Source organism: Schistocerca serialis, chromosome 7 (assembly GCF_023864345.2).
Source record: "Schistocerca serialis cubense isolate TAMUIC-IGC-003099 chromosome 7, iqSchSeri2.2, whole genome shotgun sequence".
In the NCBI taxonomy this organism is placed as follows: Eukaryota; Metazoa; Arthropoda; class Insecta; order Orthoptera; family Acrididae; genus Schistocerca; species Schistocerca serialis.
The window spans coordinates 407,833,717-408,890,008 of NC_064644.1; the positions used below are offsets into that span (position 1 = coordinate 407,833,717).

The 1,056,292-nt window shown below is 42.2% G+C and overlaps 3 protein-coding genes across 8 annotated transcripts; 2 read left to right on the top strand and 1 right to left on the bottom strand.

Moving 5' to 3' along the window:
* Window positions 1–217: 217 nt before the first annotated feature.
* Window positions 218–193,636, top strand: LOC126412184 (ets DNA-binding protein pokkuri). Its single transcript, XM_050081664.1, has 8 exons — window positions 218–642; window positions 180,876–181,053; window positions 181,150–181,199; window positions 184,249–184,356; window positions 184,678–184,968; window positions 185,478–185,813; window positions 188,773–189,022; window positions 191,084–193,636. Exons 2-8 carry the CDS (start codon window positions 180,878–180,880, stop codon window positions 191,364–191,366), a joined length of 1,494 nt encoding a protein of 497 aa, XP_049937621.1. The 5' UTR covers window positions 218–642; window positions 180,876–180,877; the 3' UTR covers window positions 191,367–193,636.
* A 48,939-nt stretch (window positions 193,637–242,575) lies between these two features.
* Window positions 242,576–813,944, bottom strand: LOC126412342 (rho GTPase-activating protein 10). 2 transcript variants are annotated; one of them, XM_050081890.1, is made up of 21 exons: window positions 813,701–813,944; window positions 494,825–494,982; window positions 392,201–392,272; window positions 357,937–358,038; window positions 333,105–333,215; window positions 329,489–329,593; window positions 323,181–323,243; window positions 321,869–321,938; window positions 320,744–320,841; window positions 316,273–316,367; window positions 306,064–306,145; window positions 296,242–296,344; window positions 292,893–293,117; window positions 290,381–290,486; window positions 277,981–278,140; window positions 275,749–275,952; window positions 270,342–270,618; window positions 264,370–264,489; window positions 251,952–252,003; window positions 251,576–251,655; window positions 242,576–245,243 (listed from the first exon to the last, which is right to left on the bottom strand). In XM_050081890.1, the coding sequence occupies exons 1-21, from the start codon at window positions 813,861–813,863 to the stop codon at window positions 245,152–245,154; spliced, it is 2,538 nt and encodes an 845-aa protein (XP_049937847.1). In that variant the 5' UTR covers window positions 813,864–813,944; the 3' UTR covers window positions 242,576–245,151. The 2 variants fall into 2 exon arrangements, with proteins under 2 accessions (XP_049937847.1, XP_049937848.1); XM_050081891.1 differs by lacking the exons at window positions 357,937–358,038; window positions 392,201–392,272; window positions 494,825–494,982; window positions 813,701–813,944 and adding an exon at window positions 334,597–334,635 and having other exon boundaries at window positions 306,040–306,145.
* A 245-nt stretch (window positions 813,945–814,189) lies between these two features.
* LOC126412360 (mediator of RNA polymerase II transcription subunit 25) lies at window positions 814,190–967,115 on the top strand. Of its 5 annotated transcripts, none has more exons than XM_050081919.1 (18): window positions 814,190–814,247; window positions 814,808–814,946; window positions 820,077–820,122; window positions 838,829–838,953; window positions 851,439–851,664; window positions 853,526–853,671; window positions 864,046–864,307; window positions 866,593–867,079; window positions 878,907–879,190; window positions 890,238–890,425; window positions 898,058–898,220; window positions 909,319–909,510; window positions 910,380–910,565; window positions 929,920–930,192; window positions 940,897–940,983; window positions 949,377–949,535; window positions 954,616–954,807; window positions 966,818–967,115. In XM_050081919.1, the coding sequence occupies exons 2-17, from the start codon at window positions 814,822–814,824 to the stop codon at window positions 954,778–954,780; spliced, it is 3,114 nt and encodes a 1,037-aa protein (XP_049937876.1). In that variant the 5' UTR covers window positions 814,190–814,247; window positions 814,808–814,821; the 3' UTR covers window positions 954,781–954,807; window positions 966,818–967,115. The 5 variants fall into 5 exon arrangements, with proteins under 5 accessions (XP_049937876.1, XP_049937877.1, XP_049937878.1 ...); XM_050081920.1 differs by having other exon boundaries at window positions 814,200–814,262; XM_050081921.1 differs by lacking the exon at window positions 814,190–814,247 and adding an exon at window positions 814,296–814,545 and having other exon boundaries at window positions 910,383–910,565.
* Window positions 967,116–1,056,292: the final 89,177 nt, after the last annotated feature.

Consider the following 1,056,292-nt stretch of genomic DNA (forward strand, 5'->3'; position numbering starts at 1 on the left):
GCCGCCGGTAATTGGCTTTCATCAGGCACTGTACACTCGCTATTATCTGCCGCGCTGCCAGCGCCGGACGTGCGCGGCGGCGAGCGCGCGAACCCTCCGCGCCTGTCTTCTCCCCCTCCTCCGCCCGCGCCCCCCCCCACTCTGCCGCTGTCACCCCCTCCACTGCTCCAGCCCAGCTGAGTGCCGGCTCGCGCTCCGCGCGCACTTGGCGAGCCGACTTCGGCGCGAGCGGGTCGAGCGAGAGCGTGTGGTGGTCGGTAAACAGTGGAGCGCAGCAGGCATTTGTCCGTGGCCCGTCAGCGACCGTTCACAGCCGTCGAGTGACAGTCCCACGCCACCTGTTCGCTTCCCGGTGTGCTCGCGCCTCTCATTACGCGAAGTGAGTGCGTGTCCATCCCTCGTAGCAGGAGCGTTGGTCTTAACGCGGAAAAGCTCACAGCCGCGCCGCCACATGGATCGTCCGCCCAGCAGCCGGAGTCAACGCCAAACGCCGCTCGCGGCCGCGTCATTCTAGTTGTGATTTAGTGGTGACTCGCCGTACTCTTCCGGACAGGATTACACGAGCGTCGTCGCTGCTGCCACAGCGCTCTTCTTCAGTTCCTTCACAAGGACACCGGATCTCTTCGCAGCACCCTCCTAAAGGTAAACATTTCATCTGTCACCGGCGCGCAGACTTGTTGCTTTCGCGGTGACGGTGCGTCTCCAGTGCCTGCACTGCACCATTGTGTGCTTCCCTACGAAGCCAGAGAAACATGTACTGGCTGATTACGTTAGCGGATGTTTTTAATTGTACGCCTCTTATTTGTGTCCGTAGTGAAGTAAACATCTTTCTACGATATGCCTTATAGTGACTGTAAGAAAAAAACAGTTGTTGCCAGACCGGAAAGGAAGTGTCAGTGCATAATTTGAAAGTGAAATGTCTTTGTAGACAGCTGTCGCATTTTCTGCTATTGCCATTGCGAGGGCAAAGCGTGCTGGTCTTATTTCGTTTTGTTTATATGCGCAGAATGTTTGTAACATTTTTCCACGCATGACAACTTTGAAACTTCAACGACTCAGACTTTTGAGTTGCGTTCTGCCCAACAATATTTAAAGGAAGAGGCGGACATTTTGCTGGCGGTAGTTAACTTGACTCTTGCTCTCAGTTCAACTGGACAGGCAGAAAATATATCTCGTGTCTGAAAGGCCAATAGAGATAAGCCAACGTGCTCTTGCATACACGGAATTATTTTTTGCGGCATATTCGTTTTAGAGCTTCGAACGCCCTCTTCTTCTTCCAATACAATATATACATTCCAGCCGCTCTTCGTCTTTTGTATTAACGGCACTTCGGCGTCTTTTTCCTGTAATATTACAGTTGTGTTTTTAGTTATAAGTTCGATAGCCACACCGACGAACTTTTGAAGCTTTGGTCAAGGCTCTGTCGTTGGTAGAATTTGCTTAAGCATTAGCTTTTAATACTGCCTAATAAGCTCTCGTACATCCTCCTGATATTATCGCCCGCTGGTAGCCTCGAGGTATGAACGAGCGGAAGCACCCTTGCTGAATGATTGTACTGTTAAGAGTTTTTTTCTTGTTGACTCTTCTGTACGCATGCTCTGAATCGTCAGGGAAGCATCGGGACAAGAGCGCAATTGCGGCATCAGTGGAGTGCCATTTAGAGCGCCCGTGTCTTCTGACGTAAGACATTTCATAGTCAGCCGCTTGCGTAGCAGGAAGAGGTCGACCTCAGCAGCGGAGGCGGCGCTTCCGAACACATGACGAGCGACTGCCCTCGATGGCCGGGGTCCTTTCCCTTCCAGAGCTGGTCACGCTCCCTTGCGGCCTGGAAACGAACCCCGCTAATCTCATCGGGCGTCCGGGCTGGGGCCACCAACAGGTGCAGGCACTGGTGGAGGCGGAGGAGTCACATTCCTGCTCCTGCGGCCTCTTCTCTTCCTTGCAACAAGTAGTCGCGGCGTTGCCACGTCTCCTCTCGCGTCTGCGTCTCGCAGCATCCGCCCGGAAGCCGCCGGCCCCCGCTGCGCCGCCAAGTGCTGCGATTTCGGTTACACCGGCCCTCCGCGCTGTTACACCTGCGCCTCCCTGCCTGCCTAGGCGTAGTGTCGCCTCTCCCAAGTCTGGAAGGAGTTTCCAAACCAACCACGGCCGTTATTATGTAAACTGTGTTTTTATTTTTATCCTGGTCGGATTAGGACATTAGGCCCTCTATCACGTCAAACCAGGAATTCTCCATACTATACATCACATTCAGTACGGGAACTACGTTATCAGTTGTATCCAACGTAAAGCATACTTTTAGAAATTACTATGATGTGAGTAGCGTAGAAAAAAGCAATTTATATTCACTATAGGCGACATGTTCGTCGCGAGAGGACAACATTATTGGCATTTAATTATTTATATTACTTCATGAAAAGTAGAATAATAGAGGCAAACTGAAAGTGGATTTAAACTGTGCGTAGTAAGAGCAGTTGGCATAAGTGAAGGGCTGGAAGAGATAAAGACGAACGTGATGAAACAGAAGTAATGAAAACAGGGGTAAAGAAAGTAATGTGACTGAGAAATGGAAAGAGGGAAAACTGTAGCTGGGAGAAAATCGAAGCATTTACATTGCTGTTTGACAGCGAAAGTTCGCCAGATACGTAGAATTTTTTTTATATTTTTTTAATTTTTTTGAGGGGGAGGGGTGTTCGTGTTGACAGAAGGAAGTTATTTAACTTTTTCGTCAAGTGCAGCAGGGCATTTATTTGTTTGCAGGATATCTTGTACAGCAAGCAGACAGCAACAGAAAGGAGTTTGCAAATGTTTTTGTTTTATGGATGGAGACAGCAGATACACGAGAATTTGTGCAGCGATAGCGTCTGGCTATCATGTGACGCTTTCGCAATAAACATGATATCGGTACTTTTACAGTAATTTATTTGCAGAAGGGTTCGAGGATTTGTCTTCACTCCTAGTCACTATAATCTGCACGAAGATTCTTCCATAGATACGAGAGTAATTCCGAATCCAATCCAAGGAAATGTGATAGAACCATTACCGTCGCATTCTGTGTTATTGGCAGTACCGTTTTTAGTCACACACTTTTTTTAGATTATTCAGTTCTGTATGACGAATTTTTGAACGGTACAGTTGCATTTATACCGGATCAGATCAAAGAAATTGTTATTAGATTTTAAATTTGACAACGTAGAATTGTGCACTTTCGTACGGTAGAAACGAGACAGGTGTCATGTATTACAAATAGTCTGTAATATTACGTCAACACCTGCTGGGAATTATAAGGCGGGAATATGAAGTGGAACTATCGCATACTGTCATCTGTAAATGGAGTGACGAGCATGTTTCCGTTCTGTTCATACGATCCTGGGGAACTGGTTTGTCTAAGAAAGGGACTGATTACAGGTAACTTGTGCAGTTCATGCGATTGGACTCACATGGGAAATCGAGAGTTTATGGACCAGGAAGAACCTACATCGTTCATTTTATTAGGCTCCGAACATTTGTTTATTAATTGATACGTTTTTCCTTAGTCATTTGATATATTCTATATAGAGAAGGAGGCAAACCAACTCAGCCTTCGGTCGAGGCTAAGAATTGCTAATCTACTGTATGCCGTACTTCTTAGCGATGTAACACCTTGCCGACAGATGTCTAATTTTGTTTTCAGGATTGTTTTTCCTGTCGTAAAACCTCATTCAGATGCACTTGTTTGACGTAGGAACTTATTCTTTTGTTGCTGTACATCTGAAGTCTCTTATTCTCGATCCGATTTTAATTACAACGCCAGGATCTGCTATGTTTTATGTACGAGAGAAGCTGTAGTAACCGACGACACTAGTAACGGAGGGCATACAGTTTATTCAACTACTGCTGTAAACTGAAAATAGCGACACTGGCCTCTGGTCTTGTTGTCTGAGCAGGAGATACTCTGGCCAGCTGTGGCTAAAAGGTGTATGTGGAAAATTATCTAGCGGATGGCGTCGACACGAAGAGAGCATTTGGCTACACCGGGTCTGTCTCGTGACAGTACGTTGTTAATAACCACAATCTGCTGTATTTTAACAGCGCACAGTATGAGCTCAACCAGCTTCCTCGTTAGAATCTTCCTTCCTTTTGTCTGTACAAAGCACGAGGAAATAATAGTAATCGTAGGCTGTATCACGGTTGACTCATATACAAGGGAGCTAAAGTCTTCCTTCCTCTCGACTTCGTGCATTACAATTTCACTGCAAGTTCACGCCAGCCGGTACTTCGGCGCAAGAGCACAGTGGATCTCTCGTTTACAACGTATATACTTCGTTGCTAGCTCAGCACAGAACTCACGCCGCATGTACACACATTATTAGCTAGGCCACTATTATGTGATTCACACGGAATCAATTGAAAACGGTGCAGTCATGGACTGTGCGGCTGGTACCGGCGGAGGTTCGAGTCCTCCCTCGGGCATGGGTGTGTGTGTTTGTCCTTAGGATAATTTAGGTTAAGTAGTGTGTCAGCTTAGGGACTGGTGACCTTAGCAGTTAAGTCCCATAAGATTTCACACACATTTGAACATTTTTTTCAATTGGAAAATTTTTTTGGAAACAAAAAGTTGCTTTGTTCTATGTTTAGACGCAGTGCACATCACACGGGGTGTATTTCCCAAGGGCGTGTTAAGTATAGCTTTTCTACAATAATTCGCGGTTCTGGTGAAGCGTTGGTGAATGCACCGGCCTATCACTGCGACGCCGTAAATTAAACAAATAACCCCCCCCCTTCCCCAATTCCCTTTTCTTTCTCTATCTTCGTAATTTATGGATTACTGTTTTCTTCGTTCCCTCAGAACATATTTTATTTGCAAACACTAGACAAATGACATAGAAGAAAAAATGACATACAGATGACTGAACTGCATGATTGTGTACGTGTTGGTGTATATTGGTTCAAATGGCTCTGAACACTATGGGACTTAACTGCTGAGGTCATCAGTCCCCTAGAACTTAGGACCTAAGGACATCACACACATCCATGCCCGAGGCAGGATTCGAACCTGCGACCGTAGCGGTCGTGCGGTTCGAGACTGAAGCGCCTCGAACCGCTCGGCTACTACGGCCGGCAGTTGACTCTGCGTCTGCTTGCCTATTGCTTCTAGTCTCCTGTTATTGACTTGCGCAGATTCACCCGTCTCATCGTCGGCGGTGTAACAAAAAACAGGTAGGGAGGAAGAAAAACGTTCCAGCTTACCCTTCAGCAGTGTGGTGAATTCACGGCAGACCGTACTCTGAATGGCTGCACTGAAATTTGAACCCCGCTCTTCCCGAATACAAGTCCAGTGCCTTAACCACCTGCCGCGGTTTCTTAACGCCAGTTCTTGACAGAATGGCTCTCGGTTTTGTTTCTGTTGGTGGACAATGGCTGTTCTCGGACAGCCGGAAGCTAGCAGCAGCCCGCGGAGCGGTTTTTCTGGCCTCTCGCGCTGCGCAGCGCCCGTCTGGTCACTTGTGGTTTTTTCTTTTCTGGGAGCATCGCGAGTGTTGCCGGTAGCGTGCGCTGGCCGGGTAGGCGCAGCGGGCAGGGGCAGCAGAGCCTCTGCTGCAGTAGCGGATTCCCGGAGTATGGCGCACGACTGTCGTTAATTCCATTTTCAAGTGTCTCAACATAAAGTTCTAGTAACTTTGACCGAAGTGGATTCACGACAAAATCGAAGTGAGAGTATGAGTTAAAAATGGTACCTATATTCAATAACAGCCGTATTTCTGTATAAAAAGAAACGAAGTACCAACTAGGACTGAAACTACAAGAAAATAGCTTAATTATTTTGTATTTATTTTAACATTTCAAACGGACACACACAAATGTTAGAAAATACTTTGGAAAGCTTCAGTTTGATTTATTTTTCGATGTCGAACAAATTGTCAACAGTACTCGTATTGTCCCCACAAATCTTCCTACAATGGAAGCTACTTTCTTAAAAAACATTAAGTGCGTCATTTCCGTCAGCGTGCTTGAACCTCCCCTTGCCCGCTTCCTCCCTCCTTAAGATACGTCTTCAGCAGTTTTATATCTCCGCTTCAGGATTGTCAACAGCGTGAATGGCGGGAGTCCATAATGTTTTTGCTCTACTTTTTTTTCCACGTCCTCAGTTACAAAAAAGGCTCTGAGCACTATGCGACTTAACTTCTGAGGTCATCAGTCCCCTAGAACTTAGAACTAATTAAACCTAACTAACCTAAGGACATCACACACATCCATGCCCGAGGCAGGATTCGAACCTGCGACCGTAGCGGTCACGCGGTTCCAGACTGAAGCGCCTTTAACCGCACGGCCACACCGGCCGGCCCTCAGTTACATGTTTCTTCTCTGAGGAAGGCGAACACCTGTACTTCTTTGAAGTCATTTTGACAACTCAAATGGGTGTGAGCACTATGCGACTTAACTTCTGAGGTCATCAGTCGCCTAGAATTTGGAATTAATTAAACCTAACTAACCTAAGGACAGCACACACATCCATGCCGGAGGCAGGATTCGAACCTGCGACCGTAGCGATCACTCGGTTCCAGACTGTAGCGCCTTGAACCGCACGGCCACTCCAGCCGGCATTTTGACAACTGATTTAAGTAGTGTTGTAAGTTACACATTGTAGGGGAAAACACAGGAGTATCTTGAAGAGTCGAGTGACGAAATAATTATCTGAATAACCGAGGAGAGAATTCGAATTACCGAGTGTTACATAGCCGCTGAGTTAAGTTATTGTGTTTTCGCGAGACGGTCTGACATTCGCTGCGATTTACATATGCTTGAATTACCAACAGTCGACTGTAATTGTAATGAGGTAAGAGAAGCCAGCAGGTTGTGTTTCACTGTGAAAGTAAAATCACGGTAACTCTTTAAATGCTGTCAGGCCTGCAGTCATAGACTGTGCGGCTGGTCCCGGCGGAGGTTCGAGTCCTCCCTCGGGCATGGGTGTGTGTGTTTGTCCTTAGGATAATTTAGGTTAAGTAGTGTGTAAGCTTAGGGACTGATGACCTTAGCAGTCAAGTCCCATAAGATTTCACACACATTTGAACATATTTTATTTTATTTTTATTTTTTTACTGTCAGGTGCGCGTAAGGTTATGCGTAAGAGGCCCGTGAAACTCATCACGATTCCTAAAATTACTTATTTACTGACTCATATTTCTGATTAAATGTAGTCTTCCTTCGATGTGATTGTTGTATAAGTTTGATGTTATTTTATCCCAAGTCTAGATACGTATTTAGTGTGATGTGCGTGCAGTCAATTGGCGTGGATTTCTGTTACGAAAGTGCTGTATGACTTACACTGAAAGACTTTTTCAGTTATGCACGTCAGTTCTGAACCGCGAGTGTTCATCAGAGACGAGCGCACCGTCAGGTGTGCCCCAGGCAACTGTGATATGACCGCTTTTGCCCTCTATATGCGTAAACGATATTTTCGTCGTTGAGTGACTGTAAGAGGACGCAGAAGACTTCCATAAAGTTTCTATCCAGTGTGATGAGTAAGCAGCTTGCTCTAAGTGTGAAAAAGTCGGAGTTCACATAAAAAGGCTAGGGATAGCGTTCTTTGTCATGTTACAATATCAGCGTTATCGGTGTGCTGCGTAATGATACATAGTGACATAAAGTGGAACGAGCACGTTAGGTCGGTTGTAAAATGGTTCAAATGGCTGTGAGCACTATGGGCCTTAACGTCTGAGGTCATCAGTCCCCTAGAACTTAGAGCTACTTAAACCTAACTAACCTAAGGACATCACTCACATCCATGCTCGAGTCAGGATTCGAACCTGCGACCGTAGCGGTCGCGCGGTTCCAGACTGAAGCGCCTAGAACCGCTCGGCCAGGTCGGTTGTAGCCAAGTCGAATGTAGTAATTGTTGGAAAGTGTAGGTCATTCATAAGGAAAGACAGCGAACAGAATTCTTGTGTGTTCCAGTCTTCAGTACGCTCGAGTGTTTGGAACCCACACCAGGTCACATTAAAGGAGGACATCGAAGTAAAGCGGGGGCGTGCTGCTAGCTTTATTAGCTGTAGGTTCAATCAACATGGGAGTGTTAACTGAAACGCTGTATGAACTGAAATGGAGGAAAGAAGATTTATTTTTGCGGAACACCACCGAGAACGTTTGAAGAAGCAGCATTTGCGACAGACTGCGCACAGCCATCGTCGTACAGCTAGTGTAGTGACGGCAAAAACAAGATGTGAGAAGTCGTTTTTCTCTCGCTCCATTAGCAAGCGGAACACGAAAGGGATTGACTAGCAGTGGTACCGCTGACCCTTCGCCTTGCACCGTGTGGTGGCTCGCGGAGTGTGTATGTAGATAGACGCGCAGTCTCTTTGGCATACAGGCTCCGCAATGGGTTTGCGCTTCGCGGCTGCGACGGTCAGTCCGCGAGGACTTCGCGCGGAGAGGAGGAGAGAGAGGGGGAGGGAGGGAGGGGATCCCGGGAAGAGCAAAGTGGTCGCAAATAGCGGTGACGCCAGGGAAGTGGGAGCGGGCGGGGCAGCCGTCTTCCGCCGCGCTGAGCGCCGCCTATTTGGAAACTTGGCGCTGCCGGCCAGGGGCCCGTTAGGCAGGTGCTCCTCCCAGGCAGCAGGAAGAAGCGCTGCCTCTTCGGGATTTAGCTGCCCACTATCGTCCGACATTTTGCTTCTGTCGAGGCTTTATGTGCAGATACACACCCGTGAACTGACTCTGTCGACGCTGGAGAGCTGTAGCGAGTTGCAGGAAGATCTGCAGAAGATCGGCTCTCGGTGCACGGATTGTCTGTGGACCCACGATATAAACAAATGTGGGATACTGCGCGTAAATAGGTAGGAGGAGCCGCTGTTTCATTACACGACTGCGGAACTATCACGTACATTACACGTCTGGATGTATGCGTGCGAAACGACTTAAAGTGAAAGGAACACATGAAACTGTTGGGAGGAACGTCAGCTGCCTGACTGATACTCGTAAAAATGCTGAGGAAAGGTAATACCTACACGAAGGAAATAGCTTACAAAACACTCGTTCGGCTGATACATCACTACTGTTTCTCAGTCTGGTGCCCATACGACGTATTATCGGGTAGCATTGATAGAAGAAATGGAGAAGACCTATATCTACATACATACTCCGTACGGTGCATGACAGAAGATACCTTGTAGCGGGATTAGCCGAGCGGTCTTAGGCGCTGCAGTCATGGACTGTGCGGCTGGTTCCGGCAGAGGTTAGAGTTCTCCCTCGGGCATGGGTGTGTGTGTGTGTGTTTGTCCTTAGGATAATTTAGGTTAAGTATTGTGTAAGCTTAGGGACTGATGACCTTAGCAGTTAAGCCCCATAAGATTTCACACACATTTGAACACATTTTTGATACCTTGTAGCACTACTACCCGTTTCCTTTCCTGTTCTACTTGCAAATGGAGCGAGGGAAAATAACTGTTTATATGCCTCCGTACGTGCCCTGATTTCTCTTAAATCTTCGTGGTCCTTAAGCGAAACGTATGTTGGGGTCAGCAGGATCGCTCTACAATCAGCCTCAAATGCCGGTTCTCTAAATTTTCTCAATAGCGCCACGCGAAAAGAACGTTTTCTTCTCTCCAGGTATTTCAATTTCAGTTCACGAAAAATATCTTCCTAATACTCGCATACTGATCAAACCTATCGGTAACAAATCTAGCAGCAAGTCTTTGAATTGCCTCGATGTCTGGTGCGGATCCCAAATACTCGAACAGTACTCAAAAATGCGTCGCACTAGTCTGCTATATGTGGTTTCCTTTACAGATGAACCACACATTCCTAAAATTCTCCGAATAAAACGAGGTCAACGATTCGCCTTCCTTACAACCATCCTTACGCGCTCGGTCGATTTCACATTTCTCTGCAGCGTTACACCTAGATATTTAATCGACGCGACTGTCTCAAGCAGCACACTACTAATGCCGTGTTGGAACAGGAATTTTGATTAAGTCATCTTATATCGCTCTACAGTCTTTCAACGACGAGACCTCCCCGTACAACAGTAAACAGCCTCAGGTTGTTGCTCACCCCGTTCGTCAGATCATTTACGTATACAGAGAATAAGAGCAGTCCTTCCGTACGTCCATGGCCATTCCAGACGATACTCTTGTCTCTGATGAACACTCGCCGTTGAGGAAAATGTCCCATTAATTAAGAAGTCTTAGAGTCCCTCACGTATCTGAGTGCTTATTCGGTATACTTGTAACTTCGTTAATAGTCTTCAGTGAGGCACCATGTCAAACGCTTTCCGGAAATCTAGGAATATGGAATCTGCCTGTCTGCCCTGCATCCATGGTGCGCAGGATTTCATGCGAGAAGAGAGATCCAGAGAAGAGTAGCGCGTTTCGTCACAGATTCGTTTGCTAGTTTGCTGTTCTAATTACGAGAGCGTACTAACTTATTTCATTGCGTCTTCCACATATATTCCACGAAAAGGCTATGAAGGTAAAGTAAAGATTCTGTCTCTTACGGAGGCTTTTACTCGCGCAACATTCGTCTTTGGACTAGGAAAAAGGGGAAGTGACGGTAATACACTAGATACCCTCTATTACACAGCGGTAACGCAGTTAGCCAGGTTTAGATACCGATTTATGCGCATGGAGCCATGTTTCTGTCATGTCATTTGGAAGGACACGTGGCTCCCAGTTTCTAAGGTCTTTTGAGACCGTATCCGCTAACTCCTTATAATCGCTGCTCAGTTATCATAATGACACTAAGTACACCCCTTTTCCGTCACCTCACGATGCAAATATCCTCGCCAGCAGCAGCAACAGCGGGTGCCTAACCCCTGTCGTCTGTGTGGCAGTAACTGGCCGACCAGTTACAGTGACGGATATTCTGGTCATCGAAAAGACGTTAAAAGCTATCTATCTCAACTACTGCTCTGTGTAGAATAATCTCGCAAAATACAAACTAGTCTACCTTCCCATTTGTAAGCATCTCTGTCAACATAAAATGCAGAATGGATCCAGTGCACAACGTACCTGCGGCCTTGGATGAAAATTGCAGCACGCCCACATCTCGATAAAAAGAAGACATTTATCTTTGTTAGTTATTGCTGTCTCAGGCTAAACTAAATGAACAACTGATCTGTTAGGACTCGGCCTCAGACTGAAAAAAGTGCTTTGAGGTATATTAATGACCACACAAGGGAGAGGGAAGGTTGAGGGGCGCCACACTAAAAACAAACTCGTGTTCAACACGAGGATGTTATTTACTTTACAGCCGGTGGTAAATAAACTGTACCGTCTGTGAGGCGAGAGCTGCTAAGGCTGCTGGCGAAGAGGTCTATCAGCTAAGCAAATGATTTTCTGCTTTCGTTTCCACGTCAACTCAGTTAGCTGGTGTCGCACATTAGCTCATTTCAGAGTGTGACTACTTTTCTTGTAGGAACAAAATGGGATATCCTCATCACTTTAAGTCAGAATCTAACGTTGCCTATGAAAACTCTGGCGTATGACGTGACGTCACAGTAAAGGGACATTTTCCGTGCCAGAAGGGGAACGGACGTCTGCTAATTTCGCTTGACAGTGCAACTAGTGTTTATAGTAGATAAATAAAAGTATTGCCGTCGAAATGCACATAGTAAGGAAAGCAAGTTTCCGTTATAAAATGCACTATATATGCAGGCAAATGGTACAATGTGATTTTAGGTAACTGCCAGCAGGTGTTACGAGGTATGGGGGGCGTGTTGGATTCCAGTCGTTGCGTAAAGGATTGCACAACAGAGAAGCTGCCAGAGGTAACTTTCGTTTTCTGCACGCACTGCCTCCTGGCTGTGTTAGAGAGAGGGGGCATCGGCGTTCCGGCAGCCCAGCAGGCCGTCTTCTTCCCGTATCTCACAAACCAAATACTTATCAAAGGCGATTACGGACTCGCTGTGTGTCACGTTTCAGCCGTGTGAGATTTGGGGGAGGGGGGGGAGGAGGATGTGATTCCAATGTTTCATGTTCCAAACGACCAAACCTCAACATCTAGCTACCGAAGAGTAGTAAACTCTATTTGGCTGCTTTCCTGACCAGCGAAATCGGAAGAAGCTTTTGACGTACGTACCAAGGAAACTTCTAATTTACTGTTTCATGCTATAAACCATACTGTTTTTGTACCAAAGGTCGTAAATGCCAGAAATACCTCAAGGAATGTAAAACTGGATGGTTCTGAAGTTCGTCAAATAGTTCCTTTGTGCTTTATACGCTGGAGTTTTAATATGCATGTTGAAAAAGCAGTTGAGGTATGCATTGATTTAATGTCTCTTCCTTTATTGTGATAATCTTCTTATATCTGTACACCTATTTCCAACGTCCTCTCCGAGGAATTTTGCATACTGCATTCTTGTTTTGTACTCCTTGAAATGACACATTCTGAAGTCTTGGTGCAGTGTCATATGTACCACAAATGTGTCACTTCCTGCTTGTGAGTTCTCATGGATTTCTTTACTTGAGTGTTCATCTAGTTCCTTCTGTTTTTTCCCATCAATTTTTAAGACTTTTCTGTGCAGCCATCTTCGAAATATGTCCGCTTTCATCGACTCCGGTTTTCTCGCCATCCATATTCATTTTCCGAACAAAGCCCTGCTACAACTGAGCAGCTCCGAGATTTGAATCTTCAAGAAAGCTGTTTCGCCAATTAGGTGTTCGAACCGCCGAAAAGCAAGGATTCACATTCGAGTCCGATCCGATGTACAGTTTTAATCGCAATCGAAATTCCAGAACACTGCACACCCCACCGCAGAGTAAAATATTCGTTCTAGTTCAGAGGCTATTTCCTGAATTTTCTTTTGCTGAATGAGTTCCTTATCACACGCACCATTTTCGCCTATCGCCTGCGTTTCAGCAGTGTGGGATAAATTAAACGCCGCAAAATTATTTCCCTGATTGTGCTGCATCTTTCACGGTTTTTTAGTGTTTACTAAGTCCTTTTTCCCTTCCTACTCCTGTTTTGTGTTAATTATTTGTTGTTCCCTCCAATTTTATGTTAAAAATGTTCCTGATTTATATTTAACAGTGCTGGTAATGCCGCATGCTTCGGTGATTGGTTTATTTGGTTCTTTATTTCTCCGGAAAGCGTTTTCATTCTGGAACGGAGTATACGCCAGTTTTAGACCTCAAATGGTTCAAATGCCTCTGAGCACTATGCGACTTAACTTCTGAGGTCATCAGTCGCCTAGAACTTAGAACTAATTAAACCTTACTAACCTGCCATGCCCGAGGCAGGATTTGAACCTGCGATCGTAGCGGTCGCTCGGTTCCAGACTGTAGCGCCTAGAACCGCACGGTCACTCCGGCCGGCTTTTAGACTTCCTAGCAGATTATAACTGTGTGCCAGACTGGTACTCCAACCCCGGTACCTCATACTGTTGCAGGCAAGTGCTCTGATGACCGAATAGCTCATTCGGTAGAGCATTTAGCCTCGGAAGGCAAAGGTTCTGGGTTCAAGCCGCGGTCCACTTCAATTTCTGTTCTAAACTTTCTGTGTCTTCTTTCAAGCTATTAAAAAGCTGTGCTTAGTTGCAGCTGTGGCTTACACGCTTACTGATATGAGCTTGTTTAGATTTTTCAGTTCAGTTACTCTTTCGCGTCGTTTTCTTTCCACTTGTCTAATGGTGGCTTGTAATAGTGTGTGAACTAGAAAAATTGTAGCAACCGCGCTGGTAGCCGTGGTTCGCGCGGCTCCCCTCCCCTCTCCCCCCCTCCCCCTGTCGGAGTTCCGACTCCTCCCTCGGGCATGGGTGTATGTGTTGTCCTTAGCGTAAGTTAGATTAAGTAGTGTGTAAGCCTAGGGACCGATGAGCTCAGCAGTTTGGTCCCATAGGACTTAAAACAGATTTTCAAAAAAACTGTAGTAGGGACAACAGTGTGTTGACCCTGAAGTGACTAAAACTGAGGAGAAGAGTGCGGGAAAAGTAGACCGTTCTATCCGTAAGCTTTTATCTTAATCCTCTTACTATTTGTTCCTACTTTTTAGAATATACCAAATTTTTTTGTTGCACCGTTAGAGCTAATAACCTGACATAATAATATCAGAGTTCGAGTCTCGGTCGGGTACACAGTTTTAATCTTCCAGGAAGTTTCATATCAGCGCACACTCTGCTGCAGAGTGAAAATCTCATTCTGGAAACATCCCCCAGGCTGTGGCTAAGCCATGTCTCCTCAGTATCCTTTCTTTCAGGAGTGCTAGTTCTGCAAGGTTCGCAGGAGAGCTTCTGTAAAGTTTGGAAGGTAGGAGACGAGATGCTGGCAGAAGTAAAGCTGTGGGGACCGGGCGTGAGTCGTGCTTCGGTAGCTCAGATGGTAGAACACTTGCCTGCGAAAGGCAAAGGTCCCGAGTTCGAATCTCGCTCGGGCACACAGTTTTAATCTGCCAGGAAGTTTCATATCAGCGCACACTCCGCTGCAGAGTGAAAATCTCATTCTGGAATATCAGAGTGATCCACGAGAAAATACTTTTCTACGAGCGAACGCAAGTGCGTGACGTTGGCAGGGGCGATGTCAAAACAGGACACTAGTCGTTAGTGAAGTCCGCAGGCAGCATGTTCACGTCACAGTTTAGCCGTCCACGACTGTACAAGTTGGAGGAAGCTTGGACAGTTGCCGACGCGGACACTAATAGCCGTCCTATCCTCCGCCTGGCGTCCACTGCCGCACTTCCTCGTTGGACATCGCTGCATACTTCGGCCTTTCACAACTCTGTACGTCTGTGGCGGAGAATGCATTACGACTTACCTGTACGACCGTGAATATATGCAAAACACGTCGTAAGTCGAAAACAAGGAAGGCGGTATTCGCCCCGTTTCGAAACCCTACAAAGCAGCACGCTCTGGCAGACTTTTTAAAACTTTTCATAAGTTTCGTCTTCTTGTGCACGAAGAAAGTTGGACGAAAATTTCGTTTACAATACCAGTAGCTACAGTAGGATCTGAAATGCGTACTGCTTTTGAAAAGATTGTATTGTATGTTGAAATGTTGCATCTATTTAAATGTTGACACTTTGGCGACTTACCCTGTAACACTACGAGCGAGAGGGAACCTGGAGTTTAAGGTGGGGTCCAAACCTGGTAGCGAATCTTCATAACATCGTAAGGTGAAGGCTATGTTAAAGATAGACTGAAATTTTCCGTGGGCCGATTGAGATTCGATCCCAACTTTCAGTTCTCAGGCACGCGCCTTAACACTGGATCTCCAGGTCCGACATTACCAGGTTGTGTGGCATTAAATACTCGTACGAGTCGATAACGCGCGATAGGTAGATGTGGCGTTAAGATAATCGGGGAAGTCATCAAAAAGTTAGCCCACTGCCAGAGTTGGGAGAGACTGCGAATGGGAGAACTGTATAGTCCTGCAGAAACGAGTTAAGTGGGTGAGCTTACAAACGTCTTGTTGGGATGCAGTCTGGTTGACCTGTGTGATTTCCCGCACTGCAAGTCCCTTCTGTGAACTGTTGTGACGCCGTGGGTAATCGTGAAGTTGGGTTTTTCTCAGAAGGCCCCAAGACGAGAACCAGTTTTCCGATCGTAGGTAGCTGCTTGAAAACCACCGCCGAACCTTCAAAGGGGGATGTGTCTTCGTTGTACAGTCTTTGTCTTATTTTTCAATGGCCCCGTGTTTCTTCGAACCGCTTGCTGTAGTAACTTAGGACTCGTTTTAATGTTCGCTGCAGCATGCTCATCTGCCAAGGTCATGTTTATCTTACTCTGGGATTTTCATTGGAACGAATATGACGCAAGGTACGTAAGAGTCGATACGGATGACTTAAGAAGCGATACAATTATTAAGTCGAACACTTGTCGAGAACGGAATTGGCCGTCGGATTATTTGAGAAACCACTGCAAGGCTCATCTGAAAGTATTTGTGAAACTATAAAAAAAATTCTCTCTCTCTCTCTCTCTCTCTCTCTCTCTCTCTCGCTCGCTCGCTTTCCCTCTCTCGAAAAGGATATGAATCCAGTTTTGAAACGACAGCGGAGGATAACTCAGTTCTTCAGATACCATAAAGGCTGCCTTTTTTCTGTTACAATGGGAATGGGTAGCACACATATGCAGCTAAATACTCCTTGCACAGTGAATGTCATGCTGTCTCGTTTACCATTTTGAAGTACTCGTGGTTTTGCTGATAAATGCTGCTTCAGCAGCGTCGTCAACTTGCGGTGGGTTTACATGCGTCAGTTTTCCACATATGTCTTTCCGTCTGACGTACTGCATAAGGATGTAGGATGTAACTGGTGTTCCGTGTTATCTTCCCCCGTCGTTAGGGCTTTCGTAGTTACAAGTTTTACTTATTTGTTGAATTTTGTTAGTCTTTAAATTGCCATATACGATCGTGTATGTAATGCTTAATGCTACTGAGGTAGAAATTACATTAATTTGGTGTGTTCGGATATTGAGTGGGCATACTTCGTTTTTTCCTAACGAAGTCTGTTTAACAAGTACGTACCAACATCGCGGAAACTTTCAGATAGTCTCAACGAGTTTCTTACAATATGCGACTTGGCAGATTTGTAGTTACCACACTATAGAGGACAGTAGTCTCGTATCACTGCGATATACATTACTTGCGCTGTACTGTGCCGAGTGAAAATGAGATGGATTACTGTGTCGCTTCTTATAAGAACAACGTCTAGAAACAACACATTAATGTAAAGCGTCGAATCAAAATACCTTCAGCCGTCTAAATTTCCAGTTGTTATTTTATTTGAGCAATCAAGTCGGTAAATGATGATCGAAGGGATCGCTCTATTAGGAAGAAATCTACGGACACCAGCCACTAAATGCTGGCCCATGTTTCGTCTGGGCGAGAGGAGGAGGGAGAAGGTACATGTTGCTCGTAGGAAGAGGGAAGGATTAAGTTTGTGAACCTGTACGTACCGTGAGGATGCTTGTTACTTGTTATAGACCTTTTGTTTCACGCATCTGTCCTTCGACTTCTACTGGCGGAACTGTGGCAGCGCGCGCGCGCGCGCGCCCGCCCGTTTGTATGTATGTGTGTGTGTGTGTGTGTGTGTGTGTGTGTGTGTGTGCTTTTTGGGGGTAGGAGTCAGGTGATGAATCGCTAACATTTCGTATGCGTAACCGCCAAGCAAGCAAGGTGACGGGCGTATTTACCCACGTCGGTTAGCATAATTTTCTTTGGTGGACTTAAGAGTGCGTAACCGCGTAAAGGTTAGTATCCACGAAACTGTCAAATGAAACGTACACGGACCTACAAGAGGGGATGGAGTGAATTGGTATTGTAAAATGTTTCTATATCCAGCACGAACCGTTGTAACTATATTGGCACTGAAGACAATATCTAAACCTGCTGAGTTTCGCATTCTGAATTCTTTACCTTTCGCCTCCCTTTTTGTCACCGTATGCCTCATAGTTATTCATGTGGCTGGGCGACTGACTGCAAATCTGTAGTATGAGTGTCAGCTGCCCGATTGGTCCTACTTTCTTTATTTCCGACTCTTAAGATAACTGGCAATGCCTTCTGTTTGTGGCAGGTGCCAAGTTGCATGCTGGTTCAGATTAGACGCTAAAGTAATTTACAGTGCAGAGCATGGGAAAAGTGAGATTGCAAAGGGGGATATGGAGAGGGGGAGGAGTGGCTAAGGTGACTACATGAAACTACAGCAGTCATCAAATCGAAGGTAGAATTGGCACAGTGGTGAAGGCACTAGATTCGACTTCGGTAGGTCGCTTCTTTAAATCCACCGTCAAGTCCACCTTTCCATGGTTTCTTCGAATCACTTCAGCTGAAAATGTGGACGGTTCCTTCAATAAGGATACTGTCGACTTAACTTTCCTTAGCATTGCCCACTTTACCTGTGATCCGTTTCTAGTGATATTGACGCAAATAACACTTTATATTCTAATTTTCCATCCTTTCGGAGGTAACATTGCCATCGAAGAAGCAACATCCAGCTAATTATACAAGGGCTGACTTGCGCTGTCTAGAATTCTGAGGGTATTTATGAGTCATTTGAGATAACATCTTTCATTATTTTGTAATTTTCAATTTAATACCGATTTTCACTTATACTCCGGAGAATATTATTGCATCCATTTGGGTCCTAGTAGTACTCCGCAAGCTGTTCGTACCCCCGAATTAATATCCTAGCTAAGCGCCTTTTCACGCCACACTGATTTATAAGCAGTCTAAGGCGCTGCAGCATGGACTGTGCGGCTGATCCCGGCGGAGGTTCGAGTCCTCCGTCGGGCACGGGTGTGTGTGTGTGTGTGTGTGTGTGTGTGTGTGTGTGTGTGTGTGTGTGTGTGTGTGTGTGTGTGTGTGTCTCCTTAGGATAATTTAGGTCAAGTAGTGTGTAAGCTTAGGGACTGGTGACCTTAGCAGTTAAGTACCATAAGATTTCACATTTGAACTGATTTATAACTGTACACAAAGTTAATTCGTAACAAGCGCGTGAATGCGCGTACACTCATTCTATGTCATCACAGGCAAAATAAATGCTGCGCTACAAACACTCATAGCAACCACTGTTTACGTATTATTAGAGTCGTAGCTACTGGCAATTTGCCGGCCGCTGTGGCCGAGCAGTTCTAGGCGCTTCAGTCCGGAACCGCGCTGCTGCTCCGGTCGCAGGTTCGAATCCTGCCTCGGGCATGGATGTGTGTGATGTCCTTAGGTTAGTTAGGTTTAAGTAGTTCTAAGTCTAGGGGACTGATGATCTCAGATGTTAAGTCCCATTGTGCTTAGTCATTTGAACCATTTTTGAACTGGCGATTCAAATGCGAAGGTATTGTGTCACACTAGAAAGCTGACCGACGAGGCGTACAGAAGCTTTCACGTCAAAATGATTTAACAGGTACCATATCGTCCTCCGTGTTGTATCTAGTTTGCCCACCACTGAAGTGTTTTAATTTTATTCTCTTTCGGGACGTGCCCACACAAGCATCTCAACAGTGGAATGTCATTTATGACGTAAGGACAACATAATAATCCAGTCCCCGAGGGGAGAGAATCTCCCACGCGGCGGGCAATCGAACCCGGGCGCTTTCGATTAGCAATGCGCTGCGCTGACCGCAAAACCACCGAGGCTGACCGCTAGTGAAGTTGGCAGGCCGACCTTCGTGCCCCTGTCGGTGTGTTAGGCAGGACTGCTGAGCCCCAGTAGACTCGCAGGCTGAGCTTTCGCCTGACTGCGCAGCTGGGTGTTTGTTTGCTGCCAAGGTGAGGCGCTGGCTGTGGGCAGCGAGTCCAAACACTACAGCACAGTACACTCTCCGCGTTCGCCTTGTGCGAGTCCCCGCAAGGCCAGCACGAGGAAAGCGACGCTCGCTCGTTCCTTCCTGCTGGCGTTCCGGGAAGCGGCCTGGGTGCGTCCAGCTGACGGCATCCGACGCCGCGACGCCTTTCCTCGCACTAAAAACATTCTCTGCACCGCTCGTAGTCACTAAGATTATTATCCTTCTAGAATATGTGAGAGATGCGAGCAGCTTCTGCGTTACTCATCTGGACCAGTGGTTTCCGACCTGTCTCACAAGGAGACCAATTGACAGTCGGATTTTTGTATTTTTTAAAATGTTTATGGTACGTGAAGTTCAAACCTCAGATATCATTGTACCAAAGTAGTTCGGTGCAGCTGTCAGAAATTCTCGAAGAAAACGACTTCAAAGTTTTCAGACCATCTCCAATATGCCAAAGTAAGACAGAATTTTTGGCAAGGAGCGTGGCTCTGCGGCAGATTGCTTGCCTGCCACGTAGGAATTCCGTGTTCAATTCCTGTCAGATACAACTTTCAGAGAAATGCATGTTCTACAAGCATTTCCATGAAGCGCAAAATACGTAAGTTGGGAAATAATTTCATCGCGCTCGAGAGTAGTAAGCGCTGGATCGCTCGGTTCGAATATCTACGCCATTTAAATTTCAGAAACATCGAATATACGCTAATTAACACGTATCTAATTGCCATTATTATGGAAACTGCGTGTCTTCAAATTTCTAATTACATATCATATAAAACAATCCAGTTTTCACTGCAGGTATGAATTCTTAATTACCAATCTTTTATTTAAAAAAAGTACCTCGTCTTCAGGCCACAAGTGGCCCATCGGGACCATCCGAGTACCGTATCATCCCCAGCTGAGGATGCGGATAGGAGGGCCGTATGGTCAGCACACCGCTCTCCCGGTCGTTATGATGGTTTTCTGTGACCGGAGCCGCTGCTATTCGATCGAGTAGCTCCTGAATTGGCATCACGAGACTGAGTGCACCCCGAAAACTGGCAACAGCGGACGGCGGCCCGAACGGTCACCCATCCCAGTGCCGGCCACGCCCAACAGCACTTAACTTCGGTGATCTGACCGGGAACCGGTTTAACCACAGCGGCAAGGCCGTATCAGTCTTTTATAAAAAAAAATATTGCTACAAACGATTTTTAAATTTAATAAAAAAAAGTACAAACGAAATGGTTCCCATCTTTATGCGCAGGGAGGTTATAATTCAAGTTTCGCCACTTGAGCCACGGTAGACGAAAAACTATTTACTCTATGGGTGGCCAACGTTATAGGAATGCTACTGAGTGTGCGCTGCCGTATTTGCGTTGTTCATAGTGTTAGTGTCACGACTTCCTGGTAGACTGTGGTGCTCAGAGCCATTTGAAGCGTATTTACCAAGTTTCGCTGCCGTACAATGATTCAGCACATACTGGACCTCAGTGAGTAGCTGCACCTTAATTATAACCACCCAGTACATCACCACGGGTAGCATATATTGCAATAACATGCGAAGTACATAATTTCATCAATAAATTTGTATATTATTATGTAATGAAAACCTGCTTTCTTTATGGGACACCGGTTTTTTGTGCACCACATGAAAGATGACAACACATAAAAATATAATTTTTTTGAATGAGCTGGCGCACGCCGGCTGGCCCCTGGAGACGAGCGCCAGCGCCGGGTGAGTTGGGTAACGCCGCGCCGCACCCCCTGAGCCGGCGGCCGTGCTGCTCTTCTTTCCCCCGGCAACAGGTGTGTGGTGTGGGATGCTGGCCGCGTTGCCACGTCTCGGCGCTGCCCTGCTCTTCCCTCTGCTCTCCTCTGCTTGTCCCGCTCGCACCCACGCGCCCACCGCCTTTGTGCCCCGTTCCGGCCCGGCGGACGCCGTACCGGGCCCGCCGCGCCATTACGTCACAGCCACCGCTAGCGGCGTTCATTTACGGCAAGACGCCGCCCTAGTCTGTATCAACGTCCGTGCTCTGCAAAACACTGGGAAGTGCGTGGCAGAGGGTACTTTCCATCGTGCCACTTGGTAGGGCTGCTTCCCGATCCACTCACTTATGGCGTGAGGGAGAATCGTTCCTTAATCGCCTCTGTATACGCTGTCTTTGCGATCCCTGTGGGAGCGATACAAGGAGGTACATGCCTAGATTCCACGGTTAACACCTGTTCTTGAAACCTTGCGAGTAGGCTTTCGTGGGGTAGCTTGCGTTCATCTTCGAGCGTCTCCCAGTTCCAGTTTCTAAGCATCTCCAAGACACTTCCCCGAGGCTCAAACAAACCTGTCATCGTAAGGCAAACACCGACGCCAGCCGCATTAGAGCGGTGGCATAATTCAGTAGCGACAAGTGGAAATTTGTGCCACACCGGGACTCGAACGAACCCTTTCCCGCTTTACGCGAGCTGTCGTCTTAACCGTTCGGCTGTCCGAGCACGCATTCCGTCAGACCCAAACATCCAACTAGTCGCACAGTACTTCCATAGCGCTCCCCGCCACTCCCCTGCCCACCTCCTCTTGTCCATTTTCTTCATTTCTCGCACCGTCTTGCACGATTCCTGCGAGAGGGCCGGCCGAGGTGGCCGAGCGCTTCTATGCGCTACAGTCTGGAACCGCGCGACCGCTACGGTCGCAGGTTCGAATCCTGCCTCGGGCATGGATGTGTGTGATGTCCTTAGGTTAGTTAGGTTTAAGTAGTTCTAAGTTCTAGGTGACTGATGACCTCAGAAGTTAAGTCCCATAGTTCAAAAATCGCTCTGAGCACTATGGGACTTAACATCTGAGGTCATCAGTCCCCTAGACTTAGAACTACTTAAACCTAACTAACCAAAGGATAGCACAGACATCCATGCCCGAAGCAGGGTTCGAACTTGCGACGGACTGAAGCGCCTAGAACCGCTCGGCCACAGTTGCCGGTAACGAGGGATGTGTTGATTGCCAGGGTGGCTATGTAGACATGAAGAATAAAAGAGATGTAGAACGTTAATAACGTTTGTTTTGTGTAAAAAGCCTTGAGTTTCCACATTTAAAAAGATTGGAGACGCTACTTTTCAGCACACTCTCGTATTTCTTGCACGACCCTTTTCGGGCAATAATTCCCGTTCTCAAGTGCGTTATTCATGTATTCCAGCATTTATGTGTGATGTTTTCGAAGTTTGACCTGTTGTATCATTCTGTTGATTGCAGATTTACTGGTATCCCATTACGGAGAATCCGTTACGTATTAAACATCACACTACATGTTGCAAACTGAAGAGTGCGTTTTTATACCTTACTTTTTGCAACGTGTTCTGTGCACTGTAAACTGTATGAGTGATGTGTTGTAACTGTGGGTTTCTGCATAAGGGGACTACAAGAAACCTACAGGCAACAGAATAATACAGCAGCTCAAAATTCCAAAACGTCACGAATAAATGCGATTAGAGTCTTGCTGTCGACGAGGACTGAGGAGCGCAACTCATCGCTTCTACATCTACATGCACACTCCGCAAGCCACCTAACGGTGTGTGGCGGAGGGTACCTTGAGTACCTCTATCGGGTCTCCCTTCTATTCCAGTCTCGTATTGTTCGCGGAAAGGTTGTCGGTATGCCTCTGTGTGGACTCTAAATCTCTCTGATTTTATCCTCATGGTCTGGCTCACTTGGTTCAAATGGCTCTGAGCACTATGGGACTCAACTGCTGTGGTCATCAGTCCCCTAGAACTTAGAACTACTTAAACCTAACTAACATAAGGACATCACACACATCCATGCCCGAGGCAGGATTCGAACCTGCGACCGTAGCAGTCGCACGGTTATCCTCATGGTCTCTTCGCGAGATATACGTAGGAGGGAGCAATATTCTGCTTGACTCCTCGGTGAAGGTATGTTCTCGAAACATCAACAAAAGCCGGTACCGAGCTACTGAGCGTCTCTCCTGCAGAGTCTTCCACTGGAGTTTATCTATCATATCCGTAACGCTTTCGCGATTACTAAATGATCCTGTAACGAAGCGCGCTGCTCTCCGTGGGACCTTCTCTATCTCTTCTATCAACCCTACCTGGTACGGATCCCACACTGCCGAGCAGTATTCAAGCAGTGGGCGAACAAGCGTACTGTAACCTACTTCCTTTGTTTTCGGATTGCATTTCCTCAGGATTCTTCCAATGAATCTCAGTCTGACATCTCCTTTACCGACGATCAACTTTATAAGATCATTCCATTTTAAATCACTCCTAATGCGTACTCCCAGATAATTTATGGAATTAACTGCTTCCAGTAACTGCTGACCTGCTATATTGTAACCAAATGATAAGGGATCTTTCTTTCTATGTATTCGCAGCACATTACACTTGTCTACATTGAGATTCAATTGCCATTCCCTGCACCATGCGTCAATTCGCTGCAGATCCTCCTGCATTTCAGTACAATTTTCCATTTGCGTTGTGTTCTAGAAGCGTGGCGCACTGTTTCTCGTCAACTTTATTTTTATTGGTTGGAAAAACTAAGCATTTACAATCGGCATTCGGTACTCATTCCTGTGCAGCTTAAACAGTTTGGAGCAGAAATTCCAGTTCCTTTTCAAAAAGTAATCGGGTGAAACTTCCACTATCAAATAGAAGAGTGAGGAAGTTTTTGAAATCGCATAAGAACTAGTGCCGCACGCACGGCGCTAGCGGCATTGACTGTCTTTATACGCCGATCGTAAAGAAGGTAAAGGTCAGGCAGCGGCCGTAACGCGTAACATCCGCAGGGACAGCGTAGGTAGCTGGTAGCTGACAGAGATCACTACACTGGCCGTTCAGCTTTCCCTTCGCCTCCAGCCTGCCACGTGCAATCCACCACACGCGCCCCCGCCCGAACACTGGAAGCCGCGTACAAAGGAACGGTTGCTGCGCGGCGCGCATAGACGCAGTGGCGCCTGGTTGTACGTGCGCACAGCACTGTGTGATGGCCGTGTGCTCCTGATGAGCAGAGCTGCCGATCGATAGACCGACGGCTGCCCCATACCGGGGGCCAGCGGTTCGATGCCGCGCGCCCTGCAAATTCGGTTCTGCACCAAAGATAAGGTTACAGTGCTTTGATGTCCGCGAGACCCTCGTCAATAGACAGACTAAATTATCCTCCACTGTGGAGGCCCGCAGCCTCGCGTTCTCAATGGAAATGCTGCAGTGTTAACGTAGTCTACTAGCGGACGCTTTTCGCTTTATGGGAGGAAATGTAGTTGTCGAAGTTGGGTAGATTCTATTAGTATGCAGCTCTCCACTGCAACGACTGATATTCCGTAATCTTCTCTGTGTTCTTGTGTTACGTATTTTTTAAGCAAATCATAGACGTGCTAACTCGAAAAATACAGTGATTTAGTTACTGTACCAATTGAAGATAACTTTGGTCCCTCTATTTTACCCCTGATGCTTTCAGAATTCCATGAGGCTATTCCAGTCAACTTTGTCAAAACCGTTTCTAAATCTAAAACTACCATAAATGAAGGTCTGCCTTTTTTCAGTCTATTTTTTAAGATAAGGTCGGTGCGGAGTATCATGTTCCTCTATTTCTCCGGAACCCAAACTGTTATTTCCCGTGGTCAGCTACTACCAGTTTTTTATAATTCGTGTGAGTATACTGCAACCACGACTTACTTAGCTAATGGTTCTGTGGTATTCACTCATATGAGCACTTCACTTCTCTGAAACTCCAGTTGTTATATTCTTCCTGAAGTCTGAGGGTATTCCACCTGGCTCAAAACGTCAATAATTCTGAGGGATATAACTTATTCCAGGAGCCTTGTTTTTACTGCGATCTTTCAGTGCTCAGTCAAATTCTTGTCTCAGTACCATGTTTGTTATCTCTTCTCATCCACTCTGTCTATAATATTGTCTTCAAGTTTGTTTTCATTATATAGACCTTCTACATAGCCGGCCGCAGTGGCCGAACGGTTCTGTGCGCTTCAGTCTGGAACCGCGCGACCGCTAGTGACACAGGTTCGAATCCTACCTCGGGCGTGGATGTGCGTGATTTCCTTAGGTTAGTTAGGTTTAAGTAGTTCTAAGTTCTAGGGGACTGATGACCTCAGATGTTAAGTCCCAGAGTGCTCAGAGCCATTTAAACCTTCTACATATTCGTTCCAGCTCTAAAAAAAATAAAAAAAAATGGCTCTGACCACTATGGGACTTAACTGCTGTGGTCATCAGTCCCCTAGAACTTAGAACTACTTAAACCTAACTAACCTAAGGACATCACACACATCCATGCCCGAGGCAGGATTTGAACCTGCGACCGTAGCGGTCACGAGGTTCCAGACTGTAGCGCCTAGAACCGCACGGCCACTCCGGCCGGCTCCAGCTCTCAGCTTTCCCTTCTTTGCTTAGCAGTGACCTGCCATCTGAGATCTTGATATTCATACAGCTGATTTTCTTTTCTGCAAAAATCTCTGTAATTTTCCTATTGGTGGCGTGTATCTTCCCCGTAGTTATGCATACTTCTACTCGTATGGCCTTGCATTTATCATCGAGCCATTCATGCGTAGCCATTTTGCACTTTCTGTCAGTAACATTTTTAGATGTCTCTGTTCCTTGCGCCTGTTTTATTTGTCGCATTTTTGTATTTTCTTCTTTCCGCAGTTAAATTCATTTATCAAGGGATTTCTGCTAGGTCTTCCCTTTTTACCTATGTCACCCTCTACTGCTTTCTCTACTTCGTCTTCTATTGTATTTCTTTCCCCAATTTCAATACACCATTTACAAGTGCCACACCGAATTAGAAAGCGCTTTAACCTTTCCGCCGGGATATGGAACTGAAAGCATTCCATTTAGGGGAATCTTGTTGCAACTTATACCTTTCGTCGGGAATTGCTGACCCCCACATGCGGGCAATATGTCTGTTCAAATTTCCACTTGGATGAAATGTCGTCTCATCACTGAATACGAGACGACCCAGAAGATCTTTATCGTAGTATAATTCCGTTCGCAAGGTTGACACGTAAACCGTAGTCTGCAGGCTTTAGAGCTTGTAACAACTGCAAACGGTAAGGATGTAGTTTTAAACATTTCCTTAAACGCCCTCCCCCCCCTCCCCCGACGTCACTGGAATTGCTAATTCACGACTAGCCTTTCGAACTGTATGTGAAAGACTCTCTGTCTTCAACACGTTGGTGAGCCACTCTTGATCGTCTCGTACTCTTCTATTTGCAAAGACAGTTTGCAAACAAAACTGCTATAGTTGCTACTTCAGTTGATTTATTATCTACGATTGTAAGCTGAACTTTTGAGCTAGGGGTAGAGGGTCTCCTCGGACAGGCTATACCACGTTGTTATAAGACATGCTTTATTAATCAGACGCAGGCATGAAAAGCGGCACTTTTATAAACGAAATAAAATTGTAAATCTGGAACACTGAGTGGTGATTTGAGCCCTGCGACTCCCATAGCGGCTAGACCACGGTGCAATCTCGCAGGTCGTCGCGACAGCGGCGTGCGGATAGAAAGAAAGAGCGAAGGTATGGTGGCAAACAGAAGCGGCACAATCGGCCGCCCCCTGGGGACAGAGGTGTATATGTGCTAAGGACGTAGCAGCAGGTAGTAGGGCGCAGGGCGTGCCCCCACCCCCGCCTCACCCCGCCGCCCTCGCTGCCGACCAGAATGCGGGTCGCCGAGGTACGGAAATACAGTCTGTCCCGGCCAGGCGGCGAGCCCCGCGCGGCCGGTGGTAGGGGTGGGGGTAGGCTACAGAAGGGCGGGGGGAGGGGAGGGGGAGGCCAGCCGGCCACAGCCCGGCGCTTCCGCGTTCCCGCCGCGAGCGAGCCTGGGGCTCGCTTCCTGCATTCCCGGCAGCGCCACGGCGCATGTGCCGCCGCCGCCGCTTCTCTTCTGTTTGTGTCTGACCTGCGCACCGCCGCCGGCTTTGGCCCTCTACTTTTCTCCACCGCCCTGGCTCCTTGTGCGCTGAGAAGTCTCGCAATTTGCAAGAGTTACTACAGGTACTTGAATGAGATTATCACTCTGCAGCGGAGTGTGCGCTGATATGAAACTTCCTGGCAGATTAAAACTGTGTGCCGGACCGAGGCTCCAACTCGGGACCTTTGCCTTTAGGGGCCAAGTGCTCTACCATCTGAGCTACCCAAGCGCGACTCACGCCCCGTCCTCACAGCTCCGCTTCTGCCAATACCTCGGCTCCTACCTTCCATACTTAACAGAAGCTCTCTTGGTACTTGCAGAAATCCAGGAACTAGTAGCTTTTATACAGCTTTACTTATGCACCGTTTCTGTCGACAACATTTTGAACATTGCAGCTTACCTGTGTGAAATGACATTTTATTTAGCTTTCATCTTTTGCGAGTTGTACGTTTATTTAAGAGGTTGGAGACCTCCTTTGATTCTTTAACGTACAGCTTCATTTTTTTCGCGTTCATGTCCGTAGCAGATACACACTGTAAGCTTTACTATGCAGAGCACCATTCACCGACTTACGTTTCTCGGTAAGCCTCGGTATTACCTCCAATTTATCGCGCGTTTGGTCCTAAAGCATATTACAGCTAAAGTCAAGCTACAATTTTCGTACGGAGTCCGGTGCTACAAATGAAAGCGTGACCATCGAAAAAAAAGTAATCGAACTGTTTATTATTACAAAAGTAATCGCCATAACTGTTAACACATATATCCCACTGCGAGACAAGCAGTGCCCTCATAGAAAAAATGTTTACGAATGCTTACGGAACCGTGTTTGCACCCAGGCACATACTTCCTCGTCCAAAGCAAATCTACGGCTGTGAGTGTATTCAGAGCTCTAAAAATATGGGAATCGCACAGGGTGAGATCGGGACTGCATGGAGTAAGCTTCTAAAGCTTACTCGAGGCAGCCTTGGCAATGTGCGGGTCCACCCACTTGCTTTGCTGGGAAGCCCTTATACATCCTCCCCATGACATTTCCTTATTTTTGGAGCGCTGGAGAAACACATTTGTGGCAGTCGATTTGCTTTGGTTTTAAACATGCACACTTGGGCACAATCATGGTTCCGTAGATGACAGCAAACATTCTTCTATGAGGGCACTGACCATCTTGTCCCACAGTGGGGTGGGGTAAATGTGTTAACAGTTAAAGCGATTACTTTTGAAATGATGAACAGCTTACTTAGCTTTTCCTATCAGTCTTGTTTTCATTTGACTGCCCTTAAACTTGATGGATTTCGACAGGTTAATCTGTTATCTCCGGAAATCTGCGAAATTTAGAGAAAACGTAAATAATTAGACAATGGGCATATATGCATGTAAAGTACTAGAAGCATATTAAAAGAAGAAGCTTATTCAGCATTGCCCTAACACGGATAAGCAGACGTCGTTAACTTCGACGAGAAAGGCCGTGTAATGATTTATGTTTTCCTAAATTTTGAAGACTTTCGAAGAAGGCTCATTAATCTATCGAAATCAGTTAAGTGCAATAAAATATTTCAGTTGTGCAACTGAGTGAATTTTAATTTGAAAAAAATATATGCCATAGTCGGTGAAAAAATAACAGCTATGAATAAAATCACAAATTACCAGCTGACGTGATTACTTAGTGAAGTAGTCACAGAGAAGCATGTCTCAAGCTGGAATGTCGGTAATACTGTCTTTTTAAACTCAGCGGACATCGCCGGCCGAGTGGTTATAGGCGCTACAGTCTGGAACCGCGCGACCGCTACGGCCGCAGGTTCGAATCCTGCCTCGGGCATGGATGTGTGTGGTGTCCTTAGGTTAGTTAGGTTTAAGTAGTTGTAAGTTCTAGGGGACTGATGACCTCACAAGTTAAGTCCCATAGTGCTCAGAGCCATTTCAGCGGACTTTAGAAGTGGTTTCGAAATATACAAGGAAATTTGTAATTTGGCTTTAAGTGTAATTTCTGATATAAAGAAGCGGATATATCGGCTACATGATGAATTCCGCGCTGGATCAGTGGAGTTAGAAATTTGTGTGCTGAACATGTAAATGTCAACAAATTAGCTGGAAACTTTTTCATCGGTTTTGTGACTGGTATAACGTCCCGCCGACGCTAAAATCGTACTGGGGAAGGCAACAGCCGGCCTACTTTTCAAACGAACAAGCGATTCAGTCAAACCGCGGAGATCCTAATTCGAGATGGCTGGACGGGAATTTGAACCAATGTCCTCCCGAATGTGGGTCCAATAGCTTGCTGCTGAGATACATCCCAGCCACACAGACGGTATCTCGCTGCTTCAGCAAAGAGCGTGTCTAGGAGCGGGAGGTGAAGAAGAGCGTGCGAGGCTCAGCGGCGGTCATCTTGGCGCGGCTGCCGGTGGAAGCCGCACAGAAATAGCGGCTGGCTTGGACACTGGGTGTGCGCCTCCTGCCGGAAGCCAGAAGCAGGTAGGTTCTCCATACAACAGCAGCAGCCCGGTGTCCGACCGGACACAAAGCCTGGAGCGGGAACAGGTAGTAACGGCCTCGGCTCAGACAGGGGCTCATTAGGGAGGATTTGAAACCACTGGGCCACAGGCTTTTCAGTCTCTGTTTACTTGGGCCGTGCCCCGTTATGTGCTTAGTAACGTGGAGTGTGTAGCCTCGTGTTGGTCGATCTACCCTGTCAGAGGGGTCACATTCCATAGCAACTGACGGAAAGTCATCAAGTAAAACAAAAGTGATTTCTGACGCATCCCAAGGTAGAGTTACAGGCCCTCTGCTGTTTCTTATCTATATACACGATTTAGGAGAGAATCCGAGCAACCGTCTTAGGTTCTTTGCAGATGATGCTGTCGTTTATCGTGTAGTTAAGTCCTCACAAGAGCAAAACAAATTGCAAAACTATTTAGAAAAGATGTATGTATGGTGCGAAAATTGGCAATTGATTCTAAATAATGAAAAGTGTGTGGTCATCCACACGAATCAAACTTTGGTTACACGATAAATCAGTCAAATCTAAAGGCCGTAAATTCAACTAAATTCCTGTTGTTGTTGTTGTGGTCTTCAGTCCTGAGACTGGTTTGATGCACCTCTCCATGCTACTCTATCCTGTGCAAGCTTCTACATCTCCCAGTACCTACTGCAGCCTGCATTCTTCTGAATCTGCTTAGTGTATTCATCTCTTGGTCTCCCTCTACGATTTTTACCCTCCATGCTGCCCTCCAATACTAAATTGGTGATCCCTCGATGTCTCAGAACATGTCCTACCAACCGATCCCTTCTTCTCGTCAAGTTGTGCTACAAGCTCCTCTTCTCCCCAATTCTATTCAATACCTCCTCATTAGTTATGTGATCTACCCATCTAATTTTCAGCATTCTTCGTAGCACCACATTTCGAAAGCTTCTCTTCTATTCTTGTCCAAACTATTTATCGTCCATGTTTCACTTCCATACATGGCTACGCTCCGTACAAATGCTTTCAGAAATTTCTATGAATTGCAATTACGAACAACTTAAATTACAGAGAACACACAGAAAATGTTGTGGGGAACGCGAACCAAAGAGTGCGATTTATTGGCAGAACATTTAGAAGATGCAACCGATCTACTGAAGAGACTGCTTGTCCGTCTGTCACTGCTGCGCGGTGTGGGGTCCGTACCAGATAGGATTAGCGGAGTACACCGAGAAAGTTCAAAGAAGAGCAGCACGTTTTGTATTATCGAGAAATAGGGGAGCGAACGTTGCTGACATACAGGAAATGAGGGGTGGGGGGACATCATTAAAACAAAGGCGTTTTTCGTTGCGGTGGAATCTTCTCACGAAATGTCAGTCATCAATGTTCTCTGAACGCGAAAATATTTTGTTGACTCCGACCTGCATGGGGAGAAACGACCATCACAATCAAATAAGGGAAATCAGTGCTCGCATGGAAAGATATAGGTGTTCGTTTCTTCCGCGCGCTATTGGAGATTGTAGTAACAGAGAATTATTGTAAAGGTGGTTCGATGAAACCTTGCCAGACAGTTAAATGTGAGATGCAGAGTATCCTTGTAGCTGTAGACACCTGAGTGCGGGCGCTTCTATCGGCTCGTGTGTTTATCTCTGTGCTTCAAGCCCATCAGAATGTGCTCTCCTGTTTTAACGACCAGAGAACATGCGCGGGAAGTCATTCGGACTTCCGCAGTGTACACGACAATCGAAATAATTGATGTCATTTTTGTTTACCGTAATGTCACCACGTGTTTCCGCAGGAGGCCAAATGCAGTAACATCGTGGTTGGGTAGTACGGAAGTGAAACGTGGACAATAAACAATCCAGGCAAGAATAGAATAGAAGTCTCTGAAATGTGGTGCTGCAGAAGAGCGCTAAAGAATACATTCGTAGATCGAAATTACTAATGAGAAGGTACTGAATGAAATTCCGTAGAAAGGGAATTTATGGTATGAGAAGACTAAGCCTAATTTCAGATGTAACGTGCTGACGCATGCTAATTCGCGATCGAATTTCAGGAGTTCAGCTGACGAGTGGTAGAGGGCGTTACTGAAGACAGTTTCTCGCAGTCCGTTTCGGTTCCAGCTATTTTGCAAGCGCTTCTTCAGTGTCCGAGCTATACTGTTCGTATTGAACCGGGAAATGTGATCGTAGGCGTTGAAGTACTTGATCTGACGCAATATTTACTAAGACTCTACGGCGTAAAGCAGATGACTTATGACCGGACTGTTATTTATCAGCTAACTTTAGCACTTACGAATGTTGACTGTCCATTTGGTATAGCGTGTAATACTACATTGCCCATTAGATATCATTGTGGATTGTGGCGAACACATTGCAAAAGCGATTACAGTACTTCACAACTATGCTGGAATGAGATATGGATTTCAGCACGAAGATATCTTAGTAGGAGATGTCACAAGTATAAATGCTACCCACAGTGGACGACCCCCTTCATTAATGGATAACGTTCAGACTAGATCTACCAACTATTTTGCTAATGAATTTAGTACTCTAACATGCAGACCGTATGATATGAACGAAGGTGTATCTACTAACGATAAGCTTTTTCTTCCCCGTATTTTTTTCTTGAGTAATTTTCCTTCATAGAAGGCCAGTGTCAATTCTTCCCAAGCCTGCCGTCTCAACATTTTATTTTCATACCATTCCGACGCTGTATTCCAAATTGCTGGCCTTTTCCCTATTGAGGTAATAGCCCGATATCATTATTCTTGCCTTCGGTTTCGCTCATTTATCGCTACTTTAAAGAAACAAAAAGTAATGGATACAAACACAAAATACGTCTGGTCACGACGGAAAAGCATGGTCGCTATGTAATTTTCGTACCGCGCGTTACTCTGCGTCTAGAGACGTTTTGCGTAAACGTTGCGTAGACGCAGCGAGCTCGTGTGGTGGGTTGTAAGTTGAGAGTTTTTTAAAATCTCATTTTGTTCGCTTTCGTTCGTTGCATCTGCTCGGGGCGGACGTCGTAATACACCCGTTTAAATCGTTGTTGAACGGTGAACTCAGCTAACCCTCTGACCGAACACGCTGAGCTACCGTGCCGGCACGTTAGATTAACGCGCGTCAGATTTTCTTCGTGTGAACGCTGCTTAAGTGAAAGGATCGGCTGATGGGACACATCCTTGGGGGGTGAAAGGATCGTCAGCTTCCTAATGAAGGAAAGAGGGAAGGGACATTGTAAAGGGAGACAGAGGCGCGGATACAGATGGATTTAGGCCACGGCAGTTTCGTAGAGATGAAGAGGCTTCCGCAGTGTTCACTAGCATCAAACCATTCGTCGGATTGAACATCAGCGTAGCACGCACCGATAAAGTCTTCTCCAATGAAAAAACCGAGAACTTAGTTCTCTGTTTTAGCGTGTTTTCAGTGGTGTCCGAGAACTGGCTTAGAGTTTTCGAATATCACATGTCAGAACAGACACTTCCAATTTCACTTTGCAACTTGCCTCGTATCGGAAGCACTCGAGAGTAGAGCGAAAACATTGGTAAATACGTTTCCGTGTCTTTATAGCTTTCTAATTCTACGGGAGTTTGGGCGACGCCCTTACCCTGTTAAACGAAAAAAGAATGTTGCAGTGATAGATGTACTTAAAAAAAGAATTCGTAAATGGATATATCTGCACTACAACCAAAAGACACGTTCCGAATATCTTGATCAGAACTTTCGGACAATGGCTCAAATGGCTCTGAGCACTATGGGACTTAACATCCGAGGTCATCAGTCCCCTAGAACTAAGAACTACTTAAACCTAACTAACCTAAGGACATCACACACATCCATGCCCGAGGCAGGATTTGAAACTGCGACCGTAGCGGTCGCGCGGTTCCAGACTGAAGCGCCTAGAACCGCTCGGCCACACCAGCCGGCTTCGGAGAATGTTGTTCATTGCGTGAATAAAGGGTTAGAATGGTGCTACAGTAATTGATTTTTTATAATTTCGTAATGTTTATGCGTGCATCTCGTTCGCTGTCATCGTATATTTTACTTCATTATATTATCATCAAATTAACTGAATTGGCGGTAACTACGCGCTACATGCTTTACTGTAGTAGCGATACATTTAAAACGACAAGAATTATGCCGTATTGCTTGACAGGAAATCGCCCATCTTACGACTAGCGTATAAAGGGGTCTTGGATACCATGTGTGTTATTTCCAGTTCAAATCATTGACTCTGCAGCGGATGGTGTGCACTGTAATGAAACTTCCTAGTAGATTCAAGCTTCATTTCGGACGGGAACAAGAACCCCGACTATTGCCTTGTGATTAATGTGCTGACAACTTGGTTGGTAAAACCATTGACTGCGGAAGTCCGATTAGATTCCAGTTCCAGTACACAGCTGTAATGTACCGGAAGTTTCATTACAATTTACACTTCGCATGCGTGGCTTAGAAACAAGACAGAGAATTTCACTTTTCTTAATCGCACCTTCCCGCCGGCCAAGGGGTCAACCGCGTGGAGATGTTGAACACCTGCAGCGTGCGGGAGACCTGTCGGGTCGTGATGTCGAACAAAAGCTGGTAAGGCTTTCGGTCGTTGGGCTGGTTATCGGGTGAGATATCTAGGGATTGACGACTCCGGGAAGCCTTCAGTGACGTCTGGTGTGTGAGAGAGGGAAGCGCCGGAAGCGGGCGTCGCCGCGGCCGGACGCCCCTGGGATGCGCGCCCCCAGCCAGTGATTCACCGCGGGGCGCAGGGGTGCAGCGCGCAGACCACCCCAGCACTGCTGCCCAGCTCTGCGTTCACATGTACTCCACGGCTCCGCAAGTTCTGTTCGTCTGTGTTGTTTACCTTCTGCTCTGCTGCCCTCGTCCTCATCTTGCATGGGAAGCGTCAAGCACCTCGAGTATGACATTGTCGACATGAATGCTAAATGAAACTAAGTAACAGCAACCCGGTATAACATTCAGCAGGCGAGATGGGCTCGCGTAAAACGAAGGGCATCTAGAATGAAATTTTCACTCTACAGCGGAGTGTGCGCTGATATAAAACTTCCTGGCAGATTAAAACTGTGTGCCGGACCGAGACTCGAACTCGGGACCTTTGCCTTTCGCGGGCAAGTGCTCTGCCAACTGAGCTACCCAAGCACATCTCACGCCCCGTCCTCACAGCTTTAATTCCACCAGTACCTCGTCTCTTACGCAGGAGAGCTTCTGTGAAGTTTAATGTTCTAGGCGCGCAGTCCGGAACCGCGCGACTGCTACGGTCGCAGGTTCGAATCCTGCCTCGGGCATGGATGTGTGTGATGTCCTTAAGTTAGTTAGGTTTAAGTAGTTCTAAGTTCTAGGGGACTGATGACCTCACAAGTTAAGTCCCATAGTGCTCAGAGCCATTTGAACCATTTTTTTCTGTGAAGTTTGGAAGGTAGGAAACGAGGTACTGGAGGAATTAAAGCTGTGAGGACGGGGCGTGAGTCGTGATTGGGTAGCTCAGTTGGTAGAGCACTTGCCCGCGAAAGGCGAAGGGCATCTGTCTATTTCATCAGATAGTCTGTAGTCATAAAATTACAACTATCACGCCGAAGAAGTCCCGTTGCGACTATGAAACGTAGTGATAATGCAAGAACGAATCCAGGGGGTGTGGGCACATAACCCCCACCGACGCCCAAAAAGAAATTAAAAGCGGTGTAGAGAAGTCTGCTGACGTCAAACACATTTTAAATGTGAGGAAGAAATTTTTGAGAAGGGAAGTGCGGAGCACTGCATTGTATGGTAGCGATACATGGAACGTGGGAAAACCGGAACAGAAGAGAACTGAAGCACTTGAGATGCAATGGAAGAATAATGAGGTGGACTGATAAGGTAAGGAAAGAGGTGGTCCTCCACAGAATCTGCGATGAAAGGAACATATGGAAAACAGGAAGGGACAGGACGATACGACACCTGTTAAAACTTCAGAAAATAACTTCCATTGTACTAGAGGGGAGCTGTAGAGGAAGGCTGGGTTTGTAACAAATATCCAGCAAATAATTGACGATGTAGGTTGCAAGTGCTACTCTGAGATAAGGATGATACAGGAGACGAAATTGTGGCGGTCTGAATCAAACCAGTCAGAAAACTGATGACTCAAATGGAAAGGTCGCGATGTAAACAAATTATTGTGATTACATTTTACATAGGGAGTTGTTCGTGAAGGGATGTCCATTAATTGCGTGAGCTCAAAGTGGGGAAGGGGGAGTTCAGCAAAATCCAAACAAATCTTATTTAAAGGGAAGGGTCATGGAAGCTTAAGTAGCTTTTTAAGTCAGACAATGTAAGTTATTAAAACGGAAAACATTTTGTTTATAAAATTAATCTGGACAGTATTAAAGTGGCCAGCAATCTTTAAAGCCTCTCTCAAATGAACTGAATGCTATACAGATGCGCATTTCTAGGATTCCCCTATTTGGAACAAGTGCTGCGCAAGTGTTAGACTTCATTCGGCGAGTTCCGTGCCGCACTGGTCGAAATCACATGTCAGTCAGTGAGTCCGTCGTGATGTTCTGCAACGCATATAAAGATGATACTGTGTTCAACTTGAATTTGTCTCAAAACTTTTACAATATTTATGTTAACCACAATGCTGAGAAGTCGAAACAGCCGTGCGGTCAAGAAGTTTCATTTTTGCATATTTTTACCTGACTACGTGGTAAACCTCATGAGAGGGGGAAGGGGGGGGGGGAACCCTTCCATCTCACCAAGGGGGAGGGGTCCAAATTGAAAAAAAAAAACACCCCTCACGTAATTAATGGACGTCCCCTAAGTACCTCTGAGAGGTCGGAAAGTGATTGTGTGAAAACTAAAAGACAAACAGAAAATAAGCACACATCAGTGGAACACTTCTCCTAGTTTTTAACCCACGTGACAAGGATAGGTTGGGTAGGCGCGACAGCATCCTGCTTAGGAAATCTATTGGCTGGGTTACGTGTCTGCAGGCGCACACTAATTCGAAAATACGGAGTCGATGATGTGTGTACATGTTTAGACATGCTTCCCTGTAGTGCAACTACAGCAGGGAGCCCATTACGAATCGAAACTCGAATGTTGTTTATAGCAAATTCTCAATGTGTCGGCCGTCATTCATCAAGAACGCCTGTAGTAGAGGGACAACGTTGTGAACAGCACTCCAACACACATTTGTGAGTATGGTGAGAAATTGCCGTCGGATGTTGTCTTTTTAGCATCCTTAACAAAAAATGGTTCAGATGGCTCTGAGCACTATGGGACTCAACTGCTGAGGTCATTAGACCCCTAGAACTTAGAACTAGTTAAACCTAACTAACCTAAGGACATCACAAACACCCATGCCCGAGGCAGGATTCGAACCTGCGACCGTAGCGGTCTTGCGGTTCCAGACTGCAGCGCCTTTAACCGCACGGCCACTTCGGCCGGCGCATCCTTAACAAGGTCGGACGATCGCGTAGACTTGTTATTTCAGGTAACCCCGCAACCAATAATCACACGGATTGGGGTCTGGGAACCTGGGTGGCCAAGTCATGTCGAATGCCGTCCGATGTGCACGAGAGATCTTTCACACGTGTACCAATAAGGGGTGCATGAACGTCGTACCTTCCAGCAGGTGTTTACCGGACAGGTTAGGAATAACCTGAATCCCTCTCTCACTGCAGCTCATTTTATACACGTCACTGACATATTACTATCCAACGCCATCTGTTGGCAATGTTTTGCACTCGATTTTGGTTTCAGTAGAACTCCACGTCATTTCAGGCACGTGTGCCAATTTTTAGTGCAGTTTCAAATGTTTAGTGCAGTTTCAAATGTTAACGGACTTTTGGATCACCATGCAGCGCCTGTATGCTGCAAATGGAGAATGGTTTTTGTTCCCCCTGTAGCGGTGGCGCAACGATTTCAGTGTGTCGCAGGACTGCAGACACGTATCCTAATATTAAAATTATTATGCGAAGCTGTTAATTACAACTGCTCGTCGGAGAACGGTAATTCTACACGTAAGTGCACGTTAGGCCTGAGCAGATGCGCCCCGCACGCAGTGCTTCACGGAATTGGCACGAAGGCTCGCGTGGGCCCGTGCGTCGGCTGCGGAGCCGTACGGCTTCGGCTTCGGGGCTTAACTGGGAACACGCGTTACGTAAACGCCGTGGCCACGGCGGGCGGAAGACGAATGGGCACGCCGGTTTCACCGGAAGCCTCGCTATCGACCAGCTTTCCGGGTTCCACCGCACTTGCCCAGGCTGAGGATCTCCAATAATGGACATCGCCAAAATAGTCGACACTTTTAAGTAATCTCACAGAACGCGCGACGACTTAATACAGGATTGAAACGACAAAACAAAATTCCTTAATCAAGTTATTAGAGTACGTTACTAAGACGGAAGCTCGTACTTCGCCGATATAGAAAATTGTTCACTGATTTTCATGACATACGTGTTGTCTCACTTGGTATCCGAAATGTAGTATTTCTGAAGCAAATAAAAGTCGTATAAGTAGTAAAGCTCCAATAGCAGCAGACCTGCGTTTGAATGGAGAGTGTTGGGAGCAAGTCACTTCCTGTAAGTACATGGATTGCAGAATCACCGGGGATGGTAGATGATGCCAGGAGATTAAATGCAGAACGGCACAAGTTGAAACAGCATTCGACAACAAGGAAGGTACTAACATCCAAAACATTAGTTTAAACAGCACGAAACGTCGTATAAAAGCTTTTCTTTGGAGCGTTGCCCAATATGGTTTGCGGACGTGCACACTAGTGGAGCCAGAACAGAAGAGGCTACTGGTTTTTAGGCGTAGTGTAGAAGAAGAGTTCTGATGATGATGATGATGATGATGATGATGATGATGATGATGATGATGATGTTTGGTTTGTGGGGCGCTCAACTGCGCTATTATCAGCGCCCGTACAAATTCCCAACCATTCCTCAGTCCAATCTCGTGAGGACAACACACACACCCAGTCATCTCGAGGTAGGTGAAAATCCCTGACCCCGCCGGGAATCGAACGCGGGAACTCGCGCTCAGGAAGCGACAACGCGACCTCGAGACCACAAGCTGCGGACGAGAAGAGTTCTAAAGAATTAATGGGCAGAGAGCACGACAAATGAAGACTTCTTGGATAACACAGGAGAGAAAAGGTCGTTGTGAAGCACTGTCAATGAACGGGAGTTTCAAAAATACTTCTTACGCCAAAACAATTAAGAAAGTTAAATAAACCTGTCCTAAAATCCTTCGTTTTCGAGTTATTATTTGACAGTTTATGTTCTATGGCGTTCCAGGTACAAAGTACTTAGTGCACTTATTCAAAGAAAGCTTACACTCACTGTCTCGGTTATAGGGCTAGTACGTGGGCTGGAATTGTAAGCGGGTATCTGGTAAGTCCATAGGTTCTCCCAGCGCGATTCCGTCTCCAGGCACTTTATCAGGAGAGAAAATGCCTCTCTAAATAAGTTGAAACACGTTATTTATGCTCGATGGGGATCCAGCACATTTTAGTCTCATTTTTCGCGATGCACTGGCTGGTGCATTCCGTGACAGATGGATCGGTAGAGGAGGACCAGTTCCGTGGCCTGCACGTTCTCCCGACCTAAATCCAGTCGATCTTTACCTCTGCGGCCACCTTAAACAATCGGTTTATGCAGCGGACAGCCCGGGTGTAGGAACTATTCATCGAGGTGTCTTGCAAGCCTGTGAATGATTTAAATGATGTACACTGTCGCCTCTGTATAGACTGAGGCACACGCGCCGGCGTGTTTGTGTTTATCACTAAATACGATAACACTATACGCAACAAAGAAATTCGTAACCAAACGCGAGGACTGCACATCAATAGAATCTACGTAAATCACCGCGCTGCTAGATGGGTAACTGATTTAGTGGTCCTGTACCATAGTTCCGGCATTCTTCGGAGAAATTTTACTTCCAGCACCACAAGCCTGGTGTCACTTTATAGTGGTTATTCGCTGCTGTAGACGGCGGCTTGAATAATAATGAATATTAATTTGCAGAGATGTGGCAAAATAATTAGTTGTATAGACGATTTCTCTGTTTCCCTGCAAGCGGTGAGGTTTGTCTGTCACCTAATTGTGGCTGGCACCGAATTAATTCTCTTCTAGCAGAGTTTCAGTTGATGATTGACGTAAAGACAACAGAGGGAAGCTACACACAAGAGAAAATGCGTATCTTCTGGTGACATCAGCTATATTGATCCTCCAATAACACAACATAAATTGGCTACGTAGCCTGATAAGAGTATACCAGTATGATGGTAAATTTATGAACGCCAGTTCCTATTTATTTCTGCTGCAGGACGAAAATATAAAACATTCAGTCGTATAACAGCATTGGATTAAAATTGTCCAGCTGTTGTACTACAAGAGAGTGCGAGGAGAGAAAACATGGAGAACTTTGTTCACTAACATGAAAGATAACTGAAGCCCAGGCAGGGCACTCAAAAACAACCACTCCGATATCATCTTAAATGTCCGCCACCGTAGCTACGTCGACAGCGCACCGGATTGTCATGCTGGGGGGGGGGGGGGGGTTCGCTTCCCGGCTGGGTTGGAGGTTTTCTCCGCTCAGGCGCTGGGTGTTCGTGTCGTCATCATCATCATCATTTCACCCTCATCGACGCGCAAGTGGCGTCACCTGAAAAGACTTGCACCGGGCGATCGGGTCTACCCGCCGGGAGGCCCTCGCCAAACGACATTTCTTTATCATTTTAAATAGCGCTCCGTCTGTAGCTTACTGAATGATAGCTAGGAACACTACTGAATGTGAACTTCGGGATGAATTTAACTGAGCGACCTCGGGAGCGAACGGCCCATCGCGGCAAACTATGCACAAAGCATGGTCACTGACGCTAAGCTGGTGGCTGGTCCCGAACTCAGACCATCGGAACTACACACCTCCGTTCATTTCGAACAGCTTGTCACAACTGGCGCCATCATGGCGTCTTTCGACACTTTATTAACCGAGGAGCGCTCGACACAGTAAGCTTTCGCTGACAAAAAAAAAGGGGCCATATAGCCAGCCTAACCAGCGCTGCGTACCGTTAGCGCCCTGTGCAGCGGCTGGGGGTTCGAAATGTTGAAGAGGCGGCAACTTAAGAGAAAACGGCGGGCACTCTCGTGTCCTTTCGCGGCATGTAGCCGTGGCCAGAAACTAACGGCTGGCTAAGCTCTGCCAGTATTCGCCATCTTGCAATATTCTAGATTTCAATTATGACGCAGAAAATTCGTCCGTCCCCACGAACACATAGTCCGCTGGTTAGGTAAACCGACGGTGATATCAGATCGTCCGAGAAAATTAGTCTGATAGCGAATAGTTGAAGATACACAAGCTGCGACATCGTCGCGAAAAAACACAGTGACCCGTATATGTAATAAGTTTCCTTTAATTTACGTCTATGCTCGCAATCTTTTCTGTTTAACAGATTACCGGTTTCGGTCTTTAATGACCATACTCAGATCTGTTCCATAAAAGAAAGTCCTAGCGTACCGCAGCCATAGTGGCATCATCAAATGTTAAATGCTGAATCAGCACCAGCATTGTCAAATACATATAAATCACATCACATCACATGCAGGAGTCATGTTGTCAGTAAAACTACCGTTAAAAAAATAGTTTTACTGACATGACTCCTGCATGTGTTGTGATTTATATGTATTTGACGATGCCACTATGGCTGCAGTACATTATAACTTTGTTTTTATAAGACAGATCTGATGATGGTCATTAAAGACCGAAACCGATAATCTGTTAAACTGAAAAGATTGTGGCCATAGACGTAAATTAAAGAAAAGTTGAAGATACATTATGACGCCTTTTGAAACAATAATAAACTCGAGATGCATATAACGAAAGGTACTTTTCTGAATTATCTGGATGTGATGTCAAACGTATTGTCACTGAGCTATAGAGAGTGATGGCAGGCTTCGTGGCCATTCGACGAAAAGTCTGCACTCTCAACTTTACATACGGACTGGACTATAAGTTGTGTCGGATTTTTTCGGAGATTCTAACCTGCCACTTCTGTGTCGAATGCTGCCGCAGTTCCTCCATTTGACAAGCACGGCCTCGGAGCAATGTCAAACAACGCAGCTCCACAATACGTGCGAGCACATACAAGAGAAGCTCTCCCCCACCTGATTGGGGGCCTCCTCCGACGTTCGGGTTGAGTTGTCCCGGGGCGTCGAATCCGCGCGCATCGCTCACCTGCTCCGGGGAAACAAGGCGTCCATTGTTGGCGACGACTTGCCCCTGGCGCCCGCGCCGCTGTGCACCCCTGCCTCAGTATTGGGGGAGGGGGGAAGCTGCAACGACGATGCGAGATTCATTACCCGGGGCGCCACCACCGGTTCGCATCTGCCGCACCCCCACCCCTCGCGCCCTACCCTTCCTGCTCGCTCATTTCCGCACCGGATTGCCGACCATCCCCCGCCGACCGTGCAGGCCAGCTTTCTGCCGGACATATTGAGCCGTTTGAACGGCACTTGGCACGCTCCAGCGCCTAAACTCGCTCCTGAGGACCTCAAGTTCGGTGACCACAACAATTGTAATTTGCGGGCTGGTGCCTAAAGGTATGTTTACCTGAGCAGTATTTTACGGCAATATGTGCCCGCAATAGTATTGCCGTCAATATTATTGCAACGCTTGGAAATGACCGGGCAATATTGCCGATATAGCAAGCTGTTTTAAGTAACTGTTGATGTATTGCTAAAGTTTTGCCGGTGTTGTCCACAAAGACTGGAGAATATTTCGTATGGCTGAACCAGTCTCTCCCTGTATTTTTCTGTAAATGCTTCATTCTCGCTGTCACCTTTGTTTCCTACTTTTCTCACCAATAGCGCCATAGTCACGTCTTTTGTTAGGGAACCTGTACAGGTTATCCCAGGAGGAATGGTCAGCACTGAGAGATATCACAGAAACAATAATACGAAGCAAAAAAGTCTAGTAAACATAGGCTCTAGAATATATATTGCATATGTTCGTATATAGTAAAAAATATATAGTCTGTATCCGCCTGAATATTTATTACAGTAACGTGCAAAAATTTTAAGGAAATCGGTCAAGTACTTTTTCAGATTTTTGTAAACAAGGTTAAACAACGACTTATCTTTATATAGTAGTATAGAGTATAGATGTTAAATACCAAATCTGATTGCGGTGCCTTGAGTCGGGCCACGTGTCGATGTGGAAGTTAAACTCGCCGACCACCTATTTGAAATGAACATCTGTGAGTATTACTGGTTTCCATAATCATCTGTAACAATGTACAAGGATTCGTCATAGGTACCTTCGTATTCTGGAGGGATAGGTTTCAAATCGCCAATCTCCGCATGACCAACGTATAGACTTATTTCGGCAGTTTTCTTAAAACGTCCATCAGATATTTGGCTGCAAATACGTTGGCTTCCATTGCCGGTGTCAGCTTCATTAAAATCATTATGGGTGTACTGATGCATCATAGTATAAAATAGTAGAATACTAAAGGAATCGACGTTTTGACCATGTGGAAACGACCTTCCTCGTGCTGTAGATTGTGTCTGCTCCAAGTGGATGCTTAAGTTTCTACGGGCTTCGAAAGACCACATCCACCTGTTATAAAGCAAGGCAGTGGTATCTTACGAGCAATAAAAACTCCGAAGTAACTTTAAGTACCTGCGCCCAACAGGGACATTGTACGTCCAGAAGAAAGCGTCTGCAAAATTGGCGAAACGTCGATAATTCTAGTGTTTAAGTATTGTATGTTATATTTTGATGTAACAGTAGACCCCGAAGGGTTTTAATGAAAATGCTGAGATATTTCTGTAGATAACCACGGAGAAAGTCTTTCTTTTTTTATCATATAACCGACCACTTTCTTTGTCGCCCAGAAATGTTCACACTCTTACCTTAAGGGTTTTTATGTTCAAATGTAGAATGTCGCTATTCATTCGTGCAGTGCCATCACTCCAATTATCTGTCGTCCTCTGCACTCATGGATTGTGCGGCTGGTCCCGGCGGAGGTTCGAGTCCTCCCTCGGGCATGAGTGTGTGTGTTTGTCCTTAGGATAATTTAAGTTAAATAGTGTGTAAGCTTAGGGACTGATGACTTAGAGGTTAAGTCCCATAAAATTTCACACACATTTCAACGTTTTTTTCTGTCGTCCTGAATTCGACTTCGTAAGTTTTAGAAGTTCTGCTAATGTCTATCAGATTTCCTGGGCCTTTCTGTCCTCCCGGTTTATCGTACTGTTACATGGAACTTGTTTTTACCTTCAAACAGAGCCCATTTCATCAGATACAGTTACATCGCGCAATGGTACAAACAAGCTACTGGGCTGACCTCATTACAAAATATAAAATATAGTTGGAAAAAATAACTAGTCAGCATTGTACACTAGTCTGGCACCTGCATTATAATAAAAGCAACGAAATTTTAACATAAAACCCAATCGTATATGTACGTAATGAAGGCTAAGAAAAGTCCCATCGAATTTTAAAGCTTCCGTTTACAAAAGAAACTCACTTATTAAGCTTAAAAGTGGCCGGTCGTCTGTTGTTTCCAATTTAATCTTCTTGTGGATCTTTCCTCTACTCCGTGTCCATTTTCCTTTTTCCCTACCTCCTTTTCTACTTGCTAGCGGTGAAGCTGACTGAACTACTACCCTCCTGCGCCACCCACTTCAGATACTTACCGCGGTGGCTGTTTAACATCTCCTCCTCTCTCGTGTGAACAGCATTCCCGGCGCGCAGAGGTTCTTTCTGGAAGGATGTGTCTCGTGGATAGGCGCGCGTCGAGCCTTTCCTTCCCGCAGCGCCCACACGCTTGCACGTGCTGGCAGCGCAGCAGAGGTCGCGTCGCCATCACGGCAATAAAAATTTACAGGCACTCACACATCACGGGCAAATCTGCTTATCGTGAGCCGGCGCGAGGATAAGGAAGAAAATAATAAAAAGCTGCAGTTTCCGTGGATGGCCGGCCGTTACTCGCCGTGATTTACGGGGCATTGTTCTCCGAACGAGCCATAATCCCGCGAGGCTGCTTATATACGGGAAGCGCACGTGCCTGTTTCCGGTGAGACAGAATGGCGCGATCGTGAACTTGCGCCGCGTTAAGAGCGCGACACGGGACCAGGCAATCGATTCCTCATGTCATTACTTGCTGTTTTGGACGTCAACTCTAAGGTTGGTTTCATGGAGCTCTTGCTTGGCAGCCAACCTCTCCATTCCAACACTGCTGCATCCCACGGAGTTGGAGCACTTGTGGGGAGAGAGATTTCTGAGGAGCCTGCGGCACTTGCTGGGATAAGCGGCTTGTCGCATGCACGCTCAGAATTATTCTTTTTTGAGTGATTTCGTGATGCCTTCAGCTGCCATTCTTTTTATTTCACGTACGATTGTACAATTTCAGCCTTAAGCTATTTTCAAGTATCTAAAACAGACGCATATTCGTTGGATACAGTAGTAACACTCGTGATTTTAACATACGAACAAGTCATACCTGTAGATGCCCTAGGAGCGTTATAACTTACTTCAGGGATGTGTCTTTAGAAGTATACTATGCCATGTACGTCCTTGCTCCTATAACTGCGTGTAATACTCATAAAATAATAAGAAAGTTTTTCCGTAGTTTAAGGAACACATTACTTTAGAGTAGTTGTTGCAAAGCTCTTATACACTGAAGAGCCAAAGAAACTGGTACACCTGCCTAATATCTTGTAGCGCCCCCGCGAACACACAGAAGTGCTACAACACGACGTGGCATGAACGCGACTAATGTCTGAAGTAGTGGTGGAGGGAATTAACGCCATGAATCTTGTAGGGCTGTCGATAAATCCGTAAGAGTACGAGAGGGTGGAGATCTCTTCTGGACAAAAAAATGGTTCAAATGGCTCTGAGCACTGTGGGACTTGACTGCTGAGGTCATCAGTCCCCTAAAACTTAGAACTACTTAAACCTAACTAACCTAAGCACATTACACACATCCATGCCCGAGGCAGGATTCGTACCTGCGACCGTAGCGGTCGCGCGCTTCCAGACTATTGTCTAGAACCGCTCGGCCACTCCGGCCGGCGCTCTCTTTTGAACAGCACGTTGCAAGGCATCCCAGATATGCTCAATAAATGTTCATGTCTGGGGTACCTTGGTGACCAGTGGAAGTGTTCAAGCTCAGAAGTGTGTTCCTGGAACCACTCTAGCAATTCTGTACGTGTGGGGTGTCGCATTGTGCTGCTGCAATTACTCAAGTCCGTCGGAATGCACAATGGACATGATTGGATGCAGGTGATCAGACAGGTTGCTCACCTATGTGTCACCTATCAGAGTCGTATCTAGACGTATCAGGGGTCCCATATCACTCCAACTGCACACTCCTGACACCATTACAGAGCCTCCACCATCTTGATCTACTGACATGCAGGGTTCATGGATTCGTGACGTAGTCTCCATACCCGTACACGTTCATCAGCTCTATGCAGTTTGAAACGAGACTCGTCCAACCAAGCCAAATGTTTCCAGTCATCAACAGTCCAATGTCAGTATTGACGGGCCCAGCCGAGGCGTAAAGCTTTGTGTCTTGCAGTCGTCAAGGGTACAACAGTTTGCCTTCAGCTCCGAAAGCCCATATCGATGATGTTTCGTTGAATGGTTCGCACGTTGACATTCGTTGATTGCACAGCATTGAAATTTGCAACAATTTTCTGCCACGTTAAACGATTCTCTTTAGTCATCGTTGGTCTCGGTCTTGCAGGATCTTTTTCGGCCGCAGCGAAGTCGGAGATTTGATGTTTTACCAGATTCGTGATATTCACGGTACACTCGTGAAATGGTCGTTCGGGAAAATCTCCACTTCATCGCTACCTCGCAGATGCTGTGTCCCGCAGCGACCGATCTAACAACTGTGACAGACACTTGTTGTCTTATATAGGCGTTGCCGACCGTAGCGCCGTATTTGCCTGTTTACGTTTCTGGTTTTGAATACGTATGCCCACACCAGGATCTTTGGTGTTTCAGTGTATATAAGATCGCTGTTGTAACGTACTTAAAAATAGGAAGATTATAATTATTCTACAATTTATTAATTAACAAGGCTGTGTAAAATAATTATTACCTTCCTATTGTTAGGTACGTTTAAACATCTACCTTATATATGAGCTTTGAAACCACTGAACGAAAGTAAAGTGCTCTTTAAGTAGCGAAAAAGCTTTCTAATTATTTTGTGACTGTTACACGCAGTCATAGGAGCAAGGACATACACGATATTAGGAGTTAGGAAGTATCCCACGACTTTTGTCAACGCAGTGTAGTTTATGAAGTTTTATGTACAAAAAGCTATGCGCGATTGTGAACGCAGTTTAGTTATGAGCTATAGGTGCAAGCACGGACATTTTTTAATAATTCTGCATTTCGTAGTATTCAGCGGACGTTAAGTTCACATTTGTTTACTTCCGTCCAGTGGTGAATTTCGTGGTAAGAGCTGCATTTCATAGTAGCCAGCAGAGTTAATGTCACAGGTGTTTACTATTATCTCGTAATGAGAGAGACGCTCACGATATTCCCAGATCCGACGACTACGATTAGGGGGGCAGTGAGATTTTGTTGATGAAATGTGTACGCAGATAGGAGAGTCTTCCTCGCTGGCCGCGCAGGAAGTCTTAAGAGGTCCGGCGGAGCCGGGCGCACTTGCCGGGACAGGAAGTGTCGCAAGCGGCGGAAGTGGCTGCTCTGGCCGCCTCTCACAATAGACAATGGCCGGTGCCCTTGCGTCGCCTTCTGCCTTCTGCCTAGTGTCTGCTGCTCGCTGCGCCCACATCCAGCGCTCTCCCTGCGTTACGTTGACGCTGATAGCCGCCCGAGCTTCTGCCACGCCCTCTATCCGGGCGTGGATGCAAGGGGAGGGTCGCAGGGGTCACGACGCCCTCCAGAAGACATCAAATCCACACATCAGTTTCCACAGAGGTGGCCGATTTATAGAGAGTAAAGTAGCATTAAAACTAAAGTTCTCGAACCTGGAAAGGAGTTCTAGTTTTTCCAAATATTTTCCATCTTCGAAGTTTCTTTTTCGGGGATTGGAGGGAGGGGGAGTGATGCCCACACCCCATCCAGTGTTTTGTTTTCTCTAGGCCGCGGAGTTTTTACTGTATGAATATAAATGATGTAGCCTTTCATTTAGACAATGTCAAACGCTTCCCAGACTTGTTCATATTAGTAATTCCGGAAAAAGTAACAGATGACGTGGACTTTTGGGGCAGATTTAAATATTCTTTTCTCCCACTGCAATGATGCAAGGCTTGATTTATTTATTTTTGTTTTCTGATACGCTTTCCGTAACCAAATCGTAAATCTAGCGTATTATGGCAGGAGACTTGGCTACATCAGTCGCCTGCCAATTTGTCTTGTGTGTTGACACATTTAAATTCAGTGTGTTGGTGCTTCTGAGGCGAACACGATATAACGGGGCGAGCGAAGCACGTAACATTCATGTGGTTGACCGGACTCAGTTGCAACAGTTTCGCTTCTAGTATTGCAGACATTAACCTGAAAAAAAACCTAACTTTATTTTTAAAACCTTACGATTGCCTTCTCGTATTTTATTGATGCCACAACATGAACGCTGGCATAGAACCCCTCGCCCCCGAAGTCCTTCATTACGTTTAAGATATATTCGTCTCTGTCTCCCAGCACAGATTTTGCCCCCTACAGCTTCCTCTAATACCATGGAAGTTATTACTTGATCTCTTAACACATGTCGTACCGGTATTGTCCTGTGCCTTGTTCTTGTCAGTGTTTACCACATGTTCCTCTTCTCGCAGATTCCGCAGAGAACCCTCAGTTCACCTCTCTTTAGTCCATCTGTTTGTGATCTTTCTTCTATAGCACCACATGTCAAAGGCTTCACTTCCGGTCTTTTCCGGTAATTCCACAATCCATGGCTCACTTTCACGCAAATTGCTTTGCTCCAAAGGTATATTCTCAGAAATTTCTTCCTCGAATTAAAGCCGATTTTGAGACTTCTTTTTGTAAGGAATGCCCTCTTAGTCTGTGATAGTCCGCTTCTTATACCGTCCTTGCGTAATTTTGCGTCTAAGTCAGCAAAATTTCTTATTTACTCTACGTCGTTATCACCGATTTTGACGTCAGTGTTATCGCCAATTTCATTTTTGCTCCTCGTCATTACTTCCGTCTATCATCGGTTGAGTCTCAGTGCTTGACCAGTTGAATGAAGCCAGTGGTAGGCCTAAATAAGAAAGTGTTTCATCAGCATCTCTTGGCGGTTTTGAAATATATATATATATATATATATATATATATATATATATATATATATTCAAATACATAGCATCTGTGGGAACCATTGCAGAAAATGTTAAGACATATGTTAATTTTGCGTTTGGAAATAAATGGTTTTCTGAGAATTCCTGGTTGGTTAATGGCACTACATTTGCTTTCTAGAGGAATTGAGAGCTTACAGATTTATTTACAGTGTTCTCGAGTATTATTTTTAGGCACGAAATGGGATGACAGGAGGGGAAGACTTTGGCTATTGAGAAACGCAAGAGTGGTCGTGATTCTGATAGTAGTACAGCAAGGCAGCATAGATCATCTTATTTATTAATCTGCACGGAGAGCAGATTATGAGGATTTCCGGGTTAGAAGAAGAAACTGGAATTAAAATTACAGTAGATATGCAGATGATACAATCCAGGTGACAGAAAGTGAGGAAGAGTTTAAGATCTTTGTACAGAAGGTGAAATAACAAATTAGGAAGGCTGGAATAATGTTCAATGTCAACAAAACGAAAATTACAGAAAGTACATCTGTCATTTCACAGCATGTTCTTGGAGACACAATGGAGCTAGTTTCCATTTTCAGACAAATCCTGCTCCTAGATTTCTGCTGATGGTGATTGCAGCGACGAAATCAAGAGACGCTTGTTACTTGGTATAAAGGCAATTTCCGACCTTGGCAGTGTTTTAGGGAATACAGATATAACTTTTAACAACATAGATCCGTACAGTAAGGTGTATAATCTTTCCAGTTGTGATACACGTATGTTAGACCTGGACGTTAAAAAAGGCTGGCCTTTGTAGAATGGGCTGCTTTGAATTGTGATGCTGGAGGAAACTCGGGAGAGTTCTATGTGCTGCAAAGACAGGGACTATGTTGGTATTATAGCAAATAAAACCAGATTGCTCCTAAGAAGGTCTGGTACTGGAAAAATAAGGTGACCTACTTTGGGAAGACGTGTTTTGCTGGGAAACACCGTAATGATGGGGAAGATCGAAGGCACAGTGAGAAAAGGGCGGCAAAGATGAGGTGGGTCGACAACAACACGAAAGTAATGATGTGGTTCTTCAGTTTCTCCCGGCGTATTTGTTGCTCGAACAGTCCACGGATATACTGCCGGTTCATAGTGTCCAACGGGCACAATATTTCGGCGGTCAGACATGTCGTCATCGTCAGGTGCGCTGACGAACCGCGCTCCTGAGAGCGGGCGGCCGATTTAAATACTCTCCCCCCGCGGGTCGCTCTTATGAGCGTACCAAGATCCTGGCTCAGACCTGTAAATATTGGGACAGCGTTATAAGGGAGGCTGTCGAAATTCGCACCAGGGAAGATATTATCAACCGAGATTGCGGCTACAATCTCAGCAAGGCTTGGGACTCGGCATTGAATGTAATTAAGAAGACTCTCAGCAAGAAGAACGAACTGGCGACCAGGGCGGACGTAGCAAGCACATCGACGCTACGTGAGATTCCGACGCCCACGTCTTCGCGACCGCCGGCGCGCGGGCGCGGACAGCGAAGAGTGTGGCCCACGGGGGGAGGGGATTTAAATCCGCCGCCCGCCCTCAGTAGCCCAGTAGCTCAGTTCGTCAGAGCACCCGACTATGGCGAATGTCTGATCGCCGAAATATTGTGCCCGTTGGACACTATGAACCGGCAGTATACCCGTGGACTGTTCGAGCACGAAAGTAATGGATTCCGACCCGGTAAGTCTTCCGGAGATAGCACAGAACAGAAGAAATTGGCGTGTTTTAATCCATGGAGTTACGCAGACTCAGAACCGACAGGACAGAAGAAATTGGCGTGCTTTAATTCGTGGGGTCGCGGGGAATCGGAATCGATTAAACGACGACGACGAAACACACACACACACACACACACACACACACACACACACACACACACGCGGGGGGGGGGGAGAGAGAGAGGGGGGGGAAGAGGAAGGGAGGGGGGGATAATTGTAGATGGCGCCGCCTCCCGGCACGGACTTTAAAACTAGTGGTTCGCCGGCGCAGCGTGCATCCCACGTGTCCCCACGTGTCCGCGTGTTTGTTTTCGGTGGTGGCAGCGGGACAAAGCCTAGAGGCGGAGCGCCGTCTCGAATAAATCCCGTCGGCGCGCCACGTGTTCCTGCTCGGCACGTCGGCCCCTCCAGTGTTTCTTGCGGTGTGTGTCCCCTGGCGCACGGGGCCATCCTTCAGCCGTGAGCTTTGTTTTTGCCCCGCGGGCGGCCTGTTTGCTTTCGCCCCCCTGGGGCTGCGGCCGTTTCGAAACGACGGGGAAGCGACCGCCTTACTTGCTGTGCACTGCTCCCGTCGTGTCCAGGTCAGCGCTTTCGGCAGTGCTGCGCGCAAAGGCCACGGGCCGGCCGGAAGCGCTGCGGCAAAGGCCAGCGCAGCGCAGTGAAAGCGCCGCCTGGCCTTTCCGGGCCGCCGGGGCGGAAATCGCTCGCCACGAGTCCGCGGCCGGCAAGAGGCGCCTCTGTCCCGCGCCGTTTCACTGTCAGCTGGCGAAACTCGAGGTGCGAATCACAGGCATCCCACATACTGGCCCGTGGAACGAAATTCGAATCGCTAACACCTGTCACCACGCGCGTCGGGGGCTGACACCTCCACCGTGAGATGGATTTACGTCTGTTGATAAGTCAAGAATAAATTCGCCTCTGACTGTAACTAAATGATCTGCATTTTGATGATAACACAAGCCACAGTGCCCAACGTTGTCAGGGATGTTCAGTATCTGCACTGTGCCTTGTTGATACTCGTAACCAATGCGAGCTACAAGGGAAACTCGCATCGCTTCAAATTGAAGTGCATATTTAAAGTATTGAATACGTCTTCACTTGCGGCGTAACCCGTGATGGTAGCCTCTATAGGTTCTCCACGACCAGTCTTGTTCCGTTATCATCTGTTGTTGTTGTTATGTTTTGCGACAAGTACCTTATTGTGTTTCTTGAGAATTCGTCCTCAATTTTTTCACATCAGTTTTCACTGTTTCAAGCAGTGCTTTCTTTGAGTACGACTTCATCTGTTCGAACAATTCACGTCACAGGTCGGGAAATCTCGGGTTTCTGTTTGATCTTTTGATCGGCCCGCGATTTAGTGACGTGTGTTGGTACCATATCCACGACATGCCTTAGCGTTTGTATGGCACCATGGATTTCAGTAATAAAATAACTGTGAAACACGGACTAAAATATCTTCTTGGGTGTATGTAACAACGGCAACTGGTCAATAAATAAGAGTTTGCAATCATGCAAATTCTCGAGCTTACGCTCGTCCCGTGATCCAATGACGTCTAATGGTACTCTCTCCAAGACTGTAATTTATTCTCGTGGTAGGAGTTACATTCAGTTTATCACTATATGCAGTGAAGAGCCAAAGAAACTGCTACACCTGCCTAATATCGTATAGGGTCCCCGTGAGCACGCATAAATACCGCAGCGTGATGTGGCATGGACTCGACTAATGTCTGAACTGGTTCTGGACGGAACTGACACCATGAATCCTGCAGGGCTGTCCACAAATCCGTAAGACTACGAGGGGGTGGAGATCTCTTCTGAACAGCACGTTGCAAGGCATCCCAGAGCTTCTAACAACCCTACCACAACAAAGGTCAAAATTTTAATAATGATTATGGTGTTGCTCACGCTGCTAAATACTGCATTTTCGGCCAACAACAAAGTTATTATATGGCGGGTGTCATTAGAGCACAGTTAATAAAGTCATTCCATGTAATAATGAATAAAGTAGGCACTCATCTTTTCGTGTTTCCCACGCTGGTCTCGCTGTATACTCATGGCTCAATCGTCGAAAATCTAGGTGGTGATGATTCCAAGCTCGGATGCAAAGAGGCCTAGGTTTTATTGTGCGATATTCAAAAGTTTTATAGATGTGTTTCACAAACCATTCTTGAAGATTAAACCTTTGAAAGTTAGCACAATGGTGATGTAAAAAAAATAATCAGCACTCCAAATTTAAGTTACACTTCTTTTTTATTACTTTTGTTGCTGTACCACGTAACTCACAAAACATCACTTCACAATACAAAACATACTTGAAAACATCTTCCTCACTGTTAAAGTTCACATTTTATAAGCTGACTACAATATGCGTCTTTCCAACATGACGTCCAAGACTTGACTTTCTCAAGGTCCGACTCTCTAACTAATAATCGCTTACGCGCCCAAAAATCAGAGTTACAAGTACGTCAAAGATCATAGTGACAAAAGAAAGAATACACATAAGAATAACATCATTGCAGTACAAACATATCGATGTATCAGAGTACCTCTACAGTAATGAAATCAAATCTGAATGTTGTCTCAGGCTGGGTGTTGTGTGCTGTCCTTAGGTTAGTTAGGTTTAAGTAGTTCTAAGTTCTAGGGGACTTATGACCACAGCAGTTGAGTCCCATAGTGCTCAGAGCCATTTGAACCATTTTTTTTTGTTGTCTCAGAAATGTGTTAACTACTTTACGGAAACACAGTAGAATATTGCTGGTATCGAGAGGTTGAGGTGAGCTGCCGTAATGATTACGTAATTCAAGTACCATTACAAGCTGCACAATAACGTTCATGTCTGGGGAGTTTGGTGGCTAGCGGAAGTGTTTAGACTCAGAAGAGTGTTCCTGGAGCCACACTGTAGCAATTCTGGACGTCTGGGGTGCCGCATTGTGCTGCTGTAATTGCCCAAGTCCGTCGGAATGCAAAATGGAGATGAATGGATGCAGATGATCAGATAGGATGTTTACGTACGTGTCACCTGTCAGAGGCGTATCAAGAGTCCCATATCACGCCAACTGCACACGCTCCACACCAGTACAGAGCCTCCACCAGTCCCCTGCTGACTTGGAGGTTCCATGGATTCATGAGGCTGTCTCCATACCCGTACACGTCCATCCGCTCGATACAATTTCAAACGAGACTCGTCTGACCAGGCATCATGTTTCCAGTTATCAACAGTCCATTGTCGCTGTTACGGGCGCAAACGAGGCGTAAAGCTTAGTGTCATCAAGGGTGCACGTGTGGACCTTCGGCTCCGAAAGTTTATATCGATGATGTTTCGTTGAATGGTTCGCACGTTGACACTTACTGATCGCCCAGCATTGAAATCTGCAGCAATTTGCGGAAGGGTTGCACTTCGGTCACGTTGAACGATACTCTTCACTCGTCGCTGGCCCTGTTCTTGCAGAATCTTTTTCCAGCTGCAGCGATGTCGGATGTCATACCGGATTCCTGATATTCACGGTTCAGTTGTGAAATCGTCGTGCGGGAAAATCTCCACATCATCGCTGCGTCGAAGATGCAGTGTCCCGAGACGGCCGTGGAGGCCGAGCGTTTCTAGGCGCTTCAGTCCGGATCCGCGCGACTGCTACGGTCGCAGGTTCGAATCCTGCCTCGGGCATGGATGTGTGTGATGTCCTTAGGTTAGTTAGGTTTAAGTAGTTCTAAGTTCTAGGGGACTGATGACTTCCGATGTTAAGTTTTATAGTGCTCGGAGCCATTTGAACCATTTTGCTGTGACCCATCGCTCGTGCGCCGACTACAACACCACGTTCAAACTCACTTAAATCTTGATAACCCGTCATTGTAGCAGCAGTAGCCGATCTGACAACTGCGCCAGACACTTGTTGTGTTATATAGGCATTGCCGTCCGTAGCGCCCTGTTCTGCGTGTGTACATGTCTTTGTGTTTGAATATACATGATTATACCAGTTTCTTTGGCGTTTCAGTGTATAATGCAGCTTCCAGTATACGTTACGTGGATCATGTAGGGACAATATGTGTAAATGATTTCTTGGCCAAAATAATCCTGCTTCAAAATAGAATTAATATGGACAAAAAATTATTACCCGTTGAAGTAAAGCTCTGTGAATGTCTTATGAACGCCTAATGAAATCTTAATTCAGCGAAATAAGTTTTTTAAAATTATTAGACTAGGGTTTCACTGCAGTATCTACGAGCATATGTGGAACTAGTGTACAAGCAAGAGACGTCAGTATTAAAAAACGTAGAGATAAACAGTTACAAGGTATATGACAAGATTCTGACTTAATTTTAGGCCGACCATTGACATCATTACAGACGTAGGACACGTTTGAACTGCAGTTGGAGGAAGAAAACATAGGCGGTGTCCTTTTTAGAGAAACTATCCGTCATTTTCGTTAAGTGGTTAACGAAAACCACGGATACCCAGTGCTCATATCTCGAGAGGTAACTGGCACTCAGGTAGGGAAAGCAGAAAGAGAAATTCGAATGTGTTCGAATTAGTTGAGCTTGCTTCACCTGCGGAGCGTTTCATTTGGAAACAGACATCCGACGTCGTGTCGTGGCCTTATCTCACGACGAAGTTTGGCGAGAGAGCACGGTGGGTGCAGTGCGCAGCAACAGCAGCAGCAGCAGCCGCCAACGAGCGGACAGGTAAGGTTGTGTAACGCGGCTGTGAGACTTCCGGGAAGTGTTTTGCAAACGCGCCAGAAGGCGACCCGCGTCTGCGAGTGGGAGGCGGCCCGCCGGGTTTCTCAGAAGCGCAGACTCGCCAATACTTAGCGCCCGTCCGGAAATGCCCGGCTCCAGGCTGGCGCGTTAGTCATCCCTTCCCGCAGTGAGACACCCCACGCCGACCGAGGCAGATAAGGAGAGCTGCGGCTCGACTGCGCACTCGGCCGGGAAAGGGCGCGGATGTCCGGCGGCGCGGCTATGGAGGCGACTTTATTGTCTCAGTTGACCACTTGTCGCGTTTCATTCCTGTACTGATCACGGTGCCTTGCGGACTGGATCTCCTACGTTTCTTTCTCAGACGATGTTTGAGGGACAGTGTCCGAACATCTTTACTCTGCTGTCGCAGTGCACTGTCCTAGTTGCATGTTGCCTATCTAATGCCTTCCGGGCAACCAAAATTTTATTTTCAGTACTTCATAGAACTTTGCAGCCATTACCCACACGTAACACTGAAAACACTGCAAAAGTATATCACTGCACACCGAATTTTCAGGAGATACTACTTTGTAAACATGGAGATGCGTGAAAAACGTAGCCGGCCGATGTGGCCGAGCGGTTCTAGGCGCTTCCGACAGGCTGAGAAAACATCTCCAGAAAACATAAGAGAACAGCCACAAGTACAATCTTATCAAGTGAGCTTATGCGAAGTGCTCGCTGGACTGTTTACCGTACGTACCGTGTTTCGCAAATTGATGCAAGAACCTTGGTTGTAGTTGCCGCAATTTCTATCGCTGCGACACTTCGAGTAGAATGAGGGAACTTATTTGAGTACGTAGTAAGCGCGTGTACTCGCCGTCACTTTCTTCAGAATGTTACGTGGTTATTTGGACTGTATCGCTGAGTAGCAGAACAAAAAATGGTAGGGAGGAAAGCAAGAAATGACCCACGATGTTAACATGTAGCGCAGTCAGTTGGCTTAATCTGCTTTCCACTGTCCGAAGGGCGAATGTCTCCTCGTAGCGAGGTATCCAGGAGAGGTTGGCAATCTGATGATGGTGAACTCTGCGCATTCACCCCCTGGTTCCAGTATGACGAGGGAAAAATTTCTAATTGTGATGAATGCCAGCTTGCCCGAAATGTAGAAAAATGTAAGTTAATGCGGCTGAATAGGAAAAAAATCCTGTGACGTTCGAATACAGCATTAGTAGTGTGCTTCTTGACGCAGTCATACCGATTAAATATCAAGGCGTAACGTTGCAAAGCGATACGAGACGGAATGAGCACGTCAGGTTGGTAGCAGGGAAGACAATGCTCGACTTCATTTTATTTGGAGAATTTTGAGAAAATTTAGCTCATCCGTAAAGGAGACGCCGTATAGGACGCATGTGCTACCCTTTCTTGAGTACTGTTCAAGTATTTGGGAACCCCACCGGGTCGGATTGAAGGAAGACATCGAAGTAATTCAGGGGCATGGTGCTAGATTTGCTACCGGTAGCTTCGATCAGCACGCAAGTATTACAGCGGTGCTTCGTGAACTCAAATGGAAATTCTCGAAGGGAAGACGACGCTCTTTTCGCGAGGCACTGTTGCGGACATTTAGAAAACCACTATTTGAGACAGACTGCTGAACGATTCTACTGTCGCCAACGTACATTTCGCGTAAAGACCATGAAGATAAGATGTGAGAAATTGGGCTGTCTTTTTTCCCCTCGCTCTATCTGCGAGTCGAACAAATGGTTCCAATGGCTGTGAGCACTATGGGACTTAACTTCTGAGGTCTTCTAGGGGAAGAACTTAGTACTACTTAAACCCAACTAACCTAAGGACATCACAGACATCCATTCCCGAGGCAGGATTCGAACCTGCGACCGTAGTCGAGTCGAACAGAAAAGAAAATTACTAGTAGTGGTACAAGGCACTCTCCGACATGCACCGAACGGTGGTTTGCGCAATACGTATGTAAATGTAGACGTATAAATAAAACCAAACGACTGTAGGAATTACTGGCCGTGAGAGCCCATCTGTTGTTGTTCGACCGCCTAGAACATGTTTCTCTCTTTGGCACCAGTTCGGCGTCTTGCGCGTCTTTATGTTGAAAATGAGATAAAACGGTTATGGCAACACAATTAACAACTAGTCACCGAGCGAAGAAGATCTTCGAGCCGACTGGGAATCGAACCCGGCACCACACGATCTAGAGACAGCTTCTGGAGCCAGTAGACGAAGACCTGCGGAATTCTCTGAACGTAATAGGGCCGGGGTGGGGGTGAGTAATTAAGGCCATACCGTCAGCGTGAATTAATTATCTCGGCTACGTTGCAAAGCAATTTAGTCAGGTATTTGCCTTCTACTTCGGTGCACATTGCTGTCATGCATATGGCCACAGGCGTGAGCATAGATACGATATCACAACAGGCTACGTACAGCTTACTTGAGCGGTGTCGGACAGGTGTGTAAGGCCGCGCCGGCCCTGGCGCTCGCACACACACACACACACACACACACACACACACACACACACACGTTTCCTGCTGCAGCGCCGCAAGGACCTTCCGGCTACGCGAGGCCACAAGACGGCTCCCGCCTGTCCTCCTCGCACGTTCAACACAACGGCTCCGCCGGCCGAGCCTTGTTCCGTTTGTGACAAAACACGCGCGCACACACACACACACACACACACACACACACACACACACACACACACAGACCTACATAAGAGTACCGCCACGAACATAGTAAACCACACCGAGCCGAGCTACACTCGTCTCCTAAACTAACCTCACAAGAGGAGCTTATGCCCAAAGGGTAAAAGATATCGCTGCTGTTTCGCCCGGCTGTAGTACGTACTCAGATGTAACGAATGGTGCTCTAGTTGGGTGCACTTCTCAAGCGTTTTCGAAAAATTGCTGTCCAAACTTTTACCACCTTATACCAAATGAGAAGTAGTGGAGCAAAGAACTGTCTAGACGATCCAGGAGGGTTTGAAAGAATTCCTAATTTCATTGCAGAGACGAGACGACTGCAGTATTGCTTCCAGATGCTACGATGGCACGTGGAACACCACCTTCTACATGAACCAATGTACAATAAATTGTAACATGTAAAGGCAGAACCGTTGTATTTTTAGTTTATGTGAAGCACTTCGAATACACTTATGTAAAGCACTTCGAATACACTTTAAGACGATACATGTCAAGCGTTTTAAGTGGTATTCATTCACGAAACGCGTTTTCAGTGTTGTTTTCTCGGCACGCTGTCCCACGTCCCTAGACCTATTCGAAGTGCCGAATCGTGGAGAAAACGTGTCAGTTAGTAGTATACGGCACATGGTCTACGTGCAAAGCACTATCTTCGCTATGGAGCATTGGGTTCAAATGGCTCTGAGCACTATGGGACTTAACTTCTGAGGTCATCAGTCCCCTAGAACTTAGAACTACTTAAACCTAACTAAGCTAAGGACATCATACACGTCCATGCCCGAGGCAGGATTCGAACCTGCGACCGTAGCGGCCGCGCGGTTTCAGACTCAAGGGCCTAGAATCGCTCGGTCACTCCGGCTGGCACTGTGGAGCTTTAAGTACCAGGCGTCAACGTCTCCTCCATTTAGCTGATGCACAGTTTGAGTGTAGGCAGCGTGCTTGTGAGCGTCTATTTGTATCAATAAATTATGTTTTTAATGGAAGGATATCATAGGTTTCAAAAAATAATTTTAAAAAGTTATAGATGTGGGTACACAAAATAACGTGTTTGGAAAATGTTATGAAAAGAGAAAGACAAGAGATGTTCTTGATAAACTGCCACCCGAACAACGAGGTTAGTAGGTTTTAGTAGTGATTTAATAACAAAAACTTTCCGCGTTTACTTCACTTCATTGAAACTAGTATTCTGATATTATATTTAATGTTTGAATTTATTTATCGTCATATTTATGTGGAACATTTTCTACAGTATAGTTTTTCTATTGTTTTAGGCTTCAAGCAGGTAGAGTTGTAAATGCAGTGATAGACTATGTCACTGGAAAAGCTAACTTTTCAATGACTGTCACGGAATAAGGAGTCAAAATGAAAAATTTAATCGTATGAGAAATGGGTTTTCTTAATTACAGTTGCACTAGTTAAGAAATTGCCGCCGTACTTCTGTGCTTACACTAACACAAAAAAAAAACGTGGCACTTCAAACAAACTTTCTAAATGTCAGTTACAACTAGTTAGTTCTCCAGTATGGCACCTAGAACGTTCTTAATAAATTATATATTTTCTCGTTTTCAGTGATGTAGTAAGTAGCATGATCCATGGTATCGCAATACCTTATCAGTTTTTTTGTAGGAATAAGTTTTATACAAAAAGAGGTGCGATGTTTTTCCATTGTCCTGACAAATGTGAGAGTTGGAATTTGGACCATTTTAAGGTGCCACTCTTCATTTGTTCTGTCCATGTTTACTGGAGCGTCTTTGCTCCTATTATCTTATATTTTGACCCTTAATCAGTTTAGCTGTTAATTGTGATACTCGGTATGCGGGATCTGCTGTCCAGGGACTAACAGGCTGCACTTTAGTACTTCCTACCTGTGTCTTTCCTTTGTAAACTTGTTGGCAGCTGTTCCAGTAGTTGTGTATCGACTGCTAGGGTTAGACGGGAGTGTAGAAGAAACCAGATCATTGCCCTGTTCAGGCAAGCTCCCAACACGTCACTGGCAGCAACTCAGGGAATCCACAGCTGGCGTAAACAAGATTACTACACCAGAGTTCGACCGAACTCCACTGTCTATCGTTACGTTGCATCGCTGTTGTATCTTCTACGCAAGGTCTCCGTAGAGTTGTAGCACCAAAGTAATAAGGATACTATTATTCCAGGAGTACCGGTTAACAGTATTTACCATTAGCGTGTGATAACGATAATGTGACATCTAATTGACAGTTATGCGGACATGACGTGACCTTGCGGCATTTACAGTCAAAAAGCAGCGTCCTGTGGCAGGTTAGTGTCTGAAGCGGGAGTTTCGCAACAGTTTTCCCGTATCGCTGCCGCGCTAAGCGGTTCCCCAAAGCCGCCATCTCTGTTAAGATAGCGCTGTACTTTGGACTCTCGACTGACAACACCCGGAACTGACTACCTGCGCAAAAGAAAAACTTATATTTCTGAGCTTTCTTAAAGAACACCATTTAAACACGTCGGAACAGTAATATGTTCTACAGAACAAAGAAATGCCATGTCGGCATTCGACAGCATAAAGGAGGTACAGAACCTGTATCCCTATATACAGGGTGACAATTATTGAACTATATGAAAAAAAAACGAAAATTTCTCACAAACTTTGGCGTACACACACTTAATTCAACCTGTGAACGTTACTACAGATAGTATGATTTAGACTATGACATGTTAGATATGTTTGCCATCATTGGCGTTGATGTGGCGCAGACGAATAGTGAAATTCTGCATGACCTGCTCAAGTGTCGGAAGAGCGATGCTGTCGATGGCCTCCTGAATGGCTGCTTTCAGCCCAGCAGTGGTTTTGGGGTTATTGCTGTACACCTTGTCTTTAATACAGCCCCACAAAAAGGAGTCGCGTGTGTTCAGATCCGGAGAATATGGCAGCCAGTCGAGATCCATGCCAGTGGACTCTGGCTACCCCAGAGCTAGAACGCGGTCTCCAAAGTGCTCCTCCAGGACATCAAGCGCTCTCCTGCTACGATGGAGTCGTGCTCCATCTTACATGACTCACGTCTTGTCGAAATCAGGGTCTCTTTGAGTAATGGGGATAAAATCATCCTCCAAAACTTTCACGTACCGTTCGGTAGTCACCGTGCCATCAAGCAATATCGTGACTGGACACTGCACACCACACAATCACCCGTTGAGGGTGAAGAGACTTCTCGATCGCGAAATGCAGATTCTCAGTCCCCCAAATGCGCCAATTTTGTTTATTGACGAGCCACTCCAAACAAAAGTGGGCTTCGTCGCTAAACCAAACCACACAGCGCATACTAATTGCCAACATGCTCCGCCGCCAACCATGAAGTTTGATGAAAGCTCTAACGGAAACTGTTCAGAAGTGATGACGATTTTATTTCATATTGTTCAATAATTGTCAGTCTGTATCTGTTACAATTTTGTTCTCTACGTGTTTCAAGGTATACATTTCCATGTCAGCATATAAATCTTCAAGATTTAGATATTGTCACATCTCATCATTTTGCATAAGGTTGGAAGCAAGTGACTCGAAACTGTTTTCAATTAATAGGCCCAAATATGTCTTTGTTGGTGCAACGGTCTGCGTAGGTATGCATGACAGTATTTAATCGCGAATTACTACATAGCGTTCCTTGCTAATTGTGAGCTCAACATAACGTCTTCGGATTTAGCTTTTGTATGCCGGAAATTTCTTAACGTTTTTGAGGTACTTGCGCTTGGGAAACTTAGTGGCACCGGATCATACGGAAGGCTTGCGAGAAGACGACGCCAGTGATAAGATAAGCGAGTTTCGACTTGTCTCGCAGATCTACACAAGTACTAAGTCCTGTTACCGAAATGTAGGCATATTGTCCAGAGGACAGAGGGAGAAATATAAAATTTATCTTTTTCGAGGCTACTCTCTGTCACTTCAGGCGTTGCTGCGACGGGTCCATTGAAAAAGAAGAAGAAGAAGAAGAAGAAGAAGAAGAAAAGTATTATTGACATCTCTTTTATTAAACGGATAACCCGATCCACAGTCCCAGTTTCAGATTGGCTATCTGACGAAATCTAGGGACTGCAAAAGTTTTATTTTCAATATTTCATATAATTATTGAATGAATTAATTAATTAAAATGTTGTTGTAATCTACTCTTTAAGACGTATAATCTTATGTCAATGAATTAACACATTAAGACAAGTATTACTGTTAAAAATTGTGTGCATGCCTTAATGGAACCTAATTCACGGTACACAAACTACCCTTAATATATTCTTCCAGTATTTGAGAATACTGCCAGCAAACTTCGTACATCGTTCCAAACGTTTTCTAAACTACTTCTAGCTTAACGTCAAATATTTAACACATTATCACCTTCGTAAAGTTATCAGACGTTTGCAACTGTTTTGTAGGTGGGGATTCGATTCTTTAAAGAATCGTTGGTGGAACGTTTAGTGGTTTTGATACTAGCCGAATAACAAAACAGAGCGACTGTAATCGCAATGCGGACGTTGTTATTTACGCCTTCCGGGGCTACTGGAAACCTTCAGCGAGCAATGCTTGCTGCTTAAGACAGCGAATAATAAACGATAAAAACAACTTCAACGTTGAGTGCAAAGTTATCGCTTCTCTGACGCACGGAGTTTCAGCCACAGGCACAACGTTAATACGATAAGGGAGCGGCAGATAAACGCGCTATAATCAATGCTAGCATGTACCATGGCCTCATCTTCGGCGTTTTCTGATTATATAATGCTTGCACACATTTCCTACCTAGTAAATGCAAGGTATTTCTGGGAGACGAAAGTAACGTGCTATTTTCGACCAAGTGAAGCTTAGTTTGACTTGTTCAACGATGATATGCCAAGTAATGTTATGATTGCCAAATACGACTGTGAAGAGCAGATGAATCATAGATCGAGATAACGTATATTTGTTTCACTTTGAAATATGTAATTTTTCTAAGAAACTGGATCAGACACGGTAGTTTCCTTTAAACGCATTGAAACAGTGAATTGCATATGAAGTTCATTCACGGTACTTGTTGAATCGATGGAACGGCAGTAAGAATGTTCTTGGGATCGTCCTTGTTTCTGGGTTCGAAACTAGTTTCCAGTTTCGTACGTACTGTTCTCATTGGACATGAATGGATGCAAAAGGAAATGTAATTCCTGTATGCTGTTGTTTTTCGATTGAAGCTACTGTATTAAGATTTGCAGCTATCATTATGGTACGCAGACTGGCTTGCAACCTTTCTATACGCAGCTAAAATACAGCCACGACAAATACAATCTGAACTCAACTGCTGTTTTGATAAGAGTTGACATCTACGGCAAAAGTTAATGTAGTACAATAAGTCAGTCTGCTATTTAATAGCCGGCCGCGGTGACCAAGCGGTTCTAGGCGCTTCAGTCCGGAACCGCGCGAATGCTACGGTCGCAAGTTTGAATCCTGCCTCGGGCATGGATGTGTGTGATGTCCTTAGGTTAGCTAGGTTTAATTAGTTCTAAGTTCTAGGGGACTGATGACCTCAGATGTTAAGTCCCATAGTGCTCAGAGCCATTTGAACTTTTTTTTTCTATTTAATACAGTGCTATTTCATATATGTCTAGCGTTGAGCAGCGATTTCGCAACCAGTCCTTCACTGAGTTGTCAGCTATTGTAACAGTGACTTAATAGTGACATTTCAGCACGGACGAAACTGTATGATCAAAAAGTATGTTGGAAATAGCAAAGACATGAAATCGTCCTCTAGTTTTCCTATACAAAATGATATATGTGTTTGGAGCGGAAAGGGGGGGGGGGGGAGGCGCATGAAGGAATGTAAAAAACTGGAAGCTTTGGAATATTCATTGTCCGGGGACGCGATTGGTAACAAAGAACTTTGGAGTAAAGAGATCAATGACTGCTAGTAAAAATAGATGTTCTACCACTCTGACAGCGTAAACCACACCCACTGATCTTAAAGCAACGAGTGTGAATTATGTGGAAGCCGAAACAATGTGCGAGAAGTGCCGACGTCTGCTGCTACAGGGCGGCTATTGGACTGTACAGGTGCTTATGGAAATTCGAGAATACAACCTGTAAACGGCATCAGGGAGCCATCACTACAGTTACTTGCGCCACTATTTGCGGCGGCGAAAGCCCGAATGACGACGGTGTGCGAACATTCAACACCGCAAAAAACTTGTTGATGGCAGGAGAGTTTGAACCGACGACCTCGCGTGCAAACCACTCCTCCGCCGGCCTTGCAACAGGTAAATCGATAGCTGAAGGACGAAACCGCGGAGCATTGTGTAACTCTGCGGGGAAGCACAGCATGCAGCCGCCGAGGGAACCCTGCAGTTCAGTGCTCTGGGGCTAAGCCGAGCGGCCCAGCTGCGTATAGGGAGCGTACAGTGGACTACACTAGAGTGCCCAAAATGACGGAAAAGCAATGGAACGCCACTCAGCAGTCGGCTGTCCGAGCCTATGCGGCCGAAGTGTTCCCGTACAGCGCTGGTAGAAATATGTTGCCGATACCCCATATTGAAATTGACGGCTGTCTGGCCGCCTAGGTGACGTGAAATTTGTCCGTCAGGCAATTGGGGTCGTGCTGTGTGACGGTTTACGCATATTGAAACGTAGTTCCTGCGATACTGAGTTCTTATCACAGACGCTGTTGACTTCGGAAGTCCGAATTCTTGTACGATCTCCGATATGATACGTGCGTATTGCATCGATTATCACCCCAACAGTTGATTAACTGGTGACATGCTACAATGTTGACTACGCAACTGACTGCTCAATCTTGTGTCGACACTCGCGTCGTAAGTCACACGCTGCACATCTCCAAATGGGATGAACTTGCCCGTGTTTTCTGGCTAGTCAGCTTACATACGCTATAAGTCACCTTCAGAAATTTCTAATTTACGCAAAGAACAATTTTATTTGCCTGGCATGATTTTTATTTAAATATTTTAAGTCTCTTTGGGTAGTGCGTCATATTTGTATTGTAGTCTGTGTAAAATACTCGTCCAAGACTGGTCTGAACAGCAAATTTCTTCACTAGCGTACCCTGCAGGGAGTGTTCTGTTGGCTCGGCCAGACAAAAGAGGGCTCTAAGCTGTACGTGAAACGGGAGCCATACAGTAACTTCCCATTTTTTGCATAGATACAGCATTGCCAGAGGTCGAACTATGCTGTACGAAAGAGGCTGTGTAAAGCAAAATACTAGACACGTGCGTGTAGAATTTGCTCTGTGAGGGATCCGTAGAAACTTAATTGTGGGTCCAAGGAGTTCTGCCGTTCATGGGATCACAATGACGTCGTGGTCACAGAGGCGTTTGACTAATTCTTCATGTTCAGCCAATTAGTCACGAAATATTTGTAAATTATGTGCCTGAAGTTGCCTCGTAAATCAGTGTACTACTGAGAGAAATCTTATCAAAATATCTACTGTAGTTCCTGAGACTAGCCTAGACATACAGAAAGAAGTGACCAATGGACTCAGTTTATATTGCAAGATGCTAATCCAGGCGGGTGTAAAATGAATGTGGGCAACGGAAAATACTGAACGCGAAAATGAAGATTTGGCCCTGTCTGACTACCCCCTCGAGCGGATCTTACGACCTCTTAATGGTGATATTATCTCCTCCTTCTTGCTCCTTTCACATATAAATTACAACATAAAAATAAATGAATGATTAAGGGAACTAGTAACTACTAAATGTTAAATGTTGTTTCTGCTTATACATTTATCGTAAATTAAAACCCTTTTATATATTACAAATGTTTAGATATCAATGTCCAATAGACATAAAGAGATACAAATGAATTTCCTAACTAATCTTACTGATCAACTGCCCAAATCTGCCCCTTTTTATTGCTGTGCGATCTAATATAAATAACGCGAGATGACTGACATCGCCGGCCGAAGTGGCCGAGCGGTTAAAGGCGCTACAGTCTGGAACCGCACGACCGCAACGGTCGCAGGTTCGAATCCTGCCTTGGGCATGGATGTGTGTGATGTCCTTAGGTTAGTTAGGTTTAAGTAGTTCTAAGTTCTAGGGGACTTATGACCACAGCAGTTGAGTCCCATAGTGCTCAGAGCCATTTGAACCATTTTGACTGACATCATCTTTGTACCAAACACTAGAAGACACTACTTTCAAAGATTACCTACAGTGGTGTGCAAACTCAGTGGAAATAAAACTTACGTGATCACAGCTCTTTAGCTTTGTAGCCCTAATAGGCCGAAGAAATTATCAATAAAGACAGCAAGTCCGATTGTACCAACAAAAGCTGATACTGAGTGACCATCAAACACGAGCAACTCAAAACGGAAGACCTCTCTCTCTTCACCGCTGGCTTCCCAGCAAAGCTCAGCTCCCCTCCCTCGTAACTGCAGAAGGCGAATCATATTCTCGAAACCACGGAATGTTCTCCCTCTCTACAGATTCTTCCGAACGCCGACCAACCATGTTTTAGTCTTTCGTCGTCCAGCGCGGAAAGTTTGCGGGGAAATACCTATCCCCGTTAATTAGGAATTCATACAATGGTTCGCTTCTCAGAGTGGAAATACTCGGAAATAAACCAGCCTGCGTGATTTCTGAGGTAACGCTTGCTTGTTGCTCTCTGCTGCGTCCAAGATTTTCAGAGTTTCCGAAGTATTATCCGGTTACCCTTCCGGCCTCACTATAACACCGGACGGCTACCGCTGTATTGTGCTTCAGCGCTCAAATGCCCCGACTGTCCGTTTTGGGGTACTTCCTTTGTTAAGCAGGACCAGCACGCCTGTGCAGGCTTTCCACCCAGGGCCTGAGTTACGCCTGCCGTTTCATTTCCACTGGCGTTCCAACCTCTGCTAGTAGAGGCAATCATTCATTACGCCGTTTTGATAATAAAGACAGTCCTTCACCTTTCAATAAGCGTTAACAACTATTTACAAGGTGTACGTCACAGTGTTAGTCTTCTTTAAATATTCATATATACGATGTACAACGTATCAAATGATACCTAATTCCGGTTGTAAATCACGGCAAAGTATGTAGATGAGTGCTTGTGAAGTGCGAAATTATAGCCACCTTACAATATATTCAGGGACAGGATACTTAATAAGATGTATTTTACACTCCTGGAAATGGAAAAAAGAACACATTGACACCGGTGTGTCAGACCCACCATACTTGCTCCGGACACTGCGAGAGGGCTGTACAAGCAATGATCACACGCACGGCACAGCGGACACACCAGGAACCGCGGTGTTGGCCGTCGAATGGCGCTAGCTGCGCAGCATTTGTGCACCGCCGCCGTCAGTGTCAGCCAGTTTGCCGTGGCATACGGAGCTCCATCGCAGTCTTTAACACTGGTAGCTTGCCGCGACAGCGTGGACGTGAACCGTATGTGCAGTTGACGGACTTTGAGCGAGGGCGTATAGTGGGCATGCGGGAGGCCGGGTGGACGTACCGCCGAATTGCTCAACACGTGGGGCGTGAGGTCTCCACAGTACATCGATGTTGTCGCCAGTGGTCGGCGGAAGGTGCACGTGTCCGTCGACCTGGGACCGGACCGCAGCGACGCACGGATGCACGCCAAGACCGTAGGATCCTACGCAGTGCCGTAGGGGACTGCACCGCCACTTCCCAGCAAATTAGGGACATTGTTGCTCCTGGGTATCGGCGAGGACCATTCGCAACCGTCTCCATGAAGCTGGGCTACGGTCCCGCACACCGTTAGGCCGTCTTCCGCTCACGCCCCAACATCGTGCAGCCCGCCTCCAGTGGTGTCGCGACAGGCGTGAATGGAGGGACGAATGGAGACGTGTCGTCTTCAGCGATGAGAGTCGCTTCTGCCTTGGTGCCAATGATGGTCGTATGCGTGTTTGGCGCCGTGCAGGTGAGCGCCACAATCAGGACTGCATACGACCGAGGCACACAGGGCCAACACCCGGCATCATGGTGTGGGGAGCGATCTCCTACACTGGCCGTACACCACTGGTGATCGTCGAGGGGACACTGAATAGTGCACGGTACATCCAAACCGTCATCGAACCCATCGTTCTACCATTCCTAGACCGGCAAGGGAACTTGCTGTTCCAACAGGACAATGCACGTCCGCATGTATCCCGTGCCACCCAACGTGCTCTAGAAGGTGTAAGTCAACTACCCTGGCCAGCAAGATCTCCGGATCTGTCCCCCATTGAGCATGTTTGGGACTGGATGAAGCGTCGTCTCACGCGGTCTGCACGTCCAGCACGAACGCTGGTCCAACTGAGGCGCCAGGTGGAAATGGCATGGCAAGCCGTTCCACAGGACTACATCCAGCATCTCTACGATCGTCTCCATGGGAGAATAGCAGCCTGCATTGCTGCGAAAGGTGGATATACACTGTACTAGTGCCGACATTGTGCATGCTCTGTTGCCTGTGTCTATGTGCCTGTGGTTCTGTCAGTGTGATCATGTGATGTATCTGACCCCAGGAATGTGTCAATAAAGTTTCCCCTTCCTGGGACAATGAATTCACGGTGTTCTTATTTCAATTTCCAGGAGTGTAGTTACGTACTAAAACAACGAAAGGTTATCACTATTTATAAGAAAAAATAGCTGATACAGTGTTAGTAACTTAGATGATGATGATGATGATGATGATGATGATGATGATGATGATGATGATGATGATGATGATGATGATGATGATGATGATGATGCATAGTTATAGTGCGAACTCTTAAGATATATAATTTGTTGTTTACAGCCCAAAACTCAGACTAGCCACAATTTGTCTTTCTTTTACTACGAGACAGAAAAATGTTGTATTTTTTGTTCTGAGCAGCAAATAATGCGCACAAAATTACCTTCTGCTTGCTTGATAGACGAAAATATTTTTAAGGAAATAGAAAAAGAGAGAGAGAGAATTTTATCTTGAGTTCGTTGAAAGTACTAGTAGCCGGCCGCTGTGGCAGAGCGGTTCTAGGCCCATGAGTCCGGAACCGCGCTGCTGCTACGGTCGCAGGTTCGTATCCTGCTCGGGCATGGATGTGTGTGCTGTCCTTAGGTTAGTTAGGTTTAAGTAGTTCTAAGTTCTAGGGGAATGATGACCTCAGATCCCATGGTGCTTGGAGCCATTTGAACCAAAGTACTAGTCATTTTATTGCTGCCATCTTGAGTTTATAAATCGATATGTGTTCCAGAAGATCCTAACTAAAGTGTTAAAAAGAAACTAAAGCAAACACTGTCTCATCTATCTGAAAAATCAGATTCCCAGAACAATAATAGGAAGCCTTTGTCAGAAACCCGTCATCCATTTGATTCCGTCGTAAGCTGTTTCCATGGTACCTAGTGCGTTAATTGAATCTTGTCTTGTAAGCGTGACCTCCTGCGAAACTTATCTGAGACAGAGGAGACAACCTGGGAGTCTTTTTTGGGGTAGCTGTGTCACCTGGCGACCTGGAGCCCGAGGCGTTTTTGGACAGAGCGGGACGGCGCGGGACTGGGGAGCGGGGCAGCTGTTTACGCCGAGATAGCCGCTCGCTATCTCGCGCCAGAGCCGGACATCCGGCTGTGAGCAGACGCTCTGAGCCGCACTACGCCACAGCACGTCGCTGGCTGCCAGCTATGCGGGCGCCCACAGCCGATACTGCGTCCACACGGCACGCTTTCAAAAAAACAAAGATCCCAGCTGTGTCTTCTCCTCTATAACCTGCTCACTTCCAAATTTTACTGTTTCACAAGAACTTGCTCACAGGTAAGTTTAAACGCCAGGTGCCGTGCGCATTATCGATTTTCAATGGCTCGTTCACTCGTTAGTTCGTTGTGTTCGTCGAACGAATGAGAAGGCACTGTTTTATCACTTCGGATACGAAGAGGAAACACGCTACATTATAGTTTTACGGACCGTGGTTTTCTACAAGCCTCTCAATCACTTCAGCCAAATTCCGACATACGTGTAAGGGTACAATGAGGCTGTACGATTGCTATTTAAAATGTAAAACTGCTTCGCATTCTGATAGTGGAATGTTACACTTTGAAAATTAAAATACACCTAAGCTTCCCTTCCAATTTGACAGAGATATTCATTTATCTTTAGGATCTAAATGTCCTGCCTAACGATTGAGACTGTGGCATTCTACATCTGGCTCACTTACGTTCTTACTACTTCATTCTTCTTAATGCCTGACTTTGCAAAGCATGTTTGCATGCCATAATTGGAGGTACCTTTCCTGTTTACTTTTCTAATGCATGATCACGTCTCAACCTTTTCCTAAAATCGTGTCTGCTGCATAATGGCTGTGAGCACTATGGGACTTAAGATCTCAGGTCATCAGTCCCCTAGACTTAGAACTACCTAAACCTAACTAACCTAAGGACATCACACACATCCATACCCGAGGCAGGATTCGAACCTGCGACCGTAGCGGCAGCGCGGTTCCGGACTGAAGCGCCTAGAATCGCTCGGTCACAGCGGCCGGCTGCTGTATAATGGAAGGTCTGTCCCTCTCTCTAATTATATTTATATATATATATATATATAATCTTCTTATCAGTACGAAGGATGCTAGCCATTCGTTGGTATACCATTACAAGTGTAATTTTTGCATTTGTAAAGATGTTGCTCATTTGGTGGAGTGATAGACTTTTTCAGAGTATCATTTAGTTTCTTCATTTGTAAATTTTTTCTTGCGAAAGCCGGTATTTCAGCTAGTGTTCTGCTTTAGTCGCTTCGATTTTCAAAGAACGTTAAGCGTTAACAAATAGAGTAAGCGGGCTACTTGCAAAAGTTACTCACTCGTATCTCTCTCTCTCTCTCTCTCTCTCTCTCTCTCTCTCTCTCTCTCTCTCTCTCTCTCTCTGTGACACCCAGTTAAGGTGCATTCAGCCAACCTGTATGCTCAAAGTGTGTGAAACAGATACTTATCAGTAAGGTATTCATGTTTTGTGGACCAGTAATATCTCGAATACATCTACCTACAGCATTACCAGGACTGACGTGGACAACAGCTTAAGCGCAGGCGCGCGCATGCGTGTGCGTGTGTGCGCGCCGACGAGAGTGCGTGGCAATGTTCTCGCATAAGTGTGGAAAGCTGGCCGGTCGCCAGTTCCGGTAAATATGTTTTGCTGCCTCGGTCAGGCAGCTTGCACAATAGCGGAGCAGCTTCACGGGTTGTGTCTCCACAGTCTGCACTGTGAATTTAAATGAAACGAAGTCTGAAATAGACGCATACGGCACAGACGCTAGGCCAACACCGTGCTCGTATCAGCCATTCGAATATTCGCAAATGCAAGCTCCTTGCAGATGAAGAATTTGTCTGTACCATAAACCTCATTATCGGTCTCGGAACGGAGGAGGAAAATAGGCTGGCACAGGTGAACGTGCTGTCTCGCAGGAATATCTCAATCTCCGACGCTTTTGGTTTCTTTTGATCACTTCCGTTACTTGCCGGCAATCATCGTTGCGAAGCTTCTGATAAGGAAACGTGCCTTGAGATTAGATAGGTGGCGAGGGGAAAAAAGAGGCCAGGCAGATAGTTAATGTGTAACACAAAATATTGGCAAAGAGTTTCGCAACCGAGAAATCAGTAGTGTTCGTCCTGGGGTACGACGCGTGCGCCGTCGGGAAGCTGCGAGGCGGAGCTAGCTAGCTTGTTTTGCCCTGGGAAGGCTCGTCGGGATTCGCAGGTGAGTGATTACGTAACGTCATTCAGCTAGTGCTAGGCCTACAGCGAGAGGCATTTGACAAAAGGACGTACACCGAGCACTAAACGCGCTTCTGAAAACGCTGTTGTAAATATTCCGGTTCAAACCGCAAGTAATTAAGCCCCTGTGAATGATTAATTTTGTTGACAATCTATATAAGTAACGATTTGCTTGCTAACCTCTTATCTGTGAGGTAACTGCGTAGAACGACATTCCGCGTGCGCTTACAAACGTAATACATCAGACAATGTGCGAAGCCCTTGAGTGGCTCCTCCTACATTTGTAGCACAATGGCAGTCGCAAGATAATCACAGCCCTGACCATATTTTAAAGTTCTCTCAGTGAAAACATTAGGGCTAGAATTGCGTTCCGATGTAACGTACGACAAATCACAGCGATAGTATTTTGTCCTACTATCGGCAAATTCAAGCAAAGCAGTTTTGAAACCAGCTGGGTGGTTGGAGTGAAGCTAATAACATAGTCTATTGTAGGAGACCAATCATAGTCCGTGAAATATTAACCGTGGAGCGACTTGGCATTTGACACCTATACTAAGCGTTAAGTGCCAGAAATATGTGGATCCGTTGCATGTTGACTGTTCGTCTCGACATACTGAATGATGACTGCAATTATTTCTGCTTTGTGTTGTTCTTACTAATCTCGAAATGTTACCTCAGTGTTGGTGCATCGTCAGCACCAATAACAGGCCGTCAAGTCAAAAAATATTTTGGCGAGCGAAGTAAATGGGTTTACGTTGCTATAAATTGAAAGAGACCTGCGGAAAAAGTAATTATTATTATTATTATTATTATTATTATTTTATCCGAAATGCATACTTCGCAAACAAACTGATGAACAATCCTGAGCTGTTGCTTGGGAAGTGTCCGGTGGTGAAATACGAAAACCAGCTTATCCAAGTCCATTGCCGTCTGTGACAGGATGGAAATGCCTTTGTCAAATCTTAAAATTTGTATTTCCTCTTTCTGTATTTTCATTTCCATGCCAGATTTACCCTTCGCTTCCTTGACTGTCTGCTTATCCTATAGACGGGTGAGGGATTTTCTCCTCCTGGGGACTGGGTGTTCGCGTTGTCCTCATCATCTCATCATCATCATTGGGGAAGTGGCGAGACTGGAACTGGATACAGTGGGAACTTGTACTGGCGCTGATGACCACGATGCTGAGCGCCCCAGAAACCATCATTACCATCATCCTATAGAGTGAATAGCAGGCTACAAAGTTACATCCCTTCTCAATTACGGCCCCTTTTGCGTGTCCGTGGATTTTTAGAACTGCTGTGCGGCCCGTTTACAATTTTTCGATACTCTATCGTTCAGTGTGTTTCACACCTGATAACGTTAGTAAAATCCTAGGACTTGGAAAGAATGTAACTTTTTTGCTGTAGTATCTAGATCGCCACACTTTATAGAAGTCTGCCAGTTTCAGTGCACTTCGCGGTTATCTTCAAGCTATACAACCTTGTGGAAAGGAAAGGAAAGGAACTAATATTGGGAGACCGGGACTCGAACCCAGGACCTCCTGCTTACTAGGCAGTTGCATTAGCCACTGTGCCACCCAGACACAGTGTTTATTGCAAATCCACAGACTATCTCGGCAAGCTCCCCGACCAATTCACACTCCCGCTGCCCCCTAGCGGCACCTGTCTGCTGTCTCCATCCATATCCTCCATGCTTGCTAAGTTTACATTCCCTCTGGAGGTCGAACGTAAATGTGCATCCGCGCTGAAGGTTACGGATTTATTGCCCATCGAGGCAAATCAATTATATGAATGCGTGGTGTCTGTTCTTTCGGACATGTTAGTTCACTATATCATAACATGAAGATGACTGCGACGTGCGGTTGAAAGTGGTAGCGATCTAGACATTATAATGAAACTTGTGATACGTTACTGAGATTACATACACCAAAATTTAACCGTCTTAAGTTATTTGCAATTTGAGAAAGGTATAAGATAAAGGGAACAAACCTACTGCTACATCCAGAGTCCATTATGCATTGACGCACAAAAAAATTGCACCATCGATGTGCTGCAGATCGGTATAGAGAACACTACACTACGACAAGATCAGGCGCCTTATCTTCGTCTGTTACAGCAAACTGGCCGCCTTCTTTTTTGCCGGGGACAAGATTTAGTTTTACTTCTGCCAGCCGATGGTGGAGTCGGCTTGGGCAAAGCCACACGTGGTGGTGCAAAAAGCAGGCACCACCCGCGCGCTGTAGAGATAAGAGTCCGTCCTGGGATGAAGAAGAGAGCGGCGCGCCAGCGATTAGGGATGTCCGCCTGGCGGAGATCATGTTACACCGAGCCTCGTTAGTCGGACAGATAAAGGAGACGCGAAGAGCCGCTGCGTTTTATTGCCGTCTGACGGACAGCTGCTAGGGATGACAAAAACCGACCGGTATTTTTCGGAAAAAAATTGCTTCGTCTCGGTTCTAACGGATGTTTTAATTTCTTAGTAATAACCGAGTAAAAATCCGAAATATCAATTAGTCATAGCAGCAGTGCTGAAATATTTCGTTTTTAAATAAACCATTTGTAAAGAACGAGTAATTTTTATTCGTAAAATTTGTATTGCATTGAAATATTGCCCACGAAATGCAAGGTTCCAAGTTCCGATCTCGGTTCGTAACTATTTTAATTTACCAGTAACTTTGACGTCAAGGTGCTTGCTGTGCTCACAAATAATATCAACATAGACTCCCGCCAGCGAATAAAATTCAGTGATTGTTATGAATACTGTTCACTCGAATCCCCCGCCTTCTCTTGACTTGTTCCACGTGCTTGAAGATTGTTCAATATTTCAACATTATGTTATTTCAGTTATCAATGAAGCGTCTCTGGCTCTGGATTCCAGTGTATAAGATTCCATCAAAATTATTGAAGCAAAATTATTATTAGAAAATAGTAGTTTCTTGATCGTCGCCGCGCGGGATTAGCCGAGCGGTCTTGGGGCGCTGCAGTCACGGACTGTGCGGCTGGTCCCGGCAGAGGTTCGAGTCCTCCCTCGGGCATGGGCGTGTGTGTTTGTCCTTAGGATAATTTAGGTTAAGTAGTGTGTAAGCTTAGGGACTGATGACCGTAGCAGTTAAGTCCCATAAGATTTCACACACATTTGAACATTTCTTGGTCGTCAAATTTGCAGGTGGATTATATGATAATCGGTTCTGATCTGTTGGACTCTCTTCAGATCTGTGGTCACTGTAAAGTGATCGGTTATAGTAAACATTTATTACAACGGAACGTGGTGTGACCAGACGAGACTACAGTCGTCAGGCAACAAGTGTGGGTCCTTTGAGTGTTCTGGGAGATGGTTCATTTTTAACTACAACAGATGAAGTATTAGTTCGACCTACCAGGGTAGCAGAGAGCGCTAACGCGTTGTTTTGTGCCCCGGATCGAATCCGCCCGGCGGATGGAGGACGAAAGCCGGTGTGCCGGCAAGCCTGGATGTGGTTTTTAGGCGGTTTTCCACATCCCACTAGGGTAATACCGGGGTGGTCCCCACGTTCCGCCTCAGTTACACGGCTGGCAGACATCTGAACACATTCACACTATTCCATGAATTCCACTAGACACAGACAGCTGGGGTACACTAATTCCGTCCTGGGGGGGGGGGGGGGGGTACTGGGTGGCGGCAGGAAGGGCATCCGGCCACCCCTTAAAATTAACATGCCAAATCCGATTAATCATGGCCGACCTTGCGTAACCGCGGGACAAGGCGCAAGCGACAGATGAAGTATTAGTTCACTTTATTACAAGAGTGAATGAAAAGGTCTACTCAATTTGAGACTGTTCTGTGCCAGAGGAGGGTGTAGAATATTTACAACTGCCCCTTATTATGAAAGCATCACTTGATGCATCAGTCAGCCGGCTGTTGTGGCCGTGCGGTTCTAGGCGCTTCAGTCTGGAACCGCGTGACCGCTACGGTCGCAGGTTCGAATCCTGCCTCGGGCATGGATGTGTGTGATATCCTTAGGTTAGTTAGGTTTAAGTAGTTCTAAGTGGCTGATGACCACAGGTGTTAAGTCACATACTGCTCAGAGCCATTTGAGCCATGCATCAGTCGCAAACTGTTCTCTTGCAGACACAATGTTCGACGTTCACAACTTCTTCGTAAACTTTAACAACTCGTTGGTCCTATACACTATGATGTTGATTACTGTAGCTTAGGTCTGGAACTGGTCCGAGCTCTTGCGTGCTCGACATTATATTGACCTCAGTGTGAGGGCGCTGCTGTGCTGAGAAGGGAGGTGTGGTCTTCAGGAGCGTCTGTGATTCGTCGTTGCGGTTTGCAGCAGAACCTCGCTAACGTCTGCATTATCGATTCGCACTGCAAACTGTGGAGTGACAGTGCAACCTCTGGACGATACCGCAGAACGATTTACAGGATAGCAAATCAACTGTTACTGGATATCTTTAAACAACACCCAATAATTATTGTCAGTATAATAAGTAACAGTCTTCTGTACAGATAACGTTCATTTTTGCTATGGTCTGTCAAGCAACGCTACCATCATACGACTTAAGGTGCATTGCACCACTCATACCATTTCATATGTGCAACCGCATGAGCCCAGGAGCTTTGAAGGAATGCCGCTGCCTCGGTCGTAAAGAATCGCATAATTATGTAGGGCAGACAGAGCGGCCTGGGAGAGAAACGTGCTTCCTGACTGCCGACCAGGAAGAGGAACGGGAAGTGTAGCGGCAGAGGCAGCGTGGGCCAGGAGCTCCCAATTAGCGGCTAACGGCCACCTCCCCCACCCACCAGGGGGCAGCTTCCCGCCTCCACTGAGTCCGTCGCGGCCTCTGTAGCGCTCGCTTGAATGATGATCAGGGCGTTGTGGACAACGAGATCTCTGCTCATAACGTTCTGATCTCCGAGATAACAAGTCAGAGATTGTCACTCACAGGGAGCAGCTAGGCCTACGTCTGGTCGGGGTGGTTCAGTCGTTAAAAACCGAACTCGTGTTCGAGAGTTGCGGGGTTCAAATCCCCGTTTGGCATTACTCTTAAATCTTCTCAGGCAAGTAATGTGTTTCATTCTTCGACGTCGTAATGACCAAGTTCACCCTCATCCTTATGAGATAGTAATGTGGCTCTAATATTTTTACATCCGTGGAACATTTAACACTAAGCCTTCTTGGCTTTTATTCGAGCGTAATTGTTGGTTAAAATTTATAAACAGATGGTAATTCTTCGTTTCCGTGTTTAAATTATTGTCCAGCGAGGTATGACACCATAAGGCGACAATAGCAATCCAAAAACATTCCATTTAAATCTCATTGCTGTAGTTTTTAGTCACGCAGTGTGGTGTAGACTACCTGAGGAGAAAGGCAATTATTAACACATTTCAGAGAGCATTTACTTAGTTTGCCGGTCTGTTGCTAGTATCAAAATATGATCACTCAGTCTGTTAATCAGAGACAGCTGTTTTCTTTTGGCGAAGAACGTTAGTGATCGAGGAAGGAGTATGTGGTACAAGAAGACAGCTAATTCTGATGTACAGAATGAGCGATTATTTACATTTTCGTGCCAGTAACAGTCCAGCGAACGAAGTAAACGCCCTCTGAAATGTGTAGCAACTGCATTTCTCCTCAGGTAGTCCACCAACACACCTGTAGCGCCACTTTTACATCCTCGAGCCAAACCTCGAAAAATGTCGCAGCAATAAAACAGCACGATAACATCTTCTGCATCATACTCCGCAAGCCACTTAACAGTGTGTTGTGGAGGGTACTTCTGTGACAACTGATTCTTCCCCCCCCCCCCCCCCGCCTTCTTCTTAATGGCGCATGGGAAGAATCATCGTCAGTGATCTTCTCTTTTATCTGTAATTCCTCGAATTTTCTCATCTTGGTGATTTGTCTGTAGGAGTAAATAATAGGTTTTGGCTAGCCCTTCCCAGAAAGCGTCCTCTCAAAATTTCAGTAATAAATTTCTCTGTGAAGCACAACGTCTTTCTTGTAACATATGCCACTGGAGTTTGTTGAGCATCTGTGCAACGCTCTCGTGCCGACTAAACGATCCCGTGACGGAAAGCGCCAGTTTTCGTTGTGATCATCTCTTTTATCAGTCCTACCTGGTAAGGCGCCCAGTCTGGTGAACGGTACTCAAGAATGGGTCGAACAAGCGCCTTGTAAGCTCCTTCTTTCGTGGATGAGTTACGTTTCCTTAAGATTATTTCTACGAATCAGTCTGGCATCTGCTTTTTCATACTGTTTCTTTTATGTGACCATTCCACTTAAGGTCGCTCTGGATACTTATTCCCAGTTACTTTACGGTAGATACTGTTTCCAGCTGTTTGTTACCAATAGTGTAGCTGTACGTTAGTGGCTTTCTTTTCATACGTATGCGCAATGCGTTACATGTATTCACGTTCAAGGCCAACACCCAGTGCCTGCAACATTCAGAATCCCCTGTAGGTCATTCTCCAAATCGACACTGTCTTCTGCCGTTGCTGCTCTATGACAGACAACCGCATCATCTGCTAACAGTATAAAAGAGCTTTTGACGCTTTCCGTTAGATCATTATTTAAACACATTGTAAACAGTAATGGTACTATCACCCTTCTTTGCGGTGCTCCTGAAATTACCTTAACATTTGTCAATTTTGTTCCGTTACGGCGGACGTATTGAGCTCTATCTGCAAGGAAGTCTCGAATCCAGTCGCAAATCTGGTCCGATCTCGATAAGCTCGTATTTTTTTTTAACATTGCGGGACGGTGTCATATCCTTCCTGAAGTCAAGGAACAGGCGTCAACCTGAGCGCCGCTGTCTGCAGCGCTGTGGATTTCATGAAGGAACAGGGCGAGCTGAGTTTCGCAACATCTCTGTCTGCGGAATCCATGTTGATTTTTACAGAGGAGATTTTAAAAGCGTCAAAATTCTTGAACACAAACCGTCGATCACAACTCTACAATAGATTGACGTCGACAGTATAGGCGTATAATTACGTGTGTCTGTTCTACGACCGTTCAAAAAATGGGAATGACTAGCGCTCTTTTCCATTCGCTATGTGCCCTTCTTCGATTCAGCGAAGTATGATAAACTCCTGCTAGAAGGGAAGCAACTTATTTCGCATATTCTTTGTAGAATCTGACAGGTATGTCTCATGTGATCCTGATGCCTTTCCACTAGTAAGCAATTCTAATAGCTTTTTTATTCGGCGATCGGCTATCTCAAAATCTGCCATTTCGACGTTCGTGCGATGTTTAGAAGTAGCGACCGTATTACGATCTTCTGCGGTGAAACAATTTCGGAAGGCCGAATTCAGTATTTCCGCCTGCTGTTTCTATGTGGTTACTTGTAGCACTCTAGAGCTATTTCATAAATTTCGGAAGCATCTGGACCATACAACACGTCAAGAGAATATGAAGAATAGTGACTAGAAAGTACGATGGTCACGCCAAAAGAAATGCACACTATTTTTTTTAAATCCATCTTTTATTCTACTTGTTTGAAAGTTTTACAGTGTGTAGATACATCCTTTAGGAACAATATTTTCATTTCTCCACATAATTTCCATCCCTCTCAACTGCTTTACTCCATCTTGGAACCAGCGTCTGTATACCCGCACGCTAAAATTCTGGACCAACCTGTTGGAGCCACTGTTTGGCAGCGTGCACAAGGGAGTCATCATCTTCAATCCTTGTTCCACGAAGAGTGTCTTTCAGTTTCCCAAAGAGATGATAGTCACATGGAGCCAGGTCAGGAATGTAAGGCGAGTGTTTCAGTGTTGTCCATACGAGTTTTGTGATCGCTTTAACGCCAACACCTTCAGTATTCTGCAAACACTTCCTTCCCCTATCCCAACGTAGCGTGATAATTCGTTCACTGTGAAGCGTCTGTCAGCAGTCACCAATTCGTTAACTCTCTGCACATTGTCTGGATTGTGTGCGATACGAGGCCTGCCGCTGCGAGGACAATCCTCAATATTGCCGTGCCCGCTTTCATCACGTAACCTGCTTGCCCACCGACTAACTGTACTGCGATCGACAGCAGCATCTCCGTACACCTTTTTCAACCTCTTGTGGTTGTTTCCCACTGTCTCGTTTTCACAGCACAGGAATTCTATGACAGCACATTGCTTCTGACGAACGTCAAGTGTAGCAGCCATCTTGAAGACATGCTGTGACGGCGCCACTCACGGGAACAGGTTGAACTAATTTTGAAAACAACAGGGAAGGATGTATCTACACACTGTAAAACTTTCACACATGCAGAATGAAAACTGTATTTTTACAAAAGTAGTGTGCATTTCTTTTGGAGTGACCCACGTAGATAGTGGTGATGCATGTGTACGTTGCTGCCAGAGCAACTTCGGAGGGCGCGTAGATGGAGATCAGGGCGTGAGTTCCGCCGGCCGGCGATCTGGTGCGGTCTGTGCTGAGTTAAGCGCGACCAGGTGCAAGAAGCGAGCCCTTGCAAGAAGCTCTGGCGGCGGCGGCGGCGGTGGTGGTGGTGGTCCGTGGGTGGAGCCGCTTTCTCCGCGCCCGTGTATCCTTCCGCCGGCAGTTGCAAAACCCCAGGCCCGTCGGGAGAAAGGCGGAGGAGCTAACGTAACGTGCGATATGCCCGCCGATCGCTTCCGGGTCCAGCGGCGGCTGGAAAAACTGGACGGCCGGAGCGGGGCAGACAAGAAGCGACGGATTGTGCCTGCAGCCGCAGTGATCCTGTGGTCCGACACGCGCCAGCTATACTGCTGCCGCGCCTCCCACTACTCGTAGAGTACTGCTCACGGCGATTCATCGCAGTTCCTGTGCTCACAGTGTGTTTAATCATTGTAGTCTTCCATCTGGTGTGCAATATGTATGAGACAGACTTCAAGAAGAATATAGTAATTTGCTAAACACGTTCAACAGCCAACATCGCATAAATATTTCTTCATGTAAAAAATCTTGTTTCGACAGACTTTCCTGTCGTCTTCACGCCTTAAAAAAAAAAAAAAAAGTTTGTTATAAAACGTATTCATTTTACGTTCGACCTGTCGACAGGTTGTCACGTGGATAAAAATCAGCACATTATAAAAGGTTTGTCGTCCACATGACAACTTGTGAGGTCCAACGCAAAATGCATTTTATAGTAAAGAGATTTTTTAAGACCTGACGATGGCAGCAAATTCTGTCTAAATCGGTTGTTTTAAATGAAGAAATATTAAATGTTAATGCAATCTTCGCGGTTGAATGTTTTTAACAAGTAAACCAGATCGGTCCTTCGGTCTTCTCAAAATGAGAAAATTCAGTATAATAATTCCAGTTTCAAAGAAAGCAAGTGCTGAGAGGTGTGAATATTACCGAACTTATGAATAGTGGGCTCCATGTGGTTCCCAAGTCGTACAGCCACCGTAAACCATAAAATTACCAAATATGCAGCAACCAGTCGCAAAATCATGTTTCATTTGTTCACTTTTGCAAATCGATTTCAACTGATTAACAGCCATCATCGGTGCTACAAGTAAAAGAATAAAAATAATTAATAACAGTGACCAAATGAATAAATTTACATAAAGCAACGTAAACCATTAAATGTGTATAGACGCATTAAACCATTTAAAATGAACATACAAATTTACGTTTCACCAATATGTGCCCTGGGTAGTAATACTGTCTTAAGCAGAGGTCACACATAAAGTGATACATCGAGAATTGACTAAGACAACGAGAAACCATAAGGGGCGCTGCAAAGCAAACCCGCCCTCTATGCAAAAGATACAGCTAAAATGAAAATGAGTAGAAGAAGAAAGAGGTATGACATACAAAGTGAGGTAAAATATAATGATACAATACTAAAATATTTGCATGAAATGGATATGTTGACAAAGATTTTGTCAACCACATGGTACAGTTATACACGTCAAAAAGCGATTGTACAAATTAGTAAAAAGGAACAAACATAGATGAGAAGCACACCGCCGAAAAAAAATTTTAAAAATTTAATTAAAAAAAAATTGTTTACCATATTTTTATTCAAGAGCAAAAGTTAATCATAATGCCAAAACGTAAAACGGTGTTGGCATCCATCTAGCGTACAGTTAATGACATTCAGGAAGATCGGATTTTTTTCCGGCAGTTGACACCACGTTGGTGAATGCACATGTAATGTAAACTAAGTTGAAATAAGAAAATTACGGACTCGAACGAAACAAACGTATTAAGGAAACAAGGCCAAATGCAAAAATAAAGTGCTAGCACACTTCAAACATGGGAAAATTAACACTGGCTCGATAGGATGAATTGAGAATTCGTAGGGGCTTTTACGGTGTGCCCGTATATCATGCGACGTAAATCTCCACCAAATGACCCCCGTCCCTCTACTCCTCCTCCCATCTCCTCTGCCATTGGCATCTTTGCTCTCCCATCTCTCTCCCCCTCACCCTTCTCCCCATCTTGGCAGGTCCCCGGACTCGCACACGTTACGTGAACATTCGCGCGCCGGAGATCATCGCCATCCGTTTCTCGTGTGTGCCGTCGTGTTGTGTGTTTAGTGTTCACCGTCACACTCCATCGTTCACATGTGCCGTCGACATCATCAGTGTTAGTGCGTCGTGTCAGCAGTTTGTAGTGTGGATTATCGTCGAGTGTGAACGGCTCCGTGGTTTTGTATTTATGTGTCTACTGTTTTATTACCCGCCATTATGTAAATTATGTGTATTCCTTCTGTTTTTTTCTCATTGTCTTTTTCTACGGCTGAAGAGCAGCGTAGATTGCTGCTGCCAGCCTGCCTGTTGTACAGGTTTTAAAATCACAATAAAGGGGAAAAAATCCACCAAATGTCTGTTGGTGCAGCCGACAAGACAGCAAAAGCCCAATTAAAGGGCGTTAACGCAAACTAAGTCACTATAACATCATTCATATCATCAATCTATTTATCTCCCCGGTATTTGCCTGATTTAGGGAAACCACGGAAAACCTAAATCAGGATGGCCGGACGCGTGTTTGAACCGTCGTCCTCCCGAATGCGAGTCCAGTGTGCTAACCACTGCACCACCTCGTTCGGTCCGTGCAGGTTGTAGACACACGGTTGACGACGTATGGAAGTTTGGCTCTGGCCGTGATCGTGCACGGATAGTCTAATGATCACTCGCGGTAAGCGGGGAATCTGGGTTCGAGTCCCGGACCGGCACAAATTTCCCTTCCCATACCATTATCTAGTTTATTGTTGTCGATATTGGCAGCTGCGGGTACATCTCTTGTAGCGACAAATAGTCAACGACGGTTACGTTAAGCGCTTCTCAGCAACACAGTGCGCAGTATAACAGGAAACGTTCCAGTGCGACTTCGCACGGCTGTCAGTTACGGAGAAATGTTAGCCGGTTCGTTAGCATAGCGCAGAAATATGTGTACGGCCGTCCTGTGGCGGGCTTAGCGACAGCTCGAGATGCTGCGGACGCGGTAGGTGTGCGGCAGTGGGCGCTGGCAGCGGAGGATAATTTCGTAACGGCGGCGCGCGACGCGAGGAGCCAGATAGCACCGCGAGCGGCGTTACGTAACGCGCACCCGCTGTGACGCACTTCCGCCTCGGCCGGCGCGGCGCTGCCTCCTTCCGACAAGCAGCTACCAGGCTGCGCACACACTGGAAGCCTGCCCGCGCGCCGACGTGGCGAGGCGCCGGCACGGCTCGGCTCGCCTTACCACACCAGCACCAACTCTCTGCACTGGCTGGTTCTCCACCTCCATCCCACGTTGCTGCGTCTCCGTAATTGAGTTGTCAAGTGGTTTTTCGCGGAGCGCAAATTGCATGTTACGACGTCGTAACCAGTTGGAATTTGTTTTTGGCGATTACCGTTCCGTGTTGTATCTTCAATAACGGCTACGCAGTGACTTGACACCTGAACGAACTATTGTCATTATACAGAAGAAAATGTCACTGAAGACCAAGTTCACTGTACTAAAACGTAACACGTCGCTGATTGTCTTGAAGTTGGGCTCGTTGCTTTCCTGTCAACTGAGAAGAGTATGATTACAGCGAGAGGTCTTGATTATGCAATGTACTGATTCTAGGGTGTGAATCTTCGAATGAATCAATGCCCCGAAACGCAACGAAATCTCAACACTTTTTAACTTTCGTATTTTGGAGTCTCCAAATATCAGATTGATAACATTTATAAAATCCCCCAGGCTGTGGCTAAGCCATGTCTCCGCTATATCATTTCTTTCATGAGTGCTAGTTCTGCTAGGTTCGCAGGAGAGTTTCTGTAAAATTTGGAAGGTAGGAGACGAGGTACTGGCAGCTGTGAGGACGGAGCGTGAGTCGTGCTTGGGTAGCTCAGTTGGTAGAGCACTTACCCGCGAAAGGCAAAGGTCCTGAGTTCGAGTCTCGGCCTGGCACACAGTTTTAATCTGCCAGTAAGTTTCAAGTTTTATAAAATCCGTTCGCTCTCCTGAGCCACCAATTCCAACTAAACATGTCTCCTTTTCATAGCATCACGGAACATGACTATTCCATCAAACAGCCACTTCCCGCCAAACGCGAACGAAGAGGACGACAATATTTCACTTGAGGAAAGGAGATCTGAATGATTTACGTCGCTCTCGAAGTCATTGTTTCGATTAACTGACACATTTAACAAAACTTAGTAAAAATTAAATTTACAGATTTTCATTTTTTGACGCTTCCAAGTTATGAAAATTACTTAAAATGTAAACAGTTATGCATAAAATAATGAATTTTTGTTAAATATTATTTTAAATTAACTTTTCCACTAATAAATGAAATTAGCGATACCATTTGGTATCGAAGCTTTCAGAATGTGAATCAGGTGTGACTATATCTTAGTGTACACCATCACTTCTTTAGTTATTTAATTCGTTCGTAGAATCGATCCCCTTCATTAGGAAAAGGGCGTAAAAATATTAATACTTGTTATAAAGCCGGCCGCAGTGGCCGAGCGGTTCTAGGCGCTTCTGTCTGGAACCGCGCGACTGCTACGGTCGCAGGTTCGAATCCTGCCTCAGGCATGGATATGTGTGGTGTCCTTAGGTTAATTAGGTTTAAGTAGTTCTAAGTCCTAGGGGACTGATGACCTCAGATGTTAAGTCCCATAGTGCTCAGAGCTATTTGAACCATTCGTTATAAAAATTTCTGTGCGAAGTAATCGTAATCTAATTGCTCAGTATCTGCGTTGCTACACAAACGACGAAAATATTGCCCTCTGCTGAATTAATTGAATCTGTGGTTTTTTACTCTAACACTCAGCTACGAAGTTAAATATAATCTTTCTTTAACGTGCTTTTTTGTTGTTTGTCAGAGTAGTGGAATTTCATTCATATTCAGTTTATAGCTCATTCTGTCTTTGAAATATTCGTTATTAGTTTAAAAATATGTCTCAGCGAACTGTTTGAAAACCAGGGCTTCCATTTCTTGCATCTAGTATTGTTCAGCAATTAAATACGTTTTACGATAAATTTTCAGTTGATTAATTTCCTTGAAGACATAAATATAGTAGGTTATCCGTCCCAATTCCGGCCGAAATAATCATCTTATCGCATACGGTATCAGGTTACTCACTTGGGCACCTTGTTGACCTTGGACATCCCCCCCCTCCTCCCCCCACCGCCGGAGAACCACCGGAAATTGAATCAAGGCCATCCAGAGGAAACCCGAACCCTTCCCCTCCCCCCCCCCCCCCCCCGCTCCCCTGTACATTGATTCGTTCCACATCATTTCGATAAAAGAATCGTTCAATCTATCTATGGAAGATATAGCTAACTCTGTATGTCAAGAGCATCGAATGCCATTACTAAAACTCCATCGTTATAGTTTAAAAAAAGGCAATCGGTGCTATATTATCTTATTGATTGCAAAGTCGACAATATTTACCTGTGAGCCTAAATATTCCTTTGCGTACTGTGATACGCTGAAAACCATGTTTCAGTCTCGTAGACCGGTTATGAAATATCAGTCAACTTCTTGTTACACTACACACAACACGCACACTGTTCCCTCCTCTACTACCATACGCAATTTTATTTACATTTATCTCGATTTGTGGTGCCATATTTCCATCTTCAAGCAAAGGTTTTAAAGTAGATGCGGTGAAAGGATTACCATTCCGCAATATGGTTCCTTTCGGGGCTACTGCGTTTTGGTGCAACTGTCTCATTTGCCGTTGTTGTGGCTGCTGTGTGGTATGCGGTCTTGGCTGCGCCGTCTCTTGAAGACCTCCGCCATTTCCCTCTCTGGCCACGCTGGCGCTAGTTTCGTGGCTGCGTGCCAGACCGTTCACGATAGTGAGCGCTCTGATGCGCACATCGCGTCCGGTCTGCGAAGCCAGCGGGATGGCAACCGATTTTTTTTTTTTCACAAATTTGGTGACATAAACTTTATACCTGATGATGTTTTGCGTATTCGAAACACCCGAGAAAACCTGCAGGCTTCGTGACACACCACCGCTGCGGCTGAAGCAGCGCTTGCAATACCACTCAGTGACATGTGCCTGAAAGTTGCGTTGTTCCGAACATATGCACCACAGGGAAAATTGTAATTGAACAGTACATCCGGAGAGAAATAAGTGAAGTTTCCATTATCTGAAGACCACGATATACCTTTCTGTTGCTGAAATTAAACGTATTACTTCTTCCACTACATGATTACACCCTCCTGAACATTTGTCTGCTTGCCATATTTGCACCTAGACCATTGTCAGTTAATGTACGAAACGAAATTGCGCAATATTTAGAAGACTGGTCATATTTCTGCTTATATTTTGATCCAGTAATCTGAGTTAGGTTTCTCGTGATTTATGTTCACCTCAGGTGAATATTGCCTTCCAAATCCTCCTCTTCAATGATCTCAGTATGAGAAAGACTATTGTCTCTAACGTTGCTTCCTTCCTACACTTCCACGGACGTCCACATCTACATATAATGTCAGTAAAGTACGGTATGAACTCTGATTTTTTTCTCAAGATCATTTCGCGAGACATACGTGGCAGGAAGTAATTGATGCCTGACCCCTCCCGGAACCTACTCTCTCGGTATTTCGACAGTAAACATTTCAGCGGTGCACAACGCCTCTCTTGTAGCTTCTGCCACTGTAGTTTGTCGAGTGTCTCTGTACCGCTCTTTCGTCGAGTATGCCGGCCGGTGTGGCCGAGCTGTTCTAGGCGCTTCAGTCTGGAACTGCGCGACCGCTACGGTCGCAGGTTCGAATCCTGCCTCGGGCATGGATGTCTGTGATGTTCTTAGGTTAGTTAGGTTTAAGTAGTTCTAAGTTCTAGGGGACTGATGTCCTCAGCAGTTAAGTCCCATAGTGCTCAGGGCCATTTAAACCATCGCCGAGAAAACGATCCCGTGACGAAACGCTCCGCTTTTCGTTGGATCCTCTCTCTCTCTCTTTTTCTGTTAATCATACTTCGTAAGGGTCTCACGCCATTTCGAAACAAAGCAATACTGAAAAACATAACTTTTATAGCGGGTTGAAATATTTTCTTCAGCTTTCCAACCCACAGATTATTTTGCAGGTCGACTGATCTTTATTTTTTCCCGATTGAAACTGACGAATAACGACAAAGTAGTGTCGAAGTGCTTATTAATCCCTGCTTCATATAATTATAAGGTACAAAACAGCTGTAACGATATTATTTTCCTTCTTAATTATTCTTTGATTTTTAAGAAATTAATAAACTGCACCCACAAAAAATTGTATGTTTTACCAGTAACGTAGTGAAAATACATTCTGCCCACAGGAAATACACAAACTCTTGAAGTGAGCAGCTGAATGTAAAAGGAGTCCAGCGTATCCCCTTCATAAGCAAGTTTGCGAATTGCTTGGGGCTGAGAATTTCTATTTTCCTATTAAATCTGCTACCATATACCAGTTTATCTTTAACCCCCTTTTTGTCCGTCCTTCCTAAGTTCATTTACCTATCGTGGTTTGAGTACGGCAGTGCAGTGTGGCCATCACGTTGTGTATCGTCAGTGGCGTACGTCTTCACTGCTCTACATTTTCATGTCATTACGAAAAACATATATGACACCGCTAGTTGTTACGTCCATAAGAAGATGTCACTGCAGACGCGCTGCGTCGTCTCAAGCCGAGCGGGACTGACATCCCGTGACAAAGTACGTTACGTTACGAGGCACGGTGAAAGTTACGGATGCTGTTGCTGTAACGCCGGGGCGTGGCGGAAGAAGACGTCAGGGAGACAAGCAGAGGTGAAGACTCGCAGCTGCGGAGGCGGCTTACCGAGAACAAAGGCCATTTGCGTGTGACCGCTGCGCCAGGCGTGTTCCGGGGAGCACGGAAGCTTTGTCACACGCGTGTTGACGTCCCGCGACCATGAGACACAGCTATAGGGTTACACTGCTACTTCACTTGCCTCTTCTTTCCGTTGCTGTTGATGAAACAGTTCTGTCTGCTTCAGTGACGAACTCTGTTTCATTTTTATAGACAGTAAGCTTTAACTAGACTCGATACCTCTCTTCACTTTCTGGCAACCACTTCAAGTGATACTCTATACGTTCTCACTGATCCCTGATCAGCTATTTAGTCATAATTTCTCTGGAAATTTTCTCTTCTGTTGCTCTTCATCTCTCCCTCGTGTCGTGCAGCTGGATGCATTGCACTTCCCCCCACTTACAATGCGTTACCCTCGTTCTCACAACTAATGGTTCAAATGGCTCTGAGCCCTATGGGACTTAACATCTAAGGTCATCAGTCCCCTAGAACTTACAACTACTTAAACCTTACTAACCTAAGGACATCACGCACATCCATGCGCGAGGCAGGATACGAACCTGCGACCGTAGCGGTCGTGCGGTTCCAGGCTGAAACGCCTAGAACCGCTCGGCCACTACGGCCGGCGTTCTCATAAGTCGAATGTTCAATTTGATATATTTTAAGTACGTTTCTAAAATTGTCAAGTTGTAAAATACTCGTTTTTGAAGATGGATCGTTTGGGCTTTGTGTTATAGGTTACGTCTGCAGCTGCAGTTGGGCGCCCACCCACGCCTACATTTCATCATGAATAAACGACAGATTTGTTTGTTTTACACTTATTTTGGCTACAGTGTTATGTCATACACATACGGGTCAAATTTCAATTGTCTTCTACGAAACTTCTCGTTCGCGTTAGAGTGGTTTTTACTGCCCAGTTTAGTTTGACACCTAACTAAGAGCGTCACTGTTACAGGACATCGTTAGTTTGTCCAGCTTCGAAGGGGAGTGGGTAAACTAAAGGCTGCTGTTTGTCAGTCAACACCGTTAACACACTAGTTGCAATGACAGCCGTCAGTCTTGAGTTTTGTTGGAAGTGCTTTTCTAATTGCTGGCTCGCGGACCGACTCAAAGCTTTAATCTGCCTGCACTTGCTCGCCGTACCTTAAAAAGTTGTCATCAGAGGGTGAATTAAGATGAAAGATCTTCCGAGGGCTGCGCGCCAGTTTGCATTGGCCGATCTCATTTATTTCCTAACTGGACGTAACTCCCCGCGAATGATGGTAGTATTGAGGTTAGTCTGTATGTATACTGAAGAGTGCTCTTTGTTGGGTTGCAGTAACACACTTCAACTTATACTTCCAGAATATAGCGTTAACGAAGTACGTGACAGAATACTAGGTTGAAAAATGTTACCGTGGTAAGAGTTTGTAGCTTCGCTAGGTTTCGTCCTGTAGAGTTTCGTGCCCTTTCGCCTTAATCGAGAATTTCTTTGCGCAGTAAGATACGGTGCAACCTATGCGGTAACGACGGATCCCGAAAATTAGTATTTTTTTAACGGACATATGCTATTTACAATGGTATGTCTACTTAAATTTCAGACAAACAGAAGACATCTGCAGCTGCCGTACAGCCAAGATAACAGTGTTTCCGTCTCGCAGTGATTTATGTGGCTTCTGTTCGTCTTGCGGTAGTTAAATAAGGCTTATCCGGAAAACTAAATAGCGTTAAGTTATAAAAGTAACGCCAGTACATCAAGAGGTTATATACCATTTGCAACAACTGCTGTCAGCTATTTTTCTACATAATGTCTCCTGTCTTAAGGCACGGGTCGTATCGAGGAACGAAGTTTCCAGTGCTCCCGTTGTAGAATTCTGTCGCTTGTGACGTAACCCATGCTTTAATTCTCCTTCCTAAGACTGCCGTGTCCCTATTCATTTCTTCATGTTTGGAAAGAAGTGACGGATAAGGGCTGTACGGAGTATACTGAAACAATTCCGAATTGAATCTGTCCAGTAACATTTGGGCAGTAAGTGGCGTTCACGAAAGCGATGCCAGAATTCAACATCCCACATCTTTAGTTATGGTTAGTTTTTTCGGTCTTGTTTCGGGTCTCACAGTAAATTTTGGACTTCATGGTATTGACTCTTTCCATTAACCTTTCAACAAGTTCAATTCTCACAACAGATGGTCCGTCGAGCACTTGTTTCTTCGTCATGAACCCACCGGAAACATACGGCGCCAATTTCTTACAGCACTGCCACAGATAATGTTCTCGTCGTGTGCTGCCCAATGTTGACTACTCGTAATATCTACAGCCTTCACGTTACAGCGCTTATTTCACAGGCGGCGGGAAGGGTGGGGTGTCGATGATAGTAGCCATTTTTATCTACAGTTGGAGCGCAAGCAACTGTTCCTTAACCTTTTTGCGGCGCTATCAGACTCGCGTCACGCCGCGCTACTCAGCTATGCTGAAATCATTTCGCTACCCCAACGCTCATCTGCACCAAACAGCATCGGAATTTTCTGAATAGGCCTTGTATTTACTGTTCTAAGCTGTGTTAGTGGGAACAATGCCTCTGTGAAGACGCCATGTTCGACTGTGCTGTAATACTTACATGGTTGCCAGCAACATCACATTGGGACGTTTAAACTGCAAATACCGAATTGTGCTTGAGGGGTAATATTCCCAGTTGTTTGCGGCACATAAGCGCGGACGACCAACTCCTGGAAGCAACCGATTGTGGACGGGACGGAGGTGAGTGACGGCCGTTAGTGCTGCCCCTGGTTCCTTCCCGGAAACCCTTGTTTCCTGTCGACCGCACCGCGCTTCCGTCTCTTGGCCGTCCTTACTGGCCAAGGACCGTTCCCCGCGTTCGTTATTTCGGATCCACCACTCAAGTCTCATCTTGTACAGTCTGTCTTCCTAAACTACTGTGTGCTTCTTGTTCTGCTTACGGTTGGTAGAAGTAGAGGACCTAGACAATGAGCTGGCAAAAATCAAAAACGCCTTCGTGTGCTTAAGAGTGTCGTATCACGTAGGAGCAAAGTTACAGTTGACATAAATACCAAAATGGGCCAAGGGTAAAAAGCAATAGCTAACTGAGCTCTTGCAGCTGAATAAGAGGCAGGCTACTGTAACTAGAAATGGACTTTTGGAGAAGCATTCGCGATTTGTGGATATACCATGTGAAGAATAATGCAAATGGTTTAAATGGCTCTGAGCAATATGGGACCTAACATCTTAGGTCATCGGTCCCATAGAACTACTTAAACCTAACTAACCTCAGGACAGCACACACATCCATGTCCGAGGCGGGATTCGAACCTGCGACCGTAGCGGTCGCGCGGTTCCAGACTGAAGCGCCTTGAACCGCTCGCCCACGAAGACTAATACAAAAATAGTGATTATGGGAGCCAGCAAAAAGGTAATCGATGCGATAGAGACACAATAGCTGTTGTGGCTGGACCATCTAGTAAGGATCGGTGACGACAGGTGGCCAAAAGAAATATGAAACTGATTCGGCAAGGGAGGAGGAAGATAGGACACGTACCAAGAAAAAGGGAGGAAATTGTTCATAAGTCAGTGACGACAAAGAGAAAGCAAATTGACTGAAAAGAAAAATGAAGGTGGATAGCGTGAAGTGGCAAAAGCGTGATATGACGATCCTAAACTTGGTTTGATACAGCTCTCCGTTCCTCACAGTTACCATCTATCAAACGTACCTGTTGCATGCTACATCAGCGATCTGCATTACAAAACTCAAATCTGTGGCTTAGCCCACGTACGAGCATGTTGGATGCATATGTGTTTGATTCTCTACTGTTTTACACTGCAGACTCCAGAGAGGATGTTAAATTTATTTGTTATTTTCAGCCGAGTGGCATTATCCTACGTCCCGTAACAGGGTGGCTAAATTACTGGTTTGCTTCTGTGCCCCTCCGTGTGACGTGGTTGACACACCTAATAGCACTAATAAAAGACAAATTGCATTCTTGTCTGTGTGTGAATTTCTAAGGGTCCAAACTGCTGAGTCCATCGGTCCCTAGACTTACACACTACTTAAACTAACTTATGCTAAGAACAAAACACACACCCATGCCCGAGGGAGGACTCGAACCTCCGGCGGGAGGGGCCGCGCAATCTGTGGCAAGGCGCCTCAAACCGCGCGGCTTTGCGTTTCTTAATTTTAAAGTATTCCCCGCACCCCCTCCTTTCTCATTCCCATCCCTAACCGTAGGGGTAGTAGTGTTATGTTATTCGCATAACAATTTTATACAAAAAAGTCATGTAGGAACCAAATTGGTTTGAAACTGCTGCAGGTGTCCCCGATGTGCGCTTTTATGTCATCACTTCTCACGCCCGCCCGCAGCCGTAGGGGTGCTGCGGGGGAGGGTCTTGCTGTCACAATTTTTTTCCAAGTTTCAAGTGAAACGTAATCCCAGTTTGGTAGAAATTGCTTCAGGCGTTACAGAGATGGGCTAATATATCACTGTCACCAAACCCCCAACCTCTTCCCATACCCACACCATGGAACGAAATGTCATTCTGACCATCACCAAAGAGCTTAGCGGCCCCAAAAGCTGTGGGTCCGACAATAACGTCTGTCGTTATCGAATATTTTTACAGAAATAATGGAAATAATGAGTCATGTATTTACAAAATTTGTATGAAATTGCTCCAAATGCTTCTGAGCTACGTCTTTTCAGCGCCACCCCGTTTCTTTGAGATTTAGATGGTTCTTACCACCACAGTGGCTCTTTCCAGACTGTAAGTGATACGTGTACCAAGTTTGATCGAAATCGATCCCGTGGTTTAGGAAGAGATGTGAGATGTACGTACATCCACGCATACATATTTTCACTTTCATAATAAGCCGGCCCTTGTGGCCGAGCGGTTCTAGGCGCTTCAGTCTGGAACCGCGCGACCGCTACAGTCTCAGGTTGGAATCCTGCCTCGGGCACGGATGTGTGTGATGTTCTTAGGTTAGTTATGTTTAATTGGTTGTAAGTCCCGTAGTGCTCAGAGCCATTTGAACCATTTGTACTTTCATAATATGCGTGGATAGAGAGAGAAGAAAAAGTGGTATACCGTGTAAGCGATAAAGTTAAGTCACCAGCTACTTCTTTAGGTTTACAACCCGACTCTCGAAGGAAAGATTCTTTAGGTGGCGGCTGTACGTCAGCAAATTGTTGGAACAAAAAGAAGCAGTTGTGTGAAGCTGGGTGCTGGCAGGCAGTAGCAGGAGTCCTGCAGACACGCAGAGAGGCAGGCAGGCGGGAGTGTGTCTCCTTGAGCTCGGCGCGGTATGTGCGGAGGAAACGCCTGACTCACAGCGGCCGTGCGTCATCGCGCCGCGCCAGATCCGGGAGCGCTGCGGCCAGCAGCTTCCGCTAGCCAACAGCCGCCGCACGCACTGCACCGGCCCGTCTCGGCCCTGTGTAGCACTGGTCTAAAGCAGACACAGGCCACTGCGTTTCTCTCGGAGTCGGCTCCGTTTATCCCATTCGAGTTGCTATCGGGACAGGTAATTAGGGGGCTACTAAAACACGACCGAACCAGCAGCATGCAATGCTGATAACGACAGATTCCCGAAGCGCACCGAAGGAGCTCATAAAACTCTGATGGAAAACTCTCTCTCTCTCTCTCTCTCTCTCTCTCTCTCTCTCTCTCTCTCTCCAGTCTCATTAATGTGATCACCTGATCACCTGTCGCATGCCTGAATAACCACCTTCTGCCGCGGGAACGGCTGCGACACGTGCAGAAGGAGTGTCTGTGAGGTTCCGGAAGGGGCCGACAGAAATGTGGAACCATGTCGAGACAAGCCGCGCTGTGTTCCTTGGTTGAAGATCCACGGTGCGAACAGCCCGATCGGGTTTAGAACGCAGCATGTCATTCTCAATGGAGAGAAGTCTTCCGAAGTAAGAGTGATTTCAGGTGTGCCGCAGGGGAATGTCGTAGGACCGTTGCTATTCACAATATACATAAATGACCTTGTGGATGACATCGGAAGTTCACTGAGGCCTTTTGTGGATGATGATGTGGTATATCGAGAGGTTGTAACGATGGAAAATTGTACTGAAATGCAGGAGGATCTGCAGCGAATTGATGCATGTTGCAAGAAATGGCAATTGAATCTCAATGTAGACAAGTTTTCAAAAATGGTTCAAATGGCTCTGAGCACTATGCGAGTTAACTTCTGAGGTCATCAGTCGTCTAGAACTAAGAACTAATTAAACCTAACTAACCTAAGGACATCACGCACATCCATGCCCGAGGCAGGATTCGAACCTGCGACCGTATCGGTCTCCCGGCTCCAGACTGTAGCGCCTAGAACCGCACGGCCACTCCGGCCGGCTAGACAAGTGTAATGTGCTGCGAATACACAGAAAGAAAGATCCCTTATCATTTAGCTACAATATAGCAGGTCAGCAACTGGAAGCAGTTAATTCCATAAATTATCTGGGTGTAGGCATTAGGAGTGATTTAAAATGGAATGACCATATAAAATCAATCGTCGGTAAAGTAGATGCCAGTCTGAGATTCATTGGAAGAATCGTAAGGAAATGCAATCCGAAAACAAAGGAAGTAGGTTACAGTACACTTGTTCGCCCACTGCTTGAACACTGCTCACAAGTGTGGGATCCGTACCAGATAGGGTTGGTAGAAGAGATAGAGAAGATCCAACGGAGACTAGCGCGCTTCGTTACATAATCATTTAGTAATCGCGAAAGCGTTACGGAGATGATAGATAAACTCCAGTGGAAGAGTCTGCAGGAGTGACGCTCAGTAGCTCGGTACCGGCTTTTGTTGAAGTTTCCAGAACATACCTTCACCGAGGGGTCAAGCAGTATACTGCTCCCTCCCTCCCTCGCGAAGAGACCATGAGGATAAAATCAAAGAGATTGGAGCCCACACAGAGGCATACCGACAATCTTTCTTTCCACGAACAATACGAGACTGGAATAGAAGGAAGAACCGATAGAGATACTCGAGGTACCCTCCGCCACACACCGTCAGGTGGCTTGCGGAGTATGGCTGTAGATGTAGATATCGTCCCAAAGATTCTGGATTGGGTTTAAATCCGGAGGATTTGGTGGCCGAGGGAGTACGGTAAGTTTCTGCTGGTGTTCTCCGAACCACGCACGTTCACCGCGGGCTGTGTGACACGTTGCATCGTCTTGATGGTAGGTGTCATCGTGCCGAGGAAAAGCAAACTGCATGTAGGGGTGGACACTACTCCCGAGGATAGATGCATGCTTGGCTTGATCCATTGTGCCTTCCAGAATGACGACATCACTCAGGGAATGCGCTGAATGCCCCCAGACCCTAACGCTCCCTCCTCCAGCCTGGACCATTCCGGCGATGTTGCAGTGTGTTTGCTTTTAGACATTTCACGCGTAAAACGTGATTCATGACACCAGTTGCCACTCAGTCGACGTGCAGTTGCGGTTCTGGTGTCAAAATTCCAACCTTCGTCGCCCATGAACAACGGTCAGCATGGCTCCATGAACCAGGCCCCCGTTGCGGAGGCCAAAACGCAGCAATGTTCTCTGAGTGGTCATTGAGGAGGCACTGTTGGTAGCCCCTTGGTTCATCTGGACGGTCAGTTGCTCAACAGTCGGTACCTCTGTTCACCTATACATATCTTCGCAGCTGTCGTTCACCCCCGTCATCTGTAGCCCGTGGTGCACCACAGTTACCTCGGTGCCGGTTTTGGGTATCAGCATTTCTGGAATGCTTACACCCATGGCCCGAAAGCCAATGATTTTGCCCTCTTTGGCGTCACATAAATAGCTACGTTTTCAGATTATGAGGACAACACCGATTTTCGCGACCACTCACACCTCCCTCCCGACACGCGTTATAACCCTCCACTGCTAGTGCTGCCACCTGCTGTCTGTGAGTGGGTATTGCCTGTTGCCGTCGAACAAAGCCGGTGTCACATTAAAGTGAGTGCACCGTGTATATTGCACCAATAATTATAGAAAATATTTATTTATCCTGTGATGAAAACAGACACACAACATTTGTGGAGAAACTTGATCCAATCCATCACTCCATCCGATGTTTAGAAATGTCCGTTTTTGTTCCTTTGTACACTCGAAAAGGACAGTAAGCAACGATATGGTGGATCGACTGTAAGGAGCACCATAGTCGCGATCTGCAGAACTAGCTCATTTCCACTTGTCCAGTTCGAATCCTGCTCGTGATCCTCATTTGACGTCTGGGAAGCTCGAATACTTGTACCCTCATGGAACGGGTCTCAACTAGATGCCTGTTAACTGCAACCACTGGATTTTCCATGAAAGATTGACACTGAAAGAGGAACCAATAAGGTTGTTTGCTGTGCACCACGAAAATTTCCTTAATTTCAAGCGTTCGTGTTCTGCTTCAGGAAAGATTCTGATCTTCTTAGAAGCAAGTGGGATATCGCTGAGAAATGGGATCGATGGGATGTTTGTACTCCAATGCATTCCGTAATTATTATGCTGATGTCCAAACAACGTCTCTCAAATGTATCTGCTAAAGTCAAAACGGGAAGCAGCATTCTTCAAAAACTTGTTAGTATCTTATGAGGAGCTTATGCTTTTGCTCTGTTCCATGCCCTTATCATTTTCACTTACTAAATAGTGCTGTTCGATTTGGGTCAATAGTGCTCACACTAAGAAGAAAGAAATTATTAATGGCGTCTTAGAAGATAACCAAGAAGGGTAGTAACGATGATTTTGTAGTCTGTATCACGTGACACCTGTCATAATAAAGTAGTTGACAGTTCAGCAAAAGGACTAAGAAGCTCACATAATATCTTCCACATTGAGGATTTCACCATGTTAATTAATAGTAAGTGAAAATCGACAAAGTGGCGCTTATTCAGAGGCCATGGTCCACCGTTTACCATGTGTGCGAGAAGCAGGTGATCTGCAATAACCTTAATGCTCCAGTCATTAACTCTAGAACACTAAAGGCGGGGAAATGTTACGTTGTTACTGAACAATCGTTAATTTTACTACTTCCAGAGGAAATTATAATGTATAGTTTATTCACTTGTTAATAGCAATTATAAGGTCTCCAATGATATTCACATACAAATTGACAAAGGTCCTGTTTTTCAACCTATACTGACAATACCAGGTTGGCCGGAACAGGAAATGATACCAGCTGCAATCATAAATTTTCCTAGGGTTTAGTTATCTAGGACAAAGTTATGATAGTATTTCTCACCAGCCTGTTCAAAATAAATATATCTCCAACATGTGCTTTATGCAAATGTGAAGGTAGTTTTGCCACACTTCAACTTAAATCAGTATATTGCGATTAATTTAGTGTATAACACAATATTGAGTGTTCATACGTTACTACGAATATGTAGCCTCACTACGTTTCGTCCTTATGAATTTCGTACCCTTCCGTCTTGCTTCTACTCCGGAATTCCTTTGCGCAGTCAGTTATGGTGCAGCCTGTGCGGTAACGTCAGATTCGGGACATTCCGAATTTTGAACGCTCGCCTTTTCCATAGGCAAGTGGATTTAAATGAACTTGTAGCGGCTGATCATTTATTCTTACATAAAATTTCACTCCGTCACCCATTTCTAGATTAAGATTATGAAAGCCTGTGGCAGTAGATACATAACAACAACAACTATTACTACTACTACCACCACCACCACCACCACCACCACCACCACCACCACCACCACCGTTACACAACAACAACAAACAGGCAACCAGCCGCTTACATATTTCTTTTTTATGCGTTTACTAGACGTGTCTTCAAAATCAGTGGCGACTAAGTTTGTAACATCTATTAAAATACCGTGTTTGTGTGTCCCAATTTTTTTATCTGCAATCTTCCAATCAGTTTCTCAAGGATGTTGTTTCGAAATACAGCATGTCAAACCGACAACAAATTGTTTCCCCCCTCTCTTCCACTTTTTTGTCTCTGAAGCACTGCAAGTTGCATACACAGCACTTCGTACACACTGAAATCATGGAGTGGCGACGGATCCTTCTACTTAAACGAAGTAAATGAGATTCGTAACGTGAAGGAAGGACAGGAGCCTCCTCTTCGAGTGTAAAGTTCGATGCCGACGGCGGTGCGATGAGAGAGAACAAGCAACTTCACTCGCGAGCAAAACATAACATTCTTAGAAGTCGTTAGCGGCTACAAGCAGTTCATATCATCTTCTCGGTGATACGTCGGGGAAAAACAGAGGTTTCTTCCTGGTTCTTTCGAAACTGCGCGTGACATCAGTGGCATTTCATTAGTGGGCTGCCACTGCGTGAATTATTTGCAGTGCACGTGCGGTGCAATGTAAACAAGTCCAGTTCAAAGGGGATGCAGCTCCATAAAGCTCAACGTCGCATTCGCATAAATATTTCAGGTTTTTTTTTTTTTTTTTACTGAAGCAGTAGTCTTCCTTTCTCGTATCTCTGCGCTGATGTTAGTCTAAGCCGAAAAAGGACACGGAATTTCAGAAGTGAAATTTGACAAATAATAGCAAAGGATAATCACAACGGAATTATACGGCTCGCCTCATAAGCGAGTGACTATAAGATCGTAAAAGAGCTAGTGGCTCTGTCGGAGTTAAGTTTCCTCGTGGCAGCGGCTTCACATGAACCGCAGCTGTTTGTTAACGTGATGGGTCATTAATCTTGACACCTCTGAGTAACAGACGTTTGAGTGTATAGTTTTAGATGTTTCCGTCATCGATGAAGCAAACACTGACAATAGCAGACATCATATATTTCGCGAAATTTCCCGATGAAAAACATTATTTAAGAAGCTACCTTACCGAGTATAACGTGAATTTATCCTCTCATTATCCCATGATTTATCCTAGGCATGACTGGAGTAGGGCCAACTCTTTGTATTCGGAGTCGGAGGAAATGCGGATGAGGTACCAGCTCAAGCACACGACGACCTGTGCTTAACATATCAGCGACACTGGATTCTTCTGAAAACGTCATTTATAACGCTTATTTCTTGTATTTCACCAGTGAGTGTTAAAATGTACCAAGAACAGAATAACGCCCGAAGATTGGAACGGTTCGAGCTGAGGAAAAAAAAATTAATGGGAAACCGTTGGGTTTCATCAAGTGATGTCTCTTTTTTTACAGTACAAATGAGCTAAAGAGACGGAGTTGGTAATCCAGCGTGAACATTTTCGGTATTTTCCCGACGAATGGTTCATAATTTTGCGACGTCACGCTGTCAGTGACAAGATGTCATTGTGCGTACACTGTTTTGTATGTGCGCGCGCGCGCTTATGTATGTATGTATGTATGTACGTGTGTGTTTAAGTAATTTTAGAACGTCGTTAGTCGTGAACAACTGTAGGAAGTATTTTCAGCAGAAATATTAGTTAACATAAAAGTACAAGTGTTAATAGAGAGACAAATAACCGCTGTCGTACAGGTACGTCTAGCTGCTCACTCATGAACTGTCAGATTTTTCCATAAATCACGTACGACAATTAAAATAAGACTACAGTCTGATTCCAGGTTCGTCTTTCTCCAACTGAACGAGTTGCTGTTCCGAATCGACGAATAATAAAGTCGGCAAACACCGAGTGACGTCATTAGTTTCCTAGGGCACTCAGGCGTTGCCATACAAACTCGAACAATATAGTATTAGCTGACTGTATGTGGCAGACGTACGAAACAGTCGCGGCATGCGTACTTCATCTGTCACAAATATCAATTGAAATTATGTGGTTCCAGAGACCTTTTTAAGTCCAAACATCTGGGATGTATGTATGTATGTATGCAGATTGAAGAGACGAGTGAAAATCTGTACCAAAGTCGGTATTCGAACCCAGCTCTCCTGCTTACTAGGCAGACGCGTTAACCATTACGCCACCTAGGCAGCCGGACGGAGTGGCCGAGCGGTTCTAGGCGCTACAGTCTATAACCGCGCGTCCGCTACGGTCGCAGGTTCGAATCCTGCCTCGGGCATGGATGTGTGTAATGTCCTTAGGTTAGTTAGTTCTAAGTTCTAGGGGACTGTTGACCTCAGAAGTCCCATAGAGCAACAGAGCCATTTTTGAACAACCTAGGAACATCTGCACGGTCTACCCAGCATGCCTCCCTTCGAAATTCAAATTCTCATTCACAGAGGAGGGAGGCGTGCAGATGTGCAAAGGCGAAGGGATTAACGCATCTGCCTAGCGAGCAGGGCAGCCGGGTTCGAATCCTGACTTTGGTACAAATTTTCATTCGTCGCTTCATTTTGCGTATATAAGTCACAAGCACTTTCTGATCGTTTGGTCAATAGCTGCAAGATCTCTAGTTAGAGTCAAGAGTTTTATGACCTGTCGCCGGATAGCTCCCAGAATTACTGATGCGCCATTTCAAAGGAGTACCGTTAACAGTCTGACCACAGAAGGAAATCCAGACGTGTCGGTATTAGGGCTAGCTGCGGGCTTATCATTAGTCAACATTGACGCCATACTCTCGTAAGTGAGGGGTAAGGGTGTCAGATGCAAACGCTGCAGCCGTCACTGTTAGCTACCGAGCTGTGGCGCCGCCTACACGAGTGGCAGTGCACCGCGACAATTCTCGGTACGGTGCGCTCATAGGGGTCTGACGCGCGGCCCGCTGACGGCATATCCCGGATAGCGGAGGCACTCGACCTCTGCTCCTCGGAGCTCGTCAGCGGCCGTCGTGGTGGCAGATTGCGTTGCTGGGCGTCAGCGCGCGCCGTGCAAAGCCGGCCAGGCGCCCTGATAAACGCCGCCCGTTATCTGCGGCCGCCACTGAGCCCCCTGCTTCCGGCAGCGCTTCATCAAACGCCGACCGTCTGCGCAAATATAAAGACTCGGGGATTACTTTGTCACACAGACACACACACGTGCCGAAAATACGCTGTTTACTTGCAGTTGATGAGCTGTCATTCGTAGGATGTCTTTAACGAACTTCAAAGTACGAAGCGTGTTTTTTAAGTAAGTGCTGTTTTGAAATTTAAAATACGCCGTGCTAAGATATCTCAATAATTTTATTTTTACGTAAAAGCCTGTACCTTAATCTACTTTTCTACGTAATTTCCGTCAATATTGAAGCACTTGTCATAACGTTGTACCAGTTTTTGAATACCCTCCTCATAGACGTCTGCCGCCTGACTTGTTAACTACTGCATCACCACTGTTTTGACTTCATCGTCTCTGAAGACGCTGACCGCCCAGGTGTTTCTTCAAGTACAGGAACAGATGGTAGTTACTGGGCGCAAGATCGGGGTTGTACGGAGGATGATCTAGAGCAGGGCTTCCCAATGTGTGGTCCGCGGACCTCTTAGGGGTCCGCCGGCTCTTTCTAGGGGGTCCGCGGCCACCCTTCACCAAATCGTGTAAAATGAGTAAAATTATTGAATAAAAATGTGAAAATCAAATTCATCACTTTTTTTTTCGTGTGAAAAACATGTGTACTTTTACTTCAGGTCGTATCCCCAAGCAGCCTTTGCGGTTCCTAAGTGAGAGCGTCTACACAGTTTAGTGCCGGAGAATGCGGCTTCTCTGATCGACTGTTTAGCAACAATACGGGGTTGGTTTGTGCCCCGGCTCACGGTGATAGATGCGCTGAAACCTTTTACGCATGCGCGGAACGAGCTTTGTCGACCAATCACAGCGCTCGCTGGCACGTATGCGGCCCCAGGCTTCATTAAATGTTAAACTTGCTTTGTCAGTGCGCTACCTGTTTCATAAGTCGATTTTTGACCAGTTTATTACTTCTAAGATGGATCGGTGGCTGAAGTCAGGATCATTGAAGAAGGCTGCAGTTTCTCTATCGCCTTCACAACAAGGGAAGTTTCCAGTTGAGATGAATGAGGAGGGAGGACGACCAAAGGAAGACTTTACATACATTTGAACATTTTTCTTCGAATTTCACGAAAAACCACACACACACACACACACACACACACACACACACACACACACACACACACACACACGACTGTTACGAAATATGCATGCTCCTTACACAACAGTAGCCAAATAGTGGAAGTGAACAGACCATAAGCGACAGCTTGTCAACAGCAAACAGTTTGGACGTGATGTTGATTGCTCTTGGAGGAAGACAGCTCCATCGTGTCAAATTTCAATTACGAAGTAATTTTAATCAGGCTATAGTGTGCTGAACAAAGGGAGTAAATCCACTAGTAAGTGTCTGGATACAGTGGGAATTGAAATTGGATCATTAATTTCAAGTTTTTTTCATTCATCTCTAAACCAAAGACTGTTGATACTTTGGGGGGGGGGGGGGGGCTCATTGGGAACATGGCACTTGCATTAAGAAGCTTTCAGTTCCCATAGGTTTCGCTCTGAAATTTAAAGTTACTGTGCTCTTGACTGACTAGGGGTCCGCCATGGATTTTCGACTGAAGAAGGGGTCCGCCACCTGAAAAGGTTGGGAAGTCCTGATCTAGAGTTTACCATCGAAAAGATGAGATGAGATCTTTGGTCTAATTCGCCACATGCGGACGCGCATTGTCTTGCCGCAAAACGATGCCCTTACTCAACTTCCATGGACTGTTGCTTTGATTCTGGTGTGACGTAGGCCACCCATGTTTCATCGCCCGTAACAATTTCGTTTAAGAAATCATCACCGTCGTTGTGGTACCACTCAAGGAAAGTCAGTGCACTGTCTAAACGTTTGGTTTTGTGCACATCCGTCTACATTTTCGGTACCCAACGTGCGTACAATTTTCGGTAATTCAAGTGCTCGGTCACAGTGCCATACAAAACACTACGAGAAACATTAGGAAAGTCATCCCGCAAGGAAGAAATCGTAAAGCGTCTGTTTTCTCTCAGCTTATTGTCCACTTCCTGCACCAAACAACTACCTAAGGACGCCCACTCCGTTGTTCATCATGCACATTTGTGAGGCCATCTTTAAATGCTCTCACACACTTTCTTACCATTCCATCACTCATAATGTTTTCTCCGTAAAATGCACACATCTAACGATGAATATCGATCCCTTTTAGGCCTTTAGCACTACGAAATCTTCTAACAGCCCGTATTTCACAGTCGGCGGGACTCACGATTATCGGAGGCATCTTAAACACTCAGTACACAACGTAAATAAGGAAGACTCAGTCTGTAATGGCGTCAGTGCGTAGATTAAGGTACAGGCTTTCATGTAAAAATAAAATTATTGAGATATCTTAGCACGTCTTTAATTTCAAAACGGTACTTAAAAAAAAACACGCCTCGTACAAAACGTTATTAATTACACAACGCGCACCATACTACCTCGTGTAAACCAGCACACTTCGATCGGATTATATGACTGTACAAGACGACCTGAGACAACTAGACACAGCGCTTCGACCAAACAGTTCCTGCACCATGGTACATACTCATTTCTGGTGATCGCCCTTTGTTTCCCCCCTGTACTGTAGCATACCTGAAAGTGGCCCGGCTGTGAGCGTCTGTGATCGTCGTTGTGGTGTGTTGACCTACCATTTTATCTGATCGAATAGACCTACAATACTGGGAAATTGTCGTGGTTCAGTTAGTGCGTCCGTGTCTGTCATCGTTGTATTGTTAGCGATATCTGCAGCTGTATAATTGTCTGATGGCTTAACAGAGTTTTTAATAAAGCTATATCTGGGAAACAAAGCAGTGGGAGAATTACTATACCGACAGAAGCGGGACGGCGTCAAATCAGTACTCGTGCATGTCAATTGGACCGGCTTTTTGATTGTATTAGATGTACTTTCCGTTCCAATAGATCCTCCGGATGTAGGATTGTCAGAAACACAAGAGTACTCAATAAATTTTTACCAAGAAAGACAAATGTGCTCATGTACTTTCCACAAATCCCAATTTGAACATTCCTCAAGGATGCAGAAGTAGTAAAAAAAAATCTGAAGCATATTTTTATTTAAAAGTAATAAATAACTAGACACAAAACGTAAATATCCTATACAGTGCGGTGTGTATGATAATCCTTAGGCTGTCGTCGCCGTGCATCATCAAACGGAAGAATCATTTTACAGAACTTCTTTACAGTGATCGCATTACTGCACTGTAGCCTACTAAAATTTGCATAATTTTGTGTTATTAGGAATATACACGCGTCATTTGGTTCTGCTTAGCAGTTTATCAATGAGTTAGTTGGAATTGGCCACCAATAAATTCTTTAGGCTCCTATTAAACTAATTTTATTGGTAGTCAAACTTTTTACGCCTGCTGGCATGTTATTAAAAAATTGTGTTCTTGAATAATGGACGCCTTTCTATACCGAAGTAAGCGACTTTAAATCTTGGTGAAGATCATTCTTATCTGTAGTGTTGATTCCATGAGTCGGAGGTGACATTGCTTGGCGGAAAACAGAATCACATTATAGTGTCTATATTTATAAAAATTCCTGGTCAGATAGGACCTTCTTAGCCGCGTGGTCTGAAGCGCCTTTCCACGGTTCGCGCGGCTCCCCGTCGGAGCCTCGAGCCCTCCCTCAGGCATGGATGTGTGTGTTGTCTTTAGCGTAAGTTAGTCTAAGTTGGCCTAGGGACCGGTGACCTCAGCAGTTTGCTCCCATAGGAGCTTCTCGACATTACGCGAACTCGCAAGGTATCTTGGAGACACGACAAAAATTGATTTTCACATGTCGATACACGTATAGTCGACATGTTACCTCGCTGTCCTCAGTTACAACGGTATTTTGTACATGGAGAACTCTACGAAGCTTTGGAATAATCAGAACAAGACACACGCTGCAACAAGTCACAATTATAGGAAATGAACGATTTATCTAGTTGCCATCAAATGGCGGCGTACATTTCTAGTTTAGAATACAGATTTCTCTTCAATCAAAGGAAACGCTCTTTCTCAAATGTAATATGGCGTTCAGAACGTACTCTGTACTTGTTTCATAAGGTAGACTTTATATTTATTTCACTTTTTGAAAAGGATGCTTTGCCAGCACGACAAAAATGTCACCTGCAGATCAAACGTGTGTACTAATGCCTGGAACGGCTTAGGGTAGTCCAATTGTTCATTCGATGAAATTGTAGATGGCTTTTGCGTTTACTTCGTCGGTACGAAGATCTTTTATTTCCGTGCTACAATACTTCTTCTGATAGTGTGGTTCTATGTCCATACAATATTACAGGACGAACAGAAGTGTACATAAATACAGACAACTATTGCGGCACTGAATTGAATTAAGGCAGTTCCCAGTATTTTTCCGTGTAGGGAAGGTGCGGAGTCCACTTAGAATGGCAAAATCAAATGGGGAGCTACTTGAAGGACTTTGTTTCTGAAGGTGTCATTAGCGGTCGGATATGGGTATCAAATGATTGCTAGGCAAACGTATAATCATTAATTATTATTGAACAGTACTGCTAGCGCCAGAGGTATAGTGATAATATCCTGACGTTGAGAAAGTTCTGGTATGGCGGCTGCTCATTTCTTTGGAAAACACCAGCCGGACATTCTCGCAACCGGGAGACGATATCGCGGAAAAACTGGGTCGGGCTGTGGAAGCGGTGAAAGCCCCTTTTCACCCCTTCGGCGGCCGCCCGAAAATCCGTTTCCGAGTAAGACCGCTGGTTTCTCCGGCGCGCAACGTCCGGCCGCACTCGTGAGCAGGTTAGGTGGTGTGGAGCTTGGTCTCACACACGATAAGCCGCCGTGAATCACACGCCCTGCACTCTGCTCCGGCGCGCCGGTCTTTCTCCTCTGGGCTGCGCCACTCCGGAAGTCACGACATTCCGTCCGTACAGACGCCTAGGAGCGGTGTCTGCGTGGAGTGCTGGAGGTAAGGGAACGTTTCTTTCCACGTCGGCGTAACACAGCCGGAGTGAGTCACGGCAGAAATCTGATATGTCTGCCGACGGGAAATGACACATCGGATTGGTTCGATACAAAAATGCCCAGCGACAGTGTGCTTCGGCTGCTTTCCCGTTCATCACAGCTACGTATCAGGAGTAAAATTCTCTTGTCTTTCAATCTACAAATCTATCCGTGTTAATGATGGATGAGCTCCGTGGCTGTGTACTGAATTATGTGTTTAACGGCAATGAGGCACTTGTAAAATGTAAATGTCGTGTGACTAGGGCCTCCCATCGGGCAAGCCGTTCGCCTGGTGCAAGTCTTTAGATTTGACGCCACTTCGGCGACTTGCTCGTCGATGAGGATGAAATGATGGTGATTAGGACAACATAACACCCAGTCCCTGAGAAAATCTCCGACCCAGCCGGAAATGGAACCCGGGTCCTTAGGACTGACATTCTGTCGTGCTGACCACTGAACTACCGAGAGCGGACATGAGGCATTTGTATTATACGATATTGCATTGCTTGTGTTGTTCACAAGTAAGATGCAAAGATGCTTCGGACATACATGCATCCGCCGACACCTGGCAAGTCACTTTCAATAAAAATGTCTCCCATGTACTGCAATATACATAATGGACGTGCGAGTACAGGTTGTAGACACATGGCTGACGATGTATGGAAGTTTGGGTCTTGTCGTGAGTTGTGCTGGGATAGACAAAATGTAACCTATATTCGCAAATGCGAATACATTTAATGTACTTCTATTACAGCTTTATATATACACGAGAGGCACTTCAGCTAGTGCAATACGTTTGTCTTGGCCAATATAACGTTTTTATCGACTCCATTGTTATCGCTGCAGCCCACCTTTATATGTTTGGCACAAATACCTGTAGTTCCACTTACGCAGCGCCGTGTGGATGAAAGACCGAAACCCATCCTGAGATAGATAAAGCTATATAAAAATTGTTTGGTTGCTCTATTTCTTCAGTTAATTCTAAGGAATTATTGTTGGATGGGGAGAAATCGAAGAAGCAACACAGTAGGAATTACGCGTTTTGCAATTATCTTCATAAGATTTTGTTTAAGAATCGGAAATAGATAGTTATGATTTGAAATGTTGTAGGATTGTTGGTGGCGTGACATTATCGTGAAGACCGGACCATACTCCCTGTCTGCCTCTTATATTTTTGAAAAACTCTTCATATTTGAATTTATTCATTCTGATGCTAATTAAAATTATTTCTTTGTTACAGGTGAGAACGCCGCTACTTCTGCTGCTGGCCTTGCAGTTTCTAAGTAAGTACTTAAGTAAAATCGTCGCTCTTGCTCCTCGCGAAAGAACGTGCATTTAAGCGAATGTGTGAATCACCAATTTTGGACTGATGAACACTTTGTTGGTTGCTTGCTGGGAGAGGTCATCGGTCCCATCGGATTAGGGAAACACGGGGAAGGAAGTCGGCCGTGCCCTATCAAAGGAACTATCCCGGCATTTGCCTGAAGCGATTTAGGGAAAGCACGTTAAACCTAAATGAGGATGGCCGGACGCCGGTATGAACCGTCGTCCTCCCGAATGAGAAACCAGTGTGCTAACCACTGTGCAACCTCGCTCGGTCAATTTTGCTGTTGTCCTCTTGCCTTTAGATGGATCGAGCTATGCCGTGTTCGACAAGCTACTCATAGTTTTTTACCTTTAAAAAAAGGTGGAAGAAAGCAGGCTTTGTTGTATGTGACGTATGATTCAGGTTTTACGAAACTAATTTCGTGGGGTCGACAAGGAAAAGTGCAGATGTTCTTTATAGCCACAGTTTCGTAAATTTTGCTGTTATCACTAATCGCTGCTGAACTTCCTCGAGGAAACTTGTGCTTGAGTGACATCTCATTTCAGATAAGTTACAGCTCATTTGTTGGAACAAGAGCCACGCAGAGCACTCTTCTACTCTGTTAAGAATTTCAGTGGCAAACTTGTGTGCTACGAGGAAAGTAAGTGGGGTCGTCATTATTGAGCAATGCCAAACTGGGTGTCTGCCCTCCGTGAAAGCAGATAACGCTGCTCTAGCGGAACAGGACTCCCTGCCGTGAAATCGAGCTGTTACGGTTTTTCTTCCTCGTTTCTTCAGTGACAGTGGAGGGAATCCACCGGAGGACTTGTTGGAGACATTTGGATGTCGGCTGAAGACCATTTATTCTCGCTTGCTATAGTGACCGCTTACTGATCAGCGGAGGCGATCGTCGCTGAATCCGTACCCAGAGATTCAACAGCATTAGATTTGAACTTCCCTCCAGTGTCGCAGCTTTTAGTGACGGAACGCTAACGCAGCTGGGCAGCAATTCAAAGCGGAAATCGGCTATGGTCTCGGTGAAGTAGTCATATCAGCATTAAGCTGAAAGTGAAAAAATACAGATAGAAATAATCACATTTGGGTTTGGAACTTGGCGAGGCTATTGGCAGCCATTGTACCATTTTTCTCAGTCGTTCTTGATTTTAATACTCTTTGCAAGATAGTTTCTTTATCTGCCATAATATAAGGGTCACTCAAATGAAAAAGAGACAGATGAAAAAAGAGCGAAAAAACTGTTTAATATTTCAAAAGTTATCACCATAATTCTTAATAAATTTATCCCACAGTGAGACAAGACGGTCAATGCTCTCAAGTAAAAAATGCTAGCGGTTGCAAACAGACCATGATTGTACCCAGGTGCAAAATCCTTTGTCCGAAGCAAATCGACGGCCACTAATGTCTTTCTCCAGGACTCTAAAAATACGGAAATCATATGGGGAGAGATCAGGATTGTATGGAGGATGTGTAAGGGCTTCCCAGTGAAACTTCTACAGCGAATTTTGCAACATGTGGGCGGGCATTACCGTGCAACAGAACGATTCCGTCCGTCAACATTCCTGGGCAATTGTACCTGATGCCGTGCTTCAGTCTTTGCAAAGTGTCCACGTACTGATGCGCGTTGATTGTGGCACCGTGTTTCGGAAAGTCAACGAGCAGCGGCCCCTTGCAGTCAAAGAAAACGGTTATGGCGACTTTCCCAGACTTGGCGTGCCTGTTGTTTCGACAACGCTGCAGACTTTCGCCGAGAAGCCCTTACGCACCCTACATACAGTCCCGCTCTCCCCAATGCATTTACCATATTTTTGGAATACTGAAAAAAGGCATTCTTCGGACGAAGAGGTGCACGCCTGTGTACAATCATGGTTCCATACGCAACCAGAACATTTTTCCATGAAGGCATTGATCATCTTCTCTCACAGTAGGATACATGTATTAACAGTTATGGAGGAAACTTTGGGAATAATAAAAAATTTACACACTTTTTTTTCGTTTGTATCGTTTTCAGTTGACAGACCCTTATAATAATGACGGTGAACATTTCCTGGAGCAAACCTTTCATGCTGCTGTGACCCAGACGAATTGAACGTAAGGTTCGAGCACACCGCGCCATAGTTGGAGCCAATGAACCTAAACGGGTGCTGATTGCAAAGGAAATAGCCAACAGCATGAAGCTGGAGTGTGTTGTGTATGACTCCATACATAACGGTAAGGAGAGGTGGACTATAGAGTGGTACAGCAACTGTCGCCGTAGGAATGCTTGACAGGAGCAGAAGCAAGCTAACACAACAAACAGAACATTTACTTAACTTGTATTTCTCCAGCATTTCTCCAAGTATACGAAGACTCATGTAGGAGAAAACGGAGCTCAGCTATCACGCTGTGAACTGGGATGCGGGTCTTTGTACTAGGCACGAATGAAGGTGTCGTAGCGATGTGGCTGCAAGTGCAAAGAGGGAAGTCTGGCCGCCGCCTGCCGTCCTATATTGAGGTGGGACAGGGCGCGTGTGGTGCAGAGCCGCTAGAGGCGTGGCGCAGCGGGCTCGCACCATTGGGTCCGCCAGATCTTAGACGACCACTGTCGATGTCTAACAGAAACTTGCAATTCCGTCACCAACTCTACAACGCCCGTGGGGTGGTATCGATATGTGATACCAGATTGTTTCTGGCATACAGCGCCCCCGACCTGACCGCGATGAGACGAGTTGACATCTCGTGTCTTGTACATTGTGCGCGCGACTGTCTTACAGATGTAATAGAAAGTCTGAAGGTGTCACAACCACACGCTGCGCCCAACTATTCCATTCGCCGAGGCGACAGAAGCGGTGTGTTTCACCACTGCAGCTGTCAACGATCAGTACTTACGTGTCGGCACGTGTCACTGCATAATACGGAGAACGTAGCAGTGGGTAGCCCTAGAGCGGCTGAGTGCGCGTGCGCCAGAAGCGACCGCGTTTAGCGCTGGCTGGGCTCCCATTGTGGGGGGTGCCCGGCCTGGCACCGGGGGCGGATTCTGCTGGCCACGCGCCGGGCGCGCGGACTCTTCCCTAGGACTGCCCCAAGCCACGTCGCTGCCTGCCACAGTGGACCCGAGCGCTGATGACGTCGTGAAACACACACACATCGGTCTGTGCTGCGCGTTCGACCAGCTCCTATAGCGACATTCCGATATTTAACTGGGTGAGTATCGATAAGCTGTCGATACCAACTATCTGAACTTCTAAACTGCTAACTCGGGACAAGGTGAACAGCCCCAGTTGTAAGTTGCCCATCTAACTGCTTCCAGGGGCAACAAGCACACTGATGGAAGAAAAAGGCAGCACCAAGAAGGGTCTGCGCAACATAAACGTAAGTTGATAGCCGTGTTTTTACAAAAAAAAAAATGGTTCAAATGGCTCTGAGCACTATGGGACTTAACATCTTAGGTCATCAGTCCCCTAGAACTCAGAACTACTTAAACCTAACTAACCTAAGGACATCACACACATCCATGCCCGAGGCAGGATTCGAACCTGCGACCGTAGCAGTCCCGCGGTTCCGGACTGCAGCGCCTAGAACCACGTGTTTGTACATCTGAAAGGTGACGCATAACTAAATTTCGTGGCAATGGCATGAGAGTGGTGCTAGTAGCGCCTCTATTAGGACGAAAATCAAGTTTGATTTAAATGCGCACTGTAACGGTCCTAATAGTTAGTCATCTTTGAGATTGGACGTGGTGAGTTGATGTTAGTGAAGAATGCCTTCCAGGCGACAAAGTCACCATTGTCAATACCTCACTGAGTTTCGACGGCGTCCTATAATAGCGCCATGAGAAGCTGGATGATCCTTTTGCGATATTGCAGGAAGACTTGGCGGGAATGTAACCACTGTACATGACTGCTGGCAGCGGTGGTCACGACAGGTTTCGAGAGGGTGCGTTTTGGATGAGGTATCGAATACATTGCTTCCCCCTACTTATACCTCCCGAGGAGATCACGAATGTAAAATTAGAGAGATTCGAGCGCGCACAGAGGCTTTCCGGCAGTCGTGCTTCCCGCGAACCATACGCGACTGGATCAGGAAAGGGAGGTAATGACAGTGGCACGTAAAGTGCCCTCCGCCACACACCGTTGGGTGACTTGCGGAGTATATATGTAGATGAAGATGTAGACGTAGACAATGTACGGTCGCAAGAAGACCGGGCTCAGACGGCCACGTGGCACTAGACGAGAGGGAAGACTACCGCGTTCGACGTATGGCTCTGGAGCATCGTACTGCATCTGCAGCAACTATATGAGGAGTAGTTGGCATCATAGTGACAACCAACTGTTGCAAATAGGCTTCTTCAAGGACAACTCCCATCCAGACGCTCTTTAGCATGCATTCCACTGACCCCAAATCAACACCACCTGCGACTTCAGTGGTATTAAGCGAGAGCTCATTGGAGGGAAGGGCGGAGGTGTCTGCTGTGTTTCCTGATGAAAGAATCTTACAACTGGAATAACCTGTTGTTGTAGCGTAGTTAAAATGTAGCAGAACGCTGCTGAGACTTATAAACAGAATGGACAGCAGCTCTACTATAGATGTCATTAATAAATTTGATAAACGATGCAACGTTTGTTAACTGGAAAGCTATTAGACAGTATTTGTAGTTAAGTTCCGACAAGGATGGAGAGACGGAATCTGCCCTGTGTCGTGTTGGGATCGAAAACACATTTTCCTTATGCGATTGAGAAGTCTCGGCGGCTCTGCCTTTAAAATCACAAGCGGGGGTCATAGGACAACTGTTGTAGAGGGCTTAAAGGTTCAAATTGTATCTGATGAAGAGAGAGTCTCATGCGCCGAGCTGTGTACGCATTAACAGTATAATGATTAACTTTAGAATGAAACTGCCAGATCATTTCAACTCAGAACGAACACTAGGATTTTTGACGTAATTTTTACTTCTTCGTCACTGTCGACTGATAGTTATTAGCTGGACGGATTTTGGCGCATGCTACTATCATCAGGTCTGACGAAATAAATCTCGGGTGAACAGCCTGGGCCGGCCGGGGTGGCCGAACGGCTCTAGGCGCTGCAGTCTGGAACCGCGCGACCGCTACGGTCGCAGGTTCGAATCCTGCCTCGGGCATGGATGTGTGTGATGTCCTTAGGTTAGTAGTTCTAAGTTCTATGGGACTGATGACCTGAGAAGTTAAGTCCAATAGTGCTCAGAGCCATTTGAACCATTTTTTTTAACAGCCCGGTATGAGTGTGCATAGGGCACAATATTTCGGCAATCGACCACGCTGTTATCATTAGATGCGCTGATGTACTGCTGATGTACTGAGTACATCAGCGCACCTGATGATGGCAACGTGGTCGATTATACTCAGTACATTAGCAGTACATCAGCGCACCTAATGATAGCAGCGTGGTCGATTGCCGAAATATTGTGCCCTATGCACACTCATACCAGCCTGTTCACCCGGGATTTATTTCGTCATAAAATACGCCTGCAGAAATTTGAAGAATTACATCATCAGGTCTGTTACTATTAAATGTACATCAATCTGAAGTGTTATGAGAATTCTTTGCTGGTTGTGTCAGCGAGATAATGTACCTAAATTTAACCATTTTTGCTCTAAATTTCTTTGTTTGGCACAGTGAATTCAGTAGTACAGCCTTCATCATTGCCATTACTTAAACACTTTCACATTAAGATGTTTACCTTACAAAGGCCCTTCACAGCAGTAAATTTAAGCGAGTGAATGTGAGGAAGTGTTAAGTGATGACGTTGTGCTTATTACCGTGTTCAGTGTGACATGATAAATTTCCAACAAAAATGGTTAAATTTCGGCAGATAACCTCACTGGCACAACCAGCAAATAATCCTCACCACTGTTTATATTAATGTACGTGTAACTATAACTATAACGCACCCGATGCTGACGAAACACGTCGTGTTAATAAATATTAGCAAGAAGTGACTGAAGCAGTAAAAATTATTTCATAAATTTACAATGCAGTCGCTGACATAATAGTCTCCATACAATATGGATAAATTTAAGTTAAAAATTGGAGTGCAGTAGCCAGTGTTTGACAGCTTTAGCGTAGGCTATATTTGTCTCAAAGGAATGAGAGAGGGTGGTTTTTAAAGTGGAAAGACGATAAGGCACTGTTCAGACGATTCAGAATATTCATTAGGGTCAAATCGTGCACAGGTAAGAAGTTACATAGACTTGTCATCCGCCGCAATGCAGGTGAGTTTCGTGTCAGTTATAACGATACGACGATACGGGCAACACAACACCCAGCCCCAGTCGACGAAAACCTCCGATCCGGTGGGGAATCGAACCCGGGCCACTTCGGTTAGCAATTTGCCGCGCTGAACCCGCAGCTACCGAGGACAGTTGCTAGTCGCAAGTAGCAGCGTGTGAATCCCGCTGCAGCCGCTGTGAGAAACGGCGTGTTTGCCGGCTCGGCTCCAGTCCAGTTGCGTGCTACAGGCCCCGCTGTGGTCGACATCGTATCTTGCGGTCATCGGAACCCGCTCCGCCATGTAAACGATCCCCGGTGGGCCGGAGCCTTCCGAGGCTGGTGTGTGTGCGCGCGCCAGATTCCTGTATCACAGCCATACCTCACCACAGTGTCAGCTTCCCGCTACAAGCTGCTCCGCGCCGGCCCTAGCTGTGTTCTGTAATTGAGGCGTAAAGGCGGAAGAACTCGGTATTTGCGTAAAAGGGTGGTGGAGTACGTTTGTGAATGTTATACTTGTTTCCTGGTGTGACTTTATCCACATGTGCCCCATCTCTCTTTTCGGAAGCAAGAACCTGTCCGAACACGTCTTATTACCTTCGCAGCTTACCAAACTTTCGTGGAAATCTCCTCTGTTCATGCCGTTCTCAGAGATCTCTCTAAAAGAAAAGCGATGGTTACATCGGGATCCCTGTCCATGGCTTTATAGAACACGTTCTTTTTATTTAATTTCGTTTTCTACATTTTCCTACTGTACTGCACTCATTTCTGAGCTTAATTACTCATTTCCGTTTCTTCTTTTTTTCCCTGAAAGCCATTTCAATATTTCACTTCACTGGTAGAACCACATGGCTATTTATAAGAGGCCATTTCGAAAAGCTATTGGAAAAACTGTACCTAAATACTCCGCAGCTCGTGGTCGTGCGGTAGCGTTCTCACTTCCCGCGCCCGGGTTCCCGGGTTCGATTCCCGGCGGGGTCAGGGATTTTTCTCTGCCTCGTGATGACTGGGTGTTGTGTGACGTCCTTAGGTTAGTTAGGTTTAAGTAGTTCTGAGTTCTAGGGGACTGATGACCATAGATGTTAACTCCCATAGTGCTCGGAGCCATTTCTTGTACCTAAATAAAAATTATGGATAGATATAGATTCCAAGCTCAGCGAAGCATTTCCCCACCGCTCCCACAAAGACACACTTCTAAACGTGTCGTAAACGAAGTGCACTCTGGCTCGTAGAACTGTCATCACTACTGTCAGATGAAACACTGGTTTGTTGTACTACAGGCGAAAAATCCAGTTAATACTCTTCAATTTTAGGAATGGTCCAAAAGTATGGATGAGTGATCCTGACAACGTCCGCTTTTTGTGTTCTGCATTCAAAATGCTTACCCTGCCATTTAAAGCGTCAGCGATCATTTTGTCTCTAACAAAAGTTGTGTCCCAACGTTGAAACTGACATTGCGTGAAAGACGTGATGAGCAGTATCTGTTTGGTCTGACTACAGTTACATATTGCCAAAAATAAATTGCAAATACCTGCCAAAACACCAGAGAAAATTCAGCTGACGACTCTCAGGAAGAGAACGTGTGGGGAAACCATCTCAGCCGCGCGGGATTAGCCGAGCGGTCTTAGGCGCTGCAGTCATGGACTGTGCGGCTGTTCCTGGCAGAGGTTCGAGTCCTCCCTCGGGCATGGGTGTGTGTGTTTGTCCTTAGGATAATTTAGGTTAAGTAGTGTGTAAGCTTAGGGACTGATGACCTTAACAGTCAAGTCCCATAAGATTTCACACACATTTGAACATTTTGAACAAACCATCCCAATATGACACTAAGACATTGGAAGAAAGTCATCGCGAATATCGTAAACATCCAGATTATATAATCCCCTTCTGCTAGGTTGTTTGTCCGTCAGAATTCAGTCTGTCGACAGAAACTCGTAGGCCGATCCTGGAAGAGGTGTACACTGTATGCAAATAACGAAACGGTGAAAGAATAAGTGGGTGAGAGTCCAGAAACGCGTGCGCTGTTACCAAGAGCCAGATTTTATCTTCGTGGGCAAGGTGGTGCGGGAATTAGCAGGCAGCAGGGGGGGGGGGGGGCTTTTCGGCAGTTCAGCACTGCGACTACTGCCTGCCGCCGCGGTGTTTATCAGCTGGCCACAGAGCAGTATGGCCGCCGCACAGCGTCAGCTGACGTCACTGTCTGTCAACACTGCTTCTTCGGCCCCCCCCCCCCGCCGTTCCCCTCTCCCCCCCCCCCCCCCCCCACTACTGTCCGACCCCGCCACGGTCCATCGCCTCAACTCCATACGGCGCCGACATTCTCCCGGCTAAGGGGAAGAGAACGCAAAGGGTTAGTTCGGGCAGCGTCACAGCCCACGTCTGTAACACAGGCAGACTTTCCATCTTTATAATATGCTAGCTGCTGAACGACAGTTACAAATGGCGGAAACACTTCAGCATTTCCAGTTCGTGTAATGGAGTGGCAGCCGTCGTCATAACGCCTATAAAAAGAGTGTGAACTTACATCTGATTGGCGCCTTGCTACGGTTCGCGCGGCTGCCCCTGTTGGAGGTTCGAGTCCTCCGTTAGGCGTGGGTGTGTGTGTTGTCGTTAGCGTGTTAGTTTAAGTAGTGTATAAGCCTAGGGACCGATGACCTCAGCAGTTTGGTCCCATAAAACTTACCACAAATTTCCAAATTTGTATCTGATGATGATGGCGTGTGACGAGAGCCTCCCGTCGGGTAGACCGCTCGCCTGATGCAAGTCTTTCGATTTGACGCCACTTCGGCGACTTGCTCGTCGATGGGGATGAAATGATGATGATTAGGACAACACAACACCAGTCCGTGAGCGGAGAAAATCTCCGACCCAGTCGGGAATCGAACCGGGGCCTTAGGATTGACAGTCCGTCGCGCTGACCACTCAGCTACCGGGGGCGGACTGTATCTGATTACAAGATTAGTGGTGGCCATCTTGAGTAAATCAAATCTTGTAAGTATTTACGGTATAGTACTAGAGGCGATATGAAATAAAACTGTCACGTAAAACGATTATTTGGCAGGGCGAAAACATCCATTTGTTGGAAGGGTTCTAGGAATGTGCGCGTCATATGTAAAGGGAATAGCATACGAGAAGCTGTTACGAGCTATTCTGGAGTATTTTCCAGTGTTTCGAGTTCTGACCAACTGATCATGGCAACAAACATGTCTAATTCTGTGATTAGGATCGGTGTAGTTCATGCAAAGCGTATGTGAAAGGCTCTGACAAACCGTATGTGACAAACCTCGGAAGAATAACTATCTAGCGCTCGCAAAACCTGATTGGTTTAGTCAACCTGTGTTCCAAGACGACTGTGCGACCATTATGCTGTCCGAATATCTCGTGAGGATCATAAGAATAAGATAAATTAGGACAAGACAGACACGCAGTCCTCGATCGACGAAAGTCTCCGACACAGCCGCGAATCGAACTTGGTACCCCGCTAACCACTAGATCACGAGCGTCGGACATCTTGAGAAAGGGAAATGCAGTTATAGTTCTGTCAGGACAGCATAGCTTTGGTTCCGTTACGAAATTACTGTGTGGCAATGGGGCTGAAACTGCGCTCCGTTGGTAGTCCTGGCCCTAGCTTGTAGTATAATGCTCAGCCATTTTTGCGAATGGTTTCATTATCAATTTAACATCACGATAAAAACTAAAAAAAACGTAATTGTCTCAACAGCTTCTCAGATACGTTATCAGTGTCGTCATACTGCGAAATACTACCCCTTGTCTCACTGCAAATATCACGTTTCGGTGTTTGAAATCAGTTACGAAGTATCAGCAACACAGCTCACCCCCGATTCTTTAAGCAATGTAGGTCCCACGTGTGAAACAGTTGCAAACGTCTGATTACAAAAGAGTTACTGTGTTAGGAAGATGACTTTAACCATGTAAAATGTTCATGGTTCTAGACGCAAAACACTAATAATGTAGTTTTTGTTAGTTTCGTGTTTTCTGAATTATTTGTCGTACAATTATATCTTTTGCATCTGCTTTCAGTGTTACGCGTAGATACTGTCTGCAAAATGCGTTCCGAATAAAATTGGTAGTAAAGAAGTAATAAATTAAAACGTCATGTCTTGTGCTGAACTTTCACTGCATGAATAGCTAATATGTAATAAGCAATAAACTATTTCGTTTCATTATTTTTTGTGGAATGACAGCGAGAAAATGTTTGAAATTATGTGCTAAGTTTGATGGAAGTCGCTAAGTGCTGTCAGTCTCAAACACTGGGTGAATACACTCTGGATTACTTGCGCGGCCCGCGTTACACTGCCTCATGACATACATTCCCAGTGATAATACTTGATATGTCCTGTTAAACCTTTAACGTAAGATCATTCTCGCAATGAGTAGCGCATGTCAGCATTTTAAATTTTCAACCTCGGTCAATAATTACATGAAATTCTGAAAATCAAATTTATGTCGCCCCTGGGAGTGTTTAGCTAGGCAACCTGCAATTCAGTCTGATATTTAGTAATCCAACTTCGTTGTCTACGTTAAGTGGGACGCCTGTACTATTTTTTTCTGCTTTCAAGCGTAACTCCGACCCCATTAAAGGACAGCTTGCACGTGCTTGTTCTTATTGTAGAAAATACAAGGACTGTCCGTAACGGAGTGTGTTGTCGACTGTGCTGAGTAATAAACCTGCGGCTTCCTTACCTTTTCGGGTATAGTTTGACAAGCCTTGGCAAGCTTACAGTCATCGCGAACTTTACCGACGGCAGCTGGTCTTGCGACCCGGAAGGCCATGCTGTCCAAGGATTTCGGCCTTCGCTGACGGTCGCCATCCTATCCTTGTCCTCACATTGGTCTTCCGGTGACGTCGGCTGGTCGGCCTTGCCTACCTCCTTTCCCCCTTCCACTACCGTGACCACCAATCGACATCTGTCGTGCGTACCGGTCATTAGCGTCCGTATGTATCTGATAGCCATGTGTGTTTTTTGGGAGGGGGGGGGGGGGTTACAACACCCTTGTAGTATTCGCTGCTGTCAGCTCTGTGTCACGGGCGTCAAATAGGGCAACGCTTTCGCATCTCTTCTAACACTGATTCAGATTCTGAGCTCTCCGAAGCGACTGATTGTTGGCACTGTTCTGCTTAGATGGAATGAGTAATAAATATTCCTTTGGAAAGTTATTCAGTAGTCTCAGATCTGTCATAAGGACAAGAAGTTAACTTCTTGTGAACTGCCGTTCCATAACGACCGTTTGACGTATTTGAACATCATCAGAGAAGATGGAGGTGCATTGCCGTCAACAAGAACTACAGCGCCATCGTAACGGATGAATCTGCAGCAGTACCCTTGCTAAATGCGCTTTTCCTTAGTAACTCATAGTAATATTTAATTCTAAGCGGTTTTCCTGTTGGTTTTTAAGTTTTTGACCTGAGACTGTCCATCACTAAGGCAAAATGTGGACGGGAAGCGACATAAATTGAGTTGAATTACAATCTACTGTTGGTCTCCAGATGGACACCCCTCCCCCCCTCGCTCTGATATGGAAAACAGCCTAAGAGTGACACAGTCACCATATCTGATAGAACAACACCATTCGCAAGCAACAGAAGGGTGCTAACGATCTTCGTTTGTAATTCTATCAGGGTATCAGTACAGATGAACATTTAGGGAACCTTCACTGACCTTGCAGCAACGGGAAATCTCATTACTTTTGGCACATAGGCACAATCAGCTGACGACAGTGGGAAGTGCTGTTACCAACAGTCGCATACCACACACACTAACGTATCAATCCAGAACGGGCGCTCAATTTACTTGACGCACCGAGCACATGCGCATACCTACCGTTCGTTACCACAGTGCTTCGCTGCCGTGGAGGGCGTGTAGAAAATCTCTCCATAGCACAACAATTAGCAGTTGTTGTATTTGGTTTGGACGTAACTCAAGTGAGGGAGATAAAGTTCCTTAAGAAACGATAAACGTCTTTAATGGCAGGTACTTAAATCATACTTAAAACTTAAAGCAAGATTTCGTATTTATTTACTATTTCGAGACTTGCAAATGGGGCGTGTGAAGAGTGTTACTAATGTTAGGTCGTATTCTTATTTATTTGGTGTTGTAAGATAACGTAACAGAGACTAAGAATAAATGATCAGTCAGTTTCTGAACAACTTGGTGTAATGAAATCGAAGTTTTATACGTCTACAAGTAGTGAGTTATACACATGTCCGATTGGATCTGAGTGACTTAATAATTTGGGGAGGGAGACAAAAAGACTGCAAAAGTCAGTAGGATCATACTAACGACCGTTATACATCAATATTTCACAAATGATGTGTTTCAAATCATCTCCCCTCAAAAGACAGAATCGAAAAGCTGATTTTTTTATCACAAGACTAACAGTGGGACGTGAAGCGCTAATTGTAGGCTTGCGTGTTATTGAGTAAAATGCAAGGCGCTAGTTACTCGCGACTGCAAGAAGTTTGTGTGTGTGTGTGTGTGTGTGTGTGTGTGTGTGTGTGTGTGTGTGTGTGTGCGCGCGCGTGCGCAGAGGGCGCCATGGCGCCTCGCTCAGCAGTGACGTCATGAGCGCAACCTCGGACCCGGAAATTCCGCGGCGCTGGAGGGCATATGACTTGAGTAGAGGCTTTGGAGAGCGGGGTTTCGGGGGGGGGGGGGGGGGGGGGCACGAGGAGAGGGGGCGGACAGTGACGTTGCTGGAGCTGGAAACACTGGAGGCGGCGGCTCCGGCCGGGCTGCTGGAAATTCGCCAGTCCGCCGCGCCGGTTGGGCGCTTGCCGCAGCCGGCTACCGATTACTCGTTCTCTCGTCTGGCCACAGCTTCGCCGCACGAGCTCCGTTACAGACTTGGAATCCGTAGGCAGCCGGCACTGTCCCGCCGAGAAGCGGATGCGTTGGTGGACCCCTGCTCTCTGTAGAGCCTTCATTTGTTCGCAGGTGTACTGATGCAGTTCGCTGTATTGTGGTGAACAGAATGCACGCACGAGCAAAAACATACTCAGGACATGAGTTGATGGGGAGGAGAGGGAAGGGGCTCATGTTAATTTCACGGTGAATGATGCAGTAAACGAAAGACTTCACAACAAATGGGTCTGGCACGCTTGCTGCTAGCCGGTACTCATTGCATAATCAATGTCAAACTGAAACAAAATTTTGCGCCTGTATGTTAGACAGACAGAAAGCCAGTTCGGTAGGGGGAGAGAGAGAGAACCCGGTGCTTTTTAGGAGCAACAAAATTTTGAACAATTTTAATAAACATTTTTGGAACAGCTATCAAAAAAAAGAAATTTTTAACAAAATTTTGATTTTCAATATTTCATACAATTATAAACTGAATTTAAAATATTGTCGACAATAACATCAAGATGTTGTGAATTTTCTTACACATGTTTTTCTTAATTATTCGGTGAACCAGCTACGCAATAAGGTGCTCTTTGCATGTTGTGCACAATGGACGTCAGTAATGAAATACGGTATTTGTTGATAAATACCTCTGGGATTTCCAATGAATGCCCAACAAAAAGTATAGGCCCGCACTGATTCGATGCAGTACGGAGCACATGAGTTATCTACGCCATGTTCTGACACGCCTGCCCCGGTGCAACAACGCCACGGCACCTGTTATCAATCGAAACTTGGAGAAATGCTCTGTCCAGTGATATGCGTCATTTGTCTGTGTGTTCTGTAATTTTTGCAAAGTCGTCTTATAACACCCCGGATATGCGAGGGCTATTCGGTTGTTAAGGTCCCATCGGTTGCGAATCGAAACCCGCAGTGAAAATCCGATGAAGCTTTGCAGAGATGTGTTGGGAATTGTCTCTAGCATGCCCGTCGATCGCGCCACGTCGCTCTTTGCAATTCTGAGCGCACAGTGAACACGTGAAGTTGCCTAGGAAATAGCACCTCCCGCTACGTACGAGTGCCTGCTGAGAGATTTCGCCTGATTTCATACAGCCCATGTAACGTAACTGTCATGCATTTCTTTCTTGATGAAAATTCCCCGCCGCATACTGAAGGAGCAATGAAGACGCTCCTGCAGCGTTTTCGGTGGGAATTGTTTGATTATCCACAATAGAGCCTGTAACTGACTCTCCCCGAGTTTCATCTCTGTTGCCGCTGGCTACGAAGACAACTTTTTGGTACAGACAATGTGCTGCAGAGCAGCGTAAAGAATTGGTGGAAAGCACAGGCGGCTGCCTTATATGACGAGGGCACTGGAAAGTTGGTACAACGCGGCGACAGATGTCAAAAGTCGGAGCAGAGACCGTGCAGAGAAATAGCTGGGAAGTGTAGCTAGCTGAAAAAGAATCTGTTTTCGATTTTCACCGTCGTTTCCATTTCGCGACCGGTCGGACCTCAATACACGAATAGCCGTCGTACTTACGACTAATTCTGTATACGAAAGAAGCCTACGTACATGGACTGGCATCAGAGGAAGAAGCGGCAGACAATGGCAAACGCTTCCCCGGGCCGGATGGCGTGTGCTTTCTTCTGCGGGGCGCCGGCAGTTTCGCTGATAGCTAAGAATAGCCGTGCCTCAGCGCTAGCGCAGATAAAGCCCGCTCAGCTGATGCAAGAGCTAGCCCTGACAGGCAGCGCGTGCAGTCCCAGAGTCATCGGGGATGGTTGACCGTCTCTGTCGAGGAAGAAGGGTCGCCCCCATCCTGTCAGACGCACTCTCTGCGCCTCTCTATTCTACACAACTCGCGCTGCACTGGCAACCAGACCTTAGGCTTTTGTAGAAACACAATGGCTCTTTACCTGTTATGTACGGCAATCTGTCAAACGCGACTAGCAAGATAAGCCGGAGAGGTGAACGATCCTCCGTGCCCGCTGTGTCGCGCTATTCCACTACTGCCGTTTGCCTTCAGCGCAGAGAAGCAGGTGCTGTGAGGAGACCGCCAGCGGCATTTGGAAAGCAAACAAACCGACAATTGTTTACGCGAGACGTCACTGCCGGAAAAGTTGCCTCGAAGGAAAGTGGCGATCCAGTTTCAGTCTGCTGTGCTTGGCTCTTTAACCCCCTATGCCTATTTTGTTTGCTTCGTGCAAACACAGGTGGTAGTCAATTATTTATACGAGTTTCCATACGAGCACAGGCTCTTTAGCGACGAGCAGCTAACGACAACCAAATCTGCGATTCTAATTTCACTCGAATCTTGGTCTTAAAAAAGACATTGAGCTTGTATAGGTTCGTTTTATGGCCAGTAATTTTTGAGAGCGTTTCTCATGGAGGAAAACAGCGGCCTTGCCGTAAAACATTAAAAATGGGATAAAAACAGTCTTTAGTGCAGTATAATACTTACTTGCAATGGTCACCGGTTTGGGACAGAATGTGACCATCTCCATACCATTTGTCAATCAGTTGAAGTTCGTGGAGTCACGACACCTGCTCCGTTCACCGCCACCGTCTACCATCAAGGTATAAATGATCTGAAGATGATAACATTCTGACCGAAACCGTAACCATTGTAAATAAGTATTTTATTGAGGTCAGAGCCGTTTTTAATCCATTTAAAATTTTATGGTCAGCGTCATTTTCAGTAAAATAAGTTTGGGTGGCTCCATCACACTAAAGCAGCCAAATTGTTGACGTTTCGACAGAGTTTCTACAGTCCTCTTCAGGGAGACTGACTGATAGCTACTGGGAAATGTCTTCCAGTATATATTGTCTATTTCGGTTATCTGCTGACTACCGGCATCACATATCCGGAATGTCGTTGGACAATTTGAAGAGAGGTTGCTGTGGATGGGGATGGCTGTACGGTAAGCTATTGCCCTGTGCTGCTGTGGTGACTGATTGGAAGGAAACTAGTGACTGGTAGGAAATACTGCACCGGCAGGCTATAGCCTGTGCCACTCTTAATAAGACAGGCTGCTGAAATGATCAAACGCCGTAACGGTATGAACAGGGAGAATGGCTAAAAGTTACCTGCAGCTCAGCTGTCAGCTATTCCAGACCGGCAGGACGACCTGTATTCGCCAGCCAGTAATACCACTTGGCCCTGGTTTAACAGCACAAACAGCGGCCACGAGAGAACTGCCGTGCGGCCTCGACGCTTCGCTGCCTACCCATCACCAACGAGAGTTGCCGACCAGTCACTTACCAGAGTGGCACAGGCAATACCCTGACGATGCGCTACTTCCTACCAATCATCTAGAGTTTTCCTCCAGTTCGCCACCAGAGCAGCACAGGCAGTAGCCTACAGTCAGCCATACTCCTCCATAGTAACCTCTCTGCAAATGGTGCAATGAATTCCCAGTCGATAACCGAAATAGAGAGTGCGTACGGGAAGACGTTCGCTACTATCCAGCAGTAAACAGTCCTGAAGAGAACCGCAACAAGTCGGTCGAAACGTCGGCCGTCTAGTTGCTTCAGTGTTTTACAGTGATGCGGCGCAATATTGAAAATTATGTTACTTAAAATTAAACAATCCTATTGTCCCACAAATTGAATATACTACACTCCTGGAAATGGAAAAAAGAACACATTGACACCGGTGTGTCAGACCCACCATACTTGCTCCGGACACTGCGAGAGGGCTGTACAAGCAATGATCACACGCACGGCACAGCGGACACACCAGGAACCGCGGTGTTGGCCGTCGAATGGCGCTAGCTGCGCAGCATTTGTGCACCGCCGCCGTCAGTGTCAGCCAGTTTGCCGTGGCATACGGAGCTCCATCGCAGTCTTTAACACTGGTAGCATGCCGCGACAGCGTGGACGTGAACCGTATGTGCAGTTGACGGACTTTGAGCGAGGGCGTATAGTGGGCATGCGGGAGGCCGGGTGGACGTACCGCCGAATTGCTCAACACGTGGGGCGTGAGGTCTCCACAGTACATCGATGTTGTCGCCAGTGGTCGGCGGAAGGTGCACGTGCCCGTCGACCTGGGACCGGACCGCAGCGACGCACGGATGCACGCCAAGACCGTAGGATCGTACGCAGTGCCGTAGGGGACCGCACCGCCACTTCCCAGCAAATTAGGGACACTGTTGCTCCTGGGGTATCGGCGAGGACCATTCGCAACCGTCTCCATGAAGCTGGGCTACGGTCCCGCACACCGTTAGGCCGTCTTCCGCTCACGCCGCAACATCGTGCAGCCCGCCTCCAGTGGTGTCGCGACAGGCGTGAATGGAGGGACGAATGGAGACGTGTCGTCTTCAGCGATGAGAGTCGCTTCTGCCTTGGTGCCAATGATGGTCGTATGCGTGTTTGGCGCCGTGCAGGTGAGCGCCACAATCAGGACTGCATACGACCGAGGCACACAGGGTCAACACCCGGCATCATGGTGTGGGGAGCGATCTCCTACACTGGCCGTACACCACTGGTGATCGTCGAGGGACCACTGAATAGTGCACGGTACATCCAAACCGTCATCGAACCCATCGTTCTACCATTCCTAGACCGGCAAGGGAACTTGCTGTTCCAACAGGACAATGCACGTCCGCATGTATCCCGTGCCACCCAACGTGCTCTAGAAGGTGTAAGTCAACTACCCTGGCCAGCAAGATCTCCGGATATGTCCCCCATTGAGCATGTTTGGGGCTGGATGAAGCGTCGTCTCACGCGGTCTGCACGTCCAGCACGAACGCTGGTCCAACTGAGGCGCCAGGTGGAAATGGCATGGCAAGCCGTTCCACAGGACTACATCCAGCATCTCTACGATCGTCTCCATGGGAGAATAGCAGCCTGCATTGCTGCGAAAGGTGGATATACACTGTACTAGTGCCGACATTGTGCATGCTCTGTTGCCTGTGTCTATGTGCCTGTGGTTCTGTCAGTGTGATCATGTGATGTATCTGACCCCAGGAATGTGTCAATAAAGTTTCCCCTTCCTGGGACAATGAATTCACGGTGTTCTTATTTCAATTTCCAGGAGTGTATATCGTGGTAATAATTAATTAAGGCATCTCTAATGCATTGCGTCCTATCCCAATAGCATATTTGGATTAAAACAAATAATGACGTAAGAAGATATAGGCAAGTACGAACGTATTATACTAAAGCTCTATAATATGGCGTACTTCTAATTTTGGATCTCCAGAAAACACAATAAATAGCTGCAAGTAGGAAAAAATTACGTTGAAGGTTTTCAGTACTGACCATTCGCTTGATTGTCACTTCAGCACAACACGGCGACTGCTACGGCTAGGTAACGCGCCATCGTGCAATAGTGTTGTCCCTCATTTCATTTGTTGCTCTCCGTTGGCTGAACCTTGTAGGAACGTCACTGTTTACATTTTAGTTCAAATGTGTGTGAATTGCTAAGGGACGAAACTGCTGAGGTCATCGGTCCCTAGACTTACACACTACTTAAATTAACTTAAAATAACTTACGCTAAGAACAGCACGCACTCCCACTCCCGACAGAGGACTCGAACTTCCGGCGGGAGAGGCCGCATAATCCGTGACTTAGCGCCTCTAACCGCGCGGCTTACGTTTTTGTACATGTTATTTTAATAGATGCTCCTGATTGCTTACTGTTCGTTTTCTGTTGTTTTATAACTCTCAGAATATATCATAATGAAGGAGTCGAATTTGGGCTCTTCCCGTTATCGTCATTGTTGTACTGCCCTACCTGTTCACCTTCGTCTTCATACTACCTTCGGTTAACCTCTGCTCACAGTGACTCGTGCAAGTAGTTAGATGCTTCAAAGGCCGCCCGGTGTGCCATCATTTTCATTGGGTTCCATTTGTTAGCGCAAGTGGTGGGCAAGCGAGGTGTAACACCCAAGATGGACTGAAGATATCCTGCGTTGGATTCCTCGTGATAAAAAAAGGATTTAGGTGAACACCCAGAGCTCAAGATTGTAATATGTGGAGACCTCTAGCGAGGTCGGCCGTCCCTTCCGCGTCACACTACGAACGAGGAAGTGACGCCACACAAACGGGCAACTAAACTCTGTCTGATTTCAACAATAACTGTCCACAGAGAATAGCATCCCTCCTTTTAAGTGGCGAAGTGTTCAGAGATCAGTAAGTTCAGGGAAAGAGACGGAACCAGAAGGAAGCGGGTGTCAGCACTGACGTGCGTCACGCAGTGGCCCCCTGTTCTTCTGCTTCGCCTCCTCCGTCTGCAGTTCGCGGATGGCCGAAGGATATCCGCAGGATGCGGCCAGCCCGGCTAACGCACTGAGCGCACCGACCAGAATAGAACAGCCGCTTCTCGCCACCAGCTTTCTTCAAAACAACACAGTTAGCATCGCCTTATACGGGTTGCAACCACGTAACTGCCAACACCCAAGACGTGGTCACAACATTCCTGGAAGACCCCTTTGCAAATACACTGACCTTATAGAGATTAGCACGACAGTTCGTGCTATTTCTAGCAACGAATTGTTGGACACAAACAGTAATAACTTTATAATTTTAGAACTTGGTTGCTGTAGCTGCTGGTGACGTATCCCTCAACAGCTGACTACATGTTAAGCAGAGGAAATATGACCACGGCGTGTAACCCAGAATCCAGATGCCACCAAGGTAGTTCGTATGGAAGAATGACTACAGAACTTAAGGAATCTAAAATCTTCCATTACCACGAGTTCTACATTTTAAGATGACGAGAACGATAAGAAGTCAACAACAGCCAAAAAATGGCGTCACGTTTTATCGCGAAATTAGACCTGGCTTATCTGCTGGAAAATGTTCGCAATGTGTAGGTAGACAATTTCTGCATTATCTGTTCACGTCGCATTCACTGCGTAAAAACTGTTCTGCGTTCTAAGCCTTGCGTCAGGTCCGCCAGTGTTGTATGTATACTGTAAAACAGAGTACACAATATACCGCAAATTTAATAGCTATATATCATAACTGCAACACGAACAGCCGCGCGGGATTAGCCAAGCGGTCTAGGGCGCTGCAGTCATGGACTGTGCGGCTGGTCCCGGCGGAGGTTCGAGTCATCCCTCGGGCATGGGTGTGTGTGTTTGTCCTTAGGATAATTTAGGTTAAGTAGTGTGTAAGCTTAGGGACTGATGACCTTAGCAGTCAAGTCCCATAAGATTCCACACACATTTGAACATTTTTGCAACACGAACACGACTTAAACCCGAGACATTAAAACTGAAATTACAAATGCGACACCGAGCGAGGTGGCGCAGTGGTTGGCAGCCTGGACTCGCATTCGGGAGCACGACGGTTCAAACCCGCGTCCAGCCATCGTGATTTAGGTTTTCCATAATTTCCCTAAATCGCTTCAGGAAATGCCGGGATGGTTCCTTTGAAAGGGCACGGCTGACTTACTTCCTCATCCTTCCCCAATGACCTCGCTGTTTGGTCCCCTCCCCCAAGTCAACCAACCAACCAACGAATGTGAATAGTATTTCGAAACAACAGTACGGCTCCGATACAATTTATTCGGGTTGTTATGGTCTTGAGTTTGTTGCAGCTGTTTACAGTCTAACCTGGCAACACTCTTAATCCCTACCGAACTTCTGCAGCCTATTCGACGTTATGACATACAAATCATTGAAGTCATTGATTGGCGACTCCGTGGAGTGCTGTGTGCACAACGACCATATATGTTAAATTAAAAGGAAAGTCAGCTTTGGCAGTAATACTGATGGTTTATTGATAGCAAAATCGATTTTCAATCACATAGTGATCATCTTCTCTTCAGTGCTGTGGTGTACAAATGAAACTCACAGGCACTGGTATCAAGTTATTATCAGTAACCAAAACCGAGAAACGATCACGAGTTATTGTTACTGCCAACGCTGACCTTCCTTTTAATTTGATCATTGAGGTCAGTCTGTCAAATTTCTCGCCTTAATAGACTACTTGGTAAGCACGGCTGTCATTGATTAAACTATTTAATAATTATTTCACCGAGGAAGTGTCGAAGTTTTTTAACGTTAACGAGCCGAAAATTCGTATAGCGTAACTACAGAGCTAAATAGAAGCGACAAGCCGAATACGGGAAGAACTGTACCACACAGCGCGGACCAGAATTGCTGCGGTCGGGCTTTCCGTAGCCGCGGTTCCAGGAAAAGAGGAAAATGCCCAGCTGTGTCCTCTGCAAGTCCGGTATCCAATGTCCTGCTCACACGCCTCCCTCCCAACTAACATATCCGTGACGTGACTACCATTCTGATTGGTATTCCCAGATACGCGGCTGCAGAAACCAGAAAGTATCTATTTTTTTATCTTGTGCTGACTAATTAATTGTTCAGGAACTAGAATGAAACATTAACCGCCATGCCAGCACACGTTTTGATCAGGAGCAAGAATGAAACATTGGCCGCCGTGTTAGCACATGCTTGGCTACCAGATATAATCTTCTTTTATCATATCTGTTTTCCCCCTCAGAGCACGTGTCAAGGCAAAAAATTTTATATTCATGTTTCCCGAGGTGTAGGTGTTCCCCCTCCCATCTCTCTCTGAGAGGTTTTCATTAGGAACAATTTCAACTGTAATAGCAACTAAACTAAATAGATTATTGTACAATGTTCCTGAAAATAATTTCTTTCTGCCCCGTGTGTCATCTGGCGAAAAAACAGCTTGTAAATAATAAAGGTCATGTGTATAAGTTTCCTTGCAGAGAGGTACTAAACCTACCTGCTAGTGAAACTGAATTATGACCGAATTTCAGTTTAATGTCGTGTCTTCGAACATATACTGAATGGTGAGACCCCTTTCTTCTATGGCTAAGCGAATATGAAGGTCGGACTGCATTACAGTTCAGAACTCTACACACGCCCATCTTATATTCTTCCAAATATAGATACCACACCGCAGAAAATAGGAATACAATGATTGTATTTGCCGTGTGTTTCGTAAAGCGAACACATTTACTGCAGTAATTTTTGCCATATGTATCTATTTCATTATCACCTACACCTTTTCTCATTCTAAATCCTCTACAGGTAAGCTGGAGACTTTTTTGAATTCTGTTTTTAGTGATGCAGTTCTTTTACGTTTACTTCGTTCTGCTTTAAAATATCTCGCTTTTGTGTACAAACAGGTGCCTGACTCATGGTGTCAGTGTTAAAATGCGTGGTCTAGTAACAAATTAGAAAACTATCAGTAGACCATCTCCCCCTCTCCCTCCCCCCCCCCCCCCCTCGACCCTCGACTCTTTAAAGAACCGAACTCCCTTGTATAAAACGTAATATATTCGAAACTATGTGTTGTACAATGGCCGGCCGTTGTGGCCGAGCGGTTCTAGGCACTTCAGTCCGGAATTGCGCTGCTGCTATGGTCGCAGGTTCGAATCCTGCCTTGGGTATCGACGTGTGTGATGTCCTTAGGTTAGTTAGGTTTAAGTAGTTCTAAGTCTAGAGGACTGATGACCTCAGATGTTAAGTCCCATAGTGCTTAGAGCCATTTTTTGTTCTGCAATGATTTAATTTTGCAGGCACTTTCGGTGGTGTATGTGGAAAGGTCTGAAATTGTGTCTTAAGTTTTGTTGCAAGTCGCCAAGTGCTCTCATTCTCAAATACTGCAATAAAGACTGGATAATTTGTGCGACGTAAGTTGCACTGCCTCAAGATAAAACCGTTTTGAACTGTAATATGGTAAACCTACCTAACTTCCTGATAAGTATTGTACATGAAAAAGCAAAACGAATATTTAATCTAGAAACTTTATATTGTACTGTAAGAGATCAGTACATTGCTCCACTAACCCAGGGTAAAAGAGATTTAAGAAATGAAAAACTGAACAAAGTGGGCATGCTACCTAATTTCATTGTAGCATTACTAATTATGTGACACCATATGCTTGGTGTTCACCAGGTTTGTGTATCGACCATAGAGGTCATCAGTTGAATAGGATTTCTTCTCTTGCTCACATATCCCAATTTTGTCTTCTTCTCCTTCGCACTTAGAGATGGAGCCATTGTTTCTGAAATGGACAGAAACCTGAATAGTTGACGTCTTCCTAAGCGAATGATTCAGTAATAAGGCACTGAAATCCAACTGTGATGGTTAAGGTTGTACGTATGTTCCATTGCTAATACAACAGCACTTACGTGCGTGACTAATTACTGGAGCGATTTACTTTACTGAAACTGTATTACAGGACCAGTGGCCGGCCGGAGTGGCCGAGCGGTTCTAGGCGCTACAGTCTGGAACCGCGCGACCGCTACGGTCGCAGGTTCGAATCCTGCCTCGGGCATGGATGTGTGTGTTGTCCTTAGGTTAGTTAGGTTTAAGTAGTTCTAAGTTCTAGTGGACTGATGACCTCAGCAGTTAAGTCCCATAGTGCTCAGAGCCATTTGAACTATTTGAACAGGACCAGTGCAGCAAACGACGTATTTCCCCTCCACACAACAAACAATAAACTATCTATTACGCGCACAGCCTTCATTCCCGAGCAGAATGTCTTTCTCGTGTGAAGACATTCCTGCCATTTGTTGAAGACCTTTGCAACTGTGTGTATGGGGACTACCTTACTTAACTACAAAGAAAGTGTCTGCCATCACGAAATAAAGTACATCACGGAGTTAGGTAGGTTTACCCTATTTGCCTTGCGGTTCAAATGGCTCTGAACACTATGCGACTTAACATCTGAGGTCATCAGTCCCCTAGATTTAGAACTACGTAAACCTAACTAACCTAAGGACATCACACACATCCATGCCCGAGGCAGGATTCGAACCTGCGACCGTAGCGGTCGCGCGGTTCCAGACTGTAGCGCCTAGAACCGCTCGACCACTCCGGCCGGCTTTTGTCTTGCAGTGTTGAATTTTCAGCTAATCTTTTTCGGACGTTCTACTAGTAATATGGTGGCGATTCCCGCTATCGGAGTGATTACCTAGTTATAGAGGGGCCTGAAGACGGTGTCTTGTAACACCGAAACAATTTCCATATAGATAACACCAGTAAATACATCATCATCATCATCATTTAAGACTGATTATGCCTTTCAGCGTTCAGTCTGGAACATAGCCCCCTTATGAAATTCCTCCATGATCCCGTATTCAGTGCTAACATTGGTGCCTCTTCTGATGTTAAACCTATTACTTCAAAATCATTCTTAACCGAATCCAGGTACCTTCTCCTCGGTCTGCCCCGACTCCTCCTGCCCTCTACTGCTGAACCCATGAGTCTCTTGGGTAACCTTGCTTCTCCCATGCGTGTAACATGACCCCACCATCTAAGCCGTAGATTTCATTCCCAGTTTTTATTTGATTTCCTCGTTGTGGACACCCTCCTGCCATTGTTCCCATCTACTAGTACCTGCAATCATCCTAGCTACTTTCATATCCGTAACCTCAACCTTGTTGATAAGGTAACCTGAATCCACCCAGCTTTCGCTCCCATACAACAAAGTTGGTCGAAAGATTGAACGGTGCACAGATAATTTAGTCTTGGTACTGACTTCCTTCTTGCAGAAGAGAGTAGATCGTAGCTGAGAGCTCAACCAGTAAATACAGCTAATAAAAATTTGCTGAGAAGCTGCGATGTTACCGGTGTTATACTTTGCCGGGACGAAGTATAGGCGCTGCGGCAGTTCAGCGGGGGTGAGGCTGATTTGATTCGAGCCCCGCGCCTCGCCAGGGACTACGGCCCACGGCCGACCCGCGCGACAAAAGAGCCCCCGCCCACAATGGGGGCTACCTGCAGTGTGTGTAGCGGCGGCCGAGCCTCAAAGCCAGAGGGGGCGCCCTCCTAAGTTCGCGTATTGTTGCCTGCGAGGTGTCTTGCTAGCTGCCGAGGGCACGCCGTCTACAACGTTCCAGCCGAGCGACCAATGTGACATTCGGCCGCTCTACATGGTTGGAGATTCAGCCTGTGGAATGTTTGCTCTCGCAGTGGGAACGCCTCAGACACGCCAAACCCATGGGGCTTGTATGTCGCAGACCGCTTCTCAAACAAACATTAGAGCAAATGTTTTGCAGCACCAAGAATATCTAATGAATACAGTCTGGCGCAATTACGTCGTTCCTTTGGAAGATTCACCGGAAAACAGATTTTGTTTACATTTAAAAATATTTCTTTTTCGGGAGTTAATTTTGATGTACACCACGCATACGATAACATTACCTGAAAAATCGAATTATCTGTGTATCGTTACTGCATCCACGCGGTTGTCCAAGTCCCATTGGGTTTCCAAAATCACATTGCATTTTTGAAGCTTCGAAATAAAGGTTTTCGCTTGCCAATAAAACTAAACATCACATTCGTGACACACAGGTGAGCAGTTTGGCGGGAGTACTTCTGCCGTGCAAGCCTGTTCACCCTCGCCATGTGTAAACATGCTGTCTTAGGTGACAGTATCAGTTTGTCCACCCCAATAATACAATATCAGAAAAATCTTGTAATCAGCAACGTATGGTTTTAAAATGTTCCTAAAAATATGTTTTGTAAATGTAATTCATTTACAGGATTTGGATCAAGTGATGCAAACATTTTGTCATTGATTGATCTCTTCGATATCAGTACCGCGAGAACCAAATTTACCATTAGTTCCTTATAAACACATAAAAAACCTTAGGCAACCATTTTTCAGATGCTCTGATGGAATATTGCTCCGTGTACGAATGCTCATTTTATATACAATATTCAACTACGACAAGATCCTTTTTCCTCCGTTATGCGATTTTCATACATCGAGGGTTAAAATTTTAATTCTGTACTAGTCTCAAACGTTCAAGAAATTTATTTGCCTACATTATTATTATTACTACTACTGTTATTATTATTATTATTATTATTACATTTTGATATACGTACCTTATTAAGCCACATATTCCAATTTCGAAACGGAAAAAAATAGAAACACAAAATGGAGCAATCATAAAATTTTTTCCTCGATTTCTATGAAAATATGCGTTTGCAGATTCCGTATATGATGATGAAAAATCCTTAGTTTTCAATAGAATCAACGGAACGTAAGCAAATCGTAGCGCCAGACGAGCAACTGCGTCTCACTCGTAGTGTATGGCAGATGCAGCGGTCTTCCTGGAAATGCCAATCCCACCACAATACTCAAAGGCGAATTTGAGAGGGTCAGACAAGAGAAGTAAGCAGTTGTATGACTGCTAGCGGTCACACACTCGTGCGAACGGTTGTCACGAAACATCTGTTGCTACATCCAAAAAAAGGAAAGTGAATTAATGTCTTATTTTGCAGTCTCGATTGGTCACACACAGGCGAAACATTTCCGCATTACCCCACGATATGCCAGTTTATCCATGGGCTGCACTATTTCTTTCTTGTTTTTTTTTTTAATTTCTTTGGCTTTAGTAGTTTTATGCAAATGAACAAAATTAAGCACGCCGCTTAATTTTTCTTGAGGTAATGATTAATACTTTATCAATAGCCTCGCACATGTAACTATAACTTTGTCGTATACTATCATAGTAAAACCCTGAAAAAGAGTGAGAGATGACTGTTTGAAACAAAACAGTCGGCGCTCGGCGAGCTAGGCCAGTGGCGCGAGGGACGATGTGTCCGCGCACGTTGCACGAACCCGCGACCCCCGTGGCGGGGAGCCAGCGGCGAGTAAACAGGTGCATTGTGGGGAGGGGGGGGGGGAGGTGTCTAGGCTCGCCAGCCACGTCCGGCAGCAGCAGCGGCAGCAAATAGACGCCTCGCCGCACGTGTAGCCAAGGACGCGGCGCGGCAGCCGACGCCAGCTAACTTTCGCCTTGGCACCACCTCTGCCGTCTGTCACTTGCACCGCGTACTTGTGACGTCACAGGGGTTCACTCTTCGCATGGGCCGCAAATGGGTGGAAGGAATAAAGTGTGTGTGTGTGTGGGGGGGGGGGGGGGGGGGGGTGCCGACGGTTCTTCATCGGGTCAGCAACAGACGACTCCGCCTTCTGCTCCGCAACGTCAGAACGCACTTAATACAGATCACGCTGCTGTCATTATGCGTAGTCAAAGACTCGTGCTGTGTGTGCAAAGGTGTGTTCAGGCGCGGATGACTGAGTGCAGAGTTGGCTCCAACACTTTCACAAGCGAAGCAGCTGCGAGCGCTAGGGACGGAGTAGTAAATCGCCCCGTGTGTGGGAAGAGTCAGCGCGTTTGAAGACACGCTGTCAGAAGAAGACTGCCGTTGCATTCCAGTGCACTTCACACAGGCTTCCAGAAAATATAGAACTTAATAAGTTAAAACAAGGCTGTCGTCAACCTGAGATTCGGTTTGGACACAGCAATGCTGTATTAAGAATGGCCCTCTTGCCAATAATATTTCATTACTTTTCGCTGGCTTTTGCAACTGACTTTCCCGGCTACTTATAGCAGCATAGTGTTCTTTGTGTGTTTCATATTACCAAATCATTCCCAGAAGTAAAGGGAGGGATGAATGGTAACATCGACTGGAGATGGGCCTTTGGATTTGTCGGCTGATACCCGCAGACCTACGAAGCCGGTTGACAAGCGACAGAACAAAACCATTGATATTAGATGGAAACTCTTTGACCTCGTTAAAACAACGCAATTTATCGTGTGGTTAAACGTCACTATATTAGTTCTTTGCTACAATGCCTCCTCTGGCTGGCTAATAAGATTCCAAGCTTGCACGGGTCTGCCTCCGAAAAGTCTCGCACCGGCGAAAAGTGTGTGTGAAATTTTATGGGACTTAACGGCTAAGGTAATCAGTCCCTAAGCTTACACACTACTTAACCTAAATTATCCTAAGGACAAACACACACACACACACACACACACACACACACACACACACACACACACACACACACGCCCGAGGGAGGACTCGAACCTCCGCCGGGACCAGCCGCACAGCAAGTGAAAAGCGCCCCAACAGCACACGTGCCAAACACTTAAATAGTACATTCGCCATTCTTTCTGTCGTCAACTGTGACGGCCTTACGCTTATAGTGTACCGATGCTATTCTATGTGGTATCACCCGGCAGGACACGGACTGCTGGTTACTGCATGCAACTCTATTGTAATATATATGTGGAGGGAAAATTCAAGCCAGATTACAGATTTGTACAGATTAAGCTAAGCTGCATTCGTGTCTGTACAGATTTTCGTGTAAAAAAAAAATTAATAAAAACACTCCTTATAGCCCGATATCACAGCTTGATTAAGAAGTCTCTTTCTTTAACTGTTCCCGATAGTTATTGTGACACATTACAACGACATAAAAGAAAGGACATATTCTGAAAACTTTGCAGTAAAAGATGTAGTCGCTGGCCATTTTACGTTTTAGATCATACATTGCCGTGTACAAAGTGTTGCTAACACATGGAAATTATTTTTAACACTGGATGGAGAGCCAATATTTGGAAGTTGTCCGCGACTGGGCTCGCAGCGACGTGCCATACATTGGGACATTTCCGCCTGCCTTGTCTTGCTGCTCGTCGTATGGCTTCTGTAGAAACACGAGTGTCGCACGTGTAACTGTCGCGTCGTGTGACGATTTCGACGTGTCGTATCGCATTTCGTATTGCCTCAGTAGAACCGCACCTAATAGTGTGCAACTGTGGTGGGCAGGACGTGGATAACGCTCCGTGGGTAGCAGAAGCCAGTAACGTAACAAACGGGGAGCAATGGCTGTGGCGGTTCGTGAAAATTTTTATCAAGTGTGCTACAGTGTGGTGGCCCGTATCCTTTTCACATACAAGGGTACTAGTTACAACTTAGTCGAATAGATTAATTTTACTTATATAATTGAAGCACTCAAATATATTTAAATTTTGTATTTAATCGTTTAATAAGGAATAAAATAAATTAAAACGAAAAGAAACGAGATGGTAGGAGTGGGAATCGAGCCCGAGTTGATCAATTACCAGTTAGTGTGCTTGACAAGTGGGCCATGGCACCATTACGCCGACTGTTCTTCAAAATTCCTCATGATTTAGACTACCGTCATGCGTTACAAGGACTTTGAAAGAAAAACGTACCGACCAAGTGCTCTGAGAAACGCAGCGCTCAGTGCCGAAAGAGATGACGTCACATCAGAGCACGCGCAATCGAAAATAGATAGCTGCGCCCTTCTCTGAATTGATCGTAGTACGACTGACCATCATTTCAGCATTGGACACTGGTTTATAGTTATCGCATAGGGAACGCTACAAAACATATTTTCGTCGATGTTATTTGCATGTTGTTGTGGTCTTCAGTCCAGAGACTGGTTTGATGCAGCTCTCCATGTTACTCTATCCTGTGCAAGCTTCTTCATCTCCCAGTACCTACTGCAACCTACATCCTTGTGAATGTGTTTAGTGTATTCACCCCTTCGTCTCCCTCTATGATTTTTACCCTCCACGCTGCCCTCCAATACTAAATTGGTGATCCCTTGATGCCTCAGAATATGTCCTACCAACCGATCCCTTCTTCTAGTCAAGGTGTACCACAAACTACTCTTCTCCCCAATTCTATTCAATACCTCCTCATTAGTTATGTGATCTACCCATCTAATCTTCAGCATTCTTCTGTAGCACCACATTTCGAAAGCTTCTATTATCTTCTTGTCTAAACTATTTATTGTCCACGTTTCACTTCCATACATGGCTACACTCCATACAAATACTTTCAGAAACGACTTCCTGACACTTAAATCTATACTCGGTGTTAACAAATTTCTCTTCTTCAGAAACGCTTTCCTTGCCATTGTCAGTCTACATTTTATATCCTCTCTACTTCGACCATCATCAGCTATTTTGCTCCCCAAATAGCAAAACTCATTTACTACCTTAAGAGTCTCATTTCCTAGTCTAATTACCGCAGCATCCCCCGATTTAATTCGACTACATTCCATTATCCTCGTTTTGCTTTTGTTGATGTTCATCTTATATCCTCCTTTCAAGACACTATCCATTCCGTTCAGCTGCTCTTCCAGGTCCTTTGCTGTCTCTGACAGAATTACAATGTCATCGGCGAACCTCAAAGTTTTTATTTCTTCTCCATGGGTTTTAATACCTACTCCGAATTTTTTACCAGCTCGCATTCGAAGAGAAATGGCGTAATTTTAGTGTGATTTCCAGCCCTCATTCTGACAGAAATGGAATAATTTTAGTGTAATGTGTTTTAGGCCACTGGAACGCGAAGCAGAATGTTAGCATCCATATCAAACTTACAACGAACACAGCATAGACACTAAGGGACATGCCTTCCGGAATGCTCACGACCACCGTTAACCGAAAATTCGACCCCACGCGGCGGTTGTCGCCTGTGTCTCCGGCGTATTCGCTGCCACAAGGCCGGTAAGCGATACGCTTGTTGAGGAGAGGAGTGGAGAGGAGAGGAGAGGAGAGGCGTCGGAGGAGGGCGCCCGTGCGGCAGAGGGCAGGCTCATCCCCACCAGGGCGGCGCCGCGCCGCTTGCGGTTCCTGCGGGCGAACCGGTTTCCCGTGAACAACGGCCGGGCTTCCTGCACACGACGGCCGGCCGGCAAAAAGACGACGGGACGCGACGCCGGCACACGAGGCGCGGCCGGTGCCGTAGCCGCGGGGCGGGCATTTCCTGCTCTCTGCTCCAGGCCGGCAGGTCCCCGCCGCTTGCCCCAATCTCGCCACCGCCTGCACGCACCACTCCCGTCATCCGCGTGCCTGCAGATTCCTCTCCTCTGCGTCGCCCGCTATTTTGCAAGTTTCGATCGGCCTACAAGTCCTCGAGATTAATTACTGGTTTCTAGTATACCAAGTGTTGAAACTCTGCCGTGTTGGAAGTAAAACAGCGCATGGCGGGCGAAGCGGCTTTTATCACTTAACACCCTATACTCTCACTTATTTTTTCGATGTATTCCAATTTCTGTCTCCCGCTCAGTTTTTACCCTCTACAGCTCCCTCTAGTCACTCATGTCTTAACGCTTGCCCTCTCTTCCTCTTCTTACTCTTTTCCGTTCGTTTCTTGCTTTGCTAATTCTGCGGGCCACATCCTCATTCGTCATATCAGTCAACCGACTTTTCAAAATCCTACTGTACCACCACACCTCAAAGATTCTCTTCTTTTCCGATATTGCCACAGTCTGTGATTCAGTACCATACCGTCCGCCCCGATAGCTGAATGGTCAGCGTGACGAACTGCCGTCCTGGGGGGACCCGGGTTCAATTCCCGGTTGTGTCGGGGATTTTCTCCGCTCAGGGACTGGGTGTTGCGTTGCCTTAATCGTCATTTCATCCCCATCTGGCGCGCAGGTCACCCAATGTGGCGTCGAATGTAATAAGACCTGCACTAAGGCGGCCGGACCTGCCCCGTAAGGGGCCTCCGGGCCAATGACGCCAAACGCTAATTTCCATTACCATACTAGGGGTGGGATAGATACTGCCTACAGGAAAATTAAAGAGACCTTTGCAGAAAAGAGAACCACTTGTATGAATATCAAGAGCTCAGATGGAAACCCAGTTCTAAGCAAAGAAGGGCAAGCAGAAAGGTGGAAGGAATATATAGAGGGCCTATACAAGGGCGATGTACTTGAGGACAATATTATGGAAATGGAAGAGGGCGGGCTGGTTATAATGCTGTATGTTTCAGTCGTTTCTGCCGTCGTCCGGTAAAGTCAGTCTTTCTGCTATTTTTTATTGTTAGTGGAGCTTCTTTTATCATTCTCTCTTGCTTTATTCGACTTAACATGCCAAATTTGTTGTTGACAGCGAGTGTGTACGCACGTCTTTTTCTTTCAGGAATTTTTCTCCAGTCAGCCAAGCTGCAAACGAGTCCTCATGGGCTAAGAGTGCCAGGCCACTTTCAATGCACGCTATGATTACATTATTCTCCATTTTTAGTATCACTGTCCTAGATATCTAACTGCACTTTCCAGTAACTTAATTTCTGGAGGAATAGATTCCCCATTATTATGCTCGACTGAGTTTCCAATTACAAGGTACACTCTTTGTAGCTGTAGGGCAAGTAGAGAAGTTCGGGAAGGGTGATTAATGGACTTCTCCGCGTTTTCTGAATAGCGGAAGTCGTACCTACCTGTTGCACTAGATGAACAGCCCAAGTCTCACTTCCATAACTACCAGTGCTGTTTTCGCCAGAAAAGCAACGAGCTCCAAGTGAGCAGTGTTAGTGAGGAAGGCTGCTGGTCATTTAAACATACATTCCAGTGAGTTTCAGTAAGAGGATAACTGGAGAAGCTGGATCAGTCACTCTGCCGTGGAGTAGGAGAGAAATGGACCCAGTAAATGTAGAGGATGAAGCATGCAGTCTATTAACGGTCTTTAAGGAACACGACAATGATATAAGTCCCTGAAGAACTCTTCGGGTGCACTGGAACGTGTCTGGGCAACAGACAAAAAGTAAACACGGTGTTTTGCCGCCGCCGGCCGCCGCAAGGCAAGGCAATCAAAGTGGGAGCGTCTCCCCGGAGGAGCAGGGGAGGGAACCGGAAGTGGGGGCGGGCTTGTCGCGGCCTGCCGCGCGCCTCGCTCGGCTACGTCCGCCGTTTCCGCCCCCGCCGCAGACAGCCGCGAGCGCCGCCCGCGCTCCCATGTAAACAATTCTCGCGGCCCTCTGACGTCACAATGTGCCCCTCCCACCATCCCCTCTGCCCACTCCCCGTTTCCCTACACACCACGGTAACAACTGCAGTCGCCTTCAACACGTGTGTTTCTTTTCCTCTCACAGTCGTAACTTAACGTCAATTGCACTTCACTTGGAGGTAATTTTGCTATCGTGCAGTGCATCAGCAACCATTAGATCCTCCATTACCTCGTGTATGTTCTGTCTCCATCCGTTTATGCATGTTGTAATATTTCCATTTCTTTGTCTCAGGCCGCCGCCCTGTTGTATCGTATAATTCCTGTTTTCAGCCATTTCCAGTCTATTAATACAGCTCCGTTCTTTTTGACGTCGTAAATTTTGTCTGTGTGGAACGTAGATTTACAGAAGTAAACGGAGCTTTGTGGGAGTATTGCTATGACATACGCCAGCTGACTGAGTGCTGCTTTATTTGCCCGAGGCGGTACTGACCGGAGTGGCACGTGATCGGCACATCACTCTTACGGCCGTTAATTGTTGGTTTTCCAAACTGGAGACACTGCTTCAAAAGGTATTTCTCCAGGCTGAGATTCCGTGGAAGAATATTATAACCCTGCCATTAAAAAAGTTGCATACAAAATACTTGTAAGACCGATTCTTGAGTATTTCTCGTCATTCGGAGCCAGCACCAGGTTGGATTAATAGAAGAGGCTCTACGAAGAGCGGCACGTATTTTCATGGGATCGTTTAATAGGGGCGAGACTGTTTCGTAAATGCACGATCAACTCCAGCGGCATCCGATACAAGACAGGCTCACTGTTGACTCCACTTTACGCATAAGGTTACTTGATTCCATTTCAAGACAACGCGTTGCAGATAAATGTGCAGCAGTCAGCGGGAATAGATCCCGGTATGTCAACGGCCCGAAAAATTTTCGTACATCGCTGTGGACACATACAAGCGTAACAGAAGTTGAGCAACAATATAATTGCCGCGCGGGATTAGCCGAGCGGTCAGCCGCGCTGCAGTCATGGACTGTGCGGCTGGTGCCGGCGGAGGTTCGAGTCCTCCCTCGGGCATGGGTGTGTGTGTTTGTCCTGAGGATAATTTAGGTTAAGTAGTGCGTAAGCTTAGGGACTGATGACCATAGCAGTTAAGTCGCATAAGATTTCACACACACACACACACACAATTTCACACACATTTGAACTTTTTTTTTTAACGATCTAATTCTCGGATTGATATGAATTCTGGAAACAATCCTGACTGCGATTGTATTCTACGATCTCTGTTTTTCTTTCTCGTTTTGTTTTCCACTTTCCCATCATTCAGCTAAATAAAATTTTGATACTTCCTAGCAGATTAAAATTGTGTGCCAGACCGGGACTCGAACCTCAAACCTTTGTCCTTAGCAGGCAAGTAACCACTCGACTGAACTATCCAAGCACGAATGACGACCCGCCCTCACAGCTATACCTCCGCCAGCACCTCACCTCTTTGCAAGGCTGATGAGGTACTCGAGGAAGCAGAGTTGTGAGGGCGGATCGTAAGTCGTGCATGCGTAGCTCAGTCACACAGTAGTACATAAACTGATTTTTGTTTTCTGTTGTTGTGATGTGTTTGTGTATTGTTAAATTGGTTAAATAAAATTTAGAAAAAAAGCTCGGTAGAGCACTTGCTCACTAAAGGCAAAGGTTCCAGGTTCGAGTCTCGGTCTGGTAAACTATTTTAATCCGCCAGAAAGGTACAAATCAGCGCACATTGTGCTGCAGACACAAAATTCATTCTGGGAGTAAAATTGTAATTATTCGTCTTTCGTTTTCAGAATTTGTAAATATTGGATAAGTCTGTCATGTTTGTGGGTGTTCCGTCATAGGTTAGAGCAGCTGTGAAGTTTAATATAAATCGGTGCACTGTAATTGAAATTTTCAAGGCTGTAAACGTACTATATTCTGCAGTTAAAGACTCGAACGCTTTCTTATTATGACACAAGTATTTTCGATGGATGGATGAATTTTCTATAACTTACAGAGCTACAACATTACATCAAAATCTCTTCTGTAGCCCATTGAGCTGCGTATTGAATGTAAATCATGTTCGTGCATGTTGTTTTCTGTCTGTAAAAAGGTTTTGGTTAGTAAAAATCGTTGTTTTTTGGGTCACAAGCAGCTCTAAAGTAAGCATATGGCCCCTGGTCATGGAGAGCCAAAAATGACGTGGTGTACAGAAGTGAGACAACAGCAGCCAACAAGCGTCTGCGTGGAACGCTAACCACGCAGCTCTTGCGGTCAGGAAAATCCAAGGGGATGAGAAGCGTGTGCCGGAGACCACGGAACTTCCGCCGGCATTCTGAGTCCGAGAAAGGAATCCTTGTTCGCCCAACAAGTGCCACTCCTTGTTTCCCGCAACACACGCTTCCCAGTATCGATTCCCAGTTACATTATTATTCGTTGCCACGAAGGTGCTCCAGTAAATCTACTCAGCGTGTCTTATAATACTTTCCTCATATTTATGTAGGCCTGTTCAACCAACACGAACTTGATATTCAGTTCATGCGAGGGATAGCAGAATGAAGATAAACTATATCAGTAAATAGTCTTCACGGGTTTGCCGCCGGATCACGTTGTGCAAATTCAACAATATTTCCTCGGAGCAACTGTGAGACATCTTTAGGTGGTTCAACCTTGCTCGTGGCTAGGTACGACTGATGTACCTTGTTATATGTCGCAGGTAACGGAAACAGAGGAAAATGGAATTGCTGACACTGTCTGTAAACTTGTAACAACAATGTAATTACTATTGCAGAAGTTGATACGTCCTTGGCATTAAACCTCATGTTAGTAACTCTGCAGCAGTAACAGTGGTTTTTATGTTTCTGTGCAGGTTTGAAGTGATATGGCGCAAGAAAATTGAGATTTCACAGTGAAAGAGAGTCGTGTGTCATTAAGTACCTTCCTTTAAAATGGAACACGGGCAACAAATTTATGATGATATGTCTAGTACATTGGGCGATAACTGCCCTTCATATTCCACTATTAAGAGTTGTTTCATTCAAAACAGGGCATTTTAGCACCGAAGATTAAGAGCGTCCTGGAAGGCCAAGTCGCAGTTTAGGAAAAGGTGGGTGCTGTTCATTCGATGATCCTGAAAGATCGGAGGATAACTTCTAAAAAGATAGAGACCCTGGACATATCCCGAGAACGTATGGGTCATATTATTCACGAGATGCTGAACACGAGAAAGTTCTCAGCCAAAAGGACTCCCTAATGTCTCAATGCAGACCAAAAGCGTAAACGAGTGGTTGCTTCACAGTCCGTTTTGATCCAATACCGCCGGGCTCCTGTAGTATTTTTGATTTGTATCGTCACCATTTGCGAAACATGGTTGCACACTTAAGATCCAGAGACCAAAGAATGGAGACACAGCGATCCTCCGCGTCCAAAAAAATTCAGAACACAAAGATCATGAGACATGTTGCTCGCGTGGGTGGATGGATGGAATCTTTCTTACTGAATACGTATAACATGGTAAAACCATCACGACAACGTACTATGTCGAACTTCTGGACAAATTGAAGCAACAGATGGTAGAGTGAAACTAAGAAGATGGTTCAAATGGCTCTGAGCACTATGCGACTTAACTTCTGAGGTCATCAGTCGCCTAGAACTTAGAACTAATTAAACCTAACTAACCTAAGGATATCACACACATACATGCCCGAGGAAGGATTCGAACCTACGACCGTAGCGGTCGCTCGGTTCCAGACTGTAGCGCCTAGAACCGCACGGCCACTCCAGCCGGCTGCTAAGAGGAGGAATCTTGTTTCTGGAAGACAGTGCCCATCCTCACAAGGCTGCCAACACAGATAAATTAACAATTCCTCAAACATCCACCTTATTCACCTATTACGTGTTCCAAAACTTCACCGAGCGAGGTGGCGCAGTGGTTAGCACACTGGACTCGCATTCGGGAGGACGACGGTTCAATCCCGTCTCTGGCCATCCTGATTTAGGTTTTCCGTGATTTCCCTAAATCGTTTCAGGCAAATGCCAGGATGGTTCCTTTGAAAGGGCACGGCCGATTTCCTTCCCAATCCTTCCCTAACCCGAGCTTGCACTCCGTCTCTAATGACCTCGTTGTCGAAGGGACGTTAAACACTAACTACCACCACCAAAACTTCACACACGGCTCTGAGCACTATGGGACTTAACATCTGAGGTCATCAGTCCCCTAAAACTTAGAACTAACTAACCTAAGGACATCACACACATCCAAGCCCGAGGCAGGACTCGAACTTGCGACCGTAGCAGCCGCGTGATTCCGGACTGAAGCACCTAGAACCGCCCGACCACAGCGGCTGTCCCAAAACCTCAAGAAACATCTCAAGGGATGAGGATTTCTGAACGCCGAGGAAACCAGAAACGTTGCGATGAACGGTCTGCAGCACGATCGAATTTATTATGATTATTATTTTTAGATGGATTACTAAAGCTCGGGCAAAGGTGCCAAAACGTGTTAAGCTGAATGGGGAACACATTGATATCAAACTCATAAAAGCGTTTTTTCTCTATAAAGCCAAGGACTTATCAGCTCATCCTCGTACTTGGAGATATCCGCATCGACGCAGGCTTTTAGTTCTTACTGCCGACACCTTTGCATTTATCAGCATCCGCAGAGACCCCTAGCCGTAAGCGTGGACGCGAGCACCGAGATGAGGGTCAGCCGGCTGCGCTTGCGCCGCCGGTTACGCAGTAGTTGCGACTTTCTTTCGCGGCGGTGTGCGGCTCGGCGCCTTCCATTCATTTCCTAGTTCCGCCAGAGGCCGGCGCGCCGGGGCGGGAGAAACCAGTTTGCAAATTACGCCCGCAGGCGGGTTGCCCAAGCGCGCTTTGCGTAACTCTGGCTGCCTGGCCTGGCCAACTGCAGAGCCGCTTGTGTGTGTCGCTTCGCCCATTGTGGCTGCGCACCTCTTGTGGTCCACGGGGGCTGCGAGCTGCGGCACGTGCCGTCACTCTGTGACCTCCGCCACGCGGCGGAGAGGCGCTGTATCAGCGTCAACACATGTGGTCGAACTGCCGGCTTCTGCGGAGTATCCTACAGCATGTGTGACCCACATACAGCTGCTGGTTAGCAAGGAAGGAGGGAGACTAGATCCCGTCGATGGCGATGTTCCGTGCCCCTTCAACCATCGACCTCACGAACACGACTGCAGTATCTAATACTGCGCCACGTCGCTCCGAGGACTACAACATACGCTAAAGAGAGAAACAAGGGAATATTATTTCTCCACCTATATTCATACACTGTAAAATACTCTAAAAATCGTGTAATAGTGACTACCTCATATTGCCGGCCGGTGTGGCCGAGCGGTTCTAGGCGCTTCAGACTGGAACCGCGCGACACGGCTACAGCCGCAGGTTCGAATCCTGCCTCGGGCACGGATGTGTGTGATGTCCTTAAGTTAGTTAGGTTTAAGTAGTTCTAGGGGACTGATGACCTCAGATGTTGAGTCCCATAGTGCTCAGAGCCATTTTTTTACCTCTTACTTCTGTTTTAAAGAACATGAGGAGACTGCTAGCCCCAGGGCTCTGTATAGTGCAGGCCTCTGCAGTTTTCGCGAAGTCGCGTGTATTGTTTTCGCTTCACTCTTTGAGGTTCTGCACAGCAAAGCCGATAGCTAGATTAAAATAACTTTGTAGCTGATATTTAAGTGACTTGAGGAACAGAAACCAAATGGTTCAAATGGCTCTGAGCACTGCTGAGGTCATCAGTCCCCTAGAACATAGAACTACTTAAACCTAACTAACCTTACGACATCACACACATCCATGCCCGAGGCAGGATTCGAACCTGCGACCGTAGCGGTCACGCGGTTCCAGACCGTAGCGCCTAGAACCGCACGGCCACCCCGGACGGCAACAGAAACCAGACTACGGCCTACCGTAGCTCGCCGGCTAGCATGTTACGCGCATTGTCTGCCCTGCCTTAGACTTGTCATCCAGCGTTTGGAATCCTTACCAAGTAGGCGTGGGAACAAACATCGAACGAATTCAAAGACGCGCCGCTAATGTCCCAACATATCGGTATAGCCCATTCAGAAGTGGAACGGAAATGCTCTGGGAACTTGAATGGCCATCGCTGGAAGAACGACACCTTAGTTCTCCCTAAATCTTATTGCGTACATTTCCAGAACTGGAGTCATAAAAAGACTGTGCAACTATTCTGCTGTCATCGCTGTGTACAGGGTGTTTCAGACCTTTTGGATGAAATTGAGGTGATAGTGGGTGCACAACCGACTATGTTAAGACAATGAACAAATGGTCAGATGTGCATGTTTATTTTGTTATGGACATACACGGCGTACGCCGCATAACAACGACGTAGCTGACAGTAACCATTTCAAAGCGATGACCGCCAGTCTCAGTGCATGTATTGTCCGTCCCGATAGGTGAGTGGTCAGCGTGACGGATTGCCGTCCTACGGGCCCAGGTTCGATTCCCGGCTGGGTCGGAGATTTTCTCCGTTCAGGGACTGGGTGTTGTGTTGTCTTCGTCATCATTTCATTACCAACCGGCGCGCACGTCGCCCAGCATGGCGTCGGATTTAATAAGACCTGCACCAAGGCGGCCGGACCTGCCCCGCAGGGGGCCTCCCGGCCAATGACGCCAAACGCTCATTTCCATTGCATGTTTTGCAACGGCTTATACAGTTCTCTGCACTCTCGCAAAGATCCCGGGTGTCTGTTGTACACTGGAACGGGCATCGCAGTGCTGCAGTGGCGAACTTCTTACAGTTCGTACTGTTCACGGCTTTCCGCGCCCGGGTTTCCAGGTTCGATTCCCGGCGGGGTCAGGGATTTTCTCTGCCTCGTGATGACTGGTAGTTGTGTGCTGTCCTGAGGTTAGCTAAGTTTAAGTAGTTCTAAGTTCTAGGGGACTGATGACCATAGATGTTAAGTCCCATAGTGCTCAGAGCCATTTGAACCATTTAAACCGTACTGTTCACGGATGATTCCTCGTTCATCCGTGATAGTGTTTTGAACATCCGCAACAGACATTTCTTGAGTGAGGACAGTCCCCACGCCAACGACATCGATGACCATCAACAACGATTCTGTCAACGCACGGGCGGGCTTTGCCCTAAATCACTTAATAGGACCTAATTTGCTGCCTCCCCGTTTGACGGTGCACGTTACCAGATGTTCCTGCGAGATATGCTGCGACAAATGGTTCAAATGGCTCTGAGCACTATGGGACTTAACTTCTGGGGTCATCAGTCACCTAGAACTTAGAACTACTCAAACCTAACTAACCTAAGGACATCACACACATCCATGCCCGAGGCAGAATTCGAACATGCGACCGTAGCGGTCGCGCTGTTCCAGACTGTAGAAGCGCTCGGCCACTCCGGCCGGCACCAGATCTCACACCTCTTGACTTTTTCCTCTGGGGTTACGTCAAGGCTTTGCTGTATGAAACACACTTAGAAAAGGATGACGACCTGCTTGTTAGGGTCCATCTGTCTGTCTGTATAACGAGTTGCAGACCTCAGTACGAGAAGAGAATAAGAAGGAAAGTTTATGGACGCGTATGTAAGAAACCAGAGGGAAGTTGGCATGACGAGGAACTGGAGCAGATTTGACGGGAAGTGCTTCCGAGGAGCGCGGTAGCAGAAGCGGAGTGCCGGACGGCCGTATGCGCGCTGTCGGTCCTAATTTGCAGCGGATGGCGCCGGCGCGCCGTATTAATAGCGCTGAGCGGAGCGGCCGCCTTGCGGGTTTTCGCCGCGGCTTCCGCCGGACTTACGTAAGGCGTTCCCTCCCCGTGGCTGCGGCTCGCTTGTCCCCGCTCCGCCCCGACAAGTATAGCGCGCGCCGGAAGCGCGGCCCGCCTTCGCCGGAGCAGCCGCCGGACAAGTCAGTAGCAGGCAGCGCCCCGCCACGGTGAGTCCGCGACGCGGCTGCCCTTCTCTCCGTCCCTCTGCTCTCTCCTCCTCTTCTCGCCGCTCGCTCCCTCGCAGCGTACTTTTCGCTTCAACTCGTTCATGCCGCCCCTAACAATTTTGCGTCACCGCTCATCCCTTCCTCTTAGAGTGCATTTCCTTTTCAGTACACATTTGTTCTGTATCATCCTATAAGCCTTCATGTGGTTACACAATTTGCTTTTCACCTATACGACTGCACTGTCCTTTTCTTCTTCCACCTTATTTACTTATTTATTTTTATGCACCAGGAGAGATTACCCGCATTTATTCTGAAATATTTTCACGTCTCCGTGTACATTTTCTATTTCTCCGACACATCTTAACTTTCGTCGTCTCTCCTCTTGATCCTCCCTATTTACTACTTTGTTAAGGGACACCATTTTCGCCGTTGACTGTAAAAATCGTTTATTTCACTATTTCAGTTTCAGCCTCTGGGCCATTTTCAAGATGTACTGCAAAATATTTTTCTTCGGCCCATGTCAGACTTTAGAATCTTCCGACTTGCATACATGGCATTGTCAGAAATAAGCCTTTTCCCTGCAGTAACATCAAACGAGTGCGAAGCTCTGTACGTCGTGAAACTATGTAAATTACGCGAACTGTTGCTAATGTTAACACCCTTCACTTAAATCGCATTCGGGAGGACGACGGTTCAATCCCGCGTCCGGCCATCCTGATTTAGGTTTTCCGTGATTTTCCTAAATCGCTCCAGGCAAATGCCGGGATGGTTCCTTTGAAAGGGCACGGCCAACTTCCTTCCCCATCCTTCCCTACACCGATGGGACCGATGACCTCGCTGTTTGGTCTCTTCCCCCAAACAATCCAATCCAACTTAAATCGCTGCAAATCAAGGTTCTGACACACTTTTTACATGTGAACTGCGGCCATTGGCGCGGATATACATTCATGTGCTGAACCAAAATCTTTCGCAGTACTCCTTGAAAATGGCCGAAATTGCAATTCCGAAATAAATAATTTTTACCGTCAACGGCGAATAAGTTGTTTAATAAATTTCACACGACTATGAACCCCGACCATGAGAAGTTAATTATTTACTACTACTTCTTCTTCTTAATTCTTTAACTTTGTTACGTATGTCTTGTTAATCTTGTGTCCCCCTCCTCCTTTACTACATCTTAACCTTCTCCGTTTCTGCTACATCTTCTCCAACTCTTCTCCTTCTTCACATCATCATCATCCCCTTCCTTTTCTTCCTCATCCTCTCCTTCTTTCCCCAATCTCAGTTTTTACTTCCTGCGTCTCGTCCCCTCCCCTCCTCCTCCTCCTCCTTCTTCTCCTCCTCCTTCTCCTCCTCCTCCTTCTCCTCCTCATTCTCCTCCTCCTTCTTCTCCTTCTTCTCCTCCTTCTTCTCCTCCTCCTTCTCCTCTTCTTCTTCTTCTTCTTCTTCTTCTTCTTTTTCCTCCGACATCTCCACCTCTTCTACTTCTACACACCACACGTCACCTCATGGTGTGTGTGGCGAAAGGTATCTGTGCTACCACTATTATTTCCCCCCTCTTGTGTTCCATTCGCAAATTGTGCGTGGGAAGAAAGACCGTCTGTGCAGGGTAATTCAGCTGCCCCAATTCATAACGCCTTCAGTTAACCGCCCACACGATTTTCATATTTTCTCGTTCAATACGCGAAAATTTGTAGTCCTACGGAAATAGGTAGTCCTACGGAAATAGGCAGGGCCAGCTGAATAACCCCGCATATTCCGTATGAGCTACAATAGCTCTGATTTTTGACCGTGTTCATTTCACGAGACATACGTAGGAGGAATTAATGTGGTGCCGTCTCATCTTGGAATGTGTTCTCTCGGAAATTCAACAGCAACCCTCTGCATGATACGTTACAACTTTCTTGCCGCAACTGCCCCTAGAATTTGTTGAATATCTTCGTAATGCTCTCGCACCGACGAAACTATCCCACGACGAAACGTGCTGCTCTTCGTTGCGTCGTCTCTATCTTTTACGTCGTGTCTATCTTGGTAAGCGTCCCACATTGATTAACATACGCTAGAATCAATTGGACAAGTACTTTTTGTTTCTTTTGTGGATGAATTACATTTTCTTACGATTCTTCCAATGAACTTGAACGTCTTCTATTGCTTCTCAATCTCCACAACTTTTTTAAAACTCCTCTTTGATTTCATTTCTTAGACATTCTGCCACTGTCCATCTCCTGACATTCCCCCTCAATTTCACAAGCACAGAAAATTTCTCAAGGCTTGAGAACTGACAACAGTGGTCTGCACCCATTCGTACACTGCCGTACTCTGTCAGTTGTCTGCTGCTCTAAGACGACTCAGTACCAGTGTCCCGTTGCTAAACGTAAATTTCGGTGGTTTTCATGTCTTTTCTTTTTTCATTTCCTTCTCGTACCCTGAAGGAACAGCTTTCATCTCTAAAAAATTGATATTAGCCTGTTACTGCTTGTCGTTGTAATGATAAACTCATACTGGAAGAGACTAAAGTTAAAAAGCAGAAGGTTTCGTTTTGTTCCTAGAATTAACAGAATAGAAAGCAATGTAATCCTGTGTATTTGTGCTCGTTAGGCAGTTGTTCATTTACATTTTGCTTAACACTCCGAAATGTGTGTTGCATGGTGACAAATGGGGTTACAGGTTTAGCTCGTAAATTCTTTAGTATTACGAAAGTTAAGGACCATCGCTTCAGCCCTGATAACACTTGCGTTGAATATGCGACTATACAGCGTGGTCAGGAACAGTCTGAAGAGCTTGTAAAGGTGTTGCAGGGCAGATTGTGCTGAGAAATAATTGTTACGAAAAAAGTTGCTCCCTTTCCGAGTTAAACTAGCTTTGAAGTTAGGGAATCAGTCCATTCCGCGAGCATATTCAAGCAGCTCGTCTGAGACGGTGTAGCCAAACGTTTGCGTCGTTCGGTTTCCTAAAATCGAAGAAGAGAGCGATACAAAAATTGGACATGGAACGATAGTAAGGATCGAACCCGAGGGAAAGCTTGAATTTGCGCGCTGATTGGCTAACTTCAATACTAATTAACTCGGAATCGGCGCAACGTATCGATTTTTTTCTTAACAGTTTTTTCTCAGCACAGCCTATCTTGCAACACACTCACAGGCTTTTCAGACTGTTTCGGACCACTCTGTATACAAGTTCATTGCTGAAAAAATAAAGAGTGGATGACAAGGGTCTGTTACTCGTATAGTGTGCCATTATATTCATCCCCCATCCCCCCTCACGTAGGCGACAAGGAAGCCACTCACGTCCACGCCCAGAATGAAATACAAGTTTATATTAGCTCCAGCAGACGGGCTGCAGACAGAGGCTGCGCAAGAGAGCCGTACGACTGGTTGCCCGCCGTGCAGACGCCTCCTGCGCTGATGTCAGCGGCGGACGTCCGCGGCTTTGCGTCACGCAGGCAGGCCTTCCCGCACGAAGCCTTCCCCGAAAAGCCGACACCGCCAAGCGCGTACTGTTTTGCGCGAGAGTTAAACGTTCCACTGACAGCCGCACACTTCTTATCTTCCTGCTCTGACGTCACGTAAAGAATGAAATCATTTGCCAGCCGATAGCTGCCTCCTCTTCTTCGGCGAGCTAGGGGAACGATAGATCCGACATTGTAGAAGGATCGCATCTCCGTATTCGGTTTGCGTGCTGTAGAGAAACTACAATAAATGAAATTTCCAACGCCTGGGCACTTACCTCGAGACATCTCCCCGAGAATACTTTTAAGAGTTTGTGCATTTCAAGGAATTCTAGGTGGAGCAGTTGTCACAAACAGAGATTTGTCTCGTACCTTTATCTGTCAACACGCACATCGTGATAGCTTTACGGCACTGATAAAAATGATGAGCTGAAGAAATGTCCTGTAAGAAACTAACTGAAGCCTACTACGAAGACATTGTATAGCAGGCGTTTATTCAAAGACTCGTGGGGGTTATGTCACACAAGCCAACAGAATTTTACGGTTTTAGAACAGCTTCGAACCTTGTCCGACCCCAATTTTCATGATTCTCTATCGTCTCATTGATCCTCTCCTACATTTCTTGACATTGTTTTTACAGTTTCCCCTTTCAAAGTTTTCTTGTGCGTTCCACATTTACTGCGGTTCGGTGGTATCCACAGCATAGTCTTCTTAGGTAACCTAGATTCATCCATCCATTGGACATGACCGTATATATTACATGTATCCTTCCGATGTTAGCTGTTACTGACCCTTCAAGCTGTCATAATCGAACCTCTTCGTTATGTATTTTCTCTCTTCTGGATATCCCCAAGAAGTCGTCTGAGCATATCCTTTTCGGCGGTCTCCAACTTCCTCTTATTATTCTCTGTAGCTCTCAGTGGCTCTGACCCTACATATCAATTCCAGTTTTCTCAGCTAATTTTCGGAGAATACTGTAGTCCGAAAACCCAAAAGTATCGAAATGTTTTTGAAATGATTTATGGCATTTCTCCGAATTTTAATATCTGACTTGTTGTTGTTGTTGTTGTTGTTGTTGTGGTCTTCAGTCCTGAGACTGATTTGATGCAGCTCTCCATGCTGACTAGTTAACGCTAAAGCAATACCGAACACTGATATAAACGAATTGTCATTATGACATTTTGTTTATTACTAAAATGCTACACGTTTATAGCACGTTATAACTAACAGTGGGGGAGGGGATGGAAGACAGTAATAAACTCTGACTCCCCACCCTCCCCTACCTAGATCTCAATCCCAGCATACGCGCCTATAGCAACCGCTGGTGGTCTTAGCGAATTCCAAGTTTTCTCTTCCTGCAACACACACCATGTGGGGGGGAGGGGCGTAATTAATTGGTAGCAATCGACTGGTAACAATGAATATGGCCCTCGTATCTCCGTGCTGTTGATGCCAGACTCAGCTTACGCGTCACAGCGAGAAGATTGGATTCTTGGCAGATTGACTTTACGGAAGTTATGTCACAGATTTCACCTTTTTCCAAACTTATTGCATTGTGTCAGTCTTTCCTGTTCCTTTTCAGTTACATCTGCAGAGTCCACCGGCCAGCTTCCATGATGGTGATGTACATCCAGTGGCAGTCGCTTTAAGTGAAAATATTTTGTCGATCATGTTACAATGGACGAATTGTGCTTCGAGTGAAGTTTGATGCTGTGTTTTGAGATTTAGGCTGCTAACCGAACCCGCTTCTGTGCAAAAATTTGCTAAACTCTATGCTACTTTATGGAAGAACGAGCAGAAGGAATTGCCGTAGCCGCAGATGGGTCGTACAATTCATATAAAGCCTTAGACGTGCGTTTATTTTGATCAGTTTACACAACAGATACGCTATCATCTGCGGTCTAATCAGCCGGCAGTTCTTTCGTGGCTCGTGTAATGTAGTATTGTTCGCCAGTATAGTGGTGTTCTATTCGGAGAAAGGTTGTGGTGGAAGAACGGTACCTCTCCATTGTTTTACCAACAAGAAATGTCGATTTTGGTGGCGTACGGTTCCTGATCGTCAGTCGAAGAGTCAGTGTACTGAACAAAATAGCAAATATATCCGCAGTGTCCTCGTGAGTGAGTCCGCATGACACTGTTGGTTCTGATCCACCCATCAGATGAGGACCAAAGTCGTGGGAGGCCCCTTGGTGCTGTTGACGAACTTGACGGCTGGAGGAATCCAATAGCGATGTGCCCCCAGAAGGATCTTGCTAAGAGAAGTGTCTTTAATTCCCCGCGTCGACAAGCCGTTACAGTCAGAATTCCGAATTTCGTATGAGGAGGAATCTGTGGCTTTGAATATCTGTTGCCTGGGACCACCTGCCAGCTGCCGCCGGTGTGCAAGTGATGAGGCGTTCGTGGTCGCTGACTGCTTGCGGCCTTGGCTCACCTTGGCACGCGCCTGCCACGTGCTAATCTCGCCGACGTGACGGTCCGGCAGAGATAAACGGAGGTTCAAGGCGCCAGATACCGCTCCGCGCCCTCTGCTGGGTTGCACAAACCTTCCCGCAGACGCCTGGCTCTAGACAGCATCACCTGATCTCTCTCTCTCTCTCTCTCTCTCTCTCTCTCTCTCTCTCTATCCTGCACGACGCGATACTTCCATAAGCTTCAAGCCATCCTTTATTCTTCCTTCGAGTCCGGCGATATAGTTGCCAGAGGTAGCATCATGAGCAGTCTGCCTTTGCCTCCATCCAGTCGCTATTTCGCGTATGGAAAGTCTTTTTGTGAACACACGGAGCGGTGATAACAAACCGTTCCGTCATTAGATCGTCGTACCTGTGCACCATTCGCATTGTGTATGTAGCGAAGTGGATTCACATTCAGCAGGACGGTTTAAATCTTTTTTTTTTTTTTTCAGCTTCCCCTTAATCGTTTAATGGAAATGATGGCATAGTTCCTTTCAAAAAGACTGCCTATACCCTTTCCCCAACTCGACGATGTGATCCACCTCTAACGACTTCGTCCTCGACGGGACGTTAAACTATAATTTCCCAACCGTTCTTGATCATTGTTGTGGTTACCGGAGTACGACTTGCGCTCATGCTGGTGTCCTAGGTGCAGACACACAAAAACACCACTACTGCCACTCAAGAGCGCCCCCGTAGCGGAATTACACGTTGCTACCTTAGGTACAGGAGGGCTCGGGTTCGACTCCTGGTACAACCTCAGATTTTTTTCCTGACGTAGAGAGATACTGAACGAGATCAGCTCATCGTCGTGGCGTCAAATGAGCAGCTACTTGAATAAAGGAGCAGCGGCAAGGTTCCTCTACAAGCAGTAACGGCAGGAGGGATTGGCGGCGTGCTGGTCACAGTTCCCACGATCATATACAGCTTCTCGTACTGCCTTGTAGACAGCAATCGCCGAGTGGGAACAGGGCCAAGGCGTAATCCACTAATGTTGTTTATGTTTACATTTTTCAGATAAAGTGACATTCATCTGTGTAGATGATGTAGTCAGAGAGTCAGATACAAAATATCTAACTTTCACTTTTGGTCGCTCTTCTGTTTAGTAGTACAGAGTATATGTTGTTCTGTCTTTAACCGTAAACTGGTCTTATATTGCGTTTCTAGTTTGCAATTCTAGGGGTGTAACAATTTGCTAAGGCCTAAAAGATTATTCATAAAGCTTCAGTACTGATTCTTTCCTATGTAAATGTAACTGGTGACACAACTGTATTCGTAAATAGCGGCTGCGAAGACTTAATATTCCCTCTAGAGACTTTTCCCTATGTTAATTAACTATGTCCATCCCTGAAGACACTCTTTCTTCAAGAAACTCTTGTGTTAGAAAAAGCAGCTACTGTATGGCGTAAGATCATATCGAAAAACTGTGATTCTAGAAATCGCCATACCATGCTAACGTTTAAATATGTCTGTCAGTGCTCATCGTTAAATGAACTTGTTACTGGGGGCGCCATTCTGTTGGGACCGTGTTGCTAACGGAAAATACAATGGCTCGGTCACGATTCAGATGGCAGTTGCCCAATGCACTTCATTTGTTGGACGAACCTGGTGTTGATAGTCTCTTTGGGCGACATCCTCAGTAGTCGTGTACGGTTTGTGTAACTGGGCATAACGGTCTGGTTCTGCTGGTGTGCGGTACGGTGTGCTTTTCCTCGCATGACGACTGGTTTATCTGCCGCACTTGTTTATCTCGCAGTTGCAGTGTCACAGAGTCAGCGCTGATTTCCTGGCAAAGAAGCTGGAAGGTCAGCGCCGGACGTCGCTAGCAGATAGAGCGGACGTGTTTTTCCAATAACATCAAGGGTACGCCCCGAACGAGAACGCAAGATTACGCCCTTAAAAACAAAAACACCCTTGTAGTTACAAAAGACAGATGCAATCTTATAAAATAAAACATATATATATATATATATATATATATATATATATATATATATATATATATTTACGAGGGCGCGCTAAACGAATTTTTCATCTGAAAATTCTTCAAGTTTTTCATAGAAAACAAACGTTATTAACATTCTTTATATTTATTCTTCACGACTACATGTTTAGTTGACAACATACTCACCCTGGCGATGAACGCATTTCTCCCAGCGAAAGACCAGTTTGCTGATAGCGTCACTGTAAAATGTTGGACTCTGTCGACCGAGTCGCAGGCTCACCTCTGCTTGCACCTCGAAGGTGTTATTCAGGTTTGGAAAACAGATGAAAATCGCATCGGGCCAAGACGGGATTTTGAGGATTATCGATGCCAGTGTGGCCAAGGCGTCGGATTGTTGAAGACATCGCTGCGCTCTTTTGTGGTCTGGCGTCGTCGTAGCTGAAGGAAAGGGACTTCCATGTGTGGACGAACACGAAAGTCCATTACAGCACACTGTTTCTCACGCACCGACATACCGTAGTTAACGTTACACGCCCCCATGTTACACGCTACAATTCGGATCCCTCTAGCGGCAGAAGGCTGCAAATATGTAAACATGAAGGTAAAGATGTAGAAAGTTAATTGCGTTTGCTTTATTTAAAAAGCACTCAAGAGTTTTCTCACCAAAAAATTCGGAGGCATTACTTTTCAGCACACCCATGTATCTGCCCTTAAAACTAGAGGTTGACTTATCGTTGGAAAAGGAGTTGAATTTGAAGAGGAATGAAGATAATTTGTGTATAAGAAAAACTAGGAGCTGTAAGGTAAGACAAGGCTAATTTTGCAGTCTTTAAGATAGAGAAGCTGTTCACTTTAGTCGTGGGCCTCATCCGGGACTCAAATCCCTGCCTCGACATTCGGATATACTAAATAGTTTAATGTACTTTTAGCGATGATCATTTAGATGGGACACCACCAATTGCTTCCCTGTTCTTGAACTGTTCAACTTCACGCTCTATCTCTAATAGCAGAGTCGTTTCGGGACGTACTTCTTGCCTGCCTGCCTGCCTGCCTTCTTCCAGTTAAGTAACACACGGCTGCCTGATACCCTACACTAGTTCACAGTAGAATACTGAATTCCCGAGATAGTGACGGGTATGATACTCGTCAGCTGCTGCTCATACAACAGTTTCTCGTTCATTACGCTTGCTGCTGCTGCTGCTACTACTACTACTACTACTACTACTACTGATAATAATAATAATAATAATAATAATACGTTACTATTACTACGAGCCACATTGTCAGAGAACGCTGAACTTCAACGCAGTACCCGAAGGTTGTCCGTGCCCTCCATAGCTGTTTCTCAGAGCTCTCTGTGTTACCTGGTGTCCGCCAAGGCCGCTCCTGCCAACAATTAGCGGGAGAATCAGAGTGTGGAAGATGGGAGAATCTGCCGCGCCAGCTGTGTTCTGCTCTCACAATCAACCGCTAGGCTGATTACAGGGCTGTTATTATACTAATACAGTCCGTTCGTAAACTGAAGAGCGAGCAGCGCTTAAGGCAAGGAAAGTGACTTTCCCTAAGCTGCTATAACCTGCCGTATAGGAACGCTGAGGATAAGCAGTACAGTGCGTTTCTTGCGTTAGTTATTTTAGTTACTAATTTCTGTGTTTTTCGTATAGTGTTACTGCCCATGAGCAAAAATTACATTTCTATCTGGAGTGCGTCACCACTGATTTAAAATGCGCGCTGCAAAGGAATCCGTGTAACTATTTGAGACAGTCTGTAGTTGCTCCTTGGCGTAATGGGGGGACACTTCTGCTGGCTCATTAGTTTGCAAACTGGCTATACATTGCGGTTGAACTCTCGATGAGTTGTCTGTCGGGTAACGACGCTACTCTTTCAACAAAGGCCACGTGTACGTGGTGACTTGAGTTTGATTACCTGTCCACTCCTTCAGGTGCGGCTATTGCCTGCACTCTCTTTAATCAGTTTCTAGCGAATTACACCGCGCTTCCTTATCACAGTGCAAAGCGACAGCGCTATCTCCATTTTGCGCATTAGCGTTGGCTTCATCCGCTCTACAAATAGCTCGTGGCGATTATCGCAGCTACTGTGCTCAGTTAATAGTTCTATTGGAGCCAGAGAGAATCTTGTATATCGGCAAAGATTGAATATGAGAATCTACGTAGAAAAATCCGTACATTCAACTCAACTGGTGTGGTAGTTAGGACAAGGGTGGGTTACTGTGATGAGCTACGGTCTCGATCCAGCGAGAGAGGTTATGTGTATTATTACAATACAGGGCCAGAATTGCCCCAGAAACAAATATCAGGACGGCCAGTGTGGCCGAGCGGTTCTAGGCGCTTCAGTCTGGAACCGTGCGACCGGTACGGTCGCAGGTTAGAATCCTGCCTCGGGCATGGATGTGTGTGATGTCCTTAGATTAGTTAGGTTTAAGTAGTTCTTAGTTCTAGGAGCTGATGACCTCAGATGTTAAGTCCCATAGTGCTCAGAGCCATTTGCACAAACATCAGGTTTCTACGATATTTGCACTCATCCCAAAGGAAATGTCATTCGAGAGAAGCTAAGCTGTGATAAAGAGGCTGCTATTGTCTGTGAACTACCACATATTCTGTGGTGTCGAAACATCGTTCGGCTTCGATTAAGACCTAAAAAAGTTAACATAGTGAATCTGGCAACGTTAGTTAATACTGCTAGCAGTCACTTAACATCACTTAACATAGATAATGTGAAGAAAAATTTGACATCATAGCTAACGGAACGTAGTCATGGGTTACTGGAAAGAAATTATCTCGATTGAACTCAGAAATTATTTCTTTATTAACCCATTCACTGCCAACTTCTTTCGGAGTGAAAGATCTTAACGTATGTGTATTTTAATTAATGACGTAGTCAGGAGCAACACTATGAGAAAAAATTTCCTGCTGTTTCATGTTCCAACGTAGGGAAGGTTATGTACCACTCGTATTTTGACGTCAGACCTATGTACTCCAGTGGCAATGAATTGTTTTTTGATTTATGGTAAAGCACTTGTATCATATTTATGATTACAAATATTTGAGAATTTTGTAGATTATTCCAAATGACAAGCTCTTTACCATTACATGTAAATTCCAATTTCTGTGTCACATCACATCTATTCTGCAAACGTTTAGCAGACTTACCTTCCCAGTTGGACATTGATACGTAAGAACAACATGCAGCATATTCCCACTGGTTCTCAGAAAACCTTTCGTGGACGTATACGTCCCAATTGTAGTAAAAGGGTAAAGTTCTTAATGAGATTTTATTGTTTTAAGTTTTAACGAAAGTAGCACAAAGAGGAGGTGGTTGAAATCAGCAAATGTTTCTTATCCACACCCACATTTAGGTACCGCAAGAAGTTCAAGACAATACAGATGGTGTGGGCAACTACCATAGTTTAGTCTCATTCTTCTCAAGCAGGAAACACGTTCCCTTTAAGCCTTGGTTAGTTTTCTTCAGTGACACGCCGCTTTATATCTTTAGTGTTAAACGATGATTTATGTGGCGCGTAGTGTCAGCTCCAGCAGGCTGAATGCGCACGTGCAGGACAATGGAAAATGAAGAGGAAAACACGGTGGACATAAAGAGACAGCAGTGACAAGTGTTTGTCAGTCCCGTATCTGAAACGTGTTCGAAAATAGCCGGCATAGCAGCGTCGCGTTAATTGGGAGAGTTCGACGCTGGCGGCGTAGGATAAGCGAAGATTGTCTGCCCAACGCCCCACACGGCGCTGTGCTGGGAGCTTTGCTTTCTCAGTGGGTGGCGGTGGGGCTGTGCGTCGCCCACGTGTTACTGAAGGGAACAGCGATTCGCGTTTTGTAAATGCGGCGCTCTTAGCCGGAGCGCTGCTGAATTTGGCGCATTGCAAAAGTGAAGACATGCGGTATATACAGTCAAACACTGTCACACTTCCGCAGAATACAGACGGTGACGACTGGACTGCCCTGTCGCTTCACAGATGAGACTGGATCGACGCATATCAGCAGTGCGACGAGGTCATTTTACGCTGTTCTTACTCCTTCTGTTGTCCGATCTTCGCAGCCACAGTTAAGTGTTATATGATCGATAGCTCGATTTCCACATCCTCCTTATAAGGAGGCCGCAGAGATGCCTATCTGTGAACACCGAAACAACGTCCATGACTTGGTCGGCTTCACTGTAAATGCAATGCCGTACATATTTGGTACATCTAAGCGAAGTTCTCACATCTGCTTATAATCGAGCTAATCCCTTCGGAAAAGACAAGAATCGCTTCACAGTTGGGATCGGACGGGGCGGTTCGAGTGCCGATCATCTTCAGAGAAGCCTGACACCTTTGCAGTCGCGAGGACAAAGGCACAAGTTACCGATCCAAGAGAGCAGAATACAGGCTATGGACGAATGGCTGTGGGCGAGAGTAACCCATAGATGACAACAAAATTTAGCTGCGCAGGGCAGATTACGATATCGCGCTGTAATACACATATATGTCGGCAAAATTAGACATCGCTGCCTCATCTTTGTGTATCGTAAAAAAAATGTCGACAGGCGCTAAAGTCGCCAACCTGTCTCGCCCCAGCACCATCGTAACGAAGTTAATTAGCTTATAGTGAACGGAAATTGCGCCATTTCCAGCATAAATCTAGTGATTTAACTCTGCATAACATATAATCCATCATCATCACATCAAAAAAGCACGTGCTCCATCTCCACCAGGCGTACTATTACTTCTCTTCCAAAAATTCATTTATTACTCCTTTTGTTTCCTTTACTACCGTTAACGAATGCTATATCGCCGTTTCTGTAATGCCTGCATTACTTTCAGCTACGTAATTTTTTTTAAATATGCGAATGCAAGCTGAAAAGTAATGCTTTCGATTTTTTTAATGTGAAACTCTTAAAACTTGTTAAATAAAACAAATTTTATTAACTTTCTACATTTTTATTTTTCATGTTAACATATTTATTTCTCAACATAGTCACCTTGGTGACGAACACATTTGTCCCAACGAGAGACCAGTCTGTTCATGCCGTCACTGAAGAACGTTTGACTTTGTTGACGGAGCCACAACTTCACCTCTGCTCGCACCATTTCATCACTATCAAAGTGAAAACCTCAAAGGTTCTTTAAGTTTTGGAAACAGATGAAAATCTGATGGGGCCAAGTCAGGTCTGTAGGGAGAATGATCGATGACAGCTAACCCAAGACGTTCGATTGTTGCAGACTGCTCAAACGCTCGTGTGTGGTCTGACGCTGTCATACTGAAGGAAGAGGGCTGCCACCGGCGTCAGCGAAGTGGGGAAAGTTGACCGAGCAATATGCGTGACATGTAATACCTCAAGCGATATTGAGAACCCAATGAAAAATATTCGGAGGCATTGCTTGTCAGCGTGCTTTCGTATTTTTCCGTTTTTTTCTGATTATAAATCCTCTTCTTTGCCTGAAGGATGTACCACTACCAATGCACCCAGTGGAAATGCACAACTCGGTATTTAAAAAAATTGAAATCTTCTTTTCTTTTCATTTAATGTTCCTTCTTCCCTTCGTTTTCTCTCTATTGCATCCTAGTTTTTTTATTCTATTTTGTTTAACATTTCATATGGTTTGACTTGTAGTCTCTTGATCAGCATAACCGGTGATAGTATACCAGGGATAGACTCTGTCTTGCAGTCTCTTAGGCAGAAAAACCGGTATCGTATATCAGTGATGTACTTCCAGTCATTGGGGTGTAATAGAGGAGTGTTCTGGGTAATTCCAGTGGGAAGATCGGTAGAGTCGCGTCACTTGGTGGGACGAGGAGGAGAAGACAGAAGCACGGAGCGCGGAACTGACTTCAGCGGAAAGCTAAGTACCGGGAACTTCAGGAAACTTACCAAGGGCGGCCGCGGGTCGGCCGGTAGTCCAATCTTCTCTTTGCAAAGACGCTCTTTTCCTGTTGTCTCTCCTCTCATTGCTTCAGCTCCCACGTTTCCTTGTTGATTGTTCCACGAAAGCAGCCATATCCTTTCCGTACAAGGACTGCAGTTAATTTTCCATTACCTCGCCGCTTACGATGAAAGTGTTCTATTTTTCAAACGTCTGGCTGAAGAGAACATTGTTTTATTTTCATTGTTTCCGCAAGAGTGACGTAGAAGATCATATTTGAATATTAACTGCCTTGACAATGTAGAAAATGATAGATTGCTACTTACCGTAAAAGAGACCCGTTAAGTTGCAGACAGGCACAATTAAAAGACGCTTACACAAAGCTTTCGGCCACAGCCTTCATCAGTAAAAGATAAACACCCACCATTCTCTTTTGCTGATGAAGGCTGTGGGCGAAAGCTTTCTGTAAGTGTCTTTTAATTGTGCCTGTCTACAACTTAACGGGTCTGTCTTACTGTAAGCTGCAATCTATCTTTTCGTACATTGTTGAAAATCCTACATGGAGCTTCCGTTGTCAGTTGTCTTTTTCGGACAACGTAACAACTTTTTTGTAAATACGCAAAAGGCGGTAGTTTTTGGAGATGGATGAACTCGTTGACATGCAGACGTCAAACAACTTTCGCTATTTCGTAATCTGGGTTTAACTCAGTGTTTTATTTTGAATGATAGTCGCCTGAAAATGAACGCTAGCATCAAGAGTGTTGCTACTATAACAGCTAAAATACAAGTAATGTCTTATTGTCCGTGGAAAGTGAGTGGTACCAGCGTAGCTAATTGAAAGACTTTACAAGTGCCAATTTGTAGACGTCATATTCAGTCTTGCCTCTACCCTTTAGTACATTTAGTGGGGGTGACTGGGCACTTTGAAGTTGCACTCTTCCATTAACGGAATAAGACAGCATACTTTTAAGTACGTTACATGTCACGTCATCCACTAGTGGAATAAGTACATGGTTGACCATTACGAAAAGGCATTTCATAACGTGTAAGCTCGTTCGTTGTCACTGAATCTGGTATAACAGCGTATAGAAGCTGTCTTCGAAGTGTACCATCGTATTTTGTCCATTATGCAACATTACGGAACTATATCGAGCGCCATCTACACAGCTCTTCATTCCTTTTCTTATCTTCCTTTACGCGAGATGTGCGTTGGTGGCTGTAAGATCGTTCCGCAGTCCGTTACAAATTTCGGTTCTCTAAACTTTCTCAATAGAACTTTGCGATAAGAACGTCTTCTCCCCCCCCCCTTTCCCCAAGGAATTCCCATGTAAGGTCACGAAGCATCTCCGTAATACTAGCATGTTGATCGAATCTACCAGTAACAAATCTAGCAGCACGCCTCTGAACTGCTTCGATGTATTCCTTGAATCCTGTCTGGTGCAAATCACAAACACCTCTGCATATGTACTGCAACGTACATCCGTTTGAACATGCTCACAATATTAAAGCCTTCGCTTCCCTCTACAATCCCTCCCCCTCCTCTCCCACACTTCTTCCAATACCAAATTTTCTTTTTCTTGTTGAGGACGACAGCTGATACTAATGTTGATGATTAATAAAAACGACTTCAACTGCGTTATTGCACATTTATTTTGTTAAGGCCGGTTTAGTTCATTGTACATCTTCAGGTTACCGAGCTGTGCCAAAGTCGTGACATAAATGGTCTGGTTGTCATACGTAATTTAAAGATCAAATCGGAAGGCACTGATCGTAAACATTCCGCCAGGCGTTCGGCAGAATTTTTATGATCGGTGCTTTTGGACACATGGATACCAAATGGTTAGTCTATACTGACAGGCGTAGACCAGTTGGTGGTGCAGTTACGACTGTGCAGAAAACATCGGGTCGTGAAGTTTGTGACATGTTTGTGGGAAGACGGTTTCACACAGCCGGCCGCGGTGGCCGAGCGGTTCTAGGCGCTTCAGTCCGGAACCGCGCGACTGCTACGGTAACAGGTTCCAATCCCTTCTCGGGCATGGATGTGTGTGATGCCCTTAGATTAGTTAGGTTTAAGTAGCCCTAAGTTCTAGGGGACTGATGACCTCAGATGTTAAGTCCCGTAGTGCCCAGAGCCATTTGAACCATTTTGTTTCACACACAAATAAAAACAAGTGACACACTGATACCACACATAAAAATACCTGCACTTATACCCATTCCACTCTGCGTATAAAAGAATTTAATTGAAAAATTTTTCACAAAATTGACCTTTATCATATTAGTAAGTCACGAATACAAGAAGAAATTGGCAAAAAGTAAACAATGAATTGTTTTACACTTGTGGTTTCACTATGGGAGCACTTGAACACACTCATCTTTTCATGTGGTATGTTGAAAGCAGTTTCGCATTTTTACTAGACACAATCTCACTTCTCGAAACTCCCATTAACTCATAATGCCTGAAACAAATAATGTTCCTAAATAACAAGCAATAATAGGCCTAAAACTTGATAAATTTGTAAGAGAAGTACCTACTGCTCCACTGGTTTTATTTCAAAACCAGTCAGAAGAGCAGTAGTACAAACTCAAATTTTCGTTACAATATCTTAACATATATCAAGATAAATAGGAATTAAAGACATCAGTTGCCAGTGAGATTGATTTATATCAATGAGGCAAGTTGAAAATTTGTACCGGACTGGGTACTTACTAGGTAGATGCGTTAAATTACGCCATACGGACATAGTGATCACCAGACTACCCAGCACGTTTCCTGTCCGACCCAAATTCTCTGCGTATACCACACACTACAGTGCCCCTTGCTCATTCCTTTGTGTCTTGATTCATAGTGGCTGCAGGATCAAAATGATGACCGAAAGAATAGACATCGCACATACTAACTTTCACTGCCAGTAACATCCTCGATATGATAATTATATTAAAAAATCCCCAAGTCACAACTCCTGCAATTACGTATCCCAATCTCCGCGCCGGCCGCGGTGGTCTAGCGGTTCTAGGCGCTCAGTCCGGAGCCGCGCGACTGCTACGGTCGCAGGTTCGAATCCTGCCTTGGGCATGGATGTGTGTGATGTCCTTAGGTTAGTTAGGTTTAAGTAGTTCTAAGTTCTAGGGGACTGATGACCACAGATGTTAAGTCCCATAGTGCTCAGAGCCATTTGAACCATTTTGAACTCATCTCCGCGCCGACTGTTGCTTTGAACACTGGTAAGTGGGCGCTCCAATGTACTACATTCGTAGAAGTACCTCATTCTGCCACTAGATGTCTCTGTCTTTTAATAGGATCGGTGGTTTCATGCGGAAGGTACTAGTACTTACGAAAATAGTAATAATAATAATAATAATAATAATAAAGTGGTGGTTTCGGGCGAATACCACTGGTAGTCAAAGGGTTAATGGAGCTGTGTATATCGCAGCGACCGTAGAACTGGCATTAATTGATAAGCCATGGACATGTGGGGAGGTGGTGGACTGGCGCCAGTGAAGATGCAGGCGGGCGCGCGGCGGCCACTTCGCACACTTCCGCGTCGGCCCGTGGCGTCGCGGCGCTGGCGCTGTGCTGGCGCGGCCTTGGCGCGGTGCTTGACCTGCTGACGTCACGCACTTGTCGCTCTCGCCAGATAACCTCGGCCGCGCCCTCCGCAGCTTCCTCAACACTGGCGCGACCGGGAGCTGCCGGCGGCGGCGCTGTGTACGCTGCTCGGCGCAGCGCGCCCTGCCGTCTTGCTTCACCTCTGGCCGCTGGAACCGCACCAAATGTTTTTGTAGTCACAGTGCCGAGAATGTTCGATGTAGCTCCCTGCGCCAGTCCGCGCTGCCTATTTGACTAATACGAGGGGACAGTGAAAACCAAGTGACACATTATTATATCAGGACAAGTAATTTACCACAAAATTAATCTTTATTATGCTCTACGCTTCAAAGTGATACACCGTTTTAGGGGTCTGTACCAAAGTCCGTAAAAACGGGACCGTTAAAGTGTCACTTGGTTGCCTATCTGTCTATCCGACTGTTAAAAACCCCTTTTCTCAGAAACGGGTGGACATACCAAGTTGAAATTTATGTAACACACTAACGCCTACGGTCCATGACGATGTAAAAAATTGAAGGTTCTAAGTCAGTGTAGTCGAAAGAAGCGGCCATTAAAGTCACATATTTTGATACTCGCAAACTCGCCCCTCAAAACCTATAGGGTGCTTACCGCTAACCTAGAATCATGAAGTTTGCCAGTAAGCAAGGCTTCACAGTACAAGTAAAGGAAAAAATCCGAAAATTGTTGATTCGTAATTACATCACACGAAAAAAATTTCTTTCGTCGTTTGTTATCCGACGTCAAACTTGAAATTAAAACAGTAAGTAGATTTGCATTCAAGCTGGCAGGGTCGCAGTGGTAAAAGTCAAAACATCAGGCAAGGAATGACTTTATTGCTCATATGACGCATTTCGCAATGTATCCGCCATCAGATATCCAAGACCGATTATTGCACGTAGACAGACTAGTCGGCGAATGGATATCTGATGATGCATAATTTTCGAAACGCGTCATACGAACAATAAAGTCATTCCTTGTCTGATGTTTGACTTTTACCATTGCGGCCCAGTCAGCCTGAATGGAAAACTACTGATTATTATAATTATGGTCTCTGCCTCTTGCATAACTTTGTCACATTAACATGACTGAAACTGAAACATTCTCGAAAACCTTGGAATCCCTCGGAACGATATCGTGTCAGTATCGTTGATAACAGCCAAAAAGAGATAGTGTCTGGATTCCCGGAATGGATGAACTGTCTATCTACATAATTAAGTTTGTACGGAACCCTCAATGCGCGAGCTCAACTCGAATCTGGCCTTTTTTTTCCCAACATAGTCAACAAGTGTCTGTAGACAACGTTCGTTAACTTTCTGCCAGTTGATCAGTTTCTCGACCATAGAAATCCGCTCCTTGGACGTGAAGCCATTCGAAAACAGCTGTGAGAGTGGATGTCGCCATTGATTGCATATTCACATTCACAACGCGAGTTTAATTCAATGCAAAATGACGAATATCAGTGTAACCGTATAGAAGTTGTGGGTGGGACGCACTAGGGCATGCCTGATCGAGAGGCAGCTAGAGTGCGGGGGAAGTGCAACCTATGTGCTACCTTGAGAATAATAATAATATATTAAGTTGGCCGTAGTTTTAAACGCAAGAGTATATACTTAATGACGCAGGCCCACTCGTGTACCCTTGACGACTGCGGGACACACATCTTTACGCCTCGCCTGGGCCCGTCAACACCGACATTGGACTGTTCGTGACTGGAACCATGTTGCCTGGTCGGACGAGTCTCGTTTAAGCTGTGCGGAGTGGCCGCGCGGTTTGAGGCGCCATATCACGGATTGCGCGGCCCCTCCCGCCGGAGGTTCGAGTCCTCCCTCGGGCATGGGTTCTTAGCATAAGTTAGTTTAAGTAGTGTGTAAGTCTAGGGACCGATGGACTCAGCAGTTTGGTCCGTTAGGAATTCATACACATCTCAACATCATCTCGTTTCAAATTGTATCGAGCGGATGGACGTGTACGGGTGTGGAGACAACCTCATGAATCCATGAATCCTGTATGTCAACAAGGGACTGTGAAGGCTGGTGGAAGCTCTGTAATGGTGCGGGGAGTGTGCAGTTGGAGTGATATGGAACCACTAATACGTCGAGATACGACTCTGATAAGTGACACGTACATAAACGTCCTGTCTGATCACCTGCATCCATTCATGTCCATTGTACATTCCGACAGACTTGGGCAATTCCATCAGAACAATGCGACACCCCACACGTTCAGAATTACTACAGAGTGGCTCGAAGAACACTATTCTGACTTTTAGACACTTCCGCTGGCCACCAAACTCACCAGACATTGAGCGTATCTGGGATGCCTTACAACGTGCTGTTCAGAAGAAATCTCCAACCCCTCGTACTCTTACGGATTTATGGGCAGCCCTACAGGATTCATGGTGTTATTTCCCTCCAGCACTACTCCAGTCATTAGTCGAGTCCATGCCACGTCGTGCTGCGGCACTTCTGCGTGCTCGCGGGGCCCTACACGATATTGGGCAGGTATACCAGTTGTTTTGGCTCTTCAGCGTATATCCTTGTCTAGCTGTGCTATTGCGCCGTCGGCAATGACCTCGATATTTCCTACTCGCTACTCAACTTCAGTACTCATTGAGCCACATGAAACATTTCACAATTCTCCTTCCACAACTGTCAGGACATCAGTAAAATTACGTGGTTCTTAACTCACGATTCAGCACTCGTACGTACGTGAGAAAAGGTACCAGCTGAAACGTTTACCATGATTTCGATCAGTTAGTCTCGAATGGTCAATTAAGGGAAAGAGGTATGGCAAGGAGGGGTGATGTAGGAGCATCCCACCGACGCACAGGTAGTCTGCTGCCTCTGGCACGGCCACTGTATAGCAGGAGTCAGGACGCGCTCCGTGCAAAACAGGAAGCTGTCCGTCAGAGGCGGCTGCGCTGCGTGGGCGTGCAGCGGCCGGTTCCTTTGTTCCGGCGCGGACCGGCGCTACGGGTAAAACAAACGCTCCGAGACGCACCGGACAGGTACGTCGCTAGGTGACTGGCTCTCCGCCCGCTTCCGTTTCAAGCACTTGCGTGCGAGTGTTTTTTTAACATACTGGATCCACAATACCCGAATACCAACACAGTCACCATCGGCGCCGTTCTTCCGAATTCTGACGGTCAATTTCTGTCAAACGGTTAGTGTGGATCAGTGGTTAACACACTGCAGTCGTATTGTGGAGGAGTTGGATTCAGATCTCTAATTCTAGTGACTGTTCAGCAATCGCGAAGTCGCACAATAACGGAGATCTTCGCACATGCATGCACAGTATGTTACTTTTGTACATCCTGTATTTGGGGTAAACTGCCAATCCCTACACCAAGCGACGATCATCTTCATGTCTTCCTAAAATTTTCTACCATTGCGACGTAATTATGAAAAACTAATAATAAGAATAACAAAGTTTATTTGAAGGGATAAAATGTAATTGAGAAGGAGTGTGATGTATCGAAATTTATATTAAATAACCAAGTTATTTGCTAAGTAGCTGGGTTGCTACAAGCCAAATAAATACAATAAAGAAGTCATCATCCGCTGGCACCATAAAGGAGCTTCCTACTATAATAGCGGTCCTATAACACTTTCTTGGAGTTGTTTACTTTTACTTCTGAACGTTGTTCTCTCTTAAAAATGACATAGTGTGTTCTATCTTTGCTAGGCACTCCTCAATCCAATCACAAAGCTGGTCTGATGTTCTATGCGCTTCTATTTTGTCCATTAAGCGACAGGCGTATCCCGAATAACAGTGAGCGTACAACTGTCAATAATTTCGCTCCTGATGATGTCTGACTGGCAATGGAAAGGAAAGCGTTTCTCAAGAAGAGAAATTTGTTAACATCGAGTATAGATTTAAGAGTCAGGAAGTCATTTCTGAAAGTTTTTGTATGGAGTGTAGCCATGTATGGAAGTGATACGTGGACGATAAATAGTTTAGACAAAAAGAGAATAGAAGCTTTCGAAATGTGGTGCTACAGAAGAATGCTGAAGATTAAATGGGTAGATCACATAACTAATGAGGAGGTATTGACTAGAATTGGGGAGAAGAGAAATTTGTGGCACAACTTGACTAGAAGAAAGGATCGGTTGGTCGGGCATATTCTGAGGCATCAAGGGATCACCAATTTAGTATTGGAGGGCAGCGTGGAGGGTAAAAATCGTAGAGAGAGACCAATAGATGAGTACACTAAACAAATTCAGAATGATGTAGGTTGCAGTAGATAGTGGGAGATGAAGAAACTTGCACAGGATAGAGTAGCATGGAGACTCTGGACTGAAGACCAGAACAACAACAACATGTCTGTCGGCTGATTTCTTCTTGGGGAAAAAAAAATCACCGTATGTTTACGCAGCGACAAAATAATCGTGAGAGGGGTTGCAAATGTGCTGGGTTGAAATCTCCGATGTTACTAAGTTTCCACAACTTTTTTGAGCGGATACTGTAGGGAGGGGTTGTTACCCCAATATTGCAGTGGCATATCTTTGTTTCCAATCCCTATACAGCTGACTTCTTATGCTTCGTTGCTAATGACTAAATCTAGAACTTAAAAACTATATTTTTTTGGTATGTCTAGGTGTTCGATTTAAATCTCCATTTGGTCAGCAATACCAAAATGGTGCGGTATTAGAATGTCAGCGCCTCCTGACACCTCCGAACAATAAGTTGTCACTTCGGGAGTCTTTCTAACGATTCCGGAATCACAGCGCACCCGAATGTATTAACTTGTAAGCGTCTTTCAGTGGCTTGAATTGATGACGTAGGTACTCCTACAGGTTTGTAGTTCGCAAAACACTTTGAAAGCATAGCTGTACTATTATATAGGGCGAGCCAGACAGTCCGCCAAAAAAACTTGAGAAGAAGATTGTTTAAATTTTCCAAGAAACTCGTATTTTTTGCCGAATCATTTCATAGTTGGAAATCTATCGCATAACATGGGTGAATGGAGATCGGTACGTGATCTAGTCTTTGTTTTTCTTTATTTATTTTCCCAACCTTACATCATGTATCCCCTTTTATGAGGCAAAGTTAGTTTCCCAGAGTGAAATCAGATGGGTATTCTAGAAGTACCCTCGCTGGCATTTCATAGAATATGTTCAGATTACATTCACTGGAACATCAGAAAGCCAGTCCGAGAGAAAAGTGATTCGAAAGCTGAAAATTGGACTCCTTGATGTAGATCATCGCAGCTTCCCACCATCTACGTAACACTCCACTCGGAGGGGGAAAAAATGACCGCTCGTCAGTTATTTACGCCTGTGGATCTACGTTTAGTTTGGAGAGAGAGAGAGAGAGAGAGAGAGAGAGAGAGAGAGAGAGAGTTCCTTTAAGGGGAATATTTGATCAGCATAGACGAGCTTAATGAGGCACGAATTTTCTTCAAAGCACTTGGTAACGAGTGGACAGTCTTCATTCCAAAGCGGCATCACCTTTAAAGCCTTTCATGCTTACGGAACCTTTTGGCACTGGCCGTAGCCTTCGGCGTAACAGTGCAGAGAGGCGGCCTTTGGTCGCTTCGCCCCCGTGACGCACGGCAGTCTGGTGATGGAAGCCGGAACAGGGCGGTGTGGCCAGCCTGCTCGCGGCAGTTGGCAGCAGTGGCGGGCGTCCTTGGCGGGCTGCGAGCTGCCGCTTCCTGCTACGGGGCGCCTGCGCCACGTCTTCCCTGCCGAAAGACGGCGGGACGCGACTTGTCACCGGCAATGCGCGTCTCCTCTTCTCTGCAACCGATACGTGTTAAGCATGTCTGCAGAATGTTTCCACTGGCGTGGTAAAGGCACAAGCAGGCGTCCCTATGAAATGTTTAGAACCGAAACGCTCATGGTGTCCAATCTGTAGTTACTTTAAAATTGTTAACATCTGGCGTTTAAGGTCCAAAGTCGTCCGCTCTCCGTGGCGACAGAAATATGTCTCTTACTCTCCATCTCCTACACACACACACACACACACACACACACACACACACTAAACAAACCAAACAGAAAATCTGAAATTCACACACAGTATCTACTCGTATATTACTAACCGATTATTCCGGAACCTAGTATTGAGTTGCAGGTTGCATATATAATGGCTTCCAGGGGCAACAGTCAATATTTCGCGTAATTTATTGACAGAATTTAAAAATTTAATTTGCTTTCATCATCTACTCATTAACCCTTAGCTTCCCAGGCCTTTTTTCACAACATACTGTCCCTAGTGCGGTCTGACAGACTACAATGTTTAAATAGTCATAAAAATTGCGTAAAACAATTTCAGTGGAACAATTCAATTTTTATGTAAAAGATTACGTTAACACCACACAAACATATATTCATATTTTCAAATACTTACCGTTCCTCCTGAGACAACTTGTGTTATCCAGTGTTTCTGAGCATGTCAAAAATATGGTCTTGATTTTGAGATGGGCCTGAGTTACGTTTTTTCCCCCTTGAAATAGACGAAATTTTTGCGACCGGACAAGTTTCGTACTTCACAACTCACAAGCTGTCCGCCTGCTTAGTTGTGTGGTAACGTGTTTACCTCACATGAAGAGGACCCGGGTTCGATTCCGGGCAGGGTTGGAGATTTTCTCCGCCCGGGGACTGGGTGCTGTGTTGTCCTCATCATCCATTCATCACCACCGACGCGCAAGTCGCCCAATGTGGCGTCACTTGCAACCCGGCGGTCCAACTTTCCCGGATGGGGCCTCTCGGCTAGCAGTGCCACACAATGATTTTTACTGACGAGCACAGTGCTTTGCATGATGGAAGTGACAACACGGGAGGGTCTGTGTCAGGCTACCATTTGTGTATTCGGCAGCAGGAGCAGTCGAATGCCAAAAACTTTAAATTGGACTATAGTGTTCAAAAATGGCTCTAAGCACTGTGGGACTTAACATCTGAGGTCATCAGTCCCCTAGACTTAGAACTACTTAAACCTGACTAACCTAAGGACATCACACACATCCATGCCCGAGGCAGGATTCGAACCTGCGACCGTAGCAGAAGCGCGGTTCTGGACTGAAGCGCCTAGAATCGCTCGGCCACAATGGCCGGCGGACTAAAGTGTGTTTGTAGACATACAGCTGCTTGATATCGACTCGTACTGTTCCTATCACGCGCTGATGTTATGACCCAAAAAGTGCAGTTTCGGCTGGCTTTACACACCATGAATATCCTGATATGGTACATTCTTCAGGGATTGCTTAATGCAAGTGATCATGCTGCTCATGAGGAATCACATAAACGGTTTCCTATTCGCGGAGTAGCGAAGTCAAGAGTGTCTATGAGAAACGCTGAGCCCGATGCGGTCGACATATGAACGCGCAGTTGAATAGAATCCCGACGAAATGGTCGTCAGTGCTCATCCGCTGAATCGTAGACCTGTTCAACACGTACTCTGCTCAGCGTGCAAAAGTTGATGAACGTTACGCCAACAACGCTTGTTTGTTTTCATCGTTATTGGCTGTCTAACAATACCACCACTTGCAAAGTAGGTTATAAATCAGCTTAATAACGTTGCTCACGCAGCATATGTTCGCTTTATCGGGCAACAACAAAGTTATTGACTGTGGATGCTATCGTCAGAATGGAAATAATGAAGTCACTGTAAAACAGTCATTAATTTTGGCACTTATCTTGAATGGATTCCCACATAGATTTCGTCGAAGTTGTTATGGCTCATCTTGTTGATTCTAGGGTGATTCCACTTTGACTGCTAGAAGGTCCTGATCTGTATTTTAGCAATATTTGAAGACCTAACAAATGCGTTTTTCAGGAAATTCTTAATGATCAAACAATCCCAGATCAGAACAATGGTATGGTAAAATAATTTTTGACTGGGTGTTCACGATCCACATTTTTATTAAACTTCTTGTAAATTCACATATACTTCTTCTTAATTGTCACATCATCAAGAAAACAGTTTTGGATCAATCTTCATACATTCAGTTTCCACTTTAACCAAACACAAGACTTGACTGTTCTTTCACAAAGCGAAATAACAACTTAACTTCTGCAAAGTGAAACAAAGACTGCTCTGTGCGCATTCGCGCCAAAACGGTTACAAGTAAGTCAAAGATTATTACAGTCTCACAGAAATGAATACACACAAGAACCATATCATTGTAGTATATCGATACATCGGAGTACCTATACATTAATAAAATCAAATGTGAATATTGTCACAAAAATACGTCTGTTACTTCGCAGAAAAGTAGTACGATATTACTGGTACCGAGAACTGGGGCTGTAGTGCCGTAATGGACACGTAAATAAAGAACCATTACAGCTGCGAAGTGTTTTCGCAGGCTGCCGAGCTCGGCGGTTCAAATTTTGTCAATGGGCAGTTGTTAGTAACCGATTCCTTTCACGGCAGCTGCTTCCGCTCGTCAAGGCACCGTCAACTTGCGTGCCTCTTGCCTCTCGCTGTATCTTCCGAGCGTGGGCGGACCCTTTATCGCCAGGTACGGCTGAACTGTACCAAGGCCTCGCAGCGGCCGTGGAGAGTGCGATAACTCACGCGAGTTGGCGCAAAACTCTTTGGGCGGGCGGTCGCCTGGAAAGTTCCCCGCCGCCGCTGTTTCCTGTGTGGGGCTCAGGGGAAGGCATTGGCGCCGTCGGGCCGAAGTGAGCGTGTTTCACTTTACGTAAGGACCCCCTTGTTACGAGCTGCAGGGCCGCCGACTACGTGAGCCAAGTTGCGTAACGGTGACTTTTAATGTGCTTTCCGGCATTCTGTCAAGTTGTTGACTGTGGTAAAATATTAAAATTTGGTGCAGTCACATAAAATTCGGGACAAGATCACAAGTTACTGGGCTCGTTTCGAGTCCAGGACCGTTGAAAACGGAAAATGAAGAGTACTGAATGTGAAGTTGGTCGAAGGCAGTAGAAATGCGTCGTGTGACTTACGACCTTACTACGAATTTTATGTGGTTAAGCCGGATTCCAGTGCATTACCAACACGACCTCGCCTCCAGCTAAAACGCGAAATTCTAAGCTTGCCGATTCTTTTTTTCTGACCCCGTGGTCTTCTTCAGGTGCTGCCAGCTGTGGTTACGCGTATTCGCTCCTTAGTTACCGACCGATCGGAATATTGTGCAGAAAAATAGAATTAGCAACTTGGCTGTTAATCAGTCGAGGAGAGAGAACCTGAGAAATAATGACTGGTCAGTTACAGCGATGCCATCTCCCGATGTCGTTAATACATTCGAGGCAGCTGCGTAATGTTATTACGATGAGCTGGCTGGGTGCCCACGAAGCCAGGGAACGCTTTTATTCACAGATATGGGCAGACTGTCATCTGTAGTGACGTGGTAATCTAGCTGGTATGCTAAGATTAAAATAACTTAAATGTTATCTAAACTGCGTGCTCTGTTCCGGAATTTCGGCAATACGCACTAGTCTTGCCCCCGTCCCCATTACCTCCATGTGTACGTGTCTATTACTATATTTACCAGAGAAAAAGTAATAAATGGTTCAAATGGCTCTGACCACTATGGGACTTAACATCTGTGGTCATCAGTCCCCTAGAACTTAGAACTACTTAAACTTAACTAACCCAAGGACTTCACACACACCCATGCCCGAGGCAGGATTCGAACCTGCGACCGTAGCGGTCGCGCGGCTCCAGACTGAAGCGCCTATAACCGCTCGGCCACACCAGCCGGCAAGAAGTAATAAATGAAATGGCAAAATGGCATATTACTTTTTCTACTGTATGAAGTCTAATGAATTCAGTCACACGCGTGGCAAGTATTGAAAACACGACTATTTTTCGTTCACAGTTCATCACATGGTCTGCAATTTTGTTTAAAGCCTTTTTGAGTGTTTACTGCATCCTTTGAAATGATGTGACCATACATCAATAAATATTATAAAAGTAATGTGTATAATGTTCCACATCTCCTTGTAAACCACTGGATCGATACCAACCAAACTTGGTACAAATATCACTTCCTGTCTGGAAAGAATCGCTGTGGCGGTAAGAATCACTTACCTCTCAAGAGGGGGGGGGGGAGGGGGGGGGGAGGAGAGAAGCATTGCTCACGACATGCAAATAGCCAGGCTATATTCATCTAGTATTTGAGGATGGGAGCACTTCGTGACTTGCAGCAAACTTGACGCGTAATTTGAAACCTATACGAGTCTCTTTCTCGCTGACAGCACCCGAAAAATGACGAAAGGAGGAAAGTTTATCGCTTACTACATTTTCGCTGATAACGCAACAAACTGCCGCATCAGGCATGAACTTTTAATTATTACTTCTTTACTACTAATTCTATTTGCAGCATGTGTTGCGGACACTGTGTGTGGGGGGAGGGGGGATGATGTTTTCTTTATTTTATTGAGGAGTTACGTTTGGACTTTGTAATTTAAAATGTCAGAAGTTAAATAAGAGTACCCAGTGGACATAAGAATCGTTAGTTTATTTCGAACTTCTGGCAGCAACGGAAATGCGGCGCTGGACGCTACAGACATGATATAATGTAAAAAAATCTGCTAGGAGGTGCAGAAGCGTCGCGAATAAAAGCAGCGACACATGAATTTGTCTTCATGGGAAACAGCAATTTTTTGTAAATATCTAAGGAGGAAAACAAAACAAAAAAAGCGTTCGTATGTGGTCGGAGCCAAGTTGGCAGTTTGTGCAGTGTGAGTGGCGGCCGGGCGGATCACGGTAGCACTTTAACAGACTTGGGGGCACAAAACTCCATAAGCAACAAGGCGCAGCCCTCGTACTTTGCAGAGAGCTGTACTTCCTGGCGAGATAACAAGGATAAGATAGCGGCGTATCTGTCGGCTACGGTGCCGATTCGCTCGCGGCTTGACTCCACCAGGTGAGGCAGGGCAAGGTGTGCCGAGCTCTTTAACCGGTAGCTCAAGCAGGCGCCCTCATCTACATATTTCAAACTGTTTGCATTTGCCAGTACCGCTAAACTGGTCTTCATCCGCTGATGTTTCCCCATTCATCTTTATTTCACTTCTGTTGTTTGCATAATGGTCTCTCTCTTCTGTTTTTCTTCTCCCAGTCATATATATCGCACACTTTTACTTGGCCCCTGAGCGAAGGATGCAGGGAGCACAAGCTGACGATCGGCTCGTAGAACACTAGTTGCTGAAACAAGAACCACCTTCTTTTCCCAGAGCAGCCAGTTTATAGCGTATAACAGAAGCAAACGTTGGATAATGTTTCGAATAACTGATAAAAAACGTGATGACGTGTCGCTAGAAAGACCAGGCACGGCCTCCTGGCCCTTTTTTTGTAAATATATATAATTGTGAGTCTACATGTATAGACCGGAAACCACTCTGCGGTGTGCGGCGGAGGGTACTGTGTGTACCACTTGAACTCGCTCCCCTTTCTTGTCCCAGTCGCGAATAATTCGCGGGAGAACGATTGTCGTTAAGCCTCAGTACGGGCTCGAATCTGTCCAATTTTGTCTTCATGATCTTTTCGCGAGATACGTTTAAAACCATACCGTGATGCATAATTTCTCTCTTGCAGCGTCTGCCACAAGGAGTTGGTTCATCATCTGTGACGCTTCCGTGCTTGCTAAATGGACCTGTAACGAAACGCGGCGCTCATCTTTGGGTCTTCTGTATTTCCTCTATAAGTCTTATCTGGTACGGATTCTGTGCTAACGAGTATTTCCAGGTGTCGGTCCTGTAGAACGAGTGTTTTGTCAGCTCCTTTGTTGATGGACCACATTTCCTGATAATTCTTCCAATGAAACTGTCAACCGCGTAAATTTCGAGGTGCGAATGTTACTAAGGATTCCAACGAAAATGCTTTCTTACCTGAATTCCAAGAGAGGATAGAGGAATAACAGCAAACTTCTGGTCTTCGGTCACTAAGCACTGTTGCAGTAGCTAGTTTCCCGCCAAATACAACGAACCTTCACAACTTACTCTTCTGTCATCTGTCACCTGTTAACTTTGAAACTTTTTGTCACATTTCACTAGTTTGTCAAATTGTTTGGTAGTGTTCAGCTTTGATGTGTTTGCCAAACGTAGACTGTATTTAACGTGTTTGAAAGAAATTTTGATTGACAGCTGATCTGACAAGCTGTCAGACATTTTTTGGCAGCCATTGTTTAGCGAGAAAGCGTTTCTTCAACAATTCATCTCACTGAGGAAAATCAGTATTTTACGCACAACACACTAGCGGGAGACCAATAATACAAAAAAATCTAAGCTCTCCAGTTTTTCCACGGACAATGTATTGTGGTATTTCTAATCAACTTTTATTAGAGGAACAAGTGGAACAGAGTAGACTGTCGCTTCTTTTTCAATGTGAGTGTGAAGTAGTTCTCTCAGTCTATTAAAAGTTGGACTGTTTATTCGAAGAAATTTTATGTAATGAAGTTCTGACTGTAACATGTCCTGCACCAGCGTCTTGTTTTGTTTTCCTTCTATACACACAGTGCTGAAGTCAGTGCAACAAATGTTTTGCCTGCATTGGTAGACATTCCCACTAATGTTAGAATACTTCGCCACACGAGACGCAAAACCTGACAGCTGCTTCAGAAGTGAGGTTACATTTTGACGGTCTTCGTTGGTACGTTTGCGCGCTTGTTTGACAAACCTGTAGATAGGAAACAGCGAGTTTGACAAACAAGTTTTATCGTCTACAACGGCCTTTAGATGATGAGGTGCCTGTGAAAAATGTCAAGCTGCGCCGTGGTTTGGAGCTAGCGCTGTAGTGTTGATCCATCTGTGATTGGGGAAGTAAGTGAGCTGAAACGCCAGATGAAGTGCAGGTCGTACCTAGTACGAGACGGAGCCTAGCAAAGCGTCAGCCTTGGGATGAAGGGCCGCTCCTCCGGCTGAGCTGGTGTGCCGCGACAGAGCGGCGCAGCTGCCCGCCGGCGCTGTCTGGCAGGATGTGGCCTGTTAACTCGCAGTTGACCTCCGGCGGTCGGCGCGAGACGCTAGGCCGGCGCAGCCAGCTCGCGGAAGTTCTTCCTGCCCACACGGCAGCAGGCGCGGGGGAAAACATGTCCCCCTCTCCCGCACTCGCCCCACCGCGTACAAGAGGAAACTAGACACTAGAACTAAAGCAACGCTGTATTAAGCCTCCCGGGCCTCTGGATACGTCTATGGTTAACTTGCGTTTGCTGGCGCGATTACTGTGCTGGTGACGGTTTCGTGGCGACAAGGTCTTGCTACGGATTGTGATCTGTCCGTAACAAATCACTGAAGCCTCAAATAGTCTCTCCATCAGAATTTGCCAAAACAGATTGCCCAGCTGGCGTCTACAAGAGGAACGAAGTTCATCGCAGAGGTTGTGCCAGTTCGTAAACATAGGCTGAGCTTCAGTCCCTCCAGCCGTTATTGCCAGTAGGTGAATTATCATGCTGCTGCTTCTTCTTTATTCAATCAGCTCCTCGTTTGGCCTCACGAGACTGAGTGGGTCCAGTTTCCGATATCCCTGCCACAGAAATAAATGTGAAGAGATACAGGGAATCGAAACAGGACTCTTCCAACCAAAGCCATGCAGCTATAGAATGGTTTGCTGTCCGTTCATTGCAATCAAAGCGGAGCAACAAACCTCTTCCTGGACCAGTGTTTTTCAGATTAGCCAACATATATCATTGACGTGTCTTGAAAGGAGGATATAAGATGAACATCAATAAAAGCAAAACGAGGATAATGGAATGTAGTCGAATTAAGTCGGGTGATGATGCTGAAGGAATTAGATTAGGAAATGAGACATTTACAGTAGTAAAGGAGTTTTGCTATTTGGGGAGCAAAATAACTGATGATGGTCGAAGTAGAGAGGATATAAAATGTAGGCTGGCAATGGCAAGCAAAGCGTTTCTGAAGAAGAGAAATTTGTTAACATCGAGTATAGATTTAAGAGTCAGGAAGTCGTTTCTGAGAGTATTTGTGTGGAGTGTAGCCATGTATGGAAGTGAAACATGGTCGATAACTAGAGTGGACAAGAAGAAAATAGAAGCTTTCGAAATGTGGTGCTACAGAAGATTGCTGAAGATTAGATGGGTAGATCATATAACTAATGAGGTGTTGAATAGGATTGCGGAGAGGAGAAGTTTGTGGCACAACTTGACTAGAAGAAGGGATCGGTTGGTAGGACGTGTTCTGAGGCATCAGGGGATCACCAATTTGGTATTGGAGGGCAGCGTGGAGGTTAAAAATCGTAGAGGGAGACCAAGAGATGAATACACTAAACAGATTCACAAGGATGTAGGTTGCAGTAGGTACTGGGAGATGAAGAAGCTTGCACAGGATAGAGTAGCATGGAGAGCTGCATCAAACCAGTCTCAGGACTGAAGACAACAACAACATATCATTGACCCGTCCTTGCAAATTTCCATAATGAATCATACTCCTATTTTCCATTGGCGATAGTCACTCATCTCCTACGTTTAAGTCGTCACTCTCCGTCTTGTCCACAATGAGCGTCTACACTTTGATGTCTCTTCTCCATTTCTTCTTCTTCTTCTTCTTCTTCTTCTTCTCCTCCTCCTCCTCCTCCTCCTCCTCCACCTCCTCTCTGTCTCTCTCTCTCTCTCTCTCTCTCTCTCTCTCTCTTTCTCGTGGCTGCAGTTAAGTCGTACAGTTTTTTTAGAGACATCATGGCCACCTTTGACTGTAAAATTATTGATGAAAAAAGGTCAAATTTAGCCTATGAATATGTTCTTGCTAACAACCTGTGTCATTAAAACGGTGAACGTTTGTAGTTGTTTGATGTTAAACAACCTGTGTCATTAAAACGGTGAACGTTTGTAGTTGTTTGATGTTATTTGTGTGCAAGACGGTAGTTATGAATATTATATTATTTGTGATAGTAAAAATTTGTAGATTGCCAAATAACATTCTAAATTTAATAAAAGTTCATCCGATTACACGTATTTTTCGCATTACGTCAATTGTAATATAAATAGTAAAGAAAATGACTGCGTTAGAAATAAAAAAGCTGACGAGCGGGACTCGATCCAGCGACCCAGCGATTACGCGGCTTTAACGCTAACCACATTTACTCATTTTGTTTGATATTGTTCGTTGCGTTTGGTCAGGGCGGACGTCACAAGACATCCGTTCAAGTTGATCGTTGATTCTTTGACTCAGTTTTTTTTTTTTTTTTTAGAGAGTGCACGCAGCCCTCTGACGAACACGCTGAGCTACCGTGCCGGCTAACCACTCGGCTGCCGGTGATTCATGGTCCAAATGGCCACGCACAGGTGTATATATTTGACGATCGAAATTATCTTGCGATTTTCTCAATAACTCTTGAGAAGTACGCGCTACTGCTTACAATTTCGTTGTCCTCGTGGAGTACTAAGAGTGTACGAAGTTTGCAGTAAATAAGCATTCCAAATGTCGTGGCCTCCCCTTGTGAGTCCGACACACGGTTTGAGCTCCCAGGCAGTTTCGTATAGGACCCATATTTCTCGATATCGAGACGACTGTGAGCTGTTTTCAGTACCACTGTTTTGCCCGCCCGGCTTGCCCGAGTGGTATAACGCACTACTTTCCGGGCGGGAAGGAGCACCTGGTCCCCGGCACGAATCCGCCCGGCGGATTTGTGTCGAGGTCCGGTGAACTGACCAGTCTGTGGACGGTTTTCAGGCGGTTTTCCATCTGCCTCGGCGAATGCGGGCCGGTTCCCTTTATTTCGCCTCAGTTACACTATGTCGGCGATTGCTGCGCAAACAAGTTCTTCACGTACGCGTACACCACCTTTACTCTACCACGCAAACATAGGGGTTACACTCGTCTGGCGTGAGACGTTCTCTGGGGGGGTCCACCGGGGGCCGAACCGCACAATAACCCTGGGTTCGGTGTGGGGCGGCAGACGGGTAAAGTGGACTGCGGTAGTCGTCGTGGGGTTGTGGACCACTGCGGCTGCGGCGGGGACGGAGCCTCTCCGTCGTTTCTAGGTACCCGGTTACCATACAATACAATACCATACCACTGTTTTCCTACACCGTATCAAGCACGGCAGTGTGTTTGGTGTTTCCCTATTTTTGCCCATCCGTGTGGTGTATGTCGGCGGTTGTCAGAGAAAAAGCCGAGTCCTTTTCTAGAGCAGCGACATTAAGTCAGGTGTAGTGTTGTGAACAGACGGTGACGTCACGCCCCGCTCCGTGTTGCAGGCATGAAGGTGCTGCCACTGTCGCTGCCGCCGGCCGCGGTGGAGCGCGCGGCGAGCGTGGGCCCCGGCCTGGGGTCCCCGCACGGCGGCGCGCTGCCCCTCTCGCTGCAGCTGAGCGCGGGAGAGCTGCTGTGGCGGTACCCCGGCCTGGGGCTGGCCGCCGCCGCCTCCGCCTCCGCCGGCTCGCCCCAGCACGCCGCCGCCGCGGCCGCCGCCGCCGCCTCCGTGGGCGGCCAGGCCGCCGCCGCCGCTGCCGCCGCCGCCTCCCTGCACTTCCCCTCCTCCAACGTCGTCGACTTCAAGGCGCACCTGCCGCCTTCGCTAGGTGAGTCACCATCACTCTCATTACATTCATCTTCCTGTGTTTACGAATTATCCACACGCCTGTTCGTCTCCTCCTCCTCACTTCAACATTCTTTTCCCCTCATTATCCGTTCCTCATCCGCATCTTTCATTTTCCTCCTCCACTTTCTTTGTCGTCATTCTTCTTCACCTCCTCCTCCTTCCCTTTCTTCTCCTTCTCCTCCTCCTTCTTCTTCATCTTTCTTCTTCTTCTTCTTCATCTCCTCTTTCTTCTTCTTCTTCATCACTTCCTCCTCTTCCTACTGCTCCATCTCCTCCCCCTTACTTCTTTACCATCACCACCTTCTTCTTCCTCCTCCTCCTCCTCCTCCTCCTCCTCCTCCTTCTGTCAGCCTTTTCTTACATCAAGCGGAACCTGCTGCCTTTCCTAGGTGAGTCACCATCCCTCCGATTACATTCATATTCCTGTTTTTACGACTTATCCGCAATCCTGTTCGTCTCCTCCTCCTTCTCCTCCTCCTTACTTCCTCAACATTCTTTTCCTCTCATTATCCCTTCCTCATCCGCATCTTTCATTTTTCTCCTCCACTTTCTTTGTCATCATCCTTCTTCACCTCCTCTTCCTCCTCCTTCTCCACTCCTCCCCCTTTCTTCTTTACCATTTTCTTCTTCTTCTTCTTCTTCTTCTTCTTCTTCTTCCTCCTCCTCCTCCTCCTCCTCCTCCTTCTGTCAGCCTTTTCACAGTCCTTGTCAGTAGTCTCTTAGTAATGAGTAGGACTCTCACCTTTGATTTTTGTCATCTGTTGCACTGTGTTCTACGTAAATTACTAAAAATAATGTGTTATGGCATGTGCCATTGTGTTTTAGTGATGGGTCATTCAAGACTTTGCATCAACAGCAGGAACTGCCTGAGAAACAGTAGCATTACTACACTACTGGAAATTAAAATTGCTACACCAAGAAGAAATGCAGATGGTAAACGGGTCTTCCTCGGACAAATATATTATACTAGAGCTGACTTGTGATTACATTTTCACGCAGTTTGGGTGCGTAGATCCTGAGAAATCAGTACCCAGAACAACCGCCTCTGGTCCTAATAACGGCCTTGATACACATGGGCATTGAGTGGGACAGAGCTTGGATGGTGTGTACAGGTACAGCTGCCCATGCAACTCCAACACGATACCACAGTTCATCAAGAGTAGTGACTGGCGTATTGCGACGAGCCAGTTGCTCGGCCACCATTGACCAGACGTTTTCAATTGGTGGAGATCTGGAGAATGTGCTGACCAGGGCAGCAGTAGAACATATTCTGTATCCAGAAAGGCCCGTACAGGACCTGCAACATGCGGTCGTGCATTATGCTGCTGAAATGTAGGGTTTCACAGGGATCGAATGAAGGGTAGAGCCACGGGTCGTAACACATCTGAAATGTAACCTCTACTGTTCAAAGTGCCGTCAATGCGAACAAGAGGTGACTGAGACGTGTAACCAATGGCACCCCATACCATCACACCGGATGATACGCCAGTATGGCGATTACGAATACCCTCTTCCAATGTGCATTCACCGCGATGTCGCCAAACACGGATGCGACCATCATGATGCTGTAAACAGAACCTGGATTCATCCGAAAAACTGACGTTTTGGCATTCGTCCACCCAGGTTCGTCGTTGAGTACACCATCGCAGGCGCTCCTGTCAGTGATGCAGCATCAAGGTAACCGCAGCCACGGTCTCCGAGCTGATAATCCATGCTGCTGCAAACGTCGTCGAACTGTTCGTGCAGATGGTTGTTGTCTTGCAAACGTCCCCATCTGTTGACTCAGGGATCGAGACGGGGCTGCACGATCCGTTACAGCCATGCGGAGAAGATGCCTGTCATCTCGACTGCTAGTGGTACGAGGCCGTTGGGATCCAGCACGGCGTTCCGTATTACCCTCCTGAACCCACCGATTCCATATTCTGCTAACAGTCATTGGATCTCGACCAATGTGAGCAGCAATGTTGCGATACGATAAACCCCAATCGCGATAGGCTACAATCCGACCTTTATCAAAGTCAGAAACGTGATGGTACGCATTTCTCCTCCTAAACACAAGGCATCACAACAACGTTTCACCAGGCAACGCTGGTCAACTGCTGTTTGTGTATGAGAAATCGGTTGGAAACTTTCCTCATGTCAGCACGTTGTAGGTGTTGCCACCGGCGCCAACCTTGTGTGAATGCTCTGAAAAGCTAATCATTTGCATATCACAACATCTTCTTGCTGTTGGTTAAATTTCGCTTCTGTAGCACGTCATTTTCATGGTGTAGCAATTTTAATAGCCAGTAGTGCAGTAGTTCCAGATTATTTCTGGAAAGATATAATCTGGCAATAGAAAATCAGGATGGAATTATGACAATATTATGAAAAGGATAGATTGCTTCTCACCACATAGCGGAGATGCTGAGTGACAGAGGTCTTCATCAGAATTAGACAACATAAACGTGTATGCAGGCGCGCGCGCGCGCGCACACACACACACACACACACACACACACACACACACACACACACACACACACACACACACACACACACACACACAGTCTCTGGATGCCAATGCTACAAGAGCTAAGATGATGAAAGGAAGAAAGTGTAAGATAAAAAGTAATAAATTTTTCACTCTTAATTGTATGAAAAAGGCCAGTTATATGCGTGCACTAGTGCACCCACACACACATACACAAAACCTGTATTTTTTACTAGTGTTAAGTAAAGTTTCTTTGTCAAAGTAATGTAGAAGCAAGTGGAAAATAAATGAGAAAGAGAAAGCATTGTGATACTTTCTTCATAAACCTAGTGTCATTGAAACCCCTAGTTATGGAAATTCCTCATTTGTAGGAACTAATAATCGTATGTTACAAACTGCCAAACCTAACCATTCAAACAACTGTCACTAACACTAACACTAACATAAAAGAATTTCGTCTAGACCATACATAATTCTTACACTTGCCACTGGTAATCATCTCACACACCTCTCTCCCATGTGGACTTTTCAGCAAGTCCATTTTCCTTTGTTCCAGCCTCAGACCCGAGAATATGGTCACGAGAGGATGTGGCAGCTTTCTTGAAGTGGTGTGAGAGGGAATTCGACTTGCCCGAATTCAACATGGACATGTTCCAGATGAACGGTGAGTAATCAGATAGCAAGTTACATTATGTGCACAGTACAGGAAATAAATTGCCAAACTTCACATTCTTATTCAAGTAAGATTAAAAATGAATTTCTTGTGTTTTTATTGTATGAAATCTTTTTTTCTTTATAGTAGAACCAGAACATGCAAACAAAATATCTTGTCATCCAGCTACTCGTACATTATTTGTTGTGTTGTGGCTGTGTTTCATTCTGTCTGTAGTGTTACCCAGCCACCTGTTCGTAACGAAGTTGTACGTAACTTCTGTTCTATAACTTCCCAGTTGTGCAGTCTTTTGAATTGACCTCTTACCCGTAGGCAAGGCCCTGTGCCTGCTGACGAAGGCAGACCTGGGCGAGCGGTCGTCTGCGGCGGGCGACGTGCTGCACAACGTTCTGCAGCTGCTGGTACGCGACGCGGCGGCACTGGCACGCTGCCTGCCCTCCAGCCCCGTAACGCCCACGTCGCGCTGCTACCCGCCACCCCCGCCGCCGTCACCCGCCGCCTGGGGATTCGTCGATTTTCCACCCCCCTCTGGGTTCGTGCACCTCGTGCAACACGGCAACTCTGTCACACTCAGTCCTGCACCCTCCGTCGATAGCCAGTCGGGTGAGTAAATCCTGATAAATATCACTCTTGTACACCTCTTGGCTGGTACTGAGCTATCATTTTGGAATATTAATGTGGTTGATCTGGTTTATCTTATCTAGGTGACTCGTCCTTTTTGTAGTGCTGGATGCATTCATTTATACTTAGTATTTGAAGCTCTGCCCCATCTCTTTCTCCTCCTGTCTGTCCTTTTGTAACCTTCCATTCCTTTTAAAAATTGCATTTCTGCTGTGTGCGACCCTTTTTCTTAGATCTGTACTTCACTCTTACACAGCAAGGTAATATTGTCCATAGTGTCATAGAAATTTCACCATCATGTAATTTCTCAATTTATTTTTGAAATTTCTGATTAACATGTCTCCCTTTCATCAGGGAGAAAACAAAGCTTCAGTATTTGTTCTATTCAGATAGTCTATTTGTCTCTAATGTGGGCTCAGTTTGTGTTACAATATGGGCTTTTCATGAAGCTGTTCACTAACAAGAATGTGGTGTGTGTTTCTTCCGTACAGGGAGCCCACAGCACGCAGACCACATGGCGGCATCGTCGTACCACAGTGGCAGTGCGGGTAGCAACAGCAACGGTTCCGACTCGGACGATGACAGCTGCCAGGAGGCGGCAGGTCCGGGCCACGCGGGCAGCTCGCCACCCCCTACCGCAACTGCCGCCCCTGCACCGGCGCCTGCGCACCAACAGCTCCAGCACACGCAGCCCCCACCACCGAGCCTGCCACCCCCGTCCCCCACGGCGCGTGAGCCGCCTCCGTCGCCTGCTTCTAACACTGTTTTCAGGAATGCTTTCGCACCCCGCGAATTCTTCCCTTCGGACACCCCGGAGCCTAACACCAGTGAGTGTAATCAGTCTCGTAGAGTGGTCCATACAACTTTGTAGTTGCTATTTCAAATTCCTGGTGATCAAAGAAATTTTTATTGACATAATTCTGCTAGAAATGAGAAGGGAGGCTACAACATACAGCTTATGATCGCCAATGAATTGTTTTACTTAGTGAGGTGAATTTCACGACAGTCCATCCATCCAGACGGGGTGTTAATCTCATTAGTCCTCTTGTCGATATTAGAATCAACTTGCTCCAGTGCCAGGAGTGGTTTTCATCATCTTCTCCACCATTTTCTTACTATCATCAACACACAATCTATCCAGATTCAAATCATGGATATAGTCACCTAACTTGTGTGCACTGAAGAGCTGAACTCAAGATACAGTATCCATGCTTTTTAAAGTCTAGGTAACAATTTGAATAAAGACACCCTTTCAGATTTGATAAATAACCTATTGTACAGGATCTCACAGCCAACAATACCAGTGGACTGCTTTAGACTGGAGGAGACATTTCTAGCTGTTCTGCAACAACGCAGTTCCTGGACACAGTATTCTGATTACTTACTTACAGAAATAGAGTGACAAATTTGATAAAAACATTTATTTGCAAAAATAAAACAATGTTTCAAATTAACCTCAATATACCTCAAAGCTGCCTAGTGTAATGAGTGGCATTTCTATTAAACATGGAGAAAGAACACAATAGTATTGGATTACAAGATTAGTGGTGAACAACTGGAGCACTTCACATTAGTTAAATAATATTTAAGTGTAACACTAAGAGGCATAACAACACAAGCGAACACAGAAAATTGGTTTTAGATAACGCTTCTTACTCACAGTTGTGAATGAAAAATGAATTCTATTTCTCAAAATAGATTTCGTGCTTTAATTTCAGTGTCAAACTTCTTTGATACTTAAATTTGTTGGAATGATTCTGGGATAAGTGCAGTGTACCTTTAAAGGAAATAACATACAAGGTGCTTGTGCAACCAATTCTATAACTATTTGGAATCCTTATCATAAAGGCATGACAGCTGACATCAGACATATTCAGAGATATGTTGTCAAGATTGAAACAAGTTGGTATAGGCTGTAAGAAAGTGAATCGAGGTGGTGCCACAAACCGTATTGTAGCTTGCAGAATACATATGCGTACACAGATGTTCAAGATTGCTTCATACACAATTAAAGTGACAGATCAATGGCAGTCTATTTAATTGATACAACTTTTCAACTATTGTTCATTTAGTATGTTGAAGATAATTGAAATGTAATAACAATATTTGCATCATAAAATTAATAGTTAGTAAAAATTATATATATATTTCTCTTTATTATCTCAATAGCTATGTGTAATTAAGCATGTAAAGAATATATGGAAATATGGTATATCTATTATATTTAAATTTTCTTCGTAGCAGGTATAACAGCAATGAATATATTAAAAGAATTTGGGCATTTTCTGCATTTGCTGTATTAATTTTATTTTTGCACAATTAATTTCAACCTGTGGGCCATTGGCAACTGATTTTGTGGTTCTGCAATAAAAAAATTACATTTTACATATTGAAATGTCATCTGAATTTCAAGATGTAAGGCATAGTTTTTTATTGTAGTTCCACAAAATCACTAGAGAATGGTATAGAAGGCTGAAAGTAATTAGGAAGCAATAAAATTAACACAGCAAAAGTAGAAAATACCACCTTGTTTTATTACACTAACATTGTGATTATGAGGGCAAATCAAATATAAACCATAATTATCATTTTATGCGCTTTTTTGTAAATGGAGAATGGTGCAATCTCTGCTCATGTTTGCTTTCATTTCTGATGTTGTCGTACCTTTTCTTTGGTGAGAATTGCTTCGTCAGAGCAAGAGGTACTATCATCTGCTCTCCAGTGGACTATGTTTCGTACAACAGGGTGCCTAAAATCATCCAAAATTTTGAAGAGTTTTGCACCACAGTTCAGAAACAGCACTCTGAGGAAGACTAAAGTATACGTATGGTGAAAACAGAATTTACGAGGACAGAAACAGTTGAGAAATATCAGCATGACTGAAGAGAATATTCGCATTGTTAACCAGCCTAGTGAAGACGATTGCTGAATAACAGTTGCTGACATTGTTACTAAGATTGACATAAGTATCACTCATATGATACTTGTTGACAACCTCGGATTTCAGAAAGTGTCCACAAGATGGGCGTCTTGTATTCTCACCATGGAGCACAAGTGGAAGCATCTCAAGATGTGCAAGGAGCTGTTGATGTGCTACCAAACTGAAGTGGAACATTTTTTGCTCTGGACTGTGACTTTAGATTAATCACGGGAGCACCATCACACTCGAGAATCGAAAAAGAAAGCTGCATGGACTAAGCAAGAAGGATGAATGTGCACTCATCAAAGCCAAAAAGTCTCTTTGCAAGGAAGGTTGCAACAGTCTTTTTTTATTTTTAAAGGAGTTTTTCTCATCAATTTTCTCCACAAATGTCATACCATGAATACTGCATATTTCTGCCAACATTTGAACCAAACCAAATGCACATATCTTCAGGAATTCGCATGTTTACAATCCAGGATGTGATCCCTCAACAAAAAATTAAGGAGTTGTCCTGGACGCACTAGAACATCAACCCCATAGTTCAGACTTACCGTCCTGTGATTTTCCTTTGTTTGGACCACTAAAGGAAACAGTCGGAGGACACAGATCTGATAAAGATGGTGCTGTGAAGTGTTCGTGCACAACTGGCTGCTCTCATGGACCAATCATTTTATGAGAATAGGGTCAAGAAACTGCTTATCCACTGGGAAAAATGTGTGTCCCATTCAGGAGAATGAATTTTTCTAAAGCTTGAATTAACCTACAAAAAGGAAATATGGTTTATATTTGATCCACCCTTCTGTATTGTCACTATTCTAAAATAATAATAACAACAATAATTAAAAATATGTGCCTCTTTGCAGATGGCCGCCTTTTGTGGGATTTCCTGCAACAGCTGCTGAATGATCCAACACAACGGTACACAAACTACATTGCATGGAAGAACCGGGACACTGGTGTTTTCAAGATTGTTGATCCCGCAGGACTTGCAAAGTTATGGGGGATTCAGAAGAACCATCTTTCAATGAACTATGACAAAATGTCTCGTGCTCTGCGGTATTACTACAGAGTCAATATTCTGAGGAAAGTCCAGGGCGAGAGACATTGCTACCAGTAAGTAAATTCCATTTATATATGGATGTATATTCTTTAATGTTCATTTTTGTCATGTATGTTTAGAATAAATCTTAATCAGAATCAAGCAGTTAATAAAGACACAAAAAGGAAGTGTCTGTGTCTGTGTTAGTATTTCTAACTCAATGTTTCCTCGTATACCAGAAGTACTTGAGAAAGGTACAGGACAAGAGAGATAACAGCAGGTCAGGAGCAGAGGGAGATCAACTGAAGCCCTGTTTTTTAAATCTTTTCACAGAAACACGTCTTTTAATTTGTGGGCCCTTGTAATGCTACTGACTACTGAACTGAAATTCTGTAGCTGTTATTTTATACTGGTGTTGGTAGCAGCTTGTGGTCTTCCTAAACAAATAACAGAATTTCCTATTAGAGTGGCTCATGTTAAAAGCTCCAGATTTTATTTATTTTTTAATTAAACAAAAATGTTCCACAACATCAGGGTTTGTCAGTGTATCTCTGACTGCATTAATTGCCAACTTTTCTCCTTTTCTCAAAGAGTCTGATGACTGATGGAAACTCGGAATGCACTTTCTTGGTGCATACACCAATTGCACTAAAAGATGAGACATTTTCAGGGAGTATTTTATTGGAATTGATAAAGTACACATTGTTTGGATTTAGTTGATCAGTTCAGAAGGTTACTTCAGAAGGCCTGAGCGTAACACATTACTGAAATTAATTACCGTGGCTGTTGCAAAACGCCACCATTATATCTCACAACAAAGTCGCATGGGCTGCCCTACTGTTGTATACATGCAAAATTTCTTCTGATTTAGAGGTGACACAATATACCATTATCTTTTTTGCCTAGAGTATCATTGTTTGTTCAAAATGTACAAAAACTTTATCTGCAACAATCCTTCAAAAATTCTCTCTTCATGCCACCAAGGAGTTTGAGCTTTGTGCTTTTCATTCATTGAATAAAATTTTTAATTTTCTCTTTACATTCACAAATATAGTGAAGGAGACAGAACAGCATCGCTCTGTATTTGACTTACTCAATGAATTTTATCCCATCAAGCATAAAAGTAATTAGAGTGCACTTATATTGTGGTTTTTAAGACAGCTACAGCAGCTATTCAACACTACAAGTATATTGAGGCATGGAGCTCTGTGATCTGTCTATCACTCTTCATACAACTTGTAATTTGCTGTAACAATCTTTCAGGGCCATAGTGATGAGTTGCGACTATGTAAGTCAAATGTTAAACTTTCGGTTTGATTCAGTTTTTCACTAAAGGGTATTAAGTACAGTTGTCTGGACATTTAGCATAGTATACTGAGTTGAAATGACCCGTCGGGTAGACCGGTCACCTGGCACAAGTTTCAAAATATTTATATAGGAGAATAAGACAGTATTTTACTGGCGTCATGCAAAAATTCAGGAATTTTTATAAAATTAAAAAATAAAGTTTTTGTGTAATAATAGTTGTCCTGAAATGATAAAAAAACATGCTGGGCATCATAACACAAAAAGAAAATGATGAGCCAAATTGACAGCCACAAGCAATTATACAAGAAAAAGCAATAGATCAGTGTATACAAGTAGCAGGGAGATATAGCTAGACACGTGAGAAGACAACTCAGTTTTTAATCTTGCATTCTTCTTGCACAAATAACAATCTGGTTGTTAAAAGTTCCTCCATACAGGTCAGGAGTTTGTTCTCACACTGAATCTAATAATTTTAAGTCCTTGGAAGGATTTATGTGCCACAGTCAGTTTATGTACACCAATGTGCTTTTATAACTGTGCCAGAATCATTGTCATCATCATCATCATCATTATTATTGTTGTCATAAATAATGTCATGTTAACCGTGATACCAACATAAGCAATTTATTCAGTCAACTTCTTGTGGAATGCCTACAAGCAGTACCTATTCTACAATAGTAGCTCTTTTTACACATTGTTGAATAATGAATAGAAAGTACTGTGATATTTGACAATAATTATTTGTTGAATAATGAATAGAAAGTACTGTGATATTTGACAATAATTACAAATAATTGTAATGTTATTAAAACACTGTCAATTTTTAGGTTCCTGCGCAACCCGAGTGAGCTGAAGAGCATAAAGAACATGTCACTACTGCGACAGCAGATGAGTCCCCCAAGGGCAACAGGCCCTGCAGCGAGCCACAGTGCCTCGAGTTTGACGATACCCATCAGGGTGAAGTTGGAGCCTAAGAGTGAACCAGATGGTGAAAATAGGAATGACAGTGACACTCCTGATGAGTCTGAGGAGCCTACCGACTTGAGCATGGAGCACCCAACGGACCTTAGCCCCACACGCACACATGCTCATCCTAATGACATTAACTGATGGATATCTGTAGACTGTGGGCAAAAGCATCGGTAATGTCCCAGAGTCATATAAGGTTCTGTGCTAGCTCTGACTATTTTATAATCCACGGTCTCTTCATTTTTTGAGTGGAGGCTAGTGGGTATTACAGTAAGACTCGAGCAGCTGTATGCTGATTATCTTGAGTGAACCGATTGGTTAAAATTGCTCATAACCTCCTATCAGTCTTGTGTAATTATCTGATATGTGATAATTTATTGTCCCTCGTTCTTCAGCAGAGTCAATTTTTATTTTGAAAAGTAGTAATTTTATATGTCATCTTTGCTGTGGCCATTATGGAGATAACAGAAGCAACAATCATGGCAAGCTTTACAAAACAGATGGAAACGCTGTTTTCGCAGGGTATGTTTCATGAATTGTTGGTATGGTTTGGAGCAGGTGAAGAGGAAGTGAAGTGAAGTTCTGACCTGTGTAATTACCTCCATTGGGACAGTGCAGCTGTGTCAAAGAGTGTCAAAGTCCTATCCTGTTATATGGTAATTAGACACATTTGTGAAAACACTGAATCTTTAAAATGTATTCAGGAAAACTACTGAAACAAAGAAAAACAAGTTTGTCATACAGTCCATTCTTTTTGGAAGCAAACAGCTGTGGTAGTCCTTTGCTGTTTAGTCACAAGACAGAAGACTACTGTTGATCATCACAATATTTTGATATTTTGCTGGTGTTGTTATTCATTTTTTTCAAATTTCAGTAATTTAATAACTCATCTAAAAGATTGTAGTGAGAGTGATTTTAAAATGGTGAAAGTCACCACTGGCAATTGAATATTGTGATTCAGTACAAGTAATCAACACAAGTGTTGGTAGCTTATTGAGTGTTTATCTTCTCACATCATGAGAGGTTTTTTCTGTGCCATTTATTTCATGTAACATTTATGAGGTAATAGACCATTTCCCTGTTGGAAATGCTGCAGTTGACATGCAGTAAGTGATAAACGCGTAGAAACTTCTTATTTTTTAAGAAAGTGTAAAAATGCAGCACGCATTGAAAGGTCAATTCATTACTGAAATACAGTGTATAAGTAAGAAATGAGGGACCTTTACATTGTACAGTCTAAATTAGCTGCTCAGTTTTAGAGTTAGCGTATCATTGCAAATGAAGTAATGTGTAACACTAGTAATTATGACTGTGTGATACATTCTGTGGCTCTCATATAAATGCCCAGTTAGCTACTATGCTTTGTAACCTTCTACACGACCACATCTCAGAAAGTGTGACAAATTAAGAGACAGACTGGACACATTTTGTTCTGTGACTACTTATCAAAGTCTTTCACTATTTAATTAGAAGATGTGGTATACTGTGAAACCTCAGAACAAGCTGAGTGGCTGCATTATTTATTACTTACTGAACATTTGCTCTGTGTTTTGGACAGCAGCTCTGAAGCCTTGCAGATTTTCTGTAGGGTAAAGTGTTTTCCACTGTGATCATTATATACATATATATTATATATACAGTGAATATTTTCTTTGTTAATCACTTGTAAATATATAAAAATGTTTTTGAAGGAGTGCTGTTAACAGAATATTTCTGACTTTGTATATTATAAATAATGTTTTAGTTTTTTGGTGATGAAGACCAGAAAAATGTAAATTTTTAATTTCACATTTTAGGACGGGACACAAAATAATTTTATTGTACAGTTTAGATATAGGGGTTAAATGTAATTAGTGGATTTAAACAGCTGGCTGCACCAAGTCTGAACCCACAATGTGATCGCACATGAGGGCATTTGGACAGAGTTGTGGAATCGGGCAGCTTCGGGGTTTACTGATTAAATGGTCATACTCAGAATGTGAAAATCTATACAATGAATTGAAAGATCTCATTATCTGTGAACTTCAAAAGTCTTTTGAAAATTGATGTACAAATGATATTAAAGAGAGAGAGATAACTATTTTTCTGTAAAGGCTGTGTGTAAATACAGCTTTATAAAGTATGAATGAACAAAAAAATGGAAGTATATTTAATCAAAAGAACTAATCTGTTTCACTCTTTTCCTTGCCTCTATCCCATCAGCCATGCACAACATGTACCAAGATTTTTCCAATAAGAGAGTAATTATTAAGCTATGTTGCTCATGGAAGAACCAACACAAGGGTTCTATTTATTTTCATTGTGTCTCAGATGTGAATTGAACACCTTACTTCTGAAGACTTATAAGACTTGTTTCTTAACCAGTTATGTGTTACCTTTAGAAAAGTCAATAAATATCTATACATACCACATAGCTATACTTTATAAGCTATATCATGAGGTTCATCTGGTATGAATATTATGGCAGTCTTTTCTTTTCTAAACTCAAGTAGGAATAAACTCTGCCTGTATATCTTAAGACAGGCTTTAATTTTCCTTGTTGTTTTACATTCTTCATATCATTTATCATCTTCCTTTTGATGAAAAAATCATTAAATCATTAATATGTTTCACATGTATGTACTTAAGAGGGCACCACCACGATGTGTCCTAACAGGAGTTGGGATACATTTGAGGAGCAGTGTCTGGGGTGGACTAAAAAACATTTCACACACACACACACACACACACACACACACACACACACACACACACACACACAAACAAGATTTAATGTATCAAAGGATGCAGAGTATGTTGAGAAAACAAATATTAAGCAAGAGCTTTCATTCAAATCAAATGGAAGTATTAACTGAATCATTGTTTTACAGCATTAGTTGCTACCAGCTAACATACACAATCATCAGGCACCGCTGGCATTGTCTGATATTTGTATGATCCTATTATGGCTCACTGCTGCAGGTTCATCATAAACTAGACCCTAAGTGATTTTATTACAGCAAATTGAGCAAGTATCTCCCTAAACAATTATTGGGAAGAAATCTATTTTACTATTGTGAACTTCTCTTCCTACATTTAATAATGGAAATTGGCCCTTCAAATATATCCTTTATGTAAAGTGAAAATATCGTGATGTTAGGAATTAATATTCTGAGATCCTAAAAACATTTTACTGCTATGAAAAATTATCTCTGGTACTAATATTAAATATTTTTCTTTCTGACTAAAAATAAATTGGAAATTCTTTTAATTCTGAAATATTCATCAGGCTCAAGGCAAAGTTAATGCAAGCTTCTGCTATTGTGGTTTTACGTAAAGATAAATTTTCAACAGTCAAAGATAAGTGTGTTGTGTTAACTGAAAATTGGACTTCATAAATAATTTTAAAATGTGGGTTGTTCAGAATGCCGAGCATGAGAAATGAAACGAAACTAATTTTAGAGTGCTTTTGGGAATTAAAATACCAGACATGCTTCCACCCATACAAAGCACTGGCCACATTTATGTAAACATTAAGGAGGGGAAAAGGTTTCTGTTTCAAAGCAGGAACAAATTTTTAAAATTCAACACACAATTATTATCTGACAGTAATTCAACTCACATGAATTGGCAGCAAGCCTCTATACATCAACAGGGTGTCTACGACCTGGGAAATCCGGGTAAAACCCGGGAATTTTTTCATCCGGGAGAAAACCGGGAAAAACCCGGGAATTTTTTAGAATTCCGGGAATCTGTTATTGTTTTAGTTTTCAGTTAAATTTTTGTGATTTTGACTGGTAAGAATCTACTCCAACAAAGGATATTACTGTATCCTGCTTCTGCAGAATAATACTGCAGCAACAAAACATGAACGAGAGGAAAAATGAACCAAAATAAAACTTAAGTCCCGAAGGAAAGGCGCCATATACAACAGCAAAACATAGTGCTCATAAAAGCGTCTGCCAACAGCAAAGTGTGTCAAATGCTTCAGAAAGACTATGCATTGCTTCCTAACAACAAATTGTCTCCGATGAGCGTGACATCACAGCTGTTTACATTAGATTCATTTGAGCAGTTGGGGGTGGGTTCTTGTGCATGCGCAGTTGAGTCGCGTATGAGTAATACCTTTTCCCGCTTCTGGCTACGGATGTGTGGCTGGGCGCCACTACCTAATATTGCCCCGGTTCGGAAATGTCATAGATCCGGGGCTGGTGCACAGAGCAGTCTGAGCTGTACTGGGGAGGTGGGTAGTCTCCACGTGACCTGTGTTTACGTTTAGTGATGTTGCTGTTTCCTGTTCATTTATTGCTCTCACATTAAATGAAAACGAAACGGATTTCTGTGGCCAGGAGCTATCAAATGAATTAAAATACGTTTGCATGTTTACGGAAGGCTAAAATTTTCTCCACCTTTCTGACAGTCCAGCATTAATCGCCTTGCAGAATAATGAAGTTATTTTTGTCGGTTTGCTAAAGAGATTTGACTTTTAGTAATCTTTAGCGATGAGGCAGTCAATTTATTTGAAACGAAGTGTCTAATTTCACACTGTTGGTTAGTTTCAACTGTTCGCTGCATTTCAAGTGCATTTTTTCCATTTTCTAGCTCGCATGGCATTATGCCATAATAAAGAACCAAACATGAGACAATACAGTAGTGGTAGTCGAGAAAATTTACATCAAGAAAATTTACATCTGAATCTGGACATAAGAATGTGCACTTTAAGCCGAATTATGCATTTTAGTATGGTTCACGAAATTCCGATACTCTTGAAGTATCCTCTGATGTCTTGTTTCTTTTGTGACATAGCGCAAAATCTTTTAATGTTTTACACGTACAAACATACGGGCTTCCTCCGTCATCGTAGCTGCACAAGAGCAGGGGCGCCTGTTATCTGGCGCTCTCTGACAACTGCTGAAACGAATCAGTTTCTAACACGTCACAGGAAAATATTGCAAATGGTGGTTTGAAAAGCGTTACTTTTTGAAAGTAAATTTCCTTTTACACAAGATGAACTATGTGCGAGAATGTACAATGAATTTCTTAAATCACAGAGTGTTTGACTCTCAATTAAAAATCAACTCTTTGAGGATGACCATCTAGAAGAATTTCGAGCCCAGAAGATCAGAAATTTACGTCGTTACTAAAAATTTTACTGGTACATTTCTGTGATACATCTCAAAGTGTAACACGTGCAAAAAAGATCAACATTATATGTGGAAGCTTAGCTTCTCTTGCAGCTTATTAATCTTCGTGACCACGATTATATGTGAAAGCTTTGTTTTTCTTGTAGCAACACTATGTATATTAATTTAAACCATTAACTTTTCCTATTTGTATTTTCGCACTACTTATGAGTGATCTTGCTATTGGCTGACTACATCACGTGTTCTATGCTGTCTTCAGCTGGCGAGATCACGTGACATGAGCTATGACTGGCTTACAAAAGCGCGTCGCAATCTCGATTTCAATGCTTTGGAAAGTAACATGCGGTGTTTGGTGGAATTTGAAGTTATACCTTCATAATACGAAACTATGCAGCGTACATATTGCTGCACATCAAAGAACTTTCCAAAACGTGTTTTTCCCCCCTTAGTTTCGTTTTCTAAAATGCCGGGAAATTCTACGTCGCCATATAAAACCATAAACATTCAAAGTACTGATAAATTTTACAGTGCCAAGGAAAAGTATACTATCACTTAACATGGGAAAAGTGTATTTTCACCCGGGAGAAAGTGTATTTTCAACCGGGAAATCCGGGAATTTTTTTCCCTTGTCCATGTATACACTCTGATCAAAGGAAATACAGAGCTATGAGCACAAGACAAGAGCTAAGCAACAAGATCAAAGAGACAAGCGATAAGAAGAAGATAACATGGCATGGCGTCTTTCCTTTATGTAGTAGTTCATGGAATCTTTATGTGTGACCAAGAAATCTAAAGTTTTAGTATACTATTTGTGTTCAATATTCTGTTTGTGTTCAATATTCTTTGTACAGTGTATATCACTGTAATTACTCTTACTGCTAATTAGAGGTGTTGCAAGCAGTACTAGCAAATCAGTTTGTTTTGCCATCCAGAAAAAAATTTAATTTCACTCAAGAAATTTGTGAAGGTTTCCATATGTCTATCTGGCTAGCAGAAAGACATCTTGTGAAATGCTTTGCAAAACTTGAAGAAAAGAAAAATTCTGTACTAATGCCTGTATATTCCAAGCTTATTTGCATCAAATGAGCAGGATATTAAGACATTCCTTAATTATACAATTCAGTTACCTGGAAATTAAGTTTTGCAAATGAGTTATAATATTTCTCTTTTAAAAGTGAATGCTTTCTACTGACTTGGATGATTTAGGAGTGTTGTATGTGTGAGAGCTCTGTGATAAATAAACCACGAATGAGGTCCAATTTATGAAAAACAGTGTAAATACATTATCACTGGTGCAGTTATGTTTGAAAATGGATGTATATATATATATATAGGCACTTTGCATAATGCAGTTGACAACCTCACTGTGTATTATTTTCAATGATTTTTATCATTCAGAAATTATGTCGAGGCTGTGGGAGAAGAAGTTTACTATCTGATAATTAATCCTTACATTTTTCAAACATCCATCTGCCTTTCTAACAAGTAAATTTTGGATAAAAATAAGGTACACTTCACCTACAGCATAATCTCACTGTTTACAGACTGCATTATCCACAAATTTAATTCAACAGAGGGATATATGGCATTCAAAAATGAGAGCAAATACCTGTTGTGAGCTATGAGAGAGCCAGAATGGAAGTGGAGAGAGACGGACGGGAGGAGGAGCAGAGTGGGGAGGGGGGGGGGGGGAGGGGGCACATGTCAGGTTGCAACATCCAAGTGATGCACTAAGCAGCGGTGCTTTAGACTGTCGTAGGAAAAGAGCAAGCATTGTGTGGGATGCATAGACATGTTTCTTCAGGCAGCTGGCTTCACTGTGTGAGATGGCACGGTAGTAAGTTTGTACTCAATTCAGAGGTGTGGTGCTTCAGATACCCGTCCTCTTTTTTTTTTTTTTTTTTTTTTTTTCTAATTATGGTTTTCCTAAGTTTGTAAGCAAATAGTGGCATGCTTGCTTTGATAAGGACATGGCTGATTTCCTCCCTCGATTTGAACTCATAGTGGACTAAATATTGAACACTAATCATCATTTCTGCATTTGTCAGGTTGCATGGCTCATATATGACACGACACACTTTGTTTGGGAAAGGGATATATTCTTGAAATATTTATGTTTCAGAGCCATTCTACTGACTCTCGACAAGACATATGTTTACTATGTAATGTTATGTATTATAGCATACACAAACAGCATCCATCTAAGAATTCAAAAACAATTGGGAGAGATGTCAAAAGCAATTCTTGATTGAAAGCCCTTGATTTTTGTGTCACTAGGTCATCAGTGTTAGCTAGTTATAAACTACTAAAAAAAGGAAGTTTTGCACCATCTGTGAATGTGTGGGCACTTAGATTCACTTTTGAAGAAACTAATTAACTGTGAAATAAAAACAAAGCAATTGGTAAATTAAAGGGAGTCTCTTCATAGAGGGATATCTGTGGGTTAAAAATCTGCTTTGGGTGATATTCAGTACCACGTTGCTCTACCTATGCATTATAACATGCTTGGATCCTCCTCTGTATCAGTCCACAAGATAGAAGATACATTGCTGTTTCGAGCATGCCTGGCTCTTCAGTGACGGAATTCCTGGGATGATGCACTCGTAAGTCTCTTTTAAACTGTGGCAAAGAGACATAGGTTTTTAATGAAAAATGCATTCAAAAACTGTGGTTTACTCAGAGAAAAATGGAAAGATGCACTTTAGGAGTTATACGAGGTGTGTGAAAGAAATAATGAGTCTGATTTTTTATCTACTGAAGTTTTTATTTTTTTCAAACAACAGTACTGTCCTTTTCAAAGCAGCTGCTTTCAGCAGCTATACACTGGTGGAGTGATTGTCCCTGTCTTAAAAGCAGCACTGAAAGGCTTCAACTGGTAGGGCCTTTTACATGTCAGTCACCTTCTTTTGAATGTTCTCCAGAGTCCCAAAATGACATCGTATTAAGATTTTTTCAATTTCAGCTGCCGTCAAACGAGGGGATTTCGGACACCGGGGTGAATTTGGACAGTATGGCTTATTTGCTCTTTACCACTGCATAGAAACAAAGAGTTACTTATTTTAACGTCCATCCGCCAGTTATTTTAGGTGCAAGAATGCATTTATCGCTTTCCACAACCTTTATTTTGCGTCAATTGTTTCCCTCAGTGTTAAGAATCCATGCATTATCGTAAATTGGAAACTTTCTATTGTTGCGCGGAGTGGGAAGTTGTTGTAACCGTAATTGTTGATGCACTCAGTAGCTAACAGCATTGAGACAATTTCTGTATAAGTTTGTCGAGTTTCTCGTGCAAGGTTATGAAATAATGATGGTTTTTGTAGAACTGTGTACTGTGTGGGGTGATTTTGGACAATGTCAAGAATGTATAAGAGCAGGAGAGGTGCTACAGTACGGTGTAATTATGACCCAGAACTTTTGGATAAGGTGGTTCATGATATTCAGAGTGGTAAATTATTGTACAGAAAAGCATGTGAGTTGTATGGTATACCTCTATCAACCCTACAAAATAAAGTGCAGGAACCACATCCGAAAAAAATGGGTGGACAGCCAGTGCTGAATGAAGAAGAAGAAGAAGAAGAAATGTTTAAGCAAGGTATCTTGAGGGCTGCACATTGGGGATTTCCCTTCACTAAATTGGATATTAGATATTTATTTAAAGGCTACCTCGATAAATCTGGCTGAAAAGAGAAGAAATTCATAATAATCTGCCAGGAGAAGAATGGGTGCATTTATTCTGCATATGACAGTCAGAAGATCTTTCCATTCGCTTAAGCAAAAATATTAAACGAGCTCATGCAGAAGTGAACAAAGAGACTGTTAAGATGTTTTTCTCCAATATCAAGGGAAAGCTGGAAAATCTCCCACCATGTGTAAAATGTCACCAAAATCAAATAAAAAGCATGTAGAATTTTAAAAAAAAGGCAGTAACTGTTAGAATTCTCCCTCTATATGCTATAACTTCGGACAGAGATTTAAAAAACACATGTGTCCGAAATAACCCCAATCCATGGGGTGACTTCGGACAGTTTATTTAACTGCCTCAGATAAATATATCTACACATACACTTTCTGGTTATGGGATATTTTATTCGTTACATGTATACCCTACCACTTCCATAAAAATCAATGTAATCTAACAATATATACGAAAGTTACAATCAAAATAATGACAAAACCATCCGAAATCATCCCGTTTGATGGTACAGAAAAAAGTCACAAGGACTCAGATCAGTTGAATAAAGCAGCTGTGGAACAACAGGAATGCCTTTTGAGGTGAAAAATTCTGTGATGGAAGTGGCCGTGTGAGATGGAGCTTTGTCATGATGCAGCATCCACTGTTTTTGCAGTGTCCAGTCCCACTTGAGTCATCCTTTTCCTGAGCTTTTCAGGAGCATCTTTGTAAAACACTTGATTGGCAGTTTGTCCTGAAGCAACAAATTCGGTCTGATCTCTCGATAGAACACATATGTTCAATGTTTATGTTGGTTTTTTGAAGTTGAAGGTTCCCCTGAGTGAGGGTCATCTTCAGCGTGTTCTCGGCCTTCCAAAAATGATTTGTGCCAGCGTAAAACTTGTGCTATTGATAAGCAATGTTTCTCATAGACTTGTATCAACTTTTCAGAGGTCACATTTGCGAATTCCCCGAGTTTAACTCAAAGCTTGATGGCATAATGTTGCTCTACATTCCGCGGTTCCCTTTTCACAATATACAACAAAAACACAGCTTCACTGATGGTGCTCTCAAAAATCACATGGTGGCTGTATGGAGCTGAAAGTGGAACTGAGTATCAGGCAGGGAAGAACACACTGGTCTACACAAGTAGAACAACACTTCTTTGCCAGATCACTTGCAGTGTTGTCAGTCTCATTATTTTTCTCTCACACCTCGCAGTAAAGCAAATGAATGGATCAGGAAACAGACCATAGTGAAATGGTGGTGTTCTGGACAAATGACTTGGTGAAAGGATAGCAGATCAACCAAGGAAGTTCTTTGTTATAAGAGAAGACCAAAATTACGACTCTGAGATGCACAGGGGTTGGACAAAAATATGGAAACACCAAAAACTCAACACAACGCATCACTGTTCCCAGTGTGGTGTAGGAAACCTGTTGGCATTTAAAATAGCTTCTGGTTTTCTCAGAATAGCTAAATACAGGCCCTGTAAGATTTTTTTAGGGAATCTTATGCTGTTCTTCCTGCAAAATTGTGGCAAGTTTAGGTAACAATGATGGAGGAGGGCAGCGATCATGCACCATTTTCTCCAAAGTATCCCACAAAGGCTCTATAATACAGAGGTGTGCTGAGTATGGTGGCCAAGGGAGAAGTGAAAACTCATCCTCGTGCGCAAAAACAATTCCTGGGTAATGTGAGCTGTGTAAACAGATGACCTGCCATCTTGAAATACAGCATCATCATTGGGAAACAAACACTGGACCGTAGGATAAACCTGAACAGCCAAACTGGTCACACAATTTATGTCAGTAAAGCAATCTTGCAGAGTTACCACAATATGGCTACACAAATCAACACTGAATGCCCTCCATGTTTCATTCTTGGGACCTAAACATGACGAGAAGTTGAAAACAGTGTGAAACAAGATTCTTCTGAACAAACTACTTTCTTCTGAATATTAGCTTACGCTGCAGTTCCCTGCTTGTGGAACTCCCTTCTTGTTGTTTTGGTGCCAATTGTTTGTGAGTGCAACATCCAGTTCTGCAGTGACTTTTGCAGCACTATTCCTCTCATTTTTTGCCACTGACTATCCTTCATGATCACTTAACACACACTTTTGTCCATGTTGTGACTTAGCTGATGATGTTATTTTGCTTCCCTGTATGCAGTATAAATCTTTGATACAGTGCCTCTTCAAACACCAAACCCTTTGGCTCACTTTGTTATGGAAAGAAACAACCCCCTCCCCCAATATGAGTACCAACACTTTTCCCACATTCGAATTCACTTATCTCTGACATAATGCACTCACAACTACATAGAACACTGTTCTAACCACAACTGACACTTGCAAACATTTTGAGTAAATTGCACAGGTACGGTTCATGGCCAAATACAGCAGTGGAATCCGCATTTATGTTCAAGCAAGCATTTCTCATAATGTTTCCATCCCCTGTATTGGAGCAGTATTAATGCCTATAGCTGAAGACTGTAATGTGTGGGAAGGGGTATGGAAGGACTACATACTGATCTGTGAATTACATAGAACCCAACAAATTCTTCAATTTGTAGCTTACAGCCATTATGTTGCTGTCGATTTTTTTTTTTTTTTTTTTTTTTGTGTGTAATTCATACAAACTGAACTCTAAGTAGAGTTAGATATTTGCAGCTTGAGCACTACAGAAATGGCAAAGACTTTGTGTTGTACTATTTTTGGTTACAGTTCTACTTTCCACAATCATGTTTTTTATTAAGCGCTCGACACTGCAATTGATGTGTGAGAGTAAATATGAAGGAGCAACTGACATTAGGAGAGAGATGCTGTATAATTATATATGTCTCATTAGTATTATGCTGCATCGCACATAGATGTGCTTTACATTAGAAGCATGAACTGCACAAAATGAGTGTGCAGCTGAGACTAAGCCAATACGGAATAAAATTTTCGACCATAATTAAACTGGACAACCATAGAATGAAATAAGCCATTGTTCTATTATAGAGATGGTTGAGCTGTTATTTAAATGCAGGTCTAATTAAGTATCGTGCTCTGACTCAGAGGTTTGACTAACAAAAGAAAATAGAAAAGGAAATAATTCCCGGAGTGTACTTAAATAAATAACCAACAAATACTGTCCTCCATTTTATTTATAATTTGATGTAACCATCCACTGGGGGCCTCTTTCATTTAAGTTCAAAATTATAATATTTATTTGTTTCACACACACTGATGATGCTGTTCTTAACACACAGTGTGCGAAAAATGAAACTGTCTTGGAGAATATTTGTACGACTGACGCAGAACTGATGCTCATTAATCAACAGAACTGCCTATCATAAAATTATGGAAACAACAATTTCAGTGCACAGGAACTGTATAGAATAAAAACCATAACTATCCTGAAAGGGTTCAAACAGCAAAAAACACTGTCCGATTGAAGAAAAGCCTGGAACCAAGTCTAAAGACCTCACAACACTGTACTCTGTGTAAATGGGAACTACAAGATCATTATGTTGAAACATTACCAAAAAGGATGTGGATCTGTATCCCTACAAATTTACTTTTGTGTTGATTTAATTCATCAAGGTGAAATTTTTGCATGTTGAGTTCTGCCCGGGTTTTTTGAGTGAAATGGAATCAGTACTTTTGGATCCTCAGTTTTCAGATGAGGTCTGGTTCGGCCCGTCAGGATATGTGAGCTCACAGGTCGTGCACCATTATGCATTAGAAAATCCCATCAGTGCTTTGAAGAGCCACTGCATAAGTTCAAGACTGGTGTTCCATGCACAATGTCTGGTGTCCACATTGTTACATGATTCCTTCACCAAACTGTTAACGCTAACCAGTATACCCAGAAACTGTTTAATCCATTAAGTGGAGAAACTCACAGAAGATGAACAAATGTAAGAATATTTTCAACATAACAGAGCAACAGCACACACTACCTTGATAAACTTGTTACGAGTGCACGAGATGTTTGGTGAGGAGAGGACACTCACCTGAAGCAGTGCAATCTCCTGTCCACCTCGATCATTTAATCTCTCTCCTTGATTTTTACGTATGGGATAAATTGAAGTTTCAGATGTACTTAGATAATACTCCCACACTGGCAATGCTACAGCAGAACAATGAAAACACTATTGCGGCAATCCCCTCGGGCAGAGCTACTGTGCATCTCACAGTTTGGTAAATTGAACACAACACTGCACTGATGTCAATGGTGGCCATTTCCGGAATCTTCTATCATGTTCATCAACAAGGGGTAATTCTGCATCAGTCTTACTGTAAATATTTTTGGGAGAGTTTCATTTTGCCCGCCCCCCTGTTGTGGTATTAAACATTCTCACTGAAAACTCACTGATATTTTCCTTAAGATCTTTTAAGTCTACTATATTTTGGTACTGATCAGGAAACTGTGTCACAACCAGTTCCAAGCTACTACTAGAACAGTGAAGGAGTAATGGTCTGGCAGACATGGACATATTTTACAAATCTTTTTTTCAAACAAATGTTGCCTATTACCTTGAAATGACATGAAATTCATACTCTTCATAACGAGTTCTACTCGCTATGCATTCTGCAAAGAGAGTAAATATTTTTCCAGCTTTGTATAATCAGCAAATTATATCTTCTCACTATGAAATCAGGTAACATTAAGATTAACAGGAGACCTTAATTCAAAACTTCACAAATAAGGGAACTGGTCAACACACCAAGAAAACACATTGTGGATTGAAAAATAGCAGTAAAAAGACTTTGATGTTACAGACACTATTATAAATGCTAGAATATTCTAATGTAAAAAGCTTACAACACACTAATTTGTAATGAATAAACAATTCACAAATCATTCACTTCATTGTTCCAATTCTTTACCATGTGTGAACTGCTAAGCTGCTCCTGAACTTCAGGATTAATTTTCCGCAGTATCTAATCAGAGTTGATACATTAGTTTACCCAACTGTAAATGAAGTATGGCGTCAAACTTGACAGCAGTTTAAATTATACAATCCTTCCATTTCATATTGTTGAAAATAGTGGTGTTTTGGGAAGGTCTGTTGAGTTCAATAATACATGACCACTAAGCCTAATAAATCAAATTTTTGTCTTCTTTTAACTAAGCTAATAATCCCAACAAGTACTGGTAGCAATGAAGGTTTGGTGCTCATTGAGTCATGATAGAAGTGTCTTTCTCTTACTTTCCTAACTTCGCATAAGCTCTCTCTACATCTTTATGGTCTCTCACACTTGGAAGAAAGGATATCATAGGTATTGTAATTGTGTTTGACAAAGCTAATATTGATTGTGGCCACCTTGTCCAGCTATTTATAGCTGGATGTGGATTCCAAACCACAGTACAATGTGGACCTTTTGTTTCTTTTCTCACATTAAAAAATCTTTGCCAGAGATGAAAAAAGTGACAAGTGGCAGAAAACCAACTTAGGAGTGGATGGGGATTGATCCTACTGAACCATTTGTGTCCAAACATGCCTGAGAATGATTCATGCGCACTTAACAGAAAACGGAGAAAGATGAGAGTGAACAATGAAAATATTGCAGTACAGTGTATATCTCAGACACTCTGTTGGCAATCAACTGCTGCATCAGTTAAAAGTAAAATCGCAAATTATGATTATGGTTCCACATCAGCTGTAGAATATTTAAGGACAAATGAAAATTTGTGCCAGAATGGGATTCGAACACAATTTCACGATCGTCACGAGCGGTCAAATTAACCACCTCGGCTATCTGAGCATGCTTCTAGGAGCAGCCCAAATCTCCATTTGTCCTGATGTCTTCATTACAAATATTTAGAACAAATGTGAAAGCAGAGCCGCTACATGCATATGAAACTCATAAGGTTACCTTTGTCATCACCAAGAGCATGCAAGTCTTCCTCAATAGATGGGAAAAATCTTTTTGTCAGATGTCAAATCCAATGAAGATCTTTGGAACTGAATGAGAGCAGAGCCTATTGTGATCAAAATTAAGAGAAGGAAGTGGAGCTGGGTTGGACACAATTTCTGAAAAAGCAAGGATGTTGTAGAGAGACAAGCTGTCTACTGGATTCCATGGAGGAGGACAGTGCAGGAAGAGATGAAGAAGGAAGGAAAAACATTTGCAGTGTTGAAGATTCTCACCCAAAATCAAAAGCACTGGCAGAGCTTCGCTGGAGCCCTATGCTCTGCATAAGAGCAACAGGAGATTAGTCAAGTGAGCCAAAAGTGGCCACACATGTAACTGCATTCTTGGCAAGCGCACTCGCAGAACTGTGCTTGCCCAAGCATATTTGAGCATGTGTAGGATAAATTTGCTTATCCATCAGGACTCTAGAAGCAGCTTGACACTTGACATTTCAATTATGTGTACTGGTGCAAGTATTCAAGTGTGAGTACAGTTGTGTACCAAGAATAGGGAGGCCTGTGCAAGCATTCATCAGTGATTTGATTTGATTTAATTTTTATTTGGTCTTGTTAAATTACATTCTGTACAAATGTTGTACCATAATGTAGACAAGTCAAAGTATACAATGTTACATGGAGAAAAAGAGAAGAAAAGCAGCAGTACTGTGAGACAGGTTCCATATCCTGTCTACTGTGGGTTCCATATTGTGTCTACTGTGAATAGTTCAAATGGGAATGATGTTTTTGTTTCTTTAACCACTCTTTATTACACATATCATGTTTCCTCATCTGATTTTTCATAACACAACCAATATGGCAACCAAAGCCTTCGCATCATTACAGCTCAACATTCTCTGGCACATAAACTAATGCTCATACAAGTACTCTTGAGGTATGTGGAGATGCGAGGAATTTGTGCTTACTTGCACAAACAGGCTTGCACATGTATGCTTATCGAGCACGTAGTTATATGTGTGGCCACCTTAAGTCAATTGGAAGATTGAAGGAAGGTAAGGGCACACCTCCTCCCATATGACAATGCTTACTTTCTCCAACAAAGAAACAGATGCCAAAAAATAAAAGCAATCAACATTCACAATGTTCACAAACTGACTGTTTTAGAAGAAACAGACAATTACTTACAAATTGGGTAATTTAAATTACTGTCCAAGGTCATATATGAATTGTTGTGTGACAGTGACATAACATAACTACAGTAATATAATGCTGACTTTCTTGCATGTGCCACATAGCAGATATCTTACATTATGTACCAAAACAAGACATGACACAAAACCAAATGTTAAAAAGAAATGAAAAAAAGAACAGACCTTCATATACCTTGCTTCCAAAAATTACTTGAATATCTACTAGTAGTTTGAAAACTGAAAAGAAACTGGTTAGCAGCAAGACTAGTAACAGTATTTTTTTTTCTCAGTAGCCCTGTATATATAATTCTTTCAAACCTGTAAATATGTTCACCTCTGACGTACCTCCGGTATGTTTGAAAATGCCAAGCTGCATCATGGGTCAGAGTCCACACTAAACTTTAAGTCTCTTTATAACTGGCTGGGTAAGTCAGTTCAGAGGTTGGAGAAAGGCAAGGGCGATAGAATCTTGAATAGGTCTATGTGCAGTACATCAAATATGCAAAACCAGTTGTATTGCGTGAACAACACCCGTTGCTTAGTGTAATATGAAGCAAACTGGTGGATTTTCTACAAATTTTATCATGTTCACTGTAAAAGTTTATTGATATCGATTGTTAATAGAGCCTACAGTATTATGTCCTGAGGTGCCGACTGCTTTTTTTCTTTGTTCATACATACATTGATTTGCTCCACATCCTTAAAAATTCTCACCATTATGTGATCTATGGAACAAAAACAAATGAATGAAAGCCTTCATACTAAAACTATCTCAGCCAACATACTAACTGCACTGAGATGACAAAAGTCATGGGAAACCTCCTAATATTGTGGCAGACCTCCTTTTGCCCAACATAGTGGGCAGCTACTCAATGTGGCATGGACTCAACAGTCACTTGTAGAAATACTGTGCCATGCTACCTCTACAAAAGCAAAGCACTTCGTCTTCAGGCCACAAGTGGCCCATTGGGACCATCTGACCACCGTGTCATCTTCAGTTGAGGATGCGGATAGGAGGGGGCGTGTAGTCAGCACACCACTCTCCCAGTCGTTATGATGGTTTTCTTTGACTAGAGCCGCCACTATTTGGTCGAGTAGCTCCTCAATTGGCATTGCGAGGCTGAGTGCACCCCGAACAATAGTAACAGTACACGGCGGCCCAGATGGTCACCCATTCAAGTGCCAGCCACACCTGACAGTGCTTAACTTCGGTGATCTCACAGGAACCGGTGTATACAATGCGGCAAGGCCGTTGCCCATGCTGGCTCTACAACAGTTCATAATCATGAAAGTGTTGCCACTGCACAATGTTGTGCACAAACTGACCTCTTGATTATGACACACAAATGTTCGATGGGATTCATGTCGGGCAATTGGGTGGCCTAATCATTTGTCCAGCATGCTCTTCAAACCAATCACAAACAATGGTGGCCTTGTGATGGTTGCACAAGGTCTCCAAGTCGCCAAATATAACCATTTCCAGTTGATGATGGGTTCTGCTGGGCCAGGGGATACAGTCCATTCTGTGTAAACACAGTCCACGCCATTATGCAGCCACCACCAGTTTGCACAGCGCCTTGGCAACTTGGCTCCACGGTTTACGCAGTGTCTGCACCATCAGCTCTTACCTACTGAAATTGGGACTCACCTGAACAGACCATAGTTTTCCAGTCACCTAGGGTCCTACTAATATGGTCGCAAGCCCAGGAGAGGCATTGCAGGTGATGTCATGCTGTTAGCAAAGGTACTTGTGTCGGTCATCTGCTTCTGTGGCCTATTAACGCCATGTTTCACCACACTGTCCTAATGGGTAGAGTTATTTCATGCAGTGTTGCTTGTCTGTTGGTACTGACAACTCTACGCAAACGCCACTTATCTCGATCATTAAGTGTAGGCTGTTGGCCATTGTTTTCCCCATGGTGAAAGGTAATGCCTGAAATTTGGTATTCTCAGCACATTCTTGACACTGTGGATATCAGAATACTGAATTACTTAATGATTCCTGAATGGAATTTCCTATGTATCTAGCTTCTCAACTACCATTCTGCATTCAAAGTCTATTAATTTCCATCGTGAGCTCACAATCACATCAGAAATCTTTTCACATGTATCACTTGAATACAAATGACAGCCCCACCAATGTGCTGCTCTTTTATACCTTGTGTCCGTGATACTACCACTATCTCTGTACGTCTACATTGCTATCCCATGACTTTTGGTACCTCCATGTATTTCTAGTTGTGATGATAAACTGAACAAACAAGTAAGATATTTTCATGCAACTTCTAGGACTTGAAGGAGCATTTTACTAAATCATACACAAGGCCAGTCAGAAAATAATTAATGCTTGATTATACATAAATATTTGTTTACAATATTATGAAAGAAAACAGAATCTGCATAACTTGGGACAAACACTGAGAGCCAAACATCGGTTAAGTTGTTCTGTAGGTTGTAAATATTTGTCTGGGTGGCCTGTAAATAGATTGACACAGATGTTTTCGCCGGCCGGTGTGGCCAAGCGGTCCTAGGTGCTTCAGTCTGGAGCCGCGCGGCCGCTACGGTCGCAGGTTCGAATCCTGCCTTGGGCATGAATGTGTTTGATGTCCTTAGGTTAGTTAGGTTTAAGTAGTTCTAAGTCTAGGGACTGATGACCTCAGATGTTAAGTCCCATAGTGCTTAGAGCCACAGATGTTTTCATTATAATGTTTTTGCAGGTTCACCTCTCTGGAATTCCTGTATTCACTGCCTTTGCTGTTGTCTTTCACTTGTGTAGAGCTCATTTGCCCATTTCTTGTTCCTTCTTTTGTGCATTTATTTCTTCTTCTCTACAATACTGATCACCCAGCATCACAAAATTTGAAGATGCACCACTGAAATGACCAATTACACAAACAGTTGCTGTACTACAATCCCTTCATCCTCAATAACTTACTTTTCTCTGTCAACAAAGCATAATGTAATCATAACTCATGTTGCCAATCCCAGTTGTTCATTCATACAATTTTAATCATTGTCATATACACAATGTCTAGAACATGCATCATTATACTTGAGACCTTGCCCTTATTTAAACATGCCGTCTCTAACTACCTTCACATAATGCAACATTAAACGATACCCTATCTTCTTTGATGGTTCAAACTCACATCTGGTCATCTTCATTTAAGTTTTCCGTGATTTCCCTGACTTGTTGAAGGTATATGCCAGGATGGTTTCTTCAAGAGGGGCACAGCTACTTTCCTTCTCCATCCTTCCCTAATCCCAGCTTGTGCTCCATCTCTAATGATCTCATTGTCAATTGGTCATTGAACACTAACTTCCTCCTTCTGTATATAGTATACTAGTATTCAAATTATATTTACTATTGAGTTTTAATTTTTTATTTTAGAATACCTTATTTTGTCTCTGATCAGTGTCATCATAAATCCTTGTTCAATGTACCTCTATCAGTACAGAAAATTCGCATTTGCCACAGCAAAATTCCACTCCCTCACACTTTCCAGGAATCCTGCCTGGCATTTCATATACTTAGTTCCTCTGGAAACTGTGGTTCTCTGACTAGTAATCAAAATGTCCTAGGTATTGGATTTTATCCCAGTCATTGCCTAAATTTTGAAAGAAAATCATGAGCGCCAGTGTCTGAAGACTTTTGGTATAAGATGTCACCCTTGTTCCGACAATGACCTTCTCAAAGAGGGTAGAGGACAGAAACAGTTTTGGGACAATCTCTTGCCCTTGGGGTGGGAAACTGCCACTAAATAGAAGAAGAATCAGCAATGACCAATGACAGGAGGATGCAGAAGGCAATGGAAATTAAAGGCCCATAAGGGGTATCTACAGAACATGTGGCCTGCAGTTGAAAAATTGTCCTGATGATTTCTCCATTGGCAAAAGATTCTGTGTTAGACCCCATTTGGATATCCAGGAGGGGGCCACAAATAAGAGTGGTGACCATGAGAAGAAGATTGAATAACCAATTAAAGGTAACAATATATAAGTCAGAGAGTGGAATGTCAGAAATAGCAGAACAGCTAGAAAATCTGCACAGAGAAATGCAAAGGCTGAATTCCCTGGGAATGGCTACAAAAAGTGTAACAACAGATGCAGCTGTGCATGTGTCTCCTGGTGTATTGCTGGCAGCTCGGTCGGTGAATGTTATGACACCCAAGAGATCATGTTTTGAAAACTGAGGGGACCATGTTGAGCTCGATGAGCTTTGTGGCTTTGTCAGTAGCTGGCGGCATCTTTGAAGTGCCATGATTGGCAGACCTCAAAGTATGAGAAATCCTGAGTGCAGGTCTGCAACCTGGAGACACAGGTAGCATGGTGGGGAAAACTTGACTGTTTGAATGGACTGGGGTGGGTAGCGGCCATGGCTGAGTTGACTGAGTAAAAGAAATTTTGAAATAAGGGAAATTTAAATAGAAACTAAACCAAATCAGCGACAGAGAGGCCAGTCACATAATTTTAAAGACAAAAATCAGACAAGTGTATGAGTAAAGACGCGCCTTCACTACGAGATTTAGTTTTCAAGCTATTTAATGTTGCATGTTTTGGATATAAAAGATCCTTAACAATTAATAATTCACCTACACCATAAGTGGTCCATACATACATCATGTCAATGAATAGGTCTCAGTGAGTGCTATCAAATTATTATGGTAGATCTTTTTGTGAATATTGCATGTTTTTTATTACACACCAGAATGTTTATTCTGCACATAAAAAAGTGAATTCCCTCAAAAGTAAAATACAAAATAGTGAAATTAGTGGCAACTCTGAAATATTTTTAACTCTGTGGACTGGGCAAACTCTTTGGTTGGGGTTTGTAGTACTTTGAGTGTGAGTGTCACAAAGACTTTTGAAACATTTTCAGTGGGAGAACTCTGAATAATTTTGTGTTAGGCAAATTAAGTGTAAACTGTTCTGGAGTTAGCTTTGAGAGTGATTAACACTTAGAATATCATCAGGAAAGGGTTACAGAACTTCAACTTACAAGTGTGGTGAAGCAATTTTAAATAATTTTTGTGGATTTCCTAAAGGCTGAGTGCATACGTTATGCTGTCAACTTAATTAGGTTCTTGCGTGACAAGTATTATTTTAATAATAAACTATTGTGAAAAGTGTGAAAGGGTATTTTGTTTGTTTTTCAGCAATAAACTCAGTTTCTGAAAACATTAAATTGCTATGGGAAGTGAACATTACTTCACTGCAAATTTCTGATTTCATTGAACTTATGACTGATTTCATATAGGGTTAAAGTGAAGGTTGACCCATGGACAGTGACACAGCGAACAATTTTAAATCCAAGCATGCATTATGGTACCTTAAGAACAGTACTTTCTCTTACTTTTATTCCATTTTTTATTTGTACAAATGCTTGTGGGAGCTCATGAGTCGATCTTTGATGAAAGCAACACCATTACACAATTATTTATCTGGTAGGCATCAATAAGAAGGGCAGTGTGATCATTAATTATCAAAGTACAGTCTATAATTTATTTCATTCTGTCGCAAGCCTCAGCCTAGATACAGTAAGGGTCAATGAAGTGAAACAGAAAGAAGATAAGGATTTCTGGTCAGAAAAATATAGGGTAATATCAGCAACAGCGAAAATTTTATCATGGGAACAGGATCCTTTATCGACAGTAAGATAGGACTGAGAGTAAGTTACTGTGAACAGTTCAATGATATGGTTATTCTCATGAGAATCAATGGCAAACAAACATGAACAACTGCAGGTCTGATATATGTGCCACAGACATCTAGTGTAAGGAGTTGCCTTCATTCTGCCAATGGCCTCGTAAAAGAAGGCAGAGACGTTGAGACGGTTTGGACTCACCCTTGCCATAGGAATGAGAAACCACTGTGTTAAAGATACACGGTGGTGACATTGTTAATATTGTTTGAAAGAGTTTTTTAGTAATGTGGTTCCGTCGATGAAGTACAATCAGGTTCTAACAGACAAATTACAGTCTGCCCGAGCTTGTGCTAACACACACAATATGTATCCAGAGAACATGTGGCCTGTAACACAGGTCAACAGTATAAATACTTTGGAGATAAAAGTAGCTATTTCTTACTAATTTGAGAGCATTGATAATGAACATACATTAGTTTTTGAAAATTGGTTCATGTTTCGAGTGCACAAAATAAGGGTTCATGACAAGACCAATTGTCTGCTTATTTAATTAACATCCATTGTTTGGCAGTCAGCTACATCACTAGTCTTATTGCTAGCACTATAACACTGACTCAGACAAGTCAAGAACCTCATCGGTGTTGCCAATTTAGTGGTTTTGCCACTAAATTTATTGGATTTGGAATGTTTTTAGTGGGAAAAATCTTCCTAATTTTACATTGCTTATGTGGTAGTTTAATGAGTTTCTACACTGCTGATGAAGGGAAAAGTATATTTTTTTACATTGAAAACTTAAAAGTTAGCAGATTTTTTTATTAGTGTTTGATGGTTTTGTTTGAAACTGATTAGGAATACTGAATATCATACTTTGGTTTGTATTGAAACTTTGATGGAGAAAATGTGTTGTGTAGAGTTGCATTCCCAGAGATGGTCACTGTGAGATATTATATTACTGTGTTGTGTTATATCTCTTATCGTTAGCTGAAGTGATTAATTTGACACATGTCAGCTAAATGTGTTAACAATGCACAGAAAGTTGATGTCTGCCATGACGTGACCGTTGACTATCAAAAAAGTAATTTTGTGCTCATCAAAAAGAAGGCCTGACAGAACATGTATGTTTGCAGTGGTTGTAGTTAGAAATTGCACTCTCTAATGTGATTTTGGTGACATAATGTGAGAGTGTGTGGTGTTTTTTTAATTATATACTGACCAGAAACATGTTGCCTAAATACGTAAACAGTGCAGACAACTTTTGTTACTTTTGTGGTGAGCTAATATTTGCCAATCAAAAAATAAATTTCACCCCAGTCACAAAGAAAGACTACTACTTGTATTTTGATTGTAAAGTGGGAGGTATGGACAAGAAGTGGGCACCATACATTTGTTGTCACTCGTGTTTTACAAATATGTGGGCCTCACTACATGGAAGAAGATCAAGCATGCTATTTGCTGTTCCCATGGTATGGAGAGAACTGACCAATTATTCTACAAACTGTTATTTTTGCATGATTCCTTCAATAAGGACGTACCCATATAAATAGTGGACTGTCACTTATCCCAATATCCCTTCAGCTATTCATCCTGTGCCACATTCTGCACTGCTGCCTGTTCCACAACCTCCCACTTCTTACTCCAGCGGTTCATTCGATGAAGAGCAAGAACCGGACAGACTCGATGCAGTGTATTTAATCTGGTGTTCTCCTGGCTGTTTTTTCTTTTCTTATTGATGGTCGTATTAAAAGTTTGATTTGCTCACCTGACTTCTTTCTTGTTAAGTTCTAGCAGTAGATTTTATTGTGAAGCACACATCGATGTATCTCAGAGACTTGGAAGAAGAAAAAACTATCCAGGTTAAATACAGTTTACTTTTATCGTGAACTAAATGTCATTGATTTGCTTCTCTGATAGAAATTAATCACATATAAAATATGTCTTTCATTATCCTGTTTTACGCTCTTGAGCCTAGCAAACTGAAATGTACTTTCGTTATGTTTTAAAACTATTTTTTTTGCAGCAAAAGTGATTTTAGTGCTTTCTTTCTACGGTGGCCAGACATGCTAGGCTGACAGTTAATATTGGCAGATTATTGAACAATGGAATATCACTGTGCTGCACTATGAAGCGATTTAAGTTATCTTTTCTCAATACAGTTTCAAAATGAGTCATTTGAGATTAATTGAATTGATTTTTCACAAAACTAGTCTTGAATTGCACTTTAAATAAAACTGAAACTATTTTTAGTTAACTTTTCCTCTTCATAACATAGGTAGGGTATTTTTCAGAAATTAAAGTTTGTTGATCCTTTTAACCTCATATATTTTCACAACATACCACTCACATGAGCTAACACTGAACCAAAATTAACACTCAATGAGGAAACCAGGTGTCTGAACCAAAATGAGCTAACAGAATGATCTGAATAAAATTGAGAGTGAGACAGTATTGTCTTTATTACTTATAGATTAATGCAAACAAACGATTCTAATCTAGAGTATTCATACTCCTTTACTCTCTTAGGATTATATAGTATTCCTTTTTTTATAACTAATACTTAACTATTTCAATTAAATTAATTGAAGGTTATTTTTATTAAAATTATGGCTTAAGGCCATCAAAGTGTGGCTACAGAAGGTATGCCAAATGCTGTTGTAGATTCGTCATCATCCACTGATCCTGAGTTCAGAGACAACAGCTCATCATCTAATCACCATCTGATTGATCAACATGAATTAAATGGTCTTGTGCAGGACCTGGTGTTGTCAAAAACTAGTGCACTATTGCTGGGATCTAGACTCAAGCAGTGGGAACTCTTGCTGAAGATTTTGAGGAGGGTAGCACAGTGGTTATCACTCTGGACTTGCATTTGGGAGGATGATGGTTCAAACCCATGTTTGGCCACCCAGGTTTAGGTTTTCCATGATTTCCCTAAATCACTGCAGGCAAATGTAGGGATGGTTCCTTTGAAAGGACACGACCAATTTTCTTCCCTGTCCTTGACACAATTCGGTCTTGTGCTCCATCTCTAATGACCTTGATGTCAACAGGACATTAAACCCAATCTTTCTTTCCTTTCTTTTTTTCTTGCTGAAGATGTTAAGGTATCTGTTTTTCAGACTTGTCAAAAGACTCTCGAAGATTATTTTTCAATGGAAAATGATCTACTTTATTTCAAAAATGTAATTGGTCTTGTGAGATGAATAGACTTAACATAGTACATAATCCTGATGACTGGCAACTTAATAGATGCATCAAAACTAGGTCTGCAAGATGTGTCAGTGAACAATGGAAACATGTTTCCATCAATTTCAATTGGTTATGCAGGGCACTGGAAGGAGTCATACGCCAATATGGAAAAGCTGTTGAGAGCTATAAATTATAGTGAATACAGCTGGAATATCTGTGATGACTTCAAAGTTCTAGTCACACTTCTCGGCCTGTAGATCGGCTACACAAAATATTGCTTTTCTCTGTGCAATTGGGATAGCCAGTACAAGGCTTCCTACTATGTTAAAAGAGACTGGCTCCACCATAATCTTTGGTAACAGGAGAAAATAATATTCGACATGTTCCTCTGATAGATTTCAACAGGGCTTTACTTCCTCCTTTACATATTAAACTAGGTTTAATGAAGAACTCTATTAAGAGTATGAACCAGGACAGAGATGCATTCAAATACATTCTGAGATAACACTGACCTATTACAGTCACCTTAAACTCAAACCAGATCAGCATTTTTATTGTCATTTTTATATTCAGAACCCTAAATTTCATAAGAAAATTCACTTCTCATTCTCAAAGCATGAATAAAGTAAAATTTTGCTGTCCAATATAAATGGAAAAGTGTCATAATGATCTCTCCATTGGCAATATATTTGCGATTGGTCTCCAACTCAGATCTCCATTAGAGAAAGGTCATCACAAGAAAAAGATTCAGTACCCAGCAAAAGGATAATATTCTATGAGTCAGAGTGTGGAATGCCAAAAGTCACTATTTAATACAGAAGAAATTTAAAAAGGGAAACGCAAAGGCTCAGTCTAGATATGGTGGGGATAAGTGAAATGAAACGGAAAGAAGATAAGGATGCATGCTCAGATGAATATAGAGTAGTATCAACAGCAGCATGAAATGGTGCAATGGGAATAGGATTCATCACAAACAGAATAGGAGTAGGATTCATCACAAACAGGAAGATAGTGCAGTGAGTGAAAAGCTCCATAATATGGTTATTCTCATCAGAATCAACAGCAAACCAATGCCAACAGTTCAGGTGTATATGGCTACACCACAAGCAGAAGAAGAAGATCATGCACAGAGAAAGTACATGATGACATAATTCCATATATGAAGGGCCACTGACCTCGCCAAGGTGGGGTGGCTTGAATGCCTCAACAGTGTAGGTAGCCGTACTATAGGTGCTGGTATATGCACAGCTGTCGATGTGCAGGTGCCGAGAGGCCAGATAAACATGTGATATCTGATGAAGAGCAGCAGCTTTTTCAGTAGTTGCTAAGGGCTGTGATCTGGATGATCGATTGATCTAGCCTTGTAACATTTATTTATTTATTTACATTTTCTTTGTGTGGAGCCATCGTAATGATGGCTTTTGCAAACGTCAGACTTAATACTATGGTTATATTTACACTTACAAAATACACTATATTCTGTAGCTGTTGATTCTTATGTCTATTTTTTACATTTCTCACATTACAACTGATATGCTAATGCCTCATGTTACAATCACTATCTTAAAATTCGTTGAAAGAAAATAAACATTTTTGTATTAGAAAAGATTTTAATTTTGTTTTAAAAACATTTCCCGTGTACGTTCTTAGAGGGTTTGGTAGCTTGTTATACCAAATCAAACCACTGATATATGGACTTCTATCAGTCATTTTTAACGGTGTTCTGTTACGGAAATAGTTACACTTTTTTCTGGTGTTGTGATCATGTACATCACTGCCCTTGATAGCTTCTGTTGGTTGACTTATAAAAAATACAACTATTTAGAAGATGTACAGAGAATATATTGTCAGATATTTGTGCTGCACAAAAACTTCATGACATGTATCTCTATGTCCCATCCCATGTATATGTTTTATTGCTCTTTTCTGTAGTAGCAGTATTCTTTTTAAATGTACATCAGCTGCACAGCCCCACAGTTCAATTCTGTAATTGAGAAAGGGGTAAAGTGTTCCATAATATACTAATTTCAGTGCTTGGCTAGGAACTATCTTTGCGAGCTGGCTGAGGATATATATGGCATTACTGACTTTTCCACATATGAAATTAATGTGGTATGTCCACCACAAATTTTCATCAACATACACACCCAAAAATTTACAGTTACCATTTTCTGTTGCAGAGATATTACACACACTATTCATATTGTTGTGGTGAGAACTGCCTGTTTAAAATGTCAGTAGTTGAGACTTGGTGACATTCACCTTGAGTCCCTGATCATTGAAGTATTTTGTTACTTCTGTTACACCACTAGTAGCAAGAGATTCTAGCTCATGAGATTCACTCCCATAGAATAAGATTGACGTGTCATCTGCATAGCTTACAATATGGGAGTTACTGGGTTGTGCAATGTCGTTAATATAAATAAGGAAGAGAAAGGGTCCAAGGATTGAGCCCTGTGGTACACCTTGTTCACTGGTGGACTGGGAGTTCATGATTTTATTATCTAGCTTGTATGACAATTTAGTGCTTTGCTTACGATTCAGTAGGTATGTGGTTAGAAGATTCAAGGCTTGATACCCAATACTATAAGATTTTAGCTTTTTAAGAAGTACCCTATGGTTTACCGTACCAAAATAAAACAAGGCACTGTAAACGGCTGAAAACAAGAGGAAACTACAGTCATTATTTTTCCCGAGGGCACACAGCTATCCTGTATTGTTAAAATAGTCTGGATAAAATACTCTGAAAGTAAAACGGTCACCCATTTGGATCTCTGGGTGAATATGCACAAGAGGACATTGTCATCAGTAAAAACAAAACTTGCATTCTACTGGTCAGTGTGTGTAATGTTTAATCTCTTAATCAGGTAGGTAAATTAGAGAAGTAGGTGCATAGGTTGAAGTGGGAAATAGTGGAATTAATGTAGTGTGATGTCATGAAGAACAGGACTTTTGGTCGATTAGAATAGGAATGCATGGAAACTACTACAAACAGTATAGTGAATGCATTATTGTACCAAAGATAGACGTGAAGTGAACATCCACCACATCAGTACAAGTTTATATGCCAATTAGCTCTGCAGATGATGAAGAGAGTGAAAGAATGTGTGACAAGATAAACTAAATAGGTAAGGGAAAGGAAAATTTAATTGTGACGGGGGACTGGGATTAAATAGTAAAGAAAGGAAAAATAGTAGGAGAATATGGACTGGGGAAGGAACGACGAGTAATCCACCTACAGAATTTTGCACAGAGCGTAATTTAATCATTGCTAACACTTGGTTTAAGAATCATGAAGGTGGTATATGTGGAAGAGACCTGGATACATTGAGAGGATCCAAACAGTTTATATGATGGCACAGCAGAGATTTTGGAACCAGATTTTAAACTGTAAGACATTTCCAGGGAGAGATTTAAACTCTGACCATAATTTATTGGTTATGAACTGTATGCTAAAACTTAGGAAGTTGCAAAACAGTAGGAAATTAAGGAGAAGGGATCTTGGGGATCTGGGTAAGTTGAAAGAACCAGAGATTAATAAGACTTTCAGAGGGAGTGTTGGCAAATGTTTGACTCAAACAGGGGAAGTGTATGCAGAAGAAGACAAACTGGTATCTTTGAGAGATGAAATAGTTAAGGCAAAAGATGATCAAACAGGTAAAAAGGCAAGGCCCAGTACAAATCTTTGGATAATGCATAAGATGTTGAATTTAATTTACAAAAGGCAAAAATATAAAAGTGCAGCAAATGAAGCAAACAAAAGGGAATACAGACGTCTAAAAAATGAGACTGGCAGAAAGTGCAAATTCGCTAAGTAGGAATGGCTAGAGGGCAAATGCAAGGCTTCTGAAGCATGTATAACAAACAGAAAGATAGATCCCATGTACTGGAAGATTAAAGAGACCTTCAGAGAAAAGAGTAGCAACTGTATGAATATTAAGACCTCAGATGGCAAGTCAGCACTAAGCAAAAAAGGAAAGCTGGAAGGTGGAAGGAATATGTAGAGAAGTTCTATGGGGGAAGTGAATTTGAAGACAGTATTAAGAAAGGGAAGAGGAAGCAAATGAATTCCCTCAAAACTATTGAGATCTTCGGGACAGACAGCAACAACTAAACTTTCCCAACTGGTGTACAAGATGTTTTAATGGGCAAAATAACCTCTAATAATTCCCATTTCAAAGAAGATAGGTGCTAGCAGATGTGGATATTACCAAACTATCAGTTTAATAACTCAAGGTTGCAAAATACTGACAATATTTATAGAATAATGGAAAAAATGGTAGAAGCCAACTTCAGGGAAGTTAGGTTCTGGAGACATGTGGGAACATGTAAGGTGATACTGACCCTACGAGTTATCTTAGATGAAAGATTAAAGAAAGGCAAACCTACATTTATATCATTTACAGATTTAGGGAAAGCTTTTGACAAAGTTGAGGAATACACACTTCAAAGTTCTGAAGGTAGTAGGGATAAAGTAAAGGGAGCAAAAGGTTACATAAAGAAGTATAGAAAGCAGATTGCAGTTATAAGAGTCAAAGGACATAAAAGAGAAGCCATAGTTGAGGAGGGAGTGTGACAGCTTTGTAGCCATCCCCAATGTTATTCAATCTGTGTACTGAGTAGGCAGTACAGGAAAACAAAAAAATGGAGAAGTAATTAAAATTCAATGAGAAGAAACAAAAACTTTGTGGTTTGCCAGTAACATTACAATTCCATTATAGACAACAAGAAACTGGGAAGAGCAGTTGAATGGAGTGGATAGTGCTTGAAAAGGGATTATAGATGAGCATCAACAAATGTAAAATAAGAGTAATGGAATGCAGTCAAATCAAATCAGATGATGCTGAGGCAATTGGATTAGAAAGTGGGCACTGAAAGTAGTAGATGAGTTTCGCTATTTGGTTTGGAAACTACCTTATGATGTCCAAATTAGAGAAGATATAAAATGCAGAGAGGCTATAGCAAGGAATTTGTTAACAATGAATACAAATTTAAGTGCATCACTGTACACTATCATTCACATGCATTAATGTGAACTCCTGTCAAAACCCCGAATATTCACCATTTTTAGGGCAGACCACTGTGAGATGTGCAGAAGGAATCAATGATGTTCTGGAAGATCCTGACAGGGATGTAGAGCCATGCCGACTCTAATGCCATGGCCAGCTATGCTAGGTTATTAAGTTGAGAATCCATGGTGTGAACAGCCCAGTTGAGATGGTCCCACAGATTCTTGATTGGTTTTAAATCCAGGGAGCTCGGTGGCCAGAGAAGTATGGTAAACTCATCCTTTTGCTATCTGAACCACACACGTACACCATGAGCTTTGTGACATGTTGCACTGTCCTGCTGATAGATGCCATCATGTCGAGGAAAAATAAACTGCAGCTAGATGTGAACAAGGTACCCAAAGATAGATGAAAACTTGCCTTGATCCATTCTGCCTTCCAGAATGAGGAGATTGCCTACAAAAGTTATGAAAACACTCCCTAAATCATAATGCTCTCTCCTCCAGCCTGGATCTTCCTGACAATAGTTGCAGTGTGTTTGCTTTCAGATATTTTACAATGATGGAGCATAAAACATGATTCATATGAAAAGGCCACCTGTCACTCTCAGTGGCAGTACTGGCATGCAATTAACAGCCTATGTTGCCAATGAACAGCAGTCAGCAAGGTGCATGAGGCAGGCACCTGCTGCAGAGGCACATATGCAGTAATGTGCACTGAATGATTGTTAAGGGGACACTTTTGGTGGCCCTTGGTTCATCTGGACACTTAGCTGCTCAACAGTTGCACATCTGTTCACCCATATACATCTGTACAACTGTCGTTCACCCCTCCCATCTATGGTCCTGGCACATCACAGTTGCCTTGGCACAGGTTTTGAATGTGTCATTTTGCCATGCACTGTATACGTTAACATGATAGCACACGAACAGTTAACAAACTTAGCAATTTCAGAACTATTACCACCCTTTAGATGTCCAATGAATCACTTCATTTCCGCATTATGAAAACGACTGCGCTGTTTTCTGTGTACTCTTGTCATTCTTTATACTCTCTCCGCTACCAGTGTCGTCACCTGCTGTCTACGAGTGGTTATTACACATTGACATCGAACGTTAGTGGCTGTCACATTAATGTGACCAGACCGTTTATTAGGCACCCATAATCACATGCAAGTTACACAATGAACAACACGATGATTACATGGGTGATAGAAGAACTTTGCAGATTAGTAGGGCTGCTGAGGCTGATTTTGATATAAATAGAAGAGCCTTACATAAGCAACAGTGTAATGTAAATATTAAGAAATTTTTGATAAGAAATAACTTAAGAAGTAAAGAATAACAAAAGCATTGAAATGTTGACAGGCACACACAAAAGACAAGAAAACTTAGGGGTGGAGAGCTAGCAGCTCAGAGGGAGGCAGAGGTTTACTAGCTAGGAATGCAGAAGGGAGGGGTGGCAGGTGCATGCGCTTGGCATGTGACGGACAGGTATCGGAGCTGGTGACGTGTGGCGCACTATGAAGTTAGTGTAGATTGGGAGGGGATGACAGGACAGAGGAAGAGGAAACCATTGGGTACAGGCTGTGAGGACAGTGGGTTAGTGGCAATTCAGTTCGGGAGGGTTACGGGATAAATGGACATATTCCAAGGATTACTCCTATCTGTGCAGTTCATAAAAGCTGGTAGCAGAGGGAAGGATCCAGATGGCCAAGGTTGTGAAGTAGCAATTGAAATTCTGAATGTTGTCCTTAGCTGCATGTTGCACTGGAGTAACTGAGCCGTATCCTTTACCATAAGAAACCACTTCGTTTACAAGCCACAAGTGGCCTATCAGGACCATCCAACCACCACGTCATCCTCAAGGATGATGCGGATAGGAGGGACATGGGGTCAGCACACCGCTCTCCCGGTCGTAATGATGGTATTCTTGACCAAAGCCGCTACTATTCGGTCGAGTAACTCCTCAATTGGCATCACGAGGCTGAGTGCACCCTGAAAAATGGCAACAGCGCATGGCGGCCAGGATGGTCACCCATCCAAGTGCCGACCACACCCGACAGCGCTTAACTTCGGTGATCTCACGGGAACCGGCGTATCAGTATCCTTTAGCATGGTTTTGATTATCTATTCTGTCTGGAAATGAGGGCCATCCTCCCAGAGATCTTTCCTACATGTCCTAAAGTGGCATTCTGCTGCCCACCCAACCTTGATCTATCCCTACGCTACTCCCCTTTGTAACTTCCTGACAGGTTTCACATCCCTGTGGAAGACTCAGGTGCAAGACCTGTCCAGTCAATTCACCCAGCTTTTCCTACTCCAACCCTGTCACAGGCACATCCTGTCCCATGACAGGCACAGTTACTAACTCTGCTGCAATCACTAGACAATTTCTTACAACAGTATGACAACCAATTAACTGTATACTAGGATGAATGGCCACCATCAGACTGTGGCCGAGAACAAAGTTGACCATCTAGTGGCATAACATGCAGCTGAGCGTAACATGCTTGATTTTAGTGGTTGCTTCACAACCCGGGCCACCTGGATGCTTACCTCTACTACCAGCTTTTCTGAACTAGAGAGATGAGAGTTACCCTTGCAACACATCCTTCACTCCCATTAATCCACCTGGCCTCAGTCTTAATTTGTACACAGTCCCCACACCCTCCACCCAACAGTTTCCCCTTCCTCTGTCCTGTCAGCCCTACCCATTACATGTCACCTTCATCATGCACTATATCCCACCAATTCTGGTACATGCTGATGCCTAGCCTGTGCACCTGCCATTCCTCCCTCCCACATTTCTGGCCACCAAACCAGCTGCCTCCCTCTGAGCTGCTAGCTTCCCACCTCTCTCTCTCTCTCTCTCTCTCTCTCTCTCTCTCTCTCTCTCTCTACCCACCCACCCGACACGACCCCTACGCCACCCTAATCCAACTGCCAAAAATGCAATCTCGGCATTATGTGCCCAGCAGGCATTTATTCGGTAAGTGATCTCCTTCGCTCCCAAATTATTTGAATAGTGTACTGTATTATTCCCAATAACAACTATTATGATGGCTGATGCTATGACAGTGATCAAAGTGCTGACGAATAAATTTGCCACAGAAAGAATCCATGGTTGGAATGTAAGTCAGAGCATCACCATATGTCTACACTGCCATTCCATATGCTGACTGTCCAGTCAGTAACACTTCTATTGCAACTGATTTTGATGTGAGGCATACAGATTGGAGTCTTCTAGCTTGAGTAATAGAGGCATTTATATTGCTAGCTGGAGATGGATTTGGTCTGAATGCTTTTATGGGATACAGAGTCTAAGATTTCCAGGTAGAATTGTCACACAGAACCACACCAACACTATCATTTATCAGTTTGGCTAGCCCATTTTCTTTTCTTTATGTGGTGCTTTCCAAATATGAGGGGGATAAGGTGAGGGTGACAGCAAACACTTCGACTGCTTCGTTTTTGCAGCAAGAGATTTACTTCAATGCCTAAATCGTCTTTCTCTGAACTACTGGGTACTTTTGGCATAGGTAAGTTCTAAGATTTGTTCTTCCATGCAACACTGTGCTGTGTTGGGTTTCCAGTGCCATAGGTAGCTAAGGCATATGCACTGTACAAGTGGTTTTTGGCGCTGGCACTGTAGAGCAGCCACTACTGTCACCGATAGCTGTGGAGCAGATTTTATAGCAGATTCACTCTTATACTGATGCTCTTGCATTGGTAACTGGTCATCCGGATGTATTGGGTAGGTGCATAAGTTTGTAGCGCACTTCCACAAGTTTAATAAATACAAAAGATAGACAAGATAAACACAAAGATAAGAGATAAACACAAAAGATAAATCATCAATTTTCCTTCACTATTTACAACAGTCTGCCACTGCTTGGTTAACTTTTTGATTCTATGGCTGTAGAACTCATGTGGTTTTGAGGCGAATCAGTCATTGAGCCACGTTTGGAGCACGTTTTCATTCGGAAAGGTCCTTGACGGTTGTTCAATAGTGTGTGGAGAAGGTGAAAGTCTGATGGCACAAGATCAGGTGGATGACGTGCATGTGGAATGACTTCCCAACTCAACTCCTGTATAGTGTTTTTTGTCAGTCTAGCAGAATGCGGGCAGGCATTATCGTGGAGTAGCACCACTTCACGTGTTCTTCCTCATTGTTCATCTTAGACTGCCTCTGCAAGATGTCTGAGTTGTTGACAATAAATGTGAGCAATGATGCTTACACCTCAGGAATGCAGTTCATAGTACACCGTATTGTCGCTCTTTCATCATATGCATAACATTATATTTATGGATGTGTGCAAGTCTTTGTATGCAGATTTGCTGTTTTGTTTAGGCTCAACCATTCATTTCTTTTCCTTATGTTAGCATAAAGATACCATTTCTCATCATCAATAACGATACAGGATAGGTATGGTCTGTGTTGTTTACGAGCCAACTGATGATGAGCAAACAGATATGCACATATGGCTACCCACTGATTTTTGTGATTTTTGGCTTTGAGCATAAACCCAATTTTTGAACCTTCCCCATTGCATGCAAATGCCACATGATGATGGAATGATCACAGTTCAGCACATCTGCCATTTCCTGAGTACACTGAAGGGGCAATTGTGGATTAATGTGTTTAAATGATCCTCGTCAAACCACAAACATCTTTCTGAACATGGAAAGCCACTAATGTCAAAATGATCTTTCTTGAAATGAAAAAAATATTTTCTTGTAGTGCTCTGTCTAAGGGTATTATCTCCACACACAGCTCAAATGTCTCTGGCTGCCTCTGCTGCTGTCACCCCTCTACTGAACTCAAACAGAAGAATACGTCTGAAAAGTTCCCATTTGTCCAAGTGGCAATCCACTTTCTAGTGTGCAGAGCTGCACTCATTATCTGACAATATGTAACCTCAAATTGAAACAGTGAACCACAAATAAAAAATGAGAATTGATAAATGAACCCATAGCAACTGGAATACCACCACACAAAACAACAATGCTACGGACTTGTGCACCTACCTCTGACAAGTAAAGTGACAAAATATGAAGATTGTACTGTCTTAGATATATCCTTTATTCTGATTGCTGAGTTGAATTAAGGAAACAATAGGAAAGATGTATCAGGATGGACAGATGTGCATTTCAACCCTGCTTCTTCTAAATATGTGTTCAGTGTTGAAACTACTGTGTCACCTTGACTGGTCCAATGGTATTGACTTGTCCAATACCTTACACATACAATGCTTTTGTAGAAAGGAGGACTAATAAAAACACAATACAATACACTTCATTTGGTGATAGTAATTTCCAAAGAGACAAAGCAGAAAATAGTGTAAGTCTTGGTACACCTTATCTAAAGTAATGAACAGAGTTAGTGATGTCTTTTGAAAACCACTGCTGACAACAAGTCAGAACGGTATCACTTCCTCCAGAAGCAAAATGAGACAGTGCAAAAATGGCCTCACCATTGTTGCAAAAGATCAGATTCACTCTGTCAAGTACCAACGTCCTCCCAGTTATTTCTTTCAGTCAGTAAGATCCTTTATTGCAGTAATTCAATTCACAACAACAAATCATACAGGGCAGCATACTGTAACATACTGTGCTGTTTAACTGCAGCTACAAAATGCAAATATTAAATTTCCAAATTTCCCTTTCTGCCAAGATGACAGACTTGTCCATTTCGCAGCTTGAAGTTGCGTTTAAGACACAATAGTTTTATGTGTGTGCACACACAAGTGTACATGCATACACACACACACACACACACACACACACACACACACACACACACACAAAATAAAAGCATTCTTTCAGCAATTATAAAGAAACAAAATTATTTATTCAGAAAAATTCTCAGATTTCTAGAGGAATTTCAATGTCAAAAGGAAGCGCAAAAGTTTTTCATTAGCATTATACACCAGTAAAGTCTACAATCACATAAACACACCGTGCATTAGGAACAAAAAATGGAAACACGATGAAATAATATGAACGCTTGATGCAATTTTCAATATGACAAACAATTTCTACAAAAGAAATTCACACAAATCGCTCGCCTAATTTCAACTAGTGCAGCACTGTGACATGTGTGGTTAACCAATAAATATGCACTGATTACTTTGTACTCAAAGCCACCATTAAATTAAAACTGCTTTAATTCAGTGAAGACCAGAAGTGTTCCAGTCACCCCAAAAAAGTCACTGGGGTTATAATTTTTTGTTTTTGTTAACTGCCAGTAATGAAGAAGCCAGGCCAAGTAATACTGAAGAGCACATCAGAATATACACTTCAACATACCAAAGAAGAAAGCTGATATGAGCCTGTTCAGTAAGCCACTTGAGATGACAAGGGCAGTGAACTCTTGATCAATATAAACCATTAAGTTATATGACAGAATTGCTTGCCAATTCTTACCTCAAGAAGGTGAAATTTTACCCCTTTTAAAGCAGTTATGGACAAGAAGTACAGCCACATGGAAACTGAAATATTGGGAAACCCAAGTGTTTCATTTGAAGCTAATGAACTATCACATGAAATTTTCAAAATTGTGAAAATTATACAAAATTGCAACAAGTACAGTTAGACCCACTTGTAATGCCGATAAATGCATTGTCATAGGTGATACAAAGTGAAGGTTACTGATTCTTGTTGATGGCTGTGGGTACGATACAGTAAGCCCCCCTCTCACATGAATTTGGTTAAGGCAAGCGCTCAGTTAAAAGAACAAATTTTGGTCCCAACAGTATTATACATTATCTTATAGGAAGTTTTTCTGGTTAACATGAATTTCTGTTATGTCATATTATGAACTTTTTTATAGTCCACTGAGCCATTAGATTTTCTCACTTAATCTGAACCTTCAGTGTTGCTCTCTTTTATCCCTGTTCTTTCAGTGTAATATTGTTCAATTATCGTGACTGACAATGATAGCCCTCGCAATGCCAACAGCATAAACAGTGAGCTCCAATCAACAAATGAAATTCTGTACTTGATATGCTTGTATATTCTTTAGAAATGAGGTAGTCAAGTAATATTTCAATGCCAGAGTAAGGGGGATTCATGGCTAAAAGAAAGCAAGAGCTGCAAATAAAACTACAAGTCCTGGAGAAAGTAGACTTAGGTGTATTGACGAAAAGCACAACTACCAAAAATTATGGACTCGCCAAACTACATTATTTGCAATAATTATTGACCATGAAAAAATTCTTTATGTTGCTGCATTGGGTTCCAGGTAATACTGAAGCAATTTCCCTTTGATAGGTACAAAGATGTTAAAACTTTATTTCTAGAATGTTTCAGCCATGTATGCACTTCTGATGTACCTCTAAGTGGAACTATAAAAGCAAACAAGGCTGCAAAAAATTTGGACATGCATGATTACAGTTGTTCCAAAGGAGACACTCAGTTTCATCATTAGTGATTTGTGGTGAATCAGATGAAGTTGAGGTAAAAGGAGCAAACATCTGACTGAATTAATTTGAGAAAGTGAGAGGAAAGTGTGCCTCATGTGATGTCTGCAATATGACTAAATCTGGACATTTTTACAACCTTTTCCCAACACATACCCTCAAAATAAAAGGTGACTAGTGCCATGGTGGAGCACACAGCAAACAGCACATAACTGTTGTATGCCATTCAGATGGCAGTGATAAACACTGTCCTTGAATGATCGGTAAGTCCAAGAAACAACAAGAACATAAGCAATGATCCTTTATCTTGCTTATATTCTCACCATAAGAAAGCTTGGATAGATGACTCATCATTAAGAAAGTGGCTTCTTTATTTAAACAGTTGAACTTGGACTTGGAATAGACATGTCACTGGACAAGTGTATAGCCCATAACATAAACATCTTACATTAATCAACGTAAAAATTCACTAGCCAGGTGCCCTTCAAGGTCTGATCCAAAAATTCTGGAACATTCGTAATTTTGCACCAATGGTGTGTTGGAGTGAAATGTGGTTGGCATCCTTGCACATGCCTGTGTTTAATGTGTGACTGCCGGATGTTTCATTGTTGTATGCCTGCTAGTTACCATTTAGTTCTGTATTGAGTACAACATTGTGTCGCACAATTTGTAAAGTTCGGGATGGCAGAGTTAGAGGAGCAACACGTCTGCATTAAATTTTGCATGAAACTCAAGAAACCCTTTACAGACACACACCAAATGATGCAGAAAGCCTACAGTGATGAGTGCTTAAGCAGTACCAGGTGGTTCACACCATTTAAAAATGGCCAGACGGAAGTTAAAAGATGATCCTCCTTCAGGATGCCCTTCAGTGTCCACCGACGATGGTCATATCAGGAACATAAACAAAATTGCATGTGTCAATTGAACAGTGACTGTCTGAGAGATTGTAGAAGAATGTAACATTTCAGTTGCATCATGTCACAAAATCCTGACACAGCATCTTGGAATGCATCATGTCACCACCAAGTTTGTCCCACGGCTCATGAGTCAAAACCAGAAAGACCTCTGCCTCGCAATCTGTGAAGAGCTTCTGGATCATGCAAATGAGAACAAGATGTTCCATAAGAAAATCATAATTGGTGATGAAATGTGGATCTATGGTTATGATGCTGAGACTGATGTTTAATCTTCATAATGGATTGGGAAAGGTCCTCCAAGACCAAAAAATGCTCATCAGGTCAGCTCAAAAGCCAAAGCTATGATGATAGTTTTCTTTGACTTTGAAGTATTGGATCATCATGAATTCATGCCACAGGGACAAATTGTTAAATGATGGTACTATCAGGGTGTGTTGCGATGACTGCAAAAAAAAAAAAAAAAAAAAAAGTGAGAAGGAAACAGCCTAAAATGTGGTGAGATAATTCATGGCTCTTGCATGACGATAACGCACCTGCACATTCATCCCTGTTTGTGCATGACTACTGCACAAAAAATGAAATCCCTGTGCTACCTCATCCTCTGTACTCTCCAGATCTAGCCCCTGTCAACTTTTTTAATTTCCAAAGTTGAAAGTCCAATTGAAAGGATGAAGTTTTTCAAGGATAGATGAGGTAATAGAAAATTAACAGGCAGCACTTTGCGCTATCCAGAAGGAGGTGTACCAAAACTGCTTCCAAATGTGAAAAAGGCATTGGGAGTGGTGTATCAATTGTGGAGGAGAGTATTTAGAAGGAGACCATGCACAATAAGTAAAAGGCAGGCAAAGAAAAAGTTTTTAGACAAAGTTCCAGAATTTTTTGAACAGACCTCATATGTATGAGACAATAAAGGACTGCAAGAAACTACCTGAGCCACTAACAGAAAATGAGGATGTTTTTTTGATACAAGGATCTAATGAATATTTTAATAATACTAAACAGGCCGTTAGGGTAACAACAATAGCCCTAAACATTCCAACAAAAGTAAACATCATCCTCTCGAGTGTACACACATTATATGATTTAATTCCTACTTCATCTATTAACAAAGAAATTGTGAGCACTAATAGGAAACTATAGAAAATTCAAACGCGTTTCCAAATACATGGTCCAGCCACATTAATGTGACCACCACCTATGATCAATGCCAACATGCAAAAACCACTCATGCAATGCATGTGGTGGCACTAGCATTGGAGGCTACATAAAGCACATTGGCAGGGGGGGGGGGGGGGGAAGGGGGAGGGGACACGGAAAACAGTGCAGTTGTTGTGGTAATGTGGAAAAGGGGGTAATTTAACTGACATCCAAATGGACGTGATCATTGGCTAAGGTGTTAACCCCAATTGCATACATGATCTCAACAGTGGCCAACATCTATGAATTGGTTTCTGTAGCCTGAAACAACGGTGTTGTGTCTCCAATCATCACCTAGCAACTGACAGGAGAAACTTTTTTTTTGCAGGTGTTCCATTTTATTACATAAGTGAATGGCCAAAGTCCCTCAAACCTTCATGGACATACAAAAGCTTTGAAAACTGTTTGTGTGCCACCATGATTGAAGTGTATCGTGCATGGCAAAATGGCACTGAGGCACCTGTGGTGCACCATAGACAATAGATGACATGAGTGAATGATGGTTGCTGAGATACGTATGAGCAAATAGACATGCAAGTGTTGAACAACTGACTGTCCAGATGGATCAAGGGGCTACCAACAGCGTCTCCTCAACAACCGTTCAGTGAACATTGCTGTGTACGAGGTTCCGCAGCAGGTCCTGATTCGTGCACCCTTGCTGACTGCTGTTCATTGACAACGAAGTCCACAGCTCATGGTCTTGCGGTAGCGTTCTCGCTTCCCGCGCACGGGGTCCCGGGTTCGATTCCCGACGGAGTGAGGGATTTTCTCTGCCTCGAGATGACTGGGTGTTGTGTGTCTTTTGTCATCATTTCATCATCATTGACTCGCAAGTCGCCGAAGTGGCGTCAGCTAAAAAGGACTTGCAATTCCGGCGGCCGAACACCCCGCATCGGGTCTCCCGGCCAACAATGCTGTACGATCATTTCATTTCATTGACAACAAAGCCTGGAAATTGCATGCCAATATTGCATTCAGACATCCACTGAACAGGGACAGATGAGTATGTCTTATACTCCATCGGACAGATGGCCGATGATGTTTACAACCCTGCAACCAATGTCGGAAGGGTCCAGTCCAGAGTGGGTGTTATGGATTGGGGAATGCTCTCGAGGCATTCCCTGCATGATCTCGTCATTCTGGAAGGCACAATGGATCAACAGAAGCATGCATTTATGATTAAGGACCACATCCACCCCTACATGCAGTTTGTTTTTTCTTTGGCGCCATGGAATTTACCAGCAGGACAATGCAACCTATCTCACTGCTTGCAGTGTACTTGCGTGGTTTGAAGAGCACAAGGTTCAGTTTAGCATACTCCCCTGGTCATCAAACTCCCCAGATTTAAACCCAGTCGCAAATCTGCAGGACAACCTCGTCATCGACCCTCAACTGATAAACCTAGCACAGCTGGCCAGGGCTCTGGAGTCAGCATTGCTCCACATCCCTAGTGGCACATTTCAGTACCTTGTTCAGTCTCTTCCTGCAGGTCCACCTTGCAAAAGGTGGTTATTCAGGCTCCTGACAGTTGAATTAATGTGAGTGGACAGTGTACATTGTTTCTTGAGTGTCATGTCCTTGAAAGAGCTCATTACACCAGGCATGACATGCACTTAAACAACACGAGATAGTGATTTACACATCAGCCAAGAACACACCAGTTGTAGAAAACAGTTCACAAATTGCCCTAAAAATTGAAATACAAGGACAGTCAAAAACTCTCATGCTAAGAGAGTGAAGGAGAAAAATGATTCTTCATTTTGCCAACAAGAGGAAACATGTCTGTCCAAAACATTCTTCAATGCTGAAATTGTGATCTCACCATTAATAGTAATAGACATTTAGAAGAAGTGGCATTTACAGCATCAACAGTAATTCCACCAACAATAAATGAACAGCAGACCGTCAAGTGAAAGTGTGTTGAGCAGAAGAAATGCTGGGCTTAAATTATATTTACAGGATAGGAGAAGAAAAAGCCAGCACGATATGTAGTGTTAATTGTCTACTCATTGACACAAATTCCACTGGATTCTCAATCAGATAAGAATGGCATTATTAGAATAAAGAAGCAAGAAAGCATATTTTTCATTGGCATACGAGATTACTCATGCAAAACAGGTCAACTGCTTATTAACATTAACTAAAAGAACTGTATAAATAACGCTCAGATATTGTGCTTTACTGAGCATCATGTTATAGACAGATGTGGCATGCCATCTACCTAATTTTTTATCATCAGTATTCTGACTGGTTTGATGCTGCCGACACTGGTTCCTCCCTGTGCTAACTTTTTTGTCTCAGAGTAGCAATTATTTGTTGTATGTATTCCAGTCTCTGACTTTCTCTGCAGTTTTATCCTTTACAGCTACCTCTAGTACCATGAAAGTTACTCCCTGACTTCTTTTAAAACAATGTCCATTCATCCTGTCCCTTCTTCCTGCCAGTTTCTTCATATGTTGCTTTCTTTGCTGATTTTGTGGAGAACCTCCTCTATCCTTACCTTATTAGTGCACCTAATTCAACAGTCTCCTGTTGCACACATCTCAAATGCTTCAATTCTTTTCTGTTCTGGTTTCTCCCCAATCTATAATTCACCACCATACAATGATGTACTTTGTGTACAGCCTCAGAAATTTCTTCCTCAAATTAAGGCCTACATCTCATACTAGCACACTATTATATGTCAGGAATGCCTTTTTTGCCTCCTCCTGCTTCACCCTTCATGGCCTATTTTGCTTCCAAGGTAGCAGAATTCCTTAATTTCATTACCACCAATTTTGATGTTATGCTTCTAGCTATTCTCATTTCGGCTACTTCTCTTTACTTTCACCTTCCCTCGGTTTACTTTCAATTCGTATTCTGTACTCATTAGATCATCCATTCCATTCAACATATCTTGTAATTCTTCTTCACCTTCACTGAGGACAGCAATGTCATCTGTGAATCTTATCATTGATATCTTTCACCCTGAACTTAATCCCACTCTTGAACCTTTTTTTTTATAACCATCATTGCTTCTTCAATGCACAGACCAAACAGCAAATGTGAATGAATGTATCCCTGTCTTCTACCAGCACCAGTTCTTGGTCTTCCAATCTTGTTGCTCCCTCTCGGTTCTTGTACATATTGTACACTATCTTTCTTTCCCTAAAGCTTACCCCTATTTTTTTTCAGACTTCTGAACATATTGCACCATTTTACATTGACGAACACTTTGCAGGAAAGCAAATCCTGCAATGCCTTGAGTTTTCTTCAGTCTTGCTTCCATTATCAAGCACAATGTAAGGACAGCCACTGTGGCACCTTTACCTTTCCTGAAGCTAAATTGATAGTCATCTAACAGATTCTCAATTTTCTTTTCCATTCTTCTGCATATTAGTTCTGTCAGTAACTTAAATGAATGAGATGTTAAAACTGATTGTGTGATAGTTCTCACATTTATCTGTTCTTGCTGTCTTCTGAATTACAAAAGTTTGATGGTATGACACCAGTCCCTCAGATTCTAAACACGAACTTGAATATTAGTTTGGTTACTACTTCTGCCAGATATTTTCCAAAGGAATGTTATCTATCTCTTATTTGATCTTAAAGTCTTCCAGAGCCCTTTTATATTCCGACTAATAATGGATCCCTTCTCTCTTCCATAACGATTTCAGTTTTTCTTCTAACACTTCATCAGACACGTTATCCCCCCGTAGAGGTCTTAAATTTACTCTTTATACCTATCTTCTCTCCCCTCTGCATTTAACAATGGGATTGCCCATTGTACCCTTAATGTTGCTGCCCTTGCTTTGACTTTCTGTGTGCTGAGTCAGTCCTTTCAATGACCATTTCTTTTTTGTATTTCTTCACATTTTCCTACAGCCATTTCCCCTTGGCTTCTCTGCATTTCCTATTTATTTCATTCTTAAGTGATTTACACTGCTGGATCCTTGCCTTTCCCTGAGCATTTTTGTACTTCCTTCTTTCACTGATCAATGGAAGTAATTCTTGTGTTACCCAAGTTTCCTTCGCAGTTACCTTCCTAATACCTATGTCTGTCTTTTCAACACCTGTGATTGCTGTTTTTAGAGAAGTCCACTGTTCTTCAACTGAATTGTCTACTGTGTTGTTCTATATCACAGTACCCACATTTTTTGCAGACTTCAAAAATGTTTCACCCTTCCTCAGTTCTTCAGTATCCCATTTCCTTCCACATTGTTTCTTCAATTTCGATCTACTCTTCATCATTACTAAATTGCAATCTGTGTCTAAATCTGCTCCTTACAATCCATGATTTTGGAATCTGTGTCTGACCATGATGTAATCCATTTGGAATCTTCCCATCTCTGGGTCTTTACCACATACAGTACGATTCTTGAAGGAGTATACATTATTCCTTTCAGTCCCACAATTATTAACAATCATGAAAAGGATAGATTGCAGTCTGGCTAGAGTGGCCAGAGAAAGTGGTCATTTGTACGTGAGATGTGCCTGTTTGCATAAATGTGCATGTTTTCCTTTCCTTTCTTTTCTGAAGAAGGCTTTGACCGAAAACTCAGTGTGTAACCGTCTTTTCAATTGTCCCTCTCTGAATCCCAACATGTTAGCTTTAGGGTGAGTAGCAATCTATCCTTTTCACAATTGTTGATATTCCAACCTGTACATGTATACATGAACTTATTACTGTTGGCGTTGGTTTGCTGTTGATTCTGATGAAAACAATCCTACCAATAAACTGTTCAGAGTAATCAATCTCATGTATTCCTATTCATAACATATCCTTCACCGACCATACCATTTTCTGTTGCTACTGTCATTAACTTAAATTTAGTGGACCACAAATCCTGACCTCCTTTCCATTTCACTTCATTCAGCTCCAGTATAGCCACAAGGGGCATTCAATAAGTAATGCAACAAATTTTTCCTCTGTGAATTTTGGCAGAAAAATTGTGTAATTTTTTGTCAGATATCATAGAATATTTCCTGTTCAGCCCTTATAGTTTCACAAAGTTCCAATAGGTGGAGACACTACATGTAGCCTTCAAAATGGTGTCTGTAATGGAGGTGTGTTCCAAGAAGAGAGATGTCACTGAGATTCTTTTGGCAGAAAACCCAATCGTCACAGATTTCATATGGGCTTGCAGAATGTCTCCAGAGACCTGGCAGTGAACAAAGGCTCAGTGAGTCATTGGACAAGGCATCTGTCATCACCGCAACAAGGTCAAGCAACCTGTCCATTCTCCTGCATGGCGGTCGACCACACACAGCTGTGACTCCTGCAATGTTGGATTTGAAGAAATGACTTCAGCATCTTTGTTGCCACAAAAATGCAAATGAACTTCTCCTTCTCCATGACAATGCAAGGCCTCACACAAGTCTGTGCACCTGAGAGGAGCTAACAAAACTTCACTGGACTGTTCATCCTCATCCACCCTACAGCCCAGATCTCACACCTTTCAATTTCCATCTGTTAGGCGCAATGGAAGATGTCCTCAACAGGGCAATACAGTGATGATGGGGCAGTTACTAATGCAGCAAAATGTTGGCTCTGATGTCGACCAATAGAGTGGTAGCATGTGGGCATAGAGGCCCTCCCAGTAAGGTGGTGTGAGGCCATTGCACTGAACAGAGACTATGTTCGAAAGTAAGGTTTTGTAGCAAAACAGTGGGGAATAATATAGGTTATTGGAATCCTGAATAAAACCAAGGTATTAAAAAAAAAGGAATTGCATTAATTACTGAAAACCCCTCATACATTGAGCCTCAGCGTTTCCTTTTCAAATTTTCTAGCTTCCCTGCCACATTCAAATTTCTGACGTTCCATGCCCTGACTCATAGAATGTTACCCTTTCGTTCATTACTGAGTCTTTTTCTCATGGTCACCTCTCCCTTGGCAGTCCCTTCCTGGTGATCCTAATGGGGGACTAATCCAGAATTTTTTACCAATGGAGAGATTATGATACTTTATCGGTCACAGGCCACATGTCTTGCGAATAGACTTTATGTATCTTTAATGCAGTGGAAACCACTGTCTTCTGAATCATCATGCTATTGACTACTGTTGATTCTTTTGCCTTTTAAGGGTTGTTTCCACTTCAATGCCAAGAGCGCCCTGAACCCCTGTCTGCTCCACCGCCCTTTTCGACAAGGCCATTGGCATTATTATGCCAGAAGTTTTTGGCAGCCATTGCTGATGCTTTTTATTCAAAATTTATACAGTGGCTAGTTCTAACCCAGGATTAGCCACAGACACTATCCCTAGACCACAGGTCATGACAGCCAGTAAGTCATAACTAAGTAACTCGCTATTGTAGGGAAAATGAAGATAGAGGTAACATAGCAATTTATGTTAAAGGCAATGTAGCATTCAACACTATAGACATTACAAAATATTGTGAGGAGCAACATTTTGAAAAAAGTAAAGCTGAAATAAAAACTTATCTGTACTCAATGATAGTATCGACTGGCACATTTAGGTGACATTAACAATTTTTATTATATCTTGTGGTACTACTGCTGTTAATATTACATTGAAAAGCAAAGGATACTGTAATTTTAAGCAATTTTGATGTACACTTTCTGACAAAGAACAACAATGAAGGTAACCCAAAGTATATGATGACCACATCTAGTCTAGCATCAGCACCCAACATTTGTCCCAAACTACAACAGACATACTCTAACCATTGGTAGATATTATAACTTGTCACACACGCTGTAAACAGGCTTTCAGATCATGATGGACAAATTCTCACACTTTACAATGACAGTTTCTTCAAAAAACGGTCGCCCAGGTGGAAATTCACAAGAGTAATGAAGGAAAGATAAAACAAACTTCCAATTGTAAGTTACAGCAAATTCATTGGTCTTAAATATGTAGTTTTGACGATGTTGCTGCGAAACTTAGCTATCTTATAAATGAATTTTCTGCACTTTTGTAAGATTCCCTTATGACGACGCGGTTCAGAAACAGTGGTTCCATTTCTATAGGCCTTCGATTATAAAAGATATTAAACAGAAACAGGTACAGGATGGGGCAAATAAAAGTAGCCCAGATGAGTGGGTACCACTGGACGTGACTGTATGCATATAACCACGCCCCGTGACGTGCACACTGTATGTATGCCTGCCACGTGCCACTTTGGAGCACATTTACACAATCTTCACACCTGAAAGAGTTGTTAGCAGAGGTCAGTCTGGTTGCAGCCCTAGCTGGCCACCGAGGTCATCTGATCTGTCATAGTGTGACTACTTCAAGTGGGAACCCCTCAAGACTACGGCGTATCGTCAACAACCCTCATAGTCTTCAAGAACTGCTGCTGAACATTTTGGATGAGACTGTAACAATTCCAGCAGTCCAGCTTTGATCTGCCTTAAGTAACTTGCTGACCATGGCCCAAAAGTGCCAAGAGATGAATGGTGGCCACTTTCAATACCTGCTATAGACAGGTTTAGTAGTGTATTTCCTATCCCTTGCTGTGTTTCTTTGTACCCTGCAACTCTTGTTCTCCGGGCCACTTATATTTACCCCACCCTCTACAAACACAATGAACACAACCTCTGTGTGTGTGTGTGTGTGTGTGTGTGTGTGTGTGTGTGTGTGTGTACTCCAACAAAATTCCAGAAATGATATTTAATCCTAATACTGAGAAAGTGGTATATTATGGCTATTTTCATTCACTGGTTGAGTATGGCATAATTTTTTGGAGTAACCGTCCATTAGTGTGTGTGTATATTGAACCCAGGACCTAGAAACGACAGAGTGCACTCACCCCACCACCGCCCCACACCGAACCCAATGTTATTGTGCAGTTCGGCCCCCAGTGGACTCCCAAGGGAACGTCTCTTACCAGACGAGTGTAACGTCAAATGTTTGCGTGGTAGAGCAATTATGGTGTACGCGTACATGGAGACAGCATTTGTGCACCAATCGCAGACATAGTGTAACTGAGGTGGAATAAGGGGAACCAGCCCGCATTTGCCGAGGCAGATGGAAAACCACTTTAAAAACCATCCACAGGCTGGGCGGCACACCAGACCTCAACACTAATCCGCTGGGTGGATTCATGCCGGGGATCGGCATGTCCTCCTGCTCGGGAAGCAGCACATTAGACCGCGCGGATAGCTGTGCGGGCTTCCATTAGTGTAATACTATTCACTGACATTCTCAGTACAAGCAAAAGCTTCTGACAATGTCTAAAAGATCTATTTTTGTTTTTTGGATATTGTAGTAATTTACTTCATTCTGTACATATCTGTATCAATTTGAAAGTAGATATTAAAAGCAGTCAATGTCAGTCATCTGAAGAAAAACCTCTTGTTGTTTTGAGGAAATAAAATTAGCCTGACAAAAGGTCTCTTTTCTAGATCTCACAGCTGTGTAAGCAATGCTTTACAAAATAGTATCTCCTAAATTTTATACGCATTTTACAGAACTCGTAGCAGCTTAGAACAAAAGGACAATTTTTGTGACTACAATAATGCTAAACAAGACAAGTCATCCCCCTTAAAAATGAGTGTCTTAAGTGCCAACAGAGGTTACTAATTTGTAACTGGAAGCCCTAAAATACCATCTGACAGCTGATGTCACTGTAGCAACAAAATCATACACCTGCAACACGTTAACCCTGCTGTTGCTAGAAATGAAAAAGGTGTAACTGCTGTGAATACATATAACAGGCTAAATGTCTCCTAACAAATTACTGTACATAACTAAATATATCCACTTTGAGTTCACCTTAAGCTACCAAGATAATGTACATTACAAAATGGAGAGTGATGGAAATGAATTTTTGGACCACATCTTCCCCAAAGAAAATGTATCCATTGGGTTTTCTGTTGCTGTAATTCCAGCAGGGATGACACAACAACAACAAAATTATCTTTCTAAAAACATCAAAACCTACTGCAAAGAGGAATAGAGAGGGATCTGTGTCCTGAAGTGAAACCAGAACCTGACATCAATGATGACAACTTCCTATGGATGAACCTTACCAATCAGATATTCCAGAACCAAAGAAGAAGAGGTGAAAATTTTATTTATGAATGAGCTTGAACCCCTTCACATACAAGTATTTTAAAGTATAAAATACTATATTTTGGCCACTATAAAATGTGATACCTTAGAACTCAAATTTTGGGGTTTTTGTGAATTCAAAATTTAGGTAGTTTTGGGTCTATTAATGGTTTTAAAATCAAAATTTTGTCTAATAGATGCCATAAACGCACAGTTTGGGGCCAAATTATTTGGTTTTAAATTTTTGCATACTGTAACGTGCTACAGGTCTGAAGGGGTTAACCAATTTCAATGAGTAATGTTAGCTTAAAAAAGCATGTACCATTTGGCAAAGGACATTTTAAGCATAATATATATCCAGAATTTCATTCTAAAATACATCAATTACACAATGGTAATAAACTGAAACTTTAAATCCCAATATCTCAAAACGTCTATTTTCCAACACCAATATTCAACTCAACAATATTCATAACTCACTCTAATTTAGAGGTAGAAATCTAGTTTTTTAAGAAGTTGTCCAAAATTTAATGAAAGTAAAAATTACAATAGCACTAAACCATAATTTTTGATAAGAGGCCCATTTTCACTTTCTGTCTCTCAAATGAAGTTTAAGAACTCTGTAAAAAATTCATGATGCAAAATGTGTTTTATAGTTTGGATGAATTTTCAAATAATTAACTAAACTATATGACTAATATTGTCGGATAATACATTATTTTAAAATTGTTTATGGTAGTTTGGTCCTGCATTTCTTGATCTCTTTTGCTTTGGGGCACACTAAACTGTTTCAAACTGTCGGGACATCTCTACATGTAATTTTTTGTTCCTAAATGCAAAAAATCCAGTGCATAGCCGTGAAGTACATACAACATTTTTTTTTTTTTTTATTATTGTGCATACAATCATGTATAATGATGGGTGATACCTTGCTAATTGGGCTACTCCAAGAAATTATTTGGCAATGAATTTTTTATGTTCTAGATATTTTATCGGCATTTGAAGGCATTAAAAATCTTGCGATACACCTCACATGTGCTCATGATGCAAAAATTTCTTGTGCTGTGGCAGTTGAGAAACACTGGTCTGGTCACCAATAATGATATTTGCTTTCTGCTCCACGTATGTTACTCTGTATAGTTTTACAATATCGATGAAAATATAAATTTAATATAATTGTGAATTAATGAATTCAATTATACCATAAAGGTTATGCGATTGTGAAGCCAGTTGCATTGTAAATATAACAACCAACTCAGTTTACGATCTTGTAAGCCCATTGCAGTAGTGCCTATGGAACATAAAATATAATAAATAAATCAATAACTAAATAAAGGAGAGTGTTTAAATCAGTCTAGTACAATACCCATCTGAGCTTAAGCATGTTAATGATGAAAATGTAATGGGATCTCTAATTTTTAATAAATTATGGATTTTCAAACAAATATTTGTATTTATACACTTGGACAAACACAATATAATATGGTAACAAATCACATTCATTTTTAAATAGCATTCTTTATGTGCAGCACAGTCTTCAATTCAGTTTCAGTGGTTAACTTTCAAATATACTTATTACTTAGCCAAATACGAAAATGCTAAACACATTAGCAAATATTTCTGACAATATACCTATGGTCAACACTGTTTGTCATAATGACAATTACACCATATAACATTATAATGAAAATAATTCTTGAAGATTCTTTGACATGAGAGTAGACACTGTAAAACAAAAAATATTTATTTACTTAACTAACAAATACATCAGGTACACAAAAAATAAGACACCCACATATTTTGCACTGTTTACCACAATTTTTCTTTTATTATAAAAATAAGCACCAATATGTATGTGCTCATCTTTGGCATCTGCCTGAAGAGTGTGCAATGTAAATTATTCTGAGCGTTTGAGCTGTGAAGCTTTACAACAAAACTGAAACAGTTACATCTGGAATGTACAATCATTGTATCAATCTTGATACAGGTTACAGTTTAATAAAATATTTCCAATATATACATTAACAAAATTTGTATGTACACAACAAAATATTATTTACATAAATATATGTAGTGGATAAACTATAACAAGTATATATTTCATACATACATTAAACCTCATTGTTTACAATATATACAAATTAAATGCTACTTATGAATAAAGGCAAAGCAAACAATTCACAGTACAATTTACCACTAATTTATTTTCTACTTTAAGACTTTTGTCTTGCTTGAAAGAAAAGATATGAGTTTACAGACTGGACAGAGTCATGAAGATAAAAGACTCTCCATAAAGATGAAGAAGACTCATTACTATAATGAAGAGGTGTGAGATCACATGTAACTGCTAGAAGTTCAAAAAGTAATAATAGTAATAATAATAATAATAATAATAATAATAATAATAATAATAACTGCCCCCTATGCTACACACACTTCCTTCAAACATTTTGCCAAGAGAAGAAAATCTGGACCTTTCTGCTGTTTATCAGAGATCCAACATCCATAGGTTGTGGAGAGTGTTATTTAGTGTCTGAGTGGAAGACTTGTGTAGTTGTAGTTTATTAGTAAATAACAAAACAAAAGGAGCAATGAAGAGAAACTGAAAAGAGCATGTACTGGAGAGAAGGGGAAAGGGCGGGGCTGGGGGGGGGGGGGGGGGGGCATTACAGTGGAGGCATCCATCTATTTTCAGAATATTACGATAACAGTGTAAACTACCAGTTTTTTTTATGGAACTGGCATCTTACATCATGTTAAACAATCACACTCTGCGCTTGGACAATGCCTATAGTAGTATGTTCAAGACACACTGGAAGAACTATAATTCTTGTGAATATTGAAAAATCCTCCTCATGCCACTGCACCAGAAAACAATGAAAATATTAAGTTCCACGTAATTTATCTTATTTTGTAATTTCCTGAAGCTACAATGCAGCATTGGGGCACAGAAGACGACAATGCTCAAACTGAAATAATAACTTCTACAATCTATGAACAAGCAGTCACAAGTACAAAAATAGCAATGTATAAGCTATTCCCTTCACTATTTATCTTATAAAGAGATATCGAATGTGTGTCTTATACATTCATATATTCAATGCACATGCACCAACACTCAAATCTCTCTCTCTCTCTCTCTCTCTCTCTCTCTCTCTCTCTCTCTCACACACACACACACACACAACCACACACACGCACACATGCACAGAGAAAACAAACTTTAACACTTCCTATAGCTTTCTACAAGTGGTGTTATTCATGTGGTCCCCCTACACCTATCCAACTTATGTCAGTTCTCAATACTACCAATGTGCACCATGCTAAAATGCTTCATTTTAAGTTTGATTTTCCATATCTTTATAAAAATAATTTTCTAAGAAAATAAATGTCAAATTATTTGACAATGGAACGTGTTAAGCTTTGCATATTTTCAGAAGACTACAGAAGGAAAAAATACCACCCAGTAACAAATTGGTATATTTTGCAAAGACGGATGTAGTTCGTGATATGTAAAGAAACCTTGTTCAGTGAATTTTTTCCCTTCCAGTTCTCCAATTGAAAGCCTTAAGTCAGTTTGCCTGTAGAAGCCTAAAATATCACACACTGGCATGACTGCAATAGTTTCAGTATATAACAAAGTAACTATGAGAAGTTAACAACAAATCCAGGAACAGAGAGTAGGGCAAATGGATGAAAAATCTGGTGCTTATTATCTGGAATCAGTTCCCATTAAATTTCACAAAACTTGCATTCAAAGGGAGAGTACATAATGTATAGCCACACTGGCATGATTGATAAAAATTTATAAATGGGCATTACAGAGACTACTACAAGTCACAAATCTCTGTCATCTTGCTTACACTACTTTATTTATGTCATGTTTGCCACACGGCAATAGAAAAAAAACTGACTTAAAAGATACATTGAATTTTTTTTTGTTCAGACAATGAACAACAAAATCCAAAGAGCCACAAAGATGAAAGAAAGGCAGTACATTTGGAGAGCACTACGAATCTGATGAACAGAAAGAGTGGTTACTGAACCTGTTTAAAAGGATTACACAACATTTGCATTTGCTGAAATAAGTATTGTATAATACCACACTGAGCCACACGAAATTATCATAATCATATAACATTAGAATAGTACTGTTGCACACAAAATATAAACATCACTGTTCTAGTGGAATACAAAGTTGCATCATCATCATCATCATCATCATCATCATCATCATCAACATGTTCTCCTTAATTTCAAGTTAAATTCTGTTCCACTCTAGATGACTCGTTAATTGAACATTAAAGCTATAGCCAGAACAAATACTCCTTTAATTTAGCTCAGACACCAACACAACAATGTGACAAGAGTTTTATGCATTATTACTGGCCAATAAACTGTTAAGTTCAAAGAATTCAAGGTTATTATGAAGCTGTTGTATACAAAATATCACTAACAATGGAAAAGTTAACCAATAACAGTATTGCTGAAGCACATAAACAAGGTTGGACTTGTAGTTACACTTGTTCCTTAGCACTAACAGGCTACTCAGCATCTCAGTTACATGACAAATAATCTACAAAGAAAATGAAAAGCTGCACTGAAACAATAATACACACACTGTGACAACAGAAAATCCACTGGAGTATCAAGACTCGCATCTAGAGATTTCAGCTTTGATGAGCTACTCCACAATAAAATTTCACATTTCGTCACCAGGTTTCTCTGGTGAAGTGCCCTAACAGAAAACAACATGTTCTTTTCATATATTGCACTGATATTTTCTGTTGTGAAATCACATTTTCTTCTAATTGGCACAGAATAGATGAATTTGTGACTCTTGCATACATATATGAACATTTTATGACTATGAATTTGCTCTGTGAGGCTATATGAATGGAAGTATATCACAGAAAATTTAGGCTCACATTTAATATAAGTTACACAGTATTATTATACGCAGCACAATATTACAAATCAGTATGTTTAACAACTGCTATTTGGACTCTGAAAAGGATTCTTTTCGTATCTGATTTCCTCAAATGTGGCAACATAAAAGCAACAGATGACAATGGCAATCATAAATAAAATTATTATTAACATAATAAATAATTGTACAACAATATCTATATACAATAAATGAACAGTTGTTCAACGTATGATATTGCCATTGCATTCTCTGCTGGATGACAAAGGGGTGCCCACAAGTCTCTAACTGATCAGCTCATAATTACACTGTTGATTTTTACACTGGACATTAACAGGTTTTCACAAAACATTTGTAGGTTTGCAACAATTCTTAGTCACACAGATGCTGCACAAATCACGTTCTGATACTCAACTACTATACAGTTCACCTGCCAGTCAGTTTAATTATTGAGTTCAAAACACAATGCAGAAGACACATTCTTAAGAGGTGATATGTGAATGGAAGCCAAGTATGGAAAGGCCAAGACCCGCATTTAACACTTGTTTGACGAAGAAGTATCCCGATGATGTACCAAGCGTACATTTGTAAACACAGGTCTGATGATAGACTCATTCATTAATCTGCATTTTAACATCGTTACTACATTGCACATATGCTTCAGAAGAATATCAGCTGCACTTATCATCACTGCGGTGGCTGATGGGGCACCTGCGGCTGAGTCTGAAGGTGGGCTGACCGTCGACTAATTCTTGCCCATAGTTTGAGCCCAGGTCAGGGAAGTTTCTCGACATAATTTTCAGGAATAAGGCCTGTCTTTCCATTAAGTGTTCCCTCAAGCCAACCAGGTTCCTGTGATCCTCTTACTGTGAACAAACACAAAATTGGATTCCTTCTTGAAAATCATACATTAATACAGCAAACACACACCCATGCACGCACGCACGCACGCACGCACGCACGCACACACACACACACACACACACACACACACACACACACACACACACACACACACAAGATACATATGTGTCTTATGATTAAAATTCTACATGTCAAATACTCACCAAATAGAATAGATGTTGAAATGCAAACAGGAACCTATGAAGGATAACAACATTATTTTGCCTTCTTTTAAGTCCTCTTTCAGAGCTAACATACAACTGTGCTCCCATCAAGATTAATGATGATAAAGGTCCAGGAATCAGTAAAGTTTTGCAGCAAAATTGCCACATGACAGTGGGTGAATGTATGGGATACATAAAGTGGTGATCTGTGGAGCAAGGAGTTTCGAGCAGGAGGTTATGGGGGTGGACAAGAGCACTGTGTAGGTCGCATGTGTGACAGAATACCACTTGTCAAGGATATTTGACATTTAGGGGGATGGTGGTTGAAGTACTCCCAAAGAAACAGTTTCAGTTTTTTTCAGTCTCAGTTGATACTGAGCAAGAGAGAGGGAATTCCTTTGTGGCTGATAAGTATGCCACAGGAGCAGAAGTGTATGGGGACAGAAATCTGTTTATGGACAAGGACATAACTGAAACTTCCTGGCAGATTAAAACTGTGTGCCCAACTGAGACTTGAACTCGGGACCAATCCCGGGATTGGAATGACTCCTTACACTCTCCCTTAAAACCCACATCCTTTCGTCTTTCCCTCTCCTTCCCCCTTTCCTGATGAAGCAACTGTTGGTTGCGAAAGCTTGAATTTTGTGTGTATGTTTGTGTATCTATCAACCTGCCAGCACTTTCGTTTGGTAAGTCTATATAAATTAATAGAGGGAAACATTCCACATGGGAAAAAATATCTAAAAACAAAGATGTTGTGACTTACCAAACGAAAGTGCTGGCATGTCAATAGACACACAATCAAACACAAACATACACACAAAATTCACCATTACACCAACAATCTGACAACAGCTTTCGCATCCCGCAACTACCCTTCCGACCTGGTACAAAAGCAAATAACCAGAGCCACTTCCTCATCCCCTCAAACCCAGAATCCCCCACAGAAGAACCACAAAAGTGCCCCACTTGTGACAGGATACTTTCCGGGACTGGACCAGACTCTGAATGTGGCTCTCCAGCAGGGATACGACTTCCTCAAATCCTGCCCCCCTGAAATGAGATCCATCCTTCATGAAATCCTCCCCACTCCACCATGAGTGTCTTTCCGCCATCCACCTAACCTTCGTAACCTGTTAGTTCATCCCTATGAAATCCCCAAACCACCTTCCCTACCCTCTGGCTCCTATCCTTGTAACCGCCCCCAGTGTAAAACCTGTGCACCCTCCCACCAGTGCACCCTCCCACCACCACCTACTCCAGTCCTGTAACCCTGAAGGTGTACACGATCAAAGGCAGAGCCACATGTGAAAGCACCCACGTGATTTACCAACTGACCTGCCTACACTGTGATGCATTCTATGTGGGAATGACCAGCAACAAACTGTCCATTCGCATGAATGGACACAGGCAGACAGTGTTTGTTTGTAATGAGGATCACCCTGTGGCTAAACATGCCTTGGTGCACGGTCAGCACATCTTGGCACAATGTTACACCGTCCGGGTTATCTGGATACTTCCCACCAACACCAACCTATCCGAACTCCGGAGATGGGAACTTGCTCTTCAATATATCCTCTCTTCCCGTTACCCACCAGGCCTCAATCTCCGCTAATTTCAAGTTGCCGCCACTCACACCTCACCTGTCATTCAACATCATCTTTGCCTCTGCACTTCCGCCTCGACTGACATCTCTGCCCAAACTCTTTGTCTTTAAATATGTCTGCTTGTGTCTGTATATGTGTGGATGGATATGTGTGTGTGTGTGTGTGTGTGTGTGTGTGTGTGTGTGTGCGCGCGCGCGAATGTACACCAATCCTTTTTTCCCCCCTAAGGTAAGTCTTTCCGCTCCCGGGATTGGAATGACTCCTTACCCTCTCCCTTAAAACCCACTTCCTTTCATCTTTCCCTCTCCTTCCCTCTTTCCTGATGAGGCAACAGTTTGTTGCGAAAGCTTGAATTTTGTGTGTATGTATGTGTCTGTTTGTGTTTCTATCGACCTGCCAGCACTTTCGTATGGTAAGTCACATCATCTTTGTTTTTAAATATATATATATATTATTACAAGTTTTGCAGCTTGCAAAAAGAGAATGTAATGAGAATCCAACAAGTGTTCTTTATTATGTTTGGCTCAAATCTGTGAGTGCCTGTAATTCACTTATAAATGGTATTATCAATTTGAAAGCACTATCTTTGTAAAGGGAAGAAAATGTGATGTCCAAGAATGTCTGAACCACATATTGAATATATGACAGTGTTGTGCTATGTGGATCACCTTTTCAATTTGTACCACTAGCTTCAATAAAAAGGCATGACATTACTATTATTTGAAATTTTTTCATCTGTTATTGTTAAAACAGTGGCAGCTCGGGTACGACCGATTGTAACTGCAGCAATTTTGTCACAGTTTTTACTTGTGTGTGTGTGTGTGTGTGTGTGTGTGTGTGTGTGTGTGTGTGTGAGACACACACAGTGTGCATCATGATTGTAGAGAAGCTGCATGGCTTGGTACAAAATGAGGCATGTCGAAGACTGAAATAAATTCAGTTTTATATGAACACCTAGCTGTGAAAAAAATCTCTTCCTTATGGGTTCTGCACAATTAGGGAAAATCACAATAAATTTTAAGGAGGAAATGCAAAATACATAAATACAAGGGTGGTGTGAAAGGTTCTTGGAATCACCAAGAGAGGTCAGCACTAGTACAATGAGTTGTTCACGTGATATTCATTGGAATTGCCTGTGTACACAGATGGGATCAAGGCACTGGAACATCATTGGACCAAGTGCATTAATCTACATGAAGACTAATTTGAAAAATAAAAAAGTTTCATTGATGCAAGTACTTTTTTTCTATTCCATTCCGAGAAATTTACAAACCACCCTCGCGATATGGCAACAGGAGACAAAACCAGGGCAGAAATCAACTGTTTGGCTATTCCAAGATGAACCAAAAATAAAAAAAGCAGTGTATTAGTGAAGAACTTCCAAGAAAATCATCACCTGTTTCTTTGGTTTACATGGCTTGTTGCAATCACTACATTCAAGGACTGAACAACTGTTAATGCTAAATGATATACTACAATTTGTTTGGTGCCAGTGAATTCAAGAAAAAAAAAACATAAAATGTTGCATTGTTCCTCATCTTAACAATGCCAGTTGTCACACAGCATGTTGAACAATTGATTATTTGACATTGAAAAAGATTGAATTAATGACACTTTACCCATTATGACCTGATTTATCAGTTAACAGCTTATTATTGTTTCATTGTATCAAACAAAAAGTATGTCTGGACAGTGATTTTAATCACCCCGAGCAGCTATTGAATCTTTCCAAAACCGTGTTTTTGAGGTATGAATAAAAGATGGGAAAACATTTTTCAATGCTGGTTTCAATGTATGCGAAAGTGTATACATTTTAAAATGAATATTTTAAGAAACAATAAAATGATTTAACCACATAAACTTTTACAATGAATTTGTTGTACAAACTGTCCATGAGGCACCTGTTGCATTATTTCTCTATGGAAACCAGATGTTGTCAAAAGTTTGGATTTTCATAGATAATTAATGTCACAAGTGTGCAGAAGTTTATACAACACAATGATTTGTACAATTTTTCTCTTTAATTATTTTTGTAGAAGTTTAAAAGACAGTTCTTACAGTTCAAAGAATGTGTTTTGAAAGCTAGCAGGGAATAAGAATTTCCAATGGCGTCTAGCAAAGGGTTTTAGGGAAACAACTGCAAGTCTTTCGAACTACAAGGGTCATTCACAAAGTAAGTTTCGTTTCCTTTTCTATCCGCGGCAGCACCACTATCACAGTTCTGAGCATGCGAGGCAGTTACTCTGACTCAATGAGAAGACGTACACCATTTTCAGATCGTTGCTGCCGACGTTTGCTTTGTAATGCTTCTTTATAATGTCAGCCCTAATTGAAAAAGCCGCCGTGTGTGAAATCAGATCTGTGATTCGTTTTATAAATGCAAAAAAAGTTAAACCAAAGGAAATTAATTGGCAAATATGCGAGGTTTACGGACAAAATGCTATGAGTGATTCAATGGTTAGAAGATGGAATGTCCCATGTGTCTAGCGCCCATTACCATTCCCCGTTCAATGTCTACTATTTCCCGTTGCGCAGCCATAATCATGACGGAAACCTTTTCACATGCAGCACCTGGATAGAAATGACAGCTGCGCCATTACACTGTCCTTTTATACCTGACATGTGTGATATACGAGGGTCGTCCATGAAATAAGTTCAGTTTCTGTTCAATGAAGGACATGATCAAGTGCATGATGAAGAACAAATTGCACGTCCATCTGTGATTACTGATGAACTGGTTCACACAACTGAAGAGAAAATTTAGCACAACCATAAGTTTACACTTAGTGCCCTTGCTATGGAAGTTCCGCAAACCTCATGATCACTAATTCATGAAATTGTTACTGAGAAACTGAAATTTCGGAAACTTTGCTCATGTTAGGTATCATAAATTCTTACTGAACAACACAAAAAACAACGGATGGGCAATGAACTTCAGTTTTTGACACGCTAACAGGAAGAAGGCGATGGTTTACTTTCTTGGATAGTCACGGGGGATGAAACTTGGGTATCGTACGACACCCCTGAAACAAAACAGCAATCAATGGAATGGAGGCACACTTCATCCCCAACAAAGGTTAAGCCTAAGCAAATGTTAACACCTCGAAAAGTCATGTGCACAATTTTTTGGCACAGAAAAGGTATTTTGCTGATTGACACCAAACAATCAATGCACATGGTTACTGTGAGACCATTAAGAGATTGCGCCGTGCCGCAGCATTTTCAATTATGACTGACATTATAAAGAAGCACAACAAACCACGTCGACAGCAGTGATCTGAAAATGGCGTACATGGCTTCTCCTTGAGTCAGAGTAACTGCCGCGCATGCTCAGAACTGTGATCGTAGTGCTGCCACGGATAGGAATAGAGATGGAACTTACTTTGTGGACGACCTTCATATTTACGGCTACTACCAATTTCTACAGTGCAAGCAAGAGCTGCTTTTGTTTACTGCAGCACCATGGCTAGCATTTCTTATCTTCATTTCCTCAACTGCAAGACAATCTCGAGAACTTCAATAGAAAAATGTACCTCCCCATTGATACAGATGTTTACCGGACTGACCAAATGTTGCAGACTCAACTGCTGGATTAGTCATAGGCAACTAGAAGCAGTTTGTTTGTTCTTGGATCCAGATTCACCCAATCTGGTGTTTTGTAAATTGTACATTGCAGCAGTGCTACTTGTATACTATTGAAATACTACCTGCAAAACAGCTCTTGCAAATATTGCTTGAAGGTAAAATGTTAAAGATTAAAAGTTGCCTAACAACCTGTAGAAAGATAATGGAATGTGCATATGTAGAATTCAGGCATATTGTCTCATCTTTTTATATCCCTTGTGACGACTCACCACCCGTGCTATAAAGTGAGTTGTTATCTTTACTCCTTTTATTACTTGCATTACGCCCGAGACTTTCCCCTATCACACAATAATTGAGCAATTACAACACAATGTTCTTACGCACATTCACAAAGTAAGTTTCGTTTCTTTTTCTATCCGCGGCAGCACCACTATCACAGTTCTGAGAATGCGAGGCAGTTACTCTGACTCAATGAGAAGACGTACACCATTTTCAGATCGTTGCTGCCGACGTTTGCTTTGTAGTGCTTCTTTATAATATCAGCCGTAATTGAAAATGCCGCCGTGTGTGAAATCAGGTCTGTGATTCGTTTTATAAATGCAAAAAAAGTTAAACCAAAGGAAATTAATTGGAAAGAAAATTTCTTCATTCCTCAGTTTCTGGCATCTTCACCAGAATGAATACAATTAAATTTTCTATAATTCAAATTTCACTCCTATATATTTTGAAGCATTAATTGTGGTGCCATATGTTGCTCCTAATCTAAATACCACAGCTATGCTGTTTCCACTATAATTTTTCTAAACTGTCATTCTGTAGACTATGTTCCAAAATGCACAGATGCAAAGCCTTCATGGTTAAAAATTTAAGGTAGCTACTTGATTATCCTCGGCAAATATTTTAACCTAGCTGTTAATAAAGTGCAGACATTGAACTCACCATTAGTGATAATCTGGTTAGGTTCAAATGAAAGTTCTCCATCGTTCTCTCCTTGGCAAGCATACAATGTACGAACTCTCCTGCAAGAAACGACAATATACTCTGAGAAAACATCACTGTATTTTATTATACATTTGTCATCACTCTTTTCATGAACTATTTTACACACACACACACACACACACACACACACACACACGCAGAGAGAGAGAGAGAGAGAGAGAGAGAGAGAGAGAGAGAGAGAGAGAGCTGAATTAAGTCTCATTTCTCAAAACATTCATAATATTTGACTGACTTGGAGAATATGAGAACAATAAAAACATTCCGAGAGCAGTAACATGTTAGAAAGAGACTGAAGCATGAAAACACTACTCACATATCCTGAGGTGGCCGGTAAACTGCTGTGTAATTTCCATGCAGTGTTCCTCCTGAAACAATGATAGTATTGACAAATAATTAACATAACTGCTGAGACTGTAATGTGACAATATGGATGTGTTTTGACTTGTAAAAAAATCATTTCTCTCCCCTATCTTTCAGAAAAAATAAATCTGTATCTTAATTTTGGAACACATCATGTGAATGTACCAGTACACGTCAAAAATTGTACTTACTCTTTCTAAAAGTAACGAGCTATATTAGTTCATGAAATTGGGCAAAAATATGTATAACTCAAGAATATCCACACAACTGGACAGCAGGTGTTGGTGGAATATCTGTGGAAGGATAATCTACAGCTGGAAGTGGAAGAAAGGAATAGTTATTTTTGAGACATTGAAGTAAGCAGGTATATCATGTCACTTGCATAGTTACAGTGTCCTGCAAATATAGTTGCATTTGTATACAAGGAGCCATCTTGTGAAGTAACTAGCTAAGGGACAGTCGAGTGGCAGGTTCCTGAACAAACAATTTGTTCAGAATCAGTCAACATCAATCCAAAGGGTCCTACTCTCACATCAAGAATATGCACCATAGTCACTGTCTTACAATCTTGTCACATATGCTGAATCAAATTTTAGAAATAATGAACTTCGGAGGCATTGAGAATTCGCAAGAATTTTCCATTATTTTTGGAATTATATTTTGAAATAATTACAGTTTTGTTCAAACTTTATACATAATCCTTCATTAATCAACATTTCAAAATTTATTTACTACTATGAACCCAGTTTCGGCTAAAAAGCTGTCCATCTTCAGATCTGAATTTTTACAGAAAATTGCACATGAGGGAGAGTAGGGTGAAACAAACAGTCATTATGACAAACAATATGCAAAGTCAGTACATACCAAATATGACAAACTCTGTCAAGCTGGTAGGATTGATTGATTGACTGAGTGATTCGGGGGAGGGGACCAAACAGCGAGGCCATCGGTCCCACTGGATTAGGGAAGGATGGGTAAAGAAGTCATCTGTGCCCTTTTAAAGGAACCATCCCGGCACTTGCCTGAAGCAATTTTGGGAAATCACGGAAAACCGAGTTCAGGATGGTCATCGAGGGTTTGAACCATCGTCCTCCCAAATGAGAGCCCAGCAAAAGCAAGTAGGAGACACAGTGTCATCAATAAATTACATACTTCTGTTTAACAGCATTCATAACCCATAGCTCAACCTCATTCAACATTTATAGCTAGATGAACATTAATATAAACTTCATGTAAAAATATACAAATCAAATAAGAAATATGACCCATTGTGTCACTATACCATTACATGGATGAAGCCATATGACCCACCCCTGATCTAATCTGCCCAGTGGATTAACAATGACTGTCAGTGTGCCAACCAGCCAGGATGCGTTTTTCAGGCAGTTTCCCACATTGCACTAGGTGAATACTATGCTGATACCTAAATCTTGTCTTAGTTTACACAATCTGCAAACATTTAGAAAACTTTCATGCTCACTTTCACATAAATAACACTACACACGGACAACTGGGGGAGAGGGTGGGAACACTACACACGGACCGAGTTAGAAAACTGCTGCGGAAGCAAAGGGAACTTCACAGCAAATATAAACATAGCCAAAGCCTTACAGAAAAACAAAAATTACGCAAAGCGAAATGTAGTGTGAGGAGGGCTATGCGAGAGGCATCAATGAATTCGAAAGTAAAGTTCTATGTACTGACTGGGAAGAAAATCCTAAGAAATTTTGGTCTTATGTCAAAGCGGTAGGTGGATCAAAACAAAATGTCCAGACACTCTGTGACCAAAATGGTACTGAAACAGAGGATGACAGACTAAAGGCCGAAATACTAAACGTCTTTTTCCAAAGCTGTTTCAGAGAGGAAGACTGCACTGTAGTTCCTTCTCTAGATTGTTGCACAGATGAGAAAATGGTAGATATTGACGACAGAGGGCTAGAGAAACAATTGAAATCTCTCAAAAGAGGAAAGGCCGCTGGACATGATGGGATACCAGTTCGATTTTACACAGAGTATGCAAAGGAACTTGCCCCACTTCTTGCAGCGGTGTACCGTAGGTCTCTAGAAGAGCATAGTGTTCCAAAGGATTGGAAAAGGGCACAGGTCATCCCCGTTTTCAAGAAGGGACGTTGAACAGATGTGCAGAACTATAGACCTATATCTCTAACATCGATCAGTTGTAGAATTTTGGAACACATATTATGTTACAGTATAATGACTTTTCTGGAGACTAGAAATCTACTATGTAGGAAGCAGCATGGGTTTCGAAAAAAAACAGTCGTGTGAAACTCAGCTCGCACTATTCGTCCACGAGACTCAGAGGGCCATAGACACAGGTTCACAGGTAGATAACATGTTTCTTGACTTCTGCAAGGCGTTCGATACAGTTCCCCACAGTCGTTTAATGAACAAAGTAAGAGCATATGGACTATCAGACCAATTGTGTGATTGGATTGAAGAATTCCTAGATAACAGAACGCAGCATGTCATTCTCAATGGAGAGAAGTCTTCCAAAGTAAGAGTGATTTCAGGTGCGCAGCAGGGGAATGTCGTAGGACCGTTGCTATTCACAATATACATAAATGACCTTGTGGATGACATCGGAAGTTCACTGAGGCTTTTTGCGAATGATGCTGTGGTATATCGAGAGGTTGTAACAATGGAAAATTGTACTGAAATGCATGAGGATCTGCAGTGAATTGACGCATGGTGCACGGAATGGCAATTGAATCTCAATGTAGACAAGTGTAATGTGCTGCGAATACATAGAAAGATAGATCCCTTATTATTTAGCTACAAAATAGCAGGTCAGCAACTGGAAGCAGTTAATTCCATAAATTATCTGGGAGTACGCATTACGAGTGATTTAAAATGGAATGATCATATAAAGTTGATCGTTGGTAAAGCAGATGCCAAAATGAGATTCATTGCAAGAATCCTAAGGAAATGCAATCCGAAAACAAAGGAAGTAGGTTCAGTACGCTTGTTCGCCCACTGCTTGAATACTGCTCAGCAGTGTGGGATCCGTACCAGATAGGGTTGACAGAAGAGACAGAGAAGATCCAACGGAGAGCAGCACACCTCATTACAGGATCATTTAGTAATCGCGAAAGTGTTGCGGATATGACAGATAAACTCCAGTGGAAGACCCTGCAGGAGAGATGCTCAGTAGCTCGGTACGGGCTTTTGTTGAAGTTTCGAGAACATACCTCCACCGAAAAGTCAAGCAGTATATTGCTCTCTCCTACGTATATCTCGCGAAGAGACCATGAGGATAAAATCAGAGAGATTAGAGGCCACACAAAAGCATACCAACAATCCTTCTTTCCATGAACAATACGAGACTGGAATAGAAGGGAGAACCGATAGAGGCACTCAAGGTATCCTCCGCCACACACCGTCAGGTGGCTTGCGGAGTATTGATGTAGATGTAGATGTAGACAACTAGGGGAGAGGGCGGGGTACACACATTCTGTCCCGTGGGGAGGGGGATGGGGTTTTACCGGGTGGCAACAGGAAGGGCATCCGTTCACTCCTTAAACGATCCATCCTAAATCCATTCATAAACCTGTCATCCCTGCACCAATGTGGGCTACAGGCATAACGAGAAGAATATGAAGCAGGCTGACACCACGTAATTCTTATCCAAATGTGAGAGATCACCGTACAAATTGTATCAGCTAGTATACACATATTGAGAGTGTATATAAAAAAGTATTTGACAAATTTATCACTGTCACATAGCACCAGTGAGTAACAGAGTACTATGTCCATGTCATAGCAGGCTGAGTAGCAGCACTGACTGATGTTACATGATGGGCTTAGAGAAAAACTCCGTTTAGAATATATTAACTGAAGCAAAATAATTGAAAATTACAATTGTAAAAATCTGTATATGACGAATACAGAATATAACAGTAATAATAATAATAATAATAATAATAATAAAATACGTAGAGAACCCCAGATAACAACATTCAGTACAATGGAAACATACATTCATTTTCCAAAGTGACAAAATGCCACTAGATGGTATATAATTTTTTATACAATGTAATTCAGAACAACAAAATTTGTATTATAAATGACATTAAGCAATTAGGCATAACCAATCTAAAGCATTTAACTATCCAGTATTAAAGGATATAAAACCGTATGTAAGTTAGGCATGAATCTGAGACCCACTTGCTTTATTCTACGAATGTAAGATAATGGCATAGGCAATTTGGGGGCATATGAATGGATGTATGCCAGTATTCATAACAACAATATTCACATAGTGAGTACAATATTCACATAGTGAGTACTACATAGTTCAAAGGCACTTATAAAACTTATGCATAATTTGAAACATAACTCACAATTCATAGCCTAACGAATCACAAGCCTTCACAGCATTAACAGTTGTAAATCAACACAATACAGAAACCAGTAGACACTAGGATGCAAGTATCATATCTACTAGAATATAACTAAAAACAAAGATGATGTAACTTACCAAAAACGAAAGCGTTGGTATGTTGATAGAGCCACTAACAAACACAAACACACACACACAAAATTCAAGCTTTTGCAACCCACGGTTGCTTCATCAGGAAAGATGGAAGGAGAGGGAAAGACGAAAGGATGTGGGTTTTAAGGGAGAGGGTAAGGAGTCATTCCAATGCCGGGAGCGGAAAAACTTACCTTAGGGGGAAAAAGGGACAGGTTTACACTCGCACTCACACGTGCGCGCCCACACACACACACACACACACACACACACACACACACACACACACACACATCCATCCGCACATATACAGACACAAGCAGACATCTTAAAATCCACATCCTTTCGTCTTTCCCTCACCTTCCCTCTTTCCTGATGAAGCAACCGTGGGTTGCGAAAGCTTGAATTTTGTGTGTGTGTTTGTGTTTGTTAGTGTCTCTATCAACATACCAATGCTTTCGTTTCGTAAGTTACATCATCTTTGTTTTTAGATATATTTTTGCCACATGGAATGTTTTCCTCTATTATATTCTACTAGAATATAATATGTACAAAAGCCATAACAAATCAAATTTTCATATGCAGCACACACATGTATGAAGATATCTGGCAGGAACGTGCCCTATCAAAGCAACAAAAAAAATATTAATGTTATACGACAGTGCATGAAACATACAAATTATAACAATGGTTCCATTACAAGGAACAAAACTGGTCAGCAGCTTACGCTCAAATGAAGATAACAATAATATAGTGTAAATTTTTATTCATAAGTAAATGAATGAAGATATACTCAACAAGACCAATAAAAATGCTTAAACTAGGCACAACAAAAAGTCTGTTCTAGATTAAATAATATTTGAAATTTATATATGTAAGAAATAACACCTGATGTATAATGAAAACATAATATTTGTCTTAATACTAATGTGTTAGTGGGTAGTAGCCCGATGTCTACATGAATAGTAGACATACCACAAAGTGGTTGTAATTAAAGTGAAGTTACTCACAGAGGTCCAGTGTGGGCTGTAATTATCACATGGCAGTGAAACTTGGTATATGCAACTGTGTTAATGCAGTACCCATTTATGCTTTGGAGGAGGAGGGGAGGGGGGTGTCACTGGCGCCAGAGCAGTTCCAATTTTGGCTACCAGGTGCAAATTTGTCGCTGTAAAACATCTCATTGACGTCTCACGTGTTCAAATTGAATGAATCGTGTATGAGGCAATCAATAATAAAACCAACATCATGCTTTTCTCACTTGTTTGACCTTTTCTGCCCACTACCATTCCCAATCCATTACATATGGAAACATATCTGTACATCTTCTTTGCATTCACAGCACCAGATTTTCACCTTGTTATCAAAATTGGAAGTGTTTCTTTTGCAGCGTAAATTGGTTCTGCATTAATGCATCAGAATATTACCAGGTTTTGCTGCCATATAGTAATTACAGTCCACACTGGACCTCTGTGGGTAAGTTCACTTTAAGTATAACCACTCAGTAGTAGCAGCTGTACAACAGTGCAAAAAGTCACGGCTATTGAATGTCAAATATGACGCCTTTACTAGAAGATAAATTGTCATCCTGGCTACCTGCCAGAAAACATCACAGGACAATCTCATACAATGAGTGGCTTAATATTCAGGCAATAGTACATTAAAATATACATACATACAGACATGCAATAAAGTAACTGCTGTACAAGGACACTTTAGTATTAAAGAATAGTAACTACTCTCTCTTGGCAGAAATATTTCATAAGTGTGTCCAGAATGAGGAGATCACTCAGGGAATGCCACGAAAACATTCCCCAGACCATAACACTCTCTCCTCCAGCATAGACCCTTCCAACGATTATTGCAGGATGTTTCCTTGCAGTCCTGTGTAGCATAAAATGTGATTCATCTGGAAAGGCCACCTGTTGCCAACCAGTAGACGTACAGCTGTGGTAATGGCCTTTAAGTTTCAGCCTTCATCACCAATGAACCAGGTGCCTGGAGAGGAAGTCCTTAAGCAGCAACATTCGCTGAATGAGGAACCACTGTTGACATGCCCTTGGTTCATCTGAGTGATCAGTTACTCAAAAGTTGAGCATCTATTTGCCCCTACATCTCTCTGCAGCCAGTGTTCACCCCTGTCATCTATGGCTTGTGATACAACTCAGTTGCCTCGGTGCTGGTTTTGGACAGCGCCATTATGCCATGCATGGTACACTTTAACCACAGTGGCACAAGAACAGTTTACACCCTTGGTCCAAAAAACAACAATCATGCCCTTTTGGACATCCGATAAATCGCTCCGTATCTGCAACACGACAACAACGGTGCTATTTTCCACATCCCCCCTGACAAGTTTTACTTACCCTCCACTGCTATTGCTGCTACCTGCCATCTGTGGTTGGTTATTGCACAATGACGTCCAACATAGGTGGTGGTCATATTAATGTAACTGAACAATGTATTTAAAATGATGCCCAAGTTTTACAAGTGCCTCAAATTATATAATATTCACTATGTGAACAATGTTGTTATGAATGCTGTCACACAATCCATTCATACACTTCTCAACTGCCTATGCCATTAACTTACATTCTGACAATGAAGCAAAGTGGGTCTCAGTTCATACCTCACTTACGTATGATTTTATATCCTTTAATATTGGATGCTTCAATGCTTCAGATTAGTTACAAGTAATAGCTTAGTGTTATGATAATATAGGTTTTGTTATTATTATTCTGAATTACATTACATGCCATCTATTGGTATCTTGTCACTTTGAAATACAAGTGTATGTTACACTTATGCTGCCTGTTGTTATTTGGGCTTCTCCACTTCTTTAACTAAAATTATTATTATAACATTCTGTATACATCATTAATTGGTTCATACAACCATTCTTCTGCTTGAATTAATGTACTATAAATGCAGTGACACCTACTGGCAAGTAGTTCTCCTGTAAGCTCTAGCACATAACATCAGTCAGTTTTCTGCCTGCCCTGACACAGGTATATTTTTCAGTTACTTACTGAAGCTAGGTGACAGGGGATATATGTGTCTAATACTTTGTGATATGCACTCTTCATACATGGATACTAGCTGATACAATGTTCTTGTGCAACATGTACAATGATCTCTCACATTCAGGGATGAATTACGTGGTACAGCGACACACTGTACCCTATTTTCTATTTATTTGTATATTTTTAAACAATGTTTATATTAATGTCCACCAAACAATGGAAAATCCAAGATGAAATGTAACAAATTATGAAAAAGAAAGTTGCTACTCACCATTTAGCAGATATGCTGAGTCGCAGATAGAGGGAAAAAAATAGTCACACTCTTTCTGTTGTGCGACTCAGCATCGCTGCTTCATGGTAAGTAGCAACTTTCTTTTTCATAATATTGTTAATGTTCATCAATCTGTACATGTACAATAAGGTTGTGCTATGAATGCTGTTAAGAACAAGCATGTAGTTAACTGATGACAATGTGTCTCTTACCGGCTTGCCAATGCAGCAATCTTTGTCATATTTGGTATGTACTGACTTTGCATAACCTTTGTCATAATGACAGTTTATCACATACTAATCTCCCTCATGTGTAATTGCGTAATTTTCTATAAAGTTTCAGACTTGAAGATGGCTAGGTGTTTTAGCCGAAAAACTATTTAGCGTAATTCAAATAAATTTTGCAGTCTTGGCTAATACAGGATTATTTATGAGAATATGTAATTTTTACATTTATATGTTGGTTATCTCCAACCTGACTATGTCAGAAAACAATAGAAAATATCTCCAATTAAACTGCAATGTAAAGTAATAATGTTGCTCTTAAGTAGAAAGAGTGATCAGAGATTAATTAACAATTCCTTCAATGCATATTACTGACAGTAAAAGTAAACTCAAATTATATAACTCATTTTTTCTAATATTTAAATTTTGGGCTGATTTAATTTTGCGTGAGGGTCTTGCTTGTTTAGTGTGTAATATTGTGGTGTTGAATCACTGTTGTTCTACTAACCATCTGTGCAGATAGCAAGTGATCCGGAACATAATTTTAGTCATCCTGATTAAAAATTGGAAAAAATCCCACAAAAACTTTGATTGTGGAGCAACACACTTCCATAGTCAGCTAGTTCAATCAGATCCTAGAAGTGCAGAACTTTTCACTTAGTAAAAAGATAGATGATAACTCTGAAGCCTGACGCCAATCCGGGGGTGAGGGTCAATGAACTACCTCCTTCTGAGTGTGGCATTACTTGTCATGTAACATTAATTCTTCAACTTTTTTTTTGTTTCTGTTATCTATGTGTCCCCCCCCCCCCCCCCCCCATGAACCATGGACCTTGCCGTTGGTGGGGAGGCTTGCGTGCCTCAGCGATACAGATAGCCGTACCGTAGGTGCAACCACAACGGAGGGGTATCTGTTGAGAGGCCAGACAAACGTGTGGTTCCTGAAGAGGGGCAGCAGCCTTTTCAGTAGTTGCAAGGGCAACAGTCTGGATGATTGACTGATCTGGCCTTGTAACAATAACCAAACCGGCCTTGCTGTGCTGGTACTGCGAACGGCTGAAAGCAAGGGGAAACTACAGCCGTAATTTTTCCCGAGGGCATGCAGCTTTACTGTATGATTACATGATGATGGCGTCCTCTTGGGTAAAATATTCCGGAGGTAAAATAGTCCCCCATTCGGATCTCCGGGCGGGGACTACTCAAGAGGATGTCGTTATCAGGAGAAAGAAAACTGGCGTTCTACGGATCGGAGCGTGGAATGTCAGATCCCTTAATCGGGCAGGTAGGTTAGAAAATTTAAAAAGGGAAATGGATAGGTTGAAGTTAGATATAGTGGGAATTAGTGAAGTTCGGTGGCAGGAGGAACAAGACTTCTGGTCAGGTGAATACAGGGTTATAAACACAAAATCAAATAGGGGTAATGCAGGAGTAGGTTTAATAATGAATAGGAAAATAGGAATGCGGGTAAGCTACTACAAACAGCATAGTGAACGCATTATTGTGGCCAAGATAGATACGAAGCCCACGCCTACTACAGTAGTACAAGTTTATATGCCAACTAGTTCTGCAGATGACGAAGAAATTGAAGAAATGTATGATGAAATAAAAGAAATTATTCAGATTGTGAAGGGAGACGAAAATTTAATAGTCATGGGTGACTGGAATTCGAGTGTAGGAAAAGGGAGAGAAGGAAACATAGTAGGTGAATATGGATTGGGGGACAGAAATGAAAGAGGAAGCCGCCTGGTCGAATTTTGCACAGAGCACAACATAATCATAACTAACACTTGGTTTAAGAATCATGAAAGAAGGTTGTATACATGGAAGAACCCTGGAGATACTAAAAGGTATCAGATAGATTATATAATGGTAAGACAGAGATTTAGGAACCAGGTTTTAAATTGTAAGACATTTCCAGGGGCAGATGTGGACTCTGACCACAATCTATTGGTTATGACCTGTAGATTAAAACTGAAGAAACTGCAAAAAGGTGGGAATTTAAGGAGATGGGACCTGGATAAACTAAAAGAACCAGAGGTTGTACAGAGATTCAGGGAGAGCATAAGGGAGCAATTGACAGGAATGGGGGAAATAAATACAGTAGAAGAAGAATGGGTAGCTTTGAGGGATGAAGTAGTGAAGGCAGCAGAGGATCAAGTAGGTAAAAAGACGAGAGCTAGTAGAAATCCTTGGGTAACAGGAGAAATATTGAATTTAATTGATGAAAGGGGAAAATATAAAAATGCAGTAAGTGAAGCAGGCAAAAAGGAATACAAACGTCTCAAAAATGAGATCGACAGGAAGTGCAAAATGGCTAAGCAGGGATGGCTAGAGGACAAATGTAAGGATGTAGAGGCCTATCTCACTAGGGGTAAGATAGATACCACCTACAGGAAAATTAAAGAGACCTTTGGAGATAAGAGAACGACTTGTATGAATATCAAGAGCTCAGATGGAAACCCAGTTCTAAGCAAAGAAGGGAAAGCAGAAAGGTGGAAGGAGTATATAGAGGGTCTATACAAGGGCGATGTACTTGAGGACAATATTATGGAAATGGAAGAGGATGTAGATGAAGATGAAATGGGAGATATGATACTGTGTGAAGAGTTTGAGAGAGCACTGAAAGACCTGAGGCGAAACAAGGCCCCCGGAGTAGACAATATTCCATTGGAACTACTGACGGCCGTGGGAGAGCCAGTCCTGACAAAACTCTACCATCTGGTGAGCAAGATGTATGAAACAGGCGAAATACCCTCAGACTTCAAGAAGAATATAATAATTCCAATCCCAAAGAAAGCAGGTGTTGACAGATGTGAAAATTACCGAACTATCAGCTTAATAAGTCACAGCTGCAAAATGCTAACACGAATTCTTTACAGACGAATGGAAAAACTAGTAGAAGCCAACCTCGGGGAAGATCAGTTTGGATTCCGTAGAAAAACTGGAACACGTGAGGCAATACTGACCTTACGACTTATCTTAGAAGAAAGATTAAGGAAAGGCAAACCTACGTTTCTAGCATTTGTAGACTTAGAGAAAGTTTTTGACAATGTTGACTGGAATACTCTCTTTAAAATTCTAAAGGTGGCAGGGGTAAAATACAGGGAGCGAAAGGCTATTTACAATTTGTACAGAAACCAGATGGCAGTTATAAGAGTCGAGGGACATGAAAGGGAAGCAGTGGTTGGGAAGGGAGTAAGACAGGGTTGTAGCCTCTCCCCGATGTTGTTCAATCTGTATATTGAGCAAGCAGTAAAGGAAACAAAACAAAAATTCGGAGTAGGTATTAAAATTCATGGAGAAGAAATAAAAACTTTGAGGTTCGCCGATGACATTGTAATTCTGTCAGAGACAGCAAAGGACTTGGAAGAGCAGTTGAATGGAATGGACAGTGTCTTGAAAGGAGGATATAAGATGAACATCAACAAAAGCAAAACAAGGATAATGGAATGTAGTCTAATTAAGTCGGGTGATGCTGAGGGAATTAGATTAGGAAATGAGGCACTTAAAGTAGTAAAGGAGTTTTGCTATTTGGGGAGCAAAATAACTGATGATGGTCGAAGTAGAGAGGATATAAAATGTAGGCTGGCAATGGCAAGGAAAGCGTTTCTGAAGAAGAGAAATTTGTTAACATCCAGTATAGATTTAAGTGTCAGGAAGTCATTTCTGAAAGTATTCGTATGGAGTGTAGCCATGTATGGAAGTGAAACGTGGACGATAAATAGTTTGGACAAGAAGAGAATAGAAGCTTTCGAAATGTGGTGCTACAGAAGAATGCTGAAGATTAGATGGGTAGATCACATAACTAATGAGGAAGTATTGAATAGGATTGGGGAGAAGAGAAGTTTGTGGCACAACTTGACCAGAAGAAGGGATCGGTTGGTAGGACATGTTCTGAGGCATCAAGGGATCACCAATTTAGTATTGGAGGGCAGCGTGGAGGGTAAAAATCGTAGAGGGAGACCAAGAGATGAATACACTAAGCAGATTCAGAAGGATGTAGGTTGCAGTAGGTACTGGGAGATGAAAAAGCTTGCACAGGATAGAGTAGCATGGAGAGCTGCATCAAACCAGTCTCAGGACTGAAGACCACAACAACAACAACAACAACATCTATGTCCCTCATTTTTAACAATCATCATCTTCCTCTGTGCCACCAGTAAGCTGCCGAAACTGAGTCATTGGGCACAACTCCATGTTTGAAGTAGTAAAAACAGAACTCATTATGCTACCTCCTGCAAAGTCCATCCCTAACTTTATAATGCCTGGATACGATGAAGAGTAATATTCTGATTTTAACTGGAACATGAAAATGTGGAATCATTGAAAGCATTTATCTGCACCATTTTAATGTTACATACCTCTCTTATTCTTCTGTGGTGAGTCTTGGACGTGGACCAGGCTACCACTTCCATCCCTCACAGAGACAGGCAAAGTTTCTGTTGAACTGCTCATGCTGACATCCAAGCGTTCAGGACTACCTAATGACAAAATATGAGCACACAATATAAGAAGTTTATTTAGTTAGTTAAAATCAGACTGTTCTATCATTTGGCTTCATTATTTTATACAAATAAAATTGGAATGAAAATGGATGCACACAAATTACACAAATTTTTGCATGGGGAGAATTCAGTGATGTGCAATATAAATTTACATCAACTCTCAACTTGGATAACAATAATCAGCTTGTTACATGAAAAACATATGCTGTAGAAATTCCAATTTGTAGCTCTTTTCTGCCATTTACTGGGCACAGCAAAACAGTAGTTTTATTTTAAACTTTCTAGTCTTTTCTCAATTTTTATCAACTATGACAAGTAGTAGTAGACACACGAGACCCAAGAAAGATACTGTTTCTGCTATATATTAGTGTGGCAGTGGGCACTGCATACTATTCATCACATTACTCATTTTATCACACCTCTATGGTTCTCCTCTCAAAATAAGAAAAAGAATTATATTTAGTCGATGACAGAAAAAACATGTTTCATCAGGGCATTTGCATAAATCACTTAACTGCATGTTGGTCATCCTTAGGCATGCAAAACAATTGTTGTTTGTAATGGCAAGGAACCTGTTGGTCACTCCTATGTGGCCAGAGGTACATAGCATGATACCCAAGGTACAATTCAAACTATTCCGTCAGATTATGGGGAGACAGCATGTGAATTTTGAACAGGTGCTTTGGAACAAACAGAATGTCTTCCCTAGGATTAATATTTGGCAGTTTTGGGAAACAAGAAATCAAATTAAATTAACAATTTTGCTCATGAAACCACAGTGGCATTTTAATTGTATTAACTGTGGGTTCTTCGTGAAACATTGTGATTTAAGCAAACAAACACTGTTTTTGGCCTTGTTTCACTATTATTCATGTTACTGCACAGCCTTGGTTTTGAGTTATAAGCCCATTTTCAAGTACATTATTACTTCCCAAAGATGATAATGCACACATAAACATGGTGACAAGGCAAAGATAATTGTCTCAACTTCTTAAGGTATCGTTCGATAGCTTAATGTAAAATTGTTTAACAATTTACATACGTAATTACATAATTCAGCAATTACCCTGACACGACAGGACTAAAGTTATGCACCAGCCAAGAACTTTTTAACTACGATGGACTGGGGCCTTAAGTTTTCCCTCTATCCTGGGGTTGTGATTTCATCTAAAATAGGTGAATAATTGAATTGGGTTTGCTCATTTTTAATTTCTAAAATTTCTAATTGGTTGAGTTTAGCCCCCTTTTCCTCTGTGTGTAAAACCTGTACATCTATTATGCATTTGTGGTTATTTTTCAGTCAGTGTTCTGCAAAGGCTGAATCAGGCTTCTTCAATCTCCAGCTTAAGCCTGGTGCAGCTTGACCTCCCCATCTGTCCAATGGAGCAAGACCCGACACTCACGCCATGTGATTATATAAACCCCATTTTTTGTTATGGCTTTTGCATTGAACAAGCAACTACCTATTGTCTAAGGGACATAGAAAAACACAAAGAAAGCCTTTGCCTTCAAAATGTTACTTATCCTCTTGGATGTTTTTCCCATAAAAGGTTACCTGCACCATTTCTTTTCCAGTCTGTGTTTTTTTATCGGGGACAGTAGGGACCTGGTTTGCTTCTTTATCTTTTTACCTAAAATTTTATCAATGATGTGGGGTTAAAAATCATTGTTTGTGGCTATTGCTTTTATTGTGTTAAGTTCCTGGTCAAAGTCTTCTTGGCACATAAGGATAGAAATGAGACAATGGATGTTGTGGTGGAATGCTGCATGTTTATAGGTTCTAGGATGTTGGAGGAAGCAGGGATGAATCATCTTTTCAGTAAATTTTATTAAATTTAAGGCTGCTGCCTTTATATTTAAGCTGATTTCCAGGAAATTTATGCTCCCCCCCCCCCCCCCCCCAACTCCATGCTGACCTTTATATCAGTGTGCCACTGGTTCATATCTTACAACCTATAAACATGCAGCATCCCCCCACATGATCCACTGTCTCCTTTCTATCCACATGTCCCAAGAAGATTCTGACCAGGAACTTTAATGACTTTAACCTCAACATGACTGCTAAAATTTTAGGTAAAAAGATGAAGAAGCAAGCCAGATCCATGCTGTCCAAAATGAAAAACACAGACAAACTGGAAAAGAAATGGCGCAGATTACCATCTATAGGGAAAACATCAAATACGATAAATAACATTTTGAAGGCAAAGGGTTTCTTGGTGTTTTTCTATGTCCCTCAGACAATAGGTAGTTGCTTGTTCAATGCAAAAGACAAACAACCAGCCATCACAAAAAGTGGAGTTTATAAAATCATATGCCGCGGGTGTCAGTCTTGCTACATTGGACAGATGGGAAGATCACTCTGCACCAGGCTTAAAGAACATTACAGAAGCTGGATATTGAAGAAGCCTGATTCAGCCTTTGCAGAACATTGACTGCACAATAAGCGCAAATACATAATAGACGTACAAGTCTTAACACACAGAGGAAAAGGGGGCTAAACTCAACCAATTAGAAATTATAGAATTTAAAAGACAGATGTTTATATCCCCACACCTATTATTAAATTGTTGTTGTTGTTGTTGTTGTGGTCTTCAGTCCTGAGGCTGGTTTGATGCAGCTCTCCATGCTACTCTATCCACGCTGCCCTCCAATACTAAATTGGTGATCCCTTGATGCCTCAGAACATGTCATACCAACCGATCCTTTCTTCTAGTTAAGTTGTGCCACAAACTTCTCTTCTCCCCAATCCTATTCAATACCTCCTCATTAGTTATGTGATCTACCCATCTAATCATCAGCATTCTTCTGTAGCACCACATTTCGAAAGCTTCTATTCTCTTCTTGTCCAAACTAGTTATCGACCATGTTTCACTTCCATACATGGCTATGCTCCATACAAATACTTTCAGAAATGACTTCCTGACACTTAAATCAATACTCGATGTTAACAAATTTCTCTTCTTCAGAAACGCTTTCCTTGCCATTGCCAGTCTACATTTGATATCCTCTCTACTTCGACCATCATCAGTTATTTTGCTCCCCAAATAGCAAAACTCCTTTACTACTTTAAGTGTCTCACTTCCTAATCTAGTTCCCTCAGCATCACCCGACTTAATTCGACTACATTCCATTATCCTCGTTTTGCTTTTGTTGATGTTCATCTTATACCCTCCTTTCATGACACTGTCCATTCCGTTCAGCTGCTCTTCCAAGTCCTTTGCTGTCTCTGACAGAATTACAATGTCATCGGCGAACCTCAAAGTTTTTATTTCTTCTCCATGGATTTTAATACCTACTCCGAATTTTTCTTTTGTTTCCTTCACTGCTTGCTCAATATACCCCTCGGCTCTTATACCTGCCATCTGGTTTCTGTACAAATTGTAAATAGCCTTGCGCTCCCTGTATTTTACCCCTGCCACCTTCAGAATTTGAAAGAGAGTATTCCAGTCAACATTGTCAAAAGCTTTCTCTAAGTCTACAAATGCTAGAAACATAGGATTGCCTTTCCTTAATCTATTTTCTAAGATAAGTCGTAGGGTCAGTATCACCTCACGTGTTCCAACATTTCTACGGAATCCAAACTGATCTTCCCCAAGGTCGGCTTCGACCAGTTTTTCCATTCGTCTGTAAAGAATTCGTGTTAAAATTTTGCAGCTGTGACTTATTAAACTGATTGTTCGGTAATTTTCACATCTGTCAGCACCTGCTTTCTTTGGGATCGAAATTATTATATTCTACTTGAAGTCTGAGGGTATTTCACCTGTCTCATACATCTTGCTCACCAGATGGTCGAGTTTTGTCAGGACTCGCCCTCCCAAGGCCGTCAGTAGTTCTAATGGAATGTTGTCTACTCCCGGGGCCTTATTTCGACTCAGGTCTTTCAGTGCTCTGTCAAACTCTTCACGCAGTATCATATCTCCCATTTCATCTTCCTCTACATCCTCTTCCATTTCCATAATATTGTCCTCAAGTACATTGCCCTTGTATAGGCCCTCTATATACTCCCTCCACCTTTCTGATTTCCCTTCTTTGCTTAGAACTGGGTTTCCATCTGAGCTCTTGATATTCATACAAGTGGTTCTCTGTTCTCCAAAGGTCTCTTTAATTTTCCTGTAGGCAGTATCTATCTTATCCCTAGTGAGATAACCCTCTACATCCTTACATTTGTCCTCTAGCCATCATTATTAAATTAGCAAATCCAATTCAATTATTCATCTCTTTTAGATGAGATCACAACCCCAGGATATAAGCAAAACTTTGCGCCCCAGTCCATCATAGTTAAAAAGTTCTTGGTTGGTGAATAACTTTAGTCCTGTCATGTTAGGGTAAGTGCCGAATTGTGTAATTACGTAATTTGTTAAAAAATCGTCACTAACGTAATTTTATATTAAGCTATGGATTGATACCTTAAGAAGTTGAGATGTTTATCTCTGCCTTGTCATCTTTGGGAATCAGTAGTGTACTTGAAAATGGGATTATAACCCAAAACCTAGGTTTTGCAGTAACATTAATAATAAATTGTGAAAGAAGCACAGTAGCATTCTTTTACCCCTAAGACACAGATAATGGTGTCTGTGGAAAATGCCGAATTTGTTGGGAAGAAATCAACTATGGTGGCATGCAAATGGGCGAAACAATAATAAAAATAATAATAATGATGAAGATGATTATTGTTATACATTCCACAGATTACAATTTGGCCCCTGTAACTGTAACAAACACATCCCAAATGTTATCAATACTGCAATCACTGGATGGTGCACACCCCACAGTTCACATGTTGAGTTAGTGTTCTCTTGGTGCAGAGGTATGTGCCTTCCGACATTTAACAGGAAACTGGATCTAGCTGACCAGGTAACTTATTTCTGATTTTCGTAGTCCAATTATAATGTTCTCATGTCCATTAAAATAGTAATTGATAATGTGATCAATTAAAGTGGATTATAAATATGGACTGCCCATTTCATATGACCATTTTCAATTATGTGCAAAGAAATTATACTTTAAAAACTTTTTTCCCCAAGAGTAATATAATCCACAGTCAGCTAGACTTCTGATACCTATGATCTTGGATTAAGCACATTCAAAGCCTTGATATCTATGAGTGATTCCACGGTCATCTAACTGTTTCTGATTGACAGTAATACCATCAACATGTGAAAACCAGGTAAAACTCAACATTTACACGATAATCACTGTAAGCTGCCATGCAATGACAATATAGGATTTCTTATTGGCATCCAAACAAAATGTTTCCCTCTTTCTCCACATGGAAGCCAAATGAATAATTTCTCCATTCCATCACATATGTTATATACCTTTTGCATTATGTCGTGTGTCATGTACATAGCCTAAGCACAAATATTTTCACAGGAGGGGAATGCTTGTAATGTTCTGACTATCAGTGTACATCAGAACAAAAGCTAAAAGAAACTTTATTTGGAAGCATCCCTCAAAGCAGATAGGGTTGAAGCAAGTATAACTATTCAACATCAAAGTCACATCAGAAAAATGACAATTCAAGTCGATAGGATACATTGAATGCAAGTAATTTAAATCCTGGCCTATCTTCTCCTGCTATCTGCCATCATCTGGTCTCAAACTAGTCCTGTTTTACTGGACCCTTTCCTCTCCTCTCATTTGCTTTATGATTGCAGAAGAGAGAGAGAGAGAGAGAGAGAGAGAGAGAGAGAGAGAGAGAGAGAGAGGTGAGGGTGAATTAACATTTTTTAACATGTAATGTAAGCACAAAAAGTAAAATCATATGTGTATCTCTTTTAAGAAAGTTCTCAAAGAGATAACTTTGTGTAATACATTAACATACTCACCCCTTGTGCTGTAAAAATAATGGGGCTTGGAGTGGTAGCTGTGGTAAGACGGATGCCCAAGACTCAGCAGGTTGCTTTCAGAAAAAGCTGAAACACTGGAAGGACTGACTCGACTTGACACAATGGAAGGCTGCAACTTATGATGAGCTGCAGCAGGAAGACCAGTCGTATGTGCACTCGGGGTCGGTGAGATACCATACCCTGGCCCAGTAATTCCTACGTGATTCATTCCTCCTCCCAATGATACAGGCGTTGGAGTGTCATATGTGCGGACAAGCTGTTCCAAGAGAAAATACAGTTTCACTAACACAGTGTCAGCATATTTAAAAGCAGAAATGTTTGTCTAACCTATGAACCTCCATTTAACTTGGTCCTTACATCAGGTAACCTACATCGCCATCTCAGAGTTTTTGATATGTCAATAATCTATTGGTACCCAAAGATCTTGATGTTAAAATATGGTACATTTCACATCAAAATTTAGGTAGCCACCAACGAATTAACTGATCAAGGAGGCATAGTGCTTAATACACTGGACCCACATTCAGTAGAAATAGGCTTTATATTTCCCATGGGCATTCAGATTCATATTTCCCTAAACTGCTTGATGAATACTGCTGAGATTGTTCTCCCAAAAAGATCTAACAAACTCCTACCCTTGTTTTCGAATTCAGGTACACTTTGAAGTAATAGAAGAGGAAGCTGGAATAACAACTAAGAAGGTATCCCATTCCATTTTTTCTAAATGTTTCACCCAATATTATCTTGTTCTAGTCCACAGTCAACAGAAATCAGAAGCCTTTACATAAATAGTATACGTTTCTGTGCCTGCATGCTTATCTATGTGATTCAACAGTACCATAGCGAAGTAGAGGCCTCAGTTTCATTGACGAACATGAATTAACCTTTTTTCCTTTATATAAACCCTGCTCCTTTCAAATATGAGAGCAGTACCTTAAACAGTGCACCATCTGACTTGATGGACAATGCTTGAATCGATCATGTAATTTATGAAGACATTCCTCTGACCGTTTGTATTCAGTTAATAAAAAGAGTGTATCTTTTCTTAATGAACCATTCCAACATTAACCTTAAGCAATTTAAGGAAACAATGGAAAATCCAAATCTGGATGGCTGAGTGGGAAATTGAAGTGCAACCACCCTGGATGCAAGTCCAGTATGCTAACCTCAGCACCACTTCATCTAGTAGTATCAAACAATGGAAAATCAAGGAACAATAACAATATTATGATTAATGATAGACTGCTACTCACCATATAGTGGAGGTGTTGAGTCACAGATAGTTACAACAAAAATATTGTCAAACAAGTAAGATTTCAGCCAAAAAGGACTTCACTGGAATTAAAACACACACACACACACACACACACACACACACACACACAGTGTGGCTTCAGGTGCCAGAGGCTACAGTCGAGAGTGAGTGTGTGTGTGTGTGTGTGTGTGTGTGTGTGTGTGTGTGTGTGTGTTTTCGACAAATGCCTTGTTGGCCAAATGCTTGTATTGTGACAGTCTTTTTGTTGTGCCTATCTGCGACTCACCATCTCCTCTATTTGGTGAGTAGCAGCTTTCCTTTCCACAATACTGTTATATCAGATGGGAGCCATTTAATATTGAATGATGAGATAAGTATAGTTATGGGAGAATGCACATGCTGCAATGTAATTTTATCATTCCAGTGATCCAGGAGACGAAGATTTCATTCTCAATCATTTACTGATACCGTGCTGAGACCAGAATACTTCCAGGTCTTCTAAGCTCATATTCTAAAAGAAGATAGTATCCATACAAGAGCGATGCATATCACTGTTTTCGAGATGTACATGCCACTGGGTGTAAGATAAGGTGATTTGCCCGAGAACTGATCAGGAATTCAGCTCATCCTACACCCCTTGACAGCATGTGCAGTGATTCAGGCAGACTAATGGGAACTTCTGGTATAGAAAATGTAAATCAACCATTTTGTCATTGTCCTGACTTCAGCTGATAATTTGTGTACATTGTGCACAGGGATTAGAGTTGAGAAATAAATGAACAAGAGTAGCACAAGCACTTTATACTGTGAAATAGCTTCTTTTGAAAAATGCATAAACAAAATAATATTGTACACGAGGGATAAACCAGATGAGGCTGCACTGTTGTCAACAGACTGCCCTTGAAGCTGGGCACATGAAAACCCTAACCCCATCTAGTTACCCTCTAAATTACTAAAGGCAAGAGGATGGTTCCCAACGCGACGAGGCCATGGCCAACTAACTGCTCCATCCTTGTCAAACTAGTGCTACGAAGTTCTTAAATGCCTGCACATATGAATTATGTTTTTGTTCTTAAACTGTAATACCAGGATATGACCAATATTTTTGTGAAAGTGATATAGAGGTGAATAAAATTTGATGCTAAAATGTAGACTCAGCTATAAATAATTCAAAAGCGCTAACTATGAATAGATTCAAAATGAATGGAAACCACTACTGCTGCTGTTGCTGCTACTGCACTGCTTTCTTCAACTCAATCTCTTCCAACCTCTTCCCCTTTTCTCCCCACAAAACGTAAGCTGTAATTTTTTAAACTATGAATACTAAGTACACTCATCTTCATGGGCTTGAATAATATACACTGGAGATGTGCTACCTGAAAGTAAGTACTGTCCAGTCCATCTGTCCTTTGTAGAATTTAACAAATTTTTGAATGGAAATTCCCTTTCCCAATAATTTTTCTAAATGGATATTTCTGAAAATGAAACACAGCAGTAGTCCCACAACAATAAATGAAAAATTGTTACACCTTCAAGTTCTTTGAATCAGATATATCTTTTTCTGGAATACTGATAAGGGAAAGTCCCAGGTTTGGGACTGAATTTTGGAAACCATACGATTGTGTATGTTACGATTCAAGGTACCACAAGCTGCAGGCATCCATGCTAGTGGGCCCTCATTTACGAGTCATAGTCAAAAAAATTTCTTGATTGCACTTGCTGCTCTTAAGCTTTAAAAATAGCAGTGATATACAGGCTGGTGGTACAGAGTAATGGTTAATGTTCATTTGCCACCCACAAAAAGTAGTGGGTTCATATGTCATCAAGTGATTTGAAATGTTTTTATTTTTTAATCTTGATCGAAATGATTTCGATCATTATTTGTACTCAATTAATTGGTTTAAGTGCAACATTTTCTTCCTAATCCTTATTCACATAATTTTAATCAACATATTAATTTTCTTATTTGCCCTTATTTTTTCTTCCTTTCATTCTCCTTTCACTTGGAATTTTGTTCATGTGATTTTAATTATTATGTATTCAATTTAATTTCTTCTGTTTCATCATCTTGTATTTTCATTTATGTTATTTGCGTTCATTCTTGAATTCAATTTTATTTACAATCCATTCTTTCATTTACATTTTCATCTTTATTATTTTGTACATAGGGCAACAAGAAATTGTGTTTCAATTGTTTGTGTGACAATCACCATTTAAAAAAAAATGAACATTTTCTAATGAAACACACATTTTTGACACTATTGCACGGTCAATATAGATAGATTATTTTATCTTTTGTTCTTAACAAATAGATCACCCATTTTAAAAGTTTAAATATTAAGAGATACAAATAAAACTAATTAAATTCACATATATAAAAACAAAGATGAGGTGACTTGCCGAACGAAAGCGCTGGCAGGTCGATAGACACACAAACAAACACAAACATACACACAAAATTCTAGCTTTCGCAACCAACGGTTGCCTCATCAGGAAAGAGGGAAGGAGAGGGAAAGACGAAAGCATGTGGGTTTTAAGGGAGAGGGTAAGGAGTCATTCCAATCCCGGGAGTGGAAAGACTTACCTTAGGGGGAAAAAAGGACAGGTATACACTCGCACACACACACATATCCATCCACACATACAGACACAAGCAGACATATTTAAATATTTAAAAAGCTAGAATTTTGTGTGTATGTTTGTGTTTGTTTGTGTGTCTATCGACCTGCCAGCGCTTTCGTTCGGTAAGTCACCTCATCTTTGTTTATATATATATTTTTTCCCACCTGGAATGTTTCCCTCTATTATATTGAAATAATTAAATTCACATGCACACAGATTCCAAATTGAAAAAGCACGAAGAGAAGAAAACATGACAGTAAATTATGAAGTTCAAACAATGACTAAAATAGTGTAACAAAAGAACAGAAATAAAAAAGTACATTTAAACCACTAACTGTACAAAAATAATGATCAAAATCATTTTAAGATTAAAAAGTAAAAAATTTCAAAGCACCTGAGGAGATACAAACCCACAACCTTCTGCATATGAAATGAAGGGATATGTTCACCATTACATTGTACCACTAGTCTGTGCAAAGCTCGCCTTTAAAGCTCTTGAGAAATAAAACCAAATTATGAAATTTTTATGCACTTGTTACTCACAAAGGAAGGCCTATCAGGGTGAAAAGCTGCAGCGTATGACACCTAGTGCCCTGACCTACATCACCATATAGCTGGTTTCAAACATTTGATCCCATGCCTGTGACCTCTCCTTGTGAGAAATGATGGTAGAAAAAACTAGTACCACAAAACATTTTAAAAAGCACATTGTTATATGGGGAAGTCATTTACTATCCTAAGCCTGTAAGTATTTATTTTATGCATCTAAAGAAAAACACTTTACACAGGAACTACATACTTTTGAAAAGCTCAGACAAATAATACTAAAGAAGATTGCACTTGTTGCCAGGTCTTTTCTATACAAAGATTTCAACTTTCTAATGTCCAGTCCTCAATGTTATATCTCGAAAGTTCAAAACGGCAGAAGCACAGTTCCATTTCACTATGTTAAGAGGAAAAACAGAATTTTCTCTTACGCTTAGTAGCTTTGTAATCTACAGACTGAAATGTGCAAGACCACTGTGTTCAAGATTATCTCAAACATTTGTATTTGCCCTTCTTGTCCAAGTGTCCCAAAAGAAGTAACTGAATTGGTCAAGCAAACTGCACCTTATGCAGCTTTTAGAAAGAAAAGAAGAAGAAGAAGAAGAAGAAGAAGAAGAAGAAAAATAACTTCAAGACAGACATATGAGGCCCTCTTAGTTTTTTCACCCTGCAAGACAGCTAGCTGACTTACATAATACTAGAGCATCGAAAGATGAAAACAATTCTAGTTTCAAAAATGAAGTGCTAACTCAAATCAGTATAAATGAGTAAACACCAAGCACTTTACATCAAAATTTATAACGCTTGAATTTATTTTAAAATCTGTCATTAATAGGGTCTCTGTTCACAGCATTTTCATTTCACTCTTGAAGTAAGTATTGGGGAGTTCTATTTATTATAAGAAGAATTATCTCAAAACCCGTTATGTCAAATTTTAAATTTGGAAAATGTAATTATACATACATGTGCAACAGCGTGTGATGACTGCTGATGAGCATACTTTGCTCTAGGTGGAGGTATAACATGGTTGTGGTTATGGTTATGGTGTAGAGGAATGCCTCCATTTGTAGCAGCAGCAATATTAGTGGCCATCCCAAGCTGTGGTTGTATCTGTGTAGCTGCAGGTAGATTTGGTATTTCAGATGGCTCTGGGGATGTCCGGAATATCTGCAAAAAGTTAAACCTTTTATTTCTTCAGGTGGAAATTAATGATATTTTTTCACTAAATAAACTAAATAAAAGCTTGAAAAGATTAATAACAACACTTCTGTCAATAACAATGCTGCAGCCCTTGTTATTGCTGCATTACAGCAATATGAAGCAGACAGGCTCCTACCACATGAATCCAATGAGCTATAGCTACTCCACCTTGTTTGGTGGAAACTTGCAATGACCAATATTTAACACACTTTTAATATAGTTTGTTTCTTTACTTTCAAAGTATAATTTTACATCCTTTATTCTAAAAGTAAGTAAAAAAATTTTTTTTTACTGTTAGCATATTTCTTCATATTAATATCTCATTATGGCCACAGCATTTCAATACAAGATTCACGTGTAAGTAGAATACTTTCTTTAAAATAGCTTTGTGACTGGCATTACAATGAGTAGTGTGATAGGTGTCAGCCACATGTAGTTCTTCTCAAGCATCTGGTGCTCACTATGCTGTGCACTTATAGGTACAATGCACAGCCTCGTCAGGCATGGCTGGTTGTAAGCTATCAATGCTGCACTCCACCACCACAATCTGTCAGTCACAAAGTTATTTTATTTGAGTTATAGATTTCATGCATCATTTCTGACCATCGCACTACCAATTTTAAGAAGCCCACAAAAATATGATGCAACTTGTACATTAGTACCATGATTTTGTTTTCAATTCTAAAGAGTACTTCAGCAGCAGACAATATTACTTTCAGTTTCGTGAGGAATAATGTGTTAACTCTCATATGACAAACACTGATGCAGGTCTCATGCATGGAATTAATCAACATCAACAGTTGTGAATGAGATGATACAATAAGACTAGCCAAATTTGTCCATTACAGATGATAATATATTTCCATACTGAAAGCAAGCATCAGGAAATTAGCACATCTCTCTTAGTTGTAAAACTAACAAACCTTCATGAGCTATTCAGCTGTAGAGAGACATGTTCTTACTGAGAACTCAAGAGAATTACAACTCATAAAACCATTAGGATATGTTTGTACTCCATGCATATGATTTACTTTCGTGATGGAGTCTCAATAGTGTGGTGTATTGTTATTGGGGTAAAACATGGCTAAACTGTGTTAAATCAAATATGAAAAGGCAACACATGCTTCTCCATCATTTTAGAAATTTAAAACAGCAGCCCCCCAGAAAGTCATGATGACAGTCTTCTGGTGCTGCAATATTGGCCAGTAATTTATTATCTCATCAAGGAATCAACAGTGAACACAGCTGGTTATTACGTAACGTTGGGATAATTTTGAAAGGCAAGTCACAGGAAACATGCCACAATAACTCTTGAACAGGTTTCATATCATATTTGGTAACACCTGTGCAAAGTTTGTCAACAGAACATATGAGCTGTTGCAGCACTTAGGGTAGGAGATACTAAAAGTGACTCCCCCCCCCCCCAAGTTCTTTTTGAGTAACCACTTCTTTTAACTATTCCATCCAAGGCAGACTGCATTTTTAGGTGTAAGACTGCTAATATAGGTTAAAACATTATAATTTTTCATCAGCACAAATTTTTATTTATGCATTACTGGTACATGTTTTATGTTCACCACAAACTGGAAAATTAAAAGTCTTGCTACAGATGCGCAAAATCCAATATTTTCATTCACATTACTTCTACTGAGATATCAATATCTTGGTGTATCAAGGAATAAAGCTCTGGTTACCTTACTTTAAAATATTACTCATAAACTGCAATAATTTGATGCTACTAATTCTGAGTACTTCTCCAAACAACAACTTAATTAATACTTGACAGTTTGTGAAAATTCGTATTTTATTCAGATCTTCAAAATATGTACTTCAAGTTCTTGTTAGATTATTAATTTATTACTAGATTCTTTGAATGACTCCTGTTTGAAAGGCTAGGATTTACCAGCAATCATGTATAATAGTTGTGTTACAAGCAGACCATAGGAAGGGGAGAGGAAAAAGGGATATACTATGTCAATATCAAACTTTACACACCTTGTCATAGTTCTCAATCAGTATCTCAATAACGACATTAAAGAACTTTGTCTCCATGATGGCCGCAACAGTTTCCTCTTCAGGACGCAACAGTGTAGGCCCAAAACAGGTGCTCAGATTGCTCACAGTCATCCGATTTTTTTCACTTTTCTCTGCAACCCTGCATAAAGTCCATTAGACATTTAAGTTTTTAATGAGAAATCAATGTAAATTTAAGCAATGGAAATTATTATTATTTATCTTCTGGCATACAGAAGAGTCTTTGAATAACATCAACAAGCCACACAGATCTCAAGTACAATAGAACACAAATGACAATAACTATAGACAAATATCAAAGTCTTTTACACAGTCTATCACACCACTCATCCCTGTGTGGAAATCTTCAGAAGGATCCTTGTATGCACACGCAAGAGATGTTGATACAACGTAACTGCCTGTTGTCCCAGACCACAGTCACAAAATGGTGATGAAAATTTGCCCCCACTTGTGGAGTTTGTCTGCAGATGTTCCACAGCCCATTCGAATGTTGTTCACTGTAATCCAAACTGCCAAGGCTGGTCAAATCCAGGTGTTTCTTTTGGTTAAGGTACTTTGGGGGCAATGTTGTTGCCAATGGCATTTCCATTCACTTTCAGTACAAATCCTGGCTGTGATAAGAGTGGGATATCTTGATCTTAATCTTTTTCGCTTCACAGGGAATGTGTTATATGCTGTCAAATACTGGAAGGTCAGGGTATCAACAATCCGCTGGTATTCACATAGTAGTATGTGATATTAGGAAGTGGAATGTGACTCAAGATAGGTAGCCCTTATATGGAAGTAAAATTGTATTGAGTCACTAGCATGAAATCTTTAAGTTGTACGTCTATCTTTTCCACACACACACACACACACACACACACACACACACACACACAGTACTCGGTTGTTGAATATAAAAGCTCAAGAGTGTACCAGAGTACACAAGTCGAAGAGTGTCTGCGATCCCATGGTGCTCACTATAGGCCATAAGGTGTACCTTTGCCAGACTGTAGAATGTGGTTGGTGCGCGTGCCTGAGGTAGGAGATTTTTGATAACACTCTCTTCCAGTGATGACCCTTTGAGGAGTTCAAAGTCTTTCTCATTATTCCGGATGTTGGGTCCCGTCTCAAATGCCAAAAACCTGCCGAGGGAACTGAGCCATTTAGGTAAAGTTTTCAAGGAAAACGGTTACAACAACAGACAAATTTCACAAGCAGTTTCATGTAAGCCATGAAAGCAGAACACCCCTGAAGATGATATGAAGAAGATTGCATTTTTACTGTTTTGTAGCTCAGTAACAGGGAGATTAATCGGCATCTGAAAGAATATAAAATCGACACAGTCACAGGCCCCCAGCGAAGATCTTGCTACTGATGAAGCCTGAGAAAGACAATGTAGGCTTCGGAACACCGGGAACATACAAAATACTGTATGGGTGTGGGCAGTTTCAAGTCTGTCAGACTATCTGCACTAGTGAACAGCACTGTACAGAACATGAAAGACGTTTCTGCCTTCGTTATCCCGAAAAGTCAGCTGTAACAGAACATGCAATGGAAAACTGATGCCGAATTGCATTTGACGACATTATTAATAAATGGACGAATAGCTTCTGGGATACCAGAATAAATGAAGCAACAGAGATCAAATATCAGACAACACCCTCGACAGAGACAGTGGATCGCAGCTGAGTACAGTCTGGGATCCTGTGATTGGGGAGCTGAAGCAGTCGTGCCACCAAAACATTTCCATATATGGTGTGTGACTGGACACCAGTGATGTCACTGGTGGCACCACAGCTATATAAGCACAGCAGTGGCATTCACACAACAGTCAACCATTTGACAATGGCAGAGGAGATCTCTGCTGAAAGCTCATGCGCAGTTAACCACTTGATGTAGCTTGACACCCAAGAATATTTTATTAACTGACAAAGTTGATGATGAATAAATAAAGGTTCTTCAAGAAAAAACGGAAGTTCCCTTTACTTTTTGATCACACCTCATATGTTCACACACTGCACTGAAGAAAATGTAATTTTCAGCAATTGTCTACTTAGCAACTGTCTACCGAAAAAAGTTTATTTAGTGGCCTGGAAGATTGCTCAAGATGTACCTCTACTTAAATCTAACAAGAATACTAACTAATTTCACTTGTAAGCTGCTTGTGGAAAGTTCAGGAGCATCTCATCTTGACGAAATTCCAAGTTCATCAACACCTCCATTATTCCTGAGCAGGTCGGTTTCTGCCTAGATCACAGCATAGCCAACTGATCTCTACATCTTGTTAAAAGTAGGTCTGTACGGTATTCTGTGATTTGTATTCCATTATACGAATAAAGTGTGTAAGATGGTGCAGGGAAGATTCCCCTTTATGCCAATGACAATACCGATTTTCAATTTTGCTGTCAGTAAGTTCCACAAAGAGTTAATTCCTTTTCTCAACTAATGCAAATTCTGGAAGAAATAAATTAACATTATATGAAGATAGTAACTGTTCTCGAAAGAACAGATACCATTGATGACTGTGCAGCCTCGGTGGCTCAGATGGATATAGCGTCTGCCATGTAAGCAGGAGATCTCGGGTTCGAGTCCTGGTCGGGGCACACATTTTCAGCTGTCCACTTCGAGGTATAGCAACAAAACCTGTCGGCAGCTGAGAGTTTTAGTTAATTATCATTTATTCTAGAGAAGCTGCATGGTCATCAATGGTATCTGTTCTTTCGAGAACAGTTACTATCTTCATATATATAGTTAAAGGCTACCCAGCCACTGAACTTCGTCTGTGCGAATGCACACTGGTTGCTCGAACTCTTACGGGAATTGTCACCTTAGTGTGCGCGAGTAATGAGTGGATGGGCAAATATCTATTAGGTACATTACATATGTAGATTGTGGACAGCTGGGAATGTGGGTCTGATGGGAGGCGTGCAAGGCACAAGTCCCTGCAGTCGTGCTATTCATCTGTGTCCTCAGTGGCTCAGATGGATAGAGCATCTGCCATGTAAGCAGGAGATCCCGGGTTTGAGTACTGGTCGGGGCATACATTTTCAGCTGTCCCCATCGAGGTATGTCAATATCATCTGTCAGCAGCTGAGGGTTTCAATTAATTATCATTTATTAATATTATACTACCACCAGATCATTCATAATGGGTTTGTTTTATGAATGTTCTTGGTGCATTAATTCTCTATGAAAATGTGAACTTTTGGCAACATTCACCATTTTTTTCCATCAACAACCGACTGTCAAAGCAGTAGTACCCAATGTGATACAAGAATACAATGTCCCCCATGAGGTAACAACCCTCACATTGTCTTTGTTTCCGTCACAACATACAGTATGGTACATACTGTTACTGAAACAATTTCAAATAAATTAGTTGGTAAAAAAATTTGATTTTCTCACATCACGTAGCCTCATTCATCAGCTTCATTCATTAACAGTCATAGTTACTGTGATGTTTAACCACTAAGTAAACTATTGTGCATAATTCGAATGGTCTGCATTGACACCTAGAGGGTACTAAGAGTTTGCACTTGGTGCATGTTACGTCAGATATTGCTGTGTACAAAATGTAGCTAACTCAATCATCAATGGGGTTGTGCAAATTAGAATTTGTGTGAACATCTTTAACAATGACATGAGATTCACATTCAACAGTGCGTAGAGGTAGGCAATTTGAACTGAAAGACTGCATAGTAATATGCATGATACCATACACTGTGCAACAACAAAGATGATGCAAGTGATATTTCATTGTTAGTGCCACTTTAATCTCTGGCCACAGTGGGCACTACTATATCAGTTACATCTGTCTGTATAATTCCATTAGTACTTTGACACTTAGTTGCACTCCTGGTGGTGAATTCAACACTTGGGTTTTTCACAGAAAATTAATGCAACAAGTGCATAAGGAACATTCAATAGATATATTGCCTCTGCTAGCTGATGGAAAGTGGAATGCAATGACATTGCTGTTTATTTAGACCTACAGTTACAATAGAAACTTCATTTTTCAAAATATTAACATAGTTTGTAGTTAAGATTGAACTACATTCTTCAAGAACCACTATTTAATGAGACGGGGTTAGCTGTGGTAAATAAGGTGAAATTTCAACAACATAAGGAAAATATAGATTGTTATTTACCATAAGGATGACCCATTCAGTTGCAGGCAGACACAATTAAAAGACACTTACACATCAGCTTTCAGCCACATCTTTCATCAGAAACACACACACACACACACACACACACACACACACACACACACACTCTCTCTCTCTCTCTCTCTCTCTCTGTCTCTCTGTCTCTCTCTCTCTCTCTCTCTCTCTCTCTCTCTCTCTCTCTCTCTCTCTCTCTCTCTCTCTCAACCATCATCTCCAGCAGTTGCTCTGCCCAGAGATGTGCTTGTTTGTGTGAATGAATGTGTGTATGTGTCTCTCTTTCATTTTCTGATGAAGGCTGTGGCTGAAAGATAATGGGTAAGTGCCTCTTAATTGTGCCTGTCTGCAACTTAATGAGTCATCTTTTATTGTAAGCAGCGATCTATCTTTTAATTACATTGTCACTATTTCAACCTACAGTACCCACTGTTCGATTTTAAGGTGGAATGTTATTGATACATATCTGCGCCTAAGGTGGTCTTATTCGACCAGTGCAAAAAGATGACCCCATTGATTAAGTTAAAAAGAACATCCTCCACACTAAACAAAGAATTTAGGGAATAAAGCCTCTGCAAGCAATATTCCAACTGTTATACAATCATTAAAAACATCACAAAACCAGTCACTACTTCATCATTGCACAGTTAAAAGTATGATGGGGAAAGTCTAGTGATGCTTCTGCAAAATAAACAAGATATTTTGAGAATTTGTTTTACTCTGTCTCCAAAGGCAAATGGCCAACAATGGTCTCTTATTTCTTTAATGTTCAAGTTCTAACAATGATGTATAGAATATAACTCAAAACCCTGTAAAAACAAGATAGTTACCACCTCTGTTTGCCCAAATAACCAGATTTCAATATTTTTTCACTCAAGCAACACCATGAGTTCGCCACAGAGAGCGTATGGCCTATCACTACTCTATAAGCTGATGCTTCTTCTTCTTTGTCTTCTAATTTTTGACACTAAAATACTTGTTTATGCAGTATGCTGTAGTAATCTCATTGTATCTTGGATAAACAATATTTGTAATTGCTTAATGACATATGACTAAGTATTGTACTGTTCAATCACAATTAAATCATAACATATGGAAGCAGCAGAAGGTATTTGTCCTAGAAATAGAATTTTTTTAAAAATAACATGGTGTTCTAATCTCAATATTGCTCCAGTTGTATATATAATGGAACCAACAAGTGATCTCTCATTGACATTTCATCTGTGGTACCAAGACAGGAAATTTTCTTTGTATTTCCATTTCCCAAAAATTTGAGAATCTACATGAAGAATACAGCAATATCGTCTTAATCCCAACAAATGATAACATCAATTATGACATGAGTGAAACACAACAGTTTTTCTTCAACTAATACAACAGGCACGTATCACACTTTCCAAGGGTGCTTTAATCTAGCCATTGACACTAAAACACAACACATTAGATTAGATTAGATGTACTTTTTGCTCCAATAGACCAGACCAGAAGAAGGGATCGGTTGGTAGGACATGTTCTGAGGCATCAAGGGATCACCAATTTAGTATTGGAGGGCAGCGTGGAGGGTAAAAATCGTAGAGGGAGACCAAGAGATGAATACACTAAGCAGATTCAGAAGGATGTAGGTTGCAGTAGGTACTGGGAGATGAAAAAGCTTGCACAGGATAGAGTAGCATGGAGAGCTGCATCAAACCAGTCTCAGGACTGAAGACCACAACAACAACAAACAGATCCGTAGTGAGAAGATTCTCCACAATGTAGAACATGTCAGAAACACAAATATATGCAATAAGTATTTATAAGGAAAAACAAATATGCTAATGTATCTTCTACAGGTTCCAATGAAATAGTTCTCATGGATGTGGAATAAACCAAAAAATTTTCCAAGGTAATTAACTTGTCACAAAATGTGTCAATGTTCAATATACTGACAAGAGAATGGTCCAATCCAACATGTCAAAACTTACCCTAAAATTTTTACACAGGAAGAATATGTCATAAATAATTTTTGCAGTCCATATCGAGAGCTAAACTGTTGTGTATATAATTGTCACACAAATGACTTGTAGAGGAAAGACAATCAAGGCAGTGTATGATGTTGCATTACAACTTCCATCAATTGGGACTTTAATTTGTTGACATGAAATATTTTATAACAATCCCTGCAGCACAGTTCTTATGACAATTTTTGAATAATGTATATTTTATTAAGAAAGAAACAGATCCTTGTTTGTTCCATGTAGTCATCACAAAAATGTGCATTGTCTATTGGATGATGGGAATAAATACTGTATTTTCCTCACACCAGGCACAATGATAAAAGAGAAATAAATGGATTCAAGCACTTCATGGTAATTACTAGTCTCATTTAGACAAAATTGGGATGGAGTACGAAATGGTCATGGCCTTTGTTCTGCATACCGTGCAGTGTACCAGGCATACTTTATCAAATTCATAAAATGTTGTGAGGCAAACCAACAATTTAGTAACAACTTAAGTTTAACAATATTGTTTCACTGATAAACCTGAAATGATAAAAAGCTACCAGAAATTATACTGTCTGACAGTTTATCAAAAAATGCTTTACAGAGATAAAAATTTTTTTTATCGAGAGTCTGATTCACGCTATTAGTTCCTGGTGGAATTCAAATTATGTTAACAGTCTTTTTATCATCCTCTTAATGACAGAGGTGTTGTGATGCAAAGACCAAGAGTCCAACAAACACAATGAATTATTTTCTCCCATTTTTACATGTGTTTCTACATTGATTAAAAGAACCATTGTTGTATATATGATATGATGTAGTATTCCCCAACTGCAAAGTGTCCATGCCTTTTATCGCTCGAAATGAAAAAGTGCCATTTGCACACAGTTCTTACTAGAATTCTGACTGATTGGCTTTATACGCAGCTTTTAGGGGATAACAAAAACCTTCATGTTAGCTACAAATTTCTCTACAGTATTACCTATTAATGACATCTCCTCTGCACATTTATTCGAAGTAAACTTCATAATTTTGTATTTTCCTTTTCCATATAATTTCCTAAATCTACTTAAGCAGGTCAAAGAAGCCTGGAAATCAGTAACATTCATCTCACTTGTGATTAAGAGTCTGGATGTGGTGATGCATCCACACTGAAATGAACATTGGCCATTCTCATCTTAATTATATATTTTTATCCTGCAGCCACTATGAATCAAGACCAATGGGAAAACGCCTGCAGGAATTGGCAAAATGCCGCGAGTAATGAGGATAATGGGCAAGGGGCACTACATCAGTAGTGCGTGGCTAAGTTGAGAATTTGGGTCTGTTGGGAGGCATGCTAGGGTAGTCTTTGCAGTTGCAATGACCACTATGTTCAGATGGCACAGTGGTTAACACATCTGATCCATGCAAAAAAAATTCAGGGGAAGTTTTGACATGTTGAACTGGACCATTTCCCTGTGAGGCGTGCTTCTGACAATTCTTAGATTATTGTAGCCGAGTATAATCAAATAGAAAAATTATTTTACAGAACTTATTAACAATGATTGCACTATTGCACTGAATTTGTATGTAAGTCAGTTTGTACTAACATTATTTGGCAATACTCTTAACATATACACATCAAACTTCATTAGGAGTTAAACTTTTTATAGCTGCTCGCAAGTTACTCAAAATGTTTTTCCGTATCAATGGACGCTTTTCTGGACCGAAGTAAGTAAATTTAAATCTTTGTGAAGATAATTCTTATTAGTAATAATGACTCCATGAACTGAACTTTTGGTTTTAAAAGGAGATATATTTTAATGACAAATTTCATTAAGGAATAAATACATTGAGAAACAGTAGTTAATACCCCTAATTCCTTAACGGGCCTCTGAAGGATATTCCTGAGTTCGCACCACACACAATTGTTATTATACAGTTTTGGTCCCATAAAACTTTAGCTTGGATTGATGAGTAATGCCGTATGAAATTATGGAACGAAAGTGTGTGTAGTATTCCAGCATTTTTATTTTTACATCATCCATGTCTGATGACATTCACATTGCAAATAGAGCTTTGCTGAGGCACTTCAACAGCCCAGTAGTATGCTCCTCCTAGTTGAATTTATTATCACACTGCAATCGCAATAATTTAACACATGCAACTTTGTCTATCTGCTTCTCATCATATTTTAGTTCAGGTGTAGCCCTATACAGGGGAAACTCTGTTACAGGTTCTGAACTGCACGCAGTGTGTTTTTTTTTTTTTAAGTTTAGTGACAAACAATTGGCTAGGAACCATTTATTAATGCCCATGAAAATTTCATTAACCAAACTTTCTAAGACAATACTTGTTTGGCTATTTTCTGCTATGTTTGCATCACCTGCAAACAAAATAAACTGGTCATCTGGTAATGTTATAGATGAAAGGTCATTAATACATACAAAAAAAGTAAGGGGCTCCAAGATGCAACCTTGTGAGCCACCACATACAATTAGTTCCCAGTTCTTCTACATAGCTGTTCTTAGTGACATGTATTGACAGTTTCTTGTAGCATCATTTGAGCAGACAGAGGTTTAGTCTGTAGTGGTTGTAATTGGTAGTAGCAGAGAGAAGATAATGGTGCCTGATAGCTTAATACATGTCTTTTTCTTAATGACATCCTTGTTTCCTGTCCTGAGATATAGGATGTGAATCATCTTGCAACATTTCCTGTTACATAATTATTTTATAATTTACTTAAAAGGATATCATGATTTACACAGTCAGGTGCCTTTCACAGATCACAAAATATACCAGCATCCTGTAACTTATTGTCCAATGAATTAAGTACATTCTTGCTATATGTGTAGATAGGCTTCTCAGTATCAGAACCCTTGAGAAATCTGAACTGTGACTCTGACAATATCTTATTTTCTGTCAAATGATTGATAAGCTGATGACCTAATACTTTTATAAAATTTTGAAGAATGCTGGCAAAAGTGAAATTGGATGGAAATTTGGCAGTATTTCTGTATCTCCTTTCTTAAACAATGGTTTAACATCAACATATTTTAACCATTCAGGTAATGTTCCACTGATAAACGACATGTTACACAGGTAAGTTAACATGTTAGTAAACTCCGAAGCATTCTATGGAATTAACTTTGTTTGTATTTTATCATAACCACTATATTCTTTTTTTGATTTTACAGATTCTATGGTGGACATTCCTTCTACTAGTGTAGTGAGGGTCATATTCATACTACTGAAGTTAATCACAAATAATGGTCTGGGGTATTCCGTGGCATCATCTACTGAAGCTGACAACCTCACCTTTTCAGTAATAGTTATGAAATAAATGAAAACATTTTGTAACATAGTCCATATCTGTTACCAACATAATCTTTACTCTTAATGCTATCTGCTCCTCTTCGTGTCTGTTTCTACCAGTCTCATCCTTCACTGTGTTGCTTATTGTTTTTGTTTTGCTATCTGAAGTGATAATCTTTTTCTCGTTATGCATTTGCTTTGATGTCCTTATTACGATGTTTAATATTTTACAGTATGTCTTGCAATGAGCTGTCCCATCAACATCAGAAATGTTTTTGACTGATAAATACAGTTTGCTTTCTGTTTCACAAGATATCTTTATTCCTTTAATAATCCATTGCTTCCTTGCAGACTTTGGTCTAGTCTGGGTTTTTTTTGTGGGAAAACAGTAAACAAATAAGGTACGGACTTTGTTAATAAAAGTTTGTATTTTTTGTCCATACCATGAGCACTGTATACATTACTCCACTTCATGTCTCTGAGGAGTGTCCTCAAATAAATATTTGGGTTACTGAACGAAGCAGGTGAAAGGCAGTTAGTACTCGACCTCTGTGGAAATAATCTGGTTTATAGGAATTGTTAATTACACTGTTCCACCATGTCCCACAGATTTTCTGTTTCGTTCAAGGTAGGTGGCTCCGCAGGCCAGTCAAGCTGTAATAGGGTGGAGGAGTGCTCAGAAAATCAGTCACACATTCTTCTAGCCCAATGAACTCTGCTGCTGTCATCTTTATGTGCCTGTGTGAGAAAAGACCTCTTATGAGGTGACCAACTCCACATGCTCATTGCATGCCGTTCCTGTTACAATGTTCTCTTGCTAACAGGTTGGAATGGATCTTCATTCACTGCCTGCAGCAATTCTTGTCATGTTTGGAAGAGATTTTTAATTCACAAGCTGTGATACGTGTCAGACATTTCACACCATATGGTCACAGGCATGGCGAAACATGATTGCCTCTTCTTGCCTTTGTCATGTCCTTAAATTTGCCCATGTTTATTTACAAAGTCTGCTTGAAACATAAACATCTCATTGATTGTTACTGCACTGTGCTCACATACAGGCAGTCAGGCAGTGTACAAGCAGTCGAGTACATGACTCAATAACTGCGGCATCCATAAAGGCATAATGATTCACGTGTGTGTGTGTGTGTGTGTGTGTGTGTGTGTGTGTGTGTGTGTGAGAGAGAGAGAGAGAGAGAGAGAGAGAGAGAGAGAGAGCGCATGTGAGCTCTGGGGTGACTAATTCTTTTATCCATTGAGCTTTTGCACAAGTCTCGTCTCGTCTCGCTAAAATCAAGGACATCCTATGTCCGGAGATGGGGGAGGCTAAGCAGCAGTGCTGCTATTCCTCCTTTATCAGCTCTGTTGTCATATGTGGCCTCTCGTTGGAATGGGCCTCTGGCTACCCCGCTGTGTTTAAACTAGCGAAGTAGTTGATGGCTGCTAGGTCTTCTGGGGCAGACTGACGCCTGCCGGTGCGCCACTCTTCCTTCATCCACTTCTCTGTGGCCTGGTAGATGTTCTCCCAGTCCGAAGGGGTGAAGATGGGGCGGCTGTTCAGCAATATCAGCTCCTTCCTCGTCACCGCCTCGCGCAACATGCCACGCATGTGGTGAAGGTCACACGGTTCATGAGGGAGTGGTGGTTTCGCATGCGCCGGCGTGAAGGGGTATGGGTTGTCCCCGTGAGGGTATGTCCCGTCCTTCAGCGACGCCACGATCTTCTTCAGGAATGGCTGCACACTCCGCTCGTCTGGGAGCGGGAGGGGCAGCCCTTCGTCGATTTCCGCTTCTTCAGCTTGCGAAGAAGCGGTCGGCATCTCTTCCTTGGTTGATTCTTCTGCGTCTGTCACCAGGGAAGAAGACAGCGCAGGCGTCCCGACGTCGATTTCCATGCGAGACGCCGCTTGCATTACTGCAGGAGGCGAGTCTGTGGACGTCTGGGTGGCGGCGTCTACCCCCACTGGCTGCCTCACAGGGGTGGCAGGAGCAGGGACAGGCGGCGCCTTCTTCAGAAGCCACAGCTCCTCCCGCAGCTGTTGAAGCTGTCGGTGGACAGCCATGAGTTCATACTTCGTTACGGCCCTTTCGGCCGCAATGGCTGCTTGTAAGTCGGCCAGCGCTTGGTCAGTGGCCGCTTCGACGCGGCACGAGGCACGCCCCTCGCCGGAGCGGGGAGGCAGTGCGGCCGACTTGGCGGCAGGCGCCTCAGAACGTGGTGTGGTGTGCTGCCGACGAAATTCCTTGCGGTAGCTGCAGCTACGCGATTTGGTGGCGTGAGGACCACCGAAGTTTGCGCATCTGCTGGCTGCTCCGCGTGGTTTGGGGCAGTTACGGGTGTCGTGTGCCGCCGCGCATTTTAAACACGTGACTGCGTTCCGACAGACACCCGCCACATGCCCCAACTGCTGGCACTTGTAGCACTGGACACGTTCCAGTGACCGCTGCTTGCACTTCGGCTTCTGCTGTCGTCTGCGGCCGCGGGCACTCCCCAAAGCATTGATGAAGAGATCCAGCACGGCTGCCAACTTGTTGCCCTTGCGTCCTGCCATGACTTGTGGTTGGAACAAAGGCGTGCGCGAGCAATGGTAACGATGTGAGCCGTAGCGAGTCGAGCAGCGGAGTACATGCGTGGGTGCATGCGCGTGCGTTTTGCACAAGTAAAAAAAATGTTATTTCCTTTCCCCCCTACTGTGCAATTTTAAAGGGCAGAAGTGCATTAAGTTAAAAAAAAAAAAAACGACTATGAGATACTTTGTAAATGAGCTACACCACCCTAGCATACACAGCTGCATCATGGTTGAATATTCAAGGGAAAAAGCTTATGACCAAGGTAACAGTGTTTTTTCTTTCACAAGCAAAGTTCTGACACTGCATACATCGACATTAGCCATACATTTGTGTTTGAACACAAAATAACATCACAAGCACTTACTTTTTCAGGTGCCTGACAAGCATGTTGAGCATGTCAAAGTTCATTTGTGGTAGTCGATGAACCAGTGTATGTACATCATTCACTCTTTGACTTTTTGTTTCTTGTTCTGAAATACAGGAAAAAATAATTTGTACAAATCAATGAAAAGTGAGATAGAAGAGTGAAGATGAAAGTTTCTTTTGTCTAAGATAGGGAGCAGAAGGTAAAAAAGTTATAGATACCTGAGAAAATGGAAAAAACAGGAAGCAAATACACTATCATTATTTTACATTGAAAGTATCAATTTTGTAATTTTAATGTTAGAATTATTAACTACTAACCATGACTTAAAAATCAAAACAGTTATGCTCAGGAATGTGTAACCATATAGTACTGCTAAAATAGTTTATAAAAGTATAAACATGTATATTCTAGAAGCTATATTTACCAACCAGCAGCAAGAAAACACACATATAAAGGTATATGAGTTTGCAAGCTTTTGGAGCAAGTGGCTCCTCCTGCTGGGAGAAGGGTTGAACAGAAGCAAGAGGGGAAGAAGGAAAAGGACTGGTGAGGTTTAGAGAAAGGGGTAGAGTTCGGAAAAGATGCTCGCAACCTTGGGTCAGGGGAGATTTCCCAGGCGAGATGAGAAGGAAAGACTAATTGTAGGGGACCACACTGGCTTTTTTTTTTTTCCCTTCACCCATCTTCCTTCCCCTTCGACCCTTCTGCCAGAAGGAGGAGCCACTGGCTCTGAGAGCTTGCAAACTTAAAATACCGTTATATGTGTGTTCTCCTTTCACCTCTTGGTGAATAGAATTTTCATCTATACTTTTACATTATATTTTCAAAAATTGATTGCTTTCCTACAAGCTATGTTGTTTGTTTAATGACTGCATCCAAATATATAAACAGTTTTGCATCAGTACAATAATACTAATAAAGAAAAACTTACATCAGCAGACACAAAGCAACACCCTATGAAAAGAGTCCGCAACATGCAGAATTAAAATTTGTCAACTCACTCATCCCAGTACAGTAATGACTCTTCCCACACTTAAGTTAAAGTTTTGACTTATGAAATTTCTTCTAAAAAACCCTTTCTACACATTAAAGGAATGTTGTAGTTAAATACAGAATATGAAATGTTCTGTGGAAGAAAAACACCAAACGCAATAGTAGCAAAGCACTTATGCATAATTTTAAGAGATGTTAATCAATGACTTACTCAGAAGAATGAATAATTTTGTTATGCATCAACTTTTGCCATTTCATGTACACAATGAATCATTCGATGTTGAATGAAATGTTTTTTATTATTATGTGCAAATACAAATATATTTCTAGTTTTTCCCAATAAACTGTACATCAGCAATGAACAGTTTCTATCTCAAAAAATCATGAAAGAACGGTATGAACAACAGTGGTTACATAAGTAAATAATACGAAGTCAATATAGGGTGTACATATATTCTCTATTTCACTTTTTATTAGTTCATAGCGATATTAACACACCCTCTGCAAACACTCATTTATTGTTTTCTCTTACTGTTTTCTGAAAATCTTTCTCTAAAAAATCTGTGGCACGTAACTGGGGGTGCCCAACAAGTTTCGGTTCGATTTACCCACAATAAACAGAAAACAAATCAACAAAAAAGATTCATTTCTCAGTAATGTCAGGAGGATACCTATCCTCTTATTTGAAGAAAGTGATATGAACACCTACTTGTCGCTTTCGTGACACTATACAAACTATATCTCACATCTTGATTTCATTCTGGGGCTACTGTCAAGCACGAGTAGTATGCAGTATGTATGTGTGTGGTTTACATTTATCTAATTTTTGTTGTATATTAAGATTAAAACATAAAAATCCAGTTATGAAAATGGCCAGCATGAGGCCATATTTTCATGAAGAAAATGTCTCTTATTTGTAAATATACTGACGTGTTTGACACTGTGGTGTGTTACAATGAATATGACCCATCTAACATGAAAAAAAATTAAAGACTCTTGACTGCTTTAACAACATTTCTTAATACATTACAGATTTTCTGCAATGAGTTGTACTGCAGACATCTAAGGGGCACATCGTTTGAGACAGAAGCATAGCAGATGGTAATAAGTTGTTTTTTGAAAAAGCTTAATTTCATTTGGCAGTACTAACTTCTCTATCATAATTTAGATCACAAATAACTTATATCTCGCAAAACTTTTTCTCTTATTACCCCCCTTTCTTCTTTGCTAAGAGTTTTACACCTTCATAAACACTCGTGCTTTCTTTTCTTACTCCCAGAGTTTAATTTTTTGGTCTATATGAGCAACCATGATGTGTTAATACATTGTTTATAAAATCAACCCCACAAATTGATTTGCTATTATGTAGAAGTAATTTCTAGCAAACGCGATTCTGATATTTTATTCATACAATGTGATCAGTATTAATCAAATCATAAAATTTAATTCCATTTCTTCTTTCTTTCAGAGCATAATTTCAGTAAAAAAACTGTTAAGATAATTAAGCATCACTTACTCGCAGCAGCAACAAAAGCGTTATGGTGACGGAATGTCATCAATGGTTCTGGTAGGTTGCGAAGATAAGTCTTGAGGGCACTAGTGATAGTTTTACTCTCCCATTCAGATTCATCATCCAGTGCCTGTAGTCTTTCAGGTTTTCTCTTGTCTAAGCACATCTGCAATAACTTCGTTACCTTCGAGTTGAGGCCCACCATACGGTACAGACCTGTTTCCTCCAAACCTAAAAGATATTAAGTAATAAATGCATCAGTTACTCTGTTTTGGTGTTCATCTTTCTCAGCAGCTATTATTATTATTATTATTATTATTATTATTACAAGCCTACTGCAAATAGAAAAAAAATTATTTTGGCAGATAAATTTCACTTCTGTTAATAAAGTAACCTCAATGATCACACTGCTAACATTACCAGCACATAATAGATTCTTTTCTCGTGATAACTATATATTTAAAAACAATATTGCTAATAGATGATGTATTTTAAAAATTTTCTACACTGTTTGGCTTCTTTTTCCATGTTCAGATTACAACTGGTTTCTCCTTTCATTATCAAGATACACTAGACCTGAATTTACTCAGCGTACAGCACAGGTACAATTTCTTCTAGTTTTCTGACGACCACTTTGATGAAACAAAACTCCTGAATGTACACAGGGCAAATTTAACTCTAGCTTGTTGTAAGAAGCTGAAAATTAACTAAAATCCCACAACAACAATTATGTAAAATATGTAATTCACTAGATAAACTATGTCTTCTGTCTATAATAATCTACAGAACAAAATTATTATGTAGTTATTTATAGCACAAACTCTGAGCATACTTTGTTAATCAAAGTGAAACATGTCTGGTTAAACAGGTTGTCAATTTGCAGTATGTTTATGAGAAATAATAATAATAATAATAATAATAATAATAATAATAATAATAATAATGAACATAAGTTATTCTTTTTTAAGCGCACAAAAAGCATAAATATCATTTGAAGATATTCAAAGGGCCATTTAACAACTTTCTAAATAATTTATTAGGCATTAAATGTCACCTGTGCATCGAGAATGAATGCCAAAACTTTCCAAGATGTGGAGCATAATAATATTATATTATTGACCTCAAAAAGTTTTCTTTAAATTTTGTTACTGCTTTCAATATCCAGCACTCATATACATGTGGAGCTGTTCTCTGCTCTTTTTATTAAATATTAGGTCAGCCTATGAAGATTTCATAAAATATTTACATCAACAATTTAAATACCATTTGTACGAGTGTCATCCCTTATCCAGCTGCCCCTATTTTGGCAGCCGCTGGGTAAAAGTCCATCTCACGTCTTAAATATTTTAAATATGAGAATAATTTTTATAGAAACTGAGAAGCTAGATATTAACCCTCTGACTGCTGTGAAGAAGTTAACTTGTCACACTCAATCGCTCCCCAGGTGCTGAGAATGTGTTTAAATGAGGCTCCTGTGTTTTCCTGAAATGCTACCGATGTGTTTAAATGTTCTGTTCTGCTGAACTCTCACTGCTGGGGCCAAGTTACTTCCATATCTCAGAGGATAAAAAAGTTTTGAGTATTTGCCATACAACTTATGTGCCTCTTTGCGTGCTATCATTTGCAAAATATCTTGTTTCTACATCTTAACAGTTTATGAAATATGATGACTGTTATAGCCACATAGTTCCCAATGTACAGAGCCACAAATGGACACATTGCACTTGGCCATCCATCAGATATAAAAAACAATAACTCGAGAATGGGATATTGACAGAAGATTACAGATCATCCAGCTTGGCTTTAGGTAACACCTCCTACTACTGGACAAACTCCTGGATTCCAGCAACTGTTAGTTCTGACAGATTTAGGACAACAGACCTTCATCTTAGAAGTTATATGCACAGCCAAATCTGATTGTAGTCCCAATAAGAAATTTGGTACACCATGGCACCTGACTCTAAATGTTGTAGATACTCACTCACTAATCCAGGCCTGCATGTTCAAACATTATCGTAAATCAGATTGAATCTAGCATCATGAAAAGGATGCACAAAATCATATCTACAGGCTTCAGCCACCACAAACAGAACACTCAGGAATCATATGCAGCAGAATATGTGCTTGCAATATGATGCTAACTCAAAAGAGCATCCCTATGTCACCACATCAGCCCCTTTCCACAATACTAGCAGAATTGTGATGTGTCTAAGGGGAATATGACATGAACAGAGGGCAAGAATCATTCTCCAGACTAAACTGTAACTTATCCACAAACAGCAACTTCATCACAGTCCTGAGCTGTCATATGGGAAAAGACATTTCATTTGCCCAAACTGGGCAGTGCCTCTGTGCAAGAAAAATGAATGTAGTAGGTCTCAAGTGCATAAAGAGTAACCTCTCAAAACTAATGATATACATGCTGATTGAAGATGTAAGACTCAGAGGCTGCTTGGACATTTTCTGGTATAAAAGGTAGGATAACAATGCCTGTGATAGGTTGCCCCACTTGGTAGAACATGTACACATACTACCCCTGAATGTTTATTTTCTCCTGGAACCTTCTCTACAGCTGCAAAATGATCTGCAGGTGACATTCAACTCCCAGACACTTTTTTGCCAGTTTCTTATCTACCAATGATCAGGCCACGTGTAATGAAACCCAAATGTGTTCACTGTGACACATTGCTTCTCTGTGACTTGATTATTGTGTGCTAAATGAACACAACACAGAGTCAGAACCACTACAGAAGCTGCCTGTACAGACACAATGAATGGTCCTGTATGGGAATTTCAATAATGTTACATGTTTCTGTATAATTCTAAAGCAATTTCACTGCTTGGTGTTACCATAATACAGTGTGTTTTCATTGATCTTGAGATCTCTCAACTGAGTGTAAGCAACATACTGACACCTAAAAAGCTGTACCATGCAGTAATATTTTCTGGTATTTAACAAATTTCGACATTTATATGTTAATGGAATGTAGTCTTGTGGTATTCTAAAGTTATATTTCTTCAAAAATGTACTAAATACACAAGAAAATCTCTATTACAAGAATCATATATAATTTTTTTATTATTTTCACAGAGAAATAGGAATTTTATGTTGAAAGTGGTAATGGAAATGCCTGATATAATGTAAATATCTTAGCAACAAAGGTAATAACTAATGAAACAGTTGAGGTGACTCCATGCCTCTACTATTCATTGTTATCTTTGCTCTTAAATTATAATAATGTTCAGGTTCAAATTTATGTGCCTTAATATTTCAACAATGAATAATTTTTTTATGGTCTACAATTGAAATATGGCACAGAAACTTCATAAAAATCATCCACGGTGTCTTACTGACCTCTTTTCTCCAGAACTTCAATACACTTGCTGACAAATCTAAACCCTGTTTCGTCTAGAGATGTTTCTTCAGATTTTGATGATTTACCAGGTACTGAATATGTCTGAAACCCAACAAAAATTTTAATGAGTCAAACTATTCATTTGTATAAGGAGAAACTCTTTGCTACATCATGCAAGCTCAAGCATGCTGCAACTATGAAACACTAACATGGAAAGAGTGAATAGAAAGACACTACAATTTAAACGGTTAGGCAGCCACCACCTAAATAAACACTTGTTACTGTTTGATATGAAAATGTCAAGATACACGGGACAGTCTACACATGCATTGGCATGAAATGTGTTGTAATTGCAATGTGTAAAATTTTGCAAATTCAGATAAGACAAGGTCAATATTCAAAATCTTAAAAGTGTAATAAGATTTTTCAATGTGTTATGCTTCATATTCACAGTGTATTTGCTGAGTTTTAGTAAATTTAATACTTAATTAAGAAATGTAATGTTCAGAGGTAAAGATTTTTTTATCAACCATTCCCAAAACTAACAGGGACAGACTAAGCAATACATGGAGAGAGATAGAGAGAGACAGAGAGAGGAGGGGGGGGGGGGGGGGGGGGGAGGGGCAGGGGGAAATAGATGTCTTCATTATTTCATTGCAGCAAGGATGAAAAGTAAGGAATTTAATGATTAGTATCAATTTTGCTGTAATATATTATGAAATATAAATGTGCTTCAGTGGGAAATTTCTTTGTGTGTCACCTGAAGAGTTTTGAAAATTCTACAGATTTTAGCCTATATTGCTTTCATTATACGCTAAACAACAGAGGAGAAAAAAAGTAAACTGGGCATACTGTGATCAGTTCAGATTTATTGACTACTGTCTAGCAGTTCCAAATTCTACCACAGCAACAACAATGAGAAACCCTTATAAACTGGTTTCATGAATGCATCCTCAGAATAAATTGCATATTACTAAATGTTATCAATGTAGATAGCACAATGATTGAAGAAAATGACTAAAAATACTACTGCAAGTAATGATGATAGCATATGAACAACAGCATGAGAGATAAAATAATGCCCTCCCTCCCCTTCCCAAGGTAAAATGTGATGTTTTTCCAGGAGACACTGGAACAGAGCTTGAAGATTTGCTGGCCAAATCTCAAATCCTTCACCACTAGGGCTCATACCACCAACCTAAAAGTCAGCTTTATTGCATTAAAATCTCTCCTCAGAGGCAAGTACAAAGACTACATTCTAGCTGGTGTTAAGCAGAACGTTGACAGCAGCAGTCGGCTGGGCACTACAGCTTCGTGCACGTACCTCAACCAATAACATAATACTATTTTGTAAACATCTCTACAGCGGGGCTATGCAGATGACTATCATTTTCTCCTGCAGCTGGAAGCTGGCAACAGCTCTGTTAGCTGTCCGCGATCCTCTTATACCGACTCGACTTTTCAGAGACAGTTCTCAAAATGCCTATCACTAGTATGATTCTTCAGTGGCAGACTGCATACAAGTAGATGTAGAGCAGCAATATGCAGGAGCTGTCTGCATCTCAGGTTCTTATATTGATGTATATGAAAATGTTTAGAAATTTGGATGGATTGATTTGGAGTAATTTTTTCAATACACACAATGCCCACGAACCTCATCAAACTGACAATGAACTGATAACCAAAGAATCTGTCACTAATATTCTAATCTCTCAGATTTTCTCATGGCGACAGATTACATGGAAAGGGTGTCCAGAAATTAAATATCGATTTTGTAGCAAACATTGGTGGAGGGGGTAAGGTGTATACACCAGTGCACTGCAGATGTAAAAGTTGCAGTTGTTGCTGAAAACAGTGGGTTGGCTTCATGGCACTCCTAAACTTGTGTTCTGTAGTTACAGATACCAGAACAAATGAGATGCCAACTGTGCAGGAGAGGATAGTCACTGTGACATGGTGGTTGCAGAGGTTACCACATGGTGAAATTTGGATGAGATTTGATCGCCAATTCCATAAACCTGGACAAACTGGTAAGACAATTCAATGATTAGTGAACGAGTTTAGCGCACTAGTACACTTAAGAATGAGCCCAGACAAGGCCACCCACATAACTCTGCTGACCAAGTTGAAAACATTAGAACATGCACTGAATGCATGTCCAAGTTCCACGAAACAATCGTAGGTGGAACTGGACACCCACACTCCATGAGACAAAGTATTAGAACACACACTGAAAAAAACAGTGTTCAATCTGCAGATTCTTCCTCAGTTACACGATGAAAATCTGGGAGAGCACATGGACATGTGCTAGGATTTGTTTGAAACAGATTAAAATTGTAACATCCTCAACCAGATTCTATTCAGTGACAAGGCAACATTTCACACTTGTGGAAGAGTTAACCAACATAACTGCACATGACACACCACCAGTGGAGCACCTGGAATTCCAGACAGATTACACAGAAGTTAATGTGTGGATAGTAGCATCCATTAACAAAAACTATGGCCCATTCTTCTTCACCAAAAATTGTATGAACAGGACAAAGTAGCTTGATATGCTACAAGGTTTCTTTTACCACAGCTTGTGCGGGATGAATGAATGCATATGTTTACTCCCACCTCGACAGGAACCAGGCCAACATGCCATTAATGTGCGAATATCTTTGAATAAAGTGTTTCCTGGAAGATTGACTGGGCACACAGGACTCTTAATCTGATCCCGACCTCACACCCATGGACTTCTTCCTCTGGGGATTTATTAAGGGACACCATACCAACTCACTAGTGGAGCTCCGACACCAAATTAGACAAGCTGCTGCAGCTATAACACCACAAATGTTCCAAAATGTCTTTCATGCCACAGCCACAGCCACCAGATGGGAGCTGTATCAGGATGTGAATGGTGCTATGTTGAATGTAACATGCAATAAACATATTACATTAAAAATAATAATAATAATAATAATAATTATTATTATTATTATTATTATTAATTATTATTATTATTATTACTATTATTATTATTATTTCTTTACTTTCTCAGACGTTAAGTCTGGTTAAAAATGGAAAGTGACACGGACCTTGATCAAGCGTCACTTCCTTTTAACTGTACGGTATATGTTATATTGCATTTAGGAACTTTCGGGTAAATGAACATGTATCAATAATTACAGATTTCTGTAGTTGTATATATAAGTTTGGATGTAGCTGTATTGCATTGATGTACTGGTGGATATTGTGTGGTATGACTCCTGTAGTTGATATTATAATTGGTATAATGTCAACTTTATGCTGATGCCACATGTCCTTGACTTCCTCAGCCAGTTGGATGTATTTTTCAATTTTTTCCCCTGTTTTCTTTTGTATATTTGTTGTATTGAGTATGGATATTTCGATTAGTTGTGTTAATTTCTTCTTTTTATTGGTGAGTATGATGTCAGGTTTGTTATGTGGTGTTGTTTTATCTGTTATAATGGTTCTGTTCCAGTATAATTTGTATTCATCATTCTCCAGTACATTTTGTGGTGCACACTTGTATGTGGAAACGTGTTGTTTTGTTAGTTCATGTTGTATGGCAAGCTGTTGATGTATTATTTTTGCTACATTGTCATGTCTTCTGGGGTATTCTGTATTTGCTAGTATTGTACATCCGCTTGTGATGTGATCTACTGTTTCTATTTGTTGTTTGCAAAGTCTGCATTTATCTGTTGTGGTATTGGGATCCTTAATAATATGCTTGCTGTAATATCTGGTGTTTATTGTTTGATCCTGTATTGCAATCATCAATCCTTCCGTCTCACTGTATATATTGCCTTTTCTTAGCCATGTGTTGGATGTGTCTTGATCGATGTGCGGCTGTGTTAGATGATACGGGTGCTTGCCATGTAGTGCCTTCCCCTTCCAATTTACTTTCCTCGTATCTGTTGATGTTATGTGATCTAAAGGGTTATAGAAGTGGTTATGAAATTGCAGTGGTGTAGCCAATGTATTTATATGAGTGATTGCTTTGTGTATTTTGCTAGTTTCTGCTCGTTCTAGAAAGAATTTTCTTAAATTGTCTACCTGTCCATAATGTAGGTTTTTTATGTCGATGAATCCCCTTCCTCCTTCCTTTCTGCTTAATGTGAATCTTTCTGTTGCTGAATGTATGTGATGTATTCTATATTTGTGGCATTGTGAACGTGTAAGTGTATTTAGTGCTTCTAGGTCTGTGTTACTCCATTTCACTACTCCAAATGAGTAGGTCAATATTGGTATAGCATAAGTATTTATAGCTTTTGTCTTGTTTCTTGCTGTCAATTCTGTTTTCAGTATTTTTGTTAGTCTTTGTCTATATTTTTCTTTTAGTTCTTATTTAATATTTGTATTATCTATTCCTATTTTTTGTCTGTATCCTAGGTATTTATAGGCATCTGTTTTTTCCATCGCTTCTATGGAGTCACTGTGGTTATTCAATATGTAATCTTCTTGTTTAGTGTGTTTTCCCTGACTATGCTATTTTTCTTACATTTGTCTGTTCCAAAAGCCATATTTATATCATTGCTGAATACTTCTGTTATCTTTAGTAATTGGTTGAGTTGTTGATTGGTTGCTGCCAGTAGTTTTAGATCATCCACGTATAGCAAATGTGTGATTTTGTGTGGGTATGTTCCAGTAATATTATATCCATAATTTGTATTATTTAGCATGTTGGATAGTGGGTTCAGAGCAAGACAGAACCAGAAAGGACTTAATGAGTCTCCTTGGTATATTCCACGCTTAATCTGTATTGGCTGTGATGTGATATTATCTAAATTTGTTTGGATATTAAGTGTGGTTTTCCAGTTTTTCATTACTATGTTTAGAAACTGTATCAATTTAGGATCTACTTTGTATATTTCCAATATCTGTAGTAACCATGAGTGGGGTACACTATCAAAAGCTTTTTGGTAATCAATGTATGCGTAGTGTAGCGACCTTTGTTTAGCTTTAGCTTGATATGTCACCTCTGCATCTATTATCAGTTGCTCTTTACATCCTCGTGCTCCTTTGCAGCAGCCTTTTTGTTCTTCATTTATAATTTTGTTCTGTGTTGTATGTGTCATTAATTTCTGTCTAATGACTGAAGTTAATATTTTGTAGATTGTTGGTAGGCATGTTATGGGGCGATATTTAGCTGGGTTTGCTGTGTCTGTTTGATCTTTAGGTTTCAGATAAGTTATTCCATGTGTAAGTGTATTAGGGAATATGTATGGGTCTGCAATGTAACTGTTAAATAATTTAGTTAGATGTGAATGTGTTGAGGTGAACTTCTTTAGCCAGAAATTTGCTATTTTATCATTTCCAGGGGCTTTCCAATTGTGCATAGAATTAATTGCTCGGGTGACTTCATGTTGTAAAATTATCACTTCAGGCATTTGTGGTATCATCTTGTATGAGTCTGTTTCTGCTTGTATCCACCGTGCATGCCTGTTATGTTGTACCGGATTTGACCATACGTTGCTCCAGAAGTGTTCCATGTCTGTTATGTTTGGTGGATTGTCTATTTTTATGTGTGTGTTATCTATTGTTTGGTAAAATTTCTTTTGGTTTGTGTTGAATGTTTGGTTTTGTTTCCTTCTATTTTCACTTTTTTTGTATCTTCTAAGTCGTTTGACCAATGCTTGTAATTTCTGCTTCTTTTCATCTAATTGCTCTATTGCTTCTTGTTGTGAGATTTTACCTAACCTTTTTCGTTTTTTGTCTGATATTTAATTTCTTATAAATTGTGTTAGCTGTCTGATGTCTTTTCTCAGTTTTTCTATTCTGATCTGTAGCCCGTGTTGCCATGCTGGTTTTGTGGGTTTCTTGTGTGTTGGTTGGTTCTGATCTCTGCCTAGTGTGTATATTTAGTGTAGTCAGTGCTCCTACATAAACCAGTAGTTGTAACTCTTCCATAGTTGTGTATTCATTTATTTTGTTGTGTATGATTGTGTTGATAGTTTTTATTGTTGTTTCAACTTGTGGATTATTTGGTGGTCTATGCAAGAATGGTCTAATGTCTGTATTTGTGTCTTTGTATTCTATATATGTCAACTGAAATTTTTCTTCTATGTATAACATGTGTGTCACTTCATGTTCTATTTGTGCTTGTGCTGGTGACTGTCTTACAATTTCGTTTTCCTCTGATTGTTTAATTGATGCGTGTTGTTCTTTGTTTGTTTGCTCTGGGATGTTTGAGTCCATTACTGTATTTTCTTCTTCTTCTAATTGCACATTATTTTGTTCCAGTATTTGTTGTACTTGTTGTTTGATGTTTTCTAATTCTGACTGGGGTATCCTGTTATTTTTTATTATTACACGGATCTGATCAGCTAGTCGTTGTTCTGTTAAAAATTTTAATTCCGGGTATCTGGCAATAAATGTTGTGTATACTTGTGATCTGTACCCAGTTGTGTTGGTTCCTAGGTTTGTTGCTTGGTAATAACAGAACATGAGGTGTCGATTAACTTCATCTGACCATCTCATCCTCTGTCTCTGTTTTCCTTCTACGGTGGTTGCAGGAAGCATATCCTGCAAAACACCTCTATTTGGATTTAAATCATTTTCCAGTTGGCTAGCAGTGTCATTACCATTGTGGGCGGGCATAGGGTTCAAACGTCGTCCCCGACCATGACGGCGCTTGTCCGAGGCTTCTTTAGTTCTGTCCTGAACCAAGTAATCACACTAAAAGGGGGGTTAGCCCTATTAGTGGTTTGTTCTTTTCGTCGCCTTTTACGACTGGCAGAACATACCGGAGGCCTATTCTTTTCCCGGGCCTCCACGGGGATTATTATTATTATTATTATTATTATTATTATTATTATTATTATCATTTGAACAAAATCAATGCTTAATTTCTGGACACTACACATTTTGGAAGGAGAATTCAAATATCTGTTGTCTACTTGGCATTCTACTCTCCCCAGCATAAAATGCAGCTGAAAGGAATGAATGGCATGACCAGAAGGAGAAGAAAGAGGTAAAATAATTCAGAAATAAAAGGTGCTGGAAATATCTTACTATTATAAATGTTTTATTGTTAGCAGAAAGACGTGAAAGGTCATGCCAAGGATGCTACCCTGCAGGACTTACATGTCTTGTTAAATTTAGTATGAGCAACAGACAATGTAAGGCTTATCTGTAGTCTTCGTTTTTGACATTCTTTGCCTCTTTGGCACATTATTAATCATTTTTACTATGTTTGGAGTGAGAGCCAATGCTCAACTGTGATATCTTAACAATGACGAGGAACGAATTCCAGTAGCAAGAGCAGTTTATTTGACAGAAATGGGTTTGACACAGGTTAGGGCTGATGTCAGGTGGTGTTGGCTGAAAGCAAAACAGCTCTGATCATCACAGACTTGATGTCTTCAACTGGTGCCACTGGCTCTGACAAATTTCTAATCTGGTAATTTCTAATTGGGTGCTGTTGCAGCTGGAGTTCTTTTTTGATTATTGTTAATGTTACTGCACTGTAATGTCATCATTATTTAGTGAATAATAAGCTACAAAATTGGCTTTTCTATTTATTGATTGTTAAATCCTGACTTTGAATGTTAAAGAACACAGGACAATCAGACTATAATAGTTTACAAAAAAATTACACACATTCCTGTGTGAGGCCTGTGGTTTTTGACAGGTTGTATCTTGAGAATTCAATGTCTTACTTGGCTCTGGTATCCCAGTAGTACTGTGTCGCACTGGAAGTTGGTTTTAATGTAAAGCCATGTGATGTAACTACAGGTATTTACAACAATGTCTCCTACGTAGTACAGAAGTAATGGCACGTTTTTCTTTCAACTTCTTTTCTTTAAATTAAAAAGTCATCTGCATGACAAGAGTATCCACAATAACATGCAATAAAATGAATAAGACAAGAAGAAGCCATAGTGTGCCATCCTTAGTCGAGAGAGTGTGCAATTGTCAATTCCCACTTTACATATTACACTTATGCTGTTCACAGTAGTTTCATCTGGAAATGGCCAAATAGTCTTGCTGGTTCACTTTCTATGTTTTTAGTTAATTCTGCATTAAGGTTCTGTTTTTGTTCATGATTACTTTAATAAGCTCACATAACACAAAAGACACAACATGCTTACTGTCCAATGTTGTTAATTCTGGAGTATCAATGTCAGGAACAGCAGCAGCATTATTTTTACCTTGTTTGAATTCATACTAACTGAAGATAAGAGTATATTATCTGAAACATTTGATTATTATATTGTACACAAAAGATTTGGATTTACAAAGAAAAGCCGGTTGTTGGTATTGAGGTAAATGCTTTCATTGTCCTTTCGTAAATGACTATTTTTAAATAAATTTGTTGAAAGATTATTTACTGTGTAATACCAAAAGAATTGCTGTATTGCAATTTTTAACAGACATCTGTTCATCTATCAGTCACAAGATGAGCTCTAACAATTCAAAAAATAGTGCTACAAGACGATACGCGCACAAGAAAGATTTGCTTGTAATTGGCTTTAATAGAAGCCATTATGGAGGATGAACTCACTAAATGAGACTAAATTGTTGTTTTTAAGAACCACTATAATGATAAAATTGAAGATTTTTCTTTTGTGAAAGGCATGTATGATAGCATGGAAACATGGAACTCCTTTATGGTAACAATAAAATGATTGTGACAGTCCTCTTAAATGCCTCCTTTTGTGTCTCACAAATACTATTTTGTTCAAAATATTGGAAATGCAGATTTATTTTGATCTGTCAGTAAGCCTTAATGACACACATTAAATTCTGTCAGTCTACAAGCAGAATGACATCTATGGACAGAGCAGAGTCACCTCCATCAGCATATCTTATTGTCACACAAAGAATCCTTGTGGTCAATCCCTGAACTGGCAATCATTTTTCCTTAATGTGAGAACTGGGACATGTTCACCTAATGCGAGGAGACAACTAAGAAGAAGTAGGAGTTTCAAATGAAATGTTGACTTTAACAGCTACAACAGAAGTGTCCAACCTCATGTCCCTCTGTACTGTCATCCAGTGATGTGTGTGTTGTTGAAAATGAAGGATGGAGGCAGGGATGGAGAAAACCACAAAGTAAAACATATAGCATAAACAACATCTTGAAAGCAATGAGGTAACACTACCCAAAAACTATTTATTCCTTTCCCAAAAGAGCCAGTAACTTATCATGACACTGACGTCATATTACAACAGATTCAGAGCCATCTGATCTTAACATCTGATGCGCCTTTAACACAATGAAACAGTATAATTTTATGATGAATTTAAATAAATGACTGTGTACTGCTTCAATGGTTGGCACATATGACCACTTTCTCAGAGATTATATATTGTATTTCAGTAATGAGATTATGGAATGCAAGATGTTAAAGAAGCAAATAAAAGAAAGTTATTTTCACATATGAATCTCTATACAATACTAACAATTTTCTACACATATAACATAGCATGAAGTATCACCCTGAGCCAAACAGCTAACTATAAGAGCTAAGTTATAGAAATATACCAACAGCACCAAGAAAGTTAAAAAGTCAGTTAAATGAACAGCTCTTGTAACTGAAGCAACTGAAATATGTATATCAGTAACTAAATAAAGAAGAATGCTTATAGAGTGAAACTATTAAAAGTAACTGTTACTTTTATGCATTTGTCACTAACACATTTATAAATATGTGAACATGCAGTTATAAAAATACATTCTCATACTGAAACAGCTATCATGCTAAATTCATTATTGAAACAAAACTTACAAGTACTGTAATACAGTTTAGTATTGAAATGAAGTGTTAAAAGATAAGTGCACATACCGGAACAAGTGATTGGGGACTTACGGGTTCCTTGCCATCCATGACATCCATCCACAATCTGCGGTCCTCATCTGATAGTGCCTGCAGTGTGTATACTACACCGGGTCTGAAACAAAGCATGATAAATACCTATTTCACATCTGTACAAAATTACATAAACAACTGAGCTGCAATGATAACATAAATTATTTCAACCATTTCCATGTCTCACCAATTAACAAAAGTAATTGGTTTTGGGATAAATAAAACTTTAAGAGTTTCCTAAACATAAACACTACAGATTGATTCAGTAAATTCTCTATAAGAGGAACTTCTTGTCTGGAATTCACAGATACAAAATTGCTTCCTCTGATACAAACAAAAGTGTTCTATCATTGGGAATGATCAAAAGCACTTAATATAATCACAATAACACCTGTTCAACAGCCTGGTTATTTCATGTGCTTGATAGGCCTCGCTCCAGATTAATTCACTGTTGTAAAAGGCATTACGACTTTCTACATCACAGTAGGTGAATGTTTTGCCCTGTGACGGTGGACATTTTCATGGTTATAAATGAGGACATGATACCTGGCATGTAATCATATTTGCTTTGGTACTAGCTAGCCTAACTTTTCTTTGTTCAAATCATCTATAGTGCAACAACTGACCAACAGACATCAACTGTTCACCACCGGCAATGGAGGGTGAAGCTTTGACAATGCCAGTCACTCATGCTGGCGAAACGTCAGTAAAATCATCAGATGAACATCGGCCAAAGAACCCGAGACAGAAGCCAATAGGCAGTTTGTCAACTAGTGCAATACTATATTACTTAAACGACTATCAAAATGCATGTGAAAGTCACCACTACTGTATGATTCTGGAAGCTGTGTAAGATGAGCACATCCAGTACTTGGATCTACTTACTCCTTGGTAGTTCTGTAGTTAACATTTACTATTGATTTCTTAGCCTCTTTATCTATTAAATCTGTGATGTGCATTGTATACAATAACATTATGGCTGTGTTGTTTTAAGTGACAAATGTAATCCTCCCCACAAATGTTGGCTAGGAACATCAGCTCTCTGATGAAAAGATTATTCAGTATGAAATTAGCTACTGAAGTAATTAGCAATCATAAGTTTTCTTTTAGTTGATTCAGTCCATCCTATCAATCTGTGTATGGTGTCATCAGGCTTATTAGATTTCAGATAGAGCTTGCTCACTGCAACAAATTTGAAGTTGGGACATAAAAAGCTTTAGTGCAGTATGAGGCATAAATCTTAAAAACATTTTTTGCAGACTGATTGATACACACCATCAAACTGGAGCATTCTCTGAAAGAATGCAACATTTTAACAACATTGACAAACTCACTGACATTGTGATGACCAACAGAGTTGTTGATAAAAATTCGTGGAAGTCTTAAATGTGAGATCTGTTTCACACAATAACTCTTTAAAAAATTTACATAACCAAAAATCCAAGTGGCACAATGGTAGCATCAAGTATCTACCACAATCCTCTGAGCTATCACATTGTTGATATTGGTTTTTTTTCCAAGTTATTGTTATTTGAGTGAAGGGTGGTGCAAATTTCATCATGATTTCTAAAATGGCTGACCCAAAGTCCTGAGCAACAACAAAATTGGAATTTTGCACTCACATTGAGAAACCATATATGGAAACATTTGGAATTTGGAAACAAGTTTATGGAGATGATGTTCTAGGTTTAATGCTGCATTACAAATCGTTCTCCAATTTCAAAAGTGGTTGGCAATCAACTGAAGAGACCTTGACTAGGAACACATGTGATTTAAACGGGTTATTCTCATATCCAGAAAATCAAGGGCATGGTGCATGTCAATCACTGTCCGTTACAGAACTTGAACAACTGATTTGTATCATAGGGTTATGAGAACAATAATATGGAAAGAGTAGGAGGAGGAGGATCAAGTTGCAGACAGGTACAATTAAAGGCAATGACAAAAACATTCAGCTTTCAGACAGTCATTTATCAGAAAGACAAAAGACAAACACACACACACACACACACACACACACACACACACACACACACACACACACACACACACACACACACACACACACACAACCACTGTGATCTCCAGGTGCAGGGGAGGGGGAGGGGGACTAAAGAATGTCAAGGTCAGTGTGGTTATGGGAACACAGGACATGTAGCAGGGCGATTTCCCACCTGTACAGTTCAAAAGAGCTGGTGTTGGTAGGAAGAATCCAGATGGCACAGGCTGTGAAGCAGTCATTAAAGTGAAGTTCATAGGTTTGACTTGCATGATCAACATCTGGGTGGGAGTGTGCAGGAAAGTGGATGAGGACAGGATAAAGCTGCTACATGCAGCATTGGGAGGCCATGCTGAGGAGGAGAGAGGGGAGGTACACTGTTTGCCTCTGTACAACACGTCCAGTGGATGCTGCGAGGTCAGATGCCAGATGCTGTGCAATACTAAGGTAGTACCGTCGTCCCCTTACAGCCAAATAATGTTCCTCTCTTTCGGATGTCACACATGATCAGTCCCGCTCTGGTCTTCGGGATACAGTTCTGGTCTCTATGAACTGTCACCACATCCGAAAAACAACTGAACGATTCATGTTAAGCCATCATGCCACATCAGTTTGCTACTGTCCTGCTTCCATTCTTTTTGTGTCCCTCCACTGCAGAGAGTCTGGTAGGCATCTTCACTATGTCATACAGCACCATCTGTGACTGTGTAGACAGCACTTGTGGATTTGGACTCTCTGGCAAACACTACCCCATTTGATGGGTGCCCTGATGTCATGATTGGTATCATTGTTCGTTGACCAGAAAGCTATCTTCCGTGCAGAACACAGTCGTATGGACATCTGTTGACAGTTTATATGAATTAGACACAGGACAGAGAAATAGTGGTTTGTTGCTTTAATTTTGGATACCAGTGTATTAAGACTGATGAACTCAGGCAGAGAGCTGAAGCAGCATGGAGTAGCATTCCCCCTAATCTGTCATTCAAGCTCAGTTTAACTCCATGCTCCAACAGGTTAGACCAATTGTTGCAACAAGAGGTAGCAGTTCTCTACACTAAATTTCACATCCTACATATTTCCAAATCACCTACACATTTAGTCATATATCCTCTATACTACATTGTTTACAATGGGCAGTTCTTTACACACAATTGTTTCTGAGGCAGAGATGTACTGCTTTTGGAGGAATGTCTATGTTAAAATGAGTGTGACCTGAATGATGGTAGTGACAATCATTTTTATGACAGTGATTCATTTGTAAACAACTCAAGTGAGGTAATGATGGTAACAGTCCCCCATGAAGAGTTCAAAGAACTATCACACAGTAAAAAGTTTTGTACTGTAATGCTGATGCACATATAATGGAATGAAGTGCACTTTTTGTGTTAGTGTATACCCTACTTGTTGGCCAGTGGCCATAGTGTTTCCGCAAAGAGACTTGTGCAACTGTGGCAGCAATTTATATACAAGCGCATGGAGGTGACCTGTTTCTGCATTACAGAGTGCAAAAGGTTAATGGGCAGCAGTGTACGTATCAGTCACAAAACTGATATTTTTAACAACACATAAATAAATAAGTGCTGATAAGCAATCTGCCAATGGAGTATAATTACTTTTTAAATGATGTCATCTTCTTTTCAGCTGTTAGAACTTTATTTTATGATTGCAATTTTGGCATTAAGCCCTTTTCAAGCATAAGATTTCCGCCTGCTTAACTGGGCGGTAATGTGCTCGCCTCCCACCCAAGCGGGCCTGGATTCGATTCCTGGCCAGGTTGGAGAATTTCTCCACTCGTGGACTGGTTCTTGTGTTGTACTCATCATCATTTCGTCCCTATCACCGGCACGCAAGTCACCCAATGTGGCGTCAAATGAAATAAAACTTGCACTTGGCAGTCGAACTTCCCCAAATGGGGCCTCCTGGCCAACGATGCCATACGCTCATTTTCATTTGATAATGTAATTACAATGTTAGCTTGCTTAATGTAAAGCTATATGTCAAAATGTTATGCTTGAAAATGGCTTAATGCCAAAATTGCAGTCATGAAATTAAATTCTAACAGCTGAAAGCAAGGTGGCATCATTCAATAAAAGAAATATCACGACCAAGCAGCTGAGACACCAGTACAGGGTAAACCAGACAACCATGTGGAACATTCTCCATGACAATTGTTACTACCCTTGTCACTTACAGCCTGTGCAGGGTGTACTAGCAACATACTTCCCACATCAGGAGTAGTTTTGCCACTGGTTTCTTCATCAGGCAACTACGATTCCAGGATGTGAGTCGACCATCCAATTCACAGGCGAGGTAACCTCTATGTGAAGGGTATCTTCAACTATCGTAACAGTTATCTGTGGGATACCATGCAGAATGCCCATGATATGGTGGCAGCGAATAATCAGCATTGGTGCATACGGAATGTGTGGACCGGGATAATTGGCAACCATATTTTGGGACCAGTCTTCCTTCCACATTGTCTAACAGGCCGGAACTACCAGTGTTTCTCATGGGTGACTTTGCCTCCCCTACTGGAAGAACTGTCACTGATTATTCGAAGGGTTATGTGGCTGCTACATGATGGTGCTCCAGTCCACTTCACCATTCACATCGAGACACATCTCAATAGTGTCCTCCCTCGTCGATGGACCGGTTGAGGGTGTCCAGTTGCATGGGCTGCTTGTTCATCATATCTCAACCCATGCAATTTCTGGTTAAGAGGCCATCTCAAAAGTATCGTATATCATGTATGCAACCTGGCATATGTGAATGTATGAGAGAACATGCTACAGCACATACACACATGCGCTGAGGCACATGGAAACTATTTTCAACACATACTGTAACTGTGGCTACCTGGTACAGCGTGTCTTAGACCGCAGTCTCTGTAACAATGTATGATTGAATAAATGGTCTCTAGCATGAGAACCATACATTTCTGGACATAAGTTCATTAGACGTTTTTTGTTCCGTATCCTCTTACTGATCAGTCCCTAGAATTTGTACACAGTGGAAAAAAAAAAAATCACCCTGAATAGGTTGTTCTGTTACAAGTACTGATTTTGTATACAGGGCATCTAATTAGACACAGAATATATGATTTAAAACAAATTTAATTTAGGAACAAATATACTGACTTGCAGCAGTCAGTATACTGAATTCTCTAAACAGGTTTCTGCAACATGTTGTTGAAGTCACAACACAAACAATTCATAAAAATTGTCCAAAAAATAGCCCCCCACATTAAAAATACCAACCACTTCCTGGACTGGCTCTCCACATCCCCACACCCTTACCTCCTGGGTCCCAACTCCTTATACACCAACACCCCACATGCCCGTGGCCTTCCTGTGATTGAACACTATCTCTCCCAATGCTCTACAGATTTCAAACCCACCACTTCATTCTTCATACATCTAACTAACTACATCCTAACCCATAATTACTTCACCTTTGAAGGGAAGGTATACAAACAAATTCGTGGCACAGCAATGGGCACCCACATGGCACCCTCCTACGCCAACCTATTCATGGGCCACCTACAGGAAACATTCCTAGCCTCCCAAAACCCCAAACCCATGGTCTGGTTCACGTTTACTGATGACATCTTTATAATCTGGACTCAAGGCCAGGACACCTTCCCCTCATTCCTCCACAATCTCATCACCTTCTCTCCCATCCACTTCACCTGGTCCTCCTCCACAAACCAAACCCTAGGTGTCATTCTCCCCCTCTCAGATGACACCATCCACACACATCAGCACATATCAAACCCACCTTCACCAACAGTATCTGCAATTTTGACAGCTGCCATCCCTTCCATACCAAAAACTCCATCCCATACAGCCTGGTCACCCATGGCAGAAGCATCTGCAGTGATGAGAACTCCCTCACCCCGTGCCATATCCCCACACTCACCTGATCCTCACACATCCATCGCAAGAACCAACCACAAAGAAGCACTCCCCTTGTCACCAAATACCACCCGGTACTGTATCAACTGAACCGCGTCCTTCTTCAGGGCTTTGATTATCTATCATCATGCCTCGAAATGAGGGACATACTACCCAAGATACTTCCACCCCTCCCAAAATGGTGTTCTGGAACCCACCAAACCTCCACAATGTCCTAGTCCATTCCTATCCCATTCCCACCAAGCAACAATCACGCTAGTTCATAACTTTCTGAACAGCATGGCGGCGACCTGGTATGACATGGGCATGCAAAAACAGGTGTGTGTGTTTCTGCTTGAGAATAGAATTACATTCCGAAAGCTAGCAAAGCAAAGCTCTGTACCTTTTGTTCGTGTATCTGTCGACGGCGCAATGCTTCTGCCGTTCAGTGAGTCTAATCTCTTTATTCCTAAATAATTCTTCATTACATGCTTCGCTGTCAACATGGTATCCATATGTGCTTATACACTACTGTCATTAAAATTGCTACACCATGAAGATGACGTGCTACAGACGCGAAATTTAACAGACAGGAAGAAGATGCTGTGATATGCAAATTATTAGCTTTTCAGAGCATTCACACAAGGTTGGCACCGGTGGCGACGCCTAAAACATGCTGAAATGAGGAAAGTTTCCAACCGATTTCTCATACACAAACAGCAGGTGACCGGCTTTGATTGGTGTAACGTTGTTGTGATGCCTCATGTAAGGAGGAGAAATGCGTACCATCATATTTCCAACTTTGATAAAGGTTGGATTGTAGCCTACCACAATTGCGGTTTATCGTATTGAGACATTGCTGCTCGCGTTGGTCGAGATCCAATGACTGTTAGCAGAATATGGAATCGTATCACTAGCAGTCGAGATGACAGGCATCTTATCCGCATGGCTGTAACAGATTGTGCAACCATGTCTCAATCCCTGAGTCAACAGATGGGGACATTTGCGCAAGACAACAACCATCTGAACGAACAGTTCGACGACGTTTGCAGCGGCATGGACTATCAGCTCGGAGACCATGGCTGCAGTTACCCTTGACTCAACGATGAACATGGGTGCACGAATGGCTAAACATCATTTTTTCAGATGAAGCCAGGTTCTGGTTACAGCATCATGATGGTCACATCCGTGTTTGGCGACATCGCAGTAGACATACATTGGCAGCGTGTATTCGTCATCGCCATACCGGCGAATAACCCAGTGTGATGGTATGGGGTGCCATTGGTTACACATCGCGGTCACCTCTTGTTTGCATTTACGGCACTTTGATCAGTGGACGTTATATTTCGGATGTGTTACAATCTGTGGCTCTACCCTTCATTCGATCCCTGCGAAACCCTACATTTCAGCAGGATAATGCACGACCGCATGTTGCAGGTCCTGTACGTGCCTTTCTGGATACAGAAAATGTTCGATTGCTGCCCTGGCCAGCACATTCTCCAGATCTCTCACCAACTGAAAACGTCTGGTCAATGGTGGCTGAGCAACTGGCTCGTCACAAGCGCCAGTCACTGCTCTTGATGAACTGTGGTATCATGTAGAAGCTGCATGGGCAGCTGTACCTGTAACATCATCCAAGCTCTGTTTGACTCAATGCCCAGGCGTATCAAGGCCATTATTACGGCCAGAGGTGATTGTTCTGGGTACTGATTTCTCAGTATCTATGCGCCCAAACTGCGTGAAATGTGTAATCACATGTCAGTTCTAGTATAATATATTTGTCCAATGAATACCTGTTTATCATCTGCATTTCTTCTTGGTGCAGCAATTTTAATGGCCAGTAGTGTATTTCATGTGTATGCTGGGAGCAAATCTCTTGCAGTTCCTGAGCCGAATATAGATTTTAGGCGAGTTTTTCCTTTCCAGTTCAGAGCAGGATGAGTTGAATATAGGTCTCACAGTGAGGTGTTCCCTTTCTTGTTCTGTGCAGAACAGTTAAGATGTAACATTATAGTTTGAGACTGATTCAAGAACAGCTTCTTCATCATTAGGATACATATTTCTATCACATACACTTTCTGGTCAAAAGTACCCAGATATGCCTACATAATGAGGAACTGATCACTGCATGACACAAGAGGTGGTCCCACCAGTATGAAAGACAGTGTTGTCAGGAGGGTAGCAGTGACAGCAGAATGGGTTGAACAAGGGAACTTGGCAAAGGATATCACATGAGTAACAAACCCACCAGGGACACTTGTATTCTTCTAATGCCACACAAGTCAAATGTTGTTCATGTGATTATGCAGTGGAAATGTGAAGAAACAACCACAGTTAAAACTGAGATTCGCCAGGACTAATGTATTGACGAACAGGAAATCTAGAGCACTGCACATGAAATCAACAGAAGGAATCACAATCGAATTGTAATTCAATTCAGCAGCACAATCAATGTGCATAGTGAGTTGAAAAGAGTGAGATTCAATGGTCGAGCAGCTCCTTGTTATTCACACATTCCTGTAGCCGTTGCTAAGCAATGCTTGAGGTGATGTAAAGAGCAATGACACTGGACAGTGAACAACTGAAAATGAGTTATTTGGAGTGACGAATCATGCTATGCTCAGTGGCAGTCTGATGATGGGTTTGGGTTTGGTGAATGCCTGGAGAACAATATCTGCCATCACGTGTAGTGTGAACAGTAAAGTACAGAGGAGGTGGTGTTGCACTACAAGGATATTTGTTTTTGTGGCTGGGTGTGGTCCCATTACTGCACTTAATTGAATAATGTGGCAGGATACGAATGCATTTTACAGCTTTGTGTACTGCGCACAGCAGAGGTACAGTTTGGAGATGATGACTGATTGTGTCAGCATGAAAAAGGGCCAGTCATAAAGCAGGATCTGCCATGCAATGATTCGTGGACAGTAACATAGATGAAATGGAATGGTCGGCCCAGAGTCCCAACCAGAACCTGACAGAACAATTTTGGAATAAGTTAGAATGTTGACTTTGTCCCAGATCCCAGCATCCAACATCACTACCTCCTCTGATTTCAGTTTTTGAGGAGTAATGTGCTGTCATTCCTCCACTGTCATCCAAACACCACACTGGAAGTGTCCCCAGCCGAGTCCAAGTTGTCATAAAGTGAAGGATACGCAAACAACCTTGTTGACAAGAAAACATGGTACTTCAATCACAACACCTTATTAATTTTCTTTGCGGTAAAACAAAATAAAGAAAAATTGTCTCTGAAATCCATTTATGAAGACACTTGAGCATATGATACTACACGTAAGTTTATTAATAACTACTATAATTTACTGCAAAAAATACCTCAACTGTGTCATAATAGACAGCAAAAAATTAGAATGGTATGTAACTGACAGGGCAAGGAAGTGTACTCTCACCAGTGCTTTTTAATATAGTCGTAGACAACACCATAAGGAAAATTCGCCAAGGGTCAACGACAGGTGATATGGAAATCTAGCATATGCAGATGACTTGGGAAGAAAATGGGCAGAAACTGAAAGAACAACTAAACATCTCGCAGAGGTTAATTGGTGAAGCAGGCATAGGAAGAAGCTTAGCGATAAGTGAAGTAATGAAAATCAGCAGGTAAAATGAAAAAAATAGGGATGTAACTTGCTGAGGGAAAATTATTAAAGGAGGAGATATTTTCAATCATCCAGAAAGTAAATTACCCAAGAAAGGAAACATCAATGATGAAATTTTGGAGATAATAATAAAGTTTCAAACAATTTTCTGTTATGTATCAAACATAGTTATAAATTGGAAAATACCTGCCCAAGCAATGCCATATTATCTTCAGATTTGTACCTATAGATCAAACTATTGGACTTTGGCAAAGAAATATCCATGCAGAATACAAGCAACAGAGATGCACTTTCTACGAGGGATCATCGGTAAAATACTACGAAACACCGTGCAGATCAAGCACCTAAAAGAAACTATAAAAAGTACTAGGCTTAAACGCTTTGGCCACATGAAAAGAGTGGGACCAAAAAGATTTCCGAGAAGAGCCCTAGAATGGACAGAGTCCAGACAAATACCAAGTGGAAGATAACAAATAAGATGGAGAGACCAGGTGAAGGATGATGTGAACTGAAGAGGACTGCAATAGAGGAGATGCAAAAGGATAGACTGTGGGAGACAGAGAGATGTTTGGAAGAGGCTCTGTAAATAACCTTCATAAGCAGAAACATTCCAGGAGGAGGAGGAAGAAGAGAAAGAGGAAGAAAAGAAGAACTATTTTTAGTGTGGCAGAAACTGACGCATAACAACTTACTGCTACCTTACCTGTCTTCTGGTGTAATGTCAAAACAGAAGCGCTTTTCTATGGATTCAGACATCCTCCTCACACAAGATGCAAGCTTTATAGTTTCTCCTGGGGCCTGTAAAGATACGAGTATTTAAGTTATGGAAATTGACAGCACAAGTTGTGACTGGAAAACAACAGCTGTAAACATACTGTCATTATGAATTTTCTAAAAAAAAGAAAGTGATATTAGCATGCAGTACTTTGCAGGTACAGAAATACTGTATTCTGATGAAATTAAAAACATGTATTACTTGTATGTGTTGCAGTGAAATTAGTTTAAGAAATTAGCAGTTTTAAAAAGGGAAGAAATATTAAGTAGATAGACACAGGCAGCTCTTTGAAAATGCATGCAGTCCTCCAAACGTACCCATCCACGGCATGAAGATATTGTTAAAGTAACCAATTATTCGAGTTTTTCGAGTAGACTGCATGTATGATTAGCTTCAAGACCACAGCCTTGTCACCATTATTTCCTTGGCCAATGTTTCAGCTGTTAACTGTTTAAACGTTTTCAAAGTGAGACAGAAACAGTCATCTGAGTTTAATTTGCTCTGCAGCAGCTATTACAGCTCAATTTTGTCTGTTTTTAGAAAAATGACTTTATCATTGACTCATTCTCATGCTAGCAACAATATGTACAATACCAAAAATTATTTCCTTTACTAAACCATGCTTTCTGGTATTTACTATTTTCATTTAAGAGCATTTCATTCATTATCTTATTCCAGCACTTACTGTGCACTTCACTTCAGTATCCTTTTTCCACCTATCTGAATTCGCTGCACTCTCCCTCTATCCTGACAGCATTACACAGAAAATTCTTGATGGTTCTGGAATATGAATCAACAGAATGTAAAGAGGCATGAGAAAAAACTTAATTAAAATTTGCCTCACACCAACAATGCAAGATAAGTGACTGATGTGCGACAACACGTAAATGTCAATATGGTGCAAAATCCCCTATACAAACTGTCTGCCATCAAGTAGCAGTACAGTATGAGTGCCAACCATGACTTCAGTCCAAATTTTGACATCATATTGATGTTTTAAATTACTACTTTACAATCCAATATTACCTTTCTTTTCACCATGGCTGAACAAATTGAAACACATTGGAATTTTCTGTCAATTATTTGTCAACAATTGACAGCAGTTATGCCTTTTCGTTAGTAGCTTCACTTTTCCAAATGTCTTTCATAGCTACGTGCTTCATTATCGGAGTGACTTTTCTGTTGTTGACATATGAGCCAATTGCTTCATTCAATACACTGCATCTACACAAGTTTTATTTCAATGGTACACCTATACTGTTGTCAACATAGCTTTGTAAGTAGCATAAAGCTACTTTAGAATGTAAAAGGCATTATTTTCTTTTGGAATCTTCAGAGTGTTTATTCTTATCGTCTGAATATAGAATATAAAATTGATACACTGTGGCTGATTCCACTATTTCGCAAGTTTTATTATTTTAGGAGCATATACTTGATTTTTACAATCTATAGTAAGGCGTACAATCTCCTCAACCCAAAACAATTTGAAGTAAAGGAAAAGATATTTGAGGGGCATAATAATGAAGTTGAAGATAATTTTGAAGACAAAGTGTGCACATTTATCATGACGAAGTTGAAGTCCAGTTGTAAGATTTAAAATTACAGGAAGACAACACTGCAGATGGCGAGGAAAATGGCCATTACTATATTGGATGGATCAAGGGACAAAATGGAATAAAGTTATACCATATTATTACTTGAAAGTTACCTGGAGCTACTGATATGGTGGAAGCAGCGAGCAAGTCTTCGGAATGCTGAAATTGCTTAACAGATGGCGACAATTTGTTCATTATAATTCTGCATACAAATTTGTATACCGATGTTCTTAAACTGAAGGCCTTAATAGGTCTCTTCATCTTAGCGGGTGTTAACGAAAGTAACATAGCTTACGGGATCTGTGGGGATCTGATGGCGACGGTATTGAAAAAATTTCTTTCGCTATGAACATGAAAGTTTCAAATTCATCATGTGGTGTCTTAGACACTCAGTGAAAGGATACAACCAGACAATATAACAGCAATTCAGAAAATTTTTCTGTGTTTGTACAGAATTATCTGAAGTCCTATACCCACAAAGAAAGTGTTTTTTAGTGTGTGTGTGTGTGTGGGGGGGGGGGGGGGGGGGAGCATTTGTGTGTTGGCCGCTTATGCAGTGGTTCAGTCCTCGGGTTTAAAAGGGTGGAGCAAATACTGGAGCGTTAGTCACCTCAGCACACTCTGAAGATGGTTGGACAGTATTCAGCAAAAATATTAGAAGAAGCAGCTGAATTTATGCGGCTGCACGCCCATAACTTTATGGAACAAACCTTTTCAATGAGTGTTGGAAGGTGGTGGGGTGGAGAGAGTGTGGGGAAGCATGTCTACTCACTGATTTGATCTAATATGGATTAGACATATATCTTTCAACACAACTGTTATGCTAATACATATATCTACAGTATAGGAAGGTGTAAGGCAGTCAACATTTTCTTGTTGTACAAAGAGAAACAATTTGTAAATATGTCTCCATGCTTTTTGGAAACAATTTTATTCTTTTAATTTTGAAAAAGATATCATGGAGCAGGGAAGACATCAGTTATATTTTTCTCCGAGATTACTTATGATCAGTGGTAAAGATTTAGTGTAAACTGCGATAGCAATCAGCCATTGATAAATCTATCATTGCTATTATATACTGTCTTAGAAACACTGTGCACTGCATCTTAATGGAAAAAGAAAATCACAATTTCTTTCAAAAAGAAGAAGGCATTTATTTGGTTTCTTTTTAGGCTCCAAGGTTTTACATAAAATGCTCAAATGTCTTTCCACAGTCTGTGGAACAATTTCTTTCACTACATCTGTGAAATCAATTTCCCAATCCTGTCTTGATGAACCTGAAAGAGTAGTAAATGAATGGGTCTTTAATATGTCATTTCAAGTCATCACGAAGTGCTGAATGAGCTCTCAAAGGATGCTGATGATATTGGGACTGCCATAATCAAAATGATAAGGCAAATAAATTCCTGAAATAGTTTTTTAACCCTACCACATTCATCAATAAGCTGCCTTCGAATACAGCATAGTTTATACCAGTCTTAACAGTTCACAGCATTTCAAATTGGCATTAAGACTGTCCATGCTCAAGTTCCCAATTTTTATACAGTCCATTGTTTTTTCTTTTTTTGCAGTCCAGTCTAGCCACTGTCCCAAATGATGATGATGATGATGATAACAGTCCCCGAGCACAGAAAATCTCCAACTCAGCCGAGAATCAAACCCAGGATCCCGGGACAGCAATTCTATCATCAAGAATTGACAGGAGGTTTCCAATGACTGTTTCATGAACTCTCAGTGCATTTTCTGTTCTATACGGGAACCAGAACGAACTAAGAATTACTAATAAAATGGTTCTTGCTTTCTCCTGATCAACCAGCATATGTTGCCCAAGTTGGTCATTCAAAGGTATACTATTTTCATGTTGCTAAATAACTGTGACATGCTCTTGATGAAAAAGACTATTCTTCCATATTTATAACTTTTCTGCAGCTTTTTTTCCAGTTTCTTGTTTTAAAAGAGACTTTTCTTTTAGTGGTCTTCTGTTGCTTTCTATATGGACAGACCTAATGCAGTCGTAGCAGAGAACACTTACATCCGTTTCTTTGTAACATAGCCATCTACAAGAGACAAACAATTCCAATTTACAAGGCCTTCATGGAAATGTATGGCAGGACAGGACAAAACGCAGTTGGAGTTGTACAATATTTAACATTGTCTGAGAGATAGTAGCTTCTAGAATGCAACAGTTTGATTCAACTATAACCAAAAATTGTTGTCAAGCATAGTACTAAAAGCATATTTGCGGAGTGGCGGCGGTGGTGGGGTGGAGTGAGGTAGAAACCCATAAGCTCCAGATTTTAAAGAAAGAGGGAAACATAAAAAACTGAACAATTGTTACCCAGTAGTGAACTGAAAGCAAGTGGTATAAAATATAGTGTGTTTTCAAGTATAATTTTATAAACAAGTTACCAATTTTTGGCATGTAATATATAAGTGAAGCACAGGGCTTTCAAGTGGAAGAAGTAGCATGTTTTTTTTACATACAATAATAGTAATTTCTAGTAAAAACATGTGTATTTTGGATTATACTTGTTTTCAGTTATCCATGCAGTGTTGAGCCTGCATGCTGCATGAGGGAAGAAAAGGAGAAGGCACACAAAGTTGGAGCCATAGCTTTTTTTTAAAAAAAAAATTGTGTATGTCAGCTCTTCTCCATTTTATTGTAAATATAGTTATTACACACATGTACATAAAAAAAATAGCAACTTATTAACACTTGGTTAGGGAACTGAATATCCTGTATCATGAACATTTGACAATTCTTATGTGAGAGAAAAAAGAAAGCAAAACACGGGAAATTTTACCTGCTTCCCTGTCAAGTGGTTGTATGGTACCATGGTGAATTCTTTGGTGTCCTTTTGGTAAGTGCAATACTGCTTTGTCCATGTTGTGCCAAAAGCCTCTAACAACAAAAGAACAGCTCAGTAGTCATAAATAGGAAATATTCACTTTTAGTTGATAAACTAAAAAACACCCACACATACTGTAGTTCATAAAAATTACATTCCCTATAAAAGCCAATGTTATCAGCTGGTGCAATCAAAAGCAATTTTCTGAGCCTTCCAGCTTTCCTGGTAAATTCATTTATTTATGGTTCTTGGGTCCACTATTGGACCACTCAGAGTAAATCTCACAATATTTCTTTGAGGTAACTGTTCATCAGATGGTTACTGCTGGCAAATAGCAATTGCCAGTGTTCACATTTTGATGGTCTTTTCATGGAGGCCTCACCTGAAAGACGTGCACACATGACCCAAGTTGTTACCAGATGGACGATGGTAGCATGCCCAAAGGGGATTGAGGATTACAACAGAATACAGCTTGGAACCAAGCACATGCAGAAATTACATAAATAAAGAAAAAAAAAACAAGAATTTTTACTACTTTGCAACAAAGTGGAGGTCCATCTAGCTATCAGTTTTGGTTTGGGTCCTGGTCACAATGACGCCTGATGGCAGTGCTGGTGACCAGCACATGTGCAAATGCCACAGTTCAGTTTGCCATAGAGAACTCTGGACATGCTACTGTCATCTGCTTGAAAACAACTCTGTCGTGCATGTGCAACTTTCTGACAAGGCACCACACACGTTACTTTCAGACAAGCCCTACATAAGAATACTGTTGCCTTGTGGACACCAGTAGTTGCTACTTGTCAGCAGTAGAATTCCCCCCCCCCCCTCCCCCCAATGCAAGTTTATTTTTACTCAGTAACATACAAATCATGATTTAGTAGTGTACAAACAGGATGGATCCACCATTTTTAAATACAAAATGTAATAAACTGAGTCAGTGCAAGAGTAATAAGTGGAGTTTAATATTTTAATGTAGTCCAAATGTAAGCAGTAACAAATTCATGAACATGCTTTGTTTAACGATACAGCCACAAAATCTGAAAGTGCAGATAATAATTATATCTTAGTACTACTTACTCTTTTCCATCAGGTACAAATAACCTTCATGGCGATTTGGCTTAATAGGCGCTCCAGACAAAGCTGTTATCTGCGAGAAAATAATTACAAAGAATTATGATAGCATGTTTTGTGGTTAATGTGAGAAGTGTGTGATATTTAGGCCAATTTGTCTATGTTGCTATTTTAACATAGTGCATATTGTCAGCAAAAATTTCTGCGAGGAACATAAAACACAGAAAAACAACTCCAACAATGGAAAATCTGGGTTCCACAAACAATATGAATTATAAAATCTTGCTACTCACCATCTACAGAAGGTATTGTCTGGTGGACTGTTGGCTCCAACAGGCTACTTACAACTGTGCCTGTCTGCTGGTCAACACTTCCTGTATGGGGTAGGCAGCAAGGTGCCCTAATTCATATTGTTATTTCAGCCTAGATTTTCTATTGCTGGAGTTGTTTTTGCTAATTAATATTGTTAGAAAAACAACTTAATAGTTTAGCTTAAAATTCATGTGTGTGAAGTTCAGTGGATTCTGAAACCAACAAATTATCAACTTAACAACATTTATATTATAAGAAACTGACAAAAATTCAATTCGAGCTGGTCACTTTAATTTTGAGGTGCCTAATCTATATTATTTATTCACGTATGGGCCCAACAGGACCAGGCGAGGTACAATTTGCCTTCCTTTGTGTCCAAATTTGTTTTATCCTTTCAGAATTAAGTATATTTCTTTTATCACGCCACAGTGTTCCAGTCCATTTTCTAATTTCCCTGACAAACTTTCCAAGCAAATATCTTTTCTTGAATGTTTTTCTATCTGTAATATCTGCCTGAGTTACACCAGCTACTTTCTCCAAGATCCTCCTCATTCACAGTGATCCATTAAATTGGCTCAGTTTTGGTCTTACTTCTGTTTTTGTAGAATTCTACTTTTTTGTTTTTGGTCAACCTACTGGGTGCCATTTCTATAACGTGCCAATAAAATTTAAGTCTCTGTTTACTCACGTCACCATGTATGCCTGTGTATTTTTCTATTTCCTTATTATTTCTCAGCCTGTAAGTTTCTCCATCAGTAATTCTGGGGCCTAATATTTACCTAATATATACCATACTACGAAAGGCAATTACTGTACAAAACCATACAGAGTAAATAACAAATGGTGGTGTTACTATTATTACTATTAAAAAACTGCTCAAGAAACTGAAAAAAGCTTTGCAGCATAAACAAAACTGTGACAGGAAGAGAGAGAGAGAGAAAGAGAGAGAGAGAGAGAGAGAGAGAGAGAGAGAGAGAGAGAGAGAGAGAGAGAGAACAATACATACCTCCTGCATTTTCTTTTTGAGCTTCTCTGTATGATCTCGAGTTGCATCGAAGTTATTTCTTGTCTGTAATGCCAGCATGCTTTTGTTTAATATGCAAACAAAACTTCCACACTGGTTACTATTATGATTTTGAAATTGTAAGTAGAAAAAGCAAGCAAATCTCTAACACTAAGCCCATTCCACAAACCTATTAAAATTTTATATTAATTCTATCAGATGTAATTAAAATGTATAAAACACTGCAAACCACTATAACAAGTAATTATTATGGAATAAAAATTCAATACATAATGCTATTAAAGTTTCACACAGTTTAACACTCCACCATCAGTTATAACACTTGGAATGCAAATGGAATAGATATCCAAACACAGTCAATGGCAAAAGAAACCAGTAAAATGGATTGAAAGAAAAGAACAGATCAGAGAGAGACATAAGGTAAGAGGAAGGAATGAGAAGAGGAAATAAGGAAAGATTGCCTTCATGTCCTGCTGCTCCTCTTTCCTTCAGAATGAGAAAGGCAGAGGTATTAATTAGCCTTAACTGACTTCTAACATTAATTAAGGTGCACGCGGCCAAGAGTAGGACATTAAGAAGATACGAAAGTGAACACAAATCTCTACGCAGAAGAACTCTGTGTAGTGTAGACAGGATTTTAAAAGGCTTTCACCTCTGCCTCTTCATAAAAACAATCGTGATTTATGTTCACACTTGCTGTCCATTTCTGAAAGACTTATTCTCAATGAAGACTTTTCTCCAAAAAAGATGATACACACATTTTTACATATTAATTTTCACTTTCATAAAATTATGTTTTGACAATGCCCGAAAACTGCACATATCAAATAAATCACTGATTAGTGTTGGGTGGTTGTAATTAAAGGGCAGCTTCTCATAGCAGTCCGGTGTGGAATGCAATTACTATATGGCAGCAAAACTTGGTAGACTGCTAATGCATTAATGTGGAACCAATTTATACCAGAGAAAAATCAGTTCCAATTTTGGCCACCAAGTGCAAATCCGACACTGCGAATGCAAGAAAGACATATAGAAATGTTTTCATATGTAATGGATTACGAATAGGACCTGGACAGAAAAGGTCAAATAAGTGAGAAAGGTATAATGTTGATACTATTATGAAGACATGTGCAGAAAAATGGGCTAATCCTCAAACGTATGTTGTCATCCGGTGCTTGGTACGGGAACTATCAAAATTTACATTGACCTCACCCCTAAATCATTTAGGGGTGAGACCAATGTCAATTTTGATAGTTCCTGTACACAGCAATAGATGGCAACACTTAGCTGTAAGTTTTTGCATTTGAGGGTTAGCCCATTTTTCCATGCATGTCTTCTTGTTAATCTCCACTTATACAATTTGTTCAGTATGACCACTAGAGACATCAACAAGATGCTGCATCTGTAAAACAACGTAATCAACAGTTTCTCACAGTAGTTCTCGTGGAATCTGAGCAACGTGTTTCTTTACACCGGCCCTCAGATCAGGTAGAGCCTGAACGTGTCCTTTTAGACATTCCCAGGGACAAAAGTTCATGAGTTCATATCAGGTGAACCTGCACGCCATGCATCTGGAAAACCTCTGAAAATAACACATTCGTGGAAAGTTGCATTAAGCAGATCTTTTACTTGGTGAACAACTTGATGCATTGCCCCTTCTTGCATGAAAACAATAGTTTCCACACAATTGTGTTCTTCCAAAGCAGGAATCACATGCTGTACAAGGTGGTCTCGATAACATGCACACGTCATATTACACCTGACAGGCCCTCTGGGTGTATTCTCTTCAAAGAGGAAAGAACTAAGTTAAAAGCTGGTTGTGAATCCACATGACACTGTCACATACAGGGGGTAAAATGGCTCTTCGTGCACAACTCACGGTTTAATTGTGGCTCAAATTAGCCAGTTCTGGGTATTCACTGCACCCTCTAGTATAAAATGTGCCTCATCACTCTATGGAATATTGCCCAGTCACAACATCAATGCCAATTCACGCCAGAAAATGAAGAGCAAATTCAGAACATTGATCAGGTTTCAGCTGCCGTTTCTGGATGTTCTGAGGGTAGCAGTGTAAAATAGACCATAAAACTTTTCCAAACTGTTGAAAATGTGATCTGTAGTTCTTGTGGCACTGCACGAGGATTAACACAACCTGAGGTACATGCTCATCATCAATTACAAACCTGGCCAAAATTTGAACTAATTTTTTCCAGCATAAATCGACGCCACATTAATGCATTAACATACCTACCAAGTTCCACTGCCATACAATAACTATAGCCTGCACTGACCTCTGTGAGTAACTGCACTTTAATTATAACCACTGAGTACCATATTAAACACCACGAAAGTGTTGCGGAATTTCACTACTTGGAGTGAGTCTTATCTGTTTGGGATGAACACAAGTATAAGGTGCACACACACAAAAACAACTTTGCTCTCAGTTTGTGACTAAATTAAGAGCTACAAACTAAATACAAAAATAATTTTTCACAAACAAACTGCTAAACAATATATTTTGCATTTCAGCACTATTAACTGCAAATACATTGATGACAATATACAGGTTAAGCAAATGAGAATTATTTGCATTTCCTGATGTGAAGTATAAACATGTAACTAAAAACTAGACACAGCATAAATAATTCGAACACTCCAGAAGTTTTGTCCCGAGTACAAAGATTTGTTAAGAGAATCACACGTAATGCAGCGAGTGTCCAAATGATATTTCAGTTCCAGACAAACAATAGAGAGTATATTGCCAACTATTGGTCACAAAGCTGTAAGAATGCAGCTTCACAACACCAGTAGATCCTTGAGGGGGGTGGGGGTGGGGGTGGGGAAGGGGCACAAATCATACAGTAATTTAAAATGATCCCACATACTCCAGAATTAACGATATTTGTTTTTAGTGCTTTTGAAACCATGTACAGTTACATGTTCTGCTGTGAACAACAAGAAACCTCATAATCAGTTGGACATATCACTTTTAATATCCAATATACTTACAGAACCACTTCAGTGTTACTAAAACTTCCACAGTATTTAAATTATTAATGCTGTTTCCAATCTCCTACCATAAATATATACATCACATTAACTACTCAAAGTGGTTTCATTATTCTTTTTACTAATCTATTATTTTCATCTGCAGAATGACAAGTATTCTGTTTCTCCATCACTTTCCTCTGTCTGGACTTAACCAGAATGCAATGCCCAGAGTGGAAAGAAGAACAAAAGAACAACTTTGGAGGGGGGGGGGGGGGGGGGGGAGGGAACTCAGGTATATCTTTTCTAAAAGTACGAATATTTTAACAATTTTCAAACACATTCTATATCATAGTTGCTGTGCAAACTGAAATGAGAACAGAGCAGCATGTCACAACTGCAGCACCAAGACAGATGATTTTATAAACCATACCTTGAGACCTCAACTCTGTGCCTCTGGTTTAATATTTTCTTTTCCTAGCCTTTCTTCTAGATTATTTGTGGCATTATTTGTCATAAAGCTAAATAGGGCGACATGCACAATATTTTCAGGTAAAAAAGGATACAAATAACTGCATGCACTGTACACGTTATCCAAAAGACAGCTAAATACATTTATTACAGGTATTGATAAACAAATGATACTCTGCAGCCTTTGTGTATTTGTAACTTGCTAATATGAAAGAGGACAAGAAAAAAAGTCCTTTTACTTGACTGCACAAGCAATTTTAGGGTGAAAATTTAAAAACTTCAGAGCAACAAAGTTAATGAGAACAACACCAATACTTCAGAGAATGTTTTCAAAATAATGGTTTAGCTAGACAATAAAATGGAAAGTGGTAAGTAATGTAGTCTTTCTGTACACTACTTGTAATGTTTTAGAGAAGTGAAGCAACAACATAAATATGATAATGGAAGAGATTATTTTGGAATGCAAACAATGGAATGAGTACAGAAAACCACTGTAAAATGAAGATATTGAATGGTAAATAGGCTCATACAGATGCCACAAATGTGGTAGTCACTGTATCCCAGTTCTACTTTATACACTTATCCTAATGTTCAATATTTCTCCTTTGTGGTGGAGGAAGAAGGTAGGATGATTAAGATTTAATGTCCAATTATTCATGAGGACACTGCAGATGAAGCACAAGCTCTGGTAGGACAAGAGAAGGAAATTGTCCATCATTTTTAGATAAATCATCCTGGCATCATCCTGGCATTCAACTATCAAATTATTGGTGCACAGATTTGCAATTACTGCAAGCCACAAACTCCTTACTGTGACTACGTAAGGGCCATTAGCTCAAAAATATCATACTGTGTGACAAGTTATTATTCCAAACTGTGATTCCCGTGCCCCAATGGGCTCAAAAGAACTGAGTTCTGCAAGGGCCCACACTCTTCATTTCAGGAAGGAGTGTAAGATGGGTAAAAACATGAAAAACTACAAGAACAAACAGTGAGGGGCAGGCCGCCACCAGAACAATGGTTGGCTGCATGCGGTCTGCAGCCTGTGCATCTATTTATGAAAACCATGGAAAACCGAAATCTGGATGGCCATTGGTGCCTAAAGTGACCATGCTTATATTTACTCATCCCATTACCTGAAGCAACAATAGAATCTAAACGACAGTTCGCAAGATATTGCCTGGAAAGATGGAAGTGAAACAACTTAAATCTCAGGAGAAAATGAATGTGTGATACACAATTCTCAGTGTGACCATCACAGGGCATCCGTATTCATGTCCACTGTCTCCAAGAAACGTGAGTAGTCTCTACTCAGATACCTTGGACATGCAGTTTGAGCATCACACCATAATTAAAAACTACAGAATTTATGTATATTCTTGTTTTATTTTCGATTGCCTCATTTTTTCCTTCTTCTATACTGCTTGTAAGTACAAATAATCTCTGAAACAAAACTACCCTACTATTTTGTTACATTACCAATTCATCATTTCATCCTTTATCCATCTCTTCTCATAATGGTGTTTGTGTCACAAAAACGCTACCATTACGTACAGTAATGGCGAATATAATGCTCTTGAGTTTATGAAACTTGTTAGCATGTAAATCCTTAATTATCCTGCAATTACTTTTTGTTTTAACAATCACCAGTGATTATGTAATTCAAAATGGATAAAAAATCAATTTCACACTTATATCTTAATTGACTGAAAGCAGTGCGTTGACCTGTATCATCCTATCGACACTGTTTTCATACAAAATGTACAATGTGGGTCATACGGTATCATAACCAAAATGCTGCTAATTGCAACTGTATAATGGCTAAATGCACAAAGAGAGAATTGACATGTTTCCAAATAAAAGGAACATTACAACAACCTTAATAAAACATGCAGACTGCTTTTACTCCTGAAATCACTTCCTTTCCTGAGACTAATGACACATTTAAGCACTTTGCACTTTCTCTTTTCATATTTGAGAATCTGCATGTGCCTCTCTTCAGGGATACTGAGTTCTTGCTGATCCAGTGGCTATAATGTGAGACATCAAATACACATTATGTAACATGGTATCACACATTTATTCCTTTTCCTGTTCAGCATAGCCTATTGTCTCATGTAAGAGGCGTCTAAAAATTCTTGTTGATATTTTCTGATACAAGTTGCTGGTTGAAACACTACTCAGCTTGCATTTTAATAGGTAGGTGGTCTTTTACATCACTCAGTGTAAACCTAGCAACACAGAGATTTTTATTCCTAAGTAAATTCTACGCCGACTGTAGTGATATGAATTCAGATAAGCTGTTAACTGTGAACAGCAGATAGAAATTTGTTTCCACTTACTCTACGACAGTAGCTGCCATGTTATTGATAAGTTTTATTGCAGTTGTAATAAGCACTGTACTGTTTTATTCTGGTTCTGGGTTTTCTTTTCAATGTTGTTTCAAATGGGAAACAATTTAGATATCCCACACCATTAAAAATATTGATAAAGTTTGTTCACAATACGAAAAAAGTATTCTTCACCCATACCAATTCAATATCATCATTTTTGTGTGTGTGTGTGTGTGTGTGTGTGTGTGTGTGTGTGTGTGTGTGTGTGTGTGTGTGTGTGTGTGTAGCATCAGGTATTGCCACATTAGCTGTGATGCTAGAAAGTTAATTCAGACACATTCACAAAAATTACTGCCAAAACGCCACCAAATGTTGATCACTTCTAGCTATTATTTAAAACATAGTGACACGAATGAAAAACTTTTTCATTTTATGCAAAGCTAGAATAAAATGTAAACACAAAATAGCATCTAAAGTTTGCTTTTCTTGATCATATACCTTCTGTATTTTTAACTGCAGATCATTCATGTATGGTTTGAAATCACTGGCAACTTCATGTCCATGGTGATAGAATGTTAACCAACTGTACATGAAACCGAGCAGCTGAAACATACAAACATTTAACACTTTTTCCCCTATCCAATGAAATTTGCAACTTGTACATATCTGAGTTTTCTTATAGGAGACAATTAATAATTATACGCCGCTCACTGCTGAAGCTGTACAGAAAATAGAATACCAGGATTTCCTTTAGTCCAATGACTATCAGATCTCAATAGAATGAATAGCTTATAAAAATATAATGTTATACATGAATATAATAGAGGGAAACAGTACACGTGGGAAAAATATACCTAAAAACACAGATGATGTGACTTACCGAACGAAAGTGCTGGCAGGTCGATAGACACACAAACACACACAAACATACACATGAAATTCAAGCTTTTGCAACAAACTGATGCCTCATCAGGAAAGAGGGAAGGAGAGGGAAAGACGAAAGGATGTGGGTTTTAAGGGAGAGGGTAAGGAGTCATTCCAATCCCGGGAGCGGAAAGACTTACCTTAGGGGGAAAAAAGGACAGGTATACACTCGCACAGACACAAGCAGACATGCTTGAAAAATGTCTGCTTGTGTCTGTGCGGATGGATATGTGTGTGTGTGCGAGTGTATACCTGTCCTTTTTTCCCCCTAAGGTAAGTCTTTCCGCTCCCGGGATTGGAATGACTCCTTACCCTCTCCCTTAAAACCCACATCCTTTCGTCTTTCCCTCTCCTTCCCTCTTTCCTGATGAGGCAACAGTTTGTTGCGAAAGCTTGAATTTCATGTGTATGTTTGTGTTTGTTTGTGTGTCTATCGACCTGGCAGCACTTTCGTTCGCTAAGTCACATCATCTGTGTTTTTAGATATAATGTTATACATGTGTGGATTACAACAGATCAGCAGAGACCAGATATAGAGGCATAAAAACATCTGATAACAGTTTTTTAAAAGAAGTTTCAATCTGATACATAAATATGGGGACTGTGAATAAAGCTGTGGCAAGACCAATATATAAATATGAGGCCTGTAAATAAAGCAAGGGCAACATGGATGGAAAACAATATTTCGTGAACTAAAAACTACAGCTGCATTACATCCCTTCAGCATAGCCACCTGCAAAGTCTGTCACCTTCTGTCAGATGTCAGGAAACCATTGGGGACCACTTGCAAGGCATTCTCTGTTTATGATGGTGACAGAGTGCCCTACTGCACAGAAAGAGTACAGGTACCACATCATGAAATTTGTGGCTTCAGAGGTGCATTTTCTCCTTCAAGACACTCACAACGTCAATCTGATTTTGAGAAATGGACAGCCGAGCTGTATGGTGGAATTCCACAGTCTCATTCCAACCCACACAAAATGCCTTGGCCCATTATGCAACCATCCTATATGGTAACACATTCTCGCCACAGACTTCGCATAGACTTTCTTCATTACAATCCTTGGTAACATTTGATGCGGGTGACTTCAATTTTAATCCACGAATGTTGATCGCCTATTGAAAATGTACTTTGGAGTGAAGAAATGAACACTGTTCACTTCCAACGCTACACAACAATAATGTTTTGGAGGTTCTCTCTGATAATGAGATAAATGCTTGAATTGCTCTCAAAGTCATTCTCAGGAGACCCAGGATTGGAAGGAAAATAAACTCTCTATTCCAGATCGGAAAATTAAAGAGAGGCAACACAGAAAAACTTTTCTAATATTACTGCCCAATAGAATTTTAAATGTAGAATAAATTTCTGAATTTCTGTCTATGATCAAAAACTTGTTAGGTCCTCAGACTACCAGTTTTGGTCAACAATGACCATCTCGAGATCTGTTTAAAAACATGTCCTAATATCATGCAGTCTTAGTGGCATTGTCAAAAGACAAACACAAAATCAGTTTAGCATCATTGCACATATATAAAATATGTTTATAATAGAGTCATCTTGCTAACAGGACTACTGTTCAAAACAAACTGCTCATTTTTTTATGAACTGTAATGCTGTTAACAAGATGACTCTAGTAGATACCATATTTTATATATTTGCAATGATGCTAAACTTATTTTGCATTTAAAATAGACCTGGAGATGGTCATTGCTGACCGAAACCGGTAGTCTGAGGACCTAACAAGTTTGCAATCACAGACGGCCACAGAGACATTTATTCTACAGTTTCTGGAGCCATGTGGAGCTTCTGAGAGCTTAAAATGTTCCAGCAGGAATCTGAAAGAGAAAAGGAATCTCTACCTAACACTGACTAAATACTGTACGAAATGAAATGAAATGATCGTGTGGCATTGTTGGTTAGGACGCCCCATCGAGGGAAGTTCGGCCTCTGGTTGCAAGTCTTACTTCAGGCGATGCTATAATGGGCAACTTGTATGTCGGTGATGAAGAGGACAGCACAACACCAAGTCCATGAGTGGAGAAAATCTCCAGTCTAGCCAGGAATTGAACCTGCGCCTGCTGCATGATAGGCAAGCACGTAACCACTCAGCTAAACAGGCAGACATATTGTACAAAACATGTTAATGGACACCTCTTCACCACATCTAACCATCACCCATTGCTGAGACTTGTATAAATGGAATGAACAGTTTACTTATATCACTAGCATTTCTGAGGTATGCAACTATCAATGAGAATTAACATACATTCAAAATTTCAACACGATTTTTGATGGTCAGCCAGCTACATTGACATATGCTATATAGATTGTCCATGACACTGCAGACAAAAGACTTTCTTCATTACAATGACAAACAGTTGCAGTACATGACAGACCAATATTACAGACTCAGAAATATACTACGTTCAGAAAGATAAATTTCCTGATTTTATCAATCTTGGTAAAAATTTCATAATGTTTCAAGTACCTTTCATATGAAGATACAGAGGCAAAAACAGTCATCTTATGCTGTGTAAGGAAGGTATGATCCTGGATATTCAGATGTTTACAGTCTGTGAAATACAGCTAAACAGATACATCTTTACAAACATGGTATTCTTTTGTTGGGGGCCAGCAGGAGTGTGATTGAATTTCCAAGAACAGCTGACTGATGGCCACCTAAATAAATATTCCCTTGTGCTTAGGCAAACAACTGTATCACGCAGTATTCACTAAATAAATGATTATAATAAGAACTAAATAGACTGAGTGACCACATAAAACACTTCTCTTTCAAAGACTGAGGAGCGGTTGGCTATCCTGACTCTTTTTATTGTTATGATTCTGGAGTTTTTATTGTTTCCATCCTGGAATTTTTACTACTGTCTTGTACCTAAATTTATTTCTATAAGACACATTAAGTACGTCTACACTGAGTTCAATTGAAACAATTAGGTAACAGCTACTGATATATGGTGACTTAGCATCTCATTCCACATGACAATGGTATGGAGATTGAGAAAGAGGTGATCACACATAAAAGCTTTTAAACTGTGGTGAGAGATTTTAAAAACTGATGATATATAGGAAAAAATGAAACAGAGAATGATAACCATATCAAAAAAACACACACACACTGCATATATTAACATTAATTTTGTGAACAATAGTTGACTGAATTGAACTTACTGTTTCAACAAATTCGAATTTCTTTTTCTCTTGGACTTCCTGTAGGAGAAACACGTACTCCAAACTGGCTTCTGAGAAAGCTCGCTTTTCGAGCATCAGATTCGCATCAGCCTGCAAAATAACAACAAAAGGAATAAAATCATATAAGCATTTCTTCAATGAAATGTATCAAAATGTTTTTAGTTAGAATACACATTTTCAGCCAGTGATGGTAAAGCATATGTTATAGTATTACTAGTTTCTTAGTTAATTGAGTGACAATGGCTGCCAAGTCTTTAGTTCAAACACATTTCCATTATTACTAAGATTGAGCACTTGTGCCCTTCTTTCCTCAGTGTGGCGAGTCATGTGTGTATGTGTGACATGTGGATGACAGGTGAGCATTACAGCAATGTAAGTGTTATTTCTATGTTCTTGTGGATGAATATGGAAATAGTTGGTAAGAAAAGAGCAGAAAGAAAGATATCATCACAGAAGTGTTTCTATGTACAACAGCAACTTTTTTGGTGAACTGATCACGGTTGCTTGATGAGATATTGCAGAAAATCTAATACACTGGCAAAGTTTGGTGATCCGGAACTGTACACCTCAACTTCTCATTCTCTTACAGGCCAAGTACTGAGACTGTGAGGTCTTTCCAAAGATCAAAATACTACCTTCCCATTGATCAAAATCAATTTATTTTGTGTTGGTGACCTCTGCTAGAGAAGTGGGCTACTAAGAAATTGATATCTCACAAACAGGATCCAAAATGCCACATTCTTCAATTTATTTGTATCTCTTAATTAACTCTTCTTTCTGCGAGGTACACACAAATCCGAAATAGTCTTACAATCTGTAGGAGCTGGATGTAAATGGAAGAAGAAAAATATGCAGACTGAATAGAATGATTTTCTCTGACTTTAGAAACATACATATCCATGCTGTGACCTAATGCTTTTGTAAGTAATAGTATATACACAGAAAGAAAGCTGCCCAAATTGTCCATGGTCATGAGTCACATATGGTCAGAAACAGATGAGGCAAAACATAATGCAAAACACAGCTGTTACAATATCACGCAACATACGGTAACTATAACAGTATCTAATATAAAACGGCAACCCTTCAGAAACTTTGTACACACTGCATTATTGGGAATGTTTCCCACAATATGACAATGCTAACTTTTTAAACTAGTTAGCCTGCATCTACACAGTGGTTTTTTCTAAGTTTCAATTATTTCTCATGCAATTTCTGTTATCAATGACTCTTGTTCTGTACAGTTAAGCAAATGCAGCCACACAGTAAAATGGTGTGTTAACAGAATGTGACGAGCTCGATACATAGTGAAACCGTTAAGACTGTTAACGTCGGAGGAAGGTATATGTCTGGAGAAGATGGAGACCATTAACACGGGAAAAATCTGAGCACTGGATCTGTTCCTTTCCGCGAACGTAAGTACAGACGCAAGCATGTGCGACAGCCGGTTCGCGGTGCGTCGCGATCGTACCCTGGCAGGCTGCAGCGACATGCCGTGCCGGGCATGTTGGCGTACCGAGGCGTCGCTTAGCGTCGCGCGGACTGGTCGATAGAAGACGCCGACGCCACGCGCTGGTTGCAAGGCGCTTGCGCAACGCCCACGCGGACGCCACTCTGTCTACGACGGCGCGTCTCTCCGCGGGAATCCAACAGTGACGTCACACCACGGACGGCTGCGCTTAAAACTTCGCGGGAATCCTCAGTGACGTCACAACTCGCTACCCCCGTGACGTAAACCGCACTGCTTCTTCCATTCCCACTATTTTTCGGAATATACAAATTCAATTGAAATCGCTCTGTAAGAGGAAAGGCCACAGCCATTGACGAGACACAAATATGATTTCACGATAATGGATGACAGCCAAAAACAGTTGCAGGATAAAAATTTATTAAAATTCTTGACCAAGGTTTCGGTACATATAAATATACCTCACCACATATAAATATACTCTCTCTCTCTCTCTCTCTCTCTCTCTCTCTCTCTGGTGATCTCTGGGCAATTATCTGTACCGCAACTGCCTATTTGGTATCCTGAAAAACTGAGTCAGCATCCCTCCATAATGAGTGAGATGTTGAATTCAGAAAGAGGAAGAGGTGTTAGTATTGTGCTATACATAGCTTGGGGTAAGTATTTCTAGAAAGGGAGAAAGAAGGAAAGAAACAAAGTGAAGGTGTTTCGTGGAATATTGGATGTTTTATAATAACAATATTATTATTATTATTATTATTATTATTATTATTATTACTATTATTTATATGTACAACATTTTTTTATCAAACCCCTACTCTGTTTTATCTAAGTAATCTATAAATTGTATTGCGTAACAAGTACTTTTAGCTGCCTTTTTAAATATTTGTATTTTTGCAATTTCTTTAATCTCTTTTTGATAATTTATTGCACAGTTTTATTCCTTGGCAGAAAATGTTGGCAATAGCAACACGAATATTGTCCCGTACCTCAGCCAGGGTTTGCGGTCGATTAGTATACACCAAGGATTTGAGTTAGCCCCCTAAGAAAAAGTAGCATGGCGTTAAATCTGGCGAGCGTGCTGGCCACTGGAGATCGTCCCTCAAAGAGATGAGACGATCGGGAAAGTGCTCGCGCAATATGGTCATCGATGTTCGAGCCGCGTGAGCTGTAGCGCCACCTTGTTGGAACCAGACATCACCCGCATCCACTTCTTCAAGTTCTGGAAGAAAAGACTGTTCAATCATCTGAACATAAACCTCAGAAGTGACCGTCATTGCCTTATCGTTCTCTTCGAAAAGCCATGGGCTAATAGTGCCAACTTTAGTTAGTGCACACCAGTCACATGTCCTGTATGCAGGAGCTGCTCATGAAGTTCTCGGGGGTTCGTGCCACTCCAATACCGCATGTTTTGTTTAGTCACGCAGCCAGACAAATGAAAATGTGCCTCGTCGCTGAAGAACACTAGGGCGTCATGAGGCAGCTCATCGATCAAGGCGAACGTCCTGGTTTCTTTTTCTGCACACCTGCAGTATCCATAAAGGTGTCTACCCAAATAACAATTGATTTCCCATCAGGAACACGAGCTGCAGGCGGGATGTTGGACTGATTCCTGAATGCACGCTGAGTTCTGATGACCGAACGTCCATTCGAGATGTAGGCCGCAACGACGAACGCGCGCTCCTCTTGCCCACTGCATGATCGCCACTAAACTAACCCTTAAAAAATGTTAAGTCTCGCACTTTTGAATGCACTGAAACCCACGCAACAATGAGTAACAGCCGCTGTGTCCTGTACGTTTCAAATAAGTAAGTTCCCGCGCCGCACTCGTTATAATCATTAAGAGCAATAAAATTATATTAAGGGTTTAACACAATAAGCTGTTCGTCCACTGGTACAACGTAACTGCAACGTGACGTTTCTTGGCTACATCTGGACGAGAACTGCGTTACATGTTCTTCGTCCACTGATGCAAATGTTTTTGTGACGTGCGACTGACTGGATTGCTGATTTCTGTCAGTTGGCTCTACAACACCAAGTTATGTAGTTCGCAATATTCTTGTAGTGTACTGAAAGGAGAGGAGAGGAGAGGAGAGGAGAGGAGAGGGAGGGAGGGAGGGAGGGAGAGAGAGAGAGAGAGAGAGAGAGAGAGAGAGAGAGAGAGAGAGGAAATTCTGGATTCACCCAGTCATTTGCGATAGTCACACACGTTCAGCTTTATCACTACAAGTCGAAAATGGACGAAGTAAAATTCAAATGAATTTATAGGATGTTGAAGAAACCGTTTGAAGAGCTGGCTGAGATTCATCGCCAACCATTACAACAACAAAAAAAAAAGACAAACTGGGGGAAGTGTGTCCCAGTTGAAGAAAGATTGATTACTTTGAGGTAGGGTCAAGGCCCTCAGAACAGGGAGCGACTCAAAAGCAACTCGTTGCCGACGTGAAAGGGTAATAGGTGAATCACTTCCTGTGTAGTTAAAAGGGGCTCTGCAGACGGCGCGACTGCAGTGTGACTCATCAGTCAATCGCTTGCAACGCATTGCCAACCAGTTGCCAGCAACTCGGCGCCTGCATTGCCCAAGTGATCCTCGAACACGCCTCTGTACTGGTTTAAGCAGAAGATGAACGATCAGTTTGTGAAAATAAGCTTTGTACGGAAAGTCGATAAAAATCCCATTCTATACAACTACAAGCTTCCAGGCTACTGAAGGAGAGGCTTGACAGAGAAAGCCGGGTGCGATGCGGAAAAAAAACTGCGTATGACATGTGTAGTGTGTTGTCCGTCTATTGATTAAAATAAAATTACCGGTACGTCAATGGACGCAAATGTACAAAAAATTGTAAATCATATTGATACCAACAGTGAAAAGCCACAAGTCTCAGATACGTGTAAATACGATGGTTCACACGCAAATGATTAAACAAGCACAAACCTCCATCTCAACATTTCCGTGTATATAAATCTCATGGTATTTTTTTGGGTTTTCAAAATAAAGATCACGATGTGCTATGGCGGAAGAAATTAACTGCACCAAATAACTGTAACAATGTTTAGTCGATACATAAAAAAGTTGTGTGTTTCGGATTTATCTGTTACAGCTCCTTGGCTGCTACATACAAAATACAGTTAATATTTCTTTGGATGTCCGGATGAATCCAGAATTTTCTTTGTTTTTATATAGAGAACCACATCTTCCACTGGGCTTGGTTCTGTGCTTGACATGGCGAGTGTAACCATACGATGATCGGGTGCGACAAACAATACTCCCTCTGTGTGTGTGAACTCCTAAGGGACCAAACTGCTGAGGTCATTGCTCCCTAGACTTACACACTGCTTAAACTAACTTATGCTAAGAACAACACAGTAAGTCGGCAACCAGTTGGTGGGCCCTCATTTGCGATAATTGACGAAAAAAAATTCGAAATTTTGCGTGATGTTCAATAACTTAGTCAAGTTATGTAGTTTGGTTGCGTAGTGTATTGGATAGGATAGGATAGCTTGACGTGCTGGAGGTTGTGGATTAGAATCTCATTGGGTACATTAATTTTTTTATATTCTTTCTTCTTCTTTCGTTTCACCCTCTTCGGGGTACGCTGGATCAATCATTTCTGTGTGCGTTGTTCTTTTCTTAGGGCCCAATATTTCTTCATTCTTTCTGACATTCTTTTTCCTCTCTTCTTCCGAGAGGAAGCGTTTGAACTTTTGTGTAGATTTGTCTTGGAATCTTATGTTTTCCTCTTTAGTAATTAATTTAGCTGTTCGATCGATAAGTGACTTTTCTGAAATCCTTAATTCTACTAGGTCTTTCTCAGTTTCTTTAAACCAGTTGGCTTTCGTTTTGCGGTTACGCAAAAAGTCAAATATTTGTTTCGTTAATCTGTTGGAATTCATTCTGAGAAGAAGACCATAAAAATTTACCCTCATTTTTCGCATAGTATCTGAAAGTTTTGCAATTTTCTTGTAGAGAGTTTCATTTTTGATGTATATAATTTTATTATCTTGAAATTTTGGTTCTATGAGTTTTCTTAAAATTTTTCTTTCCTTTAGCTCAAGTTTCCCCATTTGGCCTTTGAAATTCATGTTAAGTGTTTCTGCTGCATACAATGCTTCTGGCTTAATCACTGTCTTGTAATGTGTAATTTTGGACCCCCATGAAAGGGATTTTTGTTGTATGTATTTTTTGTTAGATGGAAGGCCAATTCAAGTTTACTTTTTCTGGATTCCACTGCTTTGCTTTCCCCAGCATTCCAACTAATCCATTCTCCGAGATATCTGAATTCTTTTACTATTTCCATCTTTTGTTCATGAACTTTGAGGTATTTACATGGGTGCTTGATGTTTGTCAATATCTTAGTTTTTTCAAAGGAGATGTGAAGACCTATTATATTCTTTATCGTAATGATTTTGATAATTTTTATTCAGTTAATTGATTTAAATGTAATTTTTTATTTCCATTCCTTTATTACATCATTTTAATCATAAAATTCAATTTCATTTGCTCTCATTATGCTGTTTCCACCTGAAATCTTTGTTCATGTGTTTTTGGTTAATTTTATGTACTGATTTTGCTTTATTTTATCACCCAGTTTCTTCGTCCACATTACTGCGTTCATTATATCTATTTGACACTTGTTTGAATTTCGTTATACTTAAATGCCACTCTTTCATTTAAATCTTCATCTACGTTATTTTGTCCACAGTGCAATAGGAATTTAGGTTATGTTTTCAATGTATTTATGACGACTACCATGACAAAAAAACCCTGCACATCTGGTAACGAAAAATACATTTTTCACACCACTGCACAGTCAATATAAATAGATTATTTGGTCTTTTGTTTTTCAACAAGAAGATTGGAACTGTCAAATAACTGAGTATTATAATACATAGATATAATTAAGTTCATATTCTCAAAAACTTCCGATTGGAAAAAGAATAATATAAAGGAAAAAATGAAAAAGTTCATATGGTGATTAAAATAATGTGACAAAGGAATAGAAATAAAAAAAGTAACATTTAAACGAATTATGCACGTGAAGCGATTATCCTATCCATTACAGCATGCAACCAAACTACGTAATTTGACTTCTTTAAAGTTATTGAGTATCATGCAAAATGCCGAAATTTTTCGTCAATTATTCGCAAACGAGGGTCCACAAGTGTGAATGGCTGCAGAGTGTGATACCTGGGATCTTAACCTACATCATCGTGCATTTGGTTTCCAAAAGTCGATCACACCACTGGGGACCCCTCCTTGTGAGACAAGTATTGCAACTTGAAACTGTGTGTGAGGCAGCGTAACTCATGGCGCGAAAATTAGCCAGACTATGTCCATCTACTATTTGAGAGTGAGAACACTTACCGACTTCTAACAAATTTTGCAAATGATTTCAAACGTTTACGAAACTCTTCCACACTAACGCCCCCCCCCCCCCCCCCCCGCAAAATAATGAATGGAAAAAAAATTACCGCGTACCAAAATTTCGCTCTTCATGCACTAAAACTGCATGGTCAGGCATGACGTTTTCAAATGTGTGTGATTTCGTAAGGGACCAAACTGCACACTTACACACTACTTAAACTTATGTTAAGAACAAAACACACACTCAAGCCAGAGGGAGGACTCGAGCCTCCGGCGGGACATGACGTTTTAATTTATTGCTTCTTTACTGCAGATTTTATTCGCAACGCAGTTTGCAGACAGTGTCTATGTATACCACTGAATATACCTCGAGAATACATCACCGTTCGACACACAGTTCAGAAGATATGACGTCAAGGACTTTTAGATGCGTAAAAAACTAGCTTCTGCCTAAAACGGCGAGAGGTCAAATTCCAATAACAGGCATAACGTTTTAATTTATTAATTTTTTACTAATAACTCTATTCGCAAAACATTTTGCAGAGAGTATCCACAGGGGGGAACTAAGGTTGCTGAAGGAGGGAAGGCATTCCTGTTTCCAAGGTGGGTCGTCGAACAGACTCCAGACCCAAAAAACTATCTGTCTTCATCTCTTACGTACAAAACTACCGGTCTTCACCTCTAACTAACTTCACCTTACATCGGTCTGTTGTAGAATTTTAAAATGTTTTATGTTCGCATATTGTGTCATTTATGAGGACAGAAAATTTCCGCTGTAGGAAACAACAGAGGTTCCGAAAACAGTGATGGTATCAATCCCAGCTCGCTCTATTCGCCCAGAACACCCAAAAAGCAGCAATGTCGCGTCCAAGTCGATGCAGTTTTCCTCGTCTTCCCGAAGGCGCTCAATACATCTGCAGTGCCACCTAATGATCAGAATACGAGCATACGAAATATACAGCAGCTATGCCACTGAACTGAAGAGTTTCTAGTGAACAGAAAACAAAATGTCAATCTCTACGGAGAATCTTCGTAAAAGCAACTTCAGGCGCACTCCAAAGCAGTACGATTACGCGAAAATATCGGCTTCTAGCGAAATAACACACTGTTTTCCGAAAATCTGTAATTTTGCTGTGTAAAAATTTTATAAACCTGAGGGTGTAAGTTTACTAATATTCGCAAATAATGGTTACTGAATGTTAAAACCTCATTTTGACTTCCCGTCTCCTCAAGGCAGAAGATAGTCTATCATTTTAAAATGACAGTTCAATTACAGCGTAACGAAATTCGATGTGACGACAAAAACAGCATCTAATTTAGTACAAAAAACCGAAACTGGCAGAAACAGCCCCTAATGTGGCAAAAAACACTGGATCAGGCACAACACCGAATTTGGCAAAAATGACGCTGAATTCGGAAAAACAACACGAATTTAACAAAAAAAAAAAAAAACACAAAATCGAAGAGAACACAGAATTTTGTGGAAATTACCGAATTTGGCACAAAAAACAACATTTAACTTGACAAAAACAGCGTCAGACTTGGCAAAAAAACGGCATCGGACTTGGGGGAAAAAACGGCATCGGACTTGGAAAAAAAAAACAGCATCGGACTCGGGGGAAAAAACACCGGCGTCGGACTCGGGCGAAAACACCCGGCGTCGGACTCGGGGGGGGGGGGGGACTTGACAAAAACCCGGCATCGGACTTTACAAAAACCCGGCATTGGACTTGACTAAAAAAACCAGCATCGAACTTGGCAAAAAAAACAGCATCGGACTTGGAGAAAAAAAACCGCATCGAACTTGGCAAAAAAAGGCATCGGACTTGGCAAAAAGACATCGAACTTTGCAAAAACTATTTGGACTATGGCAAAAAATACCTAATTTGTCCGAAACCATCGATTGTGGCTGTAAAATAAAACTATTTTTTTCTGCCTCATGCATAACTTTTTTCGCAGGTGATTCTGTTGTGTGTAGAGAAGTTGCAACGCAAAAAAATCTGCAGCGAAATGCAGGATAATCTGCAGAGGATCGATGCTGGATGCAGCAGTTGGTCCCGATATCAATAGAGGCACAGAGCATGAACAGACAGAAAGAACCATCATTTTATGAACACACAATTGCAGAACAATCACTGGCAGCAACCAAATCCATAACAAATCTAGGAGTACGAAGCTATTTTAACTCGAAAGACCGCAGGTAACGCAGTGCCAGACGCATTCACTAGAAGAATCCTCAGGACGTGTAGTCCACCCATTAACGCAGTCGCCACCGAAACCCTTGTTCTACCAATATTCCAATATTACGTGTCCATCTGGGACCCATGCAGGAAAGAATTGACGGAGTAAGTACAGAAGATCCGAAGCAGAGTAGCGCGTTTCGTCACATGTTCATTTAGTATGTGCAAAAGTATCAACGAAGATGCTACGTCAACTCCAGTGGCAGACACAAAGAGAGAGACGTTTTGTACCACAGCGTCATTCAATGATAAAATTCTTATAGTGTACGTTTCTAGAAACACCAACCAATCTACTGCTTCCTCCTATAGATATATCGTACAAGCCCATGAAGATAAAATTAGATTGGAATTCAACGAAGGCTCACTTCGTTCTTCCGGCGCACCATTCGGGACTGGAACCTAAAGGGGGAAGTGACAGTAACATATTACGTACCCTCCGCCACACATCTTAAGGAGGCTTGTGAAAATACACTGTCTAATCACATTAATGTGACCACCTATCAAATGCATGAATAACTAGATCTTGTAGCGCGGAACGCTGCGATACGTGATGTAAGAGAGTCAAGGAGTTTCTGGAAGGTACCGACAGGAACGTAGAGTTATTCCAATTCCAATAGCGTGGCCAGCTACGCTTGTTTTTCTAGGTTGAGGATCCGTGACTCATATAGCCTGACCGAAGCGGTCTCACTGATTACCGACTGGGTTCAAAATCCCGGGAGTTTGGTGGCCAGAGGAGTGCGATAAATTCATACCGATGCTCTTCGAACCACGCACACGCTACAGGTTGCGTGAAATGTTTTACTGTCCTAACGCTAGATGCCATCGTATGGAGAAAAAACATTAGCCTCCTGGTAGATGCCATGATGTCGAGGGAAAAAAAGATTGTCAAGTTGGTAGATACCATCGTGTCGAGAAAAAATAAACATATAGGGCTGGACATGGTCCCCATGGATAGGAGCATACTTTTGTTCATCCAGTGTGCCTTCCAGAATGAGAAGATGCCACCAAAACATGCACCCCCCCCCCCCCCATTAGGTTCCCTCCTCCGGCCTGGATCCCTCCTACGCTTGTTGCAGAATGTTTGCTTTCAGACGTTTTACGTCGTAAACGCCAACGGCCATCTGTCCGGTGTGAAAAAGCCACTTGCGGCCATTCAATGGACGTCCAGTTGCTGTATTGGCGTGCAAATTCCAGCCTACCATGTGAAAAATTTTGAAGAATTGCTGCTGCAATGTCTCATAGTTGGGTGGAAGTTATTATTCTCTGTGATTTTACCATAAGTACGTCGTTAGTTACATGGCTGGCGTCTCTGGAATAACATCAGTGGGTGTTGGATAGTATTTGCCACGAAATGTAACTAGAAATCGAGGAAAGTGGTACCGTGGGAAGAAGAAAACGAGATTAGGGTTTAACGTCGCGTCGATAACGAGGTTATTGGGGACGGGCACAAGCTCGGAATGCTTTTTAAGGATGGGAAAGGGACTGGGTGTGCACTTTGAAAGGAACCACCCCAGCATTTGCCTGAAGCGATTCAGGGACATTACGGAAAACCTAAATCTAAATGACCGGACGCGGATCTGAACCGTCGTCCTCCCTAACGCGAGTCCAGCGTGCTACCAACTGCGAAACCTCGCTCGGTGTGGTACACGAACGTCTACCTTAGCTGCAAGGGCCATTGTTTTTATACTGACATCCAAGGATAGAAGCCATGCGAAGAAGTGCATAGAACGAAATGAAATGCGGACAAAAATGCTTAACAGCAACACCCTGGAATCTCCATTTGCCACTGTCAGCAGTCAAACCTTCGTACGAGCGACGAGTTCCAAAGCAAATAATTTCCAGAACGAAACGTCCACTCTGCGGCAGATGATGTGCAACACTCAAATTTCCTGGCGGATAAAACTGTGTTACTGGGACTCGATTCCGAACATCCGCCTTCTGCAGGCCGCGATTTCACTAATTGTGGTATCCAATTACTCTTCACGCCCCACTCAAAGCTGCTTGCCTTCGCCCCGCTCTCTTTTTTTTCCCCTTTTTTCGTCGTGGTTTGCGCGCGCGTTAGTTACGTGTTAGTTAGTTGATGTCAGTTAAGGCAGTCTTTAAGAGGATGAAGATACCATTATCAACATCTCACTGAGTTGAATGAGCTCTTGTAATAGGGCTACGAGAAGCTGGGTGTTCCTTCCGCGATACTGGAGAAAGACTTGGCAGGAATGTAGCCACTGTACATGACTGCTAGCAGCAGTGGTCACGTGAAAGTACGGTCACAAGAAGACCGAGCTCTGGATGGCCACGACAACACCCAGAGGGAAGACCATCGCGTTCGGCGGATGGCTCTGGCGCATCACACTGCATCTGTAGCAGCAATTTAAGCAGCAGTTGACACCACAGTCACACAACGAACGTTTACAAATCGGTTACTTCAAGGGCAGCTCCGAACCAGATGCCCTGCAGCGTGCATTCCACTGACCCCAAACCACCACAATTTGCAACTTCTGTGGTGTCAAGCGAGAGCTCACTGCAGAGTGGGGTCGAGGTCTGTTGCGTCCTCTGGTGAAAGCTGGTCCTGCCTCGTTGCCATTGATGTCCGTCTGCTGGTTAGCAGAAGGCCAGGTGAGCGTCTGCAAACAACCTGTCTACGGGCTAGACACAATGGACCTACACCTGGAGTTAAGTTCTGGAGTGCGATTTCGTATGGCAGCAGGAACATTCTCGTGGTTATCTCACGCATCCTGACTGTAAATCTGTACATCAGTCTGGTAATTCGACCTATTCCGTTGCCACTCATGAACAGCATTCCAGGGAGTGTTTTCCAACAGGATAACGCTCACCCACATACCGCTCTTGTAACGACACGCTGCAAGAATGTAGACATGATGCCAACAGCATTAACCGTCCCCATGTAGTGAGCGACCAAGTACAACAGGCATCCTACTCCATCCCACAAGCTGATACCCCACACCTGTACTACACAATGCATGCGCGTTTGTGTGTTGCTTTCAACACTGCACCGTTTAATGATGTACCGGCATTTCACATTTACAATGGCTTTCCTTCGATTACAATAACCTGCGACCTTGCAATGTGACTCATTTATTCAAACAAATGTATTCCCGAAATCACATTACTCTATATCAATTATTTCTTGGTGTTGGGACTTCTTTTCCGTCGGTATATTTCTGCACATTCGCTCGTTGTCGGTATACACATCGCTTTATGTGCATTCCCGTATTTTGAACAGCGTTTCGTTACTTCTTGTTTAAGCGTATAATCAGTGAATTCCTTTTAACATACATCAGCATGAAAAACTAGTTGGAAACACCTTTCCTGTGTAAATATCTACAACTAACTTCACACACACCGCTACATTTACTATATTAATTCAACTGTTTTTTACGGTTTTAGAATAACCACCTAAATTACGATGAAAATTTATAAACCACTGCTACCGATATAGTAACTACCCTTCAACTAAATACCAGCAATAAAGCTGCCAATAAACGGTGGGATAATACCTTTCGAAAAACTACCTGAACTGAGAGCAGTTAACATGAATCCACGAAACGCAGTGGCCTGCTAGTTCCACTTCGCACCGGCAGATGGCAGTCAGCGTCACAGTTAATACGCTGTGTGACAGATGTCTCTGGCGTGCGCGCGTGGCTATTAAAACACGTGCGAGGGGGCGTGGTTACGTCTGTATCGTTCAAGATGTTGTTGTGGTCTTCAGTCCGAAGACTGGTTTGATGCGGTTCTCCACGTTAGTCTTTCCTGTGCAAGTTTCTTCATCTCTGAAAAACAGCTGCAACCTACACCCGTTGAACCTATTTACTGCATTCATGCCTAGCTCTCTCTGCAATATTTATCCCACATATTACCAAACTGATTATTTTCTTTGGTGCCCCAGGAAGTGTCCTATTAATCGAACCCTTCTTATAAGCAAGCTGTGTCATAAACTCCTTTTTATCCTCCAGTTCGCTTTCGTACCTCATCAGTTATCCCATCTATCTACCTGAACTTCTCTGTTCTTCTACAACATCACATTTCAAAAATTTCCATTCTCTTCTTGTCTGAACTCGTCGTTCACATTTCACGTCTGTACAAGGCTACACTCCAGGCAAATACCTTTACTAAAGACATCCTAGCGCTTAATTCATATTAGATGTTGACAGATTTCCGTATGTATGCTTTCCTTTCCATAGCCAGTTTGCGTTTTATATCCCACTTCGGCCATCGCCAGTGTTTCTTCTACCCAAATAGCAAAACTCATCTAATACTTTTAGTGTTCATTCCATAATGTAATTCCCCCCACATCGCCTGATTCAACTCTACTACATTCCATACGCTTGTTTTACTTTTGTTAATACTCATCTTACTGCTTGCTCATGTACAGATTGAGTAACACTGGGGATAGGCCAAAAGCCTCTCAAACTCCCTTCTTTCCATGCTTTTATTCCCTTCGACGCTTATAACTCTACTCTCGTTTCTGTACAGATTCCAAATGGCCTTTCGCTCTTTGGGTTTTACTCTTCTACCTTCAAAATTTCAAACAGCGTAGTACAGCTAACATTGCCAAACGCTTTCTCTAAATCTACATGTGTTATAAATATAATAAGCAGTAGCGAAAGTTCGCAGCGTTTTGCCGTAAGTTTAATAAACACAACAGATAGACGTAACAGAGACTTAAGTCATCAATAATACATTGTCCTTCACTATTTACAAGTCTGACAACACTGGGGTAACTTTTAGGTTCTGTGACTGTAGCAATCACGTGGTTTTGAGGCGAATAACTCGTCGAGCCATGTTCAGAGCTCATTTTCGTCCGGAGAGGAAGTTCCTTGACGGTTGTTCGATAGACAGCGGAACAGTGAAAATCTGAGGACGCAAGATTAGACGAAGAAGGGTGGGAAGTGACTTCCCTCCGTAACTCCTGTATAGTGTTTATTGTCAGACTAGCAGAATGCAGGCAGGCGTTACCATGGAGTAGCGTCACTTCACGCAGTCCTCCTGATCTTTGTTCTTGGATTGGGACTGCAAGACGTCTCAGTTGTTGACAATAAATGTCAGCAGTGACGGTTACACCTCGGGTAAGTAATTCGTACTACGCCACACCGTCGCTCTTCCACCACACGTATAACGTTATCTTTTGTGGATGCGTGCAAATTCTTTGTATGGGGAGTTGCTGCTTTGGTTGGGCTCAATCGTTCCTTTCTTTTCCTTGTGTTAAGGACGCCATTTCTCGTCACCAGTAACGATATAGGATAGGAATTGTTGGTGGTGTGTACGGGCCAATTGATGACAAGCAACCAAAGATACACATATGGCTACCCTCTAATTTTTGTGATTTTAGCGTAGAGCATGCTGTACACATACACACGATTTTTGAACCTTCCCCTTTGATCCAAATGTCGCACGATGGTGGAATTATCAAAGTTCATCACATTTGACAGTTCTCAAGTACACTGACGTGGATCATTGTGGATTAATGCGTCTAGACGATCTTCGTCAAACCCAAAAGGTCTTCCTGAAAGTGTAGGCTCACTAATGTCAAAACGATCCTCCTTAATCATTTTCTTGCCCTTCTCTGTCCAGTGGCATTATCTCCACAAACGACGGCAATATTTCTGGCTGTCTCCGCTACTATCATATCTATACTGAAAAACAGAAGAATATGCCAGAAATTATACATTTCTCCACTTGGCATCAATTTCCTAGCGTCCGCAGCACATCATGTGGAATATTTCTGTCACGGCTGGTTCTCCCACAGACCACAACTGTCCTGTGGAAATAGAGGGGGTGGAGGGGGGAATACGGACTGACTTTGGCACAGTAACACCATGTTAGCTAAGGTTAGATGGCCTGGTCAGGCAATCATAAAGCCTTTTGGCTCTGCAACTACTGAAAAGTCTGGTGCCCCTATTCACGAGTTGGTCTCGCCTCTTCGCAGATAACATTCGACTGTGATTACGCCTACGGTTCGGCTATCCCTATCGTTGAGATAAGAAAGCAGCCTCACATCGGCAAGATCCGTGGTTCATGTAGAGATCGTTCAAGACGGATATCTGTTAATAACCTGGTTGAGAACTATCCACGAATATAGCATTAGCCATGTATATCTTTTGTAATGTATTCATCACGAGCTTGTCCCCACCTTCAAGCCTACGAAAGTAAAACTGACGATAGCTTCACTTTCTTCCAATTTTCTTGTACTATGGGGAAGGACTGTTTAAATGTTCAATGAGTCCTGCTAGTTTCTGTATCAGCGTAGTGCAATTGTGTTGTTCAACGGGAATATTTTTTTTTTTTAAATCATACTAACAACAGGTACAAATAAAAACATTGTCCGCATTTCGTGTTGCCTTTATGAAATACGTTTTCAGGTACAATATAAAAACATTGTCCGCAGTTCTTGTTGCCTTTACGAAAGAAGTTTCCAAGTATCTGGTCACCGGACCCGGTTAATCAGCGAGTAACTTGGATTTCCGGGAGTGCAATCTTCTAGTTATCTCCTATGAGCGATCGGAACCTGACCAAAGCAAATGGAAGGAAGTAGGTGATGAGAAAAGGTCTTTGATTAAAGACATCGGACGGGCGCTGATACTGTGTGTTTTGACATAACGGTACTTTAAGCTTGTATAGATTCACAGATCTACTTGTAACGGCGTTTTATCCGGAACATTACCGCATTTTAATAGACAATTATTATTCTCTCTTCGATTTCGGCCATCTATGGACCAAATGAAGTAACTTCCTCATGATTTTGTCTTCTTTTCCGATTTTCGGTGTTTCCAATATTTCTTCGTTCTTTCAATGTATTCTTTTCTTCTTTCATTTGTTCATAGGGTGATGAGGTTTCTGACCTTTTACTGAAAACCTCTGAACTTCCTAATATTACCGCCCTTCAAGAATTTCTGCTCTCGTAACATTAATTTCTGCTAAGTCCTGTTTCGCTTCCCTGAACCAATTGCTTGGCGTTTTGGGCTTTTTTATCGATACGCTTAACTATTTTCTTTAGTCGGTCTTTCCGGGTTCATCCGAACCAGCTGACCATAAAACGACATTCTTTTCCTGACCCATCAGACAGTTTTTTAGTTTGGGCACACAGTTCTTCGTTACTTCTTTCCACCCACGTACTCCCTAGTTTTTCTGGAAACGAGTATTTTCCTTAGTACCTTCCTTTTCTTTTTCTCTGATTCTTCTATTTCTCCTTCTTTGTTAGGGACTAAACATTCCGTTGCACAAAGGCACTTCGGTTTCACGACAGTGTTTTGTTTTTACTGATTTTTTAAATTGATAATGTACTTCGTGAATTGGTAAGCCACTTCCATTTTCTGGGCTCTACTTTTTTTTTCTCCTTTATCCAGACCGTTTGCCTATATAATTTTCCCTAAGTACTTATTCACTGTGTTGATTCTATTTTATCTTGTGCTTAGGAATTTTGGATCGTTTTAATGTTCTTTACGAATTCTGTCTTCTCGAAAGACATTTGTAATCTAGCCTTTTCCGCCGTCTCTTCCAACATGTTGATTTACTCGGGTGTTGCACCGACGTTTTCGGAAATTACTGCTAAATCATCTACATAGGCTAGAAATTTGAGTTTGACGTTCGAGTTTTTACATCCCAATCTAATTTCTTGACTTCCTTTTTCTTGAAGTCTAAAATTCCATTATCTTGTTACCTTTCTCAAAACGCATTTGAAGAGCACTGGGGAGAGGCCACCACTTTTTCTTAGACCATTTTTTATTTCAAATAGTTTCAAATTTTCTCCATGGATTTTGACTTTGTTTCTGTCAACGTTTCTTTAATTATTGCCAAAGATTTTTGTCTGTGCCGAATTCTTCTAGTGTATGGAACTGTGTTTCTCTGTCTACGGAGCCGAACGTTTTTAGTACAAAGTTTACACAATTTTTGCATGATAGCAGAGCCTTATGATCAGTTTCAAATTCATAATCTGTTCTATGCAGGACCAGCTCTTTCTAAATCCCCCATGGCATTCACCGAATTGGTGGTCTAACTGATCCACCAAACGATTTTGCTGGGCCTTTGCTAGGAATATTTACGTAACAGCCACTATTCCTCTGGGCCTTTGATAGGAATTTTTACGTAACAGCCACTATTCCTCTGTATTTCCTTTATTGTCTAAAGGATGTATACGAGCGCATTTTTATTTTTTTGAAATTTCTCCGTTTACCAAATTTCCTCCGTACGCTTATATAGTTTTTTCCATAATGTCATCTCTGGCATCGGAAGCTATTATTTTATATTTGCCAAAACGGAATTCAGATGTGTGGCAGTTTCATGACAGAACGGAGGACCATAAATAAACAATCGTTGTTCTCGTGTGCGGCCCTATGCCACAGGTAGTGTCTACAAACATTTGAAAGGATGCAAGAAAGATGATTACAATGATAGGGACAGAAATAACGCTGTTTTAAAAAGTACCATAAGAGAACATGTAGATGAAAATTTATCTAGATAATTAGTTCAGCGGTACGACAATGTCGTAGGTCTGCTAAGGAAAAATGTAGTAAAACTGAATTCAAAATTATGTTCGTCTGGTAGTCTTACGGTGAATTTAATACACAACGACAGGACTTTCATGCTTTTCTCAACAAAAAAGTTCTTGACCGAATAGGAGATACTTAATTCACTGCGTATTGCGTTTTTTAGATCTGAATGAATCACTGTCTTACCACAAAGTCTGCTTGGACATAAGCGCATATGCCGAAGTTCGTACTTGTAAAATATTTAGTGCCGTAGTGTTATTAATTTGACAGAATTTTTTTGGTAACGAAGAATTAGCTGAAGATGTTCTAACTTAAGAAAAATGCATAAAGAGAGGCAGAGCTCATCTAGAACTACACGTCGGAACAAATAACCGCGAAATGGAAATGAGCGTTTGGCGTCATTGGCTGGGAGGCCCCTTACGGGGCAGGTCCGGCCGCCTTGGTGCAGGTCTTATTACATTCGACGCCACATTGGGCGACCTGCGCGCCGGATGGGGATGATATGATGACGAAGACAGCAGAACACCCAGTCCCTGAGCGGAGAAAATCTGCGACCCAGCCGGGAATCGAACCCGGACCCGTAGGACGGCAATCCGTCACGCTGACCACTCAGCTATCGGGGCGGACATAACCGCGAAGATACATTAGAGAAGACATCTATGTAGTCAATGATTTTACGATAACACGTTGTCTGCTACGGTTAGGTTAGGTTTTTATGGGGCTGTAGCACTACTCGTCAAAGTGGAAAATAGAGTATCAACATCTTGGCTTGCAAGTACGGCAGAGAATTATGCTGCGGCCCCCGCTCGCCATTTTGTCAGTTATCGCTGTGAAAAAAGTTTGGTGACGTCTGCTTTAGACATTAAGTATTCGCAAGCGGCCGACGTAATATTACGACTTTTGCGGGAAATGGGAATGTGCGGATGACTTAATATTACGTCTTGCCAGTTACGATGATTTTCCGCAGTGTCAAACGTAAATTTACGATTCCCGCAATTGGCTGTCAAGTCTGCAGGCTTCGTAGCTGTTGCTAGTTGGTAGCAGCGGTATCACTGAAACAATTCGTCGTTTTTGAAACCTGTGTTATCGTCTAATGTTTCATAGGTTTTATCTGACGTTGAAGTCCTTTCTGTTTCGTACGTTTTGTGTTGTTTTTTGTGTTTAAATCTGCAGTGAGGAGGAAAAACGTCTGGTGCAAATGATGTACAACGTCCCTGACGAGTCTGAGGATGGTGAATACGAAACACGTTTATCGTATTATTTTCGCAGTGTATGTTGTTGTGAAGGATTTTCCTGCAGGTCAATCAGGAAATCCATCCGAGCATATGATTTCAGTAAGTGTAATGTTCGACTGCGTATCTTCCCAGGTTTCAATTTGGATCACACTGTACTGTACTGCCGGCCGAAGTGGCCGTGCGGTTAAAGGCGCTGCAGTCTGGAACCGCAAGACCGCAACGGTCGCAGGTTCGAATCCTGCCTCGGGCATGGATGTTTGTGTTGTCCTTAGGTTAGTTAGGTTTAACTAGTTCTAAGTTCTAGGGGACTAATGACCTCAGCAGTTGAGTCCCATAGTGCTCAGAGCCATTTGAACCATTTTGTACTGTACTATAAAGCGTAAATTTTGCTTTGTTCTCGTGTTCTTTGTGTCTCTTTAGATTTAAATGGGCTGTAAAAGAAATATAAACAGAATAATCACTGCTTTACTTACCGGCGTATTTATTTGAATAACAGAACTCCTTTTCACTTTTTCTCTATGATAGATACTATTACACTGAAGTTTTACAGTGGGTTCAGATTTAATACTAGCAGTGCCAAAATATGTATATTTAAAGAAGAAAGTCCAATGGACCTACAATTATTTCGGAAGTCCGACTACATATGCTTACACACGCGAAACCAGATATTTTAGACAGTCCACAGGTAATGGAAGGTACGTACAACACCAGCATCGTAAGTGTAGATACGGGGTAATTTGTTTGTATTTGCTTCTTGGGAATGTGTTAGGTAATTTAATCTAAATTTATTTCATAAGATAGGAATGATCTAAAGATAGGCGAGAGAATCGGTTTACATCAATCAAAATGGGGAACTGATTGGCTGCTGTGGTGTTCGGTCTATCAGAGAAGAGATCTTATTCGCGACTGGTACTTGGAGAGGAATTTCGGGCGAAGTTGGAAAAAGTCGGTGGCCAACTCGTGCGACGAGAGGTCATGCAGACCTGAGCTCTATGCAATTTTGTTAAGTCTGAGTAACAGCGAATTTTTGGAGTTTGTGATTTTCAGGAAAGGTTTAAGATCAAACTTAGATGATATTCACGGATATTTTGGACTTTTTCGGCGAAAACTGAAGCCTTTTTCCCGGAGGGAAAAAATTCCACGTGGCATGCTGTGCAATAGTAAGAGTGGACTTTCAAATTTGACACTTTTTTCCGGACGGAAAGAATTCCACGTGGCACGCTGTGCAATAATAACAGTGAACTTCCAAATTTCAAATATGAAGATTCAAATGGTGCAAATGGCTCTAAGCACTATGGGACTTAACAGCTGAGGTCATCAGTCCCCTAGACTTAGAACTACTTAAACCTAACTAACCTAAGGACATTACACACATCCATGCCCGAGGCAGGATTCGAACCTGCGACCGTAGCAGCTGCGTGGTTCCGGACTGAAGCGCCTAGAACCGCTAGGCCACCGCGGCCGCCAAAAGTGAAGATTTGGATAGTATCTGAGTAAAACTGTTACACTCAGAGAGCCTTTACGAACCATTCATTATACGATAAAAAGTACGGGTCTTTCAGAATCAGGTCTGACAGCGAGTGAAATTCTGAACATGGTTGCTAACAGAGCTTGTGCTACAAGTGTGAAAGGACTGGCACAAACAATGTTCATTTTCGTCTTTACAATCCTAGAGCTATATGCTAGGACGAAGTTGGTAGCAAATAACTGTGCGAAAGTACCAATACTGAACAGAATTTTTATGCAAAGACTTTCCTTCACTTGGTAGGTACGGCCATAGTAAATTTAACTCATTATGAACACTGTCGATGCGTATATTGCAGCTAATTTTTTACAGATTTTCTCAACTAAGCTACATTTTGCGTCACTTCAGGTCAAGCCGTGTTATTTGAAGAGTGCACCGAAGGTAAGTGCTTTTCTATGTTAACAGAAATCGCTGTCTCCCCTGGCGACACAACCACCAACCATACAGTTGCGTAAGGCGGGTTGCCGCAACGTACGGCCCATTAACAACAATTCGTCTGGCTCTCCGACGACAAGAAACAGCAACAACACACAAATACGCCGAGTTGTTCACAACCGAACCTCCAGCCGTCGCCACGGTATTGGATGGCGCCAGCCTGCCCCGCCTGACATGCGATCATCGCTGCACAGAAAGCGCTGCTACTGCATCACTACCTCAAATGTGACACTAACGTGCTTCCTTCCGCCGGACGAGTATTTATGTCGCCGCACGATAACAAGTGTAAATAAAGAATCAAATAAAAATGTTAAAACCCTATTGCTATTGGCTACTATGGGCACTTTTAAAGCCTTCGATCACCCCCCCCCCCCCCCCACAAAAAAAGAAACACACAACGCTCTGCAGTCAGTCAGCATTCCAAGCATTATGGAAAAGTTAATGCAAAAATTATTGCCTGGAAACAAAAACTGTGAGTTTCTCTTTCATAAAACTCGGTCGATGATGCCTAAAAAATCCACAAGGTTGCAAAAAAAGTTTTCTAAAATATGTGAAAAACTATGACAGCGACTAATAAATGTCAAATGTGACAGTTGTAGGTGTTAAAAAGATCTATCGACTGGACTATTATACGACTGACTATCGGTTATCTTCTTACGTTTCGGTACAGATCGAAAAAACCGTTAAAATCGGTTCCTCTGTAACTAGCTCTCACGGTAAGTCAAAAGGTACTTGATTGAAAAAAAAATTATTTATGAGATATCGACTTTTTGAAAGAAATTGCTCTCGATAATTGGCTAGATCTTCTCAGCATACGGCCTCACAGTAACAGTTTTAGGCTTGTTTTGTTCACAAAAAGTTGTGCTAGCATGCTGTTCAATGATCTTTACGATTTTATTAACTGCAAGGATCAAAAAATTACTGAAAAACTTGCACTTTAGTTGGGTGTTTTTTTTAAACTGTGTCTCAATTTCTATTTTACGAAAATAACTTTTAAAGCAAGAAACTCCTGACGTTTTTTCACGATTTTTTTAAAAAATCTACGCCCTTCTACAGCACAGACAACTTTTTTAAAAAAAGGAATGGACGCAATTAACATTTTAGACCCTTACGCTTGGTGGAAGTTAATTTAAAAGATAAAAAATGTTGTCTCGGCTCTAGAAGGTCGTAGAAATTTTGTTTTAATTCGTGAAAAATAACAAAAATTTCTTTCTTTAATAGTTAATATAATAAAATGAAAATTGAGATAGTCAAAAAAACACGCCCAAGTAAAGTGAAAGTTCCTCCAAATCATTTTTTGATCCTTACAACTAATAAAATCTTAACAATTATTTAACAGCATGGCAGCACGACTGTTTGCGAAGAAAATAAGCCTAAAAACCGGTACTGTAGGCCTAATTTTTTAATTTGTCAAACAAGTAGTTTCTGACTTACTGCGGGCTATACATACAGTGAAGAGCTAGTAAGGTAATGCGAATTTTAACAAATTACAGAGAACCCGAATGTAGTGGCTTTTTCAAGGCGTCTCAAAACGTACGAAAGCAACCGATAGAACTTTTTAAACATTACGACCTTGTCTTTTAACGTTTTTCGATCGGAGCTATATTTTTTATTTAGTTAAGAAAAACTATTTTTTGCAACTCTGCAGAAATCTTACGCCATTTGTGCCATCCTGGATAGAGTTCGTGAAAATGCAACTATTTAATTTGTAAAATTCCATGTACGCTCATATTCTTTTGTTTTCAAGTAACAATTTTTGCAAATTTAACATTCGGACGTCACAGAATGCTTGGACTATTACGGCGATCGAGTCTAGTGGAATTCTTTCGCCGAGAGCAACCTAAGCTCCGTGCTATACTCCGGCTCGCCTCCCAGAACACTGTCACCAAGGACGTCGTCCACCTACGAATATTCCCGTGTGAAGTCCGAGGTTACCCGCTTGGGCACTCCACGGCGCCGTCAGGACATCCCAGTGCTTCAGTAAGTAAGCGCCAGACTGAACCGAGTGCACATTCATGTTCCAAGAAACTGCTATTGTATTTTATTAGACTTGATAAAATTCCACTGTTATTGGCTAGCTGTGCACACCAGACGTAGTATGTTGTTCCTCTCGGTCACGAATACAATAGGAAAGAAGAACAATAAACTGGGCCGCCAGAAGCCTCTGAGAGGTCTTCTTTCAATACTGTCACGAGTTCATTGGACACAGCCATCTGAACCCCCTCAATAGGGTTAAACCTTGAACCGCTCTGCACCATTTTCTGTTTTACGGACAGGAAGTGACAAACCTCATGAATAAGAATGGATGGTGCAACGGTGAGAATTGCGTTTCAACCAGGATCTGCCGATTTATCGTTGCCTAATGACGCAGGGCTTTGCCGTGCAGCAAGGAAAAGTCAGAATTGATGAAGATGTCTGTGTGCGCATGTCCGACTCAAGTTAATGAGCGTGTTAACACTTCGTGGTAAAATTTCTTTGTTACTGATGAAGGTGTTAGTTTTAGGGCGCTGAATAACATGGTCTCCAGCATCCTTACTGGATAGCGACTTGAATGGCGTCTGTTATCACAAGCGAAATTGCTACGACTATTCCGCAGGAACACACATTAACAGATTTCTTCAGAACGTCTTACTCTGTGGCACAAATATGTAAATATGTGGTTCGTATCCTTGAATGTTGACTAAATGACACGTTGCCTATTGTATGGATGGCCGACTACTCTAACAAAAGAACAGGGGCCGACACCTCATTGAGTCCTCTATTCGGCGCTTCAGATCGGAGGCTTGATACTTCACGAAGTTATAAAATGCGTGTTACACTGTTGCCGTTGTCAGCTAGGATGGCGGTCAAGTCTCTAGCCAAGCAGAGGGTCGCTCTCACGTGGATAATCCTGCCAGAGAAGGAAATTGTGTCAATGGATTACGCCCTCTTCTTAAAAACCCAGTGAGCATCACCTCCTTCCTTAAGTGTGGCTGATATGAGATTCGCCACGCTTGGGTGGCGTGATGAATTCGATTGAGCCTGAGATACGAATTCGTCGTGAACAACCCCGCTACTATCGTCAGCGCGTAGACTTTCCCGGCGTCTTATGGTTGGCAAGGAGGGCTTACATCATCTTGGATGCAGAAAGCTTGACGCAAGTGCTAGAATAACTTAAGCTCTTGTTCAGGCAGAATATATAAAGATAGTAACTCTTGTGAAAGAACAGATACCAATGATGACCATGCAGCTTCTCTAAAAAGAAATGATAATTAATCGAAACCCTCAGCTGCCAACAGGTGTTGTTGCTATACCTCAATGGGGGCAGCTGAAAATGTGTGCCCCGACCAGGACTCGAACCCGGGATCTCCTGCTTACATGGTAGACGCTCTATCCATCTGAGCCACCGAGGGCACAGAGGATAGCGCGGCTGCAGGGACTTATCCCTTGCACGCTTCCCGTGAGACCCACTATTCCAACTGTCCACAACCCACATCCTTTAGGAACAATTACGAAAGTAGGTTGTGGACAGTGGCCGTCGAAAGGATTCATTCCAACTACACTTAAGAGCTAAAGAAATTAGTACACCTGCCTAATATCGTGTAGAACCCCCGCGAGTACACAGAAGTGTCGCAACACGACGTGGCATGGACTCGACTAATCTCTGAAGTAGTGCTGGAGGGAATTGACACCATGAATCCTGCAGGGCCTGCCCAGAAATCCGTGCGACTACGAAGGGGTAAAGATCTCTTCTAAACAGCACGTTGCGAGGCATCCCACATATCATCAGGTTACCTTCCATTCGGAAAGCGGTTGCACTCAGCGACTGTCATATTGACTTGTAAATAATAAATTGCAGCAATCAGTCGTCCTTTAAAATAAATTATTATGCACATCTAGATTTCGGGTAGAAGCTAGCCATTCTCAATGACTATTATTTTCGCTCAATGCGTGTAAGTCCCTGATCGGGCTTCACCTACAGTTCATTGAATTGAGTATTCAAAGACCAGGACCCTACCGGCCTATAAAATACTAAGAGAGTAAGTAATTGGTACATCACCTCTTGCAGGACGTTCTCCTGTTTTCTGGTGGACAGGTTCAGGTACCTCTCTTGGCTAAGATAAAACTTCGCCGTTTCCTTCTCGAACTTCTTCTTGCCATCCTGAAACGTAAACACCCATATAAGTCTGCGTGCAAATTTATGATACGAGGTCAAAAAGAAAAACACGAAAAACTAATTAACTGATCAATTTTAGAAGAGTCAGCTTTAATGAACTAACTCAAGTTAAAAAAAAAAACTTGAACGACTCGGGGTAGGACGTGAACGACTAGAGACAGGAGGTTTACGTTCACAGGGCAAGTACATTAATATGTTCTGCAGAAATGATTAGCAGTTCAGTCACCTCGGATCAGCATGTGCCCTGTTGCTTAGTAGGCAGACACAGAATCCGCCACGGTCCCTGATAAGTTGTTCCATGCGTGATGGCATCGACGCGTATAGGACGCAAATGGCGTCCTGTGGTATAGCCAACCATGCTGCGTTCACCTAGTTCCAAAGTTCATTTGTGGTGGTTGACATTGGGTCACAGCTCCGCACCCGTAGTTTCACCATATCCCACACATTTTCGATTGGCGACAAGACTGGTGATCTGGCGGGCCTGCGCAAAAGGCTGACATCCTGTGAAACCAAGAAGGCACGTGTTTGCGCATCAAAACGTGGTCGTGCATTGTCCTGCTGAAAATTGGCGTCTGGGGTGTTGTGCAGAAAGAGTACGGCTACCGATCGCAGGATGCTACTCACATAGGTCACATTTGTCACAGTGCCCGAGACGCGCGCCAACTGTGATCTGTGGTTGTACGCAACAGCACACCACAACATAACGCCTTGAGCTGGCGCTGTATGTCTTGTGCAAATGCAGTCACTGTGATTCCGCTCTCCCTGTCTGCGGCGAACCCAAATGCGGCCATTATTTTCAAACAAACAGAATCTGGATTCGTCTGAAAATATTATCTGATATCATTCCTGTCCCCAGTGACGTCGTTCCATACACCATTCCCGTGTAGCACGTTTCTGCACGTTCGTCAAAGGTGGCTGCAGATCTGTCCTTCAATCCCATTCGCATACTGTATCTATTTCCTCGGGAGGTGGTCTGGGTGGTGCGACCTGACCCATTTCGTCGTGTACTACGGCGTTCCGTCAACCATTCTGCACACACTCGTTGCACTGCCGAAAAATTTTGTCTCACATGAGCAGCAGTTTCCCGGATGGATACATCATATTCTCTCATGTCAATAATGGATCCTCTTTCAAACTCGCTGATCGGACGGTACGGTTCGCGCATACTCTGCGAGGCATCATGCACGTCTTCTAAAGTCACACCGATCCATTACCTTCGGTTTACAGCGACGATAGCAGCAGGCACGATTTTCCGGTGGGTGGTATTGTGCCACGATATCGATATTGATCCTTGAACCCGCGGGCCGACATAGTTAAAATGCTAATCATTTCTGAAGAACATACTAATGTACACGTCCTGTGGTTATGAACGTCCTATCCAAATAGTTCAAATGGCTCTGAGCACTATGGGACTTAACATCAGAGGTCATCAATCCCCTAGGATTTATAACTACTTAAACCTAACCAACCTCAGGACATCATCACACACACCCATGCCCGAGGCAGGATTCGAATCCGCGACCGTTGCGGTCACGCGGTTCCATACTGAAGCGCCTAGAACCGCTCGGCCACTACGGCCGGCTGAACGTCCTATCCTTAGTCGTTCAAGGTGTTCTGTTTTGCAACAGCAGTACTGGTAGACCGACAAATTTCTGCAGTTTCTTTCACTCGCCTCTGCATATATGCTTCACTAAATTCTGTTAAGAACTATGCAAACCTTAATAATACCTCCCAAATTTGCCAGGGAGCAGTGGGAGATCCATCCTAATACAGAATATCTGGACTGCTTTTCTTTCCTTCCAACACACCTCATGACACAAGCAAGGAGAATCTTCACTTCATTATTTTTGTGCATGTTACAGGAGATGTCATTGTAGCCGCGCGGAGTGGCCGTGCGGTCTAGGGCGACGTGACACGGACTGCGCGCCCCCACCCGCCGCAGGTTTGAGTCCTCCCTCGGGCAAGGGTGTGTCTGTTGTTCTTAGCATAAGTTATTTTAAATTAGTATAAGTAGTGTGTAAGTCTAGGGACCGATGACCTCAGTGGTTTGGTGTCTTAAGAATTCACACACATTTGAACATGTCATTGTACATTCTGTTACTTTACACACTTGACATTCCACTACAATTTTGCTGGATAGACCTCTTCCTTATGTCCTCGCTAAACGTAAGGGATTTTTCACTATTACAGTATTTACATTTAGCAACAGACAAAAGCAATTCTGAAAGCTTGCATTTACTAACCAGAACTAACCGTTATTTTCACTTTTCACAAAACCAACATTTTGTTCATTTTCGGAAAGATGTTTCAAACTGCGTTTTGGAGCACTGCCTAGCGAACGTTTAGGCCTAACCTCACTTCGCTGCGGTGTAACAATGTCTATATTTCTACGATTTTCAATAACACGTTTGTGCTGATTACCGTAAAATTTACGACTGCAACTAAACTTCTTCGTATCTGGCATTTTACGAAGTACAAGGGTTGAGATAGTCACACACAACTAGAAGTTTACAACATGAACGCATCCGATAAACGTAAGTAAACTCACGTAGTCCATTAGTATCGACAGAAAGATCGGTTGCAATAAATTCCCGTTGATAGTGAAGTCAATTGTTCTTCGTGGATGTTACACAAACGAGTTGCTATGGAAACAGCAGCTCCAAAATTAAATAACAAGACATTGTAGGCAAGATTTTGTGTTTGACAGTAGCGTGATAACTAGACATTCACGCGTCGCATCTGCTTTAGAAAGGCATTTAAACATGAAATGACGAGGTACTAAACAAAGTATTAATTTTTAGAATCACGTACAACCACAGAATTATAATGAAAGAAATTTCCAGTTTTGGGCCCTCATGAAGTCCACATTCCCTTAAAGGTTCATGTTCACAGAAATAAGCTACAAATTTGTCTGATCACAGAAGCAGTAGTGACGGTACCGTTTTTACCTGACAAAACAATTCTAATGGCAGCTTCACTGCTTTTAGTTTGTAATGATGAACCATATTGTTCACCTTCTTTATTGAGGATAATATTATCCAACAAGCCCATGTACTTAACGATCGTGTCAGCGAAATTGGGGTTGAGCTCAATACATGTCTGAAGCACTCGCCACTTACTGGTCATGATACCAAAGGTACACTCAACAGCCAGCCGTGCCTTTGGAAGTCGCTTATTAAATATTGATTTTAATGGCCCAAGCTCTAATAAATAAAATTCATGTTTCGTCTCCCAGAAAAACATGTGGTGGCGTTATCATCTCATCCACATTAGTATTTTCGCAATGTTCTTGCTTCTGCTCCGGAGAAAATGTAGTGACACATCTCTGGCCGCCCTAGTACGAATGAAATAACTTCTAGATGATGCAATTCTCCCACGCATTTCATTTTTATTAGTAATAGGTTCACCCTACACTCCTGTTTTCTTTTACCAGTTTTCGTCAGACACCTCGTCTGGTTTGGAGAGTTCAAAAAGTAACGTCCACAACATCCATCGAGCTCGCTCACTGTACTGTTTTAATCACTGCCTACAGACTGGCAGTCGCAACGGTATACCTGAAGTTATAACAAAATAATTAGCGTTTGGTATACTAAGGCGTCTGTTGCGTCCTTATCTCGGAAAAGGCAAAAGAAATGAAATCTACGTTTAACGTTCCGTCAATGCAAAATAGAGACGGAGCAAAATCGCTGATTGAACAAGGACGGGGCAGCAAAAAAAGCTGCAGCATTTTTAAGGGGAGGTACCGGTGAAATTTCAACCTGGTCGTAAAAAGACCGCAGGGAGCTGAAAATTTGTTTCATAACGCATCTTGGCACGCTGAATCCAGCGGGTATATCCAATTTGCTAAACAACAGTTTTTTCATCACTTTCGAATTTTTGAGTTTTGAAAAAAATCATTATTTTTTCAAACCCATAAGTAGAGTTGTTGGTTATCACTGAATGTATTCACAAAAAAGTGAGCCAAAAATGTTTAATACTGACGGAGGAGCAGCATTTTTAATTGTGGTCATTTCAATGTTTACAAAAACTTCGAAGTATAGTTAGTTTTCTGTCATGAGATATACATGTACAGTGCAGAAATTTAATTGAAACATTAATTTTTATGAACATGTTGGTACATGTGCATAAACTGTACATATATCCGTAATAGTGTATGGATATGTGCCTAATCTATATGTACATCCGAAATCAACGTAAATAAGTGCAACTATAATTTACATTTTTTTTTGTAATTTCCAGGCCTGCCGATTTACATTCGCGGTGGACTTAGTTGTGAACCGGAAAGTAAGTATTTACAAAGGTTCCTGGTCCAGAAAACAGGTGGCGGCGGGCTTTGGGGTTCTTAGGGCGAGCAGGTGATCAACATTCGAACACGGTCCAGTTAATCTACACACCACGATACAAACATACACTCTACCAATAACGCCCCTGCAGCCTGGCAACTCTTAATGCGACGCGGAAGCCCAGCACGAGTCCTGGCGGCCCCGAAAGACCTACTTTTATTCCGCATGGCAAGCTAAATCCGAGACTGACCACTCTCCCTTGCGGACGCAGCTGAGACGAGAATGTGTGATGTAATATTAAATTTAACATAAAGAATGCAATTTTCAAACTATCAAGTCATCTTTTATTTATTTTTCTTTCATACTGGGCCACACATTGTGTAATATCGTTGTAATTCTATTTTACGCATAATTTTTGTCGTGTACTATAAACACAGAATTTTTATAATTGATTTACTCTTTTCGTGTGCATATATTAACACTTTGCCGTTCGCGCGTCTCGTACAAATGTATTCGCTTGGTGCCAGCAGCGCTAATTCGGATTACTTGGCTTGTCGCCGGCAGTTCTTGACATTATCGAGAGACTATAAATTGTTACGTTTTACTAATCTCATCGTTAGTTCTCATAAGTTCTCAACCCTGTTGCCCTACTTTCATGAAATTTCGAAGATATACATACGTAAATAAATACCAAATTTGTTACGGCGCCTTTCATGACCACCAGCGGCGTCCGTCTGCCTCACATAATGCCACCCCAAAACAGCAGGGAACCTCCACCTTGCTGCAGTCGCTGGACAAAGTGTCTAAGGCATTCAGCGGGACCACGTTGCCTCCAAACACGTCTCCGACGATTGTCTGGTTGAAGGCGTATGCGGCACTCATCGGTGAAGAGAACGTGATGCCAATCATGAGCGGTCCATTCGGCATGTTGTTGGGCCCATCTGTACCGCGCTGCATGGTGTCGTGGTTGCAAAGGTGAACTTCGCCGTGGACGCCGGGAGTGAATTTTGGCATATTTTTTTTTTTTTTTTTTTTGGTAGGGTTTAAGGGCGCTCAATTGCTGAGGTCATTAGCGCCCAGTCACTGGTGTTAGAGCAAATGGAATCTGCTAAAACTCAAGGGGATGGGGGGACACCAGAAGTACCTGACAAAGATGCAGATAAAATAAGTAAAAAGGTTAAATGTCTTTGGACAAGCCAGTTAAAGTTATAAAACGCAGAATACGAGCAGCTGCTCGAGCGTCATCAGCTAAAACATCCGGTAAAGTAGATGGCAGGGACAGGATAACACGAAATTGACTAAAACGGGGACACGACAATAAAACATGGCGCACTGTTAATGCCTGACCACAAGGGCACTGCGGGGCTGGATCACCGGAGAGCAGGTAGCGGTGGCTAAACCGGCAATGCCCAATCCGCAACCTGGTCAGAAGGACCTCCTCGCGCCGAGATGGTCGGGAGGATGTTGTCCAAGCAGTGGGGAGCGGTTTTAATGCCCGGAGCTTGTTTCCTTGGAGGGATGACCAAGCATCCCACCACAACGACACAAGCCTCTTACATACATCCCCACGAATGTCAGATGACGGGACACAATGGGAGGCTGGCCGAGGCAGGAGGACTGCAGCCTTGGCTGCAGCATCCGCAGCCTCATTTCCAGGCACTCCTACATGTCCGGGAACCCACAGAAAGCTGACAGAACCACCATTATTAGCGAAAGAATGGAGGGACTGCTGTATCCGTTGAATCAAGGGATGGACCGGATAGGGAGCTCCAAGGCTCTGAAGAGCACTGAGTGAGTCAGAGCAGAGTACATACGATGAATGGCGGTGGCGGCGGGCATACTGAACGGCCTGATGGAGAGCAAAAAGCTCGGCCGTAAAGCTGGAACATTGGTCGAGGAGCCGGTATTTAAAGGTGGCGGCCCCGACGACAAAGGCACAGCCGACACCATCGTCAGTTTTGGAGCCATCGGTGTAAATAAAGGTGTGACCGGCAAGTCGAGCACGAAGTTCGACAAACCGTGAGCAATACACTGCAGCCGGAGTACCCTCCTTCGGGAGTGAGCTGAGGTCGAGATAAATAGGAACCGGAGCCTGGAGCCAAGGTGGTGTCGGGCTCTCACCCTCTCTGAAGGTGGTAGGGAGGGCAAAATCCAATTGTCGAAGCAGGCGACGGAAGCGGACTCCGGGGGGGGGCAGCAGGGCAGACACATACAACCCGTACTGACGGTCGAGAGAATCGGCGAAGAAGGACTCGTAAGAGGGGTGGTCGGGCATAGACAACAGCCGGCAGGCATACCGACACAGCAGTACGTCGCGCCGGTAGGTCAATGGTAACTCGGCAGCTTCAGCATAAAGACTCTCCACAGGACTAGTGTAGAAGGCTCCGGTCGCAAGACGTATCCCCCGATGGTGGATGGAGTTGAGCCGGCGTAAGAGGGACGGCCGAGCGGACGAGTAGACGAAGCTCCCATAATCCAGCTTCGATCGGACTATGGACCGATACAAGCGAATCAGGACAGTGCGACCCGCTCCCCAAGATGAACCGCTAAGAACTCTTAGGACATTAAGGGAACGTGTACAACGGGCCGCCAAATAAGAGACATGTGGAGACCAACACAGTTTCCTGTCCAACGTGAGCCCTAGAAACTTAGTTGTGTCCACGAATGGGAGAACAACAGGACCGAGATGTAAGGATGTCGGCAGGAACGCTTTATATCGCCAAAAGTTGATACAAACTGTCTTCTCTTCAGAGAACCGGAAGCCATTTGCCACGCTCCATGAGTAGAGGCTGTCTAGACAACGCTGAAGGCAGCGCTCCAGGAGGCATGTTCTCTGGGCACTGCAGTAGATCGCGAAGTCATCGACAAAGAGAGAGCCTGAGACATTAGGTGGAATGCAATCCATAATTGGATTGATCGCTATGGCAAATAGGGCTACGCTCAAGACGGAGCCCTGAGGCACTCCGTTCTCCTGGAGGAAGACGTCGGACAATACGGAACCCACACGTACCCTAAACTTTCGATCCGTTAAAAAGGAATCAATAAAAAGGGGCAGGCGACCGCGTAGGCCCCACCTGTGCATAGTGCGGAGGATACCTCCTCTCCAACAGGTATCATAAGCCTTCTCCAAGTCGAAGAACACGGCTACCGTTTGGCGCCTTCGCAAAAAGTTGTTCATGATGAATGTCGACAAGGTCACAAGGTGGTCAACAGCGGAGCGGCGGCGACGAAAGCCGCATTGGACATTAGTAAGTAGTCGTCGAGATTCAAGAATCCAGACTAACCGAGCATTAACCATGCGCTCCATCACCTTACAGACACAGCTTGTAAGAGAAATGGGGCGGTAACTAGAAGGAAGGTGTCTATCCTTCCCGGGTTTGGGTATAGGAACAACAACGGCGTCACGCCAACGCATGGGGACTTGACCTTCGGTCCAGACGCGATTGTAGGTACGAAGAAGGAAGCTTTTGCCCGCCGGAGAAAGGTGTGCCAGCATCTGAACGTGAATGGCATCTGGCCCTGGAGCAGAGGACCGGGACAGTGCAAGCGCACGTTCGAGTTCCCGCATAGTAAAGGGGGCATTGTAAGTTTCCAGATTTAGCGAGTGGAAGGAAGGTCGCCGAGCCTCGTCTGCCTCTTTCCTGGGAAGGAAGGCAGGATGGTAATGGGCGGAGCTTGAAACCTCCGCGAAAAAGCGGCCAAAGGCGTTGGAGACAGCCACAGGATCAACAAGGACCTCATTACCTGAGGTCAGGCCAGGTACTGAGGAGTGGGCCTTAATGCCCGACAGCCGGCGCAGGCTACCCCAAACGACGGAAGAGGGAGTAAAACTGGTAAAGGAGCTCGTGAAAGAGGCCCAACAAGCTTTTTTGCTGTCTTTGATGACTCTACGGCATTGCGCTCGGAGTCGTTTGTATTCTATACAATTCGCCAACGTAGGATGGCGGCGAAAGGTGCGTAAAGCACGTCGTCGAGCACGGATAGCGTCCCTACAAGCCTCGTTCCACCAGGGGACGGAAACGCGACGTGAAGAAGAAGTAGTACGAGGAATGGAACGTTGGGCAGCATTGATGATAACAGCCGTGAGGTATTCGACCTGACTGTCACAACTGGGAAAATCGTGGTCCGGAAAGGTCGCCAGGGAGGAGTACAGTCCCCAGTCAGCTTTCGGTATGTTCCAGCTCGAAGGACGTGGGGATGGGGTGTGGTGCAGGAGACGAACGACACAGGGGAAGTGGTCGCTCGAATAGGTGTCAGAAAGGACATACCACTCGAACCGACGGGCAAGAGTGGCAGAACAGATCGAGAGGTCCAAGTGGGAGTAGGTATGAGTAGAGTCCGAAAGGAAAGTCGGGGCGCCGGTATTGAGGCAGACAAGATTGAGATGGTTGAAGACATCCGCCAAGAGTGAGCCTCTTGGACAGGACGCAGGAGAGCCCCAAAGGGGATGATGGGCATTGAAGTCGCCAAACAATAAAAACGGCGGGGGAAGCTGAACGATCAGGTGCATCATGTCAGCCCGACTAACAGCAGATGATGGTGGAGTGTAGATGGTACAAACTGAAAAAGTAAAAGCAGAAAGAGTAATGCGGACAGCTATTGCTTGGAGTGGGGTGGTCAATGGGATGGGATGGTAATAAACATCGTCCCGAACGAGCAACATGACCCCACCATGAGCTGGGATACCGTTCACAGGGGTGAGGTCATACCGCTCCGAGGTATAGTGGGTAAAGGCAATACGGTCAGTTGGGCGCAACTTGGTTTCCTGGAGACCAAGGACGAGCGGACAGTGCAGGCGGAGGAGCAGTTGTAATTCCTCCCGATTAGATCGAATACCTCTTATGTTCCAATGAAACAACGCCATCGCTAGTCAAAAGGTTGGGGGAACGAGACGGGGGAAGAGCTGGTCACCTCGACGGCCGCGGAGGGCCAGGTTGCGAGGGAACTACGCTACAACCGACGGGAGGCGGATTCGGTTCCATCGACTCGTCGCCAGCTGCGGCCGCTTTCCCTGGTTGTGTAGGACGGGCCGCATCATTTGCCGACGAAAGGCCGGCGGAGCGCCTGGCAGCAGAGCGTCCCGGCGAAACTGAGGACGGCCGGGAGCAGCGACTCACGCATGGAGCGTCAGACGAAACGCGCCGGGGTGGAGAGGGGGATAGAGACTTCTTCTTGGAGGCCTTCTTGGAAGGCCGAGGAGGCACAGGGATGGTGGGCTGGACCCGAAGAAGGTCCTCACGCGCGGGGTCCGTTTTGGAACGCCGGACCTCGGAAGCTGGGGTCCGGAACGTTTCCCCGATGGACGCCCTCAGAGGATCGCTTCTCAGGTGGCGTGGGGGGAGGAGGAGGAGGAAGGGTGGCCCCTGGGGCAGAGGGAGTGGGGGCCACGGGGGAGGAGGATTTGGAAGGGAGGGATTTGGGAGGCGGAGGCAGAGCCCCCTGATGGGCGGAGGAGGCGGAGGGGGGACAGGATAGGGGTGAGGATACCGCGGAAGGAGTGGACACAACTGAGGCAAACGAGGTGGTCAATGGCACGGGATGGAGGCGGTCGTACTTCTTCCGGGCCTCAGAATAAGAGAGCCGATCCAAAGTTTTGATTTCTTGTATCTTCTTCTCCTTCTGATATGCGGGGCAGTCTGAGGATCTAGGCGAGTGGACGCCAGGACAATTAACGCACCGAGGTGATGGGGTGCATGTATGTTCCTCACGAAGAGGACGTCCACAATCGCCACAAAGGGGCTCAGCCTCACACCGTGATGACATGTGCCCAAAGCGCAAACACCTAAAACAGCGCACAGGAGGCGGGACGTAAGGTCGCACGTCACAACGGTAGCACATCACCTTTACCTTCTCCGGGAGAACGTCCCCCTCGAAGGCGAGGATAAAGGCCCCGGTGTCGATGCGACGGTCTTTGGGGCCGCGCTGGACTCGCCGGACGAAATGCACGCCTCGGCGCTCCAGGTTGGCCCAGAGCTCCTCATCAGATTGTAGCAGGAGGTCACAATGAAAAATAACCCCCTGCGTCCTATTTAGTGCCAGATGTGGGACAATGGATACTGGGATGTCCCCTAGGCGGTCGCACGCCTGGAGCGCCGCCGACTGTGTGGCGGAGGTGGTCTTGATAAGGACGGACCCTGAACGCATCTTGCTGAGAGCCTCGATTTCCCCGAAGACGTCCTCAATGTGCTGAACAAAGAACATGGGCTTGGAGGTGGCGAACGTCCCCCCATCGGTTCGAGAACAGACCAAATAGCGGGGGAAGTACTTCGCCCCAAGCCAGCGGGCCTGTCCTTCCTCCCATGGAGTGGCCAAGGGGGAAAGGGCAGGAGAACCAGAACTAGAAACGGTACCTTTTCTTTTGAAAGACTCGGCCGCAGAGCGACCTGATACATGTTGACGTTTCATCTGCGAAACGTCCGCCCCGATACCACCCACTCCGACCAGGGGCTCTCCCCACGGGCGCCACCCAGCCGCAGCAAGAGCCACCTGGCAGGATGACCATTGCCGGGAGTCCTGATGCCCCAAGGAGACGGGCATCTACTCCTTGGCCGACGTGGGGAGGGTGCAGCTCAGGTATCGGCAGTACGATCCCTGTGTTGTCAGGGGGCTACAACCTAAAGGGTACATGACGACCCCACCACAACGGGCTGGCTACCGTGCTGGATTTCTGGTGCCATGGAAAGTCCATCATGATCGCTGGTGCAGATGGAGATGCACTATGGGCGTAACTTGGACAACCCATCAGGCGTTTAGGCCCAATTTGAGGAATAGTGGGTATGGTTACAACGCCAGTGCAATGCTGAGTGCCAAGGTCTTAGTGCACTTAGGACCAGTGGTACACCATGTAAGGTGTCCTTCCCCAAAAGGCTCGTACTTCTGTAGAATTTTGAAAAATGGAGGTCAAACCCCAAGGGGGACCATTACATGGAAGGCCGAAACGGTTGAAACTCCTTTTAGTCGCCTCTTACGACAGGCAGGAATACCTCGGGCCTATTGTTACCCCGGACCCGCAGGGGTAAATTTGGGCATCATTCAGCCTATTGCGCACAGTTTGAGTCGTAACACGAAGTCCTGTGGCTGCACGAAAAGCATTACTCAACATGGCGGCGTTGCCGTCAGGGTTCCTCCGAGCCATAATCCATAGGTAGCGGTCATCCACTGCAGTAGTAGCCCTTGGGGGGCCTGAGCGAGGCATGTCATCAACAGTTCATGTGTCTCTGTATCTCCTCCATGTCCGAACAACATCGCTTTGGTTCACTCGGAGACGCCTGGACGCTTCCCTTGTTGAGAGCCCTTCCTGGCACAAAGTAACAATGCGGACGCGACTGAACCGCGGTATTGACTATCTAGTAATGGTTAAACTACAGACAACACGAGCCGTGTACCTCCTTCCTGTTGGAATGACTGGAAATGATCGGCTGTCGGACCCCCTCCGTCTAATAGGTGCTGCTCATGCACGGTTGTTTACATCTTTTGACGGGTTTAGTGACATCTCTGAACAGTCAAAGGGACACTGTCTGTGATATCCACAGTCAACATCTATCTTCAGGACTTCTGGGAAACCGGCGTGATGCAAAACTCTTTTTGATGTGTGTATTTACAGAAAGAAGAATTTAATTCTCAGGCTTCGCAAGTTCTACCTATAGTTCCTCCTCAGAAAATATCTACCGTAATTAGCTTTCGAGACTAACGGTAGATATTTACTACAAAATGTGTTTCCTTTGCGCCACTATTCTCCCTAGTGACATCTGATTCACTCACACCCTGCAACCCCATTTTAAAATCAACTAAGTCAGAAGGTGTACACTATACCCAGTATTTGAATACCACTAGATTCCTGGACACTTTAACCCCGAAATGGTAAAAATTGGAAGACTTTGGGCTGCTAATGCTTTGCGTCTGACCACTGCCGCGCAGCAATGTAGTAGCCACTACATAATTATAGCGGATTTGTGATCTCAGTTAGATCATTTATTGTAGTGAAGTGGATAACGAAGCAGTTTCTTGTCCACTGTGGGAACTGCATACAGCTCGGAGAAGGCATTTTCAAGAGATATTTAACCATATATGCATGAATTTTACTATAATAGATGGATGATACAAAGTATATGTGCAGTTGGTGGACTATGTAAGGAACAAGGAAGTATGTAAGGAACAAAGTAGATGTTCATGCATTCTTTTCATAAGCTGTAACCTCCACCACACTGTTTCACGCGTTAATGCTAATATTTGAAATAAAAAATGTAATAATGATATTTTGAAAGTAATTCAGTTTAGAGATCCAAACACTAATGAACCCTTTCTTTACCCCCCTAGAAAGTTTTATTTTACTCCTCAAGGGGTAATTACCTCTAGGTTGAGAACCACTGACCCAGGGGCAACAAAAATTTGATTTTCACTATTTTACATAATTAATCACCGAATTTAAAAACAGAAATGCTGTCATAATATACTTATTAAGATTTATTAGCCTACGTTAAAGGTTTAAAACAGTAAGTCAAGTTATCGAAGTTAAAAATTGTGTATGTCTCCAGAGGCAGCGTGACTCACAGCAGCGGCAAATTATCCAGACTATACTCACCTTCCATAGCACATTACACATAATTTCAATAATTTTCGGAACTTTTTCGCTGGCACCCCCACAAAATAATGAAAGGAAAAAAAGTTCATCGCTTTCTAGATTTTCGCTGTTCACGTAGCAAAACTTCAGTACCCTACATAAGTTGTATATATTACTTCTTTACAACTAACTCTACATACAGCACATTTTGCAGTGAGTATTCGCATATACCACCGAAGGTGCCTGGCAAAATCTTGTACGACACATACTTCAGGAGATATGATGTTATAACCACTGAGATGCGTGAAAAACTAGCTTTTGCTTAAAACGGAGGGCAGATTATAATCATCCAGCGTGAGACCACTTAGCGACTACCAGCAAACTTCAAACATAATTTGAAACCTTGTTATTTAACACAATAAATCGTCTTCAAAGTACTCAGACCTTTGAAGCTGTTTTATATACAGAAGTTCAGTTCTTTAAAGAATTATTGGTAATTCCTGGTTTCAGTAGACTGCATAACCTACTTCCAAAATTCGATATTTTTTGGGAATACAATGTCCTCTACATGTCAGTTTGCATCTGAAATATAACACGTTGACGTTCTTGGCGTTTTCCTGAAATAGACACATTCCTCGTCAGCATTTTCCCGTCGAGCACCAATCCCATGAACGCCCTCTCACATTTAGTGTTACCCTGTATCATCTACATGAGGTGAACGGTGAGGGGCCGGTGGACATTCACAATATTTCCTACTTATTGCAGTTTGCTTTGCAGATTCACTGCCATCTGCGGAACAAATTACCAAACGCTGTAGTTTGGTGACATTACTTGTATAATAGTTGTAATCCTGACAACGGCATTGACAGTTAAAAATAATTTGAGAATTTTATTCGTTTTTAAGCAGCTTAAATACCGAGAACACTGCTTAGTGTCCAGTCTATTATAGTATTGTAGCAAAATAAGGCAACTGTCACGTGATTAAGGATTACGAAATAGAGTTACTTTTACGGGACTGAAAGGGCAGGGAATGTGGAGAAACGAATTTATCACATTTTACAGAGATTATTTATGTAAAAGAGGAAAACTAGCAACCAAAAACAATCATACAAATGTGGAGTGATAAATTTCATGGTCCGACGGGGATTGACATCTTTAACTGCATTTAAAAAGGTCGACCAAAAGAATTAGACTCGAACGATTCAGATATACGTTACTTCAGACTCCATATGCATAAAATTAGAGTTTCAGAACATTTCTAACTTTGTACCGGGAACTAGACTAGACTCTCCCCCCCCCCCCCCCCCACCGTTCCCACCACGCGGCCCTCACAGCATAAATAAGATACAATTACAAGCGCTAAAGCGAATTACGTAATATCAGTTTTAACACGAACTTTCATCCTTTTACTGTAGTTTAAAAGTTTATTAATTAATAAACTCTTATATCTCTCAGTGGACTCTGATTCACAATATCTTCATTTAAAGTTGAGAAAACTATGACAAAAAAAAAGAAAAAGAGCTTAGCTAGAGCAAGAGCTACATGGTACTGGATGTTTTCAGAGGACCAGAATAAACAATGCGCCGACGAAATCAGTTTTGATTGTGAACAAGCTGTTCCTGAAACAATATTTCACGTATTTGGACAGGGAATTAAAGTTGCCGATGACTAGGACTACGATGAGCTGTGATGGCCAAAAATATGCATAACAACACAAAAATATCCTCTAACAAGATTAAAATCAGTTAAAAAGCGCTGCACTTCTCAGCTGTTTACAACAGACATCATCCTTTGGATCTAAATGTAAACGATTATGAATGAACTTTTAACCCAACAAAATCATTGAAATGGAATACAGTGTATAATAACCTTCGTTCTTTTCTAGTACCGTTTCCATTTTTTTACACTTCTTTTTCAACACTACGCAAAAACGTTCTAATTCATTGTCATTTTTTTACTTGTTTATCTGCTTCACTAGTGACACTTCTGATTGGTTCAAAGCACTTATGGCAGCATGAAGATATCCAAAATTTTATTTTACGTACGAAAGTGTGCCTGGAATTTCAACACTGGATACTGATTCTTGATCTCTATTCCAATTTTCTGCACAAGTTCCGCAACTCTCGGAACCGAGGTAATGCAATTTTTTGATGTGTGTACTTTTACATCTCTCTCTTTCTGGATGAGTTACATTTGCATAGCATTTTTCTAATTAGATGAGAGAGATGCACGTCCAACGGCCGTTCATGATAGCGACGCAAAATACGACTAAATCACGTCCCTTACAAGCCGTTCGGATTGCAATTTTGAGACGTGCATTGATACCTGATTGCCTCCATACTCCTCTATGACGATTATTAGGAGTCAGAGAAATCATGTACCACAAGAAAATTCAAACCGTTGAGCCAGATCCCATTCTAGGAACGTCTTGCCCTCCTCCTCGTGCTCCACTGTCCTGGGAGATCTGTACTGCTGATCGTATCGGACGTCTAGAGACCAAAATGATCGTGTGAAGATGGTGCGTACTGTCTGGGGCGAAAGGGCCCTCCCAGTTGCCTCCATAAGTAGCGCAGTCAATGAACATTAAAAAGAAGGTGGAACTGGGGAAAGCCTCGTGTAGCCCAAAATTTTTGAGCAACATACTGAAAGTCTCCACTGGTGTGGTGTGAACACGGTGGTAAGGAAGGTGGGGGAGAGGAAAAAGTGTTTAAAGGCCACTTTTTATCTTTTTCTTGACTAGCTCGAAAAACACAGCTTCTAAAAAAAATCAGTATAAAATTAAAGTACATTAATTTCCTATAAAAAGGGCCGTAAGCGAAGGTACGAAAATCGTTCAGTAAGTAATGCCCCACATTTTTTTTAGAAAAGCCATTAACATACGTAGACAAACGTCCTTGGTGCTTCACATTTGATGTCTGTTCAGTGCGCCGGTGAAGTTTAGAATCGTTCTGGCAGATGGCAGAGCCCTAGTACAGCGTCAAAATGGCGTCTATATACGACTCGCGTTACAAGCAGCACGCTATTATTGAATTCTTGTGTGCAGAAAAATAAATCGTGGCGAACATCCATAAACGTTTATGTGAAATGTATGGCGATGTTGCAGTTGACAGGAGTACAGTTGGACGATGGGTAAAGAAAGTTACAGCCTCAGGAAATGCAGAAACAGGGCTCCATGATCAGCCACACTCGGGACTTCCTGTCACAGCCACTGCTCCAGACATGCTGAATCGTGCGGATGCCATTATTCGTGCCGACCGGCGCATCACAACTCGACAATTGGTTCTATAGTTGCCTGTCAGCATTGGAAATGCGTCTGCAATGATCGAGACTCATATTCAGAGAGGTGCTCAAGATGGGTTCCACGAATGCTCATAGCGGACCACAAGATTCAAAGAAAGGCCTTTTCATCTGAATTGCTGGAGCGTTTTGAGACCGACGGAGAGGCTTTTCTGTTACGGATCGTTAGGGGGTCGAAAGCTGGGTGCACCATTTTGCGCCGGAAACAAAAAGGCAGTGCATGGGGTGGCATCGTCCACATTCACCACAAAAGATGAGATTCAAAACAAACCCCTCTGCCGGAAAAGTCATGGTGACAGCCTTCTGGGATCTTTGTGGATGTGATGCGAAGAGGGTCAACCATCAATTCAGAGGCATACATGAAGACTCTGAATAAACTCAAGAACCGTTTCCGACGTGTCCGATCGGACAAGATCCAGCAGAAATCTTGCTCTAACACGATAATGCACCCGGGAACACATCGCTCAAATGGGGCCGGACATCACTGCCTCTTCCACCCTATATTCCAGACCTCGCACCCTCGGACTTCCATCCCTTTGGGCCGCTTAGAGATTCTCTATGGGGAACACACTTCGAACATGACGAGAATGTCAGTCATGCAGTGACAACATGACTACACCTACAGGACAAGAGCTTTAACCAGTAGGGAATACATGCTCTTCCACAACGTTGGCATACGGCTGTAGAACGCCATGGAGACTACGTAGAAGAATAGGACATGGACGAGACATGTTGATGTACATTGTCACCAAATTCTGACTCTTTAACAATGCAAATGTTCTGAGAAAAAAATGTGGGGCATTACATATTGAACGACACACACAGGTCGCCGGATTGTGGTGATGCACTTTCTTCCTTTACAGGTCTGCAAACTTAAGTCCGAGTACGTGATTCCCCACTCTGTCTACCCAACTACATCACAACAAGCAATTACTAGAATTTCACACAGTGACATCGACCCTCCACTGCGCTCCTTACGAATCACTGGTGAACAGTTAGTACACATATGAGTTACTAATAATACCGATGAAAGAAACGCGTATGGTCAAAATCTACGTACATCTCCGAACACTGTTCTGTACTGATACAGGGGAAGCTGATTTTTAGTCTTCCTGTATGGCGGCTGCAGCGTTATTCGGGCAACTTCCCACACCACGAATGCTGCTCGCTTTGATTTTGCAGACTGACTATATCTCCCCAACGTTTCCTGTCAAGTTCTGTTATGTGTGTGGACATAACTTCAATGGGCTCGTGTTTATATAGCGGAGTTAATTTCAGTTGCTACAAGAGCTATTACGTAAACAAGTTCAACAGTTGGAGCTGTCAACAACACTGGAGAGGCTGTTCAAATGGCTCTAAGCACTATGGGACTTAACATCTGAGGTCATCAGTCCCCTAGACTTAGAACTACTTAAACCTTACTAACCTAAGGACTTCACTCATTTCCATGCCCGAGGCAGGATATGCGACCATAGCAGCAGCGCGGTTCCGGACTGAAGCGCCTAGAACCGCTCGGCCACACGGGCGGCGAAGAGCCTGTCCCAAGTGTAACATGCTGTCGATATATGTTCAACAATGTCTATTTCACTGTCTCCTCACGCACAAGCTGGAATAGTTTTCGCAGAATGAGGGGTATTCAAATGCGCCACCCCAGCTTCAGCTCTCCCCAAATCTGAATAGGCCCAGAGGCTTATAAATTGTCTCCCTCTGCAACAGAAATTGGTCACCTAGGTGTTAACAGAACTATTTCAACTTTAAGTCAAGAAATGCACTTCAGCAGATCACTTTTCTAGACCTGAACATGATCAGTCCCATTCCATGGTACATAATCAAACCCACCTTAGAAGATGTACTGTGGACGTGTGATAAGTTGCTCCACTCAGCGCGGCCCACTCTACAAGTGTCGCCAGCTAGTGAGAGGAAGAGATTTACGCAGTCTACGAGTGACAATTAATGGTGAGAGACGTGCTAAACTTTCTGTTCATTCATTAATTCAGCACCAAGTTACTACAAAACAATTACAAGGCGTTACAATACGGCATCAACGATAAGAATGTAGCAACGTGCCGCATTTATCAATCCAATCACTTTTCAACCAACACTACAAAGATCACATACAGCACACAACATATTACACACTTCTCAGACGTTTTTTGCACATAATGTGAAGGACAACCAAAAAATTTAAAATCACAGATGGTAAAATGGTCTACATTAAAAGTGAGTGGAACTCCAAATCCGCAATAGCTGTTTATTGTGTTTTCACTGTATGACGACGGTTTCATACCCTGGAGATACAGCTTCAGGTCATATAAAACTAATACTTCATGTGCGACGAATTCCAAGGTACAAGTGCGTGTCACTCCTCGGTAAAACCTTGGATGAAACGGCAGATGGGCCTCCGATCCGAGCGGTGCGTGATCACTAATACATCAAAACACAGTGAAGAGACGAGCTCGGACAGCTCATGACAGTCTACATACGATACGATAAAACCATCATCAAAATCCGCGGGAGAAACGAACACGCACAAACCCTGGGAATCGTCAAAATACTACAATGACTGTGTGGCTAGAGCTGTAACGTGTAGTTCTATTTGACGCATGCCAATACACAAACCGGAAGTGAATCGCAATAAAATCCTAATCTTAAGTTAAAATATCTATTGTAAGGCTAGGTCAGTTGCCAATGGTGGTGGCGTATTTATTGGAGTAAAGAATTCTAGCGTGATTATCACGATTCCGAATGTGAAGATCGGTCAGAAACGATAATCGGATGCTTTTACAGACCACCTGGGTTAGGAGCTGTAGTGTACAGAGCACTTCAAAGAGCACATGCAGAATATCGTTAACAACTTGATCATGCCGTTGTAGTAGGGGCTGACTTCAAATTGCCAAGCACAGATTGGGAGAATCATGCAACCAAAATTGGTGCCAGAGACAGCAATTCGTGTGACATTATCCCGAATGTCTCGTCCGAAAATTACTTCGCGAGAGAAACATCTTAAGACCTCCTAGCTGCAAACAAACCTGATCTTATCGAATCAGTTAAAGTAGAGGAAGGTACTGGCGTTCATAAAGCCGTGATAGCAGCTATTACTACCGATATTAGGAGCAATGTTAAGAAAGGCAGGAAAACATTTTTGCTTAGCAAAAGTGACGGGAAACAAATTGCAGAGTATCTAAGCAGTCAGTGTGTGTTTATGTGAATTTCTAAGGGACCGAACTGCTGAGGTCCTCGGTCCCTAGACTTACATACTAATTAAATTAACTTAATTTATGCTAGGAATAACACACATTTCCATGCCAGAGGGAAGACTCGAACCTCCGGCGGGAGGGACCGCGCACCGTGACATGGTTTCCTGACATAAGAAAAAAATTACTTTTTAACATATTCTTTGCTGAATTTATGCTATTGTGGCCTCAAATGACGGTAGGATTTTTTGTAAAATTTTATTTTATTTTTCACAACTTTTTTCTCTCCTGGTACTCAGAAGTACTGTCAGACTCCATGGACAGAATCACAACATGTGCAGAAAAATGCTCCAATTTTTATAACTTGTACTTAATTCCACATAAATATTAAATACTTTTACATTAGAAAATTAATTAACAGAAATACATTTCTGATTTTTTTCAATTTCGCATAAATTTATTCTAGAGCAACTTCACAATACATAGTAACTTAGCTATACATTTTTGACAGTATATACATATCGCATATTTAGTGATACCTCATGAAATTGTAGGAAACAGTTCTTTATCTCATTGCAGCACAAATACACTTTACATGTACTACATTGTGAATGTGGTATCGACTGAATTTTATTTTTCACACACATTTCGCATCGCCCTCTTTTACAACTGAACACTACAAAATGGTTTCCTCGGTTGCCAAGACGTACATCCTTCGGAACAGAAAAGTTATCCTTCCTTCTCTTTCGGAGAGTTATTTCATCTTTACTAGAGTTTCTCTTTTTGAGATTTGCCACTTGCTGTTCATTCATTAGCCCTAGTGCCACAGCACGCCTGAATTCCAGCAGTGCAGTGCCCCATGTGGATCACTGAAAATGACGTAAGCATTGACAAAAGCAATTTCTATTGCTCCCCAGAAGAGACGGTGCCACCATTTCTTTGATCGCTTGTCAAGACCATAAGTTGAATGTAATCTGTCTGCATGATCCACACTACCCATGTTTTTATTGTAATCACATACAATAACTGGACATGGTATAGTCATACCAGTTCCATCTTCCTGTTTTCTTGTCACTACGCCCTGTTCATTGCCATTGAAGTTTGACGCAAAATACACTACTTTATTTTCCTTCCATTGAAATACTGTTAGGTCTAAAAATGACACTCTGTGATTTGATTTAGACATTTTTCTTTAGGTAAATTCCCTGGCAAACCTTTTCTGTTTGTTCTAATTGTTCCACAGGCAAATGTATTTACGGATTTCTGTGTGAGAAAAAGTGGACAGAACAACTAGTGGGAGGTAACGCATTGTTGCTACAATAAAGTGTTCGCCAACCTGACGGTACTAATAAGTCCGCCTTATATTTTCCACTTTATCTCATTCACTTGTAACGTAATGCTTCAAACTATTATAAAAAAAAACAAAGAAGGTAAGTACGTACAATGGAAAACTCAACGGAAGTTTCAATAAATTGCGCGCAAATACAGGCAACACCATGGAAACAAGCACATACAATCTTCTGTTTTCACAGCAGCGTGTGAAAAACAATTTCAAGCTCTGACCGCCAGAGAGGTCTATGTATTGCACAATAACATCTATGAAACAGTAGAGCAGAGTTACTGTTACGTACCGACAGGCTCTCAGATCACGAAACTGCACCACGACAAAATTATGAGAGTCAAAACTTACTGGTACTTTTAAGTACCGTCATGCAACAAAGGGTTAAACCGCGCGGCAACAACTCGCGGCTATCTGAGTAGTAAACAGTATTTAGTGCTGCGGATGAAGATGTGGAGCACAAACGGAAAAAATTCAAAAGCATCGTTCAATATGCCTTAGACAAGTATGTACAAAGTAAGGTCTTTAAGGGATGGGAACAACCCACTGTGGTTTAATAGCCGTGTTAGGAAGCTGCTTTGTAAAGAACCAGAGGATCATATAATCAAGAAAGTTCAAAACCTGGTAGACAAACGAAAGTTGAACAGAGCGAAACTGTGAGTAGGGAGATCGATGAGACAAACGTTCAGTGATTTTGAAGGTATAATTTTGTCAACCGATCTGTCTAAAAACACTGAGAAGTTCCATATGATCTATTCATTCACTCAGTGATACAGGCAATGAACGGAAAATGACGAAGAGAAGGCCGAAGTCCTGAATGCGGTCTTGCGAACTTGTTTCATCGCGGAAGATAGTAACACGGTATCTCCTTTCCATCACAGTACCAATAGCGAAATGGAAGACATTGAGATAACCGATCGCGGAATATAAAAGCACTACAATCGCTTAGTAGTGGAAAGGCATCAGGATCAGATGAGGTAGTTGTAAGATTCTACAAAAATTACGGGAAAGAACTTGCTCCCCTTCTAGCAGCAGTTTATCGCAGTTCTCTGGAGCAACAAAGGGTAGTTAGCGCCAATCTGTTGTAGAATTATGGAACATTTTCTATGCTCACGAATTATAACGATTTTGAAGAAATTGGTTGGTTGATTCGGGGGAGGGAAGCAAACAGCAAGGTCATCGGTCCTATCGGATTAGGGAAAAATGGGGAAGGAAGTCGGTCGTGCCCTTTCAAAGGAATCATCCCGGCATTTGCCTGAAGCGATTGGGAAATCATGGAAAACGTAAATCAGTACGGTCGGACGCGTGTTTGAATCGTCATCCTCCCGAATGCGAGTCCAGTGTGCTAACCACTACGCCACCTAGCTCGCTGCCTCTTACGTGGAATGACTGCATAAAACAAATAGTAGGAAAATCAATGACAGAATGAGATTCATAGCAAAAATCTGAAGGAAATGTAAGTCATCCATGAAGGAAATGGCTTACAAGGCGCTTGTTCGACCAGTTCTTTAGTACTGTTCATCAATACAGGATCTTTACCAGATAGGGAATACACTAAGCGAATTCAGAAGGATGTAGGTTGCAGTAGGTACTGGGAGATGAAGAAGCTTGCACAGGATAGAGTAGCATGGAGAGCTGCATCAAACCAGCCTCAGGACTGAAGACAACAACAACAACAACCAGATAGGGCTGATAGAAGTGACACAGAAGATCCAACGAAGACCGGCGCGTTTCGCTGCGGGATCGTTTGGTCGGCGAGAGGACGTTCAGAAATGCTCACCACACTCCCGTGGGGGACGCTACACAGAGGTTTACTACTAAAATTTCGAGAGAGCACTTTCCGGGAAGAATCTGACAACATTTAATTATGCCCACCTACATACATCTCGCGAAATGACAACGACGAGATAATTCGAGAAATTAGAGAGACTTACCGACAATCAAAAGCGCCATTCGCGAGAGGAACAGGGGGGGGGGGGGGGGAAATCACTTAGTGGTACGCCACACACCGTCAGGTGGCTTGCGCAGTGTAGATGTAGACCCTATTTTTTCATTTAACAACTGTAAATAAGTAAGGATTTAATAAAATGAAAATAGCTCCATTACATAAAACGAACTGAGAGAAGTTACTCTGTCTACTCACGTAAGAGAACTGGGCAGGCAATGCTGTGGAGATATAGTCTGTCTGCAAAATGAAAAGCGAGCAGCAGTCGTGATGGGTGAAGTTGCCTTTCCCGAAATAATGCTACAGCCGCCTTACAAGATGACTAGAAATCAATTTCCCCTCTAGCAATGTAAATCAGTGTGTGCAGGTTTACCTGGATTCTGACCATATGCGTTTCCTGCTTTAGTACTGTAAGTAACTCTCACGTGCATTCCAGATCGTGGAAAATTAAACACCCTTTCTTCGGGAGATGTCCAGGGATACATCATGTGCGATGCGGGGGAGAGGGTCGTTGTAACATTGTCAAACATCCTTTAGTTGCTTGCTTGCTTGCTTGCTCCGCAGTTTGAAGACCTAGGAACCTAGGATGGAGGGAAATGCATTACCACAAACCAGTTACTACCCTCCCCCCCTCCCCCCGCTCTTTGAGCCCCCACTCCCGCCCCCTCCACTCTGTTACACCCCCAGGACACAATTTATACATTAATACGGCTCTAATTCACTTGGCCGTTGGTACACGCACTTAATATTTGTTCTTAACAATAATTTTTATAATCTGCGATTTTTTCATTCCCCGCAATGTGAAAACTGCAATTTTTCCATCCCATGCAACGCAGAAACTACACTCCTGGAAATGGAAAAAAGAACACATTGACACCGGGGTGTCAGACCCACCATACTTGCTCCGGACACTGCGAGAGGGCTGTACAAGCAATGATCACACGCACGGCACAGCGGACACACCAGGAACCGCGGTGTTGGCCGTCGAATGGCGCTAGCTGCGCAGCATTTGTGCACCGCCGCCGTCAGTGTCAGCCAGTTTGCCGTGGCATACGGAGCTCCATCGCAGTCTTTAACACTGGTAGCATGCCGCGACAGCGTGGACGTGAACCGTATGTGCAGTTGACGGACTTTGAGCGAGGGCGTATAGTGGGCATGCGGGAGGCCGGGTGGACGTACCGCCGAATTGCTCAACACGTGGGGCGTGAGGTCTCCACAGTACATCGATGTTGTCGCCAGTGGTCGGCGGAAGGTGCACGTGCCCGTCGACCTGGGACCGGACCGCAGCGACGCACGGATGCACGCCAAGACCGTAGCATCCTACGCAGTGCCGTAGGGGACCGCACCGCCACTTCCCAGCAAATTAGGGACACTGTTGCTCCTGGGGTATCGGTGAGGACCATTCGCAACCGTCTTCATGAAGCTGGGCTACGGTCCCGCACACCGTTAGGCCGTCTTCCGCTCACGCCCCAACATCGTGCAGCCCGCCTCCAGTGGTGTCGCGACAGGCGTGAATGGAGGGGCGAATGGAGACGTGTCGTCTTCAGCGATGAGAGTCGCTTCTGCCTTGGTGCCAATGATGGTCGTATGCGTGTTTGGCGCCGTGCAGGTGAGCGCCACAATCAGGACTGCATACGACCGAGGCACACAGGGCCAACACCCGGCATCATGGTGTGGGGAGCGATCTCCTACACTGGCCGTACACCACTGGTGATCGTCGAGGGGACACTGAATAGTGCACGGTACATCCAAACCGCCATCGAACCCATCGTTCTACCATTCCTAGACCGGCAAGGGAACTTGCTGTTCCAACAGGACAATGCACGTCCGCATGTATCCCGTGCCACCCAACGTGCTCTAGAAGGTGTAAGTCAACTACCCTGGCCAGCAAGATCTCCGGATCTGTCCCCCATTGAGCATGTTTGGGACTGGATGAAGCGTCGTCTCACGCGGTCTGCACGTCCAGCACGAACGCTGGTCCAACTGAGGCGCCAGGTGGAAATGGCATGGCAAGCCGTTCCACAGGACTACATCCAGCATCTCTACGATCGTCTCCATGGGAGAATAGCAGCCTGCATTGCTGCGAAAGGTGGATATACACTGTACTAGTGCCGACATTGTGCATGCTCTGTTGCCTGTGTCTATGTGCCTGTGGTTCTGTCAGTGTGATCATGTGATGTATCTGACCCCAGGAATGTGTCAATAAAGTTTCCCCTTCCTGGGACAATGAATTCACGGTGTTCTTATTTCAATTTCCAGGAGTGTATTAGCCCTAAAGAGAAAAAAATGAATAGGCCTTTTCTTGTAGGAAATTTAATATAATTTAATTTTGTGCTGAGAAACATTTCGCTGCAAATGGTAGTTTCAGAGTTATTCATGAAAAACATAAAAAGTTACATTTAAAGGCATCCTACCCGTAGGGATTTTTAGTTTAAGGTTCCCTCCAACCACTGTACAAAAATCTGCGACTACATGATTTTTGTACGAGTCATAATTTGTAGCTGTTGATGACCGCGAGCGAATGCTACGAGACACATCTTACGTGTTTTATGTCTCACGACTCTGGGTGAATGTTCGACTGACGTTTTTGTAGTGTACGCCAAAACGACGGCCAACCTCCTGTGTTGTCAAATCCTTTTCCGCCCAACCCTCTATCCACTGTGTGTGTCCTCGCATGCTCCTCTTTTTCTCTCTCTCCTACGTCTTCTCTCACGTCCATTCAGCCAGTGTCCTCAGTTTAAATCTACCTGCCTAGAATTCGTCTTATAAAGTGATATCACCGACCTACCCTTTTTTAGGAGAAAAAGCAGACTTGCAAGACATCAGCCGCAGCAATCGAGCTCGCATGAAAATTTGGGCCATAATTCTGATAATAAGCTGTTAAAAACTAGTTGGGCCATAATGCTGATAATAAGCTGTTAAAAACTAGAAGTAAAGCTTTTAAACTTTGGAACGCGCCGAATATTTCTCAGTCGCTCCGCCCCGCTGCAGCCGCCTAATGACAGGGCGCGAAGTACTGTATAGTGGAGTAAGAGGTTTGTGTATTACTTTTCCTCATGGAGTACATATTTTTGTTCACTGCGGCAAAGTCCAGTTTCTAACCGGTAGCTGGTTGCAGAGATCTCTTTGCTTTGAACATTTTTATGTTGCGATTCACAAACGCAGTGTAAAAGAATGAAACGAATTATTATGTCAATAAAGAAGTAGCTTAGCGGCTATTTCATTATTAACACCGCTGCTGCGTTTTATTTTATTTGAATTTTAGTGCTAGCATTGTTAAAGTTAAGTACATTTGCCGGATATGCGCTATTTTTCAACGAATTAGCTTTATAAAATTGTAAATAGAAAATCATTAACTTCTTCATATAAAAATTCTGTAGGATAGATTTATTCATTTTGATTTTGAGGCGTATATATAGCTGCAGAATATCAATCGAGAGTAATGTTAAAATAATATTGAACACACAGAGGATGTGCGTGAAACTGACATAAGAGAGTACTGCGACAATAAAGTAATGAGACTGATGTGATGAAAAATTTGTTGCTTACCGTTTTAGTCAAGTTTAGTGTTGTCTCCTTCAAAGTAGTTCCCCTCTGATTGCACACACTTTTTCCAGCGCTTCTGCCACTGATGTTAACATTTCTGGAACTCATCTTCTGTAATATTCTCCAAGATCCTCGTCACAGCTTTTTGGACATCTTGTGTTGTTTGAAAACAGTGTCCCTTGACCGCCGTTTTGATCTTGGAAATAGAAAAAAGTCGCACGGAGCGATATCTGGTGAATAAGGTGGCTGTGGTAGTACTGAAATTTGTTTTGAGGTTAAAAATTGCTGTACTGACAGAGCAGTATGCGATGGCGCATTATCGTGATGCAGAATCCAATTATCAGCAACGTTGGCCCGGACAGGAAGAACTCTTTTACGAAGTGTCTCTAAAATTTCTTTGTAGTAATATTGGTTAACTGTTTGTCCAGGAGGCACCCACTCTTTAAGAACAATTCCCCTTGGAATCAAAGAAGCACACAAGCATGCATTTCACCTTTGACTTTAACATGCGAGCTTTTTTTTGGTCAGAGTGATCCCTTTGAGCACCATTGCGGACTTTGGTGTTTTGTCTCTGGTTCGTACTGAAAAAACCAACTTTCACCACCAGTGATAACACGGCTCAACAATTCTGAATTGATTTCCGTTTGCTCTAACAGATCCTGCCACATTTTTCCGTGACGAGAGACACAAACACGTATTAACTTATTACAGCACAACTCACGACTGAGCAGTTGCATCGATGTGCCGCTTGGACTAGAAGCAGCTTATAAATGGCTCAAATGGCTCTGAGCACTATGGGACTGAGGTCGTCAGTCCCCTAGAACTTAGAACTACTTAAACCTAACTAACCTAAGGACATCCATGCCCGAGGCAGGATTCGAACCTGCGACCGTAGTAGTCGCGCGGTTCCAGACTGAAGCACCTAGGACCGCTCGGCCACACTGGCCGGCCAGAAGCAGCTTATAGACCAAGGTCAAAGATATTGTGCCTACACAAGTCTGCAGGGTCGCCACATCTTGCAAAGAAAATCAGTCTCATTACTTTATTGTCGAACCTAGTATTATACACTTATCTTCTTCTTTCTCGCTTCATTTATTAATCATATTGCCTGATACGCTACTCAATCTCTTGTATTGTCTTCCAACATTTCTTCCCGGAGCATCTGTAGCAGAGAGCCTTTACCTGGAGTCTTTCTCCACCGTACGGTCAAAACGTTTCTTCCGTTTTCTCCTATTTTTATTTTTCCCGTTTAGGTAGTACATGCCTAAATATTTCCGTATTACCTCACCTCCTTTACCATCTTCCCTTGCGCATCCTTCCAATCTTCTTCGAAACCACAATTCTTGAGTCTGTATTAGAATTTCTTGCCGTCTAATTGTTGCCCATGTTTTATTTCCATAAATAAAAAATGGCACTGCTTTTTTCGCGTAGAATAACGTGTTCTTGAACAAGATTTCCGAACACCTTGGGTAGACGTGGCTCCCTCCCCGCTCCTCTTTCCCCCTCCCTCGAATAGGAGGGCTCTGGTTGTCATGCCGTCGTACAGTACTACACGCCCGAGCATTAGGCGGCTACAGAGGGCGGAGCGATTGACGAACGATTGGTGCGCGACAAAGTTTAAAAGCTGTCTTTCAGAAACTCATAACTGCCTATTATGAGAATTATGGTCGAAATTTTCGAGCAGGGTCGATTGCTGGGGCTGAGATCGGGCAAGTGTGCCTTTTTTCCTCGTTAAATTGAGGTCACTTTGGTGATGTAATTTTCTTGTAACATTTCTGTTTGGCTATAGCTGCTAGTATTTCCACTGCTAATGCTAGAGTAATTTCTAGTTTTGGATTTCGTGATAAATGTAATACTTCTTACAAACACGTAGCGATGATGATAGTCTAAATTATTGTTGTGACATCAACCTTCACAACCATTCAAGGGCGAGCAGGCGAGTTACCTGCGAAATCCTGCTGCTGGGTGTCAAAACACTGCTAGCGTAGCATTCACCAATACAGCAGTCTTTCGCATCGATAGGCTACGTTTCCAAGTGCCGTGCCACAAAGCTGGCCAGAGCGACTACTAAATGCTCGACGCTCAGCCATTAGCAACACTTGTACTTTGACTGGTTCCTGTAATTCCGACTTCAGCTGACGGTGTAACATTCTCCACACTAGTAGCTTCAACCTTGAGAAGCAGCGTCATCAGCTAGCCGCTGGTCTACGCGTCGTCAGCTAGAGGTGATGGTCCCGGGTCTCGAGCCGATGTCGCCGATTGGGGGTCACCTCCAAAGTGTCTTCATCTGACACTTCGATCGACATCGGCTGACCGCCTGTTGAGAGCCGAAAACAGTCCAGCGCAAACTTGCTGACCGCCGGACTGACGACATCCAGCCGCTGTCTCGAGTACCACACACGTCGCCGGGACAGCGACATCTGCCTCTCGTGCGGAAGTCACGCTAAAGAAAGAATGTTTACACTGAACGAACGCTCCTGAATCCGCGCTCGCCGTCGCACTGGTAAAACACAACCAACAGTTCTCGCATAAGCCATTCTGGGACTGAAGGGACCTTCCTGCCTGGTGTTCGCATTGCAGACATAAATATACAGGGTGGCGCAGATGGATCGGGTGGTTTTGAAGTGGACTGTACGTCTGGAGGGGGGGAGCCAGGTGTTCGGCGACTTCGTCCTGTGGTGAGGGGGGACGGGAAGTTTCAGTTGCAGGCTGGCAGTCAGTCGCGATGGCTACGTGGTCCGTTGAGCATCGTGTTTTCGCAGTGGAAGAGTTCATATGCAATAACGAGTCAATTGTTGCTGTGACGCGTGCCTTTCGCTGGCGTTTCAACATCCCACCTCGCGGTAGTGTTCCTAAGCGAGATACGATATTGAGTTGGGTGCATAATTTCCGCACTACTGGTTCATGTGCTCCAAAATGGACGCCTAGACCGCCAACAATAACAACGCCTGAGAACGTGGAGCGTGTGAGACGCGATGTCACTGCGAGCCCACGTCGATCAACGAGACGTCGTGCTCAAGCTCTTGGAATGTCACGTCGGAGCCTTCAAAGGATTCTTAACGAAGAACTGAAATTCCACCCCTATAAAATCCTGTTGGTACAGAAGATTCTCCCAACAGACCATCTTCAAAGGCTTCAGTTTAGCCAACAGATGTTGGAGTTATTGGAAGATGTAAACCTGATTATCATGATGTCTGACGAGGCTCACTTTCACATTAACGGATACGTAAACAAGCAAAATTGCCGTTACTGGGCGACACTAACCCAAGAGATCTACACCAACGGCCTCTCCATAGTGACAAAGTGACGGTTTGGTGTGGGGTTTCTAAGGTAGGGATAATTGGTCCTTACTTTTTTGAAAATGAAAGGGAGCAGGCGGTTACTGTTAATTCGCAGCGTTATGTGAACATGATTGAAGATTTTCTTCTCCCACAACTTGAAGAGAACAATTACGACATGGGCAATATGTGGTTCCAACAAGACGGGGCAACTGCGCATACCGCTAGGATATCAATGCAAGCTGTACGCGCTCTGTTCCCTGGCCGTTTGATTTCCCGTAATGGAGATGTCCATTGGCCCCCTCGCTCGCCGGACCTCACGGTATGTGACTTTTTCTTATGGGGCTATTTAAAAGCAAGGGTCTACATGAACAAACCCCGGACCATTCAGGAGTTGAAGGCAGCAATTCACACCGAAATCACATCAATTCCTGGTGATGTGCTTGAGCGGGCAATGCGGAACGTTAAGGACCGACTCCAAGAATGCGTCGCTCGAGAAGGAGGGCATTTGATGGATGTAATTTTTAAAAACTAACATTACTTAATAAACTTCCATTGTAACTACACGTTTTGCACTTTATTTCAATCCAATACCTTTACAATTGACAGTTTGACAAGTATTTTAAAACCACCCGATCCATCTGCGCCACCCTGTACAAGGTCTAATGACATTAATGTGACCATAGACTACGCTGGACATCAATGAGCAATAATAACTCACAGACGTCAGATGGGAGCACTAGCAGTGGAGGGTACATAAAGCGTGTCGGGGAGGGGGATGGGCAAACAACGCAGTAGTTGGCGTAACGCGGAAACGGGGCGATCTATCTGACGCCTAAAAGGACATGTCATTTGCTATCGGTCCAAGAGTGGAACCATTTCCGAAACGGATAAATCTGTAAACTGCTGGCGTGCCGCAGTGGTTAAAGTACTGGGTGTTCCAAAAAGAATGACTCGATTTTAAAAGAATTATTTATTAGGAAGAAGGGCTTAACACCAACAAATTGCATACTAAATTACTCAGAAAAGACAGAAGTTTATAAAAATCAATCATAAATGTTCAATATGTCCAGCACTGGCTGCACGGACGATATCTAGCCGATAGTCGAATTCATTCCAAACTGAGCGTAAGGTGTCTTCTGTCACTGAAGCTACAGCAGCTGATATTCTGGTTTTTAGTTCATCAATGTCACGACGTAAGGGAGGAACGTAAACACATTGTTTAACAAATCCCCATAGGAAGAAGTCACATGGTGTTAAGTCAGGGGACCTAGGAGGCCAAGAGTGTAAAGTCTGGTCTCGCGGTTCTGTACGCCCTATCCAACGTTGAGGCACGTTGGCAATGAGGAAACTGCGCACATTGTTGTGCCAGTGCGGTGGCGCTCCATCTTGCTGATAGATGAAATTGTCAAGAGTCAAGTTGTGGGAATAACCAGTTCCGTAGCATTGCAAGATATGATTGTCCTGTTACGGTTTCTTCCTCAAAAAAAGTAGGTCCATAAACCTTGCCTTGCGAAACAGCACAAAAAACATTCACTTTTGGTGAATCACGAGCGTGCTCAATTGTTTCATGAGGGTTTTCGAGCCCCCATAGACGCACATTATGACGTTGAACCTTACCGCTAATATAGACAGTTAACTCATCACTGAATATCAACCGTGACATAAAAGTGTCATCTTCCATGTCCTCTACATAGCATTGCTAAAGTCCACAAGCTTCACTTTGTCAGTATCTCGAAGAGCTTGTACCAGTTGCAATCGGTATGGTTTGAGGGCTAAACGACGCGAACACACGCCACACTGTCATGCGCGGTAACGCAATTTCTCTGCTAGCACGACGCGTAGGCTTGCGGGGGCTCCGCTCAAATGCTCATCGGATTTGTTCCACTGTTTGCTCAAGAACGTGTGGCCGGCCAGGACTTCTGGCTTTTCAGAGGCAGTTTTCTTCAAACTGGTTATACCACCGGCGAATGTTCTTTGGTGATGGTGGTTTAGAACGAAATTGAATATGAAACGCCCGCTGAACAGCGATCACCGATTGAGTACGACTAAATTGAATAACACAATACGCCTTCTATTGCGCGGACGCCATATTGCGCGAGACTGGTTGCACGCTCCAGGTCAGCGCTCGTAGCGACATCTAGCGTATTTTTTCTGAAGCTCTAGACCATGCCGATTACATCTAGCGCTGTTTCAGTTACTTAGTGACATTTGTCTCAATATTATTAAAAGTTAAAATCGGGTCATTCTTTTTGGGACACCCTGTATAGTATGCACGGCAACATGGCGCAATCCAAAACCTCGTCGAGGCAACGGTAGTGCTCCGCGGGCCGTAAACAACAGCGGTGAAGGACCTCTGCGAAGATGTATACGGAATAACAGACCTGCAACTGCTCAGCAATTGTCCGCCTAGATGAAGAAAGTGTCTCCTCAACGACTGTTCATCGAACGTTGCTGCGTATGTGCCTCCGCAGCAAGCCTGGTTTATACACCCATGTTGACTGCTGTTTCTTGCCGAAGATGACTGGTACTTGCATGCCAATACCGGAACTGGACGTCCACAGAATGGCGGCAGGTGGCCTTTTCAGACGAATCACGTTTTATGCTCCACTGGACAGATGGCCGTTGGCATGTACGGAGTGAAACGGCTGAAAGCAAACACCGTGAAACAATCGCAGTAATGGTCCAGGCCGGCAAAAGGGCCGTTATGGTCTCGGGATTGTTGTAGGATTCCTTGGGTGATGTCGTCACTCTGGAAAGCACTATCGATCAACACAAGTATGTACCTATCCTCGGAGGCCATGTCCACCTCCGCATGCAGTTTGTTTTCCTTCAGCACGACATCTACCAGCAGGACAATGCAACAGTTGCACAGCTTGCAGTGTATGCGCATGGTTTGAAGAGCAACAGGATGAGTTTAGCGCAATCCTCTGGTCACCAAACTCCCCGGATTTCAACACAATCGAGAATCTGTAGGGCTACCTCGATCGAGCTATTCGTGCTATGGATCCTCGATCAAGAAACTTTATTACTTAAGTGAATGGGCGAAGTCCCTCAAACCTTCATTCAGAAGGATGGACACGCAAAAACTTTGCTAACTGTTTGTGCGCCACCATGATTAACGTGTATTGTGCATGGCAAAATGGCGCTAAGGCACCTGTGGTGTACCATAGATCACAGATGACATGGGTGAATGATGGCTCAAAGATGTGTATGGGCAAATAGACAAGCAACTGTTGGAACAGCTGACTGTCCAGATGGATCAAGGAGCTACCAACAGCGCCGCCTCAACAGCCGTTCAGTGAACGTTGTTGTGTACGAGGCTCTGCAGCAGGTCCTGGGTCGTGCACCCATGCTAACTGCTGTTCATTTGCAACAAAGCCTTGAACTTGATGGCCAATATCGCATTCAGACGTCCATTGAATGGCGATAGGTGGCCCTTTCAGATGAGTCATGTCATGATCTATCGTGTAGATGGCCGATGATGAGTACTGTCCTGCAACAATCGTCGGAAGGGTCCATTCGGGAGGAGTGGATGTTATGCACTGGGGATTGCTCTCTAAGGCATTCCCTGTATGATCTCATCATTCTGGAAGGCACAATGGATCAACAGTGGGGTTGGGGATTGGGTTGGGTTGTTTGGGGAAGGAGACCAGGCATTGAGGTCATCGGTCTCATCGGATTAGGGAAGGATGGGGAAGGAAGTCGGCCGTGCCCTTTCAAAGGAACCATCCTAGCATTTGCCAGGACAGATTTAGGGAAATCACGGGAAACCTAAATCAGGGTGGCCGGACGCGGGATTGAACCGTCGTCCTCCCGAATGCGAGTCCAGTGTGCTAGCCACTGCGCCACCTCGCTCGGTAATGGATCAACAGAAGCACGCATTTATGACTAGGGACAATGTCGACCCCTGCACGCAGTTTGTTTTTTCCTTGGCACGATGAAATTTACCAGCAGGACATCGCAACATGTCTCACAGCTTGCAGTGTTCGTGCGTGGTTTGAAGAGCACCAGGATCAGTTTACCATACTCCCCTGGCCATCAAACTCCCCAGATTTAAACACAGTCGAGAATCTGCGAGACAACCTCGATCACGCTTCTTGTGTCATCGACCCTCAACTGATAAATCTAGCACAGCTGGTCACGCCACTGAAAGCGGCATGGCTCGATATCCCTGTCGGTACCTTCCGGAACCTCACTGGCACTCTTCCTGCACATCTCGCAGCGGTCCGCGCTGCAGAAGGTGATTGTTCAAGGCTTCTGACAGGTGGTCACATTAACGTGACAGGACAGTGTAGAATGGAGCATGCCTAATTAGGTTTAAGAGGGGTCCTGCTGCTCTAATCTTGCCAGGGTAAATAAATCGATCAATAAATAAAGTGACAATGGACGCGCGATCTAAGCTTGAAACGACCCATCGCGGCTTATCGACAGACTGAACTTGGTACTTACGCGACAGCTTAACTGCACCAAAAAATTCAAGTTTACATTTACGTCCAATACACATGTGACTTTACGTGACTCCCTGTGGTCTAAAGCTTTCTGAGGATTAGGCAAAAAGCACAAAAACTATGCTGGTCAAGTCAAAGAGAAACAAAACGTTGGTCCAAGTGGTATCAAAATGAAGAGCCACAGCACCCTTGACACTATAACGAATATACGAAGCCATTCATTGCAATGTGTTAACTGTGAAGGAGATGCTTACCTTGACGGCTCCTATCTCCTCCTTCCGGAACTTCTCCAGCGGCAGAATTATTTGCTCGTAGGCGCGGTCCAGCTGCAACAATACAACGAATGACGTCAGAAGCGTAAAACCACATATATGTACAGTAGACAAGATACGGGAAAGAAAGCTTTTGCGCCAGACAATTTATGTAGCAACACCTTGTAATTTGACAAACTGCGTATTGGCTTCTGTCTCGGGTTCTTCGGCCGACGTTCATCTCATGATTTTACTGACGTTTCGCCAGCACGAGTGACTGGCATTGTCAAACCTTCACCCTCCATTGCCGGTGGTGAACTGAACTTAAGTTCCAGGATAATGCACGACCGCATGTTGCAGGTCCTGTACGGGCCTTTCTGGATATAGAAAATGTTCGATTGCTGCCCCGGCCAGCACGTTCTCCAGATCTCTCACCAATTGAAAACATCCGGTCAATGGTGGCCGAGCAACTGGCTCGTCACAATACGCCAGTCACTACTCTTGATGAACTGTGGTATCGTGTTGAAGCTGCATGGGCAGCTGTACCTGTACACGCCATCCAAGCTCTGACTCAATGCTCAGGCGTATCAAAAATGTGTATGTGAAATCTTGTGGGACTGCTAAGGTCATCAGACCCTAAGCTTACACACCACTTAACCAAAATTATCCTAAGGACAAACACACACACACCCATGCCCGAGGGAGGATTCGAACCTCCGCCGGGACCAGCCGCACAGTCCATGACTGCAGCGCCCAAGACCGCTCGGCCAATCACGCGCGGCCCAGGCGTATCAAGGTGGTTGCTCTGGGTACTGATTTCTCGGGATCTATGCACCCAAATTGCGTGAAAATGTGATTACATGTCAGTTCTAGTATATTTGTCCACTGAATACCCGTTTATCATCTGCATTTCTTCTTGGTGTAGCAATTTTAATGGCCAGTAGTGTAGTTTGTGAATTTGACATACCATGTGATCTTTCCATTTAAGCTCTGAGGAAGCGCTATTTTCTTTTGTTTGCTGCAGTTCTGAGCTGAAATATAAACTCGAGGAAGAACATTTTTCTTGCGATACTATCCTTTCCCCAGTCCATCCAACTGTACCGTTGAAAACCGTTACTAATTTATTTAAATGAACTTGTTTTAAACCAATCTTACAGAACTGTTTTAAACCACCGGTGCACCTCATGTATTGATAGTCTTACAGTCCAGTCGTCTCGGAATATTGCTGAATGCAGTTAGAAAGCTAATTAATTATTGGTTTCGGAGCAATTTCGCGGGTCAAAGCAATGCTGGCAACCTTATTTACACCAGTTTTAATGGTGTAGCAGCGAAGAGAATTAACCCGGGCGGCAAGCAAACGTTTCCGAGTAAAGCCGCGCAGCAATACGTCGTGTAATTTGGTCTCGCGCGCGCTACACTTCGCTATGTACGAGGACGTGCTGATAAATAATGCCTCCGGAATTTTTTATGCGGAAACACTTATAGCTTTTTAAATGAAGCAAACGTTATTCACATACTAACTGACGTCCAATAAGTAAGGATTAATTAGAATTTTGCGCCATGTTGTCATATGACGGCTGGAAGCCGTGGTTATTTCATCTTTGTTACCTGCGATCCTTCCCATTAGGACCCTGATAACTTCTGAGTGGTGAGCATTATTGTTTGATGTTTAGCTTCGTCATGGAGCAGATGACAACTGAGCAACGTATCCAAGTGATAAAAAGTCATTACAAAAACAGTGAAGGTATTACGGCAACCGTTTGTGAATTTCGTGTGACACTCGGACGCAATACTGCTACGACCGAATCATCAGTTCGGAGGTTGATTAGGAAGTTTGAGACCATGGGTTCTGTTTCAAATGCTAAGAAAACAGGACGACAGCGTTCTGTTATAACACAAGAAAACACTGCTGTCGTGCATGACAATGTGCTCGTATGCCCTAGGAAATCGGTTCGCCGACGAGCTCAACAATTGAATTTATCACCAACTTCACTGTATGAAATGCTTTCAAAAGATCTGAAAATGTATGCGTACAAGATTCAACTAACATATGAGTTGAAGCCTGCAGATCATGGAAAGAGACATCGATTTGCTCAATGGGTCTTGGCTCGACAAGCGGAGAACGAGAACTTCACAAAGAGAATAATTTTCTCAGATGAGGCGCACTTCCACCTCAGTGGGTACGTCGATAGGCAGAACTGCAGAATTTGGAGTAAAGAAAATCCGCTAGTGACTGTGGAAGATGAGATGTATCCACAATGCACCACTGCGTGGTGTGAGTTCTGGACAGGAGGAGTGATCGACCACACTTTTTTGAAAATTACGAGGGAGCTGTCGTCACTTAACGGCGACCGTTACCGAAACACCCTTTCTGATTGGCTTTTTCCTCTTATTAATGAAAACGAAGATTTTTGCTTTCATCAAACTGATGCGACATGTCACACATCCCGTCAAACGACTGCTCTGCTGAATGAGAAGTTTCGTCAAAAAATTCTATCTTTTGGGTGGCAACCTGGAATGGCCTTCCAGATAATGAGATCTTATGCCTTGCGACTTTTTTTGTGGGGATTTGTGAAATCAAAATTGTACGTGAACAAATCACAAACTATACACCAATTGAAGGATGATATTAAAGGTGTTATTAACGGCATCCCACCAGAATTTTGTAAACGCGTCATCGAGAACTTCAATGAACACATTGCTCGTTGCCGCGCTTCCTTGTCTGGTCATGAGGAGGATACAATTTTTCATACACAAATGGAAGAACTTACTTAACGTGTTTGTAAAAAAAAATTACACTTTCAATAATTTTTGTACGCTCTATAGCACTGTAATATTCGTCCTTATTTCCCAGACACGCTCTAAAACTTTACTCTCCGGGTCTACATATTTGCACCCGTCTGCCGCCAGAAGACTCCGAATTGCAGCGTGTAACATGGAGGTGTGTAAAATTAACTGTGTCGGTGCGGGAAAAACAGCATGCTGTAACCGAGTTTCCAGTTCAAAGATTTCGTCCACACATGGGGCACCCTCTTCTTCAGCATGACAATACCAGACCACACACGAGCGCTGCGACAACTGCAACCATCAGACGTCTTTGGTCCACTGCCATCGATCATCCTCCGAAAGTTTCCAAAACTTACAGCACACTTTCGATAAGTTCACATTGATAGTAATAAAGCCGTGTAAGTAGAGGTGAGGTTGTGGCTCCGTCAACAATGTCAAACATTCTACAGTGGCCTATCAATAAACTGACCTCTCGTTGGGGGAAATGCGTTCATTGTTAGGGCGATTATATTGAGAAATAAACATGCAGACATGAAGAATAAAGATGTAGAAGGTTAATAACATATGTTTTATTCAAAACGCTGTAAGAGTTTTCACAAAAAATTCGAAGGCATTACTTTTCAGCATGTCTTTATACATAAACTTCCTAAAAAAATTGGCAGTAAAACGAAATCTGTATCTTATTCGTTATGGTAGCTACTGTAACTTGGTTGCAGCATGACATGCAATAAAGAAAGCTTATTTTTTCTCATTTCAAGTTAGAAAACAGTATATTAATTATAAGTAATGAAAGAGGACTATAATTACGAGTTGAGAAAATATCTCTATCCAGGAATTGTGTTTATATTACGACTAGTGCACCCGGAAATGTTTTGCAATTGCTAAGTATGTATGGGAATCTGATGTACATCCTATTCTCCTCGCCCCCCTCTCTGTCCATTTATTCCTCCCACATCTGCCCATCTCCTCCTACCCCTCCCCCCCCCCCCCATCTCTATGTACGTTTCCTCCCCAACCCTCTCTGACTTTTTGAGCCCTATTTATTGTTATTGCAAAATAAGATTCTGTAATAGTATTCTGATCATAAGCCGATAAGCTATAAATACAACTTTAGTGTGTCTGTGAAAACCGACTGCGAGATGGAAATAAAACAGCACTGTTGTGCACAATTTTTGTTAAAAAAAATGAGAAAGAATATGTGTGGGAGAAACACACGTCTAACGGTTTAAATGTCCTGCTACCGTACTTAAAAATGATTGCGAACAAGAAAAGAAAGCCGACACGTTGTTCGCAGCAAATCACAGCAAAGAATTTTCTTTCTCGCATTCGGTTTAAACACAAAATCTGTACGTTGTTGTTTAAAAGAATGTATAGCCTTTGCCCGTCTAAATGTTTCTAGTGTATCGTGTAAAAATTTGAATGTAAATCGGTTAAGAAGTTTTCAAGATTTTTGCAATACGTAAAAAGATAAGATTTATTAAAATATTTTTATTTACTTTCTAAAACATGGATGTAAATTACATTTTATGTTTTCATGCATTAATGTTCGTCCATTATGTTTTTGATGGATGATGAATGCAATGTGCGTTTTAATGGCAAAGTTATTTTTTATGTGATATAATAATTTAACAATTTTCAGACTTTTTTACTTTACTTGTACTGTGAAATCTTAGTTCTTGGCAAATTTCATGATTTTTAAGGGACCATACAGACCTTAGCACGCGACATAATTTTGAATTTGATACGTCAACTTGTTCACGAGAAAAAGGGGCCTTAACAGGCCAACAAACACAAGCAGAGGGATAAAAAAATTACAAAAAGATATTTTTTCGTGTTATGTAATTGCAAGATAACAATTTTCGGATTTTTTTCCTCTTATGTGTACAATGAAACCTTGTTTCTTGTCAGATTTCATGATTCTGTCAACAGGAAGTACCCTAATAGGTTTTGATGAGTGAGTCTGCGAGCGTCGAAACATGTGACATAAATGGCCTTATCTTGATTGAAGTGACTTACAAGCTTTAAATTATTGCACTGCCAAGGGACCTTAGACCATAACAACTAACAAAAATCTGAACCGGATATGTCTATCCGTTACTGAGAAAACGGGTTCGTAACAGTCGGACAGAGAGAGAAGCGGACAACAATGTGATCCCAGAAGGGTTCCATTTTTCCAGATTGAAGCACGGAGTCCTAAAAATGTATAGTCTATGTCCGTCCGATCGTTTATTAGAGTAACGTGCAAGAGTTTGAAGTAAATCGGCCAAAAAGTTTTCGAGATTTTTGGTAACCACGTTTTCCCTTTACGTATTACATACGGTGTATGCATATTAAAGAAAATGTAATGGCCTATGTCCGCTCGAATGTTCATTAGTGTCTCGTGTAAAAAATTGAAAGAGTATTGGTCAAGAAGTTTTTGAGATTTTCGTTTACGACTTGTCTTTCTATAGTAGTATGGATTTTACATTGCATGGCCTTGCTTTAAGCGAAGCGAATTCATTAATTACAGTACTGCAGTCACATTTAGCAGTTATGTCGTATTCTATCGACAAGTTAACTAAATTTGCGTCTACTTTCGCCCATACTCTACCTTAAACAATTTTTCTCGATCATATTTAATTTCCTAAAATTGCATTCATTCATTTTTGAAATTATGTTTACTGTTTATTGGAAATCGCTAAGTGCTGTCATTATCAAACACTGATTGAGTAGATCTGGGTAATATCAGTTTCGCTTTAAGAAACGCTAGTTAACCATGCAACTTAATGTTTGCGAGTCATGTCTCCTGAGCTATCTGTCGTGCAATGATATAAGTTTGCACGTACGGTCAGTGGTGTAAGTGCACACAGTCTGCAAACTGTGTTGCGCTTACATTTTATAGTAAAAACGTTAACAAATTAAAACATGCCTGCTGATTATTGCATTAACAGTGAAAATGTAGAAAGCGACAAATTTATTTCTTTTTATCATTTTCTCGGCTGTGTCACGAGAAATTGTTTTCTAAAGTTTTGAAATTATGTATAAAGTTTGTTGGAAGTCGCTACGTGCACTCATTCAGAACCACTGGATGAAATTAGTCTGGATAATTTGCGCGCCGTCACTTGCATTGCTCTCAAAACATATATACACACACCAAACACAATATTATACCTCCTAGTGAGTAGGTAATGACCGGATTTTAAATTTTTGAATGTGGTGAATACTTCCACTGAAATATTGAAAATCAAATATAGGTTGCCCCTGGAAGTCGTTATTCCACGTTGATGAAATGACACTCTATTTTGAGACTGTGGCAACGGCGGGCGTTTACAGACGCAGAGCGAGGGAAACGCATCTTCTCGTAGGCAGAAGATACAACACGACAGGGTAAAAGAACTAACGTACTTCTCGACGGTAATTGGGGACGTACGTAAAATTCGTCAAAAATGTTGAAATTATTTCTTGTCTCTAGATAGGTTTATAGCATGTCATAAATATTGTCTGCAATTTTCAGAATTTTATCCATGCTACAAATGGTGTAAAAGCCATCTTGTTTCAATCAATGTACAGTGTCACGGCCACTTTTCTTCACGGCTCTGTCCTTGTGTCCGCCTGCTTAGCTGAATAGGAACGTGTTTGCGTACCATGCAGCGGGCCCCAGTTCGATTCCCGACCGGACTGCAGACTTTCTCCGTTCGCGTACGGGGAATTGTGTAGTCTTCATCACTGACACCCAAGTCGCCCAATGTGGCGTCACCTGAAATAAGACTTGCAACTCGGCGGCCGAACTTTCCCGACCATCAGTGCCACACGATCATATCGTATCTGTCCTTGTTTGTACCATTTTGTTATTTCCTACCATCAGAGACGACATCTGTAGAGTATAGAAGGCTGTGAGCCCATTTAGCGATGCGATTAATTTCGATTTATTAAAGAAAGGCACGCATGTTGGAACACAAAACCTGAACGAAAGTTTTAATAACTTCGTTTTATTCATCCACTACTGTCAAAATTTCATCTTATGATGCTTGTTTGGTATTCATTGATGGTAATATTGGAAGAATCAGGACCCTAATGAGACTAGGGTTTGATGCAGATCGCTTCACTGAAAACCTGCTGAAAGAGAATGATTATGTACATGTAGTTAGTTCTGATGTGTCAGTGAACCATATCCCCAGAAGAGCACGCCAGAAGGATCAGACTAGAAGAAAAGAGCTACATGAAGACCAAAAACATCAAATGTATGGTTATGGCCAACATTAAGGTTCAAAATGGTTCAAATGGCTCTGAGCACTATGGGACTTAACATCTGAGGTCATCAGTCCCCTAGACTTACAACCACTTAAACCTCACTAACCTAAGGACATCACACACATCCATGACCGAGGCAGGATTCGAACCTGCGACCGTAGCGGTCGCGCGGTTCCAGGCTGAAGCGCCTAGAACCGCTCGGCCACACCGGCCGGTTACATTAAGGTACATGTGAATTTTAGAATTTTCCCGGCTAATTGAATGTTCAAATTCCGAACTTGCACACGGTCGCCGTTTAATTCATCCCACGATATTTCGACTGGCTACCCACCAGCCGTATTCAGGTGAGCCATCGCAGACCGACGAAGAATTGCTCCGTTCCGCAAACATTTCGTTTAAAATAGCAAGAATCCTCTGTGACCTTCAGGTGAAAGTGATTTTCCGTCCACCGTTTAAGATTGCAGACATTTTCGGATCAGTGAAAGGCGACTTGCTTTTACGGAAGGCCGGAATTTACGAAATAAGTTGTCAATACGGTACGGTCTACATATGACATACACGCGCTGTGGAAGAATGCTGCACTGGACATCAATATTGCACTCGGGCTTTTCCAACCAAGTTCGCTGTTGCTGAACACCGTGTTTCCACTGGACATTAAATGGAGTATCACAGGCCTATTATTCTGACAACAGCAACATGTTTTTGGAAACACGCCTGGAGGAAAAGCTGATGAACCGTGCTAACGCTACTAGCTGGAAAACGTATGCAACCCCGTTATCTACACGATTTGTTCTAATCGAAGACGACAGAGTGCATCAACAGCCGTGGCGAGCAGTAATGCAGAGAACAGTTGGGTTCCGCGGTCCCACCAGCGTGGACGCTGCCGCTGTGAAGTGTTATCCGTCTATCAACTTGATTTTGACGCATGCGCGGAACACACAGTGCGCTATATACAGGGTGTACATGAAGTCCGAGAACACTTTAGATTATTTATTGCACAAGAACCAAACACTGCACAAATGTCACACATATGTCATTTTGAAGAGAAACCCAGAAAGTCTTTTTTTCCTCCATGTATACCGCCACAGCGTAGTTTGGTAATTTGCCGACAGTCAGCATTAGTTGCAAACAAGACGAGTTCAGGTGCAGAGCGAGCTGTTTCATGAAATGGCTTCCCCGATCACCAGATCTCACTCCGTGTGACTGTTTTCTGTGGAGCATATTAAAGATGTGGTGTATGAACCGCCTGTACCACGTAATGTAGCAGAGCTCCGGGAGAGAATACGGGAAGCGACTGCAACTATCGACGACGCCATGCTGGGACGGGTATGGCAAGAATTCGATTACTGTACTGAGTACTGATGTCTGCCGGATCACTCATGATTCGCATATCGAATGTATATGTATGACATCTGTACAATGTTTAGTTCTTGTGCAATAAATAATTGAAAGTGTTCCCGGACTTTATGCATACCCTGTGTTGCGGAACGGTGGAAGTCTTCACCAGTCTTCGATGGCTCACCTGATGATGGCTGGCAGGTGCCCAGTCCAAAGATAGTAAGATGAATTAACCGCTTCCAAGCCCGATATTTGTTTGAATCTTAAGGTACGAGGGTAATCCCGAAAGTAAGGTCTCCTACTTTTTTATAAGTACATAGACCTGTTCCTTTCTACAATGGTTTACATCAGTTTACAGCTTGAACATTTAGCTATTTTTCGACATAATCACCATTTCTGTCGATGCATTTTTGTAGACGCTGTCGCAGTTCTTGTATGCCCATGCCATACCAGCTCGCCGCCATGCTGTTCAGAAAGTTATGAACCTCTTCTTTCACCTCGTCGTCGGAGCTGAATCGCTTTCCGGCCAAATGTTCTTTTAACCTAGGCAACAGGTGACAGTCACTGGGCGCCAAGTCAGGACTATAGGGTGGGAGGGTGATTATGTTCCACTGAAACTGTTGCAGGAGAGCAACGGTTAGATGCGTGGGCGAGCGTTGTCATGGAGATTGTGTACGCCCTTGCTCAACATTCTTCTTCTCCTGTTCTGAATTCCCCGTTTGAGTTTTTTCAGTCTCACAGTACCTCTCAGCGTCAATTGTGGTCCCAGCGATTCAGCTGCGACGACGAGGTGAAAGAAGAGGTTCATAACTTTCTGAAGAGCATGGCGGCGAGCTGGTATGACATGGACATGCAAAAACTGCCACAGTGTCTACAAAAATGCATTGACAGAAATGGTGATTATGTCGAAAAATAGCTAAATGTTTAAGCTGTAGACTGATGTAAACAATTGTAGAAATAAACAGGTCTATACTTATAAAAAAATAGGAGACCTTACTTTTGGGATTACCCTCGTATATGTTAAACCCCAAAAAATCTTTTGTGTATTTCTCGCAACTTTCGTTTGTCAGTGCATAAGAAACATCTACTAATGAACCACTGAAGATAAAAAGGTGAAATTTGCTACAGACTTTGTTAATGGTATATACTGTGGTACAAAATTTTTCAAAATGCTACCTGCAAATTTATTTGTTTGACAAAAATTGCTATGAGTCCTACGTATAAATTTTAAATAACTGTTGCGAGAGTTCTGACACTGGTCTAAAAAAACTGGCACACAGATTTATCTAATTTTGAAAGTGATAACTGAAGTAAACTTTGAGAAAATGTTCCTTACGTGAAACCGTGTGTTCTAAAAGTATTCTGAAACGCCATGATCATATTATTTGACAAAAAATGGAAAAAATCCAGATTATAGCCAATAATGTAATGACATCTGCAAAATGAGGGGTGTCAAGCAAGGCGATCCCATCTCCCCAAAACTGTTCTCTGCTGTATTGGAAATGGCTATGTCAAAGCTGAGCTGGGGAGGTAAGAGAATTAGAATTAATGGAAGAAGGCTTACCAACTTGAGATTTGCTGCTGATATTGCCTTACTGGCCAAAGACTTTGCAGAGCTCCAAAACTTAGTTACAGACCTTACATCGGAATGTCAGCTGGTTGGCTTGAACCTGAACCTTTCCAAAACAAAAATAATGTCCAACAAATAGGTCCCAGCTGGAGATGTGAAAGTCAAGGACAGTCTATTAGAAGAGGTCAGTGAATATGTATACCTTGGCCAGATTATAAACATGGAGACATAAGGCCAGAAATCTATCGACGCATCAAGCTTGGCTAGCAAGCATTTGGGAAGAAATCAACAGTATTCAGATCAAAAATGCCACTAAATCTGAAGAAAGCAGTATTTGATCAATGCATTCTTCCTGTAATGACATATGGCTGCCAGACATGGACACTGAACTAATTTACAAAAGGGAAACTTAGGAAAGCACAGAGAGCCATGGAGAGATCAATGCTGGGCTATACAAAATGGATAGGAAAATGGCAGATGACATCCGGTCTGTGACGAAGGTGGAGTCCGAGAGAGCACCGGAGGCCTAGAGGAAGACCACCAGACAAATGGGACAAAGACATCAAGAAGATCGCTGGTAACACCTGGCAGAGAACTGCCCAAGACCGTCCCAGTTGGAGAAGCCTGCTGAAAGCCTACCTGAATCCACGACTCGAAGAGGCCACATCATTTAATGATTGAATTGGCTAATGATGATGATGATGATGATGATGATTTGCAAAATTTAGTTCAATTAACTTTCAAACAGCAAATGGTACACTAGTTCATATGTGCCCGCGTATTTTCTCATACGTCCCCGTTAACTCTTGAACCGTCTTCGTTGATTTTTGTCTTCGGTCAATTTTCGCGCCCCCTCTGTGTCTGCGCAGTTGATTTGGGCGTATGAAGTGACCGTTCAGGGCAAGCACTAAAATGTACTTTTTTCTGTTTTCGTCTTCTTGTGCTGAAATAACCCGAGCCTCGAGGAAAGAGCAGCGGCGGCGGAGGCAGCGAGCCCCTTCCTGTTATCCCGGCGGCGGCCGCCGGGAGACAAGCTGAACGTGGCGCAGGCGCCCGGCACGTGCGGCCCACGTGCGGCTCAGCTCGCCCGTCTGCAGCGATCGTTACGAGAGTTCGGCCACGCGCCTTTCCCGGTTCGATACACGTGCGGTCTTTGCTCGCCACGCGTGCCACGGCATCCGTCACCCGCCGGCCGCTCATGCTCTCCGACGAAAGTTTATTTCCGCTGCCTCCGGGACATCCTAAGCCGGGCGATAAAGCGATCATCTCGTGGAGAGGCGATGCGCGGCGAAACTACGATCGCACGCGCTGCTCGCAGCTGGTCGATTCGGGGATGTGTTCTGCAGTGTAATCTAGGCTGTCTCTCATTTTTGAATTAAACCATAAGACTCTTAACAGAGTAGAACATATGCACTACTGGCCATTAAAATTGCAACACCAAGAAGAAATGCAGGTGATAAACGGGTATTCATTGGACAAATATTCTATACTAGAACTGACATGTGATTACATTTTCACGCAATTTGGGTGCACAGATCCTCAGAAATCAGTACCCAGAAAAACCACTTCTGCCCGTAATAACGGCCTTGATACGCCTGGGCAATCAGTCAAACAGAGCATGGATGGCGTGTACAGGTACAACTGCCCATGCAGCTTCAACACGATACCACAGTTCATCAAGAGTAGTGACTGGCGTATTGTGACGAGCCAGTTGCTCGGCCACCATTGACCAGACGTTTTCAATTGGTGAGGGATCTGGAGAATGTGCTCGCCAGGGGAGCAGTCTAACATTTTTTTGTGTCCAGAAAGGCCCGTACAGGACCTGCAACATGCGGTCGTGCATTATCCTGCTGAAATGTAGGGTTTCGCAGGGATCGAATGAAGGGTAGAGCCACGGGTCGTAACACATCTGAAATGTAACGTCCACTGTTCAAAGTGCCGTCAATGCGAACAAGAGGTGACCGAGACGTGTAACCGTCAATGCGAACAAGAGGTGACCGAGACGTGTAACCAATGGCACCCCATAGCATCACGCCGGGTGATACGACAGTATGGCGATTACGAATACACGCTTCCAATTTGCGTTCTCCGCGATGTCGCCAAACACGGATGCGACCATCTTGATGCTGTAAACAGAACCTGGATTCATCCGAAAAAATGACGTTCTGCCATTCGTGCACCCAGGTTCGTCGTTGAGTACTCCATCGCAGGCGCTCCTGTCTGTGATGCAGCGTCAAGGGTAGCCGCAGTCATAGTCTCCGAGCTGATAGTCCATGCTGCTTCAAACGTGGTCGAACTGTTCGTGCAGATGGTTGTTGTCTTGCAAACGTCCCCATCTGTTGACTCAGGAATCGAGACGTGGCTGCACGATCCGTTACAGCAATGCGGATAAGATGCCTGTCATCTCGACTGCTAGTGATACGAGGCCGTTGGGATCCAGCACCGGTTTCATATTCTGCAAACAGTCATTGGATTTCGACCAACGCGAGCAGCAATGTCGCGATACTATAAACCGCAATCGCGATAGGTTACAATCCGACCTTTATCAAAGTCGGAAACGTGATGGTACGCATTTTGCGTCCTTACACGAGCCATCACAACAACGTTTCACCAGGCACCGCCGGTCAACTGCTGCTTGTGTATGAGAAATTGGTTGGTAACTTTCCTCATGTCAGCACGTTACGTTGCAGGTGTCGCCAAACTTGTGTGAATGCTCTGAAAAGCTAATCATTTGCACATCACAGCATCTTCTCCCTGTCGGTTAAATTTCGCGTCTGTAGCACGTCATCTTCGTGGTGCAGCAATTTTAATGGCCAGTAGTGTATGTATAAAACAACATACGTCTGACTAGTTAACAAAGAAGTTTACGGTTTAAGAATTTGACGTTATGCATATACGACAAAAAGTTTAGAAAAGGTTTGAAATTATGTGTTAACCTTGGAAAAATTGGAAATTTGTGGTAATTCCTATGGGACCAAACTGCTGAGGTCATCGGTCCTTAGGCTTACACACTACTTAATCGAACTTAAACTAACTTACGCTATGGACAACACACACACACACACACACACACACACACACACACACACACACACACACACACCCATGCCCGAGGGATGACTCGAAATACCGACGAGGGGAGCCGCGCGAACCGTAGCAAGCCTGTTAAGTTTTCTGGTAATAGCTAAGAAAAAAAAATGGCTCTGAGCACTATGGGACTTAACATCTGAGGTCATCAGTCCCCTAGAACTTAGAACTACTTAAACCTATCTAACCTAAGGGCATCACACACATCCATGCTCGAGGCAGGATTCGAACCTGCGACCGTAGCAGTCACGCAGTTCCGGACTGAAACGCCTAGAACCGCACGGCCACCGCGGTCGGCAATAGCTAAGAGCTCCCTTTCTCAAATAATGGATTAATATAGTTTAGGTAATTTGCGCTGCGTGAGATATGCTCCCTCAAGACATATACAGTCTGTAATTGTAACACTTCTCTTACTGACTTAAACAGTTAACCTAGAATTATAGCCCAGAACGAGTATATTACGACTGCATTTTAAATTTTTGAATTAGTTCGAAAATTACTATGAAATATTGATAATCAAATTTTGTTGCCCCTGGAAGCCGTTAGACAAGCAATCTGCAACTGGGTCCGGCCACCATGAAGCGGGTTAGTCATTTAGTAATATCCGCATATACTACTGAATGTAAGTGCAAAATAATCATTGTCATATTGTCGACAGATCGTTCAAAAAATATACGTCATAAACATCGAGATCTGTGATAAACTTCCTTTTGGTTGAAACTAAACGCTAATTACCCAGGCTACACTCATCCCGTGATGGATAATGGGAGTACTTCGCGACTTCCTACACACTTTAAACAATTTCAAATGCAATTTTGTCAAATAAAGACATGGTTGGAGACCGTGGCTGTTACACGAAATAAATTGTTGATGGTGTCCAGCAACCACCCAAAAATTGGTTTTAGGTTTCTTTATTTAAAAGTACCGTTACCGATTTCGAATTTGTCGCAGTTCATCATCTGACGGTTTCTTCATGCTTTCATCAAAACATACACTACTCCGTCTACAGACCACAAGTGGCCCATCGGCACCATCCGACCGCCGTGTCATCCTCAGTGGAGGATGTTGATAGCTGGGGTGTGGGGTCAGCACACCGCTCTCCCGGTCTTTATGATGGTATTCTTGACCGAAGCCGCTGCTATTTGGTCGAGTAGATCCTCAATTGGCATCACGAGACTGAGTGCACCTCGAAAAGTGGCGACAGCGCATGGCGGTCTGGATGGTCACCCAGTGCCGACAACGCCCGACAGCGCTTAACTTCGGTGATTTCACGGGAACCGGTGAAAACATACACTACTGGCCATTAAAATTGCTACACCACGAAAATGACTTGCTACAGACGCGAAATTTAACCGACAGGAAGAAGATGCTGTGATATGCAAATGATTAGCTTTTCAGAGCAATCGCACATGGTTGGCGCCGGTGGCGACACCTACAACGTGCTGACATGAGGAACGTTTCCAACCGATTTCTCGTACACAAACAGCAGTTGACCGGCGTTGCCTGGTAAGGAGGAGAAATGCGTACCATCACGTTTCCGACTTTGATAAAGGTCGCATTGTAGCTTATCGCAATTGCGGTTTATCGTATCGCGACATTGCTGCCCGCGTTGGTCGAGATCCAATGACTGTTAGCAGAATATGGAATCGGTGGGTGCAGGAGGGTAATACGTAACGCCGCGCAGGATCCCAACGGCCTCGTATCACTACCAGTCGAGATGACAGGCATCTTACCCGCACAGCTGTAACGAATCGTGCAGCCACGTCTCGATCCCTGAGTCAACAGATAGGGACGTTTGCAAGACGACAACCATCTGCACGAACAGTTCGACGACGTTTGCATCAGCATGGACTACCAGCTCGGAAACCGTGGTTGCGGTTACCGTTGACGCTGCATCACAGACAGTAGCACCTGCGATGGTGCACTCAACGACGAACCTGGGTGCACGAATGGCGAAACGTCATTTTTTCGGCTGAATCCACGTTCTGTTTACAGCATCATGATGGTCGCATCCGTGTTTGGTGAGTTCGCGGTGAAAGCACATTGGCAGCGTGTATTCGTCATCGCCATACTGGCGTATCACCCGGCGTGATGGTATGGGGTGCCATTGGCTACACGTCTCGGTCACCTCTTGTTCGCATTGACGGCACTTTGAACAGTGGACGTTACATTTGAACAGTGGACGTTACATTTCAGATGTGTTACGACCCGTGGCTCTACCCTTCATTCGATCCCTGCGAAACCCTACATTTCAGCAGCATAATGCACGACCGCATGTTGCAGGTACTGTACCTTTCTGGATACAGAAAATGTTCGACTGCTGCCCTGGCCAGCACATTCTGCAGATCTCTCACCAATTGAAAACGTCTGGTCACTGATGGCCGAGCAACTGGCTCGTCACAATACGCCAGTCACTACTCTTGATGAACTGTGGTATCGTGTTCAAGCTGCATGGGCAGCTGTACCTGTACACGCCATCCAAGCTCTGTTTGACTCTATGCCCAGGCGTATCAAGGCCGTTATTACGGCCGGAGGTGGTTGTTCTGGGTACTGATTTCTCAGGATCTATGCATCCAAATTGCGTGTGAATGTAATCACATGCCAGTTCTAGTATAATATGTGTGTCCAATGAATACCCGTTTATCATCTGCATTTATTCTTGGTGTAGCAATTTTAATGGTTCAAATGGCTCTGAGCACTATGGGACTTAACATCTATGGTCATCAGTCCCCTAGAACTTAGAAATACCTAAACCTAACTAATCTAAGGACATCACACAACACCCAGTCATCACGAGGCAGAGAAAATCCCTGACCCCGCCGGGAATCGAACCCGGGAACTCGGGTGCTGGAAGCGAGAACGCTACCGCACCACCACGAGCTGCGGACAGCAATTTTAATGGCCAGTAGTGTATTATACATTGGTTTCCTTTGAGTTGCCGTAGGATAAACAATAATTCACAATTATAAATGTGTAACCAAATGGATGCGCTACATACCAACATAAATATGTAGCGCACGCACTTCTTTACACGTTTATAATTGTGAATTATTATTTATCGTACGGGAACTCACAGGAAACCAGCGTATAATTTGTTTTGATGAAAGCATGAAAAATCCGTCTGATGATGAACTGTGAAAATTCGAAACCGGTAACGGTACTTTTTAAATAAAGTAATCTAAAATCAATTTGAGGCTGATTGCTGTATACTATCAACAATAATTTGAAACCTTTTTCTAATTAGTTTTCGTTTACATGCTTAATGTCAAATATTTAACATTTTAACTCATTTGTAACGTAATCACAAGTTTGAAGCACTTTTATACATGGGAGTTCGATCTTTTTAAGAATGGGGAGTTTACTAGTAGATTTTAATTTATTTGAAATATTTTGCATTTTAACGCGATTTTTAATCAAGAACAAAAAACTTATTTTTATTATAAATACGATCAGTTAAGAAGTACTTCAATTTGGTAACAAATACGAAATTCAAGTAAATACAGTATAAAAGAAGGTATCTGGCGATAGATAAACCAATATCCTTGCGACTGCAAGACTAGTACGCTACATTTGGAGCTAAGGGCGGCTCTGTTCAATAGTACGAAAACTTTTTATACTTAAGAGCGTTCAGAAATCTTCAAATGCAGATTTTCGAGCATTTTTGAGATGTGCGTCATATGGCTATAGGGAACATTCAGAGCACTGCCTTTCAGATCCCGTAAATATGAAGAAAATCGAAGCAAGCTAGTCGATAAAGTCTTTTTGTAAATGTAGACGAAATCTGCAAGCCGGTACACAAAGACTGACAGTAGCAACTTCTATTGGAGACTTCAGTATTAACAAGAATATCCACGTATACTACTGAATGTAACTGCAAAATCATCATAGTACTGTCGACACATGGTTCATGAAATACGACGCCATAAGCATCGAGATCTGTAAAAAAGTAGCTTTTGGTCGAGACGAAATGCAAATTACCCATGGTACCAACACAAATACTCCCTCCCCCCTTCTACTCCACACTCTTTTCTGTCCCAACAGACTATCCTACCCTATCGATATTGTGCACGAATCCTATGAAGGTTGTGGCGTCCGCAGGACCAACGTTCCGATAACGCTACGCTCATCAAGCCTGTGACTGGCCTGTAATAGTTAGCGGTATTGAGGGTTGCGGTACCGAGGGTGCCTTCGCCGACCGTACTCGGAGCGTCGTGAGCCGCTCTCATCTCCACAGAAGAAATATAAACCGTCCATCTTGACCCGCTGCCATAAAGGGACGCCACCCGATTGCGCTACACACGCTAACTGAGGACTCCGAACACATACCATCTCACTGCCTGCAATTGTGATTGATCCGCGCGTTTTTTCAGCCACCGCTCTGAGAGCTGCTCCTCTTCCACCTCCCTTCACTCAAACCGAACACCTTCGAACAATACACACCATCCTCAAACTCGACTCCAACAATCCTATAGTTTCCCCTCCCCTTTCCAATCTTCGTATGCTGCTAGCCTTCACCAACACATCCCAGCATCCCAACACCTACACAACCTCCACATACTCTCTCAAAGAAACTTCAACCATTTTCCTTTCCCAGATCATGAACCCCGACATTTACCCATTCTACCAACTGTCCACCCCACCCATTCCACCTCATCGGGGCTATTTCTCCCTCCCCTCCCCGCAGTTCCTTAACCTCTTTTTTCCTCGTCTGTCTTTCCTTCCCCACGCCCCTTACCTTCTCAAGTACTAGCCACGCCAATACCGCCCCTCCCCCTTTCTGTCCCAACAGCTACTCCCATCCCATCGAAATTATGCACCAGTCCTCCATCCTTATACCACTTCATTTCTACCCTTCTCACAGGTAAATCGTTTTCACTATCTGAGGGCAGGTCTTTCCAGTTTTAGTGCCAGGAATGTGCCTCGTTTAAATATCAGTTTTTGGGCATCATGTTTTAAATATTTTAAAATGTGCTCTTACCATGTTTCGTTTTACCTTTTATTAATACTGTTTTAAACTACAAGTATATACAAAAACTTCATTTTATGGATACGTAGGTCTTCTTAAAAACACACACACACACACACACACACACACACACACACACACACACACACACACACCCCTCAGTCTCACCTAGACACCCCACTCCACTCTCATCCTCTACAACTCCGAAGATCCCTAAGTTACCCCTATATCAAGTGAGCATGGCCAAGTGCAGTGCGCAAAAGGAAAAGTTATGTATAGTGAAATCTATAAATGGTAAGTGCCACAACTGGAAACGAGTGCTTTGTTCATTTAGTGCGTTAACAAGACGCAATGAACATATGGAAAGAATAGGAAAGGAAAGTGATGCCAGGAAACACTACAGATCTCGTAACACAATAAGTATAATTAAATAATTTTCTGGATATTATATACCGCTAATGTCTGGTATGACTCGGCGATACATGTTGGGTTAGAAATAGAATAAATATTCAGCTGCAAGAAACGGAATTGCTTTTGTCTGCATCATAAACATAAAATCGAGGTAGCAACTGAGGAAGAATAGATCTAAATTCACTGCCATACAAAAAAAGTGAAGAACGTAGAACACATAGTCGGATTTCAACGCAACTTCGTACACGTACACACCACCGGCGGGTATGGAAATGACTCGGAGTTGCAGAACGGCCGGCAGAGTACACTGGTATTGTTCGTCTTTAGTGTGGTTACCGGTCCTGGGTGGATATATGAGCGGCGTAGACAGCGTTGGATGTTGGTTCAAATGGCTCTGAGCACTATGGGACTTTATATCTGAGGTCATCAGTCCCCTAGAACTTAGAACTACTTAAACCTAACTAACCTAAGGACATCACACACATCCATGCCCGAGGCAGGATTCGAACCTGCGACCGTAGCAGCAGCGCGGTTTCGGACTGAAGCGCCTAGAACCGCTCGGCCATTGCGGCCGGCCCGTTAGATGTTGAGTGAAAAAAAAAATATATATATATATATACTCGGCTGGGATACTTCTAGACCCCACACGAAACTGTATGTTACCAAAAACAGCGCGTGTACTTAAAAGGTTAACTTGTCTCACAGGTTAACCAGCGTTCTCTGTGAGACCTCGCCTTCTATGCTGTTACGTCAGACGCCAACAGGATTCCCCATTGGCCAGTGCGGCTACCATTCAGAGAACCCTACAAGGGACTACGATGGGAAACAAGCGAAGTTAAGCAGGATAGCAGCCGATCACTGTAAATCGCACGGAGATGACACTTACCTCCAGCATCATTGTGGGTCTCGATTCTGACAACTGGACGAATCGTCCAATATCCATATTTTTAGGTCATTCTAATGTGACAGTGACCCGATGTGGGACGGCATAAGAACATGAGAACAGGCGTATTCGACGACAAGGTCCCTGTCGGCTACGTCTGAATACCGGAAGGAAGGATCGCCATATTGTGCACAAAGTGCATCGTAGCCCCTTGACATCTGCGCCTGCCATCCTAAATCAATTAAGGGACTCTCTGCAATATTATGTGTCATCTTGCACCACTAGTCGGAGGCTAGCAGAAGCCGAAATAGGAAATTACCGTCCTATCAGTAGGCTGCCGTTAACACCACTAAAAAACGGCTGCGTTTGGCGTGTTACCGAGGCCGAGGAGCATGGAATGCTGATGAATGGCGTCACATTATGTTCAGCGATGGATCGTGATGCTGTACACCCGGGATGACAATCATCGGCGAGTACTGTGACGATCTGTGGAGAGATTCCGTTCTTCCATTGTTCTGGCATTATTTCAGGTCACCCCTGTTACGGTGAGACCCTCTGACGGCACAGTGGTACGTCAAAGATATCCTGCGTCCTCGTGTGTTGTCTCTAAAGGGTTGATATCGTGGTGCCATCATTCAGTAGGACAATGCTCGTCCACACACGCTATGCGTCACCATAGTTGGTTGATTGATTTGGGGGGGAAGGGGAGCAAACAGCGAGGTCATCAGCCTCATCGTGTTAGGGAAGGACGGGGAAGGAAATAGGCTGTGGCCTTTCAAAAGAGCCATCCCGGCATTTGCCTGAAGCGATTTAGGGAAATCACGGAAAACCATAATCAGAATGGCCGGACGTGGGATTCAACCCACGTCCTCCCGAATGCGCCACCATGAACTGTCTGTGTGATGCTGAGGTACTCCTGTGTCCCCGCTAGAACGTTTGGGACTATCTTGGACGTCGAGTTTTTCCAGTGGCAGTATCCAGGATATTAATGACGAGTTACAACAGTTGTGTGCCGGCTTGCCTCAGGAGAACATACTACAGAATCAGTGGATGTGTCTTTGCCAGAGAGAGTGGAACATCATACCGCTAAGTGGGCTCATACCACCACTTTGTACTTTTCAGTCGTTTCTGTAATCACTGAAGTAATATCACATCCCCTTCTGGATGCTTCACATTTTTTGTCAGGCAGTGTATTAATAATAGTATTTGTAACTGTTTATACAAGCTTTTGTTCTCTGACGTGTCCCGCTTCAGAAAGCGTACTGCGGATATGACGTGTGGCACATGGGCCTGTATAAAGGTGGCAGTAGCGCGCCTGATACAGAGTAGAGTGCTGCAACGCTCTATGTTTGACCGGTCACGGCTCGCCTGTTGACGGCGGGACCGAGCCGCTCGTGTCCGGCCCCATACGACTCGGCTCCGTCACGTACTCGCCCCATGTCTGTTGTCCGGATTCCGGACACGCGGATAACCGAGCATGACCGGTCACCGCTGACGTCTCACCTCACCTCGCCACGGCTCGCTGCACTGTACTGTACTGTACAAATCCAACTTCTCTCTCTCTCTATCTCTCTCTCTCTCTCTCTCTCTCTCTCTTTTAATACAAAAGTAACATTTCCAAGAACGGGTACGTGACACAGCTAAATTCATAAAGCATCTGGAAAGTAAAATGATATTTCAATACAATCGCAGATAGAAGACGAGTCTCATTTCCAAACAAAAGAGATATTTTTCCTTTCATTTATAGGAAACATTAAATAACTGCTTTCCCTGTAATCTAGAAGGCAACCATCTTCATAAAGAAAGCATACAAAGAACATTAAACATTTACAGACGTAACTTGTCATACGTTTCAATTGTTTGCAACATAAACAAAATTATAGTTATTGTTGATCAGCAGGAAATCACTAACGCGTTCCGGATTTAATTGGCTGCGGCAATTTGTTAGTAACATGCCGGCTTTACTAAAACACCTTTCACTAGGTGCGCTTGTTGCTGGGTACATACTGTAAAATACGTCTTGCAACTGCAGCCAAACCTGGCAGATCTGTTTCATGTCTGCTCCACCACTTTAAGATGTCATCATCTCCGGGGTGCATTAAAATGTACAGATCTACTTCATCTGCTGCGGATGATCTGTTGTTCCTCCATTCCTTGAAAGAGCTCTCTTTCTGGGTGGTGATGACACAGTACTTGAAGGATCTATGATAATAAACAAAAGAGACAAGTAATACAGAATTGATATGGAAATCATCGAAACATTCCCGTAAGAGACCGATGACCTCGCTGTTTGGTCTCTCCCCCCAAACAACCCGACCCCCGTTCCCATAAAAACGAGATGTTTTACGTTAATGAAATATTATACGAGTCACAACATTCCCGTTTCTCTATAATACACTTTCCACTAACTATGCAAAACCGATTATGTTAATGATTGAATGTTGTACCTGCGTACGCAGCACACATTTGTCGCACATTGTTAAGAACTTCCTGCTTTTCACTTATTTCAAGCATATTAAGATAACGGAAGGACGGCCAAAGAAACGATCTTTGAGAGGTTTCTTGCAACTGTGTTTCTTTAAATGAGTGGTTCCCGACTGGAAAAACAATAAAGTGGAGCTGTTTATGCACGATACGTACCCAGTAGACGCAATGTTTTCATCTACAACCAACAGAAATGTACTCCATACTTGGCTTTTTAGACCTTCCCGTTTCTTCAATGTGTAAACATTGGTTTCAATCTTACGTCTTACTACACTGGCTTCCTCGCGCTGCATGATTACAGAGAGAGACACACCACAAATAAGAAGCCCGTACTGGCTGCAGTGTCACACGGATAGTAACACGTGTAATGTGTTTGAAGTTATGTGCTACGTATTCGGTCACGGCTTCTATACTCGGTCACTAGAACTAGTGCGGGTAGCCTATCCAGTTAGGGTGTGCTCGCCCCACCTCGTATTTTGTGCTCGCTTACTCGGTCATACAGGACTCTAATACAGAGCACGTTTGGCACACCCGCAGCTGGACGGCAGCCCCGCGCCTCCGAGGCATTCCTGCGCGCGCCACCTGCACTTCCGGCGTGTCCCGGTCAGGCCATCACAAGTGTTGGCACTAGGCGCAGCTGACGCCTGCTAAAGCGCTTACCTACAGCTTCAACAGGCTGTTAGTTTCAGCGACATTCTAGCACAGCAACGCTGCCGGTTTCTCTCAATCAAGTATCAGTAATACGAGGAGCGTTCAGTAAGTTGGTTTTATTCAGGATTCCATCACACCATATTATTCAACACTCTTTTAGCTACAAAAACCTATTTTTCAACGTAATCTCCGTTCAATGCGACGCCACATTGCTGCTACAGCCTGTATGCCCCCATGGTACCACTCTATTGGTCGACGACAAGCCAGTGTCTTGCTGCATCAATACCTCCCCATCATCCACGTACCACTTCCAGCGGAGTGCATCCTTAAGCCGTCGGCACACGGGCCGTGCATCCGCACGTTGAGCGTACCGAGTTTCTGACGTCATAGCGTGGAATATTACGTTCGGGAGTCTTTCCGAACGTACAGAGCAATATCTAGCATCTCAGATATTCTGAGCGTCCGTCTGAGCGTTGACCAATGACATGGCACAACGCCACCTGCGTCACACGCACGCCGCCTCCCTTCAGTACAGAGTTGTGAGGCGCCATATTAGCGTTCATTTCAAGCCTATATGTATATATGCCGTTTCTGAGCACCAGCAAATTGAGAATCACTGGAAAACCCGTTGTTAACTGTGTGATTCGTTCCAATAAAATAATGAGAAACGTCACATACGTGGCAAAAGAATTATTGTAACTTGCGTATTATGAGAGTAGGCTATTTGAAGGCAGCGACACACTTGAACATCCACCCAAAACGCATTGTTCTTGGTACAATTTGTTATAACTAAATTTCAATTAGTAACATAATTATCTACGATTGACATTTTTAGCAGGGGTAACACTACATGATTAAACACAAGGAGCGTGTTGTTGGTTTAACGTAAGCCGGCACGGTAACTCAACGTGTTCGGTCAGGGGCTTAACTGCTCTCTGTAATAAATAAACTGAGTTAATGGATCAACAACGAACTGAAACGGGTGTCTTGCGACGTCCGCCTCGAGCAGATACAACGAACGAAAACGAAAAAAAAAAATGAGATTAAAAAAAGCGTAATAGTAGCGTCTCTATCCAGTGATGAGTTTTTGTTGGGGCGGTGGTTCGCGTCTTTAACACTTCCAATTTTTTTTCCCTAACATTCGCGTTTTTATTAGGTTCTGATACTTTATTATTAGTTTAATATAAGTACATGCATATTTGATGTTATGTAAATATGTTCGATTGGCTTAATCTGCAGGACAGCTTGCGCTACTTGTATAAAGATATTTTGCTCCTTTTTCTTTTACGATTCGTAATTCACATGTTGCAAAGGTTCTGTTACTGGGTAGGAACAGTGAGCAAGTAAGACTGACCTTGGGGTTTTACTAAATTGTGGGAATGATGAAATGCCGGCCGGTGTGGCCGTGCGGTTCTAGGCGCTTCAGTCTTGGACCGCGTGACCGCTACGGTCGCAGGTTCGAATCCTGCCTCGGGCGTGGATGTGTGTGGTGTGCTTAGGTTAGTTAGGTTTAAGTAGTTCTAAGTTCTAGGGGACTGATGACCACAGATGTTAAGTCGCATAGTGCTCAGAGCCATTTGAACCATTTTTTTGAATGATGAAATAATGTTTATCTTATGCGGAGAAGTATTCCAAATTTGTACCGCACTGTTTGTAATGGAACTTTTATAAGCCTGTGTCCTTATTGATTGGACATGGTACTTTCCATTTCGTGAACGATGGAGGAAATGTACATTTTAATAGAGCTAACGTGGGAATTTTACGTGCGCCCGTTGAGTAAACAGTGCGATTTACGAACTAGAAACATCCCTCAACTGCCGCTGGAGTGCGTTGCGATCGCCTATACCACGTTGGGGCCCACGTACCGTGTGCACAAGTCGCATCGATCCTGAGCGTTCAGCAGCACGTTGAACTTGGCACGCTCAACGTTAACGTTCGACAGCACGGTCCGGCTTTAAGCCGTCGGCACACGGACCGTGCATCCGAGCGTTGAGCGTTGAGCGTGCCGAGTTTCTGACGTCATATCGTGGAATAGCACGTTCGGGAGTTTTTCCGAACGTGCAAAGCAATATCTAGCATGTCAGATATTCTGAGTGTGCGTCTGAGCATTGACCAATGAGATGGCACCACGCCGCCTACGTCTCACGCACGCCGTCTACCTTCAGTACAGAGTTGTGAGGCGCCATAATGGCATTCATCTCAAGCTCATATGTATATTTGCCGTTTCTGAGCACCAGAAAATTGAGAACCACTGGAAAGCCCGTTGTTAACTGTGTGATTCGTTCCAATAAAATAATGAGAAATACCATATTCGTAGCAAAAGAATTATTGTAACTTGCGTATTATGAGAGTAGGCTACACACAGAAGATCCACCCAAAACGCATTGTTCTTGGTACAATTTGTTATAATTAAATTTCAATTAGTATAATCTACGATTAATGTTTTCAGCAAGGGGTAACATACTATGATTAGCTACAAGGTCTGTGTTATTGGTTTAACGTAATGATTAGCGTCACTGGCCAGTATTTAGTTGTTTGTTGGGTCGGTGGTTCGTGTCTTGACACTTCCAAATTTTTTCCCTAACATTCGCGGTTTTATTAGGTTCTGATACTTTATTATTAGTTTAATATGAGTATATACTATAATATTTGATGTTATGTAAATATAAGTTCACCATTTTTTTGAGGGTTGACTGCTTGCGTTATTTGTATAAAGATATTTTGCTCCTTTTCCTTTTACGCTTCGTAATTCACATGTTGCAAAGATTCTGCTACTGAGTAGGAACAGTGATCAAGTAAGACTGAGTTTGGGGTCTTATTGAAATGTGGGAATGATGAAATAATGTTTATCTTACGCAGAGAAGTATTCCAAATTTGTACCGCACTGTTTGTAATGGAACTTTTATAAGCCTGGACATGGTACTTCCCTTTTCGTGGACGATGGAGGAAATGTGCGTTTTAATAGAGCTGACGTGGGAATTTTACGCGCGCCCGTTGAGTAAAAAGTGTGATTTACGAACTAGAAACATCCCGCAACTGCCGCTGGAGTGTGTTGTGATCGCGTATACCACGTTTGGGCCCACGTACCGTATGCACAAGTCGCATCGATCCTGAGCGTTCAGCAGCACGTTGAACTTGGCACGCTCAACGTTAACGTTTGACAGCACGGTCCGGGTGCCGACGGCTTTAGTTCGGCCAAACAGATGGAAGTTGGAAGGTGCGAGATCTAGAATTGTGAGGTAGATGAGGAAGCGCAGTCCAATGAAGTTTTGTGGGCTGCTCTTGGGTCCGGAGCCTTGTGTGAGGCCTTGCGTTTTCGTGGAGAAGTTAGTTTGCATGTTTGTGGCGACGAACACGGTGAAGTCGTTTCTTCGTATTCTTGAAGGTAGCACAATACACTTCGGGTTGATCGTTTCACCACGAGGGAGGACCAGAATAGCCGCTTCAGAGTGCCAGAGGACCGTTGCCCATGATTTTACCGGCTAAGGGTGCGGCTTTGAATTTTTTCCTCGCAAAAGAGGTGGTGTGGCGTCCCTTCTTGGACTGAAATTTTGTTTCCAGTTCGAAGTGATGAACATATGTTTCATCGCCTGTGACGATGTTCGACAAGAAATTGTCACGATCAGCCTCATAACGCGCAAGTAATTCCGCACATATAGTCCTTCGCTGCTCTTAATGCTCTTCTGTTAGGTTGCGAGGAATCCAGCGGCCACATACCTTTGAGTACTCCAACTGGTGGATGAGAGTGTAAGCACTAACAATAGAGACGTACAGTCGTGCAGCGAGGTGTTTGAGTGTGATTCGTTAATCACCTAGAATGAGATTGTTCGCACGTTCCAACACTGCAGGAGTCATAGCTGTGTGCGGCCGGCCGGCACGAGGGAGATCGAACACGTTTGCATGACATTGCTGCGATGATGGCAAACGCCTCGCCCAACGACTCTCCGTGCTTTTGTTCACTGCCAGGTCTCCGTAGACACTCTGCACGTGCCTATGAATATCTGCGATGCTCTCGTTTTCCGCCAAAACAAACTCAAAGACAGTTCTTTGCTTTGAACGCATCTTCGTTAACACTTATGGTGCTGGTTCAAAAATGGCTCTGAGCACTATGGGACTTAACATCTGAGGTCATCATTGCCCTAGAACTTAGAACTACTTAAACCTAACTAACCTAACTATGGTGCTGGTCTCGTAGGTAGTTGCCATTACTCTGGACTGGCAAACATATATATATATATATATATATATATATATATATATATATATATATATATATATATATATATATATTACGCTGTAAATCGTGTGTACAAATATGCAGTTGGAATTTCGAGACTTTTTAGATTTATTAGACACTCTATTTTAAACACATATATTTTGGTACTGCTAGTGTTAAATCTTGAATAAGCATATGAAACTTCAATTTAACAGCTATCACAGAAAAAAGTTGGAAAGTAATTCTAGTACTCAAATATGTAAGAAAACACGTGATCCTGTTGTTTATATTTCTTTTACAGCCTATTTATATCCAACTAAACACACAAAACATAAGATCAAAACGAAATTTTGCATTCGTAGTGGAGTAAAGTGTGCTGTAAACTGAAACATGGAGAGATACAGTCCAACATTACATTCACCGGTCTTTTATGCTCATATTCATTTCACGTTGTACCTGAAGTAAAATCCTTCACAACAACCCAATCTGTGAAAACAGTACGCAGCAATTCATCTTCAAGAAAGTACAGAGTTACTAAAATTTCCAGGTGACGTATAATCTGAATTTTCATCAAATATTTCGTTATCATCGTCTGTAGATTAGTCAATGATTTTGTAAATCATTTCCTCCAAACGTTTCTCGTCTTCACTCCACATTTTTAACAGAAAATCAATAAAAAAGTACGTAAAACGCACCAAACAGAGAGCCCTCGAACGTCGCCTAATGCCTACGAACAAAGAAAGAACAACAAACGTTTCAAGTGACACCCCTACCATCACCTACGAAGCATGCAGACCACACAGATGATTCTAGGAAACATAAAAATACGTTCGAAACGGCGGAAAATCAACGTAACTGCTATGACATAATATTTCGTCCGCCGCTCACCCTCATTTCCAGCAAGCTCCGTAATATTATGTCAGTCGCACGTCAAGTTTTAGAGACGCCAATTAGACGGCTACTTATAGCGCCGCCTCCTATCGGAACCCCATGAACTGTAGGGGAACATTCCACGCCGGCCCACAACAAATTCTGCATTTTTACAACCGAAACTGGCCGAGAAAAAAATAGTGTTGTATTAGTTACTGCACGCCCCTCTTAATAAAGGTAGTAAGTCACATTTCGATGTATTTTCGCAGAGAGAGGTGCGATACTGGTTTATACTCTGGGATTGTGTTCGGAAGAGCATTATTCTACATGTACATCCATGCTCAGCAAATTACTCTAAGTGTATGGCAGTGGCTACTACCCACTGTACCAGTTATTACAGCTTCTTCCCGTTCCTCTCGTGTGTAGAGGGAAAGTAGAAGGAATACCTTTGCGCACGCTGTAATTAGTCTAAACACGTCTTTGCAGTCTCTTCGGAAGTACCAAGTGATCAAAAAGTCAGTATAATTATGAAAACTTAATAAACCACGGAATAATGTAGATAGAGAGGTAAAAATTGACACACATGCTTGCAATGACATTGTAGGACCATAAAACAAAGTATTGCTAGACGCGTGAAAGATCTCTTCCGCGCGTCGTATGGTGATGATCGTGCGCTCAGCCGTCACTTTCGTCATGCTTGGCCTCCCAGGTCCCCAGACCTAAGTCCGTGCGATTATTGGCTTTGGGGTTACCTGAAGTCGAAAGTGTATCGTGATCAACCGACATCTCTAGGGATGCTGAAAGACAACATCCGACGCCAATGCCTCACCATAACTCCGGACATGCTTTACAGTGCTGTTCACAACATTATTCCTCGACTACAGCTATTTCCGAGGAATGATGGTGGACATATTGAGCATTTCCTGTAAAGAACATCATCTTTGCTTTGTCTTACTTTGTTATGCTAATTATTGCTATTCTGATCAGATGACGCGCCATCTGTCGGACATTTTCTGAACTTTTGTATTTTTTCTGGTTCTAATAAAACCCCATGTCATTTCAAGCATGTGTGTCAAAGTTTCTTTCTGAGACGTTGTTGCAGCGTATATGCAACGTAGAGCGAATCCGATGGGCCTATATAAGCACCGATATGTAGGCAACGAATTTGTCCGGCTTTCACGTCTGACGTGCTTGTAGTAAATGCGGAAACGTGAACCATGGCGACGTTATTACCAAACGGATCCAAATATTACCCACGTGATTTTATTCTTTTTTGATTGCCGAAGGACATGCACCGGTAGACATCCACAGAAGAATGAAGAATGTCAAGGGGCAACACGCCCATCGAAAACCCCCGACGTGGACGCCAAGTTCCGTGTTCGTCACGATTCGACACGACACGCCTGTCGATCTGGGAAGCCAGTCTCATCCATTACGGACACTCGAGCATCCGCCCTATGGTCCTGATCTCTCCCATGCGATTATCACACCTTCGATCCCTTAAAAACGCTCTTGATGGGTAGACGATTCCTGTCGGACGAGGATATGTAGCAGGCAGGTAAGGGCTTGTTCCACGCAGCAGGATACGGCGTTTTGTCAAAGGGATGTCTACAATCTGTTGCGTCGGTTGGATGACTGCCTCAATGCTCAAGGCGATTTTGACTCGTTGGTATACCGGTTCTGGACTGTTCATCCTACGAGCGGAAACTTATTAATCGCCCCTTATACACACATCAAAAAAGTTTTGCATCAGCCCGGTTCCCAGAACACCAGAAGATAGACGATGACGATGGATATTGTATCACAGACACAGTCCCTTTCACTGTTTAGAGATGTCGCTAAACCCGCCCTAAGATGTAAACAACCATGCATGAGCAGCCAATCAGTTCTAGTCATTCCACCAGGAAGGAGGTACACGGCTCGTGTTGTCTGTAGTTCAACCATGCCTAGACGGTCAATACCGCGGTTCCATCGCGTCCGCATTGTTACTTTGTGCCAGGAAGGGCTCTCAACAAGGGAAGTGTTCAGGCGTCTCTGAGTGAACCAAAGCGATGTAATTCGGACATGGAGGAGATACCGAGAGACAGGAACTGTCGATGACATGCCTCGCTCAGGCCGTCCAAGGGCTACTACTGTAGTGTATGACCGCTACCTACCAATTATGGCTCGGAGGAACCATGACAGCAACGCCACCATGCTGAATAATGCTTTTCGTACAGCCACAGGACATCGTGTTGCGACTCAAACTGTGCGCAGTAGGCTACATGATACGCAGCTTCACTTCGGACGTCCATGGCGAAATTCATCTTTACAACCACGACACCATGCAGCGCGGTACAGATGGGCCCAACAACATGCCGAATGGAACGCTTAGGATTGGCATCACCTCTTCACCGATGAGTGTCGCATACGCCTTCAACCAAACAATCGTCGGAGACGTGTCTGGAGGCAACCCGGTCAGGCTGAACGCCTTAGACACACTGTCCAGCGAATGCAGCAAAGTGGAAGTTCCCTGCTGTTTTGGGGTGGCATTATGTGAGTCCGAGGTACGCCTCAGGTGGTTATGGAAGACGCCGTAACGGTTGTACGATACGTGAATGCCAACCTCCGACGGATAGTGCAACCATATCGACACCATATTGGCGAGGCATTCGTCTTCATGGACGACAATTCGCGTCCCCATCGTGCACATCTTGTGAATGACTTCCTTCAGGATAACGACATCGCTGGGCTAGAGTGGCCAGCATGTTCTCCATACATGAACCCTATCGAACATGCGTGGGATAGACTGGAAAGGGCTGTTTATGGACGACGTGACTCACCAATCACTGTGAGGGATCTACGCCGAATCGCCGTTCAGGAGGGGACAATCTGGACCAACAGTACCTTGATGAACTTGTGGATAGTATGCCACAACGAATACAGGCATGCATCAATGGAACAGGAAGTGCTACTGGGTATTAGAGGTAACGGTGTGTACAGCAATATGGACCACCACCTCTGAAGGTCTCGCTGTATGGTGGTACAACACGCAATGTATGGTTTTCATGAGTAATAAAAAGGGCGGAAATTATGTTTGTGTCGATCTCTTTCCGGCACTCTCGAACTGAGGTGAGGAGAAACCTTTGTTGATGTGTGTAGTATGCAGGGGTTGTAGAATATTCCTTGATTCATCATTTAAAGCTGATTCTTGAAACTTCATAAGCAGGCCTTTCCGGAATAGTTCTCCTCTATATTCGCGCGTTTGCCAGTTCACTTTTTAAGGCACTGCGTGACGCTCCCCCATGAGTCTAACTTCTGACGATTCGTATTGCGCTTCTTTGCATGCATTCAATATCTCCCATAAGTCGTATTTGGTACTGGTCCCACACACTTGAGCAGTTTTCTAGGACGAGTCGCAAGGATGTTTCGTAAGCAACTTCCTTTTCAGACTGGTCGTATTTCCCTAGTATCCTACCAATGAACCAATGTCTGCCAACCAACGCAGACAGCGTATGCCATGTGGTAGAGCTTCCTACTGTAATACATCTACAGCTACATCTATACTCCGATAACCATGGTACGACAACCAATAGCATTTTCCCGTTTCTTATTACAATCGCGGATACTGTACGAGATGAATGTGAGTGTGCCTAAGAACAAAATTTTCTAAATTTCGTCGTTGTGATCATTACGCATAACCGCCAAGTAAAGAAAGAAAAGATGAAACGTGGAAGGGATGTACAGAGGTATCACAGAGGGGAAATGAACTGTAATACAATATTATATAAGAAAAGGAGGAAGAGAGTGATGTAAGATTGGAGATATAATACTGTGACAAGAATTTAGCAGAGCTCCGAAAACATTACGTCGAAACAAGTCCACTAAAGTAAAAAGGATTATTCGCCCAGAACTCTTGAGCATCTTGCGAGAGCCAGTCATAAGGAAACTTTCCACATTGCATGCAAGATAAATTAGAGAGGCGGAATACCTCTCAGTCTTCAAAAAGAATGTAATAATTTCTAAGGCAGATGTAAATAGAACAGTCAGTTTTACAAGTAATTGTTGGAAAACACTACCACGCATTATTCACAGAAGAATGGAAAGACTGGTAGAAATCGATCTCCGGGATTATCAGTTTGGGTTCCAAGAATTATAGGAACACGTGAGGTCATGCTGATCCTGAAAGTTATATTAGTAGATAGAAAGAATGAACAAAACAAACCTACATTTGTAGAGACTTCCTGAAAACCTTTAACGAAGGTGACTTGAAAACACACTCTGAAATTATGAAAGTAGGTAGGAGCGAAAAGTTATCTACAACTTGCACAAAACCTAGTTTGCAGTTGTCACAGTCATTAAAGAGAAGCAGTAGTTGAGAAGGGAGTGAGGCAGGATTGTAGACACGTACCGATGTTATTCAATCTGTACACGAGCAGACACATCCTGTAACCTACCTCGTTTCATATTATTTCGATAAAAGATTTATTCAAATTATCTATGCAACACTTAAGTAATAGAAAAAGAAGCCAACGAGAATTTTCAAAGGGAATGAAAATTCAGGGAAAGAAATAAAAGTTATGTTGTTTATCGATGACATAGTATTTGTCAGAAACGCAGAGGACTTGGAAGAGCAGATAAACGGAACGGGCAGTACCTTGAAAATATGTTATAAATTAGTATAGGAAGGATAATGGAAGGTAGAAGAATTAAATGAGACGATGCTAATAGAATCTGATTAGGAAACAAGACAAATATTACTCGATGAGTTTTATTATCTGGTTAACAAAATAACTGATGTAAAGGTGAGTGTGGCTAAGGTCTCCCGTCGGATAGACCGTTCACCTAGTGCAAGTCTTTTTAGCTGACGGCACTTTGGCTGCTTGCTTGTCGATGAGGATGAAATGATGATGAATACAACACAACACTCAGTGACCGAGAGGAGAAAATTTTAGAACCGGCCGGGAATCGAACCCGGGCCTCTTACATGGCATTCTGCCGCGCTAACCTCTTAGTTATTGAGGCGGACACTAACTGATAATTGGAGAAGTAGAGGGGTATAAAATGTAGACTGACAATGTCAAGAAAAACATTTCTGAGAAAGAGAAATTTGTTAACATCGAATATAAATTTAAATGTTATGAAGTCTTTTCTTAAAGAATCTGTCTGGAATGTAGCCTTGTGTGGAAGTGAAACGTGAACTATAAAAAGTTCAACCACAACGAGGACTGAAGCTTTCGAAATGTCGTACTTTGAAGTACACCGAAAGTTAGATGGGCAGATAGAATAACCAATGAAGAGACACGAATACGGAATTTACGGATCAGTTTGATTAAAGGAAGTTTTAATAAGGCACGTCATGATGAATCAAGGAATCTTCAATTCGCTAATGGAAGAAGATGGGGGGGGGGGGGCGGAGAGGGGGCAAGGAGGAACTGTAGAACTGTGGAATTAGTCAATGACTTGAATACTGTAAGGAAGTTCATATGGATTAAGGTTGGGGTAACTACACAGAGATGAAAAAGCTTTCACAGGATAGACTAGAGTGTGGAACAGCAACACAACAATCATAAGACTGAAAACTGTAATAACAACATCGGAAGGTTCCCTCCTGAAACTCGATATAAGAAAACATCTTGCAATTGGTACTGTATCATTATACGACGATTTCTCACTGACTGAGTCAATCCACGTCGAACCGCAGACTAATTATCAATATCTGGTGCAATGAAACGGCTCTCTGCTAACAGTCATCACCGCAACATTACTATCCTATCATGGTACACACAACGAGTCTTAAGTTCTCAAGCTGTGACTCAGTGAAGTCTGAGCAATAGTTTCCAAGACTATGGAAGCGTGTGAGCCTTTCCTAAAATTATGGAGAGATATAGGGGCTTGCACAGGCCGAAGTAGCATTGAGAGCTGCATCAAACCAGTCTTCCGATCGACGACAACGACGACGCTGAAAATTTGGTTCGTTCCTCTATCCTACTGTAGAACAACTTAGGTGCTGCAGCATGACAACGATTTAAATTGGTAGTGGCTATTGTTCACAGTGTTTTGCGTAACTGGCGGACCTCAAATCCCAAAATTTTAACTGCAAACACGGCCAATACAAGGAGCTGCATATCAAAAGATGGATACTGTTCACTTATTTTATCCGAAAGATGACACATAGTCTGCAGTACAGTACCTGCATTCGCGAATTATTTTGGCGGGCCGCTGTGTGTCTTCAAATTCTAACGGCATGGGTGTTACGTATCAGATATTGGATTGTGGTATCAGCTGGACGTTTTTTTGAACTGGTATAGCAGGCTGGCTCAGTGGCCGAGGTACGGGGCTAACAGCTGTTACCCGGTCTCGTCATTCTGTTCACGTTCGGCCAGACTCCGTGCACTGCAAGCTAACGCGCTACTCGTTGCCCTGCGCCACTGGCTCACCGGTGAAATACTGTCCAGTAGCAGACTTTGTTGTGCAGCCAGTTACACGTGTGGGCATCACCAACTTAAGGAGAGGGAGGAGCGCGACACGTTAACCACCATATAATTTTTTGATAACTGAAGGAAATTTCAAAGGTCAAGGTCGCTAAAAAAGCAAAGGATGACTACTTTCGACAGAGCTATGCTGTCATCGTCGGTTCAAATGGCTCTGAGCACTATGGGACTCAATTTCTGAGGTCATCAGTCCCCTAGAATTTAGAACTACTTAAACCTAACTAACCTAAGGACATCACACAAATCTATGCCCGAGGCAGGATTCGAACCTGCGACCGTAGCGGTCGCGCGGTTCCAGACTGTAGCGCCTAGAACCTCTCGGCCACACAGACCGGCTGTCATCGTCGGATCTGCAAGATAATGAACTGAAGTTGGTAGGAAAATATTTTACAATCGTGATATTACAAATTGATAACGTGTCTTGTTATATAACCTATGGAATTATAACATAACATATACTTCAAAATTTTCGCAACTTATTGTCCATCAGCGTTGCACGTCGCTTCACATTGAATATGCACTTCCGACTACCATGGAGACCACTACACATAAGGATGTCAAATATAAAAGCAGTATGTAAAAACATAAACATAATTTTACTGCGCCGATTACAAGTGTTCATGTTCACCACCAGCTGGCAACTGACAAAGTAGTGGTGAAAACACGACCGCCATGAACGTCCACCAGGCGGTACTGTGCCGATTGAGTGGGTTATCGTTTTGCATATAAAATAAAACACACGTACATAATTCCATATAGTAGGTAACGCATTATTAAGGCCCTCTTTTTGTTTGTTATTATGCAATCCAACTCTGATAAATAAAGAAATATAAGTATCTCAGATAACTTTCTAGGATAAAATATGAATGACAGACGTGCATTCATATCCCAACTGAGTGCCTACACATCGGGCGACACATGCGATGTAGATGTTCTAAATCATACACTGAAGCGCCAAAGAAACTGGTATAGGCATGCGTATTCAAATACAGAGATATGTAAACAGGCAGAATACGGCGCTGCTGTTGGCAACGCCTATATAAGACAACACGTGTGTGGCTCACTTGTTAGATCGGTTACTGCTGCTACAATGGCAGGTTATCAAGATTTAAATGAGTTTGGACGTGGTGCTACAGTCGACGCATGAGCGATGGGACACAGCATCTCCGAGGTACCATGAAGTGGGGATTTTCCCGTACGACCATTTCACGAGTGGACCGTGAATATAAGAAATCCGGTAAAACATCAAATCTCCGACATCGCTGCGGTCGGAAAAAGATCCTGCAAGAACGGGACCAACGACGACTTAAGAGAACCGTTCAGCGTAACAGACGTGCAATCCTTCCGCAAACTGCTCCACATTTCAATGCTGGGCCATCAATAAATGTCAGCGTGCGAACCATTCAACGAAACATCATCGATGGGCTTTCGGAGTCCAAAGTCCACTTGTATAAACTTGCTGACTGCACGACACAAAGCTTTACGCCTCGCCTGAGTCCGTAACACCGACATCGGACTCTTGATGACTAGACCTCTGATGTCGGCTCAAAAATGGCTCAAATGGCTGTGAGGACTATGGGACTTAACTGCTGAAGTCATCAGCCCCTAGAACTTAGAACTACTTAAACCTAACTGACCTAAGGACATCACACACATCCATGCCCGAGGCAGGATTCGAACCTGCGACCGTAGCAGCAGCGCGGTTCCAGACTAAAGCGCCTAGAACCGTGATGTCGGCACCTGATGGTTAAAGTAGTCCACAGCTATAATGATGTTTTGAGCGTACATTACATTCAAATAAATTACGTTGACGCGCGCCTACCAATCTACACTGAGTGCCGAAACATCATAACCACAACCCACCGCGAGACGGAACCGCCTGGCACGGTTGCGACATTGTGACGCTGTAAGGAGCACAGACGAATGGGAAACATTCTAGAGACGGTAAGAGCCGCAAATGGGGTAATCCACCGAGCCGCAATTGGGGTAATCCACCGACATAAGCAACTTTGACAAACGACGTATTATTATGGCCCGACGCCTGGGCACGAACTCCTCTGAAACTAAGAAGCTGGTCGACTGTTGGCTTCCTATTGTCGTGAGCATGAATGGGAACTGGTCGAAGGACGGTGACTCCAGGAGTAGATGACAAAGTGTTGGACGTGTACACGCCTCTTCACACAACACGGTGGTGGTGGGGGGGGGGGGGGGGGGGAGGGGCGCTTGCCCACTATGTAAAGCATCACAGGTGGCGATCTCTGGCCAGTTCTGAAGACAGAATACAATGCCAGTGAAGGTACAAGTTTTTCGGAGAACACCGTTTGGTGCTCGTGGGTGAAGATGGGGCTTAGCAGCAGTGAATCATTGGAAATGTTTCACCTGTTCGGACGAATCACGTTTCTTGTTACACCAGGCCACGCCGAGGGCACAATTGGTGGTGGTAGTATTAGGCTATGGTGGATATTAACCTGGTTCAAATGGCTCTGAGCACTATGGGACTTAACATCGGAGGTCATCAGTCCCCTAGAACTTAGAACTACTTAAACCTAACTAACCTAAGGACATCACACACATCCATGCCCGAGGCAGGATTCGAACCTACGACCGTAGCGGTCGCGCGGTTCCAGACTGAAGCGCCTAGAACCGCTCGGCCACTCCGGCCGGCCATTAACCTGGAATTCCATGGGAACTGTGATAGTACTCGAAGACACCATGACAACTGTGGACCACCTGCGTCTGTTGAATGCTACATGCTCTCCGAGGTGATGGCACCTTCCGGTAGGACAACTGTCCATGTTACAAGACCAGAATCGTGTTACAGTGATTCGAGGAACATGAAAGTGAACTTACATTAATATGTTTGTCATCAAAATCGCCTGATCTGAATCCAATGGAGCATATCTGGAACACTATCGGGCGAGAGCTTTGCACACAAAAACCAGCAGCCCATAACTTACAAGAATTTTGTGAGCTTTACATAAACATGGGATATCACATACCATCGAAAACCCACCAAGGATTTTTTCAATCCACGCTTCAAGGAATCGCTCCTGTATTTGCATTTCAAAGGTGGATGAACACACCATTCAGTTGTGGACGTCATATATTGGCTCATCGGTGAATGCATATTGGAAAATAGTAACCGCATGGTACACAGCCCCGCCAACAGTTATAAAAGAACAGTTTCATTTTTCACTTGTGTTAAATTAGGCTCCACCAGCAACATCATTTACAAGCATTGCATGAGAAAACACGTGATTACAACTGTAGGATCGGCGTGGTTTTTAAAGTGTGTTGATCTCCGTTTAATATCTCCGTACAAGACCGCTCGTTCTGGTTGGGTAAGTCCTACAATCACGGCGAACGGAATAGGTTGCCGTGTCGCGTGACTGGAGAGGCTGTACGATGACGGCGTGAGATCGGACGCACGACAGACTTGACGCACGACATTGACAACAGAGCATTTGATCGCCGTCTGACCGTAGGACATTCATCTCATCTCAGAGGACATGCTGGCAATGAACTTTCCATGTGTCACAAGGTCAACGCTATGCTGTGACTACCTCGATTGGGGACGTAACCGCCGTCGACAGGGTCATACGAGGTGCGTGAGAAAAGTCATGATACTGAATTTTTACTACTAAAGTAAGTTTTTACTATTTTTTTTCAAACAACGATATTGTGTCATGCCAAATAGTTCCCTACGGCAGCTACCGGCGGTGTAGTTGTTCCTAGTCTTGATGGCAATGCTGAAATGCTTCAACTGGTAAGGCCTATTGCATGTCGGTCACATTCTTTTGGATGTTCTCCAGAGGTTTTTTTTAATTTCGGGAAAAGAAGAAAAGTCACATGGATTCCGATACGGTAAATACCGGGGCTGTACAACAACAGGAATGCATTCTGAGGTAAAAAATACCGTGGTGGAAGTGGTCGTGTGACATGGGGTTGATATCATCAGCCGGCCGCCGTGGTCTAGCGGTTCTAGGCGCTCAGTCCGGAACCGCGCGACTGCTACGGTCGCAGGTTCGAATCCTGCCTCGGGCATGGATGTGTGTGATGTCCTTAGGTTAGTTAGGTTTAAGTAGTTCTAAGTTCTAGGGGACTGATGACCTCAGATGTTAAGTCCCATAGTGCTCAGAGCCATTTGAACCATTTTGATATCATCATGCAGCATCCCCATGTCTGCAATGTCCACTCTCACTCGATTCACCATTTTCCTGAGCCTTTCAAGGACATCTTTGTAAAACGTTTCGCTGACATTTTGTCCGTGAGGAACAAATTATGCACCATACCTCTACTGTCAAAAAAGCAAAACAGCACTGTTATCTTTGATTTGCTCATTCGAGCTTTTTTCCGTCCAGGAAATGTCTGTGTGCGATTCCTTGGTTTGCCGCTTTATCTCAGGATCGTACTAAAACCCAGGATTTATCGCCACTGATCACATGAGTGAATCATTTGTGGTCATTGGCAATTCTCTCAAGACGATCAACGCACGTTTCTTCGATTCTACTTCTGCTCAGTCGTCACGTTTTTCGGCACCATTTTGGCACAAACCTTTCGCATGCGCAAAACTTCGGTCAAAATTTGATGTATGGTGGAAGTGTTTCAAGTTAAACAGGTCACCCATAATCATTATTCTTAAAAGTCAATCTGATCTCACAAGAGCACACACACGTTCGGCGTTTTCGTCGGTTTTTGAAGCTGACGGTCTCACAGAGCGAGTTTTCCAAAAATGAGTTGTGCCAGCGAAAAAACTTGTGATCTTGATAAAGAATGTTCCCAATAGGACTGTTTCAACTTTTCAAATATCATACTCATGGAGTGCCCATGTATAAGACAAAACTTGATTGCATAACGTTGCTCCAAATTCTGCTGTATCATTTTTATAACACACAACAAAATCACAACTTTATTGATGGCGCTCTCCAAAATCACGTGATTGGCTGTGCGGCTCTGAAACTCGGATGAGCATCTGGAAGAGCTGAACCCACTGGTCTACACAAGTACAACACAGCGTTGCTAGATCGCTCGCTATGTTGCCAGTCTTACTTTTCTCAAACACCTCGTATTCCTCGGGCAATAACGTTGGTGCACCGCCGTCGACTGCATCAAATTGAAACGACTGACATGGAGGCCAGTGCGTAGCAAATCACTCACAAATTCTGCACTGGATAACAGTAATCTGTGCGTAGCTATGGTATACAGAACCAACGATGGGAAAATAGAAATCAACGGCCCACACGTATACGACTGCTCATTGTACATCAAAGAAAAGTATATTATGGGTGGGACGGTGGCAAGTGAAGCTGTTATCAACCGACGGTTGGTTTGAAGAGATTGCTTTACTAAGCGTCGTGCTATTCGAAGTGGCATGTGACATTTGAACTGACTTACCCAGCCAATTACAAGGCGCCCTACAGTTTTATGTGGATCCGAAACTAGGGTGCGACTCGACGGTTTTACATTACCAAACATTTCAGAGTTGAAAGTAATGAAAAGTGTGAGAGAAAAATCCTGTAACCGAGACGGTGTAAGAAGATCTCTGACAGCTTGCAGCAGTGTTCACAGCTGCCAACTGTGAAGTGCTAGCGGCTGCGGGCGAAAACCATAGCCGTCTTCAGAGTTCTGACAACAATGAGGTATTGCCATAAAGACATTACCAGAATCGCATTACATTACTGGTTGAGGAAGAACCGCGAAGCTGCCGCACCCATCCCACCCCTGTCAGGGCTCAACTTACACAGACTTAATTACAGGATTGAATGGGGATCAAAGTCGAGACCTTTGCATTGCAGTCTTCTTTCTTTATCTTTTCCATCCCCTAAACAATCAGTCTGGACCCGCGTGACCACGACGGTCGCAGGTTCGAATCCTGCCTCGGGCATGGATGTGTGTAATGTCCTTAGGTTAGTTAGGTTTAAGTAGTTCTAAGTTCTAGGCGACTGATGACCTCAGAAGTTAAGTCCCTGGTGCTCAGAGCCATTTGAACCCTAAACAGTAAAATTCGTCCACTTCCCAAAAGCATGATGATCATGTTTACCATGTAGCCCTCCAGCAAGTCACCCTTCTGCGCACTACAAAACCAGAGTTTTCTCTCTGTTCATATACATATTATAGCCAGCAACTAGCACTCGAACTGTATGCGTCGAAGTCAATTATTGTTTATTTTCGGCTATTGCTGTCAAGTTGTCGGCAGGTCGGTTCACGCTAATTTTCTTTGCACGATGAAGCACTCCCATACAGATGCCTCTTCACAACATGGTGAACTCACAAAGCCAGTACGGAAAGGGTGTCATCTCATAAATGTTTGTGCAACACCAATAAGAAATTCAAGCACATAAATCGTACCTCTCATACTGGTCTGAGGTCTAAGGGAACTGTAAACGCCAACCGAAGCACGGAGATACATAAAGAAAACTGGGTTTCCGCAACGACAATGAGAATAAAAACAAAATTGTCAAGAGACACGAAAGTGCAAATATTGTTTGTAGCTCGTCTATCTTTTACTGCAAATGCTTCTACGAAGCGTAAAATAACAACAAACTCAAAGTACAAATTTTTATAATATTCAGTGCGTAACACAGATGCGAACAAGAGACCCATTTCCGATAACTAGGACATGATTAACTAGAACAGAAGCACTGAAACAGCAACATCGTGTGCAGGCGGGCGGCGCGACAAGCCATTGCGATGCTGCCTTTTGCGCTCTCTCAGAAACTGACGTTTAGCGCTACTTGGTTAATTGGAGCTGTCATGCAACACGAGAGACAGCAAGCGGTCGGGCAGGCAGTAGGGGAAACAAATGTCCGGAGCTCGCTTTGAGGACTATCCAGTGTGGAGAGTGCTCGCTGCCGAGAGAGCGCAATAACTGCGATCCCATCTCTGCGACAAACTAACAGGGACGTTGTCTTTCTTCTGGCCGGCGGATGATTTTACAAACGGCCGGCATCCAAGCGCAAATGTCTAACGATTGAAAACAGATGTCCTAGCTAAGGGAGTGCGACTTAAGTAATCGGAAAATTTGTGTCACATTCGTCTCTGTCTATATATTACTTTATCAACCTCCTCCTCCATCATCATTCCCCCCCACAATATATATATATATATATATATATATATATATATATATTGTGTGTGTGTGTGTGTGTGTGTGCGTGTGCCTCTGGACAGATTTCAACCAAACTTTGTACACGTACCCCTTACTGTCAGGCAATAATCGCTGTCGGGGTAAGAACCACCTACCCATCATAGTTAAGGATATATCATATACATAGAGGTGCGTAAAAAACTGCCGCATCATGCAAGGCGTTTAAATTTATTACTTCTGTCCATTTAACTATATTCGCAACGTATTTATCGGAGGATCTACCTATGCCGCAGAAAGTATCTACATAAATACATCTTTGTACGAATCATAGCTCAAAAGATATGACGTCATAGCAACTTAGCTGCATGAAAAAAATGCCGCATCATACACGAAGTTTTAATACATTTATTCTTTACAACTAAGACACTCCCACAGTCGAGTCAACTTAAGGAAATCCCTGACACCTATCATCAGTGCTTTTGACAGCTTTTAACCGTGAAGCGCAAACGGCTGCAGGTGAAAACAGTAACTGCCTATAGAGCTATGAAGAGGAACTGCCATCACTATTTTTGCCAAAGGTTGTCCAGCGCCGGAATATATCTTGAATGAGGAATTGTACCCCGTACTCGAATCACACAGCAACCGAATGAATATGCCATATTTCGTAATTTTCGACGGATTGTAAACTTTCAAATTTAACTGTCCACGCCACGGTATCATTCCTTCATCAATTGAGATGTCTTGACTTAGATTAAATGTTTCTTTAAACTTTTTGGAAAAATAATCAATTACGAATTGCACTTTGAAAAGCCGGCCGACATTATCCGATTTATTGTTGTCGCAAAAATGTAACAATGATAATAATTGCCTGAATCGGTTGCGGGACATCGTTTTGCGAAATATCAGAGTGTCTATCAACGGATTCGTTGACCAGTAATCATCGATCCTTGCTTTTTTTACAATTCCCATAAGGATACCAAGCCCAAACCATTTCCTAAATGGTTCAAATGGCTCTGAGCACTATGGGACCGATCGCATATCGACATGGACGGATGCTGTCATTAAACGAATCGCCAGTGGGAGCTTGGTCGGCTGCACTGCAGCTTGGCAGGAGACGTTAACACCGGCCAGTACCATGTTTTGAATGTGTTTTCGAATCGGCAGCGCCAAGCAACAGGGCATTCAACCGCCGGCCGATTATTGGATTTCGAAATAAAAGGCCCAACAGGAGATAACCTCATAACATAATCAATGCAATTGGCGGTTCACACCTATCGGCACGAACCCCCCAAAAATTTAAAGCGCGCAGGAAATAATCTCATATCATTATCAATACAACTGACGGTCCACGCCTATCGGCACGAACCCTCCAAAAAGATCAAGCGTGCAATTAAATCGGCCAACCAGCATGGCCGCGAGCCCAGGAGAGGCGTGTCGTGATGTTGGCAAAGGCACTCGCGTTTGCTACCCTACTCCATTAACCCCCAATTTCGCCGCAATGCCCTAATGGATGCGTTCGCCGTACATCCCACACACATTTGTGACGTTATTTCACGCAGAGACGGCTGTCGTTTCGCACCAGGAACTTTACGCAGAATGGCCCTGGTCTCGGTCGTTATGTAAAGGCCGTCTGCCACTGCGTTGTCCATTGTGAAGGGTAATGAGCCATAATGACATTGGGCCACGGTATCATTCCTTCATCAATTGAGATGTCTTGACTTAGATTAAATGTTTCTTTAAACTTTTTGGAAAAATAATCAATTACGAATTGCACTTTGAAAAGCCGGCCGACATTATCCGATTTATTGTTGTCGCAAAAATGTAACAATGATAATAATTGCCTGAATCGGTTGCGGGACATCGTTTTGCGAAATATCAGAGTGTCTATCAACGGATTCGTTGACCAGTAATCATCGATCCTTGCTTTTTTTACAATTCCCATAAGGATACCAAGCCCAAACCATTTCCTAAATGGTTCAAATGGCTCTGAGCACTATGGGACTCAACTTCTGAGGTCATCAGTCCCCTAGAACATAGAACTACTTAAACCTAACTAACTTAAGGACATCACACACATCCATGGCCGAGGCAGGATTCGAACCTGCAACCGTAGCGGTCGCGCAGTTCCAGACTGTAGCGCCTAGAATCGCTCGGCCACTCCGGCCGGGCCGGCAACATTCGGGTCCCGTAACGTCGACAAATTTGGAATTTTTTTTATCCAGTTTCCTTCTATTGCGATTTTGACTGTAATACTTGTTGGTTTCGTTGCTAATACGAGTATCTTCAAATAGATCGTTCCCAATATATATTTCTACGATATCCACGACGCTATGTGTATCTTTGGGACATATGCGTGGACCCAGAGATCCTTCAAATTTATTATTGGCGCTAAGTAAATTATAGTCTGTCTTCTTCGTCTGATTCAGCCGAATCAGTTGACAACCGTTGCGTTCGCCGAATTCTTCTTGGACGTATTTCACTATCTTCCGACGATTCTGCCTCACTTTCAGTTTTTTTATATCCAATGTCTTCTTCTCAATCGGCCATGTCGTCCGGGACGTCAGACAAGACGTCCGCGCATTCATCGTAAATAATCGTCTCGTCTCTTTCGTCTGCCATGATGAAAGTGCACAAGTACTTATAAAAATCAAAAACTTGTTGACGTGTGTAACTTATTGTTACCTAACAAAACACCAGCCACTGCGCGATACTATTCCACGACAACACTGTGGTGTCGCCGGCCGTTGACCGCTATTTCGAGCACGACACCACTGTGGTGTCGCCGGACGGCAAAGGAAATTACCGGAGCTTCTGTGGGCCGATCCTGCGAGAGGACTTGACGCCGAATTACTTTTCCCATGACTAATCCGAAATACATTCTCAAATACGCTGGAATGTTTATGCCTATATCTTAACGACAGAAACACGTTAACTTTGAGAAGACGGAGCTGGTGCGTGGTGCGATTTATTCGGACAGCGAGAAGACAGCTACTGACGTGCCAGAGCCACTCAGGGCACCGCAATTCCGCCCATTAGGAGGCGCGCCAGAATTAGAAGCGAGCGCTTCGCACAATGCAAACGGAGATGAGCGGGGAAGGGTCGCGACACAGCATAAGCCACAGCGCTAAGTAGAAGTCTTTTCTACTCTACCTTTGGAGGTTTTCAGTGAATTTAAACGGTACGCAATTATACAAAACTGCTGGATCCACGACTTTTGTTCTATATACACTACTGGCCATTAAAATTGCTACAAGAAGAAATGCAGATGATAAACGGATATTCACAGGACAAATATATTATATTACAACTGACATGTGATAACATTTTCACGCAATTTGCGTGCATAGATCCTGAGAAATGAGTACCCAGAACAACCACCTCTGGCCGTGATAACGGCCTTGATACGCCTGGGCATTGAGTCAAACAGCTTGGATGGCGTGTACAGGTACAGCTGCCCATGCAGCTTCAGCACGATACCACAGTTCATCAAGAGTAGTGGCTGACGTATTGTGGCGAGCCAGTTGCTCGGCCACCATTGACCAGACGTTTTCAATTAGTGAGAGATCTGGAGAATGTGCTGGCCAGGGCAGCAGTCGAACATTTTCTGTATCCAGAAAGGCCCGTACGGGTCCTGCAACATGCGGTCGTGCATTATCTTGTGGAAATTTAGGGTTTCGCAGGGATCGAATGAAGGGTAGAGCCATGGGTCGTAACACATCTGAAATGTAATGTCCACTGTTCGAAGTGCCGTCAATGCGAACAAGAGGTGACCGAGACGTGTAACCAATGGCACCCCATACCATCACGCCGTGTGATACGCCAGCATGGCGATGACGAATACGCGCTTCCAATGTGCGTTCACCGCGATGTCGCCAAACACGGATGCGACCATCATGATGCTGTAGACATAGCCTGGATTCATCCGAAAAAAAATGTAGTTTTGCCATTCGTGCACCCAGGTTCGTCGTTGAGTACACCATCGCAGGCGCTCCTGTCTGTGATGCAGCGTCAAGGGTAACCGGTGTCCGTGCTGATAGTCCATGCTACTGCAAACGTCGTCGGACTGTTCGTGCAGATGGTTGTCGTCTTGCACACGCCCCCATCTGTTGACTCAGGGATCGACACGTGGCTGCACGATCCGTTAGAGAAATGCGGATACGATGCCTGTCATGTCGACTGCTAGTGATACGAATCCGTTGGGATCCAGCACGGCGTTCCGTATTACCCTCCTGCACCCACCGATTCCATATTCTGCTAACAGTCATTGGATCCCGACCAACGCGAGCAGCAATGTCGCGATACGATAAACCGCAATCGCGATAGGCTGCAATCCGACTTTAATCGAAGTCGGAAACGTGATGGTACGCATTTCTCCTCCGTACACGAGGCATCACAACAACGTTTCACCAGGCAACGCCGGTCAACTGCTGTTTGTGTATGGGAAATCGGTTGGAAACTTTTCTCATGTCAGCACGTTGTAGGTGTCGCCACCGGCGCCAACATTGTGTGAATGTTCGGAAAAGCAAATCATTTGCGTATCACAGCACCTTCTTCCTGTCGGTTAAATTTCGCGTCTGTAGCACGTCATCTTTGTGGTGCAGCAATTTTAAAGGGCAGTAGTGTAAATCTATTTACAATATTACTAATAGGTTAGTGATGGCTTGAGATCACCTACAGCTACGTGGGAACAGTATACAACTTAATTAGGTTACAATGAGGCAGAATATTGTTCCAAAGCGATGCAGAATTTGTTTACTGACTAACCTAGTGGTAGTAGTTGTTATGTAAGCTAACAAACATGAACTCACACAGCTAACTCACAATACCGAGATAAAGTCCATCCGCATGGGCTGAACAAATCGAGTTTTCCCGAAAATGGGTGTTCATGTGGATAGAACTAAAATGGATAGCAACACATGTGGACGCTGGACTTCGAAGTTCAACACCAAGCCCCTTTTCCCCAGATGGTGGTGAAGGGATATCTGTATCTACTCTTTCCTGTCTTCCTTTATTTTGTTCTAAATTTATACCGTAAATTTATTATTTCCTATTTCCAAATTTCTGTATTTTTCTTTAAAAAATAAGTGCAACTGCTGTAAGTAAATAAATGATAAAGTGAAGAAAAAAGAATACCACACAGCCCCACTTCCACGTGGTGCTGCAGGGACAGCAGTTCCCGTGGGGTCAACTGCGTAGAACAGTTTTGCTGCCCTATAGTGGCCATGGATAATGGCTAAGAGGTCTGTGTGGAGCACTAGGGTCTGCATAAAGTAATAAGATGGCAGGCTCTAGTAGTTATAATGCAGCTTGAAAAAAACATTAAAATAGAATAAAAATGTAGGTACGCCCCTATGTCTTCTCTGAAAAATTTATCTCAAATTAATGCAGCCGAAAGCCGTGACCAGCACTTTTCACTGTGTAACTAGAGGCTGATATCGAAATAATTGAGAAAAAAAGTTATTTTCTTTGAAACTACTGAGCTAGTTGCATGTTACGTTGATAATTTGCATGACTTTTATCGAATGATATGGAATGTGACCGTTTAAGGCAACACGCCGTATTTTACAGCCTATAAAACGCACTTTTTCTTCGAAAAAATTGCCTCCAAAATTCAGTGTGTCTACAATCTAAATTAATATAAAACGTCTAGTGTTTGATTTAAAATTCCCGTCACTCTTAACAATGTTCATATGTTGCAAATACGCTTCTCGGGTTTGCGGCCGGATCGTATTGTGTAAATCGTACAATATTTCTTCGATGCAACTGCTCGACATCATCAGGTGGTGGTAGCTGTTGCTGTCACTGCTGCAAGGCGCGACTGATGATAATCGCGCGGCGGCGTCGGAATTTATCATCAGTCGCGCCTTGCAGCAGTGACAGCAGCAGCTACCACCACCTGATGATGTCGAGCAGTTGCACGAAGAAATATTGTACGATTTACACAATACGATCGGGCGGCAAACCCGAGTAGCGTGTTTGCAACAGATCCGTCGGGAAAGCATGAAAAGTCACATCTGGTACCTCTACGGGGAGGAGATGGCCAACGACGTACGTGAGTTTGACAAGTTACGTAATAAGAGAGGTAGACTGCTGTGCACTATGGCGTTTTTATTGAGATTCCGTGACAAGCAAACTGTTCCAACGTTTGCTAAATTTAAACATCATATTGACACTGCGGCCGCTGTTAGAATTAAACGACGGGCGAGTGCAGCCCTAGTGAGAGAGAGGGTACGTTATACAAGACGGGAACTGCACATGGTGTCCACAAAATTGCCATCACTGCATCTGAAAATCTCTTCGAAACTTTCAGCGTTATCATGGGATTGGGTAGATAGCGCTACCTAGGCGCTAGCAGACTGGTCAAAACAACAAGCCAAGGCCCGGCAAATGTCCAAGTATTCTAGTCTCGAGGCCCAACAGCAAGAAGGGAATGCACCACGTCGACGCACCGTGTTTAATTTCACGGGTAGAATCCTGGACGACGCAGCTGTTGCAGTGCTCGAGAAAGGTTTGAACTATGCACCAACACCACGGACAGCTCCAATCCGAGATGTCATAGCTGGCATAGAACAGGCAATTTTGAAGCTTCCCAGTGACGTTGCAGAAGAGATCAGGAGGGACACCTGCCGAATTTTAACACGACCCCCACAGAGCAAGTACAACATCAGCTCAGCAGAAAGGAAGGCCCTGCGAGACTTGAGATCAGACAAAGATCTCGTCATTTTACCTGCCGACAAGGGAAACGCCACCGTCCTTCTCTCAAGAGTTGAATACAACAGCAAGATGGAGGCACTGCTCGACGATCCTGCCTATCGCAAGCTAAGAGAGGATCCGACTGGCAAAATACAGAGAAAAACATTAGATCTCCTCAAGAAGAGTTCTATTCCTTCTAAAGTGACCAAAGGCCTACGCCAACAAGCTGCAGTTCCCCCAAGACTGTACGGCCTACCCAAGATCCACAAGGATGGGACACCTCTTCGCCCAATAGTGAGCAACATCGGAGCTCCGACTTATTTTCTGGCCAAATATCTTAGTACACTGTTGGGACCTCTCACAGGCAAGTGTGATCACCATATCCGGAATTCAGGGGACTTCGTAGGACGCCTGAAGACACTTAAGTTACAAGCGTCGGATATTTTAGTTAGTTTTGACGTTATATCTTTGCTTACGAAAGTACCTCTGCAGGACTCGTTAGAGCTTATCAGCAGCCAGTTTGAGAGAGACATTGTGGCATTGTTTAAACATGTGCTTACCTCAACTTATTTCTTATTTAATGACCAGTATTTTGAACAAGTGGACGGTGTCGCCATGGGAAGTCCTCTGTCTCCCATGGTGGCCAACTATTTTATGGAAGACTTTGAGGAAAAAGCACTGCAGTCGGCTAGTCTCAAACCTTCTTATTTTTGGCGGTATGTAGACGATACCTTTGTGGTGTGGCCCCACGGAGTAGAGACATTACCTGTGTTTCTCGGACATCTGAACTCGCTCCATCCCAATATACAGTTCACTATGGAAGTGGAAAAGGATGGCCTCTTACCATTCCTGGACGTCTTAGTCAGAAGAAGAGCTGACGGTACATTGGGACACAGCGTTTATCGTAAACCAACTCATACAGAGCTATATTTGCAGGCCACAAGTTGCCATCATCCTGCTCTTTGGTGCATAGAGCACATGTAGTCTCAGATGCCGACAGCCTACCTGAGAACGATATTCCAACAGAATGGCTATTCCGAAAGGCAGATATGCCATGCATTCCGTTCTCAGCAAACTCGACGCAGGGATGTATATGAAGTTGCGGAGGCACCCACTGCAACAGCGTTCTTGCCCTATTTTGGCGGCATGTCTTCGAGAATAGAAAGAATCCTCAAAAAGCACGACGTCAAGTGTGTTTTTCGGCCACCAGCAAAATTGAGGAATTTATTGTTCTCTGTCAAAGACGACCTTGGCCTCAGAAAACGTGGCGTGTACAAAATCCCATGCCAATGTGGAAAATCTTATATTGGACAGACATGCCGAACCGTGCAAGAACGTTGCGTCGATCATCGTCGTCATACACGCCTGGGGCAACCTGATAAATCAGCGGTAGCGGAACATTGCCTGGACACGGGACATCGTATGCTTTACGAACAGACGGAAATTTTATCCCCAGCGTCATCTTTCTGGGACTGTGTTATTAAAGAGGCGATACATATTCGCCCGGCGTACAATCTTATCAACAGTGATGCAGGTTTTCAACTGAGCGCCGCCTGGGATCCAGCACTGGCTGCCATTAAATCAAAAACTGGGAAAACAAGAACTTCCGTTTCCTCAAGTGACGCAACGCGTAGCTAAGATTTAGTTCAGACTTTATCCGCAGGAGCGTCCGGCAGCACAGTTATTGCCCATAGCGTACGCGCGAATGGCCTTTCTGCAGCTCCCAGTAGGGGGAACCAGGAGCGCCGCTTACTCCAACTATGAGCGTCTTCCCGCGCACGCGTATTGCCTGCTCCCGTCATGATAAATCCCGACGCCGCCGCGCGATTATCATCAGTCGCGCCTTGCAGCAGTGACAGCAGCAGCTACCACCACCTGATGATGTCGAGCAGTTGCATCGAAGAAATATTGTACGATTTACACAATACGATCCGGCGGCAAACCCGAGAAGTGTATTTGCAACAGATCCGTCGGGAAAGCATGAAAAGAATGTTCATATATTCAATGCTGCGGGAAACCTGTCTCTATCTGGCAACATTGGATTCAACTGGCAGCGGCACTGGACCGGCGCAACGAACATGAGTTGCGAGGAATCTAAAACTTGCTAACATTGTCTCCCTACAGGCCCGCCATCACAAACCTAGAACACTGTCCAGCCTGAGATGCGTCACTGCAGTCTGTGGTTCCCCTGAACTAAAATTGAAAGTGATTTGTGTTATCCGTAACCGTACAATATTTTTGTTAGTAGCTAATTTAGTAATGGAAAAAAGTAAAAAGTATTCCTACACATTGAATTCCTAAATATGCAGAACAACTTGGTAACAGAGGAGTTGAGCGGCATTTCGACCCTCTACCAATGGGGAAAAAAAACAAAATATTCGCGACTGGCGGACCAGTAAAGAAGAACTGAAAAAAAAGAGAAGGACTAAATGCGCAAATAGAGGACTGAATGCAAAATGGCCAAAACTAGAAGATGACGATTTTCACGGATTTTAAAGGTCAGTTCGGTTTTATACACAAGAATTGGTTTTGTTCTTTTGGTGTGGTTTTGCAATCCAATAATAAAAATGGTAAAAAATGGCATTTTATAAAAATTGCTTAAAAATTAAGGTGCATCTTATAGTCCATAACTTCTTATAGTCTTAAAATACGGTAAACACAGTCTGATCATAAGTTTCGGGACATCCAAATGTAATGTAACCTGCTCGCTCGATGTCGCGAGATTGGCTGCCACAGGAGTAACAAATTCATAAGGGCATTTCAACCCTTCTACGCTGCCCAAATCGATAGTGATGATGTGACTGTGGAGTGAAAAACTGTTGCGAAGGAACAAACACAGCTAAACCAAGAACAGGCACACCTTATCTACTGACGGACAGACACGTCGATCATGTCAGGTGGTGGTTGCAAAAATCACTCGTGAGTTACGATGTGCCACCGGCAGTCCAGCTAGTATAACGACTGTGAGTAGGGAGTTAAAAAGAATGACGTACAAGGGTCGAGCGGCTCCTCGTAAGTCACATTTTTCTGTTATCATTGCAGAGCGACGCCGAAGCCACTGGACAGGCTGTCCCCACAAGCGGATAAGTTTACAATTCTTCACTCTCCGCCTACCCTCGACCTGCCAGGTTAGCCGAGAGCGCTAATGCGCTGCTTCCTGGACTCAGGTAGGCGCGCCGACCCTGGATCGAATCCGCCCGGCGGATTATCGACGTGACGCCCAGCCTGGAATTGGTTTTTAGGCGGTTTTCCACATCCCCCTAGGTGAATACCGGGCTGGTCCCCGCGTTCCGCCTCAGTTACACGACTTGCAGACATTTGCAACACTTTTACACTCTTTCACGATTTACACTAGACGCAGACAGTTGGGGTACACTGTTTCCGTCCTGGGGGTACAGGGTGGCGACAGGAAGGGCATCCGGCCATCCCTTTACACTAACCATGCCAAATCCGATTGTAACACCGCCGACCCTGCCAACATTGCGGGACAAAGGCGCAAGCAAAAGAAAAAGAAGAACTCTCCACTTACCCTCCCCAGCATTTTAGGGATTAGTCCCAACAATTCATAAAATTTAAGACCCCATATGGATGAATCGTGTGCTATACACAGTCTGGTGAGCAGTACTCCCTTCCATCAATGAGGTTGCAATAAAGTCCGCCAGGCTTGTGTGGTCGATCTGAGCGACCGTAGTTTGTTTTCCGCCGACTCTTAACCATTCACTCTCCCACCGGCGCATGATTCGGCTGACAGTGATATGACGGCGTGCAAGGAGGCAGCATATCGACATACAACACCACCCCGACGTGCTGCTTTGACTGCTTTGTCGGCTATGTCGTTTCCCCGTATCCTGATGTGTCCAGGCGTCCAGTAAAAGATCACCACCTTCCCGCGGTGCTGGAACCGCTGGAAGGCATCATGGTGGACCTTAATCAACTGGTCTATAGGATATATTTGTTGTATCGCTCGTAGCGCACTGAGAATCAGAACAGAAGATAAAACTTGTACTAAGATGCCTGTGAGCTCACTCCAGTGCCATCATATTGCCATATAACTCCGCATCAAAATTTTAAATTGTTCCAGAAGGCACACTCTGAAAATCATGTCAGAAAAAAACTGTTGAACAGCCGAGGGCATTCCCTTTCTGGGATCCATCCCATAAACACCGATAAAACTGTGGTACATACATAAAATTGAAGAAAACAGTGTTGTAAAAGTGCAATCTGGAGTACAAGTTTTCTTCTATTGTGTCAAGCTTAAAATCACATTATGCCTCTGAAGACAACAAGGCGGCAATTTGTTCTATCCCTGGCAGTGTATTCGGTGGTCTAATATAGCCAGATCCTTGGGGCAGTCAGTAGCACGTATCCCAAATGGCTTGGTCGCACGGGCCTGATTCCTGAACAGGCTCTCAGAGTTGGGGAGGACTGCCACAGTAAATGCCAATGCCTGAGGCAACGCTGCGAGTATCAGCGACTGTCGCGACAGAAGTGGTGGTTCACCAGCCTCTGCACATAGACTGAACTGGCTGGTCCGACAGGTTCCACCCTATATCCGAATGCGCTGATGATCGACAGCGTATAACATCTTAAGATAGGAAATATGACATGACCCACTCAGTACGCAGCCGTAATATAACAATAACTTAACAAACGTCCCAAAAAACTGCACTTGATGGCACCTGTCAGTTCCTCACGCGTTTTCGCTGAGACATTTCGAAATATTCAATGTTTGTGGTTGTCATCCTCTTGATTGAGTTTCGAAACTCGACGACACTGCAGAAATACGATTCTACAAAGAGTACGCGAAAGAAGTTGCCACTCTCTTAGCAGCAGTGTATCGTAGTAGCTGGAGGAGTTAAGCATTCCTAATGTTTGGGAAAAAGCGCGGGTCATTCTCTTTTTTTAAGAAGGTTCGTCGAACTATAGGTCACTGACGTCGGTCCGTTGTTGAATTTTAGAGCACGTTTTATTCTCGCGGATAACAACATTTCTCGAGACCGAAAATCGCCTCTGTAGGAGTCAACATGGGTTTTGAAAACAACGATCATGTGAGACCCAGCTCGCGCTGTTCGTCCAAAAGTTCCAGAAAGTATTAGATACCGGCGCCAGGTTGATGCCGTGTTCCTAATCTCGCGGAAGGCGTCGATACAGTCTCGCACTGCCACCTAATGAAACGAAACGAAACACGACCGCACGGAAGATAACATCAGCTGTGACAGGACTGAAGAGTTTCTATCAAACAGAACACAATACGTCACTCTCAACGGACAGAAATCTTCAGACGTAAAAGAACTATGAGCGTACCACAAAGCGTGTTAAGCTGTTGTATACGGAAAAGTCACAACGCTAGAGGATCGACGCTTCGTGCAGGAGCTGGTAACTGAACCTCAACCTAAACAAATGTAACGTATTGCGTACAAAGAACCATGATGGCATTACTACAATACAGCAGAACAGTTAGTAGAAGCAGTCACATGCACAACATATCTAGACGTAGGCCTACGAGGCGATTTGACGTGGAACGACCACATAAAACTAATCGCGGATACGGCAAATGCCAGACTAAGATTCACTGGAAAACCCTTACGAAATGAGGCCCACCCACAATGGAAGTACCTTAAAAAACACTAGTTCGATCAATACTAGAATACTGCTCGTTACTTTGGGATCCGAACCAGATAGACTGGTGGGTAAACTCGAGATCAAAAGAAGAGCAACACGTTTCGTTACAGGTTCATTTAGTTACCGCGAAACCGTCACGGAGTTGCTCAGCCCACTCCAGTGGCTGATTATGCAAGAGAGGCATTCTGGATCACGGTGTGGTTTACTGTAGAAATTCCGAGAGCGTACGTTCTTGTGAAAGTCAAGCAGTATATTAACTCCTCCTACGTACATTTCGCTCAAATTCCACGAAGGTAAAAATCAGAGAGATTCGTGCTCACTTGTTGGGCATGCCAACAATAGTTTTTCCCGCGAACCGTACGCGACAGGTACAGAAAAAAGGTGTGGCATTTATGCCACATCCTTGCCCATGTTCATTACATTTTTGTTGCTACGTTTTAACGCACAGTCCAGGAAGTTTTTGTCACGGGAGGCTAGTAAGTAGGCAGCATCACAAGGCAGACACATCGAACGACGCGTCAAATCGTCACATAGCCCGAGAACGGTCGGGCAAGCAAGAGGCGTCTCGCAAAGGAACAGAGGGGCAATAAGAGTTCACCTACTATGCTTGGCGCCAAAAAGCGAATCTTTTACTAATCAAATTTACTGTTTAAGTAATCTACTCCAACAGTGCTGATGACGTTACTTGCACTGATTATTAGTAAAACACTGAAGAGCCAAAGAAGCTGGTACACCTGGGTAACGTCTTGTAGGGCCCCCCGGGCACGCAGAAGTGGCATGGACTCGACTAATGTCTGAAGCAGTGCTGGAGGGAACTGACATCACGGATCCTACAGGGCTGTCCACAAATTCGTGAGAGTACGAGGGGATGGAGATCCCTTCTGAACAGCACATTGCAAGGCATCCCCGAGATGTTCATATCTGGGGAGTTTGGTGGCCACAGGAAGTGTTTAAACTGAGAAGAGTGTTCCTGGAGCCACTCCGTAGCAATTCTGGGCGTGTGGGGTGTCGTATTGTCCTGTTGCAATTGCCCAAGTCCATCGGAATGCACATTGGACACGAATGAATGCAGGTGATCAGACTGGATGCTTACGTACGTGTCACCTGTCAGAGTCGTACCTAGACATATCAGGGATCCCATATCATTCCACCTGCACACACCATTCACCAGAGCCTCCAACACCTTGAGCAGTGTCTTGCTAACACGCAGGGTCCATGGATTCATGAGGTGGTCTCCATATCCGTACACGTCCATCTGCCCGAAACAATTTGTAACGAGACTCATTCGATCAGACAACATGCTTCCAGTCATCAACAGTCCAATATCGGTCTTGACAGGCCCAGGCGAGGCGTAAAACTTTGTGTCCTGCAGTCATCAAGGGTACATGAGGTGTCTTCGGCTCCGATGGCCCATATCGATAATGTTTCGTTGAGTGGTTCGCACGCTGACACTTGTTGATGGCCGAGCTTTGAAATCTGCAGCAATTTGAGCAACGGTTGCACTTCTGTCAACGTTGAACGATTCTCTTTAGTCGTCGTTGGCCGGTTCTTGTAGGATCTTTTTCCGGCCATAGCGATGTCGGAGATTTGATATTTTACCGAATTCCTGATATTCATGGTGCACTCGCGAAATGGTCGTACGGGAGAATCCTCACTCCATCGCTGTCTCGGAAATGCTGTGTCCCATCGCTCGTGCGCCGACTATAACACCACGTTCAAGCTCACTTAAATCTTGATAACCTGCCACTGTAGCAGCAGTAACCGGTCTAACAACTGCGCCAGCCACTTGTCTTACATAGGTGTTGGCGACCGCAGCGTCGTATTCTGTCTGTTTACATATCTCTGTATTTGAATACGCATGCCTATACCAGTTTCTCTGCGCTTAAGTGTAATTTCAACATCACTCAGTTCATCACAAAATGATAATTACAAATTTTAGTTACTGTCAGTGCTTAGTGATGGAAAGCGTGCCAATCACAAGTGCGCTCTGGGAAGACTGGCGTCAAAGTGGTACAACAGCTCACTACTAGTGTACGAGCGTTTTCGGAGGAGGCAAACGTGTAAAACGTATTCTCGCGTTAAGACGGAATAATTTGTTACAGTTTCCTTTGACGACGTTTCTTGTGCCAGCTTGCGTTAATCTCGTGAGAATTCTAAGATCGAATGGAGATTTTTACTATGTCTTTTGTGATGTCCTAAAAATGATCATCATCCGAAACCTTTGTCATGAATAATGACAGACTCGCTCTCAGAATTTTTTTATTTATTTTTTGCTTCTACGAACAGAAATCAAATCCAGTGGCATCCCAAGACTTTAACAGCACTGAATTATCTCCTATTTGCCACTTCGTTATACATTGTTTAATGCACGCGCCTCGGAGACTCCTATCTGCTAAGAAGAAACCAAGTGGGACGACAGCTACATCTTCTACAAGACGAGAGGCAACAAAGTTGCCTCCAATTATGCTAGGAACAGTGAGCGCGGACATTATTTACTGAAATCCACCGCGTTTGTTAATCCTGGCACATCTTTTCGGGGAAAGCGTAACATACAGGAACCAATTGTGTAGTATTTGATTTGAGGGTATCAATTTGCATTTTTTGGGAATTATAGTTGGTGTACCTCATGAATATTTTACACTTGGCATCCCTTGTGTGGGAAAAAAAAGTTTATAAAAAACGGTTCTAAGCATTATGGGAATTAACATCTGAGGTCATCAGTCCCCTAGACTTACAAGGGAACCTCCCCATCGCAGCCCCCTCAGATTTAGTTATAAGTTGGCACAGTGGATTGGCCTTGAAAAACTGAACACAGATCAATCGAGAAAACAGGAAGAATTTGTGTGAAACTATGAAAAAAATAAGCAATTATATACAAACTGAGTAGTCCATGCCCAAGATAGGCAACATCAAGGAGTGTGAGAGCTTAGGTGCGCCGTGGTCCCGTGGTTACGGTGAAGCACAGGGAAAACTGTGCGACTGTGAAACTGTTGCATTCATTTGTTGAGTTTATGTGACAAACTCTTATGTTTTCATCACTTTTTTGGGAGTGATTATCACATCCACAACAAAACCTAAATCGGGCAAGGTAGAAGAATCTTTTTACCCATTCGCCAAGTGTACAAGTTAGGTGGGTCGACAACATATTCCTGTCATGTGACGCACATGCCGTCACCAGTGTCGTATAGAATACATCAGACGTGTTTTCCTGTGGAGGAATCGGTTGACCTATAACCTTGTGATCAAATGTTTTCGGTTCCCATTGGAGAGGCTCGTCCTTTCGTCTACTAATCGCACGGTTTTGCGGTGCGGTCGCAAAACACAGACACTAAACTTATTACAGTGAACAGAGACGTCAATGACCGAACGGGCAGATCATAACTTTGCGAAAATAAAGAAGGTAAACTTTTCACTCGAGCGGAGACTTGAAACAAGGACCTTTCGTCCCGGAGCATAACCACGGGACCACGGCGTCCTTGAGCTTACACTGTCCTCGATGTTGCCTATCACGCGCATGGACTACTCAGTTTGTATATTTTGCTTATTTTTTTCATAGTTCCACACAACTTCTTCCTGTTTTCTTGATTGATCTGTGTTCAGTTTTTCAAGGCCTATCCACTGTGCCAGCTTATAACTAAATCTGAAAGGGGTGCGATGGGGAGGTTCCCTTGTTAGAACTACTTAAATCTAACCAACCTAAGGACATCACACACATCCATGCCCGAGGCAGGATTCGAACCTGCGACCGTAGCAGGAGCGCGGTTCCGGACTGAAGCGCCTAGAACCGCTAGGGCACAGCGGCCGGCGAAAAATACTTTTTTTAAAAAAATGGCTCTGAGCACCATGGGACTTAACAGCTGAGGTCATCAGTCCCCTAGAACTTATAACTACTTAAACCTAAAACTAACCTAAAGACATCACACACATCCATGCCCAAGGCAGGTTTCGAACCTGCGACCGTAGCAGTCGCGCGGCTCCAGATGAAGCGCCTAAAACCGCTCGGCCACCGCGGCCGGCTACTTTTTAAACAACTTTTAATTCTAATAGGAAGCATGAAACCCTCATGAACACTTCATAAGGTGAAGTGACATTGGTACACAAGGTACTCTCCACCACACACTGTGAGGTGGCGTGCAGAGTATAAATGTAGATGCAACAAAGACGCAGCTTATGCTTTTCGCAACGACTTCTTCAGTTACATAGAACAGAAAAATTTTCTCCCGTAACGGAATTACAACGCTGATGAAACATCATTATGTTGGAAGGGCATGCCCATGCGAACTTGAGCTTTTCGAACTGAAGCGCTTACTACTTTTGGCTTGTCCTTCCTTTTTTTTTTTTTTTTTTTTGTTCAAACACGAGACCGTCATTAATTTGGATTATCGATAACTTGCCGTATTTGATTTAGCGTAGCGCCAACTGACGAAGTTCCCAGTGACACAGTCGTCTCATCAATTTGTACCTCCAGTTATCACGATTTTTAAAAATCCTGTGGAACAAGATTGCAAAATGAAGGAGAGATGAAGTTTTTTTTCCTTCTTCTAGGTCCGTGTAGGCCGCATTGGCGCTGCTCACAGGGGGTAGGCGTCAGCAGTGAAAGTGAAGGCGGCTTCGCTGAGGCCCGATACTCCTCCTCCTCTCGCCTCGTCCGCTGCGTTCCCCTACGCCCCCTTTCCTCCGCCTTCCGGTCTCATTTAGAGGGCGTGACCCGGCCTCTCCCCTACTTTCTCTCTTACGAGAAAGCCGTCACCACTGATCGACGGAGAAGAGATCGATTGCTCCGCCGTCTTCAGCGGGCTCACTTAAACCTCCATCTCTCCTACTTTTAGCGATATCGTTCGTGCGCGCTGCGGTAGGGATGGCGGCTATCGCAGAGACAACCGATTTTCGGTTATACCGGTGTTTTACGTCTTCAGTTTAGCCTGACTGGCAAAACCGCTCAAAATAGTCGGTTTCTGGGATAACCGATTTCCGGTTTTTTCATTGTTTTTATTTCCAGTGGTAAACGGAGACTACGAACAAAAGATGAAAAATTCTAATGAAGATCGAGGAGTAGGAGATCTCGGTCGATTGGGATTAGGACTGTGACAGAAATCGGTGAAAGAGACGGATGTGGCGACTGCGTGAACAAAATTTCACAGGTTTGGGTAGTATTAATTTTTCATCCTCACGCAACCACAACATTAACCCCTTAATCCCGAATGTCGCGAATTTGCATCATACCAATGCTTTGATGATAATTAGATGGTTAACTGTTCTCGAACGCCAGTGTCGGTAGGTCCTGATTCCGCATGAAGCTATCAACGATTCCTACAAGTGCTGCGATCTCCTGCGTGTTTCGGTGACCTCCAAAGCGTCGTGATTTTTTATTTTTATCTTTCATCTACAGTTTGTTCAAGGATTAAGGGGTTAAGGGTTCAGTTATCATCCTAACTTTACAGTACGACGATAACATTATAGGTACAGCAATCGAATTTACCTTCTCTTCCAAGGAACAGTGAGTATGTTTTCTCCTTAAATGGCGTCCCATTTTTAATGTTTTAAAGTAAATGGACCACTGTACTCCACTGCTCCGCACTTCGTAAATTACTTCCACGGACTAAGAATAGTGCCATTCTGCAACACAACCTATGCCCAAGGAAACAACAATAAACTACTGTAGGCCTGTACACCAAGTGGGGGCCGGCCGCGGTGGTCTAGCGGGTTTAGGCGCTCAGTCCGGAGCCGCGCGACTGCTACGTCGCAGGTTCGAATCCTGCCTCGGGCATGGATGTGTGTGATGTCCTTAGGTTAGCTAGGTTTAAGTAGTTCTAAGTTCTAGGGGACTGATGACCATAGATGTTAAGTCCCATAGTGCTCAGAGCCATTTGAAGCATTTTGAACCAAGTGGGGAAAGTCTTGCACACCACAGTTACACGTGTACCATGCAATGGGCCACACCACACGGGTGTTTTAAGGTCTTCTAATTTTTCCGAAGATAAAAATTTAGAACATAAATTTTTTTTCGCAAAATCGTATCTTGAAGTAGCCTAATTTGCAAGAAATAGCCAATCTTTATACGTGATTATGAGCATAATAACATAAAAATGTAGTACGTATATTTGCTTTTTTTGAATCTAGCAAAAAATCACAGCCACGTCGCAAAAGTTTGACATGTATTTTGATGAGCCCCAAAGGAATAAAAAGTTGAGAAACGCGGCGCTATTTACGTTAGTAAGCGTTGGTGTGTTTCCGAGTCAAACGCTTTTCTGAAGTGAAGAAATACTGCGTCTATCTTATTGCCTTGGTCCATGGTTTTCAGGATGTCACATGAGCAAAGCGCGAGTGGACTTTAGCATAACAGGCAGTTTCGGTATCCATGATGGCTGGCGTAGACGAGGTCATTCTGTTCGAGATACCTATGTTTGAGAGAAGAATATTTTCTAGGATTCTACAACAGATGGATGTCAATGAGATAAGATCGTAAAGAGTCGGATTATTTCCGCTATTTTACCTAAAAATGGGCGTGACCTCCACTTTCTTCTAACTAGTGGGAAGAATTTTGTTCGTTCGACAGACCTACAACATATTACGTTTAAATGGTATACAACCCGGCTGCAAATTCTGTATAGAATCTGTCTGGAATTCCATCGTGCTCTGAGGACTCGTTTCATTTTATCAATTCCAGCCGTTTAAATTTCGCCTGAACCATTTTAGAGGCAGCATATGAAAGTCAAATCAGAAAGGCCACGAGGGAATTTCAATCCCTCCCTTTCCAAACATCAAAATTACATTCCGTGGACCATATTCCATAAATCCCGCAGACAAGAGTCTCAGGACAGTGAGAAAATGTCAAATATTATCATCTGAATCAAGAATTAAAGTAGATTGCATCACAACTAAATACTTGAATTTAGGAATACCATTGAAGATACTCTTCAATGGCCCAGTTGGTACCAACTATAGTCATAAAATACCTGTCATACGTCACAATGTTGCCCGTCAGATAATCAATATGCACTAGAGAGTCGACAAATACATTTTTACCCACGAATCTGACACGGTTCTGAATTAACGAAGATGAAATGAATTATGCGGCACTGAATGAACAATTTTACAAAGCCTGACTGACCTAACTGCAAGCAAGCTACCTGTGATACTGCCGGCCGGTGTGGCCGAGCGGTTCTAGGCGCTTCAGTCTGGAACCGCGCGACCGCTACGGTCGCAGGTTCGAATCCTGTCTCGGACGTGGATGTGTGTGATATCCTTAGAATAGTTACGTTTAAGTAGTTCTAAGTTCTAGGGGACTGATGACCTCAGATGTAAAGTCCCATAGTGCTCAGAGCCATTTGAACGTGTGATATACCGTAATGCTCCAGAATTTTTAAGATCCTTGAGGGAACTAGCCGTCATGATACGACAGGCGAAATACCCTCCGAGTCCAAGAAGAATAGAGTAATCCTAGTACTAAAGTAGATAGCTGTTGGCCGGACAACGGCCCTTGACTGTGTTCTATGAAAAACAAAAATACTCGTCTTTGATGAAACTTATGCCAACTGATCCAGCCATGGACGCATGTTGGTTGTCAGTACACGTATGAACACACCTGCAGTATTCCCGGCTTCAGCTAATTCCAATCACCTTCAAAAAGCCGCGCCGTGTAGCCAGCCGTGCGTTCTAGGGCTCCTTGCCACGGTTCGGGCGACGCCCCCCGTCGGAGGTTCAAGTCCTCCCTCGGGCGTGTGTGTGTGTGTGTGTGTGTGTGTGTGTGTGTGTGTGTGTGTGTGTGTGTGTGTGTGTGTGTGTGTGTGTTCTAAGCGTAAGTTAGTTTAAGTACTGTGTAAGCCCAGGGAGCGATGACCTCAGCAGTTTGGTCCCATGGAAACTTACCACAAATGTCCAAAATACCTCCAAAAGGTCCGATTTTGTCCCCAAATTGCGAGCACTGGGCTCATCCGAAGAAGACTAGAACTGTTTAAATTAGTAATGTAATGCGAATTGACCATTAGATGTCACGAGAGACGCACTGGCCAGTGTTGAAGCAAATGAGGTGTATTGTGTTGTCAGCAGAAAAACAGTAACAGCAGAATAGGGCAGTTAGAAGAGCTCAGTGACATCGAACGTGGACTAAACATTGAATGTCACCTGCGTAACAAGTCCATCAGGGATATTTCATCACTTTTAAGGCTGACTCAGTCGATTTAGTGGAAGCGCGAAAGAACAACCACAGATAAACCTCAAATCTCATGCACTGACGAAAAGGAACCGTCGAGCATTTCAGAGAGTTGTTTTAAAAAATCGCGGAAGGAATCACTTGTTAATGCTATCAGCAGTCGAGCTAGGTCAACGACTGTGCGTGGGAGTTGCAAAGAATGGGGCAGAATGCTCGAGCAGCTCCTCATACGTGCGTGAAAAGAAAGGGCCCAGGACAGTGGGTGACTGGAAACGAGTGATTTCGAGTGATGAATCACGCTTTATTCTTTAGCAATCCAAGGAAAGGAATAATTTTTTGTCGAAGGCCTGGAGAACGTTACCTGCCATTACGTGCAATGCCAACAATGAAGTAAAGAGGAAGTGGCTTTACAGTAGAGCGTGTTTTTCGTGGTTAATGTGTGGTCCCCTAATTCTGCTTAAGAAAACGCTATATGCAGAAGGACATGAACGTATTGTGTACTACGTATAGTAAAGGAACAGTTCGGGGACGGTGAATGATAGCATGACCATGCAATTCATCATAAAGCAACATCTGCGACGCAATTGCCAAGAAACACTCCTGAAATCGACTGCCCTGCCGGAGTCCCGCCGTCAACTCAATGGAACACCTTTGGGATGAGTTAGAAGTGCACTTGGCTCCCTACCCTAGAGTCGAACAACCTTCTCTGGTTTCAGTTGTTCTGGAATAATGGGCTGTCATTCCTCCACAGACATTCGGACACCTCATTCAGTAGGCGAAGGGTGGACTCACCCCATTATTAATGTACAAGCGTCCAGATACTTCTGAGCAGACAATGTACGGGGTTTTTCTGAACACTCGTTCTCGGTCGAGTTGGTATGCCAACTGTGGCTTACGTAAATATTCGTCTTCGGCGAAACTGGCGGCGACCGTCCCGGTCCGAGCGGCAGGTGGCGTGCGAGCTGAGCGGGCCCGCGGGACCACGCCCACGGAGTCGGGTTGCAGCGAACCGCGCGGTCTAATTAACGACGCCTAAAGGTCACGCGGTAGCCGACACGCTGCACTGTCCGCATGCCTGCACCGTCGCTTCACCGGATCCTCTACCACAGTGTTCACTAACAAGTCGGCCCAACTAAGGTGCACATTAGTCTGTTCATTTGCATCTCTACTCTGTGGCGGGGCGGGTGGGTTGAGTGAGCACATGTGGTGCGTATTCATAGTGTGCCAACGTGTTTACAAACCCTTTTTCTACTCCATTCACGATTGGTGCGTGGGAAGAACTGAAACGTTCCCGTCTGCATTTTCACGATTTCGCGGCGCTATCACTGATCCATTAAATTTCGGGAGTGCAGCCGCATAAGCTCTATCTTTCCTTCTAATATTTCGACCGTAAACCTTTCGCTCATCTTCAGAGTTAGTCGTCAGACTGAAGCCACAGTACTCAAAAAAATGGCTCTGAGCACTATGGGACTTAACATCTGAGGTCATCAGTCCCCTAGAACTTAGAACTGGTTCAAATGGCTCTGAGCACTATGGGACTCAACTGCTGAGGTCATTAGTCCCCTAGAACTTAGAACTAGTTAAACCTAACTAACCTAAGGACATCACAAACATCCATGCCCGAGGCAGGATTCGAACCTGCGACCGTAGCGGTCTCGCGGTTCCAGACTGCAGCGCCTTTAACCGCACGGCCACTTCGGCCGGCAGAACTTAGAACTACTTAAACCTAACTAACCTAAGGACATCACACAACACCCAGCCATCACGAGGCAGAGAAAATCCCTGACCCCGCCGGGAATCGAACCCGGGAACCCGGGCGTGGGAAGCGAGAATGCTACCGCACGACCACGAGATGCGGGCCCACAGTACTCGTTCCGTCGTTTTTAACCACTGATACACGAGTGCCATAGACGTTGATCACCGGCAAAGAGTATGCATAAATTGAATTTGTGGTTATGCGACTGTTCCATGCTGGGATATCGATGTATTACCATAAACTGTGCAGTCACATTAATGTGAACACCTGTTAAAAGCCCGACGGCAGCAAGATGTGCAGGTAGCGCGTCTATGAGGTTCTGAAAGTTACCGACAAGGGTGTGGAGCCACGCCGACATCAGTGTCCAGCTGCGCTAGGTTTCTCGGCTGAGGATCCGTGCCGTGAACAGCGCTATCGGGGTGGCCCCACACATTCTCGATTGTGTTTAAATCCTGGGAGTCCGATGGCCGAAGCCTTCGGCATCCTGGTGCTTTTCGTAGCACGTGCGTACACTGCGAGCTGTATGAAACGTTGCATTATCCTGCTCGTAGATGCCACCGTCCCGAGGAAAAACTAACGGCATGTAAGGGATGTCATGTTCCCCAGAGGTTGTGCTGATCCACTGTACCTACCACAATAACGAGATCGCCCAGGAAATACCCTCGGGCTTGGACCCTTCCGAAGATTGTTGCAGGGCGTTTGCTTTCGGACGTTTCACGCCGTACACACGGCCATCTGTCCATGGACGTGGACCATAAAACGTGACCTATCTGAAAAGGCCATCTGTTGCTGCTCACTTGTCTCCTGCTGCCGAACTGGAGTGTGAATTCCAGCCTTCGTCGCCGATAAACAGCAGTCAGCGTGGGTGCATGAACCAGGCGCGTGCTGCGGAAGCCCATGCGCAGCAACGTTCGCTGAACGGTCGTTTAGGAGACACTGTTGGCAGCCCTTGGTTCATCCGGACGGTCATTTGCTCAATAGTTGCATATCTACGCGCTCGTACATATCTCCGCAGCTGTCTTTCACCCCCTGTCATTTATGGCCCGTGATGCTTCACAATTGCCTCGTAGCCGGTTTTGGAAAGCGCCATTTCACCATACACGGTGTACTGTAACAAAGTTAACTGTTCCGGAAATACTTCCACCCTCGGCCCGAACTACAATAGTCGTGGCCTTTTGGACGACAAATAAATAGCTCCATTTTCGCGTTCGTAAACAACTGTACTGTTGTCGGCGTCCCACAACGAGCTTCACACACGGCTGTGAATGATTATTAGACGGTAACATCGAACGTAGGCGGTGGTCACATTAATGTTACTGGACCGCGTATTCGCTGCACTGTAGCGACGTGTTTTCTAGTTTATTACACAAAGCGCCGAACTGCATGATTTGTCCAGGATGAAACCGCTATATTTGTTAAAGTCTTCGACAAACTAATTTCACCTCGACATTTTCGAACGGCACGAAGTGACAGGTGTCGTTGCAATGCTCTGTCGCAGCTGATTTACTGTGCTGTAAGAGCCAGTTGTACCGATCGTGTTCCGTGCGTCTTTCGTGGACTGTACAAGTCGTCTGTCCAAAGAACGAAAGGTCACACTAGCAGTGGATCTTGTAAAGCTAAGCCTCGCGGAGCCTCAGGTTAACCTTGATGGATGTAAAGGGCTGCTGTCTTCGGTCGAGGGCGAAAGTCACTTCAACTTCGCGCTTGACCAAGGTGAATCCGATCTATTTTTGACGACGAAGTTCCCGCATATGGCAAGAAAGACACAGATTTAAATCTCTCTCTGTCTTCTTGCTCGTTCCTTATGTCCATCTTAGATTTTATTCGTACCACCCTACGTATCTGTTGTGTAGGCAAACCCAATAGTTTCTTTTCAGTGTACAAGCTCGTCCTGGAGACTGTTCTCGTCAGCAATGCTATTTTCTCTATGAACCGAAAGACATTCACTGTCTGAGAAGGGTTGTGGCAGCTATCTGCATGTAAACATAAGTGCGTACGAGTCGGCTTCCGATAAAGTGCGTGTTCCAAGATGCCATATTCTCTGTGACGAAGTGAAACATCCAAAAATGTAAGTCATCTCTCCTTTTCGATTTCCATCGTAAATTGAATTTAGATTTCAAACAAGCAGATTCCAGTGCCCTTTCCTGTCAGTCCTGCTTAAACAAACCGCCCACCAAGCGCACAAGGGACTACCCAGGGCTAAGCAGTCGCTCTGTTGAAAAAACCCTGGGAAATTCCTGCCTCAGTTGCAAAGATCGTTTGCTAACCTAAATACTGGAAATTTGCGTAGGCCAAATCAAAGCAGAAGAAAAGAAATGCAAGTAATCCGCTTAATTATAGATCATTATCACTTGTATCGATTTGCAGTAGCATTCTGGAACATATACTGTGTTCTAACATTATGAAATACCTCCAATAAGCTATCTATAAAAATAATATTCACGAACTCCGAAAAATATCTTTTTTGTGAAACACACCTTGTTCTTTATTTACTCGAAGTAATGGAAGGAATAATTTAAATTGAAACGATTACATGGGTAATGTTGTGAGGATGGTGAAACAAAGACAACGTTTTATTGGCAGAATACTTGGAAGATGGAACAGATCTAATAGACAGCAACACTATGCTTGTCCGCCCTCTTCTGGAGTATTGCTGCGCGGCGTAGGATATCCATCAGATAAGATTGACGGCAGACGTCGAAAAAGCTCAAAGAAGAGCAGCTCGCTTTGTATTATCGCGAAATGGGATTGAGAGTGCACGGGTATGATACAAGAGCTGAGGTGAAAATCACTGAAACAAAAACTTTTTCGTTGCTATTCACGAAATCTATCTATATCTATTCACGAAATTGCAATCGCCAACTTTCCCCTCCGCTTCTGAAAATATTTGTTTGGTTCGATGTACATGGGTAGAAGATACCAATATAATAAAATGACAGAAATCATAGCTGACAGAAAAACATGTAGGTGTTCATTTTTCCCATGCGCTATTCGAGAGTGCAACGGGCGAGAATGTATCTGAAAGTATTTCTATGAACCCTGTGCCATGCAGTTACGTGTTAACTGCATTGTCGTCATGTATAGGTAGATATGGAACTGACGCCCATTATCCGATTTAAAATGTTGTACAAATTCATTTCTTATTTCTGCAGGCAATCTTGTTTCAGGCAGATATGGGCAATTTAACTGCTCTTATGAAGAAGTCTTGTCTAGTGACATAATATATCCCAGTCCCCCACCCCATTTTCTGGTACTGCATAACCCGACAAACAATGTGGAGCATGACTTTTCTGATTTCATTTTTGCTGTTCTTTTCATTTCCTTTTGATCTGTTTCTAATTTCTATATCAAAAGCGGATGTCGTCAAAATAAACAGATAACTTAGATTAACGCAAAATAAAAATACGAAAGACCTGGTCATTCTCGTGACTTACGTTTTCAAGGTATCGGTGTTAACGCCACATGTTTGCTATTATTTTACGAGAATTAAATACAGACACAGAATAAGTAAAAACTATAAGGCACAAGTAATGGAATTACCTACAAGGCTCGTCTTTCGTATATTTTTACATTACATTACTCACCTTTATTGACAATATGTCCCTCTCATTTATTTTAATAAAACACAAGGGTGTACTGAATATGGCACAACATACTTCAGAAATTATTTTCGAAACAGATGCGGTTGACATACGAATGGCTAGCGTAATCGTAGACTGTTGCTAAGAATCGCAGCGTTAGTGTGAGCCCCTGTTCTGCTGATATGGCTCGTCGATAATGTGTCTTGCTTTGAAGTCTTCGGTTCAAATGCAGGTAGAAGAAGGTGAAAATCGTCTATCGACACGCGGGTGAAATTTTGGAGTAAAGTAGACGATGGCTGCAGTTGTAGATCACTAATCAGAGCCAAACCACCACTTCTTTTAAGCCCTCACATAAATTCGGACACCTACATTTTTCTGTGTCCACGCCATTTTGCAAACAGAGTGCTTCTCATACAAAATAAACCAAGTTGTATGTTTCTGTTCTCTATCACGTTGTACGGAATTTGAGTTAAATAACTTTCGCGCGAAAACGCCAAAAAAAAACGAAACGCATCGTATATCTTCTCTTCCGTTCGTTCTAATGTTTAATGTTTATTGGCAGGTACAAGTCACTGATAGTGCGCACAAGCGAACCTCCATCGCACTGCCTGTGAATGCATGTTCACTTGTGTTCGCTTCAGTGTACCGGGGGCTTAAGTCGAACGCCACATTTCAGCTACTGAAACTGTTTACTAATGGTGGTAGCTGAGATGCGTGTACCGATTAATACCCGTAACAATTAATAATATGGGAGCTGATATTCATTACACTTCTTACGGATCACTTATTTTGCGGACTGTAGATTATGTCACAGAATCCATAGTGCACATCACCTTTTTCACTGCGCCAAGTTTGTATTTCGCACACTCATCTTAATGCTTTCACTGCCAATTTTTTTTAGGAGTGAAAGACATTAATGTACATGATCATTTTAAATGCTGTCGTAGTCAGAATATGAAAACATATTTCCTGTCGCTTCCTTTTTCATCATGGGGAGGAGTGGGACACACAGGGTTATTCGTAAGTACCTACTGCGTTTCAGAAGACGACTACCAGAAACTTCGAAACATGAAGAAAAAACACACATCAGTGGATAGAACATCTTTTAACTCACATTACAGGTGCTTAACATGCGCACAATTTGTGACGCGCTAAATGTCAACACGTGCGTGCAGTTCAGTGACACAAACTGTCCGGGAAGGCGCAACAGTAGCCCGCATTGCAAACCCGCTCATTGAGTTGCATACCTGCAGGCGCGAACTAATTCGATGCTTCATTACGGAGAAGAGCGTTAACAATGAAACTTGAAGACAGCACAGCCTACAGATGCAATCCGTAATTATAAGAATTCTGCAAACCAACAGCAGTCTTCCCTTTACCACTGAAACATTTATATACCGCCATAAATTGCAGGAAGCATACGTCCCAATGGTAGTGACTAGGTGTCAGTCCTCAATACCTCTGTATGAATCTTTTGCTGATTGTGTTCCACCGCTTCGACGAATACCAGAAACATCATGGAACACCGTAAGTTCCTCTTCAATTTATTATTTATTGTGGAAACTATTTCGGTCAAAGATCATTATGCGGCACCTGTGGTTCAAGTGTCAGGAAAATTTCAGGTGAAAAGAATATTTGGAAAATGCAGTAAAAACACAAGCACTACTTACGAGATTTTCGTTTACTGCAGCATTTAGATACAAACAAAAAAAAACGAATTGTCAAAAATACAGTATTTATAAAGGACGATCCAAAAAATTTTCGTTTGAGGGAGTTGCTACAGCGTATATGCAACGTACCACGACTCTGACGCGGGTCTGTAAGCACCGACATGTAGACACGAGATCAATGTGGCGTTCCTGTCTTTTCGACGTGCGTGCGGTAAAGCGGCAACGTGAGCTATGGTGACGTTATAAATGCGTCCAAACAGGACGAACACGCTGTTATTCCTTTCTTGGTTGCTGAAGGGCAAACACGGGCATACAGAATGAGGCATGTATATACGGCAGTATGTCTTGTCGAAAACCACGGTTGTGGAATAGTGCGCCTAGTTCAGTGGTGGTTGCGGTTCGACACAGACTCCAGTGGGTCCGGGAACCCAGCCACATCCATTACCCCCAAGTGGGAGACACTCGAGCACCCGCGCACTGTCCTGATCTCTCCCTATGCGATAATCACGACTTCGATCCCTTAAAACGGGCCTGAAACGTTCGACGATTCCTGTCGGAGGAGGATGTGCAGCAGTCAGTAACGGACTTCCTCACTCAGCAGGACGCAGGTACAGGAACACACACAAGAAAATTGCGAACAACCGTTGGCGTAAGACATCGCTAATCTGTAATTGCCGTAGCTTAGTTCCAAACAAATTTGCAACAAGATATCCCCAAAGTTTTCGAAATATGTTTTGGTTTTCAGTTAGATTTGTCCGTTCAAAATGAAATTCGGTTCTTCAGCATCACGAGAAAAAAAATTTCAAAGGCAAATTAACAGTTCATAATGCTATATTAATTAAAGCTGATGAAGGTAATCCAACTGCAATCATGTAAAATCTTTTCAAGATAATATTACCCGAATAGATAAAGACCCTACATAAAAATTCTCGGATTGCGCGGCTTCTCCCGCCGGAGGTTCGAATCCTCCCTCGAGCAAGGGTATTTGTTGTTCTAACCAAAAGTTAGTTTAAGTGGTGTGTAAGTCTAGGGACCGATGACCTCAGCAGTTTGGTTCCTTAGGAATTCACACACATTTGAACATTTTTTTTAAAAAAATCAGCTTGCTTAAAAATGCACACACTAACTGCCCCTTCCTGCTTATGGATAGTGAAAAAAAATTCATGAATATAAATCTACACGTTCATAAGTTAAGAATTCAACCGAATTGTGAACTATAACGAATAGTAATTAACAACCATTGTGCTATTACTAATCTAAATTTTTTGAGGAACACTACCGAACTGATTAACCAGATTATCAATATTAACATACCACCTGAGTGTGAATTACTCTCATTAGACGAGGTGAACTCATATACGAATGTTCCTGCAGATGAATAATTGTTAAAAAAAATACTAAAATATGGGAAACTTAGGCAGGCAGAAATCGTTGAATTTACTGAACTTTTGAAGCAAACCTTATCGTAAACTACTTCATTTTCAATGGAAAAACCTTCCAGTAAAGTAAAGGCTTAGCTATGGGCTGTTGCCCAGCAAGTACATCAGCTAACATTTTTCTTGATCATATAGAAAATAAGCTGTTTATAGAACAACCAAAGCTAGTTGACAAGATAGTCTATTATACACGCCACGTAGACGACGTGATTATTCTGTTCAGTAGAACAAAACCAAGAGTACGAATTGGTTTTCGGACTGAAAGTACAAATCAATCCAATACAGGGCATTAATCAGAGGCAATACCGAGCCCCTCCCCCAGTTGAGTATAACGAGTAATAAATATTAAGTTGGACCAACTGGTAGAAACATACGCACACAGAACGCTGTAACACCGACAAAATCAATCTGACGACTTACAGTACAGTACTTACAATACGTATTTAAGCTATGAAAAACATGTAGCAGATAACATCGAAAACCATGTTATTATTTTATATCATTCAAATGGCTCTGAGCACTATGGGACTTAACTGCTGAGGTCATCAGTCCCCTAGAACTTAGAACTACTTAGACCTAACTAACCTAAGGACATCACACACATCCATGCCCGAGGTAGGATTCGAACCTGCGACCGTAGCGGTCGCGCTGTTCCAGACTGTAGCGCCTAGAGCCGCTCGGCCACTCCGGCCGGCTTTATATAATTCAGAGAAAATGTCATGGAAGCGCGGGAAATTTTTTTACATTTTGCTAAACAATTAAATTCAGTTCTGAAGGAACAAATCGAACTAAAACCGCGAAACATTACGAAAATTTTCGGAATACTTAATCACAAATACAATAGTAGTCATGAGTTAGAACTCAGTATACAGCCTTGTATAGGTTAGCGAATTGTACGAAAAGACAAAGGACATACTGTACAACAAGTACGCCCTAAACATTTAACATAAAATGTTCACCAATCATTACTTGATTTTGTTTAAGAAATATTTACTTGAATACTGCGTCTAGTTGTTTCATAAGTAACTCAAAATTGCCAGCTGGAGGCCAGTATATTGTGACTATTGTTTGATTTTCCAAGAATTCCTATTTCTACAGCACAAGCTTCAAAATGATGCTCAATGTAAAATCTAACAGCGTCAATGTTTTTATACCTGTATCAATTTTTAATAGAGGTGGTAACTCCGGCTTCAATTTCAGTTTTCGGACTGGTTCGTGCTATACGAATAATCATAAATTTCAACAAAGTTCATACTCCATGGGGGCGTAGCGAAACGAAATAAAATTATACAACCGCGCTTAACTGTTACACGAACCGGGTCGCAGCCTGACTGCCACAATGCTACAAATCGCGTGCAATTCATGACACTGATTGAGAATTGCGAGCGATCAGTGATCGATCGCTGCGACCTAAAGACGGACTGCTGAGATCCATCGCTCGGTTGTGGGGTGCCTTATTATCATAGTGCTTCGCTATAACCCATTTCCCAACGAGGTCACCATCAAATGGTGGAGGGTTCACACTAGACGAACGTCAATACGACATTAATTCGCTCGGCCCAGTACCGAACGGTGAAAAGTGAGGTTATGAGACACCATCCGTGATATAAGAAGTCGGAATATAGTAACTAGCAATGATAAAGTTTATTAATGGTCAAAGCAAACCTCATAACGGATGTTCTTGATCAGTTTTGCATGGTAAATTGCTGAGACGTAAAACAACGTTTCGAAACAACTTTTTATTTGCTATCGAAAATATACGGGATATCCCAGGAGAAATTATCAGTATTCAGGGATATGATAGGATCGGTCATTTGAAGAAAAAACGAAAACTTTACATGGGCGTATGCCCTATTTCGAATGGATTCCGAGATAGAACACATTTAATGTACACTGTCATTTTTTTCTGTGTTATTCAATGCGTTATCAGAATTACACTGTACAATAGTTAGTAAACATTCAATACGCGTTTTACGAAGTGTCAATTGAAAAACATATTCACCTTCAAGCATGCACTCTGAATCTCTCGCACTACTTGCCTTACAACGCAACTCGGACAATCACGCGTTCAACGTCCTAGTTTAATAGCAGAAAGACATCACCAGCGAAGAGGTTGAAAGCAACGAGGTAGATAGGGTTAGAATAAAACTTCCAAGAGGTTGGGCGGTAAGACACATACGTGCGCCTCACTAGCTCAAAAACAAATGTGCATTACATGAAATATATTCGCAGTTGCGAATACGGACAACCATCAGCTCTATAATGGACCGACGACAAAGAAAATCTGTGCCGGACCGGGACTCGAACCCAAATTTCCCGCTTTAATCGAGCAGCCGATTTAACAGTTTTGGCTATCCGTGCAAGATTCATGGCCACATCCATACTTCCATATGTCGTCATTCCTGCGTCAGAACCTGTACTCGTACACACTCCCGTACAGGGGAGGACATTTTTGTTGAAAGACGCTGCCTGTTATCGGCTGATAAGTACGACATGCATGCAAGCATGCCCGAAGGAATATTGCATTGTACTTCTTAACAACGTAGGCACTGCAATATCGTAAATGTACAGAAAATGTGTACTACCTTAGAAACCATTCGAAATAGGGCATATGTCCATTTGAAAGTTTTTGCTTCAAACGGCATTCCTGTCATATCACTGAATTCTGACCACTCCTCCAGGGACACCCAGCGTACATACAAATACAATGAACAAAATTTATATCGGAATACACAGGTCGTTTTACTTTTCTTCCTCCTCCTCTTCTTCTTCTTCTTCTTCTTCTTCTCTCTCTCTCTCTCTCTCTCTCTCTCTCTCTACCCATTTGTTTTTTTTTCTATTTATTTATTTTTTCCAGTGTAAAAAAAATGGTTCAAACGGCTCTGAGCACTATGGGACTTAACATCTGAGGTCATCAGTCCCTTAAACCTAACTAACCTAAGGACATCCACACACACCCATGCCCGAGGCAGGATTCGAACCTGCCACCGTAGCGGTCGCGCGGTTCCAGACTGTAGCGCCTAGAACCGCTCGGCCACCCCGGCCGGCTCCAGTGTAGCAGACAACGTCATTAACAATTATATTTTTGTCCTTCAATATAATTGACTTTTCCACTTAGTAAATGATTATTTAATAAAAACCGCCTTATCAATTAACGTTCTTGTTCGTACAAGGCGTAGGCGTGAGCTCTATACTGTTATCGAAAACCCAAATACTTGTTGCTCGTAATTATCTGGTCTCTCCTACGGAAGAATTCTCAATTGAAAGAGTATGCAAATCGTCCTGGAGCATTTGAAATTTGCCACTAAAGCAAATCAAAATAATAAAATAAAGACTAAGAAATCATAAAGGCACAGAATCTGTAATAATGAGCGAGTGCGGCGAAAATCAGTTAACTTCCGATACTATCAGTCGACGACACCAAAGCCAACGTCAGAACTTCCTGACGAGAAACCTTGACCTTGACGTCCCGGGTCGGTGCGAATGCCGCTATTTGAATTGCAATGTGGCATGTTTTGACGTTCCGTTGCGTCAAGGGCGAATCGATACGACCTCTATGCACGTATTACTCCTATACGGAGACGCGGTAGGTGCGACTGCGACGGGCAGTCGAGGGGGCACGGCAGGCGAATTGTAAAAGGGTGGAGTACAACAGTGGGGAAGGGACAAGCTGTGCAGGTCCGGCCTAATGGAAAGAGTTGCCATAACAACGGCGTTGCCACCGGCCACAGATCGATGCGTATCCACCTCAACTGCAACCACTCCAGTCTGCAGGCTAAGGGCGCAGGCGACAGTCGCGCGCCGCTACAGAACCCTGCGACGTGCCGGACCGTGCAGTGTTCGTGGCCACTCTTGCGCTATTTACACTACGCCATTGGTTCCCAACACCCCGCCCTGAAGGGTAAAATCAAATTTTCTCAAGGGTAAAAACTAAACGGTTCGATTCTGTTTCAGTCACGAAACTATTTTCAAAAGATCAACAATTTTTCTTCTTTAGGGCCAGCAGCGTAATATAAGTCTGATAACGAATTGATTATTACAGTAGATACACCAAATGGCTGCTTGTAATAAGTAATCTTTTTTGCGACAGACTGTTTTGGCTCAATCGCCAATTTCAAGTACTTGCAATTACAATTTTGCTGAGAACAGGTGTGGATGCCAATGTCATTCATATTAACCCTTTCAGACCTGAATTTTTTCTAAAGGAGGAAAATTTTTCTTTATGTGGTAATGCTCTTAGGTAATTTTTTACATGATTTTAGATGCAAGATTTATAAAAAAATATGTACTCGTTCTGAAATCATACTTTGTACCCGTGGCTTCATTTTATGGACTAAAATAACTAATAAATAAATATTAAAATGATTATTCAACAATTGCCATGCAAAATAACAATGACAATTTTCAATTATACAGTGGAATACAGCAAACCAACCACATCCATGTATTCTCGTGGTCACGAGCTGCTGCGCACTGCCACATTGACTCGCTGATGTTTTCATGATGATGCCCAACAGTTGGCAGCACTTGCATGTGATGAAGAGGTTGATCATTCGCAAATGTGTACTTCTGGTTCCCACAGGGAAAAAATACTTCTATTGCAACTAAGACACAGTAAAAGCTAATGTACATAATCGTAGCCAGAGGACCTGAAAGGGTTAAAGTAGCTGTCTTTTACTTACGTCAAGATTGATGTGACGTCCATATTACGTCGTTAGTGGACTGTTTTGTAGCTGTCACTGCTACTAAACTAGCATTTTTCCATTCAATGATTAACAGGTTAAATAACCTCCCATTAGAAAAGCCAGCAATTCAAAATGAACTCAACACACTTCGCTATATAGCCTATACAAATTATTTTGACCCCAACATAATCACAAAATTAAATTACAAATGTAAAACACCCAAGCAGAACACAATACATAGCGAGATATGCTAACTCGAGACACATCACCGACACAGAAAATAAGATACGTACCAGCAGTCTACCTAGGTAGAACCTCTAACAGAATTAATGCATTTTTTAAAGCCACTAATATTCAACTAGCCTTTCGAATCAATTTTATTTGTTGTGTGTTGTCACACACAACAAATACAATTCAGGCTATAACTTCCAACAACTACAGCCTATGAAAGCTACGTCATAAAATAACTTTAAAAGACGTAAGAAAAACGCTTGGGTGACTAACCAGCGATGTTATAGGTAAGTTAAGAATTCCATACATGTATGGTTGTCGATCTCATATACGACAAGTACGCTACCATCTTTCCTAGAAAATAGTATATAATCAAACCATTACTTTCAGATCGCCTGATGATGGTAATAGTGCTGAAACAGGCCTGTCGTGATTAAACATCTAAAAATAGAAGCACCTTTTTGGACTTAATTCATAATGTTTGAAGTGTTGTTTTTGAAAAAAAAAAATTATTTTCCTTTAAAGAGTTCGGCGACTGACTTGTTATAAAGTTGTATTTATTACACACAACTTTATAACTGTTATGGTATTACCGGCCCAACAGGTTAGCCGTGCGGTCTAACGCACGGCTTTCCGGATTGGGAAGGGGCTTCTGGTCCCCGGCACGAATCCGCGCGGCGGACTTGTGTCGAGGTCCGGTGAGCCGACTAGTCTGTGGATGGTTTTTAGGCGGTTTTTCATCTGCCTCGGCGAATGCGGGCTGGTTCCCCTTATTCTGCCTCAGCTACACTATGTCGGTGATTACTGTCTACCACGCAAACATTAGGGTTACACTAGTCTGGTGTGAGACGTTCCCTGGGGGGGGGGGGGGGGGGGGGGGGGCCCTGGGGGGGTGCCCACCGGGGGCCGAACCACACAACGACCCTGAAAGAGTGGTGTGGTGTGGAGCGGCGGAGGCGTGAAGTGGACTGCGGTCGTCGTGGGGTTGTAGACCACTGCAGCTGCGGCGGGGACGGAGCCTCTCCGTCGTTTCTAGGCCCCCGGTTAAAATACAGGGTGATTCAAAAAGAATACCACAACTTTAAAAATGTGTATTTAATGAAAGAAACATAATATAACCTTCTGTTATACATCATTACAAAGAGTATTTAAAAAGGTTTTTTTTCACTCAAAAACAAGTTCAGAGATGTTCAATATGGCCCCCTCCAGACACACGAGCAATATCAACCCGATACTCCAACTCGTTCCACACTCTCTGTAGCATATCAGGCGTAACAGTTTGGATAGATGCTGTTATTTCTCGTTTCAAATCATCAATGGTGGCTGGGAGAGGTGGCCGAAACACCATATCCTTAACATACCCCCATAAGAAAAAATCGCAGGGGGTAAGATCAGGGCTTCTTGGAGGCCAGTGATGACGTGCTCTGTCACGGGCTGCCTGGCGGCCGATCCATCGCCTCGGGTAGTTGACGTTCAGGTAGTTACGGACAGATAAGTGCCAATGTGGTTGCGCTCCATCCTGCTGAAATATGAATTGTTGTGCTTCTTGTTCGAGCTGAGGGAACAGCCAATTCTCTAACATCTCCAGATACTGTAGTCCAGTTACAGTAGCACCTTCGAAGAAAAAGGGACCAAAAACTTTATTGGCTGAAATGGCGAACAAATGTACAACTAAATGAAACTTTATAGCTCCCTTAATTCGCCGACAGATAGTGCTTAGCTCTGCCTTTTGTCGTTGCAGAGTTTTAAATTCCTAAAGTTGTGGTATTCTTTTTTAATCACCCTGTACAATACAATGGTATTACCGATAAATAATTAACGATGTTACTCGTTGCTGTGTCGTCAAACATCGTAATTAACTCAGCTAATTTTAATAGGTCATTAGTTTCTGTAATAAACTACCTAAAAATACGCAACGATAATCACTCTGCCATGGACACCATAAATTTTCAATATCATATTCCGTTCACTCCCAGTAACAACGTACACTCATTTTTATATATATTTTTTGACAAGAAGTTTGCAGACAAGACATCACAAAAGTTAAATAATTTGATTCACGTATGTTGTCCAATTTAATAACTTATTTACTTCAGTAAAGGAAAGTAAATTTACGTCAATAAATTCCTTTACGAGCTAACAGTCGTCTGACCGTTTTGATGCACCAAGTCACGAATTCTGTCAGTTATTTACAACATTATGAAAAAGATAGAGTGCTACACACGATACAGCGAAGATACTGAGTCGCAGAGAAGGGGAGAAAAAAAAAGAAAATGAAAAAAAGAGACTGCTATAAAAGTTAACTTTCGGCCAAAACGCCTTCCTGTAACGTAGAAAACACACACACACATCCACACCTACTCGTGCAAGCATAACTTACACACACACACACACACACACACACACACACACACACACACGACCACCATCTCTGAAGAGCTTGTTATAAAAGAGGAATATCTCTAACAGGATAATTCGAATCAGGTTTTCATGTTTTCGTACTCATAGCCTAACGTTCTGTGTGTGGGAACAACAACGATGTTTCCTTCAAAGCAGTTCCCTTCTGGAGTTACACATTGGCAGAGTCGTCGTTCCCAGGCTTGCTAGAAGCGCTGAAAGAGTTCAACTGATAAGGAATTCAACCTGTCGGTCACATTCTTTTTAATGTTCTCCAGAGTCCAACAATGACGTAATTTTTAAGACATTTTTCCTTTTCTGGAAAATAAAAAGGTCACAAAGACCCGGATCAGGTGAATAGGGGGGCTGTGGAACAACAGAAATGTGTTTTGAGGTCATAGATTCCGTGATGGAAGTGGCCGGTCACAAATCCCGTGATGGAAGTGGTCGTGTGACGTGGGGCGTTGTCATGGTGCAGCATCCACCTGTCTGCGATGTCCGGTCTACCTAGATTCACCCTTTTCCTGATCCACTAGTCTCGTCCTGTTCGCTCTTTTCCAGAGTCTTTCAAGGACTTATTTGTAAAAGATTTCGTTGACAGTTTGTCCTGGAGGAACAAACTCTTTATGCAAGATACATTGTCAAAAAACAAAACAACATTGTTTTGATCTCTGATTTTCTCATTCGGGCTTTTTCAGTCGAGGAAATGTCTCAGTGCGCCATTCCTCACTTTGTTGCTTTTCCCAGGATCGTACTCAAGAATCTAGGATTCATCTCCTGTAATCACACGACTGAACCATTCGTAGTCATTCGCAGTTCTCTAAAGAAGATCAAACACACGATTCTACAATTGTCTTGCTCAGTTGTGAGGTTTATCGGCAGTGTTTTGGGCACAGACATTACACATATGCAAATTTTCGATCAAAATTTGACATACGGGAAAGTGTTTAACAGGTCACCTATTATCCCTATTGCCAAACGTCGGTCTGATCTCACAAGAGTACGCACACGTTCGACGTGTTCGCCGGTTTTTGAAGTTCAATGTTCATCATCAACGCGCTCTTGATAAGGTTGGTTCAAATGGCTCTGAGCACTATGGGACTTGACATCTGAGGTCATCAGTCCCCTAGAAATTAGAACTACTTAAACCTAACTAACCTAAGGACATCACACACATCCATGCCCGAGGCAGGATTCGAACCTGCGACCGTAGCGGTCGCGTGGCTCCAGACTGTAGCGCATAGAACCGCTCAGTCACTTCGGCCGGCTCTTGATAAGGAATGTCCAGTTTGGGCTCTAATTATCGTATGACAGCGAAACTTGGTAGATATGCTAATGCATTAGTGTGGAATCGATTTTAGCTGGAAAAACATTAGTTTCAAATTTGGCTACCTGGTGCAATTCTTACGATGTGAATGAAAGAAGGCTTTCTAGCAATGTTTCCGTGTGTACTGATTACGAATGGGACGTTGGCAGAAACGGTCAAACAAGTGAGAAAGCCGTACTGTATATTTTATTATTAACCGCCACTTACGTTCAATACGAGCACCGGAGATGTCGACGAGATGCTGCATCTGTAAAACGACGTAATCAACAGTTGTTCGCAGAAGCTCCAGTGGAATCTGAGCAACCTGTTCCTCTGTATTCTGGCTTTCTGATCAGGTAGAGACCAAACGCATTCTTTTAGATATTCCCAGAGCCGAAAGCCACATGTACTCAGATAAGGTGATCCTGGAGGCCATGCATCTGGAAAACTTCTGGACATTACACGTTGTTGGAAGGTTGCATTGAGTGGATCTTTCACTGGATAAGCGACATGATATGTTGCCCCATATCGCATGGAAACAGTGGTTTCCGTACAGGTGGTGCGCTCTTCCAAAGTAAGCATCACATGCTATACGAGGTCTCGATAACGCGCAGCCGTCACGGTCACCTACAGATCTCCTGGGTGTATTTTCTCCAAAGAAGAACGGAACGAGCATAAGGGTGCTTGTGAACCCTCATCACACAGTCATATACGGCGAGTACAGTGGTTCCTCGCGCACAACAGGCGATTTAACAGTGCTCCGAGTTGGCCAGTTCTGTATATTCACTGCATCCTGTGCTCTACCTCGGCGCTCCAGATAACACTGCCCAGCCATATGCCATCAACTTGGATCTGTGCCAGTAAATTCAGAACATTGCTGCGGACTATGAGGTTCCAGCTGCTGCAGCGCGTGGAGTTTGTACGGGTACTAATGTAAAATAGACGGCAAGACGTTCCGCACTGTTGACAATGGGACGGACAATTATCGTGACACTGCACGAGGACTAACACTACCCAGAGCATGTGCTGCATGGTCGGTTACAGCAACAGCAACCCCGTCAATAACTTCCACCGGGGTAGGACACTTTCCTCTTCCCGGTGCCACACAAAGCTCACCCGTGTTTTCGAATTTCATTATAATCTTTTTTAAACAATTTAATGCCACTGGGCCTCTCCTCCGACCTTTCACTCGGCGATATTCTTTCAATGCGGAAATGTAATTGTTTCCATTCCCATAAAACTGTTTTAATAACAGCCCGCGATCTTTCTTCCCGACAGCCTCTTTATGGCTTGTCAAATGACAGCGTGGATGGCATACCGTCACACAAACAGTGTAGAGCGCAAGATTTGCACCTGGTAATTAAGATTTCTTTCAGCATAGCTCGGTTCCTCAATAACGCATTAGCGTCACTACCAAGTTTCGCTGCGAAACCACAATTACAGCCCGGTTCATGTCAAAACTAACATACGAATGTACGTTAATTCTGATATTAACTTACTGTATTTACATTATAGCGTTACATCCAGTTCCGTATTACGGATTTTTGATCTTTCAAATTCTATCTTTATTGCTATAATCCGTTCATCGTAAGAATAAACTCATGTCAATAAACACAGACACGATGATTGGTCTGAAGCCTTAGCACACGTACACTGGTGTTGTTACGCTCTCGAAAGTAGGTCCTACGTAAGTATTAGATATATTATTACTAAGTTACGTTAAAAGAAACGTTAAGATATTCAAATGTATTAACAATCACCAACTACACGCTTTAGCTGTGTAGTTTTTATTTAAAAAATCGTGTACAGTCACAGCCTCTGCATCGTTATACTGATTGTCACGCTGTTAATGCGCAGTATGAAAATGGCTGAGGCTGCTTCCTTTTCCGTAGTGAAACACGGTTAAAACCTGCCGAGAAGAAGGTTGTTCCCAATGTTTTCCATAAGTTTACAGAGATAATCGGAAACAAGGGATTGTATTAGATACTGACACACGAATTCACACGGGTCGTGCAGCAGAGTCGGTAGCGTACTTAAGTAATAGCGGTTTATGTCCCGCTGGATCAATTCTCGCATGGATCATCGTTTTATTTTCTCGATCAATTTGAAATACCTACATCTCTTACTTGTAAACTTCATCAATTTTTTATGAATAATGTACGTCTTCTTGTTTCTAATTACATATTGCATGCGAAATTCCTGTTTTCATTTCAAATATAAATTCTTAATTATGGGTATTTTCTGAAAGACTGGTAATACAAGTTGCTTAAATTAAGAACCCACAACGATTTAATTTTTAAGGCAAAAATTAAAAACCAAATCCTATTTATTTGGACTATGTCCATCGTTTTATGCCACATAGGTAGATAAGTATCGTAGAAACATGAAAAACAATCATTTTCACAGCATCGAGCACATCATACAAATACTGCATTTTTACATTTGCCACTGTACCATTACATACGAACCCAACAGAACTGATCTGACGCCAACTTACGAGATTTGGCCCGAGTAGTAAAAAGACTGTTAAGCTGCCGGACGTACTGGAACCAACGCTCGCAGCTTTTTCACATGTCACTGCCGAACGCTGGCGGGACATAGAAGGGCTCGTCATGACAGGAGAAAATGCGGCGCCTGGTTGGCTTCGTGGATTCTGTTATTGATGCGCTCGTTATCAACGTAGCAGATGACACTTCCAGAAGTGAAATGTATTTCTCGGATTCGGGTAAGGACGGAGCTAAGAGATTACCCTACGACTGACTATAATTAGTACCTTCAGTGGCTCCAGTATTCAATAGTACGGTGAATACCAGCAGTATGCTTCTGCATCACACACAGCTCGCTCAGAAAAATTACCCCGTGTTTAAGTTAGAAATTTTCATCACTCTTGTTTGTAATTAGAATACTATGGCAAGTGAGAAAGAGAGCGTTCTTATCCTTTCCGTCTAGTCACCTAAGAAGCGCACGGCAGTGCTGGAGTTTTGCCGAATATTATTTCGTTCTCTTTAAAAATTTAATGACATTCTAAGGTATACTGTTTCTTTGGTCGTTACTTTTTACGTCTGAACTGCAACTGGTCAAATCGTTTTAGGTTAGTTGGACCGCTGGTCGGCCAGTGCTGTCCAACTTCAATGCGTCGTTAAAGCTGTTGTCCCGTATTATCGCTCAGTTTATACGCGTGTAACTCAGCATAAAACGTATCCTTATGATCGTACTTGACTGTAGTGCCTGCAGCTTGGCTTCCGCTCCACGAGAAACGAAGTCCAATGAGATTCAACCAAACAAGGAAGAATGCATGGCATAATGTTTACATCGGGTTTATTCTAATGCTGATGAACAGAGTAAAGGCTACAGGGGCGCCAGCCAAAGACCTAGGGTCGAAAATGGGCAGTAGCGCGGGAAACCATTTCTTCCAAATGAACAGGCCAACCGGAAATGATTTTACTTTTCACTTTCCATTGTAGTGGGCTTGGAAACGCAGAAGTGTGATGATTAGCAACTATAAATAAATTAGTCTGACTGCAGGGATGGTTTTTAGTTTATTTATTGCAGAATCGGTTTCGGGACTATCTGCCCTTCTTCACAGGCAACTGTGAACAGTTTTTTTTTCTTCAGTAAAGAGGTTCTGCATGGAGAGACAATACGATTAGGCTGTCATCATTACAGTCCTTAGAAATTTCGGCATTTTTAAAGAGTAATTTATTCGGCAAAAAATAGCGAGAATATTGATAACGTCTACAATATGTCTTTAGTGTGTAATGGAATCATGTCAAACAATTTGATGGATACAGCGCTTCTGTCGTCACAGAAGCAACCGCATCAGGACTAGTGTGATATAAATACTGTCGTTCCTCGTTGACGTGCTGTACAATGAAACCACTCTCTCCAAGTTTATAAACACACCCTGTTACAGCGACCAGCCCGCAAAGCATTTCTGCTACGAGTTTTGCCGAGGCGCTACCCGTAAGGCGTTATACGTGTCAATGGATTGCCAGTAACACGCCCACCTGCGAACTCCCTTATACTCGCTCTCTCTCTCTCTCTCTCTCTCGTCACTACATATGAGTGTTTAGCTTCAGCGTTAGCATTAACGTTTCGGAAGTAACCAATTTTGCTCCTCCCCTAGTACTACTATAAAAATCCGCAGTATTACTTCGTAGATTTAACTCTCTTTTTTTCTGCTCTTGTTACAGGGAGGTGGGACACTGATTAAAGCGCCGGAGTTTTAATTAATCGTATGGCTAGGGCCTCCCGCTGGGCAAACCGTTCGTCGGGTGCCGGTCTTTCAATCTGACGCCACTTCGGCGACATGCAGTCGATGAGGATGATGATGACAGCACAACACCCAGTCCCTGGGCGAAGAAAATTCCCCGACCCAGCCGGGAATCGATCTCGGGCCCAGAGGACTGACAATCGATCACGGTTACAATTCAGCTACCGGGGGCGGACAAGCGCCGGAGTAATATTCGGGAACAATGGGGATGAAATCGCCGTCCAGCGATCCAGACTGATATTTCCGCCCGTTCCTAGGACACGTTGAAACTGTCGGCAGATCAGTTTCCTCCTGAAACGATAAAGCTGTTTGGACATGTTACGACGACCATCTACTTCTTGTATGCAGGTAAATTTTATGAAATGACGGATGAAATGGCCGTGTGTTCCCCGTTGTCTCGAGCAGTGGCCATCCTTTTCATGGAAAACTTTGGGAAGCGTCATTAAATTTGGTTCCCCTTCGCCCATCTTCATAGTATCACTATTTTGACGACACGCTTATGACCTGGCCGAAATGCGTAGAAATCTTGAGCACTTCCTTGAACGTATGATCAGCATGCACCAAAATATCCAGTTCACTGTCGAGACAGAGAAAGAAGCAAGGCTGCAATTTTTAGATTTTTTGGTACAACGAAAGTCGGAGGGACGTCTCGATCACTCAGTGTATCCCAAGAAATGGCCCAATGATTTATAGCGTAGCGTCTACCATCCAGTCCACAAGAGGCCGCAAATGTTGCAAAATACCCCAAAACTGGATGGCAAACGTTTACAATGTGACGTCACCAGATGATGCGGCTCCCCTCACGTGTAGCTGAGGAACCTATCGGTTAGTCGTACCTCATTCCTCAACCCAAGTCAAGTATTCACGGCCGTGTAGCTCTGTACGAGCGTGATTTCAGCGTGTGGGGATTTGGTTTCGAGGCTTGGCTCTGGCAGGTAGTTTCTTTCGTTTTTTCGTTACGTTATACAGTTGTTAAGATTTATTATTTTATTTACCGTCTCGCGGTCTCCGCTGGTTAATTGCAAAGATCAGTAACACAAAAACCTAACGTACAGCGTCCGACGTATATGAGAATAAGCTTCCGAACTGCATAGCTATCAGTAAAGGACCTACGCGTTCTTTGCTATAGAAAATCTGTAAACAAAAACAGAAGGGACAAAAGGAAAGGCACACAAAATAAAAACGGCTTTTGTTTGGTTACAACGAGGACAGTAATTTTGCAAGTTCTACGTTTACAACAGATCAGGGTTACAGAAAATGTTCGAAAACAATAGCTTAGTGGAGCGATGTGTAGCACTGCCCCTACCAGCGAGGGTGGGATCGACAAGCCTAAGTACGTCATCTGGTGACGTCACATGTTCAATACTGGTCATCCACTTTTGCGGTATTTCCCGACACTTGCGGCCCGATGTATCTTACACTAAATTACTTGTCTCAGCGTCATATACGTCTCATCTAGGTTTTAAACGTTAGTAAAAAGTACCCTGCATACGGCTACCGCAGCAGCAGTTTAGATAGTTACTCCTGACGAAGTTGATGGAGGCGATCGTCGAAAGCTCGAGATTTTCCCCTGAACTGACGTCGCTGAGAATATTTTATAAACCAATGCCGTAGCGTAAACATTATGACGAATATCTCTGCTTCTTCTCAAGTATAAATTAGTTATTTGCTATCCTTACTGGTGTTCAGATTTCAATTACCAGCATTATACAATAGTTTTAGTCAACGTTTGACAGGATTCTCCATGTACGATGTCCAAGCCTTTGTTACAGTGACCTCGATTCACTATATTCCCAGTTGGTATCGACGAGATATTGAAAATTTTCCTCATTCCCAGCACGCGGAATAGGTTCTGAGATATGTGGCCTAGAACACTTTTTATGCAATCCCAGTACTTTCATGGACGGCAAGTATTCATCAGAGACGAGGGAATCTAAGAAGCACCCACGGAAGTATGACAGGACCGCTCTTGACGTCTATATACTTCACCGATCTGACGGATATGAGGGGCAGCAACCTGCGGCTGTATGCTGATGATGCTGTAGCGTACGTGCAAGTGTCGCCTTTGAGGGTCCATACAGGAGCATACGGGACGACTTAGAATTTCTACTTGGCATGATGAGTAGCAGCTTGCTCTAAATGTGGAGAAATGTACGTTAGTGCAGATGGACAGGGAAAACAGTCCTGTAATATTGGAATACAGTATTAGAGGCACGCTGCTTGACTGTCACGTCGACTGAATACCTAGGCGTAACGCTGCCAACCGATGTGAAATGGAACCAGCATGTAAGGTCCGTTATAGGGACGGCGAATGGATGACTTCGGTTTGTTGGGAAGTTTATAAATGTAGCTCGTCTGTAAAGGAGACAGCGTACAAACATTTGTGCGACCTGTTCTTGAGTATTGCTCGAGTGTTTGGGATCCCCAACAGATCTGATTAGAGAAGTCGTCGAAGCAATTCAGAGGTGTGCTGTTAGATTTGTTACAGGAAGATTCAATCAACACTGGACTGTTAATCTCCGGGGGGAAGCACTATCGAAAAAGTTTAGAGAACCGACTGCGACCCAATCCTACTGCCATCAACATAAGCCTGGCGTAAGAACAGAGAAGACAAGACAAGGGAAATCAGAGTTCGCGCGAAGTGTATAGAGAGTTGTTATTTCCTTCGCTCCATTTGCGAGTGGAAAAGGAAAGGAAATGACTAGCAGTGGTTCAAGGTATCCATCGCCATGAACCATATGGTGGCTGTTGGAGTACGAATATAGATGTAGATGACTGGTTTCTAACCTTTTTGAGGCCATAATCGCAGAACGAGATCAGATGTCATCCAACACCCTGAATAAAGTTTGGGACCAACTCAGCATTAACTGTAAAAATTTAACACTCCTATTTTTAGTGACAGTTCATTTATAATACTTAGTTAACGTTAAAACAATTTAACTCACGCGTTTTATATGTTTTTTTTTCACTGGATCACGAAATAATGACACAATGGGGTGTCTAGTTTTGCTTATTTCTAACAACCGTTTTCTTTTTATGTGGTTTCGTGTTCGCCTTTGCACATCTTTAGCCACGTTTGAATTTCATTCAGTTCTTGACTTTTGTTAGCATTGCTACCATAGTCGAAGATCTACACTACTGGCCATTAAAATTGCTACACCAAGAAGAAAACCAGATGATAAAAGGGTATTCCTTGGAAAAATATATTACACTAGAACTGACATGTGATTACATTTTCACACAATTTGGGTGCATAGATCCTGAGAAATCAGTACCCAGAACAACCACCTCTGGCCGTAATAACGGCCTTGATACGCCTGGGCATTGAGTCAAACAGAGCTTGGATGGCGTGTACAGATACAGCTGCCCATGCAGCTTCAACACGATACCACATTTCATCAAGAGTAGTGACTGGCGTATTGTGATGAGCCAGTTGCTCGGCCACCATTGACCAGACGTTTTCAGTGGTGAGAGATCTGGAAAATGTGCTGGCCAGGGAAGATGTCGAACGTTTTATTTATCCAGAAAAGCCCGTACAGGACCTGCAACATGCGGTCGTGCATTATCCTGCTGAACTGTAGGATTTTGCAGAGATCGAATGAAGGGTAGAGCCACGGGACGTAACACATCTGAAATGTAACGTCCACTGTTCAAAGTGAAGTCAGTGCGAACAAGAGGTGACGGAAACGTGTAACGAATGGCACCCCGTACAATCACGCCGGTTCATACGCCAGTATGGCGATGACGAATACACGCTTTCAATGTGAGTTCACCGCGATATCGCCAAACACAGATGCGAGCATCATGATGCTGTAAACAGACCCTGGATTCATCCGAAAAAATGACTTTTGTCATTCGTGCACCCAGGCTCGCCCTTGAGAACACCGTCGCAGGCGCTCCTGTCTGTGATGCAGCGTCAAGGGTAACCGCCGCCATGGTCTCCGAGCTAGTAGTCCATGCTGCTGCAAACGTCGTCGAACTGTTCGTGCGGATGATTGTTGTCTTGCAAACGTCGCCATCTGTTGACTCAGGGATCGAGACGTGGCTGCACGATCCGTTGCAGCCATGCGGATAAGATGCCTGTCATCTCGACTGCTAGTGATACGAGGCCGTTGGGATCCAGCACGGCGTTCCGTATTACCCTCCTGAACCCACGGATACCATATTCTGCTAACAGTCATTGGATCTCGACCAACGCGAGCAGCAATGTCGCGATACGATAAACCTCAATCGCGATAGGCTACAATCCGACCTTTATCAAAGTCGGAAACATGATGGTACGCATTTCTCCTTCTTACACGAGGCATCACAACAACGTTTCACCAGACAAGGCCGGTCAACTGCTGTTTGTGTATGAGAAATCGGTTGGAAACTTTCCCCATGTCTGCACGTTGTAGGTATCGCCACCGGCGCCAGCCTTGTGTGAATGCTCTGAAAAGTTAATCATTTGCATATCACATCATCATCTTCCTGTCGGTTAAATTTCGCGTCTGCAGCACGTCATCTTCGTGGTGTAGCAATTTTAATGGCCAGTAGTGTAGGTTCAACCGGGATTCGTATCTGACGATGGCAATGCATGGAAATATTAGAGGCTTTTATACATCAGTGGATATCAAGTGGCTCATGATAATGACATACAGGCATTCTGCACTAATGTGTTGTCGACTGATGTTAGTGTAATGACCTGCAGCGATCTGCTCGAGAGCGCTGGCTCGCGATCACGCCACTGGAGTAACTGCTGGCTTACGAAGACATATGAAACAGTGGGGGGGGGGGGGGGGGGGGGGAGATAGGGGTTGGAGAGATCGAAGCCACATAGCGTCGTAACTAGTCGTAATTCTACAGCCAGTAATGTCAGGTTATACGGAGATGCAACGCTTTACGAGGTTCATAATACGTTTCGTCGCTTATTTATTTTCTAACACTACTGTATTAATGAGAAATAGCAATAAAACATTTCTTAATATTTTGAAGAAACGGAGAACATGGGGCAGATAGAAACGAAACACGATATTTCTTACGATTGTAGCAACCTTATGATGGATGCCATTTTAGGACGAAATTAAAGTTGACAAATTTATATTCCGTTATCACTTAATTTAAAAGTCAAATATGGAAAGACATGATATCAAGAAATATTACTTATTTTACTTTTCACTAAAACATCAGTTTTTGATACCGGTTTCGCTTCCCCAAATATGTAGACCGAAACATAGATATAATCGTAGCTGTGGACTTGTAATGTAGTGAAAATTTATACTGAGGAAATAAAAGTCTGCGAGACTAATTTTGCTATGGAACTTATCGCACAACTATCACACTGTATGTCTAGAATTGTAGCTCAGTTTCCACATTGTCAACAACATCTGACAGTCAGTAAAACTGCACAACGCTTTGCGGGCTGAAAAGCAGTGTGACAATTTGCTCGAATCGCAAATTCATTTGTTGAGTGTTCCTCCTGAAACAAATTTACACACACACACACACACACACACACACACACACACACAAATAATGCTTTCTTTAATTTTTGCACCCTCTGCTTCTCGCGTTCGCCTTCCAATTGTCAATAATCATTTGCGTGGAAGGCACTGTAATATCGCTGTAAATTGAAATTTTTTCTTAGTGGTCAGAGTTTTGAAGCACACTAAGCATATCAATACAACATCGCATACCATAAACATACAGGCATTCTGCACTAACGTGTTATGAACTGATGCCGATGTGTATGATCATCTTTAAATTGAAGTTCCTAACCTCGGCCATCACGATCAACTAAAAAAAGCTATTCTCCAATTTAAGCATTGCGCATTAAGTAAATATGTACGCATCTAAGGCTACGTCGAACCTATGAACAATCCTCTGAAGGCAGCGCACTGCCTGCACTTCCCCTGCGCTACGTAATGACGTCTGACCGTCACATTGTACCGCGAGCTACACCGAAGAGCCAAAGAAACTGGTACAGCTGCCTAATATCGTGTAGGGCCCCCGCGAGCACGCGTAAGTGCCGCAACACGACGTCGAATGAACTCGACTAATGTCTGAAACAGTGCTGGAGGGAATTCACACCATGAATCCTGCAAGACTGTCTATAAATCTTTAAGACTACGAGTGGGTGGAGATCTCTTCCGAACAGCACGTCAAGGCATCTCAGATATGCTCAATAATGTTCATGTCTGGGGAGTTTGGCGGCCAGCGGAACGTTTAAACTCAGAAGAGTGTTCTTGGAGCCACACTGTAGCAACTCTGGACGTGTGCGCCGTCGCATTGCCCTGCTGTAATTGACCAAGTCCGTCGGAATGCACAATGGGCATGAATGGATGTAGGTGATCACAAAGGATGTTTTCGTATGTGTCACTTGTCAAAGTCGTATCTAGAGGTGTTAGGCGTCCTATATCACTCCAACTGCACACGCCCCACACCATTACAGAGCCTCCACCAGCTTGAAAAGTCTCCTGCTGATATGCAGGGTCCATTGATTCATGAAGTTGTCTCCACAGCCGTACAGTTCCATCCACTCGATACAATTTGAAACGAGACTCGTTCGATCAGGCAACATGTTTACAGTCATCAACAGTTCAACGTCGGTGTTGATGGGCCCAGGTGAAGCGTAAAGCTTTGTGTTGTGGAGTCATCAAGGGCACACGAGTGGGCCTTCGGCTCCGAAAGCCCATATCGATAATGTTTGGTTGAATGGTTCGCACGCTGACACTTGTTGATGGCCCAGCATTGAAATCTGCAGCAATCTGCGGAAGGGTTGGACTTCTACCACGTTGAACTATTCTCTTCTGTCGTCGTTGGTCCCGTTCTTCCAGGTTCTTTCTCCGGCGGCAGCAATGTCGGAGATTTGATGTTTTACAGGATTCCTGGTATTCACGGTCCATTCCTGAAATGGTCGGAAGGGAAAATCCCCAGTTCATCGCTACCTCGGAGATGTTGTGTCTCATCGCTCATGCGCCGACTATAACAACACGTTCAAACTCGCTTAAATCTTGATAACCTGCCAGTGTAGTAGCAGTAACAGCAGCAGTAACAACTGTGCCAGAGTCCGGAACCGCGCTGCTGTTACGGTCGCAGGTTCGAATCCTGCCTCGGGCATGGACGTGTGTGATGTCCTTAGGTTAGTTCGGTTTAAGTAGTTCTAAGTCTAGGAGACTGATGACCTCAGATGTTAAGTCTCACAGTGCTTAGAACCATTTGAACTGCGCCAGACACTTGTTGTATTATTTAGGCGTTGCCGACCGCAGCGCAGTACTCTGCATGTTTACTCTGTATTTGAATACTCATGCCTATACCAGTTCCTTTGGCGCTTCACTGTATCACTACCCAGCCGACGAGCGAGCGGGAGCGCTCTTCCTCGCCTAGTCGTATCCTGAACAGCCCTGTGTTATTATAGTCTACCGTAAAGGTAGTTATTTTAAAAAAAAATATTTAGAGTGGTCATTAAAACTTCATCGAACCTATTTTGTGCTGAACCCTCATAAAGTTTCATTTCACCACTCAGGAGGTAACTAATCCCAATTTGGGAACCACTGATGAACATTAACATCTCCCCACGCACTTTGCTTTCACGTAGCAGGCTTTCACCTGCTAGTAGAGCAACACGCCAGGCGCGTGTCATAGCCGGCGCGGCGACCGTGACGTGCGTTTGTCCCTGGCTCCACAGCCACAACGGCACAGGACGGGTTACGAGAGCTTCCGGCACTGCGCGCTGTCGCAATCGCAATAACCGCCGGCTCGGCCAGCGCTGCTCATCAGCAATGTGGGGATTCTGCCTACCGGCCGGCAGTTCCTGTACCGTGTTGCGAACTAACATGCGATAGCAATAAAGTTGTCATCAGCTACACAATACAACGATGGTTAAGCCAATCATTATACGAAGCGAAACTGACACCTACATTCCTTTTAATGTTTTAGGCGTAAATATCGAGCCTCCACAAAGTAATCACGCAAATACGAACCTCCTGTCGATATAAAACGTGTGATCAAAAATTAACGGGAAGTTTTTTCTTAAAGAATCTTTATTCATCACATCAACTTTTTCTTTTTGGAATTAATTCCCCTCAGATGTTACACATTTGTGCAACGCTTCATCTAAACTTGAAAGCACTTCTGGTATCATTTTTCGTTATGGTGTTCAGCTCCTCCAGCGGTTCTGTGTGTACCTCATCAATGGTGGCAAAATGATGTCCTCTCACGGTCCTCTTCGGCACCGGAACAGAAAGAGGTCGAAGGGAGTCATGCCCGGCGAATACGGCGGCTGAGGAAATAGCGATTTTGTTTTTTGCCAAAAAATCACGAAGAAACATTGAGATGTAAGCGGGAGCATTATGGTGATGCTATTTCCAGGCTGGATTTGCCACAATTCTGGTAAATGTAAATGTCGTGTGACTAGGGCCTCCTGTCGGGTAGACCGTTCTCCGGGTCCAAGCCTTTCGATTTGACTTGTGCGTCGATGGGGATGAAATAATGATGATTAGGACAACACAACACCCAGTCCCTGAGCGGGGAAAATCTCCGACCCAGCCGGGAATCGAACCCGGACCCTTAGGATTGACATTCTGTCGCACTGACCACTCAGCTACCGGGGATGGACACAATTCTGGTAATTTCTTCCAATTGATTCACGTAAACGGCGCGTAACTCTCAGGTAGTATTCCTCATTGACCGTACGAACAGAAGGCACGATGCTCTGTCCTACTGTAATCGAAGAAAACAGTGAGAAGAACCTTCGCATGCGATCGGACTGGTCGAATATTTTTAGGTCTTGGTCCATCAAGCATTTTTCATTCGGACGACTGGGCCTTGGTTTCGACGTCATACGTATATACCTATATTTCGTCACCTGTTGTAACCTCCTTTAGAAGTTCTGGCTCGATTTCATCCAGCAATTCTTTAGTGACGACTGCGCCGAGTCGTTTTTGGTCAAAATTCAACAATTTCAGAACAAAATTTGCTGTTACAACTTCCAAGCCCAAAACATCCGAAAAAATTGCTTTGCATGAGGCAAAGGACATGCCCACATCAGCAGCAACCTCTCTGATGGTCATTCGGGGATTTTCCAGAACCATTTTCTTTATTTCTCCCACATTGTTGTCAGCAACTGATGTGCTAGGGCGTCCAGGGCGGTTGTCGTCTTCAACTTCATCTCGATCCTCTCTGAAACATTTATGTCACTCGTAAACTCTTGTCTTACTCATAGTAGATTCGCCAAAAACTACAGTCAACATTTCCAATGCGATGCTGCACTCTGTTCCATTTTTAAAGCAAAAGTTAATGCAAATTCTTTGGTCCATATATTTCGAAAGTAAAAATTTGCCGAGTACTCGAAAACACTATAATCTTTTTGACTGTCAACAATAAACTAAATATTCAGAGCAGCTGAAAATGCAAACAAACATCAGGAACATGTGTATCAACAAAGCGACCAAAAATGTATACAACTGGATGTATAAAGCCCACAGAATTAAAAAAAACTCCTGTTACGTTTTGATCACACCTCGTACATTATATGGCCGAAAGTGTCCGGACACCCATATATAATAAGGAATAACCCATTGGATGTCACGAGAATCGGACAGTTTATAAGTAGGCGGAGATACTGTGTTATCGGTACAAATGGAGTAACTGCACGTGGATGACACCTGAGTATCATATCCGCCAGGAACCTTTCGACCGTCCTCAAGCTTCCAAAGTCTACTGTTGGGGATGCGATTGTGAAATGGAAACGTGCAGGAACAATTACAGGTAAATTCAAGACCATGCAGTCCACATGTACTGATGGACCGGTACCTCGAGCATTGCGTAAAGTGACTGTCAGAAACCGAATGAAATCAGCGAGAGGAATCATTCGTAACTTCTAAAGTGTTACCAGCAGTCCACCTCGCACACTAGAAAGTTAAAACCAATGGGGTACGAAGGTCGAGCAGCTCCTCACATGTCACACATCTCTGCCATCAATGTTATGTCAACTGGAGTAAAGAGCAACACCAGTTGGCAAAGGATGACTGGAAACGAGTGATTTGGAATGATTAATCGTAGTACACTCTGTGGTAATTGGAAGGGTTCCCTAATTGCGCTTAAGAAAATGCTAAAATTGAAAGGATATGAACACATTTTACAGCACTGTTCACTGTGTATAGTATAGGAAAAGTCAGAAATGATGAGCGCTCGTATCAGCATGCCGATGCACCCCACCATAAAGCTGAAACTGCGAGGACACTAGCGTTACTGAAATGTACTGGCCCGTCCAGAGCCCAGGCCTGAACCCAATGGAACACCTTTGGGGTGAGTTAGAGCATTGACTTCGCTCCAGACTCCAGCGTCCAACTTCACTTCCTTCTCCGCTTTAGGCTCTTGAAGAAGACTGGACTGCCATTCCTGTACAGACAGACCTTCACACACCTCACTGAAAGTGTTGCCAACCAACTTCAAGCCTCATAAACGTGGAGGATTGAAACATCCCATACTGAAGTCCACTCATGGATGTCCGGATACTTTTGATCAGATAGTATACACAACTCCCGCTGATAAACTTTTCTTGCGGTCCTTGTATGTCCAAGGGTGCAGGTTCACAACTTCATTTGACGTTTGAGATGATAATGAAGATTGATACTAAAGACTGAAAACCAATGAAAAACTTTGTGTAATATTTAATATCATTCAGTGCTAAATAGTAATGTATTGCTCCTCTTCAATATGGCAAACGTCAGTGCTGCCACCATACTGCAAGAGTCGGGAACGCCCAGTGTCACCTGAAGTTGTTCATCTCAACCACCGCAACTGGCTAAAAACCCTGCCAGAATCGCCCACTTAAGACAGTATCTTTTATTATGGTGGCTTGTGAGATCATTATTATGGCGCCAATCAAGCTCTGATTCAGAATTGTGACGTGTCTCATCTATGAAATTACTTTTGTATGTTTTTATATGACAGTGATTCCCAATTTTTAGTATGACTCAGTGGATTAAAATATTGTATTTATTATTTGCTCACAGGTCCGGGGTGACATGAGGATGGAAGCGCTAACAATACGTACAAAACGGAAATCACAACAAATGTAGAAAGCAAAATGTGACACGCAAAATATTTCGTGAGTAACTGGTGAATCTGAGTTGATCATTTCGATTAATTTTAATTAAAACTTTTTTTTTGGTCAAACCAATTTACCTGTATGAAGGTACTTCAACGTTGTGGCACCTCAGTTGCTTCAGAATGTGTTTCAAAGAAACTCAAATGGAAAGTTCAGCAGTGCTCATCAGGATATGAGGCATTACGCAGCAGCAGCTATTCTCCACAGAACCTAATATGTTAATGTGAATTAGGGGTGGTTCTGTAGTAATATTAGTAATGTTGGGGATAATTTCCAAAAGGGCAACCAAATGTCAAAAGTAGAACTAAACGAAGGTAGCTGATGAAGTCAATATAAGTATAAAGATAGACATTAAAAATATGAGTAATTACAAATAGTTTTATATTGTAGCTGAGACGTCTCAGAGAAAGATGGCGAAACTGACCAGAACAACAATACAGACGATGACGGCGACAACTTCCTTGACCAAATCACGTAGTACATAAGCATTTACACGTTATTGTACCTAGAGTCACGTGAAATATGTAAGCTGATATAGACACACAGCATAGTAACCAACAGAACCAGCGGCATTGTCTTTCCGAGGTATTTCCCACCCCCGTAGGATTTTTGGTGGCTATAATCTACAACTCATCTCTAATACTTCCTAATTATCGTTAATTAATTTAATTTTTCTTGATAACTCATCGTTATTATTTCGATTTTTCATTGCTGAAAACAACATTTGCTTGGAATAACGAACTAATTATGTTATCGCATGAAAAAATTGTAAACTATACGATCTATTTTTAAAATATTACGCTGCGGGTCTCTGAAAATATAGTAAGCCATAAAATACACAGCATTACCGTGATGTCTCCTGCGGGTGACTAATTTTTGTCTGCTGTGCTTACATCCAACTGTGTCATTGAAAGATGTCTTAAAATTAGCACTACCTGAAGAAAAGTAAAACTAAGAGAATAACTGCAGTGTTAGAGGGCCCCTATGAAGTCCAATAAAAACTCGATTACCCATGCAAACTTCGGTTTGGCGCTAATGAAAACGATTAACTGCTCCATGAGAGCAAACACCACAGGCACCACTTAAGAAACTTGATTAGTTACAATTTTGTTACAAGGAAAAAATTTGACAGAGAGATATTAAAATAGCATATCGAAATTTTATAGTTACTTGGTCATTTTAAAGAAGCTGACGTCACTGTTGCACCAACTGAAACAACAAAATCTCTCTTTCCTCCAGATACGAACTTAGGTTCCTTGATATGTACAAAACTCTAAAACCTATCATCATCACCAAAAATAAGGGAGGTAGATTCCTACGTAAAGTAAGATTTGGCGACAACAGCGCACGTTGATGAGTCTTCCATACACCCCGGGGAGCCCCGCGTGTTAGTACGCCGCTTCTGGGATTCAGTGAGAAGCGCCGCTCGGGATCGAATCCATCCGGAGGATTAACGAAGAGGACTGGTGTGCCGGTCAGCCTGGATGTGGTTTTTTAGGAGGCTTCCCACATTCGAATAGCTAAATACCGGGCTGGTACCTACGATCCGATTCAGTTACACGATTCGCAAATATTTAGAAGACGTTCGCACACTAAACGCTGTCAGTAGGGGAGTACACGAATTCCGTCCGGAGCGGGTCAAGGGGTGTAGGAGTGGGAAAAGGTGGCGACAAGAAGGGCATCCGGCCGCTCTCTACCACTAACATTGCCAAATCCAGACAATCAACACGCCGACCTCGAGACGACACACAGTAATAAAGGCCAGGAGCCAAACCCCATGTTCCGAAAGACACGATATTGTAATTAATTGGGAGAAGATGTTTAATTTCCATTTACAGGACTTCAAAGTCATGTCCAATTAGGTAGAGGGTCTTGGTGACAGCAACCAGGTGTGCCTGATCTCCCGTAGTCTGGTATTTGAGTCATACGTCACCAGCTACCAAAACAGAGTGTTGCTGCACTGAGATGACGGTACGGCACATTACGAGCTAAGCAATATCTTCCTTATGGGCTATAACTTCCAGACAGAGGGAAATGTTACAGTAGTTATGATCCTAGGTCCGCTTTCACGAGCAAGCTTGAAACTCTCGTCCAGGTACTACGACGGAAGTTCTCCGTACTTTCCCTAAGCCAATGCAGGTGAACGCTGAGATGATTTCTTCTAAAATTCAAGGACAATTTTCAACACCATTCCGCCTAGCTGAGTTTGTGCTCTAACGATAACGAAGCACGCAAGCAGGCGCGCGCGCGCGCACACACACACACACACACACACACACACACACACACACACACACACACACAAAAGAACGTTTTATAATTCAGTAATTGCTTTCGAACGGGCAAATAGTCTCTGATATCTTGTTTGGGATTCAAACCGGAAAATTTGGTGGAGACAATCGAGGAGCGACAGTGTGCGTAATTTTTCGTCAAATCAAGAGCGTATGCGTGCAAACTTGTGAACTCGGATGTTGTCATCTTGGAAAACGGTAGTGTTCACAGTATACTCGTCATTCACTCCGACTAAAACAGAGTCGACCTCTATCAACTCTATCCTTTAATACTGTTGACAAGACAAAGGAACTCATATGAACCCTGTGCCTTTAGGTATTTTTTTTATCACTACGTACATTGTTACTCGGCTGATAACATAGATTACACAATAGAACCTTTGTGTCCTCTTTTTATCAATTCATAGTCTGAAGATGAGGACTGGTTGGTCGAAACGGTCACGGCATTGTTAAATCTTCATTCCACTGTCGTATAAAAGAATAAAAACAAAAACAACGTCAAAGTATTAGAGAAAGCAGCATAACTTGGTGTTGTTGAACGAGTAGATGTGAAATAAATACTTTTCTAATAGGTTCTTCCGAGTATTGGTGGAATGCTTGCAGTCTTAGATACGAAATTATAATTTTGTGAAACACAAACACCTGTGCAAACCCGACGCGCCGCGCCGCCAAGCACTGCTCACGAGCGCGCTGCGCAGAATGGAACACAGTGCTCGTAGACGCGCTGTAATGTCTCAGAGCTCGCGCGCGCACGTCAGTAATAATGGAAAACGAGAAAAGCTGTCCAAACAAAGCCGCGCTCGAACGAACCATTTCCTGTGATGCACCGACACTGCGCAAAACATGTTCGTTGTTGCGCAGAGCAGCGCGGTTGACGTCCATACCGGACGCGACGATCCTCTTTTCTTGGTTTTGCGCGGCGCGGCACGGTCGATGTGGACGCGGATTAAGATGAGAACAACTGATTCAATGGAACGACAACAGCAAAGAGAGCAACAATGTAGCAGTAAAATACACTACTGGCCATTAAAATTGCTACACCAAAAAGAAATGCAGATGATAAACGTGTATTCATTGGACAAATATATTATACTAGAACTGACATGTGATTATATTTTCACGCAATTTGGATGCATAGATCCTGAGAAATCAGTACCCAGAACAACCACCTCTGGCCCTAATAACGTCCTTGATACGCCTGGGCATTGAATCAAACAGAGCTTGGATGGCGCGTGCACGTACAGCTGCCCATGTAGCTTCAACACGATACCACAGTTCATCAAGAGTAGTGACTGGCGTATTGTTGACGAGCCAGTTGCTCGGTCACCATTGACCAGACGTTTTCAATTGGTGAGAGATCTGCAGAATGTGCTGTCCAGGGCAGCAGTCGAACATTTTATGCATCCAGGAATGCCCGTACAGGACCTGCAACATGCGGTCGTGCATTATCCTGCTGAAATGTAGGTTTTCGCAAAGATCGAATGAAGGGTAGAGCCACGGGTCGTAACACATCTAAAATGTAACGTCCACTGTTCAAAGTGCCGTCAGTGGGAAGAAGAGGTGACCGAGACGTGTAACCAATGGCACCCCATACCATCACTCCGGGTGATACGCCAGTATGGCGATGAAGAATACACGCTTGCGATGTGCGTTCACCGCGATGTCGCCAAACACGGATGCGACCATCATGATGCTGTAAACAGAACCTGGATTCATCCGAAAAAATGTAGTTTTGCCATTCGTGCACCCAAGTTCGTCGTTGAGTACACCGTCGCAGGCGCTCCTGTTTGTGATGCAGCGTCAAGAGTAACCGCAGCCATGGTCTCCGAGCTGATAGTCCATGCTGATGCAAACGTCGTCCAACTGTTCGTGCAGATGGTTGTTGTCTTGCAAACGTCCCCATCCGTTGACTCAGGGATCGAGACGTGCCGGCACGATCCGTTACAGCCATGCGGATAAGATGCCTGTCATCTCGACTGCTAGTGATACGAAGCCGTTGGGATCGAGCATGGCGTTCCCTATTACCCTCCTGAACTCACCGATTTCGTCCCATTGGATCTCGACCAACGCGAGCATCAATGTCGCGATACGATAAACCGCAATCGCGATAGGCTACAATCCGACCTTTATCAAAGTCAGAAACGTGATGGTACGCATTTCTCCTTCTTACACGAGGCATCACAACAATGTTTTACCAGGTAACGCCGGTCAACTGCTGTTTGTGTATGAGAAATCGGTTGGAAACTCCGCGCGACTGCTACGGTCGCAGGTTCGAATCCTGCCTCGGGCATGGATGTGTGTGATGTCCTTAGGTTAGTTAGGTTTAAGCAGTTCTAAGTTCTAGGGGACTGATGACCAAAGATGTTAAGTCCCATAGTGGTCAGAGCCATTTGGTTGGAAACTTTTCTCATGTCAGTACGTTGTAGGTGTCGCCACCGTCGCCAACCTTGTGTGAATGCTCTGAAAAGCTAATCGTTTGCATATCACAGCGTCTTCTTCCTGTCGGTTAAATTTCGCATCTGTAGCACGTCATCTTCGCGGTGTAGCAATTTTAATGGCCAGTAGTGTACAGTGATGAGCCAAAACTCTGTGATCACTTGCTTAATACCGTGTTGCTCAAACTTTAGAAGGTAATGCACTGCAGCATCACTTCTACGTAACACAAGATTCGACAAGTCCCCGGCAGGTTTCCGTAGGTATGTGGCATCAAATGTCTACACACATGTCGCGTAGTTCCCATACATTAGGAGCCGCTGGGATGCGCGCGCGCAACTGGCGCCCGATAGCTTTCCAGATGTGTTCCATCGGTTTAAACTCAAGCGAATTTATTGGCCAAGACATCAAAGTGAATTCACTATCTGGCCTCCTGACAGAGACAATTGTCCTTTTGGAGGATGCTATCGTCGTCGGGGAAGACATCGAGTATCAAATGAGGCAGGAGGTACGCAATAATTTTCACGTTGTCCATAATTGTCACGCTCACGAGTACGCAGCGCAGAACTACGCAGAATGGAACAGAGTATTCGTAGATGCGCTGTAATGTTTCAGTGTTCGTGCGCGCACGTCAGTAATAATGGAAAGCGAGAAACGCCGCTCTGGTTAATGTCCCTCATAACACAATACTGGCCCCACCGGTCAGAATCTGTGGCACGGTGCAAGTTTCGAGCTGCAGTTCACTTGCATGACTGCGCTTCCACACTTCACCATCGACCTGGTTTAAAAAGGTAGAGTTTGTGATACATCTCGCCACGAGACACGTTTTCATTGTGCCACGGTCCAACCCTGATGATTCCGTGTCCGTGAAACCGTTCTTAGGAATATCGTTGGATCATCAAGGAGGATCCATCACCTGCGTAGCCCATGTTCAATAATGTGCGTTGAACGGTGTGCTTCGAATCACTTGTACCTGCACCAGCATTGTACTCTCGTCATCAGGTCTGCCAGAGACGACTGACCAGCCTCCTTTACATAGGGGGCAAGTTTCCGATCTACATGTTCTGTGACGAGGCATGCACGTCCAACCCATTGTCGACCCATCGTGGTTTCATCGGCGACGGCTTACAGGCTGGCGCACTAAATGTGTTACCAATTATTTCTTTCACAATTTACGACGTACATTAGATATCCCGCTGGGATCTCTACAGCAGTACCAGCAGAGCTTGGAAAAACAAATGAGTTACGAAATGACATGTAATTCACGATACCGCCGCTAGGAGACTAGTAAGCAGCAATGGCTGACAATGGAAGACTGACGACACAGCAACGATCGACAATTGTGTTACTTTTTCATGAAACGAAAAGCCTTGTTGTGACTCAGAGGCGTTTACGACAACAGTTTTAACACACGATGGGTCCCTTGCAAGAAGATCATCCACAGGTTGTAGGATAAATTTGTACAGGAAGGTACAGGATTGGAAGCGAAGCGACCTCGGCCTAAGCCTGTTTGTTCGCCGGAGAATATTGAAGCGGTACGAGTTGCTGTACAGAGAAGTCCCGGGAAATCGTGTAGAAAAGCAGCAGTGCAACTGGGAATATCCAGACGCTTCGTTCAACGCATTCTTAAAAGTGACCTCCGTTTGTACCCATACTAGATGACCTGTTCACAGAAGCTCACTGAAGAACACAAGCAGCAGAGACTACTGTTTGCTCAGTGGGCGGAGGATAGGGAAGAAACACTCAACAACATTTGGTTTTCAGACGAGGCGCATTTTCATTTAGACGGTGTAGTTAACAAACAAAATGTACGCTTTTGGCCCACTGAAAACCCACAAGTGCTTCATGAACGACAACATTATGCTACGGAGGATTACAGCGTGGGCAGCAATTTCCAGTCACGGACTTATTGGACCCTTTTTCTTTGAAGAAACTGTGAACAGCGAGTGTTATTTGAACATGCTTCGCAATAGCTTCATTCCACAGCTTCTTGCTACTGCCTTGCCCTTCAACACGCAGTGGTTCATGCAAGATGGAGCAAGGCCACATACTGCAAACACTGTGTTGGAGTTTTTACCCGAGCATTTCGACATGCGGATCATTTCACTCAAGTTTCCAGTCGCTTCAATGGCGGACAAAATTGGCCCCCCAATAGTCCAGACCTCAATCCATGTGACATTCTTCTTTGGGAGTACCTAAAGGAAAAAGTTTTCCCGAAACGTCTACGTGATTTAATGGATCTCAGAAGACTTATTCTTCAAGCTTGCAGTGAAATTACGGAAGACATGTGCCGTAGGGTAATCACTAACTTCAGTGTTCGTTTGAAAGAAGTTAGGAAACGAAATGGTGGACATATTGAGCATGTGCTGAGTTAGAACAAATCTCCACGGACGGCTCTTCGTTGTAGTATATGTTCCTTTCAGATTGTATTGACAAAGTTTATATTCAAAAACAAAATGGTAACACATTTCGTGCGTCACCCTGTATAACAATCTGCCGTTTGTCAAAGTCACTTATGTCAGTGGATTTCCCCATTTGCGACCGGTTGTAAGCTAGAACTTCATCGGATCTTTTTTCAAGCAATACTCATTCGTAAGCTACGTAGTTTCCGTCACCAATGAAATGTAGTTAATTTCTCACAGTTTCTACCCGGCACACAAATGAAATATAAGTAAAATGTTTTCAAATTAAGAAGTTACAAGAGGAAGCGATAGTTAAAATGGGCTTTGTTCGTTTTTTCATGCCGCTGGCGGTTGTTACTCGTTGGGATTAAGGTGGTCTCGATAAAGAGATCATGCAACGAAATAGCGACACATGTGAGCGGGTATATAAAATAAACTTAGAATTGAACCAGTGTGTTTTTTTCAAATGGGCCGCATAGACGTTAATTATAAGAATAATTTCTTAATTAATCGTAGTTTCTTCCGTTTTCCCGTCGTTCCTTAGTTGCTTCAAATGTCATGGAGGTATGTTCCATCTTTGCAACTAAACGGAAGTTCTTTTATCGTCATAAGCGTATCGCTTTCTTTTATCTATGAAGCGCCTTAAGGGGCCTATAATACGTTTGTTTTTATACATATAATAAATTCATTAAACAGTAATTAAAAGTAAGCAACAAATATGTATTACAGGTCACTGAAGATCTTTCATAAATAAAAACTAAATGCGTATGGACGAAACATACCTCCATAGATCTTGATTAACGTTCTAGGTTTTGCGATTACGAGTTGCTATTGTGGACTTTTCTAAAGTACGGAGAGGTTAGTCTGTCAGCTTATGGACATCAAAAAGGATTTTCTTTTGAAACTAAAGGGAGATATCACTGAAAACTGACGAAAGATTCCAATATATTGTAACCAAGTTGTATTTCAGTCTAAAGGCAATAGGCAATATAGTGTTAGTCATTCGAAATACTTCTGGTCTTTTTCACTTATTCACATTTGATCCTGCCATTTTTCTTTAAAGATTTCGGTTACAGATTTTAGCGAATAATACAAGAGTGTTGCTTTTGTTGTCAGCAATAGCAAATCAAATCACAACAGTTACAATGTAACACACCAATACTGCCACCATGCGAAAGAAAAAGACTGTTTACATAAGAAGAAAACCTTCTCCATAAGCAGTCTTTTGGATCCACCGGCTCATAATGCTGTACGACTTTACCTTCTGCCGTACCAACGCATGCAGTTTCCAAAGTATTATTCTTTAAGTTGGAAATTAATCGTAATCAAACCGCTGTAAGTGAAAAAATAAGGTGGAAAATAATGATAATTTTTGCTACAGGTAACATATTGTATGGGAGCTAGCATGCTGCCTAGTAAATCACCACAGCGTTCACGTCCAGTTCTGTGATGGCGAATGCGTAACGTTCGCGTGACTTTTTGCCAATCCCGGCGAGCAGCTGTAAAAAGCGCGGCCCTGATTTCCCCGGAGGCAAGCTGCACGCGACTACTGACCATCATGTCCCGCTGGTCCTCGATGTTGGAGATGAGCCGACCGAATTCCGACAGCGACTTTGCGATGCTGACCTCGTCGTCCGTCTGCGACGTTCCGATGCACTCGAAGTTGAAGTTGATGAGGCTATACGACAGCGTGCGCTGCGCTTTCGACAGGTCTGCAACAAATAAGTGCATCGGTTAGTTTTAAAGTTCAGGTTAGACAATCTTCACCATTGCCTTCAAATTATTTAGAAATAGTCTCGATCGCAGCCGATGTTAATTACAGGCCATCATCAGAATTTGCACTGTAATAAAAAAGTAAAAGTGCTATATTACACAAAGACGTCAATTACATAAAAATATACTCTATAACGATGCATGATTAGCCATCTGCATGCCGCCGATTGCGTCTAACCCGCTGTCGAGGTCTCAGTCACTATGACTGATGTTGATGGCTGAGCTGCCACGAGTTATATAGGGAAGAGAGAGGGCGCTCCAGAGCCTAAGGCACCACCGTCGGCCAATGGGGAACGACTTACATGTCGTTTTGAGTCTTCATTTTTAAACAGTTATCTTTTAAATTTAATTAATCAAGGGAAATACGGAAGCGTCCGATCTAACCCGTCGGCTTTGACCCATGACGTCACAAATATAGCGGAAACGACAATTCCAATATGGCGGATATAGAAACGTTGCATACGTATCACAAAGACGAAAACACATAGAAAAACAACACACACAAAGGTTTCACAAGAACAATCTGCTAACATTGATAGCAAACAAAGATAATAATAAACAAGTGGTACTCAAGGCCAGGCAGGGGGGGGGGGCTGCGCCCGCCCCCTGACCCCCCCCCCCCCCCCCCGCCAAAAAAAAACTCCCAACGTAACCTCGTAGTCAGGGCTACGCTACAGATCAATGTGTAGGTCAATCAAAAGATAAAAAAAAAACAAATAAAAAAAAAAGAAAAAAACAATATTGATTCATTAGACATAACGAGTAGCGACAAAACATATAGACCATAAAGATTGAACAATCTAATGGCAAACTGATAAAAGCCTCATAGACGACGTTAAAACAAAAAGTACAGTAAAAAGGTAAACTATATATTACAGGCCCTAAAACCCCTACTAAGGTAACGTCAACGAGGCAACATCTACAAACACGCCACACTCACAAACCAAACTCCGTGCCGTAATGACGTCACACACCACAACACCCTTACGTCACGGGTCAAAGCCGACGCGTGAGATCGGATGTTTCTGTTGACCCTAATCAAGAAACAAGTTTATATTCATTTATGGTTAATAATCTATGTTACAGCCATATAAAATGCATTAAAATTAAGAGTAATTCGTTAACTGAGGCCCAGAGCGTCGTCTGGATGAAATAATTAATACAATAAGATCGCTAATTCTATAGCCATTGCTACTTATTCGTAATAAAACCAAATGTATGGCTTATTAATACGATTATTATACATACTGACTTACTTGTATTAGTAGTCTGTTACTTAAAGTCCTAAAAAAAGGCAGAAAAAACTAATGCGTCGTTGTATATGCGCGCCATCACTTGGGGCCAGTACTTACATATTAGGACGCCGTTTCCATGGAGACATCCAGGTTGATATGTCTGTCAGTTGTCAAAGATGTACTTGACGCTTGTGTAACACTGGAGGTCGATATCGCTCACCAAAGATAAAAATGGGGTTGTTCACAGAAGTGGCGCCAGTTTAGCCACATTATCTTATTGTGGATAATTTGCAATACATCACTGTTCACAAGAGGAAACTATTTGTTACAAATAACTTAGAAACAGTTGGAGCTTACAATCAAAATATCTTAAGAAGAGCAGTAAAAATGCAGGACTTATGTTAAAATAGTATACATGTCGATTTTTAAGTCGTTGACGTTACTGGTATTGTAAATGAATATTTCTGCGACCGTTCTATAAATAAAGATTTCTGCCGCTGTTCCACGTTTTAGAGTATACTTTCACATCGTTGCCTTCTCTATGTAATATAGTACTTTTACTTTGTCATTACTGTGCAAACTCTGATAATGGTCCGTAATTAAAAGGCCGAAACCGGTAAGACGTTAACATCGGCTGCGATTGAGAGTGATTTGAAATAATTTTATGACAATAAAGATCGCTTTCTCCAACAATGTTGCATAAAATTATAAATTGTCCAGACTTATTTATCAGCTAACCTGGAAGGCAAAGCAGTGTGGTTACTGAAACTTAAAATCCCTGAGAATTCCAGGTGGTGGTAAGTTCCTATGGGACCAAACTGCTCAGGTCATCGATCCTTAGATTTACACACTACTTAATCTAACTTACGCTAAGGACAACACACCCATGCCCGAGGGAGGATTCGAACCTCCAGGGCGGGGGCGGGGGGGTGAAAGCCCCGCGAACCGTTTCAAGGCGCCATAGACCACGCGGCTACCCTGCGCAGCAGAATTCCAGGTATGGGGGGCAAGATGGCGTCATTCTCCCCTCTCTCCCTCTCAGCTGAGGTAGTTTGTCCAGAGTTTTCAAAAAAATGGCTCTGAGCACTATGGGACTCAACTCCTGAGGTCATTAGTCCCCTAGAACTTAGAACTAGTTAAACCTAACTAACCTAAGACATCACAAACATCCATGCCCGAGGCAGGATTCGAACCTGCGACCGTAGCGGTCTTGCGGTTCCAGACTGCAGCGCCTTTAACCGCACGGCCACTTCGGCCGGCCCAGAGTTTTCAAAAATCGATAATTTATAGAAATAATATTCATAATATTAACATACGTTGAAAAATTAAATATTTTCAAATTCGTGATTTACAAAACTCAATAAAATGAAATTCCAATGATAAGTCAAAAAACACAGAATTCCCTGAGATATTATGAAATTCCTGATATTCCCTTGGATTTCTCTGATTTTTCCAGATGAAATGTAAATCCCTGAGAATTTTAGATTTTCCAGTAGAATAGTCATCTTGAGAAGGTCAGTATACAGGGTGCCCTTTTGATAGAGCGGTCCCAAATTAGTCAGGTGTGTTATTCATTTTAGTGGTATGTATTAACAGAAATATTAAAGCACGAAGAATAACCAGCACTCCAGCAACGACTGAGCAGCACTGCTACATGGCGGTAGCAGTCGGCACGGGCCAGGCCGATGGTCCCGCTGCTAGAGTACTGGTTATTCGCCGTGTTTTAACATTCCTGTTAACACACATCACGAAAACGAATATCACATCTGACTAATTTGGGACCGCTCTGTTGAAAAGGCACGTCAAATTCCGCTTTAAAGATCATTTTGTTTGTAACGAGGAACAAACCGACGCTTACCACGTCGACGCTAGGCGTCACATAAAAGATGCGAGGAGCAATATTAGTTTGTGCTGACAGCAGCTACACAATGCAAAAACAAATTAGCAAATACCTGCCAAAATACAGAGAAAACGCTCCTGACGACTCGTATGAGTGAGCCCATATACAGGGCGTAACCGGTATAAGAGCAGATATTTTTGTATGTCGTACCTTAATACGTATACACATCAGTATTCGGATGTTTTTTCTCTAAGTTGAACAATCTTGCCACAAACACTTCCCAAACTTTATGACGTGATGATTTCAGCACGGTTGTATCTGCACCTCTAAGTGGATTACGCCTGTCAGTGACTCCACTATGCTGTCAGCCACCTGAGCCAACACCGCACTAGGCTTCACAACACTTCCTGCAACTGCTGGCCTACTCCTCTACGATGCGAACTACCTAGCAGCAGAACCTTCTTCATTCAGTTAGACTTTGCAACTGACCTAGGCCTACTAACTGCTGAGGACTGCTGCATGTTCCCTACACCTACAGCTACGAGAGGCTCCTCTCCACTGAACTCTGACAGTTGGTCAAATCTATCGCATATACACAAAGTATAACTGTCTGAATACCACCACCACCACCACCACCACCACCGCCTCCTCCTCCTCCTCCTCCTCCAGCTAACTGCCTTCTTGCCAACTGCCAGTTCCCATTCGCCAGCATCTTTCACCCTCCTCACCCTCCTCAACCTATCTAGTTTCTCCTTTGCATGTTTTAACTGCACCCGAAGGGCACATATATTACCCCTCTGCTCCTCTATCAACTATTTCTACTACATATTCTGCATTCCCAGGAGAGGATCTCGCTAGAATGCCCACTGGCTTCCCCACTGTATTCCCCCCAATGAAAATACTTTGAACAAATCCCATACAGTACCCCACTACTCACAAACCTACGACAGAGCCTATATTTCTCACTCATGGTAAAATTTTACAGCTACTGAAAAAAACTGTACGTCTTCGCTACCTACGTTCAGTTACACCAGAAAAACCATTTATGGAACTAACATTAGCCGTCTCGAAATTCTCTCTCTACTAAGAAAACAACTACTTTTATTAATACTACTAAGCCACAACTAATACCAATACCGACAAAACTTCTCAAAATTATTAGGTAAAACCAAAAATTCAAGAGGCCACTGGAACACTCAATGAAGTTAAAACAGTGAATGAAAATTTTACTGAAATATTTCACTAGAAACTATAAGAACCGTCAGCTGAAAACTAAAGCGCGAAATTTACTAAACGACTTCAAAGCACAGAAAACTCTAAAAAACACAGCGAGTGAACGTTTCCAGAAGTTTATTAAATCGTTATTTCGCCACAAACAGCACTAAACACCGCTGAAAACTATTAAACTTAATAACTGTATAACCGTGCCAAATAACTTTGTCATTACTTATCTTTATAGCCGCTACAGCTGCAATGGCACGCCGCAAAATGTAAACACACTACTCCTCACTTCAATACCTGACATGCCGCCCCGAGTGAAAATGAACATTAAGGCTTGCTTGTGCCACGCGTACGAGGAGGTACTATCCAACCACTGGAAACATACGACCCGTAATAGCTATGATTATCAGTCTGGAAATGACGTAAATGCTGGTGCAACGTTTTTCAGTACACCGTCCTCAGTCACCAACAGAAATACCTGCAGTTATACCCGTTACAGCCTGTGTATGTGTGTGTATCGGTCGTGGTTCGCCAATACCATGGCCTATCACGTTCCCTTTGGATTTTTTGTGTGTGGGCTTTCTAAAATCTTTGCTTTATTCCAGTCCTGTTGACAGTGTCGATCTCCAGGCAGAATACGGGACATCGAAAGAAGCCCAATGTCCGACACGATCAAAGGATGGAAACGCATAGCCAATCAGCGACGAGAGACGGAAATGTCTGTATTTAATCTAATCTGCCTCAGGTGGTACTTGTTACGCTGTAAAGCGCAGTTACTAATTAAATTATCTGAAGTTAATAGTTTCAGTTGAACAAGGATAGGTAAACGTTAAATTCCTTTCCAGGATAAAATTTTCACTCTGCAGAGGAGTGTGCACTGATTTGAAACTTCCTGGAAGATTAAAACTGTGTGCTGAGCCAGGATTCGAACTCGGGAGCTTTGCCTGCGCAGGCAAGTACTCTACCAACTTCTTGAAGTTTGGAAGATAGGAGATGAGGTACTGGAGGAAAGAAAGCAATGAGGAGTAGGAGTGAGTCGTTCATGGGTAGCTCAGTTGGCACAGCACTTGTTGGCTAAAGGTAAAGCTACCGGGTTCGAGTCTCTGTCTGGCAAGCAGTTTTAATCCTTCAGGAAGTGATAATTTCCTATTCATGGTACGTTTAGGCGAGAATTTTCTACGTGTAATGTTATTGAACTCTATAAAAGACTACAGGGTTTAATTTCTGTTTATGCACAGAGTGCATGAGTTCAGTAAATGTGTACAATACCGCACTGCCGGACACATCCAAACACTTTTGCTTACCGACAAACTTTCGAGCGCTGATCACTTGTCAGTTAGGCAATGTACACGAATAGTGTTTGGTGTCATTCATATTAAAGATGTTGACAATAGGCGCGAATGTATACATTTCAAAATATTTTTTGATTTCGACACGTGCTGAGGCACAGTTGTACTATTTGATAATGGTCAGCCGGCCGCTGTGACCGAGTGGTTCTAGGCGCTTCAGTCTGGAACCGCACGACCGGTACGGTCGCAGGTTCGAATCCTGCCTCGAGCATGGGTGTGTGTGACGTCCTTAGGTCAGTTAGATTTAAGCAGTTGAGTCCCATAGTGCTCAGAGCCATTTGAACCATTTTTGGTAATGGTCACACGGCCGAAGCTGTAATGATGCAAATAAATAACTCTTACAGTGAAAGATTTACAAAATTGGGCAACTTCTCTCAATGTGTGGTCATGAGCACGCCCAAACACGATGGTAGCTTTCTGCCATTCTCCCACGTCCATGTCGGCCCATCTTACTGCATAGATTCAGTACCTGGCACTTAGACTTCAACTTCACTACCATGAAGTACGTCAGCATGTAAAGGCCCGAAGTCCGCTTGTTACAAGTTCTGCAGCGCTCAGAAGTGACCAATGTAATATTTTTATGGGGAGGGGATGACTAATATTTTGTACGGTGAGCTCACAATACTTGTTGTTGCATATCCAACAATAATTACATACATAGCAGAAAGAAGAGACACCACGTAATCATATAATTGAGGCGCCTCGATGGGCGATGAATTCACCACCTTCAATGCGAATACACAATCATGTTAGACTACCTGTGGGAATCTCAAAGTAGCAAGCATGGAGGACATGGACGGGGGCTGGGGATAGGTGGCGCTGGGTGGGAATGTGGATGTACCGAGATAGTGAGCGCAATTGCGATAAACACTGCGTCCGGGTGGCGTAGTCGTTAACGCAACTGCATAGTAAACAGGAGATCTCAGGTTCGAATCCCAGTCCGGCACACTTGGCTCCGCTGACTCTGCATTAAGTCCCGATGCAGCTGACATCGTGAGTTCTCTCCCTTTCCTTTCTCCCCTCCACATTCCATTTACATAATAATCACGTAAATTTACGTAGGCTGTGAACGCCTCTTCCTGTTACCCTAAGAGGTCGCTATTGTTATAAATCGGTTTTGGCAATGTTAGTAGCATATCAGAAGAGAAATTTGTTAACATCGAGTATAGATTTAAGTGTCAGGAAATCGTTTCTGAAAGTATTTGTATGGAGTGTAGCCATGTATGGAAGTGAAACATGGACGATAAATAGTTTGGACAAGAAGAGAATAGAAGCTTTTGAAATGTGGTGCTACAGAAGAATGCTGAAGATAAGGTGGGTAGATCACATAACTAATGAGGACGTATTGAACAGAATTGGGGAGAAGAGGAGTCTGTGACACAACTTGGCAAGAAGAAGGGACCGGTTGGTAGGAGATGTTCTGAGGCATCAAGGGACCACAAATTTAGCATTGGAGGGCAGCGTGGAGGGTAAAAATCGTAGAGGGAGACCAAGAGATGAATACACTAAGAAGATTCAGAAGGATATAGGTTGCAGTAAGTACTGGGAGATGAATAAGCTTCCACGGGATAGAGTAGCGTGGAGAGCTGCATCAAAACAGTCTCAGGACTGAAGACGACAACAACAATAACAACAACAACAGTAGCATATCAAAGTCGGACGACCTTTTTGAAGGCGCCAATTTCCCCCCTACCTTCCCCTGTCGCTCCGTGGGGTAGGAATCTGTACCCCATCTGCCTGTGTCTAGTGTAGATTTCGTGTTTGCATAGCGTGTATCTGACGCAGTACGTGGGTGCCAGCTCGCTATTTACCTACTTGGTTGTGGGACGCTGATTAAAAAGGACATCCAATCTGGCCGACTTAGCACGTCTCGTCGTTAATCCTCGAGACGGATTCGATCCCAGTCTGGGCTGCCTCCTCGTGCCCCTGAAACGAGCGCGTTAGCGCTCTTGGCTATCCAAGTTGGTAAACGAACAGCACAAGATTCATATTGCGATATCTAAAACAAGCCTACAAATTTTACGTTTCCCCTCTATCACACGACGTATTTCACAAAATAATGACGCACATCCAGTGATTTCACACAGAACGTATATATTCAAAAAATATTGTTAGATAAAGCGTTAAAAGAAGGGACTCCTAACGTTATAATGAAACATGTTCTTCAAAACTAATACAAAGGCACAGACCTCGACGTCTCTTCCTTTACCCCTAAAACCTCCGTTGCGTCGTCTCTGTGCTCTACCTGAAGACGGTCAGCAATCATTCTGACTTCCTATCGGCTCTCGTAAAACTGTTCCACTTGTTTAATGTCTTGATGGAATCTTTCTCTGCGTTCCTCATCTCAGTACCTGGAGTTTCTAGAAAGTAGCTGACCTATGAGTCCAAAAACTACACCACCAATCTCACTGAAGCATCCAGTTCTTTGAACTTACACAGAATGTCCCTACTATACTCTCGTACTCAAGGTCTTTGAAGTTAACAAGAAACTTGTTGACAACTTGTTTAAAGGATGTCCAAGACGACGTTTAAATTTTATTAATTTGTCTTCAAATGTTTCTTCTTTCATTAGAGTCGATGAAAAGCCCCTCCATTTATCTTAGCTTCTGGTAGCCGCAATAACTTATTTACCACATGCTCGTAAGTGTATTATTATTATTATTATTATTATTATTATTATTACTACTGTTATCAGTCTTTGAATCGAATAGTACGTTCTCCCCTCCTACTTTTGACAGCTCTAACTGGCAATGTTCAAATGGCTCTGAGCACTATGCGACTTAACTTCTGAGGACATCAGTCGCCTAGAACTTAGAACTAATTAAACCTAAGGACATCACACACATCCATGCCCGAGGCAGGATTCGAACCTGCGACCGGAGCGGTCGCTCGGCTCCAGACTGTACCGCCTAGAACCGCACGGCCACTCCGGCCGGCAATTGGCAATGTTTTCTGACACCAGTTCTTGCCTCTTCACGACTGTTTCATCCGCACAGGATGTACGGGGCCTCCTCACAACTTGGACGCCCTGTGTGTGTGAGCCAATGGCCTGTCTGATCCTCAACATTTACGACAAAATACACATCTATGACGAAGTCTATTATTGTCTGCTACTGATTTTTCACTGAAGCCGAAATCTACAAAATGACTAATTTATTTCAATGCGTACCTTCAGTGAGTTCATTTTACTTCATACATTTTGATGAATATATAATACACTACTGGTCAAAAGCACCCGGACGCATAATAGTAGACATTAATAAAGCGTGTGCCCAGTCTTTATGACGTCTTTAACTCTGCTGGCGACACTTTCAATGACGTGTCTGAATATCTATGGAAGAATGGCAGTGCTTCCTCAAGAGCCGACAGATGTGTAGAAGTGGTCAGGAGTATTAATATAAAATCACGAAGCAATGAAATTCGCAAAAGAAGGCACAAATCGATTAGTCATCTATTGCTGAAAAACGATTTGTAAAAGAAACATACAGGCCTCAACATTACAATACCACATAAATATGTATATAGCTGTATTATAGATTATAAAGTAAAGCATCTTTATTCAACATGTTTTAATGCAAACCTTCACAAAACGATACTGGCTTTACTAAAACAATTTAAGAGCTACATTTTGCGTGCTGTAATACTCCTTTCTATACATATATATAAAAGTTTTCCGCATGCGTCTATCAACATGAGTGTCAATGATTTTATATGTAAATGCCTGAGAATAAAAGAAGGCGCAGCCACCTCTCTCTCTCTCTCTCTCTCTCTCTCTCTCTCTCTCTCTCTATATATATATATATATATATATATATATATATATATATATTCTTTTGAGCGCTGGGAGGAGCCTGGCTGTTCGCACTTGTATTTCTGCTTTCAGCAATCAAAATCGTGGCCAATAGCTCTAAATGATTTCACAATACACAAGCTTATTTTGAGATACTTAAGTTTTGCTTTCTTATTAATCCATCAAGTCACATGTTTATTTCATTATTTATTGCGTCACGAGAACTGTTTTTTCGGCATTTCTAGCAGGGAAGACGTAACACTTCGATGTGGCACCGATCCGCAATTGGCGTGATTGCTTTACAAATTTGCAATGTTCATTTATACTCATTATGTGTGTGGAATCTGCAGTCATTCCGAGAAGCAGTTCGAGCTTTTCAAATCAATTATACAACATACAACTATTACCAAATCTCAATAAGCAGTTTACATTTTCTAAAATTCAGTCGGTCCACATCCTCTATTGCGTCAGTCCCAACACACCAATCTAGGAACACTGTCTTCAATCTGGCAGATACATTCTAAAATACTGGAGTCGGCGTAGGTGGAAGCCAATACCTCATAGAAATTCTCAATTTCTGTCAAAACTGCTTGCGAACATTCTAAGTACTTTACCTGAAATCAGCATTCAAAAGTACACCAGAAAAACCCTTTAAATGTAAGACAAAATTTGTCAATCAATGCAATCGTTGCCTCTGTCCTGATACTTTCTTCGTCTACGTAGTACTTAAGAACACACTTTTTCTTATTTTCCCGGGAGTAGAGAGAGAGAGAGAGAGAGAGAGAGAGAGAGAGAGAGAGAGAGACTTGTGCTGACGTATTGTTAAGCTTATTACGTGCTTGGTAACAAAGGACTCGTTTCGACCACGTGTGACAGAGGGGCCACAGTAGTGGGACACAGCAGGTCGTGAGCAGAGGCGATAGCGATCGCGACAGTGCACAAATGTCAGGGGCGGCCGCGGCCGCTGCAACTCGCGACATTTCCGCGCTTCGTAGAAAGTCGCCGTCGCTGTGGTTAGTGGCACCTCACTCCCTAACTACCGAACCTGGTGGTATAGCGCTAACGCGCATGCCTACAAACCCTGATGTCGCGGCATCGAATCCCTATCGGACCACGAAAATGTCCAGTCTCTTTAATCTATAGCCTTCGTTTCTCAACGATGTAAGGAGTCGCCAGAAACTAAAAAAATAAATAAATAAATAAATAAATAAATAAAAAATGGGCCGTTTCTACTGTTCACGGTTCAAACCCGCGTCCGATCATACTGATTTACGTTTTCCGTGACTTCCCTGAATCGCTTCAGGCGGATGCCGGGGTGGTTCCTTTGAGAGGGCACGGCCGACTTCCTTCTCCATCCTTCTCTAGTCCGACGGGACCGACGACCTCAGTGTTTGGTCCCCTTCCCCAAATGAACCAACCAACCAACGGTTCACCTTTATGACGGCTTCTACTCAGCTAAGAACACTTTCAGTGAGATTTCTGAATATCTAAGGAGGAAAGATAGCCCATTCTTCCCCAAGAGCCGAAACCAGAGGAGGTAGTCATGTTGGACGCTGGGGTTTGGAGCGAAATCGGCGTTCTAACTCATCACAAATGTGTTCCACTGTGTTGAGAGGCCAGTCGAATTCAAGAATGTTATTGTCTACCAACCACTGTCTCACTGATGATGCTTTATGAAAGGGTCCACTGTCATGCTGAAAAAACCACAACATCCTGGTCTCTGAACTGTCTCTATACTGTATGCAGCACACAATTCCGTAAAATGTTTTCATATTCGCATTCAGCGTTTTCTTAAGCATAATAAGGGGACCACACCTTAACCACTAAAACCACCACCTCCTCTGCACTTCACTGTCGGCTACACATGATGAACCCTAGGTGAAAGCAAAAGCGGCCAAAGACACTACTAGCTAGGGCATATCCACCTATGGCAAGCTAACATACACCAACAAGCGACAAACGTCGGCAAGCCCCTGCATATCAGCAACACTGACTGGAAATTACCAGCTGCTATTAGAGTCGACCAACAGGTCACAGCAGGGAAACCGACGAGCTCGCCCACTGACGCATAAACAATTCGCCAACATCACCCTACACTGTGCATCCGATATATGACCTATCGGCCACAAAAACGATGATAAACCTAACTGCTGCAGGTTGCTGATTGCTGACGCTAATCGAGAGTTCAACACCGGCACCCAGCGGCAGGCGCCGAGCAACAGCACCGCACAACGTCTAAGGTATAGACATGCATGATACCCACTACTAACAAAGCCTACCCTTGCACGACCTATCGCAGGCAGTAAGACAACCGCTATTGCTCTTACCACCCGACCTAACTATCGCAGAGGTTTTTTCCTCTGCCCTTCAATTTAAGGTTAAATAACATCTACATTCACAGGACTGGCCCAAACTCAGACAAAATTTCAGAGGTTAATCGGCGATATTTTCTTAGTATTCTGATATAAGAGACCCCTTGAAAGATGTCAACGTTGGTACATCCAGGAACATTCTATTACTTTAGCACGAACACTGGTCGCCTCGCAATGGAAACAAAATAAGGGAGATTAAATTCCTCCCCATAGTTTGGGTGAATTCCTCTCGTCCATCTCGTGGCGAAGAGATGCAGGACATTGTCTTTCCAGTCACAGCAGTTAAGCAGCATCTCCGCTTCACTGTGCTCTCAATAAAACGAACCAATGACGGTGCGCCACTTTCTAATTCAGTGTCAGTTTCTTAACCCCTTACGCTTTAAACGTATGTTTGTAATCGGAACAATCAGCGGCCTTATCAGATACAGTATAGGCTGCAGAATACGTCCTACTCTTTCACTCAACATAGCAACATGGCGAAGCAGATTTAACTTTGACTGTGGACACCGGTTGTCCAAGAAAATCTAACCAAAATGACCTCTTAAAAAAGGAGGGTGCTGTAATTAATTTTTTCCTTTCATGTTTGTTGCTTTATAACGTTCCATGCTCATTATCACTAATCCTTACAATTTTGCCCACCTATCAACGTCGTTTACATTACTATCCGCAACATACATCAAGAACCATGGAGTGCGGCCCATTTTAAGTCACGATTTTGGTGCTTAACAGCTCAGCTGCTTGTGCCCTAAGTACTAGTAAACGAACGAACGAACGAAACAACCAACCCACCCACCCACCCACCCGTGGAATCCGGTGCCTCGCCAGTGCGTTTTATTTCGTAACCTCTTTATTTTTGTACCTACATTGCACAGAAAATATCTAAAGTCGAAACTACGCGCTTTGTCTAATTGTGTCCTCGGAGTCTTTCGCGGTGGCATGCTTCAATAAAATCTTCTTGGTTTACGAACCGCGTCATTTGGAATAAAATACTGGAGCTTTCGATAGCTGTATCCGTCATCGTAATCAGGAGTTAAAATCGCCACATAAGCGGTGTTCAACCCAACAGTAAATTTACTGTCGAGTTGGAGAGGGATGTTTCAGTTTAGCGGAAGACAGGAGGAAGGTGGTCATTCAGTATACAGGAAATCTACGCACACTGACCAGTACTTGAACGCCAACAGTTTTCACCACCCTGTACACAAGATAGCGGTCCTGAACACGTACTCCAAGATAAGAGACACGTTGCGTCCCGTTAAAGACAACACAAGTCTTCGAGTTCCTGGCGTATATGATGTCCCCTGTAAATGTGGCAACACTTATATAGGTCAAACTATTCGAACTGCTGCTGCGCATTCTACAGAATATTCACGACATATTTAACAAAGGGAACTTGAGAAGTCGGCCGACGCTGAATATTGCCAAGAAAACGGGCAAAAAATTCAATTTAACATGCCTAAAAAATTTGAAAAGACGAGAGTTTTGGTTCGGACGCCATCATATCGGGATTCCGTTATAACAGAAGCGGCCGAAATTAGGATAAATAACAACGATTTTAATAGAGACGAGGAGTAGACACTTAGTAGGGCAACGGAGCGAGCTTTGGATGATTAGCGGAAGCAAAGACATAGGCCTAAAGCTTGTAGTGAAGCAGCAGCGGTGGCTTCAAAAGTGGCGCCATCCCCGCGCGCCACATCACTCGCTCCCGTGGAGGCAGGAGCTGTTAGGAGCTACCTAACTTGCCTTTTGCGTATGCGTCATTCCGTGAAGTTCCATACGCTGCCGCTGCATCAATAAAAGCAGAACACAGTGCCAACCCAGTCAGACAGTGATTTTAACTCCTGATAACAGTGGTGGAGATAGCGATGGAAAGCTGGATTATTTTATTCGAAGTGACGCGGTTTGTAAAACGAAAAGATGTTATTGCTGAGTGTCCTTGTTTGAAAACGAGCTTTTTCCATTTACTTGCAATACCTGGCTGTTGACCAAAGTATGCACACTTGTTCTTCACCCTCGAGGTTGCATTCTGTACTGATCGCTTCTGTCTCGAGATTTTTTCCGCTTGTGTTTGTGTACGTAAACAGTGATACAGAGCAGAATGGATAGGTTTATTGACGAAGAGTTGGCTGCCATACACGTCGTGTATGGATTCAATGATAGAGAAGCATAATGGCGATATGGTGTGCTGTTCCTACAGCGAAGGCAACCCCATCACAGTACATTAACATATGTATGAGGGTTGCTGCTCCATGTACGTTTTGATGACAGAATACTACAGACATTTTTAGTGTTATGAAGCTATTTTCACATAAATAAACGGCACTGGGGTAAAAACCAAATAAATCTTAATATACCGAGCGAGGTGGCGCAGTGGTTAGCACACTGGACTCGCATTCGGGAGGAGACGGTTCAATCCCGTCTCCGGCCATCCTGATTTACGTTTTCCGTGATTTCCCTAAATCGTTTCAGGCAAATGCCGGGATAGTTCCTTTGAAAGGGCACGGCCGATTTCCTTCCTCATCCTTCCCTTACCCGAGCTTGCGCTCCGTCTCTAATGACCTCGTTGTCGACGGGACGTTAAACACTCATCTCCTCCTCCTCCTCCTCTTAATAACATTATTACTCAGTAATCAATCACCGGAGACCACGGATCCCTTATACCGAAATACACAGAAAATATCCTTTAATAACCTCCGAAATTTTGTCGGTTTATGTTCTATGTGAGGGAAAAGACGATCCAAAATCGATATATTTAGTAATTTAATCACAAAAAGCGATGAACGTGGTTTAAGTTGCTTCTACTGTTTGAAGAAAGGTTGTTTTTATGCATTTTCTTGTTAGAAAACATACAAGCCCGGGTAGTTTTGCTCTGTGTAATCTGGAACGGGAATTGAAGTTCAGAGAGAAGAAATAAGCACACTGAGGTTTGCATATGACAGTGACATCAAAGCAATTGGAGGAGCAGCTGAATAGAAAGGAATAGAAAAAAAACGTTAGAAGATGAATATCAACAAAAGTAAAATAAGGGAAATGGAACGCAGTCCAACTAAATCAGGCTATGCTGAGAGAATTAAGACTACAAAATGGAGACAGTGAAAGCAGTATTTGGGCAGCAAAATAGCTGATGATGGCCGAAGTGCAAAGGGTGTAAAATGCAGATTGGAAATGACAAGAAAAGCATTTCTCGAGGGGAAATAATTGATAACATTGAATATAGATTTACACGTTAGAAAATCCTTTCAGCAGGTATTTGTCTGAGGTGTAACCATGTACGGAAATGAAACGTGGGCTATAACCAGTTCAGACAAGAAGACAACAGAAGTTTTTGAAGTGTTGTGCTACAGGAGATGGCTGAAGATTAGATGGGTAATCAGGTAACGAATAAGGGATGAACTGAGTTGGAGAAAAAAGAAATTTGTGGCATAACTAGCATACATGAAGGGATCGGTTGATAAAACACATTCTGAGGCACCAAAAAATCTTCGTTTTGGTAAGAGGGAAGTGAGGGGGTTAAAAAGTGTTCGAGACAAATTGGTACACCTGCCAAATATCGTGTAGGGCCTCCGCAAGCACGCGGAAGTGCCGCAAGACAATGTGTCATGGACTCGACTAATGTCTGAAGTAATGCTGGAGGGAATTGACACCATGAATCTTGCAGTGCTGTCCGTAAATCCGTAAGAGTACGAGGGGGTGGAGATCTGTTCTGAACTGCACGTTGCAAGGCAACCCAGATATGCTCAATAATGTTTATGTCTGGGGAGTTTGGTGGCCGGCGAAAATGGCTCTGAGCACTATGCGACTTAACTTCTGAGGTCATCAGTCGCCTAGAAGGTAGAACTAATTAAACCCAACTAACCTAAGGACATCACACACATCCATGCCCGAGGCAGGATTCGAACCTGCGACCGTAGCGGTCGCTCAGTTCCAGACTGTAGCGCCTAGAACCGCACGGCCACTCAGAACGGCAGCGAAAATGTTTAAACTCAGAAGAGTGTTCCTGGAGCCACTCTGTAGTAATTCTGGTCATGTGGGGTGTCGCATTGTCCTGCTGGAATTGCCCAAGATCGTCGGAATGCACAAAGGACATGAATGTATGCAAGTGATCAGACAGGATGTTTACGTCAACTGTCACCTATCAGAGTCGTATCTAGACATATCAGGGGTCCCATATCATCACTCCAACTGCACACGCCCGACACCATTTCAGAGCCTTCACCAGCCTGAAAAATTCCCTGCTGACAGTCATCTACAGTCCAGTGTCGGTGTTGACGGGCCCAGGCGAGGCATAAAGGTCGTGCAGTCATCAAGGGTACACAAGTGGGACTTCGGCTCCGAAAGCCCATATCGATGAAATTTCGTTGAATGGTTCGCACGCTGACACTTGTTGATGGCCCAGCAGTGAAATCTGCAGCAATGTGCGGAAGGGTTACATTTCTGTCACGTTGAACGATTCTCTTCAGTTGTAGCCAGACACTTGTTGTCTTATATAGGCGTTGCCGACCGCAGCGTCGTATTCTGACTGTTTACATACACTATGTGATCAAAAGTATCCGCACAACCCCAAAACCATACGTTTTTCATATCAGGTGCATTGCGCTGCCACCTACTACCAGGTACTCCACATCAGCGACCTCAGTAGTCATTCGACATCGTGATAGAGCAGAATGGGGCGCTCCGCTGAACTCACGGACTTCGATCGTTGTCAGGTGAATGGGTGTCACTTGCGTCATACGACTGTACGCTAGATTTCCACACTCCTAAACATCCCTCGGTCCACTGTTTACGGTGTGATAGTGAAGTGGAAACGTGAAGGGACACATACAGCACAAAAGTGTACAGACCGACCTCGTCTGTTGATTGACGGAGACCGCCGACAGTTGAAGAGGGTAGTAGTGTGTAATAAGCAGACATCTGTCCAAACCATCACACGGAAATTCCAAACTGTATCAGGATCCACTGCAAGTAATATGACAATTAGGCTGGAGGTGAGAAAACTTGGATTTCATGGTCGAGCGGCTGCTGATAAGCCACATATCACGCTGATAAATGCCAAACGACGCCTTGCTTGGTATAAGGAGCGTAAACAATGGACGATTGAACAGTGGAAAAACGTTGTGTGGAGTGACGAATCACGGTACACATGTGGCGATCTGATGGCAGCGTGGGGGTGAACGTCATCTGCCACCGTGTGTAGTGCAACAGTAAAATTCGGAGGCGGTGGTGTTATGTGTGGTCGTGTTTTTCATGGAAGGGGCTGCACCCCTTGTTGTTTCGTGTGGCATTATCACAGCTCAAGCCTACATTTAAGTTTCAGGCACCTTCTTACCTCCCACGGTTGAAGAGCTTATTCGGGGATGGCGATTGGATCTTTCAACACGATCGAGATTCTGTTGATAATGCACGGCCTTTGGAGGAGTGTTTACACGCAATAACATCCCTGTAATGGACTGGCCTGCACAGAGTCCTGAACTGAATCCTATAGAACACATTTGGGATGTTCTGGAACGCCGATTTCGTGCCAGGCCTCACCGACCGACATCGATACCCCTCCTCAGTGTAGCACTCCGTGAAGAATGGGCTGCCATTCCCCAAGAAACCTTTCATCACCTGATTGAACGTATGCTTGAGAGAGTGGAATCTGTCATCAAAGCTAAGGGTGGGCCAACCGCATATTTAATTCCAGCATTACCGATGGAGGGCGCTACGAACTTTTAAGTCATTTTCAGGTACCCGGATACTTTTGATCACACACTGTAGATCAGGAGACACGACGTCATAAACACTGAGATGCTTGAAAAAATGCCGCATCGTCCGTGAAGCTTTAATACATTTATTTTTTACTACTACGACACGCCCATCGCCGAGTCAACTTATGGAAAACCTTGACACCTGGCACCGCTTCAGCGCGAACGGCTGCAGGCGAAAAGAATAGCGCTCTAGAGAACTATGAAGCGGCGTTGCAATAGAGATGTTTACAAAGTCGCGTTGTAGACACGCGAAGATGCTGCGCCTTGCGTACAGAACTGTGAATTTCAAAAATGTTTTTATGAATAGACGGAAATGATTTTTTATATATATATATTACATTAAAGACACAGTTCAATTTCTGTTTTCGTTCCTAACAGAAAGTTGGCAAAATGAATACCCGGGCACTGCCAGGTTTGGTAGTCAGTATCATCATAAACGAAAAAAAGTACGGCTCTGCGGGTAGCACGAAATGGTTTCGCGGTCAGCTGGTTAACGATCAGTGGTTTAACGTATGGGCGCACAGTGCTCGTCAGATGGCAGAGAACACGTATGCTGCGGCGAACGGAAGTCGGGAAGAGTGGCGGCTGAGCTGGACACGTCCATTAGGCTAATCAGCGAAGGTGACGCGGCAGTGCGGGAGGTTATCCAGCGCCTGGCCGTCGGAGTGGGCACATGGAGAGCGGAATAGTGCCAGCACTCACGCGCCCGACAAGGCACGTCCTACGTCTTTTGTCCGGGAAACGCGACCGTGGCCTGCTTGCTGCGACACTAGCGCGACATAAAGAGCAAATATCTCTGGCGTAAGGCAGCGTCAGCAGTTCTCACTAATCTCTGGCTGCCCCGTAAGGAAGGCGGAGGGGCACCCTTATCGCGGACGAAACAAACTACAGGAATGTCCCAACTCCAAGCTAGGTACACCACTGCAGTGTGAAAATATCTTCCACACTGCAGTACTTACGGCCTAAGCGATTTCATGTGACAAGACGCAATAGTAATGCGATATAGTGCGTTCAGAAAGTTGCTGAGCACCTGACTACGGTCTACGTAAGCAGATTACGCTGGAAGTTGGCAGAATTGCTCTTTCATAGATCCGCGATTGTTTTTTAATTCGTTCTGCTATTGTAACTGTTTGCTTCAGTTGATAAAAGTGCAGTGAGCAAATGTACAATTTGTTTTTCAGATTAGGGTGCTCTCAACTAACGAACGTATTTTTCTTTTGGAGCTTGAGGTTCGATAATGCGATATATACATAATTTAAATGCACGAGGCATTTGCTGAAAAATTCCCAGTGATGTGGTTCGTCGGCCTTTTGAGAAATTTCGGAAGACAGGCTCACTGTTAAGATACCGAACGAACTGAAAGACCACCTAAAACTGTGATCGACAAACGTTTTTGGGTAACACTCAATATTGACATTGTATGGCGGGCCCTCGAGCCGCGGAAAAACTGGTATTTATTACTAACCTACATAAATTAGTGTGCTAGGAGCCCCCAGCAGACAGGCTATAGTAATGGTCCGGTAAGTTGGCCACCCGACGCGTAAGTATCGATCGTTAAAAGTGGGCACAATTTGGAACAATTAGTGTCCACCGTTCTCTGTTTTTATTTGCTGTCACCCTCAGCGATCCCAAAATTGTGACACTGTAATTGCCTTAGGACGTGTTGTTGTGTATGTGAACAATGATCAATCAATTAATAACAGTAACGGTGCTTATATTGGAACGCATTATGCAATAGGAGACAGGATCTCAAATGTTTACTATACGTCTTGAAGGGCAGTTTTCTTCTATTCCTTGTATTGTATCACAACAGCATTAATTAATTTCATGTCCCTTGGTACAAATACGTTCCTGATTTGAACGAGACCGTCTCTACAATGCGCGTTCACGAATCAATGTTGCTTCCACGCTAAAATTTATACCATAGCAGTTGATCGGTACGAGTCACGCACGCCTATCACTTGTCACAACTGGAAGAGAAAACCGTAAAACATTTCCCCCCTCAAATCCTTTAACTCGGCAATGACGCGCTATTTACCCCTCTGCCCCTGAGGTAAGCGGCCAGCTTTACTTAGCTCTAGCAAGAATTCACAAACGTTAGTTAAAATTAAGCTCATCTTAAAATATTACTCTCTCTATATTTTTGTTTGTTACTCAGGAAGAAAACTACACTCTTAAAGAAATTCTTATTATTAGTCAACATTTCTGGATTCGGCTCTTACTTGCTAGGAGCTTACTGTAGAATACGGCTGAGAACCGCGAGTCGCAAGAATGCTTGATACGAGGGACCGATGAGCTCAGCAGTTTGGTCCCTTAAGAATTCACACACAATACTTGATACAGACCGCAGTTTGACGACGACTATATGCAGCAGAACCCAGCAAAACCATTGCGCAAATTGGCACAAGATATATCGGGCTTCCAACCGCACATAAAGCGGTTAGGCAAAGATTGAAATTGTTCTCGTAAATTGTTTACCTCTTTTAATGAGAGGAATATCACTGATATTCTTGATGTCATCTCCTATACACACGAGACCTGGTTCTACCACTCTCGTCATGTAAACACAAAAAACACGCGATTAGGGTCGACGGAGAATTCTCGTGCTGTGCTTTAAACGCTATTGCATGATCAGAAAATTGGAGTGTGGATAGCGTTATGCAGAAGGACCTTTATTTTTTTAGAAACCGTGAGCAGTGGACGTTACTGCTTAACGATCTGCGAAGTTAGTGGCTGGCTAAAGGAAGACGAAATCAACTACTCATGGTTTCAATGGTTTCAACAACTAACAAAACTATGCGTCTTCTGGAAGAGTTTCTTAGGGTACGTGCTATCTCTCTCTCTCTCTCTCTCTCTCTCTCTCTCTCTCTCTCTCTCTCGGTCTTCAGTCCAGAGACTGGTTTGATGCAGCTCTCCATGCTACCCTATCCTGTGCAAGCTTCTTCATCTCCCAGTATCTACTGCAACCTACATCCTTCTGAATCTGTTTAGTGTATATAATAATAATAATAATAATAATAATAACCCCCGTGGAGGCCCGGGAAAAGAGTAGGCCTCCGGTATGTTCCGCCACTCGTAAAAGGCGACGAAAAGAACAAACCACTAATAGGGCTAACCCCCCTTTTAGTGTGATTAGTTGGTTCAGGACAGAACTAATGAAGCCTCGGACAAGCGCTGTTATGGTCGGGGACGACGCTTGAACCCTATGCCCGTCCACAATGGTAACGACACTGCTAGCCACACGGAAAATGATTTAAATGCAAATACAGGTGTTTTGCAGGATATGCTTCCTGCAACCACTCTAGAAGGAAAACAAAGACAGAGGATGAGATGGTCAGATGAAGTTAACCGACACCTCATGTTCTGTTATTACCAAGCAACAAACTTAGGAACAAACACAACTGGATACAGATCACAAGTATACACAACATTCATTACCAGATACACAGAATTAAAATTTTTAACAGAACAACGACTAGCTGATCAGATCCGTGTAATAATAAAAAATAACAGGCTACCCCAGTCAGAATTAGAAAACATCAAACAACAAGTACAATAAATACTGGAACTAAATAATGTGCAATCAGAAGAAGAAGAAAATACAGTAATGGACTCAAACATCCCAGAGCAAACAAACAAACAACAAAACGCATCAATTAAATAATCAGAGGAAAACGAAATCTTAAGACAGCCACCAGAACAAGCACAAATAGAACACGAAGTGACACACATGTTATATATAGAAGAAAAATTTCAGTTGACATATATAGAATACAAAGACACAAATACAGACATTAGACCATTCTTGCATAGACCACCAAATAACCCACAAGTCGAAACAACAATAACAACTATCAACACAATCATACACAACAAAATAAATGAAAATACAACTATGGAAGAGTTACAACTACTGGTTTATGTAGGAGCACTCACCACACTAAATATACACACTAGGCAGAGATCAGAACCAACCAACACACAGAAGAAACCCACAAAACCAGCATGGCAACACAGGCTACAGATCAGAATAGAAAAACTGAGAAAAGACATCGGGCAGCTAACACAATTTATAAGAAAAGAAATATCAGACAAAAAACTAAAAAGGTTAGGTAAAATCTCACAACAAGAAGCGATAGAGCAATTGGATGAAAAGAAGCAGAAATTACAAGCATTGGCCAAACGACTTAGAAGACACAAAAAAAGTGAAAATAGAAGGAAACAAAACCAAACATTCAACACAAACCAAAAGAAATTTTACCAGACAATAGATAACACACACATAAAAATAGACAATCCACCAAACATAACAGACATGGAACACTTCTGGAGCAACATATGGTCAAACCTGGTACAACATAACAGGCATGCACGGTGGATACAAGCAGAAACAGACTCATACAAGATGATACCACAAATGCCTGAAGTGATAATTTTGCAACATGAAGTCACCCGAGCAATTAATTCTACTCACAATTGGAAAGCCCCTGGAAAAAATAAAATAGCAAATTTCGGGCTACAGAAGTTGACCTCAATACATTCACATCTAACTAAATTATTTAACAGTTACATTGCAGACCCATACACATTCCCTGATACACTTACACATGGAATAACTTATCTGAAACCTAAAGATCAAACAGACACAGCAAACCCAGCTAAATATCGCCCCATAACATGCCTACTAACAATATACAAAATATTAACTTTAGTCATTACACAGAAATTAATGACACATACAACACAGAACAAAATTATAAATGAAGAACAAAAAGGCTGCTGCAAAGGAGCACGAGGATGTAAAGAGCAACTGATAATAGATGCAGAGGTGACATACCAAGCTAAAACTAAACAAAGGTCGCTACAATACGCATACATTGATTACCAAAAAGCTTTTGATAGTGTACCCCACTCATGGTTACTACAAATATTGGAAATATACAAAGTAGATCCTAATTGATACAGTTCCTAAACATAGTAATGAAAAATTGGAAAACCACACTTAATATCCAAGCAAATTCAAATAATATCACATCACAGCCAATACAGATTAAGCGTGGAATATACCAAGGAGACTCATTAAGTCCTTTTTGGTTCTGTCTTGCTCTGAACCCACTATCCAACATGCTAAATAATACAAATTATGGATATAATATTACTGGAACATACCCACACGAAATCACACATTTGCTATACATGGATGATCTAAAACTACCGGCAGCAACAAATCAACCAGTTACTAAAGATAACAGAAGTATTCAGCAATGATATAAGTATGGCTTTTGGAACAGACAAATGTAAGAAAAATAGCATAGTCAAGGGAAAACATACTAAACAAGAAGATTACATATTGGATAACCACAGTGACTGCATAGAAGCGATGGAAAAAACAGATGCCTATAAATACCTAGGATACAGACAAAAAATAGGAATAGATAATACAAATATTAAAGAAGAACTAAAAGAAAAATATAGACAAAGACTAACAAAAGTACTGAAAACAGAATTGACAGCAAGAAACAAGACAAAAGCTATAAACACTTATGCTATACCAATATTGACCTACTCATTTGGAGTAGTGAAATGGAGTAACACAGACCTAGAAGCACTCAATACACTTACACGATCACAATGCCACAAATATAGAATACATAACATACATTCAGCAACTGAAAGATTCACATTAAGCAGAAAGGAAGGAGGAAGGGGATTTATCGACATAAAAAACCTACATTATGGGCAGGTAGACAATTTAAGAAAATTCTTTCTAGAACGAGCAGAAACTAGCAAAATACACAAAGCAATCCCTCATGTAAATACATCGGCTACACCACTGCTATTTCATAACCACTTCTACAACCCTTTAGATCACATAACATCAACAGATACGAAGAAAGTAAATTGGAAGGGGAAGGCACTACATGGCAAGCACCCGTATCATCTAACACAGCCACACATCGATCAAGACGCATCCAACACATGGCTAAGAAAAGGCAATATATACAGTGAGACGGAAGGATTCGTGATTGCAATACAGGATCAAACAATAAACACCAGATATTACAGCAAGCATATTATTAAAGATCCCAATACCACAACAGATAAATGCAGACTTTGCAAACAACAAATAGAAACAGTAGATCACATCACAAGCGGATGTACAATACTAGCAAATACAGAATATCCCAGAAGACATGACAATGTAGCAAAAATAATACATCAACAACTTGTCATACAACATAAACTAATAAAACAACACGTTCCCACATACAAGTATGCACCACAAAATGTACTGGAGAATGATCAATACAAATTATACTGGAACAGAACCATTATAACAGATAAAACACCACCACATAACAAACCTGACATCATACTCACCAACAAAAAGAAGAAATTAACACAACTAATCGAAATATCCATACCCAATACAACAAATATACAGAAGAAAACAGGAGAAAAAATTGAAAAATACATCCAACTGGCTGAGGAAGTCAAGGACATGTGGCATCAGAATAAAGTTGACATTATACCAAGCATAGTATCAACTACAGAGTCATACCACATAATATCCACCAGTACATCAACGCAATACAGCTACATCCAAACTTATATATACAGCTACAGAAATCTGTAATTATTGATACATGTCAATTACCGGAAAGTTCCCAAATGCAATGTAACATATACCGTACAGTTGAAAGGAAGTCACGCTTGATCAAGGTACGCGTCACTTTCCATTTTTAACTAGACCTAAGGTCTGAGAAAGGAAAGAAAAAAAATAATGATAATAATAATAATAATAATAATAATAAAGATACCTCTCTCGCTCGCCAGACTTCAGTCGATCAGACGTTTTGCTTTTGGGAGCACCAAAACCTGTAGTGTACCGCAATCGCCCACTTTCGCTTTGTGACTTAAAGACTCTGTGAGAAGCGTATTTCAATGAGAGTTGTAGAAAATGTCTCCCAATAAAATTAAGCAGGTTCAAACTTGTATAGTCGCCCTTGGACGAAATTTCCTACATATGTGGTAAATGTACAACGTCCCGAACGCCCTGTATAAGGTAAATGATTTTATGCTAATTTAAATTGTTTTATCTATAACGAGTGATTTTTCTACATGAGTAGAAACTGCGATAAAAGATCCCCGAGAAGCTAACGAGCAAAAAAAAGTCGTACGGAGATTTGTCTGGAAACGCATAATGTCTATGTTACAGGGTATTCATTACTTACAATTTACAGTACAATGCAGTGAGGGGCATGCTGTGATGAGGCCAGGTATTCGCAGCGGTTCCCACTGCCCTCTACGCATGCGCTAACATGTTGCAGCGGCGATGCTCGCACACACAACTGTCATTCTGCAACCGAATGGTGTCACAGGTAACATGAATGCGTTGTTCCGCCGTCTGAACGTCCGCGATGGTTTTTACGAGTGCAAGACTTCTTCCAGGTACCTCCACAGGTAGAACTCTACGGCTATAATGCCTCTGAATTTTTGTGTGAAACTTCTTAAAAGCTTTTGAAATAAAACAAACGACATTAACATTCCGCATCTTTATTGTTCATGTCCACATATTTGCAGCCCTCTGCCGCTGGGCTCCGAATTGAACCGTGTTACATGACATCAGCAACAATCCGACGCCTTGGGTTCACTGTCATCGGTTATCTTCCATACAGTCCCGACTTGGCCCCATTCGATTTTCATATGGTTCTAAAGCCTACAGAACATCTTAGAGAACTTCACTTTGATAGTAGCGGTGCACGCAGGGGTGAGGCTGTGGGTGCGTCAAGAACGGCAAACATTCTACAGTGACGGAAAAATGGTTCAAATGGCTCTGAGCACTATGGGACTTAACATCTGAGGTCATCAGTCCCCTAGACTTAGAACTACTTAAACCTAACTAACCTAAGAACATCACACACATCCATGCCCGAGGCAGGATTCGAACCTGCGACCGTAGTGGACGCGCGGTTCCAGACTGAAGCGCCTAGAACCGCTCGGCCACACCGGCCGGCACAGAATCTACAACTGGTCTCTCATTGTGTTCCACCGCCAGGAAGACTATGTCGAGAAATAAATATGCAGACATGAAAAGTAAAGATGTAGAATGTTAGTAACGTTTGCTTTATTTAAAAAGACTGTAAGAGATTTCACAAAAATATTCGGAGGGATTATTTTCAGCATGTCCTCGTAACAAGATGAGGTCTGGCGAACGGGTCGGCCATGCGACAGGGCTACCTCGTACGACCTATCGGTCTGGGCAGATGTTGTCGAGATGCCTCCGTACGAAACTGTGGAAGTGAGCTGGAGCACCGTCATGACGCACCCACATTACCCTTCGTACCGCCAAAGGAACACCTTCCAACAAGGGAGGCAAGGTCACCCGCAGGAAGATATGCCTCGCCTGTGACGTGTTGTGGAAGCGGCGTGGCTGATCCCGCGAGGCGGTCGCCAGTAATCCCTGCCCAGGCACTGAGGTTGAGCCGATGCTGATGGTTTGCTGCCACCTTAGCATGGGGATTCTCCGTAGTCTACACATCGCACGTCCACACCAGAATGAGTCTGCAAAGACGTGAAGCGGATGCCCCGTAGTACCAATGTATGGGCTCGCTGCCGTCATGGACGACATTACTGCCCTCTTGAGCGTGGAGTAAGACACTAGTACAGACAGAACATTCCCACTTGCCTTGTGTGTTTTCATGTGTGCTTTCAATCACTGAAAACCTACACTTTTAAACATCTTTTATCGCCATTTTCAAGTGGCTGTGCTTCCCTTGGAACGCATTCCGGCTATGTGTCCATTTTTGCTCCGTATCCTCTCAAGATTGTCTATGTCTTTTTCTGTTTAATGTCGAAAGTGCAAGCGACGGACCATGCCGACGGCTGATGGCTTGAAAATGCGCTCTGACTAGGAAATAAACAACAGTAATAGGCAATGCAATTGTAAATTAAGGCAGTATTTCAATTCGAGCTTCAGGTAAAATGTCTGAAAATAAAACAGCCTATTGGAAAGTGAAAATGTAATTACGAAGGTGACATGACGAATGATTAAGGTCACTGTTGCTAACGATTATCATAATGCGCACAAGACAAGGCATGACACGATTCGTTTATAAGTGAATATCACCTCTGTGTGCAGGCAAGCTCTCTTTGCTCGGTACATCCTTACACTGTTTCCTCTAACGACTGAAGAAGATTCAGAGAATGAAAGTATTTCGCGAGTCTACAGAAAACTCGATGGTGTCATAATAATATTGAGATGCCGGCTTTGTGGCAGTATGTGAATAACCGGACTATAGCTATAATGATCAATTGCTTCCGAAAGAAAGGTAACATTCCACAACCATACTAAGGAGTGGCATACTTTCAAATTATTACATGAGTCAGAAGTGTCTACCTCGTACAGAATCCCTACTTTCGTTCTTCCACACGAAGATACAGTCTACGTATAGTATTTAGTGTTTATCGATCTTGTTTGTATACGCTAATGTCTGGACTCGGTTCGATTCGAATCTTTTCCTCGAAAAGCCATTTGTTTCGTGGCACTAATTAAAACGCTGCTCTAATGAAGTTACAGCGACAATGATGCTACAGTCGAAGTTGTAAGAAGAACAGCTTCAGGCTGAGCACAATGACACTATCATAATTTATCAAATGGTGCCTTTAATACTTGGAATTGTATCCAACTCTGTGTTTAGAATGAGGGACATAACAGTACGAGTAATCAAAAAAGGCTCACGTACTAATGAATATCATAACATTGTCTTTAAATACGAGTAAGTATTTTCATTATCATGTTGCGACAGCTCCTTCTCATTCAGTAAATTAAAATCAGATCTTGAACAGATCAAAACTTTCGTGGCCAAAGCGCGGGTCAGCAACATTACACTGCTCTCTCTGTCAAAATAAAAATACGGCAGATATATATCGATAAATACCGTGACACTTCTATTTTACAAAATACTGATAAAGATGAAGTTATAAATCTGAAAGGGTTCTATCGATTTAATATATCAGCCATTGTGGAGAAGAGCATTATAATTTTATCTCACTTTGTTCCAAAGCAAAAATCCGTGAAGATGGTTTCCAAAATCCGTTAATAGTGGTTTTCTTATTATAAAGAAATGGAGTTGACAACTTATTCAATTCTGAGTATGTCTCGTGTCTAACGTTCTGCAACCTCAACAAATTATTAAGATTTTTTCAAATAACATTTAAGGTCGGATAAGCTTGAATGTATCTAGATACCGCTTTGCTCGAAACCGGCAGCAATAAATAAAAGATAAATAAGCAGCTCTGGTGGATTAATATTACAATAGTATGCATGTCATAAAACTTATTCAATGTCCATGGAGCAGAAATCAAACGACACAGAATCGTATCAATGCCTGACCTATTACAGCGGCGGTGTCCACTCCAGTGGCGCAGAGGCACAACTGACACTATTCCGTCGGCTCTGTAAGTGGAACGGACGCCTCAGAGTACTGAACTTCATTGTCTGTTGGGTTTTCCATTATTTCCTAAATCCTTTAATCGTCGATATATCACAGAAAGTTCGCGATGTTCTACCATAAATAAGATCCGTCAAAGATGTTTTGGCTCTCTTTCCCGGCATTGCATCGTGTTAACAAACTGGGCAACTATTCGAGGGAAGCGACGTCGATTTCTCTCTCGGCTGCCACGATCTAGAATTTTACGTTGTGTCCCTATATCCTTTCAGACGAAAGTCAGGATGATTGATTAAAGCATTCAACTGCCTATTCCCTCTTCCATTCCCGTTCCACTGAGATAAACGCGTCGACTCTAACGACACCTATGTCGATAAGGCGATAAATAGTAGCACTCTCTTCCTCCTCTCTGTGAGTAAACAAGTAAATTGCGAAATCGTCACACATGAAACGAGCTACGGAGGTACCCTACGGGGGCGTTATAGCTACTGTTCAAGATACGCACTAATGAGCTGGTGACTAACTCCTAAGATCCATCATCAGGCTATTCGCAGGTAGTGCTTGATATAGAGAAGTTTTATGTTTAAACATTGTAGCAAACGTAGGAAGGCATTAATCGGATCACTTTTATGTGCATGGACTGGCATCTGACCCTGAACTTAAATAAATGTAGCATATTGCGCGTAAATGGTGGGAAGATACATTATTGTTTTTTTATTCGATTGGCAATCAATCACTGGAAATATTGATAACGGTAAAATACCCAGGAGTATGCCTCCAGAGCGACCTTACACAGAACAACATGAGGCTCGTTGTCGGAAAAACGTACCACAGTAAGTGAGATACGTACAATCATGGGGATAAGTTAATTCATCGGTGAAATAAGTGACTTATACATTTGTTTACATGGTCACCTTCCGCAGCAGCTATTAAAATCAGGTATATTAGTTTTCCCTCGTGAGATTACTGCAGCTTAATCAAAAAGAGACAAACACCAGACGCGTTTCGGTTTTTTTTTTTTTTTTTTTTTTATACAGCATCTTCTATGGTAGTACTGCAAATTGGATACGTGCAAGTTAGTTACGGTGTTTCTTTACATATTCTCTATCCACTACTTCTTCCGTCCTTCCTTGCAGCGGTTGACGTCGAAAGACTTCGATTCACATATGCACTTGGCAGTTTTTGCCATTCTGCAGTATTTGTTGTTCTGCATAAAAACAGTCTACCGAACCAAATAATCAATTCAGAAATACTTCCCAAAAACAACAGGAAAAACTGATCTAAATCACAAATATACCAACTGAAATGCAATACATGTGATGGAAGATACATACGTCAAACCAGGAAGACATTTGACACCAGATGCAAACAAAGAGCACGGAAATATAGGACAAATCATTCAACTTTTGCAGAACACTTACACCAACACAATATTACCACCTGAGACAAAGACATGGAACTCAAAGGGTAAAAAACAACAAAAAACACCTCACCTTACAAGAAAACTACCATATTCATAAAACCATAACAGAAAAGAAACAACTCATAAATGATCATACGAACTTGGCAAACCTCACACTCTTTACACTGAGTGACCACTTAATATAACATTAAATATACACATATAACCACAGGCTCCATTTACCACTTTCATCTTCTCCCAGATTCTGTCCAGGCCTATGCCGCCTCCCTCCCCCAGTTTCACACGTTTGCAACACTCACAACGTGAACGAAAGCACACGAATACACATAAACACTGTTACTGTGCCGAGTGAGAAACACACATAACTTTAGTTCAATTTACAAAAGTGAAGTGTAAATAATGCTGAGAAACAAATACTGCAGAATGGCAAAAACTTCCACACCAACTTTATAAAGAAAACATTCTTTTAACCTAAAACAACTAAAAATGTATAAACGTATGTATCCAATTTGCAGAATAGCGACGGAAGATGTCTTATAAATAAAAGCGAAACGCGGCTGGTGCAATTCTCTTTAATTAAACTCCAGTAAGCTCAAGATAGAAACCCAATAATAACTGAAAGTGACTTACTGACAGAAAAATCTCGCCCTACGAATTGGTTAGTACCGTTTTTCTATCGGGAATTTTACCAGGTAGGATTTACTGCGGAAGTAAAGAACATATAAAGGAAAGTGTGGCGTTTCGTCACGGATTCATTTTGTAAGAGCCAGAGCATTATGAAAATGCTCAACATACAAGAAAGGTATCGTGCACCACAGATAAATTTGCTATTAGAGTTCTGAGATCGCATATTCAAGAAGAATCAAAAAACATTAACCCCCTCGGATATCTCGTATACTGATCACAACAGGGGAAAAATCTGAAAAGTGGAGCTAATGCAGACGTTTACCGACAGTCGCACCATTTTCAAACGCAAGCAAACGGCAGATATGGTGGTGGTTACCAGAAGTACCCTCCCCCAGTGAGATGATATACCAAGTATGGATGCAGATGCGATCTCCCTTCTAATTTGCCAATCTGGCAGGGTAGGGAGAAACTGCCCCTTACCTTGCGCAAAATTCAATCTCCTGCTGCTTTTAAGAAGAAGTTGAAGCATTTCCTACTATCATCCTCATAAAATTCTCCACAAAATTAAAGTACCAGGCCAATCCTCTCATCTGTCAAATAGCAAAGCTAGCGTCTCCTATCTTGCTCCTGAGATGCCTTCTTCTTCATCTATCTCTATTAGCCACGCAATCTTCTTTTCCTTTATATTTCCTTAATTATGTTTTATCACGTCTCTCTATTCTTTTCCTCCCTTCACCATGAGTCTCCATCATACTCCCTGCTGCCAGCACTCCTATCTAAAATTTGTCTCTTCAATAATGTCTAATTATAACAGTACTTATGATCTACGAATATAAACTCTATATGTATGTATTTCTCCAGGTGTACCTTTCTAATTGTTTATTTCACTTTTTGTACTAGATGTAGTTTAACATGCCTACTAAAACGTATGAACGTAAAATAAGTAGAATGCCTGGTTAGATGTAAGAGAGGGCCTGATGGCCCTAATATTGCCAGCTTAATCATTGTTGGCACCTTACAGAGTTTGAAGGGGGGACCCATTGTGGGTCTCCAAGTGGCCGGCTGTTCGACTCTGCACTGTCCAGATTTGTGGGACATTCAGATGTGACATTAGCCCAATGTTGGACTGCATGTGAATATGAGAGCATGCATACTCGTAGTCAAGGATCGACAAGGGAGGACCACCGTATCGGGCACCAAGCACATCGTAACCCCTTCACATCTGCTTCTGCCACCCGAGAACAAGTAATGGACCCAGCAACATTCTGTGCTATCCTGCACCACTGGACCGTCCACTGTGTAGGCTGCCATTAACACCAAAGCACAAACGGCCGCATCTACAGTAGTGTCGTGGCCGGGAAGCATGCACTACCGATGAATGGCACCGCACTGTTTTCAGCGATGAATAGCGGTTCGCGCTACCCCGGATGACAACTGTCAGCAACCACTGCGGCCACCTGCGGGGAGGTCCCATCCTTGAATTGTTTGGAAGACGTAAAGCGGTGATGCCTGGCATCACGATATGGCGGGGGGGGGGGGGGGGAGGGGGAATCGGGTATGGCATCAGTTCACCGCTGGCAGCCACTGAGGAGGGTGCTCTGACGGCACAATGGTACGTTACGAACGTTTTAGACCCCATGCGCTACCTCTCATGGGACATTATCTGGTGTCGTTTTCAAACAGCAAAATGCTCGTCGTCACATGGGACATGTCTGCAGGAACTGCCTGAGTGATATTCTATGTTTGACTCAGTAGTTTGCCGCGCGGGATTAGCCGAGCGGCCAGAGGTGCTGCAGTCATGGCCTGTGCAGCTGATCCCGGCGGAGGTTCGAGTCCTCCTTCGGGCATGGGTATGTGTTTGTCCTTAGCGTAATTTAGGTTAAGTAGTGTGTAAGCTTAGGGACTGATGACCGTAGCAATTACGTCCCATAAGATTTCACACACATTTGAACATTTTTTTGACTCAGTACTTTAATCACTGAAACATCACCACCTTCAGTCCACAATTTACATTTCGTTTCCCCCTCCCCTTACGAGCGCTTCACTTTTTTTGTCAGGCAGTTAGTAACGATCGACTTCACAGACCGGTGGCAGATAAGAGTATAGCACCTCCAGGACGTCCATGCCTCTTGTGGCATCAACAGAGTTCAAATCAACGATCGAGTTGATTCCAAACAAACAATTCGTAGACAGAATGATAGTTTAAACCAGACTCAGGCGAGAGGAACAGCAGTGTGTGTGTGTGTGTGTGTGTGTGTGTGTGTGTGTAAGGCAGCCACCCAGCAGGCAGAAGGCTACGTGGACCCGAGATGTGACGCTATTTGACCACACGGACCACCCGCGCAGCAGCGCAGCCGCAGCACAGTCCAGGGCGCCGTGGGTTATCTGGCAGCGAGGTTGACGTCACACACAGTGCGACGGTCGGCGCCAGTGACACGCCGCATCGCCAGTCTGCTGAGCTTAGGCAAACACGCGATAAAGCATTCTCTAGGTGTCAGGTTTAATCGCGCTGCAATATGCGAGCTGTCAGCGCTCAGCGCATACCCCTGCTTAAATGGCCAGTCAAATAAACCGGTCGGTAACGGTCGTTTTACCTCACTCTTTTTAAATTATTTGGGACTCGTATGAACCACGTAAATAACTACCGGTACTTCTTATTAAACGTACGGTTTTTCCACTGTTTTTTCACCTGGTTGTAGTGTTGTTGTTCCCAATCTTCTGAGCAGTTTGCTGCTGTTTTCTCCAGAGATGTGAAACCACATGGGACTTCAGAAAGAACGTTACACATGTTATCCCACTGCGTAGCAACAGTGGCGTATTGTTAGACGAGTGTACATGTTCCAGGTTTTCTGCAGACACATTTTTATTACGACAAGGATAAGAAAGACATCACTTGGTGTGACTGAAATGGAGCGGCAATTGGAAACGTACTCCAAAGCTGGAATACACGGATCAGTACGATTCTTGTGGGAAAAACTTCTAAATTGCACACACAGCGTAAAATCCGGCGGCATGTGAATAAAATGCAGAGTCGCGTCCACAAGTAGTGAAATGGAGCCAACAATTTGACCAACGCCGCACAGCCATGGGTGATGGGAAATTACGAAGCATCCACCACAAAGTCTAGATCTTGCAACATGGAATTTCCATCTTTCCGCCAAGCTGAAATCATATCATCCAATTCCTCGACAACAGAAATCCGTTCCTTATCATAGAGTCATTCGAAAACCACCAGGTGAACGCACTCATCGTTGAATCTCTCTTTCCCCATCAGATGTTACGGGTTATAGATCACGGATTTAGACGTTAAACGTACAGCGGTGGGGCAAAAACACGGATGTACCACGAAAAATGCATGGTCGAACACAAACACAGACAGACGCCAGTCAGTCCTTCAGATTGCGCTATTGCATTTGATCACGAACGGCGTCTGGGGAATGTCCTCAAAATGTCAGTCGTGGTCAGAATAGTGTTTTCTGTGTAGTTGTCGATGCATTATGTTGTCGGTAAGTGAATTCGAACATGGTCAAATTGTTCGTGCTCGTCTGCTGGGTGCTTAGGTAACCAAGGGACCCGAAGTGTTTGGTATTTGAAGAGGTAACGTAACGAAGATTTATACTCCATACTGGGAGGTGACATAGCGTAATCCGCTGTGTCACAACACGGGCGAAAGGGTATTTTTATTGATCGCGACGGTCGGTCATTCAACAGGATTGAAGCGAAATATAAGGGAACTCGATAGGCAAGGATATGCATAACGAGCTGGAATTCCAAAAATACTCATCAGTGACGCAAATGCCCGTTAACAGGAAAAGTGGTGACTAAGCCATAAAACCTGGACTATGGAGCAATGGAAGAAAGTCATTTGGTTGGATCAGTCTTTTTGCACACTGCTTTCAACTTCTATCCCAAGAGCGAAACATGGAGGCGGTTCGTTGATGATTTGGGCAGCCATATCGTGGTACTCCATAGGCCCGATGGTGAATCTGTAAGGTCGCATTACTCCTACGGCTTACGTGAGCAATGTGATCGATCAGATCCACCCAATGGTACAAGATTTGTATCCCAATGGTGATGGTGTGTTCCCAGACGATAGGTGCCAGCTTTCACGCTCGCATGGTCAGGACTGGTTTTGAGAGCACAAGGATGATTTCTCGCATCTCCCTTGCTCACCACAGTCACCAGATCTCAAGATTATTGAGACTTCGGGGTTAAGTGTGGAGAGAAGTGTGCGTGATCATTGTCCAACTCCATGATCGTTACCTGATCTTGTCACTATTTTGTAGGAAGATTGGTATAAGATTCCATTTAGCACCATACAAGAGCTGTACTTATACATTCCGAGACGATTGGAAGCTGTTTTGAATGACAACTGTTTCCTACAAAATGTTCAAATGTGTGTGACATCTTATGGGACTTATATGCTAAGGTCATCAGTCCCTAAGCTTACACACTACTTAACCTAAATTATCCTAAGGACAAACACACACACACACACACACACACACACACACACACACACGCCCGAGGGAGGACTCGAACCTCCGCAGGGACTAGCCACACAGTCCATGACTGCAGCGCCTTTGACTGTTCCCTACAGCGTATAAAATTTGTTGAGTTAGTGTGTGTTTCCATGTTTTTGTCCAGCCCCTGTATGTGCACTAAAATGTCTTCGTTTCGCCACTAACAGATTACTCAACTACATATCGGACATAAAAGCCGTGTTACATGCCCGAAAGTTAAGCAGTCTGCATACAATACCTGGCTAGGTTACCGTTAGAGCAGAGCAAGACCAAGATTGGGTTTCGAATCTGCGACCGAGACGGAAACTCGACACTCGCAATATTACACTTTATCTGGAATAGCCGCCAAGGCTGTCAATTGCGTAAGGAGTTGTCCGACCAGTTCTGCCTCTGGCAGTTCTGTAATCTCTTCCTTGACAAGAATCTGTACCTGCTTTCTTCGGACCTTGCGCTGTGACAGAACTACGTATCATACACAGTGTAATGTTCGACACTCTGGCGACTATACACACAGTTGTGAGCTAAAAAAGACAGAGACAGAACAGAGTTATTCACAACAGAAGCTAATTTGACTTAAAGCGCTGTTTTCATTATAATCGTTTCTGGGAACAAATTACGCTAAAAATACTAACGATAAAAAAAGATCGTGAAGCGGTGCTGCATTAGAAGATGATGAAATGGATTCACATATTGTGAATATGTATTTGCTTCAGGTAGTAGTAACAAATGAAAATCTGTACCAGGCTTTGACTCGCACCCGGATTTCCCGCCTCAACCACTTTGACTATCCGAGCACGCCCCCATTGCTGCTCCAAACCACCTTACGTCACGCAGACACAATCCAAATGCTCGCGCAATCGTGACACTAAGCACAGGAAGACAAATGTTATTCTGCATCGTAATCTTAATCCCCTCTCGCGTGATTGTATCATTAATGGAACAGTGTCTATATTTCTTCAGTAACTGCATTTATTACAATACAGTGTCCTTTAGACATCTACACACAGTCATCATTAATGATATAACCAAGCCTGGAGGAACTAAAATGACGATACAAAATAACATTTTTTTCCCTATACTTAGTTCCACCAATGTACGAGAATCTAGACTATGACTGCATGACTTATGGGGGTTTGGACCGGCACTGTTGGAGAGTTCCGATAGCTAAATTAGGCGACTGCTCATAGCAAGCGGGAAATATGGTTTCGAGTCTCGGTCTGGCACAAACTTTAATTTATCGCAAATAGCTGACGCTAACAAATATTCACAATATGTGAATCTGTTTCATGATTTCCACAGTTGTAGATGGTCAAAGACAGTGTCCGTTCCTAAAGGACAGGCATGCATGCCTGAAGGGCACTGCACTTTAGTAAATGCAGTTACTACATAAACACAGACACTACCGCCATTGATGCTATCCTAGTGATGGTTCCATGGAGCTAACAAGACAAAATAGACAATTATTAGCAAAAACTTCATGACCACTTGTTAAATAGTGTATTGCTCTACCTTCTACAGCAACGATTCTACGTGGCATGGATTCGACAAGTCATTGGTAGGTTTCCGGAGCTTTGTGGCACCAGATGTCTACGCACAGATCACGCAATACCCGTAAATTACCGGTCGGTAGTTTTTGGCCGCGGAGATGGTGTCCGATAGCGCCCCTGTTATGTTTCATTGGGTTCTGGTCAGACAAATTTGGCACCCAAGACGTTAACGCGCGCTTACTGTCGTTCTCCTCGAACCACTATTACATGATTCTGGCCTTGTGGCACGGACAGTTATCCTGCTGGCACTTATAATCGCCGTCGGGGAAGACGTCAACTATGTAGAAATGCACGTAGTTCACATTATGGTGCCTCTGATTACTACAAAAGATCCCATGGGAACCTAGGTGGATGTTTCCCATAGCATAATAGTGGCCCCATCGCCCTGCATCACTAGCGTAGTGATTGTTTCGCCTAGAATCTAGGCCCTAGATGATGCGCATCCAGACACGAACATTGACCTAGTGTAAGAAGAAACATAGTCATTCCGCCAGGCAACACGTTTTATCATCCCAGGCTCCAATTCTGATGATCGCGTGCCCACTGCAGTCGTAACTGACAAGGTCGTTGGGTCAACATAAGAACCTGTAAGAGGTCGTCTGCTGCCGAACTCAATGTTCAATTGTGTATAGTGCACGATGTGCTCTGACATACTTGTGCCTGCTGTAGAAATGAACTCAGTCCTCGGACCTGCCCACAGATCGGCTTCTCCACGTTCTCTGATGAGGTGTGGACGTCCCACACCTTGTCTACTTGTGGTTTCACTGTCCTTCAACCACTGTCCATAGATGCTGACAACATTAGCACGCACACGGCAAATCGGATTCGTCGTTAGCGATATGTTCGTCTTGAGAAGCCGGGTCACAAGTAGCTTACGTCAGTCGTTTCCCTTTTTACGATCCGTGTCGTAGCTAGCCTTATTCCCAATTCGCCTCTCCTCCGCTTAGTTTCCTTGCTGCGTCATGTGCCCGCAAAGGCGCCGGGTGACAATAAATCTCGTGATATGCAGAAGCTAGATTAAGAAAAGGCAAACCTACGTTTCTAGCATTTGTAGACTTAGAGAAAGCTTTCGACAATGTTGACTGGAATACTCTCTTTCAAATTCTGAAGGTGGCAGGGGTAAAATACAGGGAGCGAAAGGCTATTTACAATTTGTACAGAAACCAGATGGCAGTTCTAAGAGTCGAGGGACATGAAAGGGAAGCAGTGGTTGGGAAAGGAGTGAGACAGGGTTGTAACCTCTCCCCGATGTTATTCAATCTGTATATTGAGCAAGCAGTAAAGGAAACAAAAGAAAAATTCGGAGTAGGTATTAAAATCCATGGAGAAGAAATAAAAACTTTAAGGTTCGCCGATAACATTGTAATTCTGTCAGAGACAGCAAAGGACTTGGAAGAGCAGCTGAACGGAATGGACAGTGTCTTGAAAGGAGGATATAAGATGAACATCAGCAAAAGTAAATCGAGGATAGTGAAATGTGGTCGAGTTAACTCGGGTGATGCTGAGGGAATTAGATTAGGAAATGAGACCTTAAAGCAGTAAATGAATTTTGCTATTTGGGGAGCAAAATTACTGATGATGATCGAAGTAGATAGAATATAAAATGTAGACTGGCAATGGCAAGGAAAGCTTTCGGAAGAAGAGAAATTTGTTAACATCGAGTATAGATTTAAGTGTCAGGAATTCGTTTCTGAAAGTATTTGTATGGAGTGTAGCCATGTATGGAAGTGAAACAGGGACGATAAATAGTTAGGACAAGAAGAGAATAGAAGCTTTCGAAATGTAGTGCTACAGAAGAATACTGAAGATTAGATGGGTAGATCACGTAACTAATAAGGAGGTATTGAATAGAATTGGAAAGAAGAGAAATTGGTGGCACAACTTGACTAGAAGAAGGGTTCAGTTGGTAGGACATGTTCTGAGGCATCAAGGGATCACCAATTTAGTACTGGAGGGCAGCGTGGAGGGTAAAAATCAGAGAGAGAGACCAAGAGATGAATACACTAAGCAGATTCAGAAGGATGTAGGCTGCAATACGTACTGGGAGATGAAGCAGCTTGCACAGGATAGAGTAGCATGGAGAGCTGCATCAAACCAGTCTCAGGACTGAAGATTACAACAACAACATGCAGAGCGTGTTTTGGGGGTCTTCCATCCATTTCAGAGGATCCAGTCGGTTGTTCCTTCTGCAAGTATATCCCAAGGGAGGGCTGGCGAGCGGCGGCTTCGGTAGAGGCAAACATACGATACTTAAGTTACTGTTTTTTGATAAAGCTCTCTGGAACAGTTGCAGACTAATTTCATTCGAAGGTTTTGACCTGACACCCATGTACAAACACACAACGAACTTCACTTCTGCATCAGTGATCTTACCACGAGTGGCGTTGGAATCCATGAAGTCGGAGGCGATGCACTGGAGCTCACGATCTTCTCGAATGTCTTGAATTTGATTGTGCCCCTGTCGAAAAAATGTAGAAGTGGTGTCACAGTCACTGAAGGCGTGAAGAAATAATACATTTTTTGGCTTCTTTGTAGAGCTTAGAACTGCTGAGTGCAAAAATAGCGGTGTCTTGGTTGCCTCTTCCAGGTGATGACGGTTTTTCCTGCTCGCTACTATCAATTATATGGTCAGTCAACAGGACCACTAAATCAGTACCTTCCCCGACAATGACGACGTTGCCTACGTCTCTCGACTTTTCTATGGCTGTGCCAACAAGCAAGGAGTCGGTATCCTCAACCGTCTCCTTGATCTGATACCCTTCAACACACAATTTTTTCTGTCGAAATTGGGATAATATGTTTCTTATTGCGTTCGCTTGATAAGAAACGCTCTTTTGGCGTAGTTGGTGAAACTGTCTCATCAGAGGAAAGGGAAGGCAATGACATATCTCTGGATCTTTGGGCACGTTCAGCGGATTTCACACTTTCCTCAGCTCCCTCCTCACGGGATCCCACAAACACTATGGTTTGTTTGAACCCAAAGTGTTTTTTCGACTTAATTCATTGACTTTTCAAGGATGGAGGAAAACACTTCATCACTAGTATTCCACACAACACGATGTAAAGGAACTCACTATCGAAGAAGTCTACCTTGCTTGTGATTTTAACAATGGCTGGATTGAACAGTTTAAAGAAGGATGATTTTCTTGTCTCCATCAAAAGGGAAATAGCTGTGGAGTTAACTCAAAGGCGAAATACGATTAGAGCTGTTGTGGTGACTTTTTACAAAAAGGGGTTCGGCGGAAAATTGCATCAGGACTGACAGGGACTGGTTCACCATTCACCTTGGCTGTACACTTCACGGCTCGTAGGGGAACTACTAGGTTCTTCCTCAGTAACTGAGTTTTAAATAAAGACTTAGGAAGAATTTAGTATTTCGAATATTTCTAAGTTTTTATAGGTATCTTTGCACAGAAGCGAGCTAATTTTAAAATTTACGGGCTCTTTTTATGCAGAATTTTATGCTCTATAATTTTCATGCGTGACTTTTGCATTTGGAGTAGCAATTTTTGTTGGAACATGAGCATAACTCACTTTTCCGCAAAGTTGGTAAAACTGCCGTTCATTGAGGATCGACTGTGGCTAAACGTCTCAGCCAACTTTAACTTTTCAGAAAGTCATTCTACGAGAAACTTTATACTCTTTCATTTTGGAAATGTTCGTAGGATGCATCGTTTTCGAGTTATAAGCGGAGAACTGCAGAAAGTCCAAATTTTCGTGGTTTTCCGGACCTCAAAAGTTTAAAGCCTGAAAACGTCGCAAACTCATATGACTTACTAGGAATGCCTAACTTCGATAAAAATTATTTACAGCTTGTACATATTTCCTGGGCTATAGGGTGGCTACTTCACCCATCTTACCCCTACCCTCATTACAGCAACACCAACTACAGCAGATAATTGATTTTAACTCTGCAGCAGAGTTTATGCTGATTTTAAATGTCTTAGTATGCAAGAAAACCTCTTTGAAGTTAGGAAGGTACGAAGAAAGATACTGCCGGAAGAATAGCTGTGAGGGCAGTTTGTGTGTCGTGCCTGGATAACCCAATCGGTAGGCACTAGACTGCTGATGGCAATGGTTCCAGGTTCGTGTCCCGGGCTGGCACGCAGTTCTACACCAAAACTTTGCATTGCTCAAGCGTCGTCAAATACCCATTTCCTTGATAGCTGTGGACAAAGAAATTCTTCAGCACACTTAGTGACTGGAAAAAATCTATGTTTAAGAACGAAACACCGAAGACCTCGATGAAAATGGGTAATAATAAAATGGTAGAGAGGAGACAAGTGAAGCGTACTGCGTACTGAGGTGGATGACGATATGTAAGAAATTCTCCCCCATTCGGACACTTGGTTTAGACATCCTGACTGTGGAAAATCGAGTCGAAATTTGGTTTTCAATCGACGCAGCATGTGAAAAATTGTAGATAATACACTGAAGAGCCAAAGAAACTGGAGCACCTGCCTAATATCGTGTAGGGCCTCCGCGAGCACGCAGAAGTGCTGCAAAACGATGTGGCATGGACTCGACTAATGTCTGAAGTAGTGTGGAGGGAACAAACACCATAAATGCAGCAGGGCTGTTCATAAATCCGTTTGAGTACGAGGGGGTGGAGATATCTTCTGAACAGCGCGTTACAGGGCATCCCAAATATGCTCAATAATGTTCATGTCTGGGGAATTTGGTAGCCAGCGAAAGTGTTTAAACTCAGAAGACTGTTCCTGAAGCTATTATGTAGCAATTCTGGAAGTGTGAAGTGTCGCATTGTCCTGCTGGACTTGCTCAAGTCCATCGGAATGCACAATGGACATGAATGAATGTAGGTGATCAGACAGGATGCTTACGTACATGTCACCTCTATGAGTCGTATCTAGACACATCAGGGGTCCTATATCACTGCAACTGCACACGCCCCACACCATTACAGAGCCTCCAACAGCTTAAACAGTCCCCTGCTGACATGCAGAGTCCACGAATATATGAAGTCGTACACCTACATCTGCTCGATTTAATTTGGAACGATACTCGTCCGACCAGGCAACGTTTCCAGTAATCAACAGTCCAATGCCGCTGCTGACGGGCCCAAGCGAGGCGTAAAGCTTTGTGTCTTGCAGTCACCAAGGGTACACGAGTGGGCCTTCGGCACCGAAAGCCCATATCGATAATGTTTCGTTGAATGGTACACACGCTGACACTTGCTGATGGTACAGCATTTAAATCTGCAATAATCTGCGTAATTTGCGGAAGGGCTGCAGTTCTATCGCGTTGAACGATTCTCTAAAGTCGTCGTTGGTCCCGTTTTTGCGGGATCTTTTTCCGGCAGCAGCTATGTCGGAGATTTGATGTTTTACCGGTTTTCTGATATGCACGGTCCACTCGTGAAATGGTCGTACGGTAAAATCCACACTTCATCGCTGCCTCGGAGATGCTTTGTCCCATCGCTCATGCACCGACTATAACACCACGTCCAAACTCACTTAAATCTTGATAACTTGTCACTGTGGCTGCAGTAACCAATCTAATAACTGAGCCAGACATTTGCTGCCCACCGCAGTGCCGTATTCTGCCTGTTTACATATTTCTGTATTTGAATAGGCCCTACAGTGTATAATTTAGAACAACCGTAGTGGGTACCCAATCATGGCACTTTCAGTTTACCACAAGTTGGTACACAGTTCGCGGAAGATGGGTGAAGTCAACAGGAAGGCGTCGTTAGAGAGGTGGTAAGAAGAGGACAAGCAATGTGATTTGCACGGTCCGCGCTGCAGCCTGAACAAGCAACAGCTGCCAGGGTCTCAGAAGCCTTGCCTGTCCCCCGCACGGCTGATCGCGGCCTTCTCGCTCATTAGACCTGTCTGTGTCACAGATCACAAGCAATTCGCCTCCGCGGCCGGAGCCCCTAATTCGCAGTAGCGCTCGATTTGACGATGGCGGGTTAAATCGTGGTGGGTGGTAAAAATACACAGGGATCCAGAAGAATATGGACAGTGTCTGATAATCAATGTTAATGCAACAAAATGACATACTGTTACAATTCTAGCATGGGGGGAAGGCTATTTTATGTGGGGACGGTCATTTTTTGTGTTCAAAGTGACCCCAGTAACAGCCAAACAACGTCGATGCCGCTGAACTGTTGACTGAACTACGGCTGTCAGCTGTCAGTGTTGCCAGTGTGACAGCCACACAGGATGCCTCGATGTTTCTCATAGCAGTTCAGTTTAGCTGGCTTCTGTTGATGTACTTCATTTTTTGAGGTTGCCCACCGGTAGAAAGCAACAGCTGTGAGGTCTGGAGACCGTGGTGGGTATTCAGCAGCTCCTTTTCGACCTATCTATGGTCCAGGCAGATTTTTATCCAAGTAGGCTCACACATCTCTGTGGTAGTGAGGCGGAGTGCCATCTTGCTGTAGGTAAAATCTTCAGATCACACCACACATTAACCGGTAGATTAACATGTTTGTCCATGTGAACATGGGCCCAGCACATGCAATTGTGTCGGTTTACAGTACCGTTCAATTTGAATTGTGCCTCTTCAGATCAGATAAACATCCTTGCAAACCATTCATCCTCGCGAAGCATACCTAAAATCCACTAGCAAAAGCCGGCCGCTGTGGCAGAGCAGTTCTAGGCGCTTCAGTCTGGAACCGTGCTGCTGCTACGGTCGCAGGTTCGAATTCCGCCTTTTTTTAACTAGCAGCATTCCATCCTTCGATGCGGATCGTCTCCTTTCACAGCGTGCAGCGATCTTTGCGGCCTTCAGAATTCGTTGTACGCTTGATCGGCTTGCACCCTGCTTCACAGATTTTTTAGGTGACCTAGTAAAATGCTGCAACACAGCAGTGCTGGAAGCTGGGCTTGTTGATGTATTTGGTTGGCCAGACTTTTCCTTATGCCCATCCTGAACAGTGTCGATGACTTCAAATTTATTCAGAATGCGATAAATTGTACACGTTGGTCGCTGAGTTCCGTACACATTACGTCATTGCCGCTGCAGCTCCATCGTGTTATCCTACTTGCAGCACCACTTCAATACGGCTTTGCGTTGCTCAAGCAAGTCTTACTTCATTCATTGCTGCACTGGCATCTGCTGGAAAACGCGCACAGAGATCTGCTGAGCAAACAATGGACTACGCTACCGCGCAAAATGTCATTTTGTTCCAAAGTTATTGACTATTGAGTGTTTACATTTCTCTGGACCCCTTTGTATTCGAAGGCAGAATATAGTCAACAAGAGGAGGATACGAACTAGGCGACAGCGCCTGAAGACCGTGCTTCGTGCCAATGTCCAAATCCTTCCGTCGTGACCGCTGCTGTTATTATCATCTCTGCTTTTATTAGCATCTAAAAAGAATTCCGCTGCAAATACAACGAAAGAAGCGATTTATTTTCGCCTAGCTTGTTAACAATTGCGTAAGTTTCAGAAAAGCCACACGAGTGGCGAATTTTGAGTAAAACCTACAATTCTCTTGTTGCCACGTTAAAATTTGTTTCTTTTGCTGAAACAGCAATGTTTACACAGTTGCACCTCACTAACATGTTGTGCAGGGGCAATTGCGAGAGAATTCTGAATCAGTGGTTTACTAAGTTTATTAAGTATGGAACTGAGGAAGATAAAGATCTGTAGCTTATGAAAACGCACATCCTCGGTATAAAAGTAAATATGCAATGTCTTCACTTGCGTAGTTCCAAAAAGCCACAGCACCTACCATTTCGCCGGCCGAAGTGGCCGTGCGGTTAAAGGCGCTGCAGCCTGGAACCGCAAGACCGCTACGGTCGCAGGTTCGAATCCTGCCTCGGGCATGGATGTTTGTGATATCCTTAGGTTAGTTAGGTTTAAGTAGTTCTAAGTTCTAGGGGACTAATGACCTCAGCAGTTGAGTCCCATAGTGCTCAGAGCCATTTGAACCTACCATTTCATCAGCTACCGATGGTCCTTAAAAATTACATTATTTCAAATGTGTGTGAATTCCTAAGGGACCAAACTGCTTAGGCCATCGGTCCTTAGATCTACACACTACTTTAACTAACTTACGCTAATAACAAGACACACCCATGCCCGAGGGAGGACTCGATTCTCCGGGTGGAGGAGCTGCGCAGTCCGTGACATGAGGACTCAAACCGCGTGACCACTCCGCGCGGCCATTACTTCATCGAAAAAGTCTGTAGTTAGTGGAATAACACGGTAGATAATGAAGTTTTGCATAATAACAATTTGGTAAAATACTCTCCTCTTTGCGTGCTATCTTTTAGCAAAATCTCTTTCCAATATCGCAAACAGTTTATGAAATATAAGGAATATTGTGGATACTACATTCTGGCTTTACCTTTGGCGTTCGCGATTGCAAATGAGTGTGCTACATCAGATCATTTTTCCAGAGATTGGTGACAGAGACACCGACCCAAACAAAAAAAAAATTCAATATGTTAGCTACATTTCAGGCACAGTAACATACGGTATTATATAATATGCACCAAACGCAAAATCATAGCGATCCCTATTTCGAATTTCGCTCAGTGTCTTATTTCCATCCAAATACCACAGTAACTATGTCATTAACGAAATGATAGTCACATCATCCTGAAGCTCACATACACTCCTGGAAATGGAAAAAAGAACACATTGACACCGGTGTGTCAGACCCACCATACTTGCTCCGGACACTGCGAGAGGGCTGTACAAGCAATGATCACACGCACGGCACAGCGGACACACCAGGAACCGCGGTGTTGGCCGTCGAATGGCGCTAGCTGCGCAGCATTTGTGCACCGCCGCCGTCTGTGTCAGCCAGTTTGCCGTGGCATACGGAGCTCCATCGCAGTCTTTAACACTGGTAGCATGCCGCGACAGCGTGGACGTGAACCGTATGTGCAGTTGACGGACTTTGAGCGAGGGCGTATAGTGGGCATGCGGGAGGCCGGGTGGACGTACCGCCGAATTGCTCAACACGTGGGGCGTGAGGTCTCCACAGTACATCGATGTTGTCGCCAGTGGTCGGCGGAAGGTGCACGTGCTCGTCGACCAAGGACCGGACCGCAGCGACGCACGGATGCACGCCAAGACCGTAGGATCCTACGCAGTGCCGTAGGGGACCGCACCGCCACTTCCCAGCAAATTAGGGACACTGTTGCTCCTGGGGTATCGGCGAGGACCATTCGCAACCGTCTCCATGAAGCTGGGCTACGGTCCCGCACACCGTTAGGCCGTCTTCCGCTCACGCCCCAACATCGTGCAGCCCGCCTCCAGTGGTGTCGCGACAGGCGTGAATGTAGGGACGAATGGAGACGTGTCGTCTTCAGCGATGAGAGTCGCTTCTGCCTTGGTGCCAATGATGGTCGTATGCGTGTTTGGCGCCGTGCAGGTGAGCGCCACAATCAGGACTGCATACGACCGAGGCACACAGGGCCAACACCCGGCATCATGGTGTGGGGAGCGATCTCCTACAATGGCCGTACACCGCTGGTGATCGTCGAGGGGACACTGAATAGTGCACGGTACATCCAAACCGTCATCGAACCCATCGTTCTACCATTCCTAGACCGGCAAGGGAACTTGCTGTTCCAACAGGACAATGCACGTCCGCATGTATCCCGTGCCACCCAACGTGCTCTAGAAGGTGTAAGTCAACTACCCTGGCCAGCAAGATCTCCGGATCTGTCCCCCATTGAGCATGTTTGGGACTGGATGAAGCGGCGTCTCACGCGGTCTGCACGTCCAGCACGAACGCTGGTCCAACTGAGGCGCCAGATGGAAATGGCATGGCAAGCCGTTCCACAGGACTACATCCAGCATCTCTACGATCGTCTCCATGGGAGAATAGCAGCCTGCATTGCTGCGAAAGGTGGATATACACTGTACTAGTGCCGACATTGTGCATGCTCTGTTGCCTGTATCTATGTGCCTGTGGTTCTGTCAGTGTGATCATGTGATGTATCTGACCCCAGGAATGTGTCAATCAAGTTTCCCCTTCCTGGGACAATGAATTCACGGTGTTCTTATTTCAATTTCCAGGAGTGTATAAAGCAATAAACAACGGAAAAACGAAATTTTTTGCCGAATAGTTTCTATAAAATTGTTTGAGAAGGACTGCAGGGCGTAGGCTTCGGTTCTATAATTGCCGATGGCCGAAAGGTGACGAACACCTGTTGGCCTCCCCTTCCGAACAAATGAACGAAATCGTTCAGAGCTTTGCGCGAAAATTGGTCACTGCGCATCGGCCACCGTATCCTGCACGGACTCTTATCTAGGATGTGATCCACGGCGACCTATTCACTTGCTCCAATGCACCAGTACGTACACTGCATGACAATAAAAGGTGAAACATCCAGAAGGGCAGGAGGAAACGAAATAAAACTACACGGACAGAGATGGTTTGTTATGTTACTTCAGCGATTACAATGGCTAGTCAAATTTACAAGGAACTTGGTAGTATGACAAACTGAGGTAAGCTGGCCCACAACTTTTTTAACTGGTTCTTGATATCCTGAATACTAGCAATGGCAAGGAGTTTACGTTCAAGCTGGTTCCACACATGTCCTATCGGGGACAGGCCTGGGGATGTTGCTGGCCAATGGACTACCTCAACATGAGGCAGGCAGTTCATAGACGGACGTGCCGTATGAGACGACCACTGCCCTGCTGAAAACGACCATCACAACAGTCACAAGAGAGGTAACACATTAAGATGCACGATGTGCGTGACAAACAGTTATGCCGCAGAGTTCATTAAATCACTACTAGTCTTGACCTGAAGGCTATCCGATGGCTCTCGACGCGGTGACACCAGAAGTAAAACTGCTGTAGCTGCAGCTAAACCTTTCGGGACGTAAGGTCGTGGTCCCAGAAACTCTTTTTCTGTTCCCGACGTTTCGTCCAGGACTGCGCTTGATATCCTCAGAGGCGCTCCTCCGCTGAGTCTTGTCGACTGACCGGTCGGACGTCAGACAGCGACATAAATACTGTAGGAAAGGGGGCGTGGTCGAAGTAACACTTGATAAGCAGAGATAATCCTTGTCAGAGATAAAACTTAACTATCGATTGTCGTCTTGTCAGCGCAGCCTTGGACGAAACGTGAGGAACAGATGAGTTTCTTGGACCACGACCTCACATCCGGAAAGGTTTACTAGTAGCTACATCATCCGGTCGTGAAAGCCTTCATTTTATAAAACTGCTGTGCCTCTCTTAATCATAGGAAGAATCGGGCCGGATCTCTCTTACGAGAGCCTGCAGTCGTCTCCGGCGGGAAGCGAGTAACTATTTCAGACGAATTTAATAATTCTTGATTGCGCGTTTAAATGCATGCACGTTCTCGATAGCACGCAATTAAATATGGATATCCAGTGGGCCCTGCACGGAGTCGAGCGTTTCCGAAATGTGGCAGACAAGCCTACTAGCGTGGCGTCCCAAGTTCGTTTCAGGATCCGTAACACTTTTGGTCCCGTCTACATGGACACTGTTCACACCCCCTATATGCCCTACGAGGCCTGATAACATTAAACATGAATAATACTAACACACTCCAGGGGCTATTCTATCCTACACAGAGAATTGCAACTCTATTCAATTACACATCGGAAGCTGAGGTGTTCATGTACGAAGACACATTCACACACGACCACGTCTTCTCGACGCTTCATTTTTTTGTCAGGCAGTAAAAAACGCCATATTAAATAAAATGAGTCACAAAGTCATTTCCTCCAATCATAGGTATGGTTCTGTGTCATTTGCAAACAAATGAGACTCCTTAGGACTGTGAAGGGATGTGCCAGAGTACACAGATTAAGGATCATCATCACGAAGGAAATAAATATACTAAAGAGAAGAAAAAAAAACTGAAGACAAAAGAAGAAAATGGGGCGAACATCTCGACAGAATGAACAAGGCATATCAAAGTGCAAAAGAAGAAGAAGTAATGCATGAAAACGATAACAAAACCTAAGACAGAAGATCTGTATGAGAAATACAAATCACGAGAGAGGGAAATTCCGTAACACGAGTTTCGTAGGTCTGACAAGAAATTACACAGCGAAAATGAAGCTACGATGCTGATTTTATTGTTCTTCTCATAGTAAACTGAATGATGTAGTATCCTGAATGTTATGCCATTGTCAACAGCCATATACACTACATGCAGAGAATATGAATGAAGCATAATAGAAACGAAGTCTATGTAGATCAGCTTTGTTGAGGATTTGTGATAATTCTCCACTGTGCTTTGTGCGTAGAACAATTAACATTACCAGAGTACTTCAAAACAAGCCATATCGCGGAGCAGCTTTAACTTACCAACGAGTGTGTGGCCCTAGTAGCACAGGTTACGAACTGGATAAGAGAAATTAGCAGATCATTGCATGAATGGAGACTAGCTTCACCCAAGTACGAATGGTGGGCGGGGAAACAGGTTATAATCAATAATGGCAGATTTCCTGCAATAGCAAACAGTGACGGTCTAAATTTCCTAATGGAAAATGTCACATTCATGAATTGTTTTTTAATTTAGCTCCAAGAATAAACATGAATCAGTAGTCTGCTCAGGCCCAGTCTTATTTTATATCTCTATTCCCTTAAATCTTAACCTTGTGGGAATCGCCGTACAATTACTAAACAAATACACAGGTATTACTTTGTTAGTTTTAAGGTTATGGCCGCCTGTGTGAAATGAATACGAATACCTTGGTCTCGTTACACTTCACTTAAATTTTTTTAGAGGCAATAACAGCGAAGAATTTCACTGTTAAGAAGAGTAGAAACTTTCGATTGATTTATCTCTAAGTCCGACGTATGAACAGTGAATCACAATTTCAAGTATATTTTTGTTCCTTAACATATAATCAAATCTACGACATAGTTAATAGTGAAATATGTCTCACTATTCCAGAGAGACCTCCACTCACAGGGATAAAAGTTTCTGTATTTTCTCTCTGTCGTCAATTAGATTGTTATGGACACTATTTTACACGCCTTTTGTGATTATTCGCCTTCGTGATAACAGATTCACACCTTTAATGTGGAAAAAGGTAACTGTTTTTCGTAGATGACAGGGGCAAGAAGGTAAATGGAATACACGAATACGTTATTACGCAGAATTCGTCTCATTTGCTTGTATATCTTCAAAGTCAAAGATAATACAATTAGGAAAACATTGGCACTGTCCCCTTGTTTACAACGCTCCGCTGCGACTTGGACACAGAGAATTCTGTATCGAACTGAACGCTTATCTAGAGAAATATGCGGACATGGGCATAGGCAAAGCACAATATTGTCACTCACTTAATACAACTGACGGATACCCAAATTTGAATGATTGCACTGGAATCTGACGTCAGCTACGCTTAATTACAGGCCCAGCATTTCAATACTGCACCATTTAACTTAGCTAAACTGCAATAAAAACAAGTATTTTACGTCACTATGGATCACTGTATTACGGGGCTTTGAAAAATCAAAAATAATTTATACGTACGAACAAACCGTACGCAAGCAACAAGGAAACTCACCCCAATAGGCCAACAGATGCTATGTTACTACTGAAGGATAATTGCCTGCGTTTACACTTACTTCTTCCATTGCGCCACAGCGTCAATGGATCTTGCAGTAATAATTCAGAATTCCGAATCATGCAACATTCATGGAATCGGAATCCAGCGACATTAATGGTGCAATGACACAGCAGTTAAAATGATGCCCCGGTGAAACGAAACTCATGTTGCGGTTAGCGGATTCTAAATTGTCTTACAGCGAGGGGGAAAACCACTTATATCAGCGCAATTCGTTATGTTCTATGAGCAGACATTATCAAACAGGAAAGGTAAGGATCGCAATGTAGACGTTTCAGCACGGAAGATCTCTTTTTGTGACTCTTGCAGTCGATTTTTCGGGCCCTGTGGCAATTGGTTGATTAGAAACGTACTGTATTAATGGAGAGGTAGTTTCGATGATTTCTCCGTATTAAATGTGGTAGTTCAATTTACAAACTACTTAGAAATTACACAGAAAATATGAAAGGCCTTTGCTAACATCCATTCTAAGTGTGTGTACTAGTGAATTCAAACTAAAGAACAGGTTGTTTTTGAACAATCAAATGCAGGACGATAAATAAATGATACACACTGTGCACAAAAAAATCACATAATCTACGTCAATTAAACATCACGTGAAAAGAATTAATGTCTTGCTTTACGTAACTCTGTAATGAAGTAGTATGACCTACAGTTAGCACAGTAGGTAGTCACAGGTCACAGCGTAAATAATATCTTTCCAGGTTCGAAAAGTGTTTCAAGTATTTAAACCAGTAACGAAACTATATACTTATAGCACACGCGAGATTCAAGGCAGACGAGTAAAAAAATAAATGCATGCCCCAGTACAGCGCTAACAACAAAAAAGATGCACATGTAAAAAAGGAAGAGAAACCAATAACTTCACGAAATGCGGCTAGTAATCCTTCACGAAATGCGGCTGGTAATCACAGAGTGGAATTCCCAACACGCACAGCTACCACTAAACGCTCTTGCGTGAGAGTGATCATACTACACTCTCAAAAAACAAGAGCAACAGGCGTAAACAACTTCTGTAACAGCCTATCCACCGAAACTTCTTTAATCTCAGAACGGAGAGTAATAAAAATAAACAAATAAAGAGATCACAGTCATCAGGGCAACTCCTTTCAAAATCTTGCTGGTATATACTCTGTAGTTTCCCACTCGACACACCGGATCTACAATCAGTACTCAGTTATCTATTCAATAACTGCTGAAGACAGAACAGATATGCCGAGACGTAATGCAAAATCTCGTACGGACCAACAAGGCGTGGATAAGATTTATCAGCCTGGTATATACTATATTGATGAGACGAAACATTCCGAACACTGCCCACAGAGCACCGCGAGATTCAATTCCGCCTGAAGGCGATACACTAATAATTTCGTGTGGCTCAATGGCCAGGTACAAGTCCCTCAACTCGACGCCAATTCATCGATTTGTGTGTTCCTAACCTACCTCAGTTACCCAACTGCGGAAAGGAAACTTACAGTTTAACGTGGAATCCGAACCATGCGTCGTTTCTGGCGAATCTCCATATCATATGCCAGGTTAGAAGGCAGACTACAAAATCCGTGGTCCGATTGGTGTTTGATTCCGCTACGTCTTGGTTTCCAGGTACATGTTTCACTGCTCGGCCATCAGGCCCGACGCCTGGTGTGTAGGCCACGTGCCGCGGTAGAGAAAGTATACCGGAGTATAGTCGTCAAGCGCATTTTCTCGGGTGTTTCGGTAGATATTTGAAATTTCGTTTTTGCAGTGTGTAGTTGGAGTCAGCCCGAACGAATCTGCTCGTCATGTACTTCAAGCGACGCCCAGAGTCGGCGGAAAGTTTGTTTCCGGCTGCAAGCAAAATTATTTTTAAAACGGGATTTTACATTTCCATTTTACAGAGCGGTCCCAGATTAGTGTGACATATCTTTTGTCGTTACGTATTAACAACGACAGTAGAACACGAAGCATAACAAGTTCTCTAGCAGCGACTGAAAAGCTGCTGCATGGAGGTGGCTTTCAATGCGGGCCAGGGTGGTGTTAGGTAGCTGCTGGAGTACTTGTCATATTTCGTATCTTACTCTATCTGTTAATACATATCGGCAAAATAAAATTCACACTACGTTGATTTAGGACTGCCCTGTCTAATGAACACGTAAAATTCTGTTTTAAAAATCAGTTTGTTTGTTACGGTGAACTTACTGACGCTTTTCATCGACACTGGACGTCGCACGAAGTACGTGATGAGCAGTATTTCTTTGCGCTGATTCCAACTACTCATTGTAAAAACGTAATTCCAAATATCTGCCGAAACACCAAAGAAAATGGGCCTGGCGCCTCTTAAGAGTAGGGACGAATGTGGACTCATTCTAGTGACGATATGGGCCGCAAATGAGAAACTCTACTGACATAAGGGAATTTGACTAAGGACAATCTGTTAAGCCCCATGACGAGTACCTCAGGGACTGCGAAAATGGTCGGCTGTTCGCGTGCTACTGTCGTGGACATCTATGGAAAATGGCAGTGTGTTGGACGCACACGCCTCATCACATAACGTGGAGATCGGAAGCTCTGGAAAATCTGGTCAGCGAAGATCTGTGGCAGATTTGGCGACAACGCACCGTGCTGGTGCAGGCAGAACAGTTCTGCTGCACACCGTTCAGCGCACATGTTGAACATGGGGCTACGGAGAAAAAGACCTGTATGTGTGCCCATGCTGACCAAACGACATCGTTAATTACGGTTCCAGTGAGCGTGGGATCATCGGGATACGGCGGTGGGTCGATGGAAATGTGTGGACGGATGTATCACGTTTCTTGGTACACCAGGTAGATTGTCCTGCCCTTATGCACCGTCATTACGGTGAAAGATGTACAAAACATGCTCTGCATCACGGACGCACGCCGGTGGGGTGTATTACGCTACAGGGGATATTCACTTTCCATTCTTTGGGACCTGATGTAGTAATCGAAGGCACGCTCCACGACAGCTGTGGACTACAGAACATTATTCCACTTCCTCATGCAACAGTCTTCCCCGACAGCGACGGTATCTTCCAGCAGGATAACTGCCTATGTCACAAAGTCACAATCATGCTACAGGGGTTTGAGAAGAGTCATAGTGAACTCACGGTAGTTCTTGGCACCATATTCGCCTAATTTGAACCCAATGGAACGCACCTGAGACATGCTATCGGGCGACAGCTCTGCGCCCCAAACTGCCGACCCGTAATTCAGGGCAACTGCGGGACCTGTGCATTGACATCTGATGCACATACCTCCGGAAGCCTACGAAATGACTTACCGAATCCGTGCCAAGCAGAATCGCTGCTGTACTGCGTACCAAAGGCGGACCAACACCCTATGAAGCACATGGTCATAATGTTTTAGCTCTTTAGTGCAGATGACTTTAAAACTAAGAAAAAAAATTTCTGTTTCGTTGTTACATGCTGATCAGTGACGTAAGTGAAGTGTCGGAATGGTTGTTTTTTTTAATCCAGCTTTGTAAAGTTGTGATGTGCGCATTCCATTTAAATTGATGTAATCGTTTGATACGAAATTATTTCTTTTGGGGAATTTATCCAAAGGTAAATCTTTCAAGGAGCGGATGGTCTGTAAGGATTCTGCTTCTCTAGTTTCAACAGTTAAGATATGTGCTGCCGAATCCAAATGTGATCTTACTTAGCTTTAAGATGATCCATTCTGAAGGTCTTCCCAAAACTGCAACTACACATGCAAACAGAAAAATGGTAAATCTGGTTTAAAGTGATAAGTAATTAAAAGTGTACGACACAACTGAGGCCATACACATGCAAGAAATAAAAATTGCTGTCAGGCTCAAATCTAGGATTATGGTTCCAGAGAGACGGCTGAGATCACAGCAGTTTGAATCACCACGCCGTCTCCAAATTCTCTAGTGTAATCGAAGGTATTTCCTTAATCTACAGTGATACCAACTACAATGGCGGAAAATTTTCGAGATTTGATGTGTGAAAGCTATGTTGCGAAAAATCTCCCCCCTTCCCCTCCCTCTACTTTTTTATTTATTTAGATCCTCCTCTCTCATCACTTGCGGATTCTCCTCTGGCAACCGTACTTGCAGCATGTTTACTTAAATATGAGATAGTTTTGTGGAATATGTTTGTCGCATTTGCTAACTGACCAAAGGCAAATGTGATAGCAAATTTGTCAGAAAAGTTGTGCCTGTTTTACAAAGAATTCAGTTCACTGGGTGCGCCGATCTGGTACGCTGAGCGAATCGTGGTTTTTACCACTATAGAACAAAAACGAAAAAGCAGTCAAAGCAGTGAATCGAAGTTGGTGGCCCTGCACCAGAAACGTGGAGTCGATTCCATCTTTCTGAAACGTTGTGGTTATTGTTTTCTCCGATCCTGAAGCGATTCTGCTTAGGGTTACTTTTTAAGAACCAAAACGGAAATTGGTGTACTTAAGAAAATCTTCTGAACCTAGTGGCTTTAAAAAAACCGTCGGCGGTTCTAGACGCTTCATTCCGGAACCAGACTGCTGCTACGGTCGCAGGTTCGAATCCTGCCTCGGGCATGGATGTGTGTGATGTCCTTAGGTTGGTTAGGTTTAAGTAGTTCTAAGTCTAGGGGACTGATGACCTCAGATGTTAAGTCCCATAGTGCTCAGAGCCATTTGAACCATTTTTTGAAAAACCGTCGCGATGACGTTTGCACCACATTAAAGTAAGAAAAGCAGTGTGGTTCTTCGGTATCTCCCGGCATAATTCATGACGAAATAGACCCACAGCTCCTAGGCAGTTAGTTTACCAGCACACTTGATGATGGCAACATGGTCGCTTGCCGAAATACTATGGCCGAAATATCGTGCCCGTTCGACATCCAGCCGGTCACGCATGAACCATTTCGTGAAAATATGCTTTCACAATGGGAAAACTGAAATATCTGAAGTGCAAATTATTTTAACAACCACTCAATTCACCAGATTTTGCCTATTTGGCTACCAATTGCAAGAAAATTTGTGTCTGGGAACTGTTTTGCGAATAATAAAAAGGTTGTGGACAGCCGGAGATTGCATTTCTCGAGAATGGCAATCAGGAATGGAGTCTACTCACTGTAAAAACATTGGACAAACTGAGTTGACCACACTGCGAAGCCATTCCTTCAGTAATTGATTCTGGGCTAACGAAAATTACCTCTCACTAGCAGCCGAATACTCTGAAATTATGCTTCTACTTCACTGATCAACCTCCTCCGTTTTTCTCGAAGTGTTTCAGTTCTACGTTCTTGAATGCAGTAGTACGATTACAACAATTACCTTTTTCTCTGACCACAGTGTGTTTGGTAAGGTTATAGCAGATATATTGAACTTCATGCCATATAGAGTAATCTATGCTGAAGGATAAAAAGTTCCAACGAAACTTGTAAAGCAAACGTGGACACTACGAAATAATATGCGAAGCGGGGTTGTAGACGGAAATATGCCCACGAGGCCGTGCGGCAATACCCTGAATCAAATCTCCACCTTGTTTCCTCGCATCTAAGAATGCGACACACCTAAAATTACAGTTCCTTATGATAGGGACAGCCTTCTTGGTGGCAACGGTCTCCTTTTCTGTATGTTGGTGAAAGGATTCCTCTTTTAACTTCTTCCTTCTCAACATGAACACCATCATTTACATTACAGAAAACATACAAGGCGACCTTCACATAGCGAAGAAAAGAAGGAAACACGAACGGAGGTAGAAACCTTTTTCTACTACGTCATACTATTTCGTTCGGCATCAGTTCCCTGGAATCTCATTCCCTCTGGATTATTTAACTCGTTAGCATCTCACCCTTTCCAAGCTTTAAAGCGTTGATGTGACAGTGATCAAAACGCACTTTTGCGCTCTGAAGAGTTTTTTCTGCCGTCTCTCAAGGAATATCATTTGAAGATTATTCTGCGTTTTCGTGTCTCTTTTTGTCAGCAAAACAATAGACACCAGCGAAGAATCGAGCAGTTATACGAATTCATTCCTTCAGAAACAGGACGCAATGTTCTTCGCCTCTTCCTTTCCCGTAAGTATCACTTCTGTTCCATCTGCGGTCTTTCCGATAATCTTTCTGAACTGGAAACTTCACCGAACTATGCTTTGGGAGTTGGGGACGATAGTAGCTCGATGCGAGCAAACTTTCTGCGAGAGCTTGCGGCAGGGGAACGCGAAAGCAGCTTCAGAAGCAATACATCTGAGTGGATTCCTTTCTACAGGCTTCGGCCTCGAGTGAAGTTACGAAACTCGTACGGTAATGTTTCACGATACATTATGGCTGATGACCAGAATGGAGAATCGTGCCATATATCCTTTTATCGATTGGATTAAACCCGTAAAACCCAATTCCCGATTCTTTAAAGAATCGAACTACCATGAATAAAAGGTTAGATCTCCCGAATTGTGTGTTGTACAATGATGCAATGTTGCAATGTTGCAAGTACATTCAGTGGTGTAAGTGGATTCTGGCTCCAAAACATTTCCCAAATAGGTTACTACTAAAGAAGTAATAAGCTAAAAGGGTATTTCTGATGCTGTAGTTTTATTGCATGAACAGCTAAAATGTAGTAGGTGCTAAACTTTTTTTCTGTCATTATTTTGTGGGGTTGTCAGTGAGAAAAAGTATCGTAAAGGCGTGCACTTATGTGTAGTTTGTTGGAAGTCACTCAGTTCTTATATTCTCAAATACTTGATAAATACAGGGTGTCTCAAAAAATATACTAACAGTCTTACTGCTCATAACGTGATGACTCTCTTGTTTTGCAGGTGTAACTAATGCAACAGAATGGCAGGAGAGCAACTTAGCTTTGAAGAGAGAAAGTCTGTCCTTAAATGTCACTGGAAAACAGAAAACGGCACGGGAGTGCACAGGAGGTTCAGAAGAGAGTTCCATAAACCGCCGCCACCGCACCGGACCATTGCTCGCATCAGAGGTAAATTTGAAGCAGATGAAACCATTCGCAATGCCAACAAGAAACGTTCTGGACGACCACGGACATCTACCAGCCCTAGAAAAGAAGAGCAGTTGCGGGAAACCCTCATTCGATTATCACAGAAATCTCGGGAGACACACATCTCAAAAGATAGCGTTCAATTCTGTGAACAGTACTTGGCAAAATGTGCAGAAGATGCAGGATTTCCACACAAAATTGCCCAGAGCGATGAGGCCACCTTTAAATTATGTGGCGCAATTAATCGCCATTATTGTACCTACTGGGGTCCTCTTAATCTCCATGTTACAGTTGAACAACATTTAAACGTACCAGGACTAACAGTGTGGTTGGGCCATCGGCACTGGGCATCATAGGATTAGTTTTTTTTTTTTCCTTCACGGAACTGTCACTTGTGACAGATACCTAACTCTTCTGCAGGAGCCCATCGGTCCAGACATTGAGGAGATGTTTGGCCATGAAGAGATTTACTGTCGGCAAGATGGAGCACCTCCCGACAACAATCGCAGCGTAAGAGCTTCTCTCGATGCAGCTTCTCCGAAGACGGATTGGACGAAGGGGTAGCATTAAATACCCTGCGCATTCCCCAGATCTCACGCCAATGGATTTCTATTAATGGGGATACCTCAAGGACAGAGTTTGTCGCACAAACCCCAAGACAATTGATGCACTGAAATTGGAAATTGAAGGACAATGTCGCAAAATTAAAAAAAAAAAAAAAAATTGGTTCGCGTTATCAGTTTTGTCTGGACAATGACTGTCATCAATTTGAACATTTGCGAACATTATTCTTTAAGTACATTTTTCTTCTGTAAATTAGGCCTTTAAACTTGTCTGTATGTTCATAAGTAAAGTTTTTATCTTTATTCAAAGTGTTAGTACAGTTTTTGAGACACCCTGTAGAGTCTAGGTAATTCACGCGCCTTGAGTCCTGCTGCCTCGAGACACACTTTAACACTCGGCAAAAGCGGTACCGGACAGCTGCTAAATCTCACACAGTATACAGACGATGGGTTCGAAGTTCGTGAGATGACAGGAGTGGTATTTGTCGACTGATCAGCAGCGTATTACACTATCAATCACCGGCTACTACTAGGAAAGGTTTACAACCACACGAAAGATTCTAGCTGAAATAGGATCATCCAGATTTTTGAACTTTTCCCATGGCGTGCAGATATCGGACGATGGTGGAATGATTACAGTTCACCACATTTGCTAGTTCTTGTGTACGGTTACGGGGATCAATGCGAATTAATGCGTTTAAACGATCTTCATGAAATCCTGAAAGTCTTCCTGAACGTGGAAACTCACTAATGTCAAAACGTTCCTCCTTAAAACGGGGAAACCATTTTCCTGCCGTGATCTGTCCAATGCCATTATCCCCGTCACGGCGCAAATGTTTCTGGCTGCCTCCGCTGCTGTCACCCCTCTACTGAACTCAAACAGAAAGGTTCCGATTTCTACACTTGGTATTCCATTTTCTAGCGAACAGAGATCCATTCATTATCTCCAAATGGCAATATGTAAAGTCAAATAGCAACAATGAACTGCAAATAAAAAATTACAATCGATAAATAAACCCATAGCAAACGGGACACCAACATGCAAAACAACGCTACGAACTTATGGACCAACCTAATACCACAACACTTTCAGACGGAGTTATAAAATTCTTTACTGACTAGCACAATTCTAGTGTGTTTACCACAACTGGATCATCATGTTTCCGTACAGATCGGAGTCAATATCAAATATTTGGATTTGTAGCCTGGCAACGAGTGTCGCATAAAAAGGCGGAAAGATCTGACATTATTTGATCGCACTACTATCGAACAGTTACTCGAATCCATTAAATATCTGTGAATATGTATACGGAGACACTAAAAGTGAACGGCTAAATAAAACTTGTAGAAAAGTCAGATCACCTAGTGAGGTCATGGGAAGAATTTTCAGGAATGTATAGACCAACCACCAAGGAGTTAGCTTATAAAACTGCCTCTCGAACTGTACTTTTGTACTGTTCCTCACAAGGGAACCTCCCCATCGCAGCCCCCTCAGATTTAGTTAAAAGTTGGCACAGTGGATAGGCCTTGAAAAACTGAACACAGATCAATCGAGAAAACAGGAAGAAGTTGTGTGCAACTATGAAAAAAATAAGCAAAATATACAAACTGAGTAGTCCATGCGCAAGATAGGCAACATCAAGGACAGTGTGAACTCAGGAGCGCTGTGGTCCCGTGGTTAGCGTGATCAGCCTCAGAATGAGAGGTCCTTGGTTCAAGTCTTCCCTCGAGTGAAAAGTTTAATTTTTTATTTTCAGACAATTATTATCTGTCCGTTCGTTCATTGACGTCTCTGTTCACTGTAATAAGTTTAGTGTCTGTGTTTTGTGACCGCACCGCAAAACCGTGCGATTAGTAGACGAAAGGACGTGCCTCTCCAATGGGAAACGAATACATTTGATCGCAAGGTCATAGATCAACCGATTCCTCCACAGTAAAACACGTCTGATATACTCTACACGACACTGGTGACGGCAAGTGCGTCAGATGACAGGAATATGTTGTCGACCCACCTAACTTGTATACTTGGCGAATGGGTAAAATGACTCTTTTACCTTGCCCGATTTACGTTTTGTTGTGGATGTGATAATCACTCCCAAAAAAGTGATCGCGTCGAGTGGACGGACAGACAGATAATAATTGTCTGAAAATAAAAAAATTAAAATTTTCACTCGAGGGAAGACTTGAACCAAGAACCTCTCATTCTGTAGCTGATCACGCAAACCACGGGACCACAGCGCTCCTGAGCTCCCACTGTCCTTGATGTTGCCTATGCTGCGCATGGACTTCTCAGTTGGTACATTTTGCGTATTTTTTCACAGTTCCATATAACTTCTTCCTGTTTTCTCGACTGACCTGTGTTCAGTTTTTCAAGGTCTATCCACTATGCCAACTTATAACTAAATCTGAGGGGGGTGCGATGGGGAGGTTCCCTTGTCAGTCTGGGACCTTTACACGGTGGCATGGGAAGATATAAGAAGAACAACGGGTTTAGTCTCGGGTTCGTTTAGTTACCGCGAAAGTATCGCAGAGACGCTCATCCAACTCCAGTGGCGGGCGTTACACGAAAGGAGTTGCGTACTCGGTGTGGCTGAGACACTTTCAAAATTTCCAAAGTGTATGTTCGTAGATGGGCCAACCAACATTTTGTTTCCTCGTACAAGCGTCTGGTGGAAGTCCATGAAAGTAAAATAAGACAGTTTAGAGCTACACGGGGGCTTACCAAAAGGAGGGCTGCCAATAAATCATTCGCGGCAGGAACGGGAATGGGGAGACAGTAACATACAAAAAAAAACCTCCGTCGCTCAGTTCGGCAGCTTGCCGAGTATAGATGAAGGTCCGCTGAGCCACCAAACCAAAATACAAAATCAATGATTAAAGAAATACAGTTTTACCTTAATTGTATATTGAGAACCACAGCGACGACGTGCAATGCAGAAAGATGACGTAAAAAACCCTGCGAGAGCTATGCACCAAATGCTTTGCCCCACGTACTTAAACGTGCTGTCGGAACTGTGGCGAATCTAGCACCTGGAAACCACCACCAATGTAGCTTCTCTGCGGTCGACTACTACGTTTCATGATCTGAAATTCAGTGCACCGGATCTTACGTAAAACGTCCTTGAAAGAAGCACGCCATCAACAGCTTCGTGATTCGAATCGATAATCATTGTGATGAAATAAAGCAAGCCTATTTACTGCTTTTCCTCTTCCTCCAGCTATTTTTCGACTGACGTGCAGTCCGTTTTCAACGAACTTCTGCAGCGTAGTCGAAACAACCTTGCCGATATGTGGAAGCCCTGAAGAAAGGCATTTGTGGCCGTCGATCTATCAGTTTTAATGGAAACAGTTCTGAGGGTGGGGATTCGTACAAAAGACAAAATAAACAAGTTAGCTTAAAAATTTAACATTAAAATATTTTAAGAAGTGTCAAGAACTTTATTCATAAATGACTTTTAGCTACACTACATTCTCATCTGAATCCTGTTCGAAGCCTTTCCATATATGACAGTCCGAGGGCAAGATGGTGACAGTAGACAGTGAATGAGTTTTTTTTTCACGAAAGCAGTGCAATTATATTTCAACGTATTTTCCTTTTTTAATCAGTGCCATTCGTCCACAGTTCTTCCAACGAGCTATTCCTTCCCTTCAATTCATTTCCGGAAGCCCTGAAAAAATAATCTGTGGGTCAGATAACTTCTTCATTGCTCTCGAAACCTTGTCAAACTTCTAATTTTTCCCTCTGACAAATCACGTTTGTACTGTCCCGAGTTTTTTTCTCCATTTTGAAATATAATGTATTTCATGTTATTACCATTTCACAAAGGTAGTCCAGAAAATTGGTATGGTTCTCAGCAGCTGCTGTTTTGCGCTATGCAAAATATTCATTAAAAATAAGGATTTTGCATTCCAAAGACCACTGGCATAACCATTCCGCGGATGAATTCCACTTCGCCTTTTTGAGTAAACTGGGGGGACTTGCGTCTCTTCGAGCGGACTACACATTGTTGAGAATTAACTTTCATAGCTATTTTGGTCATCGTTCAAGAAATTTGGTACATTACTAGTAGTACGTTTTTTGTGGTTGATTATTCACACAACATGCACTTTTTTCCTTTTTCTGATACTGTAATGGTGTCGTCTATTTTATAACCTATTATTTACCTATAATATTATATTATCTGAAGCACCCAGAAGCGGATGTGTAAACGAAATAAAACTTTAAGGCTTTAGAGGTTACCCGTTATTATAATAATTGCAACTCAGGAGATATTTCTGGCCAGGAGAGTACCTAAACTACATGCAGACAGTTCCTGAGACACGCCGTATGTGATAGAGAACTGTCCTGTTCTAAAAATTGTACCACGATACTACCGCATAGGAGGTAAGATGAGGATGCAGGATGTCCGTAACTACCGTTATGCCTTCACAGTTTTCCCAATTATTACCAACAGTGTATCTCCCTCGCCATGTCGTCAAGAGTAACACCGCTGGGCCTCTCCAACACAGAGGAAGAATGGGACCTCTCCCAAAGTCACCTCCATGCTCGCCCGCGACTGACATCCGGAGTACTGCAGAACCGCGATTGTTCGCTGAACTTAGTGGCGCTGCCTCTGGATCACGGGGTCCCGTATTCGATTCCTGGTCGGGTCGGCGACCTTCTCCGCACCCAGGATTTGGTGTTTGTGATGTTCTCATCATTTTATCATCTTTCGGGAAAACGGCGAGAGTGGGCTGTGAAAAAAATCAAGACTTTGTACGGGCGCCGATAACCGCGTCGTTGAGCGCCCCGCAAACCAATCGTCGTCGTCCTCTTCGTCGTCATCATCATAATCTGTTCGCTGAACACAATGCAACGCCACTCGTAGGCAGTCTGCGCTTTCTGGCAACGGCACCACTTCAAACGCAGCCGTCTGCGTTGTGATGTTGACGCCAGCGTATGCACGGAGCGGTAATTCCCAGTCCGACTGCTACCAATCTCCGACCACATGCGCGCGATGACAGAATGTTGCAGAGAGTTGTTCTCGGATGGCAGGCGCAGATGTTAAGGATGTACAACACGGCAATCTACCGCCTTAGCCCGCGCTGACTGCTACCACAGTGCAGCGGCGCTGCTCAGTCGCTGCTGGAGTACTCATTATTTTTGTGCCTTTCTGCCCCTGTCAATACATATCGATATAACTAACATCGCACCAGGTTAGTTTTGGACCGATTTATCGAAAGGACACGTAAAATTCCGCCTTAAATATAATTTTGTTTGTAAGGGGGAAAAAACGGACACATCCCCTCGACAATGAACGTCGCACGAAAGACGTGACGAGCAGTATATATTTGGGCTGACACAGCTGCACAATGGAAAAACAAAACTGCAAGTATCTGTCGAAATAGCAGAGAAAATGCGCCTGACGACTGTTAGGAGAGACACCCAGAATACTCGACCAGCAACACTTTGGTGGTCGCTGCAATTGTCACAGTGAATTTACCCGCTGATTGTGTGCGTGAGTATGAAGTTACATTGACATCCGAGTATATTTTTCTGGGTTCTTCACTTTTTGTCGGGCAATGTATAGAGTGCACTGTGTCGATTCCCCTTAATTATCGAGATGGGTTCGGTCAATTTACCAGTATTAGCCGGAGCCACGACCAGTCCTCAGCGTCACTCGGCTCGTGTAGCGTAGCGGCGGGTTGTTTTCATTCTCCCCCGCGAGCTGCATGACGACTGCTAACGGCATTCGGCGGGGGATGTTCCGTGACGTCAGACGTGCCCTGCCGTGACCCGATCGCCCACGCCGCCCCGCCCCGCCACGCGACCTGTGACCCCGTGGCGCGCGTGGCAGCTTCAAACACGCCCCCGCGCTAGGCTGCGCGGGGGTGTTATGCACCGTTTCTGACAACGGCTCTGCGCTGAAAGTTCATCCAACATGGGTAGCAACGTGCGCGGCAAATGAGGATCATATTTGCATTGCTTATTCGCCATTCGGAGACCACTGAAGCTGTAGTATCCTCGAGCGTCATGATGTAAACTGGATGGCCGTTCATTGAGCTCGTTCCAGTTGTGGTTAACACAGCAGACTCGTGTTAGGCAGTAAAGAATGCTTGTTAGGCAGTAAAGAATGCTGTAACTCCGCCCGCCAATGGTAATATATTACGTTGGCGTGTAAGTTAGTAGCGTTTTTGTTTTGCATGTTGGTGTTCCGATTGCTATGTTTTATTTACCAATTGTCATTTCTATTTGTAGTTCACTGCTGCTATTTGAGTTTACATAGTGTCATATTGTCATTTGGAGATAGTGAATGGAGCTATGGGCGCTAGAATATGGAGTACCAAGTGGAGAAATCGATACATTTCCTATATTCCTCTGTTGCAGTTCAGTAAAGGGGTGCCACCAGCGGAGGCAGCCAGAAACCTTTGCGCCGTATATGGGAATAATGCCATTGGACACATCACACTAAGAAAATGGATTTCTCGTTATAAGGAGGACCGTTTTGACACTAGTGACTTTCCACGTTCAGGAAGACCTTCAGGATCTGATGAAGATCCTTTAAATTCTTTAGTTCACAGTGATCCACATCAGTGTACAAAAGAAATGGCAAATGTGATAAACGGTTATCATTCCACTATAGTCCGACGTCTCTGCGCAATGGACAAGGTTAAAAAACCTGGTGTATGGGTACCACAAAATCACAAAAATCAGCAGGTGGCCATATGTGCATCTCTCCTTGCGCGGAATCAGCTGGTTTGTGAACTACACCAACCATTCATATACTGTATCGTTGCTAGTGAAGAGAAATGGTGTCTTTATGTAGACACGGGGATAAGAAAGAAACGGTTGAGCCCAAACAAAGTAGCAAAGACGTGCGCATCCACAAAAGATAACGTTATGCACCTGGTGGAACAGCAACAGTGTTGTGTACTATAAACTGCTTCCCCGAGGTGTAACCATCACTGCTGACATTTACTGTCAACAGCTAAGGCGTCTTGCAATCCCAGAACAACGACCAGGAAGACTGCGTGAAGCGATGCTACCCCAAGATAACGTCCGCCCGCATTCTGCTAGACTGATAAACACTGTACTGCAATTGGGCTGGGATGTCATTCTGCACCCACCTTATTCACCTATCACGCGCCCTCAGATTTTCACCTTTTCCTCACACTATCCTTCAAGGAACAACCTTTCCGGATAAAAAATGCTCTCCGAACATGGCTCGGCGGCTTCTTTGCCTCAAAACCACGTGATTTCTTCAGTCGCGGAATCGAGAAGATACCCCAGCGTTGGCATACTGTTGTGAATAGTGAAGGAGAATATATTATTGTTGACTAAAGTCTCTTGTTATGCGTATCTGTTGTGTTTATTAAACTTATGGAGAAACACTACGAACTTATGCAGTAACTTAACAGATTGGGACTCCCTCTGACCCACTAGAAGCCCGCCTGATACTGAGCTGAGAACACCCTGATTGTACAATGGGTTATCACTAAAACAGTCAATTTTACCTTCAAGAGTAGAGCATGAAAGGTATTTATAACAGCAATAAAAAATCTCTACTGACTGATGCCAGTGTGGTGCTTATAGGAAAAGGTGGCACCCGATTTCTCATGGTTGACGGGAGTAAAACACACTGGAGGCCATGTTTCCGAAGAAGTCTACATCGACATCCATGCTCTGAAAACCCCTGTGATTCGAATGGTCGAGAGTACTTCCCAGTGTACCAGATATTTGGGCTTCTTCCCGTACCATTCTCATGAATGGAGCTCGTAATGTATGATTGGGCGCTGTAAACTACTCTAATCTTGTCTTCCCGATCCCTATGGGCTCGATTCGTAAGAAGTGGTATGTTTCTTAATTCATTACTTTAATTTCGTTCTTAAGCCTTTTGTACGTAGGCTTTCACGGGATATCTTCAGTCTACTTTCAAACGATTTATCGTGTTTTTTTCTCTCTTTTTTCCTTTCTTCCGAAGACTGGGTCAAATAATGTATACAGGGTATAACTAAATTCCACTTATAGACGTTGAGTACTTGTAGTGGGGACCAAGACGCATAAGTTTTTGCATAGGAACTCACGTCCAAAAACGTACCGATTTCCCGATAAACGCAAAATGTCTCAACGCAAGACCAAATTTATCGAATTTTCGAGTCCACTGATAGGGTATAACGTACATCACACTGTTCCATCTCGGGAAAGATCGCTAGACTCCTATGAAAACATGATATCTTACTTGGTTCTGCTCCAAATAAGAATCTGTTATGCATGTAACAATTTCGATGTTGACACATTACACTATAAGCTTCCGTTAACGTTAAGTGCTATAAATACCCAACAGAATAAAAGGCTCATTAGCACCATTTGAGGTACACAAACATTTAGCTCAAAACGTCCAGCTGGTTCGAAATGGTAAGTTACAGCTGAGCACATCCCCATCCTCGAGCTACACACGATCCGATCTACCAGCCACGCCACACGATCCAATATACCAGCCACATACTCCCAGATATCAATAAACATCTTATTCATCTCCACAGACTCGTGCCACAATAAAATTGTCACTCTACCTTACTAATTTTTGTAGTATTATTTTCATGCGTCTTGTATAATTTCTGTCTTTGCGTTGTGTTTGATACTATCTATCTCATAGATTATAATTAAAACTTTCTAGTTTTACTGACCTCTTTATAGTTATCTTGTTAACAGGTATCTTGTTCACTAACAAGTGTGTCCATTTTTCTGAAATAAATAAGGCTGAGTGATTTGAGATTCATCAACTAATGTTTGCTGATTGTATCGGGTAAGTGAAATAGGAAGTTCACATGTTCAGTCTTCGGTCGACGGTTTTCTTTCAGACAGTCGAAATTACTTTCACCCATAGATAAGAGTTAAGTTATGTAAACAAATGCTACACCTACATCGCGATTCAGATCCCCCATTATGTTCTACGTGTCTATACAGCTGCCTCTATGAATCAAGCAGGGTAGACGGTGAGTGCTAAAGCATTCTAGCGTCCAAATCAATCTACACGTTAATGGATTTTCGTCGTAGGTACTTAGTTTTGAATAATAAACGTCAAATAATTTGTATAAATTCTGGACTTGTAACTGTACACAGCTTTTGGTTATGTTATATTTACCGATAACTGTAAATTCTTCTCATGCCATACACGAAGAAACATCAGAGTGACGGTTTCATAGTGTACTATTACTAGCATCACCATCTTAGTGAAAAAGACTTTGTTAAACGTGATGGAACTCTTATAAAAAAAATTACTGAAACTTCTCAAAAGTCATACAACACAGAATAAAATATACTCATGTCGAAAATATCGTTGATGATGGTTAAAAGGTGCAAGGTAGAAGGCGGATGGTTAAAAGTTGTAAGCTAGAACAACTAATCCGATACCTATGCAGAGAATAACTACCATTGCCCATTGTCCTAATTTATGGTTAACAAGGGCAACAACAGACTTAAATTACGTTATGTACGTGTAACACAAGTCTCATAAGACCTTTTCCGTGTGTTGCAACAACAAAGAGCAAAATAACTGAAAATTACAAACAAAATAAGGTACACGATTGTAAATGAGAGCAATTACGTCTCCACGACTCTAGTCCTACAAATTTTTCGGTCACAGACGGATGACAACTGAGAACTATGACAGTTACGTGTGCACGTTAAGTTGTTGGATTGGGTTCAGTCTGTTTATGAAAACGAAAAAGAAATCATCTTATAACATTTCCCTCGCCCAAACATTTTTCAGATTTTTGTACCATAAATTTATTCTTTGAATCCGAAAATATTTTTTACGATGAAATTGCGAATGAAAATTAGGCCTAAAACAACTTTTTTCTACTACGACATTTTACCTTAATTACTAGTCCGTTACGCTTCCTGGGACATTAATTATGTGAGCTGGTCATACATATCATCATCTGATAGGAGACCAAGGTGGAGAGTTAACAAATATATATTTTTTTTCTTTTCAGTGTTGTCTCGTAGTATGAAAATATTTCGGACGATGTTCTATATAATGATGAGGGAAACAAAAACAGTTGTTTTGGAAAAAAAAGAGAAGCATATTTGTGGTCTCAGCTGTACAATACATTGCATATTTATTGTCAAGGGCTTTCAGTTATCCCAACCATCTTCACAACAGAAGAAGAATGTACAACAACAGATCAAAAATACATTTTCGTCAAACATGACCCTACCAAATGTAGAACATACGTAACTGTCATAATAGTCCGTTTGAACACAGTCCACATAAACGTGCTGTACCTTGGCACAGGGTTGCATTCAGACATGCTATTATGACAGTTACGTGTGTTCTACATTTAGTTGCATATCTGATGAAAATTTAATTCTGATCCATTGATGTACAACGTTTCTCCTGTGAAGATGGATGTAAAACTGAATCCGGTAATGAATAAACACACACTTGTACATCCGATGGCACTTTTTCCCAAAATATTTAACAGCCTCTGACAGTTACCAACAGAAACGATTGCATGTACCATTTCTGTCCCGAAGAAATTTTTCGATAGTATTAATCGTTTCAATTATATTCTTCCCTTCACTATTACACCCATTATGCTAACGTCATCATACAACCGAAGGCAAGCGAAGAGTGTCCAAATGGTTCAAATGGCTCTGAGCACTATGGGACTCAACATCTGTGGTCATAAGTTCCCTAGAACTTAGAACTACTTAAACTTAACTAACCTAAGGACATCACACACATCCATGCCCGAGGCAGGATTCGAACCTGCGACCGTAGCAGTCGCGCGGTTCCTGACTGAGCGCCTAGAACCGCTAGACGACCGCGGCCGGCGAAAAGAGTCCCTCATATCCACTGGTGCCAGCAGCTAGATAGAGAACGTCGTTTATAACGAATAGCTTTGATAGGACAAAGGCCGCAAAGATATCTCTGCATCACTGTCTTGTGCAATTAGCTTTTTGGAAGAGGCTAATTATGTTTTAATAGTCTGTGTGGTTTGCAAAGTACCACGCAATTGCATGAAGGACTCATGTTACTTAGTTTACAATTTCGCAGTTTCTTCTATTTATTTCCGTCTATATCACGCAGGTGCTCCTGAATTCAAACAGTAGTCCAATCTTCATCGTATTTGACGCTCCTCCTTCATTCTGTTTACAAAGTCAGTGGTGATTTACATTTACAGTGGTGAAATCGTTATATGATTTCTGCATCCTGCTATTGTTCTTGAAACCATGGTTTCGCTTTCCGTAGTTAGCCACCATCCAGCTGCCGGCCGCCGTGGCCGAGCGGTTCTAAGCGCTTCAGTTTGGAACCGCGCGACCGCTACGGTCGCAGGTTCGAATCCTGCCTCGGGCATGGATGTGTGTGATGTCCTTAGGTTAGTTAGGTTTAAGTAGTTCTAAGTTCTAGGGGACTGATGACCTAAGATGTTAAGTCCCATAGTGCTCAGAGCCATTTGAACCATTTTTTTGAACCACCATCCAGCTGTTTAAGTAACACGAGAAATTGAGTTCAAGCAACACACTAATGGAAAAAAAATCGCCACACCAAGGAGGAGTTGTGCGACATAAACGAAAGTTTGTAAGCGCTGTTTCTACACCTGAAAGATGATGTTCATTCAAATTTCACGTCAGTCGTACAAGAGTGTAACTAGTAGCGCACTATGAGGATGCAAATAAGGTTTGATATAAACACATGCTGTCACGGTCGTAAGCGCTAGTTACCTTTGTGATTGGACGAAGTGAGCTGATGTTAGCCAAGAATGCCTTTAAGGCACAAAGACGCCTTTATTAACACCTCATTGAGTTTGAACGAGGTCGTCTATCTGGGTTACGAGAAGCTGGATGTTCCTTCTGCGATACTGCAGAAAGACTTGACAGCAATTTAGGCACGGCACATGATTGCTGGTAACGGTGGTCACGAGAAGTACGGTCGCAAGGAGACAGGGCTACGGGACGGCCACGTGGAACTACCGCGAGATAAGACCATCGTGTTGGGCGTATTGCATTGATGGTCAGCCCCTAGCCAGACGCCCTGTAGCGTCTATTCAACTGACCCCAAAACACTGCCATTTGCGACTTCAGTGGTGTGCGAGAGCTTATCGGAGGACAAGGTGGAAGCCTGTTGCGTTTTCTGATGAAAGCCGGTTCTGCCTCGATGCCAACGATGGCCGTCTGTTGGTTAGGAGGAGGCCAGCTGATGGCCTGCAACCAACTTGTTTGCATGCTAGACACACTGGCCCTACAGCTGGAGATATGGTCTGGGGAGCGATTTCGTATGTCAGCAGGAGCAGCCTGACAGCAAATTTGTACGTCAGTCTGGTGATTCGACCTGTTGTTTTTCCATCCGTGAACAGCATACAAGGGGCTGTTTTTCAACAGGATAACCATCGGCTACAATTCGCTGCCGTACCTCACAAGCTCTACAGAATGTCGACAGGTTGCCTGGACCTGCTCAATCACCAGATTTGCCTCCAATCGACCACATATGGGACATCATCGGACGACAGCTACAGCGTTATCCACGAACGGCATTAACCGTCCCCGTATTGCCCCACCAAGTGTAGCGGGCACGGAACTCCATCCCACAAACTAACACCCGTCATCTGTACAGCACAAGTATGTTTGCATGCCTACATTCCAATTCTGGCGATTGCATAGATTATCAATGTAAAAGCATTTTAATTTCGCAATGGCTTATCTCGCACTTGCATTAACCTTTGGTCTTGCAATGTTAATCACTTAAATGCGTTACTTAGACAAACGTATTCCCGAAATTTCAGTGCTCTACATTAATTACTTTTTGGTGTTGTGATTTTTTTCCTTCCGTTTATTTAGCTCTGACGTTGGCGTTTTCATGAACTAGAACAATGACTTGAGGAATGTATACTTTTTTGTTCTACTGCTTTCACGTACAACAAAAAAATGGTTCAAATGGCTCTGAGCACTATGGGACTTAACACCTATGGTCATCAGTCCCCTAGAACTTAGAACTACTTAAACCTAACTAACCTAAGGACATCACACAACACCCAGTCATCACGAGGCAGAGAATTCACGTACAACAGTATGATTCATAAATAATTTTTAAATAGTAACGTTTATTAAATCGTCCAAAACCAACATCAAACCATAACGTCTAACTACATGTTCTCTAGAAGGTCCTCTCCGTTGGTGAGTACCTCAAACTTACGAGAGACAGATGTCTTAACGTCCAAACGACCACGATGGTATCGCAACGGAATCGGTTTATATTAGGATAGGACCAGTGGCTGCTGTCGATAGTTATGAAATTTAATGTAATACAGTGTTCCACTAAGAAAGTAATCAAGAGCGATAAATGAGTTTGGACAGTTAAATTGAATTTAATCTTCGGAATTTTAAGCCACTACAGGTAAGGTCTTTTTAATATTGCTGAACAGATATTGTCTAGGAATTTAAAGATTAGATATACAAAATTATTATTCTACCAGTTATGCTGTATGAGCGTGAGACTTGGTCTCTCACTGTGCAAAATGAAAAGCCGTTTCGAGTATTTGAAAATAAAATTTTCAGGAAAATTTTCGGAGCAAAAAGGGATGACATTAGCGGATAGTGGCGAAAACTGCACAACGAAGAACTTCACGAACTCTATTAAAACCCTGACATAATCAGTATTATTAAATCACGTAGGCTGCGATGGGCGAGTCACGTAGCTGGAATGGATGAGGGCAGGGCAGCGCGCAGAGTACTGGTAGGGCACTTAGAGGGAAAACGTCCTGTGGGGAGACCGAGGCGTAGATGGGAGGACAATGTGAAGGCTGATTTGAGGAGAGTAGGCATTGAAAGTGAATGGAAGGAAATAGCCCAAGACAGGGACAGATGGCGAAAATACGTTGTTGCGGTAATGGACTCTCGAGTCCGGTATGGCCAGTGAGCGAGTGTGTGTGTGAGGATACTTATACCCGCTGGGTAACATGAGAGCTTGGCTGGAATGTGGGAAAACCGGAGAGAGCTACCAAAAGACTGTAGCCTTCCGCTTGTCCACCAAATGTGCTCGGACATCCCAGCTGGTAAAACGCTATCCACATAAGACAGCTCAGGTAGCAGGGAGATCTGTCAGGGCCGCATTTCGGCTGAACGTAGTAGCAGGTACGGTAAAGTATTGTTACAATTTTCTATACTATACTGAAAACTAATCTAATTAGGTCCATCTGAGCTAAGACGAGAACAGGCAGTTTCGCAAGAGCAGATGAAACTCTACGACCCTGACCGAACGCAAAACCCTCCTACCCATACTTGCAGAAACTGTCTACACAATGTTTGTTGAAGTCCCAGAAACCAATCTGGTAAATTAATCGCAGAACCAAATTTCGGTATTACTTAAGAATGAAAGACGAAATGGACAAAAAAGAGTTCGTGGGGAAGCAGACAAACCGCGATTCACATGGTGCATCGTGCCCTGCAAGATACTATCAACGACCTACGAGAGTTCTTATCGAAGCGACCGACTTTGCATTTACCTGGTTTAAGATAATAGACTTAGAGATCTAATAAAAAATTAAATACCTTTAAGTAATACACGTTATTTTTTTATGGTTTTGTAGTTGTCTTCAGTCCAAAGACAGGTATGTTGCAACATTCCACGCTAGTCTATCCTGAGCAAATCTCATTATCTCTAAATAACTACTGCACTCTATATCCTTCTGAACCTGCTTACTCTATTCAACCCTTAGTCTTCCTCAATTATTTTTGCCTCCCTCCCCCAAAATCCTTCCATAAAAAACTTGACGATTCCTTCATGCCTCAGAACGTATCATACCAACCGGCTCCTGCTTTTAATAAAGCTGTGACACAAATTTCTTGTCTTCTTAATTCGATTCAACATCTCAATTAGTTATTCGATCTACTCACCTAATCTTCAGCATTCTTCTGCAGCACCGCATTACAAATGTCGCTCAAATGTTTATTGTCCACGTTCCATTTCCGCACTGAGCTACAGAAAAAGGCATTCAGAAATGACATCGTAACACAGATTTATGTTCGATGTTAACAAACCCCGCCTTTCTGAACCTCGTTTCTTGCTAACTGCGTTTTACATCGTCTCTACCACGATTGTCGTCAGTTACTTTGCTACTCAAATAGCAAAAATCACGGGCTACTTGTGATGACACATTTCCTAATCTAATTCTATCAGCATGACCTGATTTAATTCCACTACATTTCATTAAGATTGTTTTACTTTCGTTTCATCTTATAACCTCTTTTCAAGACACTATCGGGTCTGGTAGTCTAGCGGTGCATGGGAACAAAGACGTCGCAGGATCTAATTCCGTCGTACTACGGATTTTTCCGTTAGCGTTCTAATTATCCTTCAGCTCTCACTGATATTACAATGTCATCGAAAACAATCAAAATTTTTCATTTCTTCTCTTCCTTTCTCCAAATTTCTCCTTGGTTTCCTTTACTGCTTTCAACCTGAATTACATTTGCATATTTTCGCATTCTAGCAACTGCTACTGTGTATTGTGTTGTTGTTGTTGTGGTCTTCAGTCCTGAGACTGGTTTGATGCAACTCTCCATGCTACTCTATCCTGTGCAAGCTGCTTCATCTCCCAGTACCTACTGCAACCTACATCCTTCTGAATCTGCTTAGTGTATTCATCTCTTGGTCTCCCTCTACGATTTTTACCCTCCACGCTCCCCTCCAATACTAAATTGGTGATCCCTTGATGCCTCAGAACATGTCCTACCAATCGATCCCTTCTTCCATTCAAGTTGTTCCACAAATTTCTCTTCTTCCCAGTTCTATTGAATACCTCCTCATTATTTATGTGATCTCCCATCTAATCTTCAGCATTCTTCTGTAGCACTACATTTCGAAAGCTTCTATTCTCTTCTTGTCCAAACTATTTATCGTCCACATTTCACTTCCATACATGGCCACACTCCATACAAATACTTTCAGAAACGACTTCCTGACACTTAAACCTATACTCGATGTTAACAAATTTCTCTTCTTCAGAAACGCTTTCCTTGCCATTGCCAATCTACATTTTATATCCTCTCTACTTCGACCATCATTAGTTATTCTGCTCCCCAAATAGTAAAACTCATTTACTACTTTAAGCGTCTCATTTTGTAATCTAACTCCCTCAACATCACCAGATTTAATTCGACTACATTCTATTATCCTCGTTTTGCTTTTATTGATGTTCATCTTATATCCTCCTTTCAAGGCATTGCCCATTCCGTTCGGCTGCTCTTCCAGGTCCTTTGCTGTCTCTGACAGTATTACCATGTCATCGGCGAACCTCAAAGTATTTATTTCTTCTCCATGGATTTTAATTCCTACTCCGAATTTTTCTTTTGTTTACTTTACTGCTTGCTCAATATACAGATTGAATAACATCGGGGAGAGGCTACAACCCTGTCTCACTCCCTTCCCAACCACTGCCTCCCTTTCATGCCCCTCGACTCTTATAACTGCCATCCGGTTTCTGTACAAACTGTAAATAGCCTTTCGCTCCCCGTATTTTCTTTAGTTTCATGAGAGTGGCACAATACACTTCAGAGTTGATTGTTGCACCACGAGGAATGACATAGAATAATCTCATCAGAGGCCAAGAAGATGGTCGCCATGACTTTACCGGATAAGGGTGACGCTTTGAATTTTGTCATCGGAGGAGAGGTGGTGTGGCGTTACTCCATGTATTGCCGTTTGGAATCAAATCCGTTCGACGTGATGAACTCATGTTTCATCAGCTGTGACGATGTTCGACAAAAAAATTGTCTCGATCAGCTCGTAGCGCCCAAGCAATTCCGCGAAGATGATCTTCTTTATGGTCTTTTGTTAGGTGGTGAGGGACCCAACGGGAACACACCTTTGAGTACCCCATCTGGTGGACGAGTGAGTCAGCGCTATCAACCGTCCAGTTCTGCAACGAGTTGTTTTGTTGTGATCCATCGATCACCTCGAATGAGTTTCCGGATGTTCCAACATTGCAGGCGTCATAGCTTATTCGCTGGCCAGCATGCGGAAGATCGGACAGGTCTGCACGACCTTGGAGCGACGATGACAGGAGCCCCGCCCAACGACTTACCGTGCTTTTGTTCACTGCCAGATCTCCGTAGACATTTTACATTCACTGTTACAGAAGCAACGAAAAAAGCATGCCAAATTCAGAACAACGCAAAATCCCCAAGACTGGCTAAGTTTCACGGAAGCTAGAAATTTAGTGCGGACGTCAATCCGAGATGCTTTTAATAGTTTCCACAATGAAACACTGTCACAAAATATGGTAGAAAACCCAAAGAGAATCAGGTCGTATGTTAAGCACACCAGAAGCATAAAACAGTCAATACCACCACTGCGCGATAGCGATTGAAATGTTACCGATGATGGTGCCACTAAAGCGTAGTTACTAAATAGTTTTCCGTAATTCCTTCACGAAAGAAGACGAAGTAAATATTCCAGAATTCGAAACCAGAACAGCTGTTAGTATGAGTGGCATAAAAGTAGATATCTTAGGTGTTGCGAAACAACTCAAATCACTTTAGAAAGGTAAGTCTTCCGGTCCGGATGGTATACCAACCTGGTTCCTTTCAGAGTATGCAGACACAATCGCGCCTTTTTCAGCAATCATAGCAGTCATGGACTGTGCGGCTGATCCCGGCGGAGGTTCGAGTCCTCCCTCGTATGTGTGTGTGTGTCCTTGTGTCCTTAGGATAATTTAGGTTAAGTAGTGTGTAAGCTTACACATTTGAACATTTTTTTTAACGACCACATACAACCGCTCACCTGACGAAAGGTTTGTTCCTAAAGACTGGAAAGTAGCGCAGATCACACCAATATTCAAGAAAGGAAATAGGAGTAACCCATTTAATTACAAACCCATATCACTGGCCTCAATTTGCAGTAGGATTTTGGGCCATATACTGTACTCGTACATTATGAATCACTTTGAAGAAAATGACTAACTGATGCATAACCAACACGGATTCAGAAAATATCGTTCTTGTGCAACACAGCTAGCTCTTTATTCCCATGAAGTAATGAGTGCTGTAGACAAGGGATCTCAGATCGATTCCATAAGGTTTTTGATACCGTTCCTCACAAGCGGCTATTCATCAAATTGCGTGCATATGGAGTATCGTCTCAGTTGTGTGACTGGATTCGTGATTTCCTCTCAGAGAGGTCACAGTTTGTAGTGATGGACGGTAAATAATCGAGCAGAACAGAAGTGATATCTGGCGTTCCGCAAGGTAGTGTCATAGGCCCTCTGCTGTTCCTGGTTTACATAAATGATCTAGGTGATAGTCTGAGCATCCCTCTTAGATTGTTTGCAGATGACGTTGTAATTTACCGTCTAGTAAAATCACCAGACGATCAATTCCAATTACAAAATGAACTAGAGACAATTTCTGTATGGTGCGAAAAGTGGCAACTGGCATTAGACAAAGAAAAGTGCGAGGTCATACACATGGGTACTAAAAAAATTCGATAAATTTTGGGTATAAAATAAATCGCACAAATCTAAGGGCTGTCAATTCGACTAAATACCTAGGAATTACAATTAAGAGCAACTTAAACTGGAAAGACCACATAGACAATACTATGGGGAATGCGAAACAAAGACTGCGCTTTGTTGACAGAACACTTAGAAGATGCGACAAACCGACTAAAGAAACAGCCTACATTACACTTGTCCGTCTTCTGTTGGAATATTGTTGCGCGGTGTGGGATCCTTGTCAGGTAAGACTGACGGAGGACATCGAAAAAGTGCAAAGAAGGGCAGCTCGTTTTGTGTTATCGTGCAATAGGGGTGGGAGTGTGACTGATATGATACGCGAGTTGGGGTGGCAGTCACTGACACAAAGGCGGTTTTCTTTGCGGCGAGATCTGTTTACGAAATTTCAATCACCAACTTTCTCTTCCGTATGCGAAACTATTTTGTTGACACCCAGCTACGTAGGGAGAAATGATGATCATAATAAAATAAGAGAAATCAGAACTCTAACGGAAAGATTTGTGTGTTCCTTTTTCCCATGCGCCATTCGAGTTTGGAATGGTAGAAAAGTAGTATGAAAATGGATCGATGAACCCTCTGCCAGGCACTTAAGTGTGAATTGCAGAGTAACCATGTAGATGTAGAAAACCAGCTATGAATACCTACGATGCTCTGATTTTCCGCCAAAAAAACTCAATGACAACTCTCTGCTTGGAACGCACCTCATTTACAGAGGCAATTTTGAGGGCGCCGCCATCTATCGGAACTTCATGAACTATAGGGGCTGAAGCGAGAATATTTCACGATGTCCCACAACAAATACCGTATTTTCTTTTAACCGAAACTGGCCGAGAAAAAACTGTGTTGCATTACTTATTGAACGGCCCACGTAAAATATGAGTACATACCTTACCGAATCGAAGAAGAAAACGAAGTCCGCAAGTTCAGTGTTTACTGTACCATCGCTGCAGAAGTTCACATTGGATAAATAGAGCGACTGCGGCCTGTGTCGTCGTTGACCTTAGAGGACTTAGGGAATCTGCAGAAAACGTAAATTTGACTATCGGACAGGGTTGAGTCTGTGCGCCACATCGTCCAGTAACTGACGAAATGAAGTTAACAAACAGTGTAGTTGTACCGTTCAGAGACACGAATTTCTGTGGCCACTTTCTGGACTGCGCCGGCCGCTCTCTGGGGACTACGAAACACAGCGGCTCGAATCCTTTTGGAAAGATATCACCGACAGTTAGAAATTGGAACGCAGCTGGCGAGAAACTTAGCGGGGCTCCTGCAACGTGAGGTGGCTGCAGATCTGTTGTTCGTGGAGCGGGGGTTTGCGGAAGACGAGATAGCAAGGGACTCGAGCGGGCGGCCAAGACGAATAGCGGGAACGTTCGTGAAAAACAGACAGAGCAGTGTGCGGCAACAGCAGATCCCTGAGATAGGCTACTCCAGGACGTGCCTGTCCGCAGCTCACTAAAAATGAAGATAAACTTCTCGACAACTACCTGAAAATTATTAGTCAGCACACAAACATAACCTATCGTACAGAGCCCTTCCGAAGACATCCGTTACTGCCGTAATTATGTCGTAAGAGAAAACATATACAGAGACAAAATAAAATGTGCATCTGCCCTAGACGTCAATATAAGTGACGCTTTTGCCTTCTCGAATCTCTTCTATCAGGTATACGTACTACTAAATTAAAGGTCTTCGACGCGTTTTTCTGTCGTTGTGTGAGGCCTAATCCGACGAACCACAGTAAAGATTTTTATACTGTTTTCACTAATAGACAGACCGATTCACGTAGAAGCTCCGCGTATTAATGGCGTAAATCAGGGGTGTCCAACCCGCGGCCCGCTTGTGGCCCAAGAAGTGAGTAGCAATCACAAGATAAAAAAAAGAATAACAATAATATCCGTTATTGTAAAGTCATGATGAATTATTGCAATTTTCAATTTGAAACTCCCGCCACACGATGCTCTGCTCTCTCTCTCTCTCTCTCTCTCTCTCTCTCTCTCTCTCTCTCTCTCTCAGCAGTTATTATGAGTGTAAGGTATATTATCTGCGGCCCAAAAAAATACTCGTTTTCTTATACTGTGGTCCGGGTAAGCTAAAAGGTCGGACACCCATGGTGCAAATGGCAACTGTTTACAGTTTCACCACAGTGGTGTAGGTGAAGTCGAGACGAACAAGCCTGATATAGGGCACTTGTGGTCTATCAAACAAGGAAACAGCCTGAAAATGTCCTACAAAAGTCACCTAAGCTGCAGTGCATGCACGCCGCGCGTGATTTTGGCTAAAATCGTCCATGAACATAAACAATCCTTACAAGTGCGTAGGTTTCAACGGTCGGTTTCATTTTGGATGAAATAATTTGGGGTATTGGGCCGCATCATTGTAACTACTAACTACTGGGCAGCGAACCGCGGCAAGTCGGTCGAAACGTTGGCAATTTAGCTGTTTTAGTAGTTGCAATGACGCGGTCAAACAGTCAAAATTATTTTACTCAAAATAAAAAACGCGTGTCACTGCACTTACAAACAGTAAAATAGACGTGTGTGTAAACTTTACCTCAACATTTTTGTGAATCTTTCAGAATAAAATTAGCAAATAAATGGTTTTGTTTGTCTGGCCTCCTTACAAAGAAATTACTGTGCTTGTAAGGGTTTAGTTTAGATCGATTTGTAACCGTAATTAGTTTCTGCATAACGTTTACAAAAGTCAATTTGTCTTTCATTACCCTCACGGGGAAGTTTTAACTAATAATGCTAACGAAATCGCCAACTAAGCCGGTGCTTGAGAAGAGAGCGAGGGGGAATTGAAAATCTCGCGCAACAGGCATGGGCTGCCGCTTCAGTGGTTTCTGTAGGCCAGTTTGAAATTGTTTCTCGGCTTGATACGCTGTAAGTGTCCCATATCCAATTATCCGTCTCCACTTCTAATATATTACCGCTACTCCAGGCAAGTAGTCTAGCTGTAGATACTAGTGCTATACCATGACGGGTCGCGGGTCTGATTCTACAGTTGGAGCGCTCAGTGTTCATGAAATTTTTCTCATCGCGTTTTAGGAGTGACTTCCGAGTTCGCTTACTTGTTACCTCTTTACGACACACCTCTGCTGTATAGGTCCAGCCCAGCGTGTGTGTGTGTGTGTGTGTGTGTGTGTGTGTGTGTGTGTGTGTGTGTGTGGTGACAACACCCCTTCCCCGTTACACACTGCTAGAAGCTTTTATATTTTTACACATATCAATTTCCAAGTTTCGCAGTTAATATTCGGAAAATAAAGTAGCGCGAGAACAAAGAGTCTCGAAAATGCAAGGAATTCTAGAAACCCGCAAGCTGTGTGTTATCACAGGATAAGTTTCACTTGCTCGTCTGCGGGATAGCCACCATGGATGCGATTGCGACATGACCGGATGCAGAAAAGATCCCAATCAGGTCTTTCAGAAGCTTACCGTACGTGCTGCCAACAACTAATCCGACAAGATCTTGACTCATGAATATACGTGTAGAACCAGTCAACTGCAGGAAGCTGACTAAAGGAAGACAGAGGTAAAGAACCTACCCTACAGAAGAGATTAATAAAAAATTAAAAACTTATAGAAATATTGACTTTCTCGAACAGACGTGAAAACGACTAGCAGAAACACAATTTCCCCCTCCAACTTACACGTTCCCGCTGCCATACCTGCAATCCACAGACCTGCGTGCTCAATTGTAGTGCTAATAACGAATGGAGACTTCGATGTTGCAAAAGAACTGAGAATTTTGGTTATTACTGTTCTTTAATCGAATGCATGTCATACGAACTTCTTAGATTTTCTGGAAAATGCACTCATTTTTGAAGAGGCCTTACTCTACAATCTTAAGGTTTCTAAAAGGAAAACATTCTGCAGGTGATAATATGGAATGTACCACTGTGAGTTTTCCACTATACAAAGGACTGCAGTTGCTAAGGTCTGCAATCTCTTTGAAAAAAGTCCAAAATCTTGGAATAAGGTCGCAGTAGCAGTGAAACGTACAGGCCATTTCATAACATCGTCACAGAAATATCCATATTCATGCCGAATATAATCAAATAAATGTTGAATGTCTTGAATTTTCTTCCTGTTAATAGCCACCTGTCCAATGTGTTTTCGAAATTAAAAACTACAGACACTCCGGAAATACAACATCGAATTTAGGCTTCTGTAATCTTGTTCAAATTACTTAAAGGACTGTAGTTGAAACGGGTAGTATACTTACGATAGTTCACTATTGCTGTTTTATAGCATTCTGTTCATAATTTCCAACATAACGTTTTTTCTTTCTTTCTTTTCTTGGTGCTTTTACTACTTTCCAACCAAATATTTGACGTCATTTTACATCTCACAACACATGTTCAGAAACAACAACAACAACTGAACGACGAAAAGCGAAACGTAAGATACAGTGCATTAGGCATTCGGTAGATGGCATGCGAAGATGATCACCATTGGGAGGGCATTATTCAAGGAGTGAAGCCCTTTCAAATATGACTTCGCTGTAACTGAGTAGTAGAGACACGTTTAAAATATCTGAAAATACGCGCGCAGGCGTCGGTCACAACTTACAGCAATGATAATGTAACATAGCAGTTTAAATTCTGAATTTTTTTTTTTTTTTGGAATGCCACGTATACCTTGAGCGCAAGTAAATGCGTCTTAAATACACGTAGCGCGTGACGTAATCTCAATACGCAGGCAAAAAGTTATTTATTATTAATGGAAACGTTACGTTCTCTTTCAACAAATGACAACGTGACGTAACCTACAAAAAACCCAGCGGTAATACAGAATATGAAATGATTTTTTTTCCTAACAAATTAATCTACTGTTACACAGAAAGAAACAATGGTACGAACACCTGCGTATTATTGGAATAACTGTAAAGAATTTCTTTAACTTTATTTCTTTAAGAATTGAGTTAACTTTTAATCCTTTGAATTAACTGAAAATATTTTAAACCAGAGGTGAAGCCTCACCTAAGCCTTGCGGTGTTAAATCTCTGAATAAGTTTCGTAATCAAAAATATTAGCTAACTCTAATATTGAAAACTGACTGTAAAAACTAATAAAAGCACTTAAAATTATTTTCCTTTGCGAGTGAAGCTCGCAAACACTGAAATATTCTTTAGAACACGTAATGGCGGACACAGCGCCACCGAAACAGTCGAAGCCAGATGGTCAATCGACAGCAATATTATTATTATCTCCAAATAAATTTCACGTGGAGGGGGAAGTATTTTTGAAAGGAAACATAACGAAAAACTGAACAAACAGAGCCGAGCAACACGGCTCTTATATATTACAATTGAAGTTCCATGCTTTCATGAAACGCATTAAAATATCGTATTCTTTATCTCTGCGATTAATGGAAATTATTGTCACAAAATATTATCAGGCTCGACAAAATGACTCATAATATTAGTCATTACGTTCTTTGTTTACATTACATTCATATGAGTTGAATAAATCGCATCATCATACATTAGACAGACTTCCAGGTGACGTCCAACAGACAGACAGTATCCACATATACCACTGAATGTAGCTGCAAGTTACCCTCTCACGTGGAAATTAAAATGTGTTTCGTGGAGGCCCTCTCAGGCAGCGAAAGTTTAATTATAATCACCCCGAATACTGAATACAAGAGACAAAACTGGGAAAACAACGACTTTACCGAGAAAGTCATCCTTAGCGATCAGATGCAACGAGTCACTGTTTGCCATGTATTTTAGGCTGTATTCTTGATCCTTACTTGTTTGAACTCAATATTGGAAACGCAGAAACAGTGAACGGAGAACTCGACGACGAAATGATTTCTCCCCCCCCCCCCCCCTCCCCACCGATCTGAATGGTGGGAACGTTGATTATGTTCAGCTGGCATTCTTGGCAAACATCAACTCACTTCGTCCAATCACAAAGGTAACTAACGCTTACGACCGTGACAGCATGTGTTTATTCAGACCTTATTTGCACCCTCATAGTGCGCTACTAGCTGCACTCTCGTACGACTGGCGTGAAATTTGAAAGAACATCATCTTTCGGGTGTAGAAACGACGCTTACTAACTTTCGTTTATGTCGCACAACTTCTCCTTGGTGTGGCGATTTTTTTTCCCTTTAGTGTGTTGCTTGAACTCGAATTTTTGCCGGCCGCTGCGGCCGAGCGGTTCTAGGCGCTTCAGTCCGGAACCGCGCGACTGCTACGGTCGCAGGTTCGAATCCTGCCTCGGGCATGGATGTGTGTGATGTCCTTAGGTTAGTTAGGTTAAAGTAGTTCTAAGTTCTAGGGGACGCCGGCACGGTAGCTCAGCGTGTTCGGTGAGGGGTAGCTGCCCTCTGTAATAAAAAAAAACTGAGTTAATGGATCAACGACGAACTGAAACGGGTGTCTTGCGACATCCGCCCCGAGCAGATGCAACGAACGAAAACGAACAAAATGAGATTACAAAAAAGGGGACTGATGACCTCAGATGTTAAGTCCCATAATGCTCAGAACCATTTGAACCATTTTGATTATGTCCAATTTTAACAATTTTTGCAAGTGTCGACAGCGACGAAAACAAAAGCTTGGTTACGAGACAGGATCCGTGAACGCCTGCTTCCTCGGAAACGCGTCGTACTGTCAAGTTTTTTCCTTCCTGGGATTTTTTTAAGAGGTACCAGAGCTCACCTATCGATTCTCGAAACTTCCTTCAGAAACAATTACGTAGCCACACTTGCACAGTTAACGGCATTTTCTTAGTTCCATCTACAGCGTGACTGAAAATCCAGTCCAACGAAGTCGGTAGACTGACGTCCTCTGCAGCACGTCGTAACCCGCAAGCTCTGTGCAGTACCGTTGCGGCGTCACGCCGAACGGCCGCCGTAACAGCAGTCCCAGAGGCAAGCATGGTAAACACGTCTCTTCCGCTACCTCTCTCTGCTGGGAGCGGCGTCACAATCAATTTACGAGAGACGGACAGGCGGCTCCGATTTCATTCTGACGCTCCTTTTGGGGACGAAGGGGGAAAGTGCTCGTCGTTTAACTGCATTCTTGTTGGTACCGACGTGCTTTCACCGCTAACCTGCCATCTCAAGGATACTCCGTTACTTTATGAGAACACACTTCTGGCGCACACATTCTCAACTTGACTCTCATTAGACGCGAAAATGCACGTGTACGAGGAGCTGGTGACGTCACAGCGTGGAATTCAGCTTTCCACTACACTGGAGCGTGAAATGAAGAACCTCTCGTGTCATTTTTGCGACGTGGAGTGCAACGTGGCCAATGAGATGCGACATCGTTTTTACCTCAGAAGCAGAACTGAGGAGCCGCTATAGTGTACTGAGGTAAATTATGTATGTTTTTCTCACGGAGTGTGAATATAAGCAGTTCCAAGGCATCAGCAAATTGAAGATCTCTCGAAAATGTATTATTCTTAGCTACGATTTGTTATTATAAAGTGAAGTATAGCTAAATGCCGGTAGATAAAGGCTTCCTGTATTTGATGTTTTTGGTTATATAACTTGTGCTCTATGAAATTATGCCGTTTCAATGGTATGACACAATTATGTATCAAAAACGCATCGCTTTTATACAATTTGTCGTAGTAAAATATCAAATAATGACATATGTAGATTCAGTCTTTTATACAGTGTTTACCATAGGCCGAGGCCTAGCTGCTATGTTGACCTCTTAGCTTAGTTGATAGCGTCGTGAGTTCCAAAGAGAACGGTAGCAAGTTCGTGTCCACGTCTCACAATTACAATATTTTTCACCTTTCGTTTTATTAATTTAATAAAAGTATTATATGCAATAGTCGATGTTATTTATTATAAATACTACCCAACACCTTTTCACTCACTTGTCCATGAACCCCCCCCCCCCACACACACACACACTTCTTCTTCTGTTAGATTGGCAATATATAGGTAAACAAACCAAACAAGAGGAAACACATCATGAACTCACAATATTTGTTGTTGTGGTCGTTAAGTCAAAAGACTTGTTTGATGCAGCTCTCCATGCTACTCTATCCTGTGCAAGCCTCTTCATTTCTGAGTAACTACTGCAACCTACATCCTTCTGAATCTGTTTAGGGTATTCATCTCTTGGTCTCCATGTACGATTCCAGTAGTAAATTGGTGATCTCTTGATGCCTCAGAATGTGTGCTACCAAGCAATCCCTTCTTCTAGTCAAGTTGTGCCACAAATTCCTATTCTCCCCAATTCTATTCAATACCTCCTCATTAGTTACGTCATCTAACAATCTAATCTTTAGCATTCTTCTGTAGCACAACATTTCAAAAGCTTCCATTTCTTCTTGTCTAAATTGTTTATCGTCCATGTTTCACATCCATACGTGGCTACACTCCACACAAATACTTTCAGAAAAGGCTTCCTGACACTTAATGTTAACAAATTTCTGTTCTTCAGAAACGTTTTCCTTGTCATGGCCAGTCTACATTTCATATTCTCTCTACTTTGCCCATTCTCGGTTATTTTGCTGTCCAAATAACAAAACTCATTTAATACTTTAAGTGTCTCATTTCCTAATCTAATTCCCTCAGCTCAGCATCCCTCAGCATCAGCATCACAATATTTACGTCTTTAAGAGTACAGTTTTCGAACAAAAATCTGTAACTAGTGGCAAAACAGTAATAGTGCACCACAAAATTAAAGGTAAACATGATGAATAGCGTGTAGAAAAATTTCGGAATATAAAAATGTGCTCAAGCTTTGGAAATGAAATGGCAGTGTGACCTCTGTAAACTAGATGAGAGAAAACGCAGATGCCAACAAACTGTAAGTAATTACTTATTTACATAAAAACACGGCGTGAACTCTCTGATAATCTAAAAATAACACACATCAAAACAAAACTGTATCGTTCCAGATCCCACTGAGGAGGCTTTAAGAGTGTGCCTGGAGGAAACAAATTACAGTGCAATAAGAAAAACTGGTTTTATTTAGAAAACAAATATAAATAATGTATTTGCTGCAATTCTTGTTGCAAAGGCTAACAACTGCAATGTTTCCAAAAAATGACTCTGAGCACTATGAGACTTAACTTCTGAGGTCATCAGTACCCTAGAACTTAGAACTACTTAACCCTAACTAACCTAAGGACATCACACACATCCATGCCCGAGGCAGGATTCGAACCTGCGACCGGAGCTGCAATGTTTCCACAGTGGTCAGATATCTTAACGTGATCGGCAGTCTAGGTCTGAAAGTAAACACAAGTTACACACTGGAAATTTCTGCTATTACGAAACTTTGTGTACAACAGCTTTGTAGACTTCCCCATGCTTGTATCTTGTCGGTAAATATCCTTCTCTCTGATGGTGAGTACCTTTGCAAAAGTTTCTTCGATTCAAATGAAATTATGAAACGAGTGTCGAACTTGAAATATATGTGATGATGTACATTACTTCAGAGCGCTGGTCGTCAATGAAACATTGGAAATATGGATATCATGCATGCGCAAACTGACATCAGACACTATACTTTAACTACAGTCTACTTAGAACTGAAAGTGGTATGAAGACTCAACTGTGTGAACGAATAATTCTATTAGTATGTATATCAGATCTCTGCCGAATGCAGAGTCTTCTTCGCGATTACCTTCGCTTTTCTTCAATAACAGTTAACAGATTTAACGCAGCTATTTTACATGCGTCCATTTTTGTAAAGAAGCTGTACGGTTTTCGCGCTGACATCGCAAATTACAATGAGGAGCACGTCCCCTTTTGTATTGTGCGCGCAAAATGCCGTGGCCGCTAGATGCGCTGTCGGCTGGGGAGGCGTGGGGAGAGCGGTAGTGGTGGGGGTCGCTCAGAGCGCTGTAGAGGAAATGCTGAGGGCTAGAGGGGCAGTGCTGTTCTGTACTGCCAGCCTACGCTCGCACTCTTTGTAAATATTAAGTGGGGCCCCTCCACACCCACGCTTGCATGATGACTATTCAAAAAGATCTACTGTCATCTCTGCTTTCGTTAGTACAGAAAAAGAATTCCGCCGAAAATGCAGCGATTTATTTTTGCCTGGCTTGTTAACCATTTGTAACTTTCAGAGAGGAATCACGAGTCGGGAACGTTGAGTAAAAGCTACACAATTCTCTTATTTCCATGTCAAAATTTGCTTCTTTTGGCGAAACACAGAGGAGTTTACACTCTCATCTCACTGACGGTTGCAGGAGAATTCTGAAACAGTGTTTATTAAGTGAGGAACTGATGGAAAATAAAGTCAGCAGATTATGGAAAAGCATACCTCGGTACAAAAAAAACGTGTAATGTCTTCAGGTATGTTGTTCCAAAACCCATTTCTCCTTTTACAAACTATCGATGGCCGTTAAAAATTACATTCTATCACCAAAAAAGAAAAAAAAAACTAGTTATTGGAGTAACACGGTAGACTATGAAATTTTACATAATAAAGATATGGTGATACTCTCCTCTTTGCGTGCTGTCATTTGCCAAAGTCTCACTTCGATACCTGAAACCGTATGTGAAATATGAGGAAAGTTGTGGATATTTCACTCTGGCTTTATCGTTGGCGCAGCGTGATCGCGAATGTGCGTGCTACGTCAGATCAATTTTCTAGAGGTTGGTGACAGATACCTCTACCCAACTCTAAAGAAAAATTCAATGCGTTAGCTAAATTTCATACGCAACAAAATATTGTGAAATATGTAACGGACGCAACATTTTTCATTGCACACTTTTCCAATTTTCGCGTACTGTCTTACTTTCATGTGAATATCACAATAACTATGGCCATCATGAACCTGACACATAAAGCTATAAGTAAAGCAAAAATGAATTTACTTCACCGAATAGTTTCTGTAAAATCGTTTGAGAAATACTAACAGAACACTGCGCAACGGCCACCGTATCATGTAGGAGCTATAGCAGGCCGTTTCAGAGCGTACAGCAACCACCGACACCACGTGTGACGTGCTTCGCGATGACAAACACGTTCCCTGCGAGTACGGCTTTTAGACGTAGGAAGTCAGTACACCTCACTAGGTCTCACAAGCGACACCATTTGTTGTTGCTTTTCAAGAATATACATCTCTGCACATCAGTGCTTGCAACTGTATACATCGGATACAATACAGTGTGTTGGATACAGTGTGGAAGACTGTGACTACTAAACTAATACACTGCCGAATCTGCTGCAAAAAAAAAGCTCTAAGCACTATGGGACTTAACATCTGAGGTCATCATTCCCCTAGACAGAGAACTAATTAAACCTAACTAACCTAAGGACAGCACACACAATCATGCCCGAGGCAGGATTCGAACCTGCGACTGTAGCAGAACCGCTCGGCCACAGCGGCCGGCGCAGCTGCTGCAATTTCGTTGAAATATGTCAAACTCTTTGCACTTAACACAGCTCAGAAATCTAATCCTTGAAAGGCGATTTTTTTATGTCCAGGAAAAAAGTGACCTTCAGATCCTTCGAGGGTGAAGTAAATTTACGGAAGAGACAGCCTACAGTGTACCGAATGGCGTAGCGATTAATGCACCTGCCTAGTAAGCACGAGACCCCAAGTTCGAATCCCGGTTCGCCACAAATTTTCGTTTGTCACCGCTGATTCTGCGTACTGTCACGAGGCAGCTAACATCAATAATCCCTTCCCTTTCCTTTCGTCCCCCCTCTCCACCTCCAATGTAATCCTAATTTCTTTGTTGACTCGCAACTACATATGGAGGAATGACCATCATGGTAAAATACGAGAAATCAGAGCGTGCACGGAAAGCTTTAGGTGTTCATTTTTCCGTGCGCTCAGTATCCAGCGTGTCTGCCTGCTATGCAGACGACCAAGTTCAATTCCCGGTATCGGCAGGAATTTGGTGGAAGGACTGGGACGGGGTGCACTCAGCCTCATGATGTCATTTGAGGAGCTACTTGACCGAGTAGCAGCGGTACCAACGTTGACAAAGCCGACAACGGCCGGGAGAGCTAAACACTTGCTCCTCCATACTGCATCCAAGTGAGGGGACGTCCATTAATTACGTGAGCTCAAAGTGGGGGGTCCTCCAAAATTTCACCACATCTCATTTAAAGGAGGATAGGCAATGAAAATCACTCATTAAATTTTTAATTAATTGAACATGCGTTATCAAAATCGACAATATATTACATAGTTAATCCTGAGTGTCGACAATATTAAAGTGCTCACCAATTTTTATAGCGTTATTGAGCTGAATGTTTTATATGTGTGCACGCACGGGACTCCCCCACTAAAAACAAGTGCCACCCATGTTCAGATTGCATTCGGGGGGTTCTCAGCCGCCCTGGTCGAAATCACTGCCTGTCATTCAATGAATCAGTCGTGATACACTGCAACGCATATAAATGCGATGATATTGTGTAGGCGGTATGTCGACAAGTCGAAACGTATGTGCGAACAGCAAATTAATAGTTTGTCGAAGGAAGCGAAGCCGCATTTCACCGACAAGAATTCTCTGTCATCATATAAATAAATATCAAAAGATTCAAAAGCTACGTAATCGTAGAGTTGAAAAGAAGGTAAAACAGTATTGTCGTTCATCTGGAAAGTACGTAAAGGTTCAATGACATTTAATTTATATACGAGGGTAATCCCAAAAGTAAGGTCTCGTACTTTTTTATAAGTACATAGACCCGTTTCTTTCTACAATTGTTTACATCAGTTTACAGCTTTAAAATTTAGCTATTTTTCGACATAATCACCGTCTCTGTCGATGCATTTTTGTAGACGCTGTGGCAGTTTTTGTATGCCCATGTCATACCAGCTCGCCGCCATGCTGTTCAGAAAGTTATGAACCTCTTCTTTCACCCAGTCGTTGGAGCTGAATCGCTTTCCGGCCAAGTGTTCTTTTAACCTAGGGAACAGGTGATCGTCATTGGGCCCCAAGTCAGGACTATAGGGAAGGTGGGTGATTATGTTCCACTAAAACTGTTGCAGGAGAGCAACGGTTTGCCGAGCGATGAGTGGGCGAGCGTTGTCATGGAGAATGTGTACGCCCTTGCTCAAAATTCCTCTTCTCCGGTTCTGAATTGCCCATTTGAGTTTTTTCAGAGTTTCACAGTACCTGTCAGAGTTAATTGGGGTCCCATCGATTCAGCTCCGACTAAGAAGTGAAGGAGAGGTTCATAACTTTCTGAACAGCATGGCGGCGAGCTGGTATGACATGGGCATACAAAAACTGCCACAACGTCTACAAAATTGCATCGATAGAAATGGTGATTATGTCGAGAAATAGCTAAATGTTCAAGCTGTAAACTGATGTAACCCATTGTAGAAATAAAAAGGTCTATGTACTTACAAAAAAAGGATACCTTACTGTTGGGATTACCTTCGTATTAAAGACCAATAACAGGTAAGTTCTTTCGGGATCCGTCAAAACGGTTAACACAATTTTCGTGAGCCTGCCTGTCTGTCTGTCCGTCTTATACTACTTAGGATTGGAGTTTTTAAAATTGTTTTTTAATCACATGTTAAAAACACTGTTTGATACATTTTATAAATAAAACAAGATTTTATAGAAGTGTTTTAATCAATGTTTCAAACAAAAAAACTACTTTTTTTTTACCTGACTGCGGGGTGAACCTCACTTGAGGTTGGGGTTGGGGGGGGGGGGGGAGTGAAGGAATCCCACTACATCTCACCAAATCTTAAAGAAAACCCCTAACGTAATTAATCGACGTCCCCTGATTCCATTGGCGGGAGATGATACGACGGCCGGTCGGTTCACGAATGACCCAACAGTGCTAGAATGCTTACTCCTCGAGGGTGGAAAGGTTGAGAAATAGTCTGAAAGTGATGCTAAGAACTCCCTGCAAGACACTTGTGTGTGAAGTGCAGAGTAGTCTGCAGATGTAGATCCATTAATTGTGAAGAAAATCGAAAAAGGCAGTCTATAAAATCCCTTCGTGAGTGATAGAGCGTTTACGAAAGCCACTGGACGAGTATTTCATGCACCGCCCAGCAATACGAAATCTGCTATTTAGTAGAATCGTTGACTATTATTATTCGAAATGTATTAGAATTTTGTAGACTCTGTCCCAGAGGCCAGGCGTAGGCAAATGTCCCATTTAATGAACAAAGTAAGAGCATATGGACTATCAGACCAACTGTGTAATTGGATTGAAGCGTTCCTAGATAACAGAACGCAGCATGTTATTCTCAATGGAGAGAAGTCTTCCGAAGTAAGAGTGATTTCAGGTGTGCCGCAGGGGAGTGTCGTAGGACCGTTGCTATTCACAATATATATAAATGACCTTGTGGATTACATCGGAAGTTCACTGTGGCTTTTTGCGGATGATGCTGTAGTATATCGAGAGGTTGTAACAATGGAAAATTGTACTGAAATGGAGGAGGGTCTGCAATGAATTGACGCGTGGTGCAGGGAATGGCAATCGAATCTCAATGTAGACAAGTGTAATGTGCTGCGAATACATAGAAAGATCCCTTATCATTTAGCTACAATATAGCAGGTCAGCAACTGGAAGCAGGTAATTCCATAAATTATCTGGGAGTACGCATTAGGAGTGATTTAAAATGGAATGATCATATAAAGTTGATCGTCGGTAAAGTAGATGCCAGACTGAGATTCATTGGAAGAAGCCTAAGGAAATGCAGTCCGAAAACAAAGGAAGTAGGTTACAGTAGGCTTGTTCGCCCACTGCTTGAATACTGCTCGCTTGTTCGCTCACTGCTTGAACACTGCTCAACGGTGTGGGATCCGTACCAGATAGGGTTGATAGAAGAGATAGAGAAGATCCAACGGAGAGCAGCGCGCTTCGTTACAGGATCATTTAGTAATCGCGAAAGCGTTACGGAGATAATAGATAAACTCCAGTGGAAGACTCTGCAGGAGAGACGCTCAGTAGCTCGGTACGGGCTTTTGTTAAAGTTTCGAGAACTCCTACGAATATCTCGCGAAGAGACCATGAGGATAAAATCAGAGAGATTAGAGCCCACACAGAAGCATACCGACAATCCTTCTTTCCACGAACAATACGAGACTGGAATAGAAGGGAGAACCGAAAGAGGTACTCAAGGTACCCTCCGCCACAAACCGCCAGGTGGCTTGCGGAGTATGGATGTAGATTGCCTCCCCCCGCCTAAGGGCTGGTCTGTTTTAAGATCAACTTACACCTTAAGGACTCGATACATGTAGTGTCTATAATGTAACAAAACAAAAACCAAAGAACAGCACAGCTGCACCGAGACACCACACTAATTATCACGACACAGAACACGACCTTGCCCGCGTGTACCGTGAAACCGCTGGCCGTGTGATAGAAGACGTCGCCGAAGTTGTCGCTAAAGGCTTCATCAAAAGCGCGGCCCGACCGCGTGCCTTCAAGGCCGTGGAAGGGCGGGCAGCCGCTTCCGCGAAGTACCAGGAGTAAATAGGCACTCGCGTGCGCCACGCGGCTTTCGTTTTCCGCCGCTAACGAGCCCGGCCGCCCGACACGGGCATGCAGCAGGTGGCTGCGCTGTATATTGAATGGAGAAAGCTGTCACCGCCTTCCGGCCTGGCGGGTTTTGCACTCTGCAGCGCGACACTTCCCGCGCTCGCAAACTTCGCACTTACAAGTAAGCAAACGGCCCTAGAAGTTGACCTATTTTTAATAGTCATACCTTCATTGAAGAAACAACATCGCGTAACTAAGTGACAGCCCGGATCTACGATATTTCCGAAGTTGGGCAAAAACTTGATAGTGGCAACCCCAATCCCCCCTCGAGCATTTGAGACAGGACGTCAAAAATTTTAAAAAATCTAGTTTGTAGCGTACATCTTTCTGAAGAGTTTGATATAAACAGGACGTATATGTTCGAGGAAATGTAGGACATGTTATTTCGTCTTAAGCGTTCCAAAATGCAGTGCCACGGCTCTTCACACAGCATTCTTCTATTGTACATCACTACATTTCGCTCTGTCGTATTCAAACGTGTGTAATTTGCAATGGAAGCCATCACACCTATATTCACGACAGTGGAAATTAAAAAGTCCTGTGGTGCCTCTCCTATCCTGCTCACGGTCGGCCGGTTTGGCATCCTACCCCCCCACCCCGCTAGCCGGCTGGTGTGGCCGTGCGGTTCTAGGCGCTTCAGTCTGGAACCGCGTGACCGCTACGGTCGCAGGTTCGAATCCTCCCTCGGGCATGGATGTGTGTAATGTCCTTAGGTTAGTTAGGTTTAAGTAGTTCTAAGTTCTAGGGGACTGATGACCACAGATGTTAAGTCCCACAGTGCTTAGAGCCATTCCCTTTTGCTTGCTTCACTCGCTGCATTCTTGTATTTTCGCCTCGCGTCACTTAGATTCAATATCTCACGCGTTATCCGAAAATTTCTGCTAGGACTTGTCTTTTTACCTATTTGTTCGTTTACTGTCTTCACTACTTCATCGATGCTACCAATTTGTCTTCTTTGGAATTCCTAACACTCTTTCACTCAATCGTTGTCTAGCGCTCCCTCTGAAACTCTGAACAACCTCTTGCTCTTTCAATTTATCCAGGTCCCAAACCCTTAAATTCCAACATTTCTGCAATTTTTTTTGTTTTAGTCTGCAGTTCACAACCATTAAATTATGGTAACAGTCCACAGCTACCCCTGGAAATGTTTTGGAGTTTAAAATCAAGTTTCTCAATTACTGTCTTACCATTACGTACATCTAATCTGCTTGAAACCTTCCCTGTGTTTCCAGGTATCCTCCACATGTACAACCTTCCATTATGATTTTTAAACCAAGTACTGCGAATTATTAAACTGTGCTTGGTGCATAATTCTACCAGGTGGATTGCTCTTTCATACCCCTCCCGTAGTCTACTATTTTCCTACTATGGAACTCCAGTCCCTCATCACAATCAAATTTTTGTCTTCCTTAGCTACCTGAATAATTTCTTTCGTCTCATCATATTTTCCTTCAATTTCTTTATCTGCAGAACTGGTAGTTCCCACTACACATGAACTTGGATTATTGTGGTTGGCTATGGCTTCGTGCTACTAATGCTTTCACGATGCTGTCCATACTAGCTTACGCGCATACTATTTTTTTATTCGGTATTAGATCACTATTTGGTTTCTTGTTGATAACCCAGCACTGTAGACGATCGGACGATTTGTCAAACTTCATGATTTTGTCACGTTATTTGGCAATGTGTTGCTCTGTTTGAAGGACTTTGTTGGACGTGTTTGAGAAAAGAAATTAACTACCGGCCGATCTAACCAACAAGTTTGGCCGGTTATGTATGCGTTTGTCGAACAGTAGCCAGTTTCTTCCTGGACTTCGAAGACGGTGGACAAAGAAATGTTGATGTTTCGCCTCGCATTTTGATCGTAAGAAGACTTTTTATTGGAATTTACCTCCTTGTACCGTGAGCCTCCAAAATTGTGAAAACAAGATCAGACAACTACATGGACAATTAAAAACAACCACAAGCCATGATCAAGCATTAAATATGAACATGTAAATGGAAAAAATCAATACTATGTACAAGCCAGAACGCAACAAAATGATGATGTCTTTTAATGATAAATTTAACACTTCATAACTACGCCACTTAGAGTACGAGATGTTACGCACAATAAAAATTTAAGATCTTAGATATATATACCGCCTGCCAGATACCTCGAAGTTATAAATATGTAGTAAGGTCAAAACGTCCTGTCATCCCCATCTTTTTTGGAGATGATGTATGTTTTACTCCATACGTATTTTCTTTCTTTTCAGATGTCAGGCACAACTACCTACAGTGTGTACGAACCTGTTCAGTACATGTACACACCGAGAAAAGCATTAGATTCCATACAGAAAGTTCATCAAAACCAACGATACTACGTTGGCAACAGAAACTGTTCAGAATCGGGCCGATTTTGAATGTAAAGAAGACAGGTCGACCATTAACAAGACAACAAGCATGTACAGCTGTGGCGGATTCTGAGCCCAGATCTCTCATAAAATGATTACGAGACAGATCTCCTGAACTTGGAATTCTAAAAAGGATTATACTGACACACATGAAAAAAGATCTGGAATTAAAATCTCTTAGGACAACATTTGTAAAGGAGTTGAGTGAAGTGCACACGCGGCGAAGACGGAAAGCTTGTTCATGAATACTTGACGTCTTTGTGATGCTCCCGCAGCGGGGCAAAGTTTTTTTCTCAGACCAATGTGCAACTTATTTATCTTGTCGGAATAGGGGTATTTTTTTCTGGTGCAAGGAGAACCCATATTGTTATGAGGAGTTACAGAATAATCCCCAACCTGTTACGACCTGGGCTACAATGTCCAGTAGGCATCTCATAGGGCCGCATTCATCTGACGGCACAGTGAATTAACATTCTCACTTGCAAATGTTCGGTCGATGGTTTTTTTCAAAACTCAAGAGAATGAACGTTTCTGGTGGTAGTTGGCGTCGGAGTCAACACGATGGAGCTCCTGCTCATTATGCTCGAGAATTCTTAGCTTTTGTGTTACCCCAGAGGTGGATTGGGAGAAAATCAATGCGTCTGAGAGCGACGATCGCGTGGCCTCCGACGGGTCCAGATCTGACATCATTTGACAATGCCCCGTGGGGAATAAGTAATCAGCATGTTGCAGAACAATAATAGAAGACAACCGACGAATTGAAGCAAGCTGTTAGGGGGGCATTGCGGGAAATCAAACTGCCTGTGCTTCGAAAAATTTCACATAGTACCTGGCGTCGCATCATTTTGTGCCGCGACAATGATGGTGCCCATACTGATGGTCTGGAACATTAAACAAGCTGGAACGTAAAGAATCGACGTTTGTCTTGCGTCTGCTATGACATGTTCGAAATAAATAAATACACATCATGCCCAAAACGATGCGGGGACAGGGTCTTCGCACCATACTGTGGACCATTAAGTTCTGAGTGTAATATTTCATTTATCAGATTTTCATGGGTGTATATTTATCTCTCAATTTCTACCATTCCCCGGACCAACGTCTTGTTTTCTTTTTCTTCTTTATACACAGTGCCGGAGAACCACTTGTATGAATAACAAGAGCTCAGATGGAAACCCAGTTCTAAGCAAAGAAAGGTCTGTACAAGGGCGATGTACTTGAGGACAATATTATGGAAATGGAAGAGGATGTAGATGATGATGAAACGGGAGATATGATACTGCGTGAAGAGTTTGACAGAGCACTGAAAGACCTGAGTCGAAACAAGGCCCCGGGAGTAGACATTCCATTAGCACATTGGTTTTCTAGCCAAAAGAGTGGGGAATGACGTCGTATATCAGAATACTGAATAAAACCAACCTGCTTTTAGAAAAACAAATGTGTTGAACTACTTATTGAACGCGCCTAGTATTGTATTTACTTATCGTATGACAATACGATACATTCCGTTTGAACTACTGATAGCCTTGGGAGAGCCAGTCCTGACAAAACTCTACCATCTGGTGAGCAAGATGTATGAGACAGACGAAATACCCTCAGACTTCAAGAAGAATGTAATAATTCCAATCCCAAAGAAAGCAGGTGTTGACACATGTGAAAATTACCGAACTATCAGTCTAATAAGCCACGGCTGCAAAATACTAACGCGAATTCTTTACAGACGAATGGAAAAACTCATAGAAGCCGACCTCGGGGAAGATCAGTTTGGATTCCGTAGAAATATTGCAACACGTGAGGCAATACTGACCCTACGACTTATCTTAGAAAATAGATTAAGGAAAGGTAAACCTCCGTTTCTAGCATTTGTGGACTTAGAGAAAGCTTTTGACAATGTTGACTGGAATACTCTCTTTCAAATTCTGAAGGTGGCAAGGATAAAATACAAGGAGCGAAAGGCTATTTACAATTTGTACAGAAAGCAGATGGCAGTTATAAGAATCGAGGGGCATGAAAGAGAAGCAGTGATTGGGAAGGGAGTGAGACAGGATTGTAGCCTATCCCCGATGATATTCATTCAATCTGTATATTGAGCAAGCAATAAAGGAAACAAAAGAAAAATTCGGAGTAGGTATTAAAATCCATGGAGAAGAAATAAAAACTTTGAGGTTCGCCGATGACATTGTAATTCTGTCAGAGACAGCAAAGGACTTGGAAGAGCAGTTGAACGGAATGGACAGTGTCTTGAAAAGAGGGTATAAGATGAACATCAACAAAAGCAAAACAAGGATAATGGAATGTAGTCGAATTAAGTCGGGTGATGCTGAGGGAATTAGGTTAGGAAATGAGACACTTAAAGTAGTAAAGGAGTTTTGCTATTTGGGGAGCAAAATAACTGATGATGGTCGAAGTAGAGAGGATATAAAATGTAGACTGGCAATGGCAAGGAAAGCGTTTCTGAAGAAGAGAAATTTGTCAACATCGAGTATTGATTTAAGTGTTAGGAAGTCGTTTCTGAAAGTATTTGTATGGAGTGTGGCCATGTATGGAAGTGAAATGTGGACGATAAATAGTGTGGACAAGAGGAGGAGGAGGAGGAGATTAGTGTTTAACGTCCCGTCGACAACGAGGTCATTAGAGACGGAGCGCAAGCTCGGGTGAGGGAAGGATGGGGAAGGAAATCGGCCGTGCCCTTTCAAAGGAACCATCCCGGCATTTGCCTGAAGCGATTTAGGGAAATCACGGAAAACCTAAATCAGGATGGCCGGAGACGGGATTGAACCGTCGTCTTCCCGAATGCGAGTCCAGTGTGCTAACCACTGCGCCACCTCGCTCGGTGTGTGGACAAGAAGAGAATAGAAGCTTTCGAAATGTGGTGCTACAGAAGAACGCTGCAGATTAGATGGGTAGATCACATAATTAATGAGGAGGTATTGAACAGATTTGGGGAGAAGAAGAGTTTGAGGCACAACTTGACTAGAAGAAGGGATCAGTTGGTAGGACATGTTCAGAGGCATCAAGGGATCACCAATTTAGTACTGGAGGACAGCGTGGAGGGTACAAATCGTAGAGGGAGACGAAGAGATGAATACACTAAGCAGATTCAGAAGGATGTAGGGTGCAGCAGTTACTGGGAGATGAAGAAGCTTGCACATGATAGAGTAGCATGGAAAGCTGCATCAAACCAGTCTCAGGACTGAGGACCACAACAACAGCAACAACAATACAGTGCAGAAGTCAATGCAAGGAATGCTTCGTCCGCATTAGTAGCCATTCCCACTAGCGTCAAAATACTTCGCGACACGATACGCCCAAGTAGTTCAAATGTTTGTTTATGGTTGACAAAATTAGTTGGTAAGACCAAGCGCTTGTTTGACCTTCCAGTCGATAGCAAACAACGAATATGAGAGACACGTTAGTTAGGCCCTTAGGGGTGGGGTGGGGATTAGAGAGATGTGGCTGGGCTAATGCTGCAGCCGCGTTCGCGGGGTCGCGGGGACACCCTAGCACTGCAAGACGCGGGTGACGCAAGCGGCGCTCATCGACGGCGGGCGTGCTTAACCGGAACCCAGCTGAGCGATGGTCGCCTTTCACCCGCGCCGCTGCCACAGCCGGGAGGTCCCGTTAGCCCGCCGCTGGCTGCTGCCGCCTGCCCCATAACGCCCCTGCCCGCCCACTCACTGTTGCGGGTAGCGGAACGCCCTCATTACACAACGCTCGCCTCATCACCGACACTGCGATACCCATCAGCTTTCGCTCACGCTGCATACATACCTTGATCACAGAACTATTAAACCACTTCGTAATTGACAGCATGTCCCAGGGAATAGTGATCTCCGTTGGTGTAATGGATGAAAAACACAGTCTCGATAACTATTTTCTTTATTAACGACGACTGGTTTAGATATGACTAGCGGATCATCTTCATATCTAAGTTGGGATAAGGGGAATTTCGCTGCGACAGTATAAAAAAATGACGTAAGCATAACATTATAAATACTACCGACAACTGTTCTACATATTCACTACCGTATATATATATATATATATATATATATATATATATATATATATATATATATGATAGTAGCCTAATCAGAAAGGGAGGACGAAACTGAAAAAACTTCAGAGGGTATGTAACGCTGTTTCAGTAGAAAAATTTACCATTAACTTGGCAGTTCGACTTTTGTTCTTTCGGGCCTGCAGTGCAAAATGTGTCCTCTAATGACATGATTATTATGAATATCAGCCAGCTACACTGATCTTTAAATAGTTTTTATTTTATAAATCACTCACGATGAACCCATTTCGGCATATTGCGATCAGGTGCTTTGTAAACCAAAGTGATGATCTTAATATAATGGTCTGTAACTAGGATCAGTAAAGTTGTAACACACTCTCGTTTGATGTTTTTACCTTGTATGCAACATCCTTACTACCAAGTCCTGTCTTTTTTTAGAATTTTAGTTTCTCCTTAGGCGTAAGTTGGTGACGTATATGTGACTTTTAGTCAGTTTTTATGTATGCTATTCTTCTCTTCACAGATTTTATTATTTTTATAACTAAAACTGAAACAAATTCCGGGCAAAAACGTAATTAGAACCATATCTATATTAATAATAAACTACCGAATTTGCACATATCACTTACTTATGACGACAACTAGGTAAACATGCAATGTCGCTGATCCAATGTGATCCAAGCTGTCAAGAGAAAGTAGCATACACAAAAACCGACAAAGTCAGATATATGTCTCCAAAGTACATCTAAGGAGATACTAATAATTTTAAAAAAGACAGAACTTGGCATGTAACGATATTACATGTAAGGTAAAAACACCACACGAATGTACGAAGGTGGGAGTGGGGGGTCGAAACGTTTCAAGCCTAACAAATAACGAACCACAGAAATTTCATAATACCAATTTACTTTTCAATTTAATACTCGGTACACTAATACACTTACGGGCACGCTCAGGTAACGTCTGCAAACCGTTCAAACAAAAGGTCTTCGATTTCGAGTCCAACCAAGCGTTCACAGCATCAGTCACTGCATCATCATAGTGAAATCGTCGTCCTTTGAGGTCTTTTTTTAGGTTTGGGCAAATAAAATGTCCGATGGAGCCAAATCTGAAGAATATGACGGATGACGTAACAATTCGAACCGGCAGTCACGCAAAGTTTCGAGTGGTGCGGAGGGCTTTGTGCGCTGGTGCGTTGTCCTTATGCAAAAGAACTCCGCGCACCAATTTTCCGTGTCTTTTTTTCTTTATCACTTCTCTCAAACGGCCCAGGAGAGTGCAGTAGTATGATGCATTGATAGTTACGCCCTTCTGCAAGTAATCCACCATAATTACTCCTTCTGCATCCCAGAAGACCGATGCCATCACCTTACTAGCTGATTTTCGCACCCAAATTTTTTTTGCAGTAGCGGATGAACGATGTTTCCATTGTTGTTTTGTCTCACGATCAAAGTGGTTAACTCACGTTTCGCGCAATGTCGCATACCTTGCAGGAAAGCCGTCTTCATCCGCTTCAAATTAGCGGACGATTTCTTCACAACACTACACATGCTACCTTCTCTGATCTGCACTCAATACTTTCGGGACTCACCGAGATGAAACTCTCCGCATTCCCAAAATATCCACAACAATCTCATGAGCACGCCCATGGGAGATTGCAGACGCGGTTTCAGATGTGCTGCAACACCGTCCGTTGTTCGACGATCCTGCAAAATTGTATCGTGAATTACAGACACTGTCTCATCAATGGCAACGGTGGCAGGCCTTCCGCTCCTTGGCGCATCTTCCACATTCGTTCTTCCACGTTTGAAGTCGGACACACAGTTCTTCACTGTTGCATAAGACGGAGCACTGTCCTTAAGTGTATTCCGCATGTACTCCGCAATTTCCTTGGGCGTCATTCCCTTCAAATGAAGATAGGCAATCACAGCACGGTTCTTGATTCTCTCGATATTCGCCATCTTGCTTACAGTATGGTACACAACGCGTCCTAGCGGAGAAACAAACGAAGCTGGAGCCACGAAATGTCACTTGCATACCCACAAAGGATCACAATAAAAGTAGGTGGTGGTATTTGTGCGAGACATCACTTATTTATGTAAGTGGAGGAGTTGGAAAATAGGTTTCCCCTGTCGACTGTGATCAGAGTTGTGTGTGAAAGGAAAAAAAGAGAATGAGACATTAAAGATAAGACATATCTTTATTTTTCTACATAATTTCCAAGTACATACCGCTTTATAAGCTTCAAAAAGCCTTCCAGGAAAAAATCAGGCGTTGCATACGGAAGAAGCATTGAACGGCTTGTTTGATGTCAGGACTACTGCCAAAGCGCCTTCCGCCGAGGGTCTTCTTCAAAGCAGGAAACAGACGGAAGTCACTTGGTGCGAGTCCGGACTGTAAGGCGGATGGTGTAGGCGCTCCCAACCAAGAGTTGCAATATGGTTTTGCGTTGCCGTCGCCCTGTGTGGTCTCGTATTGTCATCCAACAGCAGAACGCCAGATCTGAGATGGTCAGGCAGCGTTTTCCGAATCACGCCTTTCAATTTCGACAGAGTGGCTGTGAACCGCGCAGCATTGATGGTTGCATCCTCCAGATAGTCCAGCAGCAAAACTCTTTTGGCGTCCCAGAAAACGGTGAGTAGCACTTTACCTGCAGATGGAGTGCTTTTGAACTTCTTTCGGACAAGTGATGACGGATGTTTCCACTCCATGGATGCGGCCTTCGGTTTGTGCGTGTAATGATGGACCCACGTTTCATCTCCCATCACAATCCGAAACAGAAGGTTATTGCCAGATTCATGGTAAAGCACGAGCTGTTCCAGGCTGAACGCCATGTCACCGTGTCGTCTTTCGCCCGTATCACACAACTCTGCCCACAGTCGACAGGGGAAACTTATTTTCCAACTCCCCTCGTATTTACAGAGCTTTTTTTTTCACGGTAAATGATAACAGCCAAACAATTGCAGGATAAAGATTTATTGAAATCCTTGACCACTGTTTGGCTGTTATCATTTACCGCGAAGATTTTCAACAGTTGCTGCTTCAGCCATGTTTAAAATTTTGAAATATTTACACAGCACCTGATGATGTCAATATGCCGAAATAGGCTCACCGTGAGTTATTTATAAATAAAAACGATTTAAAGACCAGTGTAGCAGCCATTTACAGGACAGTGGAGCTGGCTGATATTCATAACAATTGGCAGTATGAGCACCCTCCCTGGTCTGACTGCTTGTACTGATTCGGTTGGGAATGCTGTCGTAAGGTCGGTGTATCCTCTCGACAGCACACCTCTGACGACTGGTCCTTGATACTCTGCGCACTAGCACTAGGATGGACGTCGAAGCTGGTACCTCAATACCACGCAGACAGTTCGTGAGACAAGTGCCATGTGTGTACAACTGACACCACGATACCGTCGTATGATATGTAATACATGCTCCGGACATACCGTTGTGTCGTCGGTGTTCCCTCTATCACTGCCAGCCGTTACTTGGCTCCCCACGCAGTGACTTGTGTGCCCCTCCTTAACATAACAAGAATGCGAACTCTCCCCAGATCGTTGCCATTATCACAGACGATGGTCATCGAGGTTAGTGCAGCACCGCGATCTATAGCTGAACACAACGCGATGCCATTAATTTAGAGTCTATGCTTCCCAGTCACTACACCACTCCGAAGACAGTCGTTTGTGTTGTGGTGTTAACGGCAGCCTACGCACAGGACTGGCTGTTGTTGGTCTCCGGCCAATAGTGCAGAAATGTTCAGGGAGTCCATTAGTGTTCTCGGATGGCAGGCTCAGAAGTAAAGGGCTTACGGTGATCCTCCCTTGTGGTGGCCACACGTGGTCAACTGGAACCTTGACGACGAACGTGCCTTCCCTCAGGTTCCGATGCTGTCCAACATTGGGCCACTGTCTCATCTGAACGCCCTACAAATCTCAATAGTGCACGATTCACACAACTGCTCAAAAGGAGTCCCATAAGGAGGCTCTTTTCAATCTCTGTCAGGTGCTGATAAAGCTGTCTCAGACAAGTACGCGGTATCTCTGTGTCCTTCACAATTATAGCTAAACATCTAATGCTGTTCAAGCCCCTTGTATTCCTTACTGGGCATGGTAACAACACGAAACACGAACAACATAAATGCACTCTGGTGACCATTCTACCTTTCCCCCAAACCATTTACAAACCCGCCGATGGTGCATACGTGTACGAGGTGACACTGACATCCGGCCATGTCTTCTGGGTGCAAGGTGTACAATGCAACATAAAAAACGTAAAAAAATATAGACAACGTTTGGGGAAAGGTCTTAATCGATCAAGTGACATGTGTACAAGTCTGTGGCCAGTATATTGACACAGAAATACTTCACGCAATGGCCCGTTTATAATACGATATGCTCATCAGATCGAAACCGGTCACCATTAATAAAAAAAGTGACCGAGACTGTGTTTCTGATTCATAAAACCACTTCACTTTCTGTTTTGTCGAAAACTGACGTAGCTAGATCCTTGCAGTATCAAAACCGTTACGCAAAGTAAAAACAGAAACCACCCTCCGTTAATACTATTTACTTGTATTAAGCACGAACAGCATAACTACTGGTTTCGAATACATCAAGTTCACGATATATCGAATACACCAGATTCACGATATACACATTAACAGCACCATGGCTATGATGTTTTGTTTCTGGTATATGCACCGCAACTTCCTATTCGCTTGCCTGAAAAACTGTGCCACCATCCCTCCTTAATGAGTGAGATGCTAGCCTCAGAAAGATGATAATATGTTAGTTTATCCGCTGATGAGCTTTCGTGTCTGGGTTTTCCAGAAAAAAAGAGAAGAAAAAGAACATTGTGCTACGACAGTAGATCGTGAAACGACAGGTAAGTTTTATTATTCTTTACGTGAGATACATGTTTTTTCCTTTCTTTTTCTCGCCAAACGCCTACTCTGCGTTACTAAGTAATGTGTCATAGTACTTTTTAAATCCACTTTCAAATAAAAAGTTTTAGTTCTCTCTTCAGACAATGTATTGTACAATTTTATTCCCTGGGATGAAATGCTGTTTTAAGGTTTTGTTTATTAAGTCAGTCTCCGTTTTGTTGAGTGAGCATGCGAAGAGCTGTCTGTGCAGTACCTTTGGACGGTAAAGATTTTTTTGGTGCACAGCTAAATGCTAAGTATATTAACATTGGGTGGTTGGAATTCCCCCAGTTTCGTACACATCTTGGTTGGCTGATTCGGGGGAGGGGGGGGGGGGGGGGGGGGTCCAAACACTGAGGTCTGCGGTCCCATCGGTTTCGGGAAGGATGCGGAGGGGAGTCGGCCGTGCCCTCTCAAAAGGAATCATCCCGATATTTGCCTGAAGCGATTTGGGGAATCACGGTAAACCTAAATCAGGATGTCCGGACGCGATGAACGGTTGTCCTTCCGAATGTGAGTCCGGCTGCTAACCATTACGCCATCTCGCTCAGTGTACAGACCTTAAGGATCAACCTAATCACTACTTTTTGTTAATACATTTATGTTCCTTTTCTGAGACGTCGGATAATACACCCGCAAGACTCAAGCAAATGTGACATATCACGAGAGCGTGTACAGGCTATCATTATAGAATTGCGATACAGGAAACTTGGTGTACGTGGGGGTACCTCGATTTTCTGTGATGAAACAATCAACCGATTCGAAAGAATCTCGTCGGCTACCGTACGTGGTCGCCCACTACGAGCGCGCGATAAAGATCACCGTGCACAGTTTTCCTTCTTGTATGGATTTTAGCTGGAGGCCTGTCTCCTGCAGTTACAAACTCGATTACAGCACGCTGTTTCTCACGCACCGATGTCGTTACGTTAAACACCATTATATCACACGCTACAATTCAGAGCCCTTTAGCGGCAGGCAGTTGCAACCTGCGCCAGAGAAGCGGGAAAGTCGACCGAGTAATATGGATAACATGAGTATCTTATCCGCTATTGAAAACAGAATACAAAATTCGGGGGCATTACTTTTCGACAATGCCCTCATTGTCCACGCAGAAAAAGGTTTTTGCTGACCGCGAATTCCATTAACGACGGCATTGTAGCACCGCATTCATAACGAAAATGACGACTCTGCTTGAAAGTCCGTCATGGAGCTGGAGGAAAGAGCAGCAGACGCAGCCTCTTTGCCTACGAGACGACAGGACGCAGCTGCGGCCTCACCAATTGCCCTTTCTGTAGGGCTCTCGATGGATTCGCCCTTGTAGGACATTCCGGCGCGACGCTCCTCTGTATGCTTTACATGTAGACGGCTAATCTCGTCGTCAGCCGGCTTGTCTCCCATTAATCTGTGAGCACATCGCTCTCTCCAGGAAATGAGGCACTCAAATTAAGCAGCGAAAACTTAAAAGTCTCACTTACGTTATCCGTTATGCCCCCAGGCACGACTTTCCAAAAAAAGCAACGATCGGTGTCCGCCAGACATGAGTGTAAATCTGCTCTAGTCATAAGCTTGTTTCAAGGTGCTAAGCGCTCTTACCAATAATCTTGAGACAAGTCTTTGGTCAAAATGTCCAATGTCCAACAAAAGGCGACACGGCAATCGGACGGTTGTATTTTTTTCTTTCATATTTACAGTACGTGAAGTCCAGAACTTTAGGATCAACTCGCCAATGCAGACGACAAAACACTCCAAAATTCTAGCGACTTTATAATTCACTAAAATAACATACTTTGCAACAGGCCACGTGGTGCTGTCGGTAGCGCTCGAGACTGGCAATCGCGGGATCGTTGGTTCTAGTCCCGTTTCGATCATTATTTTTTCGTTAAATTCTAATACCGACGTGATTTAAATACAAAATTCATCAAATGTATTGTAACCAACATACCTAATGACTTTTTTTCAAAAATGCGCGTCTTTTTATTTCTAATTACACATCACACACAAATTCTAGTTTTCATTTCAAATGTATTTTAAAAAACTGTGACTACAAAAAATGCAGCATTTGTGCGGTGTGTTCGATGCCGTGAAAATTACTTTGCTCGTTTTTGAGACGCTTACAGTACTAGCTCGTGTAAGATCACTTCTGTGACATACAACAATGGACACAGTCAAAATAACGAGAAGGGGAGCCCCGGGCAGAAGGGCTACTTGGGTCCTGGCGGCTACAACGTGCTGGCATGGCGAGGGAAATGCTTCAATTATTCTCCCTAGAGGGCCCAGTCACCTCGACTCCATTATCCTACTTCAGTCATTGAACTTTCGGTCTCGCTATTACGGGGTACACAGCTATTCTATAATGGAGCCAATGTGGGCAAGGTGCTCATCTCGGCGGTGGCTTCTGACCGCTTTGTGAAGGGCGGAAACGTCAATGCAGCGGGCAAAAGAATGGCTCCCCGGCGATACTTCCATCGAGTCCTCATAAGAGCGACGTAGAAACGGCAAATAAAGAAAGCGAAGAAATAAAAAGTAAAAGAAAGGTAAAACGGAAAGCATCCGAAAAGAAGAAAGGCAGAAAAACCAACCCATGAATACACAGAGTGCTTGTACTGCGAAGAAGAATTTTCAAATTCAAGGGCAGAAGTGCAATGGATTAAGTGCGAAATGTGCTCCGTCTGGGGCACGACCTCTATGCAAGAGTTTAGTAACATGATTTAACTTGAATTTGTGAAGAGTGTACATAATTTAATTCCAATCACGTTTTGCAGTAAAATACATTTATTTCTTTGTTAAAAAAGTTTGTGTTCCTTATTTTTGAGTTTAGAACTACGTTGCCCACTGATGTGGCCATTTTTCCACTTTGTGAAAACTGAACCGTTTTGAAGTGCTTAATTTGATCATAAGGTGATTAAACTATTCGACATTATACTTCAATAATTGCAGACTATAATCACTCACTTCTATGCATTGCCGTCCACTGATAATCAGCTTTAAAAAAATACGAATACTTTAACCTGGCCACTCTGACCAGCTCTCCCCTATTTCGTTTCCAGTTCGATGTTTCTATTTTCAATTTTGCATAAAAAAATTACTTTCTATGTTTTATGTTTTTTTTTATCCAATCAATATCTATTAACAATATTTTTATGAAAGATTGATAATTACGAATTTATTGCAACAACTGCTCGAAAGTAACGTGCTCCTAAAATAGCGTTAACACCTTGAACTAATTTATGAGCATGATATGATGTCATAGGAGCAAGGAAGTATATGACATAATCTGTTACCAAAAAATCATCCGTAAAATACTTGAAAATGGCCTAAAGCCGGAATTGTACAATCGTACAGAAAATAAAGGAAATGGCAGCTGAAGGCGTCAAGAAATCATTCAAAAAATCCATCGCAGTTGCGGACCCTATCGCAATGAAAATTAATAATTTATATTTCCCCGTGCATGGGCTTGCAGCTGACTGTTAATACCCCAGACAGGGAAAGGCGCATATGCACAAGCTAACCCGAACCAAAGTTCTTGAATACCCAGGCAGAACTGGAAAACGATTACGAGTAAGTCAGGAAAGAACGGAAAACGCTCCCTATGTTGACGTTACTAAGAGTATTAGTTTTGGTTCACACATGATATGATGTGCTTCTGTAGCGAATGGAGGTACACTCGTCCTTATGTTATACTGAACATGTATCTTGGTATATGCAAGGGTTGGATTACAACTATGGTAACACTGCGAGATGTGTATATTTGAACAAAAATGGTTACGCTAGCCAAGTCTGCAGGTTGCGCTGTTGTATTTGACCACGAACAGCACCTGTGCAATGTCCTTAACACGTTGCAAATGTCAATCGTGGTCTGAACAATGTTCCGTGTAGTTGTGTGTGCATTACGTCGGAGCTAAATTCACTGGTACTTCAGTACCCAAGGTAGCCGTACTTCAGTAACCAAGGCAGCCGAAGTGTTTGGTGTCACAAGGGGAATCATATCGAAGATTTAGAAAGCATACAGGGAAGAGGGTTGAGACGAAAAATAAGGGAACGGCAGATGCAAAGTCACTGCAGAACTGAATTTCCCACTCGCGAAACCTGTAGCCACCAACACAGCACGAAGGAACCTCCATCAACAGAGAATTGTGAGGCGAGTTGGAATTCCAAAACCACTCATGAGTGATGCAAATACCCGTGATAGAAAAAGTTGTGCCGAAGCCGGGACTACGGAGAACGGAAGAAACTCATTTGGTCGGATGAGCTTATTTCCACACTACTTGCAAGTACTGGCCGAGTTACCGTCCTATGAGTGAAACAGGCGGAGGTTCAGTGATGATTCGGGCAGCCATATCGTGATATCCCATGGGCACCATGGGTACTCGGCAAATTTTTATTACCGCCAAAGTTTATGCGACCGTTCTGGCTGATCTGGTCCATCACACTATACAAGGATGGTTGGTTGGTTTGGGGAAGGAGACCAGACAGCGTGGTCATCGGTCTCACCGGATTAGGGAAGAATGGGGAAGGAAGTCGGCCGTGCCCTTTCAGAGGAACCATCCCGGCATTTGCCTGGAGTGATTTAGGGAAATCACGGAAAACCTAAATCAGGATGGCCGGACGCGGGAAGAGCTATACAAGGTTTCCCCCAACAGTGTACAAGGTTTCCAAGACGACACGTTCCCCTGTTCACACAGTCCACGTCGTCCAGGACTGGTTTTGTTGGTGCTGGCCACCACAGTCATCGGATCTCAATACTGTTGAGCCCTTATGGTCTATTTAGGAGAGAATTAGTCATACAGCACCTGTATTTATCCAATCCGAGACCGCTCGAAGCTGTTTTGAATGCCATCTGTTTTCCTACACCGTGTTAGGCATGGCAATGAACTGTGTTTTTGGTTGCTGTTGTTGTTGTTGTGGTCTTCAGTCCTGAGACTGGTTTGATGCAGCTCTCCATGCTACTCTATCATGTGCAAGCTTCTTCATCTCCCAGTACCTACTGCAACCTACATCCTTCTGAATCTGCTTAGTGTATTCATCTCTTGGTCTCCCTCTACGATTTTTACCCTCCATGCTGCCCTCCAATGCTCAATTAGTGATCCCTTGATGCCTCAGAATATGCCCTACCAACCGATCCCTTCTTCTAGTCAAGTTGTGCCACAAACTCCTCTTCTCTCCAATTCTGTTCAATACCTTCTCATTAGTTATGTGATCTACCCATCTGATCTTCAGCATTCTTCTGTAGCACCACATTTCGAAAGCTTCTATCCTCTTCTTGTCCAAACTATTTATCTTCCATGTTTCACTTCCATACATGGCTACACTCCATACAAATATTTTCAGAAACGACTTCCTGAGACTTAAATCTATACTCGATGTTAACAAATTTCTCTTCTTCAGAAACGCTTTCCTTGCCATCGCCAGTCTACATTTTATATCCTCTCTACTTCGACCATCATCAGTTATTTTGCTCCCCAAATAGCAAAACTCATTTACTACTTTAAGCGTCTCATTTCCTAATCTAATTCCCTCAGCATCATCCGAGTTAACTCGAATACATTCCATTATTCACATTTTGCTTTTGTTGATGTTCATATTATATCCTCCTTTCAAGACCCTGTCCATTTTGTTCAAATTACAATGTCATCGGCGAACCTCAAAGTTTTTATTTCTTCTCCACGGATTTTAATACCTACTTCGAATTTTTCTTTTGTTTCCTTTACTGCCTGCTCAATATACAGATTGAATAACATCGGCCGGCCGGTGTCGCTGAGCGGTTCTAGGTGCTTCAGTCTGGAACCGCGCGACCGCTACGGACGCAGGTTCGAATCCTGCCTCGGGCATGGCTGTGTGTGATGTCCTTAGGTTAGTTAGGTTTAAGCAGTTCTAAGTTCTAGGGGACTGATGACCTCAGATGTTAAGTCCAATAGTGCTCAGAGCCATTTAACCATTTGAATAACATCGGGGAGAGGCTACAACCCTGTCTCACTCCCTTCCCAACCACTGCTTCCGTCTCATGTCCCTCGACTCTTATAACTGCCTTCTGGTTTCTGTACAAATTGTAAATTGTCTTTCGCTCCCTGTATTTTACCCCTGCCACCTTCAGAATTTGAAAGAGAGTATTCCACTCGACACTGTCAAAAGCTTTCTCTAAGTCTACAAATTCTAGAAACGTAGGTTTGCCTTTACTTAATCTAGCTTCTAAGATAAGTCGTAGGGTCAGTATTCCAACATTTCTACGGAATCCCAATTGATCCTCGTTTGCATATATTTGTCAATCCTCTGCATTATCCTGTCCTTTCGACCGTATCCCATACAGAGGTAGCTGCTATTAATGTGTATTTTCACATGTGAACTGCTAATTTGCTTTGCACAACGTATCTCGTGCGGTACGGTTACAGTGTATGTGCGTGTTAATGACGTGTTCGTCGAAACTGGCAAATAGCACAGCAAATAAACGATATACTTATACAGCCTACAGCAATATTTTCTTTTCCTAAGCAACGGAAAGACTGGCTCCCCGAAGTAAGACAAAACGAGTGAAGGAAACAGCATTCGGCTCATCTGCACACTCGCCTCTCACAGCCATAATCAGCAGACCTCTGTTCACATTCCTAGTGCCAAATGAAATACTGATAATGGTGAGTACACAGTTCGGTTATGTATTTTGTAAACTCTACGGTCTAAAAGTCGTGAGCGATTGTTGCTATTATACAGTCTTTTCACAAGACCAAGAATGAATTCTGAGAGGAGGGAACGGTCGGCGGGGGGGACGGGCAGGGAGCGGAGAAAGCAAGCTCCGGCCACCGAATGCCAGCGGATTGGTTGTCGAGGGGTGAGGGGTGGCGAGGTGGCAACAATTAGCGCTTACGTCAAGCAGTGCTGGCACTACACATGCGCTCGTATGTGACAATATATTTTGCTCTAAGCGGCGCTGACAGAGCTATCTATAGGATATATTCCAACGTGGATGGGCTTACAGCCTGACTTAATATTCCAGCCAGGAAAAGGCGCACGTGCACAGGCAACTCTATCTTCTGTCAACAACGAATCGGGCAACGTTCTTGAGTTCACAGGCGGAACGGGAAAACGAGACCACGTTGCAGGTCTACGAAAGCAAAAACTTGTAAAAGAGTAATGGTGCTTGTTGCTACTAATCCCGTATCAGTTCCCGCGGAAAATTCGAAATTAAAAAGAGCCAGTTGTAGAACTAACACTGTGGCAATAATCGCCGTTGTTACTCATCCAGTGGATAACAAGAAATTAGTTTTTGTTTATCGCTCGTAAACCACTGCTCATCTCAGAGTGAACGATTACAGGGTGTGGTAATACTTCGAGACCCAACATACACAGCCGCACAATTATGGGGTTTCAAAAAGGTCTTCTTGTAAGGGAAACGGTACTAGGAGTTTCTGCAATCAATAACCTTAATTTTACGCACATAAACAAAATTACCGCTTTAAAGTAATTCAGAAAAAGGGGAAGGCAATTTCAAAGCCTTGTCGACCTGGCAGGAGGTACGTCATGACCGAGTTGTGAACTTCAACCGGCACAGTTTTTCATCTTTAACACCGAGGCACTCGTCTTCCCATCGGTACATGAACCGGTACGTCAACAACGAGGCGATAGCACGAAGGGGAGGGCACATTAAAATATCTGAGGATTATGACACCACACCTCCTCGGCTGCTACATCCACCCTTCCGTTCCTCGCTACATCCGTGAGCCATGGGACCCACCAAAATACACCACCTTCCCCAGCCCTTACAAATGGAGAAGGGCGTGACGTCCTGGACTACTTTATCGGCTGGATACAAGCGTTGCAGAGACTGAAGGGCACTTTGGGAGTCGGAACAGACGAGGAATTGAGCAGGCACGGCAAATCTCATGTGCTCCAGCGTCATCAAGATCGCGAATAATTCGGCATCAAATACAGTGGCGTCTAGAGGCAAGCGAATCTTGAGGACACGATAAGAGAAAACAACAGAGCAAAATGCGGGTTGGAAGAAAACAGAGGTCCGTTTCTTCGACATGTGCTACTTTCTGTCAGCTCCCCTACAGCGTTTTCAGTTCTACCCTTGTAATCCCTCTTCCTCCATTCACGACGAAATTTTCAGAATCGCGCGGGGTAGCCGCGCGGCCTCGGGCGCCTGGCCACGGTTCGCGCGGTTACCCCCGTCGTAGGTCCGAGTCGTCCTTCGAGCATGGGTGCGTGTGTTGTCCTTAGCGTGAGTTAGTTTACGTTAGATTAAGTAGTGTGTAATCCTAGGGACCGAGGACCTCAGCAGGTTGGTCCTATAGGAACTTACCACAAATGAAACCAACAATACAATTTTCCAATCTTCTTTCGGTTAGTTCAATGCGGCTCACTGCTGACTGTGCACGTGAGAGAAGAAATTTACGTGATATGCTCTCTCCCCGTTAATGCTGTGGCCCCATTTTGCAAGACCATAATCGGATGCCAGGAGAGAGCTAGAATTACATGTTTTGGCTAGTGAAATAGCAGCGACAGAACATCATTTCAAGCTCTGATGTTTTCGACGGTTACTAGGAGTTTCTTCACAACGATTTCCCGTGTCTATCTTTGCAAAACTCTTCTCACAGTGCAGAAGCTTGCTTCTGTGTACCTCACTGTTCGTCTCATCGAGTCAGAGAGAGGGTGGCATGACATTTTTGCTTGCCAGCTCGCAACATCACTGACATTATTAATTACTTTTCTTGTTCCACTACGTAACGTACTACCTTTTTACCCTACTACGAGGACTGGAAAGTGTATCTGGCGCTGGCCGTGATGTGCCAGGAACCGCTTCGTCACTCATCAATGGATGTGTTAACGTGTGACATAACACAACACGGCACAAGGATCACTTCACAATGACTACAAACACAAGACTCTGAATCGCTGAGGTTGGGAGCGGAAGGACACATGGGTGGGCCGAAATCGACCGACTTGTACCCATTCATAACTAGGAAGCCCTCGTTGTTCTCTCTGTGAATAAACTGCATTTCTTAAAAGTGCACGACGTATGTTCTCAACTTCTCCGACTTACGCTTTCAAATGCAGTATTTCTCTGAACTGCATTGCAATTACTCGGACGTATGCTAAAGCAATGCACTAAACACTGATTCGAACATATTATTATTAACACTTTGTCGTCCGCACGTCTCGTACACATTTATTCGCTTGGCGCCGGCAGTGCTTATTCAAATTACTTGGCTTGTCGCCGGCCGCTTGTCACCTTTCCGTTGCTGACGAGCTTCAAACACATTGACTTTTGCGCACGTTAATTTTTCCGGAAATCCTTTATTTTGCCGTATCGTTCCACAAACTCGAATTTTCTTTTCAAGTAACTTCTCTGCAAGTTCTACACTGTTATAATAATTATCCATGTAGAGGTGATGCCACTTTCCATAAGGTGTCAATATTTCCATCACTGTTTCTGCTAAAGGTTATCCAGCGCCGGAATATATCTTGAATGAGGAAATGTATCCCGTACTCGAATCACACAGCATCCGAATGAGTATGCCATAGTTCGTAATTTTCGACGGATTGTAAACTTTAAAATTTAACTGTCCACGCCACGGTATCATTCCTTCATCAATTGAGATTTTTTGACTTAGATTAAATGTTTCTTTTAAATTTTTGGAAAAATAATCAATTAGGAATTGTAGTTTGAACAGCGGGTCGGCATTATCCGGTTTATTGTTGTTGTCGTAAAAGTGAATATTTGTCTGAATCGATTGCGGGAAATCGTTTTGCGAATTATCGGTGTGTCTATCAACGGATTCGTTGACCAGTAAACATCGATCGTTGCTTTTTTTACAATTCCCATAAGGATAGCAAGCCCAAACCATTTTCTAAGTTCGGGTCCCATAACGTCGACAAACCTGGCATTGTTAAACCCAGTTTCCTTCTATTGCAAATTTGACTTAATACTTGTTGGTTTCGTTGCTAATACGAGTATTTTCAAATAGCCCGTTCCCAATATACAATTCTACGATATCCACGACGCTATGTTTATCTTTGGGAAATATGAGTGGACCCGGAGATGCTTCAAATTTATTATTGGTTCTCAGTAAATCATAGTCTGTCTTCTTCGTCTCATTCATAAGAATCACTTGGCAACTGTAGCGTACGCCGAATTCTTCTTGTACGTATTTCACTATCTTCAGGCGATTCTGCTTCACTTTCAGTTTTTTGATATCCAATGTCTTCTTCCCAAACGGCCATTCGTCCGGAACGTCAGACACGACGTCCGCGCATTTATCGTAAATAATCATATCGTCTCTTCCGTCTGCCATGATGGAAGTGCACAAGCACTTATAAAAACAAAAAACTTGTTGAGGTATGTAACTTATTGTTACTTAAACAAAACACCAACGGAATGAAAAAGATACTGAAGTGCTGTCACCGGCCACTGCACGATACTATACTCACGACACCACTGTGTTATCACCGGCCGTTGACCGCTATTTCGCGCACATCACTGTGGTGTCGCCGGTCGGCAAAGATGATGATGATGATTATTATTATTATTATTATTATTATTATTATTAAAATGGTAAGAACCTGTGGCACGGTTAATTAATATTCGGGTGGGTGGAAGACTGTTCGAACTGCGGCCCCCTCCGCCACACCTGTAAAAACGAACTCTACTTCCGCGCTTGCAACATTTATGTAATCGCGTCGCATGCATCCACAACGCCTGGGAGCACCGAGCGCTGAGACGCGCGCTAAGGCTTTCCTCGCGTCGTTAACCGTGGGCCTCGTCGCGTTTTTTCGATGCCCCACGCGGCGACGCGTCTGCGTGGGGTTACCGCTGAGTGGCACCATTACTGTGTTAGCAAGCCAGCTAATGGGCGCAGCGGAAGGCATCAAGTACTTATTACGTCCGCGGGACGTCGCTAATTACTTCTGCTATCCCCATTTCAAAAGCAGTCTGCCACTATTTCTTGCCGCTAATGCGACTTTACTGAACACTATTACTCATAAATCAAGCTGTAACTGAGTGGGGAAAAACGAAACATGTACCACCAAGTTGTGGAGACGCAAACTATGCGTCTAACGTTAAAGTTTTTGGTAGACAACTCACTCGAGAACTCACTTTGTTTATCACAATTTCTCTTGGTTTTGATCGTGGAGGTGGTTTTGATAGTGGAGGTGTAACTATTTACCACACGATACTTTGTTCTTGGATCATATTCACGAGCACGTAATAGCGTTTTGAACTAGAATCACGTCAACGGTGTAAGCGCTCCTTTGCGGCAGTTCGCAGTTTTGGTATGTCATTAAAACATCGGAGAACAATATACAGGAGAGCTGTCAGAGAGACCCAACTACATGTGCAGTGACACAATTATTGGAATGTATGGGGGAAAAAATGTAGGTGAAATCTATCGCGAAATGTGGATTCTCAGTCCCCCAGATGCGTCAATTTTGCCTATTGACGAACACATCCAAATGAAAGTGGGCTTCGTTACTAAACGAAATGCGCATGCGCATACTAATTCCCATCATGCCCCACGGCCACTGTGCAATTTGAACGTCCTAACGCAAACAATTCAAAAGTTGTGACGATTTCATTTCATATAGATCAGTAACTGTCACTTTGTATGAGGTGTATCCAAAAGTTCTCGACCTCTATTAGTTATTAAATATTAGCTAGGCCTAATACTGCACGATTACCTTCAAACTAGAGATGGGAAAAAGCTACGGATTACATATTTAGTTCTGAAGAACTGGTATTTTTTCGCACTTATTTGGTCTCAGTAATATCAGGTGTTTTTTTTTTATTTTTACTAATAATCGGTTTTAGTTTTTAAATAAACCTTATTTTAAAAAAGTAATTTTTATTGGCAAAATTTGCACTCGTTTGAAATATTGCGTTATTAAAGAAAATGGGAAAAGCGGTCAGTGCTATTTCAATAACAATGCCGACAGACACGAGCAACAAACACATGGAATATGAATTAATACAGCAATGCTGAGATGTCTTCTTGTCGTTGTGGCTTGATACAAACTACATGTGTACGCGTAGTGTGCGAGTCCTGGTCTATACGGTAGTTTCTCGCAGTCTTCGCCGGACACCTGATGTATAGCAGAAAGGCACCAACCCTCGTCTGGAAACATTTTGGCGAAGCGACTTTGCTAGGAAGTACAAAGCTTCATTTGCTTCAAAAGTTTAATCCTTAATCTGCCGTTTCTATGAAATAATAAAAGAGGAAAGAAATTATGGACACTCGTAGTATAAAATAAAATTATAAAGTAGCTGCTCCGCAGCCTGTGTCTACATAACATGTCTTTATCTATTTGTAATCCTTGAAAATGGAAAAATTAACGCGAAAAACAGACTTCTTCAACCTTAGTTTTCATCCTTTAGCGTGAACTATTTGTAATGCCTACACAGTGGTACGATCCCCGATCACAATACGGTATTTCAGAAGAGTTTCGAAAAATTAGAATCAATTGGCGAATACTGGTGATTTCTTTGTAGTATTCAACCACTCATCATTTTTCGAGGAAAGGTCCGAATGGTGGACAGACTAAGTTTTCTTTTATTGGCCTATTTAATTTAATAATCTGATTCTATGTGACTTGAAACTGAGAGAGTCAGAATTTTTCAGTCTTTGTTCGATTTCTACGTTTATTTCAGGAAATAATAGGAATAAAGAACTGGAAATAAATTATTTCAGAAACCAGTTATTTTGATCGGTTTTAACAGTCAGGTTAAACTGGTGTAGGAAAAAAAACAATATAACAAAAAACCGATGATTTCAGAGACAGCCGCCATCTCTGCTTCAATCTAGTCCCCTTCGGAGTGATTGAACCGATCACTGCGTTTCTGCTACTTTTGAAATGACTGTTTGTCTATCATTGTTAAGATGTTTAATATCCTCAGCTATTCGGCCTGAGTCTCCTACACTGTATCGAATCTTCGCTCCTTTCCACTAGGTCTGGCAGGTACGACGTGTCATCTTGTTTTCCTAAATTATGTAGGATCTATAAGGTTCCTTACGCTGGTGGTGTACCCAGTCGTTCGTGCGCCACTTCTGTGGACGTTTTCACCTCATGTCCTCCCTCATGCGTTCTAGAACACGTGACGGAACTGATTACTGAGCGTGTGATCAGGAGAGGGCGAACTCTTTACGAAAAATATGTTCTCAATATCGCCGTATTCATTTAGTGATTATATTCGAGGCAGTGTTCGTCTGGTTACTTTCGGCGGCTGTGGCGCTGCTGTTCCCTGCACCTCTCCTCATCGACTGTTCTCATTGCTTTGCCCACGTAAGACAGTTACGTTTGGTGAGAAAACTTCTGGGATCACGTTTATAGTAATGGCTGCAAGTTTCCCCTACAGCACTGTGAACCGTACGATGATGAGCGTTGAAGAATGAGATCTCTTGTCTCAAAACTAATTGTCACATAATGAAAAACTCGACAGCCCAGTAGCTTAGGAACAATACATTCATATCCGTCCTCAAGCAGCTACGGAACCGAAGACCTCCATTAAAACAGGGCAAATTCATATTTTATTTATGCTGCGTCATGTACAGAGTTATTACAAATGATTGAAGCGATTTCACAGCTCTACAATAACTTTATTATTTGAGATATTTTCACAATGCTTTGCACACACATACAAAAACTCAAAAAGTTTTTTTAGGCATTCACAAATGTTCGATATGTGCCCCTTTAGTGATTCGGCAGACATCAAGCCGATAATCAAGTTCCTCCCACACTCGGCGCAGCATGTCCCCATCAATAAGTTCGAAAGCATCGTTGATGCGAGCTCGCAGTTGGTGGATCTTTGTTGAACTTCGTCCTCAAGTGTCGTTGCACTGTTATGACTGACTGATGTGAGTGCATTTCAAGCACAACATACGCTTTCTCGGCTCCTGTCGCCATTTTGTCTCACTGCGCTCTCGAGCGCTCTGGCGGCAGAAACCTGAAGTGCGGCTTCAGCCGAACAAAACTTTATGAGTTTTTCTACGTATCTGTAGTGTGTCGTGACCATATGTCAATGAATGGAGCTACAGTGAATTTATGAAATCGCTTCAATCATTTGTAATAGCCCTGTAGTTACATTTCACGACACTGGAGATACGTGTTGGATTACAGGATTAATGAAGCGTTCGATACCACTACTCCAATTCAACCTTAGGCGTCCACAAATGGAAAAGGGGGGGGGGGGCAGTGGGGATTGTGCTGTGAAATAACTGTTATGAAAGAACTTCGACACCTCGCGCCGTTTACGAGTTAATTAGCACCGAAGTTAGCCAATCAGGTCACTGCGCGCGCAAATTCAAGAGCCTCCTTGTCCGGTTTCCCAAAACTGAACAAGAGAGCGATACAAAGACTGCACATGGGAAGGCAGTAAGGATCGAAACCGAGCCACAGACTGTGCTGTCTCGTGCCGTAACGTCTATTTTATGAGAACAACTGACACTAACTGTATCTGGTACGCTGCTTGAACTGGAGCGCATAGCGACCTGACTGGCTAATTTCAATGCTAAATAACTCGGAAGCGGCTCAACGTATCGAATTTTATCTTAACAACTATTTCTCAACAGAACCTACCCTACAACACACTTAAAAAGCTTTTCAGATTGGTTCTGACCACTCTGTGTAATAATAGAAGGAATGAAAATAACGCATTACATCCGTATAATGACGAAATGTTATGTTTCATGAGGACGGAGTTAGAGATCGTATAAGGAAGCTGTGCCAGTTTTTTTTTCTTCTCCCTCTCCCTCCCTCCCTCCCTCTCTCTCTCTCTCTCTCTCTCTCTCTCTCTCTCTCTCTCTCTCTCCCCCCCCCCCCCCCTGAAGAGTTGTAGTCAGACAGTTTTTGCCGGCTATTTTTGTTGATATCCAGCAGAACTTCCTTTCTAATTTTCTTTGCTTCTACTGAATATTTATAATTTTATGTCCAATGCAATATTTGGGTGTGCAAATCGAAATGCCCTTTGTAAAAATGTTGTAACTACTTCATTTCTTAACTCGTTCGACACAGCTGACTCGTAATGTTACGTCATATCGTCAACTCAAAAAATTTTATCTTCGATGTTATAAGATAATGTACCTGGACCTACTAATGAAATACGCCTACCTTTTAGATAAAATGATCTATCTTCAAAAACATTCTGAACGGATAACAATCAATTACTCAGGATAAAATGAGTTTGTGTTCCACTTCTGAAACCCCATCTGGGTAGCCGTGCGTGTTAAAGCTTCGGTTCGCGGACGGGGAGGATGCCGGCCCCTGATCGAATCCGCCCGACAGACTAACGTCGAGGGGTCGGTGTGCCAGCCAACGTGGATGCGGTTTGTAGGCGGTTTCCCACATTCCACTAGGTGAATACCGGGCTGGTTCCCATGTCCCGCCTCAGATACGCCCTATGCAAGGATTTAACACTTTCTCACACTTGTACACACAATTTACTCTACACACAGACCGGTTGGGTACACTGTTTCCGTCCTGAAAATGAGACTGATTACCTTGGCTGTTTGGTCTCTTTAAACACTTAACTAGCATCAGCATCTTGGGTAACTTACTTACTGGGACACGACACGTCTTCAGATTCACAGAATAAGATACACAAAAAATGAAAGCTTTAAAATCTCGCTCCCGCTTGGGTGCATTTCTGCTGACGTCCTATGTCACAATCAGTCACCTTCCAATCTAACCTAGACCTAGGGCTACGCTACACATTACTTTGTCACAACCTACTAAACAAAAACCAATAAATAGGAAAAAAATAGCGCCAGTATCGTCCACATTCTGCTTGTGCATCTATGACGTTGCACGCTACATATTATGTTAAGGGACGAGGCCCTTGTCTGGCATCGCTAGGTTCAGCTGACCCGAATTAAGTAAATCTGAGATTTTTAAAAAAGTTTAATGGCTACAGTGTAAGCAAAAATAACAAATCTTAAATTTTAAATCAAGAAGTATTATAAGACTTACATAAAATTCAATTAGGAATACTACTTCATTTAGCTTAAGTTTATTTTCGTTTGCTGGACAGCGTTGACAGTTTTTCATTGTTTACTGCAATACGATCGCCACTATGTGCGCCGGTAACCAAGAGACAGCTCATGCGGAATTTCGGATTAATCGCGTACAGGGGCATTCACGTAGAGCAATTACAGGAAGTCGCAGAAAGCGTTAACAGGAACGCCGAGGTGGCACTGACGACAAGACCTGGTGGGACGTGGCTCCACAGGAGCACACGTTCATGTTCGAAGGCCCCTTTCGGCGCCAGCCGCTTCTAATCCTCCGCTGTAAACTGTGCGGGGCATAGCTTCCGGAGAGGGAAGCATTCGACTAAATGAAATGGCTTTCACTTTGGCAGCGGGGCGTGCCCTGAATGCGACCTACTGCGCAAATTAAACCTCTGTCCCGTAGCGAGAACCGTACGGGGGCGGGTCAGACGGAGCGGCAGAGCGCTGATGTCCTTTGTTCCACGCTCCATCGAACCGCCGGACTGAACTACTATAGCGACTATATCCCATTCCCGGAATTTCCAGTGTATAAAGAGGGAATGAACTGCTTGCAGTTACCTCAAGACATGAAATCATTTCATCAATAAAATAAACTAATTTAAAATTACGCATTTCTAAGTTCGGTGATCAAACGCATAATATTATACTACTTTATTGCCATACTAGCTGTTGCTCGATCGTGACTGGTATGGGTCATTATAACTGATGACAGTAAATTTGAAATTAAAATTATTTGTTGTATTGGTTACGTTATTTCATTTCTTCAACACATACAGGGTGGTATATTGTTAGTGACCGGGCCAAATATCTCACGAAATAGCATCAAACGAAAAAACTACAAAGAACGAAACTCGTCTAGCTTGAAGGGGGAAACCAGATGGCGCTATGGTTGGCCCGCTAGATGGCGCTGCCATAGGTCAAACGTATATCAACTGCGTTTTTTTAAATAGGAACCCCCATTTTTAGTAAATATTCGTGTAGTAGGTAAAGAAATATGAATGAGTTAGTTGAACCACTTTTTTCGCTTTGTGATAGATGGCGCTGTAATAGTCACAAACGTATAAGTACGTGTTATCACGTAACATTCCGCCAGTGCGGACGGTATTTTCTTCGTGATACACTACCCGTGTTAAATGGACCGTTTACCAGTTGCGGAAAAGGTCGATATCGAGTTGATATTTGGCTATTGTGATCAAAATGCCCAACGGGCGTGTGCTGTGTATGCTGCTCGGTGTCCTGGACATCATCCAAGTGTCCAGACCGTTCGCCGGATAGTTACGTTATTTAAGGAAACAGGAAGTGCTCAGCCACATGTGAAACGTCAACCACGACCTGCAACAAATGATGATGCCCGAGGAGGTTTAGCTGCTGTCGCGGCTACTCCGCACATCAGTAGCAGACAAATTGCGCGAGAATCGGGAATCTCAAAAACGTCGGTGTTGAGAATGCTACATCAACATCGATTGCACCCGTACCATATTTCTATGCACCAGGAATAGCATGGCGACGACTTTGAACGTCGTGTACAGTTCTGCCACTGGGCACAAGAGAAATTACGGGACGATGATAGATTTTTTGCACGCGTTCTATTTAGCGACGAAGTGTCATTCACCAACAGCGGTAAACAGCGGTAACGTAAACCGGCATAATATGCACTATTGGGCAACGGAAAATACACGATGGCTGCGACAAGTGGAACATCAGCGACCTAGGCGGGTTAATGTATGGTGCGGCATTATGGGAGGAAGGATAATTGGCCCCCATTTTATCGACGGCAATCTAAATGGTGCAATGTATGGTGATTTCCTACGTAATGTTCTACCGATGTTACTACAAGATGTTTCACTGCATGACAGAATGGCGATGTACTTCCAACATGATGGATGTCCGGCACGTAGCTCGCGTGCGGTTGAGGCGGTATCGAATAGCATATTTCATGACAGGTGGATGGCCCGCACGTTCACCGGATCAGACGTCCCCGGATTTCTTTGTGTGGTGAAAGTTGAAGGATATTTCGTTATACGTATTGCCAAATGCATTGGGATTGACGGACATCATTTTGAGCATTTATTGCATTAATGTGGTATTTACAAGTTTCACGCTGTAACAGCATGCGTTCTCAGCAATGGTAAGTTCACAAAGGTACATGTATCACATTGGAACAACCGAAATAAAATGTTCAAACGTACCTACGTTCTGTATTTTAATTTAAATAACCTACCTGTTACCAACTGTTCGTCTAAAATTGTGAGCCATATGTTTGTGACTATTACAGCGCCATCTATCACAAAGCGAAAAAAAAAGTGGTCCAACTAAAACATCCATATTTCTTTACTTACAACACGAATATGTAATAAAAAAAGGGCGTTCCTATTTTAAAAAGCGCAGTTGGTATCCGTTTGACCTATGGCAGCGCCATTTAGCGGGCCAACCATAGCACCATCTGGTTTCCCCCTTCAAGCTAGACAAGTTTCGTTCTTTGAAGTTTTTTCGTTTAACGCTTATTTCGTGAGATATTTGGCCCGGTCACGATCAATGGACCACCCTGTATATATATGTCAAGACACAAAATATAAGAAGTTATAAATAAGAGGACATTTTTTTTAATGCCTACTGAATAAACAGGACGACACAGATACCGTGTTTTTACAAAATAATACGCGAAAGGAATATTTATTTAGGTAGGTAAACGTAAGAAACCTCACTCTTTCTTAGAAGTAACGATCATGGCTGATTTAATTTCCAGAGAGTTATAGCAAAGATTTATAATGTTTTAACCCTTTGAGTGCCAGTGGTTTTTATCTGAAACCATAATTTTATCATAGTGCACTGTAGCAGTTACCAATAGCGTTCAAAGCAATAGTCGGCACGAGATTGTGCTACGTAACTGCAGGAGATAATGACATGCAGCATTTTTTTTTTTTTATAGTGGTCATACTGAGGAGGTCGTTATCGGTGAAAGTACGTCTAAAGTTACTGTAACGTTCATCTCAGTAGCGTACATCTGTGTTTGTATTACTGTTTTATTAGTGGTTTCGAAATAAAACCATTGGCCCTATTCTGCTTGTTACTTGGACTATAATTTGTTTTAGGTATTATGAGTTCATGGACGTTTCGAAATTTGGAAGTGACTCTAGGAAAAATGCAAATTTGCTTTCAAATATGTCATATGAAATGATGGGTTGTAGAAAACTGTATGTCGCATTCGGGAGGACGACGGTTCAATCCCGCGTCCGGCCATCCTGATTTAGGTTTTCCGTGATTTCCCTAAATCTTTCCAGGCAAATGCCGGGATGGTTCCTCTGAAAGGGCACGGCCGACTTCCTTCCCCATCCTTCCCTAATCCGATGAGACCGATGACCACGCTGTCTGGTCTCCTTCCCCAAAACAACCAACCAACCAAAACTGTATGTCGCGTTGGTTTCAAAGTGAAAGCATCTCCATAAAACAATGGATTGTTCACTTTTTGCCAATTATTTTTTGTATTCGTTGCTCACTATCACAACAAAGGTTAATTGCGGGAAAAATTTTGAAGTTATATCTGTCTTCATATTGGAAGAACTCAAATGGTTGAATAGAAAATTATCGTTTTTTCTATCGCGTAGCTGATGTATTTAAATCAACTGTGTACAAAAAAAAAAAAAAAATTAGCTCAAATTTCTGACTATTTTAATAAGAGTTAGAAAAGTTGAAAGTTTTAGGAGTTGGCTCTACATGCTGCACATACAGTTACTGTTGTCATGGAGCGACAAGCTTCCTCAAAAATGGTTCAAATGGCTCTGAGCACTATGGGAATTAACATCTGAGGTCATCAGTCCCCTAGAACTTACAACTAATTAAACCTAACTCACCTAAGGACATCACACACATGCATGCCCGAGGCAGGATTCGAGCCTCCGACCGTAGCGGTCGCGCTGTTCCAGACTGCAGCGCCTAGAACCGCTAGGCCACACCGGCCGGCCGAAGCTTCCTCGATGCGCTGTCTGAACTCATTTTCCGCTAGATTGCAGAAGATATCGTTACATGACACCAGCAACTTCAAATGTAGCATATTGGGTGTACCCCCAAGCCTTTGGATGTTTCAACTTCCATGATTAAAACTGTCAGAAATTTTCCTTTAATTTACGTCTATGGTCACAAACTTTTTGTTAACAAATTACCGGTTTCGGTCTTTAATGACCATTACCAGATCTGTTTCATAAAAACGAAGTTCTAATGTACTGCAGCCATAGTGGCATCGTCAAATGATAAATACGGAATTAGCACCATCATCGTAAAATACATATAAATAACATCATATGCACGAGTCATGTTGTCAGTAGCACTACTGTTTAAAAATGCTAGAAATTTGTTTTAAATTGATTTGCACACAGTTTAAAAACATGAGCTACAGTACAGAAAACGCTAATGTTCTATTTAAAGAAGTATAACTCGTTACTGTACCTCTCTGGAAAATAATTAAATAAATTATTTGCATAACTCTGCAGAGTAACGTTTGTTACGTTCATCTATGTAGATAAATATTTCTTTCTCTTGATTTTTGGTAAGTTAAAAAAGAAAGTATCTTACAAGGAGAGGTCTGGGATGTGGGTCACCGATTTTGGTCAAGTTTTGTAAGGACGTTGAAAATAAGCAGACAAGTGTTTCGGTTTTCTGCTAGACGCTCCCTAGTTTTGGAAATATCGAGGTCAAAATTGATGGCGGAAAAACGTAATTTCTGTGCTACACATGGAAAGATCGTCTAAAAACAAATATTTTTATTAATATAATATGGTATCCAAAGCGAATAATGTTCGAGTTATTAACGTTTTTGTGCTTTCAAGCTGCATCTTTGCTATGCGTCATTCGACGTATCTAGTACGGCGAGGTCGGTGGGCGGGTGGTCAAGGATTTACACTACCGAAATGCTGGTGTATGTTCGATTCTTGGTCGTGGCTTTTTCTTCGCCCGATATTTTTTCGATGCATCTCATAGAATTTTGATAATCGGAATACGTTTTCTTTCCTTTTTTTGGTGCAAAACCTCAGGAAGTGTGACTAATTATCAAATACGTATACATAACGTACTGACAGTTATTTTCATCGTGATACATAGTACAAAAATACACGTAAGTACTTGTCACAGACACAGGCAAAAAATAAATATTTCTCCCACGTTGTGCAACACGCGAACGAAAACTCTCCGCACTGACATGTTTTCTGGTGCATCATTCATGGAAAACATAACTGATCCACGAACAGCTATAAACAGATCTACCGAATATCAATTTGGATGCGTATCACGTTCAAGAAAGCATATCTTGAAAGACAGACAGAAATGGACAAATGGTTATGGCCGAACGCATGAATTTTGATAGCATCCGCTTCATCCTGTAATTTTCTGCTCTGCTGTGATGTCGCATGATTTTCAAGTCCTGCGATGAAATTCTTTGCATGTCGGAGGAAATAAACATCACACAGTTGACAGCGAGAGGTACAGTTCGGTGGTATACTTTCGCGGCGCTGGTCGGTTGAACATCGTCATCTACGGAATTTCTTCCGTAGCGCGTCATGTAACACGATGTAAGTAACCGTTAGCACATTATATCTACTTATTTGATTACTAATCATACCTCCCGATGCTTTACTTAAAAAAGGCACGAAAGGTATTCCCATTACAATAATATTATCACATACACCTAAAAAAATACTAATGACACAAAGCATGACCAAGAATGGTTGTTTGCCCTCTTCTTTTCACAGCAATCTGGTCGGCACTTACCTGGATCGTGTTTGTTAAAAGGCGGAAACCTAATATCGATGGCCGTGTAGAATTGAACCTTGTTCCTTGCGAGTAACACTCCAGTTTTCTGTTTTACCTTGCTTGGTGTATGACGCAAAGACATTATCGGAAACCTAAATAAATGTATCGAGACGTGGCACAGAGCGCCGTTTCTTCTGAATAATTTTTGTTATACTCACTGAATTACAAATCAACTAGCCGTTACAAGGTCTATAACGGATTCAAGTAAGTTGCAACTATCATATTTCATAGACACCATTTTTTCCCATAATCGCATCGGATACCAAAAAGAAGATCAGAACCAGAAGTGAAATGAAATCTTATCCTTTGGGTTTTTAGCTGAGTGGTCACCTACCAAATGTAAACACATCCTGAGGTTAGAGGACCATCTATTAACTCAGAATACGAACTAATCAGCAGGATAACGCTATAATAATATTTTTAACTTACAGAAAACAACAACCCTAGAACTCTGAACATAATCTCAAAAATCTTATTTACGGATGTCAGTGTCTCTAGCGGAAGTTACGAGTCCTTGAGTATTCTGAGCGAGAATGTATCCCTGTACCACCTTATTAATGGAATAGAATAATTCAATTTCATTAAGAACAACTAATGCTAGCATTTAAGAATATCTTAAAATACCAAAATGTGTGTAATTTGTGTATCTATTTTAACGGGAACTACACCACGCTTTGTGACTGGCGCAAGCAGTACAGGTTTGGAGAGGGTAGTATTTTATTTTAACTATGATTTTTTCTCCCAAATAGCTTTAATGGAAGATGAACTAAGATAATAATTAGTACTGAACATTAGATCATCTCTCGGAGTAGATGAATTTGAGCCAATTGCCCCTGAAACTTTTTGTGTACGTGAACATCTCACAATTACCGAGTGCCATTTAGTGTTATATCAGACACCAACAAATACCACTTTTTCACGCATTCAATGTTTGTGATGTGTTATCTCCGGACTGAGTCGTACAATGGACATACTTTATCAGGTATATCCAGTGATATATACAGATACCGCCTGCAAAATTGTTGCGATTAGTTATCAGTATAAAAGTAATAAAAGGACATGCCTGATGTTGATGTTTTATTGTATGAAAATGTGATTAATAGTTTCCCATTAATTATTTTGTAGGAGTGTCAGCAAGAAAAAAAATTCGGAAAATTTTGAAATTATGTGTCAAGTTTGTTGAAAGTCGCTTAGTGCAACCATTCTCAAACACTGCATGAAAATATACCGAGTAATTTGAGTTACGCTGCCTAAGACATATACACAATATATAACTGTAATACTCGACTTGCTGTGTTAATACTTTAACCCAAGATTAAAGCTCTTAACGATGAGGTATTTTTTAAATTCCGTCAACACCTGTATGAAATATCGAAAAGAAAATTTTTGTTGCCCCTGAAAGCCGTTAGGAAGTTAACCCGCAACTGGGACCGAGCACTGAGAACTGGGTTATCCGTTCGAACTCTTAGCAAGCAGAAAAACCATTAAAGCTTACAACGTTGTCCTGTCGCAGTTATTATTTTACTTACTGTTTTCACTAGCTGAAACAAGTAATGCTAGCTCTCTCCTAGTAGTCGTAATGGTTCTGCAAAAAAGAGCCATAGCATTAACAGAGAGCTTAAGGAGTGCGGGCATATCACACAACTTGTCTTCTCTCGCGAACACTGACAGCAGTGAGCCGTTGTGAACTAACCCAACGAAGATTGGAGAATTACCTTATGAACTGAGGAAGGGCAATCACGAGGGTAGAGGTGCAAACACTGTGAAAGAGCTGACAGAATGGGGCCACATGTCGTAGAAACGGACCTCTCTTTGCTTCCAAAACATATTTTGCTCTGTTCCCCCCCCCCCCCCCCCCCCCGATCGTGTCCTCAAGATTCGGTTGCCTCCAGACCACACGTCTTTGATGCCATTGAAGGAATCATGAGGACGCTGGAGCACATGAGATTTGCCGCGCCTGCTCAATTCCCTTTTGTTCAGACTCCCAGAGAGCCCTTCAGTCCCTGCAACGCTTGTATCCAAATCTCTCTCTCTCTCTTTTTTAAGTGATCGGCTATCCACACCCTCCTGTGAGGCATTCTTAGTTTTCCTCTAGTCTTAGTTGAGTTTCAATTGGCAGTTTTCGATCGTCTCCCCAGTGTTCACATTCTTTCTCATGTTGTGAGATACGCGGTTCTAGACGCTTCAGTCCGGAACCGCGCTGCTGCTACGGTCGCAGGTTCGAATCCTGCATCGGGCATGAATGTGTATGATGTCCTTAGGTTAGTTAGGTTTAAGTAGTTCTAAGTTCTAGGGGACTGATGACCTCAGATGTTAAGTCCCATAGTACTCAGAGTCATTTGAACCAACCAGATTAGGAGTGAGGGAGTGAGGGGGAAGTGGAGGGGGGAGGGAGGGAGACCCCATCCCACTAGACATGCCGACGCATTTCATTTCATCCACTCTCGTCTGGAGGATCTGTGACGTAGGACCCGCTTCGCGCAACACCGTTTCCGTATTTAGATTGGGAAATGCCAAAGCGCTGCGCTAGTCGTGGACTGTCGCGGCCACTTTAGAGAATCGCGGCCGGCCCGGTATGGCGCGCAAGCGCAACGGGTGACGTCAGCGGTTCTGGCGCGAGTTCTGTCGGTGCTTCCTGTTCACCTTGCCCCTTTGCCGCCAGACACGAAGCTGGGCATGATTTGTAATTACGACAGCTTTCTCTTATACACATGATTCCTTCAATGGCTTCCCTAAACCACGTCACTGAATCAGTGGTATGGTTCCTCCCAACTGCGCATGGCCGAATTCCTTGTCCTAACCTTGTTAAACTCAACTACCGCTCTCTCTCTCTACTGATTCCCTCTCTACCGACAAGTCATACTTTAACCGACCTCTTTCCGTAGCGACCAACCAAATGGCGAACGTGAGGACGCAAAAATCTATCACGTCCCTGCAAGTCACGATAATCATAGTTTATTCAGATCCCGCAGCGACCAACCAAGTGGTAAACGCTGGGACACCCAAATCTATCATGTGCCTGCAAGTCACGATAATGATGGCTTATTCAGAAACCGTCCCCCAGCCCCTTTCTCGCATGCCAAGATAACATCCAACATCTTATCCTGTGGATCTCACACATACACACAAAAAAATGTTCAAATGGCTCTGAGCACTATGGAACTTCAACTTCTGAGGTCATCAGTCCCCTAGAACTTAGAACTACTTAGACCTAACTAACCTAAGGACACCACATACATCCATGCCCGAGGCAGGATTCGAACCTGCGACCGTAGCAGTCGCGCGGTTCCGGACTGTAGCGCCTAGAACCGCTCGACCACCTCGGACACACACACACACACACACACACACACACACACACACACACACACACACACACACACACACAATTTGCAAACTACGTTGAAGTGCTGAAGCTGATACGTCCCATAAAGTGAGGATTTCCTTCATTCTCATCGTGTGTTTGGGAATTACATCATGCTACATTGTTGAACTTATAATCAACCAGCGGACCGCCTCGGCTTCGCACGTGCAGCACAAAGTACCTATGGTACGGTTGGCGGTTATCGCTGAAACAACCTGTTTTCGATTATGTCTGTATTTTTCCGAGTCGGTTTCACCCGACTGTTAAAACCACTCAAAACAACCCGTTCCTGAGATAATCGATTTTTTTCTATTCCTATTATATCCTGTAATAAACGTAGAAATCGAATACAGATTCAAAAATTTTGACTCTCTCAATTTCAGCATAGACAGAATCAAAATATTAAATAGATCAATAAAAGAAAACTTAGTCTGCCCCTCTTCATTTCTTTTCTCGAAAAACTGATATGTGATTGAGTACTGGAAAAAGTCACCAGTATTCTCCTATTGATTCTAGCTTCTTTGAAATTCTTCTCAGAGATCTTGATGTATCGAGGATCATACCACTATTTGGGCATTATAAATAGTGAGTGCTAAAGGCTGAAAACTTTCAATGATACATCACTTCGTAAAAAACATTTCCAGTCTACGAATGGTACCGTTCTGCAATACAACCCATGTCCAGCGACGAGAGAAACTACCGTATAGACCAGGTGGCGATAAGTCTTTTACTCTGCACGTACCAGCGTATCTTAAGTTACGACACACGGTAGCAGGGGCATTATTCTCTCAGTAATGCTGTACCAGTTCTTACAGCATGTGTTTGTTGCCGTTTCTGTCAGCATTTATAAAAGATTTATTTAAAAACTAAATATTTTAGCACTGCTGCTAACGTTAATGCGGCGATTAGTAAACGATATAAAACACCTGCTATAACAGAGACCAAACAAATACCGAGAAATATCCGTTATTCAGAACTAAAATACCGGTATCGGTTTCAACCGGTCGGTTTTTACCATCTGTAATCTACAGCCGGACGATTTGTTTGTAATATATATAAATTGTAGTTAATATGAAACTAGAGTCGGAACATAAAGAATAGATACCAAATGTACGTTCACAATTATGATCCATTCCAACACTACACGGTCTCGTTATCATAACTTTCATTAAGTACATTCTGTGACTTGAGGTTCAGATAAAACTACCGATATACCTCCGATTACAAAAGTATACTACTACTACGTACAAGGGTTAGGCATTAAATTATGTTGCCAATCCTTGTCCACAATTGAACAGCGCACAGCAACAAAGTTATACTTTGTGCTTTGGGCCCGTATGGAAATGAATATCCGAGAAATCGGTGAGACGTCTTTCCCCACATGTTCATATAAACAATATGGGCCAACAGATTTAAATACAACTGGTTCACCCTAAGATCAACAGATGTTAGGAGTATGAAGACATGCTACAGTCTCAAAATCAATGACAATCTTCTTTAGGCCGTTATGGTTCTCAGGTCCTCAATGACATACACAAACCTTCCTTGTGAATCGGGCTCTATTAGCGAAATCATTTCTAAGATTAGCCATAACATTCAGGGACGGGGACTTTATAATATGCGCAGGGAAATAAAAAGGCTGCTGAAGAAAGATAGTTCAGGCCACTCAAAAATAAAATTGGTTTCCTCTTCCGACAGGAGCATACAACACAGTGATGGGAAAGCATCGTCGAATTCTCAGCGAAGTTAATTCCAGTTGCAAATCTTCCAGCAGGTTGCGGGTCATAGGGTATTGAACAGAGTTAGAATACCGCTGGAATAATTCAGAGGTAACAAGGAGAGTTAGTAACGTTTGAGTTCCATTCCGTCGTTGTAGTCACGACTGGGAGCACGTGTTCCCTAGCTAACAGTGAAAAATGTGCATAATTTCAATGGGCACGTCTTTCTGTAGAAGACGGGAAATACACGTCAGTACCAGAACACAACTGAAATACGTAAGCAGCACTGGTGAGCTCTCAAGTGAGCGCTCTATTCGATTCAGTCATCAGGGAAAGTAATCACAGCCTACCGCCCCATATTCCGCTAACAGGCTGTTTCGGATTTCTTTCTTTCTCATTCAAATAACAAACCCGAAGTATATATTAATCATCCAAGGAACTGTTGGAGATTACTACCTACTGGAAAGGCTAACAATGAAGGCTTCTGAAATATATTCAATCTGACCTTTTACTGTAAAGAGCAAAAGATTCCAAGACAATAATTCTCCCTACCACGGTGAAGCATACTATTCACTGAAAATGAGGTTCCGGATGAGCAATGCGCTGTTCTTTTGAGATAGCACAGCTCCCTCTGACACACTGTACGATAAGGATTTCACCGTATCCCTCTCCTAGCTGTAGGAGTCCCACGAAATCATCATCTGGCCAGCATTTGAGCGATAAACTGATACCGTTCCGCCACCGACATATCAGGTACAGAAGGCGCTACATACATTGTTCTCTGCTTCTGTATGACAACAGAACGCTCCCTGGTACATGTTTACCACATAAACCAAATTGAGGGAATTTGATGTCGAATTCATTGCTACGTGGTCTATCTACCTCTGGCTTGTCCGGCTATGAAGTGCATTTTTAAAAATTTTTCACGTTACCTAAATAAGCTTCATGTTCAAGCCTCAAATCCGTGCTGTGAAAAATAAGTAACATTAAAGTCACCAAAACTGTTGTATTCACGAAATGCACTTGGTACTAAACACATGAATTTGGCAAGAAGAGAACCCTGTTACCCAAAGAAGTTGCTGTTATTAGGTGGATTGCTTGCACACAGCAACTGCACAGTTTTGTAACAGGGCCAAACAAGATTAGGCAGCAGTTGTGTAATACACATAGCAACACAGATTAGCAACAATTTATAATTACTTATTGATACAAATTTTACAATACTTAGCTTTAAGAAAAGGATTATTATACGTGGCAATATAAATAAATTTTCACTTGCAATGATTGTCTTTTAACCACTGGTATAGGCCCCATCCAGTGAACGATGACTAACATCACTTCTATGTCCTGTTGGGCTCTTGTTTGCAGCCACTGTAGCACTCACCGAGATAGGTCCTGATACTGTGTTGAGGAACTCACGACTGAGCGGCGGATCCGTGTGTTTACTTATATTCAAATTTGGCAGATGGATGTCCACTTGGGAATTATTTGCATGATGTAAATCGGATTAGTAAGATAGACCACGTGTGCGCCCATTCTAGGAGTCTAACCTTAACTCAATTTACGCCTGAATCGTAGGCAGCTCGACACTCTTCTATGTAGGCTGTGTACCGTGTCTTGTGAAGGACATAGCACAAACATCATCATAGAGTTCTTAGAATGATGGATGATGGAAAGAAACTCTTTGAAACAGGTAATAGCGTCACTCGCTAGCTCACGCGAGTCTGTTGCGGGTTGACAGGAAACGGCAAGGTCACTACTAACAGATAAGACACATTTAATAAATTGCAGGCGTTTTAGGTAACGGCAGAACGTACAACGGCTCCATCGGGATGCGTCGTTCTCTGTAGTTGCTCTAGGAAGATGGAAGATAATTTGAAACAAAGTGCTAAAGAGAAGAATAAACGTGGCGCTGCTGGTGCTAACATCTCAGCTGTTGAGCTTGGAACGCAGGAAATGGCGAGACTGGCGGAGGAAGCACGTTGGTTGGTAAACGTGAATCGTCAGTGCTGAAATGCAAATCTCTAAATATTCCAAGATAGGTGAAACAAATATTTTACCAATTGTACATTAATGTTTCCGTCGGAAACTATATGTATACATCTTATAAAAATGTGTGTGTGTGTGTGTGTGTGTGTGTGTGTGTGTGTGTGTTTGTTTTTCATCTCCCCCCTAAACCACTGGACCAATTTCAACCAAACGTGACACACATATCCCTTACTGTCAGGCAACGAACACTGTGGCGGTATTAACTAACTACCTATCATAATTCAGGAGATACGACGTTATTAACAACTGTGGGGAAAACTGCCGCATCATGTATGACGTTTAAATTTATTTCTTCTGTGCTACTAACACATATGCCGCTAAACGTACCTACAAAATATATCATTTCATGACACAGGTTAGGAGATACGACGTCATAAATCTGTGCTACTAACGAACACATTATGTCGCTAAACGTACCTACAAAATATATCATTTTATGACACTTAGGTTGGAAGATATAACGACATAAGTACTGAGACGTGTGAAAAATGCTGCGTACATTTATTCTTTACTACTAAGGAACTCCTTTAGTCAAGTTAATTTAAGTAAATTCCTGACACCTGGCGACGCTTTTGACGGCTTTCAACTGCGGAACGCAAACAAACGGCTGTAGGCGAAAACAAAAGCCATCTATAGAGCTATGAACAGGCGTTGCCATAGAGACGTTTACAAAATCACGTTGTGGATACGCGAAGCAGTTGCATACAGAAACTGTACAGTATCATCTCACCCAGAGTCTACTGCAGGAGTACATATAAGGTTTCGTTTCTAATAGAAAATTGGCAAAATGCATATCGACTGGCTTTTGCTGCCATAGATTTTAAACTAGTTTCATTCATCTCTCTATGTTATCTAAGTGTCAGTCTATTCATATCTTCTTAGCTAATGCATTCCGCATCAGTTTGAATCCGCTTAATCTACCTTGGTCTCCCTATACAACGTTTACCCTTAACAATTCCCTCCATTCTTAAGGCCTCACTAAATGTCCTATCAACAGATTCTTTCTTTTACTCTAATCGTGACAAATTTCTTTTCTCCTCGATCCGTTTCAATATTTTTTCATTAAACATCCAGCTTACTCACTCCAGAAGTTCCGATTGGCTTCTTGGCTGCTGTTTTTCGTCCATTTTTCACTCTATATAACGTTACATTTCAAATACACTTTGAGAAAATACTTTCAAACGCTTATATTTATATCCTATATTACCATGTTTCTCATTTTTAGGAAAGCTTTTCTTGCTGTTATTGTCTACGTCTGATACCATCTTCTGTCATCTTTAAAAATTTTGCTCTCTCTGCTGAACTCACCAACAACTTTCAGTGTGTCAGCCCTGAATGTACGTCCCTCGGCATCCTCTGATTCAATATGACTACATTATTTTTACTGTGACTGATGTTTATCTTATAATTTCTGTTCAATACACCATTCGTTCAGTTGATATTCCAAGTCCTGTGCCGTTTCTGACAGAATTTCAATGTCACCGACAAACCTTAAAGATTTTTTTTTCCCCAATGTACTGGGTGGTTATAATTACGATGCAGCTACTCACAGACGTCCAAGTGTGGGTTGTAATTATCGTATGGTAGCGACACTTCGTAGATATTCTAATGCGAAATTTCCAATTTTGGCACCAAATGCAAACCTGGCACCGTGAATGCAAGAAAGACGTACAGAAATAGTCCCACATGTCATGGATTAGGAACAGATTGTGAGCAGAAAATTCAAACAAATGATAAAGTTATAACACTGAATTTATTAGTAACCTCCACTTACAAAACCTGTTCAATATGAGCATAGGAGGAGTCGATGAGATGCTGTACACTGTCACATTTGCACTTGGTGGCCAAAATAGGAACTTTTTTCCTTTTTTTCCGACGTAAGTCGGTTTCGCATTACCATATCTACCAAGCTTCGCTACCATACGATAATTACAGACCACAATGGACCTCCGTGAGCAACTGAACTTTAATTATAACCACCCGTTACACATAAACCTTCACAGGTAGTGTATTATTTTACTTAGTTGATTAGATTCGTTCATCACACTCGTGCACTCTCAGATTTTCGCTGCCCTGGTAGCAACACGTTAGAAGTTGAAAGCACACTAATCGTCAAATTTCCTTTCCTAAATTTTCTATCGTTTCCTTTACTCCTTGCCTCACGTACAGATTGACTAAGATGGAGACTAGGGCACAACCATACCTCCCTACCTCGATACCTCGCTTTCATGCCCTGCGACTTGCAAAACTTTTGGTTTTTGTGCAAGTCATAAATAACCTCTCGCTCCCTGTATTTTACTCCTGATAATTACAGATTTCCAGGAAGTGTATTCAAGTAACCATTGTCAAATGCTTGTTTCCCCTAAGTGTACCAATGATATGAATGTGGGATTCCTTTCTTCAACCAATGTTCTAAGGTGAGTCATTTTTCCGGTACCCAAACTGACATTCCTCCAGGTCGTATTCTTCCCGTCCCATATACAATCCTTCGGTAGGGAAGTCGTGTTAGTGTTTTACAACCATGGCTTATTACACTAACAGTTCAGTAACACTTTTCTTCTTTGGTATTGGGATTATTACGTGGTTATTGCGCTCTGAACAGATTTGGTGGTTGTGGTCTTGAATCCAATGACAGATCTGATGCAGCTCTCCACGATATTGTATGATCTGCAAGTCTCTTTATTCCTGAACAACTAATCCAACCCATATCCATTTGAATCTACTTACTGTATTCACACCTAGGTTCTCCCTTTACTAATTTTACGCACCACACTTCCCTCAATTATCAGACTGACTATTTCCTCGATATGATGTATAGGGTGTGCCATATCAACAACCCTCGTCTTTCAGTCAAGTGCAATAAACTTATTTGTCCCCAATTCGGTTTCGTACTTCTTTAGTTATTTTGCCCACCCATTTAATTTTCAGCATTCTTCTGTATCACCACGTTTCAAAAGCTTCTATTCTCTCCTTGTCTTAACTGTTTACTGTCCACGTTTCCTTTCCGTACAAGACTACCCTCCAGACAAATACTTTTAGAGAAGACACTTAAATTTATAATTGCAAGAAATAAGCCCTCGGTCACTATTTTTAGACTTAATTAACCTGGTTTCGACACTACTATGAATGCCTTCATCAGAATTAAAAACGATTAAAGTGGCCTCTAACCTAGTCACAGAGTTATAGGATACGACATTATTTCTGTATAAAGAGTCTAAGTACTGATTAACAGTAAAGTAATTAACATGCCAGAACGGCTTTAGTCACAGAATATTTAAGATAAAATAATGAAGGCGAGCTACTGTGGGGACTCCCGTTCGTTGCATCCTGTGGCCGTACAGGTATGAGCAGCCCATAGTGGCTCGCCTTCATTTATTTTATCTTAAATATTCTGTGACTAAAGCCGTTCTGGCGTGTTGATTACTTTACATGTGACATGTAAGTACTGCTTATGTCTTTTACTGTTAATCAGTACTTACACTCTTTATACAGAAATGTCTTATCCTATAACTCTGTGACTTTAATCGTTTTTAATTCTGATGAAGGCATTCCTAGTAGTGTCGAAACCAGGTTAATTAAGTCTAAAAACAGTGACCGAGGGCTTATTTCTTGCAACTGTAACCTAGAAATGGTCTCTTAATGTACAGGCATGTATAAAATTTTGACTTTAATTTATATTAGATGTAAACAATTTTTTGTATTTCTGATATACTTTTCGAGCTATAGCGAGTCTCCTTTTTGTACTCTCTCTGCCGGCCGGAGTGGCCGAGCGGTTCTAGGCGCTTCAGTCTGGAACCGCGCGACCGCTACGGTCGCAGGTTCGAATCCTGCCTCGGGCATGGATGTGTGTGATGTCCTTAGGTTAGTTAGGTTTAAGTAGTTCTAAGTTCTAGGGGACTGATGACCGCAGAGGTTAAGTCCCACAGTGCTCAGAGGCATTTGAACGATTTGTACTCTCTCTACTTTGGTCATCACCAATTATTTTGCTGGCCTAACAGCAAAACTCACCTACTACTTCTACTATCTCAATTCCTAATTGGGAATGCAATTTTACCAAAAACAGACCTACTGAAGACGACAAGTACCGCAAGTTTCCTGCAGCAGAGTGCCATCACAGGTAATACGGGTTGTGTCGCTTCTGGCTTTGCAGCTCAATAGAATCAGCACCGAGACACATAGCGAGGTGTACGATGCCTGATAAAAAAGAAATGAGACAGTTGGCAATAGCAAAGAACTATTTGTCGAAGCTTATTAGAGCGCGAATGTTTTCCGACCTTGGGCTGCGTCCTTACGCCGTGATAAGAGTCAGCATGCTCGACCAACACGTGGGTGTGTACAACCAGTTTACTGCATACGTGTTCTAGTTTTCTACCAGAAGGCAAATACGGCGGAGCTCCGGTGCACACTTGTGAAAAATTAAAGGGGTTTCGGCTGTTCGTAAAACCCTTCCTTTCGTACTGGCAAGCGTAATTAAACCTTGGCTTCTCGTTTATCACAAGGAATGTCATCACATTGCTAACAGAAACTACGGAAATGAGGGAAGGTTATGGATATGGTGTCTGTTCTTTCGGACATGTCCGAAAAGAACAGACACCATTGATGACCTGCAGCCGTCTAGAACGAAATTGAAATTATATTAATACCGCCAGCTGCGCACGGGCGTTGATATACACTCCTGGAAATGGAAAAAAGAACACATTGACACCGGTGTGTCAGACCCACCATACTTGCTCCGGACACTGCGAGAGGGCTGTACAAGCAATGATCACACGCACGGCACAGCGGACACACCAGGAACCGCGGTGTTGGCCGTCGAATGGCGCTAGCTGCGCAGCATTTGTGCACCGCCGCCGTCAGTGTCAGCCAGTTTGCCATGGCATACGGAGCTCCATCGCAGTCTTTAACACTGGTAGCATGCCGCGACAGCGTGGACGTGAACCGTATGTGCAGTTGACGGACTTTGAGCGAGGGCGTATAGTGGGCATGCGGGAGGCCGGGTGGACGTACCGCCGATTTGCTCAACACGTGGGGCGTGAGGTCTCCACAGTACATCGATGTTGTCGCCAGTGGTCGGCGGAAGGTGCACGTGCCCGTCGACCTGGGACCGGACCGCAGCGACGCACGGATGCACGCCAAGACCATAGGATCCGACGCAGTGCTGTAGGGGACCGCACCGCCACTTCCCCGCAAATTAGGGACACTGTTGCTCCTGGGGTATCGGCGAGGACCATTCGCAACCGTCTCCATGAAGCTGGGCTACGGTCCCGCACACCGTTAGGCCGTCTTCCGCTCACGCCCCAACATCGTGCAGCCCGCCTCAAGTGGTGTCGCGACAGGCGTGAATGGAGGGACGAATGGAGACGTGTCGTCTTCAGCGATGAGAGTCGCTTTTGCCTTGGTGCCAATGATGGTCGTATGCGTGTTTGGCGCCGTGCAGGTGAGCGCCACAATCAGGACTGCATATGACCGAGGCACACAGGGCCAACACCCGGCATCATGGTGTGGGGAGCGATCTCCTACACTGGCCGTACACCACTGGTGATCGTCGAGGGGACACTGAATAGTGCACGGTACATCCAAACCGTCATCGAACCCATCGTTCTACCATTCCTAGACCGGCAAGGGAACTTGCTGTTCCAACAGGACAATGCACGTCCACATGTATCCCGTGCCACCCAACGTGCTCTAGAAGGTGTAAGTCAACTACCCTGGCCAGCAAGATCTCCGGATCTGTCACCCATTGAGCATGTTTGGGACTGGATGAAGCGTCGTCTCACGCGGTCTGCACGTCCAGCATGAACGCTGGTCCAACTGAGGCGCCAGGTGGAAATGGCATGGCAAGCCGTTCCACAGGACTACATCCAGCATCTCTACGATCGTCTCCATGGGAGAATAGCAGCCTGCATTGCTGCGAAAGGTGGATATACACTGTACTAGTGCCGACATTGTGCATGCTCTGTTGCCTGTGTCTATGTGCCTGTGGTTCTGTCAGTGTGATCATGTGATGTATCTGACCCCAGGAATGTGTCAATAAAGTTTCCCCTTCCTGGGACAATGAATTCACGGTGTTCTTATTTCAATTTCCAGGAGTGTAGATCAACGGGGACAGGTGAAAATGTGTGCCCCAACCCGGACCCGAACCCGGGATCTCTGGTGATACGTGCCAAGACCTTCTTCCGTGCTGATGCACACATATTCCCCGAACTCTTACCGGAATTGCAAGAATGTCTTCCACGAGTAATGAGTGTGCTGGGGTGGGACACTACAAATGTAGTGTGTGGACATGTAAGGTGAGAATGTGAGTCTCGCGGGAGGCGTGCGCGAGATAGTGCCTGCAGTCGCACTATCATCTCAGATGGATAGTGTGTCTGCCATGTAAGCACGAGATCCCGGCTTCGAGTCCCGGTAGGAGCACACATTTTCACCTGTCCCCGTTGATCTATATCAACGCCCGTGCGCAGCTGACGGTATTAATATAATTCTAATTTTGAGGGGAGGTTGTTAAGCCACGTAAGTAAGAGTTGCAGACACGCTCAAATCAACCGAAACAATGAGAAAAAAGTACAACACTCAGTTACAATAACACCACTTAATCAGTTACTGTGATATCACTAAAATGAGCGGCAACCTAAAGTGGTGTGAAGACATAAAAAATAGTGCAGAAAAAGCAGACGCCAGGTTGAGATTTAATGGAAGAATCTTATAGAAATGTAATTCATCTGCGAAAACACTTGTTCGACCATATTTTGGATATTCTGGAACGCTTTGCGGGTTCGACTAATAGAAAAGAGAGGCATTTAAGTGCTGAGAGTACGTTCCGGGAAGAGTCTGACAACGTATTACTCCTTCCAACATACGACTCGAAAAAACACGAGAACTTGGAGCTAAAGCGGAGATTTACCGACTGTCATTCTTTCCATGGCCACTCGCGAATGGAACAGGAAAAAAAAGAGGGAGGGGAGGGGAGAGAAGATAGTTGTACCAGATGTACCCCCCCCCCCTCCCGCTACTCGGCGTAAAATGGTTCAAATGGCTCTGAGCACTATGGGACTTAACTGCTGAGATCATCAGTCCCCTAGAACTTAGAACTACTTAAACCTAACTAACCTAAGGACATCACACACATCCATGCCCGAAGCAGGATTCGAACCTGCGACCGTAGCAGTCGCGCGGTTCCAGACTGTAGCACCTAGAACCACTCGGCCACAGCGGCCGGCTACTCGGCGTAATATGGCTTAAGTAGTATACAAGTAGATTCAGGGTGCGTGCAGGCAGTCACTATTCGCTGAAAAGGAAAAAAAATCATACAAAATAAATGCTGAAACTGGAGCAAATGGAAGGAATGGAGAGGTTTTGTCAAATGCTGCCAGGACGGCAGCGAAGCTTTTAGCACTGCCTGAGCACCACCGTGGATGGTTCCGAGGTTCAGTGAAGATTGTTAATCTATCATCGCAATATTTATGAATCACTTTGTTCCAAAGAGCAAGTGACAAGATTTTTTAAACTCTTTGCCCGTTGAAAACCGGCAGCCTTCCCTAAACTTCTGAGATGTCAGCACTCAGGAATACTGCTACAATATGACGCCTAAGTACTGGTCCGGAAATTGTCGACCATCTCGCAAAAAGATATATTACTGGAAGACAATTCCATCTAACACCAATCTCTCAAACATGAAAAAAGTGCTTACCACGACTCGAATCGTGAATGGAATGTATATCAGCAACAAACGGGCAGGTGCCTAGTGATCATACAACCAGACATCTCTCTTCGAGCGTTGCTTGACTATGTGAAGCTAAGTGAACGTCATGTGACGTCCCTCATTCGTATGAGGCTGAAACACGGACGTTAACCAGTACATTTACATCGAATAAAAATTCTAGTTTCTGGATGTTGTGCTCAGGATCAAACTGATGTGACCGGGCTAAATCACTTATTACTGGCATGATCAAGTACAAGAAAGCGCAAGAAGTACTGTCTAGGAAATTGGTTTTAAGGGGTTTTCACCTAGCTACAAGTGATACCCCGTGCCGTACAGGTTTGATGTTAATAAATACAAAAACTTACGAGAAGCTGATACACAAATTTAAGCTTGGCAATATAAGTACACGTGGCTCAAGCAAATCGAGTTAGAGTTGCGCTGTAGCTATATATATCTATTATTAATTTATATTTGCATATGACAAATTACTGTTCCCTTGTATATTTTTTTATACTTAAGAAGACTCAAACTACCATGAGTAAGACATTCCATAGAAAACCCACTGTAAGAAGAGACTTGTACATAATATAATCTCCTTAGTATATTGTAATGTGCACACAGCTAAGCTTATTATGTCATTACTGCTTCTCAAAGTTTTATTATTTCTATACAGGTGTAACTGTTATTGGCTGTATGGTCAGTTGCCTAAAGCCACTATAAACAAACAAATTAAACTATTGGTCCATGTGGTCAGAGACTGACTGAACCTATTTCAGGAGCACGTTCCAATTACTTCGTGGCAGTCCACAAGGTAAGCAAGTGAATGCCATGGCTCGTTTTGGATACAATGTAAAACGTCGGCTCCGAAAGAAAACTAGTAGACAGAACAAAGCTGTAGTACATATTATGGACATATTATAGCCATCCTAAATCGGTCTTTTGCAGCAGTTCTGAAAGACCACTCTGGGACATTTTTACGTTACCAGGTACTAAGGAGGATGGCCAACTACAGCTTGCGTCAGTCGATTTCCGGCTATCGGACTGTGCGGACGTGTTGCGATGTGCACCGTGTGAAAGTTCCTGGAAAGGAACATTCGCTACGCACTTCTGAGTTTGCACACTCACATTGGTGGGCAATTGTACGTAGCATTAAAAGTAGCACTTGAACTACACCACCTCAACCGGCACCGTGAATGGACGGTGGCTTCTACAGCGAGGGAGGCGGCATACAACCGGGCTATAGGGAGCGACAAACTGGGAAAGCATAGCTGTTAGCCATTGCACAAGTAGTAACGGAAGCTATAAGTACACTCTATGGCGCAGTATATGTTGAGAGGACTATGATTCCTAGAATCTGACTTCAACTCAGAAAAGACTCAGCAAGGAACACGTAGGTAACGGTACAGAAAAACGCTTGGCAGTACAAACTAAAGTAACGTACAGAACGATGCGAATAGCGCAGCTAGGAAACAAAAGGCATCAATGCAGTACCGCCTCTGGCAGAATTGCGTGCTGAAAAGAAATGCCTTCGCATTTTTTATTCTGTTGTCGAGATCTGTTGAGATATTACATGCCACGCATACTACTCACGAGGGAACCTCCCCATCGCTCCCCCCCCCCCCCCCTCAGATTTAGTTATAAGTTGGCACAGTGGATAGGCTTGACAAACTGAACACAGATCAATCGAGAAAACAGGAAGAAGTTGTGTGGAACTATGAAAAAAATAAGCAAAATATACAAAGTGAGTAGTCCATGCTCAAGATATGCAACATTCAGGAAAGTAGCACCTTAGTAGCGCTGTGGTCCTGTGGTTAGCGTGAGCAGCTGTGGAACGAAAGGTCCTTGGTTCAAGTCTTCCCTCGAGTGAAAATTTTAATTTTTTATTTTCAGACAATTATCAAAGTTCAGGCACACACACACAATCAACTTCGCTCTCCAAAGTTCCAGGACATGTTCAGATTTGCTTGGACATATGCAGGATTTGACGGTGTACACACGGAAAAATTTGAAAACGTTAAAAACATATGTTTTGACTGAGCACAGGGAAAACTTTGCGACTGTGTATCACATCCATAAGAAAACCTAAATCGGGCAAGGTAGAAGAATCTTTTTGCCCATTCGCCAAGTTTACGAGTTAGGTGGGTCGACAACATATTCCTGTCATGTGTCGTATAGAATATATCAGACGTGTTTTCCTGTGGAGGAATCGGTTGACCTATGACCTTGTGATCAAATGTTTTCGGTTCCCATAGGAGAGGCACGTCCTTTCGTCTACTAATCGCACGGTTTTGCGGTGCGGTCGCAAAACACAGACACTAAACTTATTACAGTGAACAGAGACGTCAATGAACGAACGGACAGATCATAACTTTGCGAAAATAAAGACAGTAAACTTTTCACTCGAGGGAAGACTTGAACCAAGGACCTCTCATTCCACAGCTGCTCACGCTAACCACGAGACCACGGCGCTCGTGAGCTCACACTCTCCTTGATGTTGCATATCTTTGGCATGGACTACTCAGTTTGCATATTTTACTTATTTTTTTCATAGTTCCACACAACTTCCTGTTTTCTCGATTGATCTGTGTTCAGTTTTTCAAGGCCTATCCACTGTGCCAACTTATAACTAAATCTGAGGGAGGTGCGATGGGGAGGTTCCCTTGTCAGTTGACTTTCCCGTTTCACTGGCGCACGTTTCAACTCTCTGCCGCTAGAGGGCTCCGAACCATAGCGTGTAATATGGCGGTGTGCGGCGTAACATACGTCAGTGTACTGCGAGACTATCAGAAAACTGAAAACAGGAATTCGAAGAATTCTTCCACTCGTAGAGCAGCCTATCCTTCAGCATGACAATGCCAGACCAGACACGAGCGCTGCGACAAATGCAACGCTCTGAAGCTTTGGGATCACTGTCGTCCATGATCCTCCATACAGTGTCGACTTGGCCCAACCGTATTTTCATCAGTTTCCAAAACTTAAACACCTTCGAGGTCTTCACTTTGGTAGCGATGCTGCAGTGCAAGGAGAGCTGAGGTCGTGGCTCCGTCAATGAAGTCAAACATTCTACAGTGACAGTGTCAACAAAACTCGGTGGGAAAAATGTGTTTGTCGCCAGTGTGACTACGATGAGAAATAAATATGTAGACACGAAGAATAAAGTTGCGGAATATTATTAATATTTTTTTAATTTAAAACAGTTTTCACATACAAAATTCAGATACATTACTTATCAGCACGTCATGGTACAATGTCATCAACAAACTTCAAAATTTTTAGTTTCTCTCTCGGAACTTTAATCCCTTTTCCACATTTTTTCTTCGTTTCCTTTACTGGTTGCTCTATGCACAGATTGAATTACATCGGGGATAGGGTACAATCCTGCCTCACTCCCTTTTCAATTACTGCTTTTCTTTTATGTCATTATAAAGGGTGTCCATGAAGTGTCTTCAAAATTTCAAAAATTTATTACAAACATAAATGATGAGGTATCTTCACCACTTCTGTACTATGCGCTCAGTGGTTAAAGTTTTTAGTCATACTTCATTTGCGTTTCAGGTGCCCTACTGATAGATGGGATACTTTGAATGAACTCGAAAACAAAATAGCTACTTCTTGCGAGAACGCGTACCTATAGGCTAAATATTAGTCTGTTGAAAAAAAAAAAAAAATCGGCTGCAGTCTCGGAGAAACTTTAGAAACCTAATTATGGGGGAGAGACACCGTCAGCTGTCTCAATGCACGTTCACGACAATGGCATGCCAACAGCGGATCAACCTCGCCGTATCAAACATGCTGGTCCCAGGCGCTGGGCCATAATAACCGGCCTTTTTTTTTTCCAAAGTAGCTTATGTCAGTGGATTTCCACATTTGTGCCCATTATCTTCTCTAGAATGACTCCCCATTCGTCTCTAATCCGCTTATATACTTCCCCTATTATGGCGCGTGGCAGCAACGCTATCAGGTGACATTCAATGGGCAGTGGTCATAATGTTTTGGCTCACTTTTTGTGATAATTTTCACATATCTGTCTTTCATTTGCCTATGTAATAAACTTTCGTATTTGAAAAGAGATTTTATGGACATTATGTACATACTTTATGGGTTTGCTTATGATGCTCCCACTCAAGATTTTCTTTATATTTTACACGACGCAATTCGGGAAATTATTTCCATTTTCAAGTGCCTTTTCTCGGTGTACTATTCCATTTTTCGTTATGTTTTTGATGCGCGAGGTTCTGCATTGTTCTGCTGACTTAATGCAATATATATAATGCGCAATTTTTAGTTGATTTTCGAACTTTAAATAGTGTACAGTTAGCGACGAAATTCTTATTGTCCATTTGTGCAGTCTCAAACACGTTAAACGTCACACACAATTTTCTGTACACAGTATACATCGAGAATAACAAACTTAAAAAAATAGTTACAAAGATGTTTTTAGATGTAGTCACGAGAAATAATGCTGTTCCACGGAGTATAATATACTTTCGTCCAGAGGGCATTTTTCTTAACAATCTGGATCAGAATTTGGTTATATCTATTTATAATTACAATTATTTCTATTTGTTTCCATTTTTATTTAAGTATACTGTCGAAGTATCTGAAGAAATTCATTGACCTCTTCCAAGCTTTTCGTTTAATATTTTATCTTCGTGTTTTCTGTAATGTGAATCACTCTCCAGTTATTCTAACAGATTAATTTTATGCCCTGTATGTAGTGGGCGGAGTACTCTTGACATTTTGCTCTCCTTTACCAACTAAGTATCCTGCAATGTGTGTGTGTGTGTGTGTGTGTGTGTGTGTGTGTGTGTGTGTCTGGGGGGGGGGGGGGAGGGCTTTAATGTGGTGTGTATACCTGGTGTTGAAATTTCAGCCCATTTGTGCTAGGCAAAATATGGAGCATTCCTGGCATGTAACTTTGTATATTCCAGAGTCAGAGTATAGGTCATAATTACACTTTATGTTAGTATTGGTTTTTGCTGCAGTTTATTAGATGTAGAAAATCCAATTTTTACTTTGTGGCCTTTGAAAATATTTTTAATTTTCTGTGATATACTGCCAATTTATGGCATGCTAGACATACAGCTGGTTTTGTCGTTTTCTTCTGTGTTGTTTTTGTGTTGGGAGTTTCTTCACTTTGTCTAGGACTTAGTCAATCATGGTAGCAGTATAATTATTGACAACTGCAATATGTTTCAATATATTTCATGCTTGTTGCATGTTTTCTTGCTTGAAAGGTATTTTTGTAGTCCTGTGTAGCAGTGACCTCTACGCTGCCTGTTTATGGATGCTGTGGTGACATGAGGTTTCAGGGATTTACATATGGGAGTAAAGTCAACAGAACAATGCAGAACCTCGCGCATCAAAAACATTACGCAAAAATGGAATACTACACAGAGGAAAAGGCGCTCGAAAATGGGAGTCATTTCCCGAAACGTGTCGTGTAAAAAGAATTGTGGCCCTTAGCAAAAAAGTCTTTTATAAACACACCCATCGTTTTCACAGTCGTAGGTTTTCACAAACTATTTCTCAGTGTTCAATCATACTTTGTTGTTGCGTGATCCTGACAAGCACGTTGAGCAACAGCACTGTGCACACAAGAGGACGGACGTACGGGTGTTACCAGTCAGATGACAAGCTAGAAGACTGAGTCCTGCACGTGCACCAACAGCCCAATGCCTGATTAATACCTCAATTTGCGTAAGAAACGCCAAAGGAAGGGGACGACGCTCCGAGCCGCAGCGCACACGTGTTGAGTGGCGACATCCTCCTTACGGCTCGGCAGTTCGGACCTACAGTGACCGCGTGACGTCACCGGCTTTGTAGCCTCTGGGCTCACAGGCGGGCACGTACCGCCCGGCCCGCCGCATTGCTCTCCCCCACCAAGGTCGGCGCTGCCACGCTCGCGGCTTCAGAACTGAGCTTCTCAGCTCGGTCCAGGGCAAGCCACCCGTAGTCTAATGCGCCCAACCGACTCATCGGGCAAGCCTCCCGTAGTCTAATGCGCCCAACCGACTCATCGTCAAATGCACCAGCGCACGCTTTTGAGAAGTGACAACAGAAATTCAGACGCTTACAACGAGTACGCAATGTGTTCTTACTTCTTTCTCTACATATGGCGAATGTCAACTAAACCTAGATCTGAATAACAAAGTGAGTAACGTCTGGATGTTACAGGCAACAGACAGCACGTGTTTGGTTACAACATCTGTCCTGTGCTCGACTGTCACATCGCTCTGCTATCTCAGCTGCAGTTTACCAGTCAGTTGTGGATGACAAGTGGGATCTCTAACGTAATTCAGAGCAAAGAACGCATCAGACAAACTTTTTATTGCTTTGATCGCGTGCAGGTACTCTGGATTACTTGTTTGGAGAGGACTAAGCTGCCATCTTCTGATCCACAGTGTACAAGTTACGAAACCATGCTGTGCGATAAACCGCACGTTTGTTTTCCTACTATAGTAACGAACACATAGGAAATAGTGAGTAGAACGGTAAGAAATATAAGTGTGTTCTCGTGGCAAGACAGCGACGTACAAGTGTGGCACATCAAGAAGTGACTGGGTTGGCTGCCAGCTACATAAACAGCATGATTTCATAACCTGTACACGTGGATCTGAAGATGGTAGTTTAGTCCTGCCGAAACTAGTAATCCGGTATACCTACATGCGATCAAAGCAATAAATATTTCATATCTGAAGCTTTCTATACACTGAATTCATTGATCACTCTCCAGCCGACAATGTCAACTGTTTTGTAGCGTAACAGCCTTTTTTTCCTCAGTGCAATACCTTTCTATTACGAAAGGTATGAACTAACAGTGAAATTGCTTAGAAAAGTGGTAAGACTATTATGACCGTGCAAAGCGAACGCGATACTGCATTTTAATGGGGAACTTGTGAAAGCAGTCAGTATGGAGCTACAAAGCCGCTGCTGCCGCAGCCAAACTGTGGTCACAAATCACGGCAAATTGAAAACATCCCCCTCTTTCACTGTCGACTGTAAGTCACTTTGTTATACAGTACTTCGTTATTATGATTCAGATATAGCCGCCTCTTTGCATTCTCACGGAGTTTGAACAGGTACACTTATGGTGCCAAATTGATGGGACATTCCATCATCAAAATTGTAGATAAATTCACCACAGTCCACAGGGTCACGCACGACGCAGTAGCATTGTATCGACTGCACGATCTCCCGTTGTAGTACCCTGCTCAGTAATGGACCACAGACACTTCACTTCATAGTCTGTAACAGTGATATATATATACACTCCTGGAAACGGAAAAAAAGAACACATTGACACCGGTGTGTCAGACCCACCATACTTGCTCCGGACACTGCGAGAGGGCTGTACAAGCAATGATCACACGCACGGCACAGCGGACACACCAGGAACCGCGGTGTTGGCCGTCGAATGGCGCTAGCTGCGCAGCATTTGTGCACCGCCGCCGTCAGTGTCAGCCAGTTTGCCGTGGCATACGGAGCTCCATCGCAGTCTTTAACACTGGTAGCATGCCGCGACAGCGTGGACGTGAACCGTATGTGCAGTTGACGGACTTTGAGCGAGGGCGTATAGTGGGCATGCGGGAGGCCGGGTGGACGTACCGCCGAATTGCTCAACACGTGGGGCGTGAGGTCTCCACAGTACATCGATGTTGTCGCCAGTGGTCGGCGGAAGGTGCACGTGCCCGTCGACCTGGGACCGGACCGCAGCGACGCACGGATGCACGCCAAGACCGTAGGATCCTACGCAGTGCCGTAGGGGACCGCACCGCCACTTCCCAGCAAATTAGGGACACTGTTGCTCCTGGGGTATCGGCGAGGACCATTCGCAACCGTCTCCATGAAGCTGGGCTACGGTCCCGCACACCGTTAGGCCGTCTTCTGCTCACGCCCCAACATCGTGCAGCCCGCCTCCAGTGGTGTCGCGACAGGCGTGAATGGAGGGACGAATGGAGACGTGTCGTCTTCAGCGATGAGAGTCGCTTCTGCCTTGGTGCCAATGATGGTCGTATGCGTGTTTGGCGCCGTGCAGGTGAGCGCCACAATCAGGACTGCATACGACCGAGGCACATAGGGCCAACACCCGGCATCATGGTGTGGGGAGCGATCTCCTACACTGGCCGTACACCACTGGTGATCGTCGAGGGGACACTGAATAGTGCACGGTACATCCAAACCGTCATCGAACCCATCGTTCTACCATTCCTAGACCGGCAAGGGAACTTGCTGTTCCAACAGGACAATGCACGTCCGCATGTATCCCGTGCCACCCAACGTGCTCTAGAAGGTGTAAGTCAACTACCCTGGCCAGCAAGATCTCCGGATCTGTCCCCCATTGAGCATGTTTGGGACTGGATGAAGCGTCGTCTCACGCGGTCTGCACGTCCAGCACAAACGCTGGTCCAACTGAGGCGCCAGGTGGAAATGGCATGGCAAGCCGTTCCACAGGACTACATCCAGCATCTCTACGATCGTCTCCATGGGAGAATAGCAGCCTGCATTGCTGCGAAAGGTGGATATACACTGTACTAGTGCCGACATTGTGCATGCTCTGTTGCCTGTGTCTATGTGCCTGTGGTTCTGTCAGTGTGATCATGTGATGTATCTGACCCCAGGAATGTGTCAATAAAGTTTCCCCTTGCTGGGACAATGAATTCACGGTGTTCTTATTTCAATTTCCAGGAGTGTATTATGCGAGATAGCGAAACGTGGTTGGCTGGGAAACTGGAGAGTTGTTCGGCTGTCTAACTGGAACGGATTTACTGATTACGATTTGGATGGGTGCAAGCCCACAGCCTATTTGTATCAAGTGGTTAGTACACCGACGTCGAGCTTAACGTCCCCATAGCAAGCAGCGATCACAGTAAGCAGCTTCATATACCATCAGTATGTGGACAGTAAACTGGGACAGAAACCATCTTTCCTGTGCTTCACACGCATCTGCAGCAAGCGTCATTGCTGTAGATTTTAGAGCTTCCATTTTGATGGAAGTTGTATTCGTTCTTATTGGCATATGGATGTAAAAGCCGACAAATTTCGGATGTTGTTCCGAGAATTTTTTAAGTATTTTTGTACAAGATGTCCGTGGACTCAGATGTAACATAGTGCAATAACGCAACTGTGTGTGTGTGTGTGTGTGTGTGTGTGTGTGTGTGTGTGTGTGTGTGTGTGTGTGTGTTTGTGTGTGTGTTTGTACACAAATGAAAAACTGGTCTAAGCACTGAAACGTGTCGAGATAACATGTTGCGGAGGATTAATGGCTGCATAGCTCTATGTCAATTATTTCTAGTTTTTAATACAGGTTAATGACTTGTGCAGCTACACTTACCGAAAAGAAGAAAATTGCACACAGACGGAAGAGGAATATCACTTACCTGAAAAGAAGGAAAAGAAGATAATTTAATACAGTTAGGACATAAGAGGGACGTACAGTACACAAAGCATGTTTCAAGCAAATATTCTATTTGTTTATTTGTTGTCTCTACACTATTTTATGTTAGTGAATTTCGAAATGAGGCTAATCTGAAACGAAGAAACGTATCATCCTGTTTTCACTCTGGATAGTGTCTTTCGAATATGATGATGATTGGTTTGTGGGGCGCTCAACTGCGCGGTTATCAGTGCCCATACAAATTCCTGACCTTTGCTCAGTCCAATCTCACCACTTTCATGAATGATTATGAAGTGATGAGGACAACACAAACACCCAGTCATCTCGAGGCAGGTGAAACTCCCTGACCCCGCCGGGAATCAAATCCGGGACTCCGTGTCGGGAAGCGAGAACGCGGCCGCGAGACCACGAGCAGCGGACGTCTTTCGAATAAAATGCTATGTTAGTTTGAGGTGTCGAGATTAGGAACGAGTTTTCTGTAGTCAACGAATACCAAAGAATCTTCGCATTCCGGGTTTGTAAACAGTAGTAGCTGTCCAACAAAATGCGAATGGACATTTTTGTCGACTCATCTCTCGCTTAATAGGTCACAGAAAACAAATGTCGTCATCCGTCATAAAGCCGGCTGTGTTGCAGTGGCTGGCGAGTTATATACTTTTCTTTCGTAATATTTGGCAACCAAAAAATGAAAAAATGGCCAGTGCTTGCAAATTCTTCAAAGAGATGAGAGAGAGAGAGAGAGAGAGAGAGAGAGAGAGAGAGAGAGAGAGAGAGAGATGTAGAGTGCTTGGGAACGAAAAGTTGAGTTTGATATCGAGATCATAAAAGGCACAGTACTGTCTCAAACGAACAAGTACGAAGCCGGACTTTAGTGAAGAGCCAATTCAACGTACGATCTCTGAAATCTGCAAGTGTTTACGCACGCCACAAGAAACTCAATAGTGTGGGCCGGATACAGATTTGAACAAATTTTCTCAAGACCACGGATGTCCTAACCACTTTGCTGCCTTATTACATTTACGCGCATCACTTACTTCACCGACCTATGAAACAAAGTATTTGTCTTGTCACTTTACCCTGTTTTACAACAATGCCACGCAGCTAAAAGCTTTAGTTTCTGGATCAATTTTTATTTACTGACAGTATTCTCTTTATGTTGTAATGTGGAAAAATCAGTGGTTTAAACTACACGACTGTGGTATGATTTGATATAACTGTGTAGTGTCAGCTGAACAGTTATGACATCAGATAGCTCCTTCAACGGCTGCTCCTTTGCCTTCATAAGGCGTCTTGATCGAACAGAAATAGGTATAATTCATCAAGGCGCCAACAAGCACGTTGAACACAAAACGTGTCAGCAGTACCAAAACGTCCGGTCTGCGCCATTATCTTAATGGAAATGTTTCATCCACTATGCAGCTGTCAACGTAATTGATGGAACCCCTCCATTAGGCTAATTTTAGACGATGGCTGCGGAATTGTCAATCAAGGGAGCCAGTCAACTGTAACGCATAGGGAGACATGATAATTCAATCCCTGTAAACCTCAGCTTCACGTTATCGCAACAGTGTAAGTATGAATTTAAATTATGTAATCAATTTCTCCTTACTTACTCATCTTCTCCAAGGAGCACGAAACAACAAATTAAAAAAAAAAAAAACTATATTAACTGTCGGAAACCTCGAAATCATGTGAGAATAAAATATCATTAGTAATCCACAAAAAAATTACGGTAGTAAATCAACATATTTTATGCTACCGTACATTCTGCACGACGAGATCTTCGTATCTGCAGAACAAAAATTGTACAGCAGGTATAGAATGAATGACTATTACATAGCACAATGACATGAGCGCAGCTGAAGAAGAACATCACTGGTTACACATGGATGTAAGTGAGCTGTACATAATCTGTCACGTAATATGAACATGACAACCCAATCACAGATGGAAAAAAAATGTGTGTTTTCCAATACTAATAACAGTAATGTTGGGGGCCATGCCCACAACTGAAACAATGGCAGGACTGTGTTTAGTGACCCGTTAAACGCAATACAAAATGGTGCTCACGACAAAGCAAGGTGTCTTCACTTTCGATTGTCATGCGAAGCACAATTCGTGGAAACCGTGTTCACAACTGTTTGCGCAAGAGTTTCAGACTGAAGTATTTAGGCAAAGACGTCAGCAAAGTAGGCAAGGCAAAACTTTGTGACAAGATACGCGAAACGATCTCTGCAGCGAATTAAAAACTATGACTATCCGAAAAGAGGTCGATCACCAGAAAACATTGCTCGAGTGAAGGAAAGTCTGGAACAAAGTCAGACGAAATCTCAACACTATTTATCTGTGCAAGTAGGAATTTGGAGATCGTTGTGTCGGATCATTATCAAAATGGATCTCCATCTGTATCCTTACAAATTTACAGTTGTTGACAAGTTAAAGCGTCGAAGTGTTGAGTTCTGTGACGGTTTCTGCGTGAAGTGGTATCAGGCCTTTTGGTTCCTCATTTTTTTCATTTCATCAGATGACTCGTGATTCAACCTGTCATGGCATACGAATTCACAGAACATGCACCATTATGCATCACAAAATCCCCACCAACACTTTGCAGAGCCGTTAAATAGACTCAATATGCCGGGCCGGCTGGTCTAGCGGCAACGCCGGCACGGTAGCTCAGCGTGTTCGGTCAGAGGATTATCTGCCCTCTGTAATAAAAAAAAAAAAACTGTGTTAATTGATCAACGACGAACTTAAAGGGATGTCGTGCCTGGAAACCGAAAGGGTCGGGATCTAATCCTGGTCGGATCATGAATTTTTCAATCTGCCTTTCACCTTTGCGTTTACCTCTCAATGATTTGCAGATCAGCCAGAAACGACATGTGATAGGATCCTACGTTGAACTGTTGATCCCTTATCCTCACTTGTATAACTGAGGTACGTTAGGGACAGGCAAGTCACCAAAGTGGCGTCCAGTTCAAGGACGGACGAGACCACTGAGCCACATCAAACAATAATAATAATAATAATAATAATAATAATAATAATATGTTGTCATCATCATCATCATCATCTCGAGATTGGCGTGTGGTGCACAATGCATGGTGTCTTCGTCGTAACACAATCCTTTCACCAAACGATTACTATTAAGCGATATGTTCGAAAACTGTTTAATCCGTATGGGGGTCAAGCCTCAGAAGATGAACGGCTGTATGGTATGGATATTTTCAGCAATATGGAGCAACAGCACACATCGCCTTAACAACCTATTCACAAAGCATGAAGTTTTTGGTGAGAAGAGCAAGATCAACAGAAGCAGTGTAATCTCCTGCCCACCTAGAGGTCCTGATCTCTCTCTTCCTGCGACATCTACGTGTCGGGCAGACTCCTGTTGAGCGTACTAAAATAATTCTCGCACGCTGGATGTGTACTCGACTAATTCTCGCACACTGAAAGAGCAGCAGGAGAACACTGAAAGCGCTGTCGCTGCTATCCTTCAGTTGGAGCTGCCAAGCGTGTCTGTCTGATGAATCGAAAACTGCGCTGCAGCATCTCCTGTGATGTTCATGAACAAGGGCTAATCCCGCGTCAGTCTTATCCATACCACTGCATAAATATATTGTTGTTTAACACTGTTACTAAAAATCTCGATAAGTACTGGAACGATTTACTTAAAATTTTTATACCGCACTCTGACAAAAGTTCGGACGATGAAGAGCCAAGGAAACTGGTACACCTGCCTAATATCGTGTAGGGCCCCGCGAGTAAGCAGAAGTGCCGTAACAATACGTGGCATGGACTCGACTAATGTCTGAAGTAGTGCTGGAAGGAATTGAAACCATGAATCCTGCAGGGTTGTCCATAAATCCGTGAAGGTTGGAAGGGGGGGGGGGGGGGGTAGAAATCTCTTTTGAACAGCAAGTTGCAAGGCATCCCAGATATGCTCAAAATGTTCACGTCTGGAGAAGTTTGGTGGCCAGCGAAAGTGTTTAAACTCAGAACAGCGTTCCTGCAGCCACTCTGTAGCAATTCTGGACATGCGGCGTGTCGCGTTCACCTGCTGGAATTGCTCGTCCATCAGAATGCACAATGGACATGAATTGATGCAGATGATCAGACAGGATGCTTACGTACGTGTCACCAGTCAGAGTCGTACCTAGACGTATCACTGGTCTCACAACACTCCAATTACACACCATTACAGAGCCTCCACCAGTTTGAGCAGCCCCTGCTGAGATGCAGGGTCCATGGACTCGTGAGCTTGTCTCCATACCCGAAAACGTCCATCCTCTCAATACAATCTGAAAAGAGACTCCTCCGACAAGGTAACATGTTTCCAGTCATCAACAGTCCAATGTTGGTGTTGATGGGCCCAGGCGAGACATAAAGCTTTGTACATGAGGGTACATGAGTGAGCCTTCGGCTCCGAAAGGCCATATCTATGATATCTCTTTGAATGGTTCGCACGCTGACTCTTGTTGAGCACTGAATCTGCAGCAACATGCGGAAGGGTTGCGCTTCCGTCAACGTTGAACGATTCTCTTCAGCCGTCGTTGGTCCCATTCTTGCAGGATCTTTTTCCTGCCGCAGCGATGCCGCAGATTTGATGGTTTACCGGATTCCTCATATTCACCGTACAATCATGAAATGATCATACGGGAAAATCCCCACTTAATCGTACCTCGGAGATGCTGTGTCCCTTCGCTCGTGCGCCGGCTATAAAACCACGTTCAAACTCACTTAAATTTTGATAATCTGCCATTGCAGCAGCCCCAAACCATCTAACAACTGCGCCACACCCTTTTTGTATCATACAGGCGTTGCCGGCCGCAGCGCCATATTCTGCCTGTTTACGTATCTTTGTATTTGAATACGCATGCTTGTACCAGTTTCTTTGACGCTTCAGTGTATATACAAAATAAAGGGGAAACGTTGTTAGCAATAATCTCGAAGGATTTACTTCACATTTTAAAAAAATACTGTAATAAAGTTTCGGGAAAATTTGGAAGTAGAAATATTGAAAAGTTATTGATGACGTACTTCAAATATTCACGCGATGTTGTAAGAAACGATCAGATGGGCATGAGCTATAAACAAAGTACAGGTTTTCTGTTGAAACCGGCTGCGAGGAAAGAAATGCTGTACTGTGAAAATGTGCTGTTTAGTTTCCTTTCTCGCAGTCAAATTTTACAACGACTGCAGGGAACTTATACCAGAACAGTTTCTCCCGCATATATTCTTTCTCCTCATGTATAATTTTAAACGAACATTGTGTACATAACTATGTGCTGTTTTGGTTTCTTCCTGGCAGTCAGTTTTAACAGAACACAGTCGTATTTATGGTTAATGGACTTATGATTAGAATACTACGAAATCTGAATCGTCCGAAACTTTGCTATGCTACCAGTTTGCAGATTAGAACTACGCGGAATACTGGTATTGAAGCTACAGTCCTTACAGACAGACTAGCATAAGAAGTCGCCCAGAGCAGCATGAGAGGTCGCCCATGCCCTATATACCAGTGATCCCAACCGGTTACCAATTTATTTCAAGCGAGTTAAATTCCCAGACAAAGTTCGTTGGCTATACCAATAAACAAGGCTCGAAGTCAGCGAGAGGGGGGGGGGGGGGGAGTGGGGAGGAAATGGACAGGGCGGGGGGGGGGGGGGGGGAAGGGATGGAATAGAAAGGGCGAGGGAGGGAAGGAGAAGGGAGGAGGTGTGAATCGGGAAAGGACAAGGAGGAGGAAGTGATTGACAGATGGAGGGATGGAGAACGTGATGGACAACATTACTGCATTCACTAGTTGTAAATTTTTACGGGCAAATTTATTTCCCTCACCTTTTTAGGCGACGTGTAACTGTAAAAACACGCCGACGTAAATGAAAGGAAGTCATTGCTCAACATCCTTAGCCACACGAAAAGTGCAAGACATCTTGTTCACGTAAATTTCCTCATTGACTCAAGAGTTCGCAGACTAGGCAACATATAATGGCTGCTGGCAAGCCAGCGTGTGCTTTCCTCAGAGTCTTTGACACATGGAATGGTCTGCAATTAACTCACAGCTAGAGCCTTTCAGTAACATTTCGTTACCCACAACTGCGCGTAATTTGTGTAATTATCTCGGTGCTCAGAGTTAAGCCGCAGTTAATGCTTTCGGACGAGAACACCGTTGTTATAAACGAATACAGTTGCAAGAAACTCGAAAAGAGAAAACCGCTGCCGCCACATGTGCACTCCTACAGTACAAAACGTGAACGGAAGAATAAAGCCGGTGATACAGTTTGTACCCGGTATTCGATATATATATCTCTTACATGGCTAAGCTCCGTAGAATTTGACTCAATGTCCGTTCAGAAAGGTCGGTTTTCCATGTTTGCTGTGGGAATCCACAATTTGATATCCTTTTACTCTTCGAACCTTACATCAATCTAGCCATGCTATTCCTACAGACTACATTCGACGCGATACAGATGGCCGTACCGTACGTGCAACCACAACAAGGGGTATCTGTTGAGAGGCCAGACAAACGCGTGGTTCCTGAAGAGGGGCAGCAGCCTTTTCAGTAGTTGCAGGGGCAACAGTCTGGATGATTGACTGATCCGGCCTTGTAACACTAACCAAAACGGCCTTGCTGTGCTGGTACTACGAACGGCTGAAAGCAAGGGGAAACTACACCCGTAATTCTTCCCGAGGGCATGCAACTTTACTCTATGGTTAAATGATGATGGCGTCCTCTTGGGTAAAATATTCCGGAGGTAAAATAGTCCCCCATTCGGATCTCCGGGCGGGGACTACTCAAGAGGACGTCGTTATCAGGAGAAGAATGCTGAAGATTAGATGGGTAGATCACATAACTAATGAGGAGGTATTGAATAGAATTAGGGAGGAGTTTGTGGCACAACTTGACAAGAAGAAGGGGTCGGTTGGTAGGGCATATTCTGAGGCATCAAGGGATCACAAATTTAGCACTGGAGGGCAGCGTGGAGGGTAAAAATCGTAGAGGGAGACCAAGAGATGAATACACTAAGCAGATTCAGAAGGATGTAGGTTGCAGTAGGTACTGGGAGATGAAGAAGCTTGCACAGGATAGAGTAGCATGGAGAGCTGCACCAAACCAGTCTCAGGACTGAAGACCACAACAACAAACATTCGACGCTTCGCAAATTAAAAATAAAAACAATTTTAAAAAATAACTGCATTCACATTAATTTCATCAATTCGTTTGTAAGAAATTTGTTGACATTACAAATTTAAAACCATATCTCCATCTGAAAATCCGTAGACTCCCGAAATCACTTCAAGCAAATTCCAAAATTAATCTTCATTCTGCACTGGATTGGATGGCAGATTAAAACTGTGTGCAAGACCCGAACTCAAAAGAGGGACCCTCGCCTTTCTTCTGGGAATGCCAGTCCCGCAAAGTATGCAGGAGAACTTCTGTCAAGTATGAAAGGTACTGAAGGGAGTGAAATTTCACGGTCCAAGTCACATAGATTTGACCACCGCGTATGTTCGATCTCAAAGTGCAATAACAGCTCACAGATGGCAAGTGGCAGCACTAGCTGCCAAGCGTACATAAACAGCGTCAGGGAGGGACGAGGAAACAGTGCAGTCGTTCTCGTAATATGTAGAGTTATTTGACAGCCAAAAGGGTATCGTCGTTGGCTTTCGGACCAAGGGTCAAAGCATTTTCCAAACGGCTAAGTTTGTAAACTGTTCGCATGCGCAATGATTAAAGTAAACCCTGCATGGCAAAATGGCGCTATCGAAAACCAGCGCAGAGTAGAGATGGGCAAAACTGTTCTTTTCAGAGATCGGATCAGAACTGTTCACTCCCTGAAATGAATTAGCTCTTTTTCATGACTCACCACTCATTTACAACTGAAAATAAATGGAAGGCACATTGCCCTTTAAACTTGGTTAATTCCAGTACTATACCTGTATTTTGATCTTATTTGATCCTATTTTGAAGTAACACAGATAATGAGTAAGAATTTTGTATTGTTTATTGAAATTTCCACGATATGACAAAGTTTTTGATTATTGATTTATTTTGCACTATCGTGGTTTTTTGGGTGATCGGAAAATGTTGTAACTTGAGATTTACATTAACAATATATTTGGCTACAATGTATTAAAATTTCATTAACCTCATACAAATACATCGCAAGCCATATATTTTTAAAGTGAACGTTTCCTTCCGAAGACGCCTAAAATCGCAAAATCCGTACCAGAATAAGAAAAAAATATAAATTTGACTGTAAAACGAAAGTACTGCATATAGCCTTACGCAGAATAAAACAAGGAAAATATTGGTGTATCACATTTTGCGATACGTTTATCGGTTCGCTCGTAATTAAAGCGTAAATTCGAGTGTCCATAATAAAAATCGTATAGTAAGAGGAGTCGTCAGGAACCTAATCTAATCAGTTTAAACAAATAAAAATAAAATAAAAACAAATGATAAATGATATTACATAATAATGTAATATACGTAGCGGTATTACTACGAAGAACAATATCCAGTAGAGACGAACTCCGATGCAGAGGCGCTGAGTCGAGCAGGTCGAGCCGCGAGCTGTATTACTGCGTGAGCCGAGACAGCAGAGACCAGAGTGACACCTGAGTCGCTTTGCTCAACGCTCTGGCTAGAGTCGAGACGGTGGGGTGAGCGTTGAGCGGGCGAGTTCCGTGGGTGGGGGGAGCGGTGAACTCACCCACTCCGAGTCAATCGTCCGTTCCCTTGCGAGCAGGTTGTTGCAAGTAGTTCCTATGTTATCCGCTAGGTGGCTCTCTGTCCTGTTGCTCGCATCAACTGCCCAGAGGGCAGGACTTGCGACTGAAACGATCGCCGACAGAGTGCGATGCGAAGTCAAGCTGCGCCAGACACTGCGCGCGGCAGACGAGACGACGCACAGAGACGGCACGGCATATGTGAAACACAAAATCCAATGGGGCACTGCACAATGCAGGCAGCCAAGGTAGAAGCAGGGCAGAGGCCGGCGCTGGCTGTGTTGTGTGGCGTGCACTGTGCTGTGACCAGCAGAGGCGCCGCTGATATGCTCCGTCTCTCTCTCTCTCTCTCTCTCTCTCTCTCTCTCTCTCTCTCTCTGCCGTGGGAAACGTTTGGAGCTACCGTTCTTTTTTTCTGAATCACTGATTGTTCACTCCTTTGAAAGATTCAACTCTATGAATTAGTTCAAGAGTGCATCCCCCATCTCTAGCGCAGAGGCAACTGTGGAGCACCACGGGCCATAGATGACAGGGATGAACGACGGCTGCGAAGATATACTCAGGAGAATAGATGTGCAGTTGTTGAGCAACTGACCGCCCCAATGACCATTCAGCGAAAGTTGCTGACCTTTTCACAAGGGATCACAAATTTAGCATTGGAGGGCAGCGTGGAGGGTAAAAATCATAGAGGGAGACCAAGAGATGAATACACTAAGCAGATTCAGAAGGATGTGGGTTGCGGTAAGTACTGGGAGATGAAGAAGCTTGCACAGGATAGAGTAGCATGGAGAGCTGCATCAAACCAGTCTCCGGACTGAAGACCACAACAACAACAACATGATAAAAAACAACTTTATACAAAGTTTTGTTTGTTTTCAACCATATCACCGCCTCAGGCATAAGACACGGACCTAAAAATCGTGTATGAAACAAATCAATATAAGTATAAATATATCGACGGCGGAGATCCTCCATGGATACAGTCACTGTAAAGAAGCTTCCAAAGAAACAGAGACAACTGCAAAATAGGTGTAAAGCGAAGTATAGGGCTACAGATAGGGAGATGCTGAATGAAACGTGAGGACGTGATGCGCTAAGCCTTCGACGGCTACCATGGCAGGTATTGTCGAAGGAGCTCTGGCAAAACGGAAAGAAAGCCCGATCGTAAGTAAAGGCTAACAGCGGTATCAAAGTTAGTGTACAGACAGTCAAGGACGAGACAGGGACTGAAACTGAGGGTAGCACAGCAAAAGCCGACAGGCTGAACTTGGTTTCCAAATGTTTCTTTACAAATGAAAGCCCTGGGGCATTGCTCCAATTCAATTCTCGTACAACCACAAAGATGAGTGATATAGATAATTATTGTCAGTGAGGTTAGGTAGCAATTGATATTGCTAAACTTCAAATGGTTCAAATGGCTCTGAGCACTAAGGGACTTAACTTCTGGGGTCATCAGTCCCCTAGAACTTAGAACTACTTACACATACCTAACCTAAGGACATCACACACATCCATGCCCGAGGCAGGATTCGAACTTGCAACCGTAGCGGGCGCACGGTTCCAGACTGTAGCGCCTAGAACCGCTCGGCCACACCGGCCGGCGATAAACTTCAACAAAGTTAAGGCATCAGATGGAATCCCAACGAAATTCTGTATCTAATTTGCCTCTCTTATAACTATAATCTTCCGTACGTACCGCGAACAAAAATCGTGCCCAGTAGTTGGAAGAGATCACAATTCACACGTGTCCACAGCAAGGGGTAGCAGAAGTGTCCATGACATCCATTTATCATAGCATCTTAGGACGCATTCTGAGCGAAACATAACGAGCTATCGAACAGAATCACCTACATTCCAACCAGCACTGGTCCCGAAAACATTTATCATGTGCAACCCAATTCGCACTTTTGTACACGACATCCTGGAAGCCATGGATCATGGCAGTCACGTACATAAGATATTCCTCGATTTCCGAAAACCATTTGACTGAGTATCACGTCTACGATTATCATCGAAAGTATGATCGAATGGGGTATCAAGCGATTTTTAACACGGAGGACGCAGCATGTTATCTTGCATGCAGAATCATCGACAGATGTAGAAGTAGCTTCGGGGGTGCCCCATGAAAGTATGTTGGGACACTTGCTGTTCATATTATATGTTAATGAACTCGCAGAAAATAGTCTTAATAATTCAGCTTTTAGCTGAGGATGCAGTTGTCTACAATGAGGTACTGTCTGAAAGAAATTGCACAAATATTCTGTCAGTTTAAATATTGGCAACTCGCTGTAAAAGTTCAAAAATGAAAAGTCGGGCGCTTCACAAAACTAAAAAACGTAGTATCCCTATGGCTACAGTAGTAAAGAGTCACAATGCAATCCGCCAACTCACACAAACACCTGGGTGTAACAATTTAGGGGGTTATGAAACGGAACGATCACATAGTTTCAGCCGTGGGTATAGCAGGTGGTAAACTTTGGTGAATCGGTTGAATACTAGGGAAATGCAAACAATCTACAGAAGAGATTGCTTGCAAACCACTCGTGCGGCCCATTCCACAATATTTCTCAAGTTTGGGACCCGTAAAAAGCAGGATTAGCAGGGGCGTAGATCGAATACACAGATGGGCAGCACGAATGGTGACATTTTTTGACTGGTGGTGGAGTGTCATAGAGATGCTGAAGAAACTGAACCAGCGGACATTTGCAGATTTTTTGAACTTATTTTACGGCGCAAAAACAACTGAGGTCATGAACGTCCATGTCATACCTTAGAACATCAAGGAGTAAAAGAAGTTAAAATCGACTATACGTCAAGCCCAATCGATGGAAGGAAAGAGAGAAAGGTCCACAAGATAGGCTGTAGGGAATGCCGAGGTCCAAAACCAAAGATTAAATGTTCTTCGCCATATTGCTACGACGGAAAGAAAGGAAAACGCGGTCGACTGTTCGCGCGTCGTTCGCTAAAACGGCCGATAACTTAGATGGCAAACATATACTACAACGTAAATGGTTAAAAAAAAAAAAGAAGCTAATCGGTCAGGAAATGGAGAACCGTCAAAGGTTGGCGACAATGAGCACAAAGTGGTGATCGATCGCCACTTAACAAATGGCGATGGCTAAACAGTGTCCAAACGCGAGAGAGCTGAGAGGTGGTACGCCAAGCCGCTGAGAGAGATTTATTTCCCCAGAGCTTGTTCCCATGATATGAAGACCAAGGCGATGCCTAAGTGACACCACCTGCCTACAGACGGCAACACGGAGATCTTAAGAAAGAATGGAATAGCTAGCACAACGAGGTAGGAGGACTGCATCTTTGGCAGTAACGTCAGCAGCCTCATTTCCCATGACACAGACGAGACCAGGAACCCACACGGGCATCACAGTAGCTCCAACAACAGCGAGCAAATGGAAGCTTTGTTGAACCCATTACACGAACGGCTGAACTGTGTACAGCACACAGAGGCTCTCCAGGGCACAGAGAGAATCGGAGCATATGACACAATTAAAAAGACTGTGTCACCGGATGTACTGGGTGGCCTGACAGAGGGCGAAGAGCTCTTCTGTTAACATTGAGCAGTGTTCTGGAAGCAAATACCGAAAATGGTCGGTACCACTGGCGAAGGCACATCCGACACAACAGTCGATCTAAGAACCATCAGTATACACGAAGGTGCTATCGCTCAGTTGCGCGCGAAGGTCCAGAAACTACAACGAAAGACAGAATCTGATGTAGTTTGCTTGAGAAGCGAAGGAAGTCCAAGATGCACACGGGCCGCCGCACGAAACCAAGGCGGTGAAGGGTTAACACCCATCAGGAACGTGACAGGTAGCGTGAAGTTAAGCTGCCGGAGGGGTAGCCGAAAGCGAATTTCGAAAGTGACAGAAGTAGGGCGCGCCCCATACTGGCGGTCAGGGGGGTCGTCGAAAAAGAGGGCATAGGATGGGTGGCCGGGCATAGAAGACAAACGGCATGCGTATCCGCTGAGGATAATATCACTCTGGTACTACAATAGATAGACGCAAACTAGCCCGGGAAGTTCCCCCAAGTTTGAAGAACCGGCATTAAATTATAGCTCTAGGGATGCACTACACCCACCCACACATCGTTCCCGTAAGGATCGTGAGGACAAGATGAGATTAATTACATCATTCTTCCCGCGCTCCATACGTAAATGGAACGGCAAGGCCCTTAATTATTGCTACAATGGGAAGTATCTCTGCCATGCACTTCACAAAGGTTTGAAGAGTATCGATTTTGATGTAGAGGTGTGAATTTAAGAATCTCCTGATGAGCGCTAGTCTTTTGTGCCAAAACAACAAAACTAGATAGACCTCGACAGGAAGTGAGAATCATTGACAGGGGATCCTTCTCAGTTTTCATACTATTTTTCATATGACTCGATAAGGAGAAATCAAGTCGCGTCATTTCAAGCGAGTTAGTGGCTAGGAATAGGACTACCTATTCCAAATAAAAGACCTTCATACAGTGTTCACGAATATACGTGAAAAATCAAAATCTTAACTTCTGATTCGGCCAAAAGGCCATGCAAAAAGACAATTTCCAGACGGTCTTAAACTGCCGCCACCTTCGGAAACAATAGTTCCACATCCTCGGTCGATAGTGACTACCGTTCAGGGTATCGAAACGGGAGTCGGCCTTCGGCAACACGCCGATTCTAGTTCCATCCCATCCACCGTTTGCCGACGGGTAAGGCGAGGATGACGCAGCCCAGTCGGTGCAGGCGGCAGGTCGCAAACCGCAACGGGTTGCAAAACAAGGACGCGAGCAACACGAGCTCAGTCCCGCTTGCCCAATACGAACAGCGCCGCGTCATCGCACTGCGCGCCCACTTAGTGCTAGCCAGGTGTCCCTCCACTTTGGGTCGTCACACACGACAACAGTGGGCACTGTTCGTGTGTCCATTTGCTACGGAGTGAAACCCAAAAGCTCCTAGAATCCATCAAGCGCACACACCAATTCCCCCAAACTTGTCGGCAGTTTTCAACCCCACATCTATTCCTTCCAGATTTTACTGCATCTATAGTGTTTGTGCCCTCCTCTATAGAGTACGCCGCTGAAGTTCGACTGTGTAGTGGCGTTCGCCTCGGAGGCAGCCGGTTCGAATTTGATGGCGGAAGAAATTTTCATCGTTGGTGTGTATTTGGCCGGCAAGGAGTGAAAGGTGGTGGCGTACAGTTACTGGTCACCAGATTTTACGCCAATGTCCTCGGTTATTTCCAAACCTTCCCATAGTATCTCATGGTGTGAGTGCATGTGACACTGTTGATGATCCGTCCGTTTGATCCCGACGATACCACTGGTGCCGATAACGAGTTTCACACTCTTCCTTTCCTTAACCGATCATAACACTACAAAACTACACTACAATGTACAAGCATTTATTACAGGAACCCACACGACGACACAGCTACACGCTTGAAATTTAACAATACTCGGAGAATGCAACACCAGACCACTTCCACAAGGACTTTGCCCAGAATGACAATGCAGGATTCTCGCATCTGCCCCAACGTTCATTTCCAGAGTATGGGTCTAACTTTTTTGACCTTGCAGTCTTGATAGGCGGGGAAAATATCTATATGGAGCTAGTGCGTCTTATGTGTTGTGTTGGCACAAGAGCCAACACCGTGTTACTAGTGGAGGCCGAAATGCACGCGTTTTAGCTCACGCAGGCTGGCGTGGGGAGGGAAGGACTATACTGACGTGAGGTCTGGAACATGACAAGGAATTAGAATTCAGAAAGCGGACGTAATTAGTTTGATACTTAACTTTAATCAATTAATGATGAAGGTCGCTCTTGACGGTACATGATTCACAATATTATCTGTTCAGAATACATTCATAGTAACTGAAAATGGCGCCTTGCTAGGTCGTAGCAAATGACGTAGCTGAAGGCTATGCTAAACTGTCGTCTCTGCAAATGAGAACATATGTAGACTGTGAACCATCGCTAACAAAGTCGGCTGTACAGCTCGGGGCGATTGCTAGGGAGTCTCTCTAGACTAGACCTGCCGTGTGGCGGCGCTCGGTCTGCAATCACTGATAGTGGCGACACGTGGGTCCGACGTATACTAGCAGACCGCGGCCGATTTAAAGCCTACCACCTAGCAAGTGTGGTGTCTGGAGGTGACACCACATTATGAATATAGTGGACGAGAATCAACTGCCATTTTGGTTTTAGCCAAAAGATCCAGCACACTGTACGTCATATGATGTGTGTTCTTTTGGAGGGGGATACGTTATTCGTGGAACACTTCGTTTAATATTTTGTACTCAAGAACTTTTTTTAAAATCGTTCATTAGAACAAATAGCTCTTCCGTTGCGACTAAAATTGCACAGTTTAGTTGAAGTTCTATGAAAGCAACCTTCTTCGTCGGTGAAGATCTTCCAAGAAGAAAAATAGTTTAAAGCCCTTGGATCTGTGGTTGAGGTTCACAGCATACACCCAAATCTTCACATTCAGCTATATCATCAAAAGTTGTTGACGTTACCACGTTCATAGAACCGTCTTGGATGATTTGTGTCCTATCTCGCAGAATCTGCCACCATACCTGGTGTGATGCCAGCTCTGAACGATCGTCATCGTCTATGGGAGACCTGCCATTTACGAAATGCTCACGCCGGTTGTAGGTTGAATGAAGCGTTAGTAGTTGTCGCCCAGAGGTTTTTTTCTGGTAAACAACTGCAACAGCAGCTGTGGGTACACGTTCATCACAGATAAACCCAAAATCACCTTGATTTTCACACTGTGGTACACTCATTTATGAAAGATGTTTAGGTAGGTACATCAAATTTAAATTTCTGGGAATTCTTGCAAACCTCTTCGGAACAACCGCTCTCGCTCTTTAAGGGAATTGTCTTCCTACCTGATATTTACCGTTTCTCCTCGCAATATTTCCACTCCCAACCCCCCCTGCCCCCCCCCCCCCCCCCATCCTGGAAGGACTATTTCACAAAAGGGTTTCAAAATAAATTAATACTGAAAAAATTACTCAATACTGCCCTTTTCATTTATAATTATGAAGTTGTTCTACCAAGAAGCGACGGAACATGATAAAACAGTTCTTCTGCACAGCCAAAAAGCTACGTATGATGGTGTAACCATACAGGCATTGTGTATGATACATTTCCTTGGTGGAAGGCAATTTTCTAAATTAGGTTAAGTATTTTGCGTAATGCGAGAAAGCTTCGCAACACTAGACGACGAATTTACTAAAATAAATACGAAACATACGTGGCAATTTTTACCAATAAAAAAGCCCCGGTGTATCTAGAGAGAAGTGCCAAAGCGATTCGCTTTAGATGTGAATCAGCTACGACCTGTTACCTTACATTCATGACAGGGACAGACATGTTAGCGAACCCACGCATGGAAGCCGTTACATGGTCACGTTAGCGAAGTGTTGTTGGAGCAACATCCCGTGCAGGGATGAGGAGCCTCTTCGAAAAAGGACGCCTACATGTCGAGTTTGCTGCCTACGCTACAATGCACCGTTCTACAGGGAGGAGATAGTAGTTCGAAGAGAGGATTAGAACTTACTAGCTTCCAAGTCTATTCTTATAAATCTTTTAACACAAAATGCCCGTTTGGAGAAATTACAGATTTACACTGTAATTACACTACTGGCCATTACAATTGGTACACCACGAATATGACGTGCTACAGACGCGAAATTTAACCGACAGGAAGAGGATGCTGTGATATGCAAATGATTACCTTTTCAGAGCACTCACACAAGGCTGGCGTCGGTGGCGACACCTGCAACGTGTTGACATCAGGAAAGTTTCCAACCGATTTCTCACACACAAACAGCAGTTGACCGGCGTTGCCTCGTGAAACGTTGTTGTGATGCCTCGTGTAAGGAGGAGAAATGCGTACCATCATGTTTCCGACTTTGATAAAGGTCAGATTGTAGCCTATCGCGATTGCGGTTTATCGTATCGCGACATTGCTGCTCGCGTTGGTCGAGATCCAATGACTGATAGCAGAATATGGAATCGGTGGGTTCAGGAGGGTAATACGGAACGCCGTGCTGGATCCCAACGGCCTCGTATCACTAGCAGTCGAGATGACAGGCATCTTATCCGCATGGCTGTAACGGATCGTGCAGCCACGTCTCGATCCCTAAGTCAACAGATTGGGACGTTTGCAAGACAACAACCATCTGCACGAACAGTTCGACGACGTTTGCAGCAGCATGGACTATCTGCTCGGAGCCCGTGGCTGCGGTTACCCTTGACGCTGCATCACAGACAGGAGCGCCTGCGATGGTGTACTCAACGACGAACCTGGGTACACGAATGGCAAAACGTCATTTTTGCGGATGAATCTAGGTTCTGTTTACAGCATCATGATGGTCGCATCCGTGTTTGACGACATCGCGGTGAACGCACATTGAAAGCGTGTATTCGTCATCGCCATACTGGCGTATCATCAGGCGTGATGGTATGGGGTGCCACTGGTTACACGCCTCGGTCACCTCTTGTTCGCATTGACGACACTTTGAACAGCGCACGTTACATTTCAGATGTGTTACGAACCGTGGCTCTACCCCTCATTCGATCCCTGAGGAAACCCTACATTTCAGCAGCATAATGCACGACCGCATGTTGCAGGTCCTGTACGGGCCTTTCTGGATAATGTCCAACTGCTGCCCCGGCCAGTACATTCTCCAGATCTCTCACCATCTGGTCAATGGTGGCCTAGCAACTGGCTCGTCACAATGCGCCAGTCACTACTCTTGATGAACTGTGGTACCGTGTTGAAGCTGCATGGGCAGCTGTACCTGTATGCGCCATCCAAGCTCTGTTTGACTCAATGCCCAGGCGTATCAAGGCCATTATTGCGGCTAGAGATGGTTGTTCTGGGTACTGATTTCTCAGGATCTATGCACCCAAACTGCGTGAAAATGTAATCACATGTCAGTTCTAGTATAATGTTTTTGTCCAATGAATGCCCGTTTATCAACTGCATCTCTTCTTGGTGTAGCAATTTTAATGGCCAGTAGTGTACTCAATTAGCCCATGGAGGAAATATTGGTTGTACTGCAAAGGTTGTCTTGCTGAAAGTAAGGGTCGTGTAACATTTTGCACAGACGTTTATCCTGTGTTCTGTAGTAGCACATGGCGAACAAACATTGGCGTACTGACTCTCCCTCCTCTCTGATTTTCAGAGTTGTAAAACAACAGTCGAATCAAAATACGAATATGAAACTCGACATTACCCACCACGATACAAACCACAAGATATATTTGTGAAAATGCGGGAAATTTTAAACCAGCTTGGTATTCACTGGTCTTCGTAGAAGAAGCTTCCAGTTAAAGACGAACCACTTCGATGTTTTCACTGTCTCATAGTACACAGCTCCATTGTATTGCAAAAAATGGTTCAAATGGCTCTGAGCACTACGGGACTTAACAGCTGTGGTCATCAGTCCCTAGAACTTAGAACTACTTAAACCTAACTAACCTAAGGACATCACACACATCCATGCCCGAGGCAGGATTCGAACCTGCGACCGCAGCAGTCGCACGGTTCCGGACTGCGCGCCTAGAACCGCGAGACCACCGCGGCCGGCCATTGTATTGCAAACTGTTGGAGACGGTAAGTTCTCTATGACGCTGATGTCGATGCACGACCCACCTTACCGCTGTTCAAGAGTCGTTCGATGGCTTTACGCCCTCGTGAGAAATGTTTGTACAACTGCAGAAGCGAAAACGTGCTACGAGGTGATGAAGCAATGCGTTACTTCAATTAGGAATCCAATCGCACTGCTGTGTCATCTTGCAGCACACTTCCGTTTATGCAGCTGTACAAACGTTTCTCACGGGAACTTTAAGCCAACTTAGACTGGAACTATCACATAGAAAATGCTGTGTGCAACAAATCTACTAAAGATATTGCCTAAACTACGCTTGTCTGTCCTCTGCGCGTTATGAGATCCTTATCAAGTAACACTGACCTCACAAAAGTTCACAGCTGTACAGCTCTACTTGGATTATCGCCAAATAGTAGAGTGTGTGTCACGGATATGAAACGAGCGAGCTGTGTTTGAAATCATTGGCAAAGAAGTTGGAATAAAAAATTACATTTAAACTAATTACTCTTTTCATTACCTTTAGAGATAAATAAAATCCGCTAGATCTGGTGAGATTCAAACCTACGACCTTCGTCAACAGAGATTGATACGCTAAACATTCGCTATATTACAACACTGGATGGAGTAATATTATTAATACTGTAATGCTCACTTGCAACAACGAATTGTAGCCTTCAAACATTCGGCTTCACGCAGTGTCGTGTGGAGCTTATCTAATGTAAGCTGATATCTGTAATTATGATAACTGTACATGCGACGCTGAATCGCATCTTGTGCGGAAGTATCTAGTAGCGTTTGGTTAGTGCTGTGTATGAAACGTGCGCATTTCATTAGCATCTCTCTCTCTCTCTCTCTCTCTCTCTCTCTCTCTCTCTCTCTCTTTCTGTGTGTGTGTGTGTGTGTGTGTGTGGGGGGGGGAGTTTATCATGTGTGATGAAATACAAAATAAAAGTACCAGATCCATGATTCTGGACCCAAACACATCAAGAAAGAAAGCCGGACAGGGAACTGGAAGTGAACTGACTAGCTGTAGTGACAATTTGGCATCGGCGAAGGGTTCGCGGGTGAGCGTTCTGATTGGGGAAACCAGCTCCAGCGTGTGAAGTGTCAACTATCAGTCATTTTCATAAGACTACAGTAAAGCACGGTGTAGTTGATACCAGTTTCGTTGGTGGGTATAGCTTTACTGAACTGCAGAAATGATGGTAGCAGAGGTAGTTATTCATAGCTGGTGGCAACGTGACGCCGCTCGGTTCCTCGCACAGTGTGGGACAGGCGCGACGTGGTTAGCTGCGAGGTGATAACAGCTGGCGGCCCTGCGCCGACGTCGCCAGGCGCGGAATCCGGCGGCCTGGAGCCTAGCGGCTGGCGTTACGGACGGCCGGCGCTAGGATAAAAAGCGACACAAAGGAGAAACACGGAAGCGGGCCGCAAAAACGACTAAGGCAGCCGCTGCGGCCTTCTGGTACCGCTTACTATCTTACTGAGAGCACCGGCTATGCTCCGTACACGACTGCAGGCAAAGCACAATACCGGGTGTCGTACAGTTTTTACCGTAAATGCTACGTTTGCGTTTTATGTTGGACATAACTTCCGGAAGACGAAAATCGAAGTTCGCTGCCCTGTTGTGTTAAGGCCTGAAGTCCGGTCAAATATACACTACTGGCCATTAAAATTGCTACATCAAGAACAGCTGCAGATGATAAACTGGTATTTATTGTATACATATATTATACTAGAACTGACATGTGGTTAGATTTTCACGCAATTTCGGTGCACAGATCCTGAGAAATCAGTACCCAGAACAACCACCTCTGGCCGTAATAACAGTCTTGATACGCCTGGGCCTTGACTCAAACAGAGCTTGGAGGCGTGTACAGGTACAGCTGCCCATGCAGCTTCAACACGATACCACAGTTCATCAAGAGTAGTGACTGGCGTATTGTGACGAGCCAGTTGCTCGGCCATCTTTAAACAGACGTTTTCAACTGGTGAGAGATCTGGAGAATGTGCTGGCCAGTGCAGCTCTACCTGTATCCAGAAAGGCCCGTACAGGACCTGCAACATGCGGTTGTACATTATCTTGCTGAAATGTAGGGTTTCGCAGGGATCGAATGAATGGTAGAGCCACGGGTCGTAACACATCTGAAATGTAACGTCCACTGTTCAAAGTACCGTCAATGCGAACAAGAGGTGACCGAGACGTGTAACCAATGGCACCCCCTACCATCACGCCGGGTTATACGCCGGTATGGCGATGACGAATACACGCTTCCAATGTGCGTTCACCGCGATGTCGCCAAACACGGATGCGACCATCATGATGCAGTGAACAGAACCTGGATTCATCCGAAAAAAAAGACGTTTTGCCATTCGTGCACCCAGGTTCGTCGTTGAGTACACCATCGCAGGCGCTTCTGTCTGTGATGCAGAATCAAGGGTAACCGCAGCCGAGGTCTCCGAGCTGATAGTCCATGCTGCTGCAAAAGTCGTCGAACTGTTCGTGCAGATGGTTGTTGTCTTGCAAACGTCCCCATCTGTTGACTCAGGGATCGAGACGTGGCGGCACGATTCGTTACATCCGTGCGGATAAGATGCCTGTCATCTCGACTGCTAGTCATACGAGGCCGTTGGGATCCAGCACGGCGTTCCGTATTACCCTCCTGAACCAATCGATTCCATATTCTGCTAACAGTCATTGGATCTCGACCAACGCGAGCAGCAATGTCGCGATACGATAAACCGCAATCGCGATAGGCTACAATCCGACATTCATCAAAGTCGGAAACGTGATGGTACCCATTTCTCCTCCTTACACGAGGCATCAAAACAACGTTTCACCAGGCAACGCCGGTCAACTGCTGTTTGTGTACGAGAAATCGGCTGGAAACTTTCCTCATGTCAGCACGTTGTAGGTGTCGCCACCGCCGTCAACCTTATGTGAATGCTCTGAAAAGCTAATCATTTGCATATCACAGCATCTTCTTCCTGTCGGTTAAATTTCGCGTCTATCGCACGTCATATTCGTGGTGTAGCAAATTTAATGGCCAGTAGTGTAGGTTTTCTGACCGTCAATTACTTTACACAAATGGCCTGTAAAAATCAGTTATTCCATATTCCCATACAGTCAGCATGTTGGTTGTTTATCTTCCGTTAATTACAAAACATATTGCTCTGTTCATATTTCGACTCCTCCTTCGCTGCACAAAAAGTAGTTACGTTCAGATACGTCGACATACAAAAAGGCGGAAACTGACAACTAACCAAGTTCAAAAACGATCGAGCGCTTAAATGAGAGCAAAAATCGAGTGTGGAAAAGGAAATATGGCAGCTAGAACAGCTTTTCCACAACAGTACTGGAGTACCTGAACGACCAAACAGGATCGGTATTGAGAAATCTGGCTAAGAATACCGGATTCGGGAAGCCGGTGTTTCAGTGAATACATGGTCAATACTAGTACACGTTCTCTCCACTGAAACATGTAAAACCCAATCCACCAAAGATCGGTCGGTCAGATCGGCACCAAACGTTGTATATCGGTAGATTATCAACCAAAATTCCGATATAGTTTGTGCTATGTGCTGTCCCCCCGGAGACATGCAATACGGACTGTCGTCAGAATTCTAGTTTATTGTATCAAGTCATGCCAGTTTCTGTACTCTAGAACATTTGAAGCTTATATGGGACAACATGATCCTGACATGTAAAAGGACTATTCGGAGTTCATTGCAATGTTCTGTTAACATTCCGCTTTAGCTTCGCGTATCTGAAAGTAGCAAACCAAATAGTGTACATTTGTAGTTTCACAGCATAAACACAAACAATAAGAACAGATGAATAAAAAAATTATTGCATCACACGTGCCAAAGTGTAACAAGAACAATAAAAAGAAGAAGAAAACAGTTTCACACGTACTACAGTATAAAATCTAGAATGATCAGGGTTTCAACCCGGGACCCTTCGTGCGATAAACTAATGCTCTACCGACTTCCCCAAGGGGCTTTATACGGCAGATGTTCACAGTTATGCTTTTCCTATGCTTCATGGTTCATATATTACTTATTACTTACCGTCCACGCACGTTCTCATGGACGACGGCACATGGCACGAACAAAATCGTAGTTTTGGTTGACACTATGTCGATGTACAACGTTTGGTACTAATCTGTCTGATATTTGAGGTTTGGGTGTAAGCAGCTTTAGCTGTTTCAAAATGGAACGGTGTACCTTTATGGAGGACTCGTGATGAGAGATGGTTGTAGTGGGTTGAGGACCTACATACATCAACTGTTCTAATGCGTTCCTATAACTATTGCTTAAAAATAAAAAGTTACTCACTGGAACAGAATTTTTCCAAATTACGCTATTAATAAGTTTAGTTAGAAGAACATCTTCAGTAGCAGCTGATGTGCAACAGTATTATGAGCAAATGCGTTTCGCTTTTTGTTGTATGATCAACAGTGGTGATTGGCGTTTATTGCTCATTTTACAAGTTTTGAGGGTAACTGGGTTTCCTCTCGTTGACAGCAAAAGTTGCAGTCAAAAAAGAAAAGCTTTTATTTTACTTTCACTATTTGCATGCCGCATTGCATTTGGTTTTCTTGTGTATATAGCAACACAACACATTACCAAGTGCAAAACTATTGCATTTATAGTAAAACTTCTATTAATACAGCTTACGTCACGTTTGACAAAATACACACGGAGCGCGGTTTAAGGGAACCTTCTCAAAGCTGAAATAAGCGAATAGTGAAAGTAAGAACGAGCTTTCTGTTGACTCCAACCCATGCTGCAACGAGAGGAAAAACCAGTTATCTTGAAAACACGTAAATAGGAACACTGAATGCAAATGTCCCTTCATAACGCTTTAGCAGTAGTGAAACGCATTTGGCGATAAACTTTCTTAGATCGTAATACGTTCAAAACAAAAATACTTCGCTACTGAGTCTTATGCGAGAACGGTAGTCCAGCTGACTAGAAACCTCGAGAAACAATGTCCACTCTGCAGCGGAGTTTGCGCTGATATTAAATTTTCTGGCACACTGAAATTGTGCGCTCGGCCGGAATCCGAACCCAGGACCTCTGTCTTTCACGGGCACGGGCTCCACCAACTGAGCTATCGAGCACGACTCACGGCACGTCGCTATAGCTTTAGTACATCATCTCCAGCATTCCAAACTAAGGTAATGGCACAAGTAAAGCTGTGACAACGGTTGATGAGTCGTACTCCTCTGAAAGGCAAATATATTGGTTTCGAGTACCGGCCCGGCACACTGTTTTGAAGTGCCAGGAAGTTTCAACTAGAAACCTCTCACATCCAAATTGCTGACAAGAATGTGATGGAATGAGAAAGACAATTGGGGATCTGTTAGGTGACGACCAGTTTGGATTTATGCTACGTAAAATCACACGACGGGCACTTATTAAGTTACGCTTGATAATGGAAGCACGACTTAAGAAATGTCAGGACACTTTGCTTGACTCTGTCGATCTAAGAGACCAGAAGACCGAAAGAGAAGTGATAGGATTAAAAAGGACATAAGGCACGGAAGATGTCTCTCTCCTCCACTCTTCTGCCTCTACATCGAAGAAGCAATTAAAGAAAAGAAAAAAAAGGTTCAAAAATCAGGGTGAAGAGATATCAGTGATAGAATTCTCTGATGCCACTGCTATCTGCTTAAAAGTGAAGAAATATTACAGTGATCGCTGTTTGAAATGTGCAATTTACTTAGCACATACTATGGAGTGAGAGTAAACTGAAAAACATTAAAGTATTGAGGAGTAGCAGAAATGAGATAAGTGATGAAGTTAACATCAAAACCACGGTCAACGGAGTACGAGGTGAAGGAATTCTGCTACGTTGTAAGCAAAATAAATGAAGACAGATAAAGCGAAGACACAAAAAATAGATTAGTACGGCAGAGAGGGCATTCCTGGCCGAAGGAAGTCTACTAGTACCAAACACAGGTCTTAATCTGAGGAAGAAATTCCTGGGAAGTCTGGAGAACAGGCTTGTATGGGGTAATGGACTGGGGGGAACCGTAAAATAGAATCGAAGAGTAAAGAAATCTGGTAAGAGGAGGCTGAAAAATAAGAGGTTCTCCGCAGAGTCAATGACGTTAGGATCATGTGTGAATCAGAGGAAGAGAAAGGACAAAAGGCATCAGAGGCCGAGCAGTAGCGCTGATTGAACGAAGCCGAGTGAACCAATAGGCGGTGGTCTTTTTTTTTTTTTGAGGAATTTTCCCAGCATTCGTTGTAATTAATTCTGGTGAAGCTATAATCAGTATGGCCGCACGACGTTTTGGACACTGACCTAGTGACATATGACCCCAATGTCATAACCTGTGTGCTAATTCACTCGGTGTTTCTCTACGAGTGGGTTTTGAGTGGCATGACTGTAGCGGAAAACGCATTCCACGTTGTACCGCCCCCCAGCGACTAGATAACTGGCTTGGTCACTATCTCGTTCCCTGTTAAAAGCGCTTTCACCTCAGGCAGCAGAAATGGGAACATTCTTTGACACCAGTGTCTTGGGGCATTTTCCTGTGTGGAACTGAAGCTTTCAAAAATGTATACGAGTATCAGAGAGTTACATCTTTGTTCCATGATCGTTGGCAGATAACTATCCGGCGTTAAGAGTTGTTTTCACAGAAAAAGCATAAACGTCCACCCTTCTGCTCCTATATTTAATTCTCAGGATCTCCCATCGCAGATACCGATAGGCTCGCCAGGGCCTGTGGAAGGAATTTACTTCATGCCTGTCGATTTCAACCTCTGTACTAAAGGCTTCAGCTGTATTTTTAAGGCTTAAATCATTTCCAGATATTCAGCGTTTCAAATTCACTTTTCTCCGTTATTTATAGTTACACAGCTTTCCGAATTCTCATTCATCTGTTTTAGCATCATATAGTATACAGGGTGCATGCTATTGTTGTGAACGTCGCGCTACGGACGCAGCACGGCGGGGCTGGTATTACACCATGGGCACATTCACCTTGACTGCCAAGGGTTGCCCGTGGTAGTAACTGAATACACCATGACAGCTGTAGATCTCGTGAACATTATTGTGCGACACGTACCATTTCTTGGTCTTGGTCATCCACTCCTCCCTTAATAGAACACTGCTCCTATCTTGATAAGTAAGTCGTACTGTGCATGCACTGAAACAGCTGACGGTGTATCTCTCCCATAATTAGGTTTCTGAAGTTTCTCCGAGACTGCAGCCAATTTTTTTTTCCAACAGACTACGATTTAGCCTATAGCTACGCCTTCTCGCAAGAAGAAGCTATTTTGTTTGCGACTTCGTTCACAGAATCCCATCTACCAATAGGGCACCTGAAACGCAAATGTTTTTAATGTGCGAGGTTCTGCATTGTTCTGTTGACTTTACTTCAATATATAAATCCCCGAAACCTCATGTCACCACAGCATCCATAAACAGGCAGCATAGAGGTCACTGCTACTCAGGACTACAAAAATACCTTTCAAGCAAGAAAACATGCAGCAAGAAATAAACATGTTGCAGATGTCAACAATTATACTGCTGCCATGACTGACACAGTCCTAGACGATGTCAAGAAAAACCCACGCAAAAACAACAACTCAGAAGAAAACGACAAAACCAGTTGAATGTCTAGCATGCCATAAATTGCCAGTACATCACAGAAAATTACTAATATTTTCAAAGGCTATGAAGTAAAAATTGGATCTTCTACACATAATAAACTGCAATACTAACATAAAGTGTATTTATGACCTATACTCAGACTCTGGAATACACAAAGTAACGTGCCAGGAATGCTCTATGTTTTGCCTAGGACAAATAGGTTGAAATTTCAACACCAGGTGTACACATCACAATAAAGCACACGCACACACACACACACACACACACACACACACACACACACACACACACACACACACAAAGTCAATAGCCACACACGCGCACAATACAGGATACTCAGTGGGAAAAAAGAGCAAAATCCGAAATCTCAAGAGTACTCCGTCCACTACATAGAGAGCATAAAATGAATCTGTTAGAAGAACTGGAGAGAGATTCACATTACAGAAAACACGAAGATGAAATATTAAACGAAAAACTTGGAAGAGGGTCAGTGAATTTCTTCAGATACTTGGACAGTACGTATATCTTATTCAAAGTTAATCACCACCTGATGATCCATATGCGAAGACTGCTTTAACTGTGCACGGTAAGTAAAGAGATTTTGCTCGCTATAGACAGTTCACCTATAGCAGTTTGCAGAATGTCATAAACAGTGAGGTGACAAAAGTCATGGGGTATCTCCTTTTGCCCGGCATAGTGCAGCAACTCGACGTGGCACGGACTCAACAAGTCGTTGCAATTCCCCTGCAAAATTATTGAGCCCTGCCTCTATAGCCGTCCATAATTGCGAAAGTGTTGCCGGTGCACGATTTTGTGCACGAAATTAACTCTCGATTACGACCAATAAATATTAGATGGGATTCATGTCGGGTGATTTGGGTGGCCAAATCATTCGCCCGAAATGTCCAGAATGTTTTTCAAAACAATCACGAACAATTGCGGCCCGATAACATGGCATCTATAAAAATTGATGGTTCTTTGGTAACATGAAGTCCATGAATGGATGCAAATGGTCTCCAAGTATTATAACATCCAGGGGATACAGTCCACTCCATGTAAACACAACCCAACACAATTATGGAGCAACGACCACCACCATCTGTGACTTGTTAACAACTTGGATCCATAGTTTCGTGGGGTCTGCGCCCCACTTGAACCCTACCATCAGCTCTTACCAACTGAAATCGGGACTTATCTGACCATGCAACGGTTTTCCAGTCGTCTAGGGTCAACCCGATATGGTCATAAGCCCGGAAGAGGCGCTGCAGGCGGCGTCGAGCTGTTAGCAAAGGCACTCGCGCCTGTCTTCTGCTGCCATAGCCCATTAATGACTGATTTCGCCGCGCTTTCCAAACAGATTCGTTCGTTGTATGCCCCATACTGATTTCTGCGGTTATTTCATCATGTGTTGCCTGTCTGTTAGCACTGACAACTATATGTTAACGCCGCTGTCCTCGGTCGTAAAGTGAAGCCTGTCGGCCACTGCTTTGCCCATCGTGAGAGGCAATAGCTGAAATCAGTACTGAGTGTAATAGAAGCATACACCCAACAGGTCACCGATTTTGCTAGTCTTTCGTATGATTTTAGTATATGCTGCTCAAGGACCATACGCTCATCAAGAGTTTACAAGAAATCGAGGTACGAAGTTTCACAAGCTTTTTGTATACCGCAAGAGAGCGCCAGCGGTCGAATATCAGCGTTTGCGCAACGGCAAACGTGCGTTCGAATGATGTCGTTGACGAGTACGCTACCCTTCCAACACACGACACTAGCTTCATTAGCGTGAGAATTAGCACAGCTGAGTCAATAACTTGTGTTTATGAAAACGAAACGCACTAATCTTAATATCTCATAAAACATGGAGCTATATTCCATTCGGCCGAGAACACTTAAGTGGGCAGTTTCGCGCGTCCTCCACGGTCAACCACTTTTAAGTGATTTTGCTTACGTTTCTCTGGCAACGACACAGTGCGGGTGTAGTTCTAAACAACTATGGCTTTCATTCGGTGCTAAAAGAGAAGAAGGAAGGGTACGGTTTAACGTTCCGTCCATATCAAGGTCGTTAGAGACTGAGCGCGCGCGCACGCACGCACGCACACACACACACACACACACACACACACACACACAGACGGTGCACACATAAGTTAAGTTTCCAGGATGGAGAAGTAAATCGGCCGTGCTCTTTCAAAACAGTTACCTTGGCATTTGCCTCGAGCTATTTACGGAAATCATGGAAAACCTGAATCTGGATAGCCGGACGCGCATTTGAAACGTCGTCCTCCCAAATGCGTGTCCAGTGTACTCATTGCACAAACTACCTCAGTCATTTCGTGTTGCAGAAGCCTTTGCCCTTCAAACTGAAACCGGGCAACAAAGACTCCTGTAAACGGTCAGGTAATTACCAAACTTCACTCGTTTGTCAAATTATTTGGCAGTGTGCGGCTTTGTTTTACGTTTTTGTCAAATACAGAAAGTGTGTGAGAGAAATTCTGATTGACAAACGATTTGACAAGACGTCGGACGTCGTTTGACTCGATATTTTGCTGCGCATGTTTAGTGAGAAACAGTTTTATCAAAATTGCTCCAAGTGTATAGTAAGTTTGTACAATTGTGGGCACTACGATCAAGGCTAAAAACAAAAGAGGACTCGCAAATTCTAAATGGTACAGGTGTTACGTCTTTCCATTCACATATTATGCAGCAAGATGTTAAGAAGAAAATCAGTGCTCTACGCACAACACACAAGCGAGAGAGCAATAATAATAAACAAAAAAACATATATATAGAAGCTCTCCGGTTCTTTCATGGGCAATGTATAAGTTATCATGTTGGAGTATTTTTTTATCAACTTTCGTTAGTTTAAACAGTAACTGTGTATTCTTTTCCAATGTGAGCGCGAAGTAATTCAGGGTAGCTACTCAAACTTGAAAAAAAGGTCCCTGAAAATTCCAGGTGTAAAGAAGCTCCTGATAAATTAATAGTGAGTGGACGGGGTGGGAAGCATACCATAATAATGACTTTACTTTCCTTTCAGCTGAGCTACACACCCGCGATAAGCAGTACTTTAACCGTAGTTTTTAAACATCGATAATTTATATGGAATAATATTCACATAATTAACACGGTTTGAAATATTCAGCATTCTAAAAGCTCAATAAAATTAAATTTCAATGCTAGGGTAAAACCGTAGACGTCCCTGAGATTTTATGAAATTCCTGAAATCCTCTGATATTTCTCTGATTTTTCCAAGTAAAATGTAGTTCTAACAAGTTGTTGAAAGGTTCACTGTGCATTTGGAGAAAGTTGATGTAATCATCAGGTTCTGTGTGTAATATTTCTTTTAGCAGATTTTCACAGGAGTATTTTCTCTCAATGTCAACCTTCCTTACATCAGCGTCTTCTTTTTCTTTTTTATACACAGGGCTGAAATCAATGCAAGATATGTTTTGTCTTTATTGGTAGCCATTCGCACTAGTGTCAAAATACGAGGGGCGTTAATTTTTTTTTTTTTTTTTTTTTTTTTTTTAAAGACGGTCATTTTTATTCAGGACTCAAACACAACATATTAGACTCGCCACTCATCAAAATCCTGTTTTTCAACATTATCTCCGTTCATTGCGACGGGCTTACGCCACCTTATTGGGAGGGCCTGTTGTCAGCTTGGGGCCACCCTACTGGTCGACGTCGGAGCCTACGAATCGCTGCATCAATAACTTCCCAATCATTCAACTACTGCATCCTCCATCCGGCCAAACAGATGGAAATCGGAAGCTGCGAGGGCTAGGCTATAGGGTGGATGTGGAAGAACAGTCCAAAACTTGTGAGCTCTTCTCGGGTGTGTCAGCACTTCCAACAGAGACGTCCAGTTGTGCAGCGTAGTGTTTGAGTGCGATTTGTCGACCACCTCAAACGAGAGTGCCTTCAAGTTCCAGCACTGCAGGAGTCACAGCTGTCACTGGAGATCGGACAGCTTTGCGCGACCTTGTTGTCACGATGACAGACGCCTGGCCCAGCGACTCGCCCTGCTTTTTTTTCTCTGCTAAGTTTCCGTTGACATTCAATAAGCGTCTTCGAATATTTGTGATGCTGTAGTTTTGCGCCAAAAGAAACACAAACACAGCTCTCTGCCTTGAAAATGGCTCTGAGCACTATGTGACTCAACTACTGAGGTCATCAGTCCCCTAGAACTTAGAACTACTTAAACCTAACTAACCTAAGGACATCACACACATCCATGCCCGAGGCAGGATTCGAACCTGCGACCGTAGCGGTCTTGCGGTTCCAGACTGCAGCGCCTTTAACCGCACGGCCACTTCGGCCGGCTCTCTGCCTTGAAAGCATCTGCGTTACAGACGCCATTTTGAAGGCTAATCGGAAATTCATGATACTGTAGGGGCTGAAGCGGATTGGTTCATGATGTCTCGCAACAAATTCCTCGTTTTTTTTCAACAGAAAGTATCCGAAAAAATGTCGCACTATTTATTGAAAACCTCTCGTAGTTATTGTGTATCGCCGGCTGCGGTGGTCTAGCGGTTCTAGGCGCGCAGTCCGGAACCGCGCGACTGCTACGGTCGCAGGTTCGAATCCTGCCTCGGGCATGCATGTGTGTGATGTCCTTAGGTTAGTTAGGTTTAAGTAGTTCTAAGTTCTAGGGGACTGATGACCACAGTAGTTAAGTCCCATAGTGCTCAGAGCCATTTGAACCATTTATTGTGTATCGTGTTGGGTGTAATAATGTGTATTATGCAATACGTAGCCGATGTATAGGGGGAAAAATCAAGAAACTTCCTGGTCGACTGAAATTGTGATACTAACAATTTGTGTATGAATGAATACAACCTGGGTTTAAATTCTAGGTAACGGACTACAATGTATTAAATAGCAAAATATTTCGCGCCATGATATTCTCAGCTACTTCACAAGTGAGGTGAAGAAACTACGTCCGCGCGTTTGTCTGACAAGACCATGGATAAGAAACAGCCAATCCGACAGACACACACACACACACACACACACACACACACACACACACACACACACACACACACACACAAATCCTTTACATGTGTCTCAATGTTTCTGGCCATCAGTGATCTCAACTTGCCGAATGGGGCATAGTGTACAACGCATCCAAAATCAGCATGATGAACTATATACTAAATAATTTCAGTGCTGTGTAACACATACACCGCAATTCAACTTGAGTATATCTATTATAATCGGCTATAACTACTTAATGCACACCAACACATCGATAAGAATAATAGCTAATGTTCAAAAGAAACTTTAAAATTTAGATCGTTGCGCAAGCGCAGTAAATCTGAAGCTGGTGCATGCTAACGAATGCTGCAAGCCATACAGGAAGATACTCTTCCTGCAGGTCTCATTTATAGCGATGAGGCAACATTCCAAGTTTGTGGCAAGGTTAACCGGCACTCAATTCGAATATGGGGTAGAGAAAAGCCTTCGTGAGTAAAGTAAAATTATCATGATGAGAGTTAATGTGTACCGTGTGATCTCTGCACAAAAACTGCACAGTTTTCTTCTTTATTTTTTTCCACTGCGGTGTTCTTTCTTTTTTTCCGTTGCGGTGTTTCAACAAACTCATTTAGCTGGACATGCTTGAGCAACACATCTTCCAAAATGTTGGATCAGTCGTAATGCATATAAACATGCTGTTGGACGTGATATCCATGGATTTCTTCGTATGGGGCTATGTGAAAGACTTGTATGCGCCTCCTTTGCCGAAAACAGTCCCAGAACTCAAAAAGCACATTTCTAACGCGCGCTCGTCGATGACTCCACATACGCTTTAAAACGTATGGCGAGTAATGGATTATTGCTTAGATGTCCGTGTGGCCAAGTGGAATCTTATAGAATACATACAGAAAGTAACTTTATGTTCGTAATACACAGAGAAAGTATGGGTGCCCATTTACGAAACATTTTACGCTCACTGAAGAGGAACTTTTGACCTCATGCATCATTTAACTTTGTCAGCTACGACAATGAATAATTATTTGCGTTTGAATTGAGATTTGATAAATTTTGCTGAAACTTTTTTGGTGTAGTAGTATGTCATGTATCATCACAAGGTTAAATTACAGTTTTTCTGGACCCTGAAAATGTCATTCCTTTGTTGATGGTCCAGTGTCTCGCTAGCTTGTTCTCCTGTTTGATCATCTTGGACATGATTTTCAACCCTAAACTTTTGAAGGACATGCACTAAAGAAAATTTATTACTATTCACTCTGTAATTGATTCATCTTATTAGCTTTATGACTTCAGTGGAACCTTTCCCGTGTGATGGGGGTTCTATACCAGTGTCCCAAACCTTAGGGTCAAAATTATATACAATGCTGCCCATTAAACCTGCAGAAATAGGAAGTATAGCAATTAGCGAAATTTTACTTACTGTGCGTGTATAGTATAGCAGGAAGAATATATGATTAAATCTGTAGGAGATTTGTGACAAGGTACGGACACGTAATTCCTTGCTGCTTCAACTCTATTCCAAAGTACATGACTCGTAGAGACTGGTGGGTGCTGGCTGTCAGTCTCTAGCGAACCCATGACCACACATTTTCAATGGGCGAGAGACTTGGACAACGTGCTCGCCATGCCAACAGCCGAGCACCCTCTGTGTCAAGGTAAGCCAGGATAGTACGGGCCACATGGGATCTTAACGTCATACAGCTGAAAGATAACAGCACATAGATAGCGAAATATAGCACAGCCATCAGCCTTACGTAAGAAGTGTAATGGCTGCTGTCCAAATTACTGCGTCTATTCTATCGGGCGTTAGTCGTGTGGGGCTGCTGAGGTACTGTATGGCGCTGAATGCGCTCTTCCTGAACGCATCGATTCCATATTCGCGTGACACTCGTGGGATCCCGACTAACTCGGGTGGAAATATCGCAGAACTATAAACCGCAGTCTCGATAGGCCACGAGATTGGCGAATTCCGACACATGCCAGTTGACGTTTCTCTTTCTTACACGGGATATAGTACGATTTTCTCACAAACGGCAAACAATGAAATATGATTTCGAAATAACAAATCCGCTGCTTAATCTTTCTTTATAATCGTACACAGAATGCGTTATTCCAACCTACTTTGTGTGTTTCTATTGAAATGCTGTTGTATACTACGACATAGAAACATGGTGTTGTTTAACATTGTTACCAAACATCTCGAAAAGTTCTTGAGCAATTTACATGATGCTCTAACACACATTTGGACGGGCATAGGCTGTACATTTTTAAATATCTACAATATATAGGTAATGTAATATACAGGATTCAAAAAAACGTTTACTGGCACGCCATATCGGGCATACAACAAGGGGAGTCAGGAAACGGGGGTCGCAAACGCCACGAGAGGACGCTAAGGTCCCTTGGTGACTGGCATCGTCGGAGGCTGTTTAATTGGGCCGTACACTTATCCGGACCGACGTGATGGTCGCTAGTATCTCGTATTCCTGCAAGAGGTTTGCCGGACATGCAGAACGATGTTCCCATGCCTATTCGTCGCCACATTCGATTGCAGCACGACGGAGCTTCCGCACGTATCATCAAACAAATGAGGGCACATCTGCATGCAACCTTTCGCGGCTGCTGGATTGATCATGGTGGGTCAGTCGCATGGCCACCACGATCACCCAATCTGTGTACCAATCGATTGTTTCCTATAGGGATTCGTGTGTGAAACGCTTGTTCCATCGCCTGAGGACCTAGTGGGCAGGATTGTTACGCCAGGATGGCGACTTCGAGATACACCCAGCTATCTTTGATATGGTGCGCAGTTCAATACAGCATCGATGTTAGGCGTGTCTTGGAACTACCAGTAGTGTGTGTCTCATTTGTAGCTTGCGATTAAACAATTGCGACGCCATTTAGTAGCCCCGGACGGCCTCTAGGGCTGGTTCCTGTCAGATTACTGATCCTTGTATGCCTGCCATGTTGTTTGTAAACGTTTCTTTGACTCACCCTGTGTAAGGAGAAATGTTGTCAGCAAAAATCTCGAGAAGTTACTGCCCATTTTTCTTCAAATTCGTACATGATACTCTGATAAACGTTCAATAAGAAATCCTTATTGGCAAAAATCTCGAACAATTCTTGACTGATTTTCTTCAAATTTTTACACGATACTCTAATAAACATTGAGACGGACATAGGTTATTTTTTTAAAACAACAGTAAGTGTGGGCCTTCGGCCACTGCGTTGTACCTGGTGAGAGGTAATGCCTCAATATGGTTTTGTCGCACACTCTTGACGCTGTGGATCCCGGAATATTCAATTCCGTAAAAATTTCCCAAACCGAATGTCGCAAGCGTCTGTCTCCAGCTACCGTTCCGCGTCCAAAGTCTATTAATTCCCATCATGTGGCCTAATCACGTCGAAAACCTTTGCACATGAATTACGTAAGTACAACACGACAGCTCCACTAATGCATTGCTATTTTAAACCTTGTGTACGCGATACTACCGCCATCTGTATATCTGCACATCGCTATCCCATCACTTTTGTCACTTCACTGTATTTGGCAATTGCAAAGCGTTGACAGATCCTTTAGTAATTTGTGTATCCAAGCATGTCAGTTTGAAATTATCTTCACAGCGCTGCAATTTTAATGGCCAGTAGTGTATCAGGAGACGCGACCGGCAATTTGATTTCCCGCCAGTGCTTAACAATTAGAGAAGAATATTCGACAAGCACCAGAAGTAATATTACATCTATTCAAGGTCTTTAGCAAAGCAGGATATGACTTACAGGTACACAAGGCTTTCCATAGATCTATAAGCGGGCGGAACGTCGCAATGCAATGAACTGACGCTTTGAAGAACCGCTGCGTGCCCGTGCAAAGTGATCGGAGAAGAAACGTTTGGTGATGTGCTTTTTTAACCCCGAGACAAAGGCGCTGAGTTCAGAGCGAAGGTACGCGGATGGATAGCCGGGTCTGAGCCGGCGCCACCGGGCTGGGAAGTTGCAGGCGGTCTGCGGCGGTGACTCACGGGCCACCGGGGTCGTCTTACTCGTCGGCCAACCGCTGGGCTACTGGTCGCACCCACCACGGAGACACAGACGCGCTTCACAAGCACTCTCTCTTAGAGCTTACCTGGACATGAGAGATCATCAAGCATACGTAAGTCGTGCAGTGCGAATGCTCTAGGCTTGTCGAGCTGGACAGATAGGATAACAGAGCTGGTGCAATAACTGGACATCAAAAATGCATACCGCAACAATGCCTGACAGCAATACTATACAGCAACATGAGCTGTTGCTGGGTAAATAGTTCTGGGAATATCATGGGGTCCCGAGTTCGATTCCCGGCCGGATCGGGGATTTTCTCCGCCCGGGGACTGGGTGTTCGTGTTGTCCTCTTTATCTCATCAGCATTTGGACAGTGCCGGGACTGGAAATGGAAAGATTTGGAACTTGTATTGGCGCTGCTGACCACGATGTTGAGCGACCCACAAACCAACCTTATCATCATCATCAGTTCCGGGAATATCTTACGTCGTTGTTCTGTTTTGTGGCAGATACAGGCATGGTTCTTCGTCATCTGTTCCTGTCTTGTGCTTTCCTCTTCAGTTCCATTCACTTACCCACTTTTCTCTTTACACTGTCAGTTAATTCCCAACGCCTTCTTCCCCTTCCTCTACTGCCGTTTACCATTCCTTCAGTTCCTTACAATAACCCGATTAAAATTACTTGATAGTTGATACTTCATGCGTTGGAGCTGATTTGCTCCGGCACTCTTTCTTGATGTGTTTGGATTCCGGATCATGGCTCTGGCACTTTCACTTCGCATTTCGTCACACATGATAATCACACCAACAACAAACAAACAAATAAACACACACACACACAATAAACAGAAATGGTTCAAATGGCTCTGAGCACTATGGGACTTAGCTTCTGTGGTCATCAGTCCTCTAGAACTTAGAACTACTTAAACCTAACTAACCTAAGGACATCACACACGTCCATGCCCGAGGCAGAATTCGAACCTGCGACCGTAGCAGTCGCGCGGTTCCAGACTTTAGCGCCTAGAACCGCTCGGCCACTCCGGCCGGCAAAAACAGCGATGCTATTGAAATAAATATGTTTCATACGTAGAGTATTTATACTCTTTGGTTTTACACACAGCATTAACCAAACACTACTGGATACTTCCGCACAGGACGCGATTCAGCGTTACATACACAGTTATTACGATCACTGAGATCGGCTTACATTTGATAAGCTTCATACGACATTGCGTGAAGCCGAATTTTTCAAGGCTGCAATACATCGTTGCGAGTTGGTCACCATAGTCATATTCTTACTATTTAATCAGTGTTTTGGTACAACGCAAAGGTTAGCATATCAACCTGCCTTGTAAAAGGTTGTAGGTTTGAATCTCGTCAAATATACTGAATTTTTTTATTTCTAAATCTAATTAAAAGAGTTTATTATTATTCCATTAATTGGCTTAAATGTGTTCTTTATTTCTAATTCTTTGTAGCGTCATTTTCGTCATCGTATTGACTTTTTTATTTGTTCTTATTTTTCTCCCTTTCATTGTCGTTTGGGATCTCCGTGTCGTGGGTAATCTTCAACCAAGTGCCAACGAGAATTGCTCATCGTTTGGTTAGGCGGCAGCTCGTGTAGCCAGGGTGAGGATAGTTTCAGGTAATCAGTGATACCGAGAAATTAAAGTTTGCTTTTAGCGCTGAAACTGAATTTTTTCTGTCTTCAGTTATCTCGTAAAGATTAGCTATACTCGGCGTGAACAAGTCGATTGTGATTGTAGTTGTGCGGCAGATTGTTGACCGCCTTTTCCTCGGATACAATGAACATGTCGAGGTTGTGGTTAGCTTTGGACATGAGTCTGCGTTAAGGGCTGCAAAACGTCGTCAACCGCAGCTCAGTCCATTGTCACTTAAAACCAACAGCTCAGTCCATTGTCACTTAAAACCAACGCCTTGCATTTCCGGCATGCCTCGCGGTGACCACTTCCAGCAATGCTTCGCGTTACAAATTAGCAGTTGAGGTGGAGTGGAGGTGAAAGGAGAGGAAAATGAAGGGATTACTGAGGTCAGGTGCATCGGGACACTATGAGGAATCAGCGGCGACGAGCGAAAATGTGTACGAGACCGGGATTCGAACTTGGGATCTCCTGCTTACTACACAGGTGTGTAAACCACTGCGCCATCCGGGGCACACTGTTACCGCAATTGCGTCGACTACCTCGGCACGCCTCACTGCCTAGAGCCACCTATCCGCAGTCCCTGTCCACCATACTCCTGTTCGCTATTCTGAGATTCCCGCAGGAGGTCGGAAGTACTTGTGCATCCGCGCTGAAGAAGGTGGATGCATTGCCCATCCACGCGAATCAATTATATGAATACGTGGTGTCTGTTCTTTCATGTCCAAAAGGACACACACCGCAAGTTCGTATAATTAATTGCATTTGTTAAGTGACGCACCGTGTTTGTGTATCACCTATAATAAAGCGCTAGCCGGCACCCGATGCAGCAACACTGTACCACCAAGTGACAGATGTCAAATATCATGTCATTTTAATCGGATTATAAGTTAAGTACTGGCATCTCAATAAGTGGCCTAGTCAGTCTTTTCTTTCTTTTCCTAAAGGTGTCTAGAGATTCCCACTCTCGTCAACATAAAAAAAACAACACCTGGTAATGGACTTCAAATCGTGCAAAATTTTCCCTATAACCATCGGTCGAAAATGAACCCCTGTGTAGCGCCGGCCATGAAACGACAGCCAATCAGCGATAAGCACCCAGAAGTGTGTGCCTTTTGAGCTAAATTGCACTTATGCAGAAGGCAACAATTGCTAATTAAATTAGCTGGACATAACGGGTTTAGGCTGTAATCAAAGATAGGCGAACTTTAAATTACTAACCATGACCCATTACGTTTGATGAGAATTTTCTGTGATATTCACTGGGTAAAGGTCGAGATTAATCTACTCAGTCCTTATGTAGCACATATGCTACGTTCAATTCTCAATTGTAACATGCACTTTTCTTGATCTTACAGCTGCCAGTGATATAGAAAACAAGGACTCCTGCACTAACTCACAACTGTATACACTGCCAAACCATAATTAGGTTCACCGAGCGAGTGGCGCAATGGTTAGCACACTGGACTCGCAGTCAGGAGGACGACGGTTCAATCCTGTCTCCGGCCATCCTGATTTAGGTTTTCCGTGATTTCCCTAAATCCCTTCAGGCAAATGCCGGGATGGTTCCTTTGAAAGGGCACGGCCGATTTCCTTCCCCATCCTTCCCTCACCCGAGCTTGCGCTCCGTCTCTAATGACCTCGTTGTCGACGGGACGTTAATCACTAATCTCCTCCTCCTCCTCCATAATTAGGTTCACAGACAACATGTTATCTAGGAGATACTGTACTTGCACGTGATCCTCGGCGATCGATTAAGCAGACAGAAGAAACTTAATAATGGTCTTCCCTCGTTCTGTTCAACTTATACAGGGTGGTAAGGAACAGTCCAAAAAGCTCCTAAGAGTGTTCTCAACTGAGAAATACTGGTTAAGAATAAAATTCGATGCTTTGCGCAGTTTTCGAGTTATTTAGCATCAAATCTAGCCAATCAGGAACTTGTACTAGCAAATTCAAACACTTTGTAAGTAGGCTGTTTAGGTTTTTATATTGGTAACGCCACGTAGCGCTCTGTATGAAAATCACTGGCGGTGCTGTGTGCAGTCTGTGGCTGGTTGGCATTGTTGGAATATTCGCTATTGTAGTGTTGGACAGTTGGATGTGAACAGCGCGTAGCATTGCGCAGTTGGAGGTGAGCCGCCAGCAATGGTGGAGGTGGAGTGTGAGATGGCGGAGTTTTGAGAGCGGATGATCTGGATGTGTGTCCATCAGAGAGAGTAAATTTGTAAGACTGGATGTCATGAAGTGATACATATATTATGACTTTTGAACACTATTAAGGTAAATACAGGGCTATTACAAATAATTGAAGCGATTTCATAAATTCACTGTAGCTCCATTCATTGACATATGGTCACGACACACTACAGATACGTAGAAAAACTCAAAGTTTTGTTCGGCTGAAGCCGCACTTCAGGTTTCTGCCGCCAGAGCGCTCGAGAGCGCAGTGAGACAAAATGGCGACAGGAGCCGAGAAAGCGTATGTCGTGCTTCAAATGCACTCACATCAGTCCGTCATAACAGTGCAACGACACTTCAGGACGAAGTTCAACAAAGATCCACCAACTGCTAACTCCATTCGGCGATGGTATGCGCAGTTTAAAGCTTCTGGATGCCTCTGTAAGGGGAAATCAACGGGTCGGCCTGCAGTGAGCGAAGAAACGGTTGAAAGCGTGCGGGCAAGTTTCACGCGTAGCCCGCGGAAGTCGACGAATAAAGCAAGCAGGGAGCTAAACGTACCACAGCCGACGGTTTGGAAAATCTTACGGAAAAGGCTAAAGCAGAAGCCTTACCGTTCACAATTGCTACAAGCCCTGACACCCGATGACAAAGTCAAGCGCTTTGAATTTTCGGCGCGGTTGCGACAGCTCATGGAAGAGGGTGCGGTCAGTGCAAAACTTGTTTTCAGTGATGAAGCAACATTTTTTCTTAATGGTGAAGTGAACAGACACAATGTGCGAATCTGGACGGTAGAGAATCCTCACGCATTTCTGCAGCAAATTCGCAATTCACCAAAAGTTAACGTGTTTTGTGCAATCTCACGGTTTAAAGTTTACGGCCCCTGTTTCTTCTGCGAAAAAAACGTTACAGGACACGTGTATCTGGCCATGCTGGAAAATTGGCTCATGCCACAACTGGAGACCGACAGCGCCGACTTCATCTTTCAACAGGATGGTGCTCCACCGCACTTCCATCATGATGTTCGCCATTTCTTAAACAGGAGATTGGAAAACCGATGGATCGGTCGTGGTGGAGATCATGATCAGCAATTCATGTCATGGCTTCCACGCTCTCCCGACTTAACCCCATGCGATTTCTTTCTGTGGGGTTATGTGAAAGATTCAGGGTTTAAACCTTCTCTACCAAGAAACGTGCCAGAACTGCGAGCTCGCATCAACGATGCTTTCGAACTCATTGATGGGGACATGCTGCGCCGAGTGTGGGAGGAACTTGATTATCGGCTTGATGTCTGCCGAATCACTAAAGGGGCACATATCGAACATTTGTGAATGCCTAAAAAAACTTTTTGAGTTTTTGTATGTGTGTGCAAAGCATTGTGAAAATATCTCAAATAATAAAGTTATTGTAGAGCTGTGAAATCGCTTCAATCATTTGTAATAACCCTGTAAATTGTTTGTCCTCTATCAAAATCTTTCATTTGCTAACTATGCCTATCAGTAGTTAGTGCCTTAAGTAGTTAGAATCTTTTATTAGCTAGCAGTATTGGCGCTCGCTGTATTGCAGTAGTAACGAAGATTTTTGTGAGGTAAGGTATAGGTTATTGTTAGTCAGAGCCATTCTTTTGTAGGGATTATTGAAAGTCAGATTGCGTTGCGCTAAAAATATTGTGTCAGTTTAGTGATGATCAGAATAAGTAAAGAGAGAAATGTCTGAGTACGTTCAGTTTTGCTCAGCTATTTGAAAATCAAATAACGTAAGGGGTTTACCAGCACAGTAATTCATTAATTTTTCTAAGGGGACGTTTTAACTTGGCGTGCTGAACTGCTGTAATGCACGGCCATCTGTGGGTCTTTGAGTTGTAACTTGTTCAAATGCTCATTAGCAGCTAAAATGTACCTTTTCGGAAGTCATAAATTTAAGATAGGTGAGCAAAAGCAACGTTTTTTCGGTTAGAAGAAACCAAACGAAGAACAAGTCTGGCAAATACTGTCTCTGGAAGGCTATTTGAATTTGCGCAAGCGACGACCTCATTGGCTAATTTCCATGTTAAGTAACTCTGAAACGGCGCAACGTATCGATTTTTTTTTTCAACACCATTACAAAACGTTTCATACTGTTTCTGACCAGTCTAGACAATGTGTCCCAGGAGGAATGGTCAGTATTCAGGGATATGACCAGTAAATATGGGCCCTAAAATGCTTATCTCAAGAGCTATGTGCACTTCACCTTTGACACTGCGTAATAAATCCCTTCTACTGAAAGCTCTTTGCTTTTCAGATTTTCAGAGATATGGCCCAAAGCAAGGAAAAAAGTGGAGTAAATGTGGGCTCGAAAAGCGCCTAACTTAAGAGCTATGGGATGCAAAGAGCTTGTAGAAACGATTTGTTTCAAAGTGTCGATTATGGTGGTGGTGGTGGTGATGATGATGATGAAGTATTCACAGCTTTCAAGGTATGCATTGTAGAGACCATGTTTACTAGATTTTGTTAATTCAAATGATCGTTCCTGTCATATTCCTGAATATTGATCATTGCTCCCGGGACACCCTATGCACATCTGATCTCCCTGAAACAGAGTCAAGTGCGGATCTGGCTTTGGCGACTCGACAGAGATCGTCTTGAAAATGGTGACGACATACTCTCTGCGGATCTAACAACAATGCGTGAATGCTTCAAAAACAGGAGATTAAGACCAAATACAACGAAGACCTAAGTTACCTGTTTTTATCTTAAAAACATCAGACCAATTAAAAGCTAAATGTCACCTTTAATGGTCAAGTACTTCGCTACCAAAACTTCCCAAAGTATTTAGAATTAACTATTGACACAACTTTATCCTACACGAAACACGCAGGGAATACCGTAACAAAGCTGAGATGGCACAACAACATCATACAGAAGCTGAGTGTTACTTCATGGGGCGCAAGTGCTGCAAATAGTTCACATGTGAGTAAATTCCATGTTCAGCTGAATGCAGCAATGAGAACAATTCCAAATCCACCCCTCTTCACTGGTTACCATCTCTAAACCGTGTTGCACCACCAGATCTTCGAAAGAATGCCCTTCTCAAGAAATACGAAAAATTAATTAAAATTCCCCAGTTGCAAATCCACTCTGATTTGCCTGCACTACGAATAAGGCGATTAAAATCTACGCAGTCATTTATCATAATGGCCGAATCGCTGAAAGCAGTGGATCTCAACTTTGACAGAAAGTGGTCAGAGACGTGAAATAGTATTTCTCATGAGGAATATCAAACCCTCATAAGACCTGGTAGAAGACCAGAAGGAATGTAATTACCGCGATGTGCTTGGAACAAGATTAACAAGATTCGACAATTAATAAGATCTTTGCAGAAAGCCTCCTCGATGGGCGAAAGGCTTCACCTTCTCAACGTGACTGTGGTAATGATCATGAGACCATGAAACACATTGTAACAAGCTGTTAATAGACGAGATTACCCTGGAAACCTGTAAGATTTCTTTAAACTAACAGGGACAGCACAATGAATGGATTACAAACACACACATTAATTTGTACATTCAGTATTTTAGTTATATTTAGTTTGTACAATTGTACAATTCACAGATGTTAATTGCATTTCAGTTTATATTGTAGTACACCAAATAAACAAACTTAGACCATATGCTTCGTGTGCATAACTTGTTTTCATTATTGAGTGTTCCCAGTAGGTGGCAGCATCTCCTTAAAGAAAGGTGTTTATCCCAGTGTCAGCATGTCTTAGAAACAGAGTTAATTTTTGTTTATTTTTAGTAATTTTGGATTATAATGTATTTAGAATACACTGTAATATACTAATATAACCCCACTTTATCGAATAAGTGACTTTATTTCATCAATACAATACAGCGATATAGTTTCTTCGGCGTAGTAGGCGGTCTACGTTTGGCAACGACCAACACTTTCGCATTCCAGTGGTTTTTTTTTAATAATTTTTTAGGACACTGATACTGAGTTTTTAGAATATTGTACATATTTCAATTATTTTCTGTCACAAACAGTATTCTCTTTGAACATGTCCTAAAAATTCTGTGAAATCACAGAAACTTTTTTCAAATGTACTAGTTCAGTGCTATTTTATCGCAGAAGATTGGATTAACCACAAATATAAACTTTTCATTGACAAAATTTAAGTTCACGACTGAGATTAGATCAACTATTCAGAAAATACCGTAACGCATTTAATATGTTGAGAAAATAAGTTGTGCTGCAGAAACAGAATATAGTACGATAGTCAACATGAGACACTGTAAGGTGCGATTTTATTCATAATGAGATCTAATGGACACATGACTGAAGTTTTGCTAACGTACGTAGGCGTATTGAGAACAATGCCTCCCAATTTCTTGTGTATAGTTCTTACAGTTTTTTTTAAATAAAACAATGGTATTAACATTCTACACCTCTTTCCATGTCCACATATTTATAGGATGTTTTAAAAAGAATGGTTGGTTGGTTGGTTTGGGGGAAGAGACCAAACAGCGAGGTCATCGGTCTCATCGGATTAGGGAAGGATGGAGAAGGATGTCGGCCGTGCCCTTTCAAAGGAACCATCCCGGCATTTGCCTGGAGTGATTTAGGGAAATCACGGAAAACCTAAATCAGGATGGCCGGACGCGGGATTGAACCGTCGTCCTCCCGAATGCGAGTCCAGTGTGCTAGCCACTGCGCCACCTCGCTCGGTTAAAAAGAATGATCTGATTTCAAAACTCCATATTTATTGATAAAAACATACTGAAAACATGGGATGGATCGCAAAATACTCACAAAATCTTAAAAGCTGTACTATTACAAATGCTCTGTATTTCTACAAACAGCAGCAGCAGCAGCAGCAGCACGAACAATGTACAGACGACAGACAAAGTCGTCATAAATGTAACACAATGTATCTGCTTTCGCAGTAGTTATGACGACTCTTATTCTGTTCTTTATTTCTTTTACGTCACGAAGTAAAGAGGAGATGAACACACTTTCCTTCATATATAGCTTGGGTCATGTCTGGCGATCTTGGAGGCCAATAACAAATGGCAGTGTCTCGGGGTCCCCTGCGCCCTATGAGGCATTGAGAAACTGACGCACGTTGTTGTGACAGTGTGCTGGAAGTCCATCCTGTTGGTAAATGAAGTCATCGGAGACCTCCTGAAGTTTTGGGTAAAGCCAATTCATTAGCATTTGAGATAATTGATTCCAGTCACTGTGTTTAAACTAAAAAGAATGAGGAACCATACACTTTTTCACGAGAAATGGCGCACAAGAAAGTTCACTTTAGATGAGTCTCGTTCAGGCTCAATAATGTCACGAGGTTCTGGAGTGGCCATATGCGCTCGTTATGTCGGTTTACTTTACCGCTAACACGAAATGTTGCTTCATCACTGAAAATTAATCGTGGTCTAGATGTCTCGTCTTCCATGTCCTCTAGCAGACCATTGTTGAAGTTAACCCGTTTCCACCACCAACCAGAAGATTGTGGTGGTGGTGGTGGTGGTGGTGGTGGTGGTGGTGGTGGCGGTTAGTGTTTAACGTCCCGTCGACAACGAGGTCATTAGAAACGGAGCGCAAGCTCGGGTTAGAGAAGGATTGGGGAGGAAATCGGCCGTGCCCTTTCAAAGGAACCATCCCGGCATTTGCCTGAAACGATTTAGGGAAACCACGGAAAACCTAAATCAGGATGGCCGGGGACGGGATTGAACTGTCGTCCTCCCGAATGCAAGTCCAGTGTGCAGCAACCAGAAGAGCTTGTACTAATTGTAGTCTGTATGGTTTATAACCAAACGACGTCTTGACTTTGTGGACTCCGCTTAAACGTTTGCCGAGTTCTTTCCAGCATGTCATCAGTGTGTGACGTCGACCTGTACCCTTACCTTTGCATAAGCATCCTGTCTCTTTCAAATTCGCGATTCCAGCGACGAATGTTTTTGGGTGCAGGCTGATCAATGCCAAAACGCCGACGAAAAGCACGCTGGACCGAAATCACAGACTTACTTGCAACTGCAGCACACAAAACGGCATATTACGTGCACGAATCGCATGCAGTCCATCAGACTGACTGGGACTTCCATGTGGACAGTGATCGATCGCCCACACGACGGATCGCTGCGGTCCGTCGCTCGCGTGTGAGGCCCTTAAGGATGTTCATTAACATTTCTGCCGTCACACGGTCATGTAAATTCACGTAAACAATAGCGTCAGAACTGAACGGTGTCTACTTGCTTCAATAATTATTCACATTTCCCTGATAAGCAACAACTTTTGAAGTGTAATTGCTTTCAGGAACATGGCTGGCTCTGAGCACTATGGGACTCAACTGCTGAGGTCATTAGTCCCCTATAACTTAGAACTAGTTAAACCTAACTAACCTAAGAACATCACAAACATCCATGCCCGAGGCAGGATTCGAACCTGCGACAATAGCGGTCTTGCGGTTCCAGACTGCAGCGCCTTTAACCGCACGGCCACTTTGGCCGGCTCAGGAACATGTACGGGATCTTTATTTGAGTCGTGGTTATCTTCATCATCCTCCGATTTGTACAAATCGTCCCTAAAAATTAATTTCCTAGCACAAACACCGCACACATCACAACTAGTACCAGCCATGTTTTTGGCACCTACCACTGTTTACGTGATGCACATATCCACACAAGTTGCCATTGGTGAAAATTTGAAACGAGAAAGAGCTGCCGTTTTTCGGTTTATTCTGGAAATATCAACTAATACGAATAAAGCGCTTAACGCTTAACATACCACGTTTGTCGGAGAAAAGCAAGAGCACATCACCTCTAATAGAAACATGCCTAGGAAAGGGCTGTGGTGTTCATCAAACCAATCTTCGGGTCTGATTACATGTTTTCTTTTCCAAATACTCCAAAACATCCGCAATATGATGCTAGAAAACTTCCTTTTCAACAATTTCACCACAATACTGAATATCTCGCTTCCCCACACTTATTTTCCTAATTGCCACCGATATTCCGTTTTTGCTCGTAGAAGTCAGTGATACGCCTAGTGAACAACGAAAGGTCATTCGCCGATCACGCACAGAACTGATATTAGTAAAAGCAAACAACTTCAAAAATGAAGTCAAGTATGGGGAACACTTATTTAATTTTTTAAACCTATGCGTCGTGGTGCCGTTAATATGATACGTTCCACCAGGAAACTCATTTAACCGCACAGCGCAATTACGGCAAGTTGTAAATGTCTCGCATTTACTTTCACTTTGTGACTGGTAATTAGGAAAAGTATCTGATGGTATTAAATTTTCTTAACCGAGCAAGACACCCACCTTTGAGGAAACCAATTACGCATATTCTAAGCATGACTAACACGACGTAACCTTTTGCATTTCATTTCATTAACTTTGTCGGTAGTATCTTATTTCCAAGTAACAGTTTCATAGCCTTTACACGCTTTACTGAAGGAGATAGTTTTGCTGAAACTAAAATGTTTGCTTTCCATAGGGACTCATACTATGCTTCTCAGTAGCTCTTGTTTCGCACCTCATTATAAAAAAATACATTTCTGAAGCAGATAGGATGTATTTAAAAGACAATGTATTCGACTTCACGTGCACACCAAATTTAGCAGTTTATTTGATTATACAAATCTACCTGGAAATGGACGAAAAAACTAAAAATATATTTAAAATTAACGGTTAGCCGTATTGGAAGAAAAGAGAGGATCCGATGTGTGAAGAGCTCTGGCGGGACGTTGTATTTTTAGTTTTAGTCTTTATTGCAGTTCGATTTCAGTTGCTGTGTAGCTATCTTCAATGCAACACGAATACAAGAACATAATGAGAATCAGGCATTCAAATACAAACGAAAAAGCGACAGAAGCAATGTACCCAAACTATCTGCGTTTAGAGCGAATTCTGTGTGCAAGAGTGAGTAAGTGTTCTAAGTGTTTGTGCAGCGTGTCTGTGAGGTGTAACATGGGAACCAGCCTGGTATACACTTAGTGAGATGTGGAAAACAGCCTAAAAACCATGTCCAAGGCTGGGAGGCGCACCGACCCCTCGTCGTTAATCAACCGGCCGGATTCGATCTAGAACCGGCGTACCTCCCTGTCCGGAAAGTGGTCGCGTTAACACGTGCGGCAACCCGGGCGAATCAATAGACGTACTTTTTTAAGAGCAACATAAATAAATAATAAAAGCTATTATGGCAGGCTAATTGTCCTTTAGACAGAATGACAACAAATGAGATATCATTTTTCTTGTATTTGTTTATGTGTGGGTATGAGAGGTTATTAGAACCAGGTGACAACCAAAGAAGAAAAAATCTGTAAAACTCTTTCACGAATATCGTCGTAGTTATGTTCAAAATTTTAAAAGCGCCAGTTGCAGCAACTGGCGCGTACATGATTTATCTGATCAATATGGGTAAGGCAACCTGGAATATACAGTTACAGATTAAGTGATAACTGATTAGCGTGTCTGGCGAAAGGGAGCTAAATTTATAACACTCTGGTACCGCGTTGAGATCGGACGTGATATCCTAAAAGTAAACGACATGGTGGAAAATTGTTTAATTCCACAGCGAACGTGTCACATCACATTGGCTTACAAACCTCCAGCACCTGTATGTAAGGTCGATGTACCGCTCCCATTTCGGCTGTAGAATTACTCGCCAAATCTCTCACAAGGAAAGATCCCCAGGAATGGGATCGACTTTTTGAAACCGTCTACATAGTGATGTAGGCTAGTGTCCCAAGTATCTCACCCTGGTGGGCCTTCGTTTGCGAGCAATCTACGAAAAAAATTTCATATTTTTGCGTTACGTTGTAGAGCCTTAAAGTTGATAACAGGACATATATCGACGTTGTGGTGTAATGGTGAAGCCACGTGCCTGAAGTGCAGAAGGTGTGGGTTCCAATCTTGTCAGATGATCCAATTTTTTTTATTTTTAAACATTTATTCAAATGACTTTGATCATTATTTTTATTTAGTTACTTCCTTTAAATGTACTTTATTTAAATTTCTAAGCCTTTTTCACCTCATTTTAATCATTGCATTAACTTTTTCAGTCACTTTTATTTTTTCTTCCTATCCTTTTCTTTACTAGTAATTTCTATGCATGTGATTTTAATTATTTTTATTTATCTATCAAAATATTTAAACGTTAGAAAATGCCAATGTGTCGGTTAAAAAACAAAAGATGAAATAATGTTTTTATACTGGTTGTCCAATGGTGTCAAAAATGAATTTTTCGTTACGTGCAAGATGTACACTTTTTGGATGGTAATCGTCGTATAAACATTTAAAACAAAATATTGTTGCATTATGAGGAAAATAATCCATATGGAGATTTAGACGAAGATGGGATAATAAACTGAAGAGCCAAAGAAACTGGTACACCTGCGAAATATCGTGCGGAAGTGCCGCAACACGACGGGGCACGGACTCGACTAATGTCTGAAGTAACTCTATTTTATGTGACGTAGCATGTGAAAGTTGCTGAATTGGACGGGTTACTCCTGTAACTTAAATATCAGATCTGAAGATGGTTCTGAATGAACCGAAACCGGTCATATGAATAATAAAAAAAATTTGCAATCAAGACGGATTTAAAGTAACTTTATAACTCTAGAGGGAATTGACACCATGAATCCTGCAGGGCTGTCCATAAATCCGTAAGAGTACTACGGTGTGGAGATATCTTCTGAACAACACATTGCAAGGCATCCCAGATATGCCCAATGATGTTCATGTCTAGGAATTTTAGTGGCCGGCGGAAGTGTTTGAACTCAGAAGAGTGTTCCTGGGGACACTCCGTAGCAATTGTGGACGTGAGGGGTGTCGCACTGTCCTACTGGAATTACCAAAGTCCATCGGAATGCACAATGGACATGAATAGATGCAGGTGATGAGACAGGATGCTTAGGTACGTTTCACGTGTCAGAATCGTATCCTAGACGTATCAGGGGTCCCATATCACTCCAACTGCACACGCCCCACACCATTACAGAGCGTCCACAATCTTGAACAGTCTCTTGCTGACATGCAGGCACCATAGATTAACGAGGTTGTCTCCATACCTGTACACGTCCAACGGCTCGATACAATTTGAAACGAGACTCGTCCGAACAGCTAAAATGTTTCCCGTCATCAACAGTCCAATGTCGGTGCTGACTGGCCCAGGCGAAGCGTAAAGCTTTGTGTCGTGCAGTCGTCAAGGGTACACGAGTGGGCCTCTTCTCTGAAAGCCCATATCGATTATGTGTCGTTGAATGGTTCGCATGCTGACACTTGTTGATGGCCCAGCATTGAAATCTGCAGAAATTTGCGGAACGGTTGTATTTCTGTCACGTTGAACGATTCTCTTCAGTCTTCGTTGGTCCCGTTCTTGCGGGATCTTTTTCCGGCCGCAGCGATGTAGCAGATTTGATGCTTTACAGCATTCCTGGTATTCACTGTACATTCGTAAAAGGTCGTACGGGTAAATCCCCACTTCATCGCTACCTCGGAAATGCTGCGTCCCATCGCTCGTGCGCCGACCATAACACTACGTTCAAACTCACTTAAATCTTGATAACCTGCCGTTATAGCGGCAGTAACCGATCTAACAAGTGCTCCAGACACTTGTTTTATATACGCGCTGCCGACCGTAGCGCCGTATTTTGCCTGTTTACATATATCTGTGTTTGAATGCGCATGCCTATAACAGTTTCTTTGGCGCCTCAGAGTAATTAAAACTATATTCAAACAAAATGAGGAATAGAAATATTGAGTCCTATATACAAAACGGACGAAAATGTAAGATGATTAAACGGAAGAAATTAAATCGATGTCTATAAATAAAAATAATGAATATCATGTGGACAAATGCGGCAACTGGAAAAAGTATGATTGGAAGATAAAATAAGAGCAGTTAATTTGATGATTACAAAGATTAGAAATTAAAATTCATTTAAACCAATTAACGGAATAAAAATGATCAATGTCAGGCAAGTAAAGGATAAAAATGTACAATTTTGGATCACTTGACAGATTGCAACGCAGAATCTTCTGCACATCATACATGTGCCTTAACCACCACCCCACAAACGTCCATGCATATACAGTTATCAACCTTAAGGCTCCAAAACGTAATAAAATATTACGAAATTTTATTCATCGATTAATCGAAATCGAGGGCCCTCCAGGATGAACTGCTGCAGGGTCAGATACCTGGGACCCTAGCCTACATCACTGTATAGTTAATTTCAGAGCGTCAATCCCACCCCTGGGGATCTCTTCTTGTCAGCAGAATTTCGCCAAAGACATTACTGACAGTATCATAACGTCATATTACACAGTTGCAGCTTCGTGATTTGTGTGTCTAACATCCTTATATTGAAATGTGGAATATCAGAGCTTTCGGAACTATGGTAAACTATGTCAGCCCAGGCCACGGAATACCTTTGGGCATGGACATCCTATCGGACGCTACTGAGGTAAGTAGGGAGAATTGGACTACTGACTGGACGTAGTGCCTGTCTCATTGGGCTCATAATTAGCGAGTCAAAGAACTTCAGCCTTCACTTTTTTGGTAAGTGGTAAGCTCATACATTTACGTTGGGTGTTTGAATAAAACGTAGAAAACACAAGAGCTCTGTCGGACTCGCGTTGTGTGTTGATGCTGTTGAAGAAATCTGTAGTCAACAAAACCAACCACTGGGAATATTGGTTAGTAGAAGAAACGGCAGAGTTATATGACAATGGCAAGAAGACTTTTAAGGTCTTGATGAAGGGATACTGCCGCGTATTACACGAAGTTTCTCGTGACAATGTTCTATCTCCGTTTTAATACCGAACAGTTTAGAGAGCACCTTTGTCGACCACAATGAATTGAATCACACTGTGATGGTGCGGGCCTGAGGGCATATATCACCATCCACTACGCTCTATAGCTAGGCCTACAAGAAACAAGTCATTTACTACAGTGTCTAAATCGGGCGTGAACATCATGCGCCGATATGGAAGTACTTATTAAAATTTCTTAGACACGACAAATACGAGCGATAGTCATGATGTTTTCATTAACAAACAAAGGAAAAAGTAGTGCAATTACTTTTTATTTGTTTACTCGTACATGTCCGCAGTCCTGGTACACAATGAAATTCTTATATCACACTAACCGCAGCATGCCGCTAGAGACGCCAACTCAAAATAGCACAGCCCACTGATGAAGTGTAGTATCATCTGGTAATTTGTGTTCTGCATTTGAACTGTACCAACACCGTAACAATTCGTACTGAGATGGTGGATGTATTCGGCAGCAATGCTCCAGCATGTGACACAGTGATTACGCGGCACCGACGCTTCCGGTGTAGTCAAGCAAGTATACATGACGAAGTACGAATTGGCAGGCCATCCCTCTGAGGAGACCCAGCCTTTGGCCTGCGTATCATAACAGAGGCGATAGTGGAAAATGTGAAAATCAGTCCTGGTTCAGTTTACTGCATCGTCCACAAATTTTGAATATGACAGGTAAAGCACACTGTAAATATCGCGCTAAAATTATGGCATTTCATTTCGAATGCGAGCCAGAAACCGCAGTAAATTTACATTACTCTTGGAATGAGAGCCGGAATTTGCGTTAAAGGTACCATTTCTCTTCGAATGCGTGGTGGTATGCAAATAAACCGCATGAAAACGTGTTTTTGGCGCCCTCTCCGCGAGAACTAGAAACCAGCGTTGTGTGCTGAAATGACGGTCAACCGCGCTACAATCGGGTCAAAGAAGCGACGCATTTGTCTGTTTTCTACTGTGCATGTTCTGGTGTGACGTCAACCCTTTTGGCGCTACGACTGGTACGTTGCTCACAGCATTAAGTTAGTATTTTTCTTTGAAATTATGTGTAACGAATTGTGCAAGTTATGAAGGATTTTTAAAGCATCGTTGTAATGATTCTACAGTGGACGAGTTGTCTAAATCATATACAGGTAATTTGCGGGCCAGGGTTCGATTCCTGCCCAGACTAACATTTTTTTCTATATTATTTCATTCCTCGCAATACTGAACTATTAATTAGTTAATTAATTTACTGCCTATATATCCTGACCAGATTAGGGCCTTAAGGCCCTGTTATTACATAACAAACTCCGTTATAATAATTTGCAATAATAATAATAATAATAATAATAATATAATGGAGGCGTTAAGAATGTCACTGATTAATTTAGCACTTTTGAAACTTAGTTTGGTATTAGAAGAAGTGGAAGAGTTAATGAAATGGGAGAGGCTTGAAATAAGAGTGAGAGTGGTTGCTAGGAAAGGAGAGAATTCCAATACAGAACTCTGTAGATAATGGGAGGGAAAAGTAGTCGGGAGGGAGGAGGATTTACGAGAGTGATCTGCAAGAAGAGATTACTATTGTGATAGAAGGTGGGCCATTAGCTGTCGTTTGAAATTTAAAAGGATTTTAATTTATCTAATATTTAGAGGAAGATTGTTCCAAAGTCGGGTTCCTGATACAAAAAAATGATTTAGGAAACATGGCTGTGTTGTGTAGTGGTACAGAGAGGATTTTACTTTGCTGGGAACGAGTATTGCTGCTGTGTTGTTCAGCCCGCATCTCGTGGTCGTGCGGTAGCGTTCTCGCTTCCCACGCCCAGGTTCCCGGGTTCGATTCCCGGCGGGGTCAGGGATTTTCTCTGCCTCGTGATGGCTGGGTGTTGTGTGCTGTCCTTAGGTCAGTTAGGTTTAAGTAGTTCTAAGTTCTAGGGGACTGATGACCATAGATGTTAAGTCCCATAGTGCTCAGAGCCATTTGAACCATTTTGTGTTGTTCAGATAGTATAGTAAGGGTTGAAGATAAATGGGGAGGAGTGCAATGATTGAGACTACGATATAGCAACATACAGAATACGATGCTTTCTACGCTTATCGGAATGCAGACATGATAACTATTCATAGGTGTGAGTGGTAGTATCGAAATACCGTTCATCACCATAAATTTATCGCACACAAGCATTCATTGCCAGTTCCAGCCGACGTCGGCTCTCATACGAAAGCCCTTGGAGAATAGGATCACCATAATCAAAGATGGAGAGTGTTAGTGACTACGAGTTTCTTTTTAAGCTACAGAGGAAATACTTTCTTATATTTCTGTAGTAAATGATGTGAAGCTGACACCTTCTTATAAACTGCAGCTGTGGTTTCAGTCTATTCTAGGTGATGGTCCAGAATTACCCCCAAATTCTTTGCAGAAAAAGTGATTTCTGTGCTGCGTAAGATTATGGGTACAGAGAGTCTCTGAGCTGTAGAGTAGTAAGCTTTTTGTGAGCGACTAAGATTTTTTGCGTTCTAGATAGTTAAGATTTAAACCTATGATTTGCGCTGATTCTTATAAAGCAAGTCAAAGTCAGTATTTGCGTTCTGAATGGCTGTGAGCAGATTTGTTGGGCTTGCACTTACGTGTAACTAAAGGTCGTCAGCGTGTAACTGGTATTTGCAATCGGAGATAATAGTCGACACATCATTTAACCCGAAACGAAAAAAGTAATGGGCCCAATACTGATCCTGTGGGACCCCTGATACTACATTCTTCCGTAGTGACTCCTTTGTTGCAATCATCACATACAGTTGGCGGTATGTAAGGTGTGAGAGGAGCCACTGTACGGCACTTGAATAAAAGTTCTTACATCTGAGTTTAGCGAGGGGAATACCAAAGTCGACAGCGTCGAAAGCTTTGCTGAAATCCAAGCACATAATAGTCGCCTCTTGTTTGTGCGTAGCTCGTATATGTTTGAACAGCTCAGTTTATGAAACTTCCTGGCAGATTAAAACTGTGTGCCGGGCCGAGACTCGAACTCGGAACCTTTGCCTTTCGCGGGCAAGTGCTCTACCAACTGAGCTATCCAAGCACCACTCACGACACGTCCTCACAATTTTACTTCCGCCAGTATCTCGTCTCCTACCTTCCAAACTTCACAAAAGCTCTCCTGCGGACCTTGCAGGACTAGCACTACTGGAAGAAAGGATATTGCGGAGACATGGCTTAGCCGCAGCCTGGGGGATGTTTCCAGAATGAAATACAGAATGAATGCAGCGGAGTGTGCGCTGATTCTGAAACTTCCTGGCAGATTAAAACTGTGTGCCGGACCGAGACTAAAACTCAGGACCTTCGCCTTTCGCGGGCAAGTGCTCTACCAACTGAGCTACCCAAGCACCTTAATCGAGCGACCTTTCACGACAACCGAACGGGACGACCGGAACATAGGATGAGTAACGTACCGGACACGTCAGTCGGCAAACAGGCACAGTATGAGAAACATCAGTTCACACGGCAGGTATGCTACTCACCTGCTGTCTACGTCATCGTTTAGTTGGTCGTTCACTGTGTAACACGATCTCGCCGCGAGGCCGGCATCCTCGGTTTAGGCGAGTTTCAGCCAGGCCCCGCGGCTGCAGGTGGTAAGCATGCTGCCGCAACAACATAAGCATCGATTGAGCCAATTTGCAGGCCATTAGGAGTTGCATCACATCCTGCGGCGCCTGCGCGGAACACCGTCCGCCGCGGTCAACAGCCGTAAGCCCCCACAGCCTTCTCAGCCCATGCCACGCCCTTATCCTACTGCGACATCTACCTTGCGAACGGGACATCCAGCTCCTAAAGAAAACTTCGTTCTATTTGTACACTATCGCCTAGGCGCGGAATAATACAATAATAAAACGTCACTTCCGCGAAATGTCCACAGGTCTACATCTACAGCAAAATTCAGCAAGCCATCTTACATTATGAAGTGGAGAGTACTTCTTGTACCAAAGTCCGTCCCCAGGACTGCCAACAGTTTTTGGATGTGAAACAGGTGATAAAGGGACAAGATTTAGAAAGAAAGTGGCTAAAAGAGACTCCTTTAAGGGGAACAGCAACTTTAACAAAAAAGAGTAACCAAAATTGACTTAAGAAAAAAAAATGGCCTAGTGCGAGTAAGAGTCGCGCACTGAAGGTTCCGTACAAAGTTAATTATGTGCATAGATAGTTCATCCATCCTGGGAATCGAGAATGTCCACGGCCTCTTATCTATATCAACACTGACAAGAATGTTTCAATTTTAACCCATTAACGGTCATGATCACCATTTGGGAGTTTGTCTTCTTAACGAAAATTTTGTATTTGTAGTTAAGCTGGTAGCAACTGTTACTATTTTTCATTGTTGTCTAGATCTTTGTCAAGCTTGTGCATTAACTGTTAATCAGTTGCTGTTAAACGGTCAGACTGTACAGTATTATTTGCGTGAATTTATGAAGTTCTTCAGAGTTACGGCCACTAATAACTGGTACAATGGGACGTACCCTCTGCCATGCAGTTCTCACTGGATTACGGAGTATGGATGAAGAGGTAGAAAAATGGGACACGCTGTATATGATGGCCCATATAAATACTATGGCTTCTGGGAAAGAGTACGGTAACCTAGCTCCCCCCCCCCCCCCACCTCCCCCCCAAAGTTAAACATTTTCAAAACGGCGTCAGTTACATTATTATATAAATAACTCCCAGTGCCTGTGTAATGTCATCTTCTGTAATGGTTTTAGATGTTTATCGGTTGTTTATTTCCGAGGCTTATTTTATTTTCCCATGAGGGCGCTCTGAATTTCAATCCCCGTTTGACAAGTTCAGCCTAAAACAACATTTAGTTTTTCTTTTCTTCATGTCTCCCCGAGAACAATGAGTCGATATAAACCACTTTCTATAAGACAAATTGAAGGCATTGGAAATGACTCCAGTCGGCTTCTTCTGAAGAAGAGAGTAAAGTGAACGTTACCATTTGGAATCAGTTAACTCACACAAGTACCTGGATGTAATACTTTGTACGGAAGTGAAACAGAATGAACGCATAGGCTAAGTCGTGGGTAAAGCAGGTGGTCGACTTCGGTTTATAGGTAGACCAGCAGAAAAAAAAAAATAAAAAAGGCAAAGTGCTTACCTATTACTCGTGCGCGAGCCATCCTACAATATTGTTCAACTGTGTGGAACCCATACCAAACAGAACAGGGGATAATGATCGTATATATATATATATATATATATATATATATATATATATATATATATATATATAAAGTCACAGATTTGTTTGATCCGTGGGACAGTGTCGCAGAGATGCTGAAGAAAATGAACTGGCAGACTCTTCAAGATAGACGCAAACTATTCCGAGAAAACCAACTTACAAAGCTTCAAGAACAGACTCTAGGAAATTGCTACAATTCCCCACATATCGCCTCTGTAAGCATCGTGAGGGCGAGATTAGATTACCTGCGACACAGAGGCGCTAAAAACATTCTTGGAGCGCTACACACGTAAATGGAACGGGAAGCACCCCTAATAACTAAATGGTTCAAATGGCTCTAAGCACTATGGGACTTAACATCTGAGGTCATCAGCCCCCTAGACTTAGAACTACTTAGACCTAACTAACATAAGGACATCACACACATCCATGCCCGAGGCAGGATTCGAACCTGCGACCGTAGCAGCAGCGCGGTTCCGGACTGAAGCGCCTAGAACCGCTCGGCCACAGCGGCCGGCCACTAATAGCTGGTACAATGGACGTACCCTCTGTCATGCAGTTCTCACTGGATTACGGAGTATGGATGAAGAGGTAGAAAAATGGGACACGCTGTATATGATGGCCCATATAAATACTATGGCTGCTGGGAAAGAGTACGGTAACCTAGCTCTCCCCCCCCCCCCCCCCCCAAAAGTTAAACAGTTCGCAAAAACCGCTAGAATGTTTGAAGGATGTAAAGCGATCCCCGCTCCCCTTCCCCCTCCTTCAGAGCAATGCTGTTTCAAACCAATTCCCAACGAAAAACCAACATATAAGTAAAAGGATGTAACCTGCGTTTTGTTGGCATACGCTTTTAATTAGAGGATTAATCGATTGGAAACCGGTTTTAATTAACTCCGTGTTTACAATTTGTCTGCAAGTGAGGTCACGTATTAATCAGCCAGTAAAGGGGACACAAAGGGAACTTACTTCTGTCTACACTGATATTCCGCAAGCCACGTAACGGAGTAGTATTTCTGGTATAACGATCTTTTCCCACTGTTCTGTTCCATTCTCAAATACTGCCTGTAAAGAACGATCGTCCGTAGACCTCCGTGTGAATTCTAATTTCTTTGATTATCTCGTCGTGATCTCTTTCCGATACGCACTCTCTCGGCATTTTAATAATAAACCTGTCTGTGATGCACAACACATATCTTCTAGCTTCAGCCAGCGGCTAAACGACGTCGCGACAAAATCTCTCCCCCCCCCCCCCCCCTCTCTCTCTCAAAAATTGGTTAGTGCCCCAGACTGAAGACTGATGTCCAATACTCAAGAATCGGAACTGCAAGTGTTTTTAAGCTACTTCTTTTGGGGTGAATTACATTTCTGTAAGACTCTTCCAATGACCCTGAGCATGGCATCTGTTTTTCCGAAAATTTGTTTTATGTGCTTGTCCCGCTGATTTGTAACCAATAGCTAAAATCGAACAGTAGTTGTTCAGCGGAAAAACTCTCCTATCGGACCACAAAAAAGGCGAATATGCTCTTATCTGAAAGACTGCTGAAAACTCGGGTACCAGCGATCTCATTCTACCTTCCTCAGCACTTTTAATAATTTTCCCACAAATTTTGGTATGCGAACATATTCGTCCTCTTTTTAACAAGCAATTCACCTCACACTCCCAGAAACAGTAACTCGATCAAACATATTAGTCTGTCCCTTTAAGTCGCTCACACGCATCCATTCACACTTGTCCATTTCTCACTATCATTCAGCCCATCTCATTGTCATTATCTCTTTGTGTCTCTCCAATTGTCTCCTGTCTCACTGCCACAGTCTCCTTCCTTGTGTGCTACTACTACTACTACTGTCTCCTGTCACAGTCAATATCTCTCTCTCTCACTGCTGCTATCGCATTCATTCCTTCCCACTTCTGCTGTCTTTTCTCAATGCCAGTATCTCTCTGTTCCTTGCTGTCATTATAACAAACTAGGTCTCTCATTATAGCTACCTCTCACCCATTTCCACTTTCTCCTTCTCTTTATAATCCTCTCCCACTGATCTCCTTCACTCGTTTCGTAGCAATGTTCTGTCACTGTCAACTATGTTCCACTACCACTGTGTCCCTCTCTTACTCTCACACTGCCATTGTCTCCTCCTCTCTTTCTATACCACAATCACTGTCTACTATCTTCCAGTATTTATTACATTCCCGTGTCTTTCCTAGTTCCATTGTCTCCTCCTTCCTCAGCATAAAAAAGCGCAAATATGTTCGCATGCCAAAATTTTGGAAAAATTGTTAAAGGTGCCCGAGGAGGGCAGAATGAGGCAGCTAATAGCCCACTTCTCAGTCAGAGTCCTTTATATAAACAGGAATATATTCGCCTTTTTTGTGCTCCGGTAGGAGTAATTTTCCGCTGGTTCCGTTCCTTTCCCTGAGTCAGCGGGACATGTCTCTCATATGAAAAGAACCTTATGGGTCAGTAAAATTTGATAATTTACTCATGTGAAAGTGAAACAACGCACAAGTAATTTTACACCTTAGAAAGGATTTTGTGAGCACAAAAATTTGGCATCTGTTTCAGTACAACAACAAGGGGCTCCCAGAACCCTCCTGATGATAACACACAAACTTTACGGCAAATTTATCCGTGGTACGTCACTTTATAAACTACGTTTTCGCCTCACGCCGGATTTTACGGACGTATTTTACGTGTAAAAGTCGGGTAACTTCCGAACTCTGTATCTCGGAAGCAGATAACAATATCACGACAATTTTCACGAATTTTCGAGATCGAGATCTTAGGATCATACAGTAAAAAATTCAGCCACGTTCCAGGCATAGCCGTCTTGGAATCGGCAAGTCTGCTTTGGTACCCCAAAACCACGTTTTTGGGATGTTTTCTCGATAAGATCTTTGAAATGGGAAGACGTCACTTCTAAATAAATAGCTAGAGAATATACCGTTTAAAATCTGATCGATATGCTGCGGTTAGTAATTCAATTATCCGCTCCTGACAGCGAAAAAAATGGCGAACAACGCTTTTTTTGGAGTTTTCTCTGGAGCCGCCCACGAAGTAAATGGTGCCTCCACAAGCTGCTTAAGGCGCGCCGTAGACCATACCTAATCCTTCCGTTGGGTATACAAATGGCTAGGCCAAGGGCTATCCAAATCACTTGACCTTGTCCTATCACCAACAGAACCCGACGTATGAGCTCTGGAAAAATCTTGTCTCTGTGCGCGGCGTTTTGGAACATACTGGTTCGGATGCTGTCGCATGCGTACCGATTTGTTCGCCTATTAACGAGCAATACGTTGCATTTATTTACATTCAGGATCAGCTACCACTTTCTGCGCCGATAGTCTATCCCTTACATGAAGCGGTAACAGATACGAATCGATGGGCTATGAATGCACAACCATCAGTGAAGAACCACATTTACGTTCGACCTCCAGCGGGAATCTAAAATTAGCGAGCATTGAGGTCATGGACGAGGGCTGTGGATGAGTGGTGGCGCTATGTTGGAATGTGAGTCGGCGGAGGAGAGTGCAGAGATAGTCCGCACATTTGGGACAAACAATGTGTCCGCGTGGCGCAGTTGTTAACGCAACTGCCAAGTAAACAGGCGATCGCGGGTTGGAGTCCCGGTCTGGCACACATTTTCTCTCGTCACCGCTGATTCCGCATAAAGTCCCGATGCAGCTGACATCATCAGTCCCCTCCATTTCCTTTCTTTACTGCCACCATCTACCCTCAATTTATGTAATAGACCATCCTCTGCAGATCTCGGATTTCCCTAGACTTCTGGCGGTGCAACCTTGGTATACACAACAGCATCGTCCATCCTCCATGAATAGCCGCACTGTGTCTCCAACTTCATCCACTATATAATTTATATGTATTGTAAACATGGGCGGCCCTATAACACTCCCTTTATCTTCACATCTGTCAATTTTGCTCCGTTAACAGGAACGTGTTAAGCTACATGCAAGTCGATAATATGACCACGAATCTGGTCCGATACTCGGCACGCTCGTTTTTTTTTGTTCACTACATGATACTACGGAACAAAATGACTATCTGAATACTGAGAAAAATGGCAACTGTTTCTAAGCAAGGGAAAGGGTGAGGTCATCTACCTAAGTACGAAAAGAAATGTGTTACATTTGGGTTACACGATAAATCGCACAAATTTAAAGGCTAGGAATTACAGCTACGAAATTCATCAATTGGAACGATCACATAGTGTTGTGGGGAACGCAAACCAAAGACTGCGTTTTACTGGCAGAACACTTAGAAGAAGATGTAAAGGTCAGCTCAAGAGACTGCCAACGCTACGCTTGTCCGTCCTCTGTTAGACAATATCTGTGATGTATGGCATCCTTATCAGATAGGATTGACGGAGGGCATCGAAAAATTTCAAAGAAGAGCATTTCGTTTTGTACTATCACGAAATGGGGGAGTGAGTGTCATGGATATAAGTGAGTTGGGGTTGCAATCATCACAACAAGGGCATTTTTCGTTACTGCGCGATCTTTTCACGAAATTTCAATCACTCACTTTCGCCTCTGAATGTGAAAATAATTTACGTCGGTAAACTACATTGCGATAAATAATAATCCTAATAAAATAGAAATTAGAGCTCGTACAGAAAGATTTAAGTGTTTATTTCCCCCACCCGCTGATTGAGAGTGGAAAGGTAGAGAAATAGTCTCAAAGTTGTTCGAAGAACCCTCTGCCAGGCACTTAATTGTTGTGAATTGGAGAGCAGTCATGTAGATGTAGATAGAAATTTTCCTTACGTCAAGGAACAACTCGGGCGTCACCGTCTACGTCGCTCTTGATCTCTACTACGACCTGAATTTAGCAACACCACTCTGTTTGCGGCACCCGTGTTGATTATTATACTGTAGGTTCTCGTTTTTCACAAACATGCGTGAGCATAAAATATTTTCCATAATTAACGTTAACTTCTGATGAGCATGATCCTAACAATAAGTCTTCGGGTACTTATCTGCCAGTACAATCAGCACAGCGAAATCATCGAACTCAGCACTGAGCTAAGTGTTTGCAAGCAGGATGCTGAGAAAGGACTCGAGCTACGTTCAAAGGAAAAAGAACCTTGGGCCACGAGAAAAAAGCCTAGACAGACTATCCGTAGTAACAGTATCCTCGGAGCGAGCCGGATCTGGAAGAGGCATGTGAGATGGAATGCACGAAGCAGGCAACATATGTTTAGACAGCAGAGAGGAGAAAAACGCTACGGTGTGGGGACAGCTTTACACAAAGCGTCGTCTCTGGCTTCTGAATACTCTCCGACCTTCAGGTCCGTTGCAGAACCAAAAAATTCGTGAGCACTAACGTCAGAACAGCTCTCTAACTAAATGATACGGGATATCCGTATTACACTGCTCGACAACTGCTAAGGCACAGAGACAGGGTTGGATAGGAATAATCACACGTAATGATGGACAACATGAAACACAGTACGTTCGTAATGGAGGTGGTACCACATCATTTATAACGAAAAATGGTAAAAGGTTTCATCACATGGGAAAACAGGTCAGACTTCCAACATAAAAGTCGAGACAGGACACTCAGTTTGCACCATTTATTCATGCTGGTTAGCAGCTGTTGAGGAATCCTTGGGGGATATTGTCCCACTCATCTCTCAAAGGTGTTTTCAGTACTTGCACGGTTCGGAGAGGGGGGTGTTCGTTGAAAAACGTCTGTCAAGAGTGTTCCAGGCATGCTCCATAGGGTTTAGATCTGGGGAGTCAGCGGAGCCAATCCTTACATTCCATATCGTCAATTTCCAGTTTGTCCGACACCTCAACGGTCCTATTTGAGCGGGCGTTGTCGTCCATAAACAGACAATGAGGACCTACCGCACTCCTAAACAAACACACATGATCCAGAATAATCTCCTTGAAATTCCACTGTGCAGTAACGGTACCTCGCGCGAAGATATGCAGCGGTGTTCGGTCGTTGTGCATAATTTCTGTCCACACCATAACGCCTAGGCCGTACCGATGATGTTCATGAACATCCTGTGGTGTGTAACGTGTTCCCTTCTCTCTCCACTGTAACTGGTGTCCAGCATCATTGGTCACAGTGAAACAGGATTCGGCTAGAGAACATCACTCTGGAACTCTGTTGTTGACCGTAACCAACACGCTCCGTATTACCAACGAACTCTTTCTCCATGATGGCGTGTTTGAAGTGCGATGCATTTACTACGCTTCCGAGCATACGAACCAGGCTGATTTAATCGCCGGGAAATGGTTCTCGCAAACACAAGTGTACTAGCAGCGGTTGCAACGTCTGCTGCGATCTGCCTAGGAGTGAGATGTCTGCTCCCTTCCGACGAAAGGACTACGTATCGATCCACTTGCGGTATGGTGGTCCGTTTACGGCCATCGGCATACTTTCGGATAGCATTTCCACCTTCGGAAGACATTTTTAATGGCGAGGTGACACTTCTGGACACACACATTACTGTGGCCACAATAGTGACACTATGACTTGCTTCGAGCCGTCCAGCTGCTCGTCCACATTTGTAAGCACTCAAATGATGTCTTGCAGACATGTTGCAATACCACACGGAATGTCGCTCTAATCGGTTCCACAACTACCTTCGTCAAACACCGTACAGTGTGAACTTTTCAATGCATACAGAGCGTATCATCGATCGAGTGTTAACGAAAATTGTCAGTTGTTCCGAAGCAGTTATCAGTTGTTGCTTAGCTAGTGGCAGTTGTTCCTTAGCAGTTTCAAGCTTTTTAAATGGGAACTACGTGGAAGACAGACTTCCTTGAAACCTAGGCGGTAACGAGGTAAGATACCACCTACTGGTAGGTAAAGTTCTGATACATAAACAGCACTCGAATGCCCGAGAAAATCAATATTTGAAGTGCGCCAAGACATCCCAGGCCGTTTAACCTTTACTACCATTCGAACGTGCAAGTCCCAACGAGGTTATCAGATATCCAGTGGGAATTTGTTACACGTTATTGCTATATATAAATGACCCACTGGTATTAGGAAGCATGCTGATGACTTGCAGAATTCTTATAATTATAGATTGCACCTGTAGGTTATGATGTCTTGTTTCATTGTTAACCGTCTGTTCGCTAGGCGCCTCCCCACAAAAAATGTCGTCGATTGATTCTCTTTTCTCACTTGCAGAGCAAATGATTTCACTGGGAAAGAAAGAAACGACGGTCAAAAGAAAGGGAACTGGTGGACGTACAAGTGCTGCGTACAAATCTATGGTGAATGTTGGGGACCATCTATCAACTGAAGCTGATAAGCAAGAAGGTGCGCAGGATGTGCTAAGTGAAAGAAAAAACTTAGAAGCTCTTATGTACCATGTGTCAAATTACTGTTTCACACCGTATAAACAGGAAGATCTATGTGACTGTCACACAAGACTTTCGAAGTTGCAAATAATGATAAAGATCTTGTTATTTGGAATAATCTACAGAAATATCAAATATTTCTATTCATGAATGCCATCCAACTGCTTTTCTGAAAGTATGTATCATAAATGAAAACGCAAGACTATAATTCATGTCATTACCAGTGGGACATAAAGACAACCATCACGCCAGAATACCACTGGGATATATACACAGGGTTATTTGTAAGTACCTCTGGGATTCATAAGACGACTGCATGAAAACTACAAGACACACCGAAAGTGACATATCCGTGGATAGAGCTTCTGCCCAAGTCTCGATTCGTAACACAGGCCGTGGCGTAATTGCACTAAAATACAGGTGTGTCAGAACATGTATATAAATTATCTGCCCAGTATCATCGTACAGAATTAGTTAGCCCCTACAGATAGGCATCCCAACGAACAGTGTTGTTGCGCAGTGCTGGACAATTCGCCTCAATAAACGGCACGCACATAATGAAGTTTGTCGCATCTGAAACGGTGCCTATACTGAGCATTTTGTAATGTGAGTTGAAAGCTTGAAGAGATACTCTATCCACTGACAAGGGTCTTATTTTCTGTACACTACCGGTCAAAAGTTTTCGACCACCTACCACAACTATGAATTTGTGGTTAAAACAGTGACTTCGTTTTCAAATGGCTCTGAGCACTATGGGACTTAACATGTGAGGTCATCAGTCCCCTAGACTTAGAACTACTTAAACCTAACTAACCTAAGGACATCACACACATCCATGCCCGAGGCAGGATTCGAACCTACGACCGTAGCGGTCGCGCTGTTCCAAACTGAAGCGCCTAGAACCGCTCGGCTACACCGGCCGGCGAATGTTCTATCATACCCCCACTATGGAAATATAGTAAGTATACATATGTAAAGAATAAGCGCCTCTGTTGTGAATTTGACTGATTATTCGAAGACAAGTAGAGTGGCAACTGGTGAAAATGCATCGCACTATAAACGCTGTCACGATTGTTGTGCGTTTACTACCACGTGGTTCACCATGTCCTTATGAAACAACACGATAAAACCTCATGAAATGCCGATCCAAGCGCCCTCACTCCTAGGTGCAATAAAATTCTGGCCAACTACCAGCAACCAGTTCGCATTAGTTTACGGTACACAGTGTGCATATAGCACTGCGTTTGTATACCTGATCAGGTTCATGCTATATTACCTCCTAATGGGACGAAAGCAGGAGACTAGAACTGAAAAACGTGATGTAATACTTGTTCTGCATCAAGAAGGCTATTCTAATACGACATTAGCAAAGAAAGTTGGCGTAGACCAATCTACAGTGGTGTATACGTTGCAGCGGTTCAAGCAAACTGGTGCCAATGCAAGTGTTCCCCGATCTAGAAGACCACAAAGAACATAAGGAAGATTAGGTCACATGCGCACAGAGTGAACGTCAGAGGACTCTTACTTCACCTGAAATTCGCGAGGAAGTAAACAGTATGCGAGCAGCTCCAATCTGTCTCCCCGACCATCTGACATGACCTGCAGTTTCCATAAGGCTCGTGCCGAGCCTCTGGGTCATCACAATTTGCCCTCGGGCAAACTCAAATAGATTATGCGCCTTCCCCGTTCTACACAAGTGCACTGTGCGTGTGTCTGACTAGCAGTCATTCCTCGCCAGGTGGCATTGCTATCGCCTGGACGGGTTTATATCGATGGCAGGTCGATGGTCATAATGTAAATGATGCGTCAGAGAGAGAGAGAGAGAGAGAGAGAGAGAGAGAGAGAGAGAGAGAGAGAGAGAGAGAGAGAGAGATGTGTCACAAACGATAACAGCATTTAATACTACAAAAATGCTAGAACCGATTGAATCTAACGCCAAACAATTGCAATAATAACCTGGCACTGAGATGGAGAGTGCTATTCATTTTTCAGACGTGCATGAACTGCCTACGAGACAATCGTTTACCGCTACAAGTGCACAGTTCAACGGTGTGAGGGATGTAGCTACAAGCTACGAGTGACAAAATATCGCCCATCGCGTACGTGCAAGTATTATACGGATGTAGACTGGATTCGATATTTCTCGCGGGCCGCGAACATGTTGCATGTCAATATACACACTTACTTACTTGCTCTCTCAAGGAAGAAGTTACGCCGCTAGGCAACAACTGTATGCCTAGCACCGACAGCTGTATTCTCAGGTGTGGGCGCTGTACACCGTGAGTCATCGCGACCTGCGGAACAGGTCCCGCCTTCGGGCAAGGGAACTGCGCGCAATAATATGCGAACGGACGTTTACTCGCACTTCGCTGCAGGAAGATGCCACGAACACGGGGGCTGCAGCCAATACCCGTAATTCTGTACGACGGGAAATCATATCCGCCTAGCAATGAATATACTATATGGATCGACACAGTATCGTCCAGAAACTAAAATTTAGGCTCCCCTTTCTGCACAGAGGTGAATACCGATTTGCTTTAGATCCTTCCGTACAAGTATTTGCAACCCACTTGTCAGTTACGTCACTGGTGACATACGCAAACTCAACAAAAATAAACTCTCGTCAGGAAAGTTTACAAGCAGTAAATAAATCACAAAAAATTAATCTGCAGCGGATAATTTAAATGATAAATCGACAGTGTCGCAATTTTTAATTTGTAGAAGCGATACACAACCATACTGCACGAGCAATACCACATTACTTCCAAAATTAAGGTGGTAGCCCAGCAGAAAGAGAGAAAGAGCGGAAACTGACGTACGAGTATTCTATAGAGTTGCTGATAGCTCTGCCAGACCTAAAGTCTAGAGTATTCAGCTCTTAACCTACTCAGTTTTCGCGGGGAATATCTTCAGATATTTGTCGGTTTCTATTCGTCCTAAGTCTTTCTAGGATCACACCAGCTGTGTTCCTTCACTTTATCGAGTGGATATATTCTGGGGAGATACATTTGCTATTAGCACACTCCCGCGCGTCCTTACGTGATTTACGAAAAACGACTTCATTTCTTATGTGGTTTACGAAAAACAACTTAATTTCTTTAACAGGAAACACGTGGCCAAAACATCAGCACAAATAAAGGTAAGACAACTTTCTTGTCACTGCATTTTTATTGGTAACTATTAAAATGTTCTTCACTGTATTCTTATTGTTAGTTCTTAAAATACACTACTGGCCATTAAAATTGTTACACCACGAAGATGACATGCTACAGACGCGAAATTTAACCGACAGGAAGAAGATGCTGTGACATACAAATGATTAGCTTTTCAGAGCATTCACACAAGGTTGCCGCCGGTGGCGACACCTACAACGTGCTGACATGAGGAAAGTTTCCAACCGATTTCTCATACACAAACAGCAGTTGACCGGCGTTGCCTGGTGAAACGTTGTTGTGATGCCTCGTGTAAGAAGGAGAAATGGGTACCATCACGTTTCCGACTTTGATAAAGGTCGGATTGTAGCCTATCGTGATTGCGGTTTATCGTATCGTGACATTGCTGCTCGCGTTGGTCGAGATCCAACGAAAGTTAGCAGAATATGGAATCGGTGGGTTCAGGAGGGCAAAACGGAACGCCGTGCTGGATCCCAACGGCCTCGTATCACTAGCATTCGGGATGACAGACATCTTATCCGCACAGCTGTAACGGATCGCGCAGCCACGTCTCGATCCCTGAGTCAACAGATGGGGACGTTTGCAAGACAACAACCATCTGCACGAACAGTTCGACGACGTTTCCAGCAGCATGGACTGTCAGCTCGGAGACTGTGGCTGCGGTTACCCTTGACGCTGCATTACAGACAGGAGCGCCTGCGATGGTGTACTCAAGGACGAACCTGGGTGCACAAATGGCAAAACGTCATTTTTTCGGATGAATCAAGGTTCTGTTTACAGCATTATGGTGGTCGCATCCGTGTTTGGCGACATCGCGGTGAACGCACATTGGAAGCGTGTATTCGTCATCGCCATACTGGCATATCATCCGGTGTGATGGTATGGGGGGGGGGGGGGCGGGGCGCAACGGTTACACGTCTCAGTCACCTTTTGTTCGCATTGACGGCACTTTGCACAGTGGACGTTACATTTAAGATGTGTTACGACCCGAGGCTCTACCCTTCATTCGGTCCCTGCGAAACCCTACATTTCAGTAGGATAACGCACGACCGCATGTTGCAGGTCCTGTACGGGCCTTTCTGGATACAGAAAATGTCGACTGCTGTCCTGGCCAGCACATTCTCCAGATCTCTCACCAATTGAAAACGTCTGGTCAATGGCGGCCGAGCAACTGGCTCATCACAATACGCCAATCACTACTCTTGATGAACTGTGGTGTCGTGTTGAAGCTGCACGGGCAGCTGAACCTGTACACGTCAGCCAAGCTCTGTTTGACTCAATGCCCAGGCGTACCAAGGCCGTTATTACGGCCAGAGGTGGTAGTTCTGGGTACTGATTTGTCAGGATCTATGCACCCAAATTGCGTGAAAATGTTATCACATGTCAGTTCTAGTGTAATATATTTGTCCAATGAATACCCATTTATCATCTGCATTTCTTATTGGTGTAGCAATTTTAATGGCCAGTAGTGTATTCCTTCGTTACAATGTGGTTCGATGCATCGTACTTGTTTCAAACCTCAGCATCATTTATTTTTAAGAAGAAAACGAAAGAAGGAAACAGAAAACGGGAAGTTGCGACTCGTCACGTCTTCGGCTAAATCCAGAAAAGATGGAGGAATCGGGTCTGTGTTAGGAACCTGTACCATAGAAGATCGTAGTCTATCAGAAAACTTTAACTTGTATTTTCTTCCTCTCCCCTGGGGAATTCCAGTTCACAACATTCATGATGATACCGCATGAGGTCATAGAGCCAAAGCTAATTTACTAGTTTCATACTTTATGGATTTTACTGACTAGAAAGGCATCTTATTTCAAATACGCGGCTATCTTCCGACGACGAATATTTTAGTTACAATGGAAATAGACGACTTTCTGGACTTAACGGCGGCCCACTGCCGAAATCATGCCCTTGCTCACACATGCGCAGTATTGTACCTCTGCCAGCCCAACAAGTTATACCAAGGTCATCCGACCGGTTACACGGATATTTTAAATATCCGAATATTTTCCAGGTGTATCACGTCGTCTTCAACACTGCACGGAATCAGGATCGTACACCAGTATGTTCATCAAAAACTTTTCGTTTAATTATTACAAAATAAATGCTGGCACTGGCTATCAGACATAATCTCCTTGACTCTATTAAACTGTCACTTTGCAGCCCTTGAGACTAGAAACTGATACCAGGTGCAAAGAAGTTTACCTTCTGGGAACGTGTCAAAAATATTTCAATCAAGAGAAAATTTTCTGCGTCTGTAATGAACTCTAAAATAAACAGAATGAGTCCTCCGAACAACATCCTTTGCTGCAGTGCGAAAGTGGCTGTACAAGTGTCCTATTGGGGCTCCTCATTACTAGAGCAGTAGTGCATGTGGTTGCCGGTTGTACAGAAACATTGTGCAACTGACGTTTGTCGTCCAGATGGAGTATAGTGGTATTATTAATTCCTATAATTTCGATATTTAGACATGGCAATTGGTTCGCCTAACAGGTATACATGTGGAGGGGAGCGCTTTACAATCAGTCTTTCCGACTGGCCCCAATATCCGCGAAAATACGAAATTCACAGTTGATTTACAGTTTGCACTTGGCTCGCTGCCTTTTCAGAGCATAATCTCAAATCACTTTCTAGGACTAAAAGCAGCAATCACATAAGGAAAAGGCAACAGGATCTTCATGGGGACCCACGTCTGTGAAGTTTTGGCTTTTTCGAAAAAATACCCACAAGGGACTTCAGAGTAAGTTACACATTATCATGGCATGCCAAGTAACTCTTATTAAATCCTGCACTAACTTCAAAGTGACACAGATACATGACACTGTTTTTCAACATAGTCGCCAAGTCTCCGTAAACAAGGGTCGGTATGTTCTACCAATCCTTCAATTCCCCGACCATACACATTCGTTCTTAGGTCACGGAGCCATCAAAGAACTGCTATGTCAACGTCCTCAACGTCATCGTTGGAAAATCTGCGATTGCTACGAATCAGTTCCCAGATTGTATGGGCAGTTTCGTCTGTGGTCGATGTCGATGGTTTCCTTTCCGATCAGCACCACTCACGTATGTGCAGCCTTGATCAAATTCGTGGCACCATATCACGGAAGGATGAAAGGCAGATTGGGTTTACGTTGGGATGGGTGCACGACAGTAAGGTCTTCAGTGCCCGTACTAAAACTGACTAGTGTCGGTAAAGGACACTAAACAGGAGTATAAAACAGCACGAAAACGGAAAGGAACAAAGTGTGGAAAACTCTGTGTGTACCCACACGGAAGTATGAAGTGAAGTATCATGCCAATATTAAAACATTAACTACACAGGAATAAAGCGGTAGAAGGAGTTAAAACAATATAGCAGGTGGACGTGACTGAATGAATAAAGGAGGAGGAGCCAGCCACTCTGCAACACACTAAAACCCCCAGCCTAAAAGCTGAGACCAGAGTCCCGACCGTCACAAAACATGAAAACTTTGATGACACTCGTCCCATCATCAGCTAAAATAGTTGGCAGATCCACACCGATACTTGCTTCAGCCGCTGCATCACGGTATAACATGGTCTCTGTTAAAATATGGCGTAAGAGATTTGCACGCCACAAGCATCACAAAACGGGGGATCCTCTCGCCGTAGTAAGAAGCCATATGTATGAGGGCAGTGCCCAATTCGAAGACGTGTGAGGGTCACTTCACTCCGAATGAGCAACCGGCACGAGGCACGCCAAGGTCAGAAAGTTGACTTCACCAACCGCAGCTTATACTCAGTTACCGCCAGCTGTTCCTCATCCTACAACTACATGAACTTCCTGTGTAGTGCAGAAACGACAGCCTGCAGGGAATAGGATATTGTGCCACATCCTGTCCTCTGCAGGCCTCCTTGGCAGCCCGATCGCCCTGTTCATTTCCCCGTATCCCTACGTGCCCCGGCATTCAGCAAAATGACACCTGCTTTCCGTGCCGTTGGTCATGTATCAGCTGGATCAACTTCTCAGCTGGGTACAGTTTCTGTAATGATTGCAAGGCACTAACGGAATCGGAGTAGATGAGAAATATTCTGCCCTGTCGCATCTGTTCCACCGCCTTCTGGATCGTGAGGTACTCTGCTGAGAAAACTGTATACTCATCAGAGAAGTCGAGGGAATTCCCTTGTTTGGAGCCATCAACGTATACTATTGTGCAACTGTGGTGCGTATCTAAAATGTTAAAAAACAGAGATTGTAATGCAAGCTCTAGTGTACTATCTTTCTTAGAATTGGTCGAGTCTAAAATATATCTGGGCCTCTGGATGAGCCAAGGTGGAAATCAGCTCCAATTGCGATGGAGGTCAGTGGAGACGGAGCACAGGCTCGGATTGTGTCAAGGATGGGGAAGGAAATCGGCCGTGCACTTTTAAAAGGAACCATCCCGGCATTTGCCTGGCGCAAGTTATGGAAATCACGGAAAACCTAAAACTGGCTGGCCGCACGCGGGTTTGAACCGTCGTCCTGCCGAATGCGAGTCCAGTGTGTTAACCAGTGCACCATTTCACTACGGCTGGACGGGACACTACATTTGGTGCATACACCGGCAGATTTTCACGGTGAATCCGTATGAAATTTAGAATTTTGCCCAAAAGAATTGTACTGTCCCGCTAACTTCAACTTTTCCAGCTGCCGCGAAATTCCACCAGCATACTGTGATACACTTGTGATCAACACACCAGCAGAAATGTCTGCAGGTAACCCGGAACACGTACTCGCATCCGACAATACGCTACTCTTGTTGCGTAACAGTCACAACGTGGGACTACATGTGAAACTTACTTTCTGAAGCCGCTAAATAAATGATACGATTTGGTGATAAAAATCTGTTCATCTTACTGGAAGTAAAATTAAGTCACACTTATCGGATTATCAGATACGCTCTAATCTTCAAGGCCGCAATAGTAGATCTTTAGCGTCATTGCCTCAACGCGCTATGGTCTGTTTCACAAGAAATAGAATTTCTGACCATGGATAGTACGCGCTGTGAAAGGTCTGACGTGAATTTCTTTTTACGTGCAACACTACAAGTCTCCATGGTTTCTAATAACAAGTTGTCCTAATCCTTAAACTGGCTTCCTCATCATTGAAACCACAATTTTCTGGACACAATGATTTCCTCCAATAAGTCGTCCATTTTCCAACTTTTCCGATTAAATTACATTCCGCACTTGTTGGCTGCCTGCTACAGCTGGCATCGCGTCCGATGTGCCACATTACTTTACCAGCACAGCCGAAGTCGCACTAACGACACTAGCAATACATGTACATGGTGTTTCACGTAAAACGCAAGCGCTGTGTCTGACTTACAATTAGCACGGGAACCAATCATCAAAAACACATGGTAATACTGCTCTATAGACGCATTAACGGTATGTGCCCTTGCACTGCTCTACATTAAATGACGGTAGGTCTCTTTGTTCGGACTTTCCCGTTACAAACTTCTCGGATTTGTAGAGGGACGTGAGTACACACTATTTAGAACAGCAACCCATGTCCGGAAACGTAACGTTTCCGTTCTACGATGTTTTCAATTCAGACCACGACGCGTCCACGTCTGCTCAGGGAAAGAGAAAAGTCACAGAGCTGCTTGTCCTGGTACGCAATAGAGTAGAAAGGATGACGTGTATTAAGTCAGACGGTCGTCTGAGTCACTTAACTTCTGCCTTGCTACAAAACTCCTGGAGAGAGAGAAAGAGAGAGAGAGAGAGAGAGAGAGAGAGAGATATCCGCTGGCTGCTGGCACGAGCTGCGGCCACTAGAAACTGAAGAGAGACCATGCGGGATGGAGAGTGTGTGTCAGAACATATCTCGTATGTACAAACACCGGTGGTCAGCACATCGAGCCGTACTACTGTTTTGTATATACAGTACGCTGGGTTCTTTTTTGATTTGGAATAACGTAATGTTTAGGTGTTAATACTAACAAATGTGCTTAAGTGATACATGGATGTTTCGGTATGTTTCCTTTCGAACTGTTACCTAAGAACTGTGCTGCGTTATGCCTAATTCAGTTCCTCAAGCAGAAGTGGATGAGTTAAACATCTAAATTGAAGCCTGTTTCCGGACCTGGATTCCTCATCATTTCGTAAGTCATGACAACTGTGGTATATCTTGTGATCATGTGAAAATCTGAGAATTCCACGCTGTGCGCGGAACCGGTACGGTAGTGTATATGTGAATGCCAACATAAGCAGGGTTCCAGTACAGGACATCATAGTAAAGGTTGAAATGAAACACACGCACTGGAACTGTGAAAATTTATTGTACACAAGAACAAATGGCGTAAAAATGAATAAAAATCAACTTCTGTGCTTCAAATTAGTCCACCGAATGCATACACACAGCGCTTCCAAAGGTGGGGGAAGACGTTGACTGCCATTTGCGTTGCCACCAATGTGTGCCACCTGTCACCGATTTGCCGCGAGAACATTCACCCTGTTTGCAAAGCGACTCCCACGCAATGCTTTGCTCAGTTGTGGAAAGAAGTCGAAATCGCGTGAGATGAGTAAGGTGGACGGGAGAAGGATCCATCTTGCAGCACGACCAACCCCACACTGAATGTCCTGGTACAGAGCCATCCTCGCATGCGTTCGCAATCTGTCGGTTGATTTCAGTAACGTTTGCCGTGATTACGGTGATACTACACGTTAGCACGATATACCATTGTTGCCATGAATTATGGAGTGATCCTCGTATATCATGTTGTTGTTGTGTTCTTCAGTCCAGAGACTGGTTTGATGCAGCTCTCCATGCTACTCTATCCTGTGCAAGTTTCTTCATCTCCCAGTACCTACTGCAACCTACATCCTTCTGAACCTGTTTAGTGTATTCATCTCTTGGTCTCCCTCTACGATTTTACCCTACACGCAAACGTATCATAAGTTAATATTTGGAGGAAAAAGACGGGTCAATAATTTGAGTTGCAGTAGCTGCAAATCACTCATGTTTTTAAACATCACGTACACACTTTATCTATCCGCTGAGAATTTTTCGAATTCCAACGTAGGTTGTCCTGCGAGTTCGTGTACGCTGATTAACGTAGTTATATTTCATCAGAAGAAAATCCGCCTCCGTTGCTGAGGTCGCTAATGCTCGCTTGGGCGGTGGCACTCGACTCGGAGTTAATTCGAATCCTGGTCGGAGATGAAATTTTCACTGCCAGTATTTGGCCGACAAGAGGAGGAGAAGCGTTGGCGTGAAGTTTCTGACCATCATCAGTATTTTCGCCAATGTCATGCTGTGAACTCCATACCTCTCTCAGCAGTGTCTCGTTACATTATGGCATGTGGCACTGTTGATGTTTCGTCCGTCGTGACGGCCCCTTCGGCGTTACTCGAGAGTAGTAAGCTATGTGCCGGCAAAGGGTTTCGACCTCTCTTTTCTCTCATCATCATATATCACAAACACAACACTACACTATACACGTATCCATTATATTTACCTGCACTGAACAAATGCACAGACGACAAAACTGTCACATATGGGCAAAGAAACTCACACCAATATGCAAGAAAGGAAATAGTACTCCACTGAATTACAGAGCGATATCGCTAACGTAGATTTGCAGCAGGATTTTGGAACATAAACTGTGTTCATACGTCATGAATCACCTCGAAGAAAACGGTTTATTGACAGACAGCCACCAAGTGTTCAGAAAATATCGTTCTTGTGTAGCTCTTTATTTTCACGAAGTAATGACTGCCATTGACAGGGATTGTCAAATTTATTCCATATTTTTAGACTTCCAGAAGGCTTTCGACACCTTTCCTTACAAGCAACTCCTAATCAAATATTGTGCGTATGGAGTATAGTCTCAACTGTGCGGCTGGACTCGTGATTTCCTGTCAAATGTCACAGGTCGTAGTAATAGACGGAATATCGTCGAGTAAAACAGAAGTAATATCTGGCGTTCCCCAAGGAAGTGTTATAGGCCCTCTGATGTTCCTCATCTACATAAACGATTTAGGTGACAATCTAAGTTAGCCTTCTTAGACTTTTGTAGATGGTGCTGTCATTTACAATTTCTTAAACTCATCAAAACGAATTGCAAAACGTTTAGACACGATATCTGTATGGTGCGAAAAATGGCAATTGTGTCTAAATAACAAAAAGTGTGAAGTCGTCCACGTGAGTACTAAAAGGAATCCAATATATTTCGGTTACACGACATATCTCAGCAAATCTAAGGGTTGTAAATTAAACTAAATACTTAGGGATTACAATTACGAATGACTTAACTTGGAACGATCACGCAGATATTGCACTGCGTAACGCAAATCGAAGATGGCGATTTATTGGCAGAATACTTAGAAAATACAACAGGAATACTGAAGATACTGCTTACACTACGCTTGTCAGCTCTCTTTTGGAGTACGGCTGGGCGGTATAGGATCTGCATCAGACAGGATCGACTGGTGACATCAAAAAAGTCGAAAGAAGGGCAGCTTGTTTTGTACTATCGCGAAACAGAGGACAGAGTGCCACGGATATGATACGAGTGTTGGGGTGGCAACCATTAAAACAAAAGAGTCTGTCGTTGCGGCAGGACGATCTCATGATATTTCAATCACCAGCTTTCTCCTCAGAGAGTGAAAATATTTTGTTGGCGTCCACCTACACAGGGAGTAATAATCATCATAAAAAAAGTGCGAGACATCAGAGCTCGCACAGAAAGATTGAAGTGTTCGGTTTTCTTCCGCGGTGCTCGAGAGGGGGACGGTAGAGAAATAGCTTGTAGGTGGTCCGGTAATCCCTTCGCCAGGCATTTGACAGTGATTTGCAGAATAATCACGTAGATGTAGAAAGAAGCCAATGTGCCGGAGGACGAAGACCCCCTTTCCGCTAGACGACCGAATCTGGACTTTGCCATCTAACAATGCCATATGACATTTACATGCAAAGAAAGAGTATTTTAGGATCAAACTCTCCATCATACACACAAGCACAGAGGGCAACAGCAGCTGTAATACTGACGCCGAGAAACAGTACCTGAATTGGTCGGCGGATACAATGTCGTTACTTTGTAAGCTTTCAGCTTGAGTCTGTGCACAGCTCTGAGCATATGCTACAGAATACCAGTCCACAGAGCTAGATGTCGCAAAGATTTTCTCAGACACCTTCCAAGGCCGCTCCTAACTTGACCAGTTTACTCTCGCCATACGATAACACCTGCCACACGATCCGATTAGCGCGCCTGAACTTCACGCGGTGATCGCAGTCTGCAGACTGAGGTACTAGTTCTCTCGCAACGCGGAGACAGTCTGTGCACCCTGTACTGCGCAGGCTGTTTAAAAAATGGAGTCACATATTCCTACAGGAGGTAGTATTGCTGAAAACTAGAAGAAAAGTTCCTATAATGAACTGCACGGGTACGAACCTCAGTTGATATATGGACTAATCTAACCTGCCATTTCCACTGTCTGTTACCTTATGTCCTCGCATTCCCATGTGTCTGTCACTTAGAGCCGGCCGGAGTGGCCGAGCGGTTCTAGGCGCTACAGTCTGGAACCGCGCGACCGCCACGGTCGCAGGTTCGAATCCTGCCTCGGGCATGGATGTGTGTGATGTCCTTAGGTTGGTTAGGTTTAAGTAGTTCTAAGTTCTAGGGGACTGATGACCAAAGAAGTTAAGTCCTGTAGTGCTCAGAGCCATTTGTCACGTACAGGGTTATTACAAATGATTGAAACGATTTCACAGCTCTACAATAACTTTATTATTTGAGATATTTTCACAATGCTTTGCACACACATACAAAAACTCAAAAAGTTTTTTTAGGCATTCACAAATGTTCGATATGTGCCCCTTTAGTGATTCGGCAGACATCAAGTCGATAATCAAGTTCCTCACACACTCGGCGCAGCATGTCCCCATCAATGAGTTCGGAAGCATCGTTGATGCGAGCTCGCAGTTCTGGCACGTTTCTTGGTAGAGGAGGTTTAAACACTGAATCTTTCACATAACCCCACAGAAAGAAATCGCATGGGGTTAAGTCGGGAGAGCGTGGAGGCCATGACATGAATTGCTGATCATGATCTCCACCACGACCGATCCACCGGTTTTCCAATCTCCTGTTTAAGAAATGGCGAACATCATGATGGAACTGCGGTGGAGCACCATCCTGTTGAAAGATGAAGTCGGCGCTGTCGGTCTCCAGTTGTGGCATGAGCCAATTTTCCAGCATGTCCAGATACACGTGTCCTGTAACGTTTTTTCCGCAGAAGAAAAAGGGGCCGTAAACTTTAAACCGTGAGATTGCACAAAACACGTTAACTTTTGGTGAATTGCGAATTTGCTGCACGAATGCGTGAGGATTCTCTACCGCCCAGATTCGTACATTGTGTCTGTTCACTTCACCATTAAGAAAAAATGTTGCTTCATCACTGAAAACAAGTTTCGCACTGAACGCATCCTCTTCCATGAGCTGTTGCAACCGCGCCGAAAATTCAAAGCGTTTGACTTTGTCATCGGGTGTCAGGACTTGTAGCAATTGTAAACGGTAAGGCTTCTGCTTTAGCCTTTTCCGTAAAATTTTCCAAACCGTCGGCTGTGGTACGTTTAGCTCCCTGCTTGCTCTATTCGTCGACTTCCGCGGTCTACGCGTGAAACTTGCCCGCACGCGTTCAACTGTTTCTTCGCTCACTGCAGGCCGACCCGTTGATTTCCCCTTACAGAGGCATCCAGAAGCTTTAAACTGCGCATACCATCGGCGAATAGAGTTAACAGTTGGTGGATCTTTGTTGAACTTCGTCCTGAAGTGTCGTTGCACTGTTATGACTGACTGATGTGAGTGCATTTCAAGCACGACATACGCTTTCTCGGCTCCTGTCGCCATTTTGTCTCACTGCGCTCTCGAGCGCTCTGGCGGCAGAAACCTGAAGTGCGGCTTCAGCCGAACAAAACTTAATGAGTTTTTCTACGTATCTGTAGTGTGTCGTGACCATATGTCAATGAATTGAGCTACAGTGAATTTATGAAATCGCTTCAATCATTTGTAATAGCCCTGTAGAAGTAGACGTTGTAGGCAGTGCTGCATGTGGTTCATCTGTCTGTCACGTAGAAGACCTAGTGCTGTATGTGGTTACCAAGCATCCTACAGCCCTTCTTCCCAAAGAGAATCATGCACTCATTTAAATATACCTGCTTCATTCGGATTGCGTCACTTGCATTTGTCAGACGTTCCTCTAATGTCTGCACATTTTCGATGTTTTGTACGTACACCAATATCCTAAAATGTACCCACCGCCACAATTCTAACAGATTCAGGTTCGGTATACGGGGAGTCCATGCTAGCGGGCCTTCAGGACCAATTCATCGCCCATGTAACGTACTTTCGAACGATCTGTAAAAATGGGGTGGTGCCCCGTCGTGCATAAACTACCGTCGTCGTTCTGCGTGGGTAACATTTTGTAACAGCGCTAGTAATTCATAGCGCAGAAATCGACAACACACAGCATCTGTTACATCTGTTTCGTAAAGCGTTTCGCCCTGTAGTCTGCCATACAATTCCTAGGTATACATCAATACTGAAGCGATCCTGATGCCGCATCTCCACGACTGCTCGAGGGTCTGAAGCTGCTCACGCAAGCATACTGTGGTAATTCATTGTGACAACTCCTGTGAATCCTGCCTCATCTGTAAATAAAACGTAGGCTGTAAACTGTGTATCTTCACCGGCCAATATTTCAACAGGTAATGGGCTTCCAGACTTATCATCATAGGAACGTTCGTTCTAGGTCTGACCAATACTTCTCCGGTAGGAATATGCGATTTTTTTAAACACTTTGTACAATATAAATACATCACACAAAATCTTGAACGTCTTTGTTTCTTTTGTTATTGTTACTATACTGTATTCGTAAGAATGCTAAACTTTAATCTAGAATGCACCGTAATATAAAATTACACGTGATAAAAACGAAATCCTTTATATGCAACAATAATATGCATTGTAATACAATTTCAATAAATTTCTGTAATGCTGGAACGATGTTAAGGCCTGAATTACAGAGGCAAGATGATAGCCACTTATTATTTGTCCTATGAATAATAAAATTAAAATATGAGAAAACAAATCCTATTTAGGTGAATGGCAGCAGTAGTTGATAAAAAACTACGTAATTCCAATTGCTTAACGGTTATGATTCGATCACCGGTAGACGTTCTTTTGCTCGCGACTCTGAGCGCTATTGATGTCGAATGATTCTGGACAACAGTACTGAAGTTTAACAATTGTTTGTCTTTTATTTTTAGTAGTAATTACCATTTGTTGTATTTACTTCTGACTCTCATAAATAGGTAAATACTAAATTTATAAACGATATGTGCTTCAAATGGACGTATACACAGTATAGCAAATATAACGTGCAGTTGCGACACAAGATGGAATGGACAGTTAGAAACTGGTCGACAAGAGACTAGTTTCAATATACAGGGAGCGGCGCTTAAATTCGGACGCAAATTTCAGTTTGAATTTCCCGCCATATCGTAGTCCCGTCGAAGGTCGCAATTGGTCTTCTTGAAAAACATAGGCATCTGGTAGTCAGAACCTCAAAATGGCCGAGATGTTACAGACAAGTGTGGAGTACAACCGAAGAGCCGCGATTATCTAAAGTCTTTGCGCTGGGAGTTCGCCCACTGAAATAGTTCGATTAGCGGGTAATAGATCAACTATTTACGATATTGTGGCCAAGTATAATGCTTCGGAGAAGTCTGGGAAATGTTCCGCTAACCGGCAAGGAAATCTCATTTCAGGAAATGCGTGTCACGAACTGCGGAATTCATCGAAAAGGCTCAGGCGCTGATTTCGGAGGACCCGGGGTAATCGCTGAGGAAATTGGCATCAGTTTTCGTCAGCGAGCGAACAATGCGTGGGATGGCAGGACGACCTCATACGAGCCATTTAGTCCAAAACTGGCTTTCGGATAACGTTGACATGTACTGATCGGAGCTCTGTCCCCCGAATAGCCCAGATTTGAAACCCCCCCCCCCCCAGCCACTATGCTTGGAATGTAGTCGAAAGAGTTGCCAATAAGGCGCGCACCGCTATCGAACCAGCATTCGCGAAATGGACACGCGCTGTTTTTAGAGTGCGTGCGATCGCTTCAGAACAGGATTGGAGGCGGTCATTCCGGCTGAAGGAGGTTACATCGAGTAATGTTACTCTTGAAAAATACCACTACTTACATGTAAAAGGATTTTCACTTGTATTTTGTTTTAATAAATTTGCTTTTAAAAAAAGTTTCATTTGTCCGGATTTAAGCGCCGCACCCTAATGTCAGATGTCGGGAAAAAGATGATTTATTAAAATTTACTATTGTTTGTCCGGGTCTGCATAAAATGTTTTCTGCTGTCACATAACGAAACCGCATATTATCTATAACTATTTAAGTATAATGTAACCAAGCCAAACCAAGTATCAATGCGGCCCAACAGCTCGTGGTCTAGTGGCTAGCGTTGCTGCCTCTGGATCACGGGGTCCCGGGTTCGATTCCCAGCCGGGTTGGAGATTTTCTCTGCCCGGAGACTGGGTGTTTGTGTTGTCCTCGTCATTTGATTATCACTCGTGACCGTGGCGAGACTGGACTATGTAAAGACTGGGACTTCGTACGGGCGCTGATAACCGCGCAGTTGGGCGCTCCACAAACCAATCATCAGCGCGGCCCAAAAAGCAAGCATCTACCACACGACCGAAAAAAAATCTGTATAATTCCTTTTATGTCAAGTTATGATGAACTGAATGTTTTCAATTTGAAACTCCCGCCACACGATACTATTCTCTCATTGGTTCATTCCTCCCTTAACATTGCCGCCCGTGCCATACTTGAATCCTCAGTCTCGTTCCTATAACCGGCCAATTCGTCAGACGCGTTAGTCTTTTATCTTAAGGATACTTCAGTTGCAACTGCGAAACAGATTTAGAGACGTATAAAGGAAATTAATTTATGGATATGCAAAGAAATTCAGTGTTATTTCTGTACAGCTGTGCTAAAGAACTTTTTCAACGTAGTTCGGATCACTACACGTCGGAAGAAGTCAGAAATATTCATGTGGATTGCAGCTAATGCTATTTAACAATACGATAATTCTATTCCAACAGGTTTTATTTGATATCATATTCACTACTGCAAATAAGAAAAAAATGGTTCAAATGGCTCTGAGCACTATGGGACTAAACATCTGAGGTAATCAGTCCCCTACAACTTAGAACTACTTAAACCTCACTAACCTAAGGACATCAGACACATTCATGCCCGAGGCAGGATTCGAACCTGCGACCGTGGCGGTCGCGCGGTTTCAGACTGCAGCGCCTAGAACTGCTCGGGTACAACGGCCGTTACTGCAAATAAGAACCACATTTGAACATGGACATCTCTATAATTAGGTTTCGCGACATCTTTACTGTCGTGTGCAATTTCTACCATAGTAGATGATCTGTGCAAATCAAAATGTGTCAGTGCTGCACGCGATGTGTAAAGCTGCTCCATCTGCCCTTCGTCGCCCCGCAGCGACCATGCTCATTCCCCCCCCCCCCCCCCCCCCAGATGGAATGCATAGGGTTACAGTCTGACATCCAACTAAACGAAAAATTTGATTTTATATCTTTGTTGGACTTTTCCAAATCATACCGGTCCAGAGACAAATGTCCCTTGCTGCACAGTCCTGCGTTATATATGTCTTCTTTCTTTGGAAGCAAGTGCGTTTGTGAACAGTCACTTCCAAGCGTAAAGAATACATAGAGTAAACATCAAGGAAAATCTCACATGAACATCTTGAGAACCCTCTGAGAAGAGCAACCATTTTGATCGAAACTGATTTTAGTCCATTGGTTTCCCAAATTCCAAGTCAAACGTCACATTAATTCTATTTACGAGGGGCTTTTTTTTCTTCCAACCCCTGATAGCTTAGTATAGAAGTTACGCGAGCGGCGGAAAGTGGACATGTGCTGCAGGCTACTGCGCAACTCTCGCACTACACACTCCGCCATTGCCGACCTCAAGTCACCATAACTGCTGTCTATGGAAATTCCCGAAGTTTCGAGATCTGTCGTATACTCTATCGTTACTGAACATTTAGGCTAGAAAAAATTATGTGCTCGATGGGTTCCAAAAATGTTGACGGAGGCCCACAAAAGTCACCGAATAGCCGTCAGCTTTGAATTTCTTTGACCGTTATCACGATGAAGGAGATAACTTTTTGAAAGCAATTGTTACTGGACATGAAACTTGGATCCAATACGACACACCGGAAACGAAACGACAATCACTACAATGGATACATCCAAATTCACCAAACAAACCAAAAAAATTCGAACAAACATTCAACAGAAAGGTTATCGTACCGTGTTTTGGGACCAAAAAGGCAGCCCGGAACAACTATCCATGCAGCTGCTTATTGTGAAACTTCAAGATGTTTGCGGAGAGCCATTCAAAACAAATGAAGAGGAATGCTGACTTCAAGGAATTCTGTTGACCCATGGCAACGCTCGTCCACACACTGCTGGCACAACCCAATTTCGGTGGCACATTTTCGATCATCCGTCATTCAGTGCTGACCTGACATCCAGTGACTTTCACCTTTGCCCTGAACTGAAGGCGTGGCTAGGAGGGCAGGACTTTCAGACAAACAAAGATCCTCAAAACAACGTCAATGCTCATTTGACATCATTGGCCGGCAACATTTTTTGAAGAGGGTATTGCAAAGCTTGTCCACAGGAACGATAAATGTCTCAATCTTTTGGTAATAAAATAATTTCTATGAACTTGTTTTTTATAGCATATATATATATATATATATATATATATATATATAATGTCAAATTAATTCCATCTTCCTTCAATTCTGAATCACTTAAACATGTTAACTAACTCTGACCGTCACTTATCTTTTTCTCCAGCCGCATCCTGCCTCTTTTTTCCTCAGCAATTATTGTTAGTGTAAGTATGGTATGTGCGGCCCAAGAGTACTCGTCGTTTTCCAATGTGGCCCAGGTGAGCTAAAAGGTTGGTCACCTCTGACACAGATAGTCTTGCTTCCTTGGCAGCTGAGTGGTCAGCGAGATTGCTTGTTATGCTGAGGACCAGTACTGCCAGGAATTTTTGCTTGGCGGGAGGACTGCAGTGGGGTCCAATTAGCTTCGTGATGCCAGGTGAGGAGTTACATGAATGAGATATAGCGGCTCCAAGATTTCAGGAGAGCGGTGCGCTAACCCTGTGCCCCTCCACACCGCATCCAAATGACGCAATGTGACAAGGATGACATGACGTCGGTACGCATAGGGCGGTCCTCTTGGCCTTGTTGCGGAGTTACCTAAGTTATTTAGATTTACTGTTTTAAAATCTACTACAGGCTGTCTTAGACCACTGGTAGTTTGGTCGCGCCTCGAGAAGTCTGCTGTAGAGACAGGGTGGAAGTGACCAAAGTGCATTCGCAAATGCGAGCAGCGAAGTACTAGTGGGAAAAATCAGCCGTCTCATTGTTAGTTTGGTTAGGGGGCCAGCCAATCTTGACAGTTTACGTTGTTGCGTCGGCGTCGTATGCATGCCTACACGCCATTGCTAATTCTACTGGCGCGCGTACAGTATGCCCGAGCATCCGCTTGTGCATTTGTGTGTGTGGCTCTACCTGTGCAATCTGCACCATTCCAGTTAAACGCAGAATGCAATCCTCATCAGTGAGGCCGGCACTGCCGCGGCTAATTAGCCGGCTAATCCGGTGTGCAACACAGCCAGTGGAGCCCGTAGAGCCGGGCTGTGCCCAGTAGCGGCGGGCTGACATTTGCAGGCGCTGGGATGGCCGACCTTTCACCGCACTCTACTCGTCTGCACTGGCGCGGCATTTGCAACTGCTTTCCTAGCGAAGGCCGAAAGCTCCCTCACTACGAGCCACGTCTAGCTCGATGCTTGCGAATAACCGAGTCTGCATTATTATTCCACGACTAAAGTTCCAACACAAGCCTGTAAAGGTCTCCGCGTGCAATCAATGAGCACACACTATAATAAATTCAGTATGCTGCCTAATCACAATACACTGAAGGTCGACAAAAGGAAACAAGAACATTTAACTCGTGCAAGTTCTAAATGTACTTCACTGTATGCTGGCCAGTCGCCCTGGCTTCGCACGGGTAAAAGAGGCGGCCACGAAGTTCGAAGCATGGATTGACTTCTAACTCTGGCAACATAATGTGCAAGTAAAAAGTCGTAATACTTACGCGATTTCGAGAAAATGGTGAAAGAAATTTACGCGTCAATGATGTACCTTGCGTTGCGACCGTGAGAACGAGCTGGCGGCGGTCATGTGGTCAGCGTTCAAGCTCCGTAGTCGGTGGATCGCCGGATCGAGTCCTCCTCACGTACTTTTTCATAATTTATATTTCTTAAGCACCAGTCATATTATTTCATACATAGTACACTTGAAAGGTAATATGATGAAAAGACACGTGTATTTCACCAGTTCCCCTGTTTACTAATTTTTTATTATTACAACAAATATTCTAAAGGCAAGTTAAAAGCTTTACCAAGCACCTTCAACACTTGTGCATATTTCATTGCCAACGAACGACACATTGCTTCTCGTGAATCAATCCTACATCGTCAATTTTCGGCACTTACATTTACGAAAATGTTGCGTCACACATGGTTTGAATCTAAGTTGTCGTAAGAAAGAGAAATTTCTGAAAATGTCAACCAGATCTGTTTTTCCTTAGAAAATGTGAAGATTCTTTGCGCAAGCGGGAAAACTGCATTCATTCGGTGTAGTGGGTGCAGTTTTAATTATGTTTTCTGTGTCTGTATCACAAGTATCGTCCTACAACTAATAATGTCGAAAGAACATTAGACGATTAATCGCTCATTACCCTCATGTTCTGCAACACTGTAACTCATTACACTATCGAATAAAGTTATTTACACCTATATTTATCGAGGTTTAACTTGGGCATTCCAAGTTTGTCCCTTGTCCTTGAAACCTGTGTTTGCAGATCGAGGCGCCCAAGTGGAAGAAAGTTCTCGCTACCTTACCCGACTGGAGGTATGAGGGATTTCGGAGATCACGGCAGGCGTACGTTTTCAGGAAAACTTAACGCACTTGGTAGTTTACTTGATGATTATAAACATATTTGTTGCGATAGTAAAAATTATCAAACAACCAAACAACATTGTAAACTGAATGAAAGTTCATGCATATACTCTTGTTTTTTCAACACATTACCTTCCAAATGTAATATTTATGAAATGATACGACTGTTATTGAACAAAATATAAATTTAAAAAAACATGAGCGGGACTCGATCCAGTGATCCACCTATTGCGATATTTGAACCTAAGACATGACAACCGCCATCTCAACTCAGGGTCGCAACGCACCGGTACATCACTGACGTGTAAAACTTCTCTTGCGATTTTTTCGGAATGGTCCAAGTAGTACGCTCTACTAATTGCACATTTTGTATCTTAATCCATCGTGGCCTCCCCTTGTAAATATCTAGTGACGGACGATTTGTCTGGCGAAGCGGAATAAAGTATATACACGTAACTTCCTCGTGACTCGGTCAATCAGTGAAAACCGTATCAAAATCCTTTGATTAGCCTTCACACACCAACAGAAAAACGAGGATTATGTATGGATTGCAGAATAACTAAAAGACTTAACTGCAACAATAGGAAAAAATATATCCGAGTGGTGTCAGGAGCGCACATACCGATCCGCACAAAATTTCCTTACGGCGAGTTTTTAGCATTTTGATATCGAATACGACAGGAGGCGCTTTACGAAACGAAAAAAAAAAAACGAAAAAAAAACAAAAAAAAACGCCGTATTAGCATCAGGAAGTGCAAAGAGTGGAGGAATAATATGCAGACACCGAAAACAGAACACATTACCACGCCTAATACAATGTGGGAAAATCGTTGGCATTCCAAGCAGCTTCCAGTAGTCTCGGAATGGATAAATATAGGTCCTGTATGGGTTTTCTGGGAATCGTATCATTCTTCCTGCAAATTAGTGGCATGTCCAGGTAATGATGATTGAGTTGGATACTGACCACGCACAGTTCCCTCAAAATCAGACAATAGAGGATCAGTAAAATTGAGATCTGGTGACTGGTAGCCAGCACAGAGAATTGGGCAAGGAACGCAGTCAAATCGCAATTTTGGGGCTCTAGTATGTCTATTTCACACAATTTCAACAACAGGTATTTTTATGTCAGGCCACTATTACCGTCGGTTCCCCCATCCTGATTAGCAGAACTGATATGTTTAAGGAACTTCAGCGCTCGAGAACTAAAGACTGGAATTTTCTCAGTTAAACCCAATCTTGCAGACTAAATACTAGGATCGTCGCAAAATGTTCCCAATATGACTAGCGAGAAGAAATCGTGAATCGAGAAATTGACTGGACTGCACATCGTCCAATGCCTCACACGAATGAGTACATAAGAGGGCGGCAGCTATGAATATCTACGTCTACCAGAGGTTGCACTCTGTCACGGTACAGCGAGTGGTGCGCCAAAATACCGCAATCGTTAACTTGCCCTTCCCCCTTCGTGTTCCATTCGCCGATGAATAGAGATAGTTGGTATCCCTCTCTATAAGGCCACATTTCTCAGTTTTTGTATGTTGGAAGGTATGTTTCTTGTCACGTATTGGAACGTGAGTTCGAGGTATTTACAGATTAAGTCACTGAATTACTTACAGAGCCTTTCTTATGGCGTCTTCAATTTGAGTTTGTTTTGCGTTTCTCTAGAGTTCACTAAACACGAGGCTCCTAGCTCTTCGTTGAATCTTCTTCTTCTTCCTTTTCTTTTCTATCATCCCCCCTCTTCCCTCTCTCTCTTCCATTAATTCAGCATGGTGAAGGGCCATCCCGAAGAAAACACTCAAGAAAAGGTAGAACGAGGATTAGGTAAACGACCTCTTTAATGAGACTCTCCTGGAAATCTACCAGTTCTTAATCGTTACCTTACTGTACAGTCTTCATCCTAGCCTTCGTCTCTCACTGAAGTGAAGACATGCCAGGAACATCACGTAGCTCGTCTACTCCGTTAAACTACATTCCCCCTTTCCGTGGTAGCATTAGTGATGTGGGTTAGGGGCACTGAAGTCACCACAGTGGCGTCCTACTGAAAGACTTGCACCGCGCCGCTGAACATCCCTCTAGACGTCTAGAGGGACTCCCAGCAATCATGCCAGACAATTATTATTCTTATCTTAAAGGTTTTGCAGAAGTCTTTTCCGTATTACATTTCACGAATAATGCTGCGGATAGGGGACACGAAGCCGACACATCACGTAGTAACATTGACCTCAAAACGATAAAAACGAAAGCAATTTGCCAGAGCGTTCTCGACATTACCTCGTCATGAGCTGGCAAAAGATAGGTTTATTTTTTAAATTGTTTCCCCAATTTGTGTTGCAGCTGATAGCAACGGAAACTAACTGACTGGACATGGATACTTGCTCATCTTTGGGCACACTGTACACGTTCTAGCTTCACTACCTTCTGTGACGACGATGGATGACTTACATGATAAAACGCTTTGAGAGTATTACATTGTTGCTACTGTTACTAAAAATACGGTTATTCCTTCTCACGTACGCAGATGGGCCGTTGTAGCCCTTTCAATTCTTTTCAGACGAATCTCAGCGAACTGGAAGTGGGACGAAAGTGCTTCCAACGATACTCTGGTGAAGATTTTCAGCTCCAGTACTTGCCTTATGATGAAAGGAGAGCGGAAAAAGGACTGCGTTAGCAGTGTGTGTTTTTATCCCAAGCGCCCATGTCTGCTTACGCCGTATCCGATATGTACGTTAACTGCATCACGCACTTTATAGGTACAGCGTCTATCAAAGCAGATATTCTGTTTGAAAGCCAACTTCCCCTTGAAAAGTAATTTGCTCTTCTTGTGGCGAACGTGTATGAGTCCATGACACTCTTACAGGGAATAGTGACAACTTTATTCGAGGAAAAAAGCATACGTCTATTTTAAAAATTTCACTCAGAAACTTTTTAGCTTCATTTGGAGTAAAAATGCACAAACATAAATAACCTTCAGATAGAAGGATATGTCTCCTGTTAAATTGTAGAAATTGCACTTCTGCTCAAAGAAGAGCAAACTATCAGCAGAAAAACAAGTACCACGCCTCACATTGAACAATATTCTGCACGCGACATCCGTAAATATAAAACTAGAACTATAAGTAATGCAACACTATTTTATCTTTTCTCTGGTAGAGTGACCAACTTCAACCACTCTGGTCTGCCTTGACTTACGACACAGACTCTACACACCGTACTTTGTTTTAATTTTTACTTGGGCGACTCGACTCCCTAGCAATAAAACAGTAAAAGCTGAAAGCGGATACTGTACAATTTAAAAATATATAAACGCTGTGAGTCCGTATTAAATGAAGTTAACATCCACTGACTTTAATATACACCACAAAATGACCTGTGGCAGTATTACCAAAGAGAAGCCATCACAGACTGGTTTAACAAATGTGCTCGACATAGCCAGAAATAATGTGAATTTATCACCGGTAGTATATATTACCTTACGTGTAGCCACAAGCAACAAAGGTGGATTATCAAGCTGAGACATCAGCTGTAAGCACACTACCTTCGGTCACGAAAGCTGCTGTTTGCTGAGCCGCAGCACAACTAGAAACTGACAATAATTCTCTCCGACTACAACTGAAAAGGAACGTCGGTAATTTAAAAGTTAGAGAAAAAGATACAGAGAGAAATCTAAGGCATGCAGTGTAGCGTATCGATCTCATACTTCAGACGAGGTAAGATAAATGTTTATTCGCTCTATCTTGCCTGGGAATCTACTTTGTGGGAGATGTTCTAAAAGCTTTCTACATAAATCCTGATACAGATTTCATGTAAAACAGCAGCAGCTCGATGTATCGCACGAATCCTTAACGGATGGGAGACAGTGATGATCTCATTTTGTTCGACAGCCGAATAATTTTTGGGAAATCCTACAGCAGTTTCTCGTGGACATGAAGATCCACAACACTGCTTGTTCAGACTACTTTTTGCTTTTTATTCAAAAGCTGCAATTCCTCCTAATCATTGACGTCTTTCACCAACTGCGTTAGAAGAAACAATCCTGGAAGTCCGTAGCGGTGCTTGTAGATACTGTTAACAAAGAAAAGAGCTTCGTGAATAATCAGATATGAGTAGCAAAGTACTTTGCACGCATTAGACATAAAAAAAAACCTAGGAGAATCTACACTTGTGGAAATAAGGGAAAGTTTTAAACACAGTATTTCTTACGAAACTTGATTTATGACACAGTGATAGGGTGCTTATTGAAATTATCTCGCCATGTTTTCAGTGGAATAGAAGCATGGTGTATTAAAAGGATGTGTTCGTGACGCGAACAGATCAACGAATAAGAGTTGGGTTGTTTCGGGGAGAAGACGAGACAGCAAGGTCATCGGTCTCATCGGATTAGGGAAGAACGGGGAAGGAAGTCGACCGTGCCCTTTCAAAGGAACCACCCCGGCATTTGCCTAGAGCGATTTAGGAAAATCACGGAAAACCTAAATCAGCATGGCTGGACGCGGGATTGAACCGTCGTCCTCCCGAATGTGAGTCCAGTGTGCTAGCCACTGCGCCACCTCACTCGGTAACGAATAGGAGTTGTTGGTTATAGTGCCTATAAAGCTAAACATGCTCACTAGTACGCGATGTGGTTTGTCCAACGGCTGCTGTCTTTCGCTGTCAAAGCACCGGTGGTGTAAATAGGGTAACTGTGGATCAAACTGAACTTAGACTTTGCTCTATCCCCGACCCCCAAATATCCGATTATTTAGCGAGCGCAGGCATCGCCTGAAGGGGAAACTCTGACCGTGAGAAATAAATTTGTGGAGCAGTCATTACCCGCCAACAAATTTTATTTCTAACGGTCGCAGTTCCCACAACAGGTGATGCCTGTTTTCGTTGTTAGAGACTCGGAATACATAGAGCATGGCACACTCTGCAAGAGATCTGAAGATGCTGCTGCTGAGTAAGTTTTTGAGGAGACCAAGCCAAACAGTTAAGGTCATGAGTCTCCTAATCAATCCCCCCTCCCCTCTGCCCCGCCCCCTATCCACAAAGGACAGAAGCAGTGGTCTCAATCTGTAGTAAATTCTGCGTGCATGTGAGAGGAAGTGTTTTAAATGTTTGCTTAGCGTGTATCTGAGGTGGAACATGGGAACCAGCCCGGTATTCACCTAGCAAGAATCACATCCAGGCTGACCGGTACAACCGTCCCTTGTCGTTAATGCGCCGTATGGATTCAATCCGGAGCCGACATACCTCTCCGTCCCGCAAGCGGTCGCGTTAACACGCGCGGCTACTCGAGCAAGTAGTTCTGAATATGCTCGCTTCTAACGAAGTGAAATACGTCAATAAATGAAAGTTGTGTCCGACTAATGCTGGTCCACATTTTTATCAGATTACTATTTAATCCTCATCGCAATCAGATCAATAGGACTTCACAAAGAAATAATAAGTACACATTCGTGAAGGTATGTTCCGTCTATGCAACTAACTGAAGATAGATTGTTTACTGCCATACGCGTTTCCCTTCTTGTATTTGAAAAACATCATCAGTGGCCTGTAATACATGTTCCTTTTTATACGTATAATATAGTTATATACATATAATATAGGTACAATATATTGCTACGATACATTTTGTAGTGTTTTTCTCGTGTGTGTGTGTGTGTGTGTGTGTGTGTGTGTGTGTGTGTGTGTGAGAGAGAGAGAGAGAGAGAGAGAGAGAGAGAGAAGGGGGGAGAGGAAGCTTCATTAATTATTTATTCTGATCTCTGCTTGTTACCGTTTTTGTGGCTAGCATGATCAGAGAGTTGTTGCTTATATGGATTTGGCCATGTTGGGCACCCAAACAATAACAAACAGAGATCCAAAATGTAACCAGAATAAATAATTAATGAATATTCCTCTGCCCCTCTCTCACTGACACACACACACACACACACACACACACACACACACACACACACAAACGAAAACTATCAAATCACATCACAACACATACAAAAGACGACAGATAAACACACAACGAAAGTTGGCAACACTAAAACATACACATACTGAACACAAAACGCAAAGTGCAAGTGATGTATGCGATGGGTTGAATCAAATGTGGTTGAAAGAACGCGGGAAATCGACCAACAGGAGCATGGAAGCTAATGAATACATCTTCAGGACCACGCGCATGAGCTAACGGCGGTGGAAATAGTAACAAAATTTCATAAAAGTTGACTCCAACCTAAAAAAACAAGACAAACACTACAAAATGTAACACAGCAACATGTTGTAACTACCATAATATTTATTATATATATGAAAAGAAACATGTATTACAGCCACTGATGCTGCTTCAGAAATAAAAGAAGCGAAACTGAACAAACTGCCTTCAATTAGTTGCATAGATTGAACATACGTCCACGAATTTTAAAGCAACTGAGGAAAGACGGAAAACAGAAAAAATGACAAAAAAGTACACAGTATCTTGACAACACAGATTCTAAACATGTAAAACATTCAATCCAAAGTCTTAGTGCTTGCAACAATAACGCGACTCTCTCTCCACTTTTTCATCGCTGACCAGTGCAAAGCCATAACACACAAACGCTTATTATACTGAGTGGTTAATTATATACTTCAGCCTCAGCTGTCACAAATCGTATCATTACCGGTTTCGATTGCTCAGCGATGTCTTTTAGTAAAGAGGAAAGCTACAAAGGGCGTGCTCTGTAGCGCTTATATATGCCGGATTTAGCTGAGCGATACGCAGCTAGCGCCTGTTGGCGGGCGATATTTAAGAGTGCGATAGCGGCGCTATTACCGCAGAGGGACTAGGCAACAGGCGGGGGCAGGCACTGCTGTGGCTTCTGTGCAACGTGGCCTCGTTGCACCACAGATTCCCTACAGCTGTAAGGCTTCAGTTGGCTCACCGTATCCTCCCGTTTGGGCGACGTCAACAAGCTGCTGCTTCACTCAACTGACAGCCAACACTTTCTCAAATTCCGTCCTAATCGTCGATACGACTTTCTTCCACGTCTAATGAAAGTACAAAAAACAAAGGCAATTGCGGCCATATGACTGATACATTTACTAGAAGCCAACTCAACCACTACGCCCATCAAGAAGGTCGTGACCTCTGTGGAGTATCACAGTGGACTAGTACTCTTTGTTGAGCGTGAATTTTTCACTTAACTTTCCAGGAGGACCTGCATCATCATTATCGCTGTTGTACATGCAGAAAAGAGAAGACTCTTCAAACGTTTATGGATACTCTCATTTGGATGGTACAGCAGTGGCAGAGTGTAGAATGTAAGTAACTGTCAATACGTTGAGCGAAAATTCACAACTGGTGAAGCTAGAGGACCGAGTGTCATTTACAGACGCATGTCGCAGTGTGGCATTTCTCGGAGATACTGTCCAGTTTGTAACGAGGAGTGTTATTTACATTTTTGAGAGCGAGAAGACAATCATATCAAAATGAAAGAAAGTTTATTTCGAAGTAATTTTAAACTTACAAAACTTGGGTGGCTATAAATTTGAAAATTTTCCGATTTTGTTAAAATGTATCGACATACAAGGGAACAGTTCGACCGCAATTACTAAAATCACTCCATGTTACATAGGTGACCCCACCTCTCTAATTCGTACACACAAAGGCCAACGACCATTCACATCGTTACAGCCGATTGTTCGGGCAAAATATTAACAATACTGTTTTCTGCAGGTTCGACCAAGTTCTGATTCGTAGTACGAGATAACCGAAATGCGAGAAAGCGCGTAAACGGTTACAAGAAGAAAGTCGTCTTTGGCTAAGAGAAGCTGAGTACAGTAAATCAGGGGAGGATAAAGAAAACGCTAGTATTCAACACTGCTCTTCTAGTAAGTTCCTATTGGAGAGCCGGCCGGAGTGGCCGAGAGGTTTTAGGCGCTACAGTCTGGAACCGCGAGACCGCTACCGTCGCAGGTTCGAATCCTGCCTCGGGCATGGATGTGTGTGATGTCCTTAGGTAAGTTAGGTTTAAGTAGTTCTAAGTTCTAGGGGATTGATGACCTCAGAAGTTAAGTCCCTTAGTGCTCAGAGCCATTTGAACCTATTGGAAAAGTACGGTTGGCTTCCGTTGTTTAGAGGATGACGAGCAGCCACTCCACCCTCGGACAACCAAAGAATCGAAGTACCATGTACAAAACAACTTCAAACGTCAGTTGTTCACGCATCTCAATATTTGTGACGTCGTATCTCCAGAAAATACACTGACGGAACAAAAATCGCAGCACCAAAAAGTAATTAATGTAGAGAAATGAAACTCTGGTGATGGAACAGCCATGGGTTCGCCACTGTCACCAGCAATAGCGAATTTTTTCATGGAGGGCTTTGAAGACCGAGCGTTAAGCAGTGCTCACCTCCCCCCATCATGCTTCTACAGATACGTCGACGATACTTTTTTAATCTGGCCACACGGCAGCAACACGCTGCAGCAGTTCGTCGAACATTTAAATGGTGTACATCCAAACGTAAAATTTACATTGGAGGTAGAGTAGGAAGGGAAGTTACCTTTTTTAGATGTATTGGTAGAGCGAAAGCCGGATGGACGACTGGGCCATTCTGTGTACAGGAAGCCAACCCATACAGACTTATATCTGCATAGCCATAGCTTCCATCATCCGTCTCAGAAGAGAGCTATGCTGAATACTTTAGTACACAGAGCCAGGACTATTTCGGTCCCGAGATTAACCATTTGACGACTGTTTTCAAGAGGAATGGTTATTCTACCGGTGAAATTAAATCAGTATTGTCCAAGAACGTAAGACACGATGCCGGCCACCGAGCGGGGTGGCGCAGTGGTTAGATACTGGACTCGCATTCGGGAGGACGACGGTTCAATCCCGCGTCCGGCCATCCTGATTTAGGTTTTCCGTGATTTCCCTAAATCACTCCAGGAAAATGCCGGGATGGTTCCTCTGAAAGGGTACGGCCGACTTCCTTCCCAATCCTTCCCTAATCCGATGAGACCGATGACCGCGCTGTCTGGTCTCCTTCCCCAAACCAACCAACCAACCACGATGCCGGCCATGTACAAGAACGGGACCAACACACTGCGCGGCTTCCTTTTTGCGGTGCTACAACGAGCAAGATAGCCAGAGTCCTGAAGAGGCAAGGAATAATACCAGTTTTCCGATCACCTAGGAAAATTAAGGAAATGTTGAGGTCGGTCAAAGATAGTCTCGGCTTAAGAGTGCCGGGAATTTATACTATTCCTTGCGAATGCGGCAAGAATTACGTGGGCCAGTCTGTAAGAACCGTTGCCGACCGCTGCATCGAGCACCAGCGCCACCTGAAATACAGGTATTTGGAAAAATCACCGGTGGCTGAACATAGCCTGCTTAACAAGCATAAGATTTTATTTGAAGAAACCAGAGTAATAGCCCACGCATCGAATTACTGGGACTCTGTGATCCGGGAAGCAGTCGAAATTAGACTTAGCGATAATAACTTTAACAGAGACAACGGCTATGCACTTAGCAACAATTGGAAGAGTGCACTGGATAAAGAAAAATTGCAGAGAAAAGCTTCCCGCACTTTACCTCCTGATTCAAGGGATGGCGCTGCAAGCAACGCAGGATAGAAACTACATCTATGGAAGTAGAGGGCACCACTTCACTACGCGCCATATCGGTGTTGCTATGACGCATTCCAGCCAATCAGAAGCCGTCCTTTGCATATAAAAGTGGGAACCTCGCTAGTTCACGACAGTCAGTTTTAGCCCTGACGACGACCATGGAGGTAGTGGTCGAAAGCTTGGAGTTTTATCCTGAATTGATGCAGCATGTATACCGAGAGATTTTTATTCAAGAAATACGTCGCGAAAGACTTCGTAGCCTTTGGTGATACATTTGTCTAGGTGTATATGTAATTGATTAACATTGCAAGATCATGGATTAATGTAAAGGCGAGATAGGCAATTTCAAATGTGAAATGCTGGTATATTAATAGACGTTGTAACCTCTAGAATGTTGAATGCAAGCATGCAATGGTGCATGCGTTGTGTTGTACAGGGGCCGGATGGCAGTTTGTGAGATGGAGTTTCATGCCTGTTGCACTTGGTCGGTCAATACCGGAACGGTTAAAGCTCTTTGTGGATGACGCTGGAGTTGCCATCCGGTGATCTTTTCACAAATGCTCGCTTGGAGTCAGATCTGGTGATCGAGCAGGCCAAGGCAACATGCTGACACACCGTATATCATGTTGGGTTACAGCAGCAGTATGTGGGCGAACGTTATCCTGCTGGAAAACAGCCCCTGGAATGCTGTTCATGAACGGCACCACAACAGGACGAATCACCAGATTAACGTAGAAATTTGGAATCTGCGTAGGTGGGATAACCACGGGAATGCTCCTGCTACACGAAATCGCACGTGTACGTCCAGTGTGGCTAGAACGAAGACAGGTTGGTTGCAGCAGGCCGTCAACTGGCCTCTTCCTAACCAATACACGGCCATCACTGGCACCGAGACAGAAACAGTTTTTATCATAAAACGAAACAGACATCCACCCTACCCTCCAATGGGCTCTCGCTTGACACTACTGAAGTCGCAAATGGCGGTGGTTTGGGGGGGGGGGGTTAGTGGAATGCACGCTACAGGGCATCTGGCTAGGACCTGTCCTTGAAGTAACCGATTTGTATGAGTTCGTTGTATCACTGTGGTGCCAAACGCTGCTCAAATTGCTGCTGCAGATGCTGTACGATGCGCCAGAGCCGTACGCCGAACATGTGGTCTTCCTGCGACCGTACATTCACGTGATCACCGCTGCCGGCAATCACGCACAGTGGCTGCAATCCTGCCAACTCTTTCTGTAGCCTAATTACACGACCTCGGTCAAACTCAGTGATGTGTTGATAATGGCGTCTTCGCCGCCTTGAAGGCATTCTTGACTGACATCAAAATGGTTCAAATGGCTCTAAGCACTATGAGGTCATCAGTCCCCTAGACTTAGAACTGCGTAAACCTAACCTAAGGACATCACACACATTCATGCCCGAGGTAGGATTCGAACCTGCGAGCGTAGCAGCAGCGCGGTTCCGGACTGAAGCGCCTAGGACCGCTTGGTCACAGCGGCGGCTGACTGACATCCATTTCACACGTCCAATCTCAAAGGTAACTAACGCTCACGACCGTCACAGCATGAACTTACAGCGAACCTGATTTGCATTCTCACAGTGGCGTTACTTGCGCCACTCGTATGCGACTGGAGCGAAATCTGAGCAGACACCGGGTGTACCGGGTGATCAAAAAGTCAGTATAAAGTTGAAAACTGAATAAATCACGGAATAATGTAGATAGAGAGATACAAATTGACACACATGCTTGGAATGACAAGGGGATTTATTAGAACCAAAAAAATACAGAAGTTCAAAAAATGTCCGACAGATGACGCTTCATCTGATCAGAGGCGTAATAATTAGCATAACAAAGTAAGACAAAGCAAAGATGATGTTCTTTACAGGAAATGATCAATATGTCCACCATCATTCCTCAACAATAGCTGTAGTCGAGGAATAATGTTGTGAACAGCACTATAAAGCATGTCCTGAGTTAAGGTGAGGCATAGCGTCGGATGTTGTCTTTCAGCATCCCTAGAGATGTCGGTCGATCATGATATACTTGCGACTTCATGTAACCCCAAAGCCAATAATCGCACTGACTGAGGTCTGGGGACCTGAAAGGCCAAGCATGACGAAAGTGGCGGCTGAGCACACGATCATCACTAAACGACCCGCGCAAGAGATCTTTCACGTGTCTAGCAATATGGGGTGGTGCGCCATCCTGCATAAACATCGTAAGTTCCAGTAGGTGTTTATCGCCAGGCTGGGGATGATGCGATTCTGTAACATATCGGCGTACCTCTCACCCGTCACGGTAGCAGTTACAAAACCAGAATCACGCATTTCCTCGAAGAAAAAAGGCCCGATAACGGTAGATGTGGTGAATCCAACTCATACCGTGACTTTCTCGTCGTGCAATGGAGTTTCCACGACAGTTCTAGGATTTTCGGTAGCCCAAATTCTGCAGTTGTGGGCGTTGACAGACCCTCGGAGCGTGAAATGAGCTTCGTCGGTCCACAACACGTTACTCAACCAATCGTCATCTTCCGCCATCTTTTGAAACGTCCACACCGCATATGCCCTCCACTTCACTAAATCGCCAGGTAACAGTTCATGATGCCGATGGATTTTGTACGGATAGCATCGGAGGGTACGCCTAAGTGCCAACCAAACAGTAGTGTATGGAATGCCGGTGCGACGTGCGACTGCACGAGCGCTGACTTCCCTGTGCATAGACGAACCCGCTACAGTCTCCATTCTTCCTGAACTGTCTCAGTAGCATTACGGCTTGTGCTCGGTCGGCCACTACGGGGTCTATCGTCTAAATAACTCGTGGCTTCGAACTTCGAAATCATTCTCGCCACAGCTGCATTTGTCAACGGACCTTTACCCGTTCGATTCCCCTTCCTATGGAGATAGGATCGTAACACTGAACTAGCACATTCCCCATTCTGATAATACAACTACACTAAAAGCGCCTTTTCAGGTAACGTCAACAGGTTGCGACTGCTGGCGCATCTGATTCTCTAATTACAGCACCTTTTATTCACGATTGTCACGCGCAGTCATTGACGTTTTGCTGTCCAGCGCCATCTGTCGACAATTTGGGAACTTTTTTTTTAAATCCCATGTCATTCCAAACAAGTGTGTCAATTTTTACCTCTCTATCTACACTATTCCGTGGTTTATTAAGTTTTCAAATTTATACTGACTTTTTGATCACCCGGTAGAAACACGCTACCAACTTTCGTTCATGTCGAACAACTCCTTCTTGGTGTTACGATTCTTTTTCCGCCAGTGTATGTGTCACACAATGGCTACTTTTACAGGTTCATTCAGTGGTATAAAGCAACGGCCTGGCCGCAGTGGATACACCGGTTACCGACGGATCACCGAAGTTAAGCGCTGTCGGGCGTGGCCAGCACTTGGATGGGTGACCATCCGGGCCGCCATGAGCTGTTGCCATTTTTCGGGGTGCACTCAGCCTCGTGATGCCAACTGAGGAGATACTCGGCCAAACAGTAGCAACTCCGGTCCAAGCAAACCATCATAACGACCGAGAGAGCGGTGTGCTGACCACACGCCCCTCCTATCCGCATTCTCATCTGAGGATAACACGGCGGTCGGATGGTCCCGATGGGCCACTTGTGGCCTGATGACGGAGTGCAGTGGTATAACATACGTGAATACTGTCTGTAATACGTTACGAATACAGTTGGTAGTAAACGAGGTTGTAAAATTTCATGCCTGTTTTGCTGCATAAAGAGCGAAAATGTAATAAGCAATTAATCTTTTTCATTCCGTTAATTCGCGGAGGGGTGTCGGGTAGAAAAAGTTTCGGTAACGTTTGAAATTATGTTTAAAATTTGTTCGAAGACGCTAATTGCTCTCAGATACTGGTTGATTATAGTCTGGATAAATTTCATGCTATGAATTATGCTGCTTCAAGACATGTACAAAGTTTGTAACTTTAATACCATCATGTTAAACCTTTAACGTGATGTTATAGCTCTTAATCTGTAGTTTATGACAGAGTTTTAAATTCGGTCGATAATTACAGGAAACACTGGAGTTCAAATTTTTGTGAACCATGGAAGCAGTTAGGCAGGCAACCTGCAACTGTGAATGGGTGACCATTGTAGCCGTTTAGTAATATAAAAGAGCCAAACACGTAATGTCGTCCGCACACTGCGCAATTGAAAAGGAACGCAACGGACAGGCTACCTAAATCGGCAACTGGTTGCCGACTGTGTGGGAACGCAGATCAGCACACTGCGCAATTCTAAAACGAGAAACTGCATTTAGCCTGTGCGAGCGTGTGGGAAAGGGGGTACTGGTTGTTGCGACCTGCTTCTTTTGGTTACAGTCGACATGTCGAATACAGACTTAAGCTCAGAAGAAGATGTAGTGGTACACGATTTAACGTAGTATTCGAGCTCACAGCTCAGGGATTGCATTCCGAACTATCCGTTTCCTTCCTCACCCTTTGCTTTGGCTGCAAAATTCTCTTGCAGAAGGTTTCTCTCACCATCTGGATTCCAAACTAAATCCTTTGGGATAGATGCCATTGCCTGAATGACATTTGGCGACTTGTACCACGGAGGCGAGATGGTGTACCTCAAAGACAGCCAACTCGATCACCAAAATCGAATTGAAACAAATGTTACCATTAGATAACGAATTCTGATAACAACAAGCCAAAAAACTTTGAAAAAAATATAGGCATTACCGGAAACTGTCGCAGGAAATTTCGTGAAAAAAAAAAAATCAGCCGCGCGTAATACACTATTACTAATAATATTAAGGAATTATTCGAATGGGACAGACACAGGTAGATGTGACGTACATGTACAAACAAATGATTACAATTTCAAAGTAATTAGATGATCTATTCAAGAGAAAGAGCTTCACAAACTGACCAAATCAATAAAGCATGGTCCACCTCTGGACCCTGTGCAAGCAGTTATTCGACTTGGCAATGATTTAACAAGAGTTTTTGTATGTCCTACCGAGGGAAATCGTGTCGAATTCTGTCCAAATGGCGTGTTATGGAGATAGATCAGGCGTCCTTGGTGGCCAAGGTAGTATTAGGCAAGCACGAAGAGAAGCAGCAGAAACTGTCACCATTTGCGGGCGAACATTATCGTGCTAAAAATATGTTCAAATGGTTCAAATGGCTCTGAGCACTGTGGGACTTAACATCTGTGGTCATCAGTCCCCTAGAACTTAGAACTACTAAAACCTAACTAACCTAAGGACATCACACACATCTATGCCCGAGGCAGGATTCGAACCTGCGACCGTAGCAGTCGCGCGGTTGCGGACTGAGCGCCTAGAACCGCTAGACCACCGCGGCCGGCTGAAAATATGTAAGCTCAAGGCAACAAGGAGGGGGCATAGAATATTGTCGACGTACGGCAGTGCTGCAAGTGTGCTACGGATGAGAACCGAAGGGTCCTACTGAAATGAAATGCCTCCTACCCCCAATCCATCTCTGCTGGTTGTCGAGCCGTATGCCGGGCGACTGTCGGGTTGGTACCTCACCGATGTCCGCGACGTCTCCACATACACCTTGGCTGGTCATCAGTGCTCAGTTCGAAGCAGGTCTCATTACCGAAGACAATTCTACTCGAATCAAAGAGTTCCCAGGCCTAAGACAACCGCTACGGTCGCAGGTTCGAATCCTGCCTCGGGCATGGATGTGTGTGATGTCCTTAGGTTAGTTAGGTTTAAGTTGCAGGGGACTGATGACCTCACATGTTAAGTCCTATAGTGCTCAGAGCCATTTGAACCATTTTGAACGTCTGGGGACCTATTTCATTTCATAGCAGAACCCTTTTGGTTGTCATCCGCAGCACCCTTACAGCACAGATCTGTTCTACACCCGTTTTGTTGACGTTCAGAGCAAGCCCCTCTGAGCTTACATTTCGGCAAGATAATGGGTGGCAGAACATGGCGAGAGATTCTACTGCCTGTCCTCGTGCTTGCCAAACCCTGCCTCGGCCAGCGAGGTCGTCGGACCTCTCCCCAAATGAAAACATTTGGAGCATTACGGACAGGGCCCTCTAACTATGTTGTGATTTTGACGATCTAACGCTCCACTTGGACAGAACTTGGCACCATATCCCTCAAGAGGCCATACAAAAACTCTGCCATCAACGCCAAGTCGAGTAAGTGCTTGTATAAGGGCCAGAGGTGGGCCAACGCGTTACAGACTTGCTCAATTTGTGAAGCTCTTTCTCTTCAATGAATTATCCCATTTTTCTTTGAAATCGTAATCATTTGTTTGTACATGTACAGCACGTTTACCAACTGTCGGTCTATTCGGATGATTCCATTGAGGTGCGAAGTGTTTTTTTAATTTTTTTGTCTTAGAATGTACATCTTTTCCACACTTACGATACCTTCATTCGCAGCTAACGAACCTAGAAAAAACAGCTTACCAGGAACGCACGTGTTCGCTACTACTACATCGAGAACAGCGGTGGCAGAGGCTAAGCCATATCTGCACCGGCAGGTTTCCTGTGGCGGTCAGCGCCACTTCCGCTCCCGGGTACCGCCGCGTCTGCCTGTTAACTAACACGTCTCTGGCCAAACCAGCTACATTCTACGGAGCGTTACGCTACCAGTTTTTAAACAGAAAGTCATCCATGAGATACAAGGAGTTGTTCGAGAGAAATGATTTTAGATTAGTATATGTTTCAGGTTACTTTATGTGATTGGGCAATTGACCAAAAATTTATTAAAATTTCGCGGAACGACATTTTTAATATATTCTCTTGCTTCAGCAACTGAACCATTTAATCTTATTTTAGCTGTTTTATTTAGAAAGTGATACATTATTGTTCTTCTTTCAAACAATAATTACACTCCACATAACCAACGATCCATATTGATACATACGATTTCTCCAGGAACACTTTTCGCATCCCCTAGATAACACATACCCACCATCATTGAATACGATAGCATTAAAGAGACGTGTTGTGCATTTCAAAGTTGACTGTAATATTGCTCAGTGCTATCAAGAGTCTCACTTGTTCGTTTCCTCAGCAATTAGGTAACAGCAGCCGATGGCTTGCGAGAGAGAGAGAGAGAGAGAGAGAGAGAGAGAGAGAGAGAGAGAGAGATAAGAGGGGGCATAAGCCATTTGCTATTACACTCGACCAAAGAAAACTCCTCGCGTCATCTTCACGTGTTAGAGAAGGGACAACACTTGTCTCACAACCGGCGAACGACGCAAAGATCGAATATCTCTCGGGTAAGGAGATTCCTTCTGCCAAGTGTCAACAGCCTCCTTCGAGGGTTATGAGTGGGTAGAAGACAGCGCTTGGAGTGGGAAAGCACCCCGAAAGGCGGATAGGCCTGATAAGGCCAACGAAAAAAATGCCTCTGAGCACAATGGGACTTAACATCCGAGGTCATCAGTCCCCTAGAACTTAGAGCTACTTAAACCTAACTAACCTAAGGACATCACACACATCCATGTCCGAGGAAGGATTCGAACCTGCGACCGTAGTGGTCGTGCGGTTCCAGACTGTACCGCCTAGAACCGCTCCGCCACCCCGGCCGGCTAAGGCCAACGGATAGTACAAGGAAGGCAAGGGGTAAACACTGTATTAAAGACCTACTGGTCTGTGCTCTTAATAGAAAACAATCGAAGAGGGCAAACTTACAAACACATGAAGGAAGATGCCCAGAACAGGACACAATGGACAGCCTCCAGTTTAAATCTATCATAAGGCAGATACACCAAAGAAGAAAGGGTTTTTCAGTAGTTTTGTAATTTTAATATGCATCATTAGAATTGCATAATTTTTATAAAAAGGAAAAATAACTTAAAAAACCATGAAGTTACAATTAAATTTACCAAGTAATAAATATCATATGGACTGGCTCTCTTCGATTTTCTGCAGACGTATAGGTCTTGAAAATCAGGACTCGAACAATTTCCTAACGCAATACAACGAGGTTCTCATAAAACTCAACGAAAAACCAGCCTCAAAAATTACAAGACTTCCGAGGTCTCTTAAGTACAAAAGTTACCATCTTATCTTCATAGCTGCAGGTAGCTGAGAGCGTGGTGTAAAGGTGTTGCACTCGTGATGTCACTGGTCCGATAGCAACTTGTTTTACTTTTCTTAATTTTGCATATTTATTAACAAATTTTACTAAACAAACATATCTTTATTTTTAAATTCAAATCGCACGAAAATGTGAGCGTTCAAGATGAATGAAAATTTCTTAAAAATGTGAAGCATCAAATAAAAAATAAACTCTTTTTCAAAATTTCTTGAGACTTTAACAGTATTATTGATTTATACACTGCTGCTATAAATGGTTCACTCGTTTTCAATGTTCCATATTTTCCAAAGTGTTACCCGTACAAATAAGAATGCCGCATTAAAAGAACAATAAACTCACCGAGTTTGCATTGTACCTATCAGTTGGTGTTACGAACGCAGTGCCTTTGCAAAATGACGAAAAAGAAGGGAGAGATTTTTTGTGTTCGGGTGTGCGAGAGGTTTGTCTTTTATAACAGTGTAGTGTGCTTTTAGAAGGAATTATGGGAAAGAACCGAAACTTGAGGATGGACATTTCGCCTCCATGCCGATATTCAGCGCCGAAGCAATCTTCCATTTATCTGGATAGTTTAACCGCCACATTGCGAGTGCGCAGGACACTGAAAATCCTCATAGAACTGTGATGGAAGAACGAGATTCGCCGTAGGCTAATGTTTTCTGCGCAACGTTACAGACGAAGCTCTATGGTCTTTTTTCTTTCTGTGGCAAGACTGTGACTGATACCTCTTACCTTGATACGTGTGGTTGTTTCACAACTGACTGCTGATCACGAGACTTTCATCTTACAATAAGGCGGAACACCTCGTTATCGGGGCATCCAAGTTCGTCGCTACCTATACGACAAACTTCCGCATCAGTCGACTGGGCGTAGTGGTGAAAATGATGTGGCTCAGTTCTCTTACGCCCCCCCCCCCCCAACCATGTCGCCTGACCTAACGACGTGTGATTTTTCTTTAGGGGTACATTACGAATCGAGTTTACGGACCCCTAACTGCCAAGTACACTGGAACGTGTAGAGAATGCATCAATGCTGCTGCGATGACCACTGATACGGTGTTGCTACATAAGATATGGGACGAATCTGACCAGACGGGGGCACTCACAGAACAGATGTAGAGTGCAAAATGCAAACTTAGCCAGTTTACTGTTCTATTCATGCATGTACCATATGTACACGTAATAGTTTGGAAAACATAGTGGTTTGAAACTAATTAATCATTTATAGCAACCCTATATATTTTTTTATTTAAAATGCGGCGTTTTGCGTGTCTGTGTCAAATTTTAATTACTATTCGTATGAACAGAAATACTAACAGTAATTAAAAATATATTATTTCTATTAGAAAATTATGATTCAATATGTGTGTATTATCATTTCAAGTTGATGTATACAGAATACAAATAAAATTTAAGGAAAGATGATGACGTTCACCCAATGGCTCACGCATTATACCTATCATTCGACTGCACCTTCAAAGATGAGAATGCTAATAGCACAGCTGTAAGTATGCAAGTTTGGTTTGATGAGCATGTGAATGAAATAATGCGTATCCTCAGCTTCCGCCATCAACGAATCTGAATATTACAGCGCCATTTTGGTCTACAGACCGACAACAATTGAGGTAGGAAGGTTAGTATTTGTCTAGTTGAAGTCGAGGTGATTAGAGACAGAGCATTCCCTATGATATGGGGAAGGAAAATAGGCTGTATCCTTAGCTTAAGCAATCTGGAAGAATCAAAGCAAACCAGTCTGGGTTTGAACACCAGTCCTTCAGAATGTGACCCCTGTGATATATCAGAGTGTAACCTCACACGGCCAGAACTACTGAAGGGATCGGCGGAACGCAGAGCTAATCCGTAACAGAGTATTTTGAGAGGCTGAATGTTACAAGTTTGATTAAATTCAAAGACAAGAATGTAAACAGAATAAGACAAAACAATTTTAACAGGGCGTTCGGAAATTCCCGTTATAAACTTCTAGGACTTGTAGAGGGGCGTGCGTATATATTTTTTGAAATGGAATCCATGTCCGGAAACGTACCGCTTCGGTTTACTAGTTTGGTATGCAACAGGGTGGTCACTGCGCGGAGTAGCTAATGTCATTTGACGTGTATCCTACCTCTCTGACGTGGTTCGAGCCTCCTTGGCATGTTTGTTGGGTGTAAGAGCTACAAGGCTGAGCGCACGTTTGCAGAATACGCCGACATGATCCTTCTGTTTGCCGAAGCTCACGGTAGTGCAAGAGCTGCCCATCGCCTTTATCAAGGTAGTTATTCACAACGTCCGATTCCATAGCATACTCTTTTCGTCACAGTTACGGAAAGGCTTTGAGGAAGGTGTCCCTTCACAGTCAGCAGGCGTTATAGTTATGCTCCAAGGAGACGCCGCATACCCGTATTGGAAGAGGCCGTTATTACATCACGTTGAAGAGAACCCGTCAACGAGTACGAGCACCTGCGCGTGTTTCTTTGGTTATTAATCAGTGGAATCGTAAAACAAGTGATGTACTGTGTCACGCCTAATTACTGGAAAAAGTGGTTGCGTTACCCGGACATGTGCTCCATTTCCAAGTATTATCTACTAACTCTCTACAAGTCCTAAGGAATTTTCGAATACCCTGTTTAATGCACGGCGCCTTCTAGCGGTCCTTGTGAAACTACTTGTTACCAGCATTTGACGAATTTGAAAAACGCAATAGATAACGCGATCAGACTAACCTACACCGCAAAACGGCAAAACAGTCACCCCATCCCAGTTGGCGGTTGCCTATCTAGCGGCTTCCAGGGGCAACAAACATATGATTTTCAATATTTCATACAGTTATTGATCAAATTTAAAATGTTGACATAATCTACTCATTAACAGGCAGAATCGTACGTTAGAGATTTAACACAATAAATTAAGACAGAAACAATGTACTTGTCTTGAGGCAGTGTAACTCATGGGACGCAAATTATTCAGACTATATTCATCTATTATTTGAGAATGAGAGCACTTACGTTCATGTAGTTCAGCATCAGGCATCACGTTCTAATGCGTTATTTCTGTGATACTCCCTCTACTCACAACATATTTTGCAGACAGTGTCCACACGTGCCGCTGAATGTACCAACAAAATTAGATCACTGTACTAAACATAGTACACGAGATATGACGTCATAAATACTGAGATTCTTTTCATTTTGCTGAAGAGGGCACATCAGATTTCAAACTGCAAGAATTGAAGAGGGGGTTTTAGGTGCTTATATTTTACGTCTGGAATTTCTCAAACAATAACTCCTTGTTCGACAAATTTATACAGCTTTAAATACGCGAAAACACAAAAACTTCATACAGTGTACATGTGTTTCATATACAACGTACCCTACGGTAATACTAGGGTCCGTACTACCAGCTTTCACTTTTATACGGTCCTACTTGTAGCGAAGTATAAAATTGATAACCCAGACACGAATAGATACATTCTTTGATTCAAAAAGTATTCGGTGCCATTTTCCACACTTAGGCTGGTTTTTTCATTTCTTTAAACGTCGGTAATACAGCCGGTGCCAAAACGCATAGCATGTGCTAACCAGTATCTAGCCTGTCATGAAGCATCCATAATCTCTTCGGTCCCGATGTATCATATATGGGATCTCCTGGTTTTATTTCTTTCCTTTGTAGGGCATAGACAGGAATTACTTTACGCATTCCACAAAAAAGAAAATGAAATTGGGACAAGTGATGTTAATTTCGATCTACGTGGTAATTCCAATGTTTTACTTGTAATTTTTGAAAGTTTTGATAGCAAGTGTGTACTATTTTGACCTCTATTGAAATCTACAGGTATATGACCTGAATTTTTTTAAAGCAACAATAAGCTGGAAAGCCGTAGGTATAACTGTTCTATCATACATGACACCACCTATAAAAAATCCGATATAGTTTCAAAAAAATTTTGGGCGTCATTCGTTGTTAACTTGCATTAGCACAAAGCACTTAACGCAACCCACGTCCGGCCATCCTGATTTAGGTTTTCCGTGATTTCCCTAAATCGCTCCGGGCAAATGCCGATTTGGTTCCTTTGAAAGGGCATGGCCAACTTCCTTCCCCGTCCTTCCCTAATCCGATGAGACCGATGACCTCGCTGTCTGGTCTCCTCCCCAACAGCCACCCAACCCAACTTAACACAATAGTAGCGCGCTTGTACTTTCAGTATGTGTTAGGGGCTGAGAGGATAAATGGGATCAATATAGGCCACATAAATGTGTTACGACGGAGTGCTCCTATTTTATGGCGAAACACAGAAAAGACACTGTCACCATCTTTCATGTAGAGAGCCAGATTTGCAGTACAGTTCTATTTCGTTTTGATTCCCATCACTAGTTCCAGAGTTCTGCTGTTGATCCAGATGAAACGACACGCTCATAGGTTAAAAGTCACGGCACGTTCTAGGGCAGTGAGCTGAGTCCATTTCGTTGGCGTGGTCTGCGGCTGGGTCACACAGATACCACCGCTAGGCAGTCCCAGCAAAACCGCGAAGACCGCAATGCGGGTCAGGTGTCGCCCTGGTGCAGCCCAACGAGTCGAGCCAACTTCCGCAATTGGCAACTCCCAATGACCGACTGGCCTCAACAAGCGGTATCTTCTTCTTTTCCTCACCTGCGTCTTTCACTTTTGACGTAGACATCCTCCACGTAATGTTGTTATTCATCTAAAAGAAAATGCTAGTGTTCATCCAGAAAATATCAATATTTTTTTTGGTTAGTTTTACACCTTTCGAAGCCCGTACGACTGAAGCAAGCGCACTTCTTGCTGTATGAGTGGGGAGATGTTTACTTGTTTCCTTTACTTGTTTATGTCCGGCAATTTTTTTTTTCTCCGTGAAACATTAAAACATGAAAACGGGCCGTTTGTAGCGAGCAAGCTAGACTGTTACTGCTTACGGCCTCAGTAACATTTCACTTTCATGTATATTTCCATTAACGTGTGTCACGGTGCCGATATGTTTATATATGGCATAGTCGTAGTGACAGCGAAGCACTGAGGCATCATGCAAGACGCCAACATCGATTTACGTCGAATCTGGATGCTCCAGTACCTAATGCAACCTTAATTGACGGCGTCGTTGATTCACCATGAGAATACGTAGGAGTCGTCTGCTGCGGAGGTCCACGTTCAACAACGTGCGCTGGACGGTGTGCTCCAAAACACTTGTACCTGCACCAGCACTGCACTCTGGCGTACAATCTGCCACAGATAGCCGCCAATCGCGGTTCACAGGGCTTCCGACATCTACATCTACATGGATACTCTGGAAATCACACTTAAGTGCCTGGCAGAGGGATCATCGAACCATCTTCACAATAATACTCTATTATTCCAATCTCGAAAAGCACGCGAAAAAAAACGAACAACTGTATCTTTCAGTGCGACCTCTAATTTCCCTTATTTTATTATGTGTTTGTTTTAATGGTGTCCACTCCAAATCCTGTTTCATGTCGGTGACACTCCCTCCTCTATTTCTCGATAATACAAAAATTGCTGCCCTTCTTCAAACTTTCTCGATATACTTCGTTAATCCTATCAGTAAGGATCCCACACCGCCCAGCAGTACTCCAAAAGAGGACGGAAAAGCGTAGTGCGCGCAGTCTCTTTAGTAGATGTATTGCATCTTCTAAGTGTTCTGCTAATAAATCCAGTATTTGGTTCGCCTTTCCTACAACATTTTTGTATGTTCTTTCCAATTTAAGTTGTCCGTTATTGTAATTCCTATGTATTTAGTTGAATTTACGGCCTTTAGATTCGATTGATTTATCGTGTAATCGAAGTTTAACGTATTGATTTTAGCACACATGTGGATGACCTCATACTTTTCACCATTTAGCGTCAATTGCCAATTTTCGCACCACACAGATGTCTTTTCTAAATCGTTTTGCGCTTTGCTTTGATCTTCTGATAACTTCCCCAGACGATAAACGACAGCATCATCTGCTAAGAATCTAAGACGGTTGCTCAGGTTGCCTCCCAAATCGTTTACACAGATAAGAAAGAGCAGAAGGCCTATACTACTATCTTGGGGAACGCCAGAAATCACTTCTGTTTTAATCGATGATTTTCAGTCAATTACTACGAACAGTGACCTCTCTGACAGGAAATCGCGAATCCAGTCGCATAACAGACGATATTCCATCAGCGATGAGGAATGGACGTCCCAAATATTTCCGCCTAATAGAGGTTTCACCGCCCTTCAACCACTTTCCATAGAGGGTCACGACAGTAGCAGCCGAGTTGCTTCGCCATTCAGAGGTTCTCGTTCCCATAAGTCGCACTATAACAATCTGCCCTTCGTCGAAATTGTTTATTTTGTTTATTTCACTGCGACCCGTATCGTCGCTAGAATGAATACCTCCATTCGTCTCTATGCCACTTACACGCTTTATAAATTTACACTCATGAGCAACTGAACTCAACATCTCTCTAGCAGCGTGCTGCATCTATTATCGCTCTGATGGTGTCGGTATGTTGTGGTACGGGATACATGAGGGTACAGAAACTGCTGCGGAGCGAGGTATTCTAATCCGTAAGCCGTGACAGATTTTGGGATTGATGAATTGACCAAACGTCATGCTGGAGGTACGGGTGTGAATGCAACTAGGGCCTATCGTCGGAAAGATCAATAGCCTGGTGCAAGCGTTTTTAATTGACGCCACTTCGGCGACTTGCGTCTCGACGAGGAAAAAATGGAGACAATGCAACACCCAGTCTCCGAGCGGAGAAAATCTCCGATCCCACTGGGAATCGAACCGGGCCCCTCACAAGCCATTCTACCGCGCTCACCACTCAGCTGTGGAGGCTCATAACTCGGCTGAAATGTCGGTATATTTTTGTACTTTCATCCTCCTAGTATCAGTGGGGTCAATATAACCTCATAACCAGATTGGAAACATCTATCTCCCTTTTTTAAAACTACTGTTGTCAAAATAAATTACTTTCTCCCTCCAAGACCACTGTATCCAATGATGTACTGTTTATTTTTATATTTACAACATATTGAAATTTATTCGTGGTTTTCGCACTTAGTGCCTCCGGGGACAATATGGCTGCATTTTAAATTGCTTCTTTATTTTCCGAATGTACCACTTATGAAAATAGAATGACGACTGTTACGTTGAACAATTGTTAGATGAAACACCTGCAACAGTGATTATATTTCCCGCTTATTTTTATACCCACTTTTAATGTGTTTCTTGCCTCAGCTGCTGCACACTTCCTACTACCACAGGAATCAATATGGCCCCATAACCACATTAGCAACACATATCTGCCTTGTTTTCAAAGCTATTGTTTTCAAAATATATTACTTTCCTTCCCTGAGTCAATATATCCAATGATATTTTGTTCTTTTTTATAATAAATGGTTCAAATGGCTCTGAGCACTATGGGACTTAACATCTGTGATCATCAGTCCCCTAGAACTTAGAACTACTTAAACCTAACTAACCTAAGGACATCACACACATCCATGCCCGAGGCAGGATTCGAACCTGGGACCGTAGCAGTCGCGCGTTTTTTTATAATAGATACTAAAGTTTATTCATGATTTCTTGCACTGGGTACCTACATGACTCCAGTCTAAATTTCTTTTTGTTTCTTGAATGTAACATTAAAATTATTCCTGTTACATTTTTACGTTGGTCCCTTAAAATATTGCCAATACATCCCGTGTCAATTAGGGAGGGGGGGGGGGCGTTATGACCCCGGTGGTACTTAGTGAAACAAACAGAAAATTCTGGTGGTAGTGGTAGTAGGGTACGTATTTATAAAATGACGAGGCAAAATGCCCAGAATGCTTTGAAAGCCTACGCATTAGAAACCGATGTGCATAATCTGACAGTAGGCTCCAACAACCTCACGGTGAGAGACGATAGACGTTGTTGTTGTGGTCTTCAGTCCTGAGACTGGTTTGATGCAGCTCTCCATGCTACCCTATCCTGTGCAGGTTTCTTCATCTCCCAGTACCTACTGCAACCTACATCCTTCTGAATCTGCTTAGTGTATTCATCTCTTGGTCTCCCTCTACGATTTTTACCCTCCACGCTGCCCTCCAATGCTAAATTTGTGATCCCTTGATGCCTCAGAACATGTCCTACCAACCGGTCCCTTCTTCTCGTCAAGTTGTGCCACAAACTCCTCTTCTCCCCAATTCTTTTCAATACCTCCTCATTAGTTATGTGATCTACCCATCTAATCTTCAGCATTCTTCTGTATGGGGGCCTAATTCCTTGCCTTGTAATCATCTTTTACAAGAGAAAACTTACGCCGCGTGTCCGATCGACGTCTGTTTGCCGATCTTCTTCTAATCTGCATCCAGAGTTTGCTATGAATTTTTCGAATGATTCCATTCTATCTGTAACTGTTAAATTTCAGTTTATACCTGTGCTATCGAAAAATGTCGGCTTTCGGCCAGTTTGAAGTACTCAGCTGAATGTTATTTTAGGATACAAAATTAGATCTTCAGCACATAATTTTTAGTCAAGAGTGGATGATTCGTATTCATTATCGGGTATTGCTTCACCATGTATCAGAAGATCGTTCCTGGGTTCGAAAGAACAGAAAAAACAGATAAAAGACAAGTGTCACCTACTATACAATCAACAACCCATTCCCAAACGACTTAACTGTAGGCGAAGTTTTATGGATTCAGTGCGAACATCTGAGGTGACAATAAAAGCCCTCTGAAAAGTGAAATTTTTTATGCTCAAGTTCTCACCTGGACTGGTGACAACGGAGACCTTTGAACCGACTTCGTAGGGGCATGGGACATTCTAAAACAATTATGAGCAAATGGGGTTCCATAGACACTGATAGCTTTGAGTGTGGTGAAATTCAGACCATGAAGCACCTTCTGAAATGCCAGGTAGTGGACGCTCCGAGAGATTTTCACTCGGGATAACCCTGCGAAATACAGACATACTTCCGCAATATGGGATGAGTTCTGGATGAGCGAAATATGGTATCTTTTTATCGCTTGTACACATCTTGTATACTTTAAATTTGGGTATTTTCCCTATATACTATTGAAAATATACATACATTCTTTATATTACTTGTTTATTTGGTTCTGTTGTGTTTTAAGATGTAGTTTGTACACGACTGTATAGGGTGGTCAGAAACGGTCGGAAAAGCTTGAAGGTTGTTGCAGGGTAGATCGTGCGGCAAAATAATTGTTGGGAAAAAATTCTATACGTTGCGTCTTTTCCGAGTTAATTAGCATTGAAGATAGCCAATCACGCCTTCCGCGCGAAAATTCAAGCGGCCCGCCTGATACAATTAGTGTGAGTTGTTCTCACACCATCGATAGCGCACGAGACTGCTCAGCTTTTGGTTCGGGTTCCCTCCTTACTACTGTCTCATGTCCAATCTCTGTATTGCTCTCTTGTTACATTTTTGAAAACCAAACAAAGAACACGTTTTGTGACACGGTCTCCGACAAGACGCTTGGATTCGCGCGCGGAACGCCCTGATTGGCAACTTCAATGCCAGTTAACTCGGAAACGGTGCTACATATAGATATTTTTTTTTCTTAACAATTGATTCGCAGCACAACCTACCCTGATACACATTTACAGCTCTTCAGACTGCTTCTGAAAACCCAGTATATAGAGCAAAATACAAGATATGCTAATGCATCAGCTTACTATATACATTTGTCAGTCGTCATCGCATCACAACCTAAGACCGCGGAGTCGCACCGACGTGCGTTATAGTGCCTGTAATGAGGAAGACCTGGCGCTGGTTGCTTTATGTAGCACTAAGGCTTACATTCTATCATGCTAATGACTGGATATTGTTAAAACACAGTATCGGAGAAACTAATCTGGTGGTTCCCTGATCGCAGAGCATGATCTGGTATTAGTGATTTGTCCATTTAGCCCTGAAGGTAACTGCTCTTGTGCTCCTTAACGCTCGCAATACCTTGTTGTTTGTGTTTGTGTGTGTGTATGTGTGTTTGTTGTGTGTGTGTGTGTGTGTGTGTGTGTGTGTGTGTGTGTGTGTGTGTGTGTGTGTGTGTGTGTGTGTGTCGCGCGCGCACTTTGTGCTCACCTTTTGAAAATATGTCAATCTAGTCAGTTACTTAATATTTTACAATTTTGAAGAAAAAAAAAGTACTCATTGTTTCCAATGAAGCCTTCGACCAGATTGGATATTTGTTTTAAATCTTTCAGTTAAACTTAACTAAAATTATATGTCTCATTAGTAGATCTCAATTTCCATAGCAATAGTTACACATCACTACGTCTTTAAAAAGTATGTTGTGAGTAAAAGTCAACAATAATTGGATAGTTACCTTAATAAATAGAAAATGTTATATGAATGTGCACCTCTTTGCTTTACTTCTTGATCGTCTCTTTCCGAATGTATAGTCTCTTCATGAATGTAAACTGCTACATACCAAAAAATTCCATTCACAGAAAAAAAGTATGTGCATAAGCTAACCTCACATTTACAGTTAAAAAGTACATATGTCTGCGAGAATTAGAAGCAATCTGACTGCGAGAACGCATATGAAATATGCCATTGATGAACCCACACTCTGTTAGAAAAACGGTTTAAAAAGTACTTTGACTCGGTGAAACAGAATACTCGTATCTCCTGTATTTGGCTTTAGGTATCGCAATGAAAAACGTCGTGGAACTGCTCTCGCAGAAAAAGAACGCGCATCTCGATTCCTGAGCTGTTGCTAACTACAGAGAAATGCCGTAGTGCAATGCGATCTCATAAGAACGTGCAATGCAAACTTTGTTCTCATAAAATTTATCTGTCATAAAAAGGAATGTTCATCGGGTAATGGAAGCTGTAATGACCAAGAATAATCTGAGTTACTCTCTAGACAAGAAACTGTATTAAAAAACATTCATCTCAAATTTCGTGACACTATTCCATTTACAAAATGACACCACAGGCGTCTTAGCAAGCAATAAGAAAATATTTCATTTCAAATTACATTTACGTACGATCAACACTGTTGAGATAGAATAAATTTCATGTTGAGTTAAATTTTTTGTAACACTAAAGTTCTCACACTAATTACTAAATTATTTTCACCTTTGCAAATATATTAACATAGACTGTGACAAAACTTAATAAAAATAGCAAGACATTCCTAATTTGGATGTCTGTGTTGAACCAAGAATGCCTAACTAAATGCTGCCACAATGAAGTAAAATATGGTCATTCGTTAGCTTAAATCCCAACATCTCAAAATAGTATCTGCCTTAGCAAATCCATCTCATTCAATGCATAATGGTAACATTCCTTTTGTAATGATATATTCCACCACATTAATAAAATAATTCCCAAGAGCACCACATTCTGCGTCCTTCCTGTAGAAGCTCACTGCCACGACACTCTCTATCTCCCGTCCCAGCGATCAACACTTAACAGCGGCAATCGCAGAGTAAAGATGGCTAACTATTCTCCGGGCAGCGCAGCGTCTCTGGCGAAGTTACGCGCGCATAGCTAAACGAGAGAAATGTTACAAGCTCGTTTTAAGACATCCAAAAACAAGAAAATTACCTACAAAATTATACAGGGTGTTACAAAAAGGTACGACCAAACTTTCAGGAAACATTCCTCACACACAAAGAAAGAAAATATGTTATGTGGACATGTGTCCGGAAACGCTTACTTTCCATGTTAGAGCTCATTTTATTACTTCTCTTCAAATCACATTAATCATGGAATGGAAACACGCAGCAACAGAACGTACCAGAGTGACTTCAAACACTTTGTTACAGGAAATGTTCAAAATGTCCTCCGTTAGCGAGGATACATGCATCCACCCTCCGTCGCATGGAATCCCTGATGCAGCCCTGGAGAATGGCGTATTGTATCACAGTCGTCCACAATACGAGCACGAAGAGTCTCTACATTTGGTACCGGCGTTGCGTAGACAAGAGCTTTCCAGTGCCCCCATAAATGAAAGTCAAGAGGGTTGAGGTCAGGAGAGCGTGGAGGCCATGGAATTGGTCCGCCTCCACCAATTCATTGGTCACCGAATCTGTTGTTGAGAAGGGTACGAACACTTCGACTGAAATGTGCAGAAGCTCCATCGTGCATGAACAACATGTTGTGTCGTACTTGTAAAGGCACATGTTCTAGCAGCACAGGTAGAGTATCCCGTATGAAATCATGATAACGTGCTCCATTGAGCGTAGGTGGAAGAACATGGGGCCCAATCAAGACCTCACCAACAATGCCTGCCCAAACGTTCACAGAAAACCTGTGTTGATGACGTGATTGCACAATTGCGTGCGGATTCTCGTCAGCCCATACATGTTGATTGTGAAAATTTACAATTTGATCACGTTGGAATGAAGCCTCATCCGTAAAGAGAACATTTGCACTGAAATGAGGATTGACACATTGTTGGTTGAACCATTCGCAGAAGTGTACCCGTGGAGGCCAATCAGCTGCTGACAGTGCCTGCACGCGCTGTACATGATACGGAAACAACCGGTTCTCCCGTAGCACTATCCATACAGTGACGTGGTCAACGTTTCCTTGTACAGCAGCAACTTCTCTGAGGCTGACATTAGGGTTATCGTCAACTGCACGAAGAATTGCCTCGTCCATTGCAGGTGTCCTTGTCGTTCTAGGTCTTCCCCAGTCGCGAGTCATAGGCTGGAATATTCAGTGCTCCCTAAGACGCCGATCAATTGCTTCGATCGTCTTCCTGTTGGGACACCTTCGTTCTGGAAATCTGTCTCGCTCTCGATACAAACGTACCCCGCCACGGCTATTGCCCCGTGCTAATCCATACATCAAATGGGCATCTGCCAACTCCGCATTTGTAAACATTGCACTGACTGCAAAACCACGTTCGTGATGAACACTAACCTGTTGATGCTACTTACTGATGTGCTTGAGGCTAGTACTGTAGAGCAATGAGTCACATGTCAACACAAGCACCGAAGTCAACATTACCTTCCTTCAATTGGGCCAACTGGCGGTGAATCGAGGAAGTACAGTACACACTGACGAAACTAAAATGAGCTCTAACATGGAAATTAAGCGTTTCCGGACACATGTTGATATAACATCTTTTCTTTATTTGTGTGTGAGGAATGTTTCCTGAAAGTTTGGCCGTACCTTTTTGTAACACCCTGTATACACACGTTCCAAATTAACAAAATTTGCTTTTTTTAATGTTTCAGGGTGGGCATAAAGTACCTCCCCTTGGTAATACGGGTCATGAAAAATGCTTTGATACTGCAGGGGTTAAGCCGCGAAACTAGCGCCGGCTGCCCCCTCCTAACTCCACACTCAGAGCCTGGGTGCTCTCTGGACTGCGGGATTTGGCTGTTTTCCGCGCTGCGCTGCGAGCTGACAGCGCCAGGCGCGGAGTCAACACGGGCTGGCCATGACTAAGCGCGCTTATCTCTGAGGGCAAACATTCCAGCCGCGCGGCCAGTGTCAGGTGGCTGGCCCAGCCCCGCCTGTGCGCTGGACTGGACGCGCCACACCAGTGGCAAATGCACAGACAAACGTCTCTAGTCGGCCATTAAGAACGGATGATAAGCGTTCAGTGCCCCATTACGGACTGTGCCCGCTCAGTGGATGGAGCTATTGGGCATTTGCTACTGACACGTGAAAATCCCCATCACACCCTCCTCAAGGTTAGTGGTAAGATGAGGCCCAGTGGAGAGCCTATGAAAAACTGAACACAGATCAAGCATGAAAATAGGAAGACGGTGTACTGCACTGAAGGGGGAAAAAAAAAGAGCAAAATAGAAACAGTGAACGGTCCAAGAACAAGAAATGCAATGAAGATCAACCTGAGACAGCGTCGTCGGTAAGTGGTCATGGTGTTGCCAAGGTGGCGACCCATGTTCAATACTCCCTCGAACCACTTTTTTTTCCCACAACATTAAGAACTGTCCGTCCGGTCACTGAAATGTTTGTTCTCTTTCTGTAGTCATACTATACATTGGTTACAGAATATGAGTCATGTTGTAAGAATACATTATCGTCGCAGGTAAATGTGATGAATCGTGAAATTACGCAAGATACCATGCAGACGTCTCACAGAAATGAAAACAGCAAACAAACATGTGTGAAGTATGTTACAACAAAGGAATTCAGGAGTCAACACATCCAAAACGGAACGCAACTTCAAAAACGTTAAAAAATATAGAAAACGCATAGATGTTAACGAAGATTATGTGGAAAAGTAAAGTAGATATATATTACAATATTACTCTCCATAAAAGTCTTTTCTTATGAGCTTATTTTTTTATGACCGAGTGGACCTTAGTTTTGGAATAAGCCATTTTCTCCATCCCGCGCACAGTTGCGATTGCAGCACTTGTCCAGAGGGACATTTCTGCAAAGCCTGAATGAGCAGCATACCAAAAGTTTGTTTCCTGTCTAGCAATGTAGCACTGTGAGCTGCAGTCTACGAAACTGTTACTAGGAAATGGTTTAATACATTTTGAAAGTTCTTCCAATTTGTGTGACCATATTGTTCGTAGCTGCTTTAAAATTTCTGAGGCTATTTTTGTTCCGTCGTTATAACTACAATTTGTATTTGTAACGACGGAACAAAACTCAGAAATATGTTGAACGGTTGACTAAATGACGGGGGTCGGTTGACAGGACACGTTCTGAGACATCACGTTACCAGCAATTAGCGCTGTAGGTAAGTGTGTGTGTGGGCGGGGGAGGGGGGGGGGGGGCAAAAATTGTAGAGGGAGACCAAAAGATCACTAGAGTACTCATGTTCCAAAGGATGTTGGTTGCAGTAGTTATTCAGACATAAAGAGGATTGCATAGTATAGACTAGCACGGAGAGCTGCATCAAACCAGTCTTCGGACTCAAGACCACAACAACAGCAACAAACACACTGAAAGGTTGAAAAACCTGTGACCATTTATATTTTATGATAATTTATTTGCCTGTACCAGCTTCACGCCGGTTTGCCCATCTTTAGACGATGTCCAGGCAGGTGAACTTGGTGGGTGACAGTATGGTTGTGAGTTGCCGAAGCCAACGATTAGAAAAAGAAAAAACACTCATATCTTGCGCTCCGCAGAAATGTCAAAACACCCAATCTCCGTTCAAGTATCACTCAACACGGCCGTCACAAGCTCCGTACATATCTTATCGGGTTGAGTCGGCAGTATTCGTAAGCTTACGATTTCTTACTTCCACGCATTTCCTGAATCCAAACACAGAGTGCGATCAACGGATTGCCCGAGTGACTCGTGTGACAACTGCTGAGTGTTTCCGACAAACATTAGTTCGGCGTACCTCGTTTGTTACAGTGCGTTCTAACCGACTGAAAAATTAATTTGTGCTGTGAGTTGAATGGAGAAATTACTCTTATTTTACAACAACTACTCATACTACTCACATGAGTGCACAGTTAACGATGGTTTATTACGAAGGCGTCCTGTGACGCCTTCGAATTTTTAAATGAAAACTCTTATAGCTTTTTAAATATAACAGCACGTTATTAACGTTCTACATCTTTATTCTTCGTGTCTACATATCTGCAGTCCTCTGGCGTTAGGGGGCTCCGAGTTGCAGCGTGGAACATGGCAGTCTGTAATGTAACTATATCGGTGCTTGAGAAAAACCTCAGAAATCTGAAAGCACGAATTCGAAGAGTTCGTCCACACACTGAACACACTATCCTTCAGCATGACAGTCCCAGACCACACATGAGCGTTGTGACGTCTTCAACAATCCGGCGCCTCAGTTCACTGTCCTCGATCGTCCTCCATAGAGTCACAACTTGGCCGCATCCGACTGTCATCTGTTTCCAAAACATAAAAAACGTCTTCGAGAACTGCACTTTGATTGTAGTGTAGCGGCGCAAGCAGTGGTAAAGTTGTCGCTCCATTAACAAAGTCAAACATTCTACAGTGACGAAATCAATGAACTGGTCTCTCTTTGGGAGAAATGCGTTAGTCGGTAGGGTGACTACGTTGAGAAATATGATGTAGAGATTAAGAATTAAGATGTAGAATGTTAATAAATAACCTTTGTTTCATTTAAAAGGCTTTACGAGCTTTCACATAAAAATTTCGGATGAGTTACTTTTCAGCAAGTCCTCGTACATGTTTTCAATTTCATATTGCAATTATCATGTAGCGGGAAAGCAGCAAACTGCGTGATTTTTCTTCCCCTTTCCTTCGGAGGAGAGCCAGGAAATAAAGCGAAGTGTCATTTGTTTCGACAATCATGCTCAATCAGAGGATAGTCTATAGTAAATTTCGAAAGTACATTGACGTCTAATGACATTCCATAACGAAACAAACGAGTACCGAATATTATGTAACGAGTATGTGTCTCGAGTTCACCGAATAGGTGTGGTACCAGATTTAATCGTTACTTTTACAGCACGATTAACGGCAGAGGGTACATAACATACGAGGGGTAGTCACGAAGTTTTATTAATCAACTCGAAAAAAGTTACGTAATTAATTTTAGCTTGTTCGTTGGTAGGGACACATCAAAATCCCGACGCCACAGTAACGTAGTTCCGCTACAGTAGTCAAAACATCCCATTTGCAAATTGGAGTATGGTGCGGTGATTCATTTTCGGCAGCAGCGAAAATATTGCAGCTGTGTCAGGACAACCGAGATGAATTCTTTAGCTGTCTGAATAGCTCTAACACGACTACAACATTTTCGCTGCTGCCGAAAACGAAATACCGCACGACGGTCCAATTTACAAATGGGCTGCGTCATTTTATTTGACTCCTCTAGCGGCCTGCTATGGTAGTGTGACGCGGAGATTTCGCCGTGTACCAGGACTACACACAGGTACATGTAGGCAAACACGAAAATTAATTACGAAACTTTTTTTTCCGAACAATAACGAATTTTCATACCTATCGCTGAAATTACCCTCGCTTCCCTGAAGAGGTGCGTACACTCTCGCGAGGTTTACTACTGAAATTATGAGAGACTACGTTCCGGGAAGTGGCAAACAACGTAAAGGGTGCCCGGGTTAAACTAACCTATATATAAAAGGCTCGCGTGTGTACGTACTGACAGACTTTTCTCCATGACCACCCGCTGCCACCCACTCGTGGTTGTGGTGGTAGATAGCCCTAGTTCTCATGCTGTTAGTAAGGCAGTTTGGTCGCGGTGTGTGGCAGTGGATGAGTGTGGCGAGCAAAAATCCGCGAAATATGGAGCAATACATACTCTTAGAAAAAGCTATATACTATGTGACTTACGAACTTTACCACACATTTGAAAATGAGTTTATTGTTTCATTCGTCCGACATAATACGACGCATTCAGACATTGATAACGACGCGTAATATCAAATAGATCTGTTTTTAATCCAGCTGAGAAACTTGGCGTTGTCCCAGTCAAAGGCTTGAGTACCACTCTAGATGTGAGATGCACACATACGTGTATCTCGTTCAGGATATTATAAATGCACTTGTCCTGTTAGTAGCAAGGTAGCTTGGTAGCGGTGCGTGGCAGCGGGTGAGTTTGGTCGCAAAAATCTGCAAAAATAAAGCAATAAACACTGTTAGGTAAAGCTAAATAATATATGAGTAAGGAGCTGTACCGCGTAAGTGAAAATGTTATTGTTTCATTCACAATGCAGTGTAATGGTGAGAGAGTCCTCAACTTGTTTCACACAAGCTGTGGAGGATAGAAGTCGATGACTGCGGTTGGGAGACATCTGAATGTAATGCGCGATGTGGAACACTTAGTTCTCTTAGAAAAACCTATATTTTCTATGACTTTTGAGCTTTCCCTTATTAGTGGATATATTCGCTTATACAACCTTCACCCTGTTACATCAGCACTGGCACTAACATTACCTTACGCATACATACCTAGGAGTATTTATGGCTCTATATTCCGCGAATTTTGGCCCACTACACACTCACTGCCACGCCCCGCGACGAAACTACCTTACTAACACGACAACTGCATTCATAATATCCTTAAGGAGAAACACGTCTGTTGCGACAATGTTGTACTCTCCAGTCCAAAGACTGGTTTGATGCAGCTCTCCATGCTACTCTATCCAGGGCAAGCCTTTCCATCTCCGAATAACTACTGCAGCCTACATCATTCTGAATCTGCTTACTGTATTCATCTCTTGCTCCCCTCTACGATTTTTACCCTCCACGCTTTCCTCCAGTCTGCTAAATTGGTGGCCACCTGATGCCTCAGAATGTGTCAGACAGATCGATACCTTCTTTTAGTCTGGTTGTACGGCAAATTCCTCTTCTATCCAATTCTGTTTATTACCTCCTCATAACTTACGTTATCGACCTATCTAATCTTCAGCATTCTTCTATAACAACACATTTCGAAAGTTTCTATTCTCTTCTTGTCTAAACTGTTTATTGTCCATGGTTCTTTTCCATAGATGGGTACACTCTGTACAAATACTTTCAGAAAGGACTTCTTGACACTTAGATCTATACCCGACCTTAACAAATTTCTCTTCTTCAGAAATGCATTTCTTGCCATAGCCAGTCTACATTTTATATCCTCCCTGCTTCGACCATCATTAATTATTTTGCTCCCCAAATAGCAAAACTCATTTATTACTTTAAGTGCCTCGTTTCTTAATCTAATTCCCTCAGCATCACCTCATTTAATTAGACTACATTACATTATCCTAAATTTTCTTTTTTTGATGTTCCTCTTATATCCTCCTTTCAAGATACTGTCCATTCCGTTCAACTGCTCTTCCAGGTCCTTCGCTGTCTCTGACAGAATTACAATGTCATCGGAAAACCTCCTACTCCAAATTTTTCTTTTGTTTCCTTTACTGCTTGCTCATTATACAGATTGAATAACATCGTGGATAAGCTACAACCCCGTCTCACTCCCTTCCCAACCATTGCTTACCTTTTATGCCCCTCGACTCTTTATAACTGCCACTTGGTTTCTGTACAAATTGTAAATTGCCTTTCGCTTCCTTATTTTACCCTGCCAGCTTTAGAATTTGAAAGAGTATTTCAGTCAACACTGTCAAAAGTTTTCTCAAAGTCTACAAATGCTATAAACGTAGATTTGTCTTTCCTTAAACTATCTTCTAAGTCGTAGGGTCAGTATTGCCTCGCGTGGTCCTACATTTCTCCGGAATCCAGACTGATCCTTCACGAGGTCGGCCCATACCAGTTTCTGCATTTTTCTATGAAGTGCTAGTATTTTGCAACGGTGACTTATTAAACTGAAAGTTCGGTAATTTTCACAACCGTCAGCACCTGCTTTCTTTAGAATTGGGATTATTATATTCTTCTTGAAGTCGGAGGGTATTTCGCATGTCTCATACATTCTTGCTCACCACATGGAAGAGTTTTGTCATGGCTGGCTCTCCCAACGCTGTCAGTAGCTGTAGTGGGATGCCTACTCGCGAGGCATTGTTTTGACTTAAGTCTTTCAGTGCTTTGTCAAATTCTTCATGCTTTATCGTATCTCCCTTCTCATCTTTCTCTACGTCCTCTTCCATTTCTATAATAGTGCCCTCAAGTACATCCCCCTTGTACTGAACCTTCTGTACGTCTGTATTCCGTATCTAGAATGGTACTAATGTCTTCTCCCACATCATATATTCTGACCCGTGCAACGCCGGGTTTCTCAGCTAGTAATAGTAAGAAATGTAATCACTGGAGACATAACCGAGGTATTTACTGGTAACTCGACATGTTTTCCGTGTTTGCGTCCTGCGGCTGATACCGCGTTGCGCATGCGCGTAACTGTTCTGAATCACGTAAACACGCGTCAGTAGGTGAAACGTGTACTGTTTCTCGCGGAGCTAATCTGTCGCACTAGTGCAACGCCGTTTTCGATGTGAGCATATAGACTGCTAGAAATGGGACAAGAATCTTCGGGGAACTGCTGCAAGTTTGCTTTCGATGTCGGGCCACCACGCAATGCACGCAGTTGCAAAGGCTACTGTTGAATTAATCCGTACGTCCTTCAAGGGGAACCCCAGTACGTCAATCCGACAAGCACGCAGGCAGTTACAGTTGCCTCGTTCGACAGTACACGATGTCGTCTATAAAATGTCGCACATACGGGAGTAGAAACTGCAGGTTCATCATGAAATCAAGCTTGAGGACAGGCCGCAACGGAAGGCATTTGCGGAGACAATGCTGGCAAAAATGTATGAAATCGCGGCATCAATTTTACCAGATATAAGTTCGTGATCTATTAGATCTGCGCCATCGCATTCGCTGCTATCGCAAATGTTACGAAGGCAATGCTGCAAAACACTTGGAGAGGAGCAGAATGCAGATTTGGCGTCTGTCGCGCCCCTAATGGTGCGCATATCGAGATGGCTTGACTGTGTAAAAAAAGAGTTAGCACACTTGCAGAAACATACCATAGATACGGAATACAGACGTACTGAAGGGTCAGTACATAAATATATCAATTACTTTTCAAATTATTACATTTTAAATTATTATTTAACCTGGACAATATGTAAGAGTATTACTTCTTCCCACACATGTCTCGCGAAATAATAACGAGAAACTTCGAGAAATTAGAGCTAATACGGACATTTACGAACAATAATTCTTCCCGCGTGCCTTTCGCGAATGAACAGGGAAGTGGGTGGTGTACAGTAAGTACCCTCCGCCACAAGCCATCAGGTGTCTGGAGGAATACAGATGTAGATGCAGAGCCGAGAACTTCACAGATAAAAAACGTGAATACATGCGACCACATTTGTGCCTGATCGTTTCACAAATTAATGCTGAGTCTGACAAGTGCGAAGATGAGAAAGACGACGATTCCGTGAGAATTGGTTGACTGTGGTCGAAAATAATGGGCTAACATACAGCTACGAGACAAACTGAATTTAAATGGCGTCCTCGTTTGTAATCGTGGTCGTCTAGACTCCGGCCCTGGAGGTCCTGGTTCGAAGACGGCCACATCTTCCTCTCCTACTGCTACGGTAAATAGACAATCAGCAATATATATGGAGTCAGACCGATATTCCAGACACCGGCTTGCGCCACTGACTACCTTTACCTCGTTGGTATAACACCAAAAGAGAAAACGATTTAGAAACTACTTGTCCAAATTAAGTTGGGCCCCATTTTATTGCTAATATTTATTTTGACGAGCGTGGAGGCAAGATATGGGTGAGTGGGAGGGCAAGCTAACAACAGCGATAAGATTAGTTAGCAAAATGTTTGGAAAAGTATGACGTGACAGAACATCCAAATGTGAAAACAAACGGCTCCAGCTGTGACACAATTTCAGTATCCCTTAAGGGTAGGTGGTTGTAGATGGAGACGGGAAGTACAAAATACGAAATGTTACCAATGAGACTACTTAGAACTACTTAAACTTAACTGACATAAGAACATCACACACATCCATGCACGAGGCAGGATTCGAACCTGCGAGCGTAGCAGTCGCGCGGTTCCAGACTGTAGCGCCTTTAACCGCTTGGCCACCCCGGCCGGCGATATTTTAATCAATATACAGTGCAAACACAGAAATGCCAGAGTATCAGTTTCGTAGCCTTGTTCAAGATGTTCAGGGTGACATTTCTCCGCTTCCGACTGTGCATAACAGAGCCCCTCATGGATGCAAAGCGGTCTAGAGGTTCCCGCATGATCGTCACGGATTCTGCTGACATTTTGTGTGAACATTCGCACATGTTCCCAATGAACATCAGTAAAGTTTTACTTTAGTCAATAAATACAATACTTCCAGAGATATAGTGATTTGTTTGACCCAAAACGCAACTGTCGGAAGTTCACTCCTGGTCCCATACGCAAATTTGCCGTATGGAAACAGGGGCGAACTTCCGACAGGATAAACCTGAAACTTTGCGCGTAATAGCTTACCAAAGAAAGATTTTAAAAATGTAAAATGTCATTCTCTTACTGCTTTTTAATAGTTTACAAACTGAAGGCAGAGCTGACGCTTTCTGTAAAAACTCCAATGATGGCTGTTTTCAGCAAACTCTTTCTTTAACAAGACCACGTTTTAAATCATCTAAATAATTACATTTGGTTTTGCAGTGCAAGCACATAAGGCCTTAACAGACGACACTCTAGGAGGTGCATTTAAAATACGCCCATATTCCGCTAGCAATCAAGTCTGACACCTTTTTTTATATTTAGCAATTGTTTAGTATTCTCTGGGGAAAGTAACATCGAAAGACGTAAGACTACGAACTGAGATCGAAAAATTTCAAAAAAGGGGCGTCTTTTGTTATGACTCATCAAAACACAATTCAGCCTGCTTTTCTGCTACGATAACTATAGAATCCTTGTATGTTCGCATTGCAAAACCAAATCTGATTCTTCATGTGGTTTAGAAAATAGGCTTTCAAATGAAAGCGGGTATAAAAGAGTTTGCAGAAGACTGTTTTGTAAAAGTGGAATAAAAATAGTAAAATCGTCAACTTTCTTCAATTTGTGAACTATTGGAAAGCAGTAGGAGAGTTAAATTTTATACCCTAAAACCTTGTATTGGTAAGTTATTACGTGAAAAGTTTCAAGTTTATCCTGTAATTACTTCCGGAGATATAAAAAGCGGAACATCATATTTTTTCAAGTGTCCATTTTTTCGGCCGTCATTGCTGCGAATCATCCATATTAAAATCGCCCACAAAATCTTTATTTTTTCTTGTGCGGGCGCAAAAATTTGTACAAGATGGTCTAGTTTTATTTCTTTCGAGAAAATGATGCTGGAGATACTATGTCTCAAAGCTGTCAAAAACTCATGAGTGCACTTTCGATAGTTGCGCTATGGAGTCTAATAAATGACTAGATTTCTGGCAGTATATATTGGCGAAAGTAAAACTTCACCAATGTTCACTGGGAACATGTATAAATGTTCACACAAAACTTCAGCAAGATCCGTAAATCGTCATGTGGGAACTTTTCCAGAAATTAAACAACTTGGCATGGAATGGTCCTAATGCATTTCGATATGGAAGACATTATAAACGAGTACATTATGCTTCCTGGATTAACGTGCTCATACATTTAATCTATTTTAATTATAAGATCAAAAAATTACGTGTTTCTGTATTTAACCAGGATAACTAATGACATATGAGACGGAATACGAAAGTAAATGATTTTTTTCCCGAATCAAGGTCTTTATTTCGACAAATACAACGTTCTTTAAATATTTAGAAGCTACGGGGCACCGACTGCACGCAATATCTAACAGCAATAAAAAGGAACGCCGTTCGGAACGACTAAGATGCCAAACAATGCATTATTTCCGCAGCGATGACATCTGGATCACACGTTTCTGCCTGAGGTGCCGTGATTCGTTCCGGGCCAGTGCTGACTGAGGAGCACTCCAGGGCAGCTGATAGCCGTGAGAAGCGGTCCAAGGACGGCTCCGATAGAACCACGTGCGCAACGGGCTGAGAGGTTGCTCCAGTTCGTGGCCGACGAAAAGGCGACAGCCAGCACCGGCCTATCGGCCGCCATACACTACTGTTTGCTACCCGCTTCAGTGCCGAACCCGTTGGGACGGAAAATGCCAACCGCTTAAAACCGATACCTGTTTTTTAGTTCTGGATAACCGGTGTTTTCGGTACTTATTTGGTCTAGGTTACAACAATTTTTTTTAAATTTGTTCTAGTAACTGGGTAAAAAACCGAAATATCAATTAGCCTTAGCAGCACTGCTAAAATTTTTGATTTTTAAATAAATATTTAAAAAAGAGTAATTTTTCTTCGTAAAATTTCCATCGCTTTGAAATAATAGGAGAAGCGAACAGGGGTACCTGTTACCTACCATGAGGTCCATTAGATGGTATGTGTGTAGACGCAGTTTGCGGGACTTGTCCAATCTGGTCTATATGGTAGTTTCTCGCTGTTCTAGTTGGAGATTAGATGTATTATAGAATGGCACCACTCTAGACCGGAAGTACTCGTATTTTACGAAGTGCGGTACCAATGAAGTACAATGCCCCATTTGTTTCAAAAGATTAAGAACTGGAGGAGCCACAACAAACTTTCGACAACATGTAAGAAGAAAACTAATTTAACAATTCATTCATAACGTACAACAGAAATAGCTTGTGTTTACATAACACGCGTTTATTTACTCGTAGTTTCTGAAAACGGACAAATTAATATGAAAAATAGAGTTCAGTCTCAGGTTTCACCCTTTAGCGCTGACTATTCGTACCGTCGAAATAGTGGTACGACACTCGAATGCAACATTACTTTTGAGTGGAGTTTCTAAAAATCAGAATCAGTAGGAGAACACTGATGATTTTTTTGTAGTATTCAACTACTTTTTCGAGACAAGCAGCAAGCGGTTGACAGACTAAGCTTTTTTATTTGTCAATTGGAATTGATCAAAGTTCGATTTCTACGTTTATTACACGAACTAATAGGAATAAAAAACTGAAAATCAATTATTTCAGAAACTTGTTATTTTGAGCGGTTTTAACACTCGGGTTAAACTGGCACTGAGAAAACTAGTTGTTTCAGCGATAACAGTCATTGCCGCTCTCAGCCGAGTACCTTCAGCGTGAACGCCCACTGAAAAGTGTAACCGCCACCTGAAGTCGCATGGCGTCGCGCCAACAGAACCAACACCACCCTAACAATGAAAGCGTCCACAGCCCAAGTACGAGTACATTAGTCGCAGGACTATATGTGTGTACATACGACCGGCGATCAGATTCCTTCCTCACGGGATTGTAGAAGAGGAATCCAAACTGTCGTCGTCCCGATCAAGGAACTGCACAGATGAAGGTGTTCTCAGATATGAACGTAATCAGTAAGTGTCAAGGGGAATCATTAAAGGGAGTATTTTAAATGACTTATTGCACAGCATCACGTTGTTTTTATTACACAGCATCACACTGTCTAATCTGTATACAGAACATTATAAATTATCTGCTGCGCCTGGAACATGCAAACACAACGCATTTATCGTAACGCGAAGATGCATTTATACTTCACATCACGCTTTCGTGTTGGCAAATCATAGTGTAGTCAGATCTTGAATCTAACCCAGCACATCGAGGACGGTTTTGAGCGAGGTGAGATTACTGGAGTCGCTTTTGTTGATCTAACGCTGCATACGACACTGTCAATCAGAGGAAACTATAAAATAAAGTGTATGATCTTACTAAAAACTACCAACTAACATCCCTTACCAGCATTTTCCTTCGGAACAGAAAATTCCAAGTTTCATTACAGGGTAAAAGGAGTAGATGGCGAACGCAGAAGAACGGCCTCCCCCAAGGCAGTGTGCTTGCTCCAGCACTGAACAATATCTACACAAATGATGAGCCAATACCAGCAAGTACTAGGCTCTTCAACTATGCCGATGACACAGGGGCCAACCTTTAAAGAAGTAAAGGGAAAACTGTCTTTAGCAATGGATGAACTCTCAAAGTACTATGATGCCAACCACCTGAAGCCCAATCCCAGTAAAATTCAAGTGAGTGCCTTCCACTTACGAAACAGGGAAGCGCGGCAAAAGCTGGACATCACATGGCGAGGAGAGCAACTGAAACAGCGCTTTGTGTATCAGCCGCTGCGTATACCGCTCCTGTGTGGAACGCTTCAGCTCATGCTAAGCAAGTCGATATTGTGATCAACGATACTGCAAGGATCGTCTCAGGATGCTTGAAGCCAACACCAGTGCAGAAATTGTGTCCGATTTCTGGAATAGACCCACCCAATATCCGGAGAGCCATTGCTGCAAACAATGGGAGAATAAGGCAGGAGAAGACCGCCTACATCCTCTGTATGGTCATAAGGCAGCAAGATCCCGCTTAAATCCCCCAGGAATTTCCTTGCTAGCACTGCGCCACTGGAGGGAGCGCCAGAGGCAATTCGTCTTGCAACACGGAAGAGCTCACTGCCCGCAGAAGTATCACCGAAAGAAGTAGCTCCTGGCGCAAACCTACAATACCCTGTATGGAGGTCCCTCAACCGCCTAAGATTGGGCGTCCCCCGATGCAAGACAAATCTAAAGAAATGGGGAATCCTTCCAGCGAGCGCAGACACCTCTTGCGACTGCGGGGCTGAAGAAGATCCAAGCCACCTACTTGTATGCCCCCTCCTGGACAACCCGTGCACAGTAACAGATGTTTATGAAGGAAATGAATGAATGATTTCACTTCCAAAAAACTTTTCAAACTATGCATCGTTCTTATAATCTTCAAACAGATGCTGACTCTCGAAGTTCCCTCACTTTTTAACTCTGCTGAAGACCCGCATCAGTTTTTCTGAAGCCAGTAATTTTTAAAAGAATTCTTTTTTTGCATGTACGTCTCTGTAGAACCACGGGTAGCCTCTTCATGGATTACATTTTTCTTCTTATCCTCTTAAAATTCCATCCTCTCTCTTCTTTTTTCTCGCTTTTCTTCCGAGATTTTCAGTATCCTCTTCTCTTGTCTGCTCCACTGGTGACGCTTTATCGTTTCTCCAATTTTCCTTCATTTCCATCTTGATCCCCAATTGCGACCAATCACTCCGAAGTTCAACCGTACTGACTATACGACAAGTTTGTTTGCGTGGCCAACATTCGCTGCAAGTACATAAATATTGTTTTACAAAATTAAACGAATATGTACGGTGGGTCTATAAACGCACTGGAATTTTCTTTTTCGCGTGGTTTCTGTTTCTATGAAGATAGCAGGCAGAAGGTGTATAAATGACAAGATATTAGGAAGCGGCTTTTGGAGGAAGGCAACTTAAGCAAGAAAACCTCTTTTCAGTGAATGTGAAATTAGCAACAAAGAAGATGATGAAGAAGATGGTGTGCGGATTCTGTAGGATGTAAACGGAATGTTTAACGAAATGAAGGTGTCATAACAACAGGGATTACCATTTTGTCCAAGTGAAATCCTAATGTTTCCATATCCTGCAAGAAATGTGTATGCAGCATAGAAAATTGAGTTCTTCTCACTAATTAAAAAGTCACTGTGGCACTACTGAATAGTTATTTGGTCAAAAGATAATAAAAGACATTTCTAAGCGCAATACAGATCATGGTTCGCAATTCTAAGGCGGCATTGTGTGATGTTTTATTGAAAATGCTCTGACGATATTTTGCCTCGTCTCCGATTTTTCCATATACTTTCCAATCCTATTTCTCGCTCAGAATAAATGGCAACTGAAAAAAATATAATGAAAATTGTGTCAACAATGAAAAAAGTCAGTTTTATTGGAGAAAACTAGTTCAGAATTACTGGAATACTGATATGTGGGGACAAGATTTGTAACAGCGGCAAGGATAATAATCACAGGGAAGTTGTTCGGATATAAACTTAATAAGCAACATCGCCGTCTGTTCTATTAAGTGGACAAAACATACAAGGGGAAGGTTTAACTGCAAATACAACCTTGAGAAGTACTGCAACGACGCATTACTTTCCGCGAAATAGCGCGCTAAGATGGTGGAAGTACGTAATGCGTCATACATACGAATGCGAGCTTGGAAAGACATTGTTGTCGATTAGCTATACCATTCGTTTTACTACATGTTCACACATCCTGAATTAGCGCCGTGAAGCACGCGAGATGAAGAGTTGTGTCTTTTACATTAATGGTTCACAATACAGCGTGTGTGTAAGGCGAATCGCGCCTCTTGTTGGGTTCATAATGTGAACAACTTAAGTTACACGCTATAGTAAGCGAATGAGATTATTACTTGTGGTAAACGTGTGTTACATAATGTCAGCTTCATTCGTTTCCACTCTTAGCAAATGCACAGACGTCATAACATCACGTTCATACCAGTAACACTATTCATTAATTTGTATGTTGTCGTATCCCAGCTCACGGGCTTTACTTACGAGTTCATGCTTTTGTAGTAAGGTCACAGTCTCACCAGAAAACACAAAAGCATTCATTCGTGTCAGACAAAGCACCTGTGTCAACTAAGAACAAGGCTCTACTGTAAGCAACCCAACTGAACGGGAAGCATGTTTTCGAGACACTCTACAAGAACAATTTGAGCCTTGGTTTCGACTGATGGAACTTGATGCAACGGTTACAAATCCAAATGATATCAGGTCTAACACAGCACATAAGACGATTACAAAATTTCAAAACAGTTTGTAATGGAATCTCATACTAGGGTTACCACAATGTTACACTGCAATCGTTGTATTACGGAAGGAACGGCCACAAATAAAAAATAAGATAGGACAGTTTCAAGACTACCAGATCGTAAGGGAGTAATTTTAAACGAACTGGTGATTACAAATCAGTATACCTATTTAATGTATAAAGATATACCGATAAAAATAACTGAGAACGTAAAATAAATTTTGAGAGATTTTCTATATGCAACGAAAGCCCGAAAATTTCTGTATCATAGATGTCTACAAATCAAGTTTTTACTATCCCGGTTGTACGAGTTGTCTTCATAAAGTAATGGAAATTTTGTTATTTCGCGTCTTGTGTTAGCTAACAAGTCTGAAAAGTATATATGCCGGCCGAAGTGGCCGTGCGGTTAAAGGCGCTGCAGTCTGGAACCGCAAGACCGCCACGGTCGCAGGTTCGAATCCTGCCTCGGGCATGGATGTTTGTGATGTCCTTAGGTTAGTTAGGTTTAACTAGTTCTAAGTTCTAGGGGACTAATGACCTCAGCAGTTGAGTCCCATAGTGCTCAGAGCCATTTTTTTTGAAAAGTATGTTTACAACTTTAGCCATATGGGTTACTGTACGTAGTCTGCTTCAGCTGTCAAAAAGGTAACGTGTGTTTTGGTAGTATAAGCAATTATTTATTTTGGGTTAAATGGATCAGAGAACTTGTAATAAATTTTGCTTTAAGAATGGAATGTAGTTCAGCAACATTTTAGAAATGTTAAATATTGCTTTTAAGAATTAAAACAAAGTTTTATCAGTCGTACAAGCGTTTCGAAGACACTGAAGATGACAAGCGGCATGGCCGCCCCAGCCAACCATCTACCGACGGAATCGGGAAAAAAATGAAAGTTGATCATGAATGATCGCCAAATTACCATAAGACAAGTCGCCAGTATGAACTGGTTCATGACTTGAGTTTTCACCTGGCGTTTTGGGTATGAAATGCATGAAAGCGAAATTTGTCCCAAAAGTTTGGAATTTCGAACAAAAACAGCGCCGAATGCAAGTTGCACAGAAGTCGCTAAACGAAGTCAACAGCGATGTAAAATACCGAAACGTGTCAAAATAGGTGATAAAACATGAGTTTACGAATCCGATGTCAAAAATTCGAGCTCAATCGTCCCAGTGGAAGCAATCGAAATCGCAAAGATCGAAAATAGCTGGACAAGTGCCGTTTAACGTGAAGATTACGCATCACGAGTTGTTGCCACGACGTAGATTTATCAGTACCGGTAAGGAGTAAAACACAAATTTAACTGTGTTTGCGTCAAGAAAGGTCCGGATTTGTGGCGAAACAGTTCATGGCTTCTGCAACGCAATAATGCAACTGCTCAAAGTTCATTTCTTGCTAAGAATTTTCGGCCAAAAACAATACTGTGAAGATGAGCCAGCATCTACATTCGCCAGATGTGATTTTCTTCTGTTCCCAACAATAACGAAAACCCAAACGCGGCCGCACAGATGAGATTAAAAAGGTAACGAACGCTAGCACAGTTAAAATCTCTATCTTTCGCAGATTAGAAAAAACAAACTTCGTCTAAACTGGCTCTGAGCACTACGGGACTTAAAAGCTGAGTTCGTCACTCCCCTAGAACTTAGAACTACATAAACCTAACTAACCTAAGGACATCACACACATACATGCCAGAGGCAGGATTCGAACCTGCGACCGTAGTTGTAGCGCGGTACCAACCTGAAACGCCTGGAACCACTCGGCAACTGCGGCCGGCTTCGTTCAAACCGTCTATTTTGGTAATACAAGAGAAGAATGATAAAAAGTTGTCTTTGTACATGTATTACCACGGAAAATCGAGTCAACAACACAAATACGATCAAACAACGACAGTCAATCTACGCTTTCCTTTCGCACATGGGAGCACGCTGAACAAAAATATACATGAATAAAGCTCGTAAGCAGTGTCCTGTACTGATGTGTTTGTGTCGTACTACGCAATGCCAAGGAATGTTCCTTCGCATATGCATGCATGTTCTAAGGAACATTGCTTCGGACTGTATAGTAGAACAAAGACACAGCACTACAGTACAGTATTACACGCCATAGCGGGGCAATACACGATCGAAAAACAGTGTGCCAACCTTCCAGGAATAACGGTGGTATAGTGTGAACACCCCGAATGTAAGGACCATGACACGAATGTGGAGACCAGGACAAATGGACAGATGAGTCGCTCTTGCAAGCCTTCTCGGATAGCCGAAGTGATTAAGACAACCGCTCGCAACAAGCGGGAAATCCGGATTCGAGTCTGGCAATAATGTTCATTTGTTTTTTCTTTTTTGGCTGGTGCGGGATTATAATAATAATTTGCGAATCATTTCTTTAAGCTCTTGTATCGTTAAGTTCACTATGTTACCATATGGAATAAAAGAAAGCTACTTAGAAGGTAACATATGTTTGACCATTTTATGACCTCACATAATAGGAGCAATTAAAATATATTTCTTTAGATTTTGGCCGGCTGGAGTGGCCGATCGGTTCTAGGCGCTACAGTCTGGAACCGCGCGACTGCTACGGTCGCAGGTTCGAATCCTGCCTTGGGTATGGATGTGTATGATGTCTTAGGTTAAAGTAGTTCTAAGTTCTAGGGGACTGATGACCTCAGCAGTTAAGTCCCATAGCGCTCAGAGCCTTTTTTTTGGGCGGGGGGGGGGGGGGGGGGGGGGGGATTTGAAGGCTGAAAGAGTGGCTACAGCCTTCAAAGGCAAAGTGTCTACTGCTTAAACTTTAAAAAACATAAGAGATAATTCTAACTGCAGCAGTTGCGTTCCTCATTACCTTTCCGTTACATATACTAATGTTGCCAAGACGTTACGACCACTGACCACTGCGAGATGGAATGCTGGCTGGTGGCGTTGTGGGAGCGTGACGCGGAAAGGAAAGTATATAAACTGAGCAGGGACGAATGGGGAATGATTCCAGCGACGATACGGACAACAAATTGGGAAATCGACTGACATAAGAGACTGACGAACGGCGAATTGTTATGGCCCGCCACCTGGGTACGATCATCTCATAAACGGCGAAGCTGGTCAGCTGTTCGCGTGATACTGTGGTCAGATAATGGGAAGTTGTTCAACGGTGAAACCAGGCGAAGGCGGTAAGCTGCGGGACGACCACACATCACAGAACGTGGAGGTTAAAGTCTTGCCACTGCGAACAAGAATAAGCAGCGATGTGTCGACAGAGTAAAATACTGGTACAGGCACAAATGTTCCGCTGCACACCGATCAGCGCACATTGGTGACCATGGGGGCTCCACAGTAGAAAACCCCTACGCGTTCGGCTACACAGTAGAAGATCCCTACGTGTTCGTAAGTTTACCTAACGACATCGTCAATTAAGATTTCAGTGGGCACTGGATCATCGATACTGGAACAATGGAAACGTATTCTCGGATCGGCGAACCACTTTTCTTCTCACTCCAGTGCGATGGACGTGTCCGGGCATAGCGTTAAGGCTGCTGTACACGAGGCCAGTAGTAGCGTCCACTATAACTGGCCAGTAGAGGCTGCCACCATTTATAGTGCCAGTGGCCTTGTGCGTAGGGGTACTGGCGCCTTCAGTGGCCAGTAGCGAGTGGTGGCTACTAAAGTCAAATATGTTTGGTTTTTGTGGCCGGTGAGGCGGCCAGCAGCAGATCATTACTGGACGGTTCTTATGTGCAGTGGCCGCCACTACAGCTGATTCCGCCGTCGTGTGAGGAGCTGTGCCGTTGTTTTTGAGCTTAGATCAAGTGGTTGCCTTGCCGTGCTGTCGTGCACTGACTTCATATGTCTTGTTCAAGTGCAAACAGATACTGCTACTAAGAAGATCGCGAAGTGGTGTACAGATAATATAATACAAATTATATATATATATATGTGTGTGTGTGTGTGTGTGTGTGTGTGTGTGTAGCATAATATATAATAAATATAATACAAAAAATAATAATACAAAGTGGATGATGCTCCAAGAGTTTCTCTTCGGCCTACCCAGTTTTTTACCCATATTCTACGTCGATTTACAATGGTTTTCAGCTCCTCACTTAAAGTTACAACAATTTCACCCGCCACTTCGTCAAAAGTCTCATCAAACTCACTGTCACATGCCATATTTATCACGAAGAAACACGTAACACTGTATACTTCACCATCTCTAACGACAGACTGGCGGCCACAGATGCGAAAATTTTGGAAGCCATTATTGGCTTCGTGTATTGGCTTACTGGCCGGTAAGACTGGTGACGTCCACTTCTGGCCGCCAGAACTGGCTATCACTACTGGCCCCGTGTACAGCGGCTTTTATCCGGGAGGAACAGGCGCTGGGAACATGCACGGCGCTGCCAACGCAGCCGGTGGCAGCACTATTATGCTATGGCTGTAGCACGCCGGGGCTTCCAATGGACCTGTAGTAGTAAATAATACACGATCCAGTCACACTAATGTCACCATCGCCTTTGTTCGGCGTCGACGTGCAATAGCATTCACAGATGGCACGTGGCAGCACCAGCAGTGGAGATTATAAAAAAAGCATGTGGGGGGGGACACGGAAACCTGTGCAGTTGTTGAAACTCCCTGGTAGATTAAAACTGTGTGCCGGACCGAGACTTGAACTCGGGACATCTGTCTTTCGCTGGCAAGTGCTCTACCATCTGAGCTACCCAAGCACGACTCACGCCCCGTCCTCACAGCTTTCAATTCCGCCAGTACCTCGTCTCCTACCTTCACAGAAGCTCTTCTGCAAACCTTGCAGAACTAGCACTCCTGCAAGAAAGGATATTGCAGAGACACGGCTTAGCCACAGCCTGGAGGATGTTTCCAGAATGAGATTTTCACTCTGCAGCGGAGTGTGCGCTGATAGTGCAGTAGTTGTGTGGCGGAAACGGAGCGATTTATCTGACGTCCAAAAGCGCATGATCATTGGCTTTCATGCCAAGGGCTTTCCGAAATGGATAAAATTCTAAACTGTTCGCTTGCTGTCGTGGTTAAACTATACTGTGCATGGTAAAATGGTGCCATCCAAAACCGACGCCGTGGCAACTCTGGTCCACCAATGGCCACAAATGACAGAGGTGAACGACGGCTGCAGAGATGTCTACGGACGAATGAACGCGCGACCTCTCCGCAAGGGGCTGCCAACAGTGTCTTCTCAACGACTGTTCAGCGAGCGTTGCTGCGTATGGGCCTCTGTAGCAGCAGCCTGGTTCATGCACCATGCTGACTGCTGCCGATAGGCGGCGAATGCAGCTGGACGTCCAATGAGTGGTTCAAATGGCTCTGAGCACTATGGGACTTAACATCTGAGGTCATCAGTCCCCTAGAACTTAGAACTACTTAAACTTAACTGACATAAGAACATCACACACATCCATGCACGAGGCAGGATTCGAACCTGCGAGCGTAGCAGTCGCGCGGTTACGGACTGAAGCGGCTAGAACCGCTCGGCCACCGCGGCAGGCTCCACTGAGTGGTGACTGGTGGCCTTTCCAGACGAATCACGTTTCATGCTCCACCATCTCGTCATTCTGGAAGGCACAGTATATCAACACATGTAGGCATCTATCCTTGGGGACCATGTCCATCCCTACATGCAGTTTGTTTTTCCTCGGCACGACGGCCTCTACGTGGGTCACACAGCTCGTAGTTTACGTGCGTGGTTTGAAGAGCACCAGGATCAGTTTACCGTACTCCTCTGGCCACCAAACTCCCTTGATTTAATCCCAATCGAGAATCGGTGGTACCACTTCAATTGGGCTGAGCGTTTCATGGATCCTCAACCGAGAAACGTAGCGCAGCTTACCACTGGACTGCCGTCGGCATGGCTCCACATTTCTATCTGTACGTTCCAGTATCTCACTGACGCTCTTCCAGCACGTCTTGCAGTGGTACGTGCTGCAAAAGGTAGTTATTCAGGCATTTGACAGGTTGTTACATTAATGTGACTGGACAATGTAGAAGGAACCGTGAGAGATGTGCACTATATGAAAATTAATGGGGATCAGCTGCGTCCCTTTACTGTTTCATATCTTCCCCGAAGGGTGACGAAATCTTTCAGTAAAATAATTGCCTGAGTCGCGTCACAAGTCCAGAATTGTGTTACTGTGGTTTAAAAGCACGTTGCTTTTGTTGTTCTGGCCACCAAATTCGATGGAACATTTCTGAGACGCCTCGACGACGGTTTTGGATAGCGCACTTGTGCCATGCACTGTATATTTTAACCACAGCGGCAAGTGAACATTGTACAAACTTAGCCATTTAGGAAAGGCTTCCACCTTGGCCGAAATCCAATGATCATGCCCTTTTGGACGTCAGATAAACACTCTATATACCCTCCACTGCTAGTGGCTGGCACGTGTCGTCTCTGCGTTGTTGTTGACGTCGAACTCAGGCGTTGGTCACATTATTGTAACTGGGCCGTGTATATTATTTCTGCTGACAATGCAAATATAGGATAAATGGTTCAAATGGCTCTGAGCACTATGCGACTTAACTTCTGAGGTCATCAGTCGCCTAGAACTTAGAACTAATTAAACCTAACTAACCTAAGGACATCACACACATCCATACCCGAGGCAGGATTCGAACCTGCGACCGTAGCGGTCGCTCGGCTCCAGACTGTAGCGCCTAGAACCGCACGGCCACTCCGGCCTGCCAAATATAGGATAATCGCTGAAAATATGTAATATGACGAAAACAGTTTACGCACACACTTAAATGTAATACTGATCTTATTTACTCATTTTTTGTTGATTTTTATGATTAGGGGGATTATACTGACTCATGAACATTTCTTTAAGATCTACAAGAATGATACCATGTAGGTGCAATATCCTGCTGCGAAGAAGTTGCTGAAGGTATGGTGAAACGTCTAGTACACATGCAGCTGTGGGTTTATACGCATGGTCTAAAGTTGATTGTGAGCCCCAGGCCTTCGGGAAATGTTTTCCTTCTGAGGACATATGTTTATCAACAGAAGGTGGCACTGACAGTTCCTGCACATTTTTCAAATTTACCAGTGAAATTACTATGTATAATTTTCTGCTGCTGATATTAATATTTACCACCACAAAACTTATGATGAACTTAGAAATATACGATAAACTGAGCAGTTTTAGTTGCTACTATTCCCAAATAATACATACTGACACGTATTTCACTGGCATGCTGGGAGAAAAAAAATTGTCACTTAAAGAGGGTTAAGCGTTTTACGGAAATCAAGGAAAACCATACTCTGTGGCTGTCAGTCGGAGATCTGAACCGCTGCGCTGTCGAATGCACGAAAAGTGACTGTATTCCATGACATTTCATAGCGTCCATACGTAAATTAAAAAGTGCTCACATCTTAAGAGATAGACGTGATGTCAGCGTATGCAGCTTGTTTAAGTAAAACTAGGGACCGCGCGATTTCAGTGAAATTGGTCTTTAGTTATTGCGAAATGATTTCCAATTTTATGCAGGGAATAGAGAAGACAGCGGGCCATTTGTTCCGCGCAGACTCGGCAAAACTTCCATACGTGACTGGCGTGGCCTTCAGCAGGGAACATTTATTGGCGATACGTGGCAGTGAGCTACAGGCAGTGCGGCATGGCCAGGTGCAACGCGGTAGTGGCACGAACAGCTCGTACAAGCTAGGCTGGTCCCCGTCACCTCCTCGCCCACAGCCAACGTTGGGTCACACCCTTACATGCTGCAGCAACATCCACGTCTGCCGTCCACACATCTCAATCGGCAACTGTATTCGCATTGCTCTGAAGTAATACGAGATGGTACCCAAATATTCCAGAAACATGTCTGTGAATATTACTACATTCCGATTAAAATTACTTCAAGGTTGACATTTCAAGCGTTGGACATGGTTTCCTCCAATCAGAGCGCTCGACGTCACGCCCGAAACCGTTCGCCACTGCCAAACTGCCCCACAGCTGGTCAGTTCACTTCCAATTCCTCGTCCGGCTTTCTCTCTTGGTGTGTTTGGGTCTCTAATCCTGGAGCTGGCCGTTTTATTTCGTGTTTCATTACACACGATAACTACACCAAAAACAATTGTCCACCCACTGCACACTTAATTTGTACCATGGAACTATTATGATTAAATGGAGACATGCGTTACATGTGCTTCAACATCTCATGAAAATGACTTCTCCGAATTGCTGGTAGTTACCTCAATGGTTCAAAAGTTGCTTCATTATTCACTTAGCAAAAAAATGTTCAAATGTGTGTGAAATCTTATGGGACTTAACTGCTACGGTCATCAGTCTCTAAGCTTACACACTGCTTAACCTAAATTATCCTAAGGACAAACACACACACCCATGCCCGAGGGAGGACTCGAACCTCCGCCGGGACCAGCCGTTCACATAGCAACAAGTAAACGAAATCGTTGACAACACAACAGTAACTATGCAACGACTACTACATTGCTGTAGGGCATACACATTATTATTGTTGTTGCTGTTGTTGTTGTTAGTGGCAGTGGTCAGTAGAGATGGGTCGCTCGTGAACTAACGGGTCCAAGGGAACGGTTCACCAAGATGAACGGAAAGAACGAGGAGCGAATTCTAAGGAACGGTCTTTCATAGTTCACTTCGGTCGTGGCTTTCTACTTATAGGTCCCGGGAACGGGAAACGGTCGGTCTCGTTCCCGCAACAGCAAGTCAGTAGTTCTCGTTCCAGCCTCGGTCCCGTTCCCGTCTCTGTCTCGGTCTCCCTCGGCCGGACTTGTCCTTCGCGCGGTTCCACTGCCGGCTGCTGTTAGTTCAGTATCGAGCTGCTGTGCGTTTCGTTCGCTGCGTACGCCCATTCTAGATTTGTTTCAAACCTTTTTGCATGCTGGACTACTGGTTCTTTTCGTATTCTAGTCAGCGTCCACAACCAGTAATTAAAATGTATTTTATAATTACATAACTTACATGAAACTTATGTGGTATGTAATACATACATCTTTTCAGGTAACAAAAGGGCATATCAGCTTACTTCATTATTTCGATAAACAGCAGACGACATACTTATAAAAAAGGCAAGTTTTTTTGTTGCTAACACATGCAAAGGAATTCGGCATGGCACACACGATGGCCATTTTCCGTCTTTTTTTTTATCCAAGGTAAAAGAGCATGTTCATTGGTATGGAAGGCAGAGCGACTTACAACCGAATGAAGCCCGCGTTCCTTAATCGAGTGTCTGCAGTCACATTTTATAAAGAGAATATGATGATGTTGTTGTTGTGGTCTTCAGTCCTGAGACTGGTTTGATGCAGCTCTCCATGCTACACTATCCTGTGCAAGTTTCTTCATTTCCCAGTACCTACTGCAACCTACATCCTTCTGAATCTGCTTAGTGTATTCATCTCTTGGTCTCCCTCTACGATTTTTACCCTCCACGCTGCCCTCCAATACTAAATTGGTGATCCCTTGATGCCTCAAAACATGTCCTACCAACCGATCCCTTCTTCTGGTCAAGTTGTGCCACAAACTTCTCCCCAATCCTATTCAATACTTCATTAGTTATGTGATCTACCCATCTAATCTTCAACATTCTTCTGTAGCACCACATTTCAAAAGCTTCTATTCTCTTGTTGTCCAAACTATTTATCGTCCATGTTTCACTTCCGTACATGGCTGCACTCCATACAAATACTTTCAGAAATGACTTCCTGACCCTTAAATCTATACTCGATGTTAACAAATTTTTCTTCTTCAGAAACGCTTTCCTTGCCATTGTCAGACTACATTTTATATCCTCTCTACTTCGACCATCATCAGTTATTTTGCTCCCCAAATAGCAAATCTCCTTAACTACTTTAAGTGTCTCATTTCCTAATCTATTTCCCTCAGCATCACCCGACTTAATTCGACTACATTCCATTATTCTCGTTTTGCTTTCGTTGATGTTCATCTTATATCCTCCTCTCAAGACACTGTCCATTCCGCTCAACTGCTCTTCCAAGTCCTTTGCTGTCTCTGACAGAATTACAATGTCATCGGCGAACCTCAAAGTTTTTATTTCTTCTCCATGGATTTTAATACCTACTCCGAATTTTTCTTTTGTTTCCTTCACTGCTTGCTCAATATACAGATTGAATAACATCGGGGATAGGCTACAGCCCTGTCTCACTCCCTTCCCAACCACTGCTTCCCTTTCATGTCCCTCGACTCCTATAACTGCCATCTGGTTTCTGTACAAATCGTAGATAGCCTTTCGCTCCCTGTATTTTCCCTCTGCCACACTCAGAATTTGAAAGAGAGTATTCCACACCTACAATATTATTTCAGTGATACAGGGTGGCCCACGAAAAATCGGCACCGAGTACTAGACTGCTCGTTGCCGCTTACAAATCGTCATTTATTGTTTCGAAGTTTTTTGATTAGCTTATTTGTTATTTCTTCATTGTCTAATTATTACATGTTTATGCTCGTAGCGGTCACAAATCGTGCGTAATTGGCGAGCAGTCGGTACTCGGGGCCGCGACACCTTATATTGTTTCAATGCGATTGGCCACATAACGCTACAGTCGGCTAAACGAGATGTTTTGCAGAATCACGAAAATTATTTCTACAAGTGTGTGAGAATTCTGTAATGAATAAAAACTCGGTGCTCCCGGGGGGAGGCAAATGCCTCCTCTTGGCGCCTTCCATCTTCAGTCAGCTACCTGTACTACTAATTTTCAGTTTTTTTTAATATAAAAATCATACACTATTCACAAATGAACGGCTCCCAAAAAAAGCGATCACCAGTGAACTAGCTCCCAAGAATGAAAGAGTTTGCCCGTCTCTAGTGGTCAGGCACAAAGCACTGCTAAACAAAGGCTTCCCGTTTCTGTTAGTTAAGAAGTAAGGAGTCCATCAAACAAGAAAGTTAGTATGATACATACATTTTAACTTGGTTGATTTTAAACACGGTGTAGGCTATGGGGGAAGCAAGTATCTCTAGAGGAATAGTACAGAGGAAGCATGTCTACCTCAATGTGGATAGTCAGCGTTCGTTTCTGAGGAGGATTTGTAGGCAGCACTTTTGATAATTTCACCTTCACAAATGCGGCAGGTGGTACTACTGATACATTTACCGTTTTCGTGAATCAAGCGCGGGAAGAACGACTATCTTTAAACCTGTTTATGAGCTTTAATGTCTCCGAACTTTCCGTCATGATCATTTCAGGAGTTGTATGTAAGAAGAATTTATAGGTTCAAATGGCTATGAGCACTATGGGGCTTAACATCTGAGGTCATCACTCCCCTAGAACTTAGAACTACTTAAATGTAACTAAAGTAAGGACATCAAACACATCCATGCCCTAGGCAGGATTCAAACCTGCGACTGTAGCGGTCGCGCGGTTCCAGACTGAAGCGCCTAGAACCGCTCGGCCATCTATAGGTTACCACGCTGTTCCTGGAACATACGTTCCTGGAAATTTTAAAAATGACTTCTCCGAGATTCACAAAGCCTCCATTGAAGCATCTGACAGTGGAGTTTGCTGAGCATATTCGTCATATTCTAAAGCTAATGCGTATCTCTTCTTTAGATCTCCTCTGTAAATTCTACCTAGTAAGAATTCCAGATAGATAAGCAAAACTCAACGAAGGGTCGAAAATGTATTTTGTAAGCCAGTTCTTTCGTGGATGGATTTATATTTCCTATCGAGTCTTCCAGTGTGTCTCACAAGGAGAGAAATCAAATACCGTGTTCGGTGGTGTAGGTTAAGATCCCAGGTATCACACACTTGTAAGCACTCGTTTGCCAGTACTTGAAGGAAAAAAACAATTCGGAATTTTGTGTAATGTTCAATATCGTTAAAGAAATCGAAAAGATGTCGAATTGCATAGTCTACTAGCGTCGTGTAATGGGTAAGATAGTAGATTTACGTGCTTCGGGTTGTGTCAGATGCAGTACATTTTTGTTATTTTTAATTCTTTATCGAAACGACTTTGATCGTTGTCTATTCAGTTAATTCGTTTAAATGTAATCTTTTATTCCTATTCCTTTGCCACAATATTTTAATCACTGTATGAACTTTTTTCCGATCTGAATTTTTATGAATATGAATTTATTTATATCTATTATAATATTTAATTATTTGAAAATTCTGATCAGTTAAAAAAACAAAAGAAGAAATAATTATTCATACTGATTGCGCAACGATGTGAAAAATTTATTATCCGTTACCAGATAATATAATTTTTTTGCACTGTAATCATCATACAAACATTTAAAACATAACCTAAATACCTACTGCACCATAGCAAAATAATGAAAATGAAGATTTAAAGGAAAGAAAGGTTTATAAGTACACCGAAATTCAAACAAAATGAGAAATGAAGGCAATAACGTGGACGAAAAAACAAGGCGATGAAACAAATTAAACATAAATTAATACATAAAACTAATTAAAACATACGAACAAATATTTCAAGTGGAAAAAGAATGATAGGATGAAAAATGAGAGCAAACGAAGTGGTCGATACTGTGATTAACATGTTGTGACAAAGGAACGGAAGTAAAAAATTAAATTTCAGTCAGTATAATTGAATAAAGTGTTGATCAAAGTTATTACAATAAGGATTTTAATGCTATTGAAAATCACACAAAATTCTGAAATTTTTTATCGTCAATTACTCGCAAATAAGGGCCCACCAGGGTGAATGGCTGGTGTATGTTATATCTGTGATCTTAACCTACATAAACGTATAGATGGTTTCAGAATAACGATCCCACCGCTTGGCATTGTATAATCTGCTTGTCCAAGCATATTAGGTTGCCCCGGATGCTTTTTTCCGTATAATTTTCAGCTTGAACGCCTCCACAGCCGAATAGCTAGCATCGATGGGTCGGTACCGAGGACACACGTTCGATTCCCGTTCCCTCTTAGAATTTTTCGGAGGTAGTGAAGTCTGGAACGGCGTCTACTCAACTTCGTGAGGCCAAATGAGGAGTTGCTTGAATAGTGGCATCACCAGGATCCATGTAATTGTAATAACGGCTGGAAGGATTCCTGACATGCCGACCACATCTAATCCGAGAATCGTGTACAAATTTTTTCGGCTTTTGCTTTTCCAGTGGTTTATTGGTAGTGGTGTAATGAAGTAGTATTTGGTTTTTCCATCCATTAGAGCGCAATACATTAAATTTACTCATGTTGAGGATCAACTCCCGGTTTTACTGCGTTTCGCTAGTTTTCAGGCACTGCAATATTTCTATACACACAAGCACCATCTGCGAAGAGCTTAGCAGAGCTTCCGACGTTGTCCGTCACATCATTTACAGATCTGTCGATTTCATCTAACAAGGAGAGATCCGGAGCGGTGCGACTAACTTTCTGAGACTATCTATACGGTGATGTAGGTTAAGATCTCATGTATCAAATTTCTGAGACTATCTATACGGTGATGTAAGTTAAGATCTCTTGTATCACACACTGAAGCCACGCACGCTGGTGGGTCCTTGTATGTAAGCAATTGACGAAAAAAAAATCGTAATTTTATGTGACACTCAATAGCATAAATCTGATTGCTTGATGTAACCGATAGGAAAACAGCTTCGCATGCAGGAAGTTGTGAGTTAGAATCTCGCCAGGTGAAGGATTTTTCATTTTTAATCCTTCATCGAAGTGACTTTTATCGTCATTTTTATTGAATTAACTGCTTTAAATGTATTTTTTAAATTCGATTCCTTTGTCACATAATATTAATCATAATATTAACTTCATTTGCTCTCATTTTTCTTCCAATCACTCTCTCACCACTTAAAATATTTGTTCATGTGTTTTTAATTAATACCGATTTTATTTCTTTTGTTTTATAACACTGTTTTTTCGTCCACATTACAGCGTTCATTATATCTATTTCTCATTTTGATTGGATTTCGATTTACTTATAAACCCGTCTTTCACCTAAAATTTCATCTGCGTTATTTTGCCCATAGTGCAATTGGTATTTAGATCTTTTTAAAGTGTGTACGACGATTTCCGTGACAAAAAAAAAAAATGCACATCTGGTAACAAAAATAGATTTTTCCCACAATTGGACAAATATAAATAGATTATTTTGTGTTTTGTTTTTTAACTGATAAATCGAAATTTTCAAATAACTGAATATTATAATAGATAAATATAATTAAATTCATATTCACGAAAACTTCGCCGGCCGGTGTGGCCGAGCGGTTCTAGGCGCTTCAGTCTGGAACCGCGCGACCGCTACGGTCGCAGGTTCGAATCCTGCCTAGGGCATGGATGTGTGTGATGTCCTTAGGTTTAAGTTGTTCTAAGTTCTAGGGGACAGATGACCTCAGATGTTAAGTCCCATAGTGCTCAGAGCCATCTGAACCAAAAAACTTCAAGTGGCAGTAGAATGAAAGACGAAATGAAACAAAAAAGTTCAGAAGCTGAATAAAATGATGTGACAAAGGAATAGAAAAAATACATTTAAACCAATTAATCGAATAAAAATAATGACTGAAGTAATTTCGATAAAGATTTTTAAAAAATGTGCGCCTGACGACATACAAACTCACAACCTCCTGAATGTGAAGCTGCTGTTATATCCATTACACAACACAACCAGACTACATACGGCAATTTTTTTAAACCTACACACAAAATTCCGAATTTCTTTTTCGTCAATTACATGGAAACGAGGACTCACCACGGTGAATGGCTGCTGTGTGTGATACCTGAGATCTTAAACTACATCAACGTTTAGATACCAGTAGTTTCAAAATGCCGATCGCATCGCTGGGACCTCTCCTTATAAGACCACAGATTACACTCCCAAGAGAAACAATGTACTCGCTCGCACTCACTGGTTGAGAGACCGTACCTTCTACGCAGCTGTGTCCTTCGACATTATCAAAGTAACTGCAGGATCTTCACCGATAACAGTGGAATGTAACATGAACAGCTTACTGCACTTGAGAAGTCAACAAGCAAACTGTGAAAGATGTATCTACAGCTGTTTCCCCGTTTACACCCAAGTAGTACGCGAGCTTTTACTCTTAATGGCATAGAAATAACGGTGTAGAAGGCAAGATTTCCATAGTTCTAATCTGTGGAAACAAAATAAAAAATCAAATCCTTGTAACATTTTTCGTTTAAAATACAGATTATGGTGTTAAAGTAAACGGTAACAACGAATAATGGCAGAACATAGTTTTCGTTATTAAGGCATATAATTTATTTGCCCATTAAATGTTGCTAGTCACACCTATTAATCAGTTACCAGATTTTTTTCGACAGTAGTTTTAGTTGGTGGTTGTACATGAACGCAAATGAATTCTTCCTTGTGTAATCTAATGGACAAGGTCAAACATGTTCTATCCGAGGCGCGGAACGAGTCTTTCTTGGACGACGAAAGACAAAGTTATGAAAACACTGATACGCTATCAGTCGGCAAGACTTAATAAACGAATTTACAGTAATTTTCTGTAGACGTTATCTTATCGCACACGCGGTACTCGATGGCGGAGTGTTCATTGAAATTTTATGCGCACGTTTTCTACGGTATGAATGACCTCAGAATTCGCGCTGCATGGGGCTTAGAGCCACACCTGCACGTCAAAAAGTTTTTCCCAGGATGCAAACGACACCGTGCAACGAACATCCCGCTGTTTCGAAAGAGAGAGCAGCAGAAATGCCGTACTGAGCTTATTGTGATGTAAGAAAACAGAGTGCGCTGTTTGACAATAGCGGTGACGTATACAGACGTCGCCTTCCAGGAAGTGGCTTGTGAACTCTCTTAATACCAGCACACGGCACAGGACAACCTTAGCCCTCTTTTTGCTTACTGGTTCCCGGGAAACCACTTGCTAAACATAAGCGGCTTTAAAAAACGGACTTCGAGACACAAAATGAAAACATATATCATCAGGCTCCTAAAATTGTTATAACGTTGCAGCGGTGAAACCATTTCGTTCCCCACCCATTTCTCTGACAAATACACAAAACAAAGCAAAGATGTCCCCAACTCAAAGCTTTGTTGCACACCTACTGGAAGGTGTATGCCTTCGCATTCCTCAGACCTTTGCACAGACAGTCATAAGAAGACATACAGTTTAAAGTGAACTCCGAACCGCAGGATAGACATTCTACACAATAAATCATTGCTAGAGTTGACAGAAGCTATAGGTGGAAAAAAAAAAAAAAAAAATCCTCCGAGCAATTGAGGACCGAACCCTAAACCTTTGGTTTGTAGTCTAGCACACACCCACAGAGCCACTGACAAAAAAGCATTACTGTAAAACCGCAAAAATCTATCGGGTCAGCGGAGATGCAGGAGGAAAAAGTCTCTATTTCTTTTGAAAGTACTACCGCAATTTCATTACAGGATTTTTAGAATTTACTACACAATTCACTTGCGGTTACTGTGGACAGTATATTAAGACAAATTGTACGAAATTAGATATGAAAATTATCCTATTCCATTTCAGCGAAATTAATTACAACAACAAAAATAGTTACACTATATAACGAAATAATAAGCAACCAGTTTCACAAAAGAAATTTAATTTATTTACCGGTTTCGGGCACTTAGTGGCCTTCTTCAGAAGGGTGACTGTGACTAAAAGTGCTTATTAGCCGTAAACAGTTGCGAGTAATGACAGTTACAAGTTATCTTTACGGCTAATAAGAAATTTTAGTCGTTTGTAGTCAGCCTCCTTAGGTTGGGCACTAAAGTGCCCGAAACAAGGACACAATTTTCTTTTAAGCAACTGGTTGCTTTTTATTTCGTTATATTCAACTAAGGTTGCTGAGGATGGATAAAATTTATTATATACGCCGCGCCGTCACTCCTAAAATAATAGTGAAGTCTTGTTCAAGACTCGCAAATCTAAGATTGAGTGTGGTGCAAAGTTTATATTCGACAATACCCAAGAGAAATAGAAGCGCGTTAACTCGCACTTGTGACGGGATAGTTAATGTATTTCATTACACAACAGCGGAGAAGGCCCGCTTCGCTAGGTCTTCTTCCATTTGTTTTCTGAACTGGTAAAAATAGGTGCATCTCATTTGTATAGCATCTAACTTACTGAAACTCTACCGTTTATAACCTTCGTCTGATCTCTGGTTCAAAGACGTGTAAACTGTTGTGTTTTCCAAACACGCGTTAACGTTACGTATAACTTTCCGAAAAAACAAACAAAAAAACTCCTTTTTTAAATTCACTGCGCAACAATGGAATGTTTGCCCTTGATGGTTATACTGCACGATGATCATACCGGCAATTAAAGGATTTTAAACCTGAATGGTAACATCGTTGACATGAGTGGAATTCATGGTTAATCTTTTCGCTTCTATGATGGTGATGATGATGATGATGATGATCAGCTTTTTTGTACGGGTATGCCATAAATAACGAGGGAATTTAATAATTCTGCTGGGAAGTTTACGCTTTCGTCTTGGCTCGTAATTTTATTTATAAATTTAAATACTTTTCCCCCCTTCCCCTAATATCAAATTCCTTGTTCGCGGCTTTGTTTGCTGAACCACGCTATTTTTTTGTTACTTAACTAAAATTTTTTGCTCACAAAACCATTCTTTGTTCGCGTAGCCCCTCTTTCTATCGTAGAATACCATTTTCCTTGCCCTTGCGAAGTTAACTTTTTTGCCCAAAGCATTTGGACATATTTCACCCGCATATTTAAACTTTGAAGCCTTCTTTTTATTCTTCCACAATCAGTTGAAGAAACAGGTCTCAGATTATCTCCTTTTCTAACAGTTATGATTTTTCGTACATTCCCAAACCACCTTTTCTAGTATACAATTGAACAGCAGTGGAGACATCTTGAGTGTCAAACGTTAGTAACCTACTTCGCGCGCCATGCTGCTTTCAAGTGCAGACGTAAGGTCGTACAGCAACGTCAACCAATAGCCCTAGGGGTAGGTTTACTCCCTTCTTCGCGCACGTTGGCACCTTCCCCCGGATGTCCTGATCATATCTCTCTCTCTCTCTCTCTCTCTCTCTCTCTCTGTTCATCTCATCCACCTGCTCCTGCTCCCCTCTCTGTCCGCCTGCTCCTCATCCTCTCTCTATCGATTTTCTCTTCCCACCTATCTGTGTCCATCTCCACTTCCCTCTGTCCATTTGCTCCTCCCCTTACCTCTCTCCATTTCCTCCCCCCCCCCTCTCTCTCCGTCCATCTCCTCCTGCCACCTCACTGTGTCCCTCTTCTCCTCCTCCTATCTTTCTCCATCTCCTCTCCCCCCTATCGCTCTCCACCTCCTACTATTTCTGCCCATCTCCTGCTTCCCGCTCCCTTATGTCCATTCCTCCCTCTTCTGTCCATTTCCTCTTCCTCCCTCTTGCTGATCTTGAGCTCTGTTTATTGTTATAGCCAACGAAACCTTGAATGGGAAGTGAAGTCACGAGAGACCTCCCCTGCTGTTTTATCCGTTAGAACAGTAGCTTCAATGACACTATTACGCTTAGTTTTAATCTGCAAACGGGCATTATTACACAATTTCGGTCCAGGAACACTTTCAATTATTTATTGCACGAGAACCAAACAATGTACAGATATCATACATATATCATTTTGAGGAGAAATCTTGAAAGATTTTTTTTTTTCCCCCTTCATGTATACCGCCACGGCGTAGTTTCGTAATTTGCCGATAGTCAGCGCTAGTCGCAAACATTGGCGAGTTTAGGTGCGGAGCGAGCTTTCTGTGTGTTGGAGTTCGCCACAAACAAGTGTGCTACAGCTGCTCAACGGATGTTTAGAACCAAGTACGGTAAGAAGCCACCAACAAGGAAGGCCGTTTACCACTGGCACAACAAATTCGTTACGACGGATTGCTTGTGCCCGGCGAAGAGAAGCGGACGTCCCAGTGTGAGTGAAGTGAATATGGAGCGCATACGACAGACATTCATAAGGAGTCCAAAGAAATCGGTGGTTCGCATATCGAATGCTTGTAAAAAAGACAACTTTCAGAGTTTCTCTTCAAAACGCAATATGTATGACATCTGTACAATGTTTAGTACTTGTGCAATAGCCGCCCGATGTGGCCGAGTGGTTCTAGGCGCTTCAGTCTGGAACCGCGCGACCGCTACGGTCGCAGGTTCGAATTCTGCCTCGGGCATAGGTGTGTGTGATGTCCTTAGGTTAGTTAGGTGTAAGTAGTTCTAAGTTCTAGGGGACTGATGAACTCAGAAGTAAAGTACCATAGTACTCAGAGCCATTTGAACTTTTTTTGTGCAATAAATAATTGAAAGTGTTCCCGAACTTTATGTACACCCTGTATTTAAGACGTTATATTAGGCTGCGTCTTTGTACGATAAGCGGAGTTTCCCGAGAGGGAAGGGAATATGTTATTCTCTGGGGAATTTTAGTGGCGTTACTGTGCAGTAGTGTTCTCTGCGGATGGCCCTCCAAACCACGTTGGTTACGAATCGATGAATGGATGGATGGTTGGTTGGTTGGAAAGGTGTGAAAGAGGGGGAAGGGGGCGTGGTTAAGGGACTAAATAGCGAGAGCCTCAGACCCTCGTTCAAGGGATAATATGTCTGCACTTAGTGAAGTCAGGCAGAAATTTGAATTGTGACAGTACGAGTAAGGCCGGCCTCTGTGACCGAGCGGTTCTAGGCGCTTCAGTCCGGACCCGCGCTGCTGCTACGGTCGCACGTTCGAATCCTGCCTCGGGCATGGATGTGTGTGATGTCCTTAGGTTAGTTAGGTTTAAGTAGTTCTAAGTCTAGGGGACTGATGAACTAAGGAGTCAAGTCCCATAGTGCTTAGAGCCATTTTGGAGTACGAGTATGTAAAAGTACGAACAGATTGTCTCAACCTACATTACTTGTAAATTTTTAATTTCCTTGGGGATGTTCCAAGGAGACACTTAGCTTTTCGTGCAAGTGTCTACAAATTACTAGAGAGCACTATCCAGACTTCAACGTTTTCCTCCGTGACTCCAAAATTCTCCGGATCTCAATACAAGTAAACATCCGTGGTACAATATGTATCGTCTTGTTCGGTAGGTTATTCCTCCACTAAAGACTTCCGCACAGCCTTTGGAAGCAATGTGGACATTATTCCTAAGATAGGTACCTATACTTCATTGAGTCAATTCCGGCTTATCTAGCTGTCGTAATTTCTAGAAACGATGGTTACGTTGATTACTAGCATGTGTAACAATGTGACATGCCGAAGCAGCTCTGTATATTAAAACGAAAGGGATGTAGGATTGCGAATAGTGAGTTCCAAGATTAGATTTCTGAAGAGCTTGGCCACACTTTTTAACTACAATATAGAGTTTGCAATGCCTCCCTCTGAATAAAAAGAGGGTCTTCATGTGGTCTCCCTCTCCCTCCTCGCATATGACCTTCGAACCATGCTTCTCGACCACAACGCTCACAGCCCACATAAAATAAATGCAAGGGGTCTAAGTGTCAACAGAATGCCATTTCGGCAAACAGTGAAAGCGCTGGCTTCTGTGGCGACCTTTAAAACGTCACATATCTGCCCACCACGCGGCGATAAAACCCGCCATAAACGTGGCCGCAGCTGCTGTAAGTGCCGCAGGCAGGTCCTAGGTAACCATCGCCTGCAAACACATGTACACAAAGAAACCAATTACAAATTTGTTGTTGCGGCCGTTCTTCGCAGCAAGTACAATGAGGTGACAAAGCTCATGGGATGGTGATATTATCGCGTGCATAAGGTATAAAAGAGTAGGGCATTGACGGACCTGTCATTTATATTCAGGTGATTCACGTGAATAGATGTCTAACGTGATTATGGCCCCACGACGGGAATTAACAGAATTCGAAAGCGGAATGGTAGTTGGAGCTAGACGCATGGGACATTCCATTTTGGAAATCGTTACGGAGTTCCATAATCCACGAACCAGCGTCAAAAGAGTGTGGCGAAAATACCAAATTTCAGGCATTACCTCTCACCATGGGCAACTCAGTGGCCGACAGCCTTCACTTAACGACCGAGAGCACCGGCGTTTGTGTAGAGTTGTCAGTGCTAAAAGACAAGCAACACTATGTGAAATAACCGCAGAAATCGATGTGCGATGTAGGACGAACGTATCTGTTAGGGCAGAGCGGCGAAATCAGTCATCAATGGGCTATGGCAGCAGACGACCGACGAGAGTGCCATTGCTAACAGCACGACATTGCCTCTCATACACTCGGGACCATATCGGTTGGACCCTAAACGACTGGAAACCCGTGGTCCGGTCAGATGAGACCCGATTTCAGTTGGTAAGAGCTGTGGTAGGATTGGAGTGTGGCGCAGACCCCACGAAGACATGGGCTCAGTGTGTCTACAAGTCACTGCGCAAGCTGGTGGTGGCTCCCTAAAGGTGCGAGCTGTGTACATGGGCCGGACTGGTTCCTGACTAGGTTCGTCTACTTGGAGACCATTTGCAGCCGTTCATGGACTTCATATTCCCAAAGGACGATGCAATTTTTATGGATGACAATGCGCCATGTCACCGGGCAACAATTGCTCGCAGTTCGTTTGAAGAACATTGTGGACCATTCGAGCGAATTCTGGTCACCCAGATCGCCCGGCATGAATCCCATCGAACCTTTATGAGACATAATCGAAATGTCAGTTCGTGTATAAAATTCTGCACCGGCAACACCTTCTCAATTATATAGAGGCAACATGCTCAATATTTCTGCAGGAGACTTCCAACGACTTGATAAGCCCATGCCATGTCGAGTTGCTGCACTACGCCGTACAAAAGGAGGTCCGACATGATACTTGGGGCCATCCCATTACTTTTGTGACCTCAGTGAATGTAAATTTTCGTACCAATTTATAAAACGAATTAAAAAAAAAACCAATACGTCCTCTACCTACAAGTGGACTTCAGGGAATGGCTTCCTCCTATTTTCCTCATATTTATAGTGCACTCAATGCTCATAAATTAAGGATAATTGCAGAATGTGGTGCCATACAATGTGGCACTACACAAAACTGGCGCTAATGGCATAGGCACATAGGGAACACACACGACACAGATCTGTAGGTCCAACGGTATTGGTGATAAGTTGAGAAAACCGTCCCGAAACACATGTGCTACAAAACGCCACGGTTTCCTGCGCATGTACTCCGACAGCAATATGGGACATGATCACCATACACACGTACACAGGCCGCACAACGGGTTGTCACACTCTGGATCAGGTGGTCGAGCAGCTGCTGGGGTATAGCCTCCCATTCTTGCAACAGTGCCTGTCGGAGCTTCTGAAGTGTCCTAGGGGTTTGAAGACATGCAGCGATACGTCGACCGAAGGCATCCCAGACGTGCTCGATGGGGTTTAGGTCTGGAGAACAGGCAGGCCACTCCATTCGCCTGATATCTTCTGTTTCAAGGTACTCCTCCACGATGGCAGCTCGGTGGAGCCGTGCGTTATCATCCATCAGGAGGAAGGTGGGACCCACTCCACCCCTGAAAAGGCGGACATACTGGTGCAAAATGACGTCCCGACACACCTGATCTGTTACAGTTCCTCTGTCAAAGACATGCAGGGGTGTACGTGCACCAATCATAATCCCACCCCACACCATCAAACCACGACCTCCATACAGGTCCCTTTCAAGGACATTAAGGGGTTGGTATCTGATTCCTGGTTCACGCCAGATGAAAACCCGGCAAGAATCACTGTTCAGGCTATACCTGGGCTCGTCCGTGAACATAACCTGGGACCACTGTTCCAATGACCATGTACTGTGTTCTTGACACCAGGCTTTACAGGCTCTCCTGTGACCAGGGGTCAGTGGAATGCACCTTGCAGGTCTCCGGGCGAATAAACCATGTCTGTTCAGTCGTCTGTGGACTGTGTGTCTGGAGACAACTGTTCCAGTGGCTGCAGTAAGGTCCCGAGCAAGGCTACCTGCAGTACCCCGTGGCCGTCAGCGCGCACTGATGGTGAGATGTCGGTTTTCTGCAAGCAATTGCAGCGCACAATAAATACTAGTTGTCCGCCATCTTGAAATTTGACGAAAAATGTGACAACAGTGCAATACCCCTTTTTAGAGCGGCGTCAATGATCTTTGTCAAAGAAATTGTGTAATATCGGCCTTGCGAGCACTTCGAAGAGTTTGCACTGCCGTCCATGGTGGTCGCACGCACCCTACATGTCACGCCTTTTGTAATTTTCAACAAACCATCATAAATCGCGGTAACTTCAATATAGGTATTGTCTTTGAATAAAAGCGTCATTTCTGTTCTTCTCATTGCACATTTCTTTCAGCTATCTTTGTACTATACTGGAGCAGTTCTTCCTACGTATGATCCAGGTTTCACCGAGCTATGAACTTGGCAGTGACATATCGTACGAAAATTACTTTCGTCCTCAAGTTTCGGACGCCACTGCACATTGGGAACCAGTACTACACACCTCGAATAACAATATTTCAAATAGAAAAGCACGTTACTTCAGCGTATATATAATTCTTCAGATAAAAAACATGGAGCGAGGAGTGACTGATGAAAATTCACAAATGAAATGCGCTGTGTTCATCCAGGTATCGGACAGAAAGAGTTAACGCTGTACGTGGACTGAAAAACGTAGCTGCCTGAACTGGGGAACTGCTGTAATGGTCCTCTCGGGCCGCCAGCGGCGTATGCAAAGCAGGCAGTCCCGGCTTTCGGAAGCCATTAGCATGAAACACATTCAGCTCCGCACAGCGGCCGAGGCAACGTGTCGTTTCGGCCTCCCTGAGGACTAGGCCAAACCTGCCAACGGGAGACGTAGCAAATGGTTTCTGTTTATTGCTTCACACAAGGACAGCTTCGCGTTGTCAATCCTGTGCATAACTCTTTTATAATTTAAGCTTGGGTCTGTTTCTACTATAGATCCTCACCCACGCTAGTGCGATTCGAACGCCACATATTAAATAGGAGAGCAGTTTTCTGAACTGTCTCCACTATACTACAGCAGCGTGTTCGCAGCTGAGCCACTTTTATACTTGCCTCTATAGTCGGCGAGTTAGTACTAAGCGTGTGGCAGAAGATATTTTTATTATACAGAGTGGGGGAGACAAACGGGAGTGTTTGAAAATTGACTGGCTGCCGTCGTTCGGAGATATGGGATTGGGGGAATTGACCTTAGGCTATAGACAGGTGGAAGTATTAGTAGCCATGTAGAGTTGTTCAAGCGCGCAACGTGTTACTGCCTTAAAGGTGTGGCAAAAACTCGAAAAATTTTGTTGGACCTCAATGCGCTTTCCATTGAGAACTTCATTTACCGCACAAGGCCCTCTTGGAACGCTTTCACCTTTGGGTGCGACTGTTTGACGCCACTGGTAGCATTACAAGTGGTGGTGTAAAAGCAAGCAGGACCCTACAGAATAATAACTGATAACATTTTCTCTGCTTGAATTGGACGCTTATGATCCAGACGAAGAAATACTGTCCCCGTAGGACGGTGCAACAAGCCATATTGCTGCAGGTTCAGCGTATGTGTGCGAAATCAAGGGCGCTTTCTGTGCGATACCACGAAAAAAAAAAAAAAACAACTTTCAAGATAAACTGATAATTTCCACTTATGTACACTAGATTCAAGGAAAAAAAATAATTCTCAAGTTCGTGTGATTTTTTTTAAAATCTTCTCGTTTGACTGCCTCACCCTGTACCACACATTAAGGATGGTTGTCTGTCCACGGATGGAGTCTCGGAAAGACGACGTAAGTGCTCGTAGAGAGCTGCTGACAGTAATTTTATAGTAATGGTATTTTGTCTTCACATACGAAGATGACGACGTAAGTGCTCGTAGAGAGCTGCTGACAGTAATTTTATAATAACGGTATTTTGTCGTCACATACGGAGATGAATATTCGTGGTATCCGCCGTCCTGGATACATTTTTTTAATGCTCTGTGCTGTTGGTTAATACAGTCTGATTAAGGTGCTGATCCCCCATGGCACACAAAAATCATGGAACACTTACATAAGCAACGAAAAAAACATGTCAAAAATAAAAGGACGCAACCCCCAAGATTGGAGAAGGTTTATAGAAGCTTGAAATTTAGCGCGAATCTCATTGCGAGATGCTTTTAATAGTTTCTACTGTGAAACTGTCTCGAAATCTGGCAGAAAATGCAAAGAGATTCTGGTTGTATCTAAAGCACACCAGCGGAAAGACACAATCAGTATCTTCAATGCACGATAACAATGATATGTTATTGATGACAGTGTCACTAAAGCAAAGTTACTTAATTCGCTTTTCAGAAATTCTTTCACCAAAGTAGACGAAGTAAATATTGCAGAATTCAAATCAAGAACAACTGCCGACATAAGTAACTTAGAAGCAGATATCCTTGGTATAGCAAGACACTTTAAATCACTTAATAAAGGCAAGACTTTTCATCCAGACTGTATACCAGTCATGTTCCTTTCGGAGTAGCTGACCCAATAGCTCCATATTTAGCAGTCATATACAACCGCTCACGCGTCGAAAGTTCCGTACCTGAAGACTGGAAAGTTGCACAAGTTGCATATCGCTAACATCGATTTGCAGGACGATTTTGGAACATATACTGTGTTCGAACATTGTGAGTCACCTCGAAGAAAACGATTTATTGATAAGCAAGTTCACAGATTCAGAAAATATCGTTCTTGTGAAAAACAACTAGCTCTTTAGTCACACGAAGTAATGAGTGCTGTTGACAGGGGTTGTCAAATCGACACCATATTTTTAGATTTCCAAGAGACTTTCTACCAAATTGCTTACCGGTGGAGTATCGTCTTACTTGTGCGACTGGATTTGTGACTTTGTCAGTAACGCCACAGTTCATAGTAACTGAAGGGAAGTCATCCAGTAAAAAAGAAGTACCATCTGATGTAGACCAAGGAAATGTTATAGGCCCTCAGCCATTCCCGATCTACATGAACGATTTAGGAGACAATCTGAGTAGCCCTCTTAGATTGTTTGCAGATAATGCTGTCTTTCGCTGTCTTATAAAGTCATCGGATGATCAGAACAAATTGCAAAACGATTTAGACAACATATCTGTGCGGTTTGAAAAGTGGCAATTGATCCTATATAATGAAAAGTGTGGAGTCATCGACATGAGTACTAAATTCTTTTAATACTCACGCCGATGACTAACACTTCCACTAAATTTCAGTTACACGATAAATCACATAAATCTAAAGGCTGTGCATTCAACAGTTACGAATAACTTCAATTGCAACGATCGCACAGATAATGTTCCGGGTAAAGCAAACCAAAGACTGCGATTAGTTGGCGGAACACTTAGAAAACGCAAAAGGACTACTACAGAGGCTGCTTACACTACACTTGCCCGCCCTCTCTGTGCGGGTTGAAATCTGCATCGGATAAGATCAACGAAGGATGATAAGATCGACGGAGGACATCGAAAAAGTTCAAAGGAGCGCAGCTCGTTTTGTACTATCGCGAAATAATGGGATTGCAATTACTAAAACAAAGGCATTTTTCTTGTGGCTGGATCTTCTGAAATTACAATCACCAACTGTGTCCTCAGGGTGTGAAAATACTTTGTTGCCGCCCACCTACATAGGGAGGAATGATCATCATAATGAAATAAGGGAAATCAGAGCTTGCAAGGAAAGATGCAAGCGTCCGGTTTGCTCGCGCGCAGTTTAATAGTGGAACGGAAGAGAAATAGCTCTAAGGTCATTCGACGAACGCTCTGCCAGGCACTTAATGGGAATTTCGGAGTAATCATGTACATAAGTACAAGAAACAAGAAGGAACAGTAATACTGAAAGACCAAGAACGAAGCGTTTGGATTAAGAAGTCTGCGGGATAGGGATGTCATCTTCCATCCTTAATGTTGAATAGATACAACGAAGAAACAATGATGGAGTGATATATGAGGTGAAAGGATATCAATGATAAGATTCACTGATATTGTTATCCTTAATGAAAGTGAGGAAGAATTGCAGAATCTGTTGGTTGGCACGAACCCGGCCATCCACGAGGGTAAAAAAATCCACCAAAAAACCAATAAAATCTAACTACAATTGTGAAAAAAGTTGAAGTCCTTTTTGGAAGCATACAGAAATTTATGTATCTTCACTAATATCTCCGCTCTTTTCTCTTCTAAATTAATTCTTAACTTTGAATAAACAAGCCCGTAGGTGGAGAAGATTCTTTCAATAGATGTAGTGCAGGCATGGCATGAAATGAGGCTTTTCACAAAACTAACAAATCCTGTCGGTAAGTTTCTGCTGTTTTTAGTTCCATTATCTTCCACTATTTCATTGGATGGAACTTTGTTAGAATTAAATTAGGAAACATAGTGGCAGGAAAATAATCAGAATCAGCGATTCTAAAAAAGGTAACACTTGCAATCCACTCTGTATGCACCTTCTTCTTGTTCAAAAGCTAATCTCCTTCTGAATCATGGACCTAAATACGTAAAAGCAAGAAACGAAGTGTTCTACTGCTTGTTCCTTCGGTCTTTTTATTACGTTCTTACAGAGCTCAAGGCCAGGACTTTCTGAAAGATCGATCATTAGTTCGACAGATCGTGCAATAATTGTGCTGACTGCTTGAAGAAGATCAAGGCCTCGACAAATCTCTGACGTTGTCGGAAAAGATACGCGACATTTTTATAAATTACTAGTTGACAAACCGGGTATTTCCCAGGTATTCAAAAAAATGGTACAAATGGGTCTGAGCGCTATGGGACTTAACATCTGAGGTCATCAGTGCCCTAGAACTTGGAACTACAAGCCTAACTAACCTAAGGACATCACACACATCCATGCCCGTGGCAGGATTCGAACCTGCTATCGTAGCGGTCACGCGGTTCCAGACCGAAGCGCGTAGAACCGCTCGGCCACTAATACATTTCCATGTATTAGTGAAAACACTTTTGAAATTATGGTACAGTCGTACAAATAATGTATGTATAATGCACAAATTATAACAACCGCATCTTCGCGTGCCTACAGCTCGATTTTATAAATGTGTCCATGCTAACGCCCCTTCATAGCCGTAGAGAATGCTATTGTTTCCGTCTAGAGCGGATTGCGCTACGCAGTCGAAAGCTGTTTAAAGCGCTGCCAAGAGTCAGGGATTTCCTTAAGTTCCTTAGCCTGTAGTAGTGTCTTTGTAGTAAAGAGTAAAATGTATTACAACTTTGTGGATGACGCGGCGTGTTTTCACGCACTTACTGTTTGTGATGTCACATCTCTTGAGGCACGTGTCGTACAAAGATATATTTGTGTGGGTATACTCAGTGGTATACGTGGGTACTGTCTGCGAAACATGCTGCGAAAAGAGTTAGTAACACAGAAGCATGATGCGGCAGTTTTTTCACGAATCTCAGTGTTTACAATGTCATATCTCTTGATCTATGCGTCATACGGTGATATAATTTTGCAGGTACAGTCAGTGTAAGTACTGTACGCGAAATTTATTCAGAATTAGTACCAGTGACGTAGTAAATTTAAACGTCATGCATATTGGAGCAGTTTTTCACGCAACTCATCGTTTATAACATGTCTCCTGAATTATGATAGGTACGTGGTTCCTACCCCACAGCGATTGTTGCCTGACAGTAAGATATATGAGCACGAAGTTTAGTTGAAATTGGTCCAGTGGTTTAGGAGATATGGAACACACATGCATACATTAGTTTGGTTTTTGGGGGGAAGAGACCAAACTGCGAGGTCATCGGAAGGACGGGGAAGGAAGTCAGCCGTGCCCTTTCAAAGGAACCATCCCGGCATTGACCTGGAGCGATTTAGGGAAATCACGGAAAACCTAAATCAGGATGATCGGAAGCGGGATTGAACCGTCGTCCTCCCGAATGCGAGTACAGTGTGCTAAGCACTGCGCCACCTCGCTCGGTGCATACATTGTTAGACTGCGTGAAGATAACAGTATTCAAGATTTTACTAATGTTAGCAGGGACTACTTCAGAGTGCTCCACAATTTCTATATACAGTATTTAGAACAAAGCAGTTGTAAAAAGGGAGGGGGTAACACTCTGAATAAATTAATATACAAAATTGAACATTCGTAAACACGAAATATCCTCCTCAAAAAACAATAAAACGCCATTTAAACCACTGTTGTTGTTCTCAACCCTGGCAGGAACAGCTAAATGAGCACACACTATGGAATGAGAATATCGAAAGGGTAGTGAGCAATAGCAGAAATGGAATTAGCGATAAACTTATCATGAACATAGAGGTCATGAAGTAGACGAAGTGAAAGAATGCTGCTACCTTGGAAGCAAAACACATACTGGATGAAGCAAGGAGACATAAAAAGTAGACTATAACGGGCAAAGACGCCTTTTCTGGACAAAGGATCTCTACCATGTAGGGTACCACAAAAACGTTGCGACAAACTTCTTGGGGAAGGAATGACAACTGCTTAACAACCCATGACGCAGAGGTCGTCGTACGCCGCTATGTGTCCCTGTACACGAGAGTACGGGAGGGGAACATGAGGATTTCCTCATTCGGGCGCTAGCCAGCATAGGAGGAGCATGGATGGTACACGAAATGTGAGCATGCAAATATGCGCTTAGTGCATATCGCTGGGTGCAAGCGACGAGCCGTTGGACGCATTTATCGAGAACGCTTCGCAGACAGACATCAAACGCACAACAATTTGCTTGCAAGTCTGCATCGAAATTTGTGTGACTACTGGTCATTAGGAAGTGGCAGAGATAGTGGGGGCAGACCACGAGCGGCGCGTTAGGTCGCTTGAGAAGAGAGTGTGTTGGAAGCCGTGGAGACTAACCCAAGTACCAGCAAACGTTCCGTTGCCTCGGACTTAAGAATGCCTCGTAGCAGTGTCTAAACTCTTTTGAACGCCGAGTCCTTACATGCCTTTCATCTCCATAGGGTAGACCTACAGTTACTGCACCCCAAAGGCCATCCTTGCACATCTGTTGTTTTACACAATGGTTTCTGCAACAAAGTGGCCTAGATGTGCATTTCCCAGATATAAATAGTTCTTGAATATAGTCATTCCTCCACATCCGTTAAAGCAACTTTTAAGTTCCATTAAATCTCAACCATGTCCATTAATGACCATTAGTTTTCTCTGTTTCATGTTTATCTCTACACCGAAATTTAAACTACTAATCTTCACTCTGGATAACAGATCACTGCAATGAGGGTCGTACCCGCAGCAAATCGTAGATTGCTAATTTTCCTGCCGCCAACTGGAATTCCACCAGTGCGTCCTTCGATGACATACTCTGCAGAGATGCTATAGAGCTGAGGTGATAGTATACACCCGTGTCTGGCTCCATTTTTCACATCGTCACTTTTACGGTTGCAATATAACTGATATGAAGACCTTTGAGTAATGATACTAAGTGTTTTGCAACCACAAATTCATTCAGCACATGCCAAAACTTGTCTCGCATGAAATTTTTACGTCAATATTTATCAAATATGGAGATGGCCTAGTAGCGTTGTGCGTTCTGTATCACCACATTACGTACACCTCTGTACAGTGTTACAAAGGTGTTAAAGATGGGCTTATAAATAATTGAATTCTTAAGAGATGCGACCTCTCGTGCAAGTTTTACAATTTTTCAACAAGATAAAATCTACAAGTCCTTACCTCTTTTTCAACAAGCAGTCACATCTTTTACCTAGACTTATAAAGCAATATCATGCAAAATTTGGAGTCAGATGAGCTAAAGCTGTTACGTGTAACAAAAAACTAACAGCGTTAAGGCTGTATATACTGCAATAACATACCTTCTGTATTAGAGGCTTCTATGCGCAGTTAGGATGCAACGATATACGGTGCAAACCACGCGTTTGTCGCATGTATCCATTATCTCGGCTGTGTCCAAACGGTCACGAGGCATTTGGAAAACTTCCAAACAGCCTGTCGGCCGCCTCATTTCAGTGCACCCACAAAGCAGATAATTGCAATTTTTTTCTCTGCTGACAGCAGAATGACTGAATACACGCGTCTTATTTGAAGGTTGCTTGACGGCTGGGGAGATTATTAGCCAGATTTAACACGCCGTTAGTAAAAGGGCTCTCACACGAAAGAATTAACAAATTATAAATGGCAATCAAAAACCTTCCATTTGAGGGTATTACTGCAGTGCATACGCAACGTAACGCGAGTACTATCCTGGTAGAGTACGCGAAAGAACTTCCCCCGTTCTAACAGCCGTGTACCACAAGTCTCTAGAGGAACGGAATGTTCCAAATGATTGGAAAAGAGTACAGTAGTTCCAGTTTTCAGGAAGGATCGTCGAGCAGATGCGCAAAACTATAGGCCTATATCTCTGACGTCGATCTGTTGTAGAATTTTAGAACATGTTTTCTGCTCGCGTATCATGTCATTTCTGGAAACCCAGAATTTACTCTGTAGGAATCAACATGGATTCCGGAAACAGCGATCATGTGAGACCCAACTCGCTTTATTTGTTCATGAGACCCAGAAAATATTAGATACAGGCTCCCAGGTAGATGCTATTTTCCTTGACTTCCGGAAGGCGTTCGATACAGTTCCGCACTGTCGCCTGATAAAGTAAGAGCCTACGGAATATCAGACCAGCTGTGTGGCTGGATTGAAGAGTTTTTAGCAAACAGAACACAGCATGTTGTTCTCAAAGGAGAGACGCCTACAGACGTTAAAGTAACCTCTGGCGTGCCACAGGGGAGAGTTATGGGACCATTGCTTTTCACAATATATATAAATGACCTAGTAGATAGTGTCGGAAGTTCCATGTGGCTTTTCGCGGATGATGCTGTAGTATACAGAGAAGTTGCAGCATTAGAAAATTGCAGCGAAATGCAGGGAGATCTGCAGCGGATAGGCACTTGGTGCATGGAGTGGCAACTGTCCCTTAACATAGACAAATGTAATGTATTGCGAATACATAGAAAGAAGGATCCTTTATTGTATGATTATATGATAGTGGAACAAACACTGGTAGCAGTTACGTCTGTAAAATATCTGGGAGTATGGATACGGAACGATTTGAAGTGGAATGATCATATAAAATTAATTAAGGCGGGTGCCAGGTTCAGATTCATTGGGAGAGTCCTTAGAAAATGTAGTCCATCAACAAAGGAGGTGGCTTACAAAACACTCGTTCGACCTATACTTGAGTATTGCTCATCAGTGTGGGTTGACAGAGGAGATAGAGAAGATCCAAAGAAGAGAGGAGCGTTTCGTCACAGGGTTATTTGGTAAGCGTGATAGTGTTACGGAGATGTTTAGCAAACTCAAGCAGACTCTGCAAGAGCGGCGCTCTGCATCGCAGTGTAGCTTGCTGTCCAGGTTTCGAGAGGATGCGTTTCTGGGTGAGGTATCGAATATATTGCTTCCCCCTACTTATACCTCCCGAGGAGATAACGAATGTATTTAAGACCGACATGGTGACAAGAGGTAAGTGTGGCGTTCCTGTTTTTTCAATGTCCGTGCGGTACCTGTTAAAACGTGAACTACGCGACGTTATTACCAGTTGCGTGCAAACAGGACGAACGTGCTGTTATTCTTTTCTTGGCTGCCGAGGGACAAACACAGGTAGAAATCCATCGCAGAATGACGAATGTTTATCGGGCATCATGTCCGTTGAAAACTACCGTTGCTTAATGGTGCGCCAAGTTCATAACGCACGCCCTCATATCACAAATGTCGCCGCCCTACAGTCCTGATCCCTCTCCATGCCATTATCACACCTTCGGCCCCTTAAAAAAGGCCTTGAAGGGCCGACGATACTTGTCGGACGAGGATAAGCAGCTGGCATCTACGGACTACTTCCCGGAGGATGGGACGGTCTCTTACCAAACGGGTATCTTCAACTTTATGCGTCGGTGAGAAGACTGTCTCAATGCTCACGACGATTTTGCTTGATTGGCATACCGATTCGAATGGAAATCTCGACTCTTGTACGAAGCACAGGGAAGGTAATGGCAGTGGCTTTAGTTCGTGACCTACCCCATGGTCATAACTCGAGAGGGGAGAGGACGGGCAGTGTTGGGTTGTACCGACCCTCCCCCAGAAAAAAATTAAGACGACGTAATAAAGGGTACTCAGAAACTGAGGCTTTACACGCGACATAGATGGCAAGAACGAAGAACGAGTGTCCTTTTCGCATATCGTTCGACCAAGTTGTCTAATATTTTGGCATCGACTAGAAGCTCACTTGGTCCATGTAAGTTAAGTGAATCCTAAAAAATGAAAAGCTAATATTAAACATTCAGCTGCGAGTGGTTGGTGGGGTGCCGATTCAATGAGGTCGTATATGGATTACTACGGTTGCCTTTGCTATGGCTCGGCCAGTGATTCTGCCCTACAAACGCTAGACACATGTCAGTATAAAGCAATCATTTGCTGCTTTTGTGATCTAAGGTCGAACCCAACGAATGCTCTTCTTGTCGAAGCTAATGAGCCTCCTCTCGAACAGTAGTAACTACACTGTCTCCAAATATCTACATGATTACTCTGCTATTCACAATAAAGTGCCTGGCAGAGGGTTCAATGAACCATCTTCAAGCTGTCTCTCTACCGTTCCACTCTCGAATGGCACGCGGGAAAAACCAGCACTCAAATATTTCTGTGCGAGCTCTGATTTCTCTTATTTTATCGTGATGATTTCTCCCTATGTAGGTGGGTGGCAGCAGAATGTTTTCGCAATCGGAGGAGAAAACTGGTAATTGAAATTTCATGAGAAGATCCCGTTGCAACGAATAACGCCTTTGTTTTAACGATTGCCACTCCAATTCACGTATCATGTCTGTGACACTATCTCCCCTATTTCGCGATAATAAAAAACAAGCTGCCCTTCTTTGTACTTTTTCGATGTCATCCGTCAATCCCACCTGATGCGGATCTCACACCGCACAGCAACACTCCAGAATAGGGTGGACAAGCGTGGTGTAAGCAGTATCTTTGGCAGACCTGTCGCACCTTCTAAGTGTTCTGCCAATGAATCGCAGTCTTTGGTTTGGTCTACCCACAATATTATCTATGTGATCGTTCCAATTTAGGTTATTTGTAATTGTAATCCCTAAGTATTTAGTTGAATTTACAGCCTTCAGATTTGTGTGACTTATCGCGTAATCGAAATTTAGCTGATTTCTTTTAGTACTCACGTGAATAACTTCACACTTTTCCTTATCCAGGATCAATTGCCACTTTTCGCACCATACAGATATCTTATCTAAATCATTTTGCAAGTCGTTTTGATCATCTGATGACTTTACAAGTCGGTAAATGACAGCATCCTAAGACGGCTACTCAGATTGACTCATATGTCGTTAATATGGACCAGGAACAATAGAGGGCCTATAACACTTTACTTCCGTGTTACTCGATGACTTTCCGTCTATTACTACGAACTGTGACCTTTCTGACAGGAAATCACGAATCCAGTCGCACAACTGATGCGATACTCCGTAGGCACGCAGTTTGGTTAGAAGACGCTTGTGAGGAACGGTGTCGAAAGCCTTTTGGAAATCTAAAAATATGGAATCAATTTGACATCCCCTGTCGATAGCACTTATTACTTCACGAGTATAAAGAGCTTGTTGTGTTTCACAAGATCGATATTTTATGAAACCGTGCTGACTATGTGTCAATAAATTGTTTTCTTCGAGGTACTTCATAATGTTCGAATATAGTATAAGTTCCAAAACCCTACTGCAACCTAGTCAAACGCTCACAATTTGGCAAGACCGTTTGTTTTTGAGGATTTGGGTGTTGGCCGACACGTGCTTCATTGGTCGATAATGGTTATAGAAGAAATTTTTACCATCATCATCTATCTTGTATTATATTTCGTCACTGTGTCACCGAATTGCAACAGTTTTGCACCAATTACTGCTTCATGATAGATTACAGGAGTACGATGACAGATTTTGGACATTCGCACAGATACACCATACATGAAACTTCCTGGTATATTAAAACTGTGTGCCGGACCGAGACTCGAATTCGGAACCTTTTCCTTTCGCGGGCGAGTGTTCTATCATTCGAGCTACCCAAGCACGACTCACGACCCGTCCGTCCCCACAGCTTCAATTCTGCCAGCACCTCGTCGTGGGGACGAAGTAGAGAGCTAGTAGAGCACTTGCCCGCGAAAGGCAAAGGTCCTGAGTTCGAGCCTTGGACCGGCACACAGTTTTAAATTGCCAGGAAGTTTCATATCAGCGCACACTCCGCTACAGAGTGAAAGTCTCATTCTACGTCATACTTGTTCACCTAATATGAGCCCGCAACTTTTTAAGTTAATATCAACATACGTATCGCCTCTACACAGACCGATCACGTATCCTGCATTACTAGAAGGACTTAAAATATGCCGATAGATAATGATAAATCAGTTTTCTGACAGATTTGTGATCAGCACTGCTGTTCATGTAGACTCATGTCAATAATACCAATAACTATTAGATTATTTCGACTGCGTCTCTATCAACTACAACTGATTGTCTCATCCCTATGTGATTGTGGCCTGGATGAGGACATCGACCACATCATTTTCGGCTGCCCCCACCAAGCGACAAATGAATATTGCTGAATTGCAAAGTGCTTCGTCGACACCAATTTCCTGTCAAAATGATGACACCACTCGCAGCTCATGATGTGTTACTCTTTGGCGGCTGAACGCATCATGATGTAAGTGTTATGTATACATCCAATGTAAACATTATAAGCGAGTCTTGGGTGTACGTGTGTGAGATTCAATATGCCTTTGATTTGTATCATTTGTTGGAGGCTGACTGAGTGGAAAATTTATGGTCACAAATAAAAACCTTTATCGTAAAATATCCAAACTATTTTGCCATTCACCGCGAAACTGAGTTCCAACCTCTCTCCCCCCCCCCCCCCCCCCAAAAAAAAGACCTAGTTCCGACCCTATCCCTCATTCAGACAGACTTGTTAGCAAATAATGACTAAACCACCAACCACACCCGTGTTACATTGCTCATCATATTGTCTTCACAGCGCGGGTGATTGGCTTTTGCCGGCCCTCACTCCAACTGTTTAGTGCAGTGGTTCCGAACCTTGCTTAGACCTATTATCCCTGTGTGCAATTAGACATTCTAAATTTGCAATAATAGTAATGATTTTTTGAAAATAATTTAGTTTCGTGATTGAAACAGAATCGAATCGTTTAGTTTTTACCCCTCAGAAAATTTCATTTTACCCTTCCGGGGGTAATTATCCTCAGGTTGGGAACCACTGGTCTAGCGCATGGGTGTCCAAGCCGTGACGCGCATGCGGCCCAAGAAGTGAGCATTTTTCATACGACCGGTGGGAAAAAAAACAAAAACAAAAAAAACATAAAATTCCGTTTATGGAAAGTTTTTAATTTGTAATTCGTGCCACACAATGCTATTCTCTAAATGGTCCATCCCGCCATCCCTTTTTTTCTCAGCAGTTATTGTTAAGTACGTTATGTGCGGCCCAAAACTACTCGTCTTCTTCCAATGTGGCCCAGGTAAGTTAAAAGGTTGGACACGCCTGGTCTAGTGTAAGCTCAGTTGCTGGAAGAGGCTATGATCAAAAGTATGAAGGGTATCCAAAAACAATGCTACAAAACACACTAAATATTTCGCCAATTGTCCATAAAAATTCAGCGCCGTATCCTTACAAATTTGTCCTCACATCTCACTTGGACCACCTGCATAGCTTTCGTAACGAGTATGTGCCAGGCTGACCAATGACGTACTACTATACTTGTGACCAAGAACAAAGATTGCAGCCAGGCACTGTTTCAGCAGGTATCTTTTTTTATTCATCTGCAACCAAGCAATGTGGTGCGATGGTTGTGATACTAAAATGATGTTTGGGGAATATGCCGTGATAATGCTGTGGCAATTTTGCTGTTTTTTTCTATACCGAGTCAAAAGTCCGCTGGGCTGCTTTCTGCATTAACTCCGCAAGTTCTAATCTCCAATCCTTAAGAATTTAATGGGCAAGAATGAAAATAGGGTAATTACATGTATTTAGTTTAGAAACAGGTTGCTAATTTGGATCCTGAAACGGTTAAGACTAACTAATAAGACTCAAATCGAAAGAAAAGTTGTGATGGCCAACTTGGAGCAACAAAATGCTGCAGAAAGTCTCCAGTTTCCTAGTGAAAACAACCTTTTTCTATGATTCAATATTACGCTCTAGTATAATGAATGGTGATTGTAGAGTTCCTGGAACCCTGTTTAATCCATTCAAGCGTAGTATAATGGCACTAGCAAGGGCGAATTGGGTTTTTAAATCGCACGTGAACATGCCGTACGGTTTTCTCAGTTCCTGCAACGAAATACTCGACCGTTTAAGAGCATACTTGCGCGTAGACGGTGTGTTCGGTTTACAAGGTGCCCAAGAAAGAAATGTTAGTACTCAGGGAGATGACAGGAGCAACCATTCGAAAACAAATCTAGTAAACGAGGGCTCTAAAATACATTCATGAAGAGCTATGAACATTTGCTCATCTTCACTGCTGTGAAACATCTCTTCTACTAACAAGGGCTCCTAGATTTAAAGGCATGCATTTTAGAGTCCATGTTTACTAGACCATCTTTTCTTGTTCTGTTCCACACTACCCGCTCCTAAAATATGGAAAGCAAACAGCTTTCAGTTGAAAATAATTGTTACACAGTATAGAAGATGAAACAGGGCTCATACCTCTTACGGGATGTGTTTTAGAGCCCATGTTTACTACACTTTTCTGCTTCGAATGATAGTTTCTATCATATCCCTGAACACTGACCTTTCCTTCTGGAACAAGTGTGTAGTTCCCGAGGAGCATGGTGCTGTTTCCACGTTGTCATGAATCACGAACAAGATAAAATATTGGTGGAGAAAATCAGTTTGGGGATTTTTTGCCCCGCTTAGCACTAACAGTTTCTGACTTAATGTGTAACGGACGAATCCCCTCGAACATGCCGGTATTCATATTCGCAAGGTATTCAACACCACACTGAGTACAATAAATTATAGTATAATCTGTTGGGTACGACCTGTGTGTTAACGGAATTCCTCCTTTTCCACTTGAAATTCACGATACGAAAATTTGTTCTAACGTCGGTGTTAGTGTGACCCTCGGGTACTGGATTTCCAAAGGGATTCAAAAGTACCTTTTTTTTCCTGAGCACGTGCGGAAAGTTTTCTTTGAGGAACCTTTAAACTTTTGAAACTTGTTCACCGTCGCCTGTAATCAAATTTCCACTATTGGCCAATTCCTGCAATTACGCGATGGTAGGTGTGCACGGGTAAAAAGTATCCAGACACCAAAGTAAGGCAGACAACGGCTTATGGAGGAGTATGAACTCTGGATTATTCCACGCTGAGCAAATGCAGAGACAAATTATCGTGTTTGAACATAGTTGTTGACCATATTTCGCTGTGGACTGTCCGTGTTAGAAGCTATAAGTCGTGTCCCTATGGCGTGATCACGTTGCCACTGGAAATATCGTCGCTAGCACTATTATTGTTCTAGGTATTCTATTTAAAAACTATAAGGATTAAACGCAAACCTGACGAAATACAAATACAAAACGCGACAAATGCTCAGACCTCGGTCTCGGCCGTGGAGCTCAATGGTCTCATCAAGTGAGAGGTGCAGAAATCGCATTTCGTTAGAGGGATTCGCCGTCAATTTACAAGCATTTTCGACAGCTGGTTACAAATACAAAACAATTGGAATAACATGCACACCTGTCTACATTCAGCGGTGTGGGACTGGATCCAACTATCTCTGTAAGTCGTTATTTTGACAGGTGGGTTGAGTAACTGTCTTAACTGCATTAAAGACGAAGGACTAGACACGAAGCGAGGAAAAATAAATGGGCCATGTCCTCTTCGAAGGAACCATTCCGCCGTCTGCCTCAAGTAATTTAGGGAAACCATGGAAAACCTAAATCTGGATAGCGGGGTGGGGAATTGAATCCAGTTCTCCAGAACAAGAGTACCGTCGTATTTGTCTTTACTAATGTCCAAAGACCTCCAATTTGGCTAAGATGCCTACTATGACTAAATAATTGCCGACCGTGATCTTATTACACCCGATCCGCCCTTAAAACAATAAAAATGAAGAGAAATCAGCTTATCACGGCATAATTCACTGACAGACTGTGGAAGAGTACATCTATCTTTTAGAATTAAAAAAATTCCTTAGTTATTAAAATAGTTTTCAAAAAACTCACAAAAAGTTCTAAAATTAATGAAATACAAACGCCTATTTATCTTACATACTGTACAGATATGTTCGCCGAAGCCGCGACCGACTGGTATGAAACGGTAGGTCAACAATTCCGAACTTCCATTACAAATTCATTGCAAAGAATTGTGTGTTATCCCACTAATTACCTAACCAGCTTTCCTTATGTGGGCCATTATAGAAAAAAACACCGTTTCAACTGTCAATTCATCACGGTACGGCACAACGTGTCCTTGCAAGAACTATAAAAATGGAAAAGCTCCCGATGCTGCGTCAATAGCACAACAATAAGAAGTGCCAATAAATAATACTCAAAATGGAAAAAAAATGAAGAACGGTACATTTGTAACATGGAAGTGAACGCGAATTTAACGTGTAAAACTATCCGTTGGCGCTTTGGGCATCAGCTGATCAACAATGCCGGCGTCACGCATTATCATCTCGCACAAAATTCTATGTTGCTAGTATATCTCATTACCACTACAGGCTAAAATAATTTGTACTATATCCAAAATAACGCAAAATTTTCTTTCTGCAGCAGTTGAAAAACATGCACGCTCATGTCATAACGCTATAATATAATATCGTGAGAAGATATAAATGCGATGCACGAACATTGCATAGTTCATATACCAAATATAAAATATTGAGCTATATGATTCTTGCCTATACTTGAAACACTAGACATATGGTTGCACTGACAAGCGTATATAACAATCCGTATGAACAAACACCTGTTAAGACTGCAAGATCACTGACTAATAATATTTAACGTAAGAAGTCTACGAGTCAGTACAAACGGCATAAAGTCTAGTATGACTCTGTACAAAACTTACTTTTTGCGGCATTTAGTAAATCCTTTACTTCTTTTATCAGTCCTTTTATTTGTTGACTTGTCCGTTCCAGCTCCTTCTCATGTGTGTGAAGTTTCTCCCTGAACGTAGGACTATCAGTCAAACATTCTGTAAATTCAAGCGGCTGTAGTCCCACCCCCATCATAAAACAAATCTATGTAACACCATTTACTTCGTATATATTTCACGTACAACACACACGTACGTAACCACACATCCACTCGACACAAACGCCAAATACGAACTGTTAATCAGCGAGCGAAAGAAGATATTCCATGGAGCAGTGATGCCAACCAACTACATGTAGCAACATTTCATACTGCTTAAAAGTTTAACATAGTCTTCCAAGTGAAATTAAAATCACTAAATACATAATCCAAGTATATAATGTTTTCTGAAAATATTTAAAACCAAATAATTTTTGTCACTGGAAATTAGGTGAAACCTCTTTGGATGACACACTTTGGCACATATGGCTATACATCTTTGCCGCAAGTAGTTGTACCGTGTTTGTTTCGCTGTGTTTGTGGTGCGTGTGTGACAAGTAACTAATTACGCTTTTTTTTGTTGTTGTTGTATTTATTGGATTCATGACCGATCATTTCAGGATCGCTTCACATTATTTTGTAATTTACAAAATTTGAGGGTGGAAAGTCAAATTTGCTTACCCTGGCTAGTTAACTATCCCTGGATGACAAACTTATACCAGTTATTTATTGTGTGCGACTGAACGTGGTTTGTTTGTGTTTTGTGACCAGAAGACTATTTATACCGTTTGAGCAGATGTTTAGACCCAGAGCTGCACTCCAGTATTGAGTTGAGAAATTGTAATTACATTTTATTACTTGAAGTAGACAGCTTCAAGTGTTATTTTCCCTGTTCGTCATAGGCAGCTTCTTTTCCCGAGAAATATGCATCCTGCTCAACTGGCGGAATGCTCCCTACGTGCCGTACAAATAGATTATGTGTTTAACATTATCGTCAAGGACGGTGCATAATTTATATTAAAATAAGAAAATTACCGGATTTGTTTTCTCCTCTCCACAAAGATTTTGTTTCGTTTATGTAATTACTGATTTCGTGTTCCAGAATAAGGCTGCTTGATGATGGTCGTTGGTGGACAAGATCATGTAATACAGGCCGATATAGTCTTTGTTATTGAAGGCACAGCAATTAATGGAGCTTACTTAAACGACCTGAAATCAAATTATGTTATACCAACCCTAGAGTGAGTAAAGGTTTTTTATTGATTTCTTTTTTAATTGCATTTTTATCAATCATAGCTTGGAACAAAACTCTGAATAGTTTATTATGAACGTTTACGAATATCATTGAGTGAGAAATCCTTTACGTTAGTTATTATTCAATAAAGGACTGATACAGTGATTTTGAACTGTATTTTTCACACACACACACACACACACACACACACACACACACACACGCGCGTATTTGTGTATGTTATTGCTATCCACCTGTTGTAGATTATCACCCTCTTTCATGCTATCGAACGTGGATTCTGGGAACATGGGTCATGCAAAATGCAACTCATTCTTTTCTCAAATGACATACTTGAGGTCTTGAATTAAGGCAATCAGGTTGCTGCATCGTTTCTTGACTTCCGAAAAGCATTGTCTCGGCATCAAACTAAAGGTTAATGATAAAAATACAGGCACATTGGGTATCAAATGCCGTTTGCGACTAAATTAAACTTTGTGTGGTAGGAAAGATGCAGCATTTACCCTCAATAGAGAGCCACTGATAGATGTAGAGATAATTTCGTATGAAATGTGTTAGAGGACTTGCTGATCATGTTATTTGTTAATGACATGGCAGACAATTGAGAAATTGTAATTACACTTTATTACTTCAAGCAGGTGGCTTCAAATGTTATTTTTCCTGTACGTCATAGGCAGCTTCTTTTCCCGAGAAATATGCATCCTGCAGACTTTTTGTCGATGGTACTGTTTTCAGTGTTGCAGCACTGTCTGAAAATCTACACAAATAGCGTCAGATCTTGATGAATTTTCAATGTGATGCAAAGATTTGCAGTGTAAAATTGTGCACTTCATCAAGTTCCAAAAACTAGTAGCTTGTGACTACAATGTCAGTAAGTTACAGTTTCAATCAATCAACTCATTAAAATACTGTACCTGTGTTATAATTGGTGGAAACTTAATAGAAATAATTGTCGAAACCCATTCATAAGTAAAGAAGTTGGCAGACTTTGCTGCATGGGTGGGCTGAGGGAAAATACAATCCACAGAAGTAGACTGCTTAGAAAATACTTATGCGCTGGGTTGTGGATTATTACTCAAGTGTGAGGAATGAATAGCAAATATAACTAATGGAGGATATTTTACAAAATCAAAGGAGGACACCACAAATGCTCACAAGTGTGTTTTGTCAAGGGATAACTTCACAGAACTGGCAGATGTGTGAAGATAGATGCCAACTATACCACTAAAGCCTACCTACCTTGACGGAAAGTTGTTATCAGAGACAAGAGAATCATTAGGAGCACCCCAATAAAGTTCAATGGGACAACACTTCTCTGTATGCATAAATGATCTTATGGATAGTGTGAGCAGCTATAATTGATGATGCTTGGCCTTGGGTGACTGTAGAAGAATACAGGATGACTTTGGCAGATTTTCTATTTGTTGTGATGAATGGCACCTTGCTCTGACTGTAGAAAAATGTAAGTTAATGCTGATGATTAGGAAAAACAGTCTTGTTATGCTCAAATACCATATTATTGATGTGCTACTTGATACAGTTGTATCAATTGAGTGTCTAGAAGTAACATTGCAAAGTGTATGAAATGGAACAAGCACATAAGGATGGTAGTAGGGAAGACGAATGGCCGACTTCAGTTTACTGGGAGAATTTTAGGAAATTGTGTTTCATCTGCAAAGGAGACCACATGTAGAACACTGGTGCAATCCACTCTTGAGTACAGCTCGAGTGTTTGGTATCCCCACCAGATCAGATTACTGGGTGATATCAAAGCAATTCAGAGCCGGGCTGCTAAATTGTTACCAGTAGATTCAATCAACACACAAGTATCACAGAGATGGTTTATGAACTCTGGATCTCTGGAATGAAGACAATGTTCTTTTTGAGAACCCACATTTGCTGCTGACTGCTGAATGGTTCTGTGATCACCAAAAACATTTCGTGTAAGGACTGCAAAGTCATTGTAAGAGAAATTATGGCTCATACAGGGGTGTATAGACAGTCATTATTGCCTCGCTCCATTCGTGGATCTGTAAAGGGAATGACTAGTAGTGGTACAAGTACCACCTACCATACCATGTGTTGGCTTACAGAGTATGTATGAGAGAAGATCGGAAAGTAACACACAATAATTTTATTTCCAAAATTTTTAATATGTGACAAAACAAAAATTTCAAGCAACATGCAGTCATTGAATTCTTGACAGCATTTGTTGATGTGAGTACTGTGCTTCGATGGGCGAATGTGCTTAAAGATGTTGAGGCGGGAACATCTGACCTGCGTTGCAAACAAAGAGTTGGACGTCCTGTGACTGCAACCACTGAGTTTTTACAAGCAAAATGTTGACGGGTTGATTCAGGACGATCGTCCTATCATTTGGAGAGAAATTGCAAGCACAATCGATATTTCACAAGAACGTTTGGGTCACATTATTGCTTTGCTTGGATATCGGAAGATCTGTGCACGATGGGTTCCCTGGATGCTGACTTCTGAAATGAAAGTGCCCAGACTTGAACTCCTCTCGCCTTATGAGAATGAAGGTGACACTTTTCTCATTCAGGTGTGAAAGGAGACAAAACATGGATACACCATTATGACCCGGAGATGAAACGTCAGTCTATCTAATATTGACACACGGACTTGCCCCAGAAAAAGAAATTCAACATGCAGCCCTCAGCTGGAAAAATCAGGGCTACAGTGTTCTGGGATGCAGATGGTGTTATCCATGTTGATTTCCTTGATCGTGGAACAATAATAAATTCAGAATGTTACATCACAATGGTGCAAACTCTGAAATGACGGCTAACAGGTGTCTGAAAGGAAAAGGCAAATGTTTTCCTGCAGCATGACAATGCCAAACCACACACTTCACTTGCCACCACAGCAGAACTTCAGAGACTGTATCTCACCACCGTACGGCATCCTCTATACAGACCAGATTTAGCACTGTCTGACTTGTATCTGTCCCCAATAATGAAAGATGATCTGTGGTGGCATCATTATGCTTCTGATGAAGATGTTGAGAAAACCGTGAGACTGTGGTTGTGGAAACAGAGTGTCAACTTCTGTGACGGCTTCTGAAAACTTGTTCATCGTTGGCAGAAATGTATTGAATTGGTTGGTGATTTTGTGGAAAAGTGAATATTGGTAACTGAAGATCACATTCTAAGGATTATTTCTGCGTCTGATTTATTAAAATATTCCCATCCAAACCCAATTAATGAAGGTGGAAGCGTTACTTTTCATTCAACCCTCGTATGTTGTGTTGGACCATTATGAAGTACCTCAAAGAATATGATCTGTAGTCACATAACCAGTTCAATTTCAGAAAATATCATTCTTGAGAAACTCAAGTGACTTTTTATTCATGTAAAATAATCAGTGCTTTTGATGGGGGATCTCAAATTGGTTCCATATTTCTACATTTTCAGAAGACTGTTTGTCACAGGCAGCTTATAAATAAATGCCTATGAAGTATTGTCTAAGTTGTGTGACTGGATTCGTTATTTCCTTACAGAAGGGTCACAGTTTGTAGTAATTGTCAGGAAGACACGCAAACAGATGTGATATCTGGGGCTCCCCAAGGAAATGTTATTGGCACTCTGCTGTTTTTAATCTGTATGAGCAGTTAAGGTGATCTGAACAGCCCTCTTAGATTATTTTCAGATATTTCTGTCATTTACTGCATAGTAAAGTCATCAAAATTTCAATCCAACTTTCTGCTCTGAATACCAAAACATTTTATTGACTCCCATTTACATAGGGAGAAATGACCATCTTTAGAAAATAAGAGAAATCAGAACTCGCATAAAAAAATTTAGGAGTTCATTTCTCCCACGTGCTATTTGAGACATGTATAATCAAAAAATAGTCTGGAAATGGCTCTATGAACCATTTGTGGAGAACATAAGTGTGAATTGCAATGTATTCATGTATATTTAGTTCACAACTGTAGCTGAGTGGTCAGTGCGGTTGAATGCCATGCGGGCAGGAGCTGGATTCAGTTCCCGGTGGTGCAAGGTATTGTTTTCTAGATGGGAGGACTGGTACAGGGTGCAATCAACCTCATGAGGCCAGTTGAGGAGCTACTCGGCTGATTGGTAGTGGTCTCAAGGTCATGAAACTGACAATGACTGGGAGAGGTGTGTGCTGACCACGTGCCCCTCCATACTGTATACAATGACGCAGCTGGCAGAGGATGACATGGCAATTGGTCAGTCCTGATTGTCCCATCAGTGACAGAATGTGTAACTTTACCTTACTTTACATGTGTATTTAGCTGTAGATGTTTTAAGCAAGGAGTCTAGGAATGTGCTCCAACGTATCCCTCCTGGAGGGATGACTGTGTCTTTATGGTACTGCATCACATTAGGATTCAACAAGGCAAACAATTTTTTTAAAAGAGATAGGGTTTGAGGAAGAATTGTGCTATTCATCAAAGGTTTGTTTAGATAGATAGCCAGAATCATCTCCAGTAACAGGATCAATTAAAAAAAGGCTTTGGAAGCACAAAAAAGTGTTACTGTACATCATAAAATTGGGTTCTAATAGCCATAATGATTCAAATCCATAACCACTAGTCCGTATTTAACTTTTATGTGATTTCCATAAACCAATTCTGTCAAATGCTGGAGTAATTCTTTTAGAAAAGCAACAGTCTACCCTCTTACATAGTTCACAGGCTGAGCTAGACTCCTAAGGGGATTCTACTGCATTTCTTGATATTGTTAGGTTAGAAGACTAGCACTAATTCAACAAACTCACCAGTGTTGCTGATATACAAGTAAATGAAGAGTTGGCTTGTGATTCTATTAAGAATTTGCTTGCATATTTTGTTTGGTTGCATAGCACAGTTTCTATTGATAAATAACAGGCAGAGTAAAGATAACTAGCCAGTGAATAGTTGAGTTGTTGACAGGTACATAAACAAAATTGAAATCTTTGCTAACCCCTGCTTGTGCCTGTGCACCTTCACACACACACACACACACACACACACACACACACACACACACACACACACACACAGAGAGAGAGAGAGAGAGAGAGAGAGAGAGAGAGAGAGAGAGTGAAGTTTTTAACAATAAAGATTGAAAATAAAACTTTCTTTTCATTTCAGATATTTCAGTCACTGCCCTGTTGAAGAAAGAGAGTACATAGCTGAGGTAAATTATAATTCATTTATCTGGTTTTCCTTTTTCTGCTTTCACACATAAGAATGCAGGGTCTCTCGTCTATTGAATAAAATATTCACAGAGTCTGAGCCACGTCAAGTGATTAAAATGCCACAAGCTGGTAATCAAGCACTTCTTGGCCACTATCAAGTGGTAGTGGTATGTCTAACAGTGGGTTGCTGGTACAGATTTATATACACTAGCTGCCAACTGTAATGTCACTGCAGCTCAAGGCATTTCCATATATGACTGTACTTTGATTTAGCATTCGATGCGTCCTCATTAACCTTGTGATCACTGGATTCTGTGTCATGCTGGGTTGCAGGCTGTCATCTCTCTTAAGGGTGTTTTCAATCATTTTTATTTTGATGGCTTATTTAACTACACTGTCCCAGAAACCATTAGAACAAGCCATGACAGAGGTTTCATCAGTTTTTATCCGGTGGCCATTTTCTAGAGCATGCCCTGCTAACGCAAATTTTTCAGGATAGTGCAGGCGATAAAATCTCTCGTGCTTCTTCTTGTGTTTCATTGTCTATGCTAAACTGAATAATTCGTTTTAGTTGAGCATGCTCTAGACAATGGTCAGTGGATAAAATTTGATGATCTCTGTTGTGCCTCACAGTGACAGCTTCTAGAACTGTATAATAAAAGAAGTCGTCAAAATAAGAATCATCAATAACAGCCTTAATAGAGATGATGGCCTGCAGCTTAGTGTAGCATGAAATCCAGTGACTGCAAGTTTGAAGTGGGCACATAAAATGTCGAGTCAATTTATGCCCATATGTGGCAGTGCCCGTACTAATCCCAAAAATGTGCATTAGCCAGGTATGCTCTAGAAAATGGTCACTGGATAAAAATGGATGAAACCTCAGTTATGGCGTGCACTATCAGTTTCTGGGACAGTGTAATTAAAGACACCATCAAAATAAAAATTACTGAAAACACCGTTCACAGAGATGGCAGCCTGTGACTCAGCATGGTGCAGAATTCAGTGATCACGAGGTTGAAGTAGGCATATGAAATGCTGAATATAGTTATATATGGCAATGCCATGAGAGGCAGTTACATCACAGTTGACAGCCAGTGTACACAAGGGTGTACCAGCAGTCCACTGGCAGTCATACCACTTGATATAACCAAGGAGTACTTGGTCGAAAGCTCATGGCATTTCAACCACTTGACATGGTTGGAAGCCTGAGAACATTTTATTCTTCATTCATATATTTTCCATAAATCAATTGGGCATTACTTCTAGATTACCATATTTGATGAGGAGTGTAAATTTTTCACCTCAAGTAACCTTTGACTGATTACAGATATTTGTAATGTTTTCATCTAGATAGTGACCGGGGGCTTATGAACAAAATCCAAAATATGTAAATCAACATTTTTGTCTTTAATTTTTTAGTAGATCTGTGATATATCTAGAAGTAGCCATCTAGTAAGCTAAAGTGGAATGATCACATGAAACAAGTTGGAAAATCAGCTGCCAGACTGGGACTCTTTGGGAGAATCGTAAGGGAATGTTGCTCATCCTGAAAGAAGTTGCTTAAATTAGTTGTTTGAACGATTCATGAGTACTGTTCATCAGTTCTAAAGCCTTACCAAGTTGGATTAATGGAAGAGAGAGAGAGAGAGAGAGAGAGAGAATCAAACAGTGATAAGTGGCACATTTCATCATGAGATTGTTTATATTGTTGTAGTAATGCTACTCTCTTTCAAATTCTGAAGGTGGCAGGGGTAAAATACAGGGAGCAGAAGAAAAGTTTGGAGTAGGTATTAAAATCCATGGAGAAGCAATAAAAACTTTGAGGTTCGCCGATGACATTGTGATTCTGTCAGAGACAGCAAAGGACTTGGAAGAGCAGTTGAACGGAATGGATAGTGTCTTGAAAGGAGGGTATAAGATGAACATCAACAAAAGCAAAACGAGGATGATGGAATGTAGTCAAATTAAGTCAGGTGATGCTGAGGGAATTAGATTAGGAAATGAGACACTTAAAGTAGTAAAGGAATTTTGCTATTTGGGGAGCAAAATAACTGATGATGGTCAAAGTAGAGAGGATATAAAATGTAGACTGGCAATGGCAAGGAAAGCGTTTATCAAGAAGAGAAATTTGTTAACATCGAGTATAGATTGAAGTGTCAGGAAGTCATTTCTAAAAGTATTTGTATGGAGTCTAGCCATGTATGGAAGTGAAGCGTGGACGACAAATAGTTCAGACAAGAAGAGAATAGAAGCTTTTGAAATGTGATGCTACAGAAGAATGCTGAAGATTAGATGGGTAGATCACATAACTAATTAGGAGGTATTGAATAGAATTGGAGAGAAGAGAAATTTGTGGCACAACTTGAATAGAAGAAGGGATCGATTGGTAGGACATGTTCTGAGACATCGAGGGATCACCAATTTAGTATTGGAGGGCAGCGTGGAGGGTAAAAATTGTAGAGGGAGACCAAGAGATGAATATACTAAGCAGATTCAGAAGGATGTAGGCTGCAGTAGTTACTGGGAGATGAAGAAGCTTGCACAGGATAGAGTAGCATGGAGAGCTGCATCAAACCAGTCTCAGGACTGAAGACCACAACAACAACAACAACAACAACAGCAACAATGCTCAACAAACTCCAGTGGCAGATCCTACATGTGAGTTAGCCAACATTTCACTTTTCTCCACATATGTCTTAGGAAAAGACCATGTTCATAAAACCAGAGTAATTAGTATTCATCAGAGCTTTATCAACCATCAACTTCTCAACTATCATTCACAAACTTAACAGGGGAAGGGGATAATGACAGTGATACTGGAAGTACACTACACACCATAAGGTGGCTTGCAGACTACAGGTGTAGATGTAGAAACATTTGCACCATCTTTGTTATCATGAGAGAACATTACGCAGATCATAGTGACACTCTGGATTGTCTTATGTGGGGGTCAGACTTGCAAGCACAAATGGAGGAATCGACAGTGAAGCTAGTGTGGAGAACATTACTAGTACTATCATTTTCCTTAAACATCAAAATTTTAATTTTTGTTTTTCTGAACACACACTTTGAAAGTGCCTGTTGTATATAATGTCACCAATGAATGCTGTGAAAACTCTGTAGAGAAGGCAACCTGCACCATTTCTCAGCTCTGCAGTGGTCAAATATGGCATTTCATGTTAGGAATCTGTGAACAGTTAGTGACAGCAAAACATGGACTGACAAAAGAGTGTAGGGGTTGTTTTAATAAACAAAGGCACTATCTTACCCTTTACCTTACTGGGATTCATTCCTCTCTTTAATTCTGATCTACATGTCAGTTGTGGTAGGTACAGTCCAATGGGACCAAACTACTGAGGCCATTGGTCCCTGGCACTTGTGCACGGATATCGTGCACAGATAACATAACTGAATCTATAGTAAGTCAGACCGCCATTACGTAAGAGGCACGCATCAATGCCAGCAGCAGTCATTTTCAGTTATCTTCTGATGATAAAGATGGTGCATATCATTGAAGACTTAAGTTTTTACTCATTATGCCACATTTTAAACGCAGAAATAGTTTTTATACCTATCATGGTGATAGTACATTGTAAAATTGGTTTAATAAACTATTCTGGTAGGCAACCACTTTATCACACACCTTACATTAATTTGCCAGCTTCATTGATTCACTCAGTGTGAAAGGAAGAATGAGTAACTTTCCTGACATAATAAGAATACCAATTGAATGACTGATGATCAAGGAAAGGACGCTGATCTGATAACTCATGTTAGGCCCTATTTACTTTCTTCTCTAGTTTTTGTGTGTGTGCTTTGCATTATCCCCACGAGACAAACATCTTCTGTGTGTGATCTCCACAGTGCAGGTCATTGGCGGTGGTTGAAATGTAATGATGTAGATTATGTTTACATCATAATGACTTATGTCTCTGGTGGCCACAGATGTCACATCTGGGTCTCCCATGTGTGCAACATTAGTTAAATATCTGTAAGCAATGTACATATAATTTTCTGTTCAGCTGAGGATCTCTCATGGGAAGTACAGTAGCTGTTTACCTGTAACTAAGTAATATAATGTACTTATCATTTTTCTGTTTAGCTGTTTCTAGTGACAGTACTAGCTACATGGAGATATCTCCCCCTCTATTGTTACTGATATTATGTTTGTGTAAAGTTGTGAAATTAAATATGGCTCAATGTATTGCCATATTGGTCAGCTGTAGCTCTTTATGATCAGTTTACACATTGTTGAGTCTGTTGTTTTCACAAGAGGAGGAGGACTGAATTTTATAATGCTCCATGGGGAACCCCATTTGTAAATCTGTAATATGTTCAGCTGTCCTACTGTTTGTGTTGTGACTGCCAGATTTCTCATACATTGCTTAAAGAGGTGTACAGCTAATTAGCAAAATAATAGAAGCACTCAACAAATATAATTAGTTCAGTACTGGACAGCCTTCAACTGTCATGCAGCTACAATTTGACTTGGAAAAATCATGATACAATGCACTTAGTACTATACCATACAGAAGTTAGATGAGTCAATATTGATGCAGCAGGAAATATGCACTATAGTCCCTGCATTGACATCACATAAAGTACCCGTTATTTTCTACGTTGGATTGGGTTGTTGAGTGGAATCCGATCTGAGTTTAGGCATTTTCTTCTTGGAAGACTGCATCCATGACAGAGAGATTATTTGTGCTATAGGATGCAACCATCAATTAAATAATCTAATCATTCCTTGCACATAATTAACTCTTTTTGTTTCGTAATAGAAGCAACAAAATGTCAAGAAACTGTGTTCCAGTCAATAACAGAGCCGTATATAGTAGGCAGTCTTCCGCGTTCTTCGTTGCATGTGAACATTTCATAAATCCAAGCTGTAGTTGTAGACAAATTGCAAGATGCCGTATTAGACAATATTACTCTCTTCTAGTCATTGATGCTAACATTGAATGTTTGTGCCATCATTTATATATTTTTCTGGGTGATGGTTAGAGTTGCTGAAAATGTCACACAGTGTGAGATGTTCAGTTTATACATGCCTTATCAGTCTGTGAATACAGTAAGAGTTTTGACATTATTTATGTCCAAATAGTTCTTAATCTATTGACAATAATCCTGTTAACTGTGTCGTGGCATCGACCACTGGTGCTGTTTATTCCCCATTATTTTACATACATATCATATTGTAATAAATTTTGTATGCTGTCATTGCTGTGGACGAAGCAGCTCTTGATAGATCTGACACAGTAGCAATCTCTGATGATACTCCTGCCCATACTCTTACTGAGTTCTTACTGATCATCTGATGGAGTTTCCCATGTTGTACAGTCTGACTCTGTCTAATTGCAAGAACAATACATCAGACATTGTCCAATGTGCTGCTCCCTCATTTCCTTTACTATAGAAACAAACATCATGCTTATAGCATTACAGAGTAGTATTATTAACTCTTAAAGATACTGAGGCATATCTATTATTAATCGATTAAGTTTCATGTGAGTAGCAATAACATAAAAATTCTTTGATTGTAGTGTGGCTATATAACTTCCTGCTTAGTTAATTTTGAGCTATCTGACTGATGCTAGTTAGTTTGTGTGTTGCATGTTCCAGAGATAATTTGTACATCAAATCCTAATGATGTAGAATGAGTCATTTTATATTCAAATCACAAATTATTTTGTAATTATGTCTACATGCTGATGGTTTACAAGTGATTTATTTCTTTTCTCCCTTAAATAAAGACATACAGTTGTGCATTGGTAATTCCTACCCACCATCTTTTACACATTACAGTAATAGAAATTCTTCTGCGGAATAGGAAGAATTGTTTTAGAGAAACTTTTTCAGTTTATTTTCAAATTTTACTTTGGTGCCTATCAGACATGTTATATCACTGGGTAAGTGATCAGAAATTTTGGTTGCAGCATTATGCACCCCTTTTTGTGCTAAAGACAAAATTAATATGGTGTAACAGATGTCATTTTTTCTTCTAGTATTGTAATTTTGTACATCATTGTTCCTTGGTGTGGTACATGTTGTCAAAAGTATTCAAATCTTAGATATATGCTGACAGAAGAAAAAATTCAACACAAATAAGGAGTTCTGCATCGGCCACGGTGTCTTAAGATGCGGCCCGGACTCCATTTTGGCCGCCTGCCATATCCCTCTACCCAGACGAGGTCGTTGGTGGTGAACCGGCCAAGTGAAGGGACCCGCGGCCGTGAGGTGGAAGGCCGCAGAAGGTGAAGGAGCGTGCGGGGCTGTCAGCCATGTAAGAGCTCAGCCAGGCTGTGGTCGCCCATGTGGGTGAAACGGTAAGAAGCCAGAAACTGGAGAAGCGCATCATCAGCAGCAGAAGAAGTCAGAAGTTTCCGCATCTGAGCCTTAAATGTGCGGACCAGTCGTCCAGCCTCACCGTTTGATTGTGGATGGAACGGAGGGCCGTGACATGCCTAATGCTGTGACGAGCACAAAAATCCGCAAATTCGGAAGAAGCAAATTGCGGACCATTATCAGTAACAAGAGTAGAGGGAAGGCCTTCCAAAGAAAAAATGCAGGCGAGAGCACTTGTGGTTGCCGCGGTGATAGGCGACGTGCATTGGACAATGAAAGGAAAGTTAGAGTAGGCGTCAAGTACGAGGAGCCAATAAGTACCTAAAAAAGGTCCTGCGAAGTCAGCATGAATGCAGGGCGTCTCAGGCGAAGGCCACGGTGACAAAGATGACTTCGGGGCGGCGGTCTGTGACGCACAAGGGCCACAGGCAGCGACCAAGTGTGCTATTTCAGAGTCGATGCCAGGCCAGTACACATGACGGCGCGCCGGAGATTTTTTGCGAGAGACACCCCAGTGCCCTTGGTGAAGGAGGCGCAAGACCAAAGCATGCAAAGACGCAGGTACCTCAACACGCGGCGAAGCATTGTCGGTGGAAAGGAGGATAACACCATCCCTAGCCATGAGGCGGTAGCGCAAAGCGTAGTAGTTCTGCAACGGGTCAGAAGTCTTAGCGGATGGACGATCTGGCCAACCCTTCTGAATACAGCGTAAAACCTGGGAGAGGGTAGGATCAGAACCCGTAGCAGCCGCCAGCCGGTCCCCAGTGATGGGGAATCCGTCCACAACCCGCTGCTCGGCAACATCCAGATGGAAACACAAAAGTTCGTCCCTATCGAATGCCAGATCAGGACCCATGGGAAGGCGAGACAGCACATCAGCATTCGCATGTTGAGCCGTCGGCCGGAAATGAATCTCATAATTGAAACGAGACAAGTAAAGAGCCCAACGCTGGAGGCGGTGTGCAGCCTTGTCGGGAAGTGACGATGATGGATGAAACAAGGAAACGAGTGGTTTGTGGTCCGTAACAAGATGAAATTTGGATACATAGAGAAAAACACCAAATTATGAAGAGCATAAATAATGGCCAAAGCTTCTTTTTCAATTTGAGAATAATTTTGTTGGGCATCCGTGAGCGTTTTGGAGGCATAAGCAATGGGCTGTTCAGAGCCGTCCGAAAAATGGTGCACAAGGGCTGCATTGACCCCACATTGAGAGGCGTCTGTGGCAAGAACAAGATGTTGGCCAGGTCGATAAGTAGCCAGGCATGGGGCCTGTTTCAGCATAGTTTTCAATTTTTGGAAAGCTGCATCGCATGACGCAGACCAGTGAAAAGGCACGTTTTTATGCAACAGGCGAATCAACGGCTGAGCCACCGGAGCAGCAGACGGTAAAAACTTGTGATAGTACACTATTTTCCCCAAGAAGGCCTGCAGTTCCTTAACAGATGTAGGGTGAGGAAGGACATCGATCACAGCGGCAGTTTGCTGAAGCGGACGAATACCATCCCGAGAGAGTTGAAGCCCCAACTACTTGATAGATGCCTGAAAAAATTGTGATTTCTGAAGGTTACACTTAAGACCGGCAGTCTGTAAGACATGAAAAAGTGTGTGGAGGTTCTGAAGATGTTCTTCAGTGGTGGAGCCAGTGACAACAATGTAGTCCATGTAATTTATACACCCAGGGACAGGGAGCAATAATTGTTCCAAGAATCGCTGAAAAAGAGCAGGGCGCTGGCAACCCCGAATGGCAATCGTTGGTATTGATAGAGGTCGAAAGGTGTGTTAAGGACCAGAAACTGCCAGGAAGCAGCATTGAGAGGAAGTTGATGATAAGCTTTTGACAGATCAATTTTAGAAAAATACTGGCCTCCCGCAAGTTTAGTGAACAATTCTTCAGGTCGGGGCATAGGGTAAGTGTCGATGAGGCATTGTGCATTTACAGTGGCTTTAAAATCCCCACAGAGATGAATATCACCATTGGGTTTAGCAATGACAACGACAGGAGAGGACCACTCACTGGAAGTGACAGGAAGCAAGACCGCTGAAGTAGGGAGACGATCCAGCTCCCGTTTGGCCCGATCACGAAGGGCCACAGGAATGGGCCGAGCCCGAAAAAACTTAGGCCGAGCAGTGGGTTTGAGCGTGATATGAGCTTCAAAGTCGTTTGCACGGCCTAACCCAGGAGAAAAAAGGGACGAAAATGTCGTCGACAAGGAATCCAATTGAGCATAAGGAATAGCATCAGAGACGATATTGACAGAGTCATCTATGGAGAACCCAAAAATGTGAAAGGCATCAAAACCAAAAAGATTCTCTGCGTTACTCTGGTCGACCACAAATATGGGAACAGTGCAAACGACGGATTTGTAAGATACCTCAGCATTAAATTGTCCCAAGAGAGAAATCTTCTGTTTATTGTACATCCATAATTGCCGATTGACAGGTGATAGGAATGGAGAACCCAACTGAAGATACATCTGAGAATTGATGATAGTGGCAGCAGAACCGGTATCCACCTGCATGTGAACATCCCGACCAAGGATTTGGACAGTGAGGAATAACTTCCCTGAAAGGTAAGAAGTACAATTGACAGACAGCACAGAAGCAGAATCAGTGTCACAGTCATGAACATCATGTATGCTGTCGGATTTCCAAATGGCAGACACATGACCCTTCTTTTTGCAATTGTGACACACAGCCCAACGTTGGGGACAGTCCTCCGGTGAATGTTTCGTAAAACACTGCGGACACGAAGGAAGTTGCTGGGGGTTTTGCTGCAGTTTCTTACAGGGTTGTTTATGGTTAGGCCGAGGCTGCATTTGGGAGCGTACTGTGGCCACATCGGCCGGCGGAGACGCACCACACGTGTCATCAACAGTGCACAGAGGCTGTATTTCCCCGACGTCACCCCATGCCTCTATTTGCGCCCCAGCGGCACGAGAAATTTCTAAAGACTGCGCGATGGATAGGACTTCATCTAGAGTCAGATTGGCCAACTGAAGGGCACGTTACCGAACTTCTTTGTCGGGCGCCGACCGGATAATAGCATCCCGTACCATGGAATCGGCCTAGGATTCTTTGTGAACGTCAGTAACAAATTGACACTTTCGACTGAGGCCATGAAATTCAGCAGCCCAAGCACGATAAGATTGATTTGGTTGTTTTTGACAACGATAAAAGGCTACCACATGCATTTGCTTTTGAGAATAGACAGACAGAAGTGAGCAGATTTCAGCAAAGGACAAAGACGCAGGGTCTTTCAAAGGAGCCAATTGCAACAACAACCGATACATTTGCGGTGAAATCCATGAAAGGAAGAGATACTTACATGTTTGTTCGTCCGTGACATGAAATGCCAAGAAGTGCTATTGAAGACTTTTTCGTAATCAGACCAGTCTTCTGCCGTCTTGTCATAAGGAGGAAAAGGAGGTATAGACAATGACGAGAAATGCCCCGCATTTGATGCCGTGACGAAATCGCGAATCGCCGATGTTAGAAGCGTTTGCTGTTCAATGAGACCTTGCAATAGTTGCTTGACAGTAGCCATGGAAACCTATGGGTCAACGATGAAAAGGAAAAATCCACTACCTCGTTGCCAATTGTTGTAACGTCAAATTGAACACATATATTTCAAAACGACACAACACATATGTCATTGAGCAAGTTGACAAAGCAAGACATGTGAACAAGGTAACATTCGAATGAACACTGAGTCCAAGTCTAGCGGCCGCTGCCTGGCTGGCCGCTTAGGTGGCGCAGCTGCTGCATGGTTGGCAGACAGCGCCGCATGTAGAGGACGCGCGTAATTGCGTGGCGGCACTTTGAATGATCGGCGAGTCACAACAACGACAAAGATGCCATTATCAGCATCTCACAGAGTTTGAATGAGGTCATGTAATAGGGCTATGAGAAGCTGAAAGTTCCTTCTACAACATTGCAGAAAGACTCGGCAGGAATGTAGCTACTGTACATGATTACTGGCAGTGGTGGTCACAAGAATGTACAGTCACAAGAAGACAGTGCTCCAGACAGCCACGTGACACTACTGAGAGGGAAGACCATCATTTTCAATGTGTGGCTCTGGTGCTGCATCTGCAGCAGTAATAAGAGCAGCAGTTGACATGACAGTGACACAACAAACTGTTACACATTGGTTACTTCAAAGACAGCTCTGCACCTGATGCCCTGTAACATGCATTCCCCTTATCCCAAACCACCGCCACTTGTGACACCAATGGAGTCAAGTGTGAGGTCCTTTTGGCAGGGTGGACATCTGTTGTGTTTTCTGATGAAAGCTGGTTCTGCCTCAGTGCCGGTGATGGTCGTGAGTTGGTTAGGAGGAGGCCAGTTGAGGGCCTGCAACCAACCAGTCTGCATGTTAGACACAGTGGACCTATACCTGGAGTTATGATCCGGGATGTGATTTTGTATGACAGCATGAGCACTCTTGTGGTTATCCCACACACCCTGACTGCAAAATTGTATGTCAGTCTGGTGATTTGACCTGTTGTGTTGCCATTCATGAACAGCATTTCAGTGGTCATTTTCCAATAGGATATTGCTTGCCCACATACTGCTGTTGTAACCCAACATGCTCTAAAAGTGTGAACATGTTGCCTTTGGCTGCTCAATCAACAGTTCTGTTTCCAGTCAAGCGTATATGGGGCATCATCAGATGACAACTCCAGCATCTTCCACAAATAGACTTAACCGTTCTTGTATTGACCAACCAAGTGCAACAGATGTGGAACCCCATCCCATAAACTGACATCTGACACTTGTACAACACAATGCATGCATGTTTGCCTGCATGCATTCAACATTCTGGTGGTTACACCAGTTATTAATGTACCAGCATTTAATGTTTGCATTATCTTATCTTGCACTTAACATTAAACAGTGATCTTGCAATGTTAATCATTTAACTACATTACCTAGACAAATGTGTTCCTGAAATTTCATTACTCAGCATTAATTATTTTTGGTTGTTGTGATTTTTTTCCATTGGTGTATTTGTGGATGGCAAAGTAGTTTATTCTACAGTCCTTCCTAATGGCTGAGGAACATAATTTGTGCTTGGGCATTCAGACCAAGTTGATATGTAGAGACTTCAATAGAATTAACACTGCCTTGGTGTCACTGAGAGCTTATCAAAGTGAGGGATGGATTCCAAGATCTATCCAGGCATTCATAAATGACTTGTCACTGCTTCTTTCTCAAATGAGTTGTGAAAGGATGAAATAGGAATCAGAATGTTACCGGTATTGACAACAGAATGTCAGCTGCTACTGGAATAGTCTGCTACAGTTGATATATCGTGCTTTAGCAGTTGGGTGTACTTACGTTCATTGCTCACATCATTTGCCCGATGTACAACAGTCCACCCTTGCATGGGATGTTGTAGACGCCTCACCTCCCAGAGCATCAAATTACCCCTGAGGAATCAGTAAGGTGTGCCATTTTCAGTGGAAGGTGAGAGATCACTATGAATTAAGCCTGATCTAATTTTTAGGAAAACTGCATATGTATGGCAGGAAAATCATGGATTTAAATCTTTCTCTTTACATGGGTTAGATAAAATTGGCAGTAACACCATCATAATTCATACCTGATTTCATGGACGGATGTTCACCGTAGTACATGCCTTCAGTATAATCACCCTGCATCTCGATCACCTTCTCTTGCACAGATGGAAGGGGTCGAACATCATCAACGTGTCTTATCTCTGTTGTTGTCTTCCAAGGACCACCCTGTGGTGTGGATTATGTCGTCTCTTGTGTTGTACCACATGCCACAAAGAGTTTCTTCCATTTCAGCGGAAGGTCGTAACCACATGGCCTCATATCAGGTGAATGCTCCATTATCTCCCACTCCCATATATGCAGATGTTCCTGCTCAAGGATTGCCGTGTAGCATTGTAGCATTGTACATTGTCATGAAGGACAATGGGATGCAGTCTGTCGGCGATCTACATACAGCAGGGAGACAAGGAGCTCAATTGTCATGTTGTCTATGGTGGGACATCCTGAATGGGGCAAATCTTGAATAACAATCCTGCCATCCTGAAACACTTTCACCTATATTACCGTCATACAATATGGCAGTGCTGCATTACTACACACATCACACAATTTTCTGAAAACATGGTTGTGTGCTCCAACCACATGCTGTTTGAGTCTTGATCCATGCATATTAGATAACATCTTGGACCTACTGATAACAAACAGACCCCAACTTTTTGACTCTGTAAGCGCAGAACAAGAAGAAGGGACCGGTTGGTAGGACATGTTCTGAGGCATCAAGGGATCACACATTTAGTATTGGAGGGCAGCGTGGAGGGTAAAAGTCATAGAGGGAGACCGAGAGATGAATACACTAAGCAGATTCAGAAGGATGTAGGTTGCAGTAAGTACTGGGAGATGAAGAAGCTTGCACAGGATAGAGTAGCATGGAGAGCTGCATCAAACCAGTTTCAGGACTGAAGGCAACAACAACAACAACAACAACAACAAGCGCAGAATAGGGAATCGGTGATCATAAGGCCGTTGCAGCATCCCTGAATATGGAAGTAAATAGGAATATAAAAAAAAGGGAGGAAGGTTTATCTGTTTAGCAAGAGTAACAGAAGGCACATTTCAGACTACCTAACAGATCAAAACGAAAATTTCTGTTCCGACACTGACAGTGTTGAGCGTTTATGGAAAAAGTTCAAGGCAATCGTAAAATGCATTTTAGACAGGTACGTGCTGAGTAAAACTGTGAGGGACGGGAAAAACCCACCGTGGTTCAACAACAAAGTTAGGAAACTACTGCGAAAGCAAAGAGAGCTTCACTGCAAGTTTAAACACAGCCAAAACCTCTCAGACAAACAGAAGCTAAACGATCTCAAAGTTAGCATAAGAAGGGCTACGCGTGAAGCGTTCAGTGAATTCGAAAGTACAATTCTATGTACCGATTTGACAGAAAATCCTAGGAAGTTCTGGTCTTACGTTAAATCAGTAAGTGGCTCGAAACAGCATATCCAGACACTCCGGGATGATGATGGCATTGAAACAGAGGATGACACGCGTAAAGCTGAAATACTAAACACCTTTTTCCAAAGCTGTTTCACAGAGGAAGACCGCACTGCAGTTCCTTCCCTAAATCCTCGCACAAACGAAAAAATGACTGACATCGAAATAAGTGTCCAAGGAATAGAAAAGCAACTGGAATCACTCAACAGAGGAAAGTCCACTGGACCTGACGGGATACCAATTCGATTCTACGCAGAGTACGCGAAAGAACTTGCCCCCTTCTAACAGCCGTGTACCGCAAGTCTCTAGAGGAACGGAAGGTTCCAAATGATTGGAAAAGAGCACAGGTAGTCCCGGTCTTCAAGAAGGGTCGTTGAGCAGATGCGCAAAACTATAGACCTGTCTCTCTGACGTCGATCTGTTGTAGAATTTTAGAACATGTTTTTTGCTCGCGTATCATGTCGTTTCTGGAAACCCAGAATCTACTCTGTAGGAATCGACATGGATTCTGGAAACAGCGATCGTGTGAGACCCAAATCGCTTTATTTGTTCATGAGACCCAGAAAATATTAGATACAGGCTCCCAGGTAGATGCTATTTTCCTTGACTTCCGGAAGGCGTTCGATACAGTTCCGAACTGTCGCCTGATAAAGAAAGTAAGAGCCTACGGAATATCAGACCAGCTGTGTGGCTGGATTGAAGAGTTTTTAGCAAACAGAACACAGCATGTTGTTCTCTGGCGTGCCACAGGGGAGTGTTATGGGACCATTGCTTTTCACAATATATATAAATGACCTAGTAGATAGTGTCGGAAGTTCCATGTGGCTTTTCGCGGATGATGCTGTAGTATACAGAGAAGTTGCAGCATTAGAAAATTGTAGCGAAATGCAGGAAGATCTGCAGCAGATAGGCACTTGGTGCAGGGAGCGGCAGCTGACCCTTGACATGACAAATGTAATGTATTGCGAATACTTAGAAAGAAGGATCCTTTATTGTATGATTATATGATAGCGGAACAAACACTGGTAGCAGTTACTTCTGTAAAATATCTGGGAGTATGCGTGCGGAACTATTTGAAGGGGAATGATCATATAAAATTAATTGTTGGTAAGGCGGGTACCAGGTTGAGATTCATTGGGAGAGTCCTTAGAAAATGTAGTCCATCAACAAAGGAGGTGGCTTACAAAACACTTGTTCGACCTATACTTGAGTATTGCTCATCAGTGTGGGATCCATACCAGATCGGGTTGATGGAGGAGACAGAGAAGATCCAAAGAAGAGCGGCGCTTTTCGTCACAGGGTTATTCGGTAAGCGTGATAGCATTACAGAGATGTTTAGCAAACTCAAGTGGCAGACTCTGCAAGACAGGTGCTCTGCATCGCGGTGTAGCTTGCTGTCCAGGTTTCGAGAGGGTGTGTTTCTGGATGAGGTATCGAATATATTGCTTCCCCCTACTTATACCTCCTGAGGAGATCACGAATGTAAAATTAGAGAGATTCGAGCGTGCACAGAGGCTTTCCGGCAGTCGTTCTTCCCGCGAACCATACGCGACTGGAACAGAAGAGGGAGGTAATAACAGTGGCACGTAAAGTGCCGTCCGCCACACACCGTTGGGTGACTTGCGGAGTATAAATGTAGATGTAGATGTAGATGATGTTCGTTTTTCCGAAACATACTGTCAGGGGGCTTGAACTGGCCTCCTGCAATTTCAGACAGTAAATGCTACTACTTCTACTGACTTTCTACTGTCAGCAGCAGACACTGCAACAGCTATTGGATGTACATCCTTCATGTTATGGCAGTGTTGCCACTACTTTTTATCCAACCTTACTATTTTGTATCTATTGCAAATTGCAAATCTGTTGTGGTATCATTTGCTTCAAAAATTTGTTTTAGTTATATTAGCTTATCCCACAGCCTGTCCATTTTTGCATTTTTGTATGCACTGTGTTCCCTACACCTCTGGTCAGGAGGGTGACTGCAAAAACTTGTTTGAAGATTTAAGTCCTAATGGATATCAACCTTCCTTTTGGAATCCCATAGTAAAGTGAATATTTTCATGGACAGAATTTAGATGCTTCAAAAGTTGACATAATTTATCCTTGTCCTGGAACCACACTATGAGGGTGTCACCAACATACCTTTACAGCTCTGGCACCTTTTGAGTCCTCCATAAATAGATAGATCATCCCATCCTTGGCTGTACTTCCTGTCTTCATACAGTGTGTTTAAATTTAAAAAAAAATATTTAAAAACTGCATATCTGAACAAAACTATCATCTTTATTGAAATTGTTGCTAGTAAGAAGTAAGGAATCTGGATAAGAAACAGTGATGAAAAATGATATGGCATTGAAGCTGACTAGAAAATCAGAACAGTTCAGTATAAATCATTTAATCTTCCCACTAAATTCGGCAGAATTCATAATATGAAGAGAGCACTTCCCCAAAAATAGTCTTCACATTGAGGCAAAGTGTGTAGATCTTAGTAAGCTGGAGAGCCAGTAAAACAGCCATGACAGAGCTTCAGACAAATAATGGTCATTTTATGGTCTATGATACCATTATTCTGGCATTCATTTAACACTTTAGGGACACAGTTGAAAAGAAACAGTGGCTGTTCATCTTGTGAATGACTTAACAAATCATCATAGTCATTTCAGCATGGACAAAGTTCTAGCTTCTATCTTTGCTTTTTTAATTCCTCAAAGAAATTTCTACTCTGCCATATTCATCCACATATTTACATCTCAGTATGGTTCAAGTGTTTGATCACATATTTTAATTCCCAGCCAGTTAGAAAGAGTGCGTAATAGACCTCTTTGCATTCCAGAAAATATTTCTAAACACTGATTATCTATGGCCACATGATTCATGGTATGGTCTACTACTTTCAGTATATTGACCCGAGTGCTGAAGCTTCAGTTGGCTGGTTCTCTTGATAGATAGTTCATCCCCAACAGTTTGGATTAGTTGAAAAGAATTAAACACAGTTTCATAGCAACAGGGATGATGACCCAGTGTCACTATTTAGAAGAATTTATTGGACAAACAAGGGGGAGAAGTTTACTAAGGGCATATGATGGATGAGAACTTCAATACTTACCAAAAAATATTGTTACAACACTATGAATCCAACTTCCCTTTTCAACAGGCTGGAGATAATTACTGTGGAGACAGAAAGAAAGGATGGCTAACTTCTGGGATCAAATTGTCTTGCGTGAAGAAGAGAGAAAGCTTTATTTAATGTAATCAATTAGCTCAAGAAAAGAATTAAAGGCACACTACAAGCAGTACTGTAAAATTGTCATGTCATCAACAAGACAAAGCCCATGCACTATGCACAAAAAAATCAAAGTTCCAAGAGAATGTCACTTATAGCAGATCACTGGTCAACCTTTCTTACAGTAACTATGTAACAAGTTCTGAAACTGGATCCTGTGAATGTTGCTCTATAGAGAAAGCAGGATTTGATCACAGTGAAACCATTGTGGTAGAATTAAATTTGTTGGCATTTTCTGTGGCCTTGCCAAAAAAATATTAAGGTATTACAAGGATCAAGTTGTATTTCACTAACAGGAAACAAAAAGTCTATTACTAAGTGTTATCACAGGTAAAAGTATCAAATGTGGAGTCTTGTGCTAATCAGTACTTGATTCAGTACTTGTTCTTTGCCTGTGTATCTGTTTTATGTCAGAGAACTCTACAAAAATTATTATGTTTGCTGACTACAAGCATACTGAGTAAGATCCCAAATATAGTCATAACAGACACACCCAGAAGGTTAATGGAACTGCTTTACAGCTGGTTCACAACAAGCAATGTATCTCTTAACCGTTCAAATGCTAATATTTTATGGTTACAAACAAATTAAAATTTCTTAAATGTTTCGGAATTGGAGATCAATGGTACTCACTATGTAAAATTTCATGTGTGCAATTTCTAGACATTCAGATTCAGTTTCAGACAGGATTATTAGAATAAGGAATAAGAACAATCTACATAAAGACATAAAATTACTTAGCTTGGTCCAAAAAGTTGTCCACTATTCAGGAACACACATTTTCAATAAGTCGCCAGCAGCCACTAAAAATGCGGTTTCAGATAAAGGATAGTTTAAACGACTTTTTGGTAGCCAATTTCTTCTACTCTATAGATGAACATCTATACAGGAAACCAGTTTAAGTAAAAATGTCTGTTAGATTTCAGTTTTGACAGCACTTTATTGCAACAGTCAAGATTAGGTATTTTGTGTGTGACAAATTTATTAAAAGTGCATAACTATATTTTATTCTGACAGTGTATTAGTTATGTAAATATTAGCAGTTGCAATGTACTGTAATGTCTTCACACATCTTGACAATCTCATGGCAAATGATCAGAGACATGGGTATTATATTCAAAAGTTCTATGTTATACTTTCTGACGTGTTTCACACCCACGAGAATCATCTCATTTTTGGGTCTATGGAATGAAAACTGAATCTAATCTAATCTAATCTAATCATACTTCATGTACATCCACACAATACTGTCATATGATATTGTCTTTTCAGGTAAAGAAACAGAGGTTAAAAACATATGCAGGAACCTAGAGATTATTATGCATATTGGTCATTATACTTACTCCCTAATGGTGTTTATAATTAATAATAAGAGTGAATTTAGTGTGAACTGTACAACTCACATTAAAAATACCAAATGAAAATAATTTTCATGTAGATTCTGCATCCTTTCTAGCATTTAGAATTAAGTTTCGTACTTCGGTGCAAAAGACTTTAATGAATTGGCTGCAGGCATCTAGCATGAGTATAGAAGTACCAAAATATTCAAAACTACATTAAAATAGTATCTTATTAGCTATTCCGTTTTTAATATATTACAGCATTTATTGTAAGGGATGTAAAATTCTATCAGTGACATTTGTAATAACAGCTTTGGCTTTTCAGATATATCTGCAATTGGTAGTGTTCTGGTAAAGTACAAACTGACTCACACTTAAGTCATTGAAGGCTGTCCTTCATGATGGAAGTTAATGAACATTATATCTGAGAATAAATGTATGGGACAATTAGATCATGAGTGACTGGGAAATAACTGAGAAACAAGTAGATGTGTTATTTTGATAGCTGCCAATATAGACTCATTAACAATGTTTATGTAGTTAAGGGTGCAAAATTAATGTGAGAGAGCTTTTTGTAAGACATGATTGTGTTTAAAACATTGCTTATATGTCATAATTTCAGTACGAGATTTAGTGTGCTAATTGATATAGTACTTTTACCATATTATTTCTTTTGTAGATTTGGTTTCCATAAAATTAATGCATATTTTACGTACATTTACAGAGTACAAATGTACAGTATGGGCTTGTGGTATATCATGCAGCTGACTGTTTTCCACGGCCAAGCTGTATGTGCTATGGGCCATATTCCAGTGCTGTACGTGTTCTTAACACTATTGATAAGCTTGAGTAAGTATGAACTCCCATATTTACCCTTTATTTCCGTGGTTTTGTATGTTATACAAGAAGTTTAAAATATTTAATACTGTACAAGAATAATATGTGGTGATACAAGATGAAGACCCTCTTTTTATCATTTCTGCATCTTTTAATACGTTCTTTTCTAGAAATAAGGTATATAGACGTATAAGTAGTGTCCGTGAAGATAATAAAAGAAAAACAAGTTGTTATATTTCTCGTGCAGTGAATGAGAGTCGTGGCCAAAAGACAACTGGTTCTCTTGAACATACAGTTACCATGAAACCTACAAACAATATTTACAATTATGTGGAGTTTGGTTTCTATGTCACATGCATGAGACTCTGATAAGATGTATCAATATATTGATAAAGAATCTTTTGCTATCACAGGAGCTACAACAGCACACATCAGGTGGTCCTCAAGTACTGAGCAATGTTGCAGTATCCAACATGTCTAGTGCATGCCAGAAATAACAGCAATCAAATGGGCTGTCAATAATTATACATTCATTCAGGGTACTGCTACATGAAGAGATAACATTGTAAGGTAACTGTACAGGCATTGAATATGAAGTAACTCTGCATGTAATGAAGGCCAGATACAGTGAGGCATAACACATCAGGATCTGTGGCTCCACTTGGATGTAAAGGTCTGTCCAGGATTGGCAGCATCAGCATTGATTGGGAGTTACTCCAAATGAGAAGCTGAGGAGCAGTTGGCACAATTGGCCGGTGTAACTCCAGAAGGTTACTGATGTCTTGGAGGCCGTGCACTGACATAAGTACTTCTGAGGTGAAAGTTACAGTGCATACTATTTCCAGGCACGTGACTTGTGGAGGGAAACAGACATGAGCTAGCACTACTTCTTGTTATTGAGTGCATGCCAACAGATGGCAAGAGTAGCACTTGCAGTGGGAGTGTCCAGAGTTCATGGAGATAACAATCCATGTTGTATTTGTTGTTATTTTGCCGGCTTGATACGCAGAGCCAATATCATTGAGCTGGTTTGCAGACGTCTATGCAGGAAGTGGTCAACACCTTAAGGATAGGCTGCCCACAAGACACTTACGTGCTGCATTTGCTTTCTGATTGGACTTTGGGTGCAATATCACATTCCCTGTTCCTGGTGGAGAAGTGGTGAAGCCATCTTCCTCGTAGCTGAAGATCATGCATCCCTCTGCCTCGTGCAGGTAACAAGATGGCTGTGCCCACCACATGCTGAAAAGAGTAAAAAGAATAGTGTCAATGGGTGTCCACATTAGAGTGGTGCTTCCCCTGGGCGAAGTAGATGTCTGATTGTGTCTGGGGAGCTATTGAGGGTGGTTGCTCAGATTGCAGAACTGGCACCCGAGGTTGAGAGGTGTCACCTTACAGATGACGCAGATGACCTGAGTTCAATGGCAGTGTAAGTGCGAGAATGGCGTGACTGTAAAAGAAACAAAATTAATGGCAGGTTGTAAAAGGATTGATGATGTAGAGCAGCCAGGGAGGAATGCAGAAGGGAAAAGGGCAGAGCACCATCGGAATCAGTTGAATGTAAAGACACCAAATGATCCCTTGCAGAGAAAAGGACAGCAGAAAGAGAGCAGAGTACCAGAGATGTGGTCCATTGAGTGCTCACTGCCATGGCGTATGTGCGAGGATGGAAAGGAAGAGGGCAAAGCACTGGATAAAAATGGTCTGTTGAGATCTCAATGCTAGAATGTGCATGGGAGCACAGAAGAGGAAGAGGGGGTCTCAGATAAGGAATGAGGAATAGGGGCTCCTGCTTAGCTGAGGAGGTCAGTGGGAGAAAAGCAGGTGCACTGGAGGAATCCATTGAGTGCAAGCCGCTGCAGGCCACCAGAACCCTGGAGATGATGGGGCCTTGGAGCTCTGAAGGTAGCTGTCTACCGAGCCTTGGAGGCCAGGTGACTGGAGGCTGGACAACTCTGGAGACCTCGCACTTATGTGATTGATGACTGTTGAGACAAAGCAGGGTTTACTGGGAAACCTACTGCCTCTCTGTTGTATGAGGCTTGCGCAGGCAAGTGGGGTTCTTCCTGGCTGAACTGTGTGGACTCTAGCCATTCGTGGGAATATATACAGATCCTTACAAATACAAAAACAAATCTCTAAATATTATCAGTAGTTGGTACAATGTCACCAACACCCACACAACTAAGGGAACTCAACAAAAATAGTTCCCCTGGAATGGCATTAAGAAAAACCAAACTTTGATGACTGTAACATTGTCAGAATGTTTTTGTTGTTATGAAGAGAGAGGAGAGGTCTTTCAAGAACTTGGCCTCTATGTACAACAACAACATTTTTGGAAGCATTGCTGGAACTGTAAAATATATCAAACATCTTCACAATTGTACACTTGTGGTGGAAACTGTTATGTCTAACCAACTGACCACAGTTCTGCACTGTAAGAATTTTGGTCAATATACCATAGAATGGTGTCCCCCAAGGGACCATTTTAAATATCTAGTTTAATCAATGACTGAAATTCATTATTACTAGCACTTACATCAGTGTAACCTGTGGATTGTCAGTATCATTCACCTGCCAGTGGTATACTGGAGTAGGAGTAGTAATGCCTAGCTACTTAAACCACACTGACATCCACTAAAACCCAGAATGAAAGCTCAGGTGAATGATGATTGCTATCATTAATTGTTGTTAAAGGCAAGTTTTCCTGTGTAAGATACCTAATCTGGTTTGGCGTCTCATGTGATATTGTTTACATTAACCCTTAAACCATTTGTGGTGGTATAAATCCCAGTACATAAGTGGCTGTGCTTGTGACTAGCATTTTACCACTTTGCGTATGGGCCTTTTCCTATTCGAGGCCAACACAATTTGTTGATTTGACATTGTTCATGATTGACTTAAAGTATGTATGCGGCTCACTTGATACGATAGTCATGACTGAAACAATGGACTGATTGGTTGATGAACCATTTGTCACTCAGTAAGTTGGTGTCACCGACATTGACACAGTAAACTAATGAAGAGGTGTAGCTCTGTGACATCACTAATTAAGGTTAAGGCATAAAATGGCTGTGGTGACTTAGTGATTTCTTTTCCTTTATTTTTTTTAAATCGAATTTGATAAGGCTTCAGTGTAGTTTTTTTTTTTTTTTTTTTTTGGGGGGATAATAGTCACCCATTGTTAGCTGCATACTGTTGACTGTAATCTTGAAGAATCAATAAACCACTGGGAAGCCAGATTTATTAAAACTGAATTCTTGTTTTTGAGGTTCGTTTGTTATTTTGCATAGTAAGTAAAAAAAAGGAATTAGTGTCAAAAGTGTTATGGGTTGCAAGAGGATGTACAAGTAAAGGGAGTATGAAAGTAGGTTGTGCATAAATAATAAAGCTGTATCTAGTTTGAAAAGTAGGAATATTAAAGACAGTGATCATAAATTAGTGTTTATGAACATATTGTACTTGGGTAGAGAAGAAAGTTTTTATTAATATCAGTGAAAGATGACCATTAGTAATGGAATGGGTTTTGCAATAAAGAAGTCTTTAAATGAACATTGTATTTTCACATTTTTAATGAACGAGAACTATGTTTTGATGACAATCAATCAGTCACGTCCTGGCTTTCATATGTGATCAAAGGCTCACATGACCACCACACTTTTGAGATCCTACAGTAAAGTATATAAAACTTTAGGCATTTTGAACTGTCTTAGTGGAAAAGTCTGTGGTGCTAACAGATCCAGTCTACAACAATTTTATTTTTGGTACAATCTGAACTATGAGTGTACCGTTTATTGTTCAGACTGAACTTACTATGGAAAAATGCTGGATACAGTACACAGTGCTGTCGTCAGAATGACAGCAGGGGCTTATACTACAAGTTCTATCCCTATCCTCTGTGTTGAAGTTAGTGAACCACCACTTCCTGTCTGTGACATTTCCTGACCATACAACATGCCTTTAAAGTTAAGTCATCCAAAGAGTCTTCAGCATCCACTGTCATTGATTACCCTCCAGCATGGCAACCATTCTTGAACCACAAAGCCTCTAGGGATCCAGGTGAAGCAGCTTGTAGCAGATATCGATTTTCTCCTACAGTGTTGGAGCAAGCAGTCACCTTGGCTGATAAAGTGACCCAGGATAAATTTGAAAGTACTGTATATGTATACACAAAGTTGACTACAACAGATTTTATGTATCTCTGTGCATGCTTTGCATTTGAAACAAACACTGTAATTACAACATTGTTTACACTTCTTACTTCAAGCAAGATGACTTTGTTATCTGCTCAATTGTTTTCTTAGATGATGTCATAAGAATTTGCCTACCAGCAGAATCGATGTTGAGTTGGATGCAGTCCTGATGACACTCAAGCAGATCAGATGTACCCGTATGAAGGCTTTCCTCATCTGATACAAATCACAGTGCTCTGAAAATCATGCAGAGAAGTACCAAGCAAATAATTTTGTCCAGAATACTCGGTTTTCCCTACAGAAATAGGGTAAAGAGGAGTCAATCCGTTTAGTACTAGACCACATTGGAATTTGCATTTACAAGACTGCATATGCAGTAGCCAACCAGGCTTGTGATAAGAATTCAGTGACATCAAGTGACCCCCCACCCCTCCCTTTAACTCCCACAGTCAGTTATGTCTTTTCTCTTGTTTAAGTACCGGTTGGATAGCCATATGCACAAGGCAAAAGTTTTAGTCCTTTTATGGAGGTAATATTCCTTTCAGGAAGTAAAATTTTATGTGAAGACCATCTTAAGTTTGTTTAACTATGAGGTAATGTGCTTGAATGTGCATGGTGGCGTGGAACCAATCATTCACATTTTTAATTTTAAATTATAAACAATTTTAGAATATTATCTATTATTTGTTTATAGCTTACTTTTCCAACATAATTGTTAATGTGAGACAGAATATAGAGTTCAACAGTGTTGGGATTGATGGGTATCAGCTCCATCCTGCTGGTGGTCTGGGAGGGACAGCCCTCACATCCTTCCAGACACTGACATTATTGGACATCATCAAAAACTGTTAATATACGAGGGGTAATCAATAAGTAATGTAACCATTTTTATTTTTGACCAATTTCAGTTGAAAAAATGTGCTATTTGTCCGGGGCAACATGGAATATTCTTGCTTCAGTCCCTGGGGTTTCATGAAGTTATGATCAGTAGCAGCGCTATGTGTAGCATTCAAAACGATGTCTGTAAGGGAGGTGCATTCCAAGCAGAGAGAGGTCGTCGAGTTTAATTTGGCGGAAAACCAGAGCATTGCAGATATTCATAGGCACTTGCAGAATTTCTACGAAGACGTGGCAGCGGACAAAAGCATGACGAGTCATTTGGCGAGGTGTATGTCATCGTCACAAAAAAAGTTGCACAAACCAGTCTGATCTCCCACATGCTGGTTGGCCGCACACAGCTGTGAAATTGTAGAAATGGCTTCAGTGTGTTCATTGCCACAAAAATGTAAACAAACTCTTCCTTCTCCATGACAACACAGGGCCTTACACAAGTCTGTGCACCCAGGAGCATCTTAAAAAACTTCATTGGTCTGTTCTTCCTCATCCACCCTACAGTCCGGATCTCACACCTTCCGACTTCCATCTGTTTGTCTCTATGAAGGATACGCTCTGTGGCAAGCAGTACATGAATGATGGGGAGGTTATTGATACAGCAGGACATTGGCTCTGTTGTCAACCAGTAGAGTGACACCATGCAGGCGTACAGGCCCTCTCAGTGAGGTGGCATAAGGCCATCACATTAAATGTAGATTATCTATAAAAATAGGTTTTGTAGCCAAAAGAGTGGGGAATAATATGGTGTGCTGGAATACTGAATAAAACCAACCTGCTTCCAGAAAAATAAGTTTTGCATTGTTGACTGCACCCTTGTATGTGCATGGTATACTACCACAGTCATAGTATTTGTAATGGAAGACTTTTTTGTTCAGCTCACAAAGTGGATACATTCATTTTTGTAAAGTTGTAATCTGCTTAAAACCATCACATTCTTGTAATCATCTATAGATTATATTGTCTACCTGAGGGCATCATCCAGTCCCTCACAGTCTTTCACAGGATTGTGAAGATGAAGGGATGAAAAAGAAAAGAAAATCTCCACTAAAATGATTCCAATAATACAGTCGCACATAAATATATTGAGAACAGATATGGAGGATTGAGTGATTGTGTTCTCAGTGAAAAATCCAGGCTCAGTGGGGAGAGTACTGAGAGTGTGTGAACTCACCCTCTCTCTGTATTCACACTCACTGTGCACACAAGATCTTAGTTAAGAGTCAGACCAATTTTTAAAGTTCAGTGGCTGCATATAAAAGTTGGCCACACATCTTCGCATTGCGTCATTACTGTGCTAAGTTCCAGATAACTGATTAAACTGCAGGCAGGATTTGTATAGTGAAATAAAATGCTCTGAACACAGAGTACTGTGTAGTAAATAAAAATTAGTATTTAGAAAAGTAAATGATATAAATAAAAAACCTGGTTAAGTGCTGTGAGTGCAACAGACTTAACAGTGAGCGTGACCAAGACTTCTTCAAGTCATGAACACCACAGTTCAGAATTGAAGTCCACGAAATTGACTGTGGAAAGCTTTTCTAAGTGCACGAATTCGTGCAGAAATTTTACAAGTTCATAGACTTATCACATGAAAAATTTCAAACACTTCTGATCATAATTAACATGCCACACATCCATATAGGATTTGGCTTGACAAACTTCTTCAACCTACTGGCCATGGTCATTATGACTTAAATAGCCTTCATTTGTCATTGAAAAACTTAAAAAAATGCATTTATGGACAAATATTTGAAATAACTTGCAATCACTTGCTGATACCTGTGGCATGTTGAAATATACCAGTTGGATGCCTTTTGACAGGCAAATCTTGCATAATATCTCTCAGGGGCTACATTACCTTTTCGACAAATAAAAAACCTCACTACCATAAATATTGTACATCAGATGTTACCCTCATTTCATCAACTTTACCTTTTGCTAGGGTATTTAATTCCTGAGTTGTTTGTGCCTCATCTTGTTGGAGTGGCCAAAATTAGCTTTATAAGGCATGAACTGTTTAAAGCTAAAATTAATTCTCTATTGACAGATAATTTATTGTCCCATACTGCTGCTATACTTATTGTCTTCCAAATTATTTTATATTTAAATGTTTTTTTAGACATTAGAATCAATATTCCAGCTCATTATTTATATTTTATTCACCCATCCAAGTGCCGGCCACGCCTGACAGCGCTTAACTTCGGTGATCTCACGGGAACCGATGTACCAACAGCGACAAGGTCGTTGCCTATAATGTAACTGGATTGACGAAAAAATGTACTCATCAAGCAGTTGCAGGACAACTGAAATATAAAGGTATTTCAATTTTCAAGCCTTCAGAGTGGTGGCTCCTTCTTCTGGTAGAAGTGTTGAAGGAGAAGGAAGAGGTATGAAGGCAAGGACTGGTGAGGTTTAGGAAATGGCAAGAGTTCGGAAAAGTTACCCAGAACCCTGGATCAGAGGAGACTAACTGAACGGAATGAGAAAGAAAGAAAGAAACAAAGAAACAAACAAACAAAGACTCTTTCCTTCTCATCCTGTCTGGTAAGTCTCCCACGACCTGGAGTTCTGGTTGACTTTTCCTAATCTCCTCATTTCCTAAACCTCACCAGTCCTTTTCCTTCAACACTTCTCCTTCCCCATTTCAACCTTTCTGCCAGAAGAAGGAGCCACTATCTCCGAAACCTTGCAGATTTAAACACCTTTATATATGTGTTCTCCTGCTGCTGGTTGGTGAGTAGGCTTTTTATCTATCTAGCTATATTATATTTTCAAAAATTGATTGATTACTTTCAATATTGTTGTTCAAGTGCTGTCAGTGGACACTTTGTTTTGATCACTTAAGGCATTTTGAAGTTATTAATTTTTAAAATGTACCTCTACGTCATCTCTAACTAAGCTACTCTTCCATCTATAGAGTGGTCATTTAAACATGCTTTCTCATCACATTTTTAGGGTCTGTAAAAACAGACTCCTTATACAATCACTTTGCTGTCTGACTCTATGTCCTTCTGTTAACATCCATTTTTGTCTGGAATGGGTAGAGGTATCAAATTGAAATTAATGTCAAATACTAAGATCTATCTTTCATTGTCGGTGTAAAAAAAATTGAACTTATAAGTCAGTGCAATCAAAAGTATGGTCATTTATGTCACATATTTTGATACTTGCAAACTCACTTGGCAAAATCCATAGGTGAATGATGTGTATACATACTGTAATTAGGTTTGTATGAAATCCACACTGTGTGAGTCTACTTGCACTTTTCTGTTGTTTTTTTCCCCCCATGCGGTGCCTTTGTATGTTACATAGCTTTATTAGTAATGTAAAACAATTTGCAACCATTGAATTACTGCTGTATTAAATCCCTCCTGTCATGCAGCATCTTGCAACAGTCCCTTGCAGAGGGAAAATCAGTTGCAATAACCTTCAGTGTACCTGCTTCCCTTCTGACAGTGGTGGATTACTTCATGGTGGGTAAGTTTTGCCAATAGTAGAGGCACAAATGTTAGCTGCTCTTAGTAACATTTCCAACACACTACCTTCTTGAGACTATGTCCACCAGCATTAAGACAAACACCACATTGTGCTATCTGTCAAATGTGCTGGCATTAGTGGTGCTTTTATGTCTTCATAGAGGAATGGACTTTTTTTGTTGTTGACAACATGTAGCATCCTTTATCTATACCTGCTCAAACTGACTGGTAAGAAGTATTATAGTACAGCTTTGTTAGAATGTCAGTGTGTTTCCTCTGTCTGTGCCCTAATGTTGCCTGAATTGGGAGACTTCTGTTGGTCTCATTATACATACTTTCATTTATTCCTTTCCTGTGGAGCCATTTGAGGCTTCAGATGTGTTGTAGAGTTTAGTTATCATCTGCCTTATTGGTGGATCTCGAGGGTCATGTGATTGTAAAATGAAGGCCAGTGGCTCAATGAGTCATCATGTGCTGTCAGTATCTCTCTGTGCTGCTTTGATCCCTTAGATATTACTCCATTGAAAGTGCTCAGTGAATTTCACTCCAATGATCACTTCATCATCTTGCACTACCTTCCATACAGAGTTGTATCATAAGGAAAGAAAATGGGTCTTAAGCAGGGAAAACTTCATGCCATACAACCGATTGTGAATCTTCATGTTGTTATTGCATATTACTTGATCCATAGAATTACAGGAATTCAGCCATAACCAGACTTTGTCTACAGCTGATATTTGTGCTGTAAAGTGTTCAGTCATCCCTGAAGATAGCCACGAAGACTGACAGTAAGGTTTTTCCATCCACCTTATACACTGGTAGGAGTCAAGTGTATGTGAGTACACAGCAAATCATTCTTATTTTATGTTTTTGAGTCATCGGTATTCAGACTGATTTGATGCAGCCCGCCATGAATTCCTCTCCTGTGCTACACTCTTCTGCTTGGAGTAGCACTTTCACCTTGCATTTTCAATTATTTACTGGAGGTATTCAAATCTCTGTCTTCCACTACAGTTTTTACCCTCTACAGTTCTGTCCATACCAGGGAGATTATTCCCTGAACCTTAACACATGTTGTGTAATCCTGTCCCTTCTTCTTGTTAGTGTTTTTCATGTATTTCATCATTCATCGATTCTGTGAAGAACCTCCTCATTCCTTATCTTATCAGTCCACTGGATTTTCAACATTTTTCTGTAGCACCATGTCTCAAACACTTCATTACCATACAGTGCTGTGCTCCAAAGGTACATGCTAAGAAACTTTTTCCTCGGATTAAGGCCTATGTTTGACACCAGTGGACTTGGCCAGGAATGCCCTCTTTGCCTGCACTAGTCTGCTTTTTTTGTGCTCCTTAATTTGTTCATAATATGTAATTTTGTTTCCAAGGTAGCAGTGTTCCTTAACTTTGCCTGCTTCATGATACTCAATTTTGATAAGTTTCTCACTATTCTCATTTCTGCTATATCTCATTACATTCGTTCTTTTCATGATTTGCTTTCCATCCGTATTCTGTACTCATTAGACTGTCCATTCCATCCAACAGATCCTGTAATTCTTCTTCACATTCACCGAGGATAGCAATGTCATCAGCAAATCTTATCACTGATGTCCTTTCACCCTCATTTTTAATCGTACTTTTCAACTTTTATTTTATTTTCTTCATTGCTTCATTGGTGTATTCTGTTCTCTTCTGTGTTTAACACTTGAATTCTCATCACATTCTTAACATTATCACCAGTTCTATTAATTTCACCAAATATTGTTTTGACTTTTATATATTCTGAACAAATCTTCCTGATGATCATTTCTTTTTCGGTTGCTTCATACCTTTCTTCCAGCCATTTCACTTTATCCGCCCGGCATTTGCTATTTATTTAATTATGAAGAGATTTATGTTGCTGTGTTCCTGTCTTTCCCTGAATATCTTTTTTTACATCCCTCTTTTCTCAGTCACTTGGAGTACTTCATCTGTTACCCAAGGTTTCTTCAGAGTTACCTTACTTGTACACATATATGTTTGTCCAACGTCTGTGATTTTGCTTCTTAGAGACATCCACTCCTCTTCAACTGAGCTGTGTACTCTGTTGTTTCTTACCACAGTATTCATGTCCTTTTAGTGAACTTCTATTGTGTCTGTCATTCCTCAGTACTTCAGTATCCCACATCCTTCCACATTGCTTCTTTCAGATGATTCTCTTGAACTTTAGTCTACTCTTCATTACTAAATTGTGCTCTGAGTCAATATCTGCTGCTGGGTACACCTTACAATTCAATACCTGATTTTACAATCTCTGTCTGACCATTACATAATCCAGCTGGAGCCTTCCCGAATCTCCCTGTCTTTACAAATTATGTATCCTCCTCTTGTGAGTCTTGAACAGAGTATTTGCTATTACCATCTAAAATTTATTTCAGAACTCAGTTAATATTTCCTCCCTCTTGTTCCTACTGCCAGGTCCATATTCTCAAGTAAAATGTCTTCTGTTTCTTCTCCTACAACCCCATTCCAATGTCCTTGACTATAGATTTTCATCTCCCTTTTGCATACAAAATACCCATTCAGTATCCTCAGAATCAGCAGCGGAAAATTTGTTCATAAAATTTGTTATGAAATAAATAGTAATTTGTGGAGAGCAAATGCTGAAACAAGGTTACAATCTGTAAATAGTCTTCACAGGTTTGCCGCCAGATCACATTATGCAGATTCCACAATATTTCCTCAGAGCAGCTGTCTGACATCTTCAGGTGGTTCAACCTTGCTGGTGGCTAGGAACGACTGACCTTAGTCATACATAGCCACCAGCAAGGTTGAACCACCTGAAGATGCCGGACAGTTGCTCCGAGGAGATATTGTGGAATTTGCACAACATGATCCGGTGGCAAACCCATGAAGACTATTTACAACATATCGACCGGAAAAGCTTGAAGAAGCAAACAAGGTTACAATCCATGCATTAAAATGTTTTGTAATCAAGGATAACAATTCTGTGAGCGGAACAGTAGTAAATAATGACACATTCTTGGTAATGACACATCATAAAAAAAAACCCAGCAAATCTGAGCTTCTGATAAAATGTACTGAATTCCAGATGTGGCGGAGACATTTTTCAACAAGAGGTCTCAAGAACAATGCTAAATGCTTGGCCGCATAATATATAGGAGATCCACTCTTACTTGCTGCTGTGGGCCATAGGGGTACATTCTTCTTGTAGATCCTAGGAAGCCCATATAATCTCAGCAAAGACATTCTTCACTGAGGGTTTTTGGTAGCATATATCTCTGTCACCCATGTGGTATTTTTCCACTATGATTTGGAATATACTCATAGGCAGTTGGCTTGCTTTACTGGTATATAAAGTGGATGGGAACACTTCAGTGCCAGTATTTCTACCTGGGCAGTTGACAGTCCAAATATTAACAGCATAGAAAATTTGATTACCACTGAAGTTCCACAATTTTATGGATTGATCATACAAAGTATATTATTGTCAATCCACTGAATTTTACATCCAGACTTTAGGCCAACAATGAAGGTAAATTGTTCTCTGGTGGAGGGAGGAACACTAGTCCATACATACAACTTTTATCTTCCCTAATACAGGATTGGAGCAATTTTTGCTTCTCCTCCATCTCTGCATCTTCCCTGTATGTTTTACTGTTTGTTGATATGTATTTTTCTCATGCAACTGATAGACATGATTTTTAAATTTGTAATATATTAGGATACAATGCCTGTGCTCTCACTTTTAGTGTATGTCAGCTCTTCTATAGTTTCTCTTACCATACTAGTTGGTTAGTAGACTTCCAACATCTGTTTCAACTAGCAGTAGCCTCCTTGTTTTACTTGTGTACTTTGCATTTTTGTGTACTTCGTGATATGTTCCAAGACTTGGCATCTAAATAGTCATACACATGTTCTAATGCTAATTACAGATCTGTCGGAGGCAGGGGTGAATCAAATGGAAATGTGGCTGAAGGCCTGGCATCTGCACTCCAGTGTTTTGAAGACATGCAGCAACGCAGAGAAGCGAGTGTGCTTCCTTTACTTCAGAGACATTGCATACTACTATGTAATTCACCTCCATATTTAATGGCAGTTACAGAGTCACCTGCTTTTGTTGGACATAATGTTGAGCAGCTTGCTTCTGTTCTCAGCAAGGTAACTGTTATGTATGATTTGACTTTGGCATTTACACCAGATGAGACGAATTAATATTATAACTGAGTTCTGTCTCTAAAAATGATTAACTCCAAACTGAAACTGCAATTTAGAGATGTAAACACTAGCTTTTGGACCTAAAGGTTCACTTACTGAACAGTAGAGATTGAAGTGGTGGGAAAATACACGTAACTAGGTAACCAGGATATTGTGTCAAGGGAAACACACGGGGACAAGACTGTGTGAACACATGTAAGACTAGAAAAAGATGATATTTGGAAACTTGATAAGTTAAAACTACCAGAGACAGTAGTCAGCAAAAATGTGAGCAGCCAGAGCCTGTGGTCGTGTGTGTGTGTGTGTGTGTGTGTGTGTGTGTGTGTGTGTGTTTTGGTCTATAGACTGAAAACAGAAACCTTGAAACAGACCAATAATGAAGCAAAAAAATTTGCAGCAACAGTAATGGTTGGCAGAGAAGTTTATACTGTAAGTCTTTAGTCCAGAGTGGTAACAGGATGCTGTAGAGTAAGTTTACACTTAGAATGTTCTCAGCTATGGCTGTTGGAGATAGGATTCAGATCACTTGCAGCTGTTATGTATTTTCAGAATAGGCTTACTGTGTCATATCATCTTCTTTGATGTGTTAGTGCACATTTCACAACATGTTAGGATAAACAGCTGAACAATGGTTGCCCTTCAGGTGGAACGTGACGTGGTATGTCTTACAGATGATAGATCACCCTACGATAGAATGTGTCTAATGAATGGTAATGGCTAATGGTAAAATGTATAGCAGGAGGAGAACCCAAAGTAATTCACTGGGGGGAAGTTGTGAATCATAGGCCAAATAAATTGTTTGAAAAGGAGTATAGAGTCTGATAGAGATATAGCACAAATTGGAACGGCATTGAAAAGCTTTTCTGAGTAATTGGGTGACAGCGATAAGATTAGTACACTTTTTTTGGAGCACAACTTCAGAAAATTTTAGTCCTGATGCATAAATTGATGGCCATGTTAGATGACAAACTATACCCTTCTACCATAAAATTTCAGGTGTGCAGCTTCTTCTTCTAATATTTCAGCTGAATACTGTCCAGCCATCCAGCCACCTCAGCCAAAATATTAGAAGAAGAAGCTGAATTTATGCTGCTGCATGCCCGAAATTTACGCCACGAAAACATGAAGATGTATACCCTTCTTGATTACTTCTTATGAGCATCATTAGTTAAAGGGCTACAAAACTAGGTGGTGCAGTGGTAAACCAGTGGACTCATATTGTGGAGGACAGCAGTGAAATTCCTCATTGGGACAGCTAGATTTAGGTTTTCTGTTATTTCCTTAAATCACTTACGGCAAGTATCAGAACGATTTATTCAAAAGGTCACAGCTGATTTCCTTCCCCGATCCAATAATGTATTCCACCTTTAAAAACCTTGCTATTGTTGGAATGTTAACTGTTAATCTTCCTTCCTTCCTTCTACAGCAGGAATTTGGGAATGGCTTGTGAAGCGTTCTGGGGAGCAGATGGGGAACTATGAGAAATGAAATCTGCCATGAGAGTTTTTTTTTATGGAGTTCACATTTCTCTGGACCCCTATGCATGTGCTCTGCTTGAGCTAAGCCAACTGTGGGTATACGTGATGGGTTGACAGATGTGTATGAAACATGTATTTCTGTACATGGCCCAGTGACAAATAAAACTAAAATTTTGTCAATTGCTTCAGAAAATGTTTGTTATCTTTCTTCTCTTAAACACATATTTAAGATGAAAATCAGCTCTTTTTATAAATTAAGATTTTAAATTGTTGTGCTTTACCCACACAACAACATGGTTACATTCAAGTTTTTCTTCTTTTTTCAGAGAGGAATTCATTTATCAGTATTATCTCCAAGAAAAATACCCGCACTTTTCAAACTGTATGAGAAAGCTGGAGGTGATCTTCCTGCATCTCAAACCAAGAACTATGCTAAAGATCCACGTCATTTGGTTCTTCTCAAAGGTTACAGGTGGGTTTACACTTCAGTAAAATTATGGTTTGATCATTACAATAATTGAATTTTGTGGCTGGGAATATGAACAGTATTTGTGACGAGTGTCTGACACTCTCCACCAGGCAAGTTGCTGAGTGGTGAAATGGCAGTTAAAAAGTGATGAGTGATAGGCTCCCAGCTCTCATTCTTCAGGGCAAGGAATTTAAAAAAGGCGCATGCTGAAAAGTAATATCACCAAAATTTATATGTGAAAACTTTTAAGTGTTTAAATCAAACAAATGCTGTTAACATTCCACGTCTTTATTCTTCATGTCTATATATTTGCAGCCCCTGCTGCTAGAGGGCTCCAAATTGTAGTTTGCAACATGATGGTGTACAACCTCAACTATGTCGGTGCATGAGAAGCAGCATGCTGTAATCAATGAATTCGAGGATTTCATCAACACATAGAGCACTCTCTCCTTCAGCATGACAGTTCCATATCACACATGAGCATTGCAACATCTGCAACAATCTGATGCCTTGGGTGCACTGTCATTGATCATCCTCTATACTGTTCCGGCTTGGCCCCATCTAGTTTTCATCGGTTTTGAAAATCTAAAGAATACCTTTGAGGACTTCACTTTGATAGTGCTGGAGTGGTGCCAGCAGAGATGAGATTGCGACGAAGTAAACAAAGTTAAACATTCTTCACTGAACTGTCACCAAAGTGGTCTCTTGTTCGGAGAAATGTGTTCATCGCCAGAGTGACTATGCTGAGAAATATGCAGACATGAAGAATAAAGATGTAGAATTTTAATAGCCGGCTGCAGTGGCCGTGCGGTTCTAGGCGCTGCAGTCCAGAACCGCGGGACTGCTACGGTCGCAGGTTCGAATCCTGCCTCGGGCATGGATGTGTGTGATGTCCTTAGGTTAGTTAGGTTTAAGTAGTTCTAAGTTCTAGGGGACTGATGACCTAAGATGTTAAGTCTCATAGTGCTCAGAGCCATTTGAACCATTTGAATGTTAATAATGTTTTGTTTTACTTAAAAATCTTTAAGAGTGCAATAGAAACATGGAGTTTCCATTGTTTATTTACAATTGTGATTTATCTCAACAACTGAGATTTGAGAGTGTTGGTACTGGCTAACTAAAATGTATCAATCATTTGCCAATTTAAACTGTAAATGTTCTTCAAATGGGCCTCTGTCCCTCTCACCCCCCCCCCCCCCCCCCCACACACACACACACACATACAAACACAACAAGTATTACTCTTTCTGATCACTTGTATGAAATAATCTGTTTTTACTTTGTTACAGATTAACTAGCATAACTCTCACATTATAGTAGCAACATATAATATTATTGCTCTTTACTCACCAATGTTCCAGCGTAAATTCCTTAAAGATAAATGGATTACCTTCAGGTTTTTGTTGTGACATTGAGATTATTGTGATGGTCCACAATCTGATATTTCAACAGAACTGTCATAACTACAAATTATTTCTGTTGCCGCTCGGGTATACATATTGTGCTATTTCATTCATGTGTTCTTATTGTGACAATGGTTGAACTATTACATAAGTTCAGAAATAGAGGATGATGAAAGGTACTTTAAAAATAGAAAGCATTTATACTTCACCCTGTTTAAGTTACTACTTTTTTATTACTTTTGTTATTAGTGCTTGATGACACTGCCCTGGGACCAGCACCTTATAAAGTAGGATATATACTGACGTGACAAAGGTCGTGGTATAGTGATATGCATGTATACAGATGGTGGTAGTATCATGTACACAGGGTATAATAGGACAGTGCATTCTGGCAGAGGTATCATTTGTACTCGGGTGATTTATGTGAAAAGGCATTTCCGATGTGATTATGGCCACACGGCAGAGGTTAACAGACTTCAAACACGGAATGGTAGTTGGAACTATAAGCTTGGGACATTCAACTTCGGAAATCATTAAGGAATTTATTATTCTGTGATGCACAATGTCAAGAATGTGCCAAAAATACCAAATTTTAGACATTACCTCTGACTACGGACAACATAGGTGCTGATGGCCTCCACTTAACGACCGAAAGCAGTGGCATTTACATAGAGTTGTCAGTGCTAAATGACAAGCACCTCTGTATGAAATAACCACAGAAGTCAATGTGGGATGTATGACGTGTCCGTTAGGACAGTGTGGCGAAATTTGGCTTTAATAGGCTATAGTAGCAGGTGGCCAATGCAGGTGCCTTTGCTGCCAGCACAACATTCCTGCATCAACTATCCTGGGCTTGTGACCATATTGATTGGACCTTAGATGACTGGGAAACCATGACTTGGTCAAAAGAGGGCCAACTTCAGTTGGTAAGAGCTGATGGTATGGTTCGAGTGTGGCGCAGACTGCACGAAGCCATGAACCCAAGTTGTCAACAAGGCACTGTTCAAACTGCTGATGCCTCCATAATGGTGTGGGGCTTGTTTACACATGATTGACTAGGTATTCTGATCCAACTGCACCGATCGTTGACTCGAAGTGGTTGTGCTTGGCTACTTGGAGACCATTTGTAACTGTTGACATTCTCAAATGACAATAGGTTTTCTGTAAGTGATAATGCATTATGTCACTGGTCCACAATAGTTTGCAGTTGGTTTGAAGAACATTCTGGACAATTTGAACAAATAGTGTGGCCACCCACATCACCCAACATAAACCCCACTGAACATTTACAGGAAATAATTGAGCAGTCAGTTTTTGCACAAAACACTGCACCAGAAACACTTTCTCAGTTATGGTCAGCTCTAGAGCAGCATGGTTCAATATTTGTGCAGGGGTTTCCAGAAAGCTGTTCAACCCATTATGTTACATCAAGTTGTTGCACTACAACGGGCAAAAGGAGGTCCAACGTGAAGTTAGGAGGTATCCCATGACTTTAGTCACCTCAGTTTACATCTAATAATTACAAAGTGTGTAAGGGCATAAAGAACACACAATAGGTATAAATAATAATGCATGTGGCTTCCATCTTGGTGTATGTCTTTTGGTTTGACACATTTTCAGTGGCTTGTGTGTTGGTACCATTGTTTATTTTAACAAGCAGCTTCTTGTTTGCCTTCATAAGGCTGATAGGACCCATACCCAAATCTTTCCACCTTTTGTTGTGAGTTGAACAAACAAATTGGGGGGGGTCTCTGACACCTATCTGATAGAGATGATAGAAGATGTTGCTGTTATGGACTGCATCCTTATGATTGACTTTCGATGTTATTTACTTCTTGTCCAATCCATAAACCACCATCATCTTGGGGGGTAGGGGGGGGGGGGTAGGGGGAGGGGACAACACTGCTTGACTCTGTACCATCATCTTTCTTCCTACTTTTCATTCTGCTCTTCTAAGTGTTTTTTGCTTTAAATTTAGGGATTTGATTGGATGCACTGAAATTGGTGTTAAGCAGATGCCCACTGTAAACTGCAGTATTTATGAGGAGGTTACTAATTGTTCTGATGCTAACAACAACTTTCCAGCAGCCTCCCTTACAGTTAGCATTCAGTATGCAGTTTTACTTATCAGCTTAAACACACAGCATGTCACCTATTTTTCCCGCGCCCGGGTTCGATTCCCGGCGGGGTCAGGGATTTTCTCTGCCTTGTGATGACTTGGTGTTGTGTGATATCCTTAGGTTAGTTAGGCTTAAGTAGTTCTAAGTTCTAGGGGACTGATGACCATAGATGTTAAGTCCCATAGTGCTCAAAGCCATTTGAACCTTTTGGTAATTCTCTGTTAGAAATTTTCTGCGTGTTCACACCCCACTTCTTTACAGAGTAAAATAGTTAAAGAGCTAGACAGAAAATTCTCATCTGGCAGTAAGAATTTATTTAAGAACAAGGATGTATACCATATTAAATCAAGCACCAAGTTCAGCATCTTAGCAATCAGGGATTATGCAAGTATAGACAAATATACTTAAGCAAACAGCAGGAAACATGGATGATTAAAAACAGGCAGAACACTACAATACCACAAATGCAACAATCACAGAAGCTCTTCTGCAGAATTGAAGCTGTAAGAACGGGCCGTGAGTCATGCTTGGGTAGCTCAGATGGTAGAGCACTTGCCCGCGAAAGGCAAAGGTCCCGAGTTCGAGTCTCGGTCCGGCACACAGTTTTGATCTGGCAGAAAGTTTCATATCAGTGCACACTCTGCTGCAGAGTGAAAATCTCATTCTGATATGATATGCTTAACAAATGTAACTATTCAGAAATGTGTCGGAGAGAATGTGAGAAAGTATAGTAGAAGGTTAGTACAAGAAGCAATTGAAAACAAGAAGAGTATGATAAATTCAATGTAGACAGTACATTTCGTCAGTTAAGATGGCAGAGACTCAGTAAGTTATAACAGAAACAGATTTCAGTTTATCTGAATGGTCAACATGACAAATTCATCTTCATCACTGAGTATCAATGGACCACATTCAAAAGCATTGTACAGTGCACATTAGACAAGTAAATGCTGAGCAAAATTCTGAGATATGGAAAAGATCTGCTCTGGTTCAACAGCCATGTCAGTAAGTAGCTATGAAAGCGGAGAGAGTTTCACTGCAAATTTAAATGTAGGCAAAACCGTCATGGAAAAACAAAGCAAATGAGGCCAAAATTAGTGTAAGGGGAGCCATGTGCAAAGTGTTAACGAATTTGAGAGCAAAATTTCGTCTAACAACTTGAAAGGAAATCCTAAGATGCTTTGCTCTTATATTAAATCAGTAAATGGATCAAAGTCATCCACCCAGACACTCTGTGACCATAATGTCACTGAAATGGGGGATGACACAGAGAAGGCCAAGTTGCTGAATGTCTTTTTCCAAAACTGTTTCATAGAGGAAGATTGCACTACAGTACCTCCTTCACTTCTACATCAGCATCTACATCTATATAGATATGACCGAAGCCACCAAACGGTGCATGGCGGAGGGTGTTACTACTTGTCATTTCCTTTCCTATTCCACTCACAAATAGAACAAGGGAAAAATGACTGCTGTATGCCTCCATATGGTGTCTTCCTGCTTTGGTGTCTTCCTTCAATCTGACCTGGTACAGGTCCCAAGCACTTGAGCAATATTCGAGGATAGGTCGCACCAGCATCCTATAAGTGGTCTCCTTTACAGGTGAACCATTCTTTCATAAAATTCTCCCAATAAACCGAAGTTGACCATTCGCATTCCCTGCCACAGTTCTCACATGCTCGTTCTGCCTCATATCGCTTTTCAACATTATGCCCAGATATTTAAACGACCTGACTGTGTCAAGCAGGACACTAGTAATACTGTGTCCAAACATTACAGGTTTGCTCTTCCTACTCATCCGCATTCACTGACATTTTTCCATATTTAGGGCAAGCTGCCATTCATCACATCAACTGGAAATTTTGTCTAAGCCATTTTGTATCTTCCCACAGTCTCTCAACTTCGATACCTTACTGAACACTATGGCATCATCAGCAAAGAATTGCAGATTTCTGCCCACCCTGTCCACCAAATCATTTGTATATGTAGAGAACAACAGTGGTCCTATCACACTTCCCTGGGACACTCCTGACAATACCTTTGTCTCTGATGAACATTCGCTGTCAAGGACAACATGCTGGGTTCTATTAATTAAGAAGTCTTTGAGTCACTCACATATCTGTGAACTCATTCCATATGGTCATATCTTCATTAACAGCCTGCAATGGGGCACCATGTCAAATGCTTTCCTGATATATGGAATCTGCTTGTTGCTCTTCATCCATAGTTTTCAGTATATTATTCAAGAAAAGGGGAGGCTGAGTTTTGCAAAAGCGATGCTTTCTAAAACCATGCTGATTTGTGCACATAAGCTGTTCAGTCTCAAGAAAGTTTATTATATTCGAACCGAAAATATGTTCAAGGATTCTGCAGCAAACAGAAGTTAGGGATATTGGTCTGTAATACTTACATCCCATACATCTCCCATCACCACCTGCTCCAGTCCAGTCACTAACTTCACCTATCCCATCAAAGGCAGGGCTACCTGTGAAACCAGTCATGTGATCTACAAGCTAAGCTGCAACCACCGTGCTGCATTCTTTGTGGGCATGACAACCAACAAGCTGTCTGTCTGCATGAATGGCCACCAACAAACTGTGGCCAAGAAACAAGTGGACCACCCTGTTGCTGAACACACTGCCAAACATGACATCCTTCATTTCAATGATTTCTTCACAGCCTGTGCCATATGGATCCTTCCCACCAACACCAGCTTTCCTGCATTGTGCAGGTGGGAACTTTCCCTGTAATACCTCCTATGTTCCCATAACCCTCCTGGCCTCGGTCTTTGTTAATCAGTTTTCTTACCCATCCAGTCCCTTCTCTGTTCCCAGTCCAGCACTACACAGCCGTCATTCCACCATCACACTCAGTCTTTGTACTTCTCTCCCTTTCCGCTGCTTTAAATCATTACAGGAATGAGGAAAATGACAGTTATTGAAATAAATGTCCATGGAAAAGAAAAGCAGCTGAAATCACTCAATAGAGGAAAGGCCACAGACATGATGGGACATCAGTGTGATTCAACATAGAGTATGCAAAAGAACTTGCCCCCCTTCTTGTAGCAGTTTACCGTATGTCTGTGGAGGAGCGAGATGTGCCAAATAATTGGATAAAAAGCACAGATCATTCCCTTTTTCAAAAAGGGTCATGGAACACACCTACATCAACATCTACATAGATGCTCCACAAGCCACCATATGGCGCATGGTGTAGGGTACCCTGTACCACTGCTAGTCATTTCCTTTCCCATTCCACTTGCAAGTAGAATGAGGGACAAACGATTGTTTGTATGCCTTCGTATGAGCCCTAATTTCTCGTATCTTAACTTCATGGTCCTTACTCACAATATATGTTGTCGGCAATAGAATTGTTCAGCAGTCAGCTTTATATCTAGCAGCCCACCTCTGAATTGCTTTGATGTCTTCCTTTAATTTGACCTGGCACAGATCTCAAACACTCAAGCGGTATCCAAAAATAGGTCGCACCACCGTCCTATATGCGGTCTCCTCTACAGATGAACTACACTTTTCTAGAATTCCCCCAATAAATTGAAGTGGCCATTCGCCTTCCCTACCACACTTCTCACATGCTCGTTCCATTTCTTATCGCTTTGCAACATTACGCCTAGATATTTAGACGATGTGATTGTGTCAAGCAGGACACTACTAATGTTGGACGAGAGATTTGTGAGAAATGCAAGCTAAGTAAGAGGCCAGTGCTGTACAGTACTCCTTGTAAAACCAAACTGGGGTTTCATCCAGACCTGGTGACTTATTTACTTACAAATCTTTCAGCTGTTTCTCTACACCAGGGTGCTTCTTACCATGTCATCCATGGGGGAGTCTGTCCTGTGGTCAAATGCTGGTATGTTACTACAACTCTTCTGTGTGAATGATTTCTTGAACATTAAATTTGAAACTTCATCTTTCATTTTGCTATCTTCAGCTGCCACACCAGATTGATCAAACGTAGACTGCATGGAAGCCTTAGACCCTCTTAGTGATTTTACATAGGACCAGAATTTTCTCTGGTTCTCTGCCAGATCTATTGGTAAAGTATGATGGTGATGGTTGTATGCTTCACGCATAGATCTTTTCACAGACGCACAAATCTCTACAAACCTTTGCTTGTCATCATTTGAGCATTCTCTTTTGAACTGAGAATGTAACGGGCTCTGCTTCCTCAGAGTTTTCCGGATTTTGTTATTGTATCATGGTGCTTCTATTCTGTCCTTAATCTACTTGCTAGGCACATAACTCACCAGATCACGATTTAAAATCTGCTTAAACTTTGCTCATAATTTCTCTACGTCCATCTTACTCGAACTAAGTGATTTCAGTTCACAAAACTATAGGCCTATTTCTGACATCGACCTGTTTTGGAATGAGTTTTAGGCTTCCTTATTATGATATTTCTGGAGACTGAAAAATCTTCTCTGTAGGAATCAACACATGTTCCAAAAACAATGATTATGTGGAACTCATGTGGAACTCAAGCTCACTCTGTTCACCCAAGAGACCCAGAAAGCAGTAAATACAAGCACCCATTGGGTACTATGTTCATTGACTTCTTGAAGGCATTTGATACAGTTCCACATTGTTGCCTAATGTACAAAATACAAGTGTACAGAACGTCATACACAACTGTACGACTGGATTTTGTGTTGTGCTGTTGCATGACCATAAAAAGCAGTAGTGAAATGCAGTAAGACCTGCAGAGGTGTGACACTTAGTGCAGGCTCTCGCAATTGACACTAAACATAAATAAATGTCAAGTATTGCCTATACAAAGACTGAAAGACCCATTATTGTGTGATTACATGATAACAGAACAATCATTGGAAGTAGCTACTTCCATAAATATCTAGGAATAAGCTTACAGAGTGATCTGAAGTGAAACAACCACATAAAAGTAATTGTGATTAAGACAGATGCCATACTGAGATTCATCAGAAGAATTCCCAGGAAATGTAGTCCATCAACAAAGGAGGTAGCTCATACAACCCTCATTCGACCAATACTTGATTATTGCTCCTCAGTCTAGGATCCATACTAGATAGAACTGATAGAGGAAGTAGGAAGGTCCAAATAATTGCAGCACATTATGCCACAGAATCAGTCAGTAAATGTAAAAGCGTTTTGGAGATTCTCAGGCAACTCCAGTGGCAGACGCTGCAGGAGAGGTGTTCTGCATCACAGTGTGGTTTACTGCTATGAAGACGTGCATTCCTAGTGGAATTGATATTGCTTCATCCTGTGTATACCATGAAGATTAAAATTTGAGAGAATCAAGCCCACATAGAGATGTACCAGCAATTGTTCTTCCCGTAAATCATTCGCAACCAAAATATGGAAAGGGGTAAGTGACATTTTACAAACTACCCTCCACCACACCCTGTAAAGTGGCTTTTGGAGTATAAATATATATGAAGAAACAAAATTGTACACGGATAGATTCCTTTAGATGTTTGTATAGTTCAAGAGATTAATCATAAATGCAAATAGTTAATATTGAAAGTAAGGACATTCTCTTAGTATGTCAGATCACATCTGTAAATTGACTATTACTTAGGTGGGCACCACAGGCTTGATAAATCTGAAGAATGACATTTCCATCTGGCTGTTGTTTTAAAATAGTAGTTTATTAAGAACTACTAGCTTGTTTCGTGTTTTGCGCATTCTCAAGTGCTTCTACTAACATAACAGTACACTGGATTTAAGTGGAAGTCAAAATATAAAAGGCTCTAAAACTTAAGTGGATGCAATGTTTCTCTCACTGTGCACTTTTGTTTAATACAACTTAGGAGCATGATGTGTCCACATATTTTGTCAGTAATAATACTGTTTCTTAGAAAACACTACATCCATTACACTTTTAGGTCCTTTTATATATTAACTTCTATGTAGTTCCATATGTTATTATGTTTGTAGACAAATTTTGAGAATGAGCAAAGCTCAGAATTAACTAGTAGTATTTAATAAAATAAGATTATTATTTTAAAGTGCAAATGAGTAGAAACAGTGTCAGTCTTCAGAAATGTGTACAGCTATTTGGCTTATGAAGGAAGGAAAGGCATCAGAAGACAACAGTGTTTCAATAGAAATGGTTAAAGCTGAAGAAAAAATAAAACAAAAGAACTCGCAAAAATTACTTTACAGAAGCTTGCACTCGTGAATTTGGTTTCAAGATGTACTATTACTTAGTGACCCAAAAAACTGGAAAATATGAATTTAAAAGCTTCTGTGGCAGGCAATTTGTTCTCAGAAAATTATACATTATCTATTGTGGTGTGACAGTTATTTTCCCTTTTTTTAAATGAAGTATGTTCCAGTCAGATACAAATCTTCACACACATTCATACAGAGAGAGAGAGAGAGAGAGAGAGAGAGAGAGAGAGAGAGAGAGAGAATTATGTGAATGGCCATCTCAGTTTCACTGGGTTTTTGTGGTATTGTCACTGAAAGATGAATTGAAGAAGCTCATTCACTGTCTTATGCATACTTACTTAGTTTCGTTACTTAGTGAACAAATGTTAACATAAAGTCTTGATACACCTACACATCTGTTTACGTGGACTTTGTTAAAGCTGTTTCTGTTTCATATACTTTTTTATTGGTTCATTATATGGTGTGGTGTCAGCAAGTAAGTGCATTGTGATAAGGCTGTGTGCATTTTTCCACCTTTTTAACTGGTACTGTTTGCAGCATGTAACCATAACCACTTGTTTTCTTTCTTAACAGACTGATAGTCTGCATGTTAAGCACTGGCCTTTACTAAAATGAAAATAATTTAAATTATTATTATGTTAGGAAAGCTCCTTTGTGTATACTTTGATGTGCTATTGTTTGCAGTTTGAAAGAACGTCCTGTTAGCCCGACTGTGGCAGCAGGTGTGAGCTTGCTGCCGGGACACCCTGCACAGTGCCCCATGCCTGCAGGAGCCCTCGGCCCTGTGCCATCTTTGTCGAGCCCGCTGCCCAGCATTGGCAGCCCCATCGGGGTGGCCACTGCTGGGTCTGCACCACAGGCTGCAGCAGCTGCTGTTGCTGCTGCGGCAGCTGCTGCCGCCAGCAGCGCAGTGTTCAGGGGTGGAACCCAGGCCCCCACGTCTCAGGTTGGTACTGGTTATCTGCTTAAGTATTGAGCTGAACCATTGTATGATCACTGCTCAAATAAAATGACAACAGATTTAAATAATGTCTGAAAAATTCATCTGTTCTCCACTTACTTGTATGATGTGATTTGGTGCACTGGTAATACATTGGACTGGGTGGTGCAAAATTCCTGTTCAGCCATTTGTGATTGCTCCTATGATAAGGCCTCAGCTGATTTCCTTTCCCAACCTTAGCTTGTGTTCCATGTATAAATACTTAATCTCCATCAGGTTGCCCTCCATGGGGTGGGTGCACGCAACGACTGTGGTTATATTGGGTTAGATAGAGCAGCAATCAGTCATGGAATTAAGTTGCTTTAATATGACTTTTATAGTCACAACACAGCTCAGATTTCGACCTGTGTCAGGTCATTATCAATGCAGTGCAGAATTGTAGCAGTTGTTCGTGCTCAAGTGAATGCTTACACAGTTCAACCATTAATGGTAATGAATGTCACATAAAACACTGCGGACATGAAGTGAGTTGCCGTGGGGTTTGCTGCAGTTTCTTAGAGGTTTGTTTACGGTTAGGCCGAGGCTGCACTTGGGAGTGTACTGCGCCCACGTCAGCCACACGCCGCATCAACAGCACACAGAGGTTGTACGTCCCTGACGTCACCCCCTGCCTCTATTTGCGCCCCAGCAGAGCGATGGATAGGACGTCATCTAGAGTCGGATTTGCTAACTGAAGGGCACGTTGCCTAACTTCTTTGTCGGGCTCCGACCGGATAATAGCATCCAGTACCATGGAATCAGCGTAGGATTCTTTGTGAACGTCAGTAACAAATTGACACTTTCGAATGAGTCTGTGAAGTTCAGCAGCCCAAGCGCGATAGGATTGATTTGGTTGTTTTTGACAATGATAAAAGGCAACACGAGAGGCTACCACAAGCATATGCTTTCGAAAATATACGGACAGAAGTGAGCACATTTCAGCAAAGGACAAAGTTGCAGGATGTTTCAGAGGAGTCAATTTCGACAACAACCGATACATCTGAGGTGAAATCCATGAAAGGAACAGAGACTTACATGTTTGGTCGTCCGCGACATGAAATGCCAAGAAGTGCTGTCGAAGACGTTTTTCGTAATCAGACCAGTCTTCCGCCGTCTCATCGTAAGGAGGAAAAGGAGGGAGAGACAATGATGAGAGATGCCCTACATTTGATGCTGCGACAAAATCACGAATTGCATTTGTGAGAAGCATTTGCTGTTCAATGAGATCTTGCAGTAGTTGCTCTAAAGTAGCCATGGAAACCTGTGGGTCAACGATGAAAAAGAAAAATTCCGTACCTCATCGCCAATTGTTATAACATCAAGTTGAACAAATTTATTTCAAGGATGACACAATACATGTAAGTCACAGATCAAGTAAACAAAGTAAGATGTGTGTACACTTTAACAATCAAATCAGAACTGCGTCTGAGTCTAGCGGCCGCTGGCTGGCTGGCCGCTTAGGTGGTGCTGCTGCTGCATGGCTGGCAGACAGTGCCGCATGTAGAAGATGCACGTAACTGCGCGGCGGCAGTTTGGAAGATCGATGAGTCACAACAAAGAAGAAGTGCATTTTTCTTTTCTTAAGTCTTATAGTGGTTTCGTCCAGGGGACTCTTCCATTGCGATGGAATCTAAGATTCAGTAGCAATCCTCATTTGTGTTGCAGTCACTGTATTAAGTATTGGTCTTTTGATTTCAGTTTGTATCTTGCAAAGACAACACTCTGACTGTTTATGCCAGAATGGTTGTCTTTTTACCTCATGCTGTAGATGACTGATCCCTTTGACTGATAGGGGTGGCTTTGTCTCTGAGTGAATATTATCCAGTTGGTTGTAGATGTCTGTCATTGAAGCTGTCACAGAGAGTAAGCTTTTGAACTCCAAACTTTCAGCTTTTCAGATAGCAATTTTGAACTGCTATGTAATGGCATTTGTGAATTGCTCATTCACTTCTGGAATACAGTTTATAGCAGTGAATCACCACCAAACGAAATGGCAGATTGTTTCCTGCTTTCCTTCTTACAACTGTGTCTTCTTGTGACAAGACACTTTGTGAATTAATAGCGCATGTTAATACATCATATTTATATCACTTTCTTTGGATCCACCAATGGTAAATTTTGCTTAACTGAACTCGTGAACAGTTGTTTACCATTACAGATGACAACAAATTATTTAGTATAAGCAGATAGATTTTAAGAAATTTTACAGTGGCTTTATGTAGAATCATTTTGAGGTTTACATTATGTTTCAGGCAATGCTTGCTACCCAACAACAGCAACAGCAGCAGCAGCTCCAGCAGCAACAGCAGCAATTACAACAACAGCAGCAGCAACTGCAACAGCAGCAGCATCAGCAACAACAGCAGCAACAGCAACAACAACAGCAACAGCAGCAACAACAACAACAGCCACAAATGGTACCTGGAGGACGAGGCTTTCCACAGCAAAATCCTCCAGGTTACCACGGACCTGTTATCGGCGGTACTCGACCTCCTCCACCCTCCCGCTGGCCCCCTACTAGTGCTGGTCCGGTACCCGGCACAATGATGCCCCCACAGCAGCGTCCCACATTCCTGCAGCAAGGTCCTGGTGCGACAGGAGTGACAGGAGCAGGACCAAACCCTGTGGCCTCAGCTGCAGGGCCTACTGCAGCCACTGCAGGCAGTGCTTTGCTTGCACAGCTGTCAACACCACCCTCTGCTATGACGCAAGCACCATTTGGAGCCACAAGGATGGACGGTTAGTTACTGCAGTTATTCTTACTGTGTGCAATGTACATGTGTAAGTAAAAATAGTGAATGAGGCTGATGCTTTGAATCGTGAAGGTGAGACTGTTATGTGCCAGCTTTGGGAGAGGAGAAAATATGGTTTTTAAAGGAAATTCATCTGATTTTGGAAGACTACACCTTTTACATGAATGAAGTTACGCATGAAGGTAGGAACTTGGGATGACTTTTAGGTTATGTATTGAAACTAAAAGTTAGCTGGCCATAGTGGTCTCCCTAGTGCTGCCAGCCCACTCACTTATTCATTTAATACCCATCCGTGTCAAGTTAAGACTACAATAACACAACAACAAAAATGTGTTTTGTGTTCTTTGCTTCACCAGGGGCAAGTCAGTTATAACTGTGCAGTGTGATTTTCTTTGAGAGCTTGACAGTTCACCTCTTACAGCTCAAAGCATTTGACAGTGACACCAGGAGTTTCAAAATATTGGCTGTTTGTGTAAGGAGAAATCTACTGTTTGCTTTTGGTGTTCTTTTAAAATAGAGAGTGCATTAAACAGAGTTTTAAACATAATCTACAGAAGAAACTTCCTGGCAGATTAAAACTGTGTGCCGGACCGAGACTCGAACTGAACTCGGAACCTTTGCCTTTCGCGGGCAAGTGCTGCTCTACCAACTGAGCTACCCAAGCACGACTCACGCCCCGTCCTCGCAGCTTTAATTCCGTACCTCATCTCGTACCTCATTTCATTCTAGTCTACAGAAGTCTGCTCATCATGCCAGCAGAGAGTTAGCTGTTCCTCATGCGCCTGTGTGGCATGTTCTGAGATGAGATTTGTGTTTCAAACCAGGGTGGATGTTTGCCATGCATCAAACGGAACACACAATGAACATTTGCGAAAGGTAAATGAAAACTTTGATCCTAAATATAATAGTAAAAAGTTCCCCAAAGTGCGTGGAAAGTGAAGGTAAACTCTTGTAAAATTGGATGGTGCTTTTGAAAATAAAAACTTTGTGGTCCTCCGTGTAAATTAAAATTTATCCCAAGTTCCTATTTCCATTCATGTAGAATATGTACAAGGGGTACCCAGAAAGTAACAGATGTTTCGAAACAAAAAAATTAACAATATGGAAAAATCAGATTTTATTATATACATTTTGAAGTCATACTTGTGAGCTATTTTTCTATATAATCACCATTCAAACTGAGGCACTTATCATACTGTGGCACAAATTTTTCAATGCTGTCTCTCTAGAAATCTGCTGCCTGCAATTGCAACCACCGGTTTATATTGGCATGCAGTTCAGCATCAGTATCAAAGAGTTTTGTAGCTAGTCATGCCTTTATTACTAGGAAGAGGTGGTAGTCACTCGGTGCCAAATCCAGGCTGTATGGTGGATGTTCAAACACCTCGCATCCAAAATCCCGTAGGAGCTCTTAGGTATGATTGGCCATGTGTGAACATGCATTTTCATGAAAAACAAAAGTTTTGCACTAAGTTTTCCCTGACGCTTGTTTTATATTGCCTACCTTAATTTTGTCAATGTTTGACAATACTTCTCTGAGTTAATTGCTGTGCCACATTCAAAGAAATCAACGAGAACCACTCCCTTTGAACCCCAAAACACAACAGCCATGATCATTCTAGCTGAAATTGTTTGGAACACTTCTGTGATTTATTGGTAGAATTTGCGTGTCCTCATTCCAACGATCGCCTTTTTGTTTCACAATTGACATGCTTCACCCAAGACTCGACCCAGATTATGATACAACTGATAACTTTGCTACCATTTTTCTTGTAACCTGCAAGGAAGGTCAGTGCTGCAGCCAGTCTCTGTTTTTTGTGGTCTTCCATTAGGATTTTGGGAATCCATCTAGCACAAAATTTGTGGTAACCAAGCTTGTGGACCACACCACCATGCACCAAACTCTGTGAAATTTGGGGAAAACATTGTCAAAGTTCCATAATTGTGAAAAATCAATTTTCACAATTTTTTTCATTGATTTTCATCACCAGTTCACCAGCCCAAGGCTATGCCAACCACTGTGGTTCTCATCATGAACATTGGTACGGCCGGTCGCAGGTTCGAATACTGCCTCAGGCATGGATGTGTGTGATGTCCTTAGGTTAGTTACGTTTAAGTAGTTCTAAGTTCTAGGGGACTGATGACCTCAGATGTTAAGTCCCATAGTGCTCAGAGCCATTTGAACTGTTGGTACGGCCATTTTCAAAATCAATGCACCATTGCTTCACTTGACTTTCACTAATTATTCCTTTTTCATGCACATCACAAAGGTTGTGATAAGTTTCAATTGGTTTGTAGTTTTTTGGGAATAAAAACCTAATCACGGAACACACCTCATAAGTGATGGGATTTTCTATCGGAAAGTACATTTTAGCACATCAAAGAAAGCAAAGTAGCAGAGAACACAGACCACACGCAACCATCGCTGGATGCATCATGAGTGTAGGAATGTTAGGGCACCAAGGTGGCGGGTGTAGCCCCGCCCACCACCTGAGACGTAGCGCTTTACATCGCCCATATTGATATCACAACAGCAGTGAACTGATGTGCAGTATGAGTTATGTGCAGGACAGGTGGCTTCAGATGACAGTGTGTGTAGTTTCTATGCGATCTGGTAGAGGTCACTAGCTGGTGGACATTATGTGAGCTGCAGTCAAAATACTGTCATTTTTATTTACAGTTCTGTTTGTTTCATTTTCTAATTGTTTATTAATTACTACTGTACTTGTACTTAGTTATGAGAGGGAATGAAAGTGTGAATGTGAAATAATGTTTTATGTAAAGTTTTCATACTGTTCATTGAAATAACTGGCCTCTTGAGGGATTTTCGAGAATGGCGTGCTTGTTAGTCTTTCGTACCAGGGAATTTATTATAAACTATTTCATCAGTTTATGGTATTGGGGAAATGAGATTATGATTTCAGCAAAGTTGTTTTATTAAGAGGGAGTTAATTTTATATTTGTGGTTTTCAAAATTTATTTATGTTAATTTACTGTTTTGATTCAGTGGCAAATTTTGATTGGTTCTGTTTATATATGCAGGATTGAGTGGGTTAGATATTGCTTTCTGATTGGCAGAACTTAGCATATTCATGCATATTTTGGGAACTAGAAACTTATTTTGTGTAGAGAGATGAGTGGAGTTGTGGCTTGGATTTCATAGTGATCAAACCTATTGATAGATGCCCCACTACAAATTACGAGGATCACTCCAAAAGAAATGCACACTATTTTTTTTTTAAATCCATCTTTTATTCTACATGTTTGAAAGTTTTACAGTGTGTAGATACATCCTTTAGGAACAATATTTTCATTTCTCCACATAATTTTCATCCCTCTCAACTGCCTTACGCGATCTTGGAACCAGCACCTGTATACCCGTATGGTAAAATTCTGGACCAACCTGTTGGACCCACTGTTTGGCAGTATGCACAAGTGAGTCATCATCTTCAAATCTTGTTCCACGAAGAGAGTCTTTCAGTTTCCCAAAGAGATCATAGTCACAAGGAGCCAGGTCAGGACTCTAAGGCGGGTGTTTCAGTGTTGTCCATCCGAGTTTTGTGATCGCTTCCATGGCTTTTTGACTGACATGTGGCCATGCATTGTTGTGCAACAGCAAACCATCCTGCTTTCATAGATGTGGTTGAACATGACTTAGTCGAGCTTGAAGTTTCTTCAGTGTCATCACATATGCATCAGAATTCATGGTGGCTCCACTTGCATGATATCCACAAGCACGAGTCATTCGGGATTGAAAAACACCGTAGACATAACTTTTCCAGTAGAAGATATGGTTTTGAATTTTTTTCTTGGGTGAATTTACATGATGCTGCTCCATTGATTGCCTCTTCGTCTCTGGTGAAAAATGATGGAGCCGTGCTTCATCACCTGTCACAATTCTTCCCAGAAATTTATTTCCACCATTCTCGTACTGTTCCAAAAGTTCGACGCATACCGTTTTTCTTGTTTCTTTGTGAGCCACTGTTAACATCCTGGGAACCCACCTGGCACAAATCTTTGTAACGCCAACAGTTTCAGTATTCTGCAAACACTTCCTTCCCCTATCCCAATGTAGTGTGACAATTTGTTCACTATGATGCATCTGTCAGCAGTCACCAATTCGTTAACTCTCTGCACGTTGTCTGGAGTGTATGCAGTATGAGGCCTGCCGCTGCGAGGACAGTCCTCAATATTTGCTGTGCCCGCTTTCATCACTTAACCTGCTTGCCCACCAAGTAACTGTACTGCGATCGACAGCAGCATCTCCATACACCTTTTTCAACCTCTTGTGGATTTTTCCCACTGTCTCGTTTTCACAGCACAGGAATTCTATGACGACACGTTGCTTCTGACAGACGTCAAGTGTAGCAGCCGTCTTGAAGACATGCTGTGACAGTGCCACTGATGGGAACAGGTTGAACTAACAAGGAGAGGCCGCCAATTGTGAAATTCAGATTCGATTCATACTGCGCATAATAAAAGTTCATGGCCCGAGGTGTAATGTGGCAAAGCACCAAGATGCACTTCTCAGCCTATGTCGAGAAAATCGATACTTAAAAGAAACCATTGCGGTGAAATACTGTCTACGATTAATAATTGTCGACAGTGTCGTGGCGCAGCGGTAAGCGCTCAGGTTCGTAATCCGAAGGTGGTCGGATCGAATCTCATGCCGTGCAACCTTTTTTTTAGTATTTGTTTGTTGTAATTCAAATGTACACACACACACACACACACACACACACACACACACACACACACACACAGTCATTCCTCCAAAGTGCACTCCTCCCGTCCAACCGTATATATATGTGTGTGTGTGTGTGTGTGTGTGTGTGTGTGCGTTTTATTTCAAGTATTATTTTTCCATGACAAACGACTTTCAACAACTTATTATATACATAATTGTTGCAACTGATTGCCGGAAATTATATATATAAACAAAGATGATGTGACTTACCATACAAAAGCGCTGGCAGGTCGATAGAAACACAAACAGACGCATACATACATACAAAATTCAAGCTTTCGCAACAAACTGTTGCCTCATCAGGAAAGAGGGAAGGAGAGGGAAAGACGAAAGGAAGTGGGTTTTAAGGGAGAGGGTAAGTAGTCATTCCAATCCCGGGAGCGGAAAGACTTACCTTAGGGGGAAAAAAGGACGGGTATACACTCGCACATACACACACACACACACATATCCATCCACACATATACCGACACAAGCAGACATATTTGTATATAAATATATATTTGTATATATATTTGTATATAAATATATTGTAAACAAAGAGTTTGGGCAGAGATGTCAGTCGAGGCGGAAGTGCAGAGGCAAAGATGATGTTGAATGACAGGTGAGGTATGAGTGGCGGCAACTTGAAATTAGCGGAGATTGAGGCCTGGTGGGTAACGGGAAGAGACGATATATTGAAGAGCAAGTTCCCATCTCCGGAGTTAGGATAGGTTGGTGTTGGTGGGAAGTATCCAGATAACCCGGACGGTGTAACACTGTGCCAAGATGTGCTGGCCGTGCACCAAGGCATGTTTAGCCACAGGTAGATCCTCATTACCAACAAACACTGTCTGCCTGTGTCCATTCATGCAAATGGACAGTTTGTTGCTGGTCATTCCCACATAGAATGCATCACAGTGTAGGCAGGTCAGTTGGTGAATCACGTGGGTGCTTTCACACGTGGCTCTGCCTTTGATCGTGTACACCTTCCGGGTTACAGGACTGGAGTAGGTGGTGGTGGGAGGGTGCATGGGACAGGTTTTACACCGAGGGCGGTTACAAGGATAGGAACCAGAGGGTAGGGAAGGTGGTTTGGGGATTTCATAGGGATGAAATAACAGGTTACGAAGGTTAGGTGGACGGCGGAAAGACACTTTTGGTGGAGTGGGGAGGATTTCATGAAGGATGGATCTCCTTTCAGGGCAGGATTTGAGGAAGTCGTATCCCTGCTGGAGAGCCACATTCAGAGTCTGGTCCAGTCCCGGAAAGTATCCTGTCACAAGTGGGGCACTTTTGTGGTTCTTCTGTGGGGGATTCTGGGTTTGAGGGGATGAGGAAGTGGCTCTGGTTATTTTCTTCTGTACCAGGTCGGGAGGGTAGTTGCGGGATGCGAAAGCTGTTGTCAGGTTGTTGGTGTAATGGTTCAGGGATTCCGGACTGGAGCAGATTTGTTTGCCACGAAGACCTAGGCTGTAGGGAAGGGACCGTTTGATGTGGAATGGGTGGCAGCTGTCATAATGGAGGCACTGTTGCTTGTTGGTGGGTTTGATGTGGACGGACGTGTGAAGCTGGCCATTTGACAGGTGGAGGTCAACGTCAAGGAAAGTGGGATGGGATTTGGAGTAGGACCAGGTGAATCTGATGGAACCAAAGGAGTTGAGGTTGGAGAGGAAATTCTGGAGTTCTTCTTCACTGTGAGTCCAGATCATGAAGATGTCATCAATAAAGTCCAGATCATGAAGATGTCATCAATAAATCTGTACCAATCTGGGTAACCAAGAAGGCTTCCTCTAAGCGACCCATGAATAGGTTGGCGTACGAGGGGGCCATCCTGGTACCCATGGCTGTTCCCTTTAATTGTTGGTATGTCTGGCCTTCAAAAGTGAAGAAGTTGTGGGTCAGGATGAAGCTGGCTGGCTAGGGTGATGAGGAAATAGGTTTTTGGTAGGGTGGCAGGTGATCGGTGTGAAAGGAAGTGCTCCATCGCAGCGAGGCCCTGGACGTGCGGAATATTTGTGTATAAGGAAGTGGCATCAATGGTTACAAGGATGGTTTCCGGGAGTAACAGACTGGGTAGGGATTCCAGGCATTCGAGAAAGTGGTTGGTGTCTTTGATGAAGGATGGGAGACTGCATGTAATGGGTTGAAGGTGTTGATCTACGTAGGCAGAGATATGTTCTGTGGGGGCTTGGTAACCAGCTACAATGGGGCGGCCGGGATGATTGGGTTTGTGGATTTTAGGAGGAAGGTAGAAGGTAGGGGTGCGGGGTGTCGGTGGGGTCAGGAGGTTGATGGAGTCAGGTGAAAGGTTTTGCAGGGGGCCTAAGGTTCTGAGGATTCCTTGAAGCTCCGCCTGGACATCGGGAATAGGGTTACCTTGGCAAACTTTGTATGTGGTGTTGTCTGAAAGCTGACGCAGTCCCTCAGTCACATACTCCCGACGATCAAGTACCACGGTCATGGAACCCTTGTCCGCCAGAAGAATGACGATGGATCGGTCAGCCTTCAGATCACGGATAGCCTGGGCTTCAGCAGTGGTGATGTAGGGAGTAGGATTAAGGTTTTTTAAGAAGGATTGAGATGCAACGCTGGAAGTCAGAAATTCCTGGAAGGTTTGGAGAGGGTGATTTTGAGGAAGAGGAGGTGGGTCCCGCTGCGACGGAGGACGGAACTGTTCCAGGCAGGGTTCAATTTGGATGGTGTCTTGGGGAGTTGGATCATTAGGAGTAGGATTAGGATCATTTTTCTTCGTGACAAAGTGATATTTCCAGCAGAGAGTACGAGTGTAGGGCAGTAAATCTTTGACGAGGGCTGTTTGGTTGAATCTGGGAGTGGGGCAGAAGGTGAGGCCTTTGGATAGGACAGAGATTTCGGATTGGGAGAGAGGTTTGGAGGAAAGGTTAACTACTGAATTAGGGTGTTGTGGTTCCAGATTGTGTTGATTGGAATTTTGCGGTTTTGGAGGGAGTGGAGCTGGAAGTGGGAGATTGAGTAGATGGGAGAGACTGGGTCTGTGTGCAATGAGAGGAGGTTGAGGATTGCTGGAAAGGTTGTGAAGGGTGAGTGAGTTGCCTTTCCGGAGGTGGGAAACCAGGAGATTGGATAGTTTTTTGAGGTGGAGGGTGGCATGCTGTTCTAATTTACGGTTGGCCCGTAGGAGAATGCTCTGAACAGCCGGTGTGGATGTGGGAGAGGAAAGATTAAGGACTTTTATTAAGGATAGGAGTTGACGGGTGTTTTCAATGGTTGAGTTGATGTGTAGGTGAAGGATTAGGTGGGTGAGGGCAATGGATTGTTCAGTTTGGAACTGGTATAGGGACTGATGGAAAGAAGGGTTGCAGCCAGAGATGGGAACTTTAAGTGTGAGGCCTTTGGGGGTAATGCCAAGCCTGAGAAAATAGAATATGGGAGCGTAATCTGGCTAGGGCGAAGGCATGTTTGCGGAGGGAATGTAAATAAAACTTAATGGGGTGTTGTGAGGGTGACATGGTATTAGAAGGTGGAAAGTGTAACATGAGGAAATGAAAATGAAAATAAAAATAAAAATATATGGGGAGGGATAAAGGTGGACTGGAAAGTAACTGGAGATCTGGTGTGAAAAAAGGCGAAAAGGTGTTGGTTACAGCTGGGCTATGTTGGACTTGGGTTGGTAGACAACGATGTGCACAAAGGTTAGGTGGTTGTGTTGCCGCCAAAACACGTTAGAGGACGGAGAAATTCGGGAAAATTTCGAAAAAACTGCGTGTAATATATTAAAAGGAGTGGTTTTGTGGTGGCAGATTATGAAAATGGGGCTAACAATTGTCTGACGAAGAAATAATGACGTTAAAACCTGTGGGAAGCGGCTAAAAACTATCAGTGATGTGGGAAAAACGGAAATGGAAATAAAGCGAAAGTTATTAGAACTAGCCGACATATATGTCTGCTTGTGTCTGTATATGTATGGATGGATATGTGTGTGTGAGTGTATACCTGTCCTTTTTTCCCCCTAAGGTAAGTCTTTCCGCTCCTGGGATTGGAATGACTCCTTACCCTCTCCCTTAAAACCCACTTCCTTTCGTCTTCCCCTCTCCTTCCCTCTTTCCTGATGAGGCAACAGTTTGTTGCGAAAGCTTGAATTTTGTGTGTATGTTTGTGTTTGTTTGTGTATCTATCGACCTGCCAGCGCTTTTGTTCGGTAAGTCACCTCATCTTTGTTTTTATATATATATATATAAATATATATATACAGTCATTCCTCCAAAGTGCACACCTCTTGTCCAACCGAATATATATATTTCTAGGTATATGTGTGTGTGTGTGTGTGTGTGTGTGTGTGTGTGTGTGTGTGTGTAGATACATATATATAATTCTGGCAATCAGCTGCAACAATTATGTATATATTAAGTTGTTGAAAGTCGTTTGTCGTGGAAAAATAATATTTGAAATAAAACACAATATCACAAATAATATTCAAGTGGATACAATTAATTGAAAAGTTCGGTATACACTTGCACATAATTAACAATTAGTGATCAGAAGTAGCTGGAGTATCGCACAAATCAGAGTGATAGTTATCATAGAAACATGGAAAGCAGAAAACAGCACGACTTCGAGCACATCTGATAAACGATGCGTTTTTACAAGTACAATTATTTTTTAAATTATCTGTTGGGAAACACACCTGATTGACATTCTGAAAAATTGTTCTATCGTTCGTCTGATTTGATAAGTACCACGCATATCGTATCATATCGGCAAAAATCGGAGAAGACAATTGGTGGTGGACGATGGATTGGATTTTTATACAATCGTCTCTGGAGTTGATGTCACGGTTTCGCTCGATTAAAAAAGCACAATTTTGAAGGCGCGTGATCAAATTTATTACTTGCCGGTAAAAATACACGTCACACGGTTGGACGAGAAGAGTGCACTTTGGAGGAATGACTGTGTGTGTGTGTGTGTGTGTGTGTGTGTGTGTGTGTGTGTGTGTGTGTGTGTGTGTGTGTATATACATTTGAACTACAAAAAACAAATAATAAAAAAAAAGTTGCGTGGCGCGAGATTCGATCCGGCGACCTTAGGATTACGAACCCGAGCGCTTACCGCTGCGCCACGACACTGTAGAAAATTATTAACCGTAGAGAGCATTTCATCGCAACGGTTTCTTTTAACTCGATTTTCTCGACAACGGCTGAGAAGTGCATCTTGGTACTTTGCCACATTACACCTCGGGCCATGAACTTTTATTATGCGCAGTATGAATCGAATCTGAATTTCACAATTGGCTGCCTCCCCTTGTAAGTTTGAAAACAAGCGTGAAGGATGTATCTGCACACTGTAAAACTTTCACACAAGCAGAATGAAAACTGTATTTTTACAAAAATAGTGTGCATTTCTTTTGAAGTGACCTGGTATTAATATTGTGATATTTCAGTACAAAAATGTTTGAGTAGTGCCATAAAGTGTGGAAGAGTGTTCAATTTTTTGCACAGTTTGAAATTCAGAACTTTTGGTGACATTTTAAATAACTAAATTCCGCATGGTGTTTTACTTACTCATGAACATGAACATGGACATGAACATTTTGTCACGTGAGACTGATAATATCAATCTTTGAGTGAACTATTTTGAAAGAAACAATTCATTTGTAAACTTTTAGTGAAAGACAGTTAATAATTACCATAAACTGGCTGCAATTACGAATACTGTGTGTATGTGAACTTTTTGGACTTTGTACAGCATAGAGTGGGGCTTGGTAGTGACTGGTGTCTTCAAGCTTACTATAATACAGTGAAATTTTACACACATAAATACTTTCATTTAACTATTCCTTCCACCGACAGAACAATTATAGTGTGACTTGTGGTTACAAAGTATACAGCTGTTTTTCTATAGCTTTTTCTGGTTGAGAACTATACTTCAGTGACTTCTGTGGTGTGCTTACTGTAAGACCTTCAGTACACACACCATCAGATTATTTGACTTGTCGCTCTAACGAAGTAGGCGAGTGTCAGCAATATGTCTCGTGGTCTTATCGTGGCGTGTTTATCTTCCGCCGTTAGGTCAGACGATAGAAATGCCACTTGCACGCTTAGAGTAGCAGATTGACGGTGACCAACTTTAAACAGGACTTGATTAATTTTCACACACGTTTATTAAAATAATAACAAGAATAAAAATTACTTAACTTGGTTCTGGATGCTATTTACAATTGACAATCTGAAGTTCCTTTGGTATTGGTACGTTAATCTTATTCTCACATATCTCTCTGATACTTGACAAAAGTGTCTATACATTTATCTTCATGGCTATGTACAGGAATATGGTAATCTTATTAGGTGCAGACTGAAACTTGACTATAGACTGGTACAGACAAATGTAGAACTCGTACAGACTGTTGCAGACAAATGCAGACTGGTACAGACTGGTGCAGACAAGTGCAAGCAGACTAATCGAAGGTCTGTACACTCGTTATGTATCACTGCGTGAGTGTGATCCAGGAGGAGAAAAGTTTCTACGTTAGCAGCAATCTCATTGGGTGCGTTACATATTAATACGCGGATCAGCGGAAGCAGAATTTGGTCCATCTCTATGGCAGCGCCATCTCATAGTGCGGAGACGGATGAGCACTGCACCTGCGCTGTTGTGCTTAGTGGGGCACGGTCTAGTGGGAAAGTTTTGTATGCGCTGACTACGCGGAACTATGTACACAACAACTTCTAAGAGGTGTGCATCTGAAGAGAGATTCACCACAAGTTGAGTGGTACTTTGCAATGCAGCACACTATCACATGCCATGATAGATCAAAATGTCTGTTACTTTCTGGGTAGCTCTCATAGTATTGTGCAATTGGATGCATTTTTTAAAAACATTGTGTATTTGGAAGAAAAGACGGGACAACCCACGAGGCACTGAGATGAAAGGAGGTAATTAGCAAATTTCAGTCTCTTGGGTAACATTTTCCAGCATTTGTTACAAAATAATATGAACTTGGACACTTGATGGTCTCTTCTCTCCTTCAGTGGAGGCATTTCGATTTTTAATTATCTTGTTGCATTACACAGTTTTCTGTACAAATTCAAAATAAATTGTGGTTTTGTAGGTGCTGCCAATATAATGATTGGCAATCAGCAACAAGTTCAATCAACGTTGCGAGGTCCTGCAGGCTTAATGGGAGGCCCAGGGTCAACTGCAGGACAGTTAGGACAGGCAGTTCCCGGAAGTCAAGGAGGAGCAGTGCCCGGACAGCCAGGTGTAGGTGTCGCAGTGGGAGTGTCAGCTGCTACAGTAGCTGCTGCTCAGCAGCAGCAACCACAGCAGCAACAACAGCAGCAGCAGATGCCCCAGCAGCAACCACAGACAGCTGGATCAGCAGGGCAACAGCAGGTAATTCCTGTGGCAGTGTGTAAGTCGTGTATGGGAACTGAGTGTTGAATCACAAGAAGCAACAAAGAATTAATTTTTTAGTTTTTATATTTGCTCAATTGCTCTCTGTCTCTCTCTCTCTCTCTCTCTCACACACACACACACACACACACACACACACACACACACACACACACCATTGGACAGAGCATGCCAAGAAAATAGTTTTCTCACATTGTTTTGGCATTAGTGACTCTTCACTTTCAGGAAGACCTTCGGTATTTGATGAAGATCGTTACACGCATTAATCCACAGTGATGCATGTCAGTGCACTCGAGACCTGGCAGATATGATGGACTGTGATTATTCTACCCTCATGCAACATTTGTTTGCACTGAGAAAGCTTCAAAAATCGGATGTATACTGTAAGTCAAAATTACAAGAATCAGCAGATGATCATGTGTGCATCTCCACTTGTTCATCATGAGCTGGCTCATGAACAACACTGATTGTTCCTGCCCTGTATTGTTACAAGTAATGGGAAATGGTGTCCTTATGATAACATAAGGAAAAGAAGGAAATTGTTGAGGCTGAATAAAGTAGCAACCCTTATATAAAGACCTGCACACATCCACAAAAGATCATGTTACGCTTCTGGTGTACTATGAATTATTTCCCCAAGATGTAAATGTCACTGGTGATATTTATTGTCAGCAATTGAGATGTCTGCAGTCGCAGTCAAAGAACAACAGCCAGGAAGATAGCGTGAAGTGCTGCTACTACACAATAATGCCTGCTTGCTTTCTGCTAGACTGACAAAAATTGCTATAAAGTAGTTGGGATGGATAGTCATTTCACATGGACCTTATTCAAAAGATCTTCTGCCCAGAGATTTTCACCTTTTCTGTTCTCTAACAAACAGGCTTCAAAGAGTTTCCTCTCTGGATGAAAATGTACTCCAAATATGGCTCACGAGCTCTTTCCCTCAAAACCATGTGATTTCAACAGTCATGGAATCAAAAATTACTCCAGCTGTGGCAGGCTGTTGTAAATAGTGAAGGAGAATATGTTGTTGTTGTTGTTGTTGTGGTCTTCAGTTGTGAGACTGGTTTGATGCAGCTCTCCATGCTACTCTATCCTGTGCAAGCTTCTTCACCTCCCAGTACATACTGCAGCCTACATCCTTCTGGATCTGTTTAGTGTATTCATCTCTTGGTCTCCCTCTACGATTTTTACCCTCCACGCTGCCCTCCAATACTAAATTGGTGATCCCTTGATGCCTCAGAACATGTCCTACCAACCGATCCCTTCTTCTTGTCAAGTTGTGCCACAAACTCCTCTTCTCCCCAATCCTATTCAATACTTCCTCATAGAATATGTTTTTGATAACTAAAGTCATTGTTATGTGTGTCTGTGTGTTTATTAAACTTATGGAAAAATGCTATGAACTTATGCACCAACCAAATATTTTTTCTTCCAGTAATATCCTTAGTGTATAAGGAGCGGAGAACTGAATCTCCCAAGAATATCACAAACATAGTTTATGGTCATCATATTTGGAGAATGAACTGTGTACACCACAAACAGAATTGTTGGAAATATCCATATACAAGAAGAGACACGCTATTGTCTTGTAAGATGGAACCATCACCCATTGTACCAATCTTGGGACATACATAGTTATCAGTGACAGTATTTCTACTAAATGTCATGTGACTAGGGCCTCCCATCGGCTAGACTGTTCGCCGGGTGCAAGTTTTCGATTTGACGCCACTTCGGCAACTTGCGTGACGATGGGGATGAAATGATGGTGATTAGGACAGCACAACACCCAGTCCCTGAGCGGAGAAAATCTCCGATCCAGCAAGGAATCAGACCCGGGCTCTGAGGATTGACATTCTGTCACGCTGATCACTCAGCTACTGGGGGCGGACAGTATTTCTACTGATCCATGGAATCACAGTTTCACATGGAAACACGCAGTTAATGTGTACATGTAAAGATATTCTACTTGAAAACATAAAAAGCACTACCTCGTCTGAAGATACCACTGTCATGGATATTAGGCGGATGATAATGAGTTCCAGCTTTTTTCTAAATCAAAACATATTGATAATGACTATGCAAGTTAAACTGGGACTCACCTGTGAAGAGAATGATCTTACATTGATATATTCTGTGTAAATAGTAGCACATCCATTGCTAATGCTCCTTTGTATGAAGGGCAGTGAGCAGTAGACATCTATTCTTCCAAGTGTGTGTGTCACAGAATGAATTTTCATCAAGTGGCCACCTCTGTCTGACTTAGCTCTCTTCCTTTGAAGACCCTCCTTAGCTAATTCCCCATTGACACCATTCAATAATGTTGATTGTTCCGGCTGTTTTATCTTGTTGTTACACCAACTGCTATCCTGTACCAAAATGTGCAGTTGTTTTTTAAGTACAAATGATTAAAAAAAGCATAGCATTTCATGTTTTTATGTAGTAATTTTGTGGAGTGCACTGAACAACTATGTAAGAATCGCCGTAGTTTCCACGAGCAGTGATAATGTGAAGCCCAGCTTGCTCTGTTCATTCATGAGATTCAGCTGCCAGGAGGTAGTGGAAAATTGACTGATGTCAGGTTTCTCCAGTTCCAGAAATCCATCAATACAGTTCCAAATCATCACCTAATAAATGAAATACATGTGTGCAATCTTTTGAATCAGATATGAAATTCAATTGAAGACTTTCTAGTGAATAAAATGTAGGATGTTGTTTTTATTGGAGAGGTGTAACCAGAAGCAAATGTAGCACCTGCTGTGCTTGAGTAGATGCAAAAAAATTGATATCACTTGATTACGCAATTCCAACTTCACTGTAATCCAGTGAAGTGAATATTTCACACATTCTAAGGAATACTTGAGAAAAAGCAGTACAACTTAAGTTTCACTTATCTGGTTCCTTGTAATCAGTTGTTGAACAGCTTCATCAAGGACACAGGCTTTGTATTAGATTCAGATACTTTCAGTTGTTTCAGTACTTGTAGAAATAAATGAAGAATGTCACCACTTTGATTTCACATAAAATATAACATTTATTTTTATCATCACAATACATTCTTCCCAAGGCCTTTTTAAGGCCCAAACAACACAAACAGCCACTTGAGGCACCAGAGGGACACCAAGCACAAGGGCAGTATTTTTGTACAGGACGTATCACAATTAGTAGCAAAATTTGACATAGGTTGAGAGTATACAATAATAAAAGCTAAAATTTTTCGTAAACATGGATCCACAAGCAAGCAGACAAGATACTTGCAAAGTGTTGTCATGAGCTGCCATTAATTTTATGTCAAATTCTGTCTTAGTATGAATGAATGTGATAGTACACTTTTTGATTAAGTCTTAATGTAATTGAGATCAAATTTCACGCTAGGTCTTCCTTATCTTGCACATATTTTGAGAGTGTGGTACAAGCATGATGGCGAACAGCCACAGTTTTCTGCTGACATAAGATTACATCTAGTGAGCCATTATGAGCCTAGATGGACTTCATCAATATGAAATTAGACAATTTTTTTTGGTCCCCCTTTTTCCAATGAAAAGTGAAGTAACTTGTAAATTATAAAATTGAAAAAAATGACAGAAATGTTATATGTTCATTTTTTCAATTCAGTTTAATAGAAAGATCATTGTTATTGAAGCTAGAACAGTATAATAGGCATAGCTCTTTCTTCTTCCACATAAAACTTTTAAAAATTTCAAGAATTACCTTAAATTAAATTGAGTTGTTTCTTCTTTTAATATTTAGTACTGAAATAAGACACGAAAATTTGTTTCTGTTACAGAGGAATGTTTATGTAGTAGTTAATTGAAAAGAAAAGAAAAGAAAAGAAAAGAAAAGAAAATATTTCCACAGTCACTATATTCAGATTTATTTGTAAAAGTCTTTCCAAGAACCCAAGGAGAGGCAGTTAATATCTGAGGGATGGGAGATGTTTGGCAGGGGAGGGGGGGGGAGGGGGGAGGGTGGAGAAATGACATTTTGCTTGTGTGAAAAAATGTTCTTGAACTGACCCTGTTTCTTGTTGCACCCGTAGTTTAGGTCAGTCATGATAATTCTTCAGCTGACTCCCACTTTTGACAGACTCCCTTACAGCATACTTCAGTAAACTTAAAAACAATGCAAATTTGCAAATGATGGCTTGGGAAAGGTGATAAGTTTCAAAAATATAAAAAGAACATTTTTCGTTATCTATCTTTAACATAATTTATTTACAGATTCTTATTTTGAATTTAAATATGATTACTATTAATATTACAATGAAAATAATTGATATTCTTCATCATCATCATCAACATCTTGGACAATTTCCAGCCTCTGGCCAGGTCTGTTTGGAACATAACCCTCTCCATCATCTTCTCTCTTGCCACCATCTCTCTGTCTTCACCCTGGCCCAGTGTTCTACTTTCGTCTGGACACTTTCCTCCACTCCTTTCCACCATCTGTCTCTCGGTCTTCCTCTTGGTCTCTTTCCTTCCAGTTTCATCTTGTGTATCCTCCTGGGTATCCTTTTCTCTTCCATTCGCTTAACATGCCCATACCATCTCAGCCTTGATTTCTCTATCTCCTTCTGTAATGGTTCCATCTTCATTAACTCTCTGATCCTCTCATTTCTTAACGTGTCTGTCTTTGTCACTCCAAAACTGCTCTTCAAGAATTTCATCTCACTAGCTTTTACTTTTCTTTTCTCTATTTCTTTCACAACGCAGATTTCAGATGCATATGTCAGGATCGGGTCATAGTATGACCAGTATATAACCTTTTTACTGATTTGGGGTACATCCTTACTCCATATCAGGCTTCTGACACTCTTCTGAAATGCTTCTGCTTTCCTCCCCTGCTCGTTTATTTCTCTGTTGTTTTTTTCCATCTTCCTGTATCAGGCGTCCTAGGTACTTGAAACTCTCCACTCTCCTCAGTCGTTCCCCACAAATTGTTATTCCAGTTCTTCCTCTCTCCAGTGTTCTTGTTGTGCTGATCATCTCACTCTTACTTGTACTAAATTTCATATCATATTCTTGTACTGTTTGTTCCCATACTTCCAACTGCTCTTGTACTTCCTCCTCCTTATTCCCCCGAATCATCAGATCATTTGCAAACGCCATAGCTTTCACCTTTCCTTCACCAATTACTTGTGCTACTGTACTCATTATATCATCCATCCCTGCAATGTAGAGTAATGATGAAAGTGCAATGTTGAAAGTGCACTTCCTTGCCTCAAGCTATTCTTCTGTTTAGTCCAAGCTGATCTCTCTCCTCCCACTTTCACACAGTTCACACTTCCATGATACATTTCTCTTATCCTCCAAATAGTCTGTTTTGCTGCTCTTCTGGTCTCCAGGGCTTTCCACACTTTGCTTCTACACACACTTTTTCAATGTTCAGGAAGATCATTAGTAGATCTATTCCATATTCATAATGCTGTTTCTGCAGTTGTCTTACAGCAAAAATTAGATCCACCATGGACCTTCCTATACTGAAGCCATGTTGCTCTTCTCTCATTCCCCCTCCTAATTTCGCCCAAATTCATGCTTCCAAAATTTTCTCAAAAGTCTTTGCACAATGACTTACCAGTGTTATCCCCTGATAGTTCTTGCACTTTTTTCTATTTCCCTTCTTAAAGATTGGGACAGTTATTCTCTTCTTCCTGTCTTCTGGGATCATCATCTGTCTTCACACAATTTTCATTACTCTCTCCAACCTCCTGCTGCTCTTACCATCTCTTCACGTAGCTCATCTAGACGTGGTGACTTCCCTCCCTTCGTCTTGCCTGATGCCTCTTCCACTTCTCCCCATGTAGATCTTTCCCTATTTGCTGTTCCTCCTCTTTTTTTCTCCTCGGCTTGTTCGTCCTCATCTAGGTCTCCATTCGGTTTCAGGAGTTCTTCAAAACACTCCTTCTACATATTCTCGAATTCCTCCTTATTCTCTACATCTTGGCCACTTTTGTTCATCATTCAGGCGTAACCTGTCATACCGTTCTTCCTCTTACTTTTAATCATACCATATAACACCTTTTTTTTTAACCTTCACTATCCTCCTTCATCATTCTGGTCCACTGTTCCATCCACTTTCTTCTCACCTCTGCCACCACGCTTATTGCTTCTTTCTTTTTGCTTGATACTCTTCTCTTGTCTCTATTGTTCTCTTCTGCTCCTGCCGCACTCTCTAATGTTCCCTTGAATCTACTCCATTCCTCTTCTACTGTTTTTGGTTCATCCTTTGAAATGCTTTCCTTTACTACTTGTAGGTACTGTAGCCTGCTTTCTTCTCCTTCAACTTCCATACCGTTACACATCTTTCCTGGTTTTCTGTCCCTTTATTATCCTTAGTCCCTCTCATGTTCATTATCAGCTAACAGTGGTCACTATCCAAGACCTCTGATGGTATTACCTTAATATCAATGATGTTCCTATTCATCTCACTATTGTACAGAAAGCAGTCAACTATCAACTCTCTTTTTAAGTCTTGACTGCACCAGGTAATCTTGTGGCTCTCTCTTTTCCTGAACCTAGAGTTCCCAACCAGCAAGCTATTCCTTTGACAGAACTCCAATAGTCTTTCACCTTCCTCATTTCGACAGCCCCAACCCTCTGATCCAAGTGCACTTTTGCAGCCTTGTCTTTCTCTTCCAACGTGTATGTTTAAATCCCACGTTACTATCACATTCTTCCTTCCCATCTGCTTCTGCATTTCCTCTTCAAACTCTTGCTTCTCCTCAGAAGTGCAACCCATATGCGGCGCATATGCTTGTGTTGCCTCTATGGTCATCCCCTTGAGTGATATTTTGATCTTCATCATCGTATCACTTATTCTCTTCACTTCCTCTTTTAGCCCATCTCTTTCTACTATTCCCATTCCATTTCTCCTTCCCCCTTCATTTCCACCCCAGTACAGTCGATAGCCTTTCCTCAGTTCTTTCCTTCCTTCTCCTTTCCGTTTTGTTTCAGCTAACCCTAATAGGCCTAACTTTCTTCTTTCCATCATGTCTACCATTGATATTTCAAATTTAAAACAACTCTGTTAGTTACAGAAAGTTTACAACTAAAAAAAAGAAAATAAACTGTCCAAAAGCTGACTTCAATGTGATAGAATCATATTCGTTAGTAACTCTTATAAAATTTATTTCTGTAAAGTGTGAATGAATTAATAGATAAACCACACATAAAAAATTACTACATGAACTGAGTCGTAAAAAAAGTGATAAGACCAATACACAGCTAAATGAAAATTTGTAATGAACCAGTCAATACTCCTGATACTAGTACAAGTTTGTCTCCAGAACAATTAAAGGTAACATGGCCATCTAAATCTTGCCATTTGGAAGATAGAGGCTAGACTCAGATTTATTGGAAGAACCGTAAGGAAGTGTAAATTATGTATGGAAGTACTCACTTACAAAATCCTTGTTCAACATATTCTGGAATACTGTGTTCTGTTCTGGGAAGTTAACAAGTTTTATTTACGAAAGAGATGGAAAGACTTCAAAGGAAAGCAGTGTGGTTGGTTCATTACGGGTTTGTGTAGTTAGTGTCACATAAATGCTCAACAAACAGCAGTGGGAGTTCTTACAAGAAAGACATTGTGTGTTGAAGAGAGCCTTATTCATAAAATTCTGAGAGCCCCCATTCAGAAATGAGACAAGAAATATACTACTTCCTCCAACATATAGCTCATGTAAAGATGTCAATGATAAGATTAGCAAAATTCAGGCTCTTGCAGAAGGGTCTAATGATCTTCTTTCCTGTGTACCAACTGTTAATGGAATAAGAAGGGGTACAATGATTCTGATTCACTATGTGTGCTCTACCATACACCATACTGTTAATTGCAAAGTATAAATGTTGATGTAGATGTAGCAACATATTTGACTTTAATACAGTTGCTTTAAGATTTTGGAAGTTATTTTTTCTAGTAATTTTCCCCAGTTTATGAGTACTAGTGTATAACCTGTTTGTGTTATTCCTTTAACGAAAATAACATAACCAGTGAAATTATCTGTTGTAAATGTGTATACACCATGCATCAATCAGCTTCAGATGAGTGATTACTTTGCCACATTTTTTGTGTAATTGGTTGTGCTCTCCATTGTGTAATGATTAGCCATGATGACACAAATAGTTGGAGACAGAGGAGCCATAAGTGACTGTTGCTTCTGTAGGCTGAAGAAGCATAAGGTGCAATGAATTTTCCCCCCGTCTGCCAAAATTAGATCATTTGTACAATCCCTACGTGCTGAGTCCCAAAGCAAAAGCCTCTGCTGCCACCAACACAGTGTGTGCTCATCCGAGACCAGAAACAAGAAAAGACCACAAGGTGCAGCACATGCTGCCTTAAATTTGCACACCTCTTCCCTAGCCAAGTGTTGCTGCAACCAGTAATCACTGCATTAAGCTTATCATAACGGGGTTTTCTTTTTTATCCTGTCTTTTCACTTTTGGCATTTTGAGATCTTACAATTGGTTCTATATCTACTGGTTCTCTTTTAATCAGTAAAATCTTAAATCTATCAATCTATCAAAAATGTACCAAACAAGGCAGACATCTAAATATTATCTCGCTGATTAACAGCGTTTCATTTTGAAGGAACTTTTTATCCACTTTCCATTACACTATCAAACTATACATATTTCACAATGCCTTTGAACTAGAGCCAGTTTTATTAATACCTGATTCAATTACATGCAAATTTTACCATGATATCAGTCTTACATGTACAGTCTGTGTTTGTAGAAAGGTAGATAATGTGGGCTGAAGTGCACTTATTGTGTCAGTGGCCCTTGCATTATGTGCTGATGTGGTCTGTTGCTTGAGGCTGGTGTCAGCCAGTTGGGTCATGGTATGCAACAACCAATAGGAATCGCTAAACCTAGTGTGTTCTTTTGACGGAAGATGCGAATTTATTAGGTTTGTTTTCAAAACAGAGAAGTTTTGATCAGATTGTTTCATATTTCAATGGAACTGCTTTAATTTGGAGGGAAGTTGTAGACTGGTGTTTTGAGCAAAGTCTTATTGCTAGGGAAAGATTTTGTAATAAATATTCTCGGCACTAGGAGTTGGTTCCAAGAAAAGATCAAAGTGATGGTTTGCCAGAAGTGTTGCTGAGAAGAAGGATCACGTATTTGTTGCTGCATCATACAGCAGAACATTTGGTGGGTGTGCAAGGTGCAGCCTGAAGATGGCAGATATTTTGAAAATGATTTTCTTTTGGCTGAAGAAGTTTACTAACTTTTTTTATTTGTGAAGAGTTACATTGTTCAAACACTGTCATTGACAGGTGCCGTTTTTGTCAGAAATATATGTGTTGGATTGCATTAGAAGTGGTGACTGACTTGGAGGTGAGGGACCAATTGCAGAAATTGATGAATCAGTGTTCAGGAAATGAAAGTTTTAGAGGGAAAATGTTTGCCGGTAGATTGGGGTTTGATGGAGTTGAAAGAGGAAGCAAGAAGTGTGTTTTCAAAGTTGTTCACAAAAGAAACAAATGTGTGTTTTTAAATGTGCAGAAAAACTATGTGCTTGTGGGAAAAATTGTAATTTCTGATTACTAATTGGATGAAGGATTCATACATTTGTTGGTGAGTAGCAGAAAGCATTTTAAAGATCCAATAACTGATGCACATACGAACAGCACAGAGGGTACATGTTCCACAATCAAACGTTCTTTTTGTGGGCCCATTAATACAATAATATTTCTGATGCATATTTGTTGATGTATATGCGGAGGAGGGGGTGGTGTGATGAGAAAGATTTATTTATTACATTTATGGAAGCAGTTGAGAGAATTTGTAACCCAGAAAAAGGCTTTGTGCTTTGTTTCATTTCATTTTTTGTAATTACAGTAGTACTTTTTATGTCAGTGTGTTGAAACGAACAATAATGCATTCTTCACAAATGTTATGGTTTCTGAGATCGTGATTACCTTGACATTTTTTATACCACAGCTTAAAATCATGATTATCAATTAGTGTAGTCTGAGGCCTAGATTAGGCTGGAATTTGATAGTTTGGTAATGAGTTGGTGAAGCAGACGAGTGTGAATGGATGAAAACTGTGTACTGACAGAATGACCTGTAGCCTAGATTAGTTTGGAATTGACAAGTTGATTGTGAGTTGGCGAAGCAAACAATTCTTAACATGAAAATACGATTGTCTTAATACATTGATGTACAGGAATACTCTCAATAATGTATATTTACCGATAATGCCTGTGTTTAAATCATTCTGTTGTTTATTACATGCACACATCTGAATTATGGCAGTCTGGGTGAATTTTCCTTTTCCTTATGTTTGATCCACACTGTAGTGTCAGTACTGATTAATAAAATGCAAAGATACTCGTATTTCAGATGTAGATGTTAGTGGTACTGTTTGACATAGCTTGTGTTGCTGGAGCTATGTACTAAAGCTGTTCAAAGTTTTATTGATTAGTGTAATTATCTGTTTGGTTTATTCTCCATAACTTTTCAAATCTTTGTTGTACATATTGTTTTGAAGTGTTGACAATATAAAAATAAAAATGTAAATTTATATTTTTTGTAGGATTAACAGCTCACATGTAATTTAATTCTCATTGAGTTGCCAGCCATTCACAAGCTCCACCGACTAACAGTTATTAGTCGATAGCGTTTTTGTAGACCATATATACAGAACCCCGCCTGTTCCTCCCAGAGTGTCCAGCTTTATATGCAGATGTCAAATTCCAGCTCAAATAACTGCCTGCAATACAGTAAGCACTATCCTTTACACCATTGTGCAGCCCGCTAAGTGCTCATTCACTGTGCACCACCTCTAGCCCCACTTGTTTCTTGGCTGGTGTTTTGACAGTTGTTGCTTTACTTGCTGCATCTGTTTGCCACACACCGCAGTTGGTTTTGCACTGAAGATGTATAATAAATAAAATAATTATTACACCATATACTTCGCAGTGTACCTATGTGGTGAAAATGTGTTTAAACTTTGCAGGACAATGGAAGTTTTGTTAAACTTGAGGTAATTCAAACCGATAACTTGTTTGTTAACAGGAGATGGTTCCTGTGCAGCAACAGCAATCACAGCAGCAACAGCAACAGCCTCTGCGTGAACGCCAGACCATCTGGCAAGGTGTGCTAGAATGGATAGAGAAGACAAAAAATCCCAACGATCCTCAGAAATTAACAAGACATGTACCATGTCAAGTTTCAACAAACCCAAAGGAAGGTGAACCAGACTTGTGAGTTGCATTTCCCACAAAATAAAATGTGTGTGTGCGTATGTGTGTGTTTGTATGTGTGTAAAACTGAAATGTTTAAAGCAGATTGATAGGTGGAGCACAGTAAAATAACAGAAAACATCAAGTTAATCTTCGTGTCCCATTACCATCCAACCATGAATACCTGCTCATTCTACCTTTACCAATTCCACAAACTTTCCTTTGTCCTTGCAGAATTCCAATCTCACATCCTCTTTCTAAACTCCTGTGTGGCATATGGTATCCCACCTAATGGGCTTAGCATTGAAATTGGCATCTCAAGTTGTCACCCATCCTACGACAAGGACCTTTACCTTCTCAAATTCCACCAGCTTCTAACCCTCACCAATCTGGTCCTTCACCACCAAGTGTGAATGCTGTTTTCTGTTATGTGTTACCATTCTCCAAACAGTGTTCCACTGTAGGTGAGTGTTTGGCATTCCCTTAATATTCGAGGTACTATCCAAAATTTTCGGGACTGGTGCTGCCTTCTGTTGAAGACCTTACCTTTGGACTCATGGTCACCATCACTCTCAAAGTAATTCCCATCTGCTCGTAGACACCGGTTCCAGTGCTTCTGCCTCTGGTCAAACGTTTTCTGGAAGTCCTGTTCTTTGAGGGTGTTTATCACCACCAGCAATGCTTCTTGAATCCTCTCTAGAATGTCGAACCGATGGCCTTTCAACTTGAGTTTCAGTTTTGGGAATAGCGTGAAGTCGCAAGGTGCCAAATCTGGCGAGTATGGTGGGTGGGGTACAACCATCATGTTGTTTTTTGCCAAAAAGGTCCTGGTGAGCGAGGACGTGTGACAGGGCGAGTTGTCAATATACAGCAGCCAGTTCCCTTGACGCCAAAGTTCGGCCCATCGTTGCCGCATGTTTTCACGGAGCTGTCACAAAACGTCACAGTAGTACGCGGAATTCACTGTTTGGTTGGGTGGGACGAATTCTTTGTGCACAGTTCCCTTGGTATCAAAGAAAACAATGATCATTCTCTTCAATTTGCTCTTCACCTGTCTCGCTTTTTTGGGTCTTGTAGAGCCTGGGCTCTTCCACTGGGATGGCTCTTGTTCTGTCCCCCAAACACTTGTTGAATCATTGCAAGGGTCTCCGCACCTCTTTTCCTGAGATTCGCACAGAATTTGATACACACACGCTGTTCTGTTTGCGGATCCATCGTAAAATTGCCCCACACCAAACAGAGTATTATGGAAATCACCTTGGACACACAACATGTCCTCCCAGCTGATTGCCACTCCGTATACTGACTCATCAGATATGCAGCTCTCGCTACCTAGTGGTACAAAGATCTACTACTCCTACTTTCCAGATTGCAGCACCAGTTCCAAAAATTTTGGCTTCCACCTCATACATGTTGCTCCATCCAGGAATTTCCATTGTTGTTAACTGAAATGTTTTTCATCTGAGATGAAGATTTTGCTTGAATTTCATTTACAGGCTAATTCATCTGTAATACTGTTATTTTTTGCCCACTCATCTAATGTAGGGTGCCTAGGAAAGCTGCTTTCTTGGATCACTAGACAACAGTTCAAGCAAATTGTATTAATGGAGTTTATTACAAAAGGTAATGATTACAATACTTTACTTTGTGAGATATAGATGTGTCACAAGCAAGGGGTGATAGACAAACATAAGCAAGCTCTTCAGTATATACAATTAGTAATACAAGTGAACCAATACAGTTTCTAAGTCACTGCTGTAGTGATCGTAGGTTGGCTCGACTTCAATTCGGGCTGCAGCCAGGCAGAGCGGTGCCTGAATTCTTGTGGCCTAGATGCTGCTCCTGTCTCGGTGTTGTCCTAGAGAGGGGTCTGTCAGTGTACTATTGGCTGGCGCTGTCTCACAGCCTTCTCTGCTCTTCCATTCTTTATCGTCATGGGGGTTACACTGGAACATTCCTCCCCCCTCCCCCAAAGTGACGGTCCATCATCGTATAGGGAGTGCAACAACCATGGGGGAGGCAGGAGTGTGTACACTGTGCTGGACTAGAAGCCATGGCTGCAGGGAACGTCAGGCTTCTGGTTGTACCCTGCCATACGGCCTTTGCGGAAATGTCCCCCAGAAAATTACCAGAAGGGTACGTGTACACCTCCTGAGGCCATTAGTGAGATGTCGAAGGCGTCGGCTGCTGTGGTGTGGGTTGGTCCAGCTCCATCAGTGGACGAGAGGAGGTGGAGGAGGTGAAGGCTCTGTCTCCACGGCTGTAGCCATGCTGTCCTCAGGATCCGTAAATCTGGGGGAAGAGAGATAGAAGGGTCACCGTGCGCATGACAGTGATGAATTTGATTGTGATGTCAGCGCTGCAATCCGTCGGGGCCTGAAATGAGAGACGTGCGTGCGCCAAGTTGACCAAGGATCTTGCCTTGCATCTACTATATGCCCCCACTAAAAACCCTGAAAAACACAAAGTGCGAAGTGATACTTGCAGCCTTCTTTTGGCACCGGATGCTGAAGAGGGTGTATCAGGTGGAGCAGTGTCCGATGGTGGCTGCCGTGAAGCAATTTCATTGGTGATGGGCCATCTCGTGGATGCGAATGATAGGAGGCGAGAAACAGTTGCAAAGCTTGATCCCTGGTGTGTGCAGTGCAAAGTTTGGCTGTCTACTGCTTGAAGGTTCTGACAAAACATTCCGTTTTGCCATTTGACTGTGGATGGAATGGTCCACTACTTAGATGCTGTAGCCATTGCGTTCACAGAATGTTTCTATTTCATTTGACGTGAACTAAGGACTGTTGTCGGACACTATGACTTCAGGTAAACCCACAAGGCAAAAAATAGACTACAACACCTGAATTCTGCTATGTGACGTTCTTGAGTTCATTGGCACAGCAAAAGGAAACTTGCCATACGAGACAACCACAATCAACCAACAAGTGTTTCATAAAGGTCCCGCCAAGTCTATGTGCACACATTGCCATGGTGATTGTGACTTAGGCTAAGCAGAGAATGTTTGTGGTGGAACGGACGGATTTTCCACACATGCGTGACACTTTGACGTCATCTAATCTATTTGGGTGTCCATACCCTGCCCAGTACAGTGGCGACGCACTAACTGTTTCGTAGGAACGATCCCAAGTGTCCTTTGGTGAATTAACTGCAACACTTCTTTTTGCAAAGCTTATGGGACCAACACACATGACTATCCACTGTCATTTTGAACAAGAATCACACCTTTCTGTATAGCGAGGCCATGCTGACATGCAAAGTATTGGTGCACTACAGAGTTCTTTATGCTATGCAAGGAATGAGGCCAAGATGTGCGAATTTATTTTAGCAAAATGTTCAAATCTATATCAGCCTGTGCAGTTTTCCTATAGTTCAGCGAAAAGATTGAAGCAATTCAGAATCCTGAGCATCGATGTGCCAACAAGATGCAGCAGAAGTGTCAAAGTCTGTATCAAGGTCAATTGGAAGACGTGAAAGTGTGTGCACATTACCATGTTTAGCAGTCAGACGAAACACAATCTTCTACTGATATTGAAACAACAACAAAGCCCATCTTTGCAATTTTTGGGCAGTTCATACAGGAACCGGCTTTGTCAGATGAAACAAGAACTACAGTGGCTTGTGATCCCTTACTATGTAGAATTTTCTGCTGTACAAATAGTGGTAGAATTTGGTGGCACCATACACAATACCCAATGCCTGTTTCTCAATTTGTGAATAGTTACACTGAGCTTTGGACAACTCTTTGATACAAAAGCAATAGGTCTGTCTTTATCATCAATTCTGTGTGAAAGCATTGCATTAGTTCCGTAAGAGGAAGAATCGACTTGCAATACAACTGGTTTGTCAGGATCAAAGTGAACCAAACATCAATCACTGAGCAATGCATCTTTAAGTTTTTGGAAAGCTACTTGGCACTCATCTGTCCAAACAAAGGGGACATTCTTGCGATGCAAGCAATGCAATGGAGCTGTGATTTGTGCAGAATTCTCTATGAACCAAATATAATAGTTCATTTTCCCTAAAACTGACTGCAATTCTGTGACATTGCGACGAACTGGAAAATCTCATATGGCTAACAAATGTGACAGAAGAGGACGTACACCTTGACTGTTTATGACGTGACCAAAATACTGCAACTCAGGTTTAAAAGACTCACACTTTCCAGTCTACACTATAGTCCTGCATCAGATAACGTGTGAAATAAAACATGCAAATTTGTGATGTGATCTTCAGGTGTATGACCTGCTACGAGAATATTGTCCAGATAGTTTGAACAGTTTGGCACTTGAACAGTCAACTGTTCCAAATACCGTTGGAAAATAGCGGGTGCGGAAGCACTGCGGAAAGGCAAACACAAATTTTTAAACAAGGCCAAATGAGTGTTTACTACACACACTTTTTGATATTCTTCATCTAGTGGTATTTAAAGATATGTGTCGCGCAAATCAATTTTTGGAAAGTAATGACTAGGACCTAATCCATCCATGAGATCTGTTGGATGTGGCAATGGATGAGTATCAATCACTGGTTGTGGATTGACCATACACTTAAAATCAACACAGAGGTGAATGCGACCTGAAGGTTTGGGGAGCAAAATCAGTGGACTTGCCCATTGAGTAGCTTGTATGGGTGCAATAGCTCTGCTATCTTGCAATTCTTTAAGTTCAGCAGCGACTTTGTCCTGTAATGCAATCGGAACAGTTCTGGCCCGGTAAAATGACGACTGAGCATTGTCTTTCATTGTAATATGTGCAACAAAAGTATTAGCCTTGCTTAAACTTTCAGAAGAGAGTTCAGGAAATTCTTGCAGCGAGGTAGCTACGCTGTCTTTTGCATGGAATACAGACTTTGACAACACATTGTCGTGCATGTTAAAGCCAAACAGATCAAATGAATGAAGACCAAATATGCTCACACAATTGTGTAATTGTAGCACCGTAAAAGTCACTGTTCGCATATGCGAGCGATACATGACAGGCAAAGTACATTTTCCGAGAATGGGAATGTCTTGTCCATTATAAGCCTTCAGGTGCATGCTAGTTTTAGACACATGTGGGGAGCCTAACATTTCATATGTTTTATGATTCAGCAATTTAACAGAGACACTGCGTCCAACTGAAATTTCATGCGTTTTTCACTAATATGCAAGTGAACAAAAAGTTTGTTGAACTGGTGTAGCACTGAAGAAACTCTTCGCTAGCTAGTTTTGCTAATTCCTGTTACAGACTTTGAATACACTGCATTAATTACATGAGCGTTGTGACTAGGGTTTTTGTGAGTGAGCCAAATTCTTATGTTTGTTTTGTTACAAACAGATGGTTGTACCTGTCCTTTCTTGCCACAAGGGTGCTTTCGGGAGGGGCAATCTTGGTGTTTGTGCTATGAATAACACCGAGGGCATTACTTAATTCTGTTTGCCTGTGTAGCCACCTGTTTAGCAAGTTGCTTATGCGGTGTGGAAAATTGTCTATACGGCGTGGCACACACAAACTGTCGATTGGGTCGATCACTAGCAAGGTTCGACTCAACCCGACAAATTGCTGGCTGCTCAAATTTGTCGGCCGACCGGGCACCTGCATCGTACTGATCTAGTATTTACACTACTCGCTGAAATGATGGATCAAACTGTTTCAAAATCTGTTCTTGGAGTTTGACATCAGTTACACTGTACACAATCGCATCACGCAACATAACATCTGAATATAAAGCACCCCAAGCACTTTTGAATTTGCATTTCCTCATCGTCATACCCTGCAAATCTGTTACCCACTCATGATAAGTTTGTTCTGGCTGTTCCTTGCAATTCAAGTATTGGTTCCTAGCCACTACCACATTCACTTGTTGGTCATAATAGTTAGTTAGCGAATCCACAACTTGATCATACGAAAGTTCACTCAGAGTGGCGTTAGGAAAGAGTTTTTGAATGAGGCGGAACACTGTACTTCCTACTGTGGACAGTAAATAATGCAACTTCACAGTACCTATACGTTGTGAGCAAGTACATGGGGTTCAAACCGTTGCAACCACTCGAGCCATTCCTCTCCTTGTTCATGAAACTTGCGAAAATGTGGTATAGCAGTTAGCTGCTATAGGTGTTGCTTGTGCTGCATCAGTAGTTTGGTTCACCAGGAGCTGCTGTACCGTGTTTAGCAGTGAGGATATTTGCTGTGTCTGAACTGAAACATCTGCATTAGCTGTGTTGCAACTATCGCTTTCTGCTGTGGCATCTGAGCAGGGGTGAGGTAGGTGGGGTGGGCATGTTGGAAGAGACAAATGTAATAAACAGACAAGGCAAGCAAGAAAAATAAGTACAAAAGCAAGGAAAACTTCTGCAACTCTCCCCTGAAAACACTGATTAACAAAACACGATAAGAGCCTGTTAAACCAAGTAAACACCCCTGCAAAGAAAAGAGAAGAGGGAATTGAAGCGCTAGCAAAACAATAGCCCTCAAAAAGTCAAAACAGGGAAGCAGTGGTGGCCGTTGGCTCGTGGTTCGTGGTACACGTCATCGCCAATGTTGTGTTCTGCCCACTCGTCTAAGGAAAGCTGCTGTCTCAGAACTCTAGACAACAACCAAGCAAATTGTATTAGTGGAGTTTATTACAAAAGCAAATGATTACAATATTTAACTTGAGATATAGACGTGTCGCAGGCAAGGAGCGACAGACAAACCTAAGCAAGCTCTTCAGTATATGCAATTCGTAATACAGGTGAATCAATACAGGTTCTGAGTCACTGCTGTAGCATTTGTAAGTTGGCTCTGCTTCAACATGGGGCACTTCTATTCTCTTGGGCTAGATGCTGCTTCTATCTCGGTGGTGTCCTAGGGAGGAGTCTATCAGCGTACTATTGGCTGATATCATCTCACAGCCCTCTCTGCTCTTCCATTCTTGATTGTCATGCCAGTGCTTGACAATATGTCTGAACAAATACACAGCCTGTATATTTACTTTATCTTGTTTTTATTGTTTACGAACACGAAGTTGCAGGTGATAGGAATATTATTTTCAGGTTATAAATGCGTTCCAAGTATCAAGTCTCTTAGTTCAAAGTCTGTTCTCTTCCATCCACAGAACTGTGAAGCTCTTGAATCACTGACCAAAGTTGTGAGTTCTGAATTTGTAAGTCATTAGTTCATATTACTTGTCAAAATTGTGCAGTATTTCACTGAGTGACACTCCCATTGTCATCTGGGGAAGTGATGTTGACAGAAGACATGAGAGTGACGCTTAACGAAATGTCACACCATTTAGATGAACTGACCCAACTGGAAACCTGAGAGCTGTACATTAATATACCACTGTATGTGAAAAACTACAATAAGTCATTTCTGGCAGTGATGTTCATTGATCCCTCCTAAGCTCTTCCATTGTGTCTTACAATCCAATGTAGTCCAAAATATTTGTTGGCACTATTTTAAAATATTCAGCATGAGGGATTCAAAAATGTTTTGCACCTTAATTGCAGTGCTTTTAACAATTGACGTAAGAAGTTCACATACTAAAAAAATGATTCAGAACTCAGGAAAAGAAAAGCAAGTGTCTAGTGTGATGTGAGAGTGATGCAGTGAGATTTTACTCTATTTATAATGAAATCTTAGTAACACAAATTTGATGCTTACAGCTAATATATTTTTCTTGCAGGAAAGCCGACTCATGGCCACAGAAACTTATAATGCAGCTGATGCCAAAACAACTGATAGGAAATATTGGTGGAATTTACCTGAAAAATTCGAAGTCTGTTCTCTTCCATCCACAGAACTGTGAAGCTCTTGAATCACTGACCAAAGTTATGAGTTCTGGATTTGTAAGTCATTAGTTCATATTACTTACTTTACAGAGTAGTATTTGATTGTTGTTAGTAGTCATTTTTGTAAAAAAAAGTTTGGAACTATTTACTTGTGACATGTTGAGTTGCCAACAGGCACAACTAAATGTCTGTTACATATGAGATTTTGGCCAAAGTCTTCTTCAAAAAAGAAAAACACACATACATTCTGCAAGCAAGCACACATCACACACACTTGACTGAAGTGGCCAAGGATGGGAGTCGTGTGTGTGTGTGTGTGTGTGTGTGTGTGTGTGTGTTTCAAAGAAGGCTTTGGCCAGAAGCTGATATGTAACAGTCTTTTTGCCTTGCCTCGCTGCAACTCAGCGTGTCATCTTTACAGTGAGTAGTAACAGACTTTCATTAAATTATCAGGTATTTTAATAGGTACAGGTAGTGGATAAAAATAATAGAAATGCTGAGGCTCTACAAGGGCACATTGTCCCATATTGCAGGAACTCGATGCCATTTTATGACAGTATTTTTGATCACAATGTTTTAATATGAAAATATGTTATCACAATTAATTTAATTCCAAGGTTTTTTTTCTTTTTTCCCCACTGATTTCTCTTGTTACTCTGTGTTACACCTTTGTCATCCAATGTTTTGCTTTCCTTCTGTAATATGTTAGTATTATTATAAGAAAATTACGAAAAGGAAAGTTGCTACTCACCATATAGCAGAGATGCTGGATCACAGATAGGCACAACAAAAAGACTGTCACGATATAAGCTTTCAGCCATCAAGGCCTTTGTAAAAAATAGACGACATACACGCGCGCGCACACACACACACACACACACACACACACACACACACACACACACAGACTGCAGCCTCTGGCAGCTGAAACCACATTGCGAGCAATGGGAGTGGCAACTGGGTGGGGGTAAGGAGAAAGCTAAGGCGAGGAAGGGGTGGGATAGCAGGGTAGGGGTGGGGGATTCCACCAGCTGTCAGATACATCCCTCTGCAAACCTTGCCAGTGACCCCAATCCAGAAATCCAGCAATGTCTCCAGTCTCTCCTCAAGTCCTTAGGCCCATTGCAGAACCTCTCCCCGGAGTCCATCTCTCTGCTCACCCCTACCACTCCCCACACTCCTACCTTCTGTGTGCTTCCTAAAGTCCATACTGTGCCCCCACTGAGAGAATCTTTGCTCTTGTAGACCAACACCTTCAGCCTACTACCCAGAACCTACTCCCTTATACAAAAGATACCACCCATTTCCTCCACCGACTCCCCACAGTTCCTGTCCCCTTTACCACAAGGTCCACTGTTCGTCACTATTGATGCCATCTCCCTTTACACTAACATCCGTAATGCCCATGGCCTTACTGCTGTTGAACACTACCTTTCTAAACGTCTAATGGATTCCAAACCAACAACTTCCTTCCTAATCACCATGACCAACTATTTCCTCACCCGCATTTACTTCTCCTTTGAAGGCATTACCTATAAACAAATCTGGGATATGGCTTTGGGCACCTGTGTGGCACCGTCCTATGGCAGCCTATTCATGGTCCATCTAGAGGAAACTTTCCTAAAACCCAAAGTCCTAAACCACTCACCTGGTTCATATTCATTCATGACATCTTTCTGATCTGGTCAAGGGTGAGGACACCCTATCCACATTATTCCAGAACCTCAACAGCTTCTCCCCCCATTTTCTTCAGCTGGTTCTACTCAACTCAACAAACCACCTTCCTAGATGTTGACCTCTACCACAGAGATGGCTACATCAGTACCTCTGTCCATCTCAAACGTACTACCCACATGCAATACCTCCACTTCGGCAGCTGCCACCCATTCCATGCCAAGAAGTCCCTAGTCACCTGTGGTCGTTGCATCTGCAGTGATGAGGAGTCCCTCTGGAAATATACCGAGGGTCTCACTGAGGCCTTCACAGACCGTAAATATCCTCCCAAACTTGTACTTAGCTTATCTTTACAGTCTTCCACAACCTCCCAAAGTCCCACCGTCCAGCCACACAGCAGCATTCCCTACGTAACTCAGTACCAGTGAAGACTGGAGCAACTGAATTACCTTTTGCACTGGGTCTCGACTACCTCTCGTCATGCCCTGGAATGAGAAATGTCCTGCCCACTATCCTTCCCACACCTCCCACAGGGGTATTCCGCCATTCACTGAACCTACACAGTATACTAGTCCATCCCTACCCAACCTCTGCTCCCAACCCCTTACCCCTTACCTCGTGGCTCATATCCCTGTAGTAGACCCAGCTGCAAGACCTGTCCCACACATCCTTCTACAACCACCGATTCCAGTCTGGTCACAAACATCACCTATCCCATCAAAGGCAGGCCTACCTGTGAAACCAGTCATGTGATCTACAAGCCTAAGCTGCAGCCACTGTGGTGCATTCCGTGCGTCAATGACAACCAACAAGCTGTCTGTCTGCATGAATGGCCACTGACAAACTGTGGCCAAGAAACAAGTGGACCACTCTGTTGCTGAGCAAGCTGCCAAATATGACATCCTTCATTTCAGTGACTGCTTCACAGCCTGTACCATATGGATCCCACCAACACCAGCTATTCTAAATTGCACAGATGGGAATTCTCCGTACAATATATCCTACATTCCCATAACCTTCCCGGCCTCTACCTTCGATAGTCATTTTTCTCATCCATCCAGCTTCTTCCTTGTTCCCATTCCATCACTACAATGCCCTTATTCCACCAATACGCCCAGTCTTTTTACTTCTCCCCTTTTCCACAACCCCCCACCTCCCCTCAACTTTCGCCTGCCCTCCGTTTAACCTCCCAACTGCACCTAGCTGCCCTATCCTCTCTCCACCTCATGTTTGCATGCTTGGTAGCAGCACTTCACTGTCCACTATCCCTATCCTGCTAGTCCTCCCCCTCCCTGCACCAACCTCCTCCTTACCCCCACCCAATTGCCACTACAACCATGCACTGCTGCTGCAGTGTGGCTTCAGCTGCCAGAGACTGCAGTCACTTTGTGTGTGTGGGGGGGGGGGTGTCTATTTTCGACAAAGGCCTTGATGGTGAAAACTTATGTTATGACAGTCTTTTTGTTGTGCCTATTTGCAACTCAGCATATCCACTATATGGTGAATAGCAAGTGTCCTTTTCATGATATTGTTATATTCCAACATGGATTTTACATCGTTTAGTATTATTGTAAGACTTGACAAGGCCAAATATGACCAATAGTTATCTTCATTGTCCACATAAAATTGTTTTAATTGTCTAAATTGCAAATTTATACAATGATATGACAGGTTTCGTTTATGCCAACAGTCATCTTCAAATCTAAATACCCAGAAAAATATTGTTCGTAAGAACTTCCATTTACTTACAATAAATATAAAAAGGAAAAATGTGGCTGAGAATATCTCATCACAGAGTATACAGTCATGTACTGAGTCATTTAAACTACTGTGTGTTCTATGGTGCTGCTCTTTGAGATAGACATAGGTGGACACCTGCTAGAAGGCATGCTGTATGCTCAATTACATAATTATATCTAAAAACAAAGATGATGTAACTTACCAAACGAAAGTGTTGGTATGTTAATAGAGACACTAACAAACACAAACACACACACAAACTGTCCATTTGCATGAACGGACACAGGCAGACAGTGTTTGTTGGTAATGAGGATCACCCTGTGGCTAAACATGCCTTGGTGCACGACCAGCACATCTTGGCACAGTGTTACGCCGTCCAGGTTATCTGGATACTCCCCACTAACACCAACCTATCAGAACTCCGGAGATGGGAACTTGCCCTTCAACATATCCTCTCTTCCCGTTACCCACCAGGCCTCAACCTCCGCTAATTTCAAGTTGCCGCCGCCCATACCTCACCTGTCATTCAACATCATCTTTCCCTCTGTACTTCCACCTCGACTGACATCTCTGCCCAAACTCTTTGCCTTTACATATGTCTGCTTGTGTGTGTATATGTGCGAATGGATATGTGTGTGTGTGCGAGTGTACACCTGTCCCTTTTTCCCCCCTAAGGTAAGTCTTTCCGCTCCCGGGATTTGAATGACTCCTTACCCTCTCCCTTAAAACCCACATCCTTTCGTCTTTCCCTCTCCTTCCCTCTTTCCTGATGAAGCAACCGTGGGTTGCGAAAGCTTGAATTTTGTGTGTGTGTGTGTTAGTGTTTGTTAGTGTCTCTATCAACATACCAACACTTTCGTTTGGTAAGTTACATCATCTTTGTTTTTAGATATATTTTTCCCACATGGAGTGTTTCCCTCTATTATATTCAATTGCACAATTAAATTAACGCATTAAAACAGAAAACACTAGGAAAAGAATCTTGGCAGTTTAAGTTAGGGTAGTGAAAGTGTTCCACAGCTAATAATAGTAAAATATGGGAAGAGTAGGTGAGAAGATAAAACAGTTATTCTAATGATCAGGCTGTTTGTGCATAATAGAAAGGTGCACATCAGTAAATTATGAAGTAATTTAACAAATAAAATGCAAGATACAAAAGGACAAAAAGGAGATGTTGCAATGTTGCTAAGTTCATTGTACATCAGGAGATTATGAAATACAAGGATCATTCGATAATCAAAGAGACAAATTGGTGTGGGGAAAAACTGTTGGTAGGGCAAGTTTGGTACTTTTATCATTTTAAGTTGGCATCACTGGGACGAGCCCTGATCAGCTAATGTATCAACATTGTTTTGTTTATAACCTCAAAATTACATTTCAAGGTGGCAAGTCTGCTTGAAACATCCAAATTCGTTGAACAACGTTCTGTTATTCGTTTTTTACTTGCTGAAGGTGAGAAACCAGTGAATATATACTGTAGAATGTCTAAAGTTTATGGTGAAGGTTGTATGAAATGTGCAAATTTTTCAGAGCAGTTAAAAAATGGTCACGGCTCAGTGACTGATGAACACTGTTCTGACCGACCAGTTGCAGTTTCAACTGCCTCACTTGAAAGTCGAATTGATGACATTATTTGTGCCTACCACTGTGTGACTGTGGAAATGATACTTCTTAAGGTTCAAGTTAGTACCGGTACAGTTCGTAACATTATCGATACAAGCTGAAGTACCACAAAGCATGTGCAAGATGGGTCGAAAAGGAGTTGACAAAACTACACAAGGAAACAAGGTTGGGAATGTGCACAGAGTTAAAGGAACATTATGAAAGAGGAGATAACACTTCCTCAACAAAATTTTAACTTGTGATGAAACTTGGGTTCACTGTTCTGAGCAAGAATCAAAAAGACAAAGCGTGGAGTGGAAGCACACCAACTCACCTGTCAAGAAAAAATTCAAAACCCAAGCATCAGCAGGAAAAGCCATGTTGACGGTGTTTTGGGATGCTGAAGGTCCAGTTTATTGTGATTACCTCAAAGAGCAGCGTACAATGAACATCCAGTACTACTCGGATTTGCTTTTAAACTAGGTGAAGCCAACCAAGAGAGAGAGATGTCCCGGATCTCAGAGGAAAGGTGTGATTCTCCAGCAAGACAAGACACGTCCTCATATTGCTCAACCAACCTGTGAAACTATCGACAAAATGGTCTGGGAAGTACTGCCTCATCCCCCTTACAGTCGTGATTTAGCACCTAGTGATTTCCATTTGATTGGTGTACTGAAGGAGGCATTATGTGGGAAGAAGTTCCAGGACAATGAGGACATGAAAAAGTTTGTGGGAAATTGGTTCAAACATCAAGATAAAGAGTTCTTTGCAGCCGGAATAAGAAAGCTTGTAGCCTGTTGGAACAAATGCATAAATGTTCAAAGAGATTGTGTTGAAAAGTAGAAAAAGTATTGTTTTGTAAAAATAAATGCTTTTTTCTCCAGACCAATTTGTCTCTTTAATTATTGAATGACCCTTGTAGGTGAACAAAAAAAAAAAGTGAAGAACAGAGAGGGAACATATCACCACCGCTGTGTTCATTGCAGTTAGCAGGGGTCACTTTCTTCGGTCATGCTCTGTCTTCTTGTCATTCTTGATTACTGATGTGTTGTTGACGAGCTTGGAAGGGCCACAAGGACACAGTTTTACCATCTTCTTTCCCACAAGGAAACACCTGAACAATTTGTTTCAGCATATCAATGCATTACATGTTTAACATACAATGTCAAAGTATCAGATCACTAGAGCAGCTCCTAAGAGATGTTAAAATGCTCATTTTTATTAAACACACACTATTCATTTAAAATTTGGTCTGGAACAACAGAAAGTGCTCTCCAAAACAGATTTTAAATAACCATTGTGAGTTTAACTGGAATGAGTATTTTAATATTTTTGAGGAGCTGCTCTAGTTTCTAGTTTGATTCATGTACTCCCTTTATCAGAGAAGTTCCAGAACAGTTTTCTCTCTCTCTATCCTTTTTTTTTTTTTTTAACTAGAGAATTGCACTTACCAATTAATGATCCTAGCTCCTCCTCAAAGTAGTCCCCCTGGCTGTCTATACTCATTTGCCAACATTCCTTTAGGTCTTGGAAGCAAGCAGGAAAATATTCAACTGTCATGCTTGTAAGCTGATTTGTCACAGCCAATTGGATGTCTGTGATATCTTGATGAAGCTTTGCTTTCAGTTGCCTTTTCACTCGCGGAAACAAAACAAATCACAATGCGTGAGGTCGGGTGAGTATGGCAGATATGGGATGTTAGTAACAGAATATCTGGCCAGATACTTGGTAAAAGATAAAGAAAGCAGTATAGGGTATTGCATTGTCATACAGTAACCAGTTCTGAGAAAGCACAAATTAGTTTGGTGACATTTAATTGCTTGTCGCAGACTTCAAGACTTCATTGTAAAGAGTTTGGTTCACTGTTTGACCTGGAGGTGCATACTCATGGTGGACTACTCCTTCACTATGAAAGATTGCGATCAACATTCGCTTTGTTCTTGAAGGTTGTCATTTGACCTGTTGCGAGGCTGGTGACCAAGGAATCTGCCCTTCAGCACTTTGACTGTTTGTGTGAGGGTCGTACTGGTAGCACTAACTTTCATTCAAATTAAGTTCTTCTGAAACTGCATACACAGTTACATGACAGTCTTCTTGCAATAAGTGCCTTACACACTTACGAACGAGTGCAATCTTTTTACAGTTGTCAAAAGAGCTTCCTGATTGGATTGGGGATGGGAAAGCTGGTGACATGATGTGTTGAATGCCATTTTGCTTGTAAAAAGTGGCAAAAAGCTGTTCCCAGAACACGTTTCACCCACACTGAGACAGATTCCGATTCATTTATTTTACGATGATTCCTGGTTCTTAGAACCAAAGGCATAGTCGACATGTAATATGATGAACCCTTATCTCTGTTGTAAACTTCACAAATCTGAAATGTCCGATAAGCTATGACATCACGTGCGTTGAAATTATCTAGCCCTTTTACTTTATCGACTTCTGGTCCACGTACAAGAGCAACGGTGACCGAGCCATTACCATGTTCATTCGTAACCTTGTTAGCGAGAGTAAAGTTGAAAACTGCACCGCAAAACACTGATGGCCCATGCAAGATGACTTGGGTGCCTATGTAATTATTGGTAGCAATAGAAATGTTGTCTATTGCTTTAAAAACTGTAAGATGCGAACGCCTACTCCTCCTAAAATAACGCAGCATAACTGATCTATCTCAATGCTGCTGCACGTGCGGCTGCTCGATGACTGACGCCGTCTTTCCAGATTCGTTACTTATGCCGATGGGCATGCCAGACAAGAGTGATGTCTGTGGAAGTGTCAGGGGGGCATGCAGGCTGGACCAGCTCCCGGTTTTCCAGCACAGGGGCGTGTGGCCGGAAGGAGCCCACTTGCTGCCAGTACCTGGGTCATGGCGATGATGAGAAGGGTGCTGGATGCCACTCCATTTCCATGTATGGCTCCAAACGTTTGGGGTGCCCCAGTTGGAGATGCTGCTCGGGACAGTCTGGTGGCACCACCTGCTGTGGCTCCTCCGGTGTCTGGTCCTCGACAGATGACTGAGGAAAGGAGAGTGATGAGTGCACAGGGTGATGTACTAGACTGCAGATAAGGAGGAAGGGAAGACTCCAGAGCTCAAGTGGGAATAGAAGGAGATGGAGAAGGAGAGAAATGACACATGGCATTGTCGCGAGGAGCATCCTGGAGTGTGACTGGGGATGAAGATGGTTGACCACCTGCCGCAGGTGGAGTTGGTTTTGATGACTGGTTACTGTCCTTTTATCTGTGTTCAAGATGAACACACAGTGACTCATTAGCTTCAAATGACTGTCAGAATCCATTTGTCCTGATGCTCAGAACCCCGCACTCACACTCGGGTGCCTGCCGCAAAGTCTGGAGATGGTGAAGTGGGCAGTGTAACTTGTCTCAGCAGCTGGAAATTTAGGAGTGTGCGCAGCTGGTGGCCATGAAAGAGCTCTGCCAGATTCTACACCCCCACCCCTTCCTTTTGTCCATCAGTGTACCCCTGTATGAACTTGCAAAAAGGGCTAGAACATCATTTGTAAGCGAATGGTCAACATATTTTCTCATATGGATTTGAAAGTGCAAACAAATCTCTCAGCTTCCTGATTGGATTGGGGGTGGGAAAGCTGGTGACATGATGTGTTGAATGCCATTTTGGTGGCAAAAAGCTGTTCTCAGAACTGGGGCCCATTATCTGACCCAGCTGTGCAGGGAAGGCCTCCTATGGGGAAGAGCATGGGTACAGTACTGCAGAAAGCACATCATCCTGCAGGGATGGCCGGATCAGTTACCCAATTGGAACTCTAACCCCCTCCCCCCCCCCCCCCCCCCCAACAGCAATGTTTTCACCTCTATAATAGGTTTATTGTTGTATATGGTGCCTTAATGATGACCTTAACAACGGTGGAGCAGTGGTTAACAATATAGGAAAACTGGGAGTAAGTGTCAGTGACTATCAACCAAATGGCGTCCAGAAAAGGGCTGGCAAAATCGAGATGAATCCTCTCCCAAGGCTGCAAGACATAGAGCCTGGGAAGCATCTTGGTATGACACACACCCTAAATGATTCAGGAGATGCAGGACATCTGGCTGATGGGGTTGTGTAAGAACCACTTGTGGAGGGTTTTTGTCTTCGTATCATAAGATGCAGTCCACAAGACTGAGCCTATGACAGAGGTGAAAATAGTTCTATAGGGGGTTAAAGTCGTGACTGGGTACCTAATCTGGCCATCCCTGCAATATTGTACCCTTTCCCAAGGTACCAGTGATTCATGATCCATTGATGAGAAAGTAGTCCACAGTTTGCTGCCCTCATTATCTAAGTAGAAACAAAGGGCCTCATCTTGTCTGAACACTGGATCAGGGCCCATTGGATGGTGCGAAGGGCATCAACATTTGTGTGCTGTGTGGTATTTCAGAATTGCATATCATAATTACATCTGCAGAGAAAAAGAGCTGATAGCTGGAACCAATGGGTCACTTGATCAGGAGGCTTAGCAGCCGAGTCAAAGTGTGTTATCGAAGGCTTATGATCAGTGATTAAGTGGAACTTGGCTACATAGAGAAAAATGTAGGACTTTTTTAATGCAAAAAGATTGCAAGTGCTACCTTGCCCTTATGGGAATACTTCTGCTGGGTGGCATTGAGCATTTTGAAAGCATAGGCTGTTCAGAGATGTTGACATTGCAATGTGCTAATACAGTGTCCAAGTCCCATTCAGAGACATCAGCAGCCACTGCCAACTGGTTCCACAGCTGGAAAGTGGTGAGGCAAGGCATGGAGAGTAAGGCTTGTGTGAGAACAGATTCTGTAAATGTTCCTCATTTGTGGCCCCAGTGACAACAACATCATCTAAATAATTAATGCAGTCTAGAACATCTGTAAGCAATTGTTTGAGGAACTATTGAGAAAGTGCCATGCCGAAAACCAAACATTAAAACCATGTGGCGTGTTGACAACCAATGTCTTCTGTGATTCTTCGTCAAGGGGTGTCTTCTGTGATTCTTGATCAAGGGGCAGCTGCAAGTAACTTTTAGCCCGGTCAATTTTTTAAAAATACTGCCCACGTGAGAGAGTGATGAATAGTTGCCCTGACTTTGGAATTGGATAAGTGGCAATTTCAGGTTGTCAGTTTTGTGTGACCTTAAAATCCCCACCATCCAAGGTGAGGTCGTCAAATTGTCGGGCTAATTTGCCGTACTTCCTTGTCTGGGACCACACAAATAATAGCATCCCATCCTCTTTAGTACTTACTTTTTAACTCATAGCATCAATAATATTGCACCACACAAGTTGACTGATATATTTTACAGTTCAAATTCAATACAAATGTCACAAACATAGTATACAGTCCTAAAGAACAAACCACAAGAGTAATTTAGTATAACAGCAATAATTTTGTATTCAAAGAACAATCCATGCGCAGTAGCACGAGCAAAGACAAAAAGGGCTGAGCAGCTGGCTAGCAGCAGCCACATAAATAGACGGACATAGTGAAGCCTGGCACAGGTGGCACTAGGAGGACCCCTGCACTGACATTCTACGTGACACATTTGCAGTGGTGCCTCTTTTGAGTAGTCGATCCCCACCACCCACCACCCATCAACAGCAGAGGTGGAAAAATAGATGAGTTGTATTGGCGACTGGCTGGCATTAGTGACACCTTTCTTTGCCCACCAGAGTGGGTTGTGGTTCTGTGAGTTACCATATATCAATTTGTATCCTTCAACTACTTAAAGTGTAACTTTATACTACTATATTACTAGCTATATTTTAACCTCTGCTAGTATACCATCACCTGATTCCTGTCATTCTCGACCTATGGATTGGAATGACATCTCTCTTTTTCCCAGTTCTGGTACTAATTTCCATTACTGCTTGGTATTTTCAATCTACGTCTTCCTGACAGCAAATGCATTGTTTAAAAGTTTCATAATGTGGTCACCACGTGCATCACTTTTCTGTTTTTATTTTTTTTCTCATGTTGACCAGTCTCATATTAAAAATTACGCCTCATGCTCTGTCCCACATGGAAGCATCAGAAGCAACATTTACATAGATCAAGTTCAAAAAGTGTACCTAACACATTTCCTTAAAAACATAACAATGTAGCTAATATATATGTGGTACACATAGTGTTGTAAACTTTATGGTGTTTCAGGCAGGCTGTGTTCATTTCACGAGCATGTCACCAACATCAGCTTGTGACATCAAAGTACTTATCCTCCTGTACACAGCAGAGAAGCGTGCGTACCTAGGGTTTATCCCTAATGATCAGACAACATTTGTGGATCGTCTCCGTCGTGTCATACAGCAATCAAAGTCAAGCCAGGCACTAATAAGGCAGGGACAGGTATGTTTTTCTTTCATCATATATTGATGACTTTGTAACAGAAAAAATGGGAAAACGGAATTGTATTTTATGACTGTTTTTTTTAATGATTGCTAGAGGATCACAGACACACACATACAAGTACACACACACACACACACACACACACACACACACTGATTCTTCATGTTCCATGAATCCCAATGAGGAGGAGATGTTTCGGGGATATAGACTAGTTGCAACTAATACAGACACATGCATTGTTCCACAGTGATATATGGCAGTATACACCAGTAGAACTCATTAAAATACATGGGAGCTTATAGGTAGATGCTGTTACCTTGAAATGCTTATATATGCTGGATTGTACTTAAACCTGCACTACTTAAAATTTGGTTATTCTGTATACAGTGAGATTAAGCCTGTTGTGCATGTAGCCAACATTGTGCAAGTATGAGAATGAGTGATGCAGAGACAGGGAAATAATTTGGTGTTAGTAGACATTTTTTTGAACATCTAGCCTAGTTAATGCTTTCATTTTGAACAATATTTTGTCTGCTGCACTTGTTATTCTGACAGGTGTTTTCAGCACTGTTGTGTTTATATTTGTTGTTTGGACTTGATCAACAGTGAGTATAACCAACATTAGTGCTTGCAGCACCTTACGAAGATAACGAGAGGTGTTACCAAAATTTGTGTAAAATGACATCCATAATTCAGGTGGTTACACAAAAAACGGGTGTGCTGTCTGTCACACTAGAAACTTAGCTAGCGTTGTTTCACTGAAATGCCATTGTGGTGTCAGTAGTTATGTAGGGTTATGTAGCCATATTAGTGTGTGGCCCAGTGATAGTTGCGCATCATAACTGCTGGTTGTCAATGGACCACAGCAGGGTGCCCCTCCGCTTCCTGCTCCCATGAGTGCACCTGGAGGTGTCCAGCAGCCACCAGGGGCCACACAAGGACAACCACAGGCACCTGGTATCATGCTGTCACAGACCAATACTGTTGCGATGGGAGGTGGCCAAGTTGTTTCCTCCTCTGCCTCTGTGCCCACTAGCCAAGCAGCGGTGCAGGTAAAAAGGATCATATTTACATGTTATACCTAGTAGTATGTAGAGTCTTAAGATTTGTGATTATTAGTTTTGTTCATCCATTATTTAACATACAGAATATACCCTGAACCTATTTCATAGAACTTGCTGCACTTTATTGTAATATCACTAAGTGCAATACACTTTGTAGTTGTTCATTATAGTTGTTAATGCATTCCTCTCATTTACTTCATTCATTTCTGCTTGTAGTTAGCTCTTCTGTGTATCCAATGATGCATGTTGATGCTGAGTTTTGAGTGACATGTTGCTTAACGCATGTTTTCATGATGTTATATTCTTTCTGTCTCTCTTTTTCTTGTTTTTAGATTCCTAAGAAAGGTCATTTTATATTATAAGTTCATGAAACGCTCTTTAGCACAACATGCCTGTTCATATTTTCACTAGTTTCACTCTCTTATTTTTTTTTTTTTTGTCAAATATTTGCTCCATATTTCATTTACTTTTGTATGTGCTTTTTTCAGTTTTCTATTTCTTGTTTGTGTGTTCTCTTATACTTGTCAAGGAACTATACAATGGAAAATCCAAATGCACACACACACACACACACACACACACACACACACACACACACACACACACCCCTTGGCACTGCTACATTAAATCAGCTGACTACATGGTGGCAGCACTGCAGCTCGTCTGGTGTGAGGGGTGGAGGCAGGTGGAGTGGGGAAGGGGACATGGGGAGAGTGGCAGTCTGAGGGTATTTCACCTGTCTCATACATCTTGCTCACCAGATGGTAGAGTTTTGTCAGGACTGGCTCTCCCAAGGCTGTCAGTAGTTCTAATGGAATGTTGTCTACTCCCGGGGCCTTGTTTCGACTCGGGTCTTTCAGTGCTCTGTCAAACTCTTCATGTAGTATCATATCTCCCATTTCATCTTCATCTACATCGTCTTCCATTTCCATAATATTGTTCTCAAGTACATCGCCCTTGTATAGACCCCCTTTATGCTCCTTCCACCTTTCTGCTTTCTCTTCTTTGCATAGGACTGGTTTTCCATCCAAACTCTTGATATTCATACAAGTGGTTCTCTTTTCTCCAAAGACCTCTCTAATTTTCTTGTAAGGCAGTATCTATCTTACCCCTAGTGATACATGCCACTACATCCTTACATTTGTCCTTTAGCCATCCCTGATTAGCCATTTTGCACTTCCTATTGATCTCATTTTTGAGACGTTTGTATTCCTTTTTGCTTGCTTCATTTACTGCAGTTTTATATTTTCTCCTTTCATCAATTAAATTCAATGTTTCTTCTGTTACCCAAGGATTTTTAGTAGCCCTCGTCTTTTTTCCTACTTGATCCTCTGCTGCCTTCACTATTTCATCTCTCAAAGCTACCTATTCTTCTTCTACTGTATTTCTTTCCCCCTTTCTTGTCAATCGTTCCCTGAAAGTCTCTACAACATATGGTTCTGTCAGTTTATCCAGGTCCCATCTTCTTAGATTTCCACCTTTTTGCAGTTTCTTCAGTTTTAATCTACAGTTCATAACCAATAAATTGTGGTCAGAGTCCACATCTGCCTCTGGAAATGTCTTACAATTTAAAACTGTTTCTTAAATCTCTGTCTTACGATTATATAATCTATGTGAAACCTTCCAGTATCTCCAGGGCTCTTCCATATATACAACCTTCTTTCATGATTCTTGAACCAAGTATTAGCTATGATTAAGTTGTGCTCTGTGCAAAATTCTACCAGGTGGCTTCCTCTTTCATTCCTTATCCCCATTCCATATTCACTTACTATTCCTATTTTTTTTAAATGCATTATTAAACCTACTCCTGGATAACAGCTATTCGATTTTGTATTTATAGCCCTGTATTCACCTGACCAGAAGTCTTGTTCCTTCTGCCACCAAACTCCACTAATTCCCACTACATCTAACTTTAAGCTATCCATTTCCCTTTTTAAATTTTCTAACCTACCTGCCTGAGTAAGGGATCTGACATTCCATGCTCCGATCCGTAAAACGTCACTTTTCTTACTCCTGGTAACGATGTCCTCCTGAGTAGTCCCCGCCCAGAGATCCGAATGGGGGACTATTTTACCTGCGGAATATTTTACACAAGAGGATGCCATCATCATTTAACCATACAGTAAAGCTGTATGCCCTCGGAAAAAATTACGGCTGTAGTTTCCCCTTGCTTTCAGCTATTCGCAGTGCCAGCACAGCAAGGCTGTTTTGGTTAGTGTTACAAGGCCAGATCAGTCAATCATCCAGAGTGTTGCCCCTCCAGCTACTGAAAAGGCCGCTGCCCCTCTTCAGGAACCACACGTTTGTGTGGCCTGTCAACAGATACCCCTTCATTGTGGTTGCACCTATGGTACAGCTATCTGAATTGCTGAGGCATGCAAGCCTCCCCACCAACAGTAAGGCCCATGATTCATGGGGGGAATCATAGTAATAATGATAATAATGATGATGATGAAACTTGAGGTCATATCTCATCATTGGTAAATGAATCGGTGGTCGGTGATACTAATCTTCTTATCTGTTCAGTCGCTATTTCCAGGAAATTTCTAGCTTGGATGACTTTCCAGTTACCATCTCTTTCATGAACATTTCCTTGCCAGTCTTAACAACAGTTATCATTCTGTTAACAGGGAGAAGGGAGGCACCATCAACCTTTTTTCCTTGAAGTTGGTGCATATATGCAAGGCCTTTCTCTCAACTGCTTGGTACCGCACTCCCTGGTCAAGATAGTGATGTCGTACATATCCATTCGCGATGTTTGACAAACTGTCTTCTGACTTTGTTCAGTATCACACAACAAATAATAGAAAAATGAGAAACAAACAACAAAATCATAGTTCAGAACAAATAATCAACACGGATGACAACTTGCTTGAATGCGAAGTGTAATGCTAGCAGAAAGTGTTGTGATAGGCAGGAAGGTTTGGAAACAGCAGGTCATTGCTGTAGCTACAGATCCTGTGAAACTGGTTGAATGTACGTCATTCTTTCCTTGTTAGCCTCACACCTCATCTTCCTTTGTAAATGTCAGTCCATAAATGCCAGTTATTAGATGTGCTGACAAATGCATAAAAGTACAACAATGCAAATGGGTTTCCAGTGCACACATACAATATCTAATGTCAAGAACATACCACATCTGAGTACGATAAAACAGTTCGTTTAGAAATTCACGCAAAGTTGTTCTGTTGCAGATGAGTTGGAGAGCAAATTGGGTATCTGCTATTGTTCTTCACCATACCATATGTGAAAACCATGAAGAATATCATACATCATGTCCAAGGAGATGAATCTGTAGCACTATAGCTTCATGCTCATTGAGTAAAACAGCAGCGCACAAAATATTGCACAGCTGGCTTTAAAATGTTTTGATACAAAAAGAAAATGAAGCATCTGATTCAGGAAGCAGCTGATTCAAATTGCTTCAAAGGATACCCAACTGCAGTTTGGAAATTCAATGTAGCAACTAACTGAAGAGGGAAACTGTGTGACAGTTTGCTTATGGTTCTCAAATTAAGCATATTTCCATCAGGAGATCTTTTTCTTTAAACAGAATTTTGCAGATCTAAGGAAAGAAAGATACTGATGGATGCATTTACAATCTCACTGTGGAGTTATCCAGTACAGGCATCATTAGATCCATTAACTGTCATCCATAAGTTATGAAAGTGATTATATGTGATGCCCATGACTAGGTTAATATTTCATTGTACACATGTCCCACTCATCACACTATGCAGGGTTTCACAGGTGGTTTCAAACCAGGTGTTTCTTATTTTAACCAGTCTGATGTACTTTATTCTGAACAAGGCAGTAGAATAAGCCTTATAATGTCCCTAAAATCTGCAAAAACCTGAAGTAGTTATGATAAATTTCATTAGTGGTTTCTTTGTCTTGAATACTTTTAATCTTGCCTTTCTCCACAAGACATTATCAAATGAAAGTACACAAAATTATTGGTGTCTCTTTCTTGGATACTTTTAATCTTACGAAAAGAATAGTTGCTACCCACCATATAATGGAGATGCTGAGTCGCAGATAGGCACAACAGGAAGACTATCGGAAAGTGAGCTTCCAGCCAACAAGTCCTTTGTCGAAAATACACACGCACAAGAGCGCGCGCGCGCGCGCGCGCGCGCGCCCGCGCGCGCACACACACACACACACACACACACACACACACACACACACACACACATGACCACAGTCTGTGGCAGCTGGAGCCATCCTGGATTTTCCATTGTTTGATGTTTTTAATCTTTTTACATTTGTGGATGTCCATGATGTCATAGATGACTCCCAGAAACACATTTTGTTTATGTGTTTTCAATGTCTGAATCATTGCATTGGACTACTCAGATGTGTCTAGCAAAGGTATGGATTGACCAGCATATTTTCTGGATTTGAAGCTATGCAACTTCTATCTGTGAAGCAGCTTAAAGGTTGTGGTGTGCTGATGGAATCCCACCATGCTTGTGCAATCAGTGCAAACCATAAAATGATCATTCTAGTAGTGACATAGTAGAAGGAGGATGCTTATTTTATGCTTTGCTTAAGACATAACTGTGGCAAATGATTGACAGAGAAGACCTTCACGTGATTTCAGGCTGTATTACACTGCCTCACAGACTGAAACAAAACAATAAGTAACAACATAGAAGAATTTCAACCTCTGAAATGGATTGTCTGCAAGAATGATTTTAATCCTGAAATCATTCACTTGCTGTGTTTTGAAAACCATTATTCCTGTTGATATTTGACTACTGATCATACAATGTAGATTTTTACAGGAAGTATTTGTTTTCTTTGATCTTTGGGATTTTAGCTGTGAATCAAGGCATATTCTTGCACCTAAGACAGAGGAATATGGCTTCAACCATGGCAGATATGCCAAAGAAATGGATATCATAAAGAAAATGAGACAGATTATTTACAACAAAATTAAGTAGTAAATGTATTATCTATGAAACTGTACATAAAATACTTTAATTTCTTTAACAGCATTTTTAAGATGACCTTGGGTGAGTACTGTTAATCCATAGGAATGAAATTTTCACTCTGCAGCAATGTGTGCACTGATATGAAGCTTACTGGGAGATTAAAACTGTGTGCCGGACCAAGACTCGAAAGGCAGAGGCCCTGAGTTTTAGTCTCGGTCCACACTTCTAATCTGCCAGGAAATTTCACGTCAGTGCATACCTACAGAGTGAAAATTTTGTTCTGGAGACATCCTCCAGGCCGTATCTCTGCGATATCTGTTCTTTCAGTAGTTCTAGTCTTGCAAGTTTCACAGGAGAGCTTCTGTGGAGTTTGGAAGGTAGGGGATGAGGTACTGGCGGAAGTGAAGCAGTGAATATGGGTTGTGAGTCTTGCATGGCTAGCTCAGTTCATAGAGCACTTGCCTGTGACAGGAAAAGATCCAGAGTTTGAGTTGAGTCTGCCACACAGTATTAATCTGCCAAGAAGTTTTAATGCGTAGGATGTTAACATAGGCTTAGTTAAACAGTACTCTGTGAATGCATGCACTCCTCTCACACTTCGGTGTAGGAAGAAAAGGAAATTTGCAGCTGGTCACTGCTAGAAAATTATAGTAGACATTCCAACCTGACAAATAGGTGCCTCTGCCTTGTTGTGTGCCCACCAGCATGCTTACAACATGAGTTGTATTGCATAAGGTAAATGATTGGAATTAGGTATACCATGTCACTCATAATCTTGTCCAAAAGAGAGAGAAATGGAGTAGTCTCATCAGTCTGTGTGGAATGGGAGTTAGTTCAGTTGAACATATTTTTGAAGGCCATGCATAAATAATAATAATAATAATTGTTATTATTATTATTATGAGCAGTTCAAAAGGCTGTGCAAATGTTCAAAATGGATGCAACTTTGATGACTTGTGTGCCCCTAATCTATCCCAGTAATCCTCACGGGAAAGGAGACCTACAATTTAACACTGAATCCATACTATGTATCAATCCTGCAAATATTCACATCATTGCGACGTGATGGTTCAGTTAAAGGCCAACTGAAATATTGCCTGGTCTGACAAGGATTCAGTCTCATGATCTTTCAGTTTCTGGGCTTTGCTACTTAACTACTGGGCCCGATATTGAAGGCCAAGTTGAGTTGTTAATATTCCATTGTACTACGTGCTATAAAAATCATTCATTGGAATGCTGTTACAACACCAGAGCACTTGCCAGTGAAAGGAAAAGGTTCTTAGTTCGAGTTTGGTCTGACACACAGTGCCACAGTGGGGAAGAGGGTGGCAAACAACTGTGATCATTTAGTGGATTTCTGACCTCACTTTTACAGTCAACATAGCCAATTAAATAAATTCCTTAAACTTCTCAATCCAGGGGAAGAATGTACGGTCACATATATAGCAGACAAGTTCAATGTTTTCAAATATAAAATAAGCCTATGTAAAAATCAAGTCTATTCCTTGCGTGAAATATTTCCCAGGGCTCAAGGTAGACTTTTCAAAGACACTGCAAAACTCAGGGGTGATATTGAATTATTTGTTAGACTGTTCTTGCTTCAGCTGTTGTTGTATCCCATTCCTTCCAGTGTGGGGACATACATCTTGTTGTATGACTGGTTCAAGGATCTGCTTTTTCCAAACACTTAGTTTAAGAGTTTATAAGATAATATCTTCTTGACCAAACAAACAAGTTTCAAAAATTATTTAAATGTTTGTCTTGTCTCTATGTATGCACATTTTTTTTCCTCTTATGAAATTTTCAAGCTTCTGCCAACCTGTGGAGGCCAACATCCAGCAGTGTGGTATGATTGGCTGAGAAGGACTAAGGGAAGTGGATGGGAAAGAAGGTAATGAGGCTGTGGAGGGCTGAGAAGGACTAAGGGAAGTGGATGGGAAAGAAGATAATGAGGCTGTGGAGGAATAGGAATATGATGCCTAGGCCCTGTGTTCAGGTCATGAAAGATACCCTCTGTGAGCCTGAACCAGACATGGGGTAGGGGTTTTGGCAGGCTATGATGGTTTCCTCTACATGGCCCATAAACAGATTGGCATAGGAGGGTGCCATGCAGGTGCCCACAGCAATGCTGTGAATCCATACTAATATTGGAAATACAAATGTATCTTTCCATGACTAAATCACTGAACCAATTTTGAATTCTGAGGAAGAACATAGTTTACTTTGGGGGGGGGGGGGGGGGGGGGGGGGGGGGGAATACCAACCCATAAGAGGGTAAAGTAGGGAATTGAACATATTTTTCTTTACTTCAGTGAATGTAAACTGTGAAATAATTATTGAATTTGTTGCATAATGTACAAGTTGTATAAAGTATAGTAACTAGGTAGCTCGATAGATAGATTCACACTCATGCCCACACCTCTCCGCATGCTCCGTTTGGCAGCGATGCTGCGTGTGTCGCCATGTTGCTTGCGTGTTGGGGCAATAGAGGGGGCCAGGGGGATCGCTAATCACAAGTTATGGTGACCCAAACAGACAAACACATGAAGGCAGCTGAAATTATTGCACATACAATAATTTACTGAGTCCCCATCATCCATCATAACAAAACAACTGATATGTGAGCACAGCCACGGATAAGCTAGTTTTTTATGTATCTTTCTGTCAAAGGAGAAGTATTTATTATGTGAACCTGTAATTAGTTAGATGTGTAAGGAAGGTCATTAGGAAAGGCAGTGTTTGATAGAAGTGAGGCCATGGGGATGGGGGAAGTTGGTGTATAGGGAAGTGCATTATCAGTGATGAATAGGGTACAGGTGGTAGTTGGATGGATGTTGGTGAGAGTTGGTGAGGGAAGTGGTTCGTAGTCTACCTGCCAAGCTGCAATCCTTACCAGCATTATGTATTCAACTGGCACAATGTAACTGTTTGTTTATACAAGCTTGATATCTGTAAAATTATGGAACACAGTTTCTGGCTAGTACTTACCTTAAGCAGGCAAAAACGTACTCTGTCATTAGGCATATGTGAAAATACACAACACTATGCTTGCTTTTTAGGAGGAGTGGAGGATAGCACGCGGAGGCTAAAAAGGAAGGGCAGGTAACTCGCATCTCCAGATGAGGATGGGGTGAGGGGGAGGGTGAGGGGGAGGGTATTTGTTAAATGCTTGAATGTAAATTTTTTTGAGTAACAGATAAACTGTATGCCTTTGATCATCATATTGTCCCTACCTAATGTAATCATTCAATAAGAGAGAAATTTATTGGGTTGGTAAAGGGATAAAAAGTTGAAAATAAATTATACTGATAAAAATGAAGTCTGAGCTGAAATCGTGCTGGAATCCTGTTGCCTAGCAAACACATATTCTGCTGTTTCCTGTGTGTTGCAATATTAACATATAGCTGTCTCACCACATCAGAATAGTGCAGTGGTTGAGGAAGTGACAATGCTGGCCAGATGCTGAGACACTTCTGGAAAGTGTTCCAGGAGTGTAGGAGTTGGCCAGACAAGCAGCAGCAAATGAAAATTCACAAAATTGTTCATTTGATTCTCCCTGAGACTTCCAGTGCACAGTATGTAATTGCTACAGATATAGTTGACTAAGGTACTCCAAAAAGTATGGGTCATTTGCTTTAACCAAACTTTTCTCAATTTTTATAGGCAGAAAGATCTCTCTCTCTCTCTCTCTCTCTCTCTCTCTCTCTCTCTCTCTCTCACACACACACGCACGCACACACACACACACACACACACACACACACACACACACACACTCATCATACATCCAAAAACTTATCACTTTCATCTTCGTCAGTATGAATGTTAAAGAGTAAAATGAAACTGTTGTTAAGACAGTGAACCTGTAATCAAATAATAGAAACTCCAGGCAGAAATATCAACAATGTAGGAAAGGGCAGATTGCTACTTACCATAAAGAAGACACATTAAGTTGCTGACAGGCACAATAAAAGACACTTGCATAAATCCACATAAAGACACTTACATAAAACCACAGTCTATATCACTAAAAAGGAGACACACATCATTCATACACACATGCACACAGACTCCACCATCTTGAGCCAGAATGCAACTATCAGATGGGATGCAAGCAGCAATATGAAGAGGACAGGAAAGGTATAGAAGTGTACAAGTGGGGAGAGAGACAAACACTGTTTGGTGGAGTGTGCAGGGAATAGAATGACAGCAGGCACAGCATCAGGAGGTTTTTGGACAGAGATGTGCAGAAAAAAAGGATCAAAAGAGGAGAGGTGTAGGGAAAGACGGGCAGATGCATTTGCAAGGGCGGCAAATAAACAGGATGGGAGATGAGAGTGGGGAGGACATGATAGAACAGAGGGGGTGGAAACTGTTGGGCAGAGGGTATGAGGACAGTATCTAACTATAGGTTGAGGCCGGGATAATGATGGGAGCGGAGAATGTGTTGTAAGGATAATTTCCATCTTCACAGTTCAGAGAAGCGGGTGGTGGCTCGGGTAGTGAAGCAAGCATTGAAATCAGGTGTGTTATGTTCAGCTGCATGTTGTGCCATAGGGTGGTCTACTTTTCTCTTGGGTGTGATTTGGTGGTGGCTATTCATCTTGGTGCACAGCTGGTTGGTAGTCATACCAATATAAAAAGCTGTGCTGTGATTGCAGCAGAGCTGGTAAATGATGTGGCTGCTTTCATAGGTGGCCTGGTCCCAGATGATATAGGATAAACCTGTGGCAGGACTGGAATAGAAAGTGCTGATGGGTGGATTAAGCAGGTTTTGCACCTGGGTCTTCCACAGGGATATGATCCTTGTGGCAAGGGGTTGGGATTGTGAGTGGTAGTGGCATAGAGAAGGACTAGGAAGTTGTGGAGATCGGGTGGGTGACGGAACATCTTTTTAGGAGGGATGGGAAGTATCTTGGGTCAGATGTCCCCCATTTCAGGGCTGGCGATAGGTAGTCAAAGCCCTGGTGAAGGATGTGGTTCAGTTGTTCCAGTCCATGGTGGTGCTGGGTGATGAAGGGGACACGTCTTTGTGACCAGTTCTTGGGGGGTGGTGGGAGGATTGGGGGTGTGAAGGGAAATGGGATGGAAGATCTGTTTGCAGACTAGGTCTGGGGATAGTACCTGTCTGTGAAAGCCTGTTGTGGTTGGTGGACTTAATATGGAGGTGTGGAAGCATCAGAGAGGAGGAGGTCAACGTCTAGGAAGGTGGCATGCTGGGCTGAAGAGGACCATGTGAAGCTGATTGGAGAGGAGGTTTTGAGGTTGTGATGGAATGAAGATAGGATATCTTGTCCCTGAGTCCAGATAATGGAGATATCATCAATGGTGCTTTTGGGAGGCTAGGAGGGTCTCCTCTAGATGGCCCATAAAAAGAGTGGCATAGGAGGCTGGTATGCGGGTGCCCATGGCTGTGCCACAGATTTGTTTATATACTTTCCCTTCAAAGGGGAAGTAGTTGTGGGATAGGATAAAGTTAGTAAGGTGTATAAGGATAAAGTTAGTAAGGTGTATAAGGAATGAGGTAGTCGGTTTGGAGTCTGAAGGATGTAGGGAATGATAGTGTTCAACAGCAGTAATACCATGGGCATGAGGAATGGTTGTATATAGGGAGGTTGCATCAACAGTCACAAGTGTGAATCCAGGAGGCAGAGGGGTGGGGATGGTGGAGAGTCAGTGAAGGAAGTGGTTGGTGTCTTTGACATGGGGGGCTAGATTATGGGAAATTGGTTGGAGGTGTTGGTCAATGTGGCCCGAAATTCTTTCAGTGGGAGCACAATAACCAGCCACAGTGGGGCATCCAGGATTGTTGGGTTTGTGGATTTTGGGGAGCACATAGGAGGTGGGTGTGCAGGTGTCTCAGAGATGATGAGAGAAATGGATTCAGGGGAGAAATTCTGGGAAGGGCCCAAGTCTTTAAGCAGGAGTTGGAGGTTGTGTTGGACTTCTGGAATGGGATCACTCTGGCAGAGTTTATGGGTATACTAGTCAGATAATTGGTGGAAGCCTTCTGCCAGGTAGTCAGTGCGATTTAAAACGGCTGTGGTGGAACATTTGTCTGCAGGTACGATGATTAGCTCAGGATTTGTTTTGAGGTTGTGTATGTCTTTCTTCTACTGAAAGTTTGTTGTTGTGATGAATGGACCCAGGGAGGGAAGGTGAGGTTAAGGTTGTGATGGGGAATTTCTGGAAGGTGACCAGCTGATGGTTAGGTGGAAGGGGTAGGAGGGGGGGGGGGAGTATGGTTGGATGGTGGTATCAACTGGAAGAGGCAGGGTGCAGTGTTGGAATTAGGGTAGTTAGGGTTTGAGAAATCAGTGGCAAGTTATGAACCACCTTCTGCTGATATCCCACTGCCACCTTGGAGCACCACTATGCAACCCATATCGTACCCACAGTGTTCCTCCTTGTCCACACCTCATAGCAGCTAAACCCTACCTGGCTGACCTTTTCAACTTGCCACATCCCCCAAAACTCCCTACCAACTCTCCTACAAATCCAGAGCCAAAAGTTTCCCACAACACCTAATCTTTCCACCAAAACCCCTCGGCTCCACAGAAGTTTCAGTCCTATCCAAAGGCCTCACCTCGAACCCTACACCCAAATTTAATCACCCTGTGCTTGTCAGAGACCTGCTCTCCTTCTCCCGATCCCTGCAATGGAAACACTTCTTTGCCACCAATCTCTTGAACCAAAACCCCTCTGATTCCAACATTGTACCCTTTGTCTTCCAGTTCATACCACCATCCAACAATGATCCTTTCCCCCTCTCAGCTAACCGCCCACTGGTCACCATCCAGGAACTCCTTACCTCCAACTTAGCCTCACCATCCTTCCCCAGGTCCCTTCTTCAGAACACCAGCCTTTCAGTAGAAGAAAGAATACACACACACAACTTCAAAACAAATCTTGACCTAATCATCCTACCTGCAGACAAAGCTTCCACCACTGTTGTTATGAATTGCAGTGGCTGCCTGGCAGAAGGCATCTGCCAGTTATCTGGTTTCTCCACCTATTAACTCTGCCAGAGTTACTCCATCCTGGAAGTCTAACACAACCTCCAATCCTTGCTTAAAGCTTTAGGCCTTTCCCAGAGCATCTCCCCTGAAACCCTTTCACTTGTCACGCCTATGTCACCCCGCACACTCACCTTCTACATGCTTCCCAAAATCCATGAACACAACAATCCTCGATACCTGATTGTGGCTGGTTCCTGTGCCGCCACAGAAAGAATTTTGGTCAATGAGGACCAACACCTCCAACCAATTGCCCATAATCTAGCCTCCCACATCAAAGACACCAACCACTTCCTTCACCAACTCACCACTGTCCCCACCCCTTACCTCCTGGATCCCTGTTTTTGACTGTTGACGCAACCTCTCTATACACAACCATCCTTCACACCCGTGGTCTTACTGCTGTTGAACACTAACTATCCCAGCCTCCTTCAGACTCCAAATCCACATCCTCATTCCTCATACACCCTACGAACATTATCCTAACCCGTAACTACTTGTCCTTTGAAGGGAAGGTATATAAACAAATCCATGGCATAGCTATGGGCACCCACATGGCACCCTCCTATGCCAACCTTTTTATGGGCCATCTGGAGGAGATCTTCCTAGCCTCCCAAAACACCAAACCCCTAGTCTGGTTCATGTTCATTGATGATATCTTCATTATTTGGTCTCAGGGCCAAGACACCCTATCTTTGTTCCTTCACAACCTCAACACCTCTCCCATCCACTTCATGTGGTCCTCCTCTACCCAGCGTGCCACTTTCCTAGATGTTGGCCACCTCCTCTCTGATGGTTCCATCTGCACCTCTGGCCACATTAAACCCACTAACCACCAACAGTACCTGCATTTTGACAACTGACATCCCTTTCACACAAAAAAGACCCTCCCGGACAGCCTGGCCACCCGGGGATGGCATAGCTTCAGAACTTCTTGCCCTGTATGCTAAGGGTCTGACAAAGACAGACGGGTGCTATCCCCCAGATCTAATCTGCAAACAGATCTTCCATGCCATTTCCCTTCACACCCCCAATCCTCCCCCCCCCCACCCCCCCTAGAACTATTCACAATGTAGTGTCCCCTTCATCACCCAGTACCACCCTGGACCGGAACAACTGAACCATATTCTTCGCCAGGGCTTTGATTACCTATCATCAGGCCTGAAATGAGGTACAGCCTATCCAAGAGACTTCTCGCCTCCCTAATGTGGTGCTCCGTCGCCCACCCAACCTCCGCAACATCCTAGTCCATTTCTGTGCCACTCTCACTCCCAATCCCAACCCATTGCCACAAGGATAATATCTGTGTGAAAGACCCAGATGCGAATCCAGTCAGTCCACCCACCCAGTACTACCTATTCTACTCCTGTCACTGGTTTATCCTACCCAATGAGGGGCTGGGCCACCTGTGAAAGCAGCCATGTCATTTACCAGCTTTTTCTATTGGTATGACTACCAACCAGCTGTACACCAGGGTGCAGGCCACCACCAAATTGGGGCCAAGAATGAATGGCCACCGCTAAACTGTGGCCGAGGGCAAAGTAGCCCTCCCTGTGGCACTATGTGCAGCTGAACATAACACACTGATTTCAATGGTTCCTTAACTACCCAAGCCATCTGGATCCTTCCCTCTGCCATCAGATTTTCTGAGCTGCGCAGGTGGGAGTTATCCTTACAACACATTCTCCGCTGCCGTATTTGTCCTGCAGTAACACACTGACCCCACACCCTCCATCCAACATTTTCCACCTCCTCTGTCCTGTCATGTTCTTCCCATTCTCATCTCCCACCCTGTTTATTTGCCACCCTCTGCCAATGCGTCTGCCCATCTTTCCGTGCTTCTCTCCTTTTTTGCTCCTTTTCTCCCCGCCTTCATGCCCCACAACCTCCTGAAGCTGCACCTGTTGTCATTCTAGTTTCTGCACACTCCACCAGACAGTGTTCATCTGTCTTCCCATCCGTACATTACTATCCCTTCCCCTTCCCTGCTGCATCCAGATTGCTGCTTGCATCCTATGTGATAGTTGCAGTCTGGCCCGAGGTGCTGGAGTTGGTGGTCATGTGTGCATGAGGTGCACTTGCTTGTGTGTACGAGTGGTGTGTCTCTTTTTTACTGATGGTGGCTGTGGCCGAAAACTTTAAGTAAGTGTCTTTTAATTGTGCCTGTCTGCAACTTAACATGTCTTCTCTACAGTAAGTAGCAATCTGTCTTTGCACACATTGTTGAACCTGTATTCATATTGAGTGGTATTAGGATTCTTGTTTGTGTATCACAGCTTATGTTCTCTGTATAATGATGTGTGTCTGTACTTTGCAAGCCATCTTCTGATTTGTCACAGAGGGTACTTCATTCTCATTTTTTACTTGTTCAGTTCAGGAATAGTGTGAAGGAAGAACTACACTCAGTAAGTGTCCATATCAGCTCTCGTTTCTTTGATTTTTTGTCATGATTATTTTGTGATCTGTTTGCAGCAAGAAGGAAAGTGAAGAAATAATATGTTTCTTAATTCTTCTTGTAACATATCTTCTCAGAAGTTTTCTGTAATTTCTTTGAATGATTTAATTCTGAGGTAGTGCCTCAAGGAAGATCAGACCTATTTTCTTCCTCATACTTTTCTAACTAAGCTAATCTTCTTGAGCAGCTTTCTTTCCATGAATACTTATCTGCAGCTCAATAATTAATTTGGGGTTACTGTGTATGAAAGAAGAGCAGTTGGGTCTCTTGATTTTTGAGAACTGTGTCCCTACTGATATGTCGTGAATAAAAACAGTGACTCTACAGAGGTGATTGCTTTCTTATCATTTGGCATCCCATTTTGGAATAATGGTCAAGTGTGTGGCACACTACTAAATAAGGCTAACAGGTGACTTTGAACATATACAAAGAAGGGTGGTGTAAATGGTCACAAGTTTGTTTGATTGATGGAGGAGAGTCACAAGGATGTAGAAATACCCAAGTTGACAGAGTCTTGTAGTTGGATGCCAATTATCTCACGCAAAGCTACTTACAGAATTGCAGTGACCAGTATTAAGTGAAGATACTGGAGATATTCGTCAGCTATTGTCCCCATAACGACCCTGAAAAGAAAGATAGACAAATTACAGCAAACACAAAGGGATTTAAATATTCATTCTTTCTGCACTACACATTTAAATGGAACAGGAAGAGTCGCTAACATTTGGTACCATATAAAGTACTATCTGCCATGCATTTCACAATGGTTTGCAGATGTAGATGTAGATACTGGGCTGATCCAGATAGTATGCTATACTGTATGTTTTCTTCTGTAGCTTCAACACAATGCTTTTCCAGAATAAACCAAGATTGTAAACCACGTTTCCACTTAATATTGGGAGCTAATTTCCGATCCAAAGACTTATTTGCTAACATACTAGGTAAAACTACGTCTTTCTGAAGTGAGAATAGCCCTAAATCCATCATTCTTGTTGCCATGGTCTTCAGTCTAAAGACTTGTTTGATTTGGTCATCCACGGTAGTTTATCATGTGCAAATCCCCTCATTTATGCTTGATTACATCTTTTGTTCATTTGAACGTGCTTACTGTATTCAGCTTTGATGCCTCAAGATATCTGCTGTCAGCCTATCCCTTCTTATTGGCAAGTTGTGCTTTAATTCCTTTTTCCCCAGTTTGAACCAGTACCCCCTCTGCCCATCTAAGTTTCAGCATTCTTCTGTGGCACCATCTTCTAATCTCTTCATGTCTGTATTTTTTAAATCCAGGATTCATTTCCGTATCATGTTGCACTCCAAACAGTTACTTTCATAAAATACTTCCTGACACCAAAATTCATATTTGATGTTGACACGAAAATTCATATTTGGTGTTGACAGAGGTCTCTTTTTTTAGAAAGATTTCTTACTATTGCAAAACTGTACTTTATATCCTCTCTACCGTTGCCATTGTCAGTTATTTTGGTCCCTTAGTAGCAGATCTTGTCTGCTGATTTCAGTGTGCCATTTCCTAATATGGAGTGAGGTGACGCATTGGTTAGCACACTGGACTCGCATTTGGGAGGATGATGGTTGAAATCCCTGTCGGCAATCCAGATTTAGGTTTGTCATGATTTCCCTCTAATGCATGCAAATGTAGAGACAGTTGCTTCGAAAGGGCATGGCAGATTTCCTTTTTGATCATTGAAGCAATCCAAGCATGTGTTCTGTCTCTAATGACCTCACTGTTGATGGGATGTTAAACTCTAATCTTCAGTCATTTTCTAATCTAATTTCCTCAGTGTCACCCGGTTCACTTCTGCTACATTGCAGTACCCTTATTTAAAATTGTTGATATTCATCTTTTAACGTCTTTCACTGTAACCTAATGTACCCACACCCACCACCCAACAGTTTCAGCTCCCCTCTGTCCTATCATCTCCTCCCAACTCACCACACCTCACCCTCATTGTGCTCTGTTCTATGCCAATGCACCCACCATTCTTTTTCCCCTTTTCTGCTCCTCTCCTTTCTGCTCTCTTTTTTCCCAACCTCCACCCCCACAGTCCCCCAGTGCTGCATAAGATAGCCTTGTCTGCCATCTCTAGTCCCTGCACACTCCAGGTAGCCTCGTCTGCCATCTCTAGTCCGTGCACACTTCACCAGCAGCACTGTTTCCTCTTTCCCACCTGTATCCTGCTGTCCCTTCCCCTTCGCCACTTCATTACTGATTGACAAACTGCCTATTTGCTTCTGATTCAGGTAATTCGGCTGATGTTGGTCTGATGATTTTACTGACATTTTGCCAGCACTAGTGGCTGGCATTGTCAGTGCTTCACCTTCCACTGCCGGTGGTGAACTGGAGCCGAGCTTGTGGCCGCAGACTATATGTACCTGGCACGCGAATGTCCGAGGGCTTCTCCGTGGTCATTTCCGGTGTGGTTCTCCTCTTGCTACCTGCGACGGTCGTTCGCTGCAGTATGGGAAGCCAAGATCCATTTACCTTAAGGCATTCTTCTTTCTTGTTGATCTATTCTTGTGTTTGTGTATTTCTCCAGCTTCTCTGAACAAGTGGGTGTGATAGTGCTTCTCTACAACCAAAACTTCCGTGTCGGTGAATTTTATTACATGGTCGGTCTCACTCAACACGTGCTCTGCCATGGCTGATTTCTCCACGTGCCACAACCTGCAGTGTCGCTTATGTTCTTTGATCCTAGTGCTGATTGATCATCCAGTCATTCCGACATAAACTTTTCCGCATGTGCATTGTAAGCGGTATATTCCCGACATTGCAAGTGGGTCCCTTTTATCCTTTGCCGGTCCAAGACATTCTTTGATCTGCTTTGTCGGTTTGAAAATTGTCTTTACACTGTGTTTGTGCAATATACAGCCAATTCTGTCCGTCACTCTGTGACTGTATGGCAGAAAGGCTGTACCCGAAATTTCTTTTTCTGATTTCTTATTTTGCCAAGTGTTTGGCTCTGTTACACTTCTAATATAATTTGTGTAGTACCCATTGCTCCTCAGAACATTTTCCAGGTGTTGCATTTCACATTTGAGGTGCTGCAGCTCACATATTCATACTGCTCACGTTAGGGGCATATGAATCATACCTCTTTTTCTGCCTCAGGTGGTGGTTTTATAGTTTGTGCAGGTGTTGGTCCGTGTGTGTTGGTTTTCGGTACATGCTATGTCCCAGGTTTTCACCACCCCTTGTGACCAGCACATCTAGAAATGTAGTTTCTTGTCCTTTTCTACTTCCATGGTAAATTTTATGTTGGTGTGGAGGCTGTTCAAGTGTCTTAGGAAGTCACCGAATTGTTCTTCACCATGGCTCCACACAAAGAAAGTATCATCGAAATATCTATACCACACCTTAGGTTTACAAGTTGCCGAGTCCAGTGCCTTTGCTTCGAAATGTTCCATGTCGGGAATCGCCTTGTCAGTCTGCTTCTGGCATCTTTCAAACTTCATCTTCTACTGGCGCTCAGTGCGGCACTCTAGTTCGTTCTGCATGAACCTGTGAGTGATTCTATCGATCTCGTCCCAGTCACCTTGATGCATTCTGCTACTTTGTTGATAGAACATGTCTGGAAGTTCCTGATCCGTTCTTGCCAAGTCTCTCCGTGTTGTATGATTTCGCTCATGAAGAAAAGCTCGTTCCAGTCTGTCGTGGATACGATGTGCTTGGGTGGTGATGAATAGGCATTTACATTTCAAGAACTTCAGTGTAGCATCTTCAGCTCTGCACCTGAAAGGAAGGTGAGAGAGGACATCAATCGCACTTTCTTATTCTGTCGTTGGTCTGCCATTACTGATTGTTGCTCCTGTTCAGTGCTTTTCAGTTTTGTTCTAGCCTGAACAGCAAGAATCATTTGTGTTTGAGGCATACACAGTTGTATGAATACATGTGTATTTTTTTCTTTTCTGATGAAGGCTTCAGCCAAAAGCTTAATGTGTAACAAGCTTTTAACTGTTTCTGTCTGCAACTCAGCATGTCATCTATACGGTGAATGGCAATCTGTCCTTTCCATAATTGTTTGTATTCCAACCTGGACTTTCCACAGCTAGAAGAAATGATATCTACCTTCACAAATCATCCCTGCACATTTATAGGAAAGACAGCTCATCCAGTGCCTTGTGAACAAAGCCACGAAAGAAGGCTATAGGCTATGCAAAATAAACAAACCGGAGCAAGTTTTTACATTTTTATTTTTTGTAGCGAAAAGAAAGTTTTCTTGAGAAAACTGTAACACTACAAGGAATTGGCAAGCTAGCTTACCTTCAGGAGGAGAAATTTTGCACTTTATTCCTTTCCTATAACAAAATTTAATGCAAATTCTCTGATGCATTTTCATACAAAATAAATAATACCAAAGTGCACACACAATGTTTTGGACAGCTGACAACAGGCTAAATATTCATTATGGCTAACACTATACATATACTATACAGTCATGTTTTTCAAAATAACAAAAATAAGAAATTCAAACTGTAGTAACACATCATGCAAAATTAAAAAATGAATGTCACTTTTTGAACACACCTCATACATGAGCAGGAAAGTTTTAAAACTAGGGGAACATTACTCATTTGTCAGTGTTTCTGAAAAGTTTTCCATCATGTTTGTTCAGCACATTCCACTGCCAGCTTTTTGTATTTCTTGGTTGTGGAACGTTTACGCATTGATTCCTTTTTTTCAGTTTTTGTCCTGCATTGTAATAGTTTTTTTTCTTTTTTTCCTGGCAAGATCACTAATAGTGTACACAAAAATCCAGTAACATATCCATTTTCAGAAAAAGTTAAGTTCCTCCAATGGCAGCCATCTTATTGCCAGTATCCTGCGTAATGATAATTTTACTTTGAATACATTTTTCAAGCATTGTATTGTGATTACATAAATTGAATATACCATTATTATTCTCATCCTGCAGGGACAGGATCGACAGCTACTACTTGTGCAACAACAACAACAGCAACAGCAGCAACAGCAACAGTCCCAGCAGCAGCAACAACAGCAGCAACAGCAGCAAGGCCCAGGAGGCACAATGCGAGCTGGTCAGGTACTAGGAGGTCCCGGCCCTCAGCGACCACCGTTTGATAACATCGAAGTTGCACGACAGCAAAACCTTGTTAAGATCCAGCAGCTACGTGAAACACTGGAAGCTGCACAGCAACAAGAACTGCAGTACAAGTCCCAACTTGAGGTATATGCCAGACTGAAAGCAATTTTAAGAAATAAAAATCAGAGAATGTCTTTGTCTATCTCATCTGCTCTATTTAAGTTGCAGAGTTAGGTGCTGTCTCTGGTATTCTGTAACAGTACATATAGTAAAGCAAAAGAAATAATAATTAAAAAATTATCAGTTTTCACAAATAGTTATGATTAAATTGTGTCATGCAGTTAGTCTCAGAGATATATATTTTTATACAAAAGTCTCAGCAGAGTACAACCTATGTCTTTTGCGAATTAAAACTATTCCAACCATGCTGAAATGGAGGTAGTCATGCAGATAATATACAGTACTGAATGCGCCATCTACAAAATTTAGGGGTTTTATCTTCACTTGTAATAAATTTCAGAAAGTTAATAAAAATGTGCATTATCAGTGTACATAATCAGCTTTAAAGGAATTGTAATGCTATTTGCTATTTTTTCAGAAGTCAAGATGTCAGCAATGGCGTGTTCAGTCTTGGTGTAGATATCCACTTCATCAGTTTTCTCATGAGCTCATGCCTCAATCATCTTCTCGCCATAAGCATCCTCTTACGGCCACTCATGAGGAGGTTTAGGAACAAAATTGTCAATTTTGAAAGGCCTATGCCCTGTGTGCAGTTTCACTATCACCAGATTTCTCTCTGACATATATATCATCGTTATGCATCCGAAGAATAATTAGGAAAGTGTTACAACAATTCGTTTTTGTAGCTTTAATTTTTCTAAGTGAGGAAAATAAAAATCCACTCAACATTTTAGCAGGGAACCTATGATCTTCAGTCTTTTGTGTGAACCTCCGTTAATATGGGGTACTCAGATGCTGGACGCTTATCTTACTGCAGTTTGTCAACGACCCAAGAGAAACTATTAAATACTGCACCAGATCATTGCTGATCTATTTAATTTATCAAGTTAGCATTTCTTTTGTCACAGTGTTCAGTCCATGTATTCACAATGGTCAGCATCATAATTGTCTGAATTGTTACAAAAATATGATATTATTGGTGGTTTGATTTGGCGGTGAACTGCATTGGCCGATTGCTTCCTCCCATTCAAAACTGTACGATGTTTAGTATCCTTCTCCCCATAATCATAATTAAATGTATAATTTTGAATATAGACAGGCAGTGTGCTAAACTAGATGATCCCTTCAAATCTTCCAGGTCTTCTTCTTACATTGGCTCCCTCCTCTGTGGTGAAATAAATAACAACGGCAAATCTGCAGATCTAAAGGAGTACCAGATCTCTCCAAAAAATTGTACAATAGCAGTCACGACAGCTTGATGTAACACTATTGTGTACATTCAGCTAATTCATACCGCCAGAACTATAGCAACTAACAAGCCTGACGTTGTTGTGCATCATCCAGATAAAATATCATGCATTTTAACTATTATCTCAGTCCTGTGTGATTAATACTAAGTTCTGTTACAAGAAATTGAAATATACATATATTAGCACTGAAGTCAGGCAGCTGTGGAATATAAAAACTGTTTTCATCCTCATCATCATTAGTGCCCCTAGGATTAGTGGCACACAGTTTTAAGAGGCTTTATCTAGGAACCAAGATTGTAGTAAAGACACTGAAATACATTATCTTGTGCTGTTCAGAACCAGCATCATGTTGCACAAAGTACTCGTAAAGTCACTTAAGTCAACAGCCTTATTCCTGAGGAAGCTGGAAGGAACATGGAATAAAATAAGGGCCGTCCCCCCCCCCCCTCCCCCCCCCCCCCCACCCCACAACCTCCGATAGGCTATAAATAAAAGACAAGTTCATAGAAAATAATTATTTTATTATCAAAAATTTTATACACTTATGGTTACTTTTCAACATAATCACCGAAAAGATTGAGACATTTATCGTACCTATGGACAAGCTTTGCAAAGCCCTCTTCAAAAAATGTTGCCGCCAATGATTGCAAATGAGCACTGACATTGTTTTGAAGATCTTTGTTGGTTTGAAAGTCGCTGGGTGCCAGGGCAGGACTGTACGGCGGATGATCGAAAATGTCCCGTTGAAATTGTTCAAGGAGCCATTGGGTTCTGCCGGCAGTGTGTGGATGAGCATTGTCATGGATCAACACAATTCCTGAAGTCAAAAATTTGGTCATTCAAAACAAACAAACAAACAGGAGTGCTGACTGAAGATGTGCCTGGGAGGGCATCACTTTCAAACCAACGAAGATCTTCAAAACAACATCAATGCTCATTTGCAGTCATTGGCGGCATTTTTTGAAGAGGGTATTGCAAAACTTGTCCACAAGTACGATAAATGTCTCAATCTTTTCAGTAATTGTGTTGCAAAAAAGTCACCATAAGTGTACAAAACTTTTGGTAACTTTTATTTATACCCTATCGGAGGATTTGGGGGGGGGGGGGGGGGGGGGGGGGGAAGAGAACGGTCCTCGTATTTTGATTGTACCTAACAATGTAATCTTTGTTGTGAAACATAAAGACAATAATAATAAGAGGATGAATCGAATATAAATGGGATTTTATTTTTTATTTAAATTCATTTATTGAAAAACTCAAGGCAATTATAATTTATTTTTCCACATAGTCTCCTGCTTTGGAAATGCATTTGTCCCAGCATATGGGCAGCTTTTTGATGCCCTCATCATAAAAAGGACTGGGTTGTGTCACCAGCCATTTGCGCACGAAGTCTTCTACTCTCTCGTCTTCTTTAAATCATCGCCCTCCTAGAGCTTCTTTAAGTGGTCCGAATAAATGGAAATCGCAGGATGATAAGTCTGGGTTGTAAGGAGGATGATCAAGTGTAGTCCAGTGCGTTTACTGTAGCTTGGAGACAGTTAGAGCTGCAGTATGGGATCGCACATTGTTGTGGAGGAGGATGACCTGTCGAATCGATTGGTCTTGTCTTTTGTGGCGATATGCAACTCTTGCCTTGTTCAACAGTTCGCAGTAGTAAGCAGCATTGATTGTGCTTCTCTCATGCAAAAAATCACTTGCTGATCGAAGAAAATGATTGAAAGAACCTTGCCAGCTGACAGTCGAGTCTTGGCTTTCACTGGTGCTGCCTCTCCTCCCACTCCTTACTGGCTTGTTTGGATTCTGGAGTGTAGTGGTGAACCTATGTTTTGTCTCAGGTGATGATCTGACTCAAAAATCCATCACTTTCTTCCACAAACCTTGTTGTAAGCCTCTGACAGATCTCCAAACGTCTCAGCTTCAGATTTTTGGTCAAAAGTTTAGGGACTCATCCAGGACACACTTCATGGAACTGTAGGTCATTTGTGATGGTTGCTTGACAGCTCCCATAACTGATTCTGACTTTTTGTGCAATTTCTGATACTCTCACCCATCGATGGTTGTCAGTAATGTCTTTAACCTCACGAATGTTTTTGTCTGTAATGCTGGTCCGAGGATGGCGATCGTGTTTCTGATTTTCCACACATTCTTGTCCTTCCTTGAACATTTTATGCCAGGCAAACACACGCATCCTTGATAATGTTTTATCACCAAACTGTGCAGGCAATCTTTGGCAAATTTCCACCGCTGTAACTCCTTCACGAGCAGGAAATTTGATAATTATGCATTGTGCAATGGAGGGGTTCACCTGTTGCTCAGACATCGTGAGCATTACTGACAAAACAGTGGGAAATGTCTAAAAGCATGTTCTCCTCACTTCTAATGTTCCCTCTTAAGCATAGCAGAAGTGCGGGGCCAATCCTACCAACCATTGAAGTTCAGGAACAAAAATCCCATTTATTTTTTATCTCCCTTCATAATAATAATAATAATAGTAATAATAATAATAATAATAATTCAACATATATACCAATATCTGCAATTTAGCTAATTTACTGAGCAAGGTGATGCAGTGGATAAGACACAGTACATGTGTTCAGAAGGATGGTGATTCAGCTACCCATACAACCATCCATGATTTAGGTTTTCCTTGGCTTCCCAAAACTGCTGAAGTCAAATGCCAGGAAGGTTCCTCTGAATATACACAGCCAATTTTGCTCCCTATACTTCAATATCTGAGCTTCTGTTCCATCTCTAATGACCTTGTAATTGCAGTGGCATTAAAATCTAGTCTCTCTTCTTCTTTTTGTTGAATTAATTGCACCATCTATATTTTTCCTGTTGTGATGTACATCTCCAGGAACTTTGCTAATGAGCAGAAACCTACTTAGCAGATCCTACTTGTAATACGTAATCACAGTAACATATTGGTGGCACATGTACTTATCAGCTGATCAACCATCTAGTATAAATGCAATACTTCCTGCTTTTGGGCAAATTTCTCAACCATACCTCATGCAGAAAATATGGCAGCACCCTAGACACTGTTGTAGTGTGGGATAGTAATTCCTTTTGTCTCACAAGTTTGAAAGAGATACCACGATTTAGCACACACTACACCAAGATGTATTCCTTACTTCTGATTGCTGCGAAAATAGTGTACAAATTTGGACAGAACTCCTTTTGACATATTCCTTTGCTTCTAGTGAGAGTAGGGGCATGTGTAGATCATAAAAAATTGTTTTTGTACATAATGTAAGATATTTACTTACACAGACAAATTTGTTCATTCAAAGACCTCTGTAATGTCATCATCTTTTCTAGTACTACATTTGATGCCACTGTTTATACATTTACAAGGGCATTTTACTCTGTGTTTTATGCTGTGTGAAGCATTAAATGAATATAGTTGCAAACATTTGCTAAATCTCTTTTCCCGACTCATACATCTGTGACTATTACAAACAAAGCCCATATATGTACAGATGCCATGTTTCAGTTGCTTACTTGGGTTTACTTGTAGTACATAAGTACTAGTTCCTATATTTTCCATGAAGAATTCAGATCTGTGTGTGTGTTCCTATTTTGGACATGAGCACCATAATTCTAATTGCTAACAACCTCATTAGACGAGAACTGCTTCCTACTGATATGTACTGAAAAGTGATATGGAGATCCGTAAAGTGATTGCTAACTGGCCTTGTAACCAGATATGTGCATGAATGTTTCGTATTTGCTGTGTTTATGCAGACACTATTTGCAAATTTACAATGGGATGTTTATAATGCACAAGGTAAGGGGGATAAGTAGTGCTCACTAGCAAGGCAACAAAAAAGTTCAGTCATTAGCAAGATCAACATTGTCCTGAGCACTGCATCACAAGTGGTACTACCAGGTGGAGTGTTTCCTGTGGAAGATCTGACTGTGTTCACCAGTGGCTGGGCAGTCTTTGGGTCACTTGAGCATCTGTGATACACAGCTGTAGTGATGAAAGCCAGCTCACAGTAGGATGCCCAGCACAGTGTGTCTACCTCGTTACCACGGCACATTAGGCCAATTTGGTTTTGGGAACTCACATTGTGCCAGGCCCACCTAGGATGATGTCTGACTGTGCCAGATTCTACTTGGCTGCACCTTCAGTGCCATTTGCTGTACAATGCCCCATGTGCTTTCTAACTGTTGATTGCTGAAGTCTGGCTGGTGATTCAGAAGATTAACCAAGCTTCCGTGGAGTTGTCCCTTGATGACTACAGAATTTGTTGTTTATAAATCTGTACAAGATATTTTTTCTTGTGTTTCAAAGTGTACTGTCTCTATTGCCAAATTGGTGATGCCATTCAAACTTCAGATTTTGCTTTGGCAGTTGGGAAGTACATCTTTACTGTAAGAGTGTTTAGAGAGGGCATCTGCAATATCCTCATGAAAGATTCCATTAAATCAAAGTGGACTGACTCACAGTTCCTTGGGTGTTGGCCATGGTATGACCATCTGTATCACTGCAGCCTTGTTGCATCACTCTCAGATTAGTCTCTTAATATCTCAGTTTTTATATGTTGCCAGTAGATGAGATGATGTGCACTAGATGCTTTCTGTGATTCAACAGCCAACCCCCCTCCCTCTCCCCTCCTCCCACTCCCGTCCTTCTGCGCATCCAGTCCAATGCAGAGCTGTAAGATTTCATCCTGCAGAACCCATGGAATGACAACTCAAAAATTTTCTTGTTCTACAGCTAGGAGGCTCATACTACCATTCAGTGATAGCCTGTATCAAAGTTATAGGAAAATTTACAGTCTGTATATAAAATTTAACATTAATTGTTCTGTGACATCATTGCATACAGTGTAGACAATTTTTGCTGCATTAGTCAGGAAATGGTCTGTTGTGTCCTGTATTGTCACAGTAATCTGGAAGGCATATCCTTCCATTGATTTAAAACCTTGTCATACTTCATGACAACATACAATGAAGTGTGTCTGTGTTGATATGCTTCCTGGTTGGCCAGAAATGCATTTCTAGGTGTACAAGTCGATGAAAGATGTAACATTGTGCCAAAGCTTGCAAGACTATATGCAAAAGATTCATTATCTGTTATCACGTGGAAGCATAGTCTGCACAAGCTTGCTTTGTGACCATGTAAACAATAGCCATTGGCTTTTACTTGGCTTAAAGTTATTTTCTTGAAATGATTATATCTCTGTCATAGCCTAATAAGACTCATGCCAATGTTGATGTTCCAAAGTATGCAGTGACATGACTTGTACACCATCTTTGAAATAAATGTTGACAGTATATGCCAGTAATTATTACTGGAAGCAGTTTCTCTATACGAACACAATATAAAATACACATTTAGTTGAATTGCTTCTTGAATGGAGAACAAGTTTTCCAGACTCATACAAAGATTACCTTAACCCTTTCACTGCTACAGGCGTGCTCTCTACATTCTGTGCTGAGCGTGGTTTTTTTTATTTATTTTAATTTATTTTATTTTTTTTTAAATTTTATTTTTTATTTATTTTTTTATTTATTTATTTATTTTTTATTTTTTTTTGTGGCTGTACAACTTGCCAAATGCTGTTCGGAGACAACAATCCATGGCTATAAAATACGCTACTGGCCATTAAAATTGCTACACCACGAAGATTATGTGCTACAGACGTGAAATTTAACCGACAGGAAGAAGATGCTGTGATATGCAAATGATTAGCTTTTCAGAGCATTCACACAAGATTGCCGCCGGTGGCGACACCTACGATGTGCTGACATGAGGAAAGTTTCCAACCGATTTCTCATACACAAACAGCAGTTGACAGGTGTTACCTGGTGAAACGTTGTTGTGATGCCTCGTGTAAGGAGGAGAAACGCGTACCATCACATTTCCGACTTTGATAAAGGTCGGATTGTAGCCTATCGCGATTGCGGTTTATCGTATCACGACACTGCTGCTCGCGTTGGTCGAGATCCCTTGACTGTCAGCAGAATATGGAATCGGTGGGTTCAGGAGGGTAATACGGAACACCGTGCTGGATGGATCCCAACAGCCTTGTATCACTAGCAGTCGAGATGACAGGCATCTTATCCGCATAGCTGTAATGGATCGTGCAGCCACGTCTCGGTCCCTGAGTCAACAGATGGGGACATTTGTAAGACAACAACCATCTGCGTGAACAGTTCGACGACGTTTGCAACAGCGTGGACTATCAGCTCGGAGACACTTGATGCTGCATCACAGGCAGGAGCGCCTGCGATGGTGTACTCAACGACGAACCTGGGTGCACGAATGGCAAAACATCATTTTTTCGGATGAATCCAGGTTCTGTTTACAGCTTCATGATGGTAGCATCCACATTTGGCGACATCACGGTGAATGCGCATTGGAAGCGTGTATTCGTCATCACCATACTGGCGTATCACCCGGCATGATGGTATGGGGTGCCATTGTTTACACGTCTCAGTCACCTCTTGTTCGCATTGACGGCACTTTGAACAGTGGACGTTACATTTCAGATGTGTTACGACCCGTGGCTCTACCCTTCATTCGATCTCTGCGAAACCCTATATTTCAGCAGGATAAAGCACGACCGCATGTTGCAGGTCCTATACGGGCCTTTCTGGATACAGAAAATGTTCACTGCTGCCCTGGCCAGCACATTCTCCAGATCTCTCACCAACTGAAAACGTCTGGTCAACGGTGGCCCCGCAACTGTGGTATCGTGTTGAAGCTGCATGGGCAGCTGTACCTGTACACGGCATCCAAGCTCTGTTTGACTCAATGCCCAGGCGTATCAAGGCCGTTATTACGGCCAGAGGTGGTGGTTCTGGGTACTGATTTCTCAGGATCTATGCACCCAAATTGCGTGAAAATGTAATCACATGTCAGTTCTAGTATAATATATTTGTCCAATGAATACCCGTTTATCATCTGCATTTCTTCTTGATGTAGCAATTTTAATGGCCAGTGGTGTACTTATCATCCAATTTTACGGTACTATTCATTGACCAAATTTTATTTTTGCACATGTTACAATATAATGTCTTTGCTTGATAAAGGACTGATTTTCTTTTCATTATTCATCATAGTTATTGTGCTGTATCACATTAAGTAAAACACTGCATGAAATTTTAAAGAGTTTGCAGAGGTAAAAACTCATTGCATAAACTTTGCATATGATTGATTTTAGTTCATATCTTCCAGTGTATGAAATGTAGATAAGATATCAAATTTGAAAAAAAATTGAGAACAGAATATTATCTCATTTCATTTTTGAATTGTTGATTTTTGTATCCAACAAACATTTGTGTGCAGTGTTCCCATGTGGACTTGCCAGCTTCTGCAGAATACTTGTCATTCGATTTTACAAAAACTACTGACTGAAAAAAATTAATTTTTGCACACCTTATGGTGTGATATCTTTGCTTGATAAAGGATTGAATGTCTTTTTGTTATTCGTCATAGTCACTGTGCTGCATCAAATTAAGTAACACATTGAACAAAATTTTAAAGAGATTTCAGATACAAAAACACATTGTATAAACTTCGTGTGTGCTTGATTTTAGCTCATATATTGCAGTATATGAAATGTATGTAAGATATCAATGTTTTTATTTAAAATTGAGAGCAGAGCAATATCTCATTCGATTCTCGAGTTATTGATTTTTGTAACCAATTGACAGTCACATATGACATGCCCACTTCCATACATGTGGATGGGGAATTACGTGGTCATAACGATCATCATATTTCATAAATATTTCCGTAAATTATAGTGTGTAAAGAGATACATATGTTGTATTATAAATACTCGAAACTCTTTTATTCACCGAGATATAAAATAACTCATCTGTGGCAGTGAGGCTAGTGGCTCAGGAAGTGTACAGACATATGTAGTATGGTAGGAAAACCCAAGTGGCTCACGTATACATGTCCACAGCAGCTGAGGAGCATTAGAACAGGACGTGTATTTATGTCCACCACAGCAAAAGTGCTAGCAAAATTCTAGAATTGTCAATAAGCAGTTCATTTTTAATTTAAAATACTATCAGAAATGTCCCGTTTGTCCTCAGCAGTTATCTCTACCACTACACCATGCTGGATGATGCCCAGCTATGCAGTCCATCATCAATTGCTGCTCAGAAATGATTGTCCACTGGATTAAACAGCTTACCTCAAGTACCCACAAGCAGATAGTGATCTCTAAGGGTGCAATAATTCATAATAAGAGATAACATCCCTGATGGAATGATTTAATGGACTTCCTTGCTGAATCATAGGTCTTTGGTGGGATTCTGAGGTTGAAGAAATGATGTGTTTGTGTAAAGCACTTTTATGTTCCATCCAAACACCAACGGTCTCTGGATTTTGACAGTTGTCGCCCATTCCATACCACAGAGTGCATCTCATACTACCTTGGCACCCACAGGCATTGCATCTGCAGTGGAAGATAGGAATTGTCCAAATATGTTGGGAATGTCGTCATAGAATTTCCAGACAGACAGTACTCTGCCCGGTTACCATGGCAACAGATTACTGATAGATTACTGATACCATTCTTATGGTCAGACCAACAAATCCTTTGCCACTGTCCAGTATTCCCATCACCATCCAGACCTTGAAGCACTCAGTCACACCCTTTCCCAGGGCTAGGCTATATTTTATTGTGCCTGGATGTGAAGGGTGTCTATCTGTAACCCCCCAAAGAAGTATTCTGTCATTTTCTCAAACTATGCAGTATGCTAGTCCATTCATGTGCCATCCCTGATCTCTCAGTCCTGCAGTCTGTGTGTCATCCCCTCCTCTCTGTTATTATCTTCCTTCCAGTTTTGTGAATTTTATCACAATGTAGATAAAACAGGAGTGATAGCTCTCATGACTGTCATTGCAATTTTATGAGATACTGCATTTGTAAATCTAAGTTTATCCCCCCCCCCCTTTCTCCCTTCAGTTTTCATACAAATCTAAATTTATCTGTGTCTCACCCACTAGTACATGCAAGTGAGTTGTTCACTTTCCTCATTATGTTATTTTTTTTAAATGTATTGTCTCATGAGGCCTCTGTATTATTGGCACATGAATAGGGGACATGTCACTACCTTAAGTGAATGATAATTGAATACATTTAAAATTAATAAATAATAATAATAATAATAACAATAACAAAAATAATAATTGTGACGATGACTACAATGACGATGACAATGATGATGATGATGCTATGACTTCCTAAGATGTTAATTTCAAATCACAAAATAATGATTATGGATATGCATATCAAAGTAATTTTTAAAAGCCATAGACTGTTTCAAAGTAATTTCTCTTGGAAGTATTTTGTGTGCTGTTAACTTAAATCTGAAGTTAAAGGAATTGTTTTCTTTTGGTATTTGACAATATTCTCACAGAAAACTATCACTGTTTGTCGTCTAGATAATGAGCCACATGAAGATTCAACAGCTGCAGCAAACTCTGGAAGTTGCACAGCAGCAGGAGATGCAGTTCAAGGCTCATTTTGAGGTTAGTATTTGTCTTCTGTTAACCTTTGTACTTGCGGGCAGAAATTTTTCTGCAGTATTCAGTAAAAGCTGTACTCCGAATTCCGCAAATCAAAAATCAAATAGTTTACAATTGCAGCCTTTGAGAGTTCCTCACAACCATATAATGATATGTACCTTTGTGTTGTATTTCAGGTTCATTAACTATGTGTTGCTGTACTAATATACAACAAAGGCAAATACTGCAGGACTGATGACCTCACCATTTAGTCCCATAACCTTCCTCCATCAATCAGTAAATCAATCAAAGGCAAATACTAACAGTGCACTCACTAAATTCTTTGCCAAATCATGAATGATTGAAACCACTCCTTCAGTGTTTTGTGTCACTTATATAGTATGACAATTTCTTGCGCAGTGGACTGGACCATTGTTCAGGTACGCAAGTCTGCAACTATGGTTTAGCCATTACCACAGAGCTCTTCGTACAGTATTTAGTTTGCCCTTATCATTAGTATGTTTAAGACTTCAACTTCACACTGATGTTTCTGTATTCAAGGAATTGAACATATACAAGGTGAGTCACTAACTATTGCCACCAAGAATAACTCCAAAAGTATGATAGGAGCTGAAAAGTTTGTGGGACAAAAGTTGCATGGGACAATGGGGGCCATAATATGATGTTCATTTTTTGTTGCTAGGTGGGGTCACTTCAGAGATATGAAGGGCAGCTTTGTTTTTTTAAATGGGATGCTATAGTTTGGTTCTTATTTTCTGACAGCGGCTATTGAGACAAATCCAGTGATGTGTAACAGTAAGGTCTTTGAAGATCAATGAAGGTCAAAAAGGTGGCTTGAATGTCCATTTACAGAAAGTGTTTGAAGTGATGACCATTGGCATCAGTGCAGTGCTGCAATCTTCTTATCATGGATTGATTGGTATTCCTTATCACATCGGCACTTATAGAAGCAGATGCTCTGACATTTCTCTCTCGCATATCTTCAGGTGTAGTTGGAACGTCTTTAAAAACAATGTCTTTTACGAATCACCACATGAAAAAATCCAGAGGTGTCAAGTCTGGCGAACAAGCCGGCCACGACACATCTCCTCCGTGCCCAGTCCAACGATTTGGAAATTACCTTTGCAACTCATTTCTAGCCATCAGCGAAAAATGTGCTGGACACCCATCGTGTTGATACCACATTCTGTTCCTTGTTCCTAAAGGTATTTCTTCCAATAACAGACCTAGTGTTTATTGCAGGAATGTGGTGTACTTCCTACCATTAAGATTTCCTTCAATGAAATAGGGGCCTATAATTCTGTCCTCCAGAATCCCACGCCATACATTCACTGACCACGGTTTTTGGTGTGCAACTTGCCGCAACCAGTATGGATTTTCAGTTGCCCAATAATGCATGTTATGCAAATTAACATTTCCATGGTTCGTGAATGTAGCCTCGTCAGTAAATAAAATTAAATTAATAAATGTATCATCCCTCTGAATCTGAAGTTTAGTCCTTCGGCAGAATTCAATGTTACAATCCATACCAGATAATTCTTGGTTGACACTGATATGGTAAGGATGATATTTATGGCGATTCAGAACACTAACAATACTACTCTGGCTCAAGCCAGATTCCCTTGCGATTTGACACGAACCTACACAAGGATCTTGAACTACAGTGGCAAGAATACCAATTTCCATTTCCTCATTAGTAACTTTCCTTTGCCGGATATGTGTCCAATGCATTAAAGACCTAGTTATTCGCAATTTATCATACATGTATTTAAATGTACAACATGTAGGGTGAGTATGTTGAGGATATCTTTCAGCATATATGTCTCTACTTTCACTGAATTTCATTGGCATTCTCCATAAATGAGAAGCATATCGACTTGTTCTTCGTAGGGATACATCATTCACATTCACTTGATTCAACGATACTAGTCTTACTGTTCCTATTAATGTTGTAATGTGGAACTATCGAATGGTGTTTACATGTCGGTGGCATGTTAGATGGATACGCCGTATTCAGTGAATATTTACTATTTGCACGACATACGAGAGAGCACTGCATTGATACCAATGGTCATAACTTCGAACACCTTCTGTAAATGTGTAAATGGACATTCGTGCCACCTCTGTGACCTTTGTTGTCTCGATAGCCGCTATCAGAAAGTAAGGAAAAAAAAAGGTTGACCTTCACATCTCTGACGCGACCTCACCTAGCAACAATAAAACCAATGTCATATTATGGCCCCGTTGTCTCATGCAACATTTGTCTCACAAACTTTTCAGCTAATATCATACATTCGGAGTTGTTCTAGGTGGCAATAGTTGGTGACTCACCCTGTAGAATTAAATAATTCAAGTAAAATGAGAATATAGATGGAATATGTTCTAAACTCGTACTGCAATTACAGGTGGAGGCACTACTGAGAATTCAGAATAGATGTTAATAACAAAAAACTTATTAAAAATTAAAATAATATAATTGGATAGATAATTAATCTACTCACCAAGTGGTGGCAGGAGATGACTTACATGAAAGTTAAGGAAATATGCAATCTGTTGGAGCCAGAGGTTCCTTCTTCTGAGAGAAGGATTGAAGTGGAAGGAAAAGGAGTGGGAAGGTTTAAGAAATGGGGAGAATTAGGAAAACATCAGCCAGAACTCTGGATCAGGGAAGACTTACCGGATGGGATGAGAAGGAAAGACTGACTGTTGGGGACTGAACCAAATGGAAACCGCATCTGGTGCAGTCTCCAGCAATCACTCTTTCCTTCTCATCCTGTTCATTAGGTCTCCGCTGACGTGGAGTGCTGGGCAGCTTATCTGTAACCCTACCCGTTTCCTAAACCTCACCAATCCTTTGCCTTGATCCCTTTTTTTGTAAACCATCGTTGCCAGTTTCATAAAGGCCTTGTCGCTACTGCTGTGGAGGCCAAGTTGCCACTGTAGTTATGGTTGGCTGAGTTTGTGAGTTCTTGAAATGGCTTCTGGTGCAGTACACTGCCAAGACAATTTCTTCCTGCAATTATTACACAGCTATGCCCAAGGGTCAGGTAACAGGATAGGAGAACGAAGGTTCAAAACACTCCAACAGATTAGTAACAAAGTCACACAAATGAGTTAAAAAGTTTTACTTATCTTTGTGACCTGTTGAATAATGGTGTCTGCAACACTGCATGTAATATAACACAAAAAAGCCCTCAATGGCTAAGTGCAAATAATCATAGGTAAACTTCACAGTACGTAGCAAATGCAATTACAACAACACTCTGTTCACTTCTAAGAGTTCACTAAATGATGTTCCCTGTCTAAGTCAGCCCTGGACAATGATCTTAAACCAAGTGGCTGAGAGCTGCTCTTCTCTCTTCCAAGTAGGCTTCTGCCCATTGTCGTCCGGTCATCGGCAGATTGTACTCGGCTGGCAATTAGCCGAGGCGAAGTTGATACATTCATCCTCAGCGCCACCCATTGTGCTGGTGGAACTTGTGCAAATGGCAAGTCTCTATGACACTGGAACCAGCTCGCATCTTTGCGCCTGTGATGTTTTTGCCCTGGTTGTGTCTTGTTCGGACAACACAGCATCTTTTCTGTCCCCACCAGGCCTTCTGCCAGTTCCCCTCCAACCCTTCTGCCAGGAGGAAGAACACTGGCTCTGAAAGTTTGCACATTTCCTTAACTTTTATATGTGTTTTCTCTTGCCGCCACTTGGTGAGTAGATTTTTTGCTCATCTAATTGATTGTTTTCATTGTTTCATTAAAAAGCAAGTGCTACTTATTTCACACTTTTGGATGTACATGTGAGGCTATTCTTGTAGTGTATGATTTTGTTGTAGTTTTTTGTGAACAGCTCTGGTGCGAGATGATAAAAAAGTAATGGGATTTTTTGTTTTTGTTAAAGCATCTTTATTTATCAGTTTGGTCCCCTTCAAAGTAATCCCCCTCAGATATATACTACATTTGTGCCAGCACTTTTTCCAGTCTTGGTAACACTTCTGGAACTCATTTTTCATTGTGGTGTTCAGCACCTTCTGCAATCCTGTTTTTTATCTCATCAGTGGTGGCAAAATGATGTCCTTTCGTAGTTCTCTTCAGCTTCGGGAATAGAAAGAAGTCTCAGCAGGTGACCATATCAGCTGAACACAGTTGTTGAGGCAACATAACAATTTCATTTTTTACCAAAACATCATGAACGAGCATTGAGGTGTGAGCTGGAACATTATCATGATGCAGTTTCCTCGAGCGGTTTTGTCACAGTTCTGGTCGTTTTCTTCAGAATGCTTCATGCAAAAGGTGCATAACTTCCAAAAAGTATTCCATATTGACCATAAGGCAGGAACTCATGGTGCACTATTCCCATGTTTATGGTCTTGACTCTTCAGGCAGTTTCCATTGGGATGATTGGTTTCAATGTTGTACCTATGTACCAATGTTTTGTCACTTTTTATAACCTTCTTTAGAAGTTCTGGATCATTGTTGACCTCATTCAGTAATTCCTGAGCGATGTCTACACGATGTCATTTTTGATCAAAATTCAAGAATTTCAAAACAGACTTTTCTGCTACACTTTTCATGCCCAAAACCTCCGAAAACATATGCCGACATCATCAGCAACATCTCTGATGGTGATTCATCGATTCTCCAGAACCATTTTCTTTACTTCTTCCACATTGTCGTCAGAAATTGATGTGGTAGGGTGTCCAGGGAAGTTCGTCTTCAGCATCTTCTCGACCTTCTTTCAAAAGTTTATACCACTCATAAACTATTGTCTTACTTGTAGTTGATTTGCCAAAGGCCACAGTCAACATTTTGAATGTGATGCTGAACTTTATTCTATTTTCAAGCAAAATTTAAATGAAATTCTTGGATCCACCTTTATCAAAAATAAAAATTTACCGAGCACTCGAAACCACGTGTAACTATTTCAACTGTCAACACTAAACTAAATATTCAAGACAACTGAAAATGCAAATATACATCAGGATCATGTGTACCAACAAGAAACTGAAAATTATATATATAAAGCTTGCAAAATTCAAAAATTCCCATTACTTTTCGATCATACCTCGTAATTCAGACTGTGACTGGAAGAGTTCAGCACAGCTTAACTACCACTGATTCTTCCAGCTAATGTCAGCTAATAAATTCTGAACTACTGTATTTCATACAGCTGTGGATTGTCGACATTGTCTGTTCTCGCAGAGATGCGTGTAAATAAACATATCAAAGGTACGGAAATGCACAAGCTGTCAGAGTCAGTGGCTCCTTCTGGCACAAGGATTGAAGGGAAAAGAAGAGGGATAAAGGAAAAGGACTGGCAAGGTTTAGGAAATGGGGAAATTTAGGGAAAAGTAACCTAGAACCCTGGGTCATGGGAGACTTACCGGATGGGATGAGATGGAAAGATTGATTGTTGGTGTCTGCACTGGACGAGACTTGAAAACCAGAGAGCTTAAAGCTGGAAGATAAGGTAAAAGCAAGAGTGAGATTACAGGGGGGGGGGACAACCAAACATGAAAGAATCAATAAGAGGGGAAAGCTAAGTGCATTGTACATGTTAAACAGGTGGGAATGGGGAGGAGGAGGAGGAGGAAGAGGTGGTGGTGTGCCCCCTCCCATCCCGCTCCTATCACCTCAATTTCTTTAATGTCCTGGTCAGGCCATATGCTCCTTCCACACACGTTTTCCTATCCTATGACTCCACCCCTTGACTGCCCCTGCTGTAAGACTTGCCTGATCCACCCTTTCACTTGCCCCTATACCAGCCTTGTAATGGCAAAACATATACCAACAAAGTGAGAGCCACTTGTTAAATGACACGCATTGTGTAATAAGTGGTATGTAAACATCATTCAGCATTCTACATTGGTTTGACACCAAGCTATCAGTTAAGATGAATGGGCATAGACTGGGGTGTATTCTGGCTTCAAGCAATATCCTGTTGCAGAGCATGCTTACAAAATGATAGTCATCACCTCATTACCTATTTCACCACACATACTATCTGGTTTCCCCCTCCTGACACCAGTTTCTCAGAGTTACGCACATGGGAACTGATGTTAGAACATGTGCTTGGTTCTCATCACACACCTGTCTTAAATTTATATTAATTTCTGTGGTCTCAGTTACTGCTCCTTTTCTGTACTCCCTTTTATTTTTCTGTATCTTTTATTTTCCAACCTGTCTATTTCCCCCTTGCCTGTCTACCATGTACAGTGCACTTAGCTTTACACTCTTGTTGACTCTTGTGTGATGTTTTTCCAGTAATGTCTGTCTTGTTTATTACCCTATCTTCCACCTTTAAGTTCTCAGGTTTTCACATCTTGTCTGGTGCAGGCACCAACAATCAGTCTTTTGTTCTTGCCCTGCCTGGAAGTCTCCTTTGATCTGAGGTTCTGGCAACTTTTCCATAACTCTCCTCATTGCCTGAACCTCACCAGTTCTTCTCCTTCCTCACTCTTCCTTTCCCTTTAATCATTCTACCAGATGAAAGAACCACTGGTTCTGAAAGCGGGCACATTTTCATTTCTTATGTGTTTTCATCTTTTTCCTCCTGGTGAGTAGATTTTTTTTATCGTTCAGTTATATTTTCAGACTTTGCTTGTTTTTGGTGGAAAAATTAGCAATTTGGTTACATTCTGAAACATTTATACTCTTGAGTAATTTGAAAAAGATTTGATTTGCAATAAAAATCTATACATCTTTCTCTTTACCTTCCCTCTATTTTCCTCTTTCCCTAGCATTTCTTTTTCTTTTAACATGGGATGAGAAGTGATACAGTTGGTGTGTCTTTTTTCCTCCATTGTTTCCATTTTGCATATTTACACCCCTGGCCAATGAGCACTTCTAATAAAGAAGAGTTAGAACTCCTAAAGAAAACCACAGAAAAAGTCTGCCTTTTTGAGAAATCCATATTCATTACCAGTTTTTGAAAATTCCAGATTACTCACCAGTGTGAAATTCTCTTCCAAATTTTTAGTAATAACTATGAAAAATGTATGGAATTTGAGAACTTTATTGGTACATAGTGTAGGCACCACGGAGCTGTAAGCATCTTACACAGGTGCTACATCTGATTATTAAAAACAATATGTAAGAAAGTAGTAGCTGATAACAGATCATTATAATCTCTCATGGGAATTGACAACAAATACAATTCTTTTATCTTTTTGAGGGAAATATTGAGTAGTGCGAATACACCAATTTGTTCTGAACTGAAATTGCCACATGATGTACTGATTATTCGGTGGTAACCTTAAGGAAAATGTTAACCAGTACATAGGTATGGCATTATTACGTGAAAAAATGACATGCTGTCCATGGAGATTAAGTGAATGATTGATTATATATTATACTATATTATTTTATTTTTGATATTTTTATGATACAATCACATGAGCATTTCACAGTTGTATAACCAGTTTCGACCAGGTAGTGGCCATCTTCAGACCGAAACAGGAATCTTGTTTATCATAGTTCCTTTGGGAATTTTGCTCACTTATTAATTCTTACCTTCTAATTTAGAATTTTTGTGAGATGCTGCGCTGAAACATTCAGGCTATATTTCTTCATTTCACCTGATTTATATTCATACTCATGGTTTTTTTCACATTGACAACTCTTACAATCTCAACTGTATTATGCAACAAACAGAACCTTCCTGAAAAATTCATAGGTTAAGAAACTTGCAAGAGGATCAGTAAGTACTACACAGAGGAAAGGAGGTAAAAACAAAGCAGAAAATAAATAGCTATTGAAAAACAAGAAAGAAAGTGCAGAACAGACAAATATTAATGTATTGGAATTCTTTATGTGCTCTGTAAATGACAAAAATCAAAAGCTGCTGATGAAAGAAAAATATGTAGGTCAATTTATATTTTGCTCCACCTTCTTGTAATAAATGCAGAACATTATATTGTTACCTTCCACATACCTCCTGAATTTAGATACTTATTTATGCAAACATCTGAATATTACGCAATACACAGTTTGAAATTACAGTCAATATATATTCAAACAGTAGAAAATCCAGGATGGAATGTAACAATGTTATAAAAAGGAAAGTTGCTGCTCACCATACAGTGGAGATGCTGAGTCACAGATAGGCACTACAAAAAGACTGACACAAATAAAGCTTTCGATCAGTAAGGCCTTCATCAAAAATAGACCACACACACACACACACACACACACACACACACACACACACACACACACACGAAAACGCGACTCACACACACAACTGCAGTCTTAGGCAACTGAAGCCACAAATCAAAATATATTTTTACATATTTTAAATGCAGCTGTACCCATTCCACTTTTTGGGACTTGTTAGTCTCATAGATTCCTTGTTCTTATCTGTGAAAACACCTTAGTTTTAATTTTTAATCTGTTAATTTCTCTAGCAAGAGCAGCAGAAGCAGCTGCGGGCTCAGCTACAACAGATGTCTCAGCAGCAACAGAGGCAGATGACACCACAAGTCCTGCAGCAACAACAGCAACAAAGAATGATGCGTCCAACTGGAATGGCTAACAACCCAGGGCTCCGTCATCTTTTGCAGCAGGTATGTTAATTCTTCCATAGCACACTGTAATTATGTAAACTCTGACCTTTTCCTCTTATTTAACATGGCAGGCAGGTGAAAAGGTACTGCATTTACTGGGAAGTAAAACGACACTGCCAGTATGAAACACTATCTAACAGAGCTGAATCAAGTCTGAGCATGTGAAAATCAGTACATGGACAGCGTGTGGTCTGAAATGAATCTTTGTTACTAGTGAAAACTGTTTGACTTGCAATTCAATTGGCCAAGAATAAGATTAGTAATATAATGTTATATTATAGACATTATGCTTTGTATAGACCAAGTGAAATTTGTATCACAAGCATATAGAATTATATACAGGGTGATTCACGAAGATATGCAAATATTTTAATATGTTATTGTGCAAGTAAAACTAAAGAAAAAAGTTCATATAAACATGGGTCCACAAATGTTTAGTTAATAATAAAAGATTTTGCCTGAAATTTAGCACCTTTGCTAATATGAAGGCATCACAAAACTGTACGAGGTTAAAGTAAAGCATTATTTACATATATTTTGTTGTTATTGATCTGGTGAATCTAATAAAACATGTCTCAGACATGTATCTGTAGTAGTTTTCCAGAACATCCAGAGAATCAAAGATGTAATTTCATAAAATTTTTAATTTATTAACTAATTGGCTCAGTTTGTTTTTTAAATTCCAGACAATTGCACAAAGTTTTCAACATAAGTAGTAGAGAACTTAATTTTGGAAAAATGATGGTAATAACATTAACTGAAACTGTGGTGTCACCGCCAGACACCACACTTGCTAGGTGGTAGCCTTTAAATCGGCCGCGGTCCGTTAGTATACGTCGGTCCCGCGTGTCGTCACTATCAGTGATTACAGACCAAGTGCCGCCACACGGCAGGTCTAGAGAGACTTCCTAGCACTAGCCCCAGTTGTACAACCGACTTTGCTAGCGATGGTTCACTGACAAAATATGCTCTCATTTGCCGAGACAATAGTTAGCATAGCCTTCAGCTACGTCATTTGCTGTGACCTAGCAAGGCGCCAGTACCAGTTACTATTGATACTGTAATAATGTACTGTCAAGACCGACGTTCACCATTTATGGATTAAAGTTAAGTATTCCACCAGCTACGTCCGTTTTTTCTAAATTCTAATTTCCTTGTCCTGTTCCAGACCTCACGCCAGCCTGCATGAGCTAAAACGCGTGCCTTTTGGCTTCCTCTTGTAACCCGGTGTTGGCTCTCCTGCCAACCCACAACAGAAACTGTATGAATGTGTCACATAATCTGCTTTTATTAATACCATAGCACACATGAATTCATATTAAAGCAGAAAAAACCAAGCTCAGTTTTAAGGAAGTTGCACAGTGTACACACAGTTTCACAGTACATTCACAATAAATATTCAAAAATGTCTCCACCGCGTTCAATGCATTTAGCTACATATGTATGAACAGATTTTGTTGCTTGTTCCAGTTTCACAGGGTTGTTCTTAATTTCGTCTGTTGCATTCATAATGCGAGCAGGTATAACGTATGCAATATTCGTTAACTGCAGCTGTAGCATTACCATCACATTTGCCAAATCGGCATATTCCTCTGCCGTAAATTTGAAAGGCATCCCTATTTCACAAACAATCTATAAAACAAAAACAGTTACTATGTGACTTCACTTAAATACACTGTTCTTATTATGTTCTTTCACTGAACAATATTGAAAACTAACTCGTTTCAAGGTTAGGAAACAACTGAAACAACTCACTAACAGTTGCCAACAATGACATAAATGTTTCTACATTTTTAATGGAGAGTAAACAAATTTACTTGTATAATAATCTTGCTTCTCTGGATATTCTGGAAAACTTCTGCAGATACATGTCTGGGACATGTTTCATTAGATTCACCAGACCAATAACAATAAAATAAATGGAAATCGTACTTTACTTTAACTTTGTACAGTTTTGCGATGGCTTCATATTAGCGAAGTTGCTAAATTTCAGCAAAATCTTTTATTAGCTGTAACTCCTAAACTAAACATTTGCAGACCTATGTTTATATGAACTTTTTCTTTAGTTTTACTTGTAGAATAACGTATTAAAATATTTGCATATCTTCGCGAATCACCCTGTATATGTGGGTTTCTTTCCAATGTCTGTGTTAAATTCCAGTTGGGTACAGGTTTTATTTACTTTATAAATTAAGCTTTTTTTCAGTTGGACATCTGTAGCAGTAACATTAAATCACAGAATATTTTCACCTTCGTTTTGCACTTAAAGTAGTTTTCACATGTTGTAATACAGGGTGCTTCATAAAGAATGACCAGAGTCAAAACTATTTTTATTTATCGACGAAAACTTACTGCAAACATGGGATTGATTGCAAAATACACATAAAATCTTGTAGTTTTAACCATGCAATTACAAATGCTCAGTGTGTCCACTAGCAGCAGTACAGACAGCATCTGGACAGTAGCTAAGTTCGTCATAAACTTTACATGATGTATCTGCTTTTACTGGAGTTATGGTGGCTGTTGTTGTGTCCCTTACTTCTTCTATGTCACGAGGTAGAGGGGAAGTGAACACACTTTCCTTCACATATCCCCACAAGAAAATATCGTATAGGGTCTGGCAATCTTGGAGGAGAAAAATGCAGGGCAGTGCCTCGGGACCCAATGTGCCCTATTCAGTGTTGAACTATCTTCAAATGCTGCAGAGCTGGCTTTCTCCACACTTCAGGAGTCTGATGACTTGATTTTCCAACAGGATGGAGCTCCACTGCAATGGCACAACAACATACATCAGTTTCTAAATGTCACTGTGCTTCAACACCAGACAGGGCACATGGGACCCCCAAGACACTTTTTTGGCCTCCAAGATCACCAGATGTGATCCCTGAGAATTTGTTCTTGTGGGAATATGTGAAGAAAGTGTGCTCACCTCCCCTTTACCTCGTGACCTAGAAGAAGTGAAGAACAGAATAACAGTTGCCACAACTTCTGTAAAAGTAGGTATATAGTGTAAAGTTTATGACGAACTTAGCAATAATCTAGATGATGATCTTGCTGCTGCTGGTGGACACACAGAGCATTTGTAGCATAGCTAAAACTCTTCAGATTTTGTGAGTATTTTGCAATATATACAATGTTGGTAGCATGTCTTTATCAATAAATATGGAGTTTTGAAATTGGATCATAATTTTTGAAATATCCTGTGTGTTGTGTATGTTTTAACAATGGAAAGTCCAATACGCAGTAGTACGGTATGAAAAGGATAGATAGCTACTCACCACAGAGAAGAATAGGTGCTGAGTCACGGAGAGCTGCAATGAAAAATTTTCTGACAAAAATGTTCATTTTCTGAAATAAAAAACACACACTACATTCTTCCCCAAGCACAAGTCACACACACACACACACACACACACACACACACACACACACACACATGGCCATTGTCCCTGTCCTGGCAGTCAGACCCCAGTGGCCGGGTACAGTGGTCATGTGCGTGTGAATTGTGCTTCTGTGAATGAATGTGTGTTTTCTATTTCAGAAGAAAGACTTTTTTGTCCAAAAGCCTCGATGTTTAGCAGTCTTTTGCACTATGCGTCTCTGATACTAGACACCTTCTCTATGTTTCTCTATGTGGTGCGGAGCAATATGCCCTTTTCACATTACTGTATGTTTTCTGTAACTTAAACTACTGGTCTCGTCAGTTTATTTTGATGACTGATAACAGCCAATTCTTCTCATATCTTTTTATCAAATTCTTATAAGAGTTCCGGAGAAAATATTCAATCAGTCATAATGCATTTAGGAAACTATCAGAAGTTTGTGCTAAGAACACTGATGGTTTCTTAGATTTTACTTCTAAAACCATCACAAAATACAAAATGCTATCTCCATGCTGTGTGGTTAGTTACATCTCTATTAATATAAACAATAAGATGAATATAATAGAGGGAAACATTCCACACAGGAAAAATATATTTAAAAACAAAGATGATGTGACTTACCATACGAAAGCGCTGGCAGGTTGATAGAAACACAAACAAACACATACATACACACAAAATTCTAGCTTTCGCAACCAATGGTTGCTTCGTCAGGAAAGAGGGAAGGAGAGGGAAAGATGAAAGAATGTGGGTTTTAAGGGAGAGGGTAAGGAGTCATTCCAATCCCGGGAGTGGAAAGACTTACCTTATAGGGAAAAAAAGGACAGGTATACACTCGCGCGCGCACACACACACACATATCCATCCGCACATACACAGACACAAGTCCTCTTTCCTGACGAAGCAACCATTGGTTGCGAAAGCTAGAATTTTGTGTGTATGCATGTGTTTGTTTGTGTTCTATCGACATGCCAGCGCTTTCGTATGGTAAGTCACATCATCTTTGTTTTTAAATATAAACAATAACATTTACTTAGTTCACAAGTTTACAAATGATGTTAACTTTTCAGCTGCACCCTGGGTGGAAATCTACATTATCTTATTTGCTATATAGCGGAGATGCTGAGTCACAGATAGGTACAACAAGAAGACTCTCACAGTTAAAGCTTTCGGCCACTGGCCTTCGTCAACAATAGTGTGTGCGCCCACACACACACACACACACACACACACACACACACACACACTCATGCAAATGCAACTCACACACATGGCTCCAGTCGTCTGTGTGAGTTGTGTGTGTGTGTGTGTGTGTGTGTGTGTGTGTGTGTGTGTGTGTATTGTTGACAACGGCCAATGGCCAAAAGCTTTAACTGTGAGAGTCTTTTTGTTGTGTGTATCTGTGACTCAGCATCTCCGCTATATGGTGAGTACCAACTTTTTTCCTCATATTGTTGCATTCTATCCTGGATTTTCCGTTGTTTGATTATCTTATTTCCTCCAACTCTTTCCTCTCTACAGCTAGGTGAAGCAGCCCATATTCCAGAAATTAATACTTTTGTGTTTTTTGTTTGTGGGAATTAACCTGCTGCCACCTGATAAATTTAATGTTTGTTTAATTGTTATATAAAGAATAAGCTTAGTTTCTTAGAAGTGTTAGGATTGACAGGCTGAAGACTTTGTAACTTTCTGCACAGCAACCACAGTACAGGCAAGTGCTAGGACAAATGCAACAGCAGCAGCAACAGCAACTAGGAGGTCCAGTGGGTGTGCAGAGGGGCGCACAGCAGCCGGGCCCTGGAGGCCAGCCACAGCAGCAGCCACCATACGATGATGTCTCAGGCTTTGATATGTTCGGATGAATTGCTGGATCACTGATAAGAACTGAGGTAAATTATGACTATGAGAGATACAGCCATGACAATTATTTCTTTCACAACAGAGCTGTTAAACAACACTTAAAATAGGATGGCCTGGTTGTGTATCAAATTTACCACCACAGTGGATAGTTGGGAGATTCAAGGAGACTGAAGGGCATTCCCTCCAAGGAGGAGGGGAGGGCTGTTGTCTCATCTAACTCCCCATCCCCCTCCCCACCTCCTGACAGTCTCCACTAGCTCACCTCCCTCTCCAGAAAAAAATTAGAATCTTTGCAGACTGAATCCACATCCTGCTCTGCCACACACTAATACTAGTCACAAAGTGGTTTTTCAGGAGCTGGAACGTTTGCACCTTTTCAGTTGGAGCCTCAGAGTTATTCAGTTGAATAAGAAATGAGAGAATTTAGAACAGCTAGCCTCAGTGGTATTGCAATAGCATGGGTTCCTCAAATCTACATATAGTATGAGGCATGTAGTTCACTTTAGATACTTTGTGATGCACTAAAGATTTTGTTAATCTATTTTGACTCTCAGGAACAGTCACACTGGGCTCAAAAAAATACCAAAACCTAAGCTGCAGGTATCAAAACTATTTTTTCAAATGAAACTATTCAGTTTTGTGGCAAGGCTACACAAAATGAGTAAGTATATTGAGTTGCAATATTTCAAAGCCGTAGTGGACAGTGTGCTGAATTTACTGATAAGTAATTTTTAACATTCATATCTTCAGAATCGTCAGCTGCTTTTTTTCCTTCTTTAAGTGAAACAATTCACTGTTTTTGTAATATCGGAAAGAACATTTGAAGATGATTTCAGTGATGTAACACTTGGAACTTGATCAAATAGAAACAAGGTAATAGCACCACCAGCCACTCTCCTGCCATCAGGAGAAGATCCCACAAATGTCTGCTCTGCTGTACCAAATGTCCAAATGCAAGCAGATATTCAGGGATTACTCATTGTTTACCTGTGCATTTGAAACCCATCAGTCTGTGCTCTGCTGATCAGGCGACTTGCTCATCAAGCTGTTCAGATTTCCACAGTATATTCAACAGCCAAAAACTGGATATTGTTTTCGTATATGATGAATGTCACCAAACTGCTAGTAGGATTGTGCCTTTGTATGCTCAGACGTATCCTGATAGTCTCAAGCTCTCACAATCTGTCTTTCCAAATTTTATAGAAAGATTCAAGAGACTAAAAATGCAAAAAATAAAATTTAAGAACAAAAAAGAACCACAGCTGATGAGAGAAATACAACTAACATTTTAGCAGCAGTAACACTCAATCCACACATTACTTCAAGGCAGCCTGGTTGTGCAAGTAACATCAGCTGAAAGGATATTCTACAAGTATTTCATCAACAGCTTCATTCAGTGACTTTCAAGTACAGTTACAGTTCTCCAGATGGTGTCTACAGAAGTTGCAAAGTCATGTCCAAGATATTAGCTGCAAATAACCATCATTTACAAACCACGGCAAATCTGCTTTTGCAATATGCACTGTTGGGCAGTTGAATAACTGCACGTTCTGAGAGGAGTGGAAAAAAAAAAAACAGTGACATTGGTCTGTCAGTTTGTGGTGATTAGCTTTCAAGGGTCACATCATTTGTCCCTGTTTTATTGGTGTGACTCCAAATAGCCACAACTATCTATAGTTTGTAACTGATATGCTGCTGCAACAATATTAGGAAAAGGATAGATTGTTACTCAGTATAAAGATGACCTATTGAGTTGCAGACAGACACAATGAAAAGGCTGATACACATTACAGCTTTCAGCCAAAGTCTTCTTCAGAAAAGAAAAAACACACACACATAATTCACACAAGCAAGCACACCTCATGCACATGACTGCTGCCACTGGCAACTCCAATCAGAATCTGGTCAGAGCTGCCAGAGGTAGCGATGATGTGTGTGTGCGGTGTGAACGTTTGTGTGTTTTCTTTGCTGATGAAGGCAATGGCTGAAAGCTATAATGTGTATCAGCCTTTTTGTTGCATCAATCTGCAACTCGAGGGGCATCTTCAAGGTGAGCAGCAATGTAACCTTTTCTCTAATATTGTTGATATTACAACTGAAGTATCCATTGTTTGATAAGCTGCTACAGTTATTAGAAAACATTGCATTTAACATAAGACAATCCATGTGCTACCAATATGACAGATGTCCAGCCCATTCTGCGCAGATAATTACAGAATTTATCAACAAAACATTAAGAGATTGGTCACCTGGGAAACACAAAATCGCCAATGTGTCCACCAAACTTTAACGCCTCTGAACATTCATCTGTGGGGAAAATTAAAACAAGAGGTCTACAAGGGAACACTGCCGTCTGCTGAAGATGTGAAACGTAGTATAACAATACCTGTGCTGCAACACATGCAGATAAATTTCTTTGTGCAACATTGTCTTTCTTGAACACTGAATATGTCAGTCGATAAAAATACAAAGCTTTCTTGAGTAAAGTGAACAGAATTTGGCATAAAATGACAATCTGGGGAGCAGTCGTGATGTACATAATTTTTATTTAATTGTCTTGGCTGCACAGATTTTTGAATAGAATGATTGGTTTAGGCTGTCCAATAGCCGTCTTCAGACACTCTCATTCTGCTGCCCTGCAGCAAGTCATAATATGTAAAAATTAGAGAAATGTTATTTTTACTTGTTGTGATTGGTGCAGTGCAGCAGAATGACAGAGTCTGAAGATGGCTATTGCGAAGCTGAAACCAATAATTCTATATTTAAAAATCTATACGATCAAGACAAGTAAAAATGTTGAGTTAAGTGTTTGCTTGCATTTGGTACAAGAGGGCAAACTTTTGTGGAGCCTCTTCTTCTGGTGGTGGGACACTGAAATGCTGCACTTTTATCATCTTATTATTTGATGAAGTTCCATACATGTTATGTTACAATCATTTTTGGAGGCTCTTTCCAGTGCCTCAGAAAGAAGTGTTTATAGTTACATTTAAGGAAAAAAAACAAAGTTGGTTTCATAATTTAGCAGCTATAAACATTAAAATTTACTTTTGCGATTCAAAAAGTTAACCACATTGGCATGTATGAGATCACTGAATGCAATGGAACTGTGGCACAAGAATGCTATGCCTTTCCTGCAGTGACAGTACCTACATCACAGTACTTTTGCATCATCTGAGAGTTGTTGTGTTACTCTGCATTTTGTGTTGTGCACTTTGGTGATAATGTATTACAGGCTTGTTCACTGTTTTGAAAATATTTCCACAGAAACAAAGGTAATCAGGCTAGGCATCGCCTGCTTTTCATGACTTATTGATATCATCACTTAAGCTACCTGATTATCAGATGACTCAAATTAACAGTGTCATGTGTGTTTACCTCGAATATTCTCTGAATGTGTTTTCAGTGTTAAAGAAGTGTTTTCTTTGATTGCTACAGTTTGTCATGGCAGTGTTAAGCCCAGTGCCCCCATCAACTGTTGTTCCCCTTGGTATGCTATTTCTACCTTACTGGAAAACTTCTGAGTATTCAACTGAAGAAATTGGAGGGAAAAAATGTGATGGTGAGAATTTAATTTGATCCACGAAGTGTTCCTAATAGGTAAAGATAGAACACAAAGAGAAAGCAGTAGATCCAGATTCAAATTCTGTGTCTGGCTTATACTTTGAATTCTCACATCGTAGTAATTATAAGCAGTTATCCCTTGCACACCACTTTACAGTGTGTGGCATGAGGTTCTGCTGGAGCGCTATCATTTTCCCCTCTTCTCTGTTCCATTTGGAAATCGTGCATGGGGAAAAATGTTTCAAAAAACTTCTGAATGAATTCCAATTTCTCTGATTTGCTCATTGTGCTGATTTCGCAAGATATAAGTGAGTGGAAGTAATATGCTTCACATATCGTCTTGCAATGTACACTCTTGAGTTTTAATACTAAACCTACCAGTGATGCACAGTATCTCTCTTGTAGCATCTGCCGCTGGAGTTTGTTGAGCTGCTTTTTCCTACAATTGGTTTTTGTTACCATTCCACTTTAAGTTGCTCTGAACTATTTCTTATAGGTACTTTGTCGTTTTAACTGCTTTCAGTGATTTTATCACCTCTATTCTAATCAATCAGTAATGAATCTCTTTGCCTCTTTATGCAGAGTACGATACACTAATTTTCATTGAGCATCAACTTCAAGTGCCTGCATCAATCAGCGATCCTCTGCAGGTCCTGCAGTCTTCTGGTGTAGCAACACAACTGCATTGGCAGCAAAAAGTATAATGGAGCTTGCAGTGTTATACAGGGTGTTACAAAAAGGTACGGCCAAACTTTCAGGAAACATTCCTCACACACAAAGAAAGAAAACATGTTATGTGGACATGTGTCCGGAAACGCTTACTTTCCATGTTAGAGCTCATTTTATTACTTCTCTTCAAATCACATTAATCATGGAATGGAAACACACAGCAACAGAACATACCAGCATGACTTCAAACACTTTGTTACAGGAAATGTTCAAAATGTCCTCCGTTAGCGAGGATACATGCATCCACCCTCCGTTGCACGGAATCCCTGATGCGCTGATGCAGCCCTGGAGAATGGCGTATTGTATCACAGCCGTCCACAATACGAGCATGAAGAGTCTCTACGTTTGGTACCGGGGTTGCGTAGACAAGAGCTTTCAAATGCCCCCTAAATGAAAGTCAAGAGGGTTGAGGTCAGGAGAGCGTGGAGGCCATGGAATTAGTCGACTCTACCAATCCATTGGTCACCGAATCTGTTGTTGAGAAGCGTACGAACACTCCGACTGAAATGTGCAGGAGCTCCATCGTGCATGAACCACATGTTGTGTCGTACTTGTAAAGGCACATGTTCTAGCAGTACAGGTAGAGTATCCTGTATGAAATCATGATAATGTGCTCCATTGAGCGTAGGTGGAAGACCATGGGTCCCAATCACGACACCACCAACAATGCCTGCCCAAACGTTCACAGAAAATCTGTGTTGATTACGTGATTGCACAATTGCGTGCGGATTCTCATCAGCCCACACATGTTGATTGTGAAAATTTACAATTTGATCACGTTGGAATGAAGCCTCATCCGTAAAGAGAACATTTGCACTGAAATGAGGATTGACATATTGTTGGATGAACCATTCGCAGAAGTGTACCCGTGGAGGCCAATCAGCTGCTGATAGTGCCTGCACACTCTGTACATCGTACGGAAACAACTGGTTCTCCCGTAGCACTCTCCATACAGTGACATGGTCAACGTTACCTTGTACAGCAGCAACTTCTCTGATGCTGACATTAGGGTTATTGTCAACTGCACGAAGAATTGCCTCATCCATTGCAGGTGTCCTCATCGTTCTAGGTCTTCCCCAGTAGCGAGTCATGGGCTGGAATGGTCCGTGCTCCCTAAGACGCCAATCAATTGCTTCGAACGTCTTCCTGTCGTGACACCTTCGTTCTGGAAATCTGTCTCGATACAAACGTACGGCGCCACGGCGCTATTGCCCCGTGCTAATCCATACATCAAATGGGCATCTGCCAACTCTGCATTTGTAAACATTGCACTGACTGCAAAACCACGTTTGTGATGAACACTAACCTGTTGATGCTACGTACTGATGTGCTTGATGCTAGTACTGTAGAGCAATGAGTCACATGTCAACACAAGCACCGAAGTCAACGTTACCTTCCTTCAATTGGGCCAGCTGGCAGTGAATCGAGGAAGTACAGTACATACTGACGAAACTAAAATGAGCTCTAACACGGAAATTAAGCGTTTCCGGACACATGTCCACATAACATATTTTCTTTATTTGTGTGTGAGGAATGTTTCCTGAAAGTTTGGCCGTACCTTTTTGTAACACCCTGTATACTAGATTGTTTGCGTGAAATATAAAAAGTTACAGATCATGAAATCACTCTTCCATCTGTCAATTTTGTCTAGTGTAACAGCTTCTCATGTTCTGTGTGCACGGTACAGAATACAATTAGAAATCACGTCTGGCATTCAGCAAGCTCAAATTTCGTTTACTCCATGTCTCAAGTGTGAAATTGTACTGAATGCCTTCTGAGAATCAAGGAGCTGAACATCAACCTGGGACGCATTGTCTATGGTGCTCTAAACCTCGTGGAGGAACTGAGAAGTCTGCGCTTTGCAAAATCTCTTTTTGAAAATTCCATGTTTATTTATGCAGAGGAGATTTTCATTCTCCAAAAACGTTTTATATAGCCATACGACATATTCCATAATTCTACAACAGATTGATGCCAATGAGATAGGCCTATTAAATACATGCATCTGTTTGATGGCTGTTTTAAAAACCTGGAATGACTTGCATATTTTTTCTATTTGCATGGTGCTCTTTGTTATCCCAGTGACCTATGATAAACTGTTCCTAGAAGGGGAATAAGCTTTCACATAATCTCTGTAGAATCTCACAGCTAACTCTTCTGTTCCAGGCACCTTTCCACTGTTGAATAAGTGAAGTTGATTTTCTATTCTGTGATCTCTTGTTGTAATATCTGTCATTTTGGTGTTTGTGCTGTGATTGAAAGGAGGAATCCTATTGCACTTTTCTGTAATGAAACAATTTGAGCGAAGTGAATGAAATATTTTTGGCCTCATCATGTTATCTTGCATTTCAGTGACAGTATGATCACTGGTGCAATTACGTAGATGATTTAATTCACTTACTGACTGAACATTGCAAAACTTTTTGGTACTTACAGTCAGATTGGTAGGCAAAATTTACTTTCGAATTCAGTGGATACTTCCCACAGTGTTCTCCTTATGCTCAGTTTTTCTTTGTTCAACTTATGTTTTTAAACTAGGCCATGATTTTGCCTGCATCTATGCCAAAATCCTGTTTGCTTTCGTAGCACCTTTCAATATGCCTATTGAACTGCAGCACATCTTTCCCATCCTTCACAACACTACTCCACACATACTTGTTTAAGGCATATTGTACAATGTTTTTGAGTTTTATCCATTTGTGCTCCACATCTATGCTCTCAGAGCTGAATACTTGATGGTTACTACTCAGATACTCTGCAATTCATTTCCTGTCACCCTTTCTAAGCAGTAATGATTCCCTACCTTTCTTAAAATGTGTTGCAGACCTTTATTTTTTGATGCTATAATACAAGTTTTCTTTGGAGAGTTCTGCCATTATTTCTGATTAAATAGGTGCTCTATAAAAGCAGCGATTTCTATGTTTGACTCACTTTTGATGCTTACCTTCACTCCAATCATTTCACATTCAGATTTTGTAATAAATTCACTAGACATCATTGAGTTTTTTTCCAGCAATAAATATGTTCTAAATATTTGTGTCTAGCCTATCCTTGTTATATACATTACAATCTGAATTTAAGATTTCTCTTCTATTAACTTCACAAGTCAACCAACTTTATGTTTCTAATACTGTGTGGGCATTATTACATTTGATAAATGAGGCCGCAATATGGACACTCCTGCTGTTTACTAAAACCACATTAATAATTTCTCCTTCTGATCTGTAACGATGAAGGATCACCTCCAAGTGTAATGTGGGCATTCTTTCTCCAGTGATGTAGATAATTCAAATCTGAGATAGACTTAGAAGCATCTGTACCTCTACTTTAAACCTTGCACCCTTCTACAACCAAACAACTGCAATAAATTCTAGGTGTGTTGCTGCAAATAGTGAGAATGCTTCATCCCTGCGACCAAGTTAGCTATCTTCACCAATTCAGCTGGCTGTCTAAACTAAACAGTAAAGAGTCATCTGTGCCAACATTAGCTACTGTCTGCAATCAGTGTTCATTAGCTGCCAGCAGAGCCTCCTCCATGTCTCATGCAAGACTTGTGGTAAAGCATACCAAGTTCACACTGGCCTTTCCTGATCTGCTCACTGTTTCCCTGAAGAACTCAGTTACACACTTAACACTGCAGCAGCTTCCAGTGACCAACATATCTACCCTCTGTGCTTGTCTGGGCTTGGAAAGAAAATTGATCCCTAGTCCATTGGACAAGGCATCCCATACTAGCTCACATGTGGCATCGACACAGGAGAGTGTCACATATTTGTTGATAAGATGTAAGAGGGCAGCTGTGGGACCAATTCCATCAATCACATTTTACCCATAGATATGTGAACACACAGTTATCTGCCCCTCCTCCTCGAATGAGGACAAAACAGTCTGTTGTTGCATGATGAAAGACACAGTGACAACAAGATTTCCAGTGGCATCAGAGGTGTCGCGGCTCAGCAATAAGCAGCTTTAGGTGCAGTCTCAAGCATATCTACCATGGCCAACATGCCTTCCAGCTATTTCCAGACACCAGCCAACTCACATTGTGCCTGCAAGCAACAAGCACAGTTCCTATCCATTTCCTACTGTTTAGAAACAATATAAAATCATGAAAAATATTCTGACTAAAGTAATCAAAAACTAACTGAGAAACGGTACACTTACCATTCATACACACATGAAAAAAAGTTTTGCATCACCTCAGTTTTGAGAGTTCCGGAACCCGTACAGAAAACTGGAATAGAGATCAACATAAACATCATTTCTGCCCTTTTTATTGCTCATGAAAACCACACATTGCATGTTGTACCAACATACAGCAAGACCTTCAGAGGTGGTGGTCCAAACTGCTGTACACACCAGTACCCCTAATACCTAGTAGCACGTCCTCTTGCATTGATGCATGTCTGTATTTGTTGTGGCATGCTATCCACAAGTTCATCAAGGCACTGCTGGTCTCCACTCCTCGACAGTGATTCAGCATAGATCCCTCAGAGAGGTTGGTGGATCACATCATCCATAAACAGCCCTTTTCAATCTATCCCAGGCATGTTCGATAGGGTTCATGTCTGAAGAACATGCTGGTCACTCTTGTCGGGCGATGTCGTTATCCTGAAGGAATTCATTCACAAGATGTGGATGGTGGGAGTGTGAATTTTCTTCCAAGAAGACGAATGCCCCGCTAATATGCTGCCAATATGGTTGCGCTATTGGTTGGAGGATGGCATTCACGTATCATACAGCCGTTACGGAGCCTTCCATGACCACCAGCGACGTACATCGGCCCCACATAATGCCACCCCAAAACAGCAGGGAACCTCCATCTTGCTGCACTCACTGGACAGTGTGTCTAAGGTGTTCAGCCTGACCGGGTTGCCTCCAAACACATCTCCGATGACTGTCTGGTAGAAGGCATAAATGAAACTCATTGGTGAAGAGAACGTGATGCCAATCCTGAACAGTCCATTCAGCATGTTATTAGGCCCATCTGTACTGCGCTGCATTGTGTCATGGTTGCAAAAATGGACCTCACCATGGACGTCGGGAGTGAAGTTGCGCATCATGCAGCCTATTTACACACAGTTTGAGTTGTAAAACAGCATCATCTGGCTACACGAAAAGCATTATGCAACATGGTAGCATTGCTGTCAGGTTTCCTCTGAGCCATAATCCGTAGGTAGCAGTCATCCACTGCAGTAGTAGCCCTTGGGCGGCCTGAGCAAAGCATGTCACTGACAGTTCCAGTCTCTCTGGATCTTCTCCATGTCCGAACAACATCACTTTGGTTCACTCTGAGACGCATGGTTGAACTACAGATGACATGAGCCGTTTACCTCCTTCCTGGTGGAATGACTGAAACTGATTGGGTGTTGGACCCCTTCCGTCTAATAGGTGCTGCTCATGCATGATTGTTTACATCTTTGGGTAGGTTTATGACATCTCAGAACAGTCAGCGTATGTCATCAGGAGTTCTGGGAACCGGGTTGATGGAAAACTTTTTTAATATGTGTATATCACTCTTAGATGTGCAGAACGGAGTATGTTGTGTCTTTTTAAAATTGAAGGTGAAATCATTTGCTGAAAACATGTCAATGATACTTTCCAGAATATTAATTACCATTTCTTCTGTTTCTGTATGTATGTAAGGACTGATTACAATACTAGTTTCTTCTGTAAAAAGAAGTAATCTGCTTGTTGTATACGAGGTATGTCCACAAAGTAAGTTCCATTTGGTTGTATAAAACAAACATGTACAGATACAGTAAAACTATTAATTGTACAAAAATCTACAACTGTTAAACTACTTTTGTACATAGCTTCCGAAATTTTTTAGGCACTTGTCATAGTGTGGCACAAGTTTTTGTATGCCTTCTTCATAGAAGGTTGCTGCCTGTGTATTCAACCATGTGGTAACATGTTCTTTCAGCTCGTTGTCATTGTTGAAGTGTTGAGCACCAAGGACAGATTTTAGGTGTAAGAAGAGTTGAAAGTTGCTAGGAGCGAGGTCTGGGCTGTATGGAGGATGATCAGATGCGTTCCAGTGAAATTCCCGTAAGAGTTGTTTGGTTACATTTGCCGTGTGAGTTCGGGCATTATCGTGGAAAAAAAAACATCTTTTGACTAATCCTCGGCGCTTGTTCTGTATTGCGGGGCGCAATTTCTTAATGGTCTCTCAGTAACCATGTGCATTGATTGTTTGGCCTTGTGGTAAGAAATCAGGCAGCAAAATGCCTTTTCTGTCGTGAAAAACTGTGCACATGACTTTCCGAGGTGTCAAGATTTGCTTAGCCTTAACCTTCGTGGGGGATGTAGTGTGCCTCCATTCCATTAAGTGCCGTTTTGTTTCAGGGGTGTCGTACGATACCCAGGTTTCATCCCCCATGACTATCCGAGAAAGAAAGCCATCACTTTCTTCATTGTAGCGTGTCAAAAACTGAAGTGCACTGCCCATCCATTGTTTTTTGTGTTGTTCAGTAAGAATTTTGTGTACCAAATGTGAGCAAATTTTTTTGAAATTTCAGTTTTTCAGTAACAATTTCATGAATTAGTAATTGTGAGATTTGCGGAACTTCCATAGCAAGGGCACTAAGTGTAAACTTACTGTTGTGCTTAATCTTCTCTTCAATTGTGTGAACCTGTTCATCAAGTAACCACAGATGGTCATCTACTTCGTTGTTCATTGTGCACTTAATCACGTCCTTCATTGAACAATCTGACCCATCTTCTAACCATTGAATCACTCATGGCATTTTGTCCGTAAATGCCGCAGATTTGCCGATGAATTTCTTTTGGTTTGACTTTCTTTGCATTTAGAAAACAAATCAGAGATCTGATTTCACATGCGGCGGCATTTTAAATTACGGCTGACATTATAAAGAAGCACTAAAAAGCACACGTCGGCAGCAGCGACCTGAAAATGGCGTACATGTCTTCTCCTTGAGTCAGAGTAACTGCTGTGCATGCTCGGAACTGCAATTGTAGTGCTGCCGCAGATATAAATAGAAACGGAACTTACTTTGTGGACGACCCTCATATTAGATGGGAGATTGTTTACATACATGAGGAACAATATTGGACTAGGATTGAGGAACCCCATAAGTGATATTTCCTCAGTCATAATTATGTTCAAGGACTACCTTGGTTCAATTACTAAGAACAACCTTCTGTATTCTTTTGGTTGGATATGACATTATCCATTGGTTGGCTGTACCATCAACCCCATAAAACGCCAATTTATCTAGAAGAATACTGTGATACACACAATCAGGATAGGTCATAGAAATTTGCAATATGCAGTATGGTTTGAAATTAGCATATGAAGAAGTTCATGTGCTCTATACGTGCAGCTCTTTTACAATATCAATCGACATTGTTAAATAAACTTAAGACATCTAGAAAGTAATCATTTTTATCTCATGTCGAAGTCAGGGTATTGCTATGAGTGCTTTTTGGAGTTGCAAATAAATCATATTATGTGTTAGTAATGAAAGTCATCTTGATTAGTTTTAGTGTCTTGACTAATGAATATCATGTTGTTATGATAACTGTCCAGATGTCAAAGTACATAACAACTGTTAGTGCTTAAATTAGTGACATCAACCTTGGACAGGCCCTGTAGAGAAAATACACAACTAAACAAATATTAAGGATACTTGTGTCATACATCTCATGCACCAGGATTACTACTTTTTGTGCTTTTTTATATGTGTTTGTTTAAAAAACAAATAGTATCTTGAATTTCTGTTACAGAATAACAGGAGTTCCTGGCAACATGTGTTTGAAGCGTTCCAGTGAATACTGTATCATCATGTATTTCACAAGTGGCAAAATGTTGCTTGTTCATTGTGAGCAACTTCACTGCTTTGCCCAGTTCCAAGATCCGTTGAGAGTTCAGGCAAAGAGTTCAGTGCGTCTGAAGAATCATATTTTCAATATTCAGCATTCTGCATACTTTGCTGAATGAAATAATCCCTAAGCATTAACATACTTTTTAAACAATGTGTCAGAACTTCGAGCGATGGAGAAAATAAAGTAATTTTTTTACATATCCTTTGCTTTTTCTTCAAATCTGTTTTGTTATCCATTTTCAAATTACAGTGTGATTTGTGAAACCATATTGCAGTGCCTGTGTCATTAAGAAGAATGATGCAGTGTTGTTCCTTTGGACATACAGGATGCAGGAACCATGACATATGGAAGTTTGGGTCCGGCCATGGGTTGTGCATAGGTAGCAAAGCGGTTAAGGCCACCACTCGTGCAAAGCAAGACAGCCCGGGTTTGAGTCCCAGCCCGGCACAAATTTTTGTTGTCGTCATTCCATTGTAAATATGTTGGTTGTTCACATTTGCAACTGTGAATACATTTCATGTTGTTTTTGACTCTTCATTTTAGTTTACTTTTCATGACATAATGATATCATCTCTCCCAATGTTAACAGTTCTGTCTTTCTGTCTCTCTGATGTGAAAAATACTGTAACAAAACTAAGAGTCATAATTTTGACACATAATGGATTTTCAAAAGAGGGCTCAGAAATGTTGATGTATGTGAGAGTAAATGTAGTCATGTTAACCATTACACATAAAGCTTGAAAAGTATTTAGCCTAACAATACAATGTGTATTGTTGGAAGGTACATTTATACAATGTGAAGAAAGATACAAGAAAAAATACATAAAATAATAGAAGTACAGGTTATAACTTACAAGATAGGGATGCAGTTCACATTACAGAGGGCATGAACAATATCCAGACAGGAAACCTGAGATTTCTAAGAAAAATGAAAGATGTTCCAGTTTGGAAATGCTAGGTAATCATGAGATATGAAAAGAATGAAATGTTATTAAAATCGAAACAAATACAGAAGAAAATGAAAGAAAGGGAAATGCCATATGGACAGAATGGATGATACTACTGTATTTACTTGATTATAATTAAATTATGGTTGAATAATCAGTCAAAAAATATAGGGTTGTCTTATATTTACAGATTAAATTATTGCAACTGTAGTCAACGCTTTTACGTTAGTAGATTGATGTAAGTGCCATTCTACATTTACAGAAGAAGTCTGGCTATTGAGGTCACATGCAGATTTATTTTGGAAAATATGGAACGGTGGGTCAGGCAAATTATACTTGCACTCGAACATGCTTGAGATTTCCCAGTATGCTGAAACGCTCCATACAGTATCAATGGTGCTTAAACAATCAAGTGACATTTGACTTGTGTGGCACTAATGCAAGGGATACATGAGACACTATAAACTAACCACCACTACACTCTATTGCTATGCTTAAAATTTGACAATTTTGGTAAACATAGCAGAACACAGCATTAAATTCTGGCATCCTCTTGAACTCTTGTTGTATTTGAACAGGTTTGCAATAAAAGTTCTCATACATTTGTGTATAGAAACATTTATGGTGCTTTTTAAGTAAACTTATTAATGAAAGGCAAAAATGTTGTCCTTAAAAACCATTACTTGATACTGAACGCAATTCAATATTTAATTTGTTTATGAGAGGCTGTAATGATTTACCATATTGGTTGCAAATGAGAAATTCAGTCACTGTTCACATATTAGAATATCGAGTAAAAATGTTACCTCTTTCTAATCAGCATTAGAACAAGATGGTGACATTCAGATGAAGCAAGAAAGAAAATTAATCCAAAATTAAACATCTAAAAATGAAATAAATAATATTAAACAGACTCTAATTGTTAATGTGAGAATAAATTACAGCGGAAAGACCCTTCATGAAGATAGTACTGACAGATGTCACTAACTTGCAGGAGAAGCAAATGTTTGAGAACGGGATTGAATTGTGATTGTGATGTTTTATTTATGTATCAGTTGGTGTTGTTCAGATGACCTGCATCTTAAAACATATTGCAGCCTGTGTTTCACAATTGCTCAAGCACAGCACTATGGCAGGTCTGGAGGGGGAACAGTGATACTAGCTTGACTGAGAACTGAGGTAAATATGGGAGAGGACGTGGTAATCAGATAGCAAATTTCATTGTGCTGCCACTGCCAACCAAGGGAATGTATACCACGTACTTTGTATTTTTATTAACATCTACCATTTTTGTTAATGGCAGTGGTTACCTGTTTTACTGCCGAACACAGCTGGTTCTGTGTGGCTTCAATGTTTGTGTTTGCGTCTTTGATTTTCTTTATCTGTTGCTCTATTAGATCATGATGGTCGTTAAAAAAATCTACCTTCTGTTTTAACTCCACAATGTTACTGTTAACTTCAGAAAGTACTTCATGCTTGACTTGTTTTTTCATATCATTAAACTTCTCTTCAATTTCAGTGCGAAAGCTTTTGGCTAAGTCATAGAACTTCTGTGCGACCGTATCTTGTAAATCCTTGAATACTTGTTTTTGTTCATGTTTCATTGTATTTAGATCTTGTGTGATGGTTTTCAGATTCTGTGTCAAATTATCAATTTTGGTATTCATATTTTGTTTCATATCAATGAAACTGCTGTTCATATTATCTAATTTTGTGTTTATGTTAGATAATAACTGTCATAGCAGTGTGTCAGTTGTACTACTGTGATTGCTGTCAGCTGTACCTTCCAAGTTAAGTTTGTGTTGTGAACAAGTGGTGGTGTAACGTGTTGTCAAGATTCATATTTGTATCGCTCCCCAATGTTTCATTCATGAGCAGTATATTAGTTTGGGAAATGCGTAAAATTGTTTCGTCAATTGTAAACATTGTGTCATCAAGGTTATTATGCTGTGGAGTGTCGCTATCACTTATCACAACTGCGAGACTCCTCTCTAACCTACTTAAAACTTTCTGCAGTAGGCATGCATAGTGCCTGAACTTCAATTGTTCGATCGCGCAGTTCTTGGCTGATTGCGTTTTCGCTATTGCTATCAACAATGGACATATATTTTTCTGCCTTGTTGTTTGAATATGCAAAAATAAAAACTTCACAAAAATGCTAAAATTTCACATGCTAATTATTACACTTGATAATTGTAATTTACGCGATGTCAAAGCCTGTTTTATGTCTTATTATGGTACACAAACTATTGTGTCGCAATTCTTTATGTTTTACTGACAACGCATGTCACACGAAAAATTCCTGTAAATTTTCCACAGTAAAATTCAAGGAAGGGAATAAAGAGGAAAATGTTTCTATCTATATCAAAAGAGGTGCTACTAAGTGTAACCATGCAAGCAACTTGCGGAGCCGTCCTACATTAGGTGCACTGAACAAAACAGCTTACTATGGAAAATTTTATGTAACCTGGGACCTACTCTTTTTTCTTTCCAAAGTTTCTCCTCAATTTTTGCTCTTTTGCTTTACTTGCTCCTCATTGTGATTCATGAAAACAAAAAAAACAGACAATTAGTTTTTATGACTAATAACCAAGTCATAGAAATTTCTTACTATAACAATAGTTAACAATAGTTAACAAACCCTACTTACAACCGATGTCCTGAAGTCGTGGCAATTAGATCACCAGTTGCATAAAAAAAAATAAAAAAAAAATAAATAAATAAAAAAATTATATATATATATATATATATATATATATATATATATATATATATATATATATATATATATATGTATATATATATATATATATATATATATATATATATATCTAAAAAGAAAGATGATGAAACTTACCAAACAAAAGCGCTGGCAGGTCGATAGACACACAAACAAACACAAACATACACACAAAATTCTAGCTTTCGCAACCAATGGTTGCCTCGTCAGGAAAGAGGGAAGGAGAAGGAAAGACAAAAGGATATGGGTTTTAAGGGAGAGGGTAAGGAGTCATTCCAATCCCGGGAGCGGAAAGACTTACCTTAGGGGGAAAAAAGGACAGGTATACACTCGCACACACACACATATCCATCCACACATACACAGACACAAGCAGACATTTGTAAAGGCCTTTACAAATGTCTGCTTGTGTCTGTGTATGTGTGGATGGATATGTGTGTGTGTGCAAGTGTATACCTGTCCTTTTTTCCCCCTAAGGTAAGTCTTTCCGCTCCCGGGATTGGAATGACTCCTTACCCTCTCCCTTAAAACCCATATCCTTTTGTCTTTCCTTCTCCTTCCCTCTTTCCTGACGAGGCAACCATTGGTTGCGAAAGCTAGAATTTTGTGTGTATGTTTGTGTTTGTTTGTGTGTCTATCGACCTGCCAGCGCTTTTGTTTGGTAAGTTTCATCATCTTTCTTTTTAGATATATTTTTCCCACGTGGAATGTTTCCCTCTATTATATATATATATATATATATATAATTTTTTTATTTATTTATATATATATATATAAAATTAAAAGGAAAAATTAAATGAATTGATTGGTAATTGTCCTTTTGCTTGCAATGAAAAGAGAATATTGGTGCACTGTATTATTATGAAATGTTCTACATGTACGAAATTGTGCTATTGTTCATTCACTTTACCTTGCGTCGTTTCTTTTTCTGTGTCCGTCACTGCATATATTTTAATTCTATTTGTCATCTTCTGAAAGCTTCTCCTTTTGTCAATTTTACAAAAATATGACCGTGGACTTCTTTTACTCCATTTCAATTGTAGATGCAGGCAGCCAACTCCAGGGAACACCAGTGCCTCTCAATAATCTTAACTTGATTCTATTTCACTTTAATAAAAATATTTAATACTGTTATTAGGTCTTCTCTTATTCAGAAACACATATGATACGAAAGACTTGTAGCTCTTTGTACTCCAAGCAATACATCTTAACCAAACTTCTACCTATGAGAGAGTGAAACAAAATCATGTACCAAAAAGTGAATGATGTTTTATGGTCATTTTTCTACGCTTTACTGTGCATTCATAACTAATGTCTTTGCTGACGCTTATAGTCGGTCTTTGATTCTGTCGTTATTGCTGTTTCATTTTTTAATAAATTTTAACCTTACCATATTCTGGGGTCTTTCACCATGTACCTACACAACAAGAACAGAAATGATTAATGAACAAGATAACACAGTAAACAGAAAATTTACTTAACTTGTATTTCTCCAAGTATATGAAGTCTCACCACCCATGAACCATGGACCTTGCCCTTGGTGTGGAGACTTGCATGCGTCAGTGGTACAAATAGCCATACTCTATGTGCATCCACAGCGGAGGACTATCTGTTGAGAGGCCAGACAAACGTGTGGTTCCTGAAGAGGGACAACAGCATTTCCAGTAGTTGCAAGAGCAACAGTTTGGATGGTTGACTGATGTGGCCTTGTAACATTAACGACGATGGCCTTGCTGTGCTGGTACTGTGAATGGCTGAAAGCAAGGGGAAACTACAGCTGTAATTTTTCCTGAGGGCATGCAGCTGTACTATATGGTTAAATCATGATGGCGTCCTCTTGGGTAAAACATTCCAGAGGTAAAATAGTCCGCCATTTGGATCTCTGGATGGGGACTGCTCAGGAGGACATTGTTATCAGGAGAAAGAAAACTGCTGTTTATGAATCGGAGCATGTAATGTCAGATCCCTTAATCGGGCAGTTAGGTTAGAAAATTTTAATAGGGAAATGGGAATATGTGAAGTTCGGTGGCAGGAGGAACAAGACTTCTGTTCAGGTGAATACAGGGTTATGAATACAAAATCAAATAGGGGTAACACAGGAGTAGGCTTAAGAATGAATAAAAAAATAGTAGTGCGGGTAAGCTACTATGAACAGCAAGGCAAATGCAATATTGTAGCCAAGATAGACATGAAGCCCATGCCTACCACTGGAGTAAACGTTTATGTGCCAACTAGCACCACAGATGACGAAGTGATTGAAGAAATGTATGATGAGATAAAAGAAGTGATTCAGTTAGTGAGAGGAGACAAAAATTTAAGTCATGGGAGACTGGAATTTGATAGCAGGAAAAGGAAGAGAAGGAGAAGTAGTAGGTGAATATGGACTGAGGGTAAGGAATGAAAGAGGAAGTCCCCTGGTAGAATTTGGCAGAGGGTATAACTTAATCATAGCTAACACGTGGTTTAAGAATCGTGAAAGAAGATTTGTATATGTGGAAGAGGCCTAGAGACACTGCTAGGATTCAGATAGATAGTGGTAAGACAGAGGTTTAAGAACCAGGTTTTAAATCGTAAGAAATTTCCAGGGGCAGATGTGGACTCTGGCTACAGTTTATTGGTTATGCACTGTAGACTAAAACTGAACAAACTGCAAAAAGGTAAGAATTTAAGGAGATGGTACCTGGATAAACTAAAAGAACCAGAGGTTATAGAGAGTTTCAGTGAGAGCATTAGCAAACGATTGACAAGAACGGGGGAAAGAAATGCAGTCGATGAAGAATGGGTAGCTTTGAGAGATGAAATAGGGAAGGCAGCAGAGGATCAAGTAGGTAAAAAGATGAGGGCTACTAGAAATCCTTGGGTAACAGAAGAGATATTGAATGTAATTGATGAAAGGAGAAAATATAAAAATGCAGTAAATGAAGCAGGCGAAAAGGAATAGAAACGTCTCAAATATGAGATCAACAGGAAGTGCAAAATGGCTAAGCAGGAATGCCTAGCGGACAAATGTAAGGAACTTAGGCATATATCACTAGGGGTTAGAAAGATATTGCCTTCAGGAAAATTAGAGAGACCTTTGGAGAAAAGAGAACCACTTGTATGAATATCAAGAATTTGGATGGAAAACCAATTCTAAGCAAAGAAGGGAAAGCAGAAAGGTGGAAGGAGTAAATAGAGGATTTATACAAGGGTGATGTACTGGAGTGCAATATTATGGAAATGGAAGAGGACGTAGATGAAGATGAAATGGGATATATGATACAGCGTGACCAGTTTGACAGAGCACTGAAAGACCTGAGTCGAAACAAGCCCCCGGGAGTAGACAACATTCTGTTAGAACTACTGATAGCCTTGGGAGAGCCAGCCCTGACAAAACTCTACCATCTGGTGAGCAAGATATATGAGACAGGCGAAATACCCTCAGACTTCTTTGATAGAAGCCGACCTCGGGGAAGATTCGTTTGAATCCGTAGAAATGTTGGAACACGTGAGGCAATACTGATTCTATGACTTATATTAGGAGATAAGTTAAGGCAAGACAAAAGGAGTACAACCATGAGTGATGTATCAGTGCAGAAGAAAAACTTGTTGTAATTTTAAGGTACATTTTATTTTATTTTTTTTGTTCTTTGTGTCAGTTTATTCATAAGTATTAATTAAAATAGTTTTTGCCAATGTTAAAATTCTTTGAACTGAAACAATTTACAAAATTCATAATTACAAGTCAAAAAGTGTGACAAATGGTTCTTCACTTCTTTTTGTGCACCTTGGACGATGATATTAGTTTGAAGTTTGCACTATACGTGGTATTCTGTTTTTATGTGCAGCTCTAGCAAAAGAAGCTTGAACTTCGAAATGAACATGGTGCGCACATTACTGTTGTCAACATATGAAGAGGAGTGAAGTGTAGTTCGATATTTGATGGTCAAAGGGGGTAAACTGAGTGAAACTCACAGGAATGTGTATGGCGTGTAAATATAAATAATAAGAAAATCCAGAGGCCTTAATAGACCATTTCTAGTGGACCAAATCAAGTTTTACAGGTTGGCCTTATTCTCTGTCATACAGTACATGTAACTTACGCAAATATTTTATCTTGTGTCGCCTACTGCATCACATGATGTAATAAGGCCAATACTTCTGAAGGAGATATTTTTACAAATATCAAAACCATGGTCATGGTATAATAAACCTCTATTTGCAACTGGTTGGCTGATGTTTCAATATATTTTACAGGTATCTAGGGACTGGGGATTCAATGTGTTCTCTACATTTTGAGTTTCTTCTTAGCCAATCTACAATTGCTGGTATTATTAGACATTTGCATGTCCATATGGCAGATGCTGAAAGAGGAATATATGAAACAACTGACCAAAGAAGAGTGGAAGAATATCAGCCACTAGTATGAGAAGACAGCAAACTTCCCACACAGTGTGGGATCCATAGATGGAAAACGTAAGTATCGTTAAACCAAGGAGATCAGGTAGTGAATATCATAAAAATTGCTTTTCTATTCTTATAATGGCCATAGGAGACAGCAATTATTGTTACAGATTGATAGACATAGGGGAATTCGGTCATCAAGTATATTCAAAGCAGCCAAATTGGATAAAAAAATTTCAGTCAAACTCTGAATTTTCCAGTAGCAGCATCCGTTTGGAATTATCCTTGTGGACAGAAAATCTCATACGTGAAACTTTCTAATAGATTAAAACTGTGTTCCGGATCAAGACTCAAACTTGGGATCTTTGCCTTTCGAGTCTCAGTCCAGCACACATATTTAATATGCCAGGAAGTTTCATACCAGTGCACACTCCGCTGCAGAGTGGAAATTTCACTGTGGCACCCCTTTGTGTTCGTGGCTGATGAGGCTTTTGCAGTGAGTGGCAATTTGAGCATGTTACACAAGAACCTGACGAATAAACAAAAAATTTTAACCACAGGCTGTCATGAGCATTGCATTATACAGAACGTGCGTTTAGCATTTTATCTAATAAAATAATCGAGAATTTTCCATCGTCTGGTCGATGTTAATGCTGATGTGGCGAGTACTGTTATTCAAGTGTGTTGTGCTCTTCGCAGTTTTGTGAAACAACATGACAGCTGCAGTTCTGATGTCACTCTGACGTGCTGAATGGTAAACATTCTTGCACATGGGACAGCAGGAACTAATACGAGGGAGGATCAGAAAGTAACACACACTATTTTTTCTCCCCTGGTATTGCAGCTGGAATGTTGAAATTTCATTATGATATTAGTTTGGAGTTTGCGCTTTAGATGGTATTTTGTTTTCACGTGCAGCTCCAGCGAGAGAAACCTGAACTTCGAAACAAATATCGTGCGCATGTTATTGTCATCAACTTACGAAGAGGAGTGAAGTGTAGTTCGATATTTATGGGCCAAAGGGCGTAAAACGAGTGAAATTCGCAGGGACATGCGTGGGATATATGGGGACGACTATGTGGAGAATAGCAATGTCTGCAGGTGGTATGCATTCTTCCAAGAGAGCCGTGTGAACTTCAGCGATTCGCCTCGCTCCAGGCGGCCAGTAACGGCTGCATCCCCATAGAATGTCGAAGCCATTGGGGCAACAATTTTGAGTGAATGGGGTGTGCAGCTGCGAACCTTATCACAGCAAATTTAACACTTCCTATGGCGTGGTGTATGACATTATTCACGACACATTGAAATTTCCTAAAGTTACTGCTCGCTGGGTTCCTAAGAATCTGACAGACAACCACAAGTGCCAGCAAAAGATGACAAGCTTGAATCACTTAACGTGTTACACTATATATGGGCGCGACTTTCTGAAAGGAAGCGTCACTGGTGATGAGTTGTGCCCGCAACACGCCTGAAACCAAGAAGGCCGTTGTAGAGTGGAAACAAACTGGTTCCCCTGTATGGAAAAAAAAAAAAAAAAATTGAAAGTGACTCAGTCTGCTAGGAAAATGCTTGTGACAAGTGTTCTGGGATATACGTGGTGTGTCATTGGTGGATTTTGCTGAATACAGGACCACTGTGATTGCTGCAGCCTAAATTAAAACTCTGGTTAAGATGCGTCGTGATCTTCGTGACAGAAGCCACAACATTAATGCTGACAACGTCATACTTCTTCATAGCTATGTTCATCTCTATGTTGCTGCACCACTTCGTCAGAAAATCGCCAAATTTGGGTAGGAGGTGCTCCAGCATTCACTATGCAGTCCATCCCTTGCACAATCGGACTTTCATCTGTTTGGTCCATGATGAAATGCTTTGCGACAGATGCAGAACTGGAATCAGCAGCCCTCAGATAGCTATACTCATGCAAATGGACTTATACGAACAGGGTACAATGAAGCCGGTTCTCTGTTGGAAGAAATGTGTGGAGAACATTGGTGACTATGTAGAAAGTATGTAGAAGATGTAAGTTCATTTGTGATTTTTGTTTTGTTACAAATTAACCGTTATTGTGTGTTATTTTATGATCTTCCCTTGCAATATCAGAGATCGTTTTGCTGATTACTTTTGTTCTCCTCAAGGATCTGTACGATGGCAAGGTCTTTACGCTAACATCCTTGAATGAAGAATATTATTTTTTTAATTTAAAAATTAGCTTGTTGGTATTTTATTCATGAATACATTTCAGCGTACACTGTTTCTGTCAGTACTCACCAAGATCTGATTCCTGATTGTCATCCATTCCATCCTACTTTTTTCCCAGAATGATCGCTGGACTATCTCCTTTTATTTCTGTTTTTCTGCTCTGAGTCACATGGGTTGTAGAGCTATGGGTGTTTTTGCACTTCCGTGATAATTATTTCGCTGTTCAGACTCTTCATTTTGACACTTCATCAACAGTAACAAAGATGCGACGGTGATATAGTCTGTCTACAACCTGCACATCGAGCTGCCAAATCCCCAGTCGCTGTACCCAGCTAAGTCACAGGAAACACCTTCGCACAGGGTGTCCCACAAAGTTATAGCAACTTTTTTGCTGCGCATTTGTCAAATCAGTGGTGACTCTTTGCTCAGACATGCCTGGAGAGTGCTAATTTTCACTAAATGCATTAGACTATTCGAAACACAGTAATCAGTAACTAACAAGAATAACGCAAGAATTTAGGTAATTCATCAGTCGCTGCACTGTGCTGCTATACAAGCAACAGATTCATAGCCGTGTATTGCAGTTCTTCCTGGAAGGCCGCTTCCCTCAGACAGACCACAAAAACGCAGCGCATTTTCCAATCACGTGGGAAGAAAGTAGGTGGAATGCACCCCAGCGTGTTTGCACGCCTGAGCGCAAAAGTCTGCCCCATTCAACAGAAGTGGTGTATATTGTTGACCTGAATTTCGGCTCAAACGCGCGTGGAAAACATGGTCGTGGGGATATGGCTCAATATAGTGTTAGAAAATTACCAGCAGTCATGTCAAATACACGCATCTCGCTGGCAAAAAGCCACCTGGCACTGTAATTAATACTATACTCTATCTTACTTGAGAATGGCTTTGTTACAGTGCGTGCACACCAAATAATTAAGACAACCCAGGAACTGCGTAAGTTACAAATAAACGACATCAACTATGTCAAAACCAAACTAACAACATAATTCCACACAATACAATATAAAATGCTCCTGATAACTACCAGCCCCAACAGTCGATTCATGCCCAATCCTGTAAGAATATAATCTGTATGGCTCGTGGACCAGTGTCTGTGCTGCTATGCATGTCTGAATAACCAAATAGATAAAAAAATCTTTACGTATGAGCTGCAAAACAATAGATTAGTACAGCAGAATGAAACTGCATACCAAAAACTTTAGATACACGAAGGAAGTTCCTTATGCAATGCCCTAGCAAGCATTCGCTCTTACCAAGTACAGATAGCACTAAACTAGCCTACCCCAATTTCCAATTTGTATCCAAAATACACCAATCCACAGACGTAGCCGGGATTTAATTTACAGGTGAGGAGGTTCAACAAATGGACAGCATCATAAAATGGACTTGTAATAGAATACAAAACAGCACCTTATATGTAGAAAGTGTGTGTATTTAAGTAGAAAATTTAAATTATTGTGGATCGTTCAGCTAATAAATTATAACATTCATCATCAAGCATAAATCGGTCAGTAAAATTCCTTTGTTGATGGTATCTCTAGAGAGCTGTGTTTTTGTATGGCAGTAAAAGTTGTTTAGAGATGGCAGTGAACAATTGCACATACATGTTGGCAAGCCACATCTTTGCAACACGTAGTATAGTTTTAAACAATAGCGAGTTAGAGAGGAGGGCAAGCAGCACAGTGACCGTCATGAAGAGAGGGGAAGTACGCTATGAAACTAATTTCCAGCTTTCTCAGTGGTGACAACACACGCACAGTTTCAACCTCATAGTCCCATCGATCGTCTGCTATGCTAGAGATAAGGAAGTAAGTTTAGTATTTCATGTCTCGTTGACAGCTAAGGTCATTAGAGATGGAGTATTGCTCGAATTTCTTAATGTTCGTGATGGAGGAGGAGGGCAGGGGGATGGTGTGGAAGGAAGCGGTATGGCCTTTCAAGGTAATGGCAGCAAAAATTATTATGTTTCGTGAAAGCGCAGAATAGAGGCATTTATCTTCAAATGTGGTACTTCTTAATAGTAATGAAAACGAAACGAAATTAAGCATTTTGTAACAATGTTAGATCGCAAGGGTTGGCAATGGCCGGCTGCTGCTCAAAGTTTACCGATTTTCTGCCGACACGTAGGCCCATTGATTACAACTACAATTTGGAAGTGTTTATTTTAGCAATTTCGCCCCCTTTTTCTGGTCGGTACTTGTCAGTAGAAGCGGAAATCCTCGTGCCGTTTCTGTTCTGTTACGAGGTCCCTGCCAACCTTAGCAAACAGTTGAATACTCTCAAGTATTAGAAGAAGGTCAATTTTATTTCATCCTCATTATACCAAATAAGCAGCATTTGAATGTGAACATATCTATAAATTGCTTTCACGAAACATTCTTACTTCCACGATGTTTAATTACGTTAGTCAGTGGAAGTCAGTGCCACATCTGAATGTTTCATTTATGGTGAAAGTGTTACGGACGGGGGAGATCTGACATAATGAAGCATAAATCATGCAAACCTTTATTGACAAATTAAGAGGAGAAGGGATGGATTAGCATGTTGTTTTATGAACTGTACCGCTCCTGTTGTTCATAAAAAGTGCAGGAAAATTTATTGGATGAATTATTGTGCTAGAACAGATACAGTGCAAAATCTTTGGATAGTCAGTTTAAAAGTTATACCTTAAAAGAACGTGTTTATTTTGGGGGAAGCTGTACCAGTATCACAGGAAAAATGAAAAATGAAGTGAGGAAACCAATTTTGAAAAGAAAAAAATTGCTGGTCTTGTTGCTATGTAGACATTTTCGAAACGTATAATGGAAATGGTGACAAAACAATCATTTCGTGTAGTGCGTATCGAAGATCATTATCTGTGATAATTTAAAAGTGGCCAGTCACATGTGATAGCTGACATCACCTTTGCAAAAGAGTGCCAAAAGACGCTTCTGACAAAGGAGCCTAAATGGTTGTTTAAACAATATTAATGATAATCTGTTGACATGTATTGTGAACACACTTGCACAGGAATATTGGCTTATTTATTTATGGAAAAACCTTTTTTATATTTAATGTGGGCGGTTTGAGTGTGGCTGGTTGTTATTTAAATATTGTTGTATAATATTAGTTTAGTGTGGAATGTGGTGACATTGAGTCAAATCATGTCTGTAGAATGTAAGAACTATGCATTTTCAGTGCAGATTGCCTTCAGCAAATTGTAAAGCAGACAGTAGCCGAACACTATGAAGTCAAGTGGAGGCTGGGAGTTCTCGAGCGAAGAGCTCAAGGGAACGATTCTGGACACTTTTATGTTTGTTCTGGGAAAAGACAGACCTGCCTGTGATAATGCACATGATTCAGACATATAGGTGATAGATTCTGGGTGGTGAACAGACGTTGTGGATACTTTTAGGTTAGAACTTGAACGGGATACTTGGATGTTCACTCTGGAAGAAGGCAGACCTGCCTGTGGTATCATGTGGTTTTCGATGGAGTAGGCGATAGATTCCGGGTGGTGAACAGCCGCTAATATACTCTAACTTCCGAAAAGACTTTTCGTTTCGAGAGGTCTGAATGTGCTCCTGTGTAGGACTCTTAACTCTTTCCGCATGTATAATGGAATTGAGAAAAGAACAAGCATGAATTACAGTGCTTTGTATCATGTATGTTAGTGTGTGAATCATCATGTTGAACTCTGAATTGTTTTGAGCTGATGAGTGTCTCGTATATTGTGATCATGAAATGGACTTAGTCTTTGCGTATCCCCGGGATAGTCTGGGATTTTGCTACCATTCTCACAGCGCTCTCAGCATAACTTTACTGCGTTTTAGAAGAGTATTTCTGTTTGCATTATACATGATTATCCTAGAACAACTTTCCATTTGAGATATCGATTCTTGAATAAGCATTATTCAACATCATTCTTTGTCATCTACATCAGCTATAGATTCAGAATGGAACCTTTTTTTATTAAATTGTTCAATTATCTTTTATTTTATGTTTATGTGTATTTTATTAATTCACAATTCTAGCTGATGCATAGACTATTTGACTATAGGATCAGGGCTACAGATTATTATATGCAGCGAGTTAGCTGTGGGGGCATGAAAGCAGATGTAACTGGCTCGACCCTATGACTACATCCAGCTACTGTTTTTAAACAGAACCATGCATAGCCTGAGTACCTAACGTACAAACAACAGCAGGCAAAGTCTCAACAGATTTTTTTTGTTTGGACTGCTGTTTAGAAGAACAACTTTAATACTAGTAACCATTAGTTAACCCTTGTAATGTACTATAGTTTGCATGAGCATTTGGTTTTAGATGGTTGATGTTGAAAGGTAGCCCTGGTGGACTATTTAAAGATTGAGAATGTAGGCAAAAGTTAGTTTACTAACAACATTTATTTTCCCAAAAACAGATATAAATTATTCTAAACAAGTTATTGATAGAATACCGTAAAAAACTAACAAGTAATTTAAGACTATACTGTACAAAGGATCCTGGGTGGCAGAGACAGTTTAGCTAGTGGAGTGAGTCAAGTACTCTGACCCTAAAAATATGGAAAACACAATCTGAATTGATCTGATGCTGAGCAGACTTTGATTGATCAAACCTACTGAAGTTTCTCTATAAAGGTACAGCTGAGAGCAAGTGGCGATTGAGATCTGTATGCCCTGACAATGCTGGAGTGGCAGTACGTTACCCCGTTTGCTTCGGGCGGTGATGTAAGTTGCAGCTCGCGAGATGTGTGCAGTGGAGGTGAGACGTGGAGACGCAACTGTGAATCGATCACGGCCACGAAAGAAATGCCACGGTCTAGAGATCAGGCAGACGGATTGCAATTTACTCTCTACCAGAGCCCTGAAATCACGGTAGATTTCAGCGTGTGACACACCCATTCACTGGTCGTACCAAGGACCAATTTGGCTCACTTATACAACAGAGCACACAAGGACACAAAACGTCAAGACTGGTAAACCAAAAACCGAATAAGTGTGTCCTCGGCAAACGAATAGTCCGAGACGTTTGAAGTCACACTGTCAGTACGGTAAGAACTTCAACACAGCCTCCCCAGTCTAAACTACTCACAAGTCAAGTCGGTCTCAAGACAGGTCTCAAGTACCAACCACACACGCCAGAGCTTCGACCAAAGTCCCACACCTGAGTGCTTCGCACCTCTCCAGAAAAAAATTTCCTTTTCCCACAAAGTGCACGAACGTCACTGCCTTCACGCTGTCTTGAGGCAATCACAAGGCTCTATAGGCGCTAAATCTCCCCTCCAACAAGACATCACAAACTCATGTTTAACCAGGGCAAGAGTTAAGAAACCTGCATCTCTGAAAAAAGGAAACTGCAAATTACTGGCTTTTTTAAGTTTTCACGGAAGGGTAAGGGATGATTTTTTCCCAAAGTTGTGTCTCTTTCCACATCAACAAGTGAACAAATACAATCTCAAAGATCTAAAACACCTGTGCTTTGGAGCTTGTTAGTCCTAGCTATGAGGGGTAATAAAGATTATATCTCTAAACATTTCTCAGACGCTTTATTTTTCTCATACAACTGAGGCAGCCAGGGGAAGTGGCTCACTGGCCTATTTGCACTATTGGCAAACACGGAAACTTGTGAATTTTTATTATGTGTGGCTCTGCGTACAATGCATGGTTTACGACTCCACTGTGTAGACGTGTTCCTTTAGGTCGTCGCCCCGGCCCAGGCTTCTGCTGGTGCTGCGGCAGGTAGCATGGCATTCTTCTGCTGGAAACCTGTCTCGACAAGGGGCTGCCCTGTCTGCCCTGTACAGCTGTGGATCTGTCCAGCAAGATTTACTAAGGGATGGGCTCACACCAATTGCTTCAATATGCCGTTTCTATGAGCTAAGAATCATGAAAATACCTCATGCTTTTAGCGCCCTACCAGGCTCCAGCAACATCTGCTCAGGCTGTTAACTTTCTAGAGTCTCGCTCAAGGTGCGTCAGGTTGTAACAAAATCTTTAACAATTTTCCGTATGCGAAAAAAATTGGTGAGTGAGTGTGAGAGAGTAACTTGTCCTCTCTCAACGTCACACCTACTGGTGTTGTCTTTCTTACATCCTGATATTCACATCCCTTTAACCAAAATGATTCTCTGAGAACTACATCATCATTCTTCCATGGAATTCCACTGAAGTTCTTGGAGCATGTCTCTTACACTTCTGTATGAAGTCGTGTTGTAGCCATTATCATCATACAATTTTCCTTGGCTTCCAGCAACTCCTTATGATCTTCCTATGTTTGTACTTCCCTCCACACAACGACATTACCACCAAACATCGAACATAAAAGTAGGTCAGACAGTCATGGCAATGGAAGGTTTGTGCACTATAAATAGGGTTAGTGGGAGATGTACTGCTGGAAATCTATCTGACATTATTTACAATGTATTCCTTCCAACACAGAGGATTGCTATCCAGTTCTGCACTGTAGTGTGACCTGACTCGAGCCTAGGTAGCTGCCGTTTACAGATGAATTTATAAAGTTCCATGACTAGGGGAATGTATGTGCAAATCCACAGTGCTGCTAGGCATTTTTTCACACTAAGAATCAGATCCTATATCACATGCTTGTGTGTGATGTATATTGTATAACAATGATTGGCAATATGAATACTGGGTCATAAGAAGACCACATTGCGCATATAGAAGCTTGAAAGCAGTTTGCTGAGTTTTAAAACACATTATGGAGAATATCTGATGCTGCTGGTCGTCGTTCCCTTTTGCTAATCCATTTGCACATGGATCACTAGGAGAATGAAGATATGGCCCCATTACGTTACTTAAAATGTTGAAGTGTGGTGAACGTGTGGGACCTATGCTCTACAATATGGACTACTATGGAGAGACTGCCTATGGTGGACATATTCTTAAACTGCCCTTCGATTATGTTGTCAAGTATTTATTGGAACACAAAGTTACCATTACTGACTTCTGGTGGTGTTAAATACAGGGTGTGTTGTGTAGTGGTTTCAAAGGAATAGGAGAGACATTCACTTGTGTCTTTATTAAAACAAACATCACACGGGGGTGGGGGTATATTGAGTGCATGTCACATAGTTTAGCATTGCTGTATTGTCATTAGTCAGGCACTGTGCCAGACAGTGCTAGACCACTGCCACTGCTACCACCATCACTAGAGACCGTGCCACACTGTGTGACACTACAAGGCTGTCCTCAAATGATTGACAAACCCTGGTGCCCGAATTCTGCAGAATGCACAATACACCAGTATGGCAAGGCCGCTTTCACCTATGAGTCAGAAGCAGCAGGCGCTGCATCATACATTGAGGAATGCAAGAGGACATCTCACGCCTTTCGCCCGATACAGGCCATGTGTCCGCCACAAAATGTGTGCTCTAGATAGCTGACCAGAGCATACTGGCACAGCTCTACGATGTCAGAGTTTGAAACTTGGAATACCTGAACAATCTATGACGTCAGACCCAGTATGGCTGACCAGGGATGCAAAATAGCGATCTAACACAGCGATCAGGGCAGTCTCTATCACGTCAGAATCCAATTTCTGGAATACTGGCTTTGACCCTATGATGTCAGAGACAAAGGATGTTTGTGCAGGTCCAGGCCTGTCTGCTGGACAAAGGATGTCGTACGTGACCTGTTTTCCCAAGCCTCTATTCGCTCAGAGGTGTACGGTCACTGCATACTGCTCCTCCTAATTCTAAGTGTAGATATTTCCACTTCATACCTTTAACACAACACCAGGGGGGAAAGGGGCCTTCTGCACACACACACACACACACACACACACCACCACCACTGCCACCACCCCACATCACCCCCACTGCCTCGAACTGGTCCCACAGTCTGCAAACGTCTGAGCTGCTTGTAATATTTCTGGCTTTGTAGCCATCATACTCAGCTACTAGAAGCCATTCTTCGAGCTGTTGAGAAGGCAGCAGTGTGAAGATAGTGTAATGTGGTGTGAGGTACCAGTGACAGTTGGTTTGTTCGGCAAGAGTATCGTGAGAAAGACCACTTGAATTGTAGTCCTCCTCCAAGATTGGCTGCTGCGTTCAGAAGTAGCGCGCCAAAATGATAAACTTGTGTTGTTAGTATTAGAAAAACTAAACTGTGAATTTACTAGGCTTACATATAAAAGCTTTCAATAGCAGGCTGTCGTTCCATTATCTCAAAAGTGTTACTTACCTGTAGGACAATAAACAATCTAAAACAGAAAAAGTAGAGAAAGCATTTTAGAGAGCTTTGCATCATGACTATCTTGGGTGATGGGTGATGTAGTTTGGTTGCAAGAACAGAGCTGGTTCGGGAGTGTTGGAGGACAGACATGTTCTCTGCCTTGCTCGGTGTTGCTTCAATTTTAATTAGCAATCTCTGGTTATTTGGATATGTAATTGAGAACAATCTGATAGTAATTGCACAAATACACTGTTCATTATTTTTTTATGGAAGTGTGAAGAATGGAAATTATTTGTGATTCATAAGGAATACCAGTTCCTCTCTAATAGTTTATTACAGCCTCAAGATAATGGAGTCATGAACTACCTGCTGTTTTCTGCACAGAGGACAATAACTATATAAAGCTGCAGTCTAGTGAACGTTATTCAGAACTTGTGTATTCCACTCAGGGTGGTGGAAGCAACTAGTCACTTTGTGTGTACTGCAGTCTTAGTACAAATGAGATCAGTGACACATCATCTGTGGTAACGCTGAGGAGGTACATAGGAGGGAAATTTTCAAGGGAAGGGATTTATCGTATCCACGTAAATTCCTGTCATTATCAATATCTCTCTCTCTCTCTCTCTCTCTCTCTCTCTCTCTCTCTCTCTTTCCACCTGGCAAATGCTCTGCATCAAACCGGGTCTCTCCCACCAAGTGTACTTGTGCTATGCTTAAACAACCCCCACACCCCCTCTGAGATCACGCTCTAAGGAGTTCACCCTTCTACACTAGCTACCATAAGCTCAAAATGGTGAGGAAATCCACTTATCCAAGTTTAAAATTATGGGAAATCTACTGGCTGTCAAACTTGAGAGCTATCATCCTTGTCACGTGCCTCCAAACTCACCGATACAGAGAGGCTGCTTTCGCCAGCAGTAGGTATGTATGTGAATTGGCCAGTGCCATGTCATACAATGAGGAATGCAGGTGGACATCTTTCTCTTGGTAGGGGCTGCGTGCCCCACCACAATTGGCACACTAGTACATACCAGCAATGTAGCGAAACCATTTGTGAATGAAACTCGCATGTATGTATTTAAAAGTCGAATTGTAACAATCAAAATGCGGTAAATACATATGATGGGGAATGTATGATATTTTCTATGAGAGTGGTGGTCAATGCCAAACTTGTACATCACATTTATCCTAAGATTTCCCACATCGCTATGTGTTTTGCAGTGCATACTTAATATCAGACATCTCCACAAGATTTTTAAATGACACACATTCAGCAATTCACTGAATTATCACGTCAGTTTAATGTAAATCAGTAAATAACGTGGTGAAACCAATGAAATTTGTACCTAAAGAAGTGTTAAACTCCTTTGCAGTCGTGGACATACGCTGTTAAAAAGAATATTATACTGACAACATTCCATTTTGCGTTAAAACAATGAATATCAATATAATTATAGAGTTGAGGAATACCCAAACGCTCAAGTATGGTTCTTGACGGTTTGATATGTTTTTACTCAAAGAGTAATGACACAACCATGATAGACCCTGACAGTACTGGAAGAAAGCACAACACCAAACACCATCGAGCAGTATGTTGTGGGATGTTTATTATCCAAACAAACACTGTTCTCCTAAGGGTTCCCACATCACTATGTGTTCTACAATGCGTACTCAACATCAGACACCTTCAAAAATGGCTCTGAGCACTATGGGACTTAACATCTGTGGTCATCAGTCCCCTAGAACTTAGAACTACTTAAACCTAACTAACCTAAGGACATCACACACATCCATGCCCGAGGCAGGATTCGAACCTGCGACCGTAGCAGTCGCGCGGTTCCGGACACCTTCATAAGACTTCTAAATGACAGCATGTGACATACATAAAGGCTGCATCAGTGGGCTGATCAGTTTTAAAGTTAGGACGGGTGTTCTATAGTTTGACAGCCAGCAGACTTTACATCATTTTAAACTGAGGGTAAGAGAACTTTCTTGAAATTTTGAACTTTTGTAGCTGGCGTGGTGACGTGATTTGTTTATACCGTAATGTCACAAGGTGTGCGGAGATTGTTTAGGCATAGCACAAGTGCACTTGGGGGAAGCGTCCTGCTTGGTATGGAGTGGTGCAGCTGTTCACGGATGATGGGGTTGGTGTGGATGGCGTATTGATGGTGGTGCAAGAATGGGGTGAAGCCATAAGGATGGGGAGCCCTTTTCCTTCCCTGGTATTTGTTTAAATAAAGATACATTTGTTTCTACTACACAGCATACAGTTTAGAATTTAGCTTATAATGCTCTGTGACGTTATCTGCCCATCAAGTATGGACAGCAGTTCAAGTAAGGGGAATTGCTTAACTTAGGGAGAATTACACAGTACCTAACTGCTATAAACAATCCTACAAGCCTCTAAGGGTAAGTTACTTTCCTTTGTCCTAGCAGCTCGGATTCTGACGTCATAGTAGAGCTACACCAGTATTCCAGGTATTGGAATCTGGTATCAAAGAGACAATATGCCTTGGTTGCTATCGTGTATTTCCTGTCAATTTGTACTAATGACAACAATCTTACTTACACAGGAGGAGGGGGAAACTCTGCCAAAATTTGAATTTAGCACGAAAACTTGAATTTCCGCCATTTTGTGTACAGGATAACTGGCCTTTGTCTGATGGGGGAGAGGAAGGATGGATTGCCATAACTCATCAATCATGCTATTCCATTTTCTAACAGAAAGCTTACTCAGATTTAGCCTAAACACTTTCGTATGAGTTTGGACATCCAGCAACACACCACAAACGTTTTAGCAGACTTTAGATTTGTTGTTGGTGTTAGTCGTTTGCAAGGGCCTGACGATACAGGCCTGGTCACCTCCGCCCTCAGCCACTAGCCTCCTCTGTGTGTGAGGGGGGGGGGGGGGGGAGCAGGTACATGCCGCACATAATAAAATAGAATTTACCGTGGAGTATGAAACTGACAGCTGTTTACAGTTCCTGGACCTGAATATAAAAAAGCAAGGCAACAAACATGCGTTCTCCGTTTATAGAAAACAAACTACGACTGATGCCATGATCCCGAATGATTCATGCCATCCGCAGGCTTATAAAGAAGCTGCTTTCCATAGTCTCGTGCATAGGGCAGTCAATATACCAATGAGCGAAAAAGATAGGGAGACTGAAATTAATACCATTAAGAGAATAGCGATGAATAACGGTTACAGAATAGATATGGTTAAAAAACTGTTACGGAAAAGTAATAAGCGCAAAAAGAAAAAACCTGATGGAGAGAAAGTGAAAATTATCACGACGCCATACTACGGAACAGTCTCACAAAAGATAGCAAATATTTTTAAGCCATACGATGTTAAAATAGCTTTTCAGACCAATAACCTAGTGAGGTACAGCCTTAAGCACGATATTGGCGAGAAGAGAAATAAGTTTGAAAGATCGGGAGTTTATAAGATTCAGTGCAGAACTTGTGATGCAAAATATATAGGGCAGACAGGAAGATCATTCGCGATCCGGTATAAAGAACATAAAGGTTAGGAAATTATGACAAATCAGCTGTTGCGAACCATATATATGAAACAGGCCATACCCTTAATAGCATAGAAGATAACGTAGAAATATTGCATGTAGAAAAGAAAGGGAGGAAACTTTATTTACTAGAGGAATTCGAGATAGCTATCCATGAGAAGAAACAAAGCAATATTCTAAATGCACTAGATAATTTTAAAGAAATGAGATTTTTTAGCGGGTTTTTAGAATTATTTTAGGGTAGGTATGCGACTTTAAACTTGTAGCATGTCACTGACGGAGTTGCGAGAGGCTAACGATGGCAGACCAATACAATAAGGAAATAAGGCGCCCAATAGCATAGCCGTTACCGTCAAGCACACGGCTGTAACCACGCCACAATACCTAGGCACGTCAGTCCACAACAGCTCCCAAGCCGGCACAGTGCGACAGCATACTTGGTAGCTATGGGATGGCCATCGACTTGTGTCAACAACTTCAATGTAAGACGAGGACCCACAGTCCAATATACTTTTAATTCTGTTTTACTCTATGGACTTCCCAAATATCTGTGATGGTATTTTGTCTTTTTAGTTCGTTTAATTTCATGACATAGACTTTACAACCTGATGATGAGAGCATTGTCTCTTAAAACGAGTTGATAAAATATATGTATAAGAATTGCGGTTGAATGCTAACAGTGATAACCAAGAAAACTGGCGTTCTACGGATCGCAGCGTGGAATGTCAGATCCCTTAATCTGGCAGGTAGGTTAGAAAATTTAAAAAGGGAAATGGATAGGTTAAAGTTAGATATAGTGGGAATTAGTGAACTTCGGTGACAGGAGGAACAAGACTTCTGGTCAGGTGAATACAGGGTTATAAGTACAAAATCAAATAGTTCGTTTAATAATGAATAAAAAAATAGGAGTGCGGGTAAGCTACTACAAACAGTGAACGTATTATTGTGGCCAAGATAGACACTAAGCCCACGCCTACTATAGTAGTACAAGTTTATATGCCAACTAGCTCTGCAGATGACGAAGAAATTGATGAAATATATGATGAGACAAAAGAAATTATTCAGATAGTGATGGGAGACGAAAATTTAATAGTCATGGTGACTGGAACTCGATTGTAGGAAAATGGAGAGAAGGAAACGTAGTAGGCGAATATGGATTGGGGGTAAGAAATGAAAGAGGAAGCCGCCTGGTAGAATTTTGCATAGAGCATAACTTAATCATAGCTAACACTTCCAGGGGCAGATGTGGACTCTGGCCACAATCTATTGGTTATGAACTGTAGATTAAAACTGAAGAAATTGCAAAAAAGTGGGAATTTAAGGTGATGGGACCTGGATAAACTGACTAAACCAGAGGTTGTACAGCATAAGGGAACAATTGAGAGGAATGGGGGAAAGAAATACAGTAGAAGAAGAATGGGTAGCTCTGAGGGATGAAGTAGTGAAAGCAGCATAGGATCAAGTAGGTAAAAAGACGAGGGCTAGTAGAAATCCTTGGTTAACAGAAGAAATATTGAATTTAATTGATGAAAGGAGAAAATATAAAAATGCAGTAAATGAAGCAGGCAAGAAGGAATACAAACGTCTCAAAAATGAGATCGACAGGAAGTGCAAAATGGCTAAGCAGGCATGGCTAGAGGACAAATGTAAGGAAGTAGAGGCTTATCTCAATAGGTGTAAGATAGATACTACCTACAGGAAAATTAAAGAGACCTTTGGAGAAAAGAGAGCCACTTGTATGAATATCAAGAGCTCAGATGGAAACCCAGTTCTAAGCAAAGAAGGGAAAGCAGAAAGGTGGAAAGAGTATATAGAGGGTCTATACAAGGGCGATGTACTTGAGGACAATATTATCGAAATGGAAGAGGATGTAGATGAAGATGAAATGGAAGATGCGATACTGCGTGATGAGTTTGACAGAGCGCTGACAGACCTGAGTCGAAACAAGGCCTCGGGAGTAGACAACATTCCATTAGAACTACTGACGGCCTTGGGAGAACCAGTCCTGACAAAACTCTACCATCTGGTGAGCAAGATGTATGAGACAGGCGAAATACCCTCAGACTTCAAGAAGAATATAATAATTCCAATCCCAAAGAAAGTTGGTGTTGACAGATGTGAAAATTACCGAACTATCAGTTTAATAAGTCACAGCTGCAAAATACTGACGCGAATTCTTTACAGACGAATGGAACAACTGGTAGAAGCCGACCTCGGGGAAGATCAGTTTGGATTCCGTAGAAATGTTGGAACACGTGAGGCAATACTGACCTTAAGACTTATCTTAGAAGAAAGATTAAGAAAAGGCAAACCTACGTTTCTAGCATTTGTAGACTTAGAGAAAGCTTTTGACAATGTTGACTGGAATACTCTCTTTCAAATTCTAAAGGTGGCTGGGGTAAAATACGGGGAGCGAAAGGCTATTTACAGTTTGTACAGAAACCAGATGGCAGTTATAAGAGTCAAGGGACATGAAAGAGAAGCAGTGGTTGGTAAGGGAGTGAGACAGGGTTGTAGCCTCTCCCCAATGTTATTCAATCTGTATATTGAGCAAGCAGTAAAGGAAACAAAAGAAAAATTCGGAGTAGGTATTAAAACCCAGGGAGAAGAATTAAAAACTTTGAGGTTCGCCGATGACATTGAAATTCTGTCAGAGACAGCAAAGGACTTGGAAGAGCAGTTGAACGGAATGGAAGTGTCTTGAAAGGAGGATGTAAGATGAACGTCAACAAAATTAAAACGAGGGTAATGGAATGGAGTCGAATTAAGTCGGGCGATGCTGAGGGAATTAGATTAGGAAATGCGACGCTTAAAGTAGTAAAGGAGTTTTGCTATTTGGGGAGCAAAATAATTGATGATGGTCGAAGTAGAGAGGATATAAAGTGTAGACTGGTAATGGCAAGGAACGCATTTCTGAAGAAGAGAAATTTGTTAACATCGAGTATAGATTTAAATGTCAGGAAGTCGTTTCTGAAAGTATTTGTATGGAGTGTAGCCATGTATGGAAGTGAAACATGGACGATAAATAGTTTGGACAAGAAGAGAATAGAAGCTTTTGAAATGTGGTGCTACAGAAGAATGTTGAAGATTAGGTGGGTAGATCACGTAACTAATGAGGAAGTATTGAATAGAATTGGGGAGAAGAGAAGTTTGTGGCACAACTTGACCAGAAGACGGGATCGGTTGGTAGGACATGTTCTGAGGCATCAAGGGATCACAAGTTCAGCATTGGAGGGCAGCGTGGAGGGTAAAAATCGTAGAGGGAAACCAAGAGATGAATACACTAAGCAGATTCAGAAGGATGTAGGTTGCAGTAGGTACTGGGAGACGAAGGAGCTTGCACAGGATAGAGTAGCATGGAGAGCTGCATCTAACCAGCCTCAGGACTGAAGACCACAACAACAACAATAACAACAACATGCTTTTGAGTAGAAGGCACACATTATCAGGTCAGGTGCGGGAGGGACAATTGAATGCCTCCTCAGGACGTGAGTGGCCAATGCGAAATCCGAGATGCAGTTTGCTGGTTGTTATGAATGTGTTTTAGAGTTTACGTGTCCTCTCTTGCCGACGGGAGTGTGGAAAAGAATGCAATGAACTGGAAGGAGTATTTAGCAGAGGAGGAGGAGGTGATTGCGGGTGGACAGAACACAGGAAATTTATTCTTAAATGGCGACATGGAGCTTGCCCATGGAAGGAATTCCATCGACAATAAAGTCTGCGTTTCTTTGTCTATTTAATTTAATTTCATAATTCTTCCATATTTAAATTCCTGCTACCCAAGATTTTATGAAACAGGTCATACATTATACAATTTTTTTTGCGTGTGGTAGTACTTGTTCCATGTTACCAGCAAAATATGCTTTGAGCAATTAAACAAGGGCAATAACAATGAGTTACAAAGAAATTTAAATTAGCTCTAGGAAACAGATTGTTAAAATAATAAATGTTTGTAATTTAGAAAAAAATGGTTCAAATGGCTAGAATTTAGAACTACTTATACCTAACTAACCTAAGGACATCACACACATCCATGCCCAATGCACCGTAGCGGTCGCGCGATTCCAGACTGAAGTGCCTAGAACCGCTCGGCAACTTCTGCCGGCTGTAATTCAGAAAAATATGATAAAATGACAGGATAGGGATGATCTGCAGATTTTCCTTTACTGTTAAAACAAAATATAAAATATAAATTAGGGTCATACTGTTGCTGTTCCAGGTGGGAGGGCCTCGGTGGAAACATTGAGCATGTTCTGCCTGAAATAGCGTGCAGAATTATGTCTTCTTATATCGCTAAATGAAATACATCATGAATGACTCTGTGTGTATTAGTTTCTACTGTCTAAGAACCAATGCTACTTATTATATCTTTTAAGTGCTTAAGTGGGGCACATCTACTGCACTATTTGAGTTACTGTACCTAGACGAAGTTCTACATATTGTATGTGTGCTGTTATGTTGTATGTTTGTATGCACATCGCTTTTTCACGTGACGAATGACATAGGCAAGGGGGAAGCCTCGGAACTTAAACTTCAACACCTCCAAGATTTTCCAGCAATGGGAATTGTATATGGCACATAACATTTAACAAGGATGATGAATTATCAATTTGATTGGCTGGAAGAAGAATATAAGCTAGCCCATCGGGTGTATAGCTAAGCCCAGTGAAAGTGCTATGGAGACTATAAAATATCGTCCTGGTGGATATTTGTTGTCAAGAAGGGAAAGAAGACACTTGTAATTGAGACGACACTGCCCTTCACATAAGTGCCACCGGAAGATATGGCCAGCCATCTGCAGCACTCTGGCCCACTGCCTTTGTGCTAGTGGGGGGACAAGGACAGTGTGGCCCCACTCTGCATTTTTGCCAAATTTATTTAAGATGGTAATAGATTTGGCAATGTCACAATGACATCATGGTGGGAAGTTCAAATTTTCGGGGGAAAATAGGTTAATTGGGCTACCTCCACTAACCTAACCCCTTCCTCTGCCCCCTCCCCTCTCCCCAAGAAAATGGCATAAAGTTCAAATTTTGGTAGGAAGAAGGTCGCTTGGGCAACCTCCACTAACCTAAGAAAATGGCGGGTAAAAGGTCACTTGGGCTACCTCCACTAACCTAAGTCATCTGACCGCCACCTCTTCCTTGGAATTGGGGGGGGGGGAAAGGACTCAGCCTATGTTGGGCTGCTGGATAGGATGGACGTAAGTCTTTATTTTGGATGTGGTGTTTATTTAAACAATTTGAGTTGCCATAGGCAGTAGCTCCATCCAGTGTGTTCACCAGAGGGCGCTATCATCCCATGGTGGTCTGGGGGAAAATGGCGGGAAAAGGATTGAGTTGTGTCCAGCTGCTGGGTAGAGGAAGGAGTTACTTTATTTATTTTGGAACAATTTATTTAGGGATGGATTTCACATAGTATATTTATTACACTGATACAAAACACTCGCACTGACATGCTTGGGGGTCACAGCAAGTTGCCTACACACCTGCAAACTACTCATAAACCACCGAAAAATGCAGTACACTGATGTGCAGACATGAAAACAACATGTAAATTGTCAAAATAATGCTCTGCAAACTGCTTACTAATTGTAAATTGTCAAATAATGCATTGCACAGCATATAGACCTGCAAACTACTAGTAAATCACGAAAATAATGCAGTACACTGATGTACAGACCCGAAAACAAATCGTAAATTGTCAAAATAATGCTTGTAAAAAGATATGCAGACACACTCAGTAATTATAAACTGTCGAAATAATGCATTGTACAGCCTACAGACCTGTTCTGTTCACAAAATAATACAACAGACCCGTCCACTACTCGTGAAACTGTCAAAAAATAATGCATGTGTAACACTATGCAAACACGCTCACAACGCTTAAACAGCCGAAAATAATGCAGGGCACAAACACTCATTGCTCATAAAAAAACGCCTTCGAACTAACATTAAGAAATTCAACCACAACGTATCAGCAAACTGTCCCCTACAGCGGCCCCAAAGCACTCACATTTGGTGCGAGCACATCGGTCCAGCCTGCGAGACACCTTTCGGCCCCTGGGCTGCACGCATGTCTTTAACGTTGCTGGTGCCATGCCTTTCTACCTGTGAAGACCTAATTGCTGAGCGACTCACCATCTCAAGCGTAGCTAAGAGGTTATCAACGCTATAGAAATCTTGCAGTGCTTCCCAGAATAACACAAGATGCATTCTTCCTAGCGATCCTAACGGAACAGCCCGTCCATTACGTGTCAGCCCTTCTTGGAAATAGTAAAGTGCTGCAGAAATAGTTAACGGTCACTTTTGTTGTTGCTGTAGGAGCTCTCGTGATGTCTCATCTTGTCTGCATGGAAATTCTTGTCCTAACAGGATCTGTTTAGAAAATAGCCCTGAATAACGCCGAATGCATACCCCCTGATGGTCCTAACGAGGCACCCCGTCCATCACGTGTTACCCTTCCTGGAAATCTTGACGTCATACTTCTAACAAACGTCTCCGAAGCGATAAACGTTCTCGCCGCTACGTAGAGGCTCCTACGTCCCATCGCAAAGGATGTCTTGTGAATGAATGGAGTATTCTGATTGGCTCTTACTGAATTTCTCTGCCAAACTGCTGCTGTTGCCGGTGCGGGAGCAGTGTCCGCAATTTCTTTTCTGCAGACGAGACTTTCAGCAGCAAAACTATTTTGTACAGATCGCCATATTGCACTGACAGTTAAACCCTGCAAAAGTGGTCTACAGATCTTCAAATATGGAAAGACACTTGCTCAATTACACTGCTCTGCCACTGAGGACGGAAGCATGAATAAACAGCGTGAAACCGATCTCTGTGCACCATGTCGATGTAGTAAATGTACAATTCGTTTCCTGCGCTATACAAAATCGCCAGTTCTGCATCATGCTTATAGCTATCGACCGCCAGACACTCATACATATACCACAGAGACAGACAGCATAAGCACATGCACCGTATGTACTCACTTGCATAGCAGTATCACTTGCGCAATATAATTCCGAAGATATCGACTGGAGATTATTTCTCCAGAAACCCAAAACTTTAGCGAGGTGGAGTGTGCTGTAAACCACTGAGTAACTAGAAACTTATTTCGTCTGCGAAGACCTTTATGTGAAAACACACACCACAATTGATCTTCATTCAACTAAATAAAGATGGGAAATATGTAGAAGCAGTCAACCAGAAAATGTATACATGGGAGGGAATAATGGTGCAGCGCAAACACAAGTCTATGCTGAATCTTCTCAAATTTCCACAGGGAACACATGTGATCACGAAGGCTGTCCAACACATATAGATTGTTATTAGTTCGCTATTCAGCCATCTACAGGACGACACGGTTAGGCCAGCTACATTCCTGCACCCTAACAGGCCTTTCTATTCATACAGCTCCTGCTGTTAGCTGGAAACGTGAATCATTCCAACCACAGGCCACCGCCGCCACGCGCCGTGTATCCCAGACAAATCGACCTAGGAAATTGGCTACGTATCTATTTGATCGCTATAATTAAAATTAAATATTACGATTGCGGTCTCAATTGGATGACATCGACAATGAGCGAAGTATCGAAAATATTCCCTGCTGACAGCTGTGGCTCTGGAAGTAGAAATATCTGTACCATTCTTATGACTTGACATACTTTTCCAAGCAAAAAAAAAAAAATCTTTCATTCCCTTGGCGGCTATCGCAGTATTCCACGTCAAATCCATAATTCCTTTACGACAGGACATAATCATTTTCTTTGCACATGTCAGGAAAAACACACACACACACACACACACACACACACACACATATATATATATATATATATATATATATATATATATATATATAAGAGCCTGATACTGAAGGCGAACCTATCATGCATCCCCTACTACTAAGTATAATACTTCGCCAATAACTGATTGCTCGCGATACGAAAAAATAATGATCGAAAATCAGCCATGGGTGGACATGTCTCATAAGTTTTTTCTGCGAGTGGTACGACTGGGTCTTGAAAGAGAGATGCAATCGTCTTACAAACTGCCAGATGTTAAAAACACTATCGCAATGACCTGTTATTAGCACAGTCGGTCTTGATTCTACAGGTATTCACAAGTACCGCTAACGATTTCCATGTTAAAAACTGTACAGACCTTATAAATCGTTGTATGACATTACCTCTGAATTAAGTGGTTTTTCCACACAAATACCGCGACACTGAATATAGATGGTGACCGCCGGAGTGTATATTAACAGACCGAAAGTGTGGTTACACGGCGCCAACAGTGTAAGCGCTTAATAAAATCACCGAATTTAGAAAGTGATTCGGCTAAGGAACGCAGTATGAAGCCAACGTTTACAGCTCCCTCATGCTACCGCTAGATATTTGTAATGCATTCTGTTTCAATGCCACATCAGAGGTTCTGCGATATATCCACTGGTTTATAGCAGATGGTTGATTGAGAACGATCACAAACAGCAGATGGTGTGCTGATTGAGGTCGTAGGAAATGCATACAGGCTTTTCAGATCACTAGTGCTACACTTTCCGGTAGAAATGCTGTCTGCAATTTGGAATCAAGTCTTTCCATTCAACCACATACCTGCGTTGGGTCCTATGGAGAAGCCTTTTAATGATTACAGCCTCAAGTGAATCATATTTCTGGCACTCTCAAATCTCGGAACGACTCACCTTTTTCTAACCTATCTGCTACAGTAAAGTTTCAACGTGGTTTTAGGTAGTCCCTATGCATCTTGCAACTGCTCCTCAGACTCTGCACTACCATCCTTGCAGCTTTGCGCATGTGGTCGTTTCAATTTAAGTCGGAACTGAGTAAAAGTCGGAGAAAGCTATATCTATCACATTTTGCAGTCCAAGTAGAAATAGGCTAAGATGAGTTAGTGCGACAGGACCGTGTTTTGACATTTGACCATTCAATGGCAATGGGAACAAGTTCTCTTAGCTCCACGAACTGTGCACGATGTGTAAGGTCGGTGCCAAACGAAGCCCACTCCTGCAACACGAGGTAGTCTAAAGACAGTATGAACAGCTACGGTGGTGTTTCTTATCGGGAAAATTAGGAAGACTCAACACCATACAGGTACTGCATTCCAAAGCAGATCCACGTCCCACAGGGTCATTCACGTCTGTCACCCCAAAATTGTATCATTGTTACTCTGTACCATCGAACAGAGAAAAATAAACTATAAAAGCTCTGCTAACTTCATCCAACAGAGAACTCAATACGATTTTTACCACATCTCCCTGTTCCCATATATCGAAAACAAATACCATCTGCGCGCTGGCATCGAGCACGTGGTGATCCTGTTAAATATACAGGTATTGATCTATAGCACAGACCAGTGTAAAGTTTCATCGCCTGTACTCTAGGAGGATGACTGTATCCCACAGATTATACTTTCAGTTACAAGAGTGGCTCTCTGTGACCCTGTGTCGTTGTTTGTTTTCTGCTGTAACACGCTTTGTACACTACCATACATTTTGTTCTTTCCGCCACGACTTCGAGGTCTGTGTCAGGTTCTAAACTGACATTAACACGTTTTTATCGATTGCCTCTTACGGAAAAGTAGACATCTCACAGTGTAAATCATGTTGTTACTGCTGCTACCACACCACACACACACACACACACACACACACACACACACACACACAACACACAAACGCACACAAACTGGATGATTTTAAATAAAAGACTGTCACAACATAAGGAAACTGGAAGAGTTGTACGTCGTTGTTGAGCATTTCAAAACTGCTTTCCAAAGGTGATTGACGGCCTCTACATTTAAACTCAACTGTCACAGTGACGGAATAGCTGATGGTTCAGTGTTCCGTTTCGACTGATTCCTCATATTGCAATCATGTACGTGATCACTGTTTCAGTGCTAGCCATTCCCAGGAGATGTTACCCCTCCACCATGACTGTTTCTCCATCTCAAACAAGCGATGTCAGTCACTCATTGTGTGGTAATCATCAGTGTACCAGTGGGTGGATGGGATGGAAAGGACGCCGTCGATATACTGTCATAATAAGCATCACAACTGATAGTGTGAACAATCCTAGCAATTTTTCAGTAATTTCAACACTGACCAATGAAGCGACAGCATGCTTCCCCGTTTCAGTATTATTGCTAAACCGCCCCTTGTCTACTTTGCGAGTACCATTGCGAATGTAGATAGATGACTGTGCAGTACGTCCATTCATTGTTAATTCTCGAACATATACATCATAAAAGTATACCAGACAGCGATCTGCATACACTCCTGGAAATTGAAATATGAACACCGTGAATTCATTGTCCCAGGAAGGGGAAACTTTATTGACACATTCCTGGGGTCAGATACATCACATGATCACACTGACAGAACCACAGGCACATAGACACAGGCAACAGAGCATGCACAATGTCGGCACTAGTACAGTGTATATCCACCTTTCGCAGCAATGCAGGCTGCTATTCCCCCATGGAGACGATCGTAGAGATGCTGGATGTAGTCCTGTGGAACGGCTTGCCATGCCATTTCCACCTGGCGCCTCAGTTGGACCAGCGTTCGTGCTGGACGTGCAGACCGCGTGAGACGACGCTTCATCCAGTCCCAAACATGCTCAATGGGGGACAGATCCGGAGATCTTGCTGGCCAGGGTAGTTGACTTACACTTTCTAGAGCACGTTGGGTGGCACGGGATACATGCGGACGTGCATTGTCCTGTTGGAACAGCAAGTTCCCTTGCCGATCTAGGAATGGTAGAACGATGGGTTCGATGACGGTTTGGATGTACCGTGCACTATTCAGTGTCCCTTCGACGATCACCAGTGGTGTACGGCCAGTGTAGGAGATCGCTCCCCACACCATGATGCCGGGTGTTGGCCCTGTGTGCCGCGGTCGTATGCAGTCCTGATTGTGGCGCTCACCTGCACGGCGCCAAACACGCATACGACCATCATTGGCACCAAGGCAGAAGCGACTCTCATCGCTGAAGACGACACGTCTCCATTCGTCCCTCCATTCACGCCTGTCGCGACACCACTGGAGGCGGGCTGCACGATGTTGGGGCGTAAGCGGAAGACGGCCTAACGGTGTGCGGGACCGTAGCCCAGCTTCATGGAGACGGTTGCGAATGGTCCTCGCCGATACCCCAGGAGCAACAGTGTCCCTAATTTGCTGAGAAGTGGCGGTGCGGTCCCCTACGGCACTGCGTAGGATCCTACGGTCTTGGCGTGCATCCGTGCGTCGCTGCGGTCCGGTCCCAGGTCGACGGGCACGTGCACCTTCCGCCGACCACTGGCGACAACATCGATGTACTGTGGAGACCTCACGCCCCACGTGTTGAGCAATTCGGCGGTACGTCCACCCGGCCTCCCGCATGCCCACTATACGCCCTCGCTCAAAGTCCGTCAACTGCACATACGGTTCACGTCCACGCTGTCGCGGCATGCTACTAGTGTTAAAAACTGCGATGGAGCTCCGTATGCCACGGCAAACTGGCTGACACTGACGGCGGCGGTGCACAAATGCTGCGCAGCTAGCGCCATTCGACGGCCAACACCGCGGTTCCTGGTGTGTCCGCTGTGCCGCGCGTGTGATCATTGCTTGTACAGCCCTCTCGCAGTGTCCGGAGCAAGTATGGTGGGTCTGACACACCGGTGTCAATGTGTTCTTTTTTCCATTTCCAGGAGTGTATTTCAACACGTCGAGCATAGTGCGTAATTTAGAATCTTTCTCTATGCAGATGGGAGTCACAGGACATTCTGGCTTTCTTAGGATAAAGTTAGAGAATGAAAGATCCCCTCACAATTTCTTTGACCCACCTGCCCTGCATCACCGTTACCGATTTAATAGCAGATGACCAGAAGCAGACCGCTACATCCCACATCTCGTGAATGAATGGAGCTTGTTGCACCCATCCAAGTGCACAAGATTTCTCCAGATGCGTGCATGTCGAGGAGGTTGGCACCCCTTATCGGTGTATAGTAGTAGATTTGAAAGTGTTGTGATGTAATAGCAGACGGATAAGAAGAACAAGAAACAGGTGATTTTTATTCATGATGGAGCTCCAGACAGATGGAGTTCGAAGCACTTTACGTAAATCAACTACGCTATCAATTCTAAAGTATTGTTCTAGTGTCTGGGATCAGTACCAGAAAGTTATTTGTAAGAGAGAACATATACCCATGCACTCCTAAGGCTACACGATTCTACATTTAAAACAGGTAATAATGTTGCATGGCTGCAGTTTCCGACCTATTAGTCATGTGGAATGCCTCGCTGTTAATATTCCAATGTAAGAAATATATTGCCAGCGCATGACATACATTCTTCTTGCAGGTTTTTCTACGATAAACTATGGTAACAAACTGTAAAATGAAAAAAACTGCTTCCTTAAAACATCGATTCCGTGTGATACATGCACAATATAGCTTTCCAGAAATGTGTAGCGTCCGCTGTTCACATCCGATCACGGTTCAGAAATTATAGTAGGCCCTAATGAGCCCTGTCTAAAATGATCGTTGTTGTTGTTGTGGTCTTCAGTCCTGAGACTGGTTTGATGCAGCTCTCCATGCTACTCTATCTTGTGCAAGCTTCTTCATCTCCCAGTACCCACTGCAACCTACATCCCTCTGAATCTGCTCAGTGTATTCATCTCTTGGTCTCCCTCTACAATTTTTAGCCTCCACGCTGCCCTCCAATACTACATTGGTGATCCCTTGATGCCTCAGAACATGTCCTACCAACCGGTCCCTTCTTCTTGTCAAGTTGTGCCTTAAACTCCTCTTCTCCCCAATCCTATTCAATACCTCCTCATTAGTTACGTGATCTACCCATCTAATCTTCAGCATTCTTCTGTAGCACTACCTTTCGAAAGCTTCTATTCTCTTCTTGTCCAAATTAGTTATCGTCCATGTTTCACTTCCATACATGGCTAAGCTCCATACTAATACTTTCAGAAACGACTTCCTGACACTTAAATTTATACTCAATCTTAACAAATTTCTTTTCTTCTGAAACACTTTCCTTGCCACTGCCAGTCTACATTTTATATCCTCTATACTTCGACCATCATCAGTTATTTTGTTCCCCAAATAGCAAAACTCCTTAACTACTTTAAGTGTCTCATTTCCTAATTAATTCCCTCAGCATCACCCAACTTAATTAGACTACATTCCATTATCCTCGTTTTGCTTTTGTTGATGTTCATCTTATATCCTCCTTTCAAGACACTATCCATTCCGTTCAACTGCTCTTCCAAGTCCTTTGCTCTCTCTGACAGGACTACAATGTCATCGGCGAACCTCAAAGTTTTTATTTCTCCTCCATGGATTTTAATACCTACTCCAAATTTTTCTTTTGTTTCCTTCACTGCTTGCTCAATATACAGATCGAATAACATCGGGGAGAGGCTACAACCCTGTCTCACTCCCTCCCCAACCATTGCTTCCCTTTCATGTCCCTCGACTCTTATAACTGCCATCTGGTTTCTGTGCAAATTGTAAATAGCCTTTCGCTCCCCGTATTTTACCCCAGCCACCTTTAGAATTTGAAAGAGAGTATTCCAGTCAACATTGTCAAAAGCTTTCTCTAAGTCTACAAATGCTAGAAACATAGGTTTGCCTTTCCTTAATTTAGCTTCTAAGATAAGCCGTAAGGTCAGTATTGCCTCACGTGTTCCAGCATCTCTACGGAATCCAAACTGATCTTTCCCGAGGTCGGCTTCTACCAGTTGTTCCATTCGTCTGTAAAGAATTCGTGTTAGTATTTTGCAGCTGTGACTTATTAAACTGATAGTTCGGTAATTTTCACATCTGTCAACACCTGCCTTCTTTGGGATTGGAATTATTATATTCTTCTTGAAGTTTGAGGGTATTTCATCTGTCTCGTACATCTTGCTCACCAGATGGTAGAGTTTTGTCAGGACTGGTTCTCCCAAGGCCGTCAGTAGTTCTAATGGAATGTTGTCTACTCCCGAGACCTTGTTTCGACTCAGGTCTGTCAGTGCTCTGTCAAACTCATCACGCAGTATCGCATCTTTCATTTCATCTTCATCTACATCCTCTTCCATTTCCATAATATTGTCCTCAGGTACATCGGCCTTTTATAGACCCTCTATATACTCTTTCCACCTTTCTGCTTTCCCTTCTTTGCTTAGAATTGGGTTTCCATCTGAGCTCTTGATATTCATACAAGTGGTTCTTTTTTCTCCAGAGGTCACTTTAATTTTCCTGTAGGCAGTATCTATCTTACCCCTAGTGAGATAAGCCTCTACATCCTTACATTTGTCCTGTAGCCATACCTGCTTAGCCGCTTTGCACTTCCTGTCGATCTCATTTTTGAGACGTTTGTATTCCTTTTTGCCTGCTTCATTTACTGTATTTTTATATTTTCTCCTTCCATCAATTAAATTCAATATTTCTTCTGTTACCCAAGGATTTCTACTAGCCCTCGTCTTTTTACCTACTCGATCCTCTGCTGCCTTCACTACTTCATCTCTCAAAGCTACCCATTCTTCTTCTACTGTATTTCTTTCCCCCATTCCTGCCAATTGTTCCCTTATGCTCTCCCTAAAACTCTGTACAACCTCTGGTTTAGTCACTTTATCCAGGTCCCATCTCTTAAAATTCCCACCTTTTTGCAGTTTCTTCAGTTTTAATTTACAGTTCATGACCAATAGATTGTGGTCAGGGTCCACATCTGCCCATGGAAATGTCTTACAATTTGGAACCTGGTACTAAATCTCTGTCTTACCATTCTATAATCTATCTGAAACCTGTCAGTATCTCCAGGTTTCTTCCATGTATACAACCTTCTTTTATGATTCTTTAACCAAGTGTTACCTATGGTTAAGTTGTGCTCTGTGCAAAATTCTACCAGACGGCTTCCTCTTTCATTTCTTAGACCCAATCCATATTCACCTACTATGTTTCCTTCTCTTCCTTTTCCTACTACCGAATTCCAGTCACCCATGACTATTAAATTTTCGTCTCCCTTCACTATCTGAATAATTTCTTTTATTTCATCATACATTTCTTCAATTTCTTCATCATCTGCAGAGCTAGTTGGCATATAAACTTGTACTACTGTAGTAGGCATAGTCTTCGTGTCTATCTTGGCCACAATAATGCGTTCAATATGCTGTTTGTAGTACCTTACCCGTACTCCTATTTTTTTTATTCGTTATTAAACCTACTCCTGCATTACCCCTATTTGGTTTTGTATTTATAACCCTGTATTCGCCTGACCAAACGTCTTGTTCCTCCTGCCTGCGAACTTCACTAATTCCTACTATATCTAACTTTAACCTATCCATTTCCCTTTTTAAATTTTCTAACCTACCTGCTCGATTAAGGGATCTGACATTCCATGCTCCGATCCGTAGAACCCCAGTTTTCTTTCTCCTGACAACGATGTCCTCCTGAGTAGTCTCCGCCCGGAGATCTGAATGGGGGACTATTTTACCTCCGGAATATTTTACCCAAGAGGACGTCATCATCATTTAACCATGCAGTAAAGCTGCATGCCCTCAGGAAAAATTATGGCTGTAGTTTCCCCTTGCTTTCAGCCGTTCACAGTACCAGCACAGCAAGGCCGTTTTGGTTAGCGTTACAAGGCCAGACCAGTCAATCATCCAGACTGTTGCCCCTGCAACTACTGATAAGGCTGCTGCCCCTCTTCAGGAACCACACGTTTGTCTGGCCTCTCAACAGATACCCCCCCCCCCCCCCATTGTGGTTGCACCTATGCGGTACGGCTATCTGTATCACTGAGGCACGCAAGCCTCCCCACCAAAGGGAAGGTCCATGGTTCTTGGGGGGGGGGGGGAATGATCGTTAGTAACGGAGAATACCTCTTACAAGGAAGCAGATAAACGCTTAGCAGGGGCGTTTGACATATGAAAATATGAAACCACAAGTCATGCCGCCACTAACTCTGTAAACAGGACATCTGTCAAGCAGATATACACACGTGGATTGCAATGCCTTACAAACACCTGTTACTAACTTAGAATCACCTTAGTTATGACAATGAATTCTCGATTTTTTACCCAAGATGTGATAGGGGAATGTAGTACATCACATAAATCTTGGTTTGTGTAGAGCAATGTGTCGAAACAGGATGATCACATTTCATCACACAGGGGATGGAAGTCTTCTGATGACCGAGAGGTTTGCTGTTAACGATCGCAAGTAAACAGTGCTCTAAGTCACACAGAACACATGGCTGTATACTAGTCGAACGCAGGGTATGTTGCACAGCTGATGCATCCTGACACTCGCGCCGGTTGTCAAATTTCACTGCACTGTCGTAACAAGGAAGTTCGTTGTACGTCCCAAATTGATTTCTCTGGTTATTTCACGTAGTGTTACTAGTGTGTTAACACTGACAACTCTACACAAATGCCGCTACTCTCAGTTGTTAAATGAAGGGCCATGGCCACTGTGTTGTCCCTGTTGAGAGGTATTTGGTATTCTTGGCACATTCTTTTGAAACTGTGGATCGTGGAATACTGAATTCCCTAACAATTTCCAAATGAAATATACTATGCATCTAGCTCCAACTACCTTTCCATCTTCAAAGTCTGTTAATTCCTGTAGTGGTGCCATAATCACGTTGGAAACCTAATCGCATGAACACCTGAGTACGAGTTATAGCTCCGCCCATGCACTGCGCTCTTATACGATGTGTATGCGATACTTCAGCCATCTGTATGTGAGCATGACATTTGCCACCTCAATATATATTTGAATGACCGTGGTCCAAGGCACTTTCTTCACAAAAATAAATGTTTAGAACCAAGCTCTTTAAGTTCTTGCACCTGGCGACCCTCATCCTTTCAACTAATCTGCAAATTCTGCATGCAAGTGCACTTAAGACATTGAAATTCACTTTTACTGAAGATGTAAATGCCACACTCAAGTGCAATTTAAGATACTGCCATTCCTTTGATTCAGTATGCAAATTCCGTCCTCATGTTAGGCTGAGGTTTGTCATGACATGTTAATCCCACCACCAATCTGTAGCACTGCAATCAGAGCGGGATGTTTGTGGCAGTCAAAAGCTAGTGCTCCTACTCACCTGTTGGCACAAGTGTGCATAAGGTTGCCATCAGCTTATGGTTTGTTACAGGATGGCGCAGTGTGCATAGTAATACAAGAGGTAGCTGGTGGTGAGGCATCTGACAGCACTCGCGCACCCAAGTGAGTGCAATGCGGCCTCTCTCCTGACCTGCACACATGGGAATACGGAAGCTGCTGGCACATCTGCCCTGCAGTTGGTGCAAAGATAGGATCAAAACGTTTTTAACAGGGTAATTACGTGCAGTGAGTTATGCTGACGTCAATTACACGACAGTATTCCTTGCATAGTTGGAGAAACAGAGATCTCTTTAATTACATCTTTTTGATGTATTGGACTTGACCTACATGTTATGAAACAGCACTGAATGATGAGCTTTTCCCCCCAAATAAAAGAGACATCTAACCTCTATCCTTTGCCATGTAACTGAGATTGATCTGAATTCCCTGTCATGTGATCCTTAACCTCCAGCACAAGCTGAATCCTTTCCCAGCAATTTCCATATAGAGGAGAGGAGGGGGAATGGGGGATTTCTTAGAGGGGGAGGCATTAATTAATTTAGTCAATCGATTTAATTTATTAGTGAATTAATTTGCTATCGAAAGTGTGCTCATACTGGCAAAGGGAGTTCCCAGATATGTGGGGCAGTTGGAGGGGATATGGTGGGGGTGGTTTCTCAGAAGTAAAGATTATCCCCAGGGGTCATAAATCAACCCCAAGGGTTATAAATCAGCTAACAGAACCATAGGTTAAGGGAAGGGGGAGGAGCCATAAATCAAGTTTGCCCTGAATGTACGCGACACACACTAACAAACTGCATTGATACCCCATTTGTCCTACTACTCTTCACTTAGCACTTTGTCATTCTTCCAGGTGAAGAAGCGAAAAGTAACAGAAAAGAATCGAAGGACGAATGGGGATTGGAATCCCTAACCTTCAGCTTCCTAGGCATCGAGTCGCATTTCTGAAGAAATCGTTAATATGTCATTTATTAAACAGAAAATGCACTGAGTATACTAAAGAAACACTGTATATAGAATTCTGTACAAGAAATAAACAAATAAAATGTGGTGACATATTTCATTACTCCTTATTTAAGTTACGAATAATTTATTCATGAATAAATTTGTTGAATGATCTCATAATCTGGATAATTATTTAGGTAGAAATTAACCACTAAATCTTATGCTGCTTTCCTCTTTTCAGTCAATGCAGTTAATGGCCCATTCCCTTCAGTAAGCCTATAAAACTGGGCTGACAAATTGTGACTCACGAGACATTCCCCCCCAGCAAGTGCTTGTCTCTCCCACTCGAATCATGTTATGGCATTCCAGCTAATTCCAAGAATGACTGAAAACTGGAATGGGTTGTGAGACCTACATGTTACTGTAACAAGATATGGGCTACGAAAACTTTGATTTTTATTTATTTGTCTCACATTCTTGTATGAACATTAATGAGATACTGAAATTTTTCTTGTAGATTTATTTAACTTAGTCTTGACCAGCTCTGCAGTACTGACTTCAGTTTTCATTGAATCTTATGTTCCGATGACTCATTCATCACTGCATTAAGCTGAGCAGCTTTAATGTATTTCATTCAAGAATATGCACTTTCACAAATGTATGTATCCAATAGAAATTTTATTTTAAGAGTCAAGTCAGCAAGTTTATAGTACCGATCTTTTGGAATGGCTTCAAAAATTGCTGCATGTCATTCTGTTCTGGAGAGCATAAATGGATAATTTTGCAAACTGCAGACTTCCTATTGAAGATCATTTCGAACACTTTCAAGACTAATTTTTTCAGTAGATTGTTAATGAAAATATCTGGCTCTAGAGATTTAAAATCTAGAAAACAACTCTGAGACCCATTGGAGTCTTTAAAATTTTACTTCCTTGTATTCTTGTTTCAGTTCGCAGTAACTTAGGAAAAGACACAATTTTCCTCATTTGGTATGTAAACAATATAATTTTACATGGGAATCCATTAGTATCCTAAACATATCACAACTAGTGTGTTCCTTTCCTTGTAATCGCAAATTCAAATTGTTTAAAGATTAGTAAAATATTTTGGAAATTTATTTCATTTTTCCTTAACACTAGAACAGCTGATATTTGGACATACCTACAATCGTGGCAGGTCACTAATGAGGCATGTATCTTTTCCTTTTATTAATGTGTGTCATCAGATTATTGTTACTATTAATGAATCTATTCTTTGAAGTGTTGGAAATTTTATTTTGAAATCAACAAAAATAATTAAAAGTTTGCACTTAAAATTATATGTCGTGAATCATAAGTTAAATTCTTTTTACCATATATAGTTACATACACAAGTGCATCATTTGGTATATTTTTATAAAAAAGGAAATAATTTCATTGTTGGTTTTTGAATAGTTAAAATACTACATAGAAAGGACAATTGTGAATAAAATTGAATGTTTACATTGTTATTTAATGTTTTACTTTTAAAATCCTTAAAAGTGTCATAAGCTTTGAAAAAACAGAATTGTTCAGTGGATCAAGATTCCGTTATCCTTGTGGGAAAATTTCATTTCTTCCATTCTTTATGTAAATATTTTTAATTTAATATGATTAAATAAAGAAGAATGACGTAACTGATTATTTTTTCGATTATTTTGGAAAACAGAGAAAATAAAGTAATGCACCTCACATTCAATGAAATTATAATAATTAGTAATTTAAAGTTATAAATTATTTTTCTATTTAATTCAGAAATTTCAATTATTTGTAGTTAAAGAAAAGAAAAGAGAAATTTTAATTTTTCAGTCTTTCTTGTTCTAGTTCAAGTGAATATTCTGGGTCATATTTATCATTACTAGTAGTCCATTGAAGAATAGAATTTTCTTGACTTTTTCTTGAACCTCAAGATAAATCACTATAAAATCTCATCCCAAATTATTTCTTTACTATCCTTTAAAATCTACCAAACTATTCTAATGGATAACGTAATTTGTTTTGTTTGTTTTTAATTTTATCATTGTTAAGAAAATGGTTTTCCTTTGTTAAGTGATTTGAAGAGAATAGTTGATAAAGAAAGTAGTGGATATTCTATTCTAGACAAAGTACTGTTTCCCTTTTTAGCTGTAATAACATCAGATAATTTTAACACATAATTGTCAATTACTTTAGTATTTTATTTACCATCATATGCTGAAAAATCTGTCCATCTGTGAGAATAATCTCAAATGTCATAGAAAGTTGTGAATGATAGAATCCAACCATCATCAATATTAATATTAAATTCCCTTTCTTTGTTAGGAAGGTATAAATTATTTTTTGGTTTGTCATTAACAGGAAAATAGTAAAATTTATGTCTCGATTTTGTTCATGATTTAATACAGAAAAAATTATTAATTCATTATTAAAATTACTGTTACACAAGAACCATTGAAATCAATCGAATTACCATTTTTATCTATGATAGAAATTATTAAACTGGAATATGTATAGCTTAATTTGGTTCATAAATTAATGGTCCCCCAAATTAAACATTTGGCTTCAATGAGTATATAATATTAGTTTCCCTACGAAAATGATCATTATGTTCAGCAAACTTTACATCAGCTAAATTACAATTCATATTTATTGATTAAAATGGAATAATTTTAGGAACAATGTTAGCAAACAATTCTTCATATGCTTTAATAATTTGAATATTAAAACCTGAACTCAGTCCAATGCAATCTTATTTATTAGTAAACATCACTTTCGATAGCAATTCTATTTAAAATTTAATCTTATTTACTGTGTATGTTAGATTTTTCCAACTGAATAAATTTTTCTAAATTTTTCAAGCTATATTGACCAACAGGAATTTCAGTTCTTTCTTAATTAGTGTATAATTAATATTTTTGGAGGGTGTATTTAGATTTAAAAAATTGTATAAAAACTAACTAGTGAAACAATTTTGTAAATATTTCTTATTAAATAGTTAATGTTTTTTGTAAGAACATGTAAATTATCACTAAACTGACATAATCTACTCACTTATATTAATGAAGTTTATGTAAGTAAATGACAGATTGGGAACCAAAAATAAGAATCCAGAAAAAATTAAAAAATAAACACAATAAACTTTTATCAACTGTATTCGATTTTCAATAACAGGAACAAGTTGTTGTGGAAAAAAACACAAATGATTGATAATTCTGTTCTAATACCTGGATAATGAAACTGGAAAAAATTAATCATTTGTGTATTTGTACTCAAAGTTTAGATTAACCAAAATGTCATGAATCTATAAAAAGATGGGAAAAAATACAAATAAAATTAGCGAAGAAATAGAAGATGAAATAAATAAAAAATTGCTACTTTTATTGAAAATAATGATAAAATTATCTCTTTAGGCGAATGTAAAAATAATCCAGTTGTGGTTTTTGATGATATCATTCTTGAGAATCAAGATATAGTTAGAGAATATGTTACTAGAGGTAGATATAAGGAATAGATTGTTTTTATTAACTCAGACATATTCAAAAATAACAAAACAATTTGTCAGACAATCTTATTTCTTAAATATATTCAGACAAGACGACAGAATTTAAATCATAATTTACATGAATTTGTTGGCAGTGATCTAAAATTCGATGATTTGAAACATCTATATTGTAAATGTTGGAATAAATCTGAGTCTGGTTTTATAACTATAGATTTGACAAGAAAAATTATTAATGGTAAATACAGAGAATGGATTAAGTATTTTTTAAACCTGTAACATAAATATTAAACAGATATGATGAACATATATGTCGAACATAAATGTTGAACATAAATGAAGAACACAAATGTTAAACATAAACACTGAACATAATCGATGAATGTAAACAATTAATATAAAATAAAATTGGTTAGTGTTATTTATCCTTAATAAATGTTTCCAAAATATGATCCAGAGGTTGTTAAAAGCTAGATGAAATAGAAAGATTACAGAAAAATTAAAAAAGAGTTTAAGAATTGGAAAAAATAACCAAGAGCATATTATGAAAAATTCAAACAGAAGATCAAATAGTTTTTGAACCAATGAAACAGGTTAAACAAGTGATCTAAGGATCAGGGTTTCATAGCTACTAAAGAAAATAGAGAAGTTTAAACACAAATGGTTCCTGATAATCAACATTATTTAGGAGAACAAATCAATATTCAACAATTAAACAATATGATAGTGATAAAAGAGATTTCATATTAAGTGAATGAGATGTAAAAACTTTGTGAGACCTTAATTTTTTCCAGCAAACTTAATGTTCAAATAACTAACGGGTTTGCTGCCGAGTGACATCGTCGACAATTGCCAATATTTCGACAGGAGCACATCCTGCCATTCTCATGTCACAACTGCAAGAAGGAAGCAATGTGAAAGGGAATTTAATACCTCAGTTCACAGAGGAGAAACAAGGAAGATACCACACACAGAACAAGTAACTGCAGAGTCAGCACACAACCAAAGATAACCAATATCAGAAATACCTATAGTGACTATTAACCAGCACATGAGGTAGCACTCATTCTGTCCCTCTGTGTTTTGATAAGAGACAGAACCGGATTCCAAGCAGCATTTAAACAAAATACACCATCTCTGTTTATAAGGTTGCTTGATAGTTTGATTTCAACAGCTTCCTGAATAACACTATCCCAATAGCTGGATGTGCAAGCCAGAATCTCAGTGTTGTATTCCATTTGATGACCAGAGTCAAGGCAATGTTCTGCAATAGCGGATTTTCTCGGTTGTTGTAAGGGTGTGTGACTCTTATATTCAATACACCAGTCTTCCACAGTCCTGATTATCTGACCAATATATGACATGCCACAACGGCAAGGAATATGATATATGATAGACACCAGTCTTACACAAACCAAGATCATCTTTTACGGACGCCAACAGGGCCTTAATCTTATAATGTGTTCGAAAAACACATTTCACATCATATTTCCGCAAAATATGGCCAATCCAGTTGGAAATACTTCCTGTGTAGGGCAAAAAGGCCGTAGACTTAGGTGCCACTTCGTTGCTATCGTCACTCACCTGTTGCACAGAAGGCTGATAGTGCAACGCACATTTGATCTGCCTCTCACTATAACCATTCTGACGAACGGTGACTTTGAGATGTGATAGCTCAGCTGCCAAACATTCAGGGTCTGAGATAACTTGGGCCCTGTGAACCAAGGTACAAAGTACTACTTCATGCTGAGCTGGATGGTGACAACTATCAGCTCGCAGATACAAGTCAGTGCGAGTAGGCTTCCTATAAACAGAATGTCCCAAGGTACCATCAGTCTTCCTTCTGACCACCATATCAAGGAAGGGAAGGCATCCATTCTTTTCCACCTCCATAGTGAACTGAGTATTCGGGTGGATTGAATTCAAGTGTTCCAAAAACCGGTTTCAATTCTCACTACCATGAGGCCGAACAACAAAAGTATCATCTACATATCTGAAAAAACACGCAGGTTTCAAGGTCGATGACTCCAATGGACGTTCCTCAAAGTCCTTCATAAACAAATTGGCCACAATAAGTGACAACGGGCTTCCCACTCCACCATTCTGTTTGTAGTACTGACCATTGAATAAAAAGTAAGTGGAAATCAGCAAATGTCGAAACAAATTAGCTATCTCGACACCAAACTTAACATCAATTAGTTGCAATGAATCAAAGAGAGAGGAACAAGAGTGAAAAGAGAAACCACATCAATACTGACTAAAATATCAGGGTCATTCAAACGCAATCCCTACAATCGGTGTAAGAAATCTGAAGAGTTCTTAATGAGGTGTTCACACCTACCTACTAGTAGACTCAACAAACTAGCAAAACGTTTAGCTACATGATATGTCGGACCACCATTATTAGAAACAATAGACCTAAATGGGACAGCCTCTTTATGGACCTTAGGGAGGCCATACAATCTAGGTGGTACAGCACAGTAAGAATTAAGAATCTTGATAGTCTCCTGTGAAAAAGAACTTATCTTCAGGAGGTTATTAGTGTTTTTCTCAACAGGGTCAGCACTGATTTTGGGATACGCCGAATCAGAAATTAGACACTGCATCTTTTGAATGTAATTGTGCTTGTCCAACACAATGGTGGCATTTCCCTTGTCTGCAGGTAAAATATTTTACATTAGACAAGACTTGTGAAAATGATGATATTACTTATAAAAATAACAAAGAATAAGAAAAAAGACATGAAGCAGATAAAGAACTTAACTTAATTAGAAAACAAAGAGTGTAATCTAAAGATTCTGCAGTTGGTGAAAAAACAGCTGCACATGCAGTTAGATTAATAATGTGCAGAAAACGAAGATTAGGAATTCTTTTAAGAGTTAATGATAAAGGATGGGATTTATTAAAATATACGTTATTGATTTTTAATCTATGTAAATGAATCACTAAATCAAAAGGTATTAAAGTCGAAGCTAATATTGTACCAGATAGTGCCTTTGGGTTTTTGACTGATACACAAAACAGAAAAAAAGATAAATTAAAAATTGCTTAAGGTGATAATTTATTCATATCCCTAAGCACACTAGTTGTGGGAAAAAAGGGTTGATTATCTAACAAAAAAGAAAGAAAGTTTAAGATCAACAAAACACAAAATGGATTTTGTTACTGGTACTATTATCACTTTACCATTTATATTTGGTGTTACTTCAATAGCTGCAGCTGTTTCAAACACAGTTATAAAAAGAGTAGTACAAAGTTAGAAGTACAAAAAGGACAATCTAGTAATGGAAAATAGATGAAAAAGTTTGAAATAGTAAAAAACTTCAAAAACATAGCAAGAAAATTACTAATCGTTTATCTAATTTTAACACAGAATAAGTAGTTTAACAATGAAAAACTAAGTATTTTAGTGGGGTTTTTATGATTGCTGAATTACCTGGTAACCAAAAGCTTTGAATGTGGAAATATAAATTTAGATAGAATTGACCATGTTGGTACTCATTGGATTTGTTATTAAAAGGGATATAGATATAAAATTTGTTCTTGTTGCATTTGATGAAAATATACCAAAACAACTACTAAATAACTTAGGAGAAAATGATTGACATTATAACATCGAAGAATACAAAATTTTATTGAATTTATTTGTGATTATTTTTGTTTTTACGACATCTTGGGTTGTCGGGTGTTCTGCCGGATATCAGCGTCGTACTTGCACGATATTTTGGTCACGTAGCTCGTAACCTTCATCAGGTGTGACCTGAGACTGTCTCAGGTCTCAGGTCGCACCTGATGAAGGTCACGAGCTACGTGACTGAAATATCGTGCAAGTACGACGCTGATATCCGGCAGAACACCCGACAACCCAAGATGTCATTAGATCGCCGGGAAAGCCTGAAGAGTTATATTTTTGTTTTTGTTTATATGATTTTAAATTGTTGTGGATGAATTATAAGGGAAATGATATTTGAAATTTAACAAACAGTCATTTTTGTAAGTAAGAAAAATAATCAAATTAATCGAGAAATAAAAAAATGAGTTAGCATCAGTTGAAGCATTTAATGTAGAAAAAATCATTGGTTCAGAAATAGAAAATTTAATGACACAATTTCCTAATAAATTACATAACATTTCTAAAGCAACTAATAGATTTATTGATTTTAAAGGAAGAAGAGCAGAAGATTGCAAACATCCAGTGAATGGTTATGATACTGTTATACTCAATACATTGAAAAAAAATTGTTATAAAACCTGAATTTACTGCTATTTTAATGCAGTTGAATAACTGTGTTAATAAAATGGATTTTAATAAATAGATTAATCTGCTCAATAAAACTAATCTATCAGATTACTTTACAAACAAGGAAATAGAAGAACCTTTCCAGATTATTCCTCATAAACAGATTGAACTCCATATTTAAATGACTAAAGTAGTCTGAAAGATATAGTATATGGCACACAAATAACTGAATTTAGTTTTATGACTGGAGACAAAAATGCACTACTTTGAGTATGGATTTATTGTAAAGCAGTTATTGTTTTTCGAAAAAATGTAAAGAGAAATGTATCATTTTATGATTTCGATAAGTGGTTTTAACGAACTTTACGAAATACCTCGTTAATCTAATTAATAAAAATTTAGCATAAATCAGGTTTTCAAATTACATCATTGAAAGATTCTATTAAAACTGTTCCCATTATTGTAAAGTTTGTTGAAATAATTTAAAATTTATTTATTTATTATTCTGTATAAATAGACAATCACAATCACACCCACTGTTTAAACTGTAAAAAATTTATTGAAAAACATAATCGTCATAGAGTAACACCAAAAATAGAAAACAAAGAATTGAAGATCTTTGTTCAATTTGTAAAAGAAAGGAAAATGTTAAAAATTTTTGCAGGTAATGGTTTCGTGAAGAAATGAATTGCATAAACCAATAAAATAGATTCTGAAAAATTAAAATGAGCTTCAAAAATAAGTAAAAGATATATATATATATATATATATATATATATATATATATATAATATATTATCTGTTATCAAAGTTTTTTCAATATTTGGTAAGGCTTATCCACTTAGGGATAAAACAGCTAAAAGTATAGCTGATGCTTATGAAAAAAGTACAGAAATAATATTCAGAAAAATTAATGAACAGATAACTGGTAAAGAATTTATTAGAAAGAATATCAAAAATTAATAAGATAATTTAATATTGTTGATAGCTAAACTTTTAGTGATTTAAAAGCATCTATTGTTGAACAGTTTAACAAGGATATTATAAATGGGTTGATTTAGTTAAAATCTTGTTGATGGAAGTAGTAACACAAAACATTCAGCAACAAAAATGAAACCAAAAGATGTAAAAACGAAAATGAAATGATATTACTGAAAACTGTTTGATGTGACATATTTCTTAGATGTTAATGCTAAATATAAAATTTGTAATAAATTAAGAATAAGTAAATTAAAAGGAATTTCTGAAGGAGGATTACAGCAAATTGGCCAATAGAAATTTTTGAATCTGAAGATGTTATTCATTCTAATCCAATCACACGTAAACTAAAACATTTAAATGGTGAAGAAATAAAAACAAATTTTTATGAACAAGAAGGATACCAAACAATTTTTCCAGATATTTAACTCATTGAAAAACTTTTCAATAAGACAGGGAAAGAAGTATGTGTTAAATCGTTATGTTTCTACAATTCATACAATGTTTGGGTAAAGAAAAGTAATATATTTTTTTTTAAAACATTGGTATCAAATTTATATATAACTGAAGTTACGTATTGATAATTAAAACAGAGATGTGATTGAATATAATATTCATTGTGCTTATTGTTTTACTAATGAAGATAAGATAAATTATGATATCAAAATAGAAGTTAACAGAAGTGATTTAATATCGCAGTTATCTCTAAATTATAAATATGAATTAATGGAATCTGAAGATTTTTATAGTTTTAGTATAATAAAAAATAATTAAAAATGGTGTATAAAGTTTAATCATGAAAAAAGTAGTTCGAAATTTAATTTTATTTTCTAAAAACCAAAACTAAGATTTAACTACATCGTCATACTACAACGATACAGCGTCGCCCTAGACTTATATGAAGTGCCTTATATCACATTTTTTATATGCATCATGGTAGTTATCAGCTGACACCATGCTTCCTATGTCTTTCTACGTGTATCTTTATATGTATTGACTTATCCAATTTGCTAAATCACCAAATATTTTTGTGAAAACATAAAAGATTCTGGAAGGATGCATATTGTCGTAGTTGTCAATAGATTGGGGTCAGTAAAAACATGATGCATAAATGCTAAATCAACTATGTAATTGAGAAACTGAAGTAATAAATATATAGCAACAGGTGTTAAGGGGCAGTGGAAATGTTGGCATAAATAACTAACGCCTCTAATTCACTTGATTAATGAGTTTACACAGAAAACCTTATGATCTTGAGAAACAGCTTAAAAGTTATTACCAATAGATGTATTTTAATTTGTTATATATTTTTATGTCCTCCTTGGTAATTACATATCTAACTAACCGTCCACTTGTTTACAACACATTTTTCGATTTGCAGAATTTGAGGCCTTATTTGTCAATTGTATGTATGTAATTGGATAAAGCATAAGTTCTGTACTGCCAGTGAATGCTAGTAACCAAATCCGAAATTTAATTAATTATGTAACTACAAGAGACATTATTGTAATTAAAGTTTGGATTGATGTTCTTTTGGAAAATTACAGATATTTCTACAAAAAATTGTGTAATTCAATATCGTATCATATACCTTGTTTGGCTGTAACATCAGTTTCTTTACTTTTGTAAATTTTGATTGTAGCATCAAAATTGTACAAAATTAATAATAGGTTGTTTTGAAATTTATTGCTGAATTCTATATAAAGCAACACAGCGGTGCTGCAAGGTCATTCAGTTAGTGTTTTGTTAACGTGTGAAATGTGTAGTTTGGTTGTCAATAAATTCAGAGCAGCTTGAAACTTTTGTTTTCAGTCATCAGTGAATCCCAGGCAAACATAATTTAAGTTAAGCATTAACAACCCTTGGAGAAAGTTACAATACATTTAGTTCGTGTGAATAATTATCCAAAATACTGAAATAATTTTGATGGCAACAATATTCAAACTTTCGTTCATAGTTTGGTATAAATTCATTGAATTAGGTACATATTTGATTCTTAATAATTCTACACACTTTGGATTTATATTTCTGATAATTTTTATTTCTTTCTGGATATTTTTAAATTGTGTTCGAATAATGTATTAATCATAACTATAACTCTCATCATATTTAAAAAAGGAATGTGGGTCTTAAATTTTCATCAGTTAATCAGGGAACAACATGTGGTGATTAACTGTTTATAAGTTCATTACTTTTGTGTAAAATTTTTGTAGGGCAAATTCTTCATCGGATTTTCTTATGTAATAATCCTTATTTCATTAAGATCTCTTATATGATTTGTTTGACTTTCATGCAGTTGCTTCACATTAATTTTTATTTTATATTCGCCATGTTTCCGAACTGATGTTAAAATTTCTTTATAAATCCAGTCTTGAAAAAATTTCTGCTAAATGCATTTTTCATTCCATAATGAAAGAATACAAAGTTGGTTCTTTTATAAAAAATTTTATCGGTAGGTAAGTGTAGCAGCGAACTACCACTTACTTCTTTACAGTTTTTACACATATTTACTTTTAACGTTGTGTATTGCATGGGGGCTTAATTAAAATAAAATGAAAATAATTTTTAAGTTTTTAGTTTAGCTGTATGTCCGATTACGCTGTTTCGTAAACGGTTGGCCCTGACTAGTATTTGTACGCAATCTGACTGCATAGAATAACAACAAAGAATGAAAGAAAATTTTCGTTAACACAATTAATTAATTAAGTCCCCAGCAACTATAAAACCTACGAAACCAAAGCACAACTGTAATTGTTCTGTGTGTGGGAGTGTGACTCAATGTACACATCTATCACGGTTCTTCTTCAATAAGACAAGAAATTTCAAATACCATTTATACTGACGTGATAAAAAAAATTAGAAATACTATAACTGCGCAAGAAAACCAGAATTACACTCTAATACAAGAACACACGCCAGATGCTTTGTTGACTGAACCTGTAATGATGCATTATTCAGGACACTGAAATAATGAGAGAGAAAAGAAAAGTTTTTTTTTACCTTCGTTTATATTGATGAAAAGCACTCTAAACATTACAATCTCTCCACACCGACTCGCCACTACCACATCTCAACAAGAACTTTTCAGTATCACATCTCAGCAAGCACTTTTCGCTAGCACATCTCAACAAGCACTGACTACTACGAGTTCTCCCCAAGCACTGCCAGTGGAGGCGGCTGAATAATACTCTTTAGCGCAATCTCTGGCGCTGTGGCTCAGTGTAGCCACCTTTCATATGCCCCTCCTCCATGGGCCAGAATTTGTTGGTATTTTTGCCAGCATTGGTGGTGAAAATACCACCAAATTCGTCCACAAAAATACAGACAAAAATAAAAGGTAATATTAATACCTAAATATCACATAATTAGTTAAAATTTTGGCTTTGCACTGACCTTTCAATAACCTAATATATAAAATACAGTAAGCAATACAACTTCTTTTCATACATGTGTTTTTACATAATAGTTCACACAATACACCAAAAATCAGTTTATACAAATGTTCACATAAAATGCTTTCAATGATTAGTTCCAGCAGTAGCACCCAGCAATGGTTAACAGGTGCAGACACCAACAAGTGACATCATTCAGCAGAAGCAGTTCCATTAGTGGCACTCAGCAATGTTGAGCAGGTGCAGACAGCAGGAAGTAACATCATTTCAGTAGAAACAGTTCTAACAGTGGCACCCAGTAGTGTTGAACAGGTGCAGACACCAACAAGTGACATCATTCAGCAGAAGCAGTTCCATTAGTGGCACTCAGCAATGTTGAGCAAGTACAGACACCAACAGGTGACATCTTTTCAGTAGAAGCAGTCCATCAGTGGCACCCAGTAATGTTGAGCAGGTGCAGACAGCAACAAGTGACATCATTTCAATAAAAGCAGTTCCATCAGTTGCACCTAGCAATGATGAGCAGGTCCAGAGAGCAGTCCATAATATTCACTATCACTGATCACACTGTTCATCAGAGTTTATAAGCAGAAATTAAACATGTCCTAGTGGCACCAATCATGTATAAAAAGTACAAGTAACAGTCCATAATATTCACTATCACTAATCACACTGCTCATCAGCGTTTATAAGCAGAAATTAAACATGTCCTAGTGGCACCAATCATGTAGAAAAAGTGCAAGTAACAGTCCATAATATTCACTATCCTAATCACACAGTTCATCAGCAGAAATTAATCATTTCTAAGTGGCACCCATTATGTTGAAGAAGTGCAGGTAACAGTCCATAATATTCACCATCACTAATCAGACAGTTCAGGCATGAACAATAGTTTGAATGCACATACAAATGCTTTTACACTAAACATACAAATTCTAATAAGCACACAAATGATATCAGATAATTGTCATATTAACTATTACAAATACTCAAACATCAGTAAACCTATAATATTTATGGGTGTCAGTGCAAGCCACAACAAACAAATAAGATAATATTTAGGAGATAGGTTGGGACTAATTATTTGGGATTAGGAAAGGAAAACACACAAAACACACTCACTCATCTTTCATCCACATTAAGTACTACTGTGTAATTGAATAGTGTTAACTGTGTAAATGCAATTCTGTCAAAATTTGATATTCATCATGTGTATCAAGTGCTGGTGGCAGCAATGTATAACAGTCAATAATAGTTAAGTCAACATCATAGTCATCATGTCAAGACCAATGTATGCCAAGCCAGATCAAAATGTACAGTTGCTGAACAACTGTCAGTGAGCCAAGATATGCAAATACTTCCTCTCTCCAAAAAAAAGTATATACTGCTTAGTGATTTAACAAAGTGTGTGTATAGACTATCTTCCTTCTACTTGAGTGTTCTAGTCTGCTATATTCATCCTCCTTGTTCCATATAGACCAACAAAAAAAAATATGCACCTCACTTACTTTACCTCTTATCCACCAAAACTCCAATAATCATCAGCATCACATAATCTCAATACTTCAATAATACCTCTTACGTCGATACATATAAATCTTATTATCAATATCATTTACCTTACCTCTTGTCCACAAAAACTCCAATAATCATCAACTTCACATAATCTCAATAATACCTCAATAATACCTCTTCAATACGTCGATACATATAAACCTTATTACCAATATCATTTCACTTCCATAACAACTCTTTCCTCTAGTCAGTCTCCTTGAACAAGTACAGATAAAATCCTAATGCAAACCTCATCATCCTATACAATCTGAAGACACATTGTCAACACACAACCTCTGTGAAATCCATCTGACCCAAATCTTCTACTCATTATGAATTATAAACAAAAGAAATGCATACATGACCTCTAACAGACTTAGTTCGAATAACTCTCAGTAATTAAGTACGATTACGGAGTGTGAATGATCATAATATTTCACAGTGTGTACACCACTTCAAGAATTATGACAAACAGAAGCAAACATGTGGAGTATTTCTTGTGTCAAGTGTCACTTCCTATTTCAATTGCTCACGAAAAATGCAGTGTAATAACTGTCAATGGTCTAAACCTAGTTTTGGTATGTCATGTCGTTAGCTTCCTTCCTATTAGCATAAATTTATACAGCTTTCATAAAACCTCCAGCTCATGTGACTTCCAATAAAGTTTCTTGTACTAATGTCGTTTATGTCGAATTATAGCAGTTCATTTTCCTATCTTAAAAATATAAGGCACTGAGCGTAAGCAAAACATGCAATAGCGAGTAAATATACCAGTAGAGAACAGAATGTCAACAAGTGGATGCAGCACAATTCTTACAACGAGGCTCTGCCAAGCGAACAATCTATAATTAATACAATAGTGTGACCTAAACTCTATGTTCATACACAGTATATCATCATTTATATATACCAAATTAAAGAGTAGTTATGACAACAAAACAGAAATGTGTAAATATGCAATCCATAAGCAAGGCAGCAAATATGTTATCTAACATAATAAACAGGTCATTAGCATCATATCAGCATAAGCAAATAAATGTTCATATGTAATCTTAATAAGTAAACATGAAGGCGCAAGCAGATAAATCACAAAGTATAACTTACATACCTAACCACATCAGCACAATTAATCAGGTGACAATTATAATTTAAATAAATAAGCACAGCAGGCACATAATAGAAAAATATGACATCAGTGAAAAAGCAGTGCAGCCAAGCGATGCATAATATACACAAGTTACAACCCAGTTCATTAATAATCATTGTCAAAATCAGTTAACGTTCGCAAGCTCGTCGCTTCGCAAGTAAATTCATAGAACATGAAATTTAGTACAAAGTATGAATCACGTAATTGCGAGCAGCAAATTACGTCTAAAGTTCGTACCTAAGTGGAAATTTGTTACCTGAAAAATGAACTCAATTAATAGTTACCTTTTTAGTTTATTAGTTTCTTCTTGGAAATTACATTCTTTCTGAAATTTTCTCGATAGCAAGTCCTCTTAACATTGGAGACACACAGAATTTACCTGAAGTTCTTAAATGTCTTATACAACCGTATCCTGAAAAATACTGAAAGTTAATAACATAATTCATCAAGTCACTATAGCTTTATACTGAATTTAGTCGGAGAAATTAGACTGTGTATTTGTTTACGGCTGTCAGTGCATTCGCACTGAGCGCTCGATCAGCTGTAGGCGCATGACGTGGGAAGCAATTGTTTGCGGTCAACGACTGCCTTGTGCGGCGTGCAGACTTGACTGTTGCTTTGAGTATGTGCCGCCGCCAAAACACAGCGCGGTATCCTTGTATTCTCCGTGTGTTTACATGTAGCTGTTAGTTTCTCACAAGTATGTCATTCCACAAAAATTTTTCAAAAGTATATCATTCCACAAAAATTTTAACGTTAAATATATGATGTATTCCCTTAGAGCGTCGTGATTTAAGAGTTTCTACTTCAACAGTGTTATCATGAATAATTTTGCGAATTCTATATGGACCGTTAAAAAAAGCAAAAAAAATTTGAGACACAAGCCTTTTCCTTTGTGAGACAAACGATGAGACTTAATCAGCACCTTTTGACCAACTGACAAGATTTTTAAACGACCAGGACGCTTAGCTGATTTCTCTCTTCTAGCAGCCGCAGATGCAATATTTTGTAGAGCCATGTTCACAACTTCAGAATGCCGCAGTTTCCATGAAGGCGGAAAAGGAACGACTTCAGAAATGCGATTTGTCGGAGCTTTGTTTTTTAATATCAGTATAGGCGGTAAAGAAGTTAAGTCATTAGGAAGTTGATTCACAATGTTTTGAAAAATATGAAGATACTGATCCCAAGTTCTGTGATTCTGATGACAATAAAGTCGACACAATTTATTGATTTCCTTCATCCATCTCTCTGAAGCGTTAGATTGAGGGTGAAAAAGTGAAATGAAAATTGGTTTAATTTTACGATGCCGTGGAGTACGAAGCCAAATTTTAGAACGAAACTGTGATCCATTATCTGATATAACCTTATCAACATGACCCACTTCCTTAAGAAAATGTTTAATGAAAGCATTAGATACTGAACGAGCTGTTGCTTTGCGTAAAGGTGTAAAACACACATATTTTTATGTCAACTCCACTGCTACGAAAATGTACGCAAAACCATTAGTAGAACGAACCACTGGACCGAACAAATCGACTGCAGCCATCTCCTTTAATTTCACTGGAATGATAGGAAACAACGGTGCTCTGTGAGAAATTGTTGGCGGCTTAGCCTTTTGACATAATTTGCATTTGGCCAGAACAGATCGAATACGTTTTTCCATATTACTGAAGTAGCAATTTCCCCGTAATTTATGAAAGCATTTTCTGGGACCAAAGTGTGCATAACTGAAATGCGTATACCAAATCAGCTTATTAACCCACTCATCAGGAATACAAACTAACCAAACAGAGTTGTCGACCGATTTTCGTTTAAAAAGAATGTCATTGCGAACTAAATAATGCTGTCTAATCGCTACGCTTTCCTTTCTCCTCCACTTCTCCTTAATGTCCTTCCAGATTGGATCCTTATTTTGCTCCTTAGCGATGTCCTGGAGCGAAGACGAAATAAAGTTCTCAAACGCAACACCTTGAATATACATCAAACAATAATTGTTTTCCTTGCAGTCCTCTTCAGCACTTTGTTTCAAACCCATAGGTGCATGTGATAAAGCATCAGCAACAATATTTGAAGAACCCTGTATGTAAACAATACTAAAATCAAGTTCCTGTAGGTACAACGCCCATCGTGACAATCTGCCATGAGTTAATTTTGTCGACATAAGAAATTCCAGAGCTCGATGATCGGTGTAAACCTTAGTATGTCTGCCATACAAAAATACGCGAAAATTTTGTGAAAGCCCAAACAACAGCCAAAGCTTCAAGTTCCGTAATCGAATAGTTCTTTTCTGATTTAGAGAGAACACGACTTCCAAATGCAATAGTTTTCTGGACTACAACGCCGTCTTCTTGTATCTCTTGAAATAAATGTGCACCTAGGCCTTTGTATGATGAGTCCGTCGCCAAACAAAAATCTTTAGATAAATCTGGATGTGAAAGAAGTGGAGCAGCAGCTAAAGCATCACGAAGTTGTTCAAATTCTGATTGAGCTTCCTCATCCCAACACCAATTAGATTTCTTTCCAGATAGTTCACATAAACGAGGTGTGTCCAAATCGTCCAATCTAACAAAGCGTCTAAGAAAAATACAGCCACCAAGGAAACTACGAACATCACGTTTTGTGGTAGGAACAGCATAATTACGAATAGCGTCTAGTGTCTCCGGATCAGGAAGAATACCTTCTGTAGAAATAATGTGACCAAGAAATTTCACCTGAGAACGACCAAATTCAGATTTTTCTAAGTTCACTGTAATGCCAACTCGTGCAAAAATACGTAATAATGAATCCAAAATTTTGTTGTGTTCACTCCAAGAATGCTTAGCAATAAGAATGTCGTCAACATATGAAGTAATATTGTCACGAAGATAAACAGGTAAAATTTCATTTAAGCTGTGAATGAATGCTGCAGAAGATACAGTAAGTCCAAACGGTAATTTCCGAAACTGGTAACAGTTACCAAAGGCTAAAAATGCAGTGTATTTTCTACAATCAGGGTGGAGTTCTATTTGCCAAAAACTTGCGCACATATCAATCATGGATAAAACTTTAATTCCATGGAAATGTTGAAGAAGTTCATCTAAATTTTGTGGGCGGACAGTTTCAGGAATGATGATATTATTTATCTGTCTGGAATCCAGAACCAAACGAATTGACACATCCTTTTTAAGAACAACGTGTAATGGGCTAGTATAAGGACTGACTGCAGGCTCAATAATGCCCTGATCTAACATGTACTGAAGTTCATTCTTAACCTTGTCTCTGTAAGCCAAAGGAATAGCGTACGTTTTCCCGCGAAATGGTGTGTATTCTTTTACTTTAAATAAATATTGTAAGCCTTGTATAGTTCCTGTGTGATGACTAAACACTGTAGCAAGTGAAGTCAAAATGTGGTGCAGCTCTTCTCTTGCAACGTCATCTGGCACTTCAGCTTTCTTAACCTTTTCATTAATTAATTCTTCGCTATTAATTATATCATCCATCGCGTCTCTGTATCTATTGTCATTGTCATGAATAAACACACTGTCGTCATAATGCTCAACGAAAACATCAGAAGTAAGAAACCTTAAACATTTTGTATCTGATTCAGATCTTGTTAAACACTCGAAAAATTTCAAACATTTCGGCATTCCGGCAACAGTAAAATTCACACTTCCTTCTTTAAAGTTCAAAATTGCCTTATGTGCGTTAAGAAACTCCATACCTAATATAATTTGTGTACTGAGTAATGGAACAATAATAAAATTAGCAGAAAATTCGTATCCTTGACAAATGAAATTTAAGTTGGTCTGTTGTTTAACTTCCACACTTTTTCCAGAAATCGCTCCTCGAATTATAGTTTTTGAAATAGGTAACACAGGACAGGCAATAGTTCTTTCACATATACGAAAAACTGATTCACTAGTGACGTTCAATGGGGTCCCAGAATCTAAAACTGCAGTGAACTTATTCTTACCCACACATACTTAAATAACAGGATGTAAAAATGCGTCAACATTATTTTCCTTTTCGTCTAGCAAAATGTCTCTCATGTCTTCCAGGCGTACGTAGTGTAAAGTTGTAGTGTCATTACTTTCTGAACCGTCTATATTGCTGCCAGAAGCCGAAGCTACAAGTCATTGTCGATTGTTTGCGTCACGTCTTTGAGTATTCGCGTCATTTCGCGGATCAATTTCTACGATTTACACTTGTCTCTCTGAAGTTCTGTCACGTGGAGGATGCCAATTAGGTCCTTCCTGTCTGTTAGATGCAAATTCTTGGTTGTGTCTGTTATTAAAATTTCTATTTTCCTGTCTGTCTGCATGACTACTCCTTGTATAATTTCTACTGTCACTTCTGAAATTATTGTTGTATCTACTACCCTGGTTATTTCTGTAGAAAGAATTTCTATTACTGTATGAATAATTTCTGTCTTGATGATACCGATTACTGTTTCCATATGATTGATCATTCCGGTACGAATTACCGTTGTTATAATTGTCTGTGTAATTTCTGTTAGAACGTCTGTTATTGTCATAAGGCTGGTATCTATTGTCCTGTCTGTTACGTCTGTCATTCTCAAAATTACCCATATAACGCCTGTTCCGATCACTATCCCTTTTCTCTGAAAATCTATTGTAATTACTGTTACTGAAAAAGTTACAAGAAGTCCCGTCGTCGTTGTCATACTCAAGTTCTTGCAACAAAGTCTTAAAAGTCTCGACGTCGTCTTTACATCTTCCAGCTAAAGCAATTTGTCTTATGGATTGTGGCAGCTTAGTTAAACAAATGCGAATTAATTCAGTCGGGCTATAAGGGTTGGAAAGGAACTGATTCTTTCGAATCATGTCTTCAAAATATTCTGCTGGCGTGCGGAACTCAGACTGTTTAAAATTACGCTGCATAATAAGACTGTGTTTGACTCTTTCTTGCGTGTTTTCGGACCAATATGCCGATAGAAATGCATGATAAAAATCATTCAGATTATTACAATCTCTAATGAATGCGCGCATCCGCGTCGCTGGTTCGTTTTCTAAATATCCACACATAAATTCCAGTTTGTGACTTAGTGGCCAATTTGGTGGAAGTGCGTACATAAATTGATCTAACCATGCACATGGATGTATGTCATTCTTAGAATTGCGGAAGATCTTAAATTTCCGAACAGTCAAAAAGTGTTTATAGTCAAAGTTCTCGCCTCGTGGCGACAAAGACCTACCGTGTCTGTCCGAGTCACAATGACGATTATTGTTAAATTCACGTGCCTGGCGCTCTCTTGTTGCATCCCGTAAATGAAAGAAATTATTTTCTTCAAAACCGTCTGGTATCTGTGATTCTAAATTTCTTTTGCCGTCTTTTCCTGCGATTTCGCCTTCAATCTGTTTGACTTGCTTTTTTAATGCCTCAAATTCCCTTTCCACGCGTTCATTAAATTTTCCCTGATTTTCAACATGTTTATTTATGTTCTGGTATTCTTCGGTTTCTGCAAATGGCAATGGTGCTGTATCATCTGAATCTCTGTCCCCACTTAAACTAAGACTTGTCAGTTTATCTGAAATCTCCTCAACTCTTTCCGATAAATCACCTATTTGTTCTTTCTGTTTATTTACGTCTTCCGTAGGTGTCGCGACTCGGGTTTCAGTATTAACACATTTGGTAGTTAACTGTTCATATTGTTGTGTTAGGTTATTTATTCTGTCATTTGGTACGGATTCCTAGATTCTCTCAAATATTTCATCCTTATCATGTGTACGTTGTAAATTTAACTCTGTAAATTTTTGTACTATCACGCGATCTCTTTCTTCCTGTTCTCTATCCTGTTCCTTTTGTCTAATCTCTACTGCAATTAATCTGTTATTGTGAGAATTCAAAATCGGTTGTACTTCTTCTCTGATTTCTTTCTTTAATTCATCTTTCATATTTTTGAAACATGTCCCTATTCGTGAGTCTAACCGTGTTTCCATTGTTCCCATCTCAGTTTTAATTGTCCCTATCTCTGTTTTTAATTCAGATCCTAACTGTGATCCAAGTGAGTCTAACCGTGTTTCAATTGTTCCCATCTCAGTTCTAATTGATCCTATTTGTGAGTCTAACCGTGCTGCCAAATTTCCCATCTCTGTTTTAAATTCAGATCCTAACCGTGTTTCCATTGTTCCCATTTGTGAGTCTAACCGAGATCCCAAATTTAATATTGCACTCATCAACTGCTCCATATTAAATGGTTCAAAATTCTTTTCGCCCATAACATTTCCCGCAAAACTAACTTCCTTCTGCATAGCCATAAAGCTATCCGAGTTCGATACTATTTCAGAATCTTCTATCGTTGATCTCGTATTCTGTGAATTTTCTGATTGAGAAAAATTTTGAAATGGTTCCGGACTGTCTTCCCGACTTATTAAATTGTTTTCAACTCCATTATTCATCATACTGTTGTCCTGTGTTGGCGAGTTCGCCATGTCAACAATTTCGTCATTCTCACTATTCATCATTTTCGCCTTTTTCATCGATCGCGTAATCATTTACAAAACATACAAAACTCGTCACTGTACGAAAATTACACACAATGCCTCCTTATCTCCAACAATACCATTCACACGAGATGTTTCCCTCAAACACGATTAACGAACAATTGAAATAATTGCACTAGATTGTCAAACGCGTATACAAGACAACAAAATTAAATTATGAAATACCATTAGAAGAATGACAATTACCAAATCTACACATGCAATATAGACTGCTATTACTAAACTACAAATTACTACAACAATACTACTGTCTATTATTTTTACAATCAGAAGAATTCCAAGGGACGATCTGAAGCAGCGGTCGCCACGTGCATGGGGGCTTAATTATTATTAATGAAAATACTTTTTAAATTTTTAGTAGCTGTATGTCCAATTACGAATCTCGTAAACGGTTGGCCCTGACTAGTATTTGTACGCAATCTGACTGCATAGAATAACAACAAAGAATGAAAGAAAATTTTCGTTAACACAATTAATTAATTAAGTCCCCAGCAACTATAAAACCTACGAAACCAAAGCACAAGTGTAATTGTTCTGTGTGTGGGAGTGTGACTCAGCGTACACATCTGGCACGGTTCTTCTTCAATAAGACAAGAAATTTCAAATACCATTTATACTGACGTGATAAAAAAAATTAGAAATATTATAATTGCGCAAGAAAACCAGAATTACACTCTAATACAAGAACACACGCCAGATGCTTTGTTGACTGAACTTGTAATGATGTATTATTCAGGACACTGAAATAAGGAGAGAGAAAAGAAAATTTTTTTTTTACCTTTGTTTATATTGATGAAAAGCACTCTAAACATTACAATCTCTCCACACCGACTCGCCACTACCACATCTCAACAAGAACTTTTCAGTATCACATCTCAGCAAGCACTTTTCGCTAGCACATCTCAACAAGCACTGACTACTACGAGTTCTCCCCAAGCACTGCCAGTGGAGGTGGCTGAATAATACTCTTTGGCGCAATCTCTGGCACTGTGGCTCAGTGTAGCCACCTTTCAGTATCAAAGCGCCTCTCATATATACATATTCCAAAATATCGCAGGTATCTTTGGATTTGAACTATGGATTATTTTTTCTATCAGTAATCATTAAGCCTTGCTTATCGTTATAATTAAGTTGTTATAGTTTAGTTATAAAAGTGAATCCATTTATATGTAATAAAATCTAGTAGATTTTTGTTTTTTACATTTTAATAAGATCCTTTCGTTATAAATGGAAAGTGAAAATAAACTGATTTGTCCATTGTGCAAAGAAGAAAAAGAAATTCATAAAGAAATAAACATTACAAATAAGAATACTACGAGGGTTATTCCAAAAGTAAGGTCCGATTCGCCGTAACTATTGAAATTTGGCGCCAATGACAAAACACGCATGCGCGCCGACTCCCGGCAAGCCTTGCGCGTCAAACGCCGCCATTCGCTTTGTTACTGTTGCTGAGTGTAGTTCACAGTGTCACTTTACAATGTTTAAGACAATTGATCAGCCCGCCGATTGTGAAGTAAGGGCAGTGATACGGTTTTTGTCTGCAAGAAACAATTCAGCGGCGGAAATCCATCGGCAGATTACTGAAGTGTACGGTCCTAACATAATGAGCGACAGTAAAGTGCGCAAGTGGGTGCGAGCTTTTAATGAAGGACGGGATAATGTGCACGATGAACCACGGTGTGGCCGACCATCAGTGATTTCAGACGATTTGGTCAATGCGGTTGACAAAAAAATTCGTGAAGATCGCCGATTCACTATTACAGACGAAGACATGCATTTTTCGAATGTGAGTAGAACAACTTTGTACAGAATTGTGTCTGAACATTTGAAGTTTCACAAATTGTGTGCCCGTTGGGTTTCCAAGCTGCTTACTGAGCCCCAACGAATGAAAAGAATGGCTTTTGCTCTTGATTTTTTGGAGCGATATCATAAGGAAGGTGACAGTCTTTTAGACAATGTTGTCACAGGGGATGAGACATGGGTTTCTCACATCACTCCAGAGTCTAAACGTCAGTCAATGCAATAGCGTCACACGTCATCACCAGTCAAGGTCAAGGCAAAGCAGACAATCTCAACACGTAAGGTTATGGCGACTGTGTTCTGGGATAGACGTGGAGTATTGTTAGTCGACTTTATGGAGAGAGGAACAACGATTAATAAAGCCGCCTACTGCGCTACCCTGACTAAACTTCGACGTGCAATCCAGAATAAGCGACGTGGTCTTTTGTCGTCTGGAATCTTGTTGTTGCATGACAATGCCAGACCCCACACTGCAAATGAAACGCAAGCTCTGATCAAGAAATTTGGATGGGAACAGATGGACCATCCTCCTTACAGTCCGGACCTGGCGCCAAGTGATTTCCACCTGTTCCGTTACTTAAAGGAGTTTCTCGGCGGCAAGCGCTTCGACACAGATGATGAAGTGAAAGAAGCAGTTAAGGACTGGTTATCGTCACAGGCGGCCGATTTCTATAACATGGGCATTCAAAAGCTTGTTGAACGATGTGACAAATGTTTAAATAAGTATGGAAGTTATGTAGAAAAATAGATAAAGATGTAAGGAATGTAAAAAAACAATTGTTTTGAAAAAACATTTTAGTTTTGATTTTTTTTTTATAACCGGACCTTACTTTTGGAATAACCCTCATACTTCAAAAAGCATTGTATTAATTGGATAAAAAAGAAAAAAAATGAATATAGAGATTATAAATGGGAACATATAAACGAACTCATTAATAACTGAAGTAATTGCTCTAAATATATTCATAACTGTAACTATAATGAACTAAAAACAGAGAAAGAAGATGTCAATTGTAGAAAACATAGAGAAAGGTATTATTAAACAGGTGATTTTTTTTTGTGGAAAACTTCTTAATAAAATATATATGAAAAAAATCGTAAAGTACCAATTCAGGAAAAAATGTTGACTACTCATAAAATCCGTGGTATGTGCCACAACTGCTGTTTCAAGGAAATTCCAAAGAACTACCAGACAGCATTACTTTATGTTATCCTTTTTTTATAGTCTAAGCAAATGAAGACGCAAAACCACAATCATTTTTTAGAGTCAAGTTACTGTAAAACATTGATCATCAACAATAAAATTGTTGATGGAACAAAAAAAGAAGAGGGTTATACTCCAGCCTCTCTAACATAAAGACTGGGCTAAGTTTACCACTTGTATCTGTAAATAAAGGGGTGTGGAAATGATAATAATAATAATTTTACCGTCATAAAAATCTGGAAACTATTGTTTACAGTTTTTCTATAATAACTATATTATTATGAAAATTCAGTTATGCCTACAGAAGTGCTATTTCAAGGAAAAAGACAAAATCAAGCATGTTATGTGTTCTTATAAATTTTATTTTAAAAAATGCCCTTTACAAAGTCTAAAAAGTTACATTTTGTTACAGAAGTGCTATTCCAAGGAAAAAGACAAAATCAAGCATGTTACGTGTTCTTATAAATTTTATTTAAAAAAATGCCTTTTACAAAGTTTAAAAAGTTACATTTTGTATTAATTTATCACTATTTTATAAACAGAATGTTACATTGCTACAGTCTATAAACAGCTGTTGTAATTACTCAGACAGATTTTGTTTTTTTGTTTGAGATAAGGTATCATGTTTTTTAAGTCCTCCTTCTTCTCAGTTTTCAATCTGTCTGTTAGTTCAAGCTGGGGTAGATCTAAGCCTTTTATGGTTTCCAGCTTCACACCTTTTTTGAATACGTTCATTTGTGTCCACATTTCAACTTCATTGAGTGTTTTTTTAAGCACTTTTCTTTGGTTAGTTTTGGAAACTTTGAGCCAAATGGCCTTGGAAATTTCTAACTTTTTGGTGATGAGGTGTTCATTAACTGCTTTGGAGAAGTCATAAAAATCGTCATTGGTCATCATAGTGGTTAGAAAAGGTGGTTTGCTATTGGCGTTACATGAAACTTTCACAAGATCCAAAGGAACTTCATATTTTTCTACTCTTTTCCTTTTTCTCAATTACAGCAAAGCCTCGGGCCCAGGTTAAGTATGAGTGTCCAGACACAATGTACTTGTGGTGTACATCGTCGTAGAAATAATCAGAGATCAAGTATATCCATAGGAACAATACCATTTGGTTTTTGTTTTGGTCACAGCTGTTGTCAGACCGCACTATTAACTTTTTTCTGTGTAATTTTACTTTTAATCCCCCTTAGCATACAGCTCACTATTTCGTTGCCTCTGTAACATTATGTCATTGTCTTATCATTTTAAATCATTCACTAATCGAGCAGTAGCTCGGCAACAGCAACAGTTAGCAAGTAAAGTTGTGAGAATGTAAAAGGTGAACGACCTGTGATGTAACTTGTTTATTGTCGAAGCGCTGTCAGAGATGCAGTGAGTTACTGACTTTGAAAACCGCGGCGCGAAAAACGGACAGAAGAAGAACACTTGTACACGTTTTTTTTATGTACGAGATATTCTCGATGAACAGTTACCCATTTTTCTCTTATCTCTTGTAACTTGTGTCGGACGCGCATGTCTTGCCGCCGTATTATTATCGTTAAAAATAATATTATTTTAGTGTAAAGTAAAAGTGCAATACCAAAAGTGCAATACTGCATAGCAGTAGATTTATTGTGCGACGTGTATGTGAAAACGTCAAAGGAATTATTTTCATTACGAGAAGTGCCAGTCAAAACGGCATCCATGTTAGATCCTTCATTGCAGTGTAAGTTCATCTATTAATTGCCATAAATTCACAGTTAAATGGAACTGGTGTATCGACTATTTATTTAGTATAGAATCTATGTTTCACTCATTTATGAAGTTATTTAATTTTCTTTATGTTTCTGCCAAATAGAGAGTTCAGAGTCACGAATTCTTTCGTCAAGTTCGGACGGAAGTTGCATGCGGCGAAATATTTTCTCCGCGCCATATTCTACTGGTAAATGCATGATAAACTGAGGTCCCTTAGAAAATTCATTTTGAGCTATCCAAAAATAATTATATTTTGAATAGTCATTTACTCTCCTGTGCAATGCAACTTCCGACTGTTCAGACGATCCAACAAGAGACAGCCGCACATGGTCGGCGTTCGCAAATATATTTCCACCGCTGATTATAGCTATATGTTACAGCACAAAAGTAAAAATATTGTTATAATAAGCGACTACGAACGGGGACATTTATAACTGTATGTTTATGTAAACATATCGTTATAATTGGCGCCCGAACAAGGACGCGAATTAAAAAAAAAAACTCAAAGGAATACAAATTTATACAAGATACACATTTTGGGAATATTCATAAAGAATTGTGGCTAATCTTGTGCTTTTTATTTGTTACATGGCATCAAACACCATCCAATAAAATTTCCATTGAGCGAAAGAAACGAGATATTCAGAGTAAATTACGGAAGAGAGATTTTTTTTTGGAACCGGATTTGTGCGAAAATCTAATTGCTATGCCCAAGGCAGTCATCAGCAACATAAGTTAAAATTTCGTTAGCCATAGACAAGCTTCCTTAATTTCAGCCGACATTAATCAATTTGTGATGATCTTTATTAGTTGCAGTAAAATTTGCTTTGAATTCAGTAGATTGCATTTAGTAGATTGGTAATTTCTTCAAGTATTGTTTAAATTCCATTGTTGTGCATAGCATATCATTTGTTTTTAAATGTCCGCTGCCTGTTCATGGAACTGACCAGCCTTAGTTTTCATTTATTTTGAACAGTGTGCAGCCATACTTTCTTGACGGTCCAGAATAGTCTCTTGTTCTCGTGACGTGCAACTCGCGACATTCCGATCTTGTGACGTAGCAGTGACAACCGACTCGCAACCGATAAATTACATCTCTGTCGACAGCTGACGGCCGTAGCTCAAACGAACTTCATTGACTTACTGTTTGTAAATAAGTGAGCTATGGCAGACGATAAAATGTCATCACTAGATTCAAATGAACAGAATGAAACGAGTGAAGTGTCGCGTAGCTTGCGGTTATGTACGATAATTAGTAGGGCTGAGACACCAGTCGAAACAATTGTAGAAAGTGAAGTAGGAAATCTTACGGACTTTAGGGCCTCACACCATAATGTTACCGGTACTGAACTAGACAATGCCAGCATAGTTTCTGCCACTAGTACTCGTAGCCATATACCGGTTACAAGGGAAGCAGGTGAAACCAATTCAGGGGTAGTGACAGACGATGTATTCAAACAGCTACTGAGTCAAATAAGTCAAATGATTCAGGTCGGAAATCGCCAATTGAAAGAGGAAAATCGCCAAATGGTGAATTCCATGAAAAATGATTTGAATGACGAAAGTCGTCAAATGAAAGAGGAAAACAGACAAATATTAGCCTCGCTTGAAGATAAACTTTCTACAGTAATTGAAGATAAACTTTCTACAGTAAGCGAAGAAATAAAAACTGTTAGAGAAAACATAGCCAAAGAAGTAGCAAAGCAAGTTAAGGATGCTGTTTCTCAAGTGCGAAGTGGAATAATTTTCGAACTAAATGACACTTTAGCTACCACGCAAAGCGAGACAGCTGACATCCGAAACGCAACCAAGAATCTTGACTCCACTGTAACCACGGTTAATCACAGGTTAGACAGAATAACTATGCAGGTACAAAAGCTAACCGAGGGAATGTCAAATTTGACTCTGGAAACTGAAACGAAAGTAAAGGAGAGACCTGGCAGTCATAAGAGAGAATTTAGAGAAAAGTATGAGAACTGGATTGCTGGAAAGGACAAATTTGTCGAAAAAAATTAACAAAGACCTAGTAGAGACTGTGAAAGCAACCACTCTAGGTATCTTGTCAGCTCCTGGAAGCTCCGGAGATACCATAATGTCTGAACTCGGTAGCATTAGGTGTACCCTTCAGCAAGAATTACCAAATTGGAAGCAAGAGGTGACGGAACAGCTAAATAACCTGAAGGCACAAGTGAGTAGTAGTTCCCGAATACAGAGACCGAATTATCCTAATTCTACAGCCTCAGAGGAAGAAGATGAATAATTTCGGGAATTCCGAATACCTGTTGTATCTAATGAACACACTTCACCACCACATATTCCAGCTAGTCACCGAAACCAAGAATCTGACTCAGTAGTAAAAATGATGAGGGAAGAAAGCATGACAAAGCATCGAGTTTTACAAACCTTTAGTCCGGAAAAACGAAATATCCACCCAATTGTTTTCCTTCGTGGATTCTCTGGCATTTTTTCTAATTCGTGGACTGATAGACAGCGTATCCAATTTGTTACCGGATATATAGGTGGCGAATCGGCAATATGGGGAACCGAAATGGTTGATAAGTGTCGAACGTATGAGGAGTTTGAGCACTGTTTCCTCAGCAAATTTTGGAGCGAAGGTGTTCAGAAGCGCCTTCGTAAAGAAGTCTATAATGCAGAACAATTTGACCCCAGGAATAGTAGCCTGAGAAAGTACTTCGAAAAATATCTTGGCAAAATCAGGTATTGGGATAACCCTAGTAATGGTAAAGATGTAATTATTATTCTCAAGTCTAAATTACCCATATCGATTCGTGAAAAGCTGATAGCCATACCAGATGATGATCGAGATACCTTTCTGTCGATATTAGATTCCATAGACCTGATCTATGAGGAAATGAGAGCTAACAAACCGCGGAATACGCCGCTCAATTTTTGACCACAACATTACGAGAGTAACGGCTATGAAAAGCCAAGGAACAGTTACAAAAATAGTAACGATTGGCAAAACGGAAATAAAGGCAATGGGAATAGACATAATCAACACAACCGACTCAATCCCGTGTATAACACGACTGGTAATCACTACGGCAATCAACTGTACAAGCAGAAGTTTGGAAATAGTTTCAGTCAAAAAGGTTGGCAACAGCAGAGCGGCTCGCAATGGAATGCACCGTACTCGCGCAGCCAACACTCAGATTACGGGCAGCAACAAACAGGTGATAACGCCCACTCATACCAACGCAACTCCGCGCCTAGTAAAAATTAAGCGCAGGGAATGTACAGAAACACACAGTTTAACGACAAACCACAGTGTGAAGATGGATTTCACAGTAACAATTCTGGAAATCATAATAGTAATAAAAATCATCAGACCCCGCGAAGGCATTACAATCCCCCTGTATTTTTCGCAAACGCGGAAGATAGTAACACGTATTGGACACCAGAACAAACGCAGCAACATTTTGACACAAGGTTTGTGCATAACAGCAATTTTGTTCCTCAGTGTTCTCATAATGTAAGATTGGTCGAACTTTCTAATGATGAAGGCCAATCAAAACCACACAAACAGGAAAACTAAGTTCAGCATCTGAAAGCTCCCTAAGTGATGCCGTGAGACAGAATGGGGGCGACCACTTCGACGGAGAGACTAACCATGACGTACTTGTACTGAGATACAATGACGGGATGGACATGAGACAAGAATTATTACAAGAGAAAGAGACGACCTACGGCGATGAACCGATAGATGACCAAGTGCAAGCTATGACAAAACTTCCTATAGCTGGAATTTTGACGACTGTAATCCTAGATACAGGTACAAACATTAATGCCATGTCCTTATGTTTCTATAAGCAAATTAGTACATTAATTAAAATTTCAACATTACCCTTCCAAGGATGTTCAATAACAGGAGCCATCGGCTCCCAGGCACAAAAGATCAGTATACAAGCTTGGGTACCAATGGAGATTCAATCAATACCCATCAAATGTATTTTCCTCGTTGTCAAGAATTTGGCAGTGCCATGTCTCTTGGGAATGGATTTTCTACGACTATACAGAGCCCGAATAGATCTTTATACAGGCATTTGCACACTGTTAGTACATCAGACAGAAGTTGCACTGGAGTTAGTGAAAGAAAGAGAAAAAAACTTTGGCTCTTGTAATAGCATTCGATTACAAAGGATAAGCAGAAAACCTCCTTGTCGTAATCATTTCCATTTGTTCTATGGTAACTGTGATACATTTAATGATACAATAACAGTCAGTGACTTACCCTCTCAGCAGGAAATAACCAATAAGACTGCAGAATCAACCGAGTTAACCGAACCTCAGCGACAGGAATTATTCAATTTGTTGTCACATTATATCAGCGTGTTTCCAAAACGACCTGGTATTATAAAAGACTATGAATATACTATGGAAGTGGTGCCGCACCAAACTTTCTGTCGCACGACATATCCCATACCGTATGCAAGAAGGGAAGCAGTTCGTAATGAAATTAAGAAAATGCTGAACTGGAAAGTCATAGAGTATTCTAATTCGCCATATAGTAGCCCCTTGTTGACGATTTTGTAACAGGATAACACCGTACGACGCACGAAACATAAATAAAATTGTTGTGCCAGTACGAACGAGACCTGAATCGATTGAAGAACACCTGCCGAGATTTTATGGAATTAAATATTTGAGTAGCATAAATTTGAAAATGTCATTTTGGCAAGTGAGACTAAATCCTAACTCACGAAAGTATACGGCATTTATCTTCGCCGGTAGATCTTATCAATTTCAGGTCATGCCTTTTGGATTGAATGTTAGTTCTGGAGTGTTCATCTCTGCCCTAGATCATGTTATTGGTCCAGATCTTATTGATGAAGTCACTCTCTACGTTGATGATCTTTTAATTGCAACTAAAACCTGGGAAGGCCACGTTGAACTAATACAGAATGTGTTTCAGCGATTCCTGGAATACAGAGTCACTGCCAACTTGGAAAAGTCACACTATGGCCGAGCCGAAATCAAATTCTTAGGACACGTCATTTCATCTGACGGAATCCGTCCTGATCCGGCTAAGCTAAGAGCAATTAAAAATTTTCCTATCACATCTTCAAGACGACAACTTAAAGCTTATCTTGGACTCGCTTCATTCTTCAGAAGATTTTTATCAAAACAAGTAATGAACAACCCTGATTTATTGAAATTGTTAAAGAAAAATACTCAGTGGAATTGGACTGACGACTGTCAAAAGGCATTCCTCGATATCACAGAAGCTTTGTTAAATAGCAACATTCTTTATCATCCAGATATGGAAAAGGAATTTGTGTGTCATCTGACGCATGTTTTTGGGGGTTAGGCGCATGTCTCTTCCAGATCCATGAAGCCAATGGAAAACCAGACATCAGAGTAATTAGTTTTGCTACTAGGGTTCTTACAGAAACTGAACGATCCTATTCTGTTACTGAGTTGGAAGCTCTTGCAGTAGTTTGGGCTTTCAAGAGATTCAACTACTACATCAATGGCAAGAAAATCAAAGTATGTTCTGATCATCAGGCTCTTAGTTTTCTTCTGACGTGTAAACTCATACATCCTCACTTAACGAGAGGTGGTGTCTTTTCTTACAGGAATATGACTTCGAAATAATCTATATAAAATGCAAAGATAACATTATTGCAGATGCTCTATTTTGCATGCCTGAAGGCTCTTTGGACAGTACTGAACTTTTGGAACAAATGTCAAATTACAGAATTCTTTTTATGAAGGATCCAATACATCAGAAATATTTTCTTGATCTTTGTAACCAGATTGTCCAATTGCAGGAAACTGACCCAAAATGGAGAGGTGTGAAACAGATCCTCAAAACTAATCCTACCCATCGCATGTGCAAATATTACAAACTGCATAATCAAGTTCTTTTCCACCGAACATCATTGTCATCAGAAAATTGGCTAGTATGCATTCCGCAGGAATATGTAGAACACTTACTCTGGCAAACACATATTTTGTGGGGACACTTTGGTCCAGAAAAGTGTAAGTGTAAAATAGCAAAGTACTGCTACATCCCTAACCTTCATAGCAGAATTCACAAACTATCCAAACACAGTATCATTTGTCAAAAGGCAAAACCTTTTAATATTCCGAATATACTGCCTTTGAATCCTATTATCACAGAGAAACCTAGACAAATCCTAGGTATAGATTTGGCAGGACCCCTCCCACGACGTCATGGAGGACTAAGGTACCTTGTAGCTGTCATTCATCTATTTACCAAGCATTTGAGATTGTACGCTATGAGATCTGCAAACACTCAACTAATCGTCAATCGTTTAGAACGTGACTACTTTCCTAGATTCAGAAAACCTGAATCAATTCTCTCAGACAATGGGCCTACCTTTGTCTGCAAAAGATGGAGACTTTTCCTTGCTAGTCATCAAATTAGGCAAATCCTTACCTCCAAGTTTAGACCGCAGTCGAACCGACTGAGCGGGTGTTCAAGGAGTTTAATCGTTTTTTCGTACGTATATACCAAATCAGCAGACTCGCTGGGTTGACTTTGTGTCACCTTTCGAGGAAATTGTGAATAATCTACCACACCTGTCTACTGGTTTCACTCTGAGTGAGTTGATGTCTTCTGACCAAGAGAAAAATGAATGGGTCAATTCAATTCCTAAGTGTAATAACACAAGCGCTAGTTTGGACGCCAGAATAAGACAAGCTCTAACAACATTGACCACCCAAGCCAATTTACGCAAGAAGGCATATGACAAACATATTAATAAGGTGTTAACTTATAACGTAGGCAAAAAGGTCTTGCTAAAAACACACTTTAAACCATCGTTGCTCTTACACAAAAATCTAAAATGGCAAAGTCTTTTTGAGGGACCTTACAAGATCCTTCGTATAACGCACACAAGTTGTTATCTGACTTCTGATCCCGCGAATGGGAAAATAAAAGGGTTATACCATCACTCTGATCTTAAAAAGTATCATGCTACAGAATAAGTCAAAAGGAAAGCTTAATAATGGCAAGAGAAGGTTAGCCGCTAGTGACTAAGAGACAACTGATCTGACTACGTAAAGAAAAAAAAATGCTTAGAATAAATTACACGACAATGAGTCTATCTTGCTATACAGCAGAGAATTTAAAATATGTTATCTTGAGCCATAATTTAAGTACAGACAAGCTGATAAATAATTTTAAAAAATCTTGTTTAACAAAGAAAGTGATCAACTCCAAGAACTTTTGTTTTAAGATTTAGTTTTAAGGAGATAATATTTAAGAGAGAAAAATGAAATATAAAGCGAATGATGTGCCTAACAAGCTGGCTTCTGTAATGTGAAATGCTAAAGAAGTGAAAATAAAACATAGTATGTAAAAAATTTTTTTTAAGTTCAAGGAGCAATGATCGAGAAACGAAATTTATTTTCGTCAAAGACAAGGGTCGCTTGACAATTATTGGTTCCTGATCCCACTACAAAGGAAAACAAGTAACTAGTTTCTAAGTCAGCTATGACTAGATTAAGTTCTAATGTACATAAAAATCTGGAACAGGTTCATCTCTGCATTAAAATAACGTAATGTTTACGAAGCATGTGGGGAACTTGGAAGTACCAACTTGGCCACGAAAGCGCTCTCCTTCAGCTAGATAAACAAAGTACCATTAATTGTAATTGCAATATGCAGGCCAGATACATTCAAAGCTATAAGTGAAGTATATACCAAGTATAAGAGCGTAAGTGACAAGGGCAATGCAATGATGAATTAAGGTCATATATAGAGGTCAATGCAGTGTAATGCAAGCAGGCGTCAAGGCGAGAATAAAATGACAATGAAACAGCTGGCAAGACAGCGCAACTAGTTCTTAATTGGAGTGCATACGCAGATGTAGAGCACAAAGGAAAATTAATTTCTAAGTCATAAGGAACAAGAAGTTGTTTGCTAGATTTCTTCTTCTATGTACCATTATATCTATGTCTTTCTTCTGAATTTGTGTAAATATCCTAACCCACCTAAACCTGTCCCGTAGACTTGATGTCACAGATTGAGAAATGCGGTTGACGTGAGAGGCTGGTTTGGCATACGATTTTCAAAAGGAAACGCGTGAACGAAATCGGGAAAAGCTAGTTTTGAAACGTCTTTATTTTTCCTTTTAAAGTCAATCCGAGACGCAAACCGAGATCGCGATAAGGAATTTGAATATTTTCTTGAATGGTGTTCTGTTCTGATGTGAGAGGGTGATCAAATGTGACTGATTGATCCTCACATCTAGTAAAAAGAGAATTTTTGTTGAAATGACAGTGATAACTTTAATGAATTCAATGAATAGAAAGATCGATTCAAATGAATTAAAATAATAATAATAATAATAATAATAATTGCTAACAGATCGGAGAAACTAATGTATTGTGACTGTGAACTAAAAGCATAATTAGTCTTAGAGAAAGATGATGAACAATGTAAAGTGAAATGTTAAGGTAGTTACCAACAAAGCAACAGAAATTGAAATGGAAATGATAATCAAAGCTCTCAATTAGCAAGCTTCAAAGTGAGACAAACTACTTGATTATAAACTGTAAAAAAATTTGTGTACATAGTAGTGTATAAGTGAAGGCTTAAAATGCTGTGCAAGTCTGCCACAGACACGAAGCAATGCGTCGTTATAAGTAAGTGATAATTTCATTCACGATGAAGATAAAATGTGTTAAACGTACAGATAGGCCGACGGACAGTGATAGTCCTGTTGTGTAACCGAAGGCGGTGATGTGATTAAGTGCAGTGCATCGGAAACCAAGTGCAAGTGTTAGCTGCTTTGCAAAGTGCGAGCGCTAGCCTACCTTAAAATCGTCAAAATCGGCTGGAAAATGTGGAGACAGGGATGGTTTCAATGGAGTCCCTGTCCCTGGTAATCCTTGTCCCTCCGCACCAGCTCAGTAAACCACAAAATACCACAACACCATCGACGCACGGAACCGTCCACGGAAAAGCTGAAATACCGCAAGGAGGATAGTGAACGCCTGGAGTTGCGATTCAGCTCTAACAATCAGCCTGTGCCAATGTCCATCGACACAGCAAATGCGTTAAATTTAAAGTGCAGTCCCACTGCAGTTCGACGAAACGGACTTTCCATGAAAGCCGCTCCCAAAATAAAAGACTCTTATATGAGTTCACAACATATCACATACTATGCTAATGTTATATCCTGTGAATAAAATGCGAATAGCCAAACCACATGCGAATAGTGACAAAGTCAAATTACTATGAACCTCAAGTCCTAAAGTTAGATTTAAGCTTAGTTTTTAGACTAATGGTTATTTATATTTTTTGTTACATGTAACGTGTGTACCTAATGTGCGAGCGAGACTCGCCCACCAGAGCTGATGAAAAGTTTTCTACTCGGAGACCGCAAAGTAGCGAACCAATTTCTCAAGGGATAAGCTTCACCTGGAGAAGAATCAAATTTTAACTTACCTGTCAAATACACAAACAATTAAAGCGTAAAAATCATGACAACTAGTGAGCAGTGGAAAATGGACACGTGTGAGAAATTCCATGTGTGAGAATTATATGTGTATAAAAATGGACACGTGTGAGAAATTCCATGTGTGAGAATTATGTGTGTATAAAAAGACGAATCCTATGTGTTTTCTTTCAGGAGCAAAGAGCCTATGAGCTCTGGACAATAACTTGAGGTCACAAAGATGGTCGTTATGAACTCTGTAAAACAAAAAAAGACTGTAATGAGCATAATGTATAATCTCCATTGTAAACTTTGTAGATTTACTGTCTTAGTTTTTAAATTATTTTGTGTATCTTTACCTAAAGAATTGTCTTTGTCTATGAATGGGAAATCACCATATTTGTGTAATCCTAATAATCAAATGACAGGAATACTGTGTTTGATCAATGTAAATCTGTAAAGTACTCAATCCCATAATGTTACCGGCGACATGTGAATCTTGGTAATCTCCTTGATTTCCAAGATTCCCATGGAAGGCAATGTAACATTATGTGATTGCCTTATCATTTTAAATCATTCACTAATCGAGCAGTCGCTCAGCAACAGCTACAGTTAGCAAATAATGTTGTGAGAGTGTAAAAGGTGAACGACCTGTGACGTAACTTGTTTATTGTCGAAGCGCTGTCAGAGATGCCGTGAGTTACTGACTTTGAAAACGGACAGAAGAAGAACACTTTTACACATTTTTTTTCATGTATGAGATATTCTCGATGAACAGTTACTCATTTTTCTCTTGTCTCTTGTAACTTGTGTCGGACGCGCATGTCTTGCCGCCATATTATTATCGTTAAAAATAATATTATTTTAGTGTAAAGTAAAAGTGCAATACCAAAAGTGCAACACTGCATAGCAGTAGATTTATTGTGCGACGTGTATGTGAAAACGTCAAAGGAATTATTTCAAAACGGCATCCATGTTAAATCCTTCATTGCATTGTAAGTTCATCTATTAATTGCCATAAATTCACAATTAAATGGAACTGGTGTATGGACTATTTATTTAGTATTGAATCTATGCCTCATTCCTTTATGAAGTTATTTAATTTTCTTTATGTTTCTGCCAAATAGAGATTTCACAGTCATGAATTCTTTCATTGAGTTCGGACGGAAGTTGCATGTGGCGAAATATTTTCTCCGCACCATATTCTACTGGTAAATGCATGATAAACTGAGGTCCCTTAGGAAATTCATGTTGAGCTATCCAAAAATAATTATATTTTGAATAGGCATTAACTCTCCTGTGCAATGCAACTTCCAACTGATCAGACGATCCAACAAGAGACAGCCGCACATGGTCGGCGTTCGCAAATATATTTCCACCGCTGATTATAGCTATATGTTACAGCACAAAAGTAGACATATTGTTATAATAAGTGACTATGAATGGGGACATTTATAACTGTATGTTTATGTATATACATTACGTAAACACATTGTTATACCTCCCATGCCACTCATGCCATCATGCCAAACAAACATAAACCTTTATTATTATCTGCCTTATGCAATCCCAAATTGCAACGAGAAAGTTGATGTAAGTAATACATTTGGCAGAGTGACAATGTTGGCAAAAAAAATCTGTCGTAAATCTATGGATACTGTCCCTGTATGACTTATAGAAGTGGTAGAATGTACATGATCATGCTTCATCTCTTCTCTAGTTTTTTCAGTGCATTTGTGATGAAATTCTAGTCAAATACTGCATACAGCTCTGTTGGTTGAAATATTCAACATTTTACTTTTAAGCAGATCACATCCGTTACAGGTATCTTTGCTTGGGCAGTGAAATCTCACTTTGGGAAAGCATACTTTCAATAGCTTTTTGTAGTGCAAATGTATAATGTGTGTGTTTGGCTAAAGCCTCATACGTGCTACTGTAATTTAAATCTTGGCTCAAAAATAAAAGGGAGCTTATAGCTCTTGTGTAATGGCTTTCGTCCTTGGGGCAACTTTTGATGCATTCAACAGTGCATTTCACATCAGCAGCTGAATATTTCCTATGTTTGTTTTTATTTCCCCTACATTCAATGTAGGTAAAATCACCACTCTTTTTTTTGCTTTTACTAACGTTTTGACTCTTTGCCTGGTAATTTTGTGTATTTCCAGAAAGGTATTTTTTTTTTGCAAACTTGAAAATGTCCACCTTCGTCATCAGGAACTGTATAAAAAGCACTAGGCTGTCTGCAGCTCTTCTCAGGTTCTTTGTAAGAACAATGACGCCTTCTCTAACATTGTATACACTTACATTTCCCATCAAATAAGAGTTTTCTTAACATTATCACCTAATTCATAGAACTTACTGAATATATTTAGTTTATGTTCGAATGCACTGTCTCTACATTGACAGGATCACCAGCATGAAACCTACAACAAACAAACACAAGAATTAGAGGCAATAAATAACGTGTTAAATAACTTCTGACTGCCACGAATAACCTGTTTGTTTGCTACTCGACAAAGTTAGTAGGTCTACTATAGTCCAGGAACCAAGTCAGACATAACCAATGTGATCTGCATAATCTAAACGTAGGTTAGCTTAAAACGTCAAACAAAAAGATAATCATGCGAAGTTCTTCAAAAAAGCCTTAGTCCTAAGGCTTTAAAGTTATCATATGCACTTACCTCATTAGGTGGAGGTTGTTTTTGAGGTATGGTAACTTTCTTATTGTTCTCATATGTTTTTCCCTCTTAGCTTCTTATTTATTTGGGAAATACTGCCTTCACCACTTTTCCGACGTTTTCTTGTTTCATCCATCACATAAACCACAATAGTAAACACAACAGACAAGACTAATCATTGTAAATTGAACACAATCGAACCTCAAACTAAAAACAACAGCAGGGGCACATAGCCTGCATTTTGTTTCAGAACAGGTGGCACTTAACACGTGGTTGCTAGATAGCTGGTTTTTACTGTGGAATAAAATGAATTTTTTTGTTTTTGGCACTTAGTACAGATTTTATAATTAGTCAGCAAATATTAAAAACTGATCAGACATCAAATTAACTTTTATTTCATAATGTTTCTAATTTTATAAGCTTCATTCCATATATTACACTGTTTTACAAAATTTTAATTTTTTAATTTTTGTCCATTCAATTTTTAAATCTTTATATTTTAATTTTTATATTTTATGAATTTTGAAGTGTTAATACATAATTATTTTATTGTATAATATGTGTACGGTTAAGTATCAATTCCATTTTATCACCAGAACTTAAAACAAGTTTATTACATTCAACTTGTACTGTTTGTGTTTAAGGAGTTAGGATGTCAAATGGACTAAGTTGGAGCAGAAGAGGCACCACAAGACATTTTTATTTTCACTGTCTATACTTTTACAAATACATCCATAAAACTTTGTGAGCATGAGCAGGAAGGATGCAGAATTCACACTCATAGCAGTGGAAACTCAAAAACATAAAAATAATTCTTTTTACATGTGAAATTTATTCATTTTTTCACTTACTAACGGCTGCATTTGTTGTTATAGGTACACTTTTCTTCATAAGTAAGAGAGATCCTTCGATGAATTTTGCACAGCATACCTACAGGTCTATGAAACTCTAGAATTTTCCAAATCTGTTAAAAATGTAAAAAGTAAGAGAATAATTATAAAATGTGATTTTTTTCTTAACTGAAGTTTAAAATGTAACAGTTCATTCATTTTTTCATAAATTAAATAAATTCTAGAGTTTCAAACTCTAACTATAGTTTGTGTAATGTGCAAAACGCAAAATTCATCTATGGATTTCTCTTGCTTATGAAGAAAAGTGTACCTATAGCAACAAATGCTGCCAGTAATAACTGGAAAAATGATGAAATTTCATTTGTAACAAAATTAATTTTTATGTTTTTGAACTTCCACTGCTCCCAGTGTGAATCCTGAAGCCTTTCTGGTCATGCAGGCAACGTTTGATGAATTTATTTGTAAAAGTAGAGACAGTGGAAATTAAAATATCCTGTGGTGCCTCCTCTGCACCAGATCCGCCCATTTGACTCCCTACCCCCCTTAAATAATTTAATTAAATTCATTTTTCTATATTGTTTTATTTTGTCTTCTAAGCAGTTTTTATAATCATCAAAAGTCATTTCATTTCTACAAGAGATCTTGTAGCTCCTTTAGATTAATTATATTCTCTATCTTCTACTTTATAAGCATACATTTTTGATCTTTAACTAATGTCTTCTAACATAATTTTTCCATAATTTTCATCTTTAAGATTTCATAAAACCTCCTTGTTTACTTGAGGAATTCCATACATATTAATTTTTGAATATCACTTGTGTCAATTTCATTAATAATCGATTTCATACCTTTATAAAAATCTTCAATTCTTGTTTTGTAAATTAAAGAATCTGTATCCATATAACATAAATTAATGTTTTCAGCACTTTTTCGATTCATTATGTCATAATGAAAATCATTCATTTTTATTTTGGATATGTCTAGAATACTTATTCCAATGTAAATTGGTTTATTGAATTTAAATATTTTTTTTCTCGAAATGCAGTGGCATCTTAATAATTTGGATTTCAAATCTATTTCATAGTTTTTTCTGTATTTGTTATTATTTTAAATGTTATCTCTTTCTATCGTTTTCTAAAATCCTGAAATATTCATTAACTTATAGAAATATTTTTCATACTCCTTAGTTACATTTTTCTCATATCTGTGTTAAAATCAATATATTTTTTCAATCAATATGATTGAACAAATGATAATATTCTATGGGTTTTTGTTAATTTTAAACCAAGATTTCTGTAATGTAAAACATATTTTTTTTATTATTTAATGTAGTTAATAATTTATTTTTTCATTCAGGAGCAAATGGTAAATCTTTGCGTAAAAATCCTAAATTTTTTGGATCTTCTAAATCAACTTCTACAATAATATATTTACTATCATCTGATATTTTTAAGTATATCTTCAGATTTAAAACATTTTGGATTTAACCACTCACAATTTTTAAGTGGTAAAAACTGTGACATTTCCCAACCACATAAATTATTTGCATCTAAATACAATTTGATTGTTTTTCTAGCTCAAAATTTTTCATATTTTTAGTATTTGATTTAGCTTATCTTTTAATACTTTTAGAAATTCCATCTCGAATTGCTTTTCCAATAAATAAAATCATATCATAATCATCTAATAAATCTAATTCAATGTTTGTCTTTTTTAACACAGAGTCTCAAGATAGAGCAGTCCTGTAAAATCCCAAGATGGGTCGAGTTTATATACTTCAATAAATGTGTCTCTAAAATTTTCAAAAATATGTATTGTGTTAAAACATCAGATTATTATCTAATTTTAAATATTCATCTAAGTTTTTAAAATGAATTTTCTCCAAAGTAGTTTTGCATGATTATAATCTTCATTAGAAATGTTTATCATGTCTAGAATAAAAATATTCTTTATTTGGTAATTTCGTATTTTTTTCTTAACAGTTCATGTATTTATATGGTTTAACTCAATTTTTAATCACTGAGTGAAATTGTTCACTTTTAAAATATTTGATGTTTCTCTAAATTGAGCTTTAGTAAGAATAGAATATAATTCATGAATGCTTGAAGTTATGAATTTTAAAGGTATTTTAAAATCTTAATATTAAAGCATCTTCAATGTGTTTACTGAATGAAATAAATTTTTAATTATTATTTGAAATAGCATTATTAACTTGATTATGTATTGCTAATTTTGTGATAAACCAATAGACATGTAATTTGCTAAATGATGAATATAAATTGGAATAAAATTAGGATTTTGATAATTAAGAGTAAAATCTTCATCTGCAGCTCGTTAATATTTTACCGTTAATTGGCTTGCTTTTTTCTCCTTTACAAATTACTTTTAACAGTTAAACAAGCTTTTGAATTTCAAAGTTTATTTTACCTTCATTTGTCATTATCATTGGAATATAAGGTCATATGTTTCCGTAGTTTCTTTAGATTCTTGTGCAATTTCTTCAACGAATTTTTGTGGCATTTTTACAAGGTTATGTTACATGTTTTTTATATTAATCATTAGAGTAGTTAACGTAATAATTAATGGAAATGGAATACGTTTTTGATATATATCGATATAAGCTTTTTCATGGTTTTTTGGCAAATGTTAGCTTCTATTAAAAACGTCCATAATCTGCATAAATTACAAAAGGTAGTTATAATTAATTGTCATAATTTCTAAATTTAATTTTGTCACCTTCTGCAGGTGTATCTATTTTAATTTTTTATTTTCTGTACAATCGTGTCTGTGATCATCTAATTTTTCTTGCGAATAAAAGCATCTTAAACATCTATCACAAGTATAAATTTGTCCATTGTGTTCACATGTTTGAGGACTAATTAATGTAAATAGATTATTTATTCAACGTTAACATTAATCAAAAGAAGTTTAACATGTTTTTGTTGTATAGTTTTTGATGATAAAAATGGTACACAAATAATTTACCTCATAAGAATAATCATTAATTGAAGTATTTGACTTCTTTTCGCATTTTGGGATAACTGTAATTGTGCAGGAAAACTAACTTTACGTTTTCAAAAGTTTCATCGTATTTTAATCCAATTTTTTATAATTATCCAATCTACATGATCTACATGATCATTAAATGATAAAATGCTGATTTTAGTGAATAAAGAAAACATTTTTAATCTGTATTATTACAGTATTTACAGTTTTTTATCTTTAATTTCTTTTGGTAAATAGATATAAGAAGAACTAAAAATTGGTTTGTGTATATTAACACTTAATTCAAAACTTTAAAATAAAGACCAACCACAGTTTTTTCTTTGTAATTCTTCCATGTGAGTTAATAGTTAATAAGCTGATTTGTGATGATAATCTTCTACATTGGTAGTTCTTAATAAAACTCCATTACTTGTTTTAAAATTAAATACTTGTATTTTGTCTTCTTTTTTCAAACTACAATATAAATTCATGTTAGGTTTAATCACTCTTTTTTTATTAAAATATTTTTAATTTAGTGATTATTTCTTCATTAATTTTACTAAAAGGTTGATGTGATTCGACAATATCATCAACATGATTAATTCCATAAATTATCATACTAGATTTAAAAGCAGAATCACTTCTAATAATTAGTTAAGGTGAATTTTTTGGATAATTCTTGTTTAATTTCTTCATATTTATCTATTAGTTGCTTTCAAAAATAATTCTCATTATCGATATTATTAATATTACCCTCTTATATACTAATGAGATGCATTAATTATTGTTTATTATGTTTAGGAGAATGATTTATTTTTTTAGTTTTACAGGCTTTACGAAGATTTTTAAAGAATATTTATTTAATTCGTAATTGTTATTATTAATATTGTTTTCATATCTTTCAGTATGTGCATTTAATTGTTGTTTATTTAGTTAAATATAATTTTTTAATTTCTTGTTTTATGGGTTTTATGAAGTTCTATTAAAGATTTTATATTCAATTCTTTATCGTTAACATTAATATTGCCAATAGGATTTAGAATTAGATTCAATACTTTTTTTATTTACTTTGGAGCAATCATTTAAATTTTTTGTTTTACTAATTGATAGTAGATCTTTTATATTTTTATATCTTAGTTCTCTCTTCTTCATTTCTTTCATATCAAAATAATAATAAAATTTCAAGTAATCTTATCTAGTTACATTTTAATAAAGATTTTCTTCATAATAATTTTTAAATATGTATAACTCAATCCATAATTTCTTTACAATAGTTTTCTAATTTTTGAAATAGCTCAGCTTTGAAGTACATTTTGTTTTGCTTTTTTACATATGTATAAAAAATTTAGATTTTTAAAAAATTATAACGTTTGTGATTGAACTGTACCATTGAGTTTTTAAATGAAAATTTCAATTGTTGGTATATATAAATGATGTTTGATGGACCTTATTTATAAAGAACAAATTTATTAGATTTTATTTTTTTAAATAAAATTAACATTTCTATCTTTGGAATAGATAGATGAGATGTGGTGGAACTTATTTGTAAAGAAAAATTTTATTAGACTTCTTATTAATTAACATGAGAATTTCTTTTGCTGGTATTGTATTGTATTGTATTGTTTGGAACCAGGGACCTAGAAACAACAGAGAGGCTTCATCCCCAACGAGGCCCTCTGTGGTTCAAAATCCCACTACAACAGGGTACAGCAGTCCACTCACCCCACCGCAACCCACACTGAACCTAGGGTTATTGTGAAGTTTGGTCCCCAGTAGACCCCCCTCTGGGAACATCTCACACCAGATGAGTGTAACCCCAATGTTTGTGTGGTAGAGTAATTATGGTGTACGCATACATGGAGATAATGTTTGTGCAGCAATCGCCAAAATAGTGTAAATGTGGTGGAATATGGAGAACCTGCTTGCATTGGCCGAGGCAGATGGGAAACCACATTAAAGACCATACACAGACTGGCCGGCACACTGGACCTCGACACTAATCTGCTGAGTGGATTCATGCTGGGGACCAGCACACCTTCGCATCTGGAGAGCAGTGGGTTAGACTTCAGGGCTAACCAGGCGGGCTGCTTTCCTGGTGTAGCTAAATAATATCTCAGAGAACTAATTTATAATGAAAAATTTATTACATTTTAATTTTTTTAATTAGATGAAAATTTCTTTCATGTATATAGATAAATTTTTAAATGGAGTAACAACAAAACTAAAGTCTTGATTTCTTATTTAGAAATTTCAAAAAATGTGCACTTTGGTACAAAACTCTCATACATATGTTACTATTATACCTGTAAATTTGCCAGAGATATAATATAAAAGCTAATCTGCTATTGTTGGTTCTTTCTCACATCCTCCACAAATCTGCTATAGGTTAGAGGTTACTTCTGTTTTTAGTGATGTATTGCTCCCTTCATTAACACTATAGTTCATGGTGATCATGTGGCTTAATTCATCAAATGCAATGGAATGGATGCCATTATTGTCGTTTTTTTACAAACCAAGATTTGGAGCATGGTTCTTTGCCACACCTTGTAAGAAATTGTAATGCATACTGCCAGACATTGGTCGTTATCTGTCATTCATTGCGCTTGTTGTGAATGTTTACAATATAATAATTAACAAATTAAATATTGATCTTCATACTATCTGGAAATATATTAATCATGTTTCCCAGCAATCAGACATCCATAAATACCTCAGAAATCAAATACCTGCCAAGCCCCTAGTTCCATAATTTTTAATCTTATTGTCAGTTTCCATCCTAATTGCAACTGAATTAGTATTTTTTGTTAGATTGTGTCAGAAGAAGCAAGATGTAAAATGCTAACAATAAGAAAAATTTAGTTTCTCAAAAGTTGTCCATTTGACGAATTTCTAAATAAAAATGGGTAATGCGTTTGGGGAAATTTCATCGCTATTTCTTTAGTAATTCCCACTGATCTTGTGTTCCAGAGAATTATTATAATAACGAAGAGGTGAAAAGAAATACCGGCAGGTTCTCTCTCTCAACTTGCCTCTGCAAAATCTAGATATAATTGGCAGCAAATACCATGCCATGCCATATCTTTTTAGGTTCTATCCTCATATTCACCAGTCCGTATTACTGAAATACAAGGCCTCTTCCAGTCCTCCATCATCAAAATCTGCGTGTTGACTTTCTCATATCTACAGTATATGAAGTGTAGCCACACACATGCCACAGAGAACGCAACACGCCTTCTTGTCTGTCAGCTGGCCACTCCGTCCCCTTCATAGTACTGACTGCCAGAGCTGTAGCAAACCATATGTATTCGAAACTGGGTAACGAATACTTTGGCAGTCTCGAAGTACCGAATCGTTATTCATAAATACATTTCCTTACTCGCATCTATCGATATGATTTCTACAATGGGAAACAATATAGAGCATGCATATATCGAAAATGCGGCAACGGCGAATGCAGTAGGAATCGCGCATATACGAAACATCGCCAACTAAAGGTTGTCCGCTGTGTATACAAAAAGCATGGCGTCATTCGATTCGACACCCAGGATGGATCTCGTTACATTACTTTGTGTTCGGCTCGGCTCGGTCGGTTCTGCACGGCCATTTTTGGACTGTTTAAGAGTGCGCGCGCATTGGCACAGTAGTTGCAATTTGGGGAATATGGTTTGTATTGTACAAGGTTTGTTGTCATGTAAATCTAGTTTCATTAAAAAATATTGTTTTTGGAATTGGTATATATTGCGTTAATAGTAATTGTGAGGTGAGTAATTTATACACACATCCTTGACGACTTTTAAATGCCCAGCTCCATGATTTAGATGGTTATTATATGTTATATCTTAGATCTTACTTCTTGGTCCGTGTTTGCAGATTAATCCTCGGTGATCTCCAGATCCACCTTTAATGCAAACGCACGTTATTTTATTTTATTTTTTGCTGCAAATGTTTCAATTCAGTGATTATTATTTGTTCTTTGATCTCGTGTAGTATAAAAAAGTTGTAGAAAAATTGTAAAAAAGTTGTCATCTTCTAATGTGATTCTTTTTCACTCGTGCCAGTATTATTTGAATTGGTAATGTCACAAAACACAGCACAACAGTCCCGTGACTCGCGAATATAGTGCTACAATTATCACTGCTCACACTGGCAGCAATGGGAAACAGGCGGTAGCCGTCACTGAATATCCCGATTGGCTCTGACATTCAATGAGCGAACTTAGGGGCAAGCCTCCTGATAAGAGTGCAGGAACAGTACTTAGCATTCTTAACCCTTTTCCTGAACTTAGCAATTCTGTATTGTTTCCTTCAGTGCAATTTTCGATGGACAAGAAACTGTGGAACTGTTGTACCGAAGTTACCGATTATAAGGCAGAGTGTGATCTTTGCCATACCTTATATTCCGTGAAAGGTGGTTCTATGTCAAATTTAAAAAAAAAATCTTATTATGAGCATCGATCATCATACGAGATCATAATTACAGTTTTACCAGGTCCATTAGATGGCACCAGGTTCGAAGAAGTCTGAGAATTTTCTTCTGAAATGCCAGTCCCATCTACGTCTAGATCTGAAGTTTCTTCATTAAAACCACAGCCTCAAAAACAACAAACAATCGCTGCCACATGTATCATTTGTTGATTATGTTGATTATTGCAAAAAGGCTTCCCGTCATGTATGTAAATTGGAAGTGGATGTGGGAGTAAGGAGAGGAAGGGAAAGGAAAGGGGTTACTGGGTTATTGTTGTCAGCTTCATCGGGACATTACGTGAAATCAGCGGCGCCGAGTAAAAATGGGTACCATGCCAGTATTCGAACGCAGGATTTCCTGATTACTATACAGTTGCACTAACCACTGCGGCATCCAGGACACAGTGTTATCGCAACTGTGCAGATTATTTCGGAATGCCTCAGGGCCACCTGAGCGCCACCTATCTGCAGTCCCTGTCCATTTCCTCCATGTTTGCTACTCTGAGATTCCTGCAGGAGGTTGACGTACTTATGCATCCACACTAAAGAAGGTGTATCCATTGCCCATCTAGGACACTTAATGCGTTGTGTCTGTTCTTTTGGACATTTCTGAAAGAACAGACACCACACATTCATATAAATGCCGTGTATACGCTATTTGCCATACTGTGATCAATATGTATCGCTTTGACTGCCTTTTGCAAGTTACCAAAGTCTGATTTATAGTATATATATATACTTTAAAATTTTACTATATATATATAAAAATATATATATATATATATATATATAATATATAAAAAATTTAACTATATATATATATATATATATATATATATATATATATATATAAGTTCATAATTTCGATACTACTCTTAAATATAGCACAAAATAATGTTTTTAAGTAGATTGAAGAATTGGGAACATTATTTTCACTTCGCTTACCAGTTATTTAAAATACATATATGGTACCTTGTATCTGTAAAATTTGTCTTTAACCTCCACATTAAATACTTTAAAATTTACTGTTTTTTTTTCTTCTTTATTCGTTCTAAACCTGCTTCAAATGGATTCAAGTATATGAAATACATCTAAGTACCAACATATAATCGTATGAATGCGAATGTATCCAATTACGAAAGTAACGAGTAACGATACATTTGTAACAAGTACTACTTTGTTAGTAACGACGACATAAGGATACACTTTTTTCGTTACTTTCACAGCTCTACTGCCTGCTGTAGGCAAACCTGCCGCACCGCGCATGTGAACTGGCCAACTGATTCTCGTGGCCTATAGTACTGCGGCTGCCGCCGCACTTATTCCGTCTCGCTAAGGGCGATGCGACTGGCAACCGGCGAAATTCTCCAGCCCCGTGTGGACAGCAGTGGTGTACATGTTCCGCTTTTAACCTGCCCATGCTTGCCTGGTGGCCAGGCGGGCAGGCCGCCGCGCGTTGTCAACAGAACGGGCAGGCTGCTTCACTCCCAGCCAAGCCAAGCAGAACCCAACCCGGGCAGGCTGCGGGAAACTTGCTTGTCTGTCGATATTACTGCTGAGCTGCGCTACGCAGCCGTTTAGTCTGCGCTCGTCATTGTCGTATTATGAACGTTAATTAAAAGTTTTTATTTTACCTGAGCACCAAAAGACAAACCCCAACGTTATATATTTATATATATATTAATTTCAGGTCAAAAAATATTGGGTTTTATTTGTACATTCTTCCTTTACGAGTATATTTCGGGCTTATTATCTATATAAATAAAAATGAATTGGCAAATGTGTTGATAAGCGTAAAACTCGAGAACGGCTGGACCAATTCGGCTATTTTTTTCTTTTTTTTTTGCTGTGTTCGTAATTCTCAGGACAAGGTTTTTATGAAATAAAATTTTGGAAAATCGACCGAAAAATCGGAAAATTTGAGAAAACCTGAAAGTGCGTTTTCATTGTGTACGTGTGTTTGTATTGGATACAATCTTCACGAAATTTTGCACACTGTACCTTGAAACCAAGAGGAAGGTCACAGTCTACATAAAATTTCGTCGGGTGCATGGCAGGGGTTACTTTACCTAACGGAATTCGACAAATTGTACGTTTTTATTCCTATCTTGATGAAATTTGTCACACTTGATATTCAAAGCAGGATGAAGGGCGCTGCCTGCTTAAAATTCTGAATGGTGCATGGGGGAGGGTACTTTACTTACACACTTCTACACCAACGTACAGTTTTATTCGGATCTCGAAGAAATTTTGCACGCTTGACCATCAAGAGGAACATCACTGTCTACATAATATTTCGGACAGTGCATGGAATTGAGCATCTTACAAAAGATTTTGACATCGTTTGCGGCCTCATAAACACACGAAAACGTTTCCCATGCGGCACTTGAGCTCTGTTTCGTTCAAATGGTTCAAATGGCTCTGAGCACTATGCGACTTAACTTCTGAGGTCATCAGTCGCCTAGAACTTAGAACTAATTAAACATAACTAACCTAAGGACATCACACACATCCATGCCCGAGGCAGGATTCGAGCCTGCGACCGTAGCGAACGCTCGGTTCCGGACTGTAGCGCCTAGAACCCCACGGCCACTCCGGCCGGCTCTCTGTTTCGTTACCAACATGTCTTCGCCAGTTGTCAATTTTTTTCAATCTCACTAAAGTTCGACCTATTCATTGTGCTGCCCCCACCGTTGCAATAAATGAACTGCGGGATAACTACCTGGCTCCTCTAGTCACTGTAGCTTGACAGCGCAACCTGTTGTCAGACGCAGCAAGCTGAACGGGTCCCGAGAAGCTTGGCAGGCCTGCGGGAACCCAAGTAGCCCGGGCTTGCGTGAGCCCAAGTCGGCCGCATTACCCACT

Excerpts from the sequence above, each read along its gene's own strand:
- LOC126412360 (XM_050081919.1), top strand. The coding sequence starts at position 814,822 with ATGATGGTCGTTGGTGGACAAGATCATGTAATACAGGCCGATATAGTC. Across the intron at positions 890,426-898,057 it reads AAGGAAGGTGAACCAGACTT|GAAAGCCGACTCATGGCCAC; the intron begins GTGAGTTGCATT and ends TTTTTCTTGCAG. Across the intron at positions 910,566-929,919 it reads CTAGCCAAGCAGCGGTGCAG|GGACAGGATCGACAGCTACT; the intron begins GTAAAAAGGATC and ends CTCATCCTGCAG.
- LOC126412184 (XM_050081664.1), top strand. The coding sequence starts at position 180,878 with ATGAAGGTGCTGCCACTGTCGCTGCCGCCGGCCGCGGTGGAGCGCGCG. Across the intron at positions 181,054-181,149 it reads GCCGCCGCCTCCGCCTCCGC|CCCCTCCTCCAACGTCGTCG; the intron begins CGGCTCGCCCCA and ends CTCCCTGCACTT. Across the intron at positions 184,357-184,677 it reads GGACATGTTCCAGATGAACG|GCAAGGCCCTGTGCCTGCTG; the intron begins GTGAGTAATCAG and ends TCTTACCCGTAG.
- LOC126412342 (XM_050081890.1), bottom strand. The coding sequence starts at position 813,863 with ATGATGGGGGTGGGACTACAGCCGCTTGAATTTACAGAATGTTTGACT. Across the intron at positions 306,146-316,272 it reads GACATTACACCAGAAGACAG|ACCCGGTGTAGTATACACAC; the intron begins GTAAGGTAGCAG and ends GCTTTGTTTCAG. Across the intron at positions 252,004-264,369 it reads ACCACAGAAGAATAAGAGAG|GAGGAACACTGCATGGAAAT; the intron begins GTATGTAACATT and ends TCATTGTTTCAG.